Source organism: Lithobates pipiens, unplaced genomic scaffold (assembly GCF_037356315.1).
Source record: "Lithobates pipiens isolate NorthernLeopardFrog02 unplaced genomic scaffold, aLitPip1_a1.2 Scaffold_3, whole genome shotgun sequence".
NCBI lineage: Eukaryota > Metazoa > Chordata > Amphibia > Anura > Ranidae > Lithobates > Lithobates pipiens.
The window spans coordinates 64,833,773-65,987,205 of NW_027507790.1; the positions used below are offsets into that span (position 1 = coordinate 64,833,773).

The following is a 1,153,433-nucleotide window of genomic DNA, read 5'->3' on the forward strand; positions in this document are numbered from 1 at the left end:
GGGGTCCCTGGCGCTATAAAAAGCTGCGGCGAACCTAAATACCTACCTGCCTAACTAGCGTCACCTGTGACACTAATACAGTGATCAGAAAAACGATCGCTTATTAGGCTGGGTTCACACTGGAGCGATGCGGGAACGCCACGAATCCGCGGCGGGTTCCCGCATCACATGCCTCCCGGCGGCAGTTCACACTGCCCTATGCGAACTGCTGGGAGTGTCAGTGAAATGTTAATGACACCCCCAGATCAGTTCGCATATCGCAGTGCGATCTGCAAACTCGGATCGCATGGTGTGAACACCCATGCGATCCGATACTGCTGCGGACCAAAAAAGGGTCCCGTGCGAGTTTGCGGCGGGTGCGGCGGGTGCGACACGAATTCAGCCATACTATCTGTATGGCTGAACTCGAATCGCACAGAGATCGGATGTGATTTGCACTGCAGTGCGGTGCGAATCACATCCGTTCTCATAAACCGCTGCAATGTGAACCCAGCCTTAGTGACACTGGCGACGGGGGGTGATCACGGGGTTAAACCTTTATTGGGGGGGTTAGGGGGGTACCTTAGAACTAAAGGGGGCTAACCCTAACTGCCCTAACAGTTATTACAGTCACAAATGACACCCGCCGGGTGATCAGGGGGTTAAACCTTTATTAGGTAATAAATGACGGGTGCCCTGAAACTATAAAAAAATAACTAACCAACCAGCGTCACCTGTAACAGTTATATGGTGATCACTGGTGAAAGGGTTAACTAGGGGGCAATCAGGGAGCTTTATGCGGTAGTATATGGGGGTCCCTGGCGCTATAAAAAGCTGCGGCGAACCTAAATACCTACCTGCCTAACTAGCGTCACCTGTGACACTAATACAGCGATCAGAAAAACGATCGCTTATTAGGCTGGGTTCACACTGGAGCGATGCGGGAACGCCACGAATCCGCGGCGGGTTCCCGCATCACATGCCTCCTGGCGGCAGTTCACACTGCCCTATGCGAACTGCTGGGAGTGTCAGTGAAATGTTAATGACACCCCCAGATCAGTTCGCATATTGCAGTGCGATCTGCAAACTCGGATCGCATGGTGTGAACACCCATGCGATCCGATTCTGCTGCGGACCAAAAAAAGGGTCCCGTGCGAGTTTGCGGCGGGTGCGGCGGGTGCGACACGAATTCAGCCATACTATCTGTATGGCTGAACTCGAATCGCACAGAGATCGGATGTGATTTGCACTGCAGTGCGGTGCGAATCACATCCGTTCTCATAAACCGCTGCAATGTGAACCCAGCCTTAGTGACACTGGCGACGGGGGGTGATCACGGGGTTAAACCTTTATTGGGGGGGTTAGGGGGGTACCTTAGAACTAAAGGGGGCTAACCCTAACTGCCCTAACAGTTATTACAGTCACAAATGACACCCGCCGGGTGATCAGGGGGTTAAACCTTTATTAGGTAATAAATGACGGGTGCCCTGAAACTATAAAAAAATAACTAACCAACCAGCGTCACCTGTAACAGTTATATGGTGATCACTGGTGAAAGGGTTAACTAGGGGGCAATCAGGGAGCTTTATGCGGTAGTATATGGGGGTCCCTGGCGCTATAAAAAGCTGCGGCGAACCTAAATACCTACCTGCCTAACTAGCGTCACCTGTGACACTAATACAGCGATCAGAAAAACGATCGCTTATTAGGCTGGGTTCACACTGGAGCGATGCGGGAACGCCACGAATCCGCGGCGGGTTCCCGCATCGCATGCCTCCCGGCGGCAGTTCACACTGCCCTATGCGAACTGCTGGGAGTGTCAGTGAAATGTTAATGACACCCCCAGATCAGTTCGCATATCGCAGTGAGATCTGCAAACTCGGATCGCATGGTGTGAACACCCATGCGATCCGATTCTGCTGCGGGCCAAAAAAAGGGTCCCGTGCGAATTTGCGGCGGGTGCGGCGGGTGCGATGCGAATTCAGCCATACTATCTGTATGGCTGAACTCGAATCGCACAGAGATCGGATGTGATTTGCACTGCAGTGCGGTGCGAATCACATTCGTTCTCATAAACCGCTGCAATGTGAACCCAGCCTTAGTGACACTGGCGACGGGGGGTGATCACGGGGTTAAACCTTTATTGGGGGGGTTAGGGGGGTACATTAGAACTAAAGGGGGCTAACCCTAACTGCCCTAACAGTTATTACAGTCACAAATGACACCAATGCAAAAAATAAATAAAAAATGACATTGGTGTCACTGTGACTGGGGGGCAGGGGTAATTGGGGGGGTGATCGGGGGGGTGTGAGTGTGCCTGGCATGTTCTACTGTGTAGTATCGTGTTGGTGCAACTCACCGATCCTCTCTCCTCGGTGTCGGAACGAAAAATACCGACACGGAGGAGAGATTACATCACTTCCTCTCCTGTGTTTACATTACAGGAGAGGAAGTGATGTCACGGAGCATTTTCATTCGTCGGGAGCGATCGCGAGGGGGTGGCCATGAATGAATGGCCGTCCCCTCGTCCGGGATCGCTCCCGAACGAATACCGACCGCCGCAGGCACCGTGCGGGGGCCCGATCGGGCCCTCGACCCGTGGGCAGGCAAGGACGTACATGTAAGCCCTTATGCCTGCCCGTGCCATTCTGTCGACGTACATCGTCGTGCGGTGGTCGGCAAGTGGTTAACTTCCCTGGTGGTTTTCCCGAGTGTGGCTTGGGGTTAAATATCAGTACCATTAACGGTAACCCTGAGCCACACTCGGGATTGCATTGCAGGATCCTGGTACAGCTTACTTACCTTGTCCCCAGGATCCTGCGGTGTCCCCCCGATGTGTCCGTGGGCTCTGTCCTCCGCCTGAAGCCTCTGTGTGCCAGGCTCTGTTCCCTGTGAGTGTCACGACACACAGGGCGGAGCCCGCCGGCAAATTCAAAAAGGAAAATTCATAATACATACAGTACACTGTAATCTTACAGATGTGTGGTGGGGCTTGTTCTCCGCTATGTTGGCACTTGATTACTGGTTCCCGGGTGGCATATTTAAGCGTGATGCCACCAACAAGTCCTAAGACTTTGAGAAAAGGATAGGTGCAGCGCATCAGCTGGTTGGTGACGTCATCACACTGGTCAGTGAGAGAACGCCATTTTGTCAAAGCTTGTAATGTGGATGATCTTATTGTCTTTACTTGCAGCTTTAATCTACTTTCTTAAAAGTGATTTTTTTTTACCCATAATAATAATAATAAATATAGTCTAGTAGTCTACACTATCAGTTTCTTTCTTAACTTCCCTGGTGGTTTTCCCGAGTGAGGCTTGGGGTTAAATTTCAGTACTATTAGCGGTAACCCTGAGCCACACTCGGGATTGCATTGCAGGATCCTGGTGCAGCTTACTTACCTTGTCCCCAGGATCCTGCGGTGTCCCCCCGATGTGTCCATGGCCTCTGTCCAGGGCCAGACTGGCCTACCGGGATACCGGGAGATTTCCCGGTAGGCCGCCTGCCCTGGGGCCACTTTTGGTTTCGGTTGCCTGCATTGCTCCGCTTTCTCCTCCTATATGGATCACACAGTGTGGGCTGGCAGTGGCTGTGTGTTCGGCTGCCGTGATGTAACACAGTCCCGCCCCCCCAGACCTGCTCGTGTGATAGACAGAGCTTTGATTCTATCTACTATCACACGAGCAGGTCTGGGGGGGCGGGACTGTGTTACATCGCGGCGGCCGGACACACAGCCACAGCCAGCCCGCACTGTGTGATCCATAGGAGGAGATGTCGCCTGTGCAGCCTGCTCTGTGTGCCTGGATAGGAGGATCGGGGGGGGGGGGGGGGGGGGGGGCTGCATATAGAGGAAATTATCTTTCTATATTCCTCCATGCACCCGCTGAATGCTTGCAGATGTGAGAGGAAGAGAATCAAGCATTCAGCGGCTGCATGGAGGAATATATAAAGATCATTTCCTCTATATGCAGCCCCCCTGCTGATCCTCCTATCCAACTTATTTTACTGCCCCCCATTCACCTTGTGCTCCCTGCCCCCCCAATGCTCTGCTCCCCCACCACACTCTCCTGCCCCCCCTGCTCTCCACTCCCCTCAGTGCTCTTACCCCCCCAGTGCTCTCCACTAAGTGCTCTTCCCCCCTCTCTCCCCAGTGCTCTCCCCCCAGTGATTTTACCCCTCAGTTCCTTCCCCTCAGTGCCCTTCCCCCAGTGCTCCCCCCCCCAGTGCTCTTACCCCCCCCAGTGCTCTTCCCCCTCTCCCCCCAGTGCTCTCTCCTCAGTGCTCTTCCCCCAGTGCTCTTACCCCCCAGTGCTCTTACCCCCCCCCAGTGCTCTATCCCCTAAGTGCTCTTCCCTCCTCTCTCCCCAGTGCTCTTCCCCCCGCTCTCCCCCCAGTGCTCCCCCCAGTGCTCTCTCCCCCCAGTGCTCTCTCCCCCCAGTGCTCTTCCCCCACTCTACCCACAGTGCTCCCCCCAGTGCTCTCCCGCCCAGTGCTCTCTCCCCCCAGTGCTCTCTCCCCACAGTGCTCTCTCCCCACACTGCTCTCTTCCCCCAGTGCTCTCTTCCCCCAGTGCTCTCCCCCCCGCTCTCTCCCTCAGTGCTCTCTGCCCCCAGTCCTCTCTCCCCCCAGTGCTCTTCCCCCTCAGTACTCTCAACCCCCCCCTGCATTTTGCCCCCACCCATGTGCTCTTCAACCCTGCCAGTGCTCTCCACCCCCCATAGTGCTCTCCAGTCCCCCATTCTTTCCACCCCTGTTCTGTTCTTTTTTGCCCGCACTATGGCTCTCAAGCTCCCCCCATTACTCTCCACTCCCCCTGCTCTTTGTACCCCCAGTACTCTCCAGCCCCCGTGCTCTCCAACCCTGTTTTTCTGCCCCCCCAGTGCTCTTCGCCACCCCACACTCTTAGCCCCACCCAGTGCTCTCAGCCTACCGTGCTCTCTGTGTTCTTTTTGGCCCCCCCAGTGCTCTCAAGTTCCCCCCCAGAGCTCCCCGCTCCCCCCTGCTCTTGCCCCCACCCATGTGTTCTCCAACCCCGCCAGTACTTTCTGCTCCCCCTTCTCTCCAGCTCCCACCCAGTGCTCTCCACTTCCCCAGGACCAGAGGACAGGCTGACTGGGGCCAGAAAATGAGGACGGCTGAAGGTGCAGGTGGCCAGGGACCACTCCATCTCACAGCAAACAGATCCTCTGGAAGGAGCATCATCCCCATCCAAAACAAGAACAGACCCTGCCTGCTGCTGGCCGTCATGGATATCCTGCTGGCATGCAAGGTACCGTACCGAGCATCAACAACACACCTTCCCACAGACAGGGACTGCAGACTGGGACATGGGGCACAGGAGGGGCTGCATTCATGGCATAGTGAGGCTGCATTCATGGGCACAGTGAGACTGCATTCATGGCAGAGTAAAGCTGCATTTGATGGGCACAGTGAGGCTGCATTAGTGGGCACAATGAGGCTGCAATGGTGGGCACAGTGAAGGCGCATTTGTGGGCACAGTGAGACTACATTTACAGGCAGAGTAAAGCTGCATTTGGTGGGCAAAATGAGGCTGCATTGATGGGCACTGGCGAGGCTGCATTGAGCTCTTGCATCAAGTCTGCAGTCTCTGACCATCTCCTGTATCATGTCTGCAGTCTCTGAGGGATTCTGGAGAGGAGTCAAGAGTGGGAGTGCCGCCAGGATGGGGGTCATGGGAGAAGTCAGACTTGTGTGGACTGTGGACAGGAGACGATAGGATAAGACCAGAGCCACCAAGCTGGAGCCGACTGACTGAGCCCTGCACAGTGCACCCGAGAGGAGGTCAGTGACAGCACCGCCAGGCCAGTCTGAAGGGGGGGGTTACTGATGTAAGGGGGGAGTTAATACGATAATGTAAGGGGGCACTGATATAAAGGGTTTCCCCCTTATATTAGTAACCCACCCCCCTTACCTTAGTGTATTTCTGCGGAAGGTGGTTCCCCCCCCCCCACGTTCTGAGTTCCCCCCAGGATGATTGACCACTTACCACTTTTAAGTGGAATTTGCATGCATATATATATATATATATATATATATATATAAAAGCCCTGTGGGATTTCATATCTATATATAATACACTCTTTATCAAATGTGCTTTAAAATGTATGGTTTTTGCTTTCATGAACAATCAAATAATGACGTTATGCTGTTGGGCTGTTATAATAGTGCTGTGGGGCTGGTATGAAATTTTTTCCAGGGCTGGTTTTTATTCCCAGTCCGGCCCTGGCTCTGTCCTCCGCCCAAAGCCTCTGTGTGCCAGGCTCTGTTCCCTGCGAGTGTCACGACACACAGGGGCGGAGCCCGGTGGCAAATTCAAAAATGGAAAATTCATAATACATACAGTACACTGTAATCTTACAGATTACATTACTATATGAAATCATTTCACAAACCTTTTGTCCCTACTGCTTTGTCCAGTGCCCTGCATGCAGTTTTTTATTATATAAAGTGTTATTTCTGCCTGGAAACTGGATAACAACCAAAAAGTATCCCATTACATCAAAAGTGATTTTAGACCAGCTAGAAAACAGCGATAGTAAATTAGAACACTTGCAGAATTGAGCGATAGTAAATCGTGGTGAAATTCATTTTATTATTATTATTATATTATTATTTTGTATAATTATTAATATTTATTTATTATATTATAATTTATGATTTTGTGTTTCAAACTTTATCATACCCGGGATGTCTACTAGACTCTTGTTTGGACAGATTTAAGTGTGTTATTGCTAAGAATTACAGGCCTGCGATATAAAACAACACATTTCTATACAAAACAATTGTACTGCTTTGAGTCTCAAAAATCTGACATAATCATACCACCAGGGAGGTTAATGCTTTCACATGGTTATACCTGCTGGAAGAGTGGAGGAAACATTTAAAGGACCAATCTCTGACATCCACTTTGTTGTGGAGGCCACAAGTTAAGGTGGGAAGATACCAAAAGGGTCTTTGGTGGTAGGTGCACTATTGGTCCATGTATGGTGAAAAGTCTGGTGCTCACTGAAATATTGAGAAGATTTGAATTTTCATTGCACAGAACTACAAAAGGTGGTATATGGCACTTTTATATATTTACTGTGTATTCATGATATACATTATATCGTCAAAATTATTGGGACGCCTGCCTTTACACACACATGAAACTTAATGGCATCCTAGTCTTAGTCTGTCGGGTTCAATATTGAGTTGGCCCTCCCTTTGCAGCTATAACAGCTTCCACTCTTCTGGGAAGGCTGTTCACAAGGTTCAGGAATGTGTCTAAGGGAATGTTTGACCATTCTTCCAGAAGCGCATTTGTGAGGTTAGGCACTGATGGATAAGAAGGTCTGGCTTTCGGGGGGCGTGGCTACCGCGCGCTGGTGGATGGCAGCTTAGGTGCAGAGCTCCGCTCCAGCGACGGGACTTTAGAAGCACTGTGGACTCCCTGGCCGGCGAAAATACACCTCCACACTCCGGATCACCCTCTCGTCCTCCAGGGATGTCGCCGAAGAGGAGAGGGACCGGGCAGCCCAAGAAACTACCGGATTTCTTCCCGCCCGCGGCCCGCGAATCCAGCCAAGATGGCGCCGGCGGCAGCACGCGCTCTTCCCCGGCTCCTTCCTCGGCCTCCTCCGGGAGCCCAGCGCCCCTGGACAGACAGGGAAGGCGCTCACCAGGGACGTCCACGCCGATCAGCAGCAGCCCAGCGAAGTCCAGGCCCAGACTCTCAGGGGAAGCACTGCAGGTGAGCGCTGAGCAAAACTCTTCCGCTGACACTAGAGAGCTGCATGACTTTATAGCAGAGTTCCCTGCCACCAACCAGCCTGTATCTGAATCCACCATGCGGGACATGTTAGTTTCCCTGCGGGCCTCACTCCACAAAGACTTTATGCAATGTGTCAGTAATTTCAAGGCTGAAGTGGGGGCACTGGGAGGCAGACTAGATCATGTGGAGCAAAAGATGGGGGACTTTGCCGTTGCGCATAATACTTTAGTTGATGCACACAATGATCAAGTTGAGGACATTGCGTGGATTAAATCCAAGATGGCCGACCTAGAAGACAGGTCCAGGCGCAATAACGTGAAAGTCAGAGGGATCCCGGAGACCATCCTCCCCACCCAGCTGACCCAATACATTCAGGACCTCATGCGGACCCTGCTGCCTGACCTGTCAGATCAAGATGTGGTTATCGATCGTATTCACAGACTGCCCAAGCCCCCTCACCTACCAGACAATATTCCGCGGGACGTTCTCATGCGGATCCACTTCTTCCATGTCAAAGAGCAACTTCTCTCGGCGTTCAGGAGGGAGACCCAGCTCCCAGAGAAGTTTTCCCATCTGCAGCTTTTTGCTGACCTCTCTCAATTCACTTTACAGAGACGCAAAGCTCTTCTCCCAGTTACTAAAGCGCTACGGAACCATGGCATCCCTTACCGCTGGGGGTATCCTTTGAAGCTTCTCATTACCCATGAAGGTAAATCCTCGGTGATATCCACACTTCAGGAAGGGCTGGACCTGCTACGTACTCTGGACATCATCCCTGAGGAACCAGCAGCACCGTCGGCTTCCTCCCCTCCTGCGCGGCTGGAGAGCCAAGGAGACTGGCAGGTGGTCCATCGTAGACGCCGGAAGAAAACCAAATCCAAAATCCTGTGAGTACCTGGCTGCAACTTACCACTTGACATTGTTTCCCCGGTCGCTGGAGGCTATCCAGCGCTCTTTCTTTTTTACCCCCCAAGTAAATGGGCATATATAGTGCCTTCGGGTCTCATTTGAGACCCCCTTTTTTATTGACTTCTGTTTTGCTTTTTTGTTTCATGTTCTACCGTTTTTACCTACTGCCCTGTTGCAGTTTCTCCCTGGTCCGTCATGTTCCGAAAATTTCTGCACCAGCTGGTTTTGACCCACAAATGTCCTTTCCTGCTTATCCTTGGAAACCTGTCCTTCAGAGAATCCTGGTGTACCACTTTCTATGTGATTGCTTCTTCCCGCATATGCATCTGCTAGTTGTCTTCCATGCCGCTTAAGTTAGTCTCATTCAATGTTCACGGCCTTAACCATCCAGTTAAGCGAAACTCCCTGTGGACGGAGGCAAGGAAATTGGAGGCAGACGTTCTCTGTGTCCAGGAGACCCATTTTCTTAACAAGGCCACCCCACGTTTCCAGCACAAGAACTATCCACATGTTTTCCTGGCATCTGCCTCCGAGAAGAAAAGAGGAGTGGCCATTGCCATCAGGGACTCAGTGGCTTTCTCCCTTACTGATATTGTTATGGACCCTGAGGGGAGGTATTTGATACTACTAGCTGTGCTAAATGATAAACCTTACACCATAGTCAATTTGTATGCACCCAATGTACACCAGTTGAGATTTTTGCATAGATTGTTTCGTAGAGTGAATAAATGTCGTAAGGGGTCTCTGGTGGTATGTGGAGACTTCAACGCCACGGTTGACTTCGCACTGGATACCACATCCAGGGCGCGTCGACCTCCGTTGGGGCTCCAGCCACTACTTGCTGCTGAGGATATATTTGATGCATGGAGATGTCAACATGCGAGTGAAAAAGATTTCACGTTCCACTCCGCTAGACACAACACGTACTCCAGGATCGATTTGATCCTGGTTGACAAGTTGCTGCTACAGGCAGTGTCTTCCTCCACCATCCACGCCATCTCTTGGTCAGATCATGCTCCTGTGTCCATAGAGATGGTGGAGGAACACACTCCGCGCTCAACCTTTATCTGGAGAGCGAACTCTCAACTCTTTCAAAATTCCTCGCATGTTGCCACCATCTCTAAAAATCTGGTGGAATTTTTTAAAATCAATGCTCACTCTGTGAAGAGTCCCTCTACCCTCTGGTGTGCCCATAAGGCTTTTATGCGGGGTATATTGCTCCAACTCTCTTCTAGAGACAAAAAGGCTAGAACTCAGAAACTGAATGATATCTTGGCAGACATTCGGTCTCTGGAATCCTCCAATAAGTCCGCGCCGAACTCCAACACGGCCCATAAGCTCACTCAGCTTCGTGTTGAACTTCGCCGTTTACTGTTGACTAGGTATGACAAATATGTATATTCACTGAAAATGTCTCACTACTCCTCTAGTAACCGTGCTGGAAAATATCTTGCCAACAGGGTGAGGGCTGCTAGGATTAAAGCTAAGATCCCCTTTATCTATCACCCACTAGATAAACAGAAAAAGATTAACCCGCAAGAAATTGCGGACGCCTTCGCTGACTACTACTCCTCTTTATATAATTTGAAGCTTGATCCAGAGACCCCTCAACCCACTCCGGAGAATATACAATCTTTCCTTTCCTCAATTAATCTACCCTCCCTTACAGAAGATCAATTGGCATCTCTAAATTTACCGATTTCTCCTGCTGAAATTATGAAATGCATTAAATCCTTACCCTTGGGCAAATCCCCTGGACCGGATGGCCTGACTAATGACTACTTTCGTACATTTGCGGACCTTCTGTCTCCGGTACTTTCGGAAATCTATGAGGAAGCATTCTCTTCCGCATCATTCCCCCCAGAGATGCTTAGAGCCTACGTAGTCACAATTCCTAAACCAGGTAAAGAACCTAATATCCCCTCCAATTTTAGGCCTATATCCCTTTTAAACACTGACATCAAAATTTATGCTAAAATTCTTGCCCAAAGACTCCTCCCCTTAATCCCCCAGCTGATTCATCCGGATCAGTCGGGGTTCACACCCGGTAGGCAAGCTTCAGACGCCACTAGACGTGTTTTGGGAGTTCTCCAATTTGCAGAAGCCCGTCGAACGCCTTCTCTGCTCCTTTCTTTGGATGCGGAGAAGGCGTTCGACCGGATCCACTGGGGTTACATGGACGCAGCTCTTCGCAGGTTTGGCTTCGGAGGACCGTTCCTCTCGGCCATCCTTGCCCTGTATTCGGCTCCCTCGGCACAGGTTTATACTTCCAATATGCTATCATCTCCCTTCCCTATTTCAAATGGCACCAGGCAAGGATGCCCGTTATCCCCTACGATTTTTAACCTCCTTATCGAACCGTTAGCAGAAAGAGTTCGCTCTCACCCCCTAATCACAGGTATTCCCACGCAGGAAGGACCACATAAAATCAATCTTTTTGCCGACGATATCATTCTCTTCCTGACTTCCCCAACCTCCTCTTTGCCGCAGGCTCATCAGATACTTCAAGACTTTAGCCAGATCTCCTACTACAAAGTAAATTTTTCCAAGTCGGTAATACTTGATACCGGCATTAGACCCCACCTTCGGACACAGTTAATGTCCGCGTTTCCATATAAATGGTGTGACTCTACTATCCCATACCTGGGTATAAATTTAAGTGTATCAGCTAGCCAATTAGCGGAGGCTAACTTCCCTCCACTTATTGACAAACTTACGGCAGAGGCTAATAGGCTTGCTAAATATGAACTTTCATGGTCGGGACGATTGGCCTCCTTCAAGATGCTATTACTCCCTCAAATTTTGTATGTATTCAGAGCTTTACCGATATCTCCCTCTAGGAAGCATCTCTTAAGCCTCAATCTCCTGCTAAACAAATTCATCTGGAGCTCTAAAAAACCTAGATGTTCCAAAACATTTCTACGGAAGCATAGATTGGCTGGGGGTATGGGCTTGGTGGATTTGAAAGACTACTACCTAGCATCCAGGTTGGCCCAGATCTCTCACTGGTTTAACTCGGACACAGAACCGAAGTGGTGCTGCCTCGAACGAGCCCTTACTCCCACCCGTGATCTAAAACTTCTTCTTCTCACCGATTCGATTAAGCCCTGGCCTCGCCAATCCCTCCCTTACACAGTTTGGGCTTCCTTGCAAGCATGGCGGGATCTTCTTAGGTCCACACCTCAATCTGACAAATTGATCCCCCTCCCTATTCTCCTAGTGTCCTTAGAATCTTTAATTCCCAATTTCTCTGTTAAAGACTGGACCAAGAAGGGGCTGGAGTCGTTGCAGGATCTCTTTCAGGGCCCCTCCATGATCCCATACCAATCCCTACGAACACAATTCCAATTAAGGCCCTCCGACATATATAAACACTCTCAAATATCCCATTTGCTCCGAGGTGGTGGTCTCCCTAGTGTTTCGGTGGCCGAGCCTCTCTGGCAGTTTCTTAATGCTAACCCCCCTTTACCTAAAGGAATTTCCCTATTTTACAATTTCCTACAGCAGAAACGCGTTTTTATCAAATCCCGTCCCTTCCTGCGCTGGGAGGAGGACTTAGGTTGCGCCTTTTCTGAGGCGCAATGGAGTCAGGCATTCAAGGCGAACTACAAGGCCTCCAGGTGCGTTGGACACTGGGAACTAGCCCAGAAGATTGCCCTGAGATGGTATCTTACCCCCTTTAGGATCTCCAAATTTGGCCTGGCTGGGTCCTCCCCCCTGTGCTGGAGGAACTGTGGAGAGGTTGGTAATCTACTTCATATGTTCTGGTCCTGTAAACACCTCCGGAGCTTCTGGAATACTATTTTCAGAGCTATATCTGATATTACGGGTTTCCTCTCTACCCCTGAACCAGGTCTGGCAGTCTTGAACCTAGGTATTGAGAGATACCCGCCTAACTTTAGGATTGTTGTTTCCCACATCCTCCTGGTGGCTAGGTCCCTGATAGCGAGATTCTGGAAGAATGACCAAGCCCCCAATGTTTCTGAGGTATGGTCGACCACCTCTCTACATTATTCCTATGAGCTAATCTTGGCCCTCAGAATGGGGAAAAAAATTCAGTTTGATAGTCATTGGCGAATTTGGAGCGATTGGTATAGGAATACTCACCCTCTGTAAAATCTTATTCCAATTACCGTATATACTCGAGTATAAGCCGAGATTTTCAGCCTCTTTTTTGAGGCTGAAAGTGCCCCCCTCGGCTTATACTCGAGTCATCGCTGTCTGCCCGCTCGATCAGCGTGTCGAGCAGACAGACAGCGGCCATTCTATTCAAAAGCCGCGCCTCCGGCTCCGCCTTCGCCTGTGATAGGCGGAACACTGAATTTCCCAGCAGCCTGTGTTCCGCCTATCACGGACATCGTATCATCCTCGTACTACGGACGAGGATGATACGACGTCTGTGATAGGCGGAACACAGGCTGCTGGGAAATTCAGTGTTCCGCCTATCACAGGCGAAGGCGGCGGCGCAGCTTTTGAACTTTACAATGGCCGCCGACGAAGAGGGCACGGGACGGAGGCAAGGGAAGGCACGGCACGGGACGGGACGGGACGGCGGCGGCAAGGCACGGCACGACACGGGACGGATGCAAGGAGGCAAGTCACGGCACGGGACGGAGGCAAGGAGGCAAGGCACGGGACGGAGGCTCGGGACAAAGGTAGGCTGGACACACACACACACACACACACACACACACACACACACACACACACACACACACACGGATGGAGACACACACAGGGATGGATGGATGGATGGATGGAGACACACACACACACAGGGATGGATGGATGGATGGATGGAGACACACACACACAGGGATGGATGGATGGATGGATGGAGACACACACACACAGGGATGGATGGATGGATGGACACACACACACACAGGGATGGATGGACGGACACACAGGGATGGACGGACACACAGGGATGGACGGACACACAGGGATGGACGGACACACAGGGATGGACGGACACACACACAGGGATGGACAGGCATGTCTCACCCTCGGCTTATACACGAGTCAATAAGTTTGCCAGTTTTTTTGGGGGTAAATTGGGGGCCTCGGCTTATATTCGGGTCGGCCTATACTCGAGTATATACGGTATGTGTGATATACTAAAATGCTTCTTACTGTAATCCACACTTGTTTTCTTATGGGTCAACCTCTTCGGTCATGAACCGGACCAACCAATCCCTGTTCATTATTGTTTTGTTTAATGTTATGTCTTTCCTTTTCTTTTGCAGTATGTCTATAACCAAACTCTCCACTTCCCCCCTTTTTTCTTTTGATTGACTGTACTATGTTATGTACTGTTGGGACAGTTTGGGAGAGTCTTTAATGACTGTTTATCACTGTACTGCATACTTTCTGTGAAAAATTTTCAATAAAAACTATTTACAAAAAAAAGAAGGTCTGGCTTTCAGTCTCCACTCTACTTCATTCCAAATGTGTTCTATTCGGTTTAGGTCAGGACTCTGTGCAGGCCAGTCAAGTTACTCCACCCCAAACTCACTCATCCATGTCCTTATGCTTTGATTTGTGTTCACTTATGGTCAACATAGAGGACAAGGGGGTACTCTTTACGCCTAGAGAAAAAGAGATTTCATCTCCAAATATGGAAAGGTTTCTTCACAGTAAGAGCTATGAAAATATGTAATAGACTCCCTCAAGAGGTGGTTCTGGCCAGCTCATTAGATTGCTTTAAGAAAGGCCTGGATTCTTTCCTAAATGTACATAATATAATTGGGTACTGGAATTTATAGTTAAAGTTGATACAGGAAAAATCGGATTGCCTCTCGGGGGATCAGAATGGATTTTTTTTCCCTGCTGTAGCAAATTGCATCATGCTTTTCTGGGGGTTTTCGCCTTCCTCTGGATCAACTGTGGGTATAGGATTGTGTATATGAGATTGTATGATATTATTTTTTATTTATTTATTTATTTATTTTTATTTTGAACTATATGGTCTTTTTTCAACCTGACTAACTATGCAACTATGTAACTTTTGACAATATAGTGTATGTACTGTAGACATAGTGTATCTGGATTTTGCAAAGGCATACAGTTCCCCACAAACGTTTACTAGACAAGCTTAGGTCTGTCGACATGGACCGAAGGGTAAATACCTGTATTGAAAACTGGCTACAAGGGCGAGATCAGAGGGTAGTGATAAATGGGGAGTACTCAGAATGGTCCAATGTGGAAAGTGGGGTCCCTCAGGGTTCTGTCCTGGGACCAATCCTCGATTGATAATAAATGGCTTCATCCAAACACTAACCATGAGTGAAAGAAACGTTTTTTGTGTTATCATTCATATTCTCTGAAAAATGGCCAAGAAATCATAAATTCTACCAGGGTATGTAAACTTTATGAGCACAACTGTATACACATAAATATGACAGGGGGACAAAGATATGCACATGATAGAACTCCTGGAGTGAAAACGAAATGTACCCTAACCTGCACATGTGCGCATGCACATTAGCATAGGCGAGCTTAGGTATTTGGTGATCACTTGCCTACTTAAAGCCGCACTTGAGGGTAGAGGATTGCTGAGTGGTCTTCAGCCTCTACCGCCTGTGACCTGGTCCCGTGTATATTCCTGTGTATCTAGCCTATTTGACTGCTTGTTCCTGATACTTTGTTACTGACCTGGCTTGTGACCTGACTTTGCCTTTTGCCTTCTCTGGTCACCTTATGCTAACCCTGGCCTGGCCCTGACTCTGCTCTGTATTTGATTCTGTACCTCTGCTGCTCGGTCGCTACCACTTTCTGCCTGTCTGACTATCTGAGATCCTGCATCCACCTGCTCGCCAGCGTGTTTGCTGCCTGCTGTTCTGCCCCCACTGTACACCTGCCAGTCCCCCAGTCTGTCTGCTGTTCTACACCTGCTGCTGTGTCTCCATGTCAGCCAATCCACCAGTCTGCCTGCTGCTTGGCATCTGCAGGATCTCTAACCAGGCACCCATGCCACTCTGTGTCCTTTTATTATTATTATTATTGCAGAATGTAAAAATTAGTTTCATTTAGAAAAGATTTAGAAATGATTTGTTATGTTACTAATTTTTTTGTGTTCATTCGTTTCAGAATAAAACCAGGCACCCATGCCACCCTGTGCCCTTTTAATAGACATGTGCAGAATGGAAAAATTGGTTTAATTTAGAAAAGATTTGTTATGTTACTAATTTTGTTTCGTTCATTTGTTTCGGAATTACTTTAGTTTAGTTTTGTTTCATTTAATTTTATTTCACTTATTAACTTTCTAACTTTAGAAATTACAAATTTTCTGAACAATTAAAAAAAGAAAAAAAACCTCTGGCCTCGCAGAAGGCTCCCTGCCGATTGCTTGCTCCTCCATCTGGCATTACTTAAATAGCTAAGGGGCGGAGTCACCCGATGTCAGCGGATGACCCTGACCTCTTGTGACATCATCGAGCCAACATGCTCCCATCAGTGATGTCACAAATGGATAGGGTCACCTGCTGATGTCATCGGGTGACTCCACCCCTTATCTATTTAAAAATGTCAGACAGAGGAGCAGGCAGTTGGCAGGCAGCCTTTGCAATTTTTTTCTTCTTTTCAAGTACGGTGGTGCAGCGGGCATCATGATTAACGATGGATCTATGTCGGGGGGACATTGTTTTTGATTATTTAATAAAGGAATTTTTGTCCCTCTGTCCAAACCAAAAAAACTGTTTTTGACTTTTTTTAAATCTTAAACTTCTTCAACATTTGCCGTTGAGTGGTTCCAAAAGCGAAAGTGTTTTTTTTTTTGTTTTTTTTCACCTTAATGCATTTTCTGCTTTAATGTAAAACATTCTATGATTTCAGCTCTTTCCCCCAACCCCCTTTATACTTACCCAAGCCTGATCTTGATCCAATGATGTAAAGGAGAGTGGTGGCTCTCTCAGCTCTCTTTCACCTACTCTGCCCCTCTCCGTCAACACTGGGGTCACATTAGCTGAGTGATGAGAGAAAATGAGGGAGAGGAAAAACACTGGAATACTAGTCGGTACTAGTGTGCAAAAGTGTATGTGGTTTGTAAGAATAAATCACCTCTAATGTTGGGTGTCCTACATGTGTCAATGACTATTAGAATCGTTTTTTTACATTTTAGAATGGGGCGCCTTGTGACTGTCCATAATTTTAAAGGGTGCCTTGAGACTGTCCATAATATTAAAGGTGCCTTTAATGAAAAAAAGTTGAGAAACGCTGACCTGAACCAATAAATACAAGCCCAGTTTATGTAGAGCAGTGGTCATCAACCCTGTCGTCAGGGCCCACTAACAGGCCAGGTTTTATGTATTACATTGGGGAGATGCAGACTAGAATACTGCAATCACTGAGCAGTAAATGATATCACCTGTGATGTATTTCAGTCATCTTACAAACCTGGCCTGTTAGTGGGCCCTGAGGACAGGGTTGATGACCACTGATGTAGAGGTTAAATTATTTTATTGGGTGGAAAAAAGATTCACCTATGGACTTTTTTGGGAGAGTAAAGTCTAACAGGTGCAAATGTTATTCAACAGCTCAAATCATCACTATGCTCATCAAATTCTTAGCCCTACACACGGTCAGACATTCCAATGGAGAATGTCTGATCGGACCGTGTTGTCGGATTATCCGACCATGTGTGGGCTCCATCAAACTTTTTCCGTAGGAATGTCCGACCAACAAAGTTTGAGAGCTGGATATAAAATTTTCCGACAACATAATCCGATCAGACTTTTTCCGATCGTTTGTAGAGAATTCCGATCGGATAAAGTGCCACGCATGCTCAGATCAAATTACTAGACCAAAGAATTTGGCTACTAGCCTCTACGTAGTCCCATCGTAAGGAACGAACGTCATCAAGTTCTGAACGATCGGATTTTCGGGCCACAACTTTGTCCGACCGTGTGCATGCAACACCAGTTTCGGACAAAATCCGTCGGAAAAAATCCAGCAGATTTTGTGGTCGGAAAAAAATCAGACGGATTTTGTGGTCGGAATGTCCGACCGTGTGTAAAAGGGCTTACACAATTGAACCCCCCAACAGCTAATTTATACCTAGCAGGCATACATGTAGCTTAGGTTGGACACTGAGCATGACTTAATTGTTAATGTTAGTGGGGTTTAATGTCATTCTTCCAACATGTCTTAAACCTAAACACACTAGTGTTCGTTTTCCCTTAAATTGATTGTAGAGGTTTAAATTGCTGCTGTGTCTGAGCCAGTGAGGAGGGAGAGATATTGGCGAGCCTTTGCTCTCATGCACATTGCTGGATCGAGATTGGGTTTCAGGTGAGTACAAATGGGAACTGGAGAGGAGTTGCAAGCAGAAAGTTTTTTTCCCTTAATGCTTAGAATGTATTAAAGTAGAAAAAAAACTTTCTGCCTTTAGAACCAGTAAAATAACATATTCAAGTACTTATTTTAACCCTTTTAATGTCCTGCTTTTTCATAGAATGGTAAATTTGTTAATGTGTTTCCTGTGAGAAGTTCCTTTTATTTTTTACTTTTTTGTTATATTTTAATAAATCACAAAAGAGCTAGCACACGTTCTCATGTAATAAATGTATCTTTGTTCAAACAACACATGAAATCCCAAGTTTTATAATTTCTGATACATATAGATTTTACAAAGGACACAGTGAGTTCAAAAGCATTATATATCAAACATATTTAGGCACAAAGACAATCTTGTATAAATATCATCACTTACATGCCTTCACATTATCCTTGATGATTAACAAACATTTTTATAGATCACGACCAATAAATTACAGAGTCCGCTACACACTGATATTTTACTTGGGCTGGATGCTGTTGAGCTGATTCCTGCCTTGTTATTTATAACTCACTCCAGGGATTAGGGTTTCCTCTTGGAGTTCTTGGCACTGCTCAGGTGAGCGTAGGGTCTCAGTCCTCTTGCTGCATTTTCCAAGTTATAAAAGTGTTGAAAGATGCAGTAAGAAGAGTGATGCATGCTTGTTCAAGTCATGTTAGTGGTGGGAACTGGTAAAAATTGTTCATCACTGAAGAGATCTAAAGTTGATCATGCAAACTACATTCTCTGCATCGATCTCATTAATAACTATGTAGTGTCATGGCAAATCTGGTACAACTTGGTACAGGTTAAATTAATTGTTTATATAGGCCCTCATAAAGCAGTTGTACATCCTTATCATTGACATTCCTCTGCTTTAAAAAAAAAATGTCTTACAACTTTGCCTACAGCTCTGCTGACAGCGGAGTGCTATTAAAATGAATGAAGGGGGAGAATGGGAGGAGAACCATGTCACGGAACCTGTCAAAGTCATATGACAGACTCTACTTTAATTACAGAGTTCTCTCTGCTGTGTTAAAGAGAAACTAACCTCTGGTAATAATGTCGACAAAAAAAGAATCAGAGGGGAAGGGACTAATCACTGCATAGCCTGCATAGTTTGGTAAAATGAAATGAGGTTCTGCAGAGCTTGTACAATCAGATTATAATGCGTATTTACCCTTTTGCATTCAGAGAAACCCTTACTGTATGTTTGTGTCCCCATTCACACAGCATACCTACAGATAGTTTTATAAGAATATTTCTTACCTTACAATTGGTCTTCAAGGTATTTGAGCAGTTTGGTATCAAGTGATCACTATGCGATCACTTGATCACAATGTATACACCACGACTATAAATGGATTTCATTCATAATAGCTGAGCTTAGTATTGTGATGCTATGATAGGCCCACAGCTATCACAGGGTACCTGTACCTTGTGATAGCTGTGGGTCAATCACAGCACACAATAGTAATCATAGCTGCTATGAATGTAACCTATTCAAGAAGATTAAAACATTACTGTTATATTGATCATCACTGTAACAGCAATCAAAGTGTAAAAAAAATAAAAATTAAAATCCCAAATCCCCCCACTATAGTGACACTGAACTACTCTGATGACCGTATGTAAAAAACAATATAGTAAAAAAAGAAAGCAATGTTAAAAAAAGAAAAAAATAATTCCTCCCTCTGCCTTTCACCATCCTCTCTTTCTAATGCCCTCTCTCTATTCTACTCTGTCTTTTCTGCTTTTTCTTTCTTCCCTATTACTATTTTGGTTGGGTTGCTAACATACATGTGACTCCTGAGTGTAGGACCAAGTGTAGGACTTGCCCACTTTACTTCTAAGAATTACCTTGGTATGTTTTGCTATTTGGTACGTGTTAATCCCAGAATCCTAATGCTTTAGTGATCTATAGGCCCTCTGGGTGCATGTTTAGAGGCTTGAGCAATTAATCTCCTAGCTTGTTTACGTCTCCCATTACAGGGTACTCATTGTTTTTGTGATCTGCTCTGTTTGCACATCAGATGCACATTTTATCAAGTGCTGTTTGGTGTTCCTTTATGGCTCACATTGGTTGTATTATTTGTATGTTACCTCTCTAACTTTTACCAATAAAGAATCTGAACAACAAAAAAATATAAAAATATAAAGAAAAAAAAAAGTTTAAAAATGTAAACAAAATGTAAAAAAAAATTATAAGGAATTAAATAAAAAATATTATAATTATTTATTTTTAACATTCTGTAGCAAGACAGTATCCTTGATCACCACTAAACCAGGCATATGATGATGCTGTGCTGCACTGGTGCCAGTATGTAAAAAAAAAAAATATATAATTCCTTAATTTTCCAAAATTTTTTGACAAAACATGGCAACTTTAAAAAACTCATAATGAAGCTTATTAAATACCTCAGCCAGTCTACTTTCCAAAAATGGGTCATTTTGGGTGTTATTTGTATTGTCCTGGCATTTTAAGGGCCTCAGGAAATGAGATAGACCGTCAGTATATCAAGATTGATCAGTTTTCAAATACTGTATATGTACCATAGTTTGTAGATACTATAACATTCACACAAACCCATTAAAGCGGTAGTAAACCCAGTTTCAAAAAACACTTACATTCCCGGCATGCCGGAAATGCTAACTTTCACATTGGTTGTGCTCTCAACCAAACTTTCAAACCATCCAATGGCTGGTTTCATTACTGATCACATGTGCAGCATTATGGCAGTTGAAGAACCATTAGAGGCCAAGATGGCAGCTTCCTTGACTGTAAACGATAGATGGGTTTACTTCCACTTTAATAAACACTTATTGGGATTTTTTTTTTACTAAAGACTTGTAGCAGAATATATTTTGGCCTAAATTAATGAATTCAATTTTATTGGAATTAGAAAATATTGTTTTTTCTTTTCCAAAATGCCTGGTCTTTTTTGTTTATATAGCAAAAAATAAAAAACCCAGTGGTGACAAAATACCAACAAAAGACAGATCTATTTATGTGAAAAAATATATATTAATTTAATTTGCAAACAGTGTTGCATGACCAACCAATTGTCAGGTAAACTAGCACAGTGCTTAGCAAAAAAATGGCCTGGTCAAGCAACAAATATTTTAAGGTATGCTATGTAAATGAAAACATATGTAACAAATATAAAGTAGCTGTTATCCCAGTTTGGCTGGAAATGCACCTTGAAGTTATATTGAACCCAAAATCAAACTTTATACTGTATATTGCACCTTACCAATCCTTAACTTTGGTGGCTGCATTTGTTTTCTCTTCTCATACAGTAGATTTATTTTTCTTTTGGAAAAAGTTTTTATAAAAAGGATTAATTCTATTGAAAGCCAAAATTTCAGTTTTAGGTAGAGCTCAGGATATTTTTAATTTTGGGTTATTGTTGTGTTTTTTCCATACAAATAGTTATGCCATGAACATATCAACGGTGTGAACATCCACTAGTAATTTCATGGCAATGAAATGAGTGATCCAAGCAACAGTAATCAGACTGATTAAAAAAAACAAAAACATTCAAACAAAAACAAAGACTAGTTCTTTGGTTACAGAGATTTCCCAGCTTATGTCGTTAGTCTATTTTTATTGCAAATCTATAATAAATTTTCCATCTGATCTATAGGACTACAGTCATAATTTTAAAAAAGTCACATTTTCAACAAAAATATTTAAAATAAGCTAAGTAAGCTCTTCTTAATATCACACAAGATATTTTGCGTACAACAATTGTACAGGTCATTGTAATGTTATTAAAGAGCAGCAAGCTGTTTACTATAATTGAATACATCAATAATTTAACAATATGTCCACAGAATCAAGTCTGTATTCTCGAAGTTAAGACACATATTACAATTAAAGCCAAAAGAAGATAGGTATCACCTGTAAATGTATGTTATATTGGACTATGTTCACTTCACTAGTATTTTCTTTTAATAACAAGAGATGGCGATGTGCCTGTGGTGGAGATTAAAGTAAATTTCTCCCACATGAGAATGTATTTGCAATTGTCAGTGTATGATTAAGTGGAAGGTTCTCAGTTGGGTTAAACTACACATTATGCACTACTGTCTGTCTGTGTTTACAACCTATACAAGTAGATGTACGAAATAGGAGTTGGAGCTACAGAGTTTGAAAAAGGATGGGATATTACTTTCTAAAGCACAGTATTGATATGGCATCTGAACTCTGCATATCACTGAACATTCTGCTTTGATTGAAGTTCTACTTTAGGAATAGAAGATGGTGGTGGTACACTATAACAAATACTTAGAAAAGTTAAATGATCAAATTCACATTAAAATATTTACAAGTGGTGCTCCACATGCAGTACACACAGTACACAATTGCAACCTAAAATATTCTGTGATAGCAGAAGATATCCTGGATTATGGCCCAGGAAAAGATGGTCAGTATCTTTTTGGACACAGTAGACAGACCTGAGGCAGGGTGGGCTCCATGGTCTAGCTACCTTATGGGGTCTACACATGCTGCCGTGCCACCAGTTTGATTGCGGTTGAGTGAGAACTACTTCATCAGCAGCTTTGATCCAGCTCCCTTCTTTTTCTTCTTCTTTCTCTATCACTTCCCCTCCCTATTTCCTGTTGTTTACCTACTCTAGGTCTCTTTTACTCAACATTGCTCACCTCCGGGTCACTTTGTTACCACACAGGTTTTTGAGAGGTCTAGTATATCAAAAACGTGTCACTAATGACAAGTTATCGGCTCTCCCTCTCCTCTACATGTTTTTCCACATTTTAACATTAGCCACTCCTGAAGCTCCGAACCCTAATACTCTTTCCAGATGTTGACGGTTTATGGTATCTATGAGGGCTTCTGACATGGGGGGTGGGGTTTTTGGGCTACCGGCACAGTTAGCTCCCTTTAGGGGTGTCGGGGCCTGGCAACTTGCCCCCTAGCTGGACTCAGATCGGTTCGGGGTGGGATTGTTCAGAAGCTTAGTGCAACTAGTTGCAGTTTTACTGTTTGTAAGGTGACTGGACCCAGCAGCTCGGAATTAAGGGGGGAAATATTTCATAACTTGTTTTTTTTTTCTTCCTGTCTCCCTTTTATTTCCTTGGAGCCTACTTTTGGTCTCTGGGTCAGCAAATGTTAGTGGATAACATTGTACCACTGTCTGTAAATCTTAGCAATGTTCTTGTTATTCTGTATGCTCTTATGTATATTCAATAAAATGTATTGAAAGTAAAAATATTCTGTGATTCGTGTTACAAATGCATAAAGATTTATTTTACTTAGTGATGTGGGTGGGTGCTGTAAGTCTAAATCATGACTGGTTCTTGCTCATGCCCACAATGTATTCTTTTTAATTTACCAAAAGGTAAACCTTAAAACCAGAACAGTGAGAATCCCAACCCCTATTATAATTTGCATATGGAAAGAGGAAAAATAGTGCTAGACCTTTATGGTTATATTACTGGTATTGCTTAAAGTATTAATGCTGATGTTAGTAATCTGCTTCCCAGGCAGGTAGCTTCTATAATCCAACGGGATCTCTATGGTCTCCTTGGCTTGTAGTGTAATGTAACAAAATGTGAAGTGGAAGTGCCATGTCACTGCTAAAAGGTCCAAGAATTACTTTATAAGGGGGATAACCAAAGAGTAGCCAATTTGTTTCAGGTGGCCAATAAATGTCACTTTCCTCAAGGCTTGAGATTATAAACACAGGTTGCTGTGAAATCAGCTGCTGACAAGGCCTGTGCTTAGAATCACACTAGTAGAAATATCATAAAATGTCCATTTCACTTCTGGTCTATTCACATTGTTTTCAATCTCAAGGCCTATAGAAGACTGTTTTTTTGGACCCCCAAAACAATTTGGCTGCTTTCTGGATTGTCCCCCTGGCTTTTATTGAAATAAAGTTGTATCTGGACCCTTTTGCAGTGGTGTGGAGCTTAAATTTATATTTTTGCATGTAATGGGACCTCACAAGGCATTATCATATCTGAAATGTCACACTTAGAAACTCCAGGAAAACAGCTAAATACAAAGTTAAAACACATTTATGTTTGTTTAACCTGCTAAATTATTTTTTATTCTGTTCGGGTATTCCCGTAGTTTACATGCCCCTGCCAAAATGCATAGATGAATTCTAGGTTTACTGTTTTCTTGGTCACTATATTTAGACTAAAGCAACAATTTTGATTCATTATCCAATGAATAAGCTAAACGATGAAAAGTGGGGTTGATTTACTAATACTGGAGAGTGTAAAATCTGGTGCAGCTGTGCATAGAAACCAATCAGCTGCCAGTTTTATTTTTTTTGTCAAAGGTTAGTTGAACAAGCTGAACTTAGAAGCTGATTGGCTACCATGCACAACTGCACCAGATTTTGCAATCTCCAGTTTTACTATGAAAGAACAAATTGTTGGACTTTACTAATACCAAAGAGAGACACAATTTGCAAATATTCTCCTGCATGAACAGTGTGGAAACTTCTTAATGCTGGTGGTCTTGCTGCCTTCCCAGGATATTGGGCATCTTCAAACTGGATACTAGCAAAACAGAACGAGAAAGGCGCACCTTTTTCTTTCTGTTTTGCTAGTCACCAAAGAGGGACAACCACAAAAAAAATATATAAAAATATATCCTTAAAATATATCTATTACAAATGATTTAAAAATTCAATTTTCATATCAACTATCAATGCATATTCTACTTTTCTGTATTGTTCACATCTATAAGCTTTTCCAGCTTAGTAGACCTCTTGGACAATACCGCAAAGTTAAATATGCATTGATAGTTGATATGGATAACATCACTCAATAGGGATTATTTTCTTATGGTTTTAACCAATTTTAACTAATTTGTAATAAAGATATATTTTTATATACTTTTTTGTGGTTGTCCCTCTATGGTACCAGTAAAGTTCAACAATGCAATTGTTCGCAGTAAATAGATAATATGGTTGTGGTACATCTACAATAGCCAATTTCTTCTTATTTTCTCACTTGTGAATCTCCAGTTTTAGTAAATCAACCCCAGTAAGTTAAAATGTTAAAGCAGGAAATAAGTCCCCTACCTGGCTGTACAGAATGATACCTTTGTTGGCAGTTTAAACAGTCTCTTTTTTTAAAATGCGTATTTGTGTATTTAGTTGTTTACCTGGAGATCTGCTTCAAATAATGCATCTGTTCACCTGTGAAATGCATTATTTTAACTCCTAGAAAAAATAAACATATATATATATATATATATATATATATATACTGTATATATATATATATATATATATATATATATATATATATATATATATATATATATATATATATATATATATATATATATATATATATATATATATATATATATATGTGATGTATATTTATTATCATTCTTACCAAAATGCTCCTTATGGGTTACACTAAAATAACATGCTGATCATTTTCATTTATAAAGCAAAAAGCAGCACATTTTCTTAGACTTTTGGTTTGTTGTTAATACCTAAAAACAGGACATAGGGATCTGTAGAACATTACTGTAAATCGCTTATCCTTGTATAATTCTTTGATGTACTGTGGTTAGTGCTTTTAACATTCCATTGGTCCCTAAAACAGGAAGAATAAAGTAACTATCATCTTCAATAAAGTTTCAAAAGGTAAATCTAAAGCAGACCTCATTGTAATTTATTGTACAGTCCAAGACACATTAGCATTCTGGACTGAAGATCCATCTGTAATAATTTAAGGTAAGCAATTTCCCTGACAGATACATACTGCTGATCCAAAGCCTTGAATATTTATGTGACAAATTACATCAAAATTCAGAGTTGTTCACCATGGAACCAAACAGATCGTCCCTTCCATTTCACTTATGGAGATTGCTGCTTTGATATCACCCACTATTTTTATAATGAGTTTAAATCATAGCCTCTGAAGTGAAACAAAAAGCATAAATCAGGTATAACAAGAAATGTATGCTCATATATTATGATGTATCTATTGATACCAATGTAATATTCTATACCAATATGATGTTTCTGTCTGCTCGGTTTGGCATTTAAATAGAAATCTATATTTTACTTGTATAGCAATCTTTCATAGACGTGAAATATGGCAAAAAAAAAAAATGGATCACTTGCTTTAAATAATCTTTTAATTAAATACATTTTATATGATCCAAACCAAATCTTCATGGCAGTGAATATGGCTTTTGGGTCAGTTCCTTGTATAAAACAGAAAAGTATAACATTTACCTAACTGTAATAAATAATGTGTGTATGCAAACTAAGTTATCAGTATATTTGGCTTATTGTGTTACTGTATACAGTTTTCTCAAGCAAAATTATTTTGTGAACATGTAAAGCTTCTTACCAGGGCATCCTGCCAGTAACAACACTTCGTGCTGCAGATTGATAACATTAAGTCCCTGCCTTGAAATTAACAGCAGCATTGTCATATTACCAAATTATTTTTTTAGTTGGCCTTTGGGTTGCCTATCTAAAAGATATGATAGGCAGATCAATGGCGGTCCAGTAGGAAGATCACTTGGCTGGATGCTGTTGCTAATTGCAATGTGGTGGCCTAGCATTCTTAGCATGCATCTGTTACTGGAAACTATGCAACATATTCACAAATGCACACACTATTTGTTTATGAAAACTGTATACAGTGAAGCGTGATGCCAAACATACTGAAAACATACAGTAGATTTAGGCTATATTTGTATTTACCAGTCCCGGTATAAATGATAGCAGCAGAAATCTCCTGATTCCTGCAGTTGTTTCTGCCACCTGTGGCTAGCTGGGGTCACCAATCCCTGTACACTTAAATGATAGGTCAGCAAAAGACTTAGCTATCCATGACTGTCCATCCAGTCAGCTATTACCACTTGTGTTTTCAATAGCAATCCCATCAGATAATCCCTGGCTGGGCAGATAGCTGCGACTATTGTTGACCTATCATTGAAGTGTACAGGATTTAGTGGCTGCCGCTAGCAACTCACAGGTTGCAGAAACAGCTGTAGGAATCATAAAATTCCTTCTGCTGTCATTCGCACCAGTGCTAGTGGTCCATGCAAAAGTAGCCTTAAGGTTAAAATAAATTTTAGTTTTAGAAGCATTTCATTCCTAAATAAAGAGGTGTGGAAAAATGTAGTGCATGTTCAGATAAATATTAGGTATTAAGAGAACGTGTAAGACTTTCAATAATACAGGAAAAGTTGCTGTAGGGTAAAAAAATAGAGTCCTAAGTAGTTATTAGTTAATTGCTTTGTAAAAAAAAAAAAAAACTGTGCCCTTTATCCATAAATGTGAACTAAAAATTAATTTCTAATACAGTAAATAACCACATATGCCAGTTTTAATGTGCTTTTCTTTTTTTTTTTGTCCATAAAAAAAAAAAGGAATAAAAAAGGCATGTTAACACATTTATAGAACAGGCATTTCTGCAGTTTTTGCTGGCCATTACTTGGTTAATCAGTTTGCTTTTTTCTTAGCAATATGGTTTGAGAGGGCCCCCAAGAGAGGTCTGCAGCTGTGCTAGAGTATGTGTGGGACCCATAAGTAATGTAGTATCCATCTGGTTGGTTGGGATTTAGGAAGGCTGCTGGTAAGTTTTCAGAGAAAAACTCACCCAAGCTCAACTGCTTTATAGTATGGTTGGTGTGTAGAGTAGTCAGTGTTCTGGCTAAATAAGCTCACAAAAGATCCATATAAAATGCCTAAGGCCAAAACATGTCAACATTTTTGGATGATGTTATTGATGTAATGCTTACAGTAAATAAATATTTTCTATGGAGGAGCTGTCGAGTTGCCAGCCTGTATGCTCGTAAATCTTACTCCTAGTTTATCTGTATGCATGGTTTACAGGGGTACTTTGGGCTGTGTCCATCACAAACTTGTTATCTGAAATTTTTTCATATTTTCAGCTGGGATATGTGTTTTTTACCTAAGTGTGTTTTATAGTAGGAAGAAATAGCTCACTCACGCCTTCATAAATGTATGTGAACTTAACCAGTCTGATGTCATTGATCTTATTAAAGAAAAAACCTCACAAAGCACCTTACTTATGCAGTCTTGCAAACACTAAAGATAGGGGCACACTATATATTAAAGTTTAACAGAAGTTTTGCATATATATAAGACATCCTTTCTACAGTGCTAAATTGTGCCAACAGAAGAAAAACAATTATACAGTACAATTATACAATACAGTATCTCACAAAAGGGAGTACACCCCTCACAGTTTTGTAAATATTTTATTATATCTTTTCATGTGACAACACTGAAGAAATTACACTTTGCTACAATGTCTAAGTAGTGAGTGTACAGCTTGTATAACAGTGTAAATTTGATGTCCCCTCAAAATGACTCAACACACAGACATTAATGTCTAAACCACTGGCAATAAAAGAGTAAACCCCTAAGTGAAAATGTCCAATTTGGGCTCAAAGTCTCAATATTTTGTATGGCCACCATTATTTTCCAGCACTGCCTTAACCCTCTTGGGTATGGAGTTCACCAGAGCTTCATAGGTTGCCACTGGAGTCCTCTTCCACTCCTCTATGACGACATCATGGAGCTGTATGTTAGAGACCTTACGCTCCTCCATCTTCCATTTGAGGATGCCCCACAGATTCCCAATAGGGTTTAGGTCTGGAGACATTCTTGGCCAGTCCTTTACCTTTACCCTCAGCTTCTTTAGCAAGGCAGTGGTCAGTGGGAATATGCTCTGCTTCAGTATGCCACAGTACATGTTGGCATTCATCATTCCCTCAATGAACTGTAGCTACTCAGTGCAGGCAGCACTCATGCAGCCCCAGACCATGAAACTATCATCACCATGCTTGACTGTAGGCAAGACACACTTGTCTTTGTACTCCTCACCTGGTGCTGCCACACACGCTTGACACCATCTTAATCAAATATGTTTATCTTGGTCTCATCAGACCACAGGACATGGTTCCAGTAATGCATGTTTGTTTTTAAACTGTTAAGAAGAGTCTTCCTTCTGGGACAACAGACCAATTTAATGTAGTGTGAAGTGCATGGTCTGAGCACTGACAGGCTTACCCCCCCCCCCCCACCCCTTCAACCTCTGCAGCAATGCTGGCAGCACTCATACATCTATTTCCCAAAGACATGCACTCAACTTCTTTGGTCGACCATGACAAGGCCTGTTCTGAGTGGAACCTGTCCTGTTAAACCGATGTATGGTCTTGGCCACCATGCCGCAGTTCAGTTTCAGGGTCTTGGCAATCTTCTTATAGCCTAGGCCCTCTTTATGTAGAGCAAAAATTATTTTTTGAGATCATCAGAGAGTTCTTTGCCAGTGACCGGTATGAGAGAGTGAGAGCAATAACACCAAATTTAACACACCTGTTCCCCATTCACACCTGAGACTAATGAATCACATGGCCCCGTAGAGGGAAAAAAGGCTAATTGGGCCCAATTTGGGTGTACTCACTTTTGTTGCCAGTGGTTTAGACATTAACGACTGTGTGTTGAGTAAGGATGAGCCGAACACCCCCCCCCCCCCCCCGGTTTGGTTTGCACCAGAACCTGCGAACAGACCTAAACTTCGTGTGAACTTTAGAACCCTATTAAAGTCTATGGGACTCGAACGTTCAAAATCTAAAGTGCTAATTTTAAAGGCTAATATGCAAGTTATTGTCCTAAAAAGTGTTTGGGGACCTGGGTCCTGCCCCATGGGACATGTATCAACGCAAAAAAAGTTTTTAAAACGGCCGTTTTTTTCAGGAGCAGTGATTTTAATAATGCTTAAAGTGAAACAATAAAAGTGTAATATTCCTTTAAATTTCGTACCTGGGAGGTGTCTATAGTATGCCTGTAAAGGGGCGCATGTTTCCCGTGTTTAGAACTGTCCCTGCACAAAGTGTCATTTCTGCAAAAATATGAGGGGTGTACTCACTTTTGTGAGATACTGAATATATATATATATATATATATTTACATACAGTGCAAGCATTGTAGATGTTATCCTGTTATCCAGGAATGCTACTCATTTTGAAATTACTTGTACTTTATGTATACGAAAAAAAAAAAAAAAAAAAAAAAATATATATATATATATATATATATATATATATATATATATACCCCACTTTTAAGTACACAATGGGGTTTATTTACTAAAGTTGGAAAGTGCAAAATCAGGGTCACTTCTGCATATAAACCAATGATCTTTCAGGTTTAATTACCAAACCTTAATTGAACAAGCTAGGGTTCAAAGCTCATTGGTTTCTATGCAGAAGTGAGCCCTATTTTGCACTTTCCAGCTTTAGTAAATAAACCCTATTGTGTACTCAAAAGTGGGATATATATATATATATATATATATATATATATATATATATATATATATATGCATCATATTATTCTGGAGAAAGCACATAATATTAATAACTAATGCTCTTGGATTTTACTGTTTGTTAACGTGCTTATTGTATCTCAATGCATGTATAAAGACGCATATGGAGGAAGGTGTGCACATACAGTAACCATGCTCTAACTGTTACAAGGGTGGTATTCGCATAGGAGGTTGAAAAGAGGAAAAGAGGCATGTGAGCAATTCACAGAGTGTAATGGATGTGCACCTGCAGCTACTTGATACCAGATGCAGGCAAATGGAATGTGTCCTGCCCAGGACTTCAGTGTTTGAGGCATCAAGCACTGGCTTCTAAAATGATTGTGCCAAGCCCATCCATAGAGAAAAACAGATGTATCCAGCAAACTACTAAAGTAATAACAACCATTATCTTATAAGGCTAGGCCATTGAGGGCAATGGATGAGCCTTGGTAGGTCAGTTAGCATAATCTTTTCTTGATATGTTTATAAAATCTGTACTTTTATTAAGGATTGCTAAGGATTTATGGGACATCTTATGAAAGTGCATTGTTGGTTAAATATCACTTCTGACGTGAAGACATTCCAATTGTTCTGCATGGATACACCACCATGTGTTTGTGAGAATAGCACACAACATTCAGAACATTTGTTAAGTCAAAAGTTGTTTTCAAATAAATCATGGATTTTTCATACAGAGTAATTCATCTCTTCTACAATCATTGGTAACAATTTACAAAATGCCCAGATAAAAAAAAAAATATTTGTTATACACAACAAAACCTTACTTTGGTCAGTTTAAGTGAAATTTAATAGAAGAAATACTAGTTTCCTACATAAAAAGATAAGAAGAGCAGTTGCCACCCACTTTAAATTACTTCTTAACCAAAGTCTATGGTTGAGAAAACACATAAGATAACACAGATAAAAGCTTTTGTGTCTCACATGGACACTTCGTCTTTTGTAAAGATGTAACATGTCGGTGGTCATGCTACCAGTTTATTCACAGCACTAAAGTACAGAAAAGAAAATTGTTTACTTTAAAAAGATCCCCCGATGTATTACCTGTCTCTACCAATACAAGTGTTTCATAAATTAATAGAACGAAGAGGATAGTGAGCAGAGCACAGATAAACAAAACAATGTTTTTTTCATTACAGAGTCTATCCAAGATTTGGTGCATGTGAGGAGGATTTTTCGGAGAAAGCTGTGAACTGTCTTTCATAAAAGTCACTGAAGTCACAGGAAAGTAATCCTGCAATAATTAGTTTTATATGAAAGTGTATTGCACAATATAACATCATTTTATTTTTTATGGTGTTTTGTAGATACGTAGCTCAATACAATCTCTAAGGCATCCTGGCACTTACTGCCATGGTGAGCAACAGTTGTTTAGAGCTGTGTCTTTGAAGTTGTCTCTGCTTGAAGACAAATTGGTTTCTTCAGGCTAGGAAACTAAAACCCTCCCTGTAGTAAAACATGGCAGAAGATACTTATGATTATTAAAAGGGAGGAGAAGGAGCCTTTAGCTGCATGAGAGAAGACAAACATATACATGAAGGCCTCCAGTGATTTTTTTTTTTTTTCTTGGCAAAATCCCTCTTATGATCAGACTGCAGACAAGTCAATTCGGTTGGCGGAATTGCTGCTTTTGTCCCACGTATTCATCTTGGTTGGAGATGTATTGGCTCTGTTCCCATTCATCTGGAAGACAAACAAAGCTGTCCATGTCACATAAGATGCCAATTTTTCCCTCACAAGAGAAACCTTTTGCATTCTAGCATCATACATGTGAATAAAGAATGAACGCTATATTCATGTGAAGTAACTAACAATTAAAAGTAAAGATTAGGTTATTTTTTGAGGCTACATATAAAAACGGGCACGTGATAAAGGATGAAGGACGAATGAACAGAAAACTGAATCTCCATTACTGGCTGAAATTTAGCGTATACTCTAAGGTCCTAGCTGCAGATTTCTCCTGCATGACAATGATTTCTTTGGTGCAGTTCCCACTCCTTAACTTCAGCTTTAACAAGCAACGAAGAAACAGCAAGGAAGAGAGGAGCTCCTTCATTTGAACTATCGAAATTGGTATGTGGTTTAGGTTGGACGCTACAATTGGGTTTGTGGTGAATCCCTGGAATTTACTAAGTTTGCAAATGGTGAACTTTTGACCAGACGCTTTGCAGGTTTTCCCCCAGAAAGGAACAACCTATCCTGGAGTGATAAAAAGGCTTTACTTCTGGCTTTTTGAGTCACAAGAACCAAACATTTGAAGTAAGGGATAACCCAGCCTCCTTTCTTTATAAGGGCGGGCTCCGCCATATTGTTATTATGTGTTGGTGCGGTTAGGGAGGGCTAGCAATTATTTATCTATTTACTTATTCATATTTAGCACAAATACATGTCCCCAATACCTACTTTCCTCCAATGATCTTTGTTTTACAATAGCTTTCTTATACTGGAATGGTCAGAATACTATAACAACATTCTCTCATATAGACTATGTTAGAGATTTGCAAGACTTTTTTTCCATATATCAGGTTGCCTACCTTCGGTGGGTTACAAACATCCATAAACCCCCTCCTCTGTACACAAGGTGTCTCCTATATGTCCAGGAGACTTCCTGCAGTTTCTTATCTTCCCTGCTCACTCCCATGCACAGTTCTGTGATACCTGGTGTCTGTAGAAACATGAGCTCTCAATACTATGTTTGGGAGCCAGTCAGAAGCCTTCCTCATTGAATAATCAATCTGACAGCCAATCGTAGCGATCATCCAGTGTAACATTTATTAACCAAAGCAAAAGTAATTCACTAGCTATCTTATCTCCTCTGTTCCCTGACAGGTAACAATCTATAAGAGAGAGAGCTGCAGCTGACACAAAAGAATGTTTATTGTGTGCACAGGAAGTTAGTTAACTCTTAACTGCTTCCCAACCGCCTCACGCAGATATACTGTGGCAGAAGGGCATGTACAGGCAGAATCACGTACCTGTATGTTGCCCTTTAAGAGGCGGGTTGTGGGCGTGCGCCCACCGGGAGCTTCGTGACTCAATGTCTGTGGGGATACCCATGATCATCTCATGGAGAGGAAGAACAGGGAAATGCTAATGTAAACAAGCATTTCCCCGTTCTGCTTAGTGACACTGTCACTGATCACCGCTCCCTGTAATTGGGAGCGGTGATCAGTGTTGTGTCACACACAACCCCCCTCCCCCACAGTTAGAATCACTCCCTAGGACACACTTAACCCCTATAGCACCACCTAGGGGTTAACCCCTTCACAGCCAGTCACATTTACACAGTAATCAATGTATTTTTAATTGCACTGATCGCTGTATAAATGTGAATGGTCCCAAAATCCCACCAAAAGTGTTTGATGTGTCCACCATAATGTTGCAGTGACAAAAAAAAATCGTTGAGCGCCACCATTACTAATAAAAAAAAATAATATTAATAAAAATGCCATAAAACTATCATCTATTTTGTAAACGCAATAACTTTTGCGCAAACCAATCAATAAACGGTTATTGTGATTTTTTTTGATCAAAAATATGTAGAAGAATATGTATCGGCCTAAACTGAGGAAAAAATGTTTTTTTATATATTTTTTGGGGGGATTTATTATAGCAAAAAGTAAAAAATGTTTATATAGCAATAAATAAAAACCGCAGAGGTGATCAAATACCACCAAAAGAAAGCTCTATTCGTGGGAAAGAAAGGATGTCAATTTTGTTTGGGAGCCACGTCGCATGGCCGCGCAATTGTCAGTTAAAGCAACGCAGTCCCGATTCGCAAAAAGTGCTCCAGTCTTTGGCCAGCCAAATAGTCCGGGGCTTAAGTGGTTAACTAACCAGGACATGCCCTTATTTTTACTTTTTACTACTTAAAGCAGAGTTCCCACAGTTTTTTTAATTTTTTTTTAATATCCATATCTTGTTTATAATGGATATTTAAAGCACTCACGTTTGTGTTAATAATCGGCACTCGATTTCCGATTTTAGAGAGGAATATATCTTATATCCCTGTTTTGTACAAGTTTCCATAGTGCTTGTGGACATGTGAAGCCCACAAGCAGTATCTTCCGGGCTCCTGTGCCGCTGAGCTACCAGCATGCACCGCCCATTCTCGCACATGCGCAGTGTGTACAGCACAGTGCCGTACACTTCTGATATTGCCATCACAAAGGGCGGCATTGTCGGAAGTGCCCACCCCCATTGTCATGGCAACTAAGCCCTCGGTGCTGCCCAGTGACTCCTGGGAAATGATGGCAGAAATCTCCCAGGAGCACTAGCGAGCACGGGTGCTGAGGGAAATTACATCAGGCGCCTTGGAGAGGAAGAGGCAGATTACGAGGGACCCCATAGCAACAGACCAGAAAAAGTGAGTAAAAAAGAAAAAATTCCAGAGGTTGTTATTTATATTTAATGCTGCTGATTAATGTAAAAAAAAAAATGACTGGAACTCCGCTTTAACCCATTCATTTCAGAAGATCAACCTGCTTTAATCAGCACTATTTAACAGTTTTATCTCCTGTTCCATGTTTGTATTTTAAATAATTTGTTGAAAAAAATATATATATCATAAAGCGCATATATATATTATTATCTTTTATCTGTTAAAACATATGTGGTTTAGGGTAAATCTGTTTTAAATCAGTAAGAACTTTAAATTACTAAATTACTAAATTACTAAATTACTAAATTACTAAAGCATTATGTGAAAAATAAATATATATATATATATTCAATCTTTTCTAAATAACTTTAACATGGTTTGTACCAAAAATGTAATTTTAATGTTGCAGTAAATAGAACAAGCAGCAGAATAAAATGTATATGTTTTCCCCACAGCAATGGTACTTGTGTTAAAAATATTACTGATCAAACTTGAAAAAATTTATTTTTTCAGATATTTACTATTTTTCCCCCTTAAAATGCAAATACATTCAGAAAATTCTCAGAGTACTTTAGGGTCACAAGAAAGTCCTGTTTTTTCCCCCCCAAAAAATATACAGTATGTATACAGTATGTATGAATTCATTATCATGAGTAATTATAGGCATACCCCACTCTTACGTACACAATGGGGTTTGTTTACTAAAGCTGGAAAGTGCAAAATCAGGCTCACTTATAGAAGCATAGAAACCAATGAGCTTCTAACCCCAGCTTGCTCAATTAAGCTCTTGTAATAAAACCTGGCAGCTCATTGGTTTCTATGCAGAAGTGAGCCTGATTTTGCACTTTACAGCTTTAGTAAACAAACCCCATTGTGTACTTAAAAAAGGGGTATGCCTGTACAACATTAAAGATTCATGAATAGACACAACAGAAACGTGAAAACATGGTCTGGTCCATGGGGGGAGTAAACAGGTGTGATAGCCGCAGTGGTTATTGAAGGAATATCAGTGGGAACTTGCACATTTGATAACACAACTAATCAGGATGCAAAAGAGATTTGGAGCTGGTTGGAAAAATAATTTGCTAAAACCAAATAGACTGTTAATTTTGCAAGGAAATTTGCCCCAGATACTTTCCCATGGTAACTCTTGTACACATGGTCGGACATTCCGACAACAAAATCCGTCTGATTTTTTCCGACTGATTTTGTCCGAAACTGATGTTGCATACACACGGCCAGACAAAGTTGTCGGAAAATCCGATCGTTCAGAACGTGATGACATTCGTTCATTATGACAGGACTACGTTGTGGCTAGTAGCCAATAACTTTGGTCTCGTAATTTTATCTGAGCATGCGTAGCACTTTATCCAATCGGAATTCTCTACAAACAATCGGACAAAGTCCGATCGGATCATGTTGTCGGAAAATTTTATATCCAGCTCTCAAACTTTGTTGGTCGGACATTCCGACGGAAAAAGTCTGATAGAGCCCACACACGGTCGGATTATCCGACAACATGGTCCGAGCGGACCTTTTCCGTCGGAATTTCTGACCATGTGTACAGGGGCTTACAGGAGTGGTTTTCCCTTTCTAGGTGTAAATTTCCTCTCACTTCCTGTTGTTTGCCTCCCTTTGTAAGTATAAGTCATATTTACGTCGGATGTTTGTAACTCGGGGACTGCCTGTAATGAGGTGAAGCTCTTTTGACTTGTTCAAACTGCTATTTTTAGTTTTCCTTGCATGTGATTGGGCATTCTTTGCAAAGTGAAATTTCACCACATTCACAAAGCTCTCAGCTATATCTTTCATTTGCACAGTCCAATTTCCCTTGTAAAGCAAATAGCTTTTTTAACAGTAGTAAATCAACCCCATGATGTCTAATACATAACATACTGAGGTGAACTTTTTTATACCGCGTACACACGACGGGACTTTACGGCAGAAAAGGTCCGACAGTCTACCCGACGGAGTTCTGACGGACATTCTCGATGGAGTTACAACAGACTTCTGACCGAACGGACTTGCCCACACACGAACGGACCAAAGTCCGTTCGTTTTGAACGTGATGACGTACGATGGGACTAGAAAAGGAAGTTCAATAGCCAGTAGCCAATAGCTGCCTTAGCGTCATATTTGGTTCGTCGGACCAGCATACAGGCAAATGGTTTTCCAGATTGATTCCGTTGGACAGATTTGAAACATGTTCTATTTCTAGGTCCCTCTGACTTTTTGAAGAAAAAAGTCAAATGAAGCCCACACACGATCTTAATATCCGACGGAATGATTCCATCTGACCTTTTCTGCCGGAAAGTTCAGTCGTGTGTATGCGGCATTAGTCATAGCAAAATACCAGCATAAAAGACATTGTCTATTTATTAAAATTTCTGTGCTGCCGTTAAAATCTAATTGGGTTGTTTTTAATTTGTATCATGTTCTTCTTGTATGATTTTCTTTTTTTCTTATTTTCTTTTTAGAAAGTGCACTGTTTTCAGCATCCTTACCTTACCGGACTAGCTTGGGGGGGTTATATAAGATTTCCACAAAAAAAAAAAAGAAACAGCTTTATTTGATATTCTTGTAAACATTGCTTTCATTTGGAGTTGGCTTTTTCTCACTGTGTGTTATTATGTAATCACTTTCTTTTGTAATTGCCTTTATACAAGTGTGGCAGTAAAAGAATGAATGACCCACAAGACAGTTAGCGCTGTGCCCTATAAAACCCATTAACTGTACTTACTACATCAGAGTTGAAAGGCTTCACATTGATGTTGCGAATTGAGCTACTGGTGAGCGACCACACCTTTGTTTTGTGTTTGAAAGCTGCTCTCACCTTGAAAAGAAATAATAGCACAGAAAACAATGTTACCCATATCAGTACTGTTCAGTACTATTAAGCCGTCCAAATAACATTATATTTACTGCTGTTTTGATACTTGTGGATTAAAAAAAAATAATAACTGCTTACACCAAAGCTGTTCACATTTTTTTTTTAACATTTGCTGAGAGGCATGTTGAGTCCATGGAATATTTTATATTTTGCCACAAGTTGCGGGAAAATTACAAACTTTATACATTTTTCACAAAGTTGTCACTAAATGATATATTGCCCACACATGCTATGGGCATATGTGAAATTACACCCCAAAATAAATTCTGCTGCTTCTCCTGAGTACGGGGATACCACATATGTGGGATTTTTTGGGAGCCTAGCCGCGTACGGGGCCCCGAAATCCAAGCACCGCCTTCAGGCTTTCTAAGGGCGTAAATTTTTAATTTCACGCCTCACAACCTATTACAGTTTTGAAGGCCATAAAATGCCAAGATGGCACAAAACCCCCCCAAATGACCCCATTTTAGAAAGTAGACACCCCAAGCTATTTGCTGAGAGGCATGTTGAGTCCATGGAATATTTTATATTTTGCCGCAAGTTGCGGGAAAATTACAAACTTTTTTATTTTTTATTTTTTTTTCACAAAGTTGTCACTAAATGATATATTGCTCACGCATGCCATGGGCATATGTGAAATGACACCCCAAAATAAATTCTGCTGCTTCTCCTGAGTACGGGGATACCACATATGTGGGACTTTTTGGGAGCCTAGCTGCGTACGGGGTCCCGAAAGCCAAGAACCGCCTTCAGGCTTTCTAAGGGCGTACATTTTTGATTTCACGCCTCACTACCTATTACAGTTTTGAAGGCCATAAAATGCCAAGATGGCACAAAACCCCCACAAATGACCCCATTTTAGAAAGTAGACACCCCAAGCTATTTGCTGAGAGGCATGTTGAGTCCATGGAATATTTTATATTTTGCCACAAGTTGCGGGAAAATTACAAACTTTTATTTTTTTTTATTTTTTTTTCACAAAGTTGTCACTAAATGATATATTGCTCACACATGCCAGGGGCATATGTGAAATGACACCCCAAAATAAATTCTGCTGCTTCTCCTGAGTACGGGGATACCACATGTGTGGGACTTTTTTGGAGCCTAGTCGCGTACGGGGCCCCGAAAACCAAGAACCGCCTTCAGGATTTCTAAGGGTGTAAATTTTTGATTTTACACCTCACTACCTATCACAGTTTTGAAGGCCATAAAATGCCAAAATAGCACAAAACCCCCCAAAATGACCCCATTTTGGAAAGTAGACACCCCAAGCTATTTGCCGAGAGGCATGGTGAGTATTTTGCAGCTCTCATTTGTTTTTGAAAATGAAGAAAAAAAAATAATGTATATTTTTTTTCTTTTTTTCAATTTTCAAAACTTTGTGACAAAAATGAAGGTCTGCAAAATACTAACCATACCTCTCGGCAAATAGCTTGGGGTGTCTCCTTTCCAAAATGGGGTCACTTGGGGGGATTTTGTGCTATCTGGGCATTCCATGGCCTCCGAAACTGTGATAGGCAGTGAGGAATGAAATCTAAAATTTACACCCTTAGAAATCCTGAAGGTGGTGCTTGGATTTTGGGGTACCGTACGCGGTTAGGCTCCCAAAAGGTCTCACACTTGTGGTATCCCCGTACTCAGGAGAAGCAACAGAATGTATTTTGGGGTGTAATTTTACATATAACCATGGCATGTTTGAGCAATATATCATTTAATGACAACTTTGTGCAAAAAAAAAAAAAAATAATAATAATAATGTCTTTTTTCCGCAACTTTTGTCAAAATATAAAATATTCCATGGACTCGACATGCCTCTCAGCAAATAGCTTGGGGTGTCTACTTTCTAAAATGGGGTCATTTGGGGAGGTTTTGAACTGTCCTGGCATTTTATGCACAACATTTAGAAGCTTATGTCACACATCACCCACTCTTCTAACCACTTGAAGAAAAAGCCCTTTCTGACACTTTTTGTTTACATGAAAAAATATTTTTTTTTGCAAGAAAATTACTTTGAACCCCCAAACATGAAGTGTTTTTTTAAAGCAAAAGCCCTACCGATTAAAATGGTGGGTGTTTCATTTTTTTTTTTCACACGGTATTTGCGCAGCGATTTTTCAAACGCATTTTTTGGGGAAAAAACACACTTTTTTTTATTTTAATGCACTAAAAATCACTATATTGCCCAAATGTTTGATGAAATAAAAAATATGATCTTAGGCCGAGTACATGGATACCAAACATGACATGCTTTAAAATTGCGCAGAAACGTGCAGCGGTGACAAACTACGTACATTTTTAAAAGCCTTTAAATGCCTTTACAGGTGACCACTTTAGATTTATGGAGGAGGTCTACTGCTAAAATTAGTACCCTCGATCTGACCTTCGTGGTGATACCTCACATGCATGGTGCAATTGCTGTTTACATATGCCACCAGACCAACGCTTGCGTTCCACGTTGCGCCTTAGCAGGGGGGGACAGGGGTGTTTTTTTTTATTTATTTATTTTTTATTATTTATTTTGCTTTTTTATTTTATTTTTAAACTGTTCCTTTCATTTATATATATTTTTTTATGATTTTTATTGTTATCTCAGGGAATGTAAATATCCCCTATGATTGCAATAGGTAGTGACAGGTACTCTTTTTTTAAAAAATTAGGGTCTATCAGACCCTAGATCTCTCCTCTGTCCTCAAAGCATCTGACCACACCAAGATCGGTGTGATAAAATGCTTTCCCAATTTCCCAATGGCGCTGTTTACATCCCGCAAAATCTAAGTCATGAAATGCTCGTAGCTTCCGGTGTCTTAGGCCATAGAGATGATTGGAGCCATTCTGGTCTCTGATCAGCTCTATGGTCAGCTGGCGGAACCACCGGCTGCATTCTCAGGTTCCCTGTTGGGACAGGAGAGCCTGAGAAAACCATGGAAGATGGTGCGGGGGGGGGACATTCCCTCCCACTGCTTGTAAAAGTAGTCTAGAGGCTAATTAGCCACTAGGATTGCTTTTACATAAAAGCCGACCGCTGGCTGAAAAGAATGATACCAAGATGATACCTAAACCTGCAGGCATCATTCTGGTATAAGCACTCAAAGTCCCGCAACATACCAGTATGTTGCTGGAACTGGTTGGGCATATATTGTAATTTTTTTTTCATGCAGCCTGTGGGCTGAACGAAAAAAAAATATTGATCGGTGGGTATGCCCACCATTAGATACCACCCTTCATCCACCCACTTTCTAATGGTGGGCATACATGCACCATTTATATATGCCGAAGCATGGGGGCATCCTCCCGCAAAAGGTAGGAGCAGATCGCTCCTCCACCCCTTATGCCCCCATGCTTCGGCATATATGCTCTTTTTTAACTGTGGTGGTGAAATCACCCCCGACAGTGCTGGAGTCGCGGCTTTATGTATCATGGGAGCAAACGCTGTTGCTGTCAAGATAAATAAATCCGCTCTGCAGCAGAATGGCGTACCTGCTAAGCAAATGATGGTTAACAATAAAACAAAGTAACATTACAGTATAACAGTAGGACTTACCATACCTGCAAAGCAAATACAAAAAAAAATCGCAAAAAATAACACATTTAACACAATCTGTGCCTAAAATATATATATGCCGAAGCATGGGGGCATCCTCCCGCAAAAGGTAGGAGCAGATCGCTCCTCCACCCCGTATACCCCCATGCTTCGGCATACAGTGGTGTGAAAAAGTGTTTGCCCCCTTCCTCATTTCCTGTTCCTTTGCATGTTTGTCACACTTAAGTGTTTCGGAACATCAAACCAATTTAAACAATAGTCAAGGACAACACAAGTAAACACAAAATGCAATTTGTAAATGAAGGTGTTTATTATTAAAGGTGAAAAAAAATCCAAACCATCATGGCCCTGTGTGAAAAAGTGATTGCCCCCCTTGTTAAAACATACTATAACTGTGGTTGTCCACACCTGAGTTCAATTTCTCTAGCCACACCCAGGCCTGATTATTGCCACACCTGTTCACAATCAAGGCATCACTTAAATAGGAGCTGCTTGACACAGTAAGGTCCACCAGAAGATCCTTAAAAGCTACACATCATGCCGAGACCCAAAGAAATTCAAGAACAATTGAGAAAGAAAGTAATTGAGATCTATCAGTCTGGAAAGGGTTATAAAGCCATTTCCAAAGCTTTGGCAATCCAGCGAACCACAGTGAGAGCCATTATCCACAAATGGCGAAGACATGGAACAGTGGTGAACCTTCCCAGGAGTGGCCGGCCACCCAAAATTACCCCAAGAGCGCAGCGACGACTCATCCAAGAGGTCACAAAAGACCCCACAACAACGTCCAAGGAACTGCAGGCCTCACTTGCCTCAGTTAAGGTCAGCGTTCATGCCTCCACCATCAGGAAAAGACTGGGCAAAAATGGCCTGCATGGCAGAGTTCCAAGGAGAAAACCACTGCTGAGCAAAAAGAACATCAAAGCTCGTCTCAATTTCTCCACAACACATCTTGATGATCCCCAAGACTTTTGGGACAACATTCTGTGGACCGATGAGACAAAAGTGGAACTCTTTGGAAGGTGTGTGTCCAAGTATATCTAGCATAGAAGGAACACTTTATTTCGTAAAAAGAACATTATACCAACAGTAAAATATGGTGGTGGTAGTGTGATGGTCTGGGGCTGTTTTGCTGCTTCAGGACCTGGAAGACTTGCCGTGATAAAAGGAACTATGAATTCTGCTGTCTACCAAGAGATCCTGAAGGAGAATGTCCGACCATCTGTTTGTGTACTCAAGCTGAAACGAACTTGGGTTCTGCAGCAGGACAATGATCCTAAACACACCAGCAAGTCCACCACCGAATGGCTGAAGGAAAACAAAATGAAGACTTTGGAGTGGCCTAGCCAAAGTCCTGACCTGAATCCTATTGAGATGTTGTGGTATGACCTTAAAAAGGCCGTTCATGCTCGAAAACCCTCTAATGTAACTGAATTAGGACAATTCTGCAAAGATGAGTGGGCCAAAATTCCTCCAGGACGCTGTAAAAGCCTCATTGCACGTTATCGCAAACGCTTGGTTGCAGTTGTTGCTGCTAAGGGTGGCCCAACCAGTTATTAGGTTTAGGGGGCAATCACTTTTTCACACAGGGCCATGATGGTTTGGATTTTTTTTCACCTTTAATAATAAACACCTTCATTTACAAATTGCATTTTGTGTTTACTTGTGTTGTCCTTGACTATTGTTTAAATTGGTTTGATGTTCCGAAACACTTAAGTGTGACAAACATGCAAAGGAACAGGAAATGAGGAAGGGGGCAAACACTTTTTCACACCACTGTATATGCTCTTTTTTAACTGTGGTGGTGAAATCACCTCCGACAGCGCTGGAGTCGTGGCTTTACGTATCGTGGGAGCAAACGCTGTTGCTGTCAAGATAAATAAATCCACGCTACAGCTGAATGGCGTACCTGAAAACAAAAAATGGTTAACAATAAAACATTGCAGAATAGAATACAGTACAAAGGAGCAGAACAATAGAGAGAGAATAGAGAGAGAGAGAACAATAAAACGACAACTATTTTTGGTTTTTTTATTTTATATTTTTTTTGGTTTTTTGTTTTTTTTACTTTTTATTTTATTTTTTTCCAGCGGTTTGGGTCTCTCAAAATGCGATGGCATCTTGGGAGACCCTGTGAACGTGTGCCTTGCCTGTGCAATGCTGTACCCTACGCTAATACTCAACTAGTGAATGGTAGCGTTCAAAACACTCACCCTGACAAAGACCAGGCTGGTCAGGACAGCGGGGACAATAAGAACGGGTGTCATGCCTAAATCCGCGCTTTCTGCAGACACGACATTTTCTTTGGGGGGCTCGTTGGGTAGGGGTACTCGGGAGGACATAAGAATAATGCCTCTCATGCAGCCGGCTTACTGCATCTGGTAGGGGAAGGTGAGGTGGAGCACCGCCTGGATACAGAAGGGCTCTGACGATATCCTCCTGGAATTTGAGGAAGGATCCAGTCCGTCCTGAAGCTTTGTGTAGTACATAAGCATTCAGTATAGCCAATTGGAATAAATAAACAGACACTTTTTTGTACCAGCGTCTGGCCTTACGGGCTACTAGATACGGCGCCAAAAACTGGTCATTGAGGTCCACCCCTCCCATGTTAAGGTTATATTTGTGGACACAGAGGGGTTTCTCCACAATACCAGTCGCCGTAGGAATTTGGACCGTCGTGTCTGCATGAAGGGAGGTAAGAACGAAAACATTCTTATTATCCCTCCACTTCATAGCGAGCAAATTATTACTGCGCAAGCAGGCTCTCTCCCCCAGCCTAAGACGGGACTCTACAAGCCGCTGGGGAAAGCCCCGGCGATTAGGTCGCACGGTGCCACATGCTCCAATCTGCTGATCAAACAAGTGACTAAACAGTGGCACGCTTGTGTAATAATTGTCCACGTACAAGTGGTACCCCTTTCCGAATAAGGGTGACACCATGTCCCACACTATCTTGCCAGCGCTTCCTATGTAGTCAGGGCAGTTCTCCGGCTCTACGTGACTATCTTTACCCTCATAAACCATGAAACTACGTGTATAGCCTGTGGCCCTGTCACAGAGCTTATACATCTTGACCCCGTATCTGGAACGCGTGTTGGGGACGTATTGTTTGAATGACAAGCGACCAGAAAACTTAATCAGGGACTCATCAACGCAGACAACTTGATCGGGAGTAAACAAGTCTGCAAAACGTTGGTTGAAGTGGTTTATGAGGGGCCGAATTTTGTAGAGCCGATCGTACTCAGGGTCTCCACGAGGACGACAGAGTTCATTGTCGCTGAAGTGCATGAACCGCAAAATCATCTCGTATCGTGACCTGGACATGGAAGCAGAGAACACGCGCATATGGTGAATTGGGTCAATGGACCAATATGACCGCAACTCATCTTTTTGGTTATGCCCATGTTGAGGGAGAGGCCCAGAAAGATTTTAAATTCGGAAACCGTAACTGGTTTCCATTGTCTGGCAACGGCGGACTGGGGAATAGTGGCGATGTGTTGAGCAGCGTACAAATTGGTTTGGTCCACAATAGATCTATAGAGATCTTCGGTGAAAAACAGTGAGTAAAAGTCAAGTGTCGTAAAATCAACTGTTTCCACGTTAATGCCAGGTTGGCCAGTGAATGGGGGAAGTACGGGTTCTGCAGAAGTGGTGGGCACCCAAATAGGATTGGCGAATTCTGCAGGAAGGGCACTATGGGTACGACGGGCCTGTCTTTGTCTTCTTCTTGGTGGCAGCGGGACACTACTTGTGCTTGCCACCTCGCCAGCTTGAACTGCACTTATGGGACTCGCCACGTCACCATGTGTTACTGCAGTGCTGGATGTAGGTCCAGGGTGTACTAGGCCGCTGGTGCTTGCCAGTTCACCAGAAGGTTGAGCGGCTCTAGTACGTCTCTGCTCCATACGAGTGACCTGCGGTTCCTGCACCTCAACAACAGAATACATACGGGATTGGGCACACCTGTTCTTAGCAGCGGCCTCATCTCGGTCGTCAGAGCTATCTGTCATGGAGCCGCTGTCCTCTACAGGATCGTATTCTGAGCCTGAATCTGACAGATGAGTGACGTCCTCTTCACTATCTGTCATGCTCAGAAACGTGTAGGCCTGTTCACTAGTGTACCTTCGCTTTGCCATTTTGGGCTCTAAATTTAGGGGTACACTAGTGAGACTCACAGGTAAAAAAGCACCTAGCCTGTCAGCGACTGTTTCAAAACACTACAAAAAAAACTGTTAGCGATCGCAGGGATCAAGCCTGACTCTGCGAACGCTGCAGTTATGTGTGTTGTGTTTTGTAAGTGACAGTGATCGATCGATACTGCACTTGGGTGGGCTGGGCTGGGCTTGGCGGAGGGGCTAAACGCAGGTGCTAGCAGGTATCTGGGCTGATCCCGCTAACAATGCGTTTTGGGAAACCTAAAATGCAGGCAACGCTAATATAGATCTGATCAGATACTATATTACTAAGGGAGGTGTATGCTTTGCTCGTGGGTGTTAGCGGTACTGGCACTAACCTGACGCTGGGGCGACGCAGGCCTTATCTGACCCTCAAATTTATATCACCCGCCGGGTGATCAGGGGGTTAAACCTTTATTAGGTAATAAATGGCGGGTGCCCTGAAACAAAAAAAAAATAACTAACCAACCAACGTCACCTGTAACAGTTATATGGTGATCACTGGTGAAAGGGTTAACTGGGGGGCAATCAGGGGGCTATGCGGTAGTATATGGGGGTCCCTGACGCTATAAAAAGCTGCGGCGAACCCAAATACTTACCTGCCTAACTAGCGTCACCTGTGACACTAATACAGCGATCAGAAAAACGATCGCTTATTAGTGACACTGGCGACGGGGGGTGATCACGGGGTTAAACCTTTATTGGGGGGGTTAGGGGGCACCCTAGAGCTAAAGGGGGCTAACCCTAACTGCCCTAACAGTTATTACAGTCACAAATGACACCAATGCAAAAAAAAAAAAAATATGCACTTGGTGTCACTGTGACTGGGGGGGGCAGGGGTGATTGGGGGGTGATTGGGGGGTGATCGGGGGGGTGAAAAGTGTGCCTGGAGTGTTCTACTGTTAGTGTAGTGTTAGGTGCAACTCACCGATCCTCTCTCCTCCGTGCCGGAACGAAAAAGACCGACACGAGGAGAGATTCCTTCACTTCCTCTCCTGTGTTTACATTACAGGAGAGGAAGTGATGTCACGCTGGCATTTCATTCGTCGGGAGCGATCGCGAGGGGGTGGCCATGAATGAATGGCCGTCCCCTCGTCCGGAATCGCTCCCGAACGAATACCGACCGCCGCAGGCACCGGGCGGGGGCCCGATCGGACATGTAAGCCCTTATGCCTGCCCGTGCCATTCTGTCGACGTACATCGTCGTGCGGCGGTCGGCAAGTGGTTAAGGAAAGTATAGTGTATTTTCAGAAAGAACATGTTTTCCGTTATTATTGTTGCATTCCCCTTCACTCATTTTTCACCAAAGGACATTGATGTGTGGGTGCCCAATATGCCTAAGGTGTCAGTATGCCTGTGCCAGTGTCCATTGAAACTAGACTTCTTTAATGTTATACTAACAATTTACGCATATGTTGCTATGTAGCAACAAAAGGGATATAAACTATCCTAAAGCGAAAATTAAATTAATTTTGAGCTCCACTAGTCAGCTACCTAACATAAAAAACTACAATTATTTGATATCTATTTCTTCCTAATGAAAACCTAGGAAATAAAGATATATCTATTCAGACAATGTATATTAAATGATGACAGACATTAAATGTTAAAAAGGTATAGGGTACACAACCAAGACTCCAAGAAAAAAAATGCTCTGGGAGTTAGAGGAGTGGAGTGAAGTCTCAGGAACTCAAGGAATTAAGAACATTTAAAACTTTTATTTGGGACAAAGTTTTAATAAATATCATTCTTAAATGTATTATTACAAACTAAACGCTGAAAATATTAGTCATTTTATATAGTTAGTAAGGTTGAATAAAGACACCAGTCCATCCAGGGTGAGTGTCTACAGTTGTCCCTATCCCTGTACATTGCACACTCACATTGGTCCCTACCCTTAAGGAACCCACAATCCAGGGTCCCCATTCATGCACTAGGGCCAATTGGCCTACCTGCATGTCTTTGGGGTGTGGGGGGAGGCTGGGGTGCCTGGGGGGGGGGGGCATGCAGGAATGGGAAGAACATGCATACTCCAGGCAGGTTGTGTTGTGGTTGGGATTTGAACCAGTGACCCTTTATACTGCTAGGTGAGAGTGCTAACCACTACACCGCTGTGCCACCATTTTAACCACTTCCCATTCAGGACAATTCCGGCAATTCGCTCCTACATGTAAAAATCTACTTTATTTTGCAAGAAAATTACTTAGAATAGAACCCCCAAACATTATATATTTTTTTACAAGGTACCTTATATAATAAAATGGTGGGTGTTGCAATTTTTATGTCACACAGTATCTGCACAGCATTTTTTCAAATGCAATTTCTGGGAAAAAAACAAAAAACACTTTCATGAACTAAAAAAAAAAAAAAAAAAGCACTAAAGTTAGCCCAATTCTTTTGTATAATGTGAAAGATGATGTTACAGATAGATACCTAAAATTTCATGCTTTAAAATTGCGTCTGCCCATGGAATGGCGGCAAACTTCGGTGCTTAAGACTCTCCATAGATTATGCTTTAAACACCTTTACAGATTACTAGTTTAGAGTTCCAAAGGAAGTCTGGTGCTAGAATTATTGCTCTTATGCCGCGTACACACGGTCGGAGAATCCGTCGGAATGTGTCTTATCGGACCGTGTCGTCAGATAATCCGACTGTGTGTGGTATGCATCGGACTGATTCCGTCCGAATCTCCTTCGGACCCAATTTTCCAACATGTTGGAAATATTTCCCGACCAACTGGGCCGGTCGGACGTAATCCGATCATGTGTAGAGAATTTTGATCGGACCAAGTGCCACGCATGCTCAGATCAAATTCCTAAATCAAAGCTATTGGCTACTAGCCTGAATCTAGTCCCATCGTAACGAAATTACGTCATCACATTCTGAAAGATCTGATTTTTCGACAACTTAGTCTGACCGTGTGTATGCAACAGTTTCGTAAACAATCCGTCAGATTAAATCTGACGGACAAAATCCGACGGATTTGGTTGTGGAAATCTCCGGCCGTGTGTACAGGGGCTTACTCTGACATTCGAGACAATATGTTACATGTGTTGCGCAATCACCATTTACATATGCATTCAAATTTGCACGTAAGCACGGTGGGATGGGATCGCTTTATATATTTATTTTAATTAGTATTATTATTTATTTTATACAGTTTTTTTTTTATTATTACGTTTATGGCTATCACAAGAGATGAGCAGCATCCCTTGTGACAGCGTGGACCATGACCGGTCCTCTTTATGGAGAGATCTAAGGTCTGTTAGACCCCAAATCTCTTCTATAGCCTCCCATGCAGCTGATCAGACACAGATCTGATTGGCTGCTTTCCTGGCCGACCAAAGAGACAAAACTGAAAGTGACAAACTACTCATCGTTCCCGTTTTCCCGTGTTACAGAGAGAGAGGAATGACGTCAGTTCCTCTCTCTTTGTTCAGGGCAGCAATCGCTCCCGAGCTCCGCAATGGGAAAGTAGGGCCTGGGAAAAGTGACGGTAGCCGTGGGAGGGGGATGGCACCCTATTCCACAACCCGCAGAATTGATCAAGTGGTTAAAAAGCCACTCAATCACTTCTGCCTGAAAGGGAACCACCAGCTGAAAAGATACATACCAGGATGATGCCTGTAGTTGCAGCCATTATCCTGGTATAACCACTGAAACCCGAGGAAGTGGTTAAAATATTTAAATATTTTTTTACACAATGTACTGTTCTCTTTATAAAAAAAAAAAAAATTTCTCTGTGCACAGCAAGTACACAAGGAAAGAGATACACTGACAGTTGCTGCCTGTAAGGTTTATTTACTGATCATCATGTCAAAGCTGACATAGTGATCACATGATAAGGAACTATACTCATTAATAGAGACAGGAAGGTGTCAATGACAGCATAGTCTCAGCTAGGATCATGCAGAGCTGTGTTTGCCCTCAGCTGTGAAAGAAAACATAGATTCATGTTTTTCCAGCATGAATGATTGTGCTGAGAAAAATTGCAGACTGCAGCCTTGAATCTGTTAAAGAAGTTTTCAAATATGTCTTTTCCATGTTTTCATGTCTGCGCTGAAATATTTTTTGGTATTGTATGAAATATTACAATACAATAGTATTTGTAGAAGCGTCACTAAGCATACATTCTATTTGCAGCCACAACGCCTCCATTCTTAACCACTTCAGCCCAGCAAGGTTTTACCCCTTTAATGACCAGGCCATTTTTTGTGAAGCAGCACTGTGTTATTTTAGCTGACAATTTCATGGTCGTGGGACCATGTACCCAAATAAAATGGATGTACTTTTTTTCTCACAAATAGAGATTCCTTTTGGTGGTATTTGATCACCTCTGTAGTTTTTAAGAGGACCTAATGTGTCCTAATGTACTAATCAGCACTAAAATTCACCAATGTCTCTAGTGTTGTATGGTAACCAATGTCTGTAGTAATGTGCTTATTAGTAATGGAAAGAACAGTTTGACCAACTGGTTAAAAAGGATAGGAAAGACCTAGGCTAGTGACATATACACATAATCAATGCTCTTTGCCCTGACTTGTAAATTAGTGAACAGCTTTATCAATCCACGTCATATAGATTTTCTTTAGGAAAGGTAAAAAAACTGACATCTACATTCATCTAGAACCGAATATATAATCTCCAAAGTAATCTCATCTGATTCTTTATGCTGACACTGTAAAAAATGGAGTATTAATGTAAATGTCATATGTTTGCAGTAAAAATTGGAGAGCTAGATGAATAATTGGTAGAACAGTATATGTAAAAAGCAATGATATTTCTACTCTTTCAAAATCTAATGATATGCAAACATTTTCTTAGGTAGCTAGGGGCTGCATTTAAGTTGTTCAACCTATTTGGCTGGTCTGCACAGAATGACTTAGGTGTGAAAATTTCCCAGTGCCATAAAATGGAGATATAAATCATACTGCTATTTATGACAGCCAAGTTTCAAGAGTAATGAAGATTTTATAAATTAATGTGACACTGAAAATATGAAATACTTTGCATGTCTATTCATATCATTACATAGACATTACAAGGGCATTGTTAGTTTCCTGTAGATATGAGTGAACATTAAGAAATTCACTTCACTGACAAATTGATTCCTCCCTGTGATCCTTGGCTGGATTAGGATTTACAGACCCACTTTTTATATACTATTTTGAATGTTTTTGATAAACAATGTGTGAACGCCCCAGAAATTCTCATCCAACACACAAGACATATGAAAAATCTATAAGAAAGTGTTCCCTGTTAAATTGAATCAAACCTATATGACTATTAGCCCCATATTTTATAAGGAAATGGGCAAAAAAATATGCCTCTGCTCTCGAAATACCAGCCTAGTGATCAAATCCAGGGGGGTCTTCTCTACTTCTGCTGTATAGGAAAGTGGGAAAATATTTTACAATATATTTACTGGTATTTAAAAAGAACAATATGTAAATTCAACATTTCAACGTAAATGGGGCATGGATAAGACGTTGTATTGTGAGGCTGCAACTTCTTAAAGCTCTGTTCCCTAGACCCTGTGTACTTGAGTTCAACAGATGACTGCACTATCAACCCCCAAACCTCATGCCCAAGGGTAGGAAAACAAGCAAAAACCTGCAGAAACAATTTGTTGAGGATCTTTTGCATTTATTCCCCCCCCGCTTACTCAGGGCCTCTGTGCCCAATATGGGACCATCTCGAGTCCTCAGCCATGCCATACCAGATGCAGGACTACAGAAGCAGCAGAACATCAAAGAGGCATCGCCTTCTTCCCGCCTCAGAGCTGACCCCTACACAGACACTGAGAAGACACACATAGGGGCTTCTGGTGGTGTGAACACTGGTGGTCCAGCTTGTGGTGATGAATTTGATGGTATTCAAAGTATAGAGATGATTTGGACCTTTTATTGCACATTACCTATAGTGGTTTATGGAACTTGGTTACAGAGTGGATACTTATTTTGCTACAGCTGCACTTCAAAACGATTCTTATTGGTCTCACATTGCAAATTGGATTGTATATAGGTCCTTTGTTAGTTTCTAGAGTACCATATATATTTTGCACTTTTGATATATTTGCTTTATAATTACCATTTAATTCTTTGTATATTTATACATTGTGGGTAATTTGATACTTATTATTTAGAGCGTTCCTCATTAATATTCAGTACAGGTGGCAACCCTGTTCTCCCAAATTCATTCTCCTGAAGAGATCCACAAACACTCCCAAGCTCAGGCCTAAACTTCAAGCACTCAGGGAAAGACTTGAGGTTCTTGTCACTCTTGACCAAGGTCAAGGCCCAATTTGTTAAACTTAACATGATATTACAGGCTCTCCTTTTTTTAAAGTGGTTCTAAAGACAGAAGATTTTATTTATCCTAATGCAGTCTATGCATTAAGATAAAAAAACCTTCTGTGTGCAGCAGCCCCCCCTCAGCCCCCCTAATACTTACCTGAGCCCCAACTCTATCCAGCGGTTTTGCAGGAGAGCCTCGGCTGTCCGTCATTAGCTGAGACAGCAGTGGGCGCCAGTGGTTCCAATGGTTCCAGTGGTGAGCCAATGAGGAGAGAGAGAGGGGGCGACATGTCAACATGGGGACAAGGTGCTTCGGGGGTGACTCCAAAGCACACCCCCCATGTTGAGGGCATGTGGCCTGGTAAGGTTCAGGGGGACAGCTCTCTCATCTTCCCCTCTGCCAGGTTGCATGCTCGGATAAGGGTATAGATTTTGTGGGGACCCCTACACCATTTTTTTTATTTTGGCACAGGGTTCTCCTTAAAATCCATACTAGACCTGAAGGGTCTGGTATTGATTTTAGGAGGACACCTACACCATTTTAAATATAAAAATTGGTGCAGGGGACCCCCACGCAATTTATTTTTTAAATTTTGGTTTGGGGTTCCCCTTAATATTCATACTAGACCCAAATGGGTAATGGACTGGGGGGGACCCATGCCATTTTTTTTTTAATGAGTTTTATCTATGATGCCGAGACCCGACAAGACATTACAATACATTACAGCCACAAGCAGTTTTAAATAACTTTTTTCCTTTAAAAATGTAATTTTGCTGTGGTACTGTTCTAAACACGGGAAAACTGTGCCACTTTACAGGCATACTATAGACACCCCCCCAGGCATGATATTTAACCACTTAAGCCCCGGACCAATTTGCAGCCAAAGGACCAAGCCCCTTTTTGGGATTCGTTACTGCATCACTTTAACTGACAATTGCGCGGTCGTGCGACGTGGCTCCCAAACAAAATTGGCGTCCTTTTTTTCCCCACAAATAGAGCTTTCTTTTGTTGGTATTTGATCACCTCTGCGGTTTTTATTTTTTGCGCTATAAACAAAAATAGAGCGACAATTTTGAAAAAAATTCAATATTTTTTACTTTTTGCTATAATAAATATCCCCAAAAAAATTTATAAAATAAACATTTTTTTCCCTCAGTTTAGGCTGATACGTATTCTTCTACATATTTTTGGTGAAAATAAAAACGTAATTAGCGATTATTGATTGGTTTACGCAAAAGTTATAGCGTTTACAAAATAGGGGATAGTTATATAGCATTTTTATTAATACTTTTTTTTTACTAGTAGTGGCGGCGATCAACAATTTTTATTATGGTGGACACATCGGACATTTTTGACACATTTTTGGAACCATTGTCATTTATACAGCAATCGGTGCTATTTAAATGCAGTGATTCCTGTGTAAATGACACTGGCAGTGAAGGAGTTAACAACTAGGGGGCAGTGTAGGTGTTATGTATGACGTTATGTGTTTTTTTTATTGTAGGGGGTGTGATTATATATAAAAGGGAACATACGATTGGTGACAGCCACACAGGGAAGCACGGGGAGAGGTTTGTTTACACAGACCTCTCCTCGTATTTCAGCTCTGTGATCCGATAGTGGGACACCAGCGGCGATCGGGTCTGCTGGTCCCACGGCTATGGTCACGGAGCACAGGACTTGGTTGGGAGCACGCTGCCGGCAGTGTGCTCCCGACCCGCGGCTGGGCACTTAAAAAGCAACGTACAGGTACGTGCTTGTGCCCAGCCGTGCCATTCTGCCGACGTACATCGGCGTGAGGTGGTCCTTAAGTGGTTAAAGGAATTTTTTTTTTCACTTTAAACATTATTAAAATCACTGCTCCTGACTTTTTTTTTTTTTGCATTCATACATGTCCCCTGGGGCAGGACCCAGGTCCCCAAACACTTTTTATATCAATAACTTGCATATAAGCCTTTAAAATTAGCACTTTTGATTTTTCATGTTCGTGTCCCATAGACTTTAATGGTGTTCGGGGGGGTGTTCGGCTCATCCATAGTGTTAAACAGTGCTTTCTTGGATTCACTAACAATATCCAAACCAAGTCTAAAGTATACAACTGAAAGGTTGTCTGTTCTTCCAATTAAAGTAGGTCTGTGCCACCATATTAAGTCTGGGCACTTTTAAGGAACTCAACAAATAAAGGATGTATATCTGTACCAGAGGTGAAATACAGATTACTGTAAAAATTATGAACGGTGTGTTATATTTTATCTAGTTTAGATGATGCTGTGATTATCTACACTTTCAGTTTCTCATAGCCCCCGTAACAAGTCCCACAAATGCCTATTGAGTTTGCTATAATGCGATGGCGTGGAAACAGTGCTGCATGCTCCTTAATTTAGCAATTTTGCAACTTATATGTAGGCTGTGTCTGCTTGCTCATCAGTAGGATGAAAGATGTTTTATGATGTTTCTGCATTGTTACTGTGGATTTGCAGGCTTGTAGATTGTCAATCAGCACCTGGCCATATCTAATCCTGCCTACTGCTTTCTGAATTGATAGCACTACCTCTGTTGCTGAAACCATATCACTGTGAGCTGACGTGTTTAGGAGATGGAGTATGTGAAACAAATAATTTGGCTTGGTTCAGGTAAAGAAAGTTTTTAACAGAATGGCAAAACAGGGGTGCAAAAGCTTTGTAAATTGCCTCAAAATGTATTTATTAAAATAAGTGCAAAAACATGCTCAAAAAAGCAAAATAACTATAGACGCAAATAAAAGTAAGTGAATAAAATCTCAGTACCTACATCAGACTAAGATGCATATGTTCTGTATGGAGGCCTGGGCCCCACTATGCAGAAAATTAAATGGCTGATCCATTTCACGGGGTATACCCCTCAAAACCCAGTGAGTTAATTTGTTGCAATTAGCCATTTGTTTTTGCATTTTTAATAAATAAATAGTTTTAAGGTAACATATAGCTTTTGCACAATTTTTTTGCCATGTTGTAATTTAGAATTAAAGATTTCTTCCAACAGAAGAAGGCATGCCTGAAGCATAACCTCAATTAAAGTGAAGTTTCAGAGTTCTTCTTTTCAAGATGGCTTCTTCTTGTTATAATACTTTAGCGTTGTTTGTTGTTTGTGTATTTTTTCTTTATACACTTAACTAAAGGATGTTTTTTTGTTTACTTTATAATGCTTGTGCATTACTGTACACAGTGTAGCCAACTGTCAGTATTTTTACTGGCAGCCAATAAAAAATGGGCACTTTTTTCCTGCCAGTAAATGCCAGTGACAGTAAAAGTTTGCCAGTAAAACATATGGCTTTGACGCTCGGGTTGGAACTGCTTATGCAGAGTCAATTTCAAGTGTGTGCCTGCCCATTTTAATTTCTTGCCCTCCTGTGTCCTGTCCCTGATTTACTTACTTATATTGAAAAAAAATTAAGAAATATGTTTTCTTCTTTAATATCTACTTTATATCACAATCGAATTATATATTGTACTCATTTGTAGTACTAAAATGTCCGCTTAGAGTAAAACTGTAATTTTGTAACTTTTGGAAATGGCAGTAAAAACTTGGCTGTGGCAGTAAATTTTGGGTGTCGTGTCAGTAAATTTCAATCTGGTAGGTTGGCAATACTGACTGGACTTGATACTTGTTTATACCAGTTCATTTTTTCAAGTTTATAATGCCCTGTACACACGGTCGGAAATTCTGATGGAAAAGGTCCGATTGGATTATGTTGTCTGAAAATCCGAGCGTGTGTGGGCTCTAACTGACTTTTTGCATCTGAAATTCCAACGGAAAAAGTTTGGGAGCTGGATCTCTAATTTTCCGACAACAAAATCCGATCTGACTTTTTCCCGATCGTTTGTAGAGAATTCTGCCAGACAAAGTGCCACGCATGCTCAGATTAAATTACAAGACCAAAGCTATTGGCTACTAGCCTCTATGTAGTCCCGTCGTACGCAACCAATGTCACCTGAATGATCAGATTTTCCGTCAACTTTGTCTGACCATGTGTATGGAACACAAGTTTCGGCCAAAATCCGTTGGAAAAAATCAGACGGAATTTGTGGTCGGAATGTCTAACCGTGTGTACAGGGCATTAAACTTGTTTAGTGAGAGAGCAAGTTCGAGAGGGGGGGGGGGGCTATTGATTAGTCAAATATCCTATAAATTTCAGTTTTAAATATAATTTTTTGTTAACTTGTTTTATGGTTAACTTACCTCAGAATTAAGAAGGCAGTGGAATAGAAATATGAAAAATCCCTAAAGGAAGAGAACAACAGTCATTAGGAGATTTAATTATTCTACCGATAACTACAAAACTGTTTTATATTGTCTAAGCTGTTAAAATAATTATATTTTCCACATTTAAGGAGGAATAAGGTTTTCTCTGCATAAAGTTATTCTCAATGCTATGCCATATGCCTAATGCCGTGGCGCCTAAATCCCAAGCATTAATTACAGTTAGCGTAGATATTTTATATTCCGACACTAATCTTGTTGATCTATTATAGACTACGAAAAGTGAATCCCTTAAACTGTAAAGTATTTAAATAATAACACATGATTCAGCTAACACTTTATATTGCTTTAGGAGCTAATGTGTTCAATTTGGCATACCTGTAAAGAATTGAAAACAGCAAACATATATTGGAATACTATAGACTGTTCATTTACAGCAAGAACCCCAAAGATCCAGGAGCTTCCAAGAATCGGAAGAAGCACAGCAACTGCTTTGGCTGTCAATCTAGAATGGAAAAAAAATAAACATAAATAAGTGATTATCATAGTTAATTGTATATTAAAGGCTACCCTAAATCCTTTACAATTCAAGCTTTGAAAACATTTGTACAGAATAAGAAAAGATTCTGGTTTTGGGCTAGAGCAACTTCTGATTTCAGAGTACACGGTTCAATATGTCAAAAACTAGACATAGAAACAAGTCTAAAACACTCCATCAAAATGTGATTGTTACAAAATAAAACTGTAAAGCACATCTTGACATTACCAAGAAGTTGACACTAGTACCAAATCAAAACTGTTGTGCTGTTTAAAACACGCCACTGGCTGTGTCTTTGTCAATGACTGTGTTCATTCACTGTTGACATTTATGACTAGACACCATCGATGTGGGACTGACAGTACATCACCTTGGAGTCAGCTTTTTATGGAACGGAATCAGTTCTGAAATATTAAACTTTTTTCAGCTCTCATGTTTACCAATTAAACACGGATACATAACTACTTTAGAAATGATAGAATGATAACAAATACAGTTAAGCAGGAATTATTTTAGTCATTAAAGAAAAGGGTATTAATGCTTGCAAAATGTTGGTTTTAAAAACAGTTATTTTCTACTACCTTTGAAAAAATTGTTGTGCTAATCCCCACTTTTCTACTACCTTTTAATATACAGTATTTGTTCATTGGTAAACAATAGGGATAAACATAACCACTTCAGTTCCGGAAGATTTTACACCCTTCATGACCATGCCATTTTTGCCTTTTGGCACTATACTACTTTAAATGGAGATTGCGCGGTCAATGCTGTACCCAAGCAAAATAGATTTTTTTTTTTTTATGGTATTTGATCACCACGGTTATTTTTTATTTTTTGAGATTTAAACAAAAAAAGACCGAAGATTTTTTTATTTTTTAAACAATATTTTTTACTTTCTGGTATAAAACATTCATTAAAAGAAAAAAAAAATTAATATCTTCATAAATTTTGGCTAAAATGTATTTTGATAAATTTTTTTGCAAAAAAAATCCAATAAGTGTATATTGATTGGTTTGCATGAGAGTTATAGTGCCTACAAACATTGGTATATACATTTATACAGCATACTGGAAGTATTCATTTTTTTTATACTACTAATTGCAGCAGTCATTGACTTATAGTGGGGCTTTGATAGTCTGGCGGACAATCTGACACTAATGCCGAGTACACACGATCAGACTGTCTGGCGGACAAACCGCCGTAAAGTCCGCCGGACTGTCCGAAACGAGCAGGCCTGCCCACACACGTGACTATTATCCACCGTACTTTTGAAATGAACGGACTTGCCCACACACACACGGAGGAAAGTCCGTTCATTTTGAGCGTGGCTCCAGGTAGCTGGGACTAGCGAAGGAAGCGTCGCTGGCCCCGTCACCAGGTATGGAGTTAAAGGGGAAGCCCTACGCCGAAAAAATGGCATGGGGGTCCCCCTTAGGTCCATATCAGACACTTATCCGAGGACGCAACCCCACTGGTCAGGAAAGGGGGTGGGGGCGAGCGAGTGGCCCCCCTCCTGAGCCGTACCCGGCCGTGTGCCCTCAACATGGGGGGGTGCTTTGGGGAAGGGGGGTCGCGTGCCCCCCCACCCCAAAGCACCTTGTCCCCATGTTGATGAGGACAAGGGCCTCTTCCCGACAACCCTGGCCGTTGGTTGTCGGGGTCTGTGGGCGGGGGGCTTATCAGAATCCATAAGCCCCCTTTAATAAGGGGGCCCCCGGATCCCGGCCCCACACCCTATGTGAATAAGTATGGGGTACAATGTACCCCTACCCATTCACCTGTGGAAAAAATGTAAATAAAACACAACACACAACACACAAGGGTTAAAAATATTTTATTGCACAGCTCCGGGGGTCTTCTTCCGTCTTCGGGGGTCTTCTCGCCGGACTCCTCTGCTATCTTCTGCTAGCTCTTTTACTAGTGGAGGAACCCGGCTTTCCTCTTTGTCGCCGCCCTCTTCTTCTGACTTCGGGGGTCTTGTCCCCCTCTTCGGTTCTTCTTGCCGGGCCTCCACGCCTTCTTTTAGCTCTTTTACAAGCAGTGGCCCGGTCTTCTATCGCTGCTGTTGCCGCTGAAGACAGCACCGAACTGGTCATTTGGCTTAGATGGGTTAATGATGGGGATTGTTTATTTAACACATTACTGTGATTTCCAATGTGGTGGGCTACATATTAGGGTGTACCCTCCTGTGTTCACAATACAAAGACACAACAGCACTTTTCAGGACTTTTGTGCAGATTTTTTTCTTTTATGTGGGATTTTTTCTTCTATTTTATTTTATTGTATTTATTTATTTTACTTTCAGCTAGGTAAAAAAAATAGGGCTGTGGTTTATTGTTTATGGGATTGGGTTTAGTGCTTTAAATTTTATTATCTGAGGAGGCATATTTATTCTTAATGTAATGTTGCTAGGGGTTTTTTTTTATTATTTCATCAGCAGCCTGAACTTATGATTGGCACATGCAAATCTACCCTTCGTTTGCAGCACATCACCACTTACTTATGTGATACAATTTTGCACACCAAATTACTACATTGTTAACTTCACCAAAACACAACATTCTGATTCTTTCTCCTCACCCACAAGATTCTCTGTCTGCATATGATGCCACATCTGTGGCCTAAAACAATAAGTAGGGAAGTCTGACAAAGGGTTTGAGAGGCTTAACTTATGGAAAATCAATAAAGGGTGCTGATCAGCAAGGGCCATATGCCAGGCATATGCTTGAATCTTGCCACATGACTCGTAACCATAGGTGTGTGTAGCCTTTTGCATTAGGATGTGTACCCTAATGCTCAAACACGTGTGTGTGTGTGTGTGCACACCCAGGTTTCTGTGCCTATGCTCCTAACTACACCCCCTCCCCCTCCATTTGTAGCAGAATCATTGATAATGACAAAATACAGTAGTTGCCTCTTTCACTGCTGCTGAAATGGAAGAAAACAATGTCCCTTAATCATGCCCAGCATCTCTATGCTATCTTTGAAAAACTACTAGCTTTAAAGATGCTCTCATTTTAGCTGGTGGAGACACCCCTTTTGTGAGTTTTAGGGCCTGTACTACACCACAGTGGAAAGTACCCAGTCACCATTTTTTGCACAAAAAACATTACTTTACTGAAATGTGTTCTGGTCCAGCATACATGGATTGGGAAGTCTCCTTTACATCCTTGGGTACATGGATACATTTACTGTGAAGGATGCATAATAGGACACACTGCATAAACTGGAGGTGCCACTTCATGTTCTGCACCTTGATTATAGTGACATTCATATAGTACAGTCACCTCTACCTCCTCATTCTCAATAACGTCATCTGGTGGCTTCATTGAGACTGAGCCATCAGGAGGTAGAGGAACAGTACAAGGAGGAGGTGGGTTGGGGTTCTGGTGGTGGGGGACATTTCACCCCTTCAAAACCCCAGAAGTTGTATGTGGGTGGGGTAAGACTTTTCCTCAGTAACACCGCTTCATAAGGACCTCAAGATGCTAGGCATGAAAGAGAGGTACCAGTATTGGGTGGCACCCTTTTGGATCCCAGATAAAAGAGAAAATGGCAGATCTCATGCTACCATCCCAAAGGGATAAAACATTTTAAAAGGAGATACAGTGGAAGAACCTGTTGCCCACAGGCCAGGGCTGATGTAGCCACTCAAGTGGGGCTTCTATGGACTATTCGATTTTTCGCATTGGTGTACTGGCCAGAGCGTGCACTGGAGCTTCTGGTTTTGCTGTCTGCAAGTATCTACAGCACAGTAATATGTTTTGGGACAGAGGTACAAACCTGCCTGTCACCTGACACTGTGAACTGGCTCACTTTCATAAAATGTAACCAGTTCTGGATCATCAATAATTACAAAACCTGTGTAGCTGCTGCTATTGACTAAATGTTTCCTTTTAGTACAACTAATCCCCCCCCCCCCCAAAAAAAGGTACCTTACACCATTAAAAGCTCCTGTCACCCCTGCTGCCTTGTCAACATAACTAGCTCCTGCCACCCCTCGGCCTGCCACTGCCACCATTACCAGCTTTTGCCACTTCTGCTGGCCTGCCACTATTACCAGCTCATGTGGCATCCTATGCCCTCTTTCCATTTCCAGCTCCTACCACGTCTCCTGGTCTGCTACTGTCATCATTACTAGCTTTTGTCACTTCTGTTGGCCTGCCACCATTAGAATCTCATGCCACCTCTGCTGGCCTGTCAAACTTACTAGCTCCTGCTAACTCTCCTAGCCTGCTGCTGTCAGTATTACCAGCTCTTGCCACCTCTGGCCTGCTCCTGCCACAGGAGCTATTATCCACTTCTGTGGCATCTGCTGGCCTGTTTTGATTTTCAGCTCTTGTCACATCTCCTGGAATGCCACTGTCACCATCACCAGTCCTTACCACTTCCTTGGCCTACCACCATTACAAGTGAGGATGCACTTATTTATTAATTATTATTATTAAAAAATCTATTTGGCCAGGAACAGTATTTTCTTTAAATGCTTAAAATGGAAAATTACAAATTCCCAGTTTTTTATTAACATGCCTGGGGAGTTGCCTAATCACAGCACTTTCCAATAAGTTCAAGAGAAATTATGAACTTGAAATTGAATGCAATACCAAATATTTAATTAAAAACACACAAAGGGGGCAAAAAGTCACAAATGACTTCAGCGTCTTTAAATGTTATAAGACTTTGGGAAGTCTTTTTAGCACTTTTCATGGTATAATGTATTTGTATATATACAGAAAGTTATACAATTATATATATATATATATATATATATTTGCATTTATGCAGATTAATTAGATGTGTCACAAAAAGTATAGAAAAGTATATAAATATATGAGTTAAGGAATATTATGTACATTTTTGTTTTCTCAGGCTGAATATATTGTAGCAAAACTCCAAGCATCCCCTTAAGTGTTGCTCTATTTCTCTCAGTCTGTAAATTATTTGCACCTAAGAAAAATGGCTTGAGTTTATTAAGACATTCTGAGTTTTTTATTCTTAGATCAGCTTCCATTATTCATTTTATGATCAAAGTAAAGAGAAAGTAAATAAAACAAGAAAAGAAACATCACTGTATTACTGGTGCGACTAAAGGAGAAAGTTTATAATGCCATAAAGAAAGCAGCCCTGCTAAGTCAATACTTCCCGTTATTTCTGCTTTCCAATTTCTGCCTCTCTCCAGACAATCTGTCAGTCCCAAGAAACAGGGCAAGATTGATCATTCCAAAAGAAATTAGCCCAAGCTGCCATTACTCTTGGAAAGCAAATTGTATTGCTTTTCAAAACATTCCCATAAGTCACATTGGACATTCAGTGATGCTATGATTTAGTTATATATACAGTATATATGCCAGGTCTAACCTCAACTGTACAACTTCTAGGACTTTCTGACATGCAAGAAGATTTGGCACTAAACAAAAAACTAGTAAACATTTTAAATTTGTACTCCCTCCCAATCCAATATGTATGATTTTATTGTATTGCTGACTATGGGACACAAAAAATAGGGAGTTCAGCATTAGATAGAAACCCTTTGTGATATTAATGTTCTAAATGTCAATAACACTATAAATTAGATATTTTGTCTCAATACGCATTTATTTATTTTTTTCTCATCTTATATTACCAGCTTAAAAACATTTAAGTTATAGGGGGTATATTTAAAAAAAAAAATTTCAGGAATTAAGAAAATCTTACGGAGCATACACACAATTGGAAATTTCGGCCAGCAAAAGACCGATGAGAGCTTTTGGTCGGAAAATGTGATCATGTGTATGCTCCATCGGACTTTTGCTGGCCGAATTTCCAATCGTGTGTACATGTTCTCAATTTTTTTGTCAGAAAAAGTTCCTATCTGAAAATGTGTTTGTGTGTATGCAATTCCGACAAGCAAAAACTCACGCATGCTCAGATTAAACTAGGAGATGGAAGCTATTGGCTACTAGCTATTGAACTTCCTTTTTTAAGTCCCGTCGTATATGTGTTGTACGTCACTGCGTCCTTGACGGTTGAAATTTGGTGTGACCGCGTGTACGCAAGACAGCTTGAGTGAAATCCCGTCGAAATTACGCCAGGAAAACCATCAGAACCTTTTCCGACCAAAATTCCGATCGTGTGTATGCGGCATTACAATATAATATCAGCTGAATTTTTTAAGTTATGAATGGAAAAAGGGATATGTTTTATTGACATATTTATTGTGTTATCATTGGTAAGATTCCACTGCCTTCTTGCCTTGGTTATAATTTTGTCACTAGGACAGGGTGTAAGAGGGAATCATACAAGGGTATCCGGAGAGCAATAATGTGATACAGGCAGTGCGCAAATTTTGAGGATTTTCTAGCTGATTCTTTAGAAAGTAAGACCCGGAGAAGAGAAAATGGACAAGGGGTCAGAATTAATAAAGGGAGCAAAAAGGGTTAAATAATGTTAGTTCAGTGTGGAAGGGGTGTATGACCTATCGGATAAGAGGCTAAAGGTCAGATGGGTTGGGTGGACCCACAAGGGTGGTTTGTGGGAGGGATGCTGGGTATTCAAGCGAAGAGGAAGTTTCCCCAATACAGATTTGTGTTTTATTGTATGCCAAGGTTTGTGGGTAGGCCCACAAGCATGGACCTATGTGACTCACATGACTAATTGTGAGGTTCCAAAGTTCAGAACTCAGCCTTGATCGCTCATACTTTGCAGCATTTCAATAACAAACACTACACAACACTACAAAGGTCATTGATCTTATACATGTTGGCCAGTCAGAGGCCTTACCCCTTACGTTTTTGCCTACGAATGGTCTTTAACTGGGTAGATTAGCATATGTCACGTGATGTCTTGGATTTCAACCATCTATTCTACACCTCAAGCAGCCATGCAAATTAACAAACGTAATCCAAATATGGATAGCAGATTTCCCATTGACAGCTGAATGTAAACAATAAAAACTAAAAAAAAAAAAAAAAAAGTCCCCCCACAATTCATACAAGCCATTTCCAGTCTGGTATGGATTCTAGGGGGACCACAAGCCAAAAATACAAAAAAAATTATATGATGTCCCCCTCCCCCAAATTCATACCAGACCCTTATCCAAGCATGCAGAGCCTGGGGGGTACACTGGTGGGGCAACCTGGCTTACCATCTTATCCCCATGTTGATGAGGACAAGGACCTCTTCCTCACAACCCCGGCCCGATGGTTGTGGGGGTGCAGGGTAACTTATCCAATTCTGGAAACTTTCTATAACAAGGGGGCCTCCAGATCCCAACCTCCCCTATGTGAATAAGTATGAGGTACATAACTTACTCAGTCAGCAAGAAAGTCAAGTAAAATAAACACACAACACATTTGTATTTGACCTTTATTAGAAAAAAAAATCCCAGATGTACACCCATCACAATCATTCTGTTTAGCCACATGTAGGTCTACATCAGCCATGATGAAGGATGGCCGCTAACCCTGCAGCCCGCCAAACCCAACTGCTAGCACTGCTTGCTTAGTGACAGGTCTGCCCCCCACCGCTGAAGTAAACAAAGGGGGGAGTCACCAGGTGACATCACTCGCTGACCCCACACCCTTTTGATGTTACTGAACATATATACTGTACACTATATTGTCTAAAGTATTGGGACACCTGCTTTTACACATGCATGAACTTTATTAAATGTCTTTATGGACCTTGTTTTGTGCACTGGAGGGCAAGCATTTTGAAACAGGAAGGAACATCCCCAAATTGTTCCCACAAAGTTGGGAGCATGAAATTGTCCAAAATGTCTTGGTATGCTGATGAATCAAGAGCTCCCTACAATGGAACTAAGAGGCCAAGACCAACCCCTGAAAAACAACCCCATACTATAATCTCCCTCCACCAAATGATTTGGACCAGTGCACAAAGCAAATTTCATTAAGACAAGGATGAGGGTGTTTGTGGAGGAGTAAGTTGACTTGCCTGCACAATCCTGACCTCAACCCAATACAGCACCTTTGGGATGAATGAGTGGAAATTGTGAGCCAGGCCTTCTTGTCAAACATCAGTGCCTGACCTCACAAATGCGCTTCTGGTAGAATGGTTAAACAGTCCCATAGTCAGTGGGAACCCCCCACTGACAGCAGGAATGAGTCATGGTTGTTAAAGAGGAACTGCAGTTTGCTCACATAATGTGTAATAAAAACATTTTTGCCATTCCGAAGCTTCCCTCCAACCACTTTACATATTTTATATATACTGTGATTCTGTACTTGCCAATTATGCTGCCAAAATCTCCCTCCACTGAGTCTGGCTGCAACCATTTTATCTGTGGCCAGCTGAAGCTGCTGCCTGTTCACTTCCTGGATTTACACAGACACACAGAGGCACACCTCCAGCTCTGCAGCCCTGCAGCCCTGCAACTCTTATTGGCCCTCTTATGACTCACCCCCCCCCCCCCTTCCTGGCAAACTCACAAGAGTGAGATAGAGAGAGCAGTGCATGATGTCATAAACCTAGGCTAATGACCAGACAAGAAACAGGAATTGGGTGGGTTGTATAAAGTATTTACTGGCAGAAAAAATCATGTTTTCCTATCCAAAGTTAAAACAAGGGCAGAAGATTTAATAGATGGAAAGATGAAAAAAATGACCGAAGGTCTGCATTAAGGATGAAGGCAGGTGAATATAAAAAATAAGTAAAACCAACTAGGAGGGATAGGGCTGCTGGACTTTAGGAAATATTACCATGCAGCACACCTCACAAGACTGGCACTGCCATGTTAGGACCAAGGACTGGGTGGCACTAGAGGAAGGTCTGAGCTCATATCCCCTACTCTTCACCCCTTGGGACCCAGGGCTACAGAAAAATGAAGTACTAAAACAACAACCATTAATGGAAAAAACAGACCATCTGCTCAGAAGCAACCAAACACACTAAGTGGATCTCTCCACTCAGCCCCATCACCCCCCTTTCAGATAATCCAGACTTTACCCTGGAACTGAGAAACCGAATGTTACAACGATCACACACAAATAAGGCTCTACAAGCAGTTGACTGCTTCCTCAATGGAAAATTCGCAGACTATATGACCCTAAAAAGAGACAGCGACTTACAAACTTTTTACCCTCTGGACATATTTACAGATACGCAGCTATGTAAACGGTAAGACAATACAAATTCACTTCTCCAGACGAATGACAGAACTAGAGACAGTCTGTGCAGAAAGCGAGCAACTACAAAAAGCTACATCCAACGCATATAAATGGCTTCAAAATTCTATACCTGTAAAAGAAGACAGATTCAGACAGCATTGGCCCACAGCACTTAATCAAAATTTCACTGACAAACAGTGGACAAAAGCTTGCATCCTTGCTCATAAGTGCTCTGTAAGCAATAAAATTCAAGAAATGTCATACAAACTGCTCACAGATTGGTATATTAAATCCCCTAAACTACATTCTTGGTATGCTCAGACCACTAAAACCTGTTGAAGATGTGGTGACAACACGGGCACGCTCATACACATCTGGTGGCAATGCCCCCTCCTGACCACATTCTGGTGACAGGTCAGAGACTTGATCAAATTAATAACAGGAACCAAAATAATGCTTGATGCTGCGTGTTGTCTCCTGCACATCTCCTCATTTCCAATAAACGCTACAAGAACTCATAGCTAAACACCTGCTGAATGCAGCCAAGACGTTGATCCCGGCCTACTGGAAAACCACATGGGTACCCACTATAACACAATGGTTGAATAAGGTTTCAGAGATATGTGAAATGGAAGATACTCTGGCCCAGACGTCAGATAAAGTTGACAAAATTTATAAAACATGGACACCTTGGTTTACATTCTGTTATTCGGAAGCATATAAAGACATGCTAGGAACCTAAGTAGGTCAACCCTTACATGGACAAAGGACAAGTTGCCCCACCCTTCCTCCCAAACCTAAATCTTAATCCAATTTCTCTTTCATCTCTTTATACTTTTTACTTCAGTAAACTAATTACACAGGTATAGAATTGCCTAAAATGTGCAATTCATGTTTGTGAACAGGTTCTTAGTTCACATTTGGTTAATACTCAAGTTGGATATCTTTAAACCATTGAATGCATACTGGATATCAGAATTATGAGTAGTGAAGACCGGATGTTATGTAATAGCATACATGACTAATGTCAACTATGGCATCGTCCATCACTATATACTATGACTGAAATGCAATGGATAAATACATGCATCCTCAATTTATGTTTGTAACCACCTCTATAATTCTGTTAATGATCAATAAACTCTGAATGTTTAAAAAAGAAGTAAAACTATTGTAAACTGATGTAAGCTGAACTAAACTGAAAACTGATGAAAAAACTGGTGTAAACTGAAACCATTTTTCTTTGAACACCTGTGTAAAAGGTCCCTTGGTCATGTGCATTAAGCAAGACAGAACAGAATGTTGAGGCTTGGATCTTCCACAGATGGAAGAGCCAAATGTTCATGTTAGTTCAATGTCAGGTTGAAACAAAAACAAAAAGTCCATCTAGTTCAACCAATAAAAAAAAATGTTGAGTCAAGAATGGGAGACAAGCGGAGGAAGGCAGTGATGCAGGCAAGTGCTGCTTTAGGGAGGACCTGTCAGGGCTGGGCTCAGCCCTTCCTCCTCTGAGCTGGCCGCTCAGCTGTCGGCTAATTGTCAGCTCCCATCTCTCTCCACAGTTATTCAGCTGGTGTTGATATCCTGCTCGTCTGTCCTGCCTACTTAAGCCATCCAACCCAAAGGATCTCTGCCTTCGCCCTGGTCAACATCACAAGAAACATCTCCTATGTTCCTGTTTAAAGATTGGCTTTGCTGCCTTCCCTTCTGGCTCCAGATCTTGTTTGCTGTTCCACTACTTTGATCTGACTTTTGGCATGGCTGACTATCCATTTTGGTTACTGAAATTTGGCTATGTTTTGACTATGTTTGTTCTTTTTACTTTTATTATTAAACAAGTGTGATTTAACTGTACTTCTGTCTGGGTTTGATTTCATGGTTTCTGACAGTAGTTTAAAGCCATGAATTCAGAAGATGCCGTTAATCCACTTGTTGGTAATATTTTTTCCAGATGGGATGAACTGTATCACCACATGGATCAGCTCACCATGGCGTTACAAACGCTCCTGAGTTGCAGAGCTCATCTGGAATCTCCCACTGTGGCCGCCCCGATACAACCTATGTTGCAGGCCGACCCTGCTGCTTCTCCAGTCTCTGTGCAGGCACCTGCCTCGAGTATTACCTCTATAAGAGGTATGTCTGGCCTGCTGTGCTTCCCCAGCGATTTGGGGGTGATCCAGTCCAATGCAGAGGGTTTCTCAACCAGGTTGAGATATACTTTGAGATGCTGCCCAGGCACTTCCCACGAACAGAAGCAAAGTAGTTTTTGTGAAACCCACTTTGGGAGACACAAAAACTTGCTGTCTTGAGTTACCCTGAGTTTGTGACTTTGTTTAAAAGAGTATTTGACGTTCCCACACGCTCTGCTGCCAAGTGCCTCATGTCCATCGAACAGAGTACGAGAACTGTTGCCGACTACCCCATTGAATTCCATACTCTGGCAGCAGAGGCTGTGTGGAACAGTGAGGCCCTCTTGGCTGCTTTTTCTCATGGTCTCTCTAATACCATCACGGATGAAATAACAGCCAGAGATATACCCACTGAGCTGGAAAAGTTGATCCCGTTTGCCATCCTCATTGACTCCAGACTCAGAGAAAGACTCACTTTTAAGGAGCGCTTGCAGAAAACTCCTGTACGTTTGTCCCTGAACTTTGCAGTCCCACCTGTGCCTCCCTCACCTCCCATGCCTCCTGGTACAGAGTCGGGCAGTGAAGGGGAACCCATGAACTTAGGCTTCATGCGACTCTCTACAGATGAGAGAACCTTTAGGTGAAGGGAGAGATTGTGCCTTTATTGTGGCCAGGCAGGTCACTTTTTGAAGTCTTGTCCTACCCATCCAGGGAATGCCCGAATCTTTAGGTCATGTCAAGGACAGACCTTAGGTGATGTTGTTTCATCCCCAGTTATCCAGAAGGATAAGCCCCTGGTTTTGGTCACCCTTTCTTGGGCTGAGTCATCTGCAGAGATACAGGCTCTAATCAACTCTGGGGCTGCAGGCCTGTTCATTGATGCTGCCTTTGTATCGAAGCACTCGATTCCGCTGCAGCTCTGTGACACCCCAATTGCCATTGAGGGTCTTAATGGGAGACCTCTACAGCCTGCCAATGTGACTCATGAGACAGTTCTGTTGTCCAGGCTGTAGGGGCTCTTCACCCTGAGATAATCCAATTCCAAGTTATTTCCTTACCTAAGTTTCCGTAGTTATTGGTTATCCTTGGTTACAGAGGCACAACCCCAATTTTGATTAGCTCCATGCTGAGGTTCTCTCCTGGTCACCACAATGCAGTGAGACATGCTTCCAGAAGGTAGCCAAGGTCCTGTGCACCTCTTCACTCCCCTTTTTGCTGGAGGAGTACCGTGATTTTAGCAATGTCTTTGACAAAGGTCAAGCTGGTAGTTTGCCTCCACACCGTATAATTGCGCAATTGACCTTCAATCTTGTGCTACAGCCCCTCGTGGCTGGGTTTACCCTTTGTCGATCTTGGAGGATAAGGCCATGGAGGAGTATGTTACAGATGCACTTTCTCAAGATTTCATCTGCAAATCCTCGTCTCCTGCTGGTTCTGATTTCTTCTTTATGAAAAAGAAGAGTAGTGAGACCTTGTATTGATTATACGGGTCTTGATCGTTTCACGATTAAGAATGTCTGTCTGATTCTGTTGATTACAGAGTTATTTGACCGCCTCAAGGGAGCAACGGTTTTCACAAAGCTTGATTTGAGAGGGACATACAATCTCGTGAGGATTAAGGAGGGCGACGAGTGGAAAACTGCGTTTATACCAGAACAGGTCATTATGAGTACCTTGTAATGCCTTTTGGCCTTTGTACTGTCCCGGCCTTTTTTTCAGGAATTTATTAACAATGTCCTCCGAGATTTGTTGCAGGTATGTGTGGTGATCTCCATGATATCCTCATATTTTCCAAGTCCCTGGAGAGCCACCACACAGATGTCTGTCGTGTGCTTCAGAAACTAAGAGAGAATAATCTTTATTGTAAACTGGAGAAGTGCGAGTTCCATCGTGAACAGGTTACATTCCTGGGCTATGTCATTTCCACTGCTGGTTTTTCGATGGACCCAGAGAAACTTTCAGCAGTCCTTAAGTGGCCCCGACCCGGGGGTTTACATCCTCTGCAGCGTTTCTTGGGCTTTGCCAACTATTATCGGAAGTTTATTCGTAACTTCTCGTCTCTGGTCAAGCGCCTGATTGACATGACCAGAAAGGACGGTAACCCACAGAGTTGCTCTCCGGAGTCCATTAAGGCCTTTGAGAGTCTCAAGGCTGCCTTTGTTTCTGCTCCTGTGTTGGCACATCCTGATCCTACATTACCGCTTGTCCTTGAGCCTGATGCTTCTGAGACTGGTATTCGCTCCTTTCTGTCTCAACGTCCTACCTCTGAGATCACTATGCATCCTTGTGGCTACTTATCCAAGAAATTGTCCCCTGTGGAGTGCAATTATGAGATCGGTGACAGAGAGCTGTTGGCGATCATTTTAGCCCTGAAAGAATGGAGACATTAACTTGAAGGTACCACTGTGTGGGTTCTCATTCTTACTGACCATAAGAATCTCACATTCTTGTCTGAGACTAAATGCCTCTCTCCCAGAAGGGCACGATGGGCTCTTTTCTTGTCAAGTTTCAATTACATTGTCTCCTTCTTACCCGGTACTAAGAATGTAATGGCTGACACCTTGTCACAACAATTTTCCTCCACTTCCAAGTTGGAGTCGGTTCCGGTTCCTGTGATTCCTCCTGATCATATTCTGGCTATGGTTTGCACCAGTCTCACTTCTCCTTTGGGTGTCTCCTTTGGGTGACAAAATTCTTGCTGCTCAGGTCCATGCTCCTCCTGAGAAACCTTGTGACCGCTGCTTTGTCCCAGAGAATCTCTGTACTGCCGTGCTCCAGACTTACCATTTTCCCAAGGCAGCTAGCCACCCTGGGATTAATCAACTCATTTGCACCATTTTCCTACACTTCTGGTGGCCTAGTCTACGTGCTGATGTAACTGCCTCTTCCGTGTGTGCTCAGAGTAAGACTCCACAACACCTTCCAGTGGGCCTCCTACAACCCATACCCAATGGAGAGAGGCCTTGGACCCACCTGTCTATGGATTTCATTGTGGAGTTTCCCAATTCCCAGGGCAACACATTTATCCTTATGGTGGTTAATTGGTGCTCAAAGATGTGTCATTGTATTCCACTTAAGAAGTTGCCCACCTCTAAGGAACTGGCTTCCATTTTTGCTCGGGAGATCTTTTGCTTACAAGGGGCTACACAAGGTGATTGTCTTGGACAGGGGTAGTCAGTTTGTGTCTTGGTCCTGGCGAGCCTTTTGTGCACAGTTGGGAATTCAGCTTGCTTTTTCCTCTGCATATCACCCGCAGTGTAATGGGGCCACAGAATGAGCCAATCAGTCCTTGGAGCAATTCCTACTTTGCTATATTTCTGACCATCATAACAACTGGTCAGACCTATTACCATGGGCAGAGTTTGCTCACAACCGTTCCTTGAATTCTCCTTCCTGATTGTTTCAGTTTACGGCAAATTATGGTTTCCAATCTTCCATGTTTCTTGGTGCATTTGTTCCGCAGAGCATTCCTGTGTTAGAGGAGTATCTCTGTGGTCTTCGTTCCACTTGGCCACAAGTCCAAGAGGCTTTGTGTAGCGGATGACATTTGGGATCAAATGTCACACGCCTGTAAATTTAGTTTTTGGCCTCAGAACAGTAAAGGTTCTGAGGGTTGATTATATAGGTAGGCCTTAACACCATCTGGCCAGGCTGTGTTTGGAAGTTCTGCTTGGTCATGTGAGCGGTGAGGTGCACATGACAGGCCAGAACCAAGTCTGATTGGATGTTTGGGTATCGGCCATCTCAGAGCCAATCAGCGGGCGTGTGTCGGTGCCCGCTGAAGAGTCTGGGAGGAGATACTTAAACGGGTGTGGGTCACGTGTTTGGGGTTCCGGAGTTGTTCGAGAGACCCGTGTGGTCTGGTCTGGTTCCAGGACTGGGGTAGCCCCATGAGGGGTCCCGGTCACGGGGTGTTCGACACCCTGCAACATGTTTCTGTCAGTGGCCCCTGATAGACCTGATAGTAACTGAGGGAGGATTCAAGGTGTCCGGGGGTGCTCTCAGCTTGGAGGGACACCGCAACTCGTGGACATGACCGGGGGAGGAGTCTTCGGAGGAGGGTCGGCAAGTGGCATCCTGAGAAGTGCCTGGTTACTGAGTTGAGAAGGACATTGACGAATTCACATTTTTCCAATACCATTGAGGAGACGGGAAACGTTCCAGGTACGGAGGAAAAAGGTTTCTGTTTGCCCTTAGTTATTTGTTCAAGCTTGAGTCAATGTGCTGACTGCCATGATCTCTGGCTAGTACTCAGTACTCAGCTGCGAGTGGCTACTCTCTGGGTGGAAATAGAGACTTTGCTAGACCTGCAGTTCAAAGTGCCTAAGTTCTTCACCCGTGCCCTCTGTTCCCTAAGAGACTGTGTTGATTTAAAAGTTCTACTGCAAAATAAAACCTTTTTTGAAAGGACTTTATCGGTGTCAGTGTACAAGTCGTTGGGTATCAACCCTAGGAACCCCTAGAAGTGGAAGAGCAGGCCAAGAGAAGGTAACGGGTAAGCCCATTAAGTCAAGGCCACCCTGCAACGGGTAATGGCCACTACATTTGCATCATGCTGTTTCTGACAGGACCATATAAGGGGTTTGTAGCTACCAGCTACCATGATGTTCAGATTTCAGTATGGCTATTTGCACCACTAACTTTAGAGGATCAAAGTAAATATATAGATTCAGCTGGCCTAACACTTTATCCAGTCCAATTTTTTGGGCTGTTTTAGTAGCTATACCCTATTGCCATTTTTCATAGCCTATTAGCCCAGCTTTATACCATGTGTTTTCACATAAATTCCACAGGCCTGTCCTACCCTGAGTTTTGTGAGTCTAATGTATCCTCGCTGCTGTAGAAAAATATGAAAGGCAAAAGAATGCCAAAAAAAAATGATTTATTTAAAATGTGAAATCATCTGGGGGTATACTCCAGTGTGTGAAAGAGGCTACATTGCCAATAGACACAAATTAAGATCTAAATGATTTAAGTCCATCCTTGTACATTCTCAGAGCTATCACAGCACTTTTTCCTCAGGAACATAAAGTCATTAGGAAGCCTGGTAAATGCCCTGAGATTACACTTTTGTCCTGTGGCCAGATATAATGACTCTTTTCTGACTTGTCTCATTCTTGGCTCTTCATAGAAAGATGGCTGAGTCAGCCTTTGCCAGAACACAAATAAGTCTGACTTAGTATTCCTTTCCAAATGTCACTGTGTTACTGTACAGAGTCTATAAATCACTGCTTGTTCAGAAAGCAGCCCACATTCCTCCCCCACGCACGCTGCCCTTGCCGTCTGATGATTTGGGATTATTAGTGACATTTCATGAGCAGGATGTAAAATGAACATGAAAAATGAACGTGGCTCAAGAGCCTTGTTATGCCCCCTCTTTTGCAGCTATGTACAGTCATCGCTGAATTAGAAAAAGCACAAGGCTGTTTGTATGACAGAGGTTGACAGAAGCGTGGGTAAAAACACGATTCTATCACTATCAAGCAGGAGAAACTGAAGTGTTCTGGTATCATGCTTGGCAACCACTCAATCTAGCAATTTAAACCCAACTCCTCACAGGTCTACTAGGTTATCAAAACTAAAAATGTCCTTTAAATCGGTGGTCATCAACACTGTCCTCAGGGCCCACTAACAGGCCAGGTTTTATGTATTACATTGGGGAGATTCAGACTAGAATACTGCAATAACTGAGCAGCAAATGATATCACCTGTGATGTATTTCAGTTATCTTGCAAACCTGGCCTGTTAGTGGGCCCTGAGGACAGGGTTGATAACCACTGCTTTAAATGATAAAAGCAGAAGACGGTTTGAGCACTCATGGGCAGAGATGGGAGCTTTTTTGATTTAGCTTATAGCAGTGGTCTCCAAACTGCGGCCCTGGGGCCCAATGCGGCCGTTTTCTTTTTTTTATCAGGCCTTTGGGCACTATTCAATCCACTAACACCAATACTGGGGCATAATTTCTGCATACAGAGAAAATTAAACCAGAGAGGTTTAATAAGGGGCTTCAAATGGAACACAGACTGCTGAATAAATACAAAGTTTTATTGAACATATATGACAAAATAGCCAGAACAATTAATCAGGGCCTTCACCAATAGAATGATTAAAACTTATTGACAATGTCATCATGATTAAAGACAGCCCGGGTTCATCAGCACCCTCACAGTCACTTCACATACACACGGGGATGGCTGATGGTTCAAAGCCTGAGAAGGCATCCAGTAGCACCAAATCACCATAAATATTTAGTTCAAGGATCCCTTGAATTCTATAAGACAGGTTAGTACCACAAGGACTCAGAACAAGTCATTCCTGCACATCACCTTCATACTGAGCAATTTTTGCTTAAATGGAAGGAACTTTGCTTGGATCATGGTCTGGGCATTATGTGAACAATTATTGAGGAGGAAAAAAGACAACTAGTTGAACATAAGGCTCAAATTGAGGAAAGTAGTGTATTACTTGAACATCATAAAGACAAACCAGACTTTGTCAAATATAATGAATTATTAAAGAAAGAAATTGATAAAGTCCAGAAAAACCTTAAGATTACCAAACAGTCCAAATTTCAGCGGGTTTTGGAAGACTGAGCACAGGGTGATGTGTTTGATATAACTTTGGACCGTGGACAAAGTAGCTCCAGGAGACAGCGGCATTGCTCCTATTCCTCAGGCAGGGGTCCCCACTCCTCTGAGAGTGACCAGGATGAATTTTGCTTGTTTATTTTTTTAGAAGAGGAGACCCTCTCATCAAGGGGGGGGGGGGGGGCTGCAAGGGGTATACTGAGATCAACCACTGCCAAAAGAGGAAACAAAAAAGGAAGTTGAAAAGTTGGAGGAGGAGACAGGACTACTAAAGGAGAGCCATATCAGACAGTTACCAGGAGTCAGAAGCGCCATTAACTGACCTCAAACTTGAGTCAGCATCCCAGACTCAGGGGGTCAAGAACATGGATATTATTAACCTTTCAGACTTAATTTTGGAAGATAGACATATACAACTCTTCCGTCGGGGCCTTTCCTTTTCCACAGTCAACTGGATGAATCAGTTTGAGGTCTATAAGGACATTTACCTCTTCCTTCGAAAGGTGTACCTCAGACTGATTCATCAGGTAACGGGTCCAGAGGAGGGTGCGGCCCCCATGGTCAGTGCTGAGGACAGACAGGCAAAAAGAGACTTGATTTCACTACTAGAGGAAAACTCCAGTGGGAATGAGATGGAGACCCCTTTAGAAGATTCTTGGAGGAGACAGGCTAATCTTACCATTAGGTCAGTCAAGATGCCATAGTTCAGGAGGAACCACTAGCTGGGAGTCTTCCTAGAATTGGTAGAGGAATATCTTAAAGTAAGATGCAATGGTACTTTAGGGGATAACCTTTCACCTGAGGAGAGGAATGCCTTAAGGGAACTTAGTGAAGCCACAAATGTAATTATAAAACCAAGTGATCAGGGAGAGAATTTCATTCTTTTATCTGAAAAGTATTATGAGGATGAGATTCTGAGACAACTATCGGATCAATCTACGTAAGTGAGACTTAAGACTAATCCCTTCCCACTAGTTATAGGTTCAATTAACTACAAGCTTCTACTTGCTTTTGAGGCATCCCTCCTCACCAAAAAGGAATTTGATTATCTGGCTGTGGTTGAATTTAATATCCCCACTATATATATCATCCCCAAACTACACAAGATCATAATCAATCCCCCTGAACGCCCAATCATTTCTGCTCTTAGCCGACCTTTGGAGTGAATTGGGAAATGCTTGGATGCCCTGATTAAGGAAATTATGATGGAATTGCCCTCCTATGTTCACAACACATGTGATGTCCTGACTAGGATAGCTGGGGTGGAGGTACCAAAGGGCGCCATACTTGTCGGTATTGACGTGGAGCCCCTCTATACCTCCATGCCCCATCACTGGGAGTTGTTGGAATTTGCCCTCAATCATAACTGTTTTCAGTTTTTGGGAGCAAATTATCAGCAAATAAGGGGTACATCCATGGGGGTACCTTGGGCACCCGCATATGATTGTCTCCATCTTGGGTGGTGGGAGGAGGCCCTTGTTTACCATTCGCCAATGTACCTCGGCCACGTAAATCTGTGGCTAAGGTATATCAGTGGTATCCTGATGGTCTGGAATGGTGAGATCCAGGAGATGCATGATTTTATATTTGAGCTCAATATTAATGATAGAAACATCAAACTTACATATACATGGGATCTCAAAATCTTATCTTTCCTTGACTTCCTGATCACTACCAATGGTGGTAGTTTGGAAGCTATTTAGAAAAGCCACTGTGACAAATACACACCCATCATCTACCATCACTTATTAGGGGGATCCCAACTGGACAGTTACTGTGTATACAGAGGAACTGCTCAAGTGAGATTGCCTATCAGACTGAGTCACATGAACATTATCAGAGATTTAGACAGAGGGGCTACTCTCACAAAACTATCAGAAACACGCACAGGAGAGCTTCCTCAACCAAACGAGGGGGCCTTCTTGTTCCCAAACAGTCAAATGATTTGCATTCCAAATCTATCATACCTCCTACCTCCCCAGTGAGAATCATCACCTGCTATGGGGCACAATGGGAGGAGGTTAGGTCAATTTTGGACAAGCATCGGTCAATCTTGACAAGCTCTCCTGACCTCACCAGTATTGTGGGCCCATGACCATTGCTAGTCTCTAGGAGAGCCAGGAACCTCAAAGATAACCTTGTACATTCAGAATTTACTCACAGTCCATCCAACAGCTGGCTGAGGAACATGCCTGGTTCTAAGGGCATGTTTCCATGCGGCCATTGCCACATTTGTCGACATGTTGAATGCAAAGATAAGTTCACAGCTTAATAAAGTCTATCAGATCCAATTTATTAACTGTAGTACTGAAAAGGTCTTGTATTTTCTACAATGTCCATGTCCATGTTGATAAGACGAAACAACAGTTATCCATACACATTGATGCATCGGTGAAAACCTTTGTAGTATCAGGAATATTAAAAAAAGAAAGGATAAGGATAAACCGAAATGGAGCCCCATTGCACAATATTTTGAAAAGTTCCATAATTCCTCTGTTGATGGATTAAAGATAAAATGCTTTTTTGCTCTCTCTTTGCCGAATCGCAGAGGAGATTATGATACAGTCCTTCTGGAAAAGGAATGGATCTTCCATTTATAGACTATGATCCCAAAAGTGTTAAATACCAAACTAAGTCTACAGGTATTCCTTGAACCCTAATCATGCTGACTGGGATATGTGGCAGAAATATACCAATCATTCTATTGGGGGTAAGGGTGCGATTTTGTTGCACTACATTTAATAATACACACGAGTAACTAATCTACATATAAGCCAAGTTAGGTTCTCATGTGGTGTTTTGTCTCTTCATCAATCTCAATATATATATATATATATATATATATATATATATATATATATATATATATATATATATATATATATATATATATATATATTTTAACAATGAATATTACAGTACCATACTTTGAGAAAATAATAACCTGATTTAAATGTTCTAAATTAATTACCTCCCAGCTAGAGAAAACCGAATTGGCACCATTAATGCAAACAAGGAGAATAATGACACCTTTGTATTAAATTAAACTTTTAAGTTATTACACCATTGCTGTAATGCAGTGGCTCGTTAAGTCAAAAAACCTGGAAGGGGAGGAGTATCCCTGTTATAAGCTTGCTAATGAGTCTATTGCATTGTTCTGAAAAAGCTTGGGTTACTGAGTGAAATGCATTAATGCTACGGTGCTATACAACTTGGCGATCCAGCCACCCACATGCGGTTCCCGGATCTCCCGCATCACTCCGCCTCAACATTGAGTAAATCTGGCATCACAGGGAACCACTATCCAGACCCAACTTTGAAGAGCTGTCAGCAATCCAACATTGGCTGATGATTCATTTAACTGCTTTAAAATATCCAGAGTTAGGTTACTTGAAAACCTGGGGATTTGAATGGTTGTTAAACCTTACAGTACTGTTATGAATGGATCACAGAGGCAAGCTGCGTAGTGGGTGAGATCTTGATAAGGGACGCTGAAGTCCCTCTACTACAGTGTTTCATTTCTGTATCGCATTTATAAGTTCTTACAGCAATCAACTGTTGTAACTTTATCTACAGATACACTTCCAGCTACCCCATATGGTGAATCTTTTTGTTTCTAACATCTAGACTCTATATACAACCGCAATCGCACATGCATTTTGAATGGTTGTTACACCACACCATTATGAACGGATCACGGAGACAAGCAGCACAGTGGGTGAGATCTTGATCAGGGATGCTGAAGTTCCGCTACAACAGTGTTTCTTTTGTGTATCACATTTGTGTATCTCCCCATGGTGAATCTATTTGTTTCTAACATCTAGACTCTATAGCCACCTGCAATCACACATGCAGTTATCTCTGGATAGCATATATCCTCTCTTCCAATGGGGATAAATATCATAGTGGCTGTTTCCTCGGATCAATATCCCTTCTTCCAATGTTTGACACCACTGTGTGTCATAGAATTCAAGGGATCCTTGAACGAAATATTTCTTGTGATTTGGTGTTACCTGATGCCTTTCCAGGCTTTGAACCATCAGCCATCCCCGTGTGTATGTGGAGTCACTGTGAGTGTGCTGATGAACCCGGGCTGTTTTTTAATCATGACAACATTGTCACTACATTTTAATCATTCTACCCCCGTAGACGTGGTGTATCTGGATTTTGCAAAAGCATATGACACAGTTTCCCATAAGCGTTTACTGTACAAAATAAGGTCCGTTGGCATGGACATTAGGGTGAGTACATGAATTGAAAACTGGCTACAAGGTCAAGTTCAGAGGGTGGTGATGAATGGGGAGTACTCGGAATGGTCGGGGTGGGTAGTGGGGTCCCCCAGGGTTCTGTGCTGGGATCAATCCTATTTAATTTGTTCATAAACGACCTGGAGGATGGGGTAAAGAGTTCAATCTCTGTATTTGCGGACGATACTAAGCTAAGCAGAGCAATAACTTCTCCGCAGGATGTGGAAACCTAGCTACATGGCAAATGAGGTTCAATGTAGAAAAATGTAAAATAATGCATTTAGGTGGCAAAAATAGGAATGCAATCTATACACTGGTGGGAGAACCTCTGGGGGAATCTAGGACGGAAAAGGACCTGGGGGTCCTAGTAGATGATAGGCTCAGCAATGGCATGCAATGCCAAGCTGCTGCTAACAAAGCAAACTGAATATCGGCATGCATTAAAAAGGGGATCAACTCCAGAGATAAAACGATAATTCTCCCACTTACAAGACTCTGGTCTGGCCGCACCTGGAATATGCTGTCCAGTTCTGGGCACCAGTCCTCAGGAAGGATGTACTGGAAATGGAGCGAGTACAAAGAAGGGCAACAAAGCTGATAAACGGTCTGGAGGATATTAGTTATGAGGAAAGGTTCCAAGCACTGAACTTATTCTCTCTGGAGAAGAGACGCTTGAGAGGGGATATGATTTCAATATACAAATACCATACTGGTGACCCCACAATAGGGATACAACTTTTTAGCAAAAGGGAGTTTAACAAGACTCGTAGCCACTCATTAAAATTAGAACAAAAGAGGTTTAACCTTAAACTATGTAGAGGGTTCTTTACTGTAAGAGCAGCAAGGATGTGGAATTCCCTTCCACAGGCAGTTGTCTCAGCAAGGGGCATTGATAGTTTCAACAAACTATTAGATAAGCACCTGAACAACCGCAACATACAGGGATATACAATGTAATACTGACATATAATCACACGCATAGGTTGGACTTGATGGACTTGTGTCTTTTTTCAACCTCACCTACTATGCACTGTGATTCTATTGGTGAAGGTTCTGATTAATTGTTCTGGCTATTTTGCCATATAATATGTTTATATTTCAGATTTTTGTATAAAAAAAAAAAAAACATTGTACCTATTCAGCAGTGTGTGTTCCATTTGAAGCCCCTTCTGCTTTAATTTTCTCTGTATGCATGTTAAGGCTTCAGGAGCCCCAGTTATAATTAAGCTTAATCTGTCACATACTTAATATACTATTTGTATTTTTATTTAAACTCTCAGCGTTGAATTTCCCCTTTCCATATCTGTTATTGGCATAATTTCTCCCACTGACCCCACACAGGGGCAAAATTGTAGCCAATTACACCAGTGATGGGGCACAATTCCTCCCACTAACACCAATGATGGGGCACAATTTCTCCCACTGACACCAATGATGGAGCACTATTCCTCCCAATGACACCAATGATAGGGCACAGTTCCTTCCACTAATACCAATGATGTGGTACTATTCCTCCCAATGACACCAATTATGGGGCACAGTTTCTCCCACTGACACCAACGAAGGAGCAAAATTCCTTCCACTCATGCCGCGTACACACGGCCCGACTTTCCAGCAGACTAGGTCCGACAGAACCATTCTGTCAGATAGTCTGATCATGTTTGGCATAGTCAGATCATTTTTCTTTAAAAAAATCAGACGGACCTAGAAATAGAACATGTTTCAAATCTGTCCGACTGACTCAATTCCTATTGGGAAAAACAACGCAAGGGCAGCTATTGGCTACTTGCTATTGAACTTCCTTTTCTAGTCCCATCATACGTCATCACGTTCAAAACTACGGCACTTTCAAACGGACTTTAGTCCATTCGTGTGTGGGCAAGTTTGTTCGTTCGGAAGTCCGTCGAAAGTTATTTGGGAAAATTGTCTGACCTTTTCTGCCAGAAAGTCTGGTCGTGTGTATGCAGCATAACACCAATGATGTGGCTCTATCACTGATTGAGTTGGCCCACCATTTTCAGCTATAGCAGATTCAACTCTTCTGGGAAGGCTGTCCACAAAGTTTAAGAGTGTGCCTATGGGAATGTTTGACCATTCTTCCAGAAGTGCATTTGTGAGTTCAGGCACTGATGTGGATGAGAAGGCTTGGCTTGTAGTCTCTGCTCTAATTCATCCCAAAGGTGTGCTATAAGGTTGAGGTCATGACTGTGCAGGCCAGTCAAGTTTCTCACCCCAAACTCACTCATCTGTGCCTTTATGGATCTTGTTTGTGCATACTGTTCCCAGAAATTTGGAAGCATGACATTTTTCAAATTGTCTTGCTATGCTGACACCTTAAGTGGTCCCCTCACTGGAATTAAGAGGCTAAGCTCAACCCCTGAAAACAACCCCACAACATAATTCCCGCTCCACAGAATGCGTTGGACCAGTGCACAAAGCAAGGTCCACAAGGGCATGGATGAGTGCGTTTGGCATGGAGAAACTTGCCTGCACAGAGTCATGACCTCAACTTGATAGAACACCATTGGGATGAATTAGCGTGGAGACCGCGAGCCAGGCCTTCTCATCAAACATCAGTGCCTAATCTCACAAATGTGCTTCTGGAAGAACGATCAAACATTCCCATAGACATATTCCTGAACCTTGTGGACAGCCTTTCCGGAAGAGTTTAATCTGTTATCGCTACAAAGGGTGGGCTAACTCTTTAGGTAATGACTAAAAGCCAATATTTGCACACAATGCATTTACCTCTTTGTCCCCTGCTCCATCTGTCAACCACTTGTCATATGAAGCTTCAATAAAAGGATTTTTGGAAGTGCAAATGTCCGGAATCATTTCCTCATGGGCCAACTCAATATTGAACCCTACGGACTAAGAATGGGATGCCATTAAAATTCATGTGCGTGTAAAGGTAGGCATCCCAATAAATATATATATAATATATATACACGCACTAAAGATTATATTTTGTACTGGACTGAATGTACACCTTAACCGCTTCAGCCACGGAAGATTTTACCCCCTTCCTGACCAGAGCACTTTTTGTGATGCGACACTGCGTCACTTTAACTGACAATTGCATGGTTGTGCGACGTTGCACCCAAACAAAATTGAAGTCCTTTTTTTCCCACAAATATAGCTTTTGGTGGTATTTAATCACCTCTGCAGTTTTTAATTTTTTTAAACAAAAAAGAGCGACACTTTTGAAAAAAACACAATGGGGGTTATTTACCAAAGGAAAATCCACTTTGCACTGCAAGTGAACTTGGAAGTAAAATCTCTGTAGATCCAAGGGGGACATGCAAGGAAAATAAAAAACAACATTTTAGCTAGCACATGATTGGATGAGAAAATCAGCAGAGCTTCTACTCATTTCAGATTTACCCCTTAGATTTAGCACGACTGCACTTCCAAGTGCACTTTCAGTGCAAAGTGGATTTGCCTTTCGTAAATAACACCCATTATTTTTTACTTTTTGCGATAATAAATATCCCCCAAAAATATATATATATATATAAAAACTATTTTTTTCCTCAGTTTAGGCCGATATGTATTCTTCTACATATTTTTGGTAAAAAAAAAAATCGGGGATAGTTTTATGGCATTTTTTATTATTTTTTTTTTTTTACTAATAATGGCAGTGATCTGCGATTTTTATCAGGACTGCAACATTATGGCAGACATGTCGGACAATTTTGACACATTTTTGGGACCATTGGCATTTTTACAGAAATCACTGCTATAAAAATGCATTGATTACTGTAAAAATGTCACTGGCAGTAAAGGGGTTAACCACTAGGGGGCGATCAAGGGGTTAATGTGTTTCCTATTGTGTGTTCTAACTGAAGTGGAGGAAAGGTACTGTGTAGGGTAGATGGCAGATCTCTGTTCTTACTCTGTATGAACAGACAATCTGTTCTCCCCTCAGAGAACTGGGATCCTGCGGGCGATCGTGGGAGCCCGGCTGTGAAAACGACCGCTGGGCACTTGCAACAGCTCTGTGGGCGAGCGACCCCTAGTGGCGAAATATAAAAGCGTTGTAACATGATGGCGATTCGCGCAACCGAGCCGGCTGGTAGCGGTTAATGAATGGATATGTTTTCAGTGTTGCATTAATGTGTTATTGTGATAGTCATCGGCTGCACTTTATAACATCCTGCATAAGTATTCACTTTAAGATTTTAATTTTTTACATAGGAAGAAAGTGATGTACTGTAAAATATGGTGTGTCTGAGCTGTAAATGCTGTGCGGTCTATTCAATCCAGACTTGAGGGTAGTCATGTGCAAAAAAAAAAGAGATGTTTAATTACAGATATTAGAGCAGGCGGCAGCAACCATATTTACCCAGGAGACTATATTGATGAGCATTACTGCTGGCTATGATAATGAACAACTGCATTATACCTGGTGTAGTACTTAATTTCTAAAAGCAATAAATAGAAGTAGATTAGACAGCACCTTCTCACATGTGCCCAGGTGTGTTTGTATGTACTGTAGCTTAGCTAGCTGGGCAGTGATATGCATTCAGGCTTCTTGCAAGGTCTGAGGCTCTGGTATCACAGATATTTTATTATCTAAGGAATGCTATGAGGAGAAGAACATTCACACTCTATTATGATACTACTCTAGATGCAGTCTTTTTGCTGGTGAACAAAGTTCATTGGGTACTGCTATTCTGGCTTAGGCCGGTTCACACTGCAGGCGAGGCGAGGCGACTCCGACTTGCCTCGCCGCGACCTGCCGCGACCTCAGCGGCAACTTGCAGATGACTTCTGTATAGAAGTCAATGCAAGTCGCCCCGAGGTCGCCCAAAAGTAGTACAGGAACCTTTTTTCTGAGTTGGAGCGTCTCGAGTCGCTCCTCTCAGAACGGTTCCATTGTACAGAACGGGGGCGACTTGCGAGAGCGAGGCGAGGCGAGTCGTGTCGCCTCGCATCGCCCGCTGTGTGAACCGGCTCTAAGGGTATGACAACATTTGGATCAGGTGACAATCTCATGTGTGTGGGTAGGCACTGACACTCAAGAGTATTATCCATATGATAGATAAGAAAACCTGTGCTGATTGCTACTTTTCCCTGCAAATAAGGAGGCACTAGCTTTCACTCCCTTTTACACCTCCTGTCCCTCTCTATAGAATATACTTGTAAAACTAGGTTAAAATTTGAATGGCTATTCCTAACATTTCCTTCTCAAACGGGTTGTTTTTATGGGTTAGCTGCCTGCCTATCCAGCTGTTGTAATTTTTAATACAATTCAAAAAGGTGTAAAAAACAGCATTTAAAGGAAAGGAAATAAAATGAACATTTTTGACCACAGACCTTGCTACTTGGAGGCTACTCAAGAGTGCATTCTCAGGGGAACTGGAGTATTGAAAAGACAGTGGTGCATAACACAGATGTCACCTTCACCTCCAGGATGTGGAGCCCGAGTTACGTTTTTTTTATTTTTTTTTTACATTTTTCACCTAATGCTTGTCTGTTGGTACTTTTTCGGGAATTTTTTTTTACAGGGGTGCAGGGCTGCGATTAATGCAGACTTTCATGCAAGTTCTACTTAAGGTCATCATGACAGTTAAGCAATCAGCATTATTAGAAGAAGAGCTTAGCAATGGAAGCCACCATTTTCTTCCATGACACATTTACTACAATACTGTAGATCAGATAGAAGATCGGATTGTGGTTGTGTAATCAATATGTAAACATAAATAGAAAAGGAAAAGCACGATGTTCCCTACAGTTGAAGATTAAAGACCCATGTGCATTTTCACTGCTTCATTTGATGTTTGTTGTATGTCTTTTACATGATACTTACAATACTAATAATTATCTACAGGTAATTTTAGTGCACATAAATAATTTGTGACAACTCCGCTTTCCATAATCATTCAGTGCTTGACAGAGTTCAAAAGACTGTCAAGTAAATGGAAGAAGCAGAAAAGTTGCTCTAAAATAACAGAAGTTTAAACACACATCAAACGTTTTAAGTGTTTAATTAAAAGAAGTCTCTACAGCATTGTACATCTGCAGCAGTAAACACTATTCTTTATTTATAAGTTCTAAAACATTGTCAGACTTACTTAAAAGGCAATGCAAAGAGCACTAATGTGCAAACTGCAATAATCCATAACAAACTACAGCCTTTCTAGCCTTTTAAAGAGAACCAGTCACAAGTGTTCTTTTGCACAAATCGAAATATTCAGGCACATTGCAAAATGTAATCAAATGCAGCATTGGAAAATACAGTTATGATACTTACCATTAGAGCCTCTATTGCAGGGGTCTCAAAACTTTCTAAACAAAGGGACAGTTTATTGTCATCCAGACAATAGTCAGTGGGACTGTGGTCAGTAGGAGTAGAAAATGCCCCATTATTGATGTCTGTGGAAGAAATTCTGCCCCATTGTTGGTGTCAGTGGGAGAAATTTTGCCCCCTAATTGGTGTAATTGAGAGGAATTGTTCCCCATCATTGCTGTCAGTGGCAGAAATTATGCCACGTAATTGGTGTCATTGGGTAGAATAGTGCCCCATCACTGGTTTTAGTGGAAGGAATTGTGCCACATCATTGGTGTCAGTGGGAAAAACTATGCACCATAATTGAAGTCATTGGGAGGAATAGTGCCCCATCGTTGATTTGAGAGTGAGGAATTGTGCACCATCATTGGTGTAATTGGAAACAATTTTGCCCCTTTGTGGAGTCAGTAGGAGGAATTATGCCCTATTATTGGTGTCAGTGGATGGAATAGTGCCTGCCCTAAGGGCCGGATAAAAGAAGAAAAGGGTTGAATTCAGCTCCCGGGCAATAGTTTGGAGACCACTGCTCATATTGCATCCAGTCTTCACTGTCTTGCAGAGCATAGACACCAATACAATCGTCAATATTTTGATACTTCCTGCAACTCCCCCTGCCTGCTGTGGTTCCAGACACCTGCTGTTCAATGTCACAAACACGTCCCTGCACATCTGAAGGCACATACATGTGATATTGCAGTGGGGTGTACTGAGTGTACACAGACTTCTGACACACCATGAGTGTCGGATACTAAAGGTTCTAGTGTAACCTTTAGCTTTCTATGTGCACAAAGATTTGATGCAACAAAAGCACTAAGTACGTATTAAGCATGTCACCCCTAGTTTGCTCATTCCTGATTTGGAATACCTAACACTTCCCCTATCTTCATCTTCATAACACTGGGGGAGTGCAGTTCATTGAAGAGAACCAGGCTGCGTTAATAAGACTGTTTGGGATTTCAGTACAGTGCAGAGTACACAGCAAGTTATAAACCCATTGGATTTATGGCAGTATCAATAGATATTTTTTGGATCTATTGAATAGATACAACCAAAGGCGTTGCTAGGTCTGCAAAAGATCTGGGGCTTGAGCCCAAAACAACGGTCACCAACCTTTTTGCAGGGTAGGGGCACGCTTCAATCATCACACCACCATGGTTGTTATGGTGTCAGGGTGGTTACATTGAAATATTAAATGACTTACAGCTGGGCGGTGGGTAAAGGCAGAGCCATGGCAGCAACTGAGACTGACACCGGCAATGATAAGTTTACAGTTTGGAGGCCGCTCGCTCGCTTCTGTCATCATCCTGCCTGGCTCTCTCATGCAGCCCCCCACCACACGCGTGGCCAGGCTGCAGAGAGGCCACAGCCCACTAGTGAGGCAGGGACCCCTGGGGCAAGATACTCGGGGCTACGGGTCCCAGATTCTGGTCTATAGCCCCAATAGCCACCCCTTAACAACGCTTCTGGATATAACAAAGCACTTTCAATGCTATAGTTAGATTAACAGGAAGAAAATAAGATGTTTATTGTAAGGATTTACATAAATTATTATTAATTATTAATTCTAAGTTATTACAAATGTGAAGGCATTATATTTGCTCCTTTCATCTCCATTTCACATGTTTATGGGATAACAGACAGGAAGGCAGCTTACTAATCATAAATACACCAGACAAGCTTGGATAAAAACTGAACACGGCCGTTTATTGTTGGTTTAAAATAAGATATATTTAATAATAAATTACAACACTCAAAACAGCTTTGCCACCGCAGCTCAAGCTGTATCATAAATAATTCAATATTTAATCTTTCCAAAATTATTCAAATTCAACTTTAACATACTTATAGACCCAGTCATTAAAACTCAGGCCAATTTGCTTAGTACTTCAATGGCCCCCCTTGATTTCAAGGTGACCTTACCAAACAATATTTTGGCCACAACAAAATAATGCTTTCATTTTTTTTGGTGGGGGGGGGGGGTGGGAGGGAGGGGAGCACCACAGCTGTGCCTTCTGAGGTGAATGAGCCCCCCAGAGACAGAACCTACTGTTTGTAGACAGGCTCAAGGGGGGATTCTAGAATAAACTGATTGAATTCACATGGCCCACTCTAGTAAGCCATGTGACTTCAATTTTAAATTAACCAATTATAATCAGACTCTTAGCTAGCCTGAATAAACTGTGGCAAGTTTCACATGGCTTACCCCTATAATCCATGTGACCTCATCTCAGGTCACTAAAACTAAACAAGTCTCCCTGCGCATCTTAGGCTCACAAAGGGGAGCCTTGAAATTTCTTCCTGTTGTAATCCCATGAGGAAAGGGGTGTTCCTAGAAACCTTTTCCCCTTGCCTTTCATGGGATAACAGACAGGAAGGCAGCTTACTAATCATAAATACATCAGACACAAAGCTTGGATAATAACTGGCCAAATTAAACTGGGCAAATTAAATTTAATAATAACTTTATTTTCAATAAATGATACTCAAAACAGCTTAGCCACGACGGCTCAAGCTGTATTGTAAATAATTATATATTTAACTTCCCAAGAGACAGGTGGGAATACACCCACCTGTCACACAAAGCCTGCATCGTGGCCTGTTCAATACAATTCTGCAAATCCATATTGAAAATATCCAGCCCTATGCCAGTCAGGTGTATTCCATCATCCCTGTATAAACTCGGGCCTTCGTCTGGCCCAAAACACAAAGGACAGTCCAAGAATCCATATTTTTGAGTATTACCTTAAATTAGTTAAAAGTAAGAATTAGGTTTGACATATCACTTATAACTGTTAGACTTCCATCGCCCAATTGATTTTATGATAGACAAATCTAAACCTATTCTTGATGCCTCAGTAGCTGCCCCAATCCGAAAGGAGTGGGACGTAACACGCTTCTGTAAATTCAATATTGATAGACATTTTTTGAAATTGCTAAGAAATTGGAACCTTGTAAGAGGTGTACCATCCATATGCATAAACAAAAAAGGTTCCGAAAGAGGCCTGATTCGTAAACATTCAGATAATAATCTGACTGGACAGGTGGAGGAGCCATTATAGGCATGTAGATGGACCCACCTACCTTTTCCCAACTGATCTGTTTTAGAATGTTGAACAAAGATTCTTAACACATCCTCCAGAATAATTATGTCCGACAACTGTACACCATACTTACCAACTTTATTATGCAGAACTAACTCAGAAATCCTAAGTACCGCAAAGAAATTAATCAAAAAAACTGCTTTAAACATTACTGCTTCAAAGTTTCAAAAACACACCTGGAAAGTTGAATCACACAACTTTTTTAAAACATCAGGAGTAATAGGCTTCCGCTTATCTACATGAAAATTACCTTTTTTTATAACTCTTCATTGCCAGTTTAACTGAGAAAAAACTTGAAGGTAGATACTGTAATTTCAAAAAGAATGACACTCCAGATATAACATTATTTACATGAGACCGCAAATACTTCTTAATAAATAAATAATTTAAAAATAAAAATATAAAATTTTCATTAAAAAACACTATGGTTCTCACATAATGAATCCAAAAAAGTCATAGGAACATCATAGGAACCAGGCTGACTGATATCCAGCCCAGGTTGCAGGTGCTAATTAAGTCTTTATATTATCTGTAATTAGTTCTAAATTAACTCCCAAAGATGGAATGGGCACTCCAATCCTATTGTATCTGCTTCTGGCAAAAGTTGGAAAAAACGGTCCATCTGTGAGCGAGATAATGAATCTGCCATGTCATTATTTTTCCCCGCTACATGTCTTGTCTTGATCCATAGGATAAAACACTTAAAAATGAAGTAATGAAGAAAAATAATGAATCACTCTATCATATCATGTCTCTGAACATAAAGGTGCCCACTAGGGGTGAAAAGACCCTACAAATGGCGTCTTAAAGAGTCGCTACTAAGGAACCCAGTGCACTGCACTATTCTTGAGAAATCCCTACAGGAATATTTCAGTATTTCAGTTTCTCCTTTAACACTCTGAGAAACCCATAAGACGATGATGAGGGAAACTTATCCAGCTAGCCTCTAAATTAAAATGCAAGCGTAAAGCAGAAGTTCAGCAACTAATGAAGGAATGTCTAGCTTTATTGTGAAGTACACAAAGACCAGGTGGGCTTCATTCCGGGGAGACAGGGCCCAGAAAAAGTCTGAAGAGCCATAGATACTACCTATTTGCTACGATCCCATTGGGATAGAGGAACTCTCCAGAAAGGTCATCTGATCTCAATTGACCTGCAGAAGGCCTTTGACTCAGTTTCATGGCCCTACTTATTCGAAATTTTGAGAAGGTGGGGATTCGACCCTAAATTTATGGGAACTATTCACTCTCTATATTCTATCCCCAGCACACAAGTCCGGCTAATGGGTCATTACTCTGACAGCTTTAACATCCAGAAAGGCCCTAGACAAGGATGCCCCCTATCACCGCCCATTTTTGCAATAGCTATCGAAACTTTAGCAATAGCTATAAGATCAAATTCAGATATTAAGGGAGCTTCCTGTGGCACCCAAGAACACAAATGTGCATTATTCGCCGACGATATATTGTTCTTCATAACTTTCCCGTTGATCTCTACCCCCATTCTGCTTCGAGCACTCCAAGAGTTTGGTACTATCTTGGGCCCCCGAGTCAACGCTTCCAAATCACTCGTTTTAACTCAGTCCCCCAAACTTCAGTGGACCAATTGAAACACCGCTTCCCCTTTACCTGGGCCTTGGAATCAATACCATATCTAGGAATCACACTCCCAGATAATGTAAACAAACTGTATGTATCTAATTACCCCACGATGTTCCGGAGACTGGAGTAGGACCTTAAGACATGTTGAAATGTGGTCTATCCTGGCTTGGAAGGATAAACGCAGTAAAGATGATGTTGTTGCCACGTATGCTCTATCTTTTCCAATCTCTCCCCACACCTATATCCAAAAAGGTGATTCCTGAATATCAATCTAAAATCATAGGTTTTGTTTGAGGGAAAAAGGGTCACCCATGCTCTAGAGACACCCTCTTCCGGCTCAAGAATCAGGGAGAGCTAGGACTCCGAAATGTTTGGTGGTATTATCAGGCGGCTCAACTAGCCCAGATCTCCATGGTCTATGTGAAGGGACCCAAACCGGACTGGATCACACTAGAAAGACAGTATGTTCCTACCATACAACAGACTTCCTTTTGTGGAGTCCCCCAAAACAGAGACCCCCCATCCTGGCTCCCACCCTCTCTCATTATCTGACACTTTGTAATATACTTCACAAACAAGGCCACCCTAATATCAACCATAAAACCCCTCGCCCATCTTTTCCACAACCTGAACTTTCAGCCAGGGATAAGTTATTCTAGCCTTTAAATAGTGGTTAAATGGGGGCGTGGCCTAGCACATGGAGCTGTAGGCTGTGTTTGATGGCATCTCTTGGTCCTGACAGTCTCCATGAGGCTCAATCACCAGCACCACTGTGCGCATCTCTCCCAAACCGCTCCAATGGGCAAGGGAAAGCCAACGACCAAGCCCAGGGAGATTTAGGAAGATTCCTAATGTGGAACTTCTGCGGCCTGCATGTCCCAGCAAAAATCCAAGATGGCACAAGCACCTCCATCCCCAGCCAGATCAAAGCCTACAGATGTTTTACAGGTACGATCCAGGGGCTGCTCAGCCTCCCTTGCTGACCTAGACCCACCCTTACACAGCCCCCACAATCACTTAAAAGCCTGATTATACTCTGGGGGCGGATGGGACATAGATACATACATGCGTTCCCTACCCACAAAAAATGACATTGAACACTATGTCTCCCACATGGAGCAGACATATAGACAAAAGATAACAGAGCTTAAGAGAGACATAGGGGTCCACATGGAGGACATAGAAGGCACCACTGAGGGTATATGCAATACTCTGCAGTCCCGTGAGGAAACCCTGAATTCACACACTGTCATGCTGCAGCAACTCATATACCACCAAGATGACATTGAGAACCGTAACAGATGGAACAATATTAGGATTCGGGGTATCCCTGAAACCATAGAACACAAAGACCTTGCTGGTGCAGTCACTGTCATCTTTAATCAATTACTCAAGCAACCTAAGGACACCCACATTGAGCTGGACAGAGTACACAGGACCTTGGGCCCGAGGAATTCTGACTCCTTATGTAGGGTCCATTTCTATAAAATTAAAGAAGACATCATGTAAGGCGCCAGCACGCAAGACTCCATCAGGCTGAATGACACCCCTGTGATGCTGCTTCCAGACCTCTTTCGCCAAACCGTGGCCATAAGACGCTCTCTTAAACCACTTACAGCACTTCTGCAGGAGAGACACATTAAGTATCAATGGCGGTTCCCATTCCAGCTCAGGGTACATCATGAGGGCAAGACGGCCCTCTTTCACACTCTGAGAGACCTACCATGATTTCTGAGCACCCTGGAATTACCACAGGTTTCAATACCAGACTGGCCTCTCACAACTACCACACCTGGCCTCCCACACAACTCTCAATTGCAAAGATCCGGAAAGCAGAAGCACCCCAGATCTACCTCCCTGATGACTGACTCCTCAAGAGGCCTCAAGTCTTGATCATTTTTTCCCTGGTTTGTTTTGTTTCTTTAGCTCCACCAAAGGGCACTTCTTTTTTAGCCCTGTTTTGCTGAACGCCCTGTCCGGGACTGCCCACACAGGCCACACACTGTCTCGGACACTTATTGTTGCACAGATCCAGCCCTGCTCTAGCGTTCACCCCTTCTTTTTTTTTTGACTTTTTCTCCCCACACCTCAGCTGTGCTGTTCTGCACTGCCTTTTTTGTTTGGGCTGGGTGGGGGGCAGGAATGTATTCCCTTATACCTAGATATGTATTTTGACATATATAGTTCTTCCTCCACACAGCGGCTCAGCCTGGATCACCCTAGTGAGACGGACGACTCCTCCACCCTCCCCCCACCATACTGCAAAACACACATCACTTGCCCATGGAGCTTTTTTGACTCCCCCTTGACACGTCTGATAATGGTGTGGAGGAACACATGTTTTCAGAAAGGTACCGATACCGGCACCAGTTTAGCCACATGTGAGACCGTTGACTCCAGTTTTGTTTTTATTGTTCTGCCTCGTGGGCCCTGGAACCCGGAGGCACTCCATGTGCTTACCACATTTACCCCCACTTAGGACCGATAGTGCATGTACGTGCACTGTACCATGCTTCGTTTGTTCTACATTGTAGTGCTACCAAGTTTTTTTACTGTTGGTTTAACTTTGCCACCTAGTGGCCAGATAATTTCCCTCCTCTGTTATTTGCTGAAGTGCTTACTGTCTTCCACCACTCTACGTATTTCTGACTCCATGGTCTGACGGTCAGGACTCTTCCCACCCCCTCTCGTCTCTTCTATACCTTACTTCTTATTCTGTTCCACCCCCCACCTGCTTGCTCCCCTACCTTCTTTCTTCCCCCCTGGTTGAGCAGTCCCCTAGATACATATGAATGGTTGTCGGCCGTTATGAGATCTAATGCCCTCCCCTTTCACTACCACCATGCAACCCCTTGATCATATAGCTTTATCCTCCTATAACTGCAGGGGCTTTATTACACCAGAAAAGAGAAGCCAGATCCTGTACCATTTCCACAAAGCTAAAACCCAAATTCTGCTTTTACAGGAAACACATTTTAAGAGCTCAGCGGTCCCGACCTTTAAAAATCCCTACTACCAACAATGGTTTCACAGCACAAACCCCAAAACAAAGTCCAAAGGAGTATAAATAGCTTTCCACAAATAATTTCACCTGGAAGTCCTAAACTCTCACTGACCCCTCATACTGTTTTTTCTTTCTCAAATTTAAATCTAACTCCTCCTATCCATGGTCTTGGATAAATTACTCTCTTTTGGTGGCCCCTGTTTCATTCTAGGTGGAGATCTCAACATGACCCTCTCTCCGGCCATGCACACCTTCTCTGGTAAATAATCCATCCTACACTCTGCTCTTACACACATAAAATTACTCTTGCACTCTGCTCAACTTGTTGATGTTTGGTGAGTGCACCATCCATTTGAGAGAGACTACTGCTGTTACTCCATTGCCCATAATTCTTATAGCCGTATTGATTATTTCCTGGCCTCCCAATCCCTATTAGACGTTCCAATCAAGTCATCCCTCGGCAGCATACTATGGTCTGACCATGCCCCACACATTTAAGCCTAGCCCACCCCCCCCCCCCCCAAATTTGGTAAATACATTTCCTGATGCTTAAACGGCAACCTACTGAAAGACACCGCCATGCAAAACAACGGCACCAATCCCCTCACTAAATGGGAAGTTTTAAAATGCGTAGTTCGAGGGACGTTCATTAAACACGGATCTCATCTAAAAAAAGCCAGGACCACTGAAATCGCTAAATTATTAACACACAATATACACACTGGAACAGATTCACAAACAAAACCCAGATCCCATAGTATATGTGGATCTCTCGAACGCCCCTAGGGAGCTACTCCGCATCCTAGATGCCCACTCCCTCATTGCCAGGGTTAAGGAACGTAACTGGCACTATATCTCAGCTAACAAATGTGGACAACATCTTGCAAGGGTTCTCCACCCTCGCCCCTCACGTCGGCCCATCCCACACATTTATACTCGCGGCCAATAGAAGATTAGTAATCCCCAGGGCATTGCAAGTGCCTTCCAACATTATTACTTCCAACTATACAACCTACCCACAAGGACTAGACAGACATCTGAGGGAGACCCACATCTATCCGACATGCGGGATTACATCTCGGAAACTGCTTTAACACAAATAAACCCCAATGAGTCCACAGACCTAGATAACCCCTTAACAGGATCAGAATTCCTGTCTGCTATCAAGGGATTGAAATCTTGTAAATGCGCAGGCCCCTAGGTTCTACAAATCATTCACCCAGTCCTTTACCCCACTTTTAGTTGCAGCATTCAACCACATAAACAACTCCGATCTCCCCTTTAAAGACCTCCTATCTGCCAACATTTCCGTCATCCCCAAACCAGGCAAGGACGCCTCTCAATGCAGTAGTTACAGACCGATTTCCCTGCTTAACTTGGATGTTAAGCTTTTCGTAAAAGTCCTGGTGAACCCTTCTCCCCTTTACTACCTGCAATAATTCACAAAGATCAGATGGGGTTCGCAGGGCTGCTGTTAGAAATCATGGGGCCCCGTACAGCTTACCTGACAGGGCCCCACTAAAAAAGATAAAAACAAAATGTTCGCTAAAAATACACAAAAATCATCATTAGTGGATACAACCACAACATAACTTATAAACTTATGGGGGGGAACAAGAAGGCACGGTACAGCAGTTAGGAGGGTACAGTACAGGGAGCCACAGAAGAAGGGGGACTAGAAGGTACAGTACGGGAGGGCAGAAGGGCACAGTACAGTGGTTAGGAGGGTACAGTACAGGGGGCCGGAGGGTACAGTATAGGGGCAGTAGTGTATTATACAGATATGGCCTCCTGAAGAAGAGCTGTGCAGGGAAGTTGACATTGCAGATTCTGGCAGGCTGCCACTGGGCTAAATCTACAAATGGAAGAGCAACTCCCCCTCTACCTTCCCCTCCAGAGTTTCTGGCTTTCTTCTGGTGCTTTGCAGGGGTTATGGAATAACTCCAAGGTGGAGCATCTCATTACTGCTGCTACTTGTGTGGGTGAGATATGTACTGTGCCAATCACATGGGATGAATAGGAGAGGAGGGTCAGCAGGGATTGGCACAGTACACATCCCACCCACACAAGCAGCAGCAGTAATAAGATGCTCCACTTTGGGGTTCTTCCTTAACCCTGAAAAAAATGGTGGGGGGAGGGATAGAGATGGGAACCATGGGGTAAGGGAAAATGAGGAGAGTTAGGCGGAGGTGGGTAAAGAAGAACTGGAATTTGACTGGGGGAATTATGGGCTGTATAGGGATAAAAAGGAGGATTTGTGATAGAATATGGGAATGGGGAGGCATATAGATGGGGTGGAGGGGACTGGATGGTCAGGGATGGGCATGGGTAATACTGTTGGCTGGTGAGGAATAGCCACAGTATAATAAAAGCAAATTGTATGTCTGTCAAGGAGGGGTAGAGGGTGAGATTTCATTAACTAATAAAGATATGGGGCACGGACACCTGTGTGAAGGTGGGGGCACAGGCACCTGTGTGAAGGTGGGGGGCACCTGTGTGAAGGTGGGATGCACCTGTGTGAAGGTGGGGGGCACAGGCACCTGCATGAAGGTGAAGTGTCTGCAGAGAAGAAGACTGGGAGGGGGAGGGGAGTGAGGGACTATTTTTTGTAAATTGTCAGGAAAAGAATGTCTGGAGGGCTGGAGAAGAGGCTGAAATTTAGCAAGGAGCAGAAGTGGCGAGGGTTAACAACATGTGGTAGAAGAGCCTGTGACAGGCAGAGACCTGTATGAAGATGAAAGGAAAGCAGGACCAGATAGTGGCTGAGGTGGGGAGGATGATGCAGGGGAGGGAGAGACACACATTAGGACTGCTGGACACAAGATACATTACAGCACTGACCTGTACGAAACAGCCGACCAAAGCGAGAGGAACTTCCTACCAGAGTACTGCGGGGAGCAGTGGGATGCACCAAGGACCCCTGGGCAGTTCTCAGAGGTGCCTGTGTTTTAATAAAGCCTTGAGAAGGGGCCGTATATGACTTATCCACCGGCACTTCCCCCGCTCTCAGTGTCCTGACACAACTCTGTGTCCACACGAGGAAAACAGGCAGCGCTGCTTTCAGATGCTTCTAGCAGCTGAAAACTGACAGGAGGGAGAGAAATCGGCTTTCAGCTGCTAGATGGATCCTTTCTGTATTTGTCATACCGCACCAACCTGCCTCCCTGTCCGGGCCCCTGTGTGTGTGCGGGCCCCGTACAGAAGGACCGGTGGTCCCCCCCTATCAGCGGCCCTGGGGGTTCGTCCCTGGCCTGGAGGCCAGGGACAAAACCAATAAAACCATCCACCTTATCTCCTACATTCAGCAACATAACCTGAAAGCGTGCCTTTTGTCCTTTGATGCAGAAAAGGAGTTTGACAGGGTCAATTGGCAGTTCTTACGTCTTTCTCTAGAACATATAGGACAAGGCCCTGCTTTTGTGTCCAGGGTAATGGCATTATACTCCCAGCCCTCAGCTTTTTGAGTCAATGGCTGCTCATCTACTCCGTTTCACATTTCTAATGGTACCCGCCAGGGATGCCCCCTCCCCCCTCTACTTTTCGTTCTGGTGATGGAACATCTAGCACGGGCCATCAGACAGAACGAAAATATAGCAGGGATTCAAACACTATGCGCCAACCACAGGCTTTCACTCAATGCGGATCTATATTCAACATCCACACACGTCCCTCCCCTCCCTGATGCACGAATTTCAATTTTGGGGAATTTAGCAATTGCAAACGAAATATGTCCAAGACTGAAGCCCTTAATATCTCCTTACCACCTACTACACTTGCCCAAGTGAAGATCAACTTATCCTTCCAATAGAGCTCCAGGGGCATTTCTTACCTGGGGAAAACGATCCCATCAAATCTCTTGAATCTCTATATCCTTAACTACCTCCTCTTGCTCACTCAACTTAGGAAGGAACCAGACACCTGGAACCTAATGCCACTACCCTGGTTTGGGCGTATTATTACTATTAAAATGGATACCTTTCCCAAATTACTTTACTTGTTTCAGACTGTGCCTATCTCTGCTTCCAAACATGTCTTTAAATCTCTGTGATCCATGACCATACGCCATGGCACCAGGGAATGTCTCCTATCTTCCTATACGCTATTGGCAATCAAAATTCAGGGCAGAGAGGGCCTCCCAGACTTTGAACTGTACCACAGGGCAATGCTGCTATCTAGGATACTGGAGTGGTTCCCCTGGCTCTTCACCAAAGCATCCACTATGGTTGAACAAGATCTCTCTTCACCCGACTTCTGAGCATTACTGTGGGGATATGGGCAGAAGCTACACCTTCTTTCCACCTCCTCCCTGCTGACAACCATCTGAGCATGCGTGGCATAATGTCCGATCGGAATTGTCTACAAACGATCGGAAAAAGTCTGACCACATTTTTTTACCAGAAAATTTTAGATCCTGCTCTCAAATTTTGTCCAATAGAGCCCACACACGATCGGATTTTCTGACAATATAATCCGATCGGACCTTTTCCGTCAGAATTTCTGACCATGTGTACAGGGCATTAGACAAAGTATGGAAGTTTGAAGCCATCTGGAAACCTTGGCCGTTATATATTAAAGCCCCTCTCTACCCGGATCATATTGGTCCCTAAAAAGGAACTCTACTGGATGCCTCCCCCTTCTCCTCCTTCTCATTTCCCCTTCCTATACCGCTACCCTTTCTACTTTATTCTCACCTCTATTCTTCCCATCCCACATGGGCCTCTTGAGTTTGGACATTGAGGTATTATTAAATTCTACTACAAGATCATATAGTAATACCTTGATATATAACTGAAGATATCCATAGGAAAAGTGCTTTCCCAACATCAGCAATAAATGTTCGTCAGGGAGCTAGGGGGTTGGTGATATATCCCACCCCTGCCTAAGCAGAAGATGGGTGGGGAGCCGGTTAGGGAGGCCAGGTCAGCCCCGGATGAGCCATGTGGGCCACAGCGTGATCCCTTTGGGGTGGCCTACAGGCCTGTTGGGGCTGCAGGAGACTGGGGTTGATTCCACCCCTGGATTCTCCCCACCTTTTTTCATTCCCTGGATCGACGAGATTATATTGCAACTTTTTCAATAGGGTTGTCTTATGTGCATTTATCGAGGTATATAGAACAGTTTACACTAATTTCAAGCATATAATGTGGACTATATATCTTAGCCCTTGTACACATGGTCGGACATTCCGACGGAAAATGTCTGATTGGACCGTGTTGATGGATAATCTGACCGTGTGTGGGCTCCATCGGACTGTTTCCGTCGGAATATCCGACCGACAAAGTTTTAGAGCTATTGGCTACTAGCCTGAACGTAGTCCCGTTGTAATGAAATAACGTAATCACATTACGAACGTTCGGATATTCCGACAACTTTGTCCGACCGTGTGTATGCAAATCCGATAGATTTTGTTGTCGGAATGTCTGACCGTGTGTACAAGGGCTAACATGTATATGTCCTCCTTGACTGGCCATGTTGGCTTTTGATATGAGCTAATGTCTGTATGTTGCTTTATGTGTCTTTATTGCAAAACTCAATACACACATTGAAACATAAAAATGCAAAAAGCCTGTAGCCAATTACTAAAAGACCTGGCTACAGTCCTTTTTTGTCCTCTCTGCCTTATCATCCCTTTTCTCAGCCTTAAATAAAAATTCTTTAGAAGATGTAAGAGGGATAAAACATCGAAATAATCCCCACTCCAAATTTTTTCTTTTATGCTGAGTGAAAAATGATAACCAAGCCGAGAGACTTCACAGTGCAAAGTTTCTTTAAGGCACGTTTCCAGAATGTTATGGAATGTAGCAATCTAGCAAAGTGACGATTGTGCGTTATTAACTAAGGAACAGCAGGTGGCCTCCAAGCTCCAGCAATAGAATTTGGACACCTAAATCACCCCTGTCAGCCTCACCATCTGGGCTCCTATTGTCTAATTCTTGGGACAGTTTTGTGATTAATTTAGTCAAATCAGTCAACAATTGAACAGATGTTATCTCACCCGATCCAATATTCGCTGGGACATAAACCTGTTGTTGATGAGGGGCACAGTGTACTGGAATACTATTGCCCCTTTATTGATCCCCTTGATGTGGAGGAGCCGAAATAAGCAAAGGTCTGGATAGACCAGCAACCACACTGACATCTATGCCGACATCTTCAGGCATCCTTGGTTGCCTTCTGGTCTTTGGCAAGATGGCAGCCATGACACGGCTCCGCGTCTGGCTCCTCCTCCCATGGCTTGGCGCCTGCGTCTCTGTGACCGCTCAATGCTTACCTCTGCTGGCCTGCGCTGCGGGAATGGGGAGTGTCTTCTGCACGGCATGTGTCTTCTCTTCACTGGCCCTTCAGTCCTGCCGCAGATGATGCTGCCTCGTGTCAAGCGTGTGTACGTTTTATTCTTTTAATTGCCCAGAAAATTATTTGTATTCTGGACTTTAAAATCAATAAACACATACACGTATAGGTGCATCAGGCACTTTTTATGCCCAAATGTTCCCCTCCTGAATATGATTTTGGTGTGTTTAGGAGGAGAAAAAAGCAATGCTTAATACCTGTAAAATGGGCATTTGACAGCTGCAGTGTACAAAAGGCCTAATATTTATAATCTGTACCATCTTGGAAGATGTCACTGTGTGATCTGAGCAGTGGCGCTGATACCTTTTGGTGTATACATATTTGTAGAAGCAGCCTGTCCATAGTCTATACTTACGTAGTCTAAGGTAGTACTTAGACAGGGTTAAGTGATGTTTGCCTATATGTATAATGTGGACTAGTAAGTTTACATAGAAGACATACAATGGCTTCTCTGCCAGTTTGGCTACATACAGTAAAAGGTGCATTTAACTCTTTTGCCTTATATCTACAATGGTTTTATTGAAAAAAAGGGCTATTAGGCCAATGGTTTATAATTCATACATCTACCATATCCTCACATTTTCTAGGCTTTTCATCAGTTATGAATAATGTATGTTAAGACTATGGATTTCATGCATATTTCAATCCACATATATTTTGACATGCCTTATGGGAATTGTCATGTTCAGAATACATTTAGCCCATATCTTATAATAACTAAACTTACAATTCCCAAATAGGCGACAACTAAAATTATGTAATTTGAATGCTAAAGAAGCAAGAAAGTGTATCCCACTCTATATCAATTAAACTATTTTAAAATTGCGCTTGACATATTTCTGGATCTTTTCCATTCTGTTCTATTTCAAAATGCAGCAACAGAAGTGGAAGAGTTGCCTTTAAAGGGGTTGTAAAGGCAGAAGTTTTTTTATCTTAATGCATCCTATGCATTAAGATAAAAAAAAACTTTATGTGTGTAGCAGCCATCCTAGCACCTCCCTAAGTACTTACCCGAGCCCCATCTCTCTCTAGTGATGTCCACCAGTGTCTTAGCCATTTGGTGCTCTCCTCCTGATTGGCTGAGACACAGCAGCGGCGCCACTGATTGACAGCTGTGGGAGCCAAAGTCAGTTAGCCAATCAGGGGAGAGAGGAGGCGGGGCCGGGTTGTGGCTCCCTGTCTGAATGGACACACAGAGCTGTGACTTGGCTTGGGTGACCCCATAGCAAGCTGCTGGCTGTGTGGGCACTCAACAGGAGGGAGAGGCCAGGAGCAGCAAAGAGGAACTTAAGAAGAGGATCTGGGCTGCTATGTGAAAAACCAACTGCACAGAGGAGGTAAGTATAACATGTTTGTCATTATTTTATTTGTTTCAAATGAGACTTTACAATCACTTTAACATTTGTAGCGCTACCCTGCAGGAGCCACTTGGTAATTTGGGTTCTTTGCCTCAACTCTAAGAACAACTTAAGCTCCTCTGACACACCTGGTTGAACAGAAGGTACTGCAAGCACTTATAAGAACACAAGTATAAATACCTTTAACTTGGCTGTGATTTACTGCCATGAAATAGACACAAGACTGTGTAGTGGTAAATACACTCAATGTATTGGTACAGGATAGAATAAATGGTGGTTTGATCATAAATGAGCACACAGAAGGTAGATTCAGGCACAGTCCAGTAGACAGTATAATCACTATGTCAAAGTAACTTAGAATATAGTTTTATACCAAGAGACTGGGATAAACTTATGAATCAGCAAATTCAGCAATAAACAGTAGACATGTGTACACTGAAATATTTTGTTTTGGAATTTCGTTTGCATCTGAAAAATACATTTATTTAGTTAGTCCCGAAATTTGTTTTTATTTATTTAGTTTTTCATAAAAAATTGCATTTGTCCAAAAATCCAAATTAATTAAGGTCGAATCTGTCATTGAAGGCTTATGGTGTCCGTCAAATGTTCAAAGAAGATTCGACGGAGCAGCTAAACTGTATGACTCCATATAGTTTAGCTGCTCTGTCGAATCTTCTTAGAACTTTCGACAGACACGATAAGCCAGGATCCGACATTTGTATGTTTTTCGCTGCTTTGTAAAATCTTTCTCGTTTATGTTGAATGTATATAGTTCAAACAGAAAATGGACTGGTGATAGTGATCACTGACCAGACAGGTAAAAACATATGTATAAGGGTATAAAGAATCTATATAGAATCTCAATCTATAATATAGAATCTATAATAATAAATCCCCCCCCCCCCCCACAACACGGGCAGCCTCTGAGGCTATCACAACTCCAGCAACACTAGTATTACTATCACGTTGACAACACTAATGCCGCGTACACACGACCTGACTTTTCAAGGAACTAGGTCCGACAGACTTTCCACGGAGTTCTGACGGAGTTCTGACAGAGTTCTGACGGACTTTCCGAATGAACGGACTTGGCCACACACAATCACACCAAAGTCCGACGGATTCGAACGTGATGACGTACGACTGGACTAGAATAAGGAAGTTCATAGCCAGTAGCCAATAGCTGCCCTCGCGTCGGTTTTTGTCTGTCGGACTAGCATACACATGAGCGGATTTCTCGGTAGGAACTGGGTCCGGCGGAGTTCCGGTGGAAAAATTTGAAACATGTTTCATTTCTAAAGTCTGTCGGATTGATCGAATGGTCTGCCGAAATTGTTCTGTCGGACCTTTGATGTTGAAAAGTCCGGTCGTGTGTATGCGGCATAACACAATAGCAGCAGATTATTATGAAAAAGTTACGTTGAACTGTAGCTTGCTTCACTATTGTTCTGCTGCTGTGCTTATGCTTAATTGCTAAATAATTTAGGTTCTCTGACAAATGGACCAGCTAAGATTGACTGTCTTCTGAAATGATTCAGTGTGTGTTTCTCTCTCTGCTAGCAATCGTAAGTGAAAGTAAGTTGGCTGTACGTGTGTACTTAGTTCTAGCTATTTTACTGCTCCTCCTCTTTGGTTACAATCAGCCAATAACATTTATCATCATCATTATTTTTATTTTACTTAACCCACCCAATTCCAGCAGCGATCTTTTCTCTCTATGTCAAATCTTTTCACTCTATGTCAAATCTTTTCTCTCTATGTAGAATAATCCTGGACTAATAGAGTTAAGGTTAGGCACATTCCACCACAGGTTTGATAGACACAGATTGTTATTGTCAGCGTCATGTCGAATCTCCTATCTATATCAAACTGTTGTCACAACGAAAATGAAAATAAAGCATTTGTTTATGTCGGATCATTTTTCGTATTCTGCACTTTCATTATCGTTTGTTAAAACGATAACGAAAATAACAGAATTTCGTTCAGACGAAAACGAATGCACACGTCTAATAAACAGTGCATATAATTATTAACTGCAAAGTGAATAATAATACTATAACTAGTCTAGAGTGCATTCTTGTAGAATGGCTAGGATATGGTGTACTATCCTCTGAGAGGTACCTCACATTTGCAATAAAGGTCTCTGTGTAGCAGCTGTAAAGGGGCAGTTTTTATCCTGACTTTTCATCTGGGTAGCTCTGTGACCCAGTTGTACAGTTGGTGCACATGAGAAAAATCCCAGTCAAGCCTGTAGGCAACTATAAGGCTACTAGATGGCTCTATGGTCAGTTCCTAAAGAGCTCAGTCTCTCTAGCAGCAGTTGGTAATTCCCCTAAAAGTAGGGATTGGCAATTTCAAGTAAACCAAGAGCCAGCAGCATAAGGGGCACTGCATTAATAGTGTTATGTCCCTTGTGCTGAATTTTGTGATTTATTTTTTTACTACATTTAGGTTTTAAGGTCGTGGTTAAGGAAAAATGTCCACGTTACACAGAGGATCAAGAGAGCCCATGATAAATGTTAAGCGTCAGGTTAATTGCGAGGCTAAATGGTTAAGTCTTAGCCCTTGTAGATATGGTCGGACATTCCGACAACAAAATCCATTGGATTTTGTCCGACAGATTTTGTCCGAAACTGGTGTTGCATACACATGGTCGGACGAAGTTGTCAGAAAATCCGATCGTTCAGAACGTGATGAGGTAATTTAGTTACAACGGGACTACATTCAGGCTAGTAGCCAATAGCTTTGGTCTCGTAATTTGATCTGAGCATGCGTGGCACTTTGTCCGATCGGAATTCTCTACAAACGATCGGACAAAGTCCGATCGGATCATGTTGTCAGAAAATGTTATATATCAGCTCTAAAACTTTGTTGGTTGGATATTCCGACGGAAACAGTCCGATGGAGCCCACACACGGTCGGATTATCTGACAACATGGTCCGATCGGACATTTTCCGTTGGAATGTCCGACCGTGTGTACAGGGGCTAACAGATAGCTTAAGCATAAGGGCTTATTCATGTTGTTTTCTATAGGGTTGCTTTACTAAAACCAAATAGACTGTGTACTTTGCAAGTGCAGTTGCACTCTGCAATGGCATTTGCTTCAGAGCTAAATGAAGCTTCACTTTGCAAAGAATACCCAAACTCAAGAAAAAAAAAAGCATTTTTGCTTGCACATGATTGAACAATGGAGGTTAGCAGAGCTCTGGAGCAAATGTCTTCCCAGAGTACAACTCAACTTCCAAAGTGCACAGACTATTTGCCTTTAGTAAATTAACCTTTATACAGTATATCCTGTTTACATCATACATGTGTGGTGGTGTGCAGAAAAATGCAGCTCAATGGACACAGGGTCACTGATAAGGTAGTACAGCCAGCTCTCCTCTACTGGGCCCGGGCTTGATTTACTAAAGGAAAAAAAGCTGTTCACTTTGCAAGAGAAGTTTTACTTTGCATGGGTGTTTTCCTCAGAGCTCATTTAATGTGGTGAAATTTCAATTTGCTAAGAATTCCCAATCATGTGCAAGAAAAAAAAAAAAAAAAAGAATTTCGCTTGAATATGATTGGATGATGGAAGACAGCGGTGCTTCAACCTCATTCACTCAACTGTGGGTAAAATTCAAAAATGCAACTTCCCTTGCAAATTAAACAGTTTATTTGCCTTTAGTAAAGATTTACTCCACAGGATCATGTGATAAATCCAAGACAGAACAATCAGAAAGAGAAAAAAAAACATTTTTAAAGGCATGGGACTAGGGACATTTTTATTATCTTATCATATATCTTTCCTATGCAAGACTACAAAGGGAGAAAAAATGCATGAAACGAACATATTTTATAAGAGGCAGTTTAAACTTCATAGACTTAAACATCTGGGGTCAGCGGAGGCAACCAGAACGTGTGGCCTTCAGAGACAGATGATTTACATGTGATCCTGTCTAGAGTTTATAAATTAGCTCCATCATACATCGGTTACGACAGTGTTCATATTAGACTAACATAAGATAAATTGAATATACTGGAATATTTTAGAATTTTTATGTCATAAGTATCTGTAAGAAAAAGGGTTAAAAAAAAATCACCTTCATATGTGAAATATGAAGCCAACATCTTTGATTCTTTGATGAGTCACACGTTTAATAGAATCTATTGATTTTCCTCCATTTGATCGCATTATGCCCGGAGTTATCTGCACTTTCATTACATTCTGCAGAGGGGCTAATGTAGTTGAAGCAGAATTGATTCAATTAGGGATCAGTGGAACATTGTAAGTAAGTTCCAGTGTGAATAAAAGCAAAACAACTTGCTAACGCCACAGTAATAGTGTAGTACACAGATGAATGGTCCATGCTTTCTATTTCCATTACACTTTTACTGCTTTCGGAAAGATGCCTAATCCAAATCTGTTATTTCCTGCACACTAATGTAAGCGTTATGTTGTTACATTATACAGTAATGTTGGTTCAAGATGTTTTACAACGGGTGCCTTGTATGCTTTATCTTTGTACCTGAATTATAAATAAAACAACAATTTGCATTATCTGTATGAAATGCATTTAATATTTGATTTAGATATAGTGAGAGCCAAAATAAATGTTTGCAAATGAGAAGCAGCTGACATTTTCAAGATAACCCCCTTAACTGTCAAGTATAATAGGTTGAGTCTAGGAACTGGATTCCAAATGAATGAAACTAAAATCATTTACTCCCATTCAGAAATCATAATATATATATATATATATATATATATATATATATATATATATATATATATATATATATATACAGGCATACCCCACTTTTAAGTACACAATGGGGTTTATTTACTGTAGCTGGAAAGTGCAAAATCAGGCTGACTTCTGCATAGAAACCAATGAGCTTCTAACCCCAGCTTGTTCAATTAAGCTTTGGTAATAAAACCTGGAAGCTCATTGGTTTCTATGCAGAAGTGAGCCTGATTTTGCACTTTCCAGCTTTAGTAAATAATCCCCATTGCGTACTTAAAAGTGAGGTATGCCTGTATAGCAATTTCCACATATATGATCATCATATAGTGCATATAGCTATGTAAAAAGACATCAATCACAGGTGACTTTTGTGCTTGCGGTATCTCCAGGTGACTTGTGTGCTCCCACACAAGGGTCCCCACCTTTCGTCTCGTAATATATTATGAGCATGCGTCAAAATTGTCTACACACAATCGGAATTTAAACAATCGGATTTTGTTGTGGGAACGTTTTAGATCAAGATCTCAAACTTTTCCTTTACCTATTAGATTTCCTTCATTTGTCCTCCTCACCCATCCCTTTTTCTCTATGGAACTATAGCTCCAGTCCTTTATTATAATACCTTGCATCACTACATGTTTTGCCACATGTTGTGTTTTTTTCAGGGGAACTGTAGATGCTTTGCTATGTACTACTGTGGTGGCCAATGTTACCAGTGGCACAATGACCACTGGCACTTTACATGCCAGTCTCTTAGACACTCTCTGTGTTTTCTACATGTCAATATAGTCATTAATTTTTCTTTCATAGGACACATTTTATTTGCTTAAGTCTCAAAACTGTAGACATTTTGGATTTTCCTCGTGTTTTTCCCAAATATGGCCAGCAATGTGTTTATCCTTTTGAATAATTCTCATATAATCATATTTATGCTGTATTGAAACATACACACTGCAACTGACCAATGTATTTTCAAATACCGTATAACAGAGGAGCACAAACTTACTACATAAACTTACACAAACTACAGCCTTTCTTACTGTAGATATACTTGTCAATAATTTTATGAATCTCTTACAAGCTGAAATCCTCCTGATCCATTGAATGATGTTAAAAAACGTTTTATCAACATGTATAGTTCACCTCAATTTCCTGTGCTTCTATAGCTGACCGCAGGCAAAAAATAGTTGAAACTTTTGGCATAATCTGACTGCAGATTTATCTTTTTCCTTTTCAGAGGTTTAAAGAGGAACTCCATCCAAAAGGAGAAGCTCCGCTTGTTCACACCCTTCCTCCCTCCATTGACACATTTGACACTTTTTAGGGGGGGGGGGGGGGGGGGGCAAGTACCTGATTTGGCAGGTACCCATTCCCACTTCCTGGTAACAATCTACATCATTTGCAACCCCTCCTCCTCCCCCTCCCCACTGCCTTCTGGGACACACAGAGGTCCTAGAACATGGCAAGAAAAGTCAGAAAGCACAGTGCGACTTGTGCATGTGCAGTAGGAAAACAGGCTGTGAAGCCGCAAGGCTTCACTTCCTGTTTCCCTTACTACAGATGCCAGTGCCTGCACCTGAAGCCGACTGATGAATCGGCTAGAGTTGCCGATATCACAGGATCCCTGGACAGGTAAGTCTCCTTGTATTCAAAGTTAGCAGCTACAGAATTTGTAGATGCTGACCTTTATTTTTTTTATTTTACAGACTGGAACTCCTCTTTAATGCATAGACACTTTATTTTTGCACTAGAATACATTAGTACCCGAATCAGACACACCTGTACACACTCTAACAGACTGGAGCAAATCTTTCTATCATAAAATTGGTCTGGAAATACTCTATGGGGATTATTTACAAAAGGCAAATCCACTTTTCACTACAAGTGCACTTGAATGTGCAGTCACTCTAAATCTAAGGGGTATATCTGAAATGAGGGGAAGCTTTGCTGATTTTATCATCCAATCATGTTCAATCTAAAATGCTGTTTTTCATTTTCCTTGCATGTTCCCCTCGGATCTATAGCAACTTTACTTCCAAGTGCACTTGTAGTGCAAAGTGGATTTGCCTTTAGTAAATAACCCCCTATGTCCACCAGGCCAATACAAACATTTTCTTCAATATTCACCAAGCCCTGAAGAATGGAGGCTTTGAGCCCTCAAAACACATTGGAAGGTATTGAATGTGACTTGTAATAAAATCATTTTCTGGACTTTACAAATAGGTGTCTAGAACTTCCCTCCTTACACATCACTTTGATAATTCTTATCGTGGGGGAACCTGAGACTGAACCTGAGACTTACTGACCAAGGTTGGCTGCTAGAGGAGCAGAGTTCCAACAGATAGCCCAACTACATGTCAAAAGTGTTCAACTACTGGGACAGACACAGTCTATGTGGAACTAGGAAGAAAAGATAGCATATTTGCACCCAAATCTAAGACAATAATCATTTCTTTAGTTTTTCACCAGTATTTATTCCTTCCCTCAAAGCTTGCTCTTTCCTCTATCATTCTAGGTAAATATTAAAGCGTCAAAAAAAAAAAAATGTTAAGTATTGCTTGCTACACATAGAATATTTCCTATTACATCCTTCTTTAATTTCTCAAGTTCAATTCAAACATTTGAAAGCATTATTAATCTTAAAAACCCTTCCTGGCACCACATGTTCTCTGCAAGATAACCTCAGACATACGTTAACACTGAAACATTAGCCTTGTTTTCTGCCATCTTGAATTGAGATAATATTGTAATCTCACTGCTTAGCATATATTATGGCTGATCTGCACAGCATGAGAGAGAGAGGGTCTGTAAAGTGATATGACCCACTCATTTCTCAGCTCCTGACTCCTAGTTAAGGGAACTATTCTTAGCATCTTGGAGACATCCTGATAATAAAAATCTCATTAGTATGCTTTGTATTTATGTACTGAAAGTTAATGGGAAAGTATTAGCATAATGAATCTGACTCGGACTTCCACCAACAGCGTTGATGCTTAAAGGGAACCATCATTAAATAATAAATGAAACATGCAGCTGGAGATGTTGAATCAGTTATCCTTCTAATTAGTTTAGCTTTTAAAAAAAAGTACGAGCAAAAGTGTGCCCGTTTCAGAACCGGCAAGTTTGTAGTCATTACATATAATCTAAAAATAGAACAAACCATAATCGTTTTTTATTAAGTCATGCATAATTATGATCACTGATTATAATGATTTATGATGTGATAAAAGTAACAAAGTTATTTTTGGTTCGGTTACCAGGAAAAAGCATTACACAAAAGAAAATCGGAGGTGAAACCCATCAACTGTCAGTGGTCATTTTCCCGGTTCAGGTATAAAAAAAGGGATCTAATATATATGGAAACACATTTACTTTTCCATCACTCTGTGTTTTTTTTTTTTTTTTCTATAAATTAGCACAAATGACTTTCACTAATCCATCCTTCACACTCTCTATATTTCATCAATGTTTTACGTGTGTCAGAGATTGGCTTCAGGACAAGACGCCCTTCAACAATGACAGATGAAATTAAATGTTCAAACAAACACTTGACAAAGTGCACCTTTATGGAACAGATATGAAGATATGAATCTTTAGCAGTATTTTAATTAGCATTTGGCCTATCTTTATGATCATAAGAGCATTAGATCTTTGGTCAAGGCAAGATATCTATGCTAACTGTAGCGTCACTTTAAAAATGCCCCAAATGCTTTGAAATGCTTTCAGTCTTGGTATCTTATTGTAAACTGATGAACTGATTAACATTTTATGTGTTTCTTTAGGCAACCCAAATCATTTTGTTATCCTCCAGCAGTTTTTAGATCTATTTGCAGTTCAAGTTCAAAAGCAAAATCATTACTATAAGACCCCTTTCACACTGAGGCATTTTTCAGGCTCCCCTGCGGTCTCAGTGTGAAAGCCCGAGTGATTTCACACTGAGGCAATGCAATGGCAGGACGTTAAAAAAAACTCCTGCAAGCAGCATCTTTGGAGTAGTGAAGGAGTGGTGTATGCACCGCTCCTAAAGCACCCCTGCCCATTGAAAGGGTTGGGCAGCCCCGCCAAACCGCCCGGCAAAGCGCCACTGCAGTGGCACTTTGTTTGTTGCTTTAACCCTTTTTCCGCTGCTAGCAGGAGTTAAAGAGGAAGTAAACTCTCCCACTCTGATGCTTCATTTAGTCCATTATAATAAGTAATTATCAAACTATAGCCACTGTAATCCAGCCCAAATCGCATATTACTTAATGTTTAAAGAAACTTCAAAAAACTTGTTTCCAGGGGTTAGGCAGTGCCATCTTAAGTATTAAGAAGAGTCCATCTTCCTTCTGGGTATCGTAGCTCCAGCGCTGTGATTGGCTGGAGCCGCAATGACGTCACTTCCATGCATGCGTGCGGGAGCCACCACTAACGGCACGGTCGTTGTTAGAAACGGCACGCTCAGCGCACCTGCGTGCCGTTGTCTACGGTGCATGTGCCGTAGACATCAGTGCCTGTCTTTTGAAAATATCCCCTAATCCGTATACGTTTAGGAGATATGTCTTGCACCTACAGGTAAGCCTTAATCTAGGCTTACCTGTAGGTAAAAGTGGTCTGTAAGGGTTTACAATGGAACCTTGTAACCCTGTAAGGCTACAATGGTAATTTTATTCAGCAGAAAGACTCAGCTGACTGGATTAAATCTGGATTTTTTTAAGGCATTGTGGTGGGATGGAGGGAGGGGAGATGGGAACACTACATTGGCCCCATTGGCTGTGAAACAAAAAATGTTGTTTATAACTAGTAGCCATTTATCAAGGATTCTTATTACATTCCCTGCTATACAGATAAATAGTAGATGATACATTTATAAAAATGGATATGAAATACATATCATTATACAAAAGCCAGAAGCAATTAGGATTTTTTTCACTTCTCGTCCCAGAGCTGTCTTTCCCTGGCCATTCAAAGATATCTGTTTTTGATCAGCTGCCTTGGAGGGCAGGGGAGGCATCAGGGGTTTAATAGACCCTTGGTGTCCCCAGTCTCCATATAGAGTATCTGCCATTGTCTAATGTTATCACAAGGGGACATGTTCATCCCTTTTGATAGCAATAAAGTTCACTAAAACATTTTTTTTAAATGTAAAAAAAAAAATGCGCAAATGCATAAGCAAACGCCAATGTGCATGTACGTCTGGCACGCATATGTAAACAGTGATTGCACCACACATGTGAGGTATTGCCATTAACATTGGAGGGACAGCAGTAATGCTAGCATCATAGCTCACATTTAACTTTAAACTGATAACCTGTATGGGCTTTTAACCACTTCAGCCCCAGAAGATTTGGCTGCTCAATGACCAGGCCATTTTTTGCGATACGGCACTGTGTCACTTTCACTGACAACTGCGCGATCATACGACACTGTACCAAAACAAAATTGACGTCCTTTTTTTCCCACAAATAGAACTTTCTTTTGGTGGTATTTGATCACTTTTTTTATTCTTTGCGCTATAAACAAAAGAAGAGCGACAATTTTGAAAAAAAACAAAACTGTATCTTTTACTTTTTGCTATAATAAATATCCCACATTTTTTTCCTTAGTTTAGGCCGATATGTATTATTCTACATATTTTTGGGAAAAAAATTGCAATAAGCGTATATTGATTGGTTTGCGCAAAAGTTATAGCGTCTACAAAAATAGGGGATAGATTTATGGCATTTTTATTTTTATATATTTTTTTACTAGTAATGCCGGTGATCTGCGATTTTTATTGGGACTGCAATATTGCGGCAGACAAATTGGACACATTTTTGGGACCATTGACAATTATACAGCGATCAGTGCTATAATAAGGCACTGATCACTGTATAAATGTCACTGGCAGGGAAGGGGTTAACACTAGGGGGCGATCAAGGGATTAAATGTGTTCACTCACTGTGTTCTAACTGTAGGGGGATAGGACTGTCTAGGAGGAGAGAGAGAGAGATCCGTGTTCATACATAGTATGAATACACAATCTGTCTCCTCTCCCCGAGAGAACCGTGACTCGTGTGTTTACACACACAGATCCCAGTTCTCACTCTGTCACAAGTGATCGCGGGTGCCCATCGGTTATCGCGCCCGCCAGGCACTAGCAACAGCTCCGGGCACATGCTATGGGCGCCCCTAGTGGCCAAAAGGCGAAGTGATGTAAGGTAATGTCGTTTTGCCCAGCCGAGCCATTCTGTCGCAGTTAAACTGTCGCCTATAGACAATTCTGGGCACTGTAGTTGTTTGCTATGTTAAGTCTGTGCAATTTTAAATCTTTAAATCTGAGCATCAGAGTGGCTAGGTGGTTAGCACTTCTGCCCAGCTGCAAAAGGGTTGTCAGTTTGAATCCTAACCACATCCCTACCTGCTTGGAGTTTGCATGTTTTCCCTGAGCTTACATGGGCTTCCTCTAGCTACTCCAGGTTCCTCCCACACTTGAAAAACATGGTGATTGGTTAATTGGCTCCTGTACAAATTGAACCTACCAAGTAGAAAGCAAACACAAAATTTCCTGCGCTTGAAAGTGGGCCCAGAAATAAAAATTGTCTATATAGCCTACCTGGCTTTCCCAGATACGTCTTACCTTGTTGGCCTCATAAGACTACGGAAGTCTGGAAACACTGAAACCATAAAACAAAAAAAGAGGGTGCAGAGGCCTAGTGCATTATCCTCAAAAAATATCTTTAATTCATAAAAGGGTGGTAAGTATTAGGGATGAGCCAAACACATGCTTAAAGTGAAACAATAAAAATGAAATATTCCTTTAAATATCATGCCTGGGGGGTGTCTATAGTATGCCTGTAAAGTGGTGCATTTTTTCCGTGTTTAGAACAGTACCACAGCAAAATGAAATTTCTAAAGGAAAAATTGTCATTTAAAACTAATCGCGGCTATAATGAATTGTCGGGTATTGGCAATATAGATAAAACTCATTGAAAAAAAGAGCATGAGTTCCCCCCCAGTCCATTACCAGGCCCTTTGGGTCTAGTATGAATATTAAGGGGAACCCCGAACCAAAATTTTAAAAAAAATTGTGTGGTGGGTCCCCCTAAAAGGCATACCAGGTCCTTCAGATCTGATATGGAAATTAAGGGGAACCCTGTGCCAAATTTTAAATAAATTACGTAGGGGTCCCCTACCAAAATCCATACCAGACCCTTCAGTTGTTTTTCCTTTAAAAATGTAATTTTGCGGTGGTACTGTTCTAAACACGGGGAAAATGCTCCACTTTACAGGCATACTATAGACACCTCCCAGGCACGATATTTAAAGGAATATTTCATTTTTATTGTTTCACTTTAAGCATTAAAAAAATTAATGTTCTTGAAAAAACCACAGTTTAAAAAAAATAAATTGCATTGATACATGTCCCCTGGGGCAGGACCCGGGTCCCCAAACACTTTTTATGACAATAATTTGCATATAAGCCTTCAAAATGAGCACTTTTGATTTTTCATGTTCATGTCCCATAGACTTTAACGGTGTTCCAGTGGCTTTTGAATTAGCCCCGAACACACATTGTTTGATTTGCAGAGAACATCCGAACAACCAAAGTTCGACACAAACTTATGCTCGGGCTGAACTGTTTACAAAACTGCCAGATACATCAGAACTTGTCATATAAAAACAGCAACTTCCAGTCCACGAAAGATTATATCACTTAATAGGACAATTTAAAATCCAACAGGCTAACACATTTTGAGGACTTGCCTTTTCCTCAGAGTCAACATTTAAAGATCATTTTTGAGGATAATGCACTAGGCCAGTGCACCCTCTGTTCTAAATTGGCCCTAGTATGCATGCATATGAATGTGAGTTAGGGACCTTAGACTGTAAGCTCTGTGAAGGCAGGGATTGATGTGAATTTTTTTCGATATACATGTAAAGTGCTGCATAATTTGACAGTGCTATATAAGTACCTGTAATAAATAAAAAAACCTTGACATGTTTAGTATTTATTTCCTCAACATCATATTTTATTTTTTACCATGTGTGCACTAAAATTCATCAAGTGTATTTTTTCCTGAACAATTGCTTTGATAAATGGCTGCTCAAACATTGTAAAACATAAAAAATTCAGTCACCAACTTGGTTTCAGAGAATACATAATATTTCGGGACGTTAAGTAATCTTTTTAACATAAAAATGCAGACTTAACTTGTATATGAAAAATAGAAAAATTGCCCCAGGTGGCAAGTGGTTAAAATAAAACTGTGATCCTTCCATTAATGTCCTTATTCAGGGATTCTTGGTTATAGGGGGACAATGCTCTCCAACTAAATTTTGGTGTTCTCCTCCTGTCATACAGACACCAAATAGAGAATGCAAGTGGCCATTTTCACACACAGGCATGATCCACTGTTGTCACCATCATTAAACCCACCCTGAGAAATGTAATGTAGCTATCGCTAGACGCATAAATGTAGACATAAAGCAGCTTCAAAGAGGCTGTAGGAAATCTAGAGCAAGGAGATAAAACAAAGGAGGATAAAGAGTTGAAAGCCAGTATTCTACGTATGTTTTTGAAAATGGCAATTATTTATGATGCATAGTGCTTTATCAAACTAAATCACCCTTGTCACCTCCTCCCATGCTCACCTCCAGGACTTTTTCAAATCCTATGGAACTCCTTACCCCAATCTGCCCGATTACGTTCTACTCTATTAGCTTTAAGATGATCCCTGAAAACCCTCCTCTTCAGAGAAGCCTATCCTACCCACACCTAATAACTGTATGTCTATTTTCTCCATCAGCTCATCCCCCACAGTTATTACCTTTTATTACCTAAGCTCTAATGAGCAGGGCCCTCTGATTCCTCCTGTATGAATTGTATTGTAACTGTACTGTCTGCCCTCATGTTGTAGAGCGCAACTGTTGGCGCTATATAAATCCTGTATAATAATAATAAATAATAATAATAATTTAGTTAAAGTATACATCTGTTTTAATTCATTAATTTAAACAGCCTTTGTTGGGTTTAGTTCAATTTAAGACTTTACACTTTAATTGTCATTTCAGAAAAAAGGTGTCTTTCATTGAAAAAATCCCCCCCGCTTCCAATAGGCATACACATGGAAGAATTAAAAAAATAACAGGTTTACGTTAAAAAAAAAGACAAAAAGAGGCCTTATTCCTCCTTTATCTACATGCTTAGCTATTATTCAATGCCCAAATTCTTCCTTCTTTTATATCTACATGTTTAACCATACGTACATATCCATTCCATATAGAAAGGCCTTCACCTTCAAGTGCTTTGAATTCTTTCAATTAGTAAATGATACCAGCACATAATCTGCCTTGTTGGTTTTACGCCCTCAGCATTTTTATTATTGCTATTATATCATACAATATATAATCGATGTAGGTCAACAGCCCCAGGTTTGCTAACACTTTTGAAGGAATTATTAATCCCTTATTGATGTGGGCATGGTTCATTTAGGTTTGGATTAAAGCACACTGCTTGTTGTTTTTTATTTATATTGTTTTGCAAAAAATTATAAATAAATGCCACATATAGGCAGAAAATGTATCCGTTTAAAATTTAGTAGTTTAATTATGTGTTCAAAAATAGATAATTTTCCTTCTATAGCTACATAGTTATTAATATTACATTTAATTGAACCTAAATGTGTGGCTTTAGAAGTTAGTTTATTTTAGAGGTAAATTTAGGGAAATTTTGAACTCCTACATTTTCTATGCTGGCTGTATGTAAAAAATAGATCTAATATGTTTAAAGCAACACACATCAACTATTTTGTATATACCTTCACTGAGTCCAGTTTTAAAGTAGAATTCTGGGATAGCTTTAACTAATCTTAAAAATACTCCCTATCTCACCTAACACCTATTCTTGCTAATCTGTGTACGAAAGATACGTATACTTACCTATTTTCAGGCCAATTTGGTCTGGTCATGCGATCTGCAGAAAACACTCAACAACAGCTGATAAAGCCTGGAACAGTGGCATCACCCATTGGGGTTGATTTACAAAAGGCAAATAGACTGTGCACTTTTGAAAGTGCAATTGCACTCTGCTAGTGCAGTTGCTCCAGAGCTTAGTAAATGAGGGAGAGCTCAGCTGACTTCCATCATCCAATCATGTGCAAACAAAAATGCAGTTTTTTTTTTCTTGCATGCGATTGGGTATTCATTGTAAAGTAAAGCTTCACCTCATTTACTAAGCTCTAGAGCAACTGCACTTGCAGAGTGAAACTGTAATTGCAAAAGTGCACAGTCTATTTGCCTTTAGTAAATCAGCCCCATAGGCTTTAATGGTTCATCTGTTATCAGCACTTCCTTCCACTCACCTGCAGTCACACTGGTTGTCTAATGGGAGCCAGAAGAGGCTGAAAATAGGTAAGTATATGCATCTTTCTTACACATGTTAGTAGGAATAGCAGTTAGGAAGGGCGAAGATTAGTTATGCCATGTACACACAACCAGACTTAGACAGCAAATGTCCGGCGGAACGAATCTGCCGGACAATTTGAACATGTGTGGGCTTCATTGGACCTTTCCTGTCTAAAAACCAGACAGACTTTAGATTTAGAACATGTTCTAAATCTTTCCGACGGACTCGAGTCCGGTCGAAAAATCAGTTTGTTTGTATGCTAATCCGACGGATGTAAACCGATGCTAGGGCAGCTATTAGCTACTGGCTATGAACTTCCTTATTCTAGTCTGGTTGTACGTCATCACGTTAAAATTCGTCGGACCTTGGTGTGAGTGTATGTGGCCAATTCTGTTCATTCGGAAAGTCAGTTGGAACTCCGCTGAAAAGTCAGTCGGACCTATTCTGCCGGAAAGTCTGGTCGTGTGTACACAGCATTAGAGTTATTGCAAAGGGTTGGTAGAAGCTGATTGGCTACCATGCACAGTGCACCAGTTTTAGTAAATCTACCCCAAGGATTGTTTCCAACACACCAATCCATCCATGACAAATTACTGACAAAATATTTAATAAGTATTGGCAGTTTATTACCATGTCCTAATGAGATGTGTTAGGGAAAAGCAATAGTACTGGACAAGTAGGGATGAGCTTTGAGTTCGAGTCAAACTCATGGTCAACTCGAACATTGCCTGTTTGTCTGCGTGGCGGACAGTGAACAATTTGGGGTGTTTGCGGTAAATTCGAAAAGCCGCGGAACACCCTGTACAAGTCTATGGGAGAAATCTAAAGTGCTAATTTTAAAGGCTAATATGCAAGTTATTGTCCTAAAAAGTGTTTGGGGACCTGGGTCCTGCCCCAAGGGACATGTATCAATGCAAAAATAAGTTTTAAAAAGGGCCGTTTTTTCGGGAGCAGTAATTTTAACCCCCCTGGCAGTATTCCCGAGTCTGGCTGGGGGTGATAATTTAGTACTATTAGCGGTAACCCCGAGCCAGACTGAATCCAGGAAGAGCTTACTTACCTTGTCCCCTGGATCCAGAGATGTCCCCCCGCTGTACGAGCGGCTCGTCCTCCGCTCGATCTATCACATCGCCGGGCTCCGTTCCCTGCGAGCATTGCAACTCATGCGGATGGAGAACGTCGCCAAATTCAAAAAGTAAAACAAACACATTACATACAGTATAATGTAATCTTACAGATTACATTGCTATATGTAATTATTTCACATCCCCTTTGTCCCTAGTGGTCTGCCCAGTGTCCTGCATGTAGTTTTATATTATAAACTGTTCTTTATGCCTGGAAACTGGAGATTGTCCATAGCAACTAAAACTGTCCCTTTACATCAAAAGTGGTTTTAAACCAGCTAGAAAACAGCGATAATAAATTGGAATCACTCGCAGAACTGAGTGATAGCGATTTGTAGGGAGATCCATCATCAAATATTGAAAAGTAATGACAGTGACAATTCTGCAACTGAGCAAATTTCTGTGTTTTTGATTTGATTACATTATTGAATAATTTGTATTATTGTTATATTATTATTTTGTATAATTATTTATAGTTATTTATTATATTATAATTTATGATTTCATTTTTCAAACTGGGCAGGACCCAGGTCCCCAAACACTTTTTAGGACAATAACTTGCATATTAGCCTTTAAAATGAGCACTTTAGATTTTGAACGTTCGAGTCCCATAGACTTTGATAGGGTTCTAAAGTTCACATGAAGTTTAGGTCTGTTCGCAGGTTCTGGTGCGAACCGTACTGGGGGTTGTTCGGCTCATCCTTATGGACAAGTCTTTTAAAACCTTTGAGCTTTTAACATGGATTGAAAATGATGAAGCCTCGATTCCGCTTTGTAATGGTTCATATTGTAACAAGTGTCTCCCATGATTTTTATAGAATCAGCATTAATTATGCACAACGCTCAACAGCTTTACACAAATACCATGAAAAAAGGACAAGCGCTCCAATTGTTTTTGATATGCATAAGTATAATCTTCCCCGAACATATTTTGTGATAACCCTGTTTGTACATTTCTAAAACGTTAATTGACTGCAGAAATGGCATACTTGGCAAGCAAACCTATCTGAGCATATCAGTACAAGGGAAATTAAAGTTGTTTTGAAATGAGAGTACAACAAAGAAGTCATTATTTAATTCATTGATATAGTAGAAATGGTCACATTTTACAAGCATGCATATGACGGGTATTGCAAAAGCTGATTTTACATCCTGCCATCTTGATATCCAAATGCTAAACAAAGGCAGAAAAATTCCCATATATTAAAAAGTATGCACAATTGTTCTTTGTGTTTGCAGGTCACACTTCCAGTTACACCTTATGAAACTCTATTGCAAAACACTGGCATATAGCTGCTATATCAGCACAGACAAATAGCAAATTAGATACCTCCAATGGGGGGTTATTTACAAAAAGCAAATCCACTTTGCACTACAAGTGTAGTTGCTGTAAATCTGAGGGGAAGATCTGAAATGATGGAAGCTCTGCTGATTTTATCATCCAATCACGTGCAAGAATTGTTGGCTCCTGGTAATACAGAGAACAGTCATTGAAAGTCATAGATAAAAAAATGCGTGGGGGTCCCCCCAAATTTAATTACCAGGCCCTTCAGGTCTGGTATGGATATTAAGGGGAACCCTGCATCAAATAAAAAAAAATGATGTGGGGTTCCCCCCAAATATCCATACTAGACCTCCTGATATGGATTTTAAGGAGAACTCAATTTTTTTTTAAAATGGCATGAAGTTCCCCCCAAAAATCCATACCAGACCCTTTATCAGGCCGCAGGTATAGAGGCCACATGCCCTCAACATGGGTAGGATGCTTTGGGGGTCTGTTGATGGGGACAAGGGCCTCATACCCACAAGGGCCTCATACCCACAACCCTTGCCTGGTGGTTTTGGGGGTCTGCGGGAGGGGGGCTTATCAGAATCTGGAAGCCCCCTTTAATAAGGGGACCCCAGATCCTGGCCCCCCGTTTGAAATGGTAACGGGTACATTGTACCCTTACCATTTCACAAAGAAAGTGTAAAAAATTGAAAAAAAAACCACACAGACACCATTGGGATAAGTCCTTTATTAAAAATAAAAAATAAAGATTCCAGCGGTGGTAATCTGGCAATCCACTCTCGGTATCCTGCGATGGGTGATCTCCTCTCCAGGGTCCAGTGATGGATGATCTCTCTTCTCCAGGTCCAGGGTCCAACGATGATGTCCAGTGCAGCACATCCTATCTCCACTGGAGACACCACGGGAATCCCGGCAGCCTGACAGGTCTCTTAGCTGAGGACAGGGCCACCTGTCACCTGACCCTGTCCCCCTCTGACGCAAGGGGAAACCCGGGCTTCCCCAGTGACGTGCGGGTGACCTCGCCCCCCTCTAATGTAACAGAAACCTGTGTTGCATCAGAGGCCCCACAACACATGGACAGAGCTGAGCTTGTAAATCACAGTGCGTGTGCTGGAGCTCCCTCCCCTGTCACCTTTCTACCTCTTGGTGTCAGAGACTTATGTAGATAGCAGAGGTGTGAGGCAGCAGACAGAAATGACACTTAGTGCTCTGGATTGAAACAAATACACACTATAGAGAGACGTGCTTTGTTCATATTTCCTGTCAGAGGTTTACAACCATTTTAAACCCTACAAGTAAACACTCATGTAGGCTCTCATAATCACAAACTGTGATAAACACATGGATGAGTACATGCAGTAGAGTTCTCGGCTCAGTTCAGGGGTCATGACTTGATTCTGATGCCTGTCATAAAGTTAGTTTGTCGCTTGTGGGAGCTGCCTATTTGTCCATTACTACAGCGGGGGTAGGCGAATGTCCAAGTGATTTCGCTGCGACGAGATCTCTCCAAAGTGGGGACAGGTACCTGCTCGCCCCCCCCCCCACCCAAAATGTGGCACCGGAGGGGGGGGAGATAAGCTGAGCTTCCACTCACTTTTGGGTTAAACTCCGCTTTGAAGAGGATTATGTGAGGACAGTGGAGCAGGGAGCATGTCAGCAGTGCCAAAGACTGTCAAGATGGTGGAGAGGATACTGAGGACTAGGGATGGGGTCAGGTGTGTTCGGATGGTAGTGCCAACCAACCCAAGCAATCCTGCCAGGAAGCTGTCGCTGCACTCCGCCAATCATAGGCAGCATGTGTATGTGCAGCTGCGGGTTGAGAAATACCTCACTTTCTGTAATTGGCGGTGTGCAGTAGGGCTTCCTGGTAGGATTGCTCAGGTGGGTGTAACTACGATTCAAACAAGCCTGAGCCCATCCCTACTGAGGACAATGGAGTTTAAAAAGAATACACAAACACAGGGGGAGATCTACTAAAACTGATGCGCAAAGAATCCGGTGCAGCTGAGCATAGAAACCAATCAGCTTCTAATTTCAGCTCTTTGAATTAAGCTTTGACAATAAAACCTAGAAGCAGATTGGTTACTATGCACAGCTACACAAGATGCTTGCACCCATTTTGGTAAATCTCCCCCACTGAAGCAGGATAGTAGCAGGGACTACTGTACACAGTCCAGAAACAGTGAAGGTAGGAAATGGGACAAGGTGAGGAACGTTTAAGCGGGAAATAAGGCAGAAAAGTTGGGATTACTATTGGACCAGGGCCAATAGAGATGATAGGTGTGGTGCATTGAAATAATGTGAAGGATAATCTCATGCACTAGAGACTGGATTTTGAGGTGTTAATGCACATGCCCAGGAATTGAGGGGTACACATTTGCTGAGGAGTGCCTGCTGAGCAGTTAACACATGCTGGCCCTTTAGGGGTTAACACAGATGTGCTGGGTACTTAAGGTTAATGGAATTAAAACACAGTGCTTTGAGGCCCTGAGGGGTTAATACACAGCATCTGGGGATTGGGAACAAAGGAGGTTAATGCTGATACATTAGGGATAAGAGGTGTTAATGAACAAACTGCATACTTACCAAAGAAGGGTTGATGCACATGATCTTGAAGCTGATCATTGAGGGAAATAATGTTTATGCACCGCAGACAGGTCACTGATGGATAAGAGTACAAATAACTCTGGCTAGAGATACTACATATGAATCTGGTTAGAGATCTCTACTGTACAAGCCATCAATAAACCTTTCCTTGTGCAGGAAGGCAGTAGAGGGCAGATACTGTTATTGAACTAAACTTCACTTTAAGTCCTGAACCTCCTGAAACCAGAAGCATCCTCCAACAACCTTGCTACAATTGCACAGATCCCTTTGCCTGCTGAGAGAACCTTACACTCTGGGGCTCATTTATATTTACTATCTGCTCTCTATTGTACTTCACCCCTACTGATAGAATGCGGGTAACATGGAGCCTGCCTTACCTTACAGAGTTCTTTCTTGCCGCGTACACACGATCGGAGTTCTCATCTGAAAAAGCTCTGATTTTTTTCCCATCGGAATTCCTAAGGAATTCCGCTCAAGCTGTCTTGCCTACATATGGCCACACCAAATTCCGACCACCAATAATGCAGTGGCGTACAACACATACGAAGGGACTAGAAAAAGGAAGTTCAATACCTTGTAGCCAATAGCTTCTGTCTCGTAGTTGAATCTGAGCATGCATGAGTTTTTGCGCATATGAATTGCATACACACGATTTTCCATTGGGAAAATTGAGAACATGCTATCACATTTTTGCTGGCGGGAATTCGGCCAGCTAAATTCCGATGTCGCATTTTCCGATGAAAAGCTCTCATCGTCTTTTTCTGGCCGAAATTCCTGTGTATGCTTAACACAGCATAGAAAGCTCTTTAATTGGAAGAGAGCGGGTTATATGATTTTGACTGATCATATGATTGAGTGCTCTTCCCAACTTTTTAAATGTACGCCTTTGTTTTTAACCACTTGCCGACTTGCAGAATGGCACTCCTGCGCAAATCGCTGTAGCTGCACGGCGGGCACTTTAAGGAGTATAGGGGTCATGTGCGCACTGTCCGCGGGACACAAGCTTTCGCTCCTGGCAGAGCGAGAACAGGGATTTGGAACGGGAAGTTCCTGGTATATAGAAACAACGATCAGTCTCTTCCCCAAGTCAGTCGCATCTCCCCCACAGTTAGAACACACAGTGAGGGAACACATTTAACCCCTTGATCACCCCCTAGTGTTAACCCCTTCCCTGCCAGTGACATTTATACAGTATTCAGTGCATTTTTATTGCACTGATCGCTGGATACATGTCAATGGTCCCAAAAACATGTCAAAAGTGTCTGATCTGTCTGTAGCAATGTCGCAGTCTCGATAAAAATCACAGATCGCCACCATTACTTGTAAAAAATAATAATAATAAAAACGCCATAAATCTATCCCCTATTTTGTAGGCGCTATAACTTTTGCGCAAACCAATTAATATATGCTTATTGCGATTTTTTTACCAAAAAAATGTAGAAGAATATACATCGGCCTAAACTGATAAAGACTACATTTTGGGATATTTATTATAGCAAAAAGTAAAAAATATTGTTTTTTTTTTCTCAAAACTGTTGCTCTTCTTTTGTTTATAGCACAAAAAAGAAAAACTGCAGAGGTGATCAAATACCACCAAAAGAAAGCTCTATATGTGGGAAAAAAAGGACATACATTTTGTAAGGGTACAATGGTGCACAACCGCGCAATTGTCAGTTAAAGCGACGCAGTGCCATATCGCAAAAAATGGCCTGGTCGGGAAGAGGGTAAATCCTTTCTGGGGCTGAAGTGGTTAATAACCAGCTTGCCATTTTCCACAGTGATGTGTGAATGGAAAACAGTATAGTATGCATTAAGCTATGTAATGCTTTACTATTTGCAGTGACAGATAACACTTGGGTGTCACTGTGCCTGTCAGCCACAGGTAATATTCACCTTCCCTTCAGCCCTGCACTTTAAGAGCCAAGAAGGTTTGCACTTCCGACTCCAGAAATAAAACATAGGAGGGAGACATTGAAGCTATTATGTGAACCTTCAATGTCAGCATAGACTGACTCTGTCTCCCAGCTGTTTCCAGAGTAAATGGTTTGTTAAATAAAGGTGTTTCATCAGCAAGTCTGCAGCCTTTGGGGACAGAGCTGAAGAGAAAGAACAGGTTACTGAAGTTACTGAAATAAAGTCACTCTTGGCAGTTTCTCTGTGTAATATTCCATAGTAAGGGAATACAGAGGATCGTAATTGACTCGGAGAACCTTTAATGAGGACTTTCCATTTAAGCACAAGTAAGGTTGTAATGGGGAAATGTTTTGTGCTTTCAAGCATGCTAAAATATTATATACATTTTAATAGTATTTCATGCATCTTAAAGTAGTTCTGAAGTCAAAAGGTTTTCTATGCATTAAGATAAAAAACCTTAGGTGTGCAACAGCCCCCCTCTGCCCCCCTAATATTTACCCGAGCCCCATCTTGATCAATCCAGCGATGTTGCAAGAGAGACGCAGCTGCCCCAGGACTCTCCCTGCTTATTGGCTAAGACAGCAGCGGGGTGCTATTGGCTCCCGCTGATGTCAATCAAAGGGAGCCAATTAATAGAAAGAGGGGGTGGGGCCGAACGGCGGCTCTGTGTCTAGATAATTCTATGTGTGTGTTTTTTGGGATGTTGGGTTGGAGAGCAAAAATGCTGGTGTGGGGGGACCCAGGAAAATGTTTGCCCAGGGTCTAATCAATAATAAATATGGCCATGGATGTCCCCAGGCTGGCGGGGTGAGTGGGCAGGCACACACTGGGGTAAAGCCATGCAGGTTCCAGCCAGCTGTAACACCCCCCTTAAACTGAAAACATTTCATCCCCTGCAGGCAATATAGGGGCTCTACCACTGTCCTAGCCTTCACCCAGAGCCAGTATCACATTGCATGGCAGGAGTTGTAGTTCTCCACACCACATACTAAAATTGGCCCTCCAGTGCCTGCGCTCTGCAGATACTACACCTCCCAGAATGCACTGCACGGCGCTCAAAGCGAATATGTCAGCTTCTCCTGCTTGTAGTAGGGGGCAGAGTTGTGTATATATGGATCAGCTGTCTGCACTCTGTCTGTGGTGAGATTGTCTGGGGCTGTGATTCTAGTGTTTGGTGGCTGCTGCAGCAACGTGGTATTACCGCGTTGGTAAGGTGAGAGTTTGCTTGTCATTACCATAATAAGACCATATCTTGTATCATGTCCTCACAGTCACTAACCATCTCTTGTATCATGTCCTCACAGTCACTAACCATCTCTTGTATCATATCCGCAGTCTCTGACCATCCCCTGTATCATATCTGCAGTCTTTTCTGCAGTAATTTCTATTGCATGAATTATTTTTTCTGCTATGGGAGTGAGTGGGGCCTCAAGTCTAAGCCCCCATACACACGTCGGATTTTTTCAGATGGATTTTGTCCGAAACTGGTGTTGCATACACACGGTCGGACAAAGTTGTTGGAAAATCCGATCGTTCGGAACGTGATGACATTCGATTGTTCCGATGGGACTACGTTCAGGCTAGTAGCCAATAGCTTTGCTCTCGTACTTTGATCCGAGAATGCGTGGCACTTTGTCCGATCGGAAATTCTCTACAAACGATCGGAAAATGTCAGATCGAATTTTGTTGTCGGAAAATTTGAGATCCTGCTCTTAAATTCTTTCTGTCGGAATTACCAACGGAAAAAAGTCTGATAGAGCCCACACATGATCGGATTTTCCGACAATATAATCCAATTGGACCTTTTCCGTCGGAATTTCCGACCGCGTGTACGGGGGCTAAGTTATGCCTAAGGCCTCACAAAGCCTAGATCCACCTCTGACGTCAACATAGATATTATGTTAACCTCATTAAACATTCTTGATAACCATAGATAAAGAAATCTTTTGTGCCAGTATCTGTGATCTGAATGAATGAAATGAATAAGGATATAATACTGCATACAATATTTTGTTTGGCACATCACACATTGTCCTCCTTGCTACTTCTACTATTTTATTGTCTGCTGTGCTGGTGCTCAGCTGTCAGCAGGCACTTCCTTTTATTCAACAGAACTAGCTTTTCAGCAAAAGACTAAATAAAGTTATGGCTGAATGCTACCATTCTTAATAAAAACCGGTAGGTAAAGGTCAAGTGATAGTGTTCACAGGCTACCTACAAAGATTCAATTATATTGTCCCCTTTTACAAATCTATACTTGATAAAAAAAAAAAAGAAAAATATAAAAGATAGAAAATCTATCATTCTTACAAATAGAAAGGCCAGCTATAATGCGCTTTACCAATTTATTGTGATAATAGTGTCAATAAGCACAGATCGTCATTCTATTGTAAAACATCTTATCAGAAAACAAAATCGTCTGGCCAGATACACAGAGGATAATTCCTAATCTTACCCTAGAGGGTCTAATTTATATCCCATACTTCCAAGCATTGCAGTTTCCAGGACAACATTCATGTAGAGGTGGTGGTGTACAAAATAATGGATAGAGTTTTATATGCAGGAATATAAGCTGAGCAAAAAAATCTTAGCACTGTAAAACTGCTTAAAATTATTGGACAGAGATAGAATACATAAGAATACAATCCAACTAAAAGATCATAACCTCATATACCGTATATGCTAAGTGAGTATTTTCATGGGGTTATACAAAAAATGTAATTACAGTAAATGAGATTGAATCACAAGCCATTTTTTTTTCCTGTCTTTTTTTCCATAAATCTGTCTGAGCTGTGGAATTCAAAGAAATTAACAACAATAGCAAAAATTTTATATATTGCAGCTTACTAATAGGCATGAGCGAATCTACTCCAGTCACTTCAGCAAAACATCCTAAAAATTCAGAAATTCTAAATTCAGTTTGCTCCTTATGCAGGGCTAAAAAACAGTGTATTCTTATAAAAAAAAATCTAAAGGAAGCTGGGGACTGCCTCAGAGTACATGCATCAAGACAAAATTAAGAAAATAAAATTACAGATTTGTGGGAAGTATTACTTACTTGTCTGAAGGGCATTTTTTTTTTTTTTTTAAGTGGTTGTTTTTTGTTGCAGTCTGCATTTTTTTGCTAACAATTACTTTACATCCCCCCAAATAGTATATGTTCTAAAAGAAAAAGGCATCCTGCAGAATAAAATTGTGGTAGTTGCAATTTTTTGAGCAGCCATTTAGCCATTTAACACGTTACATATTTTCAGAAAACAAAATACACTAAAATAAATTTTAGTGTAAACAAACACAATATTATACAACATTTTTGTTAAAATATAAAAGATGGGGCTGGATTGAGTAAAAAGATATAAAACATGTTAACCTTAAATCTACACACACTTGTGAACTCACAAAAAACACGCTACACAAAGTTGTCCATAGGCAATGCTTCGAAAGCCTTTATAGGCTAGCAATTTAGAGTAAATTATGAATGATGGCCCTAAAATTATTGTTTATACTCTGGAGTTCCCAGTGACACCTCAAATATGTGGGGCAATTTATGTTTACATGCTCATTATAAGCTTTGAATAGGGGTGTGTACATGGATGACAAAGGTGTTTTCATTTTAATTATTTGTGTTTATTTTATACTTTTTTTTCTTTAATTTTATTACTCTCATAATGGATCTAAGAGGCAGTTTTGGCTGTCAAATTGATTTATTGCTTTTAGATTTAGCACTTCAATCCAATTCAGTCCAGAGATAAATACTTTTTTCTTAGTTTTGTCAGCAACACATGTCACTGAAGACAATATTGTCCTCTAATTGCTCACCCTACCTAAGTTTTGGGAACATTTTAAATTCCACTGGAAGCTTGTCTGCTTCCTCCTCCTCTCCAGCCCTCCCTCTTCTTCAGCAGTCTAATAATGGCAGCATCTGGCATCATTGACACACATACAGAAGCCAACGTCATCTCCAAGTTGGATCTGCACAGCTCGGCAATCATTGTAGAATTTTTTGGGCACAGTGTAGAGTATGCAACTCTAAGAATTGTTTGGCAACACGTTTATGCTGTATACCCCAAAAAAGTGTGTGTGTAAACTCAAAGACTATCCACCCAAGATTAAAGCCTACTATTTTAATTTATGTAGTTATATATTTATTTATTTAGCCCTAGTATGAAAAAAAATAGAAAAATGTTAGCTAAAAAAAATAGCATATTTTTTTTTTAATCTGCAAAGGAGTGGCTCTGAGGCTAGCAAGACATAGAGGGAGACACAAGGGTAAGTAACCCACCACACTGCAATCCACAGTATAGTACACTATACAACACTATATCTCTCCCTAGGCTCTCCCTAAACACACACTCAGTTCTAAACCCTTGTACACAGGGTCAGACATTCCGACAACCAAATCCGTCGGATTTTGTCCAATGGATTTTGTCCGAAACTGGTGTTGCATACACACGGTCGGACAAAGTTGTCGGAAAATCTGATCGCTCGTAACGTGATGAAATTATTTCGTTACGACGAGATTACATTCAGGCTAGTAGCCAATAGCTTTGGTCTAGGAATTTGATCTGAGCATGCATGGCACATTGTCCAATCGGAATTCTCTAGAAACCATCGGACAAAGTCCAATCGGATCATGTTGTCGGAAAATTTTATAGCCCAGCTCTAAAACTTTGTCGGTCGGATATTCCGACGGAAACAGTCCGATGGAGCCCACACACGGTCGGATTATCCGACAACATGGTCCAATCGGACATTTTCCGTCGGAATGTCTGACTGTGTGTACAAGGGCTTACACACGCTGACAATATAGCTGCAGGAAGTCCACATTTTTATAGTGAAGGCACTAGCTTCTCCACACTTTCAGACAAAATGGGAATTTTTCTTTGTTTTTGTTAGACATGTGTCGCCCTTCCATGTGCTCCTTGCTGTTAAGGCCAGTTATAGGTTGGGACAGTTGCCATTTGTTTGCCCAGTTGCTTATTTGGTGAAGGGGTGCACTGGACACCTTTGCTGCCATTGTGCTATTTGCTGGGTATCCAGTGCACTCTTATGCCTTTAAGGAGGAGTGGACTCCCTACGGACATACCTGCCCTCAATCTATCCAACTAAGGAGGCTCTCAAAATTTATAACGTTAGGACTGCAGATTAGAGCTGGCCCAAACACCCTCCTGTTCTGTTCACACCAGAACTCCTAAAGAAGGAAATAGTTTGGCCCAGAGCCATAAACTCTATTAAAGTCTATGGAACCCGAACATGAAAAATCAAAAGTCCCCATTTGGAAGGCTTATATGCAAGTTATTGGCCATAAAAGGGGTAAAGAGCCCCATGTATTGCCCTGGGGGACATGTATCAATGCAAACATGTTTTTTTCAAAACATATTTTTAAAGGTGAAGTGCTTTTAATGATGCTTAAAGTGAAATAAAAGTACAAAATACATTTAAATATAGTGCCTGTGGGTCCCCTTACTCTGCTTGTAATTAGTGGCGCATCTGTACCATGTATAGAACCTGATGCAGCAAAACTGACATTTCTAAAAAAAAAAAAAAATAATGCCTATCAGAAAAGGGACAAAGGTCACACAGTGCATTATGAGATGAGTCACAAGTTTCAGTCATAAATTCATAGTTTTGCTAAATTGCATAACTGTGAAATCCTCTTTGAACCTAAGGTTGCTGCAAATATGAACCTTGTTGCTACCTACTAGTCCTTAGATGTGGTTGCTGCAATCATTTTATTTCTTCATTGTTTCTATATTTACACCTGGAGATCCTGCCAGTGACACACTTCCTGTCCTAGGGTGATGAAACTCATGTACTGTATTGTAACTATAGATGAACAGCCTTGTCATCTTAGGATGGGAATATAGACCACATTTCCCCCTTATCTTTTGAAAAACACAGAGAAGAAGCATTTTGTAGTCCATATAGATAGCTGGGAAGAATGTAAACAATAAGAGCGCAGGATAGACAGGAAGTTATTAGTTGACTGGATTTCTGTCAGGATCAAAACATTGTGTAGCACCTATTGAATAGAACAAAACCTTTACAATTGTATATACAGTATAACAGACCAAAAATAAAACAAATATAAGAAGTTCATTGTTAGAGTTTACATGGACTTTAAAACTGCAGCATTTTCCATGTTAAAATGACTAGCAAATAAAAAAAAGGTTGTTGACTTTTATTGTATATGTTAAAAAAGCACGTCTTCATTAGAATTATTATCCCTGTGTCCACCCAAGCTTCACATCATAAATATTGCTTACTTGAATGCATTTGCATCTCTGTGAACTTTGTAGTTGTCAGCACTAATTCTGGATATTATCCTGGTTACTGCAATGAGTATACCAATATTCACCTGGTAACAAAGGAGAGAAAACGATATTAAGTACTGTGACGTTTAGATGACTATATATTACATGATGATAAGAAAGAAAGTCTGGAGATCATTTATTAAAGTAGTAAACAATGTGAAATTGTAGATTGAGTCCAAGTTTCATTCAATTTTAAATAGTTAATTTGAACCAAGCTGGTCCAAACAATTGTTTTCCTTTATTAACCAATTGACCTCCGAAAAGGTTTAACCCCCAAAATGACCAGTGCATTTTTTGCTATTCAGCACTGGTAATTGCGCGGTAAACAAATATTAATAATAATTTTACACAAATAGAGCTTTCTTTTGTTGGTATTTCAACACCACTGTTTTTATTTTATTTTTTATTCCATTAACGAAAAAATATATTTTTTAAAAAACACAATATTTTTTCTTTTCTGTTATAAAACATATCGAATAATAAAAAAAAAAAAAATTTCTTCATAAATTTAAGTCAAAATATTTTCTGCTTCATGTCTTTGGTAAAAAAAAAAAAAAAAATCCCGTATATTGTGTAGTGTATATTAATTATTTTTTGTGAATGTTATAGTGTCTACAAACCAGTGTTAATTTTGATGTCAAATTTTGATTTAGTTTTAGTCACAGTCTTTTGATTAAAAAGCCATGTTAGTTTTACTAGTATTTAAGTCATCTGAATTGTTTTAGTCGTATTTTAGTTGACAAAAATCTGCAGTATCATAAACAAACAAAAATATTGCATTTTGGCAAATATAAAAAAAAACAAAAAACTTTAAACTCTATTGACTGTAATACGATTGTACATATGACCTGAATATGAAACCATTAACAGTTCTTTGTTAATAATGAAAACAAGTCTCAAGTGTAACATATATAAAACCAAGTTTCGTAAACTAACAAGATTTTTTTTTTATTTAGTTTTAACCATAGTCTTTTGACTAAAATGCAATTTTAGTTTTAGTTGTATTTTAGTCATCTGATTTGAAACTGAATTGTATTTTTTATTTAGTTTATGTCATTGAAAACATGCAGCTGATGAAAAGTATGACAAAAATATTTCCGTTGACAAAATTAACAGTGCTACAAACTATGGTATATATATATATATATATATATATATATATATATATATATATATATATATATATATATACACTGTATTTCTGTATTTTGCGTGGCAATGATGTTATATGCTGCTACTGATCCACTACTTATAGTGAGACTGTTATAGGGAGTCGGGAAATCCGGCCCTTACAGACACTGGCTGGGAGGGTCACTAACTGCCACTGAGGTTGCAAGTGACTCTAATACAGTGAACAGTGATAATACTGTACACTGACACTGTGCTAATAACACTGGCTGGGAAGGGTTAACATCTAGGGGGTTAATTGTATACCTAACAATGTGTAATGTGTGTAATGTACATTGCTTTTACTTTACTATCTATTGTTTTTTTCTACATGCTTTTCAAGGAGAAGCCACAGCCACATCGCTGTTCACAGTACCCGCCCCTGAGGAAATGGAATTTGACCTCAACGTGCCCTCAACATGGAGGGGATGGGGGACAAGGGCCTCTTGCCAACAACCCTGGGTGGTGGTCTGCAGGCAGGGGGTTTATTGAATTCAAAGACCCTGACCCCCCATGTGAAAAGGTATGGGGTACATTGTACCCCTACTCATTTACCAAAAAAGTGTAAAAAAAAAAAAGAAAAACAGTAGACGGTTTTTGAAAAGTCTTTCATTAAAAAAAAATTTAATTTTTTTTTTTAAAAATGTCCCCCGATGTAAATCCATCACCAATCACAATGTTGACGCCACCATCGGACCCCAAAAAAAATGCATGAAAAAGGAGGGGAAAAGGGAAAGGGAAGGGGGTGAGACTTTAAATGAATACGCAGGGAACCATACATCTTCATCCCTATTACAATATGAAACTACAGCAAGTTGGGACTTTAAATGAGGCATGTTCGGTGTGGCCAAAGGAGTCAATAATAAAAATATGTATGTATTTATTATCTGGACAGTAAAAAATAGATAATAAATACATACAGATGACTATTAAAATTACTGCTCCTGAAAAAAACATCTGTTTTTAAAAAAAAAATTTGCATTGATAAATGGGCCTGGGTCCCCAAAAAACTTTTTATGACAATAACTTGCATGTAAGTCTTTCAAATTAGCACTTTTGATTTTTCACGTTCGTGTCCCATAGACTTAACGGTGTTCGCACAAATGTTTTTGCCTGTTCACAAGTTCTGATGTGAACCGAACCGCGGGTGTTCGGCTCATCCATAGTTTTGTGGGTAAAACCACTCCCTCTGGGGCGAGTGCATATGAGAGCAAAGCCTGGAACCTGTGAGATCCAAACCCAGATGCTGCCTAGGGTGTCTATACCGGGAACTGTGGCAAATGGGCCCGCCAGGGAGTCAGGCATACACACAAGGTCCCACACAGATTGAAGTACAAGTGGGGATTTAGATGTTGGTAAAAACCAATTAATATATTGATTGGGTTCCATTTCTATTGACACAAAAGGAAAATCAAAATGGAAAAACAGGTACAGAGTGTGTGAGAGAGGTGCTGCCACACAGGATGGCAGCACCTCTCTCACCTACTTTGTATCTGTTTTTGGATTTTGGTTTTCCTTTTGTATCAATAGAAATGGAGCCCAAACTATTTATTGATAGTTTTTTTTATCAACATCTAAATCCCCCCTTGTACTTTAATCTGTGTGGAACCTTGTACATCTAAATACATACCGTATTTATCGGCGTATAACACGGACCGGCGTATAACACACACCCCAAGTTTAGCAGGGAATTTTAAGGAAAAAAACTTTTAGGAGGGAAGTTTAAGGAAAAAACTCATCAATGCAGCCTTATCAGTGTCCATCTGGAGCCTTGTGCATCATTGCAGAATGATCAGTGTCCATCTGCAGCCTTGACCAGTGCCATTTGCAGCCTTGCCCAGTGTCATTTGCAGCATGTAACCGTCTAAAATTGCCAACGCCGAGATAGACAGAGCCTGTGTACTCGGCTGTGCTCGGCTCCTCTTGGCTCGTCTCACAGTCCCGCCCAGTCCCGCCCCTTGGCCCGGCTCCCTCGGCTCAGTCTTTTTCAGTGGCGCTCGGTCTTTTTTGGCGGCACTCACTCTTTTGGTGGTGCTCGCTCCTCTTCCCCTCACAGACAGTGGGGATCGGCGTATAACACGCACCCACGATTTTCCCCTGATTTTAAGGAGAAAAAGGTGCGTGTTATACGCCGATAAATACGGTACATATTTCTATTATTGACTCATCCTTTGGCCACACTGAACTTTCCTCATTTAAAGTCCCAAATTGCTGTAGTTTCATTAAATAAAAATGCTCCACCGTCAATGAAGGCTAACACCCTACTCCCCATTTTCACAGTTCTTATATCAGTAAGGGGCGGAGCCATCTGGCAATGCCACCTGGTGGCACCACCCTCTTGTGAATCACCTACCCAGTATGCATTGGTTAGTGACATCACAAGGGGGTGGGGCCTCCAGGTGGTTTCATCCCTTACCTATTTAAGAACTGTCAAATGATTAAGCAGGCATTTGGAGGTCTACCGCCCTCCTGGGCAGAGCTGTTTTTTTCGGGTCCAGTGGTGCGGCGGGCATCATGATTGATGATGGATCTATACCAGGGGGCATTCTTTTTTTATTTTTTAATAAAGAAATTGAAAAAAAAGTGTACTGTTTTTATTTATTTTTTTACATTTTTTGGGGTGAATGAGTAGGGGAATGTACCCCATACTCATTCACAAGGGGGCTGTATGCTCGGATAAGGGTCTGGTATGGATTTTGGGGGGACCCCCACTCCGTTTTTTCTAACATTTTTGTATTGCTGCCATTGTTTTGTTTACATTTCAGCTGTCAATGGAGAAGTCTGTTGACAGCTGATGGGTCATCAGTTGTTACGGATGTGGTAGCCATCTTCCCGCCCCCCTGCTTAACAACCAGCTATTCTTCACACAGAATTTGAATCAATCGATCATTTTTCGACCAATCCAAATTCTAATAGTTCCGCGAATTTGGAATTCATTAAGAAATGAATAAACTAAACTAATTTTAACAAATTTCAACAAAATTTGTTACTACATGTTAATATTAGGAGATTCGGATACGATCTCCAAATAACCAAAAATTTGTCTGAATTTGTATTCGGATCGAAACGAATTGCACATGTCTAATATACAGTAGTTGGGTAAAAACTACAATCCATGTATATACAGCATCTCAGCAGAACAGATTTTTGAGGAAATCTCTGCAAACTAAGAGACTCCTTTGGGGACCTCCAGGTCACCAGAACTAGTGTCCCCGTAAGAGGATTTACCTTCTTTTGCTTTTCTGGGGCAACCAAAAGTTTGGGCTTTTCTTTCCTGTCACTTTCTGTTCTAAAGCCATAAGAGGAAATGAGTGCAAATCTCCCCAAAGTAAGGGGAAATCTTTTCTTTTAAAGCTGCCACTGGAACAGTTGTTCCTTTCAGAAGATTTACCATCACTTCCTGTTTTGGTGTTAACTGTAAAATTTAGGATTTTCTGTTTTAATGATAATGGTCACCAGGCCAAACTGAGAGGGTGAATCTCACAAATATTCCCATTTGAGAGATTACTAACCACCACCACCACCAGACCAAATGACCAGGAAATCACAGGGGCAGAATGTTGGTGTCCTGGTGTCAGAGGGACAGGGAGTAAAGGGTCTTCTCTGCAGTGGTGTCACAGACAGCAATAAGAACTTGCCAGGAGCAATAACTCTTCCCTCCCACACTGTATTCTAAAATAAATAAAAAAATTAAAAGTTACGAAAAAAAAGATCATTGCTAAAACTTCTCCAGAACTCTTTTGTAATATGATGTAATTTAAAGCAAAAATAACCTTGAAAAGCACTAGAGATATCTTCAAACATCGCCATACTTGAAGATATAAAGCAGCTCTCACTGTCTTTGCTGCCTTTGAATCAGAGGGAGAATATAAGTATGTTGGATTTCAGTGAATATCAAGAAGAAATGCTGCCAAGAATATAAAGAAAACAAGTACAAAAGTACAATCCATTTTCACTTTCTACCAGCAAATTTAAGCTTAATATCTGATTTTTATCTTCACTACAATGGAGCTCTTGAAACCTGAAGGAGAAATATTAAAAGGCGCACACATACTTACTGCAAGTCACAATGGGTTTGTGATGTCTTACCATCATTCTAGTAAATACAATGTTCACAGGGCTTTAAATAAAGCAGCGAACTCTTTAAAGTTTACCTGCCATGCCAGAAAGAGCTGCTCACCATTTCCTACTTACTTTTCTAGTTCTCTAGCTGTCACCTTAAAAGTGATACCTAACCTATAAATACAGGAGATGACCCATAATGTACGTTGCTTTCATTTTTTTTAGGCATTTAGCAGACATTCTCAGAAGAGACCTGTTCTATCTAAAGTAAAAGGTGGACAAGCAGTAAAATATGTGATCACCTAAGTATTGTTTTAATTTTAACAATGAACAGTTTTACACTTCTGTAAATGTATCAGTCTTATAGCCTTTCCACCCATATCAGACAGTCTATTTATTTTACTAATCTATACCAAGCTAAATAAAAATAACCCAGCAAAATTTCCAGTTAGACAGCACTACATATGTAAATTTAACATATCAGATTAAAAACAGAGAATATCAGTGTGTATAATTACAAATACAAGTGATGACAAGATGTCAGATAAAGGCACCTCTGTAAAGTGTGGTTCCAATTACCCAACGGTTTTGCCGAATGACAAAATTTCCCCCAATCGCCCCAATTTTTTGGTAAAGTCAATAATCTAAATTTTGCTCACCAAAAACTGAAACCAGAAGCATTGTTTGTTGAGTTAAGGCTGTTTATGGCCAGTTGTAAAGTTATTTTTTATTTGTCATGTCCCATTGCGGAGATTTCCTTTCACTTCCTGTGCCATAGCCAAAACAGGAAGCGAGAAAAGATCCCTCCAAAGTGAGGGGATCCCTGATTGTCCCCAATGGTACCAGAACTAGTGTATTTCCCCCTCTCATTCTGTTCTTGTGAAAACCCAAAATATGGGATTTTATTTAATGTTCACTCTCCATGATAATAGTAAACAGGACAAAAAGAGAGGGTGAATCTCCCTAACATTGGCACAGACAGCAATAAGTAACCTGTAAATGAGAAAGTCCAAAAAAAAAATGAAAAAAAATGCAAATTCAGTCCCAAAATTAAGTCAAACAAGCATGTAAACAAATAGTGCAAGTGTAAAAGTGAACAGCTCAGCTTCTTGCGAGCTGGAAGTATCCAAACACCGTGCAGACACCTCCAAATACTCTTACCAGAACAGTTTGACCTTTTTATTATAGAGAGGTCAAGACACACTCAGAACAAGGGGACACTGGAAGGGGACACTGCAAAGGAACTCCACAATATTAACCCCCCTGACGGTATTCCCGAGTCTGACTCGGGGTGGATTTTTTATACCAAGAGCGGTATCCCCGAGTCAGACTCGGGACTGCATCGCTGGATCCAGGAGGAGGTTTACTTACCTTCTCCCTCGGATCCAGCGTTGTCTCCCCGCTGTACGAGCGAGCCGTGTCTCGCTCGATGCATTACATCGCCGATCTCCGTGCCCTGCGAGCGTTGCGACGCACGGGCACGGAGATCGGCGCCAAATTCAAAAAGTGAAACAAACAGTAAACATACAGTATAATGTAATCTTACAGATTACATTGCTGTATGTAAATATTTCACATCCCCGTTGTCCCTAGTGGTCTGCCCAGTGTCCTGCATGCAGTTTTATATAATAAAAACTGTTCTTTATGCCTGGAAACTGGAGATTGCCCATAGCAACCAAAACTGTCACTGTACATCAAAAATGATTTTAGACCAGCTAGAAAACAGCGATAATAAATTAGAATCACTCGCAGAATTGAGCGATAGCGATTTGTGGGGAGATCCGTCATCAAATACTGAAAAGTAATGACAGTGACAATTCTGCAACTGAGCAAATTTCAGTGTTTTTGATTTGATTACATTATTGAATAATTTTTATTATTGTTATATTATTATTTGGTACAATTATTTATAATTATTTATTATATTATCATTTATGATTTAATTTTTCAAACTTTATCATACCCGGGATGTCTGCTAGACTCTGGTTTGGACAGATTTAAGAGAGTTATTCCTAAGAATTGCAGGACTACATATATAAAACGCCAAATTTTCATGCAAAATAATGGTACCGCTTTTAGCACCTAAAATCCGAAATAATCGTACCGCCAGGGAGGTTAAATCCATCCAGGTATTACCATATCAAAGGAAAAATTGAGAAATCCTTATAGTGTATACTAATTTAAAACTGTTCTTTAACGTTCTTTAACCCCCCTGGCAGTATTCCCGAGTCTGGCTTGGGGTGAAAATTCAGTACCATTACCGGTAACCCCAAGCCAGACTCGGGATCGCATCACAGGATCCAGGATGAGTATGCTTACCTTATCCCCTGGATCCAGCGATGTTCCCCCGCAGTGTGAGCGGCTCGTTCTCCGCTCAATGTATTACGGAGCCGAGCTTCGTTCCCTGCGAGCGTTGTGATGCACGGGGACGGAGAATGGCGCCAAATTCAAAAAGTAAAACACACACATTACATACAGTAAACTGTAATCTTACAGATTACATTGTTGTATGTAATTATTTCACATCCCTTTTGTCCCTAGTGGTCTGCCCAGTGTTCTGCATGCAGTTTTATAATATAACTGTTCTTTCTGCCTGGAAACTGGAGATTGTCCATAGCAACCAAAACTGTCCTTTTACATCAAAAGTGGTTTTAGACCAGCTAGAAAACAGAGATAATAAATTAGAATCACTTGCAGAATTGAGCGATAGCGATTTGTGGGGAGATCCGTCATCAAACACTGAAAAGTAATGACAGTGACAATTCTGAAACTTTCAGTGTGTTTGATTTAATTACATTATTGAATAAATTTTATTATTATTATATTATTATTTGGTATAATTATTTATAGTTATTTATTATATTTTAATTTATGATTTTGTTTTTCAAACTTTATCATACCCGGGATGTCTACTAGACTCTGGTTTGGACAGATTTAAGTGAGTTATTCCTAAGAATTACAGGCCTACAATATAAAATGACAAATTTCCATGCAAAATAATTGTACCACTTTCAGCACCTAAAATCCAACATAGTCATACCGCCAGCGAGGTTAATAAAAAGTAGGAAAACTCATATAAAAATGTAATATAGCGCTTGTACACAAAACTCCGGCAAGTAACCATCAAAATAGCCTCCCGCTGACTTCCGATTACTGCAATGATGTCACAGCAGGCTCCGCCCTATGCATTGCATCACACACCAGTGCATGTTCTAACCGGTAGTCATCGGGGGGCCATTTTGTCGGGTTACTTGTCAGAGTTTTGTGTACAAGCACTTACATCTTTATATGTGTGTGTTCCTACTTTTTACTGAGTTTGTTCTTACTGATTTTGTTTCCTTTTATTTGGATTTTCTCATTTATAGAGATCTTTTCACCTAATTTCTTGCACTTTGGTGTTGGGAAAGTAGTGCAACATTCTATATTGCATCCTTTTATCATGTATATATCACATAATATGTTTGCAGCTTCTTCCTTTTATTAATACCTTGTGTGTGTTTTTTTTTCACCTGAGCAGGATTAATATATTTTATATAACAGCAATAATAACCTGACAGGTGTTCTATTGCTTCTCCACTCTATACAAAAAATAAAATTGAATCTAAAAATATAACAATGCCTTTAGCTATACTTTGTACTGATGCTCATTACAGTCATTCAAAAATGTGAAAACTGGGTAAATAACATTCGCTTTGAATTGATTATTTTATATTCCAACTGCTTCCTATTCCCCAGGTATGAGACTTTATCACATAAAATAATTCTATTTCATGATTAGAAATGACTACATTACTGTTTGCCCAGTTTGGCCACAAAGGTGACGTAGTTATCTTTTATCTGTTTCTGAACTTTTTTCATTTCTACCCTCTTGCTGACCACGTCAGTCTATGTTGTGTTCTAGCTGTGGTGTATATCATTGATTGATGATACATTCACAAGGGCAAGTTCAAGATGAAGAGTGCAAGTGAGTCAGCCACAGAAACAGAGAATATGTCAACAACACTTATTAATTGGATGGATCCTGAACGCAGTAAGATAAAACTAATTAATAAGGTTGCTGTAATAATAAACATGTCAGTGCTGTATCAGTAAAAGGATCAAGAACAAGCCCCCATGGAGAAGTAAAACTGTCTCAATCTATGCTGAAACATGACATTTTATGTTTAAAATCAATATGTTTGTGCTATGGAGGTAATTTTTAAACTGGCAATGTGCAAATAGCTGTGTTTCTAAAATCTTTCAGGTAAATGAAAAAGAGACAACATAAAATAAAAAAATAAAGAGAGTAATAAAAATCAGTCCTTCTACATGGCTTTTTATGACCCATACCTGAACAACAAACAAAACCACATTCACATCAAATAATTATTGAACAGTACCTAATGAACTGGAAACACCAAAATAATTTCTCTCTTGACAATAAGAAGCAAATGAACTTCAATTAGTCTAGGGACATTACGCTGCAATGACAAGGCTGTACTACCCAATTATTTTGTGTCCTCTCCATACTATGTAAGAAACATGCCAATTGCTGTGGTAATGAAGGCGATATAACTCATTTCTTTGTAATTTACTGTGCACAAATAATTAAACTACCCTAATGCCTTCCTGTATCAGTAAGTAAGCCTTGATTCTCCATACTAAGCTATGAAGCTATTTTATATACCTATGCAAGCTGTATATTAGATAAACCCAGCACAGAAAAGACATAAAAAGTGCATCGTATTTAACTCTTTTTGTTTTTTGGCTGCATCAGCTTGTAATAGGCCAGTTAGGTCCAAACAAACTATTTAAACTGCTGTGCAGGCTTTTCTCAAATGCAGATTTTCAGGAAAAGCGCACATAAAATACACTTACATTTTAGTGCATGCACACAAACACAATAGAATACCTAATGTTTTGGTAGGATATAAAAGATAATGTTGTGTCTAGTAAATATATAGCAAACATTGAAGACACCTAAAATGGTAACAAACTACAATACCTAAAATGATCCATACGCAATGCTTTACAAGTCTTTATAAGCTATCAGTTTGGAGTTAATTGTGAGCTATGGCACTAGAATTATTGCTCGCACTCTGGCATTCATGGCAATAGCTCATTCCCCACAGTTATAACCTTTTGTACTATCTGCCCCACCCTATTAGATTGTAAGCTCTTCTGAGCAGGGCCCTCTTAATCCTCTTGTATTTTATTGTATTGTAACTGTATTATCTCCTTTTTATATTGTAAAGTGCTGCGTAAATTGCTGGCTCTATATAAATCCTGAATAATAATAATGATAATAATAATATCTTACATGTGTGGTGTAATCCTCGTTTACATATGCCAGCCAAACCTATGCGTGCATTTGTGCTTGATCATGGGGGACGGGGGTGCCTTAATTATTAGGTTTGTAAATATTTTTAATTATTTTATTTACATTTTTTTTTTCATTTAACTTTATTGTTATCACAAAAGGTGAACAAGGCCCCTTGTGATAGCTTTGTACAGTGACTGGTATATTTTATGAAGTACCCTCCAAAGCACCTGATCAAGCAGAGATCTGTTTGATCTGCTGCTCCCCTCTCTGTAACCCCAGGGAAATACAGCACTGAAATTGGAAGTAATTAAATCCTTTTTGCATCAGACTTCAATCATCACAGAGAAAATGAGAAAATAGTTAGTCCTCTATCTTCTCTGTGGGCAGCTGACCCAGACGGCTGCAGGAGGCCCTTTCAAGCCCTGTAAAACTGATCAGGCAGCTGTAAAGCCACTCGGATCACTTTTACATGAAATCCAATCACTGGCTGTAAAAAAAAATAGATCATGGTTTAGCCGCTGTCCAGGACATCTAAATATGTACAATGGACCATTGGACAGCAAGTAGTAAACAGATTTGTAATAATATAATGATTTCTAGATCCAATTAAAAAGTTAGAATTCTACTTTAACTCAAGCCCCATACACACTATCAGATTATCTGCTGACTTTTTCCTTCAGATTTACCAAAACCATATAATATGAGGACAAACCTTAGGAGTTTCAATGTGTATACAATCAGGCAGGCCCTTCTACTACGTGGTTTTGGTAAATCTGAAGGAAAAACTCAGCAGATAATCTGATAGTGTGTATAGGGCTTTAGATAGAGTGGGGAAGAGTTAAGCCCCATACACACTATCAGATTGTCTGCTGAGTTTTTCCTTCAGATTTACCAAAACCATATAATATGAGGTCAAACCTTAGGAGTTTCAATGTGTATGCAATCAGGCAGGCCCTTCTACTACATGGTTTTGGTAAATCTGAAGGAAAAACTCAGCAGACAATCTGATAGTGTGTACGGGGCTTTAGAATCTGTTTGATTTATATAATTGCCTATGCCTATTTTGTGGAGGTTTTCTCTTGCTTCCTGTCCTACTGACACAGCTGGAAAGGAGGGAAGGTTTCCTTAGACAGCAATAAAAAAAGTTAAACCAAAAAAGTGTAGCGGTTGAGTTGGAGAAAACCATAACCCACATGAGTACCTTAAATACCAGTGAAAGTTGACAAATCAATAAAATACATAAATTGACACAAAAAAATGTGAGCCAAAGAAACATGTAAAAACGAAAAAAAAGACAAATAAAGTCTATCAAGTAAATAGGCTTACCAGATGACGTGGACTAAACGGTATTACGCTATGCTGGTTCTTTATTTGCATGGTTTATGATACCCGAGCTCCTTATTCCTGTCGGATGACTGAACATCTTATGATGAATATCACTGATGATTAAATGGTTTGAGGTTCTCTGGGAGAAGACATATAGGATGCGCTATCATTGGGTTTTTGACAACTTACAGGCCTGTATGACTTGAGCGGCATAAGCCCCTTTGAGTCCACGTCATCTGGTAAGCCTCCTTCCCTTACCACGGTGGTGGCGTCATCCCTTCTATGCTTCCAAACATCACATCAGAGGCTGAATTTCACTTCCTTTTTATATTTCATATTTGGATTTTTGATTAACATTGCACACTTTGAAGAGTGTGAAAAGTATTTACTTGATAGACTTTATTTGTCTTTATTCGTTTTTACATGTTTCTTTGGCTCACAATTTTTTGTGTCAATTTATGTATTTTATTAATTTGTCAACTTTCACTGGTATTTAAGGTACTCATGTGGGTTATGGTTTTCTGAAACTCAAGCACCACACTGTGTGGTCTAGAGCAGTGTTGGCAGCTAGGTTGCTCATATTTTTGCTCATAGCGCAGTATTTTCCACATATAAAAAGCAATAAAAAAAGACATAGGTTCTAACTTGACTCCACTCAATAAAAAGTGTTGTTCCTCCTTTGGTGTCCTAGTTGGATACATTTTCTCTTGCTTTTTGCCCTGGCAATGTTATAGGAAATGAAGGGAAACATATTCAATAAAAGCCACATAGGGAGAGATTTACTAAAACAGGTACACACAGAATCTGGTGTCTGGTGCAGCTGTGCATAGTAACCAATCAGCGTCTAGGTTTTAGGCCCGGTTCACACTGGTGTGCCATACGCTCCAACTTTGGGAGCACATGTGGCATGATGTGTCCAAATTAATAGTTTCCTATGAGTGCCGTATTAACTGGTCCAATACAAGTCGGTCCAAATTTGGTCTGACTTTAGCCCATTCAATATCATTGACGCCAGATCAAAGTCCGATCCTCGTCCTAACCATCCAACTTGTAACATCCGACATGGTGATTACAGCAGCAGGAAAAATTATTTATGTCACCCTGGGATTGTTTTGATTGGTCAAAAGAAAAGTCAGACTATCTCAAAGTCGGAGCAAAATCGTATGCTATTCATTCAAGTTGGATGGAAGTAGGACTGATGTAGGACCGATGTCGCAGAGCAAAATCGGATTGACAGTTGTACAACAGTCGTGTTGTAACAATGTGAACCCGGCCCTATTCTCAAAACCTAAGTGAACAAGCTGATGTTAGAAGCTTCTTGATTACTATGCACAGCTGCACCATATGCTGTGTGCACTAATTTAAGTAACTCTCACCCATAGCTACAAACGGCCTCTTCCACCACATCCAGAAAAAAGGTTGTACAGTAAAAACCTTGGTTTGAGAGCGTTTTGCAAGACAAGCAAAATAATTAAATTAATTTTGACTTGATATACAAGGGATGTTTTGACATAAACCGTCCTCCTCACCGCCATCAACATCATCCCTTCCACGCTGCTCTCCATGAGCGCATCAAGCTTCGCTTTCTGATCGCTCTCCTGCAGGGTAGTCTTTCTGGTCATGATTGCTGACTGACAGCGGTGAGAGCCCGTGTCTGCATACTTACATGTGCATCTTTTAATCATCAACCATGTGAGTTGCTAAATGTTGTACCCTCATTAAATGTAACCATATTGCTACAATTAAAGATACATCTCTTCTCTTTTATACACTGTAGCTCCTGCTGGATTTTTCTTCTAATCCCCTAGTTTCCATTATTTCTCATGGGAAAATTTGCTTTGATATACAGTGGTGTGAAAAAGTGTTTGCCCTCTTCCTCATTTCCTGTTCCTTTGCATGTTTGTCACACTTAAGTGTTTCGGAACATCAAACCAATTGAAACAATAGTCAAGGACAACACAAGTAAACACAAAATGCAATTTGTAAATGAAGGTGTTTATTATTAAAGGTGAAAAAAAATCCAAACCATCATGGCCCTGTGTGAAAAAGTGATTGCCCCCCTTGTTAAAACATACTATAACTGTGGTTGTCCACACCTGAGTTCAATTTCTCTAGCCACACCCAGGCCTGATTATTGCCACACCTGTTCACAATCAAGGCATCACTTAAATAGGAGCTGCTTGACACAGTAAGGTCCACCAGAAGATCCTTAAAAGCTACACATCATGCCGAGACCCAAAGAAATTCAGGAACAATTGAGAAAGAAAGTAATTGAGATCTATCAGTCTGGAAAGGGTTATAAAGCCATTTCCAAAGCTTTGGGAATCCAGCGAACCACAGTGAGAGCCATTATCCACAAATGGCGAAGACATGGAACAGTGGTGAACCTTCCCAGGAGTGGCCGGCCGCCCAAAATTACCCCAAGAGCGCAGCGACGACTCATCCAAGAGGTCACAAAAGACCCCACAACAACGTCCAAGGAACTGCAGGCCTCACTTGCCTCAGTTAAGGTCAGCGTTCATGCCTCCACCATCAGGAAAAGACTGGGCAAAAATGGCCTGCATGGCAGAGTTCCAAGGAGAAAACCACTGCTGAGCAAAAAGAACATCAAAGCTCGTCTCAATTTCTCCACAACACATCTTGATGATCCCCAAGACTTTTGAGACAACATTCTGTGGACCGATGAGACAAAAGTGGAACTCTTTGGAAGGTGTGTGTCCAAGTATATCTGGCGTAGAAGGAACACTGCATTTCATAAAAAGAACATTATACCAACAGTAAAATATGGTGGTGGTAGTGTGATGGTCTGGGGCTGTTTTGCTGCTTCAGGACCTGGAAGACTTGCCGTGATAAAGGGAACTATGAATTCTGCTGTCTACCAAGAGATCCTGAAGGAGAATGTCCGACCATCTGTTCGTATACTCAAGCTGAAACGAACTTGGGTTCTGCAGCAGGACAATGATCCTAAACACACCAGCAAGTCCACCACCGAATGGCTGAAGAAAAACAAAATGAAGACTTTGGAGTGGCCTAGCCAAAGTCCTGACCTGAATCCTATTTGAGATGTTGTGGTATGACCTTAAAATGGCCGTTCATGCTCGAAAACCCTCTAATGTAACTGAATTAGGACAATTCTGCAAAGATGAGTGGGCCAAAATTCCTCCAGGACGCTGTAAAAGCCTCATTGCACGTTATCGCAAACGCTTGGTTGCAGTTGTTGCTGCTAAGGGTGGCCCAACCAGTTATTAGGTTTAGGGGGCAATCACTTTTTCACACAGGGCCATGATGGTTTGGATTTTTTTTCACCTTTAATAATAAACACCTTCATTTACAAATTGCATTTTGTGTTTACTTGTGTTGTTCTTGACTATTGTTTAAATTGGTTTGATGTTCCGAAACACTTAAGTGTGACAAACATGCAAAGGAACAGGAAATGAGGAAGGGGGCAAACACTTTTTCACACCACTGTACAAGTGCTTTGGATTACAAGCACATTTCTGGAACGAAGGTTTTACTGTATTTGTATGTGTGTTAACATTGTATTACTGTATATTACTGTATATAATTTCCACCCACTTCTCAATAAGTCTGTTATTTATCCAAAACACTTTATGTTTCAATTAAAAATTTAAAACAGACAATTACTAGAGTTCTTTATCTATCAAAAAACAATTTAGAAGTAAATTTGCAGTTATGGTTATTTCGGTTATTTCCAAGGCTATATAAAATATATTTCTGTTTATATTGTGCAATTACACACAATTCTCATTTTATTATTTAGTCATTCTGTAGTTACCACCTCTAGTCATATTCTCATTTATATTAATGCATACTAAATTTGTATTTTAATTTGTTTATTAGAGCAGACTTTTGTCTAAAGGGATTTTTTAAAAAGTACAGTACAGCGAAGAAGGCCATGTTGAGGTGTCAGGTGTACAATAAAAAGAGCAAATTTCATAAGTTGGTATAGCTGTATTATTAGTAAGACCTGTCTTGCTGGCCAGTGTTATATAACTGATTTTTTTTTCATTGTCAGTTTAATGCAGGATCAAGTCGCCCTAATATATTTTAGTCCCATACTTAGAAAATTCATAGTAGCAAAGCTATAATAATATAGCCAGCTATGTTCTCAGCTCATGACATTTTTTTTTGTTTTTTATTGATTGGTTTGAAAAAATATTTTTGAATTCTACTCTGAACCAAGTTCTAAATCACCCAAAGTAACTATACAGTGCCATACTTAAAATGCTTCCCCCCCCCCCCACTTTTGCAGTGAATTTTAAGAAAACCCCATTATGTGTTTGTTATGTGTTCCCATTCAGACAGAAAGCCTAAATTAAACATTTCTTACCTTTTAGATGGTTTTAGAAGGTGTTATGGCTGACTGCTGATGTGGAGAATTTGCTATACGCTATACATAATCAATCTCACCTGCGCTAATATGCGCCCTTTCAGTATAATGGTAAAAATGCATCTTTAAATAACCCATGTTTCCCGCATTTCCCCAGTAAACAGACATAATCACCATCTTAGCTCCATTGCTCCTTCATCTGCCCTGATCCCTTCCTGGGAGCCAACTTTATTCATATAAACTATAGAGCCTCATGGTTTCACAATCGACCAATCAAGCACAGGCATTCCCTCAAACAGGAGGGGTTATACAACAACCAATGAACAATGACTAGGGGAGTCCTATGGGTGTATCTGGGCTGGGACAGCGTGTACAATCTCCGCCCCCTGTCTCTGTAAGCTATCTTCATCTAGCAAAAGGAAGGTTGAGATCATGAACTCTGCCCCAGACCACAACGACCAATTTCTCGTGAATCCTTATTCTACCTTGTTCAGAGAACAAAGCATACCTGGACTTTACTACGGTCTCTGTGGATGGGAGATTATCTGCAGGTGTCCACCATGGCACCCGAAATATGTTGATCAGGCATACAGGGGTGACATGAGCGCACATCTGCTAAACAGATAATGTTTTGCAGAGCGAACACATCCCCCCCAGATGATTGTTCTGTGCATCACACAGGGACCCTTTGCTGGCGGACATATCCCCACTCTGAAAACACTTCTCTACATCCCCAAGGAGTTTTTCACTACCAAACGGATCTCAACCAGCGCCAGTCTGCCCCAGTCAGCTCTTTAGAGCGGGCTGCGGGAGAACACTGGGAGACAATACATATTAAAATACATCTTCATAAAATTTCCACAACACTGCAAAATTTTTTGATCAAAGTCTGTCCTCATTAACATACATTGAAAGAAGCCCGAACCCTATACCTTCAACCCTTTGTAGATTCAAATCTAGTTACAAATGATAATGAAGATCTGCCTACACCGTACAGACAGGTTTAATTATGGAAAACACAGCTCCCAGCCCCCTCATAAACAAACAGAACTAAGCAAGATTTTTCTTTGCAAGAGGGTGCAGAATAGAGCATTTAAAAAAGTAAGCTGCATTTTTTTTTATATGTTATATTTTATTGTTATTCTTTGTGAATGGGGATGTATTTGTTGGCATCTGAGATAGTCCGCCTTCCAGTTCTCTACCCCTAGAATGTGGACTGCAGACAGCACTGGCACATGCTTTTCTGCCCAGGATAACACATGACTGACCTCCATGTGAGCCAGACAACTCCTGGTGCTGCCTTGGTGGTTGACCTAGGCCACAGCTGTGGCACTGTCAGTTTGCACCCTTACCTGGTGACTCTGGAACTTTGCTGTCCAACAATTTAGCGTGAGGCATATCGCCTGCAGCTCTAGAACATTGATGGGCAATCCTCATTCCTTCAGAGTCCATTTCCCCTGCACTGTGGAATTTTCCATGACTGCGCTCCAGCCTGAGACCCTGGCATCTGTGGTCACTACCTTTCACAACAGCGGAAGAAAAGACCTTCCTTGCACCAGATTCTGGTCTATTAACCACCATGTGAGACTTCCACGAGCCCTGGGGGGTTAAGAACATGCAAGAATTCAAAGCTTGAATCTTCTTGTTCCATGCAGAATGTTCTGCTGCAATGCCCTGGAATGGAACTGGGCATACATAATTGCCTTGAATGAGGAAACCATCCTTCCCAAAAGACTCAGAGTCAGACAGATGGGCGTCTCTTTTGGCTTATTTGCTGACCCAGTTCCTTTAGGGTCTCGACCCTTCTTGGAAGTCAAAACACTCTTGCCTGGACTGTGTTCATAACCAGGCCTAAGTATTCTAGACTCTGAACTGGTTTTAAGGTAGATTTCTCAGAATTTATGACCCATCAGAAATATTCCAGGAATTGAACTGTAAAGGACACATTTTGAACCAAAACTGATCCCTGAGTAGGAGATCATCTAGGTAGCCTGCAATCAAGATCACTTGAGATCTTAGAAGACCCAGTATAGGTGCTAGGATTTTTGTGAAGACCCGGAGGGAGGTTGTGTGCCCAAAGGGCAGAGCTACAAACTGAAAGTGTTGTTCCTCTATGACAAAGCGCAAAAGCCTTTGATGAGGTTGGAAAATTGCCACGTGCAGGTATGCATCCCTGATGTCAGTAAATGCCAGGAAATCTCCTTCTTGGAGAGAATTAATGACAGAGCGGACTGATTCCATCCGAAAGAGCCGCACTGAGAGATAACAGTTCAGTGATTTAGATCCAGAATTGGTTTTATATCTAACCGTGAACAGGGTAGAATAAAACCCTGTACCCCTTTCGGAAACCGGGACCTCTATAATCCCACCTTTCCATTTTAGGTGATCTAGTGCCTAAAATAATAAGCCTTTTTGAAAGGTCAGTGGGAACACTGCACCTCACAAATGTTTGAGGAGGGTAGGAGTGTAACTCCAGCTTGTAGCCCTGAGATACTGTGGAGATGACTCACTTGTCCTGAACCTCACCCACTTGTTCCCCACACTCCCGCAAACTGCAGCAACCTTCCCTGACCTGCAGAGGTGGGGGCGTCCCTTCATGAGGAAGGTTTGGTGCCAGTATTAGCAGACTTTTGGACCCACGGCTCCTTTTAGCCCTGGCCTCATTTTTTACCTTTGACAGTAGATCTCTGGTGCTGTTGGAACTGCCTAGGGCCTGAAAAAAACTTGAGGAAGTAGCACGTGGCATCTTAAAAGAGGGATGTGTAGCTACCTTTATCACAGGCAGAAGGGACCTCTTTCCTCCAGATATCTTCTGGATGTACTTATCAAGATCATCCTCAAACATTCTCCATGAAAAGGAAAACCAGCTAGCATTCTTTTACAAGGGAGCTCTGCTGACCAGCTCTTTAACCACTTCCCGACCAGCGCACGACGATGTACGTCGACAGAATGGCACGGGCAGGCATATTGGCGTACATGTACGTCCAATATTCGTTGCCGCCGTGCCATCGGGAGCGCGCCGCCGGCGGCGCGCTCCCGCGCTGGTCGGGACCCCCGTGAGTCCGGTCGCGGGACCCGCGGACTCGATCGCCGCGGGCATCCCCGCGATCGTCTCACGGAGCGGCCGAATGGAGGAAATGCTGTATAAACAACATTTTCCCATTCTGCCTAGCAACTAGTGACGCTGATCTCTGCTCCATGTGATTGGAGCAGAGATCAGTGTACACTAAATGAAAGCCCAACCCCCCCACAGTTAGTAACACACCCCTAGGAACACTTAACCCCTACACTGCCACCCACAGGTTAACCCTTTCACTGCCAGTGTCATTTACACAGGAATCACTGCATTTATATAGCAGTGATTACTGTATAAATGACAATGGTCCCAAAAATGTGTCAAAAATGTCCGATGGGTCCCCGACAATGTCGCAGTCACAATAAAAATCGCAGATCGCCGCCATTACTAGTAAAAAAAAAAATAATAAAAAATTATAAAAATGCTATAAAACTATCCCTATTTTGTAAACGCTATAACTTTTGCGCAAACCAATCAATAATCGCTTATTGCGATTTTTTTTACCAAAAATATGTAGAAGAATACGTATCGGCCTAAATTGAGGGAAAAAAATGTTTTTTTATATATTTTTGGGGGATATTTATTATAACAAAAAGTAAAAAATAATGCGTTTTTTTCAAAATTGTCGCTCTATTTTTGTTTATAGCGCAAAAAATAAAAACCGCAGGGGTGATCAAATACCACCAAAAGAAATCTCTATTTGTGGGAAAAAAAGGACGTCAATTTTGTTTGGGAGCCACGTCGCACGACCGCGCAATTGTCAGTTAAAGCGACGCAGTGCCGAATCGCAAAAAGTGGTCTGGTCTTTGACCAGCAAATTGGTCCGGTCTGAAAGTGGTTAACCACAAAATTCTGCCCATGCACACAGATAAAATGTATGGAGTCCTTAAGGGCATTTATAATGCAAAGCAAATATTTTGAGGGAAATCTGCCATTTTTTCAGCAGAGTCATCCTCCAGAGTATGCCTATTAGACCATTTGACCTGGTCCTTTAAGGACTGACAAACCAAAAATGGACAACGGAGTCCTTGAGGACATCTATACAAAGCAAAGAGCCTGAGGTAGATCTTCTCCATACTGAACAGAATCCTCCGCTCTATTGGGCCATCTAGCCTGAACCTTCAAGGCTTGACAGACCTCAATTGCCACGACTGTGGGCTCAATAGCGGAACCTGCCAGGGTGAAGGGTTAAAGACCTGTGCATTATCCACTAGACAAGTTAAGGTCTTGCTCAGGGAGAAAACCGCTATATCTACAACCAGTATGCTCCACTTCTTATTAAAGCTTTCCTCCATAGGATATAACAAAGAAACTCTCTTTGGAGGCACAAACATCCTGTTTGGGTGCTCCCAGTTTGAATGTGCCACCTGTTTCAGAAGTGGGTGGAAAGGAAACCTGCGTACCCTGCTGTGGTTTCAAAGAACCCAAGGAAGAACAAGGTGTTTCAGGGACCTCCACTGGAGGTAACTTAAAAGCTGTACTTACCATCTGCATAAGAGAATGGATGAGGAGCTTTTGCCATTGAGAGGCTGATATAATCTGAGCCTCTTCAGGCTCTGAATCACTTGAGGGAGATTCCTCTATTTGGATATCAGCTGCCTGATGGGCCATTACCTCTTCTACCTCATCAACCAAGTCTTGCTCCAATATAGAAGGAATAGGGGGAGGGGATCTGTCGCGTTTCCTGCCATCCTGCATGATTGAAGCGATCATTCCAGTAATCTTGCTTTCTAGACCAGCCAAAGCTGATGATAAATCCTCCTTAGTAATATACTCTGAGATAGAAACATTAGTAGCAGGCACAAAACCGGATAGACGCAGCGGCTCAGATTGCCTGGTGTCATCCAGTCTTTCAGGTCAGGCTTTTGCAGCAGAGTTCCGTTTTGCCTCTACAGGGGCCACTGATGGAACACATGTGCTACAGCACTCCACACAGAACGCTTCTTGGAAGACATAGCTTGTTGAAGCAATGGTAACTGGCTTTGTGACACAATACACATGTTCCTCAGTACCACAATTCCCCCTTGGAAGAATCCTATACAAATGACCTGTTTTTCCAGTCAACATAACTAAGCTGCACCTGCTATAACCTACTCACACCAGGATAGGCTGCTCTGTGTCCCTCCAGCCTGTCTAAGGCCCCTTTCACACTGGGACGGTGCGGGCGTAGGCGGTAAAGCGCCGTTATTTTTAGCAGCGCTTTACCGTCGTTTTAGGTTTTTAACCCCCGCTAGTGGCCGAAAAAGGGTTAAAACCACCCGCAAAGCGCCACTGCAGCGGCGCTTTGCCAGCGGTATAGCCGCGCTGCCACATTGATTTCAATGGGTAGGAGCAGTGAATACACCGCTCCTTCACCGCTCCAAAAATGCGGCTAGTGCACCACTCCAGTGTGAAAGCCCTCCGGCTTTCACACTGGAGTGAAAGGGGCTGGTGTTTTCAGGCACTACACAGGCGCTATTTTTAGCGCTGTAGTGCCTGAAAACCGCCCCAGTGTAAAAGGGACCAAACAGGACCTCTGACTGACTGCTTTTTTTTTTCTTTTTTTGTAAAAAGCTTCCCACAGCAGCTCTGGGAAGAGAAACACAGAGCAAAAAAACCCATGCTGATAAACACTAGAATCAAAGCATGGGGAAGTTAACACTATTAGTAAAAAAAATATATACTGGTATTTTACATGCTTTGCAATGAAGTGACCCAACTCAAAAACAAGCATAGAAAGGAAAACTTTTTTTTTTTTTAGTCATGTCAGCCTAGAAAAAAAAATCACCCATTGAAAAAAATGGCAGGGAATTTAGCTCATTTTTGCAACCTGAAGCTTATAATGCTGACAGAGTTAAAGTGAAACAATAGCTTTACAATGGAACATTGATGGCAGGTAGGCAGAGCCTGGCAGTGAGTCAAACTTATGGCTTAGCTCCAAACGGATTAAAAATTAACTTTTAATCCATTTATATATTCCTGCCACGAAAAAAAAAGATTTAAAGAAATCATTAAAGTATATGTAAACCCAATTACAAAAATGTCTTATAAGCTATAGCATATCAATGTAATTTAAAAAGTTGATTGCCATCTTTCTAAAATTCAGCATTCAATAAAATAATACCTGGCTGACCCTGCTATAAAGTTCTTTCCTCAGACACTTTCTGTTAAGAGGTGACAGCTGTGCTCCAGCATTGTCACCCTGCCACATGTATCCCTGATTGAGACTACAATCTTCTGTGCCGGCACACATTGTTTAGGCATGATTGACATTTGTCACCATCAGTAAACCTGCCCAAAGAAGTGATTTTTAATTGACTGGGAAGTTCCATACATTATGGATAACATCTTGACTTTTCGGCTGGGGAATTTTTTATGGTACAGAGGACATCTTTATCCTGATCCAGAAGGAAAGGCAAAAGATGTATGAAAATGCTGTCTAAGACTATGGACACATGAGTTACATAGTTACATATGGTTGGTAAGGTTGAATAAAGGCACCAATCCATCCAGGTCAACCTGTGTAGGTTTACATGTTCAAAATAATTTCCTGTATGCCTGTATACTGTGTTCGCTAAGATACCCATCCAATAGTTTGTTTTTTTTAAACTTTCAATACTTACCGCTGACACCACTGATTGTGGAAGTGAATTCCACATCCTTACCACCCTAACAGTGAAAAAACCCCAATACAGTTTAAGGTTAAACTGCTTCTCCTCCAATTTCATTGAGTGGCCCAGTGTCTTCTTACACTCCCTGAGACTGAATAGTTTATTCAGTATGCCAGAATCACCATTGAGGTATTTGTATATCGCTACCATATCACCTCTCAAGTGTCTCTTCTCCAGAGAGGATAAGTTTAATGATTGTAGTCGTTCCTCATAACTGAGGTCCTCCAGTCCCCTTATTAACTTTATTACCCTTCTCTGGGCTCTCTCCAATTCCCGCACCTCCCTCCTGAGGATAGGTATCCAGAACTGGATGGCATGTTCCAGATGTGGCCAAACCAGAGTTTTATAAAGTGTCAGGATTACCGTTTTATCTCTTCCCTTTTTTATGTATGAAAATAGTCTGCTAGCTAGGAAAGGGTAGCGTTAATAATATTGTGTGGTGCAGAGAAATTGACAGTAGTGAGTTGATCGAGCTATGGTGACCATAGACACTGTGGGACTCTTACGGCACCGTTACTTCTAGAAATGTAAGCACCAAAGTTCCACTTAGCAGGCAGCCAAAAAGTTGGAGGGTTCTATTAAAGATGTAGAGCTACCCCCGAGGGAACCACTGTAATTTAACTGGTTATTTCCCAAGATTATTTCAGAGGCAGCCAGGTAAACAGCAACAATTCATTCACTTTGACTTATTAATCAGTCTAGAGCAGGGATATGTAATTAGTGGACCTCCAGCTGTTGCAAAACTACAAGTCCCATCATGCCTCTGAATCTGGGTGTCATGCTTGTGGCTGTCAGAGTCTTGCTATGCCTCATGGGATTTGTAGTTCTACAACAGCTGGAGGTCCGCTAATTGCATATCCCTGGTCTAGAGGATGTCTTTTTAACATTTGTATTGCTGAAAAACTTGGAGAGGGTGTAGGGTGAACATACACTTACATTGTGGAAAGGGAATCTGACTGCAACTGCCTTTGATAGAGTTTGGGAACCTTGGTCTACTTGGATTAATGGATAATGATTATTGTACCTGTGCCTTAATGCTTTGTTTGTTTCCTATGTCGATCTAACTCTTGTCATTGAGAGTAAAAGTATTCTCGCGCCTACCAATGTGTCCTAAAACTAGTGGGGTTGCAGCAAAACACCGGCAGGGGTATACACCCTCCCCAGATTAAGTAATAGTGGTTAAGAAATGGTGTTGCGCTCCGACTACATAAATCTAATTAAATTAACATGTACTCAAGTGACAACCAAAACAGTAATAAACTAAAGTGTGGAACTGTATGTTTAAATAAACTCAGACAATGTGCATAAATATTAAAGTGCAATACACCAGGTCACATTGTGCGCTTGACAAAAAACTTGATATGAGAAATCCTCTATAGATGACAGTGAGATAATATTAAGTATATATCCGAATATGTAGATGATATGACAAAAAAAAAAAAAAAAAAAAAAAAAAAAAAAAAAAACTTGAGTGTCGTTATAAAAGTGCAAAACAGATCAAAAAATACACAAAATACTAATAATCCATGTGTAGTGTGTCACGTGTCTGAACAAAATACTAATAGTCCATAAGCAGTGAAATGTGTGTTTGAGCAAAAATTCCAAAAACAAAAATAAGGTGAACTATAGTTATATAGAGAGCATATCCATTTAGTGATAAAATGCGTCCATTTGGTGATCAACAAAGCAGTATCCTGCGTGCTCCAAAAGCAGGGGGTGGATTCCACCAGTGCTCCTATCCGTATAATATCCTCACACTAGGTGCAGTAATTACCTTACCTTACTGCTGTAAGGTAAACAGCATTTCCAAAGTGACGCTTGTTGTCCAATGTAGGTTCAGTAGGTGATGTAATCCTGGACTCTCATTCACCATGGGCACGTTGTAACATGCAGAGAAAGCAAGGGGAACACTCCAATAGTGAAGTACGTATTCACAATTTATTGGGTATAAAACGAAGGTAAGGTACTCACATTTAAAACAATAATAAAAGCACAACTTAAACGAACGCGTGTCACGTTCGCGCTTCCGGACGTCACTTCCGGTGTCCTTACTGGCCAATTGTGTTCCTACGCGTATCGTCAAATGACTTCATCAGGGAATAACAACTGGGGTAAGGGCGAACGTATAAATAGTGTCAGTAATTAGCAGCCATTTTTGTGAAGTCCATTGTGGCCCCATCTACGGCCATTTTCTCGTGGGCTAATATATATAGAGTAATTGTCAACGGACGTGACAGTAACAGGAAATGTGCAAGCCTCACTTGCGATCATTTTGTGGGGGTATTTTTTATTGTAGATGATCATTAACTGTTATAGCCCGCTGGGAAATACCCAGGAAACATTATTCTTATTGGCGCAGCCCCGAAGGTAATAACAGAGCAACCCTTCTCATTAGCGTACCTGCGCAATAACGTTCGTTTCTAAAATGACATCTAGCATAAAACAACAAAGAAGAACAGTATGGACAATACTGGGCGAATATATTAAAATTGAAAGTGATTAAATAAAATCAAAATAAAAGCTACACTAGTACAACCATAGTCATAAAATTATTATGTGTAAGAGATATCGATAATTATATAAAATCTTAAGGTGTGTGGTATAGCATGGCCAATAATTGGGAATCAGCTATTGGCGATATAAATTATCAACAGGTCCATCTAAAAAGCAGTGATGTCTAGGAGGGAGACAGTGATCTAAAACACACTTACGACTATTTACTAGATCACTAGCAGTATATAGACTGAGTGATATGGGAAAAAAATTAAAAGTTATAGCTAAAATTGTGTGTATATGAGATCAACAATATATTGGACTAGGATGTAAGAATTCCATGATAACGGCCATCATAGATGGTCCTAACGGGAGTCATAATCGATCTCCAAGAGTAACACTAAAAACATAGACTGATTAAAAAAAGGGGAATAGAATATATATAAAAATAGAATAGGATAAGATAGAATATGTAAAAATATCAGAATCACTCTGATATGAGCGTTGTAGTTTAGTATGAGCGGTAATCATAATCGATCTCCAAGAGTAACACTAAAAACAGAGACTGATTAAAAAAAGGGGAATAGAATATATATAAAAATAGAATAGGATAAGATAGAATATGTCAAAATATCAGAATCACTCTCAATTTAGGAGAGGACACCGGAAAGGAGATCCAAAATTCACATAATAGTAATTTTAAAAACATCCTAACAACAGAAGCTTATAAATAATGTAGTCAAAAATCACTAATAAAACAATTAAGGTCAAAATCAATATTGAGTCCCTGGGGCGCAAAAGTGTCTAAAGTGAAAATCCATCTAGACTCTGCCTGACTTAGTGTTCTGACCTTATGGCTCCCTCTCCAGTGTCTTTTGTAGGGTTCGATACCCCAAAACATAAGCTGGGTAGGGTCCTTGTTATGGTGTATGCAAAAGTGCCTGGAAACGCTGTGCTTGTCGAAGCCATTAATGATGTTTTTAACATGCTCTTTTATTCGTACCCTTAAAGGTCTTTTGGTGCGGCCTACGTATTGCAAGCCACAACTGCATTGCAACACGTACACCGCTCCCTCGGTATTACAGCATACGAAATCTTTTATTTCGTACGTGTTCCCAGTGCTTGTAGACGTAAAATTAAATTTCTTTTCAGCTGGGCGTTTTGTTTTTAAGCATGAAAAGCACCTTTTACATGGGAAGAACCCTTTACCAGTGAAGAAAGTCAGGCCTGTGGGTGGGGGGTCGGGGACGTTCTTGACTATCTTGTCCCTTAAAGTCATTGCCTTTTTGTACACAAATTTAGGGTATTCAGGCAACAATTCCTGTAAGTGTACATCTAAGCGTAGGATGTGCCAGTGTTTTCTGATAATCTTTTCAAATTTCTTGTGTTGAGCGTTGTAATTTAGTATGAGCGGTATCCCATCCATCCCTCGTGCCGGGGTGGTTTTATCTCTAATTAGAGTGGTTCGATCCATATTTTCGACTTCTGTAATTTTCTTCCTAATGTCTTCATTGTCATATCCCTTATTTATGAACCTCTGGCCTATCTTTTCAGCCTGCAGGCGGTAGTCCTTAGTGTTTGTACAGTTTCTGCGTAATCTTATCAGTTGACCCTTAGGAATATTACACAGCCAGTTGGTGTGATGGCAGCTACCTCTTGGCAAGTAACTATTCCTATCGACATTTTTGAAATGGGTCTTTGTATATAATTTGTTATTATTTTGTGTCACTTCTAGATCTAGGAAAGATATTGATCCGGTACTCACTTCCCAGGATAGTTTAATGTTTCTGTTATTAATATTTAGTCCTTCCAAGAATCTAACTAGGCTGGTTGTTTCGCCTCTCCAGAGTATCAGAATATCGTCTATATACCTTTTATATATAGCCAGTTCTCTGGGTCTGTCAGTATATACCGCTTCCTCTTCCCATTGGGCCATGAATAAACATGCCACACTGGGAGCAAATTTGGCTCCCATCGCCACTCCAGTTCTTTGATGGAAGTACTCACGGTTATGCCAAAAATAACTGTTTTTAAGGCAAAAGTCCAGACATTTGACCAAATATTTACGCTGGGAGCACGACAACGTGCTGTACTTTCTTAGGCCCCATTTTACAGCCTCACAGGCTTGATAGTGTTGAATCACCGTGTACAATGAAGAGACATCAACTGATGCCATAATCCAGGGTCCTTCCTCTTCAGGTAGTTCTTCTAATATTTGCAATACCTGCTTCGTGTCTCTCAGATAGGCTTCGGTTTTTGTGACCACAGGTTGTAAGAATTTATCTATGTATTCCCCCATTCTAGAGGTGAGGGAGTCAATCCCATTCACTATGGGCCTAAACGGGGGATCAATTTTATCCTTGTGTATTTTTGGTAAGGCGTAAATAATCGGAGTCCTGCATGCCTCTGGAATCAGGTATTTGGCTTCTTTTTTACTCAGGATATCCTTTTTCAGCCCAAGGTGAACTACCTGTTCAAGTTCTTTCCTACATTTAAACATGGGATTCTTGGTTAGTTTTGTATATGTAGTGTTATCTCCTAGTAGCTTCTTCATATTATCGCAGTACTGTACTTTTGAGAGGATGACAATTCCTCCGCCCTTGTCGGCGGGTCGGATAACGATATCTTTCCGCTTTGATAGTTTCTTAATCCCGTTTTTCATAAACTTTGGATCCTCACGCTTCTTGATTTTTAGGTCCTTGAGATCTTGTAGCACTACCTTTTTGAATACTTCAACATGTTTATTATTGGAGACCGTTGGGTTGAACACCGATCTATTCCTTAATTCACTATGTATCACATCCTGATCCGCTACCTGGATGCGTTTTTTGATGGGATTGCTCGCTAGATATTTTTTAATGTTTAATGTCCTAACGTATTTTTGTACTCCTAGATACGTCTCAAATTTGTCCATATTCTTAGTGGGAGCGTATTTTAGCCCTTTATCGAGTACACCTATTTCCTCTTGAGATAAGGGCTGCCCACTCAGGTTGAAGATCCCCTCCCCTTTCAGTCTCTTCTTTGCCTGTAATCTTTTTCCGGCCCTCTTTCCTCTCTTCTTGGTGGACTTCTCCTTATGTCCCTGGTATCGTTTGGACGTCTCTGTGGGTGAGTCTCCATACCTCTCCCTAAAAAAGGCCTATTTTGATAGGCGTCCTGATAATAATTTTGGCTTCTCCCGTCTCTATTCTCCTCAACCAGACCCCACAAAATGGAGGTAAAAAACCATACTGGAAAAACAATAACAATTCTAATAGGAGGGGACAAAATAATAACTACAACAGACCGGGCTATGACCAAAGAGACAACAGAGGCCCACCGCAAGGAGCATATGGACAACGAGGAAGGAGCCCACCACAGAACTATGGAAATGGCCATAGAGACAGTTGGGGCCCACCTCAGGGCCATACCTACTCTCATGACCAATATTCGGTACCGACGTACAATCACTATGCCCCATTAAGGGACCACTATGAGGAGAATAGAGACGGGAGAAGCCAAAATTATTATCAGGACGCCTATCAAAATAGGCCTTTTTTAGGGAGAGGTATGGAGACTCACCCACAGAGACGTCCAAACGATACCAGGGACATAAGGAGAAGTCCACCAAGAAGAGAGGAAAGAGGGCCGGAAAAAGATTACAGGCAAAGAAGAGACTGAAAGGGGAGGGGATCTTCAACCTGAGTGGGCAGCCCTTATCTCAAGAGGAAATAGGTGTACTCGATAAAGGGCTAAAATACGCTCCCACTAAGAATATGGACAAATTTGAGACGTATCTAGGAGTACAAAAATATGTTAGGACATTAAACATTAAAAAATATCTAGCGAGCAATCCCATCAAAAAACGCATCCAGGTAGCGGATCAGGATGTGATACATAGTGAATTAAGGAATAGATCGGTGTTCAACCCAACGGTCTCCAATAATAAACATGTTGAAGTATTCAAAAAGGTAGTGCTACAAGATCTCAAGGACCTAAAAATCAAGAAGCGTGAGGATCCAAAGTTTATGAAAAACGGGATTAAGAAACTATCAAAGCGGAAAGATATCGTTATCCGACCCGCCGACAAGGGCGGAGGAATTGTCATCCTCTCAAAAGTACAGTACTGCGATAATATGAAGAAGCTACTAGGAGATAACACTACATATACAAAACTAACCAAGAATCCCATGTTTAAATGTAGGAAAGAACTTGAACAGGTAGTTCACCTTGGGCTGAAAAAGGATATCCTGAGTAAAAAAGAAGCCAAATACCTGATTCCAGAGGCATGCAGGACTCCGATTATTTACGCCTTACCAAAAATACACAAGGATAAAATTGATCCCCCGTTTAGGCCCATAGTGAATGGGATTGACTCCCTCACCTCTAGAATGGGGGAATACATAGATAAATTCTTACAACCTGTGGTCACAAAAACCGAAGCCTATCTGAGAGACACGAAGCAGGTATTGCAAATATTAGAAGAACTACCTGAAGAGGAAGGACCCTGGATTATGGCATCAGTTGATGTCTCTTCATTGTACACGGTGATTCAACACTATCAAGCCTGTGAGGCTGTAAAATGGGGCCTAAGAAAGTACAGCACGTTGTCGTGCTCCCAGCGTAAATATTTGGTCAAATGTCTGGACTTTTGCCTTAAAAACAGTTATTTTTGGCATAACCGTGAGTACTTCCATCAAAGAACTGGAGTGGCGATGGGAGCCAAATTTGCTCCCAGTGTGGCATGTTTATTCATGGCCCAATGGGAAGAGGAAGCGGTATATACTAACAGACCCAGAGAACTGGCTATATATAAAAGGTATATAGACGATATTCTGATACTCTGGAGAGGCGAAACAACCAGCCTAGTTAGATTCTTGGAAGGACTAAATATTAATAACAGAAACATTAAACTATCCTGGGAAGTGAGTACCGGATCAATATCTTTCCTAGATCTAGAAGTGACACAAAATAATAACAAATTATATACAAAGACCCATTTCAAAAATGTCGATAGGAATAGTTACTTGCCAAGAGGTAGCTGCCATCACACCAACTGGCTGTGTAATATTCCTAAGGGTCAACTGATAAGATTACGCAGAAACTGTACAAACACTAAGGACTACCGCCTGCAGGCTGAAAAGATAGGCCAGAGGTTCATAAATAAGGGATATGACAATGAAGACATTAGGAAGAAAATTACAGAAGTCGAAAATATGGATCGAACCACTCTAATTAGAGATAAAACCACCCCGGCACGAGGGATGGATGGGATACCGCTCATACTAAATTACAACGCTCAACACAAGAAATTTGAAAAGAGTATCAGAAAACACTGGCACATCCTACGCTTAGATGTACACTTACAGGAATTGTTGCCTGAATACCCTAAATTTGTGTACAAAAAGGCAATGACTTTAAGGGACAAGATAGTCAAGAACGTCCCCGACCCCCCACCCACAGGCCTGACTTTCTTCACTGGTAAAGGGTTCTTCCCATGTAAAAGGTGCTTTTCATGCTTAAAAACAAAACGCCCAGCTGAAAAGAAATTTAATTTTACGTCTACAAGCACTGGGAACACGTACGAAATAAAAGATTTCGTATGCTGTAATACCGAGGGAGCGGTGTACGTGTTGCAATGCAGTTGTGGCTTGCAATACGTAGGCCGCACCAAAAGACCTTTAAGGGTACGAATAAAAGAGCATGTTAAAAACATCATTAATGGCTTCGACAAGCACAGCGTTTCCAGGCACTTTTGCATACACCATAACAAGGACCCTACCCAGCTTATGTTTTGGGGTATCGAACCCTACAAAAGACACTGGAGAGGGAGCCATAAGGTCAGAACACTAAGTCAGGCAGAGTCTAGATGGATTTTCACTTTAGACACTTTTGCGCCCCAGGGACTCAATATTGATTTTGACCTTAATTGTTTTATTAGTGATTTTTGACTACATTATTTATAAGCTTCTGTTGTTAGGATGTTTTTAAAATGACTATTATGTGAATTTTGGATCTCCTTTCCGGTGTCCTCTCCTAAATTGAGAGTGATTCTGATATTTTGACATATTCTATCTTATCCTATTCTATTTTTATATATATTCTATTCCCCTTTTTTTAATCAGTCTCTGTTTTTAGTGTTACTCTTGGAGATCGATTATGATTACCGCTCATACTAAACTACAACGCTCATATCAGAGTGATTCTGATATTTTTACATATTCTATCTTATCCTATTCTATTTTTATATATATTCTATTCCCCTTTTTTTAATCAGTCTATGTTTTTAGTGTTACTCTTGGAGATCGATTATGACTCCCGTTAGGACCATCTATGATGGCCGTTATCATGGAATTCTTACATCCTAGTCCAATATATTGTTGATCTCATATACACACAATTTTAGCTATAACTTTTAATTTTTTTCCCATATCACTCAGTCTATATACTGCTAGTGATCTAGTAAATAGTCGTAAGTGTGTTTTAGATCACTGTCTCCCTCCTAGACATCACTGCTTTTTAGATGGACCTGTTGATAATTTATATCGCCAATAGCTGATTCCCAATTATTGGCCATGCTATACCACACACCTTAAGATTTTATATAATTATCGATATCTCTTACACATAATAATTTTATGACTATGGTTGTACTAGTGTAGCTTTTATTTTGATTTTATTTAATCACTTTCAATTTTAATATATTCGCCCAGTATTGTCCATACTGTTCTTCTTTGTTGTTTTATGCTAGATGTCATTTTAGAAACGAACGTTATTGCGCAGGTACGCTAATGAGAAGGGTTGCTCTGTTATTACCTTCGGGGCTGCGCCAATAAGAATAATGTTTCCTGGGTATTTCCCAGCGGGCTATAACAGTTAATGATCATCTACAATAAAAAATACCCCCACAAAATGATCGCAAGTGAGGCTTGCACATTTCCTGTTACTGTCACGTCCGTTGACAATTACTCTATATATATTAGCCCACGAGAAAATGGCCGTAGATGGGGCCACAATGGACTTCACAAAAATGGCTGCTAATTACTGACACTATTTATACGTTCGCCCTTACCCCAGTTGTTATTCCCTGATGAAGTCATTTGACGATACGCGTAGGAACACAATTGGCCAGTAAGGACACCGGAAGTGACGTCCGGAAGCGCGAACGTGACACGCGTTCGTTTAAGTTGTGCTTTTATTATTGTTTTAAATGTGAGTACCTTACCTTCGTTTTATACCCAATAAATTGTGAATACGTACTTCACTATTGGAGTGTTCCCCTTGCTTTCTCTGCATGTTACAACGTGCCCATGGTAAATGAGAGTCCAGGATTACATCACCTACTGAACCTACATTGGACAACAAGCGTCACTTTGGAAATGCTGTTTACCTTACAGCAGTAAGGTAAGGTAATTACTGCACCTAGTGTGAGGATATTATACGGATAGGAGCACTGGTGGAATCCACCCCCTGCTTTTGGAGCACGCAGGATACTGCTTTGTTGATCACCAAATGGACGCATTTTATCACTAAATGGATATGCTCTCTATATAACTATAGTTCACCTTATTTTTGTTTTTGGAATTTTTGCTCAAACACACATTTCACTGCTTATGGACTATTAGTATTTTGTTCAGACACGTGACACACTACACATGGATTATTAGTATTTTGTGTATTTTTTGATCTGTTTTGCACTTTTATAACGACACTCAAGTTTTTTTTTTTTTTTTTTGTCATATCATCTACATATTCGGATATATACTTAATATTATCTCACTGTCATCTATAGAGGATTTCTCATATCAAGTTTTTTGTCAAGCGCACAATGTGACCTGGTGTATTGCACTTTAATATTTATGCACATTGTCTGAGTTTATTTAAACATACAGTTCCACACTTTAGTTTATTACTGTTTTGGTTGTCACTTGAGTACATGTTAATTTAATTAGATTTATGTAGTCGGAGCGCAACACCATTTCTTAACCACTATTACTTAATCTGGGGAGGGTGTATACCCCTGCCGGTGTTTTGCTGCAACCCCACTAGTTTTAGGACACATTGGTAGGCGCGAGAATACTTTTACTCTCATTTCTGATTTAAATACCCATTCATTTTTGCTGCCACAATGGAAGTCTTTTCCTTTATGGAAAAAAGGAAAATCAATTTAGAGCAGGTTTTTAATAGCTCAGACCCGAATGGCACTAAAAGTGGTGGCCTGGAGAGCCTAATACGCAGGTTAGCCCATAACATGGAAAAGAAGGTGAGCCTTTGGTGGGATATAACCACCTTCGAGCAATACCAGAAGGACAAGATAGTCCCTAGACGTCTAAGATGGGACGTCACACCAAATGACGGTCTTACGGACCAAGAATCGATTGATGAATGGTTCGCCTTTTTTAATGGGAAAGGGTTGGAATTACTGGACTTCCTAATCAAAAGGAAGCAAAGAAAACTAAATAGAATAGATCAAACGATAGGAGAAATAAAGGGAGAACTGGAGACACATAAGGATAAGTTGGAACTCACAACTATGATGACACAACTAAATAAAGACCTTGTGAAGAAAGACAGGGAAGTGCAAGCAAGGAAAAGTAAGAAATATATTAGAGATATTAATGATTTTAAAAATGAAGATGTTTTTAAATGGCAAAGACAAGGAGGGAGCTCTGATCCTATTTCTACATTTTCCACGCCTGAGAAGAACATGTCACAAGTAAACAGGCTAGAGGGACCACAACAAAATGATCAACAACATATAAACAAAATCGAGGTATCTAGATATCCGAGACAAGAAGAGAGCCGAAATGACTATAATTATTCGACTCCACAGAGGAGTGATAGGAGACCACCTCACCTCAACCAGACCCCACAAAATGGAGGTAAAAAACCATACTGGAAAAACAATAACAATTCTAATAGGAGGGGACAAAATAATAACTACAACAGACCGGGCTATGACCAAAGAGACAACAGAGGCCCACCGCAAGGAGCATATGGACAACGAGGAAGGAGCCCACCACAGAACTATGGAAATGGCCATAGAGACAGTTGGGGCCCACCTCAGGGCCATACCTACTCTCATGACCAATATTCGGTACCGACGTACAATCACTATGCCCCATTAAGGGACCACTATGAGGAGAATAGAGACGGGAGAAGCCAAAATTATTATCAGGACGCCTATCAAAATAGGCCTTTTTTAGGGAGAGGTATGGAGACTCACCCACAGAGACGTCCAAACGATACCAGGGACATAAGGAGAAGTCCACCAAGAAGAGAGGAAAGAGGGCCGGAAAAAGATTACAGGCAAAGAAGAGACTGAAAGGGGAGGGGATCTTCAACCTGAGTGGGCAGCCCTTATCTCAAGAGGAAATAGGTGTACTCGATAAAGGGCTAAAATACGCTCCCACTAAGAATATGGACAAATTTGAGACGTATCTAGGAGTACAAAAATATGTTAGGACATTAAACATTAAAAAATATCTAGCGAGCAATCCCATCAAAAAACGCATCCAGGTAGCGGATCAGGATGTGATACATAGTGAATTAAGGAATAGATCGGTGTTCAACCCAACGGTCTCCAATAATAAACATGTTGAAGTATTCAAAAAGGTAGTGCTACAAGATCTCAAGGACCTAAAAATCAAGAAGCGTGAGGATCCAAAGTTTATGAAAAACGGGATTAAGAAACTATCAAAGCGGAAAGATATCGTTATCCGACCCGCCGACAAGGGCGGAGGAATTGTCATCCTCTCAAAAGTACAGTACTGCGATAATATGAAGAAGCTACTAGGAGATAACACTACATATACAAAACTAACCAAGAATCCCATGTTTAAATGTAGGAAAGAACTTGAACAGGTAGTTCACCTTGGGCTGAAAAAGGATATCCTGAGTAAAAAAGAAGCCAAATACCTGATTCCAGAGGCATGCAGGACTCCGATTATTTACGCCTTACCAAAAATACACAAGGATAAAATTGATCCCCCGTTTAGGCCCATAGTGAATGGGATTGACTCCCTCACCTCTAGAATGGGGGAATACATAGATAAATTCTTACAACCAGTGGTCACAAAAACTGAAGCCTATCTGAGAGACACGAAGCAGGTATTGCAAATATTAGAAGAACTACCTGAAGAGGAAGGACCCTGGATTATGGCATCAGTTGATGTCTCTTCATTGTACACGGTGATTCAACACTATCAAGCCTGTGAGGCTGTAAAATGGGGCCTAAGAAAGTACAGCACGTTGTCGTGCTCCCAGCGTAAATATTTGGTCAAATGTCTGGACTTTTGCCTTAAAAACAGTTATTTTTGGCATAACCGTGAGTACTTCCATCAAAGAACTGGAGTGGCGATGGGAGCCAAATTTGCTCCCAGTGTGGCATGTTTATTCATGGCCCAATGGGAAGAGGAAGCGGTATATACTAACAGACCCAGAGAACTGGCTATATATAAAAGGTATATAGACGATATTCTGATACTCTGGAGAGGCGAAACAACCAGCCTAGTTAGATTCTTGGAAGGACTAAATATTAATAACAGAAACATTAAACTATCCTGGGAAGTGAGTACCGGATCAATATCTTTCCTAGATCTAGAAGTGACACAAAATAATAACAAATTATATACAAAGACCCATTTCAAAAATGTCGATAGGAATAGTTACTTGCCAAGAGGTAGCTGCCATCACACCAACTGGCTGTGTAATATTCCTAAGGGTCAACTGATAAGATTACGCAGAAACTGTACAAACACTAAGGACTACCGCCTGCAGGCTGAAAAGATAGGCCAGAGGTTCATAAATAAGGGATATGACAATGAAGACATTAGGAAGAAAATTACAGAAGTCGAAAATATGGATCGAACCACTCTAATTAGAGATAAAACCACCCCGGCACGAGGGATGGATGGGATACCGCTCATACTAAATTACAACGCTCAACACAAGAAATTTGAAAAGATTATCAGAAAACACTGGCACATCCTACGCTTAGATGTACACTTACAGGAATTGTTGCCTGAATACCCTAAATTTGTGTACAAAAAGGCAATGACTTTAAGGGACAAGATAGTCAAGAACGTCCCCGACCCCCCACCCACAGGCCTGACTTTCTTCACTGGTAAAGGGTTCTTCCCATGTAAAAGGTGCTTTTCATGCTTAAAAACAAAACGCCCAGCTGAAAAGAAATTTAATTTTATGTCTACAAGCACTGGGAACACGTACGAAATAAAAGATTTCGTATGCTGTAATACCGAGGGAGCGGTGTACGTGTTGCAATGCAGTTGTGGCTTGCAATACGTAGGCCGCACCAAAAGACCTTTAAGGGTACGAATAAAAGAGCATGTTAAAAACATCATTAATGGCTTCGACAAGCACAGCGTTTCCAGGCACTTTTGCATACGCCATAACAAGGACCCTACCCAGCTTATGTTTTGGGGTATCGAACCCTACAAAAGACACTGGAGAGGGAGCCATAAGGTCAGAACACTAAGTCAGGCAGAGTCTAGATGGATTTTCACTTTAGACACTTTTGCGCCCCAGGGACTCAATATTGATTTTGACCTTAATTGTTTTATTAGTGATTTTTGACTACATTATTTATAAGCTTCTGTTGTTAGGATGTTTTTAAAATTACTATTATGTGAATTTTGGATCTCCTTTCCGGTGTCCTCTCCTAAATTGAGAGTGATTCTGATATTTTGACATATTCTATCTTATCCTATTCTATTTTTATATATATTCTATTCCCCTTTTTTTAATCAGTCTCTGTTTTTAGTGTTACTCTTGGAGATCGATTATGATTACCGCTCATACTAAACTACAACGCTCATATCAGAGTGATTCTGATATTTTTACATATTCTATCTTATCCTATTCTATTTTTATATATATTCTATTCCCCTTTTTTTAATCAGTCTATGTTTTTAGTGTTACTCTTGGAGATCGATTATGACTCCCGTTAGGACCATCTATGATGGCCGTTATCATGGAATTCTTACATCCTAGTCCAATATATTGTTGATCTCATATACACACAATTTTAGCTATAACTTTTAATTTTTTTCCCATATCACTCAGTCTATATACTGCTAGTGATCTAGTAAATAGTCGTAAGTGTGTTTTAGATCACTGTCTCCCTCCTAGACATCACTGCTTTTTAGATGGACCTGTTGATAATTTATATCGCCAATAGCTGATTCCCAATTATTGGCCATGCTATACCACACACCTTAAGATTTTATATAATTATCGATATCTCTTACACATAATAATTTTATGACTATGGTTGTACTAGTGTAGCTTTTATTTTGATTTTATTTAATCACTTTCAATTTTAATATATTCGCCCAGTATTGTCCATACTGTTCTTCTTTGTTGTTTTATGCTAGATGTCATTTTAGAAACGAACGTTATTGCGCAGGTACGCTAATGAGAAGGGTTGCTCTGTTATTACCTTCGGGGCTGCGCCAATAAGAATAATGTTTCCTGGGTATTTCCCAGCGGGCTATAACAGTTAATGATCATCTACAATAAAAAATACCCCCACAAAATGATCGCAAGTGAGGCTTGCACATTTCCTGTTACTGTCACGTCCGTTGACAATTACTCTATATATATTAGCCCACGAGAAAATGGCCGTAGATGGGGCCACAATGGACTTCACAAAAATGGCTGCTAATTACTGACACTATTTATACGTTCGCCCTTACCCCAGTTGTTATTCCCTGATGAAGTCATTTGACGATACGCGTAGGAACACAATTGGCCAGTAAGGACACCGGAAGTGACGTCCGGAAGCGCGAACGTGACACGCGTTCGTTTAAGTTGTGCTTTTATTATTGTTTTAAATGTGAGTACCTTACCTTCGTTTTATACCCAATAAATTGTGAATACGTACTTCACTATTGGAGTGTTCCCCTTGCTTTCTCTGCATGTTACAACGTGCCCATGGTAAATGAGAGTCCAGGATTACATCACCTACTGAACCTACATTGGACAACAAGCGTCACTTTGGAAATGCTGTTTACCTTACAGCAGTAAGGTAAGGTAATTACTGCACCTAGTGTGAGGATATTATACGGATAGGAGCACTGGTGGAATCCACCCCCTGCTTTTGGAGCACGCAGGATACTGCTTTGTTGATCACCAAATGGACGCATTTTATCACTAAATGGATATGCTCTCTATATAACTATAGTTCACCTTATTTTTGTTTTTGGAATTTTTGCTCAAACACACATTTCACTGCTTATGGACTATTAGTATTTTGTTCAGACACGTGACACACTACACATGGATTATTAGTATTTTGTGTATTTTTTGATCTGTTTTGCACTTTTATAACGACACTCAAGTTTTTTTTTTTTTTTTTTGTCATATCATCTACATATTCGGATATATACTTAATATTATCTCACTGTCATCTATAGAGGATTTCTCATATCAAGTTTTTTGTCAAGCGCACAATGTGACCTGGTGTATTGCACTTTAATATTTATGCACATTGTCTGAGTTTATTTAAACATACAGTTCCACACTTTAGTTTATTACTGTTTTGGTTGTCACTTGAGTACATGTTAATTTAATTAGATTTATGTAGTCGGAGCGCAACACCATTTCTTAACCACTAACTCTTGTCATTACCTAACTATGTTAGTTGCTTTATATTAGTTATTTCTGATACTCCCACTGTCTCCTTTGTATCAGTGGAAGGTGGTCTTCCTTGTATTTGCCTTTAAAATTCAATAAAAACTATTGACATAAAAGCCATGTTTTATAGACTGTTTAATGCCTGATGTACCAGTAAAGCAAAGCTACAGCAAGAACCAGACTGAGCCTTGTAATTCCAGTGGTCCAAGCCTTGGAAATGTATAAAGTACATATTGCAGCAGACTCAGGTCAGGAGTGGCTAGTGGTCTGAAGATGGCAGCCCTGGTATTTTAGTGGTCAGATAGGTTCCATGGACAAACTCAGTGGAATGTTTGGGCTACTGCTAGGAGGTCCTCGTATATGGTTCAGGGCTGGCTTAGGGATTTGGCCTGTGCTGAGAAGTGAAAGGTCATAAAATAAGTGTAGGTAAAAGAGAAGTATGGGCATGGTCATACAGTACCTCTTTTCTGGGTCCCAGGAATGCATTTACTTTTGCACTCCTGTGATACAGAATCAGCCGACAGTTGGCTAAAGCCCTACAGATGATGGGCCAGCAGCTGACCCAGCCTCTCAACATGCCGCTGAGAGCCTGATCCAGCTGACCCCCTCCACAGTCCACCACTCTAGTCAGTGCAGGAGGGGCAGAGCAGAGAGCAGTGACTGACAATCACTGCTCTTTGCTCAGAGCAGACCAAAAACTGAGCAATCAGCGGTCATGTAATTGCACATTTCTTTGTCTTAAACAGGCAGAGGATAGCTTCATCATCAGACTGATGCTGCAGCCATATAGGTGAGTATGCATGTTTGTTTAAGGGCAAAGATGTGCAGGGAAATTAAGACTGTAATAAAGTTGATGGGTTGCCTAAAAAGCTGAACGGGTGTCTGGACCATCAACTATCTTAAAAACCTGGCCTTTTGTTGCCATTTTGCAGTAATAGTCTGAAGTAAACTCCACTGGATGGGAAATTTGGCAATGACTTGCTGCCAGCAAGCACTACAGGCAGAACCGAAATGCAGAATAGGATAAACAGAGAAAACAGTATTTCATGAAAAAAATACAAGGGAATTGTTTATGACACACAGGACTAAATGTCATCAAATTATAGTTTACATCTACTTTAAATTAGTTTTTTTTCAAATAGAACTAGGATATTAATCCTAATGTGTCTTGATATGGGCCTCCAGCAATCTTCTGTATAGCACTTTGAGGCATTTAGAAATGCCTTAGCTAGTCCCACCACTGAAAATCATGTCCTTTTTTCTGTCATATTTGCACAATTTGCAAGACTTATTACAGCTTGTGGTTTATGTTGATATAAAAAAAAAAAAAAAAGAGTAAGGTTAGGCTGCGTTTACCTGATTCTCTTAAAAAGAGTAATGCCCTGTACACACGGTCGGACATTCTGACGACAAAACCTGTCAGATTTTTATTTTTTTGGGCCCAAACTTGTCTTGCATACACACGGTCGCACAAAGTTGAGGGAAAATCTGATCGTTCAGAATGCGGTGACGTACAACACGTATGATGGGACTATAAAGAGGGCAGTAGCCAATAGCTTTCGTCTCGTAATTTATTCTGAACATGCGTGGCACTTCGTCCATCGGAATTGTCTACACAAGATCAGAATTTAAACGATCGGATTTTGTTGTCGGAAAATTTTAGATCCAGCTCTCAAACTTTGCGTGTCGGAAATTCAGACGGAAAAAGTCACACTCGATTGGATTTTCTGAGAACAAGATCCAATCACAATTTTCTGTCGGAAAGTCCGACCGTGTGTACAAGGGCATTACAGGCATGACATGAAGAAGATGAGAGCTACAGAGTGCCTGACCAGAATTAAAACACTGGTGCTGATTTACTAAAGGCAAAAAGATTGTGCATTTTGCAGGTGTAATTTCTCCAGAGCTTAGTAAATGAGGGGAAGCGCTGCTAACTTCTATCATCCATTCATGTGCAAGCAAAAAATGCATTTCTTTTTTCCTTGCAAATGATTGGGTATTCTTTGCAAAGTGAAGTTTTACTGCATTTATCAACTGTACTTGTAGAGTCTATTTGTCTTTAGAAAATCCACCCCAGCATGTCTATGGGGCAAGTAACTATGGGCCATCCAAAAGTGTATATTACTTAAAGTATCTTTGTTATAATCGGACCCTTCTCTAGTCATCACTGACCAGTTCTCATAACTTAACCAACATGAAAAGCTTGGGAAGAGAGAGTATACCTCTGACGGTGACATTGATATTGTAGCACTGCTTCATAAAAATAAGCTTATTTTCAATGCTGTTTACTAATTGAAATAGCTTTGCATGCATCACTATGGAAACACTAGTCAGATGGTCTCCAGTGGCATATAATTGGGTAATCCATGGTAACGCGCTGATACCCAGATATTGCTTTCCTTCCGCAACGGCTTTTATTATCTCAGAACCAGGGATGACACATTTGTCCTTGTCTTCAGTATTATGACTTTTTCCTTATTTCGGCCAGAGCTTTCATTATGCTCCATATGTTGCTATAAGAAACCTTCAACCTTTCTAGTTCACACAGGAAACAACAAACAATGATTATGTAAATCATACTTGAGCTGTTCAGAGATTTGAAGGATTAAAGCGATGGTTGTGAGTGTAATAAATCAATGTTTTTTTTCTTTGGTCTGAATTTACAAGGCTGAATTCTTATACACTAAATAAAATATAACTTAAAATAGAGCATTGCGGGGGTTATTTACGAAAGGCAAATCCACTTAGCACTACAAGTGCAAACTAGAAGTGCAAAGTGCACTTGGAAGTGCAGTCGCTGTTCATACGAGGGGGACATGCAAGGAAGATAAAAAAAAAAACAGCATTTTAGCTTGCACATGATTGGATGATAAAATCAGCAGAGCTTCCCCTCATTTCAGATCTTCCCCTCTGATTTACAGCGACTGCACTTCCAAGTGCAATTTCAAGTGCACTTTGCACTTATAGTTTGCACTTGTAGTGCAAAGTGGATTTGCCTTTCATATATAACCCCCTATGTTTCCTAAGCCAGACACTGACAAAGTAATTGCTGCATACTTATATAAATTGTGCCTGAGTTCAGTGACTTATGGTGGCAATACATGCTTCCATTTTTTCATCCCTTCGATCAAAACAATGTAATCTGTAAACAATCAAATAGCCATAGCTTCCCTTCTGAGCAAGTTGAGCGTAATTTAGACTGGATGCGATCCAAGTGAGTCGATCAGCCAGGGTGGAATATTATCGATTGTTTAGCATCATTTAGCAGCACTGAGATGCTGTGTTTATTAACACAATCATATTTTGATCGATCAGATTATAAAATGACATGGGGAAAACAGAGAAGTGATTAATAACTTATGATCATAATTTATGATTGCATCCTAGCTATTGTTCAAAACCCACTTCCCTGTTTGTCTGATATATTGATCAAATATGTTATCGACTATAAATCAGTTATTCCAATCAGAAAATGTCAATCAGAAAATAAAATGATCACTTATCGAAGCATGTACGGCCACCATAAGACTTTGCAGATGTGTGGCAATAAAAGGGTTCTACATGCTGGATGAATCTCAGAGGGTCCATTATCTGTTTTAGGTGCCTCCAGCAAGTAGAATATTGTTAATTTGTATTATATTGTCATTTATTACACAAAGCCCATAGATAGTTGCCAAGTTTTGTTGCAGTTTAGTTATGTTAAATATTGTTCACAGGTGGCGGTGAATGTGTCTGGCTGTGTCCACAGAAGACTGGGTACACATCTATGCCGGTTGCGCTTAATGTATTTTTCAGGCACATTTTGTGGCGCATTTTTAAACCTGTGTTTTTGCATGCAGTTGTCATGCATTTTGCGTTTTTCTTTTTTTTTCTTTAACCACTTCAGCCCCAGAAGGTTTTACCCCCTTAAGACCAGGCCATTTTTTGCAATACGGCATTGCAACTGACAATTGCGCGGTCGTGCGACACTGTACTCGAACAAAATTGATGTCCTTTTTTTCCCACAAACAGAGCTTTCTTTTGGTGGTATTTAATCATCTCTGCGTTTTTTATTTTTTGGCTATAAACATAAAAGACAGACAATTTAATTGATTTTTACTTTCTGCTATAATACATATCCCAAAAAATATATATAAAAAAACAAATGTATTCATCAGTTTAGGCCAATATATTCTGCTACATATTTTTGGTAAAAAAAAAAATCACAATAAGCGTATATTGATTGGTTTATGCAAAAGTTATAGCATCTACAAAATAGGAGATAGATTTATGGACTTTTAATTTTTTTTTAAATGTTTTTACTGGTAATGGTGGTGATCTGCAATTTTTAGCAGGACTGCGACATTACGGAGAAGAAATCTGACCCCAAGTGACACTTTTTGGGAACCAGTGACAATAATACATTGATCAGTGCTATAAAAATGCACTGATCAATGTAAAAATGACACTGAAGGGGAAGGGGTTAAAACTAGGGGGGGCAATCAGGGGGTTCCCTGGGTGTGTTCTAACTGTGTGGGGGTTGGGCTGCCTGGGACAACAAAGAGATCGCTGTTCCTGATCACTAGGAACAGCAGATCTTAGAGTTTTCCCCTAACTGCCCTGTTTACATAGGCAGATCCCCTGCCTTGCCTCTCCATACCGCGATCGCAGGTGGCCAGCAGACATTGAGTGGGACGGGGCCTGCAGTTTAACATGCAGGAACCGACATACGGGTACGTCGGTTTGCGCAGAAGAGCAGACCCGGCTCTATATATACTGTGGCTGGTCAGCAAGTTGTTAAACACACTGTAAACACATTGTATATAGCTAGTTGCTAAGGAGCAAGCCAGGAAGCTGGCCGCAAAAAGGATTATGGAAGGCTCCTCAAAGAAAAGTAGGTATAAAGCGACCTCAGATGGTATGTGAAATTACAAAAAGGTAAACTTTATTGGACTTGTAAAAATATCACATGGAAATGGGAAAACCTCAACCCAACACTAAAATAACAACATTGTTATCTTGTATAAAAACAAACACGCAGGGCCCACACTCACATAGACATAACAGTGTGAAGATATATTGTCACTCTCAGACTGAGTGCCTCTTCAATGTCAAAAGCTCAACTGAGCTTTATGGTGATTAGATCAATACCGTACCAAAAAGAGCCTACATATAATCTCTGAACTCTATAAGCTTCTGGGCTCTGCCCCCACTATGCCAAATCGGCCTTTAGAGTAGTCAGCTGAACAAATAACACACATATAAACTCACACTCTAGCTCCATAGAATCCAAGATACAGAAAACTAACTACAAGCTCTTCAAGTTTTGATGCCAGGTACCTGCAGCTCTGTCATGTACCTACCCCGCGGTCACAGATCGTTGTTGGCACAAATGTGGTCAGGGGGGGGCACGTTCTTTCACCTCTTTTGGGAATGCCCTGCGATTGGACCTTTCTGGTTAGATATCAAAACTCAGGTAAAGGACGCTCTTGGGGTTGATGTCCCGATGTCCCTGGCTTGCTTCCTCCTGCATGTCCCTACTCTTCTGCTGAGCCATTATAAGAAAAGTGCATTACCGCACCTCTTGAAAGCGACTAAATGACTTACACCTATCTACTGGAAACATCCACAGGTGCCCACTAGAGAGGAGTGGCTCAGTAAAGTGTCTGAGATCAAGGAGGCAGAGGAGTGGGTAGTGACATGTAAGGACAGACGTGAGCACTTTACTAGTATTTGGGCACCTTGGCAGGAGCACACTGCTGATCCTGATCTAGTGCCGTTCAGCCTGGAGGTTGCTTTGTTGGAGTTGGCAGAAGCCTCGTTGAGAGTACCTACTTGAATTGTGCTGCTGATTCCTGAATCCAGTCTTTGCACTCCTGCCCAATGTTTTTGTTTTTCATTCTTTCCCAACAATCTGGATCATTGTGGGCAATTATATTATATGTTATGTGTTTTTGTTCAAGTTCGTGTTTTTGTTGTTGTTGTGCGATGTATATTGCACTGGGTGACATACCTGACCTATGGTTCTGCTATATTAGCTGGGTCTTCACCCTGGGTGGTCCTGGGATGAGCCCTGGTGGCATTGCTCCTGGACGGGGGTTTGATGGAGGCTTCGTTGCCCCCCCTCCCCCAATGAAGGAGGCAGTGGGTTACCCTGTGGTCATGGTGAGATGCCCTGGAGTGTGGAGTTGGCCCTCAGCGCGGGTCTCGTGTTTTATACAATAAGAATGCTCACCCATGTTAGCCCCTTGTTTCAAATAGGGGTAACCCCATTATTTATGACGTTTTACCTTTTCCCCTTTTCCCTTCTCCCTAGTTTTCCTTTTCTTCACTTTTATATCCCATATTTTTGTAGCTCTATATGCCGATGTATTTACCTCTGTTATTTTATTTGTAAACCCTCATAAGTAGGGCATCCTTGGCTATGCTGTAGAACACACACTGCAGAGAACCTGTTTTACAAATGAGGATTGCATTAAAAAAATACTATATCAAAATGACATAAAAGGGCACCAGCGTACTGAGCAATGTGGATCTTAAAATGGCACCAATGTACTGTGCAGTGCGGATCCTAATGTTTCTAAGGGCAAAGCGAGCTAAAAGTTAATCAGTAGATTGGAGAGAAAAAACTGACTGTCCATAATAGATAACCGTTCAATCATACATCAAATGTCACTGAAAGATATCCCAGGATTCCCAGCTGATTCCCCATGTGGGGTCCCACTCAGACCCATACCAGGCCCTTCAGTTCTGGTATGGATTTAGAGGGGACCCCCCCCACACCAAAATTGAAAAGAAAAATTGACGTGGGGTCCCCCCAAAATCAATACCAGACCTCTATCCGAGTATGCCACCTGGCAGGTCAGAAAAAGGAGGGGACGAACGAGCGACCCCTCCCCTCCTGAACCATACCAGGCATTGGGGGGTGTTTTGGGGTGGGCCAGGGTTGTGGGGAGAAGGCCCTCTTTCCACATCCCTGGCCGTTGGTTGTGGGGGTCTGCAGGCAGGGGGCTTATCAGAATCTGGAAGCTCCCTTTAAGACCCACGTATGGGAATGGGTATGGGGTACCAGGTACCCCTACCCATCCACCCAAAAAAAGCAGTGTAGTGTAGTGACGTCACCCAGAGAACCCGTCCCTTATGACGGCATGTGCCATCGCAAGGGGCAGGTTCTCCTGGTAATGTCACTGGATGGCCACACTCCATGGTTATATAAGAAATGGCAGACAACAGAGCTGACACAAAGGAGGAAGGCAGCGTCGGAGGAGGACCTTTTTATTTTTAGCTGGTCTTAAAGGGGGCTTCCAGATTCCGATAAGCCCACTGCCCGCAGAACCCCACAACCACTGGCCAGGGTTGTGCAGTCTTTCTTACTTTATATTATATAGTCAGTTCAGGTACAAACAGTTCATATTCAAACATTGTTTCTACATGTACAGGTCCTTCTCAAAAAATTAGCATATTGTGATAAAGTTCATTATTTTCTGTAATGTACTGATAAACATTAGACTTTCATATATTTTAGATTCATTACACACAACTGAAGTAGTTCAAGCCTTTTCTTGTTTTAATATTGATGATTTTGGCATACAGCTCCTGAAAACCCAAAAATCCTATCTCAAAAAATTAGCATATTTCATCCGACCAATAAAAGAAAAGTGTTTTTAATACAAAAAAAGTCAACCTTCAAATAATTATGTTCAGTTATGCACTCAATACTTGGTCGGGAATCCTTTTGCAGAAATGACTGCTTCAATGCGGCGTGGCATGGAGGCAACCAGCCTGTGGCACTGCTGAGGTGTTATGGAGGCCCAGGATGCTTCGATAGCGGCCTTAAGCTCATCCAGAGTGTTGGGTCTTGCGTCTCTCAACTTTCTCTTCCCAATATCCCACAGATTCTCTATGGGGTTCAGGTCAGGAGAGTTGGCAGGCCAATTGAGCACAGTAATACCATGGTCAGTAAACCATTTACCAGTGGTTTTGGCACTGTGAGCAGGTGCCAGGTCGTGCTGAAAAATGAAATCTTCATCTCCATAAAGCTTTTCAGCAGATGGAAGCATGAAGTGCTCCAAAATCTCCTGATAGCTAGCTGCATTGACCCTGCCCTTGATAAAACACAGAGGACCAACACCAGCAGCTGACATGGCACTCCAGACCATCACTGACTGTGGGTACTTGACACTGGACCTCAGGCATTTTGGCATTTCCCTCTCCCCAGTCTTCCTCCAGACTCTGGCACCTTGATTTCCGAATGACATGCAAAATTTGCTTTCATCCGAAAAAAGTACTTTGGACCACTGAGCAACAGTCCAGTGCTGCTTCTCTGTAGCCCAGGTCAGGCGCTTCTGCCGCTGTTTCTGGTTCAAAAGTGGCTTGACCTGGGGAATGCGGCACCTGTAGCCCATTTCCTGCACACGCCTGTTCACGGTGGCTCTGGATGTTTCTACTCCAGACTCAGTCCACTGCTTCCGCAGGTCCTCCAAGGTCTGGAATCGGTCCTTATCCACAATCTTCTTCAGGGTCCGGTCACCTCTTCTCGTTGTGCAGCGTTTTCTGCCACACTTTTTCCTTCCCACAGACTTCCCACTGAGGTGCCTTGATACAGCACTCTGGGAACAGCCTATTCGTTCAGAAATTTCTTTCTGTGTCTTACCCTCTTGCTTGAGGGTGTCAATGATGGCCTTCTGGACAGCAGTCAGGTCGGCAGTCTTACCCATGATTGCGGTTTTGAGTAATGAACCAGGCTGGGAGTTTTTAAAAGCCTCAGGAATCTTTTGCAGGTGTTTAGAGTTAATTAGTTGATTCAGATGATTAGGTTAATAGCTTGTTTAGAGAACCTTTTCATGATATGCTAATTTTTTGAGATAGGAATTTTGGGTTTTCATGAGCTATATGCCAAAATCATCAATATTAAAACAAGAAAAGGCTTGAACTACTTCAGTTGTGTGTAATGAATCTAAAATATATGAAAGTCTAATGTTTATCAGTACATTACAGAAAATAATGAACTTTATCACAATATGCTAATTTTTTTAGAAGGACCTGTATATAAAAGGTCTGATTGTTATAGAGAAGACATTCAAGCTATGTTCCAAGCTGCTTGGAGATTACAGTCTGGGAAGGATACATGTGCGCATGAAATATTCCAGCACCAAGTACAGGCTATGTTATCAAGCTTGAAGAAGATAAGTATTCTCAATAATTGACTGAAGGGAAGACAGGAAAAGGTAATACATTAAATAAACAGAGTAAAGGAATGTTTGCAAAGAAAAGAAAGGTAATAAAAAAGAATGCAGAAAAAGAGGAAAGCAATGAGATGTGTAGGGATGAGCCGAACACCCCCCGGTTCGGTTCGCACCAGAACTTGCGAACGACCCCCGCGTTCGGTACGAACGTTAGAACCCCATTGAAGTCTATGGGACTCGAACGTTCGAATTGGAAAGTGCTCATTTTAACGGCTAATATGCAAGATAGTGTCCTAAAAAGGGTTTGGCGACCTGCCTCCTGCCTCAGGGGACATGGGTCACTGCAAAAAAAAGTTTTAAAAACTACCGTTTTGGCGGGAGCACTGATTTTAATGACGATTAAAGTGAAAAAAAAAAGTGAAATATTCCTTTAAATATGGTGCCTGCGGGGTGTCTGTAGTATGCCTGTGAAGTGCCACGTGTTTCCCGTGTTTAGAACAGTCCCTGCACAAAATGACATTAAACGGAAATAACACCATTTAAAACTGCTTGCGATTTTAATGTTATATCTGGTTCCTGCAATATGGTTGAAAATCATTGAGAAACATGGCATGGGTAGCCCTCCCTGCCCATTACCAGCCTATTTGGGTCTTGTACGCATATTAAGGGGAACCCCGTACCCATATTAAAAAAAGGAAATGCGTGTGGCCCCCAGGCCCTATATACTCAGAACAGCAGTATACAGGCGGTGCAAACAAGACAGGGACTGTGTAGGTTTGTTGTGTTAAGTTGAATCTGTTTGTCATTTTCAACCGGTACATTTTTAAAGTGTAGCTCCAGTCAAAAAAACTATCTTTAAGCTTTTTGGAAAACATAGTGAAGGGTTATCACCCCTGTATAATTTGTTTTGTCGTCCATCTTTTTTCATCTCACTTGCTGCTGTCTCCTTGCGTTTGCAAGTAGGAGATGTTTGTAAGTTGGATGTTTGAAAGTAGGGGCCTGCCCTATATTATAGCGGTATGTACTGGGTACAGAGCACGCAGACAGCACGCACTCCTAACACTACTGACTGCAAGCTCTATTATTAACCACTTGTTAGCCCAATGTTTGCATAAAGTGAAAGATGAAGTTATGCTGAGTAAATAGATATCAAACATGTCACTCTTCAAAATTGCACATGCCCGTGGAATGGCGCCAAACGTCGCTACTTAAAAAATCCCCATAGGCGACGCTTTAAATATTTTTTTACTGGTTACATGTTTTGAGTTGCAGAGGAGGTCTAGGACTAGAATTATTGCTCTCGCTCTAACATTCTCGGCGATACCTCACATGTGTGGCACATGCGAGCACATGGGGACATGGGCGCTTTAATTTTTATTTTATTTTTTTATTGTTCATTTTACTTTATTTATTTTAATTTGACATTTTTTTTCCCAAAAATATATTTTTGATCACTTTTATTCCTATTACAAGAAATGTAAACATCCCTTGTAATAGGAATATGGGGTGACAGGTCCTCTTTACAGTGAAATCTGGGGGGTCAATATGACCCCACATCTCACCTCTAGGCTGGGAAGCCTGAAATAAAAAATAAAAAAAAGATTCTGGCTTTGATCGTACTGGCGAGTTGGTAGAAGCACCGGAGGGCGGTGAGGGGTGGGGGGCGTCTATGGCTGGGTATTTCAGGGTATCACCGAGTATGGCTGGGTATCTCTGAGTATGGCTGGGTATGGCAATTTATGGCAGGGTATTACAGAGTATTGGCGGGGTATTGGCGGGGTACTACAGAGTAATAGCAGGGTACTGCACTGCAGAGTAATGGCAGGGTACTGCACTGCAGAGTAATGGCGGGGTACTGCACTGCAGAGTAATGGCGGGGTACTGCACTGCAGAGTAATGGCGGGGTACTGCAGAGTAATGGCGGGGTACTGCACTGCAGAGTAATGGCAGGGTACTGCACTGCAGAGTAATGGCGGGGTACTGCACTGCAGAGTAATGGCGGGGTACTGCAGAGTAATGGCGGGGTACTGCACTGCAGAGTAATGGCAGGGTACTGCACTGCAGAGTAATGGCAGGGTACTGCACTGCAGAGTAATGGCGGGGTACTGCACTGCAGAGTAATGGCGGGGTACTGCAGAGTAATGGCGGGGTACTGCAGAGTAATGGTGGGGTACTGCAGAGTAATGGCAGGGTACTGCAGAGTATGCACTGGTATTGCAGAGTATTGGCAGGGAATTGAGGGGTTAAATTCGGTGAGCAGCGATGTGGGCACTGCAGATGCAGCCCACATCGCTGCTGACACCGATCTCTTTCCCCTCCGCTGTACCGATCGGTACAGAAAGGGGAGGTAGGAACAGGCGTCATAACATGACGCCGGTTTGTTTCCAAGTGATCACTCCGTCATTTGACGGAGCAATCACGTGGTAAACGGCCTGTGCAGCCCAGAAGAGAAAACAGACTGCTGAGAAACACCTAAAACTATGAGGGATGTAGTCCTCAGGGGACAGTTATCTATCAAGCCATGATTGGATGGGACTACAAGTCCCAGGAGGACAAAAAGCTGCAGAAGGATACAAAGGGAAGAGAAGCTCCGGCTCAGGACAGTCTTGTATGAGATGTTAGAGGTGACCAGAGGCTGAGCTGCTGAATTGGAGAGCTGCCTGTCATGAGTGTTCACTGCTGTGTTGGAGAGAGACTAGACTGCCATATCTGCACAGAGGGCACAGCTGTCAGAGAGACTCAGTAATCTGGAAAAAGGGATGTCACTTGTTTCATACGAGACTGTGAACGCCAACATCATAGGGAGCCAGAAAAGGCTTTTTAACTGACTGGTTAGAGGCCACAACCTCCCTAATCTCCTTTTAAAGGGACAGCCCTACTATAGCTTGAGACACAATTTGGGGACTAACACCACAAATAGATCAGGGCGCACCAACACAGGGCTCTGGGCCCCAATATATAATACAGAACTGGACACTCGGAGGGATTTTGAAAAGACTCAAAGACCTTTTAGCTTCAAGTACCATATTTAGTTAAGCCACCTGTAGATTTAGGGCTTAGGTACAGAAATACATGGTCATCTCATTGTTTGTTGTATTGTACAAACATTTGTATTTTGTGATTGTTTGTTGCTATTGCTGTTTTCTTATTGTTGCCTTGTTAGGCCACGCATAAGGCTGGCTTCTCAGAAAGAGCCTGCAGGCTCAGATGAAAAACACCAAGTGAATCTACACTCAAACGGTATCGCCGGACCAGCTGCGAGACACTGGTACCATATCATGGCTCTCTAAATTTATCTACATCCTTCAGTTACATTCAAGTCTGTGGCAGAGACTTTATTCACAAGTGTTCTACATTCAAGTCTGTGGCAGAGACTTTATTCACAAGTGTTCTACATCCAAGTCTGTGGCAGAGACTTTATTCACAAGTGTTCTACATTCAAGTCTGTGGCAGAGACTTTATTCACAAGTGTTCTACATCCAAGTCTGTGGCAGAGACTTTATTCACAAGTGTTCTACATCCAAGTCTTTTGCACTTCCTACCTAACCCCCTACCCTTCATTGAGAGACTGTCCTGTCTACTTGTTGCCAAATAAATATACTAAAGGTGGATAAAGTGTCAGTTTCTGCAGTTGTTTGAGCCATCTACCTTGGGAAACCCCTAGACGTACACGAGGTCAAGAAGGTAACGGTAAGTCCAATCAAACCAGCCGCTCCTTCGGGGCTCAGTGCTACACATACATACGATTTGTTGTTTTTAAACACTGCTACAGCAGCCTGTATGCCAAGTTATCAATATTGTAGGAAAGTGTGTGATTATGCCACAAAAATAGGGAAACTTATTCACCGGCAGCTATTAACATTTCTGATTGCCCATGCAGGGTGATAAAATTGTCTGGGACACTTGGACATAAAATCTGTCATAGGTATCAATGGGTGTCATTATACTAGAAGAAATTAAACTATGAAATAGTTGAGATTCTCCTGGAATCTTCAACTACAACAATAAACAGTGAAAAAACATAAAACCATCTACTGAAATCAGGTCACTAGGTGAATTAGATGTATCAAGCTACAGTGTGTGTGGGGAAGAGGGGGGTCGTATCTAGTGTAAATCTATCTCATAGGAAAGTATTTATATATATATATATATATATATATATATATATATATATATATATATATATATATATTTGAGACCACTGTAATCTACTGCAATGTATATGCAAAGATGTGAGCCAGGTTTGAAACAATTATACAAAAATCTGAGCCAGATATCAGATATACTGTAAACGCAAAAATCTGAGACTGATTTGCACTCAAAACACATGCAGTGATCAGTGACGTGTTTTATATTGGCAGAGAGTTGTAGAGCTGGGATTAATGAATCAAGGAGTTTTTCTCACAATTTGTTATATTGCGCCTGTCTTGCACTGCCTTGCCCTGTTCCCATAGATATTATACACATTTATTTTTGTTATATATTTATAAAAAAAATGTAGGTAAAGTGAAGCCCTGGGTAAAGGAGAGAAAAAACATGGATGGAGGGTCGGCATGACAGAGATTAAAGGGATTTGGGCCTAGGAGGGGTTTCAGCCTAGTCTTAAAGAAAATATAAGTTGTAGATAGTTACTTGACTGGTGCCCAGGCCAGGAACAGGTGAAGATGCAGGGAGTGGTCATACTAGGGGTCTCAGCAGGTCTTCAGTCAGAGGGAAGCTGCATTGGGGAAAACTTCCCTCCCCTTTTTTTTCTGGACTTTGCTTCTGCCCCCCCCCTTTTTTAAGGAAGCTATCTTGTTTTTAACCACTTGCCGACCACCCGCCATGGTTATACATTGGCTGTTTGAAGTTGGATATCGTTGTGGCAGCAGCTAGCTCCCATAACCCCGGTATCCACTTCAGTGGTCAGACAGCTTTCAGATAAAAGTAGTCTCAGCGGCAGGTTCACCACAAGATCACTTTTGATGTTTCTAAAAGATTTTTATTGAGAAAGATCTGTTTCTCCACTGCTTACTGGAGCCACCGGCAGCGCCAGGGGTGATCGGGTCCTGTCCCCTCTGTAGTATGGAGCTAAGTGAGGGGGAAGATGGCTCCTACCTGGCTCCATACCATTGCAGAGCGGAAGCGACGTCAAAACGTCACTTCCGCCCATAGCTCTTAAAGGGACTTGTTTTTTTTTTCAAACAACATTTTTTTTGTATTGCATTTTATTGTAAATATGAGATCTGAGGTCTTTTTGACCCCAGATCTCATATTTAAGAAGCCCTGTCATGCTTTTTTCCTATTACAAGTAAAAGTGGTCTCAGCAACAGGTTTGCCGCAAGATCAATTTTGATGTTTACAAACGTTTTTTTATTGAGAAAGGTCTGTTTCTCCAGTGCCCTCCGCCCATAACTCTTAAAGGGACTTTTTTTCCCCCCAAACTATATTTTTTTTAATTGTATTTTAGTGTAAATATGAGATTGGAGGTCTTTTTGGCCCCAGATCTCATATTTAAGAGGTCTTGCCATGTTTTTTTTTTTTAATAAGTATTTATTAAGTACGGTAATAGGAATAAAAGTGACACCATTTTTTTTTTAAAGAACAGTGTAAAAATAAAAAATAAAAAAGTAAATAAGTAAATACTGTATTTATTGGCGTATAACACTCACTTTTTCACCCTGAAAATCGGGTGCAAATAGCATGTGCGTGTTATACGCCAATACTTCAATTTTAGCTGCCTCGGAGGGGACAGGGAGGGGGCGGGGCGAGCGCCGTTAGATTACATACAGTGAGAATCTCCTGTTTACTTGGCGGCCTCTGTAATAGGAAGTCCCGTCTCCTGGGCCGCCTATGGACCACTGTTCTGTCTATCATAGGGGATTTTCACTGTTTGTAATCTGTTGGCGCTCATCCTCCCCCCATTCCCTCTAGGCTGCAGATGGGCATCAGTTTGGCTGCACTGATGGCATTGGTGAGGCTGCTGCATTGATGGCACTTGTAAGGCTGCAGATGGGCATTGATCAGGCTGCATTGATGGCAATGGTGAGGCTGCAGGTGGGCACTGACCCTTCTTTTGCTTCAAAGTTCCTTATTTAAATGTAAGGGGGTTTTTTTCATGAAACTTCCCTCTTAAAATGAATGTGCGTGTTATACGTCGATAAATACAGTAAATAAAAAGTAAAATAAATGTAAAAAATGTTTTTTTACGCCGAGCTTGTGTGCAGAAGCGAATGCATACATGAGTAGTGCCCGCACATGGAAACGATGTTCAAACCACACAAACCACACAAGTTTGTCGCTATTCCAGGAGCAGGTGCAATTTTGAAGCGTGACATCATTTTTCACAATATAAAAAAAAAAAACTGGGCTTACTTAACTGTTGTTTTATTTTTTAATTGAAAAAGGTGTATTTTTTCCAAAAAAAGTGCGCTTGTAAGACTGCTGTGCAAATTCAGTGTGAGAGAAAGTATTTCAACAACCGCCACTTTAAAAAGACAAACAATCTTTGGCGCACTAAGTGGCTGGATGGAATGAGCATGGGCAATGAGAATAAAAGTTCAATGTAAAAACAAAATCAGTGGAATAAAATGTTGGCTATGGATGGCTGTCGGCTCAAATGAGCTAGAAGGAACTCTGCAGAAACAAATACAATAAGAGCAGCGCCATCTAAGTGAACGCCCGATGAAGAAGCACACATGCTCCGAACGCGTGCACCACCCCACTTCATTTGAGCCAATGTGACATCAGCCGGCCCTTACAGAGTGTACCCATGGACCAGGAAGCACTGGGAGCAACCAGCGTAGCCATGACCGAAGGTGCCTCTCTGTATGCCACAGCCTGTCCTCTCCCAGAGCAGATGAACACCCTATTTCTTCTAAAGCGCTGACATTCTATTATTCTGTGTTATTCTACTGCTTGGAATTAAAGTATATACATTGCTACATGTAGTGCTGCTCTTCTTCTTGTTTTTGTAATGGTTGACAGCAGCTAGTTCCCAGGTTGATTACTCAAGGATCTCTTTGCCCTCTTTTATGAATATTTGTTTGCTGATATGTAAAATATATATATTTAGTCATTTTTATTGTATTAATAACTGCAAGAAATATTTTTTTATTATTGCCTACAGACAGTTCTGCTTTAAAGGCATATAGTACTTGATTGCTAGGCAACCATGGTATAGCTAAATAATTAAGGTGATGCAAAGCACATGTTATATAGCAAACTATATTTGCATACATTAAAGTAATGTGCATGTAATCCAGATGGACATATTTTATTACATTAAATATATTTGACTGTGGATTTCAGGCTAGAATTCTGCAGTGGGTTTGCTTCATGTACTTGTGGGATAAATAGGGATGTGGGTTGGTTGCAGTACTGGTTGCTGTGGGCTAGCTTCAGAATTGGGTTTTAGCTTGTACTTTATTTACATACAGGGGGCATATGGAAGCTTGTTTTTTACTTATATTAAGCAGGTAAAAATATATGAGAATCTCAAATTTTTTAAACCTGGAAGCAGTCTCTAGCATACTTTGGTACTTGGCAGCAGTCTTTCAATCACTTGTAATAAGTCCAAAAGCAGACGGATGGGGATCTAGTCGGATGAAAATGGACAGGCAGTTTGTTTGCATTCGACCACCCCATAGAGAACAGAGGGATATGTCCGTGTCCGCTCTGCCTCAGCAGACCTGTCATCTGCCTGTTTAGCAGGGATCAGTGGACAGATCCCCAGCTGAGCAGGCAGATCCGCTTGATGGCGTCTGCCCTGCGTGAAAGGCCTTAATCTTTGATAACATGTCAGCAGTCTCTAACAGCTTCCATAGCAGCATCTAACTGTCCCTTTTAATAAGTCACCCGTGTCTAATACAACAATATATATCTCACAATTATGGCAGATTTATATAAAGGTGAGAGCGAATTCTGCTTTAATACAGTAATCTTCTGTAATAAGACAGCTCTCTTGCAACTCTTGTAAAATGGCAGCTTCTTATAAGATGGCAGCAATAAAAGAGTTTCAGGCAAGGTCGTGGTTACAATAGAGTTCATATTCTGGGTATGGGCAATACTGTGGGTCACAGCTCACAGGTTGGGCTAAGAATAGGTCAACAGTACTTGTACAGGTCTTTATTCAAGCCTGCAAGCAGTATGACAAAATGATCAATAGAATTGCTATTTAGCCTTCTGAGCAGCAGCTAGATACAGTAAGCTATAGTAAATACGTACATACAAAAGTTTACTGGAAGTGATAATACTATAAATTCTAAGCCTGGATGTCATGCATCGCTGCATTTATAATTCCACTCTCCTTTAGCTGTTTGATATTTGAAAATTGAATAATCATAAAGCTGCAACAAATTCCATTATACTTACAACAATGACGAAAAGTGCTGGTGCCACAAATGCCCATATTGCTCCTTTCTGAAGAGACAGCCAACAGCTGGAAAAGAAAATTCACATTTTACCACAAACCTCAGACTGTAAATTTTAATAAGAAACTACAGACAACAAAAAAATGGAAGTTTGTATTTAGGTTATCCAAAAAATAATATGTTTGTGCTACAGCCAGGAAGTCTGCACAATTTACCTTAACCTGAATGTTATGTAATCCATTGCAGCTAGATCCCACAATCTCTTTAGTGTGCCTCTAGGAAGACCACAGGCATTCAGTGCTATTAGGTTGGCAGATTCACAATTCTCACTCTAATATCACACTGCACGGTGTCCTCAAGAGGTTATACCAAACTTTTATGCTACGGACATTCTGATAACAAAATTGTGTATTTTTTTCCAATGGATGTTGGCTCAAACTTGAATTACATACACATGGCCACACAAATGTTGTTGGAAATTCCGAACGTCAAGAACGCTGTGACGTACAATACGTGCATCGAGCAAAGAAAAATTAAGTTCAATAGCCGTGCAGCTCTTCTGCTTGATTTCCGAGCATGCGTGGACTTTTGTGTGTCAGAATTGTGTACACACGCTCGGAATTTCCAACAACTAGTCTTCTCGTCAGAAAATTTGAGGACCTGCTCTCAAACAGTTTTTGTCGGAAATTCCGACATAAAATGTCCGATGGAGTAAACAAATGGTCGGAATTTCCGACAACAAGCTCACATGGAGCATTTGTTGTTGGAAAATCCTATTGTGTGTACGGCCCATTACAATTCCTGAGCCACAGAGGTAATTTTAACCATACTGGAAGCATGACAAAATAAGTGAAATGACGGGGAATTTTAGTAAGGGTGAGGTTGGTACAAATAGAGTAGCAGGTAACAGAAGAAGGCAAAGGACAGGGATGTATTTGCATAATGACATTTAGAGTCACAAAACTATTCCAATGCATAAAAAAAAATGGGGCTACCAGTGGTGCAACATTAAAACAGTGCAGATTGCAACATGTTTACTACTGCAACAAATAAACCATAATTCACGTTCCATGCTTTCGTAGAATGTAACATGTGCCTCAGAAATAGGAAAATCCGTATTTGCAAACGTTTGCATGAATGTTTCAATTTGTTTGGCATATAATCAAAAAGTTAGGCATGGGTGCGTAGAATAAGCGCATTTGTGTGCCAAGCAGTAGGTGGTTCAGCAGTATAACTTGCCTCCCACAAATCTGCAGAGCGACAGCCAATGCTACCTTTGTAAGAAGGTCCAGCACAGAGGGGATCAGTGTTTACATCGACAGCTTGGCTGTGACAGGGAGATCCTGTGTCTGTACATCTCAACTCTATGGATGGATCTTATGCTGGAGACCCCTAGCTAGATGTGGGTGTATTATTGATGTCAATAATACATTTCTTCACATTTTAGCACTCCTCTTGCACTCTTCTTGTTTCTACTTCAGATGGCACAACTGATGCAATGACAAGAAGTAAAAAATATATTTTTAATCATACCTAAAACATCATACCCTTAGCTTTTAGCACTAAGCTCAGATCTCAGTTCCGAACTTTTATCCTGACAGTAACCTAGATTAAGCTTTGATCTGGTGATTGTATCTTTATTATTTTTATATTTGTTACACACATACTTTTTTATTTATTTACATTCTTCTCCTCTGAATAAGAGAAAAAGATACATTGTATATTTTCTCTATTCAAAAGGAGAAATAGAGGTGGTAGTCAATTACAAGCTATCAACCCGATCACAAGATCAAGACCCAGTCCTTCCGATGCTTGAATGCAAGACTAGCAGCTGTTGATGTCAGTTTTGGTGTTTGAGTTGGGAATGTGCTTCCAGCCGAAATGCCAATGCATATATAGAAGGCCAACTTCCATGACACCACATACATGTGTGACAGCAGTGGTAAGAAGATAAACATTTTAGGTAGAATAGGAAAGGGTTAGAACACTTTATGCTGTTTGCGTTCCACTAGAAAGATTTCCCTTCACTTCCCATTTCAAGACACTCTGGGGTTTATTTACTAAAGCTGGAGTGTGAAAAAACAGTCTAACTTCTAGAAAGAAACCAATCGGTTTCCAGGTTTTATTACCAAAGCTTAATTGAACAAGCTGAGGTTAGAAGCTCATTGGTTTCAATGCAGAAGTGGACCTGATTTTGCACTCTCCAGCTAGTAAATAAACCCCAATGGTATGTAATAGAAAATCTCTCTATGGTGAGGGAAAATACAATTTTGGAAAGTCTGTCACTGAAACAAGTGCCTGCATTTGAAAAAGAAAAACTAAATAAACACCTCACCCCCTGTTGCGGTGACAAATGTACAATTTCAGATGTTCCTTCCTTTTCAGCTTGACAATGGTCACCAGGACAAGCAGAGAGAGTAAATCTCCCAATCAATGACACAGACAACAATAAAACACTGAAAAGGCCTATCAAGAATGACTTTATTTAAAACAAAGAAAATATTTTAACTGCTTGCCAGCCAGCCACCATCATTATAGAGTAGCAGGTTGGCACAGCTGCGCAAACCGCCTAAGGTGTACGTCAGCCACTTTAAGAGCTATAGGGGGTGCACACGCCCCCAGAGGCACAACGCCGGAGCAGATGCGCGGACGCAATGTCCTTTGGCGACCTGCGATTGCTCCTCAGAGAGCCAGAACGGGGATCTGTCAATGTAAACAGACAGATCCATGTTCTGTCAGGGAAGTAGAGAGAGATCTGTTGTTCCTAGTGATCAGGAACAGTGATCTCTCTCTACTTTCTGTCAGTCCACATCCCCCATAGTTAGGAACACCTCCCTAGGGAAAAGCTAACAACTTGATCACCCTCTAGTGTTAACCCCTTCCCTGCCAGTGACATTTATACAGTAATCAGTGACTATTTTTAGCTGGTCCCAAAAAAGTGTCAAAATTGTCCGATCTGTCTGCTCCAACATCGCAGTCCCACTAAAAATTACTAGTAAAAAAATAATAATAATAAAAATGACATAAATATATCCTCTATTTTGTAGATGCTATAAATTTTGCGCAAATCAATATACACTTATTGCGGATTTTTTTTTAAATCAAAAATATGTACAAGAATACATATTGGCCTAAAAACTTTTGAAGAATTATTTTTTTAGGTTATTAATTATAGCAAAAGGTAGAAACATTATTTTTTCAAAACTGTCGCTATTTTTTTGTTTATAACGCAAAAAATAAAAAACACAAAGGTGATCAAATACCACCAAAAGAAAGCGCTATTTGTGGGGAAAAAAATACATCAATTTTGTTTGGGTACAACGTTGCATGACCACGCAATTGTCAGTTAAAGCAATGCAGTGCCGTATCGCACAAAATGGCCTGGTCAGGAAGTTGGTAAATCCTTCTGGGGCTGACGTAGTTAAATTCCGCCAATAGTAAGGGACTGCGCCTCGATTCTACAAAATTGTTTGCTATGCAGAATCAGCAAATGTATAAACTATAGGTTTTATTTACTCATAAAGTAGTTTCTATCACACATAGTAGTGCGTATGATAGGTGTTCACTGTAATTGGGCTGATTTACTAAAGAAGTGGGGAATTTTCACAAAATTGTGTTATTATTCACTAAATAGTGTTAATTTCACAAAATTGTGTTAATATTCCCTTTAATTATCCAATCATGTGATATGCCAATTTCTATTCACGTTTAATACATGTACAGATGAAGTAAGCAAACAAAGCCTTGTTTCTAACTTCTGTGGGGCCTATCAATGTTGTTTCTGGTAAATATATTAGCCATTTGAGCCATGATTCTTGGCGACCTATTGACTAGGAGATATTTTATTTAAAATGTAAGTACAAAGGAGACACAGTGCTACTAAAAAGAACAACAGAAGATATGAAAACACAAGTAGGATGGAAACAACCTTATCTGACATGGTCTTTCAGTAAAACCACTAATCTGTAAAGTAATGTTATTTTCTATAATAGTCAAATGATGATGTTTCTGGGGAATTGTAAGGAGCCCTTACAGTTGAATATAAAGATGTACTGAATTTCCAGTCCAAGCTGAGCAGCCCAGGGCTAAGAAGCAAAGACGTCTGCCTCAGGCAATATCTTTTGCACTAAAAGAGCGGTTGAAAAAGACAATTTTCTGTCAGGAAAGTTTTAGGTTTTCAGAGAATGTTTGCAGTGCCAGCAGGGCAAATTTTCTTTTTTCAATAAAAAAGCAAATGATTTAGCATAGCGAGAGAGAAAAAAGCTCCCAAAGCAAAACACAATATATGGCAAGCTTTAAGCTTATTTGTTGCTGATGTTGAAGGATTTAGCAAAAGAAATATATGTATTTGTATCAGTTTTTGGGAAGGCGGCTCTCCTGGGCATTTGATAAATGACCACGTTAATGCCTGTCATTGTACTCAGTCTATAAACCTGAGAGGGGTTTATTCTTCGTGCAGTGATGGAGTGATCTAATCTCATGTTCCCAGGGTACATATTTTGAGGACGTAGGCACATGTGGCATTCTTGCAAGAAAAATGAGTGTCTGGTGCCAGTCAGCTCTCTTTCTACATCACTTATTCTACTCTTAAAGATGAAATAGTTTCCAGCTTTTCAGTTGTGCTTAAAGATCAGAACATAGGAAAGCAAAAGGCCGGTGACCCAGAATTTATCCGGACAAATTAATTTTACTATTCATTATTTGCAATTTTAGATGCTTTGCCCCCGTAGAAAGATATAATTTTATTTTTGGAGTCTCTGTATTTGAATGGTCAGACTTCATTCTGCCAAGTGCTGCTCTTCCCTAAGAGTCTGCAAAAGATGAAGTCTGCTATACAGTATGTTACCAAACAGTACAGGAACAGGCAAATAAAGTTTTTTCTTTTGAAAAATTATTAAGTCTCGTCCTTCTCTGTCTCTGCACAATTTTCCCAGTGATACAGAATATTAATTGTTTCCACAGTACTCATATACAGCTAAAACTTAATATGAATATAAATTTTCTTGTTCAATATTTTTATTGAAATTTGTATACAAATTATAACAATTATCGTAACATGGGATACACATATGGACAGTAGAATCATATCTATATATTCACTACAACAACTGATCTCACAGGAGTGGTGAAATCAAAGATAATAGATATAATATGAATTAGTTATAAATATGAAGACCTAAATAGAGGTAAAAAGTTATAAATGAGATCTATAAAACATGCCTCCAGACCACCCTTCCACCCCCTTCGGGCTCAAGCTGTGGACGGATGAAATTAAAAACGTTGTTACAAACAATAATTAAAAAGGGATAAGGTGTAGGTGTGGTGCTGTTCCGAAATAGTTTTGGGATTGTTCCTTTGCGCTGAGTATTTCTTTCTTTTCTACAAACAATAATTAGGCCATGTAAAATACTTGAGAAAAAATATGAAAAAAAAAAAAAAAGAGCAATACTCTCCTTACAAATTGTTAGCTGTATATAACTTATTTAAAGAGAAAAGTTGTAATAATCTAACACTTATAAAAGCAATATTCATTATTAAATATAAATATAAATATTATGCAAAATGCTTTTTCTAAAACACTACTGCTACCTGCATAAATCTGAGTAGTCAGATGGCATTGTCCCCCCGTGACTCCAGGCTGTATATTGTCTGCTTCGGCTTTAGTTACTTTTTCCCTTATTTACCCTAAGTAACAACTAGAAAATATACAATCAATCTGATAAGCCTTGATTTTTTCTCTGCTGGTCACACGAATAAATACCAGATGTTAAAGCGGAGGTCCACCCTAAAGTGGACCTTCCGCTCATCGGAACCCCCCCCCCTCCGGCGCCACAATTGGCACCTTTCAGGGGGGAGGGGGGTGCAGATACCTGTACAGTACAGGTATCTGTACCCACTTCCGGGATAGCTCTCTGTGGAAAGGGGCGTATATTACGCCCCTTTCCGCAAGTGCCCGCCCCTTCCCGCAAGTGCCCCGCTGCCTGCTGGGAAAACACACAGATCCCAGAGGCAGCTGGGACCCTCCTTATTGCGCAGCGCGGCTCGCGCATGCGCAGTAGGGAACCGGGAAATGAAGCCGAAAGGCTCCATTTCCTGATTCCCATACCCAAGATGGCGGCGGCAGCACCCGAGATACGATCTACAGATCGGCTTCGGGTGCCGACATCGCGGTAAGTGTCACTAATTTTAAAAGTCAGGTAAGTGTCACTATTTTAAAAGTCAGCAGCTGCAGTATTTGTAGCTGCTGGCTTTAAAAAAAAAAAAAAAAAAATGCGGAGTCCCGGTGGACTCCCGCTTTAAGTTGGCTATACACAGGAAGAATTGACTTAAAACATTTTAGTTTTAGGAATGTTTGTAATTGTTACTGGGGTCAAATTGACATTCGCTTTCGACTGCGGTGACGAGAAAATTTCAAGGAGCAGGATTAAAAATTATTTTCAAACACTGACACTTTTTTAACATTGAATGTTGTTTTCATTTGGAGAAGTCCATTCATTCCAAGATCAAATGTTAAAAGCAAATATTTTTTGAAGTACTTTCAAATTACATTTGTCAAGTCACCAAATGCACTGATTATAATTTTCATATGAATGTTTGCACAAACATGCATTCAAAAATCTATTACTCTATGACCAGTTTAGTGTAGCTCCTCTTTACCCCCTGAAGGCAGTTAGAGACCCATAAGTGGCTTAGTAGGCTCAGTTTTTACCTCTGGGTTGGATTCTTGACTAGCTATGGAGTGTGAAGAATTGGGTGTTAGTTCATTTTTAAAGGGCTGAGTTTATTCAATCCCAAAAGCCCTGGGAGTGAGGAACTAGGGCACAAACTCCAAAACCTACTTACAATTGATACAGAAAAAGGACATATATAGGCCTAAACCAGAACACTATTTCTGACTGTAAAGCAATATCAGCACTTAAATTCCATGAATGAAACACCAGACTTCCCGTGAGGTCCAGGCTTATAGCCAGCTTATTTCGACAATTCTCCTGCAGCCGTAGGTAACTCCTGGTGATTCTATCCAGGTTCCAGCTTCACTTTTCCTGTGTAAATCCTTCAGCTAAAGACTGGAGGCTGAGAGACCCCAAACCCAGGCCTTTCTTCATAAAGCATGTGTCCTCCCAGGCCAGCATGGCTAGAAGGTGAGAGAGGAGCTACACACATCCTACCCTAGCATAATCTAAAGGGCAGGAGAGCATCCATAAGGTTCCCCTAAATATTTTTGCCTTTCCCTTCAACATGCACCACTGGCAATAAATCTCCTAGTGGTTGGTCAGGGAGATATAAATACTCATCACCCAGGTCACCCCCTTACACTATTGCCAGAGACAACAACAGCAGGCATAAGCAAGCAATAACTAGAGCTTAGGAGAAATTCTACAGAAGCAGATCTACTGTAGAAGTTTAAAATATAAGTAAAACATTTGTGTATATATGTACATAAAAAAAAAAAATTACAAATGCCTTTTTTCTCTCATAAAGGAAGCAATACAAACAGGATACTTTTCAACACAAGTACATGGTATCAAAGACGCATATCAGAAATATGAAATGTTGGGAGTAACATATTCTTTAACCACTTATGGACCTCTGTACACCAATTTATGTCCTGACTTTGAAGAGGAATATCGTTGTTATGGCAGCAGATAGACCCCGGGATCCTCTTCTTTCAGCCGGCAGTCCATTTTTCGATAAGAGTGGTCTCTGCGGCAGATTCACCGCAAGATCACTTTTATTGGCACCGGGAGAGGGCCATCCCCCTCCCACCACGCTCCGGTGCCCTCCACAGCTTACCGGAGCCATTGGCAGTGGCAGAGGCGATCGGATGTTGCGCCTTCCTTGGCATGGAGACAAGTGAGGGGAAGACGGCCCCCACTCGTCTCCATACCATTGCAGGGCGGAAGCGTCATCAAAATGTCCCTTTCGCCCATAGCTCTTAAAGGGACATTTTTTAAAATTATTTTTTTAACCACATGCCAACGGGCCATAGCCGAAAGACGGCTACAGCACAGCCAGGTTATTCTGGGAGGGTGTTCATGGACGTCCTCCCAGAATCTTGCTCTCGCACCCGTAAACATCTGTGACCGCCAGATCTGGAAGACTCGGCACATCACGGATTGTGGTAAACGGCTGCTGGTAGCAGCCGTTTACCATGTGATCGCTCAAATGACGGAGCGATCACTTGTAAACAAACAGCATCATGTCATGATGCCGGTTCCTCCCTCCCCTCTCTGTACAGCGCTGCTCAGTGACAATACTCTGCAGTACTCTGCTGCCCATACTGCGCAATACTCTGCCAATACTCTGAAACACTGTGCAATACTCTGCCAATACTCTGCAACACTGTGCAATACTCTGCAATATTGTGCAATACTCTGCCAATACTCTGCAACACTGAAATACTTTGTAATACTCTGCCAATACTCTCCAATACTCTGTCAATACTCGCCAATACTCTGCAATAAATTTTAACAGAAACAAATAATTTTTTTTAACCGAATTTTCAGTCTTTTTTTATTTATAGCGCAAAAAAATAAAAAAACCCAGCGGTGATTAAATACCACCAAAAGAAAGCTCTATTTGTGTGAAAAAAAGACAAACATTTCATATAGGTACAGTGTTGCATGACTGAGTAATTGTCATTAAAAGTGTGAGAGCACCGAAAGCTGAAAATTGGTCTGGTTAGGAAGGGGGTTTAACGGCCCAGTGGTCAAGTGGTTAAATGCCAATTTTTGCATTTTGGTGTAAATATGAGATCTGAGATCTTTTTGACCCCAGATCTCATATTTAAGAGGTTCTGTCATACTTTTTTTCAAGGGACGTTTACATTCCTTGTAATAGGAATAAAGGTTACACATTTTTTTTTAAAGGAACAGAGTAAACAGAATAAAACATAAAAGGTAAAATAAAGAAGAAAAAAAAAGTTTAAACGTTCCCTGCCCCGCCTGAGCTCACGTGCAGAAGCGAACGCATATGTGAGTAGCGCCTGCATATGAAAACTGTGTTAAAACCACACGTGAGGTATCGTCGCGATCGGTAGAGCAAGAACAATAATTCTAGCTCTAGATCTCCTCTGTAACTCAAAACATGCAACCTGTAAAAAATTGTAAACGCCGCCTATGGAGATTTTTAAGGGTAAAAGTTTGTCACCGTTCCACGAGCGGGCGCAATTTTGAAGCGTGACATGTTTGGTATCAATTTACTCGACACAACATTCTCTTTCGCAATATAAAAAAAAATTGGGTTAACTTTACTGTTGTCTTATTTTTTAATTCAAAAAAGTGTATTTTTTAAAAAAAAAGTGTGCTTGTAAGACCGCTGCACAAATACAGTGTGACAGAAATTATTGCAACAAGCATTTTATTCTCTAGGGTGTTGGAAAAGAAATTATAATGCTTGGGGGTTCTAAGTAATTTTCTAGTAAAAAAACCTGTTTTTAACTTAAACAACAAATCTCAAAAAGAGGCTTGGTCTCTGTGACTGTGGTGACAGGTGGCACATGCAGGTTCAATCATGTAAATGTAAGTCATGTGCCTGCTCTGGGTATAGGGACATGCAGCACACCCCCCCTCCCACCACCACCCCGTGACACAGTGGATTGCAGATCCCTGTACTCGAGGCCCACTGTTTATGTGATCGCTAAGCGATAGCATAATTTCAATGTCAACAAAGCTGTTATGAATGAAATCATTCATTACAGTTATGTTGCCTGTGCTGTGATTGGCCCACAGCTATCACATGGTACCCACAGCTATCACCTGGGCCAATCACAGCACCCTGTACCATGTGATTAGCTGTAGCCAATCATAGATCACTAGTGACTACAGCTGTCATGAATGGTTAACCCATTCCAGTTGAAAACTTTGCTGTTACATTGACCTTAATTGTAACAAAAAAATGTAAAAATAAAATAAAATCCCTGATCACCCCCCTAGAGTAGTATAGTGTTACTATGGTGACACTGAGCTACTCTGATGAAAGTATGTAAAAAAAATTGTAAAAATGTTTTAAAAAATTACAAAAAAAGACAGTTAGTAATCACCCCCACATCAGTCATATGATGACACTGTACTGTACTGGGGACAGTAGGTAAAAACTATCGTAAATTGCAAAAAAAAAAAAAAAAAATTTATTTAATTTCCTCATATTAAGAAAAATTGTAAAAACAATGACATTTTCAAAAAGCTCACCATGGCTCTTACTAAATGCCTCCAACTGACTATGTTCCGAAAAGGGGCCATTTGGAATGAATTTGTACTGTCCTAGCCTTTTAGGACCTCAAGAAACGAGATAGGCCAAAGGTACATCAGAATTGATCAATTGTAAAATGTACACTGAGCAAAATTATAAACTCAACACTTTTGTGTTTGCCCCTAGTTATCATGAGCTGAACTCAAAGACCTACAAATTTTTCTATGTACACAAAATGTACACAAAAGGCCTATTTCTCTCAAATATTGTTTACAAATCTGTCCAAATCTGTGTTAGTGAGCACTTCTCCTTTGTCAAGATAATCCATCCACCTCACAGGTGTGGCATATAAAGTTGCTGGTTAGACAGCACGATTATTGCACAGGTGTGCCTTAGGGTGGCCACATTAACCCCCCTGGCGGTATTCCCGAGTCTGGCTCGGGGTGGAGATTTTGTACCAAAAGCGGTAACCCCGAGTCAGACTCGGGATCGCATCGCTGAATGCAGGGAGAGGTTTACTTACCTTGACCCCTGGATCCAGCGATCTCCCCCTGCTGTACGAGAGGCTCGTCCTCCGCTCAATGTATCAGGGAGCCGAGCTCCGTTCCCTGCGAGCGTTGTGTTTAAAACACACAGTATACATACAGTATAATGTAATCTTACAGATTACATTGCTGTATGTAATTATTTCACATCCCCTTTGTCCCTAGTGTCCTGTCCAGTGTCCTGCATGCAGTTTTATCTTATAAAAACTGTTCTTTATGCCTGGAAACTGGAGATTGTCCATAGCAACCAAAATTGTCCCTTTACATCAAAAATGGTTTTAGACTAGCTAGAAAACAGTGATAATAAATTGCAATCACTCGCAGAATTGAGCGATAGCGATTTGTGGGGAGATCCGTCATCAAATATTGAAAAGTAATGACAGTGACAATTCTGCAACTGAGCAAATTTCAGTGTTTTTGATTTGATTACATTATTGAATAATTTTTATTATTGTTATATTATTATTTTCTATAATTATTTATAGTTATTTATTATATTATAATTTCTGATTTCATTTTCCAAACTTTATCATACCCGGGATGTCTGATAGACTCTGGTTTGGACAGATTTAAGTGAGTTATTCCTAAGAATTACAGGACTACAATATAAAACACCAAATTTTCATGCTAAATAATTGTACAGCTTTCAGCACCTAAAATCTGAAATAATCATACCGCCACGGAGGTTAATAGACCACTCTAAAATGTTCAGTTTTATCACACAGCACAATGCCACAGATGTCGCAGGTTTTGAGGGAGCGTGCAATTGGCATGCTGACAGCCAAGCCTGAGTGTGTTTTGTGATCTGGGTTGGGAGTGGCTCAGAGTAGTGCTGTGTGACTCACAGGTGGCATCTCTAGGACCTCCTACTTCTTTCCAGAATCTTTCTGGAATGAGAGGCTGGAGGGGAGATGGGGTGTTTTGAGGAGCCCTGACCAAACCCCTAGTCTGGATTGACAAGCCTCCTTAAATACCTAGAGTCAACTAAGCTGGGGAGGAGTTGTATCGGGTGGAAGATGGAGATGGAGTGTTGGGCTGTCGATAGACATGTGCACACTGAAATATTTTGTTTCGGAATTTCTTTTTCGTCCGAAAAATACATTTATTTAGTTACTCCCGAAATTCGTTTTTTTTTATTTAGTTTTTCGTAAAAAAATTGCATTCGCCCGAAAATCCAAATTAAGGTCGAATCTGTCATTGAAGGCTTATGTTCAAAGAAGATTCGATGGAGCAGCTAAACTGTATGACTCCGTATAGTTTAGCTGCTCCGTCAAATCTTCTTAGAACTTTTGACAGACACCATAAGCCAAGGTTTCAACATTTGTATGTTTTTCACTGCTTTGTCGAATCTTTGATGTTCATGTTGAATGTTTTTCTTTTACTTCCCCCACCCAATTCCAATCTTTTCTCTCTCTGTCAAATCTTTTCTCTCTGTCGAATCTTTTCTCTCTATGTAGAATAATCCTGGACTAATAGAGTTAAGGTTAGGCACATTCGACCGCAGGTTCAATAGACACAGATTGTTATTGTCAGCGTCATGTCGAATCTCCTATCTGTATCGAATTGTTGTCACAATGAAAACGAAAATAAAGCATTTGTTTATGTCGAATCTTTCATTTTTCGGATTCTGCACCTTCGTTATCGTTTGTTAAAACGATAACAAAAATACCTGAAATTCAGACGAAAATGCATTCGGACGAAAACAAATACACATGTCTAGCTGTCGAGGCCTTTGAGGGAGCTCCCCAGTCTGGGGGGATGACCTTGGGTCTGGGCTTGGGTGTGGATGGAACCCTCTTACAACCCACAGTGTTGTCCTGAACAGGAGGCACAGGAGGCGGAAGAGAGGACAGCGGGAGTACACTGCTGGGCAAGTCTCCAGGAGTTCCACAGAGGCAGCCAATAGGTCTGGTAACCGAGCACACCGTTGGGTGAGCTGGGAGGCATGCCTGAGAGGACTGAGATGCAGCCGTCTAGGATGGGTGCAGAGCCAATCTGCAGGATGGTGGTGTCACTGGCAGTGGACAGAGGGAGCTGCAGCCAGGAGGGCTGGCAGTGCCTGAAGAGGTGACACTGGGAGCAGCAGCCACAGGGACAGCTATCACTGGGCCTTTTCAATATTTTGCTACACAATAGGTCCCTGCCTGTAAAGAGCAGCATTAAGTGTTGTTGTCTATAGCAATCAGCGGGAGCTGCCTTCATGTTGAAATTTTTTTACCTGCTTACCCAGTTGCAACAACCATGGCTGGGATGGACACTTATGCTTTAAACCTGCAATTCAGTAACTATTACCATGTGTTGTCACCCGTGGCAACCACGGCAGGTGATCGTGCCCATGGATTACAAATATGTCCAGCAATCTGCTAATGCTGGACATCTGAAGATGGATTACAAATATGTCCAGTGAGCTGCTATTGCTGAACACCCTGAACTTGTGCTTCAAACTCCTGCTTTAAACAGTAAACTGTGCCTGGAAGTGTCTACTGTTGCACAAGGTGATCGGGGTCAACCTGTGGGTGCCTACGGGCAGGACTGTGCTAGAAGTGTTTCTTTCAGGAAGGCATGAGCTACAAACTTTATTATTGCTACCCGCAACCACTGGAAAAGTCAGCGACTATCGGCTCTCAGTTGCATGGGCATAGGCTCGCTAGTTCCAGTGTGCCTGTAAACTTCAGTTCATCTAACAAGGGGTTACAGCAGCATGCCGAGGGAAGGGCCTGCCCATCAGTTTTGCAGACACCAGCCTGTCTGGAAGCGAGGGGGGTAGTGCCACGCCCTAGAGGAGACCTGGCGTTTCCTGCTAGCAGACATCACAAGGAGGAGGAGCAAGATGGTGGAGTGTGCTCGTGTGTGACCTGGTTGCCTGATCTGCAGGAGTAAACACTGGTGGACACCGGTGTCCAGTTGAAGCATCATGGGGGATTCGCCCTCGGGGCGTCTGAGGGGATGGAGTGATTTTGTCCAGAATGCTGGATACCGACCTCATGGATCTGGTGTGGTCATTGCAGCAAATCGCTTACCCGGCTTTCATCCAGCCAGCAGGAGCCACAGTACTACAATGTGGACCTGCACTCAGGACATTGTTGCGTGCAGCTGCTGAAGTCCCGTAAGGCTGGAGCATGCCTGGAGACATCCCAAAAAGGCGGAGTGGAGTCTGAGCCTGGTGACTCCCCTGCGAAAGTCAGTGACAAGAGGAAAGAGGAGTCTGTTGTGGCCTGCGGACTGGTCGAGGACCTGGTAACTGTAAGTACTGCCCAGCAGCAACCAGAAGTAGTCCCTGAAATGCCAGCCACACTTGTGTCCCTTGCTAACCTTTTCTGGAAGTGTTGGAGGGGGGTGAGCCCTCAGGTGAGCAGGAAGGGGGAGCGAGGACAGGGCCATAGATTGGGGTTTCCCAAATTGCAACCTGAGTTTGGGTCCCTGGAAAAGCTAGCGGAGTGGTCATCTCACAGTAGCAGCTCGGAGGAGGAATGTGAAACAGGAGGTTCTCAGGTCCTGGAGGTCCAGTCCGAGGGAGGAGATGTATCAGAGCCAGCTATGGGAACTGAAGAAGCTGCAGGAACCCCCATCAGTAGCAGATGACTTTTTCACAACAGACTTTCCACCATCCAGACTAGAGCAGCTGAATACAGCCTGTGGGTCAATAGGTCCCCAGATGCTTGTGTCTTCCCTGGAAAAGGAAAGTCCAGAGAACTGTTCAGGTTTTCCCAGTTCCAGAAGGAGGTTCAGCACAGAGTTGCTCTGGAGTGGGATCTGGACTATCCCTATGTCCCTCCTGAGACCATGGACATCATTGAGAACTCCTGGGGAGAGTGTGAGGATGACCTGGTTTGGGAGAACCACATCCCCAAGCCTTTGCGGGTGACAGCATGTGAGGAGGCCTGGGCCCAGTTTGAGGACATTTGATGGGAATCCACAAAGACAGGGTGATGATGATGAAGGCAGGACGGCCTACGAGGAGTCACTCAATCTCCATCAGGTAGGAAGGGGGAGGTAGGAAGAGACTGCCTGATTCACATTTCTACGTGTGAAGGACTGTTGGCGTGTACAGCTCACCTTTGAAATATTCACATAGACTGCTGGAGAGTTGCAAAATGTGTTTCTCCCTGACTTTTGCAGGATTAGACAGGCCTACCACCCTGTGTTGTGCACAATAGATGGAACTTTCCTATTGAAGGACACTGAGGGCTTGATTCTTGAATTAACTCTTTAGGGAGCCTGTCAGTCCAGGGAGGGGCCCCTCCCATCGGGAACCCTGAAGAGAACTGTCCACTTCTTATGCTGTTTTCTTTTCCCCTCTATTGTTTCTGTCAGCAGGCTATAATCCCCTCCTGACAAAACAAGAAGGAAAATGTATTTGAAGTGATGTATGCTGTTTTGATGCAATCATTTCTGTCAGCAGGTTTATAACCCCCTCCTGACAGAAAACTCTGTAAAAAATGTATAGGTAGTTGTTAGAATAGGATGTTGTTGTGTGTTTTGTCTTTTCAGGCTCTCCTGGGATGGGACAACTGTCCATCCCTCTCCAGCTGGAGTCAAGACCTCTGCGGGCAGAGTATTTCTCTTGAGGGAGAGATGCTCTGGCTCAAATTGTATTTTATTATGTGTCGATGTTAGCTTCAGGGACCTGTAGTCAGGTGTGTTATGCTGTATATGATGTAAATACCAGATATTTCCTATATTTTTGTATGTATTTATTTATGAATAGCCCTGTCCCAGTTTGTTCCCTTTCTCCCATCCCATTTGTAAATTGTTTTATGAGATGCCCTTTTTGTTTTTGTAGATTTTCCCAGCTAAGTCGGGAGAGTACAAGAAAGGAAGCAATGTGCAGAAGGAGAGAAGAGTGATTATCTGAAAGGAAGTGATGTGCAGGAGGAGAAGAGGAGTATACAGTATATACTGTAATGTATATAGAAGTCCCAACTTTGACTTTGATTATCTGCGCATCTCATAAGTTCAGCATCACTATCCAAGTTTATTTCCCCTCAATAAAAATACAAAAACAAATGCAAGGACTGTTTCATGTCTCTGGATGCTTGAAATTGTGTGCCTGGCTGGGCAGGGTGACAGACAGACCACAACACTCAGCAGCTCCTACGGGGGTACCGCTACAAGTGTTTGTGTGTCTATGTTTTTTTTTTAATTAAAATTAATGTTATTTGTCTTTGTATAGTTTTGTTGACACTTTGGTAATAATTCACCTCTTAGGTCCCAGCACAGTAATAATCCTATTATTTGAGTCCCCAAAAGTTTAAAATCCTTGCCCTACAAGACTGAACTAGGAAAGTTTTGATTAGTATGTCCTTAGATCTTGCAGAAACATCTATATTATCAGCATAACACAGTATCTGTATTTGTTTGATAAAGTTATGGTCTGTTGTTTGTATGCTTCCCTCTCTAATAACTTTCTTGTTTTTTAAAAGGTCGCTCTTTTTATCTCTATATATGTTCTGTATTATTATCAATGTTTATCTATTGTGTTCTCTATTGTAAAATGCTATGGACTTTGCAATCGCCATGTATACTTTTTAAAGTAAAAGCAACTAAATTGTATTTTTTTTTTGTAGTTCTCTAACAAAAAAAAAAATATATATATATATAATTCCAGTAAGCACTAACCCTAAAAAGCCACTTTTTATTTTTCCTAAACATTCTTTGTGATCAAATTCTTGCATCATTTCTTTATTATTAAGTCGTAGAATTGCTCCACTGACCTCCAGGAGACAGTTCTTTAGACCGTTACTTAAAAATATATATGTGACTGATCTAAAAGAAACAAAAGTCCCAAGTCCTGATGAATTGTTGATCTATAATTGCTCAGTTAAGTGTATTGAAGCCAGTCCCAGTAAGAAACCTGTAAGGGCTGGAAATAAATCAGTTGACAATACTCCCACGGTGGAGCTCTAAAGCAAACTCTCAAGATGGCATTATTTTATCTCCAAGTTCCAGTGAATAATAATTTGTGTCACCAGCGACTCACAGGCTGTGAGCACCTTCAGAGTTCGAAATTATGGTAAATTAGACTAATCCTTCCTTGGCATTAGGTATGAAGCTTGTAAGATAAAATAAAGTACCTTAATACCTTAAAATACTTGGTTGCAAATTCTTAAATAATGTGCTTAATATGCAAATACTTAAAAATTCTTCTGATGATATAGCGGCCAAGCTATGAAAAGTGTTCTAGTCTATTTTTTTTAATTCAGTTTTATTTTGAAAATATTTATATGTGTTATTTTATATTGTAGAAAACTGCTTAATTTTTTTTTCATAAAGGAAACCTGTTATACTGTACAGACAGCATACACTAGATTACCAAAAGTATTGGTCCCAGTCATAGTCGGTAGGGTTTAATATTGAGTTGGCCCACCCTTTGCAGCTATAACAGCTTCAACTCTTCTGGGAAGGCTGTCCACAAGGTTTAGGAGTGTGTCTATGGGAATGTTTGACCATTCTTCCAGAAGCGCATTGGTGAGGTCAGGCACGGATGTCAAGTCAGGGTCCATAAAGACATGGATGAGCAAGTTTGGGGTGGAGGAATTTGACTGGCCTGCACAGAGTCCTGGCCTCAACTCAATATAACACCTTTGGGATGAATTAGAGCAGAGACTGTGAGCCAGGCCTTCTCTTCTACATCAGTGCCTGACCTCACAAATGTACTTCTGGAAGAATGGTCAAACCTTCCCATAGGTACCGTCCAAAACCTTGCAGACAGCCTTCCTAGAAGAGTTGAAGCTGTAACTGCAAAGAGTGGGCTAACTCAAAATTGAACTCTATGGACTAAGACTGGGATGTCATTTAAGTTCATGTGTGTGTAAAGACAGGTGTCCCAATACTTTTGGTAATATAGCGTAGACAAACTAACCTTGACTTCTAAGAGCAGGCACCAATGGTTGCCTGAACATACCTTGAAGTGAATTAACTTCAGTTTCTCAAGGCAGGCTCCACCAGTTAAATGAACCTTCCAGGAGCTCCATAGACTATAGTCTGTAATGTCTTTAACCTTCAGGCCTTCAAAGCCAGGACCAAGCCACCATTCCACTCTACTGCATAATACAATGCAGGGCCCTCCTAATGGAGTAATTGTGGAATGCATGCCTAAACTTTACTGGCAGATTGGGACTGCAATAAAGTTTTGAGGGCTCCTAATAAAGTGTCTGTTTTTTTAGTTTTTTTTAGGGAAGGATTAGAACTCCTGTCAGGTTTTTATTACTGTGTGTGCCACTCACTGAATACATTAATCCTCCTTATTTTTATGGTGACTATAGACTAGAAAGTAATGAAAAATTCCAAATCTTTGAGGTGTCACCAAAATAAGGTAATTGGAGATCTTACAATGGTGACACTTGCTCTGGTGACAACTGTTCTGCTCATGTCTTATATATATATGAAGAGAGGGTTGCTGCACATAAAATTTTACAGAAAAAGAGAAAATATACTTGCTCCATGTTCAATGTAACAGTTTCAGGCTACATGGATAATGCCCTTTTTCAGACTAGAGCAGGGGTGCTCAACCTGTGGCTCTCCAGCTGTTGCAAAACTACAAGTCCCATCATGCCTCTGCCTCTGGGTGTCATGCTTGTGGCTGTCGGAGTCTTGCTATGCCTCATGGGACTTGTAGTTCCGCAACAGCTGGAGAACCACAGGTTGAGCACCCCTGGACTAGAGCATATCTAACAATGAGTAACTATCCAGTTGCCAACCGGCTCCTGTACATATACATCGGCATTTTGAAGATGGATATCTCGGTAATGGCAGCAGCTGCTGCCACAACCAAGTTATCCATCTTTTCAGGATCCGGTTGTATTTACGATAATGGTGGTCTCTGCGGCGGATTCACTGCAAGATCACCATTATCGGCAGCGGGAAAGGGGTCCCTCACAGGCCGCTCTCCCACGCCCGCCACTTACCGGAGCTGTCGGCAGTGGCAGAGGCGATCGGGTCCTCTCTTTGCCTGGGTATGGAGACGAGTGAGGCTAAGATGACCCCCACCCGTCTCCATACCATAGCAGGGCAGGAGCGATGTCAAACATCACTTTTGCCCATACAGTAGCCCTTAAAGGCAAATTTTTTCAAAGTAATTATTTTAAATGACATTTTTTTTTATTGTATTTTAGTCTAAATACGAGATCTGAGTACTTTCATGTGAGGTATTGCCATGATCGTTAGAGCGAGAGCAATAATTATAGCCCTAGCCCTCCTCTGTAATTCAAAACATGCAACCTGTAGAATGTCGCCTATGGAGATTTTTAAGGGTAAAAGTTTGACGCCATTCCAAGAGCAGGTCCAATTTTGAAGCGTGACATGTTGGGTATCAATTTACTTGGTGTAACATTATCTTTCACAATATAAAAAAAATTGGGCTAACTTTACTGTTGTCTTATTTTTTTATTCAAAAAAAGTGAATTTTTTCCAAAAAATGTGCGCTTGTAAGACCGCTGCACAAATACGGTGTGAAAAAAAGTATCGCAATGACTGCCATTTTATTTTCTAGGGTGTTAGAAAAAAAAAACTATTATAATGTTTAGGGGTTCTAAGTAATTTTCTAGCAAAAAGAACTGTTTTAAACTTGTAAACACCAAAAACAAGGCTAGTCTTTAAGTGGCTATACAAGTCCACATAGAAAATTTTGGGAACCTGTAATTAATCAATTAAGCAGGGGCGGACTGACCAGTCGGTCACTCGGATGCCGCCCGAGGGCCCGAGGACATTAGGGGCCCGGACTCAGCCATATGAGAGGCCTCTTGCAGCGGCTGAATTACATGCCGCGATGCAGATAATAACACTGCTAACTGTGCGCTGCTCCCCGTCGGCCCCTCCTTCCCCCTGTCCATCCCAGGTGCTTGTACTGTATGCATCGTGACATCACCTGGGACGGATGAGAAGAGTGGAGGGGCCGGCGGGGAGCAGCGCACTATTAGAAGTGTCTCAGGCTCAGCGTCTCGGTGAGTGAAGCCGAGACACCAGGGCCGTCACACGTGATGTGGGGGGGGGATACAGACAGATGCATGGGCCCCCGGGTCCCCCCATCCCACAGTGTCCTCCTGGCTGTGTGCATGTCCCCCTGTGCTGTGTGCGTGTCCCCCGTGTGCATGTCCCCCTGTGTGCATGTGTCCCCCTGTGTGCATGTCTCAATGTGCTGTGTAAGTGTCCTGTGTGCATGTCCCCCTGTGCTGTGTAAGTGTCCTGTGTGCATGTCCTCCTGTGCTGTGTAAGTGTCCCCCTGTGCTGTGTAAGTGTCCTGTGTGCATGTCCTCCTGTATGCATGTCCCCCTGTGTGCATGTCCTCCTGTGCTGTGTGCGTGTCCCTCCTGTGTGCGTGTCCCTCCTGTGTGCGTGTCCCCCTGTGTGCGTGTCTCCCTGTGTGCGTGTCCCCCTGTGCTGTGTAAGTGTCCTGTGTGCATGTCCTCCTGTGTGCATGTCCCCCTGTGCTGTGTGCGTGTCCCCCTGTGTGCACGTCCCCCTGTGTGAACGTCCTCCTGTGATGTGTGCGTGTCCCCCCTGTGTGCGTGTCCCCCTGTGTCTGCGTGTCCCCCTGTGCTGTGTGAGTGTTCCCCTGTGTGCGTGTCCCCCTGTGCTGTGTGAGTGTCCCCCTGTGTGCATGTCCCCCTGTGCTGTGTGCGTGTCCCCCGTGTGCATGTCCCCCCTGTGCTGTGTGCGTGTCCCCCGTGTGCATGTCCCCCTGTGCTGTGTGCATGTGTCCCCCTGTGTGCATGTCCTCCCGTGCTGTGTGCGTGTCCCCCTTGTGCATGTCCTCCTGTGCTGTGTGCATGTGTCCCCCTGTGTGCATGTCCTCCTGTGTGCTTGTCCTCCTGAGTGTGCATTCTCCCTCCAGTGTCCCACTGTGTGTGTGCATTCTCCCTCCAATGTCCAACTGTATGTGTGTGTGCATTCTCCCTCCAGTGTCCCCCATGTGTGCAATCTCCCTCCAGTGTCCCCCTGTGTGTTTGTGTGCTCTCCCTCCAGTGTCCCCCTGTGTTCATGTGTCCCCCTGTTTGCATGTCCCCCTGTGTACGTGTCCCCCGTGTGCATGTCCTCCTGTGTGTGCATGTGTCCCCCTGTGTGCGTGTCCTCCCATGTGCTTGTCCTCCTGTGTGCGCATTCTCCCTCCAGTGTCCCACTGTGTGTGTGCATTCCCTCTCCAGTGAACCCCTGTGTGTGTGTGTGCTCTCCCTTCAGTGTCCCCGTGTGTGTGCTCTCTCCCTCCAGTGTCCTCCTGTGTGTGCATTTTCCCTCCAGTGTCCCCGTGTGTGTATGTGTTCTCTCTCCAGTGTCTCCCTGTGCAGGTTTGGCTTGAGTGTGGAGACCAAGGGGGCCCCATGATCTTCTATTGCCCGGGGGCCCCATGAGTTGTCAGTCCGCCCCTGCAATTAAGTAACAAAAAAATCAATTAAACAATCTTTAGCATTAAGGTAGCCATTTTTAGAGTGAAGGCCCATCAGGTGTAATTGCTCACTTCAACATACAAGGTAATGTTAGAAAAAAACACATATAATTAAAATCTCAATACAGTTCATCCACAAAGATATATACTGTAAATCAAATCAATATATCGTAAGTGGATATAATAAGCAGTAAGTGGAAAAAATAAGTAACAAATTGTGCATGACTGAAAACACTAGAGGAAAAGATACAAGTTAAAATCTAAATTCAAACCATTGGGAAACAATGTATCCAATCAGTGGATTCAATTTACGTCTCATTTTCTTAGGGTTAACTCTCTATTACTTTTGCTTATGTTCCTAGGTATCCCGTCTATTTCTGTAAATCTAAGCTGTGAAATTGAGTGACCTTTTTAATCTTTTCATGTGACAACACTGAAAAAATTACACTTTGCTACAATGTAAAGTAGTGAGGGTCCAGCTTGTATAACATTGTAAATTTGCTGTCCCCTCAAAATAACTCAACATACAGCTATTAATGTCTAAACCACTAGCAACAAAAGTGAGTACACCTCTAAGTGAAAATGTCCAAATTGGGCCAAAAGTGTCAATATTTTGTGTGGCCACCATTATTTTCCAGCACTGCCTCAACCCTCTTTTGCATGGAGTTCACTAGAGCATCACAGTCCTCTTCCACTCCCCCATGATGACATTACAGAGCTGGTGGATGTTAGAGACCTTGTACTCCCCCACAGATGCTCAAGAGGATTTAGGTCTGGAGACATGCTTGGCCAGTCCATCGCCTTTACCCTCACCTTCTTTAGCAAGGCAGTGATCATTTGGAGGTGTGTTTGGGGTCATTATCATTTTGGAATTCTGCCCTGTGGCCCAGTCTCTGAAGGGAGGGGATCGTGCTCTGCTTCAGTATGTCACAGTACATGTTGGCATTCATGGTTTCCCCAATGAACTGTAGCTCCCCAGTGCCAGCCATGCAGCCCCAGACCATGAAACTTCCACCACCATGCTTGACTGTAGGCAAGACACACTTGTCTTTGTACTCCTCACCTGGTTGCCACCACACATGCTTGACACCATCTGAACCAAATACGTTTATTTTGGTCTCATCAGACCACAGGACATGGTTCCAGTAATCCATGCCCTTAATCTGCTTGTCTTCAGAAAACTGTTTGCTGGCTTTCTTGTGCATCATCTTTAGAAGAGGCTTCCTTCTGGGATGACAACCATGCAGACCAATATGATGCAGTGTGTGGCGTATGGCTTGAGCATTGACAGGCTGACCCCCCCCCCCCACCCCTTCAACCTCTGCAGCAATGCTGGCAGCACTCATACGTCTATTTCCCAAAGACAACCTCTAGATATGACGCTGAGCACATGCATTCAACTTCTATTGTCGACCATGGCGAGTCCTGTTCTGAGTGAAACCTGTCCTGTTAAACCGTTGTATGGTCTTGACCACCATGCTGTAGCTCAATTTCAGGGTCTTGGCAATCTTCTTATAGCCTAGGGCATCTTCATGTAGAGCAAAAATGTAGGTACACCCTCCTTCTTTTATTTTTTATTTTAGCTTTATGAACACACATTGTTATGAGGAGGGCCGCAAGATCGGAGACTTTACTATAAACTAAAGAGTGGATTACACTATTTGCACATAACAAAAGCACCATAGCGCAGGAGATTATTGTTTTTTTTTTGTTTTTGTTTTTAGAGTGAGAGTGATAACACCAAATTTAACACACCTTCTTCCCATTCACAACTGAGACCTTGTAATATTAATGAGTCACATGACACTGGGAGGGAAAATGGCTAATTGGGCCCAACTTGGTCGATCCCCCATGTTACTATATATATATATATATATATATATATATATATATAAAATCAGTAGCACCAGGTGTCACTGATCCCAGTGCTCTAATGGACAAAGGCAGATCAATGCACAGTAGCAGCTATTATAAAAACAAACAATTAATAAGCTAATTAAAAAAAATAAAATAAAAGTCATCCCAGCACTAACAGCGCTAATAGAATAATTAAAAATATTCAGTGGAAACTAAGGTATTAAAAGCCACTTAAAAGTCAATCAGTATGAGGAAAAAAAGGAAATCTATATAAAGTTCTTATAGTATTGTATCATCATACGCTATAAGATGATCTCAAATCCTTAGATTCCTCCAAGATCGATGCAATTGCAAAAGGCACTAGACCCTGTAATTGCCTGAAACTCGAAAAGGACTCCTGTCCCTGGATTAGAAAAGCTTTTCCATAGGGCAATTCATAAAGTGCATCATGCAAAAGAAAAGGGGAATTAGCATATCATAAGCCCTTGTACACACGGTCGGACATTCCAACGGAAAATATCCGATCGGACCGTGTTGTCGGATAATTCGACTGTGTGTGGGCTCCATTGGACTGTTTCTTTTGGAATATCGGACCGACAAAGTTTTAGAGCTGGGCTATAAAACTTTCCGACAACATGATCCGATTGGACTTTGTCCGATTAAGTGTAGAGAATTCCGATCGGACAAAGTGCCACGCATGCTCAGATCAAAGTACTAGACCAAAGCTATTGGCTACTAGCCTGATCGTAGTCCCGTCGTAACGAAATAACGTCATCACGTTACATACAATCGGATTTTCCAACAACTTTGTCCGACCGTGTGTATGCAATACAAGTTTCGGACAAAACCCGTCGGACAAAATCTGACGGATTTTGTTGTCGGAATGTCCGACTGTGTGTACAAGGGCTAATACCGTTTTTTATTTTCTGCTTACAAGAAACACAGGATAAAATAGCATATGAATTAAATGTCTGTACGGCAATTAAATTTTTTTGGTATTTGACAGTTGGTTATTACATTTGTCAAATATGGCTGAACTACAATTATAGTTTCTATGGCATATGTAATTTTAAGCACTTCAGCCCCAGAAGGATTTACCCTCTCCCTGACCAGAGCACTTTTTGCGATCCGGCACTGCATCGCTTTAACGGACAATTGTGCAGTTGTTCAGTGTTGCACCCAAACAAAATTGAAGCCCTTTTTTTCCCCACAAATAGAGCTTTCTTTTGGTGGTATATGATCACCTCTGAGGTTTTTATTTTTTGCTCTATAAACAAAAAGCGTCAATTTTGAAAAAAATTCTATATTTTTAACTTTTTGCTATAATAAATATCCCCCAAAAATATATAAAAAAATGTTTTCCTCAGTTTAGGCCGATATATATTCTTCTATATATTTTTGGTTAAACAATCAGCGTATATTGATTAGTATAGCGTCTACAAAATAGGGGATAGTTTTAGAGCATTTTTATTATTTTTTATTAGTAATGGCGGCAAGCTGCGTGTTTTATCGGGACTGCGACATTATGGCAGACACATCGGACACTTTTGACACTATTTTGGGACCATTGTGATTTATACAGCGATCAGTGCTATAAAAATGCACTGATTACACTGGCAGGGAAGGGGTTGATCACAGGGGGTGATCAAGGAGTTAACTGTGTCCTAGGGAGTGATTCTAACTGTGGGGGGATGGGCTACTACTCACATGACATATCACTAGGCAGAACATGGAAATGCCTTGTTTACATCGAGTCCACTGGACCTACGGTCACGAACCATGCGCTGGGCGCGCACGTGTTGCCGGCGGGACACGCCCACAATGCCACATCTTAAAGGGGACGTACCTGTATGCCCTTTTGCCCACCCGCCCCTTTCGACGTATATTGTTGTGCGGCTGTTGGGAAGGACAGAGCCTCTTTTTGAGATGTGTTTACAAGTTAAAAACAGTTTTTTTTTGCTAGGAAATTACTTAGAACCCTCAAACCTTATACATTTTTTTCTAACACACTAGAGAATAAAATGGCGGTTGTTGCAATACTTTCTGTAACACCGTATTTGCGCAGCAGTCTTACAAACACACTTTTTTGGGAAAAAAATACACTTTTTTGAATAAAAAATAAGAAAAGAGTAAAGTTAGCACAATGTTTTTATATTGTGAAAGATAATGTTACGCCAAGTTAATTGATATCCAACATGCACGCTTCAAAATTGCGCCCGCTCGTGGAATGGTGGCAAACTTTTACCCTTAAAAATCTTCATAGGCGACATTTAAAAAATTCGCTACTCATGTATACGTTCACTTCTGCACACGAGCTCGGCGGGATGGGGGTGCTTTTTTTTCTTATTTATTTTACCCTTTTATTTAATTTTTTTACACTGTTTTTAAAAAAAACTTTATTCCTATTACAAGGAATGTAAACATCCCTTGTAATAGAAAAAAAAGCATGACAGAGCCTCTTAAATATGAGATCTGGGGTCAAAAAGATCCCAGATCTCATATTTACACTAAAATGCAATAAAAAATAATAATTTTGACATTTAAATATAAATATTTTTTTAAATGGCCCTTTAAGAGCTATGGGTGGAAGTGACGTTTTGACGTCACTTCCGCCCTGCAATGTTATGGAGACGGGTGGAGGCAATCTTCGCCTCATTTGTCTCCATACCCAGCAAGGGATAACATCCAATCGCCTCCGCCACTTCCGACATTTCCGGTAAACGGCGGAGGGCACCGAAGTGTGACAAGAGGGGCCCTCTCCCACAGCTGATAAAAGTAATCTTGCGGTGAATCCGCCGCAGAGACCACTCTTATCAGAAAGGACTGCCGGCCGAAGAAGAGAATACCAGATAGCTGCCATAACAACGATATTCCTCTTCAAAATTAGGATGTATATCGGCATGTGGCAGTCCGTAAATGCTTAAAAGTATATCTTGTTTACAAGGTTCTTATGTTTAATATGACATAGGGGTAGAATTAGCCCCCGTTTACATTTTGTGTGGGGAGGTGATGTAGGTATATTGTAGATTTTGCAACTGTTATGTGTCATTATTATTTATGAATGCTATGATGTTTTTTGTTCTATTAATCCATGACATTTTTCCACGCTGTTCTATGTGTTGCAGAGGTGTGTGCAATATGCAGTACACTGAGGTTATCAGTGCAACTATGTTTTTTTGCAATCTTGCTGATCTGTCATTGCAGCTCCGCTGCCCGCTGCCCTGCTTGATGCTGCTGGTTGCAATGTGGCTAGTGATGACGTTTCAGCTTTGTATCATGTAAGGTTAATGATTTACCCTCTGTGTGTATATAATGGATGAGCCGTGCTAGTTGGCCACGCCCTCTTAAGAAGACGTGATGACAAAATGCGTTAAGGCGTGACCACGCGGCCCCCTTGTCTGTCAGTCTCAGAGCTTGTCTTCCTGAGTTCCATCTCAGCCAATACCATCCAGGAGGCGGTGAGAGTGACATGCGGTGTGCCGTACAGATGTTTAATTCATATGCTATTTTATCCTGTTTTTCTTGTAAGCAGATATTATTATGTGTGCGGGTGTTTTCAAAATAAAAAACGGTATTATGCTATGCTAGTTCCCCTTTTCTTTTGCATGATGCACTTAATGAATTGCCCTATGGAAAAACATTTCTAATCCAGAGACAGGAGTCCTTCTCGAGTTTCAGGCAATTACAGGGTCTAGTGCCTATTGCATCGATCTTGGAGGAATCTAAGAATTTGAGATCATCTTATAGTCTATGGCAGTGATGGTGAACCTTGGCACCCCAGATCTTTTGGAACTACATTTCCCATGATGCTCATCTACACCGCAGAGTCCATGAGCATCATGGGAAATGTAGTTCCAAAACATCTGGGGTGCCAAGGTTCGCCATCACTGGTCTATGGTGATACAAGGCCCTTTTATCATTTAAAATATAAATTAAGCTTTGGCGCTAAAACCTTTTTGTGCACTGTGAATACTAAAATCATATATGAGTGTGAGATGATCTATTATCTCTGCTGGTGCTCTGGAGAATTTAAAACAAATTGCGGTGGAAACCTCTTAAAACCACTATATACGTGATGTTAAAATGCGTGAAAAAAGAAAAGAGGATGTATGTCTGTTGATTTACACCTCAAAAATGCACATATGTATTGGAAAAGTGGTGAATCAATCACATAAAAACAATTAAGAATACTACTGTGCTCGATAAAAAAACATACATAAACCAATATCTGAAAAATCATATGCAATATGTTCAAAGTGATAATCAAAAAGCGTTTTGTGAAAGTACCCAGAAAAAATAATAATAATAGTGACAAAAAATCTTATAATGTCCAACGGAAATTTTCAAAGTCGCATCAACTGGTTGCTGGAAAAACGCATGGAACTTTCATCAAATGAGAAAGGTAGAGTAAAGTGACTAGTGCAGAAGGGTTAAATGCATTCCTCTCCGGTGCGCCACTCTGTGTTAGGAAAAAGGTATCTATATGTGCTCACCAGACAAAAAACCCTCAATGGGTTAATCGAGCAGCCACAGTATGAGCCACTGTGCAGCTTTCTTTGGGCTCTGCTTCTGCTATGCTGGGGAGATGCTTTACACTTTTCCTTCCACAGGTAGTCCGTTTAGCAATTATGCATGAAGGGAAACAGAAGTACAAACATAGTGCAATACTGTTGTTCGAACGTTTTTTTGTTTATTAAGAAGTCAGGTTACTCACAATATCCAAAGAGACAAAATCGCTTTAAAATTAGCCGCGCCGGCGTTGCTGCTTGTATACCAGTGTAAGGTGCACGTTCTAGGCCACGCCCTACGCGTTTCGTCAGAGCGACGTCATCTGGAGCGGCCATATTGGTGCACCCTCACGTTTATGTAGGGTGCAGTGCTCTTCTGCGCTTGCGCGAGTGTATCAGCGCCATCTTTACTATGGGAATGCCCTATACGAGCCGCTATGTATCTATTACATGCTGTGTGCTCGTCTTGTGACAGCACAAACATGGAGAAACTATTTCGTTACTGTGGACACGGGATATGTTATGTTCTGCAGTGTGTTCACTTATGTCAATCCAAATGAAAACGTTTCTTTTTGCATATTATTGCGGACTCAGGGCATGACAAATTATTAAGCTATAGAGCACCGCAACCTGCATATCACATTCCGGTATATTATAAAAAAAATGTATTGACAGCTATACGTGACTATAATTAATAAAATATATATAAAAAAATTATCGTAAAAGGATCTTTTTATATAAAATAGAAAAAATAGAAAAAATAAAAGACATTTATTTATGTGTGCATAAAAACTATATTAATAAAAACAATAATTCTTTCTAACCACCCATGACTCTTGCCAACCTATCAAAATGCAGGGTTTTTATCTGTATTTTTGAAATGTGGATCATGGTTGCAGTTGCTGAGAAACAAATTGCATCAAATTGTATAATCACTTCCCTGGTATATGAATGTACTCCAGGGGGAAAGAAAAATATTAAGATAAAATAAAATAGAGGAAAAAGAAGGAAGGGGAAAATGGGTAAATGGAACAAACTGGAAATATGAGTGTATGTGTACATATGTATGCTTTTATGTCTGCACTTCCCTGTAATACAAATCAGGAGGGTAATTACAAGTGAGATAAAAGGAGTATGTTGTGAGGGAGTCTGTTCATAAAATCATTTTTAAAGACATTTTTAAAAACATTTTCTAAACATTATTTAAAACTATTTTCTACAAACGACAATCAGGGTGAGATCATGTAGTAAAAAGAAGAAACTGACCGTAAGGATAAATGGGAAACGAAGGCCAATATGTGTGTATATATACTGTTCTCATTTGGGAACATGAATGTATAACTTCAGATAGTGTGTGTGGGCTCTCTTGTGGGGGCCAGAGCTTTTTAAGTGGGTCTTTATATTATAATGCCACAGTTTATTGGGGGAACATCCTTAGATACTAGTCGAATGTTATACTATGCTCTTTTAAGGTGTGGATGGTCCTGCCTTGAGTAGGTGATGTATATTTTAGAGTTGGGACTAGACAAGTTTTAAAAATTAGTCAGAAAACAATTTAAATCCAACTCTACATTCATTCCCTGTGGTTGAAGGGTATCCAAATTGTATATCCATTTGGTTTCGTTTCTGGATATTTTGATGGTTTTGTCCTCACCTCTCCAGTGGGCCCTTATTTTATCAATACCGTAAAACACCATTTGTCCTGGGTCCCGATTGTGGTAATCTCTAAAATGTCTGGAAACACTGTGATTGGGGTACCCTTTTTTAATGTTTCTAATGTGTTCTCCAATTCTGGTTTGGAGTTCCCTTGTGGTTCGCCCCACATATTGTCTGGAACAGGGACACTCTATAATGTAGGTGACATGCGTGCTTTTGCATGTAATGAGCTCATTTATTCTAAATTCTTTTTTGTTTGAAGATGACTGGAAGGTAGTTCTCTTTTTTTCAGTTTTTTTGCTGTTTTTACAAGGGAGGCATTTGCCACACCTGAAAAAACCTTTTAGATTACCTGCTACTTTAATTTGTTTTGGGGGATCGATGGTATTTTTAACAAGTTTATTTCTCAGTGTGGGTGCCCTTCTGTAAATAAACAGTGGTTTTTTTGGTAGGACATCTTTAAGTGTGTGATCAGCTTTCAGGATGGGCCAGTGTTTTTTAATGATGGATTCAACATCCTTATGTTGTCTATTGTATCCTGTGAGGAAAGCAATTGGTAAATTGTTAATCTTGTCTCGTTTTTTGTCTTCCAATAATTTGTTTCGTTCCATTTGTTTTATTTCGTTTTTCAGTTTGCGCAGGCCCTTTTCATCATACCCTTTATTTTTAAATCGTTCTATGATTATTTCCGCCTGTTGTTCATAATCAATATTTCTGCTGCAGTTTCTATATAGTCGCATCAGTTGGCCCTTTGGTATGTTTCCCAACCATTTGGCATGATGGCAACTGTTTGTGGGGATGTAGCCATTGCGGTCGGTGGGTTTGAAAAAAGTGCGTGTGCCCAGCCTGTTTCCTTCTTTATATATTTGTAGGTCTAAATAGTCCACACTGCTGTTGTTGTAATTACCGGTGAATTTTATATTGTAGATGTTATTGTTGATCTCACTGAAAAATTCTTGTAATTGTTCTATTGTACCACCCCATACTATCACAATATCATCTATATACCGTCGGTACAGTTTGAGGTTCTCCCTATGAACGCCATAGATTGGCCAACTGATGCGACTATATAGAAACTGCAGCAGAAATATTGATTATGAACAACAGGCGGAAATAATCATAGAACGATTTAAAAATAAAGGGTATGATGAAAAGGGCCTGCGCAAACTGAAAAACGAAATAAAACAAATGGAACGAAACAAATTATTGGAAGACAAAAAACGAGACAAGATTAACAATTTACCAATTGCTTTCCTCACAGGATACAATAGACAACATAAGGATGTTGAATCCATCATTAAAAAACACTGGCCCATCCTGAAAGCTGATCACACACTTAAAGATGTCCTACCAAAAAAAACACTGTTTATTTACAGAAGGGCACCCACACTGAGAAATAAACTTGTTAAAAATACCATCGATCCCCCAAAACAAATTAAAGTAGCAGGTAATCTAAAAGGTTTTTTCAGGTGTGGCAAATGCCTCCCTTGTAAAAACAGCAAAAAAACTGAAAAAAAGAGAACTACCTTCCAGTCATCTTCAAACAAAAAAGAATTTAGAATAAATGAGCTCATTACATGCAAAAGCACGCATGTCACCTACATTATAGAGTGTCCCTGTTCCAGACAATATGTGGGGCGAACCACAAGGGAACTCCAAACCAGAATTGGAGAACACATTAGAAACATTAAAAAAGGGTACCCCAATCACAGTGTTTCCAGACATTTTAGAGATTACCACAATCGGGACCCAGGACAAATGGTGTTTTACGGTATTGATAAAATAAGGGCCCACTGGAGAGGTGAGGACAAAACCATCAAAATATCCAGAAACGAAACCAAATGGATATACAATTTGGATACCCTTCAACCACAGGGAATGAATGTAGAGTTGGATTTAAATTGTTTTCTGACTAATTTTTAAAACTTGTCTAGTCCCAACTCTAAAATATACATCACCTACTCAAGGCAGGACCATCCACACCTTAAAAGAGCATAGTATAACATTCGACTAGTATCTAAGGATGTTCCCCCAATAAACTGTGGCATTATAATATAAAGACCCACTTAAAAAGCTCTGGCCCCCACAAGAGAGCCCACACACACTATCTGAAGTTATACATTCATGTTCCCAAATGAGAACAGTATATATACACACATATTGGCCTTCGTTTCCCATTTATCCTTACGGTCAGTTTCTTCTTTTTACTACATGATCTCACCCTGATTGTCGTTTGTAGAAAATAGTTTTAAATAATGTTTAGAAAATGTTTTTAAAAATGTCTTTAAAAATGATTTTATGAACAGACTCCCTCACAACATACTCCTTTTATCTCACTTGTAATTACCCTCCTGATTTGTATTACAGGGAAGTGCAGACATAAAAGCATACATATGTACACATACACTCATATTTCCAGTTTGTTCCATTTACCCATTTTCCCCTTCCTTCTTTTTCCTCTATTTTATTTTATCTTAATATTTTTCTTTCCCCCTGGAGTACATTCATATACCAGGGAAGTGATTATACAATTTGATGCAATTTGTTTCTCAGCAACTGCAACCATGATCCACATTTCAAAAATACAGATAAAAACCCTGCATTTTGATAGGTTGGCAAGAGTCATGGGTGGTTAGAAAGAATTATTGTTTTTATTAATATAGTTTTTTTGCACACATAAATAAATGTCTTTTATTTTTTCTATTTTTTCTATTTTATATAAAAAGATCCTTTTACGATAATTTTTTTATATATATTTTATTAATTATAGTCACGTATAGCTGTCAATAAATTTTTTTTATAATATACCGGAATGTGATATGCAGGTTGCGGTGCTCTATAGCTTAATAATTTGTCATGCCCTGAGTCCGCAATAATATGCAAAAAGAAACGTTTTCATTTGGATTGACATAAGTGAACACACTGCAGAACATAACATATCCCGTGTCCACAGTAACGAAATAGTTTCTCCATGTTTGTGCTGTCACAAGACGAGCACACAGCATGTAATAGATACATAGCGGCCAGTATAGGGCATTCCCATAGTAAAGATGGCGCTGATACACTCGCGCAAGCGCAGAAGAGCACTGCACCCTACATAAACGTGAGGGTGCACCAATATGGCCGCTCCAGATGACGTCGCTCTGACGAAACGCGTAGGGCGTGGCCTAGAACGTGCACCTTACACTGGTATACAAGCAGCAACGCCGGCGCGGCTAATTTTAAAGCGATTTTGTCTCTTTGGATATTGTGAGTAACCTGACTTCTTAATAAACAAAAAAACGTTCGAACAACAGTATTGCACTATGTTTGTACTTCTGTTTCCCTTCATGCATAATTGCTAAACGGACTACCTGTGGAAGGAAAAGTGTAAAGCATCTCCCCAGCATAGCAGAAGCAGAGCCCAAAGAAAGCTGCACAGTGGCTCATACTGTGGCTGCTCGATTAACCCATTGAGGGTTTTTTGTCTGGTGAGCACATATAGATACCTTTTTCCTAACACAGAGTGGCGCACCGGAGAGGAATGCATTTAACCCTTCTGCACTAGTCACTTTACTCTACCTTTCTCATTTGATGAAAGTTCCATGCGTTTTTCCAGCAACCAGTTGATGCGACTTTGAAAATTTCCGTTGGACATTATAAGATTTTTTGTCACTATTATTATTATTTTTTCTGGGTACTTTCACAAAACGCTTTTTGATTATCACTTTGAACATATTGCATATGATTTTTCAGATATTGGTTTATGTATGTTTTTTTATCGAGCACAGTAGTATTCTTAATTGTTTTTATGTGATTGATTCACCACTTTTCCAATACATATGTGCATTTTTGAGGTGTAAATCAACAGACATACATCCTCTTTTCTTTTTTCACGCATTTTAACATCACGTATATAGTGGTCTTAAGAGGTTTCCACCGCAATTTGTTTTAAATTCTCCAGAGCACCAGCAGAGATAATAGATCATCTCACACTCATATATGATTTTAGTATTCACAGTGCACAAAAAGGTTTTAGCGCCAAAGCTTAATTTATATTTTAGATTTTTAACCTATTCCTATTCTTAGGGACAGGTCTCAAGCACAGGCAGCTTTAACCCCTTAAGTTCATTTTTTAATTTATCTTTATTTCACTATATATATATTTTTTTCCCTTGCCTGTGTGGCGAACGGGTGGAATTTGTCCATAGCGCAATCTTATCTATTTTTTGCTATCCTTTTATCATTTACTTGTGGTGAGTTCATTACCAACGGGGATTATCTGTGCACGAGGTGTCTTCTGGTCATGGTATTCAGATGAGGAAGTTTGTTTCTTTCTGCTGAGGGGATACGGAGCACCATCTATACTATAAGAACTTTAAGGCTTTTAATACCTTCGTTTACACTAAATATTTTAATTTTAATTTTAATTATTAATTATTCTTTTAGTGCAGTCAGTGCTGAGATTACTATTTTGATTTTTATCTTTGCACATCCTAATTATTATATATATATATATATATATATATATATATATATATATATATATATATATATATATATATATATATCTTTGTTTACTATACTTACTTTTCGCCTTCTCCATAGCTGCCCAAAGCAGATGTTACAGACACGATGCAGATCACCAAGGATAAACCTGAAATGAAAGTAGGTTGCACATTAGTTGAAAAAGTTACCTTTTATGGTATCTCTAAGTGCAATGCCCAGTATATACAGTATCTCTTTATTGCAAGCAGAGGAAGAATATACACTTTTGCAGGGTTTAATTGTTAGAATAAAACCTTATTTCATACTGAAATACCTGCAGTTATAGCCAGACAAATGATGCAAAAAAAGAAATGAAAATAAGTTAAACAAATAATGGTTATATTACACTGACATGGTATTAACTGTGAACTCTGTGGCTTGTGATAGTGGAATTATGTGTTTTGGGTGTAAAGTAAGTCAGCTATATGATATGATAAATATGGCTGCTTTATCCTATAGTGCAAGTGTCCCCAAACTTTCTAAACAAAAGGCCAGTTTATTGCCCTTCAGACCTGGGGGGGCGGGGGGGTTGGCAGACTGTGGCCATTGGGAGTTGAAATTGTCCTGGCGTCAGTGAAAGGAATAGTGTCTCATTGTTGGTGTCAGTAGGAGGATAAATGCCCCATAATTGGTGTCAGTGGAAGGAAAAGTACCCAGTTGATGATATCAGTAACAGAAATGATGTCCCACTGTTGGTGTCAGTTACAGGAATAGTGTCCTGCATCAGTGGGAGGAAAAGTGTCCCAAGGGCAAGAAAATGGCAAGCAAAGTGCCAAATCTGGCCCAAGGGCCGCAGTTTGGGGCCATCCCCAAACCTTTCCCACAAAGTTGGGAGCATGAAATAGTCCAAAATGTCTTGGTATGCTGACACCGCCCAAGCCCTGAAAAAACAACCCCACACCATAATCCCCCTTCCACCAAATGATTTGGACCAGTGCACAAATCAAGGTCCATAAAGACATAGATAAACGAGTTTGGGATGGAGGAACTTGGGTGGCCAGCACAGAGTCCTGACCTCAACCCAATAGAACACCTTTGGGATGAATTAGAGTGGAAACTGCAATCAGGCTTTCTTATCTAACATCAGTGCCTGACCTCACAAATGCACTTCTGGAAGAATGATCAAACATTCTCATAGACACACTCTTAAACTTTGTGGACAGCCTACTGAGATTTGAAGCTGTTATAGCTACAAAGGGTGGGCCAACTCAATACTGAACCCTATGGACTGTTGTCACATGAGAAAATATAATAAAATATTTACAAAAATGTGAGGGATGTACTCACTTTTGTGAGATACTATGTGTGTACTGTGTTTCCACAAAAATAAGCCGGGTCTTATATTAATTTTGGCAACAAAGGACACAGTAGGGCTTATTTCTGGGGTAGGTCTTACCATGCAATGTACTGTCTTCTCTCCCCCTCTCTTTCCATGCCTGATGGGCATCCCCAATGTGAACTGAGTTAAAATGCTTGTAAAATCCTGGAATCCACTCTATTACAGTAGTATATAACGTACAATGTTTGTGTTTTTATAATATCATTGTGCCCAATACCTTTATTTATAGCGCCGCTCTGCATTTCTGTGACCCGCCGGAGCTCTCTTCCCCGCAAGTATATTACAGAAACACACACATTGTACATTATATACTACTGTAATAGAGTGGATTATAGGATTTTACAAGCATTTTAAACTAGGGCTTATATTGCAGCCCTCCTGGAAAATACCGCTAGGACTTATTTTCGGGGAAACACTATATATATAAATAAATATATATATATATATATATATATATATATATATACATACATACATACATACATACATACATACATACATATATATATATATATATATATATATATATATATATATATATATATATATATATATATTATCTCACAACACAAAAGTGAGTACACCCTTCCTTCACATTTTTGTAAATATTTTATTATACCTTTTCATGTGACGACACTGAAAAAAATGACACTTTGCTGCAATGTAAAATAGTGAGTGTGAGTGGGCAGACAGCAAATTTACACTGTTATACAAGCTGCACACTCACTACTTTACATTGTAGCAAAGTGTAATTTCTTCATTGTCGTCACAGAAGGTATGATAAAATATTTACAAAAATGTGAGAGGTGTAACACTTTTGTGAGATACTGTATATATGTGTATATACAGTGCCTTGAAAGTATTCATACCCCTTGAAATGTTTCACATTTTGTCATGTTACAACTAAAAAATGTAAATGTGTTTTATTGGGATTTTATGTGACAGACCAGTACAAAGTTGCACATATTTTTGAAGTGGTAGGAAAATGATAAATGGTTTTACATTTTTTTTTACAAATCAATATGTTAAAAGTGTCGCGTGCATTTGTATTCAGCCCCTCTGGGTCAATACTTTGTAGAACCACCTTTCACTGCAATTATAGCTGCAAGTCTTTTTTGGGGATGTCTCTACCAGCTTTGCACATCTAGACAGTGACATTGATTGGATGAAAAGCGTCTGTGAACAGCAACCCCTGCTAAAAGCCGAATAAGGGGTTAAAAGTGCCGTGTTGCAGCGATTCCGAAGCACTTTTCAGGTGCTTTGGAAGCACTGACCATTCATTTCAATGGGCAGGGCATTTTGGGAGAGGTGTATACAGGGCCGTTTTTAAGGCAGGGCAAAAGGGGCAGCTGCCCTGGGCCCTGTCATTGTTGTGGAGCCCAAAGCAGCTGCCTCATACTTGAAAACTATCCTGCTTTAAATTCCCTCGTCCCTTGAGGTTTTAGTCCTGTGCTGTGTCCCAATATCTCAGTGTGAAGTGCTGCTACTAATGCTGCCCTACTCTACCCTATTGTTGTGTACAGATGACTCACCTGCAAACCCTGTTTTTACATGTAAATTACCGGCATTCATATGCCAATAGCGGTGGCATTCGTATGTAAAGGTGGCATTCATACGTAAATAGCAGCCGCCAGTGGCATTGATAATGTATATCATGCCCCCCTCTGAGGTCATATCCACAGTAATCTCTAGCAACCAATCAACAAGCAGAAATCATGTGCTGTGACCTCTAGCAACGAATCAGTGAGCCGTAATGTGTGCTGTAACCTCTAACAACCAGTCAGTGAGCGATAATGATACACTGTAACTTCTAGCTGCCTGATCTGATTCAGTAAACTGATTTTGAGTCTTGCTGCTATTTATTGTATGTCTCAGAGCAGGTGGAGAGCAAAACTGCATGGGGGGGGGGGGGCCCAAGAAAAGTTTTGCCTAGTATCCAAATATTAAAGATGGCCCTGGCTGTATACAGCCCCAAAGATGCTGCTTGCAGGACTTTTCTTCACATCCCACAAGTGCACTGCCCCAGTGTGAAAAGTCACACTGAAATGAATGGGAGGCAGTTTTCAGTTTTGAAATAGCAGAGGCTATTTCAAGCGCTAAAGCTCCTGAAAACTACCTCAGTGTGAAAGGGGTCTAATAGTTGTCCTGTTAATAGATTCTCCCACCTGAGCTGTGGATCTCTGCAGCTCCTCCAGAGTTGCCATAGGCCTTTTGGCTGCTTCTCTGATTAATGCTCTCCTTGCCTGGCCTGTCAGTTTAGGTGGATGGCCAAGTCTTGGTAGATTTGCATTTGTGCCATACTCTTCCCGTTTTTGGGTAATGGATTGAACAGTGCTCTGTGAGAGGTTCAAAGCTTGGGATATTTTTTTTATCCTAACCCTGCTTTCAAATTCTTCATAACTTTATCCCTGATCTGTCTGGTGTGTTGCTTGGCTTTCATGGTGCTGTTTTTTCACCAAGGTTCACAGAACAGCTGCATTTATACTGGGATTAAATTAGTCTAAAATTAACTCTATTTACTAAATAGGTGACTTCTGGAGGCAATTGGTTCCTCTAGATTTTGGTTAGGGGTATCAGAGTAAAGGGGGCTAAAGCACGCCACACTTTTCAGATATTTATTTGTAAAAAGCTTTGAAAACCATTCACCATTTTCCTTCCACTTCATAATTATGTGCCACTTTGTGTTGGTCTATCACATACAATCCCAATAAAATAAATGTATGTCTTTGATTGTAACATGACAAAATGTGGAAAATGTCAAGGGGTATGAATACCTTTTCAAGGCACTGCATATAAAATTAGGTTGATTTTAGAGTGAAACCAAAGAAATGTTCATGACTGACTACATTGAATTGTTAAAGAGAAATGTGGTTGTCTTCTCCGGATTACTGCTCTTTCCATATTATTGTTGTTTTTCGCTGTGCCTTACTAAATACGTCTGCTATGGATTACTGCACTGCAGTAGCACAGTTCCCAAAGACAACAATTCTCTAAAGTGCTGGATACTTCAGTATGGATGTCAATGCTGACCTTTACACAAGCACAAAACTACATTATTAACATTACAAAGCACAAATGTTGTTTAAGCAGGGGTTCAATTAAATCATAGGACTGATAGAGGTTAAGGTGCTAGGAGTTGAAGGTGGTTCGATAAAGAACTGGGTCTTGTGGTAGGCTGAGACATATTTTGCTTCAAATGCAATTGCATCTCTCTTTCCAATCATTAAAAATCTAGCCTGTTGAAATTAATTAAATGCTATGCATACATGTGTTATTTAAAAAAGAAAAACGTTTTGTATGGTCAAATAGTTACTGCCTTTAAAGTAAATATGTCATAAGAGAAACACAGAGTGTGAACACACAGTGAAGTGAACAACCCCAGATGATACAAAGAGATGAAACAAATCTCCCTACATAAGTTTTACATCTATATCTGCTGTCTTGAGCATTATATACTGTTTAGAAAGTGCAAATCGTGTTAGGAGATTTTCACTTCCCCATTCAGCAGTAGCAGTGTAGTGTTGGTTTACACTGGGAGACAGATGATTGGAGGAAAGGCACACCCCCCCCCCCCCTCCACATAGGCAGAGATTTTCAGAGTGAGTAGAGCAGATTTTCAGGCTGGTTTTATCACGTGCCAAGAACTTGTCAGGAGTTATCATGCTGAGAACATAAGAAAGGAGCAGGAGAAAGCCACGGACCATAGTGCTTTGAAGAGAGATAAGAAAACACTGCAGATATATGTGCCCAGCTCAAATTTCATGAATCTGGTTTACATCCACTTTAAGTCCCTAAAGCTGGGTACACACTATAACAACACTGGAAGAAAAATTCTGTACGAGGCACAATCATTGATTTTTGTATAGTGTGTACATAACTTACGTCATCCGATTCAAACTTTGAAAACGAAAATTTCAAAAGCAACAAACTCCAAAACTATTCTTGTATGTGAAAAAAACAAACAATTTTTGTTTAATGTTTGCTATTTTTGTATGGTTTTTGTATGAGAAAAATCAGATGCCTGAGCCTTGAGCTTCCTCGACTCTGGTTTGTTGAATTCCTTTTTAGGTGGGATGCTTCCTGCCCTTTAGGGTGCTTTATGACGACCCTCCCCAAGAATCACCTGATGTTGTTTTATCCCACTGAGATATTGGCCTGTACTCAGTTACACCGCTTGTTTCCCTTTTTATCAGCTCCTGCTGTTGGCCTAAGAACTTCATTTTGGGGGTCTTATTTCCCTCCTGTGTGTATTCTTGGTGAGACCCATGGGTTTGAACTACCTCATCTGGGACTGATTGTCGCCTCTTGAAAATGGGCCTACCCGGGCCTCCTGGAGGCAGTGGCTACCAATCATTCATGCTAATTCTTACAAATCTAAGTTTCAAGTCCTGTTTCCCGTATGTGGTTAAATTGGTCTTTAAGTCCATTATGTATACCTTGGATGTTTTTACTGTGTTATGGTTACTTGTACTTTTGTATGTTGTATTGCACCTAAAGGATTTTCTATCCAGATTGTTTTGATACGTTGCTACTCCTGTTTTGTATTCTTTTATGTCTTTTATGCCCTGTACACACGGTCGGACATTCCGACGTCAAAATCCGTCTGATTTTTTCACACAGCTATTGGCCCAAACTTGTCTTGCATACACACAGTTGCACAAAGTTGTCTGAAAATCCAATCGTTCAGAACGAGGTGACGTAAACCACGTACAACTGTACTATAAAGAGGGCAGTAGCCAATAGCTTTCGCCTCGTAATTTATTCTGAGCATGCGTGGCACTTGGTCCGTCGCAATTGTCTACACACAATCGGAATTTAAACAATTCGATTTAGTTATCGGAAAATTTTTGATCCAGCTCTCAAACTTTGTGTGTCGGAAATTCTGACGGAAAAAGTCAGATGAAGCCCACACACGATTGTATTTTCCGACAACATGATCTGATCGCACATTTTCCGTCGGAAAGTCTGACCGTGTGTACAGGGCATTATACTGTCTAGTGTCATTTCTAATAAAAATCAATTGAAAGAGAAAAATCTGATGTGAATGTCCACATGATCAGAAACAATAAAAAAAAAAGAAACAATGAGACTTTTTGTACATTTTCATCCTCAATTTTGACTTGTGAAACATTGAGGAAAACCGGACGATTATTTGCACGGTTTTCTTATAGTGTGTACCACGCTTAAAGCGGGATTCCACTCTTTTTTTATTTTTTTCTTACCTGTCTCACTGGTGGGTGAGTGCTACCTTCGATTGGCATCCACGTCCGGCGTTTATTTGACCCCCGGCGCCACGAATCTTTTCCTCAGGATGACTTATAAAAACCTGCCCTGGCATTTTCCATTTTAACTGTGGGCGTCTGAAGCCCACAGGCATTTACTTCCTGGTATATGATGACGTCTGGCTCCCAGCATGCTCCGCTCCATCTTGCACCTGCTCAGTGAGAGCAGTGACAAGGAAAGAAAAACTTTCATTGTCCCCCATGGATTCTTGGGAAATTTCCCAGGGACCATTGCGAGGACGATAGCCACACCTACTCCCACGGGAGGACAACCAGGAAGTCAGCTGAAACATCAGAAATAAAAGGTAAGGAAATGATATTTTTTTTTTTCAGGGTTCGTTTAGGTAAGTATGCTATCTGTTGATTTTAATAACATGAACTTTCATTTTTAGGTACCAAACCACTTTAACTCAGAAGGACTATGCAGATAAGGACTTCCAACATTTCCCTTTCTTTCCTGATTTACATACTTGTTCCAAGTTGGTGACTTACTAAGTACTGCAACTAATGAGGCAATATAGCAAACAGTCAACCAGCATATTTTAAGAAAGAGGTAGGCAGCTCCTTTATATTTCTCTGATGACAGGTTTACATTAATAATGGAGTGGAGCTCTTCCAGTCTCAGTGGATATACTGTCATACTTCATGCATCTCTTTCCTTTTTGTTGTTTCCAGGCACAGATTACCTGCAGTATTATGGATGCTGCCTAAAATGATGTTTGGTTATTTTAAATAAAAACAATTGAACTTGTGGCTGCTTCTATATATCATGCTAATTTTGGTTCTGCTTCATGAGACAGTCCTGGTCGTTGGGCATCATCACAGCTGCTGCCCCCCACACACATACATCTTACCCACAGCCGGCCTGTACCAGAGACAAGACTGAATACTTGAGGAACCCTGTCTGACAATGACTGAGAGGACAACAGACACAAGCAAGCATTAATGGAAGAAGCACCAGACCAAAGGATAAAAGAGTTCCATCTAGTGAGCATTGGCTCTGCTTGGTGGGCAAAACCTCTTTCGCTACAAAAGAAAGCGAGTAAAATGTTACGTTTTTCTTTGCTCTTATGTAAAACTGATGTGCTCTGTAAAGTAGTTCAGTTGTAAAACGTGCTGCATTGTTTAATCAGCTAATTACTATATGCTCTGATTAAAGAAGTCATGGTTAAATAGAATTTGACTCAGAAGGGCTCTTTTTTGTTCAGTGTTGAATAACTTATCTCCAGGAAATATTCTTTTACCCGTCATCTAAACTAATTAGCTTTTCATGGGTTACCACACAAGGGAAATGCTTTTAACTGTATAGTCCCCATGGCTTTCTATAATGGCTCACATGTAATTTGGTTCCCTCTGAGGTAATATATAAACTCCTGCATTTATTCCACATAATATGCCACTAATATGAGGTCAAACAGTAAAGTGGACTAGTACATAGAAATAAAGTCCTAATTTACAATGACTTTAGCTTGGACCCGGCAGTGTCCGTGTCATCTGTCTGTGACGGAGCAGTTTGGCAGGGGTAGTATAGCCACATGGCTATACGAATCTGGTAAATGTAGTTTCTGCATTACACCATTTAAGTACTCTCTAAGGCAGGGGTGCCCAACCTTTTTAAAAGCGAGGGCCACTTAAGCAACTTGGTAACCAGTTGCGAGCCACAATAAGCAGAGTGGGTGGATGACAGGTCACGGCTACTCTATAGGCCCCCCGATCCACCCAGATGGAAGGGGGCGAATTCCCTTCTATTTTTTTTATCGGATTTTTAGGATTGGATTGGAGGCAGGAGGGAGTAAATGGATAAAAGTTTGATAAAAGTTTGTTTACATCTGCTGCCCTGTAGAGGTGAATTGAGATTCCAATTGGGTAGGGCCGATTGTGTGAAAAGGGCCTAAATTGCTTTCACACTGATGCGCTTCAGTCTACCCACGCTTCGGGTGCAGCGTAGTGCACCTGTGTTTATCCTGTGGTTTAACTGAACTTTGCCATAGACTCTGCCTGTGGCAAAAGCCGGCGCTGTGCAGGAAGCATCGGCTTATGGAGCTCTGCTCTGCAGCCACTTTCTTCCTCTAGCACCAGCTTCACAACACTGATGCTGTGGTATGACGGGTCAGCAACCTGCGATCTAGGCTTGCTAACCCATCATTCCAGAGCAGGAGGTCGCGGGCCACATCAGAGGGCTCCGCGGGCCACTGGTTGGCCACCCCTGCTCTAAGGAACCCAAGTATTAGCTATGACTAAACCACACTGCTATAATCCCACTCATTTTTCCACAGGGGTATGCAATGCACTTCACCAAACCTGTTTAGTTTCATTGTGATGTCATTATGCACGCAGGAAGGCACAGAAGTTGACATGTGGTGTGTCATTCCCTAAAGGGATTAAGTGTTTCACCAGTGCATGCCAAGAACTGGCTCAAGGTTTTTTTTAACTTCATGCATTCTATGGTAAAAACCCTTCTCTGTGCAGCAGCCCCCCTAATACTTACCTCAACCCCATCTTGATCCAGCAATGTGCAGGAGAGCCTTGGCTCTCCAGGGACTCTCATTCCTCAATGGCTAAGGCAGAAAGGGGAGCCACTGGCTCTTGCTGCTGTCAATCACAGCCAGTGAGCCAATGAGGAGAGAGATGGGGAAGGGCTGGGCAGCCACTCTGGGTGTGAATGGACATAATGCTGCCTGGGTGCCCCATAGAAAACTGCATGGGGAGCCAGGAGCGCCAGCAGGGGACCCAAGAAGAGGAGGATTCCTGGCTGCTCTGTGCAATACCACTGCACAGAGCAGGTAAGTATGACATGTTTGTTATTTAAAAAAAAGGGGCACTTTTAATATCACTTTAAGTCTAAAACAGGCCACAGATAATTCGATTTTCTTTCCTTCAACCACGCAATGATGACTTCTACCGGCAGTAATTACATGAAAAAAATCCGACAGGCTGGTTGTACCCAAGTGGATTGATGGATCGACTTGGATACAATCAGCCTGCCCATAGATAGATAAAATCTTAGCCGGTCCCTGCTGAACCAGCTGAATTTCAAATAATGTATGGCCAGGACACCATTGCTATATTTGTTTATAAAGCGTTAGCACTCTTTTACTCTTCTTACATATTTATGTGACCATATCAAGTCAGTGAATGTGTTTTCACAGGGTTATTTTGAAGAAGTGAACACAATTTAAAAAAAAAACGCTTGAAGATGGTCACTGCAGTTCTTTTCAAATCATTGCACATCTGCACTATGAAGCCTGCTTGGAGGTTTAGATTGTTGTTTTGTGTTCAGGACTTTTGGACTTATTGTTACCCCGATGATGGGATACTGGTTTATTTTAATGGCTTGTTTGCCACCAATTCTATCTAAACGGATTGATATACCTGTAGTATATATAGTTTATATTTGATAAGGTTTACATTATTATTTTGGTTTCCTTTTTTAGTGCTATATTTATACGTTTATTCCACATATTTATATTCCTTTGTGATATTTTTACAGCAGCTAGTAATTATTTTGTATTTATAATGCAGTTAAGATGTCAGACTACTTAAAGTTCTATACCACGGACAGTACTTATTGCACTGCTAGGGGTACAGAAAATGACCTTCAAGACCCCAACTTCTCAGGTGAGTTTGCTGCCCACCTGTCTTGTGCCTATGAGATCATCACAGTTTGTAGTGGTTGTTAACTTGCCAGTGTACTGTATGCCTTCAGGTGGGTTGTTGGGGTAGCCAAATGCCTGGCAACAAAAGGTAAGGATAATTATATAGGATAGCTATGAAACTATTCAGCTGCACACCGTATACCTGTAACTGACACTTTTTTGTTTTTGTTTTGCTTCATGTTGGAAATGGACCTACAACTAAAACTAATAATTAAAATAAAGATTCCTCACCCCCCTCCCCAACCTCACAAAGAACTGACTTCTTCTTCTGCTGCCTGTGTTGCTGGTTTCTGCATTAAGGAAGAGAAAATTCTTAATCTGCTGTTCCCTTCTGTGCTCCGTGATTCCTCCCATTGGCCCATATGTCACTATAGGTCATACTAGTGATGGAAAGGTCAATGGGAGGGATCAGATACCACAGTGGGGAACCAGGAATATAACAATACCACAAATGTGGGGTTCTAAAGATTTTCAGCGCTTGAATATCCGAGTTTTGCATTTGCAGCTTTAGCTTAATTATTATTCTTCAGAGGTAGAGTGACTTTAGACTAAAGCCAAATAACCGTCAAAAGTAAAATAAATAAATAAATAAACATTATTTTCTCTGGCAATGACAGGTGATTTTGCAGGGGCACCTTTGCTTTAGGCATCCATTTTGGCAACAGAGTACCTTTAACCAATTGCCTACTGGGTATTTGCTAAACATATGAAAAAAGACAGAAAATTTTTCTTAGTTTCCGTTATAAATGTGCGCTGACAAGGCTGCACTGATTGGCACTGATGAGGGGGCATTGATGAGGCTGCACTGATATGTGGCACTGATGGGCACTGGCAGGCAGCACTGATGGGCACTGGCTAGCAGCACTGATAATCAGTAGGGATGAGCTTCCATGCCATTTTTTTTTTTCAATTTGGCATGGCGCTCCCCTTAAAATCCATACCAGACCTGAAGGGCCTGGTAAATGAATTTGGGGGAACCCCACACTTTTTTTTTTTTATCAATGATTTTCAATGACTGTTCTCTGTATTACGGGGGAGACAACAATTCATTATAGCCGTGAGTGCTTTTAAATTACTTTTTTTTTCTGCAGAAATGACACTTTGTGCAGGGACAGTTCTAAGCACGGGAAACATGCGCCCCTTTACAGGCATACTATAGACACCCTCCAGGTACGAAATTTGAAGGAATATTACACTTTTATTGTTTCATTTTAAGCATTATTAAAATCACTGCTCCCAAAAAAAGTCAGTTTTTAAAACTACAATACATGTCCCCTAGGGCAGGACCCAGGTCCCCAAACACTTTTTAGGATAATAACTTGCATATTAGCCTTTAAAATTAGCACTTTTGATTTTGAATGTTCGAGTCCCATAGACGTTAATAGTGTTCTAAAATTCACACGAAGTTTAGGTCTGTTCTGCTGCGAACCGAGTCGGGGGGGTTCGGCTCATCCTTAATAATCAGTGACCTGATTATCAGTGTGGATATGCCGTGTGTAGATTGCTGCTTACTGGCTATCCTCACACACTGTCAGCGTGAGGAGAGAACTGCCAATAACGGGCAAATCCTGTTTACACTATGATCAGCTGTGATTGAACACAGCTGGTCACTTGATAAAAGAGCCACTGTGATTGGCTCTTTACCCCGATCACAGATCCATAGCAATGCATGCCGCAGGGGCTCGCAGGAAGCATGATCACAGGATGATATCAATAGATGCCTACCGGAAATGTGAGACTGCGCTGTAGCTGTCATTCAGCTATAGCGTGGTGGTCGGGAAGAGTTTAAAGTATAGCTAACTCCAGTAACAAAAATGTAATATATTGTAGCTTATCAATCCTTAGATGTGCTGGTTGTATTTGTTATATATTTTTTTCATTTTTTTTCCCTTCGCTTTTACCTGGTAATCCAGCAAGTAACACATTTTCTTCAAACGGGTGACAAAATGTACTGTACTGTATCTATGAAGGAGACAAACAAGCAATTAACGCTTGCTGTGCGGGTGTAGCCGCACTGCAAGGGATATCTTTTTATCTGCTCGGATTTGGTCTTGTGTGGCTTTGCCCTTTCCAGATTGTTTGTGGGCCAATATTTGGGTAAGGCTACTGTAATTATGTGACCTCTAACACATATGCTCCTTAGTAGTCAAGCTGTATCCTGCTGCAGTAACAAGTGCGCCATGACTGCCACCATGATTATGGCTCCAACCACACCATGGCTACATAAAAGCACTGTGCTTTGCCCATCGTACAACAAATCCAACATGAATGTCTACATTTCAAGTGTTGGCTAAGTGATTTTGCTCAGAGCAGCTGGAGTGAAACTACAGGCAATGAACACGCCATACAATTTCAAAGTTTACATAATAACAGTAAGGAAGAAAGCTGCATAGAAGGATGTTTTCCTTTGCAATGATTATCCTCCCATCTCTAGAACCTTTCTGATTCCTTATGCTTCCATTAGAGCTGTTGAATACACCAGATTGTTCACTTTGTACAAGCAGCTGCCCCTCATTCATGAACGACACATTCATGTAATGCAGTGAGCACTAAAGAGATGATATTTACTATTCTGCCTTACTTTTCAAGGACCCCCTCGAGTCTTCGTGCTTTCTGGAGAGCCAAGCCAGCTGCAAATTGCTTTAAAATAAACATGAAACAGCTTCCCCTGTTTGATAGCTACCCACAATATCAGGCACAGATATACTGATGCTTGCAGCTCCGACATACAGCAATAGCAATATAAAGTTATTGTGACAAACAATATAATGATGTACCTGGTTTCATAAATTCATAAAATTAATGGTCTTTACAGTTAAAGTATATGTAAAGGAAAAACTGATGTTTGTTTTGAGTAAAGAATAATTGAATCCGCTATGTAGATTTTTTATTTTTTTTGCCATCTGTGGGGGAATTTCCCTTTAGTTCCTGTACTGTAGACACAAAAGGAAGTGAGAGGAAATCTTTTTAAAGTGAAGTGAAGTGAAGAGAAGAAAAGGAAAGGAAATGAGAGGGGAAGAGAGGAGTGGATAGATGTGGTGGGAGCCATAGTTATGGTAAAGAGGAGAGCAGAGAAGGAGAGGGGGAGTGGAGGAGAGAAAAGAAGGCCAGGAGAGGAGGAAAGACGGAAAAGAAGGAGAGGAGAGAATGGGAGGAGAGGAGAGAAGAGAAAAGAAGAGAAGGAGAAGGAAGGAGAGGAGCCAAGGGTCAGACTTCCATGGTCAACTTTAGGCCTTGGTCACATTGGTGATTTTGAAGCAGTGTTTTTTAGTAGTTACAGAATCACCCATGGCACACCAGCAATATGCTGCTGCATAGATAAGCATGGTAATCAACTACAGCAGACAATTTGTATCCAGCTGTATGTTACCAGATAAAATATGCAGAAAGTTTTGTAGCTGCTTCATATATCTGCTACAAAGTAACTAGTGCACCATGGCTTTTATGGTTTCCTGGTTCAGCTCCCAGCTTATTTGACAGAGGTAACGATGTTCCATTTGGCAAGCTGGAGATGGACAATGCTATGTGCATGTCACCTGCCTGGCTACGGTATGGCAGAGGTGTGTAAGACTGGCAGCACATAAGAGCACATCTATTGGCAAGAAAACAGTAAACATGTAATAATTTCAAAAGTATAGGGAACACTTAACCCCAATTCAGAGCACCCTCATGAAAGATCCGGTGCTGAAAGTCAGCAGGGGGTATGTACGACAAATTGCACAAATCCTAAGAAAACAACTGACTGCATTACAAAGAAAATTCAAATGCTTGTATCTTTATTCATCTGGACAACTTTAGTCCCTGCCTCCCCCACTGATGCCCATTGCCCAGGCTGGACTTAACAGTAGAGGTGAGGGGGACCAGGTAAAAAGAGACATAGAGTATCTCACACAAGTGAGTACACCCCTCACATTTTTATAAATATTTTATATCTTTTCATGCAACAACACTGAACTAATTACACTTTGCTGCAATGTAAATTAGTGACTGCACAGCTTGTATAACAGTGTAAATTTGCTGTCTCCTCAAAATAACTCAACACACAGCCATTAATGTCTAAATCACTGGCAACAAAAGTGAGTCCAAATTGGGGTAAAAGTGTCAATATTTTGTGTGCCCACCATTATTTTTCAGTACTACCGTAACCCTCTTGGGCATGGAGTTCACCAGAGCTTCACAGGTTGCCACTGGAGTCCTCTTCTACGATATCATGGAGCTGGTGGATGTTAGAGGCCTTGCGCTCCTCCACCTTCCGTTTGAGGATTCCCTTCAGATGCTCAATAGGGTTTAAGTCTGGAGACATGCTTGGCCAGTTCATCACTTTTACCCTCAGCTTCTTTAGCAAGGCAGTGGTTGTCTTTGAGGCGTGTTTGGGGTTGTTATGTTGGAATACTGCCCTGTGGCCCAGTCTCTGAAGGGAGGGGATCATGCTGTGCTTTAGTATGTCACAGTACATGTTGGCATTCATGGTTTCCTCAACGAACTGTTGCTCCCGAGTGCCGGCAGCACTCATGCTGCTCCAAACCATGACACTCCCAACACCATGCTTGACTGTAGGCAAGACACATTTGTCTTTGTATTCCTCACTTGGTTGCCGCCACACACGCTTGACACCATCTGAACTAAATAACTTTATCTTAATCCAGGTCCTTAGTCTGCTTGTCTTCAGCAAACTGTTTGCAGGCTTTCTTGTGCATCATCTTTAGAAGAGGCTTCCTTCTGGGATGACAACCATGCAGACCAATTTAATGCAGTGTGCGCCGTATGGTCTGAGCACTGACAGGCTGACCCCCCCACCTCTTCAACCTCTGCAGCAATGCTGGCAACACTCATACATCTATTTCCCAAAGACAACCTCCGGATAGGACGCTGAGCATGTGCACTCAACTTCTTTGATTGATCTTGTCAAGGTCTGTTCTGAGTGGAACCTGCTCTGTTAAACTGCTGTATGGTCTTGGCCACCGTGCTGCGGCTCAGTTTCAGGGTCTTGGCAATCTTCTTATAGCCTAGGCCATCTTTATGTAGAGCAGCTATTTTTTTTTTTCAGATTCTCAGAGAGTTCATTGCCATGACATGCCATGTTGAACTTCCATTGGCCAGTATGAGAGTGAGAGCGATAACAGCAAATTTAACACACTTTCTCCCAATTCACACCTGAGACCTTGTAACAATAACGAGTCACATGACATCGAGGAGGGAAAATGGCTAATTAGGCCCAATTTGGACATTCCCCAGTGGTTTAGACATTAATGACTGCGTGTTGAGTTATTTTGAGGGGACAGCAAATTTACACTGTTATACAAGTTGTACATTCACTACTTTACATTGTAGCAAAGTGTCATGCGTTCAGTTTTGTCACAAGAAAAGATTTAATAAAATATTTACAAAAATGCGAGGGGTCACTTTTGTGAGATACTGTATGTACACAGCATAATTAATGTTTGACTTGTCAAGTGTTAATCAACAAACACGTGTATTCCACCAAGTGCCATAATTTCTTATGATATCTCTCCAACTCAAGGAAAATGTCTAGGTCCATTTCAGGGAGTTAACATTATGACAAATGTAGGTACTTGATTGAGTACATGTTTCTGTTGCTTTAAAGGCTTGTTTACACTGGTGGTGCCCTCTAAATAGTGATTGTTTTTCAGAGGTGTTTGACTGGCGACAAAGAGGCATTATGTCCCTTCCTTGCCCTCTGTTTTAACTCCTAAAAACCCACACCATCATGCAAAAATGACATATATTGCACAATGTTGCGTGACACTTGCAGCTAGGTTCATTTCAGTTGTTGGGGGAATAATATCTGCCATACTAAAATGCAGAGCAATGAGACCACAGCATGTGTACCTCCATCTGCTGCATTTACAGCTTAGTCACCTACCAGCCAGCCAATAAACATAAAAGGCTAGATGGAAGCAGCATCAATGCATGTGGGCATAACCATACATCCTCCTGCATCAGCTGCTTGTTTGCACACAGTGATACAATCTGCAACCACTGTGTCCACCGAAAACAGTGGATCACAGTTTGTGATACAGAGCCACAGTGATTGGCCCTGTACCATGTCATCGCTGTGACAATTAACAGCAATCACAGTAAATAGTAGTAAACCATGGCTATCATTCATGAGACCATTGTTTACTACTTTGATATCTGTGATTGACCACTGTAATCACATGGTATTGGGCCAATCATAGCTATCAAAGTATTTCTGTGGATGTGTGTTAAGTTATTTTGATGGGACAGTAAATTTACACTGTTATACAAGCTGTACACTCACTACTTTACATTGCAGCAAAGTGTCTTCTTCCCTGTTGTCACATGAAAGGGGTGAGGGGTGTACTCACTTTTGTGAGATACTGTATATGCATATCATGACAAGTGAGAACCATCGTCTTCGGGTCTGCTGTAGTTAACCGATAGTGTGGGAAGACCAGGCAATATCCATAATAGCATCTGCACATTCTGCTGACTACACTCCTGTAGGACACTAGTCCCAGCCATCCCCTGCAGACAACTGCACTCCTCTTACCACAGGAACTCTTGTGTTCTTCCTTTCATCAGCCTCCTGTACTTCCTGGTCAGTTAGCATGTAATTCCTGGGGGCAGCCACACACCAGGGGACTGGGTTTGCTTAGCATATAGGAATAAGGACTGCTATAAGTGACCTAATACTAAGCTATATTTTCTGACTCGTACAGATTAGATCATTACAGTTTAAATTCATTTGGGTACAGTTTTGCATGGCTGAGTAGTTGTCATTCAAAGTGTGACAGCGCTGAAAATTGAAAAATGGCCTGGACTAAACGGGGATGAAACAGTCCAGACCTGAAGTGGTTAAGGGGGATCAATTGGAGAGAGTGCAAAAATGCAACCCAATTGTGTATTTTTTTCAGCCCCTTCCTAATCACAATGTATGGCAACCAATCAGCTAGAACCTTTCATTTTTTTTTTAAAGCCTAAGGCTTAGTTTACACTTGTAGTTGGAGGAATCGTAAAAATTGGCGGTTGAACCATGGTTTTCCCAATTGTTGCAAAAGGATCCTTGATTGAATATCATAACAGTATATTCACATATTTGAAAGTAGTAGGGTAAATCCTTATCCCAATGGCATAACAGTGATTCACATCAAGAAGTGCTCCACCATCTTAAAAAAAAAAATCTTGCTTACCAGATAGCAAGCAAAATAGGCATGTAGCCTAGCCAAGGCCTTTAATTTGCACGGAATATCTTTAGGAACGATTGCCACAGGATGAACGGCTAAAATGTCTCTCACACACTGGCACACTGTGAAGTCCATGACCATCTCTTTCAGCAGAGGACCCAAAAACAAAAACTGACCATAGTGTAATATTGTCTGATATTTTATTTATAAAAAAGGTAATGCACTTACATTTGGTTTCCCATTGACAACATCACATATGACGAAACGCGACTGGAGGAGGGTACGTGTTGATGCCACAACAAAGTCTTACTAGGAAGATGAGTGCTTGTTGCGAGCTGGCCGGCTCTGTTTTTTTTTATATACGCAATTTTCTTTATATATATAAAATATCAGACAATATTACACTATGGCCAGTTTTTCTTTTTGGGTCCTCTGCTGAAAAAGATGGTCAGTTCCTCTCTCTCTGTTTGTGCAGCCATCACCAGTCACATCAATCCCAGGCTCCCCAATCAGACAGCAGATCCAAGGGCTGCGGCGGCAGGAGAAGGGTGGAACCCCTTTCCGCCACTCGCAGAAATGATCGAGTTGCATCTTCCAGATATAACCAATACAAACCAAGGACATCCATGGATGTCCTACGAGGGGCAAGTGGTTAAACAGCATTTTCCCCTGAAAACGTACATAAAAATACAGAATAGAGTTACACTCTACCAGTAGGATTCCAATTCTATTCAGTTCTTCTTTCACACATCTTAATTCTTCAAGTTTAGGTTAGAAAATTAAATGAAATGAAAAACCTTCTGGATGCCGCAGACAATAGACGGTTCTTATTTTGGGCACTTTGATAAAAGAGGCTTACCACCGCATAAGAACAAAGCTTACTACAGGAGCTGTGCATTTTATTTACTCAGTCTGATACATTTCCTCCAACTCTACTTGCATTTTATTCAATTAAACTTTTTATATTAATGAAGGAGCTGACAAGTCTGGTGTCCCAATTTTTAACCTTTCTTGAAGTTCATAAGATTAACATCACACTATTTGATGGGACTCCTAGATTGAATTTAAAAGTAGATGACACCAGTTTAACCTTCCGTAAATCTCAATCACGACTCACGACCTTTCCTGAACTCAGCAGGCTAAATATTTTATTGCAATCTTTTGGACTGCCCTGGACTGTCGAGGATCAAGCAATGCATGCTGATCAATGTGAATCACTTGAATCTAACACCATAAAAGTAGAAATCTGTTGCATTTTGTGTAGGAGCCTTGAATTAGCGGTTTTATAAAATGCGTTGCTAGGGAAACACTTGTCAAAGGAGCAATGATACAACCATTTTATGAACTGTATAGGAATCCTTCACTCTATTATTGTGATGCCCTGAGTTGGCTGTGGATTTTTTTTTCATATAGTGTTTCTTATGTTCAAATGTCACACATGGTAGAATTGCATGTTTTATAAAACTAAATTTATTCGCTATGCTACTCAATTATTTATTATTTCTCTGTGTCTACAGATCAATGGTTCAGTTAACAATGTTAGAAGTGTACGGATTCTGCAGGATCTGTTCTAGAAAAGAATACATTTTGTTAACAAATGCAATACTAAAGTGTGAATTTGATAAAATGTATGTACCAGCTAGCTAGAAACCCATCTTTTTATGGCCTTTTTTTTACACTTGTGGTTTGGGGTCGTAAAAACGTGCAACTGAGCTGTGTTTTTCCTGTCCCCAGCGACTGTTCCTACTTAAGTTGCAAAGGCAGTATATGGTAGAACCGCTTGGCACGTGGTTGCAGTGTGTTAGTTGGAAGCTAGTAGGGGGCTCACCTGTGTTAAGGGACTAAAACAGGCAGTGAGAAGGCAATATATCACCTCTTCACCACCACCCCTCTCGCGGATCACTCTTCAGATAGCACTGCATGTTTAAATGATCACTAATATAAATAAGGGCCCTTTGCAGAAACAGGTTATACACAGACAGCAACCAGTGCAGTTCATATATTTGTAGCAGTCTCTCCAACCTCTAAGGGCATGATGGTGAACCCCAGAATGAGGGAGAGCTGACATTCCTCCTTAGGATGCAGGATACTAGGCATGGTGGATATAGTGCAAGATAGAAAGATGGGCACCAATCACTTTTAAAAATGAATAGAGTTTTTTTTTTCTTAACGGGGACAGGGGAGAGAGGGGTAAGACACAGGACACCCTTAGGCGAATGCAATAGCAACTTGGCAGACACTGAGCTGAATGCAGCAATCTGTATCTTGCTGTCTCCTATAGCAACAACTTCTCTCACAGTAACCCACTGTAGATCCTCAAGCTTAGCTCACAGCTGCCTGCTGGACTTTTCAAGCTTCACTCACAGCTACCAGCTGTATTCTTCAAGCTCAGCTCGCATGATATCCCACTGGACTTCTTGGACTCTCAGCTACCTGCTGGATCCCTCAAGCTTAACTCACAGCTACCCGCTGTAAACTTTAAGCTTTACCCATGCTCCCGGACTCACAGCTACCTGCTGGATCCCTCAGGCTTGACTCACAGCTACCTGCTGTATTTCTCTTCAAGCTTTACTTACAGCTACCCACCGTACTCCTTCAAGCTTTGCTCGTAGCTACCTCCTGTATCTCTGCATGAGTCTCTAATTAAACTTTCCCACTTACTTCATCGTCCCCATCTAGTCAAGTGTCGGCTCTGGTACTCCTTCAGAACTCCATCCCTTATGCACTTGCCTCTGGTAACAGGAGTCATCCCTCTGAAAAACTGCTTCTCCTTTACCTTCTGTAACAATCAGGCCCCCCTCACGCTGAGCCGCTTCACACGTGGCTAGGCCCCAGGCTTCAGGCCTACACCTCTGCTGCTGCTTCACACACATTCACCCAGGCTGCAGCCTGGGTTAAAATAGCCTGATCACCTGACTTCTTCCAAATAAATAGCTAATCCCAGCATGCAAAGCGGCCAAAGGAAACTCCTGCTAATAGGCTGAGACAACATATTTACTCATCACCTAAATTCACTATAATCCACCATCCTAATACCAAAGGCAACAATAACCACTTAGCACAACTAAATTTAATAGCAACCCTCTTCTATGTGGGACTCAACTATTATTGTACTGCCAAAATAAGGACCCCCTTAGCCCAGCCTCCTATAGACCAATAGCATTACTATGTACAGATATAAAAATCTTGGAAAATATACTGGCCGCTAGGTTACAAAAAATAGTACAGATGCTTATACAACCCGGATCAAGCAGGATTTATACCAAATAGGTCAACTAGTACCAATATAAGTAGGATATACCTAAACTTACAAGCCATGACGCTTAATGAAGGGTCAAGAGCAATACTGTCTATGGACGCAGCCAAAGCCTTTGATAGCCTTGAATGGCATTACTTGTGGCAAACCTTGGCTGCTTTCCAGTTTGGCTCGATTTTGTTAATTGGGTGAGGCTCTTATGTGAAAGACCTAGTGCGAAGGTAAAAATAAATAATGCATGCTCTGAAACATTCCCTCTAACCCGAGGAACAAGGCAAGGATGCCCCTGCACCCGCTTTTCGTTCTGGCCATGGAACCATTGGCAATTGCCATTAGGTCAGTTGTTAATATTCAAGGTTTCCAGAGGGAGTCAGGGAAGGATAGCATTATATGCCTATTATATATAATCGATAATGCTATTCCACTGCTAGATAAATGTAAATGTAAAGGGAAGTTATGGTGAAGGTTGTCAGTGTCAGGAAGGTGCAATTTAATAAAAATTATCTGGATGCCTCAACTTTTGTAAGTATTACACAACTCCTCAGTGTGGATAAGTAAGCAGTGGTTAAAATAGATACTATATTTGGAGAATTAATATGGAAGAAAAAACAGTCTAGCATACAGTTGCGTACATTACAATTGCCTAAAGATGGGGGGGGGGGGGGCTGGCAGTCCCGCACCCATGGTGTTACTCTCCGGCATCTAAGGAGGGCACAGACGGTGGAATCATGCTGCTAGGTACGAGTCACAATACATTGACAGAGGCCTTGGAGGCTGATTCACTCCCATCTAGGCTCCCTACGATTGTGTTGGTTAAGAGAATATGGAGAGTAATTAAGGAGATGTTAGAATATCAAGAATTTACAGAATTCTCACCACTGTGGGATAGTAAGTATTTTCAGACGTTACTTAATATAAAGAGAAGTAGAGACTGGGAGTACTGTGGTTTGGAATATTTTGCTCAGCTTTATAGGGGGGAGGTACTTAATTAATTTCAGGAACGTAGAGAGGAATATGGCATCTCAAATGAGTCCTTTTTTAAATATCTGAAAGTGCTTGCTCTTGGAACAAAATTTATAGAAAGATCAGTGGAGTGGAGTGAGGCAACCATCCTTCGGAAAGTAACTAATATATTGTTTTTTTTTTCTAACACCCTAGAGAATAAAAGGGCGGTCATTGCAATACTTTTTTTCACACCATATTTGCACAGCGGTCTTACAAGCGCACTTTTTTTGGAATAAATTCACTTTTTTGAATAAAAAAATAAGACAACAGTAAAATTAGCCCAATTTGTTTTTATTCAGTGAAAGATAATGTTACACTGAGTAAATTGATACCCAACATGTCACGCTTCAAAATTGCGCCCGCTCGTGGAATGGCGACAAACTTTTACCCTTAAAAATCTCCATAGGAGACGTTTAACCTCCCTGGCGGTATGATTATTTCGAATTTTAGGTGCTAAAAGCGGTACAATTATTTTGCATGAAAATTTGGCGTTTTATATTGTAGTAATTCTTAGGAATAACTCTCTTAAATCTGTCCAAACCAGAGTCTAGCAGACATCATCCCGGGTATAATAAAGTTTGAAAAATGAAATCAGAAATTATAATATAATAAATAACTATAAATAATTGTACCAAATAATAATATAACAATAATAAAAATTATTCAATAATGTAATCAAATCAAAAACACTGAAATTTGCTCAGTTGCAGAATTGTCACTGTCATTACTTTTCAGTATTTGATGACGGATCTCCCCACAAATCGCTGTCGCTCAATTCTGCGAGTTATTCCAATTTATTATCGCTGTTTTCTAGCTGGTCTAAAACCATTTTTGATGTAAAGGGACAGTTTTGGTTGCTATGGACAATCTCCAGTTTGCAGGCATAAAGAACAGTTTTTATAATATAAAACTGCATGCAGGACACTGGACAGACCACTAGGGACAAAGGGGATGTGAAATATTTACATACAGCAATGTAATCTGTAAGATTACATTATACTGTATGTATACTGTGTGTTTCACTTTTTGAATTTGGCGTCGATCTCCGTCCCCGTGCGTCGCAACGCTCGCAGGGAACGGAGATCGGCTCCGTGATAGATCAAGCGAGACACGGCTCACTCGTACAGCACGGAGACAACACTAGATCCGAGGGAGAAGGTAAGTAAACCTCCTCCTGAATCCAGCGATGCAGACCCGAGTCTGGCTCGGGGTTACCGCTAATGGTACAAAAATTACACCCCAAGCCAGACTTGGGAAGACCGTCAGGGGGGTTAAAAAATTCTACAGGTTGCATGTTTTGCGTTATAGAGGAGGTCTAGGGCTAGAATCATTGCTTTCACTCTACCAATTGCGGCAATACCTCACATGTGTGGTTTGAACACCGTTTTCATATGCAGGCGCTACTCACATATGCAATAAAAAAAAGAAATCACTCAAAAAAATTGGCCCTTTAAGATCTGTGGGCAGGAGTGACGTTTTGATCTTGCGGTGAAACCGCCGCAGAGACCAATTTCATCTTATAGTGGACCACCAGCTGCTGCCATAACAATGATATCCTCCTTCAAACAGCCACTGTAAAACTGCGGAGGGCAGTCTGTAAGTGGTTAATCACTTCTGACAAGTTTTCCTGACACCAAGAGAAAAATGGTGACGGGGAGGGAGCTCCAGCTGATTGATAGCCATAACTCTGTTCCTGTATGTTATGTGTGTGTGTGTCCCTTCCCTCCAATCAGCTCTCAGAGCTCTTCTCATTAATGTAACTTCAGCTCTCCACTCCCTGCTTTTCAGAGCTGTGAGATCCTGTGTAAATTCTGCAATTTGAATGGAAGTAGGCGAAAGAATGTGTAGATAAACAGGTACAACTTATGCAGGAGGGTTTGTTTCATCTCTGTGTATCACCTGAGGCCAGTCACTTCATTGGGTATAGGTTACTACTAATTTAGGCTTACACATGCTTTTAGGGAGATCTGGTATATTCAAAAGGGTTACTGAATTACAGTTCTCCTGGAATAGCATCTAAGAGAACAATGTGTTTTCTAACATGTGAAGTGTTGTGAGTTGTGAAGAGTTGTCTCTTTTTCACTATAACAAACTGTAATACACAAAGAGAGCACCAAGTGAAAGCTCTAAGTAGCCTAATATCACTCCTATTGTTTTTATATGGTTCCTGAGGGATATTTAACCACTACAATACAGGGCACTTTCGCCCCCTTCCTTCCCAGCCCAATTTTCAGCTTTCATCGCTCTCGCAATTTCAATGACAATTGCACGGTCATGCTACACTGTACCCAGATTAAATTGTTATAATTTTGTTTGCACAAATAGAGCTTTATTTTGGTGTTATTTATTAACGACTCAGTTTTTTATTTTTTGTGATATAAGCGAAAAAAGAGCAGAAATTTTGAAAAAATAAATACATTTCTTCTTTCTATTTTAAAAGAAATCCAATAAAATCAAATTTTGTCATGAATTTAAGCTAAAATGTATTCTGCTACATGTATTTGGTAAAAAAAATTCTGTTAAGTGTATAATAATTGGTTTGTGTGATCACTGACATATGTACGCAAATGATCATGTACATATGTGTGCAGGTGATCACGGACATATGTGTACAGATAAATCATTGGGACATGTGATTTTACTGGGACATATGTGGTGGTCATGTTTTTATTATTAGGGACATGTGTTTTTATTATTTGGGGACATGTATGTTTTGGGGACATGTGTGTTTTGGGGACATATGTGGGGACATTGTGTTTATACTGTGTGGTGTGTTGTGTGTTTACACTAGACTGGCGATCAGTGAGTAAAAAGCTGTAAAAACAACTCATACTTACTGATCATCAGCCGGCTGCAGCGATCTGCTCTCCTCTCCTCAGCGATGACTTCCGTGTGAGGAGAGGAGAGCCAATTGCCTAGCAACCAGCTGTTTGTTTACATCACATGACGGCTGTGATTGGACACAGCCGTCATGTGATCAGGAGGGCCAATCACAGAGCACTCCTGCCGATCCGAGATGCGCCGTGTCGGGGTGACACGGGCGCATCGGGATCGCGCCTCTGCGCGGGCACGCGCTCGCGCGATCCCCCTCCTTCTGATGGACGTTCAGGAAGTAGAGAGCTCCCACCTGGCCGTATATGTACATTGGCCGGGTGGGAAGTAGTTAAAGAATATATATGATCAAACTTTTAAATCATACATATTTATTTCCACCTTGTATTTCAATTATTTTTTGCTTACTTCTATTGATCTGAATGATCTTGAAGTTTGTAAACTTACTTTGTGAAAAATCCCACACATTTACTTGAATTCTGTGACATGTATTTAGGGAACTATACACATTGGGATCATCTTTGTAAACCTTTTGTTAAATAATCCTTTAAAACCATTTGTCCAAAAGATCCAAATTAGAGAAGGCCAAAAATGATATTTGCTTTTTTGATCTATAACAGCCAGGGCCGCTGTTAGAAATCATGGGGCCCCATACAGCCTACCTGATGGGGCCACCTTGGCCTCGCCCACAACCCCAACCCTGGCTCCTTCCCTGACCCCACGCTGTCACAAAATCTGGGGGTGTGGTGGCAGGAGCTGAAACTTGTAACATGTTCCACAAGGTGAACCTTTAATAACCATTATTATTCTAAACTTTTTACACTTTGCTAAAGCAGCAGAGATGTCTTATTTTAGAACCTTTTTGACCACAACTAATTAGCTGGGATGAGCTCAGGCATGTTCAGACCGTAGTCTGAACCCACCTTAGCTTTACCACCAGGAAGCTTTACAGCACCCCACCAATCATAACTGGATCTGAATGGAAGAGATGTCAGTGTATTTACATCTGTGCCCATTCAGTATGTGTCCACATACGCCACACACTTGTGTCCATTTACATCAGGCTACCTCTGATCTGTCACAGTTTGGATTGGAAAAATAGAAAAGGATGTTCTTTTCCATTATTTTTTTTACTTGAATGGGCACAGAGGTAGGCGTGCATCTAAATGCACACAAGTCAATTCATATCTGGACTCCTGTAAACCTGCATGGAGCTTCCAATTATGTCTGCATGAAAAACTGAAAGGTGGACCTGATTGCAAAGCTTGGATGAAAAATTCTCATAGGGGAGTGGTTTTGGAGTGGTAAAAATGCAGCTTGGTTATGTGTTTTTACTAGACATGTGCAGAGTAAAATATTTCGTTTCGGAATTTCGTTTTCGTCCGAAAACTTAATTTATTTAGTTACTCCCGAAACTCGTTTTTATTTATTTCGTTTTTCGTTCAAAAATTGCATTCGTCCGAAAATCCACATGAATTACGGTCGAATCTGTCTTTGTTACTGGTGCTTAGAACTGTCCCTGCACAAAGTGTCATTTATGCAGAAAAAAAGTCCTTTAAAATCACTCGCAGCTATTATGAATTGTCGGCTCCCGTAATACAGAGAACACTCATTGAAAGTCATTGATAAAATAAATAAATAAATAAATAAATAAATAAAAAAGCATGGGGGTCCCCCAAATTCAATTACCAGGCCCTTCAGGTCTGGTATGGATATTGAGGGGAACCCTGCCTCAAATTTAAGAAAAAATTTGACGTGGGGTTCCCCCTAAATATCCATAACCAGACCCTTCAGGTCTGGTATGGATATTAAGGGGAACCCCACGTCAAATTTAAAAAAAAATTGACGTGGGGGTCCCCCTAAAAATCCATACCAGACCCTTTATCCGAGCAGGCAACTTGGCAGGCCGCAGGAAAAGAGGGGGGATGAGAGAGCGGCCCCCCTCCCTCCTGAACCGTACCAGGCCACATGCCCTCAACATTGGGAGGATGCTTTGGGGGTCTGTGACCCCTCAAAGCACCTTGTCCCCATGTTGATGAGGACAAGGGCCTCATCCCCACAACCGTGGCCGGTGGTTGTGGAGGTCTGCGGGCGGGGGGCTTATCAGAATCTGGAAGCCCCCTTTAACAAGGGGACCCCAAGATCCCGGTCCCCCCCTGTTTGAAATGGTAAGGGGGTACAAAAGTACCCCTACCATTTCACAAAGAAAGTGTAAAAAATAGTTAAATAAGACAAACACACTTTTGAAAAATTCCTATATTAAAAATAAAAAAAATAAAAAAAAGATTCCAGCGGTGGTAATCCATTCTTGCTATCCAGCGACGGACGGTCATCTCTCCAACGATGGCTCATCTCATCCAGCGCAGCGAATCCATCCTTCTTCTGTCTCCGCGGAGGAGACACTGCAAGGATTCCGGCGGCCTGACGTTTCTTATATACGGAGGGCGGGGCCACCCGTCACCTGACCCCGCCCCCCTCTGACGCAAGGGGAAACCCGGGGTTCCCTGTGACGTATGGGTGACCCCGCCCCCCTCTGATGTAACGGAAACCTGCCTGTGTGAGCCATCGCTGGAGAGATGACCGTCCGTCGCTGGATAACAAGAATGGATTACCACTGCTGGAATATTTTTTTTATTTTTTTTATTTTTAATAAAGGAATTTTTCAAAAGTGTGTTTGTCTTATTTAACTATTTTTTACACTTTCTTTGTGAAATGGTAGGGGTACAAAATACCCCCTTACCATTTCAAACAGGGGGGAGCCGGGATCTGGGGGTCCCCTTGTTAAAGGGGGCTTCCAGATTCTGATAAGCCCCCCGCCCGCAGACCTCCACAACCACTGGCCACGGTTGTGGGGATGAGGCCCTTGTCCTCATCAACATGGGGACAAGGTGCTTTGAGGGGTCACAGACCCCCAAAGCATCCTCCCAATGTTGAGGGCATGTGGCCTGGTACGGTTCAGGAGGGAGGGGGGGGGCGCTCTCTCGTCCCCCCCTCTTTTCCTTCGGCCTGCCAGGTTGCGTGCTCGGATAAAGGGTCTGGTATGGATTTTTAGGGGGACCCCCACGTCAATTTTTTTAAAAATTTGACGCGGGGTTCCCCTTAATATCCATACCAGACCTGAAGGGTCTGGTTATGGATATTTAGGGGGAACCCCACGTCAAATTTTTTCTTAAATTTGAGGCAGGGTTCCCCTTAATATCCATACCAGACCTGAAGGGCCTGGTAATTGAATTTGGGGGACCCCCACGCTTTTTTATTTATTTATTTATTTATTTATTTATTTTTTTATCAATGACTTTCAATGAGTGTTCTCTGTATTACGGGAGCCGACAATTCATAATAGCTGCGAGTGATTTTAAAGAACTTTTTTTCCTGCATAAATTACACTTTGTGCAGGGACAGTCCTAAGCACCAGAAACATGAGCCCCTTCACAGGCATACTATAGACACCCCCCCCCCCCCACGAAATTTAAAGGAATATTACACTTTTATTGTTTCACTTTAATCATTATTAAAATCACTGCTCCCGAAAAAACTGCCGTTTTTAAAACTTTTTTTTGCATTGATCCATGTCCCTTGGGGCAGGACCCGGGTCCCCAAACACTTTTTAGGACAGTAACTTGCAGAATCTTTTCTCTCTGTCAAATCTTTTTTCTCTGTTGAATATTTTCTCTATATAATCTTGGACTAATAGAGGTAAGGTTAGGCACATTCGACCACAGGTTCTATAGACAGATTGTTATTGTCAGAGTCACGTCGAATCTCCTATTCTATATCGAACTGTTGTAACAATGAAAACGAAAATAAAGCATTTATTTATGTCGGATCTTTCGTTTTTCGGACTTTGTGCTTTCGTTATCGTTTGTCAAAACGAAAACGAAAATAGCTGAAATTCGGACGAAAATGCATTCGGACGAAAACGAATGCACATGTCTAGTTTTTACTGTCCCTTCCCCCCAACACACGTGTAATGTAGAATCTCATTGTGTGCTCATGGTCATCATCATTAGAATAATCAGAGCACAGCAGGTGCTGTATGGCTAGGAATAGTTTTCACAGAAATAGTCATAAGCGAAAGATGTATGGGAAGAAAAAAACAATGAGCATATTATAGTCAAACAAATACATAACATGACACGGGATATGTGTTAAATTATTTTCTGAAGAACTAGTATACTGTACATGTAAGGAATGCACGGGTCAGTTTATAAATGATTTATTCTTCTGTAGATATCAGCAATATAAGTTCATGGATCAAAGTCGGTTGCTACAATGCCTCAAGAGAACAAAGGTCCTGCTGGTGTGACCTTGTGTTCCTAAAATGCATTCATTCTACCCCAACAGAATGTTGACTGATGGCAGCACCAAGGTTCATATTTCTCTTTTGCTGCAAGTCTCTGTAATAAAAGAGATGCCCATAGTGATATGAACAATTATGTGGGTGACAAAGCCAGCTTTAAATATGTTTCTTTTTTTTTATTGTGGAAAGTAAGAATCATTAAATTAATTAAAAGGAAAGCTGGTCTCGGGTCTGGTTCTAGGGCACATGGAGATGATTTTTTGCCCTAGCTGAAGAAATGCTTTGATAAGACTGCAAGTATTCCATATTCCAAGCCTTCTGCTTTCAGTAGTAAGTGCAATCTAGACTCTACAGATGTATACAAAAGTCATCCAATCAGTTTTCATCTGTGTTTCGATAAGCAAAATCATAGAGCCAGCTTCATATCTTAACATGTTTTTCCATTAAAAAAAGGCAAAAGCATTTTCATTACATTTAGTAACACAAACCTATGATTAGATAAGGTGAATTAACTAGTAGTATTCAAATGTAGTGATCATGTAAACATCATATTCAGCAGAGCAACTTTTGTCACAACTTAAATAGTATCACAAAAAAATCTGCATTTAGCAAACCACTTTACATATTCTAGCTCTTTGAGTAAAGGGTTAATGTTTCTTCCTACACAAAATATGTTGTTTTATGGTCCTAACAATATATCAGTGCCAGAGTGATTTATGAATCTCATAACTGCCCGCAGGACCTCTATGAGGGACATAAAAGCAATGCTATTTATCGCTAAACAAATAGAGGCTTCTATAAAATAAAGTAAAATAAAAAAACATGAATTTTTAATATTCTATATTAATCTATAAAAACTTAGCTGAAAGTTATCTCAACAAAGTCAGTTTCATTAAAACTGCAGTATGTGCAATGGACAAGCTGTAAACTGGTATCTCTTTCAATAGCTGCTAGGGTAAGCAGGTCATTTATCTTATTCATAAGCAGAACTAAAAAACACAGGGTCCAGTGCTGATTTGGGGCCTAAGTCTTGGCTGCTCAACTGGGTGCATATCTATAAAACAGTAAAGGTCACTTTCACCAGCTATTCACTGGTTGTGAATTGATCACCCTCATTTAAAACACACATACACCAGAAGGATTCACCTGAAGTGGCTGTTTGGTGTATGTCAGATTAACTTCTTAAGAAAAATACCCCCAGAAGTACACAATTCTTATGCCCTGTACACACGGTCTGAAATTCTGATGGAAAAAGTCAGATCGGATTATGTCGTCGGAAAATCCAATCGTGTGGGGGCTCTATCAGACTTTTTCTGTCAGATTTTCTGACGCACACAGTTTGAGAGCAGGATCTAAAATTTTCCCACAACAAAATCCAATCGCATAAATTTCCGATCGTGTGTAGACAATTCCAATGGAAAAAGTGCCGCGCATGCTCAGAATAAACTAAGAGATGAAAGCTATTGGCTACTAGCCTGTTTATAGTCCAAACGTACGTGTTTGACATGACCTCGTTCAAGAACGATCGGATTTTCCGCCAACTTTGTGCGACCATGTGTATGCAACACAAGTTTCAGACACAATCCGTCAGAAAAAATCTGAAAATTGTGTGGTCGGAATGTCTGACCGTGTGTATAGGGCATTAGAGATCGGATATTTCATGTTCATGTTCATTCAAACCCTAAAAGTTTAATACCACAAAACCTTTTATCATTCTACCGTCTACAAATGTGACACTGGAGATGGCAATTGCCTTAAATTATGAGCTGAGCTATGTCCTTCAACCTCCTTTTGCCCACTGTCCAAGTGGTAACAAAGCCACTATGGTTAGAAAATGGGCAGTGGCGGTGAAGGACATAATTCGAAGGTCAGAGCTCCAGTCAAGACGGTAAGTTTAAAATATATCACCCACCAGGGAAGATGGCAGCATACATTCTATTGCAGGCTTGTCTACCTCCATACTGCTATGCACTGCTGAGAGACTGCCTTGCAAGAAAATCCAACCACACAACCAACTAAAAAATATCTCTTCTGTCCATGTTCATTCTGAAACACTTTTATTGAATCAACATTATTATTTTGAAAATGTGAGCTACAAAATGCTACACATTATAGCTGTCTAATATTATTTATAAGTTAGAACACTTTTAATTGGAGTACTCAGTTGCTTGAGAGATTCAATAAAGAATTGTTATTCTAATCACACTAATTAGCACCCAAATGGAATTCACAATAGCGCTGGGAAAATAATAATACCAAAATCAAATTTACTATAGCTCCCAAACAACAGATCGCGCCCAAACCCTTACTCTGCTAGAACCTGGAGTATTGCACATGGAAATAATGTTTAGAGCATGATATGAGTGCCTAAACATAAATATGGTACATAAATATGTGGTATATTGTTCTTCTCTTTACAACGATGTGCCTGTACAACTGAGCATGCTCAGACATGCAAACTCCTCTCATTTTAACTCCAATACCTTTTTTACAGGACGCTATAGTAAAAACTGCTAAAAATTTGCACTGGGCTAAAAAGCTTTTTGAGAGTGAAAATAAGCCATTGTACACACGGTCGGAGATTCCGACAACCAAATCCGTCGTATTTTGTCCGACGGATCTTGTCCGAAACTGTTGCATACACGCGGTCGGACAAAGTTGTCGAAAAATCCGATCTTTCAGAACGTGATGACGTAATTTCGTTATGATGGGACTACGTTCAGGCTAGTAGCCAATAGCTTTGATGTAGGAATTTGATCTGAGCATGCGTGGCACTCGGAATTCTCTACACATGATCAGAGTATGTCCGATCTGAGCATTTTGTCGGAAAATATTTCCGGCAAGTTGGAAAAGTTGGTCCGACGGATATTCCGACGGAAACAGTCCGATTCAGACCATACATAGTCGGAATATCCGACAAAACGCTCCGATCAGACACATTCCGTCAGAATCTCCGATCGTGTGTACAAGGGCGAAGAGTTATGTAGCCCAATGCAAGTTTCATCCATTGATTCTAATGGTACGATTGTAACTCCCCCTAACAAACACTCTTAATGTTGAGGGGAACTGTATCTTTGTCTCAAATAAATTGTCCTTGCTACAGTGCTGCTTCTTCTGCATCTATTTTGTTTTTAAGAATGCTAGAATGTGTGTTTTTTTTTTCATGTTTTGGTCAAATATTTTTTTCTATGTCTCTCTCACTTGTTGCTGTCCATCTCACAAAAATCTTTACCCAAACTTACACAGGTGTCTTTACAAACCACAAACAATACCATTGCTGATGCAAATTTAAAATTAGTCATATTTTATATGTTGTTTAGTATTTCCAAATGACCCTAATTTGAGCCCAAACAATGTGATATGTGTACCAACATCAGAAATAAAAATGTAATTTCCAAAATTCAGAGGGTAACATCACTATTCTAAACTCACACACCAAAAATCACCAAATATCACAGAAAAAAATCAAGAATAACTCCTGACTAAAATAATTCCATCACTTATATGTCCAAATGTAAAAGAGGGTTCCACATGTGGCAGCACAGTGGCTAGCACTTCTGCCTAGCAGCACTGAGGTTCTTGGTTTGAATCCCAAACATGTCACCTCCTGTAGAGAAGTTATCTTTTCTCCCTATGTTGTTAAACCTAGCTCCTGACTTGTCCTTCCATAAACAATGTCTAAATGTAGTATTTATGTGTAGGAGGGTTCCACTACCATTGCAAATCATGCATATGTTTTCCATGGGCAAGGACTATAATCAGCCTTAACATTTCCTCACCAGCACTATTTGCAGCTTAATACCCAGCCTAAACCCACAAAATGACAGCTGTTTATCTCTCAGCATGCTAACAGTAATCATAACCCGCCTTCAAAACAGATGGCATATGCCAGAAACAGGTTGTTCAATGGCTCTCTGGCCTTCCACAGTACATCTGAATTGATTAACTTCTTACACCCCTGGGACTTAAGACTGTTTCACACCACAGAGATGCAGCTTACATACATGTGGCAGCTAACTGGTTAGCACTTTTGCCTAGCAGCACTGAGGTTCTTGGTTTGAAACCCAATCCTGCTACCTGACTAGAGGTTTGTATGTTCTTCCACACTTGTGTTGTTAAAGTTTCTTTTTCAACAGTGATTACATTTTTGATGGGTTTCACATAATGGAACCCCAAGAAATAACATTATAAATCAAACAAGTGTGAGTTTGCACCAAATCTAGAACTGTGTGTTTTGGGCTAGATATGGATGTATAAGTCGGAGTGATCCTGCACACATATTTTAAAGTTGTATGCTGATGATGAATGAAGAATGTGCTTTGTCACCAATGTGTGTGAAGCAGCCATATACAAACCCCAAGATACAGTTTTTGACAAAGCCTGCAGCCTCCAAAACCACAGGCCAGGGTTGTCAGAAATGGGCCTTTTTCCCCATGTTGAGGGTATGTAGTATGTAGCCTGGCATGGTACAGGAGGGGTGGCGCTCACTCCCCCCCCCCCTCTATCCTGACCTCCAGGCTGCATGCTCAGATAAGGGTCTCATATGGATCTTGGGGGGGACTCCAGGCCAATTGTTTTTTTGATTTTGGCATGAAGCGCCCCATAAAATCTATGCCAGACCCAAAGGGCCTGGTTTGGATTATGGAGGGACCCTACACCATTTTCTTTTTTTATTTTAACATTGAGTTTGGGACTGGGGGGGGGACCCCACACTGATTTTTAGTTTTTTTCCTAATAGCCAATGCCATATCAGCATGAGCATGGTTGTTTCCATGATATTACTGTTTCATTTGCTAAACATTATTGTATAGAATTAAAAACATTAAACACTAGTAAATGTATTTTCTATGTGTGATTTTGCTCAGCCCAATAGGCTAGTGGCCAGTGCTTCTACCTTGAAAGACCCAGGCCTTGAAGGACTCATGGGCTCAAATCCCACAGAGGGATACTAAAAGATTGCATTGGACTCAACAGCATGTGCTGAAAATAGGCGAATGCCAATGCATTTTAGTTTGGTTGATTCTATTACTGTATTTATTGGAGAGTAACACACACAGGCATATAACATGCACCCTAACTTTAATAACTTTAAGAGGGAAATTTCAGGGGGAAAAAACTTTCCACAGCCCCCTAGCACAGCACACAGACCCCCAGCACAGCACATGGACCCCCAGCACAGCACACAGCCTCCTTTCATTATAAAGCCCCCCTGCACTCCCAGGAGATCCCCAGTCTCCTGGGATAACATTGTCAGCATACTCTAAAGTTGAGAAAACATCACTGCCAGTCCTTTTTATACACTGCTCCTCCTGTGTCACTGTCATTGTAAATCAAAGCATTTAAATACCTCCATTACTGCTGATATCGTGGACCCAGTCATGTGACTGCTCTCCTGAGCTGCTTCATTGACGTTCACATGACCACTCTCCTCCTCCAATCAAAATCTACACTCGAGGAGGAGGAGAGAGACACAGAAGGAGAGGTCTATAAAGAAGGGGTTATCAATGGGTGTCACTCGGGGCAGAACGTCCGATCCCCGCCCACCATTGGTAAAGAAAAAAATATTGCCGTTAAACACGCAGGCAAGATTTACCCTCTATTTTCAGGGGGGGAAAAAGTGCGTGTTATACGATATATTAACTCTTCAAATGCATGCAATGGTATGTAAGTATTTAATAATATCATGGTGTGGAATTCCAAACATCACACACTATTTAACGGGCAGTTTACATTTTTTTTGTTTGTTTATTTTAATTTGCTTGTGCACTGGAAAAATAATGAGTGCTTTGGGGACATCTAAGCAGACCACCAAGCCATTGTGCTAAGTTCGCTGAGACCTGCATAATAGTCTAGTATGATTAAAGAATGAACATAAATAATTACTGCTTTATAGTCACCTAAATAAAATAAAAAAATATGAAAAAATAGCATACAACAGATGTGTAAGTGTAAATGTTCAATACATGTAACTTTACAGAATAGCAGACATTACTGAGTCTGCAATACTCATTCATAAATGCATTCGTTAGCAAATGAAGAAAAAAAAAATAGGAATAATAATTGCCATATACATCAATAGATGCACACAATGTAGAGCACATCTCACATAAAAATGTATGGATCATACATGGATCATGGTTACAGTGCAGTTCTTTATAATAACTTGGCAGCAATTGGAACTTGCAGATCCATGGAATTGCCGATTAGTGGCGATTCTAAATTTACTAAGGCATGTTCACCGCTAATAGCGTAATTTTTCATTCGCATGTTTGCCTAGTTGAACTCTTAATTGCCTGAAACGGGCGCTATTACATGTAGAGCGCCCAGAATCTTAGTTAATCAGCCCCTATATCAGAAAAAACAGCAGCAAAACAGTTACTAATGGAGTCTTACGATGAATGTACACATGCACATTTAAAAGGGAATGTACAATTCAGACCTAATTGTTTCAGTGTGCCTGGCCACGCTTAATTTTCTTTCCAGTCTTCTGGTTTTCTATGTGAATTCAGTGTGAATCAAAAGTTCCTGTATTATATATTACTTACCGTAGATAGCCCATAATATACAGGTATTCATTTTTAAAGTTAACCCAATCCAGAAGAGTTATTTGAACACTGGTAGGTCAGTGATTTAAAGCACCTGCAATACTGACTTGCCCAGGGCCCCAAGAGCACTTGCTATTTTTGCTAGTTATAAAATATTGATTTGAATGGCTACTCTTACTTTGGCTTTTTTGAGTATATATATATATCCAAAGATATATATGTCCAAATACCAGGCGGGCTGTTCAAAACCCACCATCGCCAGGAATGCAGAACCCACCATTGCCAGGAATGCACTCACCATTGCCAGGAATGCAGCACCATTGCCAGAAATGCACCACCATTGCCAAGGATGCACCATCATTGCCAAGAATGCATTCGCCATTGCCGGGAATGCACTCACCATTGTTAGGAATGCAGCACCATTGCCAGGAATGCACTCGTCATTGCCAGGAATGCACTCACCATTGCCAGGAATATGCCACCATTGCCAGGAATGCACCACCATTGCCAGGAGTGCACTCACCTTTGCCAGGAATGCACTCACCATTGCCAGGAATTCAACACCATTGCCAGGAGTGCACTCACCTTTGCCAGGAATGCACTCACCATTGCCAGGATTCAGCACTATTGCCAGGAATGCACTCACCATTTCCAGGAATGCCGCACCATTGCCAGGAATGCACTCACCATTGCCAGGAATGCACTCACCATTGCCAGGAATGAGGCACCATTGCTGGGAATGCACTTGCCATTGCCAGGAATGCACTCACCATTGCCAGGGATGCAGCACCATTGCCAGGAATTCACTTGCCATTGCCAGGAATTCACTCGCCATTGCCAGGAATGCACCACCATTGCCAGGAATATGCCACCATTGCCAGGAATGCACTCGCCATTGCCGGAAATGCACTCGCCATTGCAGAGAATGCACTCACCATTGCCAGGAATGCAGCATCATTGCCAGGAATGCACTCGTCATTGCCAGGAATGTACTGACCAATGCCAGGAATATGCCACCATTGCCAGGAATGCACCACCATTGCCAGGAATGCACTCACCTTTGCCAGAAATGCACTCACCATGTCCAGGAATTCAGCACAATTGCCAGGAATGCACTCACCATTGCCAGGAATGCACTCATCATTGCCAGGAATGCACTCGCCATTGCCAGGAGTGCACCACCATTGCCAGGAAGGCCCTCACCATTGCTGAAAATGCACTCACCATTGCCAGGAATGCACTCGCCATTGCCAGGAATGCACTCACCTGTCAGGGAAATGGCCGTAGGAGAACGGGCTATAGTGTCAGTTGTCAGGGAGCCATCAGCAGGAGAAGGGCTCTAGGACCCAGAATCTCTGGCAGGAGAAGGACTTTAGGACCCAGTATCTCTACCAGCAGGTCACATGGGCCTATTTAAGGAAGTCTGCTGGTGTCTGCAGTTGCTGGTTTGTCAGTCTTCCTGTGTTCCTGAACCTCTGTGAAAGTTCTATTTGGATTCCTGTTGTGACCCGGCTTGTTCCTGACCTGTCTGATCTGCTCTTCTGGTTTTGACCCCCTGGCTTGCTTTACCGACTTGCTGTCTTCGCCTATACCTGATCCCGGCTAGTATCACGGACTTCGCTACAGTTATCTGTTCCTGCCTGCTTCCTGATACCAGACCTTTGATTCGTCCCCGTTTCTGCAAACTGCCTCATCCTCCTGCTGGATCTACTGTGTTTGACCCCTGGCCTGGCTTCCACTACTGCTCCTTATGCACACCTTGCCAAGTATTACCGAGGATTCTCATATACTTTAACTCTGCTGTGCTTCCTGCATTACCTGGTGTCCTTCTGGTGCCCACCAGCTCTTATTTCCGGAATCCATCTGGCAACCTGTGCTTCTCTGGGCACTACACCCTCTGTACCCATCTTCAGGGGTGTACTGCACTCAGCCGCAAGGGGAGCCCTCTCGGCATTTCGGCCTCCAACCAGGTACGTGACATCACCATTGCCAGGAATGTACTCACCATTAGGGATGGCCTTGCGGTTAGCCCGGGGGTTGGTTCGCGGTGAATTTTGCGCGTTCGTGATTCGTCAAACCGGCGGACATTTGGCGCTGTTCGCACGGCGGACATATGCGTTTACATTGTGAAAGAACTTTGACCCATGATGACACATCCATCATGGGGTACAGGACAGCCAATTGAGACATTTCAGCACATGGACAATTGGACATTCCCCCTACCTTATAAATAGACCTGATCTGGCGGCCATTTTACATTCTGTCTTTTGTCAGTGTAGGGAGAGGTTGCTTTGTGGAGCAGGGACAGACTGTAGTGACACAAATCACTAGCTATTAGGTCCACACAAGTCATTTTAAGGACTGGTATAGGTTTACAGTATATAGGGTTCTTGTGCACTGCTGCTGACTGCTGTGCTGCTGATTGCTGAGTGCACTGCTTACCGATTCTGCAGCTGTCTTTTGTCAGTGTAGGGACAGGACGCTGTGTGGAGCAGGGACAGTCAGTTTAATCACTATTACTATTAGGTCCACAAAGGTCCTTTTAAGGACTGATATAGGTGTACAGTATATAGGGTTGTACAAGTATAATATACTTTCTTTCAAATATAGAAAGCCTATTATACTTGACTGCTGAGCTGAGTGCTGATCGATTCTGCAGCTGTCTTTTATCAGTGTAGGGACTGAGGGACAGTCTGCAAATCACTAGCTACTAGGTCCACAAAGGTCCTTTTAAGGACTGGTATAGGTGTACTATTTGGTGTGCAGTAGATAGGGGTGTAATACATGTATAAAATACTTGCACATATAGAAAGCATAGTATAGTGCATTTCCACTGTGCAGCATTGTGACTGCTGAGTGGTTCTGCAGCGATACTACAAAGAGTGACAAACGCAATAAAAAAAAGTATTATAACTGGTGTGATAGACCAGTGGCCCCCAAAAACAACTGCTGTCAGTGCTCTCTATCTCGGTGCTGGTGTCAGTGCTCTCTCTCTATCCGGTGCTGGTGTGGTGTCAGTGCTCTCTATCTCGGTGCTAGTGTGATCTCAGTGCTCTCTATCTCGGTGCTAGTGTGATCTCAGTGCTCTCTATCTCGGTGCTGGTGTGGTCTCAGTGCTCTCTATCACGGTGCTGGTGTCAGTGCTCTCTATCACGGTGCTGGTGTGGTGTCAGTGCTCTCTATCTCGGTGCTGGTGTCAGTGCTCTCTCTCTATCTCGGTGTTGGTGTCAGTGCTCTCTATCTCGGTGCTGGTGTCATTGCTCTCTCTCTAACTCGGTGCTGGTGTGGTGTCAGTGCTCTCTATCTCGGTGCTGGTGTGGTCTCAGTGCTCTCTATCATGGTGCTGGTGTCAGTGCTCTCTATCATGGTGCTGGTGTCAGTGCTCTCTATCACGGTGCTGGTGTGGTGTCAGTGCTCTCTATCTCGGTGCTGGTGTGGTCTCAGTGCTCTCTATCATGGTGCTGGTGTGGTGTCAGTGCTCTCTATCTCGGTGCTGGTGTCAGTGCTCTCTATCTCAGTGCTGGTGTCAGTGCTCTCTATTAGGCTTGTGCAATTCGTTTCGTAACGAATTGAAATTCGGCCGAATATTGAATCCGAATGTCCAAATAAAAAAAATTAATAACAACGAATACGAAAGAAATGTAACGAATGAATTTGAATGAATTCGACATGATTCGGTAATTCTTCAAAGATCTAATGAAACAAAAGGTCAGCTCAAAGTAAATCTTATAGTCCAATCAGCTAATTAATTTTGTGCTGGAGGTTGGATTACTGGCAAAGTGCATTCCTGAGAACTGAGTTAGAAGGGTGTTGTATTGTATTTGAGCCGAGGAGAAGAGACTTTGTCATTGTGTGTGTTAAAAGATTCAATAAACAAACGGCTTTCCAAACTACTAATCATTATCACGAATGTCTATACCTACATAAATAGCGAATTTCAACGAATACGAACGAATTAATTCGACACTCGAATAATAACGAATTATCCGAAAATGTATTGGCTTCAATCCTCACATGACTGGGCTAATAATATTCCTGGCTATGCACTCTTTCGGAGAGACAGGGTAAAAAGGAAAGGTGGCGGGGTCTGTCTCTATGTGAGAAGTGATCTCAAAGCAAGTGTGAAAGAGGACCTGGTGGATGCAGAGTGTGATGAGTCTGAAGCATTATGGGTGGAACTGCATTTAGATGGGTGTAGTTCAAAGTTAATCGTTGGAGTTTGTTATAGACCACCCAATGTGAATGAGGAGGTGGAGACTCAGCTCCTTGCACAGATGGAAAGGGCTGCAAGGGCTGGGACAGTGATAATAATGGGGGATTTTAACTACCCAGAAATTGACTGGAGTAATGGCACTGCTGGGACAGTTAAAGGGCAAAAAATGATAAACCTATTACATGACAATTTTATGGTGCAGTTTATTGAGGCCCCAACTAGGAATGAAGCTCTGTTGGACCTGGTAATCTCAAACCATGCAGAGTTTATTACTAATGTCCAGATAAAGGAACACCTGGGTAGCAGTGATCATAACATGATTTCCTTTGATGTTAGCGCTAAACAAGAAATACATACGGGTAAGATAAAAACACTTAACTTCAAGAGAGCAAATTTTCCAAGAATGAGGGCTACTCTCCAAGACTTAGACTGGGAGAGAATAATCGCTTCAATGAGCACAGAACAGAAATGGGAATTCTTCAAAAAGACTGTTTGGGACCTCACTGCAAAGTATATTCCCATGGGCAATACGTTTAAAAGGCTAAAAACAAAACCTATGTTGCTCACGGCCAAAGTTAAAAAAGCTATAAACTATAAGAGAAGAGCTTTTAAAAAATATAAAAATGAAGGATCACTAGTGTCATTTAAATGTTACAAAGAAATTAACAGAATATGTAAAAAGGAAATCAAGGATGCACAAATTCAAAACGAACGACAGATTGCAAAAGATAGTAGGACAAACCCCAAAAAATTCTTCAAATATGTTAATAGTAAAAAGGTCAAGTCTGAGCATGTAGGCCCTTTACAAAATAATCTAGAGTTGGTGACTGGGGACAAAGAGAAGGCTAATTTATTAAACACTTTCTTCAGCTCTGTGTACACAAAAGAGCATGGGGGAGCGCATGTCCATAATGGGGGTGATAGTGACACAGCCCCAAATGATCCACAATGGCTCAAAAGTGATATGGTCCAGAAATATTTAGACAGAATAAAGGTGGATAAAGCACCTGGCCCTGATGGCATCCACCCACGGATCCTAAAAGAATTGAGCTCTGTTATTTCAGAGCCATTGTATCTAATTTTTAGGGACTCATTAATGACGGGAATAGTCCCACTGGATTGGCGCAGGGCGAACGTGGTGCCTATATTTAAAAAGGGATCAAAGTCTTTACCAAGTAACTATAGACCTGTTAGCTTAACTTCTATAGCTGGGAAGATACTGGAGCGTTTAATAAAAGACCACATCGACGAGTTCTTGCTGAACAAAAACACTTTAAGCAACAGACAGCATGGATTCATGAAAGACAGAAGTTGTCAGACAAATCTGATTTCTTTTTATGAGGAGGTAAGTAAAACCTTGGACAGAGGGGTGGCGGTGGACGTGATATACTTGGATTTTGCAAAAGCTTTCGATACAGTTCCGCACACACGGCTCATATGTAAGGTAAAGTCTACAGGTTTGGAAATATCAGTTTGTAAATGGATAGAAAATTGGCTAAAAGACAGAATTCAGAGAGTAGTGGTTAATGATTCTTACTCTGAATGGTCTAAGGTTATCAGTGGTGTACCCCAAGGTTCAGTGCTGGGACCCTTACTTTTTAACATCTTTATAAATGATATTGGGTCTGGGATCAAAAGTAACATTTCTGTCTTTGCAGATGACACCAAGATATGCAGTGGAATAACGTCCTTACAGGATGTCTCCAATTTACAAGCCGACCTCAATACACTGTCTAACTGGGCGAGGTATGGACTCCAGAGAGAGAGATATAATTTTGCCCCTGTTCAAATCATTAGTAAGACCTCACCTGGAATATGCAGTTCAGTTTTGGGCACCAGTTCTCAAAAAGGATATCGGGGAACTGGAGAAAGTGCAGAGAAGGGCAACCAAACTAATAAGAGGCATGGAGGAGCTCAGCTATGAGGAGAGATTAGAGGAACTAAATGTATTCACTCTTGAGAAGAGGAGAATAAGGGGGATATGATCAACATGTTCAAATATATTAGGGGTCCATATAATGAACTTGGTGTTGAGTTGTTCTCTGTACGGTCAACCCACAGGACACCGGGGCACTCTTTACGTCTAGAGGAAAAGAGATTTCATCTTCAAGTATGGAAAGGTTTCTTCACAGTTAGAGCTGTGAAAATGTGGAATAGACTCCCGCCAGAGATGGTTTTGGCCAGCTCAGTAGATTGCTTTAAGAAAGGCCTGGATACTTTCCTGATGGTACATAATATAACTAGGTACTAACATAGGTAAAGTTGATCCAGGGAAAATCCGATCGCCTCTTGGGGGATCAGGAAGGATTTTTTTTCCCCCTGCTGTAGCAAATTGGAGCATGCTCTGCTGGGGTTTTTTTTTTGCCTTCCTCTGGATCAATTGTGGGCATAAAATTGGGTATTTGGATTGTACGATTTGTTTTTATTTTATTTATTTGTTTTTAAGGTTGAACTGGATGTACTTGTGTCTTTTTTCAACCTGACTAACTATGTATGTACTATGTAACTATGTATTAACGTAACATAACGAATATAACAGAACGGAATTATATATTTTACGAATGACAATGAACCGAAACTAAACTAAATTTTTCGTTGTGCACAAGTCTACTCTCTATCACGGTGCTGGTGTCAGTGCTCTCTATCACGGTGCTGGTGTGGTGTCAGTGCTCTCTATCTCGCTGCTGGTGTCAGTGCTCTCTCTCTATCTCGGTGCTGGTGTCAGTGCTCTCTATCTCGGTGCTGGTGTCAGTGCTCTCTCTCTATCTCTGTGCTGGTGTGGTGTCAGTGCTCTCTATCTCGGTGCTGGTGTCAGTGCCCTCTCTCTATCCGGTGCTGGTGTGGTGTCAGTGCTCTCTATCTCGGTGCTGGTGTGATCTCAGTGCTCTCTATCTCGGTGCTGGTGTGGTCTCAGTGCTCTCTATCATGGTGCTTGTGTCAGTGCTCTCTATCACGGTGCTGATGTGGTGTCAGTGCTCTCTATCTTAGTGCTGGTGTCAGTGCTCTCTCTCTATCTCGGTGCTGGTGTCAGTGCTCTCTATCTCGGTGCTGGTGTCAGTGCTCTCTCTCTATCTCGGTGCTGGTGTGGTGTCAGTGCTCTCGATCTTGGTGCTGGTGTGGTCTCAGTGCTCTCTATCATGGTGCTTGTGTCAGTGCTCTCTATCATGGTGCTGGTGTCAGTGCTCTCTATCACGGTGCTGGTGTGGTGTCAGTGCTCTCTATCTCAGTGCTGGTGTGGTCTCAGTGCTCTCTATCACGGTGCTGGTGTGGTGTCAGTGCTCTCTATCTCAGTGCTGGTGTCAGTGCTCTCTATCTCGGTGCTGGTGTCAGTGCTCTCTATCACGGTGCTGGTGTCAGTGCTCTCTATCACGGTGCTGGTGTCAGTCCTCTCCATCACGGTGCTGGTGTCAGTGCTCTCTATCATGGTGCTGGTGTGGTGTCAGTGCTCTCTATCTCGGTGCTGGTGTCAGTGCTCTCTCTCTATCTCGGTGCTGGTGTGGTGTCACTGCTCTCTATCTCGGTGCTGGTGTGGTCTCAGTGCTCTCTATCATGGTGCTGGTGTCAGTGCTCTCTATCACGGTGCTGGGGTGGTGTCAGTGCTCTCTATCTCGGTGCTGGTGTGGTCTCAGTGCTCTCTATCAAGGTGCTGGTGTGGTGTCAGTGCTCTCTATCATGGTGCTGGTGTCAGTGCTCTCTATCACGATGCTGGTGTCAGTGCTCTCTATCACTGTGCTGGTGCCAGTGCTCTCTATCTCAGTGCTGGTGTCAGTGCTCTCTATCTCAGTGCTGGTGTCAGTGCTCTCTATCACGGTGCTGGTGTCAGTGCTCTCTATCACGATGCTGGTGTCAGTGCTCTCTATCTCGGTGCTGGTGTCAGTGCTCTCTATCTCGGTGCTGGTGTCAGTGCTCTCTATCACGGTGCTGGTGTCAGTACTCTCTATCGCGGTGCTGGTTTCAGACAGTGAGGGAGATAGCAGCGGAGAAGCCAATCAGCAGGCAGTGCCAGCACCATGGCTGAGGATCAGCACTGGACTGGCACCTCCGGACCACCGCAGTGGAGCCCTGCATAGGTGGGGGTAAGGGCCGGGCAGAGCGAGGGGCTCAAGCACAGGTTGGCACACTGGGACACTGGCACAGGACTTCACTGCCCTGACTGTGGCACTGATCATCTCCTGCACCCCCTTCATAGCCTGCCCTGACCTTGCCTCTCCTCCATGGCCTTCATGCACTCCTGAATTGTCAAAATGTCACAGATAAAAAAAGAATGCTTGTCGTTGTTGATCCCAGATTCACTTAATACTTTTGTTATGTCAGTGTCCATGTTGTGGGACTATGTGTGCACAGCTAGTAAGTATTTTGTGGCTGAAAATATGACCTGTAGGTTTTTAAGGTTCACCTGCCATTAAAGTCAATGGGGTCCGCCGTAAACTTTGCGGTTCACAAACTTTTGGCCGCTTTCATGGTTCGCGTTCGTGAAACGTCCCATCGGAATTTCGTCCATCACTTCTCACCATTGCCAGGAATGCAGAACCATTGCAAGGAATGCACTTGCCATTGCTGGGAATGCACACACCATTGTCAGGAATGCTGTACCATTGCCAGAAATGCTCTCACCATTGCCAGGAATGCAGCACCATTGCCAAAAATGCACTCACCATTGCCAGGAATGCAGCAGCATTGCCAGGAATGCACTCGCCATTGCCAGGAATGCAGTACCATTGCCAGGAATGCACTCACCATTGCCAGGAATGTAGCACCGCTGCCAAAAATGCACTCACCATTGCCAGGAATGCAGCACCATTGCCAGGAATGCACTCACCATTGCCAGGAATACAGCACCATTGCCAGGAATGCACTCACCATTGCCAGGAATGCACTCATAAACGCCAAAGATTACCTAAGGAGAATCCTGTTTACACGGCGGCCTCTTTAATAGCGCTGGGAGACGGGACTTCCTATCACAGAGGGCGCCCGTAAGCAGGAAATTCTCCTGTCTGTATACGGCACTCGTCCCGCCTCCTGTCTGTTCCCTCCAAGGCATTTATATCTTTAGTGGCCCCGCACTGGGAGATCATCAGGGGCCACAAAAGATATATATGTCCAAATACCAGGCGGGCCGGTCAAAACCGGAACGCGGGCCGGACTTTGGACATGCCTGATTTATATAGTACCAACAGTTTGCGCAGCGCTTTACAACCTAAGGGTGAATAGTACAGCTACAATACAATTATATGCAGAAGGAATCAGAGGGCCCTGTTTGTTAGAGCTTACAGTCTAAAAGGAAGGGTCAAATGATACAAAAGGTAAGAACTGTGGGGGATGAACTTATAGAGAAAATAACAGTATAGTTGTTAGATGAAGGCAGGATAGGCTTCTCTGAAATTTTCAGGGATACAAATAAATAATTATAAAAAAAAAAAAAAGGAGGAAGACGATGCCGCCAAGGCTTACCTGTGTTTATAATAATCATTGCTATTTATGTCCCAACATGGTAACTATTAGATTGAATTTAAGAATCACATGCTACAGAGGTACCTTGACATGACAGCGTGACTTTACATATATTTGCAAATGTATACAATTTTTTTTTTTTTAAACGTAGTTTAATTAGCCCTTTAGATGAAGTGGTGTCGTGTGGAGCTGGACTGGAGTGCTGGAGAATTTTAATATTGAATAATTATAAATAATAAGGCATTGAGTAAGCACAAACAATAGATGAATAGGATGCTTAAAGTAAATCTACAACCAACTTAGCAATTCAGTTATCAGGAAGTCTCTTTTAAGGTTGTAAATGTATCATCAAGTCTTTCCTGCCATCTTAATGCCAAAAGTGATGTGTTGTGGGAATATGTATTTTTTTTTTAGATTGCCAAAACCTTTAGAAAATAAAGGCATGAAGACAACACTGTCCCCCAAAGAGTTCCTTGTGATTATGTGTGAATTGTGTAATTTTCAATTCCTGTAAGCACATGGCGGCAGAAAATATCAACCTCCTCATGGGGCTGACCACCTCACAAATAACACTGTCTTTGTAATACACTGATGGAAAGGTTACAGGCAAGATTAAAGCATGAGGAGGAAAAGGAAATAAAAGGTCACTCAGGAATATCCAAATTGGATGGCAGTAGAAATGCATAAAAATTAGAGGCATTACCAAAATGTCTTACTATATAATAGTGACTTTAAAGTATTCCAATTATGATTGTACAGAGCCTGTGTTATTTTTATAATTAGGTTTGATATAGCTTTCAGAAGTGGGTCAGCTAAAGTACAATGCTCACTGGAAGTCATTTGTAGAATTACGCACAATTACATACACGTGTCCATTTTATTCCTGCATAATAGCATTCCTTAAAACTTTAACAAAATACTTTTTATAACACATTCTAAAAGAACATTCTTTGTACAGTGCATGATCAGATTTTTAATTGGTGTCAAGTCTTGGCTTAGCAGACATTGAGCTACAGTAAAGCACAGTAAAATTCTGAAAAGAAATAATGAAAGAATAAATGTAAAAGGATTTTTGCACGAAAAGGTTAAAATGATAATGTCAGGAGGCTTAGTTAGGCCAGGTTGCTAGCGAAGGCACTGTCAGTGGCGGTGCATCCATAAGGGCACACAGTGCCTTCACCTCTCTCCTGCTACCCCCTCTAGCACCAATAGATGCATTGCATGAATCTATCTATGGCTGCCACCGCCTATTCAGGTGCCCGGCCCCTTTTCGGACGCCTGAATTTCAGTGGCAGGGGTGTCTATTTGAAGCACCTGATTAGAGCCATAGGCTATAATAGGCATCAAAAAAGGTGACCTGCCTTTTTCCTTGTTAGAAAAGTGAATGAATATTTGCTTTTCTAACACTAAACCAGCTCTCCGCCAATCAGGTGCTCGGATCTGTTACCTATCACCTGAAACGGCTGGCTGAAACAACCAATGAGAAGGCACCAAGGAGCTGTCCCACCAAGACAGGGTAAGTACAGCATTTGATATCAACACAGTGGCTGCGTTTGATGGGGCACAGTGGGAGCATTTGATGGGGCACAGTGGGAGAATTTGATGGGGCACAGTGGCAGCATTTGATGGCACAGTGGGAGCATTTGATATGGCACAGTGGCTGCATTTGATGGGCACAGTGGCGGCAATTGATGGGCACAGTGGCTGCATTTGATGGCACAGTCACTGTGTTTGATAGCACAGTGGCTGTGTTTGGCACAGTGGCGGCAATTGATGGGCACAGTGGCTGTGTTTGATGGGCACAGTGGCTGCGTTTGATGGGCACAGTGGCTGCGTTTGATGACACAGTGGCTACATTTGATGGCTCAGTGGCTGCGTTTGATGGTACAATAGCAGCAATTGATGGGTACAGTGGCTGCGTTTGATGGTACAGTGAGGCTGCAATTGATGGGGTTTTTTTCAGAATTTTTCAATTTGTTTGCGCCCCCCCCAAAAAAAAAGAATTTTGAGCACCAGCTGCCACTCGGTACTGTATGTCAATATACCTGTCTGTCATCACTGATAAATCATATAAAGTGGACATATCACGATCACCACAAAAAAAGACATACAAATAAAAATGACAAAGGTTTCCAATATTTTTAATATTATAATAACATCTGGGAATCATGCAACAAAGACCCTTGTTTAGACACTTCTTATTATAGGGCATCAATGCTCTATCCTTGCCTTCCTATCATGCTCCTGCTTTGTGGTCACACAGACTTCTGATGGAGACTACAAGTATCTACAAATATTACACAGACATGGTCCATCAGAAAAACCTGCCCTAAGAAATGCCATGTAAAGAAGAACTGGCTGAAGAACAGCACTGAGATGTAATAAAGGATTTACAAAAAAATGAAAACAATGGTTTATGTTACATAATGGTTTATGTTACACAATGGTTTAAATTAAATAATATTTAGTTAGGATGTAATTCTAATTTAAAATGGTTCTAAAGCCTAACCATGTTGTACCTTAATGCATTTATTGAATTAGATAAAAAAAAAGTTTAGGTGTAAGTATCCCCCATCACTCCCCCCTTTAACTTACCTGAACCCTCATTTGATCTAGCACTATGCCTGTCTGCAGGTCTTCTCTCTCCTCGCTCCCTGGTCTTACTGGACACTGGCTCCCACTGCTGTCAATCAAAGCCAGTGCCAATAGATGCAGACAGGAAGTTTCGGGAACAAGTCCGCACAAGTGCCCCAATAGGAATTGGCTTCCTATGGGGCAACTCCCTGGGGAGGATGAGCCAGAAGCGCTGGTGGGGGACCTGAAAAGAGGAGGTTTGGGTGACTCTGTGCAATTCCTTTGCACAAAGCAGGTAAGTATAAACATGTTTGTTATTAACCACTTGCTTACTGGGCATTTAAACCCCCTTCCTGCCCAGACCAATTTTCAGCTTTCAGCGCTGTCACACTTTGAATTACAATTGCGTGGTTATACCCAAATGTATATTATCACAGCAGAAGCTGCCCGCCAGTGGTGCATGCACCCATGCAGGCAGAAGTGCAGAATTACATATTTATATATATATATATATATATATATATATATATATATATATATATATATATATATGTATATATATACACATGATCCTGTGCACAGCTGCCACCCTCTAGCAGTAAAATTGCTATAGGGAGATCAGCAAGTGGTTAAAATGTTTGAAATTATTTTATTTTCAGTATTAACAGTGATTCCATCTTCCACCTGCAGTTATTTTATTTGAATGCGTTCCCTCTAGAATGATATTACACGGGCTAGTGTTGTCCAAAATATAAAAATAATATACATAATATTTATATAATAATATAAATCCTTGTAAACTTCAGAGATATGTGTGGAAACAAGCTAATATGGATCACCACCTTTTCTGCCAAACAGTGAACCCAGCAGCACAAATGCTGACATGAACAATACGTAATATTAAAAAGATTGCTTATCACTGATTGTTGTTTTTATGGTTTGAAGTGTGGTTTTGGGTTGTGTCTAGTTATTCAAGCTACACACCCTTAGTCCATTTCATCCTATATAATATAGGATCTGATCTGTTGTCCAGTTAACCACAAAGCACTGCATGGACAGTGTGGACTGTGCTTGTCAAATCCAGAATTCTAGAGCAAGCAAATCTACTTTTTACAGTCAAACTTCAATTTAATTTAGCAATGCAGATTGTTTTTAACACATACATTAATTAGTCAAAGTTTATTGAATGATTTGAAAAACAAAATGTCATATCAAAAAAGCAAACAATAATCAAGTGGGTAGCAGCCTGCATAAAGTCATTTTACTTATTATGTGTGGTTTTAGTAGCTAATTTCCACATGGTCAAACCTTCGGTAGATCCTGCTTGAAAACAAACTTCATCTGATTAGGTCATACTGTACAATCATCTCATCGTTTGGAAGCCACACTATAACAATTTGGATTCAAAAAAGAGACTTCTGACTTGTCCAAATCTGAGGTTTGTCCATTTATTAATTTCAATGGCTCAGATGACTCACGGAGGGTAGATTTACTAAAGGCAAATGAGCTGTTAACTTTGCAAGAAAAGCTGCACTTTGTAAGTGAAATTTCACTAATGTTTAGTGAATGTGGTGAAGTTTCACTTTGTAAAGAATACCTAATCACATGCAAGGAGATTAAGAAAGAGCATTTTCTCTTTATTGGATGATGCAGAGCAGAGCTTTACCTCATTCACTAAGCTCTGGGGACCAATCCCATTGCAAAGTACAACTTTCCTTGCAAAATGGGCTGTCTATTTGCCTTTAGTAAACCCCCTGGACTTGCATTGTGGGAAGAAGCAGTAAAAGAGAACCATGGTGTAGCACTGTAAATCAGGAAGCAGAGTCTGCACATGTAATAAGCAAATGGGGCTACCTCAATGTACATATATAATTACAGACTATATACAGTAACAACATTTTGAAAGCATTACCATACACCAATAATATACAGTAATGTCATATCTAGCTAACTACTTTCATATGCATATCCAAAAAGAAAAAAGGGTAAAATACTCTTCAGGGGCGACTAACCAGGTATGTATTGTTTCCAAAGACCCAAAAATCTGCATACTTTAATTGTACATCCCTCTTTCACATGGCCGATCCGTTCAGGTCCGCCTGTCAGTTTTTCAGGCGGACCTGAACTGATGCTTCATAGAGGTCTATGGAGCGTCGGATGTCAGTGGTGACATGTCCGCTGACATCCTGTGAGAAACCATGAATCAGACCGAGACAGAAGTACAATTAAATCACACTTGTTTATTAAATAAAAATAAAAAGGTAAATAGAAAAAGCGTAGTCAAAGCATAGCCAGAGTCCAGTAACCGGATAGAGTAGTCAGCCAGGCCACAGTTCAATAACCAGATTGGGTAATCAGCAAGGCCAGAATTCAGGGATCCAAGTAGAGCAACAGCAAGCAGGATAAGGAGCCAGAAGGGATGTCAGCAAGCCAGTATTTAAACAGAACCGCAGGAGATGGTTTCTTGTGATGTGACCAAGGCAAAGGCAGAGGTGAAGTGAGCTGGACAGCTTTAAGTAGGCAGGTCAGATGAGCATGATCAGGAACAGCCAACAGCTGAGCAGCCAGCCCAGAGAAGGAAGGGCTAAGCCAGCCCTGACAGTACGCCCTCCTCAATGACCCCTCTCCCTCAGAGGGCCACCAGGCTTGAGGGGAAACCGTCTATGGAACCTGTGGAGGAGGACAGGGGCATGTATGTCCGAGGATGAAACCCAGGAGCGTTTCTCCGGACCGTACCCCTTCCAATGCACCAGGTACTGTATGCGCCCACGGAACCTACGGGAGTCAACAATGGATTGTACCTCATACTCCTCATGGTTCTTAACATGAATAGGGTGAGGGCAGGGCACTGAGATGGTAAACCGGTTACAGACCAACGGTTTCAATAAGGAGACATGAAACACATTTGAGATGCGCATACTAGGAGGAAGGTCCAACGCGTAAACCACTGGGTTAATCCTGCGAAGGATACGGAAAAGCCCAATAAACCAAGGTGCAAGCTTCAGTGAGGGAACATGAAGCCGGAGGTTGCGAGATAACAGCCAGACCCTGTCCCCAACCTGGTAGGAAGGCACAGGCAGGCGTCTGCGGTCAGCATGGAGTCTGTACCTATCTGGACTTGCACCCAAGTGGAACGAAGACCATGGAGATGCTCCTCTAACGCAGAAATACTGCGGAACAAACAAGTCAGACAACATGGAAGGTTGGAAAACATAATTCCCCATAAATGGAGACAATCGGGAGGCAGAATTTAAGGCACAATCTCTCCCTCCTCCTAAAGGCTCTCTCATCCGCAGAGAGACGTGTGAAGCCCAGGTGCATGGGTTCATCTTCACTGACCGACTCGGTACCAGGAGGCATGGGTGGGACTACAAAGCTCTGAGGCAAACGAACAGGAGGCTTCCGAAAGCGCTCCTTAAGAGAAAGTCTTTCTCTGAGTCTGGAGTCAATGAGGATGGCAAACGAGATCAAGATTTCCAGCTCAGTGGGTATATCTCAGGCTGCTATCTCATCTTTGATGGAATCCGAGAGACCATGAGAAAAAGCAGCCAGGAGGGCCTCATTATTCCAAGCAACCTCTGCTGCCAAAGTACGGAATTCAATGGCGTAGTCGGCAACAGTTCTCGTACTCTGTTTGATAGACATGAGGCACTTGGCAGCAGAAGTGGAGCGTGTGGGAACGTCAAATACCCTTTTAAAGGAGGCCACAAACTGGGGGTAACTCAAGACAACAGGTTTTTGCATCTCCCATAAAGGGTTAGCGCAGGCCAAGGCTCTCTCAGAAAGCAAAGATATCATGAAACCTACTTTGCTTCTGTCAGTGGGAAATGCCTGGGGCAGCATCTCGAAGTATATCTCAACCTGATTGAGAAACCCTCTGCATTGAACTGGATCACCCACAAATCGCTGGGGAAGCGGAGCAGAACCAGACATACCTCTTATAGAGGTAATACTTGAGGCGGGTGCCTACACAGAGAATGGCACAGCAGCAGGGATGGCCTGCGACTCAGGTTGTACTGGAGTAGCCACCGTGGGGGATTCCAGGTGAGCTGTGCGACTCAGGAGCGTTTGTAACGCCATAGCAAACTGATCCATGCGGTGATCTTGCTCATCCAAGCTGGAAAAAATATTACCAACAAGTGGATTGACTGTATCTTCTGAATTCATGGCCTTAACCTACTGTCAGAAACCATGAACCAGACCGAGACAGAAGTACAATTAAATCACACTTGTTTATTAAATAAAAATAAAAAGGCATAGCCAGAGTCCAGTAACCAGATAGAGTAGTCGGCCAGGCCAGAGTTCAATAACCAGATTGGGTAATCAGCCAGGCCAGAAGTCAGGGATCTAAGTAGAACAATAGCAAGCAGGATAATGAGCCAGAAGGGATGTCAGCAAGCCAGTCTTTAAACAGAACCGCAGGAGATGGTTTCTTGTGATGTGACCAAGGCGAAGGCAGAGGTGAAGTGAGCTGGACAGCTTTAAGTAGGCAGGTCAGACGAGCATGGTCAGGAACAGCTGGTAACTGTGGAGAGAGATGAGAGCTGGCAATTAGCCAACAGCTGAGCAGCCAGCCCAGTGAAGGAAGGGCTAAGCCAGCCCTGACACATCCAACCCGCTCCGATACAAAAAAGTATGACGGAGGAAAAACCTACTTTTCCATCCGTCATCAGATCGGATCAAGTGACGATGGACACTGCGGCCAATCGTCATCCGATCTCACATAGGGGAGAGCGGCGCTCTGACAGGTCCGTCCCTGCACAGTGTGTAGAGACAGACCTGTTATCATCCTGCTGAGCGGGGATTGATGGAGTGATCCCCGCTGAGCAAGCGGATGTCCACGGGGCGGATCATCACTGATCCGCCCCGTGTGAAAGGACCCTTACTCATAACATCATCCCTCCCTGGCCTAATCTTCAGATTCTGATAATCAGATGCATAAATAAAGAATATGAATACCCTCCTTCACTCTAATCCTGTCCAATTAACCATGATTTTAGGTAGGAAATCTGGGGGGGGGGTTAATGCACAATGCATTTTTAACGTGTTTTTTTTTTTCTTTTATTCTCACCTAGTAATCCTGTGGATAACACACTTCCTATCCCTGGGTGGTTAAGCTCACTCTTCCACTGTTTCGATGGAGAAAGCCATGGTTGCAACTCTGGCTACACTACATGTATGTCTGCCTTTGTTTATCTCCATTACATGGGGAGGGGAGATTAGTAGTTTACTGAAGGACAAAAGCATTGTTTTTGCATTCCATGCAATTTACAAGAAGTAACAAAGACACTTTAAAAACATATAAAGAAGAAGTATAAGAAGACATATACCAAGGACACTGCATTTCTTTCAAGATTAACAGTTAGTTCGCTATCTTGTGAAAATGTTATTGGCCTGAAAATTGACACTACCACATCTAAGCACAGGTAAGCTGCAATGCATTTTTTGTATTAACTGTAAATTCCTTTTTTTTTAGTACACACATTTTTTTTTTTATCATAGGCTCTTGGTTATATGCAGCCACTTTCAGGTGATTGGACACTGACTAACATAATTGTGAAACAGCCCATATAACCTCTCCCCCAGAAATCTTCAATTGTGTAACAAGCATTACCTAGGTCTCACTAGGACAGAGAAATGGATTAGCAGGTAAGTGAAAAACAAATATTTCTTAATCATACAGTACATTGCACAGGATCCTTTAATCAAGAACTAGAACAGCAAGGTGGGCAACATAGCAATAATATCAACAGGCCCATATACCAAGGGAACCAGCTCCTGAACTCTAACAGCAGCTTAAGATACCTCACTGCAAAAGCTGGTGTCAGCAGAGAAATGAATATCCACCTGGTAGAACTTCACAATCGTCTGAACCAAGAATGGCAGACTTAACAATCTAAGAAATGGATGCCTGTTGCTGAAAATCCCAAGAGGAACCAATTGAACAAGTCAAGAAAAAAAAGAGGGACCTTGCCCTTCTGGATTTAAGTTAAAATGATAACCTGCCTATACCAACCAACGAGGTGCAGAGACCCCCCCTTGCTGAAGCTTGCCATTAGGTCAAAGAGATTATCCAAGTTTCAGATAGAAGCAGTACCCAAGAAAAAAACCTGCAGTTCTCACGCAAGTAATCTTTTTGGGATGCTTCAGAGCCGAACAAAAAGAAGGGAAGACTTACTGTAAGTGAATAGAAGAGACCACCTTAGGAAGAAAGGAAGCCTTAGGTTTCAACACCCTTTGACCTATTGGATAACAAGGAAAGGCTCTTTACAAGGTAAAACTGCCATTTTTTTTTCGTGGTGCGCTGGGAAGGGGGGGGGGGGGGGGTAGGTAGGAGGGAAGGATAAGTATAGGAAAAATAAAGGGGTCAGGGTGAGCTCCATGTTTGGGGTCTTTTTGATCATATAACCCCTATGATTGTTTCTATGTTTTGGAGTGTATGTTATTGTGTTTGTTTCTGTGTCAATGTCTCTATGTGTGTTTCTTCATGTGCGTTTGTTTTGAATGTCTATATGCATTGGTTTTTGTGTGTTTGTATGTTGTGGATGTTTTGTTTGTCATTGTTTGGATTTGATTATTTTTATGATCAGAAGTGTGTGTGTATTTCTATGTCTTAGCCCTTGTACACACGTTCGGAGATTCTGACAACCAAATCCGTCGGAGTAATTCCGACGGATTAATTCCGGAAGAGGTCCGGAAGTGATGTTGCATACACATGGTCGGACTAAGTTGTCGGAAAATCCGATTGTACATAACGTGATGATGTTATTTCGTTACGACTGGACTAAGTTCAGGCTAGTAGCCAATAGCTTTGGTCTAGGAATTTAATCTGAGCATGCGTGGCACTTTGTCCGACGGAGTAGGCTATACATGATCGGAGTATGTCCAATAGGATCATTTTGTCAAAAGATTTTACCGGGAAGTTGGAAAACTTGGTCCGTTGGATATTCCGACGGAAACAGTCCGATGCAGACCACACGCAGTCGGAATATCCGACAAAACGATCCCATAGGACACATTCCGTCGGAATCTCCGACCGTGTGTACAAGGGCTTACATGTTAGCTACTATACACCTTTTACTAGACTTTGGTTCATTAACTCTACCCCTCTGGTCCGGCCTCCAAGCTGTATACTTTTTTCTTCTCCTTCTCTTCTCCTGTCCTTACCTCTCTACTTGTGCAATGGATATATTTTGTGAATTAATTATAACTGAAGTTAAAATGTATGAGGATATTGTCTTATGATCCCTCAAAAGGATGTAATAGTTTCATGGAACATTAGAGGTCTGGGCACTGCGTCCAAGCGACAAGCTTTCTTTACGTCATTGACAGGATTCCCACCTTCTATAATCTGCCTCCAGGAAACGCATTTACTTCCCCATACTTTACACTATTTAAGGAAAAAACAGTTTAAAACTCAATATCATTCAACATACACATCATACTCCAGAGGAGTATTTATATTTATGTAGCTGATACAACTGATTTCCAATGTAGACATGTTAAGACGGGTAGTAGGGGCAAGTACATATTTTTACCCTGCTTTCTGGCTGGACAAAAATGTGTATTGGCCAACATTGGCCAACTTTTCCTAGCTATGACGTGTACAAAATATTGAGGCAGAAAGACCCTGGTCCCCCAACAACCATGGGGGGCCATGAAGCAGGACAGTAGACTGACCCTTCAAACAGCAGGTCGGGCCAGAAACTGTTTACAGAGAATGTGAGTAGGAGGATGTCCAAATATCAAGTTCTTCTGGCCCGTTTTGGTGCCACCAAGATGATGGGCACATTCTCTACCTTAATTCTGCAAAGCAGCCAAGGTAGAAAATGAACCAAAGGAAAGGGTTAGCTCAAATGAAATTTATCCCACCAGTGCATCCACTGTGAAGGTCAAAAAATCATTGGTCCTGGCCACAAATCTGTCAACCTTGAAGTGGGACACACAGAGGTTCATATCCAGTGTCCCTCAACGGTGACAGAAGTCATGAACACTTTAGGATGAAAAGAAAAGACCACTCGCTTGCATCTAGGAGCTGATGGTTGAGGAAGTCCATCTTCCAATTGTCTACTTCAGGAATGTGAACTGCAGACAAGGTTGGGACATATGTTTCTGCCCTTGCCAGAATGAAATATGCCTCAGGAAGGGCTGTGTGGCTTCTGGTTGCTGCCCTGATAGTTGATGTAAGCCGATCAAAGCCTCATTGGTAGTCCCTGAAGCTAGTTTATCCACCCCTGACAGATTAATAGATTTTAGTTCCAGAATGTTGATAGGAACACCCTCAATGGCCAAGTCCCTTCGACCAAGTCCAACCTTAGGACGCATCCTTAGCCCAATAGACTGGCATCCATTGTGTGAACCATCCAGGGGAAAAGGAGAAAGGACTTACCTGATTCCAGCGCAGGGTCGGTCAGGTAACAGGCAAGCAATATCCCGGCTTTGAGACACAGATCCATGATCAGTCCAGAGACTGAGGTAGTTTATCCCAGTCAGCACCTTATACTGCAGATGCCTGGAGAGAAACTGGGCAAACATTACCACCACAAGGGAGGCCACCATTAGGTCCAGTACTCTTATGTAAAAGTGTATCAACAGAAGGTCAATACCTTTTTTCTCAGGGAAGAAAAACGTATGCCTGTCCCCCAAAGAAGGGCCCAGCTCTTCGTGCCTTTTTTGATAATATTCTGCCCATTAATCATGAAAATGGGCAGTGTCGTTTATTAGGATGTTCCTTCCCCCCAACAAAATGCAATGTTTTTTTTTTAAATTCAGATTCAGAATGCTCAGATTTCCACTTACTGATGAACCCCCTGGTAAATTAGCCTGGGCACATTTAGGAAGCTGGTGGGGCTGAGTTCTGGAGAAGTTAGGACCCTCATTGCACCTCAACTGCTGATAAATGTATTCTGACAGCGGTGAGTGTTGCTGTCAGAACACATTATCCCAATGGGGGGGGAGAAGGGATTCCTCCATGCACCATTTGTACTGATGGGAGATTGTGTTAGAATGAAAAATGTGCTAAATAATAAAAAATAAATAAACACTGTATGTGGCCAGTTTTATAAATTACAATTACTGCCATTAATATGTTGCTGAAATTTCTTTTTCTGTAACACACAAATGGATTGGTAAGGTTGAGATGTACTTGTGTGAACCATGGCAAGTTAGGTGAATAATTGATGTCTTTTGATTTACATGTAGATATGTAAATTAAGATTTTCAGTTTCATTGTTTCACTGAAAACTTGTCAGTTGTAACTTATCACTCTGAATGATGAATATTCCCAAGATCAATAACACTCATTGCCAACAACTGTTCTCTCAAAATGTTCTACAAAATCAGCTAATTGTAATAACTTACAGAGCCTAGCTACCACTATTGTTAGTGTGAAGTAATGTTTTGTATATGTCAAGAAACCCTTTCGGGGTTCACATAATTATAAAAAGAAAATAAACAAATTTTCTTGGTACATTCTCTATATCACCACTGTCTGAAAAATTACACAACCACATTCAACACAGCTGAAAATATATTTTTGTTTGTTGCTTTAGGCCTTTACATGGAAAAGATGTAGTTATAAAAGTCCCTACTCTGCTAAAAACAAGTTTTGCTATTGCATTTGACTTTTTGATCTTCTCAAGTACAGTATGATAAATTTTATTTGAAATATATGTAAACCATTAAAGTGTACATGTCATACTAAATTAACCATTTCCCGACCAGCGCACGACGATGTACGTCGACAAAATGGCACGTGCAGGCATATTGGCGTACAGGTACGTCCAATCTTCAATGCCGCCCTGCCATCGGGAGCGCGCCGCCGGCGGCGTGCTCCCGCACTGGTCGGGGCCCCCGTGAATCCGGTCGCGGGACCCGTGGACTTGATCGCCGCGGGCATCCCCGCGATCGTCTCACGGGACGGCTGAGTGGAGGAAATACTGTGTAAACAGCATTTCTCCATTCTGCCTAGCAACTAGTGACGCTGATCTCTGCTCCATGTGATTGGAGCAGAGATCAGTGTTCACTAAATGAAAGCCCAACCCCCCCCCCCACAGTTAGTAACACACCCCTAGGAACACTTAACCCCTTCACTGCCAGTGTAATTTACACAGGAATCACTGCATTTATATAGCAGTGATTACTGTATAAATGACAATGGTCCCAAAAATGTGTCAAAAATGTCCGATGGGTCCCCCACAATGTCGCAGTCACAATAAAAATCACTGATCGCCGCCATTACTAGTAAAAAAAAAAATAATAAAAAATTATTAATAAAAATGCTATAAAACTATCCCTATTTTGTAAACGCTATAACTTTTGCGCAAACCAATCAATAATCGCTTATTGCGATTTTTTTTACCAAAAATATGTAGAAGAATACGTATCGGCCTATAATGTTATTTACAATTCCTAGCAAAAGCGACCCAAGTATCCTCTGTCTGAATTGAAACAATAAATTCTTGTGATGTTCATAGATACTAATTCATATTTGACTAATTGAAAGGCAGATAAAGGAAAAACTGAAGTGGCACTTTGACACATATTGTAGGGTCCTCAGGTCCCTACAGTCAGTAGTTACCTTTAGCTAGGCACTTTTTCAGGCAGGAAACATTTTTTGGCCAGGTTTTAGTAGTTAAAATGCTTCATTTCATGCTGCTTAAAATGATCTTTTCTAATATGGATATCAAATATAATTTTTAAGGGAGCTCTAAGAAGTACAAGTATGATACAACTTCCTAAAGGGTTTTAATAGCAATGATCTAGAGATTTCACGTCTCATGCAATGTGTCTTCAGTATTTCCTGAAGTATGTCCCCAGTCACTAATAACTTCTAAACCATGTATAAAATCGGTGGCTATCCCTCATTGCATGTTCACAATCTCTATCAGTTTTCTTTAACATTTTATTCACTAAATATTATGTTCAGCCATTTGTTGTTATCAGATACCGCAGCAGTCTAGGGCTGAATGGATCAAACAATGGAGTAGCTCAATCTGTGTTCTGAATCAGCCATGACTACCGGTTGTGCCCCATAGAGAGAAACTTGTAGTCGGAACTGATCCATAATATAAACATATTGAGCCATACCATTGTCTCCTCGTTTATTCTGTTTAAATCTATTTCTAGAATAATGGCACCAGTGTGAGTGAGATGTTGGCATTGTGTTCCAGACAGGCACATCTATATTAACTGTACCTGAGAGCTTTGTATTTTTTCTCCATATAGCTAAAGCAATATAGAAGTTATGTTTCAGCTAAGATAAGTACCTGGATTCATAAACGCTTTGAGAATGCCTTCAATTCAAGACAAGAGATGTTGGCTATTATTCTAATTTGTTAGTTTTCCTATGCTTTTCTGAAACTTTCAAATGTTTAAACCAAATATTTGATTCATTTCTGAGAATGTTTTCTATTAAATATACCAGCATAAACGTTCTGTGCTCAGCAGAGAATGAACGTCTCCCAATGCAAACATTACCTTTAATTGCCTAAAGATTCTGTAATGAAGTATAGGTAGTTATGAATTACTGAAGTGGAAAATGTCTCAAAACAGAAACAAGGTATTGAGAAACTCTCTTGTATATCATTCAGAACTGCGACTGCAAGGATAAGCATAAACAGTCAAAACATTTCTGATCTTCACTATTACACATAGTTACATAGTTAGTAAGGTTGAATAAAGACACCAGTCCATCCTGAGTGAGTGTCTACAATTGTCCCTATCCTTGTACATTGCACACTCACATCGGTCCCTACCCTCAAGGAGCCCACAATCCAAGGTCCCCATTCATATACTAGGACCAATTTTGGACAGAAGCCAATTAACCTACCTGCATGTCTTTGGAGTGTGGGAGGAAACCCACACAGGCACAGGGAGAAGATGCAAACTGCAGCCACGTAGTGTTGTGGTTGGGATTCGAACCAGCAACCCTTTTTACGGCTAGGTGAGAGTGCTAACCACTACACCACTTTGCCACCCATGGCTCCAAACAACTTGTTATTGCAGCCATTAGACTTCAGGCTACACCACCCTCCACTAATAACTACAATACCTTAATGTACTTTCCAAAAGCAAGAGTAAATGTCCAACACAAAGAGAAATGCATGTAGGGAAGACAAGAAGCCCTCTAAGCTTTGAATTGTTGTCTCTGTCTCTGTTGCAGGTTTTCTCTTGCTTCAAACAAAAAAAATAGAAAAAATGTTTTGTCTGGATTTAACACCAGCCAGTATTACATAAACTTGCACATACCCCATCCGATCCCATAATAGTAAAGATGTTTGCTCTCCTCTGATCCGAACACCTTGATGACCATACTGTAGAGATGCAATCCTTCCACCAGCATCCAGGCAAAGGCACTTAGAAAGAAGAAGTGTAGTAATATTGCTACGATTTTGCAAGGGAGCTGAAAAAAAACACAAGGAGTACACAGGTTAGAAGGAAAATCACATATCATAATTGCTTGTGAGTGAATTCATATTATATTTATCTAAGTTTTATATACCGGTTTGGATAAACAGTCACATCTGTTCCCAAAAGTAGCTAAAGGTTACCTGCTAACTGCAAAATATTAATGCATTCAGCTTTTATCAGATATGAATATATGTCAGGGTTTTCAATAATAACAAATGCTACTTTGACAGTTACTCTTGCTCAGAATATACATTTCCTGGACAAAGTGTGGATACAGAAATATTTAGGATACCTAAAATCAGAAACTAAATGGCATCATTGCTAGTTCACTCTTTTAAATATAAACTATAATGGCTTGACTCTAATTTTATTTATTTTTCTCAACCCTTTAAGCTGATGTTTTATATCTTTTTTTTTTAATTATTATTATTATTATTATTATTATTATTATTATTATTATTATACGTCTACAATGTATGTTTTGCAAATAAAACTTTAACACACTAAAAAATAGGACTCTAGACCACTATAAGTAATTTAAGGACACAAAACTGGAGGCATGCTTTGCTTGCAATCTTAAACAGAGCTGCCCAATGAGGGATGAGTATCTCTTTTAACTCTTTTGCCTGTGTGCTGGACATTCAGCTGGAGCTATTGAGCTCTGTAAAGAATAGACTTTTTATTCAGGTGGTAAGAAGATAGGCGGAAACAATTTAAAATGAACTAAAAGCTGTATTAGACCCAAAACAAAAAATCAAATATAGATGTGGCGGCTGAATTAGCTTGTTTTCCCCTCTGTTTTTACCTGCACGCTCCTTGTATTAGAGTGCCTACATTCTGGATGAAGGAGCAACAGAGACAGTAGCATTGTCAGTCTAGGTAAGAGGGGAGTGTTAGATATACCAGCACATTAACCAGTTCAGCCCCAGAAGGATTTACCCCCTTCATGACCAGAGCACTTTTTGCGATATGGCACTGCATTGCTGTAACTGACAATTGCGCGGTCGTGCAAAGTTGCACCCAAACAAAATTGGCGTCCTTTCTTTTGCTGGTATTTGATCCCCTCAACGGTTTTTATTTGTTGCGCTATAAACTAAAAAAGCGTCAGTTTTGGAAAAAAAAAAAAAATTTTTAAATTTTTGCTATAATGAATTTCCCCAAAAAATATATATAAAAAAAAACAAATTTCTTTACAGTTTAGGCCGATATGCATTCTTCTACATATTCTTCTACATATTTTTGGTGAAAAAAAATCATAATAAGTATATATAGCATCTATAAAATAGGGGATAGAGTTATGGCATTTTTAGTATTTATTATTATTATTATTATTATTATACAGGATTTATATAGCGCCGACAGTTTACTCAGAAATTTACAACATTAGGGCAGACAGTACAATTACAATACAATTCAATACAGGGGGGAATCAGAGGGCCCTGCTCATTGGAGCTTACAATCTAGGAAGTATTAAATTATTTTATTAGTAATGGCAGCAATCCGCGATTTTTATTGTGACTGCCACATTATGGCAGACAAATCGGACACTTTTGACACTATTTTGGGATCATTGTCATTTATACAGCGATCAGTGCTATAAAAATGCCCTGATTACTGTGTAAATGACACTGCCAGCAAAAGGGGTTAAACACTAGGGGGCGATCAAGGGGTTAAGTGTGTCCTAGGGAGTGATTCTAACTGTGGGGGGATTGCCTCACGAGAACATGACAGAGATCACTGCTCCTGATGACAGGGAGCAGAGGATCGTTGTCATGTTGCTAGGCAGAAAAGGGAAATGCCTTGTATGCGGGACCCACGGGCACTGTCCTGGAGTACGCGGCAGGCAGGTGCGCACACACCCACAATGCCGCGATTTAAAGGGGATGTACCTGTATGCACATTTGCCCAGCTGTGCCATTGTGCCGACGTATATTGTCGTGTGCTGGTCGGCATGTGGTCAAGATACACTAAACCAATTGACGCCAAACTCCAACTAAGGGAGTCAATAACATGAACACTTTTGTTCCTTTTGGAATAAACGTTTTTCATAAATGAAAAAAAGCTGATCATTGTAAACACTGAGGTCAATGCTAATAGTTTGTCCCCCCCAACTGCTACATCTGCAAGATGGCTTGTTCTGTTGAAAAACAGGCTTACTGGCTGGATCACCAGGTGAGAATAAAAGAAAGCCTAAAGAAAACAAACGAATGCAGCCATCACATCTAAGAATTGCTAAACTGCAAAATAATAAATATTTGCTTTTGGGTTTAATAGCACTTTAGGTTCCAACCCTCAGCAGAGAGTTGGTACCTATATGTAACTTAAGTCAGTATTACATGTATACAGTATAGTAAGAATTATTTTTTTAACTCCATGATTTTAATAAGCAGGTGTCAATGTCAATCATGCCCATTCCAGACTCCTGTCATGGACTGGTCTGGGTTACATATACTAGTTACAGAACTTCATGAAATTGAAGGGGAATGTCCTGGGTCATTGGCTGTGTAAAAGTGCTGGTTTTCTTGATTTTCTACAGTTTTTACAGCCATTGGAACTAGCAGTAGGTTATTATTTTCTACTCTCAACTGAAATTTACCCAAACATTTCATTTCTTGTTGGGAGTGTCTACTTTTGACATCGCACCAACAAAGCGCTATGAGTATCGTTACAGTCTAAGCCCTTGTACACACAGTCGGAGATTCCGACAACCAAATCCGTCAGAGTAATTCCGATGGATTAATTCCGGAAGAGGTTCGGAAGTGATGTTGCATATACACGGTCGGACTAAGTTGTCGGAAAATCCGATTGTACATAACGTGATGACGTTATTTTGTTATGACGGGACTGCGTTCAGGCTAGTAGCCAATAGCTTTGGTCTAAGAATTTGATCTGAGCATGCGTGGCACTTTGTCCGTCGGAGTAGGCTACACATGATTGGAGTATGTCCGATAGGAGCATTTTGTCTGAAAATTTTACCGGCAAGTTGGAAAACTTGGTCCGTCGGATATTCCGACGGAAACAGTGCGATGGAGACCACACACAGTCGGAATATCCGACAAAACGGTCCAATAGGAAACATTCCGTCGGAATCTCCGACCACGTGTACAAGGGCTAAGAGAGAGACAGGAGGAGGTTAGTAAGAGGGGAGTTTGTGGGATCTGACCAATAAATGGACAAACGGATAATCTCTGCATCTTGGCATTAGAAATAGAGGTGAAGCATGTGTGTCTAGGAGTAGAAAACCTGTTATAGCATTTACTCCATACAATTTATCAAACTGAGTTTGAACATATCCTGGTCCCGAAGCTTGGACCTGAGCGCTGCACAAGGCCCATTCATACTTGTGGTGTAGCCCTTGGACCCAAGTGTCTGTAGTGGGAAAGGAAGTATTGAATTGTAAAGGGGTAATAGCTGTGCTTTCTAATAGCCTCATGTAACATGTTTCCAGTCTCTCTCTCTGTCTTCTATAACAAGTTTCCAACTATACCTGTAACATCTCTACTGTTTTTGACCATCATCTCCTCTTGTATGTATACTGTTTCTGACATTTTTCTCTAGCACTATAATTACTGAACATTATGCAGTCAGGGGCTGTAATTGAAGCTTCTTATACTTTCTATCTTGAAAATGGTTGCATTACATATTAAAAACATTAAAAGCACATGTATTGAAAATTAGCATGTTTTTGCAAGCTATCTGTGTTTTTATGAGGAAATGGTATCTGACAAAAAAAGTGGTTAATGTGTATTGCTCTTATATCCTGTACACAATCTTAGCTAACTGTATGACTCGTATTTTCTGTTTATTGAAGTTTTGCATATTAAAGTCAGTGCCAGCCATTTCTAGATGCAATTATTGGGGTCTGAAATGTCAGTAATTGGTGTTAGAAAGGTTTTTTTTTTACATGATCAGTGACAAAGGAAAGTTATAAAAGCCAAATACAGGATTAAATTACTGTTTACACTTGCTTGGGTTTCACTTGTTAATTATTATTTTTTTTTTGCTTTGATGTTTTTAACAGGCTTGGTTTACATGATCTTTTTGGTAATGACAAAAATGGTAAGGGATTCAAAATTTACAGAATATAGAAACACAGCTTGCATATTTTTGGCTTTAGCATCACAAGCGGGAATGTGAACAGAAGGCAAATTAGATACACAAATACAATGATTAGGGGTTACATGTTTTCAGTTTTTACCAGGTGCATAAAGCTAATAGAAAATGTCAACCATAGATTTTCTGATAGATGCCCTTTAATTTTGTTTGTGTGAACTTATAGGGCCATCATAGTGGAATGATGCAAATAGTGCATTGTTCAGAATTGAAAAGGATGCTACATCAGGTGTAAAACCCTGTTGTCAGGTACGTGTATACCTACAAAAGGGAACCAGGGTAGGCATATATGGCTCCTCCATCACCGGAAGAGTTGTGTTGCAAGAGACAGCGATGTATGGACAAACACAGCAGCAGGGTGTCTGTGTCATGGCCTGTATGGTCATCATCTCAGTGGGTGGTGAAAGTCTGTACAGAAGAAGATTGAGGGACTAAGTAGTCCAAACAGTCATTGCAGTCTGTGCAGAGACAGACTGTGCGTCTGGGTGGACCAAACTAAGGTTTAGGAGATATTTGCAGAAACAGCCACAGCGATGTCTACAGCGCATGCGCCATAGACATCGAGCGCAGGTGCACTGAGCTCCCGGGGGAGGCTTGATGTGACGACCTATGCACACCAGGATAATCAGTGCTCGGCATTCCCATGGGGTGTAAGTTCTATGGACTTGACCATCTCTTTTTATATAAATCCATCTATATATAATATCTTGCATACCATGGGCTATTTAATTTAGTATACCCTTTATTATTTACAGACATTATATATTCTCTCCTGATGAGTTGGCCTACCGATGAAACGCGTCAAGCCATTGAGGATGTAATCCCTCACATTTTCATAAATTTTACAACACTTTTATGAATTGTATTGTATGCCAGTACTATATTATTCCTATGAAATCTGTATGAATTTTTTTCCCTGTTATGATAATCAAGTTCTATATCATGTCTACTCAAATGTCATGTCTGTACATGTATTGAACACTCAGTTGTCACATATAAACGCTCCTTGACATTTTTGCATAGTTATTAATAAAATTTCTACTCTTATATTTTTTGAGTTTTTGAGCCTGCCTCATTTAAAGTCCCACACTGGTTTTGTCTTTTGAGCCTGCATAAGCCCCTGTACACACGGTCGGAGATTTTGCCAACCAAATCCGTCGGATTTTGTCCATCAGATTTAGTCTGATGGATTTTGTCCGAAACTGTTGCATACACGCGGTCGGACTAAGTTGTCGAAAAATCCGATCTTTCAGAACGTGATGACGTAATTTCGTTACGATGGGACTACATTCAGGCTAGTAGCCAATAGCTTTGATGTAGGAATTTCATCTGAGCATGCGTGGCACTTGGTCCGATCAAAATTCTCTACACATGATCGGATTACGTTCGACCGGCCCAGTTGGTCGGGAAATATTTCCAACATGTTGGAAAATTGGGTCCGACAGAGATTCGGACGGAATCAGTCCGATGCATACCACACACAGTCGGATTATCTGACGACATGGTCCGATAAGACGCATTCCGACGGATTCTCCGACCGTGTGTACGCGGCATAAGATGACGTATGAGGCAAGGGGAGCCCCCAAGAAGTTTAGGAAGATATGGTTTAGGGGGACTGACTCCAAAAACACCTTAGCGGATGAGGGGGAGAGGAGCACCGGGGACAGCTAAATATAGGCAAAGCTGAAAATCACCAGTAATGTGATAGATGAGAGGATGCATACAATATACTGGAAAGAACGGGGGGGGGGGGGGTATTCATCCGGTTCTATGTTTGAAATGATGTCTCTATGGTTGATATCGAACGTTCCAACATTGTATTTACTTTAGTTTGGTATTAATATTTTTTTTTTTTTTTTTTAAAGAGCAAAACTCAGGTTGGAGGAATTAAAGGAGAGTCTAGATTAGCATATTCTGATATTATTCATGTGAAGAGACAATTTTATGCAATTAATGTAATGTATGCCAACCAAATACTTGAGGTATGTTATGTAACATGTCATTATGCTCGATAAAAAACGTGTTTAAAAAAACAAAAGAAAACATTAAAAATATGTAAAATAAATAAATAAAATTCCTTTCCAATCTGATCCCCTTGAAAAAGTCAGCATGGATGAAAAGCCCGTTGGGAGCAGAGTCTAATGTTGGGAGTTAATTTTGCTGTGTTTCTATCTGTGGATACTAACATGAAAAATATTTCCTGTGCTGACTTTTTCTAGGGGGATCTCCTTAGTGCTGTTGTTTTGATATATTTATATTTCTGAGGTTTGATTTTTATATATCTGCTGATTATTATTAGACATGTGTGGTTCCTTTCATTCTGAATCAAAATTCAGACACAATATTCATTATTCAGAAATTTGGCCAAAATTCAAATTTGAAGACAAATTTGAATTTGAAATTGAATTAGAAACAAGAATAGAATAAAATAGAATAGAAAATAAAGGAATCAAAAAGAATACAGAATAGAAAATAAAAAAATCTAATCAAATAGAATACATAATAAAGGAATAGATTATAAAATAATAGAATAGAAATTGTATAGAATAGAAAAGAATAGAATACAAAAATAAAATAAAAGAATCGAATAGAAAATAAAATAAAATAGAAAAACATTAGTAAAACAGAATAGAACAGAAAATAAAATAATAAAATAGTATAGACTAATGCTTACCATATTTATTGGTGTATAACACGCACTTTTTTCCCCTTAAAATCAGGGGGAAATTGTGGGTGCGGGTTATATGCCGATCCCCGCCAATCTCCGCTGATCGTGAGGAGAGGAGCGAGTGTCGGCGACATACAGAAAGCCGAGTGTACTCGGCTAGACTGGGCTCCTCTCGCAGTTCCGCCCCTGTCTGTGAGCAGAACCGAGTCTAGCCGAGTACACTCGGCTTTCTGTATGTCGGCACTCGCTCCTCTCCTCTCGCAATCAGTGGAGAGGGGCGGGACTGCGAGAGGAGCCGAGTAAACTCAGCTTTCTGTATTCTCGGTTGCGCTCGCTCCTCTCCGCTCACAGTCACCGGAGATCTGCGCCAATTTTAAATAATCTGCGGCCGGGCAATGCTTAAAAGAGACTGGAAAGGCTGCAAAGAGACTGACAAGGCTGCAAAGGCGCTGGGCAAGGCTGCAATGACACAAGGCTGCAGATGGACACTGGGCAAGGCTGCAATGATGGACAAGGCTGCAGATGGACACCGATAAGGCTGCATTGATGGGCATTTAAAGGTACTTTTTTTTCCTTAAACTTCCCTCCTAAAAGTTTTTTTCCTTAATATTCCCTCCTAAACTTGGTGTGCGTGTTATACTCCGGCGCGTGTTATACGCTGATAAATACGGTAATTCTCTGACTTGCCTGTGCATTTTGTAAACAACTTTATTTTTCTTATAATTTCTTCTGTATTATACTATACATACTGTATTATTCTCTGTTTGTGTTACAATAACCTACTTCAATAAAAACAATTGTAAAAAAAAAGAATAGAGCAAAAGAGAACAGAATAAGATAGAAAATAAAAGAATAGAAAAAGAAAGAATAGAGAATAATAGAATAGATTAGAATAGAATAGTAAATAAAAGAATAGAACAGGAAAAACAATAGAATAGAATAAAATGTGCAAATGTGAATAGAATAGTTTAGAATAGAAAATAAAATAAAAGAATAGAAAAGAATAGAATAGAAAAAAAATATAGAATAGAATAAAAAAAAATATAACTGTCTTCCGAAATTTGAATTTTGAATAGCATAAAATGACATAGTTACATAGTTAGTAAGGTTGAAAAAAGACACCAGCTCATCCTGAGTGAGTGTGCATGTCTACAATTATCCCTATCCCTGTACATTCTCATCAAGATGCTCATCTGTTATATTATTATATATTTAAGGTACCCATATAGCGCCATATAGCACACTCACCTTGGTCCCTACCTTCAAGGAGGCATCTCACATTAATATACTAGGGCCAATTTTGGACAGAAGCCAATTAACCTACCAGCATATCCTTGGAGTGTGGGAGGAGTACCCAGAGGAAACCCACGCAGGCACAGGGAGAACATGCAAACTCCAGGCAGGTAGTGTCGTGGTTGGGATTCAAACCAGCGACCCTTTTTACTGCTAGGTGAGAGACACCATTTTCATATGCGGCGCTACTTTTTTTTCTTATTATTTATTTTATTCTATTTTACTTATTTTTACAGTTTTTTTTTTTAAATTGGGTCACTTTTATTCCTATTACAAGGAATGTAAACATCCCTTGTAATAGAAAAAAGCATGATAGGTCCTCTTAAATATGAGATCTGGGGTCAAAAAGTCCTCAGATTTCATATTTGGACTTAAATGCAATAAGAAAAAAAAATGTCATTTGAAAAAAATGACAATAAAAAAATGTGCCTTTAAGACATATGGGCAGAAGTGACGTTTTGACGTTGCTTCCGTCCTGCTATGGTATGTAGATGGGTGGGGGCCATCTTAGCCTCACTCGTCTCCATACCCAGCCATGGACATGTCCCGGTCGCCTCTGCTGCTGCCGACGGCTCCGATAAGCGGCGGGGGGGGTGTGGGAGAACGACGGGAAGGGGGGTGGCCCCTCTCCTACCACCGATAACGGTGATCTTGCAGCGAATCCACCACATAGACCACCATTATCGTAAACAAGACGGCTGGCTAAAAAGATGGATATCTCAGTTATGGCAGCAGCTGCTGCTGTTACCGAGATATCCATCTTTAAAATGGCAACGTATATGTACAGGAGCCGGTCGGCATTAAATGTCTTTAAATAGACAAAAGAGCCGCCACCAGGTTACACATCATTTGTGGAAGAAAATACATACTTAGCTTTTTTTAAGAGATTGAAATTACCAATTGCCTACTATTATGGTGTGGGCGACAGGCCACCACAACCTGCACTGCTATATGAAATGCTATTTTGAAATCTATTTATAAATGACTATGTATGCTTTTTCAGTTCCTACAAATGGAAAAATATATATAATGCTATACTTAACGCAGTCATATCCAAAAAGATATTTCTTTGAAAGAAGCATTTTCTGCCGCCGAAACTGTTTGATATGTCATTGTAAACATATACAAGGATCAAACAATATTTAAGTTTTCAATTCCAAGGGAACAACTTGACATGCCTACATGAGCATATCAAGTCAACCAGTTTATTTCTGAAATACAACTGTAAAAGGATTTACCATTTACATTAGCTGTAAGTACCGGTATATTTTAAAATATAAAGCTGTCTTTCAATAAAATCTTTAAGAAAGTTTCCATCACTTATTGAAGTGTGTCAGTTATTTTCCATGCTTGCCAACACTTTTGCATTAAAGTTTGAAGAAAAACATTCCCGTCCTTAATCTATCCAAACTAGAAACACTCAAAGCCTATCTGGATGAGCCCAAATGTCTTTTTCGGTGAAAGCCAACAGTTGCAGGTAACCGAGACAATCCTGGGGCATTGGGAAAAAAATTGAATTTGTAACCCAATAGCAGCAGGTAACATTTGTAAATAATAGGGCAGCTTACATCAGCATGCTGTCCTCATTATTAGGGTATTGCAAATCTGCCTGGGTTTAATTTATCAAATATTGCTTGAAATTCATGAAACTCAAACTAAGCAAAAAACCTTCTGAAGTTTATGAGTGTGCGAATCTTGATACTAATGTCTCGTAATTTGTCAAGGCTAATAGGCAAGCTATTGTCAAAACGTGCATGGGGAGCTGACACTGCCATGAGCATCATTTAACAAAAGGCACATTCGATTTTTTTTAAATACAGTATAGCAGGAAATAGGTTCTTTTAAGACTGTTTTAAGGGTGACACAGAAAGAGCATGCTAAAAGTGGTTGTAAACCCTCCTCCACAACTTTGTCCCATGTAAATCAGCATAAAAAACCCTATTGAATACTATTTGTAGATATCTCCTTACTTGCTTAGTATTGTTGTAATCCTTTTTGTTCTTTAGAATGAAGTCACTGAGCATGCCCAGATCTCCCCTGATTTACGGCGCACTCTCTATGTGCTTATCTATCTGTTATCAGGACTTCCTATGGAACACTACTGAACTCCCAGGAGGCTGCAGAATCATTCAGAGCTTCCTCCTACACCCCATGTGACCATGTGACATGACATGCAGTGTAAACTTGGCCATCACTGCAGTCTTATCAGCTGAAGCTGATAAGACTGACAAAGGTAAACATTAGACATCGGCACAAGTAAATACTATGAAATAAAAAAAGTCAGCTATGAACAGGGAAGCAGGCTTGCCATAGAAATAGAGGTGAAGCATGTGTGTCTAGGAGTAGAAAACCTGTTATAGCATTTACTCCATACAATTTATCAAACTGAGTTTGAACATATCCTGGTCCCGAAGCTTGGACCTGAGCGCTGCACAAGGCCCATTCATACTTGTGGTGTAGCCCTTGGACCCAAGTGTCTGTAGTGGGAAAGGAAGTATTGAATTGTAAAGGGGTAATAGCTGTGCTTTCTAATAGCCTCATGTAACATGTTTCCAGTCTCTCTCTCTGTCTTCTATAACAAGTTTCCAACTATACCTGTAACATCTCTACTGTTTTTGACCATCATCTCCTCTTGTATGTATACTGTTTCTGACATTTTTCTCTAGCACTATAATTACTGAACATTATGCAGTCAGGGGCTGTAATTGAAGCTTCTTATACTTTCTATCTTGAAAATGGTTGCATTACATATTAAAAACATTAAAAGCACATGTATTGAAAATTAGCATGTTTTTGCAAGCTATCTGTGTTTTTATGAGGAAATGGTATCTGACAAAAAAAGTGGTTAATGTGTATTGCTCTTATATCCTGTACACAATCTTAGCTAACTGTATGACTCGTATTTTCTGTTTATTGAAGTTTTGCATATTAAAGTCAGTGCCAGCCATTTCTAGATGCAATTATTGGGGTCTGAAATGTCAGTAATTGGTGTTAGAAAGGTTTTTTTTTTACATGATCAGTGACAAAGGAAAGTTATAAAAGCCAAATACAGGATTAAATTACTGTTTACACTTGCTTGGGTTTCACTTGTTAATTATTATTTTTTTTTTGCTTTGATGTTTTTAACAGGCTTGGTTTACATGATCTTTTTGGTAATGACAAAAATGGTAAGGGATTCAAAATTTACAGAATATAGAAACACAGCTTGCATATTTTTGGCTTTAGCATCACAAGCGGGAATGTGAACAGAAGGCAAATTAGATACACAAATACAATGATTAGGGGTTACATGTTTTCAGTTTTTACCAGGTGCATAAAGCTAATAGAAAATGTCAACCATAGATTTTCTGATAGATGCCCTTTAATTTTGTTTGTGTGAACTTATAGGGCCATCATAGTGGAATGATGCAAATAGTGCATTGTTCAGAATTGAAAAGGATGCTACATCAGGTGTAAAACCCTGTTGTCAGGTACGTGTATACCTACAAAAGGGAACCAGGGTAGGCATATATGGCTCCTCCATCACCGGAAGAGTTGTGTTGCAAGAGACAGCGATGTATGGACAAACACAGCAGCAGGGTGTCTGTGTCATGGCCTGTATGGTCATCATCTCAGTGGGTGGTGAAAGTCTGTACAGAAGAAGATTGAGGGACTAAGTAGTCCAAACAGTCATTGCAGTCTGTGCAGAGACAGACTGTGCGTCTGGGTGGACCAAACTAAGGTTTAGGAGATATTTGCAGAAACAGCCACAGCGATGTCTACAGCGCATGCGCCATAGACATCGAGCGCAGGTGCACTGAGCTCCCGGGGGAGGCTTGATGTGACGACCTATGCACACCAGGATAATCAGTGCTCGGCATTCCCATGGGGTGTAAGTTCTATGGACTTGACCATCTCTTTTTATATAAATCCATCTATATATAATATCTTGCATACCATGGGCTATTTAATTTAGTATACCCTTTATTATTTACAGACATTATATATTCTCTCCTGATGAGTTGGCCTACCGATGAAACGCGTCAAGCCATTGAGGATGTAATCCCTCACATTTTCATAAATTTTACAACACTTTTATGAATTGTATTGTATGCCAGTACTATATTATTCCTATGAAATCTGTATGAATTTTTTTCCCTGTTATGATAATCAAGTTCTATATCATGTCTACTCAAATGTCATGTCTGTACATGTATTGAACACTCAGTTGTCACATATAAACGCTCCTTGACATTTTTGCATAGTTATTAATAAAATTTCTACTCTTATATTTTTTGAGTTTTTGAGCCTGCCTCATTTAAAGTCCCACACTGGTTTTGTCTTTTGAGCCTGCATAAGCCCCTGTACACACGGTCGGAGATTTTGCCAACCAAATCCGTCGGATTTTGTCCATCAGATTTAGTCTGATGGATTTTGTCCGAAACTGTTGCATACACGCGGTCGGACTAAGTTGTCGAAAAATCCGATCTTTCAGAACGTGATGACGTAATTTCGTTACGATGGGACTACATTCAGGCTAGTAGCCAATAGCTTTGATGTAGGAATTTCATCTGAGCATGCGTGGCACTTGGTCCGATCAAAATTCTCTACACATGATCGGATTACGTTCGACCGGCCCAGTTGGTCGGGAAATATTTCCAACATGTTGGAAAATTGGGTCCGACAGAGATTCGGACGGAATCAGTCCGATGCATACCACACACAGTCGGATTATCTGACGACATGGTCCGATAAGACGCATTCCGACGGATTCTCCGACCGTGTGTACGCGGCATAAGATGACGTATGAGGCAAGGGGAGCCCCCAAGAAGTTTAGGAAGATATGGTTTAGGGGGACTGACTCCAAAAACACCTTAGCGGATGAGGGGGAGAGGAGCACCGGGGACAGCTAAATATAGGCAAAGCTGAAAATCACCAGTAATGTGATAGATGAGAGGATGCATACAATATACTGGAAAGAACGGGGGGGGGGGGGTATTCATCCGGTTCTATGTTTGAAATGATGTCTCTATGGTTGATATCGAACGTTCCAACATTGTATTTACTTTAGTTTGGTATTAATATTTTTTTTTTTTTTTTTTAAAGAGCAAAACTCAGGTTGGAGGAATTAAAGGAGAGTCTAGATTAGCATATTCTGATATTATTCATGTGAAGAGACAATTTTATGCAATTAATGTAATGTATGCCAACCAAATACTTGAGGTATGTTATGTAACATGTCATTATGCTCGATAAAAAACGTGTTTAAAAAAACAAAAGAAAACATTAAAAATATGTAAAATAAATAAATAAAATTCCTTTCCAATCTGATCCCCTTGAAAAAGTCAGCATGGATGAAAAGCCCGTTGGGAGCAGAGTCTAATGTTGGGAGTTAATTTTGCTGTGTTTCTATCTGTGGATACTAACATGAAAAATATTTCCTGTGCTGACTTTTTCTAGGGGGATCTCCTTAGTGCTGTTGTTTTGATATATTTATATTTCTGAGGTTTGATTTTTATATATCTGCTGATTATTATTAGACATGTGTGGTTCCTTTCATTCTGAATCAAAATTCAGACACAATATTCATTATTCAGAAATTTGGCCAAAATTCAAATTTGAAGACAAATTTGAATTTGAAATTGAATTAGAAACAAGAATAGAATAAAATAGAATAGAAAATAAAGGAATCAAAAAGAATACAGAATAGAAAATAAAAAAATCTAATCAAATAGAATACATAATAAAGGAATAGATTATAAAATAATAGAATAGAAATTGTATAGAATAGAAAAGAATAGAATACAAAAATAAAATAAAAGAATCGAATAGAAAATAAAATAAAATAGAAAAACATTAGTAAAACAGAATAGAACAGAAAATAAAATAATAAAATAGTATAGACTAATGCTTACCATATTTATTGGTGTATAACACGCACTTTTTTCCCCTTAAAATCAGGGGGAAATTGTGGGTGCGGGTTATATGCCGATCCCCGCCAATCTCCGCTGATCGTGAGGAGAGGAGCGAGTGTCGGCGACATACAGAAAGCCGAGTGTACTCGGCTAGACTGGGCTCCTCTCGCAGTTCCGCCCCTGTCTGTGAGCAGAACCGAGTCTAGCCGAGTACACTCGGCTTTCTGTATGTCGGCACTCGCTCCTCTCCTCTCGCAATCAGTGGAGAGGGGCGGGACTGCGAGAGGAGCCGAGTAAACTCAGCTTTCTGTATTCTCGGTTGCGCTCGCTCCTCTCCGCTCACAGTCACCGGAGATCTGCGCCAATTTTAAATAATCTGCGGCCGGGCAATGCTTAAAAGAGACTGGAAAGGCTGCAAAGAGACTGACAAGGCTGCAAAGGCGCTGGGCAAGGCTGCAATGACACAAGGCTGCAGATGGACACTGGGCAAGGCTGCAATGATGGACAAGGCTGCAGATGGACACCGATAAGGCTGCATTGATGGGCATTTAAAGGTACTTTTTTTTCCTTAAACTTCCCTCCTAAAAGTTTTTTTCCTTAATATTCCCTCCTAAACTTGGTGTGCGTGTTATACTCCGGCGCGTGTTATACGCTGATAAATACGGTAATTCTCTGACTTGCCTGTGCATTTTGTAAACAACTTTATTTTTCTTATAATTTCTTCTGTATTATACTATACATACTGTATTATTCTCTGTTTGTGTTACAATAACCTACTTCAATAAAAACAATTGTAAAAAAAAAGAATAGAGCAAAAGAGAACAGAATAAGATAGAAAATAAAAGAATAGAAAAAGAAAGAATAGAGAATAATAGAATAGATTAGAATAGAATAGTAAATAAAAGAATAGAACAGGAAAAACAATAGAATAGAATAAAATGTGCAAATGTGAATAGAATAGTTTAGAATAGAAAATAAAATAAAAGAATAGAAAAGAATAGAATAGAAAAAAAATATAGAATAGAATAAAAAAAAATATAACTGTCTTCCGAAATTTGAATTTTGAATAGCATAAAATGACATAGTTACATAGTTAGTAAGGTTGAAAAAAGACACCAGCTCATCCTGAGTGAGTGTGCATGTCTACAATTATCCCTATCCCTGTACATTCTCATCAAGATGCTCATCTGTTATATTATTATATATTTAAGGTACCCATATAGCGCCATATAGCACACTCACCTTGGTCCCTACCTTCAAGGAGGCATCTCACATTAATATACTAGGGCCAATTTTGGACAGAAGCCAATTAACCTACCAGCATATCCTTGGAGTGTGGGAGGAGTACCCAGAGGAAACCCACGCAGGCACAGGGAGAACATGCAAACTCCAGGCAGGTAGTGTCGTGGTTGGGATTCAAACCAGCGACCCTTTTTACTGCTAGGTGAGAGACACCATTTTCATATGCGGCGCTACTTTTTTTTCTTATTATTTATTTTATTTTATTTTACTTATTTTTACAGTTTTTTTTTTTAAATTGGGTCACTTTTATTCCTATTACAAGGAATGTAAACATCCCTTGTAATAGAAAAAAGCATGATAGGTCCTCTTAAATATGAGATCTGGGGTCAAAAAGTCCTCAGATTTCATATTTGGACTTAAATGCAATAAGAAAAAAAAATGTCATTTGAAAAAAATGACAATAAAAAAATGTGCCTTTAAGACATATGGGCAGAAGTGACGTTTTGACGTTGCTTCCGTCCTGCTATGGTATGTAGATGGGTGGGGGCCATCTTAGCCTCACTCGTCTCCATACCCAGCCATGGACATGTCCCGGTCGCCTCTGCTGCTGCCGACGGCTCCGATAAGCGGCGGGGGGGTGTGGGAGAACGACGGGAAGGGGGGTGGCCCCTCTCCTACCACCGATAACGGTGATCTTGCAGCGAATCCACCACATAGACCACCATTATCGTAAACAAGACGGCTGGCTAAAAAGATGGATATCTCAGTTATGGCAGCAGCTGCTGCTGTTACCGAGATATCCATCTTTAAAATGGCAACGTATATGTACAGGAGCCGGTCGGCATTAAATGTCTTTAAATAGACAAAAGAGCCGCCACCAGGTTACACATCATTTGTGGAAGAAAATACATACTTAGCTTTTTTTAAGAGATTGAAATTACCAATTGCCTACTATTATGGTGTGGGCGACAGGCCACCACAACCTGCACTGCTATATGAAATGCTATTTTGAAATCTATTTATAAATGACTATGTATGCTTTTTCAGTTCCTACAAATGGAAAAATATATATAATGCTATACTTAAAGCAGTCATATCCAAAAAGATATTTCTTTGAAAGAAGCATTTTCTGCCGCCGAAACTGTTTGATATGTCATTGTAAACATATACAAGGATCAAACAATATTTAAGTTTTCAATTCCAAGGGAACAACTTGACATGCCTACATGAGCATATCAAGTCAACCAGTTTATTTCTGAAATACAACTGTAAAAGGATTTACCATTTACATTAGCTGTAAGTACCGGTATATTTTAAAATATAAAGCTGTCTTTCAATAAAATCTTTAAGAAAGTTTCCATCACTTATTGAAGTGTGTCAGTTATTTTCCATGCTTGCCAACACTTTTGCATTAAAGTTTGAAGAAAAACATTCCCGTCCTTAATCTATCCAAACTAGAAACACTCAAAGCCTATCTGGATGAGCCCAAATGTCTTTTTCGGTGAAAGCCAACAGTTGCAGGTAACCGAGACAATCCTGGGGCATTGGGAAAAAAATTGAATTTGTAACCCAATAGCAGCAGGTAACATTTGTAAATAATAGGGCAGCTTACATCAGCATGCTGTCCTCATTATTAGGGTATTGCAAATCTGCCTGGGTTTAATTTATCAAATATTGCTTGAAATTCATGAAACTCAAACTAAGCAAAAAACCTTCTGAAGTTTATGAGTGTGCGAATCTTGATACTAATGTCTCGTAATTTGTCAAGGCTAATAGGCAAGCTATTGTCAAAACGTGCATGGGGAGCTGACACTGCCATGAGCATCATTTAACAAAAGGCACATTCGATTTTTTTTAAATACAGTATAGCAGGAAATAGGTTCTTTTAAGACTGTTTTAAGGGTGACACAGAAAGAGCATGCTAAAAGTGGTTGTAAACCCTCCTCCACAACTTTGTCCCATGTAAATCAGCATAAAAAACCCTATTGAATACTATTTGTAGATATCTCCTTACTTGCTTAGTATTGTTGTAATCCTTTTTGTTCTTTAGAATGAAGTCACTGAGCATGCCCAGATCTCCCCTGATTTACGGCGCACTCTCTATGTGCTTATCTATCTGTTATCAGGACTTCCTATGGCACACTACTGAACTCCCAGGAGGCTGCAGAATCATTCAGAGCTTCCTCCTACACCCCATGTGACCATGTGACATGACATGCAGTGTAAACTTGGCCATCACTGCAGTCTTATCAGCTGAAGCTGATAAGACTGACAAAGGTAAACATTAGACATCGGCACAAGTAAATACTATGAAATAAAAAAAGTCAGCTATGAACAGGGAAGCAGGCTTGCCATAGAAACGTTGGATTGAGAAGGAGGCTTGGTTAACAGTACAGGAAGTGCTCAATGTCAGGGTGGAAATACACTCCACTGTGGACACAGAAAACAATGCTTAAGATGGTGCTGCCTAACCTCTGGAAACAAGTTTTTTAAAGTTTCTTTAACCACTTAACAACCAGCCCATAGCCGAATGACGGCTACAGGGCAGTTGCTTAACTCTGGGAGGCCGTCATGTGACGTCATTTTCTAGCAAATAAATGATGATTTTTATGTACGAGAGAAATGTCAGAATTGGCCTGGGTGCTCCAGAACGCCTGATGGTGCTCCCTGCATGTTGGGCCTCTGTATGTGGCCACACTGTGCAAAAGTCTCACACATGTGGTATCACCATACTCGGGAATAATAGCAAAATGTTTTTTGGGGTGTAATTTGTGGTATGCATATGCTGTGTGTGAGATATAACCTGCTAATATGACAATTTTGTGAAAAAAAAAAAAAAAAGGGAAAAAAATTATGCAAAATTTTGCAAAGAATTGTGGGAGAAAATTAAACTTCAAAAAAATGCATCATGCCTCTTAATAAATACCTTGGAATGTCTTCTTTCCAAAAAGGGGTCATTTGGGGGGTATTTGTACTTTTATGGCATGTTAGGGTCTCAAGAAATGAGATAGGCCGTCAGTACTTCAGGTGTGATCAATATTCAGATATTGGCACCATAGCTTGTGGACTCTATAGCTTTCACAAAGACCAAATAATATCCACCAATGTGTACTTATTTTTACCAAAGATATGTAGTAGTATAAATTTTGGCCAAAATTTATGAAGAAAAATTACTAATCTGCTAAATTTTATAACAGAAACAAAGAAAAATTCATTTTTTTACAGAATTTTTCTTTTATAGCACAAAAAATAAAAAACTCAGCGGTGATTAAATACCACCAAAAGAAATCTCTATTTGTGTGAAAAAAAGGACAAAAATTTCATATGGGTACAGTGTTGCATCACTGAGTAATTGTCATTCAAAATGTGAGAGCACTGAAAGCTGAAAATTGGTCTGGTTATTAAGGGTATTTAAGTGCCCAGCGGTCAAGTGGTTAAACAGTAAGTAATATGTGATTTGGGCTGGATTACAGTGGCTATAGTTTGATAATTACTTATTATAATGGACTAAATGAAAAGAAGCATCAGAGTGGGAGAGTTTACTTCCTCTTTAAGAGATGCCTTTGAGCTGTATATGGTGTTACAGAATAGTGTACTTTTAAAGGACAGCATCAGCGATAACAATGGTGGCCTGTCAATTAGGGGTGCCCCCCCAATCCATGCTTCCGGCACCTTGATCTAACTGCAGGGCGCCAGATACATGGATTCCAATAGGGGATTTTTTTTAACCACATGATTAGAGCCAGAGGCTCTTATAGGCTTGAAAAAAAGTGCACCCTGGGTCCACCCAGTTGTGTGACAATAGCGAGTGAATATTCACTATTGTCACACTGATTTTCCTTCCAGACAATTAAGAAACAGGTTGTGAGACCCGTTTCCCGATTGGCCGAAAAGGAGAAGCGATTCTATTGGGCTAGCAGGAGGAGGGAGGAAATGCACGGCCGGAGGAGATGCATGGCTGGAGGAGAAGCACGGAAAGCCGATCGACTGACCCACCAGCCACCACTGTGACTCCAGAGATGGCTCACCCACAGTGGCTCAGCTATCCAGCATAAAACAGCTAGATCGGATGGGGGGGGAGGAGGAGGGGAGATCGGAGTTATCCCTGGCAGGACATCTGCCTTCTAAGGTAAGGAGGCCTTCCGTCTCCCGCCGGGGGGAGGAGTTGGGTGTTGCTGGTGTTCCCCCGAATTCATGTCTGTCTCTTGGGGGGGAATGGCCTCACGTTGCTTTGCAGCACCTCACCCCTGAATTATTGAGCACCACCCGCCACTGAGCAATACCGTATTCTAACATTACATATTTTGTAATTTAATAATGTCATTTTTTTCAACATTTTCTTTAGTTTGGCCTAAATACAACAGGAGCACCCCATTCTGATTAATCTCAACTCAAAACAAAAGGCCTTTTTTGGGCTGCGACTATATGAGCATTTAAGTAGGCAGCAAAGAGAAAGACACAGCAGGTTTATCAAGCAAAAAAATGAGGGACCTGCTGTGGCAAGATAGATGTGCGTGTGTGCGCACATGCGCACACGGCATGGGTGTACGCATGTGCGCAAGGGCACACGCCGGACGCGTGTGTGTACGCGTGCGCAGGGGCACGTATTGAATGACGCACTAGACGCTGGTTGGTGCCAATTGGCCAATGGGCCTTTAAAAGGACAGCAGCTGCACAAATGCAGTGTTGTTTGAGCTGCAGCTCCAGTCTGCTGCTCCTGTACCTGCCAGCTCCCTAGGTCACTGACCTGCACCTGCTTCTGCTGACACTGGCATCCTGGACCTGGTGGCTCATCATCCATCCATCAGTGTCTACCATCACAGTATTCACAGGCACTCCTACCTAACTATGCTCTCGAGGCCACTGTTCCCACTCCAGTGGCTCCTGAGCCAGGGCTGTAAGAGAGGTCTCCTCCTACAAGTCAGACTCTACTGCAAGGTACATAACAGAGAGGGTTTTACAGTATTTTAGAGACAAGCCACACATATTATACAGTGGCTGGAGTGTATGTAAGCTGCCCTAGTAAGGGTGCAAAATACGAAGGAGAGAGGAGACGGGTTTTATCTTTAAAAAAATAAATGAGAGTGCATTTTGAGACACAATAGCCAGATATATATTACAATGGCTGTACAGTGCAGTTCCAGATGACAGCAGGCATCCCCTTGGACTGGGTTGTAGCAATGTATTTATTGGTTGTTTTTACTTGTGCTATTTGTTATTTTATGTATGCATAAATAAATTTTTTATTTGTTTCTATATTTTTGGTATTGTGGTATATGGCCTGCACACAGCAAATTTTAAGCACATCTGCAATTTTCCTGTTTTGCTAGCATAATTTTTGTCCTCTCAGATTTAAAGTGGAGTTCCAGCCAAAAATACAACTAGTGTACAAATTTGTACTTCCGCCCTAACGCCACCGCCACAAGGTGCGTCATTCCTGCATCTGGATCAGTCTCCTCCTACTTCCCCCCGCTGCCTTCTGGGGCTTGTGTGTGTCCCAGAAGATGACAGGGCCATTCAGAACGCGCAGCGCAATTCAAGCATGCGCAGTGGGAAACCGGCTGTGAAGACTGAAGGCTTCACTACCAGTTTCCCTTAGTTGCAATGGCAGCGCCTGCACCCGAGCTGATGGATCAGCCTTGGGGGGCTGACATTATGGGATCCCTAAACAGATAAGTGTCCTTGTATTAAAAGTCAGCAGCTACGTTGTCTGTAGCTGCTGACTGATTTTTTTTTTAAGAGGCTGGAACTCTGCTTTAAGAAAGGATGAAAAAGGGTAAAAAATAATTCTCCCACCCCCAAAATCTCTAAGATACACAGTGCTTGTGGTGCTCCACTATTGTAGGCACCATTGGGTACTGGAGGCTGGAACCCCAAGTCAGAAATGACCAACTCACACATCATCACCATACACTCAAAGGCTCCTCTTTGGCCTGGGAGAACTTCTTCTCCCTATTCACTGGTAGCTACTCAGTTTCTGAAATCTGGCATTTTTTTTTTTATGAATGGAAGGAAAGAATACAGCTTTTCTGGGAGTCATCATATTTTCCCACAGGGGTTTAGTCTGCACACATTTGCAAATACGTGTGTAAGCTACAGAGCCACCTTAAATCACCCCGGTATTTCATGTAGTCCTGACTCTAAATTTTGAGAGCCTCCACAGTGGAAGAACATGCTGGGTGTCCAGTGCGCCCCTGTGCCTTTAAGGAGATATGGAGCCCTTCCATGTGCTCCTTGCTGCAAAGACCAGTTATAGGTAAGGGCAGTGGCCATGTGTTTGTACTGTAGAAATAAATAGATACTTGCTTAAATTTAAATTTGTATTTATTTTTTTTATTTTTGTTACTAGCATGATCACATATACAATGTTCATATTAAGGACATTTTAACTGCTGGCTAATATACTGGCATTATTAGTATTCATTTATTTTTATGATTATTACTGAAAATAACATAGACTTATTGAGGAGGGGCTGGGGTTAAAAAATAATTGTAAATATGCAAGATACTTCACTGTCTAAAATATTCTTTTATAATTAGGTATGGCGTAGACCAGTGGCCATCTTAGACATTGTCAGGCCTAAAACATTTCTTAACCCAAATACAAAAATGTACTACAGCTTCTAAGATAGCACATTAGTAATTTATTTTTATTTTTTTATATCTGAAGCTGCTCCCTTCTGATCCCTAAAATCTGTTTTAAAAATTATATACGTGGACTCATACATGGATACATGAAAAAAAAGTTCTACATAAACATGGATCAGATTTCAGTTTACAGTTTCAGAGTGACAGCAGTTTCCTGCTAACATGCATGGTGACATCTGCCAAGAGGAAACCTCTGGTGTTCTGCATATTTGGGTATATACATATATACATACACATACAGTTGTGCTCAAAAGTTTGCATACCCCTGGCAGAAATTGGCAGAAGGGGCAAAAAACCACTCCAAGTAATAACAAGAGTCATTTTATAGAGGGAAAGAAAGCTAGAATAATTTAGCATATTACAAATAGAAGCAGGAACTACCAACTAGCATCAAATGTCAACACATCAGAATTACTCTCACTTTACACTCTACAAAGTATTTAAATGTAGGCAATTTGAATCCAAGAAAACACATTGCAATAACATTATGTCATGGTAAAACAACATTAAGCAGCTAAAATACTTGCTTCAAGGCAGAATATTAATGGTGAGGTTGGTCTCTTATAAGTAGGTAACATTCTAAATAACTGAATCTTTCTATTTAACTTTGTTAAATCTGAGTAATAAAATGCTTCTGTTTTCAATGGTTTTGGTATTAGTGTTATAAAAGAATACTATTGGAGAGTACATTTTTATTAGTTTCGTTTTTCAGACTTTACACACTCGAATCAACCTGACTCTAAAAACGAAAACAAAAAATAATTTTATGAAATAGCTTTTAATGCAACAATTCTGCTAGCCATAAGAATACATGCTATTCAGCCTCTGTTGGTTGTTACTCTAATGGTGGCTAAAACAAGTTTAAATATGTTAGTCACCCATGCAAGCACAGTTAAATGCATTAAGCCTTTGGCCGTTAATTTATTTCACTGCCATAATTTTAAATCATTCTAGCTATTACAATGAACGAACACGCTGTGCCTAGAGTTTAGAAATGTTAAGCGCACCAAGCGGTTTTTCTGCCCAAAAGATATCTCCTATCCTGAACACGCAAGTGATTTTTTTTCCCAGCCTCTAAACCCTCCTCTTCTAATATGCCTATAAACGTCTTTGTGTGCATGGCCACATAAGCTAAAAGAGAGAGGTGTTTAGAGGCCAAATGGCTGTAAAAGCGGCAGTTTTTAAGTCCAGTATGCATGAGCCCTTATCCATAGCTGTTGCTGAACATGCTTTTAACCAAACTAGTCTGTACTTTGTGTTTGCAACTGGCCATTTAGCTAGGGCAATCTGCCATTGCCTGTTCTCAGAAATTGTACTGGGAAGTATAATGATAACACTCAGTGAATAAGTAAGTAATGTAGAATTCATGGGTATTATTCCCTGCAGAAAGAAGTGACTCAGAGAAATATCATTTGTCAATGATATAGAAATCTATCCTTGGAACAGCAAACTCACCCTCTCTCCTAGATGTGAAGATTGGAAAAATTCCACTGTTCCTGATATAGATCTCCCGTTGTTATCAATATAAAGCCGACTTTTCTTTTTCAAATTATCAATACGAAGCTGGCTTTTCTTTTTTAAATGGCTCACACATTATCACACTGACATTATCAATACCTAGTAACAGACAGCTTGTATGAATTACATAGACAGAAAGTTGTTATGGCTGTCCAAACCGTAAATATACTTTATATGTTTGGACTGAGAGTTCTGATTGTTCCATTATTTTCTAATCCTTTGGCTGGCGAATTTCAAAATAATAAAACCTTTTACAATAGTAATGAAGAGCAGATGATGGAAGGATAAATTTAATAAAGTGTAACCTTTTTGTAAATGAGTTCCTTCAAAACTGTTTACCTCAAGTCTGAAAAGTCAGAAAGATGACATTCCTTAACAAAGTGTGGCAAAGGAATATAACCTATGCCATGCTTCTAAACTGACAAAACAGGGCAGATACTGTCCCAATTAACAAAGGGCCTTTGATAAATAGGCCCAATCTCCCCAGTTTTCAATCCGGTGTCTGCCTCAGACATGGCATAGAGAGCAGAAGCTGTTTGTTTTGGTTCCCTCTGCTCAACACTCCACGCGGTTGAGAGGAGGTAGGCTGTTAACCCTAGGTTGGCAAGGTCAACCGTTATATACAGGCTCTGCCCATGAAGTGTCATCAATTCATGGGGAGGGAGAGATATGTAGGCTGTTTGCTAAGTTATCTTCAGACAGTTCACATCTATACTCCACGTCCAATCTGCTGCAGTTTTTTTTTTTTTTTTTTTAAACTGGCATGATCCCTTTGTTTTCCTTTGTTAATTAGGACTGGAAGAGTTCATCTGAGATATATATATATATATATATAAAAATATATATATATACAAAGATATATACAAAGGTGTTTTATTTTTCTTTGGATAGAGTGGGGATGAGTTGAACCCTATGTTAGGATTTTATTGCTGCTTATGTCTTTTTTTGGGGAGATTTTCCCCTTACTTAACCACTTAAGGACTGGAAGGATTTACCTCCTTAATGACCAGGCCATTTTTTGCGATACAGCATTGTGTCACTTTAACTTACAATTGCGCAGTCGTACGACGCTGTACCCAAACAAAATTGATGTCTTTTTTTCTCCCCACAAATTTCTTTGATTATCTCTGCAGTTTTTTGCACTATAAACAAAAAAAGACTGACAATTTGAAAAAAAAAAAAAAAAACATTTTTTACTTTATGCTATAATAATAATCCCCTCAAAATATCTAAAAAAAAAAAAAATTCTTCATATGACATCCGCAGATGAGATTTCCCATCCTGGACAGGCATCATATGACGTCCTCAGCTTTTGGGTGCTCCTGTGGGCCCAGCTGTCCAATCACAGCCGGTCACGTGTACTGCCCACATACACGGTGCTCATGCATGCCCCTAGGGCGTGCACAGAGCGGCGATCAGGGACGAGGCTTGTCACCCTGACGCAGCCCAACCCCAATAGCAGTAAAGACCTAATTTCATTAGCTCTTTACCACGTGATCAGCTGTGTCCAATCCCAGCCAGTCACAGAATGTCAAAAAAATGCAGTAACAAGGTTTTATTGGGTTCTCCTTCTCACACACCGATCATGTGTGAGAAGGAGATTGCAGTAACATCTCATCACTGCTTACAGTGTACACCAACAACACTTGCCCCCCCTAATAAAGAGTACCTGTCACCACCCATCAAAGTACCTGTTACTAGCCACCCAAGTACCCAAGTACCTGTCACAGTTCATCTGAGTACCCGCGTACCTGAGTAACTGTCACAGTCCATCTGAGTACCTGGGTACCTGTCACAGTTCATCTGAGTACCCGAGTACCTGTCATAGTTCATCTGAGTACCCGAGTTCCCACGTACCTGTCACAGCCCATCTGTGTGCCTGAGCACCCGAGTGCCTGCCATAGTTCATCTGAGTACCTGAGTACCTATCACAGTTCACTTGAGTACCCGCATATCTGTCACAGTCCATCTGAGCACCTGAGCACCTGTCACAGTTTATCTGAGTACACGAGTACCTGAGCACCTGTCACAGCCCATTTGAGTATCTGTCACAGTTCATCTGCATACCTGATTACCTGTCACAGTCCATCTGAGTACCTGTCACAGCCCATCTGAGTACCTGAGTACCTGTTACAGCCCACCTGAGTACCTGTCACTGCCCATCTGAGTACCTGTCACCAGGCCATCAGAGTACCGAGTACCAGTCACCAGCCCATCAGAGTAACCGAGTACCTGTCTCCAGCCCATCTGAGTACCCGAGTACCTATCTGCAGCCCATGCCTCATAGAATATACATTGGGGTGTTTGCTTTCCAAAATGGGGTCATTTTGTGAGTAATTCCACTGTCCTGGTGCTCAAGGACCATCAAAATTGTGATAGGTAGGAATGAAATGAGATGTGTAAGTTATGCTCCTAGAACGCCTGAAGGTACTACTTCAATGTTGGGCCCTGTATGTGGACAGGCTGTGTAAAAGTCTTGCACATGTGGTATCACCATACTCAGGAGGAGTAGCAGAATGTGTTTTGGAGTGTAATTTTTGCTATATACATGCTTTGAGTTAGAAATATCTTATAAACTGACCACTTTGTGTAAAAAAATATGTTTTCATTCTCTTTCCACGTAAGACTTGTGAAAAAAAAATTAACCATTCAAAAGACTCATTATGCCTCATAGAATAGAAGTTGGGGTGTTTGCTTTCCAAAATGGGGTCATTTTGTGGGTAATTCTACTGTCCTGGTGCTCCAGGGCCTTCACAAATGTATTAGGTTTTTAGGAAATTAGAGGTGTAATTTATGTTCATAGAACCCCTGATGGTGCTCCCTGCATGTTGGACCTCTCTGTGTGGCCAGACTGTGTAAAAGTCACACAAATGTGGTATTGCCATACTCGGGAGGAGTAGCAGAATGTATTTTGGGGTGTAATTGGAAGTATGCACATGCTGTGTGTGAGAAATAACGTGTTATTTTGACAATTTTGTGAAAAAAAAACAATCTTAATTTTCCCAAGAATTGTGGGAAAAAATGACAACTTCAAAAAACTCACCATGCCTCTTAATAAATACCTTTGACTGTCTATTTTTCAAAAATGGGTCATTTTGTACTTGTACTTGTATTTGTACTTTCCTGACATTTTAGGGCATTGAGAAATGAGATAGGCCATCAGTGCACCAGGTGTGATCAATTTTCAATGGTTTGCCCCATAGCTTGTACACTCTATAACTTTCACAGAGACTAAACAATATCCACTAATTTGTGTTATTTTTATCAAAGAGATGTAGCAGTATACATTTTGCCCCAAATGTATGAATAAAAATGACTTATTTGGAAAATGTTATCATAAAAACTAAAAAAAGTGTGTTTTTTCGCTCATTTTCCACTTATGTCGCAAAAAAAAAAAAAAAAACAGTGATGATTAAATACCACCAAAAGAAAGATCTATTTGTATGAAAAAAATTATACAAATTTTGTTTGGGTACAGTGTTGCATGACTGAGTAATTGGCATTCAAAGTGTGAGAGCGCTGAAAGCTAAAAATTGGTCTGGGCAAGAAAGGTGTATAAATGCCCTGTATTGAAGTGGTTAAGGAAGCCAGGTGATAGCCAGACCATTGCTCCTCAGTTTTATAGACAGTTTACTGACTGAATGGTGCCAGCTTATTGGAGAAAGTCCAACATGGGACCAATATTTAAAAAAGGACCAAGTCATATCACTGGGAACTACAAGCCAGTTAGCCTAACATCTATAGTCTGCAAATTATTGGAAGGGATGATAAGGGACTATATACAAGATTTTAGTAATGAAAACTGTATCATTAGCAGTAATCAGCATGGATTCATGAAGAATCATTCTTGCCAGACCAATCTATTAACCTTCTGGATTTTGCAAAGGCATTTGATACAGTTCCCCACAGGTGTTTACTGTACAAGCTCTACAAGGTCTGTCAGCATGGACCATAGGGTCCCTGGACTGAAAACTGGCTATAGGGGTGAGTCCGAAGGATGGTGATAAATGGGGAGTACTCAGAATGGTCTGCTGTGGAAAGTGAGGTCCCCCAGGGATTTGTCCTAGGACCAATCCTGTTTACAGGTTCCTGCGCCACCGCCGCCGACCCCCACCTTCTATGTGCTGGTCCTGGTCTCCCTTCCCAGCCTCCAGCAGCCTCCGTGGCTCCGCCGCGCCATGTCCCAGTCTCTCTCTCCCTCCCAAATTCCATCATCCTCTGCCCAAATTCCATCATCCTCTGTGATCAGTGAACGGCGGAGTTCGGGAGAAATCACAGCTCAGGATGGAGGGTGGGAGGAGGAGCTGACCAAATTAACTTTTTATGTTAAACCACTGGTGATTGGTTGCTAGGAGACAGGGTGGTCCTAAGCATCCATTCACCAGCTTGCTAATATGACAAGTCGCTCTGCCAGCTCCCGCCATCTGTCCGGAACTGTGCTGCCTTCTGGTCTCCGCTGTGGAAACAGGTAGAACAGTGTGCTATGGGAGGGGAAGGGAGGGAAAGAGGGGCAGAGGTTACTGCTATAGGGGAAAGGGAGGAGACAGAAGACACTGTTATGGGCAGCGTCAACACCATAGCAGTATCGTCTACCACCCTTCACATCACCACCACCTCCCTGATCCCTGCATTCTGAGCACAACACACCCCTAAACCCTGCATTCTGAGCACAACGCACTCCTGATCCCCTGCATTCAACACACTCCTTAACCCTGCATTCTCAGTGTATAGCACTCCTGATTACTGCATTCTGACCACAATGTACTCCCGAACCCTGCATTCTGACCACAACACACACCTGAACTCTACATTCTGAGTGCAGCCCACTCCTGATCCCTGCATTCTGTGCATATCCCCCCTGATGTAGAGGATGGGATAAACAGCTCAATCTCAGTATTTTCAGATGATACAAAATTAAGCAGGGCAATAACTTCTACGCAGGGAGTGGAAACCTTGCAAATCAACCTAAACAAAATATTAGGGTGGGCAACTGCATTGCAAATTAGGTTTAACGTTTAAAAATGTAAGGTGATGCATTTGGGTGTTAAAAATAAACGAACGCAAGTTACTGGCTGAGGGGAAAGCCTCTGGGGGAAACCAGGATGGAAAAGGACTTGGGGGCCCTAGTAGATGACAGGCTCAACAATGGCATGCAGAAACAAAACAGAATATTGGCATGTATTAAAAAGGGGATTCATTCCAGAGATAAAATTATAATTCTCACACTCTACAAGACTTTGATCAGGCCGCATCTTGAGTATGCCTTCCACTTCTGGGCACCAGTCCTCAGGAAGGATGTACTGGAACTGGAGAGAATCCGGGGAAAGGCAACAAGGCTAATTAAGAATGGAGGACCTCAGCTATGGGGAAAGACTACAAACATTGAACGTATTCTCTCTGGAGAGGAGATGCTTGAGAGGGTATATGATATCAATGTACAAATATCGTGACCCTAGCATAGTGAAAAAACTTTTCCCTGAAAGGGAATTTAAAGACATGTGGTCTGAGCTGGAAAATAAGTGGTTTAAACTTAACCACTTTCAGACCGTACCATTTTGCAGGCCAATGACCAGACCACTTTTTGCGATTCGGCACTGCGTCGACTTAACTGACAATTTAGCGGTCGTACGATGTGGCTCCCAAACAACATTGACGTCTTTTTTTTCCCACAAATAGAGCTTTCTTTTGGTGGTATTTGATCACCCCTGCGGTTTTTATTTTTTGCGCTATAAACAAAAATAGAGCGACAATTTTGAAAAAAACGCATACTTTTTTACTTTTTGTTATAATAAATATCCCCCAAAAATATATAAAAAAAAACTTTTTTTCCCCTCAGTTTAGGCCGATACGTATTCTTCTACATATTTTTGGTAAAAAAAATCTCAATAAGCAATTATTGATTGGTTTGCACTAAAGTTATAGCGTTTACAATATAGGGGATAGTTTATGGCATTTTTATTAATAATTTTTTTTTTACTAGTAATGGCTGCGATCAGAGATTTTTATTGTGAGGGGCACATCGGACATTTTTGACACATTTTTGGGACCATTGTTATTTATACAGCAATCAATGCTATACAAATGCATGTAAATAACACTGGCAGTGAAGGGGTTAACCAGGGAGTGGCAGTGTAGGCGTTAAGTGTTCCTAGGAGCGTGTTAATAACTGTGGGGGGCTTGGCTTTGTGTTAGTGAACATTGATCTCTGCTCCAATCACATGGAGCAGAGATCAGCATCACTTGTTGCTAGGCAGAACGGACTCTGTTTACAACGGCATCTCCCCGTTCAGCCGCCCCGTGAGACGATCGCGGGTATCCCCACGGATATCCCCACGGTATCTTCTGTTTACTTTTTTTGGGGTAAGGAATTTGTTTTATTTTTGTTGTAAAACAGTAGCCTAGAGTGTGAGATTCAGCAAGATGTACAAACAATTCAAAAAAAGGTTCATGAATAATGTGCTTTTTAAATTTGTTGCTGTCTTTTGGAAACTTTAGACAGTGCGAAACCTTACTGAAACTTGCTAAAACATTTTTTAGGCATAAGTACAGTTTTAAATAAAGTTCACTTATCATTCATTCTTAGATCTCCCGTGCTTATCTAAGCCATCCTCCCCTCTCCTAGATGTATATTAACCTGCCTCCTATGGCTGCAGCCCATCACAATATTTATATTCAGCTGGCAAATTTTCCTTTTCACTTACCAAGTCTACAAAACTGATCCTATAGTTCTATTTTACCCTGATACAGGACTGTTAAAAAACTGTAATAAGGTCTCCCTGCTAGACTACAAAACACTTCCCCTTATGACAAGGAGAAGGGAAGTAGATCAGTAGGAGACAATGATCTATAGGCAGCATTGTAAGCCATAACAGGAAGTAAGGAGCTTATAACAGGAAGTAAGGAGCTTGCTGGATTTCTATCAATTTAGGCCAATATGCATTCTGCTACATGTCTCTGGTAAAAAAAATCCCAATAAGCGTATATTGATTGGTTACGGGAACATATATCATCTACAAACTATGGTATATATTTATAATTTTTTTTTTTAATATACTAGTAATAGCAGTGATCAGAAACTTATAGCAAAGCTTTGATATTGTGGTAGACAAACAGACACTAACTGACACTTTTGACACTTTGTGGGAACCAGTGACAGTAATACAGTGATCAGGGCTAAATGTATGCACTGTCACTGTACTAATGAGACTGGCTGGAAAGGGGTTAAACATCTAGGGGGATCGAAGGGTTAACTCTTTGCCTAGCCAGTGTTTTTCTGTACTTTATGTGCTGCTTTTACTAGAGGAAGAGATGGACTTTATTCCCTGCTTTGCAGGGACACAAAATCAATCCCTTCCCCCCTGTCAGAATGGAGATCTTCCTTGTTTACATACATGTTCAAATTTTTTTTAACTGCCGGTCGGGGGGTGTAGGCAGACATCCAATGACCAGTACCTGCAGATTGGCTTCAGCTGTGATTAATCACAGCAGAAGCAGCCCGCCAGTGGCACGTGCGTTCCCCCTAGGCAGAAGTGCAGAATCATGAATATATATATATACGTGAACCTGCACAGGGGGGAAGTGGTTGAAAAAAAACTAAGCAGGTATATGTTGCATATTTAGTGAAAGTCCCCTTGTACTTTTATTGCAGAATATGTGTTAGGCAGAATGAAGAGCATCTGGCGTGCCCTTTTACTAATGTAGAACATATTTACTGCCAATAGCAATTAGAAATGGAACCCTGCACGTAGTTATGAGTCTTTAATTCAACAGTGTAAAGCCATATTGTTTCTGACTAGAATGTCATTTGTTTAATAAATGATTCTGACAACATCCCTTGAAAGATGGATTGTATATCTAAGCACCAAGTAACTCTAACCAGTTTAAGTAATTAAGCCAACGTGGGAGTAAGTCATGCTTTGGGGACAGCTGAATAGAATATTTGGTAAATGGAGCCTATTGCCTCCTTGGGTTGGCAGACTAAGAACATTACGACATACAAGCACTGGCCATAGCTCTCCAAAGAGCTTATTGAATCTCCTTGGATCCTTGATATTTAGTTATGCTACATTTGTCCAGATCACTCCAAAAACAATGAGTTTGTGCAACAAACATTTATTTTGGCCCGTTTAGATAGATTTTACTTCCAAGTTTGTATTGTCTGCAGTTATTTGCCAGGGTTTGCTTTAAAAAAAGGAATTGGGGGACTCAAATCTACAAACAAAAATGCAGTATTGTAGAAAACCAACTCCACCTCTGCTGTTTTAAATGTCAAGTGATAAAGTGTTCCAGTTCTGTGTTACTTTGACATTATAGTAGAAATAAACAAATTCTAAAGTCAGTGTGATATTTGATCAAAAAATACCCGTCAAAAGTGACCAGATGAAGTGTCCTAAAACCAAGCATGCAATTATTAGTCATCAGCTCACTTTACCGAGTGCTGCAATTTACTTACAGCATTTTCTGTTTTTGTTGTTTGATATTGTGATGAAAATATTCAGCTTCGTAAAATCGAGCCTAATTGTTCCTTTATGTGTGCGTAGACACTTGAAATACAGATCAGTAGGGGTGTAGGAAGTCACGTGCAATGTGTGTCTATGCAGATATTTAGTGGACAGCTGGAGACAACTGCATGATCAAAACATTTGTTCTTAGACAAAATAAGAAAATAATTTATTATATCGTGGCATACACATTATTATATTACACTTTAAAGTGGTTGTAAACCCTTACAGACCACTTTTACCTACAGGAAAGCCTAGATTAAGGTGCAAGAAATACGCAGTTTAGGAGTTATTTGCAAAAGACAGAGAAAGCTGTCTACATCGCATGCGCCGTAGACAGCGGTACTCAGGTACACTGAGCGCGCCGCTGCTAACGGCGATCATGCCGTTAGTAGCAGCTCGCGTGCTGGAGTGGCGTCATCGTGGCTCCGGACAATCACAGTGCTGGGGCCACGATACCCGGAAGGAAGATGGATGCTTCGTGGAAGAGGGGACAGCGGTGACAACCTTTGCAGGGAAACAAAGAGGAAGGAAGACCCATCAGGGTTTACTTCCTGTTTAAAGCCGAGGTGTCCAATCTTTTGACCTTCCAGGGCCACATTGTCTTGGGCTGTATTTTCTCAGGCACGGCAACCCATTCAATTGAATGGGATGCTGTGCCTGTATTTTATGCAGGAAAAAGTTCCTGCACCATTTTTGAGCACTGGAAATTGCGCGCCTGCAGGTGCGGTGGTTCCAGCACCTGCAAACGTGCTGTGTTTTTAGATGCATGGGGGTACCATTAGGAATGACTGGCACATCTGTAATGAGCACGTAGAGAACAATTGTTTTCTTTATGCTCTAGAGGTTACAGCACACATCATGGCTCACTGATTATTTGCTAGAGGTTTCAGCACATGATTTCCGCTTGTTGATTGGTTGCTTGAGGTTAATGTACATCAATACTGCTCACTGATGGTTGCTATCGGTTACTGGAACCCTTACCACTCCCTAATTGGTTGCTAGATGTTACTGTGCATTATTAATTTATTAATGCTCACTGATTGGTTCCTAGAGGTTACTGCATATCTTTACTGCTCAATGATTGGTTGCAAGAGGTTAGTGCACATCATTACTGCTCACTGATTGGATGCTAAAGGTTACAGCACATCATCTCCTCACTGCCTGCACACCATGGACTGGGGAGGTGAGGGGACCCATCAATAGACAGAAAACTCCTAGGAATCTGCCAGATCTCCTGGGATCAGTGCCAATGCTGGGGGGGGGGGGTATCAGTAGCAATGCTGGGGAGTTGATAGGATCAGTGGCAGTGGTGGGGGATGGGATTATTTAGAAGGCAGTACATTGTGGCAAATTCTGAATCATGTAGAGCAAAGCTGGAAATCTTTGGCTAGTATATAGTGGAGTATTCTACACTGATCACAAATGTACTGGGAAATTTACAATGACCACCAATGTGAGGGGGGATTTTCACTGACCACCAATGTGAGGGGGAATTTGCACTGACCACCATGTAACAGGGATTTTACGTCACCCAACACACTGACATCAATGTAATAGGAGCATTTATACCAACCACCAGTGTAAGGGGGAATATACACTGACCTCCATGTAAGGGAGAATTTACAGTGATAACAATTGTCAAGGAGATTTGTACTGACCACCAATGTAAGGTGACACTTCTACACCGACCACCAATGTTAGGTGGGGATTGCACTGACCAACAATGTAATGAAGAATTTACACTGACAACCAATGTGAGGGGGGCTTTTACATCAACAACCAATAAAGGGGGATTTCTACACTGGTCACCAATGTAAGGGGGGTTTACATTCCCAATTTGAAGGGGGCTTCTACATATATCACCAGGGAGGATTCAAAACTGACCACAAATGCAAGTTTAGATTTTTTTACTGATTACCAATATAAAGAGGAGTTTCTACACTGGCCACTAATGTAATGGGGATTTACACTGACCACTAATATAATAAGGATTGACACTGACCACTGATGTAAAGGTGATTTACACTGACCATTAATGTAAGGGGGATTTACACTGACCACTAATGTAAGGGGGGCTTCACACTGACCACCATTGTAAGGGGGGGCCTTCACACTGGCCCCTAGTGTGAATGAAAGGTTTGTACACCAAGCCCCAAGGTAATGAGCAGATACACAGACAGCATTGCCATCAATATTTAATGACACCCTCATGCATCTGCTGAGATGTGTGTATTCACATGCACCAAAATTCAGGGTGCAGTGGCACCATGTTATTTTGAAAAAGGGTTCCACCTCCAATTTGCTTACCTTTGCAGAACAGGCTGATGTTAGGCTTAATGACCATGATTGCAGGCAGGACCTTTAATGATGCCTCTTTTACCTCCCCAGTGGGCAGCATTCAGCAGAAGTGATGGTGGATATGATCTCGGGGGGCATGATATACATATGAATACTGCCTCTATTTACATCCGCTCCATGGCTATTTACATATTAAAGCCGCTGCTATTTACATATCAACGCAAGTTATTTATATGTAAACACAGGGTCTGCAGGTGAGTCATCTGTATATGGCAGAGGGTCAGAGGCAGAGCTGGGCAGCATTAGTAACAGAAATTCACACTGAGATATCGGGACACAGCACGGGACCAAAACTTCAAGGGACAAGGGAATTTATACTGGAATAGTTGGCAAGTATGAGGCAGCTGCTTTGGGTCCCACAGCAATGTTGGGGCCCAGGGCAAATGCCCCATTTTGCCCTGCCTTAAAGATGGCCCTGCACATGATACAGAAGTTTCATGTGATCTGGTTACAGTGCATTTCAGAATGAATGGGCTCAAATCACACCTCACAGAACCTCATGTGAATCGCACAGGAACGTGCAGTTCCTAGTGTGAACTGACCCTCTGAGGAGAAACAGGTAGGGCTCTGCAACAAAGTAGATTATCCAGAGGGGGTTGTTTTTTACTTATCAAAAGTGGCATTGCACATAAGCACAATGTTTGGGGCCTTCTGTATCAATGTTTTAAGAACTGAAATGACTTCTCCTAGCATAGAACTTGCCCTGAAGGTCTGAAGCACATGGGGAAATAGCTGTTAGTAATAAAACATTGACAAGCTTATCTTTTCTAGTACCAAGCTAAAAGGTCCAAATATTAAATTACTCAAAAGATCAGTAATCGAGGCCCCAAATTTCAGAGACTAAACTAGGAAGTTTTGGTTGGTACATAACAAATATGAACTGCATGCTGTTCATGTGTAATACGTGACAGATGTGTTATTGCTACTTTCAGAATCATCGTAGTAAAATTGTCACTTGGGGTCCTGCCAAAGTATGGGAATAGATGGTCTGAAAAATATCTACTTCATTTTCAACTAAATAGGGCTGAATTTACAACCTTCATATATTTTTTTTAAAGTTCACAAAAACTGTTTCTATAAAAAATGCATTTGTTAGCTACTTTTGTCTGATGTTGGTAACATGCTAAATTACAAACTACATAGATGTACAGGTGGGAAAAATTAGCTGGGCAAACGTGTCAATCCTTCAAACAGGAGCAACAAATCTTGACCATAATTTTGCTAACACGTTTATTTCATAGGATTGGCAGTGCCATCTAGTGGCAATAATGTGGTATTTTTTAAATGAGGAATTTCAAGAAAAATGCTAGATGGCGCTCACGATTCTAGGCATAAATCTTATTAACCACTAGAGCAGGGATATGCAATTAGCGGACCTCCAGCTGTTGCAGAACTACAAGTCCCATGAGGCATAGCGAGACTCTGACAACCAAAACCATGACACCCAGAGGCAGAGGCATGATGGGACTTGTAGTTTTGCAACAGCTGGAGGTCCGCTAATTGCATATCCCCGCACTAGAGCTATGGAAGATTTACCCCATTCGTGATCAGGCCGTTTTTGGTTATTCAGCGTTGTGCTACTTTAAGTGGTAATTATGTGGTCATGCTGTACCCAAACAAAATGTATATAATTTTTTGTTTTTTGGTGGTATTTGACCACCAATGGGTTGTTGTTTTTTTGCTCTATAAATGAAAACAGACCAAAAGTTTTAAAAAAAAAAAATTTATTTTTTACTTTTTGCTACAAAGCATATCCAATAAAAAATAAAAAAAAGTCTTCATAAATTTTGGCCAAAATGTATTCTGCTATATGTCTTTGAGAAAAAAATCCCAATAAGTGTTTATTGATTGGTTTGTGTGAAAATTATAGCGGCTACAAACTATGGTGTATATATATACTGATTTTTTTTTATACTACTAATGGAGGTGATCAGCGACTTATATTGATCGGACTGCAATAGTGCGGCAAGCAATTTGACAATAACTGACTCTGGGGGGAACTGACTAACTGCCGCTGGCATCACCAGTGACACTAATGCTGCGTACACACAATCGGACTATCCGGCGCACTTAGCCCGCCGGACCTTCCGAACAAGTGGACCTGCCCACACATGACCGGACTTTCCGGCGGACTAGGTGCGGCGGACGGGACTATCGCAGGAGGTCAATGTCGATGCCTTGCGTCCCCCGCCCTGTGCCCCCCCACACCAAAGAACCTTGTCCCCATGTTGATGAGGACAAGGGCCTCTTCCTAACAACCCTGGCCGTTGGTTGTCAGGGTCTTCGGGCGGGGGCTTATCAGAATCCGGGAGCCCCCTTTAATAAGGGGCCCCCAGATACCGGCCCCCCCACCCTATGTGAATGAGTATGGGGTACCATGTACCCCTACCCATTCACCTGGTGAAAAAAATGTAAAGAAAAAAACACAACACGTGTTTTTAAAATAATTTATTGCACAGCTCCAGGGGTCTTCTTCCATCTTGGGGGGTCTTCTCGCCGGACTCCTCCACTATCTTCTGCTAGCTCTTTTACTAGCGGAGGAGCCCGGCTTTCTTCTTCGTCGCCGCTGCCGCCCAGGGGTCTTCTTCCGACTTCGGGGGTCTTGTCCCCCTCTTGGGATCTTCTTGCTGGGCCCTCCGCTTTCTTCTTCCAGCTCTTTTTCTAGTGGTGGCCCGGTCTTCTGTCGTCGCCGCCACCTCTTCTTCCAACTTCGGGGGTCTTGTCCCCCTCTTTTGTGAAGTGTGCTGCTTTTACTTCTACATCTCTCGGTTTCTCATCCCACGGAGCACTGTGTTGTTCACTAGGGATGAGCCCGATGTTCAAGTCGAATGTAAGTTTGACTCGAACATCAGGTGTTTGCCTGTTCACCGAAACAGCAAACAATATGCAGTGTTCGTGGCAAATTCGAAAGTTGCCGGAACACCGTTAAAGTCTATGGGACACTAACATGAAAAATCAAAAGTTCTAATTTTAAAGGCTTATATGTTTGGGGACCTGGGTCCTGCCCAAGGGGACATGTACCAATGCAATTTTTTATTTTTTTTTAAACTGACATTTTTTCAAGAGCAGTGATTTTTTTTTTAATGCTTAAAGTGAAACAATCAAAATGAAATATTCCTTTAAACATTGTGCCTGGGGGTGTCTATAGTATGCCTTTAAAGTGGCACATTTTTCCTGTGTTTAGAACAGTACCACAGCAGTGACGTAAATGGATAATCCCCTCCCCCTCTGACACCACGGGGAAGCCCTGCCCTCAGTTATATAAGAGCTGTCACAGCGAAGACGCATCAGTCGGAAGGAACCTCCCATGGAGGCAGATCGGTTGTGACTTTATTTTTTTATTTTTCAGTCCGTCGTTATTTTTTTATTTTTTAATAGGACTTGTCCCAAGCTGTCTCTTGTCTTTTTTTAAATTGTTGACACTTTTTTTTGTGAAATGGTAGGTGTACTTGTACCCCATTACCAATTCACACAGGGGAAACGGGGCCGGGAACTGGGGGTCCCCTTGCTAAAGGGGGCTTCCAGATTCCGATAAGCCCCCACCTGCAGACCCCCACAACCACCAGGGAAGGGTTGTGGGGATGAGGCCCTTGTCCCCATCAACATGGGGACAAGGTGCTTTGGGGGGCTACCCTAAAGAACCCTGCCCATGTTCAGGGCATGTGGCCTGGTACGGTTCAGGGGTGGCACCCCTCTTTTCCTGCGGCCTGCCATGTTGCATTCTCCTATAAGGGTCTGTATGGATTTTGGGGGGAACACCTACGCCATTTTTTTATTTAGCGCAGGGTTCCCCTTAATTTACATATCAGACCTGAATCAGACTCAAATCTATATTGCCGAGACCCAACAATTTATTACAGCTGCAATCAGTATTAAATGACAATTTTTCCTTTAGAAATGTTATTTTGCTGTGGTACTGTTCTAGACACGTGAAAAATGTGCCACTTTACAGGCACACTATAGACACCCCTAGGGCAAGATATTTAAAGGAATATTTCATTTTTATTGTTTCACTTTTAGCATTAAAAAAAATCACTGCTCTCGAAAAAACTTTTTGCATTGCTACATGTTCCCTGGGGCAGGACCCGGGTCCCCAAACACTTTTTATGACAATAACTTGTATATAAGCCTTTAAAATTAGTACTTTTGATTATTCGTGTTCGTGTCCCATAGACTTTAACAGTGTACGTGTGTTCTGCTGAATTTTTTGCCTGTTTGCATGTTCTGTTGCAAACCGAACAGGAGGGTGTTCGGCTCATCCCTATTGATCACCAACACAGAGCTCTGGGCTGTGATTGAAGATAGCCAATCAGTAGGATCCAGCCATGAATCATTGACTTGCTGATAGGCTCCAGCTGTGCACAATCACAGCGGGTGCCAGGCAGGGGGCATACATGAGCATGCCCTAAACCCAAAAGTAGACAGCAACGTACGGGTACATCACTTTGCCTACATTGCAAGTGGGTGGCAAGTGGTTAAGAAAATGATGGCGAAGATTTGTTGTGCCTATTAAATAATGGACACACAGTAAACATTTATACATAGACTCTTTAGTGTTTTACCTAGCCCAGCTGGTCACGTGACCGCCCGTCGCTCTCTTCCTCCGATGTACTACACAGGGAGGGGCAGAGATCTCCCTCTGACGTTTGATGGACAGTCACGTGACCTCCCTCTGTAGTGTATATATCGGAGGAAGAGAGCAACGGGCATTCACATGACCGCTGATCGGTGAGGAGAAGTTAGGTATTTAGAAGAAGAATTTTAAAAAATGACAGACACTATATACTACATGTTATCCTAGCAGAGGGGCTGGCAGTGATGACAGAGGCATGTAAACTGACCACAGTGTCAGGGCTAAGCAGCCATGATAAACCATGGTCAGTTTACAGGGGGGAGGGCAGAACCAGGCAGGATCACCAGGTATTTTATGATGGGGGGGGGGGGGGAATTACACAGAACAAGTACTTTACAAGTGCTTTAAAGGAACAGGATCCTTTTCTTTTTTTTAAGGTAACAAACACTTTAACTTATTTTATTTGCTGTGTATTAGACTGTAACCATACCATTGAAAGTGTTTTGTTATATCTGTTCGATAAACGCAAAAAATACCTGTTGGTACTGTCATAAATCCTGTGAGCTGAAAACGTTCTGCCTGCGCTGAAAGTTGTCATTTACATTGTTCTCATTTATCTGTGGACTAAAGAACATCTCACACTAGATGATAATAAAACCAAAATTGTCTCGAAAAAAAAAAAACAATGCAGCCACCACATGTAAAATATTTGTTCTTGGGATTGGATTTGCGTTACTGGTGAACCAAGTGGATTTGCAGGCTTTAGCATTGATTTTACTTTTATAATGTAGCTTTTTTATTTGGTTAAAATTAAGTATTTTCTAGGTTGAAAATTGTCTATATTTATAATAATTTCAGAGTAATATTTAAAATAAGAATGTATGTACATACCGTTCCAGGAACAAACCGAAAGCTGATCAGCAGAAGGATCTGGGCAACCAGAATGGCAAAGGAGAGGTTGGCATGAATATGATACCGCTGATTTCGGATTGTGCTTACTGAGCTGGATTGAGAAAATACATAAAATAATACTTAATTTTAAGTACATATGCAAATGTGTAATAAATATTCAATATGTTTTAACAATATTTCTTTTATATTAATATTGAGATATACTGTATAACCTAATAAAAGCTTTAGGGTCCAGCACAATAAAGTGCATAAAGCAATAATTAGAGCATAGTGAATGGGGTGGGGTGCTCTATGCAGATCTGAGAGCAGTAGATAGAGGAGTTTTGGGTGAGGAGGTAAGAGCTGTTATTTGGGAGGGCAGAGGATGGATACAGTGGTGATAGTTGTATATGAATGAGGGGGGGGGGGGTACAAGGGGAGTTGAAGAAATAAGAGCTTTGGATAAAGGAGGGGTGCAGAAGTTGGATGACAATGTTTGGGGCATGGCTTAAAGAAGGGGGAAATTGTGTTTGGGGCTCTGTGTAGAGGTATAGATAAGAGGGGAGTTGGGTGCAGAGGTGAGAGCTGTAGATGGGAGAGGGGTGCAGACATGAGAACTGTAGATGGAGGGGGGTGCAAAGGTAAGAACTGTGCTGTGGATGGAGAGGGGGTGCAGAGGTGAGAGCTGTGGATTGGGGTAAGCTGTGGCCAGGGGGGTGTAGAAGTGAGATGTGGCAGCATAGATGGAGACAAGCTGTAGAGGAGAGTGCAAAAGTGAGTTGTGAAAGGGGAAACTGATGTGAGCTGAGGACAGGGGGAAACAGAGGTAAGTGGTGAAAAAGGGGTGCAGGGGTGAGGAGTAGATGCTTACTTTTACTTTTGAGGCATTACTTGAGATGTAATGTATGGCATGGCATATGGGGTGTAGCTGTCAGAATTTTGTACCATACCTTGTACATTACATAGTCATGACTGCCATACTCTGTGTGCTGTGTTATATGTTACATACCCCCAGGCACACCAGCTAGTCTGACATCTACCAGACGTATAAGATGGACAGCCCAGGCCTATCTACTATCTTCTTTCGCCATTATCTGGTTTCATAGTGGGAAGGTCGGGCAAAGAATCCCAACAGAGTGTGCTTTCGAGTTAGATCCCTGACAGCTGTAAAAATCCATTGAATAATTTGTTCCACAATATGCACCCAGGGGCAAATCCTGCTTCTTGGAGGGTTTATCTTTTACTCTTGAATGTCAAAATCTCTGTTTGTAAGGCAGCCAGAGGTTTATAAACAGTTCGACTGCCTCATGTCTAACCTTTAAATTGAATGACCCCCATTCTACACTAAATATAACATGCAGTTTAATGTGCCTTCTAATAGCACCTTCCTGCCATGGCTACTAACAATCCAGAAAAATAGCCAGTCTCTTCTTTACATGGCAGCACTTTGCAGGTGCCTCTGCCTGGAGTGATGAGCCTCAGGGAAGCCATATCACTGTGATTTACTCTTATCAATTGGTTAACGCAATGTCTTCACTCTCCATGAATATCTGTGATCTCTTAAATGCAGCCAACTGTCCTCCCATTTTATGTTAACATTTAAACTGCCTCCAGTGACAATCTAATGAAACTTTTCCACCCTGGCAGCCTAATGCCACAGTGCAGATGGTATTCATAAACAATTCATCCAAACATCCAAAAGTCCGGTGGGTCAAAACCTTCTGCTAAACGTGTTAAATGTCCATGGATTAATCTAAAATGCTGTTTTTTCTTGCCTCAACGGTTTCCATTTTTCAGCCGGCACAATGTACTGATTCACTGAGATCACTCTGCACAGGGAATATTAAATCGCAGCCCTTCCTTCAGCTGTCTCCCAAGAACAATTCTCCTTCTGTCTCCTGCTAGTGAGTAAAAATCACTGTATATAAATTGGAGCTTTAATGGTGATATGCGGTTGGTAATAAAGTTTTTTAAAGCATTGTCTACTTTGTATGATGTTATTCTAAGGATTCTAAAGCTGTAACAGCCGTGGTAAGAAACAGAGGTTTTTGGGCAGCTTGAATTTCACAGTATTATTTTTAAAGGTACACTCCAACACACACAATTCATGTAATTCAAAGCCTACCTGCTAAAGCAATTGACATCTTGGCCTTATTTTCTATGGATGCTACCATTCTTATTTTGTAAATGACTTTAAATTTGAAAAATGCCATCACCACACACTGTTCTTAGGAACGAAGATAGCACATTGGCCATGCTTTGGGCGAAACATGTAGGACTTGGTTACCTGTACTACTGGCCTTTACAAGATCTAGGCCTGTCTTTCCCTCTGTGTCCACAAACTTAAATGTATTTGTACTGTACCCATCTATATTATTGTATGTTGACATTTTGATATTTTTGTTCATCCTTTTTGTAAATTGTATATGTAATAAAGTATAGTGATATTTTTTATATATTATTTGTAATTTGGTATCTTTTGGCAACGCTTTAATCCCCTCCATTTATCCCTAGCTACAAACTCTTGTTCAATTAATTGAGATGAGGTGCCATATAATGTGAGGATTTTCCAGCCACACCCCCATTTTTCTAATATCTGGTTCAATGGTCAGCTGTTTTTTTTTTTGGTGAGCCATAGCACAACAACATTGTATAAATGGTAGAATTAGAAATTGTGAATTATCCTGATAACTTCCTAGAGTTTCTCATTACATGTACAAAAGCAAATAAAATAAAGTCTGATCTATAGAACCCCTAAGCCAGCCATATGACCTGTTCAGAAGGGACCAACCAAATTTTGACCCATGTACACACTGCTTGTAGACCAGTTGATCTATCAATCGGCTTGTCTACAACCAGCCTGTCCAGTTTTTCCTGAACGATTAATGATGTGGTCTGTAGCCAGCAACACTAATCATTTTGTTCTACCAGCAGGAAAACGTTCCCATGCTCCCCTCCGACAGTACACGGAGCTGTGGGAGGTATTCCTTCATCAACACCACAGTGAAAGGAAAGAAAATTGCACAATCTATAGGCTGCTTTAGGGTGCCCATGAGATGACAATTACATCATGCAGCCATCATGCAGTCATTTTCAGCCACATTGAGCACTGGCTGTTTTCTAGGGGTATAAATAAATAACATTTTTATTCATTATACAATTGATATTAATTGGAATGTTATTTGAGATGTTGGTAAAATTAACTGGAACATTTCTGTTTGTGTGTAATCTTCTTAGCATGTCGCTAACAGACCAGTCACATGAGCCCCGCAATCCAGAAAATAGACATTTTTCATGGATCGTACATATCTAAATGTTAATTTTTATACATATGTGCCTATAAAGTCAGTTTTTTCTGATATTTCTATTGCATACATATTAGGACATGGCACAGTAAAATTATTGGGTGCCCATCAAGCCACCTAGTGGACACCTAACTTCTAATGCCGCGTACACACGACCGGACTTAGGTCCGACAGACTTTCGACAGAGTTCTGACAGAGTTCTGACGGACTTTCCGAATGAACAGACTTGGCCACACACAATCACACCAAAGTCCGACGGATTCGAACGTGATGACGTACGTACTGGACTAGAATAAGGAAGTTCATAGCCAGTAGCCAATAGCTGCCCTCGCATTGGTTTTTGTCCGTTGGACTAGCACACACACAAGCGGATTTCTCAGTAGGAACTGGGTCCGGCGAAGTGCTGTCGGAAAAATTTGAAACATGTTCCATTTCTAAAGTCTGTCAGACTTTTGCAAATCAAAAGTTCGCTGCAGCCCACACACGATCGAATCATTCCGTCTGACTTTTGATGTTGAAAAGTCTGGTCGTGTGTACGCGGCATAAGTCTCAACCACTTGTCTATATACATGTATTTTTAACAAAAATTTGAAATTCCAAAAAGAAAACTACAGTCACTTCAAAATAGTCCTCAGTCCTCAGTTATCCCAAAGGTATATTAACCACCTTCAGACCGGACCATTTTGCTGGTAAATGACCAGAGGTCTTTTTACAATTTGGCACTGCGCTGCTTTAACTGGTAATTGCGCGGTCATGCAATGTTGTACCCAAACAAAATTTGCGTCCTTTTCTTCCCACAAATAGAGCTTTCTTTTGATGGTATTTGATTGCCTCTGCGATTTTTATTTTTTGCGATATAAACGTAAAAATACCGCAAATTTTGAAAAAAAAATATATTTTCTACTTTTTGTTATTAGAAAAATCCAATAAACGAAATTTTAGTCATACATTTAGGCCAAAATGTATTCAGCCACATGTCTTTGGTAAAAAAAAAGTCAATAATTGTATATTTATTGGTTTGCGCAAAAGTTGTCACATCTACAAACTAAGGTACGTTTTCTGGAATTTACGCAGCTTTTAGTTTACGACTGCCTATCTCATTTCTTGAGGTGCTAAAATGGCAGGGCAGTACAAAACCCCCCCAAATGACCCCATTTTGGAAAGTAGACACCCTAAGGAAATTGATAAGTGGCATGTTGAGCCCATTGAATATTTTATTTTTTTGCCTTAAGCGATTGAATAATGACAAAAAAAATTTTTTTTTTTTTTTTACACAAAGTTGTCACTAAATGATATATTGCTCACACATGCTATGGGCATATGTGAAATGACACCCCAAAATAAATTCTGCTGCTTCTCCTGAGTACGGGGATACCACATATGTGGAACTTTTTGGGAGCCTAGCCGCGTACGGGGCCCCGAAAGCCAAGAACCGCCTTCAGGTTTTCTAAGGGCGTAAATATTTGACTTCACTCCTCACTACCTATTACAGTTTTGAAGGCCATAAAATGCCAAGATGGCACAAAACCCCCACAAATGACCCCATTTTAGAAAGTAGACACCCCAAGCTATTTGCTGAGAGGCATTTTGAGTCCATGGAATATTTTATATTTTGCCACAAGTTGCGGGAAAATTACAAACTTAAATTTTTTTTTATTTTTTTTTCACAAAGTTGTCACTAAATGATATATTGCTCACACATGCTATGGGCATATGTGAAATGACACCCCAAAATAAATTCTGCTGCTTCTCCTGAGTACGGGGATACCACATATGTGGGACTTTTTGGGAGCCTAGCCGCGTACGGGGCCCCGAAAGCCAAGAACCGCCTTCAGGTTTTCTAAGGGCGTAAATATTTGACTTCACTCCTCACTACCTATTACAGTTTTGAAGGCCATAAAATGCCAAGATGGCACAAAACCCCCACAAATGACCCCATTTTAGAAAGTAGACACCCCAAGCTATTTGCTGAGAGGCATGTTGAGTCCATGGAATATTTTATATTTTGCCACAAGTTGCGGGAAAATTACAAACTTTTTTTTTTTTTTTTCACAAAGTTGTCACTAAATGATATATTGCTCACGCATGCCATGGGCATATGTGAAATGACACCCCAAAATAAATTCTGCTGCTTCTCCTGAGTACGGGGATACCACATATGTGGGACTTTTTGGGAGCCTAGCCGCGTACGGGGCCCCGAAAACCAAGCACCGCCTTCAGGCTTTCTAAGGGCGTTACAGTTTTGAAGGCCATAAAATGCCAAGATGGCACAAACCCCCCCCCCCAAATGACCCCATTTTGGAAAGTAGACACCCCTAAATTTAGGGGTACACTAGTGAGACTAGGTAATAAATGGCGGGTGCCCTGAAACTATAAAAAAAATAACTAACCAACCAGCGTCACCTGTAACAGTTATATGGTGATCACTGGTGAAAGGGTTAACTAGGGGGCAATCAGGGGGCTTTATGCGGTAGTATATGGGGGTCCCTGGCGCTATAAAAAGCTGCGGCGAACCTAAATACCTACCTGCCTAACTAGCGTCACCTGTGACACTAATACAGTGATCAGAAAAACGATCGCTTATTAGGCTGGGTTCACACTGGAGCGATGCGGGAACGCCACAAATCCGCGGCGGGTTCCCGCATCACATGCCTCCCGGCGGCAGTTCACACTGCCCTATGCGAACTGCTGGGAGTGTCAGTGAAATGTTAATGACACCCCCAGATCAGTTTGCATATCGCAGTGCGATCTGCAAACTCGGATCGCATGGTGTGAACACCCATGCGATCCGATTCTGCTGCGGACCAAAAAAAGGGTCCCGTGCGAGTTTGCGGCGGGTGCGGCGGGTGCGACACGAATTCAGCCATACTATCTGTATGGCTGAACTCGAATCGCACAGAGATCGGATGTGATTTGCACTGCAGTGCGGTGCGAATCACATCCGTTCTCATAAACCGCTGCAATGTGAACCCAGCCTTAGTGACACTGGCGACGGGGGGTGATCACGGGGTTAAACCTTTATTGGGGGGGTTAGGGGGGTACCTTAGAACTAAAGGGGGCTAACCCTAACTGCCCTAACAGTTATTACAGTCACAAATGACACCCGCCGGGTGATCAGGGGGTTAAACCTTTATTAGGTAATAAATGGCGGGTGCCCTGAAACTATAAAAAAATAACTAACCAACCAGCGTCACCTGTAACAGTTATATGGTGATCACTGGTGAAAGGGTTAACTAGGGGGCAATCAGGGGGCTTTATGCGGTAGTATATGGGGGTCCCTGGCGCTATAAAAAGCTGCGGCGAACCTAAATACCTACCTGCCTAACAAGCGTCACCTGTGACACTAATACAGCGATCAGAAAAACTATCGCTTATTAGGCTGGGTTCACACTGGAGCGATGCGGGAACGCCATGAATCCGCGGCGGGTTCCCGCATTGCATGCCTCCCGGCGGCAGTTCACACTGCCCTATGCGAACTGCTGGGAGTGTCAGTGAAATGTTAATGACACCCCCAGATCAGTTCGCATATCGCAGTGCGATCTGCAAACTCGGATCGCATGGTGTGAACACCCATGCGATCCGATTCTGCTGCGGGCCAAAAAAAGGGTCCCGTGCGAATTTGCGGCGGGTGCGGCGGGTGCGGCGGGTGCGACACGAATTCAGCCATACTATCTGTATGGCTGAACTCGAATCGCACAGAGATCGGATGTGATTTGCACTGCAGTGCGGTGCGAATCACATTCGTTCTCATAAACCGCTGCAATGTGAACCCAGCCTTAGTGACACTGGCGACGGGGGGTGATCACGGGGTTAAACCTTTATTGGGGGGGTTAGGGGGGCACATTAGAACTAAAGGGGGCTAACCCTAACTGCCCTAACAGTTACTACAGTCACAAATGACACCAATGCAAAAAAAATAAAAATAAAATAAAAAAAAGCAATTGGTGTCACTGTGACTGGGGGGGCAGGGGTAATTGGGGGGTGATCGGGGGTAAAGGGGGGGGTGTGAGTGTGCCTGGCATGTTCTACTGTATGTGGGGTGTGTTGGTGCAACTCACCGAACCTCTCTCCTCGGTGCCGGGACGAAAACTACCGACACGGAGGAGAGAATACATCACTTCCTCTCCTGTGTTTACATTAGAGGAGAGGAAGTGATGTCACCGGACATTTTCATTCGCCGGGAGCGATCGAGAGGGGGTGGCCATGAATGAATGGCCGTCCCCTCGTCCGGGATCGCTCCCGAACGAATACCGACCGCCGCAGGCACCGGGCGGGGGCCCGATCGGGCCCCCGACCGGCGGGCAGGCAAGGACGTACATGTAAGCCCTTATGCCTGCCCGTGCCATTCTGCCGACGTACATCGGCGTGCGGCGGTCGGCAAGTGGTTAAAGGGTACCTCTGTTTTTGTGGAAAAATATATAGCAAATAAAAAATGAATTCAGCATATTATTAACCACTTGAGACCCGCGCTATAGCCGAATGACGGCTACAGCGCGGATCTCCTTTTCCGGGACTATGTCTATTGACGTAGTCCCGTACATGAGCGGCCTGCGCGCCCCCTGAGGAGTGCGTGCGGCACGCTCTGTGATCGGCGAGTCTATGAGACTCGCCTGATCACCCATCAGAGCAAGGGGTCGATCCCGACCCCTTATCACATGATCAGCTGTCAGCCAATGACAGCTGATCATGTGATATAACGGAGCCGGTAATCGGCTATGAAAAAAAAAAGGAGCCGATCACCGGCGGCCGTGATTGGGACATCAGTCCCGATCACGGCCAGCCCTGCCAGTGCCCACCTGCCCCCTGCCAGTGCCCACCTGCCCCCTCATCAATAAAGACGATTAAAAAATAAGTGCCCCCCGTCAGTGCCACCCAGCAGTGCCCATAGTGCCACCCAGCAGTGCCCACAGTGCCACCCAGCAGTGCCCACAGTGTCACCCAGCAGTGCCACCCAGCAGTGCCCACAGTGCCACCCAGCAGTGCCCACAATCTGCCTCAACAAAGGTGCTGCACCCCAGTGCCACATATCCGTGCCCATCAGTGTCATCTACCAGTGCCCATCAGTGCCCAGCAGTGCCGCCCATCAGTGCCCAGCAGTGCCACCTATCAGAGCCACCTATCAGTGCCACCTATCAGTGCCCATCAGTCCCATCTATCAGTGGTACCTATCAGTGCCCCTTAGTGCCACCCATCCGTGCCACCCATCTGTGCCACCCATCCGTGCCATCTTATCTGTGCCCATCTTTGCCCATCAGTGCCGCCTTATCTGTGCCCATCGGTGCTGCCTTATCTGTGCCTATTAGTGCCGCCTTAACTATGCCTATCAGTGCCCACCAGTGCAGCCTATCAGTGCCCACCAATGCAGCCTATCAGTGCCCACCAATGCAGCCTATCAGTGCCCATCAGTGCAGCCTATCAGTGCCGCCTCATCAGCGCACTTCAATGAAGGAGAAAAATGACCTGTTTGCAAAATTTTATAACAAACTATTAAACATGATTTTTATTTTTTTTTGCATCTTTTTTTGTTTGTTTAGCAAAAAATAAAACTCCGAGCTGTAACTAAATACCACCAAAAGAAAGCTCTATTTGTGGGGAAAAAATGATAAAAATTTCATTTGGGTACAGTGTTGTATGCCCGCGCAATTGTCATTCAAAGTGCATCAGCGCTGAAAGCTGAAAATTGGTCCGGGACTGAGGGGGGTTTAAGTGCCCAGTAAGCAAGTGGTTAAAGGTTGTCAAGTTAATAAAAAAACTAAAAAATAAAACCTTTTCATTTCAATCTGCAGTGCTTTTTTTTTTAATGTAATAGTATATAACAACAAGCAGGCTTTGTACAAAACACCTTGAAAATGTAATTTTCTGCATGTGTGTAGAACTCACAATAAGATACAAGTCACGTTTTAGACATCCTCTGCAACAAAAATTTAATTTTGGTGAGATACCCTCTAAAGCAGTGATTCTGAACCAGGGTTCCTCCAGAGGTTGCTAGGGGTTCCCTCAGCATTGGGTAATTTCTGCCTCTCAGATAAGTTCCCACTCAAACCATTGATCTTCCCAATGACCACATGTGTAAGGACCATTCATCCCACTGACCATCACACTAATGTATCATGAGTTGTAGATTTCTAATTTTTAGCAGGGGTTCCACCGAGACCAGAGAACTATTTCAAGGGTTCCTCTGTGTTGAAAAGGTTGAGAAAGGCTGCTCTAAAGGTTAATTACTTCTAAAGGGATGCTGGCGGGTACTGTATCTGCAATAGGGATGAGCCGAACACCCCAGAACCTTCGAACGGATCTAAAATTTGTACGAACTTTAGAACCCCATTAAAGTCAATGGGCAGGGCAGGACTTACCATTGGGCTTGACTGGGCTCAAGCCCATAGGCCCCGCCGAGATACATAGCTGAGTGTACTCGGCTCAGCTCCGCTCACAGTCACACCCAGTTCCGACCTATGATGAACATAGGGACTGGGCGTGACTGTGAGCTGAGCCGACTACGCTACTCTCAGCTCATCTCGAGACTGCGAGAGGACCCAAGAGCCGTCGAGAGGACCGGAGAGCCGAGCAGCCGAGATACACAGGACTCTGTATCTCGGCGGCGCCATTTTTAAACTTCAAGGCTGCAATGACAAGGCTGCAAATGACACTGGGGCAAGGCTGTAAATGACAAGGCTACACTGACAAGGCTGCAAATGACACTGGGGCAAGGCTGTAAATGACAAGGCTACACTGACAAGGCTGCAGATGACACTGCCAGGCTGCATTTATGGGCATTTAAATTTAATTTTTTTTCCTTATAATTCCCTCCTAAACTTGGGGGGCGTGTTATACACCAATAAATACGATAATGTATAGAAGGTAGGGCCCGAAAGTGACTCAAGCCCAGGGGCCCCCACCACCCTAAGTCCTGCCCTGTCTATGGTACTCGAACGTTCGAAATCAAAAGAGCTCATTTTAGAGGCTAATATTTTTTCGGGAGCACTGATTTTAATGATGATTAAAGTGAAATATTCCTTTAAATATCATGCCTGGGGGGTGTCTATAGTATGCCTGTGAAGTGGCACGTGTTTCCCGTGTTTAGAACAGTCCCTGCACAAAATGGCATTTCACTGAAAAAAAGTCATTTAAAACTGCTTGCGGTTTTAATGTAATGTCTTCCGGCAATACGCATGAAAATCATTGAGAAAAATGGCATGGGTAGCCCCCCCCCCCTGCCCATTACCAGACCCTTTGGGTCTTGTACGGATATTAAGGGGAACCCCGTACCCAAATTAAAAAAAGTAAAGGCGGGGGGCTCCCAGGCCCTATATACTCAGAACAGCAGTATACAGGCGGTGCAAACAAGACAGGGACTGTGTAGGTTTGTTGTGTTAAGTTGAATCTGTTTGTAATTTTGAACTGGTACTTTTTAAAGTGTAGCTCCAGTCAAAAAATCTATTTTAATCTTTTTGGAAAACAAAGGGAAGGGTTATAACCCCTGTATAATTATTTTGGCCGTCTGTCTTTTTTCATCTCACTTCCTGTTGTCTCCTTCCGTTTGCAAGTAGGAAACGTTTGTAAGTTGGATGTTTGAAAGTAGGGGCCTGCCCTATATGCTCTGCATAAATGTGGCCCTAAGATGTTGTTGTTACCACAAGTTAACACTGTAAGCCCTCAAAGTGACTCTTGGTGGGTGCTGGAACGCCCTGCTGTGAACTATTATATCAAAAATTGTAATTACATGCCATTGTTGAACAGTGGTAGAAAAATTGGGCCTTTGGTGGTTGTGGTGGTGGTGCTGATGCCACAACACTGTAAGCCCTCATAGTTATTCTCGGTGGGAGCAGGAACGGGCCCTGCTGTGAAATGTTATATCAAGAATTGTAATTACATGCACCTGTTAAACAGGGGCTGAAAAATTGGGCCTTAGGCACTGGTGCCAGAACACTGCAACACCTCACAGAAACTCTAGTTGGAGAGAAGGAATGAGCCCTGCTACAAAGCATTGCATTAAAAATTGTAATGACATGCCCCTGTTAAACAGGGGCTGAAAAAATGGACCTTAGGCACTGGTGCTGGTGCCACAACACTGCAACCTCTCCCAGATACTCTAGTTGGAGTGCAGGAGTACACACACTCTAACTGCTGCAGATGCCTGTGTTACAGAAACACCAGCAATAAGGGGTAGCTTCAGGTGTATACTGTGCAGGAGGCACACAACACCCACTCTAACTGCTACAGATGCCTGTATTACAGAAACAGAACAACACCAGCAACAAGGGGTAGCTTCAGGTGTATACTGTGCAGGAGGCACACAACACCCACTGTAACAGTGCTAGGTTCCCAAACAAAAAGACACTGTCCCTGCCTATCCTGCTCTTTTTCTGCACGCCAACACACTACACAAGGCTGCCGCCCTGGAGGCCTTATATAGTGTGGGGCGTGTACTAAACCCCCCTGAGCTATAATTGCCTGTGGTCAATTATGGCTCTCCTCGTTGCCGGTGCTGTGATTGGCCAAGCATGCGGGGTCACAGTGCATGCTTGGCCAATCATGAGCCAGCAATGCACTGCGATGGCATAGTGCATTGTGGGCCATTCGCGCCACACGAATATGGTGCGAGCGGCCCACAAAGTTCTGAATTCGCCGAACAGGCGAACGGCCTGTGTTCGAGTCGAACATGCGCGCGAGTCAAACACCGAGCTCATCCCTAATCTGCAACAATGTTTAGTAAGAATCCTTGCACTTGTACTTTGCATGATTGTTTTCTTTAAACAAAGGTGAAGTTACTCTTCAAAGCCAAAACCCAGAAAGTGATAATAAGAGGTCCACCCCAATCCTCTCAAATGTCACTGTTTAGTGTTAATAGGGCCAACAGTGGAAGTGGCAGGAAAGTGACGTGTAGGAAGCAGTAGGAGCATCATGTCATACTATAGAGAATAAGGACTGCTGGCTAGAATGAGTAGCCTAACAAGTGACAATCCTCTAAACCCCTGATGGGACTTTGTGCTGTGTCTGCCGAATACATCAATTTTGTACAATGTGCTGTACTTGCCCTATTCTGTACATTATGCAATAGATTACATACGCCATACTGCTCTGTCCTAAAATAATCTACCGATGATGCTAACATTTACAGTAGCAATGGCCATATAGTGTTTAATAACAGATTGCATTAAAGGAGTTGTAAAGGCAAAAGGTTTTCTTATCTTAATGCATTAGGATAAAAAAGCCTTCTGTGTATAGCAGCCTCCCCAGCTCTCCCCCCCCAATTACTTACCCGAGCCTCTTCTCTCTCCAACGATGTCCACTAATGTCTAAGCCATCCGGGACACTCCTCCTGATTGGCTAAGAACAGCAGCGGCACTATTGGCTCCTGCGGCTGTCAATCAAAGTCAGCCAGCTATTTGGGGGAGAAAGGGAGGCGGGACCAGGTTGAGGCTCCGTGTCTGAATGGATACACAAAGTTCTGACTCGGCTCGGGTGCCCCCATAGAAAGCTGCTGGCTGAGGAGGCACTCGGTAGGAGGGAGGGGCCAGGAGCAGCAAAGAGGGACCCAAGAAGAGGAGGATCCGAGCTGCTCTGTGCAAAACCAACTGCACAGAGGAGGTAAATATAACATGTTTGTTATTTTATTTTTTTTAAACAAGACTTTACAATTATTTTAATATTATGTACAAATGTTATTTTGATCTCTATTTTTTTTTCTCAAATGCTGTAAGAGATATAAATGTTCAATACCAAGAGCAATTATTGGCAGATTGTGTCTAAAAAGGCCAAATCTGACTGGTTACTGGCCTATGCATAATTTTAGTCAGGTACCTATACCAGGTTGCTGATGTAAAGGCAAATAATTTAGAATGTCAAATAAATTTGTATTGGGATCGCAGTCATGGTGCACTCTAAAGGGCCAGAATGAACGATAACTATTTAGCTATGGTCCCAATTTATGAACAGTTGTTTGCTAGCTGTGCCCATCTATAAAGGGTCTAGAATTGAAAGCTTCCTGTCTACAAAACATTCTTTCCTGTGACTAGAATGGTTGTACTCTGGCATTTATTTTCTCCTTAATCTACAGAAAAAGATGTATTTTGCTTTCTACTTCAGGATTACTTAACATCCAATTTTCCATTCTGCCACTGCTTTCACTGGTTCATAGCAAGTGGCAGAATTCATCAAGAAATTGTATAACTTGCTAACAAAACTCATTTTTATCATTTATCCTACAGTATGTGCACATTTATTGTCTTTTAGTGTGAAGTTTAAGACAAGGTAATTTTTTTGTGCAAGACAGATGGTTCACCGCAGACATAAATAAAAAAGGATCTTATAGCACAAAAATCCCACAAAACAAAAGCAAAAAAAAAAAAGAAGCCTTGTAGGAGGTGGGAGACAGGGGCGTAACTATAGGGGGTGCAGCAGTTGCGACCGCAACTGGGCCCTGTGCTGCAGGGGGCCCATGCAGCGCCCTCTACATATGGCCGGCAGCAGCATAGGCAGCTAGGGGTACCAGTGCACCATGCACATGGGTGGCTGGAGGTGGAGGGTGACTAGCAGAGCTCCTTGCTCGACTATTGCACTGGCTGCTCTTTAGTTGTGCATTTCCCGCATGACCTGTGTCCTCGGCTGGCTCCTCAGAGTACCCCTCTCCTGCTCCATGCATTGCCGCTCAGTCTGATGTCTGTTCTCCCCAGCCAGAGTCCCACCCCTCGAGTCAGGCCCACACTGCACTGCATACTTCTCCCGGGTAAACAAACTTTAAGCACACAGATGCAGTGCAGCCCTATGAGAGCCGGCTCCCCGGAGGACACTGCAGGCTTGTCTGCCAGCCCCCCTCCTCCCCCGTCATACACAGATGATGAAAGGTCTTTCTGGGAGATATGCTGATCACCCGTCCAGCACACTGGATGGAGCCCAGGCCAACATTGATGAGTGCGCGGCCTGCAGCTTGGTCATGGGGAGTGAGAGGACCCCATCCCCCACACACCATTACATACCCCCTCCATCTCCCCCTGGGGACAGGGGCCCCTTCTCACGTGGGGCAGTAACTTAATCTGTGAAATAAAAAGGTTATGGCGCTAAACCCTATTAGTGATGAGGTGAGTTAACTTATCAAATCCTAGTGTTTAATTTTTTATATAAAAAGAGAAAGAAAAAGAAAGAAGCTGTTGGTGATACCGTGAAAAAAAATATCCTAAAGCAATTTTATCCAAAACAAATTGTGTGTGATTAATGTGGAGTCAGCATTCATGTTCCATTATAATAAAAACAAAAAATGAGTATTAAATTATCATATGCGTATCAGCCTACTAAAAACATGTAAACCTTCATTAAATGTGCAAATTAGTGGAAATAATGTTAATATTCAACAGTATGTTAGTGTAAAACAGATTGTGCAAACATGTGCAAAAAAATGTGCAAAAAAGCAACTAAAGGTCAGAACAACCAAGGATCAGAAATAATTTAACCATAAAATCGCATGAAGTCGCTAAATGTGCGAATAGACAATATTTTCAACCAATAATCGCATGAAGACGCATCTGTGTCCAATATAAGTCCAAAATTAATATTTGGCTTGATAGTGCTGCCTCTTCAGACTATTGTTGTAATTGTTACAAAAAGTCAATGGGGGGTATTTGATTTACTCGTGCAAATAGTGCGGGCTCCAGAGGACGTCGTAGTGACGAAACGCGTAGGGCGTGGCCACGTTGTGTGCACTCGTTTGAGACGAACGGCGGAGTTTTTCCTATATGTACATGCTTTTAATGTAAAATGTGAGTAGATTTTAATATTAATAAACGAACGATTTGGTTAAGAACGTATTACACTATGGATATGTCTTCCCTTATATAATTAACGTTGGATACCATACGGACGGAACAACGAAGCTTCACCCAGTGCACCAGCAGCAGCCAGAGAGCGACACAGTGGCTTACATTGTGAAGGTCCATCCAGCCCCACAGGGGCATTAACTCTGGTGAGAGCATTCACATACTATAGCACAGAGTGGCGCACCGGGGATGAAGTTCTCTAATTGAAAGCCCGCACTATTTGCACGAGTAAATCAAATACCCCCCATTGACTTTTTGTAACAATTACAACAATAGTCTGAAGAGGCAGCACTATCAAGCCAAATATTAATTTTGGACTTATATTGGACACAGATGCGTCTTCATGCGATTATTGGTTGAAAATATTGTCTATTCGCACATTTAGCGACTTCATGCGATTTTATGGTTAAATTATTTCTGATCCTTGGTTGTTCTGACCTTTAGTTGCTTTTTTGCACATTTTTTTGCACATGTTTGCACAATCTGTTTTACACTAACATACTGTTGAATATTAACATTATTTCCACTAATTTGCACATTTAATGAAGGTTTACATGTTTTTAGTAGGCTGATACGCATATGATAATTTAATACTCATTTTTTGTTTTTATTATAATGGAACATGAATGCTGACTCCACATTAATCACACACAATTTGTTTTGGATAAAATTGCTTTAGGATATTTTTTTTCACGGTATCACCAACAGCTTCTTTCTTTTTCTTTCTCTTTTTATATAAAAAATTAAACACTAGGATTTGATAAGTTAACTCACCTCATCACTAATAGGGTTTAGCGCCATAACCTTTTTATTTCACATTTTCATTTCCCTCTCCTCCCCAATAAGGAAGTGAGGGCTTCAGGCACAGGCAGCTCTAACCCAGTATATTTCCTTTCCTTTCTCCAATTTTTATTTTCAATTTATTTCACATATTTCTATCACTTAGGAGATTTGATTTTTCCATAGCGCGACTTTATTTATTTATTCAGTAACTTAATCTGCCCTGGAGAAAAGGACCTCATCTCTTCTGGGGATGGGGACCCCATCCTGTCTAGGGATAGTCCCCCAATTGGGCACCTAAAAATAAAAAAAAATGAATAAAAAAAAAACTACTGATGCTAGTGGTAGACTCGGAGGGAAGGGCCCTGGCTGGGGTTCAGGGGGGCCCTTCATGGTTTCTTGCATCGGGGCCCTGAAGGTTCTAGTTACGCCTCTGGTGGGAGAGGTTGGAGCCTCTTCTGCCCATAGTCAATAAATCACGCTATGGAGATGGAAGAGGAAGCAAGCTTTAGAGCACCGGTATGATGCAGGTTATGGTGCCTACTGTACAACTGCAGCCTTAGATTTAGAGTACTTGAGGTAGATTGTTTTAAATAAAACTATGCTGAGAGGAGACATGCCATTTCTAACCACATTGGGAAATCCTGGTGCCTGGCTGTCTGTGATTTAAAAATGTTCCCTGACCTGGAACAAATAGGCATGTAACAAGTAAAGTCATATGAAGGTGTGTTTGCACATTTCTTCATAGTTAGTGGCTTTGAAAGTATTAAAACATCACTGTATTACCATGACAGTCAGGTGAATAGTGTTTTTTGTACAGGTTTGTATTTGTTGCCAGGAGCTGGCTAATATCATCAGCATACTCAGGAGACATTTCGCATTGTTTGCTGCGATGAGATAGTTCCCTCCTAGTGCCCAGACTTGACTCTGTGTCATCACATCCTGACAACAGTGCATCTAAGACCAAAGAATAAAGCAAAGAATCTTGGGACATGTAATTTGAAGAACCAGGGTTTACATTCAAGTCTGTTTTGGGCTACAAGTACCAGCCGGCTGTGAGAGTGAGATCAGAATGCTGGGAGAGGTGATACAAAGCCTGTGTGGGGGTGGGATCTCTGGACCATGGCCTAGATCTGCAAGCAGTGATTCGGACAGTGGAATGTGCTGCGACCAGGTTGCGACCTGTGCTTCAGAGAGGGATAGAGTCATCTTGAGTGGGTGGGGGTGCATCTGCAGCCAGCCACATGTGATTGTCCGGCGGCAGCCTGTAAACTGCCTTCATCTTATCCACTTCAGACCCAGCTGGATTGTAGCGTTGAGCGACGAAGTGTCGAGCAATGTTCCTAATGGTCTACTTTACATGTGTGTGCTTTTAAGTTCTTTTTCTGATGACAGAAATGTCAGAACCCAGAGTGTCAGAGGTGTTGGAGGACATGCAAGGTCAAGACAACCAGTTAGGTACAGAATCTTTGACAGGTAGAGCTACATATTATGCAGTGGTAACCTGGACAATGGAATTATTGTCAGTTTAAGAGGGTGAGCTAAAAAACATTCATGAAAATATAGCCATATACAGTGTTGTGTGAATGAAGAAGCAGCCATATGTTTTGTACACTGAAATCCCATACATACTATCAGTTTTTCCTTCAGGTTTACCCGATTGCATACAAACTGAAACTCCTAAGGTTTGACCTCATATTATATGGTTTTGGTAAATCTGAAGGAAAAACTCAGCAGAAAAACTGATAGTGTGTATGGGGCTTTAGTGATTTTCAGTCAGTGGAATATTGTCAGTAGATGATCTCATGAGGGGTCCCTCAATATTATCAAGTTGTAGGGGCCCAACAACTTATGCTCCAACATTGAGATCATGGACTGATCTCTTGAATATAATAAAGGCACACCCTTCAATTTAGCATGGATTTGGAAAGATTTTAGGGGGTTTACTAGAGTTGCTGTACTTCAGTGCTCACAACAGAGAAGCAAGCAAAAACCTGAAATAATGTATCTAAATCTTGTGTATGTAAATGACCTAAAGAATCTTGAGTTTCATTTTAAAATACTGTAGCGATATGTAGAGTTTCTTCTTTAACCTCCCTGGCAGTAATCCCGAGTCTGGCTCGGGTTAGGATTTTATTATCATAAGTGGTAACCCCAAGCCAGACTCGGGATCGCATCGCTGGATACAGGGAGAGGTTACTTACCTTGTCCCCTGGATCCAGTGATGTCCTCCGCGCTGTGTGATCGAGCTGTCCTCCGTCGATTCACACAGTGGCCGAGTGCCGCCGAGCTCCGTTCCCTGTGGCGTTACGACGCACGGGAGCGGAGATCGGCGCCAAATTCAAAAAAGTTAAAATACACAAAACACACATAGTACTGTAATCTTACAGATTACAGTACTGTATAAAAAAAATTACACACCCCCTTTGTCCCTAGTGGTCTGTGCAATGCCCTGCATGCACTTTTATATTATAAATACAGTTTTTTCTGCCTGGAATTTGGAGATTGCCCATAGCAACCAAAAAGTGTCCCTTTATGTCAAAAGTGATTTTAGACCAACTAGAAAACAGCGATAATAAATTATAATCACTTGCAGAATTGAGCGATAGCGATTTGTGGGGAGATTCGTCATCAAACACTAAATCTAATGACATCGACAATTCTGCAAATGAGCAAATTTCAGTGTTTTTGGATTTGATTACATTATTGAATAATTTTTAATATTATTTATTATATTATAAACTTTATCATACACGGGATGTCTGCTAGACTCTGGTTTGAACAGATTTAAGAGAGTTATTCTTAAGAATTACAGGACTACAATATAAAACGCCAAATTTCCATGCAAAATAATTGTACCGCTTTCAGCACCTAAAACCAGAATGAATCATACCGCCAGGGAGGTTAATGGTGCTGATATGTGTAAGAGACAAATGTGTTGTGTTTCAGTCTAGTCCAAATAGGCAGAGTTGGCAGATTTTGTTGAGGTGCATAGTTAACCTTCCTAGCGTTAATCCCGAGTCTGGCTCGGGTTGGGATTTTAATTACAGGAGCGGTAACCCCGAGCCAGACTCGGGATGGCTTCGCTGGATGCAGGGGAGGACACAGGGAGAGTTACTCACCTTGTCCCCTGGATCCAGCGATGTCCGCCGCGCTGTGTGATCGAGCCATCCTCCGTTCGATTCACAGTGCCGAATGCCGCCGAGCTCCGTTCCCTGCGACGTTACGACGCACGGGAGCGGAGAACGGCGGCAAATTCAAAAAAGTAAAAACACACAAAACACACACAGCACTGTAATCTTACAGATTACAGTGCTGTATTAAAAAATACACACCCCCTTTGTTCCTAGTGGTCTGTGCAGTGCCCTGCATGCACTTTTATATTATAAATACTGTTTTTTCTGCCTGGAATTTGGAGATTGTCCATAGCAACCAAAACATGTCCCTTTTTCAGTTTTTTTGGGATTTGATTACATTACTGAATAATTTTTATTATTCTTTATTATATTATAAACTTTATCATACCCGGGATGTCTGCTAGACTCTGGTTTGAAGAGATTTCAGAGCGTTATTCCTAAGAATTACAGGACTACAAAATAAAAGCCAGATTTCCATGCAAAATAATTGTACCGCTTTCAGCACCTTATTCCAGACTGAATCATACTGCCAGGGAGGTTAAGAATCCAGTGGTTGGAGTGCAGGCTGGGAGTGAGGTAGAGCAGTACTATGGGGGTTATTCACTACAGGAAAATCCACTTTGCACTGCAAGTGCATTGGCAAGTGCACTTGGAAGTAAAGCCACTGTAGATCCAAGGGGGACATGCAAGGAAATAAAAAAACAGCATTTTAGCTTGCACATGATTGGATTGGATGATAAAATCAACATTTCAGATCTACCCCTTAGATTTATAGCGACTGCACTTCCATGTGCACTTTCAGTGCAAAGTGGATTTGCCTTTGGTAAATAACCCCCAATGTGTGATAACAGTCGGAAGACCATAAGTGCAATATGTTAGATATGCAATGCCAATAATAGCTAATAATGAAGACAGATCTTCTAACCTGTTTTGGGGTAATCTGTGTGGTCTTCAACAGTGTTGTGCACATGTACAGTATGTCTGGAGCATTGGGTTTCCTGCCATGTCAGTGACAAGTACTAGTGAATGTTCGTTTTACCTTTTTTCCTGTATATGGTCAGCTTGTTCAATTAAGTTTAAACAAAAAGAAAAAATGGAAACTGGTTGGTTTATATGCAGAGCTGCACCAGATTTGGCACTATCCAGTTTTAGTAAATCAACCCCTTTATGTCTAGAACTAAGCTTGATTCACCTTGTCATGTTCTTTCTTTGTAAGTATACTGCTTTTGCGAAGTACTGTTTGTCTTATGGCTTCATGATAGAATCTGCTCATTTGTTCAGGTTAGGTATTTTAGCATATGATTTTTTTTAAGGAACTGGTAATATGCCTAATATTTCCACTAGTATGACTTGTCATATGACTTTGGACACATAAAGTCGCGTGACAAGTCACAGCCCATTGATTTCAATGGCACCCATTCCCATCTATGTGACTTTGAAAATCAGCGACTTTGAAAAGATACCTGCAAAGCTTTGATGCGACTTTTGATTCGCACTCTAGCCTTAGGCTACATTTCCACTAGTGCGACTCTAAAGCTGTGTGATTTAGAATGTGACTTTGAGTGCAACTTTGATCCAACTACACTCAAGATCAAAGTCGCATCAAAAGTTGCATCAGAGCAGTGCAGGCACTTTTTCAAAGTCGCATAGATGGGAACGTATGCCATTGCAATCAATGGGCTGTGACTTGTCATGCGACTTTATGTGTCCAAAGTCGCATGACAAGTCACCGAAGTGGAAACGGGGCATTAAACTCATTACTCACATGTAGCTCCCTCAGCTGGGCATGTGGCACACCATGCACACAGTGCCTATCACAGTGCCACACCATGCACACAGTGCCTATCACAGTGCCACACCATGCACACAGTGCCCATCACAGTGCCACACCATGTAAACAGTGCCATCACAGTACCACACCATGCACACAGTGCTATCACAGTACCACACCATGCACACAGTGCCATCATGGTGCCACACCATATACAGTGTCATCACAGTGCCACACCATGTACACAGTGCCATTACGGTGCCACACCATGTATACAGTGCCATCACAGTGCCTCACCATGTACAGTGTCATCACAGTGCCACACCATGTACGCAGGGCCATCACAGTGCCATACCGTGTACACAGTGCCACCACAGTGTCACACCATGTACACAGTGCCATTACAGTGCCAGACCATGTACAGTGTCATCACAGTGCCATGCTGAAACAACCACGTGGTTGTACACTGTAGAAAATCTGCAGCATGTTGCATTGTAATCTATATTACAGTTTCTAAGACCCCTTTCACACTGGGGCGCTTTGCAGGCTCTATAACGCTAAAAATAGCGCCTGCTAAGTGCCCTGAAAGAGCCGCTGCTATCTCTCCAAGGCCTTTCACACTGGAGGGGTGCACTGGCAGGACGCTAAAAAAAGTTCTGCTAGCAGCATCTTTGGAGCGATGAAGGAGCGGTGTATACACCACTCCTTCACCACTCATGGGCATTAAAATCAATGGGGCAGCGCAGCTATACCGCCGGCATATCGCTGCTGCAGCAGCGCTTTGCTGGGGTTTTAACCCTTTCTCGGATGCTAGCAGGGGGTAAAAGCGTCCTGCTAGTGGCCGAAATTGATGGCAAAATGCCACTAAAAATAGCAGCGCTTTACCACCAATGCACCCACCGCCCCAGTGTGAAAGGGGCCTAACAAACAGAACATACTTCCAAAGCCTGCACCACCCCCCCCCCCCCCCCCCCCCGGAGAAACTACTATCCAAAATGAGGCTGTGAAGACATGAGAAGGAGGGATGGGGGCAGAGCTGGGCAGGCCTAGGCATGTCTGTCTAAAAAGGAGAGGAGGGAGGGGGGCAGAGCTAGGCAGGTCTAGGAACATACTTCTAAAAAGAAGAGGAGGGATGGGGCGGAGCTGAGAAGGTCTAGGCATGTCTGTCTAAAAAGGAGAGGAAGGATGAGGTGGAGCTGAGCAGGTCTAGGCATGTCTGTCTACAAAGGAGAGGAAGGATGGGGGCGGAGGTGAGCAGGTCTAGGCATGTCTGTCTAAAAAGGAGAGGAGGGATGGGGGCGGAGGTGAGTGGGTCTAGGCATGTCTGTCTAAAAAGGAGAGGAGGGATGGGGGCGGAGGTGAGTGGGTCTAGGCATGTCTGTCTAAAAAGGAGAGGAGGGATGGGGGCGGAGGTGAGCGGGTCTAGGAATGTCTGTCTAAAAAGGAGAGGAGGGATGGGGGCGGAGGTGAGCGGGTCTAGGAATGTCTGTCTAAAAAGGAGAGGAGGGATGGGGGCGGAGTGGAGCGGGTCTAGGCATGTCTGATTAAAAAGGAGAGGAGGGATGGGGCGGGGCTGAGCAGGTCTAGGCATGTCTGTCTAAAAAGGAGAGGAGGGATGGGGGCGGAGGTGAGCAGGTCTAGGCATGTCTGTCTAAAAAGGAGAGGAGGGACAACGTTTTCAGGAAGTGAGAGGCCCCCATGCAGAATTCAGAAATAAGGAAGTGAGGTTGTCCCTGAAGAACAGGAAGAAGCTGACTGTCTGGCTTTGATTAGACTTTCTAAGCTTGGCAATCAGCTATACTGAAAATGAATAATGTCAAAGATAAAGACATTTTACATATAATTAATAGAAAGATTTTCATTTTTGACTGGACTTCCACTTTAACTGTGCTGTATTCAAACCTTATTACATAACCACAAGCACCTGTAGCTGTATTTTACAGGTGTTAGGGAAAGCAAATGTAATAAGTTTCTTCTCATTTTATCTATACTTCACAATGTACTTCTTTATCTTCCTTATCAGATGTGATTTTATGGTCTAGCTAACACAAAAAGTGATTTGAAAACACCCCCTTTAATATGGCATGTGCTTTTTCCATCACACCAAGACGGCTGAAAAGAGATAATAAAAAAGCAGCTCTACAACATGTGATGAGCGCAAATGGAAAACTCCTCTGATCAGGAAATTAAAGCAATTTGAGCAAAACCACCCAGCTGTTGCAAATATATAGGCAAAATCTAATTAAAGGGTTGGTGAGAATTAATGGCATTTATGATTGAAAGAATCCAAAAGTTAACGTGCATTTGCTAGTCTGCAGTGTGAACGCACATAAATCTAACATCGTCTTTAAACAGTAATATTTGCTCAGCAGGGATCTAGAAGAAAAATAAAATAATAAAATGTGAAAAATTACTCACGACAGTATAGCAAATGTGACCAGTGTAATTGCCAGGCAGAAAATGGACAGGGAGCAGCCAATGTAACTGATGGAGGACAACGCCACCTTGTGGGAGCTGGAGAGCTGTGCGTGCGAAACAACACGAGAGAAAAAACACTTATTAACATCATTAATTCCAGTTTATGCTTTTTGTCATTCTGACAAGTTTATCAATTTAACCTTAGCACTCAACTAGCACTAATTGTGTTTCCATGCATGCATTGTTATAGATATGCCATCACATCACGTCTTGCACTGCATCTCCGAGTAATTCATGTATGCAAAGAGACAGAAATCATAAAGATGAACAAAACAGCCCCAAGTCATGCAGTATTTTCTTTTTTTTTTACGACAAACATTGTTCCATGTGCCCGCAGCAAAAATATGCCTTGCACTAGGCTTCCGGTTGCTGCCTTTAAATGTCATAAACTGAAAGCTGTGTGCCTTCGGAGCTTTTTCAATCAAGTGACAAAATGAAGACATATATATTCGCTATATTTTACTATCATTTTCCCTAACCTTAAATATTTAGAAAACTCCAGTTTAATGGAAACATCTTTCTAAGTCCTTTTTACCAATTCCTACTGAGGAGCAGTGATGAGCTTGGGCATGTTCAGACTAGTATCCAAACCCATGTGTGTGAGCCTACAAGGAAGTCATCACCTATACAGACCAATCATCTGCCACAGAGGCATTCTCTTCCCTTTAGCTACAATTATGCGTGCCCCTTGTCAGGGCTCTCTTTAATATTGATTGGACCATGGGCAAAAATTTTCTTGCCCCCCCCCCCCCCATTCAATTTCACTCTCCACCTGCTCTGAGACATACAATAAATAGCAGCTAGACTTAAAATCAGTTTACTATATCAGATCAGGCAGCAATTGTGATTAGTTGCCAATAGTTACAGCATATCATTACTGCTTACTGACTGGTTGCTAGAGGTTGCAGCACACATGACTGCTCACTGATTAGTTGCTAGAGGTTACAGCTAATGATTTCTGCTTGTTAGATGGTTGCTAGAGATTACTGTACAGTATTACTGCTCACTGATTGGTTGCTAGAGCTTAAAGCACATCATCTCCTCACTTCAGGGGGGCATGATATACATATGAATCCCGCCTTTATTTACATATCAATGCCGCCAGCCAAAGCTATTTACTTATGAATGCCGCCACTATTTACATATGAATGTCGGTTATTTACATGTAAACACAGGGTCTGTAGGTGAGTCATCTGTACATGACAATAAGGCAGAGCCTGGGCAGCCTTTGTACCAGCACTTCACATTGAGATATTGGGACACAGCGCAGGACTAAAACTTCAAAGGAAAAGGGAATTTAAACTGGGATAGTTGGCAAGTATGAGGCAGCTGCTTTGGGCCCCACAACAATGACAGGGCCCAGGGCAGCTGCCCCTTTTGCCCTGCCTTAAAGATGGCCCTGCCCCTTGTATACAAGCTGCTGCAGAGCGAGGAATGGCCCAATTGCATGATTTGGCCCATATAGGGGCTGGCTTCCTGGTAGACTCCCACACACGAGTTTAGATTCTAGTCTGAACATACCTCATCTCTATTGGGGAGATAATATAAGTTCCAGTGCAGTGCACCTTGAATATTTTTTTGGTGTCCAACCTTTCCCATCTCACAACATCATACTGAGTGACTGCACAGAGACTTCAGATGCAAAAAAAACAGAAGAATTGTTTTTCAAAGGAGTTTACATGTATCAAAGCATAGCTCCTTTTTCTTTGGGGTATATACGGGTTACAACCTCTGTCAGGTTTCTATTGCTTTCTGAGGTCTCGTTAAGAAGACTTCCTGTTTTGGTAACATTACTCACCAATACTTGATATGCTGGTCAACATGTACACTGCCTGATTGTTGACAAGCTATGGTCCATTACTTGAACAATCAGTACTTGGGTTTAGACATGAAAGACCTTAGCGGGGCAGTATTTGGTAATCACTCTGCCCTAGGTACTTATCAGTGATGATAACATCTTGTATAAGCACCACCCTGTTGGGCTCCATGTACACTAGCAGCTCCTAAACTTGAGTTTAACAGTATTTGGTGTTTTTTTTGCCGGACTCCGCCACCATGCGTCGCGATGCTTACAGGGAACAGAGTGTGTAACACAGGACATCGGGCAGATTATCCGGTGGGGGAAACACAGTGGGGGGACAAAGCATGATACTGGTGACAAGGTAAGTATACTGCACCAGAGTTCTGCAATGCAATGTGGTTCAGGGTTACCGCTAATGGTACTGGAATTTAACCCTGAGCCACACTTGGGAATACTGCCAGGAGAGTTAATAACTTTTTCCCTCCAAAAACTGAAAGCTGATATTTGTAATGGTGTGAGGGGCTTAATATTATTGAAATTATTGAAGTTTGAGGGCTATTTGGAACAATTTTTAGGCATTTTACCAAGACACCCCTAAAGAACCCAGAAGGCATGTATTGTATACAATATAGGTCAGTGATGGCGAACCTTGGCACCCCAGATGTTTTGGAACTACATTTCCCATGATGCTCCACTACACTGCAGAGTGCATGAGCATCATGGGAAATGTAGTTCCAAAACATCTGGGGTGCCAAGGTTCGCCATCACTAATATAGGTGATATGAAATAAAATTGTGAAGAACGAAATGCTTAAAATATGTTGAACTGATTTAGACAACTAATTAAGAAAATGTGTTATAAATAAATTGGCTTTGTGTATTTCTAAGGCAAATAATATCACACAGACATTTCTATATAAACCAATGGTTGCCACTGCACACATATCAGAGATAAAAAAATGACCTAGATGCGCAGCACAGGCTGTAGTACATATAATCCTAAAGAGAGAGCAGCATTCTCGAGTCTTGAGAAATGAACGCACAGGGAAGATTGTATTTCAACATTTTGATGAGGCACAAGCTTATCTTCCTCAGGACAACAAACAAGTGAAGCAACACAACATATATACCCTAAAACCCCTCCTGTCATTACCATCCACATGTGATGACATCAACAAGTGCAAATGTACCAGCTAAAAACAATAATGGGCAAATTTTCAAATTTGGGAGCACATCAAAACAACAGCAAAAGTACATACAAAATAGACATAAATAAAAGGAGCCAAATCCAGGCAATAAAGATAAAAGTCAAAATAAACTGCATGACAGAGTATCATGCTGCCTAGGCAAGATGGCCACCCATGCTAAGTCAGAGCTAGAGTAGGAGAGCATGGTGAACATGTAATGTGTAGAGGAAAACATACAGAGCAGCCTGCCGCATCAGGAATGCAGATTAAGAGACACGTACAAAAACAGACACAAATCCAGTGTTAAATCACCAAATGCATGTTCTGAAAGTGAAAATAAACAGATCAATGATCAATTAAAAGCAGTTTGAGTCCCACTGATCGCAGAAAAGTACATGAGGATATTAAACAAAACAGCATATTAAAACAAATTAATGCATAGGATCACTACTGCCAATCATATCCCAGAAGAACTGCATATCAAAGAGGTAGTCAGTCAATCATATGGTGCAGAATCTTGTTGTGATAAGTCAGATCACAGGAACAACGCAATTGTTCATTGAGGCCTTTTGGTACTGCAGTTTGTAATTCATAGATCCAGTGACATTCACATTGCAATAATAGGCTATGGGGAATTGGTGTTCTCCATCTCCGGCCAGCAAGGGAAAGTGGTCAATCACCACACATTTGAGGGTGGGTAGTGGACGATTTAGTTCAAGGAAATTATGTGAAACCAGTTGCATGGCAAAATTTGAAGACAAGGCTTTTTCAAGATAGGAATGTGCATTCATTATTTTATTACAATATAATATTATTATAGAAGGCTATTTACAAGAATAGACAATCACATTGTGTGCTAATTTAGAACCTTTTATATTCTGCCTGATTTATAAACATTCAGGCAACATTTACTGAAGTTTTCCTCATTTTACTGTGCATTTTAATTTATCTACGGAAGATGCTTCTATTATGCATTAAAATGTAATAGACATTATACATTCGGGCTTGTGTCCATAGGCAAATGCAGGGCTCAAGTCCTGCGGGAATGCATGGAAACGGAGTTCCTGTACTTTTTCCACAACAGGAACTCAGTTCCCATTAGCAGATGTGTCCCGCATATGTCAGAGTAACTGGTTGCTAGGCTGAGCAGCACCTCCGAGAGATAGCAGCCAGCCACAGACACCACACCAGACAGAGCCACACTTACTGCTGGTAAGGATCCAGCCTGTGCCCACTGCCCAGTCAGTGCCAGACAGTCCCGGGGCCGCCGCCGACTACTCCCGCAGCCGCTGTAGCACATTGCCAGCATTGCAGCCCAACTGTGAGCTGCCAGACTTTTCCAGTTCAACTTCTTCTCTCCTGAGCTGAGCCTCCGAGTTCTCCCACCCACGAGGTCCGCTGCGAGTTTTCCGCTGCGAGTTTTTGTAAACTGGCACTTTACAATAAAAGTTGCACTGTATTTTCTGTGAAATATATATATGCATATGAGCGTATCTTTTTTTTTGGTGGGGGAGTGGATCTTGGGTGGGAGTTCCCACACTTTTTTCCCCAGGACTTGACCCCTGGGCGAATGCAACATTTTAACTTCATGTTAGACTCTTCTGGTCTGCATTTGAGCTTCTCCTAAGCTGCATTAACCCACCTTGAGCTACTTTTGCATTCCCATTGACTTGTAAGAGGAGAGGAGCAATTTGGACACAAACAGAAGTCCTTAAATATCAGCATAGTACCACCATGATATAACAGTTGGCATAAGTTGGCATTTCAACCCCTGCTATGTTTTTGTCTGTCCTCTCCCAGGTGGCTCAGCATGGTACTCCGCCTAGGCTTGTCAGCTGAATAGACTTCTATCCGGTGCTGACAATCTGTGCATAAACTGAAGGACAGATCACAATACAAGCAGCCCGTAAGCGTATACGTAAGAGTATAAGAGCATATTTTTATTGGAACATGAGGACTTTGGGTATCTTGCCATTACCCATCTGGCTTTGCCCAAATTCCACTCTGTTTAGCATTTAAAATTAAGTCAACTGCCACTTCTAAGCATCCAGATCAGTAAATCAACAATGTCTGTTGCTGAAATACACAGTTTATATATTAGTTAAAAATCAACCTGCTTCCAATTAACATGTATGCCAACAGAGGTAAACTGAGTGAAATCTCAATACGCTATATGTTCATCTCCATTTTACTCTCATATTCTCATATATTTCTATAATGCAAGCAGCAACCTTAGCAACCGCAACCTTAAAATATTTTAAAGTGTTTACTTTTAATTGATAAATCCAGCATGAATTATTAATAAAAAAAGGAAAATCTGACATTTATTAACATACAGCTCTCCATAAAATGTGATTCTTTCGAAGTCTGGTAACGTATTCCTCTGTGTAACAGATCTCTTTGAGCTCTTATATTATTCATGTAAATTCCTTCAAAGGGCTTTGTAAGCATTGTTCTGATTTGCATGAGAAATGACAGCATGCATGTGGAGAGGCACCAGGGAAAGCTTGACAGCACACCTGCCACATAAACGTGTATCACTGTGTAACATCAGGGGCAAAATGTGTGCACAATTCTACCATCCACACATAAATTGCTGATGTACAGTTTTTATTTTTAAAGAAAATGCTGTGAATGACAGAGCATGCCCTGGGCTCACTTTCACCATAAAGTATAAATTGACTGAAGTTGAGAAAAAAACAAAAAAAATATATGTGTGAACGCATTTATTAACAAAAAGTGTAGAATAAAAATGTTTTCAGATTTGTATAATAATCATTCATTTGAAAAAAAAAAGATACAAACGTATTGAAATCAGTTGAAGTCGAATGACTGTATACCTTACAAGTGGAGCTCTGTTTGCTCTAAATGTTAAAGTACTGTATATCTAAACTGAAGAACAAAAATATAATATATTGCAGCTTTCCTGTCCTTGAAGTGGTGTCTGTATTGTTTTTTTTTTTAGACTTTTTGCATTATTTTCACCTGATGATACTGCCAAAAGCACACTTTCAGTCCTAGGGTGACAACACTAACTCACTGCTCTGTATCTATGAAGAATCGGTCTTGTCTCTCTAGGACAGCAATTAGAAATCCAGAATGCCCTTCCATCTTCTCATCACCCTTAAACAGGTGTAGCGGGTGTCCCACAGCACCGCATTGCCCACCGGCTGCCACGGGAGTTTACACAGGCTCTCAGGGAGAGAGATCCTGTCAGCTCGTGTGGGAGATTTCTACCTATCCCTCTCTTCCTCTATACATCATGTGAGGGGTGCTCGCACAGACCCAGCCATCTGTTTTCTCCCTCCCTGCATCCTCATTGGCAGAGGGAGGAGAGACAATCACCAGGCAGAGCTGCTGCAGCAAAGGATGGTGAGACATGTGGTCCCTAACACAAATTACCCCACAACCTTCAATGTTGAATAGGACCACAGATTCCAGCATGCTCTGGGAGAAAAGAAGTAAGACACCATCTTATCTGCCTGGGAGCAGGGAGACCCTGCAAGGCAAGGGAGAAGACTGGACCTACGGGGAGAGGTGTTGCCTCCTGGGTCGGCGTATCATTCTTCCAAGCATCTGCAGCCTGTCAGGACATTCTGCCTGATAGGGGATCTCAGGTGTATCTCCAGAGGCACCTGTACCAACAGCGTGAAGTGTTCCAGTGGTGAAGTAGCCAGTCAGGTTACCTAAAGAGCCTGCCTTGTTCCAGTACATCTCACTTGGCCTTGACCGTAGGATTGGTGAGTGGGCCCTTAGTCATTTGCAGGAAACAAGGACACTGCAGACAACGTTACCTATCTTGCCCACATGTACCAGAACCTCGGTCACACTTACCCCCCCATTGAGCAGTCACAGTGTCCACCTTGTTACGTGGACACTGCCAGTATACTGCAACTGTACACCACCAAGCAGGATACCTAAGTGCACCAACTAAAAGTGGCTAGCTGAAGATCCAAGGGCTTGGGGACTGAAGTTACTGCAGACACACACATACATCCAGGGCTCAGTATATGCAGTGTATGAGTGGGTAATTTGAACTTGGGAGTTACATTATTGAGTACTGCATTAGGTAGTGTGTTTGTGTTTTCTGGGCCCATGGTGTCAGGGAACAGAAGAGAGAGATCTGACATAAGAAAGGTTAATTTCTCTGCTCTCCTCCTGCCTGGACTCATAAGCCCAATTTAAGTAAAGTGGTGACCAATTCATTATAGTGTTTGTCATTTTGGTGATCTCTCATTGTTAAAGGGTTTTGCCTCTGCTCTCAGGGGTTATTTGCTGTTGAGGAATCCCCTGAAAGCAGCCTGACAGTACTATTGAGTAATTGAGTATATTGCTCTTGATTCTCAGTCAGTGCTATACAGTTAATTAACTTGAGATATATTTACCTATTGTTCAGTTATGCTGCTACTGTTTGTTATTATATTAAAGAAACTTCACAGTAAAGATAATTTCTGTGTTTTATTATAACGCGTGTGTCTTTCATTGGTGTTTTCGCACTAATGCGTACGTACACACATTTGGAAAATCCGACAACAAACATTTGTTGGCGGAAAATTTGAGAACCTGCTAGCCAACATTTGTTGGTGGAAAGTCCGACAACAAATGTTCGATGGAGCATACACACAGTCGGACTTTCTGCTCATTGTTTCACTTTAAGCATTAAAAAAAATTGCTGCTCCAGAAAAAAAGTCAGTTTTTAAAAAACGAATTTTGCATTGAAACATGTGCCCTGGGGCAGGGCCCAGGTCCCCAAATAATTTTTATGACAATAACTTGCAAATAAGTCTATAAAATGAGCACTTTTGATTATTCATGTTCGTGTCCCATAGACTTTAACTGTGTTTGTGTGTTCTGCCAAATTTTTTGCCTTTTCAGTATGTTCTAGTGTGAACCGAACAGGGGGGTGTTCGGCTCATCCCTATTAAATACAAAGAACTGTGGAATAGCCACTAGAAGGAGTTTTCGGGGGCTCAGGGTAATTACTTATTCTGTTATGTTAAAGCAGATTTCCACCCAAAAGTGGAAGCTCCACTTATCATCCTACTCCCCCGTTCCAGGGCTACATTTGGCACCTTTTTGGGGGGAGGGGGGGAACTGTTTTTGACAGGTACCTGTCCCCACTTCCGAGAGATCGCGCCACAGTGTGATCACTTGAAAGTTTAGCACCCCTCCTCCTTCCCCCACTGCTGGGCCATTCATAAGGTGCAGCGCGCTTCACACGCGTAGTAGGGAACCAGCTGTGAAGCCCAAATACTTCACTTCCGGGTTCCCTTACTACGAATGGTGGCGGCTGCACTCAAGAGCTGATGGGAACATCGGCTGGGGTGCCAACATCGCTGAATTCCAGGAATCCAATATTAGTCAGCAGCTACAGTATGTGACTTTAAATTTTTTGTTGGGGGAGGACACCTCTTTAATGACTGCTGAGATAAGGAGGCCGATTTATTGAAGGAAAAAAAAATTATACACACAATAAATATCCACTTCACTTATATCCAATATATTACAATTTTTCAAACATTCTTTCTATGCTGGTGACAACATCGGATTCTAAAAAGGGTTTAATTGGTGATTTATATGAAGCCTTAGAGAGGGTTGTCAGCTCTACATAGTTACATAATAGGTGAGGTTGAAAAAAGACCATCCATCAAGTTCAACCTATGCTCTAAAACCTTGATTAAATGTAGACAGATATGGAATCAAGATATAGTTTCTATATCTAAACACAGATCAGTGGGCAGCAGCATTAAAGATCCTTCCAGAAGTTTTCATACTCAGTAGAGACTACTAGGTCATTCCACACACTCTCTTAGTGCAGTAACGTCCCTAATTACTACTTAAAGAAGATTCTTTGGGTTTTCCTCCCAGTTGCAGCTACTGAAATAAAGCTGGTCACATTTTTTTTATATTTTTTAAATATTTGGGAGTAGAAGTATGTTAATGTGGCAGAGTATCCTAACTTAAACATGTTTTTATTATTTAGTAAGTGCTGTTTGGTGTAAATTAACATTGTCAGTAGAAGGAAGAATTCATTTGATAAAAATAATGTGGATGCTTCAGCTTCTTTTTATGCTACATACTTGTTCAGTTTGGATACTTAAACAGATAGATATATTATTTCAAGAACTATGGAAACATGGATTCTTCAGAGATACTACGCAGTATATGCCTATCTGAAATAATTGTAATCTTCCAGAAGGAAATAAACTTACTGGTTTTAAATGCTGGAAACAATCTGGTCTTGTATATCATCATAAATTGTATAATGGAGGTACTATGCTATCATTTGACCTTATTGTAGAGCAGTATCATTGTCGAATAGAGTATTTTTTCAGTATCTATAACTTCTCCATGTATTACAGTCTCAGACTAGTTTGGAACCCATATTTTTTTTTTTTTTACATTCTTTCTATGGTGGTGACACTATCTGATTCTAAAGAGAGTCTAATTGGTCATTTATATGAAGCCTTACTGAGGACAGTCAGCTCTAAAACCTTGATTAAATGTAGGAGTCAAGATATAGGCAAGATCTAAACACAGATCAGTGGGCAGCAGCATGAAAAATCCTTCCAGAAGTATTTCTTTCCCCATCCGAAATGCTGACACAGGTTTTCATACTCCATAGAGCCTATTATATCCCTCAAAAATAGATTTCTTGAGGTTACCAACCTTCAGCTAATTGCCCTTGTTGTAGTATGCATACGGACACATTCATTCACATGTTATGGCACTGTCCTATAGAGGTCGACCGATATGGGTTTTTCTCTGGCCGATGCCGATGCCGATATTTAGAAATCATGGCGGCCGATGGCCGATATATGATGCCGATTTTTTTGGGCCGATATGTTAGGCCGATTTTTTTTTATTTTTTTTTATTTTATTTTTTTATCCCCCTTCATCTCATAAAACCTAACAGACACCTTTCCCACTGGGGCATTTTTTTAGGCGCTTTTGGGCTAAAAATAGCGCCTGTAAAGTGCCTGCAAAACGGCTCCCCTGCAGTCTGTGTGAAAGACAAAGTGCTTTCACACTGAGGCGATGCAAGCAGCACGTTTGGAGTGGTGTATACCGCTTCTCCACCACTCCTGCCCATTGATATTAATGGGCACCACTGCCCAAGCACATGCAATGCGATTTGGCAGCGGTGCTTCACGGGCGCATTTAACCTCTTCTTCGGCCGCTAGCTAGGATTATATGCGCCCCACTAGCAGCCGAATAGCACTGCTAAAATGATGGTAAATCACTGCTAAAACTAGCAACATTTTACCATCAACGTCTGGCCGCTCCAGTGTGCAAGCAGCCTATAAAATAAAAACAAGTACTCAAAACTTTTGGACGAAAAAAAAAATGGACTAACTTTACTGTTTTAGTTTTTTTTTTTTTTTTTACATCATTTAGTGTATTTTTTTCCCCCCCAAAAAAATGCATTTGAAAGACCTCTGCGCAAATACCGTGTGACATAAAATGTTGCAACAACTGCTTTTTATTCCCTAGGATCTCTGCTAAAAAAATATATATACTTTTTGGGGGGTCTAAGTGATTTTCTGGCAGAAAATACAGGACTTTTACTTGTAAGCAACAAGTGTCAGAAAAGATTTAGTCTTTAAATGGTTAAACTGAGAACTCTACACACTGAGATGACTTCATTCATTCAAGTGTAAACATTGTATCTTTCTGTTCTTTTCTTGGCAGGCTGCCCAGAGAGGAGGAAAGACGTTTCTATGACGACTCAGACAACTTACACTGACTTCTATTACAGAAGTCATTTCCAAGTCCCGCTGTTCTAAATCTGCCTTTTTATCAGCTCAATCGGCCGATGCTGATTAATTAAAAAAGGCAAATATCGGCCGATATATCGGTCGACCTCTACTGTCCTACGGTATTTTAATACTGGATAGATATATTCCATATTTTATTGGAACTTTGTTCAATTAATCAATCTAAATTTGCTCTGTTGGGCATATTCCAGGAGGACTGGCCATTATTTTCTCAGAAAATGTATTTACCCATTTGTAATTTATTGCCTGTAAGTTGATTCTCCATGTTGTCTGTCTTCTAGCCCTCCGACTTGTGTTAAGTGGTGCACAGAGGTGAATGCTGTGCTTTATAGAGAGTGACTTACCTATAAACACAGGGGTTGTATGAATAGATGTAATAAAATCTGGTTCTCTTATATGCTCCCCTATACGTAGTCTCCACTAGTGTTGACAATCTCCCTGACTCTGACAATAGTGATGCTGTTCTATGATGGGTCTATTATGGGGAACTTAACTGAATTACTAATTGTGTTGTAACGTTGACTTTCCTTAGGGATGACTGCTATATGCCGGAGCAAATTATTGTTATATTTATTTATTTAATTTTCTCTTTTATTTTCTTTTTTTTTAATTATCTTGTTTTGTAAGGACATTTGTTATATGCTTTGTCTGAATGTGTGTAAAAATGTAAACTTGATAAAAAGTATTTGATTTAAAAAACAAAATCATTTTACTTGTCTATACACTTACGCACCTTTATTCACCTATACTCAACATTACTCAGGGCTTTAAAACACAGGTTTTTTGACTCACAGACTTTCTGTCAACAAGTTGCTGATTAAACATCACTAAATAATTACGCCCATGTGCAACTGGCCTTATAGCTACATTAGAAAAAGGATATAAAAAATAAACACTAGAGAGTACCAGGAGAATGGAAACTAAATCGACAGAGTAACTGCTATTAAAGTATTGGATAAGCAACAACAAAATACAGAAATTATCACAGGATTCAATGGCCAATATAGGAAGGTGGAAAGAACTATAAAGAAGCGCTGACCAATATTATTTAGGGACACCACATTAGGCACAAGAGATTCAAAGTATGCAAGACAGTGAGGAATAAAGAAAGAAAAAGAATAACGTTTAAGTCCAACCACTTCAAAAAGCTGTATAAGATTGACAAGTTTATATCATGTGATAGTACACATGTGATCTACATATTGGCATGTGCGCGTGGATTCCAATGTGTAGGAAGAATGGCTAGAAAGCTTACCACAAGGATTAATGAACACATTAACAACAATGCCAAAGTGTTTAAGAAACATAGAGTTTCCAATCATTTTAGGGTAGCACAGCGGCCTGTCTTTCTATAAGCAGGGTCATAAATCATTGCAGGGGATCTGATCCCAAAAAAGAGATCTCCTAAAACAAAACCCACTGGATTTATAAACTAGGAACACTCAATCTGCATGGTCTGAATGCAGAAGTAGAGTTGAATTGTTTCATTACAAATTATCGACAGTGACATACTGTAGCCTAATTTAAATTATTCCTACTAGTTCCTTTGGGTCTTATTGGTGCTAAATAGGTCTAGTTCCTAGGATATACTACATTGTATTATTGTATTATTTGAATCACCATACTAATTAGAGTATGATGCAGTAAGAGTTAATGGTATTAGCTAGATAGAGAGCGGAGGTAGTTATGGCCATGTCGTAGCACTTCTTGAACATGTCTGGATGTGACAAAATGCGTAGGGAAGGAGTCTCTACTAGTGGTATAATGTTCACTCCTCTGTGAAATGTACACTGGATCCAGGGAACAGTGGAGCAGTAGCGTTCCTGATACATAGAGCAGGTTGGTCATTCTGGGTGCCAGAGAGGCACTATTTTATGTGAGTGTACTTTTATCCTGTATTTTATTAATTTTATAAAGCTTGTAAATTTTTTCACTGGTCTGTGTCTCCCATTTGATCTTGATTGAGGAGTATAAGTAATCAGTGGTGGTCCCTCCTGAGTGGTTGCTGTGACCAAGCAGAGATGAAGAAGCATTGGCAGATTAAAGGAGCTGGCATTACAGTACCTAAAGAAAGGTGGAGTGTGCATTGTAAACAAGCACATCTATACATTCTTTTTTTGAAAAGAGGTTAATACAATCTGGTAAGTAAGCACTTTAAAGGGACACTCAAGAGCATGTGTGTTACAACCCTGAGCTGTTGAAGAGCTGGAACTGAATATATATTGACACCTTTTTTGGAGGACATGTTGTTCACATCTGCAGATGTTCATGAATGTATAATTGCTTATGTTTTCATAATGCATTTTTATTTTGGTTTAATCCATTGTGCACTGTTTAGGGTAGCGGTGGATATCCCACAATGCTTGATAATTGAAAAAATATATAGCTACAAAGGATTATAAAACATTAAAACAACTTGTTCAAATCATCATACAGTATATATGTAAGTATGATACTGTTGCTTTAAATTGGTATCTATTGTTGGCAGGAAACTGTAGTATATTACGCCCACTTCCTGTCCAGCAGACATTTTGCTTATACTGCAGTAAAGGAAGCATGGCATTAGCTCCACTATTTCTTAAAACTGGCCTTGAAAGCATAAGTCTGTATGTAGGCTGGCATTAGCATTCATTGAAGTAGTATGTGTTCTACTAATTCAACTGCATTTCATGTGTGTTTGATAGTAGTTTCTGCCAGAGAGTTCCTTTAGCTAGGCCTAATTTCTCTTAGCTAATGCTTTACATTAATGTAAGCTTGCTTGACTGTACTTGCATTTGGAATGTCATTTTTAATGCTGATACATACTTTTATCATTTGTGTTTTGCAGTTTTACAACGTAACCTAAAACCTAAAAGATTTAAAAACTTAAAAGAACTTAAATCCAATTCTCAGTAAAGATTACAAGTGTTAACCCTTCGGCCTCAGTCTTTATTGGGAAGTTGTTAGCTGTCTGCCAAGCCTTGTACTGAAAACACATTGTGAGGGCAGAACAGACTAATCCCAGCTCAAAATGAAAGTCTACTTTACCTCTAAATGGGTCTACAGCTAATCTACAATTTTCATTTACCCTGCTTTTATATAAATAGATTTCTGGCATTATAAACATGTCTATGATCTAACTGGGTACAGGATGTTCTGACTTTGACCTCCTTTTATTGGAATGTTTTCTGGATAAATTCAAATACATTGATGATACAATAAAGGATCCACATTTTACGTCAATAACATTTAATTTTAAACACTCATGTTTTAAAGGGCTTTTAATTTTTTTAGTTCTGTATTATAACATATTTCTCTCTAAAAAATATTAGTTTATAAATATATTATTATTTTTGTGGATTTTTTTTCAGTCATAAGAAGCTTTAAGGATGGACATGGCTGTTTCATAGCTTCTTAAAAGAGCTTACTGCATGCAGAGATTTTTTGACATTATAACAAATCTCTGCCCAAATCTTTCTATAGTTGCAGGATATGGTGTCTTTAGGATGGAGACATGCATTCATATAGGTGCTGTAAAGTCAGAAGGTTTTTTATCTTATTGCATTTTGTGCATTAAGATAAAAAGCCTTCTGTGTGCAGAAGCCCCCCTCAGCCCCCCTAATACTTACCTGATCCTTATTTCTGTCCAGCGATGTCCATGAGTGTCTAGGCTGTCCGAAACTCTCCCTCCTTATTGGCTGAGACACAATGTTGCAGCATATCCAGGGCCAGAACAAGGGGTGGGCAAGAGGATCAGATGCCCCGGGCACAGCTGAGTAAAGGACACAGGGTGTCATGAAAATCGCATGAAGAGACTGACCTCCAGGTCTTCTGGTTTACGATTGTCGCAGGTACGCACGATCGTACGAACGCGCATGCGTTCGTACGCAGGTGCGCTTGCGCGGGCACGTGTGCGGTCGCGTGCGTGCGTCCGTGTTGGTGCCAAATGGCCTATTTAAACTAGCCTCTTGCTAATGGTCTCTGCTATCTGCTCTACAGCGTTATACCTGTGAGACCTGATCCGTAGTATTCGTTCCTGTTTGACCCGGCCTGCCTGTGACCCATCTGCTATCTGCCTGCACCCGACCCCGGCTTGTTGTGACGATTCTCCTGCCTGTTCCCTTGTACTTCGCTTCCAGTCTGATATCTGACCCGGCTTGCTTTGACCATCCGTCTGCTAAATGTGAACCTGCTTATATTGAACTGTGTGCAAGTAACCTGCTTGTATTGAACTGTTCACCTGCTGCAAGTACCTGCTTATATTGAGCTGTTCATCCGCTGCAAGTACCTGTTTATATTGCGCTATTCACCTGCTTCAAGTCACTTGTCTTAGTGAACTGTTCACCTGCTGCAAGGGCCTGCTCATATTGAACTGTTCATCTGCTGCAAGTACTTGTGTATATTGCACTGTTCATCTGCTACAAGTTGCCTACTTCCCTGCACTGCTTTTCATCAAGTTACTTGTTCCATTGAACCGTGTTATCTGCTATAAATTACCTGCTGATCCATTCGCTGTGATTACCTGCTCCACTGAACTTCACCTACACATCCTACTCATCTGTTGATCCTGCCAGGCACCTGTACCCCTCCTTACTCCTGTGTTCCCTGTTACATTGCCAGGAAACCGGTAGTGGGAGTTGTAAGGGAGGCCTCTTTCCGCAATCCGGGCTCACTACTAGAAGGTACGTGACAGTAGCAGACAGCCAATGTCTGAGCCCGAGCGGGGAGCCTCCGCCATGGAAGAACTTTGTCAACACCTGGCAGGACTTTCTGAGGCAGTTAAGGGCCTCCAGCAAGGCTACACCCGGCTGGAAGAACGGGTGATTGCTCTTTCCAACCCCTCCGGATCCTTGGGGGCCCCTCAACCATCAGTTTCTTCAGCTGAAGCAGGACCAGCACCTACAGTTGTGATGTTACCACCAGAACCTAAAGTTCCCACACCTGAGCGATTTTCTGGGAATCGCAGTGGCTTCAGGGCCTTCCGCAACTCCTGCGAATTATATTTCGCCCTCCAACCACGGACCTTTTCTCTGGAGGCTACCAAGGTGGGTTTTGTGGTATCTTTACTCTCTGGAGACCCCCAGACCTGGGCCCACCGCCTGTTAGAACAGAAGGACGCAGCGTTGGCTAATCTTACTACTTTTTTTGATGCAATGGCTCAAATATACGAAGATCCCCAACTTTCAGCGACTGCAGAAACCGCCTTGCGGACCCTCCAGCAGGGACGAAGGGTGGTGGAAGATTATGTGGCCGAGTTCAGGCGATGGGGCGCGGATACGAACTGGAATGATGCTGCCCTTCGTCATCAGTTCCGCATGGGACTCTCTGATTCTTTGAAAGATGAGCTTGCTAGAGTCGGTGTTCCACAGACCTTAAACGCACTAATTGACTTGGCGATACAGATCGATCGTCGTCTGAGAGAGAGGAGAGCCGAGAGGGCCACAGGTTTCTCTCGCCCAACCTGGATGCTTCCAAAGGCCCCAAGCCATTTACATCCAGCACCTGCCGCCCGACCCGGGGCCACGTCTGACACACCTGAGCCTATGCAACTTGGGGTCTTGCGACCATCTCTTACCCCCGAAGAACGTCAACGTCGGCGGAATAACAATCTATGTCTCTATTGCGGGGAATCTGGACATTACGTCAGGAACTGTCCTATTAAGCTCCGTAAGTGTCCATCTATGCCTCCTGATCTCCCAGACTCTTTAATAAAGTTTTCATCTCACCTTATCATTTCCGTCTCCTTCCAGTTCCCAGGAAAGACTTTACAGACGCCCGCCATTATTGATTCCGGGGCATGCAGCTGTTTTATGGATTCATCCTTTGCTGCCCAACATCAGATTCCTTTCCTACCTAAGACCCGTGTGTAACCATATCACGTCTGAGCCAGGATATATTGTAACTAGTCGCCATGTTGTTTGGAACGCAGCCATGACAGCTTGGCTACCTTGTAAACTTACAGAAGACTCTAAACCCCCCCTCCCTGTCTTAGGAATTCCAAAGCTTTTAACATCTTCAAAAGGAAAGAAAGGTTATCTTAGCAGAGAAAACAGAACCAGGCTAGGTCAATAAACAAGGCTCAAGTTGCCTGGCAAGATATTCCGGCCTGTCGTAAAACTGTCACCCTCTCCATGCAGAGAACCAACAGATACCCGTCTTCCAACCACAGACTGCAGACAGATTAGTAAAGTTTTGAAACTTCAAAATTTTTTATAACTTTCAAAGCCATCATAGCACAGCCATAATATGGATATATTTAGTTTCCCCCGGATAATTTCTATCATTTCAAGTCCAAACACCCCTATGTCAGGTCATATGGGAAGCCACTGGGACCCCTTACTCCTCCTAGGTAACCCTGAAATGGGAAACCTGTCATGTGTGGACTTGTTTTGAAGCAAATATCATGCTGATCACTAAAATGGATATCTGCAGTCTATAAACAATAGAGAGGCAGAGATATGAATATGTATCATAAAGTGTCCCTGGGACAGGGTCCTGAGTGTAGACACCTCCCAGCAACCAACCCCTAAACAAGATGACCAGACGATTGGTCACTGGTCGCTGTCAACACCCCCTTTGATTTGACAGAAAAGAGGAGAGGCCAAGGCAATGGTCAGTTCTCCTTTTACCATCCAAGCAGGAACATCTGCCAAGTTTGAGAACCGATTACCTTTGCTCATCGATCGAACTCTGATCAACCCTCGGACATTAATTGCAAGTATTCTTCCTTCTCAATTCTACCTTATTTCTTTGTGGCTGTATATTGTCTTTATTTTTTGAAACATCCTTTTTCTGTAAATGTTTTATTCGCACCAACCTTGACCTTTTCATAATAAACCCTTATGTTGAAAAGTGATAACCTTGTCTTTAAAGCTCTTGATGCAAACTATAAACGAACCTGTCTCTTAAAAGGGTGCTACTGTGGTAGAGTAAGGCACTGAGCGGACCTGTCTGTGGTGGCAGTGTGTGTTTCAGTCGCTTATTCTAAACTTATAATTGGTATTGCTAAAATTACGAGTCCCCCCGGCTCTGTCTTTAAACGGGGGTGGTGGCAGTTAAAGGGTTAATTGTGTAATTAGCCCAGTGACAATCGCTCTCAGGCTGCCTGCACCTAGATTGTGGTCCCGCAAGCTGGAAAATCTTTGTGCTGGGTGCAGCTGAGTGTGGCATTGTTACGTAAGTGACAGCGGGGTGTGAGGTTGGCCGGTCCTTTGTCGCCAGTTAGTGAGGAGGGCAGGGATCTGACACCCGCGTTCGTCACATATTGGCTGGCAGCGTAGTGGGATAGTTTCGCATTAAGAGCATTCAGTGCATTGTTAGGAATTAGCTCTGCACTGAAGGATTGTAACCTTTGTGGAAACAGTCCTTAGAGACAAGCTGGTGCACATTCTTTTTTTTTACTTTTTTAAAAGAGAGATATACAGCAACAGCTCCTTTCTACACCTTCTTCCTATCTCTGCTTTCTGTTCTATCTTTTCTGCTTGCAACATGTCTGGGTTATCAGCATATAAAAAGATGAGCAAAAATGAACTGACTGCTGAGTGCACAGAAAGAGGAATTGATGTCGGTGGCAAAAATCGTGATGGCTTGATACATGCCCTACATGAGTTTGATATCCGTGCAGACCAGAACCTGGGGGAAACTGGAACAGAAAGGGTTTCCGCTACTCCAGAGCCCAGTGGTTCAGAGGCGGCCTCACCAGATGGGCAAGCAGAGACTGACACTGGACTACCACGGATTGTTACCTCCAAGCCACCGCCAGAGCAGGCCAGCATCAGATTGCCTGGAACCAGAATAGACTGTCCTCAAATGCAGGAAATGCTACAACACCTCAGGGAGATGGATCCTGTGGTGTACCTGCAGTTCCTTGAGCGTCAGGCTGAGAGAGAGGCTGCGGAGCGCAGGGCTGAGAGAGAGGCTGCGGAACGGCAGGCTGAGAGGGAGGCTGATCGTCGGCATGAACTGGAGATGGCTAGGCTCCAGCAGCAGCGACAGGCTCAGAACCTCGGATCCCTAGAGCACAGGGATGACTCTCTGCCAGTGACCCCGGCAGCCAAATTTCCAGTTATGGAAAAGGACAGTGACATTGACGTGTATCTACTGTCGTTTGAAAAAACTTGCCGTCAGTACCATCTGCCGCCAGCACAATGGGCCCGGTACCTGACGCCAGGGCTACGAGGCAAGGCCCTGGATGCTTATGTCGAACTGTCAGAAGAGCAAGGCGGTGATTATGAGGCCCTAAAGGCTGCAATCATCCAAAAGTTTCAGCTAACCCCGGAAGTGTACCGGAAGCGTTTTAGGTCCTTGCAAAAGGGGCCTGGGGACTCATACCTGGATGTGGTAAGTCGCTTACGCACCACATTCCGGCAGTGGACTAAAGGCTTGAAAGACGATTCTTTTGAGTCCTTGGAAGATCTTATGATTGAAGATCAACTTTTGCACATCTGTCCTACAGATGTCAGACAGTTTGTGCTGGAGCGAAAGCCAACCTCTGCCAAAGCAGCAGCAGAACTGGCAGATACCTATATCCATTCTCGGGTATCTGACCATCGCAAGGCTCCTCCGAATGGCTGGAAAGGAGGGAAATCCCACATGGCAACCCCTCCTCTGCCTACCAACCAAGTTCCTCAGCGGCCGGAACCTGCAGCTCCTGGAGCCAAAGCCTTTGTGACTGAGAACCGCAAATGCTATAACTGTGGGAAAGGCGGACATCTCCGGACACAGTGCCCTGAGCAGAAGAAGATGACAACCCCTGGCCATCCGGCCAGCAACCCTTCTGCTGTGTTGCTCGTCAGTGGGAAACCTCCAGGAACCAATGCCAACTTGCAGCCAGTCATTGTAGGCCAACGAACTGTAACAGGCTTTCGTGACACCGGAGCTGAAGTCACTTTGGTCAGACCAGGGGTTATAGAAGAAACAGACATCATCCCAGAGAAGTACCTTACCCTGACTGGAGTTGGGGGAACCTGTTTCCATATACCCCGTGCCTATGTTTTCCTAGATTGGGGTGCCGGAAGTGGGATGAGAGAGGTGGGTGTCTCAGAGGAGATCCCCACTGCTGCGTTGTTGGGTTCTGATTTAGGTACCCTTGTTTCTTACTATGCCCCTGCTAAGAGCACCCAGGATGCCCCCACGGAACTCTCTGGACCTACCAAGGTACTGTTTACAGATGTTGGGGTAATATCTGGGCAACCTTTGGATGGACAGAGGGAGGGGGAGGGTGGAGTTGAAGTGCAAGGTCCTCCTCCTTCAGAGACAGGAGAGGAGGCCCCCTTGCTAGTGAAGGTACCTGATGTATGTTCCAATGTTGCTGAACTGATAAAGGTTAAATGTGATGATGATGATGACAATGATGACGATAATGATGATGATGATGATGATGCATTGCCAGTATTGGTGGTCACTCGCAGTGCTGCAAAGGCAGCTGAGGTGCAGGCACTGATCGCAGAACAGCAGGATGAGGTCTCGGGGCCCTCTCCCTGTTCTGACCCAGTGGACTCCACCTCTGTTGAGCCTCAGCAGCCGTCCGTGTTTGCCACAGGACTGCTGGCTGAGAGTTGTGGTCCCGCCTTTAAAACAGCACTGCAGACAGACCAAACACTAGCACAGCTCAGAAGTCTAGCTGATCGCCCCCCTGCAGAGAATGACAAACAAAAGGTCTACTGGGACAAAGGGAGACTGTATAGAGAAAATTTGCCTGCAGAGGGGAATGAGGCTGACATAGGTGACAGACAGCTGGTGGTACCCAGTCAATTTAGGGGACAGCTGCTAAAAGTGGCCCATGAGATTCCCCTTGCAGGGCACTTGGGGATCACTAAGACCCGAGGGCGGTTGGTACATAACTTTTATTGGCCAAGGATGCTTGCTGACATAGCTGACTACTGTCGGTCCTGTGTTACCTGCCAGGGAGTTGGCAAGGTAGGGGATGTTCACAGGGCTCCACTAAAACCTTTGCCTGTGGGGGGCGTGACCGGAAGCCGAGGACGACGGACGTGTTTGGGGAGAGCTCCGCCGAGGCCTAGCTCCATCGAACCCCATCCTCGGCCACCGCAACTTTTTTTCTGCCCGCCGGTCTCTTCATCTCGCCGGTGGGCCATCGGAGCTCCGGACGGAGCTGATATTTCAGCCGGATCCGCCGCCATTTTTACTCCGCGGTGGCGGGCGGCGAGGCAGGCCGGACGCCGCCATCTTGCGGCCTACACCGCTTCACGGAGCCTCCGGACGGCGCATCCTAGGCCCCATCCCGGCCGGGACGGCGGCATTCATCTGGCGCGGACCCCTCCGGACAGCCTCTCCTACACCGGACCCCCGCTGGTCGCCACTCGGATACCTGTGAGGAAGCCCAGGCTCCAGCTGGCAAGGTGAGCTCCGGCGGCCATCTTGCTCCACCCGAGGCCTCTAACAGCTTAATAGCTCTCCCCCCTCTGTGGCCAGATTGCTACCCCATCCAGCGCAGGTATAAATCCCTGCCTCAGCTAAGCATATTAGCCCTCCTGAGTGACTGCCTGCATTCATCAGTCTCACCCTCCTACCCAGCTTCTGCCCTCGGCCTGCTCAGTGGCCATCTTGGTACACCCATCTCCTTCTCCTACTACCTGTGGCCTGCACCTGCTGCTATCTGCCCTGGTTTCTGCCCTAGCTAGTGCCCTCTCCCCTTATACAACCCAGAGGGGCAGTGGTGTCTGGATCTTCCCCCCCCCGGCTGTTTGGGACTGCTGCGGCCTGCTCTTCTGCTCCACCCCCCCCCCCCCTTATAGTTGGTTTGTGTTCTCTAACCGACAGCGAACTTTCTCGGGGTCTCATCTTGGGTCCCTCCCTGTTTGACAAACATGTGATCATCCTATATAGGCCTTAGCCACCTTCCAATGCTCCCGTGCTGCTCACAGTCGCTACACCTCTATGGGAAACACCACATGTAACTAAATATATGCCTAGTCCCAACGCCTCATGGTGAAATACGGGCCGAAACACCTTCCTCAGTCTTTGTCCCCGGATTTGCAGCCCTCACAGACTCTGGATCGCTTTTTAAGCAGACCGGCCTCTCCAGCTCCTTCTCCAGGTTCTTTCACGTACGCACAAGTGGCCTCCCAAGTACCGGCACAAGACAGTCCTCATTCCTTGTCACATAGCCACTCAGACGTGATGTCCGCCCCGGTCACAGTCGATGTACTTGATGATAAACTGCGAGCTCTCCTGCAAGATTTGACGAGTAATGTTTCTAAGGAAATGGGTAAACTGGCCCATGAATTGCGGGGGGAGCTTGCCCAGATTGGAGAACGGACTGATGTCCTGGAAACCAAATTTGATGACCTGATACAGTATGTCCACGTTTTGGAAGAAGACAACGCCGGTCTGAAACAATCTGTCTCTCAGCTCCAATCCCAACAGGAAGACCTGGAGAACAGGGAACGTCGCCAAAACCTTCGGATTAGAGGCGTACCTGAGGCCGTTAGTGAGGGGGAGATCAAACCATACCTACTTAGCCTCTTTAATGTTGTTGCCCCTAAAATCCCGGACATAGACTGGAGAATGGATAGGGCCCACAGATCCCTGGCCCCAAAGCCAACCCTAGAGACATTATCGTACGCTTTCACTACTACGATAGCAAGGAAGCTTTGACCATGGCCACCCGGAACAAATCCCGTTTGGAATTTAAAGGGGCCAAGATACAAATTTTTAGTGACTTATCCCCTATCACTCTTGCCAAACGTCGTAGCTTCCGCCCTGTGACTACCCATCTGCAAAATCATCAGTTCCCGTATCGTTGGGGGTTCCCCTTCCGCCTCTCTGCTACTAAAGATGGGATTCAATACTCTATGAGAGATCTTCAGGAGAGTGAAGCTTTCATACGTAACCTGGGCCTACCACCGCTGCCAGATGAGGATCCCATGCCGCTTCCGACGACGCCCAGACCCTCCTCCATTCCTGCTCGGATTTGGACCCCTGCACGCCAGAAGTCGCAGAAATCCTTTTCTACCCCTCAACGTAACCTGCATCCTAGACTCCCTCCCTGATGGAAGCTTCCTTGTGTAGTGTTTGGCTGGCCTTGGCCTCGGCCCCTGTCTCACCATGTTTCCTCTTTAACCACTTGCTTACTGGGCACTTAAACCCCCCTCAGTCCCAGACCAATTTTCAGCTTTCAGCGCTGATGCACTTTGAATGACAATTGCGCGGGCATACAACACTGTACCCAAATGAAATTTTTATCATTTTTTTTCCCACAAATAGAGCTTTCTTTTGGTGGTATTTAGTTACAGCTCGGAGTTTTATTTTTTGCTAAACAAACAAAAAAAGATGCAAAAAAAAAAAATCATGTTTTAATAGTTTGTTATAAAATTTTGCAAACGGGTCATTTTTCTCCTTCATTGAAGTGCGCTGATTAGGCGGCACTGATGGCTGCATTGGTGGGCACTGATGGGCTGCATTGGTGGGCACTGATAGGCTGCACTGGTGGGCACTGATAGGCATAGTTAAGGCGGCACTAATAGGCACAGATAAGGCGGCACCGATGGGCACAGATAAGGCGGCACTGATGGGCAAAGATGGGCACAGATAAGATGGCATGGATGGGTGGCACAGATAAGTGGCACGGATGGGTGGCACGGATGGGCACTGATAGGTACCACTGATAGATGGGACTGATGGGCACTGATAGGTGGCACTGATAGGTGGCTCTGATAGGTGGCACTGCTGGGCACTGATGGGCGGCACTGCTGGGCACTGATGGGCGGCACTGGGGTGCAGCACCTTTGAGGCACATTGTGGGCACATTGTGGGCACTGTGGGTGGCACTGTTGGTGGCACTGCTGGATGGCACTGTGGGTGGCACTGTGGGTGGCACTGTGGGCACTATGGGCACTGCTGGGTGGCACTGCTGGGGGGGACTTACTTTTATTCAGGATGGCACTGCGGTGGGCAGGTGGGCACTGGCAGGGGGCAGGTGGTCAGCTGTATTGCTGGCCGTGATCGGGACTGATGTCTCGATCACGGCCGCCGGTGATCGGCTTTTTTTTTCTCTCCTCGCGCTGTCAGCGCGAGGAGGAATAATAGCCGATTACGGGCTCCGTTCTATCACATGATCAGCTGTCATTGGCTGACAGCTGATCACGTGATAAGGGGTCGGGATCGACCCCTTGCACGGATTGGTGATCAGGCGAGTCTCACGGACTCGCCGATCACAGAGCGCGCCGCGCGCGCCCCTCAGGGCGCGCGCAGGCCGCTCGTACCCGGGACCACGTCAATAGACGTAGTCCCGGAAAAGTAGATCCGCGCTAATGCCGTCATTTGGCAATAGCGCGGATCCCAAGTGGTTAACAAGGGGTGTTTGCAACTTTAGTTACAGGTTATAATTTTTACTGCCCCTGTTTTTTTCTGGTTGTTGGGACTACAATGTTCTGCTCTTATTCCCTGTAACTATTGCTGGAAGGTGGCGGGGTCTCTCCAGATGAGCTGGAACCCCTGATGTGCCTCCTTTTGTTCCACGGCTACGGCTGTGGACTCCTGGGTGGTTTTTACCCCCCAGGCCTTTTTTCTAATTGTAATGGTTTTATTTTCTATTTTTTAGGCCTATTTTTCGGCCTTTTTTTCATTTTTCGTTCAATTTGGACACACTTTTCTACGCTTTATAATCACATTGGTGTTATTATATGCCTTCACCTGCCTTTTACTTCTAGGACACACCACGGGCCCCAGTATCTTCCTGGTTGGTATGGTTACATCTGTTTTTTGTATGTATATTATGGGTATCTTAAGCTTTCACTGTTTTCTACACGATGGCTTTGAGGGTACTGACTTATAATGTTAAGGGCCTGAACTCAATCCATAAGCGTTGGTTGGCTTTGAAGGAGTTCAAGTCCTCAAACGCAGATGTGGTCCTAGTCCAGGAGACCCACTTTCGCCCAGGGGGATCTCTTAAATTTGCAGCCAAACATTTTCCGGTCTCTTTTGTGGCCTCTGACCCCTCTGGTAAAGCAGGGGTGGCAATACTGATTAAAAAGACATGCCCGCTACGGGTTAAGTCCTCATTTATTGATCCGCAGGGTAGATACATTCTCCTGGACTGTGACTACCTCTCTCGCTCTCTTACTGTTATTAATGTCTATGTTCCCAACTCGGGCCAGATTCACTTCCTTACTGAGGTCTTGGACAAACTGGGCACCTATGCTCAGCCATTCATGATCCTTGGCGGGGACTTCAATATGGCCATGTCTGCTAGGAAGGATAGGCAGACCCTGTTTTCAGACAATCCCTCCTTAAAAACGGAACGTCAATCTACTGCGTTTCGCAAGCTCATTAGATCCCATAACTTTTTAGACATCTGGAGGATTAAACACCCTACGCATCGGCAATTCTCCTTCTACTCTCCCCCACACAAGATGTACTCCAGATTGGACTACATCTTTGTTACGGCGCCTCTTTTAACGTCGGCAGTGGCCTCGGAGTTAAATCCCATAACGTGGTCTGATCATGCATCGGTCCAGCTTGACCTCGCCCTCACCCTCTCTACACCTAAGACCTGCCACTGGAGATTCAACGAGTTTCTCCTCCGTGATCCGGCTACAGAAGCCCATTTATCCCACGGTCTAGCCAAATTTTTTCAACTTAACGAAGGGTCGGTGCGAGACGTGTACACCCTTTGGGAGGCCCACAAGGCCGTTTTTAGAGGATTGTGTATCTCGGCTGGCTCTCGCCTCAAGCGATACTCGGCTGCGCAGAGACTAGATCTCCTTTTGCAACTGCAAAAAGCTGAAGCTCTGCTTTTGTCCTCCCCATCGGTGCCACGTCTTCGCACAGTGACCTCTATCCGCGAACGGTTAAAATCCTTAGATATGCACAAGTGCTCTAAAGCTCTGCTTTGGGCTAAACAGAGGTTCTATGAATTTGCCAACAAGCCTCATAGGATGTTAGTGAACAAGCTAAAGCCCCGTCCATTTCACTCCTATCCTGATCTCCTGCTACAGTCGGACGGCACTCCGACTTACTGCCCCTTGACGATGTCTAAAGTATTTGGTGCCTTTTACAAAAAATTATATAACTGCCTAGCTTCAGACCCTAACCATGTGTTCTCCCAAGATAGCTTTGATGATTTCTGTGCTTCCTTGAAATTGCCAGTGCTGTCTTCCCCACAAGTGGATACCCTGAATGCCCCTGTTACAACAGAGGAATTGGCTGCGGTTATAAAAGACCTCCCGTCCCATAAGTCCCCGGGCCCCAACGGGCTTCCTTATGTTTATTATAAGACTTTTCTCCCGACGCTGAGCCCTCATCTGCTTAATCTCTTTACCTCCCTACAGAAGGGCATTATACCGCATTCTCAGTTTCTACATGCACACATCACAGTTATCCCGAAACCGGGTAAATCCCCTACCCTACCAGATAATTACAGACCCATAGCCTTACTTAACTCCGACTATAAAATTTTCACCAAAATCTTGGCTAATAGACTTTCCTTATTGATCCCTGCCCTGGTTCACAACGACCAGGTGGGATTTGTACTGGGCAGACGGGCTGGGGATAACACCAGGCGTACCATTGACCTCATAGATTTACTCGATAAAACGTCCCACCCGGCTATCGTTTTGAGTTTAGACGCACAAAAAGCCTTTGACAGGCTGGGATGGCCATACATGTTTGCTACGCTCCAGCGTTTTGGCCTTTCTGGTTCTTTCCTGTCAGCCCTGCAAGCCTTATACTCATTCCCCACATCCCAAGTCCAATTGGCATCTTACAGATCCCCGCTCTTCACACATAGTAATGGTACCAGACAGGGATGCCCCCTATCCCCCTTGTTGTTTATACTATGCCTAGAACCCTTGGCCGCAGCTATACGGGAGGATTCGGACATAAGTGGAATTTCCCTCAGACTGAAAGAATACAAGCTGTCTCTTTTTGCAGATGACATACTCCTCACCCTGACGAAGCCTCTAACCTCCCTTCCCAAACTTCACGCTCTTTTAGATTCATTTGGTAGACTCTCGGGTTATAGGGTTAATACGACTAAAACCGAAGCGCTCCCTATTCATATTCCCCCCACGCTTCAAGTTTCCTTGGAGTCCACATACCCCTATCGTTGGTGCCCCATTTCCCTCAAATACCTCGGCATTAACCTGACCGCCAAGTACAGCTCCCTCTATGAAGCTAACTATATATCTTTAATAGCGGAAACGCACAGACTGCTCAGAAGTTGGTCGTCATGTCCCCTATCTCTTCTGGGCAGGATTAACGTATTGAAAATGGCCATACTCCCTAAGTTTTTATATCTTTTTGAAAGTTGCTATCTCTATGTCTCAGCTTAGGAATATTCAGAGAGCCTTTGCTAAATTTATATGGGGGAATAAATTGCATAGGATAGCCCAAACAGGACTGGGAGCCCCCGATATAGTGAAGTACTACTATGCAGCACACCTTCTGGCGGCTGTCTCCTGGTCGTCGTATTTTGCTACCAGTAGATGGTCAGAGCTAGAAATGAGTGTGGTCACTCCTGTCCATCCCTGCTCCATGCTGTGGTCTGATCTGACCTCCTCTATGGCTCAGATTAGGCGCATATGCCTTGGACCGATGCTTTTTACTCTCTCCATATGGAAACAGTGTCACAAACGGTTCTCTCTCTCTTCTCCATGCTCACCCCTGTTGAATGTCATTTTTAATCCAGATATGCCTGACAGCCTCTCGGTGAAGAATATGTTTCCTTGGTATAGGTCTGGCGTTTTCCAACTCCGCCATCTGGTGCATCCAGTATCTCGTAAACTCCTATCCTTTCCTGAGCTTCAGGATAAATATGACATTCCAGAGCGACTCTTTTTTTCATACATTCAATTTAAACATTATTTCCACTCCAGATCTCCTGCCCTGACTTTGGCCAACCCTAACACCTTTGAAACTTTGTGCTCCCAAGGTCCATGCCAGAAAGGACTTATATCCTCTATATATAGTGTCCTCCACAATTCAACCTCACCCACCACGGAAACACATCTTTACATGAGGAGATAGGCTACAATTTTACCGCCCCCCTTAACCATTTCTCAATGGCAGGACATTTGGACTTCTACTTCCAAAGTCTCCAGATGTGTGGAGCAGAGAGAGACAGCCTATAAGATACTAATGTTTTGGTATAAGACCCCTGAAATGTTATAGAAATATGATCATTCCATATCTAAACTGTGTTGGAGATGCCTCAGAGATGAGGGCACCCATTACCATATTTTCTGGAGCTGCCCTTTGATTATACCTTTTTGGTCTATGGTCCAATCTCTACTACAATCTGTTTTAGAGGTAGATATCCCGTTAGACCCTAAACACTATTTGTTAGGCCTACCTATCGCGGAGTTATCTAAGCACGCCAAGAAGCTGACAGCCTATATTCTCCTAGCTGCCAAGAGAGTGATCCCGGCTCTTTGGCTGTCCCCCTCCCCTCTGTCCCAGCCGCAGCTAATTTCTGCCATTGCGTACATACGCAGGATGGAACGTATGACTGCTCTGGTACAAGACTCTCTACCTACGTTTTCTAAAATATGGGACAGGTGGGACAATTCCACGTTTAACCCTGAGACGACACCTTAATTTATGGCTTTTTACTCTCGGAAATGTTTTTCTCGGGTTTGAACTGGGGATTCATACTCCACGACCCCTCCCGCAAATATAAATACGTCTTTTGGTCTATTTACATATCCTTATTGGCAGATTCGTGGTGTGTCCTTTTCCCCTTACCTTTTGACATGCTGTATTAAACTGTTAACGTTTTATACCCCGCCTGCGGCGGTTTTCTTTGTTGCTGTTACATTGTCAATTTTGATTATTTGTATCGGAATGTACAAATTCATCTGTTGTACAAAAACCTTTTTCTCAATAAATATACATTTAAAAAAAAAAAAAACCTTTGCCTGTGATTGATGAACCTTTTAAGAGGGTGGCAGTGGATATCGTTGGGCCTTTGGCCATCCCTAGCAGTTCAGGCAAACATTATATCCTTACAGTTGTCGACTATGCCACGCGTTATCCAGAGGCGGTGGCTCTCTCCTGCCTCCGGACAGACAAGGTCGCTGATGCTCTGCTGGGAATCTTCACAAAAATGGGATTCCCAGCCGAGCTCATTAGCGATCAAGGCCCTCAGTTTGTGTCTGACTTGATGCAAGCTCTCTGTCAGCAAATACAGATGACGCATATCATGGCCAGTCCTTATCACCCACAAACAAACGGCTTGTGCGAGCGCTTCAATGGCACCTTGAAACAAATGTTGCAAACCTTTGTGCACTCCCAGGGCAAGGACTGGGAACGGTATCTGCCTCATCTGCTGTTTGCTTACAGAGAGGTGCCTCAGGAGTCCACAGGCTTTTCGCCATTTGAACTTCTGTATGGAAGGAGGGTAAGAGGGCCCCTGGACCTAATCCGTGAGACCTGGGAGCTATATTATCCCAAAGACAAGGAACTAAGGCCCTGCTCCATCCTGTGGCTTTCTTTTCGCGTAAACTATCAGCAGCCGAGAAAAATTACGATGTTGGAGACCGGGAGCTGTTGGCAATTAAATCTGCATTAGAAGAATGGCGCTATTTGTTGGAAGGAGCTTCTCATCCAATTTTAATATTTACCGATCACAAAAACCTGGAGTACTTAAGATCTGCAAAAAGACTAAAACCAAGACAAGCCAGGTGGGCACGCTTCTTCTCCCGGTTCTCTTTACATGTGACGTATCGCCCAGGGTCTAAGAATATAAAACCAGATGCCTTGTCACGGATGTTCCACAAGTCCCAGGAAATTTCTCCTCCAGATACCATTCTCGCTCCTGGGAATTTCCTTCTGCTTCAGGAAGATCTTCTCTCCCGGCTTAGACAAGCCTCCATGGGACAAAGACCTTTTTCAGAACCAGAACTACAAACCAGAGGTGGGTTACTGTGGTATAAAGACACGATCTACATCCCCGAAACTCTGCGGGTATCTATCCTAGAGCTGTGTCATGACCACGCACTCGCTGGACATTTTGGTATCACTAGAACTATTGATTTGGTACAGCGTACTTTTTGGTGGCCTCAGTTACGGGAGGATTGCAAGAAATACGTGAACACCTGCACTACGTGCATTAGAAGTAAGAACTGTAAAACTAAGGCCTGGGGCCTCCTTAAACCATTGTCTGTTCCGGGCAGGCCATGGAAAATGCTGTCTCTAGACTTCATTGTTGAATTGCCTCCGGCAGACGATCATACCACTATCTTTGTGGTGGTTGATCGTCTCTCAAAGATGGCACATTTTATTCCCATGAAGGGTACCCCCTCAGCCTCTGAAACTGCACAAGTTTTCATCAAGGAAATCATTAGGCTCCATGGGGTACCAGCCAATATAGTTTCGGATCGAGGGGTACAGTTCACCTCTCGATTCTGGAAGTCCCTCTGCAAGGCCTTGAATATTGAACTGTCTTTCTCATCCGCCTATCATCCTCAGTCCAATGGGCAGACTGAGAGGACGAACCAAACTCTCGAACAATATTTACGCTGTTTTTCCTCTTTTGCACAAGATGATTGGATCTCCCTGCTTCCAGTAGCTGAGTTCGCGTATAATAATTCTCTCCATTCCGCCACCAAACAGACACCCTTTTTTGCCAATTATGGCTTCCCCCCTTCATTTCTACCCAACTCCCTTCCTGAATGCTCAGTACCAGCAGTCCAGGAAAAGATTAACTTTTTCTCAACCAACAACAAACTTCTGCAAGAAACAATGACTATAACTCAAGAGCACAACAAGACAACCTTTGACAAGAAGAGACGAAGGGAGTACTGGTACCTGGTGATTTGGTGTGGCTATGCACGGTAAACTTAAAAATGGCGTGCCCTTCAAGGAAACTAGGTCCCAAGTTTTTAGGACCTTTCTCAGTCAAAAGGAAGATTAACGAAGTTGCTTTCGAACTAGAACTTCCAGACTCACTAAAGGTCCATCCGGTATTCCATGTGTCCTTATTGAAACCTTTCACTCCCAATCCATTTCCTAACCGAAAAACCACTCCTCCTGATCCGATCTTGGTTGATGGTGAAGAAGAATTTGAAATAGAAGCCATCCTAAATTTCAGAAGAAAAGGAAACCAGAACCAGTTCTTAATCAAATGGAAAGGATATGGTCCCGAAGAGAACTCCTGGGAGCCCGAGGACAACATTCATGCAAAAAACTTGATTCAATCCTTTAAAAGGGCCCATCCGGAAAAATTTGCCCGAAAGGGCATCCGGAGGCTGCCCCTTGGGAGGGGGCAATGTCATGAAAATCGCATGAAGAGACTGACCTCCAGGTCTTCTGGTTTACAATCGTCGCAGGTACGCACGATCGTACGAACGCGCATGTGCTCGTACGCAGGTGCGCTTGCGCGGGCACGTGCGCGGCCGGGTGCGTGCGTCCGTGTTGGCGCCAAACGGCCTATTTAAACTAGCCTCTTGCTAATGGTCTCTGAACCTGCTTATATTGAACTGTGTGCAAGTAACCTGCTTGTATTGAACTGTTCACCTGCTGCAAGTACCTGCTTATATTGAGCTGTTCATCCGCTGCAAGTACCTGTTTATATTGCGCTGTTCACCTGCTTCAAGTCACTTGTCTTATTGAACTGTTCACCTGCTGCAAGTGCCTGCTCATATTGAACTGTTCATCTGCTGCAAGTACTTGTGTATATTGCACTGTTCATCTGCTACAAGTTGCCTACTTCCCTGCACTGCTTTTCATCAAGTTACCTGTTCCATTGAACCGTGTTATCTGCTATAAATTACCTGCTAAACAATTCGCTGTGATTACCTGCTCCACTGAACTTCACCTACCCATCCTACTCATCTGTTGATCCTGCCAGGCACCTGTACCCCTCCTTACTCCTGTGTTCCCTGTTACATTGCCAGGAAACCGGTAGTGGGAGTTGTAAGGGAGGCCTCTTTCCGCAATCCGGGCTCGCTACTAGAAGGTACGTGACACAGGGCAGTAAACTATTTCTACAGCATGCATTAGCATTTAGGGAAGGGATGCAGTTCTGCATCCTTGCCCTTGGTGCTAGACAAACTTGTCCAAGTACTGAGCACAACGGCTCCCAGATTGCAGCTCTCTGGGACACATTTCTGCCTTTTCAAACAGCGTATGCACTGTCCTGCCTCTTCTTTTTTTTTTACAAGTGTATTTGATATAGTACACTGTAATTTTTATTGTAGAAAACATACTTACCTTGTTTGTATCTGCAATGTTTGGACTAGTCTAACTGGACTACCACCTTACTGCTGGTCATTTTTTCTGAAGTGTCTTAGGGACAGTCTTAGCCCTTGTACACACGGTCGGACATTCCGACAACAAAATCCGTCGGATTTTGTCCGACGAATTTTGTCCCGAAACTGGTGTTGCATACACACGGTCGGACAAAGTTGTCGGAAAATCTGATCGTTCGTAACGTGATGACGTACTTTAGTTACGACGGAACTACATTCAGGCTAGTAGCCAATAGTTTTGGTCTCGTAATTTGATCTTTCTCTACAAACGATCGGACAAAGTCCGATCGGATCATGTTGCTGGAAAATTTTATAGCCCAGCTCTAAAACTTTGTTGGTTGGATATTCCGACGGAAACAGTCTGATGGAGCCCACACAGGGTTGGATTATCCGACAACACAGTCCGATCGGACATTTTCTGTCAGAATGTCCGACCGTGTGTACAAGGGCTTAGGGACAGTACTTTTATTTATAGTGTATTTTTAGTAGAACAAAACACATGCCTTTTTCCGCTTCAATCTTCTCATAAAACTGCCCTGCAGATGATCAATTGTTTTCTCTGAGAAGATACACTTACATTTCTTAGGTAGCAAAACACCTGCCTTGTTTGAGTATACTGGAAGATGACAAGGGGTTGTGGTGTTTTGAGTGCACACTGTTTTTCCATTTGTTTTCAAAGGATGCAATGTGGTGCTGCAAAAAAGAATACTCTTGAATAGACTTTCAGCAACAACTGTATGATGTACTCTGACTCTGAAGTTCAAAGACTCAGGAGTGCATTATGGTTATTATGGCAAATTTCAGGATTATTTTGCTGGGTCTGTGAACATACAGGATTCACCATGAGCCCATGGTAGCAGCAAACACAAACCTCATCCTCCTTACTTTTTATGAATAAATCCTGATGTTTATAGTGAAGGAATATTAAAACAAAAGCTACCTTGATGCGTTTTGACAAAAGCTTCAAAATTTTTAGTTAAGATGCGATCAAGTGAAATAATTGGCTGAAGTTCCTAATGTCTGGCACCACTTTTGTTAGGCTTAGGCAGTAATCAGGCAGTGCATTGATGACAAATGATTTTGATATTAGCACATTACTGCGGATTTTGTCAGTATGCTTTCCAATTAGATGCCCATACAGAACATGCCTGCTTAGGGTACATCAGTACATTGGATCAGATCAGAGCATCAAGGCAGAGTTGTGTCTGTGCAGCATGAATATGCACATCTCTCTTACCCCATCTGCATGCAGAATGTTTGGAGTTTTAGCAATACTCATAATGGCTATCAATTTATTGAGGATGCAAGCTTTAGTGATAACTTAGATTACTTCTTCAGGCTTTATCATTTTCCTAAAATGGTTCCAAACTGTTTTTCCTTTTGAGTGTTAAAGGCTGTTATAAAAGGGTTAGGCAATACAGACAGGAATCTGTTTAAAAGTGTCATTGAAGTAGCTGTCTTTAAACTATGGGATATTTTTATGGCATTTTTATTTTTACTAGTAATGGCGGCGATCAGTGATTTTTAGCGGAACTGTGACATTGTGGCAGATAATGTGGACACTAAGTGACACTGGGGACCAGTGACACTAATAAAGTGATCATCAGTGCTAAATGTACTGTCACTGTACTAATGACACTGGCAGGGAAGGGGTTAACATCAGGGGTGATCAAAAGGTTAAGTAGGAGTGCTTTATAAATGTGTGGGGGATGGCTTAACTGGTGGAAGAGAGAGATCTGTGTTCCTGATTAGAAGAAACACAAGCTCTCTATTTTATTCTCTAACAGAACGGCAATCTGCCTTCTTTACATAGGCAGACCACTGTTCTCCCTCTTCTGTCAATGATCGCCGGGTCCCAGCGGACTTCGCATCCACCAGACCCACTGATTGGCTCCCGCTCTGTCCAATCACAGTGGGAGTGGGTCGCCGGTGGTGCTTGTGTGTGCCCCAGACCCAAGAAAAGACAACAACGTACATGTATGTTGTTTCTCGCATCTCTTCATTATCAGCTGTAAACTAGATTAGAACACGTTTTGTCCTAACAAAAGGTTAAAAATTTAGAAACAGCCCTCCTGCATTGCATGGTAATGAGGTATAGCTCACTCTGTAGGGGAACAAAGGCTGTCCAGAAAATCTTAAGCCGGGTACACATAGGCCGCATTTCGGGAGACATTTCTATGTCGGTCTGTCTGACAGAAGTTGGCTGTTTGGCTTCTGTCGGCTGAGCATCCTGTAAAACCAGCAGCCGACCGCCTCCTGATCAGCTCTCTCAGCCAATAGCAGAGAGCCCTGATTGGAGTGTTCTGGTGGGGGGGCCATCCGATAGTCATAACACAACAGCTCAGTGGGGGGGTCGATGTACTAATGTCATATTTTAGTACAGCGGCTCCGGCCAGAGCTCTTGCACCATAAAGAACTATAATGCTGCGTACACACGGTCGGACTTTCCGATGGCAAATGTGTGATCAGAGCTTGCTGTCGGAAATTCCGACCGTGTGTAGGCTCCATCGGACAGTTTCCATCGGAATTTCTGTTGCACAAAATTTGAGATCTGGTTCTCAAATTTTCCAACAACAAAATCAGTTCGCGTAAATTCCGATCGTGTGTACACAATTCTGAGGCACAAAGTTGCACGCATGCTCGGGATCAAGCAGAAGAGCTGCACTGGCTATTGAACTTCATTTTTTCGGCTCGTCGTACGTGTTGTACATCACCGTGTTCTCGATGTTCGGAAATTCTGACAACTTTGTGCGACCATGTGTTTGCAAGACAAGTTTGAGCCAACATCCGTCGGAAAAAATCCCATGGATTTTGGTGTCAGAATGTGCAATCGTGTGTATGCGGCATTAGTGTGTACCAGGCTTTAGAATAAGTCATGACACCTTCTCGATAGAAACATAAAAGGTAAGAATTATTTGACAAAACTTTTTTTAGGTATGGCATGCGACTAGTAAAATATAAAACACATATACTTTTTTTTTTCCAATAGGACTGGAAAAAATACTCTTTAAAACTCCAAACTCTCTACAAAAAAGAGTGGCTAACACTGTACAGTACAATTCTTATGCATAAATTTTGATGTCACCCTCCGCAGGACTAAAGATACTGTATTTCTAAATTATGTGAATGTCCAGTGCACATTTAGAACACTCTAGAGTTGTATCTGGTCCTTCATACACTAAATATAATTTTGATGTTTTTTGGGAACTCCGACTGCGAACATAAAAAGCCAGCACCCTTCTGTTTGACATTGAGTTTCATTTTTCATTATAGGGAATGATTTAAACACTTGTGGCTATTCATATTCTGTTAAAAGAGATCTAGAGTTATCGTATACACTTTATAACATCGGCATTATAATAACAGTACCAACAATAGTTATTTTTTGACAATCCAATATAAGCCTACTTGAAAAATCTTCTTTTGTGGTGAGTTCTGCCTATGTGCTGGTTATCCTGTTCCACAATGTCTTGGATTTCCTGCATTCTTTGCAGTTCTCTTCATTTCCTTACTTTCATTTTCTAAGGACTAAATATCCCATGATGCCTTACTGCCTACAAACAGATCTGATGTGTACTAAACCCTGTTAGCACCTCTTTAGTTCAGAAGGCCAACTCTGTGAAATGTGTGACACGGCGGTACCTTCTCACAGGGCATAGTGAACATGTGTCATAGAATTCAAGAAAATTTGGGGGTCTTCAAAAAGTAAGTTTTCAAACTTCAAGATCATTCAGGTTATTAGGAGTTACATAGTTAGTCAGGCTGGAAAAAAAAAACACAAGTCCATCCAGTTCAACCATAAAAAATAAAAAAATAAAATAAAAAAATATCATACAATTCCATATACCCAATCCTATGCTCACAGTTGATCCAGAGGAAGGCGAAAAAAAACTCCAGAAAAGCAGGATCCAATTTTCTACAACAGGGGAAAAAAATCCTTCCTGATCCCAGGAGTAGGCTAGAAATAAGTGAAATACAATGTGGAAATATACTTATGATTTTACATTTTGACCATAGGTACACTTTCAACTTGTATTGTACTATACTAGTTTCATAGACTATAGACTAATCTTTTTGCAGGATATTTTCAAGCTTAGTATAGCTGGTGGATAGACTACTGGTTAAAGAGACAAACTTCTGCTGGCTTCTGCTTCAAGTGCAATTAGGACTTGAATAAGGACCAGAATGAGGCCTTTGATGTGCACACAACCAGGCATAGAGCCAACTTCAGGTGACCTGAGCTCCCTTCGTATATTACTTACGGATCAGGGGATTATTTGGAAGCTTCGCTGAATGCAACTCACCAAGGCAGCTTGTACAACCCCTGGTAAAAAGTAAAAAAATGTTAATTCAATAAAAAAAAAAATTACAGACATGCCTCAAAACTATTTATATTTAACATTCCAATCTTCTGGCTTTAAGAAATACTTAAAAAATAAAAAATAAAGTAAACTGTAGTCAGTTGCAACTGTTTTTGCAGCTCAAGCAGAGGAAAACAATATGGAATCATGCAATTCTGGGGAAGCAATTATGGAATCACCATGTACTTTGCAGTTCCAAAACAAACATCTGTATATGATTCCATCCTGAAAAAGTATGTCATCATCACCAAGGTAAAGGTACGGGGCAGGTGACAGTCATTAGATCTTCAATAAATGCCCAAGTTTCTATTGGGTTTTTGGACACTTTTCTTATTCCATCAATTGAAAGGATGTTTGGTGATGATGACACCATTTTTTCAGGCTGTAATCTGATGCAGATGTTTGTTTTAGAAGTGCAAAGTACATGGCGATTCCATAATATTTTCCTCAGAATTGAGTGATTCCAGTTTTTTTTTTTTTTTGTTTTGTTTTTGCTTGATCTGCAAAAACAGTTGTAACTGACTACAGTTTACCGTACTTTATTTTTTTATTTTTTTGTAGGTGTTTTTTTAAAGCCAGAAGGTTGGAATGTTAAATATAAATAGTTTTGAGGCATGTCTATAATTATTATTATTATTTTAATTGAATGAACATTGAGTGATTTTTTTTTTTTAATTTTAAATATTTTTTACAATTAGTTTTATTTTTAGATTTAATTTTTTTCACATACCTGGGGGGGGGGGGGGGGCTTTGTTGAGATATCAGGGGTCTAAACATACCCCTGATGTCTCAATTTTGGGACAAAGAAAGCTATTAAGGGTCTAGATCTCCAAACCTTTCTCTGCAGCCTCAGCTGCACTGCAAAATAATGAACAGGAGGTACTCTATACAGAGGAATCCTGTTAATAGAAAACACTGTTAACTATGCTTCAGTTATGAATGAACACAGTGAGTGATCAGTGCCGATTACTCACTGAGTTCATTTATGAAAGGAAGGGGCCTGTAAATATGATATGTTTACTGCCCTTACCCTCAATTGACATCCTGAAGATATGCTTGTGTGCCAAAAACAGTCCCTCCCACCGGCTTGCAGTTGCTGCAGGAGGATTGGTTCCATTAACTTACACCACCCGCTGCACCAATCACACTCTCTGTCAACATCCTCTTTACCATGCTGCCCAGGCCCCCCTGTTGAACTGATAGGTGCTGGGCCTTGTACAGGAGGACTGGTGGTTCCCCCTTACCAGCAGTCCTGATAAGATGCCATGGTCACTTTCAACTTATCTTAAATATATTGTTGACATAAATTAGGGTAATATGTGGTCTTAACTTTGTACCAACAGTTGGGAAAGATTTAGGGATGTGCTTTGTGTGGATAGGGCATACATTTATTTTTGAGAATCATAAAAACCCGCAGTGTTATTAGTTTACAAATGTATGCTTGTGTTTGGTATGCTTTATTTTCAATAAAGGGAACTGTTTGTTGAATACATACTGGGTGATTTTATTTGGGTGAATATGTTTGAAGATGTTAGTGGACCTGAGCTGCTAAATATTTATTTTACTTTGTTTTTCTTGCTGAATTTATTCTAACTATTTCTTTGAAAATAAAATATTTTATTGAACGTTACTACCCATGGAGTGCCCTATTCTATTAGTTTGAAATAAAAAGTTAATAATAGTTCAGTGCTGAAAAGTAGAAGTTTGGATTTAGGATAATACAATTTACTGTCTAACTAAATAAGTTGTAATGCAAGCTTTCAATGCATGCTGACCTCTTCTGGTCTGATATGTCTGATAGTGCTGAAAAATAAATGCTGCTTTGTTCCTGAAATAAGCTGATCACATTTATGTGTACATTTAAAAAAAAATACTTAAAATACTATTGATTTCTTTTAACTGTCTGTATTAGTCCTGGGGTGAGTATGATTAGTCTGGTGCAGAGAGACCAGACATTTCTCTACTACTGTCTAAATCAGAATATATCTATGTTTTGGCCACATGGTTAGTGTACTAAGCACTTAATAGAGTTATAATAATAATAATTAAAAAAAAGCAAACCAAGTTTTCAAGTTTTAATAAGGAAAGTGACTGTTATATGTTATACATGCATCATACAACAATTAATTTCTCAATAAATCATAAATTCACATTTGTAAAAAAATAAATAATTGGGGGCCTGTAAAGCATTGCATCATACAGACAGGCAGTTACTGATTGACAAGAAGCATTAATTAACTCATCATCTCATCAGTAACATTTATAACATGTTACAGCCTTAATATGGGTGTAAAATGTAACATGTTAGGAAAGGCAACAGATTGATCTACCTGTCAAAACAGGAAGATTAATCTCTTGCATGAAGGGAGGTGGCACTGAGGCTGAAGTGTCCATACTGTGGACCAGGGGCAGACTGACAACTCATGGGGCCCCCAGGCAATAGGAGATTATGGGGCCCCCAGGCAATTAGAGATTATGGGGCCACACAATATACACACACACAGTATACAATCACACAGTATACACATACACGTACACATAGTATACAGAGACATGTTTCTATTGGCTGAGAAGGTACTGGAGAGGTGGGGCAGCTATAATATCAGGATTTTTAGACCAAATGGATGTTGGTAAGGGACATTTCAGAGACAGATGTAAAAAAAAACACAGATTTTTACATACTGTCCCTGGTTTTACTGAAGCTGGCAATCCTGATGGGGCCCCCTAGTGGCCCGGGGCCCTCGGGCAGTGCCCGAGTGGCCAAATAGTCAGTCCGCCCCTGCTGCGGACACTCCACCCTCAGTGCATTTATAGCCTTTGTTAGCTAGGATACTGTTGGTTGATTAATTTATGACTCATCACCATTCACCCATCAGCTGGAAGATTCCCCCATCCAACTGCTGAAACTTAACATAGGGGCAGAGATGCTGGTGACATCACTGTCCGCATATGGCCATTAGTATGTCTGAACATAGCCATACTTAGACAATGATGTCACTGGCATCACATCCCTTTTTTTTTATACCTCAGCCGCTGGTTGAGAAATCTCTCATCTGACCACTAAATGGGACCAGGGATGGGTCATTGTTTACTAGAAAGCCAGTGTCCACTGGTGTCCCCTGGACCACAAGCCTGTGTGGGAAAGTATGTTTTGACAGCTTCTCAGGGCATTTACCAAACTCTGAGCACTGGCATCTCTCCAAATCATAGTTGGTCTTAGTTACTGCCACTTTGCTTATCTGTGAACTGGCAGTATTCCTTTACAATCTGACACAACAATTAATTACCTAAATCTGGAACATGTGTTGGCACTTGTACCAAAATTGGCACACAGCTTTTTTGAATTTGGCAAGAGGCCATACCCCCAGAAAAGTGGTACCCTAAACCCTAAAGCCCACATCCTAATTCACTTACCTTCCTCACACCCTCACACCAATCTATTCCTCCACAGTCTACACATTGTGTAAATTCTATATCGAAGCTTATACAAGGAGATTGGACACTCAGGCCCTAGTGGTGCATAATAGGAGGAGGTCACATTCTCCCCCATACCCCAAAACACCTGTATTGTTGTATTTTGCAGGTGCACCAAAGCAGGATTAGAGAAACAGTAGTAGTGCAGTGAAGGTAATTATATGTGGGTCTGGGGGTTTGCTACCCTCTGACATAATAGGGAATGTGCAAGAATTTGCATATTTGGCCTTAAAGTGTATGTCCTGGTCAGCAATGTCAGCAAAGCAAGAACTAAGAAAAATCCTCCAACCTGTTCCTGTGACAATTCTCTAACAGAGGAATTTGGTTCACGGATTTTGTTGTCGGAAAATTTCAGATCCAGATCTCAAATTTTGTGACGGAAATTCCTATGGAAAATGTGTGATGGAGCCTACACACGGTCGAAATTTCCAACAAGGTCACATCAAACATTTTCCATAGGAAAATCCGACCGTTGTGTATGGGGCATAACTGTGTAAAATAACCAGCTAAAAGTGGTATAAACAATTAGGTTTTGCTTCTGACGTTTGTTTTGAAGAATTTTAGTAGCATTTGCATTTTTCATCAGGTTACATGAAGCAGCACACAGTATGTGTGTATGTGATATCTGTTCAGTCATATCTGTCTCTCAGTGATTCTATGGACCAGCAATCTGGGCACCATGTCTAATATAAGTTTATAGGATTTAGGTTGCCTGGTACATCTCCAACCCTCCCCATTTGCACAGGCTTGGGACCAGCATACAGTACATTAGTGTTTGTTGCTATTTTTTTTAATGCTTCATATTGCTTTGATTATATTCTATTGGACTATCAGTGTAAAAGCATGGTGAAAATATGTCATACTTATATCAAACACAATCAAACTTATCTCATATGCATGACACTTTTCCCTTACACCACCTAAACGCATCCTTTAAATACCAGAAAATATGGCTGTATATAATGCCATCATTACTCTGCTATGTTAAATACTTTAATAATTGAAATAATCATCCATTCATGCCATTTCAAACTCTTTTCCGCAGGCCAAATAACAATTTGTATTCAACTTTCCTTTTTATGAACAGAACAGTTGGGTTTCCTTACTACGTTGTAGCAACATTTTGCTTTCTCTATTTTGTTATGTCTTTCTCAGCTTTGGCATATTTATTACATTTATTTAATATGTCGCTCAGCATGGTGTTCACAAGCATATTAAAATATAGCAATCAGATAAAACAGCATGACTTTTTCAGAAAAAAAAAAAAATTGTATGTGCTGTTAGAGATGATATCACCTTCATGTTACAAGTATTCCCCTCCATTCCTTGAAGTTAGAAAACACCCAGGGTATTATGAAATGGCCAAGAGATCATGTACAGTATTTAAAGGAGTCTGTAAATAACATACTATTTATGGATTCCTAAACCAATCTGTCGGCTTGATGGCATGGTCGGAGTATGGGGATGTTTTAGATTCTGGCAGTCACACGAGATCTGCTTGTTCAGCCAAATCAAACTGTTCTGACTGTAGCTCGGGGGAAATAAACAAAAAAGAAGGCAGATTGCTTGGTTATTCCAACTCATATGTCATTCCAAATGTAAGGGGAATATTAACCATTTAGTTGCCAAGAATGCGCTGTCAAGGTGAGATGATAACCAAAACACTCCAAGCTTAAACTTAACAAAGATACCAGAATTTATAGAGACAAGCACAGTTTTCTTGTGAAAAACCACCATAATGGCGCCATTTTAAAATGAGAAAAGCCTGCAACTAAAATATTTTAGCGATGTATAGTATCTGCTCAGGGCCGTCTTTAATATTGATTGGACCCTGGGCAAAACTTTTCTTGCCCCCCCCCCCATGCAGTTTCCCTCTTCACCTGCTCTGGGACATACAATAAACAGCAGCTAGACTCAAACTCAGTTCACTGAATCAGATCAGTCAGCTATTGGTTGCCAGAGGTTACAGTGTATCATTACCACTCACTGACTGGTTGCCAGAGGTTACAGGGTATCATTACCGCTCACTGACTGGTTGCTAGAGTTTACAGTGTATCATTACCGCTCACTGACTGGTTGCTAGAGGTTACACCACACATTACGGCTCACTAGTTGTTGGAGGTTACAGCACATGATTTCTGCTTGTTGAATGGTTGTTAGAGATTACTGTGGATATGGCCTCAGGGGGGCATGATATACATATCAATGCTGCCGATCGCCACTATTTACATATGAATGCCGCCGCTATTTAAATGAATGTTGGTAATTTACATGTAAACACAGGATCTGCAGGTTAGTCATCTGTACACAACAATAGGGCAGAGCTGGGCAGCATTAGTAGCAGCACTTCAAACTGAGATATTGGAACACAGCACAGGACTAAAACCCCAAGGGCCGAGGGAATTTAAACCAGTATAGTTGGTAAATATGTGGCAGCTGCTTTGGGCCCCACAACAATGACAGGGCCCAGGGCAGCTGCCCATTTTGCCCTGCCTTAAAAACGTCCCTGTATCTGCTTGTCGACCACATAACTTAGTCATATGGCTGCAGAGCGCCTCTCCTGAACTTTTTGATGTACCTAGTACGTGCTCCGGCACTTTCAAGTAGGACGCAGGCACCGCAGCTGTCCTGTGATTAGATACAGCCCAAGCCAATCAGTGGGGGGTGGCCAATGGATGTCTGCGGACAACCGCTGATCAGCGAGGAGAAACACAAAACAGAGTTCGGCCTATGTAAGCAAAGAAGAGCTCTGTTCTGTCTGCGGGGATATGATAGATTTTCTTTCCCTGCAATGCAGGGAAAGAAAATCCATCACATCCCTTAGGAAAAACAGTACACATAGTACACAAAAAAACTGGTTAGGCACACATTTAACCATTTAACCCTTTGCTCGCCCTAGATGTTTATGTTTAACCCCTACCCAGCCAGTGTCATTAGTATAGTAACAATGCATATGTTTAGCACTGATCACTGTACTAGTGTCACTGGTTCCCACAAAGTGTCAAAAGTGTCAGTTAGTACCAGACAGTCCACTGCACTATTGTAGTCCCACTAAAAGTTGCTGATTGCCGCCATTACTAGTATAAAATAAAAGTTCCAGTATATATGCCATAATTTGTAGACGCTAAAACATTTGTGCAAACCAATCAATATATTCTTATTGGGATTTTTTTCTACCAAAAATATATAGCACAATACATATTAGCCTATATTTATGAAGAAATGTTATCTTTTCCATTATTTATTGGATATGTTTTATGACAGATTCTTTTTTTCTTTCAAAAATTGATTTTTTTTTATTTATTTGAAGCACTAACCCCCGAAGGAGCTGCTGGTTTGATTGGGCTTACCGTTACCTTCTTCACCTCGATTTGTGTCTAGGGGTTCCCGTGGTAGGTGGCTCAGAAACTGAGGAGACTGATGACAGGTCCGCTTAAAAGGATTTTTATTTGCAAAAAACGTAGTTAACGAACAGTCTCTTAGTGTAGGAATAATATGTATATGGCAATATGTATTCTTCTACATATTTTTGGTAAGAAAATCACAATAAGCATAATATTGATTGGTTTGCACAAGTTATAGCATCTACAAAATAGGGGATATATTTATGGCATTTGTATTATACATTTTTTTTTACTAGTAATGGCGGTGATCAGCAATTTTTAGTGGGACTGTGACATTGAGGTGGACAGATCAGACACTTTTGACACTTTTTTTGGGACTGGGACATTATTATAGTGATCAGTGCTAAAAAATAGCCATTTATCCCTGTATAAATGACAAGGAAGGGGTTAACACTAGGGGACGATCAAGGGGTTAAGTGTTCCCTAGGGAGGTGTTTCTAACTGTGGGGGGAGTGTACTGACTGGAGGAGGAGAGAGATCGCTGTTCCTGATCACTAGGAACAGATAATCTCTCTCTATTCCCCTGTCAGAACGGGGATCTGTTTGTTTACATTGACAGATTCCCATTCTGGCTCTCTGTGGAGCGATCTCTGGTGACCAGCAGACATTGCGCATACAGCTATGCCGATTCGTGCAGCCAAGCCAACCTGCCACAGTATAACTGCAGCGGCTGGTAGGCAAGCAGTTAAAGGCCCAACCTGCTGGGTTTTTTTTTTGTTGCGGTAGTGCCCCTTTTACTCTGCCATAGAGGTGGGGCTTGAAATTCCCTCATAGTGCTGCTGCTTTTTTCTGGTGTGGCAGCTAAGGGCAATCTTTTATTCAAGCCAAACCTAAACACTTTAGAGGTGCACGACAATTTTTTTTTAGTATACACCATAGTATTGTAAAAGATCTGGGACACCTTTGGGTGCCTCAAGGAGAATAGTACAGCGGGTAAACCATGAACGGTGGGTATGGCCAAATTGTGTTAACAGTGGGAGGGGCTTAAAAAGACATGGTTAAATAAACCAAAAGCATTCTTGTACCCATAAAATCTGCTTAGATTAATAAAGCAAATTAAAAGTGGACAGTGTCAGTAGGGCAGTGGACATGTCAATAGGGCAGAGGCTGGTGTCAGTAGGACAGTGGACGGTGTCAGTAGGGCAGTGGTCAGTGTCAGTAGAGCAATGGAAGATGTTAGTAGAGCAGTGGATGTATCAGTAGGGCAGAGGTTGGTGTCAGTAGGGCAGTGGATGGTGTCAGTCAGTAGAGCAGTGGAAGGTGTCAGTAGAGCAGCACATGGATGGTGGGAGCTCCTCATAATAAGCACTGCAGGTGTACAGACCTGGGAACTCGGCACAGAGATGGTGGGAACCCCTCACAATGGGCACACAAGAAGTGCAGATCCAGGAACTCAGCACAGGGATGGTGAAAACACCTCATAATGGGCACAACAGGTGTACAGAACTGTGAGCTCAGTACAGTGATAGTGGGAGCCCCCCATAATTGGCACAGCAGATATACAGACCTGGGAACTATGCACAGGGATTGTGGGAGCCCCTCATATTGGGCACAGGGGAAGTGCAGACCTGGGAACTGAGGACATGGATGGTGAGCACAGTGGAAGTGCAGACCCGTCATAATGGGCACAGCAGGTGTTCAGTTCCAGGGTTGGTGAGAACCCCTCATTATGGGCACAGCAGCTGCACAGACCTGGAACTCAGCACAGGGATGGTGGGAGCCCCTCAAAATAGTCACAGCAGGTGTACTAGCCCAGGACCTCATTACAGGGATTGTGAGAGCCCCTGATTATGGCCATGGCAAGTGTACAGACCCAGGAACTCAGCACAGGGATGGTGGGAGACCCTCATAATGGGCATAGCAGGTGTACAGAACCCTGGACAGGAGGGGTGGCATTTACTAGAACTGCTCAGCTGTATTTTCCTCCTGCAGCTGCTAACTGCCAGTGGAAGGGAAAGGAGGAGAAGATGACTATCAGATGCTGCAAGTGGAGGAAAATACAGCCTAGTTCTAGTAAATGATGAACCCCTCTCCTGTCTAGGTGTGACAAGGAAGCTGCATGGGCCTGCTGGAGCATGGGGACAGCAGTGCTCGGAGCACATGCCACCCCTAGGTTCAGCCCTGCAAGTACCTAGTATCGGCAGCAACCAGGAGAATATGTAGGGACTAGTGGGTGGCAACCTGACCTGTAGGCAGTGTTATCCATGGGTGGTCAGATCACCAGATGAAAGAAACACAAAGACAGCCGATACACTCTTTCTGCTCATTTTATCGACAATAAAAGTTCAGGAAGGAGGAGCTTGGAACAAATGGAATCTAGGTAAATAAGTACAATATTTAATATTGGCCTGGGAAAAGAATGATATATAGGGCCGTAAATGTACCATTTACAGAAGTTTTCGAATGAAATTAGATGTAGGAGTAGGTAACGCAAGTCAGGGAAATATGAGTCACATTGCATACAAACATTTATTTGGTCTGCATGGTTTGCAGTTTATGCAAAAAGAAAATGGTTTATTACTCCATTAAATAACAATGGAATCATTTTTTTTTTTTTTTGATTGGAAGGTGATGATATGTGCAAAATAATACATGCATGTGCATTTCTTTTATTAAAATCAATGTGATGAGGTTGATTTGCTTTCTTGCTCTTTTTCCCTATAGGGATATCCGAGGTTTCCCAACTGAAGTTAGTGGCCCAACAACTAATCCCACCTAAGGACCTCAAAGCAAACATTACAAATGCCTTACCTACACTGTCTTATTAACAGCTCTGTTACTTCTGTCCTTGGAAGTTTTCAATGCAACACGATGGATGGTAATAAATTATTGAAAGCCAAAGCCCAACCTTCTGAAATATTTGTATCTTGACTATTTTTCTTTTCTTTTTTCTTTTTTTAGAATAGGCTGTATCTCCACCCAAATTGTAATCCATAGTTTAACACAGATTTAGAATCACTATGAGGCAGTGATGGGACATTGATTTATGTATTATTTTACTCCTCAATCATGGCCAATAGAGAGCTGTCAAACAGTAATGCTCAGCAATGATAAATCAGGTAATTTCTTGTTACCTGCAATGCCAACTGCCTGTACATTCGGATCCCTCATTGTTAACTTGACACAATAAGTAGAACGTTGACAAGTATATCTACTATACTCTGTTGACAGAGTTTGTGTGTTCTCTTTGTGATCTGACATACAAAAAACAATTGCGGAATCAAAGGAAAAACTGCATATTCTAGAAGATAATGTAGGTGAGCCCAGGCAAAGAAAAAAAGAAAAATGTTTGCACTGAACTCTACAAAGATGACTGGGAAATGTCAGTGCAACTTTGCATAAGCAGAGAATAATCATACAAGGCCATAACTGCCAAAATAACAGAACCATATTTATTGTCATCTTTTGTGCATCAAATATTTCTAGACAAGATTTGGTCATTTCCTTTTATTAGGGAAATCTTTCCAAATCAGAGACATGTATTAAATGATCTGGCTCATTACAGTTTCATAGAGGATCATATACTTTGGTCTGTCTCACAGGTTTTTGAGTTGTGTTTTTCTGACACATATTCTATTATTTGGTATCTCTGGCTGCACCCGTCACTGGCTAAGTTTAGATTAGTGTAGGCAGGACAAAACACTGCATATAATCTGCTGTGCATATTTAATTTCAAGTTGCTAGCTTGTATCGGGAAATGGTTGACATCCAAGCAGTTTTGTTCCCCATGAGGAATCATCTTATATCAGAGACTCCCTTTGTAAATGTTTTCCAACTGGAGTGCTGGCATAATGTATATCTGGATTGTTATAGTGTCCTCATGTGCTGTGCTCCCACCATTTTAAAGTTCATTGAAGTATGTGTGCAGGAAGTCATACAAACAAACTTGTATTCATAAAACCTAAATCAATACTATTTAAAAAACAGTGGATGCATGTAAAATAACCAACCAGCAAAACTGACTTTCCATTGGTCTCTATTCCAATGACTCTGCTGCATGCTATTAGTTCTATAATATAATCACGTGGCACCCAAAGTAATATAACTTTCCTTTCTTATCTTTTATTCATAGAAACATAGGAGAGTGATGGCAGAAAAGTCTTCTACATTTGTATTTATTTATTTTTTCAACTTTTTTGTCTGGGTGTAGATTTCTGTTTGTACCTAGAGTGTTTAAATCCACTTACCGGTACTATTGACTGACTCACTACCTCTGCTGGGAGTCTATTCCAAGCTTTAACTTCCTTCCTTTACAGGGAGTTGAAGCCAGTACAGTATTGATCAGCTCGATCTACAAATCTACAAAGAAAATAATAAACTTGGAAAAAAAAAATCTTCAAACAAATGGATTGGAATAGCTATATTCCCACAAAAAGCTGCCACCATCCAAAATGGACAGGGAATGTACCAAAAGGGCAACTTATGAGGATCCATAGGAATTGCTGCGATGAAAAGGACTATGGAGTTTAGCCTGAGTCCCGATACAAAGATTCATAGAAAAGGGATACCAGAGGGAAGACTTGGACAACCTAAAGAGTAAAGTGAAGAAGATAAACAGAGAGTCCCAGAGATAAGAAGAAGCAAACAAGAAACATGGAAATGTCTTTCCTTACTATGTTTAACAGACAATATAAATCAGTAGAGGGGGTAGTGAATTAGCATTAGCAATAGCATTGGCCCATCCTGAAATCAGACAAAACATTAGGCAAAATACACCCCCAAAGGCCCAGGTTTATATATATAGAAGATCCCCTACACTTAGAAATAGACCTGTCCACAATGTACTGGACCCCCCAAAGTGGTTAGACTTTTTTAAACCTAAAAGGATTTTACAGATGTCAACAAAAATGTTTACTGTTGAGTGAGCCAAAAACAACCTCAGAAAAAAGATTTATTTAGATCCATGACAACAGGCAAAGAATACAAGATCAAAGAGGTGATCACTTGTACAAGCACACATGTGACGTATGTTATTGACAACAAGAGGATCAAAATTTCACAAAATTAAACAAGGTGGATATATTTCTTAAACACTCTCCATCCAAAAGACATTATATAGATATAGATGTTGATTATCATCAATTTAGGAATGGATGCTCATGGTGGCATCTAACTGGTCTTACCTTTTCAATAACTAGTCCTGCTTTTAGTAACAATGGTCTATGTTAGCTTTCCCAAGACAATCTGCTTGCCCTCCTAATTAGGTATTATCTTTAATCACATTCTACTTTGGTGATCGATTTCTACATATTTACTAGGTATTATGATATCATTTTGCATATGGCAACATGTTTTTGAACTGTGGTGTTGCCCGGACTCCTTTCAGTTCGGGAGCTGCAATGCGCACTGGGGGAATTCCTTCCCCCACCCGCCTCCTTGACGCTCGGGGGGGCAAACATGCTTCCTCTGGTCCCGATACTGATGCCCTCAGGTGGCTCATGGTCCATGGTATCACACCATTAAGTGCACATATACCTGTAAGTGATCTTGCTTAAAATAGAAGGGGAGCTAGTTTACTTAGTTAACCTACTCTCCCATTGAAAATACATCACATGTCTGCTACCGAAGAGCAGCTTAAAGCCGTGAAACATGTCAAGCTACCAGTTGTTGTGTACTTCAATTACTTGCCCATTAAGATATGTGCTCATATATACAATTTTTACTGTGACAGGGATCAGAAAGACCATAGACCGTGCAGATGCTATCTTGCAATATGTGTATATCCAATCATGAGTGCTGGTGGATTCCTTAATCTTATTATGTAATTAATGTTTATAAATATGTTATTACCAGATATTACTGTTTCAGAAATTGGCACTATGGAAGTGTGCATTTCTATGTATATGGAATTTAATTTATGCAAACATGTATTTATGTATCATTAAATACTTTACTATCCACCATTATATTCATTTTGTTATCACAAGCTTCATATAAAGTCCCACCCTTTTTGTTGCATTTTTGCTCCTTTTCCTCTTAATGATAGGGATGGAGGCACATGACCATATCCGGTCATGGTTTTATTCAAAGTCCCAAATTCCCCCCTTTTTATGATTATCAATTTAGGGATGGAAGCTCATGGTAGCATCTAACTGGTCTTACCTTTTCAATAACTAGTCATGCACTTAGTAACAATGGTCCTATGTTAGCTTTCCCCAGACAATCTGCTTGCCCTCCTAATTAGGTATTATCTTTAATGCTTCGGCTCGGTGGGCAGACGTGTCATCAATGCGCATTGACGTCACACCAACGTGCTGGATGTGCGGCGTCCTCGTGGCACTGACGGGTCTTTTTCATCTCCACGAGCACCTGAGTGAGGCTGCGATGGCATGAACTGCCGCGCGTGTCACCGCCCAGGTGTCTGTGCCCCTCCCCCCGCCATGCTTGTGTGTGATGTTGGGGGTTGGTCTGCAGCAGCATGTATTTATAGGCAGCCATCCTGGTGGGGTCTGGGTTACTCTGAGCTCTCTTGCAAATTGGCCTTTATGTTTTTTTTATTGGACTGGCTTTCCTCCCTCCCTTCAAGCACCAGATATTTATCAGACCCTCACGAGCCACCCCCTCCCCTTGCCCCCCCACTTTCCCTTCCTCCGCCTTCGGGTGTCTTGGTGGTGACCTTCCATCATAGTCTTCCACCTTCACTCCTGCTTAGTCACAACCATAGCAGTCTTCATTTTTGCACTTGCAATCTTTACTATCCAATCCACCCTCACTTTTAATTATTAATTCACTCACATAGCCCCAATATTGGTTCACTTTATTGACTCACCCATCACTGATGCTTACCATGTTTACACCAGGAGTGCTCAGTGTGCCTGGATCTGTCTGAGGTGTCATCTGTGATGGGTGCCACCACTCAACATGCCCACGCAGCTCCTGATAGTGATGCCCTCATGTGGCTCATGGTCCCTAACATTGCACCATTAAGTGCACATATACCTGTAATTGATCTTGTTTAAAATAGAAGGGGGGGGGGGGTGTTTTCTATCTATCCTCCCCTATTTTAATACAAGCTAGTTTACTTAGTTAACCTACTCTCTCATTGCAGATACAACACATGTCTGATCCCGAAGAGTGGCTTAAAATTGTGAAATGCATTGAGCTACCAACTGTCACATACTTCAATTACACGCCCATTAAGATATGTGCTCATATTTACCATTTTTACTGTGACAGGGTTCAGAAAGACCATAGACCTGTGTATATGCTGTCTTGCAATATGTGTATATCAAATCATGAATGTTGGTGGATTCCTTAATCTTATTATGTGAATAATGTTTATAAATATGCTATTACGAGATATTACTGTTTCAGAAATTGGCACTATGGAAGTGTGCATTTCTATGTATATGAAATTGAATTGAAGATGAGCTAAGGAGGAAGGAGAGAAAAGCCCTGGATCTGCATAATTTATACAGACTAAGTGTGTTGTGAATGCTGTTTACCCCTTAAAGGGGAAAGTCTTAAAGTGAGTGCGGAAAAAGAGGGGAAGCATGTGTGGAGACACCGGCACACCGCATGATTTGTGATCCTATACAGCACTAGGTTATGGACTTATATTTATTAAGACTTGTCACTTTTTTCTGATTTATATTATGGCTGATAAATCACCTTGGATATAGCACTGATCACGTTACTAAAGATTTAACACAAAGTTTTGAAAATTAAAAAAATTCTGTGAAAAACAGCGAATAAAAATCCACCTGAATTCCGGGTTGGCCAGTGAATGGGGGGAAGTACAGGTGCTGCAGAAGTGGTGGGCTCCCAATTCAGATTGGCAAATGCAGAAGGAAGGGCACTATGGGCTCGACATGCCTGTCTTTGTCTTCTTGGTGGCTGCGGGACACTAGTTGTGCTAGTCACCTCACCAGCTTGAACTTCACTTATGGGACTCGCCACGTCACCAAGTGTTACTGCAGTGCTGGATGTATGACCAGGATGTACTAGGCCGCTGGTGCTTGCCAGTTCACCAGAAGGGTGAGCGGCACTAGTACTGGCTCTCTGCTCCATACGAGAGCTCTGTGGTTCTTGCACCTCAACAGCAGCAGAAGAATGAGGTCAGGTACGCCTGACGTTGGCAGGGACCACTACTCCGTCGTCAGAGCTATCTGTCAGTGTGCCGATGCTGTCTACAGGTTCGTATTCTGAGCCTGAATCTGACAGATGGGTGAGTTCTTCTTCACTCTCATCTGTCATGCTCAGAAACGTGTAGGCCTCCTCACTAGTGTACCTTCAATTGGACATTTTGGCCTCTAAATTTACTGGTACAACTAGTGAGACTCAAAGGAAACAAAGAGCACCTGACTGGCAGCGACAGTTCAAACGCTACCAAAAAACTGTTAGCGTTTGCAGGGATCAGGCCTGACTCTGCGAATGCTACAGTTATGTGTTTGGTGTTTTGTAAGTGACAGTGATCGATTGATACTGCACTTGGATGGGTTAGGCTGTGCAGGGCTGGTCTGGCGGAGGGTCTAAATGCAGGTGCTAGCAGGTATCTGGGCTGATCCTGCTAACGCTGCGTTTTTGGGAACCATAAACTACTGGGGATGCTATTTTAGTTCTGATCAGATCAAAGATATTGATCTGTTCAGATGCTGCCTGGGGTGACGCAGACACTAACTGACACGAAAACCTAACTGATATCACCCACCCAGTGATCAGGGGGTTAAACCTTTTATTAGGTAGAAAGGAAAGGAGAAAATGGGACTTCATAGGTGCAAAATTAATTGTCAAGATATCAAATATAGTGTATAAAAATTACTTTATTTTCAGCAAAATTAAATTAAAAAATAGATATACAGACGGCTAGTACAGCTGGTTACAATTTAATCGACACAGCAATGTAAGATGAACTTCCCAACATGTTTCGCCCATGGAAAGTTCATCTTACATTGCTGTGTCGATTAAATTGTAACCAACTGTACTAGCCATCTGCATATCTCTTTTTTAATTTTATTTTGCTCCTCAAAATAAAATAATTTTTATGCACTATATTTGTTATCTTGACAATTCATTTTGCACCTATAAAGTCCCATTTTCCCCTTTTCTTACTATTAAATTCTGGGATGTGGTACTACTAATTGGTGTGTTCCTGGTCAAAAAATAATTTCCTCCTTTTATTAGGTAATGTACGGTGGGTACCCTGACACTATAAAAAAATAACTAACTAACCAGCGTCACACTAATACGGTGATCACTGATGACACTGTAATGTTGCTTCACCCTCCCATGCCATTGTGCTCTGTTAAACTGTGTCGGCTGGTCAGGAACCTGTTAATTACACTTGCTATGTGATTATAATGTCATATCTTCTGCACCGTGGCAGTAAGTTCATTCATTAATTTAATTTTTGCTGTCATTCTCCATATATATATATAAATATTTATATAGATATATATATATATATATATATATATATATATATATATATATATATATATATATATATATATAAATTAAAGCTGGAATCTAGCAAATTTTTTGCATTGACTGGGTAAGTGTAGATTTTTCTATAAAGGTTTTATTGTTACAGAAAATGGAGTTTAACGTGTAACCTCACAGGGTGACACTGTGGATTCACTAGTAGCAATGTGCCAACGTCCCAGAATAAGTTGGAAAGGACTGATAATTTGCAAAAATTTACTTTGTAAGCACACAATGTAAAAAGTATTGAAAGTTTTAATTGGAGAAAGTTAAAAAGGTAATGGAGCTGCTGGTTTTATTGGGCTTACCGTTACCTTCTTGACCTCTTCTGGAGTTTGTCAGGAAGTGATCAGTGATCTTTCCAATGGGGCACAGATCTTAATTTAAACAGTGGATCTCCCCCTTCCAAAGTCTTTTCAAAACTGAAGAAAATTTGGCTGGAGTTCAGCTTTAATTAAGACTTCCACACCAAAGACTTATGTATGTTCGGAAATACTGCAGCTGAACCATTCTGCTTGCCAGTTTTATGTTCCCTCAGTGCTCAAACTCATCATCAAAAACCACCTCATCTTTTTACCCAGTAGACTCCCACAATGTAATTGGAGGGATAAATCTAAATTTTACACTTTGCAGTGATAAACTTTGTTCTTACCTCTTTCAAGTAACTCTGTATGGTTGAAGAGCAAGGTGGATATCTTTGCTGTTTGTTTGATCTATAAACAGCAAAGACGTCACTTTCATATGTCCTTCTGGATATCCCCTACCCATGGCTGCATGTGATATCTTGCCAATGAAAGACATATTTATGAAAATGATGCAAATGTTAAAACCTGGATATTAGACCCCTTTTTCGTCTAGGAATTTTAAATTAAACGTGGTAAAAGAACAGCATTTCACACAGCATTTCACTGCTCCATCAGCAGCAGTCATCAGTAAAGTATATGTATATAGCTAAATACACATTTTTTGGAGATTGAACATTTCTACCAAAACATGCAATATCAGGGTTAACAGTAATTTAGGAGTAGCTGCTGGATTAGTCAGTAGGCAAGGACAAGTATGATTACAGCTCAAAGCTCAAAGTAATATTAATCTACCCCAAGCCCATCAGAGTTCAGACCCTGATCCAACCCTTTATTCCTGCTGTTTATTATTGGGTATTATGGCTCCCTCTGAGATCCCAGCAGAAAAGTACAGAAAAGTAAAAACTCTGAAAACTAACTTGTGAACCTTTCTACAGCTGCTACAATCACCAGCCTACTGCTGAGCACAGCCAAACTGCTCATTACAGCTTCAGCAGCCAATTTACTCAATCCACCTCTACATAGGACACTGGAACACTTGGCACCTGCTTTTTGATATCCAGTAATTATCATGTTTGCAGTTCATACCTATTTGGCACTATTGTTGGTTTGAAAAGCAAATCTAACAGACTGAAATTTGCCATAAATTGACATTAAAAAGGTGATAGACTATTTTTCTGCAAATGCAGTAGGAGGTATTTTAAGTTACGATTACATACTCAAATTTTAAACTAGAGTTTAGTGTCACTTTAACCACTTCAGTCCCGGAAAAATTTACCCCCTTCCTGACCAGAGAACTTTTTGCGATTCGGCACTGCGCCCTTTAACTGACAATTGCGTGGTCCTGCAACGTGGCTCCCAAACAAAATTGACGTCCTTTTTTCCCCACAAATAGAGCTTTCTTTTGGTGGTATTTGATCACCCCTGCGGTTTTCATTTTTTGCGCAATAAACAATAAAAAAGAGCGACAATTTTGAAAAAAAACACATTATTTTTTACTTTTTGCTGTTAAGTGTGTCCTAGGGGCCTGTTGCTAACTGTGGGGGGCATGGCTGTGTTTTACACATCACTGATCTCTGCTCCAATCACAGGGAGCAGAGATCAGTGTCACTGTTGCTAGGCAAAACAGGGAGATGCTTGTTTACTTTAGCATCTCCCCGTTCTTCCTCTCCGTGAAGCGATCGAGGGTATCTCCACGGTGATCGAGTCCGTGGAACCCACGACCTGACTCATGGAGCTTCCCGCGGGCGTGCGAGAGCGACCCCGGCGGTGCACGCCCCCGCCACCTCTTTAAGGTGCAACGTACAGGTACATGATTCTGCCTGTATGTGCCCTTCTGCCAACGTATATCAGCGTGAGGAGGTCGGGAAAGCATGTTTTTAAAGATACAGTTGTGCTCATAAGTTTACATACCGTGGCAGAATGCATGATTTCTTGGCCATTTTTCAGAGACTATGAATGAGATTGAATGTTAATGTTGTAAATCGCTGCGTAAACTGTTGGCGCTATATAAATCCTGTATAATAATAATGATAGCACAAAAACTTCTCTTACACTCATGCAGTGTTGGTCATCTTACTTTAAAAAAGTAATTAGTTAAGTTACAAATTACTTCTCCCAAAAAGTAATTGCGTTGGTAACTCAGTTACTACATTGGAAAAGTAATTAGTTACTCAGCAAAGTAACTGTGACAGGGGCGGCAGCGGTGGTACTTGAGGGGGTGGCAGCGGTGGTACTTGGGGGGGGGGCAGTGGTGGTGGTGTACAGTACTTGGGGGTGGCAGTGGTGGTACTTAGGGGGGTGGCAGCGGCAGTGTACTTGGGGGGTGGCAGCAGTGGTGGTGCCATCCTCTCCCACCACCACCTCTGCCTCTTACTGATCCCAACCCTACCACAACTGATCTCATCCCTACCCTATTCCCCCCCATCACCTCTGTTGTAGAAGTGATGGTGGGTGGGTAGGAATGGGATCAGTAAGAAGCAGAGGTGGTGGAGGACTTGGGATGGATTGATTGCACTGCAATTCAAATCATCAGACAGTCACTTACTTGAATGCCTCTAGGGATGCCTTTCCTCATGGGGAGAGAGAGAGAGACCCTCCCCTTGACTCGATTGGTGTCAGCTGGTCAGCTGACTTCATTTTTCAGTGTCTGCCCCACCTCCCTACATTCTCTCTCTCTGGATAGGCAGGGCGGGATGGGGCAGTCCAGACAATCTCTCTGAGTTTCTGAGTGAGTTATTTTGTGTTCAAATTTTTTATTAAGTAGAAACATAAGGACAAAGGTTACAGTCAGACACATTCGAGGCTGTAGATACAGCGCATGACATCAATTTAACAGGGATAAAAGACAAAAACAAAAATAAAGAAAGCATAACTCAAAAGTCACAAAGCATACATAGCTGAGGGTATTACGTTAGCTCTCTTCAGGTTAGAACAAGGAGAATAATGAATTCCACAGAATGAGATCTAGTAGGGGGGGGAAGACCCCCCACCAAGCTTCAACATAAACAGCAAAACTACTATGTCGGGATATGAGAGAACATAAGAACAGTCAATTCGTCAGTACACAGACCTTGTTCATGGTGCAAGAAACTCAGATAAATCGTATGTAGCCATGGGCTAAGACTGAGTGAGTTATTTTAAAGACTGCTGGTGAGACTTGTAGTTCCACAGAAGTGATTCTTCTTATTCACAGGCCATACAGCAAAACTCTAGGGTTTGTTATTCCCTGTGCTGTAAAATCAGTTTGCGTTCTCTCTTTTGCCCTGTTGGATTACAAATACTGCAGTTTAAACTACAGGTTAGCTGAAGATATCTGGAGTCAAGGAACTGTTATCATCATCTGAAAAGCATCATGGTTCTATTTTGTAGTTTAAACACTGAATTACAACCTAAGGGGAGCCCTTGAGTACAGGTTAAATATTACATTGTATTGAATGTAGGTAGCATTATATTGCAATTTGGTGTGTGTATTGAGGCCTCAGTGAGAAAGTCTTTAATATAGGTTTTGGAGCATGTGTGTTTAACCTCCCTAGCGGTAATCCCGAGTCTGTCTCAGGTTGGGAATTTACTAGCAGGAGCGGTAACCCCGAGCCAGGCTCGGGATCGCACCGCTGGATGCAGGGAAGGACACAGTGAGACTTACTTACCTTGTCCCCTGGATCCAGCGATGTCCCCCGCGCTGTGTGATCGAGTTGTCCTCCGCTGGATTCACAGTGCCGACTGCCGCCAAGCTCCGTTCCCTGCGACGTTACGGCGCATGGGAGCGGAGAACGGCGGCAAATTCAAAAAAGTAAAAACACACAAAACACACACAGCACTGTAATCTTACAGATTACAGCGCTGTATTAAAAAAATACACACCCCCTTTGTCCCTAGTGGTCTGTGCAGTGCCCTGCATGCACTTTTATATTATAAATACTGTTTTTTTCTGCCTGGAATTTGGAGATTGTTCATAGCAACCAGAAAGTGTCCCTTTTTCAGTGTTTTAGGATTTGATTACATTATTGAATAATTTTTATAATTCTTTATTATATTATAAACTTTATCATACCCGGGATGTCTGCTAGACTCTGGTTTGAAGAGATTTAAGAGCGTTATTCTTAAAAATTACAGGACTACAAAATAAAACGCCACATTTCCATGCAAATTAATTGTACCGCTTTCAGCACCTAATTCCAGACTGAATCATACTGCCAGGGAGGTTAATATCCACTTTAGTAAACTTTAGTAAACTTTCTGAGTGGTTCATTGATATTGTGCGTGAGTCTCTATTTACTACCACAGCTGGTGAAGTAAATATACTTCATGGTTTATCATTACTGTGTTTTCTCTCTATTACTGTGTCTCACATTAATATTACCAAGCAAGTGTGCCAGAGGGGTTGAGAGACAGGGTGCATAACCAAACATACATTAAGTGGCTCCTCAGGGGGTAGCGCTACACTACATTTGGAGAGAAGTCAATAAGGCCTATGATGAAAGGTACACCATTCCTACTGTGAAACTTGGAGGATGATCACTGATGTTTTTGGAATGTGTGAGTTACAAAGGCACAGGAAATTTGGTCAAAATTGATGGCAAGATGAATGCAATATATATAAAAAAATACTGGAGGAAAACTTGCATTTATCAGCCAGGAAGCTGCACATAGGACATACATGGACATTCCAACATGACAAGATCGAAAACACAAGGCCAAGTCGACCTGTCATTGGCTACAGCAGAATAAAGTGAAGGTTCTGGAGTGGCCGTCTCAGTCTCCTTACTTCAATATCATTGAGCCACTCTTGGGAGATCTCAGACCTGCAGTTCATGCTTGGCTTTTTGCCAAGAGGATTTGGCAGTTTTACCATCTGAGAAGATAAAGAGCCTCATCCACAAATACCACAAAAGACTTCAAGCTGTCTTTGATGTTAAAGGGGGCAAAACACGGTATTAACCGCTTGCCAACCAACTCCTGTGGATATACATTGGCAAAATGGCACGGCTGGGCAAAGTAACGTACCCATGCATTACTTTGAATTTCCCACCGAGCGCACGTACCTGCCGCAAGCTCCGTCTCTGTGCCCGCGGGACTCTATGTCCGCTAAGTGCCCGCGATCGTGTCAAGGAGCTGAAGAACAGGGAGTTGCCGATGTAAACACAGCATCTCCCCGTTCTGCCTGGTGACAGGACACTGATCGTCTGCTCCTTGTCATCAGGAGCAGTGATCAGTGTCGTGTCACTGCTAGTCCAAACCCCCACAGTTAGAATTACTCCCCAGGACACACTTAACCCCTCCCCCACCCCCTAGTGGTTAACTCCTTCACTGCCAGTGACATTTTTACAGTAATCAATGCAATTTTATAGCATTTATCGCTGTATTAATGCCAATGGTCCCAGAAATGTGTAAAAATTGTCCGATGTGTCCGCCATAATGCCGCAGTAATAATAAAAATCGCTGATCGCCGTCATTACTAGTAAAAAAAAAATTATTAATAAAAATGCCATAAAACTATCACCTATTTTGTAGACGCTATAACTTTTGCTCAAACAAATAAATAAACGTTTATTGCGATTTTTTTACCAAAAATATGTAGAAGAATACGTATTGACCTAAACTGAGGATAAAAAATGTTTTTTTATATATATTTTGGGGATATTTATTATAGCAAAAAGTAAAAAATAATGCGTTTTTTTCAAAATTGACGCTCTTTTTTTGTTTATAGCGTAAAAAATAAAAACCGCAGAGGTGATTAAATACCACCAAAAGAAAGCTCTGTTTGTGGCAAAAAAACAGAACCATGCCGCACAACTGCGCAAATTCACAGTTAAGGCAACTAAAGTCTTTGGCCAGCAAAATAAGTGGTTAAGAACTAGGGTTTGTAAACTTTTGATCAGGGTCATTTAGGTAGTTTCTGTTGTCATTATGATTTAAAAACAGTAAACACAGTTGATTGATAATAAATGGCTTCAGCCAAACACTAATTACCATGACTAATTACAATTACTAATTACCATGAGTGAAGGAAAAGTTTTTGTGTTATCATTTATATTCTCTGAAAAATAGCCAAGAAATCATAAATTCTGCCAACGTATCTAAACTTATGAGCACAACTGTAAATAAAATGACAACATCATTTTAGATAGACAATGGGCATGGTATGACTGGGTGAGTTATGTCTGAGTTACATGTGTATGATGCTACTTTTTTAGTATAAGCCATTTTTGTTATGAAGCCATGGTTAGAATAATCAAAAACAAAATTTGATATAGGTAGTTGCTGTCCATATTACTTTGCGATCCAAACTAAATGCCCACAAGTATTTTATGGCACTGTAAACACTAGGGATGAGCCTGCAACTTCGGAAAACTTGAAATATTACCATTTGAAATTGATCATAAACAAAATATCTATTCTAATGAATGGAAATATTGTTCCAATGGGTTATTAGCACATACAGTAGATTAGTATTAAGAGGTGAAATGAGGAAAATAATGACTAATACCCATGTCCTGTATTCATGCATACAATATTTGTTGGCATGCAAAGATTCATTTCTAAGGAAGTAAAAAAAGAGGAATTAAAAATAAATCTGACTTTTACTTGTTTCTTTTTTATCCCTAATTTTCCTTGGTGTATTTTTTTTTTTTTTAGGTATTTTAGTTTATAAGGATAAACAGTCCATAATATAAAAAGCCCTCTCCTTTTCTGGACGTGTCTAATTACGCTCTATGCTAGCCCAGCTCCTCCTCCATCTCCCTTCCCATTCTCTACCGCAGGGGTCTCCAAACTATGGCCCTCCAGTTGTTCAGGAACTACAATTCCTATCATGCCTAGTCATGTCTGTGAATGTCAGAGTTTTACAATGCCTCATGGAACGCGTAGTTCCGCAACATCAGGAGGGCAGTAGTTTGGAGATCCCTGCTCTACGGTATAGGTACTAAAGGTTGAGATTAAGTTAAAATGAACCTCTGGGGCCCATTTACACTATTCCATACCAGGTAGTTGTTGAAACATGCTTTACATGGGTGATTTGCATTAATGCATCGCAATGTCATTCATACCCCAACAGACCAAGGCAACACAGTTCCCGTGTACAAGTGTCCCAGCACACAGCAACACACTACTATGCATTGCATCTAAAAAAAATACTATATGTCTAGATTTTTGTCAGTTTTTGTGCTTTGGCAACCCATTCATCGAAATAAGCTACATTAGCACAACACACATTAATGTGTGACATAACACGTGTTGACAAGCATGTGTTGACGAAATGCATCAAAACAACAAAGTGTCAATGGTCCCTTAAAGTGGTTGTAAACCCTTACAACACACTTTGACCTACAGGTAAGCCTACATTAAGGCTTACCTGTAGGTCCAAGAAATATCTCCTAAACCTACACGGTTTAGGAGATATTTACCAAAAGACAGGCACCGTAGACATCGGCGCGCAGGCACACTGAGCGCGAAACCGTCAATGGCGAATATGCCGCACGTGGCGGCTCCCGTGCGCATGCGTTGGAGTGACGTCATGGCGGCTTCGCCGAATGACAGCGGCGGAGCGGCGAGGCCCACCAGGAAAGATGGATGCGCCGGACTACAGTGGACAGCGGTGACTTCGCTGGCTCCTGTGTCAGGTAAGTGACACATAATGGACTACTATGCGATGCATAGTAGTCCATTATGCTTTACCTTTGCAGGGAATGAAAGAGGAAGTAAACTCATCAGGGTTTACTTCCTCTTTAAGCCCGATAGGAACCAGGAGGAGGAGATGCCAACAGCTGCCCTGGGGGGAAGTGCTGCCCTCGACCTAGATGGGGTAAGTGCGGGGCTAGTGACTGACCGGGGGGGTTCCTGTGACCCAACCGACTGTGGGGGAAGGCGGTGGCGGCGGGTGGATTGTTTGCTGCCCCCCCAAAAAAATATACTACCAGCCGCCACTGCTGTTTACATGTCTCTTTTTTTCCAGCTTCCTACTGAGAGTGGTCTCAGTATCTGTTGGAAGCCTTAATATTCAAATGGAGAGAATTTTAGCAGGTAATACGCTTTGATTCAAGTGACTTAATTGTAAGCACAATTTTACCATTTATCTTTATTAAAATGTGTTTTTATCTGTATAATCCAGTGTGCTCTGTTCATGTATCTATCTTCTATGGTGCTTCTTTCACAGAAAGGCTTTTTATGTTAAAAATGATATTGGTTTGGTAAATGGTCAGTTTAGATGCTAATAGAACGATTCTTCTCCAATAAACAAAAGGTGCATTTTAAAGATGGGCCCATTCATTGTTTGTTTTATTTATTGGCTAGTTATTGCAGGAATTATCGCTGTCCTATAAACCATGCCAGGCTGTTATGGACTATAGTGGCAGCCAAGACCATGTTAATCACCAACATAAATGGGAGGAAATTAATTGTATGCTTGATTACAGAAAGTAGAGAAAGAGGCAATGTTGACACAGTTACTAATAGAAGACAATTGCTTGTTTGCATTTTGTATACAAGAAAAAGACCAGCATAAAATCTCCAAATGTGAATTCATGTAAATGTGATGCGGAATCACAGCCAGATTTATTAAACAAAGTTGTTCCTGAGAGAGTTGTGCTGTGACTGAATTGGCTGAGAGGTTAATCGCTACAAGTACAAAGTAATATAAGGATAACAAGAGGTTTGCTAAGGTCTCTGCTTTATATCCCAGAGCAGACGACACTGACCTAGGACAAGCTCACAGGTCTGTAAACTTTACTGTGCAGAGGTAATACTATTTATACTGTTAACGCTCCCATAATAAAACTTTCTGCTGAACTTTACTGTGAACAAATATTGTAAGACTTTCAGCAAATTTCAATTCCATTGACTTTAAAGATTAAAATATAGGATTTATTATAATATGAGTGATAAAGATAACAAGCTTCTACATATGTTGTTATTGGTACAAATAAGATGAAGAACTGGATAAGACAAAAATTTAGTCAGTCAAGGGACCTAATTCTCAAAGCATATCTAAGCCCCAAAAAACAAAATACGTTGCAGCTTACCAGTCCTTAGATGTGATGGCAGAATTCGTTTTCTTTTTATTTTAAGATTTTTTCCCATTTATTTTCACCTTGTGAATGTGTCACTAACGTATTTCTAGTCCTAGAGTTACAACGTTCACCCTACTGTATCAGGACAACAGATACATAATATTGCTACAAGACTTTTTCTTCTTTTTCCCATAACATAGAGGGGTGAGGTTCTAGAGTCCTCACAGATTATGCCCCGTACACATGGCCGGACATTCCGACCACAAAATCCATCACATTTTTTCAGACAGATTTTGTCCGAAACTGGTTTTGCATACACACGGTCGGACAAAGTTGTCGGAACATCCGATCATTTGGAACGTGATGACGTTCGTTCGTTACGATGGGACTGCGTCAAGGCTATTAGCCAATAGCTTTGGTCTCATAATTTGATCTGAGCATGCGTGGCACTTTGTCTGATCGGAATTCTCTACAACGATCGTAAAAAGTTCGATCGGATTTTGTTGTCGGAAAATTTGAGATCCTGCTCTCAAATTTTTTCCGGCGGAATTTCCAACAGAAAAAGTCTGATAGAGCCCACACATGATCGGATTTTCCGACAATATAATCTGATCGGACCTTTTCTGTCGGAATTTCTGACCGTGTGTACAGGCCATAACAGAGCACAATGTAACTAATAACAGTCAGCACAGGCAGAGAACATGGGACACAATCAGCTGTCAAGACTTATTAGAAATAAGAAAAAAGTTCAATGGCATATTTAACAGAGATCAAAGGAACCAAATTACAGATGGTCATTGCAAGGTTTTTCATACCTTTTAACCACTTTCCTACTGGGCACATTTACCCCCTTCCTGCCCAGGCCAGTTTTCAGCTTTCAGCACTGTCGCACTTTGAATGAGAATTGCACGGTCATGCAGCACTGTACCCATATGAATTTTGACTTGTTATAATTTTTTCACACAAATAGAACTTTCATTTGGTAGCATTTAATCACCACTGGATTTTTTTTTTTTTTACTAAACAAACAGAAAAAGACCGAACATTTTGAAATTTTTTTTTTGCAAATAGGTCATTTTTCTCCTTTCGCTGATGTTGCCTGATGAGGGTGCACTGATGGGAAATGATGGGCACTAATAGGTGGCACTGATGGGCGCTGATGAGGCAACACTGATAGGCGGCTCTGATGGGCACCAATAGGTGGCACTGATGGGCACTATTGGGTTGTACCGATGGGCTCTGATAGGCAGCACTGAAGGGCACTGATAGATGGCACTGAAAGGCAGCACTGATGGGCACTGATAGTCAGCACTGATAGATGACACTGATTACCAAGACTGGTGGGCACTGATTGGCAGCACTGGTGGGCACTGATATAAAGCACTGGTGAGCACTGTTCGGACTGCACTGATAATCAGTACACTTATAATCAGTGCCCTGATTATTAGTGTAGATGTCCTGTTAACACAAGCCAGTTACCCAGCTTGTGTTTACATGGTGCTCAGCTGTCATTGGATATAGTTGATCATGTGATTAAGCGATCACAGCATGTGCCTCCCATGCTTCCCCTGTGGTGCACTGAAAACTCAATCACAGGAAGGCATCCGTGTATGCCCTCCCAGCAAACTAAGCCTGCACTGTAGCTGTCTTTTGGCTATGGCGTGGGCAGGAAGTGGTTAAGTGCATCAACCCACTGCAACCAATTAAAATTCCTCCTGTCCTAGTCTGACTTTAGAAGAGTCAGTTTTGACTGAATCCTATGGGTACTTGCACTTTAAAATTGGCACTTAATAAAATGGTTTATAAGGTTGTTAATCATAACAAGCATAACAGACTTTGTGAATCAACTTTGATAAAAGTGGAAATTATAGGGCGTCCTTTCAGCACCACTGTAATGACTTATTATCTTTATCATAAGATGATATGATTAGGGGGTTCCTAATGTTTAACCATACTGCTTACAACTTTGCTCCTTTGCACTTGCTGCAGTTTAACACAAAGGAGTTCGGTCTTATTCATGCACACATTTATATATGTGGGCAGGTTGCTGGCTGCAATAGTTCAATGACAGTAACTCTCTGTATACAGTTGTTATAACCCTATGGTTAACATCACATTATTTCGGCATATGTTGTGAGTTAAGGGCTGTACACATTGGCCGAATATCAGGTGGCATTTGCCCGTGTGTATGGCAGCTGGCACAATGGAAGCTGGCCGTTTGGCCATCATCTGTTGAAAGGACATGGCCGAAGAAAGTCTGCGGATCGGCATCCGATCAGCACTCTCAGCCAATGGCTGCGTACTGGTGAAGGGGCCGTGCCCCTGTCAGAACACAATAGCTCAGCGAAGGAGATCGCTGTACTAACATCGCTGGGTTGTAAAAAAAAAACGAATAGTGTGTACTAGGCTTTAGAGTCTCTGAACATATGTTTTTGTTTGTGGCAGAACCACTTCTCTTCTTATATAAGTCAATGGGAATACAAAAGCAGCTTGTAGCAGGTTGACATTGCTTGGAGAGTAAATTCAGGTCAGAAGATGCTCAAACTGCAGGTATTAGAACCTATGAGTAAACTCTGCTTTCAGAAGCATTTAAAACTGATCACAAAGCTAAATACACCTAGAAATAAACAGCTCATCAAATCAAGCCATATAACAAGAGTGATCCTGTTGCTAAAGAATATTTGCCCGTGACAGGATTACAAGCAAAAACAGGGATTATACAAACTTCTATGTGTATTACTTTGCCAGATTTTGCAGCAAGACAATGCCTCCTCACTGCCAAAAGTGTTGCAAAACCTAAATTGCCAGCAAGAAAGTGATGCCTCGCTCCTCCAGTCAGCTAGGGGGCAACACATGGAAGCTGGTGAGTGACTGTTTTCACTTCCTGCTATGTTCTACAAAGCAATCCTGGCAAGTTCTTATCGGTTATAGAAGTAGAATAAACCGCGCTAATCAGCCCTAGGTATTGGATAGACAAACAAAGGGGGCAGTGGTCTCAGGAAAATATATATATATATATATGTATAATTATATATAATTATAGGTTGAAGCCCCCCCACAAAAAGAAAATCCCCAATTGGGGTTTCTTCCAACAATAAATACAATTTAACAACCGGGGTAACTGGCGCTACCTATTTAGCACGAACAGATGTTAATTCTCAATACTGAGGAAGATGTATTTTTAAAGGAAAAAGTCAAAAAAATGCCAGCAAGTCCAATAAGACCGGCCTATTTCACACCTAATAGTTTTCATATATCCAATTACAACTAAATAAAGATAGTTACTCCTTACGGAAGGCAATAAATCCTTTAGAACCCACTCATTTCAGTCCAAACCAAGAAAGAACACAAGAACAGCTTCTGGCAAAATCGTATGCAGTCGCACAGATGTGATTGTTAATAACCTTATTTTGAAGACTCAATATAATCCCGAAAAAAAACATACATATATCCTGTAGAAAAAAACTAAATAACGAAAGATAGTGCTTAGTGCGACTTTACCTTAAAGTCGCATCAGTGTTAAACATGTAATTATACCAACATTCTATCACCTAAGATAATGTTTGTAAAAATACAACTCAATTAATATATGTGAAAATGAGTCTGAAAATACAAATTCTATTAAAGGAATCTATATATATAGAAGTGCATCAAAAAGTGCAAGTGGAAAAACAAAAAGTATGTAAAGAAACACCAAATTAATAACACAGCTCATACCCAAAATCACAAGGCCTAAACAATATATATGTACTAAAAAAATTCACCTGTGAAAAAAAAAAAAAAAATATATATATATATATATATATATATATATATATATATATATATATATATATATATATATATATATATATATATATATATATATATATATATATATATATATATATATATATAAATAAAATATATAATATATAATAATGACCCTAAAAATAAAAAATAAAATTAATAAAAAATACAAAAAATAAAAATAACAATGGAAGTGAAGGTATAGTGTCCAATTATCCAAAAAATCTTCAGTGATGCAAATCCAACATGAAATGTTCATAAAGTGACTTTAGTGCTTCTTGTGCAATCTTCAAAGTGACTTCTGTGCTCCCCCACAAGGTACCCCACTCACCAGAAGAATACACCCCTGCAGGGGTAATTCGCCTTTAAAACAAATCTGACGGTATCCAGCTCCTTGACCCGTGTATTTTGTGATCATCCGTATCCAAAAGGAGATTCCAATTATATCCTCATAGGAAAGAAATTATAGTCTCCATAGTGTAATCCGTATCAAAACAATTTATTTCCACAAAAAATACAAAAACAAAAAACAAATTTCATATAATAAAATATGTGGAAACACAATCCACCACGAGATCTACTACATAGATTATTGATCCAATTCTCCGGTAGCAGTCCAGAAAAAACAAGATAAAAAATATGTAATAAAATCAAACTCTGGAAAACATGTTAATGAGGGGCTCGGTATGCCCCTAGCGTGGCTAATCTTATGATGAACATGTGGGAGGAGGAATATATCTATGGTAAAAATATACCTCAGGTGAGGTTTTACCGAAGATATATAGACAATCTCATTTTATTATGGGATGGCACCCCGGAAGACCTCAAAATATTTTTGAACAACTTAGATAACAACATCTATGGACTCACCTTCACTGGAAAATATAGTGAACATAGTATCGACTATCTGGATCTCCAAATTTCTAAGAAGGATGGAATTTTTAGTACCAAAACCTTTTTTAAAACAACAGATAGAAATAGCTACATCCCGACTACAAGCTGCCACCATCCCAAGTGGAAAAACAACATTCCCAAGGGACAATTGTTAAGATTAAGGAGAAATTGCTACTCAACAGAAGACTATCACCTCCAAGCAGATATTATTCTAGAGAGATTCCAAGAAAAAGGGTACAGGCCGGAACCATTACTCCAATTAAAGAGGAATATTGGGGGTCTAGAGAGGAAATTGTTACTGGAGAAACAGAAGAAGAAGGATAGGAAGATGGAACTGGCTTTCATCACAGGCTTCAATACTCAATACAGGGATTTTGAAAAAATTATTAAGAAATATTGGCCCATACTTCAAGAAGACAAAATACTATCGAAGGTCCTCCCTGTTTTGTGTACAGAAAGGCCCCTACCCTACGCTCCTTTCTAGTGCATAATGCAATAGATCCACCAAGGCAAGTTAAAATCTTTAATGATATGAAGGGATTCTATAGGTGCCAAAGATGTCTCCCATGTAAAGTCAGTAAAAAGCAGCCACGTAAAAAGAAACGTTTAAGGCAAAAACAAATCACAAAGAGTACAAAATAAAATAACTAATTACCTGCCGGAGCACACATGTAACTTACGTTATAGAGTGCCCGTGCAATTTGCAATATGTGGGTAGGACCACACGCCCCCTTTTTGTTAGGATTAGGGAACATATTAACAATATTAAAAAAGGTTTCCCGAATCACAACCTTTCCCGTCACTTTGATGAATTCCACCAAAGAGACCCATCTAATTTTTTATGGGATAGATTGCGTTAAGGGGAATTGGAGGGGAGGGAATAAGACCACCCTCATCTCGCAGAATGAAACTGCATGGATATACAGGTTGGGGTCTCTTGTGCCACGGGGCCTCAACCTGGATATAGATTTGAACTGCTTTATAGCTAATCCTTAGTTTTCTTCTTTTTCTTGATGGTTATCTTGTTGCTCCTTGACAAGGGAGCTGTACTCTTTGCTAATTGACTACAGATAAAGATTAACAGACCCCTTTGCGTTAAATTGGGGGAATGTTGGTTAGCATCACTATGCCAATGTAGAACTTATAATATAAGTTCCTTCTACACATACTACTTTTGTTTTGGAGGTCGTGGATTCTTGTTGAGTCGTCTCTAGTGATGTGATAATTATATAGATAGGTTTTTTTTCTTATCGTTTCCCTTATAGATCGGGCCATTTTGGTATTTTTTGGTATTCATTGGCCTGGTAACGTTCTTTTCCTTCTCTCCTTGTACATATATGTGTTTGTATTTACAAACATATATATATACTTTTTTAGTTTTAACATTGCGATACTGTTTATTATATCTTTTTTCTTTAATTCCCCTTATCTTCTATTTCATCCTATGGGGTGTGGAGAGAGGAAGGATTGAAAGCTTTATAAGATTACATTTTACTATATAGTAGATGGATTGCAAAGAAAAAAATAGAAGGGTCTCTTCGAGATTTAGGTTATGATTCATTGTATGTAACCATCTTAGCTTTAAAAATGACATATTTTATGGAGGATGTCCTCAGACATTTATTTAGTTTTGGTCTTTGTAAATGCATAATACCGTATATACTCGAGTATAGGCCGACCCGAATATAAGCCGAGGCCCCCAATTTACCCCCAAAAAACTGGAAAACTTATTGACTCGTGTATAAGCCGAGGGTGAGACATGGCTGTCCATCCCTGTGTGTCCGTCCATCCCTGTGTGTGTGTCCGTCCATCCATCCCTGTGTGTGTGTCCATCCATCCATCCATCCATCCATCCCTGTGTGTGTGTCCGTCCATCCATCCCTGTGTGTGTATCCATCCATCCATCCATCCCTGTGTGTGTGTGTGTGTGTGTGTGTGTGTGTGTGTGTGTATTCATCCATCCATCCATCCCTGTGTGTGTGTGTGTGTGTGTGTGTGTGTGTGTGTATCCATCCATCCATCCATCCATCCCTGTGTGTGTGTGTGTGTGTGTGTGTGTGTATCCATCCATCCATCCATCCATCCCTGTGTGTGTGTGTGTGTGTGTGTGTGTGTGTGTGTGTGTGTGTGTGTGTGTGTGTGTGTGTGTGTGTGTCCGTGCAGCCTTGTGTGTGTGTCCAGCCTACCTGTGTCCCAAGCCTCCGTCCCGAGCCGCCGTCGTCCCGAGCCTCCTCTGTCCCGTGCCTCCTCTGTCCCGTGCCTCCTCTGTCCCGTGCCTCCTCTGTCCCGTGCCTCCTCCGTTCCGTGCCTCCTCCGTCCCGTGTCGTGCCGATGGATCACCGCTCTTCTCGGCGGCCATTCTACAATTCAAAAGCCGCGCCTCCGTCCTCCGCCTGTGATAGGCGGAACACTCAATTTCCCAGCAGCCTGTGTTCCGCCTATCACGGACATCCTCTCATACTCGTCCGTAGTATGAGAATGAACGGATGTCCGTGATAGGCGTAACACTGACTGCTGGGAAATTCAGTGTTCCGCCTATCACAGGCGGAGGCGGAGAAGGAGGCGCGGCTTTTGAATTTTAATGTCCGCCGTCTGTCTGCTCGATACGCTGATCGAGCAGTCAGACAGCGGTGACTCGAGTATAAGCCGAGGGGGCACTTTCAGCCTCAAAAAAGAGGCTGAAAATCTCGGCTTATACTCGAGTATATACGGTAGTTGTTTATGTAAAAGAGGGTCATTAAGGTTAATATGGAAAATAGAAATAAACTACTATTATTTTTAAGTTCCCCATCGGATAGATCACCCCGCGGGTTATTTTCTTAAGTGATGGGTGTTGGTAATTATTTGATATTATTTTTATTACTCTTATTTTTATATTTAACTTTATATATATATTTTTTATTAGCTGGCCGTTCTCTTTGGAGTTTCGGATGTCCTTCCCCGCATCCCAGTCTGTGACTGGGTGTTATGAATATGCGGAACGAATAGGGAGTTTGTTTTCCCATACTCTCGGATACCTGGTCCGCCCATCAGTATTTGATTGGGTGTTGGATATGGGGGACGACCAATAAGGTGTTTATTAGTTCGTATATTCTTCTATTTAATGTGCAGCACGTAGTAGCGTGACACCGCCGCTGAAGACGTCAATGACGAAACGCGTTTGACGGAGTTACGCTTACTATGTCATTTCCGGGTCGCCTACGGTGGTTGGAACACAGTTGGAGCGCACGCTGCGTATCCACCGAACGGTACCCGTGGTCAATTTGGAATTCGCGCTATAAGGGCTCTATCCCTAGGGGACTTAGAAATATTAGAGTTATCTAACTAAACAGGATTAATCCCGGGACATCGCCCTGGAGCGATTGTTATATTCGATACTGTTTTTTTTGTTTTGCCTGGGACAGAGAGTCATTAACGTGTTTTCCAGAGTTTGATTTTATTACATATTTTTTATCTTGTTTTTTCTGGACTGCTACCGGAGAATTGGATCAATAATCTATGTAGTAGATCTCGTGGTGGATTGTGTTTCCACATTTTTTATTATATGAAATTTGTTTTTTGTTTTTGTATTTTTTGTGGAAATAAATTGTTTTGATACGGATTACACTATGGAGACTATAATTTCTTTCCTATGAGGATATAATTGGAATCTCCTTTTGGATACGGATGATCACAAAATACACGGGTCAAGGAGCTGGATACTGTCAGATTTGTTTTAAAGGCGAATTACCCCTGCAGGGGTGTATTCTTCTGGTGAGTGGGGTACCTTGTGGGGGAGCACAGAAGTCACTTTGAAGATTGCACAAGAAGCACTAAAGTCACTTTATGAACATTTCATGTTGGATTTGCATCACTGAAGATTTTTTGGATAATTGGACACTATACCTTCACTTCCATTGTTATTTTTATTTTTTGTATTTTTTATTAATTTTATTTTTTATTTTTAGGGTCATTATTATATATTATATATTTTTATTTATTTATATATATATATATATATATATATATATATATATATATATATATATATATATATATATATATATATATATATATATATATATATATATACATTTTTTTCACAGGTGAATTTTTTAGTACATATATATTGTTTAGGCCTTGTGATTTTGGGTATGAGCTGTGTTATTAATTTGGTGTTTCTTTACATACTTTTTGTTTTTCCACTTGCACTTTTTGATGCACTTCTATATATATAGATTCCTTTAATAGAATTTGTATTTTCAGACTCATTTTCACATATATTAATTGAGTTGTATTTTTACAAACATTATCTTAGGTGATAGAATGTTGGTATAATTACACGTTTAGCACTGATGCGACTTTAAGGTAAAGTCGCACTAAGCACTATCTTTCGTTATTTAGTTTTTTTCTACAGGATATATGTATGTTTTTTTTCGGGATTATATTGAGTCTTCAAAATAAGGTTATTAACAATCACACTTACCACGGCTATGTCTGAGTCGCATTAGGGAATCTGTGCGACTGCATACGATTTTGGCAGAAGCTGTTCTTGTGTTCTTTCTTGGTTTGGACTGAAATGAGTGGGTTCTAAAGGATTTATTGCCTTCCGTAAGGAGTAACTATCTTTATTTAGTTGTAATTGGATATATGAAAACTATTAGGTGCGAAATAGGCCGGTCTTATTGGACTTGCTGGCATTTTTTTGACTTTTTCCTTTAAAAATACATCTTCCTCAGTATTGAGAATTAACATCTGTTCGTGCTAAATAGGTAGCGCCAGTTACCCAAGTTCTTATCGGTGACATGATTGCCACTGTGCCTTGACCCTTGGTGTGATTATGGTAGCAACAACAAAACAAAAGGCTTTCTGGTAACCTCAGAGCAGTTTTGCCTACCAGTTTTCCAGGTAGTCAGACAGTTTTGTTTTTATACATCTGAACCAGTGCAAAGTATAAAACAGGAAGAGTTTGTACAATTAAAACTTTCTTTTTTTAAAGCCATTACATACTGGAAAAAAATCCAAATCCTAAGAAACAAATCTAACTCCAATTCAAACTCTTTCTTTGACCGATTGCATTTTAAATCAATAAGGCAATCACTAGATGAGCCTTTTTTTTTTCATCCACACATTTGCGATGGATCAAGAATTTCTCTCTGCTGCATCAATGGACAGTTCCCCACTGTCAGAATACACTGACCAGCACTGCCGGCTTTCACCCGTGACACAGATTGAACGGGGAATATTCGATAAGGCGGTTATACAAAAGTCGATTAGTAGATCAACTTCTGTACAACCTCTTTGCCTATTCATGAATCCAAATTCTTCTATTCCCTGTGAATTGGGCGATGTGTGTATGGCCAGCTTAATGGTCCCTTTGGTAGGGGTAGTGGTCATTAGGGGTAATATTTAAGTCTCCCTCTGGTTTGATTTAGCCAGCAAGGCCTGGGAAAAGCTAAACATCCTGTAATCTTGTATGTCTGCCAACAGGATTATATTTCCTTTTCTACAAAATGTAAAACTGGCCATAGATAGGATAACATTTTAAACAAAAAATCCTTATGCCACTTACACACGATCAGATTTGTTGGCTGTGAGCTTGATGGTGGTAAGTCTGACCGTGTGTATGCTCCATCGGACATTTGTTGTAAGACTTTCTGCCAACAAATGTTGGCTAGCATGTTCTCAAATTTTCCGCCAACAAATGTGTGTTATCGGACTTTCTGATCGTGTGTACACAAGTCCGTCAGACAAAAGTCCAAAGTACAAACACGCATGCTCAGAAGCGGTCAGTCTTGTAAACTTGCGTTCGTAATGGAGAATTAACATTCGCGACCTGGCAAATTATGAAATCTCTGAATCAGCGCACAATTCTCTTCTTTAATGGGATAATAATGAAGCTGCTTTGCTGGTGATACTGATGAAGTTATTGCAAACCAATTTTTAAAGGCTTTTTTTTCTAGGGAGATCAAGAATAATATATATATATATATATATATATATATATATATATATATATATATATATATTTTTTTTTTTTTTTTATGTGCAAGTTACCACAACACCATTATCCCTTAGTTTTTAAGAACAAAGATACAACTATGTTGATGCCCTTTGTCAATTTTACATTGTATTTTTCAAAATGTAACTGCCTACTCCCAAACTGTCATTTGAAGTAAAACACATAGCCAAGTATTATTCTACAGATTAATAGAGGACGACTGTTTAGTTGAAACGCGTCGGGTGGACCCCCTTACAGACATCACTACTTTCTGACTATGTTATTACGATTGAACCAAATGTGAGTGTAAATTTATTATTATTTTCTAATAAATTGGATGTTAAAAGGGTATCACGCTATGCTAGTTTTCTACTTCCATGGTCTTTGATACCTGAGCCCCCTATTTTCGTGGGATGAGCACTATAGGAGGATCGCTACGGATGATTTCATGACCTGAAGACTTGCGGGAGATTACATACTAGATGTATGATTATCTGGTTTGCTAACCTACAGGCCCATATGACTCGAGAGGCGTAAGCCTTCCTCTGAGTCCACGTCATTTGGTAAGCCTCCTCTCCCCTTCTTTATCACGGTGGTGGTGGTATTATTTTACACATCAGAAGTTGAATTTCACCTTTTTTCACGTCACCTCAAGTTTGGAATTGTGATTGATATTACACATTTCAAGGACTGTTAGACGTTCACTTGATGGACTGTATATGTTAAATTAATTTTATTTACTTTAACATTTTGTGTGCATGAGGTTCATGCACTCTTCCACCTGGGAGTAAGATATCTTGCTATACAACGGAATTTACACATATTTCTTTTTTTGAAGTGTATGTAATTTTCTTTGCTTGAATTAGTGTCTTACTGGTTCATGTGGTTTGTTGCCACCTAAGCGCCACACTTTTTTGTTTTAAGTATTATTCTAAACAATTTTTTAGACATGCTATCTGCCAATAGAAAATAACCAAAAAGTTCATTCTATGCATCCAAAAATATAGAAAATTTACCAAATGAAATCAAGGCCAATAATAAATAACACATTATCTCCTCCAATTCTGCAACATGTCTGTTCAGAAAAGATCAGAAAAGCACGAAATGAAAATTGAGAAATTAAAAACACGAAAAGAAAAGCATGAATCAACACTCACCAAACTTCTAATAACACAAAATCAGCAGAAGGAGCCCAAAGGGTGTCGCTAAAGAGCTGAAAAAACACGTATTATGCCTAGTACGTCACTACGTTCATAATTGCTGGCCAACCTTGACCGTGACCGTGTGTATGCAAGACAAGTTTGAGGCAACACCCTTCAGACAAAATTCCATGGTTTTGTTGTAGGAAAGTCCAATCGTGTGTATGAGGCTTTAGGAAAAGTCTTAAGAAAATGTGAATTGGTTTATCATTTAAAGATTTTGTTTGCTTTAACATTTGATTTTGAAATGAATCTAATTTAGTGAATGAAAACTTCTCGTTTGTTCAAGAAACATTTTTCATCCTGCTTCTTGAAAATTTGTTCCAAAACAAATGTCGATTTGAATGAACTTTCTTAGGACCTTCTTTTCCTAATGCCGCGTACACACAACCGGACTTTCTGGCAGACTAGGTCCAACGGTCTTCCCGACGGACTTTCGGCAGAGTTCCGACGAACGGACTTGGACACACACAATCACACCAACATCTGACGGATTCGAGCGTGATGACGTACGACCGGACTAGAATAAGGAAGTTCATAGCCAGTAGCCAATAGCTGCCCTAGCGTTGGTTTTTGTCCGTCGGACTAGCATACAGACAAATGGATTTCTCGATAGGAACTGGTACCGGCGGAAAAATCTGAAACATGTTCTATTTCTAAAGTCCGTCTAATTTTTAGACAGCAAAGGTCCGATGAAGCCCACACACGTTCAAATTGTCCGGCTTGATTCGCTCCGTCGGACCTTTGCTGTCGAAAAGTCAGTTTGTGTGTACACGGCATTAGAATTTTCAATCAAAATTCTACCCATCTATGGGCAGGTAAGTATACCTCATTTATACCTACTACAAGATGCAAACATTATTTTAGGAAAGAATGAGCAGGAGCAATGTCCTTAGCAGCCAGTTAACAGACAGCTTTATTTAAAAGGAACTGGAGAAACAACCTGCAAGCCGACTGGTTGGAAATCTAGTGGACTAGTTCCCATGAACGTACAATAGTTTTTATAGGGGAGTTCCATGAGTTGCAATAACATTGTAAAAGATTATGGGCAATAAGCTATAAGCAATTATTAATATCATATTAATATTATTAATATGATAAATGTAAATCTGTGTGTATTATACTATATATTTTTTTTATCAGCTATGGATTCTAGATGCATAGATAGCTAATAGAAATGTTAAGGGTACAATTTGCATTTCTACTTTAAGCAGTTTTTAAATAAAGGCCTTTTATTTCAGATACATATAAATAGTTTTCATGTCAGAAAGGATTTCAGTATAGTTGTTAAAGGAAAACTTTAGACCAGTCACAAAGCTTGCTATATAATTCAGCTTGTGCATAGCTCCAAAGCTCACTGCCATTAACAGAATCCTTTCTATGTGAAGCTGTCTCTCAGCAATATGGAACAGTGTCACAGACGGAGTTAATGAGATTCAGCTATCCATAGCTTTAAAAGATAATAGCCTCTGCTACCTATCAAGAGCACACCAACATTTTTCAAGTAAAATCTTCTAAGATAGAAAGATCATTCGAACAATCCATATGCTCTTATAACAGTCTGGCTCATTTGAATATAACATACAGCACTGACAATAGGAAAATACAATTTGATCTGCGATAGACACACTGATAGGTAATTTGGTTTTCAGCCTTAAAAGAATAGCTTGGAAATAAAAAAATAAAAATAAATCATGGTTTTCAATGTAAATACAATGCACATATTTCTAAATAGAAGTGATTGCCCTTAAATTGTTTTTACTTTATTGTACCTCTTTTATTGCTTGTACTTGTTTTGTGGATGCAGGAATTTTATGACAGTCTAAGCTAATACAGAAATCTGAATAATTCATGAGTCCCAACAGTTGAAAATGATTTCCAGTAAGCAAATCACGTACAATATGGTTTAAGTGAACAACATATGCAACATTGTCATATACATATTATTTCTGTACTTTATGACATGATCTCCAAATATGGTTATAATGTAACGGTCATACTACTGCTTGTTTAACCACTTCAGCCCCGGAAGATTTTACCCCCTTCCTGACCAGAGCGCGTTTTGCAATTTGGCACTGCGTCATTTTAACTGACAATTGTGTGGCTGTGTGATGTTACACCGAAACAAAATTGACGCCCTTTTTTTCCCCACAAATAGAGCTTTATTTTGGTGGTATTTGATCACCTCTGCGGTTTTTATTTTCTGCGCTATAAACAAAAAAAGAGTGACAATTTTGAAAAAAAAAACAATATTTTTTACTTTTTGCTATAATAAATATCCCCCAAAAATATATTAAAAATTTTTTTTTTCCTCAGTTTAGGCCGATATGTATTCTTCCACATATTTTTGGTAAAAAAAATTGCAATAAGCGTATATTGATTGGTTTGCGCAAAAGTTATAGTGTCTACAAAATAGGGAATAGTTTTATGGCATTTTTATTATTATTTTTTATTAGTAATGGCAGCGATCGATTTTTATCGTTACTGCGACATTATGGTGGACACATTGGACACTTTTGACACTATGTTGGGACCATTGTCATTTATACAGCGATCAGTGCTATAAAAATACACTGATTACTGTGTAAATTACACTGACAGGGAAGGGGTTAAACACTAGGGGGCGCTCAAGGGGTTAAGTGTGTCCTAGGGAGTGAATCTAACTGTGGGGGGGATGGGATACCACTGACATGACAGCGATCACTGCTCCTGATGACAGGGAGCAGTGATCTCTGTCATGTCACTAGGCAGAAAGGGGAAATGTCTTGTTTACATAGGCCTCTCCCCGTTCTGCTGCTCTGTGACATGATCACATTGAGTCCATGGGTCCCATGGGCACGGTCACACTGTACGCAGAGGGCGTGCGCATGCCCACTAGCACCGCCAATTAAATGGGACGTACAGGTGCGCCCATTTGCCCACCACTGCCATTGTGCCAACGTATATCTGTGTGCAGCGGTCGGCAAGTGGTTAAATATAATCACAATGTGATCTTTATATATTGGTCCCACTTGGAGCACAATGCCTGGATCATTGGGGATTAGGTTTGTAGAACTACGTAGATTGCATTTGAATAGGTTCCTGAAGAACTCAAAATGTCTATTAAAATTGCATTAATTTGCATTACCAATATTAAAGTCTTAGCCCTTGTACACATGGTCGGAAATTCCGACAGAAAATGTCAGATCGGACCATGTTGTCAGATAATCCGACCGTGTGTGGGCCCCATCAGACTTTTTCCATCGGAATGTCCGACCAACAAAGTTTGAGAGCTGGATATAACATTTTCCGACAACATGATCCGATCGGACTTTGTCCGATCGTTTGTAGGGAATTCCGGTCGGACAAAGTGCCACGCATGCTCAGATCAAATTATCAGACCAAAGCTATTGGCTACTAGACTGAACGTAGTCCTGTCGTAACGAACGAACGTCATCATGTTCCGAACTATCGGATTCTCCAACAACTTTGTCCAACCGTGTATATGCAACACTAGTTTCGGACAAAATCTGTCTGAAAAAACGGACGGATTTTGTGGTCGGAATTTCCGACCGTGTGTACAAGGGCTTATTCTAGCCCAAATAAAAAAGTATGCCTAAAATGAAATCTAAATAAAAGTGGAACTCCAGCCCATCTTCCCTACTCCTGTACTATTCCACTTATGTCCTTGAAGAAGTTCTAAGCAGACTTGAACCATGTAATACAGTTTGAAGAACGATAGTGCCCTTTCTAAGGAACCCAAAAAATTTGCACCCTTTGCCTCACCCAATAGAAGTCAGACAAATAATATAGTAGATACATATATATTTTCCACTTTCCACTACTCTTTCTAAGAGAGCCCATTATCTGAATACTCTAACCTTCTCAAGATTTTTTTCTGAAATATATGTACAAACTCGTGGTGTAGACTTGACCCTCTTTTCAGTGGCAATAGACAGATTATAGGCTGACCAAAAGAAAGTTCCATTATCATTGCAAAAAAAAAAAAAAGGGTAAATGGTATAATTAGCCATTTTTCTCATTACTTTAGAAACTATAGCATCATTTTTTTTTCAGATTGCTACATTACTTTCCAGCTTTCAATTTAACAGGGATAATGCTTTACTGAAAATATACATTTTTTGACACTTGAGTTTATGTAAAGTACTTTGGGAAGAACTTCTTTGCCATGGGCTGTAACAGAATCATTAATATATTATCAGTATATGGTTCCAGTGGCATTTGCCTAGTAGCAGTAATATCCCTGCAGTAGGAATTCCACAGCAACAACCCACACAAAAGGTCACTTCATCTAGCACTAAATCTTCCTTGAAGGTAATAAATTGCGTATTTACCAAGAAGACCACACACAAATGTAATCAACTTCTGCCATTGTAGCAGGCAAAAATATTTCTGAATATATATTAAAACTAACTATAGCAGAGTCTAAAAGGATTTTGCACACATTATTAGAATTTAAAAGGGCTTTGAAATCTCAGGGATCTTCTGTCACATGTAACCAACCAGTAGGAACTCTCATTAAACCTTCATTCGCAGACCAGAATTTTCTCCTAAATAAAAGTAATACAAAGGATGGTACAACCTATTGCCAAAGACATCAATCTGTCCCGGGTGACAAGTGTAGGGAAATGCAGTGACTTACTATTAGCAGAAGTATAAAAGCTCACATAGCAGAGCACTTAGATGTAAGAAACAATGGGAGAGAAAACCTGTCCTTTTAACAGTTTGGGCATGAAAAGACCATAGCTAACAACTGAGACTATTATTTATTGCTTCTAGCCCCTCCTAAGCCTGGTGACATAGTAACTAAATGAACATAGCCTTGTAACAAGTATGTGAGTAGACTCTAATTCCAGCACTGTTTCTGTGCCCTTCAGAACTTAAAAGACCAGTAAACCTAAATGAAAACTAACTACTTTATGTGAATATCTGCTAATGACACAAATGCCGCATACACACGTTCGGAATTCCGGCCAGAAAAAGACAGATGAGAGCTTTTCATCGGAAAATGCGACCGCATGTATGCTCCATCGGAATTTAGCTGTCCGAATTGCCAGCCAAAAATTGATAGCATGTTCTCAATTTTCCTGACAGAAAAACTTTCTATCGGAAATTCCGATCGTGTGTATGCAATTCCGACAGGCCACAAATCACGCATGCTCAGATTCAACTACGAGACAGAAGCTATTGGCCACTGGCTATTGAACTTCCTTTTTCTAGTCCCGTCGTACGTGTTGTAAGCCACTGCGTATTTTGGTGTGACCGTGTGTAGGCAAGACAGCTTGAGACAATTTCCATTGGAATTCTGTTGAGAAAACCATCAGAGGTTTTTCCGACTAGAATTCCGATCGTGTGTACATGGAAAAATGTAAACTGCCAATATACCTACTTGGAGAATGGGATGTTTAACATGTATGTGTCTTTGCCACACAGCCCATTTATTCTGTTATTCCATGTTAGCTGTTATTTAAAGTTAAAACAGATTTATAAAAAAAGTTTTGTATTCACTCTCCCCAGCACATAGTACATAAAGTAAATACTTTATTGATCCAAAATTGTTTCAGTGGCATTAAAATTATAACATCTATTCTCATGCGCTTTTAAAAATGTTTTCATGTATATAGAAAACTTTACATTTAGTAGCCAAAGCATGGGAAATTGATTATATTAGAATACTGTAAATGAATAATGAATGTTTGATTCTAAGGGAAATTGTATCCCTAAATGGAGTCTTGTTGCAAATCCATTTACTGAAACTTGCAGGAAGCCTTTGATAAGGCTCCTTTGAAATTGATAATCTGTACATCAAGTATAAATACATCATCAGACACCTCATGCTGTTTGCTTGTAAGTGTATATTTATAATGTTATCAGTTGATTTTTTTTTTGATTTTTTTACATAAGGGAGCATACATTTTAAATTTGCTTTCTCTTTCAAGAATACAAATAAGCTACGATTAAAAAAAAAACAAAAAAAAAACAGTAAAAGCTGCTGGATTCGTTTTTAGGTTCACACAACATTGGATTCAGGTCAATACTGGGATTCTCGGTAGCCCATCAGTTTCCTGTGATAATCAGATTTTAAGGTCGCAGAATGCAGCCATGCTCATACCACATGTTAAAAAATTTAGTCTTGAGGCAAGACCTGGCTTTAGTTAAATGGAAATCAGGGAACAGAAGCTTTCAGGTGATGCACGAGTGATGCAAAATGTGTAGAGGCTAGTTAGCAGCGCTAACGTCACATCCTGTCTTTAGCCCACATGAAACTGAGGTTCTTGGAGATGGAGCGGCGAGCAGAGACACTGCTCGGAACGCTGGATAGACTTGTGGTGGTCTAAAGGCACTATATCATGTGAGTGCACATTTGTTTTATAGAACAATAAAGTAAGGAATGTTGCGCAATGATGGTGTTTTGTTTTCTATGAGGATTTAAAATCACTGAAAGGTGGAGATATATGGAATGAATATTGCTACATTTGTTTGTGAAACCTTTGGCATACCTCTACAAAAGGAACAACTAATACAGGCGTATATTTGAGGTGTTTTGATCATTGCTTTCTGGTGAGTGCAAACTTTGGAAGGTGGTAGTAAATAACGAATTGGTGGAACACGATTTTGAACTTTGAGCATGTGGGTCAAACTACTTGTGAAAAAGAGCAGCACTGGGACTTTCTCGCTAATGCTACATTTTTTTCTTCTATTACTATTAAAAAAAAAGAATAATCATTTATAATTAATATATGTATATATTTGAATCACTACGAGATTACTTTGTGTTTATTCTAATGTATGACATGTCACTGATGCACACAGTGTTTATTGTCACGGATATTAAATTGGGGTTGGCACAGTTATCCATTATATTAATATTAGTGGGGAACTTATAGCTGCAGCAAATCCTATATATATATATATATATATATATATATATATATATATATATATATATATATATATATATATGTTTTTTTGAGTTATAAATATATTTTTTGAGTTTTTTTGGTTTTTGCGCAGGTGACACTTCACACACACACGTTCCTGTTTCCCTACCTACTGAACTGGGTCACTCCGAGCACATACCATGTAATTTTAGTCTTTTTTTACACAAGCCACTGGTTATTATATGACTTTGGTATGATGCAAGCAATGTAATGTAGTATGTCATTTTTGCATTGCCTTCGGCCAGGTGTGGAGTCTTGATAACACTTTGCCTATTTTGTTTTATTCTTCCAAGGTCCAATAAATATCCCCTAAAGAAGTGCAAGTCTCCTCTACAGCATGTCCTCCGTGTTCTTTAAGGATGTGTAAGCACACTGGCACTTCCCCAGTTCTCATGATGCCCCTGCATTATATTGGGGGAAAAACCATGCAACATATACAACCTGTTGATCACAGATAGTGTGCCCCCTCACTCCCATGTTTTCTGACATCAAGCATCATATGGGATCTCTCAATTAGCTCCATGCATAGAAGTCAAAAGTGCTGCAAGGGCTACTGAGTTTGAAGTTCAGGACAAGAAAAATACATAACCCTCCGAAGATCCTGGCTACAATGAGGGAGTGGGGGGGTGGCCACAGGAAAATCATCTTTTATAAGTATTATATCATAATGTAATAGTGCATTTGTGCACTGAAGTTCTTAAATTACAGTTTGACAGACTTATAAATCTAACCTACAGTCTGCTTTAACCACTTAAGGACCGCCGCATGCCATTGTACGTCATCACAATGGCATGTACAGGCACAAGCATGTAAATGTACGTGCTTGCCTTCCAGCGGGTGGGGGGCCCGATCGGACCCCCTCCCGCTGGATGCGGCGGTCCGTTTCGCTGCAGGAGTGATCCGGGATGAGGGGATGGCCGTTGGTTTCTGGCCACCCCCTCTCGATCGTTCCTAGCGAATGAGAAGCTTCCTCCCTCTGTGTATAGTAAACACAGGCAGGGAGGAAGTGATGTCATTCTCCTCGGGGCGGTCTTATTGACCGGACTACGAGGAGAAGTGAAAGTAAGTGTGCACCAACACTACACTAACATGTAGGCACACATAGGTACACAAACCCCCCCGATCACCCCCCCCCCCGATCGCCCCCGATCCCCCCCGCCCCCCCCCCCCAGTCACAGTGTCACTGATTGCAGTGATCATTTATTTACTGATCACTGCATTCAGTGTCAGTTGTAAAAGTAAAAACTGTCAGGGCAGTTAGTGTTAGGTCCAGGGTAGCCCCCTACCACCCCCCAATAAAGGTTTAACCCCCTGATTGCCCCAAGAGTTAACCCTTTCACCCCCATTTGCCAGTGTCACTAAGCGATAATTTTTCTGATCGCTGCATTAGTGTCGCTAGTGTCGCTAGGTAGCTAGTTATTTTTTTAGGTTCACCGCCAGGTTTTCATAGCGCTAGGTACCCCGATATACTACCCAATAATGGTTTTAACCCCCTGATTGCCCCTAGTTAACCCTTTCACCCCCTTTTGCCAGTGTCACTAAGCGATAGTTTTTCTGATCGCTGCATTAGTGTCACTGGTGCCGCTAAGTAGCTAGTTTTTTTTTAGGTTCACCGCCAGGTTTTTATAGCGCTAGGTACCCCCATATACTACCCAATAATGGTTTTAACCCCCTGATTGCCCCTAGTTAACCCATTCACCAGCGATTACAGTATAAGTGTCACTGGTGATGCTGGTTAGCCAGTTAGTTATTTAGGTTCCTCGTCAGGTTTTTATATAGCGCCAGGGACCCCCATATACTACCTAATAAAAATTTGAACCCCCTGATTGCCCCTAGTTAACCCTTTCACCAGTGATCACTGTATAAGTGTTACGGGTGACTCTGGTTAGTTTGCTTTTTATAGGAGCAGGGCACCCACCATTTATTACCCAATAAAGGTTTAACCCCCTGATCACCCGGCGAGTGATATCAATTAGGTTTTAGGGTCAGGGTCTGCGTCGCCCCAGGCAGCGCTAGGTTAGTGCCAGTACCGCTAACACCCACGCGCAAAGCATAAACCTCCCGTAGTGGTATAGAATCTGAACAGATCAATATCTGATCTGATCAGATCTATACTAGCGTCCCCAGCAGTTTAGGGTTCCAAAAAAACGCATTGTTAGCAGGATCAGCCCAGATACCTGCTAGCACCTGCGTTGTGCCCCTCCTCCCAGCCCACCCAAGTGCAGTATCGATCGATCACTGTCACTTACAAAACACTAAACACATAACTGCAGCGATCGCAGAGTCAGGCCTGATCCCTGCGATCGCTAACAGTTTTTTTTGGTAGCGTTTTATATTTAAATCCGGAAGGCAGTGCTTGGTTTTCGGGGTCCCGTATGTGGCTAGGCTCCCAAAAAGTCCCCCACATGTGGTATCCTCTTACTCGGGAGAAGCAGCATAATTTATTTTGGGGTGTAATTTAACTTATGCCTATAGCATGTGTGAGCAATATATCATTTAGTGACAGCTTTGTGCAAAAAAAAAAAAAATGGTAATATTCCTGCAACTTGTGGCAAAATATAAAATATTTCATGGACTCAACATGCCTCTCAGTAAATAGCTTGGGGTGTCTACTTTCCAAAATGGGGTCATTTGGGGGGGTTTGTGCTATTTTGGCATTTTATGGCCTTCGAAACTGTGATAAGTAGTGAGGAGTGAAATCAAAAATTTGCACCCTTAGAAACCCTGAAGGCAGTGATTGGTTTTTGGGGTGCCGTACGCAGCTAGACTCCCAAAAAGTCCCACATATGTGGTATCCCCATACTCAGGAGAAGCAGCAGAATATATTTTGGTGTGCAATTCCACATATAACTATGGTATTTGTGAGCAATATATCATTTAGTGACAAATTTTTGTAAACTTTTTTTTTTGTGTCATTATTCGCTTGGGACAAAAAAAAAATATTCAATGGACTCAACATGCCCCTCTGCAATTTCCTTGGGGTGTCTACTTTCCAAAATGGGGTCATTTGGGGGGGTTTGTACTGCCCTGCCATTTTAGCACCTCAAGAATTTAGCTAGGCAGTCGTAAATTAAAAGCTGTGTAAATTCCAGAAAATGTACTCTAGTTTGTAGACGCTATAACTTTTGCGCAAACCAATAAATATACGCTTATTGACATTTTTTTTTACTAAAGACATGTGGCTGAATAAATTTTGCCCTAAATGTATGACTAAAATTTAGTTTATTCAAAAAGTAGAAAATATATTTTTTTCTCAAAATTTTCGGTCTTTTTCCATTTATATCGCAAAAAATAAAAATCGCAGAGGCAATCAAATACCATCAAAAGAAAGCTCTATTTGTGGGAAGAAAAGGACGCAAATTTCGTTTGGGTACAACATTGCATGACCGCGCAATTACCAGTTAAAGCAGTGCAGTGCGAAATTGTAAAAAGACCTCTGGTCCTTAGGCTGAAAATTGGTCCGGGGCTGAAGTGGTTAATGAGTCAGAGGAATGACTCACCCCGTTTCTTTCCTCTTTCTGTCTGCTCTATTTAAAGAGCTGAATGTAGTTTCAGGTAGAAAAAGACAATCAAAGAAAGCAGATTTGAAGAATCCCAAATGCTTTGTGACATTAGTGTAGCAAATGCAGCCTGCATTAAATGAGATTTGTAAAAAAAAAGGTGGTAACAGTGAAAACATAAGGCGTTGTTAGCCTGGCCAAAAATAGACATATGCCCATCAAGTTAACATTCACATACACATTTGCTAAAGACAAGGTAATAATGCTATAAATAACATTTTATCTTTTACCCCTTCATCAGGTGTGCCGAAACGTTGCTTTCTGCTGTAATGATGCGATCACTGATTAAAGCTTTGGACCCATTTTTGGAGATCGTGGTGTGCTGGTGTCATTACTCTGATTACACATGGTTCCAGCTGGTGGTTGTGTCAGCACCCACTTACAAGTACAGCCATCTTTACAGGAATGTGTGCGTTGGGAATAGTGCGTTGTAGTTTTTTGGTTAGCGATTCTCAAAGAGGACAGGTCCAGTAGGAAAAATTTGGGGGTAAATGGGATACACACATCAAACAGGTGCTCCAATTAGCCTTGAACTAATTTCCAGTAAGAGGTTTTTCTTGGACAGCACAAATAATTATGATGCAATGTACCCTTAGCGCATTGGCATCCCCAGCAATGATAAGGGCTTTTCTTATAAAGAGTACAAAGAAAGCTTTTGGCCATGTGAGACCAGACTGCCTGCCACACCTCTAAGGAGAGCTCCTCACCCAGGAACCTCTCCCACTTAAGCATATAAGAATGTATAGTTTACCCCTAGTCTGCAGCAGGTAGGCATTCAGAATTGTATAGATATCCAATATTAAGCCCTTTTGAGAAGGACCTTCTGGGATCGTTCTCTCAAAAGGAGTCAGGGAAAAAAATTGTAATGCGGGAGTGATAGATTGGGCATAGCGAGTGATCTGTAAGTACCTGTAAAACACCTGGTAGGGAAGGTCAAACTTGTCTTTAAGTGCCTCAAACAGCAAGAGTCTGTCAAACTTGGGATTGACCAAATCATCAAAATGCAATCAATTCCATGTCAACCAAGAGGAAGACATCTGGAATGTCAGACTATCTGGCACTCTGGGGTTATACAAGAACACAGTCATTAAAGAGGCCTCTAATTGAAGGGCATGTTGACAGGACAGTGTGCGCAAAAAGTTCTGGAGTTGAGCCATTGCCCCAAGTAGGTAATGCAAATCTACCTCTGCATTCGCATTCCATAATAGGTTATTAGTGTGGATAGGCACCAGCCATACATTTTCAATTTCTGTCCATTTAGTATAAACATGTAGTGTAAACCAGTATGCAATCACAGGCAACTGGGATACCTGCTAATACTTCAGTAAACTAGGAAATGCAAGGCCACCATCAGTCCACAATTCCAGTAGAACCAAGCAAGATATTCAGTGTCACTTGTAGTTCCAAACAAAGTTTAGTAAATCTACTTGCAGTCTCTTAATTTGCGAGATGGGAACGGGAATTAGTAGCACTTGAAACAAATATAAGCGTTTAGGTAATATGGACATTTTTATTGACGCAATGCGACCTAGCAAAGAATTGTGGTGTTTCTTCCATTAGATTATGGTCGATTTCTTGTGACTAGTTTCATAGAGAATATGAGGCGATTCAGTTTGCATTGTGCGCTATACAAGTATTTCATTCATTCATTCATATCTATGTGTTGTACAATGATAAATACACATGCAAAATTGTTTACAAAATGAAAATGTGCTATATTCATTAAAGTGACCTATGCCCTAATGGAAAATAGTCACATGAATTATTTATTTATTGATTTTGCTTTTATAGCATTGAACTTTTGATGTGCGATTTTGATATTTAAAGGGTTAGTTCACCTAATGTGTTTTTGGTATCTTTTGTAGTGTTTATGTATCCAAATACAAATTAATGCATTGGTTTCTTTGACAATTACAGTTGGACAGTTGTTTTAATCTATTATTTAATTTTTTTTTATTTCCACTAAGCACAGAGGGTTTTTTTTTTAACATATTCCACATCTTCACAGACTTTTCAGATTCATTTTAATTTGTGGAGGTTAAACCTCTTTTTCTCCAGTTTCAAAGAGCGCTCTTGTGTCCCTTGCAGTCACCTTTTATTTACTATAAGGTATCTATTTATTTATCCAAGATGCCCATCGTCCCTCACCCACCTCGTAATATCTTCTACTTATCAGTGAGTTCATTCAGTTAGTTTCCTTTTCCTCATTTCAGGGCCACAAATCATTTTTAAAATGTATAAACTTAATAAAATGGAATAAAACTGACTCAAAACCATTATCCAATCCTTTCAATCAATAGTACAATATGTTAAATGAATTTATATTCCAATAATGTATTTTTCAGTGCAAAGAAACTTTAATGGATAGAACGAATAGTTGGCAGCAAGTAGTGTTTTAAATAAGCATAACTACGTTTTGTTTATGAAATGAAAAGAAAATTGCTGCCGAGTTTTCTTTATGACACAAACAAGCACAGGTTATCTGTGACAAGGCCAGTACTGGCTGCAGTTTAATTTAAATTCCATATAAATGCCTTTAACAACATCTGAGGAAAAGTACAGAAAATAAAATGAAAAAAATGTAAGAAAGGTTTTTTTTTTTTTTTTTTTAACTGTACAACTTACTGTTCTTCTTTTTATTTATAAGGGTGGTTGTCTAGGTTTTGAGTACCTGATGTTATTATTCAGTATTGTGGAGATAAAGAATAGATTGATAAATTGATAAAGAATGTTAACACATGAAATGGGAAAACGTATTTACCAAGTAGAAATTAAAAAGTTAAAAAGGGCATTTAAATTCACTCAGCCTGTATATGCACATGGAAATATTTAATTAGAGAAGCATTGGGACTGCTTTGCTGGTGTCCTTTTAAAGATAATAGTTTGGCTTTTATGTTTGTTTGTTATGCTGAACCTCGGGTTTTAGTACTTTTTGAGTAGCTGACCTAGATAAGTAAGTAGATCAGAAAAGTCAGAGATAAGTTACTTTTACTTATACCTATATATTTATTTCAAGTCAGAAGCTCAGCAGATTAGCCATAGAGTGTTAGTATGACAGTTGGGCAATGGCTATCTCCATAGTTCATATGTAGCGCTGGCATTTTTGCCTACTAATGCAATATTAATGTCAATGCAATGTAAAACTATGGAAGTGTTATTCCTTAGTATTTGGCGCCATCTAGTGACCAAAACTGGAAATGGACTTGGATGATTTTCCTTTTCATAGTGTTGGAAAATATAACAGGAAGTGACCGTGTTTACTTTTGATATTTGATCTCATTTACCCAGAATGCCAGATGACCTACCCATGATCACCTTGCACTGAACTAGATGCTGGGTAGGATATAAAAGGGCCCTGCACGGCCATCTTAGCTCACTTCAGAACACGTGACTGTGAGGACTGCTGAGGAGGTCTCCGGAGAGCACGGCCTACAGCCACTGCGGAACATTTACAGACTTTGCCATCCCTCTGAGTACAGAAGCAAGACACAGTAACCGGATCGGTTGAGGATCCAGAGACACCTCTTGAAGCATCAGAAGGACCCGGTTCAACTTGTGGAGCGGTGCGATGGAGCTGGCTGGCCAAAAGCAAGACATAGTGCACCGGAGCAAAGCTGTCACACTTTTCAGTATCCAGTGGGTGAGAGGGCTGTTGCCCATTGTTTATTACGCTCTTGTACACACTTAGGCAGTCAACACAGCACTGCTGGGACCTGTAGTCCTACAGAGAAGGTTTTGCTAAAGACTGAAGTTAAGCAGGCCTAAAGCTTATTTTGCACAGTGTCCTTAACCCCGTGTTATCATCTAGCAACCCCAGGTGTTTCCACTACAGGAACAAGTACAACACTCCTTTACAGTTATATTTGCCATCTCATTTTTGGATTACCAATTATTGCAAGCATCAAAGCTAGCAGAAGAAAGAAGATTGGGGACTGTATTCTGCATTACAAGGCCAGCTATTTTGACTATAGGGGGAGCTCCCTAGTGGTATATATACACTGAAATTGTCAATCTTTATATCACTTAAGTCCTTGGAGTGTGCCTGGAACTGGGAGAGTTGCCAAGAGTCAAGCCTATGTACTCTGTTCATTAGCTTAATTTTAGGACACACCTTCAAGTTATATAAAACTAAAAGTTTATTTGCACTTATTATTGGGGTGAATCACTGCATTGCTGCACTACGTTGGTGAGGAATTGTAGTTTCTGTGATTTTATTACTTCACCATTATTACAGTAAAAATACGTTTTTTTTGATTAACAGAACTAGGGTGGAGTGTTGTTCCTTGTTTTTAACAGCAGGTGGAGGACATTCAGGTAATATCAAGGAATACTGTTATTATATTGTGTATTTTGAGGTTGTCGCTCACCGTTAGCTCTACACCAACACTGCACCACAGCTGTATCAAGGGGATTGAGCTAAGGCAGTGGGGGTTCACTACCAGAGTGCAGGCCCAAACTAATTCAGCAGCTCCTTTGGGGGTCAGTGCTACACATACATAAAAGGTTTACTTTAAAAGAGTCAATGGATTGTGCAAAGAAAAAAAACAAGTTTTGAGTTTGCACTGATATATGCTTCCTGTGCATATTTGTTTTATTTAGTTATAACCAATAACATAGTGTAGAATTGCTAGTATATAGTTAATACTGCAAGTACTGGAGCATTCTTTTGTAATCCAAGCACCCACGTTGTTCATTTAAACTTTTAAACGTCACAATAACAACTTCTTTTTGTGGAAACCCACTCAATAGAAGCCACGTTTTGGTTTAATCACCTGCAGCCTAAGATACATAATTTCTCAGGCACTCCACCTCATTTCCTTCTAGCTGTTGGGGACTTCACCAACACCCATGAGTCAAAAATAAAGATGTAACTCTTTTAGCAGGCTCAAAGCATCAATTGGTCTTTTCTGCTATTACTCCTCTATGTTTTTCTTTTGCTGTTGTATTTCCTAAATATTTCAGATTTTTATTTATTATAGAGAACTCTAAAGCCCTTTTCACACAATTGGGTCCACCAGTCTGTTTTTCAGGTGGACCCAATCGGGCCACCCATTGTCCTCTATGGGGATACGGATGTCAGCAGACACGTGTCCGCTGACATCCAGTTCCACAAAAACTGCTGAAAACAGACGGATCAGATTGCGGTTTAGATTGGATGGGATTGGATGAAAACGGACAGGCTTTCCTTTTTCTTCTGATCTCCCCATAGAGGAGAACAGGACTTAGACAGGTCTGTCTATGCACAGTGAGCAGAGATAGACCTTCAATCCGCCTGCTCAGTGGGAATCAGTGGAGCGATCCCCCGATGAGCAAGCTGAGTCTGTCAAAACAGATCCGCCCCATGTGAAAGGGTCCTGAGGTATAACAAGACACCAGGCTGATCTAATTGTATAGTTCTGGTGGAGTTGAATCGACATTCTTTTTCGACCATGATGATGAGAAAATTTGAAGGAGCAAGCGGCAAATTTTTTCTTAAATACATTTCGTTGAATGTAGTTGTGTTGTTTGTGAAACTACATTCATTCAAAAATTTTATGTTAAACACAAACAACATTTTCAACCATTTTTTAACTACATTCTTCAAGCGATTGAATGTACTGAGAATTTTAGTACAAATTTTTGTTTGAAAATATAATATTGTATAGGCAGATTTAGAGGACACTTTATTTGCACCCTTGTTCTTCTGCACCAAGTTCCATGTAAGGAGACAAATGATTTCAGAAGATACAGTACAAACAGTTCACTAAATTATGGGCAATGTACTGTTACAGCTAAACTCCAGGCAGATATAAAAAAAAAAAATGATTATATGGACGTTTTATGCAGACAGTGCAAGAATCCTCATGTAACTAGATATCAGCAGAGCTCAGAAAGGGGGAAGAAGGTGCAGCACAAGGGGCCAATCAGTTGTGCTGCAGTGCAAGAAGAATACTGATAGGAGGAGAGAACAGGATGACAGAGCATTGTCGGCGTGCTTCCTCTTGTTTCACAGACTGTATTCTTTCAAGTGATTGTAAACAATCACCTTGTAAAACAACCCATTCAGTTCATGTGCAGGAGTGAAGTCATCGTGGCTCAGGCCAGTCAAAGCGCCAGAGCCGCTATACCCGGAAGTCACTTTGGGATAGATGATGGCAATGGAGGAGAAGAACAAGGGTCGCTTCGGGGGCTTCCATCTCAGGTAAGTTATTCATAATGAGCTAGTATGCTATGCATACTAGCTCATTGTGCCTTTGCCTTATAGGGTGTGTTTTTTTTTCTTTGCCTGCCTTTACTTATTCTTTAACGGATATAGCCGGTGGCACTAATCTTTTGGGAAAAAACAGACAGACTCATTGTACATAGGTCAAATGATAGATCGACTTGTGTATAACCAGGGTTCCCATACATGGATGGAAATTCAGCTGGTCCCTGCTGAACTTTGATCTACAGTATGTATGGCTGGCTTTGGGAAAGAATTGTCTCAGACAATCTGTGCTACCCCACAGCAACCATTTAGAATCTCCTTTCAGATAATAAGTATGAAAGCAAAACACATATTTCTAAGGTTGCAACAAATGTCTAAGGAAATCCTTTTATCACTAAATGAAACAATACCTAATAAAAGTACTAAAAACAAGAGAAGCTGACAAAAATGAGTTTGTGTGGCGTCATGTAATTGTGACTGTGCCAACTTGTTTGTTATTTTATATTTATATAAAAAAAATGGAAAAAAATATTTAGCAAAGTATTTTGTACTATTTTGTATTTCCTGCTAATGGCTGTAAGTGAGAAAACGCAGATGTTAAGCTTCAGAGTCTTATCATATCCCACAGAACAGTTTTGTAATTGGAAATACTTTTTCCAAGACTTGTTTCTTATCAAAGTAATTTGAATTTTCTGAAGCAGTGGATAAAGAGGACACCATCCACAGATGTTTTATGTTTTGACTTATCGGAATGTCCCAATGGTGTCTGGGTACAGGCACACTTTTATACAATGAGATTAAAGCACTCAATCATTTAATACATTATCTGTTAATAAGAATTTTTGTTTCCTGCTATATCAGTTGTAAATCTCTCCCTTTATATTTCTCTTCTTAACCTGGGAAAATACATATATTTATATCCATCTGAAACGAGACATATATCTGCACTGGGATGCCTGCTATGGGGGAGTGATCAATATGGTAGTTTATCTCAGATGACATTTTGGGAGAGGCAGCTCAGTAATAATTCACACAGAGTTCATTACCCTGCAAATCAAAATTGTTGTTTTTTTTTGTTTTTTGTTTTTATTACAGACACAAATTTACAATATTGGACTGCTTATAATGATTTTAATTTATTTTTTCATCTTTCGTTTATCAGCAATGCACTAATAGTAGCATTTTATTAATGATAACAATACTCATTTTGTGGCACAAAAGCAGTGCCCAGGTAGTCATCACAGAGATGTGATCAAAATATTGAGAACTGAAAGTGTTTGGGAGGAATTTAGAATGTATATAATCCAAAATGCGTCGGTTTGGCTTATGGTTATATGCAGGGAAAAAAATCAATATCTTTTTGCGGACATCTGTTTTTTTTTTCATGGCCTTTACAGACAGACAGTCTCAATCAGACTGTATTTTTTTCTGTAATTTCTGAATGGTTGGCAGGCAGTCTGGCCTTAGTCAATGCAGAAGTGAAAATAACCTGTGAACTACCATTTTTTTTTTGTCAGTGGAATGCTGACTATAAGTTAATGATTTTACTTAGAAGAAAGAAAACAGAGCACATAGTTCTAGAAGAAAATGTTCTAAAGTCTTTTATTATTTAATGTTAACGTTGCAGAAACCCAAAAGGATCAGTAGCACAGTGTTGATGTAATTTCAATGCCCATATATCCTTGGACATAAATCCATCTAACAAGATAGCATCATTTTTACTAGCATGATAATAAAACCATGAGTCTTGAAAATCTGACATGGACACAACCAGGTCAGGGGTGTTACTGTAAAGTGGGATATACACTATGAGAAAATCAGAAGAAAAAAATCAGTACGAGGCGCGTTTGTTTGTTTATCGTATAGTGTTCAGACTTTCAAAATGAAAATGTGCAAAGGGACAAACAGAAAAAAATGTTTTCATATGTGAACAGAACTACCAATTCTCGTTTAATGTGTACTGTTTCCGTACGAGAAAATGTGGATATGAAAGACTGTGCATGATCAGAATCAATGAACAATAAGTCCAACACAAAAAAAAGTTGTCATTCGGGAATTACAATTAGTACTGTCCTCGGTTTGGACTTACTGTGAAACATTGAGGAAAACCAGACGATCCTTAAAGGAATCGGGGCAAATAACTATTATTCGGGTGGTTCTTCCCTATATCTATTGTACCTATGTATTAACTTGCCTATTCCCCTAGTTAGTTAGTCTGTTAAAACTCTGATCACATGTTACTGTTGATATCACAATGATACAAGGTTAGCTATGAAATCAAGCACACAGCTTAATAAAAGTCTTATTTATTTCCCAAGAACATAGGAAAGCGCTAACATAAAAAATGCTAAAGAAAGATATTAAAAACTTACAAATGATATAACCAGAACATAATACAAGAATATCAAAGATACTTATCACAAGGCTTTCCATAAGGATTTGTATCATCAGGCTAGTCTCAGATGGTAAAAAGTGATAGTTCTCTCACTCGTTCAGTCTTTTATGCCTCGATCATACACCATCCAAACCTAACTCCAGTGCCATCCCATCTAGACCTTTGACAAAACAATATTTATGGGGCAGTACTCCTCAACAGACTGTCCGCCCTGCTGTATTAATCTCTAGGGGCAGCATTGTCCATGTATCATCTCTGGGTGTCTGTTGATCCTTTGATCTTTGTCACCCATTATCATCAATCATCCTGGCTGCCATGGCTCTCTTTGGACATTACTTGCAGTGTATTGTCAGAAATAGACGTTCCAGAGCCAAGCAAACAGATGGAGATTCTAATATGCTACCAAGCTTTGATGTGCAACTTGCTACATTCCAGACCTGGTATCAACCAGAAGGAAACCCTTGTAAAAACATGGAATAGCAAGGATCAGCCTGATCTTTGGGAATAGGAAACAGATATGTAACGGATTTATGACAGATCCAATTCAAACTCTGGATAATACCAAAACACTGTTATATAAACGCAGTAACATTGACAGAGAAACTCCAGAAATATGACATTAGACCATGTTGCTATCCAACAATCGTTCACCCTATTTTCTTATAGTGTGTGCCCAGCTTAATACCTATAGCTACACAGCAAAATGGACAATAGAATGCTAGATAGCAGTTATACTGATAGGCTAATGGTAAAGAAGTGAAGCACAGCAACCAATTTGATTTTACTTTACTGGACTGAGATCAGAGTGAGTTGGTTTTTGATTTATTGCTAAAGGTTGCTAACTTTGTGCTCTTTGCCTTACTGTATAAGCCTGATATGATTTCTTGTTGGAAACTGCAATACAAGTGCCAGATTTTGATTATGTACTGCTCAGGACACTTTTATTCTGCCTTGCAGATTCTCGTGCTGTACAGAACCATGCACTTAAAATGTATATATACAGTAGTTAAAATATTATTTTCTATAGTTTTATGTTTGGAGGACTACATAAAAAAATAAAAGCAGGGCAGCCTGCTAACCCCTAAAATATGTAATTATACAGAGGGAATATATAGACTTTAGATAAACTAAGCCCAATGGCAGGGACACCAACAAGAAGCTGCTATGCTTGTCATTCCTTTTCCACTATTTCAGAAATTTGAAATGCAACATTATCTACATTGTGAGCATGAAATGCAGCTTTATCTATGTTGGCAAATGTTCTGATTTTTTTTTTTCTTCCTTATCTATATCATTTGACTTTTCTAGTCCGCTTTATGTATAAATGTGTTCTTCTTTTAAACTTGTAAAGTTAAAGTAAACATACCATGATAAAACAAGTTAGATGTAATGCAACTTCCTAAATGCAGATACCCAAACTTGTCTACTTTAATCTCTTGTTGTCTGAAAAGAAGTGGAAAATGTTGGCCTTGTAAGCAAGCATTATCAACTGTCCTTTTATTGTAGGGCCAGTTTCTTGTAAGCTAAAGAAAGTATATCAGGCAAAGTGCATGGCAGTGATTGGTGGGATTGTAAGGAAGCTATGAACTGAAAAAGATGACTATTGCTCTGTATAAAGGATATGGAGTCACCTAAAAAAAATATTAAGTACATTTCCCTTTAATCATCATTAATAGTTCATATCATTTATCTTCCCATTGTGTATTTTTCCACCATTAAATTCTTTTGCAGCTCAGTCACAAAAGTGGTTAATGATTGAAAACTTTTCTCTGCCAGGCTCAGTAATCACAGGTCTGAACAAGGAGTAAATAGCTTTATAATGTCCATAAGCTATCTCACTCTGACTGAGGTCTTATTGGGGAAGTATCTTCACTTAGGTCCACCAGCCCAACATGTAATATTTGTACCGCCTTTCAAGTAAATGTCCCACCAGCCCATTCCTTGCCTGCCCCCAAGCTGTTATTATTAACTAAAACTAAATTATTTTTTACATTTTATTTATGGACTCAATTATTATTATTTTTATTATTGTTGATGAAGAGTTGTTCATATAGACTTTTACACACAGATTTTTATTCACCTTTTATTTACTCAGAATTTGTTTTATTGCAGCAGTGCACTTTTTTCTGTGTTTTTTTTTTTCAATGGTTTACAGGGGATTACTCATGTTATAAGCACAACTTATTTGTACACAGTTTTTTTACACTATAGAGATATTTGATAGATTTGTTGCAGCTATATATATTTGATACTCTAGTGTGGTATAACCCCAATTTTTTACCCTCAAGCTGTGCATTGGTGTCTAGAGAATCCTCATATCTGCTGCTTTCTGTACACTATTCTTCAATTCCAAGTTCCTGGGCGCAGAACTAAGATTTAGTGCTTTATTTTATGCATCGTACTGTATATTAGAGTTTTAGCTTATGGGTAATGAAGTGAAACTGTAACCATCTAGTAACAATAATTATTTATTTATTTTAACATTAATTGGTTCTATTGAATTTAGGAACATATTCCAGAAATGTGTAACTGATGAGGGATAGTAAAGGTGAAAACTTTTGTGGTAGGAGATCACACAAAATCAACAGGCTAAAAATCAACAGAATGCAATTTGATATTTATAATGAACTACTGAATATACTCCTATTGACCGCATCCTGAGCTCTCTGCCAAGGCATAAAATGGCTGGTGTCATAATTGATCACACGTGCAGAACAATGACAACTGCAGAGTAGAGATGGGTGAACGGTTTGGCCCAAGCATAAGTGTTGCAACATGCGGTGCTCTGGGCAAATTTGAAAGCCGCCAGAACAAAAATGTTTGGAGACCCGGGTCCTGCCCCAGGAGACAAGTATCAATGCAAAAAAAAATTTTTTTTTAAATGGCCATTTTTTGGGGGAGCAGTGATATTTTTAATGCTTAACATGAAACAATAAAAGTGAAATATTCCTGCCCAAGTAGGGATGTTCAGGTCATCCCTACTGCAGAGCAAACAGAGGCTAAGATGACAGCTTCCTTGGATAAAAGGATAGGAGAGTTTAGTTCTGCTTTAATTAATGGACTGATTATTTCAGTTGATGATATAAGTAATATATATAACAGAGGCCATCAAGGGCCAGTCATAAAACCAATTTTATACTGTCTGCAACCATTCTAATAGTAATAAAATATATGATTTATTTTTTCTTAAATATGTCTGTTGCTCCATTTTTCTCAAACCAGTAAACAGTTCAGATGATTAAATACCAATTCATAACAGCCATAATCCACAGGTAAAGCCGGGCTAGTGTAAAAGATATGCAAGATTTGACAGAGAAGAGCAGATAAATTAACTCAGTTTATGAAGATGTAGATTTCATCTATTATGTGATATGTGAGATCATTCAGCGCATGAAAGGACAAGTGAGAACTGTACAGCACATTAGTTTTACAATTCATAATTTAATTTTTAAGTTTGTAATTGGTTTACAATGCTCTGCAGACCAGTTCATCAATAAAAGATTCTCTCCATTTCCTAAAACTGTATAGAAAATGTAATAAGGAGGAAGCACATAGAACTTTGTTATGCATTCTTTGTTGCTTCTCAACATCTGCTTGCTAATTTAGGATGCAGTATGATTATTAGATGATTAAATTAAGATTGTATGAATGAAGATTGCATGGGGTGTACACAAAAGGATCTTCTGACCTGTGTGCAGCAATGCATTGCAATGTTCCACCATCACGAACCTGGGCTATTAATCAAATTATTTTTTATAATGGAAGTATGGATTGTGATATTTTTTCCAATTAATACACATATAAAGATATTTAGACCTATTGAAAGGATCTTTCTGTAATTAGCACCTCTCTAACTAACTGAGTCAGTACTTTGAAGAGGGATATCTCAGTAATGGCAGCAGCTGCCATTATCATAAACAGGAGGCGGTCCTGTTTACGATAATGGTGGTCTCCGCAGAGGGTTCACCTCGAGATCACCGTTATTGGCGGCGGGAGAGGTGCCACCCCCCGCCACTCTCCCATGCCCTCACCCACTTACCGGAGTTGTCGATAGCGGAGGCGATTGGGTCCTTCTTGTTGCTGGGTATGGAGATGAGTGAGGCTAAGATGGCCCCCACTCGTACCTATACCATAGGAGCGCGGAAGCAACGTCAAAACGTCACTTCCGCCCATACCTCTTAAAGGAACATTTTGTCATGATGACATTTTTTTTTTATTGCATTTAAGTCCAAATATGAGATCTGAGGACTTTTTGACCCCAGATCTCATATTTAAGAGGACCTGTCATGCTTTTTTCTATTACAAGGGATGTTTACATTCCTTGTAATAGGAATAAAAGTGATCAATTTTTTTTAAACAGTGTAAAAATAAATAAAATCAAGTAAAATAAACAAGACATTTTTTTTTTGTTTTAAAAACACCCCGTCCCGATGAGCTCGCGTGCAGAAGCGAATGCATATGTGAGTAAAGACCGCATATGAAAACAGTAGTCAAACCACACATGTGAGGTATTGCCGTGATCAGTAGAGCGAGAACAATAATTCTAGCCATAGACCTCCTCTGTAATGCAAAACATGCAACCTGTAGACTTTTTTAAATGTCACTTATGGAGATTTTTATGGGTAAAAGTTTGACTCCACAAGCAGGCGTGACATGTTGGGTATCAATTTACTCGGCGTAACATTATCTTTCACAATATAAAAAAATGGGGCTAATTTTACTGTTGTCTTATTTTTTTATTCAAAAAAGTCAATTTTTTCCAAAAAATGTGCGCTTGTAAGACCGCTGCGCAAATACGATGAGAAAAAAAAGTATTGCAATGACCGCCATTTTATTCTCTAGGGTGTTAGAAAAAAAAACGATATATAATGTTTGGGGGTTCTAAGTAATTTTCTAGCAAAAAAAACTGTTTTAAACATGTAAACACAGAGTCTGAAAAAGAGGCCTGGTCCTTAAATGGTTAATGTATTTTTTTAGGTTCCAGTCAGGTCCCCCTTTCCCTTCTTTCCTCCAGACTGTACATATTAGGTTCCTGCAACTTCACCTGTTTTATCCTCTGGGCCTTTCAACATTTTTGTTGGGCATCGGTAACTTATATCAATCTTCTACTTTGTAAATTTTTTGTAAGTGATGTCTGCAGAAATGGACACAATGTTCTAAATAAGGGTTAGCTAAAAATGTATTTAACCACTTGAGACCCGCGCTATAGCCTAATGACGGCTACAGCGCGGACCTCCTTTGCCGGGACTACGTCTATTGATGTCGTCCCGTGCACGAGCGGCCTGCGCGCCCCCTGAGGGGTGCGCGTGGCGTGCTGTGTGATCGGCGAGTCTATGAGACTTGCCTGATCACCGATCCGAGCAAGGGGTCGATCCCGACCCCTTATCACGTGATCAGCCGTCAGCCAATAACAGCTGATCATGTGATACAATGGAGCCGATAGTCGGCTATTATTCCTCCTCGAGCTGACAGCGCGAGGAGAAAAAAAAAGAGCCGGTCACCGGCGGCCGTGATCAGGACATCAGTCCCGATCACGGCCAGCCCTGCCAGCGTCCACCTGCCCCCTGCCAGTGCCCACCTGCCCCCTGCCAGTGCCAGCTCATTATAAAATAAGTGCCCCCTGTCAGTGCCACCCAGCAGTGCCCATAGTGCCACCCAGCAGTGCCCACAGTGCCACCCAGCAGTGCCACCCAGCAGTGCCCACAGTGCCACCCAGCAGTGCCCACAATCTGCCTCAACAAAGGTGCTGCACCCCAGTGCCACATATCTGTGCCCATCAGTGTCATCTACCAGTGCCCATCAGTGCCGCCCATCAGTGCCCAGCAGTGTCACCTATCAGAGCCACCTATCAGTGCCACCTATCAGTGCCCATCAGTCCCATCTATCAGTGGTACCCATCAGTGCCCCTTAGTGCCACCCATCCGTGCCACCCATCCGTGCCATCTTATCTGTGCCCATCTTTGCCCATCAGTGCCGCCTTATCTGTGCCCATCCGTGCCGCCTTATCTGTGCCTATTAGTGCCGCCTTAACTATGCCTATCAGTGCCCACCAGTGCAGCCTATCAGTGCCCACCAATGCAGCCTATCAGTGCCAACCAGTGCAGCCTATCAGTGCCGCCTCATCAGCGCACTTCAATGAAGGAGAAAAATGACCTGTTTGCAAAATTTTATAACAAACTATTAAACATGATTTTTTTTTTTTGCATCTTTTTTTGTTTGTTTAGCAAAAAATAAAACTCCCAGCTGTAATTAAATACCACCAAAAGAAAGCTCTATTTGTGGGAAAAAAATGATAAAAATGTAATTTGGGTACAGTGTTGTATGCCCGCGCAATTGTCATTCAAAGTGCATCAGCGCTGAAGGCTGAAAATTGGTCTGGGCAGGAGGGGGGTTTAACTGTCCAGTAAGCAAGTGGTTAAGGGAATTAGAACCTACTTCCTCTTTTGTCCTGATGGTGATCCCTCTGGTGATACAACCTAGAATTATATTCAACTTTTCCATTGCTTGGCCACACATTTTGCTCATTTTGCAATCATCTGAAATAAATACTCCAAATTGTATTACTTTTTTTTTAGCAGTAATTTCCATTAATGTATTACTAATATGTTAAATGCATTGACATGTAGTCTCTATCTTCTTTCCCAAAGGAAGTTTAGACAGGTAAACTAGCAAACGAAATGTTAATATTGCAAAATGTATGTTTACTTTTCAAAGTGAATGTTGTTAAATTAGGTTAAATTAGCATTGAATACCCAATTGTGTGTGGGCGAAAGTAAGAAAAACAGGATTTTAGCTAGCACATAGAGTAATTGGGTAATTACCACAAACACAGCTTCACCTTATTCAACATTTACTTTGCTAAGTAAAAATCCTCTACCCCTTACCTTTTCCAAACAAGTTTTGTGATTGTTAAACTTTTGGGAAACGGAAATATGCCTATACATATCTAGGGGGGAGCTAGAAGGGTGAAAAAAGCACTTGGATGCATCAGGTAATGACATAGAACCCTTCATTGCACCAATCATATGAAGCAACATGCAATACCCTACAGTCTGACTTCAAGCACTTGTGTGTTTAGCTATTCAGTTTCAGGTGTAACTGGGCATTTGACTGGGTCAAAAAGTCATGCCAAGTGCCCCGTTTTTAACATCTGTACGCACATGGATAAGTGCGTTATTTTAAATTTGGTGAATGTATTTGAACAGAAAGTGGAAATTTCCTGAAAGCTGCTGCTTTTGCTATACACAGTGCTTCCCATTATCCTTTCTGAATGCCTACCATTCCAACCACTCCTTAAAATAAAAATAATAAATGTATAATATGGTGCACGAATAATCACACTTCATTGTGAGCAACAATAACTTAATTATAATAATTTAGTAAAATTATTTTCAGCAATGAGATGAGGTGAAATAAAACAGTGGCATAACTGTAGGTTCTCTAAATATATATCCCATTTATACTGTAATTAATAGACATCAGCTTTGACAGATATTAGAATAATAAAGTCCAGAGTGCATTCCACTTATAATATGTAAGACTATATCGCTTATCAAATAAACTACTCTGGAATATTTTACATTGCACAAAAATAACAATTTCTGACAGCAGTATCAGTGAGCATTTAATTATTTAAATCTGTCATCAGTCTGAACACATGCTGACATCTTTGCACTTCCTAATTCTTCATCTATCTCATTTTAGTTTCAAAATGTATAATAGTCTGCACAGTACAGTAAATTAGCAGTTGCCAGTACTGAGTTCCACAAGAGCTGGAGAGCTGAAGTTTGTTTGAAAATTGTGAGTGAGAAAAGGTAACCATCATAAATGTTATCAGTGGGACATCTCAGAAATAAAACTTCATTTAGAAATAGCTGCAATGTGCAATTTGTTGCACAATGAACCTAAATGACAGGACGGTTTGTTTACTTATAATTTATATTGCCAAATGGTTGCTGTGCATGTCTGCTCTGTGGGCTTCAATGCTGTTAACTGCAGCATACAATAAAGTGGAGTTGTCACTAATCAAGTGAGTGTGGTCAGCTAGTAGTAGCTTGTCACATTGAGCTGGACTTGTCTTAAGGCTAAAGAACATTTGAATTGAGGAAACCACTTGGATGAGATGTATTCAGCATTACAGGACTAGATAAGTTAAATATAAATGGTATTTAAACTCAATGTTGCTTACTTACTCCCTTCTGGTCTTTCAAACAGCATAGAAAGCAGTTGTATCTGTTGTATAAGTGCAAAAAAAAAACAACCTGTTGATCTTTTCAGAAACTTGTCAGCAGCTGATAACCTAAAGACCTACCCTAGGCTTTTATGGAGTTGAGTTTAGGAGCTTCAGCAATAAAACGGAGCTGCCAGGAGCAAAAAACTGAGCTGCCAGGAGCTGTTAGTGTACATGCTTAAAGGCTAAGTTCACCTTTGTTCATCTTTTATTTCTTCTAAAAAACAGCTCCTGCATGCACCAATATTGCATTAATGTACTTATTTTTCAAAAAATAAATCATTTTTCTTTTAATTCTACACAGGCTTACCTAACTCTCTTCATAGCTGTTTAAAAACACTGTTTGATTACTTCTGCCTTACTTCCTGGACAGACTTTAGGTCATGACACAGGAAGGAGTTGACCAACTGGATGGTGCAGGGTGTGTTCTAATGAGATCAGCTGGTCAACTCCTTCCTGTGTCATGACCTAAAGTCTGTCCAAGAAGGCAGAAGTAATTGAGCAGTGTTTTTAAACAGCTATGAAGAGAGTTAGGTAAGCCCGTGTGGAATTAATGGAAAGCTGTTTTATTTTTGCAAAATAAGTACACGAATGCAATATTGGAACATACGGGAGCTGGTTTTTAGAAACAAAAAGGGATGAACAAAGGTGCAGCACAGTGGTGTAGTGGTTAGCACTCTCACCTAGCAGTAAGAAGCGTCACTGGTTCAAATCCCAACCACAACACTACCTGCCAGGAGTTTTCATGTTCTCCCTGTGCGTGCATTGGTTTCCTCTGGGTACTCCAGTCCCCTCCCACAATCCAAAGACATGCAGGTAGGTGAATTGGCTTCTGTCCAAAAAAAAATTGGCCCCAGTATATGAATGGGGACCTTGGATTGTGGGCCACTTGAGGGTAGGCACCAACATGAGTGTGCAATGTACAGGGATAGGGACAATTGTAGACACTCACTCAGGTTGAACTGGATGGACTGGTGTCTTTATTCAACCTAACAAACTATGAAACAAAGGTGAACTTATCTTTTAAGCATGTACACTAGCAGCCCCTGGCAGCTCAGTTTTTTGCTCCGTTTTATTGCCAAAGCTCCTAAACTCAACTCCATAAAAGCCTATGGGGGTTATTTACTAAAGGAAAATCCACTTTGCACTGCAAGTGCGCTTGGAAGTGCAGTCACTGTTGATCCGAGGGGGACATACAAGGAAAATAAAAAAACAGCATTTTAGCTTGCACATGATTGAATGATAAAATCAGCAGAGCTTTCCCTCATTTCAGATCTGCCCCTTATATTTAGATCTACTGCACTTTCAGTGCAAAGCGGATTTGCCTTTCATAAGTAACCCCCTATGTGTCCATGAGTTTAGAAGCTGCCGCGTTTAGTTTTTGCAGTTAAACCTCCCTCTCCTGAACGCAGAAAAATCACCTTTTTTAGTATAGGAAAGTTTTTTGACTGCCAGCCATGGAAAAATGCAAAATTGCGGTAAAATTGCGTCAAAAACAGGTTTTGCATTTTTGTTGTATTTTCCTGTGGCCACAGTCAGGAGCTGCCAGTGTACATGAAGCTTAAGGCTACCCCGACCGTGGGAAAATGCTGCAAAAAACGCAAACTGCGTTTTTGCTGCGAGTTGTGTTTTCTCACAATCGCCATTCAAAACGTTCCTATCCTGAACACCATTCTGCCATGTTCAAGAGAGGGAGGTTTAACCTCCCCGAAATGTGGCAGTTTTTTTCAGCAGCCCCTGAACTCTCCCCTATGTTATCTTATGTGTACATGAACACTCAGTCGTTTATAGTAATTTAGAGACAGTTGAGGTTACAGCCATTTATTTGAAAGCAGAAAAACCACATTCAGGACTGTAGTTTACCGGCATTTCAAACTCCAAATGCTTATAACCGCAGTAAAATGCGTTTATGCGCATTTGTGTTTATAAGCGTTTTTAAAGTGGAAAACATTTCTGATCATTTTTGAACATATAAAACATTAAAATGTTGAAAAAAATTTCACCACACGTTGTTGCCTGCATCAATGAATGAGTCTAGTAGAGATGAACTTTGGTCCTCTCACTTGAGCCTCAGCAACAGCAACATCAGGAAAACACAAAAAAGAAGACAGCTATCTATAAGCACACTGTTCTCTCTGCTGCTGCTTTTTCTTCTCTCACAGAATGCCTGAAATAGTTAATAATTTACTTATTTTTCATGCATTGTGGGCATTTGGGAGGGTCTCCTGAGGTTATCTTTAAAAATTCTTCTAACCTCGAATGCTCAAACCTGCTACTAAACTCACAGAAACTCAGTATGTAAAAGCTGTAAAACTTTCCTATGGTTTAACCACTTCAGTCCCGGAGGATTTTACCCCCTTCCTGACCAGAGTACTTTTTGCGATTTGGCACTGCATTGCTTTAACTGACAATTGCGCTGTCGTGCGATGTTGTTCCCAAACAAAATTGATGTCCTTTTTTTTCCCACAAATAGAGATTTCTTTTGGCGGTAGTAATCAATGCATTTTTATAGCATTGATCGCTGTATAAATGACAATGGTCAAAAATAGTGCCAAAAATTTCCGATGTGTCCGCTATATTGTCGTAGTCCTGATAAAAATGTCAGATCACTACCTTTACTAATATATATTTTTTTAAATGCCATAAAACTTTCCCCTATTTTGTAGACACTATAAATTTTGCGCAAACCAATCAATATACGCTTATTGTGATTTTTTTAACCAAAAACAGTTTTTGGTTAATTTTTGCGCTATAAACAAAAAAAGACCGTGCATTTAGAAAAAAAACACCATATTTTTACTTTTTGCTATAATAAATATCTCCAAAAATATCTAAAAAAAATATTTTTTCCTCAGTTTAGGCCCATATGTATCCTTCTACATGTTTTTGGTTAAAAAAATCACAATAAGCGTATATTGATTGGTTTGCGCAAAATTTATAGTGTCTACAAAATAGGGGAAAGTTTTATGGCATTTAAAAAAATATATATTAGTAAAGGTAGTGATCTGACATTTTTATCAGGACTACGACAATATAGCGGACACATCGGAAATTTTTGGCACTATTTTTGACCATTGTCATTTATACAGCGATCAATGCTATAAAAATGCATTGATTACTGTGTAAATGACACTGGCAGTGAAGGGGTTAACCACTAGGGGCAGTGAAGGGGTTAAGTGTGTCCCAGGGAGTGATTCTAACTGTTAGGGGGCTGGGCTTTAACACACAGGACAGTGATCACTGCTCTTGATGACAGAGAGCTGTGATCTCTGTCCTGTCACTAGGCAGAACAGGGAAATGTTTTGTTTACAAAAGTATCTCCGTGTTCTTCCTCTCCGTAACACGATCAGGGGCACCTGATGGGCATCGAGTCCGTGGGACTCGTGGTCACGGAGACAGTGGTGGGCGTGTGCCCACGACACCGCTCCTTAAGGGAGACGTACCTGTATGCCCTTTTGCCTACCAGTGCCATTCTGCCAACATACATTGGCATGTGCTGGTCGGCAAGCGGTTAATAAAGGTGCCCTCCTTTCTGCCCTTAAACATGTAGCCACATCCCCTTCACTTCCTATCTTCACCCAGCCGAGAGAGCTGTTATTTTTGGAGCCACAGTCATCTTGCCACTTCTGGAAGCTGCTGATGCTTATGTTCCAGCTTGAAGCCTGACAGCTGCACTTTCTTCCAGAACTCTTCTTCAACCAGCCATGTGCCTGCTGAGCTCTGAAGCCTCATGGTGATCATATGAAGGGTTAAATGGGTCTATGACAAGCCTTGATCTACTTTTATCTAGTGAGTGCATTTTAATTGTTTTTTTATGCCTTTTAAATTAAATTGCTATATCCTAGATGGAGACGTCATCTTGTGTTTGTTTTTTCTTGATAAAAGTTTACCTGCAAAATGTTTCCTTCATCAAGAAAGATGTTAACATGATTGGAGTTATTGGCGTTGTGTGTTCCCTGTGTTCCCTTTCTCCATTTCTGAAGTTGATGCTGAGTGAGTATAGGCAGCACTAGGATATGAGTTTATAGAGTTCCACTAGACTGCTACCTGTCTAGGTGTCCTATGATTTCTTTTAGCAATCAGTAGGGAAGAAGATAAGTGTGGCTAGGCATAGTATAATGGGTGAGACTGAGTGGGGATAGACCAGGGATCCTCAAACTAAGGCCCTCCAGCTGTTGTGAAACTACACATCCCATGATGCATTGCAAAACTCTGACATTCACAGACATGACTAGGCATGATGGGAATTGTAGTTCCTGAACAACTGGAGGGCCATAGTTTGAAGACCCATGGGATAGACACTAACTGCCATTAATTGAAAAGCAGGGTACAACTTTGACTGCAGTAAAAGCCCGGCCTGGGGTGGAGTTATTGTGTTGCACCGTGTAGTTCTAGGGAATGTAGCTGCCGGAACAGTAACGCATCATCTTCACTTGATTGCAGGAAGTGAAGAAAACAACTGGCCAGTGCACCTGTCAAAAGGTAACTTATTGATGTTACAGAGCAAATTTGTTAAAATAGACACCATTCTAATGCTCAACTTATCATTACATTTTCAAGTTCCGTTTTAAACCATTGTTATACTTTAACAAATATGGTGAGAAATTGCTAATGCAATTAATGATTATGTTTGGGTCAAACATGTTTGTTCCATCTGCCCCTGTGCAAGCTGGACACTAAGCTCAGGTGCAGATTATTTCAGGTATACATTTGCTAGCTGTATCCATGCATGTGTTAGAGATCAGACCACCTGCCAGTAGATGAGAACTTTAAAGTGTTTCCAAACTGGACATGAGGAAATATTGACATGGGCTGGAACATTTATCAGATTGTGAAACAATTGGAATTTCCTAGGTGCTGGCACCACATTAAACAAGAAGTGGGCAGAAACCCCATAACAAAAAACACAGACACAAATATACACTTGACAGAGGCCCTAACCCTATTACAATTTCTAAACAATAACTTTAAATTTTAGGCTATGATTTATATTTAATAATGAGCATTAAGATTAGCAAGCCCATAATGTAAGGAATCCCAAAGAATCTGTTGGATTGAATTCATATAATACTTCTGGTATTTATTCCTGATTGAGACTTAGCCTCAGTTGAAATGAAGCACATGAAAGCTTTGTAATCAGAAGAACAATAGCTTGACTCAGACCCACCTGTTGTGATATGTGTGATTGCAGGCTTCAAAGGGAATAAGAGGTAGCTAGACGGCTCAGGGCTGATAGAGACACTGACCATAGTGGACAATACAGCATGCTTCCTGAAGAATGGGCAGACATTTGAAGGATTACCTCTTGGCGAAATCTATTGGATGGAAGGCAAATGGGGGTGGCTACGAGTGGGCGTGTATGTTTGAATGAAAGGCTCACACACAGACAAGGCTCTCTCTCTGTCACTGCAAGGAGCCTCTCATGAGGCTGTGTTTCTGCTGACCTGATGATTCGGCCATCTTGAGGCCTACTCTGGGTGATGGCTCCGGCCTAAACCTCATGGTGAAGGCCCTCTCCTGGTCTGAGCCTAGCCGATGCAGCAAAGCCTCACGGAGGACCGTGTAATAAGTATCTTTCATATTCTTGTATTATATGTTCTAATTGTAAGCTTTGTGATATTGTAATGTCTTTTTAATACTTTATGTTAGCTTTCCTAATTTCTTGTAAAATAAATAAGATAGTGTTTTACTAGTAGCCGTGTGTATGTTTTCATAAGTAACTTTATATCAGTATGCCTAGTAGGGTTTTATAAACTAGATAACTATGGGAAGAGACAAGTTAATAGTAGTTGGTAGAGTATTTAATGTCCTTCAGAATCCATGGCCCATACTCCTGTTACATGGCTTTTATTGCCATTGACTGTAATTGGTCTGTATAAAGGTAATGTATTTATTTATCTCTTGTAATGTATCGTTGTCTCCATGACAGCAACAATAGTGAAAATCTAAAAGTTGAGCAACTGTGATATATATATATATATATATATATATATATATATATATATATATATATTGTGACAGAGAGAGGCTCTGTCGGTATAAGTTTATAGAAAAAGGTGACCCAGGAGTCTCATTAAGGGTTAATGCAAGGTTTAGAGCTTGCATCTCTCCAGGTTCTGTAGTTCTGAATCAGAACATTCAATCCTGGGTCCAGGTTTTGCTAGAGGCAACCTGGCTCACTACACAGGTGTGCAGGGTCATTATATAGTCAGGTCTGAGAATTGCTCAAGGCTCTCATTTTGGAGACAGCTTCCAGTTTGGAGACAGAAGGTCTCACTCGGGGTCAGGGGGCCCCAGCCAGAAGCTGCAAGACAGAGATCTCATCGAGGGATCTGAGGGCCCAGCTAGAAGACACAAGACAGCAGGTCTCAGTCCCAGGATTCAGGTCAGCTCCTATCAGCGGTGTCAGGAGAACCCCAATTCTTAGGCCACAGGTGAGCCACGCAGTAGGGCACTGCAATTGAAGGCTAGAAAGCCAAGTGTTCTGAGAGAGCTGAATGCTGAGTGCTGCCAACACGTAAGCCAGGTGGCTTGGTATTTTCGTTAATTCATGTTATGTGGAAGAACCCCCTGCATGGGCAACTGATGTATAAGTGAACTTTCCTTTGTTTAAAAAAAAGTGGGCTACCACACCCTTAATATACAGTTTTGGACTGGCGTACTCACTGGAAACGCACCTCTTGCTTGAGTCTGATCACACCAATCTCACAATATATATATATATATATATATATATATATATATATATATATATATATATATATATATATATATATATATATAGTGTGTGTGTGTGTGTGCGTAACATCCTATTTCCTGCACTTTTAGCATTCCTTTAAAAATAATAATGGAAAAAACACATTTTAATTTGAAACAAGCCGATAGCTTTAACATTGCATGGGAAAATGCAATTTTACAAGAAAGGTATCTTTGCAGCAGTGAGTGAATTCTGGTTCAGGAAGAAATTCTCATGGGCGAACACATAATTAGTTCAGGGAAGTTTCTTCAGTAGCTCCGGAACATCTCTGATTTCTGCAATATTTTTATCTACAAATATACTGACATAGACGATGCCAGCTTTGTGTTCACTAGGGAAATATTTGCACATCTGTATTGTCAGTTATTCTCTTAATATTCCTCATGGGAGATCAAGGTGGAATGAAAGGTTCCCAGTTAGTACATGGCATTTTAGCTTAAAATTAGGTCTCTATGATGATTGCTGTAGTTATTTCTGGCCATAATTAAAGAAGAGTGTTTTTTAAGAATTGTGTATATGGCTGTATAGCATTGCATGTTTATCATTTCATAGAAAAAAATATAAAATTCCTGAATTTCTGTCTACAGTGTACCTGTGCACAAATATCACCTTTTGTCTGAGTTACAATCATTGTTGATTGTCTAGGAGACCAGATAATGTGCATTTAGTCAACTGATTGTCTATTTTCTATACAACAGCAGCCTCCTTCATTATTCACAGGTTTTTGGCTGGATCCCGAAAAGGTCTACTGGTGGGGGTGGGCAAAGTAATACAAATACAAGAGGAGCCCCTGCTCTGCTAGTTTGGCTTGTAGCCCACTCTTTATAAAGCCAGCAAAACTATTTAAACAAAACACATCTGGAACTAGTGGCTGGGCAGGCCCAGAGACCCACTGTTATAGGTGGCAAGAAGTTTCAAACGCTTCTCAATCTCTGCTCTCTAGGTGCCTGATACACTGTACAGTGGTTGTGCAGAAATAGTAAAAATGACAGCCAAAGCACAGCTGTAGACTCTGAATCTGGCCCTTCCCATCTCCACAGAGCCTGAAAAAGTACTAACGCTGTTACAGTGGGGTTGTTGGGAATGGTTCTGCACCCCCTTATCTACTTCTGGGTTGCCTCAGCCATGCCTAAATGTTATTGGGTATTAAAACTGTACAAAGCTTCACCTTAGTCCCTAAGCGTAGAAAAAAAAATCACTTTACAAAGGGAACATTATCTGGTTATTTGATCAACTCCATAGTGTTGAACAGCTGAAAAGGGTTTTAAAGGTGGCCATAGATGGTTTAAAATTCAACCAGTTCAGCAAGAACCAGCCAAATTTCAATCCATGTGTGGCTACTGCAGTTGAACAGAAGTCAACCTACTGATCAATTTCTGTTCAAACGCCCTGTCAAACAAAAGATGCTTAATCAAAGCCTGCAGCATTGATCTGTGTATTCTGACAGTAGGGAAATATCTGCTGTCAGAATACAATAACACAGTGGGGGAGGATTTACCAACCAGCTTGAATATGTGGATGGGGGAATCAGTAAAAAAAAAATGATGAATGATGCATCGGGAGTGTTCCCCTCTCTGCGCTAAGAGCTGTGCTGTCTACTGACATAATGTAGGGTAGTGGAAATACATGAGCACAAACTCTGTTAGGATGAAGAACATTGGAAAATTGCTGGTTCCCACATTACCGGCAAAGAATTCCCATTGGTTTTGGGTTATATTTAGCACCAACACCTACATTTATAACAACTATATCCTGCTTTGTTAAAGTCCAGCCACTGTCAAAGCTTTGTTTTTTGTTTAAGTGCACAACGGTAAAACCTTCTTTCAAGTTTCATTGTTCTCTGTGTTGCCATTGGGGAGATTTCCCCCTCACTTCCTAATCTTGTGACACCAGGAAAAGAAATTAGGCAAATGGTGGTTGTATGGAAGTGAAGGAACCAACCAACAGTACGTAGAGGTTCTGAGCTTTCCACAGGGAACTAAAAATGGTATTCTGTTTCTGTTTCTTTCTCAGTGGAAATTTTTTTTCAAGGTTTCCTGCCCTTCTGACCTACTGTATATCACTAAGGCAGAAGTTTAGCCCCACAAGGAACACATACAGCAGTATAAACCTAACCTGCTCTCACTACATTTAATACAAAGAAATCGATTTGCATGGTGTTGGGCTTTAACTAGACAGGATTAGTTCATAGACTAGCCACCTGCCACTTGCATCACCAACAATGACCAATATCTAAATAATTATCTAGTTTCTAGTACAATGTATCTCGTTTTTATTTTACTGTCACTAATGAAAATAGAATAATCTTATCTTTAACTTCTGCTTTTTAGTTCTATGCAGCAGTTTGAGCGAAAGAGAAAATGATGTTGACTTTGGCTGGAATCCATAATTTTTATGGAGATGTAAAAGGGGAGAGCTCAGAGCAAACTTCCCCAAATAACTCATCATTAAATATGCAGGTGAATACATAGGGTAATAACTCTATAATCCCCCTGATTAAATTAAAGTCTGCCAGCCATGGGAAGGACAGTCAGAATCCTGGCTCATATTCCCAGCACTGCACAAACTGCCAAAGCTGGTTTGAATTAGTGATGCCACTATATTATCTCATCAATACAAGAACAAAACACAAGAAGAGATCATTATGAGTGACTTAATGTGTAATTGTTTTTCTTATTTAGTTTTATCAAGAAAAAATAAACAAATAATGTATCATTTAGACATATTCTGCAGTGATGTAGTTACGTATTTTTGAAGATTTATTTCATGAGCAGCACATTTGCTGATACAAAAAGATCAGATGCATATTACAACATAGGCTTAATGATAATAGTTATTGAAAACAGCAAAAAAATAGACTAAAAAAAAATATATACAATTAACTGGAGACAAACATATTAGGTTTATATTTTACTGAGTGATTTACATTTGTTTAATTTTGTTTAATTTGTAGAACTGCTATTTGTTTTTATTTTACCATAACTGTAACCATTATCCTCTATTATATGTTAAATAAAGCAGATTAGAAAGCGATAACAAAGAAAAACTGGACTTTTAATATGAAATCCATAAAAGGGGAGTTTCTCATTTGAGTTCATTGAGGTTTTACAGCTTGGCAATAAGAACAGATAAGTTATATAATAATATAAATCAGGACCTGAGGCTACTAATGGCCTTTCTGATAAGTGCTTGTCAACAACCCCCCTTGACTGATAGAATTAGAACTAAATCCTAAAGCCTAGCCCAAACTAGTAGTTTTTTTTTCATTCAAGCCAGCAGGGCTGAATGGAAAAAAATAAAAAATCTGACAGCTGTACCATGTGATCAGTGGCATCACTAGGGCTGCTGTCAGCCCCCCAGTAAAACACGGTGTCACCCCCTCCCCCCCCCGGAATGGATGAAGCAAGATGGAATCAGGGGAATGGATGGAGCTGGGATGGAATGGGGGGTGGATGGAGCAGGGATGAGATCAGGGAGATGGATGGAGATGGGATGGGGGGTGGATGGAGCTGGGATGGGATTGGGGGTGGATGGTGTTGGGATAGGATCGGGGGGATGGATGGAACTGGGATGGGATGGGGGGTGGATGGAGCAGGTTTGGGATTGGGGGGATGGATGAAGCTGGGGTGGGATGGGGTGGATGGAGCAGAGATGGGATTAGAGGAATGGATAGAGCAGGGATGGGCTGGGGGTGGATGTGGAGCAGGGATAGGATCAGGAGACGGATGGAGCTGGGATCGGATCTTTGATTTTGGGAGGTGGGGGTTAGAAGATGTATGCTAGGGAGTGCTTTGGGAGGGGAGAGGAATTGTGCTGGAGGGTTAAACGTCAAATTTCAACCCCCCTTCCTTTTAGCACAAGTCATTTCTAAGCCAAAACAAAGCACCCCCTAGTACATACCCTCAACCCCCCTCCCTAAAATGGCTCCTGGCAGCATAGATGTCCCCTTCCTCTGTAATACCTCAGCCCCAGGCAGGTTCTGTGACACGCTGTCCCTCTTCCCCCTTCTCAGCTCTTCCTCCTGGTCTGTGTACATGAAACTTCAGAGCCGAGGAGGAGGCAGCTATAGTCCGGTCTGCAGTGAGTGCAGCCGGCAGAGAGAGATAGATGATTGTGGCGTGTGGGACAGCCAGTGTCAGACTCTGGGCACCTCTGTCTCTGCCTTACTTTTTCAAATGACATTTTTTTTTTTATTGCATTTAAGTCCAAATATGAGATCTGAGGTCTTTTTGACCCCAGATCTCATATTTAAGAGGACCTGTCATGCTTTTTTATATTACAAGGGATGTTTACATTCCTTGTAATAAGAATAAAAGTGATCCATTTCTTTTTTAAAGTGTAAAAATAAATAAAATCAAGTAAAATAAATAAGAAAAAAGTTTTTTTTTAAAAACACCCCGTCTCGACGAGCTCATACTTGAGTAGCACCCACATATGAAAATGATGGTTAAACCACACATGTGAGGTATCACCGCGATCGGTAGAGCGAGAGAAATAATTCTAGCCCTAGACCTCCTCTGTAATGCAAAACATGCAACCTGTAGAATTTTTTAAATATCGCTTATGGAGATTTTTGAGGGTAAAAGTTTGACGCCTGGCTCGGGAGAATAAATTCGATAAAGATGACGCTGCTCCCCAGAATCCTTTACCTGTTCCGTTCTCTACCTATCCCTATTAAGCTAGCTCACGCTAAGTCACTCCAAAGTAAAATCCTCAAGTTTACTTGGGGTGCGGCAGGCTACAGGATTCCGCAACAAACACTCTACCTAAACAGAAAGAAAGGAGGTCTAGGGCTTCCCCACCTTCACAAATATTATGTGGCTGCTAGATTAACACAACTTTCTGTAATTTATTCGAGATTTGAAAAACCGGACTGGGTCCACATAGAAAGGCAGACAGTCCCTCACTTCTCCCTTGACTATCTCCTCTGGTCTAAACCTAAAACTCGCCCCTCCATTTTAGCCCCTACCCTCTCCCACATGTTCGCCCTCTGGGACAAATGGCATTCACATGCAACCTTGATCTCAGCATACAAACCTTTGTCTCATCTATTCCACAACCCGGACTTTCCCCCAGGACAAAATATCCAAGCATTTCAATGGTGGTTGGATAAAGGGCTATACCGAATCGGACATTTTTTCACAGCAACTGGCCCAATCACCTCTGCCTTTTGTGTCAAGAAGCTGGATATGCCAAGCAGTGAAAAATTCAGATTCGGCCAAATCTCTCACTTCCTTCATTCTCTCTGGAAAGACAAGCCTCTCCCACCACGATTTACAGAATACGAACTATGGTGTGGTCAAGCCATGGATCAAAGCGGAGGTGTCTCTTTGGTTTACTCGTCACTTACCTCTCCTTCTCAGAAATCTCCTCATATGTTGCAATGGGAGTCGGATTTCCGGTTCCATTGGGATTTGGGGATCTGGCAGAAAGCAAGTTTCATCTACTTTAAGGGCATCCTTAACACCTCTCTAATAGAGGCTAGCCTCAAAATCATCTCGAGATGGTACTACACTCCTTCACGTCTTGCCTCTATGTATTCGGGGGCTGACCCCTATGTTTCAGGGGATGTAAGCTAATTGGAACTATGTCTCACATTTGGTGGGAGTGCCCTAGAATTCGCTCCTTCTGGAGGAAGGTATTCAATTTGATTGAGAGACTTGTGGGTAGCCAAATCCCCAGGTCCCCTTTAGTAGCCCTTCTCAATGATCATATCCCAAACATCTCCAAAGCGTCCAGGAGACTGATCTGTTTTATACTTCTGGGGGCCAAGCTCACAGTTGCTAAAGCCTGGAAAACTCCCAAGATTTCCTTTCTAGCAGCCGTTAGAAAAGTCTCCTGGATAATGTCTCAGGAAAAGCTAGCCAGCATACTCCTGGACACGGCAAACAGATTTGAATCGACCTGGGAGCCCTGGGCTATTTATGTAGGTACTCCTTGGATCACAAACTCAATGCCTCCCTGAGTTCTATCGCTCTCTTCAGTTGGTGTTCCACCCTCTCTCCCCTCTTTATCTTTCTCTGATTCTACTCTGACCCCACTTTTTTCTCTGTTCCTATTTCTTGACTCTTCTCTTCCCATGCTTCTTTTACTATATTCATAATTTTTGAGTAATTGATAGGCTTATATTTTTGGAAGCCTTCCTGATTAGTAGTTGCCCACAGGGAAATGTCTTTTGTAGAATACTGCTAATAAGAATATTTTGGTGGGATGGGGGGGTTTTTCCCTTTGGGCGCAGTGTGATCCCAGTTGGGGTGCCCGATGGGGAGAAATCCTCCTGAAAGGCCACAGATTTGTTGGTCTAAAGTTAAGTATCCCTTGTTAGTCTTGATTTTAAGCCTGTATCTTTTCCCTTTTTAATCATCTGCTATGTCCAGGCTGGGCTGTTTCTGAGTAACTTCTCATGTTGATCTCTATTGGTTTTATCTATGCTACTGTAAGCTATTCTATAAATTCAATCAAATACTTTGAAACAGAAAAAAAAAAAAAAAAAAAAAAGTTTGACGCCATTCCACGAGCAGGCGCAATTTTGAAGCATGACATGTTGGGTATCAATTTACTCTGCATAACATTATCTTTCACAATATTAAAAAAAAAATGGGCTAATTTTACTGTTGTCTTATCTTTTTTATTCAAAAAAGTGATTTTTTCCAAAAAAAACTGCGCTTGTAAGACCGCTGCGCAAATACTGTGTGAAAAAAAGTATTGCAATGACCGCCATTTTATTCTCTAGGGTGTTAGAAAAAAAAATATATAATGTTTGGGGGTTCTAAGTAATTTTCTAGCAAAAAAAACTGTTTTAAACATGTAAACACCAAATCTGAAAAAGAGGCCTGGTCCTTAAGTGGTTAAGACTTGCTTGGCTGACATTCTTTCTGGCTCCAGATCCTGCTTGTTTTTCTACTACACTCATCTCTGGCTCCCTGGCGTTTTGGCTTGTCTCATTATCCATTCCAGTTCATGAACTCTGGCTATGTTTTGACTACATTTACTCTGTTTACCTTAAGTGTGGTTTAACTGTACTTCTGTCTCAGTCTAAATTATGATTTCTGAAAGAGATCTATAAGGGAAGGAGGGAGCCACAGTGCCGGAGACAGTCTCAGCCTGGTGTCACCCTCAGGCGACTCGCACCCCTGCCCCCCCCAGCAACGCCACTGCATGCAATGTTAGCACAGCACTCTCCTCTGCTATGCCATTATGCTCTGACAGCCCCCTCCCCCCCACCAGAACACTCCAATCAGCGCTCTTAGCCATAGAATGCATGAAAGCCGAGGTTTTTATATTTTTTTAAAGTCAGCAACTACAAACACTGTACCTGTCCAGTGAGTCTGCGATGTCACCCCCCGAGGCCGATCCATCCATTGGATCGGGTGCTGGCGCCATTATCCTAACTAAGGGAAACAGGCAGTGGAGCCTTGCGGCTTCACTGCCTGTTTCCTACTGTGCATACACGAGTTGCGAATACGCAATGAACAGCGCCACAGAATAGGATGAGGCAGATTAAGAAGACTGCCTAGCAACTGTCAAAAAAGGTAAAAAAAAAGTGAGGGTTTACAACCCCTTTAAATACTTAGCTGTAGACTTTTATTCTATCTGTATAGTTTTATAATAGAGCAGCATAATCTAACTTTCAGGAGACTTCTTAATAGCATGCTTCTGGATAACAGATACAATAACGGTAAATGTATGCCAAGCTACATGGCTTTATGCCAAGCTTATCAAAAACATAGTAACCCAATGAAAGTTTATACATATAAACAGACATTACTTGGTGGAATGGCTAAAAATAAATGTTCTCATTCACTTTCCTACATTTTATGTGTATGCACCACAATTTTCCCTCAGTGTCCTTATTGCTACTTTATTTTTAGATTGCACAAAAGTGTGTGAGTACAACATGACAAGGGAATTATTACATGCCAGTTGTCATGGTTTGGTGGTATTTTTAAAGTCTATTTTTATTCCTGTTATTCACAAAATTCTGATTTTTCTGCCCCAGAAGCAGAACTGTAGTTTGACACGTATGAGATCAGGAGCAACTACTGAAGCCAGTCACTATGATCTTTAGAGAAAAGAATGGTCTTGCATAAAAAATGTGCTCATCACAGATGCCTCATATACATCTTGATTTGGAATGATCACAGTATAAACAAATGTAAAACCCTGCTCATCAGTGGAAAGTCACTCTTCTGTATTGAATTGTGGGGGTGTTATGTTTAATAGGAGGCATCCAGATTTCAGAGCACGCATTGACAGATTATACTTAACATATCTCATTTGAGCACATTTGGAATACTGGAGGACAGCCAAGGCGAATGACTGACATTTCCATAGAAACCTGTCAATCTTCCCCAATGAGGTCAGGAAATTGTATTTCAAGATGGTAACCTTCCTCCGAAAAGTAACAGTAGGTGGAAGCGGAAGCCCCGCCACTTGAAATTTTTTGCGAGCATAAAGACAAGTTCATCTCTCATTAGACCTGCTTGAGAAAAATCTTGAAAATGAAAAGTAAGAAAGCTTTTACAAAAGATCATATGTCAAGATAACTGCAAGATAAAGAAAAATGGTTCTCGTCAAGAAACTTAAATCAAGGCTGATTCTGTTCCATGGCCTTCTGTGTTTCATAAAAGTTTACTCTGAAAAAAGAGACAGCCTTATTATGGTTTTGGCAGATCACAAAAATAGATATAAAGTCATGTACTATGCTATCCCATACAACCGAACCATTTCTGAAGGAGAAAAATATCCGTTAAGAAAACCTATGGGAAGCCGATTAAAATTTGTTGCATTTGTCTTTTAGCCTGAAATAAAAAGCAAATAATGTATTTCATTTACCACTTTATTGTTTGTATTTTAATGGGATTTAACGGGTTTTTTGCATATGTACACCCAATTAAACACACCTTATGATTTATTTGATGTAGTCAGCCTCCAAAAACATTGAATAAATTATTTTATTGGTTCTAGTTAGGGATGAGCCGAACACCCCCTGGTTCGGTTCGCACCAGAACTTTCGAACAGACTGAAAATTTGTGCGAACTTTAGAACCCCATTGAAGTCTATGGGACGCGAACGTTCGAAATAAAAAGTGCTAATTTTAATGGCTAATATGCAAGATATTGTCCTAAAAAGGGTTTGGGGAAATGGCTCCTGCCCCAGGGGACATGTGTCAATGCCTAAAATGATTTTAAAAATGTCCGGTTTTTCGGGAGCACTGATTTTAATGACGATTAAAGTGAAAAAAAAAGTGAAATATTCCTTTAAATATCGTGCCTGGGGGTGTCTATAGTATGCCTGTGAAGTGCCACTGGTGTTTAGAACAGTCCCTGCACAAAATGACATTTAAGGGAAAAATGGTCATTTAAAACTGCTTGCGGTTTTAATGTAATATCTGTTTCCGGCAATATGGATGAAAATCATTGAGAAAAATGGCATGGGTAGCCCCCCCCCCCACCCATTACCAGCCCCTTTGGGTCTTGTGCGGATATTAAGGGGAACCCTGTACCCATATTAAAAAAAGGAAAGACGTGGGGCCCCTAGGCCCCATATACTCAGAACAGCAGTATACAGGCGTTGCAAACAAGACAGGGACTGTGTAGGTTTGTTGTGTTAAGTAGAATCTGTTTGTAATTTTGAACTGGTACATTTTTCAAGTGTAGCTCCAGTCAAAAAATCTATTTTTAAGCTTTTTGGAAAACATAGGGAAGGGTTATCACCCCTGTATAATTTTTTTGCCGTACGTCTTTTTTCATCACTTCCTGTTGTCTCCTTCCGTTTGCAAGTAGGAGACGTTTGTAAGTTGGATGTTTGAAAGTAGGGGCCTGCCCTATATGCTCTGCAGAAATGGCGGAACAAGGTGTTGGTGTTGCCACAACACTGTAAGCCCTCAAAGTGACTCATGGTGGGCGCTGGAGCGCCCTGCTGTGAACAATTATATCAAGAATTGTAATTACATGCCATTGTTGAACAGTGGTAGAGAAATTGGGCCTTTGGTGGTTGTGGTTGTGGTTGTGGTGGTGGTGGTGGTGCTGGTGCTGGTGCCACAACACTATAAGTCCTCACAGTTACTCTCGGTGGGCACAGGAACATGCCCTGCTGTGAAATATTATATCAAAAATTGTAATTACATGCCCCTGTTAAACAGCGGCTGAAAAATTGGGCCTTAGGCACTGCAACCTCTCCCATATACTCTAGTTGTAGTGCAGGAATGAGCCCTGCTGCAAAGCATTGCATCAAAAATTATATTACATGTCCCTGTTAAACAGCGGCTGAAAAATTGGGCCTTAGGCACTGCAACCTCTCCCATATACTCTAGTTGTAGTGCAGGAATGAGCCCTGCTGCAAAGCATTGCATCAAAAATTGTAATTACATGCCCCTGTTAAACAGGGGCTGAAAAATTGGGCTGGTGGCATCACCCAGAAACAAAAATGTTCTTCCAAGATATCAGCAAAGGAGGAAGAGGATAGACAGTCAACATAACAGGACAGTCATTCAGCATCAGCATAGGCAGTCTTGAAGGGATGAGCATTGGAAGAGGCCATGGAGGAAGAAGAAGAGGAGGGGGTGGAGGAGAGAGGTGTGTCACAACCAGTAGTAGCATTTTGGAGGCGTGGTGGCGGAACAACCTCCAACACTACTGCACCTTGTCCTGCATCCTTCCCAGCTGCCAGAAGAGTGACCCAATGGGCCGTGAAAGACAGGTAACGTCCCTGTCCATGCCTGCTGGACCATGAGTCAGCGGTAATATGCACCTTACCGCTGACCGCCCTGTCCAGCGAGGCAAGGACATTGCCTTCCACATGCCGGTAGAGAGCCCGAATCACCTTCGGTGAGAAAAAGTGGCGTTTGAGGACCTGCCACTGAGGAACCACACATTGCACAAACTCACAGAAGGGGGCCAAGTCTACCAACTGAAAAGGTAGCAGTTGAAGCAATTTAGCCAAGCTAGCATTCAACCGCTGGGCATGTGGATGGCTGGGAGTGAACTTCTTTCTACGGTCCAGCAGCTGGGGCAGGGAAATTTGCCTGCTACAATCAGACGTGGGTGTACTGCTAGCAGAGTGCCCACAAGCACTTGGCTGTGACACACCTAATTCTACACCTTCATTCCTCTCAGCACAGGTTTCAGAGAGGACTGAAGGTCTAGTGGGGTTGGAGATCCCAGCTGATGAGGAGCAAGGAGAGGTCCGCTTTGTTCTTTGGTGTGGGTCTTTGAGGTACGCTTGCCAACGAGCTGCATGGCAGGTTAACATATGTCTGGTCAAGCATGTGGTGCCCAAGCGGCTGATATTTTGGCCACGCGAGATACGCTTGAGACATATGTTGCAAATAGCAGCGGTACGATCTGATGCACTCGTCTCAAAAAAGGCCCACACCAAAAAACTTTTAGAATAAGGCGCAGAGGCAGTGCCCTGCACAGGCGGAGCTCTGCGGTGTGATTGAGTTGGTGTGCTGCCCCTAAGCTGGCCCCCGGAGGGCATACTGCCTCGTTGGAGATGTGCCTCCTCCTCTTCCTACCAGGCACCCACATGGAGTCAGTGCCCTCATCGTCCCCTACCTCTTCATCACTGGAGCAAACCTGGCAGTATGCTGCAGCTTGTGGAACATGACTGCTAGATTGCTGTCCTTCTTGAGCATCCCCTCTCTCTGCACTCACACTACTGCCTTCCTATAGCTGAGTATCATCATCAGAGCCTACAAAACACTGGGCATCCTCCTGGAGCATGTACCCAACACTGTGCTCAAATAGTTCAGGGGACTCCTCAGAAGGACGTAGTGGGTCTAGAGAAGGAGTCACTGATGATGACATTGAGACGAGGGAAGAGGATGCGTTGACAGCTGCTTTGCTAGTACCCTGAGCCTGGGTGAGAGAGGGTGAGGAGGATGAAGAGGGCTTGGTCATCCACTCTACCAAGTCTTCGGCATTATGCAGACTTAACGTGTCCAGCTGCCGAAAATAAGGACAAGCGTGTCCCATGGCCACGTGTTGATGACGATGCACCGCGTCCATGACCAGCACTGTTGTCTCTAGACACAGAGCCTGCTTGCCCTCTTTTATCGGCTTGTGCCTGTCTGCCTCTCCTTGTTGGCCTTCCAGACATGGTAATGGCATGAAGGGAGATGGGAAAACCAGCAATTGGGTAGTGTATATTGTGCTGGAGGCACACAACACCCACTAACTCCTGCAGATGCCTTTATTATAGAACAACAGGAATTAAAGGGTAGATACCGGTGTATACTGTGCTGTGCTGGAGGCACACAACACCAACTAACTCCTGCAGATGGCAGATGGCTCAATTAGAGAAGAGCAAAATAGGTGGATAAAGGTGTATACTGCGCTCAGGGCACACAGACAACACCCAGAAACGCCTGCAGATGGCTGATAGCTCAATTACAGAAGAGCAATATAGCTATATAGGTGGATAAAGGTTTATACTGCACTCAGGTCACACAGACAACACCCAGAAACTCCTGCAGATGGCTGATAGCTCAATTACAGAAGAGCAATAACGCTAAATAGATGGATAAAGGTGTATACTGCACACAGACAACACCCAGAAACTCCTACAGATGGCTGATAGCTCAATTACAGAAGAGCAATATATCTTATTATGCCCCATACACACGAGTGGATTTTCCATCAGAAAAAAACTTGGATGGTTTTTCCAACGGAATTCCACTCAAGCTTGGCTTGCACACACGGTCACACAAAAGTTCTCTGAACTTTCAACCATCAAGAACACGGTAATGTACAACACTATGACGAGCCGAGAAAATTAGGTTAAATTTATTAAGTTCAATGCTTCAGGGCATGCGTCAAATTGTTTCCGAGCATACATCGGAATTGGCACAGATGATCGGAATTTCCGATCTGAACTTTTTCCGACCGTAAAATTGAGAACCTGCTCTCAATCTTTTTCTGGCGGGAATTCCGATCGTGTGTACGGGGCATTCGTTTTGTGCAAGGTCGTGAGGGCATAGTTAATACTGTGAGAATTCACTTTTGTTGTTCAGCCTAATATGACAATGTGTCGATACAACTGCAAACATTTTTACAATCTTAATTTTCTTCATTTATTACGAATATTCATTTTTACTTACAGTATAGTCTAGTGTCCTATAATACTTAAATTGTACGTATAAGAAAACAGGAAGTAAAAACAAATCTAATAAAAGTGAAGGTAATTCCCATCATAGACAGGTGCCACTGGAACATTTATCCTCACTGGAAGAGTTCTCCTCACCTCATGCTCACATGACAACTTTCTTTTACAGTGAAAATAGTCAGAATGACAAATAGAGGGAGAAGAAATTCCCAGCGGTTACACAGACCACAATAAAAAATTGGCAGGGGGTGTAAACCCGCCCCATTCCACCCAAAAAATAATGCCATTACATACACTCTTATGTCTGACAGAAAGTCTGACGGAAGCTTTTCATTGTATATTCCGATCGTGTTTATGCCTCATCTGACTTTTTTTATGAAAATTCTGACAGACCTAGAAATAGAACGTGTTTTAAATATTTCCGACGGAAGCAATTCCTAACGGGAAAACCACTTGTCTGTATGCTGTTCCGACGGACCAAAAACGACGCATGCTCTGAAGCAAGTACGAGACAGAGGCTATTGGCTATTGAACTTCCTTTTTCTAATCCCGTCGTACGTGTTGTACGTCACTGCGTTATTAATGATCAGACTTTGGTGTGATTGTGTGTACACAAGACAGTTTCAGCGAAACTCTGTCGGAGCTCTGTCGGAAAAACCTTTGGAGTTTATTCCAATGGGAAAACCGCTGTACAAGGCATACATTTCTTTTGCTCCTATAGTAATGTTTCTTAGTTTTATTTTCATGTATGTGCTACATAATTATATATATATATATATTTTTTTTTTTTTCACTTTTTATCTTTATTTTTATTTTTTTTACTGATACCTATAACATGTTTCCAGTGACAAAAATTTGCTCTGGGCTTCAACTCAAAGTAATTTTGTCTCATACACATAGGAGCTAAAATAAAAAAGAAAACACATGCGTTGGATTACAGTCATATTATATCTGTCATTATGGATGAGCCGAACACCCCCCGGTTTGGTTCACAGCAGAACATGTGAACAGGCAAAAGATTTGGCAGAACACACGAACACCATTAAAGTCTCTGTAACGCGAACATGAATAATCAAAAGTGCTAATTTTAAAGGCTTATATGCAAGTTATTGTCATAAAAAGTGTTTGGGGACCTGGAGCCTGTCCCAGGGGACATGTATTAATGCAATTTTTTTTTTTTTTAAACTGACGTTTTTTCAGGAGCAGTGATTTTTTTAAATGCTTAAAGTAAAACAATAAAAATGAAATATTACTTTAAATATCGTGCCTGGGGGGGTGTCTATAGTATGCCTGTAAAGTGGCAAATTTTTCCAGTGTTTAGAACAGTACCACTGATCGCAGCTTTAATGAATTGTTAAAGGGAAACCCTGCACCAATTTTTTTTTTTTTTTAAAGTGTCAAGATGGCAAAAAATACAAGACACAGCTTGGGACAAGTCCTTTATTAAAAAAATAAAAATAAAAATGTCCTACAAAGAAAGTTCATGCCGCCCGATGGACCGAAAAAGGGAAAAAAAAGCACCTCTATCGACCCACCTCCATGGGAGGCTCCCGCCATCTAACGTGTCTTCACTCTGACAGCTATTATATAATTGAGGGCGGGGCAACCCGGTGGTGCAACCGAGTGACCTCACCCCCTCTGACACGATGAGGACTTCCCCAGGGCTTCCCCGTGGCATCAGGTGACACTGTTTACCAGAAGGGCCTGGTATGGATTTTAGGGGGACCCCCACGCAATTGTTTTTTAAATTTTGATTCGAGGTTCTTCTTGTAAAAAAACAAATAATAATTTTGATTCGAGGGGTTCCCTTCAATATTCATACCAGACCCAAAGGGCATGGTAATGGACGGGGGGGTGTCCCATGCTCTTTTTTTCAATTATTTGTATCTATATTGCCAAGACCCGACAATTCATTACAACCGCAATCAATTTTAGATGACAATTTTTCGGCGAACAGGCGGACACCCGATGTTCGAGTTGAACATCGATCCTTATCTGTCATAAATGCTAGTAAAGGGTTTGCAGGCTCATAGTAAAAAATAATTATGTCTGAGCTGACAGTAAACAGAATCAAACCCAATACAAAACCTTTGTGGTTATGGATTCCCAAAACAATAAAACCAATGGCACGTGGTGTCATGGAGCCTTGCAAAATTGCAAAGTTACACTGTCCCATTGGCCATTCTTACTAGCATTGTGCAAGTTCAGCTCAAGTGGGTAAGTGCTATACCTCATGTAGCCTGTGTTCAGTGTGATCAAAAAGGCTTAAAGCGGAGGTCCACCCTAAAGTGGACCTTCCGCTCATTGGAATCCTCCCCCCCTCCGGCGCCACAATTGGCACCTTTCAGGGGGGAGGGGGGTGCAGGTACCTGTACAGTACAGGTATCTGCACCCACTTCCGGCGTAGATTCTGCAGAAGGTACGCCCCTTTCCGCAGAATCTACGCCCCTTTCCGAAAGTCCCCCGCTGCCTGCTGGGAAACACACGGATCCCAGAGACAGCGGGGACCATCCTTATTACGCAGCGCGACTCGCGCATGCGCAGTAGGGAACCGGGAAATTAAGCCGAAAGGCTCCATTTCCTGATTCCCATAAACAAGATGGCGGCGGCAGCACCCGAAAGACGATCGAGAGATTGGCTTCGGGTGCCGACATCGCGGGCGCGCTGGGCGGGTAAGTGTCACTATTTTAAAAGTCAGCAGCTGCAGTATTTGTAGCTGCTGGCTTTAAAAAAAAAAAAAACGGCGGAACTCCCGGCGGACTCCCACTTTAAAGATGACAATTATTTTAAAAATTTAAAATGTCTGCCTAATATAGGGAATATATAGAAAGATTAAATGTTAATAAGAAGTAGTCTAAAAAAATCTGCCTTTTGCTCTGAATTCCTTACTGATATGCAACAGTGTCTAGGATCACTTGTGTTTGCATTGTAATTCCCCGTACATACGGTCGGATTTTCCGACGGAAAATGTTTGATGGGAGCTTTTTGTCAGAAATTCCGACCATGTGTAGGCTCCATCGGACATTTTCCATCAGAATTTCCGACACACAAAATTTGAGATCTGGATCTCAAATTTTCCAACAATAAAATCCATTGTCGGAAATTTCCGATCGTGTGTACAAAATTCCACACATGCTCGTAATCAAGCAGAAGAGCCACACTGGCTATTGAACTTCATTTTTCTCGGCTTGTCGTACATGTTGTACGTCACCGCCTTCTTGCCGTTCGCAATTTTCGACCAACTTTGTGTGACAGTGTGCATGCAAGACAAGTTTGAGCCAACGTCTGTCTTAAAAAATCCATGGATTTTGTTGTCAGAATGTCCGATCAATGTCCGATCGTGTGTATGGGGCATGAGAATAAGAAACCTTATTCTTCCTCTGATGTCTGCTATTTTCACAAAATATTGAGTTAGATTTGGTGATGTCACAGCTGAGTTTTTTATTATTCTTCTGAAGGTCTCCTGGGATGAAATCTGTATCTAACAACATGCAATACATGGATATCCCGCTGTCTGTCTCTCTCTACAGATCTGTATTTTCTCTACCTTTCCTGCTACTTCTTCATCATTCTTCACACCATTCATTAGTATACCAGATAACCAGTCACCAGAAGTTGGATCTGCATTAGGAAGCAAAGCCCTGGTCTATAACCAAGATGACCAATCCCAAAATGAGTCAAAGCATGCAATAAGACATGGAAGGGATCAGCTGCAGGAAACTTACAGGCAATACTGGTGACTAGTACATTGACCTCTGCTTGGCATGACTTCCACAGCAAATGTGCTCTTTAAGAATTGCAAAACTTCCACCATTGCTGTATTCCGCTATTTGTTGTCAAAAACCCTCCAGAAGGCCAAATTAAAGCAGGGCTTAAAAGTCTACTCATACATATGTTTAAAATATGTAATCATTAAATGAATTTAAAATACTAGTAGTATAAGCTAATACATATTTGCTACATTCCCTTAAACAACAGACTGAGAATAGTAGGTTATGTAATGTAAGAAAATTAACATCTTGCTCCAACACTAATGTAACAAACTTTCAGTCATTAGAAATAAGTTGGCAGGTAAAAAAATAAAAAACATGAAAGCTTTAAAGGAAATATCCACTTTTGTAATATACCTTAGTTACAATAGAAAAGAAAGGAATCACCAGCTTTAAAAAAAAATCTATTTTTTTTTTTTGCTTTGCAGCCTGAAATGAAGACAGACATAGGGGTTATTTACGAAAGGCAAATCCACTTTGCACTACAAGTGCAAACTACAAGTGCAAAGTGCACTTGAAATTGCACTGAAAGTGCACTTGGAAGTGCAGTCGCTGCAAATCTGAGGGCTAGATCTTAAATGAGGGGAAGCTCTGCTGATTTTATTATCCAATCATGTGCAAGCTAAAATGCTGTTTTTTATTTTCCTTGCATGTCCCCCTCAGATCTACAGTGACCGCACTTCCAAGTGCACTTTCAGTGTAATTTCAAGTGCACTTTGCACTTGTAGTTTGCACTTGTAGTGCAAAGTGGATTTGCCTTTAGTAAACAACCCCCACAGTGTTTATTTTATCCAGCTGTACTCAGTGCAACTTATAACATCCAAGTAAAAGATGTACCACCAACATGTCAAAAAAAAAAAAAAAAAACTAAATAAAAAAACAATGTCACTGAGTTGGAAAAAAGGATCACCCCCTTGTGTCAGTATTTTGTTGAACCACCTTTTGCTTTAATTACAGGCTTTAGTCTGTTGGGATATGTCTCTACTAACTTTGCACATCTATACTTTGCAATATTTTCCAACTCTTCTTTGCAGAACTGCTCAAGTTCAGTTACATTTGATGGTGACCATTTGTGGATTGCAGTCTTCAAGTCATTCCACAGATTTTCAATGGAGTTTAAGTCTGGGCTCTGACAAGGCCATGAAAGGACATTAACCTTTTCCTCCTTCAACTACTGTGCGGTAATTTTTGCTGTGTGCTTTGGGTCATTGTCATGTTGAAAGGTAAACCTTCTTTCCATTGACAGTTTTCTGGCAGAGAGCAGCTGATTTTCCTCAATAATTTGATGGTATTTTGTCCCATCCATCTTTCCTTCGATCCTGACAAGTGCTCCATTCCCTGCTGCAAAGAAACACCCCCATAACAGGATATTACCACCTCCATGCTTTACTGTAAGAATGTGTTATTTGGATAGTGAGCTGTAATGGATTTCCACCAGATATAGCATTTGGTGTTGAGGCCAAATAATTCAATTATAGTCTCATCTGACCATAACACCTTTTCCATGTGACTTCAGAATCTTAAAGGTGCATTTCGTAAAATCTCAGTCATGACTGCATGAAGCCTCTCTTGAGGAATGGCTTTTTTCTTGCAACCCTCCCAAACAAGCCACATTTCTGGAGAATTTATGAAATTGTCACACGCACACAATGACCACTATTTGTCATAAATTCCTGCAACTGCTTCAGGGTTGCTGTAGGCCTCTTGCTAGCTATCTGATCAGTTTCCCCCTTATCCAGTTTGGAGAGATGTCCTGATCGATGGAGGGTCTGTGTTGTACAAAATACTTTCCACTTACTAAATAATATACTTCACTGTGCTTCTAGGCATTGATAAAGTAAAGTTTTTTTTTTTTTTTTTTTCTTGTTTTTTTTAGCATCCATCTCCTGTCCACATGTTTATCCTAGAGTTCTTTTGACAGTGTCTTGCCACCCATAGTTGATTGTTTGCTTCAGTTGCACTACCAGGGACGCCAGGAAAGCTCTTTTCATGCTGAGCTAATCAAAATGACCACAGCAGATCACAGTTGAAAGTCAAATGGCTTTATGTGCCATTAAGAAGTTGATTAGCTACGCCTCATTGAGTTCAAAAGGACATGGGGCACCCACAAAAGATATGACATTGCACAAGGCATGACCAATATACAGTGCCACCAATCTGGTTTCCAGGATTACTGGCCTCCCTTATTCAGTAATACTGCATATACTAATATAAAATCTTTTACATCACTAATACTGGAAAATAAGAGGTAAATGGGTGTCAGACAGTTCTCACAATCCAGTGAAACTGTAGTGACAGTGATGTTTTGCATTTTAATTACAACCTTGACAGAAAATATGCAACATATTTCCCTGATACCAAAGGTTTCACTGATATCCATGACTGATAATACACACCCCACTGATGCCGAGACTGACAACTTGCATTCCACTGATACATAGTACTAAAAATACATATTCTACTGTTATCTGGAACTGGTAATACTAATTGCACTGAAATCAAGTACTGAGAACACACATTACACAGACGGCCAGTGCTAAAAATACACATTCTATTGATACCCAGTACTGAGAATACAAATATCCAAGTTGCTACTTATTTTGTGGCTATTTCCCTAAGCCCAGGATTAACAACGGGTAATTGCTTTAACAGTGCTCTTTCTAGGTCTCAAGACAGGCATTCATCACTGAAGGCCTGTCTGGGACACCTGCTGCTGCATGCAAAATAGGGAGCAGGGCTTACTCTATATACAGGCATGTAGTCGTGTATAGCAAACATAACAACATAATAAGAAATTCCCCACTCACTATGCTGAAGTCTGCATTGTGAGCTTTTCTGCCTCTGTACTGTCTGCTTAGCAAAGTAGCAAACCTTGAAGTGCCTGGGCTACACTATAACCTAAAGGAAGCTAATGCCGAGCATACGGTGGAGAGAAGTCACTGGGAAAAAACTTGAGATGTGGGGGACTTACTCTGGGTGCAGTACCCAAGTGATGCCACTCACAACTGATTAAGTGATTATAACAGTCAGATCTTCACTTATAATTCAGGAAGTAATAAGTGACTGGAATCTGTGTGTAAGTTTTAACTGAACAGCAGAAAGCAACACTCTACAGCAGGGTTCTCCAAACTTTGTAAACAAAGGGTCCATTTACCATTCTTCAAACTTTAGGGGGCTGGATTGGCCAGCGGGATCAGAAAATGTCCCGGTGTCAAAGGGAGTAAACAGCATCCCATCATTGGTATTAGGGGGTAGAACAGTGCCCCATCATTGGTGTCAGTGGGAGGAATAGTCCCTCATTTTTGGTATCGGTGGGATGAATAGTGCCCCCAATGTTGGTGTTATGGAAGGAATAGTGCCCCATCATTGGTGTCAGTGGGAGGAATAGTGCCCTGTTGTAGGTGTCAGTGGCAAGAACTATTCCCCACTGTTGCTGACAGTGGAGAAAATAATGCCCCAATGACTGGATAAAAGCAAGAAAAGGGTCACATCTGGCCCATGGGCCACAGTTTGGAGACCACTGTTCTACAGTGAAGTTTTCCAAAATCCTTGCAATGTATTAAAATTAACCAAGAGTGTATTTTTTTCTAAACAAAAGTAAATTATACTAATATTTTCCAGTAGTCCTACTATACATATATGGGGGTGCTGTCACTCAGACACTGTCGCCTCTGTATCTTATCACCCAATGAAAGGATACAGGGGTGCATGAAAAGTACATTTATAAGGATGCTATAGATAATTTGCTAAATGTGTAATTTGTGATGATAAATTATACATGAAAAAAAAACTTATTGGGATTAAATATCCACAACATACTACATATAATGGGTATGTTCAAACAATGGCCTTTCTCTACTGCCCAATGTAGGGCATGTGTCTAGAAAATCAGCTTTGCTTGTAAGCAGTAATACAACATACATGAAGTACTCAGCCCAATGTAAAATTTTATTTTTGCAACATTATATCCAAATGAGGAGTAATTCTAATTTTATATTTTCCTTACCTTAACTGGAACAACTTGCATCAGAATGGCAAAGTTGGTAAGATGATTACATCGACATATGGAGTAATTCAAGTTTCCTTCAACTCGAACGCATCCTTCACTAGACCAAATGCCAGAACCAGAGCTGTAAGGCAGATCAAAGACAGCTGATTATGATCTACCATGTGAGTCATCATGAAGCATAGTTTTATCACTGTTTTAAAATTTAAAGGTTATATCTTTCATTTTATGTCACTAGACATTTTATTGAACTACGTGCTTCTATGTCTTTGTATTTATCAATAAGACTAGAGATTACAATCTTGCTATCTTTCTGACAGGGTAAAATGAACATCAGCTTTATGGATTCTGATATTTGAAATAGCAAAATTATCTAAAAAAGGAACAATTCTTACATTTTTACCACATATTTTGATTAGGGGAAGTGTATGCCACTACGTAGATGGTGATTTTTTTTGTAAATTCAACAGAAATTTACATTTCTAGTATTGTATGAGTACCATAACAAGTACTATAACAGGTGTTTCTAAATAGCAAAAATCTCTCCGAGCTTTGAGAAATGTCTGTCTTGAGAACTTGGACTCAGGCTGTATCAATGTAAATGAGTTGTGAACCAAAGTTCTCCATCAAGCACTTATGCCCCAGAACACTATACCTACGATTGATAGTTATAACAGAGAACACAGCAAAACCATTTTATAATATTTAAAGTAGGAAGAAACAGTTCTAACTTAACAAATATGAAAAAACAGTGTTGACACTTCACTTGTTAAATGTTGTCTTGGTGCTGCCAGATCCTCAGGAGTCATGGCTGCCCATCTAACTTAAAGTGGTTGTAAACCTCATATACATAAGTTCTCTAATACAAGCACCATTTGATAGTTTGTTAGGTAAAAATCCAAACCGCTGTATTATTAACTTTGTATTCTCATCTGTAAACCTGTCACAGCTCTCTAAAAATCTCCGGTCCATGGGTGTGTCTATGGACCAGAGTTTGAGAGGCAGAGTCATGACATCACTGGCCCCACATCCCTCCTGCATACTCACACTCTAATGTCACCGTTCTGTCAAAACAGCCAACTTGTCGAAATCTTCAACCACGTCATTTCCGGTGACTCCCCAGCATCAGTAATTTGACATTTTAATGAGTTGGCTGTTTTGTCACAACACCGGCAGTATATACATTCCATTAGACGATATAATGAGTGAATAGTGTTAGTCCACCCACTAGTAACCAACAACATAGCCGCCTCCAAGGCAGCAACAACTTTTTTCCTCCTTAGCCGCTGTTCTATCAAAACAGTCAACCCGTCAAGTACAGGAGTGTGTATGCTGTTGTGCCAAAACAGCCAACTTGTCAACATTTTTTCAAATTCAGCAGCTGGAGAGTCACCAGAAGTGACACTGTTGGCGATTTTGATGAGTTGGCTGTTTTGACAGAACACCAGCTCAGCAGTGCACACGGGGTGCTAGAAGTGTGCTTGCACGTCACTCCCTGCTGTGAGGTGGGTTGTACAGCTGGGAGGCGGGACCAGTGATGTCTTACTCCACCACCCACAGACTGGAGATTTTCAGAGAGCTGTGATAGGCATAGAGATGAGAATACAGAAATAACAATATAATGGTTTGGATATTTACATAACAAAATATACTGTAGAGGTTTACAACCACTTAAAATGAAACAGTCTTTTACTTAGGCTGGGGCAACAGGAAACACGCACACTTCACTCATGCTCGTGCATGAGTCTCCTCTGCATGCCAGTCAGTCAAAGGAGAGGGAGCATGGCGACACATATTTTCTGCCTGTGTCAGATTGTTTTCTAGTAGCAAAACAGGTAAGAGTACAGCCGACAGGCTACTTGTATCCCTGTCAGACTGTGCACAAATGAGTTGTACTGCAATGCTGATTTAGGTAAAATGTTCAGTTTAACTTGTTATTGGGCTTGCAATCACTTTTTCTAAATGATTCTTGAAGAGAACACGACTAATCTAAAGCCTCGTACACACAATCGGACTTTCCGACAACAAAACTGTGGAAATTTGTTCGAAGGGCTTTGGCTCCAACTTGTCTTGCATACGGTCACACAAATGTTGGCCAAAAATTATGAACATAGTGACGTACAAGACATACTACATGTTTTTTCAGATCTTTAGCGCCACCAACAATTTCATGTTAGTAGAAGTTTGGTGAGCGTTGATTCGCGCTTTTCTTTTTGCATTTTTTCAATGTCTAGCTCAGCATTTCCTTTGCTTACTGATATAGCAAAACCCTGCAATAATATTACAATTGACTCAGAGCAACAGTGTGTTTATTGAAGTAGCAATTCCATTGTACACCTTTTCCCTGGTGAGAGTTTAGGCAAATTCACTCGATAGGAACCTGACACTTTATTCCTTCAGGGCAAAGTGATGTTTTTTCCTAATAAGCAACCCCTCCACTCACTGATACTTCCTTGCATTCTCCTGCTGCCTTGTTTGCATCCTGGTGCCTGGACTCTAATCCTTGTGTGAGCTCCCCACCAGCAGCTCCCCTTGCCAATGTTTTGAGTGTTTAGGCCTGGCAATTGGGCATTTAAACAACAAGCACTCTCTTGGTGATTGAGTGATTTACGTAAACGGATGACCCTGCCCCTCTCTGACGCACAGGGACTTCCCTATGGCTTTCCCTGTGATGTCAGAGGAGGGCGGGGTCATCTATGTTTATGTAAATGAGTGACCCGCCCCCCTGACAACACGGTAAAATCCATAGGGAAGTCCCCATGCGTCATATATTAGAAGTGTCAGAAGAACCCGAACATACGGCGGAAGACTCCCACTGAGGCGGATAGTGCGACGGAGCAGAGAAGAAGCCGGAGAAAGATGCGGGACAAAAAGAGTGGAGGAAGAAGAAGATGTAGAAGAAGATGGAGAAGAAGAAGATGGAAGAAGAAGAAGAACATCGAAGGGAGACCAGAAGAAAGAAGATGGAAGAAGCAGCAGAAAGAAGAAGAAATTAATAAAGGACTTGCCAAAAACCGTCTCATTTTTTAACCCTTTTGACGCTTTTTTTGTAAAAATGGTAGGCGTACATTTGTACCCCATTACCAATTCACACAGGGGGGACCGGGATCTGGGATCCCCTTGATAAAGGGGGGGCTTCCAGATTTCGATTACCCCCCGCCTGCAGACCCCCACCACCACTGGGCAAGGGTTGTGGGGATGAGGTCCTTCTCCCCATCAACATGGGGACAAGGTTCTTTGGGGGGCCACTACCCCAAAGCACCCTCCTAATGTTGAGGGCATGAAGCCTGGTACAGTTCAGGAGGGGGGGAGACTCTCTCGTCCCCCCCGCTTTTACTGCACCCTTCCTGGTTGCGTGCTCAGATAAAGGTTTGGTATGGATTTTTGGGGGGACCCCACGCCATTTAAAAAAAATAATTGGTGCAGGTTTCCCCTTAAAATCCATACCAGACCTGAAGGGTCTGGTATTGATTTAGAGGGGGACCCCAACGCCATTTTGTTTTGTTTTTTGGCACGGGGTTCCCTTTAATATCCATATCAGAAGGGCCTGGTATGGAATTTGGGGGGAGCCCCACGCATTTTTCTTTTAAAATTTTAGTTCGGGGTTCCCCTGTGGGGAAATTCCCTGAAGTTTTTATCAATGAACTTTTTTGTGTATTGTGGGGCCGACAATTCATTATAGCCGCGAGTAGTTTTAAATGACTTTTTTTTTCCTTTAGAAATGTAATTTTTGCGGTCAGACAGTTCTAAACATGGGAAACATGCGCCCCTTTACAGGCATACTATAGACACCCTCCCAGGTACGACATTTAAAGGAATATTACACTTTACAGTTTCACTTTAAGTATTATTAAAATCACTGCTCCCCAAAAAACTGACATTTTTAAAACTTTTTTTTGCATTGATACATGTCTCCTGGGGCAGGACCCGGGTCCCCAAACACTTTTTATGACAATACCATTCATATAAGCCTTTAAAATGAGCACTTTTGATTATTCATGTTTGTGTCCCATAGACTTTAATGGTGTTTGCGTGTTCGAACAAATTTTTTGCAGGGGGGTGTTCGGCTCATCCCTAATCATTGCTTATTGGCTGTTTAAAAAAAGCACCCCTTGAAAAATGTGGGCACCCAAGCTTCAAACTGTTAAAAAGCATCCTGCAGCACATAAACTTTTTCACTGCTCCATGAAGGAGTCTTTGGAACCCAACTTATCCCACCTTTTTTCACCCTGGCCTAAGGCTATTCATATTGCTTTCATAGCTCTCCTATCTTATGTAGATTAGTAAGTTTAATTCCTGCCCAATCTCTGCAATGAAAAAATCTTTTCCATCAAATTATGACAGTGAAATTATAGAAAATCACGGTTGACATTAGGGAGTGGTTTAAGGTGGGTTTAGAGAGCATTACTGAAATTTTAGATGCTGAATCTAATTCCCATTGAAGTCAGGAGTAGCCGAATGTTAAAAAAACATAATGGCTAGTCTCCAATCATATTCAAGGGCTAATATTCAAGGCATGGGGCGAGGGTGTGGGATACTGCCGTGGAGAACATGTACCAAAGCAAAAAAGAAAATGAAGGAGCAGTAGTTTTAATAATGCTGAATTGTCAACATTAAAAATGCCAAATTCCTTTAAGTAACATGTCTGGGGGATGCACTGATCCTGCTTGTAAAGTGGCACAACTGTATGATGCATACTACCTACTATGGCAAAACTATAATTTACAAAGAAAAGAAAAACGCAGCTGAAATCGCCAGTAAAAGACAGCACCCAGCAGCTTTACATCGAATTGTGTAAACATGCATTTATTTACTTTTCACTTTTTTGTGTGCTTGAGTAGGGGTGGTTTTTACCCCTTTCTCATTCATTTATAGAAGATGGTATCTGGGGTCCCACTTATATAAAAACGGGGATTCCAAATTCTGATAAGCTCCCTGCCCACAGACCACCACAACCATTGGACCAGGGTTGTGGGGAAGAAGCCCTTGTCCTCATCAACATGGGAACAAGATGCTTTTTCAAGGGGGTTCCTTCTAGCAAGGTACCCCCTATATTGAGAGAATGTGGCCTGCTATGGTTTGAGGGATGCTTGCCACCCCCTTTCCTGGCTAGCCAGGTTGCATGCTTGGATGAGGGTCTGGCATGGATTTTGGGGGGGACCTCACTTTCACCTTAAAAGCTATACCACCCCTTTGTTTATATTTTGCTGTCAAATCACTGAGCAAGCAAAATTTAGTCTGAACTGTGGTTGGGACTGAACTGGCAGCTCGCCTCTAGTTGATGTGGCCACTTGCACTTGGTCTTCCCTAACCCCTGCTATGTGTACATTTTCTCTACCATCTATATGTGGCTGTTGTTCACTCTGCTAGGTGCTAGAAAATTTGCATGCACTTTCACCAAAGAAAATAAAGGGTTTAAGCATCTTTTTCATTTCATTGCCCCTAGCAGCCTCTTATACACCAACTGTTAGCAAAACCAACTGGGAAATCAACACAATAAAAATGATGGCTGTGTAAACATATCACTTAGTAGAAGAGTTTTATTCGACACCGAAATGATGTGCCATATTATTGGAATTGCTAATGTGTGCAAATACTGGTGAATAGAGAACGGGCTGCTATTCCTGTTAGGCTGTTATAAAGGAACATGTGTTGAAACTGGAAAATTTGTGTCAAAATTACTTAAACTTTAATTTCCATATATCATTATTTGATCTACGTAATGTGAAATTTGGAAAAAGGTAATGGAAAAAGTGAAGATGAGTGGTAAAACATACCAAACAATGAGATTTAATTAACTGTTAATTAGGAACAATCAGGAAAACTGTATCTGACTGGGTAATGTAGGGCCATATTTTTTTAGATTTGGCTTTAAGTTATTAAATGATACTGCCAAGAATGCTGCAAACTGTCAACAGAAAATGAATGAAAAACACCTCAAACTTCCTTAGCACCTAACATATATTAGAATGAAAGACAGAATTCCGTAATCTTACATAGTTAAAAATAGAATGCATAACAGTGCCTGCAGGTGTTATGTTGTTTTCAGGACATTGACGTTTATGGAATTAAAAAATCAGTGTTACTTGTGAACCATTCTATAATATTTCATAGTCAAAAGCACTGAATGACTTTTAAAAAGAAACAAGAAAAATAAGAATGCTTTAGAAATACATTTTTCAAAAAGTAACTTTCAAAAAACTTCACAGCATATAATTCCCGTGAAAATCTATTTCCCTCAACCCATTATACTGCCTGCTGAGACTCTTGCATTTAAAAGAGAAGTGTGTTTCCTTTTTTTTCTTATATTTATTCTATGTGAGCTGCTGATATCTAAAAATCTTTCCAGCCCTCTCAGAAGTGGCCCCATTCTGTTAAAATCGAGATGAATACCTGTGGGAGGGGCCACAGACTTTCATACAGTGTAATGGTCTGGCTCTGGAGTCTGGATCCACTTTCCTGTCATTTTGCTCTCTCTCTGCTTATTCCTGAGACTTTACAGAGTGAAGCTGCTCCTCCCTCCCTTCTCTCTCCCGGATTCTCTCGGTAACTTTAGCCCATCCAGGCTCTTGTTAAGAAAACCAACCCATGCGTGGTGTTCTTCTAAAGAGTCCTCCCCTGGAATGCTTGAAGTACACTGGGTCTCTGCCGAACCGGAGATGGCACCCATCCACCTCAGAATCCTCCTCTAGTTTCCCTGCCTTGGGCTAGCCAGCCCTGAGGTGTTAAAGTCGGGTGGATCTGCACCCCAGGCCATAGCCTTCCTGGGGACTGGTCAGGAGGACCAGGACCATGTAATCAGCACATCATACTGGACCGGAACCCCGAACCACGTGACGTCTGAATCTTAAATACCCTCTCCCAGAGGGCACAGCGAGAGGGCCACTCCCACTGACCTGGCTCCGAAAGAGAGTAACTTAAGCACCTGACCAGACCATAGTTCCACGCCTGCCACCAGAGACAGTGCCCCCTGTGGCCAGGCTGAACATCACATAGTCCAGTCAGACTAATACAGAAGTCAAATTTAGATAAATAAACCCAAACCAAACTGTAATTTAGGCAAAGTTTCATTTTGAAAAATGCATAACGCATGCTCTTCAGGAGCCCGCCGCTACACTATCATGTGCCGTACAGAGCCATCTCATGCCGTACAGTGCCAACACATACCGTACAGAGTCATCACATGCTGTAAAGTGTCGTTATATGTTGTACAGTGCCATCACATGCCATACAGAGCCATCACATGCCGTGCAGAGTCATCACATGCCGTACAGTGTCATCACACGCTGTACGGTGCCATCACATGCCATAAAGAGACATCCCATGTTGTACAGTGCCATCACATGCCATGCAGAATCATCCCATGCCGTACAGTGCCATCACATGCCGTGCAGAGTCATCATATGCTGTACAGTGCCATCACATTTCGTATAGTGTCATTACATGTTGTACAGTGCCATCGCATGCTGTGCAGCGTCATCACATGCTGTACAGTGCCATCACATGCCGTGCAGAGTCATCACACTGTACAGTTTCATCACGTGCTGTACAGTGTCATCACATGCCGTGCAGAGTCATCACATGCTGTACAGTGCAATCATATGCCATGCAGAGTCATTACTTGTTGTACAGTGCCATCACAAGCCGTGCAGAGCCATCACATGCCGTACAGTGCCATCACATGCCTTATAGAGCCATCATATGCCGTGCAGAGCCATCACATGCCGTACAGTGCCATCACATGCCGTACAGTGTCATCATATGCCGTACAGTGCCATCACATACTGTACAGAGTAATCACATGCCCTACAGAGACATCACATGCTGTACAGTGCCATTCATTGCCCTACGGGGATGGGGATGGAGATGATGGGACTGTATAGGAGTACAGTGACAGAAGGATAATTTGTATGTACAATAAAGGAGACTCTGGGGACATATCGAGGTCACTTTAGATGTGGGGGAGTTATCAGTCTCCCTCTCCTATGTACTGTACACAGGTATGCTCTCCACACATAGCACTGTGTACATTTCAGAGAACAGACACAGGACATAGGTCACTATGCTCCTCACCATGTCTCCTCTTCTGATATAATGCAGTGCTATGTGTAGAGAACTTATCTGTGTTCATTGCTGAACATGAGAAGTGACTCTCTTCTCTCCCCCCATCATCTGAAGGAGACGCTGATACAGACTTTGAATGAGTGAGGGAAGATAGGGGAAGGGAATTCGGAGGACACAAGAAGGAACATCAAAGCTCAGGGGGAGAGTTATTGGAGTTTCTCAGAGGAAAACTTGCAGATAACAACCAGAGAAAGGTGAGGATTTCACTGTTTGTATCACACTGTCTCTGCTTCTTGGTTTTAGCTGGGGACACGCTGCCATGGAAACAGAGGCACATGAAGAATGTGCTCGTTCTAGATAGTAGCCTGGGTGTGCACCTCTTCACCAAACACACCCAAAAGTCCTCCAGAGGGAGGGAGTGAAGGAGGGGCTGGATTGTGGAGATGTTTCTATCCCCGGCAAACTTTTGAACTGAGAAAGAACTGAGAACTGAGAAAGAACCATTAGAGGCTGATTCTGGGATCTTCAAAAGACTATTCTGCAAAAACAAAAGGACCGGGGAAAGAAAGAAATGTAATGCAGGTATGAGGGTAGCATGTACTACCTATTTTTACATTCTCATACTTCTCCTTTAACAGTTCAATGAAAAGGACAGGGGCTCAGCTTGAAGAGTCAAAGCACTGTAAGTTGCCTAAATGAAGTGATTTTTTGAAAAAAATCAATGCTAAGTACAACCAACCATAAATGATTGAACCAATATAAATATAGACGTAACAATTTTTTTCCCAGTGACAAATATCACATATGTTCCCCATACAAAAATAGAAAAAAGTGCACACGTCTACAATAAATATTGTGTTATAACACAATTCTTGCTTCAGTGCTTGACGCCAGGTACCAAACCAAATCACTCTCCTCCAAAGTGCTCAGTGCAATACTCCATTACTGGATGTGCCCCACACAAAATGAGAACTCACCAGAACCCCTGACCATTTGATTAAAAGTGGGTCGTATTGTGCTTGTTTTTATATAACTGTCGCTGTCCTCCAGGCAGACATCCAGCATTGCCCTCTCACCAAACAAATCTCAGACCACATGAGCCCTATACCAAGGATTAAAGGGGCTTACAGTGGTTGATGTAAAAGTTAACCCAGGTACTTGTGGGCTGACTAGTGAGCTGTTCTAAATATTTCATTGCTAAAGCCCATTTTGTTTGTCTGCCCTCTTAAATGTGAAATATTGTCTCATGTTGGGAAGGATGATCAATGTAAGGGTAGGCATGTGTAGACACTGGAGTCATAATATATGGCTTTATGTAAAAATGGCCATACACTAGTAGATGTTCAGATGGGCATTCGTACAACTATTTGTATGAACATTTGCACAGAAGTTCTCATCAGTGCATTTGATGACTTGATGGATGGCCTTCGAAAGTCCTTTAAGAAGTGCTTGCTTTTAACTTTAGATTTTGGATTTTTCGAAATAAAAACCATATTCATTGTTAAAAATGTGTTTATTCAAAAATTGTTAAATGCTGCTCTTGTTTACGGTATTACAGAAGAGTGAATATGTCGAGTATATACAGTATATTGTATTAATAGAGTTTTGATATGTTTTTAGATAAGCATGTAAAAATGATCAGCTAGCTATATGATGAATATTGGTTAATGTTATGTGTTAATGTTTTAAAAATCCTGTTATATACTGTATGTACCTAAAGGCAGGCATATCTGTGTAGGGTATATTTAGGCTCTGCTTTAAATATACAATATGAATATACAATGTGAAATAGCAAGTGAATTATAGTGGTGAAAAGTTCATATAGTGCAGTCCCAAATTAGCAAATTGTTAATTTTGGACAAATTGTTAATTTTAGACTGCACTATATGAACTTTTCATCACTATAATTCACTTGCGATTTGATATTTTATAGCGCTGCATGTTATGTTTATTTGTCCCAAGAAGGATTAAGTATATTGCCTTTTTTTGCTAGCAGCTATATATATAATTGAGGTGTTTAGCACTGACTTTATTTATTCTATTTAATGCTACACAATTATGTTAATTTTAATTAGAGACTTTTCACTTAACAGAGTAAATAAAGCTCTGTACACTTTGTGCAAAGGTCAAATAAATAACAGGATTTGGGCTCTTACATGATTGGAAAGCTGAAGTGAACACAGTTTTGCTTTATTTATTAATCTATGTAAATGTTTACTTAGCAAACTCAACAATGCTAAGTGAAAATGCTCTAATCCTTTAAAAAAAAATCAACCACAATGTTTGTTTTACTGTTCTTTGTCACACATATGGGTGGCACTTGCAAACAATGCACTGCCTATGTGGCTCATAATATTTCTCAACAGTTGCTAAGAAAGAGACAGATCATTCGGCAGTGAGGGCTCCATCTAGTGACTAATCTACAAATCTCAGTATTTAACGAATTACCTCCTATCTGGGCCAATTTCTATATAGAGCCAGATGGGAGCAGTCGCGATGCGGGTGCATGTAACTGTATGTTCTCCCACGTTGACCAATTGTGCTCACTCTCTGGAGATCACTGATCATTGTACCAGGCTGCTATGAGAAACCCTGATATCATGTGGTCACTGTGACCAATCACAGAGATCACATGAACAGTAAGTAGTAAACAATGGATGTCATTCATGACGCTATTGTTTACTACTGTTATCTTTGTGGTTGGACAAAGAGATTACATAGTATAGGGCCAATCACAGCAGCCCTTTACCATGTGATAACTGTGGCCAATCACAGCTATCACAGTAGTACTCAATGGCTGCAGAAATGCAGTCAGAGAGTGTCAGAAATTATTGCTTTTACTGCCACACCAGTCCCAGTGTCCCTAATGACTTCACAACATGTATTGGGGGTTATTTACTAAAGAAAAATCCCCTTTGCAGTGCAAGTGCACTTGAAAGTGCACTTAAAGCGCACTTGGAAGTAAAGCCGCTATATATCCGAGGGGGACTTGCAAGGAGAATTAAAAACAGCATTTTAGCTTGCACATGATCGGATGATAAAATCAGAGCTTCCACTCATTTCAGATCTAGCCCTTAGATTTAGAGCGACTGCACTTCCAAGTGCACTTGCAGTGCAAAGTGAATTTGCCTTTCGTAAATAACCCCCATTGTCTCTAATCCCCACCATACCAGTTACCAGTTACCAGTTACCATGTCCCTGATTACTGCTACACCAGATACAGTGTCCCTTATCAGCGCCACATCAATTAGAGTGTCCCTGATAACCACCACACCAGTCCCAGTGTCACCAGAACAGTGTACACCAGCAACAGTGTTCTTGATGCCGTGTACACACGATCGGACTATCCAGCGGACTGTGGGCTCCAGCTGACTTTTTCTTTCCAAAAGTCCAGCAGACTTAGAAAGAAGTTTTGACTCAAAATTGTCCGCTGGATTCGGCAGTCCGGCGGACAATCCGCCTGTCTGTGTGCTAGTCCGCCGGACTTTTGAAATTAACGGACTTGCCCACATACGGAGTAAAGTCCGTTCATTTTGAACGTGGCTCCAGGTAGCCGGGACTAGTGAAGGAATTGAATGTCGCCGCCTCCATCGGCGAGATTGACACCTCGCTAGCCTCGTCACCTGGTATGGATTTAAAGGGGAAGCCATACTCCGAAAAAATTGCATGGGGGTCCCCCCAAAGTCCATAGAAGACCCTTATCCGAGCACACAGCCCGGCCCATCAGGAAAGGGGGTAGGGATGAGTGAGCGACCCCCCCCTCCTGAGCCGTACCAGGTCGCGTGCCCTCAACATGGGTGTCACGTACCTTCTAGTAGCGAGCCCGGATTGCGGAGAGAGGCCTCCTTTACGACTCCCACTACCGGTTTCCTGGCAATACAACAGGGAACACAGGAGTAAGGAGGGGTACAGGTGCCTGGCAGGATCAACAGATGGGTAGGATGGGTAGGCGAGGATCAGTGGAGCAGGTGATCACAGTGAAGGGACCAGCAGGTAGTTTATAGCAGATACACAGTTCAATGGAGCAGGTAACTTGGAAATAAACAGTGCAGGGAAGCAGGTCACTAGTAGCAGGTGAACAGGGTAATATACACAAGTGCTTGCAGCAGATAACAGTCAATATAAGCAGGTACTAGAAGCAGATGGATAGTGTAATACTAGCAGATCACTTGTAGCAGATAATACAATCCAGTATAAGCAGGTGACTTGCAGCAGACAGGTAGTTCAATATGAGCAAGCACTTATAGCAGATGAACAGTTCAGTAAGCAGATTATTTGCAGCAGATAGGTAGTTCAATATGAGCAGGCACTTATAGCAGATGAACAGTTCAGTATAGCAGGTTATTGCAGCAGATAGGTAGTTCAATATGAGCAGGCACTTATAGCAGATGAACAGTCCAGTATAGCAGGTTATTGCAGCAGATAGGTAGTTCAAAATGAGCAGGTACTTATAGCAGATGAACAGTTCAGTATATAAGCAGGTTACCCTTCTAGCAGACGGATGGTCAGAGCAAGCCGAATCGGATACCAGGCGGGAATGAAGTACAAGGGAACAGGCAGGAGAATAGTCACAACAAGCCGAGGTCGGGTGCAGGCGGATAGCAGATGGGTCACAGGCAGGCCGGGTCAAACAGGAACAAACAACACAGATCAGGTCTCACAGGTATAACGCTGTTGAGCAGACAGCAAAGACTGTTGGCAAGAGGCTGGTTTAAATAGGCCGTTTGGCGCCAATACGGACGCACGCACGCGACCGTGCGCGTGCCCGCGCACGCGCACCTGTGTACGAACGTAAGGCCGTTCGTACGATCGTGCGTACCCGCGACGATCGTACATCAGAAGACCTGGAGGACAATCTCTTCGTGAGATTTTCATGACATTGCCCCCTCCCAAGGGGCAGCCTCCGGATGCCCTTTTGGGCAAACTTTTCCGGATGGGCCCTTTTAAAGGATCGAATCAAATTTTTCGCATGAATGTTGTCCTCAGGCTCCCAGGAGTTCTCTTCAGGACCATATCCTTTCCATTTGATTAAGAACTGGTTCTGGTTTCCTCTTCTTCTGGATTTTAGGATGGCTTCAATTTCAAATTCTTCTTCACCATCAACCAAGATCGGATCAGGAGGAGTGGTTTTTCGGTTAGGAAATGGATTGGGAGTGAAAGGTTTCAATAAGGATACATGGAATACCGGATGAACTTTTAGTGAGTCTGGAAGTTCTAGTTCAAAAGCAACCTCGTTAATCTTCCTTTTGACTGAGAAAGGTCCTAAAAACTTGGGACCTAGTTTCCTTGAAGGACACGCCATTTTCAAGTTTACCGTGGATAGCCACACCAAATCACCAGGTACCAGTACTAACTCTCCTCGTCTCTTCCTGTCAAAGGTTGCCTTGTTGTGCTCTTGAGTCTTAGTCATTGTTTCTTGTAGAAGTTTGTTGTTGGTTGAAAAAAAGTTCATCTTTTCCTGGACCGCAGGTACTGAACATTCAGGAAGGGAGTTGGGTAAAAAGGAAGGGTGGAAGCCATAATTGGCAAAAAAGGGTGTCTGTTTGATGGCGGAATGGAGAGAATTATTATACGCGAATTCAGCTACTGGAAGCAGGGAGATCCAATCATCTTGTGCAAAAGAGGAAAAACAGCGTAAATGTTGTTCGAGAGTTTGGTTTGTCCTCTCTGTCTGCCCATTGGACTGAGGATGATAAGCGGATGAGAACGATAGCTCAATATTCAAGGCCTTGCAGAGGGACTTCCAGAATCGAGAGGTGAACTGTACTCCTCGATCCGAAACTATATTGGCTGGTACCCCATGGAGCCTAATTATTTCTTTGATAAACACTTGTGCAGTTTCAGAGGCTGAAGGGGTACCCTTCATGGGAATAAAATGTGCCATCTTTGACAGACGATCGACCACCACCAAGATAGTGGTATGATCGTCTGCCGGAGGCAATTCAACAATGAAGTCTAGAGACAGCATTTTCCCTGGCCTGTCCGGAACAGACAACGGTTTAAGGAGGCCCCAGGCCTTGGTTTTACAGTTCTTACTCCTAATGCACGTAGTGCAGGTGTTCACGTATTTCCTGCAATCCTCCCGTAACTGAGGCCACCAAAAAGTACGCTGTACCAAATCAATGGTTCTAGTGATACCAAAATGTCCGGCGAGTGCGTGGTCATGACACAGCTCTAGAACAGATACCCGCAGAGTTTCGGGGATGTAGATCTTGTCTTTATACCACAGTAACCCACCTCTGGTTTGTAGTTCTGGTTCTGAGAAGGGTCTTTGTCCCATGGAGGCTTGTCTAAGCCGAGAGAGAAGATCTTCCTGAAGCAGAAGGAAATTCCCAGGAGCGAGAATGGTATCCGGAGGAGAATTCTCCTGGGACTTGTGGAACATCCGTGACAAGGCATCTGGTTTTATATTTTTAGACCCTGGGCGATACGTCACATGGAAAGAGAACTGGGAGAAGAAGAGTGCCCACCTGGCTTGTCTTGGTTTTAGTCTTTTTGCAGATCTTAAGTACTCCAGGTTTTTGTGATCTGTAAATATTAGAATTGGATGCGAAGCTCCTTCCAACAAATAACGCCACTCTTCTAATGCGGATTTAATGGCCAACAGCTCCCGGTCTCCGACATCGTAATTTTTCTCGGCTGCAGATAACTTACATGAAAAGAAAGCCACAGGATGAAGCAGGGCCTTAGTTCCTTGTCTCTGGGATAATATAGCTCCTACGACGATTTCGGATGCATCCACTTCTAAAACAAATGGCAGGGAGGAATCTGGATGTCTTAAAATAGGAGCGGAGGTGAAAAGTCCCTTGAGAGTCTCGAATGCTTTTTGAGCTTCAGAGGTCCAATGAAAACGGGTTCCTTGTCTAGTTAGTTGTGTGATGGGTGCAACAATAGCTGAGAAACCTTTAATAAATTTGCGGTAGAAGTTGGCGAATCCAATAAAACGTTGGATTCCTTTCCGGTCTACAGGAGTCGGCCAGTCCAAAATCGCAGCAATCTTCTGGGGGTCCATTTTTATACCCTTACTAGAGATGATCAACCCCAGGAATGGTATACTTTCCTGTTCGAACAAACACTTGTCTGCTTTTGCATATAGTCCATGTTGGCGGAGCCGACCCAACACGCTTTTGACGTGCTTGCGATGGGCTTCAAGGGAGGAAGAAAAAATCAAAATATCATCTAAATAAACGACAGCAAATAAGTCCAGAAAGTCCCAGAGCACATCATTGATAAAATATTGGAAGGTGGCGGGGGCATTACACAAACCGAAGGGCATCACCAAATACTCGAAGTGTCCGAATCGGGTACGGAAAGCAGTCTTCCACTCATCTCCGGCCTTGATACGGATCAAGTTGTAAGCCCCATGGAGATCGAGTTTAGTGAACACCGTGGCAATTCCCAGTCTTTGGAATAACTCTGGAAAAAGAGGGAGAGGGTACCGGTTCTTTATAGTGATGTTGTTTAATTCACGGTAGTCTACGCAGGGTCGGAGAGTGTGGTCTTTTTTCTCAATAAAGAAAATACCTGCACCTGCTGGGGACGTAGACGGGCGAATGAACCCCTTCTTTAAATTTTCTTCGAGGTATTCTTTGAGTTTCTCCTGCTCTACTTCTGTTAAGGGAAAAACCCTTCCAATCGGAATCTTGGCTCCAGGAAGTAACTCAATGGGGCAGTCATAAGCCCGGTGGGGCGGGAGCACCTCTGCCTTTTGTTTACTGAACACGTCCAAAAATTCATGGTAGACTTCGGGAATGGCTTGACGTAAATCGATCTCTGAGTCAATAGATAATAAAGTTGCTGGTCTCAGAGAACCGGATGAACCACAGAACTTCTGGCAATACGGTGAAGAAAAGGTAATTTCTCCTGTAGTCCAATTTATGGTTGGATTGTGAGCCTGTAGCCAGGGCATCCCAAGGATTACAGGAAAAAGAGGGGAGGTGATAATGTCCATCCGGAGAAGTTCTCGATGAGAACCAGAGATAACAGTAGATAGAGGTGCAGTTTCTCGAGTTACAGGACCAGATTTAATAGCGGAGCCATCGGCCAAATGAATAGAGAGTCCACGGGTCTTAGGTAGGAGAGGAATCTGATGTTGGGCAGCAAAGGATGAATCCATAAAACAGCTGCATGCCCCGGAATCAATAATGGCGGGTGACTGTAAAGTCTTTCCTGGGAACTGAAAGGAGACAGAAATGATAAGGTGAGATGGAAACTTCATTAGAGAGTCTGGGAGATAAGGAGGCACGGATGGACACTTACGAAGTTTTATTGGACAGTTCCTGACGTAATGTCCAGATTCCCCGCAATAGAGGCATAAGTTATTATTCCGCCGGCGTTGACGTTCTTCGGGGGTAAGAGATGGCCGCAAGACTCCAAGTTGCATTGGCTCAGGTGTGTCAGACGTGGATCGGGTGGCAGGTGCTGGATGTAAATGGCTTGGGGCCTTTGGAAGCATCCAGGTTGGACGAGAGAAACCAGTGGCCCTCTCAGCTCTCCTCTCTCTCAGACGACGATTGATCTGTATCGCCAAGTCAATTAGTGCGTTTAATGTCTGTGGGACACCGACTCTAGCAAGCTCATCCTTCAAAGAATCAGAGAGTCCCAAGCGGAACTGATGGCGAAGGGCAGCATCATTCCAGTTCGTATCCGCACCCCATCGCCTGAACTCGGCCACATAACCTTCCACCGCCCTTCGTCCCTGCTGGAGGGTCCGCAAAGCGGTTTCTGCAGTTGCTGAAAGTTGAGGATCTTCATACAATTGAGCCATAGCATCAAAAAAAGTAGAAAGATTAGTCAACGCTGCGTCCTGGTTTTCTAACAGGCGGTGGGCCCAGGTCTGGGGGTCTCCAGAGAGTAGAGACACCACAAAACCCACCTTGGTAGCCTCTAAAGAGAAGGTCCGTGGTTGGAGGGCAAAATATAATTCGCAGGAGTTGCGGAAGGCCCTGAAGCCACTGCGATTCCCAGAAAATCGCTTGGGTATGGGAACTTTAGGTTCTGGTGGTAGCATCACAACTGTAGATGTTGGAACTGCTTCAGCTGAAGAAACTGATGGTTGAGGGGCCCCCAAGGATCCGGAGGGGTTGGAAAGAGTAATTACCCGTTCCTCCAGCCGAGTGTAGCCTTGTTGAAGGCCCTTAACTGCCTCAGACAGTCCTGCCAGGTGTTGACAAAGTTCTTCCATGGCGGAGGCTCCCCGCTCGGGCTCAGACATTGGCTGTCTGCTACTGTCACGTACCTTCTAGTAGCGAGCCCGGATTGCGGAGAGAGGCCTCCTTTACGACTCCCACTACCGGTTTCCTGGCAATACAACAGGGAACACAGGAGTAAGGAGGGGTACAGGTGCCTGGCAGGATCAACAGATGGGTAGGATGGGTAGGCGAGGATCAGTGGAGCAGGTGATCACAGTGAAGGGACCAGCAGGTAGTTTATAGCAGATACACAGTTCAATGGAGCAGGTAACTTGGAGATAAACAGTGCAGGGAAGCAGGTCACTAGTAGCAGGTGAACAGGGTAATATACACAAGTGCTTGCAGCAGATAACAGTCAATATAAGCAGGTACTAGAAGCAGATGGATAGTGTAATACTAGCAGATCACTTGTAGCAGATAATACAATCCAGTATAAGCAGGTGACTTGCAGCAGACAGGTAGTTCAATATGAGCAAGCACTTATAGCAGATGAACAGTTCAGTAAGCAGATTATTTGCAGCAGATAGGTAGTTCAATATGAGCAGGCACTTATAGCAGATGAACAGTTCAGTATAGCAGGTTATTGCAGCAGATAGGTAGTTCAATATGAGCAGGCACTTATAGCAGATGAACAGTCCAGTATAGCAGGTTATTGCAGCAGATAGGTAGTTCAAAATGAGCAGGTACTTATAGCAGATGAACAGTTCAGTATATAAGCAGGTTACCCTTCTAGCAGACGGATGGTCAGAGCAAGCCGAATCGGATACCAGGCGGGAACGAAGTACAAGGGAACAGGCAGGAGAATAGTCACAACAAGCCGAGGTCGGGTGCAGGCGGATAGCAGATGGGTCACAGGCAGGCCGGGTCAAACAGGAACAAACAACACAGATCAGGTCTCACAGGTATAACGCTGTTGAGCAGACAGCAAAGACTGTTGGCAAGAGGCTGGTTTAAATAGGCCGTTTGGCGCCAATACGGACGCACGCACGCGACCGTGCGCGTGCCCGCGCACGCGCACCTGTGTACAAACGTAAGGGCGTTCGTACGATCGTGCGTACCCGCGACGATCGTACATCAGAAGACCTGGAGGACAATCTCTTCATGAGATTTTCATGACAATGGGGGGTGCTTTGGGGAAAAAGCACCTTGTCCCCAGGTTGATGAGAACAAGGGCCTCTTCCGGACAAACGTGGCCGTTGGTTGTCGGGTCTGTGGGCGGGGGGGTTATCGGAATCCGGGAGTCCCCTTTAATAAGGGGGCCCCCAGATAATACCAGCCCCCCACCACATGTGAATGAGTATGGGGTACCATTTACCCCTATCCATTCACCTGGTGAAAAAAGTCTGTTGCCGCCGCCTTCTTCTCTTCTCTTCTTCTCTTCTTCCTCTTCCTTGCGATGTTGACATGATGCTCTTTCTGGCCGCAATGACAGGGACGCATTGTGCGGCGACTTATATAGGGACAAGGGGCGGGGTCACCAGGTGATTTCACATGCTGACCCTGCCCCTTATGATGTCACAGTCCCAGCATCCTCCAGGATTGTAACATCATGTGACATCACCCGGTGACCCCGCCCCTTGTCCCTATATAAGTCGCCACACAACGCGTCCCTGCCATTGCAGCAAGAGAGAGCGTGTTGTGTCAACATCACAAGGAAGAAGAAGAGAACAAGGCGGTGGCGACAGAAGACCGGGCCAACGCTAGTAAAAGAGCTATAAGAAGATAGCGGACCCCGGCAAGTAGAATCGAAGAGCGGGACAAGACCCCCGAAGAGCGGGACAAGACCCCAAAGTCGGAAGAAGACCCCCGAACGGCGGCGGCGATGACAAAGAAGAAAGCCAAGCTCCTCTGCTAGTGAAAGAGCTAGCAAAAGAGCCGGAGCAAGTCCGCCGGATAGTCCAATCGTGTGTACGCAGCATTATTCACTGCAACACCAGTTGCAGTGCCACCACACTCGTGTAATCCAGCAACAGTGTCCCTCCTGATTGTCACCACACCAATCCCAGTGTCACTAGACCAATGTAAGTCAGAAGCAGTCTTGAATGCGCTACACAAGTCCTTCTGTCACCAGACCAGTGCAGCCAGCATTAGTGTTCCTGATCACCACCACACCAGTGTGTTGCCTCTGCCTGCTGACTGTACTAACTCTGGCCTGTTTATTGGTCACATTTCTGCCTGCTGCCTGGATTAATCCTTTGCCTGTTTGCTGACCATGTCAATGCTGCAGACTGAAATGACTCATATGCACATCTTGCGGATTCCAGCGAGACACCAGTCCCAGCCATCCTCTGCGGACAACTTCTTCCTGGCCACATTCATACAGCGATCAGAGCTAAAAATAGCCACTGATTACTGTATAAATGTCACTGGCAGGGAAGGGGTTAACACTAGAGGCAATCAAGGCGTTAAATGTGTGTCTTAAGGAGTGATTCTAACTGTGAGGGGATGGGACTGTCTGGAGGAGGAGGCATATGCTGATCATACGAAGATCTGTCTGTATACATTGACAGGCCTCTGCTCCGTGTTGTTTAGGAGTGATCATGGGTGCCCTCCATTGTCGCGCCGCGCACGCCCCCTAGTGGCCCTAAAGCGGCCGACGTATACTAACGATGATTTGCCCAGGCGAGCCAACCTGCCGCAGTATAACTGCGGCGGCTGGTTGTCTAGTGGCTAAAAAACTCATCATACCTCCTAAAAAATACCTTGGGGTGTTTAATGTCCAAAATGTGTAATTTCGTAAGTGTTTCCACTGTCCTGATACTCCAGGGCCTCTTATAGTAAGGAAATTAAATGTGCAATTCATGCCCCTAGAAAGCTTGAAGGTGCAAATTGGATTATAGGCCTCTCTATGTGGTTTGGCTGTGAAAAGTCTCACGCATGTGGTTTAGCTAGACTCAGGAAGAGTAGTAGAATTCATTTTGGGATGTATTTCTAAGTATTCCCATGCTGTGTGTTAGAAGTATCTTATTAATTGGCAACTTGTATTGATTTTTATTTTAGCAACTTTCACACTGGGGTGCTTTTCGGGCATTGTTGCACTAAAAATAGCGCCTGAAAAACGCCTCTAAAGCCACCCCAGTGTGAAAGCCGGAGTGCTTTCACACTGGGTGGTGCGCTTACAGGATGAAAAAAAAAGTCCTGCTAATAGCATCTTTGGGGCATTGCAGGAGCAGTGAATTCACTGCTCCTAAAACGCCCTTGCCACTGAAATCAATGGCCAGCACCGTCAAAGCTTTTAACAGCTTGTTTGGCCGCTAGCAGGGGTTAAAAGCGGCTAAAAAGTGCTACAAAAACAATGGTAAATGGTCGCTAAAACTAGCGGTGCTTTAATGCCGACGCCCCCGCCCCAGTGTGAAAGTGCCCTTAATGTTGATAAAATAGAAGTTAGGCATAAACCAATTAGGTTTATTATTCCTGATTAAATCTGGTCTGCTGCTGGCCAGTTTTTACACTGCTGTATTCTCTGCAGCATCTTAATTCTTGTAGTAAAGCCCCAGCCTGTGCTCTTTTCCCCTTTCATAGTCTTCAGTGGGATTGCCTCTCTTCTTTGAACAAGATTCATGAAACCCTAGTGCAGTGATGGTGAACCTTGGCACCCCAGATGTTTTGGAACTACATTTCCCATGATGCTCATGCATTCTGCAATGTACTTGAGCATCATAGGAAATGTAGTTCCATAACATCTGGGGTGCCAAGTTTCACCATAGCTGCCCTAGGCAAATAGAAACTGGGTAGATTTATATCACTAATCTAATACATTTATGTAAATAAAGACATCTGACTTAAAATTATGGATGCCAGAGAGTCGACATAACAACCAGGGACCCAGCATTTTTTTCAAAGGTGGTCATTATGACAGCTTCCATATTCCTTTTAGCAAACGTTTATTTGAATGACATCAAAATGTATAATTAATCACTAACCTGAAATCCAGAAAAGCACAGTAGAGGTGGACATGGTTACTATTGTTGGCAGCTTCAATATAGAGTCGAGGTGTCTAAAATAAAGAAAAGTTTGCATGATTGCAACAGTTTCATTTTGACTTGATTTGAACATAGTGGTTGTGTCAAAGACGTGCATTTAGAGAGTATCAATTTAGAGTAGACAAACAAAATATATGTAGTCTGTTTGTTTTTTACCAGCTGATGTGTGCCCCCTATGCGCTTATTCTATTTTTTTATATAAATTTAAACAAAATATTTTGCAACTATGTTTGTTTAACCCGGTATTTTAAATGAAATTTGTGCTCTGCATGTGGATGCTTTAAATTACTAGCAGCATATAATCTCTTTTCCTTCATCTTCCTGCTGTTAAGTCCAGGTACCAGGAGCAAAGAATATTCCTGTACTTCAGGGTATGGAGCGCCATGTTACTCATTCAATGTGACCACACTGGAATGGGGTGTGCAGTACTGTATAATCTCAAAATGGAGCAACATGGAACTTACAAGGGGCTTCCTTTCTTCCCTTCCATTGCAAAAAAAAGTGAGTATGTGCAGCTGGGGAGAAGGAACATTAAAGTGAACTTGTCACTTTGTCCTGCATTGGCAAAAACAGACACATGATGGTGGAAAATGCTCTTTTATAAGCAGTGGATCCTCCCCAGCCCCCCTTCTCCTTATACTTACCTAAGTCTGATTGCGATCCAGCACTGTGCACAAGAGCTTTGTCGCTCCTTTGTGTCATGAAACTTTTGTACTGTGTGTTCCACAGAGTTTTGCCATCCACTGAGTGTTCTATGAAAGACCATCAGGGAAGGAGTAGCCCAAGAACAGAATACCTTTACTGCACATCAGACCCTATAAAGAATGATTGAATTATACGATATATCCAATAGTATCAACACCTTACCCCTATTAAGCTGGTTATACATGGATTTAAATTCAGCCAGTTCAGCTGGGACCGGGTGAGATTTGATCCATATACTGCATGAGTAGGTTGATTGTACCAAGTCATTCTATCAATTGACTTGGGTACAACTATCCTGCTGCATTTATTTACATCTGATTACTGCCGGCGGCTATAGCCTTGAGCAGTAATCATTTTGTTCTGCAGACCAAGAAGGCTCCCCCACCCACCAGCAGAACACAATAGTCTTGTGGGAGGCATCATCCATCAACGCGTGGTGAAAGGAAAGAACATCAAATCATCTATGGCAGGGGTCTTAAAGTGGCGGCCCTCCAGCTGTTGCTAAACTACAAGTCCCATGATGCATTGCAAGGCTGACAGTTACAAGCATGGCTTGATGGGACTTGTAGTTTTGCAACAGCTGGAGCGCCGCCAGTTTGAGACCTCTGATCTATGGGATATCGCACCTATACATCAGCTATCTCTCATCTTTGATCATGCCTAAACATTTGCAACAATAGTACAATGCACTTGTGAGTCATCATTTTCTGGTAAAATTAGATAGAAAGGCACCGCACAAAACATAAGTAACACATTTTCCTTCTACAAAACAACAAAAAGTGATCATTTTGAATAGGGAATTGTATTTATGACTGATCCAAGTGTAATTAGAATAAAAATGACTTGCTATAAAAAAGATTTACATACATTTTACCATAAAAAAATCATTGAGGAAAAAAAAAAAGGAGTTAGATGATTTAAAGCTAAAAATGCTCTTACTAGTATGGATATGCTTATTACCATATTAACTGCTAACTGCTATAGCATTGGCAATAAATGTTTTACCTGGGTATACAGACAGTTAGAAAAACAATACAGGTCATTGTGACTTACACATTCGTGAGGAAGGGGTGCAGCAAAAATGGTTAGGGAGAAAGAGGAAGGGCGACATGTCTTTAATATTACTTTAAAGTGATATTAAAGTCTTTTTTTTTTTTTATTAAATAACAAACATAGTTACATAGTATAGTTACATAGTAGGTGAGGTTGAAAAAAGACACAAGTCCATCAAATCCAACCTATGTGTGTGATTATATGTCAGTATTACATTGTATATCCCTGTATGTTGTGGTCGTTCAGGTGCTTATCTAATAGTTTCTTGAAACTATCGATGCTCCCTGCTGAGACCACCGCCTGTAGAAGGAAATACCACATCCTTGCCGCTCTTACAGTAAAGAACCCTCTACATAGTTTAAGGTTAAAGCTCTTTTCTTCTCATTTTAATGAGTGGCCACGTGTCTTGTTAAACTCCCTTCCGAGAAAAAGTTGTATCCCTGTTGTGGAGTCACCAGTACGGTATTTTGTATATTGAAATCATATCCCCTTTCAAGCGTCTCTTCTCCAGAGAGAATAAGTTCAGTGCTTGCAACCTTCCTTCATGCATAGAATGCATGAAGGTAAAAAACCTTGTGCCTTTACAAACACTTTAAGTCCTTTATTAATAAAATGATGCATACATCTATGACTATCAGTCGCACTAAAAACTGGTAGTTTATGATAAAACAATATTGAGTAATTTGTAGAAGGCTTGAAATAGATCCAGTGGGTCAAATGTTGAAAAGGTCTAATAGTCAGCTCTTCTAAGTACTGTACCCTTACTCTCTTCAAACATACCAATCTCTAACTTGAAGGATCACTCCCCAACTTGTGGAGATTGTACTTTCCAATTCTTTGTAATCAAGCTTTAGGAGTTGTGAAATTATGGATCTCTTACATTTCACAATTTGTAAATGGGTATTATGTAATAATCAAGATTACTCATGAGTCATAAGAGAGCTAAACTGAAGTGATATTTCATATCAATCACAGTATAGTCAACCAATATCGTACAATTTAACCACTTTCAGACCGGACCATTTTGCTGGTCAATGACCAGAGGTCTTTTTACAATTTGGCACTGCGCTGCTTTAACTGGTAATTGCGCAGTCATGCAATGTTGTACCCAAACAAAATTTGCGTCCTTTTCTTCCCACAAATAGAGCTTTCTTTTGATGGTATTTGATTGCCTCTGCGATTTTTATTTTTTGCGATATAAACGTAAAAAGTCCGCAAATTTTGAAAAAAAATGATATTTTCTACTTTTTGTTATTAGAAAAATCCAATAAACTCAATTTTAGTCATACATTTAGGCCAAAATGTATTCAGCCACATGTCTTTGGTAAAAAAAAAGTCAATAACTGTATATTTATTGGTTTGCGCAAAAGTTGTCACATCTACAAACTAAGGTACGTTTTCTGGAATTTACGCAGCTTTTAGTTTACGACTGCCTATCTCATTTCTTGAGGTGCTAAAATGGCAGGGCAGTACAAACCCCCCCAAATGATCCCATTTTGGAAAGTAGACCCCCTAAGGAAATTGATAAGTGGCATGTTGAGCCCATTGAATATTTTATTTTTTTGCCTCAAGCGATTGAATAATGACAAAAAAATTTTTTTTTTTTTTTTTTTACACAAAGTTGTCACTAAATGATATATTGCTCACACATGCCATGGTTATATGTGGAATTGTACCCCAAAATACATTCTGCTGCTTCTCCTGAGTACGGGGATACCACATGTGGTCGACTTTTTGGAAGCCTAGCCGCGTACGGGGCCCCGAAAGCCAAGCACCGCCTTCAGGATTTCTAAGGGCATACATATGTCATTTTACTCCTCACTACCTATCACAGTTTTGAAGGCCATAAAATGCCAAGATGGCACAAAACCCCCACAAATGACCCCATTTTAGAAAGTAGACACCCCAAGCTATTTGCTGAGAGGCATGTTGAGTCCATGGAATATTTTATATTTTGCCACAAGTTGCGGGAAAATTACAAACTTTATAAATTTTTCACAAAGTTGTCACTAAATGATATATTGCTCACACATGCCATGGGCATATGTGAAATTACACCCCAAAATAAATTCTGCTGCTTCTCCTGAGTACGGGGATACCACATGTGTGGGATTTTTTGGGAGCCTAGCCGCGTACGGGGCCCCGAAAGCCAAGAACCGCCTTCAGGTTTTCTAAGGGCGTAAATATTTGACTTCACTCCTCACTACCTATTACAGTTTTGAAGGCCATAAAATGCCAAGATGGCACAAAACCCCCACAAATAACCCCATTTTAGAAAGTAGACACCCCAAGCTATTTGCTGAGAGGCATGTTGAGTCCATGGAATATTTTATATTTTGCCACAAGTTGCGGGAAAATTACAAACTTTTTTTTTTTATTTTTATTTTTTAACAAAGTTGTCACTAAATGATATATTGCTCACGCATGCCATGGGCATATGTGAAATGACACCCCAAAATAAATTCTGCTGCTTCTCCTGAGTACGGGGATACCACATATGTGGGACTTTTTGGGAGCCTAGCCGCGTACGGGGTCCCGAAAACCAAGCACCGCCTTCAGGCTTTCTAAGGGCGTTACAGTTTTGAAGGCCATAAAATGCCAAGATGGCACAAACCCCCCCCAAATGACCCCATTTTGGAAAGTAGACACCCCTAAATTTAGGGGTACACTAGTGAGACTAGGTAATAAATGGCGGGTGCCCTGAAACTATAAAAAAATAACTAACCAACCAGCCTCACCTGTAACAGTTATATGGTGATCACTGGTGAAAGGGTTAACTAGGGGGGCAATCAGGGGGCTTTATGCGGTAGTATATGGGGGTCCCTGGCGCTATAAAAAGCTGCGGCGAACCTAAATACCTACCTGCCTAACTAGCGTCACCTGTGACACTAATACAGCGATCAGAAAAATGATCGCTTATTAGGCTGGGTTCACACTGGAGCGATGCGGGAACGCCACGAATCCGCGGCGGGTTCCCGCATCGCATGCCTCCCGGCGGCAGTTTACACTGCCCTATGCGAACTGCTGGGAGTGTCAGTGAAATGTTAATGACACCCCCAGATCAGTTCGCATATCGCAGTGCGATCTGCAAACTCGGATCGCATGGTGTGAACACCCATGCGATTCGATTCTGCTGCGGACCAAAAAAAGGGTCCCGTGCGAGTTTGCGGCGGGTGCGGCGGGTGCGACGCGAATTCAGCCATACTATCTGTATGGCTGAACTCGAATCGCACAGAGATCGGATGTGATTTGCACTGCAGTGCGGTGCGAATCACATCCGTTCTCATAAACCGCTGCAATGTGAACCCAGCCTTAGTGACACTGGCGACAGGGGGTGATCACGGGGTTAAACCTTTATTGGGGGGGTTAGGGGGGTACCTTAGAACTAAAGGGGGCTAACCCTAACTGCGCTAACAGTTATTACAGTCACAAATGACACCCGCCAGGTGATCAGGGGGTTAAACCTTTATTAGGTAATAAATGGCGGGTGCCCTGAAACTATAAAAAAATAACTAACCAACCAGCGTCACCTGTAACAGTTATATGGTGATCACTGGTGAAAGGGTTAACTAGGGGGCAATCAGGGGGCTTTATGCGGTAGTATATGGGGGTCCCTGTCGCTATAAAAAGCTGCGGCGAACCTAAATACCTACCTGCCTAACTAGCGTCACCTGTGACACTAATACAGCGATCAGAAAAACGATCGCTTATTAGGCTGGGTTCACACTGGAGCGATGCGGGAACGCCACGAATCCGTGGCGGGTTCCCGCATCGCATGCCTCCCGGCGGCAGTTTACACTGCCCTATGCGAACTGCTGGGAGTGTCAGTGAAATGTTAATGACACCCCCAGATCAGTTTGCATATCGCAGTGCGATCTGCAAACTCGGATCGCATGGTGTGAACACCCATGCGATCCGATTCTGCTGCGGACCAAAAAAAGGGTCCCGTGCGAGTTTGCGGCGGGTGCGGCGGGTGCGGCGGGTGCGGCGGGTGCGGCGGGTGCGACGCGAATTCAGCCATACTATCTGTATGGCTGAACTCGAATCGCACAGAGATCGGATGTGATTTGCACTGCAGTGCGGTGCGAATCACATCCGTTCTCATAAACCGCTGCAATGTGAACCCAGCCTTAGTGACACTGGCGACAGGGGGTGATCACGGGGTTAAACCTTTATTGGGGGGGTTAGGGGGGTACCTTAGAACTAAAGGGGGCTAACCCTAACTGCGCTAACAGTTATTACAGTCACAAATGACACCCGCCAGGTGATCAGGGGGTTAAACCTTTATTAGGTAATAAATGGCGGGTGCCCTGAAACTATAAAAAAATAACTAACCAACCAGCGTCACCTGTAACAGTTATATGGTGATCACTGGTGAAAGGTTTAACTAGGGGGCAATCAGGGGGCTTTATGCGGTAGTATATGGGGGTCCCTGTCGCTATAAAAAGCTGCGGCGAACCTAAATACCTACCTGCCTAACTAGTGTCACCTGTCACACTAATACAGCGATCAGAAAAACGATCGCTTACTGCAGTGCGGTGCGAATCACATCCATTCTCATAAACCGCTGCAATGTGAACCCAGCCTTAGTGACACTGGCGACGGGGGGTGATCACGGGGTTAAACCTTTATTGGGGGGGTTAGGGGGGTACCCTAGAGCTAAAGGGGGCTAACCCTAACTGCCCTAACAGTTATTACAGTCACAAATGACACCAATGCAAAAAAAAAAAAAACCCTATTGGTGTCACTGTGACTGGGGGGGGGAGGGGTGATTGGGGGGGTGATCGGGGGGTGAAGGGGGGGTGTGAGTGTGCCTGGCATGTTCTACTGTGAAGTGTCGTGTTGGTGCAACTCACTGATCCTCTCTCCTCGGTGCCGGAACGAAAAATACCGACACGGAGGAGAGATTACATCACTTCCTCTCCTGTGTTTACATTACAGGAGAGGAAGTGATGTCATGCCTCACTTCCATTCGTCAGGAGCGATCGAGAGGGGGTGGCCATGAATGAATGGCCGCCCCCTCATCCCGATCGGGCCCCCCACCCGCGGGAAGGCAGGGACGTATATGTACGCCCATATGCCTGCCCGTGCCATTCTGTCGACGTACATCGTCGTGCGGCGGTCGGCAAGTGGTTAAGGGCAAAATAGAAGCCAATATTTCTCCTATGTAGCTATTTTGACATTGTGAAAAAAACAACATACTGTGAGTTTTTATAGGCATAAATATGTTGGATATTCTCTGTGATATGAACCTACATTGGAAACAATATAGGGCAGTGATGGCGAATCTTGGCACCCCCGGATGTTTTGGAACTACAATTGCCATGATGCTCATGCACTCTGCAGTGTAGTGGAGCATCATGGGAAATGTAGTTCCAAAACATCTGGAGTGTCGAGGTTCGCCATCATTGATTAAGAGACACAATCTACTACAGAGTTTTGCCAACTTTCTCATCAGGTTGGACATGTATCTTCTAGATACACATTAGTGCCACCTACTTGTTTAAAGCGGAGGTCCACCCTAAAGTGGACCTTCCGCTCATCGGAACCCTCCCCCCCTCCGGTGCCACAATCGGCACCTTTCAGGGGGGAGGGGGGTGCAGTTACCTGGATAATCCAGGTAACTGCACCCACTTCCGGGACAGCTCTCTGCGGAAAGGGGCGTAACTTACGCCCCTTTCCGCAAGTGCCCGCCCCTTCCCGCAAGTGCCCCGCTGCCTGCTGGGAAACACACAGCTCCCAGAGGCAGCGGGGAGCGTCCTTATTGCGCAGCGCAATTCGCGCATGCGCAGTAGGGAACCGGGAAATGAAGCCGAAAGGCTCCATTTCCTGATTCCCATACCCAAGATGGCGGCGGCAGGACCCGACAGACGACCTAGCGATCGTCTTCGGGTGCCGACATCGCGGGCGCGCTGGACAGGTAAGTGTCACTATTTTAAAAGTCAGCAGCTGCAGTATTTGTAGCTGCTGGCTTTTAAAAAAAAAAAAAAACGCGGAGTCCCGGTGGACTCCCGCTTTAAATTGATAATGTGTCTCAGGCACATTCAATTTTACTTTTGTAACAAAGCTTCAGATAGAAATTGTGCGTTCTACACTTGGATAGTGCCTGAGATTGAAGATTCCTGCTTTTTCTTTGTAGCACTTTGGTATTCTGTTTTGCTGTTACTGCTATCTGGCTGATTAAGATATTGGACCGCCTTTTGGATACCACAGTTTACTTGTGGGCTGCCTATCCACAGCTATGCTTGTTCTGTAAATCTGTTGATCCCTGCTTTTTCTTCTACCTAAATTTTGATTATGTCGGTTGTCCTGGCCAGTTTACCTACTACTATATTGTCCTCAATTTAACACTTTTGTCATGTATGACAATTGTCACCCTTGAGGGAAATCAGAGGGCAGGAGCGGACTAACAACTCATGGGGCCCCCGGGCAATAGGAGATTATGGGGCCCCCAGGCAATCAGATATTATGGGGCCACAAAGTGTACACACACATATTATACAATCGCACAGTATACACATACATGTACACACAGTATACACAGACATGTTTCTATTGGCTGAGAAGGTACTGGAGAGTTGGGGCAGCTATAATCTCAAATTTTTAGACCAAAAGGATGTCGTAAGGGGCATTTCAGAGACAGATGTAAAAAAAAAACAGACTTTTACATACTTTCCCTGGTTTTACTGAGGCTGGCAACCCTGATGGGGCCCCCTAGTGGCCCAGGGCCCACGGGCAGTGTCCGAGTGGCCAAATGGTCAGTCCGCCCCTGTCGGAGGGTTATGATTTGAGAGCATAATGCAGAACAACCCATTCTTCCTCATACGTGTTCCTGGTCTAGACCAGATGCTACTTAAGCCCCATGCACACTATCAGTTTTTCTGTTGAGTTTTTCCTTCAGATTTACCAAAACCATATAATATGAGGTCAAACCTTAGGAGTTTCAATTCGTATGCAATCAGGCAGGCCCTTCTACTACATGGTTTTGGTAAACCTGAAGGAAAAACTGATCAGAAAAACTGATAGTGTGTATGGGGCTTTAGACTCCAAGGTAACCACATCAATCACTGGTTACACATAAGGATCTACACTAACCCAACAGCAGCTCTATAAGAAAGAGCACCTCCTGTACACATTTTACACTTCATCTCTGTCCTTCTTGCAATATATGCATGCATTATCAGACCACTTACAAGTGAAAAACAGATGTGCATGTAAAACAAATCAACCTTATTGATCAACTTTTTTTTTCATGATAATAATTTAAGAATTCATACACAGCAAAAGCCTTATATTTAGTCAGTGCATTCATTTTTAAATAGCATGGTTGCTTTTGTTTTTGTTTTTTTTGGCACCAGTATTTTAGCATAAATGTTTGACACAAAAGTTTTACTACATGACTTTTACATATATCACATCTACAGAAATAATATATCACGCCTTAAAAAGTAATAGTCACTTAGGGACCCTAAACCTTAGCATAACTCCTATACGACTCCTGAAACGAAATTTTAAAATTAGCCCCCATGACTATTATCATGGTGAAAATTACAATACTATTATGGTAATAGAGAGATATCAAAAATGTCCTACAGCAACAACTTTTTCGTTTCTCCCATTTCATGAGCACCAAATTATTGGTGCATGGAAACGTGTGTGCCAAAATGAATTTTTATGCATGAAAAAAATAAATATGTCTGTGTGTTAGTACTGCAGTATATTTTCCTTTTTTTTGCGCATGATTTAACTCCTGTTTGTAGGAACTTTGGATGTGCTAAATGTGGGAAAGAGCAATGCTAGGACTCTAGCTTTGGCTAGGGAGAACTTTTTCATTTAAAAACATTGATCTGCAATCGTTTCCTATTAAGAGACGCCACAAGATGACTTTCCATAGAAAGCAAATTGGCTTTTGTTTAAAACACTATGTTTCTCTGGTTTAACTGAGCATGAAAGTTCATCTTTGAGCTACTTCTGATTATGCTTCTGCCATTGATTTTATGACAACAACACAAGCAAGCTTTATATAACGCTTTTTGCTAGCTGTCAAAGTAAGAAAAATCTGATTTTAGTTCACTGAACTTGTTCGGATGTATGTAAGGGTTGGCCCTTAAAAAAATATCATATGAATACATTGGTTACAGCCATCAAAAGAAGTACATATCTTATACGCTCCATTTATACCTGGCTTTTATGTAACAGATCTCAGAAATGTGGTTTACTTATTGGCACTGACGAGGATCTCTAAGGGTCCTTAACAAAAAAAAATGTTTGGCTGTAGAAAACGACTTAAAATTTTTATTTTTCTATAGCCAGTTTCAAGAATAATTTCAATCTTCAAATTTCTTCAGTACGCTGTAAGCAGGCCATACATTATACATTTTTTTTGGTTCAACCAGTGGGTTGAACCAGAAAAAAGTGCTGATTCCCCCATCCACACATTAGAGGTAGATTGGGAAAACACTTCCCCTGAGATATTGTATTCTCACAGTGGGTAGACTTTCCTGTCGTCAGTACACAATGATCAGTGTTGCCAACCATAGCTGGCAGCACCAATTGCTTGAAAAAAACCCAAACAGGGTCATTGTACAGATCCATACGTGGATCGGAATTTCGATCCATGTATGGCTGGCTTAACACTATCTGCTTATCTTATCTTATGTAAAACTGATTTAAACAGACTGCTTAAGCAGGCCTTAGGCAGGCTACGGCAGCCCCTAGCGATAATGGCAAGTAAATCTGGCAGGCTGGTTGTACCCAAGTTGATCGACCGATCAATTTGGTACATTCAGCCTGCCCATACATTGTTTGAATCTGAGCCAGTTCCTACTGAACCGGCCAAGATTCAAACAATCTATGGCCAGCATTACACTTTGTGAAGTGGCATGGGACAGACTCACAGGTTTCCCTGCTGCTTGTGCCTCTTTTGGCACATTATGCAATAGTTAGACTAACTAACCAGTGCCGGTTTTCTATGAGGCACTCATAGCAGGGGGAGGGGCCAGGAATATCTTTGATGGACCAGAGAAGAGGAAAATTGGGGCTGCTCTGTGCAAAGCCATTGCATAGAGCAGGTAAGTATGACACGTTTGTTATTTTCAGGAGGAGCGCCCAATACAAACATTCATGACACAAAAGATCAAATTTAAGTATTTATTGAATAAAAGGTATCATAGACTTTTTGAGTCATGAAACTTTTGTACTTGGCGCTCTTCAATACCTATCACAGAGTTTTGCCAGCCACTGAGTGTTCTCTGAGAGACTATTTAGAGAGGCAGTAGCCCAAAAGCACAATTAGGTCCATCTACATGATACTTTTACTGCACAACAGCCCCTGTAATAGATGATTGAATTCTACCATATATCCAATAGTATCAATACCTCACCCCTATTAAGCCAGCCATACATGGATTGAAATTCAGCCGGTTCAGCTGCGACTGGGCGAAATTTGATCCCTCTATGGGTAGGCTGATTGAACCCAAGTCAATCCATTGATCGGCTTGGGTAAAACCATCCTGCTGGATTTTTTACATGTGATTACTGCTGGTGGCTATAGCTGCTAGCAGTAATCATTGTGTTCTGTGAGGCAAGAAGGCTCCCCCACCCACCAGCAGAACACAATAGTGCTGTGGGAGGCATCACCCATCAACATATGGTGGAAGGAACGAAAAAGTGCAACAACAACAAAATGCAAAATGGCAGTCTCCTCTGAGCCAAACGCAGTGGAACTGTGGTACTTCTGGCAGGTGACATGCCACTTCCCTTTTTCTGGCCTTTACAAAATGTAATACTGTATATTGATGAGTCTGAAAGCACAGCACTTAAACAGTTTATCCAATAATTCTCTTTTCTAACTAATGCCCATTGCTGATCTGTGTCAAAATCAAACTTGCTAATATGAGTGGGCTTTAAGCCCCATACACACTATCAGATTGTCTGCTGATTTTTTCCTTCAGGTTTACCAAAACCATGTAGTACAAGGGCCTGCCTGATTGCATACACATTGAAACCCCTAAGGTTTGACCTCATATTTTATGGTTTTGGTAAATCTGATGGAAAAAATCAGCAGACAATCTGATAGTGTGTATGGGGCTTTACTATCCAACCAGCTATTCCTCTTCAGTACTGTAAAATAGCTGCTATAGCAAGAGTTCTATTAATTCTCATTTGAGCAGATTGGTTTGCTCATCCATTTCTAGACCTATCTATTAAAGTGTACCGAAAGCCAAGTTTTTATTTTTTATTTTTTTAGTATTTGAGAGTAGAAAAGATTTTGAACTTGTTTGAACGTGTTTTTATTGCTATATGAGTCCCTGTGTCCATGAATTAACCTCAAAAAAGAGTATTTATCCTGATAACCATTGGCACCACGGATAAAAGTAGGGGAAAATTCAAAATTTTCATTTGTCACTGTACTAGGACCAGAGGCAAAATCTTTCAGTGTAAACGTTTGTTTTAGTGACAACTGTCTAAATGCAAAAGTACCACACCTTAGATTTTTGTCCTGCTTGCTGTTGTTTCTATGGAACAGAAAGTGAAAAGAAATCCTACCAAAGGGACAAAGACAGCAAAGAAAAACCTGATGGGGGGTTTAAAGTGATTGTAAAGCTTTGTTTACAATCACTTTATGGCTCCCGCTGCTATCAATCTATCCAATGAGGACCTGTGACAGCGGCTGGAGCTGCTGTGCTCGTCCCCGTCACTGGAACGATCTAGTTCAGGTAAGAAAAAAGCGAGAGGGGGTCTGTATGGGTGCTGCAGCATAAAAGGTTTTTCACCTTAATGCATAGAATAAATTATGGCAGGCATGTCCAATCGCGGCCCGTGTTCCGGTTTTGGATAGGCCCGCCTGGTAATTTTGACATATATATCTTTTGTGGCCCCCAATGAACTCCCGATCGGCGGGGGCCACAAAAGATATAAATGCCTTGGAGGGGACGGGACAAGTGCCGTACAGGATACAGGAGTATTTCCTGTTTACACGGCGTCCTGTGTAAAAGGAAGTCCCCTCTCCTGCACTGCCACAGGACAACTGTTCTGTCTATCACAGGAGGCAGGACTTTCAATTAAAGAGGTAGCTGAGAAAACAGGAGTTTTTCCTGTATGTCTGTCGGCGCTCATCCCGCCCCCCTCCCTGTCTCCTCAAGGCTGCAGATGTACATGAATCAGGCTGCACTGACAGCAATGTTGAGTCTGCATTCATGTCAATGTGGACGCTGCATTAATGATAATATGGATGCTGCATTAATGATAATGTGGGTGCTGCATTCATGGCAATGGAGTGGGTACTGCATTCATGGCAATACGGTGGGTGCTGCTTTCATGTCAATATGGTGGGTGCTGCATTCATGGCAATATGGTGGGTGCTGCATTCAGGGCAATATGGTGGGTGCTGCATTCATGGCAATATGGTGGGTGCTGCTTTCATGGCAATATGGTGGGTGCTGCATTCATGGCAATATGGTGGGTGCTGCATTCATGGCAATATGGTGGGTGCTGCATTCATGGCAATACGGTGGGTGCTGCATTCATGGCAATATGGTGGGTGCTGCATTCATAGCAATGGAGTGGGTGCTACATGCATGCCAATGGAGTGGGTGCTGCATTCATGGCAATACGATGGGTGCTGCATTCATGGCGATGGAGTGGGTGCTGCATTCATGGCAATATGGTGGGTGCTGCATTCATAGCAATGGAGCGGGTGCTACATTCATGCCAATGGAGTGGGTGCTGCATTCATGGCAATACGGTGGGTGCTGCATTCATGGCACTTGTGAGTCTGCAGATGGGCACTGATTAGGCTGCATTGATGGTCACTGACCCTTATTTTGCTTCACAGTTCTTTATTTAAAATGTAAGATTTCTTCCTGAAACATACTTTTTAAAGTTAAGGTGCATGTTTTAAGCCCATAAATACGGTATATCCAAATAAAATGCCCAAGCTCACCTGTTCACCACATACAGCCACAAAGGCAAGAGAATTCTTGTTGGGCAGTGTATTAGTGCTCGAACGGACACACTTAGACCAAACTGTAATGGTTTTAATAATGTCAGGCAAAATGGTCGGCCCTGAAGCATGTTCTGTTCATCAAATCTGGCCCTCTTTGAAAAAAATTTGGACACCCCTGCATTAAGGTGAAAAACCATGAGGGTTTACAACCCCTTTAACCACTTTTTACACTACAGATATCCTCAGTAAAAATTGCTTTCATTCACCTAACCCAGCACAGTTTAACCTCCTGTTGTACAATAATGGGGTCCATCATTTGAGGTGAGGGCACACCTATAACAACATGTTTGGTGGTGGAACACTGTGTATGGAGTTTGTTTAAAGGCATGGTGAACCTTGGCACCCCAGATGTTTTGGAACTACATTTCCCATGATGCTCCACTACACTGCAGAGTGCATGAGCATCATGGGAAATGTAGTTCCAAAACATCTGGGGTGCCAAGGTTCACCATCACTGGTCTAAGGGATGTACAGTAGAAATAAGAAGAAATAAGGTGTATATCTATACAGTATATCACATCACAATCAACAAAAGGATTTTTATATAGTTTTGTGTATACATTCTTGACTTAAAATATGGTGTTTTCATTTGCAAGTGCGTGTATGGTAAATACATAATGTTTTTTCCTTTTTTTTTTCTGGGGATATTTTTGGAAACATATTTGGATTTGGACAGTTGCTCATATGTACTATATATGAGTGTTTTACTATTTTTGCTGTTTTTAAATTTTTCTATTAGGACCAAATGTTAAGGAATGTTACATTTGCCTGGCAAAAGGCAACAAGGAGCTATTACATACATATTACAGACATTACGGATATCATTCATTACACTTACACAAATGCTGAGGCATTTGCAAAGTAATTTTTTTCACAGTAGACCTTTAAGTGTACATTAAAATGCTAATTAACTGTACGATGAATAGAAAGGGCTCAGTAAAGGATTGAGGAACAGTAAATGGGAAATAAGGCATCAACATCCATCTTCTAGTAAGTTTAGAGTAAAGGGTTAATGTTTTCAGTCACAAGTGTACAGTGATGGATTAGAGTTTCTTTGTTGTCTGTTTTTCCATTACTTTTATTTCTATGACCAGAGGTGTGGTCAAAGAAATTCAACAAAAGATGCGTTTTGGTTCTTATATTACTCCATTCATGCCTGACATATTAAAATTAGCTTGCTTAATTTAAGTTTCCCTTTTTCCATATTCACATTTTTCTTACTGCTGACAATCATTTCTTTAATAATGCTCGGCATTGTTATAAGACACTCCAAATTATTCAACCCAAGTGTACCAAAATAAACTTTTCCTAAATTAAAAGTCTTCTTTCTTCATAACTCCAGTATGTTACTGCTGTAGTTCTTGAAAATTACCTTGTGTTTAATGCTTTCTGCTCTCCCTTGTTTTTAGGGCCCATTCATGCCAGAACGCGGTGCGGGAAACCAATGCACATTTCCCACACCCCATGCAATACGCACGCAGTTGCAATCTGCAGCGGGTTATCAATGTTACGTTTTCAGGGTAGGATGCTTCTGCTCTCTCCTGTTTTCAGGGTAGAATGCTTCTGCTTTCCCCTGTGTCCTGGGCTTCAAGTAGAATTACAGGGAAAAAAAAAATTTTTTTTTTTAGATAGAGTGAGCGATTTTTTTTTTTTTTTTTTTATCAGCTGTGTCCCACTGGGGGGGATTTACCTTCACTTCCTGTCCTATAAACAAAACAGGAATTTAGAAGAAATCCCTGCAATTTAAGGGAATCCCTTGGGGACCCCCCCGGGTCACCAAAACCCCCACGCTAAGCCCACCCATTGGAAGATTTCTCCTCTATAACTTTTCTGGAGACAACCCAAAATTTTGGGTTTTCTTTTACTTTCAATGAGGGGATAAAAAGAGAGGGTGAATCTCTCTAACACGGACACAGATAGTAACAGGAACTGACACGTGTTTTAATCCCTCTCCATTCTGTCCAAAACTAAGGAAAAAAAAGGTTTTGCCTTTAGTTATATTTTAATGCTTCTGCTTTCCCCTGTGGCCAGGGTAGAACGTTTCTGTTCTCCCCTGTGTCTGGCCGGGGCTTAATGCTTCTGCTCTCCCCTGTAGCCAGGGTAAAATGCTTTTGTTCTCCCCTGTTTGTCCAGGATTAATGCTTCTCCTCTTCTCTGTGGCCCAGGTAGAATACATTTTCTCTCCCCAGCTTTTCGGGCTTCATGCTTTTGCTCTTCCTTGGGTCTTGGGCTTAATGCTTTCTTGCCTTTTTTGTGTGTTTATAGACAGCAAGACAGGAAGTTCAGCTTTGGGTGCAAATTTATAAAATGTTGTAGAATTAGAAAGAATGCAGAGAAGAGCAAGTCAATTAGTAAAAGGCATGGGGGACCTCAGCTATGAAGAAAGCTTGCTGATCTGAATGTATTCTCCCTTGAGCAAAAAATAATAATATGATCACCTTGTAAAAATATAAACATCTATAATATGTATATAATATATATATATATATATATATATATATATATATATATATATACTGTGCATGTATTAAACAAAACTCATTAAAAATAAGTTCAATTTAGGTTCACCAAAAACATAAATGCTGCGTCCTTTAGAGCTGCAAAACAATAAAACATCCTTCCACAGAAGCTAGTTCTTTACAACTAAGTGGATTACGTAAAAAAGGCTGGGCATGTTTGTAAATTTACTTTTTTTACTTTTCCCGTGATTAAGCTCTTTTTGGATTGATATGAGTTGAAGCAGAAGGAAAAGTCTCAACAGGACTGAAAGAAAGACATCACAGCAACGCCTATACCTATCTGAGGATTCAACTGAACCAGAGCACATGTCCAGAGACTGCAGAGAGGGAGCCCTGGGTCTGGTAAAAAGCTAACATTGTACAATTTATACTGTTGTCTGCTGGGAACTGTTGTACTGTCAGGGCTGGGCTCTTAGCAGCTCTCTTCTGTGCTCAGGTTGCTCAGCTGTCAGATAATTGTCAGCTCTCATTGATTCCTCGGTGGCTCACCTGGTTATCATTATCTGCTCGTCAGTCCCGCCTACAACCGTTCTGGCTATTTAAACTGCCTTGTTCATTCCTTTCCTGCCTTCACCTGGTCAACATATCTGGAGTTTCTCTGCCATGTTCATGTGAAAAGATTTTGCCCAGCTGACATCCCTTTGGATTCCTGATCCTGTTCTTCTGCCTCAGACTACGCTGATCTCTGGTTTCCTGATTACTGGTTTGTCTGACTACCCACTTTAGCTTCTGATCCCTGGCTTATGTTTTGACTACGTTTACTGATCTGTACCATTTTTACCAATAAATTAAAAGATGTGATTTTTATTTCTGTCTCAGTCTGATTCATCGTTCCTGACATGTATTTTATTCAAGGTTATAGCAAGCTAGGACTATCTTTATACACTGTTACTAGGCAAAGTTCTATTAACCACTTGACCTCCAGAAGATTTACCCCCCTTCATGACCAGACCCTTTTTGTGATACGGCACTGCGTTATTTTAATTGACAATTGAGCCGTCATGCAACGCTGTACCCAAGTAAAATTGATATAATTTTTTTCCCACAAATAGAGCTTTCTTTTGGTGGAATGGTATCACCAATGCATGCTTATTTTTTTGCGCTATAAACTAAAACAGAGACTGACAATTTTGAAAAAAACAACAATATTTTTTTACGTTCTACTATAAAACATAACCAATAAAAAATCTAATTCCTTCATGAGCCAATATTTATTCTGCTACATGTTTTTGGTAACAAAAATACCAATAAACGTATATTGATGGGTTTGAGCAAAAGTTATAGCGTCTACACACTATGGTATATATACTGGAATTTTTATATACTAGTAATGGCGGTGATCATCAATTAATAGCAGGACAGCAATGTTGCAGAGGACAGTCAGACACTAACTGACACTTTTGACACTTTGTAGGAGCCAGTGACACTAATGCCGCGTACATACGATCGGACTATCCGGCGGACTTAGTCAATTAGACAATTCGATCGTGTGTGGGCTCCAGAGGACTTTTTCTTCCCAAAAGTCCAGCAGACTTAGAAATAAGACTTCCTTCAAAATTGTCTGCCGGACTTGGCTTTTAGCGGACAATTCATTTGTCTGTGTGCTAGTCTGGCGCACTAAAACCGACGCTAGGGCAGCTATTGGCTACTGGCTATGAACTTCCTTATTCTACATCATCACATTCGAATCCAGCAGCCTTTTGGAGTGATCGTGTGTGGCCAAGTCCGTTCGCTTGAAAGTCCGGCGGACCTCAGCTGCAAAGTTAGGATAGTCCGATCGTATGTATGCAGCATAATACAGTGATCAGTGCTAAAAATATGCACTGTACTAATGACAAAAGCTGGGAAACATCTAAGGTGATCAAAGAGTTACCGGTGTGCCTAGCCAGTGTTTTACCATACTATGCTGCTTTTACCCAGGGAAGTGATGTATTTTATGCCCTGCTTTGCAGGGACACAAAATCCATCCTTTCCCCCATCAGAATGGGGATCTGCCTTGTTTACATAGGCAGATCTCTGTTCTGTGTCTCAGCCTGATGATCGGTGTGGGTGCCGACAGACATCCAGCACCTGGCACCTGCAAATTGGCTTCTGCTGTGAGTATTCATTATTATAATATATATTAAAAAGTATATTTTATATATATATATATATATATATTTATATTTATATTTATATATATATATATATATATATATATATATATATATATATATATATATATATATATATATATATTATAATATAGATAAACATTATTTGACTTTGGTTTATAAGAATGTGACAAACCTAAAGCACATGCATTCACTATGAAAAAAAGACAACGTATGACTTTACTTTCTGATCATCTTCTAAATTGGAGATAAAGTCGATTTCCTGCAATCCTTTGCCTGAGGGTGCAGAGAAGTCAACACATTACATAGACAACAGAAAAAGCTCTCTTAATATATTAGACAAACAGCATCCTCTCCTTTTAGAGTTTCGCTTTGGGCAAAGGCTGAATTAAGACAAGATGTGAAGTGCTGATAAAAAAAACTAAGAAAATTATTTCACACGGAGGTCAAGCCAGGCAGTGTTTGTGCTCTAAATTAACGGTCCGCCGCTAGGTATCATTTTAAGAACATACCACAAAACATTTAAGTTGGTGATTGGCTTTTTCCTGAAAGATGGGTGAAGCCTTTTTCTAAAATACATCTGGAGCATTGCAGCACTACTTATAAATAATGCATTTTAATAACTGTGGAGCCGACCTCTTCAAGTTAAAGTCAAATATTACTTCATTACGTTATGATTTTCTGTTTAGCTGCCAGACTGTAACAACAACATTTGGAAAACCTAAAAGTATCCACAGAATGGCTAGATACAGGAAGAGCATAAAACAACTACAACATAAAACTGTCTGTGAAGAGACTGATTAAAGTGTATGTTAAATAAACTTTGTTTTTAAATAGGGGATGACTAAAGCCCCTTATATTTATTATTGTGTAGCACCCTCTAGTGTGCTAGAAGTGTAAATAGTTTTTTGTATAATGTAGGTAAATTATTTAGGCTTGGCTGGCAGCCAAGCCTGTGTGTGTTTTTCATGGGTTGGGCAAAGATACAGGGAGGGCTGGATGAAGCAGCATCACTGAGACCCCCCCCCCCCCCACACACTTCTAGAACTTACTAGAAACTTCCAGAAGAATGGGAGGGGAAGTAAGGTGGAGCTCTCTGGAGTATTCATGAGGGCCCTGAACAATCTCCAACAGATGGGTTGACAGAGGGCAGGCCCCCTCAAACACTTCGGGACAGCCCAGCTGGGGGCAGTGGAGTTTGTTGGGTGGAAGATGGACTGTTGTGGCCCTCGAGGTACCCCCTAGTTTGGGGGGGTGACCTTGGGCCTGGGCTCGGGTGCAGAAGGGACCCTTCTCATAACACACAGAGAGATCCTGACCAGAAGGCACAGGAGCAAGGTTGAGGATAGCAGGAGAACATTGCTGGGCAAATCCCCTAGAGGGAAGTGTACAGTTAGAGGATTGAGAGGCATACCTGAGAGGACTGGGTGGGAGGGTGGAAGCAGGCTGGGATGGATGCAGAGTCAGTCTGGGAGAACAGATGGGTTGGCAGGGGGCAGGCCCCCTCAAATACTCAGGGTCAGGGTCAACCCAGCGGAGGGCAGTGGAATTCGGGTGAAAGATGGAGATGAAGTGTTAGGCTGCCGTGGCCCTTGAAGTGACCCCTAGTCTAACACATGGAGGGATCCTGACCTGGGGTGCCTCCAACAAGATACAGCTTTCTCCACTCTGGAACCAGGAACCAGGTATTAAGCTGAAAATTACACCCAATTACTACACAACATAAGCCTAGGTGCAACTGGAACTCTTTATTGTACATTCACACAGAATTTATACCTCACAAAATCATATAGGAGCTTGATCACGTTATGCAAAACAATGAAAACTTTAAATAGTATTATCATCAGTACATCTAACAGTACGCCTAATGAGCAGCTAACATAAATACATAAACATCCCACAATGGTTTGGTAACAAGGTAAAGTTGACACAATTTTTGAGGCAATCGACAATGGGAATTCACTCCTAAAGGGCACACAATTGAAAGATACCTTAATAAACAGATTTACACAGCAGGAACACACCAGTATCAGGTTGTTTGAATTCTCAGTCTAGAAGGGGGTTGAAGCAGTCAAGACTGGCTTGGGCTGCTGATTCCATAACCCAACAAAACACAAGAGCCCAAAATTTGTATCCAGGTCTGTGTGTTTCGGGGAGACATGGACCCGAATCCAAAGTAAAACCAATCCAAAGGTCCGCCAGTCGCACACCTCCCAAAGAATAGAGCCCCTCAAAAGTCAGGACCCATATTCAGTAGACAAGAGGCTACCCTGCAGTCCCCTCCAAAAGCCCCTGTCTCAGTTGAGTCTGTCACATTTGGCTTGTGTCTAGTAAAATAATTATTTCCCTGCCATACAGAACAGTGTAAAGTTGCAATAAGGTTGCATAATAGTGGCGTCTGTTTTTCTGAGCAATACACTCAGACTACCAGCAGACACTGACTATTCTTCTAGAAACTGTTATGTGTTGCATGTTCAAGAAAACAATTACAGGAGCTGGCGGGCTAGTCGGGGATAGGATTAGTCTCAGCTGTGGCCTAGTAACAAGTCAGATCATACATTTTTTACTACTGAAGGCTTATAGAGTCCGCTTGCAACTATACTTCATTCATCAATGCTATTAAAATTAGAAATAAACAAACCTTCTCTGCTTTTGATTTGTGCTAATCGGATTCAACCATTTAAAAATGATAGGTTTTTATTGCAAGGGTAAACAGCCTGGCAGTATACTCTCTTGGCAAATGCTTAGGTATTGTGACTTAGCTTTACATAGAATTTTTATGACTGAAACACTCTACAGTTTTAAAAGTGTCAACTCTGCTTAGATATATAATCAAGATGACAGGCTAGCAACATCTTTTCTTGGGAAATCCATTATTGGTCTGGCCTTCTGGCTTTTTTTTTCTCTCAGAGTAAAAAATGTCAACAATTGTACAAGTATCAGCTTTGCTGGCATCATGCAAGTACAAGCATAAATGCAGGCTGGCAGAGTCCTCTATTTTCAAATGTTTGGTACTGTGACTTAGTGTAACAGAGAATGGAACCCTTGATTTTTTCGTTCAAAATGAACAAAAAAAGTCTGCAGTTTAAAAAGCGTAGCAAATTCTACTGGCAAATGGAAAAAAAAAAAGTGTTGTTTGGAAATGCCTTTTTTTGACAAATGCTGATATAGAAAAACAGAAGAAAAATCAATGTCAACAATTAACCACGTGCCATCATTGCTTGGCAAGTACAACATATCTAGCAGTGCAATCTTGGCATATAGAAAATTGAATCTGAATGGATTTTTTTTCCAAGTTAAAAATGTCATTAATGCTTACAAGTGTCCGCTTGCTGCCAAATGTGTCAGATGTAAAAGAAAAGTATGACCAAAGCTTTTTGGCTTTACATCTCTTCGGTGTCACAGGAGTGCATTTACTTTTATTCTCTTGTGGCTATTGTCCGCTATCAGCTGATGGTGCCGAGCCACACTATGTTGGGGAAATATCCTGACAATATTTTTGGGATCCACCCGGCTGCCTCACTGACATTAAGCTTTGTCTTTCAAAGCATGATTGAGAGCTGGAGCCAGCCATGCCTGCCCTTTCCCCAAGCTGTCACTCCTGTGTATGCTGGAGAAGCAAAACAGAGAGCAGTGACTGACAGTCACAGTTCTCCACTGTGGGGTGACTGAGTCATCAGTGGTCAGGTGATTGTTCAGTCTTATGCCCTGTACACACGGTCGGACATTCCGACAACAAAATCCATCGCATTTTTTCCAACGGATTTTGTGGCAAACTTGTCTTGCATACACACGGTCGGACAAAGTTGTCGGAAACTCCGATCGTTTCCTATCAAGGTGATGTACAACATGTACGTCAGGACTATAAACGGGCCAGTAGCCAATAGCTGTGGTCTCTTAATTTATTCTGAGCATGCGTGGCACTTTGTCCATCGGAATTGTCTACACATCGGAATCTAAACGATCGGATTTTGTTGTCGGAAAATTTAAGATCCTGCTCTCAAACTTTGTGTGTCGTAAATTCTGATGGAAAAAGTCCACTGGAGCCCACATACGATCAGATTTTCCAACAACACAATCTGATCGCACATTTTCAGTCGGAAATTCTGACCGTGTGTACAGGGCATTAGAGTTGGTGTTGAACAGCTGCAGTGTCATATCGAAGCTGCAACATGAAAGTGAGTATGCATGTTTATATATTTGTATACCCCACACTTCTCCTTTAAAGACTATACAACACTCTTTTCCTCATAGCTTTCTTTTTGTGAAAGACTCTGTGTAAAGAATTTAGTATGTAAGGCATCCATTTGTCTAACACATGCTTCCCTATGCTGTATAAAAGCACTTTAACCTTTATTTTACTTTTGAACATTTCAAAATGTATCAGTCTTGTGACTGTCCATATCTGTTGGGCTTAAGACTTATTTGGACACTAGCAAGGAAAAAAATGGATGTTCCCTTATGCAAAAATTTTCAAGAATTTAAATTCATGGTTTTTCCTTTGGAATGGAATATGGTAAAACTGTATTTTAGGGTAAAATTATTAAAACTTTTTTTGAGATGTATAGTATCTTCCATCTATGTTAATTAGCCGTATAGGCTAGCAAAGAATCCAGTGTTCCTGGGAGAAGGATAAGGGCCACAGAAACACAGCAAAAAATTAATAATATCCTGAGCCTGGCAGTCTCCTGCCACAGCCACTCAGGGCAGAAATCGCGGGGCCCCATACAGCCTACCTGACATGGCCCCCTCCCCGGCCCGAAAGTGACTGAGGACATAGATTTATCAGTCCCTCTCCCTGGAGCCTCAGCAGATGAATGAATAGGAAATACTCTGAGGCTTCCTGCTTACTCACAAACTGAAGCATATTAAACACAGATGAATAGACACAGTAGTTTTTGGTAGCGATCGTTCTCTGTGTTCTTTCAGGAAAGGAAGGGGCCAGTAAATTACATATTTACTGGCCCCTTCCCCCGCTCTCTATCCTGAAACATCCCCCTGTGTGCGCACAGCAGCTGTCACCAGGAGAGGAGGGAAGCCAAAAGCACTACAGGGGAAAGGGGCACATAGGGAGGTCTGAACCGCAGATGGCAGGGGCGCATGTGCTAGGACAAATCCCCCTGCAGTACAGCCAGAGGAAAAAGAGGAGGAAAAGCTATTAAGACTGCAGGGGGAGGCAGAAGATCGGTGTCTGCAATAAGACAGTACAGCCAGCTCTCCTGTTTAGCAGGTCCTTGCCCCCCCCCCCCCCCATTTGAACCGATGGTGCCACTGCCCCAAACCGTAGCTGATGCTGAATCTGCTAAATTCCCTAGTTAAAAGGAGCAGCTTCTTTAACCAAGGTTTCTCTGCAGCCTGTGAAACTGCAGTCTACTGATTAGGGATTAGCAAACCTGGCTGGGTATAGTTCAAGCTGGGTCTGGCAAACCCAGCAGGAAGCTTGCAAATCCTGAACTTAACCCTGAACTCCACTGAAGTCTTTCAAAGCTAAAACTATCTATTTTTCCTGACCCTTTTCAAGGCTAATAGGCAAGCTTATGTTGAAAAAGTGTATGTTAGCTGGGAACAGCTTTAACTTTAAAAAAGCAACAAAAAATTAACTGCTACACAGACTTTTAGTATTAAAAGACATAATTGTGTTCCTTTAAACCTAACACTGCTTCTAGTTATTATGCTTAACAGTAAGTACATCAATTTGCTGTTGGAGTGTTTAATACAACACAAATCAGAATAGCAGGTTAATGTATTCTATAGTTGTGGTCTATTAAAATTGCCAGCTACTTAAACGCTTTGATAGGAAACAAGGTTTAAGAGGGAATCGTTCCATAACATTTCTTCTCCTAATAGTTAATTTATTTCTGAATGCGGTTTTTCTCCTTAATAAGTCAGTCTTTATTCTCTTTGGGATTTAAGCTGTTTCAAACAAATTCTGCCTTAATAAATGACTTCTTGCTACTGTGTTTTCATTACCAAAGCATAGTTCTTGTTTTCATGTATTTTGTTATTTGCTAATGGTAATGCTGTTACATTATTTAATAGTTCTCCACAAGTGACAAAAGGCCACCCAAGAAGGATTGACTAATATGTGTAGTACATTCCAATGCAGTCTCTAAGTATGCCAGATGTGAACACATGGAAGCATTTGTAAGTACCTATCTCATAAAAGTCTCCGTTGCCACTTAGCTTTCTGTGAGTCAGAGATTCGGAGTAACCATCAAAAAGAAATATAAATAAGATATAGAAAATTACTTAATATTTTATTAATTTTTACCCTTGAGAATGCCGCATTTTGATGTAGTTTTAAACTAACCAAAATATTTTAACATATCTAAAGGAAAACTTTTGAACAAGCTAATTGTCTGGCTTTCATACTGACCCAATGGCTCCTGTACTTTTCTTGCAGTGGACGGAATGTGAAACGATTACAACCTCTGTTAGATTTGTAGACCCCCCCCTCCACACTTCCTGCTCAAGTGGTCCCGGAGTTAAAATATGAGAAGAAACATCTTAAACATATACAAACACAACAGAAAAGGGGTAAAGGGCTAGTACCTGCATCAGATTTTCTATTGCTCCATGAACCCCAATTAGAGAGATGTACCCTTACTCTTCACAGTAACGAGAGACAACGTTATACAGTATTGTAAAATCTTTAATAAGAACCTTCTTCCAAAATACTGAGGATGGGTCGTGGATGGGTCTTCCAGCATTACAATGATCCAAATGATACCGCCAAGGCAACAAGGAAATGGCTCAAGTACAAGCACATTAGGGTCATAGAGTGGCCTAGCGAGTCTCCAGACCATAATCCTATAGAAAATGTATGTATGCTCAAATTTCAAGTTGCCAAGTGACAGCCAAGAAACCTTGAGGATTTAGAGAAGATCTGTAAAGAAGAGTGGACCAAAAGTCCTCCTGAGATGTGTGGAAACCTGGTAATCAACTACAAGAAATGTTTTACCGCTGTGCTTGCCAACAAGGTTTTCTCCACCAAGTACTAAGTCATGTTTTGCTTGGGGATCAAATACTTATTTTAGTCACTGAACTGCAACTCAATTTATTTTTTTTCTGGATTTTTGGTTGATAGTCTGCCTCTAGCATTTAAAATACACCTATGATAAAAATTATAGATCCTCCATTTCATTGTAAGCGGGCAAACTTACAAAATCTGCAGGGGATCAAGTAATTATTTCCCCCACTGCATCTCTCCAACAAGGACACAGACAACAACAGAAAAACTGAAAGTGTTTTCTAAACCTTTCCTCCTCACTCCAAATTATTTTTTTTTTAAATGGCTAGAGTTCTATTTTAAACAATCAAAAATGGAATTAAAATCATGTAAAAAGGTATCAACGTTTTAAAATACCAATTTTTTTAACTTATGTCATTGCTGTAACAATACAAGCTAAGGAATGTGAAATTGCACATGAAATTAGAGCAGATCTGGTCAATATTTCATGCAAGACAAGATGACAAAAGATTAGTTATTTGATATATGCTACTAGTGGTTTATGTAACTTCAAAGAAATTATTTTTATACCATTATCAATCAAATAAGTAATCTTTTAATACATGTGCATTTACAATCATGTGTATGAAGATATATACCTTAACAAAACTGTTGCTACAAAATAAACGTAGAAAAATCTCTTTGATGAGGGATTAATCATCGCAATTATAGCATACATAAAAGAGGCCCCAGTCCCTTTATTTCTACATAGTGTAGGTTATTTCTGAAGTCTGGACATCAGCTATTAGAAAATTATTTTTGCAATACAAACAGCTCAAACAAAAGCAGATTGAAATTATGCTCCAGCACATGGTATTTGTTGTTTTTGGCATCTTTGTGGAAGCTTTGAGGAGGTTGTGTGGGGTTAACATATGCCAGACAGAAATCTTTACAATGCATTGATCTCTACCAGATAAGCAAGAATAGATTGTACTAATGGTCAAGCCAGATTTTTTTTCTTGTATGACTGATTTCTGCATTAACCAATAAGGAGTTACTCCTAGGTCCTGGGAAGGAGAATATGAGATTGGGATAAATGAAAGAAGGGCATTTCTGGATAACAGCATAGACCAGAGGAAATGTTCCCAACAAAACAGTTCATATAAACCAGGCTTAGGACCAATCCCTCTGCAGTACAGCCGGAGGGAGAAAGAGGAGGAAAAACTGGTTACCTGGTTTTGACAGGCACCTGTTCCCACTTCCTGTTGAGTTTACCGCAGCAAACTCAACCAGAAGTTTGGCCCTTGCCACAGCCGGCCCATTGAGAAAGTACAGCGTGATTCACGCATGAGCAGTAGGAAACCGGCTGTGAAGCCGCAACGCTACATTGCTAGTTTTCCTTACCCAAGATGGTGGCTCCAGCACCCAAGAGCCGATTCAAGAATCGGCTTGGGTGAGGACACTGCAGGATCCCTGGACAGGTAAGTGCCCTAACAGTAAAAGTCAGCAGCTACAGTATTTATAGCTGCTGAGGTTTAATTTTTTTGGTGTGGAGCTGGAGCCCTGCTTGATTAACTACTATTGAAAACATCATCTAAAATGACTGCCTAATAAAGGGTTTGTGATATGTAACCTAAGATTAAATTTCATATTTTCCTATGAAAAAAAGAGGAATGCTCTTGCTAATATTCTTCTGAACATACTCATAAGTTATGTTAATAAACTGCTCAATGCTTTCTTTTGGAAAGGGGGTGAGTAAGGAAAGGTTTCATCTTTTCTGGTTATTTACTGCTCTTTGTTGCATTAGGAAGATTTCTTGGTCCACCCATAGCTGAGATACAAGCTGTGGCTTCCTCACTAATATAAATTTTCTAAATATTCCTTATTCCCTCCTGCAGCATTTCTGTCACCCAGGATATATTTCTGGGCTATTTATGTTGTAGTATTTGGTTCTGGTTAGAAATAGAATTCAGAGAGAGAATGATTATATGTAGCATTTGAGATGTGCTGCACAATATTTATCTTGACTACCTAAAAAAAAGTTTCATACACTGACATTTACTAGATTTGTACATTTTGGTACTGAGGAATGCTCCTAGCGCATTTTTAAATGTAATGTGGACCATCACTCTATAGCAGTGGTCTCCAAACTGTAGCCCCTTACTTGCCTTGAATTGGCACTATTTCTCCTAGTGCCACCAATAATGGGCCAATATTCCTCTCACTGATGCTCACAATGGGGCACTATTCGTTCCAACATCAATGATGGGGGCATCTTCCCACCAATCACAAGCACTAGGCCATTTGTATTCCCACTTCTCAGCAACCCTGGGACATTTTTTAATTCCACTGACCACCAAGCTTGTGAGCCTCTGGTGCCAGGGTATTTTCCACTTCAACTAGCCACAGCCCACCCCCCCTAATGGTCTGAAGTCCCTGAATAAGACCTTTGTTTAAAAAGCCTGTGGACCCCTGTTTTAGAAACTTTTTCAAAACTTGTTTTTTTCATACTCAAAGCACTCACATTTCAAGACTTTTAGCCCTTGTACACACGGTCGGAGAATCCGTCGGAATGTGTCCTATCGGACCGTGTCGTCGGATAATCCGACTGTGTGTGGTATGCATTGGACTGATTCCGTCCGAATATCTGTCGGACCCAATTTTCCAACAGGTTGGAAATATTTCCCGACCAACTGGTTCGATCGGACATACTCCGATCATGTGTAGCGAATTTTGATCGGACCAAGTGCCACGCATGCTCAGATCAAATTCCTACATCAAAGCTATTGGCTACTAGACTGAATGTAGTCCCATCGTAACGAAATTACGTCATCACGTTCTGAAAGATCGGATTTTTCAACAACTTAGTGCGTCCGTGTGTATGCAACAGTTTCGGACACAATCCGTCAGACAAAATCCGACGGACAAAATCCGACGGATTTGGTTGGCAGAATCTCCGACCGTGTGTACAGGGGCTTAGAGCTCCCTGCTGCTACAGGCTCTCAAGTAAGTGGGATTGATAATCTGGAGTACATAGTCTTCAATTGCTTGCATCTGTTTCATGTTTTTTCAGTTACTGGAATTCAGGTGTGTACTTCATGGCTGTGTTAATCATGAAGTTAGTGGAGAGCTTGGGACAACAATATTGGGTACTACTGAAATACAAATGTAGTTTTTGCTTTTTTTTTATTTCTCAACCCGGTTGCAGCAGGGTACTTTGGTTAAATCCAGGGACAGTCACAAGACTTCTTGCAGCACAAGTAACAGAGAAAAACATACAGAGCCAATAATTTAGTGACTCCAACAAAAAAAGAAGGTTTAGAAATATAAATTTGTTTTATGGAGCTGGTCAAAATGTTTGAAAGTAATTGGCATTTGCTACACCCCTTTTAACCACTTGGCGCCCACACTACGTCTATTGACGTCATGGGCTTTGTGGCGGTATATCTGAATGATGCCTGAGGCCACAGACATCATTCAGAAATCGGCGTTTTCAGTCGGTGATTCCCTGCACCATAAGAATGATCATAGCGGCTGTTCTGCCGCTTGATCGTTCTTAGGGGCGGCGGTAGGGGATGCCCCCCCTCCCACCGCCCTCTGGTGCTTGTACCAATTCACCACTTCCATCAGTGAGTCGGTCACAGGATCCGCCGGCCCCGGAAGATACCATAGAGATTTCCGGCGGACCAGATCGTCCCCGGAGTCTCTATGATCGTTCGGAGGCCGGGCGTGATGTTATGACATCACGCCCGGCCTCTGCATTCAAATTAATGGCGCTGTTTTGGCTGGGAAGCCAGGATCGTTTTTTTTTTAATTTTTTTGTTTTAGGCTTCCCAGCCTAGAGGTGAGATATGGGGTCTTATTGACCCCATATCTCACTGTAAATAGGTCCGATCGTGCCATATTCCTATTACAAGGGATGTTTACATTCCTTGTAATAGGAATAAAAGTAATCCATTTTTTTTTAAAGTGTCAAACTATAAAAATAAAATTAACAATAAAAAAAAAAAATTTAAAGTGCCCCTGTCCCCGTGAGCTCGTAACGCAGAAGCGAACGCATACGTAAGTCCCGCCCACATATGATGTGTTCAAATCACACATGTGAGGTATCGACGTGAACGCCTAGCTCTAGACCTCCTCTGTAACCCAAAACATGTAAGCAGTAAAAAAAATTAAAACGTCGCCTGTGGGGATTTTTAAATGTTTGGCGCCATTCCACGAGCGCGTGCAATTTTGAAGCATGACATGTTGGGTATCTATTTACTCGGCATATCTTCCTCTTTCACATTATGCAAAAAAATTGGGCTAACTTTACTGTTTTTTTTTTTTAAATATGAAACTGTTTTTTTTTCTGAAAAAAATGTGTTTGAAAAATTGCTGCGCAAATACCATGCGAGATAAAAAGTTGCAACGACCGCCATTGTATTTTCTAGGGTCTTTTCTAAAAAACATATATAATGTTTGGGGGTTCTATGTAATTTTCTAGCATAAAATTAGGAATTTTACATGTAGGAGAGAAATGTCAGAATTGGCCTGGGCGCGAAGTGGTTAATGTTTAAAAGCATGGAATGGATTATCATTGAAGAGTAATGATATAAAACAGTGACAAGTGGACTGAATGGTAAACAAAGATATTGAGAAAACCAGCAAAACATGTTAAAATAAAAAAATACCGGTTATTGTGTTGCCTTGGGGAAGGTTCCTTCTACAACTTCCAATAATGGATTGTGCTAGCTTTACATTGAAAATGAATTATTATTTTAACCTTAGTTGAAACATGAGAAAAATAACTGAAAAACCTGTCCAAAGCAGCTTTACAAATAGGTGAAATAGTTAGAAACAATATTTCTTCTTTAAAAATCCTAAAGTCTCAATTTCAGCTATAATAAAAAGGCCCCAACAGAATATAGTTTGAAGTTCAGCCAAAATGAGACTTGTGGTTTAAAAAAAAAAAATGCTTTGGTTCTCAGTGCTGGCAATCCAGCAATGTAGTTTAAAGTGTGGATCTATCAATGTTGAGTACAAATGACAATCCCAAACTATCCCCCCCTATGAATTAACTGAAAAGTGTCTCCTGCTGCAAAGTACCCCACTAATACCCACTGCAACCTTTTACCCCACCACCAGCATTCCAAAATCCATACAGCGCATGAATAAAAACGTTATATAATCTAAAACCACATACTACATTATTTATAATTCATACAATACACATGTACAATATTCAACAGAGTGCAAAAAAAATAAAAAAAATAAACAAAAGCAATCAACATATAGTAATATAAAGGTTTGCGTAAAATACATGCCTCAAATGTCTGTGAATTTAAATTAACAGCCTCAGTGATGTTTCCAAAAAAATTATATAGTGAATGACTTTACTAAGGCTGCTAATTTTTGCTAACAGAATATAAGTAAACCATTATGTTGACACATATTAAATCCTATTGCTTATTATTCTCTTCCCCACAACCTTGACCCGGGGGTTGTGAAGGTCTGTGGTCAGGAGGCTTATCAGAATATGGAAGCCCACAGATGCCACATGTGGATGTGTAAGGGGTACATACAATAGTACCTTTACTCGTTTACACAAATAAAGTAAAAGTGTAAATAAACACACTAACAAGTCCTATTGAATAAACAATGTCCCATGATCCATTGTTAACTACGTCGTCCAGTAATGCAGATGCTCATCATATTTAGGCAATGGCATTACCCAAATATGGCAAGGTGGCCATATTTTATCAGTAATATCCTTGCCCTTTATTTACATGGCAAGGGATTCCCAGCCAGTAAATGAATGGTAGACATGTGTGGTTCGTTTCATACGTTTCCAAAAATTCGTACATTCGGAAACGTCCAAAATACGAATTTCTATGCTTCCGAATTGTATACTAAATACGAAATTTCGTTGACGAATTTCGGATCCGAATTCCATTACAACGGAAACGTGACCGGTGTTTTGTCGACCAATCAGAGGTTTTCTTCTGCTGCTGAGTGAGGGTTGGGAAAATGACCTTTTTTAACATGGGAGTGGGAGACTGGTACTGGTAGTCGATGGGAAATTCAGAATCGGACAAAATAAGAATGTTCGTTAATATCATTTTATTATTGTCATAATAATTAAGATTATTCGTTATGATGAAGTAAAAAAAAAACAGGAAGTCAGCACAGCATAGGGATGGTGGGAGCCCCTCATAATGAGCACAGCAGGGTTTCAGCCCCAGGAGGAAGTCAGGACAGCACAGGGATGGTGGGAGCCCCTAAAAATGAGCACATCAGGGTACAGCATGTACATATATCTTTATGCACTGCAGATCACTGAATCAGCTGCCTGGCCTGCCTGCCTGAAAGTTTGAATACGTACACCAGGAATGGTCTGTAATCAGGTATAGGCTTGACTAGACTAGAATACAGTGGATATATATATGTTGGAGACTGTATATATATTTAATGCACTGCAGATCACTTGCCTGCCTGCCGGAAAGTGTATTTGAAAATGTACACCAGCAATGTCCTGCAGTCATATATAGGCTTGGCTAAACTGGAATGCAGTGGATATATATATTTTGGAGACTGCATATATATTTAATGCACTGCAGATCACTGAATCACTTGCCTGTCTGCCTGCCTGCCTGCCTGCCTGCCTGCCTGTCTGAAAGTGTATTTGAGAACGTACACCAGCAATGGCCTGGAGTCAGATATAGGCTTGGCTTAACTGGAATGCAGTGGATATATATACATGTTGGAGACTGTATATATATATATATATATTATGCACTGCAGATCACTGAATAACCTACGGGCTTGCCTGCCTGAAAGTGTATTTGAATACACCATGAATGGCCTGCAGTCAGATCTAGCTACACAGGATACAGTATATATATATATATATATATATATATATATATATATATATATACACAAAGCCAGGATGTATATATGTATGTATATATATATATATATATATATACACTGCAACTGAGTCAACTGTCTGCTCAAAGTAAATGAAATTACTCTCTCTCTCTCTCTCTCTCTCTCTCTCTCTCTCTCTCTCTCTCTCTCTCTCTCTCTCTCTCTCTCTCTCTCTCTCTCTCTCTCTCTCTCTCTCTCTCTCTCCACCAAGAACACACTACACAAGGCCAAAATATTAATCTTGTTACAGCCCCCAGTGTAGTGATCCCAGTAAGGGTTACACAAGACCTTTGAGCGTCACTTAACACAAGGAATTAATCAGGTTTCCTTCATTGCCAGATAGGGCTGTGCAATGCGCCAGAGCTGTGTATTTTGCATTTTTGATTAAAATTCTAATTTAAATAAAGCCTCAAACAAGCCCTTAAAACGTCACTACCACTTTAACTTAAAAAAAACTAATATTAACTGCTAAATTGGGCTCTCAAGCTAAATGAACTAATTTTCTGCTTATTTGCCTTATCCTGGACTGAAGTCTCTCAGTACTCATATCAAATCCTTACAGCACCAGTCACCCGACACTGAAAGTTACTGCTTTGGCAAAAGATTTGGGCTATTTTGGCATTTTCTGGCTGCATTAAAATGTGCCACTTTGCAATAAAATTGCACTATAGTTATAAGAAATGATATAATTAGGTAAAATGTTGAAACCTAAAGAGTTACACCTTTAGGTATTTTTTTACCAGTATTGATTGTGTTATAATCCATAGTCAGTAGCTAGAGACAGATCTTTTTCAAACAACCGTACATTCATTGTTTCACACAGAGGTGCTCCAAGACATATGGATGGGCTCGTCACACAGAATTATGATGCGGCCCTTTCATTTATCTGCTTTGCCCTGATGCTCAAATGCAGAATGTAAATATCCCAGTGTAGTCTTCTTGGCTAGCCGAGCTCCCTGTGGAAAGTGATCTAACGCTTTGAGGAATGTATACAAGTTGCTATGGCAATTAAGGCTTGGCTGTAACCCTACAGAATTTCCAGAGAAAGCCTGTGAATAAACCAGAACAGCAATTTAAAGAAGACAAAGTCAGAAAATCTCTATGCTTTTTCATAATTGGAAAAATGTGTAACCTCTGATATCCAGGGACTAAAACTAATTTCATGCTTTCATCATTATCAATTTCTGAACAGAGTCTGGTTAATTGTTTTGTATCCCTCATTCCCCTCTTTGTCTGCATTCCCCATCCAATACTAATACTATAATCTGTTCTGTGCTCTCTACCCTTTATATATCATAAAACTGTTCTCTATGTGAGCTGTTGCCACAGAGATATTATTTGTGATCTTCAGTGGTAAAAGTCCCTTCAAAACAGAAAATAAAAATAACATTCTGCAAAAAACATTTAAGACTTAAATTGGAAGCTCCGGCAACAAGTTAAAAAACAGCGAGTAAACTAATGTTTTTACTGAAACATTGTAATTCTTTTAAAGGCAAGAATATCAATACTTTTATCTCCAAACCACATTTTTTAGAATGCTTTGTGTGCAATTGCATTTAACTTTTCACAACAGCTATGTAAAGAACTGCAGTCCCTTTTTATATAATTATTTTATGTGTAAAGAACTACCTGAATCCAGGGTGTGGGTGGTTGGTTTACTGAACATGAATTGACATTGGCAAAAATGCCATTTCTGAAAAGAGCAGGTAACTCAGGGTGCCTGTAAATGAACCTACTATAGCTATTTAACATACCCTGCTATACCCTGCATTGCAAATTTCAACCAAAACAACCTGGATGAGAACTTGACCCTGTGTCCCCATTCTGTGCTTCAGGTAGTAAGTCTACCCATCAAAGTAATAGACCAATGGAGATGTAACAGGTGCTCAATATTTGTATTCCAGTGCTCCCTGTAATCCTGGGTCACTACTGGCCCTGAAAAGACAGGTTACTACACATGCACTGAGACACCTTCTATGGGGTAACTGTGGCATTTTTTTCACCCTAAAGTAAACCCATCCTAAGAGAAATGTGTAGGCTACCATTCCTAAACTCTCATTCTAAAAATTCTGGTTTACTGGCTCTCAAAGCGAATGTCTTGTTCCAATGTTTGGAGTCATACATCAAGTATGTAGACTTGTTACAGGTCAGTGACTCAGAAAGTATTGAAAGCAAGAAGTAATCATAACAGTCAGTCAGCCAGCATTTCCATAAGGAGGTCAGCAAGGGCAGCTCCTGTATTACATTCATGACAGGTTTACTTAAAGTGGTTTCAGGTCCACTTTAGGATGAAAAACTGTAACTTATTCTAAACTGTAAAGGAAAGAAAACATGGGCTTGAATTACTAAAATGTAAAATAAAACAACTGTTTAAACAAAGAAGAAGATCTATACATTTCCTTGAAGCCCAACTCTGGGAAACTTGAGAATTCTCCCTTGCAGGACGGTTGTGTCCTCACTGGAAAGGTTAACTGCTTGTTTAGGTCTAGGGGGCAAAGAAAAGGAGGTTCACTTCAATCTTCTGCTCCTTCATACTGCTTTACCCCATGCTCTAGCCATCTAAGGTGCTGACTTCATCAAGTTGCAAGGTCCATAGCTCTGCATTGAATACGATGACACCAAAGCATAGTCCTCTACTGGGGAGTAAAAGAGCGAAGTCGTAAATAAGAGAGAGAGTAGTAAATCATGCCTAGTTTTGAAAACTAAACCAGGTCCTTAGATAGGCAAGTATAATGTCCACTATTGTAAAATGTTAAATTATTTGGCTATTCTTTAAACGATTGATTCCAGAGGAGTACTTTGAGACATCTATATCACATTATACTGCATGGTTTTTCAGACAGGCAACTTTTTTCTTTAGAACATTTGCCCAGAGAGTAGATAACTTTAATGACTCAGCTGACTACCTTATGCAAAGATAATTTTAGAATCCCTATATTCCTGGATGATATAAATTATTCAGCACGCTGGAAAATTTGTGTGTGAATACAGCACAATTGTCTAATTTAAGAGAGATCATTTGTATATACTAGGAATGTATTCAGCCAAAAATTATAATTATATCTTAATTGTTCTGACCACAAAAATAACTGACAGTACTGACACTAGGCTGTTAAAAATTAAGTATGATTAACAATAAAAAAATATTGTCATAATAGGTCAGTTGTGCGTATGTACATTGTATGAACATATGAACAGCACTCTATTATTATGAAGCTTCATGTGCCTTTGATGTGGATACTAATCCACAAATTTAAGTTTCCCAGAGCTGCCTATTTATAAAAAGCTATTTTGATCGAAATATGCCAAATCCTTCCACCCTCCTTCATCACCTAACATTTCTGGATGAAGATGATTTAAAAATAATGCTAGTTATGCTTCGGTTATAGCAAGGGATTAAGTTGACCTTTACATTAGATATACCTGAGTCACTTGAAATTTGGCCCAACAAATTGAATCTACTAATAATAATCTGCTGCTTGCTCCTTTCTTTACATTTTCACCATTGCCTCACTGAGGGAAAAGATTTGCTTTGCCCCCCACATCTTCCCATCATATACTTACCTTTCTTTCACTCCCCTAACATTTTCTACACTTTTTCCAACATACATTTACCTTTCCTTCTCTCTGAAACTGTATTCACTGCCTAGAAGACCCCCTGACCACTGCCACCCCTTTACTACACTTTCCCTTCCCACCCCCCGCTAGCTAATGGCCTGATAAAATTTATGAAAATTTTGAAAAGTAAACTAAGTGAACTAAATTAAGTGATCTGACTTTTTAACTGAAATTGCAGTCACATGGCAGGCCAGGTCTGGAGTTTTTCCTTCTTGACCTAAGGATGGGATGGGCCTTCACCAAGTGCCGGCATCCCTGCTTGGTGATGTGGACACTTACAATTAGCTGTAGGGTGGATCCATCAAAGGGATCATCACAGGGTCATGATATTATGAGAAAAAGGCCAACAACAAGACTGCTCAGGCCTGGACTGCAGCAGTGGATCACAGGTCTTTAGGTAAGTTAAAATGGGTCTTAAAGTGGTGTTCTGTCAGGGGGAATTTTTTTTAAAAGTCAGCAGCTACAAATATATGGAGCCTGCAATGTCGGCACCTCAGCCAATTTTCGAATCAGCTTTCGGGTGCTGTCGCTGCCCTTCATCGTTAGGGAAACTGGCAGTGAAGCCTTTTGGCCTTTCGACTTTACTGCCGGTTATGTACCGCACCAGCGCGAATCGCACTGCGCTTTCTAATTGGCCTGGCGATGGAGGAGGGGGCCGAACTTCCGAGGGAAGGATCCGCAGCACTGTCTCCCAGAAGTGGGGGAGGGTACTTGTCAAAAACTGGTACCTGTTCCCCCCTCCCCCTGAAAGGGAGGAAGCAGGTAAGTAGAAGTTCCACTTTTGGATGGAACTTCACTTTAAAAAAAAATGTATTGTAGCTTTGACAAAAAAAGAGAAAAGACATATTGCATAGATTCATTCTATCAGTGTAGAGATCAAGTTATATATACAGTATATCTTTACCTTTGTCATATTATCCTGCCAAAAGACATCAGAGATGAAAATATTGTTAATTACTATGATATCATTGGCATACTGCTCTGCCCCTTTTCTTGCAAAGAGCTAACAGATGTAAATGATTAATCTGACAGATAGCTATTATTATAAAATTCAAAACTACATCCTACCACTCTATGATTTCCTCCCACCCCACCCCAAAGATAAATATACAAGTATAAATTAGCATATGACCTACTGTATATTAATAATACAGCATTGAGAGTAAGGTTAATGTCGTGCTTAAGATCCCATCATAAGTGGGATTTTGCTAGTGACAGGATTGCTAGAAAATGCAGAGAGAACACTCACTTGCTTTCTATGTGCTGTTCCCCCACCAGCTGGATAAGCAAGGTGTTGATCTCTGAGTCGCCGACAGGAGAGCAATGACTTGTTCAATCACAATACATCAAACCATACTGCACATACATCCATGGGTAACCCTAGTGATGGGTGAGTTCATGACTTTATGGTGGTACCAAGCAAAATCCAGCAATGAAGAGAAAACAGTACACCAAGATTCTGAAGCTGGATTTAATGAAGTCCACTTGCAGCAAAAAGTTTCAAGAGGTGGTCCTCTTTTTCAAGACCTCACTCATTTAGCCAGTAAGGGAGTGGCATGCACAAGCAGGTGAGTATTTCACTGACTGCATGTGTACTCCAAGGCGATCCTGCTACTGGCGAGATCTCACCAGCATCAGGAATGGTAAAAGGAAGGAATGGAAGGGTGACATTAGACTAACAGCAACTGATACCTTTAGACTGCATTCACATTACTACATTAAAAACTGCAGGTCAGTATGCACTGGAGGTTGTAGAAGGGTGGCCTTCTAATAGTAAGGTTGATTTACAAAGAAAGGAGTGAAGGTTCACTTTGCTTGGTAAATTAATTAAAAACTTTTTAAAATTTTCTTAATACATACTCTTTTCCTGATGTTTAGTCACATGATATTAAGAAGTCCTGTCCATCCTCTTTTGTATTGTTGGTTTGAACTGATACAGAAAACGGTGCTCGAAGGCTCGCATTCTCGATGGCCTGAGCTCACAAAAAAATGGTTTGGATAAGGCTGAGCCCCATTGAACCTAGAAAGATTACTGTCACTGGAACAGGGGAAAACCCATGGGACAGAACGGGAATTGTTGAGTGCTGCTTGAAAAGGTACCAGAAGCTAGCCGGCCCAGTTAAAAAAATAAAACTTGTTCACTTTAACTAATTATTTATGCAAAGCGGAATGTATGTCAAGTTTGCCTTTCTCGTGGCTATCACGTAAACTGAAGCATTTGCCTTAGAGAGCCTTTCTTAAAGCGGTAGTAAACCCAGTTTCAAAAAACATTTACATTCCCGTCATGCCGGAAATGCTAACTTTCACATTGGTTGTGCTCTCAACCAAACTTTCAAACCGTCCAATGGCTGGTTTCATAACTGATCACATGTGCAGCATTATGGCAGTTGAAGAATCATTAGAGGCCAAGATGGCAGCTTCCTTGACTGAAAACGATAGAAGGATTTACTTCCACTTTAATGCTCTTTTCAGAGTGAGTGGTGCTGTTATCTATGCTTGACTCAAATACCAAGGATACATCTGTCTTTCATGTTGTGGCTTAGTTGGTTATAGCAATTACCTAGTAAACAGGGAATCCTGAGTTTGACTCTCAGCAGTACCTTTTCTTTTACAAATAGTGATCTGACTTTTGTGCTACTATGAGTGACTTGGCAAGTGTAAAACAAATGTGAACTATGTATAAGATTGCCTTTTATTTGGTATTAGGAATTTCTCAGATATTGTTATATCTGCAAGCTACAGCTTCCTTCAGGCTTTTAGAATGCTTGTTCATTCTTTGCTGAAAAGAACAAAGGGAAACGTGCCTCATCTTGGACCATTGTGGCATTGGTTGTCTAGGCCATCCGACAGGCTCACAGAGCTGAGGGCTTGGCTCATTTGAAGGTGGTGACTGCTCACTCGACCAGAAGTATGTCTACATCTTGGGCAGCTTTGCAGAATGTGGTGACCAATGTAATCTGTAGAATGGTCTTGCGGTCCTCAATCAATACATTTATGGCTCATTATTGTGTAAAGCCTGCTTCTTAATCCTCTGTTTATTTTGGCTTGAATGTCCTGTCTGTTGACAAATTAAAGCCCTTGGTTCGGCATTGCCTGTCCATAGGGTGTACGACTAGTTAGTTCCCATACGTATGCTGTCATGGAGTCTGTCAGTAAAATTGAAATTTCCCATCAAATACTTACTGTAATTTTCCTTTCTTGATGGACTCCATGGCAGCATGAGTTCCCTCCCAGTGTCATGTGTAGGCTAGTAACGGAACGTGGCCTCTGGCTCTGAGCACAAATTTATCAGAGGGGGGTCCTATAGGAGTGAAGAGGCCAAATTAAGAGGGTTAACCCATACATATGCTGCCATGGAGTACATCAGGAAAGGAAAATTATGGTAAGTATTTGATACGAAATTTTCTGTTTTTCTCCACTCAAAACTTAGTGCAGTCTCTCCACTTACATTAAGACCCCTTTCACACCACACCACCCATAGTGTCGGTGGTAAAACGCCGCTATTTTTAGCTGTGTTTTACCGCCGGATTTGCGCCGCATATCGGCCGAGAAAGGGTTAAAACCGCCGGCAATACGCCGCAATAGCGTCGTTTTGCCGGCGGTATTACAGCGCTGTCCCAGTGATTTCAATGGGGAGCAGCGGTGAAGGAGTGGTAAGCACACCGCTCCTTCACCGCTCCAAAGAAGCTGCTGGCAAGACTTTTCCCTGACATCCTGCCAGCGCACCGCTGTAGTGTGAAAGCCCTCGGGCTTTCACACTACAGACAATGGTGCAGCTTTTTTAGGGCAGATTGCAGGCGCTATTTCTAATGCTGTAGCGTCTGCAAAACGCCCTGGTGTGAGAGGGGTGTAAAGCTCAGTATTTGAGATCAGTGGCCCCCAACCTTTTTGGCACCAGAGACCGGCTGCGTGGAAGAAAATTGTGCCCGGGAGGGGGGGGCGTACACGTAAGCAATTTTTCACGGTCAATTTATCGTGGGCAATAGCTGGTGTTGGCGCTTCAATCATCACGGCACCATGGTTGTTATGGTGTCAGAATGATTGAAGTGCATTATTTCTTATATTACATTGTAATATAAATGAAATAGTTCAACTCACCATAATGCAGAATCAGTGGGAGCCCTGAGCATGTCCCTTGCCACGTCACCTGCCACCAGATGCAGCTTGTCACTTTCCACATCGCCTGCCACCAGATGAGACATGTCACTTGCCATGCTGCCTGCCACTAGATGAGGAATGCCACTTGCCATGCTGTCTGTCACCAGATGAGGAATGCCACTTGCCATGCTGCCTGCCACCAGATAAGGAATGCCACTTGCCACGCTGTCTGCCACTTGCCATGCTGCCTGCCACCAGATGAGGAATGCCACTTGCCATGCTGCATTAATCAAATGAGGAATGCTGCTTGCCACACTGCCTGCCACCAGATGAGGAATGGCACTTGCCATGCTGCCTGCCATGCACCATGCTGTCTGCCACCGGATGATGAATGCCACTTGCCATGCTGCCTGCCACTTGCCACGCTGCCTTTGCCACCAGATGAGGAATGCCACTTGCCACGCTGCCTTCCACCAGATGAGGAATGCCACATGCCCTGCTGCCTGCCACTTGCCATGCTGTCTGCCACTTGCCACGCTGCCTGCCACCAGATGAGGAATGCCACTTACCCCACTGCCTGCCCCTTGCCACGCTGCCTGCCACCATATGAGAAATGCCGCTTACCACGTCACCTGTCTTTGCCACCAGATGTGGATTGTCACTGCATTGGTGGCACTGGTTCATTTAGCACAGAGGCCTGCCTTTTAGCACAGTGGTCGTTCGTGAGTGAGGGCAGGAGAGCGGTGATGCGGGGCTGGCGGTTAGAGATGATGTCATCTCTCTGCTCCCCGCCGCACCTCTGACATTCCACGCACTGTGAGAGTGGAAGAGCGGTGATTCTCGCCAGGCCGCTTCTCTCATGCGCCTGCCCACCTGCCTCTCTGATCCATCGGGCTCTCTCACCTGCCCACCCGCCTGGCAAGGTGATTGGAGACCCCTTTTATAGATGATGTGACCACATGGTCTGAATGTATGGGAACAGCCTTTAGGAACTTTGAACCCCTTGGCTTATGTCTGTATGAAAACACTGAACTTGGTTATTTTGCATAGATAATCGCGTTCTGATTTTTTAAAATTGTCTTCTAGGATTTTTTTTTCTGTTTTTATGCATATATTTATTGTTAGACTGTTTTGCTGCACTGTAATATCTTGGCAAAAATGTCACATCATGTTGAACTAATAATCATAATAATACATAGTTTGCTGTACTGGGACCACATTATCTCTCCCTGAAGTAAATACCCAGAAGAAAACTGATGCAAGTTTAACAAACAATAAGCAATTTGATAAAAGTTCATTGCAGCTTAATAAAATGCATTTCTTACGATGTCTGACTATTGTTATGAAAATTAAATCAGGAAATCAAAATCCCTTCTGCTACATTCAATCATAAATCAAAACAATGAGTATGTTGAATAGCTCCAAAATATTCATGCTCCAATACGTGCTTTTGCTATTATGGCTGGTATTTATCCAAACGTTTGCTCCCAGCAGATTGCTAGATATAATAAACTCAAATCCTCAGCGCTATTACAGTTAAAGTATAGGCAAAACTTTTTTTTGCATTTTGGATAGAGTAAGGGAGGCTGCTAACCCTCTTCGGTTTATTTTTTTTGCCATCTGTGTCCTATTGGGGACATTTTCCTTCACTTCCTGCCCCATAGCCAAAACAGGAAGTAAGAGAAAATAAATGAAAATTAAGGGAATCTCTTGGGGCCCCACAGGTCACCAGACGTAGAGTCCCCATTGGAAGATTTCCCCTCTATTACTGGTGCATCCATGACAGCATACCTGTGATAAGCTCTGCCGCTGACTCCTCCCTTCAGGATAGTGAATATATTATAAAAGAAAGACCAATACCCCCCTACAGCATTCTCCTTTTTTTTTCTCATACCTCATGGATTAGTGATCGTGCGTGTCCTTACCTCTGCAGTGTGCAGGGTCCATCTGGGTTCAGCCTCTCCCAGATGCGGTCCTCCTCCTTGGGCTGCTAAAAGAGCTGGTAAGGTGGGGAGCCCCTTCTGAGGGTCTTTTAGGGCAGCAGCGGTCTCTTAACCAGGAGCAGTTTTATTATGGCTGGTAATGTGTTGTGTAGGAAGGCAGAATAGTTCCCCTATTCCTGTATTTTGTGCAAACTTCATGTTGTTACTTTAAAGTTTCCTTTTTCCCCTTATATCCATTTCTGTTCTGTCTTCCTCTTGTTTCTGGCGGTGTCCCTCATGCCGCATGCAGTGAGCATGCGGGAGCGTGCCAACGTCATGACAATATAGTCTCCAGAAATGTAGGCAAGACCTGTGCAACGTTCGCTGCCGGACGGCACATGAGCGAAGGGAAACACAGTTGTGTTTTGCCCTCACATTAGGAGGGATGGGATGGCGTGGTCTAAGGTGGGTCCCTTTCCCCTCCCCTTTGTCATATTTAAGGATTTGGGGAGGTCAGTATGGCAGCCTGCTTGGTTGTCTATGTTTTTTATAAAAAAAAAAAAGAAGAAATAGGAACTGTTGGTAAAAGGAGAGATAGATAGGAACATTTTGTATTTAAAATCTTTTTTCTTTTAAATCTCTATGTTTTCTAGTATTTCCATCTGTTATCTAGCTACTACTGCCTGACCCACAACAATGAGTCAGCTGCCTTCAGATTAAGACCCTCTCTTACTGAGGTAAGGATATGCACTTCGGTTCCACTTTAAAAAAAGAAAAAAACTAAAAAAAATTTAAAAAGTGCATTTATGCTGTTATTTTTGTTAAAGCCCTATATGCCAAAATAAGTCTAACAAGACTTCTGGCCAGCATGGAGGTCATTCGCATCCAAGCCCTGAACACATGATCGTCTAGATCAGGACATCACTCTGATGAAAGACCTTCATCTAATACCTGCAAATTCAAACAGATGGGAAAGCTTGAGAAGGTGTTGTGGAGCTGTCCCTATGGCAGATAAGTTGGTCTGCAAGGACTGTTTCTGAAGCTTTGATGCTCAAGGTGACAGATTTGATCAAAAAAGTAATCAAGGACTCGCTAGTGGAGCTGATGGGGTCAACACCTTCCCAACAGGCTGCGCCAAGTGGGCAAAATGAAACCTCGGATGTGATCCTCCCAGGTCCCTCTGCCACTGATCTGGTAGTGTCTGCGCCAATACCCCCTCCTACAACTGCAGGAGATAGGGATGGATCTGAAGATTTGTCAGATGAGACAGATCCATCGGGATTCAGTTTCACTTTAGTTCAGCCATTTGTCTCAGTAGTGAAGCAAGCAATAGGCTGGGAAGAGGTCAAGGAACCTCCTAAGAAATCAAGATGTTATTTCCCATTTCTGAAGAAACAACTTTCTTTTTTTTTCCCTCTTATGGAGGAAGTAAAAGACCTCATAGAGTATGAGTGGAAAAAAAAACAAAAAAAAGTTTTTCCCTAAATCGTTTGTTTCAATTTTAAAAGTTAGCCAAATCGGACTCAGCACTTTTGGACACCTCTCCAGTGGTTGATGCTGTGTTTGTTCGCCTGGCCAAAAACTTCACTTTGTCAATGGAGGAATCGCCATCCTTTAAAGAGCCTTTAGACAGGCGCATCGATTTTGAACTTAAAAAGGTCTACCAGTTGGCTGAAGGCACCTGCAGGCCAGCAGTGATGTTGACTTCAGTTTCAAATGCTATTAGGGTCTGGACTGATAATATAGAGGTGGCCGTTCGACAAGATGTTCCGAAAGATGCCATCATAAAGGCGCTGGAGGAACTGAAGTTATCAACTGATTTTGTCGGTGAAGCAGCCATCGATTTTATAAGATGTTCAGCTAGAGCTATGGTGCATACAGTGATGGCCAAGCGGGCCTTGTAGCTAAAACCATGGGCTGTGGATGCAGCCTCTAAGCAGAACTGGTGCAAACACCCCTTTCACGGTTTTATTTGGGGACAAGCTCGAGATAGCAATCTTCCGGGTGACTAGAGGGAAGTCAGGGTTACTTCTCCAAGACAGAAGGATGAGACAATCAAGGGTATTCTCTTCCAAATTTTAATCTTTGAGAAACAGGAATTTCTCACAGTTCCGTCAAAACAGAGATCCTAAGAAGAACTGGAGAAGCACTCAAGACACTTTTCTAAAGTAAAATAAACAGAAGAGTCTTCCAAATCCCCAGGATATTGCTCTTTTTGTCTTTTTGACATAAGGCACCCCAAGTGATTTCGGTCACGGACAGGTTAAGTGACTTTTCCAGGGTCTGGTCCGACAGTTGCAAGGATCCTTGAGTGGTATCCACTGTCCATTATTCGAGCAGTTCTTGGCATTTTCAGATCATCCCCCGCAAGATTAATTTGCCTCAACAAGAATCCCAGTCTCCCTGCAGAAGGCAGACGTGCTCCAAAAGGTACTTCTACTGCAAACTCAGCAAGCAATAGTTCCTGTCCTTCCCTCCGCGAAGTTCACAGGATTCTGTTCAACTCTTTTCCTAGTCCCCAAAAAGAGTGGAGACCAGTGGTGGATTTAAAGTGGCTGAATATCTTCATTCATTTGCAATCCTTGAAAATTAAATCTTTACAAACGATCATCCAGATGGTACAGCAGGAGATTGGATGATTTTGGTGGATCTCCAGGATGCCTATTTCCACGTACCCATTCTTCCCGCCTTTCAAAAATATCTAAGGGTTGCAGTCAGTCACACACATCTCCAATTTCAGTGTCTCCCCTTCAGCCTCTGCACCTCCCCAAGGGTGTTTTTGAAAGTCCTGATTGCAATTCTAGGCCCTCTAAGGGAGAAGGGATTGAGAAAATTTCACTACTTGGATGATGTCCTTTTGCTAGCCCCCAGTCTAATACAGCTTCTGGAGAACAAAGAGATCCTGCTAACAACCCTAACAGAGTTCAGGTGGCTAGTAAATTGGGAAAAGAGTCTTCTCACTCCGACCCAGTCAATGATCTATCTAGGGGCATTATTCAACACTTCAGTCGGGACAGTATGTCTCCCTCCCCAGAAGGTGGCATCAATTTCATTGAACATTTGTCACGTCAGGACACTATCCCACCTCTCTGCCTTCGTTTGTTTGAGTTTTATTGGGACCATTTCATCTTGGATCCCAATGTTGCCATGGGCTCATTGGTACCTGAGATTTTTTAAGTAGGTTTCCTGACACAGTGGAAGAAGCAGTCACTGTGTCAGTGGATATACCTCATGATTCCCATGAAGAGGAGTCTTCTCTGGTGGACAAAGAAGGAATTGACCTTAAGGCCGCGGCATCTGCAGTGCCTCTCCTGGACCATACTTACTACAGATGCAAGTTCTAGAGGATGGGGAGCACAATCCAGGGGAAATGGGATTTTCCTGCTGCAGGACTAGACTCAAGCATACTGGAAATACAGACAGCCTATCTAGCCCTGATAAACCTGGATGGATTATTTACAACAAAAACCAGTTCTGCTACACATGGACAACAGAGCGGCAGTGTATTTCCAACGACAGGGGGGAACTCACATCACCTCTTTATTGAGGGAGGTTAAGCCCATTATGTTGTGGGCAGAAAGGAACCTGATAGATCTGAAGGCAGTCTACGTTCCAGGCCACCTAAATGAGGAGTCAGATCATCTGTCCCAGAACTTTCAAGACAGCAATGAGTGGCCCCTTCATCCCTCAGTATTCAACTGTATCATGAGCCTGCAGAACCCCCCAGAAATCAATCTCTTTGCTTCATCAGTGAATGCCAAGTTACTGAGCTTCCTATCCTGTCTGCCTTATCCCCAGGTGGAAGCAGTGGATGCCCTTTTGAGCTCTTGGAGATGCAGGACAGCATGAGCTTTTCCCCCCAAGCCTCTAATCTTGAGGTTCCTGCTCAGATTATTGAGAGAATCAGTCATGATGATAGAAATTCTTCCATACTGGCTGAGGAGGCTGTGGTTCCCCTGGGCAATGTACCTCAGTACCTGTCGCCCCATGAAGGTTCCTCTCTTACCTCATCTTCTCTCTCAAGGGAGATTTGTACACCCAGCACCTCACAAGCTGAACCTTCATGTTTGGATGCTGAGAGGCAAAAATTCCAATCCCTAGGTTGCTCATCAGAAGTCATTTTGACGCTATTAAAAGCTAGGGAGCCTGAGATCATTTACACTGTTGGTTTAGAAGAGTACGGAATAACAAATAAAGTGCTTAAATAAAAGATTTCTTTGTCAGTTGTAGATATCTTTCAATATGAGATCAATTCTGTATGTGAAGATTGTTCGTTTTTGCCTCAGCAAAATGCAGCAAACGTTTTATGTTTACCTTTGATTAAAAAAAAATCACATATAGAAATAAAAGTATCAAGTAGGCACGTAAATTGCTACAAGGAAGGGTAAATCTCTCATCATTTATAGAATAAATGTTTCCCTGTATTTTCAGGATTTTAACATGAAATGAGCCACTTGCGTCACCTTTTGTCTGTGCATCCCTATCACATGAAGACACCCACACACACAGCACATAAATATCCTATTATTTATGCTGTTTATATTGTTCAGTGTTTAATTGTATAGCTTTGAATATGATCAAAGTATTATTATTATTAATGCAAATTATAATTAAAGCAAACAACAAATGGCAAGCATGGCAGCACATCACTGGCAGAGATTGAGAATACAATCTACATATAACAAGCCAAACATTTCCCAGCAAATGAGCTGCAAGCAGCAGACAACACTTTAGGGAGTAAATTCAATCCTTTCACAGGCTATTTTACCAGCGTAGATTCGATTTTCATATGTCGTTGTTATATATTAATCCTTTTCCCAAACTCACACAGGTTGGGTTATTTTAGAAAGCAGCTGGTGAGTGATATGTAGGAATTACTGTGAGCAGCTGCTCTATGATAGGATAAAAAGGGCTTTTTTGTGTGGCCACCAGGGCTCCAGAGACAAGAATCATAATTAATTAAATTTTAATAATAATACCATATTCTACAGTGCTTTTCATAGTACAGGCAACCGTCCACATCAGTTCTTGAACTTCAATGGAGCTTGCATTTTAATGTACCTTTCACAGTCATTGCTCAGTATTGCACTGTATGTGATACTTTACTTATTTGCACTAACAATTCATTTTTCATGACAAGCTGTTGGGGCATCTAATCTTATACCTGCTTACAGTCCAATCAGTACTGATATCTTTCAGTGTAGTGCCATGTGACCAATTCTCTCTATGTTACCTTATATTCCAGCATCAATACTGCTTGGACCAGGAACAGGGAGTAAATCTCCCAAAACTTTCCCTAAAAAAATTAACTGTCAGTGCAAAAAAAAACATACCATATACCGTTTTCAAATGTGTTGTTACAGCAATTGCACTTACAGTTCTGGTTAGCTACTACAGTCATATTGAAACGCAAAGAAGCACAGCAATAAGAGGTGTGTCTAAAAAAGTTTGCTGAATGGTCTCAGAAAAGTCAAAACAGAAGATACAAACAACGTACCTTTATTGGCCTTCAAAATAATTGCCATACTTCACAACACACTTTTGGCAACGTTCATAAAGCTTCCGGAAACTATCAGCAAAGGCCTCTTTAGGAATCCACTGCAGAACTGCTGTCACACATTCTTGGTTTGGTGCCACGTCTGCAAAATATTGCCTTGACCTTAGACTTTTGCAGGCGACTCTTTTTGGGTCGTGGGGAAGATGGTGAAGGCCATTCCATCGATTGCCACTTGGATTCTTGACTGGACTGGTAGCACCAGGTTTCATCCCCTGAGGCGATGGTTAGCAGAAGGCATGGATCCTGGTCATACACGGTAAAGAAATCTCCAGAGGTTTTCATTTGTTTTTCTTTCTGTTCATCTGTCAGCTTGTGTGCACTGACCGGGAACAGATCCTCCACTTATCCAATTCTTTGCAGACAATGGTGCGCACCATGTCCTTGCTAATGCCCAATTTCTCAGCCATCAATCGTAGCGTCAGTCACAGATCTTGTGTCAGCATTTGTTGAACTTGCTTGAGCATGTCTGCTTTTCAATGGCTGACCCGAACCTGGCTCATCCTCAGTCGTTTTCGGAAAAGTCAAAACAGAAGATACAAACAACGTACCTTTATTGGCCTTCAAAATAATTGCCATACTTCACAACACACTTTTGGCAACGTTCATAAAGCTTCTGGAAACTATCAGCAAATGCCTCTTTAGGAATCCACAGCAGAACTGCTATCACACATTCTTGGATTGGTGCCACGTCTGCAAAATATTGCCTTGACCTTAGACTTTTGCAGGAGACTCTTTTTGGGTCGTGGGGAAGACGGTGAAGGCCATTCCATCGATTGCTGCTTGGATTCTTGACTGGACTGGTAGCACCAGGTTTTATCCCCTGAGGCGATGGTTAGCAGAAGGCATGGATCCTGGTCATACACGGTAATGAAATCTCCAGAGGTTTCCATTCGTTTTGCTTTCTGTTCGTCTGTCAACTTGTGTGCACTGACCGGGAACAGATCCTCCACTTACCCAAATCTTTGCAGACAATGGTGAGCACCATGTCCTTGCTAATGCCCAATTTCTCCGCCATCAATCGTAGCGTCAGTCACAGATCTTGTGTCAGCATTTGTTGAACTTGCTCGAGCATGTCTGCTTTTCAATGGCTGACCCAAACATAGCTCATCCTCAGTCGTTTCCTTCCCATCGAGAAAGCATTTGAACCAGTCATAAACACATTTTCTACTCAAAGCTTCCATCCTGTACACTTGCACCAACATTTCATTCGTCTCTGTCACCATTTTACTTCAGTAATCCAATCAGATGAAAAGCAAAGTCATCCTTCTTTAAACGCTTGAACTCAGGAAGGTTTTACCCCCTTCATGACGGGGGCTTGCATTTTTTGCTATTCAGCACTGTGCTACTTTAATTGGCAATTACTCAATCATGCAACATTGTACGCAACTGAAATCCATACACAAAGCTTTCTTTTTGTAGTATTTAATCACCACTGTTTGTTTTTTTTTTTGCTAAATAAACTAAAAATACTAAAAATGAAAAAACAAATTCTTGTTTTCTGTTATAAAATTTTGCAAATAAGTTATCTTTCTCCATAAATTTGGGCCAAAATATAGTCCGCTACATTATTTATTATATTTTCCTTTTTTGATAAGGCTGGGTTCACACTGGGGATCGCAGCAGCTCACAGCAGGAGTCTGGTGCATCTCCATTCCCCTGCTTTAAGTCCAATTTTAGCCTGAATTTTGGTCTGAATTCAGACCTGAAATGGACCAAAAGACACACAGAGATCCTGTGAAATTCACACTGGAGCCGCTGCAGAGCTCTGTGAACTGGCTCTATCTCCTGCTATGCAAATTGGATACAGGTTTCTCTGCATCTAATTCGCAATAGTGTGAACCCAGCCTAAAGGAATTACGAGTAAATGAAAGCTGATCATTGTAAGGACGCCTGTCAGTGGTAAATGTTTTATCTCAATCCACTAAATGCTATATTTACAAAGGAGACTTGCTGGACAGATCAACGGGTGAAAATAAGTGAAAGAAAGTCTAAAAAGAAAACGAATTAAGCCTCCGCATCTGATTGGTAAGCTAAAATATAATAAAAGTTTGCTTTTGGGTTTAATACTGCTTAAGCTATAACTGGTTCAGGTATAACATCCAAAAAACCAAACATATGGGCACATTTAATAAGGTAGCACAAGGATCAATGATGTACAGTCATCAAGTTTTCTCCCTGTAAAGCAGCCACAACAAGGAAACATGGCTTTTGACTGGTGAATAATAGTTAAAGTGGTTGTTAGTCCACTTCTACAAAATCCTGTAATCCACTCTGTACCATAATAACAAGTGTCCTTGTGTCTGTGTAATGTAAAAAATCTGCCAATCTGTGCCTATATAAGCATGGCTTCCGGCACTCAGCTGACTTGTCAGCTATCTTCTCTCTCTGGCTCATAGATCCAGTGGGCAGGGCTGAGCCCTCCCGCTGATGTCAGCCAAGAGCCAACAGTCAAGCCGAGCTTATATAGGTACAGAGCGGCAGATTTTTTACATTACACAGGGACACTTATTATTATGGTACAAAGGGGATTACAGGATTTTAATAGAAGTTATGAGAGCAACAGGAACAGGGGGTGGGGGGGGGGGGCAGGCACTGGTATGAGCAGACAGGCAGGGAGGGGAGGGGGGAGGAGGATAGAGGAGACACAGACACAGGAGAGCAGGCTGCGGATGATGGGGGCACGTACTCTGACCATGGTGTCAGGACTCAGCAGGCCTGATTATCGTGGTAAGTTTAGGGGGAGGGTATAGCCAGGTAGGATCAGTCAAGTGTTTTAGGTGATACAGGGGGCCACATTACACAGCAAAAGCACTGTGCTGTATAACATGCTTTAAGGGAAGAGGATCAGTTTTTTTTTGTTGGAGTTAACAGACGATTTAACCACTTAAGCCCCCAGGACCATTTTCCAGCTAAAGGACCAAGCCCCTTTTTGCGATTCGGCACTGCATCAATTTAACTGACAATTGCACGGTCCTGCTGCGTGGCTCCGAAACAAAATTGGCGTCCTTTTTTTCCCACAAATGGAGCTTTCTTTTGGTGGTATTTGATCACCCCTGCGGTTTTAATTTTTTGCGCTATAAATAAAAAAAGAGCGACAATTTTGAAAAAAACACAATATTTTTTACATTTTGCTATAATAAATATCCCCCAAAAATATATTTAAAAAAATGTTTCCCTCAGTTTAGGTTGATACGTATTCTTCTACATATTTTTGGTAAAAAAAATTGCAATAAGCGCTTATTAATTGGGTTGCGCAAAAGTTATAGCGTCTACAAAATAGGGGATAGTTTTATGGCATTTTTGTTAATAATTTTTTCTTTTTACTAGTAATGGCGGCGATTAGTGATTTTTATTGTGACTGCGACATTATGGCGGACACGTCGGACAATTTTGATACATTTTTGGGACCATTGGCATTAATACAGCAATCAGTGCAATTAAAAATGCACTGATTACTGTAAAAATGTCACTGGCAGTGAAGGGGTTAACGACTAGGGGGCAGTGTAGGGGTTAAGTGTGTGTTTTTTTTTTAACTGTAGGGGGCGTGGCTTGGCGTCTGACATCACTGATCGTCTTTCCCTATAACAGGGAACAGATGAACAGTGACAGGCTCAGTAGGAAGCAGGAGGAGAGGTTTGTTTACACTTAACTCTCTCTGTGACCCGATCACGAACCACTTTAATATAGAGGATATGTTTACCTGCCAAATAGTTTGTATTTCTGTCTAATTATTCCAGAGATTTACACAGTCCTGCCAGAGAGCAGAACTAGACCGGTGTCCTGGCTTTTGTCCACTGGAGGTAAGCAATACAGTTGGATCTTACTCCTGCTCCCACCTGTGATTGGACCATGAAGAAGAAGCAGACTGATGAGTTTATCTCTCTGTCACTCTGCTCTCCCCTCCTATCAGCATGTTCCTTGTTATAATATAAGCACTACAGCAAAATTGATTTGCTCCTTGTGCTTCTTTTCCTTCTTCCAATCTGAGCTTTGATGTACAATGGATGGCAAAAGACTTATACTAAGTCAAATTCATGTATGTACACTAGTAGTTTAAAAACATGCATTTATGATTTTATAATGAATAAATATTTGCATGAATTGGTGTTTTTTATCTGCCTGTCATTCAGTTTTAAATAAGGGGTATAGTATCCCCATGTGGTTAGTGGATCCATGGTAAGGAACGACCGAGCTGTAAACAGCTGTAACTAGCTCTTCCAGTGACCACACATTTAGTGGGTAACCCCGGATAACATTTGCAACTTAAATGTATAAATGAAACAGAAATATACATGCCAATGTTCTCACTGGTAACTGTGCGAAAAGCAGCATGTATTAAACCAACAAACTAAGCTACAAACCTGTTCAATTATATATATAAATAAATATAATATTAAAATATAAATATAATATAATAAATATAATATAATAAATATAATATAATAAATATATATATATATATATATATATATATATATATATAAAAAAAATATATATAATATATATAAAAAAAAGAAATATATATATATATATATATATATATATATATATATATATATATATATATATATATATATATATATATATATATATATATATATATTTATTTATTTATTTTTCACAAAAATGTCTGCTTATCTTTCTAGGATACAATTTATCTGTTGCTTTTTCTGTATGAAATGATGGTATCCGTCCTTTTTAATTTATATCCAACTCTTTCAGGTTTCTTCATTTTGTTTGTTAACGTCCACATTTGAGCATTATCGCTGAGTTTCAGTGTTACTATAATCAGCCACTGTATGTAGATGTAAAGCTTCTTATCTCTACTGCCATATGCATAGAATGCAAGCATTTCTCATACCCGCGCCTTTACGGTCTATGGAATTATGATGCCCCTACCTACATGTTCTTCATAATTTACTGTCCCTGGCTTATTTCCTCCATCACTAGCCCCAAACATTCTGTGCTACCCTGAAGCATCTCACAGAGAATTTACAGCCTGTAGCCGATGAAATATGAAGAGATTAAGAGTACATAGAATTATTTCACCATTCTAAGCTCACCATGTAGAGTCCTGATTTAAACCACTCACATTTACCCTTGGCTAATTTACAATGCTGTTAACGAGACCTTGATGGTCATAAAATCAATGGAGAATAACTTCCATCAACCACATCTTGGAGGTGTTATTTTTCTTCTCCTAACATCCAAATTTATGACAGGTCCCAGCAAGCTGTAGGTGGCTGCATGTTTGTCTATTTGTCTACCTGTTTATAGCTCTAATCTATCTATCTATCTATCTATCTATCTATCTATCTATCTATCTATCTTTTTGTTTTTTGGAAAAGCCTCCCATGAAAATTTATCAATATAACTGAGAGATTAAAGTAATTCTAAGGACTTCCTTTTTTACCTAAAATAAAAAAGATTGTATACTTACCTGCTCTGTGCAAGCCACGCTATGGGGACAGGCATGTAAGCTCATTCCTGAACCAGGCTGCGTGCATCTATAGACACACACACACAGCATGGCTCAGCCCGGAACCCCCCCCCCCTTCCTCTTCAGTGAATTTGATTGGCAGCAGCAGGAGCCAATAGCTCCCACGGCTATAAATCTGTTCTGTGAAACCAGGGAGAAAGAGCAGAGCACTGGATTAATACTGGACTCTGGAAGTATTTAGGAATGGGGGAAAGCAAATGTAGTAAAGTCTTGGGCCCCCAGAGGTCTAAAGTGACCTCAAGAGTTAGGGAGAGCTGACATCCTTCCTTGTAAAGTGGCTTACCAGGCATGGTGGGTGTAATGCAAGATGAAATGATGGGCACCAGTCACTTTTTGAATGCGAACAAGAGATTTATTGTTTCTTAACAAGAACTGTCGGAGGGCAGGTTAGGGCCAGGGCACCCTTAGGTAGATGCAATGTTAATTTGCAGACTATGAGACACTATAGGTAGACAGCTATACAAAGAAAGGCCTCCAGCCGCATGCCATGTCTGTATAGGTAGGGCCGCTGTCTCCTATGTCACTTGTAACAGTCATTGTACATAACTCTTGGTAAAACAGAGCAGTCCGTTTCTTATTTCACAGTATCCCACTCTAGGTCTTCAATCACTGAGCTCCCAGTCTTTCACTAGAATTCAAGATCCCAGCCCTCACCGGATCTCTTGAGCTCTTCCACAGCTATCCCACTGTATACTCCTCAAGTGTCATCCCCGCTAGCCTGCTGGGTCCCTGGCTTGGCCCTCGCTGAAGCTTTCCCACTTCTTCACCGACCCCGGCTGGTGACAAGACTGCTCTGGTACTTGCTCAAGCTTACTCACTGTAGTCTCTGGTAATAAGGTGGATGGGTCCCTTAGTGACGACTGCTTCCCCTTTACCTCTGACCACAACTGGTTCCCTGTCCGGCTAAACCATCACAACACGGTTGGACTCCAATCCTGTAGTCCCAACCCTACGCTTCTTCTCCTGCTCCTGGAAAAGGCCTCAGGCGGCCTAGCAGCCAGGTGTCCCTAGGATAGGCCACAGGCTTCTGACCTAGCAGCCCGAGGTGACATAGCACACGTCCACTTAGACAGCCGTCCAGGTGTCACAGAACCCCAATCACCTGAATACACCCAAGTAAATAGGCTCTCCCAGCAGTCCAAGGGGCTAAAGAAACTCCTGCCTATTGGCTGGGATACCTTATCCATTCATGATCTGTCCTTGCTATGCCCTTGTCGCTAGCCAAAATGTCACCTAGTGTCAGAAGAGAAAAGTGCAGAATTAGGGGAAAGTCATTGGATCGCCTAACAATTAGCCAGGACAATTACTACCTGGCAAACCAATTTTGTTAGCAACCCTGCCTAAACACCAGGGTGCTGCATAAACATTTAGTCAAAGTTTTTTTTAACTTAAACCGATATAAAACTTTTTTTTATCCCTTAAATAACAAACATGTCATACTTACCTGCTCTGTGCAATGGTTTTGCACAGAGCAGACCCAAACCTCTTCTTCTCAGGTCCCTCACCCACTCTCCTGGCTCCCCCCACTTGACCAGTGCCCCCAGTAGCAAGTTTCTTGCTATGGAACACTGGTGGTGCTCGCTCCCAAGCCCTGCTTTATGTGTCAATAAGATGGATCCTTCACTGGGCCCCACCCCCTGCTCTCTCCTCATTGGCTTCCACTACTGTTTCAGCCAATGAGGAGAGAGAGACCCAGGGCAACCAAAGCTCTTGTGCACATTGCTGGATTGGGAGGGGGCTCAAGGGGGTATTATGGGGGCATAAGGGGAAGCAGCACACTGAAGGGTTTTTACCTTCATGCATAGAATGCATGAAGGTAAAAAACCTTGAGCCTTTACAACCACTTTGAAGTAGAACTATAGTCAAAACATTTTTGTTATTTTGGATAAGGTAAGGGAGAGTTATAACCCCTGTCACATTTTTTATCCACATCTGTCATTTCAGAGATTTCCCTTCACCTCCTGTCCCATAGCCAAACAGGAACTAAGAGGAAATCCCTGCAAATTAAGGGAATCCTTTGGGGGGGGGGGGGGGCCCAGGTCACCAGAACTAGTGTCTCCAATTGAAATATTTCCCCTCTATTACTTTTCTGGGGACAACCCAACTTGTTAGATTGTCTTTACTTTCACTTTAAATGATCGTGGGAAACAGGAAACAGAGAAGGGGGATCTCCCTGATGGGGGTAAAGACAACAGTAAAAATTGACAGGCGTTTTAATCCCTCTCCACTTTATAAAAAATGTTGCCTTTAGTTATACTTTACTGCAGGTAATGCATTAAGGTAAAAAGTGTGACTTTAGAAGCACTTTAATGAACTGCAATATGTAATCACTGTGGGCAAACTGGCCTTCTTTGTCTTGCAGAGCAAAGCCATTGACAGACTCTTTACATCTGGCACACATCTAGTCTAGATATAGTCCTGCATTCCACATCCTCCTTCCTAGGTTTGATCTACTGGCCCCTAAGTGTGTTCCTATCGGCATACTTGGTGCAGGCTGGTGACTCAAAGTATTGAAGCCAGGGAGTTGGTATCATAGCCAGGCAAACAACTAGTCTTTTCACAAGGAGAGATCCGCAAAGGCAACCCTCTCAAATAATGGATTTTCTGTAAATAACTAACAAACCACCATAAGAATGTATGGCAAACTCTTGTAATTTAAAAGTTTATTGGTGCTTTAAACTTTCCAATTAAAAAGTAAAGGTAAGAACTCCCTTGCCTACGTCTGGAGCAGTGTTTTACTTTTGATTGTGCAGAAGGCACAAAGCAATTTATCACCTCATTTACTATTCTATTTGAAGCTATTGCAAGTTACTAAATGTAAATTTTATCACCAAGCGCTACTCCCTCTACAGGCAATCAATGTGATCTCTATCAAAGCCTATTCCATTGCAGGAAGTGTTTAAAATGAACACTATTTGGAGAGAAAACAATTAGGTTTCAATACACCTGGTATGGCTATGCTGCCACTGGGGTCCCATAAAACATCACTCTAAATCCCACTTCTTGGCTCCAGTCAGAGAAACATAACATGATACCTAAAGTTTCTGTCAGTGGTTGGAAGCATGTGAACAATGTTGCAGAACTTAAATGATTTTTATCAGTTAAAGCCTGTAAATGCTAACATTAAAGTTGTTTTAATTGCTACCTTTTAGTCTGTTAAATATACCATTGAAAGGGGATTCTTATATCTTTTGGATAAGTGCAAAAGAAAACCAGAAAGGCCAGAAATCCTTTATTTTACTGTGTTCTGGGAATACTGCATTATTATCTCAGGCCGTGTTATAAGCACTTCCCAGTTTACCTCTATGGATTACAGAACAACTCCCATTTTGCTATAGGAATGAGGAGAGGGGAAGGTGTTTTGTAATCCTAAAACACTTCTAGGGTGACAGGTTCTTTCTCTATAGACACAGTACAATTGAGTAAACATTGTTACCCTAACACAGGAATTGTGTTACTAGTAGGATCATCTGGTGATACAGGAAAAGAAAACAAAAGCTAATGCAACCACCATTTTTAAGGACTTGCAAGCTGTTGTAGTATATATTTTGTTTTTGGATTTATATATACTTTCAGTATGCAAGCTGGGAAGAAAGAATACATTTCGATCATCATATAGTGATCTGTACCGATGTCTCCTAAACGTTGCTCTTCTGCCATGTCAACACAACCATTGTAGAGTTGAGCACCACCTATGCCATGAGTGCTGTAGTAGTACAATTCACCAATACTGCTGCAGCCCAGCATTGAATTAATGGTGCTGGCACTTACAACTAAGTTTTGTACAGAAATCACTTCATAAACTCCATAGCACTCCTTATCTACTTGAACTTTCCTAACTTACATCCACCTTATGACAATATGAAGACTGACAGCCTTCCACCCTTAAACAGTAAGGGCTCACTGCATAACACTGCTAAAAGTGGCATTTTCAGTGTTATTAGTACATGTTATTTACTAGCTAAAAAAGTCTAATTTAGAATTTTAGGATTAAAAGCAGATGAAAATCAAATAATACCTGCCTAGCCCTTGTTTTGAGCCTAGATGCCCAGAAAGCTTTCAATAGGCTTAGCTGGCCCTTCCTGTTTGCTGCCCTTTCTAGATATGGCTTTTCTGGCCCATTCATTGTAGCACTCCAAGCTCTGTACTCCCAACCGACATCCCAAGTACAGCTGTTTCCTTTCTGTCGTCATCAGTCCCCTGAGCAATGGCAAGAGACAGGGATGTCCCTTGTCTCCTCTACTCTTTATTTTATGCGTATAAACCCTAGCTGAAGCCATTCGCTCCCACCCTGATATTTGTGGGGTTGCATTGCGACAGAGGGAGTACAAGCTGTCTCTATTCACTGATCATATTCTCCTGACACTAACTAGTACCCACACTTCTCTCCCAAATCTTCATGATCTATTAACAACTTTTGGCTCAATCTCCGGCTACAAGATCACTGCATAGTTAGCTCAGTGGTACTTGTGCCCCAGACCTCCTTAAATGCTATTATGCAACTCACCTCAGGGCGACCATAGTTAAAAAATTTACTGACAGAAACCAAAAAAAACAAAAAATTTTCAAAAATATTTTTTTTTTCAGTAAAAAATAAAAATCCCAGTAATACCACCAAAAGAAAGCTGTATTTGTGTGAAGAAAAGGATAAAAAAAATTCAGTGTAGCATGACCGCGTAATTGTCATTCAAAGTGCAACAGCTCTGAAAGCTGAAAAATGCCCTGTAGGCAAGTGGTTAAACATTATTTCTCTTCTAAGTTGCCAACCCTAACTCTAGACACACCTACACCATTTGAACTCCTATCTGCCCAGGGCCCTTACCAACCTCATCTTATATCATCCATATACAAATTCCTTCACAATGCTCCTTCTCTAACTGACTCACATCATCTCTATATGCAAAAGATGATCCCAACTCATTCAAATACAGATTATCCTTCCACAATTGCAGAAAATATGGGACTTGGCATCTAAAGCTTTGAAATGTGCATCTATAAAATAATGCTTTTCTGGTAAAGAACCCCAGATGTCCTTCACAGATATGACTCTAAGGTCCCTTGGGTGTGCCGGAGATGCCATGGTGCCGTAGGTTCCCACTGCCACATCTTTTGGGAATGTCCCATTATCCAACCATTTTGGTCCTCAGTTCAAACCCTCCTACAAAACCTTTTTGATACAACTTTGCCCATGGACCTGATTCATTATCTTCTGGGTCTGCCTATCCCTGGCATCTCCAAGCCTGCCCAAAAACGAATTGCATTTGTCCTACTGGTAGCAAAGCAGGTAATCTCCTTAGGATGGTTGTCCACTTCCCCACCCACATTAAGCCAGCTATTACAGGCCCAGCTCACATATGCAACAAATGGAACATCTTACTGCTGTAATACATGACTCTCTACTGCAATTTTCTAAAATTTGGGACCTATACTCCCAAAGTACTCTGTACTTAACCCTAATTCACTACCTCTAACAGTCTGAATAATTTTGCCCCCCCCCCTTTTATATATTTCATTTCATTTAAAGTGGTTGTAAACCCTCCCCCACAACTTTGTCCCATGTAAGTCAGCATAAAATACCCTAATGAACACTGCTTGTAGATATCTCCTTACTTGCTTAGTATTGTTGTAATCCTTGTTGTTCTGTAGAATGAAGTCACTGAGCATGCCCAGATCTCCCCTGATTTAAGGCACACTCTCTATGTCTTATCTATCTGTTATCAGGACTTCCTATGGCACAACACTGAACTCTGCCCATCACTCAGAGCTACCTCCTACACACCATGTGACCTCACATAGAGTCTAAACTTGGCAGACTGATAAGTCTGACAAAGGGAAACATTAGACATCGGCACAAGCAAATACTATGAAATAAACAAGTAAGCTATGAACAGGGAAGCAGGGTTGCCATAGAAACATTGGATTGAGAAGGAGGCTTGGTTAACAGTACAGGAAGTGCTCAATGTAAGGGTGGAAATACACTCCACTGTGGACTCAGAAAACAATACTTAAGATGGCCCTGCCTAACCCCTGGAAACAAGTTTTTTAAAGTTTCTTTAAACAGTAAGTAATATGCGATTTGGGCTGGATTACAGTGGCTATAGTCTGATAATGACTTATTATAATGGACTAAATGAAAAGAAGCATCAGAGTGGGAGAGTTTACTTCCTCTTTAAATGTTTCTGTTTCTTTCATTTTCATCTCCCATGGTTTATCTCTCTTCCACTTTATAGTTCAGGTTGTATGCCCCCTTCAGGGTAATTCTCCTTTGTTGTTTCAAACCTTCCTACTAGGAAGTTTTACAAGCTGTCAATCCGTGGAGCTACTATTATTGTTCTGTGTTTGTTTTCTCATTCTTTTTAAGCCTTCTCTAAGTGATTGCCATTTCTATACTATTCATACAATTTTTATCCAAGCCTTTTATCTTGAAGATTTTTTACATTTACTAGCATCAGCTTTTTTTGCTGTTTTCTACATTTAGTCAATTATATTTTAGAACTGCAAATTAAGTTGGAGCTGATGGTCCTGTGTCAGATGCAGTTCTGAATAGATTGTAGATAGCTACAGTACATAATATCCCCCATGTGTCAATTAATGCAGATCCCATTCTAAATAATGTCTGAATGGTGAAGTATCTCTACTAAGGGACTCCAGCCGAACATATAATTAATATTGGGGGAGGCCATCCTAGTCCAGTACTTCCCCCATTGTATATATAAATATTTTCTGTAAGTGTATTATTGAATTACCTCAAGTGTTTCAAGGATTTAAAACCTTTGGGAACCAAGAGAGTATAGGCCACTGGTGCTCTGCATGCTGTCCTTTAGCACCATTTGTGTAGTATCCAGGATCTCTGTCGAGAGTATTTTCCTTTAGCTAGGTTCTTACTCAGGCCAATGAAAAATAAAAATGCTTTGGACTGGGTTCTAGTAGTTACATGGCTTATTTTCTACACTATATTACTTTTTTTCTTGCTGTCTTTTTTCTAAATGTATTTCTCTGATCTTTTATAATTGATCCAACTGAGAGAAATATCAACTATGGCACAAGTAATTAAAATGGGCAGTCATAGCAGTAGTCTCTAGCAGTCAGCCATGTTAGCAATCTCTGACCATCTGTTGCATCTCTATTATTACATTCACTGAATATTATTTGTGACCCTTTGGTGATGTCATCAGCTGCACTTAAGGCCACTTATCTCAAGAAAGTTGACCAGCACTGGTATAGACACTAGTAAGTACATTAGAGATCCGCTAACTGAATCACAATGTGTCCCTCCTAGTCTGGAGAAAATAGAGGGAAATTACCTAATACAATCAAAGAAAAATTAGGTGACAGTATCATACAGTGGTAAAAGACTTCAGAAAGGTGAGGGTTGAGTTTACTGATTGCAGACAGAAAAATATAAAGCTACATTGAAGGAAACCAGTAAAGGAAGGAACTCCTGACCAGGAAATGCAGCTTCCATGTGCAATGTGCAAACTAGCTGCTGCCAGGTTTATGTACAAGCTATGTATAACAACGAGGTTAAACACTTGCATTTCTGGATCAATGAAAATTAAAAAGACTATAAACTCCCTTAACCCCTTGGCAACAGCACCTTCTGGCCCTTTAGGAGTTTTAAAATGCTGGGAAGCGGGGCGGGTTCTATGATCATGTGACCACCTGGATTGGCTGTCATGGTGGTCACATGATTGGAAAGCTTTCTATCGCAACAGAAATTGGGAGCTCTTCGTTAGCCGCCGGTAACTGTGCCAGAAGCACACAGGTCACATTCTCTGGGCACAGTTTGTTCGCAATGTGGTACCCAAATATGCGGCTGCTCATTAGGATGATATGTGGGAACAGCCTTTCAATTTTCTTCATAAGATTTGCTATACCCCAGCTAGACTAGCTACCATTTATCCTTCCTCCTCATCTGAGTGCTGGTGCTGTTTATTCTCCCCGAGCTAATGCTGAACTCATCTTTTGGAAATGTCAGCAGATCCAGGATTTCGGGTCTGTGGTCATTTTTTATATAACTGACTTTCTCGCAGCTTCCATCAGTAGCGGTGGGTCCATAAGGGGTGCAGTGGTGCCACTCCCCTAGTTTGCACTGCGGGGCGCTTTCTAAGAGTTTTTTTTCAAGCACATGATTAGAGCCTGAGGCTCTAATTGGCTTGAAAAAGGTTGGGCACTGCGATCAAAAACCCACCCACTTGTGACTTTTGGATTCAAGCTTCTCCTCTTGGCCACCAGGACAGAGGCGGATCTAATGAAGACCGGGTTAGCAAAGGGGAGAAGCTGGGGAAGCTGCGGTGGTGGATGGGTAAGTGGGGATCTGGGGGGTTGTTTGCCACCCCTTTAAAATTTTTAGCACCAGTCGCCACTGGTTCTCATCCCTGTGTCAGTCAGAGTCTGACTTCTAGGACTTGTAGAATAAGTTGTACCTTCCAAGGTCTGTAGAATTATACTCAACATTTTATTATTTAATGCTAGAGAAGCTATACTTTTAAATTGGAAAGGGCCATGTGTACCTATTTCCATTAAAATCAATAAATGCCTTCGCACTGGGGCAGTGCGCTGGCAGGGCAGTGAAAAAACACCCATCTCCATTGAAATTAAAAGCGCCTAAAAAGCTCTTCAAATGCTCTCAGTATTTTACTGGCTGTTTAGAAGTGCCTCCGGGTGAAAGGGACCTGATAGTTTGCTCCTGACATATATTGGTGATATTATCACTTTTGGTTTAATAAACTGGTCCATGTATCATCCTGGCATAGATGCCTTACAGGTTACTGGAATGAGCTGGTGTTTGGGTGGGGGGGGGGGGGGGGGGGGAGTTGGCGGAGGTGTGGGATGTTAAAGGTTAAGTATGGTCAGTTGGTCTCTGTTAGTTCAGGAATAGCCACTGTATCTGTACTGTTAAGTTGGCCCTGTGTGGCCAACTATGGTAGTAATGGTTTTGTTACTGTGCTGCCTTGTTTTGTTTGCACTTCATCCAAAACTTTAATAAAAATAATTTTAAAAAAAATAATAATTTGTGTATGCTCGGCACCAAGGCCTACCCGCTGAGAGGTTGCATATTTGCATGCCATCGGTGAAAACAGGTTAAAGGAAAAGTTTGAGAATGCAAAAAAAAGCATTTATACTCACCTAGATGTATGCAGCATCGGTCTGATACTTTATCTGCCCATTCCGCTTCTAAGACCGACAACTGAGCGATCAAAGATGGCTGATCACTCAGGTCTTGGTCTGACTGTCAGTTATTGGCTCTCTGCTCTGTCCCTCCTGTGCTCACTGGAGCGCCAGGCGTACAGGGGTGGGAGCAGCTGGCTTAGCCCCCCAGTGGCTCACTGAGAGACTGAGTGAGCTGCCGGTCAAGGCATCTGGGTGAAATCCCAACTTTAAAGTTGGAATCTCTTCAGAGCCTGGACTGGCTCAGTCATGTCAACTGACAGTGGACATTAGCTTGCTGTTGGCTGAAAACAGATCACAGGAGTGCAGAACAAAGTGCACTTCTGAGATCCATAGGTGAAACAGGGCCAAAAGAGCTTTGGCCCTACTTCTCCTTAAGGTACTGTATGAGATCAAGGTTTGATTCACTAAATTCTAAAGCAATGTTTATGAGAGTCAGTTGTATATCACTATAATACCCTTTTCATGCTAACTGAAATTCTACTTTACTCAGTTTGAAGATTTTAGCCATTTTCAACCAGAGTTCCGTAGTATACCAGGAACTCCAGTTCCACCAGAGGTTGCTATGGGTCTTTGAGCTGTGGCTGATTAACCTCCTATTTTATGGTGCATGTGTAGTTCTAAGGCCAACACCACTTGGCAAAACCAGCAGCAATACACCAATATTTTTTTTAGCTAACTGTAATAGTGGAATTCTGACCAAAACTGTCAGGGGTCAGTCGTTCTTCAGACCACGAATGTAAGGGGCTTTTTCCCTAATGGCACTCAATTAATTGTTTTTAAAATTACTTTAAGGGTTCCTCCCTCCCTCTCAGAGGATGTCACATCTGTTCTTATTATATACAACTTATTATACTCCTCGTAAACTTTTTCAATTTGGCTGACGGCCGGATGCAAGCTGCCCCCGGTGCGGGGACATGGAGGGAGACATGATTCACATGTTTTGGAGATGCCTGACGCTACTGGACGGAGGTGACAGGAACCATTGATCGGGTGTTTGGAACCTCCACCAGGATGGGGGCGAAGTATTGTCTCCTGGGATTAGTTAAAGGAGTTGGAAACCTAGGAAGCAGCCAGACGGCGGTTCTGAGATGCCTATTTCAGGCAAGGAAACTGATTGTCCTAAGATGGTTGTTGGTTTCGCCTCTGTGTGATAGTGAATGGATAAATAGCATGAATGTGGTAATTCTTAAAGAGAAAGTGTTATATATAAAACAAGGGACTTTAAAGAAATATGACAAGATGTGGAAACCTTGATGGGAAGCCAGAGGGATTGATATGTGAATAATAATAGTGTGGAAAAATATTTTAACAATGAAAAGTGACCCAATAGGAATTAAAGTAAGAGGGCAAATGAAGAGGATGGAAGTGTACGAGAATGGGGATGAGAGGGAAGTGTGATAGCGTGGGAATCTAGATTTAATGGAACATCAGATAGGATGGCCCCCATGATACCAATCCCCTCTTAGGCCAACCAAGATATGAACGATTATTTTTTTTTTTGTTATATTCTTATCTGATAAGACGATGGGAGGGAGGGAGGGGACTGATGGGATGTTTAATTTTGATGTATTTTGTAAACAAAATACATTTCTTAATAAAGAAATAAAGTTTTTTTTAAAAAAAGGGTTCCTGTGGGGAAAAAAGGTTGAGAAAGGCTGGTCTACATGTTAACTGTCCGTGCTGTAATAATTATATCTATCAACAATTCCCACTAACACGCCCATTGACATGCTGCATGGGCTCTTCAGTCACCCTAAGTTTGTAGATTCTCATCTAAGGAAAGCCCACTCTTGAAGACATCCAACTCAACACAGACAGACATGAAGTCATTGTGACTTCCATAATAGCCACGATAATGCTCTGTATTAAACATATCAAGTCCTTGCTTGAATGCTCTGGTCCCTCTAATGTTTAGTAACTGTTACTACGGTCAAAATACTCTAAAACAGAGAATAATAAATATCACTGAGATGTCTGCCTGCCCGTAGGTGGAATATCCTGTATCCTGTAGATGTGTCCTCTTCTATGGGTCCCATGCATACAAGTCCCTGCTGTGTATCACCCAGAGGGAGGAACTATACATTCCTCAGTGGCGTACTGTGTATTGGGTCCTATTAGAACTGCTAAAAAGACTGCATCCTATAATGTAATTGATTTTTTTCTCCCATGGTTTGTGCGCCAACTATTTCAGCAACCCTTTGTAACATGCATTTAGGTGACTAAATACTCCTAGGCCTTATTGTGTTGTTTTCAGAACCATTACAAACAGGGTCATACTTTAAAAGCCTTCAATTCATTCCTCCCCCACGGTATTATAATCAGTGGAAAGCACATTGTGAAATTAGCAGTCAAATTTACTGTAAACAATTTCTGGTATGTGAACAACATGATTCTATGAATTATTAAGATTAAAAAATGCAGTATGACATACAATAGAAAATAGAGGAAAATTACACTGACATAGCCGCATATCTAAAGTACACATAATTTCTATTTTGCACGAAATAACCATCAGTGATAGAGGCTAGCACACAGCTTGAAACCATATAAGCAATTCACAGAAAGAAGAATAAAGATAGAGATAAGACTTTCCCTACCAAGCCAGATAGGTAATAGCTACACAGAGGATATAAATGTGGTCTGCATAACACTGGCACTGCAAAAGTTTTAGAAAGTATCTACAAGCACTTATAAAAAAATCAAGCAGTGCATTTTTATACACACTAGTTCACTTTTAAAAAGCATGAAAAAACATACTTGTTTAAAGTGTTTGTAAGCATTCTCTATGTAATAACTATGTATATTTTCAGCTCGCTCTTCACAGGCCTTGCTGTTCTTCAGTGTGTTCTGTTAGTTCGTTCTGACCAGCCAACCAATTTGAAGCCATGTTGTGGGCACGTACTCATCGTAGAGTTCATGCTGTGCAGGGGCTTGGTGTTGGGCTTCTAGCTTTGACCCAAGCCCATGAACAGGGCGAGGAGGAGTTCATGGACCAAGAATTGGTTACTCCAGCGTGACCAGTTCTCTCATATGCCTTTGCTGCGTGAGATCCAGGAGAATAATCCTGATGATTTCAGGAACTTTCTCAGGATGACGGACCCCGATTTTCACCGTCTGTTGGCTTTGCTGACCCCTTATATTAGCAGGCAGGATACCTGTATGAGGTAAGCCATCACTCCGGAGCAGAGGCTAGTCGCGGTACTTGGCAACTGGGATAAGCCTGCAGGACCTCAAGTTCTCGACAGGCATCTCCCCCAGGTTCTGGGGATCATTATCCCAGAGACCTGTTCTGCCATTATTCAGGTCCTGCAGAATGACTATATTCAGATAAGATGTCAACTTTAACATCACATTCTATATATTTAATGTTTGCTAATGTATTTCTTTCATCATTACCTAATTACCATGATTGTAATATGCTGTGAATTTCCCCTGTGTCCTCATGCATGCTGTAAGCTTTTAATGCTCCTTTTTTGTCCTTCGTGCATATTTGCCTTCACTAACTTCCCCAGATTGCTAACCTGGGCCCATATACACCTATAGCCTAGTCACTTAACAATGTATTTTGTCAGCTTCATAGTACTGCTTTACCCTAAAGACCCCCTAAAATGTGTTGAAATGTTATTTGTGTCCTTATATTCATGCAGAGTGCAAGAGGCTTTTTTTGGGGGGGCCCAAACTCATTTGGAACCCTCCCTCCCCCCAACCGCTAAGTCAGCTGATAACAATCCTCTGACGACTTTGCCAACCCATACACACTAAACCAACCTCTTTTGTGGTCATATTTATGAATTAATTCACCAAAGCATGTAGTGAAAGGGCCTGCCTGAATTCTTTCAAATGGTACTGTATAAAGTTTTTTTCTCCTATTAAAATCTTGATAGGTAATTGCAGAATGTAAAAATGTGCTTCCATTTGCACAGTGTGTATTCATATTTTTGTATTATGACACTTCTTACCTGTCCAGTGGGCTGCCAATAATGTAAGTAAGGAGGGCCTTGCCAAAGTAACACACATTATTTATGCATTCAGCTCTCAATGAAGTGGAGAGAGTTACCTGTCAAAAAAACATACCCCCCCTAAAATATTTCCAAGGGGCCATCGGGGGGGGGGGGGGGGATCTGATAAGTGGACCTTATATTTTTGCCTTTAAATACTCCTTAAAATAAATGTTATACTGATGTTGGCCAAGAATGTTTGTGTCTAATCTGCTTGCAATGTTTATGTGCCAAATTTCATTTTTTTTTTTCTTGTTTGACTGCACAGTTTCCTTCAATGCCACAGGAATGGCAGACTATGGCATCCCACTTTGCCACCCGTTGGGACTTTCCCAACTGTCAAGGGGCAATTGATGGGAAGCACGTCCACATCATCCCACCACCCCATTTGGGGTCATACTATTATAATTACAAGGGGTTTAATAGTATTGTGTTGATGGCGGTGGTGTTGGCGACATATGAGTTTCTGTATGTGGAAGTGGGGAGGAATGGCCGGATGTCAGATGGTGGAGTATTTGCTCGGACCGAGTTCTATCGACGTCAGGCAACAACATGTGGAGGAGCCCAGCTTGAGCCAGGTATAGAGTCTTCTAAATATTTCTGGGTGTCAAATTAATGATGTTAAATATATGTTAATTTTGATCACTAATTTCTGATTTCATAAAGTGTTTTACATATCAATAGACAGTAGTGGCTACAAATGATTGGGACACGAATGAAAAATGCTTGGGCTAGAATAATAGTCTTTTCTATTTCTTAACAGGCATGACATGAAAATTGTATGCGATTGATGAACCAAAAACTAAAACAATGTCCCTTTTTCTGACACAGGAAAGTCTCAGCCAGGCCGTGGAAAGTGTTAGCCAGGAGGTGGCCGGGTCCAGAATCCTACCCTAATGGAGATAGCCGGGCCCAGTAGCCTGCCCTAATCACAGGTCTCTCCCCTCGACCTTCCACCAAAAAGTGTCAGGAAGAAGAGTAACGTTAAGGAGACATAAATTGGCCTATTTCTGAAGGCTACTGCAGCCCTCAGAAGCCCCCACAGTGTTCAAGAGGACTTTACAGCCTGAAAAATGCAAAATGGAGGGGGGGCCAACGCCTCTTATGTGAGGAAGTGATGTTACAAGCCCTAAATAGCGGGTTGAGGGGCCAACTCAAAAGTCAAAGCCACATTTGTGAGTTGAACTATGGTCCCCCTCCTCCTCCTCCTCCTCCAGGTCCTCTTCCTCCTCCTCCACCTCCTGCCACAACTCCAACACCACAGCCACAGCCTGGAAGGAAGTGTCTAAGGAAGACCAGAGAGTGATGGCCTGGGTTCAGTCTGGTCTGGCAAAAGATGCAGGCTGTGGTAGTACCACAGCCTGGGGTCAGATATGCCACCTGCTGCTGTTCCTGATCTCTTGTAGTCCTGAACCGGATTGTGCTCCTCAATATTATAAGGACTCCTCAGGCCACCAATTTTGACAGTAAAATAGTTGATGTGTGCCCTGGAGTACAAAGGCTTCGCAAATTTCAGCAGTTTCTCAAGCATTGCCTTGCCTTGACCCAGAATAAATGGCTATTTTGTTTTCAGAAATACTTGCCTATGTGTTTTACTTCAAAAGGACAGTTGTGAGTAGGCAGGTACAGTTCAAAAATACAAGGTCAAATTAACAAGGGACACCAACACCAAACAACCTCTTGAGATTTACAAATACAAGATAATAATGATGTTGTGGAAACATGATATACAAAAAAAAAATGCAGATCACTATAAAACAATAAAAAAAAAAAAAACAACAGGAGATCTTGATTAAAAAAATAACAAAAAAAGACTATAAAAATGAATTCTAAACATTATTATGGAGATCTGGCTTTACAAATAAAAAATATTATTCATGAGATCACGAGAAATAATAAAGAAATCAGTTTGTGAGAGCACTGTGTGAATATGAGCAGCAAAACAACTTCATTCTTCTAGCATTATAAAGAAGAAGAAAATGCGCTGCATTGAAAGATTTAAAAATTTGCAGTGTGATGAATGTGCCATTTCCATTATGAATGGTCATTTTACCACGTACCATGGTTTTTTGTGGGTCGGAATTGCAAACACACAAATGGAATTTATGATAGAAGCTTTTTCCGCTGGAAAAATTGAAAACATCTCAATCTTTTGCTAGTGGAAATTCAGCCAGCAAAAGTCTGATGGAGCATACACAGGGTCGCATTTTCCGACCAAAAGCTCTCATTGGTCTTTTGCTGACCAAATTTCAGATTGTGTGTATGGGGTATAAGCCACACCCTGAAAGATTTACCCTTTTCCTTGAATTTCTCCCAAAAACTAGCAGTGCACTTCCTGGCATGTGCCGTGGCTCTCCTGTTCTGTAGCATCATAGATATAAATCTGCAGTGTAAGGTTTAAAGCACTACTGCCTCTGACTGTTAAGCTGGCCAGATTCCTGTATTTTGTAACCAGATGATTGAATACAGTTACTGTTCAGTTGACAATTTTCCAATCTGCTCCTTAAATTTTTCATTTGAGGGATACCGGGCAAAATTAACTATGTTACATATATAGTCATATTTAAGGAGTGAAATTTGGTGATGTAATTATTTTATTGTTCATTGTTCTTGCTGAAGTAGAAGCTGTACCTGAGGACCTACAGTGAAAGTATCTCCTTGCTTCTGCTTCATCCATTCTGTGAATTTGTGATTTATCACCTCTCCTGCTCCTCTCCACCACTAGTCATCTCATCACCCATCATCAAGGGAGCAGCTCTGACATGAAAAAACAAACCCCTGCTTCTACCAAGGTGACTATCTCCACACAGAGACAAAGCGTGGAACCAGTCATAGTAAGCCAATAATTGGGAAAATATCTAATCAGGAAAAGATCAGCTGAGGGGAGCTCACAGGTAATACTGATGACTAGTCCTTTGTCCTACTTTATTGGACACAACTTCCACAATTCAGGTCCTCTAAATGCATACAGTAGTGCCACCTCCCTACTCCAAGCCTCCTGGACAATGAAAGAATGCAAGCATTGCTCTCCTTGCTGACTCCCCCTTCCCCGGGCCTTCTGGACAATGAAAGACCACAAGCATTGTTCTCCCTGCTTACTACCCCTGTCCAGGGCCTTCTGGATAATGAAAGACCACAAGCATAGCTCTCCCTGCTCACTCCCCTCCTGTCCCTGAGTCTTCTGGACCATGAAAGCACACAAGCATAGCTCTTCCTGCTCACTTCCCTCTTGTCCCTGGGTCTTCTGGACAATGAAATAACACAAACATTGCTCTCCCTGATGACTACCCCTGTCCCGGACCTTCTGGACAATGAAAGAACACAAGTATAGCTCTCCCTGCTCAGTCCCATCGTGTCCTTGAGTCTTCTGGAAATTGAAACCACACAAGCATAGCTCTCCCTGCTCACTTCACTCATGTCCATTGGTCTTCTGGACAATGAAAGAACACAAGCATAGCTCTCCCTGTTCCTGTTCCAAGTGCTGCCACTTCTTCTCCTAGTTTTAGTGCTACAATAAAAAGAAAAGCAGGAGGCTGTTATCAGGTCAAACTAAAGTACTAACACTAGCTGTATTTTATATCTGTACCAGAGTTATGGTCCCCTTCTAAGTCTGTACAATGTGAGAACCGATTTATAAACTGACAAAAAAGAGCAGCACTGATGCGACAGTAGGAGAGGCATATGAAAACAGACTTGAGGAGGAACTAGTATATTAAGTTGAAGGCTGCAGAGAACTGTGTTCCAATAGCAAATATGGTAAGTATGGTAAAAAAAAGTAATTTTGTGCATTATGTGTAAGAGAAGGAGTTTACCCATATACCCATTATAACTATGACACTGCCGTTTTTACTAAGAATGGCAAGGCCCCTTTCACACTTGTGCGACTTGTCCAGCAACGTGGGACTGCAAAGTTGCATGGCAAGTCATTCCCCATGATTTCCAATGACAACCATTGATATTAGTACAACTTCAAGTCTTGCCGACTTCAAAGTAGTCCCTGCACTACTTTGGTCCGACTTAGAAGCGAGTTGAGATCTATAGACCTCAAGTCTCCCTGAAATTGTGGCAAAATCGCAGTAAAATAGCAGCAAAATTGCGCAACTTTGAAGTCGCAGTAGTGTGAAAGGGGCCTAAAGCATTCTATAACCACACAGGAGCACACTAGTTGATTGGCATCTGCTACTTTTTTCCTAGAACCCCCTAGAGGGCGACAAAGCTCAAAAATCACAACCTTCTTCCCTTACAGTAAGAAGTTGTTTGTTTCAATAACTTACACAGATATAGAGGCATCTTATTCTGATTCATTCAAATCAGTTTCTGGCCACAAACATAAACAACATTATTGCATTTTTAAAGCTCAATTCACACTTGGGCGTTCTGAATCATGGGCAGAATTGCCACGATTACACCTGTAAATTCAGAATAGTGGTAAAACACGCAATGCATTTGTGATGTCATTACTTCTTAATGGCACCCCAATCGCAAGGCGATTTTGCTGCGACTGTTCGACGCTGTCCTCCAAAAAAAGGTCCTTCTGCTTTTTGAGCATTGCGATTTGCCGCAATTGCAGCGTGATTTATCATGGGACAATTGCATAAAAATTGCGGCGCAATTGGCATGCCATTAAGAAGTAATGGCATCACAAATGCGTTTTGCTGCGATTCTGAATCATAGGCACAAGCGTGGCGATTCTGCCCACGATTCAGAATGACCAGGTGTGAAAGGAGACTAAATTCAGGTATTTTTTAACTTAATTTTTTTATTTATTTTGTGATATTTTTTACAATATGAATGTGAGACCTTCTGCACGAGTGAAATGTAATGAAAAATTACACTACTTTATATGCATACTGCACTTTCTTACCTAATTGCAAACATTTTTACAAAACAATTATTCATGCTTACTTTCCAAACATTAATTTCTTTAATTTGTTTAGCATTTCACATATTCTATAGTTCTTTACTGAATACACAGACAAGTCACAATATAAAGGTTACAGCTTAAAGTGGATGTAAACTCCCCTGCCCAACTTTATCCCATTTAAAGCATTTTGCAATCACTTACTTGTAGGTGGCTTTAAAAGTTTTACAAACTGCGCTGTTTAGGAAATATTGCGGATATCTGTGTCAGTGACGTCACTCTCGTACGTGTGTTTTGCCCCTCGCTTATGGCACACTCAGCAAGACGTCAATCTATGCATCCATGTGCTGTGCCTCTGATAGCAGTGCTCCACAGCATTACAATCTCATGAGATCCCGGGGTTCTTGAAACACCCCATGTGACCAGCTACGTCACAGGAGGTGTGAACAAGGAAATTCATGTTTAACACAGAAAGGATATTTGCATGTGTGCTCTTATTGGTTTGCCGGGCCATTACCATGGTAACGGTATACTAAAACGAGGCTTGGTTAATCTTTACTGAGCATGCACGAGATTCCGGCTTTGATAGAGAGGAAAGGGCAGAAGTACCATATTTATCGGTGTATAACACGCACCGGCGTATAACACGCACCTCAAGTTTAGGAGGGAGTTTTAAGGAAAAAAACTTTTAGGAGGGAAGTTTAAGGAAAAAACTTACATTAAAATGCCCATCATTGTAGCCTAGCTCAGTGTCCATCTGCAGCCTTGTCCATCATTGTAGCCTTACCCAGTGTCCATCTGCAGCCCTGCCCAGTGCCTTTGCAGCCTTGCCAGTCTCTTTGCAGTATGTCCGTGTTTTAAATTTGGTGCCGATGGAGAGGAGCGAGCGGAGCCAGGATACAGAAAGCCGAATGTACTTCGGCTTTACTCGGCTCCTCTCACAGTCCCGCCCACCTCCACTGATTGCGAGAGGAGCGAACGCTGCTGACATACAGAAAGCTGAATGTACTTCGGCTAGTCTTGGCTCTGCTCACAGTCAGGGGTGGGACTGCGAGAGGAGCCGGGACTAGCCAAAGTACATTCAGCTTTCTGTATGTCAGCAGCGCTCGCTCCTCTCGCAATCAGTGGAGGTGGGCGGGGCTGCGAGAGGAGCCGAGTAAAGCCGAGTGTGGTTTGGCTTTGTGTATCTCGGCTCCGCTCGCTCCTTTTCCTGAAATCAGCGGGGGATCAGCGGGGATCGCCGGGGATCGGCGTATAACATGCACCCACGATTTTCCCCTGATTTTAAGGGGAAAAAAGTGTGTGTTATACGCCGATAAATATGGTACACATGAGGCTGGAATCGGAAGGCAACCGCAAACATGGCACCAGCTTAGGCAGGAACAGATAAAAAAGAAACCAAGCTGCAGAAACAGTAAGAAAGATTCTAGAATGCTAATTCTTATCCAGGTGAGTTTATAAATGCTATACATAGTGGCCATGTGATTACTGGCAATATTTCTTCTGAGTTCACTTCCTCTATCTCTATGTTAATGGTACAAGTACATACACATTCATAGGGCCATTTTTGGGGTTGAAGCTTAATGTTTAATTCCAGTCAAAAGCTTATTAACTTAAATCTATTCCCACACCCATTCTTAGCCATCTCTCCTGTAAAGGGAAAGATGTGTTTACTTACCAGGGGCTCACTGCCAACTTTTGTCCCAGAGGGCAAGTACAACCCAGAGGCCCATGGTGCAGAAACTTAGCTCCACTCCCGCTCTCTCTCTTCCTTGCTGAGAGAGGGAGAAGGAGGAGAGAGAGGAGAGGGGTAGAGAGAGAGGGAAAGGGAAAAGGAAATTACTGATATGTCAGCCCTGAGCAGTGACCGCGGCCAAGGAGGTCAATGTATGCTGAACATTGCACACAGGTATACACTGGTACAAATATTACCTGTCCACCTACCAACCTCTATATAAGACCCCCTACACCTACCGACCTCTATATAGGCCCTACCAACCCCTATATAAGACCCCCTGACCTCTATATAAGATTCCCCCAACACCTACCAATCTCAATGTAAGACCCACTGACACCTTCCAACCTCTATATAAGATCCTCCTACATAATTACCTCTATATAAGACTCCAGACACCTACTCATCTCTATATAAGACTCCGGACACCTACCAACCTCTATATAAGACCCCCTGACACCTACCTCTATATAAGACTCCCTGACACCCACTTACCTCTATATAAGTCCCCTGGACACCTACCTACCTTTACATAAGACCTACTGACCTCTATAAATATCACGTCCTCACACTCCTGTGTTTCTCTCATGAGGTTATGATATGAGGTCTCTCTGTACAAAAGTACTGTCTCTCCCTCCAGTTTCCTGGTCCTGTCCGACACCTACCCTCACCCATCACGGGGTGACACATTCCTCTTAGACTCCCTAAGATGAGCTTCCCCTCCCCACTCCTCAGTCCCCTGTTGTCTTAGTTACCTGTGTCCAGGCCAGTATTACAGCCATGCTGCTTCTGACCTGATTTGTCCATCATGCACTCAACCAGAGACAAGTGGGATATTGGGCAGGACTGGGGTGTGTCAGCTGAAACAGTGGCTGGGTGAGAAAAAAGAGGGTCAGAGCCAGACACAAGAGGCGGTAGTGAGCGGGTTGGTAAGGGTTCCTGAGGGGAAGCTGAGTGTAAGCAGTCCTGTCATTGACTGCTGTCAAAATGGCCAATTTGATCATGTGACTGGACTGGAGCATTAAGATAAAATGGCGTATGTGTGTAGCAGCCCCCCTCAGCCCCTCTAATACTTACCTAGGCCACATAGTGCCTCAGACGTCCAGGACTCTATTCCTGATTGGCTGAGACACAACAGCGGCGCAATTGGCTCTCGCTGCTGTCAAAGTCAGTTAGCCAATCAGGCAAGAGAGGGGACGGGGCCAAACCGCAGCTCTGTGTCTGAATGGACACAGAGCTGCAGCTCAGCTCGGGTGCCTCAGTAGCAAGCTGCTTGCTGTGGGGGCATTCAAGAGGAGGGGGACTTCACAGAGAGCCAGAATGGGGATCTGTAAATGTAAACAAACAGATCCCCGTTCTGTCAGGGGAGTACAGAGTAAGGATAAGCTGAACACCCCCCTCCCCCCGGTTTGGTTTGGTTTGGCTCGCACCAGAACATCCGAATAGGCAAAAAAAATTCAAAAGAACACGCAAACACCATTGAAGACCATGGGACAAGAACATGAAAAATCAAAAGTGCTAATTTTAAAGGCTTATATGCAAGTTATTGTCATAAAAAGTGTTTGGGGACCCGGGTCTGGCCCCAGGGGACATGCATCATCAAAATTTTCAGGAGCAGTGATTTTAATAATGCTTAAAGTGAAACAATAAAAATGAAATATTCCTTTAAATATTGTGCCATGGAGGTGTCTATAGTATTCCTGTAAAGTGGTGAACTTTTCCCGTGTTTAGAACAGTACCACAGCAAAATGACATTTCTAAAGGAAAAAAGTAATTTAAAACTGAGCGTTGCTGTAATGAATTGTCGGGTCTCTGGTATATAGATAAAACTCATTGAAAAAAATGGCATGAGTCCACCCCCCCCCCAGTCCATTACCAGGCCCTTTGGGTCTGGTATGTATATTAAGGGGAACCCCAAACCAAAAATGTAAAAAAACATTGCGTGGGGGTCCCTCCCAAAATCAATACCAGGCCCTTCAGGTCTGGTAAGGATATTACGGGAACCCTGTGGAAAATAAAAAAAAATGGCGTAGGGCCCCCCAAAATCCATACTAGACTCTTATCCAAGCACGCAACATTGCAGGATGCAGGAAAAGAGGGGGGACGATAGAGCTCCCCCCCTCCTGAACCATACCAGGCCACAAGGCCACAAGACCCCCAGATCCCTGCTCCCCCTATGTGAATTGGTAACGGGGTACCCCTACCATTTCACAAAAGAAAGTGTAAAAAATAGTAAAAAAGACAGGAGGGACAAGCCGGAAAAAGAAAAAAACGCAACACCTCTGCCTCCCCCACCGAGTGACACTTCTTCTTGGTGACAGTTCTTATATAGCTGACGGAGGAGCCACCTGGTGATGTAAATGGGTGACCCCGCCCCCCTGATGCCTTGTGATGTGTCACCTGGCGGAAGCCTCCCATGGAGGCGGAGGTGTTTCTTTTTTTTTTGGCTCCTGTCTTTTTTACTATTTTTTACACTTTCTTTTGTGAAATGGTAGAGGTACAATGTACCTGTTACCAATTCACATAGAGCGGGCTGGGATTACCTTGTTAAAGGGGGCTTCCAGATTCTGATAAGATCCCACCCACATACCCCCACAACCACCGGGTTGTGGGGATGAGGCCCTTCTCCCCATCAACATGGGGACAAGGTGCTTTGGGGGCTACTCCAAAGGACCCTCCCCATGTGGCCTGGTACGGTTCAGGAAGGGGGGTGCTCTCTCATCACCCTCTTTTTTCCTGTGGCCTGCCAGGTTGCGTTGATCGGATAAAGGTCTGATATGGATCTTGGGGGGACCCCTACACCATTTTATTTTTAATTTTGGCGCAGGGTTACCCTTAAAATCCATACCAGACATGAAGGGTCTGGCATGGATTTTGGTGGGACCCCACGCCATTTTTTTTTATTTGGCGCAGGGTTCCCCTTAATTTCCATACCAGACCTAAAGGGCCTGGTATGGATTAAGGGGGGACCCCCACGCAATTTTTTTAATTTTTTTTGGTTCGGGGTTCCCCTTAATATTTATACCAGACCCAAAGGGCCTGGACTTTTTTCAACGAGTTTTATCTACATTGCCGAGACCCTTCAATTCATTACAGCCGCAATCAGTTTTACATGACTTTTTTCCTTTAGAAATGTAATTTTGTTGTGGTACTGTTCTAAACACGGGAAAACTGCACCACTTTACAGACATACTATAGACACCCCCCAGGTACGATATTTAAAGGAATATTTTATTTTTAATGTTTCATTTTAAGTATTATTAAAATCACTGCTCCCGAAAAAATTGCTATTTTTAAAACTTTTTTTTACATTGATATATGTCCCCTGGGGCGTTTAGGAACAGCGATCTCTCTGTACTCATAGTCAGTACACTCCCCCAACAGTTAGAACACACACTGGGAACACAGTTAACCCCTTGGTTTCCCCCTAGTGTTAACCCCTTCCCTGCTAGTGTCATTTATACAGTGATCAGTGCATATTTATAGCAAAAAAAAGGCCCAAAAAAGTATCAAAAGTGTCCGATCTGCCCACTGCAATGTCGCAGTCCTGCTAAAAATCGCTGATCACCGCCATTACTAGTAAAAAATAATAATAACAAAAATGCCATAAATATATTGTAAAAAATGAGCTCTCGCGCCAACTAAGTAATAAAGTGACTAAAGTGAAAATATATCTAAATTAGTGTACAAAAAAAATTGAAAATATACAAAAATGATAAATCGCATATAAACCTTACAGTGATACAAAGTGCAAGTGCTACTTCATAATGCAAAAATTGCAGCGGGACAAAATAGTGAACACAAACTATCAAGTGAAATTAATAAAACAAAGAGTCCTGCGCAATAGTGCCACTCTAATAAAAATACAGAAAATATAAATATATAAATGTATAAAAAATTGAAAACGTGTAACAGTCAATGTATAAAAAATGTTCCAAAAAAATCGCACACAACTGAGTGAGGATAAAATATGGAAAAAAGCAAAAAAGCGGGACCAAATGTAACCAAGTCCACCAGTCCAGGCTCTCAGAACTCTCACCTTAATATGGAAAATGTAAGCAGATCAGATAAAGCCCCTGAAACTTCTCCTTTAATACACTGTGTTAAGCCACTCAGGGAATGCAGGTACAGGATGTAATATAAACTTCTGCCACTAGAGGGCCAATTCCAGCATATAGATATTGCACTGTAGATAAGGACATCTATTCCGTAGTGTATGGCTTGAAAAAATGCAGGGGAGAGGGGGAGGGAGAGAGAGAGAGGGGACTCCAATAGTGTAGTAATTAGATAAGCAGATGTGTTTATTAAAAGATAATAACCAAGACTCTCACATTAATAAACATTAAAAATAGCAGAGAGAGGGATTTGGCGTCTTCTGCCAGTCTTACGCTACTTCCGGTTTGTCCTACGGCCACTCCCTATGCGTTACGTCATACCACGTGACTTCTTCATGGGGAACACATGCTTACATTTTCCATATTAAGGTGAGAGTTCTGAGAGCCTGGACTGGGGGACTTGGTTACATTTGGTCCCGCTTTTTTCCATATTTTATCCTCACTCAGTTGTGTGCGATTTTTTGGAACATTTTTTATACATTGACTGTTTCACGTTTTCAATTTTTTATACATTTATATATTTATATTTTCTGTATTTTTATTAGAGTGGCACGATTGCGCAGGACTCTTTGTTTTATTCATTTAGCCATAAATATATTCCCTATTTTGTAGACGCTATAACTTTTGCGCAAACCAATTAATATACACTTATTGCAATTTTTTTTACCAAAAATATGTGGAAGAATACATATTGGCCTAAACTGATGAAGAATTTTTTTTTTTGGGGGGGGGTGGGGGGTATTTATTATAGCAAAAAGTAAAAAATATTGTTTTGTTTTCAAAATTGTCGGTCTTTTTTTGTTTATAGTGAAAATAATACCACCAAAAGAAGGCTCTATTTGTGGGGAAAAAAAGGACGTAAATTTTGTTTGGGTACAGCGTCGCACGACCACGCTAAAAGTAACGCAGTGTCATAGAGCAAAAAATGGCCTGGTCGTTAAGTGGGTAAATCCTTCCAGTCCTTAAGTGTTTAAGGAAACTCCTTTCTCAAAATGCATACATAAAATATACATGGACCTGGTAATGAATTGTAAAGTAAGACTCCAGAAGTGAGATTGCTTTGGAAAAAATATGTAAATTTAGTTAGGTACATGCAACTAAAGAAAAAAGAGTCCTTAAAGTTTCATGAAAAAATACATTAGGGGGAGACACCGGTAACGGTCAAAATACAAAACTATCACATCAAAAAGAATGTGGTTTAGACACAACCCCAGAAAAAAAGAAAATGAACAAAAAAAAACATCCACTATAGATAAAATATTTTTCTATATGTATTACTTGAGGGGTAGTGCTGGATTATCTACAAAGCAGATGTTTTTTGTTATGTAATATTTTATTTTTTTCCAGTGATGAGTCTAAACCACATTTTTTTTTTATTTTTTACATTTTGTTAGGAACCTTTGAAAAACTATACATCTTCTGATCACAGCCTTGAACATCTTGTTTTTTACCCTTAAAAGTCACGGTTGCATTTCTGAAATTTGATGTGTCACCAAATTGGGAAAAGGTTGGCAAACATCAGAAGACAAAGCAAAGGAGTTGCACATATTCAGTAATTGGCTACTTCCTTATAAACATGCCTATATATTTCACAATGCACCGCAGACTGACTTACTGATTCATTGAGCAAAAACAGAGACTCAAGTCTTGTGTGTACAAAGTCATGAAATCGCCAAGGTCACGGTCAGTAAATGTTACTGGTAATCCACTGATCCACGTTTTCTGGTGTGACCTTAGTCTAACAGTGTTTCTTTACTAAACAATTCTAACCTTCCTGTTAGGAGTTTATATTTCTGCATATGGATTGAAATTTCTGCTAAATTTAGAAAAGAGTTACAAGTTCCACATTCTCATTACTATCTCCCATGAGTCATCCGATATTTCTAAGCTTTACATTAATAGCATGGCTGGTTATTACATTTCTTGCTGTGGATAATAAGTGCAATTTCTGCTAGTTTGCCGTGGATGTATTTTGTAGCCTTATATAAATATTGCTCAAGCTGATTAAAATTTCTGGGGTTCTTTTATCTTTTCAGGCAGATATACACAAATTATTATTGGAAAAAAATGTACACTAGTTTTTATACAAATGGATTTTAATTATTGATGGAATTTTATATTCAGACAGGATTTTTTTTTTTTTATGTTCTGTCAAAAATCATTTTCAGCAACACAGAAGCAAGACTTGGGCCACGGATTGTACATGGAACACCCACCATACCGAAGTCATCTAAATATAATAAGGAAGGTATCTGGGGAGACTAATGGTAATGAATACATCACTAAAGACTATGGGACTCAGGTGCTTACAGGATTTGATTTTAACCCCTCTTTGGCATATGCAACATGGAAAATCAATGATTGAAATCAGTGGTATTTATCAGTAGGTGTTTAAATCATATTCTCATAAGGTATGGGTGCTAGAAGATGAGCAGCCACCTTCTTAGTATGCTGGGTGTGAGTGGTCTGCTACGCAGGTACTTCAAGAAGCTTATACAGTAGATAATAGAGTTTGGATAGGGTAGAAGTAACCCAAATGGGACAATAAGTGGCCAAGCAATCTGAAGTCAAACAAAAAATAGCACAGCTATGCCTAGGTGTGAAACACAGATGCAATATGGTTCTGGTAACATGATACATTGTTATACCAGTGTGGGCAACTTTTTATAACAGTGTAGGCAGATGCAGCTTTTCCTCCATCCAAGAGGTGACACTGTACCACTGTACAGATAAAGGGGAGTCTTGAGAGGGAATTTGCCCCCTCAGGGACTCTGTATGTATCTAAGCCCTTGTACACACGGTTGGACATTCCGATGGACAATGTCCGATAGGACCATGTTGTCGGATAATCCGACAGTGTGTGGGCTCCATCGGACTGTTTCCGTCGGAGTATCCGACGGACCAAGTTTTCCAGCTGGGCTATAAAATTTTCCGACAACATGATCCAATCGGACTTTGTCTGATCGTTTGTAGAGAATTCCGATCGGACAAAGTGCCACGCATGCTCAGATCAAATTCCTAGAACAAAGCTATTGGCTACTAGCCTGAACGTAGTCCCGTCCTAACGAAATAACGTCATCACGTTAAGTACGATCGGATTTTCTAACAACTTTGTCCGACTGTGTGTATGCAACAGTTTCGGACAAAATCCGTCGGACAAAATTTGACGGATTTGGTTGTCGGAATGTCCGACCGTGTGTACAAGGGCTAAGAGGTATCAACTGTCTGATTAGATGCTGCAATATCTGGTGAACTTGGACAGTCACCTAGGTGTGGGGCCTTATAAATATGGGTACTTGCATCATTCTGGCACTCCTAAAGCGATTGGAAGGACAGGGACAAAGAACCCGCTTGATAGGGAGTAAAGAGAGAGTAAATAGTGCAGGAATAGGTCCCCGGGGAGTAGAGTCAGTGCAGAGACAACACCTAATCAGAGGAAATGTTCCAGTATCCAGACCAGCATAGTGGGGCTCCCTTCAGAAGCATTGTAGTACTGTCTTAGTGCCTATTAAACTACCTTTATTCATTACCGTCTATTTACAATATATGAGATAAATTGCAATATCCAACTGTGTGGTTTCTCCTTGATTAGGTATCCTGGGCATAGGTCCCACCTTCAACAGAAAGGAAGGCTCTTTTACCAGGGGTCCTTTGGATGGTTAACACAACAATGTTCAGGTTAAAAATAAAAGGAAATATTTTGGTTCTGGGGTTTATTTCTTTTTCTTTGTGATAGAAGTTGAAGCTGGTTGTAGTAGGGGTAACAATGGTGGGATTTGCAAACAGCACTGTGAAACCTAATGCCAGTCGAAAGCCAGGTACACACTATTCATTTTTATCCCTTCAAACGGATGGGTACAGAAGTTGTGTCATGGTTAGGGATGGCTGAGCGGTTCGCCCGGCGGTCGGTTTGCGGCGAATTTCAGCTGTTCGCGGTCCGCCCGATCGGCGGACTATTGCCGCTGTTCGCCCGGCGGACTTCCGTGTTTTTACTGTGTAAAAGAACTTTGACCTATGATGACACATCCATCATGTGGTACAGGACAGCCAATTGAGACATTACAGCACATGGACACTTGGACATTCCCCCTAACTTATAAATAGACCCGATCCGGCGGCCATTTTACATTCTTTCTTCTGTCACTATAGGGAGAGGTTGCTGTGTGGAGCAGGGAGAGACTTCAGTGACCCAAATCGCTAGCTATTAGGTCCACAAAAGTTCTTTTAAGGACTGGTATGGTATAGGTGTTAGGTGTAGTTCAGGATATAGGTTTGAGGCACTGCTATTCAAATCATTGTTGCTGCAGATTGTCTTTTGTCAGGGCTGAGAGAGGGACAGGACGCTGTGTGCAGCAGGGACAGTCAGTTTAATCATTAGCTGTTACTATTAGGTCCACAAAAGTCCTTTTCAGGACTGGTATGGTAAAGTAGTAAAGGATATAGTTTTGAGTGCTATTCAAGTTCTTGTTGCAGGAGCCTGTGTTTTGTCAGTTTAAATAGGGACAGGCAGGAAGCTGTGTGTGGCAGTGAGGGACACTCAGTTTAATCAGTAGCTGTTACTATTAGGTCCACAAAGGTTCTTTTCAGGACTGGTATGGTAATAGGCTTGTACCCGTATAATATTATTTCTTCCAAATATAGAAAGAATATTATACTTGACTGCTGCCCTTCTGCTGCAGTAGTCCTTTATGAGTATAGGGACTGAGATACAGTCTGCTAATCACAACCTACAAGTTCCACAAAGGTCCTTATAAGGACTGGTAAGGTATAGCGTACTACAGTACATAGGGTTGAGTGAGGTACAGTCTGCTATTCCTTAAGGACTGGTATAGGTCCACAATATATAGGGTTGAGGTTCACTACTGCTGACTGCTGCCCTATTCTGCAGCAGTCCTTTATGAGTATAGGGACTGAGGTACAGTCTGCTAATCCCAACCTACCAGTTCCACAAAGGTCCTTATAAGGACTGGTAAGGTATAGTGTACTACAGTATATAGGGTTGAGTGCGATACAGTCTGCTAATCCTTAAGGACTGGTATAGGTCCACAATATATAAGGTTGAGGTGCACTACTGCTGACTGCTGCCCAATTCTGCAGCAGTCCTTTATCAGTATAGGGACTGAGGTACAGTCTGCTAATCCCAACCTACTAGTTCCACAAAGGTCCTTATAAGAACTGGTAAGGTATAGTGTACTACAGTATATAGGGTTGAGTGCGATACAGTCTGCTAATCACAACCTAAAAAGCACACCATACTATATGCCCGTACTCCTGTTTGAAGAGGTTGAGCTGTGTCATATTTTTGGGGCCCAGCAGCAATTTGCTGGTATCAGTGCTGCTGTTAGTGCTCTCTATCTCTGTGCTGGTGTCAGTGCACTCTATCACGGTGAAGGTGTCAGTGCTCTATATCACAGTGCTGGTGCTGGTGCTAGTTGTCGATCCCAGATTCACCTCATACATGTGTTATGCCATTGGCCATGTGGTGGGACTATGTGTGCACAGCTAGTAATTATTTTGTGGCTGCAAATATGACCTGTAGGTTTTTAAAGTTCACCATCCCTGTGCTGTGCTGACTTCCTCCTGGGGCTGTACCTCTGCTGTGCATATTATGAGGGGCTCCCACCATCCCTGTGCTATGCTCATTATGAGGAGCTCACACCATCCCTGTGCTATGCTCATTATGAGGTGCTCCCACCATCCCTGTGATGTGCTGACTTCTTCCTGGGGCTGCTTATTATGAGGGGCTCCCACCATCCCTGTGCTATGCTGACATCCTCCTGGGGCTGCTTATTATGAGGGGCTCCCACCATCCCTGTGCTGTGCTGAATTCCTCCTGGGGCTGTACCTCTGCTGTGCATATTATGAGGGGCTCTCACCATCCCTGTGCTATGCTCATTATGAGGGGCTCCCACCATCCCTGTGCTATGCTCATTATGAGGGGCTCCCACCATCCCTGTGCTGTGCTGACTTCCTCCTGGGGCTGCTTATTATGAGGGGCTCCCACCATCCCTGTGCTATGCTGACATCCTCCTGGGGCTGCATATTATGAGGGGCTCCCACCATCCCTGTGCTGTGCTGACTTCCTCCTGGGGCTGTACCTCTGCTGTGCATATTATGAGGGGCTCCCACCATCCCTGTGCTATGCTCATTATGAGGGGCTCCCACCATCCCTGTGCTATGCTGACCTCCTCCTGGGGCTGCTTACGGTGCAGGTGTCAGTGCTGTATATCACGGTGCTGGTGTCAGTGCTTTATGTCACGCTGCTGGTGTCAGTGCTCTCTATCACGGTGCTGGTGTCAGATCACTCTATCACGGTGCAGGTGTCATTGCTGTATGTCACGCTGCTGATGTCAGTGCTGTATATCACGGTGCTGGTGTCAGTGCTGTATATCACGGTGCTGGTGTCAGTGCTTTATGTCACGCTGCTGATATCAGTGCTCTCTATCATGGTGCTGGTGTCAGATCACTCTATCACGGCGCAGGTGTCATTGCTGTATGTCACGCTGCTGATGTCAGTGCTGTACATCACGGTGCTGGTGTCAGTGCTGTATATCACGGTGCTGGTGTCAGTGCTTTATGTCATGCTGCTGATGTCAGTGCTCTCTATCACGGTGCTGGTGTCAGATCACTCTATCACGGTGCAGGTGTCATTGCTGTATGTCACGCTGCTGATGTCAGTGCTCTCTATCACGGTGCTGGTGTCAGATCACTCTATCACGGTGCAGGTGTCATTGCTGTATGTCACGCTGCTGGTGATCATCTCCTGCACCCTCTTCTTTGCCTACTTTGACCTTCCCTCTCCCCCATTGCCTTCATACACTCCACAGTCCTGAATTGTCACAATTTCACATATAAAAAAAGAATGCTTGTAGTTGTCGATCCCAGATTCACCTCATACATGTGTTATGTCATTGGCCATGTGGTGGGACTATGTTTGCACAGCTAGTAATTATTTTGTGGCTGCAAATTTGACCTGTAGGTTTGCAAAGTTTGCCTCCCATTGAATTCAATGGGGCCCGCTGCGAACGTTACGGTTCGCGAACTATCGGCCGTGTTTGCGGTCCGCTTTCGCGAAATGTCCCGTCGGAAGTTCGTCCATCACTAGTCATGGTTATGCAGTGATCTTCCTCTGGTTGCTTACCTCCCCTCACGTGTTCTGACTAAGAGGTCAGCCACTTCCACCTGGTGGTTTTTATAACCTCTCCTCTAAGCATAGCTCCACCCCAGGCCCTATCAGGGAATCCTACATTAACCTGTGCACTGCAAGCCAACAGTGCTGATCAACCATTGTATATCCATTGTGTATTCAGCTTCCTGGTTCCTGCTTGCCGTGTGCTTTATGTTTGACTCTGTTACCGACCTTGGCATGTTCTCAACAATTCCTGTCTGCTTGTGACCTTGTCCTTTTGCATGTCCCTGACCATCCCTGTCTGCCTGTGACCCTGAACCTTTGGCGTGTACTCTGTTGTTCCTGTCTGCTAGTTGCCCTGACCTCTACCATATCCCCTTACTATCCTTGTCGTTCCAGCCTGCTGCTTCCTTCTCCTGTAGTCTACTGTGAGCGTGAGCTGTGAGACCCTAGGGGCCGCGACCTGGAGCCAGACTGCAGCGAAGTCCATCCTCACCACTGGAGGCTCTGGCGAACACCCGCTGGCTCTTAGACTCTGCACCCTGGGGAATCTATGCTCCAGCTCCCATTGGGATCTGTGTTAGTGATCCTGTAGACCTGTGTCCTGAATCTCCCTGGGTACAATCCGCAGCAGTCAGTCCTAAGGTCCACTACATAGCGGTGCACTTCCGACTCCTACGGAGTGCATCTGTCACCTGGTCTCAGGTGACCTGACAAGTTGATCAGTAGATTGACTTCTGAACAACCCCCCTTGATCATACATGGATCAAAATGTATTCCAAGTATAACCAGCTTTAGAAATATTATTTGTGCATTATGGATGTGCTGGTTGATGTCCTAACCGAATATCTGGCATAAGCAAGGGTAAACAAATACTGTATGCATAAATAATAATAAGACAATGGGCCTACCCTAACAATTTGAAATTCCAAATGTACAGCAACAGGTAATCTGAAAAAAAATTTGATAATGTTATTTTCTGATATGGATTGCTTTCTACTCAATTGCAGTATCTGTGTCAACCAGGTGGTTTCAGGGACAGTTTTTATTTGCATGAATGTATCTGCTATTGTAACAGCAGAAGAATGTCCCTGATAAAACCTCATAGTGTAGATAGCAATCAATCATGTGTTCTAATCACATAATAAAGATATATATATATATGGACAATCTGCACTCAGAGCCATAAAAAACAATAGCATTATTCTCAAGATGATTTCATCACCAACTGGTTTTAAAAGGAGTTGTCATTGTAATAAGTGCATTATGTTAAACGATTATGGAATAATGAGAACATGTTTTGACACATCAGGGTGAAACTAAAGAGTCATTCGGTAGTAGTGTCGAATTAAAAGGTCTTAAAGAATACTTTATCTGCACATTTTGTCCAAAATGTATACGTTTGACGTAGAATTTCAGAGAAATGTTTTAGAATGGGGAGGAGTTAAACCATCTGTTTGATTTTTAATTGTTGTTTTGGTACAGTAAGAGATTTCCCATTACTTCCTGTCCTAGTGACAGTCAGGGCATTGTTATAAGCTGTACCTCCTTTGAAACAGCTGCAAAATTAGACAGCACATATACATTTTTAACCTTCTGGAGTCTGGCAGTGGGTGGTGACCAATGGCTCACTGGAATCCTTTAAGATGGGGCCTTTGGAAATCAACTCAGGGGATGGTCCTCCATTGGCTCTTTCATTTTTGGAAGCGCCTGACTTGACCTGACACTGTACCTTTGGCTAAGGAATTCACATTCCCGAGGTGCACAGAAAAGTTCCATCGGAAGTTCTTATTGTCAGGAATAACACATTATTTAGACTGATACAGATTCTTTGCTTTACTTATTTTTTGAATAAACAAAGTTCTGTACATTCAGCTACTCCTTATGCAGCGGTACAATAGCTTAGTAATATAACCCAAATACAGTTACAAAGGAATCCTTAAAGAGAGAGACACATAAATGACTGCCAGAAAGGCTGCTCAGAAACCTGGAAGTGGGATGAATTAGTAAAGGTTGCTGAACAGTACAATGATAAATAGTGGGACTCTGATGAGCTTACTGTCTAATCTTCTGGCCTACCCTAGAAGGGAAGTAGACCTAGGCCACTTACCATAGACTAGTGGAACCCCTAGTGGCCTATTTTTGAGGCCACATGACCGTCATACACAACTATCACCAATCACCCAAATGTATACTTATGTATAATTATAAAGCTAACCATAAGAATTCTTCCTTCCATATTTCAAACAATATCTGATTGTCTTGAGTGTTTTCATAAAGAAAATTTCATGCTGACTAAAGAGTATATTCAATCATTCATATTTTCTTAATGGGAAAATATAGCAATTTTATTTTATTTTGTAAATTCCATTACTTTATAAACTGATTTTATTTTAGTTGTCAACACTTACAGGGTGCCCAAACTTTCATCCTTATCAGCCCCCTGCTCAGCAGGAGTCAAACATACAGTATATAGAAGCGGCATTTCTACAGCTTCTCTATATGACAGCTTCCCATTGTCAGTGGTTCCTAAGGAAGTTCCAAGTACCCGCCCCGATTTTAGCAATTCCCAATATTACACATTACTGTAACTTACACGACTAGGAATTCACAGCCTTGTGTAAAGGGATAGGGACAGTGGGGGCATCATATCACATCATAACAGATTATCATTGGCCATATTTGGTCAATAATATCACTAATATCCCCTTCCTTTTCCTTATACAGCTGATGAAAGCTCAGGCAGCAGTGATGCCACCTGGGGGATCCCAGGGGATCCTGCCCCATTTTACTATATAGCAATTGTTGTCTGCAAGAGCTGTCAGGAGTGGGTGAGTAGCCATTATGGTAACATTGTGTAGGAGGGCAACAGATTATTTTCTTTCAGAAAGCATTGGGCAGTGTGACTGACTTGGATCTATATTGCTGAACAATGTGAATAATGATGGATGTACACTGTGGGACATTTTTTTCCATTATTAACCACTTGTCTACTGGGCACTTTCACCCCCTTCCTGCACAGGCCAATTGTCAGCTTTCAGCACTCTCACATTTTGAATGACAATTGCGCGGTCATGCAACAATATACCCAAATTCATTTTTTATCTTTTTCTTCACACAAATAGAGCTTTATTTTGGTGGTAGTTAATCACTGCTGTTTTTACAACAACAAAAAAAAAGACAGAAAATGTAAAAAAAAGTTTTTCTTAGTTTCTGTCAGGAAATTTTGTATATATTTAATTTTTCTCCTTCACTGATGTGCGCTGATGGACACAGCTGATCACATGGTTAAAGGGCTCTTTACTGAGATAGGGGTCTGTGGGAGCATGAGGGTGGCCATTCTGGGGCGCTGTCATATGACGTTGATCCAGAATGAGAGCCGCACAGCTTCTCTGTCATTTGACAGTGGGTGGGGGGCAAGTGGTTAAAGAATTTGTCAAAAACTGTTTTTTTTTTTTTTACTGTTTACATTTTTTTTTTGCATGAGTAGGTGTACTATAGACCCATTATCATTTACATGGGGGGGTTGTATCTGGGGACCCCACCTATTGTTAAAGAGGGCTTCTGTATTCTGATAAGCCCCCTGCCTGCAGACCCCCACAACCACTAATCCAGTGATGTGGGGAAGAGGCTCTTGTCCTCACCAACATGGGAACAAGATGCTTTGCCAGGGAAGTTCTCTCCTGCAAAGTCCCCCTCCTTGTTGAGGGCATGTGCCCTGGTGTGGTTCAGGAAGGGGGTGCATTTTTAACCCCCTTTCCCGACCAGCTGTTTTTTCAATGTATCAGCTGCATTCCATTCATAGCCTTCCTTGTTGTATTTCTTTATTTTTTAATTTAAAAAAAAAAGGTTTATTGGCAAAAGCAGAATAGTAAACGTAACATCAGAGTACAATCCAATTTACCTTGTTCTAGTCATATACATTACAATAGCATACATTTCTTAGCAAGAAAATAGCGAAAGGAGGTCACTGAAGTGCTAAGTCATCGATATACACCTTCAATCTAAAGCAGCTACATTTAAAGTGGATATACAGGAAATACATCACAACTATCCACTGTAAAAGACATGTGAATACCCTTCATTTAATTAATGACATTGGGAACATTCAGCCTCAGAGACATTGCAAAAGTTTAATCTTAATCAGCTCATTAGGACTCATACCATTCAAGGAGGAGGGTCTTGTTGTATTTATTAAGTGTCAATACAGTGACTGCATACACCAATGGCTCCACCTTGAAACCAACCTTCTTTGAGCATCATTCAAGGAACAGTACAGAGGGAATGGAGGATAAGAGGAACATTGGTCAGAGCAGAGCAACAGTGGTCTGACTGGAAGCTGCAACATTGGTTGACCACAGTGGGCATCTTTAGTGAGGGCAATGGTAGTAAATAGCAATGCCCTTCTGCAGTTGGTGCACAGTTGCACAGTGGACAGGCATGTACTGGCCATTGAGACTACAGGGAGTTTCCCGGTGGGCCGATGGCTCAGTGGGCCAGTTTCAGTGATAAAGTAATGGCTGCGTGGCTCACCCTCAACTTCACTTTTGTGAGAAATATGAGAAAAATACAGAGGAGAATAAGTGAAATAATAAAAGAGGTTAGTGAGGACTCCTTATGTTATGCTACTTATGTTTTTATTGCGTATAGTTTTATAGTTTTATGTTTTTGTGCTTGTTTGCAAAATTAAAGTGGGCTGGTCTGGATGAAGTCCAGGGCCAAATTTTTGTCCCAGTCCAGCCCTGACAGTGGATAGTGTAGGGACAGGATCCACAGTGAGTAGAGACAGCTCATTTAGCCTAGGGAAAGGTTCCTGACAAGGCGAGACAGAATAGGGCACCACTGCCAGCACTGGTAATATCAGAACTCCAGAACTGTGATTTGTAACCAACATCAGTCTGCTGTTTAGTGATACCCTGCCACTTGCCTACATTCATCCCTCTGCTCAGATGCTGCTTCTTTCACAGAAAGCCTTCTAAAGTGACTACCTGTTATCGGCTAGAGTCTTGCCAATGTGATGCTAACATTGTCGTAACTGCTGCAACTGTGTTCTTCTGACATTGTGCTCATAGTGTTGTATAGTTTCTGGAACTCTTAAGTCAAGAATGTTGGCACTATACTGCATAAATAAAAATTGTGCAAATTCTTTGGGTATCTGTGTGCCATTCACATTTGGTGCCAACTCCTTGGTCCCACCTACAGGGGTGAGTCTTCAGCAGAGCAATTGGGTATGTCTCTGAAACACTCATCTAGGATAGGTATAGATAAATTGAATTCCTGAACATTTGTTTACAAATGAAATTAAGTGGCCAAACGATGTCATTTTGCCAGCAATTTTAACACACCTTTTTCTTTGGAAATGTCAGTTTTGCTGTAGTAAATTGCATCCATTACACACATATGCCACTTCACAGGCAGGGTCAGGGCTTCCCCTGTGCATGTTATTTATTAGGGTTTTGCATTTTTATTGTTTTGTTTTAAGGATTATTATAATTGGTGCGCTGAGCCAAACTGAATTTTTATAATTGTTTTTATTTGCTTTGGCACATGTCCTCCCAGAAAGTGATTAGCCCCCATGCCATTTGTTTGACAGGCCCTTTTACCTAGAACATGGCCAGAACTGATTTTTATCATTAATCTCCCATTGACTTTAAAGGGGTTCGGATTCAGCATCCTCATGCTAAGCCTTGCTGGAACCAAACTCAGGTGTGTTCAGCTTATCACATTTTTAGTCTAGCAAAGGGAGGAACATATGGATGAAGCTGCAACCTTAGTAAATCTGTCTCATTATCTATATTGCTGTTCATGTTTAGAACTGCCTTGCTGTGTATCAGAAATGATAATTGCCCACCAATAAGCACACATAAACTAATACAATGTACTGAGCAATGACTCAACCACCACTGAAAATACACCATGTAAACTTAGCAGAGAGAAGTGTAAGTGAAGATTACCCCTTAGGAGCGGCTATATAAGACAGGTCCTCTGTTCTTTGTCTCAACCTTCTCAAGAACCTCAGCCCCTCTGACACACTAGGCTGAGTGTACAGACGTACAATATCACAGAAAATCACTGAAAGTAACACGTGGGGTAGATTTACTAAAACTGGTTCAAACAGAATCCGATGCAAAAGTGTTTACTAGCCAATCAGCTTCTAACCTCAGCTTGTTTGATTAAGCTTTGGCAAAAGAACCTGGAAGCTAATTGGTTTCTATGCAGAGCTTCACCAGATGTTACACTCTCCAGTTTTATTAAATAACCCCCTTAGTGCCCAATAGTAGCGCTATATCAAAGAAATCAGGCACCAAACCAGGTAGTAAAAGCAAACCTAATATATTGTCACACAATATGGTTGGTAACTGGGCAAACATAAAATGGATTAAATATGTCAATAACACAATTTAGTATACAAAGTGATTAACAGTAAGGACTAGGCACAAGATGACATTTTGCCTCTGCATCAGCATAAATAGTAGCAAGGACACCTCAAGTGCAGCAATGAGTAGTAGTAAAGTTTAATCTACAGAGCCCTGGAAATATACTGGCAAAGCACATTTATGGTGTTGATGCTAGCCCTAGACGGACTGGGTATGCACTTTCCAAAAGAAAAGGAGGATGGTAGGAGGGAGATCAGGGGAACAAAGGGAGCTTGTAGAATGATTATTATGGGGGGGATGTTTTTTGCTAACTATCATTGGGACCCTTTTAAGAGCATTGGTGCACTTAAGAGCAGTCCCAGTGAACCTTCATGAGGTATAGGTACAGTATACGTATGGTAGAGTCTTGGTACAGGGGAAAGGTAGATGAGGTAAAGGTTCAGTTAAATGCGGTATAGGGTTGGTATAGGTGCAGTCTAGGTTTAGATTAAGTGCGGTATAGAGTGCAGTATGAGTGTGGCATGGATTGAGTACACTTGGTGTCCTACTCTCAGTGGTTCAGTTCCTGTTAGCAGTATCAGCAATGGGCAAACATCCCTCTCACCAGTCCTAGGGATGCTGCGGTGACCTCTCCGTTTAGAAAGGGGAGGGACCCTTAGCCTATCCCTAAGCCTCCAGTCATCAGCGGTGGGAAGCAGAGATTGAGTGAACACTCCAGTCTCCCTGCAGCAGTGGTGCAGTTGCTGTGATATGGGCAGTGCTGCGCTGCCCTCAGTGTCCTAATTCTCAGTCTCAGGTTCGGATCTCCACTAGTATGGCCTCTAGCTGGCAGGCCAATAAGCAGACAGAGGGGGCTTCTCTCTAACTCCCTCGGTGCCAAGAGAAAGAACCTTCCTGGGCACTTTAAAAAATAATCTCTCCACTCCTCCTACTGTACAATGCATCTATGCACCCCATTATATTGCTGCCATCTCAAACTAGGAATCTCAACACTCTGCATAGGAGTCTATGGGCTTGTTTGGCTTTAGCTCTTCCCCTGCTGGCTGGAGGAGAATGGTGCAGCATAACATCAGTGTCTTAGTAGAGGAATAGAAGAATAAAAGGCAGTGTTACCTTCTCTATATTGCTGTAGATCAGCACCTAGCTACACAACATAATAATTAGAGGTCTATTAAGGACAGCAACAGATGTGCATAGTATGGGTACTGCATGCAAGAGCTATTCCTTTCTGTTTGTTTTAGCACCTAGCAACCATGTTCAAAAGGGCAGCTTTTTTCAATTGTTGCTCATTTTTTGCAGCTAATTTAATGTATTAAAAAAGAACTCATTTCAATTATTAAACTAAAATTGAAATATATACAAATAACATTTGCAATCAAAGGGTGAATAATTCCTGTTTCCCTATTAAAAATATCACCTGTTCCTTATAAATTCTAGAGAACTTTAATTTCTTTTACATGACTGACTTCTAAATCAAGTCATAATCATTTGCTAAGAAATGTGTAATCTTAAAACAAAATTCAAATATAAAAAACTTTGAATTAATGCAGCTCCGTGTTCGTTCATTTATCATTAAATAAGTGTAAGTACCTGAATCTGACTTGGTATTAGCCTCTTGTATTCCCTGTAATTCAGAGCCCAGACTAGGTGAGGGAAAAGCAGTACAAGCAGACAGTCAGTTCCTCCTGTGCTAAAAAGGGGCATGAGGATAGAAGGAGAGATCAGTGTGGCAAAAAGATGAGCTAATCAGTCTGCTGCCTTTCTTTTCACTGTCCAGTCACAGTCTAGGCAAGAGACAAGACCTGTAATTGTTTTCTTAAAGAAGGACTATCACTTTATATATAATTTAAAGATCCAGTCCCCTAAAGTGGGGGCCCCCCCATCCACCAGGCCGTGGCCTCTCTGCAGCCGGTCACCAGTGTGGCGGGCCGGCGGGCAGATGAGCAGGTGGGTGGGTGAGCAAACAGAGAGATAACATCATCTCTCACCACCCACCCTGCATCACCACAGTTCCACCCTCATTGTGCAGCCATGAGCAGCAGACGGATAACATCTCTCAGTGCCCACCCTCACTCTGGGAGCCATGTGCTGAAAAGATGGGGAGAGACTGCCAGATCTGCTGTCACTATTGCCTACTACTAAATTGCCTTTACATTTAAAAAGTGACAATCTGCATCTGGTGTTTTTTTGGTGGCAGGTAACAGAGGCTTCAGCTGGTGGTAGGATAGTGAAAATTGGCATGTGGTGGCAGGTGAAGTGGCAAGTGACAATTGGCATCTAGTGGCAGGTGACATAGCAAGTGACAATCCGCATTTGGTGGAAGGCAATGTGGCAAGTGACACATTCAGGGCTCCCACTGATTCTGCATTATGATGAGTTGAACTATTTCATTTTATATTACAATGTAATAATAGATATAATGTGCTTCAATCATCCTGAAACTATATCAACCATGGTGCCCAACACATTTCCCACAAAAAAACACATCCCCCTGGGCCTTAGCATAATTCTCTCCCGCGCAGCAGGTCCCCTGTGCCAATAGGGTTGAGGACTGCTGCCCTAGAGTACAAAGTACATATGTCACATTGTCTCATCTATCTAGGAACAATAAAAGCGGAGATACAGTATATGAGGGTGTCCCCCCAAGAACTATCCGTCAGATACAGAAAAAACTCCAGTCTACCAGACAGAACAGTGTTGTGTAGCAGAACTGGGTAAATATCAGGACTGGATATCAGAAACAAATCCCTTGGCAGGTAAAACAGCTCCATGAATGCATTTCATCTAAGGTGTCAGGAAATGTAGGATGACACTTTACTATAGCGTGAATGTTCACGTGTATATGCTGGAAGATTATAATGTGTTATTAAACTCTCTATTTAAAAAATGAAATATAGCAGTATTACTCTGCACTTACTATGTTTGCCTTCTGTTTTCAGCCTGTCACCTCTTGGCAATGTGTCTTCAAAATGTCTCTGTTCTCTGTTTCCTTTTTAGAGTGACCACATTGATTGGCAGAGTCCCCTGGAGCCTTGCCATAGCCACCTTTAAGTACACACAATGCGAATTTCGGAAGGGAATTGTCGTTAAACGCCCTGCCGTTCAAAATTCTTACTGTTAATATGCTCCTTTCGATATCTGATTTTCATTTTTCGTAAGACAAAAGCTGGATGAGCAGACTAATAAATTTTTGACGAACGACAGCTCAACGTCCGATTTTCGGATGGTCAGTACAGAAGTCGTCACCCAAAAGTCGAAAGTACAAACACGTATGATCGGAATCAAGGAGCAACCTGGAAGAGTTCGGTCTTGTAAACTTCTGTTCGTAATCTAGAATTAACATTCATGACACGGCAATTGATGAAATGTCAAAATGCAACACACATTCTCATCTTCTTTAATGGGATAATAATGAAGCTGCTTTGCTGGTGATACTGATGTAGTTATGTCAAACGTATTTTAACAGGCATTTGTTTTGTAGTGATATAAATAATATTAATGTTATGGTTGTTAGATTTTTTGGGGAATTTACCACAACACCATTATCCTTGAGTTTTAAGATCAAAGATACAACTATGTTGGTGTTGCTTGTTAATTTTACATTGTGTTGTTTTTAATGTAACTGCCTACTCCAAAACTGTCATTTGAAGAAAAACACATAGGCAAGTATTATTCTACACAATTTTTTTTATTGTGCAGAAAAAAAACCAACAGAAATTAAATTAGAGATGGCATCCAAATAAAAATAACTTAACAAAAAAGCGCATTCCATGCAGAGAAAAACAAATAAAATATAACAAAACAAAATATTACCAAAAAAATACCCAAAATAATAGAAATTAGAAAGGGGGGGGAGGTAAAAATCCCCAGACCAGTGTGGTTGTTGGGGTTCATGTGGCTAGTATTGTCACAGACCGGCATGCTGCTGTGGTGGGTGGGGTGGCTGTGGAGGTGGTGGAGATGGAGCCAGAAAATTAAAAATGTGGGTGCTTTCTGAAATTTTGCCCCTCACCCCCTTGTTGAGGAGCTGCAGAATGAGTTCCTCACACCTGCTCTTTTGCTCACTGGCCATCTGCCTTAATTTATTGGCTGCCACACACCCAAATCCTTTAGCCTCGTCTGGGTCAGTACGGAGCGCAGTTGAGGCCTGGCTAAGAAATTAACCTGTGGCCTCCTCCAGATTGCTGGTCTTCCTGGCTCTTTTTGCAGCAGGAGGTAGGGGAGGGATCTACGACTCCATTTGACTACTGGCCGCTGGCTCCTCCAGACTGACACTTTCATGTGTATGAAAATGGGACATAATTAGAATCTTTTTTTTGGGTTTGGTCATCAATCACACACATTTTTTATTTCCTCACTCTTGCAAATTGAATGTGGAGAAATAGAAAAGACTATCATTCTGGCCCCAGCATTTTTCATTCTTGTTCCAATCATTTTTGGTCACTATTGTGTATTAATATGGAAACCACTTTGTTAAGGCTATAATATTTTTCCAATAACGTATAGTTATCGTCATTGTACTTTTGGATCCAAATATGTTCAACAATATAGCTGTGTCAAGATTGGCTCCTCCACATCTTTATCTTGTGAATCAGGAGTTGTGCCTTCAGCAGAGGTGGAAGGCAGGGTTGACAGTGATGGCCTGGCTTCAGTCTGGCCTGCCAGAAACCACAGACTGTCATAGTACCAGAGTCTCAGTACCTAGATGCCATCTGCTGCTGCTCCTGACCTCTCTGCTTCCTGGATCTTGTTAAGCTCCATTTTAAAGGTGCTACAGAGGTTAGCAATTTGGGGTCTGCCTTGGGGTAAACTGGTTTGCACAATTGGGTCAATTTCTCCAATGCTGCCAACCTTAGTTTTTAATTAGAGTAGCCTTTGCTCCCAACTCTCCATAGACAGGGCAGCTGCAGGTACATATCAATAAAATGGGGCAGAAAGTCTGGGGATGTGAACTTGTCATTCATGATATGATGCCTGCAAGACAGAACACAAGACTAAACCATAATGTCTGGCTTAACCCATAAGCTGGTCCCAATATAGGTTTCAATCTAAGCAATATAGCCCATTAAGCCTCCATGTTAGCCCCAATCTAACCAGTATAGGCCACCAACCACCTATGTCCCAATTTTCAATTGTACCTTAGTTTTCTGCCTGCTTTCACGCATTGCCGATCGATCATCCTCCACTCACAGATCATTCCTATGGCCATTCTTATAGAGGAACTTTTGTGCGGGAAATGGCAGATTTGCCGAGTTGCAGCCAGTCCCACAGTGGTGGAGCATATAGGAAGGGAAAAGCCACACCAATGAGCAGTAAGATAGTGGAAATGGTGGCAATCCTGGAGAAGCATGATTATGATTGTAAACTGCAGAATTATCAGAGGCCCAACAGCCAAAAAGACTGCATTTTGGATAAGGTAATTGTTGTTTTGAAGAAAGAATTTTCAGGGGACCTATCAAAGGTCCAAATCCTGAAACGATGGTCTGATCATAAACATCGAGAACAAGACCGGGAGCACATACATCATATTCTTAAAAAAAGTAAGCAATAGTTGTATCTAAACAATATGTACCGTATATACTCGAGTATAAGCCGAGATTTTCAGCCTCTTTTTTGAGGCTGAAAGTGCCCCCTCGGCTTATACTCGAGTCACCGCTGTCTGACTGCTCGATCAGCATATCGAGCAGACAGACGGCGGACATTAAAATTCAAAAGCCGCGCCTCCTTCTCCGCCTCCGCCTGTGATAGGCGGAACACTGAATTTCCCAGCAGTCAGTGTTCCGCCTATCACGGACATCCGCTCATTCTCATACTACGGACGAGTATGAGAGGATGTCCGTGATAGGCGGAACACAGGCTGCTGGGAAATTGAGTGTTCCGCCTATGACAGGCGGAGGCGGAGGCGCGGCTTTTGAATTGTAGAATGGCCGCCGAGAAGAGCGGCGATCCTGGAGCGGCGATCCATCGGCACGACACGGGACGGAGGAGGCACGGGACGGAGGAGGCACGGGACGGAGGAGGCACGGGACGGAGGAGGCACGGGACGGAGGAGGCTCGGGACGACGGCGGCTCGGGACGGAGGCTTGGGACACAGGTAGGCTGGACACACACACAAGGCTGCACGGACACACACACACACACACACACACACACACACACACACACACACACACACACACACAGGGATGGATGGATGGATGGATGGATACACACACACACACACACACACACACAGGGATGGATGGATGGATGAATACACACACACACACACACACACACAGGGATGGATGGATGGATGGATACACACACAGGGATGGATGGACGGACACACACACAGGGATGGATGGATGGATGGATGGATGGATGGACACACACACAGGGATGGATGGACGGACACACACACAGGGATGGACGGACACACAGGGATGGACAGCCATGTCTCACCCTCGGCTTATACACGAGTCAATAAGTTTTCCAGTTTTTTGGGGGTAAATTGGGGGCCTCGGCTTATATTCGGGTCGGCCTATACTCGAGTATATACGGTATATGTGTAACTTCAAACACACTCATTTAGCCACAGACACGGGTGTTTCTATGTGGGCTTAGGGCAGAACTTAAAGGTTAAAAATCACTTTCTGGTTGCTGTCTGGCTCATCAGTGCCCATTAATGCAGCCTTGGCAGTGTAGACATGGGTAGAGGAGAGGCCCCAGGGCTCCCAGTCACACAGAGTCACGCCTGCTATGGTGGTCATTATATCCCGTATCCCATAGGAGACAAGAGGGGTGGGGGGCAACTGCAGGACATTTTCAATGTTGGCACTTGTCAAGTTTTTTATGCATTTTTCCCAGCTAATTCTCCAGAGTCCAGCATGGTGAAGTCCACTAATGAGGACGAAACATTTACACCAGACCAATTGCAAGGTTGGTCAACTAATGTGGCAAAATGTATGCTAAAAACAGATGGGACTTGGGGAGGATTAATTAATGTTGTATTGTACCTTTTTAGAGCAAACTGAGTGTCGTGAGATCCCCCAAGATCTGTCTTTGGAGCCATAGGATCTGTCTCCTGGACCCAGCACAGACATTGTTGACACCAAGTCCCCTGATGTGAGTCACAGTGAGGGCCAAAGTGAACCAGAACAGGAACAAAGTGTTCAGGAGCCTGTTTGCTCAAGTAAGTATTCTTTGAATATTACTTTGAATGTATTGACATCTGGTCTGGTATCACGGAGAGACAAAGCTGCTGGCAGGCCCATCTTATAAAGCGGGCACCTCTGGTGGGCGGTGGTATGGATGGCAACTGCAATCTACACTGTACATGTACAAGTAACTTTTCTTTTATTATGTTATCACTAGCAGCTGGAGTTGGGTTGAGCGGGCACCAGTCCAGCGGGGGGGGGGGGGGGGGCATCTTCTGCCTGCCATTTCCAGACTCCAAACTGTCACCTGAGCCTTTTTGTTTATTGCTGAATGTCAGTGCCTCCACAGAGCCGGGAATTTGTGGCTGAGAGTAGGTGCACTGTGCTGCCTGTGCCGATCCTGTTACTCAATCTCTCATGCACATGAATCTTGTGAGTGCGATATTGAATTTGAGAGACAGGATTCAAAGTGAACAGCAGAGTACTTGAGAGGCCCATCATTTTTGCCCTGCCTCCTTGTGATTTAGCCAATCCCCACTGTGCCTGCGCTAGCAGCCCTGCCCATACTCCATCCAATGATGTGGACGCACACACACATGGTTGTTCTAGAAGTATGCAAGGTGTGTGTGTAGTGCAGCAGGTGACCAATTGTAGGATAAACACTCCCTCAGTAAGTACCTCTCATTAGTGACCACCTGTGTCATGGTGGAGAGATCATGTTCTCCCATATAGAGGAGTATAGCTCCCATGGTTCAGAGAAGCAGGATCTCCCAATCTATGGATAGTGTAGGACCCACTAATCATGGGGTACTTTGTCGCAGTAAGTGGGCTTAAGCACCATATAGAAATATGGTGTGACCAAATCCCCATATTTTTTGATAATGTTTTTTGAAAATGTCTAGGTGTTTTTAAAAAGCCTTGCTGGAGGTAAATGTTAGTTTTGCATGTGTGCGACCATTAATTTCAACAATTCTCCCTTAGGATTATACTGTACGTGCATTTTACACATTTTATGCATGTTATTTATCTGTAAAAGCCTCCCTTGTGTAGACATTCAAAACGCCCAAGACTGATGCTGGGGATTGCTTTGAGGTTGTTCAATCATTTCATCTGGAAGAATGTTTTTGGTATAGGTTTCATGGGCACAATTAACACCCAAAGACCAATTTTTCAGCACCGTTTGACAGGTGCAAATCATTGCAATTTTTTTTGCCTTCATCAGGAGTACCTCTATAGGGTTACGGTGGGAAGGTGCCCCCAACACCCAAAGAGTAATTTTTCTGCACCTGTTTGATGGGTGCATACCATTGCAATTTTTTTACAGAAAGGCCAATTCTTGCTTTCATCAAGAGTACCTCCATAGGGTTACGGTGGGAAGGTGCCACCAACACCCAAAGACCAATTTTTGCTTACTTCTATCCAAAGTCAAAGTGACAACAGAATGTATCCAAAAAATCTCCAATCTTGTTCCCAGTGCACTACGTTGTAGTACACACTGACTCCCCAGCTGTTCCCAGCATTTATAAAGCCCATTTTTTGGGCTTTATAAATGCAATGATTGCTGCAGCAGATTCTATACATGGTACAGATCTGCCACTTTACAGGTAGACTAAAGGGACCCCCCAGACACTATATTGGAAGGAATTTTATGCTTTCACTTTAAAAACCTAAAAATCACTGCTCATTTAAAAATGAAATTTTTCCCTGCCAGTGACATTTTTACAGTGATCGGGGCACTGATCGCTGTATAAATGCCAATGGTCCCAAAAATGTGTCAAAAGCATCCGATGTGTCCACCATAATGTCGCAGTCCTGATAGAAATCACAGATTGCTGCCATTACTGGTAAAAAAAAATAATAATAATAAAGCTATACATCTATTTTGTAGACGTTATAACTTTTGCGTAAACCAATCAATATACGCTTATTGCGTTTTTTTTTACCAAAAATATGTAGAAGAATGCACATCAGCCTGAACTGAGAAAAAAATTAGCTTTTTTTTTTTTAAAAACGGGGATATTCATTATAGCACAAAGTACATAATATTGTGGTTTTTCAAAATTGTCGCTCTTTTTTTGTTTATAGTGCAAAAAATAAAAAACACAGAGGCGATCAAATAGCACCAAAAGAAAGCTCTATTTGTGGGAAAAAAAAGACGTAAATTTTGTTTGGGTGCAGTGGCGGGCGACCGCGCAATTGTCAGTAAAAGTGAAGCGGTGCCATATCATAAAAAAATGTCCGGGTCATTCAGCAGCCAAATCTTCCTGAGCTGAAGTGGTTAAAGTTCATTAAACTTCAGAGGTAGGAATCTTTCAATTAATCATTGGCACATATAATCAGATATTTAAAGAACACAATAGGGGTTGATTTACTAAAATGAAAGTGTGCAAAATCTGGTGCAGCTGTGCATGGTAGCCAATCAGCTTCAGCTTGTTTAATTAAGCTTTGTCAAAAAACCCTGGAAGCTGATTGGTTTCTATGGAGACCTGCACCAGATTTTGCACTCTCCAGTAGGGTTGAGCGAACCTGAACTGTAAAGTTCGGGTTCGTACCGGACTTTTGGGTTTTTGGTACCCAGATCCGAACCTAAACAATTTACAGTATGTTCTGGTTCGAGTTCGGTGTTCGGCAATGTAATGGCGCATTTTAAAAAGCTGCAGGGCAGCCAATCAACATTCATTTAACTCGTGTGCCCTTAGAAGCCATCACAGCTATGCCTACTAATGGCATGGCTGTGATTGGTCAGTGCAGCATGTGACCCAGTCTCTATATAAGCTAGAGGCACATAGCACAGCACGTCATTCTGCTTTAGATAGTGTAGGGAAAGGTTTCTGCTGCTGCTTTGAGGGAGAGAATTAGATAGGAGTCCTGATTCAGAAATCAAATTACTCAGCGATCTACCTTGATTTTGTTGTGTGGGTGCAGTGCACAATCTTTTTCCCCTGCCCTGAGCCCAGTGCCAGAGAAAAGATAACTTGTATCCATCTGTTAGTTAGGTTGGCATCGGCGGGCATTTTATGCAAGCTCAGTGCACCAGCACTGCATATGTTACTGTGAGATACACCCTTTAGATACTGTTGGTCTATTCTGCTATTCTAAAAACACCCATTTAGGGCAACAAAAAAAAGATGCGTTTCTGCGTTTCCTGCATATCTGTATTTAGTGAGATACACACTTTAGATACTGTTGTGTTATTCTGCTATGCAAAAAATAATAATTTAGGGCAAAAAAAAAAAAATTTGGTGCATTTTCTGCATATCTGTACATGTGAGATACACCCTTTAGATACGGTTGCTCTATTCTGCTATTCTAAAAACACCCATTTAGGGCAAAAAAAATATTTTGCAGTGTTTCCTGCATATCTGTACCTGTGAGTTACACCCTTTAGATACTGTTGCTCTATTCTGCTATTCAAAAAAACAAATTTAGGAGAAAAATCTTAAATTGCGGCCTAGTCTTTATCTGTACGTATGAGGTACACCCTTTAGATACTGTTGCTCTATTCCGGTATTCAAAAAAAAAAAAAAAAACATTTAGGGTAAAAAAAAAAAATGTATTTGCAGTGTTTCCTGCATATTTGTACATGTGAGATACACACTTTAGATACTGTTGCTCTATTTTGCTATTAAAAAAAACACATTTAGGTGAAAAATCTTAAATTGCGGCCTAATCTGTATCTGTACGTGGGAGATACACCCTTTAGATACTGTTGTTCTATTCTGCTATTCTAAAAACACCCTTTTAGGGCAAAAAAAATAATTTTGCAGCATTTGCTGCATATCTGTATGTGTGAGATACACACTTTAGATACTGTTCTTCTATTCTGCTATTCAAAAAAATAATAATTTAGGGCAAAAAGAATCTTTTGGGTGCATTTTCTGCATATCTGTACGTGTAAGATACACCCTTTAGATACTGTTGTTCTATTCTGCTATTCTAAAAACACCCATTTAGGGCAAAAAAAAATATTTTGCAGTGTTTGCTTCATATCTGTACATGTGAGATACACCCTTTAGATGCTGTTGTTCTATTCTTCTATTTAAAAAACACCCATTTAGGGCAAGATCCTAAATTTGAGAAATATGAGGAGAACGTTAAATAAGGGACATGGCCCTGGTTGTGGTGCTGCTGGTGGAGCTCCTGTTGCAGGGAGAGGATGTGGTTGATCTGTGCCAGCTACACGCACAAGTGAAACACCTTCCTCAGGTGCGAGTAGGCGAAAGAGCCTGCAGCGGTATTTGGTCGGGCCTAATGCGGCTCTACGAATGTTGAGACCAGGACAAGTACAACCCAAAGTAGACTGGGTTGCTGACAGTGCCTCCAGTTCCTTCACATTGTCTCCCACCCAGTCTCCTGCTGAAAGATCAGAGTTGGCACCTGCAGCCGATGTCCATCAGGAGCTCCTCCTGCTTCCTCTTCTGCTGCAGTCTTCTGCTGCAGTCCTGCTTCCTCTTCTGCTGCAGTCTCATCCACCTCTGTAGTGACAGTGGCACCTGCCACCTTGCAAACAGAGGATCTGCCAGTAACACTACCACCTGGGTCACCAACTATCTCCACAATGTCCCATGGAAGTGTTCAGCTCTCTATCTCCCAAACACTGGAGCTGAAGAGGAAGTACCCCCTACCCCCCTGCGATCCCTGGCCCTGAATGCCAGCATTTCAAAATTCCTGGCCTTTGAAATGCTGTCATTCCGTCTGGTGGAGACGCAGAGTTTTAAAAGCCTGATGGCATTGGCTGTCCCAAAGTACGTCGTGCCCAGCCGCCACTACTTTTCCAGGCGAGCCATCCCTTCCCTGCACAACCAAGTGTGGGACAAAATCAGGTGTGCATTGCGCAACACCATCTGTGGCAAGGTCCACCTAACTACGGATATGTGGACCAGTAAGCACGGTCAGGGATGTTATATCTCCCTAACAGAACACTGGGTAAATGCAGTGGTGGCTGGGCCTGAGGCGGATAGCAGTTTGGCGCATGTCCTTCCACCACCGAGGTTTGCAGGGCACCTCAGTTTGCCTCCTGTTGCTAACGCCTTCTACCCCGCTTCCTCATCCTCTACCGCCTCCTCATTCGGTCAGCGTAACACTTTCACCACCAACTTCAACACAGCCAGGGGTAAACTACAGCAGGCAGTTTTAAAACGTTCCTGTTTGGGGGAAAAACCCCACACCACGCAGGAGTTGTGGAGGGACATGAAACAACAGACCAATGAGTGGTTGGTGGCAGTGAGCCTCAAGCCTGGCCTGGTGGTGTGCAATAATGGGCAAAATCTCGTAGCAGCTCTGGGCCTAGCCAGTTTGACACACATCCCTTGCCTGGTGCATGTACTGAATTTGCCAGAGCTGCTGCAGAAAGTGCGGGCCGTCTGTGCGCACTTTCGGCGTTCTCACCCTGCTGCTGCTTGCCTGTTAGCGCTGCAGCATAACTTTGGCCTTCCCCCTCACCGCCTAATATGTAACGTGCCCACAAGGTGGAACTCCACCTTGCACATGCTGGCCAGACTGTGCGAGCAGCAGCAGGCGATAGTGGAGTTTCAGCTGTAGCATGCACGCGTGAGTCGCTCTGCGGAACAGCACCACTTCACCACCAATAACTGGGCCTCCATGCGAGACCTGTGTGCCTTGTTGCACTGTTTTGAGTACTCCACCAACATGGCCAGTGCCAATGACGCCGTTCTCAGCTTTACTATACCAGTTCTATGCCTACTTGAAAAAACGCTTCGGGCGATGATGGAAGAGAATGTGGCACAGGAGAAGGACAAGGAGGAGGAAGAGGGAACACTTCCAAGGCTTTCAGGGCAGTCATGCACAAGTGGCTCCGAGGGTGGGTTCCTGCACCAACAAACGGTACACAATTGTCCAGCAAGGGCACAGTTCTGGAGGATGACGAGGTGGAGGATAAGGAGGAGGAGATGGAGTAGGAGGAACCATGTTCACAGCAGGTTGGCACCCAGACCAGCTCATGGCCATCACTGGTGCGTGGCTGAGGGGATACAGAGGACACAGATGATACACCTCCCACAGAGGACAGCTTTTTGTTGCCTCGGGGGCAGCCTGGCACACATGAGCGATTACATGCTGCAGTGTCTCCGCAATGACCGCCGAGTTGCCCACATTCTAATTGGTGCTGATTACTGGGTGGCCACGCTGCTGGATCCCCATTACAAGGACAAAGTACCGTCCTTAATTCCCTCACTGGAGCGTGATCGTAAGATGCCTGACTACAAGCGCACGCTGGTAGACGCCCTGCTGGTGGCATTCCCACCTGACAGCGGGGGCACAGTGGAAGCACAAGGCGAAGGGAGAGGAGGAGGAAGAGGTCGCCAATGCAGCCGGGACACCGCCAGCACCTCAATGTGGAAAAGCATGCCACAACAACCAGCACCACCAGCTGATAGGGAACGTCTTAGCAGGAGGCAGCATTTCACCAACATGGTGGAGCAGTATGTGTGCACACACCTAAACGTACAGAATGATGGGTCTGCCCCCTTCAACTTCTGGGTCTCCAAATTGGGCACATGTCCTGAGCTTGCCCTTTACGCCTTGGAGGTGCTGGCCTGCCCTCCAGTCAGTGTATTATCTGAACGTGTATTTAGCACGGCAGGGGGCATTATCACAGACATGCACAGCCGCCTGTCCAGAGCCAATGTGGACAAGCTCACATTCATTAAAATGAGCCAGGCATAGATCCCACAGGACCTGTTTGTACCTTGTGCAGAATAGACATGCCTTACCCAGCCATTGTTGTATTTTTGATCTTTCTCACTCTTTTGGGGTGTAACCTAATTTAAAAAATTTAATTAAATTAAAAACAAAAACCAGTGTTGGCTACCTCGTCCTCCACCGCCGCTTCCACCTACACCGCCACATCCACCGCCACCTCAACCTCCTACTCCATATGGACCTCGTCCTCCTAGGTCAAGATTATTATTTTTTATGTTTATGTATTTTATGTTATTTTAAGTTATTTCTCTATCCACATTTGTTTGCAGAGCACTTGCCATGCTCTTAACAACATTTGGCTGCCATTTGCAACCCTCTAGCCCTTTCCATTACTTTATTTAGAGCCATTTTAGGCCTCAAAAGTTCGGGTCCCCATTGACTTCAATGGGGTTCAGGGTTCGGGGTCAAGTTCGGGTCCTGAACTCGAACTTTTTTGCGAAGTTCGGCCAAACCCGTCGAACCCGAACATCCAGGTGTCTGCTCAAATCTACTCTCCAGTTCTAATAAATCAACCCCACAAGTGGAAGTATTTATGTTATTGGGCTATTTATGGAAATACTTCTATTACTTTAGCTCTTTAGATCGCAAGGCTAAAAACTGTGAACAACCAGGGGGTTTGTATTGTATGTGCCTGTTTTGTAAATGTCAGATTTTCTCTTTAAAACTCTATTTCAATCCATTGGGTTTATGTTTATTTTCCTCTTGCAAGCGATGGAGTTAATCCGTCTAAGGTCATGCATACAGCTGTTACCTTCAGCAATTTGCTTAGAAAAAAAAATAAAAAATCCCAACCCACGGCTGAAACGTGAACATCTGTTTAAAAAAAAAAAAAAAAGCTAAGTGAATTTCAATGATTATAATATATGCAGTTCACATGGAGTGTATACCACATTAACCACATACTTTGAAAGTTAAAAATTGAACACGGCTATTTATAGTGCATGATAACACAAAATGTAAAAGCTTCTCATTTGGTACGTTTTGGATCAACTGTCTTAAATGTTTGCAAGTTACAGTCGGATAGAACCTGGGGCTGTATCCTCAAGAGACCTTTGTTAATAAAAATGTTTAACTATTTTATGGAAAGATTTTGGCTTTATTTCTAGAATAAATCGACAAAGGCTTTGCCAGGGGGCTGGGAGCCACCAGTGCAACTAGTATGGGACTGGGCCCAGGCCTAGGGCAGGACTTTGCAGGTGGGCAGCACAGAAAGAGTCCCCGCCGGCTTGCGCTACACTGTTAGTTTACCGCCAGTCTGAAGGGGTGGACTGGGCTAAGAGGCAAGTTTGTCTAGTGCCCCCATGCATCCGGGATGCAGGCGGCCTTCACTCCACAACTGTGGCGGGGGAGGTTGCGCCGCTTCTAATTTTGACTGTCCTATCATCCTGGACCACAAACCTTCCTCACTGTGCTATATATTTTCTGCTACACCATTGGCATTGTTATATCTTCTTAGTCCTCTCCATAAAAACACTTTTTTTTTGTTTTTTCATTTTGGATAACATTAAAGAGGAAGTAAACCCTGATGAGTTTACTTCCTCTTTCATTCCCTGCAAAGGCAAAGCATAATGGATTACTATGCATCGCATAGTAGTCCATTATGTGTCACTTACCTGACACAGGAGCCAGCGAAGTCACCGCTGTCCCCTGTAGTCCGGCGCATCCATCTTCTCGGTGGGGTCTCGCTGCTCCGCCGCTGTCATTCGGCGAAGCCGCGATGACGTCACTCTCGCGCATGCGCACGGGAGCCGCCATGCACGGCATCTTCATCGTTAATGGTGCCGTGCTCAGTGCGCCTGCGCGCCGCTGTCTACGGTGCATGCGCCATAGACAGCGGTGCCTGTCTTTCGGCAAATATCTCCTAAACCGTGTAGGTTTAGGAGATATTTCTTGGACCTACATGTAAGCCTTAATCTAGGCTTACATGTAGGTCAAAGTGAGTTGTAAGGGTTTACAACCACTTTCAGGAGGGTTATAACCCCTGTCAGTTTATTTTTTACCATCCCTGTTGCATTGCAGAGATTTCCCTTCACTTCCTCCCCATAGCCAAATGGGAAGTGAGAGGAAATCTATGCAAATGAAGGGAATTCATTGCCCCCCCTCCAGGCCCTCAGAACTAGTGTCCCCACTCCAAAATTTTAGGGCAGGTCTTAAACAGCAAGGCCTTGGTAGGAAGGGATGGGTCATAAATAAATTAGGGGGTACACAACTTTAGTTAGGCCTAGGGCAGCACAAAACCTAAATACACTACTGACTAGTCCTGTAGATTATTCAGCTAGCCTGACAGCAGAGCAAATCTAAGAAATTAGTGAAGTGGGGCTGTCCCACTTAGCCCACGTACACACGGTCAGAGATTTTGCCAACCAAATCCGTCGGATTTTGCCCATCGGATTTAGTCCGACGGATTGTGTCCCAAAATGTCGCATACATGCGGTCGGGCCAAGTTGGCGAAAAATCCGATCTTTCAGAACGTGATGACGTAATTTCGTTACGATGGGACTACATTCAGGCTAGTAGCCAATAGCTTTGATGTAGGAATTTGATCTGAGCATGCGTGGCACTTGGTCCGATGAAAATGCTCTACACATGATCGGATTAGGTCTGTCCGGCCCAGTTGGTCGGGAAATATTTCAAACATTTTGGAAAATTGGGTCGGACGGAGTTTCGGACAGAATCAGTCCGATGCATACCACACAAAGTCGGATTATCTGACGACACGGTCCGATAAGACTCATTCCGACAGATTCTCTGACCGTGTGTACAAGTGTTCAGGCTGGCCATACCTTATACAATTTTCTTGTTCAATTTCCTTTAGATTTATCTTCAACTATGTAGTGCAAGGGCCTGCCTGATTGCATACAAAATTGAAAGTGTTTAGGTCTGACCTCATATAATATGGTTTTGGTAAATCTAAAGGAAATTGAACAAGAAAATTGTATAATAATAATACACTGCTCACTCCAAATTCCCTAGAGCAGTGGTCATCAACCCTGTCCTCATGGCCCACTAACAGGCCAGCTTTGCAAGATAACTGAAATACATCACAGGGGATATCATTTGCTGCTCAGTGATTGCAGTATTCTAGTCTGCATCTCCCCAGGGTAATACATAAAACCTGGCCTGTTAGTGGACCCTGAGGACAGGGTTGATGACCACTGCCCTAGAGGAAAAGTCCATCAAGGGACTACTTATCAAGCCTGTGTGTTTCCTGTGCACAGAAAAATGTGTTACTCCAACTAGAACTTTCATAGAAAATTGAAACATTTTTCCTCTGTAGAGGGGACTTTCAAGCAGGATTGAAAGTCCCCTCCACAGAGGAAAACTTTTTTCAATTTTCTATTTCTTTGGGGTGATGCTGAGTCCAGCCCTCTTTTTTCGTGACTTGTAGCACTTTTTTTTTTCAATTTTTCATAGAACTTCCATAGAATGACCTTTACCACTCAGCTACCAACACCCTTTATCCTGATTGGAGTAGAAGCTGGTACTAGTATATCATTTAGTATATAATTTAGTGAATGTTAATAAGGAGGGGTGTAGGTGTGGCACTATCCGGCTAGTGAATAATCAATTATGATACTTCAATTAATGAAAATAAATGAAATATTTGTGAAGGCTTCAAAGAAAAAAGTGTTGTAAACTTCCGCTCACTGCAGAGTTCCGTGTGAAATTCCCTTTAAAGCGGAGCTCCACCCTAAAGTAGAACTTCTGCTCATTGGAACCTTCCCGCCCTCCGGTGCCACAATTGGCACCTTTCAGGGGGGTGCAGATACCTGTATAATACAGGTATTTGCACCCACTTCCGGCATAGTTAGCCACAGATTCTGCAGTTATTTACGCCACTTCCTGCGGGGCCCCCGCTGCCTGCTGGGAAACACACGGATCCCAGAGCCAGCGGGGACCATCCTTATTGCGCAGCGCGACTCGCAAGGCTTCACTTCCTGATTCCCACACCGAAGATGGCGGCAGCAGCATCCGAGAGCCGATCGAGAGATCGGCTTCGGGTGCCGACATCGCGGGCGCGCTGGGCGGGTAAGTGTCCATATTTTAAAAGTCAGCAGTTGCAGTATTTGTAGCTGCTGACTTTTAAAAACAAAAATGGCGGAACTCCCGCTTTAAGGTGAATGAAAAATCATTATTTGAAGTAATAAGTGCTTATGTGCTGCACCCTCTGCCCTGTGCAGAGTTGCAGTGGAAAAAAAGATTGTGCTGAAGGTGTTTATATATTCTGCCTAATGCAGATTTGACCTTAATTTAGAAATAAAAAACATTTTTTAGTTGCGTCCTAGTGTGTTACACCCTCTGTAATGTTCATGGTGTCAGAAAAAAATTGTAATTTTGGTGTTGGTAGTGTGGTGTTATTTATGGGGGTGTGAGTCCTCTTTTACCATACAATGTTTAATTAATCATTGTGTATGCAGGTAGAAAACCCTCTGTTATAGTGTCTTAATATCTGAGCATATGATCATACAACGGAGATGTAACAAAACAGAGAAAAATTGGAAAACAGAGGCAGTATAAGCCACTGTGTAGCTCGCTGGAAGGAGCTGGCCAATCCATGAATCGATATTGGCGTTCCACCAAGTTGTAACATAAAAAAAGAGAGGAGTGCCCTTAGCATAACATTGTTTATTTGTTTAAATTGTTTATTTGTAGATAAAGTGTAAAAATTTACTCACAATTTTGTTAAAATATACATGCATAGAGTAAAAATGGAGCAAGCACCAGGTAAAACAAACAATCCTGGGACCTGACCGGAAGTGAAGCAAAGACATACTATAACTCCGCCCTACGTGTTTAGTCATTCAAGACGTCGCCCCCTCCTTATTAACATTCCTTTGCTCCACCTAGGTGGTAGTAATATGTAGAGGCAGCAATTCCTTTTTTCATCTTATTTTGACCATCAAGAATGTCTTTACCCATTTCATTTTAGTCTCTTGTTTTATATACTCCATGACGCAGTATCCCACACCATTTTTCATTTAATTTAGTGACACCCGGGCTGTCCCCAGTTTGTCAAACAACTGTAAATTTCACATTTCACCTAAATGTACCCATACTTTGATGAACCTTGCCCACTTCCAGTTCTGTTATACTGTAGCCACAAATTTGTGCAGCTGGAAGTTTGCATGGAATTTATGAAAAGTGGAGATATTGTGGAGATCACTATTACATCATCAGGACTATTATAATAAAAAATGCATCACTGGTTTCTGTGTATGTGAATCAAGTACATCTCTCACATCACATGGAATGTATAGTGATATCTACCTGTAAATTAAACCATGAATTGATTACCATATTTATCGGCATATAACACGCACAGGCGTATAACACGCACCTTAATTTTAGGAGCGAAGTTTCAGGAAAAAAAACATTTTAAATGAAGAACTTTGAAGCAAAATAAGAGTCAGTGCCCATCAATGCAGCCTCACCATTGCCCATCTGTAGCCTGATCAATGTCATCTGCAGCCTCACAATTGCCCATCATTGCAGCTTGATCAATGCCCATATGCTGCCTCACCTTTGCCATGAATGCAGCCTGATCAATACCCATCTGCAGCCTCACCTGAGATTACTGCTGCCTTGAAGGGGACAGGGATGGGGGCGGGATGAGCGCCGTCAGATCACATACAGCGCAAATCTCCTGTTTATTCGGCAGCCTCTTTAATACAAAGTTATATGATAGACAGAACACTGGTCCAATGCCGGCCCAGGAGACGGGACTTCCTATTTGAGAGGCCGCTGAGTAAACAGGAGATTCTTGCTGTATGTAATCTGACGGCTCTCGTCCCATCCCCTCCCCGTTCCCTCCTAGGCAGCCTAAATTGCAGTATCGGCGTATAACACGCACACACTATTTGCACCCGATTTTCAAGGTCAAAAACTGAGTGTTATACGCCAATAAATACAGTAAGTGCTTACACCTTCATTTTAGATTCAGTATGAATTCCATGCAATTTAGGTCACTCACAAAATGGGCCAACCATAAAAAACACCATAAAAGACTAAAGCCCCATACACACTATCAGATTTTCTGCTGATTTTTTCCTTTAGATTTACCAAAACCATATAATATGAGGTCAAACCTTAGGAGTTTCAATTTGTATGCAATCGGGCAGGCCCTTGCACTACATGATTTTGGTAAATCTGAAGGAAAAAAATCAGCAGAAAATCTGATAGTGTGTATGGGGCTTTAGCCCCGTGTTTTACAATGGAGAAGAAGGATTTATGTAAATTGTATAAAATATTCATCAAAGTCAAATATTCATAAAATATTCATCATTTTCTGCTATCAACCTATTGTCTTCATGTAGCCTTACTTATGTCTATTTGTATTTCCAGCACCACCATAGCTAAAACAAGCCAAAGATACAAGGTGTATGGTAACCCTCACCAACCAATCAGAAAACAGCGTTAATAACAGATTACAATTTTAAGTACCTCATTGGCTGAATTACTGAGCTTTACCTTTATCCTTATTGTTCTTTGCACATTGCTACCTGATAAGTTCAGTAATACAAAGCTAGTAGAGAAATTCAATTTTTTCCTGGATAGTTTGTTGCTATGATAAGTAAGTGGAAAGAGGCTGTAGTAGTGACTGATAAGGTTTTCACGCAGCACCTGGGCCTGGTTTGTATTATTCTAATGGGAGCTTCTGAAGAAATGTGTTGAGATAAATTAAACTAACTCTGGCATGCCCACAGCCTTCCTGTATTGTCGTTTTGAAAGTGGACCCGTCGTCACTCGTCTGAATGGGCAGCTTTCAAATCAAAGCTACCCGCAATATAAGAGCGCCCATTTGGCTCCCTTCCACTCGAGCCCTGATGAAGTAATGCTGTCCAGAGGCCAGTACAGTGCTACAGATGCGTTCTTTATTACAAACAAATGAATAAGGTGCCCTGGGAGCAGTTGCCTTAATGCACTAAACAGATTGCACTCTGCTCAGCCATAAGCCAGAGACAGGCTGTGGAAAGGAAAGCTTTATATGCACAAATCTCTCTCTCTGCTGCTTTCTGCAGAGAACGTCCCGGTGACAGACATAGTTCCAGTACAGATGGGTCTGAGTTTAGGGACTAATTTCAACTCTTCATTAATAACTTAGTTAAGAAAAAGCATTTCCTGTGTGGAGGAGGCAGATGACAAAATGTTACACAATTGCAGAACTAGAGCACTGTTACAACAGTAAGTATACAGCCTCAATTGAAAAAAAAGTAATAGCCAGTTGTATGCAATGAACTTCATTCGCTAGATTGTCATGTTCTAAAACAGCCATCACAGTCTGCCTTGTAAACAAATTGCAAATGGCAATAAAATAAAAGTCCCAAAGATATAAAATGCATTTGTAGTAAACAGGTCATTAAAAAAACATGGCGGCTGACTCTTCTGAAAAAGGCTGGTTGACTGGGTGTAATAAAGTCAATGTCGCAGAATAAGCATGCTATAAGGACTTTTGGCAGTTCTCGAATTTTCCTGATCTGTGTACTTGCTCCAGGTTAGTGGCTTAGAAAGTGCAGCAGTCAGTGGATCAGTAGGATTGCTAGGTAACTAGTATTTTCAGAAAACAATGGTAGGTTTACATTTTGGCCTGATTCACACCTATGCATTTTTAGTGCTTTTTGCATTTTCCAGATTTGCACAGTCCATTTACTATGGTTTCCTATGGAACACGTTCTGTAGAGCAAATCTGCAAAATGCAAAAAGCACTAAAAATGCATTGGTGTGAATCCAGACTTAGGCATCATGCATACTGGACATTTTTACAGCTACCGTTTTTTGGCTCCTGACATTTTTTTTCCCTACAGCCAGTAATCTCCCCAGCATGTTATTCTATGTGTCCATACACATATAGGCTGTTATCAGAGTTTTTGGCTGTGGAGTTCTCTGGCTGCCCCCCCAGAAATAATGGGTTTTGGAGCTGTAAAAATGCTCTAATGAGGTAAAACGTGGCTAACTGGCATTTTTAAGCATGTTTGATCCTAAAGCTTGTATTTTCTTGATAAATACTTAAAAAAAAAAGAAGGCAAAACACTAATGCAAAAAATCAGAGAAACAAGGAAAAGCTCATGTTTTTAACGTGGCAATGCCAGTGGCGTTTTTATAATGTCCAGTGTGCATAAGGCTTGATACAGATTTCACACCATGATTATAGTAATTATCATAGTAATCTCTAAACAATAGTTTAGCAACCACATAGCCAACCGCCCTTTCATTGGGAGCTCAGTCACTGTATTTTCATTAAACATATTAATATATATTAGAATTACTATATTGTTGTTTCCGTATTCATGCTTACGTTTTAATTTACCAAGAAAAAGATGTCACAGAAATGTGTGGAAGATAGCAGCAACATTTCTGCAATTAATAATGAAAAAGAAACCACAATAGAACATTTTGCTACAACTGTAGTTTAAGTTGAATTCCAAGTATGTCAGTTTTGCATAGTTTATTGGTCCAGCTTGGTCCAATGTAAGTATGTATGTGCACTCAGAGAACATTTAGCAATTTCTCAATTTTCTTTTGTTCACAATGCAGCAGTGCAGCTGCTCAGGATGGGACCCAAAATCTAGAGGGGATCACTGTAGTAGAGGTACCTAAGGCAATGATTTACAGCTTCCCGGGGGATCCCACAGGTATGGCATACACATACTTACATTGGTATAAGCTGTGCCAATGTAATCATGTAAAAATTCTCATACCTTGAATTCATTTTTACATGACGTCTTGTGCAAATCTGCCCAGAGATTTACATTCATTCACTTCAGTATATCTAATTTAGCCTCCATATTTAGCCTCCATATGTAACAAGAGAAAAAAAAATGTACATTACTGAGTGCTGAATAAGCACCAGTTGTGAGTACTAGTCATCTTTGTAGTAATGAGATTTTAACATCTGGACGACCACTCACAGTGATTTCAGCTGAAACCTGCTGATTGGCTGTGTCCAATCACACAGAACTCCGTGTACAGTGAACAGCGATCTGTGTTTCTTATCCCTGAAAAGCAGGAAGAAATCAATTCAATTAACCACTTGCCGACCGCCGCACGACGATATACGTCGGCAGAATGGCACGGGCAGGCATATGGGCGTATATATAAGTCCCTGCCTTCCCGCGGGTGGGGGGCCCGATTGGGCCCCCCCCCGTGCCTGCGGCGGTCGGCATTCGTTCGGGAGCGATCCGGGATGAGGGGGCGGCCATTCATTCATGGCCACCCCCTCGCGATCGCTCCCGACGAATAGAAATGCTCCGTGACATCACTTCTTCTCCTCACAGGAGAGGAAGTGATGTGATCTCTCCTCCGTGTCGGTATTTTTTGTTCCGGCACCGAGAAGAGAGGATCGGTGAGTTGCACCAACACACCACACGTACAGTAGAACATGCCAGGCACACTCACACCCCCCCTTTACCCCCCGATCACCCCCCCAATTACCCCTGCCCCCCCCAGTCACAGTGACACCAATTGCATTTTTTTTTTTGCATTGGTGTCATTTGTGACTGTAATAACTGTTAGGGCAGTTAGGGTTAGCCCCCTTTAGTTCTAATGTGCCCCCCTAACCCCCCCAATAAAGGTTTAACCCCGTGATCACCCCCCGTCGCCAGTGTCACTAAGGCTGGGTTCACATTGCAGCGGTTTATGAGAACGAATGTGATTCGCACCGCACTGCAGTGCAAATCACATCCGATCTCTGTGCGATTCGAGTTCAGCCATACAGATAGTATGGCTGAATTCGCGCCGCACCCGCCGCAAATTCGCACGGGACCCTTTTTTTGGTCCGCAGCAGAATCGGATCGCATGGGTGTTCACACCATGCGATCCGAGTTTGCAGATCGCACTGCGATATGCGAACTGATCTGGGGGTGTCATTAACATTTCACTGACACTCCCAGCAGTTCGCATAGGGCAGTGTGAACTGCCGCCGGGAGGCATGCGATGCGGGAACCCGCCGCGGATTCGTGGCGTTCCCGCATCGCTCCAGTGTGAACCCAGCCTAATAAGCGATCGTTTTTCTGATCGCTGTATTAGTGTCACAGGTGACGCTAGTTAGGCAGGTAGGTATTTAGGTTCGCCGCAACTTTTTATAGCGCCAGGGACCCCCATATACTACCGCATAAAGCCCCCTGATTGCCCCTAGTTAACCCTTTCACCAGTGATCACCATATAACTGTTACAGGTGACGCTGGTTGGTTAGTTATTTTTTTATAGTTTCAGGGCACCCGCCATTTATTACCTAATAAAGGTTTAACCCCCTGATCACCCGGCGGGTGTCATTTGTGACTGTAATAACTGTTAAGGCAGTTAGGGCTAGCCCCCTTTAGTTCTAAGGTACCCCCCCTAACCCCCCCAATAAAGGTTTAACCCCGTGATCACCCCCCCGTCGCCAGTGTCACTAAGGCTGGGTTCACATTGCAGCGGTTTGAGAACGGATGTGATTCGCACCGCACTGCAGTGCAAATCACATCCGATCTCTGTGCGATTCGAGTTCAGCCATACAGATAGTATGGCTGAATTCGTGTCGCACCCGCCGCACCCGCCGCAAACTCGCACGGGACCCTTTTTTTGGTCCGCAGCAGAATCGGATCGCATGGGTGTTCACACCATGCGATCCGAGTTTGCAGATCGCACTGCGATATGCGAACTGATCTGGGGGTGTCATTAACATTTCACTGACACTCCCAGCAGTTCGCATAGGGCAGTGTGAACTGCCGCCGGGAGGCATGCGATGCGGGAACCCGCCGCGGATTTGTGGCGTTCCTGCATCGCTCCAGTGTGAACCCAGCCTAATAAGCGATCGTTTTTCTGATCGCTGTATTAGTGTCACAGGTGACGCTAGTTAGGCAGGTAGGTATTTAGGTTCGCCGCAGCTTTTTATAGCGCCAGGGACCCCCATATACTACCTCATAAAGCCCCCTGATTGCCCCCTAGTTAACCCTTTCACCAGTGATCACCATATAACGGTTACAGGTGACGCTGGTTGGTTAGTTATTTTTTTATAGTTTCAGGGCACCCGCCATTTATTACCTAGTCTCACTAGTGTACCCCTAAATTTAGGGGTGTCTACTTTCCAAAATGGGGTCATTTGGGGGGCGTTTGTGCCATCTTGGCATTTTATGGCCTTCAAAACTGTAACGCCCTTAGAAAGCCTGAAGGCGGTGCTTGGTTTTCGGGGCCCCGTCCGCGGCTAGGCTCCCAAAAAGTCCCACATATGTGGTATCCCCGTACTCAGGAGAAGCAGCAGAATTTATTTTGGGGTGTCATTTCACATATGCCCATGGCATGTGTGAGCAATATATCATTTAGTGACAACTTTGTGAAAAAAAAATAAAAAAAAATTAAAGTTTGTAATTTTCCCGCAACTTGTGGCAAAATATAAAATATTCCATGGACTCAACATGCCTCTCAGCAAATAGCTTGGGGTGTCTACTTTCTAAAATGGGGTCATTTGTGGGGGTTTTGTGCCATCTTGGCATTTTATGGCCTTCAAAACTGTAATAGGTAGTGAGGAGTGAAGTCAAATATTTACGCCCTTAGAAAACCTGAAGGCGGTTCTTGGCTTTCGGGGCCCCGTACGCGGCTAGGCTCCCAAAAAATCCCACACATGTGGTATCCCCGTACTCAGGAGAAGCAGCAGAATTTATTTTGGGGTGTCATTTCACATATGCCCATAGCATGTGTGAGCAATATATCAATTAGTGACAACTTTGTGTAAAAAAAAAAAAAAATTTTTTTTTTGTCATTATTCAATCGCTTGAGGCAAAAAAATAAAATATTCAATGGGCTCAACATGCCACTTATCAATTTCCTTAGGGGGTCTACTTTCCAAAATGGGGTCATTTGGGGGGGTTTTGTACTGCCCTGCCATTTTAGCACCTCAAGAAATGAGATAGGCAGTCGTAAACTAAAAGCTGCGTAAATTCCAGAAAACGTACCTTAGTTTGTAGATGTGACAACTTTTGCGCAAACCAATAAATATACAGTTATTGACTTTTTTTTTTACCAAAGACATGTGGCTGAATACATTTTGGCCTAAATGTATGACTAAAATTGAGTTTATTGGATTTTTCTAATAACAAAAAGTAGAAAATATCATTTTTTTTCAAAATTTGCGGTCTTTTTCCATTTATATCGCAAAAAATAAAAATCGCAGAGGCAATCAAATACCATCAAAAGAAAGCTCTATTTGTGGGAAGAAAAGGACGCAAATTTTGTTTGGGTACAACATTGCATGACCGCGCAATTACCAGTTAAAGCAGCGCAGTGCCAAATTGTAAAAAGACCTCTGGTCATTTACCAGCAAAATGGTCCGGTCTGAAAGTGGTTAATATACACTTATTGGATTTTTTTTTACCAAAGACGTCGCAGAATACATTTTGGCCAAATGTATGAATAAATTAGATTTTTGGATTTTTTATTGGATACCTTTTATAACAGAAAGTAGAAAATATCAGTGTTTTTTTCAAAAATTCATGGTCTTTTCCATATATATATATATATATATATATATATATATATATATATATAAAAATAATACTGTGATGATCAATTACCCCCAAAAGAAAGCTCTATTTGTGTGATAAAAAATTATATCATATCATTTTATTTGCGTACAGGTATTGCATGATGCACAATTGCCAGTTAAATTAGCATAGTGCTAAATAGCAAAAAAATGCCCTGGTCATGAAGGGGTAAAACCTTCCAGAGGTCAAGTGGTTAAAGGTCTAGCTCCTTACTCATTATTTCTAATGAACACCTAGTATTTCTCAAAGGCATGGCCTGAAAGATGTATTCAGCAGAATGGCTAGCTGCAAAAGTACATACCGAAGCCTTTGCTTAATTTGCAAAGATGAACCAACTAGACAACTACGTAAAGCAGCAGCAAAGAAAGACATTACATAAGCTAGTACTCTTAAGGCTGGGTTCACACTATCTTCGCATGCGGCTCACACATAGGCGTGCGCACAGGGTGGGCCAGGTGTGCCAAGGCACACGATAATCACCCCATGTTCATTAGCATTATCCAGGGACAGCACCAGGTGGGTAGGGGGTGCCAGTGGCCAGAGTAAATGCCAGCATCGTATTAAAGGCTAGGTTCAACCGTATGAACACGCTACACCCCCGTATTTATGTATAACGTAATATGCTCCCAGTCAGTGGCGTAACTAGAACCTTCAGGGCCCCGATGCAAGAAACCATGAAGGGCCCCCCTGAACCCCAGCCAGGGCCCTTCCCTCCGAGTCCGGTGGTGAAACTCCAGGGCGTGATCACAGGTATGACCTTTGTGAGCCCTGTAGTTCCACCACTGGCATCAGTAGTTTTTTTTATTATTATTTTTTTTTTTTAGGTGCCCCATTGGGGGACTGTCCCTAGGCAGGATGGGGTCCCCGTCCCCAGAAGAGATGAGGTCTTTTTCTCCAGGGCAGATGAAGTCCCTGTCCCCAGGGGAGATGAGGGTCCCTGTCCCCACGTGAGAAGGGGTCCCTGTCCCCAGGGGGAGATGGAGGGGGTATGTAATGGTGTGTGGGGGATGGGGTCCTCTCACTCACCATGACCAAGCTGCAGGCCGCGCACTCATCCATGTTGGCCTGGGCTCCATCCAGTGTGCTGGACGGGTGATCAGCATATTTCGCAGAAAGACCTTTCATCATCTGTGTATGACGGGGGAGGAGGGGGGCTGGCAGACAAGCCTGCAGTATCCTCCGGGGGGCTCTCATAGGGCTGCACTGCATCTGTGTGCTTAAAGTTTGTTTACCCGGGAGAAGTATGCAGTGCAGTATGGTGCCGGACCTGGGAGGGGGGGAGGCGTTACTCTGGCTAGGGAGAACAGACATCGGACTGAGTGGCAATGCATGGAGCAGGAGAGGGGTACTCTGAGGAGCCGGCTGAGGACACAGGTCATGCGGGGAATGCACAACTAAAGAGCAGCCAGTGTGATAGTTGAGCATGGAGCTCTGCTAGTCACCCTCCACCTCCAGCCACCAGTGTGCATGGTGCACTGGTACCCCTAGCTGCCTATGCTGCTGCCGGCCATATGTAGAGGGGGCTGCATGGGCCCCCTGCAGCACAGGGCCCAGTTGCGGTCGCGACTGCTGCACCCCCTATAGTTACGCCCCTGCTCCCAGTCAACTGTCTCCCACCACCAGAGCCTCCTTTCTGTGACAGCAGGTAGCATTCATGTGTGTTTGAGATTTGGCTTGCACACCCTAATGCAATAGGCTGTGCACACCTAGGGGGCTCACAGCAGGGGTCCGGTGTGTCCTCGTTCACCATTTCAGTTCAGATTTCAGCCCGAATTTTTGGGTTGAAACTGACCAAAAGGGCTCCTGTGCAAATTCGCACCAAAGCCGCAGCAGAGATATTTCAACCGACTCCTTATAGAGTCAGTCAAGATCTCCTGCTATTGCAAATTGGATGCAGAGGATCCGCATCCAATTCACAATAGTGTGAACCCAGCCTAAAGGAAGTCTTAAAAAATAACAGATGAAGAGATATTGCCAGTTAAAAAAAGGGCATTGACAGCAATCAAGTTTAGGTTAAGCATAGAAAGAGTAATGAGAAGAAGAAAAAATAGCCATATACTAACAACAATGCTAAAAATATAAGGCCAAGGACATTGTGACACATAGATCTTATCTTTGCTTTAGAACTTCTGACATTCACATTGTTGTCATTGCAGACACCGTTGAGGGTGTAGGCTCACCTTGACAGCTGACAGGCTTAGAATAAATTAACGCCTTTCAAGACAGCCCACCTTTGCAGTCCATAGCTGCAAATTACACTGATGTGAATGTTTGTCTTCATTTCAAATGCTGCTGAGCCCAAGGGGTTGCACACAAATGGCATTGCTGTTTCTCCCATGTATACATACATATATATATATATATATATATATATATATATATATATATATATATATATATATATGTACAGTGTCTTGCAAAAGTATTTACCCCCTTGGCATTTTTTGTGCCTTGCAAAAGTATTCACCCCCCCCCCCCCCTTTGCCATTTTTGGTGTTTTGTTGCCTCTCACAACCCCTGGAATTAACATGGATTGTTTGAGGATTTGCATCATTTAATTTACAGAGCATGCCCACAACTTTGGAGATTTTTTTTTTATTGTGAAGCAAACAACAAATATGACAAAATAACAGAAAAAGGTCAATGTGCATAACTATTCACCCCCCCTAAAAACTTTGTAGAGTCACCTTTTGCAGCTATCACATTGCTTGTGAACAGCAATCCTTTATTCTGACCACAGATTTTCTATTTGATTGAGGTCTGTGCTTTGACTAGGCCATTCCAAGATATTTACATGTCTCCCCTTAAACCACAAGTTTTGCATTAGCAGTGTGTTTGGGGTCATTGTCCTGCTGAAAGGTGAACCTCCGTCCTAGCTCTGCAGCAGAGTTACCTTAGGTCTCTGTGCTGCCTCTCTGATTAATGCCCCCCTTGCCCACTCTATGAGTTTTGGTATGCGGCCGTCTCTTAGCAGGTTTGCTGTTGTGCTATGTTCTTTCCATTTGGTTATGATAGATTTGATGGTGCTGGTAGGGGTCATCAAAGATTTGGATATTTTTTTATAACATAACCCTGACTTGTACTTCTCAACAACATTATCCCTTAGGCCGCGTACACACGCGGGGACTGTTCGCTCAATTTTGTTCGTCAAACAGTTTCAGCGGACAGTCCGCTCAAAATTAGCATGAACGGACTTGCCCACACACGACGAACGAACAGTCCGCTGAAACCGTGCGCGATGACGTGAACGGCACGTACGACGGGACTAGAAAACGACGTCCTATACACTGCAATGCAACCTTCGGCGTGTAAATTCTTTCTGAGCATGCGCGAGACTTAGTTTGACGAACAAGCCTACACACGGGCGGAATGTCCGCTCAAACCAAGTTTCAGCGGACAGTTTTTCGGAATTTCCGAAAAACTTTGTTCGTCAGACTGTCCGCTGAAACTGTCCGCTGAAGCCCACACACGAGCGGACTGTCCGCCGAAACACTGTTCAGCGGACAAAGTTGAGCGAACAGTCCCCGCGTGTGTACGCGGCCTTACTTGTTTGGAGAGTTCCTTGGTCTTCATGGCAGTGTTTGGTTAGTAGTACCTCTTGCTTAGGCGTTGCAGCCTCTGGGGCCTTTCAAAAAGGTGTGTGTATCTAATGACAGATCATGTGACACTTAGATTGCACACAGGTGGATATCATTTCACTAATTATGTGACTTCTAAAGGTAATTGGTTGCTCCAGAGCTTTTTATGGGCTTCATAACAAAGGGAGTGAATACATACACACATGCCAATTATCAGTTTTTTATTTCTGAAAAATAGTTTTATGTATATATTTTTCAAATTGTACTTCACCAACTTAGACTATTGTGTTCTGACCCATCACCTATAATTCAAATTTAAAAAAATGTAACTAAAGGCTGTAATGTAACAAAATAGGTAAAAAGCCAATGGGGTGAATATTTTGCAAGGCACTGTATCTATGTATGTATATATACAGGGTTGGTGCTACCACTAGGCGAACTAGGCAGCCGCCTTGGACACACCGCTGCCTAGGGCACTTGGCCAATGGTTTCCCTACTCTCTGTCTTCACGGCCGCACTATGTAAGTTTTCTGTGCTGTATTATAAATACCTCTGTAACAATGTTATAACCTCTAGTGGGCACAGGCACTGCTGCCTGGGATGAAATGTGCACATCTAGAGGGATGCAGCAGGTGTCATTATAGAGGCGCAGCCCTGACATGTCCCAGTGGAATGGAAGCAAACATCCCCTGCGCGCCTCTATGATCAGTGACCTGTCTATCTCTGGTGAGTCATGTAACCCATACATGTCCATACATGCTTCATATGGATGGGTAATGTAATGCTATGCTGCCAGGGCCTGTTCTTGGAGGCAAACGGGATGACTTTCCCAGCTGTGATCTGTGCCCAGCTGCTGAGGAGCGGAGGCCTCCACACAGAAACACAATGCATGTCTTACAGCAAGGTTGCCCAACCATTGGCGCCCTCTGATGTGGTCCACTACCTCCTGCTCTGGGATGGTGGGTCAGCAAGCCCAGATGACGGCTTCCCAAACCGCCATCCCTGAACATCAGTGTGAATATCCAGTTTGGCACTAGAAGCAGAGCCAATATTTCCTGTATAGCACCAGAGTTGGCATTTCCTGTCATATGGGCAGGGCAAAGGGGTGGAGTCATGGGGCAGAGCCGGGGGGGCGCAACAAAATGGGGTTTCGCCTAGGGTGTCAAAAATCCTTGCACCGGCCCTGTATATACTGTATATACACACATTTATAAAATATATATCGACCCAAGTGTTTTAAATAAATACAGCAATATTTGAGAAACTCTGTTCCATTGTATGGTGAGCTATAGATGATAAGGTGACATTGATATGTCAGTATAACTAGGGTGGAGCAGAACAGACATTCTCTGTGTGATCTTTCTCCATAGGGAATTAAGCAGCAGGTTGTGTTTTCATCTTGTCATCAGAGATGCTTGCTTTTCCTGCATGATAAACATTCAGAGCGGAGTACACATCTACCATTTCTCTAAGGCAATAATAAAAGAACTTGTAAAAATAGGTTTTCCATTTTTTTTGTTATGATCCACAAAAATCAAATGAAATTATTATGTAATCTCTCAAAATGTAAGTGTAGCTGAATTTTTATTCACCTTTCAAAATTTTGACGAAAGACAAAGAATAATAATTTAGGTGCACAGAAGTATATATAATTGACATATGCTTACTTTGTAACAAGAACTATATTTTACCCATTTGCATTTTACTGTGTGCGTTAAAACACACCTGTCACCAAAGGCAATGGTTTAGATATACTCTTTTGAAAAAAGATAAGGTCCAGTTTTTTTGTCCACTTTCATGTATTTTTAGGCCCATAGATGTCAATGGTAACATATGATGCATTGTAAAGAAGGGCGATTTTACATTTATGCTCACAATTACAGTGTAGCCCCATTGAACTCAATGGGAGAGTTGGGCAGGTGGTGTCATTTGTTAAAAATGTCAAGGTCGTGAAGCAAAGCATTCATGGAAAATGACCATGGAATGTGTACTGCCTTGTGTGTATTGTTACAATTAGGGTGGAGGACTGGGGGGCGGTAAAACCGCAGCTCAGTCTTCTGTTTTTACCAGCTTCAAATATCATGCGTTAAAGAGATGTGGCCATGCACAAATGAATTCATATTCATATTTCTCCACAGGTACAAGTGGGTTCATCATATAAGTTTCATTCACGGAAAACATGGTAGCTTTTTAAAACCATAATTGGGTTAAAGTATATGGCCATAAACAAACTTAAAGTGCATAGTGTTGATCTAACTCAAAGTGTTACCGGATCATTTGGCAGACCTTAGTGTAAAGTCAGATTCCAACAACAAAGATATAAACACTGATACCCTTCTTCCAGTTTCCGTAGTCTGTGATGAGGCAGTACAAGCTATGAAAAGCACCTACATGCCAAAGCTATCACCATCTCCAAATCCTTTACTTGCTTCTTTCTGTCTTGATGGACATGTCCACCACTTTTATTACAATCAAATAATTCAATAATATTATTCCAAATAATCCAAGTTTGGTCTCATCTGACCATAACACCTTTTTCCATGTGGCCTCAGAATCTTTAAGGTGCGTTTAAGGTGGTCAGATGAGACTAAATTTGAATCAATTGGCCTCAACACCAAATGTTATGTCTGGCAGAAATCCAATACACCTCGCCATCCAAATAACACCATTCCTAGAGTAAAGCGTGGAGGTGGTAATATCCTGGTATGGGGGTGTTTATTTGCAACAGGGACTGGAGCACTTGTCAGGATAGAAGAAAAATGGATGGGGCAAAATACCGTCAAATTCTTAAGGAAAAATCTGCTGCCCTCTGCCAGAAAGTTGTCAAAGGTAAGAAGGTTTACCTTTCAACATGACAATGACCCAAAGCACACAGCAAAAATTACCACACAGTGGTTGATGGAGAAAAAGGTGAATGTCCTTGCATGGCCTAGTCAGAGCCCAGACTTAAACCCCATTGAAAATCTGTAGAATGACTTAAAGACTGCAGTCCACAAACTGACACCATCAAATTTAAGTGAACTTGAGCAGTTCTGCAAAGAAGAGCGGGCAAATACTGCAGTCAGGGTGTGTAAAGTTAGTAGAGACATATCCCAACAGACCAAAGGCTGTAATTAAAGCAAAAGGTGGTCCAACAAAATACTGACATAAGGGGGGGGGGGGGTAATCCTTTTTCTAACTCAGTGATTCTGTTTTTGATTTTTTTTTCTGACATGTTGATGTTATATCTTTCACTTGGATGTTATAAGCTGCACTAGTAAATACAACTGGATAAAACAAAAATTGTATCTGTCTTCATTTCAGGCTGCAAAGCAACAAAATGTTGGTGATTCTCTTCTATACCCACTGTATATTCCCCAACCAGTAGATTGCAGTGTTTTTAAGTTTGTAGTAGCTCTATGGTAAACTCTATGTCTTCTCTCTGTATATTACATTTCCTGTTTCCTGTCTGCAGTTAAGCAGCAAAGCCCATGTGGACTGTGCATTGTCTTTTCTGTAGGTTTATTACAGAATTTGCAACACTTTTATATGGTGGGGGGGACGTTTTTGTGGTTTACGACACTAAATGATCTAAATATGAAAAGATGATCTGCCTTTTGGTACAAAATTGATTTGGTGACTAAATTTCGGCTTTAAGCTTCTATTGTCAGAGACTCAGAGTAAGAGTTGTGTATTTTATAACTTGCTGCGATACTTTTTAATCACCATAATGATCTAAATTTTTCTTTGGAATTGTCATTCTTTTCAACATACAACTAACTTTCTTCTGCTATGCTCTTTGAAAGCTAACTACTTTTTGGCACCCTGTGTGGAGGCACAGGACCTAATGCCTTAAAAAGTTCACAGTACATCAGTAAGTGAATCAGTTTGTCTCATGAGTCAGTCTTTTGATAGCTTTGCTATTGACTAGAAACAACGCAAATCATTTGAACAGTTATTATTCATTGTCTTCTCCTTTCCAGCTCTGACATTTACTCTACAGTTCATTAGAATGTGTCTGTGTTCCAGGAAAATGTTATGGTTAAAAAAAAAAAAAGAATCAAAGCAGAAGCACAGTGGGTTTTCATTTTCCCCTGTAACCTTTTTAGAATGACTAGGAGCAATACCTTTATGTCTAGTGCTACATCTATGGCACCTATGAGACCAGATGGACTAGCTTGTTAAATAATGACAACTTAAAGCGGAGTTCCACCCAAAAATGGAACTTCTGCTTTAAGTGATGGTGACCCCTTGACATGCCACACATTTGGCATTTCATTTTTTTGGTGGGGGGGTGGGGGGGCGGAAACCATCTTTTTAGTGGCATCCAGCTCCCACATGCTCAGGGGGCTCCGCAGCGCCCCCCTCCCTCCCTGCAATCTTCTGGGACAAGTCACAGATCCCAGAAGATTGCCCGGCCATTCACAGCGCACAGCGCGTCTCGGGTATGCGCTGTGTGTGCCCGGCTGTGGTGCCCACAGTAAGAATGCTATGCACTGTGGAGAGGAGGGGGAGAGGAGCGAGGCTTCGTATGCCCACAGCACTGGACCATGGGACAGATGAGTGTCTGATTATTAAAAGTCAGCAGTTATACTTTTTGTAGCTGCTGACTTTAAAAAAATCTTTTTTTGGAGGAACTCCGCTTTAACTCATTACAGGGGGGAACAAAAATCATACATTACACTGAGGCTCGGTTCACACAGGGGCGACACGACTTCAGGACGACTTTGTGAGGCAACTTGGAGATGACTTGAACACGACTTAGACACGACCTGGGGCGACTTACAAGTCGCCCCAGGCCAGGCGACTTTTGCCGTGGCCAATCAGAGAACGAGCTCTGAAGGGGGAACTCCACGCCAAATTTATGAAAAAAAATTGGTGTGGGTTCTCCCTCCGAGAGCATACCAGGCCCTTAGGTCTGGTATGGATTCCAAGGGGAACCCCCTACGCCGAAAAAACGGTGTGGGGGTCCCCCCCAGATCCACACCAGACCCTTATCCGAGCACGCTACCCGGCCGGCCAGGAAAGGGGGTGGGGACGAGCGGGCGCCCCCCCTCCTGAGCCGTACCAGGCCGCGTGCCCTTAACATGGGGGGGTGCCTTGGGGGAGGGGGGACGTGCGGTCCCCCCACCCCAAAGCACCTTGTCCCCATGTTGATGAGGACAAGGGCCTCTTCCCGACAACCCTGGCCGTTGGTTGTCGGGGTCTGCGGGCGGGGGGCTTATCGGAATCCGGGAGCCCCCTTTAATAAGGGGGCCCCCGGATACCGGCCCCCCACCCTATGTGAATGAGTATGGGGTACAATGTACCCCTACCCATTCACCTGTAAAATAAAGTACAAAAAAAAACACAACACACAAGATAAAATAGTTTATTGCACAGCTCCGGGGGTCTTCCGTCTTCGGGGGTCTTCTCGCTGGACTCCTCCGCTATCTTCTTCTAGCTCTTTTGCTAGCAGAGGAGCCCGGCTTTCTTCCTCACCGCCGCCCTCTTCTTCCGACTTCGGGGGTCTTGTCCCCCTCTTCGGTTCTTCTGTCGCCGTCAGAGGTATCTGTTATTAGTGCTGAATGGTCAGGAAGGAAATTCCCTTCTAGTACAACCACTTGTATTGACCCTTGCACAGTCTGTGTGCTTCAGTGCCTGGCAATTATGGAATGTTATCCATAAAATCGCTATCCTCAGATCTGTATGTGAATAGTAAGACTTGGGTTTGGTTCAGACCTATGCATTTTTTTAGTGCGTTTTCAGTTTTGTAGAAACACACTACAGCCTATTTAATATCGTTTCCTATGGATGTAGTTCACATCTATGCATTTTATGGAAAGGGCCATGGACTTTTTTCTGGTGTTTGCTCTCATAGACTTCAATGGAAGCAGGCCTTAAAACGGGTTGTAAAAGCAAAAGGTTTTTTTATCTTAATGCACGATACTGCTTTATTGGAGATTGTTTCCTTTATTCTGAGAGTTCTGTAGAGTCATCCCAGCTGGGGAAGTTCTATCATCAGAGGAGGAAGTGAGCAGAGGACCCACTATTTGGTGTACAGGACTAATACCATTATGCTGTGATGGCCCTTTTGAGGGTCTTGTCCTGAGCTGAGCGAGTATTTCACCTGGTGATGGAGCACATATATCACTGTTATATGGTGGAGCACATATTGAAAAATGAAGATCGCCTAGAGCACTTTATGTGTAGGGATTTATTTATTTACTTTATTTACCCCCACAAATACTGTAGCTGCTGACTTTTAATATTAGAACACTTACTTGTCCAGAATTCCTGCAATGTCGGCATCCCAGCCAATTTTCCAATTGGCTGTTGGGTGCTGCCATCGCCATTCCTGGTAAGGGAAACCGTCAGTGAAGCCTTTTGGCTTGACAGATCCACGAAGCGCACTGAGCTTTCAATTGGCCCGGTGGCAGAGGAAGGAGGTGGGGGGCCGGTCCTCAGACGGATGGCACCACAGCGCCGTCTCTGGAAGTGGGGAAAAGGTACCTGCCAAAAACAGATACCCATTTCCCCCTCCCCCCTGAAAGGTGCAAAATGTGTGTGTAGGGGGGGGTGGGGGTGGAGACAGATAAGTGGAAGTTCCACTTTTGGGTGGAACTCCGCTTTAATATGTGCTTATGTGTTTTTCAATGTATCAATTTTATAGCACAGACGTTTATTGTTAACTGAATATTTATGGAAGTCACTATTTTTTGTTTTTTCAATGAATTTAATGATTTATTGTTCACTCTTGGGCCGTGCTATCACAACTTTTTTCTTTACTGATTGCTCACTATTGCTAATGATCTTACAAGACCAGAAACAAGTCCAAGTCTTAATAACTACAATATTAAAATAGTTTTAGCCAACGGACTAGGCAAAATAAGTATCATCAGTAACTGCACAACATCTATCACACCATTGATATTAAAACCCTAGACAATGGAACATCTGATGATTTTCTGTTTTAAAACATTTCTTCTGGATGATATGATGAGCTAACACAAGTGCATTCTGGTTGTTATTACCACAAGTGGAAGAAGTAGCGTGTTATCTGTCATCAGGCTTTGAATAAGCTGTTAAGGTTAAAACCCCATCAGATTTTTTTTCTGAATATCAACATCCTATTGGAGATATTCTCCTTTAATTCCTGTCTTAGAGATATGGCAAGGAGCAGTAATCTCTACAAAGTGAGGGTATAGCGTTGTCACCCAAACCAATATTTCTATTGTAAAAGTTTCACTCACCTTCTGTTTTGGTGGCAAATCCAAAAATTGTAATTCCCCATCACTTTCTTTCCCAGTGATATTTGTCACCAGGCCAAACAAAGAGGATGAGTCTCCCAAGGAGGGTAAACAAAGCAACCAACAAAATGTGTTACGAGTTTAACCCAAAAGGTAATCTTCAGGCTAATGGCAGACACCATTAGTGATGGCCGAACGGTTCGCCCGGCGGTCGTTTCGCGGCGAATTTCGGCCGCTCGCCGTCCGCCCGATCGGCAGACTATTGCCGCCGTTCGCCCGGCGGACTTCCGTATTTACTGTGTAAAAGAACTTTGACCTATGATGACACATCCATCATGGGGTACAGGACAGCCAATTGAGACATTACAGCACATGGACACTTGGACATTCCCCCTAACTTATAAATAGACCCGATCCGGTGGCCATTATACATTCTTTCTTCTGTCACTATAGGGAGAGGTTGCTGTGTGGAGCAGGGAGAGATTGCAGTGACCCAAATCGCTAGCTATTTGGTACACAAAAGTTCTTTTCAGGACTGGTATAGGTGTTAGGTGTAGTTCAGGATATAGGTTTGAGGCAGTGCTGTGCTAGTGATTGTTGCAGCAGCCTGAGTGTCTTTTGTCAGTGTAGAGAAAGGGACAGGATGCTGTGTGCTGCAGGGACAGTCAGTTTAATCATTAGCTGTTACTATTTGGTCCACAAAAGTGCTATTCAAGTTATTGTTGCAGCAGCCTCTGTTTTGTCAGTTTATATAGGGACAGGCAGGACGCTGTGTGTGAGGCAGTGAGGGACAGTCCGTTTAATCAGTAGCTGTTACTACTAGGTCCACAAAGGTTCTTTTCAGGACTGGTATGGTAATAGGCTTGTACACGTATAATATTCTTTCTTCCAAATATAGAAAGAATATTATACTTGACTGCTGTCCTTCTGCTGCAGTCTGCTAATCATTCACAACCCACTTGTTCCACAAAGCTCCTTATAAGGACTGGTAACTTGGTCTTTCTAGGGTGCTACAGTACATAGGGTTGAGTGAGGTACAGTCTGCCACTCCATAAGGACTGGTATAGGTCCACAGTACATAAGGTTGAGGTGCACTACTGCTGACCGCTGCACTATACTGCAGCAGTCCTTCATCGGTATAGGGACTGACGTACAATCTGCTAATCACTCACACACAACCTACTTGGTCCACAAAAGTCCTTATAAGGACTGGTAAGGTCTAGGGTGCTACAGTACATAGGGTTGAGTGAGGTACAGTCTGCTATTCCGTAAGGACTGGTATAGGTCCACAATACATAGGGTTGAGGTGCACTACTGCTGACCGCTGCCCTATACTGCAGCAGTCCTTCATCAGTATAGGGACTGACGTACAGTCTGCTAATCAGTCACAACCTACTTGTTCCACAAAGGTCCTTATAAGGACTGGTAAGGTCTAGGGTGCTACAGTACATAGGGTTGAGTGAGGTACAGTCTGCTATTCCATAAGGACTGGTATAGGTCCACAATACATAGGGCTGAGGTGCACTACTGCTGACCGCTGCCCTATACTGCAGCAGTCCTTCATAAGTATAGGGACTGACGTACAGTCTGCTAATCAGTCACAACCTACTTGTTCCACAAAGGTCCTTATAAGGACTGGTAAGGTCTAGGGTGCTACAGTACATAGGGTTGAGTGAGGTACAGTCTGCTATTCCTTAAGGACTGGTATAGGTCCACAATACATAGGGTTGAGGTGCACTACTGCTGACCGCTGCCCTATACTGCAGCAGTCCTTCATCAGTATAGGGACTGAGAGTTTTGTCACAGGGTCATTTAAAAAATGACAGGCAGAGGAAGAGGCAGGCCCTTCCGCAGGGGTGGTAGGGGTAGGGCAGGAGCAACAGGCTTGAGCCAATGTGGGAAGTTGCAGAAGGTGCATTCAATTCATTTAAAGGACGCACCAGACTTGGTTGAGTGGTTCACTCAGCCTTACTCTTCTGCACCCTCCTCATCCTCTCGATCTGCACCCTCTTCTTCACTCTCTGCTATGTGCACCCCCAAAGACACTACCACCAACAACACCACCACCACCTCCACATACCTTCCGCTTGAGTCACAGGAATTATTTTACGATCCATATCAAGACATTTCTGATGCTCAGCGACTCTTGGTATTGGATCAGGAAGAGGAGGAAGCAACAACCGCTACTCTGATGACAGTACCCAGATCAGCCCAAGGAGGAGGTTGGTCCCTGGGGTTGCTGCCTACTCCGAGATCTCTACTTATATCGGTGGGGAAGGTGACGTCGATGATGACGTGTCTAGTGATGTCACGTGGGTGCCCACAAGAGAGGAAGAGGAGGGGAGTTCAGAGGGAGATATGGACCAGCAGATAGGGAGGAGAAGCAGGAATAACTTACATTGCACGGGAGGGACAAAGCAGACTGCAAATGTATCAGGAGTGAGTCATCGACCATGTAGGTCACATCTGGCGCTCCCAGGACACCGGCACATGGCTCCGCAGTGTGGGCTTTTTTTAACGTGTCCGCTGCTGACAATAGCGTTGCCATCTGCAATCTTTGCAGTCAACACATTCGTCGCGGTAAGCCCAACACTCACCTAGGGACGACCGCCTTAAGAAGGCACATGAGCAGCCATCACCGAGCCCAGTGGGAGCAACGGAACACACAAAGCCACACTCCAGGCTCTCACCGTCCAGCCTCGTCTTCTACTTCTCCTTCTCCTCTCTCCTCACAATTGTCCTCCACTCCACCTTCCATCACGCCAAGCTCACGTTTTTCTGCAAAAAGGCAGGCTTCCGTGGGCCTAATGTTCGAGCGTAAAAAAATGATGACGCCGGATAACCCTCTTGCCCAACGGTTGACGGCTGGCTTGTCAGAACTCATAGCCCGCCAACGTCTGCCATATAAACTGGTGGACTCGGAGGCCTTTTGCAAATTTGTGGCCATTGGAACACCACAATGGAAGGTCCCAGGAAGGAAGTATTTCTCACAGAAGGGCATCCCAGAACTATATGGCTATGTTCAGCGGCAAGTGAATGTATCTCTGGCACACAGTGTCGGTGCCAAGATACATCTGACCACAGACACGTGGTCTAGCAAACACGGGCAGGGAAGGTATATCACTTTTACTGCCCACTGGGTGAACCTTCTGACGGCCGTCAAGCATGTAACCCGTGGCACCCGTGTAGATTTGGTTTTACCGCCACGGATTGTATGCATGCCTGGCCCTTCTTCTCCTCCTCCTCCTACTCCATCCTCCTTCCTCTCCTCCTCGGCTGACTCCTCCTTTTACGCTGCTAGCGTCTCTTCCGCTGCGCCGCCCAAGATCCCCAGAACCTATTCAACATGCCAGGTGAGACGTTGCCATGCCGTGCTGCGTCTGTTGTGCCTGGAAGCCAAGAGCCACACTGGCCTGGCACTCCTTTCAGCTTTGTGTTCACAGGCAGATCAGTGGCTAACACCGCTCAATTTGACAGTTGGTAAAGTGGTGTGTGACAATGGTGCCAATCTGCTTAGCGCATTGAAACAGGGCAAAATCACGCACGTGCCATGCATGGCACACGTCTTAAACTTGGTCGTGCAGCGATTCGTTGTCAAATACCCTGGGGTCCAGGACATCTTGCGGCAGGCAAGGAAAATCTCGGCCCATTTCAGAAGATATTACACGGCCATGGCTCGCCTTGCTGACATTCAGCGGAGACACAATCTGCCGGTCAGACGTCTTATTTGCGATTGCCCGACGCGATGGAACTCAACCTTCTATATGCTTGATAGGCTGCTCCAGCAGAAACGTGCAGTTAACGTCTACCTGTATGAACTCTGCGGCAGAACAGGTTCTGAGGAGCTGGGTTTTTTTTCACCGCACCAGTGGCTGCTCATGCGCGACGCATTCAGACTTCTGCAGCCATTTGAGGAGATCACCAAACTGGTCAGTCGCAGCCATGGCACCATCAGTGACATGGTACCTTATGCCTTCTTTATGGAGCGTGCATTGCTTCATGTCATTGATCAAGCTGTGGAGGAGCAGGAGCGGGAAGATGAGGAAGTCGCAATGCTGGATGAATTCCCAGGGGGGCTACTCTATCTGAGACAAGTGAACAACAGGAGTCTGAAGAGGAGTCAGAGGAGGATGGTGCCGTGGCGGATGAGGAGGAGCAAGAGCATGCTTTAAACCTTTCTGGGATCCCTGTTGTTGTGCGTGGATGGGGAGAGGAGAATGAAGAGGACGACATTATCCTGGATGATGAGCAGGAGCCAGGCCACCACACCGCTTCCAGTTTAGTGCAAATGGGGGCCTTCATGCTCCAGTGTTTTAATAGGGACCCCCGTATAAAAAGCATAAGGGTCAAGGACCAGTACTGGGTGGCAACGTACTTAGACCCCGGTACAAACACAAAATGGCGGAAATGTTACCACCGTCACAGAGGGCTGGCAGAATGGAGCACTTCCAGGCCTTGCTTCGAGAAATGCTGCATTCTGCTTTTGCGTGCGCTGGCAGAGGAGCAATTCCCACTCCCAGAAAAGGAGTTGCGGGTACCAATCCAACAGCGCCTGCAAGAAGAGGCCGGTTTGAAGATGTGTTGGTGACTTCGGATATGAGGTCATTCTTTCAGCCGACCCATCGACAGGTGTCATCCGGATCAAGCATCAGGGAACGCCTAGACCGTCAGGTTTCCGACTACATCGGGTTAACGGCCGATGTGGACGCTCTGAGGAGTAATGAACCCCTGGACTACTGGGTGGGCAGGCTTGACCTCTGGCCAGAGCTTGCCCAATTTGCAATTGAACTGTTGGCTTGCCCCTCGTCCAGTGTCCTGTCCGAAAGGACGTTCAGCGCAGCAGGGGGGATCGTGACTGATAAGCGTACTCGCCTAGCTCGCGACAGTGTTAACTACCTCACATTTCTAAAAATGAATGAGGCATGGATCTCAGGGGAATTCAACACATGTGACCAGTAGACCATGTATATGTCTATAAACAATTTTTTTAATCGAGCACACAGACCTTCTTTCTTCATTTGGCTCACTTCCTTGTCCAAAAAAAACACACCGTACTATATGCCCGTACCCTCCTCTTTGAAGAGGTTGAGCGGTGTCATATTTCTACTGGGGCTGCTTATTATGAGTGGCTCCCACCATCCCTGTGCTGTGCTGACTTCCTCCTGGGGCTGCTTATTATGAGGGGCTCCCACCATCCCTGTGCTATGCTGACATCCTCCTGGGGCTGTACTTCTGCTGTGCATATTATGAGGGGCTCCCACCATCCCTGTGCTATGCTCATTATGAGGGGCTCCCACCATCCCTGTGCTGTGCTGACTTCCTCCTGGGGCTGCTTATTATGAGGGGCTCCCACCATCCCTGTGCTGTGCTGACTTCCTCCTGGGGCTGTACCTCTGCTGTGCATATTATGAGGGGCTCCCACCATCCCTGTGCTATGCTCATTATGAGGGGCTCCCACCATCCCTGTGCTATGCTGACATCCTCCTGGGGCTGCTTATTATGAGGGGCTCCCACCATCCCTGTGCTGTGCTGACTTCCTCCTGGGGCTGTACCTCTGCTGTGCATATTATGAGGGGCTCCCACCATCCCTGTGCTATGCTCATTATGAGGGGCTCCCACCATCCCTGTGCTATGCTGACTTCCTCCTGGGGCTGCTTACGGTGCAGGTGTCAGAGCTGTAAATCACGGTGCTGGTGTCAGTGCTGTATATCACGGTGCTGGTGTGAGTGCTTTATGTCACGCTGCTGATGTCAGTGCTCTCTATCACGGTGCTGCTGTCAGTGCTGTATGTCATGGTGCTGGTTTTAGTGCTTTATGTCACGCTGCTGATGTCAGTGCTCTCTATCACGGTGCTGGTGTCAGATGACTCTATCACGGTGCAGGGGTCATTGCTGTATGTCACGCTGCTGATGTCAGTGCTCTCTATCACGGTGCTGGTGTCAGATGACTCTATCTTCTTTGCCTACCCTGACCTTCCCTCTCCTCCATTGCCTTCATGCGCTCCACAGTCCTGAATTGTCACAACAATTTCACTTATAAAAAAAGAATGCTTGTAGTTGTCGATCCCAGATTCACCTCATACATGTGTTATGTCATTGGCCATGTGGTAGGACTATGTTTGCACAGCTATTAATTATTTTGTGGCTGCAAATTTGACCTGTAGGTTTGCAAAGTTCGCCTCCCATTGAAGTCAATGGGGCCCGCCGCGAACGTTACGGTTAGCGAACGATCAGCCGCGTTCGCGGTCCGTGTTCGCGAAACGTCCTGTCGGAAGTTCGTCCATCACTAGACACCATGATTACTTAGCTGCATTTGTGAAGATGACAACTGACTAGCACAGCTTGTAGTTTCAAAGAAAAATATTTACTGGAGAAGTAAGCTTATTTCTTTGCCTAGGCATAGTGATGGAGCTAAGGAAACAAACATGCATTCAATGCTTCTTCATACAGCATATCTCCCAACTGTCCCTGATTTTGAGGGACTGTTTCTGATTTGGAGAAATGTCCCTCTGTCCCTCGTTCCTCCTCATTTGTCCCTCATTTTGGTCTGATTTATATAGTTGTATATAAAATGCACTTTTTATCTATCAAAAAGTGTTTTCCAGTGCTAAATCTTTCATCTGATTTCTAGATTGCTACATTTGTAAATTCCAAAAGCCAATATAAGGAATAGTAGTGGTAAAAAAAAGCACTTGTGGGTTTAGCCAATCTTGTTTTTTTTGTATAATTCACCTTTAAGGGGGCTTGACAGGGGGTGTGTCCTATGCCGGCATACTTTTGCTGATAGGTGTCCCTCATCCCTCATTCCCATCTCAAAAAGTTGGGAGGTATGGAAACAGTTATGATTTAGAGTCATGTGTCTTTCTGTCTCTATGCATGCTTTAGTGTCCTTCTCACGCTGTGTTTACTTTGCTCCCTTAATTCTTTTTTTTATAATTCTTTATTTCTTTGCAGGAATACAAAACAACATCATTAATCAATGAAGTACAACATAATGCATTCCTGCCCTTTTTATGAACAAAACAAAAACAAGACAGTATCAGTACAATATCCAATACAGTATATAGTATCTATTCCTCATAGTGGACCAACAAAACAAACAAAAAAAAAAAAAAAAAAAGGGGGGAAGAAGGGGGGGGAGGGGGGGAGAGGATCAATCCCACCCACCGGCGGGTTTAGTTTACATTACTCAACCAGCTCACCTAATCTTCAATTTCTTCTCCAATCAGCCTCTTCCCCTCCTCTGACTTGCTCCCTTAATTCTACATAGAATCATTAAACGTTGACATTTTAGATAAGAGATGAAAATACAATTAGTATAGCTTCCCACTCAGGTGAGGCATTAATGGCTTGCTAGTGCATTTCCTTTCTCTCCCTCACTACATGTCAGCTATTCAGCGTGTAAAACGTGTGCAGAAAATATGTTTATGATGATCAGCAAGACAACACTACCATTTATAGACGTTATTTTATCATTCCGTGAGTTCATCGAAGGACATTAAAATAATTTCATATGCCACAGAAAATCATTAGCAAGCCATAAATACACATAAATACACAGTATCAAGGTTACATATCCAGCCTGCAACAGCCAGCACTAATAATGTTCTTTATCTCATCAACTTCTGCACAGAAACCACAGCAAAGATATCCAAAAAAGTTTTGAATAGGAATGTAGCGGCCATAACCCATTGCAGGGCGGCCTTGACTTATTGGGCTTACCAGTTACCTTCTCTTGGCCTGCTCTTCCATGTCTAGGGGTTCCCAGGGTTGATACCCAACGACTTGAACACCGACACAGATGAAGTCCTCTTTAAAAGGTTTTATTTTGCAGCAACAACTTCAATAGCACAGTCTCTTAGGGAACAGAGGGCACGGGTGAAGAACTCAGGCACCTTGAACTGCAGGTCTATCAAAGTCTCTATTTCCACCTAGAGAGTAGCCACTCGCAGCTGGGTACTTCAAGGCTAAACAGATCTCTAGCCAGAGATCATGGCAGTCAGCACGTTGACTCAAAACTCAAACAATCAACTAAGGGTGAACAGGAACCTTTTTCCTCCGTACCTGGAATGTTTCCCATCTCCTCAGTGGTACTGGAAAAGTGTGAATTCGTCAATGTCCTTCCCAACTCAGTAACCAGGCACTTCCCAGGATGCCACTTGCCGACCCTCCTCCAAAGAGTCCTCCCCGGTCACTTCCACGAGCTGTGGTGTCCCTCCAAGCCGAGAGCACACCCGGACACCTTGAATCCTCCCTCAGTTACTGTGCCTCGGACCAGCAGGTTCCGAGACTCGGGAACAGACGGATCCCTACCCCAGAACAGGCAGGTCTATCAGGGGCCACTCACGGGGCTACCCTAGTCCTGGAACCAGACCAGACCCCACGGGTCTCACGGACACCTCGCCTCGAACACGTGACCCACACCCCTTAAGCACCCCTTCCCAGACTCAGCGGGCCCCGGCACTACCACTGATTGGCTCAGAGAAGGCTGATACCTAAACATCCAACCAGACCTGGTTCTGGCCTGTCATGTGCACCTCACCGCTCACATGACCAGGCTGGCCAGACTGGTGTTAAGGCCTACCTACACAATTAGCCCTCAGAACCCCTATTGTTTTAAGGCAAAAACTAAATTTACATGCGTGTGACATTTTTTCCAAAATGTCATCCGCTACAGTAATATATGTAAAAATATAATACTATGCATCTAAACTTATTCTGGTAGATAGCTTGCCTGCTGTCTTTTTTGGATAATGGTATCCATTGCACCATTGCACCATTATGTACGGCCAGCCATAGACGGAGTGATTTTCTTTCCTGCAATCAAGGATTGCAGGAAAGAAAATTGTTCGCTCCCTCATCACAGTGTTGACAGGGGAATCCCTCCCGCAGAGCCATTGTGTTCTGCCAGTGGGTGGAGGTTATAACAGCCACTAGCAATATTTGCATGTAAAATCTAGCAGGCTGGTTGTACCCAACTTGTTAGATTGATCAACTTGGGTATATTCAGCCTGCCCATACGTGGTTCAAATCTTGGCCGGTTCAGCAGGCACCGTCTATGGCCAGCTTAAGTCTCTATAGTCTCTATAGTCCATATAGTTGTCCATAGTCTTATCTTCTAGTTTAAGCCTGCATACATTCATGATAGTGTACTTACTAGGGGTAAGCAAGTTCATCTGGGTTAAGTTGGTAGATAGGAGCAGAAGATTCTAGGAGCCACACACTGAAACAAGACCTGCTGTGTATAGACATATGGCAGTCTCAGCCTGGACCAGCGCCAGGCCACGCTCCAAACACATTTCACTCCACCCACTGGTGCTTACTCATGGTGATGGGTTCAGTTGGTAGGCCATTTGTCAAACCTTTCATAAAATTAGTTAACTGCAAAGTTTAATCTCAACCCTATTGAAGTTAATGGGAGCAAATCTTGAAAATCAAGTCTGCCCATTATCAAGGTTAATAGGCAAGGGAGTGCCAAACAAGGGCATGGGAAGCCTGGCATTGCAACAGGGGAGTTGTTCCAATGCAGAAAAACATTCAGCAGGGATAGGGTCTTTCCTTTTATGTAACTTTGAGGGCAATATAGGAAAACACTATTCCTTTCTAATACATGCTTGGGAAATGCCTTTAAGGCAGTGGTCATCAACCCTGTCCTTAGGGCCCACTAACAGGCCAGGTTTGCAAGATAACTGAAATACATGACAGGTGATATCATTTGCTGCTCAGTGATTGCAGTATTCTAGTCTGCATCTCCCCAAGGTAATACTTAAAACCTGGCCTGTTAGTGGGCCCTGAGGACAGGGTTGATGACCACTGCTTTAAGGTGTATGCTGTGTTATGACACATATTTTGTAATTGTATCACTGGTACATTATTGTTTGGTTTAAATACATTTTTAGTACAGTAATCTGATTTATTTCAACTTGAAAAAGGGGGCATTCTTAGATGGTTTTGGATGGGACACCTGAATTTTTATGTAGTTGAAATAGGCTTAAATAGAGCAGTGGAAGTAGATGCCACCATAGACTAAAAGGCTACATAAAAGTCTACTCTACTCATCCAATTCTCACATCCAATTCTCATAAAGATGTGTGGGATTATAATGATACATGCAGATGATCGGACATTCCGACAACAAAATCCTGAATTTATTTCCGACGGATGTTGGCTCAGACTTGTCTTGCATACACTCGGTCGCACAAATGTTGTCAGAAATGCCAAACGTCAAGAACGCGGTGACGTACAAAACATATGATGAGCCGAGAAAAAATGAAGTTCAATAGCCAGTGCGGCTCTTCTGCTTGATTCCGAGCATGCATGGAATTTTGTGCGTCGGAATTGTGTACACACGATCGGAATTTACGGATTTTGTTGTTGGCAAATTTGAGAACCAGTCCTCAAATTTTGTTTGTCGGAAATTCGGACAAAAAATGTCTGATGGAGCCTACAAATGGTCGGAATTTCCGACAACAAACTCACATTGAACATTTGTTATCGGAAATTCTGAACATGTGTACGCGGCATTAGACTTACAGCAAAGCTCAAGTCTATGCTTGGCCTACTCTGTGTGGCCCTTTGTTAACCCTCTTCTGCGATTGAGGTGCTGTAAGGTCAACTTCCCAGTCACTTCTATCATGTTTCCATTCCTGTCACTTAAGGCCGCAAATTCAGCAGAGAATACAAATGGAAATTCTTGCGGAGTGGGGGGAGAGGTGGAAATGAGAAGTGAGGAAAAGTACCTGCCTTTTGCTTTTGCCTGATATCATTGATGTGATGATCCCACCAAACTTTGTGTTGAAGAATCATGTTTCTCCGTATGTATGTTGTACTCAATTGTTACATTTACCATGTTCAATGTACTGCAGGCAGAGGCTGCAGACCACTAAGGTGCTGTAAGCAACAGCTGTGTTAAAAAAGGCCCAGAGTGCCCGGCCATCTAAAGCCATAGAGGGTGTTGTACTTGTGCCTCAGACTCAGCTCAAGCTTTTAGTAATTGGGTAAGCTTAGCTCGGCTCAGGCGGGGGCGGGTCATGGGCATGTGGTGACATAATGGCGCTTGCATCCTTTTCCTGAAAATGAGATTGCAAGACGGGGGAGTGGAAGGACAAGAGGATCAAAGGTCTGAGCCCCGCCTTTAGGGCCCTGTGTGGAATTGGGCAATTACTAGTAGAGGAGGAGGTCAATGCACAAAATCTCAAGGCCACACAGAGTCTGTGGGGGTAGAGAATTCAATAAAGAAAGGAGAGACATTAATATAAAGGTCCCCTTTATATTAGTAACTTCCCTTACCTTAGTGTATTTACATTGTGGACTCTGATGTAAGGTGATTTCTGGTCACCAGAGTCCCCCTCACATCAGAGTTCCCACCGTTCCCCCTTAAGTGCAAGGCGAAACTCTATGGACTCTGATTTAAAGGGGGCTGTGGTAACCAGAGACCACTTTGCATCAGAGCTCCCCTTTACACCAGTCTGCAACTTCCCCCCTTACATCACGGTCTGTAGTGCTCTCCTTTACATCAGAGTTTCCCTTTACAAAAGGGTCCTCAGAATTTTTTACCATAAGGGGGAACCCTCAAACTCTGGTGTAGGGGGTAACTTTGTGGCCTCTTATGTAAAAGGGAGAACTCTGATGTAAGGTGGGAGCTCTGTAGACACTGATGTAAAATTAAACTTTGGGAACTCTTGTGTAGGGGGGTTCTGGTAACCAGAGACCCTCTTACATCAGAGTTTCCCTTTACATCACAGTCTACAGTCATGTTACCCTTTATATCATGACCCGCAGCTTTCCCTTTTACATCATGGTCTGCAGCATTCCCCTTTACATCAGGGTCTGCAGCATTCCCCTTTACATCAGGGTCTGCAGCATTCCCCTTTACATCAGGGTCTGCAGCATTCCCCTTTACATCAGGGTCTGCAGCATTCCCCTTTACATCATGGTCTGCAGCATTCCCCTTTACATCACGGTCTACAGCATTACCCTTTACATCAGGGTCCAAAGAGTTTCCCCTTGCAATGTAAGGGGGAACCCTGTGGACTCTGATATGCAGTAAGAGGAACTCTGTAGACTTTGATGTAAGAGGGCACTCTGGTCTCTGATGTAAAGGGGGAAATCAAATGAATGGGCTGAAAATTGTACAGCACTGAGTCTGAGGAATCACACAGGAATCGCGGACAGCCTTCCTGTGCGATTCAGTTGTGAACTGGCCCCAATTAAAATAATTAGCTGCAATCATATGTACAGTACTACTAACTAATGCCAAAGTTGCAAAACTGGGTTTAGGCATTCAAATTTGTTTTACCCTAGGCGTGAAGGGTTTAAATAGGGGTTCTTTTATTTTGTTCTACAGCTTTTATGCAGGGAAAAGGGCAAATATTTTTAACAAAGTACAAAATGTACAAAGACGTGTATGCGAATGTAAAATGTCTTTTAAATAAAAACGGTTACAAGATTCCCGGTTTAGCAATTAAATACTGTATATTTTAACATTTATATTTAAGCAGACTGAACTTCATGAGAACTCAAGTCTGTGGGCTCTGTCTCCTCCCCTAATGTGATTAAAGTGTTACTAAACCCAGGACCCGGCATTCACGATATCTGGTCTCCCACAGTGCACAGAACATCGAAATGCAATTATTTTAGCTAATATAAACTGCTAAATACCTTTTCTCATCAGCAGTATATAGCAGTCTTATGACTTCTATCAGTGTCTGGCCGAGCACTGGTTAAAGCTTGTAGGAGGAGTTTTCATTTTCCTCTGACTGTCCTATGAGGCTGCATGACTCCGGACCGTCTTTCTGGATGGTGCTGATTGGCCCTGTGCCGATTACATGCACCCTCTCCCAAAAAAAAAACTAAAAAATCTCTAGCAATGCACACCAAACTGAGCATGTGCACAGTGTCCCCAAGGCTCTGTACTATCAGGAGATGGATTGGCAACTTTGGAAGAAGGGGAGGATCAGAGAAGACAGGATCAAACAGCATTTTTACACAAGGCGCAGGGTTAACCCCTTAGGTTCCACAGTGAGTATAACAAGCATGCTTTACTGCATATACAGACTGATTTTACTGTTGTGGGTTTAGTAACACTTTAAGTGATCTGTGCGCCAATAACTAATTATCTCTCCAGCACAACAGACCAGTGCGAAGCAGTATCAAGTTCAAAGCATAAACATTTTGCCTGTGTACATCAGGTCAATAATATTTAAGGGTATATTCCTATATTCATATAAGTAACAATAAACACGCCCATATTGATTATTTAGAAAAATGCATTATTTTTTAAATTTTTTTGCAGAGGAGCCTGCAAAGCCTTGCAGCTGTCATCAATGGATCATGGGTGCAATGCTCTGGCTTCTGTTGTTGCAGGTTCCTACCAAGATACGGGCCTTGAGTTAAGGGGCTGGAGGAGGTACTAATGATCTATAAGTTTGATGACACCACTGATCTTGTGTTTTATTGAGAATTATGAGTCCTCTTATCATGGTCCTTTTATCATTTAAAGATTACTGTGAATGAATGAATGAAGCAGCTGTGCTGCCAGAGCCAAGCACAGTTGCGACAAATTTGAATAACGACAGGGAGGAGAATTCCAGCTCACGTTTCATGTTACACCTTAAAGTGGTTGTAAAAGCAAAAGTTTTTTTTTTATCTTAATGCATTCTATGCAATAAGATAAAAAAAAAAAAATTTTCTGTGTATAGCAGCCCTACTACTACTTACCTGAGCCCTATCTCCATTCAGCAATGTGCATAAGTGCCTCAGCCATCCGGGACACTCCCTCCTGATTAGCTGAGACACAGCAGCGGTGCCATTGGCTCCCACTGCTGTCAATCAAAGTCAGTTAGTCAATCAGGAGAGAGAGGGGGTGGGGCAACCCGTGGCTCCTTGTCTGAATGGACACACGGAGCTGCGGCTCGGCTCAGGTGCCACCATAGCAAGCTACTTGCTGTAGGGGCACTTGAAAGGAGGGAAGGGCCAGGAGTACTGAAGAGGGACCTGAGAAGTGGAGGAAAAACACTGCACAGAGCAGGTAAATGTAACATGTTTATTATTTTTAAAGAAAAAAAAATAGACTTTAGTATCACTTTAAGCATGGGTGTAACATGGAACATGTTCAATAGATTGGACTTTTTTTTTTTTAAAGATGGGGAAAAAACTATGCATTTAAAGAGGAACTGCAGTCTGCTCACATAATTTGTATTAAAAACATATCAAGCTTCCCTCCAACCACTTTGGATATTATTTTATATATACTGTTATTTTGTACTTGCTAAACATGCTGCAGAAATCTCCCTCCACTAAGTCTAGCTGCAGCCATTTTAACTGCGGGCAGCTGAAGCTGCTGCCTGTTCACTTCCTGGATTTACACAGACACAAAGAGGCACACCTCCAGCTCTGCAGCCCTGCAGCTCCCATTGGCCCTCTTATGACTCATCCCCGCTCCCTTCCTGCCAAACTCTCACGTGTGTGACAGAGAGAGCTGTGCATGATATCATAAGCCTAGCTTTTTACCAGACAAGAAACAGCAAGTGGGCTGTATAAGGTATTTAATGGCAGAAAAAAAAATGTTTTATTATCCAAAGTTAAAACAAGGGCAGAGGATTTAATAGATGGAAAGATGAAAAAATTACTGAAGGTCACTTTAAGACAATACCAAAAAAAAGTAAGCTTTACTATTGCATTTTGTCTGACAATTTGGCACTGCGTCAGTGTTTAGAAGTGTTACATTTTAGGAATCATATATTTACAATGTGACAACTGAGCAAACAAATTACAAGGAGACAGAAAAACCACATCATTTACGTTTTCCCACAAAATCCTAATTTTAGGTCCAGGTCTGTTCCATTTTTGCCTGCTCTCTCAGCTGGGATTGAAGGATCTGAATGTGATTGACATTTGAAAGTTATCATTTCTTTGCCCACACAGAAAAAAAAATGCATTCCTCTAAAACGTTTACATTGCTAAGAAAGTTAAAATAAGACACTGGCGATGTAGCATGTCATTTGGATTCAGCTTCAAATTATTACCTTTATTTCACTACTATGAACTGAGTTAAATTGGTGGTTGTAGCTCTGCTTTAAAGATGCATATGAGCTTGTATGATATGTAGTTGGGCCACTGAAAATGATCCATAAGCTGTGTAGTTATTAGCTGTACCTGAAAAGACATATTTCTCAAATGGAAGCTGAGTTACCTTCAAATTGAAAATGTTTTTTTTAGAAACACTACCATTGTTCCGAGCTCTTTTGGAACCTATTCTGTTAAAGTTGTAAACATTACCTGTGAGCTACACAGAAATTCCATTTTGGACTATCTCATTGATTTTTCAAGATAAACTGGGTCATAAAGAGCTTTTATGCCATTTGAAACTCATACAGGCCAATTCCATGTGAAATGTGAATGGTTATGTGAATGTACAATATATGTAAAGTGCTGGAATAATTGTAGAAGTTAAATAAATGCTTGCAAGAAATGAAAATAAACAAAGGGGTTGATTTACTAAAGGCAAATCCACTTTGCACTATAAGGAAGTGCACTTGGAAGTGAAGTCGCTGTAGATCGCTGTAGATCTGAGGGGAAGCTATGAAATGAGGTGAAGCTCTGCTGATTTTATCATCCAATCATGTGCAAGCTAAAATGTCCCCCTCGGATCTACAGTCACTTTACTTCCAAGTACACCAGGGGCGGACTGACCATTGGGCTACTCGGGCACTGCCCCGAGGGCCCCATACCACTAGGGGGCCCCATCAGGGTTGCCAGGCTCAGTAAAAGCAGGGACAGTATGTAAAAAATTTGTGTTTTTTTTACATCTGTCTTTCAATTGTCCCTTACCGACATCCTTTTGGTCTAAAAATTAGATTAAGCTACCCCACCTCTCCAGTACCTTCTCAGCCAATAGAAACATGTCTGCGTGTACTGTGTGATTATATACTGTGTTTGTGTATACTGTGTGGCCCCATAATCTGTGATTGCCTGGGGGCCCCATAATCTCCTATTGCCCAGGGGCCCCATGAGTTGTCAGTCCGACCCTGAAGTACACTCAAGTGCACTTGTAGTGCAAAGTGGATTTGCCTTTGTTAATCTCCCTGGCGGTATGATTCAGTCTGGATTTAGGTGCTGAAAGTGGTACAATTATTTTGCATGAAGATTTGACGTCTTATATTGTAGTCCTGTAATTCTTAGGAATAACTCTCTTAAATCTGTTCAAACCAGAGTCTAGCAGACATCCCGGGTATGATAAAGTTTATAATATAATAAAGAATAATAAAAATTATTCAATAATGTAATCAAATCCTAAAACACTGAAAAAGGGACACTTTTTGGTTGCTATGGACAATCTCCAAATTTCAGGCAGAAAAAAACAGTATTTATAATATAAAAGTGCATGCAGGGCACTGCACAGACCACTAGGGACAAAGGGGGTGTGTATTTTTTAATACAGTACTGTAATCTGTAAGATTACAGTGCTGTGTGTGTTTTGTGTGTTTTTACTTTTTTGAATTTGCCGCCGTTCTCCGCTCCCGTGCGCCGTAACGTCGCAGGGAACGGAGCTCGGTGACATTCGGCACTGTGAATCGAGCGGAGGACAACACGATCACACAGCGCGGAGGACATCGCTGGATCCAGGGGACAAGGTAAGTAACTCTCCCTGTGTCCTCCCTGTATCCAGCGATGCAATCCCGAGTCTGGCTCGGGGTTACCGCTCCTGTCAGTAAAATCCCAACCTGAGCCAGACTCGGGATTACCGCTAGGGGGGTTAAATTTATCCCTAAAGTGTACCTTTAATGCAGAAGTGTGCAACTTTTTTCTAAGAGGCCAACATTTGATGACGTGAACATGCGTGAGGGCCAACCATTTTGCCTGACATTCTTTGAACCATTAAAATGAAATGCAAATTAACAAATACACTGCCCAACAAGAATTCTCTTGCCTTTGTGTCTGTGTGTGGTGAAGAGTCTAAGGATGAGCTTGGGCGTGCTATTTGGATGTACCGTATTTATGGGCATATAACATGCACAGGTATATAACAGGCACCATCATAAAGAACTGTGAAGCAAAATATGAGTCAGTGCCCATCAATGCAGCCTAATCAGTGCCCATCTGCAGCGTCACCATTGCCATGAATGCAGCCTCACTATTGACATGAATGCAGCCTCACTATTGACATGAATGCACCCTCACTAGTGACATGAATGCAGCCTCATAAGTGTCATGAATGCAGCCTCACCATTGTCATGAATGCAGCCTCACCACTGTCATGAATGCAGCCTCACCACTGCCATGAATGCAGCCTCACCATTGCCATGAATGCAGCCTCACCATTGCCATGAATGCAGCCTCACCATTGTCATGAATGCAGCCTCACCATTGTCATGAATGCAGCCTCCCCATTGTCATGAATGCAGCCTCACCATTGCCATAAATGCAGCCTCTGAATGCAGCCTCACCTTTGCCATCGGTGCAGCATGATCCATGCCAAACTGCAGCCTTGGAGGGGGCAGGGCCTCTTTAATACAAAGTTCTGCCTCCTATGATAGACAGAACAGTCATCCAATGCCAGCCCAGGAGATGAGATTTCCTATTACAGAGGCCGCCGAGATTCAACTGTATGTAATCTGATGGCACTCATTCCGTTCCCTCCCTGTCCCCTCTGAGGAATGATAAATATGGTATATATCATTTGTGGCCACTCAAAGAATCCCTGAGCGCCGCTCTGGGATTCGTTGGGGGCCACAAAGATATACCGTATATACTCGAGTATAGGCCGACCCGAATATAAGCCGAGGCCCCCAATTTACCCCCAAAAAACTGGAAAACTTATTGACTCGTGTATAAGCCGAGGGTGAGACATGGCTGTCCATCCCTGTGTGTCCGTCCATCCCTGTGTGTCCGTCCATCCCTGTGTGTGTGTCCGTCCATCCATCCATCCATCCATCCCTGTGTGTGTGTGTCCGTCCATCCATCCCTGTGTGTGTATCCATCCATCCATCCATCCCTGTGTGTGTGTGTGTGTGTGTGTGTGTGTGTATTCATCCATCCATCCATCCATCCCTGTGTGTGTGTGTGTGTGTGTGTGTATCCATCCATCCATCCATCCATCCCTGTGTGTGTGTGTGTGTGTGTGTGTATCCATCCATCCATCCATCCCTGTGTGTGTGTGTGTGTGTGTGTGTGTGTGTGTGTGTGTGTCCGTGCAGCCTTGTGTGTGTGTCCAGCCTACCTGTGTCCCAAGCCTCCGTCCCGAGCCGCCGTCGTCCCGAGCCTCCTCTGTCCCGAGCCTCCTCTGTCCCGTGCCTCCTCTGTCCCGTGCCTCCTCTGTCCCGTGCCTCCTCCGTCCCGTGTCGTGCCTCCTCCGTCCCGTGTCGTGCCGATGGATCGCCGCTCTTCTCGGCGGCCATTCTACAATTCAAAAGCCGCGCCTCCGTCCTCCGCCTGTGATAGGCGGAACACTCAATTTCCCAGCAGCCTGTGTTCCGCCTATCACGGACATCCTCTCATACTCGTCCGTAGTATGAGAATGAACGGATGTCCGTGATAGGCAGAACACTGACTGCTGGGAAATTCAGTGTTCCGCCTATCACAGGCAGAGGCGGAGAAGGAGGCGCGGCTTTTGAATTTTAATGTCCGCCGTCTGTCTGCTCGATACGCTGATCGAGCAGTCAGACAGCGGTGACTCGAGTATAAGCCGAGGGGGCACTTTCAGCCTCAAAAAAGAGGCTGAAAATCTCGGCTTATACTCGAGTATATACGGTATATATCCAAATTACTAGTGTGGCTGTATGAAACCGGACCACGGGCCGCAATTGGCCTGTAGGCCGGACTTTGGACATGCCTGCTGTAATGCCTTGTTTTTGGGATACAGTTAAATTTATGTTTTTAGTGCCAATTTAATTGAATGGTTGTGCAGTGTGGGAATACCTACCCAGCAGCTAAACCCACCATATTTAACTACTTTCAGATTGGACCATTTTGCTGGCTTAAGAACAGACCACTTTTTGCAATTCGGCACAGCACCGCATTAACTAACAATTGCGTGGTCGTGCGACGTGGCTCCCAAACAAAATTGACGTCCTTTTTTTTCCCACAAATAGAGCTGTCTTTTGGTGGTATTTGATCACCCCTGCGGTTTTTATTTTTTGCGCTATAAACAAAAAAAGAGCGTCAATTTTGAAAAAAAATTATTATTTTTTAGTTTTTGCTATAATAAATATCCCACAAAAATATATAAAAAAAAAAAAATTTTCCTCAGTTTAGGCCGATAGGTATTCTTCTACATATTTTTGGTAAAAAAAATTGCAATACGTGATTATTGATTGGTTTGCGCAACATTTATAGCGTTTACAAAATACGGGATAGTTTTATGGCATTTTTATTAATATTTATTTTTTAGTAGTAATGGCAGCGAGGAGTGATTTTTATTGTGGCTGCGACATTATGGCGGACACATTGGACATTTTTGACACATTTTTGGGACCATTGTCATTTATACAGCAATCAATGCCATACAAATGCACTGATTCCTGTGTAAATGACACTGGCAGTGAAAGGGATAACCAGGGGGTGGCAGTGTAGGGGTTAAGTGTGTCCTAGGGGCGTGTTACTAACTGTGGGGGGCTGGGCTTTGTGTTAATGAACACTGATCTCTGTCCAATCACAGGGAGAAGAGATCAGTGTCACTTGTTGCTAGGCAGAACGGGGAGATGCTGTTTACTTCCGCATCTCCCCACTCAGCCTCCCTGTGAGACGATCGCGGGTATCCCCGCAGCGATCGAGTCCGCGGGACCCACGACTGGACTCACGGGGGTCCCGACGGCGTACATGCGATGGCAGGATGGCAATTTCAAATTTGCCTGCGCGTGCCATTCTGCTGACACACATCGTCGTGCGCCGGTCAGGAAGTGGTTAACTGACGTGACTACAGTAAAATAAAATCTGATTGGTTGCCCTTGTTCCTCTTAGTTTAAACCCACAGGTGTATACTAAAAATTATAATCCCCTATTTTTTTAGCTTCTAAAATATGTTCCCTAGTTGACAGCGTATAGGGAAAATGTACCCAGGGCCATTAACAAAGACAAAATATATAGATAACCAGTTTTCTTGCAAGAATGATGCTTCTTGTTTCCACGTGCATAAAGTACTTAGCTTAAAAGGATTTTTATTCTAGTTCAAACCCATTGACATGCTTGGGGATAGAGGTTAATGGAAACGCAAGATAAATGGGCAAAATAAAAGTACACTTCCTTCATATTTTCTGCTAGGGCACAGAAAGAACATGGCAGAGTTGGGCTTTATTTGCTGAAGGATGCTTCCTTGACCTAGAAATACAGTATACTATATGTTCAGTAAATAGTAATGGAAAACCTATGTAAAAGCCAACACATACAGAAGAGTCAAAATCACTAATAATGAGCTATGCTGTTATGTGATCCTCAGTTCCCATATATTCCAATAACACTTTAAGGTAAATGACCTGTGCTTCTAACACTACTGTTTATAGCATTTTTCCAAAACCTAAATAGTACAGGATTGTTTTTTCCCAGCACTGTTTTGACATTAGTTATTCAGGTTTTGGCTATGGCAGAGTGAAAAAAAACCCCACAGGAACCTATCCTAAACTCCCATAACATTTGCTCTTGCTTAAGCCAAAAAGTCCTTGGAAATGAATAGTTATTTATAAGAAAAAGTGTCCAAATATTATGGTTTTCTTAAACAATTTTACAGCATATTGTTGAGATTTATTTATGGCCCCTTGGTCATATATGTGATGGTAATAAGCATGGAAGAAAGATAAATGTAGATCTTAACAGCAGTTATAGCAATTGTTTTATTCTAAGTAAAAAATAAAAAAAAGGTCAAAATCTTTATAAAGCTTATAACAATGGAATTTCAGGGCGATACATATGAATGGCCCATTCCAGAAACAATCCACACAGAAGAGAGCCCCACATAGGAGCTATGCTTTGGCCTCATTAAACCTCAATATGTTATACACTATATGTTACCTATATTAGTTTGTGATCTACAACATAGGAATAATGGTATATGGAAACCTACGCGGCATTAGTCTAATCTGAGGTATAAGCCCTTGTACACATGGTAGGACATTTCGACAACAAAATCCGTCGGATTTTGTCCAACGGATTTTGTCCGAAACTTGTGTTGCATACACGCAGTCGGACAAAGTTGTCGGAAAATCCGATCGTACGTAACGTGATGACGTTATTTCATTAGAACGGGACTACGTTCAGGCTAGTGGCCAATAGCTTTGGTCTAGGAATTTGATCTGAGCATGCGTGGCACTTTGTCCGATCGGAATTCTCTACACACAATCGGACAAAGTCCGATCGGATCATGTTGTCGGAAAGTTTTATAGCCCAGCTCTAAAACTTTGTCCGTCGGATATTCCGACGGAAACAGTCCGATGGAGCCCACACACAGTCGGATTATCCGTCAGAATGTCCAACCATGTGTACAAGGGCTTAGAGTCACTGGTTCTGTTAGCATTCCTTTAACGTTCTGATGGTAAGCAAAAGCTGCTGAACTACAGATGCAGCCATCTTTTTGGTCATCATGCCGAGGATAGTTGAAGTATATTCTTTCAAGGTGTTGCAATCTAACAATCAACATATTATTATAGAAAGAAATTGGGCTTCTTTTGAGGCCAAACATGATACAGACTAAATGTATATATTGCCCAGAATACTTAAAAAGGTTGATTGGCTTCTAAAATCAGCTTCTAATTTCAGCTTGGTCAATTAAGCTTTGGCAAAAAAAAAACCTGGAGGATAATTGGTTTCTATGCAAAGCTGCACCAGATTTTTCACTCTTCAGTTTTACTAAATCAACCCCAATGTGTCCCATTAGTCCTCTGCTCATTGTGTTATAGGTGGATTTGGCATCTGATGCACTATACACGCGAGGGGAATTTCCGACAGAAAAAGTCAGGCAGGCGTTTTTCATCGTATATTCCGACCGTGTGTATGCCCCATCTGACTTTTTACATTGAAAATTCTGACGGACCTAGAAAGAGAACATGTTCTATATTTTTTATACGGAACCAATTCCTGTCGGGAAAACCGCTCGTCTGTATGCTGTTCCGATGGACCAAAAACAATGCTCTGATGCAAGTATGAGACGGAAGCTATTGGCTACTGGCTATTGAACCCTCTGTTTTCTAGTCCCATCCTACGTATTGTACGTCACCGCGTTCTTGACAGTCGAACTTGTGTATGCAGAACAGCTTGAGCGGGATTCCGTTGGAACTCCATCGGAAAAAACCTTCAGGGTTTCTTCCAACGGGAAAACCAGTCGTGTGTACAGGGCATGACTGATTGTTATTTCCCATATATTAGGGTAATAACATTTTATGAAAATAACTCTGTTACAGGAATTCTGAAAGGTGAATGGATTTTGGTTTTGGCTTGGATGATAAAAAACAAACACAGAATGCATATTTGCTTTAAACTGATCTCCCAGATTATTTATGACATGGCAATTTTACAACACCCAGCTATGCTTCTAGCCTGAACTGTTTTAATGAGATTTACAATGTCTCTGTTTTCCTTTTAACTTTTTCTGCTTCAAGTCTTAATTTGAGCTGTGCGGTATTGAACGGTTAAACGAAATGTGTCACCTCTCCACCACAGACATAATAACATTAAATCTGACCGTTTTTGTCACCAACCCAGTCTGGGGATAGCTCATTATCAACTGTCCTTATTGTCACAAGTATCATAACTTCCTTTCCATTTTCATGAATAACGTAATCAGATGAAGAAACAGCCCAATATTGTGCAAAGAAAGGAACATTTCTGTATAAGAGACTGAACTAGCACTTTTATGTTTCCATGGATTGTGATATTGAAATCTGTTTAATTAGAAAAGCATTGCTCAGTGACAGTTATACTTGTCATGTGTGATAAATCAATTCTCTTAGTAAACCACAGAGGTACTAAACATTTCCAATTACAAGACTATGAACAATGTTCTTGTAAATAAACATTACTCAAGTACAAACAAATGTCCTTCATAATTTAACAAAAAATTGAGTGTTGTAATCAATTATTCATAGGTTTAAATGCATCATTCTCTTATGAACTGCAAGAAACTATTCTGTACTCGAGGGAACACATCATTTGTTTATTTAGAAATTAATGACATTACACTAATGCTTTGTTAAACATTACGGCGGAGATAAAAAGTGGTATTGTTTTATTGGACTAAATGTCATTATGCCTCACAAGAATGCTGGACAGTTCCAAAACAATTCTCCCTTTACTTTTCTTTTAAATAGCTGGCCTGCTTTCAAAATAAGCATTTACACTTTTCCTAGAGTTTGCTGGAAATTTGAAGTTTTAGGTCTAAAAAAGTACATATCCAAAGTTCCATTAGGAAAATGTTTTCTGATATTCATAAAACATCTCAATATTATAAATATGTGTAATATTAACCAATTCAATACCGGGCACTTTTGCCCCCTTCCTGCCCAGACCAGTTTTCAGCTTTCAGCGCTGTCACACTTTGAATGACAATTGTGCAGTCATGCAACACTGAACCCATATGAAATTTTTACCATTTTTTTGAGACAAGAAAGAGAATTATTTTAGCCCTTGTACTCACAGTCGGAAATTCCGACGGAAAATGTCCGATCGGACCGTGTTGTCGGATAATCCGACCGTGTGTGGGCTCCATCTGACTTTTTCCATCTGAATATCTGACCAACAACGTTTGAGAGCTGGGCTATACAATTTTCAGACGATATGATCCGATCGGCACTTTGTCCGATCATTTGTAGAGAATTCAGATCGGAATGCTCAGATCAAATTACGAGACCAAAGCTATTGGCTACTAGCCTGAACGTAGTCCTGTCATAACAAATGAACGTCATCACATTCTGAACGATCGGATTTTCCGACAACTTTGTCCGACCATGTGTATGCAACACCAGTTTCGGACAAAATCCGTCGGAAAAAATCCGATGGATTTTGTGGTCGGAATGTCTGACCGTGTGTACAAGGGCTTGGTGGTATTTAACCACTTGCCAACCAGCCACCGCAGTTGTACTGGCCACTGGGTGAAACAACTTTATGTAAAGTCGCTTCATCCTGTGGCCACTAGGCGCTCGCCTCCCAAGCCAATGTGAGTGCCCAGCAGTCACGATCACGCCAGGGTTCCGCGATCGCCACTGACATATGGAGAACAAGGATCTGTGTGTGTAAACACATAATTATCGGTTCTCTGAGGCGTTCGCCCCCCAAACTGATGTGAGTGTCCAATGGTCACGATCACCGCCGGACTCCTGTGATCGCCGCTGACATACAGAGAACAAGGATCTGTGTGTGTAAACACATAATTATCGGTTCTCTGAGGCGATCGCCCCCCAAACCGTATGCAGGTGTCCAATGGTCACGATCACCGCCGAGCTCGCGCGATCACCGCTGACACACGGAGAACAGGGATCTGTGTGTGTAAACACATAATTATCAGTTCTCTGAGGCGCTCGCCCCCCAAACCAATGTAAGTGGCCGGCGGTCACGATCCCCGCCGGACTCCCATGATCACTGCTGACATACGGAGAACAGGGATCTGTGTGTGTACACAGTTTCCAGTTCTCTGAGGGGAGAACAGACAGATTGTCTGTTCATACAGAGTGTGAACAGCAATCTGGCATCTCCCCTGCACAGTCCCCTCCTCCCTTCAGTTACAACACACACATAGGGAACACAGTAACCCCTTGATCTCCCCTAGTGTTAACCCTTTCACTGCCAGTGAAATTTTTACAGTAATCAATGCATTTTCATAGCGTTGATCACTGTATTAATGCCAATGGTCCAAAAACGTGTCAAAATTGTCAGATTTGTCCGCCATAATGTCGCAGTCCCAATAAAAATCGCAGATCGCCGCCATTACTAGTAAAAAAAAAAAATGAATAATAAAAATGCCATAAAACTATCTCCTATTTTGTAGACGCGATAACAAACCAATCAATATACGCTTATTGCGATTTTCTTAATCAAAAATATGTGGAAGAATACAGTACATATCAGCCTAAACTGAGGAAAAAAAATTTTTTTTTATATATTTTTGGGGATATGTATTATAGCAAAAAGTAAACAATAATGCTTTTTTTTTGTTGTTTATAGCGCAAAAAAATAAAAAAACGTACAGGCAATCAAATACCGCCAAAAGACAGAGCTATTTGTGGGGAAAAAAGGAAGTCAATTTTGTTTGGGTGCAACGTTACACGACCGCGCAATTATCAGTTAAAGCGGCGCACAGCAGAATTGCAAAAAGTACTCTGACCAGGAATCTTCTGGGGCTGAAGCAGTTAATCACCACTGGGTTTTTTTTTTTTTTGCTAAACAAATGAAAGAAGACTGAATAATTTTTTTTTTTTTTTAAATCTTAGTTTCTGTTATAAAATTTTGCAAATAAGTACTTTTTTCTTCTTCACTGATGTGCACTGATGAGTCGGCACTGATGTCTACTGATCGGCACTGATGTGCATTTATAAGGAAGTACAGACAAGGTGGCACTGATGGGAATTGATGAGGCTGCGCTGATGGGTATTGATGAGGTGGCACTGACGTGCATTTATGAGGAAGCACTGACGAGGTGGCACTGATGGGCACTTATAGGTGACAGTGATGGGCACTGATGGAGCTGCACCGATAATGTGCCCTGATTATCAGTGTAAACAATGTACAGAGACAGCGTGTGAGGAAAATAAGGCAGATAACTGGCAAATCTGTTTACCTGAGACCAGCTGTGCTTGGACACAGCTGATCGCATGGTAAGGGGCCGATGCAATTGGCCCTTTGCCATGATCTGTGATCAGCTATGTCTAAAGAACACAGTGGTCACAGAGCGCACCCAATTCACGTCCTCCCAGAACTGGAGAGCCTCGCTGTAGCCATCTTCCGACTATAGTGTGGGCAGAAACAGGTTAAACCAACTGGCAAGGATATATTTGCGTTTCTAATGTCTGTCTATTTGATCCTGATATTTTAGCCAGTGCTATGTTAAGGATATTCAAAGAATTTTATTTGAAATTAAGCTAATTGACTATTTCTTTTTCCACAGACAATTGCACAGTGTTTTAAAGGGCATGTTCGTTACAGGCGACTAGTGAAATTAAATGGCAATTTCTGAATCCCTGAAAATGATACTTTGTTGGCCAATATAATTCTACCTGCCTGAATGACATTTTCCTTAAAGTGGACCTGAACTCAAAAAGTAACGATTGTTATATTATAGGCGACATTTAGAAATGTTAATTGCACCTAGGAAAGTCCTGAATAATGTTCCTTTTGTCTGGAATTCCACCTAAAACTAGCAGTGTACTTCTTGGTATGTGAGTGTGCCTAGGTATGCATCATAGTTGTATAGTATATGTGCAGTGTGCGACCTAAGGCACTGCTGCCTCTGACCGCTAGTCTCAGGAGATCTGGAGTGAGATTTGGTGATGTTGCTACTCTTCTGTTCACTGTTCTTCTTGCTGGAGGATCTGCCATGCAGAAGAAAAGCCAAGACAGCCCCCTCCACATAGAGACACATTGCAGAACAAGGCATGGAACGTAATTAATGGGGAAAGACTGGCTGCAGGGAGGCCAAAGGTAATACTGATGACTAGTCCTTTGCCATCTGCCTGTCTTTTCTGAGCATAGCGCGGTTCTTCTGAAAAAGGTCCATCAGGAGAGGGATCCGCGGAGATCTGAAGGTACCAGTCACTAATTAACCACTTACCGACCGGCTCATGTACATATACGTCGGCAGTTTGAAGATGGATATCTCGGTAGCGGCGGAGGTGATCGGGTCCTTCACATTGCTGGGTATGGAGATGAATGAGGGGAAGATGGCCCCCACCCCTCCCATATACCATAGCAGGGCGGAAGCAACGTCAAAACATCACTTCCGCCCATACCTCTTAAAGGCACATTTTTCTGTTGTAATTTTTTCAAATGCCAAAGTTTTTTATTTTTTTTGCATTTAAGTCCAAATATGAGATCTGAGGACTTTTGACCCCAGATCTCATATTTAAGACGACCTGTCATGCTTTTTTTCTATTACAAAAGATGTTTACATTCCTTGTAATAGGAATAAAAGTGACCCAATTTATATATTTTTTAAACTGTGAAATAATAAATAAAATCAAGTAAAATAAATAAGAATCTTTTTAAAGAGCCCAGTCCCGGGAGCTCGCGTGAAGAAGCGAACGCATACGTGAGTAGCGCCCACATATGAAAAAGGTGGTCAAACCACACATGTGAGGTATCGCTGCGATTGTTAGAGTGAGAGCAATAATTCTAGACCTCCTCGGTAACGCAAAAGATGCAACCTGTAGAATTTTTTAAACGTCACCAATGGAAAAAAAGTTTGACGCCATTCCACGAGCGGGTGCAATTTTGAAGCGTAACATGTTGGGTATCAATTTACTCGGCGTAACATTATCTTTCACAATATAAAATAAAATTGGACTAACTTTACTGCTGTCTTTTTTTTAATTCAAAAAAGTGATTTTTTTTCCAAAAAAAGTGCACTTGTTAGACTGCTGCGCAAATATGGTGTGAAACAAAGTATTGCAACAACAGTATTGCCATTATATATATAATGTTTGGGGGTTCAAAGTAATTTTCTAGCAAAAAAAACTGTTTTAAACATGTAAACATCAAAATCTCAAAATGAGGCTGGTCCTTAAAGAGGAAGTAAACCCTAATGAGTTTACTTCCTCTTTCATTCCCTGTAAAGGCAAAGCATAATGGACTACTATGCACTTACCTGACACAGGAGCCAGCGAAGTCACCGCTGTCCCCTGTAGTTCCGAGCGTCCATCTTCTTGGTGGGTCTCCGTGGGTCTCGCTGCTCCGGCGCTGTGATTCGCTGGAGCAGCAATGACGTCACTCCCGCGCATGCGCACGGGAGCCAAGACTCGAGACTCATCGACGATGCCCCGCTCAGTGCGCCTGCGGGCCGCGCCGTAGATAGCGGTGCCCGTCTTCGGGCAAATATCTCCTAAACCGTATAGGTTTGGGAGATATTTCTTGGACCTACAGGTAAGCCTTAATCTAGGCTTACCTGTAGGTCAAAGTGGTTTGTAAGGGTTTACAACCACTTTAAGTGGTTAATTACAAACAGTCAAGAGTTGGTGGCAACATCTTATGACTTTAGGTGCTTCAATAAATGTTACCCAGACTTTGCATGAAGGATTCATATGACACATCAATCTCAATTCACAAAGGATAAGTATTTTTTATTTTTTTTTGTTAGCCATGTGACTGTCATTTCCAAATATCATTGGATTGTTTTATCTTTTGTAATTTGAGCCTATTGTATGTACAGTTTTACAGCAATATGGAGGGCTGATTTCAGCTACATAAAGCTTTATTGCTTTATTCATAAGTCTTTTATTTCAGCAGACAGAATTCACTAGACATTTGAGGGGTAAAATTAGTTTGCTGACTTAACCACTAGCCGACCAGCTGCCACAGTTATACTGTGGCAGGTTGACACTGCTGCACAAATTGCTGTAGCTGTACGTCGCTCCTTCAAGACATCACAGCAGGTGCGCACGCACCCGTAACGTGTCCCCAGAGCGGATGCGCGTGCCTAGTGGGCACGATAACCACCAGACACCCGTGATTGCTCGTTTACACACACAGATCCCGATTCTCTCAGGGAAGAAGAGACAGATCATGTGTTCATACTAAGTATGAACAGCGATCGGTCTCCTCCCCTAGTCAGTGCCATCCCCCCTACAGTTAGAACACACCTAGGAAACACAGTTTACCCCTTGATTGCCCCCTAGTGTCAACCCCCTTCCCTGCCAGTGACATTTATACAGTAATCAATGGCTATTTTTAGCTCTGATCGCTATATAAATGTCACTGGTCCCAAAATAGTGTCAAAAGTGTCCGATCTGTCTGTCGCAATGTCGCAGTCCTGATAAAAATCGCAGATCGCTGCCTTTTTTTTTACTAGTAAAAAAAAATAATAATAATAAAAATTACATAAATGTAGCCCCTATTTTGTAGACACTATAACTTTTGTGCAAACCAATCAATATACGCTTATTGCGATTTTTTTAACAAAAATATGTGGAAGAATATATATCGGCCTAAACTGAGGAAAATGTATTTATTGATTTTTTACATTTTGGATATTTTTTATAACAAAAAGTACAAAATATTGTGTTTTTTTTCTAAATTGTCCCTTTTTTTAGTTTATAGCGCAAAAAATAAAAACTGCAGAGGTGATCAAATACCACCAAAAGAAAGCTCTATTTGTGGGGAAAAAAGGACATAAATTTTGTTTGGGTACAACGTCATACATAGTTAAATAGTAACTATGTAACTATGTATGACGTTTTACAACGTCATACGACTGCGCAATTGTCAGTTAAAGCGACGTAGTGCCGTATCACAAAAAATGGCCTGGTCAGGAAGGGGGCAAATCCTTCCGGGGCTGAAAGGGTTACATTTTATGTACTTACTTACTTTTGTGTTACTGTAGGCTCACTGTATACATTTGTATGCATGGGAGATAGAAATGTCGGTGTGTAGATTTTTGAATGGATATAATTTCTAGCACAATGTGATCGCAGTCTAATTTCTATGATCAGATTAAAAAGAGCCATTCACAGCTAGGCTTATGAAAGATCCTGAATGCCTACAGCTGAAGTCCAAACACAAAAAATGTTCATGAGATATTTTCCTTAATAGCCATAAAGAATATACATCCCACTCTGTGTGCACCAAATATCAAAGTAATACCTTTTAAAAGTGGCATTGATAATATCACAGTGCTGTACATATCCCGTGCAGAGAGCGGAGCTGTGGGAGGGGCCTAGTAGCCCCCACCCACTGTAGGCTGCCTGCAGAAAACTATAGGAGGAGGAGGATACAAGACCAGTCACTCCGCACAAGAAGAGAGAGCAGCAGAGAGCGGTCTTTATTAAAAACACAAAGCACAAAGGCAAAGTTTCATGCTGGATTACTGTACAGATCTACAAAAAATACACAAAGCACACCAAAAGTCAAGTAATAGTGAGCATGCCTCTAGACAATTTTGTTTATCCCAGGGTTCAACTACTAATGGTATTTAAGTACACAGGCTTATTTGTGGAAGGTTTATAAGTGCTTCTTTATTTAGATTTATATGGTTTCAGGCTGGTTTACTAAAGCCGTTAGGAAAATCCTGTTTACTTATGTCATCTACACACAACTGGATAACTGAATAAGTAAATAATCGCACAATTTATATTTTGTAAGTTCTCAAATCCTTTAGTAAATAAGCAAAACTGTATCTGATCCTGGACCTGGACCTGGCTTGTGCATAAAGGACAGATGTCACCAAAAGTCAGACATTTAATGCCTGGTCAACTGCCTGATTGTATACATTATACAGAAAGGGAACCATGTTTGAGGTCAGGTATCTATCAGGCAGCAAGGGACCCAGGCACAATTCTCAGACTTGGACAAGTAAGTAAAGCTAAAGAGGTCAGCAAACATGCACTGTATGTTTCATATGTAAGCCTGCACAGCTGTTAGAATTTAGGAATATTTAGATTCTCTTTAAAGACAATCTCCAAACAAGATAAAAAGCACCTTGCATGCTTAAAGGATATGTAAAGGTTTGTTAAAAAGCAAAAAAAAAATGTCATACTTACCTCCTCTATGCAAGGGTTTTGCACAGAGTGGCCCGTGCCTCGTCTTCTGGGGTCCCTCAGTGGCGCTCCTGGCTCCTCCTCTTTTTGAGTGCCCCATTGGAGAGCCGCCCTCCCTCGGGGAACTCGTGTCAGGCACGCGCCCATCTCCCGCTGCTGCCTCCATTGACACAGACAGCAGGACTCGGCCCCTCCCCCCGCCTCTCGCATCATTGGATTTGATTGACTGCAGCAGGAGCCAATGGCTGCGCTGCTATCAAGCTATCCAATCAGGACCTGAGACACTGGCTGGAGCTGCTGTGCTCATCCCCGTCGCTGGAAAGATCGGGTTCAGGTTATTAAAATGGGGGCTCTGGGGGGCTTCTGCATCACAGGAGGTTTTGCACCTTAATGCATAGAATTTAATCAAAGATTGTATGGCTCAGAGCAGTGGGAAACAAAATCTTACTTTGGAAGTTTGCAGTCAGGGTGTCCAAGCTGCGGTGTCCTCCCATACACCAATAGACAAACGGTCATCGAATAAAAGCAGCCGGCAACTCCATACCATCAAGCATATTTATTTTCAAGCCTTCACAGTGAGTACAGTCAGCTAGAAGGGTTTACAACCCCTTTAAAACCAAACTCCAGATGATCTGAAAATTCATCCCGCACTGCAAGTGTTACCTGCTCATTTAGGTCCCTCAGTGCCATCACATCCAATCCAGGGCTATGGACCCTGCATCCATCTTGATGATGTTAGTACCTTAAGTTGCTCTAGCATGGTGAAGGATCAGAGCAGTGTAGAGGCACAGAGGATTAGGTAAGTATTTTTTTTATTTTTTTTAGTATTTGTTTTTTTATATGCCCCCTAGACCTAAACTTGCAGCCCCAGTTAAAGAGAAAATGTACACATTTCCTGGATTCGGGCTTTAAATGTCAACACCTACAATTTTAAGAAAGGAATGTGCATCAAGTTGTGACTAAGCATAGGAACCTGTTTCAACATTGTGGAGTGGTGGCAATGGAAGCTGCCCTTCAGTCACCATGATTTTTGAAGTGTCACCAGTGTCAAAAGACACCAAAACTGTCAAAATGCCCAATCTTTGATATTTAATTCTTAGATATTTATTTTTCCCATTTAGAATTCAAATTTACCCAGTTCCTGTCCGGCCTATAGACAAATGACTGCAAGGTGGACAATCATCATTCCGGGTGGACCTCATATGACGTCCTCCTGGAACACACCTCACGCACACCCCACCAGTCCGCGCTATGGTGCAATCTGTCAGCAGACACAGCCGATGACAGATAACTGTACCAGCCCACTGCTGGCACCATGTGATCGGTGTGACCAATCACAGCAGATCACATGACAATTGTATTCATTCATTCATGTCATTCATTGTGTACCATTGTGTTGCCAGCTGTGATTGGTCACACTGATCACATGGTACAGACAGGCCCAATCACAGCACATCTGTACCATGTTATTAGCTGTGGCCAATCACAGCTATTCACAATACACAGTGAATGAATCAATTTAATTCTGTAAAATGGTTGCCTATAACAGTGAAATCCACAGGCAATGTTTGATGTGCATCTCTATAATTAAGAGTAAGACAGTATCTTCACAAGAAAACAAACACAAATCAATGCATCTAGCGCTGATGGTTGCTAAATCATTACAGTACATTTTTCTATGTAGATTCTGCATGTCTCTATGATATAGTAAGTATGGAAATAATTCACATCACAGGAATGTCTAGACCCGCTAATGCTAAGCAGAAAAGAAGCTCCAGACTTTAATGTGAAAAGTACTAGCTGCTTCAGCCAATCACATACACATAATAGCACCTTCACCAGCTAGAGAAACACATGTTTTCCATTAATAAAGCGTCGAAAATCTGTGTTGTTACCCTGATGATGTGACTCATGCTACTGCTGCTAACACACACCTTCATCTACAGTGAAGAATGGTCCTTCTTGGCTGTCAGTGTTTAGCAGATGTGGTTATAGCAATAAATGTATCAAAATGCCCCTATTGAATTCCTTTAAACAATAATGTGATATCAAGTTTGTATTTAGAGAAAGCCAGAAAGCTCTGAATGTATCTGTTAGACTGGACCTAATGCTCTGCGGAACTGTGGAATGCACTGAAAGCTAAACTATAGAGAAATTGGGAAAAGTTGTAACTAAAATATATTTGCCGTAAAACTGTTTAAAAGGCATGGGTTTGAGGAAATGTGTTTAGAGCAGAGAAACTTGTCATGAAAAGAAAAATAGGTGACTAAGTGCAGCAACCAAATGGTGCCAGTTTAATAGTTTTGTTTTCTGTAAAGCCCGCTTCCAGGAGGAGCCCCCAAGCAAAGGCATGGAGTTCTAGGCTTAGCATGCTTCTTTAATCTCATAATGCAATGAATTTGCCTCGGTTACCAATACAGAACTATGTGCATTGCACTGTGGGAATCCTGGATGGACGGTGCCAGAGCTCTTGGAAGGATTTTGTTTAAAATGTGCCTGGTATCAGAGACTCCTTAGGTATACAGGGAAAGTTTTCTTGAGTATTAAAAATAAGTGGGTAGTTTTATATTTTTTAAGATAAGTTCCTAATATGGGTCAGAAAGCACCAGGAATACTAATCATGTTATAACAAATGAAGCATATCATTGTCTTTTCCTGCTATAGCTTGATAGCATATGGCAAAGGAGTGTACATTCTTGCTATGCCACCCTTTAGTCACCTAAACTGAGGTCTATGGAGAATTCATTCTTTACCAGAATTTAGCTGTGTGAAAGATCCAAACTACAACCCTTGTCAGACATGAGAAAACTAATGTTATAGACAGCAAGTGAGGCAAAATATCAAACCAACTGGCCCAGCCAAACTTTGTGAAACACGCAAATTTAAGTAATATGTGTGCTCAGTCCAAGGTGAGTAAGAGGCTAAAGCCAGGGCAGGATAAAACATGCCAACAAAATTCAGAAAACACCCCAAAGTCACAAGAAACATGCACATTTCAGAAAAGGACCTGAGCTACTACACCAAACTGGACCAGAAGGAAGATTTTTGCTTAGGTCTTGTTCCAGCCTTTTGAGGAGAATTTATAAGTGTGGCTTTTGTAAACTGTTGTATTCTGTTTAATAGCCAAAGGGTGTTGCCAAGAGAAACTCAAAAACAATCCACCAGAAACATACCAAGCCCACTAATGTAGTATGACTGGTTTAGTGGAAAGGGATTCTGCACCCAATGGTTTATCACACCATGCTCATGTCATGGAAAGTCTAAACAAGTACATGAACAAATGTTGTCTGACTCCTATGCAGGGCTTTTAAGTAGTGTCTTTTCTTTGTCTGGACAATTTTGTGGGCATGTGGACAAATCCAGTATTAGCACTTATAGTTTATAGGGCTGAAAAAAAGCACAAGTCTATCCAGTTCTACGTGTGTGTGTCTGTTTTTAACTCTCTAAGCTCCTGTACACACGGTCGGAGATTCTGCCAACCAAATCCGTCGGATTTTGCCCGTTGGATTTAGTCCGACGGATTGTGTCCGAAACTGTTGCATACACACGGTCGGGCCAAGTTGGCGAAAAATCAGATCTTTCAGAACGTGATGACGTAATTTCGTTACGATGGGACTACATTCAGGCTAGTAGCCAATAACTTTGATGTAGGAATTTGATCTGAGCATGCGTGGCACTTGGTCCGATCTAAATGCTATACACATGATCGGATTAGGTCCGACCAGCCCAGTTGGTCGGGAAATATTTCCAACATGTTGGAAAATTGGGTCGGACGGAGATTCGGACGGAATCAGTCCAATACATACCACACACAGTCGGATTATCTGACGACACAGTCCGATAAGACGCATTCCGACAGATTCTCTGACCATGTGTACAGGGCTTCACAATTCCCATAGCCTTGTATATTCTACTTCCCAAGGAAAGCATCTAAAAGTTTTTTTTTAAGCTTTCGACACTTTAAGCTAGTACCACTTCCAAGATTCCACATTTTTTCTGCTCTAACCTCTGAGGCCGCGTACACACGGGCGGACTGTTCGCCCAACTTTGTTTGTCAAACAGTTTCGGCAAACAGTCCGCTCAAAATTAGCATGGACGGACATGGCCACACACGGCACTTTTTGAGCGGACTGTTTCAGCGAACTGTTTGCCAAACAGTTCGCTCAACTTTTGAAATGAACGGACTCGCCCACGTAAGGCGGAGGCAAATCCGCCCATTTCGAGCGCGTGTACAGGTAGGCGGGGCCCGCGAAGGAGACGTTGCGGGCTCCGCCGCCTGGAATGGACTTAAAGGGGAACCCCAACGCCGAAAAAAATCGGCGTGGGGTCCCCCCCAAAGTCCACAACAGACCCTTGTCCGAGCACGCTACCCGGCCGGCCAGGAAAGGGGGGCGAGCGAGCGCGCCCCCCCTCCTGAGCCGTACCAGGCCGCGTGCCCTCAACATGGGGGGGGGGTGCCTTGGGGAAGGGGGGGCCGCGCGGCCCCCCCACCCCAAAGCACCTTGTCCCCATGTTGATGAGGACAAGGGCCTCTTCCCGACAACCCTGGCCGTTGGTTGTCGGGGTCTGCGGGCGGGGGGCTTATCGGAATCCGGGAGCCCCCTTTAATACCATGTGACACCGCCCCATTGTCACTATATAAGTGACCGCACAGCGCGGCTCTGGCATTCCGGCCGGAGAGAGCGACGTGTCAACATCTCCTGGGGAAGAAGAAGAAGAACAAGAAGAAGAACGGAAGGCGGCGACGGCGACAGCGGCGACAGAAGACCGGGCCACCGCCTGTAAAAGAGCTACAAGAAGGCGCGGTGGCCCGGCAGAAGAACCGAAGGCGGCGACAGAAGAACGGAAGGCAGCGGCGACAGAAGACCGGGCAACCGCCTGTAAAAGAGCTATAAGAAGGCGCGGTGGCCCGGCAGAAGAACCGAAGAGGGGGACAAGACCCCCGAAGTCGGGAGAAGAGGCCGGCGGCGGGGAGGAAGAAAGCCGGGCTCCTCCGCTAGTAAAAGAGCTACACGAAGATAGCGGAGGAGTCCGGCGAGAAGACCCCCGAAGACGGAAGACCCCCGGAGCTGTGCAATAAAATATTTTTTCTCTGTGTTGTGTTTTTTTTGTACTTTATTTCACAGGTGAATGGGTAGGGGTACATTGTACCCCATACTCATTCACATAGGGTGGGGGGCCGGTATCCGGGGGCCCCCTTCTTAAAGGGGGCTCCCGGATTCCGATAAGCCCCCCGCCCGCAGACCCCGACAACCAACGGCCAGGGTTGTCGGGAAGAGGCCCTTGTCCTCATCAACATGGGGACAAGGTGCTTTGGGGTGGGGGGGCCGCGCAGCCCCCCCTTCCCCAAGGCACCCCCCCCCATGTTGAGGGCACGCGGCCTGGTACGGCTCAGGAGGGGGGGCGCGCTCGCTCGCCCCCCTTTCCTGGCCGGCCGGGTAGCGTGCTCGGACAAGGTCTGTTGTGGACTTTGGGGGAACCCCCACGCCGATTTTTTTCGGCGTTGGGGTTCCCCTTTAAGCCCATTCCAGGCGGCGGAGCCCACGACGTCTCCGTCGCGGGCCCCGCCTACCTTCACACGCGATCGAAATGAGCAGACCTTCCTCCGAGCGGGAACAGTTTGCTCATTTCGAAAGTAGCCTACACACGGGCGGACTGTTCGCTCAAACACAGTTTCAGCGGACAGTTTTTCGGAATTTCCGAAAGACTTTGTCCGTCAAACTGTCCGCTGAAACTGTCCGCTGAAAGCCCACACACGAGCGGACTGTCCGCCCAAACACTGTTCAGCGGACAAGGTTGGGCGAACAGTCCGCCCGTGTGTACGCGGCCTAAGGTGTAAACATTATTTTCTTTAACCTCAAGTTGTAGAGTGCTTCATCTTCCATGACCTTAAATTACACAGTTTATTTAAGTCAGTTTATTTCAAATCAATGTATATTATTTAGTCTGTGTACAAATTATAAAACAAACTATGGTCTATATCGGAAAATTGTTCAACCCTGATGTACTGATGGCCTATCTCATTTCTTGAGGTCCTAAAATGCCAGAAAAGTAAAAATCCCACCCAAATAACCCCTTTTTGGAAAGTAGACAGTCCAAGGTATTAAGTAAGAGGCATGGTGGGCTTTTTGAAGTTGTAATTTTGTCATCATTTTTTGTAAAATGAAGAAGTTGAAAAAAAAAGGTTCACAATTTGTTTTTTATTCCCTACATACTGTCACCAGTGCAGAATCTTCATATAACTAGTGTGGCGATGACCAGGGACACTGACTGGTGCTAGCACAAAACAAAACATTTTTTATAATTTTTTTGTTTTATTATTATTATTTATTTATAAAAAGAAAAGAATTTAACAGTGACCAGAGCAATATAATGTTACCATAGTAACATTGTACTGCTCCAGTGAAGAGATCACGATTTTATTTTTTATACATTATGTTTGCTTGTAGCAGTGTATTACATTGCTATGAGGAATCATTTTACTAAAAAAAAAAAAAAAAAAAAAAAATTATTCACTCAGTATGTTTTGTTGTGATTATCTGTGATTAGTCAAGGCTAATCACATGGTACAGATGGGCTGTAATTGGCCCTGTCTGTACCATGTAATCAAATTGACCAATCACAGCTAGCAACCCGATTGTACACGTATGAAAGGAAGCCACTGTCATGTGACCTGCTGTGATTCGTCACAGCGGTCACATGGTACTGCCATCAAGCCGGTACTCTGATCAGTGGACAAGGCTGGCGACAGATTGCGCTGTTTCACGGGCCCGCGATGGATGCATCCTGAATGGACATTATATGGCATCCACTCAGGATAACAGAACCAACGCATCTTTTTACTAAATGTTAAAAAAGTTAATGTAGTACTAAGGCTAGGTTCTACATGTAGGCAGCCCATTCATTTCAAAGGGCTGTCCTACCCATAGATACTCAGGGGAAGAAGTCCTTGACCCTTTTTTTTATATCATGCCAAACTGAACCGCATGGGACTGTGTTTGATGATGCATGTGGGTGCCATTATGACCCTGCGTGTCCACTAAATGGCAGCATGTTTTGCCGATGGGTCTGGAATAAGCCTCATTTGCGAGTGTTCCCAAAGTAAAATAATGTGAACATAGTCTAAGAGTCCATTCACACAGGGGCAACACGACTTGTAGGCGACTTGAGTGAGGCAACTTGTATACGACTTGAGTTAAGATCACAGCGCGACTTGGGACGACTTCAACACGACTTGTGATGACTTCAACCTGACTTGGGACGACTTACAAGTCGCCCCAGGCCAGGCGACTTTTGCCGTGGCCAAGCAGAGAATGAGCTCAAGGGGGAACTCCACGCCAAATTTCTGAAAAAAATTTGGCGTGGGTTCCCCCTCCGAGAGCATACCAGGCCCTTAGGTCTGGTATGGATTCCAAGGGGAACCCCCTACGCCGAAAAAACGGCGTGGGGGTCCCCCCCAGATCCACACCAGACCCTTATCCGAGCACGCTACCCGGCCGGCCAGGAAAGGGGGTGGGGACGAGCGGGCGGCCCCCCCCCCTCCTGAGCCGTACCAGGCCGCGTGCCCTCAACATGGGGGGGTGCCTTGGGGGAAAGGGGGCGTGCGCCCCCCCACCCCAAAGCACCTTGTCCCCATGTTGATGAGGACAAGGGCCTCTTCCCGACAACCCTGGCCGTTGGTTGTCGGGGTCTGCGGGCGGGGGGCTTATCGGAATCCGCGAGCCCCCTTTAAGAAGGGGGCCCCCGGATACCGGCCCCCCACCCTATGTGAATGAGTATGGGGTACAATGTACCCCTACCCATTCACCTGTGAAAAAAAGTACAAAAAAAAACACAACACAGGGAAAAAATATTTTATTGCACAGCTCCGGGGGTCTTCCGTCTTCGGGGGTCTTCTCGCCGGACTCCTCCGCTATCTTCTTGTAGCTCTTTTGCTAGCGGAGGAGTCCGGCTTTCTTCCTCGCCGCCGGCCTCTTCTCCCGACTTCGGGGGTCTTGTCCCCCTCTTCGGTTCTTCTGCCGGGCCACCGCGCCTTCTTATAGCTCTTTTACAGGCGGTGGCCCGGTCTTCTGTCGCCGCCGTCGCCGCCGCCGCCTTCCGTTCTTCTCCTTCTTCTTCTCCTGGAGATGTTGACTCGACGAGCTCTCCGGCCGCAATGCCAGGGACGCGCTGAGCTGCCACTTATATAGGGACAATGGGGCGGTGTCACATGGGTTGATGTCACATGGGTTGGTCACATGGGTTGATGTCACATGGTAAGGGGGCGGGGTCACCATGTGACATCGGGGGCGCCCGCTCGTCCCCACCCCCTTTCCTGGCCGGCCGGGTAGCGTGCTCGGATAAGGGTCTGGTGTGGATCTGGGGGGGAACCCCACGCCGTTTTTTCGGCGTAGGGGGTTCCCCTTGGAATCCATACCAGACCTAAGGGCCTGGTATGCTCTCGGAGGGGGAACCCACGCCAAATTTTTTTCAGAAATTTGGCGTGGAGTTCCCTCTTGAGCGCTGATAATTCTGTCAGAGTCGCCTCCGTATAGACGGAGATCCGACTTGGAGGCGATCTCCATTGAAATCAATGGGTACCGGTCACCTACAAGTCGGATAGAAGTAGTACAGGAACCTTTTCTGAAGTCGGAGCGACTTCAGTAGTGTGCATTAAGACGGCTCTCATTCACTTACATTGCTTTTTAAATGTTGTCCGACCTGAGGCGACCTGAGGCGACTAGGGGCGACCTGAAGTCGGATCAGGAGTTGCCCCTGTGTGAATGGACTCTAAAGACCCCTGTATGTCTAAACAAGTAGTAAATCCAGTTAGGGCCGGTTCACACTGCAGGCGCGGCGAGGCGTCTCCGACTTGCCTCGCCGCGACCTGCGGCGACCTCAGCGGCGACTTGCAGAGGACTTCTGTATAGAAGTCAATGCAAGTCGCCCCCGAAGTCGCCGAGAAGTAGTACAGGAACCTTTTTTCTGAGTCGGAGCGACTCGAGTTGCTCCTCTCAGAACGGTTCCATTGTACAGAACGGGGGCGACTTGCGGGAGCGAGGCGAGGCGAGTCGTGTCGCCTCGCATCGCCCGCTGTGTGAACCGGCCCTTACTATGCAATGCACAAGTATCATACAGTAAACAAAAACTTCCTTTATCTTCCCAGACTTTCTTCATTTGTTTTTCACCTGCTCCCTCCTCCAGACACTGCAGTTTGCAGTGGGAGGGTTTCAACAACAGAGGAAGTCCTGTCAATCCATAAAGTAGTGGGCAAAAATACAATAGATGTGGCCAATTGTCTATTGACAAGCTAAAAGCTTGTGAATCAATGACAATCAATGACAATGCAAAGCAAAGCCTGCATGAGAGTGGCAGCTCGTGAACATTCTTCCCCAATCATAGCATTACCTTTCTCAAACACATTCAGTATGTCATGTAATAAGTATTTTTCATATGATATCATTTTGTCATTATGTATACATTACAAATTTGAATGAGATTGCTCCCACCGAGATCAAACCAAACCATATGTCTCCAGGCCAAAATTTCACCATCAGTCTCAGATCTAAATGGTATTCAAGACAAAGTCAACATATACAATGACTTTCCTATAACGGTTATGATCTGTGTGACTGAATCCATTTAAGCTGTTGTACGCTCATGTAGTAGTTATGTACGTGGTATGAAGGGTAACATTTAAAATGTAATTGTCTACATTAAACATCATTAGAAGCATATTCTCGGGGCTCAGAAAATGATAACCTTTCAAGGGATACAAACTTATTTTCTACCTAACTCAGGCTTTGAAGACAATGAACTGTCATGATGATGAAGTGATCTCTGTTGTGCTTCTACCTCATTATATTTTAAATTACCAACAGGGCACACCCAGATCCTGTCTCAACTTGGCATAGCTCCATCCATAAATTGCCAAGATTTCTTTGGTTTTATACTGACTTGTGAGAAATGTAAGATAGTTGAAGAATATTCAGTGTTTGTTTTATGGTATGATAACGTTTCACTGATTTTGGCTAAATAGGAAATATGCGGAAATTAGAGATAATAAAAATTCAGCAACTGTTTAGACTGAAGCTCACATTTACTATAAGTGTTAACAAGTTAGTAACAATAGCTTTAGATGTATTTATAAAAGGTATTCCAACATTTAATTGGTTATAAAGGTTAACGTTTATTTTTACCTTTCTACGCATTAAGGTAAAAAAAAAAACCTTCTGTACCACATGATCCTCCCAGCCCCTCCCCCCTTATATTTACCATAGCCCGAGCTCAATACAGCACTGTGGTTCCCTCTGCTCTCTCCCTTCTCACAGGGCAGATTGTTAGTAGCAGGAGCCATTGGCTGTCATTAAAATCCTGTGATGAGGGTGTGGGGCTAAACCGCACTCAACCGTGTCAATAAAACACTCTTTTTGGAATTCCATCATATCTCTGCAAGACCAAGATGCTGGTGGAGAAACTGGTACAGGTCAATTAGTCTGGGGCACACACCGCGTGCTGAGTTGTAATAAACCAGAGTGCAGCAGGGTTTCCTCCTGCCATTGAACCTGTCACACAGGCAGTGCAGCAGCCGAGGATTTTTAGGTGGGTGGAGCCTGGTGAGTATTCTGAGACCCTAGTTCCCTATCAGGTCTACTTTCCTTGTGATTGGCAGCAGGTAGGGGATGGATCCTTAGCCAACAGTCAGCCTACTATTTTCTATAGAATCCATCCACTGCCTGTTGTCAGTCAAAAGCAAACAGCATTCTGGTTGGGAAAGTATTTTCTCAGCTTCTCAATCAGGCTCCAGCCACCTTCAGCATCACTGGTTGTAGGAGACTTTTGGCTGTGAAGCCGAGAGCATTCATAACAACCAGTGGCAGGTAAGGTTGGGAAGGGGAAGCAGTGGCAAACATGACACTTGCTACACAGCATGCAGGTCAGGCACTCTGCCTGTCTCTGTATGTCTGTATTAGTTAGTCTTAGTTATTTTCAGTTTTATTACATATGAACTTAGGGTAACTATTTTTGAATTTGGAGCAGTAAAATCTCTACTTTGCAAACACTACCAAAACAGGAGGCAGGGATTTTTTTAATCTGGTGCAGGTCATTTTAAAAGGGCCATACCACCAGAAAGCTTCCCTAACTGAGTTCAACACAAGGCGGCACCACACCAGGGTTTATATGATATTCATGTATGTAGTTGTTGGTTATGATTGGTACAGGAGTCATGTTAGTTCTGTGAGATTCATAGTTCACAGTGCTTTGCATTTGTTGTACGGAAGCCCCTGAAACCTCTCATTAATTGCGCTGTACAAATTAAGACAAAGAATATTTTTTGTTTTTAACAAAATACAGCTTTTTCCCACCCATCTAAACATTTGTTCTGATTTAACACATCTGTAATATCTCAAAATGCTAACATACACTGTATAGTCATAAACAATTCTAGCAATACAATATCAGCTAAGCATGTATACCGTGTTTCCCCGAAAGTAAGACAGTGTCTTACTTTCTTTTTATCCCCAAAAGCCCCACTATTTCTTACTTTCAGGGTATGTCTTATATTGGAAAAAAATTGTCGAATTTTTTGTTTTAACCATAAAATTAACATTTATTAACAACCTGAACAGTATCGTATTCACCACAAAACAGTTTTATAAAAGGAAGTGCCAAGAATGTCTTGTTACAACATTGCATAACATGTAAAACAATGAAAAATGGTAAGAACGAACAGTGGAATACTGGAAGATAAAACAGATTTATGTGTGATACAGTACCACCTGCTGTATTTAATCCAGTGTGACACCTGCTGATACCCACTGGGTTACATACAGCAGATGATACCCCAGTATGCCAGTGTGTATGTTTTACTGATGTATGATTAATACTGTGTGCATTACCGTATTTTAAGCAGGGGACGGCGCGGTGACGTATGGAGAGGGGGACGGCTCAGGCGTGGGTAGGAGGCGGCGCTCATTAAGATCAGAGGGAAATGGCAGACGTGGCGACGTATGGAGAGGGGGACGGTGCGGACGTGGGCAGGAGGCGGCGCGCAGCTAGATGAGAGGGAGGCGGCAATACCCCCGTGTTTCCCCGAAAGTAAGACATATGTCTTACTTTCGGGGTACGGCTTATATTAGCCGACCCCTCTGAAACTCCCGATACGTCTTACAATCGGGGGTGTCTTACTATCGGGGAAACAGGGTATCAGTTCATATCCTTGTGTCTTTCCCTGCATATATCATTGGAATCAACGTTACAACACTTTGAGCTCCAAATGTACTCATCAGAAAATTTTGATCTTTTTTTTCTTTATAGGGAGGTCAAAAACACTTGTCAAAGCAGTCCAAAATCCCTCTCTGACATCCAGTCCTACTTTAAATGCTTCCACCTTTTCCGCCAACCCTTACTTTCAAGCTCATCCAAATGATACACTAGATAAAGACAACCCGCAGAGTATAAAATCTGTTTGTTTGTTGGTAAAAACAAACAACATCCTGCTTACATTAAAAGCCAAAATTCTGCCGCTCTCTTAATGCCTAAATCCTTCTGACTTCTCTAGCCCTTTTTTTAACATGCAAACACTGTATCTTTCTTCAAACAGGGCCTACGGATTGAATGTATCAAACCTGCAGAAGACAGAACCTGGAGCAGTTGTGCATGGCAACCAATCTGTTTTTAGCTTTTATTTTCAAAGCTTAAAGTGATTTTAATCCTAAAAAAACATATGCTCCTGTCCATTTAAGGCACAAGATATAGCACAGTGCTTTTGCCATGTCAACTGTCCCTTTCTATGTTCTACAATACCTGGCTGATCCTGCCTGTTCCTCTCTTCCCCTCTGTAAACTGACTACGTTTGTCATGGTTGCTGATCTTTGATACCATGGTCAGTTTACATGACTCTGTTATCCGTCTATCTCCTTAGCATCTCTGCATCTCCCTCTCCCTGTCTTTCCCGTAGCCTGTGTGAGAGCCAATCTGCTCCTCGTCCCTCCCTGCTCTTCTCTTCTCATGCCTGTGTGATTCTATTCCCTGCAGATGCTTCAGTGCATGTAAAGTAAAAAAATAAATCCTAAAATGACAATGCTAAATACCTTCTTTGCAGAGCCTTGCTGTGCAGACACGTCACCTGCCTCTGCTAGCTTGCATTCATCAGAGAGAAGTGACAGCCCCTCTCACTGTACTAACTTATTTGGGAAGGTAAGCAGAGGAAGGTCGCATGACGGTCACTTACTTCCTTCCCAAGTGAGTACAGTGGGAGGGGCTAAGATTTCCCGCTGATAAATGCAAGCTGGCAGTCACATATCTGCACAGCAGAGCTCTGCAAAGTGTCAGGGTCATGGCATGCGCAGACGTGCATTTGCAGGTGCCCATCTTGCCGGACATAGGCTAACGCATATGCGCATGCTCGGGAACATTAGCGCTAACATGCAAATGCATATGTGCATGCGCAGAAATACGCACGCACGTTAACCATTAATGCTGGTGCAAAATTGCCTATATAAAGACAGCCGTTGCACTAGTGCAGTGCTGTCTGATCTGCAGCTTTACCTGAGTCTGATCCTGTATTTGCTTCTGATCACCTGTGTTTGACCCGGCTTCCTTGACTACTCCTACTTATCTCCAGTCCTGACCCCAGCTTGCCTTAACCTTGCTATACCTGCTATCCTGCCTGATATCCTGCTGCCAACCTCTGCCTGTCAACTGACCAATCTCTGCTAACCTTATGCCATATCTGATTATCTGTGATTGACCCGGCTTGTCTGACCCTGCTCCAGTCTTGGTCCATCCTGCTCTATTCAGTACCTGGTGACACTGTCCTGAATCCACTGTGCATCTGCACCTGCTGCTTCTGCTGCCACCCGCTGCTTACCACCCAGCCTGGTTTGGCAACTCATTAGCTGTACATCTTTACCGCCATTAAGGAATTCCGCAGCCACTCCTACCACACTGTTGCAATGCCAGTGGCCTCTGAGCCAGGGCTGTAAGAGGTCTCCTTCTACACGTCAGGCTCTGTTACAAAGTACATGACAGAAGGTATTTAGTATTATCATTTTAGGGAAAACACTTACTGTACTGAACAGGGACCTAAAACAGAGAGAATAAAAGTAAATAATACATTTGACTTTACAACGACTTTAACTAACCAAGCATGAAGATAGAGGCAGATTGGTTGCCAAGCACAGTTGCTCCAGTTTACTCGGAGTGTTATTTGTTCACAAAAACTGTATAACCTTTATCTATAGGCACTACTTGGATCAAGCTCTAACATTTGTCTGTTCAAACATGTTGAAAAAGACAACAATTTCTATAGGATGTACTTTTTCATATTAGCCCTTGTACACACGGTTGGAGATTCCGACAGAATGTGTCCTATCGGACCATTTTGTTGGATAATCCAACTGTGTGTGGTCTCCATCGGACTGTTTCCGCCTGAGTATCCAACGGATCAAGTTTGCCAACTTGTCTGTAAAATTTTCCGACAAAATTCTCCAATCGGACATACTCCGAACATGTATAGCCTACTCCGACGGACAAAGTGCCATGCATGCTCAGATCAAATTCCTGGACCAAAGCTATTGGCTACTAGCCTGAACGTAGTCCCGTTGTAATGAAATAACGTCATCACTTAATGTACAATCGGATTTTCTGACAACTTTGTCCGACCGTGTGTATGCAACAGTTTCGGACAAAATCCGTCGGACAAAATCCAATGGATTTGGTTGTCAGAATGTCTGACCGTGTGTACAAGGGCTAACAGTACTGCTGCATACAGACAATCAGAATTTCCGACAACCAAACCGTGGATTTATTTCCGACGGATGTTGGCTGAAACTTCTCTTGTATACACACGGTCGCACAAATGTAAAACAGGACTAGAAAAAGGAAGTTCAATAGCCAGTGTGGCTCTTCTGCTTGATTCCGAGCATGCTTTGAATTTTGTGCATTGGAATTGTGTACAAACGATCAGAATTTCTGACATTGGGTTTTGTTGTTGGAAAATTTGAGATCCAGCTCTCAAATTTTTGTTGTCGAAAATTTCAACAGAAAATGCCCGCTGGAGCCTACACATGGTTGGAATTTCCGACAACAAGCTCAGATTGAACATTTGTTGTCAGAAATTCTAATCGTGTGTACGTGGCATATTAGTTACAATTGTGACAAAGCAGCCCCGAGAGGAGTGTTAAAAACACTCACAGATATACAGTAAGCAGCAACTGGAATACTAGTGCCCAATGTTTGTACATTCAAAACTATCCCAAGTTGGAAAATGTTATACAACATCACGATTTGCTCCAATGTGGGAAATATTAGATATAATTGACAGAATAGCAAAAAAAAAAAAAATGTTATTAAGGGAAAGTTTGCAGGCCATGCATACCATACTCTAAGCAGCAGGCACACAACACTGAGAGAATGCAGAGGAGAACAAAATAAATTAGTGCATGTGGAAATTTTCTAATTACGGAACCCTTTTATAGTAGATGACTCTCCCAATCCTACAGTTGCCCCATCCAGCAGAAGCACTTCTTATTCCATGCACAGAGATTCTAACTTACTGTGCTCAAAAAAAACATTCATCAGAAGATATATATAAGTGTGTGTGTACTTTGAGAGGAAAGATCTTTGAAGAGCGCACGATTTCTAGACATCCTACCTCAAAGCGATGTCTACAAGTACCTTCGTGTTATGATAATGTAAAACATGCCTGTAAAAGAAATGGAATTTATTCATCCATCCCATTATCCTGTTTCTTCATTTTAACTACATTTCAATGTCTCATCCTTCAAGAGTCAGCTACACAGTCATAAATAGTCTGTGACCAATGACACATTTGCCGGCAATCAGTAGCTTTTATATTAAGATTAACTAGGTTTATAAGATAAGCTATATGGTAGCAGAAAGCCACAAGTATCCTTGTGAAGCAAAATCCTTTCATTTACGGATAAAAATGACTTTCCAAGTTTGTAATAGAGTTGTAATGACAAAAAAAGCATTGTGCATTCCAATACTTTACAGCGTAAAATTATCACAATAAGTCAAAAAGATTGTATTTAGATGTTTGTATTCCAATGAAAATGTCATACAAAGAGAATGAAATAAAATGTTGACAAATTTACAAAAATGACACTCAATCCTTCTATTAATACAAACATTTTTTATAATATCCTGTAACCAAGTTTTTTTGTTGATTTCATAAATGGAGTCAAATAAGTCAATACACCCACAAAAATAATAGTGGAATAACTGAACCGTTCATTTATATGACAGGGTTCTGCTGCTCTCATCTCTGACCAAGTCAATTTTATGCTAATATTGGCATTTACACAGTTGCTATTAGTGCTAAATCACTTAAAAGCTTAACTTATTACATGTCTTTCTCAGAAACGCTTCCCTTTTAATCCCAGTCGTACTGTTTTACAGGCAGTCAGAGGATTTTTCTATTGCCTTTCTCAATTCTTAATTCATTAGTTGCCAATTTCTAGAGCTCTATAATGTATCGTTTTTTCAAAGTGGTCTTTAAAATACAGACTTTAAAGCATGAAAGGAATGCAGCCTTGCACGCTGAACTCTATGGATATCAATTCTATCAGATAGGCATTGCAAGCCCACACTGTTTTCAACCTCACATGCATTTTTTAACAAATACCTTTAAGAGAATTCAATGTTATAGGAAATACAAAGTAAGGGGGATGGAACTTTATAGGTGCAATTAGTACAAGGACATAACAAATTGAAAAAAATCGCAATTTATTAAAGTTACAAGGGTACATAAAAAACAATATTAGACAACACATAAACACATATGTGTTCATTCGAAAGTATGACGGACTGTCCGTCGGATTGTATGACGGACTAAGTAGGCCATACAGTCCGCCCGTGTGTACGCGGCTTAAGATGTTATTTACTTCAGTGTAATCTACTATGCATCCTTTTGGGTTCTTTGTCCTGACACTTGGTGTCCAGCTTCTTAGAAAATAGTTTTTCCACTGCCTGGTACTGGGCCTGGTACTGGGTTGCCATCTTTACCTGCCCTTCAGCACCTCCAGCATGGAGCTAGTCTATCCATTCACAAGACAGCTGTTTGGTTGTTGTTTTTTTTCTAGAGATACTGTATTTTAGCTGAGCCGGGTTTTCAGTTTCCTATAGACATCAAACTTTTTTCTAGTTCAGCTCTAAACAGCCCATCAGGAGAAAGAAAGTACTATGCTGCTCTGGACCTAAGAAGGGGGGTGCAATAGCTCCCGCTCACTTCATGGTGACTAAGGGGTCAACTGGCAGCTCCAGGACTGCCAAGTGTCTGTGGTGGTAGTGCAGGATGAGAGGTGCCAGAGGTGGCAGAGACCGAGGAAGGAGAGCTCGGCTCACATTATCATCACTATGCTGAGCAGCCTGCTAGGTGGAACCCTGGTCTGCTTTGAAAAGGGTATGGGTACCCGAGTTTATAGATGGGGGTGGAGGGTATCTAATGACTACAGAGGGGATAAAGGGGATCTAAAGAGTGAGAGGATAAGCTACCCGGGGGAAGTGTTCTATAGAGGTCATAAATGGGCTCATCCGAGGGTGAGTGTCATATAGGAAGATGTTCCATAGTGTCCCATAAAAAGTCTGCTACTTGAGAAAGCATATCAAAGTGTGTTGTGAAAGTTTTCCCATTACGAATGAAAGAGAGCACCCCTCATTTCTGTGTTACCTGCAGTTTTTAGTAAAACTCTATTCAAAACTATTTTTACAGTTTTGCATAGAAACATAGAAAAGTGACAGCAGAAAAAAAAAGACCACATGATCCATTGAGTCTGCCTCATTTTTTCTTTTTGAGTTATATATGCTTTTTTTTTTTTTTTTTTTTTTATACATGTTTATTTATTTCCTATATATTACAGGTACATTGCAGGTAATGTTGAAACGTTTACTTTCCATAAAGAGTGCATTGGTAACTCTCTCTGTTGGCCAGAAGTTGTCACCCGAGACATACTATTCGATCTATCTCAATTGGGGAATTTATTAACCACTTCAGCCCCGGAAGGATTTGCCCCCTTAATGACCAGGCCATTTTTTTGTGATGCGGCACTGCTTCGATTTAACTGACAATGGCGTGGTCGTGTGACGTTGTACCCTACCCAAACAAAATTGAGATCCTCTTTTTCCCACAAATAGAACTTTCTTTTGGTGGTATTTGATCACCTCTGCAGTTATTATTTTTTGCACTATAAACAAAACAACGATCCAGTCCTCCTCCATGCTGACTGCTGCCGATGTGATCCAGTCCTCCTCCATGCAGACGACTGCTGCCAATGTGATCCAGTCCTCCTCCATGCGGACGACTGCTGCCAATGCGATCCATTCCTCCTCTATGCAGATGACTGCTGCTGGTGCGATCCAGTCCTCCTCCATGCAGACGACTGCTGCTGATGCACTCCAGTGCTCCCCCATACAGACGACTGCTGCTGATGCGATCCAGTCCTCCTCCATGCAGATGACTACTGCTGATGTGATCCAGTCCTCCTCCATGTTGCCACCTGCCGATGGTGTCCAGTCCTCCTCCACGTTGCCACCTGCCGATGGTGTTCAGTCATTCTCCATGCCGCCGACTGCTGCAGATGGTGTCAAGTCCTCCTCCATTTTACCATCTGCTGATGGTGTCCAGTCCTCCTCCGTGTTGCCACCTGCCAAAGGTGTCCATTCCTCCTTCATGTTGCTGCCTGCCGAAGGTGACCAGTCCTACTCCATGTTGCCACCTGCCAATGGTGTCCATGCCTCCTCTATGTCGCCACCTGCCAATGGTCTCCATGCTGCCGTCTGTTGCCAAGCCTGCCATGGGTAACCTGCCAACTGTTGCCTAGCCTGCCACAGCTGATACCCATGCCACTGCCTTGTCAGACTATGCTGATTCCTGGGCTGCCGCCCAGCTGGACTATGCTGATTCCTGGGCTGTCGTCCAGCCAGACTATGCTGATTCCTGGGCCGCCTCCCCACTGGACAATGCCAACTCACTACTTGCTGTTAAGCTGGACTCTGTTGACTGGGTTAAATTCCTGCCTGCTGATGTGTCTGAGGCTTCTAAAGTTCCAGTGTTAGGTGGCCTAAATGAGTTACCTGTCTGGCCTGAGATTTTGTTTTCAGTTGCCTCGGTTGGGTCCCTCTTACAGTATGTTGTTCCTAAGTCTGGTGGTCCAGACATACCCTGTACAACTGGTAGCTTTGTTTGCCTTCACAACCGTGGTAGTGGTGAGCTCCAGGGGAGTGACAGAGTACCATTTTTGCCTTGCCATGACTTAGATATGACTGTCACAACTCCAGGTGCATTAGGGAACCCAGGTCGGGTAACCAGTGCCTTTGGGAAATCGAGTTGGCCATCGATGTGTGGAATAAGTCCTGGAAACCAGACAGGCTACATCGTTGTAATCAGACATTTCAGTGTCAGAGTTCTGGTATTGTCACATGACCCCAGGGCTATGTTTTTGGATGACCCATGGTATCCCAGTGTTGGGATGCCTACTGTTTTGAGGGATCAGATGACATATGTCTCAGAAAATCGGGCCAACTAGCCAGTTTTAAGACCCTGACGGCGGGGTCCTCACCAAGCCTTAGGACATTGGCAGCTGTTGTCCAGTCGACATGCAGATGGCAGCGGTGAAGCCTTATGGAGCATCTGCAGGCCGCTCCTGTGGGGGGCGTACTGTTAGGATGGAATTCACCTGCTGGTGGTACTACTCTGTTCTGGGCGATTTGCTGCAGTTCCAGTGTCCACCAGCAGGTATCTTCCAGGAGCCAGCAGGCTGTACTAATCGTCACATTAGTGTTCAGCTGCCAGGGGGGGGCTACTTAAGGCTGCTCCTCCCTTCCCCTGGTGCATCATGATTTTGATCCCTGCTTTTCTGCCTGATGCCCAGCCTGATCCAGTCTGCATCCCTCTGTTTTGCTCATGCCTCCCTCTGCTCTGTACCCAGCCGTGATACCCCCTTCCATGCAACCTTATATTCCTCGTACCCTTGTCCCTAGCTTGGTCTGTATATATATATATATATATATATATATATATATATATATATATAGTTGTTCAGGTTAAACAGCTCTTGTAAGCTGTTGTATTTTAGTTCTGTTTGGGGTTGTTCATATTTACTGTGTGCTGTATTTGCTGTGTTTTCTGTGTTCGTGATTTGCTGTGTTTCACTGTAAATAAATACCACTTTAGGATATATACCTTGTTGTTCATTTGGTCTGAGTTTCCTTGTGCAGCTATGTGTCTGGTCTCCTTGCCATAGAAACCCTGACAGTCTATTTGTATACACTTCTCTTTCAGCTACACTTTCTATTTCCTTTAACTTTCTATATGCTGATTTTTTTTTATTATTATTTTACTATCCTACTTAACCCTTTAGTGAACCATTTTTTTTTCTTATTTGGGGTCTTCCTAATTTGCCTGATAATCTGGCAGCCTTCAGGATGGTAGATTTTAAGTGTGACTCCTGTCATTTTATTCTAAGCTTTTTTTGGAAATTCACCCAATTTAGCAAAATGTCTCCTTTTGAAATCCAAAACTTATTGTATATAATTTTTCATTTTTTGCTTTAATATCAAACCAAAGACATTAGACAATTAACCCCAGTTTGTCAGTACTAGGTGTTGAATATGATCTTGCAGTTTAAAATCTCCAGTAAAAGTGATTGTAAACAATCACATTGTAAAACAACTCATTCATTTTGTGTAAAGATTAAAAAAAACTCTATAAATACTTTTTTTTTATAAGCGATCACATAAACTCTGTTCTCGGCTGCATAAGAGTAGGGGGGGGGGGGGAGCAGCATCACACTGAACTCTCCAGTGAATGGCTGTGCGGGGGGGGGGGGGATGTCAGGACAAGTCTGATCATTGGAGAGCAGGCTGAGTTCCCAGCACAGCTAGAGAACTGTTCACGGTGTGTTCTCTTGCTCTTAGCGTGGTCAGTTTCTAATAGGAAAGCAGAGGGACTGGTGGAAACACAAGGGATTTCACACAAAGAAAGCAATATAAATAGAACAGGATACTTTTCTATACAAGTACATGGTACAGCAGGTACATATCAAGAATATGATATGCTGGGGATAACAAACATTTTAATGTTAGGCATGTTAAAATCGCCCATAATTAAAATCTCTCCCTTGATTGTGGTTTGAGTTATCACATCAATCAACAAGTTATCACAATCTTCAGTCTGTCCTGGGGTTCTTTACACTACACCGATGCCAATGGAAGAGCCCTCTCTGGTTTGAAGGCTGACCCAGAGGTTTTCACGTATTCTATTTGTTATATGAATTAACATTAACCTTATGCCAGTTTTGACATATATGGCAACTCCACCTTGGTTTTTTTCTTCCTCTCTCATGTGTACCCTGGTATAGATATTTCAGTCATTTGAATCATTGAACCATGTCACTGTAATCGCAAAAAAGTCCAAGTTGTCCTTAGACATAAGAGATGTGAACTCGCAAAGCTTGCTGCTTAAACTACAAGCATAATTGCAAACCTACTGCTGTATTTTTAACTAAATTACTGCAACTAGTCCATAGAGTGAGAAAGGTTAGAACCCCTGTAAGATTTTAATTTCTGTTTGTGTTCTCCTCACTTCATGTGCCAGAGATGCACAGTGAAACAAAATCTACAGAAAGTTATAGTAAATCTCAATTTTGACAGCTGTCATTGGAACAGGTTTCCCTCCTGGGAGATTGCCACATAAGCCAAATTATTTTAAGCTACTTTTTTCAGGACATGCAGGGCATTGGTTAATAGCAGTTATTGGTGATCACCTCTTCTAGATACCGTGAACAGCATGGCATGCCCATGTTCCCTACAATCCTTCTAGCAAAAAGACATCCAGTATGGTTGTCGTTATTAGGTGCTTCATGGTTTACCAAAGTAATTTTATGGTTGCCCCCCCCCCCCCCCCCCAAGATAAATTAAGCCTCAACATTCTCATATTATATACAGTTCTCTGTTACTACTGCATAATGCATTTGTTGCTGGGGATTAACAACTGCCTAAAAGCTGAATTAAATTTTTAAATTGAATGTTTCCAGCAGTCGGCAGATGGTGAGCCACATTCAAATATTGCAGAGGCCACAGTAAGTAAAACAAAAAGTAGGCTCTCAAAAATCTCTGTAATCATTATGCTAAATAGTTTAATTACATTATTAAATTATACAAAGTCTGCTTGGATTTATGCTTATGGCAAGTGTCTAATACAAGAAGTCTTTAAGTATATGTGTAGTGAATGAATAGTAAGAGACAAACAAGAGCAACATTAAGGGAGTTGAAAATAAAATGTCAGTGACGAACCACTGTCTTGGGACTACTGGATGAATGACTATGGTTCAGCTATATAAACTACAACCCTTCTATGAAAAGGCAGCTATCAAACATCATACTGGGGTTTGCAGCTGGTGATTGTATTACTATTTAGTGACCCTGTATGTATTATGTATTGTGGAACAGTTTGGTGCTTAAAAATTAAGCACTTACCAAGTATATTATATTTCAGTGGGCTGGTCGTTTGAATCATTATGTAACCATGGAATTTACAGCACCTTGAAAATGTGAAAAATTCATACCCCTTGAAATTTTCCACATTGTATCATGTTACAACCAAAAACGTAAATGTATTTAATTGGGAGTTTATGTGATAGACCAACACAAAGTGACACATAATTGTGAAGTGGAAGGAAAATGATAAATCGTTTTACAATTTTTTTACAATATGTAAAAAGTGTGGCGTGCATTTGTATTCAGCCCCCCCAGTCAATACTTTGTAGAACAGCCTTTCATTGCAATTACAGCTGCAAGTCTTTTTGGGGATGTCTCTACCAGCTTTGCACATCTAAAGAGTGAAATCTTTGCCCATTCTTCTTTGCAAAATAGAGCAAGCTCTGTGAGATTGGATAGAGAGTGTCCGTGAACAGCAATTTTTCTTTTTTTGCCACAGATTTCAATAGATTTAGGTCTAGAGTTTGACTGGGCCATTCTAAAACATGTATATGCTTTTATCTAAACCATTCCATTGTAGCTCTGACTGTATGTTTAGGGTCGTTGTGCTGCTGGAAGGTGAACCTCTGCCCCAATCTCAAGTCTTTTGCAGACTTTAACCACTTCCCGACCAGCGCACGACGATGTACGTCGACAGCATGGCACGGGCAGGCATATTGGCGTACATGTACGTCCAATATTCGTTGCCGCCGTGCCATCGGGAGCGAGCCGCCGGCGGCGCGCTCCCGCGCTGGTCGGGACCTCCGTGAGTCTGGTCGCGGGACCCGCGGACTCGATCGCCGCGGGCATCCCCGCGATAGTCTCACGGAGCGGCGGAATGGAGGAAATGCTGTATAAACAACATTTTCTCATTCTGCCTAGCAACTAGTGACGCTGATCTCTGCTCCATGTGATTGGAGCAGAGATCAGTGTACACTAAATGAAAGCCCAACCCCCCCACAGTTAGTAACACACCCCTAGGAACACTTAACCCCTACACTGCCACCCACAGGTTAACCCTTTCACTGCCAGTGTCATTTACACAGGAATCACTGCATTTATATAGCAGTGATTACTGTATAAATGACAATGGTCCCAAAAATGTGTCAAAAATGTCCGATGGGTCCCCGACAATGTCGCAGTCACAATAAAAATCGCAGATCGCCGCCATTACTAGTAAAAAAAAAATAATAAAAAATTATTAATAAAAATGCTATAAAACTATCCCTATTTTGTAAACGCTATAACTTTTGCGCAAACCAATCAATAATCGCTTATTGCGATTTTTTTTACCAAAAATATGTAGAAGAATACGTATCGGCCTAAATTGAGGGAAAAAAATGTTTTTTTATATATTTTTGGGGGATATTTATTATAACAAAAAGTAAAAAATAATGCGTTTTTTTCAAAATTGTCGCTCTATTTTTGTTTATAGCGCAAAAAATAAAAACCGCAGGGGTGATCAAATACCACCAAAAGAAAGCTCTATTTGTGGGAAAAAAAGGACGTCAATTTTGTTTGGGAGCCACGTCGCACGACCGCGCAATTGTCAGTTAAAGCGACGCAGTGCCGAATCGCAAAAAGTGGTCTGGTCTTTGACCAGCAAATTGGTCCGGTCTGAAAGTGGTTAATAGGTTTTCTTCTAAGATTTCCCTGTATTTGGCTCCATCCATCTTAGAAACAAATCTGACCAGCCTCCCTATCCCTCCTGAAGAAAAGCATCCCAACAACATGATGCTGCCACCACCATGTTTCACAGTGGGGATGGTTGTTCAGGTTGATATGCAGTGTTAGTTTTCCGCCACACATAGCATTTTGCTTTTGGGCCAAAAAGTTAAATTTTGATCTCATTCTTCCACATGTTTGCTGTGTCCTCCACATGTTCTCACAAACTGAAAACTGGACTATGTATGGCTTTCTTTAAACAATGTCTTTCTTCCTGCCACTCTTCCATAAAGGCCAGATTTGTGGAGTGCACAACTAATAGTTGTCCTGTGGACAGATTCTCCCACCTGAGCTGTGGATCTCTGCAGCTCCTCCAGAGTTACCATGAGTCTCTTGGCTGCTTCTCTGATCAATTCCCTCAGGGGGTATGAATACTTTTTCAAAGCACTGTACATTGCACTATGAATATATCACATGAATAGTATGGTTTCAACCAAATCAGGAACTAGTTTTAGAAGAAAACTGCTTCTTCTTTTGCTATACCTCCATCCAATCTTACGTTTTGTTAACGATGTGCTATAAAATGTATTTCTCTGGACTAGTGAAACAGAACATTGTGTTTCCCATAAGACACCTACTGCGTGTATAAGCACAGTCAACAAGCTTATAAAATTCACCAACCTTTTCAAACTACACTATCACTATCTAGAAGGTTTGCGTGGTGTATTAAATCTATATTATTTAAACCTAGGGAGCAATCAGCGTCAGAAATTTTTGGAACAGTTTGCAATTTCTTGCATTTAGAATTGATCACATCCAGACTGTGAGACTTCCAAAGAGCTATTATTATTGTATCCAAAGCCAGTATGCTAGAACATTGTAAAATACATGTTATGGTTTGATTTCTCAAAAAGTACAAAACATGTATAAATTGTAAATTACATTACAGGCAACACTAGTATTAAAAAAACAAAAAAACACAAATGTGGCTTTGATAATTAGAAAAACTTAGCAAGATTGCTTAGTAAGTCCCCATATCATCCAGTGCTGCAATTATATACAGCAGGTACCATAGCCCTCCAGGACACTTTCCAAACATATTATATAACAATAATATTCTGCATGATGACTCAAATTTTAGCAGCGTATACAGTCTCTGTGGCATGAGAGTTTAACTCTGTACAAAACATTTAATTTAAAACTCTACTCTAGGTTCTGCTACTATATCCTCTGCCCTCGCCTCTAGACACCCCCCTCCACATACAGGTTTTGCTTTTTTGTATACTTACTTTTTCAAATGGCTTCAGGCAAGTTATGTGACCTGCGGGGTCCTCTTCATCCTTGGCCTGCTCTTGCCGCTGAGCGGTCCTTCATGATGCAGGGAGTGGTGCTGACATAATGACATCCACACCACTCTCTCCATCATTATATTATGTGTGCAGAGCACTGTGGTGACAGCCCTTAGGGCAGTGGTCATCAACCCTGTCCTCAGGGCCCACTAACAGGCCAGGTTTGCAAGATAACTGAAATACATCACAGGTGATATCATTTACTGCTCAGTGATTGCAGTATTCTAGTCTGCATCTCCCCAAGGTAATACATAAAACCTGGCCTGTTAGTGGGCTCTGAGGACAGGGTTGATGACCACTGCCTTAGGGTACAGGCCCATAACATTCTCAAGGTTCTCAGTCTTCTGGGTCAAAACACCAGCGAACAATTATAAAAATAGCCCAAAGCCAGACTTTTTGGGGTGAGGAATGGCATTAATCGAGTATCTTTAATGTTGTTGGTGTCCCAATTGTTGTCCTAATTGGAAAAACTCATCCTCGATCTCTGTCTCAATAACACTTGTGACAGGTTTTACCAAAACAGTAGGGTTAAGCTGCAATCTCCCAAATATTACAACTAGAGGTCGACCGATATGGGTTTTCCTCTAATTAGAAATTGCCACGGCCGATGGCCGATGAATGAATGAATGAAATACTTGTATAGCGCACAATGCGAACTGAATCGCCTCTAGGCGATTATATGATATATGATAATTATGTGATGATATATGATGCTGATTTTTTTGGGCCAATATGTTAGGCTGATTTTTTTAATTCATTTTTTTCCCCCTTGATCTCATAAAATCTAACAGTTAGACACCTTTCACACTGGGGCATTTTTCAGGCGCTTTTGGGCTAAAAATAGCACAGTCTGTGTGGAAGCCCGAGTGCTTTCACACTCAGGCGATGCGCTGGCAGGACGTTAAAAAAAAGTCCTGCAAGCAGCATCTTTGGAGTGGTGTATACCGCTCCTCCACCACTCCTGCCCATTGAAATTAATGGGCACCGCTGCCGAAGCACCTGCAATGCGATTTGGCAGCAGCACATCACGGGCACATTTAATCCCTTCTGCCGCTAGCTGGATTATAAGTGCCCCGCTAGCAGCTGAATAGCGCCACTAAAATGACGGTAAAGCGCCGCTAAAACTGGCAACGTTTTACTGTCAACGCCTGCCCAATTTCTTACATTTAAACATTTATTAAACAAAGCAAACATCCAATCAGTTCACTTGTATGTATAATTTAGATTAAAAAAAAGTATTAATTTTATATTTATATATATATATATATATATATATATATATATATATATATATATATATATATATATATATATATATATATATAAACTTTTGGATGAAAAAAAATGGGCCAAACTTTACTGTTTTATTTTTATTTTTTTAAATCATTAGTGTATTTTTTCCCAAAAAATTGCATTTGAAAGACCGCTGCGCAAATACCGTGTGACATAAAATATTGCAACAACCGCTATTTTATTCCCTAGGATCTCTGCTAAAAAATTATATATAATTTTTGGGGGTTCTAAGTGATTTTCTAGCAGAAAATACAAGATTTTTATTTGTAAGCATCAAGTGTAAGAAAAGATTTAGTCTTTAAATGGTTAAACTGAGAATTCTACACACAGAGTTGAACTCATTCAGAAGTGGAAACATTGTATCTCTTTACTCTTTTCTTGGCAGACTGCCCAGAGAGGAGAAATAAGTGGCTTCACTGATGTCTTCAGGCAACTTGCATTAACTTTACTCTATTACAGAAGTCATTTGCAAGTCATGCTGAAGATATAATCGGCCTTTTTTAACAGCACAATTGGCCGATGCCGATTAATTAAAAAACACCAAATATCGGGCGATATATTCGTTGACCTCTAATTACAACTGTCATGGTGACAGCTGTCAATAGTTGGCTTTTCTCTTGCTTGGAAGAGATCTTCTTGTATATCATGCCTTGTCTGAGGGAGGTAATAAGTGCTGATGCCCATAAATATTATCTGTAAATTCCAGAAATAACTTTAAAAACACTTTAGCTCTTAACCTTTAACAGTAGGGGCACAGTAGGGGCACCACAAGTGCAAACGATGAGAGCAGGGCTAATAGTGAGTTTGGTGAACCAAGCCAACCCCTGACATAAAACTATTGGTCCTCTGGGATTGCTGCTTTTTTGGCATAAGGTAGAAGTCTCAATGGGAATAAAAGATTAGCTACTAGTCCATGGATTCAGGTAAAAATATTCTACATATCAGAAAGGAAGATCATAACTATTTGGAGGAAAGGCACATCTTTCTGTCTTGTATTTTTGGCTGTGAGCTCCACCCCAGTATGAAGCCCTATTTGTGTGTGTTCCTATGGGTAAGGTTCAGCAAAACCTAGTAGCTCCCACCCCCTCTGCTATGTATGTGGTATCAACATGATGTAACATGTATACAGTGCCTTGAAAAAGTATTTATTCACCTAAAAATTTTCCATATTTTGTCATGTTACAACCAAAAACATAAACGCATATTATTGGGATTTTATGTGATAGACCACCACAAAATGGCACATATTTGTGAAGTTGGAGGAAAATGATAAATGGCTTTTAAAAATGTTATAAATAATATCTGAAAAGTGGGATGTGCATTTGTAATCAGCCACCTTTACATTGATACCCCTAATTAAAAATCTAGTGGAACCAATTGCCTTCAGAAGTCACCTAATTAGTAAATAGAGTCCACCTGTGTGTAATTTAATCTCAGTATAAATACAGCTGTTCTGTGAAGCCCTCAGAGGTTTGTTAGAAAACCTTAGTGAACAAGCAGCATCATGAAGGGCAAGTAACACACTTGTATACTTTAATAAATGTTTTTATAACCACTGCACTCAAATATGCACTTTGATGACTATACCAGTCAGTCTCGGACTAGCATCTCCACAATAAAAGCACCCTGGCAGTATAATTCCAGCACACAGTAGATTCAACTTTACTACTGTTCACTGCTGCACTTGAGGTGGCATTGAAACTGTTTATGGTGATCTGGATGCCAAATGTCATCTAATGTCTAGTACTTACTGATTATCACTTTGCATGCTAAATTGTGTTATTACCATGGTTAATCCATTTTATGCGTAACAATATTGGGTGAAAATATTTTTCATTAGCCTTTACTACCTAATTTGGTGCCTATTTTCTTTGATCTGGAACTACTATGAGGTAATATGTATTACTTGTATTACTTTCAGTGTTTTCCTGTGATATTTGTATCTCTTTAATTCTTTTTATTCAGTTAAAAAAAGATACAGCAACAATACAGCACAATCTTCAGGTAATATTCATAAAATAAGCAAAGGGAAAAACAATAAGAAACCATAGGGATTTTGTAGACACCGCAATATATATATACATATATATATATATATATATATTATATATTATGGTCCGTGTTAACCCTTTTGATACCCACTTGCATGACCACCTGTTTGCACAGGGGTCCATGCCACAAGGTGAGAGTGATTAGTTAGACCGAAGGTGGAGGGATTGTCACGCTACTGTGGGAAAAAAAAATTACTTACGTCAGTGCTACAGTTTGAATTTAAAATGTATTTGTGTGAACTGTGAAGTTAAGTCATGGATTGTGGAAACTAACTAGTGTCGGTGATTGTATATAGTGTATACCACATTTACCACTGACTAGGGATGAGCTCAGGTGTGTTCGCATGGAACACGTGCAAAGCCCGCCAGGAAGTCGGTGTAGCGCTGCGCTAATCACAGGCAGTGAGACATTGCCCGATCTCTGCAGCTGCACATCGGGGCAATGTCTAACTGCCTGTGATTAGCGCAGCGCTGCGCCGACTTCCTGGCGGGCTCTGCACGTGTTCCATGCGAACATGCCTGAGCTCATCCCTACCACTGACTAATGCAGAGTTGCAATGCAAGGAGATCAGCTAAAAGTAGTTGGATCTGTATATGCTTTATAATTAATCGAAATTAGTCGATTAATCGATTAAAATTAAAATCGATCAATCGAACATGAAAATGTTAATCAGTAACAGCCCTATTTTTTTTCGCTTTTTTGTACCAATAAAAAAATTATATTTTTTTATTATACAACTCTCTATGTACTGTTTGTTATAAGCACTGTAATAATCCCATTCCTCCATGCTCTCTATATATATAAATATATATATATATATATATCAAACCTCAAAATTTTGCACGCCTACAAAACTGAAAAAAATGGCAGTACCTGCTATTTTCCATAGACAACACTTTAAATGCCTTTAGAGACAGGATGGGGGTTCAGCACCTTTATTCACATATTGATGTAATCAAGAAGCTTGAAACAGAAACCTCAATCACCTTTTCTACATAGCCAGCAGCAAGGTGTCAAAATCTATACTGTCTCCATGGTTATGTTACAAGCAGTAAAGACCAATGCTCCCTTAAATACCACCTTAATTTTATATTATATATATATTATTAGCATTGTTAATACGCTCCAGGCAGGATGTTTAGGTGTGAAGAACGGGTTTTGTAGAGGGGGGCCTGATGGACGTGGCTCTTATCTTGCACCAGAGTCTCAGATTGTGAAGGAGTATCACAGTGTTGGTTGACAGCTGTCATTTATTTCCAACGTGAATCCAGCTATGAAGATTTTTCCTTTGCATGTCATATTAAATTATCTTTTTATTTCCTTGTGACCTTTAAATGAATAATTACCAAATACTAGTGTTTGAAATGCAAGAAAAAAAATGTATTCTATAGACCAGCTGCAGATGTTTCTATGCCCTTCTTATCTACATCAGAGATGTAGTGAGTCAGTCCAGTGCTTTTCAGAGCAGCACCAGGATTCTATATAACCTTCTAAGTCTCTACTGCTTTGAAATACCAGTCAGTGCATGATAGCTCTTGCTACACAAATCCGCTGTCAGTCATTTTGCCTTTCCTTCACAACTCTCTTTTGGTGATTGTTTAAATTCTACCGACACCTTGCGGAGATGCTGTAAGCTTGAACAAAACAGAGCAATTAGATATGAGATGAATATTTATACCTATTCTCTTTTATCTGGCAAATATTCATTTTGCCAGTGTGCATTGATAGCTATTTACAAAGAAGGGGCTTAGCTATGAATCGCTTACTGTTTCATTTAAATCAAATTTAAAGGCACTAGTTTTGTTGCTTTCAACTAAAATTATTTGAACACATCATTTAAAAAAATAAATAACATGTAGTCTGTCACTAGCATTAGCACAGTAGGTTTATTACCTGTTCATCCTGCCAGTAGGTCCATTATTTTTCATCTGTTAAATACGAGTATTGAAGCTAAGATCTGCTGATCTGACAGCACTGTGGGGAGCATTTTTTCCATGAAAGGTTCTTCACTGATGCTAGTACTTTATTTTTATTAAATTCTTCTGGCAGAACCAGTTTAAAGATCTGGATTTTGTCACTGTTTGAGATGGTCTTCAGGAATCTAGCCCAGAGAAGACATTGATAATGTGAAGGAAATCCTCCCTTTAGGGAGCATTAGGCCCAGGACTGGACTGGGACAAAAATTTGGCCCTGGACTTCATCCAGACCAGCCCACTTTAATTTTGCAAACAAGCACAAAAACAGTATATACAACTATACATAATTGTGCAAAAAAAACATAAGTAGCATAACATAAGGAGTCCTCACTAACCTCTTTTATTATTTCACTTATTCTCCTCTGTATTTTTCTCATCTTTCTCACATCACTGCGTGAAGTTGAGGGCAAGCCGCACAGCCATTACTTTGTCACTGAAACTGGCCCACTGAGCCATCGGCCCACCGGGAAACTCCCTGTAGTCCTAATGGCCAGTACATGCCTAATTAGGCCTCACTGAGCTCATGAGTATACTCAGCCCCTTGACTCGGAACCCTTCTTTTATATTGGGCACAGGGGAGAGCTTGATGCACTTTAGAAATGTGCACTGACTGAATTCTGTATATAGGTTCTCATTCAGAACCTACAGGAAAGAATTTTTGCTGTGGCAATGGGTTAAAAAATTGGAAAACTGAGCAAGGAGATACAACGTCCGCATAGAAGGCCAACCTGAACGCAGCAAAGGAAATAATATGAGACTTTCTAGAAAAGTGGTTTCAAGAGGTCTTTGGGAAAGAGGGTCTTTCCTCTCTGTTTGCCATTCAAAGGGCCCATAGAATCTCACTGAGGGCCCAGCTGCCTGGAAGAATGCCAAGACCAGATCTCATTAGACTTTTTTAGGGATAGAGAAAGCCAGGGAAATTAAGTAAATAATGTAATGTCCAGGGCACCCTCAATGTTCTCACCCAAAGCCGATCTGTCCCTCGGCTCTCAGGTGGAGAAGCCGCTATCTTCATTAAGGGGATCAGGAAGTGAAGACTTACAGCTTCACAGCCTGGTTCCCTACTGCCCATCCTCACTGGTCCCTGCTGTCTTCTGGGACCTGTGCGTCTCCTGGAAGACAGCAGGGGGGACGGAGGAGGGGCTGGACATAGCATAGATCACGAGGAGCCTGCGGTGGTCTATGCCCAAAAGTGGGAGCAAATACCTGGTATCTGCTACCCCCTCCCCCTTGAAAGGTGCCAAATGTGACACCGGGGGGGGGGAGGAATCTGATCAGCAGACCCATTTTTGGGTGGAACTCCACTTTAAATGGACAGAGCTGCAGTAGATGTATCAAAAAATTGCCCTTACAAAAGCAAAAAAAAAAAGATGTTTATGAAAACAGTGTTGGTACGAAGAAGGGTAAAGAACGGGCACATATTTGCCTTTCTAGCCAGAAATCAAAATGCAGAATTACATACAATAACATAATTTAATAAAACAGATATTGGAGGGATTTCTAGGTGCTCTGGAAGATAGTAGAGGTTTTTAAAAGATATTATATGGATTTATATAGTTACAAAATGGAGATCCAATTAGAGAAATTAATTTTTTTTTCCAGGTATTGGCAAATCCATCTCTCTCTGAGAAGGACAGAGACAAGTTGGAGGTTCTTATTACAATAGAGGAACTTCGTCATGCAGTATCTGCCTCTGCTAACCATAAAGCGCCAGGGCCAGATGGATTCCCAACAGAAATATACAAACAATATGGGGATATTTTCTTACCAAAACTTTTGTCAGTGCTAAAAGAGGCCTATTATATAGGAATATTACCACCCTCTATGACGGAAGCTACAATTATAGTGATACATAAGGAGGGGAAAGATCCCCATGTACCTTTGTCATATAGACCAATCTCATTGCTATGTGTGTATGTCAAGTTACTGCCAAGAAATCTGGCTGCTCAATTGAACAGGATAATGGACAGATTGATCTATGTGGCCCCATCGGGGTTCATTCCAGGAAGATCAACACACCTAAACATTAGGAAAGCTTTTCTGAATCTGCAGGTCCCAGTGAAGGACGGGGGGGTATGAGCTATCCTTTACCTCAAATCTGGCAAAGCATTTGACAGCGTTGAGTGGGATTATTTATGGCAAGTTTTGGCAGAGTTTGGATTTGGGTCTGTTTTTGCCAGATGGGTGAAACTCCTTTACGGAGCTCCTAAAGCAAGACTGAGGATTAACTACTTCAATACAGGACACATTTTTCTTTGTTTCTCTTTTTGTAATTTTGTAAATAAGTATGTTTTCTCCTTTACTGATGAGGCTGCACTGCAGGGCACTGATAAGGTGGCACTGATGAGCATGGATGAGGTGGCACCAATGAGGTGGCACTGATGGGCACTGATGATGGGCGCTGATATGTGACACTGATGGGCACTGATAGTCGGCACTGATATGCAGCACTGTTGGGCACCCACAGACGGCACATATGGGCACTAAAAGGTGGCACTGATGGGTACATATGGGTGGCACTGATTGGCACTGATAGGTGGCACTGATGGGCATGGATGGGCACTGATGGATGGCACTGATGGACACTGATGAGTGGCATTGATTGAAACTGATAGATGGCACTGATTGGCATCACTGATTAGGAGGCACTGGCAGGTATTGCTGGTGGGCACTGATTGACATCATGTGTGGACACACAATGGCATCATGTGTGGGAACACGTTGCCACCCATGGCCACCATGGATGCCATCCCTGGTAGTCATCAGTGGTGGCCATCCCTGGTGGTCCTGGGTGGGCATCCGAGGGGGGCTGCACTGGTTAACGATCAGCGCAGACCAACCCTGTCAAAAGAGAAGCCGATTGGCTCTTTTCTACTCGCATCTGTCAGAGGCGATTTAGGAAAAGCTGATAAACGGCTCTTCCTGTTTACATAGTGATAAGCCATGATTGGACATGGCTGATCACGTAGTAAAGAGTATTTGTCAGAGACTCTTTGCCTAGATCAGAGTTGCAGTGTGTCAGACTGACACGCTGCAACAACGAGCACCGTGATGCGCGCCCCTGGGGGGGCATGCAGCGGCTTATTTTCCTGACAACGTTATACGACGTCCGGTCAGGATATCGCAACCACTTTGCCGACATCATTTTGCTATATGGCGGGCGGCAAGTGGTTAATAATGGGTTATCAGAGGATTTTTCATTGGCCCGGGGGACAAGGCAGGGTTGCCTATTGTCGCCCCTGCTCTTCACCAAGGCCATAGAACCTTTAGCCATAGCCATTAGGACAAAAAGAGAAATAAAGGGATTTTGTAGAGGAGTTAACGAGGAAAAAATCTCAGTTTATGCAGATGACATCCTCTTAGCCCTTGTACACATGGTCGGACATTCTGACAACCAAATCCGTTGGATTTTGTCCGACGGATTTTGTCTGAAACTGTTGCATACACGCGGTCGGACAAAGTTGTTGGAAAATCCGATTGTACATAACGTGATGACGTTATTTCATTACGAGGGGACTAGTAGCCAATAGCTTTGGTCTAGGAATTTGATCTGAGCATGCGTGGCACTTTGTCCGTCGGAGTAGGCTACACATGATCGGAGTATGTCCGATCGGAGCATTTTGTCGGAAAATTTTACCGGCAAGTTGGAAAAGTTGGTCCGTAGGATATTCCGATGGAAACAGTCCGATGGAGACCACACACAGTCAGAATATCCGACAAAATGGTCCGATAGGACACACTCCGTCGGAATCTCCGACCGTGTGTACAAGGGCTGATTCTTGGGAGAATAGGGATCTTTAACCACAATAATAGATACGATCAATAAATACAATAAATTCTGTATATTTTCCGGATTAATAATTAACTGGGAGAAATGTCTAGAAGGGGAAATACCAGACAGTGCTAGGCACATACAAGTGGTAGATAGTTTTAGATATCAAGGAATAATAGTAACAGCAAACCTTAAGCCATATTAATAGAGACATTAAAAGAAAAATGTAAGACTTGGGCATTGTAGTTTGATTAAGATGGTGTGGATGCCCCAAATATTATATATTCTGCAAATTGCACCAATATGGATTAATGGAAGCTGGTTTAGAAAGTTAGATGTATTATTTAGGGAATTGGTGTGGAGAAGGAAACAGACCAGGATATGCCTTCAGGTCTTACAATTGCCAAAGAACAGGGGTGGTTTGGAGGTGCCACACCCCTGGAGCTACGTTTTGGCAGCCCAATTACAACATCTATGGGGGTGTATGGTGGAAAGGAGCACTGTATGCTACAGTACTACACTCCACAATAATTGAGGCACTAGAAGCAAGGTCATTGAAAATGGACATTGACTGCCCTACAGTCCACCTAGTGTTGAAAGTATGGCAGACAGTAAAGTCCCTAATTCAATAAGTAGGTCCCACTGAGTACACATCAATATGGGATAATAAAAATCTGCCAGAGGTGAAGGAAATGGAGAACACTAACATCTGGAAACAAAGGGGAGTGGTGAAGCTGTTCCAAATATATAATGACAAGACACTGAAACGTTTCAGGAGTTAAAAGAAGAGTTTGGACTCTCAAATAAGTGTTTTTACCAATATTTACAGATAAGACACATGCTAATGGCTCAATTTAGGACAATAAAGCTAGAATGGAGTAAGGCCCCCTTTTTAAAAATGGTAGTGAATGCCATCTCCTCCAAAGGTATAACATCAAAACTGTATACTAAGGTACATTTAGCAGCAGTAGAAAAAGATCTGGTTCTTACTTGTAAGGGTAAAATCTGAAGAAAATGTCGGGGAATTGACAGACGATCAATGGGACAGTATTTAAAATCAGTAGAATTAATATCTTTAGCACTGGCACAAAAATGAATGCACATTTTTATTATTCATAGGACATATTATACGCCAAGAAAGCTTTTTTTGTTTGGGAGGCTTCCAAAGCCATCATGTCCTAGACGTGGAGATCTAGATGAAAATCTTATACATATGCTCTGGAGGTGTCCCAAGCTTCATAGGGACTGGGGAGAAGTTGTGGATACAGTAAAACTAACATTTAAAGTAGAACTCTAAATGAAACCTAGGCTATGTGTAATGAGATATATGGAACAACAAACAGCCCGTGTCCCGATGCAATAAAAAGATGTCTCTACCAGGATAGAAAATTGCCAAGAGATGGTTGACACTCTTTCTCCCTACCCATGAAGAGTGGAAAAGAGATATTAATAAAACGTTAATAAAGGAAAAGTCAGCATATGTAAGGAAGGAAGGCATGTATAAGATCAATAAGATATGGAAATTATGGTATGTCATAAATGGACAGGGAAGAAGGAAAAGAAAATAGTCTCTAGGAATATTTGAGTAGATATTTATAAAATAACCTGTACTTTAAAATGTCTGTGTTGGAGTTTTTTTTTTTTGGGGGGGGGGGGGAATAGTGATGTAAGATGGTAACATTTTACATTGTACTGAATGATTTAAATTAAGAACCTAATTAATAATTAGCATAACTTAATATTTAATAAAAAGGATTTGATATAAAAAAAGAATGTGGTCTATGCCCTAGTTAAGCAGCTGATGCCTCCAAGTACTCAGAATACTTTTCTGAGGAAAAGACCTAATAGCAGAAACCTTGCGGTGCATTCACAAAGACAGGAGTGTTTTAGTGTTAGATAGAGTGGAGGAAAAGTTCAATTAAAATTTGCATTATATTGGATAAAAAAGTAGTTCTAAATAATATATTGGAAAGATAAGTAAGTCATAATAATCTAATAAAATAATACTGTGAGCATAGTGGTGAAGCATTGGTGTAAAGAAAAATTTGCTCACCCCAAATCCTTCTACTACAACCCAAGACACCAGGATACAATCACAAAGATACAGCAGACCCAACTATTTCTAATAAGAAGTCTGAATCCTGTGTATGTTTGATATGCCACATGGAACTACACAGAGTTCCTTTGTGCACAGCAGCCAAATGAAAGAACAGGGAGCAAAGGAAAGATACATATGCATCTGGTAGGGTTGGGTATTGAAGAGAACCTGTTGCTTACTCTGCATGGGAAAAACACAGGTTCACCCTTATATCCAAAAACATTGAAAAAATGTAGGTTATCCAGAGCTTGTATAGCCTAATATATTTACTGTATCTAGTTGATTGTGTAGTGAGTCTTTTGTAGTTCCATTAATCTTATACCGCTCTTCTCTTAACACAGATCTGGTGGTCAGAAAGGTTTATTTTGTTCCTAATGTAAAACACATGTAATAGAGGTCAAGAAGAATTGCTAATAACTTGCTGAGTAATATTTTGATCATAGCCTAATAAGGAACTGTTTTCAGACAGCAATTTTGGAGTAATTGCTTTTATTTTAAGCAGTTTTGTAGCTTTTATATATGACTTTGAACAGATCTTACATTCCCTTGGGTGATTCAAACATTCAGCTTTATTGCCCAAATGGGATGAGTCTTGGGTTTGGATCCCTATGAGTTTGACCTGGATCCTAACTGTTTGCAGTTCATCGAATGGGCAAAAGAAATGGTCTGATTTGGCCAGTTCTCCTGGCCATTCAAACCTCCATCTGCTACAGCTGGAAGTCATTCATTTAATGGCACTATCACTACACTACCACTAAATGAAGACAGTTTCCTGCTGCCTATCAAATTCAATGGCAACAGCTTCCCCAGCTGGTTAGTTGGCATTCAGCAGCTGGCTGGGGAACTGTCATTTGCAATGGAGTATCCATATGAATAAATCATCATCAGATGTTATGTTCATGTCGGCGGGTTTAGGTCCATAGATAATTTTTTTTTCGTGGGGGGGGTTCAGTTCACGGCTGAGCTGCATTTGCATTTGTCCTATAGGTGCACCCCTTTATAGTTTTAAGGCATTTGAGATTGCTATTTAAATACATTATACATCTTTGATGTTGTCCTTTAAGGCACATTAAAAGACCCACCACCCACTGAACGTTAATGACAAGATTTGTCTTAAATAGACAGCAGTGGGGTTCGGGCATTATATATACGGGGTTTGTTGATTTTTTCACGTTCAGTGAAAGTTATTCAAACCAAACTTTGCTTGGTCGGATTATCACTATTGTCCAATAACAGAATAATACAAATGTGGGTATAAAAGTGTACAGTATATAATGAAGTCTCTTAGCCCTTGTACACACGGTCAGAAATTCAGACGGAAAATGTCCGATCGTGTGTGGGCTCCATCAGACTTTTTCCGTCGGAATGTCTGTCCAACAAAGTTTGAGAGCTGGATATAAAATTTTCCGACAACATGAATCGATCAGACTTTGTCAGATCGTTTGTAGAGAATTCCGATCGGACAAAGTGCCATGCATGCTCAGATCAAATTACAAGACCAAAGCTATTGGCTACTAGCCTGAACGTAGTCCCGTCGTAACGAATGAACGTCATCACGTTCCGAACGATTGGATTTTCCGACAACTTTGTCCGACCGTGTGTATGCAACACCAGTTTCGGACAAAATCCGTGGGGAAAAAAATCTGACGGATATTGTTGGCGGAATGTCCGACCGTGTGTACAGGGGCTTAAATATTGGGTCTTACATGTGTAATTTAGGGACATCTCACCAATCTAGACCAGCTTTAGTGACTTTACTAATTCCTCAAAATAACCACAGCTAGATCTCCTTTCATGAACCTTTACTAGACTTGTGTGCAACTTGCGATTTGACTGACTAATGTCTTATTTTACCAGCTAGTAATCATGTTTTTATTATTCAGGTCACACTTTGGTATTTTCGCTTGGATCACTGTGCATCTGGCATTTTGAAATGGCAACATTCATACAGTTCCCAATCCTAGGAAACGTCAACAAGGTTTAGAAATACGTCTGACAGGCCATCACAAGTATGTGTTATTCCGATCCTATACTTTATTATAAAATCATTCTATGCCTTGGATTCCTTTGCTCTAAAAGGTAACTGTTCTCAGTATTCATCCCTGATACTGCTGCATCGTAAACTTTATGAGCCAGTTTTAATAACTGAATCACAGAAAAGTGAAATTTATTTATTTGTGCATTCATTTAAGAATTCTGTCTTCACGGAGTCTTATTATGCTATGAAATGAACATAATGTACCTGAGAAAAATGAATCAACATTAATCAAAACAAGCAGTTGCCTCAGGTAGCTTGTTCTGGGGGCTCCAGCAAGCTAGCTTAGTTTTGAATGTGTTCAATTTACTTGCTGCATCTTGCAATAAAATAAAGGGACAGGATTGCAATCAATGGATATGGTAAATAATATAAAGCTACCTCGCGCTAAAAATAATTTGTGTATGAATATTAACTATAGAGATGCTCCCCAAAATTGTAGATTAACTACTGTGCAATATATTTTAGTGATATGGGGTGCTCATTAAGTGCTCGCTGAATAATTAATCATAAATATTAAACAATATTCTGTAAAATATTGTATACCGTGACATCGTCTGCACTGTGATTGAAGATGAATGGACATTGTGGGACACTTTTTCTGTAATTTTTACTTTTTTGATACTTTTTTGGGTGAATGTGTAGGGGTACCCGATAACCATTCACATGGGGAGGCGGGATCTGGGGGCCTGCTGTTAAAGGGAGCTTCCAGATTCTGATAAGCCCCCCGCCCGCAGACCCCCACAACCACCGGGCAAGGGTTGTGGGGAAGAGGCCCTTGTCTCCATCAACATGGGGACCAGGTGCTTTGGGGGGGCCCCAAAGCACCCTCCCCATGTTAAGGGCATGTGGCCTGGTATGGTTCAGGAAGGGGGGGGGGGCGTGTGCTCTCATCCTCCCCTTTTCCTGTTGCCTCTGCCAGGTTGCATGCTCGGATAAGGCTTTGGTATGGTTTTTTGGGGGGACCCACGCCATTTATTTATTTTTCATTTTTATCTTTTTTATCTATATTGCCAGGATCCGACAATACATTACAGACACGAGCAGTTTTAAATGACATTTTTTCCTTTAGAAATGTAATTTCGCTGTGGTGGTACTGTTATGAACATGGGAATGATGTTCTACTTTACAGGCAGACTAAGGAGGTCCCCAGGCACAATATTTAAAGGAATATTTCATTTTTATTATTTCACTTTAAATATTATTAAAATCACTGCTCCTGAAAAAATGGCTGTTTTTAAAACTTTTCTTTGCATTGATACATGTCCCCTGGGGCAGGACCCAGGTCCCCAAACACTTTTTATGGCAATAACTTGCATATAAGGCTTTAAAATTAGCACTTTTGATTTTTCACGTTCGTGTCCCTTAGACTTTAACGGTGTTCGCGTGTTTGCACAAATTTTTTACCTGTTTGCATGTTTGGCGCATCCCTTGTGGTAAACTTTTAACATACAGTCTCCTCTCCACTAAGGATGAGAGCAAACCCCCCCCCCCCCCCCCGATTTGGTTCGCATGGGAACTTGCGAACAGACAAAAAAGGTTCCCCTTAGTATTCATACCAGACCCAATAGGCATGGTAATGGACCAGGGGGGAACCCATTCAGTTTTTTTTAATGAGTTTTATCTATATTACCGAGACCCGACAATTCATTACAGCTGTGATCAGTTTAGAAATGTTAATTTGCTGTGGTACTGTTCTAAACACGGGGAAACTGCGCCACTTTACAGGCATACTATAGACAGCCCCAGGCACGATATTTAAAGGATTATTTCATTTTTATTGTTTCACTTCAAGCATTATTAAAGCATTATAAAAATCACTACTCTCTAAAAAAACAGCAGTTTTTTTTACATTTTTGCATTGATACATGTCCCCTGGGGCAGGACCCAGGTCCCCCACAATAAAAACTTGCATATAAGCCTTTAAATGAGCACTTTTGGTTTTTCATGTTAGGGTCCCATAGACTTTAACGGGGTTCTGCATCTTTCAAATTTGCTGTAAACACTGCATAATGTTCGGTGTTCGCTGAACGTCCAAACAACTAAAGTTTGGCCCGAACTTCTCAGGCCAAATCGTTCGCCCATCCCTGCTCTCCAACATGATCCCGGGGTGAAAAACAAATGGAGAACCAATAGTGTAATATTGCCTTTATTAAAATAAATACGTTTAAAAAATGTTTTTTTAAACACGCCCCCGTCCAGCCGAGCTCGCATACAGAAGCAAACACATACTTGAGTAGAGCCTGCATATGAAAACAGTGTTCAAACCACACATTTGAGGTATCGCTGCGATTGGTAGAGCAAGAGCAATAATTCCAGCCCTAGACTTCCTCTGTAACTTAAAACATGGAATCTGTAGAATTTTGTAAACGTCGCCTATGGAGATTTTTAAGGGTAAAAGTTTGTCGCCATTCCACGAACGGGCGCAATTTTAAAGCGTGACATGTTGGGTATCAATTTACTCAGTGTAACATTATCTTTTGCAATATAAAAAAAATATTGAGCTAAAAAAAAAAGTGCACTTGTAAGACCACTGCGCAAATACGGTGTGACAGAAAGTATTGCAACGACCACCATTTTATTCTGTAGGGTGTTTGGGGGTTCTAAGTAATTTTCTAGCAAATAAAACTATTTTCAACTTCTAAACAACGCATCTCAAAAAGAAGCTTGGTCCTTAAGTGGTTAAGGGGCTTAACCTTGACCTGCCAAAACCTTGTGCTGGATGAGATCAGGATCCAAGGATGATTTAAATGGCAACTTGGTCCATTTAAAAATTACAACAAAGGCACCTTTAGAATGGTTTAGTAATAATGGCAGTCCACAAACAGCTAATCATACATAGTTACAGTTTTTTTTTTTTTCATAACTTATTTTACTTTTTCCACCCTATACGTCTGACAGTAACCATTTTTACTAAGGTCAGAGGTAGGGATGAGCTTCGAGTTCGAGTCGAACTCATGTTCGACTCGAACATTGCCTGTTCGCCTGTTCAGCGAACAGTGAACAATTTCGGCTGTTCGCAGCAAATTCGAAAAGCCGGAACACCCTATACAGTGCTCATTTTAAAGGGTAATATGCAGGTTACTGTCCTGAAAAAGTGTTTGGGGACCTGGGTCCTGCCCCAGGGGACATGGATCAATGCAAAAAAAAGTTTTAAAAACGGACGTTTTTTCAGGAGCAGTGATTTTAATAATGATTAAAGTGAAACAATAAAAGTGTAATATTGCTTTAAATTTCGTAGCTGGGGGGTATCTATAGTATGTCTGTGAAGGGGCGCATGTTTCTGGTGCTTAGAACTGTCCCTGCACAAAGTGTCATTTGTGCAGGAAAAAAAGTCTTTTAAAATCACTTGCGGCTATTGTCGGGTCCCGTAATACAGAGAACACTCAACGGCCAGGGTTGTGAGGATGAGGCCCTTGTCCTCATCAACATGGGGACAAGGTGCTTTGAGGGGTCACAGACCCCCAAAGCATCCTCCCAATGTTGAGGGTATGTAGCCTGGTACGGTTCAGGAGGGAGGGGGGCCGCTCTCTCGTCCCCCCCTCTTTTCCTGCGGCCTGCCAGGTTGCGTGCTCGGATAAAGGGTCTGATATGGATTTTTAGGGGGACCCCCACATCAATTTTTTTTTAAATTTGATGCGGGGTTCCCCTTAATATCCATATCAGACCTGAAGGGTCTGGTATGGATATTTAGGGGGACCCCCACGTCATTTTTTTTTAATTTGACACGGGGTTCCCCTTAATATCCATGTCAGACCTGAAGGGCCTGGTAATTGAATTTAGGGGAACCCCCACGCTCTTTTTTTTTTTTTTTTTTAATCAATGAATGAATGAATTGTCGGGTAATACAGAGAACACTCATTGAGTGTTCTCTGTATTACGGGGAGCCAACAATTTAGCCGCAAGTGATTTTAAAAGACTTTTTTTCCTGCACAAATGACACTTTGTACAGGGACAGTTCTAAGCCCCAGAAACATGCGCCCCTTTACAGGCATACTATAGATACCCCCCAGCTACGAAATTTAAAGGAATATTACACTTTTATTGTTTCACTTTAATCATTATTAAAATCACTGCTCCTGAAAAAACGGCCGTTTTTAAAACTTCTTTTTGCATTGATCCATGTCCCCTGGGGCAGGACCCAGGTCCCCAAACACTTTTTAGGACAGTAACCTGCATATTACACTTTAAAATGAGCACTTTAGTTTGTGAATGTTCGAGTCCCATAGACTTTAATAGGGTTCTAAAGTTCACACGAAGTTTAGGTCTGTTCGCAGGTTCTGGTGCGAACCGAACAGGGGGGTGTTCGGCTCATCCCTAGTCAGAGGAATCCATGTATCCATCTCCCTTTACTTTCTGAAACTTTTCCTAGAACTCTGGGTCTGCATCCTTGAACTTCCTAGAATGCAGCTGTGAGGACAGGGTTGCATCACCATCAGTACCTCACTCAGCCAGTATGAGGAAAAACAGTAATTGTAAATCAGAGCACAAAATGGTTGTTTGACGCATGAACATAACATGATTTTGTATCAACATGTAGAGCTGTATACTGCTGTGATTTTTAGTGACTGTAGGGAGAGGTCAACATTAAAAGATTAACAATACAGCTTGCAGCCATCACTAAGTACTAGTATTGCTAATTTAGATATTAGGAAAGGTTGGGGTCACTATAAAACTTAAGTTTATGTAGGTATATTTTTGCATAGTACCATTGGTCCATTTTGGACTGATGTAAGTATGCATTTTCCATACCTGGCTGATCCCCATTGAAGCTGGACATCACTGATTGCCAGAAACATCTGAAGTCCTGTGCCAAGTGGCTGCCCTGCTGCATAGTAAACACTTGCTCGGGTCGTTCAGAGAACACTCTTTTGAATGAATGCTCAGCAATGTCTGAGGTGGTCATCGTGACGACACCACCCTGCCTCTCCTTTTCCAACCTTTCCTTGAAAAAATGCAGTGTTCTCACAATGGCTCCTATGCCCAGCAAGCAACCTCTGTGTCCACTAAACAGCAGGAAAGATGTTTGCATAGGACCCATAAGCTAGTGCCATTCGCTGTAGTAGCATTGCTTCTATTTTATCCTTATCTGCTTATCCTCTTTTGGACCCTGGCTTGCTTACGTCCTGGTGGTGCGATCCTGAGGACCTTGACCTGGTATTACAACAAAATCCATCTCAACCATCAGGAGCTTTGGTGAACACTGGGTAGTACTTAGACTCTGCACCTCAGATGAACCTGCATCATCCGCCAGCGTGACTACCTGTGTACTTTTCCTGCTGGTCGGTGGTAGTCTCACTACTGCTATAACAACTTGTCTTCGAGCTTGACCCCTGATTGTGACATTATCCTTACACAATGGAGGGGGATTTCGACTGGAGTGTGCAAACTCTGGTGCAGTGTATAGAAACCAATCAGCTTCTAACTTCAGCTTGTTCAATTAAGCTTTGATAATGCCACCTAGAAGCTGATTGGTTTCTATACACTGCACCAGATTTTGCACACTCCAGTCTAAATCCCCCTCCATTGTGTAAGGATAAAGTTCACAGACCTAGGCAAGTAGGTCTTTTTCTTGCAACTTTATTGGGAAGCAATTCACAAGGTCTGCCCCAAATATACCATTATGCTTCAGGAAAAAACATGATAAGGAAAAATGCATGCATGAAAAAATAATTAGTGTTCTTCTACAAACTAAAGTGTGTTTATCAGAGTTGTACAGACTGGAGAGCAGGGATGCAGAATGAAATTTACTTTCCAGGAAGGGATTAAGAAATGAGAAAAATAATAATATCAGTAGCAATACATAAGGTGAGAAAATATGCCACAGCCATGCCGGTTCCAGATCACAGTTCACTTAACTGAGTTGAGCCATCATATAATGATCATGGTAGTAACAGTATATAGTATTATAAAGAGAATGATAAATCACAGCAGGGACTAGTTTCTTAGGTTTCTTACCATTTTTCTTAGCATTTTAGTAACTAACACAAATACTGGTACCTTCTAAGACTTAATAAAGATTTTAATAAATGATAAAATATATTCTGTTCTTTTGGGGGGAGAGTTCTCACATCACTGAACAGATTTAACTGTCTACCAGCACCAAACAAGCACACAGGACATCGTGAGGGAACATTACTTCAACTCTGCGGGAACAGCCAACATTTGGTTTTTGTACTTCTGAACATCTTTTAGAGTAGAAAGGCAGATGTTGGGTGTATACTGGTATTTCAATTTATTTATAAGTTTAATAACAAAAATAGACACTTTGTGATAATGGTTATCGCTGTTTTGTTATGTTTTTCCAGTCATGCTCCAGTTGAGGAAGTGATCTGTAAAACACTACGGGCCTCTGTAGAGTGGCTGCAAATCCTCTACTTAGTCAACTTAATGACACTACACTGACACGAATGGGCTTAAACTGAGCAATGCTTTGAAGATTTACATTGTTTAATCTGAATGTGAAGACGCCAGGAAGGTTAGTCAGGTCTGCCTGTTTGGTTCAAAATGTTTTATTAAATTCCCCTGCACAAATATGACAGTATACATTTATACTGTCATATTTGTGCAGGGGATGATTGACATTTGCAAGAGCATAATCTCTGGCTATGTTGAGTGGAAAGTTGCTAACAGGTGTGAAGCCTGAGCACCCAAAGGTGCTTGTATAAAGCAACTGCGGCTTTCAATGCCTCCTACTTTAGTTGACATATCAAAAGAAAGGAAGATAATGTTAATTTATCAATACACTATGTAAATATTAATGATAAAGAGGACCTAGCCTTCAAATGAATACTCACCCCAAAGCAGAGACGTACAGTATATGTCAGAATCAACAATCACATTGTAATTTTGAGTTAAAAATGAAAATTCTTACTATCAATCATTAGCAACCTCAGGGTGTTTTATTTTCATTCATGTAGACGTCAATGGCCCATTCACACGTAAGCATTTACTTGTGGAAGGCTAATGCACGTGCATTACTGTGCATTTGTTATGGAAATGTGGGACACTGCAGTACAATGAGCTCTACTTTAGAATGTTTTGGGCTGCCATACCCACAAGTTTGAAAGGACAATTGACAACAAAGCAGAAAGCAAGCATATGTGCTGTGCAAAAATGACTGCCTCTACTTTCATAATTAATTAAAATTGTGTACTGTGTGTATATATATATATATATATATATATATATATATATATATATATATATATATATATATATATATACCCATGAACAAAACTAAGTTGTTATAAATTATTATTGTTTCCCATTAACATATTTATTTTTGAAAGTGCAAGTTTCAGAGAATTATCCTGATGCTTTCATAACTATATAAAAAAGTCACTGACCAGGAACAAGCAGAGGGTCACTAGTCTCAACACTCCATGCGTTCTGCTTGCTCAGGTTAGTTACTAGCTAAGTAGTGAAGCATAGATAAGATTGGCAGCCCCAAAGTTTTTACCTTTTCTTTCACAACAAAATACTTACTTTTATTGAGCACTGCAACAAGATCACTTTCTTTTTTTGGTAAAAATATAGTTTTTGCCTTTCTTTGTTCATGTTTTCTATCACTGCACTATACAACTCCAGTAGACCCCTTGTATGAACGTCCTGAACACAGGTTAAATGTAATACAAATTAGTCTGTATAGTAATGTAATTTGGTAGATTCTTAAAACTTGAGCTGCAGTAAACTGCATCTAATAGCACAGCTTCTTGTAATATGTGGCTTTAACCGCTTCCCGACCAGCCGCCGCAATTTTGCTGTGGCAGAATGGCACGGGTGGGTGAAGCGACGTTACCTTACAGCGGCCACCATGATCGGATTTGTTTCAGAACAGATCAGTCTCCAGGCCCAGGCCAATGATTTCTGGCCTGGACCTGCTGATTGGTTCTGATGATTGAAATCCTCCCCTGCCTGTGTAAGTTTAAATAGATAATCACAGCCCTTCTGTTTCCAGACAGTACTGTGTCTCAACTTCCCTATCCAAATGCAGTGAGCCAGCTGCATGAGAGGCATTTTCCGTATGTCCTCCCTGGTACCCCCTACCCAAAGAAATCCCCAAAGAAGTGTCTGTAGAAAGTAGGGATATAGGTGTGACACCCACTTTTATTGACCCTTCTGTCCTGACCAACCTGGTCTTTGCATTGGTGAATGTTTTGAATGCTACCACACACTAGTGGAGTATTAGCATATGGTACAGCTTTGCACAGTCCTAGGGCACACTTAGCCCTTGTACACACGGTTGGAGAATCTGTCGGAATGTGTCCTATCAGACCGTGTGGTCGGATAATGACTGTGTGTGGTATGCATCGGACTGATTCCGTCGGAATATCCGTCGGACCCAATTTTCCAACATGTTGGAAATATTTCCCGACCAACTGGGCCGATCGGACATACTCCGATCATGTGTAGAGAATTTTGATCGGACCAAGTGCCACTCATGCTCAGATCAAATTCCTACATCAAAGCTATTGGCTACTAGCCTGAATGTAGTCCCATCGTAACAAAATTACATCATCACATTCTGAAAGATCAGATTTTTCGCCTACTTTGCCTGACCCTGTGTATGCAACAGTTTCGGACAAGATCAGACGGACAAAATCTGACGGGCAAAATCCGACGGATTTGGTTGTGGAAATCTCCGACCGTGTATACAGGGGGCTAACACAGGGTCTTTAAAGATGAGATGGCCATCACATATTGAGAGACCATAAGCTGGAACATTTACAGTTTACAATTTATATAAAAGTGCAAAAAAAACACACACAAAAACACAAAAAAAAGATAAAAAAGTCAATAAGAAAGTAAATAAAAAAGTCAATAAAAAAGGAATATCTCCTAAACCTATACGGTTTAGGAGATATTCCCCTCGCAATGAACCACTGACTTCTGTGGCGCATGTGCTCTGGGGATTCTTTGCTGAAAGTCCGGCAGGCGCCAGACCCTGCTGGGAAGAAAACTCCTGGAACACACGCCAAAGGGAACATGTTAGCTCCCTCGGCGTGGCCCGAGTGTGGTGCATACTAGCTCATTATGCCTTTTTCCTTACAGGTGTACAAAAAAAAAAAAGTCAGCGGGTTTACTCCCGCTTTAAGGTGAAACTACATGTAAATAAATAAAAAATTGTGGAAGGCCTTTTATGGCAGAAGAAACATGCAATAAAGTACACTTACTTGTCTATTCGTAATCCTCCACTGAATGTACACTGAGCTGAACATGTACAGCTCCCTGTGTGCCAGAATGACTGCACTGCTGTGCATGCAGAGCAGTGACTATCCCATGCTGGCCAATCAAAATGACCAAATACCAGCACCCAGAAGAACCCAGAGAAAAGATGTTGATGCCAGCAAGGGAACTCTCAGGCGTCAGACTGTTGGAACTAAGGTATGTGTGCCTTTCATTCCACTTTAATGTCTTATGGTTTGATTTACTAAAGGTAGATAAGCTGTTCACTTTGCAAAGGAATCTTCTAAACATCTTAGTGAATGTGGTGCAATTTCACTTTGTGAGAATACCTAATCAAGTGCAAAAAAAAAAAACAGCATTTTACTTTGCACACGATTGGATGATGGAAGTCAGCAGATATTTACCTCATTCACTAAGCTGTGGGGAGCTTGCAAAGTGAACAGTCTATTTGTCTTTAGTAAATCAAACCCTACAGGCCCAATCTCTGATGTACTTCCTAGGAAGCTGGGTCTAGTTATCAATATTTGTGTACTGTACATCATTTATGCAAACGTAATTGCAGATAAATGTTAAACTGTATTAGAAAAAGTTTTGTTTATCTCCTCTACAGTTCTTTTATAATGAATTCAATATTTAGATGGTGAAGAGTGAATGAAAATATGATTGGCTTTCCTGCAAAGCATAGGGATTACATTAACAGTGATCGTAAATCATAGGAAGTTTCTCAAACAAAGAAATCTGGTATTTCTATAACCAGTGTAGAAGTGTATATATTGGACTGTATAAAACTTCAATACTGAACGACTCCCAAACTAAACAAAACGTCCTTTCACAGCCCTTCCCTAAAATCTTGTTGGATTGTTAATGAGGAATTCCACTGTGTTAACCCCTTCTGCGAAAAGCAACTGACACCTACACCAGCGGTCACGTCACAACACGTCAAGCAGTGATGTCAACTTTCTTAAAAGACTGTACCATATATAGGTGAATGCAATATTCATGACAGTAAAAAATGCATAAGCCCATACATATAGACCATGTACATTACAGGATTACGAATGTTGACTCTATCTGGCATACATGTGACAAGATAAGGTGCTGACTAATTATAATGACAACTGATTGTATAAAATAGACAGAGGATAATAATGGGTGCTGCATAATTAGATGAAAAGTGTTGATATATAGCAATCAGTACTTCAAAGCTACTAATTAAATGAGTAATGAGCCATTAATCCATCAATTATTTTCCTCTATGTAACAAATCTCTGTGAACATGCATGTCATCATGCATGGTGAACTTTTATCTCAAAGAAACACAAGGCTTTCTGGGAACTATGGTATTTCTAAAGTTATACCCATTCCGTGGAATTCTGTGGAATTCAACTGAATTGAGAATAATTATCTAATGTCTGTATTTCTTACTCTTTATAGGCTTCCATATTGACCTATTTCCTCACTGCTCATGCTCCAGCTCTATGAAGTATGTCTGTACAGTATCCACCTATCTATAAGGTTATATCAAAATTCAGCACTTTGATATGTATTATTATTATCAAGTAGACAATGCATTAGGTTATATTTTTGTTCTTTACTTACCAAGATATGTGTCAGTTGAATAGTTATGAGAGGAGATCCAGAAAGGTTTGGACACAGGTATGGGGGTGGTTCTACCTTCAAAGAAATGATATAACTGGCTGCTGAAATCATGTAATCATTGTACTGGTTTGCCTCTGAGATTCTAAAAAAGAAGAAGAAAATAATCATTTTTGATCCTCGACAGGTATCAATTATCAGGTTCAATAGAACTTTAAACGTGTTTTTAAACAGTCAGCTGTCAAAGAACCGTTACACCCAAAACGGGTTTATGTTTTTTGGCGAATGCTGGGGACTTGAATCCCTAACTAAATTATTGAGTTCTTTGGACTCCCTTGGACTCTGTTGAAAAGATTTTTGTTATGTTGTGGGGCTAGCTACAGGAATAGTAAATACATCATTTTACAGCAGAAAGAGACGAAAGAAAAATTGAATGGAGAAATTGTGTACTATAGCGCTGTCAGTGACCTGTGGGTATGAGGGGTGTAGGAAGAGCCTATAAAAGACTAGAAGAGGTTCAAATGGGAAATTGCCAAATGGGTAAAATATAGTGCTACTCCCCAAAATAGGTCCTGAGTTACCTATAATGTGGATTTAAGAACGAGAGAAGGGGTGCACCCATCTAAATGTAGGCTATTTATTAAAATGAATTATTAAAATTCATAAAAGGCACTTAATGCATCAGCAGGAAAGTAGGCATACCTTATGCCGCGTACACACAATAGGAATTCTTGTCGGAAAAAGCTCTGATGGTTTTCCCGACAGAATTCCAATGGAATTTGGCTCAAGCTGTCTTGCCTACACATGGTCACACCAAATTCTGATCGTTTATAATGCGGTGACGTACAACACATACGACGCGACTAGAAAAAGGAAGTTCAATAGCCGGTAGCCAATAGCTTCTGTCTCGTTGAATCCGAGCATGCCTAATTTTTGGCGTGTCGGAATTGCATACACACAATCGGAATTACCCATAGAAAGTTTTTCCATCAGGAAAATTGAGAACATGCTATCAATTTTTGGCTGGCTCATCTGTCTGTTTTCTGGACGGAATTCCGATCGTGTGTACGTGGCATAAGTGTGGGGAAATCCCAGTGTCCTAGCTCCTTAGTGCAGAGTTCAGCAGGCAGTAGCTGGTCTGTGTTCACTGATTGTCAGGAAAGCAGCTGGTATGTTTGCAGGTAAGCAGCTGGTGGGAAGCTGGACTGCTGGGTGGGAAGACTGTCAGGCTATAGCGTGGAACACAAGCTGCCTTCCGCAGTTGAGCAGGTGCTTTTCACAATTTTTGGGAGTACTTCACGAGGATGTCAAGACATTGGAGTAATGGTTATGTGTTTCGGAACAAAAAGCTCAACCTCTTTGTCAAACCAAAGAGGGAATAACCAAACCCCCACTTCTGAAGATTGCCAAAAACTCCAGGAAACCACTCGACCATGGAAGGAAGGCAGCTTGCTTCCATGCTATAGTCTGGCAGTCTTCCCACCCAACACTGCAGAAACACCAGCTGCTTACCTGTTGATCTCTGCACACAGGGTAGCCATTGCCTGCTTAACTCAAAAGAGGAGCTAGGGCACTGTGATTTTTCAACACACAGATATGCCAACTTCTCTGCTGATGCAGTTAGTGCATCTGATTATTTTAATTGATTCATTTTATTAAACAGCCTATATTTAGATGAGTGACCCCCTCCCTTTTGTCTTTCTTGTAAAGAAAAGTTTAATACATAATAAAGTCATGATAGATATATTTAAACTATCAACATCTACCAACAAACAAAATCATCAGTTATAGTAAAATGACCATTTAAGAAAATATACAATAAATATACAAAAAAAAAATCATAAATTCAAGGCCACTTTGATTTGAAATAAGGATTGCTGGCAAAACTTAATGTAAAACCTGACCAGTTTAAATTTGCAAAACTAATAGCACAGATGTTTAGCAGGCACCTGAAGACACTTGCATCTATTTTCACATACTCTGATTCTGTAGCACCCTGAGAGCCCAACCCCCAGGATGCTCTAATAAACAAAAATGTTGGGAACTGAAGTAACTTGGGCTTGCCATCTCTGCCTTCACACCTCGCTACTAGTCAAAGCGTCTGTCTATCATTTTTAAAGTCTAACCCCTTGTACACGCGGTCGGAGATTCAGACGGAATGTGTCCGATCGGACCGTTTTGTCGGATATTCCGACTGTGTGCGGTCTACATCCGACTGTTTCTGTTGGAGTATCCGACGGACCAAGTTTTCCAACTTGTTGGTAACATTTTCCGACAAAATGCTCTGATCGGACGTACTCCGATCATGTGTAGAGAATTCCAATCGGACAAAGTGCCACGCATGCTCAGTTCAAATTCCTAGACCAAAGCTATTGGCTACTAGTGTGAACGTAGTCCCGTCGTAACGAAATAACGTAATCACGTCGGATTTTCCGACAACTTTGTCCGAGCGTGTGTATGCAACAGTTTCGGACAAAATCCGTCTGACAAAATCCGACGGATTTGGTTGTCGGAATCTCCAACCGTGTGTACAAGGGCTTATAGTGAAGCCCAGTAGCAGAAAGGCAAAGGACAGCGTTAGTTCCTGTAGACGTTTGCATAGCTGTCCAGGATCCAAAGCTTTTGTTTCCTCTACAAGCTATGTGAGCACATAAGCAGGCATCTTATTTACATCTCTACTATCAATTTAGAAACTTTAAAATAAATACAGAATCCCACAAGTAAATACAAAGGCTTGTGTTAAGCAACAAATGTTTTGTCTAAGCTAATAACACCTTCATACCAAAGTAATGAGCTTGTTTGCACAAAAACATTATCATTGTAATTCATCTTCACACTTGCAAACTTTGTGACTTTGATAGTCATTTTCAGTAAAAGCTCTCTCTTTTCTCTGCCTATCTGCAGGCCATAACACAGTTAATGCAGACCTTTACTCTCCACTATTATTTACTGTTTCACATCTTGAGGGGTTAAATGCCTTTTCTGTGGGTCTCAGTCCACTTCTTACTTTCTTTTCTTATGGAGAATAAAAAAAAAATTCCCCCACTGCCTGAAGCCAAACAGGATACTGTCACACATCTCAGGAGGCTTCTGGGAACTCATTGCCACACTACGCATGCGCTGCCATGCCTCATCAGGGGGCTGGTTCAAAGAACCAGGGAGAGACAGCCAGTCTCCTGGTAACATTACATGAGAAAATGGTGGCACAGGGCCAAGAGTGTTGAGATGGAGCAGCAGCTTAAACCAGACAGATTAAATTAAATAGGTGGGTGAGTATGTTTTTTGTGGACAGCCCAGCATTCAAGGCAAGAGGGTAAAAAAAATTGCAAAAGAGAGGGAATGCAGTTCCTCTATAACCCTTTAATTAATTTTAAGCTAATTTAACAGAGACCTTGGGCTCAATTAATAATACTTAATTTTTCTTGTTTAGATGTAATTTCCTTAATACCACATTTGGCCTACCTCATATATCCTAATCCTCAATTCACAAAGCTACACAACATGATTTATTAAGTAAGCTCTGTATGCAATAGAATTCGACTACTACTAGTGCTATTATAAAACTAGTCCAGGTGTAGGCAACCTTTTGAGCACAAATGTGGCAAAAAAAATTTCAAAGAAATTGAGCGTGCCGATTTTATAACAAAAAATTTAAACTTCACACTCACAATCACGAAAAGGATTTTTTATAAAGTAAATTCTGTAAACTTGTTTAGTAGTGAGCAATTACCACCCTGCACTCTCATTCCTCAGATGAGCCCCAATTCATGCACCTTCACACCTCAGATCACTGCCACTCCTGCAAATCTGTTTCACCACTGTACCCCTGCACATCTGCCCCACCCATGTACTCCCCTGTACATCTGCCCCACCACTGTACCCCCTGCTCATCTGTCTTACAACTGTACCCCCCTGCTCATCTGCCCCACCACTGTAACCCCCTGCACATCTGCCCCACCACTGTACTACCCTGCACATCTGCCCCACCACTGTACCACCCTGCTCTTCTGTCACGCCACTGTACCACCCTGCTCTTCTGTCACGCCACTGTACCACCCTGCTCTTCTTTTCCACCACTGTAACCCCCTGCTCACCTGCCCCACCAATATCCCCCCTTTCTCATCTGTCCCACCACTGTACCTCCCTGCACATCTACTGCATGGCCGTACCCCCATGCTCTTCTGTCTCACCGCTGAACCATCTTCTCATCTGTCCTAACACTGAACTTATCTGCTCATATGCCCCACCTCTGTACCCCATTTCTCATCTGCCCCACCACTGTACCCCCTGCTCTTCTGCCCCACCACTGTAACCCCCTGCTCATGTGTTCCACCGATGTACCTCCTTTCTCATCTGCACCCCTCTGCAATCTGCCCCACCTCTGTACCCCCTGCCCCTCTCTCCCACCGCTGTAACCACCTGCTCTTCTGTCCCACCAATGTGCCTCCTTTCTCATCTGCCCCAACACTGACTCCACCCTGCTCATCTGTCCCACCACTGTAACCCCCTGCTCATCTGTCCCACCACTGTAACCCCCTGCTCATCTGCCCAATCACTGTACCCCCCTGTTTTTCTGTCCTACCGCTGAACCCCCTTCTCATCCCTCCCACCACTGTACATCCTGCGCATATGCCCCACCACTGTACCCCCTTGCTCTTCTGTCCCATCACTGAAACCCCCTGCTCATCTGCCCATAAATGTACCCCCTTTTCTCATCTGCCCCACCACTGTACCTCCCCTGAACATCTGCTCCACTGCCATATCCCCATGCTCTTCTGTCTCACTACTGAATCACCTTCTCATCTGTCCTAACACTGAACCATCTTCTCATCTGCCCCACCACTGCAACCCGCTTTCTCATCTGCTCCACTACTGTACATCCTGCACATCTGACCTCTGTATCTGACTTCTGTACCCCACTGCTCGTCTGCCCCACCTCTGTTCCCCCCGCTTTCCTGCCCCACCACAGTAATCCCCTGCTCATCTGTCCCACAAATACACCTCCTTTCACATCTGTTCCACTGCTCTACCCTCCTGTTTTTCTGTCCCACTACTGAACCCTTCTCCTCTGCCCCAACACTAACCCCCCCCCCCCTGCTCATCTGGCCCACCACTGAACCCCTCCCTGCTCATCTGGCCCAACACTGAACCCCCTGCTCTTCTGTCCCACTGCTGACGCCCCTTCTCATGTCTTACACCACTGTACCTCCCTGCACATCTACCCCACTGCTGTACCCTCCTGCCCATCTATCTCACCTCTGAACCCCTCCTGCTCATTTTCCCCACCGTTGTACCCTCCTGCTCATCTGCTCCACCACTGTACCCTTTTCTCATCTATGATATGTGTGATATGCAGAGTGGTGAAAGGAAGCAGAGATGAGACACATCTACCTGTCCTGGCACACTCATCCTGCTGATCCGCCTCTTGTATCCAGCCCACGTATTTGTATGTGATTTATGTGATGTCACATACAAGCATATGAAATAGATGCGCAATGATGAGCTCAGGTCAAGGGTATTTTCTGAAAGCAGTGGGCCTGTGTGCAAGATCATAAGTTGCCCCCCAGCTGAGAAAAAGTGCAGCGTTCTCCACCACAGGAAAAGTAGTATGTGATGCAAAGGTTCAGGAATAATTTCAACAAAGTTCCCAGAGGCTCAACAGTAATTCCACGAACTTTTACCTGATTGTGGTTTTCTCAATCAAAGTGAAATCCCATCTTTCTGAGGCTGGCACTGGCAACCAAGCAAGTCATCTTCCTCTAGATGGTGGACGGGGCTCGCAAGACTGTAATTGGCTTTAGCAGTGGCCAATGACAGTCCTCCTGCTCCTGGAAACAGGGACTAGCCCCCCCCCCCCCCCCCCACTCCAGCAGAAATGCATCTAATCTTTTCCCAAACACAAAAGCTTACGATCGCAGCTACAGCACAGTTAGAGAACCAAAAAAGGTTTCCAATCTTTTACAATGTGTGGGGGCACAGTGCCTCCCCCTCAGTGAAGGCGCAGCATGAGGAATTCTAAAATTGTAATGCTTTAGTGTCTCACAAACACTTCCCTGCACTGTTCTGCTGATGGGGAGGGAGTCGAGTGCCGGCAAAAGAGGCTTCATGTGCCGCTTGCGGCACCCGTGCTGGGGGTTGCCTACCTCTGCACTAGTCAGTATTATGTTAATGACCCTTATGATGAAATATAAATGTCAATTTACAAAGATTACCAAACTAGTTACCACCCTTTAAAATAACACCAGCTTCAGGGAGATGATAACTGTTAAAATCAATATATGTCTATGAAGGAGAACAGAAAAAAGAGCCATTCGAGGGGCTGTTAATTTATCACTGATAAACTAAGATTTCACAACATAAAATATAATTTTAGAATATAAATTTCAACAGATTTATGTTCACTTCATGTGAAAAATAAAAATTAAACATCTTGCTGATATTCATGTTTGTAAAACAAAGCTGAACTCTGGGCAGTTATAAAGTATATAAATTATTTGCAGCTCTTTAATCATTAATACAGCCATTTCATTAAATGTAAGCAGTGTAAGTATCAGAGTTTGGCTTGATATCAGCCTTTTGCAGACCCTGTTCAGCATAGCTCAGACTGGGGTACAATGAGCCAATCAGTTATGCTGCATTGCAATAAGCATTTTATGAGAGAGCTGAGCTTTCTCCTTTCACTGCCTGTGAAATTCAGCCCAGTGTCAGGAACTATAGTAGGCAAGTGCTTCTTTAGCCCTTAGCAGCCCCTGCTCCTTTGGGGCATGCAGTTCTACAGGTACTTGGTTGATCCAAGGTCATAGTATGCATTGCTGTAATTCCTGTCCAGACAGCATTGGGACTGAGCGAAGATAACAGGGAAGGGTACCTGTAGTCTAAGCTTGTTAGGGGAGGTTTGTGGTTACTGTGAAGTGCATCTGTGTCAGAGTACAGAGGTTGGTAGCAGTCTTATGCTACCAGCTACATGTCTTGTAGCAAGTATCATAACCCATAAAACACTTCCAGGACAGGTAGCAGGCAATTAAGAGTCTGAGGTCAACACAGGTAGCTGGCAAGTGTAATCAATTTAGGGTCAAGACTGGAAGCAACCAAAAAAAAAGTTAAAGGCAGAGGTCGGCAACAAGGGCATCCCAGACAATTTGCCAGGCAGAAACAAATTAGGCATGACTGGTAGGGAACCAGGAAGCAAAGACTAGCACAAGCCCAGATCCCTGGGCTTATGGTTTTCAATTAGAATGCAACAGTGAAGTAACCAATGAGAGATAGAGCAGGCAGGGCAGATTGAAGTGACCATTATCTAGCAACTCAAATAAGCACTGCCACAGGTAATCAGAGCAGGAGGTACATGAGGACAGGAGAGGAGAAGGCCCTTTGAGTCTTTTAACACTGTCATGTAACAGGGAAGGGATGAAAACAAGACCTGTGAACTGCAATAGAGTAAGATTAGGTCTTCACTCCTACCAGACAGAATTGTTTTGTGGCGCAGAGCTGTGTAAAACTCAGTACTGATACTTTGTCTGTATATCAGTTTCAACACTTTTTAGGGACTGTACCAAACAACATTGCCTCTCTAGAACTCTCTCCACTTTTAAAATAATTATGTCGGGATGCAACTCCCACACCTCATCTACTATCCCTTCCATATAAGACCCTCATCATACCGCCAGAGGGATATATACCACCTTACATACAGTACCAGGGACTTCAATTCAGTTTACATTCATAGATCTAGTGGCAAAACTTGATAACTACCTACATCATCCAGGAATCCTGGACTTTGGGCACATTTTCTGGCAGTACTAAAAGGAGAGTAATGGTGGAATTTCATTGTTGATTTTTTTCCTTCCATCTATGCCACAGGGTTTGGACTACTGGTGGATACATACCAGTTGCTTGGTTTTATATCATTGAAATCATGTTGAAAATTGAGCCAGGAGACGTACCTTAATCTATCATATAGGGTCTGTATATTTCTGGCATTAAACAAGAGGGTGACACCATTTTGTCTCTGGTGCTAGAATCACCTTCCTTTAGATCAATCGTACATTTTGGGGTCATTGTTGGAGTTTATTTCTTTGGATAAATCTGCTTGTATTTTATGCCATCACCCTCCCTTTGTCTGCCTTGTTTATGTCTTGGTGGCAACCCAGGGAGCTCCCCCATTATCAGACATAGATGTAAATTGAAGTTACCACTACAATCTTCCTCTATGAGTCCTGAAGAAGCAAAATGTAAAATTCTTTGACCCATGAGGACTTATATCCGCAGGCAATCCTTTTTATGGATAATGAATGCATATAATATTAAAAGATTCATTGAGAATAAACAAGTTACTATAAGTGATAGGTTGAGTTGGTACCCATTCATCATTGTATATACAGTAGGCTATGTTTTTATGACCTATTGGTCGTTATGCAACTTTACTGTGTTCACTTGTGCATTTGCGTGTGCCAGTAGAGTCTGACTGTTTTCTTTTTACTATATATCTACATCATGTTAAAGGTCCCATTGAAGTGCTATAAATTTTCCCTAACTGCTCTTCTGCTTAATGAGGCTGCTTTTTCATTCCAGCCTTGTGGATACAAACTGCACCCCTCATCATTCATTTGTGGTTTAACAATAATAACAGAGCTAAAATAATGAAAAAGATAACCATGAAGAGCAGTTCCATGGAACATGGTTCTCATTGATAGGCTTCACCTGCTCCTCATTGCACAAAACTATGCAGACTTCTGACTGGACATATTATTGCTGGTGGCGTATGATTTCACGGCAATGTACTGTGACCCAAAAACCTGGTCCCTGTACTGGCCTGTGGTTGGCAGTTCCTCTAATACTTTTCCACTTTGTGCCAACCCTCTGTTTTAAGAAAGTTTTTTTCCTCTAACCCATTTGTCTTCATACTCCCTATTTAAAGTACCCGGTCGACCTTCGGCCTGTGTGTATGGATAGTGGTCCGACAAAAGCTGGCCATTTGGCCAGCTTCTACCAAAGGGTCATTACCGAAAACGGCCTGGTGACCGGATCCTGGTCTTCACTCTCAGCCAGGGGAATGTTCTGGTGGGGGGATGGACCCTGTCAGAACACAATAGCACATCAGGGGATAATGCTGTACTAACATCAGATTGCAGGAGTTCTGACCTAAGCTATGAGTTTTGTTTTTTTAATGTGTGTACTAGGCTTTAGCATTCTCTCTTCACCCCTAGTTGTTTTCTAGAGTTTATTTCTGAAAATGATGGACACTTCATTAGCATAGTTTATGGCCTGAGTTCTTTAACCCTTTAAAGTCCACATTTTTCAATGACTTAGCGTGACTCAAAATGTGCTCTACCAAACGGTGGAGCAGAACGTTAAAGGGTTAACAGCAGGTAAGCATGACCAGTGAACTGACATTATGTGACAAATGTGAATAACACCCTGGTATGGGTAAAAGGTTTGTACTTGATGTTATACTCCCAGTTCAATATGATGTGCATCAAATCTAAACTGTCTGTGTTCCTGATGTGCCCAAAATTAAGAATTAAAAAAAAACAAAAAAAACTCAGGACTGGGTTGGCAAAAGTATAAATCTTTTGGCAGGTAAAACAGCTCTTGTTTCCTATTTTATCTGTGTATTTAGCGGTTTGCCAGAAGCTCGGCTTGAAACATTTTTAGGAGAAAGTTATCACAAGATAAAATAAGTAGCAATGTAATCATAACTCATCCATCTTAATTAAACCCATTGCATTTTCTGTCGATATAAAATGTTATTTACCTTCCGCTACAGCTAAAAAAATAATGTACTAATCATCTCATAAGTAGGAAACAGTGTCTCACGTGTCATACAAGTGCGTTTTTCTGGCACACAGAGGGTTATTTATGTAATTTGTTTGATAAAATGGGTGATGAATGACTTCATGTAGCTCAGAGTCGGATCACACGACCATTCCATTTTTGGACTAGGGATCTGTGATATGCCCACTAAAGGCAGCAGCATATGTTCCTTCAGATCTGCAATCTCATCAGCGGGGAAAAAAAAATGCAAACAAGCAAAAGTGGCTGCACCAGTGTAATCTATATTTGTCACGGAGCAGGCATACAAGCATATATACACACCGGGGAACATGGATAGGAAGGTTGTACAGCCCCCAGAAAATGAAATAATGATAAGCAGGTAATTGAAGTGTCGGAAAAACAAATTACGGATTCCCCATGCTGTAAAGTTAGCCTTCCTGAGCTGAAGAATAATAGACGTGGGGTAGATCACCAGCCTAAAAGACTTTTGTGTACAAAGCTGAATTACATATCAAGCAGAGATTTTCAGGAAATTATTGGTTTTGCAGGAGTATAAAAAAAACGAACAAAATAAAAAACAGTAAACGGGTTTGTACTTAACCACTTCACCCTGTTACAATAAGAAGACACATTTATAAATATAGACTGGACAACAGCCTGCCCTGTCAAGCCATGACAACTTGCAGAGATCCCAAACACTGGAGTACACAGAAACCATTGCCAATCATATATTCCAGAAAAGAGAAAAATATGATGTTTAACAACGCTGTTACTACAAAATGTCATGTTCTATTTTTTAGAATGAATTCTTTCTCTTCAAACGAAAAATAATCTGAAAGCCCACAAACAATAGTGGCTTTTTCCTTCTACAGTAGATTAAATTTGTTTTATTTGACTTGAAGGCTGGATTCACACCTATGCATTTTTAGTGCTTTTTGTATTTTGCAGATTTGCACTACAGAATGTGTTCCATAGGAAACCATGGTAAATGGACTGTAGTGGAAATCTATGTAGCGGCCATAACCCGTTGCAGGGTGGCCTTGACTTATTGGGCTTACCAGTTGCCTTCTCTTGGCCTGCTCTTCCACATCTAGGGATTCCCAGGGTTGATACCCAATGACTTGAACACTGACACAGGTGAAGTCTTCTTTAAAAGGTTTTATTTTGCAGCAACAACTTCAATAACACAGTCTCTTAGGGAACAGAGGGCACGGGTGAAGAACTCAGGCACCTTGAACTGCAGGTCTAGCAAAGTCTCTATTTCCACCCAGAGAGTAGCCACTCGCAGCTGGGTACTTCAAGGCTGAACATATCTCTAGCCAGAGATCATGGCAGTCAGCACGTTGACTCAAAACTTGAACAGGAACCTTTTTCCTCCGTACCTGGAACGTTTCCCGTCTCCTCAATGGTACTGGAAAAGTGTGAATTCGTCAATGTCCTTCCCAACTCAGTAACCAGGCACTTCCCAGGATGCCACTTGCCGGCCCTCCTCCAAAGAGTCCTCCCCCGGTCACTTCCACGAGCTGTGGTGTCCCTCCAAGCCGAGAGCACACCCGGACACTTTGAATCCTCCCTCAGTTACTGCACCTCGGACCAGCCGGGTCCAAGACTCGGGAACAGATGGATCCCTACCGCAGACCAGGCAGGTCTATCAGGGACCATTAACAGGAACATGTTGCGGGATGTCGAACAACCCCGTGACCAGGACCCCTCACGGGGCTACCCCGGTCCTGGAACCAGACCAGACCCCACAGGTCTCACGAATTATGCTCCCCGAACACGTGACCCACACCCCTTGAGTACCCCTTCCCAGACTCCTCCGCGGGCCCCGGCACTCCCACTGATTGGCTCCGAGAAGGCTGATACCTAAACATCCAACCAGACCTAGTTCTGGCCTGTCATGTGCACCTCACCATTCACATGACCTGGCAGAACTTCCAAACACAGCCTGGCCAGACTGGTGTCAAGGCCTACCTACACAATTAACCCTCAGAACCCCTATTGTTCTGAGGCAAAAACTAAATTTACATGCGTGTGACATTTTATCCAAAATGTCATCCGCTACATCTACAAAATGCAAAAAACACTAAAAATGCATAGGTGTGTACTAGGCCTTAGCCAACGTCTGTAGTATACACTGTATAATCCATTATTTTTTCCAAATGATAAAATGACAATTAACCATTAAATCAAATCATTTAAATGAAAATGCGCGGTGTGGATCACTGTTTTCGGTAGTGGATGTGCATGTATTCCACGATTATTCAGCTTCTCATTTACTGAACAAGCAATAAAAAAAAGGAATGATAACATAATCGCACGGGGTACTGGGTAACAGTTAATCATTCAGCTATGCATAGTAATAAAATCCCGGCATAATTAACATGTTTGGACCACAACCCAGAATATGTCGTGGAAGTTAGACCTGGAATTTAATTTTAAGTTTGTTCTTTCTAAAGGAAAATTACAGTTTTGCTTAAAAAATAAACAAACTCTAGTCTGAAGTCGCATGTTAAGAATTTCAGCAATGAAAGGTCATTTTCTCTACTTACTATATTAAAGCCCAACTCTAGACAAAACACAGTAATGTCTTTGTACAAGAAAAAAAAATGGACTCTCCTGCAGGTTTAAGTCATAATGTACTAGTATGCACTGCATACAAGTATACATTATATTACCAAAAGTATTAGGATGCCTGCCTTTACACACCCATGAACTTTTTTTTTTTTTTTTAACAGCTACACACCCATGAACTTTAATGGCATCTAAAGCCACACAATCAAACAATCCGGCGGAAAAGTCCGGCGCTCCGGCAGATTTTCTTTACCCAAAAATCCGGCGGACTAAGAAAGTAGATTTTGCACATCAATCTGTCTGCCAGACTCGCATTTCAGTGGACAATACGGCCGTGTGTGTGCTAGTCCAGCGGACAATACAGCCGTGTGTGTGCTAGTCCGCCAGGTAGCCGGGGCCAGCGAAGGAGGCGTCGCTGGCCCCGTCACCTGGTATGGACTTAAAGGGGAATTCCTACGCCGAAAAAACGGTGTGGGTGTCCCCCCCAGGTCCATATCAGACCCTTATCCAAGCACGCGACCCAACCGGCCAGGAAAGGGGGTGGGGACGAGCGAACGCCCCCCCCCTGAGCCGTAGCAGGCCGCGTGCCCTCAACATGGGGGGGTGCACCCCAAAGCACCTTGTCCCCATGTTGATGAGGACAAGGGCCTCTTCCTGACAACTCTGGACGTTGGTTGTCGGGGTCTGTGGGCAGGGGGCTTATGGGAATCCGTGAGCCCCCTTTAATAAGGGGGCCCCCGGATACCGGCCCCCCACCCTATGTGAATGAGTATGGGGTACAATGTACCCCTACCCATTCACCTGTGAAAAAAATGTAAAAAAACACAACACACAAGGGTTAAAATAGTTTATTGCACTGCTCCGGGGGTCTTCTTCCATCTTCAGGGGTCTTCTCGCCGGACTCCTCCGCTATCTTCTACTAGGGGAGGAGCCTGGCTTTCTTCTTCGCCGCCCTCTTCTTCCGACTTCGGGGGTCTTGTCCCTCTCTTCGGTGGTCTTGTCCCCCTCTTCGGTTCTTCTTGCCGGGCCACCGCGCCTTCTTCTAGCTCTTTTACAAGCGGTGGCCCGGTCTTCTGTCGCCGCCGCCGCCACCTTCTGTTCTTCTGTTCTTCTCTTCTCTTCTTCTCTTCTTCTCTTCTTGAGCTGTTGCCTCGTCGCTGTCTCTGGTCACAATGACAGGCACGCGGCGTGCGGCGACTTATATAGGGACATCGCCGGATGATGTCCCCACCCATTATGATGTCACAGTCCTAGCATCCTCTGGTTGCTGCTCTTAAAATGCCTTCATTTTATTGAAAAGCCACAGTGGACAAATGCAGACAAAGTCAGTTGAGGTGTTTCAGCCTATAAGGCCTTAGTTATAACCACAATACAGACATAAAACTTTGAAATAAATAGTAGCTCTAAAGATCACAGGCTCCACCTATTAATTGTCTTGATTGCCTGCAGGCAATTATCGAAAATAGAGAATCAGCTGCAATACATATAGGGTGATCCATGTGTATGCCACTAAATTTCACACACCTTGTGGTGATAATACACATACACATGTACACACACACGTGCATATATTCATACACCTGTACACATGTGCATAAGAAAACACACCATAAAATTCAAAAAACATTAAATAAAAAAGATGAAAATAATAACCCAGGTATGTGGAAAAGAGAAAAGAAAAGAGAAAAGAAAAGAGGGAAGAAAAAAGAGAGGAGGCTTTGGGGAGAGGCATTCTAATGTAAGTGCAAGTCCAGATCGCACCTCAGGTTTCACCCCTGAGGAAATCTAGTCTTTAATCTAAAAATCCACCATGCTTCTCCCCCCAGTAGCCTTCTCTCCCTGTCACCTCCTCTGGGCGAGTGAGACAATCGTTCTATTCCTCTGAAGCGAAATGAGGAAAGATCGCCCTGATGGCACTCTCTAAAGTGACGTTTTGCATTCAAATATTTCTAGCATTTGAATTATTTGTGTCACAATAATGTTCCCCTATACGGGCTCACAAAGGACGTGTGGTACAATCTACATATTGGAGGCTGCATGAAATAAAGATGATCAGGTAAATTGCATAGTTTGTGCCACAGTTACAATATTGCTGTATAATGAACTCTTCATCTGCAGCTGTGGCAACAAACATTTTTCCCAATAAACACAAGTTACAGTACAGGTTTTTGTATTACAAGGATAACTTACAGGATAGGAGAGCCAGATGGATTGGCATTGTTTAGATGAGAAAAGACTAAGTGATAGTGCAGTCCCTAGTGTGGGCGCACGTCGGCTAGAAAATGGCAACCTGCTTGCAATATCCCATTTAAATATTTATCTGTATACAGTATTGGCAGATTCTTTTTTATTATTCTTATGCCTTGTACACACGGTCGGAAATTCCAATGGAAAAGGTCCGATCGGATTATATTGTCAGAAAATCCGATCGTGTGTGGGCCCAATTGGATTTTTCCGTCGGAAATTCCAACCGAAACAATTTGAGAGCAGGATCTCAAATTTTCCAACAAAAAAATCCGATCAGACTTTTTCCGTTCGTTTGCAGGGAATTCCGATCGGACAAAGTGCCACGCATGCTCAGATCAAATTACGAGACCAAAGCTATTGGCTACCAGCCTCAACGTAGTCCCGTCGTAACGAACGAACGTCACCATGTTCCGAACTATCGGATTTTCTGACAACTTTGTCCGACCGTGTCTATGCAACACCAGTTTAGGACAAAATCCGTCAGAAAAAATTAAACAGATTTTGTGGTCGGAATGTCTGACTGTGTGTACAAGGCATAACTATTTGATGATATTTTTTGGAAAATGTAGTTACAAATGTAATAAGTTTTCCCGTTCCTCTTTTTCTAGAGTTGTAAATTATTTTCATGCTCTCTTGGTTTTAGGCTTATCTGACAGTAATTCCTCTCTGTCCATTATCAAAAATCTTTCCAGTCCTTGGTATATAGTAGACATGTGCAGAGTGAAATATTTCGTTTTGGAATTTCGTTTTCGTCCGAAAAATAAATTTATTTAGTTACTCCCGAAATTAGTTTTTATTTATTTTGTTTTTCGTTCAAAAATTGCATTCGTCCGAAAATCTACATGAATTACGGTAAAATATGTCTTTGAAGGCTTATGGTGTCTGTCGAATGTATAAAGAAGATTCGACGCAGCTAATATATAGCATACTTCGTGTAAACTTTAGAACCCTATTAAAGTATATGGAACTCCAATGTTCAAAATCTAACGTGCTAATTTTAAAGTCTAATATGCAAGTTACTGTCCTAAAAAGTGTCTGGGGACCTGGGTCCTGCCCTAGGGGACATGTATCAATGCAAAAAAAGTTTTAAAAACTGCAGTTTTTTCAGGAGCAGTGATTTTAATAATGATTAAAGTGAAACAATAAAAGTGTAATATTCCTTAAAATTTTGTACCTGGGGGGTGTCTATAGTATGCCTGTGAAGGGGCGCATGTTTCCCATGCTTAGAACTGTCCCTGCACAAAGTGTCATTTCTGCAGGAAAAAAAGTCCTTTAAAATCACTCGCGGCTATTATAAATTGTCAGCTCCCGTAATACAGAAAACACTCATTGAAAGTCATTGATAAAAAAATAAATAAAATAAATGTAAAAAAAGCGTGGGGTTCCCCCAAATTCAATTACCAGGCCCTTTGGGTCTGGTATGGATATTAAGGGGAACCCTGGGTCAATTTTATTTTTTAAATTGACGTGGGGTTCCCCCTAAATATCCATACCAGACCCTTCAGGAAACTGAGCTTAATCCCTAATCTTGGTGGGTTCTTGTGTCTCAGAATTTAAGCATTCGATCATTTTTTACTGAATGTCTGGGAAAAAGTTGGCTGTAGTTCACCTAAACTGCGGCAGCTGGGTCTAGTATAAATTGTATGTCTGCAGGACGTCAACGGAGACACAAGGAGCAATTAAAGATTCAGTAACCTCAACTGGGCTGAGACATTAGGGTGGATAGATAAGGATTCAGAGTCTGGCACTGTGGGTGTACCCATGGGTTTTCGTTGACTCCTTGCAGAAATGCTACTGAGCCGTGGTAGCGATGGCTCTGGCTCCACCCCCAACTCCACCTGACTCTACTCTTGGCTACTGGTTTCTAGAGCCTCCTAGCATCTACCAACCAGTGACATCAAGTCCCAAACTCCCTCCCTTCCCAGCATTCAAAGCAGGGGAGGATTCCACTTCCTCCTCCTCTGCTCTAGTGCTCGTGGAGCCTACAGATTTGAGCCCAGCCCCTTGTCATGGTCCTGGACTGGAGCATCCCGTCGCTGGTCTGGTGGCGGTGGGGTTCAGGGCAGCGGCATCAAACAGGGAGGGGGAGGCCTGGGCACCTCCCAGAGCCTGAACTCCTTCTTCAAGCTCCTCTCCTAGCTCGCTCTGACTGTCATGGAATGGAAGAAAACAGGCTGACCGAGGACGGGCAGCGGGTAGGTGGATCACACAGGCCTACCCACACAGACAGGGGCTAGGATAGTAAGGACTGCAGGCAGGGCTAAGGGGTCTCTCTTTCCCCCTCTCTCTCTCATCCCCTCTCATCCACCCCCTCTCTCTCATTCTCCCTCACCCCCCTCTCATCCACTCCCTCTCTCTCTGGGGACCATGATGTAAGGGAGGCTCTCTGGGGACCCTGATGTATGGGGAGGCTCTCTGGGGACCCTGATGTAAGGGGGGCTCTCTATTGACCCTGATGTAAGGGGCTCTCTGGGGACCCTGATGTAAGGGGGGCTCTCTATTGACCTTGATGTAAGGGGCTCTCTGGGGACCCTGATGTAAGGGAGGCTCTCTGGGGACCCTGATGTAAGGGGGGCTCTTTGGGGACCCAGATGTAGGAGGGGACTCTCTGGAGACCCTGATGTAAGGGAGGCTATCTGGGGGACTCTGATGTAAGGGGGGCTCTCTGGGGACCCCGATGTATGGGGAGGCTCTCTGGGAACCCTGATGTATGGGAGGCTCTGTGGGGACCCTGATGTATGGGGAGGCTCTCTGGGGACCCTGATGTATGGGCGGCTCTCTGGGGACCCTGATGTCTGGGAGGCTCTCTGGGGACCCAGATGTTTGGGAGGCTCTCTGGGGACCCTGATGTAAGGGTGCTCTCTGGGGACCCTGATGTATGGGGGGCTCTCTGGGGACCCTTATGTAAGGGGGCTCTCTGTGGAACCTGATGTATGGGGAGGCTCTATGGGGACCCTGATGTATTGGAAGGCTCTCTGGGGACCTTGATGTAAGGGGGCTCTCTGGGAACCCTGATGTAAGGGAGGCTCTCTGGGGATCCTGATGTAAGGGGGGGGCTCTCTGGGGACCCTGATACAAGGGGGATCCGCACTCAGATATGTAACAATATATATATATATATATATATATATATATATATATATATATATATATATATATATATATATATATATATATATATATACTGTATACCTGTATACACACACACACACACACACACACACACACATGTATATTATATACATGTGTATGCCTGCCCAAGCGTATGACTTTCTTTATTTCGCTGCTATGGGCTCTAGCCTCTTTTGTAGATCTAGCAATGCCCCTGCTACTGACAGTGCCCAAACAGATATCTAATAGCCTTAGGCTCCATGCACACTGAAGCTGATAAACTGCAGTTTATTGGCGTTTGGGCGTTTTTTGTAAAAGCCCATAAACTCCACTCTATGTTAGCCTATGTGTCCATGCACACATGGACGTTTTTCAGCTTTAATGAGCAGTGGAGTTTATGGGCTTTTTTCTGAACGCCAGAAATTCGCGTTCAAAGTGCCGTTTTTCAGCGGCAAAAAACGACAAACGCTCATTAACGCTCATTAACGCTCATTAACGCTCGTTCATTAGTGTTCGGCATTCTATTTTTCAATGCATTGTGGGATTTTTGGAGTGTCCTCTGTGTATTTTTATAAAAAACGCCCATTAACGCTAACGCTGTAAAACGCTCATTAACGCTCATTAACGCTAGTATAAAACGCTGTTAAAAGCAGGTTTTTCAACCAGCGTTTTCTGCCAGCAATCTGGCGTCCAGAAATAGCTTTTTTGAGCTTCAGTGTGCATGGAGCCTAATGCCCCGTACACACGAGAGGGATTAAGTCTGACAGACCTCCAAAGGAGTTCCGCCGGAGTTCCGCCGGAGTTCCGACGGAGTTCTGGCGGACTTTTCGACCGAACGGACTTGACCACACACCATCACACCAAACTCCGACGGAGTCGAACGTGATGACGTACGACTGGATTCGACGTAGGAAGTTCCTAGACAGTAGCCAATAGCTGCCCTAGCGTCGGTTTTAGTCCGTCGGAGTAGCACACACACGAGCGGATTTTTCAAAGGGGACCGGGTCCGGCGGAGTTCCGTCGGGAAAATTTAAAGCATGCTTCATTTCTAAAGTCCGTCAGACTTTAGCTTCGCTAAAGTCCGTTGCAGCCCACATACGATCGGATAGTCCGCCGGACTCAGTCCGTCGGAGTTTGGATGTCGAAAAGTCCGCTCGTGTGTACGGGGCATAACAAGGTGTCATTTTGCAGAAATAAGCATCCTTATGAATTATCACCCAGGAGAAGGCAGGCTGTGGCCAAGGGAAAAAAAAAGTACAGAAAGCCATAACTCCAAGTTGTGTAATGGTGACGAGCAATTATTATATCTCATTAGTCACTGACACTACTCTACTAAATCCTGATATCTGACCACAATACATCATTCAGGCAGCATTGAGCGATGCAGAAATATTAAAGTGGAAGATACAGCAATGTTTACTATTCAAGTAATGTCATTCTTCTTTATCATGAGATGTGATTGATCTAATTGCTGTGACTCATATTCTGAAATTCCTTCATGCTTTCATGGGCTGCTTACAGTAATGGCTTCAGTGATGGATTTTAATGTTCTCCAAAATCTTGCCTGGTTTTAGATTTTTGCTATAGAAATTAGTTGAGTTTTTTTTTTTTTTACTTTATGTTAATTTACAAAAAACTGTATTTAAATGCCAAAATAGTACTTTCTGCACTTTAGTGGATGCCCCAGGGGTGGGTTTTGTTAGAATGGCCTGTAAATAACATAACAGTTTACCCTTTTTATCTGACAATAATAATAATAATATTGGCATAAGCAATGAATACTGCGGAAACTCTCCTTAACAAATGTTATCAGATTTAATATAGCTAAAGTCAATGCATGCTGAACTGACGTGCTTCCTAGCTGAACCCAGTGGAATTCACATTTCTACCTTCTAAATGATTTAAAGATGTTACTCTTAAATGCCGCACAGTAAGTACTTATCTGTCACTTGGAAAAGATTATGTTTCTAAAGCATCATTTGAAGCAAGACAGCATGATAAAATCATAGCACTTATACTAATATATGCAGATAAATGAAAGCATGAACTCTGACGCCTGAAGGTAACTTAAGAAGATTTAAACGCATAGTGGTGTAGTAGTTAGTACCGTGGCTTTGTGGCATTGAGTTAACTTCTCACAGGACATTGTCAGAGCAAAGTATAGATGCAGAATCTGTGCTTAAAATGCTATCCATAAAGTGGTACAGTTAGTTTCCTTCTATGATTTAGGAAACATATTGGTAAGTTAATCACCTTTCACACACACTGCCACTAAAGTCGATGACCACACTTGGGATCTGACCATCTGCATTTTGAGATTTATTCCTTGAAATTCTAGACCACTAATGCCCTGTACACATGAACAGAATTTCCGTCAGAAAAAACTTGGATGTTTTTTCCGATGGAATTCCGCTCAAGCTTGCCTTGCATACACACATTCACACAAAAGTTCTCTGAACTTTCGACCATCAAGAGCGTGGTGATGTACAACACTAAGATGGGCTGAGAAAATTAAGTTCAATGCTTCCGAGCATGCGTTGAATTGTTTCCGAGCATGCACCGTTTTCACGTGTCAAAATTGCATACAGACGAATGGAATTTCCGATTTTTCAGACGGGAAAATAGAGAACTTGCTCTCAATCTTTTGCTGGCGGGAATTCTGCCAGCAAAAGTACAATGGAGCATACACACGGTTGGAATTTCTGACCAAAAGCTCAAATCCGACTTTCTGATCATGTCTACGGGGCATTAGACACAATATTGTCTGCTCTTACCATCCCATATAATCTATATACAACCTCTGAGTTCATATGTGCTATTCTTACACATAGATGATGGCTCTAGTTAATTTAATAGTATTTAAATCCACTCTGGTTAGCACTGTGGCTTTTTCGTACTTTGGTCCTGAACCTGAGAGTTACTTCTTGAAATTTTACACTTCCAGGTCACCATGTTGCCTGCTCTTACCATTCCATATTATCTACGTACAAGGTCAATACATATGATAACTACAATTTTGAATTTTGTTTTATTTTTGTTATGATATATACAGTATCTTACAAAAGTGAGTACACCCCTCACATTTTTGTAAATATTTTATTAGATATTTTCTTATGATAACACTGAAGAAATGACAGTATTGAGTGTACAACTTGTATAACAGTGTCAATTTGCTGTCCCCTCAAAATAACTCAACACACAGCCATTAACGTCTAAACTGCTGGCAACAAAAGTGAGTACACCCCTAAGTGAAAATGTCCAAATTATGCCCAATTAGCCATTTTCCCTCCCCGGTATCATGTGACTCATTAGTCTTACAAGGTCTCAGATGTGAATGGGGAGTAGGTGTGTTAAATGTGGTGTTATTGCTCTCACTCTTTCATACTGGTCATTGGAAGTTCAACATGGCAACTCATGGCAAAGTATTCTCTGAGAATCTGAAAAAAAAGAATTGTTGCTCTACATAAAGATGGCCTAGGCTATAAGAAGATTGCCAAGACCCTAAAACTGAGCTGCAGCACAGTGGCTAAGACCATACAGTGGTTTAACAGGACAGGTTCTACTCAGAACAGGCCTCGCCATGATTGACCAAGGAAGTTGAGTGCATGTGCTCAGCATCATATCTAGAGGTTGTCTTTAGAAAATATACATATGAGTGCTGCCAGCATTGCTGAAGAGTTGGAAAAGGTGGGGGGTCAGCCTGTCAGTGCTGAGACCATACGTTGCACACTGCACATTGGTCTGCATGGCTGTCTTCCCAGAAGGAAGCCTCTTCTAGAGATGATGCACAAGAAAGCATGAAAACACTTTTGACAATATAGGGTATATATATATATATATATATATATATATTTATTTTTTTATTGTTTTTTTTACAGGTTACACTTTATTTATTGTTTTGTGTTTGTATATATGCAAAAATTAATATTTGGTATATGATCAATTGATGCACGATTTTCACTATTGATGGAATTTACATAAAAGAGGATATTGTAGTAATTGCTATCTCACATATATACAAGATTACGTATTTAGCCTATTGCACGGCAATGTTGTTTTATATCATTTTTTGTTCTAAAAGTGAAGAACCTGGAGTCAAGAGGGTTCTTCTGTGTAAGATAGAGTTTCTGGGGCAGCAGTTGAAGTGGACAACCCACTAGGTGTCCAGGAATAGGCTACTGTGCCCACACTTGCTGCAAAGGCAGTGTTGGTGGACAACCTGTGGATGTGTGACCAGGTCTGTGTGTCATAGCAACAGTGAGAGACTGTTGCCAAATAAGATGCTAGTTCTCAATCCCCTGGTAGACCTGCAGTCTATACGATGCAACTGAACAGTATTTTTCCTCGGCTGGTAAGCCCTGTTTTGTTGACCAAATACATTCAGTGGAGATATGCTTTGCCTAAATATAGAAACTTTCACAAATATATTAAAAAAAAAAGTTTCAATAAAATTTCTATACTGTAGTGTACAGTATATACAACATAAGTACCGTATATACTCGAGTATAAGCCGAGATTTTCAGCCTCTTTTTTGAGGCTGAAAGTGCCCCCCTCGGCTTATACTCGAGTCATCGCTGTCTGCCTGCTCGATCAGCGTGTCGAGCAGACAGACAGCGGCCATTCTATCCTTCAAACGCCGCGCCTCCGCCTCCGCCTTCGCCTGTGATAGGCGGAACACTGAATTTCCCAGCAGCCTGTGTTCCGCCTATCACGGACATCGTCTCATCCTCGTACTACGGACGAGGATGAGACGATGTCCGTGATAGGCGGAACACAGGCTGCTGGGAAATTCAGTGTTCCGCCTATCACAGGCGAAGGCGGAGGCGGAGGCGCGGCGTTTGAAGGATAGAATGGCCGCCGAGGCGCCGACGAAGAGCGGCGATCCTGGCAAGGCACGGGACGGAGGCAAGGCACGACACGGGACGGGACGGGACGGAGGCACGGCACGGCACGGGACGGAGGCAAGGAGGCAAGGCACGGGACGGAGGCAAGGAGGCAAGGCACGGGCTCGGGACACAGGTAGGCTGGACACACACACACACACACACACACACACACACACACACACACACATGGACACACACACACAGGGATGGATGGATGGATGGAGACACACACACACAGGGATGGATGGATGGATGGAGACACACACACACAGGGATGGATGGATGGATGGAGACACACACACACAGGGATGGATGGACACACACACACACACAGGGATGGATGGATGGATGGACACACACACACACAGGGATGGATGGATGGATGGACACACACACACACAGGGATGGATGGACGGACACACAGGGATGGACGGACACACAGGGATGGACGGACACACAGGGATGGACAGGCATGTCTCACCCTCGGCTTATACACGAGTCAATAAGTTTGACAGTTTTTTTGGGGGTAAATTGGGGGCCTCGGCTTATATTCGGGTCGGCCTATACTCGAGTATATACGGTACCCATATTATAAAAGAGAATCCCAATCACTCTTTTTGAATACTTATATATAATGGAGTAGAAGACTTTTGTTCAAAAAAGAGGAAAAATTATTTAAAGTAGTTATACAGCACACCGGTCATAAGTAAAGTATTATTTTTATCAGCCATCTTTGGTGTAACATGGCTGGTTTACAAAAAAAAAGTCTGACACATCCTTCTGTAGAACATATAAATTGTTTTTCAAAATATTTCTACTTATGAAACAGAAAGACCTGTAATTAAACCCTGTGTCTGCCTAAACAGCTCCATCAACCACTCATAAAATGGATTGTATGTTTTCAACTGCAGACTGCATATAAAAGGATAGGTTCACCTTTAATAACATGTTACACCTGTATGTAACAAGTTACTAAAGCACCTGCCTGCAACCCCCAGGTTCCCCTATTGTGACATCAGGCAGGGCATATTCTACCTGCTGTGACAATTTAATAACAGTGCGGTGGTGCAGGATTCCGCCCACAGAGCTGCATCAATCATTCACAGAGTTCTGTTAGTCAAATAAACTACACATACTGTCTGCCACTGTAGCAGATGGCGTAAATTTCTCAATTAGTTCTCTAGTTCATGTATTCTTCCTAGGCTTTAGTAACTGTCTGCCCATATGGGAGTTATGAGCAGACAGTTGTACTGAGACTCTGCAGGAGCCTGGCATTGAACCCACAATCTGCTGATCATGGGTGCAATGCTCTGCAGACTTTACACACTTATTTTTATTTAATTTTTTTTAAGTGAACTTATCCTTTAATCTCACAAGGTTCAATAAATGTTGAACATCCTTTGTAATTTGTGTGCCTTTTCTAAACTTCAACAGACTGAGCAAGTTAAGCAGTTGACACTCATTAGGCAAAACCTTTTCCTTGTAGAAGTGTGAAGGATCAAAAAAGTATTACATGAGCACCAATGTTATCACAGTGAGAGGATTGCATCTGGCACCCTAAAGAACCAAAACCTCTGCTAGGATAATTTTCTTTACACAGAACATTTTTTTCTTTTACCAGTCAATACCAAGTTTAGAGTATACTCTTATTTGGGTGAACCGTATCTTAATGAAGATAGAAAAAATGTCTGGTTGATAACTGTTCAAAAGGAAAATGCTTGTGTGATATATATAATAGACCTACTGTGCCCATTGGGAAATCAGGAAATCACATACTTATAGGACTGGTTACTAAATACCCAAAATCTCAAAGTGCTTAAATGTCTGTTCTAAGATTTCCCATGCGCATCCCATTAGCACTGTCAGGAAGTTCCAAAGGCATTTTATGCCCTGTACACACGACCAGTTTTTCCGTCGGAATAAACTCCGAAGGAATTCCGCTGAAACTGTCTTGCGTACACACGATTACACCAAAGTCCGATCGTCGGGAACGTGGTGATGTATAACACGTACGGCGGGACTAGAAAAAGTTTGATAGCCAGTAGCCAATAGCCTCCGTCTCATACTTGCTTCAGAGCATGCGTAGTTTTTGGCCCGTCGGAACAGCATACTGACAAGTGGTTTTCCCGATATGAATTGGTTCCCTCGGAAATATTTAGAACATGTTCTATTACTAAGTCCGTCAGAATTTTCGGGGAAAAAAAGTCAGATGAGGTACACGCGATCGGAATATACGATGAAAAGATTCCATCTGACATTTTATCTGTCGGACATTCCACTTGTGTGTACGCGGCATAAGGCATTTCAGGGCTGCCTCATCAGCAATGGTTGGCTTGTGTATAGACTTTGCCTCCAGATAACAATCAAAAGTGTATACATGCAGTGCCTTATTTATTAAATACATTTTCAGAAGAATAATCTGAATATAGAAGCAGCAACCCATTCACAATCAAACTCTAATTGTCTGGTTGCGGATGGGTAGTCTAGACAGTTTTTTTTTTGGTGAGTGACTTTGATAAAGGAATGCAAGCAAACACTGAAGAGCAACCAAGAATCATAACAAATTCTTTTTAGTAAAATTGACATCTTTTAATGATCTCAGTAGACCATGTTGCTTTAAGCCAAGTGAAATTATAGTTTAAAAGACGGAGAATGACATTTTTACAACACTAGAAACATACCTGGTGTCACTAGGTTTAATCTGCTTGTAGTGTCGATGCATTGTATGGTACAGCAATCCAACAATTGTCGTACGAACTTGAATAAAAAAAGAGTTAACAGAAAAAAATTATACACATGTCTCACCTAAACATGAAATATTCTGTTAATTAAAGATCCCTTTCAACACATCACACCAACTCAATAATTGACAGCATTGTGTTGTGAAACGCAAACTGTTGGAAAACATTCTTTACATTTTACATGTACCACTCCTTTCCTGAGCTATCGGCACCTCTCACAGAATTATGGCAAGTCCATCTGAAAGCTGTTACAGCCACCTAAATAACACAAAAGTGGTCTCTAAATATAGGAAACTGTAAACAGGAGGAAGAGATTTGAAACATAACTTTAAATTGCTTTTCACATAATCTACTAGGGAGAGAAGCGATGATGTGGACAGATGTTTATTTTTTGTAAAGGAATACTTTGTAGGAACTTTGAAGGAAATGATACAGAAAGCTGGAGAAATGATCTATGAACAGCACTGGAGATAACTAACTGTGATTTGAACGGAAGAGGAAAAAACCCAAGCCTTTTGCCAGGTTTCCTATAGCAGATAAGATAAAGTTAGAGTTAGTCACATTATTGTTTGTAATGTGTTAACCTTACCTGTATATAATAGTGTGTACACAAAAATGAAGGAATGCACCATTTTGGAGGAATAGGTGGCATTTTCTTGAAAAAATATCAAGAAAACTAGGCATCGGTAGGCAATTGTATCTACCTAAGCTTCCATTTTTGAATTGTTGCATTAGTGCAGCCTAAAGCCTCGTACACATGATGTAAATGTTGGCAGGAGATTGTCTCTTGACAGACTGTTGTGCTGAAATATGACTGTTAGTACGCTCCTTTTGACAATTGTTGTCCAACTTTCAGCCAACAAATGTTGGATGGCAGTCTAGTAAATTTTCGGCAGACAACGGTCTGTTGTCAGAGTTTTGTATGGTCAGTACACAAATCTGTCACAAAAAAGTCAAAAGTCATGCTGAGAATCAATGCTTACCAAACACAAAATTAGCAGAAGGGGCCCAAAGGGTGTCGCTCAAGAGATGAAATTCCTCATAATACGTCACTACGTTCATGTTTGTTGCACGACAATTGTGTACCGTTATTATGCAAGACAAGATCCTGGCACTCGCCATTAAGACAAAAATCAGACACTTGGTTGGCCAACAATCGCACTGTGTGTACGAGGCTTTACTCCTCAACGATCACTTGATATATTATTATGTAATTGTGAGATGTCAAACCAAGTTTAAGGATATACAGATCTCCTGTCTACTACCTGAACTTAATGCTCATAAACAGACAAAACTAAAAACTTTGTTAGCTGACAGTTTTGCTCTTCTTCAACAGCCTGTACAGGGTTCAACTTATTGACTGGGCAACCACAATAGAGGCCCCACAGCTGACATTTCTGCTCAGGGAGAGAATAGGGAAAGGAAATAGGGAATATAACTGAATAATAGCAATTACACCTTTCCCCAAGAGGTGGGGCTGAGCCATTACAATAGTTGAAAGGCTGGTGTTGACTTTAGAATTGTGTCAATAGGCAAATGCTGATTGTTTTCTGGTTCATTAAAGTGATATTAAAGTCTTTTTATTTTTATTTTTTGTTTAAAAATAACAAACATGTTATATTTACCTGCTCTGTGTAGTGGTTTTGCACAGAGCAGCCCAGGTCCTCCTCTTCTTGGGTCCCTCAATTCTGGCGAGTGCCCCCACAGCAAGCATATTGCTATGGGGGCATTCGAGCTGAGCCACTGCTCTTTCTATCCATTTAGACACGGAGCCATGGCTCGGCCCCGCCCCCTCTCTCTCCTCATTGGCTCACTGACTTGGCTGAGGCAGTAGGAGCACTGATGGTGGCAACTCCAGTGCGAGCTCCGGACACATGGTGCACACCGGATGTTTGAGCTGATTAGATGTGCCTAATTATATCTCCCCATATATGAGAACATTTTTATTGTGTTTTCATTAACGTATCCTCCGTTCTACACTCAGAGGCGCCTGTTCTGTTTTCTATTTGTTGTTTCTCTATTGTTTCTCCATTGTCCAGTACTTTAGACTGGGGGGAGGTGACTACAGAAACAGAACTTCAGCAGTCATTGCTTACTATGGTCACTCATCAGATCAGTGAGAACAGTTACCACTAGTTTTGAAAAATGCAGGTGAAAATACAAAGGGTAATACGCTAATGCTGGACATTCAAACCTCGCTGTTTGTCCTTATGTTCCTAAAATTGACAACATGACAGTGGTCACGAGCAAATCAACTTACTAACTGTTTTAAAAAACAGTGCTAATGGGGACATGAGAGATTTGAGGGGTGAAGTTATTCTGACATGGCAGTGCCAACGTCCTTAAAAATTCCCTATTGCTGATAAGTTCAATAAGTTAAATTAAATTGAATCACTGTGCATAATATCAATACGTCTCTAGCAACTCACAGAGAACATTTGTCCATTCCAACCTGTCAATTTAAATTAGTACCACACCGTATTGTCTTGTCACACTCATAGATTTTGAACATGTACTATGCAAATCCAAACTTTATTCCAGTTGGCCAGATTCTGTTCACTGTCTTATTTGAATATCACCTCATCTTCCCATTGGCGTTGACCGTGCAGCTGCCTGGTGATTTCTGGATGACAAGCTTTGAGTTCATTCAAAGTGTAAAGAAACCATCATGAATCAGAGACTGGTAGCACAAAATGCAAACATAATGGCACCTTATTTTAAATACATCACTGCCACAGTGGCCTGCTAGGCATGGTGATTTAATAGAAAGAGAAAAAAGAGCCATCTTTTCTTTCAACAAATTCATTGCCCTTCTGACGAAGAAAAGGTTAGGTTTAAAAAAGATATATCAAGTTTCCGCAGCGCAAAGAGATATAAATTATTTAAATTACTTTTTCACTGCTGGGAAGCACCACATCATTGTATAATGTATAGTGATAAAAGAACATTTTTTAAAGCATTCTGAACGTATAATTTGTATTTTACTGAAAATGCAAAGAGCATCAGCAATTGAAACAAAATAAAACTTTAAAATGGACCTAATTTTTTCGAAAGTCAGATAATTTTAAGTGAAAATATGGCTTGAAACGAAGCTGCTCTTTATAAAAGTACACAGCAGAACTTGTCGCCTATAATTTTAAAGACCTAAGTGCAAAGTATCTGACATTTCCAGGAATTAAGGAAAATTATTCTCAATTCCAACAAAAATAAAGTTCATGTTTACAGTAGAAATATCGCTAAAACCTATGCTTCTCCTTAAAAAAAAAAAAAAAAAGCTTTACTCCATTTTCCACATTGTTTTAAAAACTAAAGTAGAATGAGCCTGATGTCTAGAATTCAAAAAGTTTATGTAAAATGTTTTTGTCGGCCTGCAGCTTGAGAGTCGGATTCCTAGATATTAAGAAAATGAAATAACATTTCTACAGGTCATTATTATTTTAAAAACTGTTCTTACTTAACCACTTCAGCCCCAGAAGGTTTACCCTCTTCATGACCAGGCCATTTTTTCTGATACGGCACTGCATTATTTTAACTGACAATTGCACGGTCATGCATACACAAATAAAATTGATGTCCTTTTTTCCCGTAACTAGAGCTTTCTTTTGGTGGCATTTAATCACCTCTTTGGTTTTTATTTTTTGCACTATAAACAAAAAAGTCTGTTAATTTTGAAAAAAAACAACATTTTTTACTTTATGCTATTAAACATATCCAATAAAAATGAAAAAGAAAATCAAATTTCTTCATCTGTTTGTGCCAAAATGTATTCTGCTACATATTTTTGGTAAAATAAATCCCAATAAGCATATATTGATCGGTTTGCACAAAAGTTATAGCATCTACAAACGAGGGGATATTTGTATGGATTTTTTTTACTAGTAATGGTGGCAATCAGTGACTTTTAGCGGGACAGCGCCATTGCGGTTGACAAATCGGACACCTAACGGACACCTTTGACACTTTTTGGGGACCAGTGAAATTAATACACTGATCAGTGCTAAATAATATGCATTGTAACTATACTAATGACACTGGCAGGGAAGGGGTTAACATCAGGGGCAATCAAAGGGTTAGTTGTGCTCCTAGGAAGTGCTTTCTAACTGGGGGAGGAATGCTGTGACTGAAGGAAGACAGAGATCCGTGTTTCTGCTTAGCAGAAACACAAGATCTCCATCTTCCTCCCTCACAGAAAGGCGGTCTGTCTCGTTTATATAGCCAGACCTCTGTTCTGGCTCTCCTGTAAATGATCGGTGGTGTCCAATCACAGTGGGAGTGGGTCACCTGCGGCGCACGTGCCCCAGACCCACTGCACAAAATGGCATACCTGTACATGATTTTGTGCAGGTGGGCCTTCCTGTCGCAGTATACCTGCGTGGGTGGTCCTTAAGTGGTTAAAGTGCACCTGTGTGCAGTATGTGAACACTATTTTGACAAATTCATAAAAAGCAATAAAAGAGTTTTAAGGCTGGATTGAAATGTGCAATACAATCAAACAACCACTACACAGGCCTCCCTAGTCTGATATCTAAGTGGCTACCAACATAAACATGTGTCCTCACATCAAATGAAATAACAAAAATAAAGGCAATGTGGCACCTAATAAAACTGAATGGGCTTTCATAACGCAATGCACATTTAAGTACACACATTAAAGGCAATGCGGCGCTACTCCGAACCAATAAAGTGACCATAAAGTATTAATGCAAAACACCCTATACACAATTATTACATAAGAAAAAAAATGCAAAAAATGCAAAAATAGTATTCGTGTAAATACAATGTGTAAAAAGACACAACACAAACACTGCCCAGTGAGACTAAACAAATAATTAAAAAGTGATTAATACCCCTTAGGGGTTAAATATGCTGCAAACCAGTGTATTTGGTATGTGCAATAATGTTGTTACTCTCTATGAGTTGAAAACATTATTGCACATATCACATACACTGGTTTGCAGTGTATTTAACCCCTACGGAGGTATTTATAATTTTTTCATTTTTGTTTAGTCTCACTGGGCAGTTTTTGTGTTGTGTTTTTACACGAATACTATTTTTTTTTTGTTGTTGTTGAGGTTTTTTTGCCCACCTTATGTAATTATTTTGTATAGGGTGTTTTGCACTAATACTTTATTGTCACTTTATTGGTTCGAAGTAGCGCTGCACTGCCTTTATTTTTGTGGATTCAAACGTGCATTGCGTTATGAAAGCCCATTCAGTTTTAATAGTTTAAAAATGCCCCACAGAACACAAGAAAATGCACCTGCCCTCTTTTTTGGGGAACATACCGCATGGCAGTGAGTTGCCATCAGTTGCATCACGCTGCATGGAAGCGAGTTGTTTAGTGTGTTGGCCAACCATTCAAAGTAAAAACAACAATAAACATCCTCAAAGATCGCAACAAAAACTCTAAAATGGATTGGTGTCAAAATGATGCCAGAAATTCTGCTAAATGTCAAATTTGCATGCTTTAAACTAAAGAGTCAGTTTCCTGAGCACGAGCAAATAACTATAAGGCAATCCCCATGTTGTCCCTGCTTAGAAGCAGCTCCTGAAAAACACAACACCAAGTGAAGTAATTAAACTTACAAGAGAGAGCGTAAGCACTTCTTATCCTCAACAGTTCCACTCAAAAAAATAAAATAAATACAAAGTACCTCTTCTGGGATCCAGTAAATTACATAGTGCCACTCAAACCTAGTAAATAAAATCACTTAGCATTTCCAACCACATTCACATCAGAGCATTCTAAGCATTCTTAAGCCTTTCCCCAGGACTTACTACAAATCCACCAACACCCCCGACATTCATTTTCTTTTTTTCCCTTTCTATTTCCCAAGTGATCTAGACAATAAGTCTGTTATTTTTAAACTTGCTCTAACAAGCCAAGCTGTCCAAACAAAGTAGCAGTTTGTGGAGCTGAGACAAACCATTGAACACGGACAGTGGTGCCTACAATGGTCAGCTTCTATTCATTTATACAAAACTTTTATCCCAAAAAGGAAAAAAAAAGTTTGCTGTAAGTGCGTATAAAGTGTTATTTGGAACTCAGCTTCAATCTATTAGTTAAGTCCATCGAAATCTGTTGCACACTACCCCCTCCCCAGTCCGGTACTGCCATTGGCCAAAGGTGTCTGTTTTATTACTTCATCCAGAACATAAACAAGCTAAGACAGGAAATGTGTTACTAGAGGGTCACCAGGCGAGAAAAAGGGGGGGGGGGAAGCCTTAAAAAAATAAAACGAATGCAGCAACCACATCTAAGGATTGGAGCTGCAATATATTACACTCAGTGGAAAATGGACCCAGGAAAGGTATGGCAGGTGTTGGCAGGTGGAACAGAGGGAGACCAGTGAATATCTGTTTGGTGGTCTCCTCTCCAGTAAATGATCATGGAAGTGATATTACATCACTTCTGGGTTCAGCTGATGACCCGTGATGTCTTAATAAAACAAACTTGCCATTACAGTGTGCTATCACCTAGCCAGAAGCAATAAAGGTAATCCTGGGTCCCTATGGCTGGGGAAGGAGCTATTGGGGCATGGTATGTGCTCTGCTCCTGTGGAGGACAGGGGAGGCATCAGGGGTCTAATTGCCCCCTGATGTCTTAATAGAGAACTTGCCATTACTGTATGCTATCACCTAGCCAAAAGCAATAAAGGTAATCCTGGGTCACTATGGCTGGGGAAGGAGGTATTGGGGCATGGTATGTGCTCTGCTTCTGTGGAGGACAGGGGAGGCATCAGGGGTCTAATTGACCCCTGATGTTTTAATAGAGAACTTGCCATTACTGAGTGCTATCACTGAACTAGAAACAATAAAGTTATTTATAGGCAAAAAAAAATAACATATAGAAAATTAAAAAACACAAACATTTTTTAATGTCCATGTCCCCCATATGCACGCAACACAAATGCGTGCAATGACAATTACACTATACATTACATATTGCTGCGAATGTTGTACTGAGGGCAAAAATTCTAGGGCCATTCGTGGTTAATTCTAAACTAATAACCTGTAAATACTTTTAAAGCAACTTATGGATTTTGAGTAACAAATGTTGTTGCCTTTTCATGGGCATGTGCAATTTTAAGGCTTGACATGTATTTACTTTTTGCAACAAATAATATTATACCAAAAAATGTGTGCACAAATATTACTTTTGGTGCATTTTTAATTGAAAATGTATTTGATAAACATGTTATATTACAAAAAAATCAACTGCCACCATTTTATTCTCCAGTGTCTTTGCTTTTAGAAAATATATACAGCTTGGGAGGTTAACAAATTTTCCATCCTAAAATATGCGTTTTTGTGCAAAAAGGGAAAGAAATGGCCCTGGTAGCAAAGAAATGAATTGCCTTTTGGTGGGAATATTCACTAAATATTAATGGAGAGACTTTTTTCATGAGCCACTAACTGCAAGAAGCAATAACAGTGGATAAATACAATCTGTGAAAGACTTTCAGCGTGGCAAAGCAATACTTGCCTGGTTAGATTGCATAAACATTTTACACATGCTCTATTGTATTTGTAATACTGTTTTTTACTTACCGGTATACTGTCTTTTACATTAGCTGCCCAGTCCCATATGTGGTAGAATCACTCCTTCTCAGGGTCTTGCCAATGACCTTGTCTTAGAGTTTATAATAATGAAAAGACAATAACACTTTCCTACCTCCAAAAAGTATTCTGTGAAAGTGGCAGAGATTACTGAGTGTGGTGAGGATGTCTGGGCCATGGGTGAGACACTTAGCCTTGGCTTCACACTGCTACAACGCCAAAGTCGTTGCCTGCAACTTTTCCTTGTGACTTCCTTTCGACTTGATCCAACTTGGATGCTATTTAGGAGCCTGTACAATGGCTGAAATTGCACCAAAGTCAGACAAAAGCAGTACACAAACCTTTTCTAAAGTTGGAGCAACTTGTGTAGCATCAGTTAAGATGACTCCCATTGGGAAACATTACATTCAACATGTCATGTGACTTGGGGTCGCACAAGTCGGATCCCAAGTTGCAGCAGTGTGAACCAGGCCTTACTGAGAAAGAACATACCATAAAGAAAACAAAGTAGCAGAATATTTGGGATACCCCTACCCTAATGATATGTTCTGAAAGCGCCTGTCTTCATCAGTCTAGCAACGTTCTAAAATTAACTTAAAATGTAATCTTAACTGTAGTGTTTAGTATTTTGTAATGTATTTATTTTAATCCAAGGCTTAAAAGGTACATGTATTTGTTCACTAGGTAAATATGTACATGCATATGAACATATTAAGGTTTAAATCAGTAACAAATATGCATGCTTTTACAGCCAGCAGATGGAGCTGTAGACTCCTCTTTACATGTTTACCACATTATTCTTTGCTGAAACAACACCTGTTTACACAGTTAAATGAGCCAGAGAAGTCTCCAGAGTTTTAATTAGGGAGAGAGTTTGAAAGGAAAATGCCACTGCTTGGCTTTCTGTTTTCTAAACCCATAGTGCACTGTAAAATAAGTCTCATAGGCATTCTTTATTACAGGAATCTTCAAACTACGGCCCTCTAGCTGTTCCAGAACTACACATCCCATGAGGCATTGTAAAACTCTGACATTCACAGACATGACTAGCCATGATGGGTATGGTAGTTCCTGAACAACTGGAGGGCCATAGTTTGAGGACTCCTGCTTTATTAAATGTTAATTTGTAAAAAAAAAAATAAAATTGACCCTAAAATCATTACAGTTACCCTTTAAACTAAATAAAATAAAAAGAAAATATATAACAAGGTAACGGAATATATACACTTAAAATAAAACTTACATTTGCTTAGAAATGCTTCACCAGGAACAGAGATGTAAGACTGTCCTTCAGATGGAAAGCGGTAGTGTGGCAAGCTCAAAGCCTGAGGCACCTTTACCATCGAGTAATCTGCAAATCAACAAATGACAGTGGCTGCATTTATAGAAAGAATATGTATCAATATTCAATTCAAAAAGTAGTTCAAATGGCCCTTCCCAAAACAGAAGTTTGGTCTAGGTATGCAATCATTAGAAGATTAGAACTAGAGAGGTTGATTTACTAAAGGCAAATCCACTGTGCACTACAAATGCACATGGAAGTGCAGTCGCTGTAGATCTGAGGGGAGGATCTGAAATGAGGGGAAGCTCTGCTGATTTTATCATCCAATCACGTGCAAGCAAAAATGCTGTTTTTTATATTCCTTGCATGTCCCCCTCGGATCTACAGCAACTGCACTTCCAAGTGCACTTGTAGTGCAAAGTGGATTTGCTTTTAGAAAATAAACCCCATAGTGTTGAAAGTAATTCCCTGAGAATAGAAAATCCTAAAGTGTCCATAGTTAACAATCACCTAATCACTGTCTACAGAGCAGCACACTCTTGGAAACAAAGTGATGGTTAAGGGTAGACAAACATGCCTGATTGCCATTGTTTCCTTTTGCATTTGTTTTGCAACTGTTTACCTGCTGCTTATCTGGTCCATGAGCACTAGAGCATTTTCACTTTGCAAAGTGAGTTTTCACTTAGCTTAGTGAATGAAGTGAAGCTGTGAGTTCAATTATTCAATTATGTACAAAAAATTGTGAGCAAAAATGAGCAAAAATCCTGTGGAGGGGGCAGGAGGTGCTGGCTCAGTTTCTCAACAGAACGCTAAGAGGCTGAGCCAGCTGTCGACCCAGGCTTCTGGGTGGACCCCCACCATATGGTCGGGATCTTTAACGTCAGCCGATAGCAGGCATCAGAATGAACTGCACTCCTGTGATCCATAGGAGAAGTCTAGTCAAAACAGCTTTGGCTATACTTCTCCTTTTGTTGTCCTCTCTGTAACCCTAATCCTAACCATCCCAGTAACCTTAAAGTGGTTGTATACTCAAATTTTTAACTTTTACCTACAGGAAAGCCTATAATAAGGCTTACCTGTAGGTAAAAAAAATATCTCCTTAACCTGTACGGTTTAGGAGATATTCCCCTCGGTATGCGCCGTTGACTGCAGCGGCGCATGCGCACAAGGGGATTCTCGGCCTGAAAATCCGGCAGTGGCCGACTGGCCGGAATGAAATCTCCCACGCGCATGCGCGGAAGTGACGATATCGCGGCTCCGGCCACTCACAGCGCCGGAGCCGCGATACCCGGAAGAAACGCAGAGGGAGCATGTCAGCTCCCTCGGCGTGGATCGGGCCAGATGTCGGGGCCTCGTTCTAAGGTAAGTATTTCATAATGAGCTAGTATGCGGTGCATACTAGCTCATTATGCCTTTTGCTTTGCAGGTTTAAAAAAATAAAATAAAAAATTTGCGGGTTTACTACAGCTTTAAGCCTTGCCCTTAAACAAAAGCTTCCTGCAACCTTAAAGTGTTTGTTAACCCGAAAAAAACAGATCCTGTTCCCTTAAAGCATGTTATCCAGCACAGTACTTGTGCTGTGTCATTTGGACCCCTGTAACACCTAAAAATACCTGTCTGATCCTACTTGGCTATACCCTCCCCTTTGTAAACTGACCACAGTGTATAATGGCTGCTGAGCCCTGACACCGTAGTCAGTTTATGTGCCTCCGTCATCTGCAGCCTGCTATCTGTCTCCTGTCTGCTCCTGTGTCCCCCCCCGCCTGTCTGCTCATGTGAGCGCCCCCCCGGCTCCTAATGCTCTCATATTAAGTATAAATTGCTCCTATCCCCTCTGTAATATTACAATAAGTGCCCCATGTGCCTGTGTCATATAATAAATATGCTTATCTGTACCGCTAACATATCGGCTCCCTGTGATCATGTGACTCCTCAGCTCTCTCTCTCCTTTCCTCCCCAGCTGACATCAGCAGCAGTGTTCGGCCCCACAGGCTGGAACTGTCAGGAGAGGAGAAGAGACGGGAGGCACCTGAGCTGATGTGTTAGCTGTACAGATAAGAATGTTTATCATATAACACAGGCACAGGGGCACTTATTATAATATTACAGAGGGGATAGGAGTATTTTATAGAAGTGGGTTAACAATCACTTTAATACTAACTTTCCTTGTAACTCTAGCACTAACCATCTGTGTAACCCTTTAAGCCTTGACCTCTAACTAACCATCTATGTAACCTTAACACAAACCATCCCTGTAACCTTAACACTAACCCTCCCTGTAACTCTAACACTAACCAATCCCTTTAACCCTAAGCCTTGCCCTCACACTAACCCTTCCCTGTAACTTTCATACTAAACTTCTCTTGCATAAACATAAGCCACTGTTAGCATACTTACCTGTCTTGACCTGGAAACTAACCTTTCCTGCTCTGAAAGTTGGTAGCGCTGAGGCTTTAGTGCCAGACTCTACTGATTCCTATTAGTCCCTGGAAAGCTTGACTTATAAAAATTGCTGACCATAAATTAATGTTACACCTTTGCTCATATACTATTCTGACATACTGCAATTCTTTCTAAAAAATAAGTCACATGTTTTGGGCATTTAATGTATATACAGTATACACGACTGGCTGCTCTCCTGATTGTCCTGGTAATCAATATTAACTTTGAATTAAAACTAGTTTTACTACAGAAGACCTACACCCTTCTTCTTTGTTTCTCGTTTCATTTATATGTTACTGTCTAAAACAAGAAGAAAAGTAGAAATAATAGAGAGTAAAGAAAAATGACTTTGCTGTACAAAATTCAACCAGGAGAATAAACATTATGTTGCTATGTATTTTATTCTACATTGCAAGCTTTATAAATAAAATAAATAGGTAAAATCGTGCAATCCGTATTTCTTATGACAATAGTTTTCCCATAGTTCTATTCTGCTAATGGGTGTTATACTCTATATTTTATGCATTACTATTCTAACTGTGCAGGTAGTTACATGCTTGCAGTGCAAAAGTAATGGGGCAATTATTAATGTACCCAAAAGCAATTTTTTTCTTTTATCTGGCTCTTCACTTACTTCTCCAACCAATAATAAAATATTTTACTGCTGTGTATCTAAGTACAAACAGTTTGCTTACACTAACAGCTTAAAGTTAGTTTACTGTCCGTAATAACAGAATGTCTATTTTCCATGATTTCTTCCAGCGGATGACCACAGCAACAAAGGCCATTTTATTTCCACACACTAAATATCCATCATTCTATTTTTCCCACACATTGACAGGAACAGTGTATGACACGGTTCTGCGCTCCTTGTGTCTGTACATCAAACATCACTTTTCTTTTTTACTGAACTTCAAAAGAAATGTTTGTACACATGTATGCTTTAGCTCTGTACACAATCTTTTGCTACAAATTCAATTATGTCTTTCAACATTCTTTTGTAGAAAAGGATCAGATGTCACCACTATAATATGTACAATAAACAGACCCCTATTATCTGTGACTTAGAAAATTATATTTTTCCACATTAACAAAAAAAAATACTGTTCTTTATCTCAGACCAAGCAAATCACATATAATTCAAGTTTCTCAACAGTTGTTGCAACATGGCATGGTGATGGCATACCACCGCACAATCATACTTGAACAAAAAATTCATTGTAAACATCAAATCACTATAATATCACATAGCCGTCAGCCACAAATTGATTTTCTGAAAGAATTACTAGATAGCTTAGCTTTACCATTATCTAAACATTGGAAGCTTAAGAAGAATTCTGGCCAAGGTTAATTGGGAGGTAAACCTCAGGTTGGCCAAACATGTCCTGCACCTCAAATTAAAGTTGTTCTTATTTGTACATTTAACTTTCTACAAATATCCCATCAATTTTAATAAAGTTTTTCTGTGTGTGCCAGGTACACTGAAGCGACCACGCAGGAGGTCAGGGCCATCATTTTGTTCCAGATTAGCGGCATATTATCACACTTAAAGAAGTAACTTCCTGGTTTGGAAGCCATTTGAAGATCTGGGGAAATATGAACACTTAAATCTTATGGTCTAGATTCGAACCCTGTAATATGCAAGATTTGCTGTTCTATATCTTGGACAGAAACTACATCTGGTGAACCTGTGGCTGTTAAGCGAATGATACACTTTGGAGATTAATTGCTGCACAGTGCCTGTGGCTACCACCACTCCTCTCAGAGTCAACCCTTTAAAGGACTCTCTCCTAACATGGAGAAAGCCTGACAGAAAGCTGACTGGATACCTGCCACCTGAAAGCCAAGTGATTGGAGTTCATGGGCAGCAATAAGGAGGATTAATACCAAGGGGTGATCGATGTGATTGAAGCTCACGGTCAGCATTAAGGAGGAGGAATACAAGGAGGAAAGCTCTGGAGGATTAACCATTTATAAAGTCCTCTGACAAAAGTGACGACTGAAACGCATCAGGGCCTAGCCACGCAGCTTACCTGATTGATTGAACTATCGAGTGACACTCTACCCTTCCCGGGAACACCACAGTTAGGCAGTGCAAGGTTAGACTGGAACGATCGTAAGATGGTTTTTAATGATATGCGCTGTACAAGATGATGATTTTGTGAGTGTACAATTTGATGATTTTTAAGTATAAATAAATTGATTGTTACGAACAGGATTACGCTATGTAGTTTCTTTATATATTCCTCTACATGTGCAAAGTGACTTTGGAAAAGAGATTGATATATACCGTATTTATCGGCGTATAACACGCGTCGGTGTATAACACGCATCCCAAGTTTAGGAGGGAAGTTTAGGGAAAAAAACTCTTAGGAGGCAAGTTTAAGGAAAAAACCTTACATTTTAAATGCCCATCAATGTAGCCTTCCACTGTCCCCCTGCAGCCCTACACTGTCCCTCTGCAGCCCTACACTGTCCCCCTGCAGCCCTACACTGTTCTCCTACAGCCCTACACTGTTCTCCTGCAGCCCTACACTGTTCTCCTGCAGCCCTACACTGTCCCCCTGCAGCCTTCCACTGTCCCCCTGCAGCCTTCCACTGTCCCCCTGCAGACTTCCACTGTCTCCCTGCAGCCTTTCCCAAAATTGCAGCATGGTTAGTTTTAAATTTACCGCCGCCGCCGAGATCTTCGGCTCCTCCCGCCGCCGCCGTCGAGATCTTCGGCTCCTCCCGCTGCCGTCGTCGAGATCTTCGGCTCCTCCCGCCGCCACTGTCAAGATCTTCGGCTCCTCCCGCCACCGACATAGACTGAGCCAAGCCGAGGGTACTCGGCTACTCGGCTCTGCTCGCAGTAACGCCCCCGTCCCGCCCCTTGTCCTGTGATGGACACAACACCGGGCCAATGGCGGGATGTAAAGGCTAGGAGGCGGGACTGGGCGTGACTGAGAGCGGAGTCGAGTACACAGTACACTCGGCTCAGCTCGGTAAATGTCGGCGGCGCTCCACAGACAGAGCAGATCGGCAGATCGGCAGGGGGATCGGCGTATAACACGCACCCATGATTTTCCCCTGATTTTAAGGGGAAAAAAGTGCGTGTTATACGCCGATAAATACGGTAACCGATGGTATATATTCGATGGCTTGGCATTAAAATTGAGAGCTAACGATAAGAGATAAGAGAAGTGCTTTTGAACCAGGTGTTTCTGGTAAGTGCAAAATCCATAGGGAATTGCACAGGAGATTTGGTGGTGGACTGCTGTTATTTGGAGTGACCTGGTATCAACACTTGCTACATTTCTCTTGCACTGCCTTGTTTTTGGCAATGAACTATTATTAAAACAGTGATGAACTTTGTTGTTCCTTACATTTTTACATGGTTTCTTCACTTTAACCAAATGCACTAAACATATAAATAAACACATGCCGAATGAATTAATTGTTTATAAGGAATATTGATGCATAGTGGTCTATAGAGGAATGAGATAATTTTTATATATCATATAGTATTTATTTTTTCTGTCAAATGAAATGAATTACAATTGAATTTATACCATAAGGTTTCTTACCCTGTGAAAGTTGACATTTACATACACCCAGTGAGAAAATTTTAAATTTTTTATTTTATTTTATATTTTTTTATTTTTTTTATTTTAGTTTATGTAAGTTTAGTTTATTCAAAGCACTGCTAGTGCCATAGTAATTTTTACCATTGGTGATCTTCCTTGACACCAAATTAAGAATATTAAGAATATTTATAAAGTATATGAGGTGAGGGCACAACCGGTGGAGGGTGCACAAGAGTTTATTTCATCTATATTCATCTGATTCATTTCATAATTTTTGAATATATATATATATATATATATATATATATATATATATATATATATATATATATATATAGTGGACTGGCACCTTATTTTTCACAATTTTTCATGTAAGTACACTCTGTGGATGCATATGTTTTATTTGGCACTATGCACTTTATTTAAACTTTGTTTATTTATTGCACATAATATCCTTATGAGATATTCTTAAGTAGTTTAGCGCTGCACTTATTGTATTGTAGCCATCAATTTTTATAACATCAGTTAAATCCAACCATCAAAAGCACTATTCACAGCCTCAAAGATGGGATTTAATGAACTCTACACGTTTTTCAAAACAGGAGATATAGAGGTTACAGATAATGTTATGCATATTTACATGATTTGCTCTATGATGTCAAACTAAGAAAGGGCTTGAACACAATCTGCCATGTCCCAAGATTGAACTAGATCCCCAAGGATATACTTCCTTTTTGTTCTAACCGGCAGAGTCCTATTCTCCTGGAACATTCAGGGTGTTATCAAAAGTAAAGGGCCAAAGAGAAGTATTTGGTCATTACAGTACTGGCTGATAGAGCTTTTATTTTTAGGTAAAGATATACTTAAATTGAATGTAAAGATGCATATGAAAGAAAAAATTGCCTCATTTTATTAGTGTATTTACATATGGCTTGACATTAGTAATAAGAAAAACTTGAAAAGGAGTAACATAAGCCTTGCTTGCTCAATAGAGTGGCTGACCTGCTTCCAGACATGCACGCGCACCAGGAATATGCCACATAATATCGTCATATAAACACGATCTACACTAGTGAAGGACCTGCAAACCCTTTCATCATTATGAAAAAATGTGTTGGCACCCTGAAAAATACAGGTACATTGCTTTAAGCACCTGAAACCTAGTGGCAAATATATGGGCAGACAGGACTGCCCACCCAGAACTATAGTTAGTCTTATACTGGGATATGCATTCTGGATTATAAGCCTGGGAGAGAGAAAAACCAACCTACTAGAAACACTCTTCTAAAGTTTAAATGGGCACAATGCACAAGCAAGTACAATGTATTTTATTGAAAAGGTATTTTGCAGGGTTAATTGACTTTACATATATGATTTGTAAAAAATGTATGTTCTGAAATTTAGGGACAATACTTACCTTAGCAGGCCAGCACTTACCCAAGACTTGTTACAGTTCAGCTATGAATAACTCCAATTTGTTAGAGTACCAAATCCACACTACCAAAACATGCATGTCCTAGTAGCCTCCTGGGCTGTCAGCCTAGGCCCTAAAAGTACTGTAAGGCCGCGTACACACGCGGGGACTGTTCGCCCAACTTTGTCCGTCAAACAGTTTCGGCAAACAGTCCGCTCAAAATTAGCATGGACGGACATGGCCACACACGACGGACGAACAGTTTGCTGAAAGCGTGCGCGATGACGTGAACGGCACGTACGACGGGACGAAAAATATGACGTCCTATACACTGCATTATAACTTTCGGCATGAAAATCCTTTCTGAGCATGCGCGCAACTTTGTTTGACGAACAAGCCTACACACGCGGGGACTGTCCGCTGAAACAAGGTTTCAGCGGACAGTTTTTCGGAATTTCCGAAAAACCTTGTTCAGCGGACTGTTCGCTGAAACTGTCCGCTGAAAGCCCACACACGAGCGGACTGTCCGCTGAAACTTGGTTTCAGCGGACAGTTTCAGCGAACAGTCCCCGCGTGTGTACGCGGCCTAAGAGTGTGCTGATGTACAGAAGAACACTACTAGTTTCAGAGCACAGAGGATTACATATATACACCAGAATAATAGGCTCTGTAATTCTTGCTCTTACAACACTGTAAATGTGTTATGAAGTTAACCACTAAAATCTGTTTAATTGAAATGAAATCTGTTACCTGCCACGGATGATCGGCCTTCCAATGTCACAATCACAGAGGGGCTTTCCAATAGGTTTCTTGCCATATGTCCAATTACTTTGTCAACTGTATCAATAAGCCCTGCAACTTCAGGTTGAGCCTGCCAGAAATTAAATTAAATAACTCATTTTAAATGTTTGATTGTAGACTTTTTTCTTTTATGTAACTGTATATACATATAGGGGGTTATTTACAAAAGGCAAATCCACTTTGCAGTGCAAGTGCACTTGAAAGTGCAGTCGCTCTAAATCTAAGGGGTAGATCTGAAACGAGTGGAAGCTCTGCTGATTTTATCATCCAATCATGTGCAAGCTAAAATGCTGTTTTTTTTTTTTTTTTTTTTAATAAAATTTTTATTGCATTTTACTGTAAATGACAAGCAGTCAAGAAACAGAAACAGTAAATATACAAGAAACACTGAATAACGATACATGGTTCGTACTCAACAGCCATATGCCTAAAAAGCCTATATGTGTACCTCAGAGTCTATGGGATCGATAACACAACCTAGCAAAGAGAAAAATACATGGTAGAGCAATACAGAGTCAGCATAAAACTTAAGCTAAGAGTCAGTACGCTGTAGATCCAGACTGGGGGGCTCCTCCCCAAGTGTTTCCCTGGGTAGTTTTAGCGGTCCCAGAGAATTAGTAATATCCCTCTTTAGATACCATTCTGTGTATCTGAATGGCTGCATAATCCTGTGTATATCCTCTTTTGCAAAGACATGTTCCATAAATGTGCGCCATCTTGAAAAGAAACGTGAGGTTGATTTGAAATTTAGCAGAATAGTATCTAATCGTTCTAGGTAGAACAGAGCTTCCAGGGCTTTTTTCACAGCCTGTATTGAGGATGGTGAGGGTTTGATCCATTGTGTCAGGATAGTTCTCCGTGCAACCAGTAGACATAAATGCGCCCATTGGGGTACAGCTGTATAGCTATCTGAGAGGTGGGGTTCGGCCAATGTGGTATATCCGAAGAGACATAGAAGTCGGTCCCTGGGCAGGTCCTGGTTTGTCACAGCATGAATAAATCGTAGCACCGAGTTCCAGAAGGTCTCAACGTGTGGGCATTCCCATAATCGATGGAGAAGCGTAGGACGCAGTTTTGAGCACCACGGACAACATTCCTGGCTAGGATCAGTTCTGTTAATACGAAAGGGGTAATACGCCCTATGAAGAATCTTGAATTGGGTTTCTCTCCATGTTTCAGAAACTGTAACCTTTCTAATTTTAACATAACCCTCTAGTAGTTTCCCCGGAAGATCTACATCGCTGTTTTTTATTTTCCTTGCATGTCCCCCCGGATCTACAACCACTTTACTTCCAAGTGCACTTTCAGTGCAAAGTGGATTTTCCTTTAGTAAATAACCCCCATAGTGAACATCAAAGGTTATGTTTCAATAAACAATGGGGTTGATTTACTAAAGGCAAATGTACTGTGCACTGCAAGTGTAGTTGCTCCAGAACTTAGTAAATGAGGTAAAACTTCACTGTACAAAGAATACCCAATTACATGGAAAAAAACTGCATTTTTGCCTGTGCATGATTGGATGATAGACATCAGTAGAGCTTCCCACCCCCCTTTGCAGTGCTCAGTATTTTATTTTTATTTTTTTTGTAAATCAACACCAACATCTTTAAAATGAGTGTAAAGTTTATGTAATAAAATATACCATGGATAGAACTAAGGATAACCAGAAGATCCTCCTCTAATGTGGGCAGCACAGTGCCTTAGTGCGGTGGTCATCAACTCTGTCCTCAGGGCCCACTAACAGGCCAGGTTTGTAAGATAACTGAAATACATCACAGGTGATATCGTTTGCTGCTCAGTGATTGCAGTATTCTAGTCTGCATCTCCCCAAGGTAATACATAAAACCTGGCCTGTTAGTGGGCCCTGAGGACAGGGTTGATGACCACTGCCTTAGTGGATAGCATGTATGCCTTGCAGCAACAGGGTTACTGGGTTGAATTTTGGCCAGGATACCATCTGCATGGAGTTTCCAGTTTCTTCCTGTGCTTGCATATGTTTATTTTGGTTACTTTGTTTTTCTGCAAAACTCCAAAGACATGCAGGTAGATTGATTGGCTCCTGTCTGAATTGGTCATAGTGTGTGTATACACATTGGTTATGCACATGTGTTATCACATTCTAGATGCTGGTCCTAAGCCTGTACAACTGTAGAGGGTTAAGAAAGACCAGGCCATCTACCGTGTAAAAAAAAAAAAAAAACTGAGAAAATATGGAAAAAAGCTCTCAAGCATAGTTAACGTGCCAGAGAACTTGCATAAAGGATCACTAAGAGTTAGAGCTGGTAAAGTCCATCTAATGAAGCTACTTTTGAAGGTGTGGCAACAACACTACAAATCCCAAATTCAGGGCAGAGCTGCCACTCTCATGTAGGCTATGCATGCTTGCACTACAGTGGGATGAGAAAACGTTGCAGGGACATGGATATCCAGTGCAACCACCTGTGATCTGCAGTGCCTTGAAGGAGGACCATGTGAGACACAAATGGACACCCTTTCTTGAGACAGGGAAGATAAAGAATTCTTATTTATTTTATTTTATGAGGCTTGTATATTACTACAACTAGTATTTCTACTACGTTTAGTACTACTACTTAATTGTGTTGATTTCTTTAACTCAAGAAAAATTTAATTGGGAAATGGTTTCAATTAGGCAGGAATATGATGCACAGAAGGAATAAGAATGCAAAAAACTGTAAATCTTTTGATAGAATAAAGTGAAACCTACACTCAGCTATAATATCTTTCATTTTATTTAGCAACCATTTCTATAACTTAGTAAAAGATCAGAGATGATTCAAGTCTAACTTGACATGGCTGCAAAATTCTTTAAATGATTTAGACATTTCAAAGCTGAAAGTAATTTTTAGCACATCACATTAGTGAATAATGTGTGTTTTATTATTAATGCTCAAAGTTCACCATGATAAAGTAGATGTAAGCCATGTGCTTTTTATCAGAGATTGAAAAGGTACCGCTTGGGTTTAATAAGCTTGCACTTCATTTTAGATTTTCTGTGGGACTTATGTGACTAACTGCTAGGCAGTTCTTCAGAAGAGTGGAGGACTCTTAAAAAACAAACACATTATACACTCCATAAGACCCCATAAGGTTACAAATCATGATGGATTCTTCATTTGGAAAGCACCGTACTACTATGTTATGCCCATGTTAATTCACTAGTCACCGGTCATCTCTATTGGAAGGGGGGGAGTTCTATTCCTCCTTTCAGTCCAATTAGTAACACAGCAACTGCTATGTGAGGTTGGCTTAGTGCTCTGTCTACTGACTGCAAGTGGTAAATATGAGAAAACCCAAATATGAAATTCTCATTTGCATCCATTACACCCATACATTCAAGCCCTACTGTCACTTAAGAATTCACTGTTTTGCATTAGAGACAGATGAGTTCTGAATATATCCTATATACTGTATATATACAGTATCTAATGGTGTGTGTGTGTATATATATATATATATATATATATATATATATATATATATATGTATATGTATATGTATATGTAATATATATATATATATATATATATATATATATATATATATATATATATATATATATATATATATATATATATATATATATATATCGTTTTCTTTTTTCCAGTGAGAAATATTTCACAAATTATAAAACAGCTGGGAGTACTTACTGATGGTACGTCAGTCCAAGTGGGCAGTGACAGGACCTCTTCTACAGTTTTCAGAAAGGCCTGTAAATAAATGGTATAGCTAATGAAATTGTTCTGAGTCTTATTTAAGACAAATATTTCCCAGCAATCTATTGCCCAAGCAAAGCCTATGCCTTGCAGGAAATACGTGCATCCTCAGCATTAAAGTTCTGGTTTCATGCCTACTTAGTTTATAGGTATATTACTTAACAGATTAATTATAATAGAAATATACATGGGAATGATACAGTGCTTCAATTAGGCCCTAGCATAGGCCAATGAATCTACCATTAGATATAGTGGCATTTTAGTGCAGTTCTGCAGAATCGTCCTGCCTCAGAAATAAATCTCTTACAAAAGTAAATGCACAAAGCTGCAAAGCATAAGAACTATTTTTATGTAGCTAAAAGCTCTCTAGTATTTTAATACCAGAACGGGTGTATTAAAACACTAGTAATGTAACTTTCAAAAGAGGGATTGACTATTATTTTTACTGGATGCAGTACATGAGCAGACAGCACATGTATATGTGCAATACATCTGTAAGAATACATATATAAGAAACTGAAAAGGATATAAAAATGACCAGGTCTTCCTCAGCAACAAATTAGCTTGCCACTTTGGGCAAAGATCTTCAGTGGACAGTTTCTGAATGTTAATTGACTGCAGCAGAGACTGGACTATTATATATATATAACTTTGCATCAAATACACTTTTTTCATGTGTGGAATGGGTATAGGCTGCTGTTGGATCATATAGAATTTTTTTAATGGGTAGTTTTATTCTCACACAGCATACTGAAGCAGGACATTGCAAGAAAAATAGTCAGATCCACTCAATCTAATGCCGCGTACACACGACCAGACTTTTTGACGGACTAGGTCCAAAGGTCTTCTTGACTGACTTTCTGAACGAGCGGACTTGGCCACACACGACCTGACTAAGTCCGTTTGAAAGTCCGTTTTGAACGTGATGACTTAAAGGGGACTAAACAAGGAAGTTCAATAGCCAGTAGCCAATAGCTGCCCTTTGGTTTTCCCGATTTTTAGTCCATCGGATAGATTTGAAACATGTTTTATTTCTAGGTCCGCCGGACTTTTGGGAAAAAAAAGTCAGCTGGAGCCCACACACGGTCGAATTGTCCAACGGATTCCGGTCCGTTGGACCAAGTCCGCCGGAAAGTCCAATCGTGTGTATGCGGCATTAATCAAACTGATATAGTCCTTCTTATACCAGGCACACAAACTTTCAGTATACGACTACACCGAGGAACAAACATATACTACAAATTCCAGGAGTTTCATTTTTCTGCAAGTATATTTGCAGTTGACAACACCATTCAGAATGTACCTTTATTTATAGTAAATAACTTAATTATTTTACACAGCTGGCAATGTGCTCATTCATTTATCCTTCTACATTAAAGTGATTGTATACCCATTTTTTACAATTTTATCTACAGATAAGCCTATAATAAGGCTTACTTGTAGGTAAAATGATTATCTCCTAAACCTGTAAAGTTTAGGAGATATTCACTTTGCATGCAGCCGCTGACGTCAGGGCGCATGCGCTGTGAATGCCTGGTTGAAGGTCCGGCAGACACTGCTGGAACCTTGACGGGAAGAAGACTCTCATCAGGGAGCGACGTCATCGTGACTATGGCCACTCACAGCGTCGGAAGCCGCAAAACCGGAAGACCGTGTGGACTGACCTGCGATACGGGGACCTCATTCTAAGGTAAGTATTTCATAATGAGCTAGTATGCAGTGTATACTAGCTCATTATGCCTTTACCTTACAGAGTTTTTTTTTTACTTTTTTTTTTTTTTTTCAGTTTTGTCTGCTAGGCAAATCAAATTTTTAATTGTTTTAACCGAAGAGGGGAAAGCTCTAATAATATTAAGAGGACTATACCATGTGAGATCTGACATGAGGCTGATGTGACCACATACTTGTATGAAATACTCAGGGCAGCCATCAGAAATTTCGGGGTCCGTTACACAGCTTCAGGCCTGGGCCCCCCCTGACCACCAACATTTCCTAGGGCCTACCCACTGCCGGTACCACCGAATCTGCTCACTGACATCCCATACCAAGTCCCACTCCTCCTCCTTCCCATGTCCTCTTCCTCCTCCTTCTTAAAGCCACTTTCACTCTGAGGCGCTGGCTGCGTAGACCGTAAAGTGCCGCTAGTTTTAGCGGCGCTTTACCATAATTTTAGCTAAAAGTGCCCCGCTAGCAGCCAAAAAGCGCTGTTAAAACAACGGTAAAGCACAGCTAAAACGGCACTTTACCATCAATGCGGCCAGCGCCTCAGTGTGAAAGTGTCTATTGCTTTCTGTCTATGGTCTTCATGCTCACAGCTTCGGCAGCGCTGGCCATTGTTTTCAATGGCGCAAGCGTTTTCAGGAGCGATGTATTCACCGCTCCCGTACTGCCCCAAAGATGCTGCCTGCACGACTTTTTTTCCTGTCCTGCAAGTACACCGCCCCCAGTGTGAAAGCCTGCAGAAGAGGCAGATTAAAGGCGCTTTTCAGGCACTATTTTTAGCGCAAAAACGCCTGTAAAGTGCCTCAGTGTGAAAGTGGCCTAACAGGACAGATTCTATAATTAGCAGGCCCACATGAAAAGTTACTTTGGGGGGAAGATGCATACATTGTGAGATATCAAAGTATTTCAGACACTAGCTGTAACATAACATTCAACTTAGTACATGTGTGTACAGACACAGCTACTCACCAGCATCTGCAGGGGGGAGGAGCCAGGATATCGATGCAGAAAAGGGGTAGAAAGGAGCCCTGTCATTGCATGCTGATGACTGGAGGGGCGTGTCAGGGAGAGCTCTTCCAGCCAATCACCTCTGATCTCTCCCCAGCACTCCCCTCCCCATCTCTTCCATCTGCTGCAGGGATGAGCTCCGTGGCATGTAAGCAATCTCTGTATTCTCCTCCTGCCACCTGATCTCCTCAATGTCTGCAGCTCTGCCACTTGTGATGTGAAGAGCTCAGGCACTGGGGGGGGGGGGGGGCGGCAGGAGGAGAACATCAGATGAGACCAGCAGGTGTCCCCCCCCAGTTTCAGTCCTGTTCCCAGTCACAAGGAGCTGTACCTCCATGGCTGTGAAACTCTCTATACTTTCAGACACTTTGCCACACTTCCTGGTTGCCTGAGCAACACCAAGCTCACTCCTCACAGGTGCCGCCAATTAGACGCCACGGGATGCACTTCTGCTACATTGGTGGAGGGGGAGGTGGATGGAAACTTTTCCGCCCACCTCCCCCTCCACCAATCCCAGCAGAAGTGAATTCCGAGGTGTCTAATTGGTGGCGCTGTGAGGAGTGAGCTTGGTGTTGCCCAGGCAACCAGGAAGTGTGGCGGAGTGGCCAAAATTGGCTGTCAATCATACAGTCTTCAGGCAGCGGGTGGAATCTCTTGGGACATCCGACTTATCGCAGGACCGTGATATTGCAGTGGACATTCTGACACTAACACACTTTGATCACTTTTTGGAGATCAGTGACATAAATACAGTGGTCAGTGCTAATAATATGCACTGTCGCTGTACTAATGGCTGGGAAGGGGTTAACATCAGGGGCAATCAATGGGTTAACTGTGTGCCTAGCCAGTGTTTTACTATACTGTGTGATGGGCTTTTACTGGGGGAAGAGATGGAATTTATACCCTGCTTCACATGAACACAAATTTCATCCCTTCCCTCCTGTCACTTTCCTTTCACTCCTGCCATTCTGCCTCTCTGCTTAACGATCAGTGAGAACAGGAGGACATCAAGTACCATAGACCCGCCAATCAGCTTCCACTGTGTGCAATCACAGCAGAAGAGAGCCACCATAGGGGTGAATGCGTGTCCACTACCCAGAAGTGTCAGATCATTCATATATATATATATATATATATATATATATATATACAGTATCTCACAAAAGTGAGTACACCCCTCACATTTTTGTAAATATTTGATTATATCTTTTTATGTGACAACACTGAAGAAATGACACTTTGCTACAATGTAAAGTAGTGATTATACAGCTTGTATAACAGTCTAAATTTGTAGTCCCTCAAAATAACTTAACACACAGCCATTAATATCTAAACCGCTGGCAACAAAAGTGAGTACACCTCTAAGTGAAAATGTCCAAATTGGGCCCAAAGTGTCAATATTTTGTGTGGCCACCATTATTTTCCAGCACTGCCTTAACCCTCTTGGGCATGGAGTTCACCAGAGCTTCAAAGGTTTCCACTGGAGTCCTCTTCCACTCCTCCATGACGACATCACAGAGCTGGTGGATGTTAGAGACCTTCCGCTCCTCCATCTTCTGTTTGAAGATGCCCCACAGATGCTCAATAGGGTTTAGGTTTGGAGACATGCTTGGCCAGTCCAACACTTTTACCCTCAGCTTCTTTAGCAATACAGTGGTCATCTTGGAGGTGTGTTTGGGGTCATTATCATGTTGAAATACTGCCCTGCGGCCCAGTCTCTGGAGGGAGGGGATCATGCTCTGCTTCAGTATATCACAGTACATGTTGCCATTTATGGTTCCCTCAGTGAACTGTAGCTCCCCAGTGTGGGCAGCACTCATGCAGCCCCAGACCATGACACTCCCATCACCATGCATGACTGTAGGCAGGACACACTTGTCTTTGTACTCCTCACCTGATTGCCTCCACACACGTTTGACACCATCTGAACCAAATAAGTTTATCTTGGTCTCATCAGACCACAGGACATGGTTCCAGTAATCCATGTCCTTAGTCTGCTTGTCTTCAGAAAACTGTTTGCGGGCTTTCTTGTGCATCATCTTTAGACGAGGCTTCCTTCTGGGACGACAGCCATGCAGACCAATTTGATGCAGTGTGCGGTGTATGGTCTGAGCACTGACAGACTGACCCCCCCCCCCCCCCCCCACCCCTTCAGCCTTAAAGTACAGCCTATCCCCCCAAAAATGTATCCCTTACCACAACATCAGCGGTTATTAAAACATTTTTTACCTGACGTTGCACTAAGCTGTAAGTTATCATTATATATTGTGTTCAGAAACTGTAAAGGCATATGTACTATTAAATCATTTTCTTCAACTTTCAGATAATCCTGCATTGACCCTGATGAAGCAGTTGTGAACTGCGAAACAAGTCGGCATCTATCAGTGCACTCAACATTTAGCCATGACTTTATATGGTTTTAATAAAGTTGATGTATAATTACTGGTGTATGCATAATTTTTATATGGTGGTTATGCACTTCTCACCAATTATTTTAATGGGATTCGATAAATATATTGTATTATCTATTTGCATTGCTGTTTTAGTATGGTGCATTTAAAGTTTCCTAGTATTGAAGGTATTTTCCTTCCCCTCTTTTTTCTTAACCTATTCAACTGAATTTTATGCAACAGGATAGAAAAAGAAAAATGCACTTAAATATCCAGTTTCCTTAATTTACAAATGCATTTCTGCTAATACTAGGTCAGACACATAGATAGATAGATAAATAGATAGATAGATAGATAGATAGATAGATAGATAGATAGATAGATAGATAGATAGATAGATAGATAGATAGATAGATGTTGGGTTGGAGATAGATAGATAGATAGATAGATAGATAGATAGATAGATAGATAGATAGATAGATAGATAGATAGATAGATAGATAGATAGATAGATGTTGGGTTGGAGATAGATAGATAGATAGATAGATAGATAGATAGATAGATAGATAGATAGATAGTTTTACTACCTGAGTTAAGTTGCCTGCTGTGTCTTGTGTCAAGGATTTGTTTGGCAGAATCTGTGAGACAACATCCAAATAACCCAGAACAGGCTGTGCATGGGATGTCTTGAAACCATCTTGGGTCAAGTTAATTATAATGGGATAGTAAGCATCTGTGGAGACCTACACAAATAATGGTGCAGAAAGTTACAAAAGTTGTATTAACGGATTTGTCAGAAAGTCTATGCACTTAACACCCAAGCCATTACAGCTCCGAAAAAGAAAATGATATCTGATAGAGTGAAGCATACAAGAGGATTTTCCTTAAAACAAAATTGTAAATCTTTCTAAGTAAACCCAAGATTTGCTAACAAATAATAATATCTTTGGTAAAACTAAAAAAACATGCTTTGGAAATCTGCCACAAATTTTCATGACATTGGTCAATGTACTCTTACCGGAGGATCAGATGTACTGGCAGTACTAGGCATCGTTGCAGTAACAAAAGTTTCATCACCTGCAAAAGGAATCACATTTTAATACAGATTTATGCACACAATAAATACAATTTGGTAAACACAAACAATACAATGCTGTGGCAAAACAAGAACAATTTTTATTCAGCTGGCCATAGACATCAATAAGCAGCTGGATGTGCATGCTTGATCTGGTTGTCTTACTACACGTTTCCTTCCACCTTGTGTCCCATATTGAAACATTCTGGTTGCATGAGTATTGAGAGGCCATGTACAAACAGTCCTGACACCAACTTAGCAGTGATGTTTGTTGTAACATGGCTTTTCAGATTTGCTGTCACTCCTCTAAGCATTCCATAACTTTCTTTGAAGAAATAACTACGGGGTAAAGGACAGTGGCAATCCAGCTAAAAAAAAAAGCCATGCTAGAAGTGTCAGAAGACATCATATCTAGAATCCTAGACAGTAGTGAAAATCAGACTCTCAGAGTTTGAATCATGACCCATTCCCCCCAAGACACTCTATTTAAGGTCAACTGTCATTTTTACAGGGGTTAACATTGATCACAATAACTATGATCATTTTCAAAGTACAGTAAAATAGACTTCTGCATAGTGAATATCATATTTGCTAGTATGTACAATTAAATGTGTCTACAAAGCATATACTCACCTACCTATCAATCCTGTGTAGCACCCTCTAGCGTGTGCTACTAGAAGTGAGAGTAGGAAAAAGCATTTTCTGACCCAGGGAGAGACCTAAGTCACTGAGTCTGGGTCAGGGTTATTGGAGGCCAGGGCTGGATGACTCATCCTTGCAGCTCTCTGGTGCCTCCCCCTGATATCTAGAACGTTGGAGAACAGAACTAGTGAGCACAATTGTAAACCTACCAAGACATGGCCATCCACCTAAATTGACAGGCCGGGCAAGGAGAGCATTAATCAGAGAAGCAGCGGCCCATGGTAACTAGAGGAGCTGCAGAGATCCACAGCTCAGGTGAGAGAATCTGTCCACAGGACAACTATTAGTCGTGCACTGCACAAATCTGGCCTTTATGGAAGAGTGGCAAGAAGAAAGCCATTGTTGAAAGAAAGCTATAATAAGTCCTGTTTACAGTTTGAGAGAAGCAATGTGGAGGACACAGCAAACATGTGGAAGAAGGTGCTCTGGTGAGATGAGACCAAAATGTAACTTTTTGATCTAAAAGCAAAACGCAATGTGTGACGGAAAACTAACACTGCACATCACCCTGAACACGCTATCCCCACCATAAAACATGGTAGTGGCAGCAGCATGCTGTGAGGATGCTCTTCTTCAGCAGAGAAATGAAAGCTGATAAGAGTCGATGACGTGAATGGAGCCAAATACAGGGCAATTTTAGAAGAAAACCTGTTAGCCCTTGTACACATAGTCGGACATTCCGATAACAAAATCCGTCTGATTTTTTCAGACGGATTTTGTCCGAAACTGGTGTTGCATACACACAGTCGGACAAAGTTGTCGGAAAATTCGATCGTTCATAACGTGATGACGTTCGTTGCGACGGGACTACGTTCAGGCTAGTAGCCAATAGCTTTGGTCTCGTAATTTGATCTGAGCATGCGTGGCACTTTGTCCGATCGGAGTTCTCTACAAACGATCGGACAGAGTCCGATCGGATCATGTTGTCAGAAAATTTTATATCCAGCTCTCAAACTTTGTTGAGACATTCCGATGGAAAAAGTCAGATGGAACCCACCCATGGTCGGATTATCCGACAATACGGTCCGATCGGACATTTTCCGTCGGAATGTTCGACCGTATGTACAAGGGCTTAGAGTCTGCAAAAGACTGGGGTGGAGGCTCACCTTCCAGCAGGACAATGACTCTAAACATACAGCCAGCGCTACAATGGAATGGTTTAGATCAAATCCTATTCATGTGTTAGAATGGCCCAGTCAAAGTCCAGACCTAAATCCAATTGAGAATCTGTAGCAAGATTTGAAAATTGCTGTTCACAGACGCTCTCCATTCAATTTGACGGAGCTTGAGCTATTTTGCAAAAAATAATGGGCAAATATTTCACTCTCTAGATGTGAAAAGCTTGTAGAGACATACCCAAAAAGACTTGCAGCTGTAATTGCAGCGAAAGTTGGTTCTACAAAGTATAGGCGCTGATTACAAATGCACGCCACACTTTTCAGATGTTTGTTACAAAAATGTAAAACCATTTATCATTTTCATCTTCCACTTCACAATTATGTGCCACTTTGTGTTGGTCTGTCACATAAAATTCCATGAAATACATTTAAGTCTATTGTTGTAACATGACAAAATGAGGAAAATTTCAAGGGGTATGAATACTTTTTCAAGGCACTGTAGACATGGGCCATGCCAGCAGGGGAGTTGGGTGGAAGATAGAGGAGCAGTGCTGAGGAGGGGCTGTCAGTGGCCCTTGAGGGACTCCTGTTGGGGAGGAGATTTACCTAGGGCTGGAGCTTGGGATAACTGGCCTCCACCACAGGAGGCAGTTGGAGAGATTCACGCCGGAAGGGGCAGCGGGAGAAAGCAAACAGAGACAGTGAGATCAGTAAAGTTCAGGGATAAGACAAGGGGAAAGACTGTCAGTTGTAACAGTGCTCTCTTGAAGACCATGATGTACCAAGTTTCCATCTAACCTTGCCCTGGGAAATCTCCATGTGTGTGTGTGCCAATCAGGAGGACTAAGGGAAGCAAGCAACCAGGTGGGCTGGAAGTCTTCTGCAGCAGTAGAACTGGGCTCATTGTCAGCAGAAGGAGATGATGTTCCCTCCACAATGTTCTAAAGCTTATCCACACAGGGATGGGATGTTCCTAGCCTGTAATGGGCTGTTGCTGAACTGACAAGACTGTTAATTCCTCTGGAGTGATCAGCGGGTACTGTAAATAGTGAACCAAGTGTGTGCAGGAGGAAGGAAGAAGAGGATTTCTTTGTATATAGGGAGAAAGTTGTCCCTGTTTTGTTCTGTGTTCTGGACATTTTTCAAGTTGGGCATCCCATAATACTCTACCCCATCCAAGTTATCATCCCCTAATAAAAGAACAAAAGCAAGCCATGGACTGATTTAGTAAATAAAGGAAATGCTAAGTGACTGGCTGTGAATCAGTGGGGACCTGAACATCAGCAACTCTTATGAGGGGTGTGATCAGACCTGTGTAGCACACACTGGAGGATGATTGTGCTTTCCCTCTACCATTTTTCTTTCAGATAGAGTAATGCCATGTACACACAAGCGGAATTTCCGACAGAAAAAGTCAGACGGGAGCTTTTCATCGTATATTCTGATCGTATGTATGCCCCATTGGACTTTTTACATCGAAAATTCTGATGGACCTAGAAAGAGAACATGTTCTAAATTTTTCAGACGGAACCAATTCCTATGGGGAAAACCGCTCGTCTGTATGCTGTTCCGACCTACCAAAAACACATGTTCTGAAGCAAGTACGAGACGCAAGCTATTGGCTACTGGGTATTAAACTTCCTTTTTCTAGTCCTGTCGTACGTGTTGTACGACACCGCGTTCTTGATGGTCAGACTTTGGTGTGACCGTGTGTATGCATGACAGCTTGAGCGGAATTCCGTCAGAGAAACCTTCAGAGTTTATTCCAATGGAAAAAATGCTTGTGTGTACACGGCATTAGTCATTATCATTAATTGCTAGACAATAGAACAGCATATGGCAGCATGCAGCAATGCATCAAACACCAAGTGGACTCTGGAGCACCTAAGGTAGTGGTTATAGCTGCTGGCCAGGTGCCCTGCAATGGTAAGTGTGTGCCAAACAAAAGTGGTATGGGAAATTATTGAGACTTGGATCTGTTTCATTTAAAGTGGTTGTAAACCCTTTTACATTTACTCAGTGAAGTGACTGGCCTCATGTGATACACAAATCCTCCTACATAAGTTGTTTCCATTTATCTGTAGCCTTTTCTTCTAAAAAAAATCACAGATCAAAGAATATTTTTCTCAGCTCTAACAACAGGGGGCTGGGACCTGACATCACATACATACTGCAAAACATAGTGCACAGAGTTCCCTGATATCTGACAGCTGACCGGCTGACCGGAGAAAAAGAATCCCCCCCCCCCTCTACATAGGCTCACAGGCTCATAGAAAAATACACAGAACTAAGACTATCAGTCATCTCCTGTATGGGGTGTGGACTGTCACCCAGGAGGCTGTGGTTTCAGGAAAACTTTCAGAGATGACTAGTGCAGATAGCAGGGGAGAGATCAGAGAGGAGCCACACTCGGTGCTTTGGATTAAGGCTAGCACACACTAAAGTGGGATGCGCTTTGTTAATTTTTCATTTCTGAAGATTACAACTACTTTTATGGTTTATTTTATGCTAGAAAATTCTCCTTAACTGTTTTAAAGGGGTTGTAAACTCTGTTACACCACTTCTACCTACAGGTAAGCCTATAATAAGGCTTACCTGTGGGTACCGTGAATACCTCCTAAACTTGCACAGTTTAGGAGATATGCAGAGTGCATGCAGCCAATGATGTCATCGGTGCATTCGCTCTAAAGGGCCAGCTTACAGTGCCTCCAGAGCCTGTGCCGTAAATGGCGGTTCCCGCACCCATGCGCAAGAATGACGTCATTACAGCTCCAGCCACTCACATCACCGGAGCCAGCAAACCTGAAAGAAACACAGAGGGAAGATGTCAGCTGTCTCAGCAGTGAGCGGGCACGACTGGAAGGGATTCGTTCTAAGGTAAGTATTCCATAATGTGCTAGTACACGATGCATACTAGCACATAATGCCATTGTCTTACAGGTTTGGTTTTTTTTTCTTCAGCGGTTTACAACCACTTTAATCATTCAATAAATTGTACTAAAGAGTAACCACGGGTTTTGTACCAGAACAGTATCTTGTCCAAATTATTACTAATAAAATGTATTTTGCTGCAACAAATCTCCTTTGCCCTTGCTGCACTGCCAAACACCTTATTACTTCTACTTACTAACCTGTGACTGCTCAGCGATTGTTTTTTTCAGGCTCATTGGACTACCATCTACAAATGTAAAGTTAGGTTCACTCTCAGGCTAACCTTGGTTGATAAAAAAAAGTGGTTGTCCAAAAAAATCTGTCAAATCCATAATGTCATTTCATTTGTAAAAGCAATCTATGGTGTTCTGTCTCATAATTCTCTGCGGTTGAAGGGGTTAATATTAGCACAGAAAGCAATCATTCCTGTCCATGTTTAATAAGTGCCAGCAGGAGAGCAGTGCGGAAATTCCTGAATCCTGCGCTGGCTGAACAATTATCCAGCTGCAAAGACACATCTGCATAAGTACAACAGTGCAGATACAACTTCCATTAAAGGGGAAATATCTTATATTTACATTTGGGATTTTCTCTTTTTTATGCACAGCTATATGGATAAGTATGCAAAGTCCAGAGGTCCAGCAGTAATTTTTTAGAAAACATATAAAAGTTAAACCAAATTTATTTGGAAGTTGACAAGCACCATTCGGTAATGCATATTAAGATGCTCTATCCATACTATTATTATTATTATACAGGATTTATATAGCGCCAACAGTTTACGCAGTGCTTTACAATATAAAAGGGAGACAATACAGTTATAATACAATAAAAATACAAGAGGATTAAGAGGGCCCTGCTCAGAAGAGCTTATAATCTAATAGGGTGGGGTAGGTGGTACAGAAGGTTGTAGCTGTGGGGAATGAGTTGATGGAATTGGTAAAAGAGATTAATTGGAGACGTGATAGGTAACAAGAGTAGGGGATAGCCAGACAGGTTGAGGTAGAGAGTTCCAGAGGATGGGAGAGGCTCTGGAGAAATCCTGGAGATGAACAGGGAAGGAGGAGAGCTTGAGAGTAGGAGGTCTTGAGAAAAGTGGAGAGGATGATTTGGGTGATATTTGGAGACAAGGTCGGTGATGTAGCTCGGGCAGAGTTGTGAATGGCTTTGTATTTATGTATTCTGTCAAGCATTATTTAGGTTGTAATCTGTCCAATTCAATTTATAATTTGTGATAAATGAATTTGATTGGTCACATTTCAACCGAAATAATCCTTGATTTATAAAGTTTGGTTTCTTTGTGAATCCAGATTATCATCTGAAAAGCTCAGCAAAGGATTGTAGATATTCAAGATTCAGCTCAGATCGCAGTGATTCTCACACTTGGGAGAGAATTTTTCATCCCAAATCAAAATTGCAGACATACACTGTAAATCAAAGGCTAAAGCTTTTTCTTTCAACTTACATGACCAATAAATTAGCTATATTGTAAGTATGGATTACTCACAAAACATCATAAGCAGGCACTTGTAACCTGTCAAATATAGGGGGGCCTGGCCTGCAGCTTACAAATTTACACAATCATGTCCTCTCCATAACACTTAAAGCGGATGTAAACCCATCGATTTAACAGTTTCAAAAAACAGTTACATTCCCGACACGTGACAGGAATGTAACTGTCACAACCAAACTGTCAAACCATCCAATGGCAGATGTCGTAATTGATCACATGTGCAGCATCATGGCAGTTGAAGATTAACCTCTTGCCGACCAGCTGCCACAGTTATACTGCTGCAGGTTGGATCGGCTGCACAAATCACCATAGGTGTACGTCGTTTCATGCACGAGGTTCTGTGGGTGCGAGTGCATTGACCAGCAGGGGAGCCAATCAGCGGGGCAGGCCGTCCGCGATCATTCCCCACAGTGTCAGAATGGGGATCTCCCATAGTAAACAAAGCAGAACTCCGTTCTTCTGACAGGGGGATCACACAGAGATCCTGTCTTTCTGTTAAGCAGGAAGATGGATCTGTGTGTTGTCCCAGGCAGCGCATCTCCCCACACAGTTAGGAACACACTGAGGCAACACATTTAACCACTTGATCGCCTTTGGTGTTAACCCCTTCCCTGCCAGTGTCACAATGTCAGTGCATTTTTAGTAATAATGTTGCTGGTTTCCAAAAATGTGTCAAAAATGTCAGCTAGGTGTCTGATCTGTGTGCCGCAATGTCGCAGTCTCACTAAAAATCACTGATCACCGCCATCACTATTAAAAATTTAATAAATAATAAAAATGCTATAAATCTTTCCCCTATTTTGTAGACGCTATAACTTTTGCGCAAACCAATCAATATACAGGCATACCCCACTTTTAAGTGCACAGTGTATGCTTATTGTCAACCTAGAGGATAATGTAAATGTAACCCTAATTTGAGCAGCAGGAGGGGAGGAGGTGGCCACGGACGCGGAGCTGACAGGCAGGGAATGGAGGGGGGAGAGGAAGGCAGAGAGCACGGACGAGAGACAGGAGACACAGCAGATGACGAAGGCATGTAAACTGACCATGGTGTCAGGGCTCAGCAGCCATGATAAACCATGGTCAATTTACAGGGGGGGGGGCAGGATCAGAGAGGTATTTCAGGTGTTAAAGGGGGCCAAATTACACAGCACAAGCACTGTGCTGTATAACATGCTTTAAAGGGAAAGGATCTTTTTTTATTTTCTATACTACATCAAGTGAGCTTTGATGCACTGGTATATAGCTGCATTTTTTTTATAAAGCACAGTCACAGGAGGACATTACATGAATCAACCTAGAGGATAATGTAAATGTAACCCTAATTTGAGCAACAGGAGAGAAGGAGGTGGCCACGGACGCGGAGCTGACAGGCAGGGAATGGAGGGGGGAGAAGAAGGCAGAGAGAACAGAGAGACAGGAGACACAGCGGATGATGAAGGCATGTAAACTGACCATGGTGTCAGGGCTCAGCAGCCATGATAAACCGTGGTCAGTTTACAGGGGGAAGGGCAGGCAGGATCAGAGAGGTATTTCAGGTGTTAAAGGGGGCCAAATTACACAGCACAAGCACTGTGCTGTATAACATGCTTTAAAGGGAAAGGATCTTTTTTATTTTCTATACTACATCAAGTGAGCTTTGATGCACTGCCTTATTATCCAGAGTATGTGTGTTTTTTTTAAAGGTGCCAAATTGCTTAATAAGACTGATACATTAACTTATAGTAACTGAGCGAAAACATTAATATATTTGATAAAGTATACTAATATCTGATCTAGCTGCTGAAACATAATTGTCATCATTGCTCTTGCCTTATAAAATATACAGTAAGTATTAGTGTAACATTGCTCCCAACTGCCCCTCGTTTGGAGGGACTATTCCTCATTTGGATGGACTGTCCCTCTTTTGGAACCAGATCTATCTGTCCCTCTTTTTTGCTTTTTTTCCCTTTATTGGTCTGTATAAAAAATTGTACTTTTCAATTGCCAACCAAAAGTATGAAAGTTTACATCCAACCTCTAAATGAATTTATAGGTTATTTTGAAAAGCCAATAAAAAGAAAAGTGATAAAAACCAATCACCTGGGTTTAAGAAATACATTTTGTAATTCTTGGAGATCTGAGTAATTGGGAACAGTGGGGGTTATTTACGAAAGACAAATCCACTTTGCACTGAAAGTGCACTTGGAAGTGCAGTCACTCTAAATCTAAGGGGTAGATTTGAAATGAGTGGAAGCTCTGCTGATTTTATCATCCAATCATGTGCAAGCTAAAATGCTGTTTTTTATTTTCCTTGCATGTCCCCCTCGGATCTACAGCGACTTTACTTCCAAGTGCACTTGCAGTGCAAAGTGGATTTGCCTTTCGTAAATAACCCCCAGTGTGTCCTTTGCCTACATACTTAGTACTAAAGGTGTCCTTCTTTCTTATCTCAGAATGTTGGGAGGAATGGTGTGAACTGTATATTATAAGCAGGGCCGTCTTTAAGGCAGGGCAAAAGGGGCAGCTGCCCTGGGCCCTGTCATTGTTGTGGGGCCAAAAGCAGCTGCCTCATACTTGCCAGCTATCCCTGTTTAAATTCCCTTGTCCCTTGAAGTTTTAGTCCTGTTCTGTGTCCCGATATCTCAGTGTGAAGTGCTGCTACTAATGCTGCCCAGCTCTGCCCTATTGTTGTGTACAGATGACTCACCTGCAGACCCCGTGTTTACATGAAATAACATGTCAATCATATGTAAATAGCGGCGGCATTCATATATAAATAGCCGAGGCCAACGACATTGATATGTAAATAAAGGCAGCATTCATATGTATATCATGCCCCCCTGCAGTGAGGAGAAGATGTACTGTAACCTATAGCAACCAATCAGTGAGCAGTATTACTGTACAATAATCTCTAGGAATCAATCAACAAGCAGAAATCATGTGCTGTAACCTCTAGCAACCAGTCAGTATGTGCTAATGATATGCTGTAACCTCTGGCAACCAATCACAATCGCTGCCTGATCTGATACAGTAAACTGATTTTAAGTCTAGCTGCTATTTATTGGTCTCAGAGCAGATGGAGAGTGAAATTGCATGGGGGGGGGGGGGGGGGCAAGAACATTTTTGCCCAGAGTCCAATTAATATTAAAGATGGCCCTGATTATAAGCAAAACATATTTATATCTAGGGTTCTTATTCTATGATTCATTCTGACTTTTGGCAGATATATAGACATATACATATTAGACACTGTGAAAGATACAGATAGATAGATACTGGGTTTGATTGTTTAAGAAATTTGTGGTATGATCTCTATAATGCATTATTTTCATATGTGTAAACAAATATGAAAACTCATATTGGAGATATCTCCATTAAGTTACAGTAAAAGATAAACAACCCCTTATCTGCATGTAGACATTTTCCTTTAATATGTTCCTGAAACAAGGCTTATGTTGATGTTAGGTAATTGTAAGTATGAAGCGACATTCACAAATGTTGCTTACCAAAATAACATACCAATGGCAGCTGTAAAGTAGTGGTGGATCTCAGAAGGGCTTAGAGCTCTTTCCCATATGATGAACTCATCGAAAGCACCATTCACATAGTGTTTGGAAGGATCACTGTTTGTGGCCACAATCAGGCGATCACCACCAGCTCCATAATTGTAGGAACTCTGACCTTGGGAATCACTGGCAATAAAGGTGCTATTGACATAAACCTTTAGGCCTTCGCTTGATGTCCAAGTGAACAGAACATGAGTCCAATATGGACCTAGAAAATGAAGGCACAAAAGTATTTAATTAATAGTTTAGAATTTACAGAAAAGTGGATCAAACAGAACACAACTTTCTCCAGTGCTTTAATTTAGGCATCAGTAGCAGGAAGTGGGCTATTTATTGGGCGTTGGTTGACCAAAAGAAAACAGCAATTTCCCATCACATGGAGAATTTCTTATGGCAAATTAATCACTTTTGCACTAAAAAATCATCAGTCCTATTATTATACACACATTATGTTCAGTGTTGTACAACACCAGAAAAAAGTAATGGTAATACCTTGCAGCATGTACTGTATGTCATGGATCCGCATTAATGTTTGTCTGTCAGCTTACCTCTCCTCAAAGCATGGCTCTATCAGGGAACTCTATATTAACCTGTGCACTGCAAGCCAGCCTTGCTGATCAATATTGTGTGTTTGACATCCGTGTGCTCTTTGCTGTGTGTTCTACATCTGATTCTAATTACCGATCTTGGTTTGTTCCTGACTGTCCTTGTCTGCTTCATATCCCGACCTTGGTGAGTTCCTTGATTATCCTTTCCTACTTGTTACCACGACCTTTGGCTATCTCCTGACTATCCTTTGTTGTCGCAGTCTGCTGCTTCCTCCATATCTTCCTGTACTCTACCGTGAGCATGAGCTGGGAGGCCCTGTGGGTCACGACCTGGAGCCAGACTGCAGCTAAATCCATTCCCACCACTAGGGGCCTCTGGTCAACACCCACTGGCTTTTAGATTCCGTGCCCTGGGAAATCTCATGCTTTAGCTCCCAGTGTGATCCGTTTTGGTGCTGCAGAATACCTGCTCTCCTGAATCACCTAGAGCTCCATCTAGGTGATTCAGTCAGCCAAAAAGTCCACTACCATGCAGTGCACTCCTGACCCCAAGGGGGTGCATCTGTCACCTGGACTCAGGTGACCTGACACTGTAATTGCCTCAAAGACAGCAGGTTTTTGAACTCGTCCAATCCAAAGTGCAATAAAGGTGCATTTGAAAACATCTGATCAGAAGTTGTTGCATATAGATAAATATCAATAAAATGGCATCTGCTATAGTATGAAATCAATTTATTGCACACTATTATAACTGAATTCCAGGCATACAGATCATTTGTAAAAATAGAAGGCCCACTATGAGTTAAATCACATGACGTGCAATTCATCTTCTTATCTCTATTACTTACATCTGACAGGCTCAGCCGAAGGATACACTCAGCAGGAGGGTACTCCCCTCCTCTCTGCTGCCCATTCACAAAAGCCTTTGTATTTTGTGAATGAGGTCATAAATACAAAGGCTTTTGTGATTGGGCAGGAAGAGGGAAGGGGTGGGCAAAGCAGCTGCCAGGATCCTGAAACTACAGCAATAGCTGTTTTACAAGAGTTGTATAAACCTGTCAGATGTAATAAAGATAAGTCCAGGAGGTTTCATGCAGCTTTTTGGACTTAAAGGAGAAGTATGGGTTTCTTTTTTTCCACCATTCATACTTTACCTAGGTGGATGCAGCATCGGTCCAGGCCTTACTGTCATGATGACGTGGTGCTTAAGTTGATATCTGTGACATCAGCAAAGAGCGGACTCTCTGCTGAAAACGGGACACAGGAGGGCAAAACGAATTACACTCCTGTGATCCATAGGAGAAGCCCAGTCAAACGAGTTTTGGCTGGACTTATCCTTTAACTCATAGTGTACCTTCATTTTTTTTAAAAAGGGACAGAATTCCTGGAGTTCAGTTTTAACTATAACACAAATTTTATTGTAAGAGAAGATGCCCCAGCTTCCAGTTAATCTTCATTGAAAGCTGTCAAATCAACCATGAAACAGTCAGAGCAAGTAACGCCAATAAATATAATTACTCAGGGTGAGCCTATACCGGTCATCGGGTTTGGGATTCAAGAGGAAAATTCATTTTTAAACCTTATTAGTGATGTTATCACTATTTTTAAGACCCTAGTTGCATTTTCTCAAAAAGGACATCAATACCTTATGGAGGGAAAAGTTTATTTAATCTATTACAGGTCATTTTATAGCGCTGTTCATTTTTGCAGTGTTATACATATATATTTTTATACATACACATCAGTCCATGCCTTTAAGGAACTTACAATCTAAGGTCCCTAACCCACATTCATGCATACACATAGTAGGGCCAATTTACCATGTCTTTGGAGTGTGGGAAGAAACAGAGTACCCAGGGGAGAACATGCAAACTCCATGCAAATAGTGCCATGGTCAGGATTTCAAACCAACAACCCCTTAGTGCTACCAAGCGGAAGTGCTAACCACTAAGCCACTGTGCTGATAGTTAAAAGATATACTGTACTGATGACCAAAGAAAAATGGAAATTTATTTTACCAGTTCTGAAGAATCCGGTTCCATAAGGAATGCACCTGCATCTACAGATAGTACTAAGAGCAGCGCGCAAATTAATGCAATTTATCTGACATCTTTCAGCAACTTCTAAGTTACCTATATCAGCCAAACAAGCATTACTCACCACAAGTTTATTGCCATTATTAAAGCCATTTTGTCAATCTACTGAATCCAACACAAGGCTAGCCCTGACAGAATTCTATTTAATTTCACCTGTTACTGTATTAATATTTAAGGGAATATCTTGACTTTTAACATACAGAATTATAAGCATCTGGGACATGACCTGTAACTAGAACAGAACAGCCATTAGGAAACCCACGTGCTGTGACGTCTTTCATTAGCATTACAGCAGTAATTCAAACAGATGAGACTCATTTAGAAAGGTTAGAACATCTTGTTCTGGTTCAGAACAGAAGATCCTTTCCTCTTCTTTACTATTAATATACATTTTAAGGATAACAAGAGTATTTTTCTTTAAGCTTCTACTTCAATGTTCTGTAATGTCCTTTGAATTTCACTGGAGGAATTATGTCATAACTAACGCTTTAAAATTATTACGCTTAGAGAGTTATTCAGAGAATATAGTTTTACTCCAGGCCTAAAACTTGTTCTGATTTATAAGCAGTATCAGCTATTAGTAATGATACAATAAAGCCTTACTACATTAGGAAATTATATTTCAGTTTTGCTCGGTTCCTGAACAAGCATATAATTCTTTCCACTTCCTCTCTAAAACATTTGTTTTTTGTTTTTTACACACATGTTAAAATCAGCCTTTTTGGCTATAAAATTACTTAAAACCACCAAAATATTATATATTTTCTGAACACAGACACCCTGTTGAATTAAAATGAGGTAGTTGCAATGTTTTATGTTGCACAATATTTGCATACTTGTTTATCAAGCCTATATTTTCTTGAAAAATACACTGAAATGAATTTTAGTGCACACAGACACAATTTAATCCCCATTTTTTTTGTACAAAATAAAAGCTGAAGTAGCGTTCAGTGAATATATATATCAAATATGTCAGGTCTCAAAGCTGTGATGCCCATGAAATCATAAATGTTATGGTACTCAAAAAGCAGTGGCGGCTAGTGGTCAAAAGTTTGGGGGACGGCAAGCAGACTTGGCCCCCTCACTCGCGGCCCCCTCCTCCCTTCCCCTCCGCGTGGCTCTTAAAATATCAAAGCAGCGATCCACTACACAAACCCCCCCAGTGCTCAATAGGTCCCCGATCCTCTCTCACTACCAGCACCTCCCACCCTCCATTGTGGGAGGAGGATGAGGTGATGATGCTCTGCTGAATCTGGGGCTGCTAGAAGAGACTGCTGCTGCTGGGGCCTTTGCTTTTCCTCACAGCCAAACAAGAGGCAGGTCCTGAGACCTGTCCTAAGACTCCCGGCCAATCGGGTCTCAGGACCAGCTTCCTGATTGCTCGCGAGGAGAAGCAAGAAGTCATTAGCAAATATTAATTCGCTAAGGTCACACGAGTGGGTGGGCTCGAGGCCCAGTGCTCTGCACCCCGAGCCTACCCTTTTTGAAACCAATTAGAGCTTCACGCTTATGTGCTTAAAAAAAAAACCTTGTTGAAATACATGCATGGAAAATGTCATGCTTACAAAGTTGTGGGAACAGGTTGGGGCAACATGACTGCGCACCAGTGCACAAAGCAAGGTCCATAAAGACATGAATGAGTGAATTTGGGGTGGAGGAACTTGACTCGCATGTACAGAGTCATGACCTCAACCTATAGAACACCTTTGGGATAAATTAGAGCGGAGACTGCGAGCCAGGCCTTCTCATCTACATCAATGCCTAACCTCACAAATGCGCTTCTGGAAAAATGTTTAAACATTCCCATAGACACACTCCTAAACCTTGTGTACAGCCTTCCCAGAAGAGTTGAAGCTGTTACAGCTGCAAAAGGTGGGCCAACTCAATATTGAACCCTATGGACGACACATGACACGCTGGTAGGTAAATTGGCCCCAGTATATGTGTGCGTATATATGCATTGTGATAGGGACCTTAGATTGTAAGGTCCTTGAGGGCAGGGACTGATGCAAATATACAGTATGTAAAAAGCCACATAAATTGTCAATGCCATATATGGTAAATGCCTATAATAAATAGAGATCTATGCTCCTCCATTATGTTTCTTTGTTAAGAACCAAACTGTAACAAAGTGATGAGTACCTGGAGGTTTTATTCTTGCTTTCCAGACCTTGGAGTCCTCATGTGTATATACCTCAACATAGCCTTCACGTTCATCTGAATAGATTTGAAAACCATGGGAAGTAACTTTTTTCCCAAAGGCCTGTGTCTGTTGGCTCTTAGGGGAATCATCTTGGAAATATTCTTGATTGTTACTTTGGTTTATAGGTTTCAGTTGTTTCTTTGGTGACAGGTCCTGAATCTTCCAGAAAAATGAGAATGTGACACCTGAAGTTTAAAGAGAAATAACAAGCCTCAGACAATAAGAAGACATGGGCTATGAAGCATTTTAGGTTATCTTCAAGTTAAACTGTATAAATGAGTAACTCTTATCCAATAGATATAAGTTTTGGAAGTATGCCCGAGTCACAGCTCCGTGTGTCCAATCAGACACAAAGTCCCAACCTGGCCCTGTCCCTTCTCGCCCCTGATTGGCTGACTGATATTGATTGACAGCCGTGGGAGCTAATGGTGCCGCTGCTGTGTCTCAGCCAATCAGGAGTGTCCAGGATGGCACGCACATTTGTGGACATCGCTGGAGACAGATGGGGCTCAATTAAGTAATTAGGGGTGCTGGGGAGGCTACTACACACAATTTTATTTTTTTATCTTATTGCATAGAATGCATTAAGGTAAAAAGCTGTCTGCCTTTACAACCCCCTTAAGTACACCCCTCAGACCCTTTTGATTGGGTATCATAATTCTGTAAATGTCATATCCAGGGTCCTTAAAAAAACGGCTGCAATCTGCAGTTTGGAAACGCTCACTGAATATCAACTTTAAAAGAATGCTAAGAGTCATTTATGAGCGCCAGTGATTTTAATCCATTATATTGGACTCACCTTGAAAATGAACTGAACTCGACATGAAACCTAGGACCAGGCAAGCTTAGTTAGGTATTTTTTCACTTTCAATCACATGTATTTTACTGTTGCTTTTTTTGCAAATATTTTCATGTACTGTTTTTCTTTTCTTTAAACAATAGTCTACAATTGTTAGGCTGAATCTAAAAATGTTCTAACCTAAAATGAAATAACTTATTACTAGAGATGGGCCAAACACCCCCCAGAACTCCTAAACAGAGAAAAAGTTCTGACCCGAACAGCAAACCATATTAAGGTCTATGGGACCCAAAAAAAAGTTCCCATTTCGAAGGCTTATATGCAAATAATTGGCCATAAAAAGTGTATGGGAGTCTGGGTACAGCCTGGGGGACACGAATCAATGCAAATAAAAAATAAAAAATAAAGATTTGTTTTTTTACAGGAGCAGTGATTTTAATATTGAAATATAGTGCCTGGGGGTCCCTTTAGTCTGCCTGTAAAGTGTCACATCTGTGGCATGTGTAAGAAAAAAAAGAATGAAATGTTATTTAAATTACCAGAAATACAATACCATTTCTGGCAATAGAAATTGTTTTAAAAAACAGCATGGGGTCCCCGCAGATTTTAGGGGAACCCCAAGCCATTTTTTTCAATGGTGTGGGGTTCCACCCAAAATCTATACCAGACCCTTATCTGAGCATGCAGCCTGCCAGGCCAGAAAAAGTGGGGATGAGCAAGCACCCCCCCCTCCTGAACCATACCAAACCACATGCCCTTATCATGGGGGGTAGGTGCTTTGGGGCAGGGGGGCTCTGCCACCCCAGCCCAAAGCACCTTGTCCCTATGTTGATGGGGACAAGGGCCTCATCCCCACAACCCTGGGCTGTGGTTGTGTGGGTCTGCGGGCAGGGGGCTTATCATAATCTGAAAGCCCCCTTTAACAAGGGGGCCTCCAGATCCCACCCCCCCCCCCATTTTAATAGATATGGGCTGCATAGGCCTACCCATTCACCAAAAAAGTTGCAAAAAGTAATAAAAACACAAAGACAGTTTTTGACAATTCCTTTATTAAAAAAATAAAAAAACAATGCCCCCCAAAGTAAATCCATCATCAATCACAATGTCCCACGAACCCAGAAAAAAAAAAACATTCTGCAGTCAACTAAGGCATACCGCCGAATGCCTGGCTTACCGTTTGATAGTTCTTATATAGGTAATGGCCACTTGGTGATGTCACCTGGAGGCACTTCCCTTTCTGATGTCACTGACCTAGCATTCTCCAATAAGGGTCTGGTATGGATTTTAGGGGGGCCCCACCCCATTTTTTTTCACTTTTTTATTGCCGGCAATGTTTCTTTTTTTTATTCAACTGTCAGCAGGAAGCCTATTGACAGCTGATGACACATCGATTGTTCAGGATGCCCACTCCTTAACAATCAGCTAAACATTGCACCCTGATTGGTCAAAACTTTGCCCAATCAGGGCTTAGAATGCACGGTGCCGCGTGCAGTGCATTGCAAGGCATTCGGCGGGGCGAACACCCGCCAAACACTCTGCAAATAAGGGTGTTCTCTGAACGGCAAACAGGCAATGTTCAGGCCAAGCAAAAGTTTGCCCAACTCTACTTATTACCGCTTTGAAGAAAGCTACCATATTGAAAATTATGTTACATCCAATTCTGGATTGAGCAGCAAGTGATACCTTTTATTTAAACAATGCATGTTTTTTATTAAAATATGGGAAATGTTGAACCATTAGCTGGAAAACTTTTGCAGAGGGTGAGGCTGAGATTGTAATATCTCCTCAATGCTGGTTCTAACTGATGCACCTATGTTGTTAGAGGCTGTATATTCCATCATGTACTACTGAGCTAGTCCATAGGGTAGTAGGACATGATGATAGCTCACTAAAATAAATAATTAGTATTTTTCTTTGTGTTCTTCTTGCTGTTTCTGGTGGTCACTTCTAGATAGATGGGGATGGGGCAGGGGGATTCTGGTGGGCTGATGAAATGTAGCTCAATTTGCAGGCTGATGAACTTTACAGTTTAAGTATGCTTTCATAATATTTAGCATTCTTTCGGCCTCCATGTTTGGCATCAATGTTCCAGTAAAATGGTTGTTAAAAAGAAGGGTTGATAGACTGTGTTCCCAGGGGGACAACATGGTTTTAAGCTTATCGCTTAGCTTCCTAACTTGCTTGAGCCACACACTAAGTATAACCAGTTAGATACTAACCTTCTGGTCCACACAAACTTGGATCACTAATGCAGGAGTTTTTGGAGCTTCCAAAGTACAGAAGGGTAACTCCTTTCTGCTCATTAAGGACAATGCCATGATTGACTGTTCCTTCCACAATATCTGGGGAAAGAAGTAAATATTTTAGTATATAAATCTCTTTGTTCTTGCTTCACACCAAATACAGGTTCAAAAACATCCTCTAACATAAACTCTTATGTCATATGTTCTGCACTCAACACACACACACATTTGATTTAGTTTAACACACAATGAGTATATTTTTAATTATTACATAAACAGCCAAAATACAACCTAAAAATTGTGGATTTCAGCAAGTTGAGCAGAGAACTCAACATGTGTATTGCATTTATATGTACCCATATTTGACTTCTTTATCTGTTTGCCAAATATCCATGTGTTTTTCTTCCAGGGCCTATAAATGCAAATAATGCACCTTTAGGGTATGTAATATCCTTTTCCTATTGTGTCTTTCCTGTGCAGTGTAAGCTTCACTATAGTTCACTGACAGTGAATATTTAAGGCAGAGGTCTCTATTTTTTGCAGTCAGCAAATTGATAAAGTATAGCTCAAGCTTAAAGTGGTACTAAAGTAGCAAAGAAAAAAAAAACAATTATGCAGGCCATACACGGTCGAATATCGAACAAATTTTCTTTTCAAAATCAGAAAATTCGTTTTTTTGTGATCCGATGATGCCACCATTGATTTTCGAAATTTGGTTGACCAAGCCTTCAATTTCACCTCATGTTGCTACAGAAAAGAATTTTCTTGGCCGGGAATCTTCTTTTCTCTCCGTAAATTTTCTTTTATCTCCGTACATTTTCTTTTCTTATTACATTTCTCGCATGATTCTCCCATCATTGATTAGAATATCGTTTGCTTTTCAAAAAATTTCCAACATGTCCGATTCCTCAAATTTTATTTCCGCACGAAAATCGGCTGTTGCTGCAGCCCACTAATGGTGCAAAATTCATACGAAAATTCTTAGATACGATTTTCGAAAGAAATATCTTTCGAAATTCGAACCATGTATGGCCGGGATTAGGTAGGGTTTTGTGATAAAAGAGATTGTATTTTCTGCCAAAAGATCCTTTACCTCTCTCCTAGCTATTGCGTGTGTATGTGTGTGTGTGTGTGTGTGTGTGTGTGTGTGTGTGTGTGTGTGTGTGTGTGTGTGTGTGTGTGTGTGTGTGTGTGTGTGTGTGTGTGTGTGTGTGTGTGTGTGTGTGTGTACATGTGTAAAATTTTAAGAAGCCAAGAATGATGCTGGATGCCAACATTTTGTAAATTTGTAAAGAAAAAAAATACCAGTCCAGATGTGCTGTAAAAGATGGCAGCAGTGACTACAGAATTGGATCTGTCAGTGTTAGGAAAGTGCAAACTAGGAGGTAAGTATACTATAATGTGGAAGTATACTGTGAATACTTGTACTTTATGGCAAGAGTGCGAAAAACGCCAAATGAAAGTTTAGTTCCACTACACCACGGTACACCAATATGCATGTTAGCCACAATTTTAGCTGTGTTTCAGATAGTGGTTACAATATGGGCTGTACTTTATATAGGAGTTACAATCTGAGTTGTGTTTCATATAGTATTCACAATTTGAGGTGTGTTTCTTTATTTGGAGCTATTTTCTGTACCATTGCAGAAAGGTATTGCTTAACCACTAGCCGACCAGCCACCATCATTATACTGCGGCAGGTCAGCTCTCTCCTGTAAATCGCTGTAGCTGTACATCGGCCCTTTAAATAACTAGAGCAGGCGCGTGCATGCCCGCTGCACGGCAGTGATCGCTGTGTCAAAACAGTCCAATCTGTCCGCCGCAATGTTGTAGTCCCGATAAAAATGGCTGATCGCCACAATTACTAGTAAACAAAAATTATAAAAATGCCATAAATCTATTCCCTATTTTGTAGACGCTATAACTTTTGCACAAACCTATCAATATACACTTATTGTGATTTTTTTTACCTAAAATATGCAGAAGAAAAAAAAATTGGGGATATGTATTATAGTAAAAACTAAAAAATATTGTTTGTTTTTTTCAAAATTGTTGCCCTTTCTTTGTTTATAGCGCAAAATATAAAAAAACGCAGATGTGATCAAATACCAACAAAAGAAAGCTCTATTTGTTGGAAAAAAGGACGTCAATTTTGTTTGGGTACCACGTTGCACAACCGCGCAATTGTCAGTTAAAGCAATGCAGTGCCGCATCGCAAAAAATGGCCTGGTCATTAAGGGGGCAAATATTTCCCGGGCCTGAAGTGGTTAATAGACTTGCCAAGACTGTTGAGGTTAATTCACTAAAGGACTTCATACAGTTCACTTAACAAAGTGAACATTCACCTAGCTACGTGAATAGGGTAAAGCTGTGTTCACTTTATTATCCAATCAGGTGCAAGCAAAAATCAACCTCCTTGAGCAAAGATGGATAAAGGCAGAATGGAGCTCTAGGCATTTACATTGCTTTTAGGCAATTTACATTCAATTTAATTGATAAGGATTGCAACAGGCACAGAGAAACCCATCTGCATTGTCTGTACTGGCATGGATTCATCAGACTGTCTACAAGTGCATCTTTTCTAATCAGAAGCAGGTACACAGCTTTAAAAGACTCCACTTACATAGTTACATTGCACACTCACATCGTCCCCTACCCACAAGGAGCCCACAATCCAAGGTCCCCATGCATATACTTTTCCCCTGGTTTACTGCAAGAGCGTTAAGGTTGTAGATGGACCTCCTGGACATTCACCTGGCTCTAGACTCCTGCCTAAATTGTCTTGTGGATGATCTCACTCTGCTTGAGTATACTACCAAAAGGAACAATAACCCATATGAAGCTTTTATATACTTTTTTCAGTTACAGACTAAAGACAGCCCATATTCAGTAAGTACTAATTATTATATAATAAATAATCTTATCCATACAAATACTGAAGTTGGTGGAGAATGGAAGCATGGAGATTGCTAGGTACAGTATAACCTGTGCTTATGATATACAATACCTTTCAGAGATGCTTACTCAGTCTCATTGTATTAACATCAGAGCCATAAAGTATTTGATGTTTCTGCATGTATCATGGTAGGTAAAACCCATTCACAGCCCTAGTTGGTCTCTTAAGATTCTTGGCAAAAATAGCAAAAAGAGAACTTGATAAAACGTAAGCTTTTGAAAGATTTTATTGTAAGCAGTTGAAGCTAATGTCAGAGAGGCCACCTCCTCACCTACTGACCTTCTCACCTTTGGTGAGTTCCCCTGCCATGTTGTTCATCTGTCAAAGCCCTTGGAAATATAAGGTGTATTTAGGTATAAAGGAGCCTTTGGCTTTCTTTTCTTACCATGGGGGGACCTGAGCGGCTAATTAGCAGGGAAAAGCACCGTCATTTGAGGAAGGGAAGAGGGTCATTAACTCTGTGCAAACTCCAACATCAACAAGCTTACAAAAGGATTCGATTCAAAGCACCAGCAGTGGCTCAAAGTGGTGAGAGAGCACAGCTTATGCAAGTATCAGTGAGTTGGGTTAGCCCAACAATGCGAATAGGAACAATACGCTGTGCAATAATCATTGAGTTGTGCATTCAAAATAACCCCCAACAAATTGAGATCAATATGCATGCAGCATATTCATCCAATGGATGTCTTTTGTGAGTTGTTTACAAAGTAAAAAAAAATATATATATATATATATATATATATATATATATATATATATATATATATATATAAAATATATATATATATATATATATATACAGTACAGACCAAAAGTTTTGACACACCTTCTCCTTCAAAGAGTTTTCTTTATTTTCATGACTATGAAAATTGTAGATTCACACTGAAGGCATCAAAACTATGAATTAACACATGTGGAATTATATACTGAACAAAAAAGTGTGAAACAACTGAAAAGATGTCATATATTCTAGGGTCTTCAAAGTAGCCACCTTTTGCTTTTATTACTGCTCCGCACACTCTTTGCATTCTGTTGATGAGCTTCAAGAGGTAGTCACCTGAAATGGCTTTCCAACAGTCTTGAAGTAGTTCCCAGAGATGCTTAGCACTTGTTGGCCCTTTTGCCTTCACTCTGCGGTCCAGCTCACCCCAAACCATCTCGATTGGGTTCAGGTCCGGAGACTGTGGAGGCCAGGTCATCTGGCGCAGCACCCCATCACTCTCCTTCTTGGTCTAATAGCCCTTAGCCCCTGTACACACGGTCGGAGAATCTGTCGGAATGTGTCTTATCGGACCGTGTCGTCAGATAATCTGACTGTGTGTGGTATGCATCGGACTGATTCCGTCCGAATCTCCGTCCGACCCAATTTTCCAACATGTTGGAAATATTTCCCGACCAACTGGGCCGGTCGGACGTAATCCGATCATGTGTAAAGCATTTTGATCGGACCAAGTGCCACGCATATTCAGATCAAATTCCTACATCAAAGCTATTGGCTACTAGCCTGAATGTAGTCCCATCGTAACTAAATTACGTCATCACGTTCTGAAAGATCGGATTTTTCGCCAACTTGGCCCGACCGTGTGTATGCAACAGTTTCGGACAAAATCCATCAGACTAAATCCGACGGGCAAAATTAGACGGATTTGGTTGGCAAAATCTCCGACCGTGTGTACAGGGGCTTACACAGCCTGGAGGTGTGTTTGGGGTCATTGTCCTGTTGAAAAAAAAATGATGGTCCAACTAAACGCAAACCGGATGGAATAGCATGCCGCTGCAAGATGCTGTGGTAGCCATGCTGGTTCAGTATGCCTTCAATTTTGAATAAATCCCCAACAGTGTCACCAGCAAAGCACCCCCACACCATCACACCTCCTCCTCCATGCTTCACGGCGGGAACCAGGCATGTAGAGTCCATCCGTTCCCCTCTTCTGCGTCGCACAAAGACACGGTGGTTGGAACCAAAGATCTCAAACTTGGACTCATCAGACCAAAGCACACATTTCCACTGGTCTAGTGTCCATTCCTTGTGTTCTTTAGCCCAAACAAGTCTCTTCTGCTTGTTGCCTGTCCTCAGCAGTGGTTTCCTAGCAGCTATTTTACCATGAAGGCCTGATTCACACAGTCTCCTCTTAACAGTTGTTCTAGAGATGTGTCTGCTGCTAGAACTCTGTATGACATTGACCTGTTCTCTAATCTGAGCTGCTGTTAACCTGCGATTTCTGTGGCTGATGTCTCGGATGAACTTATCGTCCGCAGCAGAGGTGACTCTTGGTCTTCCTTTCCTGGGGCGGTACTCATGTGAGACAGTTTCTTTGTAGCTATTGATGGTTTTTGCAACTGCACTTGGGGACACTTTCAAAGTTTTCCCAATTGTTCGGACTGACTGACCTTCATTTCTTAAAGTAATGATGGCCACTCGTTTTTCTTTACTTAGCTGCTTTTTTCTTGCCATAATGCAAATTCTAACAGTCTATTCAGTAGGACTATCAACTGTCTAACCACCTCTGCACAACACAACTGATGGTCCCAACCCCATTTATAAGGCTTGAAATCCCACTTATTAAACCTGACAGGGCACACCTGTGAAGTGAAAACCATTTCAGGTGACTACCTCTTGAAGCTCATCAACAGAATGGCAAGAGTGAGTGAAGCAGTAATCAAAGCAAAAGGTGGCTACTTTGAAGACCCTAGAATATAAGACATATTTTCAGTTGTTTCACACTTTTTTGTTAAGTATATAATTCCACATGTGTTAATTCATAGTTTTGATGCCTTCAGTGTGAATCTACAATTTTCATAGTCATGAAAATAAAGAAAACTCTTTGAATGAGAAGGTGTGTCAAAACCTTTGGTCTGTACTGTATATACATGTAGCGCTGGCTCCTGTTGATGAGCAGGCGCTATGGTTTTTGAAAAGTTAAGTTGCCTGAAGCCACAGTTGGGCTTTGGGATTATTACTCTAAATTTCTGGTTTCAGTACCAGTTCAGCTGGGTTGCACTGGGTTCTCCTTGACCGTAGGTGTCGCTGTCACCGCCAGCAAGAGTAGAAACACAGTCTAGCTGGATGCATTGAATGCCACTATTCTCTCCGAACCAGCCCAGTGGGAGTGTTTTCCTGCTGTTCATTCTGGGGGGTGGTATTTAAGGTACCGACGCCACGTTGGCCGGAGATTTTTCTGTCTGTTTGGTTCTGGTGGTCCAACTGACCCAGCCCCATGGTCCTCCTGGCCTGGGGTGCGGAACTATGCATCCTGAGTCTCAGGCCGGCTGGCCTGAGGCGATGCAACCGAAGGGATGGGCCTGAGTGAATTTCAGGGCTCATTGATCCAATGATGGTCCGATGCCGTCTCATCAGAAAGGAGAGGCCCAGCAACTGAAGAACCCCAGGGGAGGACTCTTTCAGGAGAAGACCGTGTGCAAGGCTGGTTTCTCTGAAGGTGTCTGGAGGCTTAGTTGAAGGACACAACCTGGATCAACACTCATATGGTATCGCCGGGTCGGTTGAGGGAAACTGGTACCATATGTCAGTTCTTTAAATTTATTCAAATCCCTCAGTAACGCTCAAGTGTATCTCACAAGTCTGTGGCAGAGACTTTGTTGAGCACCCCACCGGTGGCTAGGCCTAGTGAGAGAGGCCTATCCGGGGGTTGTTAAATCCAGTTGTGAAACAGTCTCTGGATTTTCTCTAAAGACTTCCATCTTGCAATCTAAGTGCTTGAACTCACTCCTAACCCTCTAGCCTTTATTGAGAGACTTTGTTTTGTTCTAAATAAATAACCCAAAAGAGGATTCAGTGTCAGTTTCCACATTCTTTGGGCCATCTACCATGGGAACTCCAAGACTAAAACCAGCAGCTCCTTTGGGCATCAGTGCTATATATATATATATATATATATATATATATATATATATAATTATATATATATCTATATGTATAGATAGATAGATAGATAGATAGATAGATAGATAGATAGATAGATAGATAGATAGATAGATAGATATAGATATAGATACACACAGAGTATATATAATGTACAGTTTCATTAAAAATACTTTTGGGGATGAAAGAAAGCCAGTCTTCCTAGGTGCAGTATATTTTACATATGCGGTAGAAAGCTCCTTTAAGGCTGGATTCACACCTATGCCGTTTTAGTGGTTTTTGCATTTTGCAGATTTTCACTACAGAACGTGTTCCATAGGAAACCATGTTAAATGGACTGCAATGCAAATCTGCAAAATGCAAAAAGCACTAAAACGGCATAGGTGTGAATCCAGCCTGAGGCTCGATTCACATCTATGCATGTTACTTTTGAGCGTTTCAGCAGTGCTTTTTGCAGGGCTTACCGCATTTTGGACACACGTTTTTACCGCAATTTTGCTGTGTTTTTGCCGCTTTTTGCATTTTTTTTTTACAGTGTGGTTGCTTAGCAACCAGCTATATACAGTGTAAAAAAATGAAAACAAAAATGGATAAAAAAAAAACAAAACGCAAATCGCAGCGAAATCACGGTAAAAATGCAGTAAAAACGCGGTACTTGTGTTTTGGATGCGGGTCCATTGACTTCTATTACATGCAAAATGCTGCATTTTGCATTAAAAAAAAGTTCCCGACCCTTTCCAAAAACGCAGAGGCACAAAAATGCATTGATGTGAACATGTTCCATAGGAAACCATGTTAAAAAATTTCCCTGCATTTCTGAAAAATGCTAAATGCATCAAAAAACGCATTAGTATGAATCAAGCCTAATAGAGAATGATTTGAGCTTTTTCCGGAGAGAACTGCTGTGTGTGTTTTGTGTGGATGTGTGTGGTGTGTGTGTGACAAGAAGAATATTTCCTATACAATTTCACAACAAGCTGTGTTGCTGTGACATTTTAAAATAGAAAAATTGTTTGATAAAATAGCAATCTGGCAATGCATGCATTACCTTTTATGCCTACACTATAAGGTCAATGACAGAGGTGAAATATCTCATGAGTAATGACAGTGGAATAACAAGCAAAATCAAGCATTAAAATAACAAGATTTTTTGCTGAAACTCTATACCGAAGTTTTAATAATTGCATATTTTTAAAAAATAATTCCATGCATGATATATTTTTACATAGTTCGATTGCTCCAGCTTAGACCATTGTAACTATGTATACATCATACCTGGCCAATGCCCCAGAAATTGTAAATCACTGGAGTAGGCACTGCTCCTGCAGTGGCATCCACTTGCTTCCGGTTCCCATGCTAAAGGGCCAGCCTGATGAATTCTGCATACAGGTAGTCAATCTCTCAGCACAGGCACCCATTCAGAGAATGATTTGTATTTTCTGAATAAATGCAGTGTTCTCTAAATGGACCAGGTGGAGAGGTGGGACAGGGACATCATGCTTTCCACCTCATCCAATCATAGATCTCCTTGCATGTATTCTAAAAATGAAAAGTATTCTTTGAATGGTGCCCATGCCAAGCAGTTGACCTCTTGTGTTCACAATGTATCAGGTCACCTGCTCCGGACCCGGATGCTAGTGAAGAACACAGAAGAAGTGGTTTCTACTCCTGTAATTTCCAGCTTCCAGGGGCATTGGCCAGGTATGGTATATACAGGCAGTCCCCGAGTTACAAACAGGTTAGGGACTGCCTGTTTGTTCTTAAGTCGGATTTGTTCATAATTTGGACGTGCACGCGCAGAGCAGCAGTTTCCACTGTTTTCCAACGTCGTTTTCCGCTGTTTTCCGATGAGCACGGCGGCGCCACCTGCCGCTCGTGAGTAGGAGTTGTTTGTAAGTCGGAGGTTCGTAACTCGGGGACCTCCTGTACATAGTTATATTGGTCCAAGCTAGACTGATGTAACTATGTAAAAAATATATTATGCCTGGAATTATTCTTTTAAACATATGTTGACTAAGCATTAGGAAAATTGCAGCTAAAACACAAATAGCTTTCAATGAAATAGAAAACACTTTTTTCAGTCGAAAAATAGGAAAATTGGGAGGAAGGCCTCCATAAGAGACCCCCATTTGTTAGACCACATAGGTCTGGTACCTCATCCTGATCAATAATATACAAAATAATGGACCCTAGAAGACTAAACATAAGGACTATAACGGTACCCAATTTTGTAAAAAGTATCAAAGAGTATTTATTCTATGATAAAAATTGCACATGTATACATATCAACACAACATACAACACATACAGAAGCTGCACATAAAACATAACCAAAACCATCAATAATCTGTGTTCAAGGAGTAATAGATGGTTTTGGTTATATGCACAGATTCTGTGTGTGTTGTATGTTGTGTTGATATGTGCAAATTTTATCATATTATAAATATTTTTGATACTTTTTACAAAATTGAGTACCGTTATAGCCCTTATATTCAGTCTGTTAGGGTCACTTATTCCAGTCATTAAACCCCCTAGTCAAAACACAAAAAGAAAGATGTCATAGGGGTTCATAAAAACAACACTAGATGTAAAAAAATGAACAAATCAAGTTTAGTTTCCAGAGATCTGATATACACTCTTATGAGTATACAAAGAGAGGGCAGGAGACATAAATCATCAGACTACTTAGGCATTGACAAAAAAGAGATGCTACAGTGCAAACACATGTATTGCAAAGAGCAAATCTAGTAACAGACGTAAAACTGTCTGGCACAGTTATATTACATAGCTTTTCAATATTTAAGCTGCCATTATAAAAAGTACACACACACAGTAATTTGTAGTCAGCTTTTTAATTTCAAGGCATTAATCAACCAACCATTTGCCAAATGTGAACAGCCGTTTTCTGTATATTTGAACATATAAAACTGCCACAAATAACTCAAGCTTGTCTTGAAATACATTCCTGGCAGACTGAGAGCAAAGGATGCATTTTTATACTTTATACTAACAGGTTTTACGTGCATGGAGATGTATTCATCTGGAGCAGAATATATGCAGATCTGTCTGTTTAACTGCAAAATTCTACTCCTCGGGCTTGTGTTTCAGCAAAACTTTTTTTTAGCTGAGGGAAATGAGGATTAGGCTTGTCAAGTGCTAGATTATCTACTAGTTTTTATAACGGTTCAGTGTTTATGATAACTTGTTCATTCACAATATGGTTTTCAATATTAAAGGTTTCATGTACATCAGAATTGTACATACAGATTTTGACAGCAGGTAGGTTGTTCTACTTTCATTAGCCCATTAACTTCAATTACAGCAAGGATTGTATGTACTAAAGGTAAGATAGAAGACAATTTGCCAAGCACAGGGACTCAGTTTAGTGCAGCTTGTGACTCTGTTGAGTGTTGGGACAGTGATAATAATGGGGGATTTTAACTACCCAGAAATTGACTGGGGTAATGGCACTGCTGGGACAGTTAAAGGGCAAAAATGTATAAACCTATTACAGGACAATTTTATGGTTCAGTTTATTGAGGCCCCAACTAGGAATGATGCTCTGTTGGACCTGGTAATCTCAAACCATGCAGAACATATTACTAATGTTCAGATAAAGGAACACCTGGGTAGCAGTGACCATAACATGATTTCATTTGATGTTAGCTGTAAGCAAAAATCACATACGGGGAAGATAAAAACACCTAATTTCAAGAGAGCAAATTTTACAAGGATGAGGGCTGCTCTCCAGGACTTAGACTGGGAGGGAATACTGGTTTCAATGGGCACAGAACAGAAATGGGAATTCTTCAAAAAGACTGTTTGTGATCTCACGGCAAAGTATATTCCCATGCATTCCCAGCATTATTACAGACGGCAGACATAGTCGCACCAATGCGCAAAGCACCCACCCGCAAAAACAATTTGGGCTGGTTCAATGACTCTCTTACATCACTGAAAAAAGAACGCAGAAGATCTGAAGGAGCATGGAGAAGTGTGTGTGTGTATATATATATATATATATATATATATATATATATATATATATATATATTCATATATAGTAGCAGGGAGTCCCAGAGAGATCCAGGAAAAGTCCTGCTCAGGGTTTATATGTCTCCCAAACTCCTCTCATAAACGTTCAGGGATCTCTGATCCACGATCCAGTTCAGATCTTGGTCCTCTCCCCCAGGCCAATTTAAACTCACCTGTGACAGACAGCCAGTGCTCTCTGCCTGAAAACACAGACAACACTGGTCTGTGAGAGCAAAAGATTGGTAAAAAGCTGTTAAGCTATATCTGTGAAAGCTGACAAGCTGTAGGCTTGCTCAGCCTGGTAGTTAGGGCCTGCATATATTGTGTAGTTAGTGTCGAGACACCGCTAGGTTTTTGTTTGACTATTTTTGTTTTCTGAAACACTGTACATCACCTGTATATAGACTTGTATATATCACCAATAAAAACCGCACTGTTTGTCACTACCTCACTGGATTTTGTATCTGTGCCTGAAAGATTGCTTATCCCAGGAAGCTTTGTACTGCCGACCTGTCCCCCAGGTTACATATGGTGGAGAATGCAGGCAGCTGTAGTGAGTTACTACTTAAAAGGCCAGTAACTAGAGTGACTAAACATGGAGGAAATTCTCAAACAATTGGTGTTATCCAATGCTTCACAGCAGCAAGCAAACGCTGCACAACAGCAAGCCAAAGCTATCGCAAAGTAGCAACACCAAGGTGCTGTGCCAACAAATTAGTGCTGTGCAGGAGCAATCGCAGAGGCTGCTTGAACAGCTAGCCACTGTTGCAAAAGCGGATAAAAAAACCCTGACTGAGGTTGTGGAGACGTTAGCACAGTGGTCACCTGCTACAATTGATGATGTTGGAGATAAGCCCTCAGCCATCCACGTGGGTCGCTCTCTTTCTAAGATGACTGCAGATGATGATCCAGAGGCCTTTCTGCTAACGTTTTTAAAGACCGCTAAGAGGGAAGTTTGATCTGAAATGCAGTGGGCAGGAATGGTCACACCCTTACTTTCTGGAGAATCGCAGAAGGCCTACTATGATCTGGAGTCAGCAGAAGTGGGAAACTATGAGAAGGTCCTGGCACGACTCGGTGTAACCTTGGCCATTCGAGCACAGCGGGTCCACAGCTGGTTCTTCCAAGATGAGAGGCCCCCAAGATCGCAGATGTTTGATCTAATCCACCTGATGCGGAAATGGATATAGCCTGAGTCCCTGTCTGTGCCACAAATAGGGGAGCTTGTGGTCATGGACCGATTCCTGAGGTCACTGGCAATTCCCCTGCAGAAGTGGATGAGTCAAGGAGACCCTAGGAGACCCAAGGAGACCCTAAGTAGGCAAACAACCTGGTGGAGCTCATTGAGAGATACTTTACTGCAGAGAGCCTTGTCACCACCCCTACAGCTGCATGGACTTTCCACCCAAAGCCACGATCTCTCCAGGCAACCGGTAAGACTGTTCCAGGGGAAGTGGTTGGTAAGCATGGCAAGGAGATGGGGGGAGAATTTTTGGTTCCAGGACTGAAGTTTGGCGTCCCAAACAAGGGAAGCCACTGTCTGTCAGCAAACCAAACTGGGGCAACATCAGGTGTTTCCTTTGCCAAGAACTGTGACACGTTGCAGCAAACTGTCCGATGACAGATGAACCCATGCAGCGTGATGTATCTATTAGAAGGCAGTCTCTGTTTGCTGCTGTTTCATGCACTGCAGTCCCACAGATTTTGTATCTGTGCCTGAAAGACTGCTTATCCCAGGGAGCTTTGTACCGCCTACCTGACCCCCATATATATACAGTTAGGTCCACATAAATTACAGAGCCTTGAAAAAGTATTCATACCCCTTGAAAGTTTACACATTTTGTCATGTTACAACCAAAAATATAAATGCATTTTATTGCGATATTATGTGATAGACCAACGCAAAGTGGCACATGATTGTAAAGTGGTAGGAAAATTATAAATGGTTTTCAAAATGATTTACAAATGAATATCTGAAAAGTGTGGCATGCATTTGTATTCAGCCCCCTTACTCTGATACCCATAACTAAAATCTAGTGGAACCAATTGCCTTCAGAGGTCACCTAATTAGTAAATAGAGTCCACCTCTGTGAAATTTAATCTCACTATAAATACAGCTGTTCTGTGAAGCCCTCTGAGGTTTGTTAGAGAACCTTAGTGTAGTGAACAAACAGCATCAGGAAGCCCAAGGAACATACCAGACAGGTCAGGGATAAAGTTATGGAGAAGTTTAAAGCAGGGTTAGGTTGTAAAAAAATATCCCAAGCTTTGAACATCTCACAGAGCACTGTTCCATCCATCATCCAAAAATGGAAAGAGGCCCATGGTATCTCTAGAGGAGCTGCAGAAATCCACAGCTCAGTTGGGAGAATCTGTCCACAGGACAACTATTAGTCATGCACTTCACACATCTGGCCTTTATGGAACAGTGGTAAGAAGAAAGCCATTATTGAAAGAAAGCCATAAGAAGTCCCGTTGGCAATTTGTGAGAAGCCATGTGGGGGACACAGCACACATGTGGAAGAAGGTGCTCTGGTCAGATGAGACCAAAATTGAACTTTTTTGCCTAAAAGCAAAATGCTATGTGTGGCACAAAAATAACACTGCACATGACCCTGGACACACCATCCCCACCGTGAAACATGATGATGGCAGCTCCATCTTATAGGGATGCTTTTCTTCAGCAGGGACAGCAAAGCTGGTCAGAGTTTATATAGGGCAATCTTAGAAGAAAAGCTGTTAGAGTCTGCAAAAGACATGTGACTGGGACGGAAGTTCACCTTCCAGCATGACAATGACCCTAAACATACAGCCAGAGCTACAATGGAATGGTTTAAATCAAAGACTTTTCATGTGTTAGAATGGCCCAGTCAAATTCCAGACCTAAATCTATTTGAGAATCTGTGGCAAGACTTAAAAATTGATGTTCACAGATGCTTTCCATCCAACCTGACAGAAATTGAGCTATTTTTCAAAGAAGAATGGGCAAAAAATTCACTCTGTAGATGTGCAAAGCTGTTAGAGACATACCCAAAAAGACTTGCAGCTGTAATTGTAGCATAAGGTGGTTCTACAAAGTATTGACACGGGGGGCTGAAAACAAATGCATGCCACATTTTTCACATATTTATTTGTAAAAAAAAATTGAAAACCATTTATCATTTTCCTTCCACTTCACAATTATGTGCCACTTTGTGTTGGTCTATCACATAAAATCCCAATAAAATACATTTACGTTTTTGGTTGTAACATGACAAAATGTGGAAAATTTGGACACAGGCACAATTTTCATACTGGCTCTGTATGCCACCAGAATAAAATTAAAACCAAACAATCCTAAAATGCTAATTTTTAATATTCTGAGAATCTTTTACTGGAAATGACTGTCTGAAGTCTGGAATCCGTGGACATTACCAAAGACTGGGTTTTCTCCTTTCTGATGCTTTGCCAGGCTCTAACTGCAGCTGACTTCAGTTGTTCTTTGTTTGTGGATCTTTCTGTCTTTAGTTATGTCTTCAGCAAGGGAAATGCATGTTCAAGTAGGTTGAGATCAGGTGATTGGCTTGCAGAATATTCCACTTCTTTTCCTTCAAAAGTTCCTGGGTTGCTTTTGCAGTGTGTTTTGGATCATTGTCCATCTGTACTGTGAAGCACTGTCCAATCAACTTTACTGCATTTGGCTGAATCTGGGTTGACAGTATATCTCTAAACTGCAGAATTTATCCAGCTGATTCTGTCTTCTGTCAGATCATCAATAAACACCAATGACCCAGTGCCACTGGAAGCCATGCATGCCTATGCCATCACACTGCCTCCAGCATGTTTTACAGATGATATTGTGTGTGATCATGAGCTGTTCCAAGCCTTCCCCACACTTTTCTCTTCCCATCATTATGGAACACATTAATCTTAGTTTCATTCATCCAAAGAATGCTTTTCCAGAACTGGTCTGGCTTTTTTGGATGTTTTTTGACAAAGTCTACTCTGGCTTTTCTATTCTTCAGGCTTATAAATGGTTTGCACCGTGAAGTCTTTTCTTAATTGTAGACTTTGACAATGATACCCCACCTCTTGGAGAGTGTGCTTCACTTGTCTGGATGTTGCGAATGGGGTTTCCTTTACCATAGAAAGGATCCTGCGACCATTCACCACTGTTGTCTTCCATGGACATCCAGGCCTTTTTATGTTGCTGAGCTCACCAGTGTGTTCTTCTTTCCACAGAATGTACCAAACTGTTGATTTGGTCACTCCTAATGTTGCTTCTATCTCTCTGATGCATTTGTTTAGTTTTTGAAGCCTTATGCTGCGTACACATGACCGGACTTTCTGGCAGACTAGGTCTGACTGAATCAGTCTCTCAGACAATCCGATCGTGTGTGGGCTAATCCGATCATTTTTCATAAAAAAAAATCCAACGGACCTAGAAATACAACTTGTTTCAAATCAGTCCGATGGACTCAATTCCTATTGGGAAAACTGTTCGTTTGTGTGCTAAGTCCTGTCTTATGTCATCACGTTCAAAACAAATGGACTTTCGAACAGACTTAGTCCATTCGTGTGTGGGCATGTCCGTTCGTGCCGAAAGTCCGTTGAGAAGGCCGTAGGGACCTAGTCTGCTGGAAATACCGGTCGTGTGTACGCAGCATTAAAATGGCCTGTTTCACTTGCATGGACAGCTCCTGTAAACACATGATATAGGTTCATAGCAATAGAAAAATGCAAATACCACACTTAGAATCAACTCCAGAACTTTTACCTTCTTATTTGATTAAGAAACAACAAAAGAGTAGCCCACAGCTGGCCATGAAACAGCTTTTGATTCAATTGTCCAATTACCTTTGGTCCCTTGAAAAAAGGGGGGTGGTGGCTATTCTTAAGTGCTGTAATTCCTAAACCTTCATCAGATTTGATGTACCGTACATACCCTCAAATTAAACCTGAGAGCGTGCACTTTCAGCCATCCAACTATTCATTATATAACTATAGCCTGAATATGTTTTGGTAAATACCTGAAAAAAAAGTAGTGCCTGTGTCCAAATATATATGGACCTAACTATATATTGTGTATATTGCATTGCTGCCCTTTGTCAAGATGTCCATTGCTCCACAAATGGCAGGGATGCCTGAAACTTTTGAACCTTTATGAGCAATTAATTGTATGCATGGTTATTAAGGGAAACACTTGGTTGTGCACATAGTCTGTCTGTCTAGTGCTGTCCACCCTCTCAATCTTTACTACTTTGAATACCTTAGCGTAAATCATGCTTTGCATAATATCACGTTTTAAAGTATAGTAGCACATTCACAAGACCTTACGCATTGATATTTGTCCATGCAGACCATTAAAAAAAAATGGCAATAAATGGTGCTGTCTGGGGATGCAAGACCTGCTATGCATTGAGCTAAACAAGCACTTCATCTCTAAAGTGCAAATCAGGAATTATCAGAGCCTGGAGACTGCAAAGCACTGTTGATGGAAAAAGGGCTTCTCTTTAGAAAAGGGAAATTCTTAAAGCACAACTCCACTTTTGTTGAGAAAAAAACATTCCCCTCTGGATGATCTATGTACATTGCAAGGATTATAGCAAACTTTGTTTCAGATTCCTACCTTTTGTTATTGTGAAGAAATCCATGTGTGTTTATCTGTGCCTCTGTTCTAAGTGGGTTTAATGGGAGTGGTTTCATAATTAACTGTCAGGTGTGCAGCTGCAGAGCATGAATGAGGAAATCTGCTGGGCCTGCATCCATTTAGATGTGCTCCTATTGACAGTCAGCTCCGGGGGTCTTCTTCCGACTTCGGGGGTCTTCTCACTGGGCTCCTCCGCTATCTTCTGCTCTTTTGCTGCTCTTTTGCTAGCAGAGGAGCCTGGCTTTCTCCTTCGTCGTCGCCGCCGTCTGGGGGTCTTCTTACGACTTCGGGGGTCTTCTTCCATTTTCGGGGGTCTTGTCCCGCTCTTCAGTTCTTCTGCCTGGCTCCTCCGCTATCTTCTTCCAGCTCATTTACTAGCGTTGGCCCAGTCTTCTCGTTCGCCGCCGCCTTCTTCTTCTTCCTTCTTCTTCTTCTTCTTCCTGCCTATGGAGGCGACATTGACTTCCTTCTCTAGTCCAGTCGTACCTCAAGTCACGTTCAAAATGAATGCACTTTACTCCGTGTGTGGGCATTTGAAAAGTCTGTTCGTGTGTGGGCGTGTGTGGGCAAGTCCGCTCGTTTATAAAGCCGCCGGATAGTCTGATCTTGTGTACGCGGCATTAGACAAGCACCTGAACGACCGCAACATACAGGGATATAATATAATCACACACATGGGTTAGACTTGATGTACTTGTGTCTTTTTTCAACCTCACCTGCTATGTAACTATGTAATTACATGGGCTATATTATTTTTTCATTATTTGCTATTTTTTCCCCTTGATTGTGGAGGTTCCCTTTAAACATATATGTATATATGATTGTATATTATGATAGCCTTTAAAATGTTTTTTTTTTTGTTGTAACTGCAGGCATTGTAAAAAAACTAAACGGCACAGCTATGGTGCTGTAAATCTATAAGTGATGTTATCACAAATAAAATACATATAATGCAACAAAGGGAAAGTTTAATCTATACTAATACATTTATTCTTCCAATCATGCTGACATCCTTTGTGTATTATAAGAATGATGAGTAATAACAGCAAAGATCAAATGTGTCATCTTCAGACATAATCCAGTACAAAGATGATTATCGGTTACCTTGCCAATACATGCGTTTTTTATGTTAAACTTTATTAGCATATAAGTGAAAAAATGTAAAGTGGATGCAAGAAAATTGCAGCATACGGTACTAAAATGTTATGCTGTTCAATAACCTGTGTCATTTGAAGGGAAAGGCACCAGACCAGAAATCTAAGTTTTACTGTATGTTTTAAGATCCAGAAGAAACTTTTTATACATTTCTGTCTATAGTGCCACAGTTATTTTGGGAATGCGAAAGTATTTTGTTCTATCGAATAAAAGATGTATGGCCAGCTGAAAAATTGTAAGCGCTCATGAGCATGGCCATGCTAACCCTCTTGTATTGAGGTGTATTGTAACTGTACTGTCCTGTCTCCTTTTATAATGTAAAACACTGTGCAAACTGTTACCACTATATGTATCCTGTATAATAATATTAATAATAATAGTGGCCCTCCTTAGTAAAGCCTTATCCTTATAGGCTTGTGATTACACTCACTTACATTCCACTCCTTATATGCTTCTTACCATAAATTGACTGTTAAATGTTCAAAGGTGGCACAAGAATGGAAAAAATAAATAAAATAACTACTATCTGAATGTTTTATGTATCGGTGCCTTTGTAATCAGATGAGGTCTGATGAAGAAGCTGAAGCTTTGAAATGCGTTATCTACCCTTTACATCAGCACAGCCTTCGTAGTGACGTCACATCCGGTACAGTGCCATCTTGCATTCCACGCTGGTTAATGCGACGATCAGCCACTTCCTGCTGTCTTCCACTGATACGGCTCCACTGTCTCATGTGGCTATTCCACCAGGACCATCCAGGAGAGCCAGAGGTCTGACTAGAATGATTCTATACATGCTTAATTGATCTACCAAGATGTGAGCTGCCCTTTGTCTTGCTTTTAATACATTGGAGTATCATTAATAGTGCACTTAGTCTGGCGCCCCTCTGAGTTTTCCCTTTATGCCTTTGTAATCCTGCTACTCTAAGAAAGGGCTATAAGGTCTTTGAAGTAAACCTGATACAAAGTCATCTCAAAAACCCTACAGTTCAATAATATTAGCAGATATATATTCTTCTCTTCTTTAATAACTGAAAACGCCATGACTTCAGAAATAAAAGCAGTGCAGGGGGCACATGTAGCAGATAACTTATACTTACCTCCCTTGTAACATTTGTCAGGAAGAGAACACCGCTCTTATTCCTATTGTGCCAGTAACTTTGTTTAAGTAGCTGGCTTCATAGAAGTCTATAAAGTTGAATACTTCAAATAAAATAAAGTACCAGGATCAGAATTGTGCCACAATAACAGGTAAGCTTCCCCACAATGGCTGTTGAGGAAGAGGAGAGCTGCTAAAGTTGGGGTTGCTAGGAATGCAATGTACAAAGAGACATGGTCTGAAGTAGTCACAGGCAGTACCAGTGAGGAGGTGGGGAGGAACACAATGTGGCAAGAAACATCGGGGGTTATTTACTAAAGGAAAATCCACTTTGCACTGAAAGTGCACTTGGAAGTAAAGTCTCTGTAGATCTGAGGGGGACATGCAATGAAAATAAAAAACAGCATTTTAGCTTACACATGATTGGATGATAAAATCAGCAGAGCTTCCACTCATTTCAGATCTACCCCTTAGATTTAGAGCAACTGCACTTCCAAGTGCACTTTCAGTGCAAAGTGGATTTGCCTTTATTAAATAACCCCCATTGTGAGAAGCATTCATAGGAGGCCCCCAAGGGGTAGGGGATACAATGTAGCAAGAGTCATGGTGGGGAGCACTTGCAGGAGACCCCAGTGGGGAGCTGTTGAGGAGAATAACATAGTGATGACCATAGTGGGGAGTACTTACAGGGGGCCCCAGTGGGGAGGTGTTGAGGAAAATATCATAGTGATGACCATGGTGGGGAGCACATACAGAATGCTCCAGTGGGGTGGTGTTGATGAGAATAACATAGTAATGACCATGGTGGGGAGCACTTACAGAAAGCCCCAGTGGGGAGTTGTGGAGGAGAATAAAATGATGACCACAGTGGAGAGCACATACAGGAAGCCCCAGTGGGGAGTTTGTGAGTAACACAATGTAGCAAGATCTATTGGTGGAAAGCACAAACAGGATATCACAATAAAGAGGGTCTTAAGGTGAGTAAAATAGTAATTATGATGGTGGGGAGAACACAATGGAGGCCCCAGTGGGGAGAAGGTGATATGAGTAGATCAGCATAGTAAAAGCAATGGTTGGCAGCACATAGAAAAGGCTCTAGTGGGGAAGTGATAACGATTTGAGCATTGCAAGAGCAACAATGGGCAGCATTTTAAGTATACCCCAGTGGTACAGTGGTAAAGAGGGTAGTGAAATGAAACCTAGTGGGGAGTATTTACAGGAAGCACCAGTGGGGAGGTAGTAAAGAGCATAGCATAGTGAAAGCCATGTTGGAAAGGGGGCAAGGAACCTAATGTTTTTAAAACAGTGATGCGAACAACTCAAAGGAAGCCCCAGTTAAAGGGGTGTGGCACTCAAAGGCCTACAATGGGTCACAAGACCCCAAAGAGCCAAATCCATTATTATATGTAGATTTTTGATATTCTGCAGTCTTTAGTCATCTATGCTCTACATTTGAGAATAAATAAGTGCTTGTTCTTCCACTGTCTGCATACAGTACACCACCCCACATTCATCATTCGATCCTGAAAAGTCTCCATAAATAAACAGTGGCTTTGGCATTTATTTACCAGAATAATATATAACTGTGTTGTAAACAGAGCTGTTAATATCGTGATTATTTATATTCTTTTTACAATGAGAAAGGAACATTATCAAAACACTAGTGTAATTGTATGCAAAAAGAACAATTATTTCTGGCATTAGTTCCTGCTGAGTTAGTAGATAAGCTATTTACCAATAAATTAGACTCATGCCATAAAAGCAGGAAGATGAAGACATTTATGTTCGAGATTTAACACTACAAATTTAAAGAAGCCTTGGGGGATCCTACAAATAAATTCACCTGTTACAGGATTGAGTACATACTGTTGCATGCAGTATTAAGGTCAAGTAGGCTTTTTTATCTAGTAAGAGGAATCATGCGCAGAATTTACTGATCTAAAGCAACCAATCAAAACATTAAAAATAAGTGCTTATATTGTTTAAAGTCTAGTAATAGATTGTAAGCTCTAACGAGCAGGGCCCTCTGATCCCTCCTGTATAGATTTGTATTGTAAGTGTACTGTCTGCCCTCATATTGTAAAGCGCTGCGCAAACTGTTGGCGCTGTATAAATCCTGAATAATAATAATAATAATAGTAATAAACTGTCCCGCCCTGCTCTGCACCTGCTCAGCTGCTTTTCATTTTTGGCACTGTGCCAAAAATCAGAGCCACTATAGGCTGATCTGTTGACAGTCTAAAGATTTACTGCTGATCAGAGGCTCTGGGCTTCAACACCAAGGTGACCTCTGGCAAGAAGAAACAGGAGCAATGCTGGAGGCAATTTACAGCACACACTAATGTCGGTAGCATTAACCACTTACAGACCGGACCATTTTGCTGGTCAAAGACCAGACCACTTTTTGCGATTCGGCACTGCGTCGCTTTAACTGACAATTGCGCGGTCGTGCGACGTGGCTCCCAAACAAAATTGACGTCCTTTTTTTCCCACAAATAGAGCTTTCTTTTGGTGGTATTTGATCACCCCTGCGGTTTTTATTTTTTGCGCTATAAACAAAAATAGAGCGACAATTTTGAAAAAAACGCATTATTTTTTACTTTTTGTTATAATAAATATCCCCCAAAAATATATAAAAAAACATTTTTTTCCCTCACTTTAGGCCGATACGTATTCTTCTACATATTTTTGGTAAAAAAAATCGCAATAAGCGATTATTGATTGGTTTGCGCAAAAGTTATAGCGTTTACAAAATAGGGATAGTTTTATAGCATTTTTATTAATAATTTTTTATTATTTTCTTTTTTACTAGTAATGGCGGCGATCAGCGATTTTTATTGTGACTGCGACATTGTGGGGGACCCATCGGACATTTTTGACACATTTTTGGGACCATTGTCATTTATACAGTAATTACTGCTATATAAATGCAGTGATTCCTGTGTAAATGACACTGGCAGTGAAGGGGTTAACCAGTGGGTGGCAGTGTAGGGGTTAAGTGTTCCCAGGGGTGTGTTACTAACTGTGGGGGGGTTGGGCTTTCATTTAGTGAACACTGATCTCTGCTCCAATCACATGGAGCAGAGATCAGCGTCACTAGTTGCTAGGCAGAATGGAGAATTGCTGTTTACACGGCATTTCCTCCATTCAGCCGTCCCGTAAGACGATCGCGGGTATGCCCGCGGTGATTGAGTCCGCGGGTCCCGCGACTGGACTCACGAGGGTCCCGACCAGTGGGGGAGCGCGCTGCTAGCGGCGTGCTCCCGATGGCAGGGCGGCATTGAATATTGGACGTACCTGTACGCCAATATGCCTGCCCGTGCCATTCTGTCGACGTACATCGCCGTGCGCCGGTCGGGAACCGGTTAATGTGGAATGTATGTTTCTTGCTAAAAAAAATTATCAAGCTGTTATGGGTAAAGTTCCACTTTAAATACATTAAAGTATAATTAAAGACAAAACTTTTTTAGCTTTGGGTAAAGAATACAAGCGGCTTCCTATGGGCTGCATCGAGAAGAGCAGGAGCCTAGAGTGACAGCAGGGAACCACAGAAGAGTAAGTTCAGTGCTGCTTTGTGCATTGCCATTGCACAGAGCAGGTAAATATAATATGTTTGTTATTTTTTTTAAATTAGACTTTACTTTATTTAGACCCCTTTCACACTGGGGCGCTTTGCCTGTACATAGACATATTCCCCCTATCTATATCTTCCACAGGCCCTATTCAGACTACTGACCCCTGATTGGGGATTTCTGCTCCCCCATCCCCTGTTTGATTAAGCATTATTGTTTAACAGCTTGTGCCAGTATCACCCTATTGTAAGACCAATTTTCAAGATTGCCTTTATTTTGTACAGGTGTTATTTTCTGTATCAAATGAACTGTTCTCACTTGATAAGTTGGGGTATTTGCAGACTGGATAAGAGATGATTTATCATACATTTCATTGTCTCTTTCATCTGAGAAGTACAGTATGAACTTTCTTAAAATTAGTCCATGTTATTCTTAGCGAGTGTATAACATCCATTCTGATGATTGAAAATCAAATAACCCATACATATGTGTGTATAATCATGTTCAAGAAAGATTCATTCCTGGCCATTGGCTTGTTCACCTAACAAATAAATATTACATCCATGTGCATCTGACTTTGTTCTTTCTTGCCAGCGTAACAAACTGTTTGACCGAATAAAGACATATGCTGTCTCTTTCAATTTTTCCTTATGAGATTTGTTCTTTTTTTTTTTACCATATCGCAAACTGTGGAGCTTCTCCAAAATAGACCTTGAAGAGAAATTTTAAAAGCATGGAAATTGTTTCTTTCTCTCTTTATGTGGTGCTCTAGTGGGTAGTTATGCTCCATTGCTCTCTATTCACATTAAACCAATATTAATATGAAGCCTTTGCTATCAGTATGACAAGCAATAAAACATGTTGCATTCAATTTTCATTACATTTGGTACAGCTACATATGGGATGCACAATTTAAGTTACATAGTTAGAATAACCCTTGCCTCCAACCTATAAACTGACAGTGCCAACCCACAACCAGCATTTTAAGACTTCACCTGCCAAAAAATGGGACATGAATGAAAGCGCACCCAATAAAGACTAACTCACATAAGTGCTCCTTGTACAAGCACTTATTTTATTCCTGTCCAGTCTAACAAGCAATTCATTGCGGCATAAAATTGCAAGCCCCTCCTGATGCCAATACACCTATTATTCTGTTTTTGCCCCATGTGCCATAAAGGTCAGGCCCTGTTTAACCACGGATAAGGAGTGCTAAGTCAAGGTGTGCCGACAGCCAGAGTTACCTGGGTGCAAACCAGAGAGTGGACTAATTGCTAAGTGTGACTGGGTGGTGAGCTGCAATATTGTTGGGACTGGTGAGCTCCTGCTGTGGGCATTTACTATCTGCTGCTAGAGAGATTTAGGAACTGACCATACAGCCATCTAGTAGCCCTATTGCTGCCTGCAGGCTTGACTGGGACTATGTTCATGTGCACCAATGGCACAATTGGGCGCCAGCACTAGCTGGCTGAGGAGTTAGGACTAAAGAGTACCCCTTAACAGCTGCTACACAGATACTGACTGCTTATGCTAAGAGGTACCTCTCAGGAGACATTGCACCATATCTTAACCAGTGCACTCTAGACTAGTTATAATATTAGTATACATATTGCACCTTTTGTTGCTGACTTTTCTGATTCATGTGTTGATTCCAGTCCTGTTGTACATAACTATATTCTAAGTTACTTTGACATAGTAACATAGTGATTATACTGTCTAGAGAACTGTGTCTGAACCTACCTGCTGTGTGTTCATTTATGCTCACCATTTATTCTAACCTGTACCAATATATTGAGTTCATTTATCACTAGATGGTCTTGTGTCTTTTTCATGGTGCTAATTCACAGCCGAGTTAAAGGTATCTATATATTTGTTCTTTCAAGGGTTTACAGTAACTTTCATTCAACCCAGCATGTCAGAGGGCTGAAGGTGTTCTTGGAGTCAAGATGCAGAACAAAGCCCAAATTACCAAGCTGCTCCTTCAGGGGTAGCACTACAGAAATATTACAGAAGACATTCATCATAAGGTTTCTAAAACCAAATTTGTACTAACACAACTCACGAGTACCACAGACGAAAATACATAATCTAATTATATTAGCTCAGTAGCACAGTAAACTATATGCTAATTACTGTAACATACTTCTTTGGTGCTTATATTTCATCTAATGGCAATTGCCATATGGTTGAAGTGAAAGCTGACCTGGGTGTAATTGAGGCACCCATTTTATACATTGTTCTGTTAGAATGACACTAAGCAGTGTATACAGACATCCTGGCTAAGAACTGACAGCCTGGGTTTCATCATCTTTGATCATGACTTTTGGTACTTGTCAACTGTTAGCATGGTGCCTGGATGTTAATGTTAGATGTTATGTTAATGCAGGTTTTTAGAAGGCTATGTAAGGTTATACATGGTGGAAAACCTTAACAGATATTTTTCTCATTTCTTAATAAAACGGTATATCAATTTAACTTGATTCTAGCTTAAATTAGTCAAAAGTACATTCATTTATTTAATGCTATATTAAGAATGTGGAGGCATATGTTCTTCCTTGCAGAGAAATGGTTTAATATTAATTTTTATCAGCAAAGTCAACCTAGAGAATGATCTGTAAAATTATAATTAATAGTTTAGTTTCAGCTAACTTATGAAACTTATACAAACAATAAGCAGTGTCATATAAGGCCCTGGAATGAAGAGCAGACCTCATTGTTAGTCCAAGATTAAGAAGGCAGGGACACTAGGGAGTGAATTATTGACATACTAACAAATCCAATTTCTAATCAGGTTCACAGCTGTTCTGCAGAGGCTGGCAATCTGACAACTACTCCTGTAGGCAATGAGGTACATACCACAGCTTGACACCATAAGCTTTAATTTTTTTTTGCAGTCCCAAAATATTTCCAGAAGATCTGTCTGCTCTTCAGATGCTGATCACTATATAATCACCACACAGTCTTTTATTTTAAGTGCTTGAATTTTTGGACATTAGCACAAACAAGCCATTGTTTAAAGGGTAAGTATAGTGTATGAAATGAGAATACATTTTAATGTATTATTGTAGTGTTTGCCTTAAAGTAATTTTATGTTTCATCGAGTTAAGCTTCTGAATTGATGCAGAGGATAAATAGAACACCAGGTCGTGTAAGCCCTATATGAAGCTAGAGATAAAGTGTATGGCCTTGTAGTTGATTCAGAACAGTGGATCATGTTAAGGACTGGCACCCCTTCTGACAGCCTGAGCAGCTAACACATTGGTTCTTTTGGAACACTGTATGTAGCATAAGCTACATACAATTTACAGTGCTGTGTTCCAGTAACAAGGGGACTTCCCATCCCATTCCTGAAACACTGCTTAGCCACTGAAATGAAGCCTTGTAATTTTTCAATGAATACAAGACTTCCTCTGAATGGCTGGGGTGGAGATCATGATGTCATCCACCCCTCTTTCCATCTCAACCATTCAAGGGAAGACTTGTATTACTTAATTAAAAAAAATAAGGCTTTCAGTAAAAAGCTGAACAACTCTGAGTCTTACTTGATTTGTTCCAGGAACAGAGCGGGAAGTTCTCTTACAATTGTTGGTGCACAGTGCTATAAACTGTAGCATCAATTCGTACAGTGCTGACAGCAGCCACATGTATCAGCAAAGAACATAGTCCAGTTGGGCCAAAAACTATTTAAATTGATAGCAAAGCTAAAGTTAGGTTTTAACAACATAGATTTATTGAGAAAGTATACAACCCCTGGAAAATGTATGGTATCGCCACTCTTGGAAATTTTTCATTCAATTGTTTAATTGTTTTGAAAAAAAAAAAATAATCACAGACATGCCTCAAAACAATTTTCATGTAATATTCCAATCTACTGCCTTTAAGAAACACTTTAAAAAAAAAAATACTGTAGTCAATTGCAACTGTTTTTGCAGATCAAGCAGAAGAAAAAAATAGAGAATCACTCAATTCTGAGTTATGGAATCACCATGTATTTTGCAGTTCTAAAACAAACATCTGCATCAGAGTACAGCCTGATAATGATGTCATCATCACCAAACATCCTTTCAGTTGATGGAATAAGAAAAGTGTTCAAAATCTCAATATACTTTTTTTTTTATTGAAGATCTAATGACTGTCATCTCCACCATAATTTTACCTGACATGCAACCCCATATCTTTAATGATTGTGGAAATTTGTAGGTTTTCTTCAAGCAGTTGTCCTCATACATTTCCTTGGAACGGCACCAAAAAAAGTTTCAGCATCATCACATTGCCCAATGCAGATTGGTGATTCATCACTAATATCACTTTCATCCAGTCATCCACAGTCCATGATTGCTTTTCTTTAGCCCGCTATAACCTTGTTTTATTCTGTATGTAAATCCCATTTCCTTTAGGCGATGTCTTATGCCACATACACGCGACCGTTTTTTCCGTCAGAATAAACTCTGACGGTTTTTCTAGCGGAGTTCCGCTGAAATGGACTTGCCTACACATGATCACACCAAAGTCTGATCGTTTAGAATGCAGTGACATACAACACATATGACGGGACTAGAAAAAGGAAGTTCAATAGCCAGTAGCCAATAGCTGCCCTTGCATCGTTTTTGGTCCGTCAGAACAGCATACAGACGAACGGTTTTCCCGATAGGAATTGATTCAGTCGGAAAAACTTAAAACATATTCTATTTCTAGGTCCATCAGAATTTTCGAAAAAAAAAAAGTCTGCTGAAGCCCACACACTATCAGAATATCCAATGAAATGATTCCGTAGGAGTTTTTCTGCCAGAAATTCCAACCGCGTGTACACGGCATTACATTTCAGTCACAGACATTGACTCATTTGTTTTGTTGTGCATTTTCTGTTTTCAAGGCATATTGCTTTAAGTTTTCTATCTTGGCGCTTTGACGTCTTCCTTGGTCTAGCAGTACATTTCCCTTTAACAACCTTCCCATTTAATTTTTACTAACGAAAAGCATTATTAACACCTAAACAGAAAAAAATAAGGTTACAGTGGGCTAAAAACAAAAGCAATCATGGAGTGTGGATCACTGGATGAAAGTGATATTCAGTGATGAATTACGAATCTGTATTGGGCAGGGTGACGATGCAGGAACGTTTGTTTGGTGCTGTTTCAATGAAATGTATGAATATTTTCCCCAGAATTGAGTGATTCCATATTTTTTTTCCTCTGCTTGATCTAAAAAAACTGTTGCAATTGACTACAGTTTTTTTTGTTTTTTAATTTCTTTTAAGTGTTCCTTAAAGCTAGAAGGTTGGAATGTTAAATGAAAATAGTTTTGAGTCATGTCTGTGATTACTTTTTTTCTACACAATTGAACAACTGAATGAATATTTTCCAAGAGCGGTGATTCCATATTTTTTGCCAGGGGTTGTAGTAAAGCATCACATATACAGTTGTGCTCATATGTTTACATACCCTGGCAGAATTTGAGATACATTTTTCAGAGAATATGAATGATAACACAAAAATATTTGACAGTACCAGCTGTGGTTTTTGGAATGCACGCATGCACTTTCTAATATTGCAATTTTCTAGCGATTATATATGTTTATATTTTAATGTTGCATATTTCTACACATTTTTCATATTTTTATTATTTTTTTTGTTTATATCTGTATTTTCCATGCAATTTGCAAACAACAATCCAGCATTTTGGGTGATAGGCACATTTATTCAGTTACACATTTTTGTTTAGATTGGTTCTTATATGGCACAGGTGTGCAATTAAAAGTAGGCGAGCGCCGGAGCTACCACCTCAGCACTTCACTGCGAGAAAAGGTAGTTGAACATTATAAAACAGGAAAGGGATATAAAAAGATATCCAAGGAATTGAGAATGCCAATCAGCAGTGTTCAAACTCTAATCAAGAAGTGAAAAATGAGGGAGGCAAAGAAAAACTCACAAATAACTTCAGGTGAAATACAGGACTCTCTGAAACATGTGGTGTGGCTGTTTCAAAATGCACAATAAGGAGGCACTTGAAGAAAGATGGGCTGTATGGTATGAGTCGCCAGAAGAAAGCCATTACTACGCAAATGCCACAAAGTATCCCTCTTACAATACGCAAAACAGCACAGAGACAAGCTTTAAACCTTCTGACACAAAGTCATTTGGAGTGATGAGACCAAAATTTTGCATTTTGGCCACAACCATAAATGCTACATTTGGAGAGGAGTCAACAAGGCCTATGATTAAATGTACACCATTCCTACTGTGAAACACAGAGGTGGATCGCTGATGTTTTGGGGATGTGTGAGCTACAAAGGCACAGAAAATTTGTTCAAAATTGTTGGCAAGATCAATGCAGTATGTTATCAAAAAATACTGGAGGAACATTTTGCATTCATCAGCCAGGAAGCTGTGCATGGGAAGTACTTGGACATTCCAACATGACAATGATCCAAAACACAAGGCTAAGTCCACCTGTCAATGGCTACAGCAGAATAAAGTGAAGGTTCTGGAGTGGACAACAACCCTAAACATACAGCCAGAGCTACAATGGAATGGTTTAGATCAAAGCACATTCATGTGTTAGGATGTCCCAGTTAAAGTCCAGACCAAAATCGAATTTGGAATCTGTGGCAAGACTTGTAAATTACTGTTCACAGACACTCTCCATCCAATCTGACAGAGCTTGAGCTAAGAAGAATGGGCAAAAATGTCACTCTCTAGATGTGCCAAGCTGGTAGAAACATAACCAAAAAGAATTGCAGCTGTAATTCTAGCGAAAGGTGGTTCTACAATGTAATGACTTATCATTTTCCTTCCACTTCACAATTATGTGTCACTTTGTGTTGGTCTATCACATAAAATCCCAAAAAAATACATTCATGATTTTGGTTGTAACATGACAAAATGTGGAAAATTTCAAGGGGTGTGAATACTTTTTCAAGGCACTGTAAGTGTAAAGCTGCAGTGTACTATCTGAATTTAGGACATATACAGTATATAGCACTGCATGAATAAAGAACAGGTATGCCTAGTAGGTAGACCCTTTCTTCTTAAGAATACAGCAACACACTAGAATCTGTAGACTGTTATGTAGGTGGTGTTCAAAGTGCTACATTTTGTGTACCTATAGTCTCCTAAAATGTAAATCAGATCCAATGTTTTTTATTTGTGTTTTACTTAAACAACTCTATAATAGACATACCGTCCTCAGCTGACTTTAGCTCTCTAACAATTTCTTTCAGGGAACTAACAGATTTGAATAGCTCCAGATTTTTTTCAGTGTTTCAGTATTTAACACCAAAAACTTGCTGATAAGTTCGCAGCTTTTCCAGAGACATAGAACCATACGGAGCCCATGTAATAGATATCATAAGTGACAATCAGACGTTATATGGACTGATCCTCTCAGAAAATACATCCTTCTATAGCTCACATTACATATGGCCACTTACTAAAATGTAATTCAACTGAAATACTGTTTAATACTAAAAGAATCACACTTCATGGGCTCCTGAACCAGGATTTTGAAAGCACTGTCTTTCATGTTGATGACTTCTGTAATTATATAATGAATCCAGCACATCTACGACTACATATTTCAGAACAGTGTAAATCTTTGGAACACTATAAACATAAAACATTATCATTAAAGAAATGCTTGCCCAAGGGGTACTGTACATGACAAAATAAATACAAATAGGATATTTATCTTCTATAAGAAAGCTTCCCTATTTTACGGGATAACATCAGTTTTTTTTTTTGCAATGCATACTGTGATATAATATATATTATTATTATTACTGTATACTCATTTTAATTCAGTGTTAAAAGGGTGCTTTACTTGTGGATTCTCATTCATGTCTTGAAAACCCTAGTGATGAATGTCTGATCTCTGCTAGTTCACCCAAGTCCAAATCCTACTCAGTATTTCATTTATGCACCTCTATGCTGAATACAGTGAAAGAGACACTTTGATGTGGCTTTTAGTCTATGTGGATGGAAAACAAGGTGAGAGACTCCTGCAGTAAATCCCAGAGAAACATATGATATGGCTAGCTGCTGTCAACCCAACCTTTACACTGGTCTGGTAGCTGGTAAGTTTAGGCAAATGTCATTACTTATCTTAAGACAAGGATTTTTTTCCCGTTTGTAATTGTGTTGTTTTTCCAGGTTGTGTAAAGCTGAATTTTAGCCCCAAAAAAAAAATCTCTATAGCTTTAATGAGCTAATTTTTCCCAATAAAGTAAGTTCCACATCATGCAGGAAGCTGGATCCTGGATAAACCTTCACTGCAGGGATACCTTGTCCTCTTCCTGGCTCTGAACATTCAGTGCTGGTGGGGATTCATTGCTTCAGGTCTTCAATGACCCACCCCCTCTTCGTTCCTCCCCCTTTGAGAAAAGGTCATTGCTTTGTAACATTTTCTGTGAATGGGCGACAACCTGATGAGTCCCCAGGATTCCCTCACCATTCACAGTTAATGTTATAGGCAGTGAAAGCAATGAAAACACATTTCTCAATGGAGAAGGGAGAAGTGGCTGGCTGCTCATTGGTAAATTATTCGCAGCTGGTTAACAGAAGACCCAAAGTTAATAACCCCCACATTTGTGGAAAACAAACATAAGAAGGCACACCAACCTAGTGCATTACTGTATAACTGTTTATTTGATAAAAAATAGATACCATAATACTCACAAAAGGAGAATTAACATAGGCGTGACATAAGCCAATCTCCACCAGATGCATCACCATCAGATCGGGTGCAGCTGACACATTTAGAGAGACAAGCCCTCTTCCTCAAGCTTTTCCAATAAAAAGTTATACAGTAATGCATTCGGCTGGTGCGCCTTCTTATGATTGTCTTTGGCCTGGTTTTCCTTGAATTTAAGAGGGCAGCAAGGCTCTAGTGCTTACATTGGTGGCACAAGTGGGTGGATACTTACAGTGCTCCATGTTCAGTGCTTAAGGTGGAAGATAGTCCATTGGGGTCACCTGACAATTGGACTACCAGGAAGATTACTACGCCTGTAGCATGGACTTTTTGAACCTTTACCTGCATTTGTGGAAGTTCAGAGACAGAAAGAGGGTGGGTCATCCCTGCAGTGATAATGTTTACAGCATCCAGCTATCTGCACTATGTGGGACATACTTCATTACAAATTAGTTTGCTCACTAAAGTTTTGGAGATTTTTTTTTAATTGCTAAAGTTCAGCTATAATTTTATGTTTTTGAATGTCCCAAGAATACCAAGTGGACATAGTGAGGCTTTAGCCAATGCCTTCTAGGAAATGTATAGGAAAGTACCTGCTCAAAAGAAGAAAGGATCTCTGGGTAATTGTAATTATTTACAAGGCAGATATTTAGGGTAATATATAATATAGTTATTACTATTATTTTTCCATTTAAAGCAACTTGTATTTTAGTGACTATTGCAATGTATCAAATAATAGTTTACATGAAAATATGTACTGGCATGAGATGGATTGCTGAAATAATGTTACACACATGAATTCTTACACTTTGAAAATGAAAAGTAATTACAATAATAACAGTATTAAAAAGTAATAAATTGTATTGATTCAAATTACACACAGATGGCATGCACACGTGCATGATATATACTTGCACAGTCCTCACCTACAGTTGCAGACAAGTTAGGAAAGGAAGAGTCATTGCTATGGACAGAGGAAGAATTATGGTAAGGGAGCACAATGTAATTGTGGATGATGACAGCTGGAATGGATAAAAGACAAACAAAATCACACATGAGAAACAAATATAACATATACTTTATTTCTCTCAACAAAACATAAAATAGGAATAATATATGACACTGAGGCTGATATTAATCCAAACAGGTTTAATGTTAAAGACGGCCATCCCTAGACTATCTGGAGAATACCTATTACTGGGGACAAACTTCTGACGCTACATTGGATTTACTAACATTTCAGAGAATGTTGTGGTGTTTTAGCTTCATAAGACAAATAAATACTATTTTTTTTACTTCCATCGAAACAGGTTAATCAGTATTTTACTTTAACCGACCTAGGTGTAAGAGAATATGATACATGTAATCGATTATTTTTTCTACAGTGCCTTGTAAAGGCATTCATTATGTGAAACGTGGAAGGATAAGATGGCCCCAACTTACTTAGCATGAGTGTAGCCAACCCCGCTTCCTGGGCACTGAAGGTAGAAACTAATCTAACTGGAAAAGGTCATAAATTCAGTAGTCTTGTTTGTTGAGAGATATAAACCTGAATAGCAATGATCTCACAAGACACAATGTAAAATGATGGTGAAGTATGATCATGGATTATGGAAGAAAAACTCACAAGGTGCATTGATAATAGGGGATGAAATAAGAACAAAAAAAGCACACAGAGCTGTGAACATAAAGTTACTAACTCAAATAATCCATACTTTTGTACTTTTTCCAAGATCATCTTCACTTAACAACTTTTATAGATTTTTTTAGAATAAAAGTATAATAATGTATGAATAAGGCTACATTTACACCTCTTCAATTTGGTGGGTGCTGAACGTTAAGGCAAAACTCTGCTTACCTCTTTAGTTTGCGATTTCCATCAAAATGAACCTTCTATAGGAATGAATAATAGTAAAGTATGTAAAATGCACCACATCGAAACTGTACTATATGTAAAAACACTAAGGTGTGAATGTAGCATATGAATTTGAAAACTCCAGACAGAACTTTTTTTTTTTTAACCACGTAAATGGTTAGAACCTCTCCAAAGTTTTTATTACTGTGTTCATTCCAGTTAGGGAAATTTCCCCTCACTTCCTGTTATGTAGACTCTTTCTCTAGATTAGTAAGTAAGGTTGGATTTTCCCAATGGGGGCACAGACAGCTACACTATATGGCTAAAAAGTTATGGTCAACTGGCCATCACACCTATATAAGCTTTTTTCAACATCCTATTCCAAACTATGGTTAATAATGTGGATTGGGCCCCCTTTAGTAGCTATAACTACATACACTCTTTTGGAAAGACGTTCCATGAAATGTTTGTATCTCTTGGCATTTTTGCTTATTCAACCAGACGGATTTTTGTAAAGTCGGGTGCTGATGTTGGACAAACCACCAGGCTCGCAATCAGTATTGCAATTAACCCCAGTGATGTTTAATATGATTTAAAATGGCTGTAAATGCAGAACATGTTTTACCTTAAAGGATAAGTTTACCTTTCATAACATGTTACATGTTACACCCATATTTAGGGTGTAATATGTTATGAAAGGATTTGCCCCCGTTCCCCCGCTCTGACAGCTAGTGGGAGATCTTCTCCCCCCCACGCTAGCTGCCAAAGTTAAAAAAAAACTCACTCATTCATAGTGTTCTGTGAATGGAAAACTACAAGGCTTGTAGTTCTCAATGAAATACCATGGCACTCTGAGCGCTGTGGTAGTTCATTAATTTTTTTCCTGCATGGCATCAGCAATCTGCTGATCGATGCTGCAATGCTTTACAAGCTCCTACAACAAAAAATAATAAATGTAAATGTTTTTTAAAAGGTGACCTTATACACTAATGCATGCCTGCATTAAGGTTAAAAATGTTCCAGTATTTGTATCGCCCCCTCACCCTTGCCTGATCCCTCTGCCGATCCAGAGATGTGACCATTTGCAGTGGTGGTGGTCTTTCTCTCTTCACAGGACCCTGAGGCAGAAGCAAGAGCCATTGGCTCCTGCTGCTGTCAATGAAATCCTGTAAGGAGAGAGGGTGCTGAGCCAAGTTGTGCTGTGTGTGCCTATGAATGCACACAGCCTGTCTCAGGAGTGATCCTGCACATGCGCCTCCATAGCAAGCGGCTTGCTATGGTGGGGCATGCAGAAGAGGAGAAGCCAAGAGCGTTGGAGGGGGACTCCAGTAGATGAGGTTCAGGGCATCTCTATGCAAAACCATTGCACAGAGCAGGTAATTATAAACCTGTTTGTTATTTTACAAAACACTAAACTGATCAAACCATACCTTTAGGAAGCTTGCTTCATGCACAAGGGCACAGTCATGGTGGAATAGAAAAGGGACTCCCCCAAACCGTTGTCACAAGGTTGTAAGCAAACAATTGTGGCTTAGTGGTTAGCGCTTATGCTTTGTATCACTGACATCCCTGGTTCAAGTCCCTACCAGGACACTATCTGTGTGAAGTTTTGGAGGAAACCCATGCAAGTACAGGGAGAGCATGCACAGTACTATCCAAACTGGCTGTAGTGTGTGGGGACTGATATGCTGTGTAATTTATTTTTAGCGCTATGTCAATACTTGTAATAAAATATCAAATACAGTGTCTGGAAAAAGTATTCATACCCCTTGAAATTTTCCACATTTTGTCATGTTACAATAAAAAACGTAAATGTATTTTATTGGGATTTTATGTGATAGACCAACACAAAGTGGCACATAATTGTGAAGTGGAAGGAAAATGATATATGGTTTTCAAATTTTTTTACAAATATATATCTAAAAGGTGTGGAATGCATTTATTCAGCCCCCCTGAGTCAATACTTTGCAGAACCACCTTTCTCTGCAATTACAGCTGCAAGTCTTTTTGGGTATATCGCTAGCAGATTGGCACATCTAAAGAGTGAAAAAGTTACCTATTCTTCTTTGCAAAATAGCTCAAGCTCTGTCAGATTGGATGAAAAGCGTTTTTGAACAGCAATTTTCAGGTCTCGCCACAGATTCTCAATTGGATTTAGGTCTGGACTTTGACTGGGCCATTCTAACAGATGAATATACTTTGATCTAAGCCATTCCAATGTAGCTCTGGCTGTATGTTTAGGGTGGTTGTCCTGCTGGAAGGTGAACCTCAGCCCCAGTCTCAAGTCTTTTGCAGACTCTAACAGGTTTTCTTCTAAGTTTGCCCTGTATTTGGCTACATCCATTTTCCCATCAGCTCAGACCAGCTTCCCTGTCCCTGCTAAAGAAAAGCATCCCAACAACATGATGCTGCCACTACTTTCATGCTGGGGATAGTGTGTTAGTCTTAGTCCACATGTTTGCTGTATCCCCTACATGGCTTCTCGCAAAATGCAAACAAGACTTCTTATGGCTTTCTTTTAACAATGCCTTTTCTTCTTTCCACTCTACTATAAAGGCCAGATTTGTGGAGTGCACCACTAATAATTGTCCTGTGGACAGATTCTCGCATCTGAGCTGTAGATCTCTGCTGCTCCTCCAGAGTTACCATGGGCTGCTTCACTGATTAATGTCTATTCTGGCCTAACCTGTCAGGTTCGGTGGACAGCCATGTCTTGATAGATTTGCAGTTGTGTCATACTCTTTCCATTTTTGGATGATGGATTGAACATGAGAAGTTCAATGCTTGGGACATTTTTCTTTATAACCTACCCTGATTTAAACTTCTCTACAACTTTATCCCTGACCCGTCGGGTGTGTTCCTTTGCCTTTATGATGCTGTTTGCTCATTAAGGTTCTCTAACAAACCTCTGAGGGCTTCACAGAACAACTGTATTTATACTGAAATTTAATTACACAGAGGTGGACTCTATTTACTAGTTAGGTGACTTCTGAAGGCAATTGATTCCACTAGATTTTAAGGGGATATCAAAGTTAAGCGGGCAGAATACAAATGCACTCCACAATTTTTACATATTTATTTGTAAAAAAAAATGTAAAACCACTTAGCATTTTCCTTCCACTTCACAATTATTTGCCACTTTGTGTTGGTCATATAAAATCCCAATAAAATACATTTACGTTTTTGGTTGTAACATGATAAAATTTGGAAAATGTAAAGAGGTATGAATACTTTTTTAAGGCACTGTATATAAGATATAAAATGTCTTTGCTTTAGCTTCAACTGTACCTTTTACTGGAAACACCTGAACTCAATCATTGAAGGGGTGTCCAGATTATTTTGGTCACATAAGTAGATGTGATGGTTGGTTATCCACAAACGTTTGGTCATATAGTGTATATGAACCTATAGCAATAGAAAGTCCAACCCTTCCTCACATTTTTTTCATTGCTGTCTGTATGGTTGGGGTTAGGGCCCTTTCACGTGCATTCTGATCAGGTCCGCCTGAAAAACTGCTTTTCAGGTGGACCTGATTGAAAGCTCCATGCAGACCTGTAGACATGCAGAAGTATCCATTTACACCAGCCTACCTCCAAGTCTGTCCAGGTCCAGAATAAAAAAAGAACTGCATCCTTTTAAGTTTTCCCGGGCCTAAACGTGACAGATCAGAGCTAGCCTGATGTAACCAGACAGTGACATCTACATTTGCCCGTACAAAGAGATGTCACAGGTCTGATCCATGACACGATCTGAACAGGAAGGAATGTAAAAAATCTGACATTCGTCCCATTCCACTCCGTTTCAGCAGGGGATCTGCTCACGGATCCCCCACTGATTGGAGCGGACTTGGCTCCATGTAAAGGAAACCTTAATCCTGCCATAAACAATTGGCTGCGCAATCTCTTACAACATGTAACAATAATTTTTAAATATGTAACCTAAATGTCACTGCTTGTGATTTTTTTAAATCAGTTTAATTAACAGTACTAGTTTATATTATGATTTAAAAGCAGAGACAGCATGTACTAGGAAAGCAGCTTGACTAACACATATAGCTTCTTGATATCAGCTGTGATCTCCTATTCCCAAGATACTCTCAGAACATTTTGTAGTGTTAAATCAAACACAAGCACCAAAATGACCCATGTAATGTTGGTTATGCAATCATCTCTTGTAAAAACAGTGTTAACTTGTGTTTTACTGGCAAGACTCTGCAGTATGTACATCTGATAACTGTCAATGAAAACTCTGGGATGCCAGAGAAGGCAAAAAAACAAAGCAGATCAAACGTTTAATAATATGCATGGCTCCAGGGTAGAAGGATAAAGATGGCTAAATACACGGAAATGGGTTCTTGAATTTAAATCAAATATCCTTGTGTTTTTAAATGTTTACAAAAGAGATAGAAGTTTAATTCTGGTAATTATCTAATTAATGTGTTCAAGAAAAACTATAGGCATTTAAGAATAACCACATTTCTGGGGTCAAATGTTGTTTAATTTATAGAAGCAAGGGCCATAGAAAGTTTTATATTTGTCCATAAGAAAGATATATGAAACTTCATTAATATATTAGTAGAAAATACATTTGGATGAAAAATTGATTGGTTCTTTCATACATGTTTTTCCCAAAAATCTCTCTGTACAGTTTTAACTGCATTACCATGAGGCATGTGTTTCAAATCTCTAAAGTTATCATGAATATCCAGATGTGCTTCTACAAGATGTATCTCTGCAAACAAGTCTACTTAAGTCTACCTAGTAAATCTAAGCTCTGTGCTAACGCTATATTCTCTATATATTTTCTTCATCACTTATGAACAGCCATTTTTTATTTCTTGCTTGCTTTGAACATTGAAATGAATTTAATATACAGTTGCAAAAAAAAAGTATGTGGACCCTTTTGGAATGATATGGATTTCTGCACAAATTGGTCATAAAATGTGATGTGATCTTCATCTAAGTCACAACATAGACAATCACGGTCTGCGTAAACTAATAACACACACAGAATTAAATGTTACCATGTTTTTATTGAACATACCATTTAAACAATCACAATGCATGTGGAAAAAGTATGTGAACCCCTAGACTAATGAGATCTCCAAGAGCTAACTGAAGTGAGGTGTCAGCCAACTGGAGTCCAATCAATGAGATGAGATTGGAGGTGCTGGTTACAGCTGCCCTGCCCTATAAAAAACACACACCAGTTCTGGGTTTGCTTTTCACAAGAAGCATTGCCTGATGTGAATGATGCCTCGCACAAAAGAGCTCTCAGAAGACCTATGATTAAGAATTGTTGACTTACATAAAGCTGGAAAGGGTTATAAAAGTATCTTGCTGTTCATCAGTCCACAGTAAGACAAATTGTCTATAAATGGAGAAAGTTCAACACTGCTGCTTCTCTCCCTAGGAGTGGGCGTCCTGTAAAGAGCACAGCGTAGACTGCTCAATGAGGTGAAGAAGAATCCTAGAGTGTCAGCTAAAGACTTACAAAAGTCTCTGGCATATGCTAACATCCCTGTTAGCGAATCTACGATACGTAAAACACTAAACAAGAAAGGATTTCATGGGAGGATACCACAAAGGAAGCCACTGCTGTCCAACAAAAACATTGTTGTACGTTTACAGTTTGCACAATAGCACCTGGATGTTCCACAGCAGTACTGGCAAAATATTCTGTGGACAGATGGAACCAAAGTTGAGTTGTTTGGAAGAAACACACAACACTATGTGTGGAGAAAAAGAGGCACAGCACACCAACATCAAAACCTCATCCCAACTGTGAAGTATGGTGGTGGGGGCATCATGGTTTGGGGCTCCTTTGCTGCATCAGGGCCTGGATGGATTGCTATCATCGAAAGGAAAAATTAATTTCAATGTTTATCAAGACATTTTGCAGGAGAACTTAAGGCCATCTTTCCACCAGCTGAAGCTCAACAGAAGATGGGTGTTGCAGCAGGAAAACGACCCAAAGTATAGAAGTAAATCAACAACAGAAAGGCTTAAACAGAAGAAAATACACCTTCTGGAGTGGCCCAGTCAGAGCCCTGACCTCAACCCGATTGAGATGCTGTGGCATGAGCTCAAGGAAGCGATTCACGCCAGACATCCCAAGAATATTGCTGAACTGAAACAGTTCTGTAAAGAGGAATGGTCAAGTATTATTCCTGACCGTTGTGCACGTCTGATCTGCAACTACAGGAAACGTTTGGTTGAAGTTATTTCTGCCAAAGGAAGTTCAACCAGTTATTAAATCCAAGAATTCACATACTTTTTCCACCTGCACTGTGAATGTTTACACGGTGTGTTCAACAAAAACATGGTAACATTTAATTATTTGTGTGTTATTAGTTTAAGCAGACTGTGATTGTCTGTTGTGGCAATCCATATCATTCGAAAAGGGTTCACATACTTTTTTTTGCAACTGTAGTAAGCAAGCCTGGCTGAGGTGGAAAATACAACAGGCTACTAAACACTACAGAATGTTCAAAAAGTGATTTAACATAATCAGCAATCTCTCACAACAATCAGGTCACATATTGGTCATGTTGTGACAGATATCGGTCAGTCAGGAAGATTTTGTAGAATAATTGAAAATCTCTGTGAAGCTGTTTTTGATCTTTCCATTTTCATTGCAAATTAACTAAATGTGATGTCATTGGAGACAAAATCAACAAAGCAACAGTATGCAACCTAGCTAACCTGTGCACTCTATTTAAATAGAAAATTAACTGGAAATACAAACTATAGTAGGGAATAAATGCATTCATATTAAGGACTACATTTAAATCAGTTTTGCACTTCTATTTTATTTTTTTAACTGACATGATCTAAGTTTAGCTCAACTAATAAACCTGATGTATTTCTTAAAAATTGTGTACAAGGCAGTTTCATAATTTGCTTATAAAACTATGTGCTTCAAGGCAATGTAAGCAGTGAATTTAATTTATGTAAGTTTACGTGAAGGACATAATATACGAGACACTCTAGGATGTAAGATGCATATGTATAAAACAGCTGTACATACTTCTGTTGCTGTCATTACCCATAGGACCCATCCTGCCTTCAGTGACCCGGGGAAGCTCACGAATCCCATTAACTACTTCCAAAGGCCAGTAGTGAGATGCTGATTTCAAGACCTGGAAGCCTGGAAACAGTATAAAAGGAGTAAATATAAGCATTTGCATACTCTTCTATGGCATATAAAGATTAACAGGCAGAACCAAAAAGCAATTACGAGGTGCAACATGCACTAATCTACTGAAACCAATTAGATTTACAGTGCCTTGCAAAAGTATTCACCCCCTTTGGCTTTTTACCTATTTTGTTACATTACAGCCTTTAGTTCAATGTTTTTTTCTAATATGAATTATATGTGGTGGATCAGAACACAATAGTCTAAGTCGGTGAAGTAAAATTTGAAAAATATATACATAAAACAATTTTTCAGAAATAAAACCTGATAATTGGCATGTGCCTATTGGGGGTGCGTATTCACCCCCTTTCTTATGAAGCCCGGAAAAATCTCTGGTGCAACCAATTACCTTCAGAAGTCACATAATTAGTGAAATGATGTCATTACATATACACACCTTTTTGAAAGGCCCCAGAGGCTGCAACACCTAAGCAAGAGGCACCACTAACCAAACACTGCCATGAAGACCAAGGAACTATCCAAACAAGTTAGGGACAATGTTGTTGAGAAGTACAAGTCAGAGTTAGATTATAAAAAACTATCCAAATCTTTGATGATCCCTAGGAGCACCATCAAATCTATCATAACCAAATGGAAAGAACATGGCACAACAGCAAACCTGCCAAGAGATGGCCGCACAACAAAACTCATGGACCAGGCAAGGAGGGCATTAATCAGAGATGCAGCACAGACACCTAAGGTAACCCTGGAGGAGCTGCAGAGTTCCACAGCAGAGACTGGAGTATCTGTACATAGGACGACAATAAGCCGTACGCTCCATAGAGTCGGGCTTTATGGCAGAGTGGCCAGAAGAAAGCTAATAGTTTCAGCAAGAAAACAAAATGCACGTTTTGAGTTTGCGGAAAGGCATGTAGAAAGCTCCCAAAATGTATGGAGGAAGGTGCTCTGGTGTGATGAGACTTATTTTGAACTTTTTGGCCATCAAAGGAAACGCTATGTCTGGCGCAAACCCCACACATTACATCAACCAAAGAACACCATCCCCACAGTGAAACATGGTGGTGGCAGCATCATGCTGTGGGGATGTTTTTCAGAAGTCAGGACTAGGAAACTGGTCAGAGCTGAGGGAAAGATGGATGGTACAGGGATGTTCTTGAGCAAAATCTGTACCACTCTGTGTGTGATTTGAGGCTAGGATGGAGGTTCACCTTCCAGCAGGACAATGACCCCAAATATACTGCTAATGCAACACATGAGTGGTTTAATGGGAAATGTGTAAATGTGTTGAAATGGCCTAGTCAAAGCCCAGACCTCAATCCAATAGAAAATCCGTGGTCAAACTTAAAGGTTGCTGTTCACAAGCGCAAACAATCCAACTTGAATGAGCTGGAGCTGTTTGCATGGGGAATGGGGAAAAATCCCAATGGTAAGATGTGACAAGCTCATAGAGACATCCCAAAAAAAAAAAAACATCTTCAAAGTTGTGGGCATGTTCTGCAAAATTAAATGATGCAAATCCTCAAACAACCCATGTTAATTCCAGGTTGTGAGGCAACAAAACACGAAAAATGCCAAGGAGGTGAATACTTTTGCAAGGCAATGTAGCTAGCTAAAGATGAATTCTAAATAGTTTTACAACATAAGGGTTTATGAGTCTAATGCCAAGACATAGTGATCTAGGTAACACTTCTCTCATTATAAGAAAATAAAAACATGCATGCCAAGATGGACCATATCAAATTCATTTACCACCTCAATACAGGACACTTACACCCCCTTCCTGCCTGACCAATTTTAAGCTTTCAACTCTTTCACACTTTGAAGTCATACAACACTGTACCCATATGAAATATGTGTCCTTTTTTTTTACACAAATAGACCATTCTTTTGGTGGTATTTATTCACTAGTGTTTTTTTTTATTTTTTTGTGCTATCAATGAAGAAAGTCCGTAAATTTGGGGGAAAAAAAATATTTTTTATTGTTTCTGTCATAAAATTTTGCAAATTAGTAATTTTCTTCATACATTTTGGCCAAAATTTATACTGCTACATAGCTTTGGTAAAAATAACCCAAATCATATATTATTTGGTCTTTGTGAAAGTTATAGTGTATCTCATTTCTTGAGACACTAACGAGTCAGGAAAGTACAAATACCCCCCAAATTACCCCTTTTTCCAAAGTAGACATTCCAAGATATTAAGTAAGTAGCATGGTGAGTTTTTTGAAGTTGTAATTTTTTTTCCCACAATTCTTTGAAAAATGATTTTTTTTTTATTTATTTATTTATTTATTTACAAAATTGTCATATTATCAGATTATTTCTCACAAACATATGTATACAACAAATGACACCCCAAAATACATTCTGCTACTCTTCCCGAGTATGGCGATACCACATGTGTGAGACTTTTACACAGCCTGGCCACATACAAAGGCCCAACATTGAAGTAGTACCTTCAGGCGTTCTACGAGCATAAATGACACATCACATTTCTCAGCCACCTATTACACTTTTGAAGGCTCTGGAGCACCAGGACAATGGAATTGCCCACAAAATTACCCCATTTTGGAAAGCAAACACCCCAACATCTATGGAAAATGTGTAAAAAAAATGCGTTGTCAATTTATAAGATATTTCTAACACATAGCATGTATATAGCAAAAATTACACCCCAAAATACATTCTGCTACTCTTCCCGAGTATGGTGATACCACATGTGTGAGACTTTTACACAGCCAAATTTACCCAATTTTTGAAAGCAAACATCCTAATATATATTCCATGAGGCATGGGCTGCAGATAAGTACTCGGGTACTCTAAAGGGCTGCAGATAGGTACTCGGGTAACTTGATGAGCTGCAGGCAGGTACTCAGGTACTCTGATGGCCTGTTGACAGGTACTCAGGTACTCTGATGGGCTACAGATAGATACTCTGGGACTCTGATGGGCTGGTGACTGGTATTCGGGTACTCTGAAGGGCGGTGACTCGGTACTCATATGAACTGTGACAGGTACTCAGATGGACTGTGACAGGTACTTGGGTACTCTGATGAACTGTGACAGGTACTCAGGTACTCGGGTACTCAGATGAACTGTCACATGTACTCGGGTACTCATATGGACTGTGACAGGTACTCGGGTACTCAGATGAACTGTGACCGTTACTCGGTTACTCAGATGAACTGTGACAGGTACTCGGGTACTCAGATGGACTGTGAGAGGTACTCGGGTACTCAGATGGACTGTGACAGGTACTCGGATGAATGGTGAATGGGGACAGGTACTCAGATGGACTGTGTGTGACAGGTACTCATATGGACTTTGATAAGTACTTTGATGGGTTGTGACAGGTACTTTGATGGCTGGTGACAGGTCCTCTTTATTAGGGGGGCAATCAGTGTGTGTTGGTGTACACTGTAAGTGGTAACAAGATGTTACCACAATCTCCTTCTCACACACGAACAGTGCGTGAGGAGGAGAAACTGATAACATCTCATTACCGCTCTGTGTTTACATTTAGTGATCGGCTGTGAAAGGATCACAGCCGATCATGTGGTAAACAGTGCTTGCGATCGCACACATGCACCGTGCAAAGGGGGGTGGTAACATCTGTGATCGACCATGACTTCATTGCGGCTGATCACGTAGTTCATCCCCCTCGGTGGCGAGCAGTGTCTCCGTGACACGCTGCCACTGAACGTACAGGGCTGTATGCGCACGATCGCGCGAATGCCCTGTTTAAATGGACGGATATCATATGACACCCGCCAAGAACAAGAGCCACACCTCCTGGCCGTCATATGATGGCCGGCAGGCGGCAAGAGGTTAACACTATAGGGATGATGTATTACTGAGGTGAAGCGCAGTGAGGTAAAGCCAATTTACACACTAAGAGTGTAGGAACATACAAGTACCCTGTATTGTAAGAAAATTCAACTGGATTTGAGCTCCACTTCAATATTCACATACCTTACAGTATTTGTTAACTAATGTACTTTTACATTGATACATGTTTCATGAGAGGAACACCATGGGCATGCTGTATTTTTCCACTGGACAAATGCCTTTGATGTTTACATTTGCTGGACAACAAAATGAACAATGACCATTTTGATGTCCCAGCCAATATTCTTGGTTCAGTTTGTCATTTCATATATCTGTTACAGGTACAGTGGAACCTTGGATTACAAGAATAATCCATTCCAGAAGAATGCTTTTAATTCAAATCACTTGTATATCAAAGTGAGTTTCTCCATAGAAGTCAATGGAAACTCAGATAATTTGTTCCAGAGTGACTTCTATTGTATGCAGTACCGCATGTGGCCAGAGGTGGGGGGTGCCAGAGACACTCGGAAACCGCTCGGAGCCATTCAGATGCACTCGGAGACACTCGAAGAGGCTCGGAGACACTTGGAAACTGAGTGTTTCCAAGTGTCTCCGAGCGTCTCTGAGTGTCACCGGCGCCACACCTTAGGCAAAATGCAGTACTGCACACCCCAGAGACTTGAATCCTGCCCATTTTGCGAGACAACGCTCACAAACCGATTCAGGATTTAAAAAAAATAATAGCTCATATTGCGAAATGCTCATTAACCATGTTACTTGCAATCCGAGGTATTACTTTAACAAGAAGTGTGGTCAAAGTGTGATCTCAAACCAACATAACTTTGATATTTTTTATAACTTTTACTGTTTTCTATCAATATTTCAAGGACCCCAGGGTATCATATTTGCTTTTAGCAGACTTTAAAGAATGTTACCCACAATATTTTATATTCCTGATATTTGTCTGGTGTACTTGTGTTAAAAAGTATCCTGTCCTTTCTGCATTGCTTCTTCTGTGAGGAAAAACCTGTATTCTAAAACATTTTACAAGGGAGACCAGTGTTACTGACCTGTCATTCCAGAAATATTCACAAAAAAATGTTTGATGCCCCTGGTGTTGGTGGGCACATCTGTCCACCTCTGTATCCCCCCCCCACTTATGTTCCCCTCTGTACCCCCCAACCCCCCCCCCCCCCCCCCCGCAAATCTGTCCCCCCCTGTACACAATGCAATGCACTACAAACTTAACAGCAGATTCTTTTTTTTTATTTCAGAATACTGTGTGCAGCATTGAGCATGCTGCCTGCTCTTTCACTACTTGAGCCGATGGCAGTGGTGACCTCACCTAGAGGAGAGTGGCGATGCTGCCTGTCTTCCCGCAACAGATCCCCGATGGTCTGGAAGAGGAAATCACAGCAAGCCCGGACTTACATGCATAGCTAGCATCTCACCCACCCCGGCCGTTTCCATGTATGTCTTCACTTCTTGCCAGCGCCTCTTTGTCCCGGCTCTCTCCCCTCCTCTTCTCACTGCCGCTGCTAGGGCTGCACTGCAGGCTGGGGTTGGAGTGAAGTCCTGGCAGGGGAGCACTTTGATCCCGCAGGGAGCCCCAGCACAGCGCTCACAGTGAGAGACCCAGAGAGCTCTAGAAAAACAGGCTAACAGATGGAAAGGAGGCAAAGTTGTGGGGGGGGGATAGAGGGCAAAACACTGGAACGGGGAATGGGGGGGGGTGGAGAGGGAGAATTGTTTATGCACAGAGATCGGTACATGGAATGCTGGGGGCTGCAGGTGCATTTTAACACCCCCCCAGGCGCCCTAAGGCGGTTGCTTATGCTGCCATATGGTGGCACCGTAAAAAAACAAGCTATAAATATTATTTGTCTCTTTTAGCCCTGTCAGTAATAAGGTTCACTTTGGAAAAACTTTTTGGACAGATTTTACTCTTGCTGAATGTTTTTTATAAAAAAAAAATTTTTATCTAAGGTGCTGAGAATCTTGAGAAGAATGTCAAACGGTGAGTAGACCACAAGAAATGACCTTCCATCCTGCAGTTGTTAATAAACAGTCATTCCACAACTGGATGTTTGAGCAAGCATGGGTTACTCCACTGGGCTTCACCAAACTTCACACTAAATCAGGCACCAAAGTGTTACAGATGTCTGCTGGATTGTTCATTATTTTCCCCCATTTAGCCTCATCCCTTGGGCCATTGACAGATTAATCCTTCTGTACATGGTCACCTTATCATGGTGAAATATGTTTTTGCCTCATAATCTGGTGTAGTAGTTTCAACATTATATTATTTATCACACCTGCATATCAATTTCTAAAGCCCAAATAACCCTAACAAATTAAAATCTAATCTTCAACCTTAGCCTATTACTTAATTTAACTCCTGGACATAACCCTTAGCCTACACCTAAACCTAACCCTTAAAAAAATGTAACCTGAACCTACTATTATTTGTACTGTTAAGCTAGTACTCTTTATCAATTCCACTATCACAATTATCATATTTCTGCATTCCAGGCAACTATACCATCTGTAACATCTTTCTTTGCTAAATACCTGCTAAATACTTTCAGCGTCCTGTCATGATTCTCAAGGCTTTATTTATGTTTTTCATTTGGTGAAGTTTTTTTTTTACTTAAATTATCCAATTATGTGAAAAAAAAGATGATTTTATAAATCTTCTGATTTGCATTTGAGTGTTTAGAGGGAACGCAGGTTGATTCAACTATTTTAGAAAAATGTATTAGTTTAATAAATTCCCCACAGAATCTCGACCTCCACATACCAGAATTCTCTGATTGAGGGCTTGTTCACACTAGCCAGGGTGCTAAAAATATTTTTTTAAGCATGTGGGCTGATGTCTGTTCTATATGGGCACTGTTTACCTTTTTCTAAGTAGCCAGGTGCTGGCTAACTTGCCTGTGACATCGGGGGACATTCTGTAATGGGGACATTCTGTCTGGTCATTGTGTCATCATCTCCTGAATGCCGATGTAGAGGGACCACTACAGAAAGCAGGGGGATCATGGGTTATATGGTTCAGAGAACCTGGATTTACATTGGAACAAGGCTGCTGCAGACTACAAGTCTCCAGCCCTTGTATAGAGTTAAGGGGGGGGGGGTCGGTCAGGGGAGGGAAAACCATCACTTGGCCACCCATGTTTACCATCTCCCAGCCAGAAGTATAAACTAGACCTAAGAGGGCAATTCTGTCACTTTATGGAGATTTCCATCTTTCCTTATTCTATTGGATTTGTCGGCTGCTTTCGACACTGTTGATCGTGGCATTCTTTTAGATCGGCTCCATTATAATGCTGGATTAAATGACTTGGCCCTTAGCTGGTTTGAATCATATCTTATAAATAGGACTGAACAAATCTCACTTGGTCATTTTAAATCCAAGCCACATATGGTTACTTGCGGTGTCCCCTAGGGGTCAGTTCTTGGCCCAATTTTGTTCATTCTCATTCCCCTGGGCCAAATTATCATCCATTATAACATCTCATTTCACTATTATGATACACAGCTATATGTAAATGCAACAGTAGAAACACCGTCTGTGCAGCCACCCCTTTCAGTACTCATCACCTGTCTAGAGGAGAAAAGGTATGGATGGAACAAAATTTTTTGCAATTGAATAGTTCCAAAACTAAGTTATCGTGATTGGTACGTCTCATCAGATTAAATCATCATTGATAACCGATATTGTTTTTTCAGGTTCTAAAATCCCCATTTCGTCCATAGTCACTAATCTTGGAGTAAAAATGGACTCTCAACTCACTTTTGAAGCACATATAAATCATTTATGTAAGACTTCTTTTTTCCATTTCTGCAATATCTCTAAACTTCGTCCTTTTCTTTCCCTTTCTGATGCTGAAAGGTTGGTTCATGCCTTTGTCTCCTCTAGACTGGATTATTGCAATGCACTTCTCATTGGGATTTGGAGAGAGTCTACAGAGGCTTTGGTATATTCAAAACTCTGCGGCTAGGATCCTGATGAGAGTGCGGAAGCATGAGCATATTACTCCGATTCTTAAATCGCTTCATTGGCTCCCGGTCTCTGCAAGGATTGAGTATAAGTTTTCTCTTCTTACACATCAATGCATATATGGACATGCCCCACCTTATCTTAAGGAACTTCTGAGATTGCAAAATCTATCTCGTTCCCTTCGTTTAACTTAATTAAATCTTCTCCAAATTCCAAAAACCAAATTGACAACAATGGGAGATAGGGCCTTTTGTGCTGCTGCCCCACGTTTGTGGCATGCTCTGCCTGACAGACTTAGGGTATTTCAATCAACTGAAAGTTTTAAAAAAGGATTAAAGACTTTTCTTTTTAATACATTTTTTTATTGATTTTGTATATTTTGATTGTAAACAATGTAGCACTTTGAGATCTTTTGATGGTAATTGCATTATAAATAAAATGTATTATTATTATTATTATTATTTTTCTACATCCATTTGTATCTACAGAGCAGAAAATGAAAGATGTCTCCAATAGGTTGGGTGGGCAACTTGGAGAGGTGGAGATATAATTAAACAACATGGTAGAGATCACCATGGTGATAGGGTATTGCTATGAAATAATCTAGAAGGACCTTATTTAACCACTTTCAGACCGGACCATTTTGCTGGTAAATGACCAGAGGTCTTTTTACAATTTGGCACTGCGCTGCTTTAACTGGTAATTGCGCGGTCATGCAATGTTGCACCCAAACAAAATTTGCGTCCTTTTCTTCCCACAAATAGAGCTTTCTTTTGATTGTATTTGATTGCCTCTGCGATTTTTATTTTTTGCGATATAAATGGAAAAAGACCGCAAATTTTGAAAAAAAATGATATTTTCTACTTTTTGTTATTAGAAAAATCGAATAAACTCAATTTTAGTCATACATTTAGGCCAAAATGTATTCAGCCACATGTCTTTGGTAAAAAAAAAAGTCAATAACTGTATATTTATTGGTTTGCGCAAAAGTTGTCACATCTACAAACTAAGGTATGTTTTCTGGAATTTACGCAGCTTTTAGTTTACGACTGCCTATCTCATTTCTTGAGGTGCTAAAATGGCAGGGCAGTACAAAACCCCCCCAAATGACCCCATTTTGGAAAGTAGACCCCCTAAGGAAATTGATAAGTGGCATGTTGAGCCCATTGAATATTTTATTTTTTTGCCTCAAGCGATTGAATAATAACAAAAATTTTTTTTTTTTTTTTTTTTACACAAAGTTGTCACTAAATGATATATTGCTCACACATGCTATGGGCATATGTGAAATGACACCCCAAAATAAATTCTGCTGCTTATCCTGAGTACGGGGATACCACATGTGTGGGATTTTTTGGGAGCCTAGCCGCATACGGGGCCCCGAAAGCCAAGAACCGCCTTCAGGTTTTCTAAGGGCGTAAATAATTGACTTCACTCCTCACTACCTATTACAGTTTTGAAGGTCATAAAATGCCAAGATGGCACAAAACCCCCACAAATGACCCCATTTTAGAAAGTAGACACCCCAAGCTATTTGCTGAGAGGCATGTTGAGTCCATGGAATATTTTATATTTTGCCACAAGTTGCGGGAAAATTACAAACTTTAATTTTTTTTTTTTTTTTTTTTTACAAAGTTGTCACTAAATGATATATTGCTCACACATGCCATGGGCATATGTGAAATGACACCCCAAAATAAATTCTGCTGCTTCTCCTGAGTACGGGGATACCACATGTGTGGGATTTTTTGGGAGCCTAGCCGCGTACGGGACCCCGAAAGCCAAGAACCGCCTTCAGGTTTTCTAAGGGCGTAAATATTTGACTTCACTCCTCACTACCTATTACAGTTTTGAAGGTCATAAAATGCCAAGATGGCACAAAACCCCCACAAATGACCCCATTTTAGAAAGTAGACACCCCAAGCTATTTGCTGAGAGGCATGTTGAGTCCATGGAATATTTTATATTTTGCCACAAGTTGCGGGAAAATTACAAACTTTTTTTTTATTTATTTTTTTCACAAAGTTGTCACTAAATGATATATTGCTCACGCATGCCATGGGCATATGTGAAATGACACCCCAAAATAAATTCTGCTGCTTCTCCTGAGTACGGGGATACCACATATGTGGGACTTTTTGGGAGCCTAGCCGCGTACGGGGCCCCCGAAAACCAAGCACCGCCTTCAGGCTTTCTAAGGGCGTTACAGTTTTGAAGGCCATAAAATGCCAAGATGGCACAAACGCCCCCCAAATGACCCCATTTTGGAAAGTAGACACCCCTAAATTTAGGGGTACACTAGAGAGACTAGGTAATAAATGGCGGGTGCCCTGAAACTATAAAAAAATAACTAACCAACCAGCGTCACCTGTAACCGTTATATGGTGATCACTGGTGAAAGGGTTAACTAGGGGGCAATCAGGGGGCTTTATGCGGTAGTATATGGGGGTCCCTGGCGCTATAAAAAGCTGCGGCGAACCTAAATACCTACCTGCCTAATTAGCGTCACCTGTGACACTAATACAGCGATCAGAAAAATGATCGCTTATTAGGCTGGGTTTACACTGGAGCGATGCGGGAACGCCACGAATCCGCGGCGGGTTCCCGCATCGCATGCCTCCCGGCGGCAGTTCACACTGCCCTATGCGAACTGCTGGGAGTGTCAGTGAAATGTTAATGACACCCCCAGATCAGTTCGCATATCGCAGTGCGATCTGCAAACTCGGATCGCATGGTGTGAACACCCATGCGATCCGATTCTGCTGCGGACCAAAAAAAGGGTCCCGTGCGAGTTTGCGGCGGGTGCGGGGGGTGCGACACGAATTCAGCCATACTATCTGTATGGCTGAACTCGAATCGCACAGAGATCGGATGTGATTTGCACTGCAGTGCGGTGCGAATCACATTCGTTCTCATAAACCGTTGCAATGTGAACCCAGCCTTAGTGACACTGGCGACGGGGGGTGATCACGGGGTTAAACCTTTATTGGGGGGGTTAGGGGGGCACATTAGAACTAAAGGGGGCTAACCCTAACTGCCCTAACAGTTATTACAGTCACAAATGACACCAATGCAAAAAAAAAAATGCAATTGGTGTCACTGTGACTGGGGGGGGCAGGGGTAATTGGGGGGGTGATCGGGGGGTAAAGGGGGGGTGTGAGTGTGCCTGGCATGTTCTACTGTACGTGTGGTGTGTTGGTTCAACTCACCGATCCTCTCTCCTCGGTGCCGGAACGAAAAATACTGACACGGAGGAGAGATTACATCACTTCCTCTCCTGTGTTTACATTACAGGAGAGGAAGTGATGTCACGGAGCATTTCTATTCGTCGGGAGCGATTGCGAGGGGGTGGCCATGAATGAATGGCCGCCCCCTTATCCCGGATCGCTCCCGAACGAATACCGACCGCCGCAGGCACCGGGGGGGGACCGATCGGGCCCCCCACCCGCGGGAAGGCAGGGACTTATATATACGCCCATATGCCTGCCCGTGCCATTCTGCCGACGTATATCGTCGTGCGGCGGTCGGCAAGTGGTTAAAAGAAAGAAAAATATGATATAAAATGTCACGTTAAAAAATACAAAAATACAAACTTATTCTACCATTTTAGCTTCAGTGAGAAACTGGACAATCAATTTCATTCACCATTTTGCTGGGCTAGGCTTGGATAGACTGGCTGGCTGGCTAGTTTGAGTTCTGGTTTGGTACAACTATAGGCAAAACTTTTTTTTTTAATTTTCGATAGAGAAAAGGAGGGTTATAACCCCTATTAGATTTTTAGGCACCATTTGTGTCCCATTACTGAGATTTCCCTTAACTTCCTGTCACATAGCCAAACAGGAAGTGTGGTGAAATCCCTGAAAATTAAGGGAAATCCTTGGGGACTCCCAGGTCACCAGCGCTAGTGTCCCCATTAGAAGATTTCCCCTCTATTACTTTTTTGGACACAACCCAAAATTTGGGATTTTCTTTTACTTTCACTTTCAATGATAATGGTAAAAAGGACAAATATAGGGGCTGAATCTCCTTAACAGGGGGGGGGGGGGCACAGACAGCTATAAAACTGAAAAGTGTTCTAATCCCTCTCTACTTCATCCAAAATTAAGAAAGTTTTAACTTTACGGTCTGGCCTGGCTGACTGGTTTCAGTTCTGGCCTGGCTCGCTAGATTGAGTTTTACCTAGCTGTTTGGGCTAAGTTTTGGCCTGGCTGGGCTGAGCTCCAGCCTGGCTGGCTGGTTTTAGTTCCAGCCTGAATGCTGGTTTACATCCTGACCTGGATAGTTGGGCTGGGTTTTGGCTGGGCTGGATGGCTGGGCAGAGTTCTCTACTGGCTGGGCTGATATTTGGCCTGCCTGGCTGGTTTGAATTATCACCTGGTTGGATGAGCTGGTTTCAGCCTGTGAACCTATTTAACTTTTTGTTTAGAACAGTGCAGGGGTCAAAAGTAAGAATCACAGAATCACAGAATTCAGTAGTATTAAATGCATAATACAGTGGACAGGAATAAATAATGCAGACTGTGGGGGCCAGGGAAAATTGCGTTCCAAAGTATAATAAACCACCGATTGCTAGCACCAACAGATCATATTGACTTATCTTAATCAGAGGGTCATATCATTCTAGTAAACATGGTATAACGAGCATGCGAAGAAGGATCACTGTGGTGTGGCATCTCCAAGTGGGTTTATCTGCACTTGATTGCGAGTATATATCTCAACACCGCTCATTTGACTTTTGATTTTGGACTTTGGCATAAGAAAATTGTTTTGGACTTTTTATCATTTCACTTGGGGATTTTATTTTGACAGTTTTATTGTTTTTCAAGTGCAGTAGTAGTATGTAATGCAAAGTGCAGGGATCAGGAGTAAGTCATGCATAGCTTAGAGGTTAGTAGTATGTAATGCAGAGTGCAGGGACAAGGAATAAGTAATGCATAGCTTAGAGGTCAGTAGTATGTAACGTAGAGTGCAGGGATAAGGAGTAAGTAATGCATAGCTTAGATGTCAGTAGTATGTAACGCATAGTGCAGAAGGCAGGAGTAAGTTACGCCAAGTGCACAAGTCCAGATTGAGTAATGCAAAGTGCAGGGGTCAGTAGTCTGTAACGCAGATTTCAGGCAGTGAATACTTATGCATATGACCTAGAGTAGACCCATGTGTACCCTGACATGTCCCCTATGCCCTATTACCAGTTATCACTCTGAACACAAGTACACCCTCTCTGCACTACATCCCCTTTCTTTCTACCCCCTAGGCAAGCACCTGAGATAGGCACAAGAGGAGAATTGTAGGGCCCAGCACATCAGAACAGGTTGGAATGTCTAATAACTACTTCCCTGCACCACTCTGCAAATGGGAAGTAAAGCACTTTTGGCGGGGAGTTAGCACAGCGGAAATGTGATCTACTCATCCAATGATTACCATCTATGGGAAGATCATGCATGACTTGTTGCCAACTCCTGGCCTAAAAAATAAGTGGTTTAGATATATTCTATAGCTGGATTTCGAGGGATGTATCAAAACTACCCCATGCAGTGGAGTTTTCCATGTACTGCAAAGGTTCATTTCTTATATTACCTCATTTCTTTGCGACCAGTGCCCCATGACCAGAAGTCACTTCGTTTTACCAGAAGTCCTGCATTGTAAGTGGGGAAGCTGAGAGCGCATCCACAACCCAGCGCATCAGAGGCATAAGGTAAGAAAAATGTAAATGGTATTCTAGACAAAACGAGCATTTACCCTTGCAGTGCAGGACGAGCTCCACTGAATGGGGTAGTTTTGAATAACCCCTTGAGTTCAGCTTTAAAGAATATTTAAAGCCACCTATTTTTTTATGATAGGGGGTGGTAAAATCTAACTGGATACTATGTGAAACAATCAAAATGTAATTTTTAAGCATATAGAATTATAAGTCCAAAATAGCGTTACAATTGCTAGAATTATCTAAACCAGAACAGGAGACAAACAACTATGAGTGTATAAAAAATCCTTCCTGTGAATTTTTTTTTTATTATATCTTTTACAGCCGGGTACATGTACACCTTGGTACGACACCTTTACCTGGTGAACATGGTGTGTAGTATTCTAGTCGTGTTGTGACATCATTATATTGATGTAAAGGGAGTTTTTATGTGCTTACAGCAATCCTTTAAACCATTTATAACTTTGGTCTTTACACTGACTCTTTGAGCTGTTGGGGGATCTGAATTCAGTAAGGACTATTTGAGTCAATACGGAATCAAGGAGTTCTTAGAAAATACACCAAGCATAGGCAAGTATGTCTGTTCAGTGCTGAGAAAAATAATCTGACTTTATCTGCAGCATTTATGAATGTTAGCACAGCATAATGAAAACCTGAAACTGAATTTTTTACTTCTGAGCATTCCTCCTCAGCTCTTTGTAGCGGAATAGATCTGAACCAGGCAAAAAAAATAAATAATAATTTAAGCCCCTGGGGATACTGTGAGTTCTAATCCTGCATTAGCAATGCTGTCAGTATGATAAAGTAGTTGCTACTAATTAGTATATTATCTGTTCTCCTTCTTCTTGTGGGGAAGGTAAAATTTGAATTGATGATGCTTAATGCTTGGGATATGTTTCTTAAAGGAGATATCAAATTCACTAAACAGTAAGCTGCTTTCCTCTCAACACCTATGTGTCTATTCTATTCACTATTAATTTTAGCAGCTAAGGCAGACAAATACATTTTGCTTCCTTCTGGCTGAGAAACTTTAACTATCTTATGTAAGTGTGAGGCTGATTTAAAGACAGCTCTAAAAAAATAAAAAATAAAATTTTATGCAGTTTTATATTTTTTAAACACGAATAAAAGAAGTTTTATATGCCTCAAATACAGTGCATCTGGAAAGTATTCACAGCGCTTCACTTTTTCACATTTTTTTATATTACAGCCTTATTCCAAAATGGAGTAAATTTATTAGTTTCCTCAAAATTATACAAACAATACTCTATAATGACAAGGCGAAAGAAGATTGTTTGAATTCTTTGCAAATTATTTAAAGTATTCACATTCGCCTTTGCCATGACACTCAAATTTGAGCTCAGGTGCATCCTGTTTCCACTGATCATCCTTGAGATGTTTCTAAAACTTGATTGGAGTCCACTTGTGGTAAATTCAGTTGATTAAACATGATTTGGAAAGCACACATCTGTCGCTATTAGGTTCCATAGTTAACAGTGCATGTCAGAGCACAAACCAAGCTGTGAAGTCCAAGGAATTGTCTATAGACCTCTGGGGCAGGATTGTATGGAGGCACAGATCTAGGGAAGGGTACAGAAAAATTTCTGCAGCAGAGGTCCCAATGAGCACATTGCCCTTCATCATCCATAAATGGAATACGTTTGGAACCACCAGGACTATTCCTAGAGTGGGCCACCCAGCCAAACTGAACAATTGGGGGAGAAGGGCCTTAGTCAGGGAGGTGACCAAGAACCCGATGGTCACTCTGACAGAGCTCAAGCTTTTCTCTGTGGAGAGAGGGGGACCTTCCGGAAGAACAATCATCTCGGCAGCATATCACCAATCAGGCCTGTATTGTGGAGTGGCCAGACTTAAGCCACTTCTCAGTAAAAGGCACATGACAGCCCGCCTGGAGTTTGCCAAAAGGCATCTGAAGGATTTTTAGATCATTAGAAACAAAATTCTATGGTCTTATGAAACAAAGATTGAACTCTTTGGCATAAATGGCAGGTCTTGAGGAAACCAGGCACCGCTCATCACCTGGCGAATACCATGCCTACAGTGAAGCATGGTGTGGCAGCATCATCATGCTGTGGGGAAGTTTTTCAGTGACAGGAACTGGGAGACTAGTCAGGACTAAGGGAAAGATGAATGCAGCAATGTACTGAGACATCCCTGATAAAAACCTGCTTCAGAGCGCTCTAGGCTTCAGACTGAGGCAAAGGTTCATTTTACAACAGGACAACGACCCTAAGCACACAACCAAGACAACAAAGGAGTGGCTATGGGACAACTCTGTGAATGTCTCTGAGTGCCCCAGCCAGAGCCCAGACTTGAACCCGATTGAACATCTCAGGAGAGATCTGAAAACACTCCCCATCCAACCTGATAGAGCTTGAGAGGTTCTGCAAAGAAGAATGGGAGAAACTGACCAAAAATAGGTGTGCCAAGCTTGTAGCATCATACTCAAAAAGACTTGAGACTGTAAATGGTGCCAAAGGTGTTTCAACAAAGTTTTGAGCAAAGGCTGTGAATACTTGTGATTTTTTCATTTTTTATTTTTAAAAGATTTCAAACAAACTTCTTTCATATTGTCATTATGGGGTCGTGTTTGTAGAATTTTGAAGAAAATAATGAATTGAATACATTTTTTGGAATAAGGCTGCAACAAAACAAAATGTGGAAAAAGTGAAGTGCTGTGAATACTTTCCGGATGCACTGTATAAGTAGTCATATTTGTCTTTAGTCATTTTAATTGGCCGACAAAGGATGACATTATTCCTTTGTATGTGCATGAGAGTTCATTCATCCTGGCACTGGGCCATGCTAAGGAATTCGGCAGGTATGAATGTTTTAATGCAGAAGTGACCTTAGTATTATCAAAAGCCCAATTGTTCTGTTCTTTGACCTCTCCTATTTTCAATCTAGACCTTCTCCCTGGGTCAGCTGATTCCATGGCTTCCAATACCATCTCTACACTAACGACATCCAAATCTATCTCTCTGCCCCTCAGCTCACTTCCTCAGTCTCCTCAGTTATTGGTTATTTACTAACAGATATATCAGTCTGGATGTCACACCACTTCCTCAAACTCGGTCTATCCAAAACAATCATGGCAAAGGGAGGTTCCGTTCTCTCTGCCCCTCAGCTCATGCCCTCAGTCTCCTCATGTATCGCTTATTTACTAACAGATATATCAGTCTGGATGTCACACCACTTCCTCAAACTTAATCTGTCCAAAACAATCATGGCAAAGGGAGGTTCCGTTCATGTGCACGGAACCTCCCTTTGTCGTGATTATTGGGCTGCCCGGCCGCCTGCCCTTCTGTGGGGTTCCCCTTGGTAAGTTGAGTGGGATTTGTGGGGTGGGACAGTCTATGAGCCATGACACTTGATATATATTTGTAATAATATACTATACTTTGTAATAATTATGTGTTTATTATTATCAGAGCCACTGTTGAACACTGACAATTAATAATCCCCTGAGGAAGCCATTGTTTGGCGAAACATGTAGGGACTTGACATGCATCAGTGACCATTTCAGGCATATGGATACTTTGGCCAGTATTACTATCTGTATATTTCTCTGCTTATATTTTATGCACCCTATGTTTGTTGTCTTCTGTACATCTATGTAATAAAATGTATATTTTTTAAGTAAAATATTGTAATTCTCCATATATTAGGCACCACTATAATCCCTATCCAAGTCCCCTTCTATGTACTTTACCAATATAAGGGATGAGGTCACTCAACCCACACCCCTCACAGCGATAGCTAACAATTCTTTGTCCCCAATCTCGTAATTGCATTCTGCAGGAGACAGTTTCTTAGAAAAGTAGCCACAAGGATGCATAGCGCTCTCAGAGGTAGGACGTTGAGACAAAGGGGCACCCACTCCAGTCTCAGAGGCATCAACCTCAAGAATGAAGGGTAGCATAGGATCAGGATGTGCCAGCACAGGAGCTGAAACAAAGGAAGCATTGAGAGACTCAGAGGCTTTAATAGAATCTGGAGACCAATTCTGCAGGTTAGTGTCCTTTCTGGTCATATCAGTCAGAGAAGAGAAGTTCCAAATAAATTTTGGATAATATTTGGCAAAACCACGAAAACGTTGTCACAGACGTAGACCTATGGGTTGAGGCCACTGTAGAACTGCAGATAATCTCTCTGGGTCCATCGAAAAATCGGCAGTAAAAATGTCAGAACACAGAAATTTAACCTGTTCACGATAGAACTCATACTTCTCCAACTTACAATACAGGTTATTATCTCTCTGCCTTTGTAGCACACGAAATACATCTGTGTGGTGGCTCTGTAGGAATTTAGAATATATGAGAATATCGTCAAGATAAACCACCACACATTGCTGCAACATATCTTGGAGGACATCATTGATGGACTCCTGAAAAACTGCAGGAGCATTGCAAAGAACAAACGGCATTACGTGGTATTCGTAATTTCCTATCCTGGTGTTAAACGCAGTTTTCCATTCCTCATCCTCCTTAATCCTCACAAGATTGTATGCCCCTCTCAGATCGAGCTACATGAAAAGTCCTTGAGGCGGTCAAATAATTCCATAATCAATGGAATTGGGTAGACGTTCATAATTGTGATGCGATTGAGACCCCTATAATTGATACAAGGTCTTAGTTCACCACTCCTCCTTTTCACAAAGAAGAAGCCAGCACCAGCAGGAGATGAGGAGGACACAGACACAGGGTAAACCCGGCCAAGGGGAGGCATAGCACCAGGTCGCAGGTCCATCGCGCAATCATACGAGCGGTGTGGAGGCAAACTACCAACTTGATCCTTGTCAAAGACATCGCTAAATTTGCGGTAGAGAGAGAAGAGGTGCACAAGACCATATCCACTTTCCGAAAACATGTCTTACTGCATTGTGGCGACCAGGAAAGAACCTCAGCACAAAGCCAATCAAAAGAGGGGTTGTTCCTCTGTAACCAAGTATAACCAATAACCACCGGATAATGAGGAGAGGAAATGACTTGAAATTAGGTTATCTTATGGTGAAGAGCCCCTGCAGCCATGGTCAACAGAGCAGTCTTATGAGTCACATGGGCAGGTAGTAGAGGTTTCCCATCAATAGCCTCAATAGCAAGTGGAGTGGTATGAAGCTGCAGCGGGATCAAGTGCTTAGACACAAAGGCACTCTCTAGGAACAGACCTGCAGAGTTGATTAGAGTCTGTGTATCGATGGACGACTTAGATCACGGAACGGTAACCGAAACTAGAGGCTTATCCTTTAAGGTAACTGAGGATGTAACAACGCCACCTTTGGCCTGCCTGTCCACAATAAAGGCACAATCTCTCCCTCCTCCTAAAGGCCCTCTCATCCACAGAGAGACGTGTGAAGCCTAAGTGCATGGGTTCTACTTTACTGGCAGACTCAGTACCAGGCGGCAGGAGAGATGAGGGAGGAAAGGCGGTCATACAACACTGCTCCCAAACTACATTTTTATAATTTTCTTCCCACAAATAGAGCTTTATTTTGGTAGTATTTGATCACCTCTGGGGTTTTTATTTTTTGCTAAACAATCTAAAAAAGACCGCAATTTTTGAAAAAAATGTTTTCTGTTATAAAATGTTGTTTTCTCCTTCACTGATGGGCACTGATGGGGTGGCACTGATGGGCACTGAGTTCGCACTGATAAGGTGGCACTGATGAGGAGGCACTGATATGTAGAATTGATTGGCACTGAAAGGGGTCACTGATATGCAGCACTGATGGGCACTGATATGTGGCACTGATGGGCACTGACAGGTGGTACTTATGGGCACTGATAGGCGGCACTGATTGGCACTGATAGGTGGCACCGATGGACACTAATAGATGGCACTTATGGGCAGCAGTGATGATGAGGACCTAAAAGGTGTTACTGATTGCCACTGCGATGGACACTGATTGGTACACAGACAGGCTTTTCTGATGGGGCACTGACTGGCAGCTGATGGGCACTGATTGCCATTGTTGGTGGCACATCTGATGGGGCTGTGCTGATAATCAATGTGCTGATTTTCAGCACAGACCCACCCTCTGACAGGGAGAGCTGCCGATCGGCTTTCCCTGTCAGCACAAACTGGGGAAAGCCGTTTACCGGCACTTCCTAGTTCACGCTGTGATCAGCGTGATTGGTCACAAATGGGTGAAACCTTGTGAGCTGTCAAAACTATAAGCTACCATAAACCAAAAACTGAGAACAGCTGCCTGCACTTCCCACGATGTGAAAAAAATATATATAATATATGTACTGTGCCGCGCTACTAATACTCATCAATTAATGAAACCTGTGCTATAAAACAATAAAAATGCATAACATAAAAAAGTGTCTTGCAATAAAAGATAAATATACTATAAAGTGCTCGTGCTCCGTGAATCACACACAGTCCATAATGATATAAGGATGATAAACAAATTCCATAAAAATAAAAATGAATATAAATACAGTGATAATGCACTGTGCACCCCCCCCCCCCCCCCTTCAGTTTTACCCTCAATTTAAGGGCTTAAAAAGTAAGCCTATAGTTGTTATCAGCAGTTAGCCGGGATCGTCCTTATGTCTCCTATTAATATACTGGCTGCTGTATGCTGATGCTCCACACTGGTCACCTCCTGCTCCTGATAAAAGCCCAGCTTTCAAAGGATATCAGTATCTCCTGTTCACTTCCACCAAGCCTCCTCACATATGTCACATAGGGAAAATGATAGAGGCAAACAATAGTGTGATACCGTCTGAGAAATGTTTATTCCTTAAAAACACTCAAAATACATTCAACTCACATTTACATAATAAAAACATGCTTTTAAAGTACTGTAGTAGTGAGGGGGGATAGGGTCACCTGAATCCCGACTCTGCAGCCCTGGTTTCACAGTATTCAGTATATCCTATGCCTCTTCTCCAGACCACTTCCTGCTTCCCAAACATCAGAAATCAGGCTCCTCCCAGGAGCACTTCCTGCTTCCCACGTCAGACAATCAGGCTCCTCCCAGGAGCACTTCCTGCTTCCCACGTCAGACAATCAGGCTCCTCCCAGGAGCACCTCCTACTTCCCACATGTCAGATAATCAGGCTCCTCCAAGGAGCACTTCCTGCTTCCCACGTCAGACAATCAGGCTCCTTCCAGGAGCACTTCCTGCTTCCCACACATCAGACAATCAGGCTCCTCCCAGGAGCACTTCCTGCTTCCCACACGTCAGACAATCAGGCCCCCTACCACAGCACTACAGCACTTTACAAGCAATGTTTTTATTATGTTAATGTGAGTTGAATGTATTTTGAGTGTTTTTAAAGATTAAACATTTCTCAGATGATATCACACTATTGTATGCCTCTATCATTTTCCCTATGTGACATATGTGAGGAGGCTTGGTGGAAGTGACCAGGAGATACTGATATCCTTTGAAAGCTGGGCTTTTATCAGGAGCAGGAGGTGACCAGTGTGGAGCATCAGCATACAGCAGCCAGTATATTAATAGGAGACATAAGGATGATCCCAACTAACTGCTGATAACAACTATAAGCTTACCCTTTAAGACCTTAAAGTGGTGGTACAACTGAAAAGGAGAGGGGGGGGGGGGGGGGTTTCGTACACAGTGCATGAAGACACCTTATCACTTTATTTGTATTCATTTTTATTTTTATGGACTGTGTGTGATTCATGGAGCATGAGCACTTTATAGTATATTTATCTTTTATTGCAAGACACTTTTTTATGTTATTCATTTGTATTGTTTTATAGCACAGGTTTCATTAATTGATGAGTATTAGTAATGCAGCACAGTATATATATTATGTGATTGGTCACAGCTGATCACGTGGTGAGGAGCCTCACTCAGAGGCTCATTACCACGATCGGAGATGCAATGTGTCAGACTGACACGCTGCACCAGTGATCTCCACGCTGCACGTGCAGCGACATGTTTTCCTGAAAGTTGTCATCCAGTCAGGATAAAGAAACCACTTCCCGGCTGTCAATCTGCTATAGGATGGTCTCTCTCAGAATCAATGAGAATGGCAAACGTGATCAACTTCTCCAGATCTGTAGGTATGTCTCAGGCTGCTATCTTATCTTTGATGTTATCTGAGAGACCATGAGAAAAAGCAGCCACGAGGGCCTCATTGTTCCAGGTGACCTCTGCTGCCAGAGTATGGAATTTAATGGCATAATCCGCAACAGTTCTCGTACTCTGTTTGATGGACATGAGGCTCTTGGCAGCAGAAATGGAGCATGCGGGAATATCAAATACCCATTTAAAGGATACCACAAACTCTGGGTTACTCAGAACAATGTTTTTTTTGCATCTTCCATAGAGGGTTTGCCCAGGCCAATGTTCTATCAGAAAGCAAAGAAATAATGAAGCCTACTTTGCTTCTGTCCGTGAGGAACGCCTGAGGCAGCATCTTAAAGTATATCCCAACCTGGTTAAGAAACCGTCTGCATTGAACTGGATTGCCCCCAAATCGCTGGGGAAGTGGAGCGGAACCAGACATAACTCTTACAGAGGTAATATTCGAGGCGGGTGCCTGCACAGAGACTTGAACAATAGCAGGGACAGCCTGCAACAAAGGTTGTACGGGAACAGCAACAGTGGGAGGACCCAGGTGTGCAGTGTGAATCAGAAGCGTCTGTAACGTTATGGAAAACTGATCCATGCGGTGATCCTGCTCATTTAACCTGGAAAAATTATTACCACTAGGTGGATTGCCTGCATCTTCTGAATTCATGGCCTTCGCCTACTGTCAGGAACCATGAAACAGACGGAGACAGAAAATGCAGTAAAAATCACACCTTTTAATAAAATGGTATGTAGTATCCTCTACCATAGGTAGGTGATAGAGTGAGGATTTTTGTGAGGGAGACTGTCAGCACAGGTAAATTTGGGCAGGCCTATGATTCAGGCTAGGCCTGTTTGTCTTGATCTGAGGGGCAGGGAGTGGTTGGTGACCACCTGTGCTTTAGTTCTGAGGTGCCTCCCTTGCTTCCAAGAAGATTGTTCTGGAAGAGGGGCAGGGCCTAGGACTGGAGTGGCAGGCAGCTCATGAGAGGAGCCCTGACCAATCCTCAACTGGAATTGGCCGGGGGCAAGCCTTCCATATAAGCAGAGGTAACAGCCTCTGGGGAGGAGTTGTCGGCCGGGAGACGATTAGAATGGAGTACTAGGCAGCAGCAGGGGGGGGGGGGTGCGAGGCCTAGCGGAGGAGAGAGCTTCATCTTCATGGATGAAGTGTTCTGAAACAAAGGGCCTGGAGAAGCTGTCAGAATGTACGTCCAGTTAAAGTTCTCCATCATGGACTTGGGGCAGGAGAGGGTCAGTGAGTGGGCCACAGTAGATTTCTTGATGAGACATGCCAGGGGATCTGGGTGTGAGGCCAGAGAAAAGACTGTGGGGAGAGTGTCAAATCCCTGCAGCCTAAGGGCACAGGATTTGTAGGCCGGACTATCTGGGGACAGTAGTCCACCAATCAGCACATGTTACTAAATTACTAAGTTGCTGGGGAGAGGTACTGCAGACCTCTGGCCCTTGTAACAGTACAACCAAACCTAGCCAGCAACTGGGACTGTTCAGATTGGTCTCTTTTGTCAAAAGAGGATGATTGGACAGGAAAAGTAATAATCTACAGTGGAAGTTTGTGCAGGAGGGTGGAAGTCCTGGGAGCAACAGTCTGCAGGAGATACGCAGAGGAGGAGAAATAGTCTGCATGATGTTATGCAGGGGAAGTGACTGTAGATATTATATGTACATTAGTACTCCAAAGCTCAACCTTCGTTCTAATTCTTAAATATGATGGCAAAGCAATTGTTCTATGGGCATCCCATATTTCCTTTCCCCCAACCAACAATCCCCCAATAAACAAAACAAAACAACGTAAATGACTGTTCATTGTCTCAGAAGTGACAGATGGAGGTCTGGCAGCAGGGTGGCATGGTGAATGTTAGTTACTAGTAGCAACCAAGCGCTACAGGTAAAAATGTCACAACTGGTAAATGTAGTCAAAACATAGCCAAGGTTCAGTGACCAAATCGGGTAATCAGAACAAGCCAGGAAATCAGAAACGCAGAGATCAGCATAGTCAGAGGCAGCAGACAGGATCAGGAACCAGAAGGGACGTCAGACAGGCAAGTCTTCAACAGGAATGCAGCAGAGAGTCCCAAGATATGTTGACCAGGCAAAGGCATTTGAAGAAATGAACCAGGAGGTTTAAATAGCCAGAAGGGGCTGGCTGTAGGCTTGACTGACGAGCAGGAGATGATCAACAAGTGAGCCACTGTGGAACAATGAGTACTGGCAATTAACCAACAGCGGAGCCCAGCCCTGACACAACCTAATCATTCTCTTCATTTCTCCCATGGCCTCCTGCTCTCTAGCTCCCTCGTCACCTCCTCCCATGCTCACCTCCAGGACTTTTCCAGAGCCTCTCCCATCCTACGGAACTCCTTACCCTAATCTTCCTGATTATCTCCTACTCTGCTTGCTTTTAGACAATCCCTGAAAACTCTCCTCTTCAGAGAAGCCTATCCTGTCCACACCTAACAACTGTATTTTTTATTTTATTCATCATCAACTCATCCCCCACAGGTATTACCTTTTGTATCACTTGACCCTCCCTTCTGGATTGTAAGCTCTAACGAGCAGGGCCCTCTGATTCCTCCTGTATTGAATTGTATTGTAACTGCACTGTCTGCCCTCATGTTATAAAGTGCTGCACAATCTGTAGGTGCTATATAAGTCCTGTAGAATAATAATAAAAATAAAGAAAATATGTACAAAATCATTGTACATTCCATCTATCTGCAATTGGAAATAGTATGAACACCAAACCGACGATTGTGTACATTTTAGGAGAGCTTAAAAAAAATGATAAAACTATTAGGAACTAAAACAAACTATACTGTACCTGTACATTTAGCTGTTGGCCTGGAGTTCATCTTAGCTTCATCTAGTAAATAAACTCTAGTAAGCTAAGGGGCATACACGATGGATAACTTGGTCTCTTTGTACTTGGTTTTTGTCTTGATCGTTTTCTGCAGTGACTTTTCTATGTTTCCTTGTTCTATATAACTATTAAAATAATAATGTGTCATAAAATAACATTTTATTTTAAAATGCATGAAACTGTGCGGTCACACATGGGGTTTTAAACACAGACATACTAACCAGTACTGTAATTAAACAGTCTTTTTATAGGATCTTCTAACAGAGTCGTAATGTGTGATGGTTTACAAGATGTACAGCGACAAGGTCAACTCAACTCAACTCAACTGCATGGTAATGGGAGCTGCAATGTTTAAAGTGCTGCTCATATAGGAAATCTTTACCTTGGCATGATACAGATTAATAGAATAAGCAACAATGATGACAACATCCCATGTCACTAACCCTTTCCCCTCATTTACACATCACAACAAAGTACCGTCATGATTAAAAAATCATGCACAAAAATAAAATAAAATTTTGTCTCTATTATTAAATTATTACCAAAAACATAAAAGGGAAAGGATATCAAAAGAAACACTATAATTGTGCTAAAAAAAGGTCCCAAAGGTACTTTTCATTGTTGATTATGTGATTCTGTGTCATCCTTACCACTCTTGTGTACTTACACTGGTACATTTACATTCAATTTGAGTAAAAATATATTTTAAGTGGAAATACAGTATACTGTTCTGAATGTACTGTATACCGAAGACTACATGTAGCGGCGGCTCCTGAAGAGCATGCGCTATGCATTTTTCCAAAGTTAAAATTGCCTAAATCGCCGTTTGGTTTGGGTGCAATTATCTAAATTGGACTCCAGCATCAGTCTGACTGGACTGGAGATGTTCAGCCTGGCCACAGGGGGCACTGTCTCTTCTGTAATAAAGGCATGGAACTATGGTCTGGTTAGGTGCTTAAGTTACTCTCTCTCGGAGCCCACCCAATGGGAGGGGGGCTCTTGCTGTGCTTTCTGGGAGAGTGTACTTAAGATGCGGACGTCGCATGGTTTGGGGTTCCAGTCCAGAATGATGTACTGATTTCATGGTCCTGGTCCTCCTGACCAGCCCCCAGGAAGGCTATGGCCTGGGGTGTGGATCCACCCGACTTTAATTTCTCGGGCTGGCTAAACTCAAGGAAACTAAAAGAAGGATTCTGAGGTGGTAGGGTGCTGTCTCTGGTTCAGGAGAGACCCAGTGACTTCAAGCATTGCAGGGGACGACTCTTCAGAGGAAGACTACGTATGGGTTGGCTTCTTAGTAAGAGCCTGGAAGGGCTGAAGTAACCAAGAGAATCCGGTCTTGTGGATATCGCCAAGCTGGCTGAAAGAACCAGGTATCCTACAAGTGTTTCAAGCTTAGTTTCCTACGTGTTCTACAACAACGTCTGTGGCAGAGATATTATCTTGTATATTCTACAACAACGTCTGTGGCAGAGACTTGTTCCTGAGTAAGCACCTTATTGGCTGCTAGGCCTTGTGAGAGAGGGACTGTCCAACCTGAGTGATCATCCATTTGCGAATGGCTATTCTCTGGATGCAGTCAAAGTAAGCAAGTTCTTCAAAAAATTTGACCTTGACACTTAAGCCCCATACACACGAGAGGACTTATGTCCGATAGACTTCCGAAGGAGTTCTGCCGGAGTTCCGACAGAGTTCCGACAGAGTTCTGACAGACTTTTCGGCTGAGCGGACTTGGCCACACACAATCACACTAAACTCCGACGGATTTGAACGTGATGACGTACGACTGGATTCGAATAAGGAAGTTCATAGCCAGTAGCCAATAGCTGCCCTAGCGTCGGTTTTAGTCCGTCAAATTTTTCGAAGGGACCGGGTCCGGCGGAGTTCCGTCGGGAAAATTTGAAGCATGTTCCATATTCTAAAGTCCGTCAGACTTTGGTGAATCAAAAGTCCGTTGCAGCCCACACACGATCGAATAGTCTGACGGAATCAGTCCGTCGGACTTTGGATGTTGAAAAGTCCGCTCGTGTGTACGGGGCTTAAGAGTACCTGAATTTCCTTTTCAGCCCTCTGATCCCAATTCAAGAGACTGTTTTATTGTCTAAATTTATTGCAAATAAAATCCATTCAAGCAGGTAGTTTGTCAGTCTCTAAGTTACTGAGCCATCTACCACGAGAACCCCTAGACGTACAATGAGGAAAACAGGAGGTAACGGTAAGCCCAAAACTAACCAGCAGCTCCTTCGGGGGTTAGTTCTACATGTGGGGGCTCGCAGTCTGGGATTTACTGTTACCCTGCAAAGAACTGTACATGTGGTAAAGCATAGGACAGAGGGTTGTGTTTTTGAACTGTGCCATCAGCGCCATCGTTACTCGGACTTTAACTGAGGTGCGTAAGTGTGGGAGGAGCCCTTGCCAAAAAACCCGCAAAGTTATGCAGCCCAAGCATTCCAGTAGGAAGAGTCTGAGTTGTTCTTTTCCTGCATGAGGCACCGCGTGAGAGTGTGTTGCGGAAGGAGAAGAGACCAGTTGATTTTTTCTCTCAAAGTGTTGGAGAGAAGATTCTTTCTTTGAGAATGTACCGTGCTCCAGGAGTGCAATCTGTGTCAGGACCCAGGATACCTACTGGAAGGTGTTCCACAGGTATGCAGATGCCCAGTACCGTGCTCACAGACACGGGCATTCGCCTGCTGCCGCAGGGGCGGTTCGTACTATATACTGTTGGAGATATCGAGGGCCTTGGCATGTTATGCGGGAAGTGTGATGGCCTGATCTTCAACCCTCGATCGTTTGCAAGGTGCAGAAGGTGTGGAGAGTACACCTTTAAAGTGGAGCAGCCCACCGTGTGGACTGTGCCACAGGCGTGACAACCGACGAGTCAGCCATCTTTGTCCCTTTGGTGAGGCCTTCCACTGTGGTGACACCTGTCATCACTGACATCCCTGAGAGATGCCACTGCTTCTACCACTGCAACTGCCGAGGAGACCACTTTGGAGCAGATGGACACTGCTTCTACTACCGTTATTGAAATCACTATGCCTCCTTCAGAGTACCTGAATTTCCTTTCCAACCCTCTGATCCCAATTCAAGAGACTGTTTTATTGTCTACGTTTATTGCAAATAAAATCCATTCAAGCGGATCATTTGTCAGTCTCTAAGTTACTGGGCCATCTACCACGGGAACCCCTAGACGTACAACGAGGAAAACAGGAGGTAACGGTAAGCCCAAAACTAACCAGCAGCTCCTTCGGGGATTAGTGCTACATTACATTTACAGATGTTCTTGGGCATTCAGTAAACTTCTCTATAAATTGAAAAAAATAAGAACTCTCTTACAGCCCAACTCCAGGAAGCTCCAGGAAATGTGAAAATTCTCCCATGCGTTAAACTATAAACTGTTTACTTATGCCCTGTACACACGACCGGTTTTCCCGTCGGAATAAACTCTGAAGGTTTTCTGATGGCGTTCCAATGTAATTCCGCTGAAACTGTTTTGCGTACACGCGATCACACCAAAGTCTGATCGCCAAGAACGTGGTGACGTACAACGCGTACGATGGGACTATAAAAAGGAAGTTCAATAGCCAATAGCTTCCGTCTCGTACTTACTTTAGAGCATGCGTTGTTTGTGGTCCGTCAGAACAGCATACAGACTAGCGATTTTCCCGATAGGAATTGATTCCGTCGGAAATATTTAGAACATGTTCTATTTCTAGGTCCGTCAGAATTTTAGAAAAAAAAAGTCAGATGAGGCATACACACGATCGGAATATACGATGAAAAGCTTCCGTCTGACTTTTTATGTCGGACATTCCGCTCGTGTGTACACAGCATTAGGGTTCATTCTAAGCATTGGAAAGTGTGTGTGTGTTTGTGGGTGGAAGTGTGCGTGCTTGTATAAAGGTGCGCAGAGGGGTGATATTCTTGGTAATGTACTTGTAAGTCCTACATGTGTCTGTTAGAAATACATTCAATACCACCAAATGTTCAAGAAGCACCAACTTCAACAATTACATTAAGACAGGGTGTAGGGGGACAACAAAGGTCACTGCAAAATCTTCTTGCCCTAAAGCCATAGAAAAAAAACACAATTCAAGGCACATTTGGAAGTACTGCAAAGGTTCATTTTCACTTCAATCTCTGATAGCAAGCATGCTACCTCCTGTGACAGCAGTTATGCCATTTTAGTAATGATGTAAAAGATAAAAGTGACAATGAGAACATAGGGGATATTATAATGAGAGAGAGAGGGAGATGAGAAGATGAGAGAAAAGAAGAGAAGAGAGAAAGGTGAGAGAGAAGAGAGAAATGAGAGAGAGACAGAGAGAGAGACAAGAAGATGATAGAAGAGAAGAGAGAAAGATGAGAGAGAGAGGGAGATGAGAAGATGAGAGAAAAGAAGAGAAGAGAGAAAGGTGAGAGAGAAGAGAGAAATGAGAGAGAGACAGAGAGAGAGACAAGAAGATGATAGAAGAGAAGAGAGAAAGATGAGAGAGAGCAGAAGTGAGAGAAGAGAGAAATGAGAGAGAAAGAGAGAGAGAGAGAGAGATGAGAAGATGAGAGAAAAGAAGAGAAGAGAGATGAGAGAGAGAGAGTGAGAGAGAGCAAGAAGGGGGTAAGAAGAGAGAGATGAAAGAGGCAGAAGAGAGAGAGAAGAGAAGAGAGACAGGGAGACAGCTATGATAGAGAGATGAGAGAGGGACAAAGGGAGAGAGTGAGAGAGAGGAGAGAGACCATAGAGAGAAGACAAGAGAAGAGAAGAGACAAGGAGAGAGAGGGAGAGAGTGTGAGAGAAGAGAAAGACGAGAGAAGAGAAGAGAAGAAGGAGAAGAGAAGAGAAGAGACAGGGAGAGAGGGAGGGAGGGAGAGAGAAGGGAGAGGCCAGAGAGACTAGAGAAGAGCAAGACCAGAGAGAGAAGAGAAGAGAACAGAAGAGAAGAGAAGAGAAGAGAAGAGAAGAGAAGAGAAGAGACAGGGAGAGAGAGGGAGAGGGAGAGAGAAGAGAGAGACAGGGAGAGAGAGGGAGAGGGAGAGAGAAGAGAGAGACCAGGGAGAGAAGAGAAGAGAGAGACCAGAGAGAGAAGAGAAGAGAAGAGAAGAGAAGAGAAGAGAAGAGACAGGGAAAGAGAGGGAGAGAGAATAGAGAGAAGAGAAGAAACAGAGAGAGAGGGGGAGAGAGTGGGAGAAAAGAGAGAGAGAGAGAAGAGACGAGAAGAGAAGAGAAGAGAAGAGACAGGGAGAAAGAGGGAGAGAGAAGAGAGAGACCAGAGAGAGAAGAGAAGAGAATCGAAGAGAAGAGAAAAGACAGGGAGAGAGAGGGAGAGAGTGGGAGAAAAGAGAGAAGAGAAGAGACCAGAGAGATAGAAAGAGAGAGAGTGAAAGAGAAAGACAAATGTCAAAAACGCATCCATATTCCTCAATAAAACATAAATTCGAATCCATCCATCCACTGTCTGTTGCATCACTAAGAATTTAGCTATTCATATTTGTCCCCGGCCTGCTGTAACCCTGTCCTGGGCCACCCTAGGAAAAGCGTGCTTTTTCTTTATTCTTGCCATTAGAGCCAGCTGCTTTAACATGTGCTGATACTCTGTTCTTTGAAAATCATATTTCAGTTAATCATAAGGTTTCGCGTTACTGAAGCCCTGAATAAAACACGGAGAGGGCTGCATAGCGGGGCTGTAATGAAATATTCAGTTTTTTTTGCATACACTTTCATGATACATGCCAAATCATTCATAACAAAATAAACTCTTGTACCAGAGAAAATAAACACTTGGATAAGCTTTACTTAGGTTACCATAATTTCTCTGCAGTGTTTTACCTTTCATTGTAAAAGATACACAGTTTGGAAAGTATCAGTTATGATTGCATAAAGAGATATGTACTCCATATATACAGTATTATATTAAATGAATATAACTGATGGTTTGCCTAAGTATAGTAACAGCATTAATAAAGATCCCAGGTCACCATAGCCCCCTGTACTCACAATTCAATGATGCGGAAAACAGCACTGAGGTAATCATGTCAGAAGACCTCCCAACAGTTGCAGTTTTTGCAGGACACCTGAATTTCGTGTCCCACTGCAGACTAAATGCTCGTTCCTGTACCTGTCTTCTTCTCTGTGGGGCGTAGTGATCTCCTGCCCAGTATAAGCATTAAAGTTCTAGTAATGGGAGGTAGTGGTGTGGGATGAAGAGCGTGAACTGGTAAGTAATCCACTGAACACCAATGATCCCCAATGAACACCAATGACCCCAACCCTAACATTACCAAGCACCAGTGCCTCCACAGAGTATCAGTGTCTTCTCTCTCTCCTAGAGTACCGGTGTCCCCCTTCTCTGCCAGCTCCTCCTTCTACAGACCACCAGTGCCCCACCACTTCCTCCACAGAGCACTAGTGCCGCCCCCCCTGCTCCCTCAACAAAGTACTAGAGCTTCCTCTCCCTCCTCACAGCATAAATTCTTCACCCCTCCTTCCACAGAGCACCAGTACTCCCCCCTGCATAGAGCATTAGTGCCCCGTCTCTCTCTCTCTCCGCAGAGCAACAGTGCTCCCTCCTTCCACTGAGTACAAGTGCCCATACTCTACCCCAGTGCCCCTCCTCTACCCATACAGAGTACCAGGATCCCCCCTTTCCCCTCACAGAGCACAAATGCCCCACTTCTCCCCCCACTGAGCACCAATACCCTCCTTCTCTCCTCCAATGAACGCTGGTGTCCCCTTTTCCACCCACTGGGTGCTTTTTTTTCTGTTTTATTTTGGTTGATTTTTATTGATGTTTTTTGTTTTCTCTATCTGACCACCAGCACTGAGCACTTTTTCCTCCGCCCTAATGCCGGACATTTTTCCTCCCCCCAACCATCAATACTGAAAATGTTATTCTCCCACTGACCACCGACACTGGCCATTTCTTCCTCCTGTTAGCCAAAGACAATGACTATCTTTTTCTCCTCCTTACCAGCAATATAAGGGGCACGTTGACACATACTGCTAATTGCTTCCCTCTATGCATTGTCTTATAAGTAACAAAGTGTTTAACACTATATATTGCATACACCTGATCAAAGTATTTATTGTCCCAGCAGTTGCTGGTTGCTAAGTAAATTCCAACTATTTAAAGACTTCTTTGTGAAAGTAGGATCAGACAAAATGTTAGCCATGTGTCCATATTTCCATTTATTTGAAAAAAAATGGTCCTTTAGGTTTATGTGTCTCTGTAAAACTCACTTATGATATTTTACTTTTTTTTTACTATTTTGTAGGCACAAGGACAGGGGCATGTGTGTACTGAAAGAAGGCTTAGACTATATTTAACTATGTTCCTTTAGGCTCTGGCCAATATGGCCAAGTGCAATTTAACTACATCCACTTTTCACTATGGCGCACTCCACGGGCCAGGTTTTCTCCTTTCTAGGTTGTCTATCTTTCTGCTGATGTTGTGAGGTATGCATCAGCGACAATCTGAAAAAAGTATGCATAAAAAAAATCAACAGATATATGCAAGGTGGCAGGCGTAGTCTCTGGAAGGGTCCATTGGACCAATTTTTCCAATTGGCAGAATTAGTAAAGGGGCCCGCATCAGCAAATCACCTAAATACATGAATTTCTCATCTTTACCAGAAAGCCTCTAGACTTTGGATATACAGTGTATGTGCACATTTCCCCAGATAATAAGATGCATGCTTACCTGGGTGACCCTGAGATTTGGTGAAATTTCCATGAGCCTGTATAGAGAAAGAGATTTGTATTACCAAGACAGAATGTGGACCTCAAAAAGATTACAATTAATGAATGTTAACTTATTAATGCATACAGCTATGTGTGACAGATGAGAACAATTGACTTAATATACCTCCTTTAAATTTATAAAAATTACATGGTTATTATTAGTACCCCTCCAAACATAGAGAAACTTAAATTGAACCTGTTGCCAGGCTATAGGCACTGAAGCGTTTTAATATTCTTAACAAATATAAATTAGTTTTAAAATAAACCCTTACTGACTTCTGGAGCTGCAAGTATTGGGGAACAATTAATCTAGTTCACTGCAGATAATTCATATTCATATTCACAAATCAGCTCATTCTGCTCTCCCCTCCCCAAGTGCCCACTCTGGGTTTAAATTAGAGATTAGAATGCTGATAGGTCAATGCTGGGAGGGGGAGCAGCAGAGAGAATTATGTGAGTGCTTCTGCTTTGAAATTTGAAAATTAATTGATCCACAGTGCCTGCAGCTGTAGAGGTCAGTAGGGAATGTTCTAAAGCTCATGTACTGCTTGTTAAGAATAAATGAAATATTTGAGTGTCTATAGCCTGGCCACAGTTTAACATTTTAAGACATAATTTAAGTCCATTATGATTGTACAGTCTCTGTGGAATGTCTTTTAAATTAAATGTACTAACTTTCTTAAATTTAAAGTGGGCCTGAACTCAGAATGTGAAGATATGCTATGTTATAGGGAGTATCTAAAAATGTTAATTGAACCTAAGCAGTACCCTTAAAAATACACCTTTTGTCTTGAATTCTACCTGAAAAATTGCAGTGCTCCTCTGGATCTGTGAGTGTTCCCGTGCTTGCAGCTATATATCTGTATGAATGCATTGTGAGATTTAAAAGTGGATGTAAACCCTCACATATACCCAGTGAACTTAACAGCCTCAGATGATACATAGAGATGAAACAAATCTTCCTACATAAGTTTTGCATGCTTATCTGCTGTCTTTCCCCTTCTATATTCTTTAGAATTCCTACATGGTTTAGAATTTTTACTTCCTTATTCTGCACTGTAAGTATAGTCTTGGCTTACACTGGTAGACAGCTGATTGGATAAATGGCACTCACCCCCACTCTACATAGGCAGAGACTTACAGAGCAAATTTCAGGCTGCTTTTATCTCCCGTCTCGGAGAACTTGTCAGATGTTATCATTCTGATAACAGAGAAATGAAACAGCAGAAACACACGGGACTTGGCGAGAGATAACAAAACACTACAGATATATTTGCTTAGGTCAAATTTATTTAATCGGGTTTAGATCCACTTTACGTTTACCATACATGTTTAATTTGGCTGAACAAATAAAACTGAACCAATTCCTCCATACACACATTCAAGGTGGATGAAGGAATCCTCTCTATTGCCCTCTGACAGCAGGGAGACTGCCAAGCTGTCAGAATACACTAATTGGCTGCATTGGCTGCAACAGCTGATTGAGCATGTGGGTGGGTGCAGAGTAGTGTGAAAACATCCAAAGTCCAAATGCAGAGAAACAGGAATATATTGTAATTGAAGTTCAGCAATAAACAACAAGCCTGATGGGAAGGGTAGGCAACCCAACCAGGAGCACTTACAGATGCACCATCAAGGAGTCAGTAACAGAAGATCACAGGTGTGCCAACAGTGTCTGTCTCGAGGAGCGGAATGGGACCTGGCTGGTCCATACCCAAGTGGGGAGGCTTCCAGGTAGGACAGCGTGTCCCTGCACTCTCCCTAGTCCTCATCAACCTTTCCCAGATGCTAAGCCCTCTCTCTAACAGATGGGTGACCTGTCCCTACTCTAGGTATTGCCAATATTCCTATCACTCACATTCCTGGAAATTAGCTGGTCAGTAGGGGGTGCTGCAGAAACTGCCAGCTAGAAGCTGGACTCATCACAGATCGATGCATATATTCACCAGCTCACCACGGATCATGAAATATCATCCAAAGCTTTTATTGCAGAAAGATCACATGACAAATGACCAAGTGCAACATTTCGGAGCCATGCAGGACTTCTTTGTCAGGCATGTGACAATATTTAAACTGCTATCCACCAATTAAAACATAATTAAAAAAAGTGACATCTTTTTGTGATGTGAGCTTTCTGCAATAAAATGATGTGCTGACGATTATATACATTGATCTGTCCCTACTCTAGCCAAATGCAAAATGCACACCAAGCCTGGGAACCAGGATCTTAAATAAACTCTGTCTGACCCAAAATGGCCTCCAGAGTCAAATGGGAAGCTAACATCCGTTCGGATAGCTGCTCCAATTACCCAGGAAACCATAGAGGAACTAGTATTTCCTTGATTTCCTCTCCCTCTGCAATGGCACTGTGGTTGAGCGCCACCTGCATTGAAGAAAATAGATTGTACCTGCCTACAAGCAGGCTTTATCCAACAGGGTGGTAGATCAAGATTTGATCAACTACAGTGGCTACACATGGATCAAAAGTCAGTTGTTCCCTGCTGAACCAGCTGCATTTCGATCCAAATATGGCCACATTTAGTCTGCTGCCCCCAGTGATATTTGGTAATGTGACCAGCTGCCTGCTTAACGCACACCAATAACTCAATAAGGCTCTCCTTACCTGCTACAATCTGGCCATTCAATATTAGTATAAGCAACGTTAGATTTACCAAATCTGTGTAATATAAGGACCTACCCAATCTATTCAATCAATTTTTATCCAGTTAGGCAGCCTTTCTACTACATCAGAGATGTTCAACCTGTGGCCCTAGGGCCACATGTGGCCAAAGACAGCTATGAATGCGGCCCAACACAAAATCATTAACTTAAAAATTTTGATTTTTGGGTAGATTTTTTTCGGAAAAATGTGCTTACACTTAGCAAACAAATGCGGCTGAAGAAAAATTTGTCAATATCTCTTTACTGGACTTTTATAAGTTTTATCTTCCAAGAGAAAAATCTCCCACTCTTTACAATCATGCCTTATTCATGTCATTAGTTTTCGGCAGCACCTATATTTGTGAACAACTATTTTCAGGGATGAAACACACAAAGGGCAAAATTAGAACCAAAATATCTGATGAGCACCTGGAGAATTTCTCCACCATCCATCCAACCAGATATTGATGCGTTCAATTACCAAAAGGGCATCAAACATCACACTAATTCTATGTTGCCTTCTTTTACTTTTATAAAAAAAATTATTGAAAAAGTTTTTTTCCTCCGATAGGTACATTATCTATATCAGTGATTGTTAAATTGCGATCTGCTCGATTTTTCTACTCATCAGCTGTCCTTATTGTTAGTGTATTTTATGTGCAGCCCAAAACAATTGCTCTTCTTCCAAAGTGGAGCAACAAGGTCAAATGGTTGGACCCCTGTACTACACATAGTTTTGATAGATCCAAAGGTGATTGTACAATTGGAGTTTGTGTGGTAAGCTTAAGGCAGTCAGGGAAACAGTACTTTCAAAAAGAGATCAGCAATCACTTTCTCTTTATTTCTCTCCGTAAAAGTTTCCTTTAAAGGTTTTAATGGAAAAACATTCAGGACTTTGCTTGTACAAATGGTATACACCAGAGCCCTGCGACCACTTTTAAACTTCCTCTGGCTCCTTCACTGACAATTAATCACTAAAACGCTCAGTTTCGTTGTTTTACTGTGAAGTGTCTGTAGGGAACCAGGTTTCTACATCCTTGAACAATCTACAGACAAAAAAAGCTAGAAATCCGCCGGCTGGATCGGCTCCCATAAGTCTTGTAGAGAACAGTTGCAAACAAACAATATTTTATGAACATTCATACTGGACACAAGGACGCTAATTTTACGGAGACTGTGATGGATCTGGCCTTTACACTGCTAACATAATTGGAACTTAAGGGATGAAGGTAATGTTAATAAGTACTGTCTAATGCAGAAAAAGTCTGTGCTCACTTGATGGCAGGGGAATCAGCGGGTAAAAAACAAAAAAAAAACAAAAGGAGATACTTTTATTCTAAAGTATTTTAAACCAGTAAAATGGGAAATCATGTTGTACCTGCCAAATACTTGGCCGTTTGTGGCTGTTGAATTTTTAAAGTGCCCTGTAGCCAAAAGAAGAATTATAAACAAATGTTTCCTATGCTGGATATTAAAAAAAAACAAAAAACATAAAAGTGTTTTGTTGTGAAGAAAATTCTGATATTTTTCATTGATCCATCACGTAGATCTTGCATCATGCCAGATAGGAAGTATATAGAAGTCACAGGGCGCCGTTTTTTTTTTGTCCATAAAGTTTTATAAAAGACTTTATACATATAAAATAATAATGGAAAGACAGCAGAACACATCGAGATATAGCCATGGTTACAAAGAGTGTAGAAATATCTTACAGACCAAGCAATGCAAGGTGGTTGCAGCTTCTGGCTAATCAAGGCCAGGATGGGGAACCTAAACCAAAACCAATCACTGTTGCCATAAAAGTGCGCAATAGCTAGAATGGTGACAAGTGAGAACATAGTTGTCCAAGAATGTTCCTCCAAGCCAAAGAGATATTGTCTACTGATGGGGAAAAGCATGAGAAAGAACTAGGGGATGATAAGAAGACTAATGAAAACTGTAGAGAACAAAGAATGCATGCCTGTTGGCAGGGGATAGATGAAGGAAAGATTAAGGCAAATTTTCCATGGGATTACATGGTAAGCCATGGCTTTAGTGGTGAATGTCAGCATCTCCACTGAGCAGCCATACAGGTTAAGTGCAGCTACTTACAATTGTCTTTGCTGGTGTATTTATAATGTAACCAACAAGCCTAGGTCTTGGTGAAGTGCGTGATTCTGTCATTAGCTATGGCAATTAGCCCCTCCATCTCTTCTATTTTCACAGGGTGACATTTTTGCCTTCTTACCTTCCTGATGCTTGTTCAATACTGTATTACTGCATATCATTTTACATGCCACGAGAAAGACAATATAATTTTTCATAGTATGGAACCAATTTTGTCTTAATAGTGGTTAAGAGGGCTTGTATAAATAGGCTGGGAACTTTAAAAACTGGACATGCCTTGCCCATTTAGTGAAAAGTGATTGTGTCTCTGGAAAAGGCCCCTCAACCCCCCGCAGCTCCTTTGAGGATAACCACCAATTCCAGGTATGGAAGAGTTTGTGCCAAACTCGATGTTGTTGTCATCTCTCTACTCCCTGCTGCACCTTGCTCCTACATTGAAGAGGCCCGGCTGTGAAGAGCGCTAATGTGCAGCGGTCAGAGAGATGTCATCTCTGCTTGTCTGCCCGCTTACTTCTCTCCTCCACCTGTCTCATGCAGCCAGCCCGCCCACCGCAGTAGCCCTGGCCATGACCCGCTGGTCAGGCAGTAACCCTGTGGCAAGAGACTCGGGGCTATGGGCCCCTGATTCGTGGCTATAGCCCCAATAGCCACCCCCTACCGACGCCCCTGGGTCATGGAATGTCCTTTCCAGAGACACTGTCACCTAGTCCTACATAGCAAATGAATCAAGTGCTAAAATGATTATGTTACTTTAGGGCAGGGTTTCTCAACCAGGGTGCCATGAATCCCTAGGGTTCCATCAAAGGTTGCTTAGGGTTCCTTGAGCAATTAACAATTTCTGCCTCCCAAATAAGTTCCCACTGGCACCATCTTTTTAGCTATCTGTAAGGGGATAATTCTTCCCAATGCCCCCGAGTATAAGGAACATTCCTCCCAGTGACCCTCACACTGATGTATTATGAGTTGTAGATATAGTAATTTTTTTAGCAGAGGTTCCTGAGACCGGAAAGGTATTTCAAGGATTCCTCTGCATTTAAAGGTTCAGAAAGGCTGTTTTAGGGCTACTGACAAACATTTCCCTCATACCAGCTATCTAGAAGTGTACAAATGCCTCATTTCCACTGACCAACGGTTTGGGTCAGTACAGTTCGGAAGGGGTAGAATGGTACGGCCTATTCAGGTGAGCATTTCCACTGCAAGTGTGACCGCTGGGGGCCATAGAGGGTTTAGAAAAAATACCTTTGAAGTGAGCAAAGTTTTTTCTGTCCGCCAATCAGTGGAATGGATCGTGTGATGCCAGTAGCTCTGCCCTAACCATACCGTACCATTTTCTATGACCCCACATCTGAAGCAGAACTATGAATGGTGCGGTATGGTTTGATTGTATAAAGAGCTTTCATAATGGAAACACTCAAAATAGCGTAGCGTAGCGTACCGTACCAAACCAACACGAATCGAACCACTCAGTGGAACGAGGCAAAACTGAACAAGATTTGTGACTAGTTTGAAGTGAGCCATGAAAGAACATTACGATCTTAATGTAACATTTTGTTACCTAAGCATAATGAACTGTGTTTGTAACTGTGAATGACCTTAGGTTTATCCAATTTAGGCTGAAATAACAGGCACAAACATTCTGTTAATATATTTCCTTTTCTAAGATTTGTCCATATACAGATAGCTTTTAAAGTGGCCCTGTCATGGAATACTGAAACATCTACCATTATAGCAGTTTCTGTCATAGATGACATTCTTGTATGTCAGCTGTAAATTTGTGCCTCCTCTTTTTTTGCATGAAATGACAAAGAAAAGTAATCTGCAGCTCTGTAATGCAACCATTGACGTTACTTCCAAATCCGCAGAAATCCTGGAATGCTGGGATAGAAAGAAGTGTCTCTCATTTGAAGACGTAAGAAATTGACATCATTTAGTAAAAATGTGGTCCCACTAATAACATAGTAGTCACTAACATAACAATGATTTTAATTCCTTTTAACGGGTACAATACATGAGCCTTAAAACATGGCTTAAAGCATACTTTCACCTTCAGCAACATTTTCTAAAAGTTCCCCTGTGCAATTCCATATCTTCTGTCTTGAACATACCAGTGCCCCTCCTGTTTTAAATGCTGCACCTTCTCCCATTACACATGCAGCTGTGGGAGGGGAGGGGGGGCTTTCTGCAAAAAACGCTGGCACCTCGATCTCCCTCCACCCTACTATTTGTAGGACAGGCTGGATACTATAATTATGCATTTGTGCAGTTAGAGCGGCCTGGAGTAGCCGCTACTGAGATTAACAAGAGAAGAGAGTGTCTGCATGCATTTTGAAAGGCCTGGAGCAGCAGTCTTTATGAAGACATTGGGGATTGATTTACTAAACACAAACAGGAAGTTCACTTTTCAACATCCAATCATCCAATCATGTGCAAGCAAAAGTGCAGTTTTTTTCTGGCATGTACCGTATATACTCGAGTATAAGCCGAGATTTTCAGCCCCTTTTTTTAGGCTGAAAGTGCCCCCCTCGGCTTATACTCGAGTCACCGCCGTCTGTCTACCCGATCAGCGTGTCGTGCAGACAGACAGCGGCCATTCCACTATTCAAAAGCCGCGCCTCCCTGTCTGTGATAGGCGGAACACTCAATTTCCCAGCAGTCAGTTGTCCGCCTATCACGGATATCCACTCATCCTCATACTACGGACGAGGATGAGAGGATGTCCGTGATAGGCGGAACACTGACTGCTGGGAAATTGAGTGTTCCGCCTATCACAGACGGAGGCGCAGCTTTTGAACAGTGGAATGGCCGCCGTCTGTCACAGACGAGGAGAAAAGGTGCGGCGATCCTGGCATGGCCGCCGTATGTTTTTACATGCAGATCGCTGCAGAAGGACACAGGCTGCAGAAGGACAAAGAGGCACAGGACACAGGTAGGCTGGACACAGTGATGGACACACAGTGATGGACACACAGTGATGGACACACAGGGATGGACACACAGGGATGGACACACAGGGATGGACACACAGGGATGGACAGGCATGTCTCACCCTCGGCTTATACACGAGTCAATACGTTTTCCCATTTTTTTTGTGGTAAATTAGGGGCCTCGGCTTATATTCGGATCGACCTATACTCGAGTATATACGGTAATTGGGTATTTTTGGAAAAATGAAACTTTACCATATTCACTACGCTTATTCCTTTGTAAATTGCAACTTTCCTTGCAAAAAAAGCAGCCTTTTTCCCTTTAGTAAATCAACCCACAGTGGTCTATTTGATCTCCAATGTCTTCTCTGTCCGCCACTTTAAATAATTAAGCACAGCTTGTGCTTGATTAGTTGCTTCTCTGTCTACAGTAGCCAGGGAATGATAGTTTTGAAACTGAAAGTGACAAAATGCTCAGTGGATCTGGCTTTATTACTTGCAGAGGTGATTCATGAATGGACGTTCTCTTCTTGATCTCACTGTTTGACCAGTTCACCTCTGTCCCGGGCTCCCCAGAGGAGGAACAGAATATCCTAAGAACCACCATGGGTGGCGGCCAGTAGGGGCCCTTCTGATTACAGTGTCTATATCTGCCCAAATCACTTCTACTGAACAGCTGATAATGACCGCTGATACCAAGCCATGAGCTTGTTTTAATCACTTGAAGTCCTGGAGTTTGAAAACAGTATTTCTGATAACCTGCTGAAGTCCCTGATAACATGACAATTTGTCTAATAATAGGACAATCTATCTGATACCATGTGTAGCACCCTCTATCTTAGGTAGGTGCTAGAGTTAGATTTTTGGACAGTGCAGGTAAATTTAGGCAGGCCTAGCTGAAAGCTAAGCCTGTTTGTTTTGATCTGCGGGGCTGGGAGTGTTTTAGAGCAGCAGCAGATGACTGATGTGACTTAATTTCTCTGGCACCTCCCTCTGGTTTTCTCAAAGGTTCTAGAAACGGAGGCGGGAAAGAGGGATGGGATGACATGGGGTGTCTCAGGGAGCCCTGACCAAACCCCAGCTAAGATTGGCAGGGGGCAGCTCTCCTTGATATACCCAGGGTCAGCCTACTGGGGAGGAGTTGTTGTTCGGGTGGATAAACTGAGAGATGGAGTGTTAGGCTGTCAGGGCCTTGGAGGGAGCCCCCCTGTCTGGGGGGGTGACCTTGGGCCGGGGCTCAGAGATATAAGGAAACCCCTCCATACAACCCAAACAAGGGGTATCCTGAACAGGAGCAGGAGAGGACAGCAGGGAACACTGCTGGGCAAATGTTTAGGAAGAATTCACCTGTTGTTCGGTGAGTGACAGGCACAGTCGGGAGATCTGGGAAAGGCATGCCAGGAGTGGATGTAGAGCCAGAGGGAGAGACTGTGATGTTACTTGCATTGAAGTCGGGCTGCTGCAGCCAGGAGGGCTGGCAGAGTTCACACAGAAATGACTGGAATCAGTAGTTCCCTTAAATACAGCTAGCAAAAAAAGGACATTTTTTATTGCTATTGGTTGCTACACCAAAGGGGCACGCAGTCCCCTGCCAGCAAATGGCGAATCTACAAAGTTAGGCCTAATTCAGAGTTGGACCTAACCAGGTGCTAGCTGCGATAGGAACCAAGTATTGCACAGTAGAGGAAGTAACAGTTCATCAAGAAGCATTGTGCTGGAGGAGTCTGGGGCTTTAGAGACTGTGGAATAGAGGTTCCAATCTACATTTTCATCAATTAAATATTATTGATCTGCGCATCCCATATTCCCTTTACTCCATCCAAGTTTAAACCCTCAATAAAACAAGCAAAAACAAGCTGATGGACTGTTTGTTGTCTGGAGAGTGACTGGAGGTGAATGCTAGGCTGAGCAGGGTGACAGGTGGAACTACTACACTCAGCAGTACCATGGGGGTACGGCTACACATGGAAGAATTCTCTAGAAAGAGAAGTGACCATCTATCCAACTTTATCCTTGTTCACGAGTTTTACCTTCCATATGCCACTTTCCTTTGACGTTCATTAATGCAGGATAAACAGATAGGTTACTTGTTCTATTCTAACCCAACTCTCTTTTACTGCTTGTCCTGTCCAGCGCCTCTATCTTAAATTGGGACTTGGCTGTCTCTTTCTCATTTGCACAGCTGGTCCCTTGATGACGCTCCTTTGATCCCACGCATGCACAGACGTACCATAGGTCCTGAGTATGACTCAGGCTGCAAACAATGCAATACTTGGGCTCCACAGCCTTCTGGGAAGGGTCACATTTATATCCTAGTAGGTTGTGGGCAGCTGAAATAAGTCCTCCTTGCCTAGGTGAGAAATTCAGAAATGAGGAAAAACTAAAAGAAAAAAAATTATCCCCAACTGTGAAAATTGTAGGTTGTGGGGAGCAGAGGAGAGGAAGTTGACTTTATGAGTGAAGAACCACTTGTCACAGGCTCAAAGCTTTATACTAAGATTTCATTTTATTTCTGCAAGAACCACATGCCTATGAGTCAAGCTTGGGTTACATATAATCCACACCCCATATATGTAAATCACGTTTTTTTATTTTCATGCGCTCATTTAAGAATTTCTCACTCTTGCTTGAAAGCAAACGTTGGCATATATGATATCAATATAACTGACTTGATATTTTATAGTAGTTCTATAAACGAACAGCTGTGTATACAGTTTAAATACATGTGCACTGTTTTATCTGGCAAAATATTTGTAACTCTATTCAGCAAGTCTTGTGATTTACACACCTTCGTCATATTGTAAAACTTTCCTGCTTTAGCTTTGCAACTTCCAAAGTATCCTAGTCAACTTTGGGCTGCCTGTTTGCCAAAGAATAAACATTTCTCTGTCCTGGGGTTGATGTAGGAAATAGCACAGTGATCTTCCTGGCTATACAATTTTAAAAGGTGTGTGTATAACAACACTGACTGAACTGAATTAAAAAGCCTATGTAAGGTAAAACAGTTACCATACAGTATATGTTTTTTCAGCTGTGTATTTGGTATTCCACTTTAAAACGAAATTCCTGGTATACTGTTAAATACACAGATAAAATGCATATTTTAAAGTTTTTTACCTACCAAAAGAATAGTTTTTTCCTATTCCAGATGTAGCACCCCCAAAGGGACTGCTGATGTCCTGTCCATGTAAATGGCCTTTTCCCAGCCGCCACACTTAACAAATGTCTAGGAACCGGGTCCAAGCATGTTCATTATTTGATCCCTGCAATGGTTTGGGGATGTGCATGTAGTCCCACACCATGTCATCCTCCCACTGTGCTTGGCAGTCCTCGATAATGTCCATGATGTTCTGGGTGGCATAGGGGTAGTGGAAAACCCACTCTAGTGCTATCCTCTCCTGTGCCTCCCTCTGGAACCTTGAAAATCTTGACAGTTCCCGAGGCTTGCTTTTCCCAGGGAGGACACAGATCTTGGGTGATTTCACTACCCATTGCCTGTACTCAGCACCTCTGGTCTGGGTTGTGGATGTCTGTTCTGGAATTTGATCCTCACACATGGATCCTTCGGTCCTTTCAGCTGAGTCTGGCACATCTTTCACCTCGGAAAGCACCTCCAAATTTTCCTGGGAGTCTTCCCACTCCCATTCCTCCTCCAAGCTGCTAAGGGATGTCCACTACTCACGTTCTGCATCCACGGGCCCAAATTCCGCTTGCAGTGTGGGTGATTCCCAGTTTATGACCCCACCACTGCCGCTCCCCACTGGCTCACCTGAAAAAGAGTCCTGCAATGGCTCCTTCCAGGTGGGGTTGACAGGATGCATGGCTTTCTGGAGACATCTTCTGGCTACTGCTGGGCAGAAATAGCAGGTATCAGCTTCTAAACCAGGCTGCAGGTCGAGGTAGATTTCCAGCTTTCTTCCCTGATGTCACTTGTCTTCGCAGGGGAGTCACCATCCTCAGAACTCAACCCCGCCTTTGGCAGTCACTTCTTGGCCTTCCGCCTCCTCTCTGAGTATAGACCTGACTGCAGGTCAAGGCTGTAGGTGAGCGGCTCCTGCTGATTTTGCTTGGTAAACGGCTCGTCGCAGTAACCACACCGGATTCCAGGCACTGACCAAAGCGTTGGGTCTCCTGCAGCCAGGGCATAGCAGATACAGCCTCTCCATCCCCTTGGTCAGCCCAAGGGTGAATCCCCGTCAATGCTCCAGCCACACACCAGTGTCCACCAGTGTCACTTCCTGCATTTCAGGCAACCAAACACTGGGTACACACGTATCAATAGCAGTAAGCACTCACTATGGTTGCCATGAGCAACAGAAAAGTCTGTAACACACGCCACACCATTTTAGCAGGGTCAAGACAGTCCTTAGCATCAGCCATGGTTGGACAGCTGATAGACCCCCTCCTGCAGGCACCCACTGGCTTACTCGATCACCATGAGCAACAGCAGACATTTCTGTGCACATTTTACTGTTCTCGGAAGGACATTGCAGTATAGTCACTTTTGCCAGCTTTATGCAGACCTCTTGGCATTTTGCAATTGATGAGCATGATCGACTGCTGTGGTTGCCACAGGTGACAGCACATAACACAGTTCTCACTTTTTAGCACAAGTGTCTGTCCAACTGAGTATGCAGCACAATACTGGCTCGGCAGCAACTCCCACCAGTTGTTATGGAAAATGGCAATTGAATCAGGCAACAGTCACAGTTTGGCAGGGCACATAACTCCATTTTCCCATTTTAACCACCTTAGTGGTCTTGGTAGTAGTGATGGACGAACTTCCGACGGGACGTTTCGCGAAAGCGAAATGCGAACGGACCCAAACGTTCGCGAAACCGAACGTTCGCCGCGGGCCCCATTGACTTCAATGGGAGGCGAACTTTGCAAACCTTCATGTCGAATTTGCGGCCACGTGGTAATTATTAGGGGGTAAAACGTAGTCCCACCATCTGGACAATGACATAATACATGTATGAGGTGAATTTGGGATCGATAACTACAAGCATTTTTATTTTATTTGGGAAATTGTTCTAACAATTCAGGACTATGGAGCTAATGAAGGCAATGGAGGAGAGGGAAGGTCAGGGACCAGGGTAGGCAAAGAAGAGGGTGCAGGAGATGATCACCAGCAGCGTGACATACCGGAATGACACATGCACCATGATAGAGGCATCTGACAGCAGCACCGTAATACAGAGCACTGACAGCAGCACCGTGACATACAGCGCTGACAGCAGCACCGTGACATACAGCGCTGACAGCAGCACCGTGACATACAGCGCTGACAGCAGCACCGTGACATACAGCGCTGACAGCAGCACCGTGACATACAGCGCTGACAGCAGCACCGTGACATACAGCGCTGACAGCAGCACCGTGACATACAGCGCTGACAGCAGCACCGTGACATACAGCACTGACAGCAGCACCGTAAGCAGCCCCAGGAGGAAGTCAGCACAGCACAGGGATGGTGTGATCCCCTCATAATAAGAACCCCCAGGAGGAAGTCAGCACAGCACAGGGATAGTGTGATCCCTTCATAATAAGAACCCCCAGGAGGAAGTCAGCACAGCACAGGGATATCATAAGCAGCCCCAGTAGAAATATGACACCGCTCAACCTCTTCAAAGAGGAGGGTAGGGGCATATAGTACGGTGTGCTTTTTTGGGTCAAGGAAGTGAGCAGACTGTACGTCAGTCCCTATACCGCTGAAGGACTGCTGCAGTATAGGGCAGCGGTCAGCAGTGGTGCACGTCAACCCTATCTATTGTGGACCTATAGTGGTCCTTACAGAACAGCAGACTGTACCGCACTCAAGCCTATGTACCGTAGCACCCTATACCAAGTTACCAGTCCTTATAAGAACTTTTGTGGACCAAGCAGGTTGTGTATTAGTGTTTAGCAGACTGTACGTCAGTCCCTATACCGCTGAAGGACTGCTGCAGTATAGGGCAGCGGTCAGCAGTGGTGCACGTCAACCCTATCTATTGTGGACCGATAGCGGTCCTTACAGAACAGCAGACTGTACCGCACTCAAGCCTATGTACCGTAGCACCCTATACCAAGTTACCAGTCCTTATAAGAACTTTTGTGGAACAAGCAGGTTGTGTGTTAGTGATTAGCAGACTGTACGTCAGTCCCTATACCGCTGAAGGACTGCTGCAGTATAGGGCAGCGGTCAGCAGTGGTGCACGTCAACCCTATCTATTGTGGACCGATAGCGGTCCTTACAGAACAGCAGACTGTACCGCACTCAAGCCTATGTACCGTAGCACCCTATACCAAGTTACCAGTCCTTATAAGAACTTTTGTGGAACAAGTGAGTTGTGAATGTTTAGCAGACTGCAGCAGAAGGGCAGCAGTCAAGTATAATATCCTTTCTATATTTGGAAGAAAGAATATTATACATGTACAAGCCTATTACTGTACCACTGATACCAGTCCTGAAAAGAACCTTTGTGGAACTAATAATAACAGCAAGTCTTTAAAATTACCCTCACTGCCTGACAACACTGCTTCCTTCCTGTCCCTATACAAATTGGCAAAAAAAGAGAACGATTAGTGGTTACTGGAACAGCTCTTTTGTGGACCTTGATAGTAACAGCTAATGATGATGATGATGATGATGATGATGAAAGACTAATCTGGCTGTCCCTGTAGCATACACCGTCCTTTCCCTTTCTCTAAACTAACAAAAGACACTCAGGCTGCTGCAAGAATCAGCAGCACAGCAAACCTATCAACACCTAACACCTATACCAGTCCTGAAAAGAACTTTTGTGTACCAAATAGCTAGTGGTTTATCTCTCCCTACTCCACACAGGAACCTGTCCCTATCGTAACAGAAGAAAGAATGTAAAATGGCCACCGGATCGGGTGTATTTATAGGTTAGGGGGAATGTCCAAGTGTCCATGTGCTGTCATGTCTCAATTGGCTGTCCTGTATCACATGATAAACGTGTCACCAAAGGTTAAAGTTCTTGTATACATTAAACACGTAAGTCCGCCGCGGCGAACGACGGAAAAAGGCGTTCGAACGTGCGGACCGCGAATGTCGGAAATTCGCCGCGAAACGACCGCCGGGCGAAACGTTCGTCCATCACTACTTGGTAGCACAATGCAGTCCTCCAGCTCAATTATTCCTGTTGCTAGGAGCAACAGCCATGCAGGTTACCATGGGCAATATCCCAGACATGCACCCAAAATGTGTCCCGTGGGACTGCTGATAAACCCCACTCCTGCACAGCCAGGCACACCAAATTTTCACAAGCACCCAGAGTCAGAGAGCAGTCAGTGACTTTGTTTTTTTATTTATTGAGGCTTAATAACTGGGATAGGGATGGGAAATTATGGGACGCTGACTTGACTTCAGCAAAACTTCAGGGACATCTTCCTATATACAGTCTTTATACAGAGTCCTTCAGTTTCCTCCTCCTGCACAGCACTTGCTAGACCATGATTAAATTTCCCTACTGCACTGAAGTAACATTTACAGTCCCCCCCCCCCCCCCCCCGGCCTTTGACTGGACAGTGAAAGATTAAGCAGCAGTGTCATGAGCCAATGTCACTCTGCTCTCTCCTCCTATCAGAATGCTAGTACAAGGATGTTGCAGCAGAACTGATTGTCTCATTTTGTTGCTTCCTTCTACCCTAGTGTGAGTTCTGCTATAGAAGGACAGCAGGAGGCTGGTGCCAGGTCAAATTCTGTGCCTTGAAAAAGTATTCACACCCCTTGACATTTTCTACATTTTGTCATGTTACAACCAAAAACATAAATGTATTTCATTGGGATTTTATGTGATAGACCAACATAAAGTGGCACATAATTGTGAAGTGGAAGGAAAATGATAAATGGTTTTCAATTTGTTTTTTTTTACAAATAAATGTGTGAAAAGTGTGGTGTTTTTAGCCCTCCTGAGTCAATACATTGTAGAACCACCTTTCGCTGCAATTACAGCTGCAAGTCTTTTTGTGTAAGTCTCTACCAACCTTGCACATCTAAAGAGTGACATTTTTGCCCATTCTTTGTTGTAAAATAACTCAAGCTCTCTCAGATTGGATGGAGATTGGTCTGTAAACAGCAATTTTCACGTCTTGCCACAGATTCTCAATTGGGTTTAGGTTTGGACTTTGGGCCATTCTAACACATGATTATACTTTGATCTAAACCATCCCATTGCAGCTCTGGCTGTATGTTTATGGTTGTTGTCCTGTCCTTATGCAGACTCTAATGGTTTTTCTTCTAAGATTGCCCTGTGTTTGGCTCCATCCATCTTTCCATCACATCTGACCAGCTTCCCTGTCCCTGCTGAAGAAAACCATCCCCACAACATGATGCTGCCACCACCATACATAAAAAAACAAGAAACAAAAAAAGATGAATGTGGTTATAAAATGGAAAAACTCTCACACCTTACTCCACACAGACAAAAACGCTAGATCTCCTTTCATGTTTGCATTGCACAAAGTAGAAAAGGCATAAACTTCCCACACATTACAATGTACAGCCGTCCAAAATGAATACAAAAGCTTAATACCGTGAAACAAAGACTACAAAAAAATGCACGATGATTAAAAGCAAAGGCAGACATGACCACTTTTCTGGCCAAATAAAATAACACCACTTCACTACCCTGATCCAAGGATTCCAGAGTCATTGGATAAAAACTACGGATTGATTGGCTAACCAACAAGCAATAAAGCGTGACACAAAGAAATTCTTTTAGACCTGGCTACAAGAATTTTTCCTACACTTGCATAATTGTAATATTGCCCAGAAAAAAAAGAGCTTGGTCATTGAAGGGAAAAATTCTTCTTCTTTTTTTTTTTTTGTTACTTTGTGGATTTTATTTTATTTCTGTGCCTTAAGATACTGTGCTAAAAATAAATTGCATGCGTTATATCAGCAGAGGGTACGGAAGCAGATCACATAGGTAGATAGCAAGCAATCTGTTTTAATATACTGTAATGTGAGTATGGAGTGCAATAAGCAACATTCAGTTAATGAAGGTGCTGTGACATTAATAGGGTTCATCATAAGGTTGTTTCTAGGAACTCAAATTAAAGTGAGGGGAAGCACATGTCCTCTAATTAGGAACTATTACCTTACAAGGAACAAAGCTCTTGAACTGTAAAGAGAACATAGAATCTAGGCTTTAGCCACAGACAAGTCTGTAGCAGAGTGGCATGTAAGGAAAGGATTTCAGTCCACAAACTGACAGTCTGGGGGCACAAGCCAATTAAGTGGCATAAGATGTACTGCACTGAGAGTTGTCTGCTATGCTTCTCCTCAATACCTTAAAGCCCAGCTCCTGCAATTAAAAATAAAACTCTACAAGTGCTCAATGCTTGTTCTGTCCAAGAACAGACAGGATTACCAGCCTATTCCCCATTCTGGCTGGATCTGTCCCCGAAGCTCCGGTCTATGCGTGGTCCCTCAGCACCATCAGGTACAATGCAGAGCTATTAACCCTTCTTTATACGTGGTGGGGGTAAGGGTGCAACTGTGGCTTCGAAAAGAGGCAGGGGACCAGTTGCACCATTGGAGGGACCCTTCTAGAGTGCAGAATAAGGTCAGTATTACTTCTTACCCCCCCCCCCCCCCTAGACATAGCAAGCATTTAGCTCTTGCAGTACAGGGGGCCCTACTGCAAGGGTAGATTTTCTTTTTTTAATCCCTAGAGTTTGGCTTTAAGGGGTTAGATATGATGTTTGATGCCAAATGTATCCATAAATAGGAAGTACTTAAATTGGTTGTAAACAATCACCTTGTAAAACAACCCACTGAGTTTGATTTATAGAAATGGAAGGCGTGTACCTGGATTTTGTCTTGCATACAAATGGCAAGGAACTGTCGGCCAACAAACACGAACGTAGTGGTGTACTACATGGTTTTTCAGCTCCTTAGCACCACCCTTTGGTCTCCTTCTGTTAATTATCAAGTTAGTAAAAGTTTGGTGAGTGTTGATTCGTGTTTTTCCTTTTGCGCTTTTCATTTATGTTTAATTTCGTGATTTTCAGTTTGTTTCTGAATGGCCATTCGTCAACCAGACATGTTGCGGAATCGCATGGGATAATGTGTTATTTATTATTGGTCTTGGAGTTATTGTTTTGACCCAAGTCCAGTGCAGGACATATGATGTAATCGTGACCAATTACGTCATATGCCTTTGCTGCGGGAGCTCCAGAAGAATAATCCAGATGTATTTTGGAATTATCTCCAGATGATGGACCCCTGCTTTCACCAACTCTTGGCATTGCTGACCCCCTATATTAAGAAGCAGGACACATGTATGAGGCTTTTATTTTATTTTTTGGTTGAATAATAATTTGATTTGGTATATTTTCTATATTTTTGGATGCATAGAATGCACTTTTCGGTTAAATTCTATTGGCAGATAGCATGTTTAATTGTATTTGTTTTCTTTTTTTAATGCACAATAAAAAAAATTGTGTGTTTTACTTCAAATTACAGTTTGGCAGTAGTTAGTTACATTTAAAAAAATACAATGTAAAATTGACAAGGGACACCAACATAGTTACTACAGGATAATGGTGCTTTGGTAACTTGCCCAAAAAAAAAAGAAGCATAATAATATTATTCTTGATATCACTAGAAAAAAAAGCCTTTGAAAATGTGTTTGCAATAACTCCATCAGTATCACCAGCAAAGCAGTTTCATTATAATCCCATTAAAGAAGAAGAGAATGTGCGCTGCATTTCGAGATTTCATAACTTGCCACGTCACGAATGTTAATTATCCATTACAAACACTAGTTTAAAAGACTGCCCGTTTCTGGCTCTTCCTTGCTTCGGAGCATGCATGTTTGTACTTTGGACTTTTGTCCGACAGACTTGTGTACACACACTCGGATAATCCGACAACAGACATTTGTCCGCAGGAAAATTTTAAAACCTGCCATCCAACATTTCTCCACGGAAAATTCGACAACAATTGTCCGATGGAGCGTATAAATGGTCAGATTTTCCGCCGACAGCCTGACATCACACATTTCCCGTCGGAAATCCGATCGTGTGTACGGAGCCTAAGACTGGGATGCCATCAAAATTCATGTGTGTGTAAAGGCAAGTCTCGACTCCCAATACTTTTGGTAATATAGTGTATATGTGGGGATAAGGGGTGATGAAAGGGTTTAAACTGTTCATAACTATAATATCTGCTGCCACTGTTGGTATTACCACTGATCTGGACTTAATAAATGAGCAAAAATAACAACTGAAGTGCCCCACCACTTGCCAGTAGTCAAGATATGATTTTATTCCAGTAAGGAATTCCAAAGGATAATCAAAGGACTTGTCCAGTGACTAGATTACCTATACCAACATTAGCAATATTACTGGATAGTAAACCCAATGGGATAACCTTGCAGGTCTAATGTGATATTTCCATTTTCCAAAGTAATAAATAAATAAGTAATTCATTAAAGTGTTACTAAATCCAGTAGTATGAAAATAGTTAATCTGTTGTGGATTTAGTAACACTTTAGTTCCTCCATTATAAGAAGAAAGGGTGAGCACACCAATATAAATGGCACACTGTTTGGTCATCACAGTGATTTCATGGTACAGAGCCACTCAGATTGGCTTTGTACATTGTGTCTGTGACGTGAGCCATCCAAGGATAACCAAAGGTGATTGCTGCATTGCCATTTATAAACAGCACTGCAAAAATAAGCATCCACTACTTTGCTGTTCATAAACGTATGGTGGATAGATGGTTAAAGTTCACAACAGAGATTCTGAAATCCTAGTTTCTGTCTTAATAATTTCTATTGCAACAGATTCTTGGCAGCCTGTCAGCCCTAGAATCTTTGTTGAGATCTTTGAGAATTAATTACTTCACAGCACAAGCAGCTAAAGAGGTAAGGGATGGCTTGTCTTAAAATAGAGGTATGGGTTCACAAAAAACAAACATACATGCTCACCTAGATGGCTACAACATTGATGCAATGCTGCAGCTCTCCCCCATCAGCTCTACACTGAGAACTGAGCGATCAAACTGATTGCTCAGTTTGTGGTTTTAATTGAGCAGAGAGAAGGTAACTGTCAGTGCTGCTTCCAGCACTCATTGGAACGCTGGGCTGTGGAGGGGGAGGGAGCAGAGAAGGGGAGAGGCTGAAAGGCTGAGCCAGCTGCCGGCCAGGGATGTGGGCAGATACCAACATTATTGTCGGAAACCCTGCAGAGTTTGGAGAGGCTCGCTGACATCAGCAGGCTTTAGCCCATTGTTGGCTGCATCTGAAACACAGACGTGCATAACTAAGTGCACTCATGTGATTCCTAGAAGTATAGCCAAACAAACTTTGGCCAAATGTTTCTTTTAAGGCTCATTTACTTTTCTTACCACTAAGTTAGGGTGACCAGACATCCCCAGTTTCCAGGGACAGTGCCCAGATTGAGGACACTGTCCCCCGTTTTGTTCCTGGATTGGATTTGAACAGGGGCTGGGGCAATTTCAAAATTGTAAAAAAAAGTAAATAAAAATTCTGAATTACAGACCCCCGCTCCACCGCTCCTACTAGCTTAGGGGGATGTCACGTTTACCTTACTATCCGATCTAAGACACGATCGTGTTACAAAATATTGCGGCACCCCTGGTCTCCCTTTTTTCAAATTTTGCTCATTGCGATCTACTGGCCCTGGCCTCTGGCCTTGGGCCATTTTTGGTCAGCCATTCGAGCATAGCCCAGTGCCCATCCTTCCATTTCAGTCATCATTGGCTTTTCATCAGTGCGCATTTACACATCCATTTTGTCTTTCAACAAATATCCCTTGAGGAAGTCCCAGCGGGCGAAACATGTTGGGACACAATTGCTGAAAAACTTCAATCCATCTATACTTTATGATGTGTAACTGTACTGCGCAATGTTTGGTATAGCCATCTTTATTGGTTTTAAATGTCTGTGTTATTGTTGAATAAACTTTGTTATATCTTTATAAGTTATATGGTTTCTTTGTCTGTGTATTTGGCACCCGGAAAGTCCCATTAAACTACCTCCTGAAATCCTTAGGGGGATGTATTTTTTACATTATCTGTGCCCCTTTCTGATTATCCTGTGCTGGTCGGAGCGGAGGGAATAGTCTGGTCACCTTACTTTAAGAATATGTATATATTTTAATATCCATAACATAGACACAAGTGTACTTTCAGATGTGTGTACTCAGCCCTTTCTCTTGCATTTCGGAGCTGCATTATATCCTGATGCATTTCATCATGAGCCGTCTGCACATCCAACATGGGGTCACTGACATTGATAGTAATTGCACAGGCCATTTACAGAAGAAAAAACATACAGTAGCCTTTACAGCAATTTGATAATGTTTATTTATATTACCTCACTGTTGTTTGATATGACTAAATTGTGGTAGGTGTCAGTGGCAGCAACAAGACATGACAACATGGAAAGGCCAAGGTGCATTTGTATAAATCACCCGTCTAGGGAAGGAAAGGAATTACTCCAGCAAAGAGCTCTATAGAGGAGGTCAGCATCACTGCCAGAACTTTTATTATTTCACCCATAGTTGAACCAGAACTGAACTCTGGAAGCTGTGCCCAGAAAACATAGGAAGAAGGCACATAACTAGTCACCAGCAGTGACTGTGGTCTATCAGCAGGTAATCTTTTCTTCAAGACCAACTTACTGGGGTTGATTTATTAAAGAAAAATTCATTCACCGCCCACTTTATAAGGTACACCTGTCCAATTGCTTGGTAACACAAATTGCTTATCAGCCAATCACATGGCAGAAACTCAATGCATTTAGTCATCTAGACATGGTGAAGTCGACTTACTGAAGTCCAAACTGAGCATCAGAATGGGGAAGAAAGGGGATTTAGGTGACTTTGAATGTTGGGCATGGTTGCTGATGCCCGACGGGCTGGTCTGAATATTTAAAAAAACTGCTGATCTAGTGGGATTTTCACGCACAGCCATTGCTAGGGTTTACAGAGAATGGTTCAGAAAAAGAGAAAATATCCAGTGAACGGCGTGGACAACAATATTGTTGATATCAGAGGTCAGAGGAGAATGGACAGACTAGTTTAAAATGATAAATAGGCAACAATAACTCAAATAAACACTCGTTGCAACCAAGGAATGCAGAATACTATCTCTGAATACACAACACATCGAGCCTTGAAGCACATGGGCTACAGCAGTAGAAGACCACACCGGGTGTCACTCCTTTCAACTAAGAACAGGAAACTGAGGCTACATTTCGCACAGGCTCACCAAAATTGGACAATAGAAGATTGGAAAAACTTTGCCTGGTCTGATGAGTTTCGATTTCAGCTGCCACATTCAGATGGTAGGGTCACAATTTGTAAAGTGAGTAAACAGCATGAAAGCATGGATCCATCCTGCCTTGTATCAATGTTGTAATGGTGTGGGGGATATTTTCTTGGCACACTTTGGTCCCCTTAGTACCATCTGAGCATCGTTTAAATGCCACGGTCTACCTGAGTATTGTTGCTGACCATGTTCATCCCTTTATGACTACAGTGTACCCATATTCTGATGGCTCCTTCCAGCAGGATAATACACCATGAGGGTTATTTACGAAAGGCAAATCCACTTTGCACTGAAAGTGCACTTGGAAGTGCAGTCGCTCTAAATCTAAGGGGTAGATCTGAAATGAGGGGAAGCTCGACTGATTTTATCATCCAATCATGTGCAAGCTAAAATGCTGTATTTCATTTTCCTTGCATGTCCTCCTTGGATCTGCAGCGACTGCACTTTCAAGTGCACTTGCAGTGCAAGGTGGATTTACCTTTAGTAAATAACCCCCCATGTCACAAAGCTCAAATCATCTCACCACTGGTTTCTTGAACATGGCAATGGATTTCACCGTACTCCAATGGCCTCCACAGTCACCAGATCTCAATCCAATAGAGCACCTTTGGGATGCGATGGAAAACAGGAGATTCTCATTATGAATGTGCAGCCAACAAATCTGCAGCAACTGCATGGTGCTATAATGTCAAAATGTACCAAAATCTCTTAGGGCGGTTCTGAAGGCAAAAGGGGGTCAAACCCGGTACTACTAGCAAGGTGTACCTAATTTTATTGAAAGCCTGTGGCATGCAAAACACACTCAAAAACTCACCCGGTGCATAAAAAATGTGCACACACATAAAGAGTGACACAAAAAAGTGCAGACGGGTACACAAGCCCTCTAAAATCAGAGGGCCTTGTCCTGAATCCCTCGGGGCATTAGGCTCCTGACAGGGACAAGGACACTTAAAACTTGGTCTTTCTGGCCGAAACCAGGCAGACCCTGTTCTTTGGAAGGTCTGCGGAAACAGACCCACCCAAATACTAGGTGAGGCTCCCCCGAAGGGAGACCCCAACCCTAAGGAAGAGGGCGAACTAAGCCAGAAGGCCGTGTCCACCCCTCCCCAGACTTTCAGGACAGGCCCTGGGACCTGTGACCCTACTCATCACAGCAAACGTACAAAGTGACTAAACAAGACGTGACAAACACACAAGAAAATAAATAAATAAAGTGGGGAAGGGATAGTGGAGAGGAGAGTGAAAAGGTGCCCGTTGTGTGAAACAATGACCAGGCCCTCCAGCCAGGAATAAAAAATTCCTCTGGCCCCAGCCAAAAGGCCCGGCCCAAGAGGCAGGTGCTAAAAAAGCGTGCTATTGGTGCAATGACAGTGGTGGCCAAAATCAACGTGACCCTCACTCACAGTGATCTAAAGGCACCCCTAGACGGGCACCCCTGGACGGCCACTCCAGGGGCACATGCTCCAAAGGCTTTCAAGACCACCCTGACCCACGGTCCGGACCACAGCAGCCTCCACCCCAGGCAGGAAGGCATGAAGATCAGGAAGCTTGGTGAGAGCCTTTTGCCATCAGGCTCCACCGTCGCTCCCATCACTCCTTCCTATTTACATTCGGGAAGTACTAACTGCTCCTCCCCCTCAGCATAGAGAGGAGCCAGTATTCCCTCCCTAAAGACTATCCAGGGCTAGAACTACCCCAATCCAGGCCAGAAGGCCAGGTACTCGACCCTCTGGGTCAGACCAGTAGCAGCACCCATCCTCACCAGGAGCACCCTTCCAGACGGCTCAGACTTGACCATACATCGGCCCCCAGTTTACTGTCGGGTGGCACGACGTGGCCCCTACTGAAACCGTCCTTCCGGATGCTAATTAGGCCATCAGAGAGTTCTGACCAAACCCTCTCTATTAGGGATGGAACAGCGCCTCCTTTGGCAACTGATAAGAACAGATATTACACTTGATCTTAGCCAAAGGGCGAGAAGCAAGGTGTACCTAATAACGGGGGCGGTGAGTGTAGACTGTTCACTTTGCAAGGGAAGTTGCACTTTTCAAGGGAATTATCCTCAGAGCCTAGTGCATGAGGTGAAGCTATAGTGACTTCCATCATCCAATCATGTGCAAGCACATATGCTTTTCTTGCTATATTTCTTGCACGCGATTGGGTATTCTTTTCAAACTGAAACTTCATTCACTAAGCTCTGGAGCAAATTCCTTTGCAAGGTGCAACTTCCCTTGGAAAGTAAACAGTCATATTGCCTTAGGTAAATTAACCCCACCATGTCTATGACCTCTGTGTGGGCATCTTGGTAGTGGCAATACTTTGCCTACTCATGTTAGAGCTGCCCCCTGATGACTGGTAGTAATCTGACGACTAATAAAGGAATAATCAAGCAGCAGCAATATAGGTTCAGAAAATATAGATTCAAAGAATGAATGAAGCAGAAGTAGGGAAATCCTTGCACTGCAACAAGCAGAACAATGAGCTTCTCAGTAGAGACCAAATCCCCTGAGACTAGCAGTCAGAGGCAGCAGCAGTTCCTTAGATCTGACACTTCAGATATACAGCTATGAGAATGAAAGCATAAGGGTGCATTGGCAAAGAAACTACTGCTATTTTCAAGAGAAATTTCAGACAAAAGGTAGATTTTTCAAGGTATGATTAGGCATAATCAAAATCAACATTTCAAAATGTTCTCTATGAAGCTCATCATAGAGGTTACAATCTGCAAGTACAATGAACTTTAAATTTACCAAAATTATGTAATTTGGGATCTACCAAAACTATTCAATTCATTTTGTATCTAATCAGGCTGGCTCTTGCACTGCATAGTTATTATTATCTGGTTATTATCTATGTGTGTTTTTCATTCACTTTGTGAGTATTCACTTTTTAATCCATTTTAATTAAAACTGTGTTGGAACTTACTACACCAGAGTGGTTGCGCAGTCTCCCCCCCTTTAATGCAGCAGAGTGTAAACTACTAGTCCCATCAATTAGTCATGTTCTGGAGATAAACAAAGGCAGACATGTTTGATGTCCAGCCCGTGTGTTAACCATATCTCCCTCCATAGATAGGAGAAAAGAAAAGCGTAAAAGTGAAGATACATGCAGGCATCTCATCTAAGAAATAGTAAGCTGCAATATATTACATTTTTGGTTTTGGGGTTTAGATACACTTTAAACATGTCTGTGCTGATTCCAAATAACTGAAAAACAATGCAGTTCTTGTATAATAAAACTGGAACTTAAAGTGGTTGTAAGCCCACTTTGGAAAAAAAAAACTAACCTGCAAGACAAAGGCATAATGAGCTAGTAAGCATAGCATACTAGCTCTTTATGTAGTACTCACCTGAGATCAAAGCCCTCGCTGCGGTGCCCGTACACAGCACCAGCCAGCGACATCACTCCCAGGGGTTACTTCCAGGTATCGCGGCTCCAGCTCTGTGATTGGCCGGAGCTGAGATGATGTCACTCCCGCGTACATGTACGCGGGAGCTGCCAGTAACAGCACACTCACTGAAGCAAACGGCACATACGTGCCATTGCTTCAGTTTGCTTCAGTGTGCATGTGCCGATGATGTCGGCACATGCAAATACATGGGATATCTCCTAAACTGTACAGGTTTAGGAGATAGCCTTATTGTAGGCTTACCTGCAGCAAAAAGTAGTCTGTAAGGGTTTACAACCACTTTAAGATGCCACATAGAAAGTGGCCATCAGGAAGTTTTTGTTGAAGCTCAACCCAGACAGCTAATATATTATCCGGTTCCTGCACTGCCATGGTTTGCTGCTTGTTTTGGTTTAGCAAAATAAAGAAAGAAAATTTGCTTACCGGATCCCCTGCTCATCCTTGCAGCTAGACAGGTCCCCGAAGAATTCTTCTCCCCCCCCCCCCCCCACACACACAATCCAGAGGTCTAGGGTCCTGACGTCATCAAGACCAAAGCAGAGTCTATACTTCTGCATTGGACTTGATGGCACCAAGAGACAGTCCACTGCTGCAGCGAGGGAGAGTGCCGTCTGCTGGGGATAAGGAAAATTCTCCTTTCTCTTAGAGAAAACAAGCTATTAACCCTTGCAGTGTAGGCACAACCCCACTGTAATGGATAATTTTACATTTACCTAGAGTTGAATTTTAAATGTACACTGACTGCAGCACATGCACAGGGCAATGTTCAAACCTGACACAACCGTAGCATCTGTAGAATGTAGATAATGGAGCTGGGTGGCAGGATAAAGTAACTTCAGCATGCATGCCCAGGAGATATGACATCTGTGGTCACTCAATGGACACCACAAAAACACACTGGACCCAAAATAAAAAAAAGAACATGGCATCAACAGGTGCCAACAGAGTGACAGCAGGGATTTTGCACTGTTTATCCCTGGAGGTGGGCACACCTAAAGCTATGTGTACCATAATGTGTCTGTTGTGCTTCCTTATATATTATGGGGAATGCTGCCCGGTCACCTCCCCATTCTACAAATAAACAGGCTTTTCATCTAGTAGCTCTAGGAGTGAAGTATAGTTTACTTGTTAAATCACTTGTCAAAGATAAATACAACTTTGTCTAACTTATCAGGAATACTGTATTTTGGACTATAGTTAACTTTTAGAAAAGGAAAACACTATAGAGATAAAGCAAAACTGGCATACGACAATCGGAATTTAGTTTTATCTGTGACGCATTAGTAATTAGAGAAATAAATTCCTATCATCCCACATCAGAAACATCCAGTGACATTGTTAGCCAAGCTCAGTAGGATATATCATAAACCATCCCGCTAAAAGTGTGTTACTATCCGGTAATTGATGCACACAAATAATGACAAGGCAATAAAAAAAGTTAATGCTTAATTTTCTGTTAGTGTTGTATGTTTGCGTTGCTTTCCATTGGACCCATAAAAATACCATTTAGTCTTCACCATGGTGCTATTATTGCCTATTCACACAGCTGACATTGCCATGTCCTAGTGATGAATGGATAGAGTATTACAGCCGGGTACGTAGCATGCCTCTCATGGGAGATCCAAAGTACTCCTCGTGGGACATTCAGAATTGATTACTATCTTCGTTTATATGAAAGTATAATAATATTCAGCTTTTTGGAGGAAAAGGCTTAAAGATAGATTTACTGGAAACTCATTGCCAGACGGTGGATACATGAGGAAGACTAACACTGGGGATGTGGAATAAGGTCATAAATGTGGGTATGCTGATGTATAAAATGCATATGAGGCTAGAGGGGCTCCTAATAAATTTAGGAAGGTATGGTTTCGATGGGTTGACTCTGAACATACATTGGCAGAAGAGGCGTGATAGCATAGTGTGATATCTATGAGTACTCCTTAAGCCTTGGAGATGAGACGGGGACATGACAGTGGGTATACTTCTTGAAGTAGGCAAGGGCAGCTTTTCTCAGTATTTGCTGAACATAATACTGGGAAGTAGACACTTTCTTGGGTGGGTGGGAAGGAGTTTTTATTCTTCCTGTGGTTATGCAGGGGTTTGGTTTACTTTTATGTTTGTTAAAACCAAAAAAAAAAAATGCACATATGTTGTAGTGTATGATGAGGGGTAGACATTGAAAGCTCAAATGTGTGAATATGGACATGTACAGGTTTATTGTTACTAATGCATGTTGATTTCCCTTGTTGTCGGGGGGTGTTTATATTCGTTATGTACTGCTCTGTATACTACATTTTTGTGCAATAAAAAACTTTTCCGAAAAAAAAAAAAAGATAGATTTACTAAAAGCAAAAAGACTGTGCAAAATACAGTTGCTCCAGAGCTTAGTAAATGAGGCAAGCCTTCATTTTGCAATAAATACCCAATCACATGCAAGGAAAATTGAAAAAAATAGCATTTTTGCTTGCACATGATTGGATGATGGAAGTCAGCGGAGCTTCTGATCATTTACTAAGCTCTGGAGCAACTGAAAAATGCACAGTCTATTTGCCTTTAGTAAATCCACCCCACAATGTGTGAAGGTGGTCCAATCAAAAATTGGTAATTAACCTCCCTGGCGGTGCGATTATTTCGGATTTTAGGTGCTAAAAGCGGTACCATTATTTTGCATGAAAATTTGGCGTTTTATATTGTAGTCATGCAATTCTTAGGAATAACTCACTTAAATCTGTCCAAATCAGAGTCTAGCAGACATCCCGGGTATAATAAAGTTTGAAAAATGAAATCATAAATTATAATATAATAAATAATTATAAATAATTGTACCAAATAATAATATAACAATAATAAAAATTATTCAATAATGTAATCAAATCAAAAACACTGAAATTTGCTCAGTTGCAGAATTGTAACTGTCATTACTTTTCAGTATTTGATGACGGATCTCCCCACAAATCGCTATCGCTCAATTCCGCGAGTGATTCCAATTTATTATCGCTGTTTTCTAGCTGGTCTAAAACCATTTTTGATGTAAAGGGACAGTTTTGGTTGCTATGGACAATCTCCAGTTTCCAGGCATAAAGAACAGTTTTTATTACATAAAACTGCATGCAGAGCACTGGACAGACCACTAGGGACAACGGGGATGTGAAATATTTACATACAGCAATGTAATCTGTAAGATTACATTATACTGCATGTTTACTGTTTGTTTCACTTTTTGAATTTGGCGCCGATCTCCGTCCCCGTGCGTCGCAACGCTCGCAGGGCACGGAGATCGGCGATGTGATGCATCGAGCGAGACACGGCTCGCTCGTACAGCGGGGAGACAACGCTGGATCCGAGGGAGAAGGTAAGTAAACCTCCTCCTGGATCCAGCGATGCAGTCCCGAGTCTGGCTCGGGGATACCGCTTTTGGTATGAAAATTCCACCCCGAGCCAGACTCGGGAATACCGTCAGGGGGGTTAAAAAGGTAAATACTTTCCTCAACCCTAGTTAAAAAAGCACAATTGAAAACATGGAATTTAAGCAGTTTCTTGTACTTCATATATGGCCTCCATTCTGTTTCCGACCATTGTTAGACTGACCTGTTCTTCTGCCACAAAATATTATTATTATACACGATTTATTTAGTGCCAACAGTTTACGCAGCGCTTTACAATGTATAAGGGGGGACAACACAATTACAGTACAATACAAAAGGTACAGGAGGGCCCTGCTCGTAGAGCTTACATTCTAAAGGGAGGGGGTGGTGGTACAAAAGGTAATAGCTGCAGAGAATGATTTGATGGGGGTGGCTCAGGGACCGTTAGGTGGGTGTGGGATAGGCTTCCCTGAATAAATGACTTTGCAGGGATCTCCTAAAGGTGGACAGGGTAGGGGCTGATCGGATATACTGGGGCAGGGAGTTCCAGAGGATGGGAGAGGCTCTGGAGAAGTCCTGAAGGCGAGCATGGGAGGAGGTAACAAGGGAGCTTAGAGAGCAGAAGGTCCTGGGAGCAGCGGAGGGGACGATTTGGGTTATATCTGCAGATGAGGTTAGTGATGTAGATGGGGCAATGTTGTGGATGGCCTTGCATGTTATGGTTAGCATTTTGAATTTTACACGGTGGGGTAGGGGAAGCCAGTGAAGGTATTGGCAGAGAGGGGCAGCAGTCACGGATTGGTTAGTGAGGTGTATCATTCTAGCAGCAGAATTCATAATAGACTGAAGCCTGCTTAAGGGTAAGCCGTTAAATAAAAATATGGCATTGCCACTCTGGAATTGTGAACAGAGACTGCACTGGCACATGTTGGGATTTAATTCAAAGTTTCTAATTTTGCATGGCTGTATTTGTAACTGCTGTAGACCCTTAAGCTGGATACACACTATACAACTTTTGTTGTTTGATTTCCTTTAGATTTAACTTCAATTATATAGTGCTAGGGCCTGCATGACTGCATACAAATTGAGAGTCTTTAGGTTCAATCTCATATTATATGGTTTTGGTAAATCTAAAAGAAAAAATCTACAGAAAATTGTATAGCGTGTACCCAGCATTACACATCAACCTGGTCTGTAGGTGGATGCTAAATGGTATAACCGCAAAAAAACTCTGACAATAAACAGTTTACACCAAGAATGTGTGCTGAATGCTGCGCAGTGTGGCTTGCTGTATATAATACAACTCACGCCCTTTTATAGTTCAAATGGGATCACATTTTAGGTTTATTTATAAGGCAATGCAAAAGGCGATGCAGAAATGTGAACATACAATAACCAGTCACACTTTAGTTAACTGTAGTAAGACTATAGAAAGGTGAAGTCTTCTTGGTTGCTATAGGTTGCTATACTTTCTGTACGCTGAATGTACTAAAAATGTGCAAAAGCTGTCCTAATTTTAGACACTTCAATGTTGACCATTTGGTCCTGATTTTAAATCAAAAGGCCACTGCTAAGGAAGGATAGGACCACGCTCAGTGCTCAAGGATGTAGCTTTGTGTTCAGTCTCTAGGATGTTGCTTGCTCTGGATGAGCAAATAAACTAATTAAGTTAAAAAAAAAATATTAATTTAGAATAATTTTATAATAAAGTCTTTATAAAAATATATACTGATAAATAGGACCACGCTCAGTGCTTAAGGATGTATCTTAGTGCTCAATCTCTAGGAAGTAACTTACTCTGGGTGATTAAAAATAATTAAGTTAAAAAAAACATTAATTTAGAATAATATTTAGCACAAGTCTTTATAAAAATGCATAACAATGTTAAAGGGAAAAATAAAATAATTTCTGAAGCATTTATTTAAAAAAAAATGTGTACAGTATGGTAAAATAGGAATAAATCCATAATAAACCCTTTGATTTACAATATTTAATAAGAGGATATTACTATAAATTAGCGCATACTTTATTTGTTTAATTGGCATACACTATGGGGTTGATTTAAGAAAACTGGAGAGTGCAAAATCATTGAAACATTGAAACCAACCAGCTTCCTTTTGTTTTTATTTACTATTTATTTATTTTCTATTTATTAGTATCTGCACCTTAAAAAAAAAAAAATACTTCATTACTTCTTTTTCCTTTTATTTTTAAATTGGCATACACTATGGGGTTGATTTATGAAAACTGGGGAGTGCAAAATCATTGAAACATTGGGGGTTATTTATAAAAGGCAAATCCACTTTGCACTGCAAGTGCACTTGGAAGTGCAGTTGCTCTAAATCTAAGGGGTAGATCTGAAATGAGGAGAAGCTCTGCTGATTTTATTATCCAATCACGTGCAAGCTAAAATGCTGTTTTTTATTTTCCTTGCATGTCCCCCTCAGATCTACAGCGACTTTACTTCCAAGTGCACTTTTAGTGCAAAGTGGATTTGCCTTTAGTAAATAACCCCCAGTGAAACCAATCAGCTTCCTTTTTTTTTTTTTTTACTATTTATTTATTTTCTATTTACTAGTATCTGCACCTTAAACAATCCCATAAATACTTCACCACTTTTTTTCTTTTCTTTTTTATTGTCAAAGCTTAATTGAACAAGGTGAAGCTAGAAGCTGATTGGCTACCATGCACAGCTGCACCAGATTTTGTACTACAGTTTTAGTAAATCAACCCCAATGTTTTGGTTGTTCATTTATGCGGACCAAAGTTTTTAAAACCATGCATTTGGAAAGTCACATTCGCGCTCATTCTGCATTCAAATACATTGATAGTTTTTTTTTGCTGTAGGTTCAGCAAAGAAATGTTTGCCAGATTGCAAGCCTGGAGGCATTTGCACATGCGCATTACGGAGTGCACACAGTCTCACATGGCGCATTGTACTGTATGTCAACTGTGCTGTGACAAAATGTATTAACAAATACAGAATAATAATAATAATAATAATAAATAATAATAATAAAGGGCATCATAGCATGTTGTCATTTTTAGTTTTACAACTGCTACAATACTATTTAATCTGCATATCTATATGTAATAATAATAAAAAAAAAACAGGAAGCATGATAGGTTTTAATTTTGCATAATGCTGTTTTCATGTGAACGGAAAAAAACATTGCATAGTACGTAATGTATATACATTTACCTGATTTCCACATGGCCGCAAGAACAGAAAGGCAATCCAAGGAAAGAATTGCAGCGAGTTCCCCATGAGTATTTCCTATCACCCACAACTGGATGAGCTCTTGAGATAGAATGCTAGACAGATGTAAAGCTGCTCTGTGCAATGGTCCTGCTGGTGAACTGCACTGCTGCTGAAGTCATTGGATCCCACGTGATGGAGGGACTCCAGAGTGGCTCATCTCTTATCACAGATCCTCTAGTGATGTTCTTGTCCCTACAGCCTGATGTCCCTTTAAATCAGCATCTGCAGGGTCACAGATGTGTGCCTGGATGCAGGTAGAGGAAGAAAAACCACGGCTCTTAAGTGCCAGTGCATCTGTTGCTCATATTGTCACCACTAAAGAATCTGACTTTAGATTCTGACAATGTGTACCTCCATCCCACTAAATCTAGGGTGGGGAAAAGGCTTGAGTGATGTCATTGCTCACTCCTCAAAGTTTGTCCTAGTCCACAACACTATTTATAACCTTTCATTACAAGAGCTCCTCTCTGGGTCCTAACACCAGCCTGCTAGAAACAATAGGGAGCTGTGAAGTCATCCGAACATGACATTTGGGGCTGGGATCAGGGCTGCTTCGTGTGCCTAGGATGCTCTTGTTCAGAGAAGAAGTTTTACGTTTCATAGTTTTATAGTCAGCCAAAAAAACTTCAAGGGTCTGGAGCCTGCACCCAACCGGCAACTCAACTAAAACACCAGCAAATCATGTTTTAACTGTTTACTTGTACTGAGATATAGATACTTCCATTGCTTACAGGAGTATTGTTATTTTGTTTATTATATCCACTCTTTACTGTGCACTATTCTCCGCAAAGTTAGTTCAATTAATATTCATAACAGGATACAAAATAATAATAATAACAACAATAATAATCATATTAACTTACAGGAATTTAGGTACCTAAAAATAAGTTTCAAACAAACTTAAACTTTTTTTGCTTTAGTGTCGGTTCACACCGGGGTGACAAGTCGAGCTCCATTTAGTGCAATGGAACCGTTCTAATCCGAGCAACTCAAGTCGCTCCAACTTAGAAAAAGGTTCCTGCACTATTTGGGAGCGACTTCGAAGCGGCTTGCATTGACTTCTATTAAAGAAGTCCTTTGCAAGCCGCTCTGAAGTCGCGATGTGCGGTGCGTCTTCAGAGTCAGGCAACTTTGAGGCTGCCCCAGTGTGAACCGAGTCTTAAAGCCCTACTCCGGGGGAATTAAAAATGAAATCCTTGCAGTGGTGCTGTGGTTGCACTGCAAGGGTTAATTTATCTTTTATTCTAGGGGAGAGTGAGCCCCCCCCCCTTCACATCGGTGCCACTTGACAGGTCCATGGAACTGTTCAATTCAGTGCAACACCGACTTTGCGGTGCCGCACCGATTTGATAAAGTAGTTCCTGTACTACTTTTGCCAATTTCAAATGCGACTTGCATAGACATCTGTGCATAAAGTCGCACAGATGTCAGCCAATTAGCACTTGAAGTCATGGACATGCGACTTTGAAATTGTGTGATTTCAAGTGAATTTGCACGATTTTAAAGCCCCATTCAGTGTGGTCCTAGACTAAGCCCTGGTTCACACTTATGCAAATTCTATATGGATCAGATGCAATCCAAAAAGCATAGATTCGCATTTCATGTAAAAAAGCATTATTTCCAAGGCTGTTCACATACATGCGGTGCAAGTTTGATCCGGTTCAAAAAAGGGTCCTGTGCGCGTTTATTGCGGTGCTGTGTAAATTTCAGCTCCACAGACTTCTATGGGACTGTATTGAAATCACACGCCAGTGTTCACATCACTGCAAATTTTTTTATTTTTTTTGCACTATATTTGCATGGAAAACGCACATGTTAAGCAGGATTTGCAAAAAAAAACGCAATGCAAATTTGCACTGTGCATCACTTTAAATTTGCACCCAATTTGCAATGCATTAGTGTGAACTGGGGCTAAAAGCACTTTTACTGGTGGTCCCCCAGTAGGCAGCGCTGCGCCATGCTCCAGTAGTAGACTGTCCCTCTGCATCATCATGTCCAGTGCAGGGATATGATCCCTGCATTGGTCTTCATGATATTGTAAAAAATACAAAACAGTTATTTTGCACTCAATGTGAAAGTGTGTAAACAGAGCTGCACCTACTAAACATAGGAATATTGGATTTTCACACATTCAATGGGTGCACATCAACACAAATAAAAGTCCACAAACATAAAATGAAAACATCAGTGATGTGAAAGTCTTCTGAGAACTGTAAAGTCCAAAGACAAAGGGAAAGTTTTCACATCACTGATGTTTTCATTTTATGTTTGTGGACTTTTATGTGTATATGTTAGTCTTGATGATGTCAGGATCTTAGACCGCTGGAGGGGAGAAAACAGCCCAAAGGATCAGTTAGGCCCCTTTAATACGGGCCCCTCCGCTATGCGGAATCCGCTTGCTCAGTGAGGGATCGGTCCGCTGATCCCCGCTGAGCAGGTGGATGAAAGGTCTGTGTCCACTCCTCTATGCAGAGCAGACACGGTCCTGCTCTCCTCTATGGGGCAATCAGATGAAAACAGAGCCCATCCATTTCCATCCAATGCCATCCGATCTGCTGGATGGATGGAAAATATGACCACCATCCGTCTGTTTTTGGATCGGATTGTATGGCAGCAGTTGTCGGCGGACATGTTCCCACTGACATCCACCACTCCATAGAGGACAATGCAGGATCCAATCACTTGATTGTACTAATTTAGTAATCATAGACTGTTATGGATTTTATCACATCATGGAAATTGTGGTAATTTAATGTGGTTCTGGGGTGTTATACTATTTTTGGGATTATTATAACATTTGCACTTATTAATTTATTTATGATATAAGTGTTGTATACAATTTCATATAACACATATGCTAATGTAAGGGAGCACCACATAATTAGCTACAACTATTGTGTTTTTTAGCACGTTTTTGGTATATATCGGAAATGCGGGCAAAAACATGCGTTTCTGCAAGCGTTTCCGATACACTTAGGTATGTACAGGGCCTTAGCTGTACTTTAATTTTCAAGGTTCTCAACAAAAATTGTACATTTGTTTCCATGAAGAGTAGACTGTTGGCAGCCTGCCAGTCCTCATATGTATATAACACCCTCCTAGGTAGGTCCTAGGATTAGGTCAATTTAGTTCTGGCTTACTGTATGCAGTGGAGCTGCTGTTTTGTTGTTAGGCAAACTTAGTGCTGCTCATCAATCAGTGTGGCTGTGTTGATTATTCTGTTCTATTTAGTGTTTCACCTGCTGCAGGTTTAATTGCTCTCTCTGCTTTCTGGAGAATTGTGGATCTCTCTAGAGCAGGGGTGTCAAACTGGCGGCCCTCCAGCTGTAGCAAAACTACAAGTCCCATCATGCCTCAGCCCGTGGGAGTCATGCTTGTAACTGTCAGCCTTGCAATGCCTCATGGAACTTGTAGTTTAGCAACAGCTGGAGGGCCACCAGTTTGAGACCCCTGCTCTAGAGCATAGGTGTGGAGCAAGGCAAATGGGCAGCATGCATTTTTATACAACCTTGGCCAATTCCTGGAAGGGTAGCCCAGATGGCTGCAGGGAGTCTGTATAAATATTCAGAGACACAGAGCTTATAGGTATTTTCCTGTAGGAGAGGAACAACCCTGACATGTGCTTGCTCTTCTTGAGGCCTCAGGTGGGCAACTTGAGAGCCTGCTTTGCTGGAAGCTACTTAAAGCTGACTGAGGGGCTATCGCCTGAAGATCCAGTCTGGTATCACAGGGGAAAGGGTGTTGCATGGATGTTGGAGGAGGCAACCAACTTTCCAGGGACATTTTGTAAGTACAGACAGTAAGAGAGATCTTAGGGACTGTGGGCTACTGCCACCTTTCTGATGCTAGAGAGTCAGCTGTATGTGTGTAAAGGGGACATTGGTTGGTATACTAAAGAGCTCAGTATATCTAATTCTCTGTGAAGGGACTCTGCTCTAATTGCTCAAAGAAGGAACCAAAGAGTGACTGTGTGCCTGGCTGCGATGCATTTACTGGGAATAAGAACCCGGGCATATTTCCAGCGGTTCCCACTGAGGTAGCACTACATGTAAACAACATAGGTGTTTCTAATGCTGCGTACACACGTAGCGGACTATCCGACGGACTTAGTCTGGCGGACTTCCCGCCAGACTGTCTGTCCGACTTTCCGAATGGGCTACTTGCCCACACACGGCACTTTTTCAGCGGACTAATACGGCGTACTATGTCCGCCGTACTATCCGCTCTACTTTTGAAATGAACAGACTCGCCCACACACGCGGAGGAAACTCCACTCATTTCAAGCGCGTCTCCAGGTAGGCGGGGCCCGCGAAGGAGACATCGCTGGCCCCCCCACCTGGTATGGACTTAAAGGGGAACCCCCACACCGAAAAAATTGGCGTGGGGGTTCCCCCAGATCCACATCAGACTCTTGTCCGAGCACGCTACCCGGCCAGCCAGGAAAGGGGGGGACAAGCGAGCGGCCCTCTGGGACTGTGACACCATAATGGGCGGGGACATCATCCGGTGATGTCCCTATATAAGTCGCCGCGCATCGCATCGGAGCCATTGTGAGCGAAGGATGCGACGAGTCAACATCTGAAGAGAAGAACAGAAGGCCAGAAGGCGGCGGCGGCGACGACGATAGCGGCGACAGAAGACCGGGCCACCGCCTGTAAAAGAGCTATAAGAAGGCGCGGTGGCCCGGCAGAAGAACCGAAGAGGGGGACAAGACCCCAGAAGAGGGGGACAAGACCCCCAAAGTCGGAAGAAGAGGCCGACGGCGAGGAAGAAAGCCGGGCTCCTCCGTTAGCAAAAGAGCTAGCAGAAGATAGCGGAGGAGTCCGGCGAGAAGACCCCCGAAGATGGAAGACCCCCGGAGCTGTGCAATAAACTATTTTTACCCTGTGTTGTGTTTTTTTTGTACTTTTTTTCACAGGTGAATGGGTAGGGGTACATTGTACCCCATACTCATTCACATAGGGTGGGGGGCCGGTATCCGGGGGCCCCCTTATTAAAGGGGGCTCCCGGATTCTGATAAGCCCCCCGCCCGCAGACCCCGCAGCCCCCCCTTCCCCAAGGCACCCCCCATGTTGAGGGCACGTGGCCTGGTACGGCTCAGGAGGGGGGACGCTCGCTCGTCCCCCCCTTTCCTGGCCGGTCGGGTAGCGTGCTCGGACAAGGGTCTGATGTGGACCTGGGGGGGACCCCCACGCCGATTTTTTCGGCGTGGGGGTTCCCCTTTAAGTCCATACCAGGTGGCGGGGCCAGCGACGCCTCCTTCGTGGGCCCCGCTTACCTGGAGACGCGCTCGAAATGAGCAGACTTTCCTCCGCGTGTGTGGGCGAGTCCAATCATTTCAAAAGTACGGCGGACTGGCATACGCACGGCCGGATTGTCCGCCGAAATGCGAGTCCAGCGGGAAGATTGGAGTGCAAAACTACTTTCTAAGTCCACCGTACTTTCGGGTCAAAAAAGTCTGCCGGAGGCTACACACGGGGGGATTGTCCGGCGGACTTGAGTTTGCCGGACTTTTCCACCCGATTGTTTGATCGTGTGTACGCGGCATAAGGCTAAGCTGTTACAAATCAACTAAAGCTCAACTGTAGGCCTTGTTTACACTAGCTTCACATTGTTGAGTTTGCGCTGGCTTGCTTTGCCTTTAGAAATTATACCCATGTCGATTTTTTGGTACTTCACCACATCTCCAAAGCCTCCATAGATGTCTATCACAGAGAGAAATAGAAAATATGGGAACTGAATAGTGTGCTAGCCTGCCAACATCCTACTTTACGTCATGTCTATCATAGTGCTTCCTAACCACATGTCATCAGTAGAGGGGCATTTCAGAGTTAGCTTTCCTTTGTATTTCATGTATTGAAAAAAATAGTAAACCAACAGACATAGGAAATTTGCCAAGCTTCATTAAAGCTTCAAAAAACCATTACAAAAGCCTGCCCTGGTGTCCCCTTTTTAAAGTTTTTAATGCCCAAGGGGGCAGGAAAGTGTGGTGATCATGTGACGATGTGATAGGCTGCCACAGTGGTCACATCATCGGAAGTTGGTCCCACCAGCTACCGATGTCTTCTTGGGAGCAACAGCCATTTTTGACAGCTCAATCTTTGTGCTGGGAGCACACACGGTTCACACGTAAACAATGCCCACCCAAAAACGCATATGTGCGGCATGTGGGTGTAAATGCCCCGACTTTTTGCAGCTGCACATAAGGGTTACTGCAGTATAAAGTGGTTAAAGCTGTAGGTACTTTATTGTGTGTTACTAATCAACGCAAATTTTAAATCTTTGTTGTGATCTTTGAGGATAAATAACTTCACATTAAGTCTGTATTCGCACCGGAGTAGAGCGATTTTCTGACATTTTCTGGTGTTTTTATTTTAGCGTTTTTGCATATAAGTGTTGTAGACGCATATTTCAAGAGTTTTACATGTGTATTTAAAGTGTTCGTAAAGGCAGAAAGTTTAATGTATTCTATGCATTAACACGACCTTCTGGGTGTAGCAGCCCCCTCAGCACCCAATAATTACCTGAGCCCCATCACTAACCAGCGATGTGCACAAGTGCCTTGCACGTCTGGGACTCTCCCTCCCGATTGGCTGAGACACAGAAGTGGCGCCATTGACTCCCACTGCTGTCAATCAAAATCAGTTAGCCAATCAGGAGTGAGAGGGGACCGGCCGAACCTCGGCTCGGTGTCAGAATAAACACATGGAGCTGCGGCTTGGCTTGGGTGCCACCACAGAAAGATGTTTGCTGTGGGGGCACTTGACAGGAGGGAAGGGCCAGGAGTGCCTGTGAGGGACCAGAGAAGAGGAGGATCTGAGCTGCTCTGTGAAAATCCACTACACAGAGCAGGTAAGTATAACATGTTTGTTATTTTTATAGAAAAATAACTGAGACTTTCGTATCACTTTAGCCATTTTTTGTTTTAATCAATGGAAAAGAAAGAAGCAAGAAAGCAAGAAAAAAAGCTCAGATTAAAGGCCATTCACACACAAAAAAAAACAATCTGTTGTGCTGCATTAGCCCAAGCTTTTTAGGCTGGGCTTTTCCTATGGGTCACAGGAGTTCAATTCGTTTTGCACTCCTGTGACCCGTTTTCAGCAGAGAGAGGTTTGAAGTCCACTCTCTGCTGACGTCACTGCCATCAGTCGAAGCAGCGCATCATCCCAACTTCCAAAATCTGGATCCTTCAATGAGCCGCTGAGACGGCCTCTCCCCGCCCCTCCACAGCTCAGTGCTCCAGCCAGCGTGGAGAAGTAGAGAGGAGAGACGCTGACTGACAGTCAGCAGCTCTCCTCTCTGGGATCTGTGAAAACTGAGCCATTAACGATGTTCGGTGGCACGGTTCTCAGTGCAGAGATGGCAGGGGAACAGCTGCAGTATCGGTCTGATGCTGCACCCACATAGGTAAGTATGAATAGGAAATAAAACAAACATACTTCTCTTTTAATGCAAACACGTTAATGCATGTTATGACACACATTAACGTGTGTTGAGATAAGGCAGTCCATTCATTATAAATGAGCTGCCAACGTACCTCAGTAGATGAAAAAACATGCATGAATCTTTCTTTATAAAACAGCGCACCACAAGGTAGGGCATGTTCATTGTAATGCGCTGCTGTGCATTGTGTTTTGTGCTCTCCTGTACAGTGCGTTGGGGTGCCATTTTACCTGACTATGGAGCCAGAGATGACAAGGGTGACCTCTTGAGCAGTTCCTGTCCAAGCACCCCTGGTAGTGGACAAAAAGACTGCTAGGAAAGCAGAAGGGCACAGGAGCTCGAAAGCTGTGAACTTGAGCTTGGAAACACAGAAGACCTTTCAGTTGCAGTATGGGGTTAGGTCACAAGATACAGTATGTTCAGCAGCAGCCAGACAGGTGCAGGATCAAGTTCATGGTCAGGAACAGGCATGAGTTGGCAACATTCTGGCAGCGAGGTAGCAAGTAAGGAGGCAGAACTGTGGTCAGAAGTCCAAGCCATGTTCACGTAACACAGGTGAGCAATAGACATAATAGGCATTGGTGATCAAAGAGGAGTGAGTGTCAGGCGGAGCTGGGTCAGCAACAAGGTAAGTAGACTTTCAGAAAGAAAGAATACAGGAACTAGAGCCTAAGGCCGCGTACACACTGGCGGATTGTCTGCCCAACTAAGTTCATCAGACAATCCGACAGACAGTCCGTTCAACTTTTGAATGAACGGACTTGACCACACACGATGAGCAGACAGTCCGCCGAAAGCTTGAGCTTGAGCGATGACATGTACGGCACGTACGACGGGACTAGAAATTCGACGTCCAATACACTGTAATGCAACCTTCGGCGTGTAAATCCTTTCTGAGCATGTGCCATACTTAGTCCGTCCAACTTGCCTACACACGAGCGGACTGTCCGCTGAAACCAAGTTTGGACGGACAAAATTACGGAAATTCCGAAAGACTTAGTCCGTCAGACTTCCACTGAAAAAGTCCGCTGAAGCCCACACACGAGCGGATTGTCCGCTGAAACACGGTTCAGCGGACTAAGTTGGCAGACTAAGAAGGCAGAGATAGAAAGTAGCAGGATCAACCAGTTTTTTGCAGAATACAGAAAACATATCTCATAGTGACTGAGAGAGTATGAACAGCATGTAATACAACATTTATTGATAGCTTTTTTATGATGTAGGTTTAGTGACACTTTAAAGCCTAATGCCGCATACACACGATTGGAATTTCAGCCAGCAAAAGACCGATGAGAGCTTTTAATTGGAAAAAGAGACAATGTGTATGCTTCATCAGAATTTAGCTGGCCAAATTCCCACCAGCAAAAATTTGAGAGCATGTTTTCAATTTTCCCGATGGAAAAATCGGAAATCCCGATCGTGTGTATGCAATTCCGACACGCAAAAACTCACGCATGCTCAGATTCAACTACAAGATGGAAGCTATTGGCTACTAGGTATTGAACTTCTTTTTTCTAGTCCCGTCGTACGTGTTGTACGTCACCGCGTTCTTGGCGAGAGGAATTTGTTGTGACTGTATATATGCAAGACAACTTGAGCGGAATTCCATCGAAAACCATCAGAGCTTTTTCCGACCATAATTCCAATCGTGTGTACGCGGCATTACACAATTTTTACTCTTGATCAGTGATAAGCAACCTTGGCACTCCAGCTATTGTGAAACTACAAGTTCCATCCTACCTCTGCCATTTGGAGTCATGCATTGTGGTTGTCAGTCCTGCAATACCACCAAAGCTGGAATGCCGAAGTTGCTGACCCCTGCTCTAGATGGTTATACATGTAAATGTATTATACATGCAAAAAATAGCCTCTCAAATATGCACAGATCTCTATTAGGGATGAGCCGAACACCCCCCGGTTCGGTTCGCACCAGAACTTTCGAACGGACCGAAAATTCGTACGAACTTTAGAACCCCATTGAAGTCTATGGGACTCAAACGTTTGAAATAAAAAGTGCTAATTTTAATGACTAATATGCAAGATACTGTCCTAAAAAGGGTCAATGCCTAAAATGTTTTTAAAAATGGCCGTTTTGGCGGGAGCACTGATTTTAATGACGATTAAAGTGAAAAAAAAAGTGAAATATTCCTTTAAATATCGTGCCTGGGGGGTGTCTATAGTATGCCTGTGAAGTGCCATGTGTTTCCCCGTGTTTAGAACAGTCCCTGCACAAAATGACATTTAACGGAAAAAAAGTCATTTCAAACTGCTTGCGTTTTTAATGTAATATCTGGTTCTGGCAATATGGATGAAAATCATTGAGAAAAATGGCATGGGTAGCCCCCCTGCCCATTACCAGCCCCTTTGGGTCTTGTACGGATATTAAGGGGAACCCCGTATCCATATTAAAGAAAGGAAAGACGTGGGGCCCCCAGGCCCTATATACTCAGAACAGCAGTATACAGGCGGTGCAAACAAGACAGGGAGATTTGTTGTGTTAGGTAGAATCTGTTTGTAATTTTGAACTGGTACATTTTTAAAGTGTAGCTCCAGTCAAAAAAATCTATTTTTAAGCTTTTTGGAAAACATAGGAAAGGGTTATCAACCCTGTATAATTTGTTTTGCCGTCCTTTTTTCATCTCGCTTCCTGTTGTCTCCTTCCGTTTGCAAGTAGGAGACGTTTGTAAGTTGGATGTTTGAAAGTAGGGGCCTGCCCTATATGCTCTGCAGAAATAGCGTTGGTGTTTCCACAAGGTGTTGGTGTTGCCATAACATTGTAAGCCCTCAAAGTGACTCTTGGTGGGCGCTGGCGCGCCCTGCTGTGAACGATTATATCAAGAATTGTAATTACATGCCATTGTTGAACAGTGGTAGAAAAACTGACCTTTGGTGGTTGTGGTGCTGGTGCTGGTGCCACAACACTATAAATCCTCACAGTTACTCTGAGTGGGCACAGGAATGGGCCCTGCTGTGAAATATTATATCAAGAATTGTAATTACATGCCCCTGTTAAACAGGGGCTGAAAAATTGGGCTGGTGGCTCTGGTGCTGGTGCCACGACACTGTAACCTCTCCCATATACTCTAGTTGTAGTGCAGGAATGAGCCCTGCTGCAAAGCACTGCATCAAAAATTGTAATGAAATGCCCCTGTTAAACAGGGGCTGAAAAATTGGGCTGGTGGCACTGGTGCTGGTAACACGACACTGCAACCTCTCCCATATACTCTAGTTGTAGTGCAGGAATGAGCCCTGCTGCAAAGCATTGCATCAAAAATTGTAATTAAATGCCCCTGTTAAACAGGGGCTGAAAAATTGGGCCTTAGGCACTGGTGCTGGTGCCACGACACTGCAATGTCTCCCATGTACTCTAGTTGTAGTGCAGGAATGAGCCCTGCTGCAAAGCATTGCATCAAAAATTGTAATTAAACGCCCCTGTTAAACAGGGGCTGAAAAATTGGGCTGGTGGCATCACCCAGAACCAAAAATGTTCTTCCAACATATCAGCGGAGGAGGAAGGGATGTGATATTTAAAAAAAAAATATTCGGTTACATCAGCTTCAGGTGCTTGGTAGCTGGTGGTGATCCAAGACTGATTCATCTTTATGAAGGTCAGTCGATCAACCGAGTCGGTGGACAGGCGCACCCTGTGATCGGTAACAAAGCCACCAGCAGCACTGAAGGTACGTTCCGAAAGAACGCTGCATGCAGGACAGGCCAGTAGCTCAATTGCATACTGTGCAAGCTCTAGCCAGTGATCCATCCTCAAGACCCAGTAAGCCAGAGGATTTTCGGTGGGAAAGGTGTCCAAGTCTGACCTTGCCCCTAGGTATTCCTGCACCATGTAAATCAGACGCTGGTGATGGTTGCTGGAACCGATCATACCTTGGGGCTGCGGACTAAAAAATTGGCTGAACGCATCGGTCAGACGGCCACCTTCTCCACCGCTCCTTCTGACCGATGCCTCAGCAACAAGTTGTCCAGGACCAGGAGTTTGTAACCTCCCAGTCTCTGGGAACGCGTTGCACAGACCTTTCTGCAAGGCCTCCCGGAGATGTCTCATTCTCTGCTCCCTCTGCGACGGCAAGATAAGGTCGGCAACCTTACCCTTGTACCATGGATCAAGGAGAGTGGCCAGCCAGTAATGGTCCCTCTCCTTGATCCGAAGAATACGAGGATCCTTCCGCAGGCTTTGCAGGATCAGGGAGGCCATGCAGCGTAGGTTAGCTGAGGCATTCGGTCCGGAGTCCTCTGGGTCACTAAGGACAACATGATCCGCAGCTACCTCCTCCCAGCCACGTACAAGTCCACGGGTTTCTTGGGACTTTAAATCATCCCTACAAGACTGCTGCTGCTGCTGCTGCTGATGCTGAGTGCCAGCCTCCACCACCATGCTGACACAATCATCCTCCTCCTCCTCCTCGTCCTCTTCCTGTGTGATGGGTGGGACAGCAGAAACACTGTCTGGATAAAGGGGGCCTTGAGAGGCAAGGAAGTCCTCCTCTTTCTGCCTCTGTTCTGCCTCAAGTGCCCTGTCCATTATTCCACGCAGCGTATGCTCCAACAGGTGGACAAGAGGTACAGTGTCACTGATGCATGCACTGTCACTGCTCACCATCCTTGTGGCCTCCTCAAATGGTGACAGGACAGTGCATGCATCCCTGATCATGCCCCACTGGCGTGGTGAGAAAAAACCAAGCTCTCCTGACCCTGTCCTGGTGCCGTAGTCGCACAGGTACTCATTGATGGCCCTCTGCTGCGTGGGCAGCCGCTGCAGCATGGCCAACGTTGAGTACCACCTGGTGGGCATTGGAGCTCAGCCAGCCGAGCACAGGCATTAAATGATTGGTCGAAATGCACACAGACTTTCCTGGCCTGCTTCAGGACATCCTGTAAGCCTGGGTACCTTCCCAAGAACCACTGCACCACCAGGTTAAGGACGTGAGCCACACAGGCCACATGGGTCAGTTGTCCCTGTCGCAGGGCGGAGAGGAGGTTGGTGCCATTCTCGCAAACCACCATTCCTGGCTTAAGCTGGCGTGGCGTCAACCACCTCTCGGCCTGCCCCTGCAGAGCTGACCAAATATCTGCCCAAGTGTGGCTCCTGTCCCCCAAACAAACCAGCGCAAGCACGGCATGGCATCGTTTTGCCTGCGTACTTGCGTAGCCCCTGGAACGCCTACGGAGCACCACTGGTTCTGAGGACAGAGCACTGGAAGAGGCCATGGAGGAAGAAGAAGAGGAGGGGGTGGAGGAGAGAGGTGTGTCACAACCAGTAGTAGCATTTTGGAGGCATGGTGGTGGAACAACCTCCAACACTACTGCACCTTGTCCTGCATCCTTCCCAGCTGCCAGAAGAGTGATCCCAGCTGATGAGGAGCAAGGAGATGTCCGCTTTGTTCTTTGGTGTGGGTCTTTGAGGTACGCTTGCCAACGAGCTGCATGGCAGGTCAAAATATGTCTGGTCAAGCATGTGGTGCCCAAGCGGCTGATGTTTTGGCCACGCGAGATACGCTTGAGACATATGTTGCAAATAGCAGCGGTGCGATCTGATGCACTCGTCTCAAAAAAGGCCCACACCAAAGAACTTTTAGAATAACATGCAGAGGCAGCGCCCTACACAGGGGGAGCTCTGCGGTGTGATTCAGTCGGTGTGCTGCCCCTAAGCTGGCCCCCGGAGGGCATCCTGCCTCGTTGGACATGTGCCTCCTCCTCCTCCTCTCTCCTACCAGGCACCCACGTGGAGTCAGTGCCCTCATCATCCCCTCCCTCTTCATTGCTGGAGCAAACCTGGCAGTATGCTGCAGCTTGTGGAACATGACTGCCAGATTGCTGTCCTTCTTGAGCATCCCCTCTCTCTGCGCTCACGCTACTGCCTTCCTCTAGCTGAGTATCATCATCAGAGCCTACAAAACACCGGGCATCCTCCTGGAGCATGTACCCAACACTGTGCTCAAAGAGTGCAGGGGACTCCTCAGGAGGACGTGGTGGGTCTAGGGAAGGAGTCACTGATGATGACATTGAGAGGAGGGAAGACGATGTGTTGGCAGCTGCTTTGCTAGTACCCTGAGCCTGGGTGAGAGAGGATGAGGAGGATGAAGAGGGCTTGGTCATCCACTCTACCAAGTCTTCGGCATGATGTGGCTCAACACGTCCAGCTGCCGAAAAGAAGGACAAGCATGTCCCATGGCCACGTGCTGATGATGACGATGCACCGCGTCCACGACCAGCACTGTTGTCTCTAGACATAGAGCCTGCTTGCCCTCTTTTATCGGCTCGCGCCTGTCTGCCTCTCCTTGTTGGCCTTTCTGACATGGTAATGGCATGAAGGGAGATGGGAAAACCAGCAATTGGGTAGTGTATATTGTGCTGGAGGCACACAACACCCACTAACTCCTGCAGATGGCAGATGGCTCAATTAGAAAAGAGCTATATAGGTGGATATAATGGTGTATAGTGCGGTCAGGGCACTCAGACAACACGCACAATCTCCTACAACTGACTGCAAGCTCTATTACAGAAGAGCAATATAGCTAGCTATATAGGTGGATATAATGGTGTATAGTGCGCTCAGGGCACGCAGACAACACGAACAATCTCCTACAACTGACTGCAAGCTCTATTACAGAAGAGCAATATAGCTAGCTATATAGGTGGATATAATGGTGTACAGTGCGCTCAGGGCACGCAGACAACACGCACAATCTCCTACAACTGACTGCAAGCTCTATTACAGAAGAGCAATATAGCTAGCTATATAGGTGGATATAATGGTGTATAGTGCAGTCAGCGCACGCAGACAACACGCACAATCTCCTACAACTGACTGCAAGCTCTATTACAGAAGAGCAATATAGCTAGCTATATAGGTGGATATAATGGTGTATAGTGCGCTCAGGGCACCCAGACAACACACACAATCTCCTACAACTGACTGCAAGCTCTATTACAGAAGAGCAATATAGCTAGCTATATAGGTGGATATAATGGTGTACAGTGCGGTCAGGGCACGCAGACAACACATGCAATCTCCTACAACTGACTGCAAGCTCTATTACAGAAGAGCAATATAGCTAGCGATATAGGTGGATATACCGGTGTATACTGTGGTCAGGGCATGCAGACAACACGCACAATCTCCTACAACTGACTGCAAGCTCTATTACAGAAGAGCAATATAGCTAGCTATATAGGTGGATATATTGGTGTATACTGTGGTCAGGGCACGCAGACAACACCCACAAACTCCTACAGATTGCTAACAGCTCAATTACAGAACAGCAAGAACGCAAAATCGTCCGATAACGAACGGTGTATACAGTGTTGCATCCTGCCTGTGGCCAATCATGGCTCTCCTCGCTGCCGGCGCTGTGATTGGCCAAGCATGCGGGGTCACAGTGCATGCTTGGCCAATCATGAGCCAGCAATGCACTGCGCCATCGCAGTGCATTGTGGGCCGTGAGCGCCACACGAATTTGGCGCGAACGGCCCATAACGTTCGGTATTGGCCGAACGTGCAAACAGCTGATGTTCGAGTCGAACGTATGTTCAACTCGAACACGAAGCTCATCCCTAATCTCTATATTCACCCCACAATTTAATGTGATTTATATTGATCTTGGTTTCAATAGATAGCTTCCTGTTAAAACAAGAGGATATAGCCTCCAGAGGCTTACCTTCCTAAATGTTTAACTTACAGACTACAAGTCAGGGAAAGACAAACAATGACAGGTAAAAGAAGTGAAATAACCTAAAACCCCCCATTCTGTAATAAAAGTATAATATGCTCTGATAAACAGTTAGCCTTTCTTCATATCAGTAGTATGACCAAAAACTAAAGCTAGCGGGAAACAGATGGATAACTGTTTGGCACAATAATATATACAATTAGATGTGATGAGAAACAGTGTTCTCTTTTTTGCTTTGTGAATGATTAACTCAAATTATTCTGAAAACCACATTTCAACACACTTGTGGATAGCTATTGATCCTAATGTTTGTAAAATACATAATTTCTTTATTATACAAGCCATAGCAATGTAGAGAAGATTTAGAATATGGTATCAATTAAAATCCTGTTCATGTTTTGTTGAATTTTTATGCATTGTCACAGTTTTTCACACTTTACAATTGTCTTGCTAACATTTATATAAGAATGTGAGTAAAGTCAAATAGAGAATGACAGGTAAGAAAGTCTGGTCTTGCAAAGTAAGACGTATTTGTTTATCGTAAATCCCCAGGACACAAGATATTTTCATATCCATTACAACAGGGTTATGTTGTCACCTTCATGTGACTGGATACTGGGGGATAAAAAGTCAGGAAATCCCCTCACAGGCATAAACCCCTCCCAGCCAGGCACACCTTCACTTTTTCTCTAGTGGTCTAACCACTTCAGCCCCGGAGCATTTGGCTGCCCAAAGACCAGCGCACTTTTTGCGATTAGGCACTGCGTCGCTTTAACTGACAATTGCGCGGTCATGAGACGTGGCTCCCAAACAAAATTGACATATTTTTTTTCCCCACAAATAGAGCTTTCTTTGGTATTTGATTAACTCTGTGCTTTTTATTTTTTGCGTTATAAACAAAAAAATAGCGACAATTTTGAAAAAAAGCATTATTTTTTCTTTTTTTGCTATAATAAATATCCCCAGCAAATATCTAAAAAACTGTTTTCCTCAGTTTAGGCTGATACGTATTCTTCTACATATTTTTGGTAAAAGAAATCACAATAAGCGTTATTGATTGGTTTGTGCAAAAGTTACAAAATAGGGGATCATTTTATGGCATTTTTATTAATATATATATTTTTTTTTACTAGTAATGGTAGCAATTAGTGATTTTTATCATGACTGTGACATTATGGGGGACAAATCAGACACTTTTGACGCCATTTTAGTATCATGTTTCCAGTCTCTGCCAATCTCCTGTACTATGTCTGCAGTCTCTGACCACCTCCTATAGTATGTTTGCAGTCTCTGACCATCTCCTGTATTATATCTGCAGTCTCTGACCGTCTCCTGTAGTATGTCTGCATTCCCTGACCATCTCCTGTAATATGTCTGCAGTCTATGACCATCTCCTGTATTATATTTGCAGTCTCTGACCATCTCCTGTAGTATGTCTGTAGTCTCTGACCATCTCCTGTACTATGTCTGCAGTCTCTGACCATCTCTTGTATCATGTCTGCAGTCTCTGACCATCTTGTGTACTATGTCTGCAGTCTCTGACCATTTCTTGTATCATGTGTGCAGTTTCTGACCGTCTCTTGTATCATGTCTGCAGTCTCTGATCATGTGCTCTATCATGTCTACAGTCTCTGACCATCTCCTGTACTATGTCTGCAGTCTCTGATGTCTCTTGTACCATGTCTGCAGTCTCTGACCGTCTCTTGTATCATGTCTGCAGTCTCTGACCATCTCCTGTACTATGTCTGCAGTCTCTGATGTCTCTTGTACCATGTCTGCAGTCTCTGACCGTCTCTTGTACTGCAGTCTCTGACCATCTCCTGTACTATGTCTGCAGTCTCTGACTGTCTCTTGTATAATTTCTTCAGTTTATGACCATCTCTTGTATCACGTCTGACCATCTCCTTTACTATGTCTGCAGTCACTGACCATCTATTGTATCATGTCTGCAGTCTCTGACCATCTTTTGTATTATGTCTGCAGTCTCTGACCATCTATTTTATCATGTCTGCAGTCTCTGACCAGCTCTTGTATTATGTCTGTAGTCTCTGATCATCTCTTGTATCATGTCTGCAGTCTCTGACCATCTTCTGTATCATGTCTGCCATCTTCGACCATCTCCTATACTATGTCTGCAGCCTCTGACTATCTTCTGTATCATATCTGCAGTCTCTGACCATCTCCTGTACTATGTCTGGGGGCTCTTTCTAACAGACTCTCTAACAGAAGCCCTCTCTTGTATAATTTCTGTAGTTTCTGACCGTCTCTTGTATCATGTCTGCAGTTTCTGACTGTCTCATGCATCATGTCTGCAGTCTCTGAACATCTTCTGTATCATGTCTGCAGTCTCTGACTATCTCCTGTACTATGTCTGCAGTTTCTGACCGTTTCGTGTATCATGTCTGCAGTTTCTGGCCATCTCTTGTATCCTGTCTTCAGTCTCTGACCATCTCCTGTACTATGTATGCAGTCTCTGACTGCCTCTTGTAACATGTCTGCATTTTCTGACCGTCTCTTGTATCATGTCTGCAGTCTCTGACCATCTCTTGTATCATGTCTGCAGTCTCTGACCATGTCCTGTACTATGTCTGCAGTCTCTGATCATCTCCTGTACTATGTCTGCAGTCTCTGACCATCTTCTGTATCATGTCTGAAGTCTCTGACATTCTCCTTTACTATGTCTGCAGTCTCTGGTCGTCTCTTGTATCATGTCTGCAGTCTCTGACTATCTTTTGTATTATGTCTGCAGTCTCTGACCATCTATTTTATCACGTCTCCAGTCTCTGACCAGCTCTTGTATTATGTCTGTAGTCTCTGATCATCTCTTGTATCATGTCTGCAGTCTCTGACCATCTTCTGTATCATGTCTGCCATCTCCGACCATCTCCTGTACTATGTCTGCAGCCTCTGACCATCTTCTGTATCATATCTGCAGTCCCTGACCATCTCCTGTACTATGTCTGAGGGCTCTTTCTAACAGACTCTCTAACAGAATCCCTCTCTGTGTGCATCAGAGAGACTCTCCTCCAGGTCACATTAGTGCACGCTCTTCCTGTATTTTCTTTATTGTTAAAAGATCATGGGAGTATCCTAGGGTAATGGAGACCTCTTAGGGGAGCATCTCTGTGTTTGAGTCATTGCCATAGAAACATGTGTAAATGGGAGGAGTTGGTAAGATGATCACGTGCCAGAAATTCTGGGGGCACCAGAAATATTTCTGCACCCAGGCATCTTTACCCTAGGATCGGCCCTGCACGCAGTCCAAGATGCAATTGATGGAACTTGTATTCAAGCAAAGAAAAACAGCTCAGAACAAGCCCAGTGGAAGGAGGCTCAACTGGGAACACTTACTGATGCCAACAGCATGTAGCGGAGCAGGTTTAAGCCGAATTGACAGCTCCCCTTGCACTATATCCTCTGGGGATCAGTTCATTTCGATCATTCATCTCTGATCATTCTACTACATCTGAGGCACCATTTCCTTTATTTTAAGAGAGGAATTCTCATCTGCTATTAGTGCTTTACAGCGCCAGTTTACCAGAATCCTTTCCAGATTAGACTATCCTGGTCGCAAATTCAATGTTCTGCTTACATTGAGATGAGGAGAATCCCTCCTCAAAACAATCAACTCTTGAGAAATTCCAGGGCCAGGTTTTAGCCAAGACCCAAAAGGTCTTTGTGGATTGTTTATATGGAAGTAGTCTGGAGGAACTTAAAACGATCTCTTCCGGAGCCTTATATCCCAAAGGTAACAGTACTGAGATTGTATCATCTGCTGCAACATCCCCAATCCTCCCCTGTATATTCTTGTTTAAAGTATATGTTATATGTGAGCTCGGCTCACTCTGAAAATGTCTTTATTTCACCAAAATGGAAAGTATGGAAAAGGAGACAATTCCCCTAATCGTCTCCAAAAAGAGGAAGGGAATCGACTACTATCGACTAATCTCGGTACCCTGAACAAATTTAGATTGATTAAGATTACATTTTTATTTATACAAAAAATATAAAAACAAGGTATCCAGATACAGATGGAAACATCAATTTCAAATTCACACACAAAGGGATAAAATGTGTGTATACATGTGTTACACTGTCCTCGGTGAACAGAACTCCTATACATGTTTCGTGGAAATATTCCACTTCTTCAGGAGGAACAAATTCAAATAGTCAGAAAGATATCGGAGCATACATAGTATCACACAGATAAAATAATGAAGCTTGAGATACAGAGATTGGTAGATGAGGGGAGGGGATGATACTGACGCTTACCAATGTGGACCAACACACGTCAAAAAAGGCCAAGACTTACCACTGTGGGCCGCCATATTGGCCTATATCATAGATTTAATCCCCAGATAGTCAAGTTCATGGTTCTCAAAGTTGTCTCCCAGGACTCAAGGGGTGGTAATTGGGATGGGCTGTTTTACAACGTGAGGTCCTGTGGATTGAGAGGTTCAATGCCACCACCCCACTAGACATGTGGGCCATCAAAAAATTTGTTTCATTTTGTTCCATTTCGTATTAGCCGTTAATTCGTATTTTGTAATTTTGTGTCCGAAATTCAGTTTGGATTTGTACGAAATATGAATTTTCGTTAGGTTCGTTAATTTTTGTAACAATTACAAACTTTAAAAAAAATACCTTTGTCAATATGGCAGTCGTCGACTCATTATGTTCATTATGAGTGGCTCCCAGCCTCCCTGTGCTGTGTTGTGCTTACTTCCTTTTGAGGCTGTACCCCTGCTGTGCTCAATATGAGGGGCTCCCACCATCCCTGTGCTGTGCTGACTTCTTGGTTTGTACCTCTGCCGTGCTCATTATGAGGGGCTTCCACCATCCCTGCTCTGTGCTGACTTCCTCCTGGGGGTGTACTACTGCTGTGCTCATTATTAGGGACTCCCACCATCCCTGTGCTGTGCTCATTATGAGGGGCTCCCACCATCCCTGTGCTGTGCTGACATCCTCCTGGGGCTGTACCCCTGCTGTTCTCATTATGAGGGGCCCCCACCATCCCTGTGCTGTGCTGACTTCCTCCTGGGATGTACCTCTGCTGTGCTCATTATGAGGGGCTCCCACCATTCCTGTGCTGTGCTCATTATAAGGGGCTTCCACCATCCCTGCGCTGTGCTCATTATGAGAGGCTCCCACCATCCCTGTGCTGTGCTTACTTCCTCCTGGGGCTGTACCCCTGATGTGCTCATTATGAGGGGCTCCCACCATTCCTGTGCTGACTTCCTCCTGGGGCTATACCCCTGCTGTGCTCATTATGAGGGGCTCGCACCATTCCTGTGTTATGCTGATTATGATGGGATCCCACCATCCCTGTGCTGTGCTCATTATGAGGGGCTCCCACCATCCCTGTGCTGTGTTGATTATGAGGGGCTCCCACCATCCCTGTGCTGTGCTGTGCTGACTTCCTCCTGGGGCTGTGCCCCTGCTGTGCTCATCATGAGGGGATCCCACCATCCCTGTTCTGTGCTCATTATGAGGGGTGCCCACCATCCCTGTGCTGTGCTGACTTCCTCTTGGGGCTGTACCCCTGCTGTGCATATTATGAGGGGTTCCCACCATCCCTGTGCTGTGCTGATTATGATGGGCTCCCACCATCCCTGTGCTGTGCTGATTATGAGGGGATCCCACCATCCCTGTGCTGTGCTGACTTCCTGGGTTTTTAACTCCATTATAACAAATAATCGTATTTATTATGACAATAATAAAAAAATATCAACGAACATTCTTATTTTGTCCGATTCTGAATCTCCCATCAACTACCAGTACCAGTCTCCCACTCCCATATTAAAAAGGTAATTTTCCCAACACTCACTCTGCAGCAGAAGAAAACCTCTGATTGGTCAACAAAACACCAGTCACATTTCCGTTGTAACGGAATTTGGATCCGAAATTCGTCAATGAAGTTTTGTATTTCGTATACAATTCGGAAGCATAGAAATTCGTATTTCACATGCTTCTGAATGTACAAAAATTCATACAAATTTTAGATTCGTATGAAACAAACCGCACATTTCTATACCCCACTGGGCCTCAATGAAGTACTGTCCTACAAGGCGTTTCTTGTAGTCATCTGAATTTTGCTAACATCTACTAATCCCTCTGAGTGATATGTTGATCTTTGCTGGCGCTAAAAATTGCCCAGATCTGCCCAGATCGTGTATTTATTGCAGGATAGAGGGACTTAACATTGTACATGGTTGAATTGTGATTGAGATATATCTTGAAAATGTATTATATATGTAGCATTATGTTGTCTACTCTGTGTCTAATGTATTAGCTTTTTCTGAATAATAGAGGTACTTTCGCTTTAAGATGGATTCATACACTTTTCACATTGGTAAGTGTCAGTACTATCCCCTCCCCTCATTTACCAATCTCTGTATATAATGCGTCATTATTTTCAGGGCCGTCTTTAATATTGATTGGACCCCGGGCAAAAATTTTCTTGGGGGCCCCCTCCCATGCAAGTTCACTCCCCACCTGCTCTGAGGCATACAATAAATAGAAGCTGGACTTAAAATGAGTTTACTATATCAGATCAGGCAGCAATTGTGATTGGTTGCCAGAGGTTACAGCATATCATTACTGCTTACTGACTGGTTGCTAGAAGTTACAGCACACATTATGGCTCACTGATTAGTTGCTAGAGGTTACAGAAAATGATTTCTATTTGTTAATTAGTTGCTAGAGATTACTGTACAGTAATACTGCTCACTGATTGCTAGAGGTTACAGTATATCATCTTCCCACTGCAGAGAAGCATGATATACATATGAATGCCACCTTTATTTACACATCAATGCCGCTGGTCACAGATATTTGCTTAGTAATGCCTCTGCTATTTACATATGGATGCCAGTTATTTACATGTAAACACAGGGTCTACAGGTCAGTCATCTGTACACAACAATAGGGCAGAGCTGGGCAGCATTAGTGCAAGCATTTCACACTGAGATATCGGGACACAGCACAGGGCTAAAACTTCAAGGGAAAGGAAATGTAAACTGGGATAGTTGGCAAGTATGAGGCAGCTGCTTTGGGCCCCACAACGATGACAGGGCCCAGGGCAGCTGCCCCTTTTGCCTTGCCTTAAAGACGGCCCTGATTATTTTATCTGTGTGATATTATGTATACTCTGTTATCTTTATTTCAGACTTTATTTGAATTTGTTCCTCCTGAAGAAGCGGTAGATTTCCGCGAAACCTGTAGAGGAGTTCTGTTCACTGTCCATTTTATCTCCTTTATCCATATTGGAGCATATCAAGTATCAGTGTAACATATTTATAGACACATTTTATCCCTTTGTGTGTATTTTAAATTGATGTTTGCATCTGTATCTGGATACCTTGTTTTTATCTTTTTTTGTATAAATAAAAATATAATCTTACTCTGTGTGTAGTTTGTTCAGGGTACCAGGGTAGTCCATTCCCTTCCTCTTTTTAGAGCCATTCAGGGGAACTTTTCTTCATTGTCATTTGGTTGATGGTATCCCCATATTGTTTATGATTTTAGTCTTACTGGGGGCGTTTTCTTAAATTTTATTTCACCAAAATGATTTGCTCAACAACACCCTTTGAATAGCGAGTTCTCTAATAAAAAAAGTATGCCTGCCATAGATTCAGCAATTTTCAATTTCAAAGGGACTCTTGGTGGAACAGGTCCTGGTATTTATGGATGCTTCAGAAAAAATCTTGAAGCCTTATTTAAGGACTCTTCTGCTCTTGTAGGAGTAGCCTTACAACCTGCAACTGTGGCTTTGGGGGTTTGTCAAAGCATTAAAGGGATTGTAAAGTAAAAATTTTTCTTTTTTTTAAATAACAAACATGTTATACTTACCTCCACTGTGCAGCTCGTTTTGCACAGAGTGGCCCCGAACCTGCTCTTCTGGGGTCCCTCGGTGGCTATCTCTGCTTCCTCCAGCAGGTACTTCTCACGTTCATGAGAGCTCCCTTGCATGGTGAGAAGCACCTGCGGGCGTGCTCCCGTGATACAGCCGGCGGCTATAGCCGCTCGCTGTATCACACGGCCCCACCCCCCGGTGCGCTGCATCATTGGATGTGATTGACAGCAGTGCGAGCCAATGGCTGCGCTGCTTTGCATTCATCCACTCCAGCCAATCAGCGGCCAGGCTGAGCGATGAAGAGGACAGCTGGGGCGAGCGTGGGATTTTCGAGGGGTCAGGTAAGTAAAACGGGGGGGGGGCTGGGGGCGCAGGCAGTGTGAGATGTTTTTTCACCTTAATGCATAGAATGCATTAAGGTGAAAAAACATTTACCTTTACAACCCCTTTAAGGTCTGGGCTCATCAGCAATAGAGACTGACTGTGTCGATACTGAGTAAGGTAGATACCTGAGGAAATTTTCCCTGTGCCATTAGTTTCTTGGTGAATCAGACTCCATTAAACAGCTCTCCCTAGGTCGGACATCCTGGCGGTGACATGCACAGATTTTATAACTGAAGTTTTGATCAGTGGGGTTAACTTATAAAAAACAGGTTGAGTGTTTACCCTTTCAAGGGACCATTCATTTGGTCCTGCTCTGAATGACTACATCTAAAAGGTAGGGAAGACCCTCACCATGCCAACATCCAAAATATATATGTAAGGATTGAGAAACTCAAAAAATTGGTGGACTTTGTGGGCACATAATGAGAGAAAAATCATGAAAAAAGTATACATTTTATTACAACATAGTTAAAAAAAGATATAAACAACATACAAACAACAACCTGTATGGAGAGAGTTAGCAGTTACCCAATAGTGCAGTTACAGAGGGCTGGATCAAGAGTACAGGGATTGACTTGTTAATTATTATTATTATACACTATTTATATAGCACCAACAGTTTACGCAGCGCTTTACAATGTATAGGGGGGACAACACAATTACAGTACAATACAAAAGGTACAGGAGGGCCCTGCTCGTAGAACTTACATTCTAAAGGGAGGGGGTGGTGGTACAAAAAGGTAATAGCTGAAGAGAATGATTTGATGGGGGTGGTAATATATCAAAGAAAAAAAAATTGATCCAAGAACGCCTCCAAGAACTTGCTCGTCGATGCATTTCACTAAATTATTAGCTTCCACAGGACAGATATTGGGTAGGTGCTGGTATATTTAAAAGCAAAACAAGAAAGTATATGTATAAGTATTTCCTATCGTAAATATCAATATAAGTATAACAGTAGATATTGCAACATTTATCCAGGAGAAGTACATATAGACATAAAACATACAAACATAAACATGACAACATATATGCTTGCCTGATAAACCTATGGCTCAGGGTATGGGGACACCTCACAAAACTACACAGACATCCAAAAAGACGAAGTTTCAAGTTTCATGTACAGTATATGTATGCAGCAACAAAGTACACGCATATCATGTGGTCTATAATAGATACCACTAAATAGAGCAAAAAAAAATTCAATATAGAACACTATGGGATAAAGTGCACCCATACATTAAATTAGGATAGGTAGGTATTTATATAAACATCGTCTTAAAAGAATTAGATCTTATGCGTGGAGATAGAATCCATGTTAAAGAACAGGCTGTACTGGAATAACTCTCACCTGATGCATAACAGTCATTTCGATTAGAGATGTAAAATTATTAGAGTGTAGGTCACACACAGAGGTAAGTTGTCAAAGGTTCTCACTATAAAAGTTTCCAACAAAGTATCTAAAAGTATAAACAGTGTCTACAATTAGGCATTAGCACTTTAGACAGGGTATACATAGTGAAGCAGAATTTATGGATGGTACTTACCAACAGTACCAAGTATGGCATAAAGACACAGTACCAACTTATTAAATGGATAAATACAGTTATGAAGACTGATGGCATATCCAGATTAGGGATGAGCTTTGAGTTCGAGTCGAACTCATGTTCGACTCAAACATTGCCTGTTCACCTGTTCGACGAACAGTGAGCAATTTGGGGTGTTTTGAAAAGCCGCGGAACACTCTGTACAAGTCTATGGGAGAAATCTAAAGTGCTAATTTTAAAGGCTAATATGCAAGTTACTGTCCTAAAAAGTGTTTGGGGACCTGGGTCCTGCCCCAGGGGACATGTATCAATGCAAAAAAAAGTTTTAAAAATTGAAGTTTTTTCGGGAGCAGTGATTTTAATAATGCTTAAAGTGAAACAATAAAAGTGTAGTATTCCTTTAAATTTCATACCTGGAGGGTGTCTATAGTATGCCTGTAAAGGGAGCATGTTTCCCGTGCTTAGAACTGTCCCTGCACAAAGTGTCATTTCTGCAGGAAAAAAAGTCCTTTAAAATCACTCGGGGCTATAATGAATTGTCGGCTCCCGTAATACAGACAACACTCATTGAAAGTCATTGATAAAAAAAAAAAGCGTGGGGTTCCCCCAAATTCAATTACCAGTCCCTTCAGGTCTGGTATGGATATTAAGGGGAACCCCACGTCAAAAAAAAAAAAAATGACGTGGGGTTCCCCCTAAAAATTCATACCAGACCCTTTATCCGAGCATGCAACCTGGCAGGCTGCAGGAAAAGGGGGGGAGACAAGAGAGTGCCCCCCCTCCTAAACCATACCAGGCCCCATGCCCTCAACATTGGGAGGATGCTTTGGGGGGATCCATGTTGATGAGGACAAGGGTCTCATCCCCACAACCCTGGCTGGTCATTGTGGGGGTCTGCGGGCAGGGGGGCTTATCAGAATCTGGAAGCCCCCTTTAACAAGGGGACCCCCAGATTCTGCCCCCCCCATTTGAAATGGTAAGGGGGTACAAAAGTACCCCTACCATTTCTCAAAGAAAGTGCCCCCGCAGGTTTCTGTTACATCAGAGGGGGCGGGGTCACCCATACATCATTGGGGAAGCCAGGCTTCCCCACTAGCGTCAGAGGGGGCGTGGTCAGGTGATGGGTGGCCCCGCCCTCCTCATATAAGAAATGGCAGGCTGCTGGGATCCCCCAGTGTCTCCGCCAGTTTTTTTTTTTTATCAATGACTTTCAATGAGTGTTCTCTATATTACGGGAGGTGACAATTCATTATTGCCGCAAGTGATTTTAAATGACTTTTTTTCCTGCAGAAATGACACTTTGTACAGGGACAGTTCTAAGCACGGGAAACATTCGCCCCTTCACAGGCATACTAAACCCCCCCCCCCCCACCAGGTATGAAATTTAAAGGAATATTACACTTTTATTGTTTCACTTTTCACTTTAATCAGTATTAAAATCACTACTCCCGAAAGAACGGACGTATGAACGTTCGAGTCCCATAGACTTTAATAGGGTTCTAAAGTTCACACGAAGTTTAGGTCTGTTCGCAGGTTCTGGTGCGAACCGAACCAGAGGGTGTTCGGCTCATCCTTAATCCAGATATACCATCCATAAATTCTGCCTCACGATGTATATCCTGTCTAAAGGGCTTACGCCTAATTGTAGATACTGTTTATACTTTCAGATACTTTGTTGAACCATTCCTGGGCTCCCACTTAACAAAGTCGTTTTACGGCCTCAGCCTTCCTTTTTACCTAATGTGGTCTTTGTTCCATCTTAAACAGGACATTTTATTGCCTTCTTTCTGTCCAAAACCTAAAACACTGGAGGACAAGGCTCTTCATGTGTTGGATGTGGTTCATGCAGTGAAGATTTACCTGAAGTCCACTGCTGCAATTTGTCAGTCTGATTCCATTTTGTGACTCTTGAAGGCCCACGGAAGGGTTTTGTAGCTTTCAAATCTACCATTTCTCAATGGATATGCCATCTTATCTATAAATACCTATCTTAATAACACAAGGAACAGTGTATAAAGTGGAAAAACCCATAGGAATAAATAACTGATTAAATAATTTACAATGTTTCATTTTAGTTATTGGAAATAAATAGGAGTTTTGAGACATGGGCACATAGGGGGTTTAACTCTTGTCATTTTTTTCCTAAAATTATTAGACCTGTAATTCTGGAAAACCAACATACTGTATGTGATTTAAAATTGTGCTCTGTTTTTATGCATATGACATAAAAAAGTGCAATAGCATACAATCCTGAATCAGTCATATTTTTTTCATATTTTAAATCTTACCTGTTTGGCCAGAGTTATCTAAGAAATATGACGATGTAGCTACTGACAGCACTCATTAATCTCTATGTATATCTGCGGATATTACTTTAGCTTATTAGGGAAGAGTAATTATAACAAATTAATTAATTCTTTAGGGCCCGTTGTGTCAAAGATAAAGTTTTGCTGTATTCACACATAAAGGGACACAATACTTGCATATTAATGGCAACATTAATCTTTCTTTTAGAACCTATGAACAATATTACAACCTAATATGTAAGATAGTGTTAAAGCCTCTTTCTCTCTCTCTCTCTCTCTCTCTCTCTCTCTCTCTCTCTCTCTCTCTCTCTCTCTCTCTCTTATATATATATATATATATATATATATATATATATATATACCGTATTTATCGGCGTATAACAACACACACCACAAGTTTAGGAGGGAAGTTTAACCACTTCAGCCCATGACCATTTTGCTGGTCAAAGACCAGACCACTTTTTGCGATTCGGCACTGCGTCGCTTTAACTGACAATTGCGCGGTCGTGCGACGTGGCTCCCAAACAAAATTGACGTCCTTTTTTTCCCACAAATAGAGCTTTCTTTTGGTGGTATTTGATCACCCCTGCGGTTTTTATTTTTTGCGCTATAAACAAAAATAGAGCGACAATTTTGAAAAAAACGCATTATTTTTTACCCTTTGTTATAATAAATATACCCCAAAAATAAATGTAAAAAAAAATTTTTTTCCCTCAGTTTAGGCTGATACGTATTCTTCTTCATATTTTTGGTAAAAAAAAAAATCACAATAAGTGATTATTGATTGGTTTGCGCAAAAGTTATAGCGTTTACAAAATAGGGGATAGTTTTATGGCATTTTTATTAATATTTTTTTTTACTAGTAATGGCGGCGATCAGCGATTTTTATTGTGACTGCGACACTATGGCGGACACATCAGACATTTTTGACACATTTTTGGGACCATTGTCATTTATACAGCAATCACTGCTATATAAATGCAGTGATTTCTGTGTAAATGACACTGACATGTATTTCTTAGAACTATAATTTTTCCACTTAGTTTGATGCTCCCCGGTGTGTTCTCTTGGTACTGCAAGTGTATCCATCCACCCAGTACTCCTATCTTGGTTTGAGGTTCCCTGTTGTTGTGGGACTGTCCATCAGAAGCACTTACTATTTGATGAGCCTGATTTTAACTTTCATAGTGTAAGTTGCCATTTTTCTCTTCACCACAATAAATCTGTTAATATACTACAATCAGTCTGCACACTGCTTTTCTTTTTATCTGTTTACCTAGAGATACTTCAGTCTCTTCAGAGGTGTTGCATCTGGTGCATTAAGATCAGCGGAAAGTTACCCCAAACGCTCCAATTGGAATGAACTTTTTGCAGTTCTTCATAGACATTTATGTACACACAACGCTTACTGGGCCATATACCTCTTTACTACAGCTGCACCAGGCTGCATGGATGGTGAAACTGTATCACCCACGGAGGTAAGTGCAACTGGGACCAGGCGGGTGAGGAATGTGTAGGAGGCTAAAGTTCACCTCTTTGCATGGGCGTCTGCAGAACTTTTTTCAAGGGGGGGCATAATTTTAGGGTCACCCATGCGCCGCCCCTTTTCAACAATGTCATTATCAGATTATCATGGTCAGAGACTGCAGACTTAGTACAATCCCTAGGATAGGTAATGGATAATGGCCAACAGGCCCTCTTACCAGACCCAGCGAAACAACACCAGTGATCCCTCCGGCTGGACGATCGCTCACGCGCCCCGGGGGTGACTCTGGTCAGTAGTGTAGCATGTATGTACCCTGGCAGTGACTCAGTCTTTCTCGCTCTGGTGGTGCTGGGCAGCATGGCTCTCTCTGGTGTTGCTGGACAGCATGGCTTTCTCTGGTGGCGCGGGGCAGTGTAGTTCTCTCTCTGGTGGCACTGGGCAGCGTGGCTCTCTCTCTGGCTTCTGCCCAGCACAATCCTTGTTGTTTTTCCTGTAGCACTCTCTCCCTCAGCTTTTTTCCCAGGCTATAGTCTCTCAATCTCTCGATCGAGCTGTATCCTCCTCCCTGTGGAAAATGGGGCCACCAATCTTTGGGACTACATGTCCTATGATTCTCTCCTCTCCTAGTCTCTTTTGATTGGCCCTCAGTTATGGCCAATAGGGAAGGAACAGAGCGGGCAGGAACAGTTATGGCCAATAGGGAAGGAACAGAGCGGGCAGGAAGCTGGGCGAGGAACCTGGTGAGAACCGTCATCTCTTCTCCCTGACAGGAGAAATGGGGGGGGAGTGAACGGGGGAAACCTGATAGCACCGCCACCGAGTTCTCTGCTGTACTGAGCACGGAAAAGAGCCGCAGTCACGCTACACTCATAGGGGGGCTTGGCAGAACCTTGATGGTGTCACCCCACTGGCGGGTTGCACATGGGTGTGGGCTGCCCACACCCCGATAGGGATGGAACTGTGTTGAATTTAAGATCTCATCCCTGATTCCAGGGGGGGCACTTGACCCCCCTTGCCCCTACCTGCGGACGCCCATGCCTCTTTGTATTTTTTCTGAAGAGGTGCACTTAAAGTTTAGCCTTATAAGAAGCTATGGCAATAGTGGGATTGAGGGTGTGGTGTTTGGTGCACTTAACAATGTGCTGATTTGGTGCACTAAACTGTACCGCACTTGTATGCAGTGATGTACACACAAATGTGAGAGGAAATAGCAACTTTACCTGTACCAGAAACAAGCTGCCGACCCCGGAAAAAATTAAAGACCCTAGCAACTTATATATTTCAATAAAATATACTTTCCTCCATAAAAATGAAACCTAAATGAAACCTAAAACACTAACCCCCCACCCTAAAACATTAAACTCCAAACCCTCAACCCTTAAACAATCATTGTATCTTAAAAACATATTTAGACTTTTTTTGACATAGTATAATATAGTTTTCTGGTCCTATAAATGTAGTCATATCATCCTAGCTAAACCTGTTAATACACAGAAGTGCCAGTATTACCAGAGTTTATTAAAAATTGCTATCAGAAATGCTAATAATAAGGGTAGCTAGACAATTAATAAATATCTATATACCAGTGTTTCAATTTCATTGTTTTCTGACATGAAAGAGAAAATTCAGGCAACAAGTGAAAGAAAATCAATGAGTTACTAAATTAAATTTCAACGCGAAGCAGCTGTGCTAAAATCAGAATGTTCACCTGTGTTATGTTTATCTGTAAACCAGTGAATCCACAGAAAATTTTGAAGTTGATTTACTAAAAATGGAGAGTGCAAAATATGGTGCAACTGGGTATGGTAGCCGCCTAGTATCGGCTTCTAACTTCAGCTTGTTCAATTAAGCTTTGACAAAATATCCTGGAAACTGATTGGTTTCCATGCAGAGCTGCACCAGATTTTGCACTCTCCAGTTTTAGTAAATCAACCGCACTGACTGCTTCCTGCATCATCAGTTGCATTCAAACTTCCACGGCAGATTGGTGTTGATTAGTGGCTGTGAGGATTGTCTTAGTATTGGCTTTTTTTTTTTTACATCTGACTTTCAGTATGTAAAAGGCAGCAAGAAGAGGGTTCCAACATCACCTTAAATGTAATCCAGGATCACTTCATCACACATAGGAGGGAGGGCTCATTCTGTATAACAACACCAGAAGAAAAAGCAACTGAGCAACTAGGCTGTGCTCTCTGAATATATCTCCAGGATTCCTTTTCAATTTTATGGGGCGAGTATGTGAATGTACATAGGCACTCCTCCGTTAGCCTCATAGCTGCATATCTGCAGTGTGAGATTATCTAAGACATACTGTATCTCATCAACCTCTACCTCTAATGACTGATATGCGCATTAGATTTGGTGATGTTACTGTAGCGCCGTTGCTCCTGAAGAGTACGCGCTATGTCTGTAAATTTAGTTTTTTTTACCAAGACTATAGTTGAGTCTTGGGGTTACTTGCTCTAAATTGTGGTATTGGCATCAGTTTGGCTGGGCTGTACTAATGTTCTGCCTGGTCATAGATGCAGTTAGCACCTTTGACAGGCTTTGGAACGCAGTCTGGTTGGACGTATTGGGTACCAATCAATCTCTCTGAGCCAATCAGTGGATGCATTTGTCTCGCTGTGCATTCCGGGAGAGGGTACTTAAGGTGCTGAAGTCACGTGGTTCTGGGTTCCGGTCCAGAAGTATGTTCTGACTCCATGGTCCTGGTCCTCCTGACCAGCCACCAGAGGCCCTCATGGACTGGGGTGCGGATCCATCCGTTTCTGAGTCTTGGAATTGGCTAGTCTGAGGCACAGTACCTGGAAGGAGGATTCTAAAGTGGTCCTGTGCCATCTCAGGATTTGAAGAGGCCCAGCAACTTGTCATGCAACCAGGGGAGGACTCTTCGGAAGAGGGCCACGCACAAGGCTGGCTGCTCGGTAAGAGCCTGGATGTTGAGCTGTATGGACACTAATTGATTCCACATTTCTTACGGTATCGCCAGACTGGCTGCAAGGTACTGTTACTGTAAGAAGGTTCCTACTTTCATCCTTCGGTTACAACTAAGTTCCCGTGAGAGACTTTCTGTGTTCATTTAAAGTTTGCAACCACGTCTGTGGCAGAGACTTTGCTAACGTTTGAGTCATTTGTCGGCTGCTAAGTCCATACATCAGAATTTATCCGACAGTGAAAATATCCAGTTGCGAGTGGCTATTCCCTGGATTACCTAGAGAGACATTTATAAAGTGTCAGCAGTTTCAAAGTGCCTGAGCTTCCATACCTATATCCTCTATTTCCAACTGAGAGACTGTGTTTCTGTTCAACGTTTTAAGCAAATAAAAATTCCAAAAGGAATTCAAGTGTCAGTCTCTGCAGTTATTGGGCCATCAACCTCGGGAACACCTAGACAAGAACGATGAGCTACAAGGCGGAGGAGGAAAATGGTAAGCCCAAGAAAATCAGCCGCTCCTTCGGGGGTCAGTGCTACATTACTTTGGTGCTGTTCACTGTTTTCCTTACTGGTGAGGAAGCAGTACCCAAGCACCTACAGTTCAAGTTTCTTCCTGCTCCTATTTTATCTATTCCTAGGATGTGTTTTCTCCACTTCTCCTGCTGCTTCAGGATCATCTGCTCTTAGTAGGGAAGACAGTCTTTTAAGTCTCTATGCCTAGCACAAATATACACCTCTGAAAGATATCAGTTAGTAAACTTTTTTTTTTTAATTAAAACGGATAGATGAGAACACAACTATAGTATGAATAAATACCATTCTTTCTTAAAATTGTGTGCAATACAAGATACGATGTATAATGAACAAATACACATAACTCATATATTTAGAAAAAGATTACAATCTTTTTATAATAAATAAACCAGTCACTCTAAAATCTAATTTTAAAAAATGTACCAGAACTTGGTACAAACATATAAATATATAAATACAACACAGATAAGAACAAAGGCTTATATAAACTACATATATCAAAGTCACTGTTGACAACGCTACCAAAGAGTCTGCAAACTGCTATCTATTTATTTTTTGAGACATTCTGTGAGAATTATTGACATCATGTTAAATGATCTGCTATTAAACGCATTAAGCCATTATTACCAATAAAGACAAATGCTAAAGATACATAGTCATGCACAGATCTAATTGCACGTCAGAATATATACCTGATGACATTATTTAAAAACCACCATTTGTATTAAAAACTCAAACTTCTCTTTTTAACTTCTTGAAACAAATGGTTCCGCAATAAAGGTTTTGGACATTATTTTTATACAACTGGTGTATCTTTAGTGCCACCATGTGTCTGTGTGCGAATAATGAAAGTTTTACATGATATATAATTTGTTCAAATTAACATGAATATCAGTAGAGCATGTTGAAAAGCATATGTTCCCATATTATTATAGAGTGGATCCCTTCTTAACTGTGTCAGAATCTGTGGCATTTAGTATAAGTATTCATCAATGGACATATTTGAGATTCTAAATGGCAAAAGTGCAAGTACGGCCCTCCTAGTTTGAGGACATAATGTTATCATCTCCATCAAATGAGCACAATGATAAAATGTTATTCTAGCCTAAACTCAAGAGCTACATTGTTTACTTCGTCCCAGTGGTCTCTGTGACCCACTCAGGAATGTGTGTCCACACCCCACTTCTCTGATAGACAATTAACACTGAATTATGATACTAAATCTGCTTCATGGTTTCTCTAATTTGCAATAATTTATATCATTTTCCTAACATTAGGTGTTTACATGATAGTTGTACCATCAAGCCATTGGGGCTGATCTACTAAACGAGTATAGAATGTGTACTAAGAATAGTAAATAAGGAAAATCTACACTTACTTCCATCATCCAATCATGTGCAAGTAAAAATATGTTTTTGCTTTATTTCTTTAATTCTTTTTCACATGATTGGTATTTAAAGTGAAAATAGTCACCCGTTTTTCAAATTTTCATCCTCTAACTTAATTATCCCCATTAATTTACTCCCAATAGGTAAGTTGTGTCCTTCTGATAAGGATTTGTTCCCCATCAAGGCTAGAGTTTGATATAAAGTATGTGTAGGCACTGTATCCAGCCTACTTCTTTATCTAGGTTTCCCTTATTATCCCTTATTATATGTATCTATTGTATTTGTCTACAACGACTGATATGGCTGTGTATTACTGAGACTTTCAATAAACCTTTTTGTAAAAGAAAGGCTTACTGACTGGAACCTTCAAGTGTGAATGCGTTGGGGTTTATTTACTAAAAGCAATTGGGCTGTTCACTTTGCGAGGGTGTTTTTCCCTAGCTAAAACTGATGACTGATTAGCTAAGTGTAGAACCACAGTGGAGGGCATTCAGAAGGTGCTCCAGCAAAGTAGAGTGCCTAAGTCTAATGAAAGGTAGGACCTAGCCCCAATCCCCATGTGGATGACGAAGAGAAATGCAGGCGTCAATTGCAGGTCAGGATTATCCATGGCAGGTTAGTATATTCCATGGCAGATCATGATATTCCATGGCAGATCATGATATTCCATGGCAAGTCAGGATATTCCAACTACTGGAGTTGTTTGGACATTGAATCTTGTAGTAGAAAGGTACAGTACTGAGCACCATGGAAATCAAGGTAGCACCACGGAAATCAGTATGAGAGAAGACTGGTAGATGTTTTTAAGTGCAGATGAGACACTCTTCTACTTTTATGAACAAGTGTGCTTCTTTTGTTGGGGTTTTCAGTAAATATACTAGTGGCATAATGTGCATAAACAGTGAAAATACTAGTGGCATAATGGCCTCTCAGCACAAGTTTATCAGTTGATGGGTTTTACTTTCTCTTTTTTCCACTGCAAAGTAAAAGCTTAAATGGAGTAATATGCATCGCATACTAGCCTATTATGTTGCATGTACCTGCAAACGAACCCCGTGACGTCCCCACTGGTGGCCGCATCCATCCTTACCTCTCTTCCTTCTGGGGCCGTGGACTGTGGCTCTGTCACTGGCCGGATTTGCGTGCACATGGGAGCCACTGGTCACGGCACAAGCCCCTTAGAAATGGCACGATCGTGCCCTTTCTTCCGTGCGAATGTGCTGTTGACGTTGGCGCAAGTGTATATGGTAAATATCTCCTAAACTGTGCAGGTTTAGGAGGTATTTCCAGTACCTACAGGTAAACCTTATTATAGGCTTACCTGTAGGTAAAAGTGGTGTAACAGAGTTTACAACCACTTCAAGACTGTTTGTGTAGTGACTGTAGTCGTGAATAGATCAGGCTGAGCAGGGCAGCCCTACTAAAGACTTCTGCTCTTTGTGATGTTCAAGCAGCTGGGTGGTACAGCCTCCTGCATATTCTAGCCTTTCTCACCTAGCAGTCATAAAACTAATTGTGTACATAAACAAATTCTTCCAGCCATTACCCATAACTCATGATATTAGGCAAGAACAGGGATATAGACTGATTAATAAATTACAAGCTTTATCCAAAAAATCAGCTCATGCTTCCCTACCAGAGACACCAGTCCTTTATCTAAAGGCCATCTAAACCCTATAGTTTTTTGGCTAGCTGGATTTTAAAAAAACATGCAAGCTGGCATGCTAAATGCTTAAAAAATGTAATTAAATTAAATGTATGTAACAGTAAATACAACTGGGAAGCTGGGTTTCTAATGCACCCTGCTAGACAATGCTGAGATAGGTACAAGTGACGGAACAGGTCTTTTACATAATTCCTCTAAAGCGTTATTAAATCCAAAACCAGAAAGGTAATATATTGCAGCTTACCAATCATTATATGTGGTGGCTGTATTTGCTTTATTTAGGCTTTTTTTTCTCTGTTTTCACCTGGTGATCTCACCAGTAACACACCTCCTATGATAGAGTGCTTCTACTCTAGATGAAGCAGCATGGGGTGCCTTTGGATAGCAGCATTGTTAATCTGGAGGGAGGGGGTGTTAGATGCACTAGTAGATTTAGATACACTAACAAACTGAAGTTGAGCTCCAGCTAACACTTTATAAACAGTAACAGCAGTTACAGCAAAACTGTTTCCTTTTGGGATAAACGTTTTACATAAATAAATAAAAGCTAATCATTGTGAGCACCACTGTCACTTATCATTGTGAGCACCCCTGTAAATGGTTTGTCTTAACCCTGTAAGTGCTATATCTGCAGAACAGCTTGTTCTGTTGAAAAACAGACTTACTGGCCAGATAACCAGGTGTAAATAAAGGAAATAAAGCTTAAAATAGAAAAAGAATCTAACCGCCACATCGAAAGCCGAGTCTGGTGCACAAATTTGAAGCCAGTTTTATTTCTAGGTCCGCCGGACTTTTGGGAAGAAAAAGTCAGCTGGAGCCCATACACAATCAAATTGTTCGACGGACTCTGGTCAGCCAGACCAAGTCCGTCAGCAAGTCCGATCATGTGTACGCGGCATAAGAATTGGTAAGCTGCAATATAATAAATATTTGCTTTTGAGTTTAATATTGCTTTAAGCTCTTGCAATCAGGGCAACATGTTATTCAACGTAGGGCTGTGGGTAGGGCTGATGTGGCAGTTTACTGTGCCAGTATCTAAGCAACTAGATTGGCAGCAAGGATGACAATGCTCCAAATATTTCACTGCAGAAGTGTTGTCATCCTCTCTTGAACAGCGCCACTCCAATGGTTCTACTGGTATGATCAACAGGCATTTTTAGAATGATCCATGAAGTCTCTAGAAAAATCGATTGTCTGAACTTACTGGCTTAGGTAGATCTGATTTTATAATTTGCCTATAGCTCTACTTTATAACAGCTGTTCCCCAGGCAACATTTCCAGCATGATGTACTTATTACATTACTGACAGAAAAAGTGTTAAAAATATTCATACATGCTGAACTGTGATACTGGGAGGTGTTCCATTATGTGAAAGTAATTTTGTAGAGTGCCTATGTGAACAAAATGAGCAAGATTACCGAGTAATTGCTGTAAGACAGACATGTCAAACTCAGATAAAACTGTGCATAATTGTGGGGAATAACCATGCAAAAGGAGTACATTAGTTCACATGAAGAATGCATTTACCAAAAAAGAATAAAAAATATTGCATCACTTTAGGGATTAAAACACCAATTAGCAATGTATTAAAACATTTTGAATACTTAAAAACGGATTTCACGTGTTAGATTTAGCAACTGCCAAAACTTTAACCACAATAAAGGCCCAAGACAATCTTTGAACTATTAGTGTAAGCAAATGAAGGGCCAGAAGAGCTTTCATGGTCATTCCTATTAAAAGAAAGTTTAATGAAGAGGAAAATAGAGATAGAAAGAAATCTTTCCAGTCAACATTCCCCTCAAAACTTTTGGTGAGCAAAACATGAGACTGCTCAGAAAAATACCTGATGATTCTCTCAGTAATTCATAGCTCCCAACTGTCCCTGGTTTGGAGGGATTGTGCCTGATTGTGCCTGATTTGGAGCAATGTCCCTCTGTCCCTCATTCCTCCTCATTTGTCCCTCATTTTAGTCTGATCTATATAGTCGTATATAAAATGCATTTTTTATGTTTCAAAAAGTGTTTCCCGCTGATAAACCTTTCATCCAATTTCTAAATTGCTGCATTTGTACATTTTAAAAGCCAATATAAAGGAATTATAGTGGTGAAAAAAAGTCCCTGTGTATTTAATTAACTTTTTTTTGGTTAATTCTCCTTTAAGGGGTGTGGCAGAGGGGCGTGTCCTATGCCTACATACATTTGTTAGTAGGTGTCCCTCATTCCCATCTCAAAATGTTGGGAGGTATAGTAATCCGATGTCATTATAACTTCCTGCGCACAGAACTGAAATCTCAAGCAATTATATCAACCTTCCCAGTTCTTCTGTGTGGACTACAAAACACCTCATTCCTATGTTATAGAAATAAAGGGGGTGATTGTAGTCCAAATCTGAAGTCCAGTCTAGGGTGACGACTCTGCTCAAAGAACAGAAAAGTAGGTTGGCCGCACTTCAGCGATGTTGTAGATTAATCCCTTCACGCCTAAGGGTAAAACAAATCTTAAAGGAGTTGTAAAGTCAGAAGGTTTTTTATCTTAATGCATTCTTTGCATTAAGATAAAAAGCCTTCTGTGTACAGCAACCTCCCTCAGCCCTCCTAATACTTACCTGAGCCCCATCTTTGTCCAGTGATGTCCACGAGTGTCTCAGCCGTCTGGGACTCTCCCCCTCCTGATTAGCTGAGACACAGCAGCGGCACCATTGACTCCTGCTGCTGTCAATCAAAGTCAGTTAGCCAATCAGAAGAGAGAGGAGGCGGGGTCAAACTGCAGCTCTGTTTCTGAATAAATACACTGAGCTGCAGCTCGGCTTGGGTGCTCCCCATAGCAAGCTGCTTGCTGTGGGGGCACTCAACAGCAGGGAGGGGCCAGGAGCACTGAAGAGAAACTCGAGAAGAGGAGGATTCACGCTGCTCTGTGCAAAACCACTACTACAACTCTGTTTTATTTTGTGATTGTTATTGTAAAATGACAATGACATTTTCTGATTCTTTTCTGAGGTAAGTATAACATGTTTGTTATTTTTATAGAAAAAAATGAGACTTTACAATCACTTTAAGTCCAATTTTTGCAACTTTGACATGTGTTAGTAAAACCGTACATATCATCATAACTGCTTTATGCATCCAGGTGGATTATACCTTGTTTTTTTTCAGGACAAATTGGGCTTTCATTTGGTGGTAAATGTTAATGGATATCTCCTAATTTTAGTTTATTATCTAAGGAAAACATTTTTTTTTAGTTTTTGGTTACTTTTGGATGTTGTTTGTACCTGTAGTACAGCCCAGAAACAATGGGGTGCATTTTGTTTTGTTTTTAATTCTACCTAAAACACACTGACACTAACTGACACTGATACTAATTAAAAAAAAAAACCTGCCCAAAAATGACTGACCCTGACCTTGACCCAAACACTAACCCTGGAGCTGACCTAGATCAAACCTTGATCTAGGTATTTTTTTATTATAATTTATTTATTATTTATTTTTCTGCACACACTATTATTTTTTTCTATCTCTGCAAGGACAGAGAAATATACGGTGGGGTTTATTTACTAAAGGCAAATCCTCTGTGCACTGCAAGCGAACTTGGAAGTTCAGTTGCTGTAGATCTGAGGGGAAGATCTGAAATGAAGGGAATCTCTATCATTCAATCATGTGCAAGCAAAAATGCTGTTTTTTATTCTCCTTGCATATCCCCCTCAGATCTACAGCGATTGCCCTTCCAAGTGCACTTGCAGTGCACAGTGGATTTGTCTTTAGTAAATAAACCCTAATGCATCTGTCTCGTCCATTCACAGAGACAGAAAACAAGGGGGTGGGCTTCACAGTGACTGATCACTGTATTAGCCAATCAGAGGCTATTACAGTAATCAGGTAACCCGGAATTCTCAGTGAGACCCCGTTCTCTGTGCGACGCGCTCCCAGCACAAAGGAAAATATGCATGGAACTGCATATTTGTGTATGGTCTTGAATTTATTGAAATCTTCACAAACATATAAATAAATACAGACATTTCTCTGTCCATCCAGGGAGCTGAAATGTCTGTATTTACCGTATTTATCGGCGTATAACACGCACTTTTTCCCCCTTAAAATGGGGGGAAAGTCGTGGGTGCGTGTTATACGCCGATCCCCACTGTCTGTGAGGCAAAAAGACAGAGTGCCGCCGAAAAATACCGAGCGGCGCCAAAAAAGACTGAGCCGTCTGCTCGGCTCCGCTCGTAGTCCCGGCGGCGCTCACTCGGTCTGTCTCGGCGGCGGGATATTTAAACATGGAAAGCTGCAAACGGCGCTGAGCGAGCTAGAAAGGACACTGGCAAGCTGCAAATGACACTCTGCAAGGCTGCAAACAGCGTGGGGCAAGCTGCAAATGACACTGATCATTCTGCAATGATGGACAAGGCTGCAGATGCACATTGATAAGACTGCATTGACGGGCATTTAAATGTACGTTTTTTTTCCCTTAAACTTCCCTCCTAAAACTTTTTTCCTTAAAATGCCCTCCTAAACTTGGGGTGCGTGTTATACGCCGGTGCGTGTTATACCCCGATAAATACGGTATATGTTTTTGAAGATATCAATAAATACAACATTGCTGAAGTGCAGCCACCCTACTTGAGTGGTGTCCCTGCTGCTGCGATTGCGGATTGTGCCAGCACCGACTGATGTGTGGAGGGGCTTTAGACACATGCACCTGCCTGGGGTGGTTTCCCTTCTACAGAGAAAACTCTGCTCCTCCATAGATACAATGCAGTGACTAGAACAGGAGGTGTGGATTGCACTCTATATGGGTCATTCACATTACAAAGTGAAAGTATAGGCTTTAGTTACAGTCCCTGCCCATCAACTAATAGACAGGAACTGCAGATGAAGCCGATACTTTCATTTTATGTTATGGTTGACCCATATAGATTGCAGCCCAAGCTTTGCTAGTTTGTGGATGAAAGGAGTTCCTTGAGCATAGTGTAGCCCTGTTCCATGGCATTGTCCAGCCACAGCAGTCCGAACAGGGCTGTGATACTTCACTTAGCAGCTGACACCACTCCCTGGATGCAAGTGAAGGAAGGAGTGGCCATTCAGGAAGTGGGCACATAAGAGAGCTAGACTTTAGCCTAGCACTTTAGCCTAGTATAGGGATAGTCTTAACAGGGAAGAGACTGTTTATACAGTAAGTAAAGGTGACAGGAGACAAACAAGACAGAGCCATCCAGGAGGCACAGACACTGTGATACAGCCACTGAAGGAGAGCCTCACCCACTTCCCAGTATAAAGAAGAAACTGTGACTGGGCACTGTGAAGCCTGGCAAATGTGAGAGCCTCTTGGAACTGTAGAGAATGTAGTTCCCAGGAGACAGCCTCTATTAAGCTGGGAACTGTACAGGACTACATGTGCCAATAGGACAGTGTCCTGCTGAAAGATGTCAAAGGAAGGAGAAGCCAGGACTCTGGGCAGTCATACTTGGGGAGTGAGAGGTGACTGTTGGAGAGTGTCATTAAGTCAGAGATGCTGCTGTTGCCAGAGCTCGCCATGGTGTGAAAGTGAGACTGTGCTGCTGCATTTTTACAGAGGCCGCAGATGTCAGAGAGATCCAATGAGTTACAGGAAAAGGACATCACTGGTTTCATGAGTGATCCCTTCTACAGAGTCTAGAGTTGCTGCCAACGCAATGCTAGAGGTTTTGCTCATCAGAAAGCAGGAGGAGGCTTCCTAATAGACTGCATAGTGGTGAGAGGCAACTTTTTACAACTTTGCTAATCTTTTCTTAAAAGAACAGCACCACCCTAATTCAGGGCATAGTTTGGCCACTAACGCTCTTTACTGTGAAATACAAATAGATCTGAGCACTCCAATGTAGGATCTGAGCACTCCAATGCAGAACTCTGGGCTCCAACATTTAATACGACACTAGCCAGTAGGAGGGGTTTTAGAGAGACTCAAGGACCTTTTAGTTTCTAGCACTACATTTAGTTAGAACCCCCCAAACTAAATGGTCCTCTCATTGTTTGTTGCATTGTACATATTTGTTTATTCTGTAATTGTTTATTGCTGTTGCCTTTTTCTTATTGCTGCTTTGTTGAGTGTGTAGCCCAAATTAATCATCATTTTCCAGCCTTGGTGTGTTACAGGATATGGCACAACTAGAAGGATCATTGTCATCTGGAATCGGGGGACTCATACATCAGTTGCTCCTTGGAGGTAATTGCTACAGTAATACATGTGGATTTTGCCAAAACATTCAACAGTATACCTTATAAATGTTTCATTTACAAAATAAGATCTAATGGTGTTGAAGAAATTGTATGAACATGGAGAGTAAAGTGGTTATATGAACGGATCTAGAAAGTAGTGATAAATGACTCATTATCTAAATGGACTAAGACTGAGAATGGTATGCCCCAGGGCTCTGTTTTCAGACCAATGCTATTTAACTTGTTTATTAAGGATATTGATGATGGAATTAAGAGCTCAATTTCAGTGTTTGCTGATGATACCAAACTATGCAAGGAAATAAATTCAGCACAGGATATAGCAACATTACACGAAAAATAGGGGGGGGGGGGGGGGTGCAGCTTCTTGGCAGATGAGGTTCAACATAAAAAATGTAAAGGTATACACTTGGGTGCCAGAAATATGCTGGTAGAATTGGTGATAGAAAAAGGTTTCAGAGTCCTTGTAGGTCACAGACTTTAATTCAATAAAATTCCAAGCTGCAACTAACAAAGCCTAAGAAATACTCTCACATAATTAAAAGGACACATATTTAGGAGATAATTATTTCCACATTAAAAACACTGGTTCAGCCTCACTTGAATATGAAGCTCAGTTTGGTCACCAATCCACAGGAAGGGTTCCACAGGAAGAATTAGAAAGAGTTAATTGAATGGCTATGAAATGAATAAGGGGGTTGGGTGGCCTCACTTATGAGGAATGATTACAAAGCTTACACTTAGTGACTCTGGAGAAGAGAAGCTTAATAGGGGATATGATTACAATGTACAAATATATCAAAGGTAATTGTAAATAATTGTATAAATCTGTAAATTTGAAGGTCCATGAAGAGGGCACGCTACCACAATTCAAGACTGGACAAAAATAAGCTTTAATACTAAATTGTGTAAATGATTCTTTACTGTTAGAGCAGTAAAAGTATGGGTCTCCATTCCCCAGGTTGTGGCATTAGCTGAGAGTGCTGTTAAAAAAAAAAAAAACTTTTAAATGTCTTCCTCAGTGAGCAGAGTATACATGTGGGAATGCTTAGAGACTCAAATTCACATACACATACTGTGTATACTGTACATACACACACTCATATATATATATATATATATATATATATATATATATATATATATATATATATACAGAGAGAGAGAGTGTATATATATATACATACATATATATATATATATATATATATATATATATATATATATAGAGTGAAAGTATATAGAGAGAGAGAGTAGAGAGAGGGGAGAGAGAATAGAGAGAGAGAGAGAGACAGGGTATATATAGAGAGAGAATAGAGAGAGAGAGAGTATATATATATATATATATATATATATATATAGAGAGAGAGAGAGAGAGAGAGAGAGAATAGAGAGAGAATAGAGAGAGTATAGAGAGAGAGAATAGAGAGAGAGAGTATAGAGAGAGTATAGAGAGAGAGAGTATATAGAGAGAGGATAGAGAGAGATAGAGAATAGAGAGATAGAGAATAGAGAGAGAGAAGAGAGAGAGAGTATATATATAGAGAGAGAATAGAGACAGTATATAGAGAGAGAGAATAGGGAGAGAATAGAGAGACACTAGAGAGAGAGATAGAGAATAGAGAGATAGAGAATAGAAAGAGAGAATGGAGAGAGTATATATAAAGAGAAAGGGAATAGAGAGAGAGAGAGAGAGAGAGTATATATAGAGAGCGATAGAATAGAGAGAGAGAATAGGGAGAGAGTATATAGAGAGAGAGGAGAGAGAGAGAGTATAGAGAGAGAGAGAGAATAGGGAGAGAGAGAGAGAGAGAGAGAGAGAAGAGAGAGAGAGAGAGTGAGAGAGAGAGAGAGAGAGAGAGAATAGAGAGAGAGAGAGAGAATAGAGAGATAAATAGAGATAGAGGATAGAGAGAGAGAATAGAGAGATAGAGAACAGAGAGAGAATAGAGATATAGAGAATAGAGAGAGGATAGAGAATAGAGAGAGAGATAGAGAATAGAGAATATAGAGAGATATGTTTAACAGGATAGGCCTGTGTCATTTTTTTTCAACCTTATCATCATCCTGTAATTAAAGCTGAACTCAGAGGATGAAAAATCTTTACTCTTGTATTGGGTCCCTCTCTGCACTGGGGTAACTGTTGTTTTACCTATGGGATGGTGAATAAGGTGATATACAGATATACTTCAATCTGCACTGAGATCACAGGAATTCTGCACATCAGATTCATCTCACTCAATCCAAGTCAAGTCAATTCTTAATCCAGTTAAATGAGTAAAGTGAGTAATTATTTATATTACTAAAATATTACCAAAGAGTTACACTATAGCATGCTATATTGTATTAGCTTACTAGACAATTAATGGTTATGTAATGGTTATGTATATAAGGCAAACTCCCACTGAAGAAACATATACATCATGAATATGTAGACACACAGTGCCCCCATGTGTTAGAAAATAGGTTCAGAAATTGTAGCAAATAAAACCCAAAGCAACAGTTATATAAGATAGTTTATTTTTAACTTATTTATTCCATCTTGCAAAAAAAATCAATGAACAGTTTGGATATCTAACGTTTTTACTCTAACAGAAAAATAAATATTGGTGCCAGGGCCGGATTTCTACTTCCCTGATACTATTATGCTACCTTACCCTTTGATGTCATCAAAGTGAGATTTATTATTATTATTTAGTATTAAGATGTACTGTATATTTTCTGCCTTCCTTGGAAGCAGTATTTCTGCATCTTTCTGCACCATAGATTTGTAAACTGGTTAGCCTTAGTATCACAAGAACGAGATGGATCCATACAAGGCTTGCTGAGCCTGGGGATGGGAAGAGACAATTTACTGACTTTGTATTGGCCAGACTGTTCTACTTTGCTGGCAGTTCAGTTGTAGGTGTATGGAGCTAGAGCGGTAAATTGTAAGTGCACGGAACATTATTTTACCAACATCATTGTATAAACTATGCTGTGACAGCAGGACACATGACCCAGCTGAACTGCACATTAGCATGCTAACTGGCAGTCTGGAACATGTTATTAGACACGATACTCTTTTAAAAGATTTTAAGGGTGCAGACTAGTTATATTTTTCTAAGGCAGGCCATACATGGGTTGAATTCCGAAAGAATTTTCTTTCGAAAAACATATCTAAGAACTTTCGTTAGTGGGCTGCAGCAACAGCCAATTTTTGTGCATTAATCAAATTTGAGAAATCGGACATGTTAGAAATTTTTTGAAAAACTAACGCTTTTCTAATCAATTATGGGAGAATCGTGTGAGAAATGTAATAGAAAAAGAAATGCGCATGTGCAAGAAAAGAAAATTCCCAGAAAGAAAAGAAGATTCCCAGCCACGAAAATTCTTTTCTGTAGCAACATGAGGTGAAATTGAAGGCTTGGTTGGCCGAATTTCGAAATCAATGGTGCCACCATCGGATCACAAAACACACAAATTTTTGTATTTTCAAAAGATAACTCCTTCAAAATTCGACCATATATGGCCAGCCTAAGAGAATGTGGCTGTTATACAGGAATCCTGTAGTCTTGCAGGGGATGAGGTTATAAGCGACCAGGCACATTCGATTACAGATGATGACACGGAGACTGTGCATGAGATCAAAATTGTGGAACACGTACTTTTGAAGGTGAAGCATAATCATTTTATTCTCGGGTAGTTTGGAAGCTGTTAAAGAGATTGAAAGGGAAGAGAAGCGGTGGTCAGAAAGATTAGTCTTGCTGCAGCATACATGATAGATTGTGAAGGTGAGTCTTGTTAATAAAATATCAAATGGCCAAAATATTGAAGTAGTCAAGGCAGGAGACAATGAGGTTGTGAACAAGGACTGTGGTGGCATCTCATAGTCTATTCATATAGTAGATGGAATGGAGACAGAAGCAGTAGTATCCAGTAAGCAGGCAGCTCTTACTGTAAGCTGAGAGGTAAATACTTCCAGCAGTTTGAAAGGTAGATTGTGAGATAATAGTACTAGCGGTCCATTTCGCAGCTGCTATTACAGTCAGCGTTTGCTATCTGACAGTGCTTATTACTAGCTGCCAAAAAATTAGAGTTACGCTTACCGGTAACGTCTTTTCCAGTAGTCTTTCAGGACAGCCACTATGAGAGATAGTCTCCTCCTCTTCCTCTGGAAACACTGCGCCAGCCAATAAATTCTCACAAGAACACATTAATAACACATTGTCAAATACCATTAACCTGCTGCGTTCTGGTCTTTTGTAAGACTCCCCCCAATTTTCGGGTGGGTAACTAGGGCTGTCCTGAAAGACTACTGGAAAAGACGTTACCGGTATGCGTAACTCTAATTTTCCCTAATCGTCTTTCAGGACAGCCACTATGAGAGGATAAATGAGCACTTACCAGTTAGGGTGGGACTACAGCTTGCAAAACCTTTCGCCCAAAGGCCTGTTCACCTGCCGACACCAGATCCACTCTGTAGTGTTTTATGAAAGTGGAGTAGCTGGACCATGTTGCTGCCCTTCAAATCTGTTCTGCCTGGGAGGCTGCCATAGCTCTTGTAGAGTGTGCTTTAATACCCACTGGGATTTCTTTCCCTGCAACTGAAAAAGCCTGCTCGATGGCTACTCTGAACCATCTAGCGATAGTGCGTTGGGACGCCTTACATCCTTTTCTGGCCCTGGAAAACAAAACAAATAAGGAGTCTGACCTTCTAAATGCCTTGGTCAGTTTTAAATAGTGTAGGATACATGTCCTAACATCCAAATAATGAAATTTCAGTTCCTTCTCACCTGAGGGATTGGGACAAAATGAGGGTAAAACTATTTCCTGGCTTCTATGAAAGCCGGATGCCACTTTCGGCAAAAATGCCGGATCGGTCTTTAAAACTATCCGGTCCAGGAAAATAACGCAAAAGGGAGATCTGACTGATAAGGCCTCAATCTCACTGACCCTCCTGGCAGTTGTTACCGCTACCAGAAAAACTGTCTTCAAAGTAAGCTCTCTTAGTAAACACTCTTCCAAAGGCTCAAAGGGGGGTCCGTTAAGCTTTGTAAAACTAAGGATAAATCCCATCTAGGAAAAGGCAGACCCTGGACCGGTCTCTGTCTAGTCAGGGCCCTAAAGAATCTGACTACCCACGGGTTGGTAGCCAGATGCTTTTCTAAATAAACACTGAGGGCTGACACTTGACCCCTGAGGGTACTAATGGATAAGCCCTTATCTGCCCCACACTGCAAAAATTCCAACACTGCAGAGGAGCTCCGTACTGGGAAAGAGCTTCCTACGCACCATTTATTAAAACGTAACCAGACCTTTTCATAGATCTGGCGTGTTTCCTTTTTCCTACTGTCAAGGAGGGTAGAAACTAGCCTTTCTGAAACCCCCTTAGATTTTAATATACCCTCCTCAGTAGCCAGGCCGCTAACTTCCACTGGCATACTCGTGGACAGAGCTCTCTTGGGCCAATGCGGTGCCACCAGAATCAGAGATGTGCTTTCCATCTGAAACTTTCTCAGAACTGCTGGCAATAACACCCGGAGGTGGGAAGGCATAGCATGTTCTGAAGTGCCAATTCTGGTTTAAAGAGTCCACATCTAAAGCTCCCTCTCCCCTTCTCATGGAGAAAAAACAGGGTTTTTTTGTGTTGCTTTTGGATGTGAAAAAGTCCACCTCCGGGGGCCCCCATCTCTTTATTATGAGATTGAAAATCTCCTGGTTGAGAACCCAGTCGCCCTCCCTCGGCCTCTTTCGGCTGAGAAAGTCTGCTATCACGTTTTTTTCTCCTCTCAGGAAAACTGCTGAGAGTGAATGGGTGTAGGTCTCGGCCCAGCTCAGGATCTCTGTTGCTAAAGACAACAGGGCTCCGCTTCTCGTGCCACCCTGCTTCTTTAAGTAGGCCACTGCAGAGGAGTTGTTTGACCGCACCTGAATGTGGTGGCCCAGGAGCTCTTTTTTTAAAAACCTGAGGGCTAGTCCCACTGCCCTCAGTTCTTTCCATTTGGACGACCGAGACAGCTCGTCGTCTTCTCAAGTGCCCTGAGCTAGAAGGGAACCCAAGTGTGCCCCCCAACCTCTGCCACTTGCATCTGTGGTAACTACTCGAGAAACCGGGATGAGCCACAGACGTCCTTGCGACAGTTTCATCACTTTCCTCCACCACCAGAGGGATCTCTTTACTTGGTGTGGAACATGTACTAGGGTGTCTAGAGCCTCTTGACTGTGGTCCCACACCCCTAGGACAAAGGTCTGTAGGGGATGAAAATGTAGTCCCGCCCACTACACTGCTGGGAGGGTAGATGTAAGTAGACCCAATACTGACATCAGAAACCTTATGGACAACAGTGATTGCTCTGAAGAGAGGCCACCACTCTGTCCAGCTTTAGCACCTTCTCTCTTGGCAGAAAAACTTTCAACAGTGAGTCCAACATGAATCCTAAATAGGAGATCTGTTGCGAGGGGATCAGGCTGGACTTTTCCAAGTTTAGTAGCCACCCCAGGTCTATAAGGACCCTTTTGGTTAGGTCCAGATCCTTGACTAACTGTATTGGGGATGCTGCAAATAAGAGCAGGTCGTCCAGGTAGGCTATTATAGATATCCCCTGGAGCTGAAGAAGGGCCATGGCTTCTGCAAGGACCTTGGTAAAAATGTGGGTTAATGAGGATAGCCCGAATGGCAGGGCCTGAAACTGAAGGTGTACTGTTTCTCCCCCTAGATCTATGGCAAGGCGTAGAAACTTCTGCGAGGCCTCCGCTATAGGGATGTGTAAATACGCGCCCCTTAGGTCCAAAGATACCATGAAACAGTTGCGGGGTAGTAGAGCCCTTACTGAAAAGATTGACTCCATGCGGAATCTTTTGTATGCCACTGACCTGTTCAGGGGCTTTAAATTCAGAATCAATCTGAATTTTTCTTACTACAAAGACATGAGAATAAAACCCCCTTCCCTCTTCCGCCTTTGGGACTCTGAGAATAATGTCCTGATTCTCTAATTCCCTCAGTGCTTCCAGCAAGGCCTCGGCCTTTGCCATGCACCTGGGTAGATGCGTGACAAGGAATCTTTGTGGGGGGCGGTCTTGAGAATTCCAAGAGGTACCCCCTTCTTATCACCCCTAAAATAAATTGATTGGGGGATATTGCCTCCCACTGTAGGAGAAAGGACCCCAGTCTTCCTCCCACTGTAACTGGAACGTCACTGGGTTTTACGGGGCTGGTCAGGAGGGTGAAAAATCGCCCCTCCTCTGCCCTTGCCTTTTTGGGGCCAGGTTTTCTTTTTTTCCTCTGGTTTTGGGGTTTCCCTGCGCCCTTGTGGATGAAACCCCTTTTTTGTTCGTACAGGGGTTTTCCGCTTAAGAGGAAAGGATTTTTTCCTGTCCGCTGTGCGGTCTAGAACAGTCTCTAGCCCTGGGCCAAAAAGGAGGTATCCCCTGGCCAAGTCTTTAGCCAGAGGGCCCTCTGTTCTGCCGGACAGACTCAGCAGAGGCATCTGCTATGTAAGCAACACCTCGCTGCATAGTAGGGAAAGACGACAGAATGGTTTCCTTATCTGTGCCTGCCTGTCAGGGTTTCTCCCGCACGGAACGGGTGGATGCGCTGGTGCACGTACGCGACGTACGCGTTAGCGCGGTTTGGCACCAGTGGTCCTATTTAAAGGAGGCTGCTGCATCTACTCGGTGCTGTTTGTCTGCAGCTCTGTACCCGAACTACCTGCTATCTGCCTGCTGTTGTGATATCTGACCCGGCTACCATCTGACCTCGCTGACCTCTCCTGCTCTGACCCCGGTCTGCCTGACTTTGCTTTGGACTGTACCTCTGTTGCCGAACCTCTGCCTGCCTGCACTTCTCTTCTGCCTGCTGTACTTACCTGTCTGCTTATCTGTTGTGACCCGGACCGCTGCCTCGCCTGCTAATCGCTGCCTGCCTGTCTACCATCTTCGCTGCAGTTCCAGCATCCAGAAGTAACCAGCCGATGCTTCCACTCAGACACTCCTACCCCGCTGTGCTCACAGGGCCTCTGTCTCCATTCCAGTGGTCCCTGAACCAGAGCTGTAAGAGAAATCTTCTTGCATCAAGTCGGGCTCATCACCAGGTACCTAACACTGCCTCAATATGTTGATGGATCTGTGAGAGCCAGTGCTCTAAATTGCGAGCCAGTACTGTAACTGCCATTTCAGACTTTAAATTGCTGATAGCTGAGTCCCACGTTTTTTTTAAGCAGAGAGTCAGTCCTTTTGTCCATGACATCTGCTAAGGCCCCATGTCTTCAAAAGCCAGATCCGTACGTCTGGAGACCTGGGAGAAGGCGGCATCTAATTTGGGACTTTTATTCCAAATGCATGCCGGGTCCTCTGAAAATGAGAATCTTCTTTTAAGGGATGTAGAAAAGAAGGGCTTTCTCTCAGGATCCTGCCACTCCTTTTTAACTGTTTCCATCAGTACCTTGAGTACTGGAAACACCCTTCTCTTTTGTTCCTCTAAACCCAAGTACATTTGGTCATGCAGGGTTAGGGGTTTCTTATTCCGCCTGGATACCGAGGGTTGTATGAATTGCCTTTAAGAGGTCCTCTACCTCATGAAGGGATAATTTATATCTGGAGGTTTTCCTGGACCCCCCGTCCTGATCCTCCCCCTCTGAACCCTCCTGGGAATCGGAAGAGGAACTGTCTGGAAGTCCCCTTCCTGTCCCTGAAGGGCCTGCAACCTCTGTCCCCCCTGTCGTAGCAGGTTGAACCAGAGCAGAACTCTGTGCTAGAGGTGGGGTTGTATCCTGTGGAGCTGGACCCGTGGGAAGCTGAAACTTTTCAAACAGGGATCTAAATGAAGAGAAGGTGGACGAGAGCTCTTTGACTGAAGCTGCTAGTCCTGACTCCTTTTCAGATTCCCTTTCCTTAACAAGGGAGTGTATACAGTCTCTGCACAACTCTTTTGTCCAAGATTCCGCTAAAATGTCCCTACAGGGGGCACACTTCTTTTTAGAGCTATGCGTGGACTTAGTTTTTTCCGTAGCTTTCTGAAATATAAGTAAAAAAGGAAAAAACAGAAAGAGAAAAAAAGTAATTACAAAGCTCGGGATACAACCCTGGGAGTGCACTAGACCCCTCTTTAAATGCAGGGATCTGAGCCTCCCCTCCCCTCCGGCCACCCAGAGGGTCTGCCCCCCCCCCCCATTGATAGGAACCATACATGGGGGGGCAATCCTAGATAGAGAGTACCCCTCCCCAGGGTGCTCTTACCTTAGGAATGCTGGAGGTAGTGTCTGTTGGTTGAGCATCAGCTTCCGACATGACTGCAGGTGGCTGCTTACTACCGAGCCTCACGCTGCCTGTGCGCGTTCCCGACTCGTCTCCAGCTTGTGCCCTGCCCTCCTATCAGCTCCACGACCCAGAACCGGAAGTCGATCGTATTCGAGGTCAAGCCTTAGTTTCCGCCGGATACGACGTCACCCGTCGTTCGGCCCGCTCGGTTCCAAGAAAAAAAGGCGGTCTGTACCCTTGTACAGGGAAACCCTTGTCCCTGTAGACGCGATAGGAGTCCCCCACGACCTGAAGCCACGCTCGACTAGGAAGGGGTGGCAATACCTGGTGAGGTAAGTAAGCTGAACGTCAATTTGAACGGCTTGAACCCAGTTTCTCCTTATGAATAGGGAAGGCTGGACTGTTCGCCCGGCGGTCGGTTCGTGGCGAATTTTGCGTGTTCACGATTCGCCAAACCGGCAGACTATTGCCGCTGTTTGCCCAGTGGACATATGTGTTTACAGTGTGAAAGAACTTTGACCCATGATGGCACATCCATCATGGGGTACAGGACAGCCAATTGAGACATTTCAGCACATGGACAATTGGACATACCCCCTACCTTATAAATAGACCTGATCTGGCGGCCATTTTACATTCTGTCTTATGTCAGTGTAGGGACAGGACGCTGTGTGCAGCGGGGAGAGACTGTAGTGACAGAAATCACTAGCTATTTGGTCCACAAAAGTCCTTTTAAGGACTGGTATAGTTGTAGTACAGTATACAGGGTTCAGTGCACTGCTGTGCTGGTGATTGCAGCTGTCTTTTGTCAGTGTAGGGACAGGACGCTGTGTGGAGCAGGGACAGTCAGTTTAATCACTAGCTAGTTATTACTACTAGGTCCACAAAGGTCCTTTTAAGGACTGGTATAGGTGTACAGTATATAGGGTGCTGGTGCACTGCTGCTGACTGCTGCCTGATTCTGCAGCTGTCTTTTATCAGTGTAGGGACTGAGGGACAGTCTGCAAATCACTAGCTACTAGGTCCACAAAGGTCCTTTTAAGGACTGGTATAGGTGTATAATAGGGATGAGCCGAACACCCCCCGGTTCGGTTCGCACCAGAACTTTCGAACGGACCCCAAATTGGTACGAACTTTAGAACCCCATTGAAGTCTATGGGACTCGAACGTTCGAAATTAAAAGTGCTAATTTTAACGGCTAATATGCAAGATACTGTCCTAAAAAGGGTTTGGGGACCTGGCTCCTGCCCCAGGGGACATGGGTCAATGCCTAAAATGTTTTTAAAAATGGCCGTTTTGGCGGGAGCACTGATTTTAATGACGATTAAAGTGAAAAAAAAGTGAAATATTTCTTTAAATATGGTGCCTGGGGGGTGTCTGTAGTATGCCTGTGAAGTGCCACGTGTTTCCCGTGTTTAGAACAGTCCCTGCACAAAATGACATTAAACGGAAATAACATCATTTAAAACTGCTTGCGGTTTTAATGTTATATCTGGTTCCTGCAATATGGTTGAAAATCATTGAGAAAAATGGCATGGGTAGCCCTCCCTGCCCATTACCAGCCCCTTTGGGTCTTGTACGCATATTAAGGGGAACCCAGTACCCATATTAAAAAAAGGAAATGTGTGTGGCCCCCAGGCCCTATATACTCAGAACAGCAGTATACAGGCGGTGCAAACAAGACAGGGACTGTGTAGGTTTGTTGTGTTAAGTTGAATCTGTTTGTAATTTTCAACTGGTACATTTTTAAAGTGTAGCTCCAGTCAAAAAAACTATTTTTAAACTTTTTGGAAAACATAGGGAAGGGTTATCACCCCTGTATAATTTGTTTTGTTGTACATCTTTTTTCATCTCACTTGCTGTTGTCTCCTTCCGTTTGCAAGTAGGAGATGTTTGTAAGTTGGATGTTTGAAAGTAGGGGCCTGCCCTATATGCTCTGCAGAAATGGCGGAACAAGGTGTTGGTTTTGCCACAACATTGTAAGCCCTGAAAGTGACTCTTGGTGGGCGCTGGAGCGCCCTGCTGTGAACAATTATATCAAGAATTGTAATTACATGCCATTGTTGAACAGTGGTAGAAAAATTGACCTTTGGTGGTTGTGGTGCTGGTGCCACAACACTATAAGTCCTCACAGTTACTCTGGGTGGGCACAGGAACGGGCCCTCCTGTGAAATATTATATCAAGAATTGTAATTACATGTCCCTGTTAAACAGGGGCAGAAAAATTGGGCCTTAGGCACTGGTGCTGGTGCCACGACACTGCAACCTCTCCCATATACTCTATTTTTATTGCAGGAATTAGCCCTGCTGCAAAGCATTGCATCAAAAATTGTAATTAAACGCCCCTGTTAAACAGGGGCAGAAAAATTGGGCCTTAGGCACTGGTGCTGGTGCCACCACACTGCAACCTCTCCCATATACTCTTGTTTTATTGCAGGAATTAGCCCTGTTGCAAAGCATTGCATCGAAAATTGTAATTAAACGCCCCTGTTAAACAGGGGCAGAAAAATTGGGCCTTAGGCACTGGTGCTGGTGCCACGACACTGCAACCTCTCCCCTATACTCTATTTTTATTGCAGGAATTAGCCCTGCTGCAAAGCATTGCATCAAAAATTGTAATTAAACGCCCCTGTTAAACAGGGTCAGAAAAATTGGGCTGATGGCATCACCCAGAACCAGAAATGTTCTTCCAACATATCAGCGGAGGAGGAAGAGGATAGACAATCAACATAACAGGACAGTCACTCAGCATAGGCAGTCTTTAAGGGATGTGAAATTTCAAAAAAAATTATTCGGTTACATCAGCTTCAGGTGCTTGGTAGCTGTGGGTGATCCAAGACTGATTCATCTTGATGAAGGTCAGTCGATCAACTGATTCAGTGGACAGGCGCACCCTGTGATCAGTAACAAAGCCACCAGCAGCACTGAAGGTGCGTTCCGAAAGAACGCTGGATGCAGGTCAGGCCAGTAGCTCAATTGCATACTGTGCAAGCTCTGGCCAGTGATCCATCCTCAAGACCCAGTAAGCCAGAGGATTTTCGGTGGGAAAGGTGTCCAAGTCTGACCTTGCCCCTAGGTATTCCTGCACCATGTAAATCAGACGCTGGCGATGGTTGCTGGAACCGATCATACCTTGGGGCTGCGGACTAAAAAATTGTCTGAAAGCATCAGTCAGATGGCCACCTTCTCCACCGCTCCTTCTGACCGATGCCTCAGCAACACGTTGTCCAGGACCAGGAGTTTGTAACCTCCCAGTCTCTGGGAACGCGTTGCACAGACCTTTCTGCAAGGCCTCCCGGAGATGTCTCATCCTCTGCTCCCTCTGCGATGGCAAGATAAGGTCGGCAACCTTACCCTTGTACCGTGGATCAAGGAGAGTGGCCAGCCAGTAATGGTCCCTCTCCTTGATCCGAAGAATACGAGGATCCTTCCGCAGGCTTTGCAGGATCAGGGAGGCCATGCAGCATAGGTTAGCTGAGGCATTCGGTCCGGAGTCCTCTGGGTCACTAAGGACAACATGATCCGCAGCTACCTCCTCCCAGCCACGTACAAGTCCACGTGTTTCTTGGGACTGTAAATCATCCCTACAAGACTGCTGCTGCTGATGCTGAGTGCCAGCCTCCACCTCCATGCTGACACAATCATCCTCCTCCTCCTCTTCCTCCTCCTCATCCTCTTCCTGTGTGATGGGTGGCACAGCAGAAACACTGTCTGGATAAAGGGGGCCTTGAGAGGAAAGGAAGTCCTCCTCTTCCTGCCTCTGTTTTGCCTCAAGTGCCCTGTCCATTATTCCACGCAGCGTATGCTCCAAGAGGTGGACAAGAGGTACAGTGTCACTGATGCATGCACTGTCACTGCTCACCATCCTTGTGGCCTCCTCAAACGGTGACAGGACAGTGCATGCATCCCTGATCATGCCCCACTGGCGTGGTGAGAAAAAACCGAGCTCCCCTGACCCTGTCCTGGTGCCGTAGTCGCACAGGTACTCATTGATGGCCCTCTGCTGCGTGTGCACCCGCTGCAGCATGCCCAACGTTGAGTTCCACCTGGTGGGCATATCACATATAAGGCGGTTCTTGGGCAGGTTCAACTCCTTTTGGAGCTCAGCCAGCCGAGCACAGGCATTAAATGATCGGCGAAAATGCACACAGACTTTCCTGGCCTGCTTCAGGACATCCTGTAAGCCCGGGTACCTGCCCAAGAACCGCTGCACCACCAGGTTAAGAACGTGAGCTACACAGGGCACATGGGTCAGTTGTCTCTGTCGGAGGGCGGAGAGGAGGTTGGTGCCATTGTCGCAAACCACCATTCCTGGCTTAAGCTGGCGTGGCGTCAACCACCTCTCGGCCTGCCCCTGCAGAGCTGACAAAAAATTCGCCCCAGTGTGGCTCCTGTCCCCCAAACAAACCAGCGCAAGCACGGCATGGCATTGTTTTGCCTGCGTACTTGCGTAGCCCCTGGAACGCCTACGGAGCACCGCTGGTTCTGAGGACAGAGCACTGGAAGAGGCCATGGAGGAAGAAGAAGAGGAGGGGGTGGAGGAGAGAGGTGTGTCACAACCAATAGTAGCATTTTGGAGGCGTGGTGGCGGAACAACCTCCAACACTACTGCACCTTGTCCTGCATCCTTCCCAGCTGCCAGTAGAGTGACCCAATGGGCCGTGAAAGACAGGTAACGTCCCTGTCCATGCCTGCTGGACCATGGGTGTACTGCTAGCAGAGTGCCCGGAAGCACTTGGCTGTGACACACCTAATTCTACACCTTCATTCCTCTCAGAGCAGGTTTCAGAGAGGACTGAAGGTCTAGTGGGGTTGGAGATGCCAGCTGATGAGGAGCAAGGAGAGGTCCGCTTTGTTCTTTGGTGTGGGTCTTTGAGGTACGCTTGCCAACGAGCTGCATGGCAGGTCAACATATGTCTGGTCAAGCATGTGGTGCCCAAGCGGCTGATGTTTTGGCCACGCGAGATACGCTTGAGACATATGTTGCAAATAGCAGCGGTGCGATCTGATGCACTCGTCTCAAAAAAGGCCCACACCAAAGAACTTTTAGAATAACGCGCAGAGGCAGTGCCCTGCACAGGCAGAGCTCTGCGGTGTGATTCAGTCGGTGTGCTGCCCCTAAGCTGGCCCCCGGAGGGCATCCTGCCTCGTTGGACATGTGCCTCCTCCTCCTCCTCCTCTTCCTCTCTCTTATCAGGCACCCAGGTGGAGTCAGTGCCCTCATCATCCCCTCCCTCTTCATCGCTGTAGCAAACCTGGCAGTATGCTGCAGCTTGTGGAACATGACTGCCAGATTGCTGTCCTTCTTGAGCATCCCCTCTCTCTGCGCTCACGCTACTGCCTTCCTCTAGCTGAGTGTCATCATCAGAGTCTACAAAACACTGGGCATCCTCCTGGAGCATGTACCCAACACTGTGCTCAAAGAGTTCAGGAGACTCCTCAGGAGGACGTGGTGGGTCTAGGGAAGGAGTCACTGATGATGACATTGAGAGGAGGGAAGACGATGCGTTGGCAGCTGCTTTGCTAGTACCCTGAGACTGGGTGAGAGAAGATGAGGAGGATGAAGAGGGCTTGGTCATCCACTCTACCAAGTCGTTGGCATGTTGCGGTTCAACATGTCCAGCTGCCGAAAAGAAGGACAAGCGTGTCCCATGGCCACGTGCTGATGACAATGCACCGCGTCCACGACCAGCACTGTTGTCTCTAGACACAGAGCCTGCTTGCCCTCTTTTATCGGCTCGTGCCTGTCTGCCTCTCCCTGCTGGCCTTCCAGACATGGTAATGGCCTGAAGGGAGTTGGGTAAAACAGCAGTTGGGTAGTGTATATTGTGCTGGAGGCACACAACACCCACTAACTCCTGCAGATGCCTTTATTATAGAACACCAGAGATAAAGGGGTATACTGTAATAGAGGCACACAACACCCACTAAGCCCTGCAGATGGCTCTATTAGAGAACAGCAATAAAGGGTAGATTCAGGTGTATATTGTGCTGGAGGCACACAACACCCACTAACTCCTGCAGATGCCTTTATTATAGAACACCAGAGATAAAGGGGTATATACAGATGTATACTGTGCTGTGCTGGAGGCACACACAACTTCCAATAACTCCTGTAGATGGCAGATGGCTCAAATAGAGAAGAGCTATGTAGGTGGATATAGCGGTGTATACTGGGTACAGAGCATGCGGACAGCACGCACAAGCTCCTAACATTACTGACTGCAAGCTCTATTATAAAAGATAGATCACTAGCTATATAGGTGAGGTGAATATAGCGGTGTATACTGCGGTCAGGGCATGCAGACAACAACGACTACAGAAGAGCAAGATCGAAAATCGTCCGATAACGATCGGTGTATACAGTGTTGAAGGTACACAGAACACCCACTAACTGCTTCAGACGCCAACACACTACACAAGGCCGCCGCGCTGGCGGCATTATATAGTGTGGGGCGTGTACTACACAGCCTGAGCTATGATTGGCCCCAGGCATCCTGCCTGTGGCCAATCATGGCTCTCCTCACTGCTGGCGCTGTGATTGGCCAAGCATGCGGGGTCACAGTGCATGCTTGGCCAATCATGAGCCAGCAATGCACTGCGATGACGCAGTGCATTGTGGGCCGTGAGCGCCACACGAATTTGGCGCGAACGGCCCATAATGTTCGGAATTCGCCGAACGGGGCGAACAGCCGATGTTCGAGTCGAACGTATGTTCGACTCGAACATGAAGCTCATCCCTAGTGTATAATATATAGGGTTTTGGTGCACTGCTGTGCTGCAGATTACTGCTCGTTTCTGCAGCTGTCTTTTATCAGTGTAGAGACCGAGGGACAGTCTGCAAATCACTAGCTACTAGGTCCACAAAGGTCCTTTTAAGGACTGGTATAGGTGCACAATATATAGTGGTGTGAAAAAGTGTTTGCCCCCTTCCTCATTTCCTGTTCCTTTGCATGTTTGTCACACTTAAGTGTTTCAGGACATCAAACCAATTTAAACAATAGTCAAGGACAACACAAGTAAACACAAAATGCAATTTGTAAATGAAGGTGTTTATTATTAAAGGTGAAAAAAAATCCAAACCATCATGGCCCTGTGTGAAAAAGTGATTGCCCCCCTTGTTAAAACATACTATAACTGTGGTTGTCCACACCTGAGTTCAATTTCTCTAGCCACACCCAGGCCTGATTATTGCCACACCTGTTCACAATCAAGGCATCACTTAAATAGGAGCTGCTTGACACAGTAAGGTCCACCAGAAGATCCTTAAAAGCTACACATCATGCCGAGACCCAAAGAAATTCAGGAACAATTGAGAAAGAAAGTAATTGAGATCTATCAGTCTGGAAAGGGTTATAAAGCCATTTCCAAAGCTTTGGGAATCCAGCGAACCACAGTGAGAGCCATTATCCACAAATGGCGAAGACATGGAACAGTGGTGAACCTTCCCAGGAGTGGCCGGCCGCCCAAAATTACCCCAAGAGCGCAGCGACGACTCATCCAAGAGGTCACAAAAGACCCCACAACAACGTCCAAGGAACTGCAGGCCTCACTTGCCTCAGTTAAGGTCAGCGTTCATGCCTCCACCATCAGGAAAAGACTGGGCAAAAATGAACTGCATGGCAGAGTTCCAAGGAGAAAACCACTGCTGAGCAAAAAGAACATCAAAGCTCGTCTCAATTTCTCCACAACACATCTTGATGATCCCCAAGACTTTTGGGACAACATTCTGTGGACCGATGAGACAAAAGTGGAACTCTTTGGAAGGTGTGTGTCCAAGTATATCTGGCGTAGAAGGAACACTGCATTTCATAAAAAGAACATTATACCAACAGTAAAATATGGTGGTGGTAGTGTGATGGTCTGGGGCTGTTTTACTGCTTCAGGACCTGGAAGACTTGCCGTGATAAAAGGAACTATGAATTCTGCTGTCTACCAAGAGATCCTGAAGGAGAATGTCCGACCATCTGTTCGTGTACTCAAGCTGAAACGAACTTGGGTTCTGCAGCAGGACAATGATCCTAAACACACCAGCAAGTCCACCACCAAATGGCTGAAGAAAAACAAAATGAAGACTTTGGAGTGGCCTAGCCAAAGTCCTGACCTGAATCCTATTGAGATGTTGTGGTATGACCTTAAAAAGGCCGTTCATGCTCGAAAACCCTCTAATGTAACTGAATTAGGACAATTCTGCAAAGATGAGTGGGCCAAAATTCCTCCAGGACGCTGTAAAAGCCTCATTGCATGTTATCGCAAACGCTTGGTTGCAGTTGTTGCTGCTAAGGGTGGCCCAACCAGTTATTAGGTTTAGGGGGCAATCACTTTTTCACACAGGGCCATGATGGTTTGGATTTTTTTTCACCTTTAATAATAAACACCTTCATTTACAAATTGCATTTTGTGTTTACTTGTGTTGTCCTTGACTATTGTTTAAATTGGTTTGATGTTCCGAAACACTTAAGTGTGACAAACATGCAAAGGAACAGGAAATGAGGAAGGGGGCAAACACTTTTTCACACCACCGTAGGGTTGTGGTGCACTGCTGTGCTGCAGATTACTGCTCATTTCTGCAGCTCTTTTATAAGTGTAGGGACTGAGGGACAGTCTGAAAATCACTAGCTTCTAGGTCCACAAAGGTCCTTTTAAGGACTGGTATGGGTGTACAATATATAGGGTTGTGGTGCACTACTGTGCTGCAGATTACTGCTCGTTTCTGCAGCTGTCTTTTATAAGTGTAGGGACTGAGGGATAGTCTGCAAATCACTAGCTACTAGGTCCACAAAAGTTATTTTAAGGACTGGTATAGGTGTACAATATATAGGGTTGTGGTGCACTGCTGTGCTGCAGATTACTGCTCGTTTCTGCAGCTGTCTTTTTTAACAGTGTAGAGACTGAGGGACAGTCTGCAAATCACTAGCTACTAGGTCCACAAAGGTCCTTTTAACCACTTGCTTACTGGGCACTTAAACCCCCCTCAGTCCCAGACCAATTTTCAGCTTTCAGCGCTGATGCACTTTGAGTGACAATTACGCGGTCATACAACACTGTACCCAAATGAAATTTTTATCATTTTTTTCCCACAAATAGAGCTTTCTTTTGGTGGTATTTAGTTACAGCTCGGAGTTTTATTTTTTGCTAAACAAACAAAAAAAGATGCAAAAAAAAAAAAAAAAAATCATGTTTTAATAGTTTGTTATAAAATTTTGCAAACGGGTAATTTTTCTCCTTCATTGAAGTGCGCTGATTAGGCGGCACTGATAGGCTGCATTGGTGGGCACTGATGGGCTGCATTGGTGGGCACTGATGGGCTGCATTGGTGGGCACTGATAGGCTGCACTGGTGGGCACTGATAGGCATAGTTAAGGCGGCACTAATAGGCACAGATAAGGCGGCACCGATGGGCACAGATAAGGCGGCACTGATGGGCAAAGATGGGCACAGATAAGATGGCACGGATGGGTGGCACGGATAAGTGGCACGGATGGGTGGCACGGATGGGCACTGATAGGTACCACAGATAGATGGGACTGATGGGCACTGATAGGTGGCACTGATAGGTGGCTCTGATAGGTGGCACTGCTGGGCACTGATGGGCGGCACTGCTGGGCACTGATGGGCGGCACTGCTGGGCACTGATGGGCGGCACTGGGGTGCAGCACCTTTGAGGCAGATTTTGGGTGGCACTGTGGGTGGCACTGCTGGGTGGCACTGTGGGTGGCACTGTGGGCACTGCTGGGTGGCACTGTGGGCACTGCTGGGTGGCACTGTGGGCACTATGGGCACTGCTGGGTGGCACTGACAGGGGGCACTTACTTTATTTCAGGATGGCACTGCGGGTGGCAGGTGGGCACTGGCAGGGGGCAGGTGTCCGCTTGAATTGCTGGCCGTGATCGGGACTGATGTCCCGAACACGGCCGCCGGCGATCGGCTTTTTTTTTCTCTCCTCGCGCTGTCAGCGCGAGGAGGAATAATAGCCGATTACCGGCTCCGTTCTATCACATGATCAGCTGTCATTGGCTGACAGCTGATCACGTGATAAGGGGTCGGGATCGACCCCTTACACGGATCGGTGATCAGGCGAGTCTCACGGACTCGCCGATCACAGAGCGCGCCGCGCGCGCCCCTCAGGGGGTGCGCAGGCCGCTCGTAACCGGGACTACGTCAATAGACGTAGTCCCGGAAATGTAGGTCCGCGCTAATGCCGTCATTTGGCAATAGCGCGGATCTGAAGTGGTTAAGGACTGGTATAGGTGTACAATATATAGGGTTGTGGTGCACTGCTGTGCTGCAGATTACTGCTCGTTTCTGCAGCTGTCTTTTATAAGTGTAGGGACTGAGGGACAGTCTGCAAATCACTAGCTACTAGGTCCACAAAGGTCCTTTTAAGGACTGGTATAGGTGTACTATTTGGTGTGCAGTATATAGGTGTGTAATACACGTATAAAATACTTGCACATATAAAAAGCATAATATCGTGCATTTCCACTGTGCAGCATTGTGACTGCTGAGCGGTTCTGCAGCGATACTACAAAGAGTGACAAACGCAATAAAAAAAAGTATTATAACTGGTGTGATAGACCAGTGGCCCCCAAAAACGACAGATTGAAGCGGGGTGTTATATACCTTCTTCCACGTACATACTGCACTTCTCTAGAGACTTTTGTCACAGGGTCATTTAAAAAATGACAGGCAGAGGAAGAGGCAGGCCCTTCTGCAGGGGTGGTAGGGGTAGGGCAGGAGCAACAGGCTTGAGCCAAAGTGGCAATTTGCAGAAGGTACATGCAATTACGTCAAAGGACGCACCAGACTTGGTTGAGTGGCTCACTCAGCCTTACTCTTCTGCACCCTCTTCATCCTCTCGATCTGCACCCTATTCTTCACTCTCTGCTATGTGCACCCCCAAAGACACTACCACCAACACCACCACCACCATATACATCACAGGAATTATTTTCCAATCCATATCAAGACATTTCCGATGCGCAGTCACTCTTGGCATTGGATCAGGAAGAGGAGGTAGCAACAACGGCCACTCAGCAGTCTGACGACTGTACCCAGATCAGCCCAAGGAGGAGGTTGGTCCCCGCTGTTGGTGCCTACTCTGAGATCTCTAATTATAGCGGTGGGGAAGGTGACGTCGATGATGACGTGTCTAGTGATGTCACGTGGGTGCCCACAAGAGAGGAAGAGGAGGGGAGTTCAGAGGGAGATATGGACCAGCAGATAGGGAGGAGAAGCAGGAAGAACTTACATTGCACAGGAGGGACAAAGCAGACTGCTAATGTATGAGGAGCGAGGCATCAACCATGTATGGTCACATCTGGCACTCCCAGGACGCCGGCACATGGCTCCGCAGTGTGGGCTTTTTTTAACGTGTCCGCTGCTGACAATAGTGTTGCCATCTGCAATCTTTGCAGTCAACGCATAAGTCGCGGTAAGCTCAACACTCACCTAGGGATGACCGCCTTAAGAAGGCACATGAGCTGCCATCACCGAGCCCAGTGAGAACAACGGAACCCACAAAGCCACACTCCAGGCTCTCACCGTCCAGCCTCGTCTTCTACTTCTCCTTCTCCTCTTTCCTCACAATTGTCCTCAACTCCTCCTTCCATCATGCCGTCCTCACGTTTTTCTGCAAAAAGGCAGGCTTCCGTGGGCCAAATGTTTGAGCGTAAAAAAATGATGACGCCGGATAACCCTCTTGCCCAACGGTTGACGGCTGGCTTGTCAGAACTGATAGCCCGCCAACTACTGCCATATAAACTGATGGACTCGGAGGCCTTTCGAAAATTTGTGCCCATTGGAACACCACAATGGAAGGTCTCAGGAAGGAAGTATTTCTCACAGAAGGGCATCCCAGAGCTATATGGCCATGTTCAGCGGCAAGTGAATGTATCTCTGGCACACAGTGTCGGTGCCAAGATACATCTGACCACAGACACGTGGTCTAGCAAACACGGGCAGGGAAGGTATATCACTTTTACTGCCCACTGGGTGAACCTTCTGACAGCCGTCAAGCATGTAACCCGTGGCACCTGTGTAGATTTGGTTTTACTGCCACGGATTGCATGCAGGCCTGGCTCTTCTTCTCCTCCTCCTACTCCATGCTCCTCCCTCTACTCCTCGGCTGACTCCTCCTTTTCCGCTGCTAGCGTCTCTTCCGCTGCGCCGCCCAAGCTCCCCAGAACCTATTCGACATGCCAGGGGAGACATTGCCATGCTGTTCTGCGTCTGTTGTGCCTGGAAGCCAAGAGCCACAGTGGCCCTGAACTCCTTTCAGCTTTGCGTTCACAGGCAGATCAGTGGCTAACACCGCTCAATTTGACAGTTGGTAAAGTGGTGTGTGACAACGGTGCCAATCTGCTTAGCGCATTGAAACAGGGCAAAATTACGCATGTGCCATGCATGGCACACGTCTTAAACTTGGTCGTGCAGTGATTCGTTGTCAAATACTCTGGGGTTCAGGACATTTTGCGGCAGGCAAGGATAATCTCGGCCCATTTCAGAAGATCTTACACGGCCATGGCTCGCCTTGCTGACATTCAGCGGCGACACAATTTGCCGGTCAGACATCTTATTTGCGATTGCCCGCAGCCATGGCGCCATCAGTGACATGGTACCTTATGCCTTCTTTATGGAGCGTGCATTGCGTCGTGTCATTGAACAAGCCCTGGAGGAGCAGGAAGATGCAGAAGTCGCAATGCTGGATGAATTCCCGGGAAAAAAAAAGCACACCGTACTATATGCTCATACCCTCCTGTTTGAAGAGGTTGAGCGGTGTTATATTTTTGGGGCCCAGCAGCGAGTTGCTGGTATCAGTGCTGCTGTCAGTGCTCTCTATCTCGGTGCTGGTGTCAGTGCTCTCTTTCTATCTCAGTGCTGGTGTGGTGTCAGTGCTCTCGAACTCGGTGCTGGTGTGGTCTCAGTGCTCTCTATCTCAGTGCTGGTGTCAGTGCTCTATATAACGGTGCTGGTGTCAGTGCTCTATATCACGGTGCTGGTGTCAGTGCTCTATATCATAGTGCTGGTATCAGTGCTCTATATCACGGTTCTGGTGTCAGTGCTCTATATCACGGTGCTGGTGTAAGTGCTCTATATCACGGTGCTGGTGTCAGTGCACTCTATCACGGTGCTGGTGTCAGTGCACTCTATCACGGTGCTGGTGTCAGTGCTCTCTCTCTATCTCGGTGCTGGTGTCAGTGCTCTCGATCACGGTGCTGGTGTCAGTGCTCTATATCACGGTGCTGGTGTCAGTGCTCTCTATCAGAGTGCTGGTGTCAGTGCTCTCTATCACGGTGCTGGTGTCAGTGCTCTCTATCACGGTGCTGGTGTCAGTACACTCTATCACGGTGCTGGTGTCAGTGCACTCTATCATGGTGCTGGTATCAGTGCACTCTATCACGGTGCTGGTATCAGTGCACTCTATCTCGCTGCTGGTGTCAGTGCTCTCTATCACGGTGCTGGTGTCAGTGCTCTATTTCACAGTGCTGGTGTCAGTGCTCTATTTCACGTTGCTGGTGTCAGTGCACTCTATCACGGTGCTGGTGTCAGTGCTCTATATCACCGTGCTGGTGGCAGAGCACTCTATCACGGTGCTGGTGTCAGTGCTCTCTATCTCGCTGCTGGTGTCAGTGCTCTCTATCTCGCTGCTGGTGTCAGTGCTCTATATCACGGTGCTGGTGTCAGTGCTCTCTCTCTATCTCGGTGCTGGTGTCAGTTCTCTCTATCTCGGTGCTGGTGTCAGTGCATTCTATCACGGTGCTGGTGTCAGTGCTCTCTATCACGGTGCTGGTGATCATCTCCTGCACCCTCTTCATAACCTACCCTGACCTTTCCTCTCCTCCATTGCCTTCAATTGTCAAAATTTCACAGATAAAAAAAGAATGCTTGTAGTTGTCGATATCAGATTCACTTCATACATGTGTTATGTCAGTGGCCATGTGGTGGGACTATGTGTGCACAGCTAGTAAGTATTTTGTGGCTGAAAATATGACCTGTATGTTTTTAAGGTTCGCCTGCCATTGAAGTCAATGGGGCCCACCGCAAACTTTGCGGTTCGCAAACTTTTGGCAGCGTTTGCGGTTCGCGTTCGCGAAACGTCCCGTCGGAAGTTCATCCATCTCTACTTATGAAGCCCCTGCTTCTTTAAACCGGGTTCTTGATGAAAAAATTGCCACAGCCTCCCTGATGGTCCCTGCACAGTGTCTCCCCGCCGGAGGAAACACTAATAACTGAGGTCCTGCAGGGGAAGTGAGAATTTATGGGCTGGCGCAGTGTTTCCAGAGGAAGAGGAGGAGACTATGTCTCATAGTGGCTGTCCTGAAAGACGATCAGGGAAATTATTTTCGCTCAGAAATATACAAATTACCATCTGTATATTTGAAAGGTGTTTTAGTTGCATGAGTACAAAATAAGTATTTATAAGGGAGGAAGGGTTGACATTATTTCTATGCTTTATTAACTGTAACTTCAAGGATACTGATTAAAGGGACCCTACAAATAGTCAGGATACTAGAAAAATTGCAACATTTCCATACAAATTGCATATAAATTATATACAGTATACCAGGGGTAGGCAACCCCCAGCACGGGTGCCACAAGCGGCACGCAAAGCCTCTTTTGCTGACACCCAACTCCCTTCCCACCAGCAGAGCAGCACAGGGAAGTGTCAGAGAGACACTAATGCATTCAAATTAGAATTCCTCACACCACACCTGCACTGAGGGGAGGCACTGTGCCCCCACACATTGTTAAAGATGGGAAACATTGGGAGTTATTTACTAAAGGAAAATTCACTGTACACTATAAGCGCACTTTAAATGCATTTGGAAATGCAGTCGCCGTAGAGCTGAGGGGGACATGCAAGAACAATAAAAAACAGCATTTTTGCTTGCACATGATTGGAATATAGAAATCAGCAGAGCTTCCCTCATTTCAGATCTTCCTCTCAGATCTACAGTAACTGTACTTCCAAGTGCACTTGTAGTACACAGTGGCTTTGCCTTTAGTAAATCAACCCCATTGCTTGGTTCTCTAACTTTGCTGTAGCTGCGATCATCAGCTCTTTTGATGGGAAAGGGATTGGGTGCAGTTCTGCTAGGGGGCAGTCCCTGTTTCCAGGAGGAGGAGGACTGTGATTGGCCACTGCTAGCCCTGCCCATCATCTGGAGAAGATGATTCACTTGGTTGCCACTACCAATCTCAGAAAGAAGGGATTTTAGAGTGATTGAGATGACTGTTGAGCTTTTTGGAACTTTATTGGGGAAAAAAATAATTGTATATATATATATATATATATATATATATATATATATATATATATATATATATATATATATATTGTGGCAGCAGGCAGGTAAAGTCACCTGGTTGTATCCAGGATGGTAAATATATGTGTCCTAGATTCAGGCTTTATGCAGACTTTTACAATTAGAGGGGAAGAGTTAATGAGCCCAGCTGAAGTAAGTGGGCTCATTAAGACCTCTACAAAAAACCCCAGCATGCTTAGGGAGATGCTCCATCCTGGAACCAGTTTTGTGTGTATAGACTGGGGAGTCTGAGATCTGTTCTGTGCGGTGAGTTAACGCCTGTGTGGCAAACCCCTACAATAGAGACAGGGACTGGGGCAGCACAAGGCTGCACCCAGTTGTTAGACAGGGAGTCTACGTGTGTAGTTAGAGGTCAAGCTGACCAGGATTTATTTTCTTGTTTTATTTTGTTTGGCTGTTATATGTATCACTGCATGTAGCCTAAATAAACCGGATCTTTTGTTTTTTGAACCTACACCGCTGTCTGCTATGCCTGACTTTGTGTTGTGAACCCATCCAGGGGGTCACACACACCCGCTGCCGAGCTAACCCCTCACAGTTGGTGGAGAATTTTGGCACTTTTTTTTTTTGTTAAGGCCAGCATGGAGGAGATACTGAGACAGCTGGCTCTAGCAAATGCAAACCAGCAACAAGCAAATGCAAATCAGCAGCAGATAAATGCAACTTTGCAGCAGAGTTTGGAAAATCAGCAGAAGGCTCACCAGCAGAGTTTGGAAGCTCAGCAACAAGCCCAGCAGCGATCTGAAGCCCGCTTCATAGACCTGTTGCAGAAGCAAGAGCAGAATTTTCAACAGAAAATAGAGACATTAATACAGCAACGTCCGCAGACCAATGAAGCAAGTGGTTACAATAATACTGCATCCTTTGGTGTGAGCCGTTTACTGACAAAAATGACTGGAGAGGATGATCCGGAGGTGTTTTTGACCACATTTGAAAGGACTGCTGAAAGGGAAAAGTGGCCTAAGGAGCAATGGGCTGGACTGGTGGCCCCTCTGTTAACTGGGGAATCGCAGAAAGCTTATTATGACCTAGAGCCTGACCAAGCAAAAGACTATGTGGTGCTAAAAGCAGAAATATTGGCACGGCTGGGTGTCACCCTTGCCGTCCGGGCTCAGCGTGTGCATAACTGGACTTTTCAGGTTGGAAAACCTCCCAGGTCTCAAATGTATGATCTCATTCACCTGAGCAGGAAGTGGCTGCAGCCAGAGACTTTGACTGCACCAAACATTGTGGAACGTGTGGTTATGGATCGTTTCCTGAGAGCTCTTCCTACTGCCATCCAAAAATGGGTAAGCCATGGAGACCCAGAAAATGCAGATAAACTTGTGGATCTGGTTGAGAGGTACTTGGCTACAGAGAACTTGACCACCTCTTCCAGGGACTCACGGACTTTCCCCCCTAAGACCAGATCATCCCCAGTGACGGGTAAGATGACTCCAAGGGGTGAGGGTGGAGAGAGTGAGAGGGTGGGAGTTCTACCTAAGGTCTGGCGGGAGCAGCCCAGGAAGCCCATGCTGCAAGAGGCAGCGAAAAAGATTATTTGCTACCGCTGCCGGCAAGAGGGACATATTGCAGCCAATTGCCCAGTTGTGGATGAGCCTATGCAATGTGACTTTATAAGGGAGAGACGTCAGTCGCTGTTTGCGACAGTTGCATGCACTGCCATTCGGGGACCTGAGAGACATTTATGTAAAATGTGTATTAATGGTAGGCATGTTGATGTGTTGCTAGATTCAGGTAGCCTGGTAACATTGATAAAAGCTGAATTAGTTACTACAGAGGTCTCTGGGAAGAACAGGGTGGCTGTTATTTGTGTGCATGGGGACACCCGAGAGTATCCTGTAACTTCAGTGTTTTTTGAGACCCCCAAAGGTAACCTCTCTCATCAGGTGGGGTTAGTGTCTCACTTACCACATGATGCTATTGTGGGAAGGGATTTTCCAAAATTCTGGGAACTCTGGGATTGTCCTGAGCCCCCCACTGGTGCCCCTATAGACCAGGAAGATGACCAGAATTCCTCTGGGAGTGGTGAGGACTCTCCTGAATTTCCCTTGTCGGTATTGGCGGGGGAAACTCGAGAAACTGGGGAGGAGCCAACATCCTCAGTTGAAAACATGCCGTCTGTGGAGTTTTCGGACCTTGAGGTTCACAGGGAAAATTTTGCCACAGAACAGTTAAAAGACCCCACCCTAATAAAGGCACGGGAAAATGTGGTGAAAATAGATGGCGAGTTAGTGAACCCAGATAAGACTTGCACTTACCCGTACTTCACTGTGGAAAGGGACCTGCTGTATCGAGTGGCTCAAAGGGCAGAAGAAACCATTGAGCAACTTGTGGTGCCCAAACCTTACAGGAAGTTGGTGTTAGAATTGGCCCATGGGCACATTCTGGGAGGTCATCTGGGGACCGAAAAAACCAGAGAGAGGGTACTGCAGAGATTCTATTGGCCTGGGGTCATGAAGGAAACAGAAAATTATTGTTCCTCCTGCCCTGTGTGTCAGAAGTCGGCACCTATGCCACATTTCCGTAACCCGCTGGTACCTCTTCCTATCATTGAGGTCCCCTTTGAAAGGATCGCAATGGATTTGGTAGGTCCGATAATGAAGTCCGCTAGGGGGCATCAGTACATTTTGGTTATATTGGACTATGCCACCCGTTATCCGGAAGCAATTCCTCTTCGAAATACCTCGGCCAAAACCATAGCCAAAGAGCTATCTCTTGTTTTTAGCCGCGTGGGTATTTGTAAGGAACTGCTTACGGACCAAGGTACACCCTTTATGTCCCGGGTTATGAAAGAATTATGCAAGTTGTACAAAGTGAAGCAATTGCGTACATCTGTGTATCACCCCCAAACAGATGGGTTGGTTGAAAGATTCAACAAAACCCTAAAACAAATGTTAAAGAAGGTGGTGGATAGAGATGGAAAGAATTGGGATTGTCTAATACCCTATCTGATGTTTGCCATTAGGGAGGTACCCCAATCCTCTACGGGTTTCTCACCCTTCGAGTTGCTCTATGGGAGACACCCAAGAGGGCTGCTGGATATCGCCAAGGAAACTTGGGAAAATGAGAGTTCTCCTCACAGGAGCGTGATTGAGCATGTCGCCCTGATGCAAGATAGAATTGCACAGGTAATGCCAATTGTAAAGGAACATTTAACCCAAGCGCAGTTAGCACAGCAGAGAGTGTACAACCGTGGGGCCAAGACCCGTACTTTTTCCCCGGGGGATAGGGTCTTGGTGCTAGTCCCTACGGTTGAAAGCAAATTTCTGGCCAAATGGCAAGGTCCATATGAAGTAATTGAAAAAATTAGTGAGGTGAACTACAGGGTTAGACAGCCAGGAAGGCGAAAGCCGGAGCAGATCTATCACATCAATCTGCTGAAAGCCTGGAGGGATAGGGAATCCCTAGTCGCAGAGACTTTGTCACAAGTACAGCCTGATTGCTTAGTTCCTGAGGTTGGAATAGCAGACACCTTATCGAAAGCCCAACAACAGGAGGTTAAAGAGTTTGTACTTCGTAACAAAGAGATTTTCTCTGAGCTTCCGGGACAAACATCTGGCGTAGAGCATGACATTATCACCCCGCCAGGAGAAAGGGTAAAACTAAAACCTTATAGAATACCAGAGGCCCGACGGGAGGCAATACGTGGGGAGGTTCAAAGGATGTTGGATTTGGGTGTGATAGAGGAGTCCCAGAGTGACTGGTCCAGTCCCATCGTACTAGTGCCCAAACCTGATGGGAGCTGGCGGTTTTGTAACGATTTTCGACAATTAAATAAAGTTACAAAATTTGACACCTACCCCATGCCGCATATAGATGAGTTGATTGACCGGCTGGGAACAGCCCGATATATGACAACTCTTGATCTCACCAAAGGGTATTGGCAAATTCCCCTGGCCGAGTCGGCCAAGGAGAAAACTGCGTTTGTAACCCCAGATGGGGCATTCCAATATAAGAGAATGCCGTTTGGGTTACAGAATGCACCGGCAACATTCCAGCGGAAAATGGATAAGATTCTGAGGCCCCATCAGAAATATGCTGCAGCTTACCTGGATGATGTGATTATCCATAGCACAGACTGGGTCTCACATTTGCCAAAAGTACAAGCAGTCCTAGACTCTATCCGGGAAGCTGGGTTTACGGCCAATCCAAAGAAGTGTACCATTGGACAGGAGGAGGCCAAATATCTTGGGTACACTATTGGGAGGGGGGTGATAAAACCCCAAGTCAATAAAGTCGAGGCCATACAGAGTTGGCCACGTCCCAACAGCAAGAAACAGGTACGAGCCTTTCTGGGAATCGCTGGCTATTATCGACGATTCATTCCCCATTTTGCTTCTCAGGCTGTGCCCCTCACCAACCTGACAAAAGGGAAAGAGTCGGTTATGGTTAAATGGTCCCCAGAGGCTGAGGAAGCATTTCAGTCCTTAAAAACAGCCTTATGTAGCCAGCCAGTGTTGTACTCACCAGACTTCTCTAAGGACTTCGTGGTACAAACTGATGCATCAGACGTTGGGTTAGGAGCAGTGTTATCCCAGGTCTGGAACGGGGAAGAGCACCCAGTCATTTACCTCAGCAGGAAGTTAAAGTCCCATGAGGTAAATTACTCCACGATTGAGAAGGAATGTTTAGCAGTGAAGTGGGCTCTAGATTCCCTTCGGTACTATCTGCTAGGTAGGCACTTTGACCTGGTGACTGATCATGCTCCTTTAAAGTGGATGGCTCAGAACAAGGAGACCAATAGAAGGGTAAATAGGTGGTTCCTGGCCCTACAGGAATTTAACTTTACAGTTAAGCATCGCCCTGGTGTTAAAATGGGGAATGTGGATGCTTTGTCTCGGATACATGCGTGTCTGACTGCTGGTGTTACAACCCCAAGGTTGAAACAAGAGGGGGGGGTATGTGGCAGCAGGCAGGTAAAGTCACCTGGTTGTATCCAGGATGGTAAATATGTGTGTCCTAGATTCAGGCTTTATGCAGACTTTTACAATTAGAGGGGAAGAGTTAATGAGCCCAGCTGAAGTAAGTGGGCTCATTAAGACCTCTACAAAAAACCCCAGCATGCTTAGGGAGATGCTCCATCCTGGAACCAGTTTTGTGTGTATAGACTGGGGAGTCTGAGATCTGTTCTGTGCGGTGAGTTAACGCCTGTGTGGCAAACCCCTACAATAGAGACAGGGACTGGGGCAGCACAAGGCTGCACCCAGTTGTTAGACAGGGAGTCTACGTGTGTAGTTAGAGGTCAAGCTGACCAGGATTTATTTTCTTGTTTTATTTTGTTTGGCTGTTATATGTATCACTGCATGTAGCCTAAATAAACCGGATCTTTTGTTTTTTGAACCTACACCGCTGTCTGCTGTGCCTGACTTTGTGTTGTGAACCCATCCAGGGGGTCACACACACCCGCTGCCGAGCTAACCCCTCACAATATATATATATATATATATAATATATTAGGGTGTTTCATTTTTCCAGAGATGTGATATTTTCATATGACTTTGCTTACGCCCCGAGTCTCAGTGATGTTAAAGATATACAGACATACCCCACTTTTAAGTACACAATGTGGTTTATTTACTAAAGCTGGAAAGTGCAAAATCAGGCTCACTTCTGCATAGAAACCAGTGAGCTTCTAACCCCAGCTTGTTCAATTAAGCGTTGGTAATAAAATCTGGAAACTCATTGGTTTCTATGCAGAAGTTAGCCTGATTTTGCGCTTTCCAGCTTTAGTAAATAAACCCCATTGTGTACTTAACCACTTGCCTACTGGGCACTTAAACCCCCTCCTGCCCAGGCCAATTTTCAGCTTTCGGTGCTCTCACACTTTGAATGACAATTACTCAGTCATGTAACACTGTACCCAAATGAATTTTTTGTCCTTTTTTCCCACAAACAGAGCTTCCTTTTGGTGGTATTTGATCACCTCTGGGATTTTTATTTTTTTCGCTATAAATGAATAAAGACCGAAAAGTTTGAAAAAAAAACGCATTTTTCTTTGTTTCTGTGATACAATTTTGCAAATTATTATTTTTTCTTCATAAATTTTGGCCACAATTTATACTGCTACATATCTTTGGTACAAATAACCCAAATTAGTGGATATTATTTGGTTTTTGTGAAAGTTAGAGAGACTACAAGCTATGGTGCAAATCATACAAAATTTATCACATCTGATGTACTGGTGGCCTATCTCATTTCTTGCGACCCAAACAAGCCAGGAAAGTACAAATACCCCCCAAATGACCCCATTTTTGAAAGTAGACAATCCAAGGTATTTAGTAAGAGGAATGGTGAGCTTTTTGATGTTGTTGTTTTTCCCCACAATTCTTTGCAAAATGAAGATTTTTTATTTTATTTTTATTTTTTTCCACAAAATTGCAATTGTAATAGGTTATTTCTCTCACTTGGCATGTGTATACCACAAATAATGCCCCAAAATACATCCTCCTGAGTATTACAAAACCACATGTGTGGGACTTTTCCACAGCCTAGCCACTTAGAGAGGGCCAACATGCAGGGAGCGCCATCAGGTGTTCTAGGAGCATAAATTACACCTCTAACTTGTTGACTACCTATTACACTTTTGAAGGCCCTGGAGCACCAGGACAATGACACTTGACACTGACGTGGCACTGATGACAGATGGCACTGATACGTGGCACTGATGACAGATGCCACTAATACGTGGCACTGATGACACGTGACACTGATGACAGATGGCACTAATACGTGGCACTGATGAAACATGGCACTAATACGTGGCACTAATATGTGGCACTGATGACAGATGGCACTGATACCTGCTATTGATGACATGTGACACTGATAACAGATGGCATGTGACACCGACAGGTGTCATTGATGACATCTGGCACTAATATGTGGCACTGATGACACGTGACACTGATATGGCACTGATGACAGATGGCACTATGTGGCACTGACGACAGATGGCACTATGTGGCACTGATGACAGATGGCACTTATACGTGGCACTGATGACAGATGGCACTTATATGTGGGACTGAGGACAGGTGGCACTTATACATGGCACTGGGGACAGGTGGCACTGGGGACAGATGGCACTGATGACAGGTGGCACCGGGGACAGATGGCACTGATGACAGGTGGCACTGGGGACAGATGGCACTGACAGGTGGCAGTGGGGACAGATGGGCACTTTATTTTCGTTTTTTTATTTTTATTTTTTACACTAACCGCTGCATCTCTCAGCGGTTCATCTCTCCCTCCTCACACGCTGTCTCTGTGTACATATGAGATCACCGCTCATTGGACGCGCCGATCGCGCTGTAAACAGCCGCTGTGATTGGCCATTTACAGCAATCTGTGACTGGCTGTGTCCAAGGGACACTGCCAGCACAGAACTTCCCCGATGCACGCCCGCTGCGGCGCGCAGAGGGGAGGTAAACAGGAGGACATCCAGGGATGCCCTCCTGGCAGTTAGCGCCCGCGCTGTAGCCGTCTTTTGGCTATAGTGCGGGCACGAAGTGGTTAAAAGGTATGCCTGTATATGCCAAATTTCAAGATTGGATAATATTTAGGGGTTGCACACATTGATCACTTTTATCAAAGCAAAGTCTGTGGGCTTCACTTGATAAGACGTTATATAGAAGAATGCTGGATGAAGAAAGTCCAGTTCAAGGCTTTCTAAAAGAACAACGAGTGAAAATGGTTAACTACATCCAAAATGTCCTAAAACAGTGGCCATCAACCCTGTCCTCAGGGCCCACTAACAGGCCAGGTTTTCTGTATTACTTTGGGGAGATGCAGACTAGAATACTGCAATCACTAAGCAGCAAATGATATCACCTGTGATGTATTTCAGTTATCTTGCAAACCTGGCCTGTTGGTGGGCCCTGAGGACAGGGTTGATGACCACTGTCCTAAAAGACAGAAGTCATCCATGAGAAGGCTACAAAGAGTTATTACAACTCTCACTCCTGTACCTAGGATGTTGGTCTAAAAACAACTTCAGTTTCAGGATCCCAGGGGCACTGCATCTAGCAAGGTGGATGGCAAAGGCAATATATGCACTTAACCACTTAACAACTGGCCCATAGCCGAATGACGGCTACAGGGCGTATGCTTAACTCTGGGAGGATGTACTATAACGTCCTCCCAGAATTCCGCTCTTGCAGGCCCCCTGAGACACGCACTCGAGAGCATCCATTACCGCCGGGTCCACAGGACCCGACGCATCATGGATCACGGTAAACTGCCATACCCAGCAATACCCTGCCATACCCAGCAATACCCAGCCATGCTCAGCCATTCTCTGCTGCACTCTGCCTCTGTATGTGGCCTGGCTGTGGAAGTTTCACACATGTGGTATCGCCGTACTCAGAAGGAGTAGGAGAATCTATTTTGGGGTGTCATTTTTGCTATGTACATGTATGTGTTAGAAATATTGTATAAATGGACAACTTTGTGTTAAAAAAAAAAATGCATTTTAACCACTTCCCTCCGGCCAGCTGTCATATGACGTCCTTGACTTTGTGTGGGGATATCTGAATGATGTCTGTAGCTACAGGCATCATTCAGATATAAGCTTTTTCAGCCGGCGATTCCCTACACCATAAGAATGATCATAGCGGCTGTTCCGCTGCTTGATTGGTCTTACGAGAGGCGAGAGGGGACATCCCCACCCTCCCGCCGTCCTGCGGTGCTTCTACCAACTTGCCAATACGATCAAAGTCAAAATTGTTTTTTTATTTTTTTTCATTTCAGGCTTCTCAGTCTAGAGGTGAGATGTGGGGTCTTATTGACCCTATATCTCACTGTAAAGAGGACCTGTCATGCCATATTCCTATTACAAGGGATGTTTATATTCCTTGTGATAGGAATAAAAGAGGTCAAAAAATTTATTTTTGGGGGAAAAAAGCGTCAAACTAAAATAATAAAGTAAAATGAACAATAAAAAAAAAAAAAAATCGCCCCTGTCCCCCTGTGCTTGCATTCAGAAGCAAACGCATATGTAAGTCCTGCCCACATATGAAAACGGTGTTCAAACTACACATGTGAGGTATCACTGCGAATTCTAGAGCAAGAGCAATAATTTTAGCCCTAGACCTCCTCTGTAACTCCAAACATGTAACCAGTAAAAAAAATCAAAGCGTCGCCTATGAGGATTTTTAAGTAGTGACATTTGGCGCCATTCCACGAGCGTGTGCAATTTTGAAGGGTGACATGTTAGGTATCTATATACTTGGCGTAACTTCATATTTCACAATATGCAACTTTACTATTTTGTTTTTCTTAAAGCACAAAAAAACACGTTTGAAAAATTGCTGCGCAAATACAGTGCGAGATAAAAAGTTGCAACAACCACCATTGTATTCTCTAGGGTCTTTGCTGAAAAAAACATATATAATGTTTTGGGGTTCTATGTAATTTTCTAGCAAAAAAATTATGATTTTTACATGTAGGAGAGAAATGTCAGAATTGGCCTGGGTGCTCCAGAACGCCTGATGGTGCTCCCTGCATGTTGGGACTCTGTATGTGGCCACGCTGTGTAAAAGTCTCACACATGTGGTATCGCCATACTCGGGAGTAATAGCAGAATGTGTTTTGGGGTGTAATTTGTGGTGTGCATACGCTGTGTGTGAGAAATAACCTGATAATATGACAATGTTGTGAAAAAAAAAAAGGAAAAGAAAATCTTGATATTGCAAAGAATTGTGGGGAAAAAAATTACAACTTCAAAAAACTCATCATGCCTCTTACTAAATACCTTGGAATGTCTACTTTCCAAAAAGGGACATTTGGGGGGTATTTGTACTTTTCTGGCATGTTAGGGTCTCAAGAAATGTCAGTACTTCAGGTGTGATCAATTTTCAGATACTGACACCATAGTTTGTGGACTCTATAACTTTTACACAGACCAAATAATATACACCAATTTGCACTTATTTTTGCCAAAGATATGTAGTAGTATAAATTTTGGCCAAAATTTATGAAGAAAAATTACCAATCTGCTAAATTTTATAACAGAAACAAAGAAATAGGACAAAAAATTTAAAACCCAGCGGTGATCAAATACCACCAAACGAAATCTCTCTTTGCGTGAAAAAAAGGACAAAAATGTCATATAGGTACAGTGTTGCATGACTGAGTAATTGTCATTCAAAATATGAGAGCACCGAAAGCTGAAAATTGGTCTGGTTATTAAGCGGGTTTAAGTGCCCAGTGGTCAAGTGGTTAAAATTGTCCTCTTCACTAAACAGTTGAATATTCCTCAACGACAATTGGAAGGAATGAAACGGGTTGCACATTTTGTCAGCCTCATATATGTTTGATTTTGGCATGAGGCAATTGTAAGTCGATGGGCTCCAAAGAATGATCTGGATATTCTACAGCTTTGGAGCACTTACCCAGATGCAGACGTCAAAAAATGTGCTCTCACAGTTGCTTATGCCGTGTGCACACGACCGGACTTTTCAACAGCAAAGGTCCAACGGAATGAATCCGTCTGAGAATTTGATCGTGTGTGGGCTCTGTCGGACCTTTGCTGTCCAAAAATCTGACGGACTTTAGAAATAGAACATGTTTCAGATTTTTTCGCTGGAACTCCGCCGGACCCAGTTCCTATGGAGAAATACGCTGTCTGTGGGCTGGTCCGATGGACGAAAACCAACGCTAGGGCAGCTATTGGCTACTGGCTATGAACTTCCTTATTCTAGTCTAGTCCGTTCATTTGGAAAGTCCATCGGGAAGACTGCCAGACCTAGTCTGCCGGAAAGTCCGGTCATGTGTATGCGGCATAAGAGACACCTTTGGTATCTGTCAGAAACAAATGTAGGATTGCCTTTTTTGGACGAACGTATTACTCAGGCTGTTAAGGAAAATATGACTAAAAATTTAGAAACCAAACCTGCAAAGATAAAGGAAGTAAAGGGTAAAAACTTGGTTTTTGAAGGAAAAGGCCTGAGCCAATATTGCCTATTAATATTAGTGTATAGTTTTAATAGTATTTTAAGTTTGTGATTTCTAGTTTTCCCAATAAAAGTAATTAACATTGAAAAATCTTATTTTTTGCCTACTTTTACAAAACAGATCAAGGTGTGCAACATATTATCCAATCTTCTTGAAATTTAGCATATATATCTTTTACATCACTCAGACTCTGGGCGTAAGCAAAGTCTGCAAAAATGTTGCAGTTTATTTTTTTCCATTAGAAAATTAAACACCCTAATTATATATATATATATATATATATATATATATATATATATATATATATTACACTCACTTTACTAGGTAAACCTGTTCAATTGCTTGTTAACACAAATTGCTAATCAGCCAATCACATGGCAGCAATTGGGTATCTAGATGTGGTAAATACGACTTGCTGAAGTTCAAACCGAACATCAGAATGGTCTGAGTATTTAAAAAACGACTGATCTACTGAGATTTTCACACACAACCATCTCTAGGGTTTACAGAGAATGGTCCAAAAAAGAGAAAATATCCAGTGAGCGGAATTTGTATGGATGAAAATGCTTTATTGATGTCAGAGGTCAAAGGAGAATTGGCAGACTGGTTTGAGATGATAGAATGGCAACAGTAACTCAAATAATCACTCATTACAACCAAGGTATGCAGATTGCCATCTCTGAATGCACAACACATTGAACCTTGAAGCAGAACAGCAGCAGAACACTACACCAGGTGCTACTCCTGTCAGCTAAGATCAGGAAACTGAGGCTACAAGTCACACAGGCTCACCAAAATTGGACAATAGAAGATTGTAAAAACGTTGCCTGGTCTGATGATTCTCGATTTTGGCTGCGACATTCAGATGGTAGGGTCAGAATTTGGCGTCAAAAGATATGAAAGCATGGATCCATCCGGCCTTGTATCAACAGTTCAGGCTGGATGTGGTGTAATGATGTGGGGGATATCTTCTTGACACACTTTGGGCCCTTAGTACCAATTAATATTTGTTTACCAGCTTGCTTACTGGCCACTTTTGCCCCCTTCCTGACCAGGCAAACTTTCAGCTTTCAGCACTGTCATACTTTGAATGACAATTGCGTGGTCATGCAACGCTGTACTCAAATGAAATTTTTTATCATTTTTTTCACACAAATAGAGCTTTCTTTTACTGGTATTTTATCACCATTGGGTTTTTTATTTTTTGCTAAACAAATGAAAAAAGATGAAAAATGTTGAAAAAAAAACAAAACATTTTTTATAGTTTGTTATAAAATTTTGCAAACAGGTAATTTTTCTACTTCACTGATGTGCGCTGATGAGGTAACACTGATGGGCACTGATAGTTGGCACTGATAGGTGGAACTGATGGGCACTGATGAGGCGGCACTGGTGGGCACTGATGAGTAGGCACTGATGAGGCTGTACTGATAGGCGGCACTGATAGGCACTGGTAAGCAGCACTGATGGGCAGCACTGGTAGGTGACACTGATTAGGAGGTACTGGTGGGCACTGATTCACAGCACTGGTGGGTACTGTTAGGACTGTACTGATAATTAGAAAATAGAGCCGATAACTGGCTGACTGATTATTAGTGGTGATTTCCCTTTGACACAAGCCGGTTATCCTCTCTCTTTATCCACACTGTCAGCATGAGGAAAGAAAAGCCGATAACCGGCTTGTGTTTACTTCCATGATCAGCTGTCAATGGACACAGCTGATCACGTGGTAAATGGCCACTGTGATTGGCCCTTTACCTTGAAGGACTCAGTGAACACAGAGCATGCCACTCGCGCACCGCAAGGGAAGCGCAATCACAGGAAGAAGTCCATGTACACCCTCCTGGCAAACTAAGCCTGCGCAGTAGCTGTCTTTCGGCTAGAGCCAGAGGCATTGCTAGGGGGGTGCGTTCCGCACCCAGGTGACACCCGTTAGAGGGGTAACACCCTCCCGACGGTGATGAAAAAGCGTTGTTTTTTTTGTTTTGTTTTTAGCTGACCTGTGGCCGTTCCATCCAGTCCCCAGCCCCGCAGGGCTGGGACAACACACCTCCAGCGCCACGGCCGCACCTGGTGTGTCTGTGTGAGTGTGTTGTGTCCTCCTTCTTCCTCCTCGAGCCCTCCCTACCCTGTCACATCTCAGATTGACTGCACTGCAAAGTGACCTCACTACAATAATAGTATCTCCGCCCTCCTCCTCCCCAGCCTCCAGCTTCTGCCTAGCGCCCGGATTCGGAACAGGTGCAGGGGGGTGTCCTGGTGTCCACGACCGGCCAGAGCCCAGGGTGAGAGGTGTGTGTGTGTGTGTGTGTGTGTGTGTGTGTGTGTGTGTGTGTGGGAGGGGGGGGGTTGCCATGGTACGCCACCAAAGAGCTGGTGTGGGAGGACTGGCGCCCTGGCTGACCTGTGCTGTGCAAGTATGATAAGGAAGGGGGGGTGCAAGGTGTTCTGCTAGACACAGCTATAGAATATATATATATATATATATATACAGTGCCTTGCGAAAGTATTCGGCCCCTTTGAACTTTTCAACCTTTTGCCACATTTCAGGCTTCAAACATAAAGATATAAAATTTTTATTTTTTGTGAAGAATCACCAACAAGTGGGACACAATTGTGAAGTGGAACGAAATATATTGGATTTTTGAAACTTTTTTAACTAATAAAAAAATGAAAAGTGGGGCGTGCAAAATTATTTGGCCCCCTTGCGTTAATACTTTGTAGAGCCACCTTTTGCTGCGATTACAGCTGCAAGTCGCTTGGGGTATGTCTCTATCAGTTTTGCACATCGAGAGACTAAAATTCTTGCCCATTCTTCCTTGCAAAACAGCTCGAGCTCAGTGAGGTTGGATGGAGAGCGTTTGTGAACAGCAGTTTTCAGCTCTTTCCACAGATTCTCGATTGGATTCAGGTCTGGACTTTGACTTGGCCATTCTAACACCTGGATACGTTTATTTGTGAACCATTCCTTTGTAGATTTTGCTGTATGTTTGGGATCATTGTCTTGTTGTAAGATAAATCTCCGTCCCAGTTTGAGGTCTTTTGCAGACTCCAACAGGTTTTCATCCAGAATTGTCCTGTATTTGGCTGCATCCATCTTCCCCTCAATTTTTACCATCTTCCCTGGCCCTGCTGAAGAAAAGCAGGCCCAAACCATGATGCTGCCCCCACCATGTTTGACAGTGGGGATGGTGTGTTGAGGGTGATGAGCTGTGTTGCTTTTATGCCAAACATATCGTTTTGCATTGTGGGCAAAAAGTTTGATTTTGGTTTCATCTGACCAGAGCACCTTCTTCCACATGTTTGGTGTGTCTCCCAGGTGGCTTGTGGCAAACTTTAGACAATACTTTTTATGGATATCTTTGAGAAATGTCTTTCTTCTTGCCACTCTTCCATAAAGGCCAGATTTGTGCAGTGTACGACTGATTGTTGTCCTATGGACAGACTCTCCCACCTCAGCTGTAGTTCTCTGCAGTTCATCCAGAGTGATCATGTGCCTCTTGGCTGCATCTCTGATCAGTCTTCTCCTTGTCTAAGCTGAAAGTTTAGAGGGACGGCCAGGTCTTGGTAGATTTGCAGTGGTCTGATACTCCTTCCATTTCAAAATGATCGCTTGCACAGTGCTCCTTGGGATGTTTAAAGCTTGGGAAATCTTTTTGTATCCAAATCCGGCTTTAAACTTCTCCACAACAGTATTACGGACCTGCCTGGTGTGTTCCTTGGTCTTCATGATGCTCTCTGCGCTTTCAACAGAACCCTGAGACTATCACAGAGCAGGTGCATTTATACAGAGACTTGATTACACACAGGTGGATTCTATTTATCACCATCAGTCATTTAGGACAACATTGGATCATTCAGAGATCCTCGCTGAATTTCTGGAGTGAGTTTGCTGCACTGAAAGTAAAGGGGCCGAATAAAATATCCAATAGATTTCATTCCACTTCACAATTGTGTCCCACTTGTTGGTGATTCTTCACAAAAAAATTAAAATTTTATATCTTTATGTTTGAAGCCTGAAATGTGACAAAAGGTTGAAAAGTTCAAGGGGGCCGAATACTTTCGCAATGCACTGTATATATAACAATTTTAGCGTAATAATAGAGAAGTTTAAAGCCGGATTTGGATACAAAAAGATTTCCCAAGCTTTAAACATCCCAAGGAGCACTGTGCAAGCGATCATTTTGAAATGGAAGGAGTATCAGACCACTGCAAATCTACCAAGACCTGGCCGTCCCTCTAAACTTTCAGCTTAGACAAGGAGAAGACTGATCAGAGATGCAGCCAAGAGGCCCATGATCACTCTGGATGAACTGCAGAGAACTACAGCTGAGGTGGGAGAGTCTGTCCATAGGACAACAATCAGTCGTACACTGCACAAATCTGGCCTTTATGGAAGAGTGGCAAGAAGAAAGCCATTTCTCAAAGATATCCATAAAAAGTCTCGTCTAAAGTTTGCCACAAGCCACCTGGGAGACACACCAAACATGTGGAAGAAGGTGCTCTGGTCAGATGAAACCAAAATCAAACTTTTTGCCCACAATGCAAAACGATATGTTTGGCGTAAAAGCAACACAGCTCATCACCCTCAACACACCATCCCCACTGTCAAACATGGTGGGGGCAGCATCATGGTTTGGGCCTGCTTTTCTTCAGCAGGGCCAGGGAAGATGGTAAAAATTGAGGGGAAGATGGATGCAGCCAAATACAGGACCATTCTGGATGAAAACCTGTTGGAGTCTGCAAAAGACCTCAAACTGGGACGGAGATTTATCTTACAACAAGACAATGATCCCAAACATACAGCAAAATCTACAAAGGAATGGTTCACAAATAAACGTATCCAGGTGTTAGAATGGCCAAGTCAAAGTCCAGACCTGAATCCAATCGAGAATCTGTGGAAAGAGCTGAAAACTGCTGTTCACAAACGCTCTCCATCCAACCTCACTGAGCTCGAGCTGTTTTGCAAGGAAGAATGGGCAAGAATTTCAGTCTCTTGATGTGAAAAACTGATAGAGACATACCCCAAGTGACTTGCAGCTGTAATCGCAGCAAAAGGTGGCTCTACAAAGTATTAACGCAATGATCCCAAACATACAGCAAAATCTACAAAGGAATGGTTCACAAATAAACGTATCCAGGTGTTAGAATGGCCAAGTCAAAGTCCAGACCTGAATCCAATCGAGAATCTGTGGAAAGAGCTGAAAACTGCTGTTCACAAACGCTCTCCATCCAACCTCACTGAGCTCGAGCTGTTTTGCAAGGAAGAATGGGCAAGAATTTCAGTCTCTTGATGTGAAAAACTGATAGAGACATACCCCAAGTGACTTGCAGCTGTAATCGCAGCAAAAGGTGGCTCTACAAAGTATTAACGCAAGGGGGCCGAATAATTTTACACGCCCCACTTTTCATTTTTTTATTAGTTAAAAAAGTTTCAAAAATCCAATAGATTTCATTCCACTTCACAATTGTGTCCCACTTGTTGGTGATTCTTCACAAAAAATAAAAATTTTATATCTTTATGTTTGAAGCCTGAAATGTGGCAAAAGGTTGAAAAGTTCAAGTGGGCCGAATACTTTCGCAAGGCATACTCTTACTAAATACATCTGACTTTCTGCTGTACAAAAAAGGTAATTGGGGGTGTATTTGTACTGTCCTGGTGTTTTCGGGTCTCAAGAAATTAAATAGGCTGACAATACATCAGGACTGATCAATTTTTATATATATACCATAGATTGTGGACTCTATGACTTTCCACAGACTAAATAATGGACACTGATTTGGGTTATTTTCACCAAGGAAATGTGGTCATGATGCAAATCTCCCACTCACATCCCAAAGGTGCTCTATTGGATGAGATATGGTGAGTGTGGAGGCCATTGGAGTACAGTGCCCTCATTGGAGCTTTTTGACACGGTACATTATCCTGCTGGAAGGAGCCATCAGAAGATGGGTACACTGTAGTAATAAAGGGATGGACATGGTCAGCAACAATACTGGTGTTTAAACCATGCTAAATTGGTACTAAGGGGCCCAAAGTATGCCAAGAAAATATCTCCCACACCATTACACCACCAGCCTGAACTGGTGATACAAGGCAGGATGGATTAATGCGCCAAATTCTGACCCCATCATCTGAATGTCGCAGATGAAATTGAGACTTTTCAGACCACGCAAATGTATTTTCATATGATTTTGTTATGCAGATTTGCTAGTTGATTGATGATTATTAACGACACTACTGTTGCCAATATATGCAGTGTTATTAGGGGGAAAAAAATTATTGGGGGGGGGGGGGGGTGACACCATGTTATACCGCACCAGGTGACACCAACCCTAGTGATGCCACTGGCTAGAGTGAGGGCAGGAAGTGGTTAAACATCCTATGGCCTACCTGAGTATTGTCGCTGACCATGTCTATCCCTTTATGACCACAGTGTTCTGATGGCTACTTCCAGCAGGATAATGTACCATGTCACAAATTTCAAATCATCTCACCACTGGTTTCTTGAACATGACAATGAGGTCACTGTACTCCAATGGCCTCTACAGTCACCAGATCTCAATTCAATAGAGCACCTTTGGGATGTGGTGAAATGGGAGATTCGCATTGTGGATGTGCAGCTGACAAATCTGTAGCAACTGTGTGATGCTATCATGCTATTTGACAAATTTAGTCTCCATGGCTGGAGAATTCTGACACAATGATACTGCCCAGAGTTTGGTGTTTTGAGATTCTATGTTGATTGTCGGTTTACACCACTTATTAACCACTTAAGGACCGCCGCATGGCAATGTACGTCGGCGCAATGGCACCGACAGGCACAAGCACGTACATGTACGTGCTCGCCTTCCAGCGAGTGGGGGGTCCGATCGGACCCCCTCCCGCTGGATGCGGTGGTCCGTTTCGCTGCAGGAGCGATCCGGGATGAGGGGATGGCCGTTGGTTTCTGGTCATCCCCTCTCGATCGCTCCTGGCGCATGAGAAGCTTCCCCCGTTGTGTATAGTAAACACAGGCAGGGAGGAAGTGATGTCATTCTCCTCGGGGCGGTCTTTTTGACCGGACTGCGAGGAGAACAGAGAAAGTAAGTGTGCACCAACACTACACTGACATGTAGGTACACATAGGCACACAAATCCCCCCCCCCCCGCCCCCTCCTCCCAGTCACAGTGTCACTGATTGCAGTGATCATTTATTTACTGATCACTGCATTTAGTGTCAGTTATGACAGTAAAAACTGTCAGGGCAGTTAGTGTTAGGTCCAGGGTAGCTCCCTACCCCCCCAATAAAGGTTTAACCCCCTGATTGCCCCTAGAGTTAACCCTTTCACCCCCTTTTGCCAGTGTCACTAAGCAATCGTTTTTCTAATCGCTACATTAGTGTCACTAGTGCCGCTAGGGAGCTAGTAATTTTTTTAGGTTCACCGCCAGGTTTTTATAGCGGTAAGTACCCCGATATACTACCCAATAACGGTTTTAACCCCCTGATTGCCCCTAGTTAACCCTTTCACCCCCTTTTGCCGGTATCACTAAGCAATCGTTTTTCTGATCGCTGCATTAGTGTCACTGGTGCCGCTAGGTAGCTAGTTATTTTTTTAGGTTCACCGCCAGGTTTTATAGCACTAGGTACCCCCATATATTACCTAATAAAGGGTTTAACCCCCTGATTGCCCCTAGTTAACCCTTTCACCAGCGATCACCGTATAAGTGCCACTGGTGACGCTGGTTAGCCAGTTAGTTATTTAGGTTCCCGACAGGTTTTTATATAGAGACAGAGACCCCCATATACTACCTAATAAAGATTTTAACCCCCTGATTGCCCCTAGTTAACCCTTTCACCAGTGATCACCGTATAAGTGTTACGGGTGACTCTGGTTAGTTAGTTTGCTTTTTATAGCATCAGGGCACCCACCATTTATTACCCAATAAAGGTTTAACCCCCTGATCACCCGGCGGGTGATATCAATTAGGTTTTAGGGTCAGGGTCTGCGTCGCCCCAGGCAGCACTAGGTTAGTGCCAGTACCGCTAAAACCCACACGCAAAGCATAAACCTCCCATAGCGTCCCCAGCAGTTTAGGGTTCCAAAAAAACACATTGTTAGCGGTATCAGTCCAGATACCTGCTAGCACCTGCGTTTTGCCCCTCCACCCAGCCTATCCAAGTGCAGTATCGATCAATCACTGTCACTTACAAAACACTAAACATATAACTGCAGCGTTCGCAGAGTCAGGCCTGATCCCTGTGATCGCTAAAGCCCCGTACACACGAGCGGACTTTTCAACATCCAAAGTCCGTCAGACCGAGTCCGTCAGACTATCCGATCGTGTGTGGGCTGCAACGGACTTTAGCTTCGCAAAAGTCTGACGGACTTTAGAAATGAAGCATGCTTCAAATTTTCCCGACGGAACTCCGCCGGACCCAGTTCTGATGTAGAAGTCCGCTCGTCTGTATGCTGTTCCGACAGTCCTAAAACGACGCATGCTCTGAAGCAAGTACGAGACGGAAGTGCTCGGTCTTGTAAAACTCCAGTTCGTATTGGAAGTAGCACATTCGTCATGCTGCAAATTCTGTGCTCGTTTAAATGTATAGCGCATCTTCTTTATAATGCTAGAAGAACGAAGTCTTTATTTATAATGCTAGAAGAACGAAGTTGCTTTGCTGCTCATATTCACTCACAGAGTTCTCACCAAACACATTTCTGTTTTATTTCTCCTCATCTCATGAATGATCTTGTTTTTATTTTAAAGCCCCATCTCAATATATTTTTTTTTTTTTTTTTTTTTGAGTAATTTTTTTCCTCCATATTTTTGGTAGAATTCTTTACCATGTTTTTCTTGTGATCTCCATATTTAATTATTCTGTCAATTAAAAAAAAAAAAAAAAAAAAGTTGTTAACTTGACCGAATAATTAAATATGGAGATCACAAGAAAAAAAATGTTCAAGAATTCAAAAAAAAATATTGATGAAAAAATTACTCCAAAAAAAATAAAAAAAAAAATAAAAAATGTTGTTGACTAATTTTTTGCCTACATATTTTTGGTAGAATTCTTTACCATTTTTTTTTTATTGTGATCTCCATATTTAATTGTTCCGTCAAGTTAACACCAAAAACTTTTTTTTTTTTTTTCATTACCACAATAACCTTTTTATTTTTATTCTGGTGACAAGTTACCACAATAACATTTTTATTTTGTTTATAACCTCAAGGAGGCTAGTGTCCCTTGTTAATTTCACATTGTCTTTTATAGAAAGGTATTTGACCAAAAAACACATAGGCAATTATATTTTCAAACAAAAATATCCATTTATTCTGGTTCAACAAACAAAAAAATGAAGGCAACACTGGAGAAACTTGTGACATTTGTGTAGCCTTTTGGCCCCAGGGCAAACGTGAAACTCTGTGGAAAAGAAAATTCAAATATTACGAAATCCAATATGGTCCCAGAATCCCAGACATCAAGAGCAGCATCAGATGGTATATATGTCCCCAGGCTGTGGTACAACAGGCTGCGTCTTTTTGGTCGGACCAGAGTGAAGCCAGGTCATCACCTTCTTCTCTTCGCTCCACCCTTCACTGCACCCTTCCCTGCAGACTTCCCTGTAGCCTTCCTGAGAGGCTGTGTCTCCGGTGGTGTACTCGTGGCAGGAGGAGGAGGAGGAGGAGGAGGAGGAACAGGAGGAACTTGCTCCACAATATTGCTGTTGGCAGATAATTCTCCACTCAGCCCCTTCTGTAACGCCAAGAAAATTAGCCTTTCACACTGCAGACGTTGGGCCATCTCTAATTGCAGGAGACGGCTGGCGATGTAGCAGCCATAGGCCTCTTCTGCGTCAGGGGGGCTGTTTAAGACATTAGTAGCCTCTCTAATTAGGCGCAGGGATTCCTCCTGTGCTAGCGTATTTTTTTTTGCCCTTTTTGATGGAAGACGGAGGGGAGGCACTTGTGATGTTGTCAGGCTTCTACTAGGCCCGGCCACCTCCTGGCTGACAGAGGGCATGGACTCCTCCTGGCTGAGAGTGGGCCCAGCCTCCTCCTGCCTGCCACTTTCCCCACCTTCCTCCTGGCTGAGCTCATCCTGTGTATAAAAAAGGGACATTGTTTTAGTTTTTTGTTCATCAATCCTAAACATTTTTCAGCTCCTGACTTCAAAATTCTGTTAATACATATAAAAGAGTATCATTATGACACCACTATTTCTTGTTTCTGCTGGTGACAAACATTTGTGGCCACTACTGTAAATTGATATGTCCAAATTTTAACTATTTTTTAACATCAATAATAGCGTACAAATTCTAATAACATCTAGTTAACATCATTAATATTATGAATATCACTATTTTTGCTAAAAAAATACCTGGCTCCAGCTGGGTGCATCCGCTTCTTCCAGGATGGAAGGCTCATCAGCCTCTGCTGAGGTGGAGGGAATGCTGCAGGGAAGGGTGGAGGGAAGGGTGGAGGGAAGAGTTGAAAGCGACTCCCTGGGTTTACACCGGTCGTCCAGGAACCGTAGCTTTTCAAAGTACCACAGCCTGGGTACATACACATCACCTGGTGCTGCTCCTGATGTTTTGGATTTTTCGATTTTCCTCTTTTCCTTTCGGTACATATTTTGCAATATTTGAATTTTCTTCTCCACAAAGTCCACGTCTGCCTCTGGGATCCAAGTCTGCACAAATGTCAAAAATCTCTCCAGTGTTGCCCTCCTTACTGGTTTATTAAAATAATCCTTGTGCTTGGCATGCCACAGATTTGACATCTCTTTATATTTGTCTATAAACAGACTTAAAAATTCCGGATCCCTGAATTTTTTATTCATTTTTCTGAAAGACAATACACAAGCCAAAAACCATAATGTTAGCTCAGACTCTCCTAATCTTAGCCCAATATAGACTCCAGGATCTGCCACTTATTTGGGGAAATGGTTTAAACTTACCTTCGTTTTGCTTGCTCCCAACTTCCGTTCCTATTTTCGCAAACGAACATACGACATGTGATTTTTGTCGTTATATACAGTGCGTACGTGTAGAACTACGCCTGCGTTGCCCGCCCCTGACGTTCTTTTAGTCAAGTTCTTGTTTTCCCGCCCCTTTCTGCGCACTTAACGTACGTACGACATGTGCATTTTGGCGTAAGATCCAGTGCGTACGCGTAGAACTACGCCTGCGTTGCCCGCCCCTGACGTTCTTTTAGTCAAGTTCTTGTTTTCCCGCCCCTTTCTGCACACTTAACGTACGTACGACATGTGCATTTTGGCGTAAGATCCAGTGCGTACGCGTAGAACTACGCCTGCGTTGCCCGCCCCTGACGTTCTTTTAGTCAAGTTCTTGTTTTCCCGCCCCTTTCTGCGCACTTAACGTACGTACGACATGTGCATTTTGGCGTAAGATCCAGTGCGTACGCGTAGAACTACGCCTGCGTTGCCCGCCCCTGACGTTCTTTTAGTCAAGTTCTTGTTTTCCCGCCCCTTTCTGCGCACTTAACGTACGTACGACATGTGCATTTTGGCGTAAGATCCAGTGCGTACGCGTAGAACTACGCCTGCGTTGCCCGCCCCTGACGTTCTTTTAGTCAAGTTCTTGTTTTCCCGCCCCTTTCTGCGCACTTAACGTACGTACGACATGTGCATTTTGGCGTAAGATCCAGTGCGTACGCGTAGAACTACGCCTGCTTTGCCCGCCCATGACGTTCTTTTACAAGAATATTTCCCGCCCCCTTTTCTCTACGGTGCGCAGTAGGAGAAACATGGCGGAAACACAACAGGTGCTTGATCTTAACGACTCCAGTAGTCACGAATCCCCGGAGCCACAAACGTCCCGATCCGGAAAGAGGAGATTTAAGGCCTCAAATATGGCATTTCAAGAGATGGTGGAGATGGTGGCAATCTTGCGAAGTAAGGATTATGATGGCAAGCATGGACCATACACCCATCCGAACTTGCGCAAGGCCAGAATCATGGCCAAAGTAGTTAAGACCCTGCATAATCGTTTTGGGGTACGACGGTCAAAAGACCAATTGAGGAAACGGTGGTCCGACCTTAAATTGAGGGAGCCGGATCAATACAGAAGGATCAAGAAAGTTCTGAAAAAAAGTAAGTACTTGTCGTGTGTTCCTATTTTATGATTATTGCATACAGATCCATATGCTTTACCTTTGTACAATGTAAAAAATTGCTGCTTTCATGTTGTATACAGTAAAAGAATCGTATCGTTTTAACAAACCCTCGTAAATTGTTCGTGGCAAACCTCGTTTATGATACAGGGTTTAAACAGCATTTTTTGGCTGTGTAATTTTTAGGACACAACAAATGATTAGGACATTGTGGTTTAGATGTGTTTCAAAATACAATGACTAGAAAAGAACATTCAGTGTAATTGAAGGAGAGGACACTTGGCAGCTGGGTAAAAACACATCTGCACTCATGAGCAAAGGTGTGGGACACCAGAGAACATTTATTAGGGTAAACCACACGCCACACGGGGTTCCCTGGTATACTTTGGGGGGGGGGGGGGGGTTGGGCATGTGTGAACCTTGGCACAAAAAGCAAATTATTTGATTTTTTGGCAAAGTGAATTGATTTATCATGTCTTCACATTTTGCATCTCTTCATAAACCGACAATTGTACAACACTTCTAATCAAGGTTTCATCTTCCTAGTTCTGGCCTTAAATATCTGTGTGCTAAAGTATACCTTTTTGTTTGTTAATTTCTCATAGGGGAGAAAAGCCTCACAAAGCAGGATCCCAGGGACCGCCACCCTTGCCAGCAGGAATGTGAGGTTAGCCCCATCCCCCCCGTGGATGTGCATGTGGAGGAAGGAGAGGTGGAAGAAGGAGAGGAGATGGGCACCCCACCAGGTGAGTGTCTGACACCACAGCTTCAGGTAATCGATGTATACCTGCATATTTCCAAACACATGTTTTTACATCTATTTTAGGTGATGTTCTGGTTGTGGAAAGCGACACATTTCCAAGCACCAGTGCCCCCCCCGAGGATGTCGAGGAAGGAGAGGTTGAGGAAGGAGAGGTGGAGGAAGTAGGGGAGATGGGCACCCCACCAGGTGAGTGTCTGACACCCCAGCTTGTTGAAATCCATGTATGACTGCATAATTTTTGACCCAATTTTTCCCATCTATTGTAGGTGATGTTCTGTTTGTGGAAAGGGCCCCATTTTCCAGTGACAGCGCACAAAGGCTGATTGGCCAGATAATGGGCTGGAATGGGGAACTAGATGACATGCGAACTAGCCTGGATCTCATGAAGACTCAGATTGACAATATGCAGCTGGAAATGAAGAACATGATCGATATTTTGGGGAGAATATAATCCGTTTCTCCATAATATCGATCATGTTCTTCATTTCCCTTGTTTTAGTTCAAAGATTGTTACTTCCCAAATTTTTACGATTGTGGCTGATTGTTGTTATACATTTTTCATATTTTTTATAGAAAAATAAAAACCACAAAAAAAAAAAAATGTTTTTAAAAATGGGAAAAAAAAGGAAACGAAAAAATGTTTGGCAAAGAAAGTTAAATAAACCCCAAAAAAAAATTACATCACTAAATATTCAATGGCACATGTGAATGTGGCCAAATTAAAATTTTGAATAATCAAGAATGTGTGGCGTATTCTTTCAATGCTTAATACCAGTTTGGGAAAAGGGATTTTGTGTATCCAGTGACAATGGGCCTTATTGAATTTAATGAAAATACACTTGGCACTACAAGTGCACTAGGATAACATAGGAGACAGCACAAACCAAAAGCAAGCAAGAAAACACATTTCAGATTTGAGGTTCTTTTATTATTTTCCTCTTTTTAAAAATTAAATATTGTGTGGCATTGCAATGGCCCCCCTACCGTTAAAATAAGTCACATATCTTTGGCGAACTTCATGTGCACTTTGGGGGGCCAAGCCAGTACGGCCAGTATCTAGGCCTGTCAGTGATTCTGGACCAACTCCAGCCTCCGGCATTATTGTGGATAAATAAGTAGTTGAGTATTTATGTAAAAAATTGTGCAAAATGCAGCACGTAAGTACGACATAGTTAAGTTTGTATTCCGCTAGGTTTATAGCAGTCAGAAAAACACGGAACCGGCTGGCCATTATTCCAAATGCATTTTCCACAACTCTTCTCGCTCTGGCCAGCCGGTAGTTGAAAACCCTCCTCTCCGGGGTGAGGGCTCTTTGGGGGAATGGCCTCATGATGTGGTCGTCCAGAGCAAAAGCCTCATCAGCGATGAACACGAAGGGTAGTTCCTCCACATTCTCCGAATCAGGTGGCAATCCCAGGCCACCTGTCTGTAGACGGCGGTAGAACTCCGTCTGAGCGAAGACTCCTCCATCCGACATCCGGCCATTCTTCCCCACGTCCACATACAGAAATTCATACTGTGCCGACACCACCGCCATTAACACAATACTGTGAAACCCCTTGTAATTATAAAAGTATGACCCCGAATGGGGTGGTGGCACAATGTGGACGTGCTTCCCATCTATCGCACCACCACAGTTTGGAAAGTCCCAACGGGTGGCAAAATGGGATGCCACAGTCTGCCATTCCTGTGGCGATGAAGGAAACTGGGGAGGCAAAGCAGAAAAAAACAAAATAAGTACTTTTGCACATTAAACATTGTACATTACAACACAAACTTTATTTCACGCTTCTGCCTAGTCACATGACACCGATCGTCTGCTCCCTGTCATTGGGAGCAGTGATCAGGGTCATGTCACTGCTAGCCCATCCCCCAGACAGTTAAGAAAAACACTCACCCAGAACACACTTTAAACCATTCCTTGGCCCCCTTGTGCTTAATAAAACACCTTCACTGCATGTGACATTTTTACAGTAATCAAGACAATTTTTTACAGCATTGATCACTGTATTAATGACAATGGTCACAAAAATGTATGGAAATTGGCCAATGTGTCCGCCATAATGTGGCAGTCACCAGAAAAAAAACAAAAAAACAAAAACGGTTAGCAACGCCATTACTATTTTCAAAAATGGCAAGATTTTACAAATGCCAGCAAAATAGACCATATTTACGAAACGAGAGAACTTTTGCCCAAAACAATCAAGAAACGCTTAAATTGTGATTCATTTTAACACATTTTTGTTTACTAAAAGAATACGTATCAGCATCAAATGATGTCCAAAAAAATCATGGTGATATATTTTTGTGCCTATCTTTCTTTAGAGCGAAAAGTGAGAAAAAAATGCATATTTGGAAAAATGCATTTTGGGTTTGTTGGTGGTTAATCACCAAAAATAAAAAAGCAGAGGTGATCAAAGACAACCAAATACAAAATCTCTTTGTGCTAATAAAATGAAGATAATTTACTAGGAGGAGCCATGTTACAAGGACGCACAATTGTCAATTCAAACAACGCACTGCCAAATCACCCAAAAAAGTGATGAAGGTCAGGAAGGGGGGAAAATCATTCCAGGGTTGAAGTGTGTTAAAAATACAATATATAATTCAACATTAATTTAAGGACACACAAACTCGTTGGAATTATATTAAGTGTGGGGGGGGGGGGGGGGGGATCCAGTTAAAGGACACACAGACCATTTGGGATACTATTAAGGGGGGGGGGGATTCAGTTAAGGGGACACAGACCATTTGGAATAATCTTTAAAATGTTTGGTTTTAGGATAAAGCAATACAATGGAGCTGACAAAAGACATTTTAAGTGACTAGACTAGGTGGATATGGGCCTACCATAGCATGTTGGTGAGGTTTAATGAAGGCAAATATGCATGAAAAACAAAAAAGGAGCATTAAAAGATTGCAGCATGCATGAGGACAAAGGGGACATTCACAGCATATTGCAATCATGGTAATTAGAGATTGAGGAAAGAAATACAAGGCATTAGCAAACATTAAAGACAATAAAATGTGATGTTAAATGCTAAATCTTACCTTAATATAGTCCTCCTGCAGGACCTGTATAATGGCAGAACAGGTCTCTGGGATAATGATCCCCAGAGCCTGGGGGGAGATGCCTGTCGAGAATTTCAGGTCCTGAAGGCTTCTCCCTGTCGCCAAGTAGCGCAACGTGGCGACGAGCCTCTGCTCCGGAGTGATGGCTTGCCGCATGCAGGTATCCTGCCTGCTGATATAAGGGGTCAGCAAAGCCAGCAGACGGTGAAAAACGGGGTCCGTCATCCGGAGATAATTCCTGAAATCATCAGGATTATTCTCCCGGATCTCACGAAGCAAAGGCATGTGCGAGAACTGGTCACGCTGGAGCAACCAATTCTTCGTCCATGAACTCCTCAACACCCCGTCCACGGACTGTTCTTGGGTTGCAGAATGAACTACAACACCAAGCGCAAGCAAAGCACGAACTCGACGACGAGTACGTACACGCAACATGGCTTCAAAACGGTCGGATTGTCAGAGCGAACTTAACAGACGTCACTGAAGAACAGCAAGGCCTGTGAAGAGCGAGCTGAAAGTCAGCGAGCGCAGTTAGATCGCACTGCAAAATACAGACACGAACTGACTACACGCACTAAAAAGGGCGGCAGAGGGCACCAGATCGCGGCGGGTGCCCTCTCCCGCCACCGCCATGAAAGTGATATCACAGCAAATCCGCCACAGAGACAAGTTTTATCTTGTAGCAGACCGCCCCCTGAAGAAGGGGATACCGGGGTTATGGCAGCTAGTTGCTGCTATAACAATATATCCTCCTTCAAACAGCCGACGTAAAACTGCAGTGGGCGATCCGTAAGTGGTTAAAGTGATACTAAACACACACACTGTTTAATTTATATTGCCCCATCTATTTCTGTATGTGGATGATGGCACTCTAATTATTTTAAATTTTAAAAAGTACCTTTTTCTTAATTGATATACAGCTCTCACATGAACCAGCTCTTTCCTAGCCTGTCTCTAGGGAAACATAAGCAGGAGGAGGAACTTCAAGTCCTCTGTTGCTGGTCACATGTTAAAAAAAAAAAAGGCTTTGGAATACAGAGCAAAAATAAATAATTAATATCAATAAACTGTTTGAAATTGCCATACAAATATATATTTGAAATCAAATCAAATCTTTATTATTTATTGGTAATAACATGGTGTAGGTGGATTTCTGAAGTCACAGGCAGTGTTATGCCCCTCCAGTCTGTGTCTTAGAATAAGAGGGAGGTGAAAATTCCATTAATCTACATGTAATACCACCCCCCTCCCCATTGTGTTTAGCTGGCTAGTGGGCATGGAGGAGGAGGAGGGAGGGGTGAACTGCCATTTGCCACTGTTTATACACCCAGATGTGTGACTCTATAGTCACATGGTCTGCTTAGATGTAATAGGGAGGAAATGCTGAAGGTGTTAATAGCGACGCTAAATATGTGACACTATAATGAACATGCTAGAAAAACAAAATCAGAGCATGTGACATGGAATATAGTGAAATATCAAATGTTGAAAGTGAAAATATATATTTTTTATTAACACTTTCATATTGTCTAGTAGCTTGTCTACAGTATTTGGGGAGTAGCTTTATTGCTATTTAATTTATTATTTTTATTTTTTTTTATTTTTCAAAGGGAGGAAATGTTCAGCATAGAAACTCTCTGAAAACTGAGCATTTGCAGAGTTGCCACCATAGCTGCAAAATGCCTAGCTGAATTGGGGGCATGGACAGAAGGTGGAGATAGAGAACAGCAGGATCAACAAGTTTTTTTTTATACAGAAAACAAATCTCATAGCGACTGAGTATGAACCATGAAGCATGTAATACACCATTTATTGACAGTTTTTTATGATGTGGGTTTAGAGACACTTTAAGGAGTGTTGTTGTAACCATGTGATTGTGAACTGTATTATTTCCTTGTTTTGTATTATAGGCTAAAACTTGCAGACAGAATTTATTTAAAAAAGTAAAGTTCGATGAACATGTCTCATACTGAACCCAGGTATTCAGCTCCAAAAGATGGCTCTCAATATTGTAATCCTCAGTTTCGTTTTCATAGTGCTGAAATCCTCAGAGATGGTACCTCTGAAAACCACAAGATGGCAGCAAAGACTAAACTATAGCATATGGCATTGGGTTAGGTCCTAACAACATGGAGATTTTTTAACCATAGCTTAACCAGTTGCCGACCGCCGCACGACGATGTACGTCGATAGCATGGCACGGGCAGGCATATTGGCGTACATGTACGTCCCTTGCCTCCCGCGGGTCGGGGGCCCGATCGGGCCCCCGCCCGGTGCCTGCGGCGGTCGGTATTCGTGCGGGAGCGATCCCGGACGAGGGGACGGCCATTCGTTCATGGCCACCCCCTCGCGATCGCTCCCGACGAATAGGAATCCCCCGTGACATCACTTCCTCTCCTGTAATGTAAACACAGGAGAGGAAGTGATGTATTCTCTCCTCCGTGTCGGTATTTTTCGTTCCGACACGGAGGAGAGCGGATCGGTGAGTTGCACCAACACTCTACACACACAGTAGAACATGCCAGGCACACTCACACCCCCCCTTTACCCCCCGATCACCCCCCCCAATTACCCCTGCCCCCCAGTCACAGTGACACCAATGTCATTTTTTTTTTTTTTTTTTTTTTTTGCATTGGTGTCATTTGTGACTGTAATAACTGTTAGGGCAGTTAGAGTTAGCCCCCTTTAGTTCTAATGTACCCCCCTAACCCCCCCAATAAAGGTTTAACCCCGTGATCACCCCCCGTCGCCAGTGTCACTAAGGCTGGGTTCACATTGCAGCGGTTTATGAGAACGAATGTGATTCGCACCGCACTGCAGTGCAAATCACATCCGATCTCTGTGCGATTCGAGTTCAGCCATTCGCCGCACCCGCCGCACCCGCCACACCCGCCGCACCCACCGCAAATTCGCACGGGACCCTTTTTTTGGCCCGCAGCAGAATCGGATCGCATGGGTGTTCACACCATGCGATCCGAGTTTGCAGATCGCACTGCGATATGCGAACTGATCTGGGGGTGTCAGTAACATTTCACTGACACTCCCAGCAGTTCGCATAGGGCAGTGTGAACTGCCGCCGGGAGGCATGCGATGCGGGAACCCGCCGCGCATTCGTGGCGTTCCCGCATCGCTCCAGTGTGAACCCAGCCTAATAAGCGATCGTTTTTCTGATCGCTGTATTAGTGTCACAGGTGACGCTAGTTAGGCAGGTAGGTATTTAGGTTCGCCGCAGCTTTTTATAGCGCCAGGGACCCCCATATACTACCGCATAAAGCCCCCTGATTGCCCCCTAGTTAACCCTTTCACCAGTGATCACCATATAACTGTTACAGGTGACGCTGGTTGGTTAGTTATTTTTTTATAGTTTCAGGGCACCCGCCATTTATTACCTAGTCTCACTAGTGTACCCCTAAATTTAGGGGTGTCTACTTTCCAAAATGGGGTCATTTGGGGGGGTTTGTGCCATCTTGGCATTTTATGGCCTTCAAAACTGTAACGCCCTTAGAAAGCCTGAAGGCGGTGCTTGGTTTTCGGGGCCCCGTACGCGGCTAGGCTCCCAAAAAGTCCCACATATGTGGTATCCCCGTACTCAGGAGAAGCAGCAGAATTTATTTTGGGGTGTCATTTCACATATGCCCATGGCATGCGTGAGCAATATATCATTTAGTGACAACTTTGTGAAAAAAAAAAAAAAAAAAAAAAAGTTTGTAATTTTCCCGCAACTTGTGGCAAAATATAAAATATTCCATGGACTCAACATGCCTCTCAGCAAATAGCTTGGGGTGTCTACTTTCTAAAATGGGGTCATTTGTGGGGGTTTTGTGCCATCTTGGCATTTTATGGCCTTCAAAACTGTAATAGGTAGTGAGAAGTGAACTCAAAAATTTACGCCCTTAGAAAGCCTGAAGGCGGTGCTTGGTTTTCGGGGCCCCGTACGCGGCTAGGCTCCCAAAAAGTCCCACATATGTGGTATCCCCGTACTCAGGAGAAGCAGCAGAATTTATTTTGGGGTGTCATTTCACATATGCCCATGGCATGTGTGAGCAATATATCATTTAGTGACAACTTTGTGAAAAAAAAAAAAAAAAAAAAAAAGTTTGTAATTTTCCCGCAACTTGTGGCAAAATATAAAATATTCCATGAACTCAACATGCCTCTCAGCAAATAGCTTGGGGTGTCTACTTTCTAAAATGGGGTCATTTGTGGGGGTTTTGTGCCATCTTGGCATTTTATGGCCTTCAAAACTGTAATAGGTAGTGAGAAGTGAACTCAAAAATGTACGCCCTTAGAAAGCCTGAAGGCGGTGCTTGGTTTTCGGGGCCCCGTACGCGGCTAGGCTCCCAAAAAGTCCCACATATGTGGTATCCCCGTACTCAGGAGAAGCAGCAGAATTTATTTTGGGGTGTTATTTCACATACGCCCATAGCATGTGTGAGCAATATATCATTTAGTGACAACTTTGTGTAAAAAAAAAAAAAAATTTTTTTTTTTGTCATTATTCAATCGCTTGAGGCAAAAAAATAAAATATTCAATGGGCTCAACATGCCTCTTATCAATTTCCTTAGGGGGTCTACTTTCCAAAATGGGGTCATTTGGGGGGGTTTTGTACTGCCCTGCCATTTTAGCACCTCAAGAAATGAGATAGGCAGTCGTAAACTAAAAGCTGCGTAAATTGCAGAAAACGTACCTTAGTTTGTAGATGTGACAACTTTTGCGCAAACCAATAAATATACAATTATTGACTTTTTTTTTACCAAAGACATGTGGCTGAATACATTTTGGCCTAAATGTATGACTAAAATTGAGTTTATTGGATTTTTCTAATAACAAAAAGTAGAAAATATCATTTTTTTTCAAAATTTGCGGTCTTTTTACGTTTATATCGCAAAAAATAAAAATCGCAGAGGCAATCAAATACCATCAAAAGAAAGCTCTATTTGTGGGAAGAAAAGGACGCAAATTTTGTTTGGGTACAACATTGCATGACCGCGCAATTACCAGTTAAAGCAGCGCAGTGCCAAAGTGTAAAAAGACCTCTGGTCATTTACCAGCAAAATGGTCCGGTCTGAAAGTGGTTAAATAGTCGTTGAGCAGGTTCTGTCTAAAAGAAAACACACAAGATGCTTGTAATTACCTCAAATATAATATTCACTGGAATATATGCTTCTTTTAAAACGTAACTCCAGCCAAGCCATTTTGGCTGAAATTCTCAGTTGAAGTCAGTTATTTTTTTATAATTGTATCTGGTTCCTTGCTTAAGAGATTTTGCTAACATACTGTACAGGAGGCAGGAGTTTTGGGAGATTTTTGCTAGATTTCATAATTCTGTAGGGATTTTGCACTGAAACTTCAAGAGGCTTCGCTTTTCCCCTTTCCACATAGTTAAAAAAAAAAAAAAAGATGGCTAAGTTCTCTTTTTTTTTATTCTAAATTCTAAGTACTATCAATGCATAAAACAAAAAGCTTTCTCTGTCTTTTAGGACAAACCTTACCTTAGCTTCCAATCTCTTGTATAAAACCCCTCAGTTTGGTATTTGGGGACGGAAAAAAACATTTCCAGGAAGAAGTTCACCAGCTGACCTCATTAACACACACCTTGCACCTGTCCTCCCCCTCCAGGAGATTCCTACCACCCCTCTCTGCAGTTACAAGTTTTTCCAATGCAATCATTATCAGTCAGCACTGTTCTCACTAAATAAACAGCCATCAATAGTTGTGCACCTTCATCTTAGAGTGTTCATTTGGCAGAGTGTGCAGGAGCTAAGCTCATTACAGGTATGTTTAGCAGAGCTGCAGTAATGAAAACAGGAGAAGTATGTTCCTAGAAGTCTGAAAAGTTCCCCATACACTACACAATCTGATTGTACAATCTCCTTTAGATCTATCAACTATGTAGTGAAAGGGCCTGCCTGATTGTATATGGAGCGAATGAATAGACAGGTGTGTCCACCTATTATATAGTTTTGGTCAGGGCTGGCCCAAGACATTGTGCTGCCTGTTTCCAAGAATGAACCCCCACCCCAAAAAAAAAAATCATGATCTCCAAAAGACCTCCACATCCATTATTTTGAATAATGACAATTACTACTAAAATTAAATTTATCAGGAAGTCAGATTTACAGGAAACATTATTTTGTCTATATACAAAATTATATGACATACTATTATGTTCAATTCCGAGGGAGGGCTAGGGGAGTATATGACAGTGGTATCAGTGGCAGTGCTGGTGAGACAAGGAGGAATGGGGATCAGTGGCAGTTCTGGGAAGGGGATCAGTTGCAGTGGTAGGGAGGGTTGGGGATCAGTGGCAGGGAGGGATGGGAATCAGTGGCAGTGATGGGGAGGGATGGGGATCAGTGGCAGTGCTGGGGAGGGATGGGATCAGTGGCAGTGTTGGTGGTGGGTGGGATCAGTGGCACTGGTAGGGAGGGATGGGGATCAGTGGCAGTGCTGGGAAGGGGATCAGTGTCAGTGGTAGGGAGGGTTGGGGATCAGTGTCAGTGGTAGGAGGGAAAGGGAACCAGTGGCCGTGCTGGGGAGGGATGGGGATCAGTGGCAGTGCTGGGGAGGGATGGGGATCAGTGGCAGTGCTGGAGAGGGATAGGGATCAGTGTCAGTGCTGGGGAGTGATGGGGATCAGTGGCAGTGGTAGGGAGGGATGGGGATCGGTGGCCGTGCTGGGCGGTATGGGGATCAGTGGCAGTGCTGAGGAGGGATGGGAATCAGTAGCAGTGCTGGGGAGGGATGGGAATCGGTGGCAGTGCTGGGGAGGGATGGGAATCGGTGGCAGTGCTGGGACAACATGCAAGGGCCGGGTCCATCAGGTTTAAAGGCCTTAGGACCTAGGACTTCCTACAGGATGCTTGGTAACCAGATTTGTAACTAAAACGATGGCTGCTAGAAAAAACTGCACATGTGCTTTCTTGAGCAGGGGGACCTTGCGGGTGCTGCAGGATTTTGATCTCATCTGCCCACAACACTTCCACCCAGTTCTCCTCTGAATCATTCAGATGTTCATTAGCAAACTTCAGAAGGGCCTGTACATGTGCCTTCTTAAAGCAGGGGGACCTTGCAGGCACTGCAGGATTTCAGTCCTTCCCAGCATATTGTGTTACCAATTGTTTTCTTGGTGACTATGGTCCCAGCTGCCTTGAGATCATTGACAAGATTTTTCCCATGTAGTTCTGGGCTGATTCCTCGCTGTTCTCATGATCATTGAAACTCCATGAGGTGAGATCTTGTATGGAACCCCAGGCCGAGGGAGATTGAGTTATTTTGTGTTTCTACCATTTGTGAATAATCACACCAACTATTGTCACGCTCTTATCAAGCTGCTTGGCGATGGGTCTTGTAGCCCATTCCAGCCTTGTGTAGGTCTACAATCTTGTCCCTGACATCCTTGACCTGCTCTTTTGTCTTGGCCATGGCGGAGAGATTGGAATCTGATTGATTGCTTCTGTGGACAGGTGTGTTTTATACAGGTAACAAGCTGAGATTAGGAGCACTCCCTTTAAAAGAGTGTGCCTAATCTTAGCTTGTTTCCTGTACAGAAGACACCTGGGAGACAGAAATCCTGCTGATTGATAGGGGATCAAATTATCAAACTTATTTCGCTCATTAAAATGAAAATCAATTTAGAACTTTTTAACTGCGTTTTTCGGGATATTTTTGTTGTTGTTCTGTCTCTCACTGTAAAAATAAACCTACCATTAAAATGATAGACTGGTCATTTCTTTGTCAGTGGGCAAACATACAAAATCAGCAGGGTATCAAATACTTTTTTCCCTCGCTAACTAAAACTTTTATTTCTTTTACTGGACAACGCTCTGCTCCTACTTGTTTAAATTATATTTCCCTGGGGTCCCATCACATCAACAGAGGGGCCCAGGTGATGGGGAGCAGAGAAGGGACCCCCCAGTTTTGGGGTATAGGCGGATAAAGTCAGTTCTGCTGTTCTGCTGCACCTCAAGAGGGTGGAGGCGAGTTTGGGGGGCCCATAAGGAAGGCTGTACAGGGCCCTATGATTTCTAACAGCAGCCCTGGGCCTCCATTCTGAATTTGCTATTGTAACTGCTTCAAAAGGCCTCATGCACACTGGGCATCAACAATCCAGCTTTTAAGGGTGTTATACTAAAGCTGGATACACATTATACAATTTTCTTTAGATTTTTTCCTTTAGATTTACCAAAACCATATAATATGAGGTCGAACCTAAAAACTTTGAATTTGTATGCAATCAGGCAGGCCCCTAGCTCTACACAGTTGAAGGTAAATCTAAAGGAAATCAAACAAAAGTTGCATAGTGTGTATCCAGCTTTATACCTTGGGGTTTACAGGCAGATGATTGTACTTGAACATTCAGGAGTGTTTTTAGGCTTTTTAATGATCAAAATAAATTAATATTACAGAATGAATGTCCAAATGCTTGACATGCCTAGCACGGCTCACTTCCTGCCAGGAGAAAAAGTGTTCAGAACAACTGGGCAAACGGCCAATGTAAATGCAGCCAGTTAGGCTGGGTTCACACCTCCGATGGATGCGGCTTGCAGCAGGGGTCAGGTGCGTTCCTGTTCTCCGTTTCAGGGACAAATTTTTGCCTGAATTTGGCCCTGAAACTGAGCCAAAGACGCACAACGCTCCTGTGCAAGCTTCTCTGCAGCCATCATGGAGATATGTGAACTGGCTCCATAGAGAGCCGGTCACAATCTTGCGAATTGGATGCAGAGAAATCTGAATCCAATTCGCACAGGTGTGAACCCAGCCTTAGATGGAGTTCGGCATAATTGTGTGGGTTTTTTTTTTTGGTTTTTGTTCCACTTCTCCCAAGAGACTCGAGACTTATTTAAACTTTACAGTTCAAACATTGTCCCTTTTTGTTTTCACATCATCGTGGTTTAATTCTAAAATGTTGTTATTTAATTATCAAAAAAAGTATACACTTTTTAATTACATACATCACCCCATTCCCCCTACCCCCATCCCCCTGGTTCGTTTTATTTTAGATCTCTTCTACTCCTGATTCACATTCCTCTACCTTCCCTCAACTTCTCTAGATATTTATCTGAGGATTTGAATTTTTCCCAGCTTTCCCAAGTACTGATGTAATTTGGGTATTGCTCTTTATTTCTACTACCCAGGCATTCCATTTTATTATAGTGCTCTATTCGATCAAACCACTCTCTCATGCGTGTTTTTTTTTGCTATTTAACCATTTTTTGGAGTAATTGTTTTCATATATTGTTTCTTTGGAGTTTTAGAATCATGGAATAAGCACACCTGTATGTTATTTTCTAATTTCTCATCCGTTATGTCCTCTATGATGCTCTATCTTGCCAATACTCCTTTATTTTTGGGCATTCCCACCATATATGTGTCATTTTTGCCCTTTATTTACAATTTCTCCAGCACAGTGGTGAGCCCTCCACTTGATATTTATGGGTTCTCTCTGGGATGAGATACCATCTTTCTAGGAGTTTGTAGTTCATTTTGATTGTGCCCATATCCCAAGCATTGTTGTATGCAGCTCCAATTATCTTCTCCACTTGATGGTCATCAAATTTTAAGCCCAGTTCTTTTTCCCATTGCTCTATATAGGCCGGTCTTCCTTGTCCTTCTAATTCTGTCAGTGTTCCATACATTTTTGATATTCCATTCTATAATGGCATTTGTGTAAAGAAGAGTTTTTCCAAGGAAGTCAAGTCCCCTTCATCTCGGATTGGGTGTGGGAGTGTTTTTACTAGATGTTTTAGTTGGAACAGATTCCATTCACTTATCTTCCAACCTTTAGATTCTGCTATTTCTTGCCGTGTTTTCATCTTTCCCTTTGTGATAATATCTCTTAATTGTGGGTTTCTTATTTTCTGTACAGTAAAAATCTCTCTCCCTCGAGTAAAAAAATGTGTTCCCGTGAGGGCCATTAAAGGAGAATTATATTCCCATTGTTTTGCCGATAGACTGGCTTGTGTTATGCCGCGTACACACGACCGTTTTTTCCGTCAAGAGTAAACTCTGACGGTTTTTGCAATGGAATTCCGCTGAAACTGACTTGCCTACACATGATCACACCAAATTCCGATTGTTTAGAACGCAGTGACGTACAACACGTACGACGGGGCTAGAACAAGGTTCAATAGCCAGTAGCCAATGGCTGCCCTTGCATCGTTTTTGGTCTGTCGGAACAGCATACAGATGATCAGAATATCCGATGAAATTATTCAGTCTGACTTTTTCTGCCGGAAAGTCCGAGCGTGTGTACACGGCCTTAGTCGCTTGCTCCTCCATCCAGAGTAGAAACACCTCAGGATAGGAAGTGTGTTTCTGGTTTAAATAGGAAAAAATTGCCTAAAAAAGAAATCTAACAGCCATCACAATTAAAGTATAACTAAAGGCAAAACTTTTTTTTTTAGGTTAGGATAGAGTAGAGAGGGATTAGAACACTTAGCAATAAAAACTGATGTCTGTGTCTCCGTTAAGGAGTTTCATCCTCTATTTGTCCTGTTTACCATTATCACTGAAAGTAAAAGAAAATCCCAAATTTTGGTTTGTCTCCAGAAAATTAAGACGAAACCTTCCAATGGGGACAATAGTTCTGATTACCTGAGGTTTCCCAAGAAGTTCCCTTATTTCGCATTATTTCCTTTCACTTCCTGTTTAGCAATGGGACAAGAAGTGAAGGGAAATCTCCGCAATGGGACACAGGTAGCAAAAACAAAATCTGATATGGTATAGCCCTCCCTTGCTATGTTCACAATAATAAAAAAAAAGTGCCTTTAGTTCTAGTTTAAGAATTGGCAAGCTGCAACGTACACCATTTTTATTTTTGGGTTAAATACCTTTTTGGGGTCCAAACTTACAGCCAGCACTTGTTGAAATAGTACACAAACATCTAGTACTAATAATACTAAGGCCCCATTCACATTTAGCAGACAGATTCAGAGCAATTCTATTAATTTGTGATAAAATAATGGGAAAAACATACTTTGGGTACCATTCATCCTTAACCACCTAACAACCGTGCGCTATAGCCGAATGAGGGCTACATCGTGGTTCGATAACGCTTGGAGGGTGTACATTGACATCCTCCCTGAATCACACCCCCCCCCCCCCCCCCCCCCCCGGGGCATGCACACAGGAGTAGCCATGACAGAGAGGACCGGAGGTCACCACAGTAAAAGGGCGCTGATGGCGACCGTTTATCACATGATCGCTCAAATGATGGAGCGATCCCGTGTAAACAAACATTGCAGCCACATCCATCCATCCATGCTCAGCCATCCCTCTGTCATACTCATCCATCCATTCATGCTCAGCTATCCCTCTGTCATACTTATTCATCCATGGGGTCATTTGGGGGGGTATTTGTACTTTCCTGGCTTGTTAGGGTCTCAAGAAATAAGATAGGCAGTCAGTACTTACCTGTGAACTCTAGAACTTTCACAAAGACCAAATAATATATACCAATTTGGGTTATTTTGTAGCAGTATAAATTTTGGCCAAAATTTATGAAGAAAATACTAATTTGGAAATTAAGAAAAATGTATTTCTTTTATAGCATAAAAAACCCAGCTGTGATTAACCCATTCCCGCCGAGCGTACGCAGATGTGTGTATTTGGTTTTCGGGTGTTATACCGGGATAATGCTCGCAGCTGCAGGCATCACCCCGGTACCATTGTTTAGAGCGGGCAATCAGCTATCCAGGGATAACAACCAATGTGGCTAAAAGCCGCTCGGCTGTTATCCCGGAGGAGCGGGAGGGGACGCCCCCCCTCCCGCCACTCTTCCCGGGCCGCCCGGTGGTACGGGAGGCCCGGTCAACAATCCGCCGCTTCTGGCGGCTAGGGACAGACTGGAATGAAGCCGGAAACGGCTTTGTTCCAGCCACCTGATTGTAAATACGGGAATCAACGTCACAATGTCACTTCCTGTTTACTCGGCTGCCAATGGCACCGGTTTAAAAAAATATATACCGTATTCAGAATCGCCGAAAACCACGATCTGAATACTTTGAAGTGCAAAGGATGGATCGAGGGTCTAAAAGACCCCCGATCCCTCCATAAAGAGTACCTGTCACCACCTATTACTGTCACAAGGGATGTTTACATTCCTTGTGACAGCAATAAAAGTGATCAAAATGTTTTATTTTTTTTTTTTTTTAAACACAACTTAATATAAAAATAAATAAAATAAATAAGAAAAACATTTTTTAAAGTGTCCCCGTCCCCGCTAGATCACGTAGCAAAGAAAACGCTTACGGAAGTCATGCCCGCATATGTAAACTGTGTTCAAATCACACATGAGATATCGCCTCGATCGTCAGAGTGGGAGCAATAATTCTAGCACTAGACCTCCTCTGTAACTCTAACCTGGTAACCAAAAAACATTTTTAAAGCGTCGCCTATGGAAATTTTTAGGTACCATAGTTTGTCGCCATTCCACGAGTGCGTGCAATTATAAAGCGTGACATGTTTATTATCTATTTACTCGGTGTAACATCATCTTTCACATTATATAAAAAAAATTGGGCTAACTTTACTGTTTCTTTTTTTTAAATCCATTAGTGTCCCTTTTCCTAAAAAGTTGCGTTTAAAACACAGATGCACAAATACCGTGTGACATAAAATATTGCAACAATCGCCATTTCATTCTCTAGATTCTCTGCTAAAAAATATATATAATGTTTGGGGGTTCTAAGTAATTTTCTAGCAAAAAATATGGATTTTAACTTGTAAACACCAAATGTCAGAAATGGGCTTAGTCATGAAAGGGTTAAATGCCACCACCAAAAGAAAGCTCTATTTGTCTGAAAAAAAGGTAAAATAAAATCATATGCATACAGTGTTACATGACTGAGTAATTGTCATTCAAAATGTGAGAGCACCAAAAGCTGAAAATCAGTCTGGTTAGAAAGGGGGTTTAAGTGCCCTGTGGGTAATGGCATCTTTAACACTGCAATTTTGCCAAGAATCGCAGCAAAATGTGTCTGGCCAAAATTTGGTCCCTGAGCATTGTTGCCTTGACAAACACCTATTGAAGTGAATGAGCTTCCCTATGCACAACGTGGAGAAACACATGTGATTCCCTCAAAATAAAAAAAATATTGGAAACTGGAACACACATTCCTGCTATTTGACATGTAAATGAAGCCTTAACATTTACAAACAGAACACAGGAGCTACCATTACAAGCTCCACTGACTGGAAAGTGTGTTTTTATGCTATACACTTGTCGATTTAGGAATTTAAAGAAAACAATGAATAGTTTTAAGCAGGGAGTCTTAACGCCACTGTGACCAAGCAGCACAGGCTCCAGCAAAATCTTCAACTCACAGAAATCCTGCTTCAACCACACGCTAGTTACTCCAACCATGTCAGTGCCCTCCTGTAGCAAAAGGCTGGGAGAACTTCAGAAAGTCGAGAAGGCATATGTATACCACACTTCAAAAAAATGTGCAGTGTATATAGCATTTTGCTATACACCGTGTCTGGCTATTTTGGACTCTTATGCCACGTACACACATAGCAGACTATCTGGCGGACTTAGTCTGGCGGACTTTCCGCCGGACTTTCCGAACTAGCTACCTGTCCACACACGGTACTTTTGTGGGAGACTAGGTACGGTGGTCTAAGTCCGCCGGACTTTTGAAATGAACGGACTTGCCCACACACGCGGAGGAAAGTCCGCTCATTTTGAGCGCGTCTCCAGGTAGCCGGTGAAGGAGGCGTCGCTGGCCCCGTCACCTGGTATGGACTTGAAGGGGAATCCCTATGCCGAAAAAACGGCGTGAGGGTCCCCCCCTAGGTCCATATCAGACCCTTATCTGAGCACGCTACCCGGCCAGCCAGGAAAGGGGGTGGGGAAGAGCGAGCGCCCCCCCCCCCTGAGCCGCACCAGGCCGTGTGCTCTCAACATGGGGGGTGCCTTGGGGAAGGGGGCCGTGCGGACCCCCACCCCAAAGCACCTTGTCCCCATGTTGATGAGGCCAAGGGCCTCTTCCCGACAACCCTGGCCATTGGTTGTCGGAGTCTGCGGGCGGGGGGCTTATCGGAATCCGTGAGCCCCCTTTAATAAGGGGGCCCCCGGATTCCGGCCCCCCACCCTATGTGAATGAGTATGGGGTACAATGTACCCCTACCCATTCACCGGTGAAAAAAAGTAAAAAAAAACACAACACACAAGGGTTAAAATAGTTTATTGCACAGCTCCGGGGGTCTTCTTCCGTCTTTGGGGATCTTTTCGCCGGACTCCTCCGCTATCTTCTGCTCTTTTGCTAGCTCTTTCACTAGCGGAGGAGCCCGGCTTTCTTCGCAGCCGCCGCCCTCTTTTAAGTACGTTGCCACCCAGTAGTGGTCCTTGACCCTTATGCTTTTTATACGGGGGTCCCTGTTAAAACACTGGAGCATGAAGGCCCCCATTTGCACTAAACTGGAAGCGGTGTGGTGGCCTGGCTCCTGCTCATCATCCAGGATAATGTCGTCCTCCTCGTTCTCCTCTCCCCATCCACGCACAACAACAGGGATCCCAGAAAGGTTTAAAGCATGCTCTTCTTGCTCCTCCTCATCCGCCCCGGCACCATCCTCCTCTGACTCCTCTTCAGACTCCTGTTGTTGACTTGTCTCAGATAGAGTAGCCCCCCTGGGAATTCATCCAGCATTGCGACTTCCTCATCTTCCCTCTCCTGCTTCTCCACGGCTTGATCAATGACACGACGCAATGCACGCTCCATAAAGAAGGCATAAGGTACCAAGTCACTGATGGCGCCATGGCTGCACCTGACCAGTTTGGTGATCTCATCAAATGGGCGCAGAAGTCTGCATGTGTCGCGCATGAGCAGCCACTGGCACGGTGCAAAAAAAAACAGCTCCCCAGAACATGTTCTGCCGCAGAGTTTGTACAGGTAGACGTTAACTGCACGTTTCTGCTGGAGCAGCCTATCAAGCATATAGAAGGTTGAGTTGCATCGCGTCGGGCAATCGCAAATAAGACGTCTGACCATCAGATTGTGTCGCCGCTGAATGTCATTAAGGCGAGCCATGGCCGTGTAAGATCTTCTGAAATGACCTGAGATTTTCCTTGCCTGCCGCAAGATGTCCTGGACCCCAGGGTATTTGACAACGAATCGCTGCATGACCAAGTTTAAGACATGTGCCATGCATGGCAGGTGTATAATATTGCCCTGTTTCAATGCGCTAAGCAGATTGGCACCGTTGTCACACACCACTTTACCAACTGTCAAATTGAGCAGTGTTAGCCACTGATCTGCCTGTGAATGCAAAACTGAAAGGAGTGCAGGGCCAGTATGGCTCTTGGCTTCCAGGCACAACAGACGCAGCACAGCATGGCAACGTCTCACCTGGCATGTCGAATAGGTTCTGGGGAGGAAAAGGAGGAGTCAGCCGAGGAGTAGAGGAGGATGGAGTAGGAGGAGGAGAAGAAGAGCCAGGCCTGCATGCAATCTGTGGCGGTAAAACCAAATCTACACGGGTGCCACGGGTTACATGCTTGACGGCCGTCAGAAGGTTCACCCAGTGGGCAGTAAAAGTGATATACCTTCCCTGCCCGTGTTTGCTAGACCACGTGTCTGTGGTCAGATGTATCTTGGCATCGACACTGTGTGCCAGAGATACATTCACTTGCCACTGAACATGGCCATATAGCTCTGGGATGCCCTTCTGTGAGAAATACTTCCTTCCTGTGACCTTCCATTGTGGTGTTCCAATGGCCATAAATTTTCGAAAGGCCTCCGAGTCCACCAGTTTATACGGTAGTAGTTGGCGGGCTATGAGTTCTGACAAGCCAGCCATCAACCGTTGGGCAAGAGGGTTATCCGGCGTCATCATTTTTTTACACTCGAATATTTGGCCCACGGAAGCCTGCCTTTTTGCAAAAAAAAACGTGATGATGGCGTGATGGAAGGTGGAGTAGAGGACAATTGTGAGGAGAGAGGAGAAGTAGAAGACAAGGCTGGACGGTGAGAGCCTGGAGTGTGGCTTTGTGAGTTCCGTTGCTCCCACTGGGCTCGGTGATGGCAGCTAATGTGCCTTCTTAAGGTGGTCATCCCTAGGTGAGTGTTGGGCTTACCGTGACTTATGCGTTAACTGCAAAGATTGCAGATGGCAACACTATTGTCAGCAGCAGACACGTTAGAAAAAGCCCACACCGCGGAGCCATGTGCCGGCGTCCTGGGAGCGCCAGATGTGACCGTACATGGTTGATGCCTCGCTCCTGATACATTCGCAGTCTGCTTTGTCCCTCCTGTGCAATCTAAGTTCTTCCTGCTTCTCCTCCCTATCTGCTGGTCCATATCTCCCTCTGAACTCCCCTCCTCTTCCTCTCTTGTGGGCACCCACATGACATCACTAGACACGTCATCATTGATGTCACCTTCCCCACCGCTATAATTAGAGATCTCCGAGTAGGCAGTAACACCGGGGACCAACCTCCTCCTTGGGCTGATCTGGGTACTGTCGTCAGACTGCTGAGTGGCGGTTATTGCTCTTCCTGATCCAATGCCAAGAGTGGCTGCGCATTGGAAATGTCTTGATATGGATCGGAAAATAATTCCTGAGACTCAAGCGGAAGGTATATGGTGGTGGTGTTGGTGGTAGTGTCTTTGGGGGTGCACATAGCAGAGAGTGAAGAAGAGGGTGCAGATTGAGAGGATGAGGGTGCAGAAGAGTAAGGCTGAGTGAGCCACTCAACCAAGTCTGGTGCGTTCTTTGACGTATTCGCACGCACCTTCTGCAATTTGCCACTTTGGCTAAAGCCTGTTGCTCCTGCCATACCCCTATCACCCCTGCGGAAGGGCCTGCCTCTTCCTCTGCCTGTAATTTTTTAAATGACCCTGTGACAAAAGTCTCTAGAGAAGTGCAGTATGTATGTGGAAGAAGGTATATAACACCCCACTTCAATCTGTCGTTTTTGGGGGCCACTGGTCTATCACACCAGTTATACTTTTTTTTTTATTGCATTTGTCACTCTTTGTAGTATCACTGCAGAACCGCTCAGCAGTCACAATGCTGCACAGTGGAAACGCACTATACTATGCTTTCTATATGTGCAAGTATTTTATACGTGTATTACACACCTATATACTGCACACCAAATAGTACACCTATACCAGTCCTTAAAAGGACATTTGTGGACCTAGTAGCTAGTGATTTGCAGACTGTCCCTGAGTCCAGGGGCGGATCCAGGGGGGGGGGCAACGGGGCGATTGCCCCCTCCCAGAAAATAAAACTTACTCCAAGGCTTTATCCCTCCACCGCCTCACCAGATTTGCATGAGACATATAAATGCAGCTGGGACTTTATTGCTGCTTCCCCTGGCTCCCATCAGTTCATTTATAGGGGGCCAGTGGGTCACTATGGGGGTCTGTAATTGATGTGACACGGGCTGCTGCTACATGCTGGCAGAGTTGCAGCAGAGCGGTGCGAGTGTCACTTCACTTCCCTGTCAGGCGGAGTGATCTCTACCCGACAGGAGCTTCCTAGTCCCGGCTGGTGTGACGTCACAATTCAGAGGCGCGCAGGATTGAAGACAAGATGGACTTGTAGCCAGCTCTGTGCACTGCAAGTGAGTGATCACTTACTTAGCTAAGGCAGTGTTATGTTAATGAGCTACGGCAGGCATTGTTATGTTAATGAGTTAACACCTTATCTTACATGTGAAGTGGTTAATGCTTTGGGGGTGGGGGGGGGGGTGAAATAATTTACAATGGTAATTGTAATATGGCACATGGAGGGGGTTAATGTACTCACTCATGTATTTGTGACCAGTGGCAATTAACCCCTTTGTGCTGCATTAATGATAGTGGCACCATCAATGTTAATTAACCCATTTTATGCTACAGCATGAAGGGGTTTATAAACACTGCCACTAATGCAGCACAAAGCGGTTAATTAATTGCCACTGGTCAGTAATACATGAGTGAGTACATTAACCCCCTCCATGTGTCATATTACAATTACCAATCATCATCATTATCATCATGATAATCACACAGTACAGGTGCGCTGAGACACAGCACCTGTATTGTGTGATTATCATGATAATAATGATGATATAGAATGACAGAAAAATGTATCTTTATGCTTCATTCACACAGGGCAGACATGCGTCTGACATGCAGGGCTGTCTTTTACTGGCTTGGGGATGCATAAAGTGTTACATGCATCCCATTTATTTCTACTGAGACACACAGCCGCTATATCCCAATATGTCATGCGTGTGGATCCCAGAATGCATGCAGGGTTTATTCAAGGACCCGCACCAACATGTCATATTGGGATATAGCGGCTGTGTGTCTCAGTAGAAATAAATGGGATAAAACCGTCCCGTTAGCGGCCTTTACCGACGTTTGGCCGCCCACCCCAGTGTGAAAGCAGCCTTATTTTCTGGCAGTGCCCCTCCCAAAACTAGACTCTGGATCCGCCCCTGCCTCAGTTCCTACACTGATAAAAGACTGCTGCAGAATAGGGCAGCAGTCAGCAGCAGTGCACCACAACCCTATATATTGTACACCTATACCAGTCCTTACAAGGACCTTTGTGGACCTAGTAGCTAGTGATTTGCAGACTGTCCCTACACTGATAAAAGACTGCTGCAGAATAGAGCAGCAGTGCACCAGAACCCTATATACTGTACACCTATACCAGTCCTTAAAAGGACCTTTGTGGACCTAATAGTAATAGCTAGCTAGTGATTAAACTGACTGTCCCTGCTGCACACAGCGTCCTGTCCCTCTCTTCACTGACAAAAGACAGGCTGCTGCAATCACCAGCACAGCAGTGCACTCAACCCTATATACTGTACTACACCTATATCAGTCCTTAAAAGGACTTTTGTGGACCTAATAACTAGCGATTTGTGTCACTACAGTCTCTCCCTGCTCCACACAGTGTCCTGTCCCTAAACTGACATAAGACAGAATGTAAAATGGCCACCAGATCAGGTCTATTTATAAGGTAGGGGGAATGTCCAATTGTCCATGTGCTGAAATGTCTCAATTGGCTGTCCTGTACCCCATGATGGATGTGTCATCATGGGTCAAAGTTCTTTCACACTGTAAACACATATGTCTGCCGGGTGAACAGCGGCAATAGTCCGCCGATCGGGCGTATCACGAACACGCCAAATTCTCAGCAACCAACCAACCGCCGGGCGAACAGTTCGGCCATCCCTACTCTCCAGATACGATCCTCCTTGCTCGCTTTGCAGACATGCTGAAAAAGGAATTAGAGAAAGCCACCTCTGAATTAACCTCTGACCTGAAACAAGATTTTCTGAATTTGGGATGTCGTTTAGACAGTATTGAATCCAAAGTTGATGACACTGTCCACAGAGTAACACAGAATTCTACCATGATTACTGAACTCCACGCTCGTCTGGAGGAAGCTTACACTAAAATTGACGATCTTGAAAATCGTGCCAATCGGTATAATTTCCGTATCCGTGGTTTACCAGAAACGGTTAAGGATGTCATTTCCATCACTTCTTCCCTGATGCAATCTGCTTTCCCAGATATTGACAAAACCCACATGGAGATCGATCGCATTCGCAGGTCCTTAGTTCCTCTGAAACCAGACGGACCTCCCCGAGATGTGATTGTAAAGCCTCACTTCTTCAGGGTCAAGGAAGTGGTCATGCCATATGCCATGGAACACCCGGATCTAGAAGTTGAAGGTTATAAAATCCAAGTCTTTGCAGACATTTCCCAAGCTACCATTCAAAAAAGAAGAGCATTTAAACCATTGCTTTCCCCTCTGATTCAACGCAACATTCGCTATCGCTGGAACTATCCTTTCCGTTTACAATTGACATATAACAATCGATCTTATGGCTTCTCTACATTTGCTGACAGTGAAAAGATTTTGCTGAAGTTGGGATTTATCTCACATAATCCCTCATCTCAAGACCCAACGTCCCTCCTCCTCTGCTTTCACCTCTTTGGTCTTCCCCATCCTCAAGGAAATGCGCAACTTCGCGCCAAGTTACCTGAAAAATCCCTGTTTGATACATAATGCCTTACCCCCCCCCCTTATTTATTTATTTTATTTAGCCTTACAGAAGTGGCTTCTCAGTGGTCCTATTGTGGGACATTAGCTGCTGCCTATGTTTGGTTAACATTTTTTTTTTAGATACCATACACCTGGCATCTGTTACCTCCCAGGTCATCCTGGTATTGTCGAACTTGGGACCTATTTGTATTGCACAATATTTGCTATGTTTCTACTAATTGTTGGTCCGTAATAAATATATATTGGGGGAGGGGTTCATATTCTCTTTTTTTGTGCTTTACAGTAGTGGCTTCTCAGAGGTCCTATTGCAGGACTTTAGCTGCTGCCCATGTTTGATTAACATCTCTATATACCATATGCCTGGTAGCTGTTACCCTCCAAGCCACCCTGGTAATGCTGAACTTGGGACCCATTTGTTTTACACAATAGTTGCTATATTTCTACTAATTGTTAATTCAGTTAACTCAGTTTTTTTGTTCATTAACACTTAGCCCTTGTACACACGGTCGGAGAATCCGTCGGAATGTGTCGTATCAGACCGTTTTGTCCGATAATCTGACTGTGTGTGGTATGCATCGGACTGTTTCCGTCGGAATATCCGTCGGACCAAATTTTCCAACTTGCTGGAAATATTTTCCGACAAACTGGTCCGATCGGACATACTCCGATCATGTGTAGAGAATTCCGATCGGACAAAGTGCCACGCATGCTCAGATCAAATTCCTACACCAAAGCTATTGGCTACTAGTCTCGTCGAAATAACTTCATCACGTTCTGAACGATTGGATTTTCCGACAACTTCGTCCGACCGTGTGTATGCAACAGTTTCGGACAAGGTCCGTCGGACAAAATCCGACAGACAGAATCCGTTGGATTTGGTTGTCGGAATCTCCGACCGTGTGTACAAGGGCTTAGAAGGGCGTTTTACTTACTGCATAATATTTGTTCCGGGAGGAGGCTATGCGCTCTCCTTAATTGTCGGACTCTCCCCATCGATTACCCTTGGCGGAGACTCCCAGAACCTGGGTTCTGGACTATGTGGTTATACTGTATTTTGTTTCAGTTGTTCAATTTGTTTTTCAATGTTATATTCCTTGATACTGAGCGTCCCTAAGCCCATGTATCGACTACTCTCTTTTCTCTAATTTTAACCCTTTTTACTTTTCCTTCCTGAGGGTCAGCCAGAGGTTCTCTTGGTTTCCGGAGATGCCCATACCTTGGAATAGGTGGGTAAGTTTATCTATTACAGCTGATTTTGTCTTTTGCCATGTCCAAGTTAATTGATTCGAATGGAACCATACGACTGCTTTCTCATAATGTTCAGGGGTTGGGCTCCCCATCTAAACGTATTATGGTGTTTAACTATTACAAGTCACTGGGCGCTGAAATTGTAGCTCTTCAGGAAACACATTTTACTTCTTCCTTTGCTTCCCGCTATATACATAAAGATTATCCCGTTTGTTACTTTGCTAATGCCAGAGAGAAAAAACGAGGGGTAGCATTTTGCTTATCACCACGACTCTCATTCACTGAATCTAAAATATTGAGGGACCAGGAGGGAAGATACTTAATGGTAAAGGGACACCTGGAGGGTAATCTAGTGACATTTCTGGTTTATTATGCCCCCGACACGAATCAGGTAGCGTTTTTCAAATCCTTACTCCGTTCTTTGGCACCAAAATTTGAGGGAGATATGATCTTAGCTGGTGACTCTAATTTAGCGTTAGACCCACTTGTCTCAACTTCAGTCCCCTTCCAAACAAAGCAGAAAATTTGCTCAGCTGTTGCATCATCATGACCTAGTTGATGCTTGGAGGGAGGCCAACCCTACCGATTGAGACTATTCCCACTTTTCTAGGGCCCATAATCGTTATTCCCGTATCGATCATGTATTTCTCTCTCGGGACTATTGTCCAAATTGACCGCGGTTAAGATAGTGTCCACGCCTTGGTCTGACCATGACCCTGTGGTACTTATGTTTTCCAACTTAACTACCAAGTTAGCAAAATCCCACTGAAGGCAAAATTAATCTATACTTAGTAACGAATCTTACTGCTTAGACATTATTACTCGCCTGAACGCTTACTTTGATATTAATAAAGCAGAAGATACCAATCTTGCCATTAATTGGAAGGCACATAAAGCCTCAATATGAGGATTCTTGATTCAGTTGGCATCCAGACTCAAAAAAGCTTGCAATGAAAAATTATCCTCTAGCTACCCAACAAAAACGATCCCCAAATCCAGACTTGTTGCTCAAACTTGAACAGGCTCGTACAAAACTCAATATTTGTCTCACAACGAAAGTGGAGAAATGTCTACACTGGACTAATCATAAATTTTTTACCTGGCGTGACCAACCGGGCTCATTGCTGGCACATGAACTTACCCCTAAACACACACATACTGCTCTCCCGAAAATTAGACTCTCAGGGGGTAATCTCTCCAAAAACCCTCAAAAGGTTCTTCATGAATTTCAAGATTTCTACTCTAACCTATATACCCCAGCCTAGGGCTGCGTGTCTACTTCTATCTGTGAGTTCCTACATACCTTATCTCTACCATCTCTCACAGAATCTCATAGGGAACTTATGGACCAACCCATTACGTGTGAAGAAATATACAACACTGTTAAAGTGTTGTCCTTACATAAATCAACTGGCCCTGATGGCCTCCCAAACAATTATTATAAAAAAAATTCTGAGCAATTGGCTCCTCATATGGCTCTCTATTTTAATTCCTTGCGAGATGGTGGACAGGTACCTTTAGACAAAATAGGGCTTACATCAGTGTTATACCTAAACCAAATAAAAACTCCATAAATCAAAAAAGTAAATATAAATCAACAACTCCACTTTGTCAAATCGATATCGCCTTGTGACGCTTAATCAGTACAAAACCCCCCTATATACCCTTGCAAAAATATATACTTTTCAGTAGAGTGAATGGAAAGGGTCAGCTAGCCCTTGTTACACTTATCTGCAAAATATGTATAAAATATACCCTAATTCACCAAAACAATGCTGATGCTGCTGTCTCCCTGTCGGTCTTGGTAGAGCGACGTGCGAGGTATTGAATGTATGGGGAAAGCAGGGAGGAGGAGCCCGGATACGTCATGCACTCCCTGGTCAGTGAAGCGAGGGGCTGGCGCATGCGCGGTAGCGCCATGAGCAGTGTCTGATATCTGACGAGTTGAGAGGCTGACAGCATCTGCGCATGCGCAACCGGGCGATTGCATGCGGTATTGTGAACAGCTGTTTGCTCGCAATCCCTCGGACGCAGCGCCATCTTATTGGATCCGGGGATTAAAAGGGGAGGTGTTGTGGAGATGTGGGTGGCTCTGATTGATTCAACCAGAGGAGGCTGGCTACACAGTGTGATTGTGGAGTAGTGGGCGTGATTGAAGGCATGCCTATTATGGGATGGTTGCCATTACAATAAAAGGCGGTACTGGGAGCCAGATAGCCAATCCCATGAATAAGTCCTATGACGAAACATGTCGGGGGCGTGGCTATCTGGCAACTATCTTTGATTGATTCAACACTGCAAACAAGGCAGAAGTGTGTGTGTTTGTAACATGAGGAACAGAACTGGAGAGAGTGTGACGCTGGGCTTGAACTGAGAACTTTGCTGTGGGGTACCATACAGCAGAAGGAGGGGTGAGAGACAGTACTGACACTGCTAATTTGACCAGTATCCACTGTGACCACCAATGCCTTAGGCCGCGTACACACGGGCGGACTGTTCGCCCAACTTAGTTTGTCAAACAATCCGACAAACAGTCCGCTCAAAATTTGCATGAACGGACTTGACCACACACGATGAACGAACAGTCCGCTGAAAGCGTGCGCGATGACGTGAACGGCACGTACGACGGGACTAGAAAAACGACGTCCTATACACTACAATGCAACCTTCGCCGTGTAAATCCTTTCTGAGCATGCGCGAAACTTAGTTTGTCGAACAAGCCTACACACGAGCGGACTGTCCGCTCAAACCAAGTTTCAGCGGACTGTCTTACGGAAATTCCGAAAAACTTTGTTCGTCAGACTGTCCGCTGAAACTGTCCGCTGAAGCCCACACACGAGCGGACTGTCCGCTGAAACACTGTTCAGCGGACAAAGTTGGGCGAACAGTCCGCCCGTGTGTACGCGGCCTTAGAGTGAAGCATGCTGTTGTGAAGGATTGCAGTGATTTTGAAGTGCTTTTTTCAAGTATTGTACATGTGAGTGCATTATTGAGTGGCTTTTAAAAGTTTGCTATTAAAGATATTTTATAGTGTTGCACTATGGGAGGCCTCTCTTTTTCTTTTTGAGGGATTTTGAGAGATAGCCTCACTGGAGCCTGAAAAGAGGAAAAATGCTTGCTGAGTGCTGAGTGCTGAACATCTATGGTCCTCATTTAAGTGATTCAAAACGCCTGTTGAGCCTGGTGCGAGAGAGCTAGGCGCTATAGTTGGTGAGTGCTCCATCAAAGGGGGGGTCACTGTCACTGCTGGTGTGGTGAAGGTTTCATCATCTTGTGGACACTGACAAGAAACTGCACAGGAGAAGGATTTGATGGTTTTTTCTATACCAATATTAGTCTTTTTTTTGGACACTTTTTAGGACTTTTTTTCTTGCTTTTCTAAAACACACAAAAAGATGTTTTTTACACATTCGCACTTTGTGGTTTAATGATAATTACATTTGTTGTGCTGTTCACTAGCATTTCAAAGGAAGTGTATATTTGTGTTTTTGTAGATATATAGATATATATATGTGTATTTGGATTGACATTTTACTTTTATTTACATATATTTATTTGGTGAATTAGGGTATATTTTATACATATTTTGCAGATAAGTGTAACAAGGGCTAGCTGACCCTTTCCATTCACTCTACTGAAAAGTATATATTTATGCAAGGGTATATGGGGGGTTTTGTACTGATTAAGCGCCACAAGGTGATATCGATTTGACAAAGTGGAGTTGTTGATTTATATTTACTTTTTTGATTTATTTAGTGACATATATATAAGTGGCAGCTGGGGGAGGGTGGGTGCTGGCGCAGTGTTGACACACTTAGGTGGTGGAATTTGAGGTGTGTATAGATTTTGGCAAATAAAAACTCCACTGATATTCTTAATTACCGCCCTATATTGTTGATTACTTGTGATCTCAAAATCCTAACAAAACTCCTAACGGTGCCTTTCTACCACAATATATTCATAAAGATCAATCCGGCTTTATAAACCAACGCCAAACACTACACCAGTTTCACCGATCTATAACATTGATTTCTGCAGTTCATTCTAAATGGGATGCTCTTTGGTCAAGGGAATTATTACTACTTTCATTGGACCTTAATAAGGCCTTGATAGCTTGAACTGGGGCTGCTTATTTACCATTTTAGAGGCCTTTGGATTTGGCTCTACCTTTATCTCATTATTAAAAAACACTATATAGCAATCCTTCAGCACAAGTCTCCATTTGGGGGTATAGATCACTTTCATTCCCCATTAGATGTGGGACAAGAAAGGGCTGCCCACTTTCCCCATTACTCTTTGCATTAGCAATTGGACCCTTGGCTGTTGCAATTTGATCCCACCCTAAAATACATGGGGTACGTTGTGGACAACAGGAGCACAAATGTTCTCTGTTTGCTGAGGATATCCTCATTTATGTCACTAATCCTGAAGTCACTCTATCTACTCTGCTAACTCTGTTTCACCAATTTTCCCAACTCTCAGGGCTCTCTTTAAATACTCAGAAAACTATAGCTCTTAATATTTCTTTGCCCCCCTTGACCGAACAGAAATTACGAACTACCAATAACTTTCAATGGACATCAAATTCCTTTCCATATCTAGGCATCCAACTGACATCTTTGATTAACACTCTGTACTGGGCTAACTATCCTCCACTCTTTCTCTGACTCCGGGAAGATCTTCAACGATGGGCAGACTATCCTTTATCTTGGTTCGGTAGAATCAATTCTATTAAGATGACATTTCTACCCAGGATACTTTATTATTTCAGAACTTTACCAATTGCAGTCCCGAGGGGAGATCTACAACGACTACGATCAGATGTTCTCCATTTTATCTGGGGTAATAAAAAGCCTTGTATGAACAAACTGACGTTATATGCCTCTAAATCAAGTGGTGGACTTGGCCTCCCTAATTTACAAGCTTACTATCAGGCAGCTCAAATAACACAGCTTTCCTATACAACAGCCAAGGGGTCTTCACCCCTCTGGGTCTCTATTAAAGCTCTTTCATGCCACCCTTTTGTTATCGGCTCCCTAATGTGGCTTCCGAACCGCCTTCGCCCCCCTATTTTGTGCCCCACCCTGTCCCACTCCCTTGCAGTTTGGGACAGGGTGCAACATTGTAGACCCCTATCATCCCTACTAGCCCCCTTGTTTTGTAATCCAGAATTCTCCCCCGGCCTGACTCCACTGTTAATGGTGGCTCAATAAGGGACTTCTTAGGATAGGAGACTATCTTGATGGAAATCAACCTTACTCTTTAGAATATTTTAAAGACACAATGCAGATGCCCCCTAGTGAATTGTTTAGGTACAATCAGATTATTTCCTTTATACGTTCTAAACTTAATTTGTTAGATGGACCTCTTATACTTACAAATTTAGAATGATCCTGCCAAACTAAGGGCCTCCTACAGGGATGAATATCTACGGTATATGCAACCCTTACTGACCCGAATACTAAACTACCTTACATGAAGCAATGGGAACGGGACTTGGACACCACTTTCGAGTTATCTGACTGGCAAGATGTAGCTCATGCTTTATCTAAAGTATCCTTTAATACAACACTAATTGAGGCTAATTATAAAACGCTGGTATCTAGTACCAACCAGGGTCGCTAAGATGCATCCATCTGCATCCCCCATGTGCTTTAGACGATATGGCCAAGTGGATATGATGTACCACATTTGGTGGCAATGTCCAAATATCACTAGATTTTGGATTTGGGTATTCAACCTGGTGAACTCTGTGACAGGGATTCATATCCGTAGATCCCCGGAAACAGCACTTTTCCAAAAATTTCCTGAGGGAGTCCCTAAGAAATCGATCAGACTAATTACATATATATTTTTGGCTGCTAGAATAACCATTGCCAAATATTGTAAGCAGTCGGTGGTAGTGATGGACGAACTTCCGACGGGACGTTTCGCGAACGCGAAACGCGAACGGACACAAACGTTCGCGAAAACGACCGTTCGCCGCGGGCTCCATTGACTTCAATGGGAGGCGAATTTCGCAAACCTTTAGGTCGAATTTGCGGCCACGGGGTAATTATTAGGGGGTAGCACGTAGTCCCACCACCTGGACAATAGCATAATACATGTATGAGGTGAATTTGGGATCGATAACTACAAGCATTTTTTTTTTATTTGGGAAATTGTTCTGACAATTCAGGACTATGGAGCTAATGAAGGCAATGGAGGAGAGGGAAGGTCAGGGACCAGGGTAGGCAAACAAGAGGGTGCAGGAGATACAGAGCACTGACAGCAGCACCGTAATACAGAGCACTGACATCAGCACCGTGACATACAGCGCTGACAGCAGCTCCGTGACATACAGCGCTGACAGCAGCTCCGTGACATACAGCGCTGACAGCAGCTCCGTGACATACAGCGCTGACAGCAGCTCCGTGACATACAGCGCTGACAGCAGCTCCGTGACATACAGCGCTGACAGCAGCACCGTGACATACAGCGCTGACAGCAGCTCCGTGACATACAGCGCTGACAGCAGCTCCGTGACATACAGCGCTGACAGCAGCTCCGTGACATACAGCACTGACAGCAGCTCCGTGACATACAGCGCTGACAGCAGCTCCGTGACATACAGCGCTGACAGCAGCACCGTGACATACAGCGCTGACAGCAGCTCCGTGACATACAGCGCTGACAGCAGCTCCGTGACATACAGCGCTGACAGCAGCTCCGTGACATACAGCGCTGACAGCAGCTCCGTGACATACAGCGCTGACAGCAGCTCCGTGACATACAGCGCTGACAGCAGCTCCGTGACATACAGCGCTGACAGCAGCTCCGTGACATACAGCGCTGACAGCAGCTCCGTGACATACAGCGCTGACAGCAGCTCCGTGACATACAGCGCTGACAGCAGCTCCGTGACATACAGCGCTGACAGCAGCACCGTAAGCAGCCCCAGGAGGAAGTCAGCACAGCACAGGGATGGTGTGATCCCCTCATAATAAGAACCCCCAGGAGGAAGTCAGCACAGCACAGGGATGGTGGGAGCCCCTCATAATAAGAACACCCAGGAGGAAGTCAGCACAGCACAGGGATGGTGGGAACCCCTCATAATAAGCAGCCCCAGTAGAAATATGACACCGCTCAACCTCTTCAAAGAGGAGGGTAGGGGCATATAGTACGGTGTGCTTTTTTGGGTCAGGGAAGTGAGCCAAATGAATTAAGAAGGTCTGTGTGCTTGATTCCAAAAATTGTTTATAGACATATACATGGTCTACTGATCACATGTGTTGAATTCCTCCGAGATCCATGCCTCATTCATTTTTAGAAATGTGAGGTAGTTAACACTGTGGTGAGCTAGGCGAGTACGCTTATCGGTCACAATCCCCCCTGCTGCGCTGAACGTCCTTTCGGACAGGACACTGGATGAGGGGCAAGCCAACAGTTCGATTGCAAATTGGGCAAGCTCTGGCCAGAGGTCAAGCCTGCCCACCCAGTAGTCTAGGGGTTCATCACTCCTCAGAGCGTCCACATCGGCCGTTAACCCAATGTAGTCGGACACCTGACGGTCTAGGCGTTCCCTGATGCTGGATCCGGATGACACCTGTCGATGGGTCGGCTGAAAGAATGACCTCATATCCGAAGTCACCAACACATCTTCAAACCGGCCTCTTCTTGCAGGCGCTGTTGGATTGGTACCCGCAAATCCTTCTCTGGGAGTGGGAATTGCTCCTCTGCCAGCGCACGCAAAAGCAGAATGCAGCATTTCTCGAAGCAAGGCCTGGAAGTGCTGCATTCTGACAGCCCTCTGCGACGGCGGTAACATTTCCGCCATTTTGTGTTTGTACCGGGGGTCTAAGTACGTTGCCACCCAGTACTGGTCCTTGACCCTCATGCTTTTTATACGGGGGTCCCTATTAAAACACTGGAGCATGAAGGCCCCCATTTGCACTAAAGTGGAAGCGGTGTGGTGGCCTGGCTCCTGCTCATCATCCAGGATAATGTCGTCCTCTTCATTCTCCTCTCCCCATCCTCGCACAACAGGGATCCCAGAAAGGTTTAAAGCATGCTCTTCTTGCTCCTGCTCATCCGCCCCGGCACCATCCTCCTCTGACTCCTCATCAGACTCCTGTTGTTGACTTGTCTCAGATAGAGTAGCCCCCCCTGGGAATTCATCCAGCATTGCGACTTCCTCATCTTCCCGCTCCTGCTCCTCCACAGCCTGATCAATGACACGACGCAATGCACGCTCCAGAAAGAAGGCATAAGGTACCATGTCACTGATGGCGCCATGGCTGCGACTGACCAGTTTGGTGATCTCCTCAAATGGCCGCAGAAGTCTGCATGTGTCGCGCATGAGCAGCCACTGGCGCGGTGAAAAAAAACCCAGCTCCCCAGAACCGTTTCTTTCGCAGAGTTCATACAGGTAGACGTTAACTGCACGTTTCTGCTGGAGCAGCCTATCAAGCATATAGAAGGTTGAGTTCCATCGCGTCGGGCAATCGCAAATAAGACGTCTGACCGGCAGATGGTGTCGCCGCTGAATGTCAGCAAGGCGAGCCATGGCCGTGTAAGATCTTCTGAAATGGGCCGAGATTTTCCTTGCCTGCCGCAAGATGTCCTGGACCCCAGGGTATTTGACAAGGAATCGCTGCACGACCAAGTTTAAGACGTGTGCCATGCACGGCACGTGCGTGATTTTGCCCTGTTTCAATGCGCTAAGCAGATTGGCACCGTTGTCACACACCACTTTACCAACTGTCAAATTGAGCGGTGTTAGCCACTCATCTGCCTGTGAACGCAAAGCTGAAAGGAGTGCCGGGCCAGTGTGGCTCTTTGCTTCCAGGCACAACAGACGCAGCACGGCATGGCAACGTCTCACCTGGCATGTGGAATAGGTTCTGGGGAGCTTGGGCGGTGCAGTGGAAGAGACGCTAGCAGCGGAAAAGGAGGAGGCAGCTGAGGAGGAGAGGGAGGAGGATGGAGTAGGAGGAGGAGAAGAAGAGTCAGGCCTGCATGCAATCCGTGGCGGTAAAACCAAATCTACACGGGTGCCACGGGTTACATGCTTGACGGCCGTCAGAAGGTTCACCCAGTGGGCAGTAAAACTGATATACCTTCCCTGCCCGTGTTTGCTAGACCACGTGTCTGTGGTCAGATGTATCTTGGCACCGACACTGTGTGCCAGAGATACATTCACTTGCCGCTGAACATGGCCATATAGCTCTGGGATGCCCTTCTCTGAGAAATACTTCCTTCCTGGGACCTTCCATTGTGGTGTTCCAATGGCCACAAATTTGCGAAAGGCCTCCGAGTCCACCAGTTTATATGGCAGTAGTTGGCGGGCTATGAGTTCTGACAAGCCAGCCGCCAACCGTTGGGCAAGAGGGTTATCCGGCGTCATCATTTTTTTACGCTCAAACATTAGGCCCACGGAAGCCTGCCTTTTTGCAGAAAAATGTGAGCTTGGCGTGATGGAAGGTGGAGTGGAGGACAATTGTGAGGAGAGAGGAGAAGGAGAAGTAGAAGACGAGGCTGGACGGTGAGAGCCTGCAGTGTGGCTTTGTGTGTTCCGTTGCTCCCACTGGGCTCGGTGATGGCTGCTCATGTGCCTTCTTAAGGCGGTCGTCCCTAGGTGAGTATTGGGCTTACCGCGACTAACGCGTTGACTGCAAAGATTGCAGATGGCAACGCTATTGTCAGCAGCGGACACGTTAAAAAAAGCCCACACTGCGGAGCCATGTGCCGGTGTCCTGGGAGCGCCAGATGTGACCGTACATGGTCGATGACTCGCTCCTGATACATTTGCAGTCTGCTTTGTCCCTGCTGTGCAATGTAAGTCATTGCTGCTTCTCCTCCCTATCTGCTGGTCCATATCTCCCTCTGAACTCCCCTCCTCTTCCTCTCTTGTGGGCACCCACGTGACATCACTAGACACGTCATCATCAACGTCACCTTCCCCACCGCTATAAGTAGAGTAGGCAGCAACACCGGGGACCAACCTCCTCCTTGGGCTGATCTGGGTACTGGCGTCAGACTGCTGAGTAGCGCTTGTTGCTACCTCCTCTTCCTGATCCAATACCAAGAGTGGCTGCGCATCAGAAATGTCCTCTTGATATGGATCGGAAAATAATTCCAGTGACTCAAGCGGAAGGTATGTGGTGGTGGTGGTGGTGGTCGTGTTGTTGGTGGTAGTGTCTTTGGGGGTGCACATAGCAGAGAGTGAAGAAGAGGGTGCAGATCGAGAGGATGAGGAGGGTGCAGAAGAGTAAGGCTGAGCGAGCCACTCAACCAAGTCTGGTGCATCCTTTAAAGTAATTGAACGCACCTTCTGCAACTTCCCACTTTGGCTCAAGCCTGTTGCTCCTGCCCTACCCCTACCACCCCTGCGGAAGGGCCTGCCTCTTCCTCTGCATGTCATTTTTTAAATGACCCTGTGACAAAACTCTTAGTCCCTATACCGCTGAAGGACTGCTGCAGTATAGGTGAGCGGTCAGCAGTGGTGCACGTCAACCCTATCTATTGTGGACCGATAGCGGTCCTTACAGAACAGCAGACTGTACCGCACTCAAGCCTATGTACCGTAGCACCCTATACCAAGTTACCAGTCCTTATAAGAACTTTTGTGGACCAAGCAGGTTGTGTATTAGTGTTTAGCAGACTGTACGTCAGTCCCTATACCGCTGAAGGACTGCTGCAGTATAGGGCAGCGGTCAGCAGTGGTGCACGTCAACCCTATCTATTGTGGACCGATAGCGGTCCTTACAGAACAGCAGACTGTACCGCACTCAAGCCTATGTACCGTAGCACCCTATACCAAGTTACCAGTCCTTATAAGAACTTTTGTGGACCAAGCAGGTTGTGTATTAGTGTTTAGCAGACTGTACGTCAGTCCCTATACCGCTGAAGGACTGCTGCAGTATAGGGCAGCGGTCAGCAGTGGTGCACGTCAACCCTATCTATTGTGGACCGATAGCGGTCCTTACAGAACAGCAGACTGTACCGCACTCAAGCCTATGTACCGTAGCACCCTATACCAAGTTACCAGTCCTTATAAGAACTTTTGTGGAACAAGCAGGTTGTGTGTTAGTGATTAGCAGACTGTACGTCAGTCCCTATACCGCTGAAGGACTGCTGCAGTATAGGTGAGCGGTCAGCAGTGGTGCACGTCAACCCTATCTATTGTGGACCGATAGCGGTCCTTACAGAACAGCAGACTGTACCGCACTCAAGCCTATGTACCGTAGCACCCTATACCAAGTTACCAGTCCTTATAAGAACTTTTGTGGACCAAGCAGGTTGTGTATTAGTGTTTAGCAGACTGTACGTCAGTCCCTATACCGCTGAAGGACTGCTGCAGTATAGGGCAGCGGTCAGCAGTGGTGCACGTCAACCCTATCTATTGTGGACCGATAGCGGTCCTTACAGAACAGCAGACTGTACCGCACTCAAGCCTATGTACCGTAGCACCCTATACCAAGTTACCAGTCCTTATAAGAACTTTTGTGGACCAAGCAGGTTGTGTATTAGTGTTTAGCAGACTGTACGTCAGTCCCTATACCGCTGAAGGACTGCTGCAGTATAGGGCAGCGGTCAGCAGTGGTGCACGTCAACCCTATCTATTGTGGACCGATAGCGGTCCTTACAGAACAGCAGACTGTACCGCACTCAAGCCTATGTACCGTAGCACCCTATACCAAGTTACCAGTCCTTATAAGAACTTTTGTGGACCAAGCAGGTTGTGTATTAGTGTTTAGCAGACTGTACGTCAGTCCCTATACCGCTGAAGGACTGCTGCAGTATAGGGCAGCGGTCAGCAGTGGTGCACGTCAACCCTATCTATTGTGGACCGATAGCGGTCCTTACAGAACAGCAGACTGTACCGCACTCAAGCCTATGTACCGTAGCACCCTATACCAAGTTACCAGTCCTTATAAGAACTTTTGTGGAACAAGCAGGTTGTGTGTTAGTGATTAGCAGACTGTACGTCAGTCCCTATACCAATGAAGGACTGCTGCAGTATAGGGCAGCGGTCAGCAGTAGTGCACGGCAACCCTATGTATTGTGGACCGATAGCGGTCCTTACAGAACAGCAGACTGTAACGCACTCAGGCCTATGTACCGTAGCACCCTATACCAAGTTACCAGTCCTTATAAGAACTTTTGTGGACCAAGCAGGTTGTGTGTTAGTGATTAGCAGACTGTACGTCAGTCCCTATACCAATGAAGGACTGCTGCAGTATAGGGCAGCGGTCAGCAGTAGTGCACGGCAACCCTATGTATTGTGGACCGATAGCGGTCCTTACAGAACAGCAGACTGTACTGCACTCAGGCCTATGTACCGTAGCACCCTATACCAAGTTACCAGTCCTTATAAAAACTTTTGTGGACCAAGCAGGTTGTGTGTTAGTGTTTAGCAGACTGTGCGTCAGTCCCTATACCGCTGAAGGACTGCTGCAGTATAGGGCAGCGGTCAGCAGTAGTGCACGGCAACCCTATGTATTGTGGACCGATAGCGGTCCTTACAGAACAGCAGACTGTAACGCACTCAGGCCTATGTACCGTAGCACCCTATACCAAGTTACCAGTCCTTATAAGAACTTTTGTGGACCAAGCAGGTTGTGTGTTAGTGATTAGCAGACTGTACGTCAGTCCCTATACCAATGAAGGACTGCTGCAGTATAGGGCAGCGGTCAGCAGTAGTGCACGGCAACCCTATGTATTGTGGACCGATAGCGGTCCTTACAGAACAGCAGACTGTACTGCACTCAGGCCTATGTACCGTAGCACCCTATACCAAGTTACCAGTCCTTATAAGAACTTTTGTGGACCAAGCAGGTTGTGTGTTAGTGATTAGCAGACTGTACGTCAGTCCCTATACCAATGAAGGACTGCTGCAGTATAGGGCAGCGGTCAGCAGTAGTGCACGGCAACCCTATGTATTGTGGACCGATAGCGGTCCTTACAGAACAGCAGACTGTACTGCACTCAGGCCTATGTACCGTAGCACCCTATACCAAGTTACCAGTCCTTATAAGAACTTTTGTGGACCAAGCAGGTTGTGTATTAGTGTTTAGCAGACTGTGCGTCAGTCCCTATACCGCTGAAGGACTGCTGCAGTATAGGGCAGCGGTCAGCAGTAGTGCACGGCAACCCTATGTATTGTGGACCGATAGCGGTCCTTACAGAACAGCAGACTGTACCGCACCCAAGCCTATGTACCGTAGCACCCTAGACAGACCAAGTTACCAGTCCTGATAAAGAGCTTTGTGGAACAAGTGAGTTGTGAATGATTAGCAGACTGCAGCAGAAGGGCAGCAGTCAAGTATAATATTCTTTCTATATTTGGAAGAAAGAATATTATACGTGTACAAGCCTATTACCGTACCACTGATACCAGTCCTGAAAAGAACCTTTGTGGAACTAATAGTAACAGCAAGTCTTTAAAATTATCCTCACTGCCTGACACACTGCTTCCTGCCTGTCCCTATACAAATTGGCAAAAAAGAGTAGGCTGGAACGATTAGCTGGAACAGCTCTTTTGTGGACCTGATAGTAACAGCTAATGATGATGATGATGATGATGATGAAGAAAGACTAATCTGGCTGAGCTGTCCCTAAAATAGCAGCATACAGCGCTCTGTCCCTTTATCTAAACTGACAAAAGAAACTCAGGCTGCTGACCTAACACCTATACCAGTCCTGAAAAGAACTTTTGTGTACCAAATAGCTAGCGTTTTCTCTGTCCCTACTCCACACAGGATCCTTTCCCTACAGTGACAGAAGAAAGAATGTAAAATGGCCACCGGATCGGGTGTATTTATAGGTTAGGGGGAATGTCCAAGTGTCCATGAGCTGTCATGTCTCAATTGGTTGTCCTGTAACACATGATAAACGTGTCACGAAAGGTTAAAGTTCTTGTATACATTAAACACGTAAGTCCGCCGGGGCGAACGACGGAAAAAGGCGTTCGAACCCGCGGACGGCGAAAGTCGGAAATTCGCCGCGAAACGACCGCCGGGCGAACCGTTCGGCCATCACTAGTCGGTGGTTCCTCTTGACTCTGTAAAGAATAAGCTTAACTGGATTATGGTTAATGATAGACTCACCTGTATTCTCCGCAACACTACTAAGAAATTTGATGTAATATGGGATCCGTGGATACGATATATATCTTTATCCTAATTCACCTCTGGCTGGCCCTCCTCCCCCTACTTATTTCCTTCTTTTTTCTCCTCTTTCTTCTACTTTTTTCTTACTCCTCTCTTTAACATTTACTATTTACCAGACATCCTTAGAGATATAGGATGACTTGATAGTTCATTTGATTCCATGTTTTTGAGATTTATGGAAAAGAGTCCAAGGGAACCACCGCCCCACCCCTTTTTCTTTTCTTTTCTCCTTTCCCTCCCCTTCCTCTTCCCTATCCCCCTCCTTCAGTTCCTACACTTTACCTTTTCCCTGTACTATAACCATCTCCAGTAGTACAAATATAAGTGGCTCATTGAGACTCTACGTAGGTAGTCCCTAAAGAATCAGAAACATATTTCATGACCTAGCCACTAACAACTTTTATCTTTAGTTCATCTGTCAACCTCACCAATACTTCCATTAAATATACTTTATATTTTAGTTTACTGTTTTGAGGTGTTGTACTTCTGCATTTCCTGATGGTAAGACACTGAGATGCTTGTACTTAATCTCACATTTGTAAGTTTTACAGTTCATTGACTTTACGTGCATAACAAAATAAAAAAATATTGAAAGTTAAAAGTAAATCTTCTAAATAGGCTAGAACCGTTATGCCTTGAGCCCTTAATCTGGCTAAAGGAGGTGCCAGAATCTTTCAGAACACCCGTGGTGCTGTGGCTAAACCGAATGGCAAGGCCACAACTGAAAAGATAATTTTATATTTCAAAACACAGAAATTTCTGGTGAGCGGGAAAATTTGGCACATGGAGATATGCATTTTTCATATTGATTAAAGCCAAAAAACTCCCCTCCTTGCAGGATGGACCAATCGGATTATGAAAGGATCAGATGTTTAAGCGCCAATTCAGATCTTGGAGATCTAGAATGGGTCTTACCTCTCTGTTTGGTTCTGGAACCGTAAAAGGTTTGAGCCAAACCCTGTGCCTTGTTCCACTAAGGGAACCTCTGATATCACAGACTGGGATAACAGCTGATCCAGAGGCCAGAAAGAGAGACTTCTTTTTCTCTGGATCCTTGGGAACATTTTCCCTTAGAAAAAACGAGGAGAGGAAAACTCTCAGAACTCTAGTCGTAACCTAGAGAAAAAAAAAACTGCAGAAATCCATCTGTCTTGACATTGTTCCTGCTAGACCTTGAGAATTGCAGGACCTTTCCCCTCACCCCAATGAGTGGGGGTGCCCCTTCATGAGAAGGCTTTAGCATTCTGCTTTGTGGGCTTTCTGCCCCAAGATCTCTTCTGACCCTGGTGCTGCCCTTGGGGACTTCCCCTTGAACCCGACGGTTGAGGCTGTCAACACTGCCTAGAGGCAGATGTCCCTGGCATAAGAGAGGCAGCACAATTAAAGAAGAAATGTTTTAATCTCTTCTTTACTGGTAAAAGAGAGCTTTCCCCATTAGAGGTCCTTTGGATGTACCTATTCAGATCATCTCTAAATAGCCCTACCCCATGAAGGGGGAAAAACTAGCTAAGAGCTTTTTACACAGTGCTTCGGCTGATCAATTTTTCAGCCACAGAACTCTGCGAGAATGCACTAGTCCAAGCATAAGCCATGAGGCTTAACCGCTTAACAAACGGCCCATAGCCGAATGACGGCTACAGGGCGGTTCCTTAACTCAGAATTCCGCTCCCGCACGCACTCGAGAACATCCGTGACCGCCGGGTCGCTCATTGCTGGCGTTTACCACATGATCACTCTGTCAAATGACGGAGTGATCACTTGTAAACAAACCAGCGTCATGATATGACTCCGGTTCCTCCCTCCCCTCTCTGTACCGTGGAGGGGAGAGATCGGTGACAGCAGCGCTGTGGGCTAGATCCCACAGCGCTGCTCACTGACAATTAACCCTGCAATTCCCTGCCAATATGCTGCAATTTCCTGCCAATACTCTGCAATACCCAGCAATGCCCTGCCAATACTCTGCAATATCCAGCCAAGTCTGCAATGCCCTGCCAATACCCAGCCATAAAATGCCATACCCGGCAATACCCAGCCATACTCGGTGATACCCTGCAATACCCAGCCATACTCGGTGATACCCTGCAATACTCTGTGATACCCAGCCATATTCAGCTGTACTCAGCCTCTGTATGTGGCCAGGCTGTGGAAGTCTCACACATGTGGTGTCGCTGTACTCAGGAGGAGTAGGAGAATCTATTTTGTGGTGTCATTTTTGGTATGTACATGCTAGAAATATTGTATAAATGGACAACTTTGTGTTAAAAAAAATGCATTTTAACCACTTCTCGCCCGCCATATGACGTACTTGACTTTGTGCGGGGATATCTGAATGATGCCTGCAGCTACAGGCATCATTCAGATATCAGCTTTTTCATGCTATATTCCTATTACAAGGGATGCTTACATTCCTTGTAATAGAAATAAAAGTGATCAAAAAATGTATTTTTGGGGGAAAAAAAAGTGTCATAAATAAATAAAGTAAAATGAACAATAAAAAAACAAAAAATTTAAAGCGCCCTTGTCCCCGTGTGCTTGCATGCAGAAGAGAACGCATACGTAAGTCCTGCCCACATATGAAAACGGTGTTAAAACCACACGTGAGGTATCGCTGCGAACGTTAGAGTGAGAGCAATAATTTTGGCCCTAGACCTCCTCTGTAACTCAAAACATGTAACCAGTAAACAAAAATTTAAGTGTTGCCTATGGGGATTTTTAAGTAGCGAAGTTTGGTGCCATTCCATGAGTGTGTGCAATTTTGAAGGGTGACATGTTAGGTATCTATTTACTCGGCGTAACTTCATCTTTTACATTATACAAAAACATTGGGCTAACTTTACTGTTTTGTTTTTTTTAAAGCACAAAACGTTTTTTCCCAATTTGAAAAATTGCTGCGCAAATACCGTGCAAGATAAAACGTTGCTAAAAAAAACATATAAAATGTTTTGGGGTTCTATGTAATTTTCTAGCAAATAAATTATGATTTTTACATGTAGGAGAGAAATGTCAGAATTGGCCTGGCTACTCCAGAACGCCTTACGGTGCTCCCTGCATGTTGGGTCTCTGTATGTGGCCACGCTGTGTAAAAGTCTCACACATGTGGTATTGCCATACTCAGGAGTAATAGCAGAATGTGTTTTGGGGTGTAATTTGTGGTATGCATATGCTGTGTGTGAGAAATAACCTGATAATATGACATGTTTGGGAGAAAAAAAAGGAAAAAAATAAAAAATCTTGATTTTGCAAAGAATTGTGGGAAAAAATGACAACTTCAAAAAACTCACCATGCCTCTTACTAAATACCTTGGAATGTCTTCTTTCCAAAAAGGGGTCATTTGTGGGATATTTGTACTTTTCTGGCATGTTAGAGTCTCAAGAAATGTTATAGGCCATCAGTACTTTAGGTGTGATCAATTTTCAGATATTCGCACCATAGCTTGTGGACTCTATAACTTTCACACAGACCAAATAATATACACCAATTTTTCCTTTTTCTTACCAAAGATATGTAGTAGTATAAATTTGGGCCAAAATTTATGAAGAAAAATTACTTCTTTTTTTTCTTTTTTTTTTTTTCTCCTTTTTTTTCTTTTTTTTTTTTTTTTTTTTTTTTTTTTTCTTTTTTCCACGTCAGAGTTTGTGTGCTAGAGACTCATTCATATTGCCTCTCATCTATATCACTGCACGATATCTCATCATCGTGGTTTATGCATTATTATTTATTTAAGAAAAAAAAAATTTTTCCTTCTTTTTTTTTTTTTTTTTTTTTATAATTCTTTTCTTATTAAATGACCAAACAGCGTTTACAAACCTTCCTAAGTCAAACCAGCAGCAAACTCCCAGTGAAATTTATCTCCTACCCCCCCCCCTACCCTAAGCCGTCCTAATTCCGCTCCCCCACCCCCCCCTTCCCAAACCCTCCCGAACAAACTCACCCTACCCCTACCCATCCTAGTTCCTCCCCCCCGAGCCCCCCTTCCCGTATGTCTCCCAATCGCCCATATACTCAAACACATCGGTATTCTACCACGAAATCTCTTAATCAGACTAATCTATAGGATATCCCATCTCTGTTATCCAAGGGGTCCAGATTCCCTTCCACTCTCTATAGTTTCCTCTCCTTACATACAAAGTCTTCTCTTTCCAGACCAAATCATTAATACATTGGATCCATTCTCCTTCTGTAGGGGCTCTTTCAGCTTGCCATCTTTGCGTGATCAATCTACGTGCCTGAAACAGACATCTTACCACTGCCGCCGTGACACATTTCCCTTCTCTCGGCTCTAGCCTACATCCCAGTACACACAGAATCGGATCCATTACCATTTCCAACTTAAACACTCTATTAATACACGCCAACACCTCTCTCCAATAACGAAAAAGCTTCGGGCAACGCCACAGCATGTGTAGGAGATCTCCCTGTCCCTGACACCTAGGGCATCTGTCGTCTATCCTCCTACCAAACTGACATAATTTTTTAGGTGTGTAATAAGCCCTGTGGATCAACATCAACTGTGAAACTTTTTGGGAAGGGGAGATTGAGGTTACCGGCCCTAGTTCCAAAATTCTCCTCCACTGTGTATCCAATATTTCTCCTACATCCTCTTCCCATTTCTTCTTCAAGTTCGAATGAGCAGTTTCCTGATTAAGAACCATACCTAATTGATTGTAGACACCTGAGATAAACCCCTTTACCCCATCTGTAGTGAGCCACTTCTGAAGCAAAGGTGTTTTATCCCACGTGGGCCTATTTCCCCCGAATTGTGCTGCCAGGGCGTGTCTCACCCTCAGGTAGCTGAAAAAAGAATTCTGTGGTATATCATATTTATTTTTTAAATCCGAAAATGTCCTTAAGGCCCCTCCATCATAAAGCTGGATCAGCTTAGTTATACCCTTTTTTTCCCATGATTTAATCTTACCAATGGTTAATATTTCAGGTAAGTTTTTATTGTCCCAGAGGGGTATAGATTCTAGTAACCTTGAATAACCCAGTTTTAACTTCACCTCTTTCCATACCTTGGTTAGCATTTTAGTTATCGAATTATTATGTCGAAAGGAGTCGGCCTCCAGGACCTCAGCCATGAGTTCATGTGGGGCTCCTATCATTCTAATCCCTCCTTTTAGCTTCCTTCCCTGCTCCGAGTCGCAACCCGCCAGGTGCTGCATCTGCGCCGCCAAGTAGTAGCTCCTAGGATGTGGAACCGCTAAGCCTCCTCTATCTATTGGCATTTGCAGCGTTCGGAGTCGTATCCGGGCCTTGCCTTTCTTCCAGATCAGTTCCCGAAAGAGGGTCTCTAATTTCCTAAACCATTTTTTACAAATCCATACCGGCGCATTATGCAAAACGTACAGCAGCTGTGGCAACCAAATCATTTTAATCAAGCTGCAACGGCCCATTATTGAAAGCGGAAGTTTACTCCAGACGTCGCATTTACGCTTAAATTTATGCAGAAGGGGAATTAAATTTTTATTGATATATTGATCAGGGTTCTGTGTCAAAAATATGCCGAGATATTTCAACGCATCTACCTCTCTTACCTTTATACCCGGCGGCAAGGACGCAACAACCGGGGGGTCGACTCGGAGCAGTTTGGATTTCGCCCAGTTGATGGCCAGCCCTGAGAGGTCTCCAAAGCTTTCTACTAAAGTGACTACCTGCGTCAGGGATGAACCAGTATCTCCCAAAAACAGTAACACATCGTCTGCGTATAGGGCTATCTTTTCCTGTCTCCCTCCACTTCTTTGAAAGCCCTTAATCCCGGAGTTTGCCCTAATGGCTATGGCCAAAGGTTCTATGGCCAACGCAAAGAGTAGAGGGGACAGGGGGCATCCCTGTCTTGTCCCTCTACTCATCTCGATCCTCTCCGAAAATCTGCCATTGGCCCTTACCCTAGCGCTAGGAGCGTTATACATCCTTTTGATCCAGCCAATAAAATTGGGGCCCATTCCTACTTTCTCCAACACCCGCCACAGGAAGTTCCATTCTAAGCTGTCAAAAGCTTTCGTTACATCCAGAGACATTATAGCCCTCTCTCCTGCATTCTCTACTGGGATCTGCATGTTTAGGAAAGTTCTTCTGATGTTCATACTAGTAGATCTTCCCATAATAAACCCTGTTTGATCTGGGTGTATTAACTTTGTCATAAATTGATTCAGCCTATTTGAAAGTACTTTAGCTAAAATTTTTTCATCCGCATTCAGTAGTGAAATTGGCCTATACGAGGCCACTTCCAACGGGTCCTTATCTGTTTTGGGGATCACTATAATCGTTGCCTCTGTCATTGATGCCGGTAGGTGTTTCCCATCCGTTATGTCTATTAGAGTTTTATACAGCTCAGGGAGTAACAGTTCTCCATAGTATTTATATAATTCTACCGGGAGCCCATCCAGGCCTGGGGCCTTACAATTTGGCATCCCGGCCACTGCCTGTTGAAGCTCACTAAGGGTTATCGGGGCATCTAGAACTTCCCGTTCCTCCCGGGTAAGGGTCACCATTTCTAAGTTTTCCAAAAAGCTATCCATTGCACCTGGCTCGCCTGTACCTTGTGACTGGTACAACTCCCTATAATAATTTCCGAAGATTTCTACGATCTCTTCACTATTGCATGTTATCGCCCCGTTTATATTTCTAATGTTTAAAATGAGTGAGGGTGAGGAATTTGTCTTAACCAACTGCGCAAGCATTCTTCCCACCCCTTCTCCTTCTCCAAAATATCGCTGTTTCACGAAGATTCGTTTACTCTCTTCTTTTTTTACTATCGCTGTTTTATAACCTTGTTGTTTATTTAGCCAAGTTTTTTGATTTTCTGGAGTTGGGTCCATGACATAGGTATTCTCTGCTTCTAAGAGTTCCTTCCTGATGTTCTCCTCCCATATTCTAGATTTTCTCTTCATTCTTGCTACCTGTTGAATCAACACGCCCCTAGTAAACGCCTTTAGGGTATCCCAGACCACATTCATTGGCGCCGAGCCCAAATTAAAGCTTATAAATTCTCTTAATCTTAATTTGACTTCCATTTCATCCTTCATGAGTTCTAGCCAAAAAGGACTAATCTTCCAACCCCCTTGAACTTTTTTAACCCCCGTATTAAACACAGCCCTCACCAAAGAGTGGTCTGAGACCCCCCTTGGCAGATATTCTATCTCCCTTATTTTTTGTGCCATTTCCAGATTTCCTATAACCATGTCTATCCTAGACAGGGTACCATACGATCCTGACAAGCAGGAATATTGCTTAACTCTCGGGTGTCTCTCTCTCCAAAGATCCCTCAAGCCTATTTCACTCAGGAAACAACTCAGCCTAGTTTCACCCAAGTCCCCGGACCGACCCTTAGGGGGAAACCTATCATGGTTTACATCTAGGACTTCATTGAAGTCCCCCATCGCGATAATGGGAATGTCCTCTTTGTCCCCGATGAATTCCATCAGTTTATAGATAACTTCCATTTTAAACGGGGGGGGTATATATATATTTGCCAGTATACAGCTAATACCCTCAAGTTTACCAAACAGGAAAACATATCGCCCCAACTCATCTATGCTAACCTGGGTGCATGAGAAACTCACCCCCTCCTTTATTAACACGCTTACTCCTCTTGAGTAGGAGGAATAAACTGAATGGAATTGTTGTTGATATTTCCTATTATTTAACAGTGACTTAGACATGTTAGTTAGGTGGGTCTCCTGCAAACATGCCAAACCAATATCAAATCTCTCCAACATAGCTAAAACTATCGCTTTTTTTGCTGGGGTACCCAAGCCCCTCACATTCCAAGATCCAATGTTAATAACTTTACCCTGTGCCAAATTAACCATCTGTTATAAAAGAAGACATACTAACAAACAGAAAGCACCACACAGCCAAGCAGGAAGGGAGTATATAAGACTTCTCGATTATTGGGTCTACTAGGATACCTATCCTCGTCAAGTACAGCCCACTTAATATCATAACCCATTGGTGATCCCCAAGTATCATAATCCATTGGTGTTTCCCAGCTATGTGCCATAATAAAACGCAGTTAAATTTAACCCTAAAGAATGTCTTATAATGGTGCTTTGTGTTTATATTCCTTCTCTCCTGTGCATTTATCCTACCACCTACATATTTCCCCTTCGGGTATTTACTCTCTTGTGTAATTATCGTGCTGTTTTCCAATTCTACCTCTACATGTTTTCTTTTTACAAACAATTTTTCTTCCCCACCCAACCCAAACCCACCCAACCCTGCTCCCCCCTCCAGACCACCCACCCCAGCCCCCCCAAACCCTCGTCCCTCCCCCATCCCTCCTTCCCAGCTATTTAATACCAAACCCTCCCTTCCTCCCCCCCACCTAAAAAGGTGCTCCCTACGGGAGTTTAACGTGACCGGTACATCCATAACCCTCCTCACACCCTATCTCACAAACACCGCCACGGTGAATCCCCCCCCCCCCATCCTGAAAAATCTTAACTACGGTATCCAACCAGGGGTTTATCAAAACCGCTTACAGTCTCCCTCCTTCACTGTCTCCCCTCCCTTTCTCCTCGGCTACTCCGTAGAGTCTCCTTATTATCCTCCAACCATTGCGATGCTCCAGCTGCCGAGTCAAAGAACTGTACCCCAGCCGGGGTTACCACTCGCAGTCTTGCTGGATATAAAAGAGCATATGTTAGATTATATGACTGAAAAGTGGCTTTAATTGTCCGAAATTCCGCTCTACGTCTCTGCAGCTCGGGAGAGTAGTCTGGATAAAGAGAAATCCTTGAACCATTGAAAGAAATGTCCCCCATCTCCCTTGCCTTGCGCATTAATGTCACCTTATCTTTATAATTAAAAAGCTTCAGCATCAGGGGTCTGGGGCGCCCCCCAGGTGGTGGTATTCTAGAGGGGTACCGGTGGGCTCGTTCTATCGAGAAGAAAGGTGAGAAGCCTTCCCTTCCGAACTTGTCTAATAGCCATGTCTCCAAGAACTTTATTACGTCAGGGCCTTCGCTTTTCTCGGGTAGGCCCAGCAGCCTAACATTAACCCGGCGTGATCTATTTTCTAACTCATCCATTTTAGTAGCATAGCTGTCCAGATTCGTTTGCATATTCTTAACCGTGTGCTGTATTGGGTTTAACTCATCCTCCAACTGGCTTATTCTTACTTCCAGCTCCGTTGTTCTTTCAACTACTTTCTGGATATCTTGTCGCACTAACAATATATCCTCCTTCATTCCAGTTAGCTGAGCTGCCAGGTCTCCCAAAGAGTGTTGACATGCGTTAACCGCCTGTAATACATCCTTCAATGTTGGAGCCTCCTCCTCTTGCGGCCTACCAGGCCTAGCAGACTCTAAGTCACCCTGGGAGTCCCCCGTGTTCTTTTTGCTCTTACCCTCTGAAACCAGCGCGGATAATGGGGCCGCTTGGCCTTGACTTTTTCTGTCGCCAGGACCCCCAGTATGGGGTTTAGTTTGAACCATCTGTCCTCCTTTTATTGGTGTTTGGGTTGGGGTATGCACTGGGGTATGCACAAACCGTTCCAATTTTGCAGCGGCTGATGATGCCTGATTATTTTTTTCTTTTTCTTTAGAGGATCGGAGATGTTGTATCCCCGCCCCCTCATGCTGCGGCTGTTCCTCCCCTCGTCGCCGAGACATATTAGCTTATAAAGGTCGTTACCCCAGATAAAGCAGGGTAAATGAGTATTATTAAAACCTTACAAACAGTCCCATAGATCCATACTACGTAGAGGGGGGAAAAATAATAATGCTAGTGCTTGCCCCCAGAGATAACCAAGTCTCTCTTTCTTTCCCTTCTCCCTTTCCTTTCCTATTACCCCCCTATCTTTCCCTTACCGTTCCTTCCTTACCCCCACCTCCCCAGCCCCTTTACCCCCCTATATTTACTTAAAACATTTCTGGCTGTGTCCGCCGTTGGTGCGTCCAGAAGTCTTTTAAATGTATGTGGACATGCCGTTATAGACTTATACTTAGAGGAGAAGAGAGAGGAAAAAAAAAAAAAAAGAGGAAAAAAAAAAAATACATATATATACATATATATTTCTCCCCTTTTTCCTCTCTCTTTTAGAGTGTCACTGGAATTTCGTTCAGAACATTTGTAGATGAGAAAAAATTCTTGTCAACTTCAGAGATAACAGGACTAGTAACAGTTCAATAGATAGCAGTATATAGCAGTAGATAGCAGTTCAGTAGATAGCAGTATAGGCATATATATGGTTTCAATCCCATCAGCAGGTAGTGGATAACATATCTTAAAAAAGCATAAGGGTGTGCATTACATCCTGCTATTTTGGCTCCTATGTGCCAGGTGGAGTACAAACAGAACAGCTACCGCAGTCCTTTCAACAATTTAAACACATTCAGTATACTAGTTTTGACTCAGGAGGGACTATTCCTAACTATTTTCCCCCGCTGGGGTTACTCACGAATACCATTACTGGTAGCTGGGAGGTGCCGGCGTCCGTGCGCTGTCTGGGCCGAGCTCGTCCGGCTTGCATTACATGTGTGTATCTGCTAACGGCCAGCGCGTGTGCCGTCGCCAACGCTTCCGCGTTGTCCGGAAGATCCTCGGTCGGGCTCGGGTTGCGTCAGAAGATCTTCGGCCACATTCGGCCAGCTTCGGCTTATGCCGGCTCCTCCGTGTTCCTGGAGCCCTCAAACCGAGCTCCTCCCTTGGATATGCATCAAGTCCTCCACAGCGTGGCACTCAAAGACAGGACGAGGGAGAGACAGCGCAGCGGTGTCTCACTCACCTCAGCCCAGCCACATCCTCACCACTCACACCACGCCCCGCACACATCCGGTCACCTCCCCCTAGATTTTTTATTAGGTGAAGAAAAATTACTAATTTGCTACATTTTGTAACACAAACTAAGAAAAAATAAGATTTCCCAAGGCGTCTTTCAGGACAGCACCTGAGAGATAGTGACTCCTCCCTCCTCATTAGGAAACACCTTCTTCCTCCAAGCTTTAAAGGGAGGCACCTCCCTACCACACCTCAGTTATTGTGTTTCCTCCGGCCCAGAGGGAACATCTTTTGGGAGGGAGTCAAGATCTCTTGGGTGTTCCTGAGGGACAGGGCTTCTTTCCCTTTTTTTCCTCCTTAGGGACCCGCTGTCCTCCCGACCTACCCAGGCCTCGGCAGTGGTAGCAAGCGGGCTCCTCTTCCCCTCTTGGTGCTCGGAGAGAGCCAAAGATTTAGTGGCCAGCACGTCCGTAGGAGCGGCGGCGCGCGTGCGCCGCCGCCATGTTCTTTCGGCGGTCGCGCCGGAAATGACAGAGCGGGTCACTGGGTCGGCGAAAACTTTGTTTCCGGCGTGGACGCAGGGGGGAGGAGGGAGGACAGGAGCTGGTGCCTATTTCCGCTTCCTGTCCGGTGCAGATGCATTGTGGGAGTCTGGAGGCGGCGTGTGAAGCCACAAGTGGAATTCTGCACACCTGCTATGGAAGAATCAGCTTCTGCAGCAGTGCGGACAGGCACAGGCACCAGCAAAGTCCAGGTAGGAGGCAGCGGTTAAAGTCTGACTTTTTCTCCTATTTCCTGGCTTTTGGTCTCTCTCTCTTTTTTTCTTTCCCCCCTGGTGGCAAGGGGCCTGTCTGGGCACTGGAGGCTGACTGGTTTCTTCTCAGTGCACCTGTGTGGTGATCCCTATCAAGGCTGAGACTGGGTCTCACTAAGGGTCCCCTGTTTTTTTTCCCTTTTTTGTCTTTTTCTTCATAGGCTAAGAGCTCTGACCCAAAGAAGAGATGTCCTTCTTGCAGGGCCAAGCTGGGAGAAAATTGGAAGAAAACCTTATGCAGTGCCTGCATTACTTATTTGTTTAAAGAGGAATCAGCCTCTGTATGTGACGATCTGGTTGCCTCTGTAAAGAAGGAGCTATACGCCACAATTCAGAATTTTTGTGACTCACTAGTAAACCCGACTGCTAGTCAGCCTTCCACTTCAGAGTCTTCCCAGGGGTCGTTCTCTATCCCAGTGTTGGAATCTCTGCCTGAAGACCCTTCAGATAGGGAAAAGCAGTCCACTGCTCTTTCCGTTAAGGATTCGGAAGAGGAGTTGGAGGAGACTGAGGTGGTCCCCTCTAACAAACTGTCCCTTGAAGAGGTAGATGGGCTCCTTAAAGCTATTCATGCTACGCTTGGCTTAAGTGAGGAAAGAAAGGAATTATCACTCCATGACCGCATGTATGTTGGGTTGGACGAGCCTAAGGGCCGAACGTTCCCAGTTCATCCGGTCATCTCTGAGGCCATTAGGAAAGAATGGCAGGGTCCAGAGAAAAATACCTTTTTCTCCAAAGCCCACAAGAGGCGTTTTCCTTTCGAGGAGGACCCGGCAGCAGTGTGGAACAAGGTGCCCAGACTGGATGCCGCCTTCTCCCAGGTCTCAAGGTCCACGGATCTGTCCTTCGAAGACATGGGAGTTTTGAAGGATCCGATGGACAAACGCATAGATCTTTTGCTCAAGAGATCATGGCAATCAGTTATGAGTAATTTAAAGTCAGCAATGGCCACAACTTGTGTAGCCAGGAATTTAGAATATTGGATCAACCAGCTAAAGTCGCATATAGCTGCAGATTCCCCCAAACAGGAAATCTTAGATTCTTTTCCTACCCTGACTGCGGCAGTTGCTTATATTTCAGACGCCTCAGCTGAGGCAATTAAGATGTCAGCCAGGTCAGCAGCTCTAACTATCGCTGCAAGAAGAGCCTTATGGCTTAAAACCTGGCCCGGTGATTCGGCATCAAAAAACAAGCTGTGTGGGTTACCCTTTTTGGGTGACCTTCTCTTCGACCCTGACCTCGATAATATTCTCGACAGGACAGCCGATAAAAAGAGATCCTTCCCGGTCAAAAAGAAAAAACAGGTACCAAAACGTCTTTTTCGACCTCAAAAAACTCAGGATCAAGACAGCAAGTTGCAGGGGAGAAGGAAAAATTGGTCCACCCCGAAGCCGAAAGGTAGAGGCGGAATTCTCTTCCGTCCTCCTACACAGGCCGAAAAATCTCAATGACTCGTCTCTGCAGGTGGGCGGAAGACTACAAGAATTTCTTCCGCAGTGGTCAGGGATAACTTCAAATCAGTTTATTCTGACCACTCTTTCGCAGGGTTACACACTCAAGTTTGCCAACAACCCCCCAAGAAGGTTCTTGATTACAAACACCCCCTGGGGACTCGTTAAGGGCCCTGGCCAGGGCCATCTTTAATATTGATTGGGCCCTGGGCAAAAATTTGCTTAGGGCCCCCCTCCCCCAATGCAATTTCGCTCTCCACCTTCTCTGAGACATACAATAAATAGCAGCTAGACTTAAAATCAGTTTACTGTATCAGATCAGGCAGTGATTGCGATTCGTTGCCAGAGGTTACAGCATATCATTACTGCTTACTGATTGGTTGCTAGAGGTTACAGCACTCCTTAAGGCTCACTGATTAGTTGCTAGAGGTTACAGCACATGATTTCAGCTTGTTGATAGGCTGCTAGAGATTACTGTACAGTAATACTGCTCACTGGTTGCTGTAGGTTACAGTACATGAATGAATGAAATAAATACTTGTATAGCGCACAATGCGAGCTGAATCGCCTCTAGGCCGCAGGGGGCATGATATACATATGAATGCTGCCTTATTTACATATCAATGATGTTGGCCTCAGCTATTTACATATGCATGTCACTGCTATTTACATATGAATGCTGGTTATTTACATGTAAACACAGGGTCTGCAGGTGAGTCATCTGTACACAACAACAGGAGTAAAACCTCAAGGGAATGTAAACTGGGATAGTTGGCAAGTATGAGGCAGCTGCTTTGGGCCCCACAACAATGACAGGGCCCAGGGCAGCTGCCCCTTTTGCCCTGTCTTAAAGATGGCCCTGGCCCTGGCCATGAAGTCCTCTCTCGAGGAACTGATGCAGCAGGGTGTAGTAGTACAGGTGCCCCTGCAAAAACAGCAGGAGGGGTTTTATTTGCATGTTTTCCTAGTAAAAAACCGACAGGAAAATTTCGGTTGATTCTCAACCTAAAACCTTTAAACTAGTCCATCAGGTACAGAAGGTTCAAGATGGACTCAATTTTCTCAGTCAGGAATCTGCTGACGCCAGGTTGTTTTATGGCGTCAGTTGATTTAAAGGATGCATACCTGCATGTTCCGATCTCCCCCCCAGTCTCAGAGGTTCCTCAGGCTGGTGGTGAGGTTGGGGGGTGTGGTTCATCATCTCCAGTTCAGGGCCTTACCCTTCGGTCTGTCATCATCTCCCCAAATTTTTACCAAAGTGATGGCAGAAGCTTTAGCTCCGCTGCGACTTCAGGGAATCGCAGTTATTCCTTATTTCGACAATCTGCTGTTTTTCGCCCCATCCAGCGAAGAATTGCAGATCAATCTAGGCAAAGCTCGCAGCCATTTGGAGGCTCTGGGGTGGATTTTGAACCTCCAAAAGTCTTCCCTAAACCCATCCCAGGAGATTCGGTTTTTAGGGTATCTAAGAAATTCAGTGGATCAAAAGATCTTCCTTCCCTGAGACAAAAAGTACAGGATTTGCGGTGCAGTGTCTTTACTGCAGACCAGTCAAAATCTGACGGTAAGACAGGTTATGTAAGCTTTGGGGGTTCTAACCTCAACAATGCCGGCAGTCCAGTGGGCAAGGCTGCATTTCAGGTGTCTGCAGGCTTTTCTTCTAAGATCTTGGGATCACACAGTGGCATCCCTAGAGGCAGAGGTAAGAGTGCCAACCCAGGTGAAAAGGTCCCTATGGTGGTGGAAAAGACAGGATGTCCTATCAGAGGGGTTAGTCTGGGCCTTTCCAGTCGAAAAAGGATTAACAACCGACGCCAGTTCCTGGGGGTGGGGAGCCCACCTAGGAACACGTTTTACTCAGGGATCCTGGGCCAAAGAGGAGGCAGTAAGGTCCTCAAACTGGAGGGAGCTCAAGGCGATTGCCTTAGCTCTGGAGTTGTTTGTTCAGGATCTTCAGTCCCATCATGTTCAGGTCTTAACAGACAATGCCACGGTGGTGGCTTATTTAAACAGGCAGGGGGGTACAAGAAGCAGGTCGCTCCAAGTACTGGCCATGGAGATCCTTTGGTGGGCGGAAAAGTATTTGTTGTCTCTATCAGCAGTCCACCTAAAAGGGGATCTAAACAGGTTAGCGGACTTCCTAAGCAGAAACCCTATTTGGGAAGCGGAATGGTCTCTAAACCCAGAGGTCTTCGCAATGATTGCTGGGAAATGGGGGCTACCAGAGGTGGACCAGTTTGCCTCAAAGGAGAACGCCCAGGTTCCCCAGTTCTTTTCCCTGGACAGTCGCGATGGGTCGCTGGGCACAGATGCACTAGCATATCCATGGGAATTCTGTCTTTGCTACGCTTTCCCCCCATTTCAGTTAATTCCATTAATTTTAAGAAAAATTCAGAAGGAAAGGGTGCAAGTTATACTAATCACGCCCTTTTGGCCTAAGAGGGCCTGGTTTTCGACCATTCTAGGTCTGGCAATCAAGCCTTGTTGGCATCTGCCCCTCAGGCACGATCTGTTGTTGCAGGGCCCAGTAAACCATCCAGGAGTGGCCAGCTTGGCCCTCACAGCCTGGTTTCTGAAAAGCAGCTCCTTAGGAACAAGGGCTTTTCCAGCCGTTTGATCTCAACCCTTTTGGCAAGTAGGATAAGGGTTACAGGGGCCATTTACTCTAAGGTTTGGAAGCGTTATAAAACATGGTGTTTTTCAGCCGCCCAGGTGCCAGGGAGCCTTGTCTCTATCTTGGAATTTTTACAAGATGGAGCAGACAAGGGACTAGCAGTTAGTACCCTGAAGGTGCAGGTAGCGGCACTGACAGTGTTCTTAGAAAGATCTGTGGCCTCAGATCCGCTGGTAATCAGATTCTTTAGAGCTCTCAAGAGGTCTAGACCGGCGCCTATTAAGGTTTTTCCTAGATGGGATTTGTCGGTAGTCCTACAGTCTCTAACAAGGGGTCCTTTTGAGCCCCTTGAGGAGGCGCCCCTTAGGTTTCTCACATTAAAGACCTTTTTTCTGATTGCCATTGTCTCTGCACGCAGGATCAGTGAGCTAAATGCTCTGTCAATCAAAGAACCGTATCTGTCCATTTTTCCTGACAGAGTTATTCTTAGAACAGATGCAAAGTTCTTACCGAAGGTAGCTTCAGTTCAGAACCGTATACAGGACATAGTACTTCCAACCTTTTGCATTAATCCAAAAGGAGATAAGGAGACTCTTTTCCACATGTTGGACGTCAGGAGGTCTCTGTTGAATTATCTAGAAAGGACGGAGTCTTTCAGACGTTCAGATTCACTGTTTGTACTTTTTTCAGGAAATAAAAAGGGTTTCCTGGCTTCTAAAGTTACTTTAGCTAGATGGCTGAAATTATCTATCTCAGAGGCATATTCCCAAGCAGGGTTATCCCCTCCGGCAGGAATTTGTACACACTCAACCAGGGCTCTGGCATCTACATGGGCAGAGAGAGCTGGTGCCACCCCTGAGCAGATCTGCAAGGCGGCGACATGGTCGAGTTTTCACACATTTGTGAAACATTATAGACTGGACCTCGCATCGGCCAGCGATCAAGCGTTTGGCAGAAAGGTCCTGCAAGCTGTTGTCCCGCCCTAAGGAGTAAGTCTCTGTTATCCTCTCAGGTGCTGTCCTGAAAGATGCCTTGGGAAAGACCAAGTTAGACTTACCGGTAACTTGTTTTCCAGAAGTCTTTCAGGACAGCAACATCCCGCCCTATTGTATTGTATTATGCTACGCTGTGACTAACGTATATGTTTATGTGTTCCAGCCGGGGCCGGAGGTTCTCTTCTACAATTGAGGTGTGGTAGGGAGGTGCCTCCCTTTAAAGTTTGGAGGAAGAAGGTGTTTCCTAACGAGGAGGGAGGAGTCACTATCTCTCAGGTGCTGTCCTGAAAGACTTCTGGAAAACAAGTTACCGGTAAGTCTAACTTGGTCTTTTTTGTACTCCCGTAAAATTCTTTTCTCTGTAATTCACTGACCGACACACCTCCTCTCTTAGCTATTGGGTTGTCTTGCCCACCACTAGGAGAATACTAGGCATTACTTGCTATGCAACACTCAGAACTCTTTAGTTCTGCCCAGGGGGTGGTCCCTTGGGCAACAACCCTCTAGCCTGCCATGCAGTCATCAGTACGTCAACAAGCACTATAACGTAAAGAGAGAAAGGTCTGTGTCGGCCTGTGAATTACAGAGAAAAGGATTTTACTGTGAGTACAAAAAATCCTATTTTCTCTTATATTCACCGACTGACACAGCTCCTCTCTTAACCATTGGGCAGTCCCCAAGCAGTGCCAAACGAGGGGTGGGAAAACAGCATAGAAAACTTCATCCACCATGGCAAGTGGGAACTAGTGAAACTTTACCCACAAAAAACACCAGTGCGTGGAGAAATCCAAAACAAAACCAGGGTACCCTCAACAGGAGTGACTACCCACAACCGCACCAAAACTGCAGAATGTAATGCAACAGCGCAGTAACTTAACGGTAACTTAACGGTATTGCGTTTTTATCGAAAAACCAGGAAAAAAGAAAATATATTGCATATTCAATTGCAACTATACGGCCGCTGGCAAAGCCGGCCAAGACAGGCATCAGCCGATGCACTGACGTCTACCTTGTAGAACTTGGTAAACGTGTGGACAGATGACCAGGTTGCCGTTTTACACACCTGAGCGACAGGCGCTTGGTGTCGGAAGGCCCAAGACATTCCGATTACCCTTGTGGAGTGGGCCGTGACCGGAAAGGGGGGCACCTGTCCCTTCAAGGTGTAGGCTTGCACTACAATGTGTCTGATCCACCTGGAAATGGTGGCCGAGACCGCCATGCCTTTCTTTGGACCAGCCACCGAAACAAACAGTGAGTCTGACTTCCGAAAGGAAGCAGTGGCAGACAAATACACCTTTAGAGCCCGAACCACATCCAAAGCATGAAGGGCCACTTCCTTAGGGTATTTTGGCTTAGGACACAGATGGTAACACAATGTCCTCATTGATATGAAAAGCCAAGACCAATTTTGGCAGAAAAGACAGTTGCGGACGCAACACCACCTTATCCTTGTGGATAACCAGATAAGGCGACTTGCATGACAAAGCCGCCAGTTCCAAAACCCTCCTGGCCGATGTGATGGCCAATAGAAAGACCACTTTCTGGGAAAGAGTCAACAGGGGAATCTCCCTGATATTTTAAAATGGTCGTTTTTGAAGCGCCGATAACACCAGGTTCAGATCCCACGGGGGCAATGGTGGACTCACCGGAGGGACTTCATGTCGCACCCCCTGAACAAAGGTACTCACTAATGAGTGAGATGCCAGGGGTCACTGAAAAAAGACAGCCAGGGCTGATATTTGCTCCTTAATGGTGCTTAACGCCAATTTCTGGTCTACTCCTTGCTGAAGAAAAACAGCAGGATCCTGGATATAGAAAAGGAGCACGGATGCCATCCTTTCTCCTCACACATTGAGATGTAAGCCTTCCAGGTATGATGATATATCTGGCATGGCCTGGCATACTGTGACGCAGACATCAGTAGCCCGGTCATATGCGTGCCCCGGAGCATAAAAGCTCACGACCACCTCTTGAGTTCAGGTTTCGTAGTGGCCAGCCTAGCGTGGAGCTGCGACCTGCACACGCTCGATCGCCGGACTGGGGAAACTACAAGGATAAGGGTATTTAGCCTGTCACCCAGCTGGCTGTTGATAGCAGATCACAGGATCAATCATCTTGCGCAAAAAGTCAAGCTTCTGCAGAAAAAAGCACAGACCAATGGGCCCGTCAGGGTTCCTAGGTCCTTCTCCTTCACTAGGCAAAATGACTGGCAGGCTGGAGGGTTGTTGCCCAAGGGACCGCCCCTTGGGCGGAATTGGAAAGTTCTGAATGTTACACAACAAGTAATGCCTAGTATTCTCCTAGTGGTGGGCATAACAACCCAATGGCTAAGAGAATATAAGAGAAATTTTTTTACCACAAAAAAATGTAAAACCCAGCGGTGATTAAATACCACCAAAAGAAAGCTCTATTTGTGTGAAAAAAAGGACAAAATGTCATATAGGTACAGTGTTGCTTTACAATCCTGAGTAATTGTCATTCAAAATGTAAGAGCACCGAAAGCTGAAAATTGGTCTGGTTATTAAGGGGGTTTAAGTGACCAGTGGTCAAATCATAGTCTTTCATAGCATCTACTGTGAGACATAGTGCGTAAGATACACCAGCCCATTGGCGGGCTTGCTGATCAGGCAGAATTTCAGATATCTCCACAAACTGTTCCTTAATGGACCGAGATAAACCAATTTCAGCACGAACCGGCTGCGCTACTGAACTTGCAAAAGACATATTGTCTTTAAAAAGAAGTTTCAACTTTTTATCTGTGGGATCCTTTAACATCAGTGCATTATCTACCGTACACGTGAGACTCTGCTCACTGAGGCGATTGCGGCATCAATTGCTGGAAGCCCCCCATTGTCTTCATAGAAATCCTCTTTCATAGATAAAGTGTGGAGAATTTCTTGGGAAGATAATATTGTTTATCCGGATGTTCCCATTCAGAATACAAAAGCTTTTTTAGCCATGCATGAATAGGAAAAAAACATCCCCAGATAGGGGAGGTTCTAAGAACCCAATCAGAGGTAGGTTCCTCAAGAGCCTGTGCTGCAGCAGCAAAAAGGTTGGGCAAGGGAGTACACAAGCAACCTGTCTTAAAGGATAAATAAGTATCTTCCAAATATTTGGGAAGATCTACCTGATCCCCAGCCTCCTGCACCTCAATAAGAGGGTCCTGAGGTGTCAGGGAACTCACCATACGTATGCCCGTCCCCGTATAGCGGCAGTTTCCCTTCGTTCCAGGCGTCATGCGCGGTGTCCCCGTCAGAGGCATACGAATTCCAGGACGAACGGACGTGTGCTAATCCAAACACGTGGACGTACGCCAATCCGAACACGTGGACGTACGCCAATCCGAACACGCGAAGACACCCGCGCAAACTGAACGGATGTACGTATTCACGGACGGCCACTTCCACCAATCCTGGCTCACTCCCCTCTATATAAACAGGATCCTGGCCTGACATCAGTGCTGGATCGTCTTCAGCTACTCCTGTAAGACCTGATCGTTGTTCCTGTGACCTTGTTCCTGTGACCTTGTTCCTGTGACCTTGCTCCTGTGACCTTGCTCCCGTGATCCTTGTTCCTGTGACCCGTTCCTGACACCCGCCCTTTGGATACCCTGTGCTACTATCTCCTGGACTACCTTTGACCCCGGCTTGGACTTCGACTTTGGCTTGTCTCCTGAATCTGTACCTTGTTTGCTTGCACGTTGCCAGACCCTTGCTTGTTCCTGATTACGCACCTGCCTCCTGTTATTGTACCGCATTGCCTGCCAGTTGCCGACCTTGCCTGTTACAGACACGCAGTGCTTCCTGCACACCTGCTGATCTTCCGGTGCCTACCTACGTGACCAGTCAACATCTCTTCTACCGTGAGGACCCAGCATCTCCAAGGTCTGCTACTTCCACCTTCAGGCACCTGCACCCTTTCGTGTCCTCACGCTCCCTGTCCCCATCCTCAGGGGCGTGGAGACCGGAACCGTGCGAGAGGCCACCCTCAGCAGTCTGACTCCACTGTAAGGTACGTGACAGTACGATCCAGCCAGAAACATGGAGTCAGACAGGGGGGCCTCACCTTTGGAAGCTCTGTGCCAACAAATCTCTGCCCTTACCCAAGCAGTTCAAGGCCTGCCGGATGGTTACCATCAACTCGAGCAGAGGGTGGAGACATTAACCCCAAACACTACTGCCTCCCAAGGGGCTACAGCATCTCGGTCCGCCAGTCCGGCAACCCCAGCATCCATGCCTGCAATAGTGGTGCCGTCCCCGGAGCCTCGAGTTCCTACTCCAGAGCGATTTTCCGGAGATCGCAGCAAATTCCGTGCTTTTCGTAATGCATGCCAACTATACTTCCTGCTACAGCCTCGCACTTTCTCCTTGGAAAGCACAAAAGTAGGGTTCATCATCTCCTTGCTTCTGGGGGAACCTCAGACCTGGACCCATCGCCTCTTGGAACAGGCCAGCCCTTTACTTGATACCATGGACTCTTTTCTGAATGAGATGGCTAAATTATACGACGATCCTCAGCGTGCCACAACTGCTGAGGCCAGTCTCCATGCTCTGTGACAGGGTCGCAGACCTGTAGAGGATTATGTGACGGACTTTAGGCGGTGGAGTTCTGACACTCAATGGAACGACGCCGCCCTACGTTACCAATTCCGCATCGGATTGTCCGAATCATTAAAAGACGAGTTGGCCCGTATCGAAGTTCCCAGTTCTTTGGAAGACCTCATACAGGTATCGATCCAAATTGACCGCCGTCTTAGGGAACGGAGGTCTGAAAGAGTTGGCCAGTTTCGCCCCACTTGGATGTTACCCAAGGTTCCGAATTATCCTCCTGCTTCCACACCTGCTCCCATTTCCCGAAGCTCCAGAGCCAATGCAATTAGGGTTACTTCGCTCACCATTGTCTCCTGAAGAGAAGCTACGCTGGCGCCAGAATAACCTTTGCCTTTACTGCGGGGAAACTGGTCACTATGCGAATACATGTCCAAATAAGATTCGTAAGTTCAAAGACTCACCTCTTGTATCCAATGCATTACCTCTGACAAAATCAGTTCATATAGCTGTTCCCTTTTCCTTACAGCTTCCAGGAGGAACACTCCAGGTCCAAGCTATAATTGATTCGGGCGCCTGTAGTTGCTTCATTGACCATACTCTCGTTCTACAACACAACATTCCATTGGTACCCAAGCAACGCCAACTTTCTATAAGGTTAGCTGATGGATCCAACATCAGATCAGGTCCTATTACCCATGAGACTCAGCCACTACTTGCCAACATTCTATCCGATCACCAAGAATTAATCTGCCTGGATGTCATTTCTTCACCACTCTTCCCAATTATTTTAGGAATGCCATGGCTACAAGCCCATAATCCCCAAATAAACTGGATAACCGGTGAGGTCGTGTTTCGGTCCACTTACTGCCTCCAAAATTGTGTCAGGACCTCAAACCACCTGGTTCCGGTCATTGCCTGTTCGGGTTCTACATCTGAGCTCCAGAGCTTGGTCCCAGTCACATACCACAGATTCCTGGACGTGTTTGACAAAAGAAAGGCAGACACACTCCCTCCTCATCGGGTCTACGATTGCCCAATCGAGTTACTACCTGGAGCCGAAATTCCATTCGGGAGGATATTCCCTCTATCGGAACCTGAACTCCTGGTCCTCAAAGAATACATCAATGAGAACCTCAAGAAAGGATTTATTCGACATTCCTCTTCCCCAGCCGGTGCTGGAATATTTTTCGTTGAAAAGAAAGATCATTCGCTCCGCCCATGTGTGGATTACAGGGATTTAAATAAAGTGACGATTAAAAATCGCTACCCCCTTCCATTGATTCCAGAATTATTCCAGAGACTTCGATCAGCCAAAATATTTACGAAACTGGATTTACGAGGGGCCTATAATCTAATCAGAATCCGTAAGGGGGACGAATGGAAAACGGCCTTTCGGACACGTTTTGGCCACTTTGAGTACCTGGTCATGCCATTCGGACTCTGCAACGCACCAGCTACTTTTCAACATTTTGTTAATGACATTTTCAGGGACTTTTTGGATTTGTTTGTAATTGTTTATTTAGATGACATTTTGGTATTTTCAGACTCTCTAGAAACCCATCGTGACCATGTGAAACAAGTTCTCCTGAGGTTAAGACAACATGGGCTCTACGCCAAGGCCGAGAAGTGCGAATTCGAGCGACGGACCATTCACTTTCTGGGTCTGGTAATATCAACGGAGGGAATAGAGATGGATCCTCAAAAGGTTTCAGCCATTTTATCCTGGCCACCTCCAACTGATAAGAAAGGGGTACAGCGCTTCATTGGATTCTCTAATTTTTATAGAAAGTTTATTAAAAACTTTTCCAGTGTTATAGCTCCCATCACGCAACTCACCAGCAAACAAAACCGCTTCCGATGGTCCATCGAGGCCCAAGCTGCGTTCGACAAACTAAAAGGGCTATTCACGTCGGCCCCAATACTCAAACACCCTGATCCTGCTCTACCTTACACTCTGGAAGTGGACGCTTCAGAGAACGCTGTAGGCGCCATCCTATCCCAACGCCAAGGACCTAAATCATTAATGCATCCTGTAGCGTTCTTTTCCAAAAAACTAAATACGTCAGAAAAGAACTACGATGTGGGAGATCGGGAACTCCTGGCAATCAAACTGGCTTTAGAAGAATGGCGGTACCTACTTGAGGGGGCAACACATCCAGTATTAATTTTTACAGATCATAAAAATTTGGAATATCTCAGAACAGCTAAGCGTCTCAGGCCCCGGCAGGCAAGATGGGCTCTCTTCTTCTCCCGTTTTAATTTTCACATAACCTACAGACCAGGATCCAAGAACAGTAAACCCGACGCATTATCCCGTATGTTCTCTGAAACCAAAGCCTCATCCCCTCCAGACACCATTTTGCAAGCCGGGAACTTTCTATTAACACAAACCAGTTTTCTGTCACAGGTTCGGCAGTCGTCTCAAGGTGCATCAGTCCCTCCAGATATTAACCTCCAAGAAAAAGATGGTCTTCTCTGGCGAGGAAGTAAACTATTCATTCCTCAAAATCTTCGCACCTCCGTTCTACAGGCTTGTCATGACTATCCCCTGGCGGGTCACTTTGGGGGTCACAAGACGATAAATTTAGTTCAAAGGCATTTCTGGTGGCCAAACCTTGCGAAAGACTGCAGGAACTATGTTAGCTCTTGTTCAACCTGCCTCCGGAATAAAAACAGCAAAAATAAAGCTTGGGGATTGTTGAGGCCATTACCTATCCCCGAAAGACCATGGGATAAGATCGCAATGGACTTTATTGTTGAGCTTCCCCCCTCTGAAGGGTTCTCCTCTATCTTCGTGGTGGTGGATCGCTTTTCCAAAATGGCACATTTCATCCCCATGAAGGGAACTCCATCTGCAACCGAGACAGCCAGAGTATTCATTAACCACTTCCCACCCGGCCAATGCATATATACGGCCGGGTGGGAGCCGTCTAATCCTGATAGGACGTTCGGGAACGTCCTTCAGGAGTAGCGGGATCGCGCGCCCGCGCGCCCGCGCAGCGGCGCGATCCCGATGTGCTCATGTCACCCGGACACGGCACATCTCAGATCGGCAGGAGGGCTCTGTGATTGGCCCTCCTGATCACATGACGGCCGTGTCCAATCACGGCCGTCATGTGATGTAAACAAACAGCCGGTTGCTAGGCAATCGGCTCTCCTCTCCTCACACGGAAGTCACCGCTGAGGAGAGGAGAGCAGAACGCTGCAGCCGGCTGATGATCAGTGAGTATGAGCTGCTTTTTACAGCTTTTTACTCACTGATCATCAGTGTAGTGTAAACACACAACACACCACACAGTACAAACACAGTCCCCACATATGTCCCCAAAACACACATGTCCCCAAAACATACATGTCCCCAAATAATAAAAACACATGTCCCTAATAATAAAAACATGTCCCCCACATATGTCCCACTAAAATCACATGTCCCAATGATTATCTGCACACATATGTACGTGATCACCTGCACACATATGTACATGATCATTTGCGTACATATGTCCGTGATCACACAAACCAATTATTATACACTTAACGGAATTTTTTTTACCAAAAACATGTAGCAGAATACATTTTGGCTAAAATTTATGACAAAATTTGATTTTATTGGATTTCTTTTCAAATAGAAAAAAGAAAATATTGTTTTTTTCCCAAATTTCCGCTTTTTTTGCGCTTATATCGCAAAAAAAAAAAACGGAGTCGTGAATAAATACCACCAAAATAAAGCTCTATTTGTGCGAACAAAATGATAACAATTTCATTTGGGTACAGTGTAGCATGACCGCGCAATTGTCACTGAAAGCGCTAGAGCGCTGAAAGCTGAAAATTGGGCTGGGAAGGAAGGGGGTGAAAGTGCCCTGTATTGAAGTGGTTAAAGAAATTGTCAGACTCCATGGAATTCCCGGTGATATTGTCTCTGATCGTGGAGTCCAATTCACGTCAAAATTTTGGAAATCATTGTGTAAAGCTCTGGGTATCAAATTAAATTTCTCTTCAGCCTACCATCCCCAAACAAACGGGCAGACTGAACGCACTAATCAAACGTTAGAACAATATTTACGTTGTTTCACTTCTTTTTCTCAGGAGGATTGGGCTTCGTTACTACCCTTGGCAGAATTTGCATTTAATAACTCTACTCATTCCGCCACAAACCAGTCACCATTTTACTCTAACTATGGTTTTCATCCCTCCTTCCTGCCAACATCCTTACCGGATTCTCCTGTACCAGCCGTCCAGGATAGGCTGAATTTCTTTGTTATCAATAATCAGGTACTTAAAGAAACCCTCTCTAAGGCTCAGGAGGACGATAAAAAAATTTTTGACAGGAAGAAAAGGGGGGAATTGGATTTAAAAATCGGTGATCGTGTGTGGCTGTCAACTGCAAACCTGAAACTGGCGTGTCCCTCTAAAAAATTGGGACCCAGATATTTGGGACCTTTTCCAATTAAGAAGAAAATTAATTCAGTAGCCTATGAACTTGAACTTCCCGGCTCATTTAAAATCCATCCTGTATTTCACACTTCTCTACTTAAGCCTGATGTACCTAATTCCTTTCCAGGTCGGGAGTTAAGCTCTCCAGAAGCTATATTGGTAGACGGGGAGGAGGAGTTTGAAATCGAAGCCATTCTGGATTACAGGAAGCGTCAAGGACAAAACCAATACTTGATTAAGTGGAAAGGCTTTGGCCCTGAAGAAAATTCCTGGGAACCCGAAGCAAATCTTCATGCCCAGAGGCTTATACGGGCTTTTCATCGCTCTCAAAGGTCGGTTCTAAGGGGCACCCGGAGGCTGCCCTTAAGGGGGGGGCACTGTCAGGGAACTCACCATACGTATGCCCGTCCCCGTATAGCGGCAGTTTCCCTTCGTTCCAGGCGTCATGCGCGGTGTCCCCGTCAGAGGTGTACGAATTCCAGGACGAACGGACGTGTGCTAATCCGAACACGTGGACGTACGCCAATCCGAACACGTGGACGTACGCCAATCCGAACACGCGAAGACACCCGCGCAAACTGAACGGATGTACGTATTCACGCACGGACGGCCACTTCCACCAATCTTGGCTCACTCCCCTCTATATAAACAGGATCCTGGCCTGACATCAGTGCTGGATCGTCTTCAGCTACTCCTGTAAGACCTGATCGTTGTTCCTGTGACCTTGTTCCTGTGACCTTGTTCCTGTGACCTTGTTCCTGTGACCTTGCTCCTGTGACCTTGCTCCCGTGATCCTTGTTCCTGTGACCCGTTCCTGACACCCGCCCTTTGGATACCCTGTGCTACTATCTCCTGGACTACCTTTGACCCCGGCTTGGACTTCGACTTTGGCTTGTTTCCTGAATCTGTACCTTGTTTGCTTGCACGTTGCCAGACCCTTGCTTGTTCCTGATTACGCACCTGCCTCCTGTTATTGTACCGCATTGCCTGCCAGTTGCCGACCTTGCCTGTTACAGACACGCAGTGCTTCCTGCACACCTGCTGATCTTCCGGTGCCTACCTACGTGACCAGTCAACATCTCTTCTACCGTGAGGACCCAGCATCTCCAAGGTCTGCTACTTCCACCTTCAGGCACCTGCACCCTTTCGTGTCCTCACGCTCCCTGTCCCCATCCTCAGGGGCGTGGAGACCGGAACCGTGCGAGAGGCCACCCTCAGCAGTCTGACTCCACTGTAAGGTACGTGACATGAGGACTAGATGGGAATCTGCTATGTTCAGCCCCACTATGGAGAGACATCATAGCTTTAATCTTCTTTCCAATTTACAAATGGTCGAAGAAAAAACCTTTTGTATGATATATACAGGGACTGAAGTGTTTTATGCAACAGTTTCCCTGACGGCTCAATCTGACCAGCCGTATCCCTCTCAGTGGAGGATGACAGTCTTTTGGAAATGGATTCCGTTTATAGTGAAAAAACCATTGACCCTTTTAGAGAAGTTCCTGGTCCAATTACCATTTGTAGCCTGAAGCATAAAGCACAGGCGCTATGCAAAAGAATGTACATTGCTAGGCTATAGTTCAGCGCCATTAGCTGCTATTAATCCTAGTAGCCTGGTAAAGTATAATGTATCAACGGGAAAAAAAACTGTCACAAAACCTGCACAAGCCATCCTACCCTGTCCCTCCACAGCCAGCAGCAGCTTTCATCACATACAGCGCTAAAATCAGCTTCCTACATTTGTGGCCAGCGTCTGACACCATTAGACACTCCCCCCACGCGAATTACACCCCCTTTCCTGCATTCCTGCGCGAGCGGCATCCTGTGGCAATGCAGGCTTTTTTTTTTTTTAAAGGAAATTAGTTTGGCATCTTATCCCCCAAAGGGGAAAAAAATATTTTTGGGGGCACAGGAAGAGAAGCAGACCCCTTCTTACCAGAGGATCTGTTACTGGAGGAGAGGAGAATAAAGGCTTCTGTACTGTTTCCAGCGTCAGGACGGTGAGTGCTCAATACAGCCCCCAGTGGTGACACATAGGCATGACAACATTATACAGGAGAAATTCCTGAGAAAATCTCCCTTACCTTTTCCTGGCAGCAGGGTGTTATCAGAGACAAAGACTCAACCTACACCCTTCACGGTGGGCTCCGAGACCTTTTAGGAAACCTTCAGGAACCTCGGGTTACCCACAATCCTGAACCTGCGACAGCACCCTGCCACTAAAAACTTTATGTCCTTACTACCAAAAAGTATTAGATCCCAGGGCGTAGCTCTATAAAGAGCAGCGTTTGCAAGCAAAACCTAGTTTATTTGGACACGAGGCCTGGGTACCATTCATTTAGCCCATGAAAAGACATCAGAATGGATCCGGTCAGCATGGCTAGCCCCAGCAAGGATTGCTTCCAGTGGAGCTCAGCACAGCACATCTTTACTCGTGACCAACACCTTAGACACTGGCTACAAAACTGAGCACTCCCAGTAGTGGAAGGGGTTATATAGGGAGTACACTTCTTGCCTTAGGGCGTGCCAATGTCCATCACCTATCAGTGGCCCTATAACCCACATAGTAACTACTATGGCTCTGTGTCCCCTGATGTAAGAAAATAAACCTTTTATTCGTTTTTGATTGCGTGGAGAGGAATTTAAACATCTTTAAAAATTTGGTGTTGCTGCCTGTGCCCGCATTAAGGAGATTCGCCCCATTTGTTCTGTTTACCTCTAGCATTGTGAAATAAAGGAAAATCCCACATTTTTGGATTGTCTCCAGAAAAGTAATAGGAAAGAAAAGATCCCCATCACTAAGCATCAAAGCGATACATTAGGGCATGGCCTGGCAGGATTCCAGACTGGGGTCTCCTCATACTACTAGGACTCTGGATGTGCAGCACCAGGTCTTTCCTCTCTTCCTTCCAGTGTTTGCAACATCACCCATATCAGATAGTTATAGAGTCCAAGCAGCCCCCTAAATGTGGGTCACATTAGGCAACTCTGATGGGGCACTACCTCTGGTGACCTGGGTGTTCCCAAGGCATTGCCTTAATCTGCAGATTTCCTCACTCTGCATTTGGTCATGGGACAGGAAGTGAAGGAAAATCTCCAAAATGTGACACAGATGGCAAACAATTGGCAGGAGTTGTGACAATCCCTTGCTTAATCCCAAAAATTTTTTTGGCAGTAGTTCCACTTTTAAGGGTCAGCTGTGAACATGTTCAATGGCAGAGTAAAATAAAGTTCAGCAACCTGTAGTCATGAGGGTTTGTTGTCCCAGAGGCTGCATTCCCAGGCACATGGATCCAAGATGACAAGCAGTGCACTCTGACCCACTTGCAACATCAACAGGCCTTGCACACACCCGGGACTAGGGTGCATGCGGGGGGGGGGGGGGGGTCTCCACCTTCTGTATTTTGCCACCACAAGTCTCCCAGACAGCTCCTAAACTCAACTATTGCTAGGGCAGGCCAGTATGCCATTACAATCAAAGCATAAGTTGTATGCTTTGATTGTTCCTGAAGAAGCCGATCATGGCGAAACATGTTGAACGTACTGGGATGGAACCTCTTTTGGTCTTTAAAGAGAATGTCATCTGCGTTTAGGCAATAGGTGTCAATTATAGACCACAGGGAATTGTATTAAATGTTTGACTATTTTTTATATTTTTTGTAATGTATATGAAATAAATTTGTATATTTTTTTAGAACACCTTTTCTTATTTTTCTTTCAATATTTGGTGCCGCAAAAGTCCCTTACCTCCAAACTTTTTGTGTTTGTACTTCTATGAGTGTTTTAGGAGAGCACCTGGAGAGAGTGCAGTTGCACCCACTTTCCCAGGAAACACTGCAGTTTTTTTTAAAAGACCGATCACTTCCACCATGGCCTCAGTTGTTCATATAGTACCTCCAGCCATGCTGAAATTAGATAAGCAGAACATAGCAATAACACTACATTTTCCAAACATAAATAGGGCGGGTCATCGGCGCTGTCCTGAAAGACTCGTAGAAATACCGTTACCGGTAAGTCTAACTAGGGTTTTCTCCCTTCGTCTTTCAGGACAGCACCTGGAGATAAGAGAGTACTTGCTCTAGGGTAAGACCACCGCCTGCAAAACCTTTCTGCCAAATGATTGTTCTGATGCTGATAGCAGGTCGAACCTGCAGTGGCGGGTGAAGGTGGAGAAACTTGTCCACGTGGCCGCCTTACAAATTCGACTCAGAGAGGCCCCTGCTCTTTCCGCCCAGGATGTTGCTACTGCCCGTGTGGAGTGAGCGGCTACCCCTGTGGGAGGATCTGCCCCAGATTCTCTATAGGCCTCACTAATGGCCAATCGCAGCCACCTAGCTAAAGTGTTTTTGGAAGCACTATAGCCTTTACGTGGTCCTGCGAACAGAACAAAGAGTTTGATTTTCTGAATTCTCTTGTGATTTCTAAATAGAGTAGTAGGCATCTTCTCACATCTAGGTTATGGAAGGACTTTTCCTTAGAGCTGGGTGGTGTAGGACAGAAGGTAGGGAGAATTATTTCCTGTGTCCTATGAAAAGCTGTTGATACTTTTGGCAGAAAACCCAGGTCAGTTTTTAGCACTACCCGGTCTGGAAATATGTAAGAGAAAGGTTCAGCTTACCCGTCTAGCTTAAGTGACCATAACTTGATCGTTGCTTCCTCTGGGGGTTCAAAAGGCTTTTTGGTTAAACCTTGTAAAACCAAAGATAAGTCCCATCTTGGAAAAAAACTTAAACAGGTAGTGGCCTAGCTCTGGTCAATGCCTTAAAAAAAAAAAAATGTGATGATAAGCGGCTCCTGAGATAGCTGTCTCTCAAGAAAAAACAATAAAAAAAGCAGCCACTTGAGCCTTCAGGGTACTAGCCACCAACCCAAACTCCATTCCCCCATGGAGAAATTCCAAAACTGAAAGTATTTCCTGGGGTGGGAATTCTTTCGATAAGCACCAGGAATTAAAACGTTTCCACGTTTTAAAATAAATTGCTCTAGTAGTCTTTTTGCGACTGCCTTAGAGGGTTGAGACCATCTTGTCGGATAATCCCTTTCTTTTTAGGATCTGCTCCTCAGTAACCACCCTGTTAGACTGAGATGCTCGATATTTGGATGCTAAAGAGGTCCCTGGGTTAGGAGATCTCTCCGAAGCAGAAGAACCCAATGGGGTTCCACCGCCATCTTCTGAATGGTTGCAAACCACGCTCTTTTGGGCCAGAAGGGAGCCACTAGAATCATACTTGTGGTCTCCCTTTGTAATTTCTTCAGAACCAAGAGGATCATCTGAAAGGGAGGAAAGGCGTAGCCCAATTGGAAGTTCCACAGTTGTGCTAGTGCATCCAGGCCCCTTGATTAAATTTAAAGCAGCCTATGGGGTGGCGCAGACAGGGGCAAGGCACAGACTTCATGGCTCTTTCCTGAGTGGCTCTGTCACGAGTGATGTGCAGTTTCACCGACGCAGTTATCAATCCTGATCACATCTTCTCCTCTGCTTTCTTACAGGTAAATGTCTTATCCATCTGTACGCTCTACTCTGCTGAACTGACATTGCTGTAACATATTTAGTAAATGTCTTCTGCTGTCATCTCTTTAAACTTCCATATTTAATGCTAGCTATATAACAACCACACTACAATAGCAACATTACTGGTGACTGATTCTATACCCCATTTGGCTTGAGTGATCAAGAGAAGTAATTAGCTTTACGACCCTAGCCTGTGTCTGGTCTTGGCCATCTTCTCTGCCATATTCAGGCATCTTAAATCAGACCCTATCATGACCAATAGAGAAATGCATGCCTGCTTACTCTCCCTTAGGGATGAGCCGAACACCCCCCGGTTCGGTTCGCACCAGAACTTTCGAACGGACCCCAAATTCGTACGAACGTTAGAACCCCATTGAAGTCTATGGGACTCGAACGTTCAAAATTAAAAGTGCTAATTTTAACGGCTAATATGCAAGATACTGTCCTAAAAAGGGTTTGGGGACCTGGCTCCTGCCCCAGGGGACAAGGGTCAATGCCTAAAATGTTTTTAAAAATGGCCGTTTTGGTGGGAGCACTGATTTTAATGACGATTAAAGTGAAAAAAAAGTGAAATATTCCTTTAAATATCGTGCCTGGGGGGTGTCTGTAGTATGCCTGTGAAGTGCCACGTGTTTCCCGTGTTTAGAACAGTCCCTGCACAAAATGACATTAAACGGAAATAACATCATTTAAAACTGCTTGCGGTTTTAATGTTATATCTGGTTCCTGCAATATGGTTGAAAATCATTGAGAAAAATGGCATGGGTAGCCCTCCCTGCCCATTACCAGCCCCTTTGGGTCTTGTACGCATATTAACCACTTGCCGACCAGCGCACGGCGATGTACGTCGAAAGAATGGCACGGGCAGGCAAATGGACATACATGTACGTCCCTTTAAATTTGCCGCCCTGCCATCGGGAGCGCACCACCGCCGGCGCGCTCCCGCGCTGGTCGGGACCCCCGTGAGTCCGGTCGCGGGACCCGCGGACTCGATCGCCGCGGGCATCCCCGCGATCGTCTCACGGAGCGGCCGAATGGAGAAGTGCCGTTGTAAAAACATTTCTCCATTCTGCCTAGCAACTAGTGACGCTGATCTCTGCTCCATATGATTGGAGCAGAGATTAGTGTTCACTAAATGAAAGCCCAACCCCCCCACAGTTAGTAACACACCCCTAGGAACACTTAACCCCTACACTGCCACCCACCGGTTAACCCCTTTACTGCCAGTGTCATTTACACAGGAATCACTGCATTTATATAGCAGTGATTACTGTATAAATGACAATGGTCCCAAAAATGTCCGATGGGTCCCCCACAATGTCGCAGTCACAATAAAAATCGCTGATTGCCGTCATTACTAGTAAAAAAAAATAATAAAAAATTATTAATAAAAATGCTATAAAACTATCCCTATTTTGCAAACGCTATAACTTTTGCGCAAACCAATCAATAATCGCTTATTGCGATTTTTTTTACCAAAAATATGTAGAAGAATACGTATCGACCTAAACTGAGGGAAATTTTTTTTTTTTTTATATATTTTTGGGGGATATTTATTATAACAAAAAGTAAAAAATATTTTTTTTTTCAAAATTGTCGCTCTATTTTTGTTTATAGCGCAAAAAATAAAAACCGCAGGGGTGATCAAATACCACCAAAAGAAAGCTCTATTTGTGGGAAAAAAAGGACGTCAATTTTGTTTGGGAGCCACATCGCACGACCGCGCAATTGTCAGTTAAAGCGACGCAGTGTCGAATCGCAAAAAGTGGTCTGGTCTTTGACCAGCAAATTGGTCCGGTCTGAAAGTGGTTAAGGGGAACCCCGTACCCATATTAAAAAAAGGAAATGCGTGTGGCCCCCAGACCCTATATACTCAGAACAGCAGTATACAGGCGGTGCAAACAAGACAGGGACTGTGTAGGTTTGTTGTGTTAAGTTGAATCTGTTTGTAATTTTCAACTGGTACATTTTTAACCACTTGCTTACTGGGCACTTAAACCCCCCTCAGTCCCAGACCAATTTTCAGCTTTCAGCGCTGATGCACTTTGAATGACAATTGCGCGGGCATACAACACTGTACCCAAATGAAATTTTTATCATTTTTTTCCCACAAATAGAGCTTTCTTTTAGTGGTATTTAGTTACAGCTCGGAGTTTTATTTTTTGCTAAACAAACAAAAAAAGATGCAAAAAAATAAATAAAAATAAATCATGTTTTAATAGTTTGTTATAAAATTTTGCAAACGGGTCATTTTTCTCCTTCATTGAAGTGCGCTGATTAGGTGGCACTGATGGCTGCATTGGTGGGCACTGATGGGCTGCATTGGTGGGCACTGATGGGCTGCATTGGTGGGCACTGATGGGCTGCACTGGTGGGCACTGATAGGCATAGTTAAGGCGGCACTAATAGGCACAGATAAGGCGGCACCGATGGGCACAGATAAGGCGGCACTGATGGGCAAAGATGGGCACAGATAAGATGGCATGGATGGGTGGCACGGATAAGTGGCACGGATGGGTGGCACGGATGGGCACTGATAGGTACCACTGATAGATGGGACTGATGGGCACTGATAGGTGGCACTGATAGGTGGCACTGCTGGGCACTGATGGGCGGCACTGCTGGGCACTGATGTGCGGCACTGGGTCGCAGCACCTTTGAGGCAGATTGTGGGCACTGTGGGTGGCATTGTGGGTGGCACTGTAGACACTGATGGGGGGCACTTACTTTTATTCAGGATGGCACGGCGGTGGGCAGGTGGGCACTGGCAGGGGGCAGCTGTATTGCTGGCCGTGATCGGGACTGATGTCCCGATCACGGCCGCCGGTGATCGGCTTTTTTTTTCTCTCCTCGCGCTGTCAGCGCGAGGAGGAATAATAGCCGATTACCGGCTCCGTTCTATCACATGATCAGCTGTCATTGGCTGACAGCTGATCACGTGATAAGGGGTCGGGATCGACCCCTTGCACGGATCGGTGATCAGGCGAGTCTCACGGACTCGCCGATCACAGAGCGCGCCGCGCGCGCCCCTCAGGGGGCGCGCAGGCCGCTCGTATCCGGGACGACGTCAATAGACGTAGTCCCGGAAATGTAGGTCCGCGCTGATGCCGTCATTTGGCAATAGCGCGGATCTGTAGTGGTTAAAGTGTAGCTCCAGTCAAAAAAACTATTTTTAAGCTTTTTGGAAAACATAGGGAAGGGTTATCACCCCTGTATAATTTGTTTTGTCATACATTTTTTTTCATCTCACTTGCTGTTGTCTCCTTCCGTTTGCAAGTAGGAGATGTTTGTAAGTTGGATGTTTGAAAGTAGGGGCCTGCCCTATATGCTCTGCAGAAATGGCGGAACAAGGTGTTGGTTTTGCCACAACATTGTAAGCCCTGAAAGTGACTCTTGGTGGGCGCTGGAGCGCCCTGCTGTGAACGATTATATCAAGAATTGTAATTACATGCCATTGTTGAACAGTGGTAGAAAAATTGACCTTTGGTGGTTGTGGTGCTGGTGCAACAACACTATAAGTCCTCACAGTTACTCTGGGTGGGCACAGGAACGGGCCCTCCTGTGAAATATTATATCAAAAATTGTAATTACATGTCCCTGTTAAACAGGGGCAGAAAAATTGGGCCTTAGGCACTGGTGCCACCACACTGCAACCTCTCCCATATACTCTAGTTTTATTGCAGGAATTAGCCCTGCTGCAAAGCATTGCATCAAAAATTGTAATTAAACGCCCCTGTTAAACAGGGGCAGAAAAATTGGGCCTTAGGCACTGGTGCTGGTGCCACGACACTGCAACCTCTCCCATATACTCTAGTTTTATTGCAGGAATTAGCCCTGCTGCAAAGCATTGCATCAAAAATTGTAATTAAACGCCCCTGTTAAACAGGGGCAGAAAAATTGGGCCTTAGGTACTGGTGCCACAACACTGCAACCTCTCCCATATACTCTAGTTTTATTGGAAGAATTAGCCCTGCTGCAAAGCATTGCATCAAAAATTGTAATTAAACGCCCCTGTTAAACAGGGGCAGAAAAATTGGGCCTTATGCCGCGTACACACGATCAAACAATCCGGTGGAAAAGTCCGGCAAACTCAAGTCCGCCAAACAATCCCCCCCCGTGTGTAGCCTCCGGCATACTTTTTTGACCTGAAAGTACGGCGGACTTAGAATGCCGTGTTGCACTCCAATCTTCCCGCCGGACTCGCATTTCGGCGGACAATCCAGCCGTGTGTATGCCAGTCCGCCGTACTTTTGAAATGAGCGGACTTTTCCCGCGCGGAGAAAAGTCCGCTCATTTCGAGCGGGTCTCCAGGTAGGCGGGGCCCGCGAAGGAGACGTCGCTGGCACCGCCGCCTGGTAAGGACTTAAAGGGGAACCCCAACGCTGAAAAAAATCGGCGTGGGGGTCCCCCCAAGTCCACAACAGACCCTTGTCCGAGCACGCTACCCGGCCGGCCAGGAAAGGGGGGCGAGCGAGCGCTCCCCCCCTCCTGAGCCGTACTAGGCCGCGTGCCCTCAACATGGGGGGTGCCTTGGGGAAGGGGGGCCCACCCCAAAGCACCTTGTCCCCATGTTGATGAGGACAAGGGCCTCTTCCCGACAACCCTGGCCGTTGGTTGTCGGGGTCTGCGGGCGGGGGGCTTATCGGAATCCGGGAGCCCCCTTTAATAAGGGGGCCCCCGGATACCGGCCCCCCACCCTATGTGAATAAGTATGAGGTACAATGTACCCCTACCCATTCACCTGTAAAATAAAAGTACAAAAAAACACAACACACGAGATAAAATACTTTATTGCACAGCTCCGGGGGTCTTCCGTCTTCGGGGGTCTTCTCGCCGGACTCCTCCGCTATCTTCTTGTAGCTCTTTTGCTAGCGGAGGAGTCCGGCTTTCTTCCTCGCCGCCGCGGCCTCTTCTTCCGACTTCGGGGGTCTTGTCCCCCTCTTCGGTTCTTCTGCCGGGCCACCGCGCCTTCTTATAGCTCTTTTACAGGCGGTGGCCCGGTCTTCTGTCGCCGCCGCCGCCTTCCGTTCTTCTTCTCCAGGAGATGTTGACTCGACGATCTCTCCGGCCGCAATGCCAGGGACGCGCTGCCACTTATATAGGGACAAGGGGCGGTGTCACATGGGTTTATGTCACATGCCTTGTCCCTTCCCCAAGGCCCCCCCCATGTTGAGGGCACGCGGCCTGGTACGGCTCAGGAGGGGGGGCGCTCGCTCGCCCCCCCTTTCCTGGCCGGCCGGGTAGCGTGCTCGGACAAGGGTCTGTTGTGGACTTGGGGGGGACCCCCACGCCGATTTTTTTCGGCGTTGGGTTTCCCTTTAAGTCCATACCAGGCGGCGGGGGCCAGCGACGTCTCCTTCGCGGGCCCCGCCTACCTAGAGACGCGCTCCAAATGAGCGGACTTTCCTCTGCGTGTGTGGGCAAGTCCGTTCATTTCAAAAGTACGGCGGATAGTACGGCGGACTTAGTACGCCGTATTAGTCCGCTCAAAAAGTGCCGTGTGTGGGCAAGTAGCCCGTTTGGAAAGTCCGACGGACAGTCTGGCGGGAAATCCGCCAGACTAAGTACGTCGGACATACCGCTTCGTGTGTACGCGGCTTTAGGCACTGGTGCCACCACACTGCAACCTCTCCCATATACTCTAGTTTTATTGCAGGAATTAGCCCTGCTGCAAAGCATTGCATCAAAAATTGTAATTAAATGCCCCTGTTAAACGGGCAGAAAAATTGGGCCTTAGGCACTGGTGCTGGTGCCACCACACTGCAACCTCTCCCATATACTCTAGTTTTATTGCAGGAATTAGCCCTGCTGCAAAGCATTGCATCAAAAATTGTAATTAAATGCCCCTGTTAAACAGGGTCAGAAAAATTGGGCTGATGGCATCACCCAGAACCAGAAATGTTCTTTCAACATATCAGCGGAGGAGGAAGAGGATAGACAATCAACATAACAGGACAGTCACTCAGCATCAGCATAGGCAGTCTTGAAGGGATGTGATATTTCAAAAAAAATTATTCGGTTACATCAGCTTCAGGTGCTTGGTAGCTGTGGGTGATCCAAGACTGATTCATCTTGATGAAGGTCAGTCGATCAACTGATTCGGTGGACAGGCGCACCCTGTGATCAGTAACAAAGCCACCAGCAGCACTGAAGGTGCGTTCCGAAAGAACGCTTGATGCAGGACAGGCCAGTAGCTCAATTGCATACTGTGCAAGCTCTGGCCAGTGATCCATCCTCAAGGCCCAGTAAGCCAGAGGATTTTCGGTGGGAAAGGTGTCCAAGTCTGACCTTGCCCTAGGTATTTCTGCACCATGTAAATCAGACGCTGGCGATGGTTGCTGGAACCGATCATACCTTGGGGCTGCGGACTAAAAAACTGTCTGAAAGCATCAGTCAGACGGCCACTTTCTCCGCCGCTCCTTCTGACCGATGCCTCAGCAACACGTTGTCCAGGACCAGGAGTTTGTAACCTCCCAGTCTCTGGGAACGCGTTGCACAGACCTTTCTGCAAGGCCTCCCAGAGATGTCTCATCCTCTGCGATGGCAAGATAAGGTCGGCAAGCTTACCCTTGTACCGTGGATCAAGGAGAGTGGCCAGCCAGTAATGGTCCCTTTCCTTGATCCGAAGAATACGAGGATCCTTCCGCAGGCTTTGCAGGATCAGGGAGGCCATGCAGCGTAGGTTAGCTGAGGCATTCGGTCCGGAGTCCTCTGGGTCACTAAGGACAACATGATCTGTAAATCATCCCTACAAGACTGCTGCTGCTGCTGAGTGCCAGCCTCCACCTCCATGCTGACACAATCATCCTCCTCCTCCTCTGTGATGGGTGGCACAGCAGGAACACTGTCTGGATAAAGGGGGCCTTGAGAGGCAAGGAAGTCCTCCTCTTCCTGCCTCTAGTGCCCTGTCCATTATTCCACGCAGCGTATGCTCCAAGAGGTGGACAAGAGGTACAGTGTCACTGATGCATGCACTGTCACTGCTCACAATCCTTGTGGCCTCCTCAAACGGGGACAGGACAGTGCATGCATCCCTGATCATGCCCCACTGGCGTGGTGAGAAAAAAACCGAGCTCCCCTGACCCTGTCCTGGTGCCGTAGTCACACAAGTACTCATTGATGGCCCTCTGCGGAAATGCACACAGACTTTCCTGGCCTGCTTCAGGGCATCCTGTAAGCCCGGGTACCTGCCCAAGAACCGCTGAACCACCAGGTTAGGGACGTGAGCTACATAGGGCACATGGGTCAGTTGTCCCTGTCGGAGGGCGGAGAGGAGGTTGGTGCCATTGTCGCAAACCATCATTCCTGGCTTAAGCTGGCGTGGCGTCAACTACCTCTCGGCCTGCCCCTGCAGAGCTGACAAAACATCCGCCCCAGTGTGGCTCCTGTCCCCCAAACAAACCAGCGCAAGCACGTCATGGCATTGTTTTGCCTGCGTACTTGCGTAGCCCCTGGAACGCCTACGGAGCACCGCTGGTTTTGAGGACAGAGCACTGGAAGAGGCCATGGAGGAAGAAGAAGAGGAGGGGGTGGAGGAGATAGTAGCATTTTGGAGGCGTGGTGGCGGAACAACCTCCAACACTACTGCACCTTGTCCTGCATCCTTCCCAGCTGCCAGAAGAGTGACCCAATGGGCCGTGAAAGACAGGTAACATCATTGTCCATGCCTGCTGGACCATGAGTCAGCAGTAATATGCACCTTACCGCTGTCCGCCCTGTCCAGCGGGGCAAGGACATTGCCTTTCACATGCCGGTAGAGTGCCGGAATCGCCTTCCGTGAGAAAAAGTGGCGTTTGGGGACCTGCCACTGAGGAACCGCACATTGTACAAACTCACGGAAGGGGGCCGAGTCTACCAACTGAAAAGGCAGCAGTTGAAGTGCTAGCAATTTAGCCAAGCTAGCATTCAACCGCTGGGCATGTGGATGGCTGGGAGTGAACTTCTTTCGCCGGTCCAGCAGCTTGGGCAGGGACATTTGCCTGCTATAATCGGACGTGGGTGTACTGCTAGCAGAGTGCCCGGAAGCACTTGGCTGTGACACACCTAATTCTACACCTTCATTCCTCTCAGAGCAGGTTTCAGAGAGGACTGAAGGTCTAGTGGGGTTGGAGATGCCAGCTGATGAGGAGCAAGGAGAGGTCCGCTTTGTTCTTTGGTGTGGGTCTTTGAGGTACGCTTGCCAACGAGCTGCATGGCAGGTCAACATATGTCTGGTCAAGCATGTGGTGCCCAAGCGGCTGATGTTTTGGCCACACGAGATACACTTGAGACATATGTTGCAAATAGCAGCGGTGAGATCTGATGCACTCGTCTCAAAAAAGGCCCACACCAAAGAACTTTTAGAATAACGCGCAGAGGCAGCGCCCTTCAGAGGCGGAGCTCTGCGGTGTGATTCAGTCGGTGTGCTGCCCCTAAGCTGGCCCCCGGAGGGCATCCTGCCTCGTTGGACATGTGCCTCCTCCTCCCCCCTCCTACCAGGCACCCAGGTGGAGTCAGTGCCCTCATCATCCCCTCCCTCTTCATCGCTGTAGCAAACCTGGCAATATGCTGCAGCTTGTGGAACATGACTGCCAGATTGCTGTCCTTCTTGAGCATCCCCTCTCTCTGCATTCACGCTACTGCCTTCCTCTAGCTGAGTGTCATCATCAGAGCCTACAAAACACTGGGCATCCTCCTGGAGCATGTACCCAACACTGTGCTCAAAGAGTTCAGGAGACTCCTCAGGAGGACGTGGTGGGTCTAGGGAAGGAGTCACTGATGATGACATTGAGACGAGGGAAGACGATGCGTTGGCAGCTGCTTTGCTAGTACCCTGAGACTGGGTGAGAGAGGATGAGGAAGATGAAGAGGGCTTGGTCATCCACTCTACCAAGTCGTTGGCATGTTGCGGCTCAACATGTCCAGCTGCCGAAAAGAAGGACAAGCGTGTCCCATGGCCACGTGCTGATGACATTGCACCTTGTCCACGACCAGCACTGTTGTGCTTGCCCTCTTTTATTGGCTCGTGCCTGTCTGCCTCTCCTTGCTGGCCTTCCAGACATGGTAATGGCCTGAAGGGAGTTGGGTAAAACAGCAGTTTGGTAGTGTATAATGTGCTGGAGGCACACAACACCCACTAAGCCCTGCAGATGGCTCTATTAGAGAACGGCAATAAAGGGTAGATACAGGTGTATATTGTGCTGGAGGCACACAACACCCACTAACTCCTGCAGATGCCTTTATTATAGAACACCAGCAATAAAGGGTAAATACAGATGTATACTGTGCTGTGCTGGAGGCACACACAACTTCCAATAACTCCTGCAGATGGCTCAAATAGAGAAGAGCTATGTAGGTGGATATAGCGGTGTGTACTGGGTACAGAGCACGCAGACAGCACGCACAAGCTCATAACACTGACTGCAAGCTCTATTATAAAAGATAGATATATCGCTAGCTATATCGGTGAGGTGAATATAGAGGTGTATACTGCGGGCAGGGCACGCAGACAACAACCACTACAGAGGAGCAAGATCGAAAAATCGGCCGATAACAATCGGTGTATACTGTGTTGAAGGTACACAGAACACCCACTAACTGCTTCAGACGCCAACACATTACACAAGGCCGCTGCGCTGACGGCCTTATATAGTGTGGGGTGTGTACTACACAGCCTGAGCTATGATTGGCCACAGGCATCCTGCCTGTGGCCAATCATGGCTCTCCTCGCTGCCGGCGCTGTGATTGGCCAAGCATGCGGGGTCACATTGCATGCTTGGCCAATCATGAGCCAGCAATGCACTGCGCCATCACAGTGCATTGTGGGCCGTGTGCGCCACACGAATTTGGTGCGAACGGCCCATAACGTTCGGAATTCGCCGAACGGGCGAACAGCCGATGTTCGAGTTGAACGTATGTTCGACTCGAACACGAAGCTCATCCCTACTCTCCCTATAAAGTTAAAGCAGCATATGGGGTGGCGCAGACAGGGGCAAGGCGCAGACTTCATGGCTCTTTCCTGAGTGGCTGTCACGAGTGATGCGCAGTTTCACCAACGCAGTTTAACAAAAGCAAGTTAACTAAAGCTGGATGAAGATACAAGAACTCTGCTCCACTCTGCAAGACAACAAGCAAACCAGCATTTCTCATTTATTTTGTATCAAGTCAGGTTCCCACTCTATCTAGTATGATGCTTCTCATTCTCTTCCTTCTCACATCAGTGTCTTCTATCCTCAAATTCTCCTTACTCTACCCTGCAGCATGCACATATCACCCTCATTCCTACCCTCTCCCTACTACTGCACCCATCATCTCCTGCATTTGCTGCATCCACATGCTGGCATAAACTCCAAGGCCACTAGACACATGCGCTCATGCACATCTCACTCCCATCTTGCGTTCCTCATCCTCCTGCTAGTCTCAGGTGACATTTCTCCTAATCCTGAGCCGCCATTCTCAAACTGCAAGCCACATCTCCAATGCCCCTCCCTCTCTGGCAACCACCACAATCCACTTAATTTAGTTTCTATCCCCCTGCTTCCTCAAAGCAGCCCACCTATCTCATGCGCCCTTTGGAATGCCCGCTCCATCTGTAACAAGCTAACATCTGTACATGACCTCTTCATCTCTAATGGCTTTAACATACTCGCCATAACTGAAACCTGGCTTCAAAAGTTGGACTCAGCTTCTCCTGCTACCCTCTCCCATGGTGGTCTCCATTGGACTCACTCCCCCAGACCCAATGACAGAAAGGAAGTGGAGTTGGATTCCTTCTATCCCCACAATACACCTTCCAAGTCCTTCCCATCCCTCCCCCTCTTCTTTTGAGATGCACTGTATTCGTCTGTTTTCTCCTATTTCTCTGAGAATTGCAGCAATTTATCGGCCTCCTGGACCGGTGTCGCGCTTTCTTGATGACTTTGCTGCCTGGCTACCCTACTTTCTCTCCTCTGAAATACCCACGATCATTCTTGGTGACTAACATTCCTGTCAACGTTAACAACCCAACTACAGCTAAACCTCTCGACTTAACCTCATCTTTTGACCTAACCCAATGGACACATACTTCCACTCACGCCAATGGTAATACCCTTGACCTTGTATTCTCCCATCTCTGCAACCCTGGCAACCTCACCAACACCCCCTTTCCTCTCTCTGATCACAACCTCATTAGTTTCACTGTATCCTTGCCTCTAACCACCCATCCTTCCCAGCAGCAAACAATTACTAGTAGGAACCTTTGCCACCTTAAGCCTTCTCTTCTTTATTCTGCTACTGACCACCTGTATGAAATAATCTCTCCCCTGTCCTTGCAATCTCTGTCTACAACAGTTCACTCTCATCATCACTAGATGCACTTGCTCCTCTAACCACACGCAGAATCAGGCCCCGACCTTTACGACCCTGGCAAACTGACAACACTAGAAATCTCAAGAGACATTGCCGTGCTCTTGATCGGCTGTGGCATAAAACCAAATGCCTCCAAGACTTCACTGTATATAAATCTGCCCTTCTAAAATACAATTCCTGCCTCCATGCTGCCAAACAAGCCTACTTTGTTTCTCTTATTAATACTTTGTCATCCAGTCCCCGTCGGCTCTTCTCAACTTTTAACTCTCTGCTTCGCCCCCTACCCCCTCTACCCAGTAACTCATTCACTGCCCAAGAGATTGCCAATCACTTCAAAGACAAGATTGATGCAATTCGTGAGGACACCTCCACTGTGCGTACATCTACCCCACCCAACATACCTGGCCTAATAGCACATTCAACACTCTCTTTTGAATTGGCTACTACAGAAGAGGTTGCAAAACTTTTCTCAGATGCTCACATAACCAATTGTCCCTTGGACCCTGTTCCCTCACAACTATTAAGGTCACCCTCTAATTCTATCCTATGCTCCCTCGCTCACATCTTCAATCTCTCCCTCTCAAGTGGCACCTTCCCCTCCCCTCTAAAACATGCGTAGATCACCCCCATACTTAAAAAATCCTCACTGGACCCCACCAACCTGAACAACTTAAGACCTATCTCATTGCTCCCATTCACCTCTAAACTTCTAGAACGCTTAGTCTACAACCGTCTTAGCTCCTACCTCCGTGAAAATAACCTTCTTGACTAGGGATGAGCCGAACACCCCCCTGTTCGGTTCGCACCAGAACCTGCGAACAGACCTAAACTTCGTGTGAACTTTAGAACCCTATTAAAGTCTATGGGACTCGAACGTTCACAATCTAAAGTGCTCATTTTAAAGGGTAATATGCAAGTTACTGTCCTAAAAAGTGTTTGGGGACATGGGACCTGCCCCAGGGGACATGGATCTATGCAAAAAAAAAGTTTTAAAAACTGCCGTTTTTCAGGAGCAGCGATTTTAATAATTATTAAAGTGAAACAATAAAAGTGTAATATTCCTTTAAATTTCATAGCTGGGGGGTATCTATAGTATGCCTGTGAAGGGGCGCATGTTTCTGGTGCTTAGAACTGTCCCTGCACAAAGTGTAATTTGTGCAGGAAAAAAAGTCTTTTAAAATCACTTGTGGCTAAATTGTCGGCTCCCGTAATACAGAGAACACTCAATGAGTGTTCTCTGTATTAGCCGACAATTCATTCATTCATTGATATAAAAAAAAAAAAAAAAAAAAAAAAAAAGCATGGGGGTTCCCCTAAATTCAATTACCAGGCCCTTCAGGTCTGACATGGATATTAAGGGGAACCCAATGTCAAATTAAAAAAAAAAAAAAATTGACGTGGGGGTCCCCCTAAATATCCATACCAGACCCTTCAGGTCTGATACGGATATTAAGGGGAACCCCGCATCAAATAAAAAAAAAAAAAAAAAAAAATTGACATGGGGTCCCCCTAAAAATCCATACCAGACCCTTTATCCGAGCACGCAACCTGGCAGGCCGCAGGAAAAGAGGGGGGACGAGAGAGCGCCCCTCCCGAACCGTACCAGGCCACATACCCTCAACATTGGGAGGATGCTTTGGGGGGTCCTTGCCCCCATGTTGATGAGGACAAGGGCCTCACCCTCACAACCCTGGCCGGTGGTTGTGAGGGTCTGCAGGCAGGGGGCTTATCAGAATCTGGAAGCCCCCTTTAACAAGGGGACCCCCAGATCCCAGCCCCCCCCCGTTTGAAATGGTAAGGGGGTACAAAAGTATCCCTACCATTTCACAAAGAAAGTGTCAAAATGGTTAAATAAGACAAACACTTTTGAAAAATTCCTTTATTATTATATATAAAAAAAAAAAAAAAAAAAAAAAGATTCCAGCGGTGCTAATCCACTCTTGCTATCCAGCGACGAATCTCCGGGGTCCAGCGATGGATGATCATATCCAGCGATGGGGGATCTCTCAGTCCAGCGCTGTCCATACATCCTTCTGTCTCCAATGCGGAGATCCCAGCGCTGACGTTTCTTATATTAGGCGGGCGGGGCCACTCGTAAAGCTTTTACCGTGAGGTTCTTTTGGATTTCCCCTTGGGAATCTGAGGCAGCACTGTCAACTCCTTCCTCAACTTCCTCTCTAAAACCCCCTGGATTCTCCCCACTAGCAGGAGGAACATATGTTGGGCTAGGTGGTACACTCTGGTGCGCTGGTGGAGTGCTCTGGGGCTGAGGCAACTGAAAACTAGAAAAAAAGCATTTTGAAGGACTGGAAAGTACTAGAAAGTTCCATCACAAATGCCGCCAGGTCTGCACCCTGCTCCCTAACCAACCCCTTGGTCCAGGAATCCCCCATAGAGCCGCTACACGAAGCATACTTCTTCCTAGCACCATGGGGGGACTTGCTTGTGGCGTTCTGAAATACACAGAAATAAGAGGGCAGCATAAGTTTAAAGAACACCAGCGCTACTACTCCTCTCTCTCCCCCCCCCCAGGACCAACCACCAGGATCCCAGACACACTCCCCTTCCCCCCCGACCACCAAGGAGGAACAGCACCAGTGGAGCTACTGGTTACCAAGTAAGGGAACACCTCCCCAGGGTTCCCCTTACCTTTGAATGGCTGGTGCTGTTGTCCCCAAGAGCCGCTCTTTAGCCTCTGCTTCAGACAGTCTCCTGCTGAGGAAGAGTGGTACAAACGTGCCTCCAACAGCTGTCTGTACAGCTGAGAGAGGCTGCACCAGCCGAATGCTTGGTCCCCTTTCACGAACCGGAAGACGTGGATCCAGCGAAGACGTCCGCCCCCACCAGAAATTACTTCTCCCGTCATTCGGTCTGGCCTCCAGCTACATGCCTACTGCAAACACATGGGGACCTAGGAGACCCTGCTGCAGTGCCCCACTGGGCGAACAAACGGGTGGACCTCCCCAAACTTCTTGCTTTCCCCAAGCGAAGTTTGGAGTGCGCGGTCAGGACGAACATTCAGCTCCCTAGCCAACCAGACTGCCGAGCGGAGCCATGGACCACTGTCTCCTCCACTCTAGATAACATAGCATCAGCCTCCCCGACTGTTTAGCTAAGGTTCCTTAGCGGCATCTCCCCACCGGAGGAAACACCATAACTGAGGGGGATGGCAGGAGGATGAGACTTAAATTGTGAAATTGAAGGTGGCGTTACCCAAGAGGGGTGGAGCCAGGGTCTCTCTACGGTGACTGTCCTGAAAGACGGACTTGGTTAAAAAAAAAAAAAATATTGGGTAAACACTTAAAGTGCTGCCCATTCTTTCTACTGGGCAGGGGTGTTTTGGGAGCGATGTACACAAAGATGCAGCTGGACTTGTCCCACAAGCACACTGCCCCAGTGTGAAGACACTGGTATGGATGGGGGGATTTCAGGTCCTTAATTGCCTGAAAACCACCCAGTGTTAAAGGGGAGGAAAGGGAAGCAGTGTCACACTGCTTGAGCCAATTACTACAATACACAGGAGAGAGAGGTCAGGCAACTGAAAGTGCATTACCTACCCAAACTGAAAATGAGGCACACACAAAGCGGCAAAACTAAAGACTGCAGAAAGGTCAGTGTTGCCACTATCAATAGTCAAACTGGCATGATCACCAGGTGTTTACCATGGCAGTGGTCATAATCCCTATCCTTAGGGCCCACTAACAGGTCCGGTTTTATGTATTACCTTGGGGAGATGCAGACTAGAATACTGCAATCACTGAGCAGCAAATGATATCACCCGTGATGTATTTCACTTATCTTTCAAACCTGGCCTGTTAGTGGGACCAGAGAACAGGGTTGATGACTACTGTACTATAAATACTATACTCAATTTTAAAAAAGCAAATGCAGCACAGTCTGACAAGATTTTGGTAGCTAAATTTTAGCCACATGAAAGCCCCTTTTCACATGGTTTTAGATTTTCACATTGCAGACCAAGTAGTTAAGCGACAAGAATTTGCACAAACGCTGCCAGGGGTGCTTTCAATGGTTATCCATTTCATTTCTATGGAATAGAGTAAGCAATTTCCAAGTGTTCTACTGTCACAATATCCAGATAGGAGTCTGCATTTTACATACCAAAGGCAGATGGGGGGGGGAGTTTAAGCTGTAATCAAATATTTTATTTTACACAGACTTTTTAAAGTCAAGTGCACCTTTACAGAAACATCTGTAAGGCTGGGTTCACACTGCTGCGATGCTGGAAAGCTGCGAATCTACTGCGGGTTCCTGCATCGCATGCCTCCCGGCGGCAGTTCACACTGCCCTATGCGAACTGCTGGAAGTGTCAGTGAAAAGTTAATGACACCTCCAAATCAGTTTGCATATCGCAGTGCGATCTTACAGGAATCGGAATGCATGGTGTGAACACCCATGCAATTGGATTCTGCTGCAGACCAAAAAAAGGATCCTGTACGAGTTTAGGCCGGATGCGAATTTGGCCATACTATCTGTATGGCTGAAATCGCATCAGAGATTGGATGTGATTCGCAGTGCAAATCACATCCGATCTCGTACACTGCAGCAGTTTGAACCCAGCCTAAAGGTGACCTTACACAGGACCCTCATACCTTCTGACCTGGAGCACAACAATCACCCACACCAACACCCCAGGTTGCCGCCTCAGTCTGGGGAATCTCCAAAATTGTACCTCATTAGGAGGTACGTTTTGGAGCATTCCAATAGGTTGGCGCTGACCAATTAGAACCCGTGTAGCCATCCAGATTTCAAATCTGACGGGTAAAGCAGCAATATGTGTCAGAAGAACAATCACAGGACTCAAGGTTGGTGAGACAGGGGTAGGATGGGAACAAGAGCAAGTGTAAGTTCACCTTACAATTTCTGTAAAAAAAAAAAAAAAAGCCTACACAATAAGTTATGGTGATCTACATTCATAACACTGCATTTATTGTGCAAGGTTTGTGCCCAAAAGACTGTTTTGCAGCAATGGACTACAGCTTATTTGACTTGTGTTGAACAATTCTCAACAAAATGGTGCCCGGAGGCAGGCTTCAGGTGTTTTTTGCACCAATACAGCTTCTGAAAACCACCCCTCATGTCTCCCCAGTGTGAAAGCCTGAGTGCTTTCATAGTGGGGCGGTGCGCTTGCGGGGGGGTGGGGGGGGAGGAGTCCTGTAAGCAGCATCTTTGGGATGGTGTAGGAGTACTGTACCCCTGAAATTAATGAAATGGCAATGCTTCCGGAGTGCCGCAACACAGGCGTTTTAAACCCTCTTCGGCTGGTTAAAAGAACCCCACTAGCAGCTGGAAAGCACCGCTTAACCACTTCAGCCCTGGACCATTTTGCTGGCCAAAGACCAGACCACTTTGTGATTCGGCACTGTCGCTTTGACAATTGCATGGTAATGCGATGTGGCTCCCAAACAAAATTGACGTCCTTTTCCCACAAATAGCCTTTTGGTGGTATTTGATGACCCCCGCGGTTTTTATTTTTTGCGCTATAAACAAAAATAGAGGGACAATTTTGAAAAAACGCATTCTTTTACTTTGTTTTACTAAGTATCCCCAAAAACAAACACATTTCCCTCAGTTTAGGCCGATACGCATTTTACGAAAAAAATGACAATAAGCGATTTGCGCAAAAGTTATAGCGTTTTACAAAATAGGGGATAGTTTGACATTATTAATTTTTTTTTACTAGTAATGGCGGCGATCAACGATTTTTATTGTGACTGACATTATGGTGGACACGGACATTTGACACATCTTTGGGACCAATGTCATTTATACAGCAATCACTGCTATACAAATGCACCGATTCCTGTGTAAATGACTGTCAGTGAAGGGGTTAACCAGCAGGTGGTAGTGTAGGGGGTTAAGTGTTCTTAGGGGTGTGGGCCTATTAGTGAACACTGATCTCTGCTCCAATCACATGGAGCAGAGATCAGCTTCACTTGTTGCTAGGCAGAATGGGGAGATGCCGTTTACAACGGCATCTCCCAGTTCAGCCGCCCAGTGAGACGATCGCAGATATGCCTACGGTGATAGAGTTCATGGGACCCGTGATCAGACTCACAGGGGTCCCAACCGGCGAGCGAGCCGCCAGCACGCTGGCAATGGCATTTAAGACTGGACATACCCGTATGCCAATATGCCTGCCCGTGCCATTCTGCCAATGTACATCGGTGTGTGCCTTAGGGAAGTGGTTAAACAGCAGTAAACCACCACTTCAACTAGTGGCACTTTACCGATAACAGACCCAGTGTCCCAGTGTGAAAGCGGCCTGTCAACATTTTCAGAAAGGCCCAATGCAGTCTAACCATTTACTGCTACTCTGAAATTACATACACAATGAGTCAGCCAGAAGTAGCCCATGTTTTACTACATGCTACCCAGGCAAATTCTGACACTTTGCTCCTACATGTAAAAACCATAATTTTGCTAGAAAATTGCAAAGCAACCCAACTCAGTGTGCATTTAGCAGCATTATAAATGCTAACCGATTTCACATACAACTTCAAGACCGAAGAAGAAAAAAAATAAAAAATAAAACACCATGTTTTAAGAAAAATAAATAGTCTGCTTTAGTCATGAACACAAGCATCAGCTGGCTCAAGAGTGTTTAGTTCAGAACAGAACAATCTGCCATGATCAATAACTGGGGTATTTGAAATACAACTTTATTATGATCTAAACGAAAAATGTATGGGAATGACAGTAACAAACAGGATCACCATAGAACATTGTGATGTGACTGTAGCAGTCTTAACTTATATTTGAAACTTTTAAAGGGAATATTATTTGCAGTCCCAAACAGCTAGATATGCAGGTCCAAAATATGAAGGATTTATTTCAACTGCCACATTCACTCCAAAGCCCATTCATCTCCTTCAGCATCTCAAAAGGTTAAGCACATGTTCTGCTCAGCTAAATAAAGTGGCAAACACGCTGCACCACTGACATCACAGGACAGTTGCCTATAAAACTAGACTTCTGACTCTGGGCTCGAGCTTCATTCACCTCACAGATCATCATCTTCATCTGGCAGTGCTGTGGTCTGGGCAATCTAATTAAAGAAAGAGAAAAAAAAAAAGTAATTAACCACTGAAACATTTGTTTAGAAGCAACAAACTCCAAATTAGGATTTAAAACATTAAGGGAAATAAAATGACTTGCCTGTAGATCATTCTCATATTGTGCAGCCAACGCAGGATCCATAACCACTTCAGGTGGTGCAAGAGCAGGCATGGCTACAAACTCAAGGTTGGGATCCCCTATCAGTTTTCTGGCAAGCCAAAGGAAGGGCTTTTCAAAGTTGTAGTTACTCTTTGCAGAGATATCATAGTACTGGAAAAAAAAAAAGTCAAACATTAGACCACAATATTACACACAGACACACACACGTTCTATTCTTTACGAGTACCATGCTCCCCTAAAAACAATCTGACCCAGAAGTGGGAATATGTAGCTGTTAAAACTAGCCCCCCCCCCCCACCCCAAAAAAGTCGGTGGCCACGGAGGGTGCAAACAAGCAGAACTTCCCCTTTAAGGTGGAGCTCTGCTTTTAAGTGCCCCTATGTCTATGCCGTGCTTAGAAAAGCACTCAGCACAAAGTGCCAATACAGACCTTAAGTTGAAGTATTCTTTCCACTGTTGTAATGTGGAAACCCCACTATTTGTTTTCCATCTACAGAGCACAACCACTTTTTAAAATATACATTTTACTTAACTGCATGGCTTTCTAACCCATATCAGTGCAAGTCTGTCCCAAGGACAAGGAGTCACCTAATTTCCATACAATGCAAGAGGCACAGCTTTTAAACCTTTAACCCTTTGCTGGGACAGGGTTAAAAATCCAGTTACAATATAAACCTGCAATATAAAATAAGTGCAACCCAATTTGGCTGCAAAAGTGGAAACACTTTCCTGGTGAAAAGTGGTAACTGCCCATCAGCACAAAAAAATAAAAATAAAGTTAGTTAAAAATAAAGTCTACCAACCTGAAGATTCTTCTTCCTATGAAATACGATTGATTTTGCTTTCACTTTTCTGTCCTTAATGTCCACTTTGTTGCCACACAAGACTATGGGGATATTTTCACATACTCTTACAAGATCTCTATGCCAATTGGGTACATTCTTGTATGTGACTCTTGACGTTACATCAAACATGATAATGGCACACTGAGCTGCAAAGTTAGAAGAATATTGTCAGTGGTACTACAATGACTTGAAAATTTACCACATTTGTCATGTTACAACCAGAAACAATTTAATGTGATAGACCAAAGAAAATGTAAATTAACTTTTTTTTACAAATAAATGTGAGGCGTGTAATTGTATTCAGCACCCGAGTCAATACTTCGCAAAACCACCTGTCGCTGCATGTCTTTGCCACAGATTGCCAATTGGATTTACGTCTGGACTTTGACTGAGCCATTCTAACACATGACTATGCTTTGATCCAAGCCATTCCATTGTAGCTCTGGCTCTGTTTGGGGTCATTGTCCTGTTGGAAAGTGAACCTCCACCCCAGTCTCAAGTCATATGCAGCCTACCATGTTTTCGGCTCCATCCATCACCCCTGCTAAGGAAAAGCATCCCCACAATATGATACTGCCACCACCATGTTTCACGATGGGGGTGGTGTGTTCAGGGTGATATGCAGTGTTGGTTTCCATCAGGTTTACTTTTAGGCCCAAAATTTAAATTTTGGTCTCATCTGACCAGAGCACCTTCTCCCACATGGCATCTCAAAAACCGCAAACAGACCATCTTATGGCTTTCTACTAACCCCGCTTTAAATTTAATTTTATCCCTGACCTTTTTGATGCCATTTGTTCACTAAAGTTCTAACAAACTTCTGAGGGCATCACAGAACAGAAGATTCAAACACGTGGATGCCATTAACTAATCAGGTGACTTCTGAAGGCAATTGGACCCACTAGTAGTTATGGGTATCAGTAAAAAGGGGCTTAACAAATGCACGCCACACGTTCCAGATATTTGTAAAAAATGTAGGACATATCATTTTCCCAATTCACAATTATGTGCCACTTTGTGTTGGTCCATCACATTAAAGCCCAACACCACATGTTTTTGGTTGTAACATGAAAAAATATGGAAAGTCTCAAGGGGTATGAATGCTTTCAAGGTACTGTTACAACATAACTGTTTAAACCAAATACAAAGAGGTAAAGTGGTTTTAACCCCCCCCCCCCCCCACCCCACTAAGGAGCTAGTCTGCATATCATACTAGCTCATTATGACTTATCTGAGAACAAAGCCCTTGCAGTCTCCCCTTCCAGTTGGCGACATCTATCCCGGAGATTACTTCCAGGTATCGCAACTCTGGTGCTGTGATTGGCTGGAGCAGCGATGTCATGCCCATGCATAGCCGCACAGTACTACTGAAGCAACGGCATGTACGTCCCAATACATTTCCACTATCAAAACTTAAAGTTTTAGTACCCACTAGAAACTATTTTTAATACTGTGGTCAATGGCTAGGTGACCCTTAACCAACAGAAATCCAACTTAGACCTAAAAAAGTAAAGGTCTATTTTAAGGTCTTGTTGACTGGAGAAACAGCAATTTAACTCAATAACCTGAACCCAGAAATCAGTAAAACAGTCATTTTACTTCAATATGACCAGTTTCGTTTGAAAACAATCTGTCCCACTGCACAAGAGAAGGACTAAACTGCTAAAGTTGAGCAACCCTCTCCTGCAGATGCTGAATTTCCTCCTGAGCACTTATATGAGCTGCATAATTTACAAGTATATAGAATCAGAATACACACACTAATGTCCCTTGGACTTGAATGGTGCATACCGATACTCCACATGATTTCCCATTCAAGTCTATATAAAATTTGGAGATGGGCAATGCTACAAATCCATATTAAATACCAAACAAGCTAGCATCTGACTTGCTAAGGAAGTGTCCTTTCTTCTATAGTGCCCAGTTAGTTTTCTGCAACCCCCTTAGTTCCCTACATAACCTTTATACAACTGCTTTAAGGGAAGCAGGGAAAGGGAACACTAGTGCCATCGAGTTACAGCTCTAGGGCTGTTGACATCACAATCAAGATGGTGATTCCTTCAGCCATTTTTAGATAAATCACATGTTACAAACTATATGCAACATGAATATTGGTCTATTTTAGGGAGAGACCATGTTTGAAAAGCAGAACTTAGCACAAAAAATAAAAAGCCATTTTTTTTTTTATCAAAAGATTTAAGCAGGTAAACTCATTGGAGAATCTGTTTTGAGCAGCTGCTTTATAGCATTACTATTAGGCTCATTATACAGCTGACTCTTGCAACAAGCCTAAGGCTCCATGCACACTGAAGCTGATAAACTGCAGTTTATTGGCGTTTTTTTTAAAAGCCCATAAACTCCACTCTATGTTAGCCTATGTGTCCATGCACACATGGACGTTTTTCAGCTTTAATGAGCAGTGGAGTTTATGGGCTTTTTTCTGAACGCCAGAAATTCGCGTTCAAATTGCCGTTTTTCAGCGGCAAAAAACAACAAACGCTCATTCATTAGTGTTCGGCATTCCATTTTTCAATGCATTGTGGGATTTTTGGAGTGTCCTCTGTGTATTTTTATAAAAAACGCCCATTAACGCTGTAAAACGCCCATTAACGCTGTAAAACGCCCATTAACGCTGTAAAACGCTCATTAACGCTGTAAAACGCTCATTAACGCTGTAAAACGCTCATTAACGCTGTAAAACGCTCATTAACGCTGTAAAACGCTCATTAACGCTGTAAAACGCTCATTAACGCTGTAAAACGCTCATTAACGCTGTAAAACGCTCATTAACGCTGTAAAACGCTCATTAACGCTGTAAAACGCTCATTAACGCTGTAAAACGCTGTAAAACGCTGTAAAACGCTCATTAACGCTAGTATAAAACTCTGTTAAAAGCAGGTTTTTCAACCAGCGTTTTCTGCCAGCAATCTGGCATCCAGAAATAGCTTTTTTGAGCTTCAGTGTGCATGGAGCCTTAAAGTGTTGGCCATAGGATGGCGAGAGCAGTTTTAGTAAATATGGACACCCATTTCAGAATACTCATAACATTATATGCTTTTCTTCAACACATCCAACTTTTGGAAAGGAAAAATGCCTGCACTGTTTTAAGATGCTGACAGGGTAGGCTAACAAACCGGTAAAAAGAAATTAAAATTTCACTGCAATCCTCACCCTGGATGTAATAGCCATCTCGCAAACCACCAAACTTTTCTTGACCGGCAGTATCCCATACATTGAATTTAATGGGACCTCTGTTGGTATGGAAAACCAAAGGGTGGACTTCAACACCAAGTGTGGCTGCAAAAAAAAAAAAAAAAAAAAGTCATTTACAAATAAAACGTAACACTTGCATCAATAACCAGCAAAGGCATACTTGCCCACATTTTCCCACTGGTGGAAAAACCTTCAGCATGGAGTGGGAGGGTTAGAGGTCTGGTCCTGCTCAGCATTCCATGGTTCTTTCCCTCCACCTAGGTCACAATGGGACAAGTAGCAACAGAGGCCAGAGGAGGGAACCAGAGAGCATCAGTGGACCAGACAGAGGGTTTGGATCCTGAACAATCTATAGCCAAAGTCGGTTGTGTGGACAGTGCAATGGTGAATATTACAGCTCCCTTTCAATGCAGCCAATTTAAAAAAGAAATATCAGATAAAAAAAAAAAAAAAAAAAAACTGGCGAGATGAAGTGTTGGTACCTACACTTAATTCCAGTAAGAGAGCAGATCCCAGGTTCCAATCTGCATATGAGCCCTGGTTCACAGTAGTGCAGCTATACAGCACTACTTCAGTTTCAAAGCCACAGATCAGTGATTAAACCTAATTTTTAATTGCAGCTTGCGACTTAGTTAGATAGAAGTCTACACAAGTTGCAAAAAGTGTAGGAAACTGATTTGCAAGGATTTAAAACAGTTCCCATTGCAGGCAATGAGGTACAAATTGTCAAGCAATTCTGAACTGTCAAATCACACAACGAATTGCACTGCATGAACACAGTTCAATGAAAGGAGCAAGGAAGAACCTGTTGTGCAGCCAGGTATTCCCACACAAAGGTAACTGCACACTGACCAGCCTTACACAATACAAAGTGTCATTTTAGTATAAAGAGACATCTCCCAACATCTTGGGTACTTAAAAGTGGCTTGTGACTAGAAAAAAAAAAAAAAAAAAAAAAAAAAAACCCCAACACAACTATTCCAATCATGAATAGTTCCCCCCCATTACTGCAGTGTGAACTGAGCCTTTGGGCTGCTTAATAGCAGAGACGGTTTACAACTGTCAACTTTTACCAAACACCGAATTATAGGGCCATCATTCATAGTTCACTCTAAACTGATAAGATATAGGCTTTTACCTCAGCCTATGGACAAATTTTGGGTACCACAATTTCAAGTTTTGTTATCCATTTACTTAACACAACCTTGTTAACTTTTACCAAAAATTTGGCAATATATTGCATTCATGTGCACCAATAACCATAAGAGTATATATGGTTTACTTGCACTATAGGTTTGATAAACGTGCATTAACATGACAAAGGTTAGCAACTACCACCATTTAATTTTCATTGCGTTCAAAAGATATATGTTCTGGGGTTTTAAGTAAAAGCCTAATGTGCATTTACATATAAATTGCAAAAAATGGCCCTGGCAGCAAAGGGTTAAAGCTTACATACCTACGTATTTTTTCTCGAATTCACCAGTCAAATGACGTTTTACAAATGTTGTTTTACCAGTACCACCATCACCAACCAGAACAAGCTGAAACAAAAATATGTCATTTTAATGTAAAGAACAAACATTTTAAACAATTTAAACAAAATATGACACATTTGCTTTACCTTGAACTGAACTTGAGGTTCTCCCTGGGCTGCCATGGTATGTGTGTGGCTAGGAGAAAACAAAATGTACAACATTTAGATTTTGATAGTGTCAGCAACATGAGTAGCAGTATTGAAAACTATATAATAGGCCACTCATCCCCCAAGGCAGACAGCTCCAGGCCTCATTCAGACTGTTAACAGAGTGTTAGTCACCCCACACCACCTCCTAATATACACCCACTTCCTGATGTCCTATTAAAGAGCTGCTTTATGATTGGTGCATAGCAGCAGTGCTATACATTGCAGGGGGGTTAATACCATAGAATGTAGCAAGCAACATGTTAGAGAACATGTGAACAACATCACTTATTCAAGCACCAACTACTTCATGCATTCACTTAGTTTTAAAAGCATACTATTGAAAACATTTCTCATTACTTTCCTGTAGTCATGTGATCATGAACGCACCCCTCATTTCTGAAGGCAAGAGGCAATTCATCACCTTCACCATTGATGCTATAGGCTTCCAGGATGCATCTAGCAACCAGCTACATTGAAGATGGACAGCTGGTATGTTAAGACTTTACACTCAGGAGCAGAGTAGAGGTCAATACTACCACCACATAAGGAACCGATTAGTGCTGTCCTACTAAAGTGCATAAAGAGCAAATTAACTTGCCAGGCCACCAAGCAGATACTAAGCTCAAAAGGCAGCCATTTAAAAAGGAAGTAAGCCTCCTTGTATTGTTTGCATCTGTAGGCAAGCCAATAAGGCTTACTTTCTAGGTACTGTAAATATCCTCTAAACTTGCACCATGTAGGAGATATTTACTGTATACACTGCCTATTACATAATCGGCACATGTGCTCTGAAGGAACAGCCATCTGCACGCAGGAGTGAAGTTATCCTGGCTCCAGCCACTCATCACTTGAGCCCACGAACCCGGAAGAAACAGTGGAAAATGTCAGCCGTCTCAGCGTGCATCAGCGGAGGGTTCCATTCTGGGGTATTTTATGAGTAATTATGCAATACATATTAGCTCATTATGCCTTTGTCTTCCAGTTTTTTGGTAGAGGTTGCAACCTCTTTAAATGCATGTACAGCCACCGGATCACTTTTACGGAATGGGGGAGGGAGACTATGGAACATCCATAGGTCATTTGTTACCTCCCCTAGCTGCACAGAAGAGAAACCCCACAAATGTACACCACTTTGTTTCTGGTGTCCCATTCCCCAGCTGCTATGACCAGGGAAGAAGCAAATTGCAGCCATTTAGCTACAATGGGAAGGCAGGTGGGAATATAACAGACCCAATGTGCACCTGAGCAAATTGGAATTGCAGTCACAATACAGGCAATGCCAAATTGGCTTTCACGCTGAGGTGGCATGGGAGACAATTTTAGCACAGAGTGCTTGCAGGAGGGAGGGTTAAAGCATGTGGCTAGCAGGTGAAAAGCAACGCTAAAACGAGCAGCACTTTTCAGCCAACACAGTTCAACCCCAGTGTGAAAGTAGCCTACTTTAAATGCCTATGTGTGCATGGACACATAAGCCAACATTAATCACTTCAGCCTCAGAAGGCTTTGACCCCTTCCTGACCAGGCCATATTTTGCAATAAAGCACTGCGTCCCTTTGATAATTGTGGGCTGTGGTACCCAAACAAAATGTGTGTCTTTTCCCCACAAATAAAGCATTCTTTTGGTGGCATTTGATCACCTCTGCAGTTTATTTCTTGTGCTATAAACAAAATTGACAATTTTGAAAAATATTTTGTACTTTGCTATATTATCCCCCAAAAAAGTAAACAAATGTCTTCATCAGTTTAGGCCAATATGTATTCTACACGTTTTTGGTAAACAAAAAACCTGCAAACATATATATTGAATTGCGCAAAACTTGTAGCATCTACAAAACAGGGAATGTATTTATGGCTTTTTTACAGTAGTAATGGCAGAGATCTGCAATTTTTAGAAGGACTGCGACAGACCGGACACTACACACTATTGGGACCATTGACATTTATACATCAGTCAGCTAAAAATAGCCACTGATTACTGTATACGTCATTGGCAGGGAAGAGGTAAACTGTATTCCCTAGATGTGTTCTAACTGTAGGGGGATGGGACCGACTAGGGGAGGAGGCCGATTGGCATTCATACTTAGTATGAACACACGATCTGTCTGTCCCCTGAGGGAACTTGGATTTGTACACATTCTCGATCTGTAACGAGCAATTGCTGATGCCTGGGGGACATCATGCCCACCAGGCAAGAACATCAGCTCTGGGAAGACGCTGCAGGCATGCGCCTGCTATAGCAACTTAAAGAGCCATCCTATAGCTGTGGCGATTTGTGTAGCCACGCCAACCTGCTGCAGTACAACTGCAGCAGCTGGCTGGCAAGCAGTTAAGTGCCGGATTATACATACAGGGGTGCCACAGCTCAGACATGGTGAGAACAAGCCCTAAGACTTACAATCACTTCCCACACTGGGCACAACAGGAAATGCATTAAACTCACATTCAAGTAGAAGTTGACAACACTAAAATCCCTGCATCTAAAGACATCCACTACCCAACACTGACCCATCTAGCCCTGTAAATATATAGCTTTTGAAGCCGATACAACAAAACGCTGAGCTCTCAGCTTCACTGTTGAGGTGGGTGCAGAGGACACAGCCGACAATGCGAGCCCCATAGTGAGTGTGTGACGCCACAGCCGTTGTCAGCAGTGTCCTCTGCAGAGCTACTGCTGCTGGAGACTGGTTCGAACCTAAAAAAAGGTATAACACCAATTTCTTCTCTACAGCTACATAGCTTAGTGTTAGATCGTGGATTTTAGTGTTTGGATAGATTTACACTTTAAAGTGGAGTTGCCACCCAAAAAATAAAACTACTTAAAATTCTTTAAAAAAATCAAAAAAAAATAATTGGCAAAAAAAAAAATTTTTTACTCACCTCTAAATACCGGTTGCTAGGGGGTCCCTCGTAGTCTGCCTTCTTCATTGCCCGGGCTGGTGACATCACTTCCCCTCGCGCCGCACATTCACCTGGGACCTGTCACGTGTCCCAGGTGACTGTACGGCGTATCACGGCGCCCTGCGCCGCTCGCGCATGCGCAGTGGGTGCCCGGCTGTGAAGCCACAGTCGGGTGCCCACAGTATGCATGACTGCGCCGCGAGCGGAGCGGGGAGCGAGGGGGGCTTCGTTCCCCCGCATCGCTGGAACCCGGGACAGGTAAGTGTCCGATTATTAAAAGCCAGCAGCTGCAGTATTTGTAGCTGATGACTTAATTTTTTTTTTAGGGGGTACCCCACTTTAAGATAATCTCTGGAATAGCACATCCTCACTGGAAGACATTCCTTCCATTCCTGTTATAGTAGCAACTCCATGATTTTACAGAGCTTAAAAGTGAACCTACACACCTAGGACACAGGCAGCAATAAAACCCAATAAGGGTTCTAATACTTGGCAAACTAAAAAGAGTTTTACCTCAAGATACACTTTATATAAAAGGAACTAAAGTTCCTTTAACTAAAGACTTTAGAACAGATACCGATCACAGAACATGCATGGTTTCATCTGCAATAAAATACACCTACCTGCACTCTTCCCTGGCGTGTAAACTAACTGCACAATACAAAGCCAGCACAGTACTGCGTGCTGGGATGACCGAGTCCCGCACACAAGTTACATCATCTTGTGCTGGTCATGGGGAGATGCCAGAGAGGGAGCCAGACTGGTAGAGAATTATATATTGCCTTTAGTTCCATTAATTATCTTCACCATTTCACCTCCCTCCCATCTATTAAGCGGTCTCTTCAAACGTCATACTAGCTTGACAAAAGCCTACTGCAGCAGCTCTTCTGTTCAGATGTCAACCCATTTCCTACACCAGTTGCCCCTCTCAGGTTCCAGCAGCCTAGGCCCCAACTGGGCTCTGCCGCCGGTGTCTTGTCAAATAGCGTCCTCCATCAGATAGTGTCCCCTGCGTACTGCGCATGCGCAGTACACAGGAACACACATTCCGAAAATTGCCGAGGATGAACGGCGCCTGCGCCGCGAGTCCAGGTTCTATCCCCACTATCCAAGTGGACATAGAGTTAGAATAAAAAAAGAGCCGAGCGCAGCGAGGCCGAGCCCGAAGCGTGGCGAGCAAAGCTCGCCCGCGAGGGGCCCTCTAAAATTCACAACCCTATGTCCGCTTGGATGGTGGGGCTACCACCTCCACTCACGGCGCAGGCGCTGTTCAGCTTCGGAGATTTTCCGAAGCTTCGTCTGCTCCGTACTGTGCATGCGCAGTACGGAGTGGACACTATGTGATGCCCGGACTCTATACGCCAGAACACCGGCTGTCCGAATGTGCTTCTACAGCCTCCTGAGATGTTAAGGGGCATCTCAAGGTGCTGGGCACTTCAGTCTCACCTAGGAGCAATAGCAGCAGCGTACAAAAATAAAAAATATACACAGCTGCATTCATATATTTACTTATTATACTTTAACGCAAGGTTCCTTGAGAAATGTTTGCCTCTGAGATGAGTTACCACTGACACCATTGACCTTTTTAGCAATCTATAAGGAGCATTCTTCCCACTGACCATCACACTCATGTATTAGGAATTGTAGCTTTAGTAATTTTAGAAGGGGTTCCCTAGGACCAGAAAGTTATTTCAAGAGTTCCTGTGTTGAACAGGTCAAGAAAAGCTGCCTTAGGGCATTCCCTGTGTTAAGGTGGAAGTAAAGCAAAATCTAACTCAGCCACATACTAAAACTAATCTAGCTCTTGAAGGGGGGTGGCTACACTAACCTGTTGTGAAGCCGCTACTGTGTCCGGTGCTCCCCCCCCCCCCATCAAGAAATGCCTGTGAAGAGATGTCACCCGTTGACTTCCTATTGGGCTTCCGTTGTCGACTGCCTCTCCTACACACTGAAGCCACCGATGACAGCTCAGCCTGCAGAACAGGTAAATAGCAATTTTTCTCTCTACGGGGCCAAGTTTTGATTTCCTTGCACTTTAAAGGTGAAACCATTTCCCTTGTCCACCCCCTATACCTGCCTCCTCTTACAATCCAGCACTGTGCCTGGCTACATGTCTCTCCCTGCTTTTACAGGACACAGTGTAGCAGGAGCCATAGAAATGTGATAGAAAGGAGAAAAAAAAAGTTCATGGAGTTCACTCATCTGAATGTAGATCTGTATATCCCAAGGATGACTGATACAACTTACTGTTGGAAGATGGTGCGACTTGAAGCCACAGATATGAATGGTTGTCATTAGGAATCATTGGGTACGACTTGTCATGCAACTGATATCCAAAGTTACACAAGTATGAAAGGGGCCTTAAATCAAGATTGACACGCCAGCAACTGGGAGTCCATCCAAGAATCAGCTCAGGTGAGGACACCACTGGATGCCTAGACAGGCTAGTTTCCCAATAGTAAATGTCAGCAGCTACAGTGTTGGTAGCTGCTGACTTAATTTTTGGAGGATGGGGGCCAATAATCATTTCCTGAAGTTGCTCTGAACGTGGTTTAAAGCGGCCTTCCACTCAATTAAAAAAGTTAGCAGCTACAAAAAGTGTAGCTGCTGACTTTTACACACCAATCCGTCCAGCGATGCAGGAAGCTCCACTCTTCTCCCTGGCATTCTACCTGTGGGCGTCTGGGTGGGACTGCATGCTGTGAATGGCCAGGCAATCGTCTGAGACCTATGGCATGAGGAAGAGGTGGTCTTCCTTCGGGTGCCACCAGGTGAGGAAATGGGAGCTGGGTGACTAAAAACAGGGTGCCCGCCCCCCCCAAAAGGACATGCCAAAATGTGGAAGTTCAGGTGATCACCAATACTTAAAGCGAAAGTTCCATTTTTAGGCAGAACTCCAGCAGTTTTCAGACGACATGTGACTCAAGCTGCACATCGGAAGTGCATTTGTCACGTTTGCTATTGCTTTCAATAGAAAAGTGCTTTCTGGTGCGTTTAACTCAAAACATGTTCCAAAGACTCAAGCAGAAATTCTCTCATCACAATGGAAGCACATCGCCTCGGTGTGAAAACATTTAAATGGACAATTTAAGCTTTAAAAGAAAAAAAAAAAAAAAAGTGTGAAAAAAAATAGTCCATGTGAAAGCAGCTTTTAGCCCCAAACTACTCACCATTTGTTACCCGTCACTGGACCCGTTCTAAAATATATCTACAAGTGAGGTTTCTGGAACAGGACAGTCTTCTAAATGAAATCTCACTAAAAACCTATAGCAGAAAGTCCTTCCTCCAGCCAGTGATCTGATTATGCACCCTAAATTATAATGATGCTGCCTAGACCAAAGTCTGATGAGAAAACATGGCTGAGCTGTGTCTAGGGATGTACACAGGGCTTGCTGAGGGAGCACTTCTAAAAAGCCAAGAGCACAAATGCATAATATCTTGGTAGTTTTTGTAATTAAAGTGGTTGGGAGATCACAACTCCAAGCAATGAGCAGTGACGGGAGAGGTGAGGGTGGTAGGGAGATCACAAACCCAAGCACTGATGTGAGAGGTGGGGTAGATTGCAAGCCCAAGCATTGAGCCGTGGTTTGGGGACAGGGAGATCACAAACCTAAGCATTTGGGGGGTGGGAAGATCACAAACCTAAGCATTGGACCAGTAATGGGGGTCTGGGGAAGATCACAGCCCCCCCCCCTCCCAGGCATTGGACCAGTAATGGGGGTCTGGGGAAGATCACAGCCCCCCCCCCCCCAGGCATTGGACCAGTAATAGGGGTCTGGGGAAGATCACAGCCCCCCCCCCCCAGGCATTGGACCAGTAATGGGGGTCTGGGGAAGATCACAGCCCCCCCCCCCCAGGCATTGGACCAGTAATGGGGGTCTGGGGAAGATCACAGCCCCCCCCCCCCCAGGCATTGGACCAGTAATGGGGGTCTGGGGAAGATCACAGCCCCCCCCCCCCAGGCATTGGACCAGTAATGGGGGTCTGGGGAAGATCACAGCCCCCCCCCCCCCCCAGGCATTGGACCAGTAATGGGGGTCTGGGGAAGATCACAGCCCCCCCCCCCCCAGGCATTGGACCAGTAATGGGGGTCTGGGGAAGATCACAGCCCCCCCCCCCCAGGCATTGGACCAGTAATGGGGGTCTGGGGAAGATCACAGCCCCCCCCCCCCCAGGCATTGGACCAGTAATGGGGGTCTGGGGAAGATCACAGCCCCCCCCCCCCCCAGGCATTGGACCAGTAATGGGGGTCTGGGGAAGATCACAGCCCCCCCCCCCCAGGCATTGGACCAGTAATGGGGGTCTGGGGAAGATCACAGCCCCCAAGCATTGGACCAGTAATGGGGGGCTGGGAAGATCACAGCCCCCCCCCCCAAGCATTGGACCAGTAATGGGGGGCGTAGGAAGATCACAGCCCCCCAAGCATTGATCAGTAATTGGGGGGTGGGTAGGGAGACCACAAACTCAGGCATTGATCAGTAATTGGGGGGTGGGTAGGGAGACCACAAACTCAGGCATTGATCAGTAATTGGGGGGTGGGTAGGGAGACCACAAACTCAGGCATTGATCAGTAATTGGGGGGTGGGTAGGGAGACCACAAACTCAGGCATTGATCAGTAATTGGGGGGTGGGTAGGGAGACCACAAACTCAGGCATTGATCAGTAATTGGGGGGTGGGTAGGGAGACCACAAACTCAGGCATTGATCAGTAATTGGGGGGTGGGTAGGGAGACCACAAACTCAGGCATTGATCAGTAATTGGGGGGTGGGTAGGGAGACCACAAACTCAGGCATTGATCAGTAATTGGGGTGGGTAGGGAGACCACAAACTCAGGCATTGATCAGTAATTGGGGTGGGTAGGGAGACCACAAACTCAGGCATTGATCAGTAATTGGGGTGGGTAGGGAGACCACAAACTCAGGCATGGATCAGTAATTGGGGTGGGTAGGGAGACCACAAACTCAGGCATTGATCAGTAATTGGGGTGGGTAGGGAGACCACAAACTCAGGCATTGATCAGTAATTGGGGTGGGAGATCACAAACTCAGGCATTGATCAGTAATTGGGGTGGGAGATAGAAATCACAACACAAAAGCATTGATGGGGGGGGGTCACAACCCCAAGCAGTCAGCAGTTATGGGGGGCTGCAGACACGTGCTACCCTCCGACGACAATAGGAATAGCAGACTCAGGAGTGTAACTCTCCTCTTATCCCAGCAGAGATGACAAGTTAAGTTACCATAAAGGAAAGCCTGCCGAAAACCTAACACGTGATGACACACGGCTGTAAAGCTATCAGCAGTTCAATGATATCCGCATGAGAAGAGGCCTATCCTATCCAGAGTATAAAGGAAGTCTATGGGCCCATGCACAGCCCGCCCCAGGCCTCGTACACACGCCGCTCCCGCCATGGGCAGCCACATGGGGGAAATGAAAAGTGTAATGGCGCAGCGCCGCTTCCTGCTGGCCTACACCCCACCCGGTCCTGTAGTCGGACACAGTAGCGCGCCCCCGCCTGGCAGGGCCTCTCCGGTGAGTGCAGGCCGCGGCGGGTGGAGTGCCTAGTCACGGGACAGAGAGGAGGATGAGGTGGCCGGCATAAAGACGATAAACCATGACTGGACTACACGCTCTCTATACGGGGCCTTCCCGGTGGCCGCGGACCCTCAGAGCCGGGCAATGGAAAAAGCGCGCCAAGCCGCCTCCCCCGCCCCCTGTCAGGGGGCTCAGCGCCGCCGCCCGCCCGATCTCCCTTCTACTCACCCGAGGGGACTATCTCCTGCCCAGAACAACGGCAAACTGCTACACGACTAAAGGGCTGAGCACACGGGTACAAGGAGCGCTGTGCCGCGAACGATGGTCGGGATACACGACGGATTGTAAAGCGCGGCCTCCCTCCGATCAGCTCTTACCTTCTAGAAGCGTCTGTATGAGGCAGCGAGAGAAAATGGCGGAAGCGGGATTCAAATACTAGGGCGCGCGCTGTGGGCGGGGCCAGCGTCACATGGGCGGACGAGGACGTCACTGCACTGACTGCAGCCTAGACTGCGGCGGGCTGGGCGGGAAGAGGCTTGCTTTAAACGCAAGTTGTAGAAAGAGAAAGAAAAATCTAGCGGGCTGGGTGTCAGACTCAGAGGAATGCAGGGCTTCTCAATGGAGGAACATGGCGGCTGGCTCTTCCCAAGCTTTGCTGGTCTCAGGGGCCGGGGTCACTGGGCCACGAGACTGCAGAGGAGGACTGCTGCCTCTCCTCATCTGCAAACTTGTAGGATTTCCCTGTGTGTTGTTTTCCTGCATATGGAAGGCAGGTCAGCAAAATTCTGAGGTTTGCTGTACTGGAGAGCGCAAAGTGCAGCCGTCGCTGCAGGTGATCACTGGCTGTACCAACATGCAAATCGCTGTGGGTGATCACTGGCTGTACAAACATGCAAATCGCTGCGGGTGATCACTGGCTGTACAAACATGCAAATCGCTGCGGGTGATCACTGGCTGTATGAACATGAAAATCGATGCGGGTGATCACTGACTGTACAAACATGAAAATCGCTGCTGGTGATCACTGACTGTACAAACATGAAAATCGCTGCTGGTGATCACTGACTGTACAAACATGAAAATCGCTGTGGGTGATCACTGGCCGTACGAACATGAAAATCACTGCGGGTAATCACTGACTGTACGAACATGCAACTTGCTGTGGGTGATGACTGGCTGCACGAACATGAAAATCGATGCGGGTAATCACTGGCTGTACGAACATCCAAATCTATGCGGGTGATCACTGACTGTACGAACATGCAAATCGCTGCGGGTGATCACTGACTGTACGAACATGCAAATCGCTGCTGGTGATCATTGACTGTACGAACATCCAAATCTCTGCGGGTGATCACTGACTGTGCAAACATCCAAATCGCTGCGGGTGATCACTGACTGTACGAACATGCAAATGACCGCGAGGGTCAACTGGTTGTACAAACAGACACAAGTCACAGCAGGTAATCACTGGCTGTGCAAAAAAATGCAAATTGCAGCGGGTAATCACTGGCTGTGCAAACAAATGCAAATCGCAGCGGGTAATCACTGGCTGTGCAAACAAATGCAAATCGCAGCGGGTAATCACTGGCTGTGCAAACAAATGCAAATAGCTGCGGGTGATCACTGGTTGTACAGACACGAATCACTGCAGGTGATCACTGGCTGTACAAAAAAATGCAAATCACTGCGGGTGATCACTGGCTGTACGAACAGACATAAATCAATGTGGGTGATCACTGGTTGTACGAACGGACATAAATTGATGCGGGTGATCCCTGGCTGTACAAGCAGACACAAATTGCTGCGAGTAATCACTGTCTGTGCAAACAAATGCAAATCGCTGTGGGTAATCACTGGCTCTGCAAGCGGACAAAAAGAATGCTGCGGGTAATTGCTGGCTCTGGGAACAGATACAAATCACTGCGAGTAATCACTGGCTGTACAAACAAAAATTACTGCAGTTGATCACTGGCTGAACAAACAGATACAAATAGAGTGGCCAGACGGAAGCCACTCCTCAGTAAAAGGCACATGACAGCCCATCTGGAGTTTGCCAAAAGGCAGCTAAAGGACTCTCAGACCACAAGAAACAAAATTCTCTGGTCTGATGAAACAAAGATTAAACTCTTTGGCCTTAATGGCAAGCGTCATGTATGGAGGAAACCAGGCACCACTCATCAACTGGCCAATACCATCTCTACAGTGAAGCATGGTGGTGGCAGCATCATGCTGTGGGGATATTCTTCAGCAGCAGGAACTTGGAGACTAGTCAGGATTGAGGGAAAAATGAATGCAGCAATGTACAAAGACATCCTTGATGAAAACCTTCTCCAATTTGCTCTGGGCCTCAGACTGGGGGTGAGGGTTCATCTTCCAACAGGACAACGACACTAAGAGCACAGCCAAGACAACAACGGAGTGGCTACAGGACAACTTTGAATGTTCTGGAGTGGCCCAGTCAGAGCCCAGACTTGAACCTGATTGAACATCTCTGGAGAGATCTGAAAATGGCTGTACACCAACATTCCCCATCCAACCTGATGGAGCTTAAGAGTAGGGATGAGCTTTATGTTCGGGTCGAACATGAGTTTCTACTCAAACATTGGCTGTTAGATCGTTTGTCGAAATACAAACATTATGGGGCGTTCGCGCCAAATTCGAGCAGTGCATCAAGCCCCATAATGCACTGCGACATCACAGTGCATTGCTGTATAATGATTGGCCAAGCATGCATTATGACCCGCATGCTTTGGTCAATCACAGCCCCATCAGCAAAGAGAGCCATAATTGGCCAAAGGATGGGTGCCTATGGCCAATTATGGCTCAGGGGGTTAAATCAACGCCCCACACTATATAAGGCTGCCTGCACGTTGGCCCTGTGTAGTGTGTTGCTGGCTTTCATAGAGAGAGTGCCATTTCATTTAGATTGAGCAGACAGGCTATTCAGTTAGCTGCAGCGTATTTAGTATATATACATCCAGGCTTGTATACTGTGTATATATATATATATATACACTGTATCCAGTTTAGCTAGCGCTGACTGCTGACTTGTTCCTGGTGTACTGTTTCTAATATACTTCAGGCAGGTGATTCAGTTAACTGCTTTGGATTTAAAGCGGAGGTCCACCCTAAAATGGACCTTCCGCTCATCGGATTCCTCCCCCCCTCCGGCGCCACAATTGGCACCCTTTAGGGGGGAGGGGGTGCAGTTACCCGGATAATCCAGGTAACTGCACCCACTTCCGGGCTAGCTCTCTGCGGAAAGGGGCGTACATTACGCCCCTTTCTGCAAGTGCCCGCCCCCTTCCGCAAGTGCCCCGCTGCCTGCTGGGAAACACACAGATCCCAGAGGCAGCGGGGACCGTCCTCATTGCGCGGCTCGCGCATGCGCAGTAGGGAACTGGGAAATGAAGCCGAAAGGCTCCATTTCCTGATTCCCATACCCAAGATGGCGGCGGCAGCACTCGAGTGTCGATCTAGAGATCGGCTTCGGGTGCCGACATCGCGGGCGCGCTGGACAGGTAAGTGTCACTATTTTAAAAGTCAGCAGCTGCAGTATTTGTAGCTGCTGACTTTAAAAAAAAAAAAAACGCGGAGTCCCGGCGGACTCCCGCTTTAATATATATACACAGTCAGTCTCGTATATATACCGTATATATATGTATATATCCATTGCATGCAGTTTAGCTATATCTCACTGCAGGCTGTTCCTGGTGTACTGTTTCTAATATACTTCTGGTAGGCAGGTGATTCAGTAAGCTGCAGTGCATAATATATATATATATATATATATATATATATATATATATATATATACACACAGTCTCCTACATATATATATATATATCCACTGCATTCTAGTCTAGCCAAGACTATATCTGACTGCAGGCTTTTCCTGGTGTACATTTTCAAATATACTTGCAGGCAAGTGATTCAATAAGCTGCAGTGCATACAATATATATATATATATATATATATATATATATATATATACAGTGCCTTGCGAAAGTATTCGGCCCCCTTGAACTTTTCAACCTTTTGCCACATTTCAAGCTTCAAACATAAAGATATAAAAAAAAATTTTTTTGTGAAGAATCACCAACAAGTGGGACACAATTGTGAAGTGGAACGAAATCTATTGGATTTTTAAAACTTTTTTAGCTAATAAAAAAATAAAAAGTGGGGCGTGCAAAATTATTCGGCCCTCTTGCGTTAATACTTTGTAGAGCCACCTTTTGCTGCGATTACAGCTGCAAGTCGCTTGGGGTATGTCTCTATCAGTTTTGCACATCGAGAGACTGAAATTCTTGCTCATTCTTCCTTGCAAAACAGCTCGAGCTCAGTGAGGTTGGATGGAGAGCGTTTGTGAACAGCAGTTTTCAGCTCTTTCCACAGATTCTCGATTGGATTCAGGTCTGGACTTTGACTTGGCTATTCTAACACCTGGATACGTTTATTTGTGAACCATTCCTTTGTAGATTTTGCTGTATGTCTACCATGTATATCCACTGCATTCTAGTCTAGCCAAGCCTATATCTGACTGCAGTCCATTCCTGGTGTACGTTTTCAAATATACTTTCAGGCAGGTATGTGATTCAGTGAGCTGCAGTGCATAAAATATATATAGTCTCCTACATATATATCCACTGCATTCTGCCAAGCCTATATCTGACTGCAAGACATTTCTGGTGTACATTTTCAAATATAGTTTCAGGCAGGCAGGTGATTCAGTGATCTGTAGTGCATTAAATATATATAGTATCCTACATATATCTATATCCACTGCATTCTAGTCTAGCCAAGCCTATATCTGACTGAAGGCCATTCCTGGTGTACTTTTTCTAGTAAACGTCAGGCAGTGTTTTGCTAATGAAATTTTACAGCATGTCTGGAAGGCCACCACAGAGAGGCAGATGCTCACAGGCCACTAAAAGAGGGCAAGCAGGCTCTGTGTCTACAGCCAACAGTGCTGGTCTCGGATAGTGATGGACGAACTTCCGACGGGACGTTTCGCGGACCGCTAACGCGGCCGATAGTTCACGAACCGGAACGTTCGCGGCGGGCCCCATTGACTTCAATGGGAGGCGAACTTCGCAAACCTACAGGTCAAATTTGCAGCCACAAAATAATTAATAGCTGTGCAAACATAGTCCCACCACATGGCCAATGACATAACACATGTATGAGGTGAATCTGGGATCGACAACTACAAGCATTCTTTTTTTATACGGGAAATTGTTGTGACAATTCAGGACTGTGGAGCGCATGAAGGCAATGGAGGAGAGGGAAGGTCAGGGACCAGGGTAGGCAAAGAAGAGGGTGCAGGAGATGATCACCAGCAGCGTGACATACAACAATGACACCTGCACCATGATAGAGTGATCTGACAACAGCACGGTGATAGAGAGCACTGACATCAGCAGCGCGACATACAGCAATGACACCTGCACCATGATAGAGTGATCTGACAACAGCACCGTGATAGAGAGCACTGACATCAGCAGCGTGACATAAAGCACTCACACCAGCACCGTGATATACAGCACTGACAGCAGCACCGTGATAGAGAGCAATGACATCAGCAGTGTGACATAAAGCACTCACACCAGCACCGTGATATACAGCACTGACAGCATCACCGTGATAGAGAGCACTGACATCAGCAGCGTGACATAAAGCACTCACACCAGCACCGTGATATACAGCACTGACAGCATCACCGTGATAGAGAGCACTGACATCAGCAGCGTGACATAAAGCACTCACACCAGCACCGTGATATACAGCACTGACAGCAGCACCGTGATAGAGAGCACTGACATCAGCAGCGTGACATAAAGCACTCACACCAGCACAGTGATATACAGCACTGACAACAGCACCGTGATAGAGAGCACTGACATCAACAGCGTGACATAAAGTACTCACACCAGCACCGTGATATACAGCACTGACAGCAGCACCGTGATAGAGAGCACTCACACCAGCACCGTGATATACAGCACTGACAGCAGCACCGTGATAGAGAGCACTGACATCAGCAGTGTGACATAAAGCACTCACACCAGCACCGTAAGCAGCCCCAGGAGGAAGTCAGCATAGCACAGGGATGGTGGGAGCCCCTCATAATGAGCATAGCACAGGGATGGTGGGAGCCCCTCATAATAAGCAGCCCCAGGAGGATGTCAGCATAGCACAGGGATGGTGGGAGCCCCTCATAATAAGCAGCCCCAGGAGTAAGACAGCACAGGGATGGGGGGAGCCCCTCATAATGAACATAGCACAGGGATGGTGGGAGCACCTCAAAATATGCACAGCAGAGGTACAGCCCCAGGAGGAAGTCAGCACAGCACAGGGATGGTGGGAGCCCCTCATAATATGCACAGCAGAGGTACAGCCCCAGGAGGATGTCAGCACAGCACAGGGATGGTGGGAGCACCTCAAAATATGCACAGCAGAGGTACAGCCCCAGGAGGATGTCAGCACAGCACAGAGATGGTGGGAGCCCCTCATAATAAGCAGCCTCAGTAGAAATATGACACCGCTTAATCTCTTCAAAGAGGAGGGTACGGGCATATAGTACGGTGTGCTTTTTTTGGACAAGGAAGTGAGCCAAATGAAGAAAGAAGGTCTCTGTTTTCGATTAAAAAAATTGTTTATAGACCTATACATGGTCTACTGGTCACATGTGTTGAATTCCTCCGAGATCCATGCCTCATTAATTTTTAGAAATGTGAGGTAGTTAACACTGTCGTGAGCTAGGCGAGTACGCTTATCGGTCACGATCCCCCCTGCTGCGCTGAACGTCCTTTCGGACAGAACACTGGATGAGGGGCAAGCCAACAGATCGATTGCAAATTGGGCAAGCTCTGGCCAGAGGTCAAGCCTGCCCACCCAGTAGTCCAGGGGTTCATCACTCCTCAGAGCGTCCACATCGGCCATTAACCCGATGTAGTCGGACACCTGACGGTCTAGGTGTTCCCTGATGCTGGATCCGGATGACACCTGTCGATGGGTCGGCTGAAAGAATGACCTCATATCCGAAGTCACCAACACATCTTCAAACCGACCTCTTCTTGCAGGCGCTGTTGGATTGGTACCCGCAACTCCTTCTCTGGGAGTGGGAATTGCTCCTCTGCCAGCGCACGCAAAAGCAGAATGCAGCATTTCTCGAAGCAAGGCCTGGAAGTGCTGCATTCTGACAGCCCTCTGTGACGGCGGTAACATTTCCGCCATTTTGTGTTTGTACCGGGGGCCTAAGTACGTTGCCACCCAGTACTGGTCCTTGACCCTTATGCTTTTTATACGGGGGTCCCTTTTAAAACACTGGAGCATGAAGGCCCCCATTTGCACTAAAGTGGAAGCAGTGTGGTGGCCTGGCTCCTGCTCATCATCAAGGATAATGTCATCCTCTTCATTCTCCTCTCCCCATCCACGCACAACAGGGATCCCAGAAAGGTTTAAAGCATGCTCTTCTTGCTCCTCCTCATCCGCCCCGGCACCATCCTCCTCTGACTCCTCTTCAGACTCCTGTTGTTGACTTGTCTCAGATAGAGTAGCCCCCCCTGGGAATTCATCCAGCATTGCGACTTCCTCATCTTCCCGCTCCTGCTCCTCCACAGCTTGATCAATGACACGACGCAATGCACTCTCCATAAAGAAGGCATAAGGTACCATGTCACTGATGGCGCCATGGCTGCGACTGACCAGTTTGTTGATCTCCTCAAATGGGCGCAGAAGTCTGCATGCGTCGCGCATGAGCAGCCACTGGCGCGGTGAAAAAAAACCCAGCTCCCCAGAACCAGTTCTGCCGCAGAGTTCATACAGGTAGACGTTAACTGCACGTTTCTGCTGGAGCATCCTATCAAGCATATAGAAGGTTGAGTTCCATCGCGTCGGGCAATCGCAAATAAGACTTCTGACCGGCATATTATGTCGCCGCTGAATGTCAGCAAGGCGAGCCATGGTCGTGTAAGATCTTCTGAAATGAGCCGAGATTTTCCTTGCCTGCCGCAAGATGTCCTGGACCCCAGGGTATTTGACAAGGAATCGCTGCACGACCAAGTTTAAGACGTGTGCCATGCATGGCACGTGCGTGATTTTGCCCTGTTTCAATGCGCTAAGCAGATTGGCACCGCTGTCACACACCGCTTTACCAACTGTCAAATTGAGCGGTGTTAGCCACTGATCTGCCTGTGAACGCAAAGCTGAAAGGAGTGCAGGGCCAGTGTGGCTCTTGGCTTCCAGGCACAACAGACGCAGCACGGCATGGCAACGTCTCACCTGGCATGTCGAATAGGTTCTGGGGAGCTTGGGCGGCGCAGCGGAAGAGACGCTAGCAGCGGAAAAGGAGGAGTCAGCTGAGGAGGATGGAGTAGGAGGAGGAGAAGAAGAGTCAGGCCTGCATACAATCCGTGGCGGTAAAACCAAATCTACACGGGTGCCACGGGTTACATGCTTGACGGCCGTCAGAAGGTTCACCCAGTGGGCAGTAAAAGTGATATACCTTCCCTGCCCGTGTTTGCTAGACCACGTGTCTGTGGTCAGATGTATCTTGGCACCGACACTGTGTGCCAGAGATACATTCACTTGCCGCTGAACATGGCCATATAGCTCTGGGATGCCCTTCTCTGAGAAATACTTCCTTCCTGGGACCTTCCATTGTGGTGTTCCAATGGCCACAAATTTGCGAAAGGCCTCCGAGTCCACCAGTTTATATGGCAGTAGTTGGCGGGCTATGAGTTCTGCCAAGCCAGCCGTCAACCGTTGGGCAAGAGGGTTATCCGGCCTCATCATTTTTTTACGCTCGGACATTAGGCCCACAGAAGCCTGCCTTTTTGCAGAAAAACGTGAGCTTGGCGTGATGGAAGGTGGAGTGGAGGACAATTGTGAGGAGAGAGGAGAAGTAGAAGACAAGGCTGGACGGTGAGAGCCTGCAGTGTGGCTTTGTGTGTTCCGTTGCTCCCACTCGGCTCGGTGATGGCTGCTCATGTGCCTTCTTAAGGCGGTCGTCCCTAGTTGAGTGTTGGGCTTACCGCTACTAATGCGCTGACTGCAAAGATTGCAGATGGTAACGCTATTGTCAGCAGCGGACACGTTAAAAAAAGCCCACACTGCAGAGCCATGTGCCGGTGTCCTGGGAGCGCCAGATGTGACCGTACATGGTCGATGACTCGCTCCTGATACATTTGCAGTCTGCTTTGTCCCTCCTGTGCAATGTAAGTTATTCCTGCTTCTCCTCCCTATCTGCTGGTCCATATCTCCCTCTGAACTCCCCTCCTCTTCCTCTCTTGTGGGCACCCACGTGACATCACTAGACACGTCATCATCAACATCACCTTCCCCACCGCTATAAGTAGAGATCTCGGAGTAGGCAGCAACACCGGGCACCAACCTCCTCCTTGGGCTGATCTGGGTACTGTCGTCAGACTGCTGAGTAGCGGTTGTTGCTGCCTCCTCTTCCTGATCCAATACCAAGAGTGGCTGCGCATCAGAAATGTCTTGATATGGATCGGAAAATAATTTCTGTGACTCAAGCGGAAGGTATGTGGTGGTGGTGGTGGTGGTGTTGTTGGTGGTAGTGTCTTTGGGGGTGCACATAGCAGAGAGTGAAGAAGAGGGTGCAGATCGAGAGGATGAGGAGGGTGCAGAGGAGTAAGGCTGAGCGAGCCACTCAACCAAGTCTGGTGTGTCCTTTAAAGTAATTGAACGCACCTTCTGCAACTTCCCACTTTGGCTCAAGCCTGTTGCTCCTGCCCTACCCCTACCACCCCTGCGGAAGGGCCTGCCTCTTCCTCTGCCTGTCATTTTTTAAATGACCCTGTGACAAAACTCTCAGTCCCTATACCGATGAAGGACTGCTGCAGTATAGGGCAGCGGTCAGCAGTAGTGCACCTCAACCCTATGTATTGTGGACCGATACCAGTCCTTATAGAATGGCAGACTGTACCTCACTCAACCCTATGTACTGTAGTACCCTATACCTTACCAGTCCTTATAAGGACTTTTGTGGACCAAGTAGGTTGTGTGTGAGTGATTAGCAGACTGTACGTCAGTCCCTATACAGATAAAGGACTTCTGCAGTATAGGGCAGCGGTCAGCAGTAGTGCACCTCAACCCTATGTATTGTGGACCTATACCAGTCCTTATAGAGTAGCAGACTGTACCTCGCTCAACCCTATGTACTGTAGCACCCTATACCTTACCAGTCCTTATAAGGACTTTTGTGGACCAAGTAGGTTGTGTGTGAGTGATTAGCAGACTGTACGTCAGTCCCTATACCGATGAAGGACTGCTGCAGTTTAGGGCAGCGGTCAGCAGTAGTGCACCTCAACCTTATGTATTGTGGACCTATACCAGTCCTTATAGAGTAGCAGACTGTACCCCACTCAACCCTATGTACTGTAGCACCCTATACCTTACCAGTCCTTATAAGGACCTTTGTGGACCAAGTAGGTTGTGTGTGAGTGATTAGTAGACTGTACGTCAGTCCCTATACCGATGAAGGACTGCTGCAGTATAGGGCAGCGGTCAGCAGTAGTGCACCTCAACCCTATGTATTGTGGACCGATACCAGTCCTTATAGAATGGCAGACTGTACCTCACTCAACCCTATGTACTGTAGTACCCTATACCTTACCAGTCCTTATAAGGACTTTTGTGGACCAAGTAGGTTGTGTGTGAGTGATTAGCAGACTGTACGTCAGTCCCTATACCGATGAAGGACTGCTGCAGTATAGGGCAGCAAACAGCAGTAGTGCACCTCAACCCTATGTATTGTGGACCTATACCAGTCCTTATAGAGTAGCAGACTGTACCTCACTCAACCCTATGTACTGTGCACCCTAGACAGACCAAGTTACCAGTCCTTATAAGGAGCTTTGTGGAACAAGTGGGTTGTGAATGATTAGCAGACTGCAGCAGAAGGGCAGCAGTCAAGTATAATATTCTTTCTATATTTGGAAGAAAGAATATTATACGTGTACAAGCCTATTACCATACCACTGATACCAGTTCTGAAAAGAACCTTTGTGGAACTAATAGTAACAGCTACTGATTAAACTGACCCTCACTGCCTCACACACTGCTTCCTGCCTGTCCCTATATAAACTGACAAAACAGAGGCTACTGGAACAATAATTGAAATAGCACTTTTGTGGACCTGATAGTAACAGCTAATGACTAAACTGGCTGTCCCTGCAGCACACACTGTCCTGTCCCTTTCTCTAAACTGACAAAAGACACTCAGGCTGCTGCAACAATCACTAGCACAGCACTGCCTATCCTGAACTACACCTAACACCTATACCAGTCCTGAAAATAACTTTTGTGTACCAAATAGCTAGCGATTTGGGTCACTGTAATCTCTGTAAAATGGCCGCCGGATCGGGTGTATTTATAAGTTAGGGGGAATGTCCAAGTGTCCATGTGCTGTAATGTCTCAATTGGCTGTCCTGTACCCCATGATGGATGTGTCATCATAGGTCAAAGTTCTTTTACACAGTAAACGCGGAAGTCTGCCGGGCGAACTGCGCCAATAGTCCGCCGAACGGGCAGACCGCGAACAGCTAAAATTCGCCGCAAAACGACCGCCGGGCGAACTGTTCGGCCATCACTAGTCTCAGACATGGTGCATCCTCAGAATGTGGTCGTGGGGCATGCTTGTCCTTTTTTTTGGCAGCTGGCTGTGTTGATCCACAACATGCAGAAGAGTTGGTAGAGTGGATAACTAAGCTGTCCTTATCCTCTGTCACCCAGGTTCAGAATAGTTTGACTGCCAATGCAGCTGCCAAAGCGGCCTATTCCATCAGCTCAATGTCATCAGTCACTCCTTCCCTAGCCCCACCATCATGCACAGAGGAGTCCCCCGAACTGTTCGACCACAGTGTCGGGTACATGCTGCAGGAGGATGCACATAGTTTTGAAGGCTCCGATGATGGTACCCAAGTTGAGTAAGGCAGTAACATTAGCTAGAGAGAGGGGGTGCCCAAGAAGGATAAGAAACTAGCAGTCATGTTCCCCCAGCTGCAGCATATTGCCAGGTTTGCTCCAGTGGTGAGGAGGGAGGGGATGATGAGGTCACTGACTCTACGTGGGTGCCTGGGAGGAGGAGGGGGCACATATCCAACAAGACAGGATGCCCTCAAGGGGCCAGCTTAAGGGCAGCCCCCTGACTGCATCACACCGCAGAGCTCCGCATGTGCAGGGTGCTGCTGACTCCCCACATATTTTGAAAAGTTATTTGGTGTGGGCTTTTTTGATATGTGTGCAGCAGTTCAAGGGGCTACGCAAGCAGTCAGGCAAAAAGATGCCATGCGGTGCTTGAGTTGGTCTGCTTAGGGGACAGGAGCCACACTGGGGCAGAGATTCTGTCAGCTCTGCAGGGGCAGACTTTGCGACAATGGCACCAACCTCCTCTCCATCCTCCCACAGGGACACTTGACCCATGTTCCCTGTTTGGCTCACATTCTTAATGGTGGTGCAGCGGTTCTTGTGCAGGTACCCAGGCTTACAGGATCTCCTGAGGCAGGCCAGGAAAGTCTGTGGGCATTTCCGCTGGTCATATAATACCAGTGCTCGGCTGGCTGACCTTCAAAAGGAATGCAACCTGCCCAAAAACCGCCTCATTTGTGACATGCTTATCATGTGGAACTCAATGTTGGCAATGCTGCAGTGGCTGCACACACAGCAGAGGGCCATCAATGTGTACCTGTGTGAGTATGGCACCAGGACAGGGTCAGGGGAGCTTGGCTTTTTTTCGCCACGCCAGTGGCTACTGATCAAAGATGCATGCACTCTCTTGTTGCCATTTGAGGAGGCCACAAGGATGGTGAGCAGTAACAGTGCATGCATCAGTGATACTGTTCCTGTTGCAGCACACACTTTGTGGAATAATGGACTTGGCACTTGAGGCAGAACAGAGGGAGGAAGAGGAGGACTTCCTTACCTCTCAAGGCCCCCTTTATCTAGATAGTATTCCTGGGGGGCCGCCGATCACACAAGAGGAGGATGAGGACTGTGTCAGCATGGAGGTCGAGCCTAGTACTCAGCAGCAGTCTTCAAGGGATTGTTTTCAGTCCCCAGAAACCCATGGACTTGTAAGTGGCTAGGAGGAGGTGACTGTGGATCATGCCATCCTTAGTGACCCAGAGGACTCCGGATCGAATGCCTCAGCAAACCTCAGCTGCATGGCCACCCTGATCTGCAAAGCCTGTGAAAGGACCCTCAGATGCGTGGTATCAAGGAGAGGGATCATTACTGGCTGGCAACCCTTCTTGATCCACGTTACAAGGTTAAGGTTGTGGAACTTATCCAGCCTTCGCAGAGGGAGCAGAGGATGAAACATCTCGGGAGGCCTTGCAGAAAGGCTTGTGCAATGCGTTTCCAGAGCCTGGAAGGTTACAATTTCCTGGTCCTTCTGGACAACGTGTTGCTGAGGCTTTGGTCAGTTACAGAAGGAGCAGTGGAGAAGGTGGCTGTCTGACCGATGCGTTCAGACAATTCTTTAGTCCGCAGCCCCAAGGTCTGATCAGTTCCAGCAACCATCGCCAGCGTCTGATTTACATCAGGAATACCTAGGGGCAAGATCAGACTTGGAGACCTTTCCAACTGACAATCCACTGGGTTACTGGGTCTTGAGGATGGATCACTGGCCAGAGCTTGCACAATATACAATTGAGCTACTGGCCTATCCTGCATCCAGCGTTCTTTCTGAACGCACATTCAGTGCTGCTGGAGGCTTTGTAACCGATCACAGAGTCTGTCTGTCCACAGACTCAGTTGATTGGCTCACCTTCATAAAAATGAATCAGTCTTGGATCACCATCTACCAAGCACCTGATGCTGATGTAACCGATTCATTTTTTAAAGAATGTGAGATCCCATGAAATCTGCCTTTGCTCAGGGACTATACTGTTATGCTGAGTGACTATCCTATTCCTCCTCAATGTTCACGTTGATAGCTGCTAAGAACATTTTTGATTCAGGGCACCACCACAAGTGCAAAAGCCCAACAGGGGCATATAATTATTATTTTTTCTGTAATATTTTGCAGCAGGGCTCATTCTTGCGCTCAACTAGAGTATCTATGAGGGATTGCAGTGTTGTGGTGCCACCACCAGTGCCTAAGACTCAAATTTTCTGCCCCTGTTAGGGGTGTGTAATTACAATTTGTAATCAAATATTTAACAGCAGGGCTCCTTCCTGCACTCAACTAGAGTATCTGTGAGGGGTTGCAGTGTTGTGGCACCACCACCAATGCCTAAGGCCCAATTTTTCTGCCCCTGTTTAACAGGGGCATGTGATTACATACTTTGCTCTAATATTTCACAGCAGGGCCAATTCCTTCACTGAACAAGAGTATCTGTGAGGCTTTACAGTGTTGTGCCACCACCACCACTGCCTAAGGCCCAATTTGTCTGCCCCGTTTAACAGGGGCATGTGATTACAATATTTGCTCTAATATTTCACAGCAGGGCTCGTTCCTGTGCTCAACAACAGAATCTGTGAGGGTTTACAGTGTTGTGGCACCACCACCAAAGGCCCAATTTTTCTGCCCCTGTTCAACAGGGGCATGTAATTACAATTCTTGATATAATATTTCACAGCAGTGCCCGTTCCAACGCCCAACAGGAGTAACTGTGAGGTCTTACAGTGTTCTGGTACCACCAACACCTAAGGCCCAATTTTCTATATAGGGCAGGCCGTATAGTATATACAGGCGGTCCCCTACTTTCAAACATCCGACTTAAAAACCACTCCTACTTACAAACGGAGGGAGACAACAGGAAGTGAGAGGAAATCTACCCCTAGGAAAGGAAATTTTCTCCTGTAAGAGTTAATATGGGAAAAAGGTGTCTCCACTGATGCTTTATCATCAATCCTTGTTTCCCTAATAACCCCACATTTTCAAAATCCAATTGTCATAGGGACAGAAAGTGAGGTGAAATCTTCTGAACAGGGGCACAGACAGCAAAACAAATGTTACAGGGTTGATAAGTGAAAAAGAGCTTCAATTGCAGGACCTAGGTGAGGTTTAGTGAGATAATATAAATAAATAAATCATCAAATATTATTAACAAATCAGTAAATAATATAAGTGACAAATTGTGTCGTTCATCCGGCTCGGTTCACACAGGGGGCGACGCGAGGCGACACGACTTGCCGTGCCGCGACCTGACAAGTCGCCCCCGTTCTGTACTAAGGAACCGTTCTAAGAGGAGCGACTCGAGTCGCTCCGACTTAGAAAAAAGGTTTCTGTACTACTTTTGGGCGCCTCGGGCGACTTGCATTGACTTCTATACAGAAGTCATTTGCAAGTCGCTGCTGAGGTCGCGGCAGGTCGCGGCAAGTCGTGTCGCCTCGCATCGCCCCCTGTGTGAACCGAGCCTAAGGGGAAATTCTTTGTTTGTTTAACCAATGACTGAATCCATAAATAAATAAACAAACAGTGTTATGGGAATACATTAAACAAATGTCTACAGCGTATAAACACACAATTCTATGAATCAGTGCTGGCTAAGAACTTCTAAGAATTCCTTCCCAAATGGTGGAAAATAAGCAAACTTTAACTGAACAGCAACAGTTTTTCTTTGCTCTATTTCTTCTAATACAGCCTCCACATGTAATCCCGCAAGCGATATATGAAAATGACCAAATGGCAGCTTACCAGATCCAAGGATCAAATGGCCATATATCAGAATGAACCCTCTACACCGGAAGGAACTTGTCTTACATGACCTTCAAAATGTCAAATTGCAGAAAACACAACAGAAAGATATAGAAGAGGGTATAGCTTCATTATGTGAAAGAAAACAGCTAAGTATACGGCCAGCAGACAGAGGGGGGATTGTAATATTAAAGAAAAATGACTATCTGGAAGAGATGAATCGTTTGTTGTCAGGTAGAGAAATGTATAAAATCCTAAAAAAAAGATCCAATGAATGTATATAGGAGGTCTCTCAAAGCGATAGTACAAGATGGGCAAAGAAAAGGCATTATAAATGAAAAGGAAGCAGAATATCTTATCCCCCTGGCCCCACGCACCCCGATCATATATTACATTCCCAAAGTTCATAAAAATGCAACACAACCCCCCGGTCACCCTATAGTGAGCAGCTTAGATTCCCTCACTTCTAGGGTTGGGAAGTTTGTTAATCACTTTCTGCAGCCAGTTGTAACGTAGACTCCAGCCTTTCTGAGGGACTCTATGCAGATCATTAGAGAAACCTCAGAGATGGAAATAGGAGAGGATGTTCTGCTGGTAACAGCAGACGTCACCTCGTTATATACTGTTATTCCACATGAATTAGGATATAATACTGCAAGATTTTTTTCTCACCAAAGAGCTATCTGCTAATATCCCCTCTTCTACTTTAGAATTTGTAATGAAATTGTTACAATTCGCCATGGAACACAATTACTTTTATTATGGAGGTGAATATTATCTGCAAACCACTGGTGTAGCTATGGGGGCCAAATCTGCACCCAGTTTGACTGGTCTATTTATGGCCCTTTGGGAGAATGACAAACTTTTTTATTTTGGAGAAGGTATATTGATGATGCCTTCTTTCTCTGGAAGGGGGAGTCTGAGTCACTCAGCATCTTCATGACAGGTCTAAATGACAAGAACTGGGGGATAAGGTTCACATATGAGAGCAGTTTGACCTCTGTGAACTTTTTGGACTTAGTTATATATAAAGAAGATATTTATTACTGACTAAAACTTTCTTTAAAAACACTGATAGAAATGGGTATATCCCTATCACAAGTGGACATCATCCCAATTGGCTGAAGGCCACCCCTAAGGGACAGTTCCAACGCATAAGGCGAAATTGCACTAAGCTACATGATTTTCAGTCCCAGGCAATAGTGTTAAAAGATTGTTTTATTGAGAAAGGCTATACCCCTTTGTCGTTGAACAAGACCTACAGAATGTGATTAAAGAGGAAGTAAACCCTGATGGGTTTACTTCCCCTTTCATTCCCTGCAAAGGCAAAGCATAATGGACTACTATGCATCGCATAGTAGCCCATTATGTGTCACTTACATAGCTTACTTTCCGCCGCTGTCATTCGGCAAAGCCGCGATGACGTCACTCCCGCGCATGCGCACGGGAGCCGACACGTGTGGCATCGTGCGGCATCTTCTTCATTGACGATGCCGCGCTCAGTGCGCCTGCGCGCCGCTGTCTACGGTGCATGCGGTGCCTGTCTTCGGGCAAATATCTCCTAAACCGTATAGGTTTAGGAGATATTTCTTGGACCTACAGGTAAGCCTTAATCTAGGCTTACCTGTAGGTCAAAGTGGTTTGTAAGGGTTTACAACCACTTTAAATTAGATAGGCAACAACTATTAACACCTAAAGTCCGAAATAAGCAAAATACGAATAAAGACCTACAGTGGTCATTTTTGACAACTTTTTTGTCACATTATTGGTGGGTTAATAAAATCATTCGGAAACACTGGCAGGCCTTAAAATGTGATAAAATTCTTGGTCCAGAATGACCAAAAATACTTTTCCGCAAAAATCACACACTAAAAGATGTTTTGGCACCTAGTGTTATAGACCACCTATTAAAAGTAAAATGTTTGGGAACCTTAAGGGCTTTTTTCCTTGTAAAAGATGTGCAAACCTCCACAACTATCAAAACCCCGACATTCATGTCACATGTAACATCTAGATCCTATTCCATTATGGATTTTATAACATGTAAGACCATGGGGGTAATATACCTTCTTAGGTGCCCTTGTGGCTACCAATATATTGGTAGGACCACCAGGGCTTTAAACATTCAAATAGGTGAACATCAGTCGAACATTAGACATGGATTTGTGGGACATAGTGTCTCATGGCATTTTCGTCAATATGACCCTGCAGAACATATGGACTTATAACCATAGCCACCACTGATTCATATAATTGTGTGTTCATACACTGTGGACATTTGTTTAATTTATTCACATAACACTGTTTGTTTATTTATTTATGGATTCAGTCATTGGGTAATTAAAAAAAAAAAATTCCCCTAATGCCGCATACACACGATCGGACTATCCGGTGGACTTGGTAAATCCACCCGTGTGTGGGCTCCGGCGAACTTTTTCTTTCCAAAAGTCCAGCGGACTTTGAAAGAAGTTTTGAGTCAAAATTGTCCGGAGGACAATCTGCCCATCTGTGTGCTAGTCCGCCGGACTTTTGAAATGAACAGACTTGCCCACGTGGAGAAAAGTCAGTTCATTTTGAACATGGCTCCAGGTAGACGGAACTAGCGAAGGAAGTCATTGTCGCCGCCTATAATTGGCCAGATTGATACCTCGCTAGCCCATCACCTGTTATGGATTTAAAGGGGAAGCCCTACGCCAAGAAAACGGTCCCTTATCCTAGCATGCAGCCCGGCCGGTCAGGAAAGGGAGTGGGGACGAGCGACCGACCCCCCTCCTGAGCTGTACCAGGCTGTGTGCCCTCAACATGGGGAGGGCGCTTTGGGGAAGGGGGGCCCTGCGGGCCCCCACCCCAAAGCACCTTGTCTCCATGTTGATGAGGACAAGGGCCTCTTCCCGATAACCCTGGCCGTTGGTTGTTGGGATCTGTGGGCAGGGGGCTTAATAAGCTTTAATAAGGGGGCTCCCAGATACCGGCCCCCCACCCTATGTGAATGAGTATGGGGTATGATGTACGGAATGTACGGATGTATGGAAACCTGCGTTATATCAGAGGGGGGAGGGGTCACCCATACGTCATTGGGGAAGCCAGGCTTCCCCACTATCATCAGAGGGGGCAGGGTCAGGTGACGGGTGGCCCCGCCCTCCTCATATAAGAAATGTAAATGTATCCCTTAATATGCATACCAGACTTGAAAGGCCCGGTAATTGAATTTGGGGGAACCCCACGCTTTTATTTTTTATCAATGACTTTCAATGAGTGTTCTCTGTATTATGGGAGCCAACAATTCATTATAGCCGCGGGTGATTTTAAATTACTTTTTTCCTGCAGAAATTACACTTTGTGCAGGGACAGTTCTAAGCACGGGAAACATGCGCCCCTTCACAGGCATACTATACACACCCCCCAGGTACGAAATTTAAAGGAATATTACTTTTATTGTTTCACTTTAATCATTATTAAAATCCCCCAAAAACTACCATTTTTAAAACTTTTTTTGCATTGATACATGTCCCCTGGGGCAGGACCCAGGTCCCCAAACACTTTTTAGGACAGTAACGTGCATATTAGCCTTTAAAATTAGCACTTTTGGTTTTGAACGTTCGAGTCCCATAGACTTTAATAGGGTTCTAAAGTTCACACGAAGTTTGGGTCTGTTCGCAGGTTCTGGTGCGAACCGAACCTGGGGGGGGGGGGGGTTTGCCTCATCCTTATTAGAGAACACCAGCAAAAAAGGGTAGCTACAGGAGTATACTGTGCTGGAGGCACACAACGCCCACTTTAACTCCTGCAGATGCCTGTATTAGAGAAGAGAACACCAGCAATAAAGAGTAGATACAGGTGTATACTGTGCTGGAGGCACACAACGCCCACTAACTCCTGCCGACGCCTGTATTAGAGAACACCAGCAATAAAGGGTAGATACAGGTGTATACTGTGCTGGAGGCACACAACACCCACTAACGCCTGCAGATGCCTGTATTAGAGAACACCAGCAAAAAAGGTAGCTACAGGAGTATACTGTGCTGGAGGCACACAACACCCACTTTAACTCCTGTAGATGCCTGTATTAGAGAACACCAGCAATAAAGGGTAGATAAAGATCTATACTGTGCTGGAGGCACACAACACCCACTAACTCCTGCAAATGCCTGTTTTAGAGAACACCAGCAATAAAGGGTAGTTACAGGTGTATACTGTGCTGGAGGCACATAACACCCACTTTAAATCCTGCAGATGCCTGTATTAGAGAACACCAGCAAAAAAGGGTAGATACAGATGTATACTGTGCTGGAGGCACACAACACCCACTAACTCCTGCAGATGCCTGTATTATAGAATACCAGCAATAAAGGGTAGATACAGTGTATACTGTGCTGGAGGCACACAGCACCCACTAACTCCTGCAGATGCCCGTATTATAGAACACCAGCAATAAGGGTAGATACAGGTGTATATTGTGCTGGAGGCACACAATACCCACTAACTCCTGCAGATGATAGTGTTTTATTCCTGCGCTACCACTGGTGATCTATCAAATGTCAATGTAATGGATCACACCGTATCCACTTAATGTGAAACTTAACCACCTTCAGACCGGACCATTTTGCTGGTAAATGACCAGAGGTCTTTTTACAATTTGGCACTGCGCTGCTTTAACTGGTAATTGCGCGGTCATGCAATGTTGTACCCAAACAAAATTTGCGTCCTTTTCTTCCCACAAATTGAGCTTTCTTTTGATGGTATTTGATTGCCTCTGCGATTTTTATTTTTTGCGATATAAACGTAAAAAGACCGCAAATTTTGAAAAAAAATGATATTTTCTACTTTTTGTTATTAGAAAAATCCAATAAACTCAATTTTAGTCATACATTTAGGCCAAAATGTATTCAGCCACATGTCTTTGGTAAAAAAAAAGTCAATAATTGTATATTTATTGGTTTGCGCAAAAGTTGTCACATCTACAAACTAAGGTACGTTTTCTGGAATTTACGCAGCTTTTAGTTTACGACTGCCTATCTCATTTCTTGAGGTGCTAAAATGGCAGGGCAGTACAAAACCCCCCCAAATGACCCCATTTTGGAAAGTAGACACCCTAAGGAAATTGATAAGTGGCATGTTGAGCCCATTGAATATTTTATTTTTTTGCCTCAAGCGATTGAATAATGACAAAAAATAATTTTTTTTTTTTTTTTTACACAAAGTTGTCACTAAATGATATATTGCTCACACATGCTATGGGCATATGTGAAATGACACCCCAAAATAAATTCTGATGCTTCTCCTGAGTACGGGGATACCACATATGTGGGACTTTTTGGGAGCCTAGCCGCGTACGGGGCCCCGAAAACCAAGCACCGCCTTCAGGCTTTCTAAGGGCGTAAATTTTTGATTTCACTTCTCACTACCTATTACAGTTTTGAAGGCCATAAAATGCCAAGATGGCACAAAACCCCCACAAATGACCCCATTTTAGAAAGTAGACACCCCAAGATATTTGCTGAGAGGCATTTTGAGTCCATGGAATATTTTATATTTTGCCACAAGTTGCGGGAAAATTACAAACTTTAATTTTTTTTTATTTTTTTTTCACAAAGTTGTCACTAAATGATATATTGCTCACACATGCTATGGGCATATGTGAAATGACACCCCAAAATAAATTCTGCTGCTTCTCCTGAGTACGGGGATACCACATATGTGGGACTTTTTGGGAGCCTAGCCGCGTACGGGGCCCCGAAAACCAAGCACCGCCTTCAGGCTTTCTAAGGGCGTTACAGTTTTGAAGGCCATAAAATGCCAAGATGGCACAAACCCCCCCCCCAAATGACCCCATTTTGGAAAGTAGACACCCCTAAATTTAGGGGGACACTAGTGAGACTAGGTAATAAATGGCGGGTGCCCTGAAACTATAAAAAAAATAACTAACCAACCAGCGTCACCTGTAACAGTTATATGGTGATCACTGGTGAAAGGGTTAACTAGGGGGCAATCAGGGGGCTTTATGCGGTAGTATATGGGGGTCCCTGGCGCTATAAAAAGCTGCGGCGAACCTAAATACCTACCTGCCTAACTAGCGTCACCTGTGACACTAATACAGTGATCAGAAAAACGATCGCTTATTAGGCTGGGTTCACACTGGAGCGATGTGGGAACGCCACGAATGCGCGGCGGGTTCCCGCATCACATGCCTCCCGGCGGCAGTTCACACTGCCCTATGCGAACTGCTGGGAGTGTCAGTGAAATGTTAATGACACCCCCAGATCAGTTCGCATATCGCAGTGCGATCTGCAAACTCGGATCGCATGGTGTGAACACCCATGCGATCAGATTCTGCTGCGGACCAAAAAAAGGGTCCCGTGCGAGTTTGCGGCGGGTGCGGCGGGTGCGACACGAATTCAGCCATACTATCTGTATGGCTGAACTCGAATCGCACAGAGATCGGATGTGATTTGCACTGCAGTGCGGTGCGAATCACATCCGTTCTCATAAACCGCTGCAATGTGAACCCAGCCTTAGTGACACTGGCGACGGGGGGTGATCACGGGGTTAAACCTTTATTGGGGGGGTTAGGGGGGTACCTTAGAACTAAAGGGGGCTAACCCTAACTGCCCTAACAGTTATTACAGTCACAAATGACACCCGCCGGGTGATCAGGGGGTTAAACCTTTATTAGGTAATAAATGGCGGGTGCCCTGAAACTATAAAAAAATAACTAACCAACCAGCGTCACCTGTAACAGTTATATGGTGATCACTGGTGAAAGGGTTAACTAGGGGGAAATCAGGGGGCTTTATGTGGTAGTATATGGGGGTCCCTGGCGCTATAAAAAGCTGCGGCGAACCTAAATACCTACCTGCCTAACTAGCGTCACCTGTGACACTAATACAGCGATCAGAAAAATGATCGCTTATTAGGCTGGGTTCACACTGGAGCGATGCGGGAACGCCATGAATCCGCGGCGGGTTCCCGCATCGCATGCCTCCCGGCGGCAGTTCACACTGCCCTATGCGAACTGCTGGGAGTGTCAGTGAAATGTTAATGACACCCCCAGATCAGTTCGCATATCGCAGTGCGATCTGCAAACTCGGATCGCATGGTGTGAACACCCATGCGATCCGATTCTGCTGCGGGCCAAAAAAAGGGTCCCGTGCGAATTTGCGGCGGGTGCGACGGGTGCGACACGAATTCAGCCATACTATCTGTATGGCTGAACTCGAATCGCACAGAGATCGGATGTGATTTGCACTGCAGTGCGGTGCGAATCACATTCGTTCTCATAAACCGCTGCAATGTGAACCCAGCCTTAGTGACACTGGCGAGGGGGGGGTGATCACGGGGTTAAACCTTTATTGGGGGGGTTAGGGGGCACATTAGAACTAAAGGGGGCTAACCCTAACTGCCCTAACAGTTATTACAGTCACAAATGACACCAATGCAAAAAAAAAAAAAGCAATTGCTGTCACTGTGACTGGGGGGGCAGGGGTAATTGGGGGGTGATCGGGGGTAAAGGGGGGGTGTGAGTGTGCCTGGCATGTTCTACTGTGTAGTGTAGTGCTTGTGCAACTCACCGATGCTCTCTCCTCGGTGCCGGAACGAAAAATACGGACACGGAGGAGAGAATACATCGTACATGTAAGCCCTTATGCCTGCCCGTGCCATTCTGTCGACGTACATCGTCGTGCGGCGGTCGGCAAGTGGTTAAGATATGTTGGTATTGCGCTGCCCCTATATTAAATAACCCTCCGAGGGTGATAAGTATAATGCCTAGTTACATAAATCAATAGTGTAATATAAAAATATATATATAAATGTCTACTGAATAATATCAAAAAGTGCAAAGTGCTACATTAAATACAATAAAATGAACACACCACAGAGGTGATAGAATCCAAATAAATGAAAATCAAGTGAACAAAGGTAAGTAACTAAAAACAGTCTCTTAAAAAATTACTATTTTGATAAAGTGCAGAGAAAATGCAAAAAAAATAAAAATAAAAAAATAAAAAAGGTAAACGCACTACAGAGTCAATTGGAAACCTCCACGGAAACAAAACTGCTTCAATTGAGTGCAAAGCCAAAACACAGTGAATTGATCATAAAGTGCCAAGTGCGTCTTATAAATGTGCAAATAAGTAAACACTCTCCAGAGGTGATATAAGTGAACCACCCTAATAATAAACAAATGATATACAAGAAAATAAGAAAGAGTATACCTAGACCAAAAAGAGGGTACCCTCTCCTGATCACATGGAAATAAACTTTAGAATTAAACAAAAAAAAAATATAGTAGTAAACGCACTACGGAGCCGGCTGTAACATACGTTATATATCAGAATGAATCCGGCCTCTATAGATTAAATATACATATTGAAATCCATCAAAAAGAAAAAAAAGAAAAAGATATAAATATTCAAGTCCATAAATAAACAACAGTCTCCTTTAAGTGCAAGTGCTTTGTGCAAACTTGTGCAAATTCAACTGAGGTGTGGATCTCCCAGTGCTTAATCCCGCTTCGATCACACTTTAGTGGGCAGTGGCCCCTTACCTATAGCAAGGAGGGATTCTCATAGAGGTATATAGATTTCTTTATATGTCTTCTCTCCTGGTAAATTTGGTCACCTTCTCCTTTAAATTTTATTCTTATTGCTCCAGCGGACCCAATAGATTAATAGAGAGGGAATACCATAGTGTAGTATTTCACAAATAGCATTTATTAAAAATTTTCATACACAGGGTACTCACACATTCAAAGATAGAAAAAAGCCTTTTTCTAGTAATCAGTAGAAAGTGCATCCACAGTCAGCTTCCTTCCTGTCCTTCACAAGACCGTGTGTATGCAACACCAGTTTCGGACAAAATCCATCAGACGGATTTTGTTGTCGGAATGTCCGACCGTGCGTACAAGGGCTTATAGAAATGACCAGATGCATGTTGTTGGATGCCAACCTACCTCACAAGTACTGGGGAGAAGTAGTTATACTGCAATCTACCTACAGGACAGACTATCCTCAAAAGCCATTAAAAGTCCTCGATTAAAAATGGGGCATGGATCAAAGCCTAGCATAGGGCACATCAGTGTATTTGGATGTAAAGCATATGCCTATATTCCAAGTGAAAAGCGATCCAAGCTGGAGAACAGAGCCATAGAGGGCATTCTAGTAGGCTACAGTGAACAAACTAAAGGTTACAGAATCCTACACCCAAAGACTGACAATGTGACAATAGGCCATAGTGTTTATTTTGATGAGAGTCCATCACCAGAAACACATGTTCCTGAAAGCTGTGAAGTGAATATACCAAGCAAACCAGAAGAAAAGGTCAATCAAATGAACCTGTGCAGGAGTTAGAACAAGAGGTGGAACTCACAATGCCTAAACCAAGTTCCCCGACAGATCTTGCTGAACTGCCTGAAATCAGAAGATCCACTCAGACTACAAAGGGGATACAACCCAGCAAGCTGTCATACACTGTCAAAACACACAGCATACTTGAACTAACATCCTGGGAAGATAGAAAACTGCCAAAGCGTTAAGCCAATAAACGGAGAAAGGCAGCAGAAGAAGAATGAAAGTCACTTCAAGAAAATAAAACCTGGACACTCACAGAGCTCCCTCCTAAATGCAAAACCATAGAAAGTATGAGGATTTTAAAAGTAAAGTCAGATGCACAAGGGAATATCCACAAATCCAAAGCCAGACTAGTTGCCAAGGTTTTCTCTCAGAAAGTCAGTGAAGATTACAATGAAACATTCACTCACGTTGTCAAACACTCCACCATCAGAGCACTTCTAAAGCCATGAACACACGGCCAGATTTTTCGTCAGCAAAGGTCTGACGGAACGAATCCGACGGACAATTAGATAGTGTGTGGGCTTCAATGGACCTTTGCTGTCGAAAAATCAGACAGACTTTACATTTAGAACATGTTTCAAATCTTTCCGATGGACTCGAGTCTGGTCGAAAAATCAGTTCGTCTGTATGCTAGTCCGACAGAGGAAAACCAACGCTAGGGCAGCTATTTTCTACTGGCTATGAACTTCCTTACTCTAGTCTGGTCGTATGTCATCACGGTTGAATCCGTCAGACTTTGGTGTGATTGTATGTGTCCAAGTCCGTTCGTCGGAAGTCCACTGAAAGTCTGTTGGGAAGACCTTCGGACCTAGTCTACCAGAAAGTCCGGTCGTGTTTACACGGCATTAGTGCTGAAGCCAGGAAGGGCATGCAAGTCAAACACCTAGATGTTAAAACTGCTTTCCTATATGGAGACACTAAGGAAGATCTCTACATGGAGCAACCACCAGGGTTTGAGTAAGGAGACAACCTTGTGTGTGAACTTCAGAAGAGCATCTACGGTCTTAGACAATCTGCAAGGATGTGGAATGAGAAAGTGAACAAAATTATTATTTTTTTTTAACTTCTTTATTTTTATTTAATTATCAACCACTAAAATAACAATAAGAAAGGTGTACATAGCACACTGGCACCGTTGTCCCAATCAAAGTTAACAGCAACGACAAAATAAGTAAAGCAAACATAGGAATCATGTGCCACATTCAAGTTATTGCAACCTTACCCTTAAATCAACCCATTAAACCCATCCCTCCCCCCCCCCCACTCCCGTGCACACTGTCCGCGCCGACAGTCCCGCCAAATATTGTTTGGCTGACTAGGAGAGGAAGGGAGGCAACCGAGGAAAGAAAAGGACCAGAGGGGAGGGGGGCCGAGGGGGTAATACAGGGGGGAAGTCGGTCAAATCGCAACCTCCACCCCCACCCCTCCGCTCACACCCACCGGGCAACCCCCCTCGCTCAACCAAGGGCTCCATAGCTCCCCAAATTTCTTTAGATTGCCCTGCTTTATATACACCACTCTTTCACACCATATTGTATTATCAATAGCATTAACCCATTCCTCAAATGCGGGGGGATTCCTAGCCTGCCAGTTCATTGCTATCAGCCGTCTGGCTTGGTACAGGCACCTTAATACTGCCGTTCTTACCAAGGGGGAAACTCCACCTCCTCCAGGATCCCTAGAAGACAGGTCCTAGCCTCAGGTTCTAGAGTAATCTTAAAGGTCCTATTGATTCTACGAACTATTTCTATCCAGTACCTGTACAACTTTGGACATTTCCACACCATGTGGAGAAAGTCCCCAGGTGCCTCGCATCTAGGACATTCATCTCTAGTTAACCTTCCTATCTTCCACATTTTGTAGGGAGTATAGTACACTCTATAAGTGAAGAACAAATGGGACACTCTCTTCGAGGGAGATATTGATACCAAACATCCACGTTCTAATATCCTATCCCATTGTTCCTGAGTTATCGGCCCTATCCCTCTAGCCCACTCCCTTCTACTTCTATCTGGTCCCTCCCCCTTCAAAAACGTATCCCTAAGTTTAGTATATAATTTGGAGATTGTCCCTTTCTTTTGCGTGCACTCAGCCAGTCCCTGAAGCAAGGGGGTTTCGACCCTCTCCATCGTCAATGCCCCAAACTGGGCCCCAATCCCATGCCTAATTTGTAGATACTTATAAAACTCCCTATTCGAGATGCCGAATTCTCGCCTAAGATCTTCAAAGGATTTCATGCGATTCCCGTCATATAATTGTGTTAGTCTATTGATTCTGTGTCTCTCCCACTCCAGAGGTCTGTCTATACTGCTTAACTCTGATAGGTTTTCGTTATACCACAAAGGGGTATAATCGGTCACCTCATTGTATCCCATGATTAGCTTAGTTGCCTGCCACACTTTCCTCAATAAGATAGTCGTAGGACATTTATGAACGAACGAATTAGCCTCCAAGGTCTCAACCACTAGCTTATGAGGTGTTTTCTCAGTCATAATTTTATTGCTTAAATATTCTCTGCCATTAATACTGGCCCCAGCCAGATGCTGGAACTGGGCTAACAAAAAATATAACCTTGGGTGTGGTATTGCCATCCCTCCCCTCTCTACCGGGAGCTGCAATGTTTGAAGGCTAATCCGAGCTTGACCTTTCTTCCAGATCAATTCTTGGAATAACGATTCTAATTTCTTAAACCACTTCTGGTTAATCCAGATCGGGGAATTATGTAAAATATATAATATTTGCGGCAACCAAATCATTTTAATTAAATTGCAGCGTCCCGCTACCGAAAGGGGGAGGCAGCACCAAATACTCGTTTTTTGTTTTAGCTTGGCCAATAGTGGTACCAAGTTCTCACTAACATAGTAATTTACATCTCCAGAGACCCAAACACCTAAATATTTTAACTTGGTTACCACAACCAGACCAGGGATCATTGTTATCGATTGGTCCCCTGCTCTAATAAGTGGCAACAATGCTGATTTGCTCCAATTAATTCCCAAACCCGACTGTTGTTCAAACTCACCCATCATCTGCATTACCTTATTCAGGGTAGACTTTATATCCCCAATGAAAAAAAGGATATCATCCGCAAACAGAGCGTTTTTTTCTTCCCCCGACCTACGTCGGAAACCCTGGATGTCCGGGCGCGATCTCGTCAGGACAGCCAGAGGCTCCATGGCCAGTACAAACAAGAGGGGAGACAGGGGACATCCCTGTCTCGTCCCTCTTTCCAGCTGGAATGTCCTGGAGAGTGCAGTACCCATTTTAACTTTTGCTCTAGGTTTGCTATAGAGCAGTTTGACCCATCTAATAAATAGTGGGCCAAATCCAAATCGTTCCAGCACTCCCCATAAATAGTCCCATTCCAAGCTATCGAAAGCTTTAATAGCATCCAAGGCTAATATCGCACTGGGGCCCTCGTTATCAATTGGCATCTGGATATTGACAAAAACTCTTCTAATATTGGTACTGGTTGTTCTACCTGGAATGAACCCAGACTGATCTGGGTGTATTAATTTGCAAATATACTTATTTAAACGGGTCGCCAGGACTTTAGCTAAGATTTTAACGTCACAGCACAATAGAGAAATCGGGCAATATGAGGAGACCTCCTGATGGTCCTTCCCCTCTTTAAGAATTAAGGTAATATTGGCTTCCGACATTGAAGTAGGGAGCTTACCCTCATCCAATGCCCATTTAAATGTTTCCAAAAGTTCCGGTAGGAGTACATCCCCATAGCGCTTATAGATCTCTATTGGTAGCCCGTCTGGGCCTGGGGATTTATAGTTAGGCATTCCCATCACTGCACTTTTCAATTCTTCCAATGTAAAAGGCGCATCAAGGCTTATTTTATCCTCATCTACTAGGGTTGGAATTATTGTTTGATGCAGAAAATCAGTTGCTATTCTGCCTCGACCCCTTGTAGCCGATTTATATAGATTTTTGTAGTAGTCAGCGAGTACATTCATGATCTCTGGCGGGCTGGATACCAGGGCACCTTTCGGTGCTTTTATTACCTGGATCGAGTCAGAGGAATTATTTGCCTGAATCAGAAGTGAGAGGGCACGTCCCATCCTCTCTCCTTCACCAAAATAATGTTGGCGTTGGAATATTCGTCTGTTCTCGGCCCTTTTCATGAGCATCATTTTATGCCCCTGCTGACTATCCAGCCATTCCTTCTGCCTTTCGGGGGTCGGATCATCAATGTATGCTTTTTCGGTGTGGGCGACAGCCTTTTCTATTTCTCTGTCCTGTTCCCGAGATTCCCTCTTAGTTTTTGTTACTTGCTGTATTAATGCCCCTCTGAGATGGGCCTTTAGCGAATCCCAGACCACTCTAGGTGTTGCTGAGCCCCTATTAAATTAGAGAAATTCCCTGATCTTATCTATCAAGACACTAGGGCTACCAATCAGCTCCAGCCAACTAGGGTTTATTCTCCACTCCCCACGAATGGCTCCATCACCTATCCTTACCGATATGGCCAGGGGAGAATGGTCTGAAATCCCCCTTGTCCCATATTTAATATCCTGCACCAGCCCTGATGCCTCCCTATTCCCCAAGACCATATCTATCCTCGAGAGAGAGAGTATGGTGCGTACTTGAAAAGCAGGAATACTGTCTTTCCCGTGGGTATCGTGCATGCCATAAATTGCTTAATCCTGTTTCCATCAAAAATTGTTGTAGGCGGCCAGCCCTTACAGCCCTGTCCCCACCCGGTGCAGGGAATCTATCCAAATTCCTATCTAATGTTTCATTAAAATCTCCCAGAATTATTATTGGGGTCCCTGATTTATCCAGGCTAAATGCAAAAAGCTTATACATCACCTCCAATTTGAAAGTAGGGGGTATATAAATATTTGCCAAGATATAGTTCTGCTTACCAATCGAACAATACAAAAAGATGTACCTACCCTCCGCATCGATGGAGGATTCCCTGCAAAAAAAGTCTGTCCCCCTCTTTACTAGAATGCTCACTCCCCTTGAGTAGGAGGAGTGGAAGGAATGATAATAGGTTTGGAATTTACGATTTGTTAATTGGGAGGCTGTATTAGGGGTCAAGTGTGTCTCCTGCAGAAATAGCAGGCCAGGACCCCTCCCCTCCAACGCAGCCAGCACCACACCTCTTTTATTTACACCGCCCAGTCCCCTCACATTCCATGAAATGATGTCAACTTTATTTGCTTGCATAAAAAAAATCTAAATCAAGCAAAAACAAAGGAACAAACAAGAAAAGCAGAAAGAGAGAGGAAAAAAAACCCAGGAAACCGAGGCGAAGGGGAACAGCGCCCCTTTAATAGCTACACAGCCCGTGCCCCCGCCTCCCCAATCCCCATCACATCCCCACCCCTCCTGACCCGAACAGTGTGCACTAACTTTCCCCACCCACCCCCCCACCCTCCCAACCCCCCCAACCTTCCCATCCCTCCCAACCCTACCCACTTGGGTCTCCCCTAGGGGTCCCTGCCGTGACCCTCTCATTCTCTATACACCCTAATCCCAGAGCACATTCCCATCCTTCCACCCTCCCCCTCTTTTATAAGCCCCACCTTCCCGATGTCAATCGGACCATTAAGCATCAAATTCCTGCCCCATTTAGCACTGATCCCTCCTCCCCCCCAAAAAAGAGAGAGAGAGAAGGGAAAGAAAAAAGAAAAAAATAATAATTTCAAGGGGAGGGGAGGGGGTAAGAAACCAGCTCGTCCCCCCCATTCGACATATATATTAATATACCATGATTATGCATGTTTAAAATTTCCACCTATTTCAAACCCCCCCCCACCCCATACCCCTTTGTGATACATTCCTGGTTAGTGACATGGCATACCGTGGCACCCCTCATACCAACATTTTCAATACAGTGCATTTCAATACCATTAATAAAACCAGAATAAAACCAGAGTAAAAAATAAAAGAAAAAACAGGGGAAGAAAGGAAATAAAAAATAAAATAAAAAAAATAAAAATATTTTTTTGCTAATTTTTCTAAATACCCATGTTCTTGCACCTCATGTGGGGGGGGGGGGAGAGAATAAATAAATACATTTTGGATTAATTCTTAACATTTTTTGTATAGACAAATGTGGTATACATTCTTACCCTATGAGATAATACCTCGTGTATATTCCCCACCCGCCTCCCCCCCAGCCCCTTCTTGATCGCTATCTAACTGACATCTAAACACTCCACACCCAATGTTTTTGCAACTGCTAGTGAATCCAACTACGTTAACAGCGCCTCTCTACTCTTTTCAAAGCACAAACAAAAGTAAATAGAATGAAAAGAAAAAAAAAGGGGGGGGGGGGGAAGAATCACAATTTCTGAAACGTAACAATCATCAGAAGTCCCCTTTATGTTCCTCCAGCCATCTTTCAACATAAATTGGGGTATTGAAGAAAAGGGTTGAGCCCAAGGCAGTCACCCGCAATCGGGCCGGATACAACAAAGCATAAGTTATTTTAAATTTCTGAAGAATGCGCTTAACAGGGATAAACTCTGCCCGTTTTTTTTGCAACTCCGGTGAGAAGTCTGAATAGAACGATACTCTAGTCCCCTTATAGAAGATGTCCCTCATATCTCTGGTCTTTTGCAACAGAATCATCCGGTCGTTGTATTTCAACAGTTTAAATAATAATGGTCTAGTGCGTTCATCTGGCTGCCGAGACCTAGCAGGGACTCTATGCGCTCTTTCTATTGCAAATAATGGAGAAAAAGGGATATCCCCTAAAAGTTCTTTTAACCAGCTTTCTAGGAAGGCTATGGGGTTGGAGCCCTCACTACCCTCCGGCAGCCCGATCAAACGCACATTGTTCCTGCGATTTCTATTGTCCATTTCATCAAGCTTATATGCCTGCTTAGAAATGTGATTCTGTAGTTCCAAAAATTTTTGTTGTAGTGGTGGTAGCTCATCCTCAACCGAGCTTAATCTACCTTCAAGTGCAGCAGTTCTTTCAACGGTGTTACTCAGCAATTGGCTCATTGATTGTAATTCATTTTTTATACCACTCAATTGGTTATTAAGGCCAGAGATAGAGTCCTTACATTAATTTACTGCTAGAAGTATATCCCGCAGTGTAGGTTCACCATCCTCGATTTCTGGGGGTTCTACTGGGTTGATTACACCATAGGTAGCCTTACCATCCCCTGCGCCTAGATTGCTCGCATTTTTCCTGGTGCTTGGGGTAGCGGAGCCTGATACTGGTTGACCTGCACTTCTCCTGTCTAAACTTACACAATGCACCTTTGTTTGCCCCGCCAACTGATGATGGCCTCCTTTTCATGGTGAGGTTGCATGGGCAAAACATTCAAGCTTTGCGGCTGCAGCCGCCGCAGAGGCCTGGTTCGCTTTCTCCTTTGCTGCCCGCGTTTTATGGCCCCCCTCACCATGCGACATGTCTTCGGTGGACCTCTTGCTTAGCATAATTATACATTTATATTACAAAACAATAGAATCAAGCAAAGGAGAAGGTAAGCCAGGAGAGGAATCAGCCCAAAAAAAAAAAAAAAAAAAAAAGAGAGGAGGTTTTGAAAAAGGGAACGCCAGAAGGGTGGGAGCAACGCCTTGTCCCCCACTTAGTCAGCCTCCAATCCGTCCTCTCTGGTGTCAATATCAAAATGCAGTGTCCTAGTCCACTAGGCTGGCAGAATATCCATAAAAGGGTGAAAGCCTACAATGCTGCGAGCTCTGTAAAAGGAGAAAAGGGGGGGAGCACCCCTCTACCCTCAAGCCAGATGCCACTTACTCTGACAATAGCGCCCCCAGTAGCCCAGGGGCTCCCCCGCTCACACCCCCACAGGTACCTCTAGTAGACAGGTCCAATCCTCCGCAGCACAGCCTTTCTCCTCACTGTGCTGTATCTCCCCGGGTATCACGCCGAAATCCCGCAGCAGCTCTGTCAGCAATGGGACTACTCTTCTCCCACTTCCGCACGCTGTGCTCCACGCTGCGTTCCACCACTCCGGAAGCCTCGCGGGAACCCGAGCAACGGCGAGATCTCCCTCAGCTCCTCCGAGTCCCCGCTCGGCACTCAGTTCGGCTCTTCTCGGCACACGGTTCAGGGACGGGGCAGGCACAAAGCGGCTCAGGCGGCAGGGCTCATCGGGTGGCTCAGCGCTCACACCCGGTTTCCATCAGGGAGAGCGGTAGGACGGTGCATCTGCATCCACTCTCACACACTCACACCTCCATCCGGCCATGCCCCCTCTTCGAACAAAATACTTACCAGAGAGGGATTCTCAGGAAGTAAAGTAGACCCCTGTCTCTACTCCAGGAATCAAGAAGACAGATGGATGTACATCCTTATCTATGTTGATGACATTGTAACTTGTTTTGAGCAAGAAGCGCATGACAATCAGATAGTTCCCAAGTTGAAACAAAATTTTGAAATGAAAATGCTAGGGAACATTAGCTACTATCTGGGAATCCAAATAGAGAGAGAAGAAGGTGGCAGTTATCTTCTCAACCAACCTGAGAAAATTTCCAAAATTTTGTAACAATTCCATATGCAAGATGCAAAGGAAATTAAAACTCCTATGGAACCAGGCTATAAAAAGAGTAATGAAGCAGAAGACTTGCTACCCAACAATGATATGTATTGCAGAGCAATCCGTAAGCTACTCTATGTTAGCAATGTGACAAGACCAGACATAGCCGCAGCAGTGGGCATACTATGCAGGAAAGTTTCAGCCCCCTGCCAGCGTGAGTGGAACGCAATAAAAAGAGTAATGCAATACCTCAAAGCAACAATTCAGATGAAGTTAAGGTTCTCAGCAACATCCACTCCAAAACTGGTCGAATATGTGGATGGTGATTGGGTCGGGGACTGTATAGACCGCAAATCCATAAGTGGATTCATCTTCCAGTATAGGGAAGGAACCATAAGTTGGGCTAGTTGAAAGCAAGCCACTATTGCTCTATTTTCAACTGAAGCAGAGTACATTGCAGCAGCACACGCTTGTCAAGAAGCGATATGGATTTGTCAACTTTTTGTGGACATTGGGATAAACATGCCAAAACCAGTTCACATTTTTGAAGACAACCAGGGATGTATAAAGCTTATGCAATCAGAAAGGGTCAATCCTAGAACCAAACACATCGATGTCAAGTATCACCTACTGAGGGACAATCAAGAGCAAGGTGTTATTGACATTCAATATTGCCCGTCAGAAGAGATGATTGCTGATGCACTCATCAAGCCTTTGTTGAAGAAATGTCATCATTATATCCAGATGAAGCTGAATATAATTTCACAAAGCACATGCTGTTAAGAAGGGGTGTTGGAAAAACAACAACATGTAATGTAAAGTTGCTTTTATAAACTGACAATACTATATGCATTATACCTATCTATGCAGCAGTTGGAGCTGTAGTATTATAGTGTATAGTTCATGTTTTCTATGATATAACAGGATGTATTGTCTATCTCAGATCTTAAAGCCGTTTGCTGTATCCAAGAAGCTCCTAGGGCATGATTTCAATACTCTGATTTCAATATTATGTTTTCAATAGTCTTTAGGGCCAAAAATGCACTATGCTGCACCAAAAGAAGCACTTGCACCTTTTCACAAATTGCAATGCACCATGCTGTATTGATGTGAACAGAGAATAATATGGTTTCCATTGTCATGCATTGAAGAAATTGTACTAGCATTTACGCCCCTTGATAGAAAAAAACCCTGCACTGCTTTTTTATGAAAGTGGAACTGTACTCTTCTTAAATCCAGTGATGCCATATCCCTGGAAACTCCCCACCAGATGCTGACATCTTCAGAAATTCTGACAGATTCGGTATTGGCAAATAATTGTAGTGTCCATAAGAGCTCTTGTTTTCAGATAGGTAGCTACTGACATCCAATGAATAGGGCTATTCAACTAATGACACCAATGTAATGGGACCTTTTCCACAAACCACCAATGAGCCGGGGAAATACTGACCACCAATGTAAAAAGGTGGTAGAGGAAAAAGAGGCATAGGTCAGTCCTGCAGAGTAAACTGAATGATAATGGCTCTCCCTGTGTAGCCGTTGGCACTACGCTCCACTGTCAGTATAACAGCCAACCAACCTGTATCAGAAGCACTGCAAATTTTTCCCTATTACTTCTAACCAATCTGCCAAATGGAGGATTTTTGAGGTGCCAGTATGTTACATTCATTAAAATCACAATCAATGATATAATATCACACATATTTTATTTATAGTAAATCAGAAGGAATAATTGTTACTAGGGTTGCACCAATACTAGTATCGGTATCAGTGCCGATACTGAGTATTTTCACAAGTATCGGTATTCATGCAAATGCATCGATACCTGAAACTGATACTTTCAGGCTCGGTTCTTTGAGCTGTCAGTGGGTGACATGGACATTCACTGTACTGTTCATTTAAGCACAAGAGACTCCATTTTGTCCTCCTCTGCTTTAGTGTTCTGTAACCTTCACCTAACACACAGAAACCTCTCCTACTAAACACTCTCTACTCCCCCCTCCCTTCTCAATGTTTTACTTTTGCAATTGTTCTATTCGCTAGCTTTTAATAATATATTTCTATTTGTTTAGCTCTTAATAACATATTTCTATTTGTTAGTTTTTAATAACATCTCACACCACCCCTTTCTTATCTATGTATAAAATAACATGTAATAATAAATTTTGACACTGAACGGACATTTTAAACACAGTGATTGAGTCCTGTGAATCTGTTCCTGCAGCTGCAGTATTAACTTTGTTTTAGAGTCCCAATCAGAAATCAGTCATAACAATTTGGCGAGTCAGATATCAGGAGCTTGGCAGAGTTTCCAGAAGGAACCGCGCTTTGATCTGGATCATCGGGAACGCAAACATCTAAATGCCGGCTAGGTAAGCTGTCCTTAAGCTTGCTATATTTCTGCCTTTCCTATGTATCCTATCTGTCGGTTCTCAAGGAAACCAGACCACTCTCGGACCTTTCTGGTTGGGTAACGTGTGTGTGTGACCTGGGTCAGAGGCGCATGGTAGGGTCAGATAAAACTCAGAGAAGAGAAGAGACGAGGAGGGTCTCTTAATGAGTGTTTTGTCTATTGTCATAAACCCCTTCTATCCACGTAGATAAGTGGAGACTTTTCTTGTAAATCTGCAGATTTGCTGTACTATTTGTTTTAGAGGCAAGAGTGTATAGGCACAGATAGAGAAGACTGGCCAGTCATTATGGGCATTAATTTAAGTAAGAGAATGAAGGGAGAGAAGCCTTCAGAAAATGCCCAGCGCAAGATGAGCGCTAGAGAATATATGAACCGAAGGTACGGTTCCGCCTATACTGAGCCCCTAGATAAATGGGTAGAATGGACAAAAGGAACAGCTAAACCTTTAAAATCTGAAGGGACTTTTGATTTACAAATATGGTAAACTTTTCTGCACGATTATGGCCCACTACTGTGCAGTGAAGGAACGTGGAGAATAGCTTGCACATGGGAGACAGAAGCTAAAGTAGCAAATCAAACTGGCTTGATGGAGATGTTTAATAAAAGTACTGCACAAATTTACTATGTTTGGCCAGAAGACTCTATGGAGGAGGACCCCCCACCTTATGTGGCTGCCAGTTTGGCTTTAAGGGGTCCACGCACAAAAGCAAAAGAATTAGATTACATGGAACATACAAAAGATGAGCTGGGCAATATAGTAGAGAGCAGAGGTTTAACAGCCCCATATCAACCTACAAAGAGGGATTTGGCTCGTATCTTAGAAACAGATGATTGGCATAAATCCAAAGGCACATATGCAAAACTAGATCTCTCTGAACTTAAGGCTTTGGCCAGACAAAGAGAGATAGAGTCTGAACTTCCGGAGCAAACCATAATTTCCAAATTGTGGCAGCAAGATGAAGAGAGAAAGAAGGGAGATGCCAGCCCTTCTGCCCCGGTCATAGATCAATCTGTTGCAGTTTATCCTGTCAGAACCCAATTAGTTTTTGAAGGTAATGCTGTTGACAGTAAGTCTCAAATTAAATGGCATGTACCTTTTAGTCCCCAAGATATGAGATCCATATTAGAGGGATTGGGAGACCCTAGAAAGAATCCAATTGGGTTTGCAAACAAACTTAGCGCAGCACAGGAAGCATATGAGGCTTCTGCTACTGACATTCATCAGCTTCTTATTAAAGCAGTGGGAAGCAACATGTCTGGTTATATACTTAAAGAATGTGGTGTAGACATCAAAAATCTAGGTAAGATGGTTAGTGGATGGGAGGTTTGTGAGAAATTGAAGGAAAAATTGCCCCAAATATATGGACAAACCAGACATGCTGAATTTATGAATGCTAAGCAAGGGAAAGAGGAGGCATCAGGGGCTTATTGGAGGAGGTTAAGTGATATGGCTGAGGAAGCAGGCATTAAAATAGAGGAAGAGAAGGTGGGAGAAACTGCAAGTCCATCTACACAACTGGTGAAACAAAGGTTTCTTGATGGTTTAATACCCCAGTTGAAAGAAAAGTTGTTCACAGCAAGGCCTTAGGCAGGCAATATGTCTATTCAAGACGTCCTGCCTATCCTGTTATCCATAGAAAACAGGATTAACCAAAAAGACAGCAAACCCAAGGTTATGTACGTGGGGAAGCAGAGAGGTAGAGGAAGAGGCAAAGGCAATTTCAGAAATCGTGGCAATCGGGGACCAATCATATGCTACAATTGTGATGGGGAAGGACACATAGCCAAATACTGCCATCTTCCTGACCGTAGACTGGAAAAGAGCTTAGCGGCACCTCATGCTGATCCCAGTTCTCTGCCAAAAGCAGTGGATCAGGCATAGGAAAATGGCATGCCAGTATCAATCATGTTAAATAGGGGAGACAATGGTCCCGAGGCCAGAGTAAAAGTATTTTTACGAGAACTCCCCTATCCTGGAGGAGAAACAGAATTAACCTGTTTAATAGATACTGGTGCAAGCCGAAGTGTTTTTAATATAGAGGACTTACCTCCAGGATTATTATCTACAAATGTTATCTCTGGTGTTGGCCTAACCGGGACCTCTACTGATTTGGTTGAGTCCAAGCCACTTAAACTCAGGCTAGGACAGCAAACAGAAATTGTCACTAAAGTGCTAGTTTCAGACACAGTTCCTACCAATCTTTTGGGAGCTGACATTTTGAATCAAATTTTAGCAAACATAGACTACACTCCTACAGGAGTCCAAGTGGTCAGTAGTCTGTCAGGAGAAGTTTTAAATACTGCGTGTGGAGTATTTTTAATTCAAGACTCCACTCCGCCATTTCCACCAGAATTGAAAGTGATTCCTGCTGAATTATGGGCCACCAGCAAATATGATGTAGGTCTGCTGGATTGCACCCCAGTCTTGATAAAAATTAAACCAGGAGCCTATCTCCCACAGATTAAACAGTACCCACTGAGTATTGCTCAGATTGAGGGGATAAAGGATCAAATCACTCAACTGAAAGCCGCAGGGGTTGTTGTACCAATTAAGTCCCAAGTCAATACACCCCTGTTCCCAATTGCAAAGAAGCCAGACAAGAAGGGTGGGCAGGTGACATACCGCATGGTGCATGATTTGAGAGCCATTAACAAAATAATTGAGGCAGATACCCCGATTGTGCCCAATCCCCACACTTTACTAAGTGGAATACCTGCCTCCAGCACCTGCTTTACAGTGATTGATCTTGCAAATGCTTTCTTTTCGGTGCCCCTGCACCCAGATTGCTGGCATATTTTTTCTTTTACCAATGACACCCAAAATCAGCAGGGCCTGTGGAGCGCTGACAACAGGTGGTGTCTACCCAGGAGTTTGTACCCAGTTTTAGCACAACTGGCACATGGCATCAGTCATCTTGCTAAGGGCGCGATGGTGGCACTTACTGACTGCTATTGGATAGCACCTGGATTTAGTGCATTTGCAGCCAGGTTTTGTGCTTCATGTCTCACTTGTGCTCTGTACAATGCAGGGAGGCCTGTCCATGTTCCCCAAAAGCATTCCCCTAGGCCAGATTTCCCTTTCCAAAGAATTCAAATAGACTACATTCAGATGCCCAGAATAGGCACCTATGAGTTCGCTTTAGTTTGTATTGACATGTTTTCATAACCCTTTCATACAAATGTTAAAATTGTATGCAACCCATAGCAACGCTAGTGACTGCTGGGTGTGTTCTCACTTACATCCCCAAACAGGAACAATACCCATGATAGCAATGCCTCTCAAATTCACTGATCTAAACAGGACCAGAATAAATGGCTCATACATAGTCTCCACAGCTAATGAGCACAGATCAGTAACTTTGATAGTTTCAAAACAGATAGACACTCCACAGATTTGTTTAAACATTACATGCCCGTTTAACACTAAATGTACACGGTTGGGCAATTCAGATTGCACCAGGGCAAAGATTATAGTTTATGGAGGAAACCATGGTCAATATTATTATATCCCAGATCCAGAACTAAATAGAACCCTTTATAGTACAAATTGTTCACAGTTCCCAATATGTGAAAATATCGGTTACCTGAGATTCCATGTTATTGCTTCCAGTTTCTTAGGCACAGGCATACCGTCCATACGTAGAGGGTTATATTATATATGTGGAAATAAAGCTTACGCCTGGCTTCCTACTAATGTTACAGGTACATGTTATATTGGGAAGTTAGCACCTGCTTTGGCTGTTCGCAAAGATACAGTGCGAGCAGATCAAAGTCCAGAATACCCTTTAGTGTTCAAAAGAGAGCTGTTCACTGAAGGCGACATGGCATGGTCATGGTTCCCTTCCTGGACAGGATGGGGAATTGAAGCAATGAAAAGAATAAATAATTACACTAGAATTGTAGATGAGATTATTAACCTTACTACCACTGATATAGGTTTATTAAGTGAAGAAATGGCTCAGATTAAAAAAGTAGTATTAGAGCACAGATTAACGCTGAATTTTCTCACTGCAGCTCAAGGTGGGATGTGTAAGTTATTTTGCACCGACTGTTGTATATACATTTCTGATAATGAGGACATTATTAAAGGACATCTTGCTAAGATAAGAGAACTACAGAATAAGGCCAGAGATATTGCTAAATATGGATGGAACCCCTTTAAGGCTTTAGGAGGTTTTGGTGACTTTTTATATGGTATAGCAACATGGTTACAGAAACTAGGCGCTTACATTGTGATGTTCCTATTTCTCATATTTGTCATTTACTTCCTCATCAGGCTGTGCCTCCGTGTGACTACCCGCTGTACCGACAAATGGTCCACCAGCCCTGATGAACCCATTATTGTGAGAAAGTTAGGAGAGAGCTGAACAGGACGCTGTCTCTCTGCGCCAATGTAACAGGAGTTACCAGCAATCGGCTGAATGTAACGCGGAGAAGAATGGTGTCAAATAAACAAAAGGAGGGAAATGACATGGACATTCACTGTACTGTTCATTTAAGCACAAGAGACTCCATTTTGTCCTCCTCTGCTTTAGTGTTCTGTAACCTTCACCTAACACACAGAAACCTCTCCTACTAAACACTCTCTACTCCCCCCTCCCTTCTCAATGTTTTACTTTTGCAATTGTTCTATTCGCTAGCTTTTAATAATATATTTCTATTTGTTTAGCTCTTAATAACATATTTCTATTTGTTAGTTTTTAATAACATCTCACACCATCCCTTTCTTATCTATGTATAAAATAACATGTAATAATAAATTTTGACACTGAACGGACATTTTAAACACAGTGATTGATTTCTCCCCAGTGTTAAGGAAGTCCAGTATTTGGAGCAGTCAAAAAAAAGCAGCCAGCAATCTTTATTAACAACATTGCTCAGTTGCTGAAACACTAAAATAAAAATAAACATTGTTTCTTTTTGAATCTTTCTGTTTCTTCATCTGCAGATCAAAGGGATGAACAAATGCTCCCCTGTTTAACCCCTTATAAACTCTTAATTTACTCTAATCAGCCTTAGTTTGGTATGGATTTTGAGGGATAACCCCACGCCAAAATAGGGAAAAAAATGGCATGGAATACCTCCCAAAATCTATACCAGACTCTTATACAAGCACGTAGTCTGACAGGCCAGTAAAGGGGGGGGGCATGCAAGTACCCCCCTCCTGAACCATACCAGGCCACATGCCCTCAACATAGGGGGGTGGGGGTGCTCTGGGGAAGGGGGGGGGACAAGGGCCTCTTCCCCACAACCCTGGGCTGTGGGCAGGGGGGGTCTGTGGGCAGGGGTCTGTCTGCTCGGATGTCTGACATTTCCTATACAACTATGGGGTGTGGCCATCGGGTGACGTCATCAGGAGAACCCACTCCTTATGAATTCACAGACCCATCATGCCCCCCGGTGGCGATGTCACAAGGGGGCGGGGTCTCCGAGTGATGTCACCTGATTGCCATATAAGAAGCTTCAGACATTGGAGGGGACAGAAAGGGTGGAGACAGTCAGAAGATGATCTTTTTTTATTTTGAGAAGGTTTGGCAGTGGCGCCGGCGGTGGAAGAAGCGGAGAAAGAAGAAGACTGGGGGAAAAAGAAGACCAGAGGAAGAATCAGAAGAAGAAGAAATTTTTAACAAAGGACTTGTCAAAAACTGTCTTTTGTTTTTTATCACACTACACTACTTTTTTTTGGGTGAACGGGTAGGGGTACAATACCCCATACTTATTCACATGGGGGAATGCTGTGATCTGGGGGCCCCCTTGTTAAAGAGGGCTCTCAGAAACCAATAAGCCCCCTGCCCACAGACCCTCACAACCACAGCCCAGGGTTGTGGGGATGAGGCCATTGTCCCCATCAAGAATGGGACAAGGTGCTTTGAGGTGGGGCCCCCGCCCCAGTGCACCCACCCCCCCTCCATTTTGAGGGCATGTGGCTCACTTGCCCCTCCTTTACTGGCCTGCCAAACTGTAAGCTTGGATAAGGGTCTGGTATGCATTTCAGAGGGACCCCACACCGTTTTGTTTATTTTGGCATGGGGCTTCCCCTCAAAATCTATACCAGAAGAAAGGCTCTGTTATGGTTTTGGGGGGACCCCACACCGTTTTTTTGTTGAAACTTTTAAGCCAGCAATTTTTTTTTACATTCATCTGTCAGCAGGGAACACGGGAAACCCTCTGACAGCTGATGAGTCATTGGTTGTTAAGGATGCGGCGGTCGGCTTCCTGGCCCATTCCTTAGCAATGCCTATATACAGTAAATATAAAGCAAAAAACACAAAATGCAAATTGCAGTAAAAAAAATGTGGAAAGCACAGCAAAAACACTCAAAAGCAACATGCATAGATGTGAATCACGCCTAATACTGAACTTCAGAAAAAATATTACATAAAACACAAATAAATGCATTTATGTAATAATAAAAATGAAAATGCATGTAGTTTAATTACAGCTGGATTTAATATATTAATTGTACTTTATCTCTGCCTCTTTTAATCTCATACATAGTTACAGATTTGGTAAAGTTAAAAAAAGACAATAGTCCATCCAGTTCAACCTGTGTAGGTGTTTGTGAAGAAAAAAAAATATTTCCCATACCCCCTTAAATTGTTTTCATTAAGATGTACATCCAAGAGTATTTTAAAACTATCTATACTCCTTGCTGACACCACCAATTGTGAAAGTGAGTTCCACATCCTTACCACCCTGACAGTGAAAAATGCCCCTATGCAACTTAAGATTAAACTGCTTCTCTTCCAGTCTGATTGTGTGGCCCAGTGTCCTATTATGCCGCGTACACACGATCAGACATTCCGATAACGAAATCCTGGGATTTATTTCCAACGAATGTTGGCTCAAGCTTGTCTTGCATACACACGGTCGCACAAATTTTGTCGGAAATTCAGATTGTCAAGAACGCGCTGACGTACAACACGTACAACGGCACTAACAAGAGGAAGTTCAATAACTAGTGCACCACCCTTTTGGCTCCTTCTGCTAATCTCGTGTTTATCTTGTGTTAGTAGAAGTTTGGTGAGAGAAGATTCGTGCTTTTTGGCCTCGTGCTTTTCAGATCGTTACTGTTCTTCAGTTTGTGCTTGTGGGTTCGTATCTGTTCTTCAGTGCTTGTAGTCAGTTTGTATCTGGTCTTCAGTGTGTATTTTTATATTACGTATTTGATTTTTAGTGCATTCGTTTCTGAATTTCCTCTCGCTCTTCTCAGGCCTTTCTAATTTTGAGTGCATTCTGAGTTTGTGCTGTGCAGGGGCTTGGTGTTGGGGTTCTTACTTTGACCCAAGTCCAGTCCATGAACAGGGGGAGGAGGAGTTCATGGACAAAGAATTGGTTGCTCCAGAGTGACCAATTCTCGCACATGCCTTTGTTGCGGGAGAACCGTGAAAATAATCTTGATGATTTCAGCAATTATATCTGGATGACGGACCCCTTTTTTCACTGTCTGTTGGCTTTGCTGCTTATATTATGAAGCAGGACACCTGCATGCGGCAAGCCATCACTCCTGAACAGAGGCTAGTCGCCACCTTGCGGTACTTGGCGACGGGGAAAAGTCTGCAGGCCATCAAGTTCTCAACAGGTATCTCCCCCCAGGCTCTGGCCATCATTATTCCAGAGACCTGTTCTGCCATTATACAGGTCCTGCAGAAGGCCTATATTAAGGTAAGTTTTCTCCTTTAACATCACATTATATGTATTTAAATAAATGTATTTTTTAAATAAATTTGTATTTTAAACAGAAAAATATTTCCTTTGATTTACTGCTTGTGTTTCTTTTAGCTGTCTCCTAGGTTCTCCAATGGGCTTTTTTTGGGCTATTTTCTTCAATAGTGCAAATGTAATTTCCTTAATTATGTTGTGGGTCTGCTACACACACACCTTGTTTTTGTTGTTAATGTATGTAATGCATTAATGAAAAAAAATCATAATTTTTAGCACCATTCATTTTTTGGAGTGACAAAAAGGGCCTGATTGAAGCAAATTATAAAGCACTGCGGGTGTTATTTACTAAAGGAAAATCCACTGCAAAAGTGTACTTAAAAGTGCACTGAAAGTGCACTTGTAGTGCAAAGTGGAATTACCTTTAGTAAATAACCCCCATTGTCACTGTAAACATCAACTTAAGCAAAAAACTGCTATTGAGCATTGAAAGAAGAAGGCACACTTTTCTGAGTAGAAAAATCTTTACTCTGTGCACATTCACATGTGTGTTTAGAAAAGGGTTTTTGAACAAACCAACATATTTTTGGAATACATTTTTTTTTTGGACATTAGAAATATCTTTTTTTTGTGGTAAACAGGCATTTTTTTAAAACCATAAAACAATACACAACTCAGGAACTTACAAAGTTCAACTTTGATAAAGTGAAGGTAATATCAGACATTAGTATGTCCAAACTGTGTTGATCTTGCCTTCGTCAGATGGTGTGATGTCCCCCCTGTAAAAGAGAAACAGATGCACACAAATTGGGAGTCAAAATGGGGATTTCCCTCCTGTTCCCATGCCTAAGGTCAACATGTGCTAGCTCTCATCATGGGGGATCAATGGACATGTTTCGGGAGTGCAACTCCTTCCTCTCAGCTACTTTAGTTGCGAGGAAGGGGTTGCACCCACAAAACACGTTCATTGATATTCCATGATGGGAGATAGCACCTGTTGACACACTGTGTGCCTCTTCAAAATTTGGCTTTCAATTTTTTTTTTGAAAAGTTAGAAAAATAAAAACAATTACAAAAATGTTGGTGTGTTTTAGATTCTGCCTAAAAAATCAATGATGTTTTTGAGTCTTTTTTAGGAGGTTGTGGGTCCCTGGTGTCCTCTGATGTCCCGAGTCTTTTCTCCCCTATGTGAATAAAAATAAGGTATACTTAGCACACAGGTATTTGAGGGCAGAAATAGGAATATGAAACATTTCTTGGAAGTGTTGTACAATTGTCTCTTTTTGCAGTGTTCCAAGCAGAAGACATGATTTTTTCCCTTACAAAAGATAGAATACTTACCTGTTTTGTGTAAGTTTCACAGATGGAGACACCCCTAGTATCCACTGGAGCACCTGTGTGGGACACCCTAAAAAGTTTGTTCTGGTGTCTCACACTAGTGCTCCTGCGTCCAGATGTGTAAACAGCTGCTGAGTGTCCTCTCCTTACACTGAATCAAGTTTGCATTTAATTCTAGTTGCAACCCCATCTAGACAGTGTACTAAACGTCGATGTTTACTACAAACGATTACTGTGCCCACGAACCTGAAACTTGCCATTTTAACCGCCATCTTAAACTGTCCAACAGTAAAAAAACAAACAAAAAAAAAACAGATCACTATAAACAAAAATTATAAACATTATTCTGGAGATCTGCCGAAAAAATAAAAAAGATTATTCATGAGATCACAAGAAATAATAAAGAAATCAGTTTGTCAGAACTCTGTGTGAATATCAGCAGCAAAACAACGTCATAATTCTAGCATTATAAAGAAGAAGAGAATGCGGTGCATTAAAAGATTTAAAAATGTGCAGCGTGACAAATGTGCTATTTCTATTATGAATGCTAGTTTTACCAGACCGAGCGCTTCCGTCTCATACTTGATCCAGAGCATGTGTGGAATTTTGTGTGTCAGAATTGTGTACACACACTCAGAATTTACGGATTTTGTTGTCGGAAAATTTGAGAACCAGCTCTCAAATTTTTGTTGTAGGAAATTCCAACTGGAAATGTCTGATGGAGCCTACACACGGTCGGAATTTCCAACAATGAGCTCCCATCGAACATTTGTTGTCGGGAATTCTGACCGTATGTATGCGGCATTAGGGTGTAGAATGGTGATTTCATGCCTCACTGCCTATCACAGTTCAGAGGCCATGAAATGTCCAAATAGCACAACCCACCCCCCCCCCAATGACCCCATTATGCAAAGTAGATACCCCAAGTTATTTGCTGAGAGGCATGTTGAGTATTTTGCAGATCTCGCGTTTTGTCACAAAGTTTTGAAATTTGGGAAAAAAAAATTATTTTCTTTCTTCATTTTCCAAAATAAGAGAGCTGGGGGGGGCGTGTCCGGATGTGAGTGCAGGCAGACGTACTAGTGAGGAGCTCCGACCATCCTTTTAAATAATCCTTTGCCATCCATCAACACCAATTGCAAAAACTGGGGAAACCAACCACCAGAAGAACAAATATTCCCACCCGCTTCAGCCTGTGTGGTTATTTTGGAGGACCGGCCTGTGTGCGGGCGGGAGACAGCTGCTTCTCCACACCTGTGGCTGCCGCCATCTTCTTGGCCTGTACCCGGCTAGAGGGACCCTTTTGTGGACTGCTGGTGAGGTAGGGGGCTCCTCTCATCCATCAGCCAACCTCCCTGGGTGCTGGGTGTGGTCCGCTGGTTCGTGGGGCCGTCATTATTGTCTGGCGAGGCCAGGGCCTAGTCTGGCCTAGTGCGGCCTGGTGCAGCCTGCCACCGACCGGACTTTCCTACACGGCCGGCCGGCGGAGGAGCACCGCAACCGGCCGCAAATTGGGAGAGCAGACACTGCTGACTGAGCGGAGGCTTCCCACATCCCCCTGATGTGTTTTTTGTGGGGCCGCTGGTCCGTGAGGCTGCTGGTCCGTGAGGCTGCCATTGCCGCCGGCGCGGCCGTGGTCTAGTGCAGTCTGCTGCCCACCGCATTTTCCTGCAAAGCCGGCCGGCGAAGGAGCACTGCAGCCGGCCTCTGACCTGGGACCATAGTTATTGCTGCCCTTCACCTTCCTGCTGGACACTATTAACTCATCCGGGGTGGGCTGTCTGTGTGGGTAGGCTGAGAGCTTCTAGGGCCCTACCTCCTCTCATCCCCAGCATCCATCCATCCAGCTCCCTGGGCCCTTTGACATAGTGCCCCCGGCAGGCTCTTCTCTTTGGAAGACCAATACCTGTGGGTGGGTGGTGGACTGTGCACGTTTACTCCCAACCATCCCGTCATGGGCCCTAAGCACCGGCCTAAGAGTTCATCTACAGCGGGCAGCTCGGCCCCTGTGCCGGCTGCACAACCTGACCCTTCTCTCATAGGGAGATTACAAACATTGCTGGCGGAATTAGCCATGGAGTCTGAAGCTTCTCCGAGTGTGGCGCTGCCTACCCCACCCTCCCAAGACAGCACTGCAATGATCCTGGCCGCTATTGAACAAAGTAAAACCTCTATGCTGGTGAGAATTGACTGTCTTGCTGAAGAATGCAATCACGTTAGAAATGACCTGGATAAGATCAGAGGTAGACTGATTGAATCGGAATCTAGAATCTCTGCCAATGAAGATCTTACAGCTACCCACACCAACACTATAGCGGACTTGCAACGCACGGTATAACTGCTAGTCGCTAAATATGACGACACGGAAAACAGAGCAAGACGCAACAATGTACGCGTCTTAGGTCTACCGGAGGGGGAAGAGGGTGACCGGCCAGCAGAGTTTGCGGAAGAAATCTTCAAAAAACTGTTGGGCCTCGCAGATATCTCCCCGACCTATGTCGTCAAGCGGGCCCACCGAGTACCCACTGGACGCATTATCCCTGATGCAAATCCCAGACCCTTCTTGGTTTGCTTCCTGAATTTCAGGGATCGTGACAGGATCCTTTCTGCAGCTCGCAAACACCCCTCGCTTCCATACTAATTCGGAGCTGCCTGGTTAGATACAACTCACGGACATATCGGATCTTTCCCCCCACCTCAGTTCTCAATTTTCTTCCGCCAATTGAAGAGGCGTCAGCGGCATAGAGTTTTTTGGTGATATTTTTTCTCTTTAAAGGGTATTCATGGTCAGTAGGGAGTTCACAGGTTTTTTTTTTTCATTTTTCTTTGTACGCTCTGTATCCACCGACTGCTGCTTATATTTTATATGTTCTATTAATGCACACCATACCGGCAGCAAAATTTGTTATATTTTTGGCGCTCTCCCTTAGACCCGTAGGGGCTGACCCCCCCACATGTAGGTATCACTATGCTGTACCATTGTTATTGCGTTCATGGAGTTAAAACTGGTATCATGGAATGTCCGGGGTCTTAATGACAAGGTAAAAAGAGCATTAATGTTTACATATTTGAACAATCACAGACCCCATATCTTGTTTCTACAGGAGACTCATCTCCTGGGGAAAAAGATCCTGGCGTTGCGCAGACCCTGGGTAAGGCAATCATTTCACGCAACGTAATCTAGTTATGTGAGGGGAGTGGCCATTTTATTGAATAAATCTCTTGCATATAAGGTCATACACCTACACACTTATTGGGAGGGCCGATTCATAATCCTACTTTTAGAGATCAGAGAGGTGGTCTATGCTTTTGTGAATATATATGTGCCTCCTCCCTTTAACCAACAGGTTCTCTACAAGCTGTATGAGCTTTTAGCTCCATTACAATTCTCCAGATTATACATAGCTGGTGACTTTAATTATATTTTGGATCCGTCCCTAGATTCGTCCAATCCAAATAGAGTGTACTCAGCAGACCTGCTTCAATGGGTACAAGCATTTAATTATACTGAGATCTGGAGATGGAAGCATCAAGCCGATAGGGCTTATTCCTTTCACTCTTCCACTCATAAATCAGGTTCCAGGATTGACCTGGTCTTTGGCAACACCAGTGCCCTAGCAGTGGTGAGGGGGGCCTCGTACTTACCTGCGGGCCTCTCTGATCATGCACCCTTAAAGGTCACCTTGGAGTTGTTGGACACCAGGAGACGAGACTGTTGGCGTTTAGCATCCAAATGGTTGCAGGACTCGAGGGTGGGGGAGGAAGTCTATCCTAAATTACAACAATACTGGGAGATCAATGAAGACTCGACCTCAGCACAGATAGTCTGGGATGCCTTTAAGGCCAATGCCAGAGGAGAATACATCTTGGCTATTAAATCGGTCCGCTCTGAGATGTCCCGTCAGGTCCAGACACTAGAGGAGGGAGAGGCTAGGGCGGCAGAGGCATTTCCTGGCTCATCGACTCTGGATCACTTCAGCCAGCTAGCTGAGGCAAGAAGAGCTCTGTTTCAACATCTTGCAGCGGCCACACATTTAGACTTGAAAACTCTGGCGTGGAAGATCTTTGAGTCCGGAGATAAAAATAGCAAACTCCTAGTGAATTTAGTGGCGGAATCAAAAATGGAGAACGTGGTGTCAGAAATTTGTGGGTTGGATGGTCAGCAGACATCTACTCCCGAACTGATTCTAGAGGAGTTCAGATCCTTCTATGAAAACGTATATAACGCAGACAGGCACAGGGAGTTTTTGCATTCCCTACATCTACCCACTCTTTCGCAGGAGAATATTGAATTTCTAGACAAAGATTTTACCACTGAGGAGATAGAAGAAGCAATTTGTTCATTTCCTAGTGGGAAAAGACCGGGACCTGATGGTCTACCTGGTGAGTGGTACAGAATGTCTTCTCTGACAGTAAAAAACAGATGGCATTACCCCCTTCCATGTATCAGGCACACATAGTCTTTATCCCTAAGCCCGGCAAAGATGTATCCCTCTGCACTTCTTACAGACCGATCTCTCTGCTGAACTATGACCTCAAGATCTTGACAAAAATATTAGCGACCAGACTGCGGACGATTTTACCATCCCTGATTAATATAGACCAGACTGGCTTCATGCCAGGGAAATCCACAGGTATAAACTTACGTAGAGTGTTTACCCATCTTCAACTACCTCCCTCTGAGTCCGTCACAAGGGTAATGGTTCGGTAGCATGGCCTTTTATGTTCTCAGTCCTGGAGGTTTTGGGTTTTGGAGAAGTATTCCACAAATGGATCACTATTTTATATAAGGAACCAACGGCGCAGATTAATCTTGGTAGTGATCTGTCAACACCCTTTGACGTTAGGAGAGGTACGAGGCAAGGTTGTCCACTGTCACTGGCTCTCTTTGCCTTGGTGATGGAGCCACTTTCCTCGGCCCTCAGACAGGCAGATGGGGTTAGAGGGATACAGGTGGGATCCATACATGAGAAAGTTGCTTTATACGCAGACGATCTTATTCTTTTCTTGAGTGACCCTGCCCAGTCCCTTTGAGAGAAGTTGACCATTCTTTCCAATTTTACTAGCTGTTCGGGACTCAAGGTAAACTGGGATAAATCTCAAATTTTGCCGATAGATAGGGTGGCAAAAGATGTAGCGGAGCCCAATCTGCCACTACTGTGGACAGACAAAATCAAATATCTAGGTATTCACATCTCCACTTCTACCTCTGACTATCATGCCCTCAACTTGGAGCCACTGATACATAGGATGAGGACCAGACTGAAGGCATGGGCACATCTACCTCTTTCCTTAATCGGGAGGATCAATTTATTTAAGATGGAGCTTGCCTGCCTTCCTATATGTTCTCAGACATGCACCTGTCTGGATCCCCAAAAGGGTATTTCACATGATAAACACCATTTTAGTGTCTTTTCTCTGGGGAACTAGTCATCTGAGATTTAAGCTGACGGTGCTGCAGAGGCCTTGGGGAGAGGGAGGTTTGGCTTGCCCGGACCTCCACTCCTATTTCTTGGTGGCTCTGTTATCCCACGCCCACAACTGTCTGGTCTTGGATGAGTTCAACGTGGCGGTGTTCCTGGAAGCACGTTTGGGGTCTTACGGAACCTACTTTACCGAGGCCCTAGAGCTCCTTTCCCTGTTACCTCAGCAATGAGAGCAGTCATGAGGGCATGGTCAGTGGCTAATTCAATACGCCCCATACCCTCAGGACACATTTCCCCATATAACCCTCTTTGGTTTAACCCACATTTATCAGAATTCGGATCCATTCCCGACCCTGGTGTGTGGGCAGGCAGGGGCATCAAATATATTAATCAGATCTGTTTTGAGGGCAAAATACAGACTTACAGACAGGTTGAAACAACAATATAATTTACCTAACTCATACCTATTTAGATTCTTGCAGCTTAGTCACGCTTTTAAGACTTTGAAAATGCTCCCGGAACCTTTCATACCTCGAATTTGGAGACTCTGCTCAGAGATGAAAATCTATCTAAGCCCTTATTCACCATATATAAAGCATTACTCCCTAACGTCCATACAGGACTAGAAAACCCTCAGGCAAAGTGGGAAGTGGATTTCCCTACAGTAGACACAGAAGACTGGGAAGAAATGTGGGAGTACCCATTTTCACAGCTAGTATCAGCTAGAGATAAATTAGTGCAATTTAAAATAGTACATAAGGTGTACTACACACCTGCACGTCTACATAGAATCTATCCATCTGTTTCCACCTCTTGATGCAACTCACACTCGGCGGATTTCACTCATATGTTTTGGCACTGTCCTCAGATTGAAATTTTTTGGGTGGAGGTGACCAAATTTATTTTGATAGTAACCACCATCCCTGTGCCATTGTCTGTAGAGGTATGTCTGCTGGAACTAGTTAAACCACTGGCCCCACGCCGGGGCGATCAGAACTCTGCTAGGACTATTACTATACTATGCCCGTAAATCTATAGTACTTATATGGAAGGCCTCAGCTGCACCTTCAATAAATTTCTGGAAGAGGTTAGTGAACACGGCTCTAACACTGTACAAAGCTACTTACCTGTCACGTGGCTGTGGCAACAAATTTCACAAAATATGGGACATTTGGACAGAATCCCAGTACACTAATGCAGATTCGATCGATGTTTAGTATCACTCTATTAAGCACCAGTAATGATGTGAGTGGCATCCCTGATTGTACAAGCACCCCTGGGCTCTCATGTCAGTAATCTATGGGGAGGAGGGGGAGTAAGAATATGTAAGTGTATTGTACATTTGATCCCATGAATAATTAAAGAAAGTTGCAGGGTATGTGTGAAATTGTAGGTTTGCTTTGCATAGTCTGCATAGGTGGTGGAGCGTGCAGTGGTCTTGTTAGGAATACATGCAATTCATATGTATGTTTTTGTTTTTCTTGTTTTTTTTTTCTCAGTAGTTTTATAGTAGTGACCAGCCTGGGTATGCCCAATAGGCTGTTTTGTTTTGTTTTGTTTTGTTTTTTACCTTGAAAATTCAATAAAAACAACTTTAAAAAAAATAAAAATAAGAGAGCTGAAAAATACTCAACATGTCTCTTTGCAAATATCTTGGGGTGTCTACTTTCCAAAATGGGGTAATTTGGGGTGGTTTTGTGCAATCTGGACATTTCAGGGCCTCTATAAATGTGATAGGTAGTGAGGAGTAAAATCAAAAATTTACGCCTTTAGAAAGCCTTAAGGCGGTGCTTGGTTTTTGAGGTCTTGTACGTGGCTAGGCTCACAAAAAGTCTCGCATTTGTGGTATGCACATACTCAGGAGAAGCAGCAGGATGTACTTTGGGGTGCAATTCCACATATAACCATGCCATGTTTGAACAATATATCATTTAGTGACTCTTTTGTGTAAAAAAAAAAAAAAAAATTGTGATTTTCCGAAACTTATGGCAAAATGTCAAATATTCCATGGACTTAACATGCCTCTCAACAAAAAGCTTGAAGTGTCTTCTTTCCAAAATGGGGTAATTTTAGGGGGGGGAGGGGGGGTTGTGCTATCTGCACATTTCAGGGCCTCCGAAACTGTGATAGGTAGTGAGGAAGTGAAATCACCATTTTACGCACTTAGAAAGCCTAAAGGCGTTGATTGGATTTCGGGGTCCTATACATGGATAGGCTCCAAAAAAGTCTCACACATGAGATATCCGCGTACTCAGGAGAAGCAGCAGAATTTATTTTGGGGTGTCTACTTTCCAAAAAGGGGTCATTTGGGGGGGGGGGTTTAACTGCCCTGGCATTTTATGCACAACATTTAGAAGCTTATGTCACACATCACCCACTCTTCTAACTACTTGAAGACAAAAGCCTTTTCTGACACTTTTTGTTTACATGAAAAAATATTTTTTTGCTAGAAAATTACTTTGAACCCCCAAACATTATATATTTTTCTAAGGCCTTACAGATTAAAATGGTGGATGTTGCAACTTTTTTTTTCTCACAGTATTTGTGCATCTTTTTTGGAAAAAAAACAACACTTTTTTCATTTTAACCACTTGCCTACTGGGCACTTAAAGCGGAGGTCCACCCTAAAGTGGACCTTCCGCTCATTGGAATCCCCCCCCTCCGGCGCCACAATTGGCACCTTTCAGGGGGAGGGGGGTGCAGGTACCTGTACAGTACAGGTATCTGCACCCACTTCCGGGATAGCTCTCTGCGGAAAAGGGGCGTAGATCTACGCCCCTTTCCGAAAGTCCCCTGCTGCCTGCTGGGAAACACACAGATCCCAGAGGCAGAGGGTCCATCCTTATTGCGCAGCGCGACTCGCGCATGCGCAGTAGGGAACCGGGAAATGAAGCCAAAAGGCTCCATTTCCTGATTCCCATACCCAAGATGGCGGCGGCAGCACCCGAGAGACGATCGAGAGATCAGCTTTGGGTGCCGACATCGCGGGCGCACTGGGCGGGTAAGTGTCCTTATTTTAAAAGTCAGCAGCTGCTGTATTTGTAGCTGCTGGCCTTTAAAAAAAAAAAAAACGGCGGAACTCCCGGCGGACTCCCGCTTTAAACACCCCTCCTGCCCAGACCAATTTTCAGCTTTCGATGCTTTTGTCACTTCTGGGTTTTTTAGTTTTTGCGCTATAAATGAAAAAAACCCGAAAATTTTGAAAAAAAACACATTTTCTTTGTTTCTGTGATTAAATTATGCAAATTATTAATTTTTCTTCATAAATTTTGGCCACAATTGATATTGCTACATATCTTTGGTAAAAATAACCCAAATTAGTGGATATTATTTGGTCTTTGTGAAAGTTAGAGAGTCTACAATCTATGGTGCGAATCATACAAAATTTATCTCATCTGATTGATCTCATCTGATGTACTGGTGGCCTATCTCATTTCTTGTGACCCGAACAAGCCAGGAAAGTACAAATACCCCCCAAATGACCCATTTTTTGAAAGTAGACATTCCAAGGTATTTGGTAAAAGGCATGGTGAGGTTTTTGATGTTGTAATTTTTTCCCACAATTCTTTTAAAAATTAAGATTTTTTTTTTTTTTGTATTTTTTTCCACAAAATTGTCATTGTAATTACATTTTCAGTGTTATTTCTCTCACATGGCATGTGTATACCACAAATGACACCCAAAAATAAATTTTGCTACTCCTCCTGAGTATTACGATACCCCATGTGTGGAACTTTTTCACAGCCTGGCCACTTAGAGAGGCCCAACATGCAGGGAGCACCATCAGGTGTTCTAGGAGCATAAATTACACATCTAAATTGTTGACTACCTATTACACTTTTGAAGGCCCTGGAGCATCAGTACAATGACACATGGCACTGATGACAGATGGCACTGATACATGGCACTGATGACACGTGACACTGATGTGGCACTGATGACAGATGCCACTAATACGGGGCACTGATGACACGTGACACTGATGACAGATGGAACTAATATGTGGCACTGATGACAGATGGCACTTATACGTGGCACTGATGACACGTGACACTGATGACAGATGGCACTGATACGCGGCATTAATGACACATGACACTGATAACAGATGGCACGTGACACTGACAGGTGGCACTGATGACAAATAGCACTGACACGTGGCACTGATGACAGATGGCACTTATACGTGGCACTGATGACAGATGGCACTTATACATGGCACTGATGACAGATGGCACTGGGGACAAATGGCACTGACAACAGGTGGCACTGGGGACAGATGGCACTGACAGGTGGCACTAACAGGTGGCACTGGGGACAGGTGGCACTGGGGGCAGATGGCACTGGGGGCAAATGGAACTTTATTTTACTTTTTTTAACTTATGGCCGCTGCAGCCGTTCATCTCTCCCTCCTCACACGCTGTCTGTGTGAGGAGGGAGAGCGGCACTGAGAGATGATCTCATATGTTTACATATGAGATCATCTCTCATTAGACACGCCGATCGCGCTGTAAACGGCCGCTGTGATTGGCCATTTACAGCGATCTGTGACTGGCTGTGTCCATGGGACACGGCGAGCACAGAACTTCCGCGATGGGCGCCTGTGGCGGTGCGCAGAGGGGAAGTAAACGGGGGGACATCCAGGGACGCCCTCCCGACAGGAAACGTCCGCGCTGTAGCCGTCTTTCGGCTATAGCGTTGGCGTAAAGTGGTTAATGCACTAAAACACACTATATTGCCCAAATGTTTTACGAAATAAAAAAGATGATCTTATGCTGAGTACATGGATACCAAACGTGACATGCTTTATAATTGCACACAAACGTGCAGCGCCGACAAACTACATACATTTTTAAAAAGCCTTTAAAATTTTTTACAGGTTACCACTTTAGATTTAGAGAGGAGGTCTACTGCTAAAATTATTGCCCTTGATCTGACCTTTGCGGTGATACCTCCCATGCATGGTGCAATTGCTGTTTACATATGACACCAGACCGACGCTTGCGTTCACCTTTGCACGTGAGCACGGGGGAACAGGGGTGCTTTATTTTTTATTATTACTTATCTTGCTTTTTTGTTTTATTTTTAAACTGTTCCTTTCTTTTCTTTTGTACCATTTTTATTGCTATCTCAGGAAATGTAAATATCTCCTATGATAGCAATAGGTAGTGACAGGTACTCTTTTTTGACAAAATTGGGGTCTATTAGACCCTAAATCTCTCCTCTGCCCTCAAAGCATCTGACCACACCAAGATCAGTGTGATTAAATGCTTTCCCAATTTCCCAAAGGCGCTGTTTATATCCGGCGAAACCTAGGTCATGAAATGCTCGTAGCTTACGGTTTCTTAGGCCATAGAGATGATTGGAGCCATTCTGGTCTCCAATCAGCTCTATGGTCAGCTGGTGGAACCATCAGCTGCATTCTCGGGTTCCCTGTTGGGACTGGAGAGAAAACCATGGAAGACGGGGGGGGGGGGGGCGCTTCCTCCCACTGCTGTAATGTTCTTTTTTTTCATACAGCCCCTGTGGGCTGAACGAAAAAAAAGAGATTGATCGGTGGGGATGCCCAACATTAGAATACCGGCCTTCATCAACCCACTTCTAATGATGGTCATACATGCACCATTTTCTTTTAACTGTGGTGGTGAAATCACCTCCTAAAGCCCTGGAGTCGCTGATTTACGTATTGTGGGAGCAAACGCTATTGCTGTCAAGATAATTAATTCAGTGCTGCAGCTGAATGGCGTACCTGCTAAGCAAATGATGGTTAACAATAAAACAAATTAATATTACAGTATAACAGTAAGGCTTACCATAACTGCAAAGCAAATACAATAAAACAGTCAAAATAAAACATTTTTTAATGCAATCTGTGCCTAAAAAATATATGCCAAAGCATGGGGGCAATCCGCTCCTAATGTTAGGAGCAAATTCCTCCTCCACCCCTGCCCCCATGCTTCAGCATATATGCTCTTTTTTTTTGACTGTGGTGATGAAATCACCTCCGACAGCGCTGGAGTCACGGCTTTATGTATTGTGGGAGAAAACCATGTTGCTGTCAGAATAAATAAACCCATGCTGCAGCTGAATGGTGTACCTGCTAAGCAAATGATGGTTAACAATAACAGTATAAGACTTACCATACCTGCAAAGCAAATACAATAAAACATAGTAAAAATAAAACATTACAGTTCTAAAATATAGTAACAAAAGAGAGAGAACAATAGAGCAGACAATAGAGAGCGTCCGTAAGAGACAGAGAGCAATAGAGAGAAGAAAAATAAAACCACAACTATTTTTGGCTTTTTTATTTATTTATTTTTTGTGTTTTTGTGTGTTTTTTATTTTTATTTTTTGCACTTTTATATTAACTGTAAACTGTAAACATTCCAAATTAGGGTCTCTCTAAAATGTGATGGCTATCACATCTTTCGAGACCCTGTGTTGTGCCTATGACTGTGCAATGCTGTACCCTACGCTAATACTCCACTAGTGTGTAGTAGCGTTCAAATCAGTCACCAATGCAAAGACCAGGTTGGTCAGGACAGGAGGGACAATAAAACCGAGTGTCATGCCTATATCCGTGCTGTCTACAGACACATCTTCTTTGGGGGTTTCTTTGGGTAGAGGTACCAGACAGGACATGTAGAAAATGCCTCTTAGTCAGCTGGCTCACTGCATTTGGATTGGGAAGTTGGGCCACAGCACCGTCTGGAAACAGAAGGGCTGTGATGATCTCTTCCTGGAATTTAAGGAAGGACCCAATTCGTCCTGAAGCTTTGTATAGCACATAAGCATTCAGCAGAGCCAATTGAAATAAGTATACAGATGTCTGGCCTTACGGGCAATTAGGTACGGTGCCAACAACTGGTCGATGAAGTCCACCTCTCCCATATTAAAGTTATATTCGTGGACACAGAAGGGGTTTCTCCACAACACCAGTCGCCATAGGAATTTGGACCGTTGTGTCTGCGTGAAGGGAGGACAGAACAAAAACATTCTTATTATCCCTCCACTTCACAGCGAGCAAATTATTACACTTCAAGTAGGCTCTCTCCCCCAGCCTAAGATGGGAATCTACAAGCCACTGGAGTAAGCCCCGGTGATTAGATCGCATGGTGCCATATGCACCAATTCCGTGATCAAACAAGTGACTAAAAAGTGGCACTCTTGTGTAATAATTGTCCACATATAAGTGGTACCCCTTTCCGAATAAGGGTGACACCAAGTCCCACACAATCTTACCAGTGCTCTCTATGTAGTTTTGGCAGTTCTCTGGCTCTACGTAACTATCTCTTCCTGTAAGAGAACTGTCAGAATACTTCCTGTGCGCACACAGTGTAAACCCAGTTGGCGCTAGATGGCCTATTTAAAGGGTGCTCTGACTCCTGAACGGTGCTGACTGGTCTTTCAGCTGTGTTCCTGATACCCTGAACTTGTGATTCCTGTCTGAATACCTGTTGCTGACCTTGGCTCCTGTTTGACCCTGCTTCTGGATCCTGCTTATCTGCTCTCTGGCTTTTGACCCCGGCTCTCCACTGACCTTGCATCTGGACTGTGTTTACTTGATCCCTGGCTCCTGATCTCAGCTTCTCATATGACCTTGCCTTTGCCTGATGTCCTGGTACCTTGCTGCCTGCCTGTTAACGAACCCAGCTTCCTTTGTGACTTCGCTCCAGTGTCCTGTTGGGCTCAGCACTTCTGCAACTACAGTCCTGCGACTAGCTGCAACTTCCTGCAACAGGTCTCTGGGTCTTCTCCTACAGGCACCTCGTGTTCCTCCTGGCCCTTGGCTCCTTCTGTTCCACCTTCAGCGGGACCTGGGCTGGAGATACAAGAGAGACTGACCTTGTCAATTCAGTCTCCCTTCAGGTATGTGACACTTCCCTTGTAAACCATATCTGGCACACTTGCTGGGAAGCTACCGTTTGAATGACATGCGGCCAGAAAACTTAATCAGGGACTCATCAATGCAGACAACTTGATGGGGAGTAAACAAAGCTGCAAACTGTTGGTTGAAGTGGTTTACGAGGGGCCGATCAAATCCAGGGTCCCCCCGAGGACGACAGAGTTCATTGTCATTGAAATGCATGAACTGCGAGATCTGCTTGTATCATGTCCTGGTCATGGAGGCAGAGAACACGGTCATATGGTGAATTGGGTCAGTGGACCAATATGACCGCAAATCACTCTTTTTAATTATGCGGATGAGGAGGGATAGGCCCAGAAAGGTCTTAAAGCGGGAGTCCGCCGGGACTCCGCGTTTTTTTTTTCTTTTAAAAGTCAGCAGCTACAAATACTGCAGCTGCTGACTTTTAAAATAGTGACACTTACCTGTCCAGCGCACCCGCGGTGTCGGCACCCGAAGCCGATCTCTAGATCGACACTCGGGTGCTGCCGCCGCCATCTTGGGTATGGGAATCAGGAAATGGAGCCTTTCGGCTTCATTTCCCGGTTCCCTACTGCGCATGCGCGAGGCGCGCGGCGCAATCAGGACGGTCCCCGCTGCCTCTGGGATCTGTGTGTTTCCCAGCAGGCAGCGGGGCACTTGCGCAAAGGGGCGGGCACTTGCGGAAAGGGGCGTAATCTACGCCCCTTTCCGCAGACAGCTATCCCGGAAGTGGGTGCAGTTACCTGGATTATCCAGGTAACTGCACCCCCCTCCCACCTGAAAGGTGCCAATCGTGGCGCCGGAGGGGGGGGGATTCCGATGAGCGGAGGTCCATTTTAGGCTGGACCTCCGCTTTAAATTCGGACACCGTAATTGGTTCCCAATCTCTGTCAAGGGTGAGCTGGTGATTAGTGGCGATGAATTGACCAGCATATAAATTGCTTTGGTCCACAATAGATCTATAGAGATCTTCTGTGAAAAAACAGCGTATAAAAACCAAGTGATGTAAAATCAGCTGTTTCCACCTGAATTCCGAGTTGGCCAGTGAATGGGAGAAGTTCGGGTGCTGCAGAAATTGTGTGCTCCCAATTAGGATTGGCAAATGCATCAGGAAGGGCACTATGGGCTTGATGGCCTTTCTTTGTCTTCTTGGTGGCTGCGGGACTCTACTCGTGCTTGCCACCTCACCAGCTTGAAGTGTACTCATGGGACTTGCCACGTCACCAGGTGATACTGCATTACCAGGATGTACTAGGCTGCTGGTGCTTGCCAGTTCACCAGAAGGATGAGCGGCACTAGTACTGGCTCTCTGCTCCATACAAGAGCCCTGTGGTTCTTGCACCTAAATCACAGCAGAAGAACGGGGTCTGGTACGCCTGACCTTGGCAGGGACCACAACTCCGTCGTCAAAGCTATCTATCTTTCAGGGTGCCGCTACTGTCTACTGGTTTGTATTCTGAGCCTGAATCTTCACTATCTGTCATGCTCAGAAATGTGTAGGCCTCTTCACTACTGTACCTTCGATTTGACATTTTGGTCTCTAAATTTACTGGTACACTAGTGAGACTCACAGGAAAAAGCACCTGACTGTCAGCGACTAATTCAAACGCTACCAAAAAAAACTGTTAGCATTCGCAGGAATCAGGCCTGACTCTGCAAAACTGCAATTATGTGTTTATTGTTTTGTAAGTTGTTATGTCCCTTTGACACAGGGTCTCTCAGGGTGTTGCTAGCAATGCTGCCAGTGTCTGCTCAGCAAGTGACACACAGGCTGGATGCACTTCTTAACCAGGGAAGGGTTTATTACTCACTCAGAAAGCGATGTACATTCTTACATGGAGGAGTCATATACAACAGATCTCCCTCTAAGTATCATGCTGCTGCTTCCAGTCCCACACACACTGTGACTGACTTCCTGGTACAGCCCCTCCCCCAGCATGCATCAGGAGAAAGGGGTTAAGGGTCACAGGGATTCTACATAAACATTATATCTCCTCTTTTCAAGAGGACAAATACACAACACATAAAATACTCAACACATAAAGAACAAGGCAAACAGGATCAGTCCAGCAAGTAGTATCTCCAACTCAGTTCTGTGGCTTCCGCAGCACTTCAGGAGCCATTTTTCTCTGTTTCCTGTCCTGTAAGATTTCAGTGCTTTACCAAAGAGGAGTTTGATGTCTTTGGCGGGCAGACTTACAAAGTGGCACAGCACTGGAAGGGATAGAGTCGGTCAAGGGTTCTGGAGATGTCAGTGCATGTCCAACAGACCAGATCAGTCTCTGCGACGCCAGGCACATGTCCGGACTCCTCAGGAATATGGTCACCAACCTTTTCAGGGGTTGGTTGTAAACTTGTGGGATCATACCAGACACCATGCCATATGTCACCAGTAGAGCCCTGAGTAGACTCTGGTGGTTGGTTAGAAAGGGGGGTCGGGTTTGTCTTTAGTGGTCGGCAAATGCGCTTCCTCAATTGCGAAAGGTGTCATAAAACATAAACGCCATTCTCCAGGTGAACAAGGTACATTCTTCGTCCAAGAGGTCCATCAATTATGCCAGGAAGCCAATGAGGTAAAACTCTGTAATTCCGAAACCATATGTAGCACTGACCCCTGAAGGAGCGGATGGTTTTCTTGGGCTTACCCTTTACCTCCTCCGCCTTGTAGCTCGTCGTTCTTGTCTAGGGGTTCCCGAGGTTGATGGCCCAATAACTGCAGAGACCGACACCTGAATTCCTTTTAGAATTTTTATTTGCTTAAAACGTTGAATAGAAACAGAGTCTCTCAGTTGGGAATAGAGGGTATAGGTATGGAAGCTCAGCCACTTTGAAACTGCTGACACTTAATAAATGTCTCTCTCTAGGTGATCCAGGGAGTAGCCACTCGCAACTGGATATTTCCACTGTCGGATAAGTTCTGGTTTATGGACTTAGCAGCCAACACATGAATCAAATTTAGCAAAGTCTCTGCCACAGACTTGGTTGGAAACTTTTAGGTGAACACAGAAAGTCTCTCACAGGAACTTAGTTGTAACAGAAGGATAGAAATAGGAACCTTCTTGCGGTACCAGTATCTTGCAGCCGGTCCGGCGATACCGTAAGAAATGTGGATTCAATTAGTGTCCATACAGCTCTACATCCAGGCTCTTACCGAGCAGTCAACCTCGTGCGTGGCCCTCTTCTGAAGATTCCTCCCCTGGTTGCATGAGTCCTCCCCTGGGCCTCTCCAAAACCTGAGATGGCACCGGACCACTTTAGAATCCCCTTCCAGTTACTGTGCTTCGGACTAGCCAGTTCTGAGACTCGGAAACAAATGGATCCACACCCCAGGCCATGAGGGCCTCTGGGGGCTGGTCAGGAGGACCAAGACCATGGCGTCAGAACATACTTCTGGACCGAAACCCAGAACCACGCGACTTCAGCACCTTAAGTACCCTCTATTGGAATACACAGCAAGACAACGCACCCACTGATTGGCTCAGAGAGAGAGAGATTGGTACCCAATGCGTCCAACCAGACTGCGTTCCAATGCCTGTCAGAGGTGCTAACCACACCTATGACCAGGCAGAACATTAGTACAGCCCAGCCAAACTGATGCCAAAACCACAATCTAGAACAATTAACCCCAAGACTCAACTGTAGTCTTCGAAAAAAACTAAATTTACAGACATAGCACATACTCTTCAGGAGTACCGGCGCTACACATAAAAGATCACCGGCACAGAATCCAGGATGGCCTGGTGGAGGAGGTGTTGGTGACTGTTCCTATGGATGGACTAAATCCAGTTTGGTGTGGAGATGCCTGCCAAACATAAGAAATGCAGGGGACAGCCCAGTAGTAGCGTGTTTTGTGTTTCGGTACATGGCCAAGAAGTCCAGCAGCTTCTGCTCTGACAGTTCGATCTGGTTCAGAGTGGACAGTAAGTGCTTCTTAAACATCTGCAAAAACTGTTCTGCCAGCCTATTCGAGGCTGGGTGATAAGGAGCTGTTTTGTAGTGTTGGATGCTCAAGCCACTGAGGAAGGATTGAAACTCATGCAATGTAAATTGAGTTCCATTGTCCGAGACTATGACTGTTGGCAAGCCATACTGAGCTTCCTTAAGACTAGAATGGTAGCAGCTGAGGTAGTAGAAGGTATTTGAAATACCTCTGCCTATTTTGAATGTGCATCTACCACGATCAAATACATTTTACCCTGGATTGGGCCAGCAAAATCAAGATGGAGTCTTGACTACAGGTCTGTCGGCCATGGCCAAGGTAGCAGGGTTCCTTTCTTTTGGGGTGACTGAGCTTGACAGCATCCAGGACATTAAGCCACATAATCTTCAATTGCTTTATCCATTTGTGGCCACCAAACATAGCTCTGGGCTCGCTGCTTCATGCGCACCACACCAGGATGGCCCTCATGCAGTATTCTTAGCATGGTTGGTTGCAAATACTGAGGTATAATCACTCTATTGCCCCATTGTAGGCAAACAACATTAGTCACAAACTCACATTTTCTGGTAAGGTACGGACGAAATTCACCTGGGACTTTCTCTGGCCCTCCAGCCTGAACATACGAGAATATCTGAGACAGGAAGTGATCTGTAGCTGTATGTATGGCAATTAGAGAGGTGGACATGCAGGACCGTGCCCTGTGTACTTCCAATATGCATATGTCTCTAGGTGGGTGGTCTCCATTTGGCAATCTGGAAAACGCATCTGCATTGCCATGGACCTCGTGGGAGCGGTATCTGATAGAATAAGTATAAGCTCCCAAGAATAAAGCGTACCTTTGTAAGCGAGATGCGGTTGTTGTAGAAATTCCTTTCTCAGGATTCAGTATGGACAACAGAGGTTTGTGGTCAGTGATAAGTGTGAACTTCCGTCCATAGATGTACGTGTGAAATTTTTGTTGTGGCCCATACAATGGCCAAAGCTTTCTTGTCTATCTGGGAGTAGTTTTGTTCTACTGAGGTTAAAGACCTGGATGCAAAAGAAATGGTGGTGCACACTGTGCCATCTGGCATGACATGGAAAAGCAAGGCACCCAGTCCATAAGGTGAGGCGTCACAAGCCAAGGTGACGTGTTTCTTTAAATCGTAGTGGACCAGAACCTGAGAGGACAGAATGAGCTCTTTAGAAAGCCGAAAAGCTTCTTTACATTTGTCTGTCCATATCCATTTAGCTCTTGTATCCAGTAAGCGATGTAATGGGTAGAGCTGGTGTGCTAGGTTTGGCAAGAAACGGTGGTAGTAATTTAGGAGGCCAAGGTAGGACCTGAGCTGTGTGACATTCTGGGGAGTAGGGGCATGGGTAAGGGCTTTAACCTTTTCTTCAGTAGTGTGTAAACCATGTCGGTCCACAGTGTGGGCACAAAATTTCAGTCGAGACTTGAAAAATTAGCATTTTGAAAGATTGGCACGTAAACCATACCATTGGAGTCTCTCTAGCACAGCTTCAACATTCTTTCTGTGTTCTTCATCAGTGGGACCAGTAATGAGCATGTCATCTAGTAGACATTGGGTGAAAGGTATGCCTGCCAGGACCTTATCCATGATCCGCTGCCAGATGGCTGGAGCTGGGGATATGCCAAAAACCATGCGGTTATATTGGAATAATCCTTTATGGGTTTTAATGGTCAACAGATGGCATGAATCTGGGTCTACTTGCAGTTGCAGGTAAGCTTGCTTTAAGTTGATTTTTGTAAACTTTTGCCCCCCAGCCAGTGACCCAAATAGATCTTCAAGTCAAGGCAATGGGTATTGATCCACAAGAAGTTGGTTGTTCAGGGCAACCCTGAAATCCCCACAAATTCTAATGTCTCCATTCCTTTTCTTGACAGGCACAATTGGCGATGCCCATTCACTTCCATCAACTTTAGTTATGATCTTTTCAGCCAATAGATGGTCTAGCTCTGCTTCCACTTTCTTCCGCAAGGCAAAGGGCACTGATCTTGCCTTAAAAAATTAGGTGTAGCACCAGGCTTTAAGAGAAGGTGGGCCATTTTTCCTTTTACCAAGTCCAAAGAGTCCTCAAAAACCTCCTTAAAGCATGACTTCAGGGATTCCACCCACTGGTCTACCTCAGAAAGCAATGTACATTGGACAATGGCAAGAGGGGGCATGCCCAGGCCTACCATACAGCGGAGGACCTCCTTTACTTACAACATAAACGGGTAGAGTTTCACTGTGCTTGCCTAATGTCAAAATGGGTTTCACATAACCTAAGGACTGTAGCAGTTCCTTGCTGTAGGTTTGTAATGTAAGATTTGTAGGTTGAAGCGGTAGGGACAGACCAGATGCCTTTAAATCAGTCCATGAAATGACAGACACAGCCGCCCCTGTATCAACATCCATGGAGACAGGACAGCCATTGAGTGTGACATCCACTTTTATCGCAGGAGTGTTCCCAGCTACCCGAAACAGTCCAATATGCTGGACACAGGTCTCCTCATCAGAGTTGGAGCCGGTCTTGTCAGTGTCCACATGAAATGTCTGTTTACATCTACCTTTTGTGGTAGTGTTCAGAGAGTGTAAGCTGCGGCAAACACGCCCAATATGACCAGTCTTTCCACAAAGAAAACAACTTGCATCCTTGAACTTGCAAGCAGGTGCACTGTAAGAAGTGTAACCACAATGGTAGCAAGTTGGTATCCTAGAGACAGAAGAATTGGGGTGTTGAGGTTTAGGTTGATTTGGCGACGGCCATCGTGGGTGTCAGGTGATAGCAGTGTGGAATATTTCCTCTCCCTGGCTTGCAGGACGTTCAGGTGGCGCCTTCAGTAGGGTGGCGTCCCGCTTAGCCAACTCCATGACCGTAGCAAGGTCCGTGGCTTTCATCAGAGTCAAGTCAGGTTCTGTGAGTAAACGTTTCTGTATGGCTGGGTCGCAGAGTCCCATGACAAACATGCAGGGCCGGCGCTCCCACTAGGCGAACTAGGCAGTCGCCTAGGGCGCACTGCCGCCTAGGGGCGCAGCCACAGCCTTGGTCCGCTCCAGAGGATCAGTTCCCCCTTGGCGAGTGGTGCAGACTGTAGCAGGAGGTGGCTCCATATGGCCGGCTGCAGAGTTGCTGGGCGGGGGAGCAGGCAGATCTCACCCTTCGGACTAAGCCAGGGATGACCATGCGGATGTCCAGCAGCCATGGGTGTCAGCTCTCTGGCCGCCCCGCCTCCCTCCCTGGTTGATGTGCAGCCATTGGAGGAGCAGGGCGGGCGGCATGGATCCACCCAGGCCCGGACTAGCTATAGGACAAACGCAGGGCCGAGGCTGCCGGGCCACTTGTCTTGGAGGAGCGAGGACCAAAAAGCAAAGCTTTTCCTGCAGCTCACCCAGCCTCTCCGCGGCCGCCGCTGGAGCGGGGGGGGTGTATCAGCTGAACGGGGGTGGAGCTGAAGGAGGTCTCCCGGACGTGACACGGACTGCCGCCCGCTGCCTGACATGTGGAGGAAGCGAGAAAGAAGTGCACCAAGGTAAGAACTTGTCAGGTGGTGGGGGGAAGCGCTGGGGATGAAGGCTTCCAGTCAGAGCTTATCTTTGGTGTGTGATCCCATCCCATCCCCTGGCCCCATCCCATCCCCTGGCCCCTTCCCTCCACCTGGCTCCCTCCCTCCGCCTGGCTCCCTCCCTCCACCTGGCTCCACCCCATCCCCTGGTACCATCCCTCCACCTCGCCCCATCCCTCCGCCTGGCTCCCTCCCTCCACCTGGCTCCATCCCATCCCCTGGTACCATCCCTCCACCTCGCCCCATCCCTCCGCCTGGCTCCCTCCCTCCGCCTGGCTCCCTCCCTCCGCCTGGCTCCCTCCCTCCACCTGGCTCCATCCCATCCCCTGGTACCATCCCTCCACCTCGCCCCATCCCTCTGCCTGGCTCCCTCCCTCTGCCTGGCTCCCTCCCTCTGCCTGGCTCCCTCCCTCCGCCTGGCCCCATCCCCTGGTACCATCCCTCCACCTCGCCCCATCCCTCCGCCTGGCTCCCTCCCTCCGCCTGGCTCCCTCCCTCCGCCTGGCTCCCTCCCTCTGCCTGGCTCCCTCCCTCCGCCTGGCTCCATCCCATCCCCTGGTACCATCCCTCCACCTCGCCCCATCCCTCTGCCTGGCTCCCTCCCTCTGCCTGGCTCCCTCCCTCCGCCTGGCTCCATCCCATCCCCTGGTACCATCCCTCCACCTCGCCCCATCCCTCCGCCTGGCTCCATCCCTCCGCCTGGCTCCATCCCTCTGCCTGGCTCCATCCAATCCCCTGGCTCCATCCCTCCGCATGGCTCCATCCCTCCGCATGGCTCCATCCCTCCACCTGGCTCCATCCCTCTCCACCTGGCTCCATCCCTCCCCATCTGGCTCTATCCCTCCGCCTGGCTCCATCCCATCCCCTGGCTCCTTCCCTCCACCTGGCTCCCTCCCTCCACCTGGCTCCATCCCATCCCCTGGCTCCATCCCATCCCCTGGCTCCATCCCTCCACCTGGCTCCATCCCATCGCCTGGCTCCATCCCATCGCCTGGCTCCATCCCTCCGCCTGGCCCCATCCCATCCCCTGGCCCCATCCCATCCCCTGGCCCCATCCCTCCGCCTGGCTCCATCCCTCTGCCTAGCTCCATCCCTCCTCACCTGGCTCTATCCCTCCACCTGGTTCCATCCCTCCGCCTGGCCCCATCCCTCCGCCTGGCCCCATCCCTCCGCCTAGCTCCATCCCTCCCCACCTGGCTCTATCCCTCCGCCTGGTTCCATCCCTCCGCCTGGCCCCATCCCTCCGCCTGGCCCCATCCCTCCGCCTGGCTCCATTCCTCCGCCTGGCTCCATTCCTCCTCCTGGCTCCATTCCTCCTCCTGGCTCCATTCCTCCACCTGGCTCCATCCCATCGCTTGGCTCCATCCCATCGCCTGGCTCTATCCCTCCACCTGGCTACCCCCATCTCCTGTCCACTTTGCTATATCCTCTCTCCACCTGGCTGCACCCCATCTCCTGTCCACCTGGCTCCATCCCTCCACCTCGCTCGATCCCTCCACCTGGCTACCCCCTCCTGTCCACCTGGCTCCATCCATCCACCTAGCTGCACCCCCTCTCCTGTCCATCTAGCTATATCCTCCCTCCACCTGTCTGCACCTCCCCTCTCCTGTCCACCTGGCTGCACCCCTCTCCTTTCCTCCTGGCTGCACCCTATCTACTGTCCACCTGGCTTCATCCTTCCTCCCACCTGGCTGCACCCCCCCTTTCCTGTCCACCTGGCTATATCCCTCCCCCCACCTGGCTGCACCCCCTCTCCTGTCCACCTGGACCAGTTCTGGTGCTAAAGTTATTGAATACATTTTTTTTGGGGGGGGCGCAAGTAGCTGGTCTCGCCTAGGGTGCAAAATAGTCTAGCACCGGCCCTGCAAACATGTCACGGAGAGCCGTCTGCAGGTCTCCAAACTGAAAAGTGGCAACAAGTTTACGTAAAACAATGATATAACTCTTTATATCCTCCCCAGCATGCTGCCTCCTACTGTAGAATTTAAACCGCTCTGCGATTTCTAACAGTTTTGGGTTGTAGTGCTCATGTAGCCTCTGAATTAACTCAGGCAGGGGCTTAGAGGCCGGCTTGTCTGGAGAAATGAAGTCTCTGAGAGTGCCATATGCAGCCTGACCAAATGCTGTGAGGAAAACTGCAACTTTCTTTTCTACAGCCACACTATTTGCTTCCATATACTGCTCCAGCCTCTCCACCCAGGAGCTCCATGATTCAGCAGCAGGATCAAATGGTTGAATAAACCCTATGAAAGCCATGTGTGCTAAAATCCACAATCTTCGTCGCCACTGTTATGTCCCTTTGTCACAGGGTCTCTTAGGGTGTTGCTAGCAATGCTGCCAGTGTCTGCTCAGCAAGTGACACACAGGCTGGATGCACTTCTTAACCAGGGAAGGGTTTATTACTCACTCAGAAAGCGATGTACATTCTTACATGGAGGGGTCATATACAACAGATCTCCCTCTAAGTATCATGCTGCTGCTTCCAGTCCCACACACACTGTGACTGACTTCCTGGTACAGTCCCTCCCCCAGCATGCATCAGGAGAAAGGGGTTAAGGGTCACAGTGATTCTGCATAAACATTACATAAGTGACAGTGATCAATTGATACTGCACTTTGGTGGGCTGGACTCGGCTGGGCGGAGGAGTTAAATGCAGGGGCTAGAAGGTGATCCCGCTAACGCTGCATTTTTGGGAACCCTAAACTGCTTGAGATACTAATATAATTCTGATCAGATCAGATTTTGATCCGTTCAGACACCCGCCGGGTGATCAGGGGGTTAAATCTTTGTTGGGTTATATTTGGCGGGTGCCCTGGCGCTTTAAAAAAATATCGAGCTAAGCAGCGTCACCCATGACACTTATACAGTGATCACTGATGACAGAGGGTGATCAAGGAGTTAAACCTTTATTAGAGGGGGTCCCTAGACCTGTCTGGGCCTATTACAAGTTACCCTAACACTGATTAGTGTCACTAATGCCGCGTACACACGTAGCATTCTATCCGGCGGACTTAGTCTGGAGGACTTTCTTATCGGAAATCCGGGAGCCCCCTTTAATAAAGGGGCCCCCGGATCCCAGCCCCCCACCCTATGTGAATGAGTATGGGGTACAATGTACCCCTACCCATTCACCTGTGAAAAAGAGTAAAAAAAAAAACACAACACACAAGGGTTAAAATAGTTTATTGCACAGCTCCGGGGGTCTTCTTCCGTCTTCGGGGGTCTTCTCGCCGGACTCCTCTGCTATCTTCTGCTAGCTCTTTTACTAGCGGAGGAGCCCGGCTTTCTTCTTCGCCGCCGCCAAGAGGATGCTGGGACTGTGACATCATAATGGGCGGGGACATCATCTGGCGATGTCCCTATATAAGTCGCCGCACGCCGCATCCCTGCCATTGTGAACGGAGGCAGCAACGACGCAACATCTCCAGAAGAGAAGAACAGAAGAAGAGAAGAACAGAAGACAGCGACAGCGGCAGCAGCGACAGAAGACCGGACAAGACCTCCGAAGTCGGAAGAAGAGGGCGGCGGCGAAGAAGAAAGCCGGGCTCCTCCGCTAGTAAAAGAGCTAGCAGAAGATAGCGGAGAAGTCCAAAGAGAAGACCCCCGAAGATGGAAGAAGACCCCCGGAGCTGTGCAATAAACTATTTTAACCCTTGTGTGTTGTGTTTTTTTTTTATACTTTTTTTCACAAGGGAATGGGTAGGGGTACCCCATACTCATTCACATAGGGTGGGGGGGCTCACGGATTCCGATAAGCCCCCCGCCCACAGACCCCGATAACCAACGGCCAGGGTTGTCAGGAAGAGGCCCTTGTCCTCATCAACATGGGGACAGGGTGCTTTGGGGTGGGGGGGCCGTGCGGCACCCCCTTCCCCAAGGCACCCCCCATGTTGAGGGCACGCGGCCTGGTATGGCTCAGGAGGGGCTCGCTCATCCCCACCCCCTTTCCTGGCCGGCCGGGTAGCGTGCTCGGATAAGGGTCTGATATGGACCTGGGGGGATCCCCCTTTAACTCCATACCAGGTGACGGCGGCCAGCGACGCCTCTTTCGCTGGCCCAGGCTACCTGGAGACGCGCTCAAAATGAGCGGACTTTCCTCCGCGTGTGTGGGCGAGTCCGTTCATTTCAAAAGTACGGCGGATAGTTCGGCGGACTTAGTACGCCATATTAGTCCACCGCAAAAGTGCCGTGTGTGGGCAGGTAGCTCGTTCGGAAAGTCCGGCGGAAAGTCCGGCGGACAGTCCAGCGGAAAGTCCACCAGACTAAGTCCGCCAGATAGTCTGCTACGTGTGTGCGTGGCATTAGTCCGCTGGACTTTTGGGTAAAAAAAGTCTGCCGGAGCCCACACACGGGGGGATTGTCTGGCGGACTTGAGTCCGCCAGACTTTTCCACCGGATTGTTTGATCGTGTGTACGAGGCATAATGACACCAGTACAGTGATCAAAAAAATAAAAATATGAACATTGCACTGGGTGACACAGTGACAGGGGGTACCTGCAGGGGGTGAAGGGGTTAACTGGGGGGTGATCGGGGGGGTGAAATATGCTCCTATGTGTACTGATGTCAGTGTACTGTTGGTGCAACTCACGGTTAGATGTTATCTCTCCTCTCTCTCTGGAACGAAAAGACTTCAATGAGGAGAGATGACATCACTTGCTGTGTTTACACTTACAAGTTAATTCTATGTATTAAGATAAAAAAAAACATTCTGTGTGTAGCAGCCTCCCCAGCACCCCCTAATTACCTTGAGCCCCATCTCTCTCCAGCGATGTTCACGAGTGTCTCAGCTATCCAGGACACCCCTCCTGATTGGCTAAGGCCGCGTACACACGGGCAGATTGTCTGCCCAACTTAGTCCGCTGAACCGTGTTTCAGCGGACAATCCGCTCGTGTGTGGGCTTCAGCGGACTTTTTCAGCGGACAGTCTGACGGACTTTGTCTTTCGGAATTTCCGTAATTTTGTCCGCTGAAACTTGGTTTTGTCCGTCCAAACTTGGTTTCAGCGGACAGTCCGCTCGTGTGTAGGCAAGTTGGACGGACTAAGTATGGCGCATGCTCAGAAAGGATTTACACGGCCAAAGGTTGCATTGCAGTGTATTGGACGTAGTTTTTCTAGTCCCGTCGTACGTGCTGTACACGTCATCGCGCACGCTTTCAGCGGACTGTCTGTTCATCGTGTGTGGTCAAGTCCGTTCATTCAAAATTTGGACGGACTGTCTGTCGGATTGTCTGACGAACTTAGTTTTGGCAGACAATCCGCCCGTGTGTACGCGGCCTAAGATACAGCAGCGGCATCATTGGCTCCCATGGCTGTCGATCAAAGTCAGTTAGCCAATCAGGGGCAAGATGGGGCAGGGCTGGGGTTCCGTGTCTGAATGGATACATGGAGCTGTGATTGGGCTCGGGTGCCCCCATGGCAAGCTGCTGGCTGTGGGGGCACTCGATAGGAGGGAGGGGCCAGGAGCAGTGCAGAGGGACCCAAGAAGAGGAGGACCCGGGCTGCTCTGTGAAAAATCAACTGCACAGAAGAGGTAAGTATAACAGTTTATTACTTTTTTTTTTTTAAAACAAGGCTTTACAGTCACTTTAAGCATTAATATTGATACGTTTTGAAACTGATAATCAGTGATAATATATAGCTTGATATTACAAAATACCCCCCATTCACATTTTTCTCCTTGTTTCTTTATGCCTGAAGAATTTCTCTCCTCCTAGAGAACTTCTCTCCTCCACTTGCTTGGTCAAAGAAAAAACGTTTGAAGGTTTCAAAATGATCAGGAATATGTTCTGCTCAGGTGTGAATGCAGGCTAAGCATTAGACAAAAATCTAAATTAATTATAAAATATAAGCAAATGTAAAGGTGCATAAAAGGGTTTTTGATTTACTTTGCATCCACTTCCTGGTTTCCTTAAATGCACTAGTACCTTCAGGAAGATCCTGTACCTAAGCTCTGAGATCTTGCAGTATTCTGATACTGTGCAAGCACAGGATGAACTGCATGACATCATACGCTTCATCTCATGCATGAGCTGTATAACATTAAAGCGGAACCAAAGTACTGAGTCAGCAGATTCTTTATTGCAAAACAAACATGCAATGTCTGTTCTACAATAAAATACAGCTACCTGCCTTCGCAGTGTTCTCCTGATGATTAACACAGGACATTGCTATGCTTTTGTTGAAGGGGATCTAAACATTTCAAGTGTAATTGGTTGGAAGTAAGGTTTGAAAAGCCTCTGTTGATAAACATTAAGTTAAATTCAAAGCAAACATAAAAATACATACAGTATTTTGTTGGCGTACAAGGATGATCCGAACACCCCCGGTTCGGTTCGCACCAGAACCTGTGAACAGACCTAAACTTTGTGTGAACTTTGGAACCCTATTAAAGTCTATGGGACTCGAACGTACAAAATCTAAAGTGCTAATTTTAAAGGCTAATATGCAAGTTACTGTCCTAAAAAGTGTTTGGGGACCTGGGTCTTGCCTCAGGGGACATGTATCAATGCAAAAAAAAGTTTTAAAAACTGCAATTTTTTTGGGAGAAGTGATTTTAATAATGATTAAAGTGAAACAATAAAAGTGTAATATTCCTTTAAATTTTGTACCTGGGGGTGTCTATAGTGTGCCTGTGAAGGGGCGCATGTTTCCCGTGCTTAGAACTGTCCCTGCTCAAAGTGTCATTTCTGCAGAAAAAAAGTAATTTAAAATCACTTGCGGCTATAATGAATTGTCGGCTCCTGTAATACAGAGAACATTCATTGATAGTCATTGATAAAAAAAAAAAAAGCGTGAGGTTCCCCCCAAATTCAATTACCAGGCCCTTCAGGTCTGGTATGGATATTAAGGGGAACGCCGCATCAATTTTTTTTTTAAAAATGACGTGGGGTTCCCCCTAAATATCCATACCAGACCCTTCAGGTCTGGTATGGATATTAAGGGGAACCCTGCGTCAAATTTAAAAAAAAATTGATGTGGGGGTCCTCCTAAAAATCCATACCAGACCCTTTATCCGAGCACGCAACCCTACCAGGCCGCATGCCCTCAACATTGGGAGGATGCTTTGGGGTCCCCCCCAAAGCACCATATCCCCATGTTGATGGGGACAAGGGCCTCATCCCCACAACCCTGGCTGGTGGTTGTAGGGGTCTGCAGGCGGGGGGCTTATCAGAATCTGGAAGCCCCCTTTAACAAGAGGACCTCCAGATCCCGGCCCCCCTGTTTGAAACGGTAAGGGGGTACAAAAGTACCCCTACCATTTCACAAAGAAAGTGTAAAAAATAGTTAAACAAGACAAACACACTTTTGAAAAATTCCTTTATTAAAAATAAAAAAAATAAAAAAAGGATTCCAGCGGTGGTAATCCACTCTTGCTATCCAGCGACTGATGATCATCTCTCCGGGGTCCAGCGATGGCTGATCTGATCCAGCGACGGGTGATTTCTCAGTCCATCGCAGTCCATCCATGCATCCTCTGTCTCCACTGTCGGAGACACTGCAGGGATCCCGGCGGCCTGATGTTTCATATATGAGGAGGGCGGGGCCATCCGTCACCTGACTCCGCCCCCTCTGAAGCTAGTGGGGGAAGTCGTGCTTCCCCAATGACGTATGGGTGACCCCGCCCCCCTCTGATGTAAAGGAAACCTGCGTTACATCAGAGGGGGCGGGGTCACCCATATGTCATTGGGGAAGCCCGGCTTCCCTCACTAGCGTCACGGGGGGCAGGGTCAGGTGACGGGTGGCCCCGTCCTCCTCATATTAGAAACGCCAGGCTGCCGGGATTCCCGCAGTGTCTCCGACAGTGGAGACAGAGGATGCATGGATGGACTGCACTGGACTGAGAAATCGCCTGTCGTTGGATCAGATCAACCATTGCTGGACCCCGGAGAGATGATCATCCGTCGCTGGATAGCAAGAGTGGATTACCACCGCTGGAATCTTTTTTTTATTTTTAATAAAGGAATTTTTCAAAAGTGTGTTTGTCTTATTTAACAGTTTTTTTACACTTCCTTTATGAAATGGTAGGGGTACTTTTGTACCCCCTTACCATTTCAAACGGAGGGGCGGGATCTGGAGGTCCCCTTGTTAAAGGGGGGTTCCAGATTCTGATAAGCCCCCCCGCCCGCAGACCCCCACAACCACCGGCCAGGGTTGTGGGGATGATGCCCTTGTCCCCATCAACATGGGGACATGGTGCTTTGGGGGGGACCCCAAAGCATCCTCCCAATGTTGAGGGCATGTGGCCTGGTACGGTTCAGGAGGGGGGGCGCTCTCTCGTTCCCCCTCTTTTCCTGTGGCCTGCCAGGTTGTGTGCTTGGATAAAGGGTCTGGTATGGATTTTTAGGGGGACCCCACGTCAATTTTTTTTAAAAATTTGAAGCGGGGTTCCCCTTAATACCCATACCAGACCTGAAGGGCCTGGTAATTGAATTTGGGGGAACCCCACGCTTTTTTCTTTTTTATCAATTACTTTCAATGAGTGTTCTCTGTATTACGGGAGCAGACAATGTGATTTTAAATGACTTTTTTTTCTGCAGAAATTACACTTTGTGCAGGGACAGTTCTAAACACAGGAAACATGCTCCCCTTCACAGGCATACTATAGACACCCCCCAGGTATGAAATTTAAAGGAATATTACACTTTTATTGTTTCACTTTAATCATTTTTAAAATCACTGCTCCCGAAAAAACAGTCGTTTTTAAAACTTTTTGCTGCATTGATACATGTCCCCTGGGGCAGGACCCAGGTCCCCAAACTCTTTTTAGGACAGTAACTTGCATATTAGCCTTTAAAATTAGCACTTTAGATTTCTCCCATAGACTTGTACAGGGTGTTCTGCGGCTTTTCGAATTCGCCGCGAACACACCAAATTTTTCACTGTTCGCCGAACAGGCGAACAGGCAATGTTCGAGTCGAACAAGAGTTCGACTCGAATTCGAAGCTCATCCCTATTGGCGTATAACCCGCACATTCATTTTAAGAGGGAAGTTTCAGGAAAAAACATAAATTTGAAATAAGGAACTTTGAAGCAAAATAAGGGTCAGTTCCCATCTGCAGCCTCACCATTGCTATCAATGCAACCTGATCAACGCCCATCTGCAGCCTCACAAGTGTCATCAATGCAACCTCATAAGTCCACATCAATGCAGCGTCACAGGTGCCATCAATGTAAGATCTTCATCATTGCCATCAATGCAGCAGCATCACCATTGCCATCAATGCAGCAGCCTCAACATTGCCATCAGTGCAGCCTGATCGATGCCCATCTGCAGCCTAGAGGGGACAGGGAGGGGGTGGGACGAGCGCCGACAGATTACATACAGTGAGAATCTCCTATGATAGACAGAACAGTGGTCCAATGGCAGCCCAGGAGATGTGTGATCCCTGTAGCCAAGCGTGCTATTTAAACCAGGCTGACACACAGAAGCATTGCTGTCTGATCTACAGCGTTCCCCGTGTGTTACCTGCTATTCTGAATCTGTTCCTGTGTATTTCCCAGCTTACCTTTGACTATTGCTGCTGTCTGCCTGCATCTGACCCTAGCTTGTCTTGATGTTGCACCTGCCTGCTTCTCTGGTCCTTCTGCTGCCCGCCTGATACCGACCAGGCTTGTTCCAGTGACCCTGCTCCTGCCTCTGTCTGGTTCCAGTATACTTGAGTGTGTATGAGCCGGCTTGTCTGACCCTTCTGAGTTCCAGTCCTGTGGGAATCTCCTCCCAGTCTATTCCAGCTTCCAGTCTGCTGTTCCAGTCTGTTGACCACCGTGCACAGTGCCACCTGGAATTCCAGACTGACTTCCTTGCTGTTGATCCTGCCAGGCACTTGGGCTACTCTACACTCCTGTGCCTCCTGTTTACTCTATCAGGGGCCTCAATTCAGAGGCATAAGAGAGGCCTTCCTCTGCAGTTCAGGCTCATCTACTAGATATGTGACAGTATCAGACAGCCATGTCTGAGCCCGAACGAGGAACCTCTCCTATGGAGGACCTATGTCAACTTCTGGCAGGCCTAACACAGGCTTTTAAAAATCTTCAAGAAGGCTATACCTGATTGGAAGAACGTGTTCAAGCACTATCATCGCTAGCTGGTACCCATGGGTCCCCACATCCCTCTGCTTCATCAGCCAGTACAGCCTCTCATTTTGCAGTAGTTATGCTTCCTCCTGAACCAAGAGTTCCCACACCTGAAAATTTTTCTGGAGAACGCAGTAAATTCAGGGCGTTCCACAACGCATTGAAACTATATTTTGCTCTGCAGCCACGTACCTTTTCCTTAGAAGCCACTAAGGTAGGCTTTGTAGTCTCCTTGTTGCAGGATGAATCCCAAACCTGGGCACAGAAAGCAGCAGCTTTAACTAACCTGACTACCTTTTTTGATGCTATGGCCCAGCTTTACATGGATCCTCAGCTTTCTGCAGCTGTGGAAGCCACACTGCATACTCATCAGCAAAGACGCAGGGCAGTGGAAGACTACGTTGCTGAGTTCAGACATTGGAGTGCAGACACTAACTGGCAGTTCCGTATGGGGTTGGTGGCTCCTCTAAAAGACGAGCTGGCCTGAGTTGGGGTACCCCAAACCCTGGATGCACTTGTCAACCTGTCCATACAGATTGACTGGCATCTGAGGGAACGAAGATCGGAGAAGGCAACATGACCATCCCATACCTGGATGTTACCAAGAGTCCCCAGTTTCTCTCATCTGGCTCCTCCAGTACAGCCAGCTTCCGCACCTGACACATCTGAACCCATGCAACTGGGTGTGCTCCGTCCTTCACTTACAGTGGAAGAAGGTCAATGTCGATGGCTGAATAACCTGTGTCTGTATTGTGGAGAACCTGGGTATTATGTCAGAACATGTCCCACCAAGCTTCGTAAGTGCCTATAAATTTCTGCTGATCATGCATCTGCTTTGGCCAGTACCTCTTCTCACTTTGCTCTCCCTATCTTGTTGCAGCTTTCAGGAAGGAATTTACAAGTTTCCACCATTATTGACTCTGGAGCCTGTAGTTGCTTCATGGACTTATATTTTGCAGCCAAACACCAGATTACCTTACAGCTCACGGCCCAAGGACATTCTATAAATCTGGCCGATGGGTCTGCTATTAAGTCTGGACCGGTTACTCAGAAAACCACTCCGCTACCTGTCACCATTGCCACTCTACACCAAGAGCTATTATGCTTGGATATCAATACCTCACCCTTGTTCCCAGTCATCCCTGGCATGCCATGGCTGTGGGCCCACAACCCTCATATCAATCGGGCTACTGGAGAGATCACATTTCCTTCTTCATATTGCCATCAGTTCTGTCTCCATAAAAACGCCTGTGAACCGCCTTACCTAATGTGCTTGGACACTGACACAGAGGTGTGCCAATCTGTCCCAAAAGCTTATCATGACTTTATGGCGTATTCAGTAAAAAGGAAGCAGAGACTCTTCCGCCCCACCAGGCCTATGATTGTCCTATTGAGCTCCTTCAGGGAGCCGAAGTTCCTTTTGGGAGAATTTTCCCTTTAACAGAGCTGGAGCTGGGAACATTAAAGGAGTACATTGATGAGAATCTGGAAAAGGGTTTCATCCACCCATCCACCTCCCTGGCAGGAGCAAGTATCTTTTTTTGTAGAAAAGAAAGATCACACTTTACGGCCTTGCATTGACTATCCCAAGCTTAACAAAATCATTGTTAAGAATCGCTACTCTCTTCCCCTGGTGCCCAAACAATTTCAAAGACTTGGAGCTGCTACTATTTTCACCAAATTTGATCTCCGGGGGGGCCTACAACTTAGTCCGCATCAGAGAAGGAGACGAGTGGAAGACGGCTTTTCGCACCCGATTCAGGCACTTTATCTGGTAATGCCTTTCCATGCAATGCTCCATTCCAGTACTTCGTCAACAATGTCTTTCAAGATTACCTGGATCTGTTCATCATTGGATATCTAGATGACATTCTGATCTTTTCATCTTCTCTAGACTCTCACTGCAAGCATGTCAGATGTGTGTTGGATCGGCTCTGGCAGCCTGGGCTGTATGCTAAACACAAAAAGTGTGAGTTTGAGCAGCAAAGTGTCCAATTTCTGGGACTAATCATCTCAATTGAAGGAATCAAGACGGATCCTCAAAAAATTACTGCAATCCTGGACTGGCCAGTCCCCATGGACAAGAAAGGAATCCAATGCTTTGTAGGTTTTGCTAATTTCTATCAGAAATTCATTAAAGGGTTCTCAGCCATCATCACTCCTATTACTATAGTCAACCAAGAAGTGCATCCATTTCCATTGATCTCTGGAGGCTCAGTTTGCTTTTGAAACCCTTAAGAGACTGTTCACCTCTGCCTCTGTCTTAAAGCATCCTGATTCTACTCTGCCATTCGTCTTGGAAGTTGACGCCTCCGAAATTGCTGTTGGAGCAGTACTTTCTCAACAACAGGGGACCAGAGCTCTGTTACATCCAGTTGTCTTCTTCTCCCGTAAATTATCATCAGCAGAGAAGAATTATGACTTTGGAGACCGAGACCTGTTGGCAATAAAGTCTGCACTGGAGGAATGGCAATACCTGTTAGAAGGGGCCGCCCATTCAATCCTGATCTATACAGATCAAAAGACTCTGGAGTATCTAAAATCTGCACAGAGATTAAGGCACGTCAAGCCAGGTGGGCATTATTTTTATCTAGATTTTCTTTCCATGTCATCTACTGGCTCAAAAACACAAACCTTGTTGCATTGTCTCACATCGCATGTTCCATAAATCTAAAAAAATCTCTCCCCCAGACACCATCCTGTCTCCAGGAAATTTTCTTTTGGTACAGGAAGATTTGTTCTCACGAATCAAACAAGCCTCCTTGGGGTTGGCGTCCTCTGCTGAAACAGAGTTACAGGTGAAAGATGGCCTATTCTGGTACAGAAACAAGGTCTTCATACCTGAGAATCTATGGGTCACTATACTGGAACTCTGTCATGATCATGTACTGGCTGGACATTTTGGCATAACTAAAACTGCTGATATTGTCCAACGCACGTTTTGGTGACCTCAAGTAGCTGGAGATTGCAAAAGATATGTGGAATCCTGCACCACTTGCATTTGAAGCAAAAATAGTAGAACCAAAGCCTGGGGGTTGTTAAAACCATTGCCTGTTCTGGACAGACCATGGAAGATTTTACAAAAAAAGACAAAAGGTGGGGCTTCTGGATATTTTTTTTGTAAAATATTAATTGGGACGTGGCACTTGTTGTACTTCTGTGTATCCACAGCACCACTCTGTGTGAGATGCATTTTTTTGATTAGACCATGGAAGATGTTATCCATAGACTTTATTGTAGAGCTGTCCCTTGCAGAGAGCCATGCCACCATCTTTGTGGTGGTGGATCGACTGTCCAAAATGGCACATTTCATCCCAATGAAAGGAACACTCTCAGCTCCTGACACAGTGTAAGTCTTTATCAGGGAAATCATTAAAGTGGTTGTAGACTCTCCCCCACTCTCAACTTTCACATGTAAATCAGCATAAAAATCCCAAATGAACACTGTTTGTAGATATCTCCTTACTTGCTTAGTATTGTTGTAATCCTTTTTGTTCTATAGAATGAGCATGCCCGGATCTCCCTGATTTACGGCACACTCTCTATGTGCTTGTCTATCTGTTATCAGGACTTCCTATGGCACACCACTGATATCCCAGGAGGCTGTATAATCACTCAGAGCTTCCTCCTACACCCCATGTGACCATGTGACACCATATGCCGTGTAAACCTGGCCATTACTGCAGTCTTATCAACTGAAGCTGATAAGACTCACACAGGCAAACATTAGACAATCGGCAAAAGTAAATACTATGAAATAAAACAAGTCAGCTATGAACAGGGAAGCAGGGTTGCCATAGAAATAGATTGAGAAGGAGGCTTGGTTAACAGTACAGGAAGTGCTCAATGTAAGGGAAGAAATCCACTCCACTGTGGACTCAGAAAACAATACTTAAGATGGGGCTGCCTAACCCCTGCAAACAAGGTTTTTAAAGTTTCTTTAAACAGTAAGTAATATGCGATTTGGGCTGGATTACAGTGGCTATAGTTTGATAATTACTTATTATAATGAACTAAATGAAAAGAAGCATCAGAGTGGGAGAGTTTACTTCCTCTTTAAGTTTAATGGAGTGCCGGCTAACATTGTCTCGGATCGGGGAGTACAATTCACTTCCAGATTCTGGAATAGGGATGAGCTTCATGTTCGTGTCGAACATACGTTCGACTCGAACATTGGCTGTTCACCCGTTCGGCGAATTCCGAACATTATGGGGCGTTCGCGCCAAATTCGTGTGGCGCTCACGGCCCACAATGCACTGCGTCATCGCAGTGCATTGCTGGCTCATGATTGGCCAAGCATGCACTGTGACCCCGCATGCTTGGCCAATCACAGCGCCAGCAGCGAGGAGAGCCATGATTGGCCACAGGCAGGATGCCTGTGGCCAATCATAGCTCAGGCTGTGTAGTACACGCCCCACACTATATAAGGCCTTGTGTAGTGTGTTGGCGTCTGAAGCAGTTAGTGGGTGTTCTGTGTACCTTCAACACAGTACACACCGATCGTTATCGGCCGATTTTCGATCTTGCTCTTCTGTAGCGGTTGTTGTCTGCTTGCCCTGACCGCAGTATACACCGCTATATTCACCTCACATATATAGCTAGTGATCTATCTTTTATAATAGAGCTTGCAGTCAGTAGTGTTAGGAGCTTGTGCGTGCTGTCTGCGTGCTCTGTACCCAGTACACACCGCTATATCCACCTACATAGCTCTTCTCTATTTGAGCCCACTTGCCATCTGCAAGAGTTATTGGAAGTTGTGTGTGCCTCCAGCACAGCACAGTATACATCTGTATATACCCCTTTATCTCTGGTGTTCTATAAAAAAGGCATCTGCAGGAGTTAGTGGGTGTTTTGTGCCTCCAGCACAATATACACCTGTATCTACCCTTTATTGCTGTTCTCTAATAGAGCCATCTGCAGGGCTTAGTGGGTGTTGTGTGACTCCATTACAGTATACCCCTTTATCTCTGGTGTTCTATAAAAGATAAAAGAGGGCAAGCAGGCTCTGTGTCTAGAGACAACAGTGCTGGTCGTGGACGCGGTGCATTGTCATCAGCATGTGGCCATGGGACACGCTTGTCCTTCTTTTCGGCAGCTGGACATGTTGAACCGCAACATGCCAAAGACTTGGTAGAGTGGATGACCAAGCCTTCTTCATCCTCCTCATCCTCTCTCACCCAGTCTCAGGGTACTAGCAAAGCAGCTGCCAACGCATCGTCTTCCCTCGTCTCAATGCCATCATCAGTGACTCCTTCCCTAGACCCACCACGTCCTCCTGAGGAGTCTCCTGAACTCTTTGAGCACAGTGTTGGGTACATGCTCCAGGAGGATGCCCAGTGTTTTGTAGGCTCTGATGATGACACTCAGCTAGAGGAAGGCAGTAGCGTGAATGCAGAGAGAGGGGATGCTCAAGAAGGACAGCAATCTGGCAGTCATGTTCCACAAGCTGCAGCATATTGCCAGGTTTGCTACAGCGATGAAGAGGGAGGGGATGATGAGGGCACTGACTCCACGTGGGTGCCTGGTAGGAGAGAGGAGGAGGAGGAGGCACATGTCCAACGAGGCAGGATGCCCTCCGGGGGCCAGCTTAGGGGCAGCACACCGACTGAATCACACCGCAGAGCTCCGCCTGTGCAGGGCGCTGCCTCTGCGCGTTATTCTAAAAGTTCTTTGGTGTGGGCCTTTTTTGAGATGAGTGCATCAGATCGCACCGCTGCTATTTGCAACATATGTCTCAAGCATATCTCGCGTGGCCAAAACATCAGCCGCTTGGGCACCACATGCTTGACCAGACATATGTTGACCTGCCATGCAGCTCGTTGGCAAGCATACCTCAAAGGTCCACACCAAAGAACAAAGCGGACCTCTCCTTGCTCCTCATCAGCTGGCATCTCCAACCCCACTAGACCTTCAGTCCTCTCTGAAACCTGCTCTGAGAGGAATGAAGGTGTAGAATTAGGTGTGTCACAGCCAAGTGCTTCCGGCCACTCTGCTAGCAGTACACCTATGTCCGATTATAGCAGGCAAATGTCCCTGCCCCAGCTGCTGGACCGGCCAAAGAAGTTCACTCCCAGCCATCCACATGCCCAGCGGTTGAATGCTAGCTTGGCTAAATTGCTAGAACTTCAACTGCTGCCTTTTCAGTTGGTAGACTCGGCCCCCTTCCGTGAGTTTGTACAATGTGCGGTTCCTCAGTGGCAGGTCCCCAAACCCCACTTTTTCTCACGGAAGGCGATTCCGGCTCTCTACCGGCATGTGGAAGGCAATGTCCTTGCCTCGCTGGACAGGGCGGTCAGCGGTAAGGTGCATATTACCGCTGACTCATGGTCCAGCAGGCATGGACAGGGACGTTACCTGTCTTTCAGGGCCTATTGGGTCACTCTTCTGGCAGCTGGGAAGGATGCAGGACAAGGTGCAGTAGTGTTGGAGGTTGTTCCGCCACCACGCCTCCAAAATGCTACTATTGGTTGTGACACACCTCTCTCCTCCACCCCCTCCTCTTCTTCTTCCTCCATGGCCTCTTCCAGTGCTCTGTCCTCAGAACCAGCGGTGCTCCGTAGGCATTCCAGGGGCTACGCAAGTACGCAGGCAAAAGCCAGGAATGGTGGTTTGCGACAATGGCACCAACCTCCTCTCCGCTCTCTGACAGGGACAACTGACCCATGTGCCCTGTTGTCAGGGAAATAGCCGCAATCTCACGAGGTACGTTCGTGTTAGCGCGCGTCGGCGCCTACGTAAGCGCAAAGTAGTTTCAAGACGAACGACCGTCGCTACGTCTAACCGGGCGGGCATACGCGGTGATGCTACGAATACACAACGTACTCGACGTAGCCGTACGATTGCCCCGACGAGCTCACGACGTGACCCGGTCATCTCGCCTATTTAAACGTTCGCCTGACAGTGCCGCATCGCTGGATTATCGTCAGCTCCCCTGTGAACCTGTACCCGTGTTTCCTGTTATACGACCTCCTGTGTACCGACCCGGCTTGCTTGACCTGCTCCTGTTATTCTCCTGGCTCTGACTCCTGGCTTGTACCCGACGCTCCTGATCTGCTTCCTGCACCTGATCCCGGCCTGTCTTGACCACTCTCTGGACTTCCGCTGCCCACTCTCGGACTTCCTAGCACAGTTGCCCCTAGAGGCTTGCTTACCCGGTACCTGACCTCTGCTGCTGCTACCTGGCAACCTGTGCTACTGTGGGCACTGCATCCCTGTGTCAACTTCAGGGTTGTGCTGCACTCGGCCGCAAGGGGAGCCCTCTCAGCATCTCGGCCTCACTCCTGACCGTGACAGTATAATCCAGCCATGTCAGAGGTGGACAGAGGTGACTCCCCATTGGAGGCCGTTTTACAAGAATTTACGGCCCTTACTCCAGCTATTCAGGAGCTCCGAGAGAGATATCACTGGCTGAAGGAACGCCTGCAACACCCGCTTGAACCACCCACCTCCTCTGGTCAAGTTCCTGCTTCTACAACCTCAGCTGCCCCAGAACCACGAGTCCCAGCCCCGGAACGCTTCTTTGGGGACCGAAGAAAATTCAGATCCTTCAAAAACTCATGTTTTCTCTATTTCTCCCTGCAACCTCAGACCTTTTCTTCAGAAGCGACCAAGGTGGGGTTCACCATTTCACTGCTGAGGGACGATCCCCAGACGTGGGCCCATGGCCTGCTGGAGCAATGCAGCCCTTAAGTGGATACTTTGGATCTGTTCTTTGAGGCCATGGCTCGCTTGTATGATGATCCTTTTCGGACAGCTACAGCCGAAGCAACCCTGTACGCCCTTCGCCAGGGTGAGCGACCTGCAGAGGACTATTCAGTAGAATTCCGTACCTGGAGCTCTGACTCCGGCTGGAACGAAGCAGCACTAAAATATCAGTATCGGGTGGGGTTGTCCGAAGCCCTTAAGGACGAGTTAGCCAGATTGGAGATTCCCACTACCCTTGAGGATCTCATCTTACTCGCCATCCAGCTCGACAGGCGTCTACGGGAACGCCAGTCTGAACGCACTCGGACTTCTTGCTCCATCCAGGCCCCACCTTCAGCTCGCCCAGCAGTAGCTCCCGTTCTGAGGGGCATGCCCCATCCCGCTTTAACCTCCGAAGAGAGACTTCTTCGCCGTCAGGCACACCTTTGTTTTTACTGTGGGGAATCGGGACATTTCATTAACCACTGCCCCACAAGGCCGAGTAAACCAGTCCCAAGCACTCCATCTCATCTTCAGGTAGCAAAGTCAGCTTCCGCCCACATCACTCTTCCAGTCACATTGATGGTGGCAGGCAGCGGAATCCCCCTACAAGCAATAATTGACCCTGGAGCCGGTAGTTGCTTCCTGGACTTAACCCTGGCTAAGTGTCTGGCTCTTCCACTTAGCCTCAAGGAACAGAGACTGACCGTCCGTTTGGCCGATGGCTCCTTACCCAGTTCAGGTCATGTCACCAAGGAAACTAGTCCCATCCTGGGGATCACCGATTCAGGTCACCGGGAATTCCTTAAATTTGATGTTCTGAGTTCTCCGATGTTCCCCGTTATCCTAGGGATTCCTTGGCTACAGGCTCACAATCCCCAGATCGATTGGCCCACAAAGGTGGTATCCTTCACATCTGCCTACTGCCAGCAGCACTGCTTAGATTCCGTACCCCACAACTTGCCCAGTTGTCTGACTGTACAACCTGTACCCAGTCCGGCTCCTCACATACCAACAGTCTACCAGGAATTCAGAGACGTGTTTGACAAGAGGAAAGCCGATATCCTACCTCCACACCGCCCCTATGACTGCCCCATTGAATTGTTACCTGGGGCCCCCATCCCTTTTGGTTGGATATTTCCCCTTTCTGAGACTGAACTTGAGGCTCTGAGACAATACATTGACGAGAACCTGGCCAAGGGATTCATTCGTCCCTCTTCATCCCCTGCCGGAGCAGGCATCTTCTTTGTGGAGAAAAAAGACAAGACCCTAAGACCATGTGTGGATTATCGGGAATTAAATAATATTACCCTTAAAAACCGCTATCCTCTTCCGCTCATCCCTGAACTCTTCCAGAGGTTCCATACCTCACGTATCTTTACTAAAGTCGATCTACGTGGGGCTTATAATGTCCATATCCAGGAGGGGGACGAGTGGAAGACCGCCTTCAGAACAAGATTTGGACATTTTGAGTACTTAGTCATGCCCTTTGGACTATGTAATGCCCCGGCAACCTTTCAGCATTTCATTAATGACATTTTTCGGGAGCATCTAGACCACATTGTTGTCGCCTACCTTGACGACATTCTGATTTTTTCAACCTCACTAGAGCTTCACAGGGTACACGTTAAGAAGGTACTATGTATTCTTAGAACTCACGGGTTATATGTCAAAGCCGAGAAGTGTGATTTTGAGAAGGAATCCATTCATTTCTTGGGACTCATCATTACCACAGGTGGAATTGCCATGGACCCGCAGAAAGTGAAATCTATCCTGGATTGGCCCGCTCCTTCTGACAAAAGGGGTGTACAGAGGTTTATCGGGTTCGCAAACTTCTACCGAAGATTCATACGGGGCTTCTCCACCATTGTAGCCCCCATCACTCAGACCACTCGCCAACACACCAAGTTCCACTGGTCCCCAGCAGCTCAGTCCGCCTTTGACCAGCTCAAGACCCTCTTTACCTCTGCGCCCATCCTGCAGCATCCAGATCCCGCCTTGCCCTACGTGCTAGAAGTTGATGCCTCGGAGGTGGCCACCGGGGCGATCTTATCCCAACGTCAAGGTCCCAAAGTTTTACTGCATTCTGTAGCTTTTTTCTCTCGAAAGATGAGTTCCCCAGAGAGGAACTATGATGTAGGGGACCGGGAACTTCTAGCGATCAAAACTGCTCTTGAAGAATGGAGGTACCTCCTGGTAGGTGCCGCTCACCCCATTCTAATTTTTACGGACCATAAGAACTTAGAGTATCTCCGTACAGCCAAATGTCTGAGACCCCGACAGGCCCGATAGGCTTTGTTCTTTTCAAGATTCAATTTCCACATTACCTACCGCCCAGGATCTAAGAACAGCAAAGCGGATGCTTTATCTCGGATGTTTCCTGATACCCCAGAAGGAGTCCCACCCAGTACAATTTTGTCTCCCCAAAATGTCTTGTTGATTCAACCAGACCTAAGGTCTTCTATCGAACTGGCTACTAGGCAGTGTACGGAGACCGAAGTTTCTTCCCTGAGAAGCCAAGGAGGGCTTCTATGGCATCAGGACAAGATTTTTGTTCCCCGGCAAGCCAGGTTACTGGTATTGAAGGCTTTCCATGACCACCAACTTGCAGGCCACTTTGGAGTACGGAAGACGACGGACCTTGTACGGCGGTCCTTATGGTGGCCTACTTTAAGGGCGGACTGTAAGGTATATGTTGATTCCTGCACCATCTGCCAACGCAACAAGGGATCTAACACCAGACCCTGGGGTCTGTTAAGGCCACTGCCAGTCCCGGAGAAACCATGGAAAGAAATTTCCATGGATTTTATTGTAGAACTACCTCCCTCGGAAGGGTTTACGACCATCTTGGTGGTCGTAGACCGCCTGTCCAAGATGGCGCATTTTTTGCCGTTAAGAGGGACTCCCTCTGCCCTAGATACGGCAAAAACTTTTATAAAAGAAATTGTCCGGTTACACGGGATACCTGACAGCATTGTATCGGACAGAGGGGTACAATTCACCTCCAAATTTTGGAAAGAACTGTGTAAATTGCTCTCAATTAAAATATGTTTGTCTTCTGCCTATCACCCACAGAGCAACGGACAAACCGAAAGGACCAACCAAACGTTGGAGCAATACCTGCGATGCTTCTGTTCCTTTTCCCAGGATGATTGGGTTTCCTTGTTACCTTGTGCGGAATTCGCTTATAATAACTCAGTGCACGCCTCCACCAACCAGTCACCCTTCTGGGCAAACTACGGGTTCCACCCCTCATTCCTGCCTAATACCATTCCTGAATCGTCTGTCCCGGCAGTCCAAGACAGAGTAAATCTCATTCACTCAAATTATCAAGTACTTCAAGATACCATGAGAAGGGCCCAGGAGGAATACAAGAAGCAGTACGATAAGAGGAAGAGAGTTAACCCTACCTTCAAGGCAGGAGATAAGGTGTGGCTTTCAGCAGCAAATCTTAAACTGCACCGTCCATCCCGGAAATTGGGACCTAAATTTCTGGGTCCTTTTGAGATCAAACGGGAGATTAATCCTGTAGCCTTTGAACTTGTTTTGCCTGAATCGTTTAAGATCCATCCTGTATTTCATGTCTCCCTCCTTAAACTTGTTACCTTTAGTCCATTTTCAGGAAGAGAAGAAGTGCTCCCGCCTCCAGTTCAGGTTGGTGAAGAGACGGAATACGAAGTTGAGTCCATCCTTGACTGTCGTCGGAGAGGTAGGACTGTCCAGTTTTTAATCAAATGGAAGGGGTATTCTGCTGAGGAGAACTCTTGGGAGCCTGCCAATCACGTACATGCTCCTAAGCTTATACACAGGTTCCGCAGCCGGTATCCTGAAAAATGGGCTCGGTTGGGCATCCGGAGGCTGCCCCTTGGGGGGAGGCACTGTCAGGGAAATAGCCGCAATCTCACGAGGTACGTTCGTGTTAGCGCGCGTCGGCGCCTACGTAAGCGCAAAGTAGTTTCAAGACGAACGACCGACGCTACGTCTAACCGGGCGGGCATACGCGGTGATGCTACGAATACACAACGTACTCGACGTAGCCGTACGATCGCCCCGACGCGCTCACGACGTGACCCGGTCATC

At 42.7% G+C, this 1,153,433-nt stretch overlaps 2 protein-coding genes, 2 long non-coding RNA genes and 1 pseudogene across 5 annotated transcripts; 1 reads left to right on the plus strand and 4 right to left on the minus strand.

Moving 5' to 3' along the window:
• Positions 1 to 30,352: 30,352 nt before the first annotated feature.
• On the minus strand, positions 30,353 to 874,103 carry ADGRD1 (adhesion G protein-coupled receptor D1). 2 transcript variants are annotated; one of them, XM_077461778.1, is made up of 26 exons: positions 873,692 to 874,103; positions 841,670 to 841,706; positions 809,358 to 809,477; positions 801,400 to 801,495; positions 769,433 to 769,555; positions 766,354 to 766,599; positions 761,521 to 761,775; positions 751,699 to 751,757; positions 751,268 to 751,423; positions 745,495 to 745,554; positions 741,776 to 741,896; positions 733,565 to 733,672; positions 724,702 to 724,777; positions 699,432 to 699,573; positions 491,701 to 491,774; positions 470,523 to 470,646; positions 341,720 to 341,823; positions 318,499 to 318,610; positions 278,635 to 278,788; positions 218,806 to 218,872; positions 185,100 to 185,166; positions 128,474 to 128,565; positions 56,247 to 56,373; positions 55,848 to 55,889; positions 37,466 to 37,558; positions 30,353 to 32,027 (listed from the first exon to the last, which is right to left on the minus strand). In XM_077461778.1, the coding sequence occupies exons 1-26, from the start codon at positions 873,755 to 873,757 to the stop codon at positions 31,932 to 31,934; spliced, it is 2,817 nt and encodes a 938-aa protein (XP_077317904.1). In that variant the 5' UTR covers positions 873,758 to 874,103; the 3' UTR covers positions 30,353 to 31,931. The 2 variants fall into 2 exon arrangements, with proteins under 2 accessions (XP_077317904.1, XP_077317905.1); XM_077461779.1 differs by lacking the exon at positions 801,400 to 801,495.
• LOC143940054 (uncharacterized) lies at positions 360,363 to 387,693 on the plus strand. Its single transcript, XM_077461100.1, has 3 exons — positions 360,363 to 361,679; positions 370,426 to 370,796; positions 387,639 to 387,693. Exons 1-3 carry the CDS (start codon positions 360,363 to 360,365, stop codon positions 387,691 to 387,693), a joined length of 1,743 nt encoding a protein of 580 aa, XP_077317226.1.
• Positions 865,594 to 865,700, minus strand: LOC143941783 (U2 spliceosomal RNA; annotated as a pseudogene).
• Positions 874,104 to 1,051,155: 177,052 nt separating the features above from the next.
• LOC143940427 (uncharacterized) lies at positions 1,051,156 to 1,053,720 on the minus strand. Its single transcript, XR_013263869.1, has 2 exons — positions 1,052,497 to 1,053,720; positions 1,051,156 to 1,051,843 (listed from the first exon to the last, which is right to left on the minus strand). It is a non-coding gene; the product is annotated as an uncharacterized LOC143940427 (long non-coding RNA).
• Positions 1,053,721 to 1,056,703: 2,983 nt separating this feature from the next.
• Positions 1,056,704 to 1,066,243, minus strand: LOC143940428 (uncharacterized). Its single transcript, XR_013263870.1, has 3 exons — positions 1,066,101 to 1,066,243; positions 1,057,376 to 1,057,424; positions 1,056,704 to 1,057,295 (listed from the first exon to the last, which is right to left on the minus strand). It is a non-coding gene; the product is annotated as an uncharacterized LOC143940428 (long non-coding RNA).
• Between the last annotated feature and the right edge of the window lie 87,190 nt (positions 1,066,244 to 1,153,433).

Bases quoted from the DNA above. Each gene is read 5' to 3' on its own strand.
- LOC143940054 (XM_077461100.1), top strand. From the start codon at position 360,363: ATGGATCCTGTGGTGTACCTGCAGTTCCTTGAGCGTCAGGCTGAGAGA. The intron at 361,680-370,425 runs GTACTGTTTACA...GAACCTTTTAAG, and splicing joins AACTCTCTGGACCTACCAAG to AGGGTGGCAGTGGATATCGT. The intron at 370,797-387,638 runs GTATCTGCCTCA...TTTTCCCTATAG, and splicing joins CAGGGCAAGGACTGGGAACG to GGATATCCGAGGTTTCCCAA.
- ADGRD1 (XM_077461778.1), bottom strand. From the start codon at position 873,757: ATGGGGAACTCGCTGCAATTCTTTCCTTGGATTGCCTTTCTGTTCTTG. The intron at 741,897-745,494 runs GTAAGTACTCCC...AATTTCTGGCAG, and splicing joins CTTGGACTGACGTACCATCA to GCTCAACCTGAAGTTGCAGG. The intron at 724,778-733,564 runs GTAAGTTTTATT...TTTTTATTCAAG, and splicing joins TGAAGCATTTCTAAGCAAAT to TTCGTACGACAATTGTTGGA.